Source organism: Hyperoodon ampullatus (genome assembly GCF_949752795.1).
Source record: "Hyperoodon ampullatus genome assembly, chromosome: 14".
In the NCBI taxonomy this organism is placed as follows: domain Eukaryota; kingdom Metazoa; phylum Chordata; class Mammalia; order Artiodactyla; family Ziphiidae; genus Hyperoodon; species Hyperoodon ampullatus.
The window spans coordinates 14,737,962-15,891,394 of NC_136927.1; the positions used below are offsets into that span (position 1 = coordinate 14,737,962).

A 1,153,433-nucleotide genomic window follows, 5' to 3' on the forward strand; every position below is an offset into this window, starting at 1 on the left:
GTATAACTGGTGATAAATCCCCTATAATATTTCATTTATACACTTAATCATTGTAACGATTTAACACAAAGAAAAATCCCAAGCTAGAGGAATGGGAAACTTTCAATTATTGCATTTGCAAATATAAAGAATATGTAGAAATTCAAATAAATCCTTTCAAAATAATTATTGTTTTTAACAGAAGTTAAAAAACATCCTGAGTACATTATTTAAAACATAAAATAGGGCTTCCCTGGTGGCACAGTGGTTGGGAGTCTGCCTGCCGATGCAGGAGACATGGGTTCATGCCCCGGTCCGGGAAGATCCCACATGCCGCGAAGCGGCTGGGCCTGTGAGCCATGGCTGCTGAGCCTGCGTGTCCGGAGCCTGTGCTCTGCAACGGGAGAGGCCACAGCAGTGAGAGACCCGCGTACCGCAAAATAAATAAATAAATTAATTAAAAACAAAAAACAAAAAACAAAAAAACCCATAAAATTTCCTAAGGAAATAAGAGAATCTTGCTTTAATAGTTAAAATTTAACTTCATTAAATAAATTTATTTTCAAGTTAAAATGATGTAATAAGTAATGTGAAGAGAAAACTATAACTCAAGGTAGGTTAAAAATACTAATAAATTTCTAATTACCAAGAATTCATCTAGGTGCTGTAAAAGCAGAGGTAAATTTTACTTGGAATCCTAGCAGGTTTTGAACATGTTATCTCACTATTTCTTGCTAATTTTTCAGAAATAGTGGGTAATGGCAAAGTTGTAAATAGATCTGAGTGTGATAAATATTTAATTAAAAGAAAGAGAAAGGAAAGGAGAAAGAAAGGGAAGGAACAGTGGATTCTAGAGACCAGTAAATTCTATTTGGCTCAATTCCCATATTTATTGAAAATATAAATTATAAGAAATTTCAAAGGAGTACTATAATCTGTTGAAAATAACATAAATTCATCAAGAACAAATTGTAGGGTTAAGAAAGCATAGAGTTAATTTTTTTTCATTATATCAAATAAGCATCCAGCAGCCTTCTTCAGACATTGTAGATATAGGCTGAAATTCAGCTCATTAATAAATAAATTATATAGATCCATTGACAGATTAATAACTAATGCACAGAGCCTTGGTTAATAGCTCTGTACCAACCTAGATGGAAATTTCTCTGGTTCTGTCTTGATCCCACTCTGCACAATCTTCTCAACATTGTGATAAATGACAGATAGAATGTTTAGCAAATTTGTAAAAGATAATTAATACTTTGTATAATTAAAATTATATATTTAAAGTAATCAGGAATGCAATACCCAAAACAATAAAACGTTTAAGAACATTAAGTACAAAATAACAAATTTAGTTGGAAAAGTCATTTGTAAAAATGAAAAATAATGGAATTTTAACTATGTCATTAGTTTATGGACAATCATCTAGAAATTTTAGTAAACTCTAAGCCTTATAAAAGGAAGAAGTAATACAATTATTAATGCCAATTCAAATTAAATTTTAACCACAGAAATTTGGTGCTTGTGCCCCAAAATGGGCCAGTCTTACAGGGTTCTGCTTTAGTTAGAACTTATTCAGAATATTCCATGTAATTAAAGCTAGCTCTCTTTAAGTCAGACTAGAATTAGTCTAGATGAGACAGAAAAACTGAATCATCAAAGTTACTATTCCAGAGAGAATCATTTTAATTCTGGTAAATCAAAGCCTACAGAGAAGCATGCTATCAATGAGAAATGATTTTTCAGGATTGGATAAAGGCAACTGGTCCATGAGTTGACGATGACTTCTTAATATGAATATCTCCACATACCTTGCCCTGAAAAACTATACAGAACAACAAAGAGAACAAACAAAACCAATGGACAGTTGTATAACTAGGAGATGGAGAATATTTTAAAACCTCAGTTATTACGTAAGTGGGTGGACATCTGGTTTTAGCCAAGGTAAGTAAAGAGTGAAGAAAAAAGCCTCCCACCCTTAAGAAAGAAAAGCTGAACAGATATCTGATCAATAACTTTTCATGAATCCATCAGAAATCAAGGTCATAGATGGCAATCCTGAGACCGAGAGAAACAAACACCTGCTTGAGACACAGTATCCAAACATTTGCTTGCCTGGAGTAGAAGCCATTGGTAAGCTGTTGAAAACATTATACTAGAGGTTTTGATGAATGCATTTTTTGAGGCTAAGAGTGTTCTAGTGTGAAAATGTGGAGCCCCTAGGCAATCAAATTCATAGGGAGGTTTCATAATATTGCAAGCTTTTCCTCAACGAACCCCACCAGGAAATCACAGGAAAGAAAGCGGAAAATATGGAGAATGTTATCCTCATGGTGCTTTCTGGAGAAGGTAACAGCAGCCACTGCTGAAGACCCACAACCCTTGTGGAACAAAAGATTTAATATCCGGAGGTACATATTTCCAGATTGTACCATTGTAACTGAGAGAAGGAAACTCTTTCTTGACAAACTGTCCTCTCCCAGCTAAAAAACAAAAGAGAAAAAAAGAACCAAAAAACAAAAACACAACACTTTATCTAAAGGAGTGGATTGCATCTGGTGAGTAGACTGAGAACATTGGAGGATGATATCCATTTCAGCCAGAGAAAGAATTAGGGGAGGGAGAAAAAGCTCCACCCCTGGATAAGGGTCAGAATCAATTATAAGGGTCACACTCCTTAGAAACGGGCCCCACCCGTTAGAAACGGGCCCACTGTGGACACCAAACATTGATATTTAAATCAGACGTTAAGACTGGTCTCCTTCACTGCATCCCAGATTAACAAACCTGTGATAATAGTAACAATGTATTTCAGCTCAGAGAGATGCACAAGTCAGACACTCTCAGAGTAAGAACCCAAAGTAAAGTTCCAAGATAGAAAACAAAAAAGTTAACTAGAGGAATTTGAAGTCTCAGGTATACATAGAAACAACAGCTCTCAACACTGGTAACCACAGGAAGAGCAAACCTCAAATACTGCCCAGCACTGGATAGGTTACCATAAATAGATTTATCTCAGTATCTTGGTAAATATGGTTCTATACAATATGGTTCTAGGTTCTTTTGCTGTAAGTATCTTCACCATAGACATCTTTGCTGCAAACATTTTCCCTGTATAACTAATTGGCCATAAGGCAATTTTGCCTTCCATGAAAGATAAAATAACTAGTTTTATCAAACCAACTTTTGGTTTGATAATTTGGCTTCATCTGGTTGAAATTTAGCATTTCTTCCAGTTAGCAATATTATTAATGGCTTTATTGAGCTGACAGACGACAATGATTTGCCTCAAGACTTGATTTCTTATTTTGAAACACACTACCTTGTAGGAGAGAGAGGCCGAGGACTTTGAAGATGCAGTGTTAAACTCATATTTCCCAAAGAACTTTGGAATATCTATCAACAAACATGTGACAGTATGCCAAGAACAAAAACACTGTAGAGGCTTTCACGACACAATGTAAAGCTCAGTTACAATGCCAACTAATGTTCAGAGACACAAAACAGATCAGTGATTGTTTTGCAAGGGGTTTGGGAGAAGAGCTAGAAGGGAGGAATTACAAAAAGCCATGAGAAAATTTTCAGGGTTGATGGGTAAGTCCACTGTCTTGGTTGCAGGGTGTTTTCATGGGTGTATGAGAAAAAAATGGAAGCCAAACAGTGGAGGGGTTTAGAAACTCGAAGTCTGTGTTTTGAACTGTAAAGTACAAGTATGTGTAATAAACCTCTATTGTTAATGCAAAATGGCTCCCTTTGCAACTCTTCAATGTAACATCTGCACTTCTGCTCACTGAATAACAATCCATTTTGATGGATGCGTGAGGAATAAATAGTAAGTGAGGCCTTTTGCAGGCTCAGTAGAACCAAGGTGGATTCCCAGGCAATATTCTAATATCGGTTTTAAGATTCCAAATAGCTTCTGTTTAGTTTGTAACTCACTCAGATGAGAGTTACTGTTTTTGGCCACAGCCACCTGAAGTTTGCCTGAGGCCAAAGCTCCACCAGGCTGTATTTGGATGGAGGAAGCTTTTGAGGTTTGCTAAATATAGGTAATAAGGGATTATCAACTGGATTTTTCATGAAAATGTAAAAAGACCGAAACAGAAAACATGAAAACAAATATGCATCTTTCACAGAGCTAGAGGGAGGAAAACAACCAATTCAGCTCTGTAAAAAAAGGTGATCACCTTTTCCAATGGCTAAAAAAGATGCTATTGGAAAGAACTATGTTTCACTAAGTAGAAGCAGAATTCAAAACCTTTAGCTTTTGAGTAATGTGGAGCTGCAAATGTGGGTGGGACATGGGTACCTTTTGAAAGGGAAGAAGGTGGTAGTGCTGAACTCCTGAGATTTAAGAATAATACAAGAGGAATTAAATGGCTCCCCAATTCTATGACTGTAAAAGTAAAACAACACCTCCTTCATCACAAAGAAAGGCACCCTGATGTGCCCGAGGATTTATGCTGCTCCCAACATGTTCATAAACAATAACTTTGATTTGCACAGTCACTTAACCTTTCTGAGTCACTGTCTCTGTATCTATAAAATGAACAATTGACCTAGATCAAGAATTTTCAGTGAAAGGCACAGATGTGCATCATATGAATAAAGCTGTCCGATGATTGTGGAAACCACTGGGCCAGCTGATTTCTGATGTACATTTCATCAATAATCTACTACAGATCTATTTTTCTTTAACACTGTGAATAATCACAAATAATTATTTGTATTACCATGCTAGCTTTCTGGATATTATAATACCAAGTGTAAGTATCTCCTTACTCCAGGGAACATGGGTTCCCTGACCATGATTTCCTTTATTCCACTTCTTTAAAACCTTATTTAACTCCTAGTTTAATTTCTACTGTATCAAGACGAAACCTCTCTCCTGGCTTACCTTATTCTGGTTGCCAAATCCACAACCTGAATCTGGACTTTCTAGCATTCTTTGTTTTAGAAGATCGCCTATTTATTGACCATCCAGGAGGAATCTTCTGTCTTCATAATGACAAAAATTCTGCAGGAGGAGGCAAGTAGTTTCAGAAAATCCATATAAAATCCTAATGAAACAAATTTCCTATGAAGTGAAAAAAGTTGCCTATAATTTTAAAACCAGCCTATGCTATTCCCAAGAAAACAATCTCTTTACCTTACATACAGACAAAAGCAGACATTCCACAGACTCCACAACTGCCCAAAGACAATGAGTGAGAAGAAAGTTGGGAAATGAAGACATAGAGGCAGAAAATCTTCAGATAAGCCTCAAAGCTCCATCTGTGTGAAAACGTACTTCAACATTTTCTTTTGATAGTTTTAGGGGCTGCTATCCATGAGTTACAGTTGCCAACATGTGTATACAATCTATATTTATCTATCTAACATATTTATACAGAGAGAGAATAGATAAGGATATAGACATAATGTATATAGTGTACTTATCACATCTCTTTTATGCCTCTGGGGATTAGGAATCATGTTATTTCAAGTGATTAAATAATCATAAATTGAAGGAGAAGGTTGATAAACAAAGGCCTAGCCAGGGTTTACCTGGAAGACACAAAATCTGAAAATGGATTCCTGTGCAACTGTCATCAAAAGCTTCTACTTATATTAGCCTTGTGAACACTTGGAAAATTTAAAAGTATTTTGCTGGTTTTTAAACTACAAATGGCCTCATACTTATTTCTGCCTGTTCTCTTGTGTCACTTGTCCTGAAGAGGCAAACTCAGATCCTTATGACAGAGCAACAAGGAAAGGAAATACAGTAAACTTTCTGTTCTCTTTGCTATATTGTGTGGATTTTTTCCCCAATGCTAGGACTAGTGCAGAGTGCATTTGATCCAGATCACTTCCACAAAATGATTATCAGGAAACTTAAATATCACATACCCTAATACGACCATTGGACAGAAAAGTAAAATGAGACACAGAAGGTTTAGATCATTTTAAAGGAGTCAGGATTGAAAGAAAATCTTTGAAATAGAGGAATTTTCCATTCAATCTTCCCCAAGTGATTTGGTGCTATAGATTCTATAGAATGAAAGTCCAATGACACTGTGAGTAAAGTAACATGTGTGTGGCTAAAATAGTTGTGAGAGTTGAATCTCTCCAGATTAGTCAATGATCCTTTTCCATCACAACCTTTAGAATTGAAGCAAGATAAATAGCAAGTGTCCTTACAGCAATAATGGACAGATGTGTGAATCAGGCAGTCTCAAGAAAATCCAGTGCAGGGCTTCCCTGGTGGTGCAGTTAAGAATCTGCCTGCCAATGCAAGAGACATGGGTTATGCCCTGGCCCAGGAAGATCCCACATGAGGTGGAGCAACGAAACCCATGTGCCACAACTACTGAGCCTGAGCTCTAGCGCCCGCAAGCCACATCTATTGAGCTCATGTGTCACAACTACTGAAGCCTGCACACCTAGAGCACATGCTCTGCAACAAGAGAAGCCATGACAATGAGAAGCACACACATCACAACAAAGAGTAGCCCCTGCTCACCGCAACTAGAGAAAGCCCGCGCACAGCAACAAAGACACAATACAGCCATAAACAAACAAACAAACAAACAAACAAACAAACAAATAAATAAATAAAAACAATAATGCAATGACTATCTTTAAAAAAAAAAGAAAGAAAATCCAGTGCATATTTTTGCTGTATTTACAGCTCTCATGAAACCTCTTTATTTATATTTCCAAATCACCCATTTCTGAAATTTCTATTTTATACAGTTCAACACAGATATATAGATAAATAGGTAGATATAAGTTTGAACATTTTTTTAACATCTTTATTGGAGTATAATTGCTTTACAATGGTGTGTTAGGTTCTGCTGTATAACAAATTGAATCAACTATACATATACATACATCCCCATATCTCCACCCTCTTGCATCTCCCTCCCACCCTCCCTATCCAATCCCTCTAGGTGGACACAAAGCACCAAGCTGATCTCCCTGTGCTCTGCGTCTGCATCCCACTAGTTACCTATCTTACACTTGGTAGTGTATATATGTACATGCCACTCTCTCACTTCATCACAGCTCACACTTCCCCCTCCCCATGTCCTCAAGTCCATTATCTATGTCTCCATCTTTATTCCTGTCCTACCCCTAGGTTCTTCAGAACCTTTTTGTTTTTTTAGATTCCATGCATATGTGTTAACAAACGGTATTTGTTTTTCTCTTTCTCACTCATTTCACTCTGTATGACAGTCTCTACATCCATCTACCTCACTACAAATAACTAAGTTTTGTTTCTTTTTATGGCTGAGTAATATTCCATTAGATATATGTGCTACATCTTCTTTATCCATTCATCTCCCAATGGAACTTAGGTTGCTTCCATGTCCTGGCTATTGTAAATAGAGCTGCAATGAACATTCTGGTACAAGACTCTTTTTGAATTATGGTTTTCTCAGGGTATATGCCCAGTAGTGGGATTGCTGGGTCGTATGGTAGTTCTATTTTTAGTTTTTGAGGAATCTCCATACTGTTCTCCATAGTGGCTGTACCAATTTACATTCCCACCAACAGTGAAAAAGGGTTCCCTTTTCTCTATATCCTCTCTACCATTTATTGTTTGTAGATTTTTTGATGATGGCCATTCTGACTGGTGTGAGGTGATTCCTCATTGTGGTTTTCATTTGCATTTCTCTAATGATTAGTGACACTGAGCATCCTTTCATGTGTTTTTTGGCAATCTGTATATCTTCTTTGGAGAAATGTCTATTTAGGTCTTCTGCCCATTTTTGGATTAGGCTTTTTGTTTTTTTGATATTGAGCTGCATGTGCTGCTTGTAAATTTTGGAGATTAATCCTTTGTCAGTTGCTTCACTTGCAAATATTTTCTCCCATTCTGAGGGTTGTCTTTTCATCTTGTTTATTGTTTCCTTTGCTGTGCAAAAGCTTTTTAAGTTTCATTATCTCCCATTTGTTTATTTTTGTTTTTATTTCCTCTAGGAGGTGGGTCCAAAAGGATCTTGCTGTGATGTATGTCATAGAGTGTTGTGCCTATAATTTCCTCTAAGAGTTTTATAGTGTCTGGCCTTACATTTAGGTCTTTAATCCATTTGAGTTTATTTTTATATATGGTGTTAGGGAGTGTTCTAATTTCATTCTTATACATGTAGCTGTCTAATTTTCCCAGCACCACTTACTGAAGAGTCTGTCATTTCTCCATTATATATTCTTGCCTCCTTTATCAAACACCTATAAGGTGACCATATTTGCATAGGTTTATCTCTGGGCTTTCTATCCTGTTCCATTGATCCATATTTCTGTTTTTGTGCCAGTACCATACTGTCTTGATTACTGTAACTTTGTAGTATAGTCTGAAGTCAGGGAGTCTGATTCCTCCAGCTCAGTTTTTCTTCTCAAGATTGCTTCAGCTATTCAGGGTCTTTTGTGTTTCCATACAAATTGTGAAAATTTTTTGTTCTAGTTCTGTGAAAAATGCCATTGGTAGTTTGATAGGGATTGCATTGAATCTGTAGATTGCTTTGGGTAGTATAGTCATTTTCACAATATTGATTCTTCCAATCCAAGAACATGGTATATCTCTCCATCTGTTGGTATCATATTTAACTTCTTTCATCAGTGTCTTATAGTTTTCTACATACAGGACTTTTGTCTCCTTAGGTAGGTTTATTCCTAGATATTTTATTCTTTTTGTTGGAATGGTAAATGGGAGTGTTTCCTTAATTTCCCTTTCAGATTTTTCATCATTAATGTATAGGAATGCAAGAGATTTCTGTGCATTAATTTTGTATCCTGCTACTTTACCAAATTCATTGATTAGTTTTAGTAGTTTTCTGGGGGCACAGAACACAGGGACTGGTACCTGTGTTCTGGTGGATGAGGCTGGATCTTTTCTTTCTGGTGGGCAGTACCATGTCTGGTGGTGTGTTTTGGGGTGTCTGTGAACTTATTATGATTTTAGGCAGCCTCTCTGCTAATGGGTGGTGTTGTGTTCTTGTCTTGCTAGTTGTTTGGCATAGGGTGTCCAACACTCTAGCTTGATGGTCGTTGAGTGGAGCTGGGTCTTAGCATTGAGATGGAGATCTCTGGGAGAGCTTTCGCCATTTGATATTATGTCAGGCTTGGAGGTCTCTGGTGGACCAATGTCCTGAACTCAGCTCTTCCACCTAACTCGGGCCTAACACCCGGCCAGAGCTCCAAGATCCTGTCAGCCACACAGCTCAGAAGAAAAGAGAGAGAGAAAGAAAGAAAGAAGGAAAGAAAGAAAGAAAGAAAGAAAGAAAGAAAGAAAGGGAGAAAGAAAGAAAGGGAGAGAGAGAGAGAAAGAAAGGAAGGAAGGAAGGAAGAAAGAAAGAAAGAAAGAAAGTAATGAAAGAAAGAAATGAAAGAGAGAAAGAATAAAATAAAATAAAATAATTAAAATAGAAAAAAATATTAAAAATATAAAAATAAAAAAGAGAAGAGAGAATGAAAGAAGAGAGCAACCAAAGCAAAAAACAAATCCACCAATGATAACAAGCATTAGAAACTATAATAATAATAAAAAGGACAGTCAGAACCCTACGACAAATGGCAAAAGCAAAGCTATACAGATAAAAATCACACAAAGAAGCATACACATACACACTCACAAAAAGAGAAAAATGAAAAAATATATTTATATATAAATTTTAAAAAGGAAGAGAGCAACCAAATCAATAAACAAATCTCCCAATAATAATAAGCTCTAAATACTAAACTAAGATAAACATAAAACCAGAACAAATTAGATGCAGAAAGCAAACGCCAGGTCTACAGTTGCTCCCAAAATCCTCCACCTCAATTTTGGGATGATTCATTGTCTATTCAGGTATTCCAGAGATGCAGGGTACATCAAGTTGATTGCGGAGATTTAATCCACTGCTCCTGAGGCTGTGTGGAGAGATTTCCCCTTCTCTTCTTTGTTCGCACAGCTCCGGGGGTTCAGCTTTGGATTTGGCCCCGCCTCTGCGTGTAGGTCACCTGAGGGCATATGTTCCCCACCCAGATGGGACAGCGTTAAGGGAGCAGCTGATTAGAGGTCTCTGGCTAACTCAGGCCAGGGCGAGGGAAGGTTACGGAATGTGGGACGAGCCTGCGGTAGCAGAGTCCAGTGTGACATTTCAACAGGCTGAGGCACTCCATGTGTTCTCCTGGGGAAGTTGTTCCTGGATCACAGGATTCTGGCAGTGGCAGCTGCACAGGCTCCTATGAGGGGAGGTGTGGATAGTGACCTGTGCTTGCACACAGGTTTCTTGATGACTGCAGCAGCAGCCTTAGCATGTCATGCCTGTCTCTGCTGTCTGCGCTGATAGCCATGGCTCGCGCCCATCTCTGGAGCTCATTTAAGTGGTGCTCTGGATCCACTCTCCTCACACACCCCAAAATAATGGTCTCTTGTCTCTTAGGCAGTTCCAGACATTTTCTCAGACTCCCTCCGAGCTAGCTGTGGTGCACTAGCCCCCTTCAGGGTGTGTTCACGCAGCCAACCCCAGTCCTCTCCCTGGGATATGAACTCCGAAGCCTGAGCCTCAGCTCCCAGACCCTGCCCACCCTTGTGGGTGAGCAGACAAGCCTCTCAGGCTGATGAGTGCTTGTCGGCACTGATCCTCTGTGCGGGAATCTCTTTGCTTTGCCCTCTGCACCCCTGTTGCTGTGCTCTCCTCCATGGCTCCAAAAGACCCCCCCCACCCCGTCCACTCCCTGTCTCCACCAGAGAAGGGGCTTCCTAGTGTGTGGAAACTTTTCCTCCTTCACAGCTCCTTCCCAGAGGTGCAGGTCCCATCCCTATTCTTTTGACTCTGTTTTCCATGGGGAGTTTCATGTCTTTTGGGAAGTCTGAGCTCTTCTGCCAGCATTCAGTAAGTGTTCTGTAGGAATTGTTCCACATGTAGATATAGTTTTGATGTATTTGTAGGGAGAAAGGTGATCTCCGTGTCTTACTCCTCTGCCACATTGAAGGTGCCCCCTGAACTTTTTAATTACTGTGTAAGAGATTGTTCATTCACTCTGGAAAGACAGTTATGTTTTGTTCATTCCCTCTTTTCTTTCTTTTTTTAATCAACAATCAGTTGGACTTTGGCTGTAGCTAAAAATAATGAAACTTCTGCCAGGTCCTTTACAGAAAGGAGTCACTTCTCTAGACCTATGGCAATAGCTGTGCACATAAACACCCTAGTGGAGGTATAGGCATTGCAGTGATATAGATAGTTATATGGAATCTCTTTTCAGGGATGGTTGACAAACAGAAGCTCCATACTTACTAGACAGTGAAGATATCAAAGGTATCCTGCCAGGGACTGATAACTGAAATTCCTTCTTTAGATGGGAGATGCTAATACTCATGAGAACAAATTTACATAAGAAGAGTAGGGTAAGAAAGAAGAAAAAAGGATTAAGAAATTCTAAAGGGGAAACATGCAGAAACTATACAGAAAGGACCAGCTAGAGAATAAATGGTGGTCCATATCCATGACTTTAAAATTTACCCTAGGTCTGCTGTGATGCTTTATACAGTTTATACGAAAAAGAGTGCCCACATCCATCAAAAGAGCAGTATTCTGATTGTTTGCTTTTCAACAATGGTGCCTTCTAATGCTTTGAAAATCTCATTTAGTCTTGTCTTATTCATTTGTCACTCAAGATAAACCTTGGTAATTAATACTTCTAGGATCTAAAACTAGAAACTTTCACTGGTTTTCATTTTTATTTCTGCCCTGAAACCACACCTGGAAATCACAGATTTTGCCATCATTACAAGAAGGGGCACCACAAGATGATGTTTAATTCATGACTGAGGAGATGCAGGTCCCCTGAGCAGACATTGTGTGTTTGTTAAATAACACTGTGAAACCCAGACATTTTCCTGTTTCGTCCTGCTTGGAAATTTTCGAAAATGATTTTTCCAGGCTTTGCCCATCCATTACTTTTAATAATGACTTTATTGGGATACCATTATTTTCTTTGGGCCAGAGGAGAAGTGTTAAGCCATATTTCTTCTGTAATTTAAGAATTCTTTTTATGGGTTATAAGTATGTTATACTATATATAAGATGAAATCCAATAAGTTGCAGTGGAGAGTTGAGAATGCTCATTTGTGGCAAGCTGAGAAGTTCTTCACCATTTGTTTCCTACAAAGAAGGAGTCAAACAGAATGGGGGAATCTCCAATGTTGATTTCAATGTTGAGAGATTTCCATTTTGTAATGCTTACGTGAATATGGCAAGAAATGCCTTGGAGAAGACAAACATATACCTAACACATGATGGATGCTGAAAATCTATCCTCTAACCTTCAAATCCCAGCTTGATCTTATACCAATAGGTTCAAGAATCGCTATTCATTTCAGTCATTCCTGCCAGCCAGTGTTTGCAGCCTTCTCCTTCCCACACCCACTGACTCAGACTACTTTAAATATATCTGAAAGAGTTCAGGAATCTCAAGGAGATTTTAGCTCAAAAGTGGCTGCAGGAGAACTTTTGAAGAGTTAGTGTTGATGTCTGCCTGGTAGTATAACTTTGGGTACCATGGAAAGCTGTGTGCCCACCCAGAATTTCCTCTGCATCTCTTCTCTGATGGCTGCCATTCCAGGAGGGGTTGTATAAGCCATTTATAAGTATAAGTCTTTAAAGTGCCTGTTGAATTCAGAGAAAACACCCTATAGCATATTTCATATTGAAGAATGCTTGCACTATGGTGAAGACGATTGAAAATCTGTCCTTTTTAAAGAAATTGTTTTGAGAGGAAAGAGGGTAAGTAGGGGAGACAGAAGAGAGGAAAATATAAGTGAGGGGAGGGAGAGAGGAGAAAACACAGGAAAAGGGAGAGAGAATGGGAAAGATCAGAGAGAAGGGAGACAAGAGAAAAAGGAGAGAGGGGACGGGGTAGAAGGGAGAGAAGGGAGACAGGAGAAGCCAGAGCAGAAGAGAGAAAAGAGTGAGGAGAAAGGAAAGACTGATGGAGGGGAAGAGGAAGGTGGCTGGGACATAATAGAGAATAAAAATGCTCAGAACAAGCCACTCACAGATGGTTAAATAAAAGGTTTAGCTTGGGCATAAAAGGTTTAGCTTGGGCGTAACAGGCTGCCATAACCATCCCTGTTGTAAATAACCAGTAAGACATGTTCATGGGGACTGGAAGGTCTGCTCTCTAGGAGTTAAAATGTTAATGTAAAGCTTTGTTGCACTGATGTTTCCCAAAGCTTCCTCTTCATTACTTTTTCCACTTGGGGGCTTCAAACAGATTGTGTTGGTGTTAGTATTAGTTTGCTAGGGCTGCTATAAACAAGTACCACAGAATGGGTAGCTGAAACAACAGAAATTTATTTTCTCACAGTTCTGGAGGCTAGAATTCCAAGATCAAGGTGCCAGCAGAGTTGGCGCCTCTGAGGGCCATAAGGGAAGGGTTTGTTCCAGGCTTCTCTCCTGGCTTGCAGATGGCCACCCCCTTGCTGCCTCTTCACCATGGTTGTCCCTCTGTGCATGCCCACCCCTGGTGCTTCTTTTTCTTCTTATAAAGACACCAGTCTGAGGATATGGGGAGGGGGAAGGGTAAGCTGTGACAAAGCGAAAGAGAGACATGGGCATATATACACTACCAAACGTAAGGTAGATAGCTAGTGGGAAGCAGCAGCATAGCACAGGGAGATCAGCTCGGTGCTTTGTGACCGCCTGGAGGGGTGGGATAGGGAGGGTGGGAGGGAGACGCAAAAGGGAGGGTATATGGGAACATATGTATATGTATAACTGATTAAATTTGTTATAAAGCAGAAAAAAATAAAATTAAAAAAAAAAAAGACACCAGTCATATTGGATTAGGGCCCACCTTAAAGGCCTCACTTTAAATTAATCACCTCTTTAAAGAGCTTATCTCCAAATACTATTACATTCTGAGGTGGTGAGGATTGGGATTGTAACATGAGTATCGGGAGCACACAATTCTGCCCATTAACAGAGGCAGAGTGGGGATCAAAATTATCTAGAGAGAACATCTGGCTACACTTGCTCAGTTCCTAGTTTTCTCCCAATTAGAAATCAGAGGGTGACCTTGCAGTTCTGGGGAAACACATATTATTTATCCCACACCCCTAAGTATCTTCAAAGAGAGCACAATGGGGTGGAAAGTGTACTGGCTGCAAAGTGGTAGATTTTAGTCTTGGATCCACTATTACCTCTGTGACCTTATATTAACTTCTCAGGCTGAGCCTTGGCTTCTCCCTGAGGAAAATAAGGCTATTCATTACCTGCTGCAAAACAGGGTTGGTCTAGGCTAAGTCTTAAATGAGAGACCATCCTTGATAAGATCTGAAAATTCCTTAGAAAGCCTTTGTATACTGTCATCCTTTGAACAAATGGAAGGGATTATTATAATCATTGGTATATTTGATTTTAAGTGATTGCCCACTTAAAACACTTAGAGATTTAAGTAGAGTCAACTTTAAACCAGTCACCATTCATAATGGACTGAATTCTCTGTGTGTACTGCTTTTTCCATGGGGCTTGTTCATTAACCTTTGGTTCAATATTCATTAGCACATACCTCTAGATTAACTTCTGTCAGTCACATGTCTTACTAGGGCCATATAACTGATGATAATATCAGCCTTTAGTTTGGCAAAATATTGAAGCATAAGACAGACAATAAAGACCTCAATGTTGATTTTTTCTTTTTGTGGGAGCCATGTAGAAGCCTGAAGCAGGAAGAATTTTTCCCTATCTTTTATTCTTATATTTTTGGTGCCTTTAAACTCAAAACAATCCAAAATAGTCACATGCCATCAGAAAATAACTCTTCTTAGGAGGAGAATAATCACAATTTATTAAATTAGTAATGCTGGAATAGTGGAATTCCAGGCACCATGGTGGGAAGATAAGGGAGATAGTTAGAACAACCAGACATTCTAGAAGCCTGTGAATGACACCTATGAGGTTGACACTGTTTTCCTTAACAAGAACCTTGCAAATATTATCAAATTTTTAAGGCCTTTGTAGTTAATATACTGCCTTAGAGGTGAAAGGCATTGTTAATTATTGCTCCTTGTTTAAAACGTGCATTAAGGAAAAGCATTGAATATGTACTCAAGACCTCCAAGACTAGACTATACTTTTCATTTTTAACGTACTGAGGAAATGAAGGAAACTTTCCATTATCCAATGACATTTGTTTATTTGGGGTGTCTTTCCAATAAGTTTGGTGATGACAACTTTATTAACATTAACGTGGCAGAAGAGATTGAGATGTGAATAACGAACCAAGTGACTGTTTAAAAACAGTAAATAACGTAATATTACATATAATAAACAATATTAATGATATATATTACATATTATATACACCATATATTTTACCTTTTCAACAATTTTTCTATATTAATAATTGTATATGTAATATTTTAATATATCTTATGTATACCTTGCACATAGATATGTATTCTTAAAATTATTTTGCATAAATCAACATGAATACAATTAACATATTGTTCTATATGTTTAATTATGTATTATATAATATACATAATATTATAACAAATATAATTAACTGAGATTTGATATAATATGTAAACATATTATGTATGTAATATATGTATTATATTAGTACAAGTACAATATCTATTTTATTAATTATTAGAATACATATATTCCTTTTAAAATATTTAAATAATTAAAATATTGTATCTGTCTTTTTACTTTTAAATATTTTACTTTTTACATTTAAAAATGATGTAGATATCAATATAAAAGCAATTAATGTAGCAAACTCTGTAATCATAATATAGTAATAAAATACTTTATATAGACAGATTATACTCTTTCTTAATTCTTTAAATGATGCTACATATATTATCTCCCAGAAACTTTCTGAGGGCAATAACTGCTTTTATTAAGTGTCTTTCTATGTGCCAGCACTGTTCTATTACTCCTCACAGGAAACACAGAAAGGTTAAGTACTTGCCCAAAGTCTCATAAATAATAACTGACATGGCTATTTGCATTTCACCTGCAGCACTCTAGCTCCAGAAAAAGAGATCTAAAGTAACATCTCCAGTGCAGTGAGACATTTAAGGAATTGCCCACTCCATTCTACTAGCTTGAGAAGGCTCCAGCCTTTCAACTTATTTCTGGGACCACTTGATTGTAACAATCAATTTTCTTCAAAGTTGGAGAGGAATGCTAGGGCCGAGGTTGGGGCTAGGACCGGGTCTGGGGTGGGTCCAGGTTGGAGAAGAAAGTGAGAGGCAGGTTCTGATCACTGGTACTGATAGGAAGAAAAGATGAAAATCTATGGGTATTGGATGATCCTGAGCGGGGAGAGGCCCTAGAATAGAATCATAAGCCTGGAGGATGTTAGTTTAAGTCAATTAGATCATTTGTTTTCAAATGTAGTCCCAGACCAGCAGTGTTCTGGCGGGTAGGTATAAGCTTTGTGTCCACATGTGGCACATTGAGTCAGAGCGAGGACTAACTGGCCAAGATGCACTGGTGTCACCCAATTGACCAGTGGCCCTAAGGCATTCCCGTGTTCCCTAGAAACACTTTGTAAGCACAGGACCCTTTCTTCTCTTCCGTCTTCCACTTCACAAACTGCCACCTTTTAATGTATGATGAACAACAGGGGAATATGTAATATTGTCAGGCATTAAGACCAAGGAGAAGTTAAAAACCATCTTTTTCTGTAAAGTCATTACACACTTGCCTCATTTCCTGCTGACTGACTTTCTCTGGGGAATAAGAACCAGGAAATCTTTGAGGCAGATGCAGTTATAACAGACATTACCAAGCCTGAGACAGCTCACTGTTTCCCCTGTTTGTTGTTAATTGAGTAATTCCCCCACAAAAATCACCTCAATTCCTCACAAAGAAACAGCTCTTTCCTACCTAGTAAGACAGAGTATTTCTCCACGGAACTAAACTTTGTTCTGGTGTCCAGACCACCTCTTCTGTTGATCACGGACTACCAGGGGAACTTAATGTATGTTTTGTTTTCACTTCCACCTCTTACAAACTGACCTTGACGAGGTACTCTCTCGCCTCACCCATGTAAAATTCAGTTATCTGGAAACACAGTGTCTCTTGTAAAAACCATCCACTAACCAGATGTTTTTCCTTTCAGTTCTGTAACATAAAGAGGAAACATTTTCTGGAATGTAAGTTTTTAGAAGGCACAATAAGAGCAAAGAAAGCAGAATAGAATCATTGTTCACATGGGCTTTGGAGCCAGCCTGACTCAGTTACCTAATGGCTGTATAGCTTGGGCAAGTTACTTAACCTCTCTTTTTGTGTAAGATGGGAGTCATAGCTCTTATCTCATAGGGTTGTTGGAAAGATTAAATTGTTAAATTACAAAAAGTCCTTATAAGAGTGATCTGGAAAGTATTAAGCACTTCATAAGTGGCTGCTATCATATTCTTATTATTACTATTATTTACCTAATACACCACCAAAAAAAACTATATCAAAAGAATGACCCAATTCCAGGTACCATCTTGTATTTACTAGGGCAGGAGAATAAGCTGGTCTAGAAAATGAGGAGCTAACCTTTAAAAGATCTCCTTTGGGGACAAGAAATAACCTTCCTCTGCTTCCTAACTCTCCTGTTAATTAAATTTTTAAATACATTTGCCTTAACTCCCCATCTGGATTTGCTGATCCTTGAGAACAGGTGCTCTGCATTAGTCCTCTTCGTACAAACCAGAATACTAAGTACAATAACTTTCATTTTGTAATAGATTTAATTTTCAGAAAGACATTTTCCAGTCAATCAGAAAGGATAATTACCACTAAATCCTCATTCATTTTGGCATACTGAGGTTTTACTTTTGATTCGCCTGTTTCTCAGGACACACCCATGGTGCTGTGAATGGCACTTGTTGTCTACATGCTTACTTTGGTGTTGAGATCTTCAAAGTGACTGCCAGGTCAAACAACCAGGTGATAGAATACTTAGGGGTACTTCTGGAGGCACTGCAGGAAATTCTAAATGAGTCCATGACATAGTGCTTGGACTATGCTCTTCCCCCAAATATTACTGGACTACCAGACTTACACATAATGAAGATATTTTTGGAATAATAAAGTAGATAGTCCAGTGGGGAGGTCTATGGTCATTCAGAAATAGAGAGCTCAAAGTAGGTGGCTGTTGTCAGAATAGACTTCATGAAATAATTGGGAACTGAGTTGGATTTTCTATACCAAGGGGCCTGAGGTTCCCCTAGATGATAGGCATAATTTCACATCATATAACACAGTCCTCTCATGTCCAGGATGTTTACAATGGACACCCTAAGAGAAATAATGAAAAAAAAAAAAGAATCCAGAAAACATTTTGTGTGACAATGACCAATAGAAATGTATCATGTAGTGCTAAATGCCATAACCAGTTCTTAATTAAATAAACCCAATGAGTACAAAAAGCTCTAATGGCATCTTCTCAACAACCATGAAGACTCAACAGTGCATAAAAGGGAATTCTCCTCTACGAAGCTTTATATTGAGGCTGCTACATTTTAAAATGCAGGGGTTTTTTTTAATATCATAAACTCTGAAACCAGGTATTCCATTACTCTGGCATTTTGTATATAAAGCTCTATATTAATCAGTTTATCATAAACTGAAAGGCCTGCTGGAAACTGTTGGAATTCTCCACCATTAATTTAAAGACCTGGAGAGCTGGGGCTCTATCTTCTTTATCATTTTTCCATCAGCAAGGCCACATACCAGGCACTTAATATATGTATAGTGAATGAATTAATTTATACTCAGTTCAGATTTATTCTTCTGTATTTTATTGAATTCTCTTCTTAAAAGCTAGTAGATTGCATATAATATTTGGGGTTTTACATATAACTTGGACTTCACCATCAACTGTAAAAGCTAACATCCAGTAACAACCAACTATATTTGATAACAAAATTTCAAGATATCCAGCCAGTCAAAACAATAATAAGTATCATGATTATTATTATAATTCTATCCGATTATCACTCAGAGTGTAACTTGAAAAATGCTGGAGTGTTTTCTCACCTGTGCCAGGATCCCCAGTGGCAAGGTTAGGTGTCCTTTGGCTTCTTTGTTTACTTCAGATAGTATTTTTTTCTCTGTTTGTTATATAAATCTATTAGAAACACAGAATTAGGAATCACCAATATATCTCTGTTACAGCTGTGTGTGTGTATGTGTGTGTGTTTGTGTGGGTTCTGTTTTGAAATGATAATCCAGTGGTTTCTAAACCTGACTTATCAGAATTCCATGCAGAGGTTAGAATATGAAAATTATAGTCATTTGGGTCTCCATCCACCCATGACTGATTTGGAAGCTCTAATGGTTTAGACTGATGGATAATATACAAGATATCCAGTTAATTTTGAATTTCAGATAAACAGTGAGTAACTTTGTAGTCCAAGTATGCCCCATGTCATATTTGGGACATACTTACCCTAAAAAATTAATATTTGTTTATCTGAAATTCAAATTTAACTGGCATCTCAGCTCTGATTTTTGTTTGTTTTTGTTTTTTGTCTTTTTTCGTTTTAAGTAAATCTGGGGATACTACCAAGAGTAGCAACAAGGAATCTATTATACATTATTAGTAATTTCCAAGCTAATTCTGTTAAAACTGGGCTTTACATTTTCCCCAAGTTTTCTCCTTTGTTTATTCTTCTTTTTCAAACCCCCATTTCAGAGTTAAACCAGAGAGCTATCACATAAGGTACATATGTTTCAAAGTTGAGGAGTTGACTATTTCTTATTTGAGTAACACTATCTTATGTATTCATGATTCAAGAAAGGCATTTTACATTTTTAATAAAATATCTGTTTCAAATATCTTATTATTTAGGTGTCAATTAACTTACATACATAAGTTGTATCCATTATTATTATTATTTTTTTAATTTCCACACTATGTTTATTGTTAAATGAGAGCCATGACCATCCAGTTTGGGTTTTTTACCTAATATTAAACACATAGTTAAGAAATAGAATGAAAAACACACAAGGGTGTCTTTTCCACCAAGATAAAGTTCTGCCTTTTCTCCAATGGCAGTACCCCATTTCTGAGAGTTTTATCACAAGGATTTAGAATGAGGAAAAGTGATAACTAGTGCTTCTTTGAAAATTGTCCTAAAGAGGGGAAAGAGTAGAGAACAAATGGCCTATTAAGGAGAGTGCAGTCAGGTCTCAGGGGAGGAATTCCTTAATCTCTGCAGCTTGTAATAAGGAGTTAGGACCCAGAATGTGAAAATGTCAGAGCAGCACCATGAAATCCTAGAAAGACTCAGTAGGTGCAGAAAATCAAGATTGTATACGAGCAGTTGCTGGGAACCCAGGGTCTGGGAAACACCATGCATTCCAACACAAATCCCCAAGCCCAGGTACCATGGGAACAGCTGATCCTCCATAAACATTTATTGATATGTGGAGTTGAGATGGGTCCTGACATGCTGTCTGGATATTATGAGCAAGGTGAAGGGTAACTAAGGGGACCAAAATGACAGCATACAGTTGCATAAATCCCAGTTGTGAATTCAAAAGGATGCCTGAGCTAGAATATTCTTTTTGCCCCCAGCTAATGTGTCTACTGACCTCTGCTAAGGAGCTTGGAAATATTTCCATGTAATTTGGTCCCTATAAATAGAATGTCCTTTTCAGGTGTTATGTGAGGAGGAACTAAAAATAATTAGCGCAAATGATTCCTCAGACAGTGTACCACTAGAGCTAGAGAGAGAGAGAGACACACACACATACACACACAGAGAGAGAGAGAGAGAGATGGAAAGGAGTAACTTAGATGCTTTTTTTTTTTAAAAAAAAAGTGTTCTCTGGTGAGAGAAGCTGGTAGGAAATTTTCTTGGAAAACTTTACAATAAATTGGACTATTCAGGCACATTCCTCACTGCTTACTAAAAAAAAAAAAATATGTAGGGCTTTACTGGTGGCGCAGTGGTTGAGAGTCCGCCTGCCGATGCAAGGGATGTGGGTTCATGCCCCGGTCCGGGAAGATCCCACATGCCGTGGAATGGCTGGACCCGTGAGCCATGGCTGCTGAGCCTGTGCATCCAGAGCCTGTGCTCTGCAACGGGAGAGGCCACAGCAGTGAGAGGCCCGTGTACCACAAAAAAAAAAAAGAAAAAGAAAAAGTAAAACATAATTATTAAGTTCACTTAGTATGATTTCTAAGTGGTCGTTTGAGGAAAAGTGTTGCAATTTGTTTTATATACCTAGCTTTGAACACTACTAAACATCCATTTAAAAAAAATAGATACATTCTGTAGCACTTAAAATGCATGCTTCCAATCTTTCTGGTTTCTGAATTCAGTATCAAACTGAAATTCTATGCAGGTCAAATTTCATTTAAATTTGGCAAAAGGCAGCCTTTTTTTCAGGCAAAGGGGAAAAAGTATAAACAAGTAATAAAATCAGACTTCCTGGAGTGTTGAGTTGTGAAAACTTTTGATTTTGAAAAATACTGGGTATTTATTGAGAGTTTCACCAGTCCGTTCTAAGTACTCTGCGAAGTACAAACAGGAGACAGAAATGGGAATCTTATGGAGAAAGGAAAATTTTTAAAAAAGAAAAAAAACTCAAGCCCCCTTCATTTTTCCCTCTTTTGGGAATAACCAGTAAGCTAGACAGGGCTCCACATGGATTGTCTCAGTCATTTGCTTTGGCTCCAAAATACTTAAAGAAAATAGTACTAGATGGAAAAAGTCATTAATTCAGGTCTCAGTATTATGGTGACAAAAGCTGACCACAGTGACACACTGATCATAAACAACACTGGCCTTTGATCTATCTCATTTTTGGGTTCAAAGGTACCTGTTTGGTTACATGTACCTGTATATAGACTTTGGGTTGCCTATGATAGTTTTTGTCTGATCTCAGACAAACCTTCAGGGCCAGATTTTTTTTTTTTTTTTTTGCCGTACACGGGCCTCTCACTGTTGTGGCCTCTCCCATTGCAGAGCACAGGCTCCGGACGTGCAGGCTCAGTGCCCATGGCTCAAGGGCCCAGCCACTCCACGGCATGTGGGATCTTCCCAGACAGGGGCACGAACCTGCGTCCCCTGCATCGGCAGGCAGACTCTCAACCACTGCGCCACCAGGGAAGCCCAAGGCCAAATGTTTTTTATTCTCCTTTTTTTTTCTTATCCTTTTCAATATCCTATATTGCCAAATATTTTTAGAAAGTGTAATGTTCTCTCTCAAACTACTAAGATCAGAAATGAAAGTACTACCAAATCTACAGAAATTAAAAGGAGTATAAAAGAGTACTGTGAAAAATTGTACGCCAATGACTTGGGTAAACTAGATGAAATGCACAAAGTCCTAGAAACATACCAAGACTGAATCACAAAGAAATAGAAAATCTGAATAGAGTCATAACTAGTAAGGAAATTGAATCAGTAATCAATAACCTCTCAACAAAGAAAAGCCCTGGAACTAATGGCTTCACTGATGAATGCTACCAAACATTTATGTAAAGACAAACACTAATCCTCCTTAAACTCTTCTAAAAAGTCTAACAGGAGGGGTCACTCACTAGCTCATTCAGAGGCCAGCAGTACCCTGATACCAAAGCCACACAAAGACATTACAAGAAGAGAAACACAATATGTTATAAACAATGATGCAAAAACCCTCAAAAAAATTCTAGAACACTGAATTCATCAGCATATAGAAATGATTATACACCATGACCATGTGGAATTTATTCCTAGAAGGTAAGGTAATTCAAAATACAAATAAATCAGTGGAAGGCACCACATTAATAGAATGAAGGAAAAAGCCATAAGATAATCTCAATACATACAGAAAAAGCAATTGACAAAATTCAATACCCTTTCATGTTAAAAAAAAAATTCAACAAACCGGAAATAGAAACTAACTCAACATAATAAAGGTCATATATGAAAACTTACAGCTAAATCACACTTGATGTTGAAGAACTGAAAGATTTTCCTCTAACATAAAGAAAAAACCCACTTTTACCACTTCTACTTAACACTGTACTAGAAGTACCAGCCAGAAAATTTAGACAAGAAAAAGAAATAAAAGACATCCAAATTGGAAAAGAAGAAGGAAAATGATTTCTGTTCCCAGATGACATGATCTTATATGTGGAAAACCTTAAATATTCCACCAAAAAAATTGGAATTAATATGCAAATTAAACAAGGTAACAGGATACAAAACCAGCAAACAAATCAATTGCATTTTTATACACTGATAATGAACTACCTGAAAAGGAAATTAATAAAACAATTAATTTACAGTAATATCAAAAAGAATAAAATACTTGGGAATTTACATACCAAGGAAGTGAAAGACAAAAATACAAAACATTGCTGAAAAGTTAAAGAAGACATAAATAAATGGAAAGACATGCTGTTCATGGATTGGAAGATTAATATTATTAGGATGTCATACTATACAACGCAATCTGCAGATTCAATCCAATTCTTATCAAAAGCCCAACATTTTTTTTTTTTGCAAAAATAGAAAAATTCATCCTAAAATTCATATGGAATCTCAAAGTATCCCCCAATAGTCAAAACAATCTTGTAAAAGAAAAAAGTTGGAGGACTCACACTTCTTGATTTTGAAATTTGCTATAAAGTTACAGTAATCAAAACAATGATGCTTGTGTAAAGGTAAACATGTGGACCAATGGAATAGAACTGAGAGTGCAGAAATAAACCCTTGTATATATGATCAAATAATTTTCAACAAGGGTGCCCAGACCATTTGGTTGGGAAAGGACCATCTTTTCAACAAATGGTGCTGGGAAAACTGGATGTACACATGCGAAAGAATGAAGTGGGACTCTTACCTTATACCATATACAAAAACTAACTCGAAATGGATCAAAGACCTAAAAGTAAGGTCTAAAACTGTAAAACTTTTAGAAGAAAACATAGAGGAAAATCTTCATGACAAAGGATGTGGCAATGGTTTCTTGAATATGACACAAAAACACTGGCAAAAACAACAGAAAAATAGATAGAACTTTGTCAAAATTAAAAACTTTTTTGCATTGAAGGACACTATCAACAGATTAAAAAAGCAACTCATAGAATGGGAGAAAATATTTTCAAATCACATATCTCATGAGGGATTAATATCCAGAAGATATAGAAAACTCTTAAAACTCAACAACAAGAAAGCAAACAATCCAACTGAAATAATGGTCGGAGGACCTGAATAGACATTTCTCCAAAGGAGACCAATAAGCACATGAAAAGATGCTCAACATCATTAATTATTAGGGAAATGCACATCAAAACCATAATGATGTACTATTTCATACCCATTAGGATGGCTATTGTAAAAAACAAAACCAGAAAACAAGGGTTGCAATGGATGTGGAAATATTGGAACCTTTGTACATTGTTGATGAGAATGTAAAATCGTAGAGCCACTGTAGAAACAGTATGGCAGTTCTTCAACAAATTAAACATAAAACTACCATTTGATCCACTTTTGATCCACAATTCCACTTCTGGACATATACACAAAAGAATTGATAGCAGGGACTCAAACTTTACACCAATATTCACTGCATTATTCATTATAGTCCTGAAGTGGAAACTACCCTAATGTCCATCAGCGAATGAATGGATAGACAAAATGTGCTATAATGTACATACAATGGAATATTACTGAACCTTAAAAAGGAAGGAAATTCTGATACAGTATGGATGAACCTTGAAGGCATTATACTAAGTGAAATAAGACAGACACAAATGGTAAAAATATTGTATGATTGTCTTTATATGAGGTATCTAAAGTATTCAAATTCATAGAGACAGGAGGTGCAATAGAGGCTACCAGGGACTGGAGGGAGGGGGGAATGGAGAGTTATTGTTTAATGGGTACAGAGTTCCAGTTTAGGATGATGCAAAATTCTTGAGATGCATGGTGATGATGATTGTGCAACAATGTGGATGTATTTAATGCAATGTGGATGCATTTAATGCACTGAACTGTACACTTAAAAATGGTTAAGATGGTAAATTTTATGTTATGTTTATTTTACTACAATTTTTAAAAATCCTATAAAATAGTGAGTAGATTGTAGATTATCTTCTGACATAGGAGGCGCCAGTAACATAAGTGGACAGACACATACTCATCTAACTATGGTGGTAGAAAATTGTACAAAAAAAAAAAAAAATCCTTTGCACATAGGGAAGCAACAAAAGAATGCAAGAATTATAGGAACTGGGAAGAAAATGGGAGGAAACTGGGCAAGAATGCCCAGGGAGAAGTAGAGTTAGAAAAATAGTTTGGGGCCAGTTTCTGAAAAGCCTTGAATGCCACACTAAGAATTTTGGACTTTATCCTTCAGGCAATGAAGAGCTCTCAGGTCTTTTAGCAGAAAAATGGCTTGACCAGAAAAATACCAGGAATAAAATTTTATGAAACCATGGAGCAGGGAGCTAAGCTGAACACTGGAAACCAATTATGCAGTGAGGGGAAGGGAAGTATAAACTTATGAGTGAGCAATTTTTATGGAAATTGATTTTCTTAAAATAACTCCAGTGAGTTAAATCTTTCCTTTCTGATATATTTTTTAAAAAATGAAGAAGAAAATACCCACAAGTCTGAGATTTACGCTTTAAGCCTAATCTCCATTCATTGTAGTCACTCACAAGGGCATGGTCATTCCTAGCATTAAGATATGATTAATAAAGCTATGATTTCACTCTAGTAAAACCCACTCTGATCTGATGAGATCAAGAAAGGAAACAAAGATAACTGCTCTCACTCTAAATGAAAGACATTCTTATAATTATCTTTGATTTCATGCCAACAAATTACAAGAAGAAAAAAATGAAAATATACAGACATATATACACATATAACATTTAAAATACGTACCTAAATCCTTTTGCAAGACATAATCTTGGAGCTATGATAATTAAATTAAATGGGAAGCAAGATGCTTAAGAAAAGACCATGTTTAAGGCTCCTGAAATATTCTTGCTGATCCTTTTTATTTTCATTTCTTGAGATAAAAGGTTAAGTTTCTCAATAGGTGCTTATCCCAAATTTCCCCTGTTCAATCTGGAGAGACTTGCTTTTCTTGCCTGACTCAATGTAACAGGAAGCATTGGGGGTTAGAGCATCGCGAAGACATTGGTTGGTCTATGATGTCAGAAGTAATCACTTGCTGTTGAGGGCAGCCCTTGAATTATACAATGTTGGGTTGACATTCATCCACTCTCCTGGCCCATCCCTAACACATGCCATATCTTAGCAAGGAAGGAGTCGTTCCTAGCCATAGTTCATATCCCTGCATAGGAGCTTGGCAGCATCCATCACCTTCCTCAAGATCTTGGCCAATTCTGGCCAGAGACAAGTGATAACTTATCTAGTTTGGGGGAGGGTGCATGCTGCAGCTCTGCTCATGAGAAAACCAGACCATCATCAGACCCCTAATGCTCCCAGCCTCAGTGAGGTCACATCATCACGTCACAGTTTATAACATGGATCCTTTCTCTCCCAGTCATTTTCCATGTCTTCTTTATATATGCTAAATGGAGATATCCAAAAAAGAAAACTAATAATACTACTTAAATGATATAAAATGAAAAATTGTTCTGATATGTAAGCATTCTGATGTTAAGCAAGTCCTGTAGGAATTCAAAATAAGAGCAACAGCAACAGTTAGAACTTTACAACAAACTTGATTTATTAGTAAAAACCAAAGCAGATACTGAGCAGGAGGTGGGATGAGGAACAAGGAGAGGTGAGACTAGGAGGTGTGAGCTCCTCCAGGAGAGCAGGAGCAGGGGCAGGGATGGGAGCACTCTGTCTAAAATACATGATATTGTCTGAATCTCAAAAATCACATGTTGAATGAAAGAAGCCTCATTTATATGAAATTCTAGAATAAATCTATGGTGGAAAAAAAATCAGGAGAATGATTGCTCTTAGAGAACTTCCCAGGATGGTGGTAATGTTCTCAATCTGGACAGAGGCTTGAGCTACACAGTTGTTTGCATTTATCAAAATTAAGTAACAAAATACATTTATGATCCCATTGTATTGCATTGCATATAAATTTTATCTCAAAACAAATGTTGAAATCTAGTTAATGATATGCTTGCTAAAGTGTTTAGGGAATGTATCTTGATGTCTGCATAAAGCAATTTACTTTGAAATGCGCAGACAAATAATATGGATTAATTGAAGAATAGATAGACAAATGCATAGATACACAAGAAAGCAACATAACAAAATGATACCGGTAGTATCTAGGTGGTAGGTATACAGGTGTTTACTCTAAGATTCATTCAACTTGGCACATACCTGAAAATATACAAATGCTGGAGAAGAAGATATTGTCATTCACTTTGTTGTTCAACAAATAGAGATCCATGTGTGTTAATGACCATTCTCTTTTTAGAATACCAGTGCTTCAAGGAAAGTTAAAGGCATCAAAATCATTGATACATTTACATTTACTTCCTCTGTTTTTTCTCCTAATAAGTAGTGGAGTTTCCAGTAGAACCAGAAGAGTTTAATTGTTGTTGTTGATGGTGGTGTTGGTACGAAACATGGTGGCAGTGTTGACAGTGGTGGTGAACCTCTGGTTTCAGATGACATGGATCTTGGGGCAAGGTCAAAAAGGATAAGTTTGCACTAGAAAACAGAGGGTGCATAAAGCAAGATGGAAAGATGCCAAAAATCAATTTCATCATTTTAAAAATTTGCCTTAAGTTAGTCCTATTCATGGAAAAAGAGACAAAAGAAAGGGAGTCAGGGGGCTCATTTAAGGTTGTGAATGAAAGAAGGAAAAATTACTTCAATTACTAGTTTTTGAGGAAAAAAATAGTAATAATTAAAAAAATATTTTATATTGTTCAAGCATGAGTAGATGAATGGATGATGGGTGAATCTAAGGCAATGGAAACAGGAGATAATCTACTCAAACTCTGGGTTTTCAGAATAAAACCAACATACAACAAATCATCTTCTCTTCTCACAAAAAAGAGCCTCTCATTTCTCAAGTTAAACTTGCCACGCGGGCCCTTAAGAGGGGCAAACCCTAATGCCTCCAGGAAGGCATTTAGTTAACTTGTGAGGGAAGCAGACCTGTTGAAGACAAGAGCAAAATGCAGAACCAAAACACTCATGATGGTGGTCCCGGACTCTCTAGGTCTCACCCTCAGTGGAGAATGCTTGCCTCACGACTTCTCCCTCATGTCTTTAGGTTTTCATTGTTCATGTGTTGACCCTTTCCATGAACCTTACCTCGGTTATCTTAAGAGAAGTATTTAAAAACTAGTCTATGATATAATATGATATCACTTGTTTGTGGAATCTAAAAAAATGATACAAATGAACTTACTTACAACACAAAAATAGACTCCCTAATACCATACACAAAAATAAACTCAAAATGGATTAAAGACCTAAATGTAAGGCCAGACATTATCAAACTCTTAGAGGAAAACATAGGCAGAACATTCTATGACATAAATCACAGCAAGATCCTTTTTGACCAACCTCCTAAAGAAATGGAAGTAAAAACAAAAATAAACAAATGGGACCTAATGAAACTTAAAAGCTTCTGCACAGCAAAGGAAATCATAAACAAGATGAAAAGACAACCCTCAGAATGGGAGAAAATATTTGCAAATGAAGCAACTGACAAAGGATTAATCTCCAAGATTTACAAGCAGCTCATGCAGCTCAATATCAAAAAAACAAACAACCCAATCCAAAAATGGGCAGAAGACCTAAATAGACATTTCTCGGAAGAAGATATACAGATTGCCAAAAAACACATGAAAGGATGCTCAACATCACTAATCATTAAAGAAATGTAAAATCAAAACTACGAGGTATCACCTCACACCAGTCAGAATGGCCATCATCAAAAAATCTACAAACAATAAATGCTGGAGAGGGTGTGGAGAAAAGGGAACTCTCTTGTACTGTTGGTGGAAATGTAAATTGGTACAGCCACTATGGAGAATAGTATGGAGGTTCCTTAAAAACTAAAAATAGAACTACCATACGACCCAGCAATACCACTACTGGGCATATACCCTGAGAAATCCATAATTCAAAAAGAGTCATGTACCACTATGTTCATTGCAGCTCTATTTACAATAGCCAGTACATAGAAGCAACCTAATTGTCCATCGACAGAGGAATGATTAAAGAAGATGTGGCACATATATACAATGGAATATTACTCAGCCATAAAAATAAACGAAATTCAGTTATTTGTACTGAGGTGGGTGGACCTAGAGACTGTCATACAGAGTGAAGTAAGTCAGAAAGAGAAAAACAAATACCTTATGCTAACACATATATATGGGATCTAAACAAAATGGTTCTGAAGAACCTAGGGGCAGGACAGGAATAAAGATGCAGATGTAGAGAATGGACTTGAGGACATGGGGAGGGGGAAGGGTAAGCTGGGACGAAGTGAGTGGGTAGCATGGATATATATACAGTATGAAATGTAAAATAGATAGCTAGTGGGACACAGCCACGTAGCACAGTGAGATCAGCTCGGTGCTTTGTGACCACCTAGAGGGGTGTGATAGGGAGGGTGGGAGGGAGATGCAAGAGGGAGGACATATGGGGATATATGTATATGTATAGCTGATTCACTTTGTTATAAAGCAGAAACTAACACACCATGGTAAAGCAATTATACTCCAATAAAGACGTTAAAAAGAAAAAGAAAAAGAAATAGACTCATGGACATAGGAAACAAACTTATGGTTACCAAAAAAGAGAATGGGTGGAGGAGATAAATTAGGAGTTTGGGATTAACATATACCCAGTATTAAATATAAAATAGATAAACAACAAGGACCTAGTATATAGCACAGGGAACTATACTGAATATCTTTTAATAACCTATAATGGAAAATAATCTGAAAAAGAATACACATATATGTGTATGTATAATGAATCACTTTGCTGTACACTTGAAACTAAATTAACTATACTTCAATTAAAAATAAAATAGAAACAAAAAAATAATAGTCTCAATTCTTTAACCTTTAAGTGTCTGAAAAGAGCAGCTCACATTCTCTGCTCCTACATCCTTACCATCCAGTCTCTCCTAAGTCTTCAGAACTTGACCTCTGGTCTCACTTCTCCACCCACGCTTTCTCACTGTTGTCTAAATCAGGGTCATCCAATCCAGCTGCTGAGAACCAAAGGGAGATCCTGAGCACTTGACATGTGGTTCTTTTGAACTGAGATGTGCTGTGTGTGTAGAATATGTGCTAGATTTCAAAGACAGTACAAAATCGGGAATGTAAAACTTAAATTTTTATCTTGATTATATGTTAAATGATAACTAGGTTAATTAAAACACTTTTTTATACTTAAATTTACCTGCTTCTTTTTTGATGTGGTTCCTGGGAAATTTAAAATCACACATGGGGCTCACATATTGAAAAAGGTCTTTTCTCAACTGTTTTCTATTTTGTCCTCACTGCAGCCTTTGAGTCTGTCAGTGGCCCTCCACCTCCCTGCTATCTCTTTCTTGAAATTCTCTCCCTGTTTTCTTGTTTGCTCCAAAAACCTACTCCTGCCTCCTTTCTCAACTTCTCATCTTCTTTTGAATTAATGCAGCTGGAAAGTGGCAGTCGGAATCCTCCAGTAGGAAGCAGTCTCTCCAGAGCTGAAACACTCCAGTGTTGTGTTCTATTACTGCATGCTGAAATTAACATGAACTTAACAAAGGAAAGGGGAGAAACTGTCCAAGGAAACCATGACAGGTAAGTTATCTCAACTGCATAAAGACAGGTAGGTAAAACTGAGAAGAGGGAGAAAACATTGAAAAGGTTCCAGTATTTCACACGCCCCTCCCCTGCTCCCCACACTGACAGCTCACCTTGGTGAAATGCTCTCTTCCCATTTCCATCTGCCTGAGTGTCCACAATGTTATCTCTTCTACCAGAGCCTTTCCTCTTTTCTCCACACCCCCGTGTGGAAGAATTTGCTCCAATTCTCAACTATTAAAGGGAACATTTTCTAGCACTGAGCACTTTAAAACCATTGGTATATGTGTGCATGCATGTGTATGACTTAGCTTATGAAACTAAAAGTTTTTGGAGAGCAAGGCAGATCTGATCACCAGCCCCCAGGAACTGAGTAATCAGGAAGGCTGGTCAAGGAGAAGGTCACATACAGAAAGTCACAAGAAAATAGCAAATTAATATTTTTCACCTTATTCTCCCTCTCCATATCTATTCATTCATTTTCTCTATCTCTAAACACATGTATATATGTATCTATCTGTATCTGTCAATATGGATCTATAGGTAGACGATAGATAGAGAAATTGATAGCTATCGCAAGACCAGGACTAGGATGATATGGGTGAGGCACCTCAGAGTAAAAAATTTAAGGAAGCATACTCAGGACATACAAAGGGCTCTAGTCCCAGCCCTAACTCTATATACCTGTATCTGTATCTGTATCTCTATCAGCTCCACCGTTTACTAGACATATGCAACCCTCGGCAAGGTACTTAATCTCTCGTTGTCCTCATTGAAAGAGTAATAGACTCTAACTCACAATGTTGTTGTAAGGATTAAATGAATTATTGCACAAAAAGTCCCAGAAACATTGCCTAACAGTATTCTCAATACATTTCACTATTATTAATAATCATTATTATAATAATATCAAATTTGATTTACTTAAACTAGCAAAGTTTTAAGTTTAAGCAGCTGGAATTAAGTAGCCCCATATTGTGCTAATTTAGAAAAAGAATTTTCATGTGAGTGTGTTTATGCCACTTCTGTCCTTGCAGCAGTGAAAATTGGATTATACACTTTTTGAATACAGAAAAAATAAACACAGTTCAAAAATAAAGTTTTATTTTGCAAATGGTGAAATCAAACTGGAAAATTCTAATTAGTTCCATCTGCACTTATTCCCACTCTTATTTGTAATACATGCTATAGATTTTTTTCATGGTGATCAAATATTACAGGACTTCACAAGAGCTTAAGTGCTGAACTTTAATTTTAAATTTGGTATTTTTTCATGAGTGTGGGAAGAATTGGGCAGAGAAATGCACTTTCAGCTGTGTGGAGGGCAGTGGGGTCTACTGATTTCATTTTCACTATTAAAACCTGTATAAAAATAACATTATTATCACACAGTGAAACCCCCTACAATATGTCAAAATGACTAAGAAAATACAAGGAGGAAAACTTTAAGTGGGTTTGATTTTGAAAGCCAAATATTTTTAGAAAAATCGAATGAAATCTGCTTATGACTTTCTTACTTTCAACATCTCCCTATATCAAATGTTTATCTTTCAAAGGCCTGGTTAGAGCACACACACACACACACACGCATGCACACACACGCACACACACACGCACGGTTTTTCTTTTCAACATTTCCCTTTCCTGGTCCTGGGGAAGATATTATAAGGGATGGGCTCTAACATTAAAACAAACGCATAAATAAACTACCAAGGGAAAAATAACACCTCATTTCTTTTTTTTTTTTTTTTTTTTTTTTTTTCGTTATGGGGGCCTCTCACCGTTGTGGCCTCTCCCATTGCGGAGCACAGGCTCCGGACGCGCAGGCTCAGCGGCCATGGCTCACAGGCCCAGCCGCTCCGCGGCATGTGGGATCCTCCCAGACCGGGGCACGAACCCGCGTCCCCTGCATCGGCAGGCGGACTCACAACCACTGCGCCACCAGGGAAGCCCCACCTCATTTCTTAAAGGACTTAACCTAACAAAAATTGGGCTTCCTTGGGATCTATTTTGCCCTGTCAGACAGAAAATGGTAAATATGGTAACTTCAAACTGTGGATTGCTCTTGTTGGACCCTAAAGAAAAACTGTTCAGGAAATGAAATTCCCCATAGCCTCTTGTAGTCAGACTCCAAGGACATTCTCCATAAACCATCAAAGCTGCCATGGGCCAAAGGGCCACGCCTTGTCCTTGGTTCCATCTTGGCTCTGGTTCTTGGTACTCCAAGTGCTGAGCTTCCCTGGATCATGAATGAGCACCTATAAGTGGAGTTGTCTATCTAAGGCTTAAAAATATGCTAAAATACACCTTAGTGAAAGCCAAGGCACTCAAAGAGAAGTGTTCACCCTTAAGAGCGCCTGACGCTTGGGAGAAGGGTGTTATAGCAGCAGTGGTAAGAAAGCCAGGAAATAAATAATTAACATGTACCTCTTTTCCAAATACTCAACTCACCCTGTTTTCATGTAAGCTATGTCCCAGGTTATCAGCAGATGGCGCTGTTCCCTGAGGCTCAGAGCTTGTCAGAGTAGGGTGAGTCATAAACACTGGATTGTACTTCACAAGGCACACAGGTAGAATGTAAGGGGCTATAAACCACCTTCCCCAAATGCTGGAAAACCTAGAGTTATTTGCCATTAAGAATTCACCAGGCAGTTTTGTTAATGGATGGAGAAGTCCTGATAAATCTATGCTATGGAAAGTTTATCACTCATCTGTGTTGAAACTGGCTTTCTCTTTTATGGTTTCCAAATATAAATTTTGCATTTTAGCCATCCTGTTCATCCCTACAGCCTGGTGCTACTACCAATGAGAAAGGCAAACCAAACACAATCTCTGGAGGAGGTCTGAGATGAACAGTCTCCTGGTGTAACTCACATGTGGCGAACGACTTGATTCAGGACTAACACCTCTTGCTAATGGAAGGATAGAGCCTTGAGAGTTTCTAACCACCTATTGCAGAATAAGAGGCAGGATGTGATCCAACTTCCCATCAGAAACACTTGGGAGACTCTTATAAAGTGACAGATTTCCAAGGCTTACCTCAAACCTGCTGCATCCAAAACCCTGGGGGTATGATTCTGGAACCTGTATTTTTTTTTTAATCTCCTCAAGTCAATTCTGATGCAACTGGGCCATTATTTGACAATGAGGACTTCTAAACAATATAACCAGTTCCAAAATATGATGAAGGATCCTATGATATTAAAAAAAAAATCTTGCAGGAAGCATGAGTAACTCAGCTTTCAGAGACTCAAAGGACAATATCATTCTTTGGACTAACTCTTAAAAACTTGCTTTTAGGATTATGAATGTTCATGACAAAAAGCTACTTATCTAAATAAACTCAAGGAAGTGTTTCCCTTTTATGAGAGAAATCTGTGAGTAAAAATTATAAAGTTGAATTACTCTTTCTTATGAAGTTATTGTGCTTCCCACTCAATATTAGTGGATATTAGTGGATCACCTATTAGATGATTAGCATCCTACTAATGAGACCTAGCATGAATTGTGCAAAGAAAGGTGAACAACGATATAAACAAGAAACTGTGCTATAGGCCAGATGTATTCAAACATGAAGAAGAAACACAATAAGGGGACTGGGAGAAATGAAAAATAATGTTGTATCCTGAAATGGACAGTTTCCGTTTCCTCCTTAGCAGAAGTGATATACTTTTAAAAGAAATTATGAATGGGATGCCATTTGCTAAAAAACAAATAGCCAGTTATTTTGAACAGGTGCCTTTCCTGGGAAGATCCATCAAAAATAGCTCCTGGGCCGTAGGAATTTTAGGTAAACCCTTCTCAGTGCTGTGGCTAGTTTCCCCATTCTCTCTGACCCTCCAGCCCCTAGCCTAATGTCACACCTGTAAAACATTCCTAAAGAAAAAGTGAACCTAAGCTTGAACCCCCTGGGCTTGGTGAACACTTCTGGTTTTGTAAAGACCTGGAATTCTACTTCATGGTCCTCTGTCAGATTAGGAGGAAGTACTGATTAATTAATTTCAGATTAAAGTGAGAGAACACTCTAAATCCATGAGTGACTTAACAAAATGGGTCTTGCACATCTACTGTCAGTTGCTGGCACTGCACAAAGTTAAAAAATGTTCCATTGTTTCCAGGGTCTTGCCTACATGTGATGCTTTTTATATCTTTTATACTTTTGTGAATTGCATCTTATTTTTTCCCATTTAAAAAACTAGGCCAGTATATGTTACAGCTTAGACTTTCTTGGAGGACTTATCCTTCTAGATCAGGGGTCCCCAATCCCCGGACCATGGACAGGTGCTGGTCTGTGGCCTGTTAGGAACCGGGCTGCAAAGCAGGAGGTGAATGGCAGGCAAGTGAGCGAAGCTTCATCTGTACTTACAGTCGCTCCCCATCGCTCACATTACCGCCTGAGCTCCGCCTCTTGTCAGATCAGCAGAGGCATTAGATTCTCATAAGAGCGCGAACCCTATTGTGAACTCCGCATGCGAGGGATCCACGTTGTACGCTCCTTATGAGAATCTAACGCCTGATGATCTGAGTTGGAGCTGAGGCGGTGACGCTAGCACTGGGGAGCAACTGCAAATACAGATTATCATTAACAGAGAGGGTTGACTGCACAGAAACCATAATAAATCAATTGCTTGCAGACTCATATCAAAACCCTATCAGTGAGTGGTGGTGAAAACAGCTCAGGGCTCCCACTGATTCTGCATTATGATGAGTTGTATAATTATTTCATTATATATTACAATGTAATAATAATAGAGATAAAGTGCACTATAAATACAATATGCTTGAATCATCCTGAAACCATCCCCCACCCGGGCCAGTCTGTGGAAAAATTGTCTTCCACGAAACTGGTCCCTGGTGAGAAAAAGATTGGGGACTGCTGTTCTAGATTATAAAATGCCTAAGACTAGCTTTTATTTTGGGTTGCTGCTACAACTCCATCAGTGGAACAGAGATATATGAGAATATCAAACGCTAGTTGGTAAAGTTGTTTCTCATGAGGGTATGGGTTAAAATTTTTGAAACCCCTATATGGGTATACAGGAATCAAACAATTTAGTAAATTCATGGAAGACGGTGGGTGGGAACCAGGTTTGTCACCATTGCAGTGGGAGGTTACACACATACAAGGAGAAGGGGAGTGTAGAATGAGCCATGTGGTACTGAATTCAAGTTGGAGACATCTTTGTCTTTTTTTTTCTTCTTTTCTGTCAGTTTTCATTTCGTTGTTTTATTCAGTTTGCTCCAAAAGCAAAATCAATGGTAATAGGGGTGACAAATATTATTTGAATTGACTCACAAGCCTGATAAGTAAAACCTGAAAAATGTTATACAAGTTGCAAAGAATGTACTTCTGAAGTTTCACTGACATGATAGCAAAGGGAAATAATATAAATGCAACAGGTGTTAACATTTAGAGCAGTACTTGTAACCTGTTCATTTCTAGACAATTCTAGGATCCTGGTACAAACCCTTCATCTATCACTGCTGATTTCTTTTGACATGTATGAACTCATGTTTAGCTTAATATAGATACAAATGGTTATGCATATAAATGTTTATATGTGTGTGTGTGTGTGTGTGTGTGTGTGTGTGTATACATGGGTTCATATATAAACATACATTTTCTTGCATTGTCAACTGAGAGAACCTAGAAACAGTCACACCTCAGAAGCAACAAGCACATCCAGCACCCAGATGTTAGTTTCCAATGCTGTTCTCCAACAAGAGGAACCGAGGTCTCCTTGGAGAAATGGCTGATTGTATGACATGGGCAAGGATTATACAAAATGAGCCTGGAGCATCTTGTGGTGCCAGAAAATAAGGAAGTGCTAAAACAAACAATCAAGCAACAACAAAAAACAAAGAAAACAAAGATTGGAAATGCCAAAAGGGCACAGGCATTTCTGAGAGAGTCCTCAACAGCCAACACTGGAAAAATTTTAGCTAAATAAATAAATAAATAAATAAAACAAAGTATTGAGTGTTAATCCAAAATATGAGTATCCATGCATGCACACTGATCTAAGTAAATATGTAGAGAGAACAGACAAACCTTTGTGCAAAGGAATTCCAAATAACTGATACAGATAATCTATCATCAAGGACTTATTTATGTCAAGAATAATATTATTCCATATATAAAGGGCATCAAATCAATTATATAAGCATAATGACCATATGGTACCTGATCGTAGTCTTAAACATCTTCACATCATGGATACTATATATATATATATATATATATATATATATACACACACACACACACACACACACACACACACATATATAATATATGTATATATGTATATTATATGTACACATATATATATATAGATTGTGTTTATTTTTGCATAAACTGTATTATAGTATAGTATGTAGTTACCACACAATATAGTTAATCTATAGTATAATATATATGCAAGGTAGTATAGTTTACAGTTATATTTTATACACACACAGTAATATAGTTACTATCCCACACACACACACAGTAATATACTTACTATATTTATGACATTCTTAAGTTTCAAAATACTGAAAACAGTAGACCTAATACAGTTCCATTGAATGGAATTGAGTATCCATGGGAAAAAAAAATAATTCTAGGAATATAACAACTAAGGAAGAGTAAAGAATTGTCTTAAAATCTACTGGAAATTAAGATGTGTAAACAACTCTAAAACAAAGCAGGTTCATGCAAGTCTAAGAAGCTGAGAAAAGGGAATTTAAGATTGTAAAGATAAGAGTACAATATATAACAAGAAGAAAAAATAGTGCAAAAGGAGACTAGCAACTGATAAATAGATAAATAAAAGTGGTCTATCCATACAATGGAATATTGTTTTACAATAGAAAGGAATGAAATACTTATACATGCTACAACATGGATGAACCTTAAAAACATTATGCTAAGTGAAAGAAGACCACATACAAATGATTTTATCTTTATGAAATAGGAAAATATTTTCCATAATAGGAAAATCTATGGAGACAGGAAGTAGATAGTTACATAGGTCCCCTATGGCTTGGGGGTGGATAGGGGACATTGATGGGGTGACTGCTAAAGGATATGGCATTTATTTTTGAAAGTGATGAACATGTTCTAAAATTGATTGTGGTGTAGGTTACAACACTGTGAACATACTAAAAACCATTGAATAGTACACTGTGAATGGGTGAAGTGCATGGTATATGAGCTATAATAATATTACATATTATATAATTTACAAAGTAAAAATAAAGGAGATTTGAAAATCAGTTTGGGGGCTTATTTTAAAAACTCATATATGGTAGGACTTTTCACTTTAGAGACTTAGTAAGGAGAGGAGAGGCATATGCAGATCGAAATATTAGATTGATCATTTTGGCAGAATTATATCCCATGAAGCAGAGGTAAGATAATAAGACACTATTATTATAATAAAGCCCAATGGAACAAGGGCTGTGATAGTTGGGGCAGAAAAATGGTAGTCACATAATGGGTACTGAGAAGTAAGACTTGCAAGACTTATTGAATATGGGGTGAAGAAGCAAAAAAAGGAGAAGAGAAAGAGTCACGTTTGAGTGCTGAATGGTGATTTATAGTCCAAAGTAGTTGGGATATTATGAATAATCCATGTCAAGATGTCCAGGTGGCTACGTCACGTTTGAGTGCTGAATGGTGATTTATAGTCCAAAGTAGTTGGGATATTATGAATATATCCATGTCAAGATGTCCAAGTGGCTACTGAAACTTGCTCTATTCAGGTGAAGGAAGACTGTGTAGAAAAACTAGAAGAGATTGAAGACGTTCTTGGAGTCCCTCTATTTGAGGTTGTTGGGGATAAGGTAAAAAACAACATGGTGACAAAGAAAGTTTAAAAAGGGAGGAAAATTTTAAAAATATATTTATTGTAGAAGCCAAAGGAAGTGAGATTCAAGAAAGGAGAGGTTATCAGCACAGGCAAGGGAAATGTTCTATAAAGCTATCAGGGAACTCTTTGAGAGCAAATTCTATAAAATTATGTAGATGAAGATAAAACTTCAAGGAGTAATAAGAAAGAGGATGAAATGTGAGTGTTATTTGCTATTCGAAGAACATATATTTTACATAGTAGCACACAAAGAACAAAGCAAAGGGAACATAACATTATAACACAAGAAAGACTATTTAGTAAGAGATCAATTCAGTGGTGGTTTATTCTAGCTACAGAATCAGAGGAAAACAGGGCTAAGGCCTCAAAGTTTTTTCAATCATCTCTCATTTCAAAAATTCTTCATTTTGCTGCCATAGATTTTTCATACATACATTTTATTCAAATTCCTCTTGTAGCAATTTGTACCATCCTCTATATTGAATTTTAGAAGGGAAATGGTTTTCATAATTTAAATTGTTTATTTTATTACACTAAAATGACTAAATTTAAGTTACAAAGTATCCATTCAAAAGTTTTTACTTAGCATCTATCTATATGGCACTTGCAAAACAAATTATTGGGGTTATGATGATGAGCAAAAGATGGCTTAGACGCTTCATCATGTAGCTAGCAATCTGATACTGATTATAAGCATTAATCAAATAATGATAAAAATACAAATAAATGTAAAATTACTATGTAAGTGCTACTTCTAATATTCTGGATTATGGTGAATAATTTATCTTTATTCTGACTTTATCAAATGTTATAATATTTTATATTTCTTAGTTATTTATAGCTTTCAGAGAATGGTACTATACCTCATTGTATTCTCACACTAATGAGGTGCAACTCTGAAATCTGACATGATTTATCAAAAGTCACAGAACTACAAAGTTTTAAAGCCTGGCCTCAAGGCAGGTCATCTACCTCATATAATTGTATCATCTTATCTCTTTATATGTCTCTGACTATTAAATATCTATATGATCTATATGAGGCCTTCTAGAAGAATGTAAAAGGAAAAATGTGATATCTACAGGGAAGGAATTTCTTATGTTTTCTTGGCACGGACATTTTCCTGGAATGTTCTTTGGAAATGCAACATTATTAAAATGCATATCGCTTATGGAAAGTATTAAAATGATACATCCAGATCCTGAAAACACAGGTTTTATTTGAAGAGTTAAAATCAGAAATCTAAAGATGCAAACAAAAGCCTGATGCATCCATTTTTCTTTGGAAAATATTTTGATAGGCATTTCTCACTCTTATCAACATGGGAGCTATAGGCCAAGATTTAATGAATTAGAGTCATGATGAAAACCAGGGAGATCAAAAGAGGCATTGAATGGCAGAAGCTGGATTATACTTGAAGAACTCATGTATGTGTTGAAATTCAGCTCAGTAGAGAAGGGTCTAAGTTCCAGGGACAAAGTCCAGTTGTGAAGAGCCACACTTCCACTGGAAACTTATCAACAAAGCCCAGGAAAAATATCTGTACAGCTGGTATCAGACTCAGGATAATATATTTAATAACGGCCATCAATATCCAATAATTTCATGATTTCAACTACTGTGATGTCAATGCAAATGACTCTCCATCGTTATCTCAAGCCATCATTAGCTCTTGATCTTATGTTTCACAATCCCGTCTTCACCCAGATGTCTTTCTAACCTCAAACTTAATCAGACTCACCATTTTCTCTCTCAAGCCTGCTACTATCCCAATTTCCGTAAGTTAACTGTACCATCTCCCAAGTCATTCAAGTATGAAGCCTTAGCTCTCTGACTCCTCTGGCCCACCTGTTGGCCACATTCAGTTGCCAGATCTTCTTGATCCTACTTCCATCGTAATCCTGAGACTCACAATCTCATTTCTATATATGCACAACTATCGTGCTGGTGAGGCCATACCACTGCTCACCTAAATTAATGGAATGGGCTCACCTTCTGTTCCATATAAAATAAAATCTAAACTGGCAGCTATCCTTTGTCTTCAATGATGTTTCCAAAGTTATCTCCTAATGCTTCTCCAGCTTATGCACCCATTTTTGCCTACTTGCTATTTGCCATGTCAAGTCTTACTTTTTCTTGTCATAGTAACTTTTTTTTAATGGTTGTTACCTCTGCTTGGAATGTCTTTCACCCAATCAATTTCTCTATGCCAAACCTCTACCCACTTTCAATTCTATTTTTATAAAGCCTTCCAAAGCATGGAAGTTAAGCCAAATGACCCCTTCCTTTCCCCAAACTCTCACAGCCCTTAATCTCTTTTTTAAAATGATTTTGGTATGTCTTAAGACCCACTCCTGAATTTTACTGTTCTCAAGGGTATGATTGGTTCTTACCCAATTCAGAAAAATTGAAAGTACTATTTCAGTGTGTCCTGCAAGACAAGGACAAGCCATTGGTATTTCTGAACAAGTGGATACCTTACAGATTCAGACACCAAATTCTGTAGGAGCTACACAGCATGCCCAAGGTCACACAGCTGTGAGACGAGGGCCTCATTTCCAAGTCCCCTGACTTCTCCCTTGTGGCTCATGCCTTACACCAGCTGCCTCAAGTTAACCCACAGGTCTCAACACATCCCAAGGGTCTTTTTTTGCTTTTCAACCAATCAATAATTGTACTTTCCCCCAGACATTGGTGGGAAACACAAACGCCATGTACTTTTTCTCTTTGACATAATGATGTTTTCTCCCCTTGTAGGATCTCAGTTCCACTGAACACAACACTACTGCTATGTTTTCCTTGGATGCCAACATGAAACACAGCTGAACTCCTCCTAACCCCTTGAATCTTGGACCTTAGGCTGCAAGTCACTTGGGTTTCCCAGTTGCCTCACAAGTACTTTCTGGTTTCAACCCAGTTGGAAATATTGAGACAAGAGTCTCTCTCAGAGTGTAGTGTTTGATCACTTTTACTTTTTTGAGTTGGAGGGAAGCAAAGCCTCTAAAAACAAATAAACAACTGTTAATCAAGCTTTTGATCCTCCTCAAAAGTTTGAACTCTGTTCCAGTTTGAGGCAAAAATTTAGGTCAGCTCTCATTTCATTTATTTGTTTCGAATTTTTCAAGGGAGCCCTTCACCTAGGAGGCCCCAGGGCATAAACACAGTAACACTCACAAGCACACATACTCACATACAATTACCATATTACTTTAAAATTCATTCACCTCCCCATAGAAGGAAGACAATTTCCAAACAGCTAAAAATAATAATAACAATAATAAAAAAGCAATTTCAAAACCAACATTTTATCAGCTCATCTCTCAGTGGGGCTTGCCCAAATTATCTTTTGTGGTATGGTTTGAGTGATGATGCTAAAAGTTTCTCTGACTCCCAGATCATCCTACCATCTGATTTGAAAACACTACCTTTAGCGATGTAGCCCTTTGAATGGAAGCATTAATCTAGAAAAATCCTTTCATGTCCTAGGCCATGTATCATTGAGCCATTGACACCTCATTGTGAATTAATTTATAGGAAATTAAATGAGTGAGTCATTCTTAAGACCTGGAAGAACTCCCCACCAACATAGACACCTGCTCACTATCCTCAAACACTTCTTTCTACAACTCTGGTCCATATTCACTCACTGCTGTTTGCTTATTGGGAATGACAACCCCTACAACTACCTGGAATTTGTTTAACGATTTAAGGCTTAGCCCAAAGCCCAGTTGTTCCATAAGCAGCAGGATGGAATGACTTCCATGTGCTAGGTGCTTTACACTGCATTGCTTGTTTACTCTTTTGATGACTGTGTACTGGGGTGCGTTTAGGATAACTATATATCATATATCATACTTGCCCAATTAACAAAGAGTTCTGTGAGCTGCTCCAGGAGTAAGCACTGTGCCATATGCATCTTTACATATACATTTTTTGTAGTTAATGGCCAAGAAGTATTGCTTGATGAAGGACCTTTATTTCTTATGACTACTCCTGTTGAGATCACAATCGAAGCAGAATGGGGTGGCATTTTGGCACTTTTTTTTGAAGTGTCAGTGGAACAACCAAGTGGAAGTAGTTAGTAAGAGATCAAGACAGATTTATTCTGAACCACATTTGGATACAAATGAGTAAAAGAAATCAAAGGCTCTGAAAAGGTAAGAGGGCATATGATTGAGACAATAGCAGGAATAATAAGCAATGCAGAGCAGAAAGTAACTTTTCTTCCACAGATATAGCAAAAAAGAGCAAACACATGCAGAAACAGATAAGTGAGTGGGTAGTAAGGTCAGAAGTTAATGGTAGACTTAATCAAGTTTCTTATTTAAAAAAAAAAAAGCTACAAGGTTATGTGCCTAGAATGCAGTATAAGGTATGTCTAGGGGCCAAGACAAGAAAAGTAAATTTTTTGAAATAATTTCCAAAGGCATGGGAAAGGAAGTTGTCCATGGAGGAACAAATTATTGGCATGCAATGTGGAGGACTCAACTTGGCCAGACACATACACATTTGTAACAGTACCAAAGAGCTGTGTTAAAGGGTAACAAGGTAACTTTTGCTATGGTAATTAATTTGCCCTGGTCCAACCCTATTTTGTGTGTGTAAGAAGTAAGGGAATACTAATATCACTGACTTTTTTTTTAATCAAACAAAATTACAACTCTTCTAAGTAAATGATGATTTATCTCTTGATATAAATAGTATATTTAGGTGATCTTAAGGGATCTATAGATCTCCTCTCCACTCCCTCAATAGTAAGGCAGGAGAGAACATGATGCCACATAAAGAAACAAAAAATTTAAATTGGAAGACTTGTACTATGGTATCTGAGAATGAAGATCCAGTTAGCAAGTGGTTGTTATATAATGTACGAAAGGGGAGTGTGGAGGGGACTGTGAAATGCGGAATTGATGGTGCAGAGTTTAAGGATGAAAAGAGATCTTACAGGTCCTCAAGCTAGTAAGACTCGATCAAAGCTGCATATTAGAACCTCATGGGAAGCTTTTAGACAAAACATACCATGCCAAAGCCTCACCCCCAGAGATTTTGATTTAAGTAATCTGCTGCGGTACCTGGGGAACAACACTTTTTAAAAGCTTCCTAAGTGATTCTATTCCACAGTCAGGGTTGGAAAGCTGTCCCAGTTCCTTCTTAATCTGGAAAAGAAAAGAAAAACCCAAAGATATCAGTGATTTGGCTCTTAAGGCATAGTTAGTAGCAAGGGAGAAAGGAAAGCCCTCTACTTAGCATGGAGACTTGGAAAGAACACAACACAAGCCATGTATCTCCTGAAATGTGACTGCCATCCACCTTGCAGGTTTGTTTTTAAAATCACCTGGTAAAACAACCATGAGCTACCATTATACACCTATTAGAATGGCCAACATTCAAAACACTAACACTGCCAAATGCTGGCAAGGATGTAGAGAAACAGGAACTCCCATTCATTGCTGGTGAGAATGTAAAATGGTACAGCCACTTTGGAAAAAAAGTTTAGTAGTTTCTTACAAAATTAAACACATTTTTACATAAGATCTAGCAATTGTGCCCCTTGGTATATACCCAAATTAGTTGAACACTTATATTCACACAAAAGTCTGCACACACATGTCTTTAGCAGCTTTATTCATAATTTGTCAAAACTTGGAAGCAACCAGGAGGTCCTTCAGTAGTTTAATGTATAAAGAAACTTGGGTACATCCAGACCATGGAATATTATCTAGCACTAAAAAGAAGTGAATTATTAAGCCATAAAAAGACATGGAGGAAACTTAAATTATATTACTATGTGAAAGGAGCCAATCTGAAAAGGCTACATACTGTACAAGTCCAACTATATGATATTCTGGAAAAGGCAAAGCTGTGGAGGCAGTAAAAATATTAATAGTTTTCAGGGGTTGGGGGGTAGAGAGGTATGGATAGGTAGAGCACAGAGGATTTTTAGAGAAGTGAAACAACTCTGTATAATACAATAATAGTAGATACACGTTACTATACATTTGCCAGAACAAAAAGAAGGTGCAACACCAAGAGAAAACATAAGGTAAACTCTAAACTTTGGGTGATAATGATGTGTCAGTGTAGGTTCATCCATTGTAGCAAATGTGCCACTGTGCTGGGGGATGCTGATAGTGAGGGAGGCTGTGGGCATATGCAGATGGGGGTGCCACGGGAGATCTCTGAACCTTCCACTCAATATTGCTGTGAAACAAAAACTGCTCTAAAATAGTCTATTAAAAATATATGGTAATTAATACTCCTAGTCCTAGAGGGGGCAGCCTACTGGGGATCTAAAAGATGGGGAAGTCTGGGTCAAGTTTTCTTCTCACCACTGTCTCCCCACCTCCCAGATTTGCTCACTGCTCCCTCATGAGGGAAACTCTTTCCCATAAACTAAGTGTGGGAAGATCCACAGTGGTTAAGAAACAGAACAAGACAAGCTTCTCCTCCAACCATGAAGAGAAGATGTGGCTGTGGAGGGATAAAGTGATATTGACTTTAATACCATTCTTTCATTTGATTTTGCTTTTTTAATCTTTTTGGAGAAGGAGATTTCCTTCATTTCATTTTTTTTGTTGTATAATATTTAAGATATTCAAAAATATGTAAAATGTATATTATGGAACATAACAAAAGAAGGATCTCATTTGTTTATTTTAAGCAATGTCATGTACAAGTTATAAACGTTACATGTAGAATTAAAACACTTGCCTTTTGATCTTGTCTCTGCCTCCATAATTTTTTTTTTGTTTTGGGGAAATGCAGTTAGCAGAAGTTTCAGTTTTTCATACTGCAAGTCTCAGTTTTTCCTTTGATAGCATCCTTAGCCCACCCTTCTTCATGGGAGATGTTCTTATGTGTTTGAGTGAAGTGAAAAATACAAAAGAAAAGTGTAAGCTATTGTTGGCAGGATAGGGTTCTCTTTTAACTTGTGTGTCATTTCTTTTTTAGTCCTACTGGAAAGGGGTCTTTTTTGAAAAATAGATATTCCACTCCAAGAGGCAGTCACATTAGCAAGAGAAAATTTGGGGGAACAATAGGTAATCCAATCTACAGATTCTGAAAGACATAATTTTATTTCCTTGGAGGATCATAAATCACAATACTGGCCCCATAAGGTAGATTTAGGAACAATGATGCCCATAGTTATGACCTCACAATATTCCACCAGGTGGAGCCAGAGATTGAAGAGATGGCTGTAAAAGCAAGAGAAAGGAAGACCACTACCCATTCAAGGATGGTTCTATTTGGACTCAAAAGCAACTTAAAGTTAGTGTGAGTGTATGTTAACCAAATAGACTGTATGCTTTCTGGTTAAAGATGATATTTGCACAGCCTTCCAGATATTGCAGGGCAGAAATAAAGTGATGTGTTATAAAGATGATAATTTGAGAAAGCATTTTATAAGCTGTAAAATACTCCACAATGTAAGTTACTATTACTATTGGTAATAATTTGTAATGAGGGATTTATGTAGTAGACCTGTATCTGAACAAGTTTAGAAATCATTCCAGCTTCACCTATTGGGCATGAACCAACAAGACATGAAGAATCAGAGAGGAAATTTATAATTCTTATTTTTACAAAACTCATATTCCATGTGAGCTTATAAAATATGTCTATGTGACCCAATTAATCAGGATATGCCAAATGGCTCAGCCTCACCTTAGGGTCTCATTTGTAAAAACACAAGATACTAGTCAAATGTGACTTCAAATTGCTTGTTCCCAATAAAATTATTAAAAGATTTGCAGTTTACCACCTATAAGAGCACTCCTGTAAATAATCCAGTTCATATTTTTCTATAATTCATGTATCTCTCAGGAAATCTAGTGCTTCGTTTCCTCCACATTTCTCAACTCTATATTTGAATTTCCCCCTTGATGCTCTTGCTAAGCAGGGACATGTGTGCTACTCATGCTGGGACACGAGTCTAGGAGAGCCAGACGTTTAGCAGTAATATGAATCTATTATTTGATGCCTTTAAAAGAAAATCTATGATGTCTTTTGAAAAGTTCTATACTCTCTCTGACTCTCCCAACCCCAAAACGACATCCAGTAGATAATTTTTCATGAATAAAACTCTCATCTTATTGAATTTCTAGTCAGGTTGGGTTCACATAAGAAAGGATACTTTTAAAAACTGCTTCAGTTATTAATCTGCTTTCATTACTTTATTCTGCCATTCTTATTTCAGTATCAAAACCAGAAATGTTGCCGACTATTAATATTTTTTGTGTGATATTTATTGTAGACAGAAGCCAGGTAAGAATTCTGACATGGGAAATGAAATTTTGGAAAAAATTATTGAAGCAGGAGGCTACCAATGGAATCTACACTTAGACAGATATTCCCAGTAGATAAACCTTAGTGACTCTGGAGTCTTCTAGAGTGGTTTGGTAATGTTGTCTCCTCAAAATCATACAGAAAACAAAATCACTATATGATTCTTGTCTGACATCAATCTGGAGCAGATAATTTCTAGTTTTCTCATCAAATCTTCTTTTCTATGTACAATAAATAGACAAATCCCTCAAATGATTGAACAATTGTCCTGGAATCTAGGTGTAGCTTAACTCAGGTTTAGAATGTTCAGTACTTAAAGGACTTCCCTCCTTTTGTAACAGTCAATGTAGCAAATGCTTAAAAAAGCAGAAACTTGGATTGGAATAACTATAAAACACCATCTTCTTTTGAATCCCATAGAAATAATTTGGCATAAATTAAAACAGGCTAGAAATTGGCTTATGATCTAAATTAATTTTTGTCCTCTTTTCCAAATATCTATATATTTATATCTCTCTATACCTATATATGTATGTAATCTATATCTACTTCTGTATATATATACAGATATGTATGTATGTGCATATATAATATACACATACACAAAAAGAAAACTTGTTTTGTGAGGATTTTAGAAAGAAATATATGTGTGTGTATGTATTTTGGGGTTTTTTTGGGGAAAAATTGAATTTATTTATTAAAGAAATGTCATCCATCAATTACTTAAAATTAGTATGTTCGACATTAACACTTTGGAATGAAACATACTTTCTTTCAAATAATAAGTAGACTCCACTCTTAAGGGTCACTTCAAGTAAGATTTCAAGAACCCAAAGTAACACTCTGGAGGGAGGCCATCCCTTCCCAGTTCAACAATCACTTGTTTGTAAATACTGTCGGATGCTAGAAATATGGCCTTACACACTGCCATCAGTGTATATACATATATACATATCTCATATATTTCACTCTAACATCCTCACAAAAACAAGTTTTCTTCTTTCCAGAAGTTTTCTTTGAATTTGCTCATGGTTTTCCAATCCAGAATTATGTAAATAAATTATATCATTCAAGGCAATATATTCAAGAAGTTATTACATTAAGTAAGCAAATGTCATTTAAAAAAAATATCCCACAAAAACAAAATCCCTCATTCAGATTCCTTTGAAACATGTTTATTCTTGGGAACTCATTCACTCTTTAAACTTTTTACCTTTAAACTGCTTCCAAGCTCAGAGAGCCCTGGAAGGAATTCATATGCCTGAAGCTATACCACCCTGAGAGGATCTCCTTCAATTTTACAATTGTTAAGGGGGGTTGGGGGGTGTGGGGAGGGTATAGGGTTGGGTGTGAGTGGAAGCAGCCCCACAGCACACCTGCAGAGGAGAGCAATTAGTGAGTGGTGCCAGTGACTCAGGCCAGGATCAGGCTTTTAAACTCCGGATCTTAAGGCTGTTGCTCATTTTAAAAAAAATAATAAAATAAAACAAGAAAGACTTTGTCATAGTGTCATTGAGAGATAGGATGTTAATCCTCTTGTCCGGCCTGAACTGATTCTTGGAACCTTATAATCTGCCTGCCTCGATTTCACCTTTAGGTTGAGCTGAACAAGGATCACTCTTCACTTCCTGTCCCAGGCTGTGGTTCATCCGCGACCTATTAGCCAGCAGCCATGCTCCATCCCAGAAACAAACAAAGAACTCACTCATTATTGGTCCCTCACTGCCTTGCAAATGGCAGTGTGAGCCATGGTTAGTTTAGTGGGCCATATTCATGAACCTCTTGTGTCCAGTTCTTTTCCCTATATGGGTAGATATTTGTGGGTAGACATATGGGTAGACATGGTAAGCCATTTCCCTGAGAATCTTCATAGTGTTTGGTTTTTCATGAAAACCTGGTCTTCCTGATTTTAATGTACTTGTGGTATACTTACATGACATGATACACTTTGCTGGACAAAACCCAACATTTATTTCTTTGAAGAGAAGTATTATAAAGTCCACGTTCCATTGACAGCAATGGCATTCTGGTGATATCAGATATTTTCTATTTTATAAACATGGCACCAGGAGTGCCCTAATCTCTTTTTAGAACATGAAAAATGACCCCGTGTCACATTCAGAAAAAATAAGAGCAAACCCTCAAGATTCTCTCCCTCCACCTCCACATCTTCCTACAAGAAAGCGACCAAATGTCCAGATCTCCTAGGAAACATGTCTATGATAGACAGGGATTATGGTTTTAATGAGTATGCATCTGCAATCAAAGACTTTGATGTGCAGGAAATACCTATTAAAATAATTAAATCTTACTCTGAGATTTCATCTGGTCCAGCTCATGGAAAATATATCTCAGTCATTAAAGGGGAGCCCTTCCTCTGACCTAGTAACACCCAAGAATCAAGGAGGCTTGTTTGCTCTCTGGAAAATGGAACCCAGGATCTGTCAATCCATCATAATCAATAATGAAATCCACCTTGCTAGGTTTGCCAGATAAAATGCAGGTCATCCAACTAATTTTGAATTTCAGATAAACAATGAATAACTTTTAGCATAAATGTGTCACAAATATTGCATGGCCATACTTATAGTAAAAAGCAATTCAACATTTACCAGAAATGCAAATTTAATTGAATGTCCTATATCTTTATTTGCTAAATCTTACAACCCTACTTCTTGTCCAAGCCTACAAATTCTTTGATAACCATTGGCTCCAAACTCTAAAAGTTGTTTTGCCCAAACTCAGGTTTTGCAAATTCTGAGACACACAGCCCACACTAGGGTTCTAGTCTCTTGGGTACAACACAGGGAAAAATATTCTTTGGTTTTAGCTTCTTTACTGGTCACCTCATATCCATGACACTTGTCTGGGAGGCTTCAAGTCTTGTGTAAAACATGAGCTTAGAACCCAGGTAGTCTAAAGGTAACTTCTGTTTCTAACCATCTCATATAAACTTCCTGTGAGACAAAGGAGTATTTAGGAATTGGAAGAGAGGAAAAGAAAAATAAAAGGGATCATAATACAAATTAATATCTCCATAAAGATATTTCTGACAAGTAGTAATTTAAAAAGAGATGGCCCACCTAATACATCTTTCCATTTTACTTTTTTCTCTAGATTTACAAAACACATATCATAATTTGGTAAAAATTACAACACTCTTGAATACACTACTACAGATACTTTCCAGCTTTAAAGGACAGTTCTAAAGACTTTCAGGTGCATTGAAACTGATGGGGGGATTAGCCTTGCCTTGTACTGAGTCAATAAATCTCTCCATCTGTGTAGTCTAGTTTTCTCTCAATTGATGTAGAAGGAGGTGAATCAAAGTCTATCTGATTTAAAGAATAAAACAAGAACCATACAACAAAATCATGGGTGGTGCTCTGTCTTAGTTGTGAAGAACCTTTGAAATGGAAGTTGGGAAGTCGGGCTTGGATAAGTTGGTAAACCTCCAATCATATGATCTAGTCATCTAAATCTAATTTGTCAATCTTCTAGAGATGTAATGGGGTTTAATACAATGGGATCAGGCTAATTAATAAGCCTAATTATTATTCTAATTACTCACCACTCCTTGACAGGGGGAAAGACTGTGTTTCCCTATAGAAAAACCATGAATAACCTTCACAAGTGTGGAAAATAATACTCTGCAATTTTGAGACTTCTGAGCACCCTCATCTGTCTGTCTTGAATAGTAGCAATCCATCCCTGGCTTGCTCTGAGTGCATTTCAATTCTTGAAGAAGAAAGTGGGAAGAAAGTACAAAGTCTTACTGTTTATTGTCCTAGTTCCTGCCAACATATTTTGCCTAAGAACTCTTCCTTCCTCTCAGAAGGCCTGATATGCAGCTGTTTCTAAAGCAGGAACCTGGTCCACTTTCTTCTGATGAGTGGAAAAAGTATAAGATCACAGGGAAGGCCTGGGACTAGGAAAGTATTTCTAGCACCTTGAAACTGCTAGTTAGAAAGTTCAGATTAACCAAATACTGGTTTTCTCTCCCACTCCTCACCTCCTACCTCTTTCTTTATTATTATTTTAAATAACTATCTACTCTGCATGTCATCTCAGAAACGTGATATTCTAAGACTAGTGGAAATACATACAAGGCTCATATATGTATTTTAAGAGGATGGAATCTAAGGAAACTATGTGTTTCTTAATTAGAACAGATTCAGATGCTTTGAAAAGTCTTTTTTTTTTTTTTTAAACTGGCAATCTTTTATTTATTTATTTATTTATGGCTGCGTTCGGTCTTCGTTGCTGCGCCCAGGCTTTTCTCTAGTTGTGGCGAGCGGGGGCTACTCTTCTTTGCAGTGTGCGGGCTTTTCATTGCAGTGGCTTCTCTTGTTGCAGAGCACGGGCTCTAGGCACATGGGCTTCAGTAGTTGTGGCAGACGGGCTCAGTAGTTGTGGCTCGCAGGCCTAGAGCACAGGCTCAGTAGTTGTGACACACAGGCTTAGTTGCGCCGCGGCATGTGGGATCTTCCCAGAACAGGGCTCGAGCCCATGTCCCCTTAATTAGCAGGCGGATTCTTAACCACTGTGCCACCAGGGAAGCCCTTGACAAGTCTTGAAAGAATAACATATGAGGCATTCCAGGTTTACCCTGCAGTCAAGCTCAGTGTTTCCAGCCTTTGAAGTTATTGATTTATACACATCTGTGATGGGCTCAGCTGGACCCACCATTTACAGACAATTTTAGAGCACAGGCCCCTGGTCCACTGCATTTGAAGAGTCTGATAGAGCAGTCCTGTTCACCTCTGTCTACACAATAGAATCCCTCAGGGAGCTTTCCAAAACTCCCAGTGCCTTGGCAGCCCCCCAGACCACTTAAATCAGAACCTCTGGGGGTGACACCCAGACACCCAGACACATTGTTTTTTAAAGCAACCAGATGTGAGGTTAAGAGTGAGAATAAATGAATTTTAAAGCATCCATGAATTAAGATTCATAATAGGCAGATCTCTAAATTCACTCTGAATACTTCACTAGGATGAGGTCTGTGGGGTCAAGAGGAGTGACTTAGATGAGGAGAGATAACCCCCAACCTCAGGGATCTAGGAACCAAAAAAGTTCACAAGGGAGGGTGCCATTTAAGCTCCCAAGGAAGAAAACATGTTTTCAACTCAAGATGGAGGTAATATAGGGCAAAGAGTATCTGAAACCCTAAATTGTCATCCCCATTCTACCACTGGCCAGATTATACAATCCCTTAGGTTTCAGTGTCCTCACCTGATTAATAAGGGGGTGACTTTTTATCAGTAACTCTCTACCAGGGCTGCGTGTTAAAGTCACGTAAGGTGTTTTGTGACATCCACTTGCCCTGGCTGCACCCTAGACCAATTCAACCAGAATAGCTGGGGCAGGAACTCAGGCATGGACATTTAAAATTTTCTTCATGTTGGATTGCCAGATAAAATGGAGGGTGCTCAGGTAATTGTGAATTTCAGATAAATAAGGAATATGTTTTTATAATAAATATGTTTTAAATATTTGCATGGAATATACTTATACTAAAAATTATTTGTTTTTCATCTGAAATTCAAATTTCACTGGGTATCCTATATTTTTATATGTCAAATCTGATAATCCTACACATGGTAACACTACAATACGCAGCCAGAACTGCTGGTCCGCTTGCTACTCATAGTGGGGTCTCCAGAAATGTAGCATCAGCTTCTACCTAGGAGTTTGTTAGAAATGCAAACACTTGAGACCCACCCCACATCTACTGAATCAAAAACTTTATTTTAACAAAATCCTCGAGTATTCATGTACACATTGATGTTTGAAAAACACTGGCCTAGATGATCCTACCACAAAGTTTCCAAGAATCTTCCAACTACCTCAGACCAAACCAGCAAATCCAGAGGTTGCTGCACAAATCAAAATGTGTCCCCAAGTTCCTGGAAGCTTCAGGAATGATTTGCTTACATTCTGGCAAGGAAATTGATTGCTTCTTTTCTTCATCCCAATTCTAAGCTAGATTGCCCTTACCCTTTTCTGGAGAGTTATGGACTTGAGCTCACATTAGACCTCTGCTCACTACTTGGCCTGCCCATGCCTGTTTTCCTCTCCACATGGGCAGAGCCTGGATTTGACCTAGATCCTGCTCTAGTCAGGAGAACACAAAGTTGGGCTGACTTCATCTGCTTGCCAGCAACCCAAAAATGATGACTCAGACCTGACAAGTCTTTGTGAATATACTCCCGCCTGCAGGGCAGGGCCTCCTTACCTTACCTCATTCACTGGGTCTTTGCTAACACTGAGGACCTCTTGTCCTTCAAACAGATCTATGTATCTATCTATGTATCTATGTATCTATACACAGTTGTTGATACTATTAAAATAAATTGCTTTTAACTCTTCAAAATTTAAAAGCGAAGCATTATAGAATGTCTATAAGATGCCTTAAGCCTAAGCATTATTATGCTCTAAGCCATACCTTATCAAACAGTGTTGCCCACTCTGATTGCAAGGCAAATCCAATTATAAAAATAAACACCAAGCATTTTGCAATGTTCACACCATGCATCACAAGGGCATTTGCCTGAAAACAGGGGACTCCAACATTAATTTGGCTCTTCTCAAATATACCCACTTTCTTGTTCCAATTTCAAGGGTTTTGATAAAAACTTAATTGTACATTGATCCCTCCCCCTACATGAAATTAAATCTTTATGCTTTCAAATCACTTACACTGAACTCATGGAAACATTGTTTTACAAAAGATGTTTGCTGTATAAGAGAGTACTTTCCTTCTTCCCACAAATCTGTTACATTAAGGGTAATTAAGACTCCAATCTAAAAAGCAGCTATTTACATTAAAAGTTAATACCTTATAAATTCAAAAATATTTTAAATAAATGAAGATGATTTTAAGGACTCAGAATCTTATACCTAGAAATATCCTTAAAGGTTCTTCATTTTACAGTTAAAAAAAATTGAGAGTATAAGATCACTGAGAGACTGAGTTAGATTTGGAGCCTCTGGCTCTAGTCATTTTCCCTAGAAGACTCCATTAAAACATTCTACAGATAAATGCAAATTTTACTTCACTATTGTTCCAAATCAGAACAACATGCATACCACTCTTTCTAGAGTAATTAACGTTAGCATACATATGCTAAAGTGGCTTCACAATTAAAAGATAAATTACTGGTACTATTTTACAGCTAGCAGTTTTCTCCTTATGATTGGGACCAAGTTGGTGACCTAAGTTACATTATTTTTCCCCTTCAGTTTAGTGTAGTTGACAGTGAACTCTTCTTCCCTCCAGATCATGTCTTTGGCTGTGGAGTTCCTGACAGATGTTAGCTGGCTCTGACTTGCCCTCCTTGCTTGCTGAGGTGACAGGAACTCTTTGCCCCATGGGGACGAGAGCCATTCAAGCTAACACTCGCACAAGGTGGGACTAATTCTGCCAGATTGTCATCAGCTAGATCATCCCCCTACAAGGGCAGAGCAGTATAAGCAAGCTGAATCACAGATTACTTCACAGCTTATAGCTAGTAAAATAACAGACTCAAAGGTTAATGCGATTATTTTCCTGAGCTCAAGAACATATACGAAGACAATTAGTTAAAAAGTTAAAACAAAATTTGTAGAAAGAAATTCTTACATATTCAATAATTGTGTAAAGGTACTCAAAGTTATTGCTAAGAAAATAGAGATTAGGTTAATGTATGAATAATATCCTAAATAAAACATTTTAAAAAGTAAATTGTATAGGGGAGATAAATTAGGAGTTTGGGATTAACATATACACACTACTATATATAAAATAGATAAACAGCAAAGACCTACTATATAGCACAGGGGATTAGATTCAGTATTTTGTAATAACCTATAATGGAAAAGAATCTGAGAAAGAATATATATATGTATATATATATATATATATATATATATATATATATATATATATATACATATATATATGTATATATATATATATATGTATAGCTGAAACACTTTACTGTAAACCTGAAACTAACACAACATTGTAAATGAACTATGAAGTAATTTACAAAAGAAAAAATGATACATACAGAAAAATAAATTATACATTTAGGAAACCCACAGTAATATTTATATGTAGATATTTGTTATAAAAATGTGCTAGATAATATGAAATGGCTAACAACAGGGTTTTTTGATAGTTCCTTAAAATGAAAACTGAGACATTCTTGAGTATCATCCAAATCCTTCAACTACCTTTCTGGGACTTTCACCTTCTTCTTTCCCTTATTTTTGTTTTCTGGAGACCAATGATGCCAGTTCAGATAGAAGGAAGGGTGCTTTGAATGGAGGTCAGTATATACTAATCAAAATGGATAAGGAGTACTGTAGGTTAGGAAACTCAATATTTCATAAGAAGATCAGACAGAACAGGGGAGATGAACTGAACACAAGAAATATAGCTGGCATGCCTATGTATCTTTGATGAAGAAGATGGATGGAGAAAGGTATACAATACCCCAAACTTTTCTCCTATAAAATACAATTACATTTAACTTTCTCTGTACAATCTTCTTCCTCAAGTTGTATGTGCTTCATTCCAGCAAGCTTTAATTAGAAATCATCCCTTGAAATGTTGAGGACTGTTCCAGCTACCATTGCTGAATAACAAACTACTCCAAAACAATTGCAACTCAAAACACACACGAGATTTTGTGGTCAGGTATTTGGGAAGGGCTCTGCTAGGCAGTTCTAGCTTAGGGACGCATATACAGTGCAGTAGATGTCACCTGGGGCTGCAGTTACCTCCAGGCCCAACTGGGTGAGCTGTTCAAGAAGGCTGTCTTTCTTGGCTTGCAGTTGGTTATAACTGTTGTCTGAGGTCCAGCTGGGGCTGTTAACCAGGGTGCCTCCTACCTGTGGCCTCTCCAGCATGGCAGTCTTCGAGTAGTCAGGGCTCTTATGTGGTCTTCAAAAGCAAGTATCCAAGAAATGCAAATCAAAACTACAATGAGGTATCACCTCACAACAGTCAGAATGACCATCATTAAAAATCTACAAACAATAAATCCTGGAAAGGGTATAGAGGAAAGGGTGTACAGGAAAGGGAACCTTCCTACACTGTCGTGGGAATGTAAAGTGGTACAGCCACTATGGAGAACAATACAGAGGTTCCTTTAAAAACTAAAAATAAAGCTACCATATGATCCAGAAATCCCACTCTTGGGCATATATCTGGAGAAAACCATAACTCTAAAAGATACATGCACTCCAATGTTCATTGCAGCACTATTTCCAATAGTCAAGGCATGGAAGCAACCTAAACGTCCATCAACAGAGGAATGGATAAAGAAGATGTGGTACATATATACAATGGAATATTACTCAGCCATAAAAAAAGGATGAAATAATGCCATTTGCAGCAACATGTATGCACACAGAGATTGTCATACTGAGTGAAATAAGTCAGACAGAGAAGGACAAATATCATATGATATTGTTTATATGTTGAATCTAAAAAATGGCTACAAGTGAGCTTATCCACAAAACAGCAATAGAGTTACAGATGTAGAAAATAAATGTATGGTTATGGGGGGGTAGGGGGAGAGGGATAAATTGGAAGATTGGGATTGACACATACATACTACTATATATAAAATAGATAATTAATAAGGACCTACTGTATAGCACAGGGAGCTCTACTCAGTACTCTGTAATGGTCTATATGGGAAAAGAATCTAAAAAAAGAGTGGATATATGCAAGACAGATTCACTTTGCTGTACACCTGAAACTAACACAACATTGTAAATACAACTATACCCCAATAAAAATGTTAAAAAAAAAGAAAAAACAAAACAAAACAATATCCCAGCTGTGACACCTTTTACAACCTAGCCTTAAAAGTCACACAGTACTTCTGCATATTCTATTGGTTGGCAGGAAGTCAGAGATTCAAGGAGAGGAGAACTAGACTTCATCTCTTGATGGTGGAAAGGCAAAGTTCTAGAAGATCCTGTGGCACTGGAGACATTACTGCAGTCATCTTTGGAAAATGCTATCTGCCACAGACACTGATGGGATTAACTAAAATAGAATGGATTTAAATGGAGACAGCTAACTAGCTAGCTAGCTAGAATTCAGTTAAAGCATATGCATGACAGCAGTTGAAGATGTGCCTGATTCCTCTGGGTTGAGCCTCTACTCAAGATGTGTTCCCCTCCTCATGTCCATTCAACAGGAAGAGTTGATATAAGCAAGCAAGTAGAGATTGTTCTAGTCACAGGGTCAATTACGTCTATAAGTGTCCCAAGAAAAGTTTAGGAGAAGAAAGAAAGGAGAGAGGGAGAACACAGAAGGAAGATGTGAGGGAGAGGGAGAGAGAGGAAAGGGAAAGAGGGGGGTTGGGGGAGGTGGGGAAGGGAGGAGAGAAGATATAACACCCAGGAACCCTCTCTTCCTTCCAGTATCTAGTCTCCCTTTCGGGGTCCTTCAATCCTGTCTGCATTACCAGAACGATCTCAGGACAAAACAACTTAACTGAGCAAGGACTCACATCTCCATTTTTTCATGATCCATAGACATACTATTTGTAAGTATAATCACATGTCTCATCTCTGCTATTTGTTCCTTTTTTCCACTAGTGTGTAATTGAGTCTGCTTTTCTTTTCCCCTTCACCTAGATTTACCTGCTGAGCCTCAATTCAAAATGAATCACTTTAAATACAGAGGATGATCAATTAATTTATTTTTATCCACTGTCTCTCATGCCCTAACTTGATCTCTTTCCACATTAGAAGTCATGAAACCTCACTGTTAAGATGACTTTCTAAAAGGGCTTTGAGGAGTTAACTTATTTCTCTGTGTTTTAAAAAAATTTATAGAGCAGAATTATTTCTACCTTGGAAGTTTGAAATAAGTTACCAGTAAAATTCTCCTGGCCTGGGCTTTTTAGGATGATACTTTTGCTAGATTTCTTATTTTCTAATATATCCATTTATTCAAACTTTAAAAAAAAAACGTTCACCAATTATTTCTATAAAAGTTTAATATTCTCCCTAAGTATTTATGATGAGATTAAAGATAATTAGGGGCTTTCTAATGACAAGATTCGTCTCCTTTTGGATTTTCTAATACTCCTCACAGTAACGTTTTAAGATGTACATATTTGTCTAGCATTTTTTTTTTTTTTTATTGAGAAGGACATGGTAAAGTTTATTTTTAACTGACTGGTTCAATGCAAAAATAGGCTTTGCCCTTGGGTTGTCCTTTTTTGTAGTGTGCATATCAGGAAAACGAGGCAGGCCAAGCTGGGACGGGTCTGATGATCATGGCTTTGGCAGCATAGAACCTGGTACATAGAGTCCCCTGGATAGGACTGCTGAGCAGGCCAACTTTGTTGTAAATATTTAGACAGAAATGGGCATTACAGCAGCTGCATCTGAAGACCCACAAGTCTGAGTATTATACAAGGTGTGTGTTCTGTTTCAGGCTTTGATTAATGTCTAAAAGAGAGAAACTCAATTGACTCCTGTCATGTTCATTTTAATTAATTGCTTGCAGTGTCTGTGCATCAAATCTGAATGTGGATACTTGTTAGTTCACTTACCACAGAGGCTGGGCTTAGCAGATGGGAAAAATATTATTTTGGCAAGTTTTTAATGATGTTACTATTTATTTTTATCTCACTCTCTTTGGTGTGCATGAAAGGAGACTGCTACCTGTGCTTTGTGGATGAGTGTCAATGAATCGAACAGATTAATTTACAGCATAGTTGAGAACCACAGAATATTGCTGGGGCAGAACTCACCTGTCAGTGCAGCATTGACATGAACTACAATTTGACTCCATTTTCCAAGGCCTGGTAATTTTATGCCAAGTAGTATATCAGCTGTACTTTCTCTTAATCATGGAAAGTAGAAATAAAGATATAGATTTGTTTCCATACATCTCTATATATGTGTCTGCTGTATAAATCTGACTCCTCAGTGGTGACATTTGTAATTGACTTTTCAAATGCTGGAAGCAACAGAGACATCTTGAATGATGTAAAAGCACATCCATATTTTTAGCAATAAGACTTTGACTGTAGAACATCATTTTAAAAAATTGAAAAGCAGACCAATATTAGCATTATGATTTATATGCTACTTGATGCTGAAGACTTGGCAGAGAATACCAATTATGAAAAGGGTATGGTGCAAGATTTCTTCCTGAATTATTCCACACATTATATTTTGCAGGAAGCAGGTTTAGCTTAAATGTAAATTATCAGGTCTTTTTGTTTGCTCTTTCACAGAGCTCTTTGTTGTATTACCCAGTGCTTTTCTGTTCTTTCATAGTTGAAATAATTAAGATCATTTGCAGGGTCTGGTTTGCTCATTTTGCCTAGTTACCTTGCTGCTATGGTCCGTTATGTCTACAGGGGAGAGCCATTGTTTAATCTGAGTATCTGGAATCCATCTTGTGTAGTGAAAGACAAGATGTATCCTTAATTTTAAGCCAACTGCATGATAAAACTGATAGATGGAACCAATGTGTATAGGTGAGGAAGATTAATACTTGAAATGTATTTTGTGATTAAGAGATCACAAGGGGACTTTTGTTTTATTTCAGTTTTTTTTTTTACTTTATTCTATTTTACTCTATTTTATTTTATTTATGGCATAGCAATCAGAATCTGATTGAAGGGAAACACATCCTATCTGGGCCAGAGTTGAAGCATTTGAAGTGAGGAAAGAACCTACATTTCTCAACTCTCTCTACTCAAAGACTTCTCTTTGCTATAATCCCTTGATTAGTTCACCGTGGCTACTTTCCTGAAGAGTCCCTCATACACCTGGGACAAGTTGCAGAGACTACTGGCCAGATATCACGGGCACATGTTTCTCATAACCACTTCTTCTCTCTTGTCTCTGCAAGAAAGTGAAGTTTTATTGAAGTCCAAGGTTCACTTTGGTTTATTTTAATCAGAAAAGTGTATGAAATCCAAAGCACACAAACTTCATTTTTAACAATGCAAATCACCACCATGTTTATACATGTTCTCTGGTCCTTAACATTTTTCCTTTTTTAATTTTAAGAACATCTGTCCCCACTGCAACTTCACTCGCATCAGGAAATCCATACAAAGATAGAAATAAGTACAGCAGGTGAGGCAAAATACAGCAGCTTCACTACTTAATACTGGATACACAAATGATTCCCAGATGGAAAACAGGGTCCCTCTACAGCTAAAAAGCTAGCTCACCTGGTGTAGAGAAAAGAACAGCTGATGGATCAAAGTGGTAGAGATAACAGAGAGTGGGTGATGTGGATATGAAATACATTAGGAGCATAAGAATGCAGTTTGGTCAAGAGTTATTTCTAGTTATACATTTGATGAGGAGACATAGGGAAAAAGATGTCAAATTTAAAAAAAATCCTTTTGGCAAGTTTGAACTTTGCCTCTATCCTTTCTCTCTTAATCTACTACCCAGATATGCACTTAAAATAGGAATGCAGGCCTACTGGGGCATGAAATAGTTGAGAACTATTCAACAATGAGGAGAATGAGGGAAATCTCTTTAGAAGGACCTTTTGGAATTTAAGACTGTTGAACTTAAATAGCCACAGATAATTTAACATGACCCCTAAACCAGGAGGAGAATTTTTATTACGAGGACTTGACTCTGTACTAAGGGCATCATCCTTCTTAGAAATTGGTAACTGTGGAAGCTATTTTGTGAGATAAGGTAAGAATGACTGTTCTTCACATCTATAAGAGATTAGGATGAATAAGAATGAGGTTAGGGATGTGAATCCCACAAGAACTCCTGCCCTCACTTCTCAGTGTCATAGGCAGTCTTATTAAATCACATTTCTTCTTGCATCTCCATTTCCTTCAGGGAAAGTGCCACAACAATTATGAAAATGTTTTATGAAATACTGAGACAGATGTATGTTTTTCTTCTGTATCTTATCTCATCCTGCAATGAACTGAAGACTGTGTCCAACTCACTCTGAACACTTGGGAATGTAGGATCTTTTAGTCTTGTTTCACTGATGCCCAAAGTTAGTCTAAATCTTTCTAGAACACCTCTACTGTCAGTACATGATAATCACACCACCACCTCTTCTGCTTTTTCCTACCACACAGTACCTGTTAAGCATCGACTTTCACAAAAGCCACTTCTGGTTCAACTTCATTCAACCTGAGATGTTAACTGGCTATAACTTTAACTTACAGGTGCAGTAATTTTGTTAGTTGCTGTTCTTAAGAAGCTCCAGCCATGGTATCTGCCTCATTTGATGGATCTGATGGCCAACATCTTGACCAAACACCAAAATTTTAAATTTTAAATTTTAATTTTAATTTAGCATATTTAGTACAAAATTAGATTGCCAAGTAAGTATCCCATTTCATTCACTCTATAAGTTATGCCACTGTTTGTCCGTATTTGACAAATACAGTTAGACATTCAGAGGTGAAAGATGAAAGCTCAGAAGTCTGGAAATCACAGACCAGAAATTAAGGAAGAGAAGTGAATAGAACACGTTAGTTCTCCAGGAGTTTCCAAGTATAAAGCAGAGCTTTAGGAATGTGAAATGTTCAGGTTTTTTTGTTGTTTCTTTTTTCTTTTCTTAATCTGAGTATGTTTTTTACATACTGCCTTTTCTGGTAACTTCATTAAGCCTGTGTAATTGTAGTTTGCTTCAACCCAAGGCTGCATCAGTATTCTTTATTATCTATTTGGTTCATTGTAGCAGCATAAATATAACTAAGTTACTAGGGTCAAACCATAATGGGTGCTGTTGTGATGGTAATTAGAAGAGAAATGTAGCCCTTTTGGTGAAACTCACAGAAATGTAGAATGGGACATGTGCTTATAGGGTGCACTTAAAGTCAGGTTGTGGGTTCAAGGTGGTAAAATGACAGATAATGAAGGCATACCATTAATCATATTTCTAGAAGATGTTCTGTACCAACCCTCTTCTTTTCTCTCTGCAAGGCAGCTCTGAGGTTGATGATAAAACAGAAACCAACAGAGGGCTTATAGTGAAAGTGCAAACTTCTGTGCCTTCACTAATTGTCACTGAACAACTATAACTTAATTGAGGCTATTTAAAAGAAAAAAAAAAAAGAAACTAGCATAAAGCATAATTCCCCACTCAACATCTCAGTGTGGGTACTGAGATCATTACCTTTTAATTTAGTACAGCCATCATTTGATTCTGTGATTTTGCCCAGATGAGCTGTCTGTCACAGAGCATCTTTAGAATGAGCTTTAACTTAGAGAGGAATTACCCTCACTGTCCATGCATATCCCATGGGCTTGGAAAACAGAAGCAGAAGTCCACTCTAAGCACCTTCAGTTTCTAGCCTTTCTAAGTGTGATGATTCTAGATTCAAATTGACATTGGTGGAAATGCTTAGTACAAGGCCTCAAAATTAATACATACCTGCTGGTTAACTTTTTTCACTAGAAGCAAGAATTGGAAGAATTCTAAATTCATGAAATGTCTTACTAAAAACCCAAGTGAGGGACTAACAGTGTCCTTAAGCTGTAAGAAATGCCTGCTGGTTCTGCAACACTATTGAAATAATTAGTATCTATCTAGAACCCCTCATCTTAGTCCCATTTCACATTCTCCTGGGACTCTGTAGACACGCAGAATATTAAGGGTTGTGGGTAAAGTTTTCCAAATTATGTCTTTCTTCCTTCATGGCTTTTTGAATTTAAAAAATATTTTTTTACACTCATGTAATGGAAGTTTCCAATTTGGAAAGCTGTTTACAGTCACGTTTTTTTCTCTAATAACAACCATAGAGCCTAGCATATAGATGGCACTCAGTAATATTTTTTTGAAAGGATGAATAAGTAACTAGTAAGGTCAGTGTAAAAAGGCCCAATCTCCATCACATATATGAAGAGCAAACTAAGAAATGGAAAAAAACGATTGGCTTCAAACTGCCACAAAAACACAGAATACTGGGTCCGTGTCTTCCGCTTCCTTTGACTTTTCCAAAATACACAGTCAAAATGTTTCTCATCTCGCACAAAATCCCATGAAGGTCCAGAATGGTGAGTTGTTTATTTAATATATTATTCATGATCATCATTTGTCTATTTTTTTTTTTTTTTTTTTTGCAGTATGCGGGCCTCTCTCTGTTGTGGCCTCTCCCGTTGCGGAGCACAGGCTCTGGACGCGCAGGCTCAGCGGCCATGGCTCACGGGCCCAGCTGCTCCGCAGCATGTGGGATCTTCCCGGACCGGGGCACGAACCCGTGTCCCCTGCATCGGCAGGCGGTGGACTCTCAACCACTGCGCCACCAGGGAAGCCCCCATTTGTCTATCTTTTGACATCACTGTTCATCTTGGGAAATTTCACAGTTAATCAGTAATAGGTTATTCGAGCCTTCTTTTTTTTCCTAAGCAACTTAAAAATCAGTCAGTTGTATAGCTTTCTTTAAAAAAATAAAATTAATCAGGTTATCCATTTTTAGATGTAGATAACAGATTATATGTAGATAGTCAAATTTTAAAAAACTGTTTAAGATAATAAGTCAAAATAACTATTATGGCGAGTTGAATCAATTTTTAGCAAATATTTACTCTTCTCCCTGATGTTCATGCCATGACTTTCGACTTCACTGTGTAACTTGCTTTGGTCAATGAGATGTTAACAGATGTGTCTTAAACAGAAGCTTAAAATGTGCTTGTGCATTGGGCTTGCTCTCTAGTTCTACTGCCTTTTGTTATAAGAAGAACGTATCTCTGTAACCACCGGCTGGGACAAAGAGGACATGAAACAGCTGCCGCAGACCTGTGTTCAGCCTGCAGCTCTGAGCCACACCCAGTCAAACACAGTCTAGATTTGGCAGATTCCATGCTGGCCTGAAAAGATGGGAGTAGAAAATTAGTTCTCATTGCTGTAAGCCACTGAGTTTTGTATGTTTTATGTAGCATTATTGAGAAAATAGCAGACTGATACAACTAGCCATGAACTAACACTATTTTACTTTCAGGCACTTCTATATGTAGCGACTGTAACATAAGATATTTCACTTAATCATGACCACAGTCCCATAAACCAGACACTATCCATATCCCTATTTCACACATTTGGAAGCTGAGACCCAGAGTGGTAAAGATACTTTGAAAACAATATGTGACTCCAATCTGTATGTCTCCAAACCCCATGTTTTATGTTGCTTCATCCATCTAGATGTAGCTGAATGTGACTTCATATTCTCTGGAATCTAGTAAGTTCTCAGTAAATACCAATTCACTTAATTGCCCTTTTCCTTTCTTTAATTGAACTTATCAAGTTAAATGAAATGTTTGATTGGAATGGGCTAACTAAGTCCTCATATGGAATAGGAGGAAGTATCAGGAATGTTCTCTCCTGACAGGGTGTTCATAATATGGTAGTGAAGGAGAAGTAAGATGTTACCTAATTACATATTTAACTAATAGATTGACACAGTGATTGAAGCACTGTCATAAACCAACATAATTAATTGAGAAACTTAGTTTTTCAGTTAATAACCACTTTAGAGGATGAGAGAAAGGAGAGATTACATGCTGTACTGATCAAAGTAGGCTTAATCCATTAATGTTATTCCTTTCTTAAACTGGAGGTTGGTTGATTATAAGTATTTTGTCATTAATACACTTACACTGTAACAATGCTACAGGAATAAAGAGTCTCCCTGTCCTCTCTGAATGCATATTCTAAGTTGAATGATTAATTTGTAGAAAATGATCCATCCTGAAAAGATATTTGCATTTTCTATGCCCCTGTCTAAACTACCCTCCTCTCCCTTGTATGCTTGGTAAATTCTTTCCTGAACTTCCCATGTCAGTCTCCTGTAAACTTCTATAACAATGATAATTTTTTATGGCTTTTATACATTACTATAATCATGCCATGTCCCTATCTTCTTGTGCTTGGCATGGAGTATGTACTGCCAAAGTATTGAATGAAGGAATGAACGCAGCTAAATCTTAATAATTCAGCCTTTAGGAAGAGAGAGAAACAGAAATGTAATCATTTCAATCAGAGGGCTAAAAGAACTAATTCCTGATGCCAAGAGGGCATGTCATTATTGAGTTAGGATCAGGGAATATTAACCGAGAAGAAGAAAGAAAGTCAATGGAAAGACAAGGAAGAATAGTGATAGACTGTCTCCTTTTATTTTCCTTTTATCTTTGCATATTTCTACTTTTCCTTGTATCCTTGAAGTAGTGTGTCAGCTGGAATTAAATATTTATCCCATAGGTTTTTTATGTGCATAAATAGGCTACATGGATAATTACTGACATGGTGGCATTACATAAACAGATCATTCAAATAAAATGTATTAACGTAAAAAAAAATCACAAAATATTTGCCCATTCCATTTACTTCAAAGCTGGTTTTCTTCCCCTTCCTCCATTGCTTACCTGATTTGGGAGAGAGGCTAGAGATGACAGGTTATTACAAGACCTAGACCCTGACAAGACAAATATAATTCTGACACTAACTTCATCTTTACTGTTGGAATTGAATTCTGGACAAAACTCTCTTTAGTCTTCCTCTGTTACACCACACATACATGAAAATATATAATATAAAAACGTCCTGAAGTCAAACTTCAATGTTTTTAGTCTCAACATCACTGAATTTTTGTATTACACAAGATGCTGATTCCATATGCATAAGTTGTATTTGAAATGAGAGTCACACGAAGACATCAACTCCTTGCACAGGCTTAGTTAACCTGCTGCTGTCCTGCACTGTGATTTAGAATAGGGTGAGAGGAGTTAGAAATTTAGTCCTTGTTTGCTGTATGTAAGTACCTTCATGTTTAAACAAATGGAGCTAATAGAAGCCATCTTAAATGGGGCTAATAAAATTTGCCTTTTAAAAATGGGACATTAAATGATAAAACATAGGTATTGAAAATAACGGAGGGTTTCAATAAATATTAGTATCTCTCACCTATCTATCTATATATCTTTGTATCTATCCATCTATCTTTGTATCTGCCTGTCTATATATCATTCATCTATGTGTCTATTACAGATTGTAGATGGGCAACCAATGTTAATTTACCTGACTAAGTACTGGCATTCAATGTGCCTTTCTTGGAGAAATTATAGTAAAGAAGTATGGACTTTTGAGTTGGACATTCTGGGTTTGAATATGGTGCGACATTAAGCAATTGTATTTAATCTCACTCGTTTTAGTTTTCCCAGCTATGAGATGAGGATAGTAATAGTTCTTACCTCATGGGGTTATTGTGAGGAATAAATGAGCCAACATTTAAAACAGTAATTGACATATAGCAAAGAGTCAATAAATAACAGTTATTGTTTCCACAGTCATCTAAACAATTATTCAGTTTCAACTTTTATTTTCAGATAAAAAGAGGAAGAAGGTACCCTCTGCGTGGGTGTGTTTGTGTGTGTGATACAGAACTAGAGCAACTTGAGGAAAATCTTATAATGTGCCTAAAATGGTGAAAAGTTTCTAAATTCTGAATTCTGAAATTTAAAATAAATTCTAAGTACTTTATTTTAGTTATGACCTTAATTTAGTTATGACCTTAATTTAGTTATGACCTTTCAGTCCTTAAGTTTTCAGATAAGGTAACCAAAGAATTGGCTGCAGTAAATAGTCCTTTTGGAAAACATTATCTATCTATTAACAATAAATTTGAGAGCATAGATTTATTATTTTCATGATATTTCTTGTCAATGACCTGAGCTGAATCTGAACTGGCATTCTTGAAAAGAAAGACTGCCTTTACAAATCCCTTAAGCTCTAATGCAGTCATTTTAATTCACAACAGGCTAGAACCTTGTATAATTGTTCTCAGCTCAATACAATCTTTAACAGCTTTTGATTTACATATTGGGCAGCTGTTTTGAATAAGAAGTTGTCCATCATGGATCCTTTTGTCATCTGTCCAAGGAATGTGTTTATAAATGGTTCCAATTAGAATAATGAAGGACTCATGTGAGAACAATGATCAATGGCCAACCTTAGGAACAATATAAGTCCAAGACAGATGTAAACTGTGACAGGGCATAGCAGTGTCAAGTTATCTATGGGGAATGTGCACAATTGCTCCTGGAAAACAAATGGAAAATTTCAAGTCTTTTACTATTGGACAGAGTTTGATTTCATGACACAGAAGCATTCAGATTCTGTGTTAAATAAATCATTGACCCACACATGACTGAGACTATGTAGATAAATGTGAACAACAGTGCCCAGGGAAAAGGCAGTTCAAAGAGGCCAGCCAGATCAGCTCTGTACCGTGATTATGGACTGTACCCTGCATTAGCCTTCAGGAACAGATGTCCTTTGCTATAAGAATGAGCCACGTTGATAGCGAAGTTTCTGGGCAAACACATTTTAGACTATGTCAGACACATCTGGTCAAGGGCTTTGTAATAGCTTTATTTATTTCTTGCCTGAACTGGAACGTCAGAAGCATGCACTCCACATTAAGCCAAGAGTTCCCTTTGTTCCACATGGCAGCCACAGCTGGAACTTTTTGTTGGTTAACATAGCCAGATCTTCTGTAGAGACCATTATATTCTTTGGCATATTTCAGTGAGTTTGCATCTTTTAATCCACCTCAGCAAGCAATGGAGAGTTTGTAAAGGCCATGCGCAGAACATTCTATTAAAACTACACTGGGACACCAGCTGGGAATGCAAAATTGATAGCACTGAGGTGGCCTGCTACCAAGTTGGCCTTGGTAAGGTGAGCTCTTTGCCATAGACTTATTCACTTGGATCATTTAGGAAAAAAGCATCAAAACAGAAGTAGAGTCTCATTTTTATGTGTTGAGGTTGCTCCTAGATTACTATCTCTAGCCAAAAAGAAAAGGGCAAAAGAAATTTTGTTGTAGATTATAAGAGCTGTGTACAATGCACAGTTTCATAAGGGTTACTAGAAAAACATCTGGCTTACAAAAGTTGAAGAAGAGACTGGTTAAAACTACGTTCTGCTTAGATTTCTAATATAATTAAGGCTGTTTTTCCTCTTTAACCACATCAATTGAAAGCCCAGTTTCAACGTTGAATGCCTTGAGGAGTCATAAGTTAAAGGGGGGTGGGGGTGGGGGGGAAGAGCTGAAAAACAAAAGTAGATATTCACAAATGTGCACCTCGAATAGTATTTAAACACATGCTGAATTAATTGTGTCTGGCCTGGTTCAGACAATTTCATTGCCTGCATCTAGTTTTCAGAAACACACTCTCTCAAACATGAGAGTACTCCATCCTAGCCCTGGAGCACCTACCCTCACTTTGCTTTTGCCTTTTCCTTCCTATTGACTGACTCCCAATTCAGGAAGGAAGTTGATCTAGCCTTTCCAATTGACAAGCCAATGGCACTCTCATGGATTCCTCTTCTTAGTAACCCACTTGACCAGGGGTGAATTTCCAATTTCTTGGCATAGTGTAGATTACACTTCTGACTAAAACTGAACTTCAAGACCCTCTCCTGTAAGCTTCTCTACCAAAAGTGTCTGTTAGGAAAAAAAAAATCTCCTCCAGGGTCAACTCCATCCCCATGAGAGCTTTTGGATGATTGAGAAATCCCCCAAACATAATTTCCATTGATGTTGCTAGAGCATCCTTGTGTGAAGCAGATGCATAAAGAACTATATGTTGTTATGGACATGCACATGCATTTAGCACTTTGCTCAATACAAACAAAATGATAAAACTTCATTTTGGGAAAGGGCTCTACATAATAAGCACTACATAGAAGGACAATGTTCAGCAATCCATAGCCAGAGCACTGCAGAGGAAACATAGACACAAGGGACCAATGTGGATAGGTATGTACCAAAGATTAGAATACACATAATAAATGAGCACCTCTGAAATTTTAACACAGGAAGGTAAATCTGAGCTCATAACAAGCAGCGTATAGAGACACCACAGATTGTAAAAATATAAAATCTAGATTTGATTCCAATTCAGCTACACGGTTGAATAAATTTGAAGAGTAAACATCAGTTTCTTCATGTGTCAACTTGGACTAAGCATCTTCCAGTGTTGTGTCATTGTATTCTATTGTTTAGAAGCAAGTTACTCAAGGATACTGAGAGACAGGAATCACTGAGGACTATCTTAAAGGCTGCCTATTACAGTGGCCTAGTGGAAATGTCACAGGTCTTGGAGACAGATGCTCCTGATTTATATTAATACTTCCTGGTCCATTACTTCCTCACTATTTGACCTTAAGTAAACTGAAAAATCTCATTTTGTTACAGTTTCCTCATTTGTAAATTGGAATAATATTATCTCTTTGTAACAAATCCTACCAGTTTAATCTCATATCTGTTTCTAAGTATAATATTAGCCTGTTTAAATATATATATATTTGATATTGGAAAGTACCATTGGTAAATATATATCTACATACACCATATATATATATATATATATATATATATATATATATATATATATGGTATTTTCATTTTGAAAAGGTATTTGATCAAGAATTCCTTGACATCTTTGAGGACAAGAAGAAAAATTAAAGATTTAGGGCTGTCCAATAGGACAGGGTCCACTTAAAAAAGCTTCTAATGTTATTATAAAAATATATATTCCTGTCTCTTTCTCATTCAATAAGTTTATAAACTCCTTGAATAAAGGCATTAAGTGATGACATTATTAAGTTTATGCATGGCACAAAAATAGAAGAGTAGCTAATTGTTTGGATGACATTCAAGACATATGCTCAGCTTCATAAGATACTATTTAACAAACACAAAAAGTTAAATTCCCATTTAAGATCAGTTAGAATTGAGAATTGAGCAGACCTTCTGTTATGGCTCATCTTTGTAAGATAGTTTGGTATTTTCATCACTAATTTTTACCTTTATTAGCTTAGAATTGAGTTTTCTAAACCAAAGGTCATGCTCTTTTCCCATAGTCACTCCCTTCTGCTTGCCTTCTGAGACTTTTAAGGATGTTACCTCATATCTCTAAGAATTATGATATGAATTACAGTAGTTGATAGCAACAGATGGCCATTTCCTTAAATTCAAATTCATTCAAATCAAATTAAATTAAAAGTTTAGTTCCTCAGACATACTCACCAAGTTTCAAGTAATTAATAGCAACATGGGGCTAGTAGCTACCATATTGGATGCTGCCAATATCATTGTGTCATTGTAGAGTTCCACTGAACACCACCAATGTAAAGAAGTGCATATGAGTGGACCCAACACTACCCTAAAGGCAGCATTTTGGAAATTTGTTAAGGCATTTTCAGTTTTCACAATGATTGAACAGAACAATTTTGTACAGTGGAGAATTGTTATATTTTCTCATATTTTTCATTATCCTGTATAATATTTAAATAGACAAAAAAACCTATTTATAATTATCTGAGTCTATACCTAAACTTTGTAAAATATACAGCAAAAGTAGTTTTAATACATACTCTATTCTCTATAATGCACTTACCATGTGAATCTACGTACTTTGTAAATTCACTCACTGTGTTGGATGTTTAGAACATCATGAACAGAAACACAATTCATGGTGTTTGAGTAGCCAATAAAAGGGCAACCTGTCTCTTTCACTGAATACAACCAAAATCCTGGGAAGAATATATAGGTCAGTTATTTGAGGACTCTGATAGATAAGTAACCCGCAGGCATATTAGAAGAAAAGACTATAGTTTGAAGTACCACCAAAGTGGAAGATGAACTTACTATTTTTTCCTTCCAATCTTCCCACTGTTTAGCCTTAGAAGACAAATTAAACTCAAAGAAAAAAGGAAGGAAATACTAATTTAAAAGTGCTAAAATTAGTGAAATTGAAAAATAAACAAATGAAAATGCAGGAAAAAAGGAAATTAAAAGCTAGTTCTTTGGAAAAGCACAAATGAAATGGATGAACTCCTATCAAAGGCAAGAGACAGAGAAAGAGAGAGAGGCAAGAGATTGAACATAAAATTACCAATGAATTAGTAATGAAACAGGAGATATCACTACAGATACCCATAGACTTTAAAAAGATAAAAGGAATACTTTGAACAACTCTATACACATAAACTTTAAAATTTAGATGAAATGAACCAATTCCTAAAAAGCCACAAATATTCAAAACTCACTTCAGATGAAATAGATAATATCAGTAGTTTTACAACTATTAAAGATATTTATTTAATCCATTATTTTAAAACCTAGGCCCAGATAGTGTTATCAGTGAATTCTTTAAAAAATTTAGAAATCCTAACAACTTTAGACATATTCTTCTATAAAATAAAAGATGGGGGAATACTTCTAAGCTAATTTTATGAGGCCAGCATTATCCTAATACCAAAACCAGACAAAGACAATTCAAGAAAAGTGTGCACCAACATCTCTCATGAATGTAGACACACACACACACACACACACAAATCCCTCAACAAAATCAAATCAAGAAATATATTTTAAAATAATGATATAATAGTAATAAGTCACCACAGCCCAGTGAAGTTTATTCCAGAAATGCAATGTTTATTTGATATTCAAAAATCTAATAATGTAACCCACCATGTAACAATCTAAAGAAGAAGGACCTTTCTCACTGTATGCCTTTGCATGTGCTCATTTCTATGTTTGAAACATCTTCACCAATCTTTCCTTGGCTCATTCTTAAAAATTCAATTCAGTAATGTTTCCTTTTCTCTATTCCTGCTTCCTCCCCAAAACTGTTCTCCAGCTCTTTCCAATGACTGTTATAATCTCAATAAATCTCTATCTCTTCACATTTTTTATTTAATTTCAATTGTCTTTTAAATTGGCTATCCCTTTCTCTAGACAAAAGACATTTTTAGGACATTCACTTCCCAATTGGAGTTGAGACTGATAATTGAGGGCAGATGAACTATAGCAAAGAGATTCTGCTCCAGAAAATGAAGGAAGCCGTGCCTGTAAAAGTGTTGGGAAGTAATTGTTCCAAAGAAAGAGATAATTCTATCAAAATTAATAATAGATTATATCTTTCTTCAGAATTTGGGTTATAGAACAGATAATTCAGCATGAAGTTCACACCTGCATTTAAGTGAACTGGAATCCGAAAATGGAATGTTAAGTCAATGTTTCACTCTTAATTAGTGAAAGATGTTCCCTAATTTCAGGGGAAATTATATCAGTCAAGATGAGGAGTGCCTGCCTGGGCATAGAGACAACAGGAAATTATCCAGGAGCCAGGTTTGATCTCAAGTTTTATAAACAGCCTGATAATGAGACCATTAATATGTTAATTTGATCCTAAATTATGTAAAGAAGAGTAGCCAGGCAAAACTGGAAGTAACCTTTCAACTTCTCATCACAGTGATCAGATTCTTATCTGCATATTAAGAGTAATTTTTCTTCTTGTACCTAGAAAGGATTTGAGGGAAAAGTTTTTGATATATTAAGCAAGCTTATATAAATGATCAAAGTTTCTCAGACAGATATTTTTGAGAAATAAACTAGTTAAAAATTGGTGTAGCCAATCAAGATGGGAAATTTTTTTTGAGTCAATGGAGGATTATAGATCTGCTTTTCTCTAGCATAGCAGAGAAAATGATGTTCTTAAAGGAAACAAACAATGACAGTTTGATGTTATGGAAAAATTGACAATGAGAGAGGCAGAGGATATTAATTTTTTCCTAATGGATATTTAATTAGGAGTGAACTGAATAGTTCTGAAGATTTCCCCTATATCTAGATTTCTAAAGGGAAATGGAAATTAAAATTTTTTTGATCTCTACATACGAAAATGTTCACAGATTTTTATTACTGTTTATTCCTTAATTAAGTCCTTATGTACTACCACTTCTGGTAGGCCTTCCAGTTTTTCCCACACCCTCTCCCTTACCTCCTGTGCTAGAATGAGTACTAATGGTTCCAATTTCTCATCATCCCCTCTGGTCTCTTTTCCCAAACTTTCACGTGTGTCATGAGACTTCTCAGCTCTTTTCACTGAAGTATATTTCCCCCCATCTTGGTTCTCAATGTAGCCATGTGATTTGTTTTGCCCAATAGGATGTTAGAATATTGATGTTGGCAGAGAATTACAAAACATCATGTGTGTTTCTGCTTCTTTTCTTGCCTTTACACAAATGGCATGAGAATGTGCCTGAACTAGCCTACTAAAGGATGAAATATGTGGAGCAGAACTGCATCATCCATTATACTCCAGCCAAGTCAATACTAGATCAGTCAATAACCAGCCAACCCCCAGGCATATAAGCCAGAACAGCCAAGATCAATAGTGCCACTAACCAACATGCAAGTTGCTAAGCATCTTTGGAAGGAAACCTTGTTAATTTGGTGTTACTTCCCTCTCCCTTTCTCCCTGATGAGAGATCTCATTTATTGGATAGTTTGTGTTGTGTCTGTGCAGAGTATTTATCTGGTCAGTTGAAGTAATCTTTCCTCTATTGGCATCTTCTGTAATGTACTTTACCATACTGTCCTTTGGATATCACCTTCTATTCATGCTGCTTTTTACCAAGATGTCCTCAACTTCAAGAAATCATGCAAATCTCTTTACCTTCTCTTTGTCCACATTGTCAGGATTCTTTAGATCTTCTGTCATGCGTCTTCTGGCCTGGGAAATGTTTATGTCTTTTCCAACACCTCTCTGAGACATCAGGAGACCAGAGTGTGAGAGCAAGAACAATTTAGTTGCATATTACCTGTCTTGCTTCCTTCTCCACTCTATAGATCACACTGACATAGAGGACATTTGTTTGGTACTTTCTATCACAGTAATCTCAGAATCCAAGCCTATGTTTGACCTAAGAGCAAGTCTCTTCCACCCTCAGAAGGCTCTCATTTCTGCTGAGACTTTCTTTTCTTTAGCTCAGATCCATGAGTCACTCAAGAGGCAGATTCTCTGATTCCATTTTAAGAACTCACTCATGTTAAAGCTCTCCTCTTTCTCTCTAAAATTCCTTCTCACTCCAATCAAATGAAATTTTATTTACTATTTAGGGGCAGCATTGACCTTTTTACAATTGTCTTATGTAATATTGTTTAGGGCATAATCTGTGTGCTACTTTGCCTTCAGGTCTTATTTTTGGAGCTACATAATATCTGGCTTTTGCTAATAAATAGACTAGATTTTTAATACTACTGTCCTGATAGGAGTTTCAGGAGATTGTTTTGAAATTCAAAGCAAGATCTTGACTTCTTCCTTTCATTGTGTCATCACTTAGTTGATGCTTTCTTATGTATGGAATATTTCTCATGGAATATTACAGTAGGGAAAAAGAGGGAAATTATACATCAGGAAAATAGGGGTGATAATCCTTGCCCAATATCTAACAATTTTGTCCTCACACTATAAATAAAATATAATAATTAAGAAGAGATAGTCCAGAAGTGTATATATGCTAAAAATAAAGATTAATGACAGAATCCTGGAGAACATGAACATTAAAGTTACAGGAAAAGAAGGTAAAACTGTAAGGAAGATAAGAAGAAAGAGACAGAGATGATATAAAGGAAGCCAGGAGAGTTTGGTGGCATAAAAGTATGGAAAAAAAGAATTTCAAGAATGAGGGAATGGTCCACTGTGTTAAATGGTGGAATACAATGTTGCATAATGAGAAAAGATTTGGTCTTTGAAATAAAGTATATCTAAGCTGACATCCTAATTCACATTCTTAACAAGTTTCTCAAACTCTTTAAACCTTATTTGTCTCATCTATAAGGTATGCATAAAACAGTATTTGATACTTAAATGGTTGAGTTGGTTAAATAAAGAGATAGTACATAAAACATTGCTCAATGATAAACTACACGAGGAACAGTGATTTCAATATCATAGCTACACAGACTTCATGAAATCAATTGGGAATATTTTCTGTATGCTAAGGAATACTTTTAATAATTGGAAAAAGAGCCAAGTGACATAGGATATCTTGGGGAAGGCACATTTTGACAGCTTTTATTCCACTTATTTGCCTATTCAATTTTTCAACTGCATCTTTACTTAATTTTTGGTTTCCTGTCTGGACAATGTGTGTTGTGTTTCCATGGCTGAGAAGATGCAAAATTAAAACAGAGAGATAATCAAATTGTACCCAATAACAAGCAGAATTTATAAACAAGAAGTACTAAAAAAAAAAAAAAAGAAATATAAACTTAAGGGAATCCCCCATACAAATCTGACTCCAATATACACTAAGAGCACAATGATTAAAACTCTTATATTTCACAAAGGATTCATCCATTTGTTCCTCTCTCTTAGATCGTCTGACAATGAGTTAGACTTCTCAGAAGAGGGTGTTTAAACAATATTACAAAAGCCCTGTGTTGAAAAATTGTCGGAAGCAAATCTAGATAGAAATCTTGAATTTGGGGATAATTCATCATTGACAAACACCTCAACTAAGGCAACATGTTAAATGAACTACAGTGTAGTTGAAAGGAACTCCATTACAAGAAAGTAAAAATGTGTAGGAAAAGTTTTCACTCAATCCATAAGCCACAGCTACTCATAACTTTAGTTAGGATGCCCCATCCAGAGACAACTGGAAAACTGAGATAACACAACCATCAATATCCGGCCTTTAAACTCAGGACTGAGGGAAGATCAAAAACAGTACCCTAATAAGGCATGCAGGTAATCAAGGAGGTCCAGCTATGCTTCGCTTATGAAAATGAAATATCCAGAGAGAGATCCATATCTAATATGATGTATTAGTCAAAGATCTGGCAGAAAAGAGATTGTTGCAGTCCCTATAGCTAGCTGGTATATAGCTGGTCATGCATGCAACTTAAGATGTTAATTAAAGCTGCCTTTGTCCTACAATCATTCTATTTTGCTTGTCTTATTCTAGTACCTTAGCTGGTTGGGATATTTTACTAGCGTGGTAACCCAAGCCTTCATTCCTGTGGGATCTGAATCTTGGGTTATCATAATTTTCCATTGACGAGGGTTATTTTCAAAGACAATACTAAAAGGTGCTACCAGGAAATCCTCTGTGTTCCATACATGGTCCTCCTTTGCCCACATTGTGTAATATCAATACTAATCTTACCTTGTAATAAAATTCTACCTAGAACAGTAATTTCCTTTTCTGCCCAGTGACATGATAAGTCCAAAATATTGGTCCAGGGTGGAGAGTGTGAATTCATCAGAACCATGGCCAGATGCCTAGAAGAAACTTCCCCATGATGGGCACTGGGACTTCCAAGTCTCTTACATCCAAAGTTGATGGGGACAGGAAGCAAAAATTCTTTATGTGGGTTTTATGTATAAGAGTGAAAGAAGTCACTTCTGCCTTAATTCTTAGATTTTTGCACTCTAACTATATAAAGAAAGCACCATATGATGACCACTACTGTTTTTGAGGGCCATTCCTGAGTAGAGTCGAAAACAAGAGCTCTCTACTTCTGGTTGGTACCAGCATGCCATGCCCTCCCATCCACTAACCAAGCCTAAGCTTTTTCCTCATTTACTAACTGGTCAGAATGAGCTTACCCTGAGTTCATGTTCATGGAATGAAGGAGAGGCAGCATAGAAAAAGGAGACAAAATGGAAATGTTACTCATGCCATTCTATTTATACCTTTTAAGGTGCTTAGTCATGGCCTCACAAATATGATTCATCTTTTATAATGGAATGCTGCTGTGCACATCCAATTTTATTGTTCAGTGGATCAGATAATGCTCAGAGCATGATAGGTAATTCAGGCTGCACAATCACTTGATGTTCCGTAATTAAGTATTCAGTCTATCAAGGCCCAGTAGCAAGCCAGAAGTTTCAAATAGAGAATATCTGTTGTCTGAAGATGAAATGGCCTTACTTTAAAAACCTAGAAGTCTACTGCTAAACGTTTCATGAAACATCATTGTTGGCCACAAACATCCCAGCACTATTGTGTCTGGTGTATCATAAGGCTCAAGTATCAGGACAGATCAGATGACAGCCAAAATCTAACCTGCTGCAGAATTCCTTCTTATTCCAGACTCTATTCAAAAGGCATCCTTAAGGATAACCTAGAAAATGAGTCCAATGAGCCTCATGCCCAAATGTGCTGTATATTGCCTCTATATCTAAAAGACCCAAAAGTGATGTACCTCTTTCTTGGTGGTGGGCAGTGTAACTGTAATAACTTATCTCTCCTTTTAGAAAGGATGTTTTGAAATCCCCCAGATCACAGTTTCCTGAGATCCGGGGGGTTTATTTTCCACTTTTGGCCATGCGTGTGTCTTGTTAAGTAGTAAGATACTTAATACTGCCAGTTCACTGATGAATTTGCACAATGTCATCAATGCAGTGGGCCAGTGAGATAATCTCTGAGATATGACCAGAGTCCCGCTGCACCATTGAAGCTTAACTCATAGAATGTGTATTTCATTAATCACCTTTTGCTATCATGGCTCTGGAAAAGTTTGACCAATCTTTGGACAATGACCTCTTCTTTTACTGTTGTCATAAAGAATTATTTTTCAACCTGAAACACACTAAATAAATATGCTATAAGTGATATCTCAATAATAATATTTCAGGCAAAGACACACCAACAAATTTATACTAGCCAATATTACCCAGTGAAAGAATATCACATAGAGCACATCTGAATTTCACACCATGATTGGATGAACTTTTTTTTTTTCTTTGCTTATGTAGGCCAAGTGAGAGTGATAAAGAAGGTACATCTTCTAAGCCTCTTCTTTGCTTCAGGAAGAAACAATATTTCCACATGCTTCAACAGGCAGTTTTTCAATCATTCAGAGATTCTATTCCTTATAGAGAAATGCCAGTGTCTAACACTTTAGATGCTTCTTCCAGGGTCATGTTCTCAAGGGAAAGAATATTATTATAAGCACACCTGATTCTGTTATCAAATGCCTTTCTGAGCATCAATCAACCTGACTCTCCATCACCTTCCAAAGAATGACCCCCTCATACCTTTTTCCAGCATCCACTATTAAGTCTTCCCTTTCTTCTTTGGCAAGTACAGTCAATTTTCAGAACATTGCATTTTATTTACAGCCTTTATTTATTTACTTTCCAATTCTAATTTATTACTGACACAAAGTTGTTTTCACTGTTCAATTAATATATTTTTCTCTCTCTTAGACTTATTAGTAATATTACGTTGGGATGGCAAGAATCCAAATTTCCCACTGAAACTCATTTTATATATATTATGTGTATAAATATAACATATATACATATATATTTAATGGCTTTTCATTCATCAGCAGAGTTGTCATGGATGGATTAACAGTCATTAAGCAAATATATGTTTCTTATGTTAGAAATAGGAGAGATGGCATATCCTTGCAACAAGACAGTAAAGAAATAATGTTGCTGACAAGTATAGGCAAACTACTTCTCATTATCCTGTTACTAAGTACAAGGGAGAAAGCACTTGCTAAGTCAATGGTCACATGTGAGTTGTCAGGGACTGGATTGATTTGTTCCAATATACCACTCCAAAACTACAATTGTGATTGACAATACTACTTGATGAAGCATGAAGATACTTACAATCATTACCCATCTGATTTTTGCACAGGTCAAACAGGGGAGTTAAATGAGAACTGGTAGTAATTACCTTTTCTGCATCATGCAAGTGTTTTTTGGAGACACCAATCTCTGCCTCTAAATGATCTGTCTAGAGATGTGCCATCGCTTTTGCTTTACAATATAACAGTGTGAAGGACAAAATGGAGGGAAAAGGAAGTTGTATATTCCCTTTCTTGCCATAATAACACTCAGTCTACAAGTCAGGGAGCCAGAGTGTGGATTCTGTGGGTTACAAAGTAGTCTATTTCTGCTTCACTATTTGAGATTCAGAAAATAACCACAGGATGCTTCCCACTGTTGGTGGGAATGTAAATTGGTACAGCCACTATGGAGAACAGTGTGGAATTTCCTTAAGAAACTAAAAATAGAGCTACCATATGATGCAACAATCCCATTCCTGGGCATATATCCAGAGAAAAAGATGGTTCAAAAGTATACATGCACCCCAATGTTCATTGCAGCACTGTTTACAATAACCAAGACATGGAAACAACCTAAATGTCCATCAACAGATGAATGGATAAAAAAGATGTGGTACTTATATACAACGGGATACTACTCATCTGTTAAAAAAGAATGGAATAATGTCATTTGCAGCAACATGGATGGACCTAAAGATTATCATACTAAGTGAAGTAAATCAGACAGAGAAAGACAAATATCATATGATATTGTTTATATATGGAACCAAAAAAAATGATACAAATGAACTTATTTACAAAACAGAAACAGGCTCACAGATTTCAAGAATGAACTTGTTGGGCTTCCCTGGTGGCGCAGTGGTTAGGAGTCCGTCTGCCGTTGCAGAGGACACGGGTTCGTGCCCCGGTCCGGGAGGATCCCGCATGCCGCGGAGCGGCTGGGCCCGTGAGCCATGGCCGCTGGGCCTGTGCGTCCGGAGCCTGTGCTCCGCAACGGGAGGCCACAGCAGTGAGAGGCCCGCATAGCAAAAAAAAAAAAAAAAAAAAAAAAAAAAAGAATGAACTTGTTAACGGGGGAAATGTGGGGAGGAAGGATACATTTGGAGTTTGGGATTGATATGTACACACTGATATATTTAAAATAAATAATTAACAAGGATGTACTGTATAGCACAGGGAACTCTGCTCAATACTCTGTAATAATCTAAATTGGAAAAAAAGTTTTAAAAGAATAGATACATGCATATATATAACTGAATCACTTTGCTGGATACCTGAAACTAACACAACATTGTTAATCAACTATACTCCAATATAAAATAAAAATTAAAAAAAAAGACTTGAACTTAATGCTGTAAGCTCATGGGAAAATAAGTATAGGAATAAGGAATAATAGATAAAAACTGAATAATAGCTAAGGTTTATTCATTACATATAGGTCAAATTTTGTACCTTAAAAATATAGTGTACACATTCTCTTTAAAGGGAACTAAAGAGATATTAGTGATAAATGCATTAGTGATAAGAGTTTATTTACCATGTATTAGGCCACAAAGTTCCAATATATTTTTTAAAGTAGATTTACAATAGTCCATATTCTTTGACAACAAATAATGCAATATAAAATAGAAGGGGTAGATGATTCAAAGTTAGAAAAATCTATTAATTTAAATTAATATATAAAAGCATATTGTCATTCTATTTATGCCAAAAAGGTAATTGACAGAGTTTTACATCCATATCTGGTTTATAAAATAGAATCAAATAATAAAATGAAATAGAGGACCATTCCTTAACATGCATATATTCAAAGTCAACACCTTGCAAAATGATGATAGTAGAAGTATCCCCACAGATCACAAGACAAGAATTCCATCATCATTATGGTTACTTAGTATTCTTTTGCCAAACTAGCAATAGATGAATACAAGATATAAAAGGAGGTATACATTTAAGAGAGGAGAACTAAAACTTACATTATTCTCAGATTATAGGATTATATGGCTAGGAAACAAGGCAGAATGAATAAAAAACTTATAGAAATAAGAAGCATTAAAGTGGTTAGAATAATTGATAGAGATGAATGTATAGCTCTTTTTGATAAAATAAAAAACAACCAAAAGAGCTAGTAAAATATTAACCCCCCCAAAATACAATTTACATGAGGAAAAAGAAAAAAAAAAGAACAATTATATACTTAGAAATGAATCTTAGATATCTATAGAATTTATCAGAATAAAACTTTATACCTCTTCTAGTATATATGTTTTGTTGTGTGTGTCCACTGATGTCTCTGCTCAGTAATCTTAATGGTCATCTAATGATTGGACAGAGAAACTATTAAATCTTCCTGCCTTTGCTGAAGGATTTTGTGTGTGTGTTGGAGTAAATCTTCAACAGTCAGGCATTTTGCAACTCTGCCTTAGCCTTCACTTCCTGCTTACACAGAACCTCAATGTTAGTCAGAGTTTATAGCTTCTCAAGTCTTGCCTGAGAGTGCTCACAGTCCTGGACATGTGCACATATGCCTGAGATTCTCAGAAACATTTCTTTTTAAAATTCTTTATGGACGGCCCATTCCCCCCATTTTTTCTTTTAAGCTTTTTGGTTTGCCTATTGTTTCTACCAAACACTATCTACCGCCACAGATAACTGGGATGTTATACAATTGGTTCTGTTTCAACAAATACTCCTAGGGAAAAGGTGGTTTATATTAGGCAAACTTCCACTCATGCCAAATCAAGAAAGACTTTCAAGAAGTGTCAGCCTAGTTACCCACTAAGCAGGTCAAATAATGATATTTCTCTAGGAATGGGATTTTGAAGGAACTCCAAATCCATTTTGCTACCACCAGTGGGTGTCAGGATGCTAGTTTTCATAATAGTTACAGGCTATTTGTTTTTAAGTCCACTCTGGAGCGGAGAGTGGGAATAAGGCAATTTAAAATACCATATGGGGCTTCCCTGGTGGCGCAGTGGTTGAGAATTTTCCTGCTAATGTAGGGGACACGGGTTCGAGCCCTGGTCTGGAAAGATCCCACATGCCACGGAGCAACTGGGCCCGTGAGCCACAAGTACTGAGCCTGTGCGTCTGGAGCCTGTGCTCCGCGACAAGAGAGGCCGCGATAGTGAGAGGCCCGTGCATCGTGATGAAGAGTGGCCCCCGCTTGCCACAACTGGAGAAAGCCCTCGCACAGAAGCAAAGACCCAACACAGCCAAAAATAAATAAATAAATAAATAAATAAATAAATAAATAAATAAATAAATAATAAATAAATAAAATGCCATATAACTCACTCTTCCTACCAAGATTCAGCCATTTTTTCTTGAATATATATCCTAGGAATTACCACAAGTCTTTGGTTTATTTCCACAGTTCGAAATATTTAATTCTGACAATGTTTGCCAATGTTCTCATAGCTTTTATGGAGGAGAGGATTTTTCAGAGGAACTTACTCTGCTATTTTTGCTGATGCCACCTCAGATTATATATTGTTGACCCAAAGTCTGCATTAATGAGTTTATCAAAATGATCCTAAGTGGCCACCTCAGAAATCAAACACATGATATTGAAATTTTCCAAGGGTTGGTCAAATATCTTGAGCTAATCAATTGCAAATATCACGTGAATATTTGTATGAAGTCTCCTGAGTATTGTATTTAATTTTTCAATGAGAACAAATAGCCTTGAAGTTCAAGAGAATAAAGCAGTTGGTCAATTATCACCAGGTGACAAATCAACCTAAATATTAGTGACTTAAGACAACAACAAATATTATATTATCTCATGAATTTTGTGGGTAAGAAATTTGGAAAGAATTTTGACTTTGAATTGTGATTGCAGTTAGATGATAACTGTAGAAACGACATAGAAAGTTGGCAAGGGTGAGGGCTGGAGCAGCAATCAGCTGGCATTTGCCTGGGCATCTTTTTTTCTCCCTGTAGATTAATGCCCTCACCATGTGCTCTTTATATGATGGATAGTTTTGGCTTCCTCACAACAGGGTGGCCTCAGAGCAGTCAATGTTTTATAAGGCCTCTGAAGGGCTAAAGAATGTGTATTCCAGCAAGTAAGACAGAAGTGGCATCGTCTTTTATGACTCAGGCCCAAGAATCATATAGCATCATGCTTACCACATTTTATTGATTACAAATAAATAATATTCCTACTTAGTTTCATATGGAGAGAATCAGATCATACTTCATGATGGGACAATAGTAAAATCTTAGAAAACATATGTGAATAGAGATAATGTCACAGCCATCTGTGGAAAATACAACTTGGCACCAAGCTAGCAACATCATTAACAATTATTGGGAATTTTGGGAGCTGATGAATGCAATATATCACTCAATGAGAGCTAATAAGTACCTTCGATCCTACATAGAAATCAATAGTTCATAAAATTTATAGTTAGTTGGTGCCTTGAAAAACTGAGCTTCAGTTACATGTTAGTGTAGTTGGTTTCAGTTTTCACTGTAAGTTAATTATTGGCCACTGAGATGAGATAAATTTGCCAAACCAATTTCACTTTTGACTCATCATTAAGTATATTTTGTCCCATTACTCCCTTGGCTTCTATTACTACAAAGCCACAAGCTGAAGCATTCTTCCAAGTCAATTGCTCAATTTAAAAGGCAGAGAATTATTTTAGTAAGACATTATGAGGATGATGAAATGCTTCATGTATCATTCCTCTTCATAGACATCATGGTTCTGACAAGTTTCATTCCTCATTTGGTATTGAAACATTGCCATCTTCATTAAACTTGTGAGATATATCTGCTAAGCAACAATTTGCTGTATATTTCCTGTCTACATATTGCCCGTGGAATCAGGCATTTGTTGCTGAGATGGATATTTGATATGCAGGTTGAATCAGGTCTCATTTACCACAATTATTAGCATTTCTAGCAAAGCAGTATAGTCTCTAGAAATTATGGCAATTTTGCATATGTTTGCCTTTTAAGTCTTTGTTGTTTTTTTTCTGAAATGTAATATTACACTATGAAAATGAATAAACACAGTGCACAAGTACACATCCAACCCTTGGGGCACTTCTGAACCCATGCTCCCCGTTTATTCTTTCTCCATTACACTGGCTCATCCTCTTCTCACTTAAGTAACTACTATTCTGCTTTTTATGATAATCACATTCATAAAATTTTTAAAAATATTTTAAAACAGTTTGGTATATAACACTAAAATATTAATTTTGCCTATTTTAACTTTAATTGGAATAGTATTGCATATAGTATCCTGAGATTTGATTTTATTCACTCACAATTATGTTTGTAAAATGTACTCAAGTTGTTTATTGGGTCTGATTTTAAAGCGCTTAAAATAGTGACTAGCACATAATTAGTGTACAGTAGATACTAATTTTCTTATTTCCTTATTCTCAAGGGGTTTTTTTGCCGTCTTTTTTGCCCTTTCAGATTTCACCAGTTTTAATGCATTCATTTGTGTGTGTGTGTGTGTGTGTGTGTGTGTGTGTGTCTAGTTCCATCCAATTATATCATGTGTAGATTTGTGTAATCACCATCACAATCAAGATACAGAACTGTTCCATCACCACGAAGATCTCTCATGCTACTATTTTATACCTACAGTCACCTCCCTTCCTAACGTCTGGCAACCACTAATCTGTTCTTCATCTCTATAATTTTGTTATTTCAAGAATGTTATATAAATGGAATCAGACAGTATATAAACTTTTTGAGGCTGGCTTTTTTCCCCCTCAGCAGTCCCTAGAGAGCAGCCTTTGTTTTTTAAAAAATATATATTTTTCAATTTTTTGATTGTAGTGCAGTTGACATACAATATTATATTAGTTTTGGATGTACAAGATAGTGATTCAAAATTAATATACATTATGAATTTATCACTATGATAAGTCTAGTAACCATCAATTAACATACAAAATTATTGAATTATTGACTATATTTCCCATGCTGTACATTATATGTCCATGACATTTATTTTATAACTAGAAATTTGTACCTCTTGATCCCCTTCACCTATTTCACCCAACCCCCCACCCTTTTCTCCTCTGGTAACCATCAGTTTGGTCTTTGTATCTATGAATATATGAGTCTGTTTCTGTTTTACTTTGATTCTTTGTTTGCTTTTTATATTCCACATATAAATAAGTATACAGTATATAATCATACCCTGTCTGATTTATTCCATTTACCATAATACCCTCCAAGTCCATCCATGTTTTGTAAATGATAAGGTTTCATTCTTTTTTTGGCTGAGTAATGTTCCATTGCATATATCTCACATCTTCTTTATCCATTCATCTATCAATGAAGACTTTGGTTGCTTCCATACCTTGGCTATTGTAAATAATGATGCAAGGAACATAGGTTTGCATATATCTTTTCAAATTGGTGTTTTCATTTTCTTCAGATAACTACCCAGAAGTGGAATTACTGGATTGTATAGTAGTTCTATTTTTAAATTTTGAAGAACCTCCACGCTGTTTTCTACAGTGGCTGCACCAACTTACATTCCCACTAACAGTACATGAGGGTTCCATTTTCTCCACATCCTCACCAACACTTGTTGATTCTTATCTTTTTGATAATAACCATTCTGATAAGTGTGAAGTGATATCTCATTGCAGTCTTGATTTGCAGTTCCCTGATGATTAGTGATCTTGAGCATCTTTTCATATGTCTGTTGGCCATCTGTATGCCTTCCTTGGAAAAATGTCTATTCAGATCCTCTGTCCATTTTTTAATTGGACTGTTTTCTTTTTGAATTTGTGTTGTGTGAGTTCTTTATGTTTTTGATATTGACACCTTATCAAATATATCATTTGCAAATATCTTCTCTCATTCAGTAGGTTGCCTTTTCATTTGATCATAGTTTCCTTCACTGTGAAAAATCTTTTTAGTTTGACGTAGTCTCATTTGTTTATTTTTGCTTTTGTTTCCCTTGCCTGAGGAGAAAGATAAATATATATATATATATTGTTAAGACAATATCAGAGAGCATACTACCTATGTTTTCTTCTAGGAGTTTTATGGTTTTAGGTCTTACATTTAAGCATTTAATCAATTTTGACTTCATTTTTGTATGTGCTGTAAGAAAGTGGTCCATTTCATTTTTTGGCACATAGCTGTCCAGTTTTCCTAACACCATTTATTTAAGAGACTGTCTTTTCCCCACTGTATATTCTTGGCTCCTCTGTCATAAATTAATTGACCATATATGCATGGGTTTATTTCTGAGCTCTCTATTCTGTCCCATTGATTTATGTGTTTGTTTTGGTGCCAGTACCATACAGTTTTGATTACTATAGCTTTGCAGTATAGTTTGGAATCAGGAAGTATGATATCTCCTGCTTCTTCTTTCTCAAGATTGATTTGGCTATTTGGGGTTATTTTTGGTTCCATAGAAATTTTAGGATTATAAAACTAAATTCTTTCATGTTTGGACCCAAGATGACTCATTGCATTATTTCAACAATGCAAACCTAAAAATTTATATTTGAATTCATATGATTTTCATTATAAAGCAAAATTCACTTTTCCTCAAATCCTCTTTTACAAGTTATCTATAGCAGATAACCTGTCTCTTCAAATTTTGTGAAATCTTTTTAAATTGTGTATAATGCCAAATGGATAGACAAATTTTCTGTATGAAAATACAGAGTTGCCTTTTTAAAAAAAAAAACTTTGTGCCTTCTGAATGTATGGTGAGACAGATTCCATTGGAATCCCTTAGGTATCACAGTCCCACTTACTTTGTGTCTGACACTATTTGTTTTATATGTGTTATCTCATTTAGTACTCATCACAGCCCTATTATTTCTTACTTCCATTTAATAGATGAATTTAAAGAACCAAAGCAAGGAAAAACAATTTCACCAAAGTCAAACTGCTAGGGACAGAGCTGGGATCTGGACCCTGATACTTTGTCCCAAGATCCTATGCTTATAAGCAGTATGCTAAACCTCCTCTGTTAGATATACACACCCACCTTCACTGGGATTTTCCATTGAATCGAGTTGTGCCTAAGTTCTATTTTTCCTAATCAATCATCTCCATAGCTTTAATTAGGATGGAAGACAGCAAAAATCTTTGCCATGGGATGGAAGATATCAATAGCTGGCTGGGAAAAAAATAAGGATCACATTTAAACACACATCAGGAGATCTGACATTTCTCTTGGTTCTTCCATGGCCTATTTAGAGTCAGTAGAATCATTCCCATGGGACTAACACACGGACCTTCAAAATGAACTAAATTGCTGCACAATGCTAACAGGCAAATTCATGGGACCTTGCTGGCAATATTCTTTAAACCAATTCACTGTTTTGCTTCTTGGCCCCTTGCTGTTCCTGGCATCAGATTTCCTCTGAATCCCAGTGGTTCTTTCTACTACCTGAGCTTCTTTCTGCTACTTAGTGGCTGACTCTCAGTTTCCAACCTTAGCTGGGCGCTATTCTTGATCTATTTATGATTAAATTCAGTGTCCTTGGGAAAGTCACCAACCTCTTTGGCCCTCAGTTTTATTGTCTTTAAAATGAGGCATTTGAATAAAATGACCTCCAAGATATTTGTCAGTTTCAAAAGACTATGTTTTCTTTCCAAATACTGGGTTGGTTAAAAAGTTTGTTTGGGTTTTCCATAAGAAGTTGCGGAAAAACCTGAACCAACTTTTTAGCTAACCCAATACTTAGAGGGTGGCCTCCTGGGTAACATTATAACCTATCACCAGGGTTAGATAATATCAGGAGAGATTTATTTTCAGATTTGACATAAAGAAGACTAAAACTATTTTGTGTCACTTTATGTTAGAAGGAGCCATAAATATTTGAATATCAAGGAGGGGACCCCATCAGTGAAAAATTGTGTGGCTAATTCAGTTATTTGGATAACTATTCTCTTGGCAGTTGTTGGCAAGGGAGCCACATACAACCCTGTGTTGACTATAATTTTCTTTTACAACACTTGTTTAAAGATATTAAGTAGTTATTCTGAGTTTGGCATGGACAAGCTGCTCTCATAACATGAAACAAATTTTGCTTATCATTGAGTTCTTGGTTATCGATAACAATACACTGAGAAATATATTATTCTTTTAGACTTCTTATTCCCAGAATTTTGCAAAGTATCACCTCGGAGGAGACTTTAGGAGATATAATTTCCTAATACATGGCATCACTTCATTTAATTTTGTATTTTGCAAATGAATGAAGCAATAGAGGTAATACATTTTAAAATTACAGATGTAAAAATATTAAAACAATTTAATCTTCAACTTGCTAGGCAACTAATTAAAGGCTTTTTTAAAACAGTATTAATTTACTAAATAAAAATTAGACCAAAATGCAGTTTAATTAGTTGCCTTCTAAGGAATAAATTGATTTATTTTTCCAAATAATCATTTTGATAGAATACCACAAGTCTGGTGATTTTTATTATCATTCCCCTGAATTTATTTGTATGTGCAAAAGCCTCATGGTTAAAAGCTATTGAATGATTCTTCTTAAGAAGAGAGGGTTAATGGGTTACTTAATACTGGTCTTCAGCCATATGATGGGCTATTCTTAGGTTGGTCTACTTCTTTGATCTACAACACATATTGAAGGGAGAATAAAATTAAGATATAGGTAAAATTTCTTGATGTAAAGAATCATTAAATAGTGATATAAACAGATATGGACATTTTGTACAGGAAGAACATAAAAATATGAAACAAATGTATCTGTTTAATAAATTCAGCATATACTTAATTTTATTCACCTCCTTCAAATATGCAAGTCTAACAAATCCTGCGTTACAACATTGAATTTTTAAAATACCCTAAAAATGCTAGTTTATGTCCAAGAATATTTCACTGTCTCTCTAACTGCCATAGAAACCAATCAAAAGTCAGGACTTCACTGACTTCAGGGGTAAATTCAATTCCTTAATTTCTAGTTCGGTTCTAAATCCAGAACTCCAGAGTGTGAGCCAGAGGCATTTCTTCAGTCCTATCTGCCTCAAGAATCTCCAAAGATGTGACTATTTTACAAGTTAAAGGACATTGTTCTGCTCACTATTATTTGATGTAAAAAATGCAGGAATATCAATTACGAGGTTCTTCTGTTTTGAGAACCCAGGGGACAGCAAAACAGGGCATCCTTTTCATAAACTGCTAACTGTAGACAGGCTTTTAGGAGAGTAATTTAAAATTAATGGGAGCAAGTCTTTGATGCAGTTAAGACTCCAGAGACATACCATGTTTTTATTTGTAATGAAAAAAAAAAAAGGGAGTTCCAGTAAGAAGAGGGATCATATTAAAGCTTACAGATCTTCCCTAAAGAACTTAGACTGATACAAGGGTGTGGTTAGTGGGTTATCCCTTTCTCTCTCTCTCTCTCATTTCTTTCTTCTTCATTTCCACCACTCTCCCTCCTTCCCACTTTCTTTCCCTCCCTCCCTCCTTCCCTCCCTCCTTCCTTCCTTCCTTTCTCTCTTTTCTCCTATGTTTTCATTACTTTAGTGTATCTGACTTAGTTAACAATGACTGACAAACCAACAGTTCCAGCTCTCCAATGTGATCAGTTTAAAAAGCTAAAAATGCTCCTCAATTAAGAAAGATTAAATTATCTTTAAATCTTTAATTTTCAGAAGGAGGAGTCACTCCTTGATTTGGAGAATTCCTTTTGGTTGGTAAGATTATTTCCAAACAGAGGAAAAAAGGAAGGAAGAAATGCAAATTAGGTGCAAGAAGATCCAACTAATGAAGGGGGCTCAGCTGCATTTCTGTTTCTGCCTCTTGCTAGGAACTGTGGGCAGCTGCTACATAGTTGTAGAAATAATCAGGGTTGACCAAACACAGTCATAAGAGAGTTACCAGGCACTTTAACAAGTTACAACTCTAGAAAACAATGGGTCTAATGTCTCTCCAGGCAGTTTCTTCTTTACCTCTGATTCTGGTCATGGAGGCCAATACTTGAACATCTGAAGTAGGGCTGAAACAACGAATGCCAGGGTAGCCAGTTTATACAGACATTAATTATTCTGCTCTATTAATTGAAGGTAATATATTTGATTGTGTAGATTATGTACATGTACATTTGCCAGCAAGATCAGCAGTTTTCCTCTCCTGTCTCTTCTCCCCTCTTACCTCCTAAAGTGCAGCTAATTCCCTTTAAAAATAAACTTTCCCAACCAAATCAAAAACTTGCTCCATTCATTTTAAACTACTCTCTGAAAAGTCTGTCTACCATTAGCATTTCATTACCAAGAAACAGAAATTATTGTATTTTCAATTAAAGTTTTATTGTTGAAATATAAATATACATTTTCCACTGTGGCTATTGTTATTATTTGAGGACTTGTTTTTTACATTTTGGAAAGGTATGCTGGAGACCAATTCCCCTTTTTTGTTTCAGAATAATTTTTGTAACAAGGCATTTCAAATTTAAGAATTACTTCAATTTATATAGTCACATATATTCTCTTTAATTATATTAAATATATTTTCTTCAACTTAATTTAATTGTAATTCAGATTTTAAAAATTCTGTTATAGAAGTTAGAAGTGGAATTTTCAACAACCTAGCTTCATAGCTTTACTTATGGGTCTTTGACAGAAATTAGAATATAAGCTCCATGAGAGCTGATATTTTGTCTGTTTATCTCACTGCTCTGTCTCCAGCACTGAAAGAATGTCTGACACATAACAAGTACTCAATAAAAATTTGTCAAATTACATAATCAGAAACTAAATGGTATTTCTTCATGGACATAAATTAACTACTAAATAACACAAAATATTGATAAAATAGAACTTCATCTGTCATTTATTTATCTGTGTATATTTGTTGAGTGTCCCAACTGTGGATGCATTTGTGAACAAAAACAGGTTCACTCTTAGTCCTAATGGAGATTGCAGTCTCCTAAGGAACACAGATATGAATCCAAATATGCCATAAATGAAAGTACGATGATTGCAAACTGAAATTGTTCTATGAGCAATAAAAAAAAGAAAGAAAGAAAGAAGGAAAGGAGGGAAGGAAGGAGGAAGGACTTAACTTCAATCATGGACTCAGAAAATGCCACACTCAAGGAACTGAAATTTAAGTTGAGATTAGAAGGGAAAGTTAGTATTAACTGGTAAAGAAAGGGAGAAAAAGAATTTCAGGCACAGAAAACAGGCTGGGCAAAGGCCAAGGGCAGTAGCAAACAAGGCTACTTTAAGGAATCCAAAGAAAGCTAATGTGTCTGGAAATCTACAGAGTGGAGGACGGTGGTCACCTCCTAAATGTTCAGTGATAATATGTGCTATCGTTTGAGCTGGAAGAAAAAATCTTCTGAAATGTTTGGAAATGATGAATCAGCTTACTGTTCACCAGTGCAGCACTAGGCAACTCCTGTGACCAGAAGTGGGCACTTGATACAAAGGTGTCCCCACACAGGGTTTCCTGGGCAAAAGCCCATATATGAAGAGCTCTTCCCAGTGGCAGCATTTGCAATTATATAAAACAGTGATACTTAGACTGTAGATAACATCATAATCACCTGAAGGATTTGTTAAAAAGATCGCCCAGCTCTACCCACTGGCATTTCTGCCTTAGCATGCTTGTGTTTCAAACAAGTTCTCAAGTGATGCTGAAGCTGCTGGTCCACAGCCCACTCTTAAGGTCTAGAAAACCCAAACTAGATCCCCAGGTGCTTTAGAGATGAGGCAACAGGTCACTAGGAAGTAACAGGATAATGGAATCAACATCTAGAAGAACAGAGAACCTGTGAAAGAGAAAAATCCAGGGGGCAGAGGTCTTTCATTCCAGACCTTATCTATCAATACCAGAAATTTCCCTTTTCCTTTGCAATATTTGAGTATTATGCCACTGTTCTATAGACCTTATTCCTTGTTTCTTCACTGATGTGTTAACAACAAAATTAGACCCTGATGTGCAGTGATTTTGACATTTTAAGGAGATATCTTTTCTTTAGCTTCTGATTCTTTTATCAGGGATTGTCTCTCTTAAGTTGTGGCAAATAGAAAATGGTAAATTACAGTGATGTTTATAAAGAATAAATAAAAATTAATAGCAAAATACTCTCTTAAAGGTAAAGTAAGATAACTGATAATATTAAGCCAGGTATCCTATCAGGCACTTCATATGCATGATCTCATTTAATCCACTCTACAACACGATTAGGTGATTATTCTTGCTATTTCACAGATGAGACCAGGGAAGCTCAAGTTGGTAAGTACTGGCTGAACCTGTAAGTGTCTGACTCATGACATTTTACAGAGATGACTCTGTAAAAGCTATCATCACTTTTGCATCACCCTATCGCCATACAGTTTGCATCAACATATATATATATATATATATATATATATATATATATATATATATATATATATATATTTTTATAGTGTAGTGATTAAAAGCTGGACCTTTGAAATCAGAATTCCTGTATTCAGCTTCAGTTCCACTCCTCATTATATATACCTTACAGGCTGCATGAAGGTCAAGCAAGCTAATATTTTTCAAGCACATTGAACAGTGCCTGAGACTTGAAAACCTTTATCAAAATATATGTTTAAAGAAATAAAATAAACACAAAAGAGGAAATTTTTACCATAGAACATAGTAAGTTTGCATTTAAAAAAAATCATAACAGAAAATAGTATCTACATTCTATAGGTCTTGGCATATTGTAAATGTTCTACCTTGATTGCTCAGAATTTCTTCCCAATGGAACTGACTTCAACTGCAACAGAGTGTGGAGTTCTAGCCTAAAGAAGCTTTCAAATACAGTGGAAGTTATGCAGTTGGGAGGAGCTTGGTAGACGCATTGGAGATATAGGCTAAACTGTATGCCGGCTAGTTTGCCAAAGAGAACTGGGGAAAGAGACAGCTGGAAGGAGCCCTCCTGGAATAAGAGCAAGTCTCAAATACTAACCTTGGGAACAGTCCTTTGAAAAAAATTTTTTTGATTGGAGAAGTTCCTATAGCAATGTAGACCCCCAGGGCATAATTGAAAACAAGAGCGCAATCAGTAGGAAGTTATTGAATCTTGACAGCTGGGTGTGGTCAGGGAAAGAAACAAAGAACCAGACCAAAGTCATGTCATTGCAGTGTGATCTTGGGCTTACTAGAAACTGCACCCCCTACTAGAAACTGCACCCCCTGAAGAGCTGTGTTAGATGCTTTACACTGTGTGGGTAGGGGGGGAGGATAATATACTTTACTAAAATACTCTAACCAAGAGTTGAAACAATATATGACCTAACATTTCCAGTTTTCCACAAAAAATTATGAGACATGCAAAGAAATAGGAAAGTATTACCCATACACCCCAGAAAGCAGGCAACTGAAATTACTTGTGAGAGTAAACAGATGTCAGATTTAACAGATGAAGATTTCAAGGTAGTCATTATAAATATGTTCAAAGGAATCCATCATTATAGAAGCAAAGGAAGGTACAATGACAACGTCATATCAAATAGAGAATAATAATAAAGAAATAGAATGTTATTCAAAAAGAACCACGTGGAGATTTGGGAGTCAAAAAATACAACTAAAATGAAAAATTCTCGAAAGGGAGTTAATAGTAGATTTGACCTGGGAGAAGCATTGGTAAACCTTGAAATGTCTGAATTTATTCCTCCCTTTTAAGGGACAGTTTTGCTGGATATAGGATTCTTGTTTGACTTTTTTAAAAAGCACTTTAAATACATGGACCCAGTGCAGAGAGTTGTATGACCTAGTTATTAGGGTCTTAGAGAATACACACAGTAAAGGGGCAAAAATGCAAGAGTCTGAGGGTATTGCTGCCCAAAACTTGAACTTTGTGCACTGGTGCAAAATCGAATCTTGGAGACAGAGTTTTGGGTAAAGTAGAAAAGAATAGCTTTATTGCTTTGCCAGGCAAAGTGGGACACAGCAGGTTCATGCCTTTCAAAAACTGTGTGTCCCAACCCGGGAGGAATTGGTGAGGAGTTTTACAGCAAAGATTCAAGGGTGGGATTGTTGATAAGGATCAGGGTGTGTTCAGGGCTGGCATGCCTTTAATCTGGCCTCAGGTGGTCTCGATCTTCTCTGAAGAATGCTTCATCAAGTAGTTATCATCTTCCATTTGTTGGGGGTTTTAGTTCTGTAGAAGAGCTCAAGATATTGTTATATGTATCACTTGAGGTGGAACCAGGATCCTGTCCCAAGGCTGAACTATTGTTTCTTGGCTGCTCCTCCTTTGTCTCTGTATCCCCTCCCTTCCTTGATTAGCAACTGTTTGAACCTGCCCTTTGGAACTCAGAGAAGGTCATGGAGGCTGAAGCTTATTCCTTACAAACAAGAAACAGGGGACACAGAAAGGCTTCCATACCCAGGAGCCACACAGTGTCCTGCTTGGCTTCAGTACCAGCAAGGTAACTGAGATTATATACTTCAGAGATTAGTGAAAGAATGAATTGAAGAAAACCCATTAAATAGCAGGAAAGATAAATATATAACTGTTACGCTTTTGGCCTATGATCTGGGTGAAAAAAAAAATCTCCCCTGAGAATTGTTAACTTCAATTTTTCTAGAGGGATTTGGAGTTGGAATTAACTCACACTGAACATACAAAATTGACCTAAAAATACTTATCTAATAATACTTATCCAAACATGAGCTGATTTATTTACTTCAAGCCAAGAAATGAGCATAAAGATATTTCCATGACAGTGATACCTAGGGTACCTGGTGAAAGAAAATGCTAATCCTCCCTGAAAAGTCATATCTTCCAAACAGACTGCGTATTAGTCCCTGCTGAAAATGAACTAAAAATAAAAATACAATTACAAACTACATGCAGAATCAATGTCCATGAGTCCCCATGAAAGAATTTCAGAGGAGAAATGTTTAAATATGTATGGTGAACTACTATTCAATATAGTTTTGGAAGTTTTAGCCACAGCAATCAGTGAAGAAAAAGAAATAAAAGGAATCCAAATGGGAAAAGAAGAAGTAAAACTGTCACAGTTTGCAGATGACATGATACTATACATAGAGAATCCTAAGATGCCACCAGAAAACTATTAGAGCTAATCAATGAATTCGGTAAAGTAGCAGGATATAAAATTAAGGCACAGAAATCTCTTGCATTGCTACACACTAATGATGAAAAATCTGAAAGTTAAATTATGAAAACACTCCCATTTACCATTGCAACAAAAAGAATAAAATATGTAAGAATAAACCTACCCAAGGAGACAAAAGACCTCTATGCAGAAAATTATAAGACACTGATGAAAGAAATTAAAGACGATACAAATAGATGGAGAGATATACCATGTTCTTGGATTGGAAGAATCAACATTGTGAAAATGACTTTACTACCCAAAGCAATCTACAGATTCAATGCAATCCTTATCAAACTACCCCTGGCATTTTTCACAGAACTAGAACAAAAAATTTCACAATCTGTTTGTAAACACAAAAGATCCTGAGTAGCCAAAGCAATCTTGAGAAAGAAAAATGGAGCTGGAGGAATGAGGCTCCCTGACTTCAGACTATACTACAAAGCTACAGTCATCAAGACAGTATGGTCCTGACACAAAAACAGGAATATAGATCAATGAAACAGGATAGAAAGCCCAGAGATAAACCCACGCACATATGGTCACCTTATCTTTGATAAAGGAGGCAAGAATATACAGTGGAGAAAAGACAGCCTTTTCAATAAGTGGTGCTGGGAAAACTGGGCAGCTACATGTGAAAGAATGAAATTAGAACCCTCCCTAACACCATACACAAAAATAAACTCAAAATGGATTAAAAACCTAAATGTAAGGCCAGACACTATCAAACTCTTAGAGGAAAACATAGGCAGAACACTCTATGACATAAATCACAGCAAGATCCTTTTTGATCCACCTCCTAGAGAAATGGAACTGAAAACAAAAATAAACAAATGGGACCTAATAAAACTTCAAAGCTTTTGCACAGCAAAGGAAACCATAAACAAGACCAAAAGACAACCCTCAGAATAGGAGAAAGTATTTGCAAATGAAGCAACTGACAAAGGATTAACCTCCAAAATTTACAAGCAACTCAATATCAAAAAAAACAATCAACCTAATCCAAAAAATGGGCAGAAGACCTAGATAGATATTTCTCCAAAGAAGATATACAGATTGTCAACAAACACATGAAAGAATGCTCAACATCATTAATCATTAGAGAAATGCAAATCAAAACTACAATGAGATATCATCTCACACTGGTCAGTATGGCCATCATCAAAAAATCTGCAAACAATAAATGGTGGAGAGGGTGTGGAGAAAAGGGAACCCTCTTGCACTGTTGGTGGGAATGTAAATTGATACAGCCACTATGGAGAACAGTATGGAGGTTTCTTAAAAAACTAAAAATAGAACTACCATACGACCCAGAAATCCCACTACTAGGCATATACCCTGAGAAAACCATAATTCAAAAAGAGTCATGTACCAAAATATTCATTGCAGCTCCATTTACAATAGCCAGGACATGGAAGTCACCTAAGTGTCCATCATCAGATGAATGGATAAAGAAGATGTGGCACATATATACAATGGAATATTACTCAGCCATAAAAAGAAATGAAATTGATTTATTTGTAGTGAGGTGGATGGACCTACAGTCTGTCATACAGAGTGAAGTAATTCAGAAAGAGAAAAACAAATACCGTATGCTAACACATATATATGGAATCTAAAAAAAAAAAAGAAAAGAAAAGAAATGGTCATGAAGAACCTAGGGGCAAGAAGGGAATAAAGACTCAGATCTACTAGAGAATGGACTTGAGAATACGGGGATGGAGAAGGGTAAGTTGTGACAAACTGAGAGAGTGGCATGGACACATATACACTACCAAACATATAATAGATAGCTAGTGGGAATCAGCCACATAGCACAGGGAGATTAGCTCAGTGTTTTATGACCACCTAGAGGAGTGGGATATGGAGGGTGGGAGGGAGGGAAATGCAAGAGGGAAGAAATATGGGAACGTATGTATATGTATAACTGATTCACTTTGTTATAAAGCAGAAACTAACACACCATTGTAAAGCAATTACACTCCAATAAAGATGTTTAAAAAAATGTATGGTGAAATTACAAAAGCCATTAAATGATGATAACAATTGGTAAGCAAAGATGAAAGCCCATAAAAAATTAAGGTGCTAAAAATTGGAAAGATTAACACAACCTCATGAAGTCTGGAGAGGTACATATATACCTACATATCATTAAAATGCAGCATAATAATTGCTACAAGGGAGTTATAAACTGAGCACTATTCTATAGGAATATATGAGACAGACTGTGTAGCATCAAAAAAGTCTTCCTTTATTCATGAGACATTTAAGATGAAACTTTATCTTTAAGATGAAACCTTTAAGACAAATTTGAAGAAAGGACAGTTTTATAGTTTTATAGGGGCACCTGTGTGAAGTTTAGTGTGTGTACAAGGCAAGGGGGGGGCAACATTATTAAGGGCAAAAGGTTAAAGAAAGGGAGGCTTATTTGAAGTATTTCACAAAGCTTAGTGTTGTGTTTTGTGCAATAAGGGGAATGGCAGGGCTTAAATTTGGTGGTAGCCTGATTATGCAAAAGCCTCCTTGACCTTCAAAGGAGCTAGATTTGCAACTGAAGACAAGTAAGCCCACTGAAAGATTGTGAGAAGGGGAGAGATATGGGAAGATTCACAGGTTAGAGAGAGTGCACTGGCAATGATGGGAGCTGGCCCCAGGACAGAGGTTTATAGGTGAGAAGAGAATCCATTGCACTAGCTCAGCAGACTCTGTGACCTTGGATTTGGAGAATAGGATGAATATGAATGACCTGATTATTGGGAGTTTAGAGAACATGCATTAAAAGGGAAAAAATGCAAAAGTAATAGCAAAAAGAACTGAGATTATATACTCTGGGGATTAGAGGGGTAGGAAAGAAAATGAAGACAGGAGAAACTGTCTGTCTTATAAAGATATAGCCGAATATTAATTGCTACATCATTAAATCTTTTTTTAAGGGTCCGAAGAATACCAAACTCCATGTAGAAAACAGGAAAGGAAAGGGTGTCAGTGAAACCCTGTTTCCACAGCCTGAAATGTGTGGGTAGATTATCAAGATATTGAATCTGTGTTTAGTTTTTAATTTGGCCTAAAGAGGTGCCATTTGCTCCTTGGAAAAATCTTATCCCATTATTGAGTTCTGAAGCCCCAGGGTCTCCTTTGTTACCATATTTTTGGCCACCGCTGTGCCCCATTCATAGTGACCACCCACACTTTTCCAACAAGGCTCTTGTTCCTAGAACAAATTAAATGATTATGGAACGTGTTTCAAAACCCAGAGCAAGGCATTGCTTCTGAATAACCAGGTTTCTCAGAAACAAAGATTTTAATTTGAGTGGAGCTGGTCAAAAATCAAGGCACCCAGCAATTCCTTTCATACAACACAACCCAAACTTCCACTTTTCCTGCCCCACAAGAATCCCACACTTTCAGCAACAGGAAACAAAATGTTGCCACTCTCAATCTAGGGCAGTACATCAACGGGGAGAGAAAAAAAAAAAAAACTTGGTTTTTGAGAAGCAGCTTTTATTAATTCACATAATCTGAAATACCCCCTGGCCATGATCACTACCATCTTTGATGTGGCATCTGCATATTGTCTGCACATCTCTATGCCTCCGCAAGAGTGGGGGCGCCTAAATGAAAGCAGTATGGTAGGGCTGGAAAGAAATGCTTAACTATTGAACACAGTGTCTTAACACAGAAGCTCTGTGGATTTCCCCTGTTGATACGATAGTTCTCAAGACCTCACAGAAACATCTCAGATTCATTGAACAGGTCCCACAGAGAAGCACAGCCTTGCTGCTCCTTCCGGCACATTTTGGCAGCGTTCCATCGAACATCTCAAGGAAATTCAACTCGGGCAATGGCTTAACAAATGCATTCAAGGTCAGAGAAAATATTTCCCAACATTACTATTGATCTCTTGGCTTACTGCAGAGAGGACAGGAATCGCTAACTTCATTTGATGGTTAAAAGGCCTTTGTTTGTGGACCGCTCAGAAAATAGTTCCTCTCTTCTCCTTCAGTCTTCATATCCTTAGGGCTTTAGTTTGAATGGAAGAAGGGAAAGGTAACCTAATAATCTTTCTCTTTTTCTCTTTCCATCTTTTTTTCTTCCTCTTCTCTCTCAAGCACATAAACATGCACCACATACACATATACACTTGCAGGAAGATGTATATTTAAAAAAAAAAAAAAAAAACCCTCAAAGCTCTTCCAAAAATATCAGAGGTCAAAATAGTGAGTTTTTTCATTAGAATCTGAAAGTTCTGTGATTTTCCCATCAATCTATCTATATCAGAGCACACAGCCACAATTTTTATTTACTGTGCAGCATTTATTTATTAAAATAATGCATTTTGACAAACTTATGAACTTTCTCCTTCACTCCTCTGTTTATTCTCATTCCAATTCACCCGCCATCTCTGCAACCTACACTTTTTTTATATTTCCAATTATAAAATCTTTCTCATCACTTCTACTGGAGGCAAGACCAACAAGGGGTACAACCTAAGCAAACCAGTTAGGCTTCTCCTCTGTCTTCCTGTCAAGCTATTCCACATGCTACAGAAACTCAATGTCCTCAGTCCATTTAGTCTGATACCATGCTCCTGTCTAACTTCCTTGAAAGTGAAATTACTTGTCCTTTCAATCTGAACACAACTTCTTTTTTTTTCAGTGAACTTAATCACAGTAGCATCTTAGAAGAATAACAATTTTATTTTAATCTTTCTTCCTAAGACATAAGACAAAAACCTGCTTCCTTGATTCTTTAAAGATTTTATCTGTGCCTCATTTGCAGCAACCTGAATGGACCTAGGGATTATCATACTAAGTGAAGTAAGTCAGACAGAGAATGACAAATACCAAATGACATCACTTATGTGGAATCTAAAAAAATGATACAAATGAACATATTTACAAAACAGAAACAGGCCCCCAAACATAGAAAACAAATTTATGGTTATCAAAGGAGAAAGGGCAGTAGGGATAAACTAGGAGTTTGGGATTAATAGTTACACACTACTATATATAAAATAGATAAATAAAAAGGACCTACTGTATAGCACAGGGAACTATATTCAATATCTTGTAATAACCTATAAAGGAAAATAATCTGAAAAAGAATGTATATGTTTATATACATGTACATGTATAACTGAATCAATTTGCTGTACACCTGAAACTAACACAACATTGTAATTCAACTATACTTCAATAAATTTTTTAAAAATCCAAAAAAAAGAAATAAAAAAGATTATCTGCATTTATAAAAGATGAAGGTATAAACAATTGAGGATAAAATAGTATAGGTATCCCCATTTAGTCCTCTCTACCCCTTAATCTATTGTTTTACTCTATAAGTCAAAGTAATACCAGCTGCTTTAACAACAATAATAAATGGAAAATGTATAATGGTTAAGACTCAATGGTAGAAATTTATTTCTACTTCCAAAATAGTTCATCCTCATTGGTAAATAGCTCTACTCCAAGTGGCAGTTCCGGGATTCAAGCTCCTTCCATACTGTTCTTCCAACACAAGCTAATGGAAAAAGAAAGAACATTAGAAAGGCAAACATGGAAGATTTTTATAAGATAGTTCTCAAAGTAGTAAAGATCATATTCCACTAGCATGAACTTAATTACATAATCACAGTTATGAATAAGAGGTGCTGGAAATGTGTTCTAGCTGTAGGCTCAGGATGAAGTCAAGACAGATATGCAGATTAGCTAATCAGTCTCTGCCAAATTTGCTTTCTGTTTAGAAAAAATCCTTTAGCTATTCTTTGAGTTGGTTTGCAAGCAATTCTCTTGCAAAGCTAAGCAATTCTCTTAGCTTTCCTAAATCTGAGAATGTCTTTATTTTCTCTTCATTCCTGAAGGATATTTTCGTTGGATATAGAGTGCATAGCTGACAGGACTTTCCTTTCAGCACTGCCTTCTAGCCATCATGATATCAGATGACAATAAAACTGTTGTTGAGGTGGTGTTTCTCTATTAATAATATGTTGTTACTTTCTGGCTACTTTCAAGATTTCTTTAGTTTTCAGAAGTTTTCATTATGATGTGTATTAGCATGAATTCCTTTGGATTTATCCTACCTGGGATTCTCTCAGCCTTTTGAAGCTGTGGGTTTATATGTCTTTTGCCAAATTTGGGAAATTTTCAGACACTATTACTTCCAATCCCTTATCAATCCTCCTCTTTCCTTTCCTTCGTCAACTCTAATGATGTGAATGTTAGCTCTTTTGTTGTTATCCCACAAGTCTCTGAGATTGTTTATCCTTTTCCAGAGTATTTTCTTTCTGCTGTTCAATTTGGGTAAATTCTACCAATCTGTCCTCAAGTTCACTAATTCTCTCCTCTGTCATCTTCACTCTATGACTGACCTTATCCAGTGAGTTTTTAATTTCAACTGTATTATATTTCAGTTCTAAAATCTGCATTTGGTTCTTATTTATTACGTTTAATTCTTTGCTGAGATTTTCTGATTTTTCATTTGTTTCAAGAAAATTTGTAATTACTTGTTGAAGCATTTCTGTAATTGGCTGCTTTAAGATTCTTGGCAGAGAATTCCAGCCTCTGAGTCATCTCTGTTGAATGTTTGATCTCATTCTAGTTGTGATTTTCCTGGCTCTTGGTATTATGAGTGATTTTCTATTTTATCCTGCACATTTTAGGTATTATTTTCTGAGACTCTGGATCCTATTTAATCTTATTTTTTAGCAGACAGTCCATCTGCTGAGGTGTAGCCTGAGGACCAGGTGGATGGAGTGAGCTGGAGTGAAGCCTGAGGATTTGAGTTTCTAACAAAATTCCAAGTGATGCTGATGCCCCAGGTTTGGGTGCGGCACTGTGAGAACCAGAGGATTAGACCAAAGGAAAGTTGGGTTTCCATGCTGGGTGATTTTACTTCCCACCAGGCCCTGCCAGAAACATGCTAGCAAAAGTTTGACACCAACTCAAACTTCCCTGTTGACCTAGGTGGGGTTGCTAGGGACTTTTACTTCCTTGATGGGCCTTGCTAACACCTGAGAAGGGAGAACAGAGGGCTGACTTACACTGACTTGTTACTGGAAAGTGGGAGCAGAAGCTCAGCTGCTTACTGGGGAAACTTCTGGCACCAGAGGAAAGGAGGGAGGAAGTAGAGTGCAGATTATCCCACCTCCCACTATCCCATTATGCATTGTTGATGCCAAGTATGAGAACTTCACTATTTTTGGAATCATCTTCTCAACATGTGGCTTCCAGAGTCACTGAGACACAGAGAGCAAGCGATGGAGGATCCTAATTCTCTGAAACCTTCTTTAGTTGAGACCTACCTAGAGGTGTACCACATTCTGGCAGGTCTTTCCACACTCTAAGTCCTGTTTCTCTTTTTTCTTCCCATCCATCATCAGCTAAACCTTACATTCTGATGCTTTATGACAAAGAAAAGGGGTAATTGTTATCAGTTCACACAGGTATGGAAATCTTAATGGCATAACCTAACAGCAGAGAGTGGGGCAGGAATTTAAGTGATTCATGCAGTATGATAATTAATTTATGTGTCAACTTGGCTAGGCTATGTGCCCACATGTTTGCTCAAACTCCAGTCTAGATGTTGCTCTGAAGGTATTTTTTAGATGTGATTAATATTTAAATTAGTAATTTAATTTATTACTCTGTGTAAAGGAGATTTCCCTCTGTGATATGGGGGGAGGGCTCATCCAATCAGTTGAAGGCCTTAAGAGAAAAAGATTGATGTACTCCAGAGGAAGAAGTGTTTCAGCCTCCAGACTGCATTGCAGACTCAAGTTGAAGCATTAACACCCCTGAGTCTCTAGCCTGCTGGCCTGCCCTTCAAACTTTAAAATACATATTCCCACTGAATCTCTCTCTCTCTTTCTCTCTCTCTCTCTCTCTCTGTCTCTCTCTTACACACACATACACACACACACACACACACACACACACACACATCCTATTATGTTCTTTTCTATGGATAACCTTGACAGAGAAGTTAATAATAACAAATTTCATTGATTGGATGTCTGCTATGGTCACTATGCTAAAAGCTTTAGATTCCCTATTTAAGTTTTGAAATTACTATATGAGATAAGTATTACTATTGCACTTTTAAAAGGAAGCAACCTAAATGTCCATCAACAGAGGAATAGATAAAGAAGATGTTGTACATATATACAATGGACTACTACTCAGCCATAAAAAGGAATGAAGTTGAGTCATTTGTAGAGATGTGGATGGACCTAGACAGTGTCATACAGAGTGAAATAAGTCAGAAAGAGAAAAACAAATATCGTATATTAACACATATATGTGGAATCTAGAAAAATGGTACAGATGAACCTATTTGCAAAGCATAAATAGAGACACAGACATAGAGAACAAATGTATGGACACCAAGGGGATCAAAGGGGGGGTGGGATGAATTGGGAGATTGGGATTGACATATATACACTACTATGTATAAAATAGATAACTGATGGGCTTCCCTGATGGCACAGTGGTTGAGAGTCCACCTGCCGATGCAGGGGACACGAGTTCATGTCCCGGTCCGGGAGGATCCCACATGCCACAGAGAGGCTGGGCCCGTGAGCCATGGCTGCTGAGCCTGTGCACCTGGAGCCTGTGCTCCACAATGGGAGAGGCCACAGCAGTGAGAGGTCCACATACCGCAAAAAAAAAAAAAGATAACTAATGAAAACCTACTGTATAGCACAGGGAACTCTACTCATTGCTCTGTAGTGACTTAAATGGGAAGGAAATCCAAAAAAGAGGGAATATATGTATACATATAGCTGATTCACTTTGCTGTACAGCAGAAACTAACACAACATTGTAAAGCAACTATACTCCAATAATTTTTTTTTAATGAGGAAATTGAGTTACAAAGGGGATAAGTAACTTGTAGTTAAGACAATAACATTTGATTTGAATTCAAATGTGCTGACTCCAAAGTCTTTTAACAACCACTATACAAATTGATTGGAATTCAAAACTCCTTGGTAACAGCATTAGAGTTATATTAGCTTTTTATATCAGCTTCAAATGCTTAAATCATGAACACGGGGCACCTTTAACTTTAGGCTCTGTACCATGTAATGTACCTATATAGATGAACTATACCTGATCTCTTCCTAGAGAATAATTCAATAGGATGTTCATCTGCCCACTTTTTTTTTCATTTTCCTAACTATAAACTTAAGTAGCAAGAGGTGCTTGCTACTTCTTCACTACTGATGAAAGAGAGAATAAAAGAAAGTTGTTCAGTATAGTATTATCTTCTTCTATAGTAATTTATGGAGCCAATTATGGATGCTGCTTGGCATTGTCAATAAACCAACAAGTGTTTGAGAGTTTCTTGTCCTTCCCTGTTACTACAGCCAGGAAGATATAGTTCTATAAGATACACTAACTTGTGGTTGTATTTACAGACTTTTAGGGAGCATAATGAACATATATGAGGCAATTAGAGAGCAACATAGTCCAGAACACATTTAAGTGACAAATTGTTCAGAGAAGTGAATTTACAGATGGACTGGCATAGCTATGAAAAATAAGCTAAAGACATACAGATGGCCAAAAGGCACATGAAAAGATGCTCAACATTGCTAATTATTAGAGAAATGCCAATCAAAACTGTAATGAGGTATCACCTCATACAGGTCAGAAAGGCCATTATCAAAAGTCTGCAAATAATAAATGCTGGAGAGGGTGTGGAGCAAAGGGAACCCTCCTACACTGCTGGTGGAAATGTAAATTGGTGCAGCCACTATGGAGAACAGTATGGAGGTTCCTTAAAAACAGAGCTACTATATGATCCTGCAATCCCACTCCTGGGCATATATCTGGAGAAAATTATAATTTGAAAAGATACATGTACACCAATGTTCATCAGCCTTATTTACAATAGCCAGGACATGGAAGCAGACTAAATATCCATCAACAGAGGAATGAATAAAGAAGATACGGCATATATATATATATATATATGATGGAATATTACTCAGCCATAAAAAAGAATGAAATAATACCATTTGCAGTAACATGGATGGACCAGAGATTATCTTACCAAATGAAGTCAGACAGAGAAAGACAAATATCATATGATATATCTTATATGTGGAATCTAAAATTTAAAAAAAGACACAAATGAACTTATTTCCACAACAGAAAGAAACTCACAGACACAGAAAACAAACTTATGGTTACTGAAGTGGAAAAAAGGGTGGGAAGAGGGATAAATTAGGAAGCTGGGATTAACATATACCCACTATTCTGTATAAAACAGATAGATTAACATATACATAATACTATGTATAAAACAGATAACTATGTATAAAATAGATAACTAAAAGGACCTACTGTATAGCACAAGTAACTATGCTCAATATTATATAATAACCTATAAGGGAAGATAATCTAAAAAAGAATCTGAAAATAATATAAGGGAAAAGAATCTGAAAAAGAATCACTGTGCTGTACTCCTAAAACTTACATGATATTGTAAATCAACTCTTTTTCAATAATATTTTTTTTTAAATATGCTGGAGCCACTAGGATGTGAAAAGTCAAAAGGATGCATAACATCCATTTTGTGCATTATTCTAGGCTGTGGTTCTCAAACTCTAGCAGAGAACAGAACAACCTAGAGGGGGGCCTGTTAAAACACAGATTGCTGAGCCCGATCCCTAGAGTTTCTGATTCAGTAGGTGTGGAGCACAGCCAGAGAATCTGTGTTTACCAGGTGCTTCTGATACTACTGGACTAAGGGCAACACTTTAATAACCACTGGTCTATTTAGGCTATTCACACTAACGGGCTGGGTCTGTTAACACCTTACACATTTCAGAGATCAACTTATAATACCTGCTGTTGGCTTTGAGGTCTTCTGATTTTTCTTTCACCTTCTTGAATTTCATTGCTCTTCCTGCAATAAATATGTCCTAATAACAAACTCTAGGCTATGCCACTTCAAAGAAAATGATGGCAATGGAGCCAAAAACTGACTGCCTGGGTGAAACCAACATTGATTGTTCTGTTTGAAAATAGTTCAATCTTTGATACATTCATCTACAAATCCTACATCAAAGTGAACTCCCAGGTTCTGTCAGATTTCTTCTTTCTAGTAAGAGATGAAACGTTTGGCTGCTATCATTCTCTTAACGTGATAATTAGACAGTGTTATAATACAGTTTTCCTGGTGTTTAGAATCCTTGATCATATATTGTAATCATAAATATAGGCCACAGACTCAATGACTTAATTATAAGTGGGATGGTAGACTGATAGAGAAAAACTTCTATCCTCAGGGTAGAAAATGAATCTTTTGAACATATTTTAGAATCAATCTATGGTAAACACTTAAAAATGGATTGAGTGCTTATAACTCAATCTCACATGGTGATTTGAATATCCCCTTGAGATATTCACCTTCATGTCTTCACACCTGCTCCACTTAGCATGTTCTCTCAGCTCATCCTCGTCACACCAAATTCCTCAGCTTTTTTGAAACCCAGATCATTCAATCCATTGACCAATGACTCCTCTTGTCGACACACATTTATTTATCGAACACATCCTATCCACCCAGGCTCTGTGCTACGAGATAAAGATACAAGGTGAATGAAACACAATAGAATACCCTGTGGTGAGGGAGACAGACTTGTAAACATATAAAGGCAATAAAAAAAAAAGTATCATAGAAGTATAATGGCCACATTTTGACTCAAAGACAAATGATCAACTTTGGTTTTTTGGGGGTTTATTTTGTATTATTATGTTTTATGTATTATCCTCTAAAACATCATGTGAGTGAATTCTGTCTTCCTCTGCCAATGTTTCATGTATTCTCAAAAAATTGTTTCTTAACAAATGTTGAAACAGTCATTGATTTATACATTTAATGTTAAAAGTGTCCTCTGTGAAGACTAAGTATTTATAAAATCCCTCTCATTATAGTGAGAGCATAAAAGGCATCAAATGGTAAGTAACCCCAACATTCCAATAGGTTGATGAGTTTAAGATATAAGCTCTCTGATTAAATTATACATATATAACTATATATATATAGTTATATATATATAAAACTATATATATGGACATGGAAATAATTAACATTAGATGTGGGAAACAGAGGAAATTAGATCATAGCCAGATATTTCCTTAGAATCCCCTTCCATCATCAGCAAAAAACAACAACAACAAAGTGATTTATTAGCATCCTAGTGGGGAGAGATTAGAGTTTATAAGAACCACAGACCAGTGATGTCTGGCTACACTGCTAGTAGTTGTATATATATGAACTCCATTAGTATTTACACAAAAAACTTTAAACCATACAATTCCATGAACAGTGTTAAGAAATCTTGTACTAGATGAAAACTCAGATATTAAGTACCACAATGACATTTGTAGGTACTTCTCTATTCTCTAAAATATGACAACAACAAGAGGGCAAATACTGATATAATGGAGAGGAGTGAATGGAAGAGTTCCATTTTTCTTGACCTGGGCTACCCTTTATCCCCTGGATTGGATCTGTGTCTAAACAATAATAGATCATAGAAATATTTAATTATTAATGTGAACACCTGATTTCTTCAGAACTCTGCAGTTCCAATACATGAACTCAGTGGTCCTTCTAAAATGTTATAGACTCTCAATTTCATGGGCACTCTCACTCTTGGGCAAATGGTAATTTGATTAGTTTATAGGTAACATTGAAGGTCCTATTTTGCAATAATAGTTCCCCTTGCAATTTTAAAAGCTGTATGTAGTAATCCCTACCTTAATATGAAATGGGAAGTCAAATTCCCTAGAGCAAATTATAAACTTAAAGGAAAGAAATCCTCAAAGCAATCAAAGCGCATGTCTCAAAAACCTCTACACAAATGCTTATGATCTCATAAGTCATTCAGCCACTCATTGGGCACCCAGCATCTCAGAAGGAATAAATTGACATTAAGTTATTTTATGAAAGCTATTGAGTTTTATGGTTTAATATTAGGGACTTTGTTTCAAAAGTATATGGTTTAGTTGCATATGTATATGTATTTAGTTGCATACTGGAGTGAATTGCAGAGAGATTAGTCCAGCATAACAGCAATGTTGTTGAAAACCAAATAATTCCTAATTGCATGTCTACCTCAAGTCAACATGAAGATATTAAGAATCACTGTGACAGCAAGATGGAATGGTCACTAACTGGTCGAGAGGAAATACAGCAATTATAAAAAGTTGACTTAATCATTAAAAACAGTATAGCCAAATTGCGTAGAGGCAAACAATTGCATACACTTCAAAAGCTCCTCAGTCCACAAGTTCATTGCTTGTCCCAAGTTTTGTTTTTGGCTGTATCTTCAGAGGTTAAATCAGCACCTAACAAGCTCACTCCCCTAAACAGTACTCAAACAGCATCACTGCTTTATTTCATTTCTAACCCATATGACTGAACTCTCCCCTACAGAAGAGGTACATGAGAAAGCAAAGCTTAGTCTCAGCTTTGCTATTTATAATCTTCTTACTTTATTTTCCTAGGTTGCAGTCTTGAATATTGCTTAATGAGTAGCTGTTTAGTGACCCCTGCTATATGTCAGACTATATATGCATGTATAATTTATAACACTTAGAAGTAACTGAACAGCCCTATAAAAAAGACTATAATCTTCACCTTACATGTATCCTACAATCAGTCAATAGATGAATTAGATTTGAAATGATGTCTTTCTGATTTCAAATTACATATCCTAGCTCTGTCCCTCCTCTGCATTCTCTTTTTTAGACTAAAACTGCTAGAGAAAAGAAAACCACAACACTGCATTATTATAAGGAATAACACAAGAACAAGAGGATGATCTTATGATTCCCTGTTCAAGGGTGTGATATAAGTATCTAATTACACAAATGATAAAATATGGATCACTACTCTACCTGGCTCATACTCATTTTTGTCTCCTTGAAACTTCTGAAGATTTAGAAGTCAAAGTCAAATGAAGTGGATAGTACAGGATAAAAACATTATATGAGGAAAGAGAATTACTTAAGATGTACCAGACCTTATTTAAATCTAGGCTGTTAGGAGTGACAATGTACAGGTTACACAAAGTGGAGAAGCTGCAATGGCATGAATGAAAGTTTTGAAGACACTGACACAATCTTGATCCTTGGAGTGAAACATCTGATCTAAGCCTTTCCCTCATCTTCACTCTCCAATGTGTAAACTGGTTGTAAAATGGGTCACATGAAAACATCTCCTTTTCTTCTTCAAGGACATCACTTGCTATCATCTGAATTATAATACTCAGAGTTTTATAAAATAAACATGGCCATGATTATTTCTTGTATGATTTTTAATGAAGAAATTAGGCCAAAACATGAGGTTTATAGACTCAGAGACCTGTATGTGATCTTATTTGACCTTAGTTTTCTTTCTCCACTAGATTTTTATGGATAATTCTAAAGATAAACACATTAATTTTATAAAAGGATTTTATGGGCAGAAAATGTGGTTTGGAATCCTGGCTGATAGTTTCATTGTGAAAGAAGCCAATTACTCTTTACCCACCTCCTCTGTGACATTCTTTGCCAAGAATTCTCCACAGGATTCAGGGGTTTATAAAGGAGAGGACCCCCATGCCGTATGCTACCAGTTTCATTTCGTGCTCCACCTGCATATTTTGCTCCAGGCACAAGATGACTTGAGTTTCCTATAATATGCCATGTACTCAATTATCCTCGTGTTTTGCTCCATTTGTTTTATTATTTTTGCTCCCAATCATTTCTACTCAGTCTTCCTCATTTACCTTCTGCTACCTGTTTACCATTTGTTACCTGACTTTGATAGCTTTAGTCTTCTACCTGAGGCCTTTATTATTTTCCTTCTTCCTGCTCGAGGTATAACACTTACTCACAATGGCTTTGCCTGCTCCCTTCACAAGAATAGCAAACTTCTTAAAAGCAAAGATGATGGTGTGTCTGCTTCATACCCTCACCCTTACAACATGCTTAGCACACAATACATCCTCAGAGATATTTATTTGCAGGATGAGTGGAGAACTTGCAGATAATTTAAGCTTCTGCACTTGTGTGTTCTGCTTTAAAAAAAAAAAGATGGAGCTTCTGACATATCATGAGTAGAATTGAGGCATTGCTTTGTTTTGCCAAGTGTATTTATTAATTTTAAGGGTAAGTACTTTATTTCTGGTAAATAATTGTATGCTCATAGGGAAAATTAAAATCTTCCCCAAAATTGAAAAAAAGTTATCATGTTAAGAAAGAATATAAGAATTCAACTTGAATATATTTTATTTTAATTTCATAATTATCTTAGAAGAGAAAGAAAAAAAGAGAAGCATAGAAGTGTTCCACCCAAGGTGATAGAGTGAGTTTAGCACAAATAGTGAAATGCCTGCTTTTCCAATGCTAGGTCACAATCAGGCTTCATTCATCCTGTAAATTTCACATATGTCTCAAGGAGAGTTTTACTATCTTGAATCCATTGCTCCATTTTATCTTGGAGGAGCCATGGGAACAGTATTAGCCAGTTAAATATGCACTGACTTTCTAAATCTGAATCTTGCTGAGACTGTGTAGACTGCCAAGTTCAAGCATGGTTCCTTTTTCTAGGAGAGTTTTGTCTATGTTGTGTGGCTGAGACCACTGAATCTTTTGCATCCTCTGCTATGGACATTTTTTCAAACCGGACCTCACCTCACCCTCTACCAGTGGAAAAAAGCCATAGGATCTGCTAACTGAAAGGCTGCTGAGCCTTGAAAATGGCATTAATAACATTCTTCACGTTGGCCTTCTCTTCTCAGAATTACACTTTAAATGGAATCAATACCCTAAGGGTTTGGTCCTATTCATTTAATTGGTTCTAGTTTATTCTCCCTCTGGATCCCTACCTTACAAGAAATGTAAACTCAGCCAAAAGAGCACATCTCTCTGTAGAATGGACAGTAGAGAAGGTTGTCATATTTGAAGGACATCATCAGAGGTAAGTCCATTTACAGCTACTTATGTTTAATAATTCCTTGTTCCTGTCTTAGGGTTGGTATGGAGGCTCCCTCCAGGCAGCTCATATTTGAGAGATATAGTCTGACCTATTTGAGTGCCATAGTCTGTCAGACAATTTTAAATCCTGAAACCCCAGAATGATTCTGTTGCTAGAAATTAACCAAATCAATTGAAAATATGGCAACATAAAGTTATTTTAAATGCAAGAAGATTTCCTTGCTTGAAAAGTTGGTTCTAAAGTATAAGTAAATAAACAGACAGAATCAGAAACAATGATAAATTGGTGTGAATATAACTTTGGATGTCGGTGGGAATAAGACCACTTCACATTCAGCTTGAGTAGAAAAAGGTAGAAAAAAGTTGTTTTTTGTTTGTTTGTTTGTTTTGTTTTTTAAGTTTTGTTTTCCTTCAATTATTTTACTAAATCACCCTACATGAAGTGTGGAAACCAGAAGTCTGCTAAATCTAATTTATACATTATTCCTCCACCCCACCCCACCCCACCTAACAAAAATAAAACCATGAATGATGGTAGAAACAGTAGGAGTTCATAGTCGATCTTTTTGATGCATTGAATTTGAAACAATGATATAGTGTGATGAGTGGTGAACATCAGCTTGGAATACAGAGTAGCCTATTTGTTAGCATCATCTGAAACCACTGGAACAATATGTTAGTAAAAACAACTGCAGGTAAGTACATTTAGAGCACATAGCATACAATTATTTAAAATTCTAAGTTTTAGGGACAAATTATTTCTGCTATAACCCGATTCTTGTTAGGATCTTCAAACACCTTGACATGTAGATAATAATCTGAGCCCCCAGATCATGTCTTGTGGAAATTCAAAGCCCCCACTGGGCAAGATTACTGTAATTTTCTAAAGGGCCTTAGATTGGTCAGGTTGGAACAACCCGCACTTTTAAACATCAACCCCTTTGGTGTCTGAATCGTTTAATTTTTTAAAAGTGAGCATCAATGTATGATGAGTCCAGGTATTCCGTGGCATCCATCCAGATGATATAGCTAAAGACAGCATGCCATTTCTTACCTAGACAGCATACTGTTTGCACCTTGTGCTTATCCCACAACATAAAGAAGTCGTGTTTCTCTCTAAACGGCTAATTGTATTAAGAGGTGCAGTGTCAGAGAAAGTTCGATGGGGAAAAGTAATGGTTTCTAGGACTTGGTCTCCAATGATATAGTCTCCTATTTACAGCTTGTCTTAACCCCTTTCATTAATCTCTCTCATCATCTAATAAACTACTTCTATCGAAGTAAGAGTTATGGCAAATTTACCCACCTGGGTCTTAGTTGTAGCTATGTGGTGTGAAAAATAAAGTCTTCTTTAATCCACAAGACGTCGTTCCTTGAGGACAACAGTCATTCTTTGAAGGTACTAATTGGGGCTAGGACTCTTTTTTCTTGTTTTTTAGGAGATGATAGGTTGTAATAGTCATACTTTCCTGGAAAATTCAAGCATGCAAGTCTTTCAGGTGGTAATAACTTAGCTAGTGGTCTTCTAACTGGTTACTTTTAATAACAGAATTTTTCCTCCAAAGTGCAACACTTATACATAAAGATGGTGATAGAGGGGTAAATGTTTTGGAAACGCAGTTGGGACCCCAATGGCTTGGGCATTTGGCACCTCTCTTGTTCTCTATAATAGCTCCTCATACTCTAAAAAAGTATAATGTTCCATGAAACTCAGTCAGAAAGCAGCAAGACTAAACTAAGGGAGAACTCAGGAAGATGGTTTAAATCAATGTTTATATTTGACAAGAGTCACATAAAGGTGAGCACCACTCATCACTAGCATGTCTTATTTATATATACTCCAAAATCGGTCTTTCACACCTTGCAAAACTCATGTAGATTTAAGAATGACTGGAGAGATAAATAAATAATTGGGGTGGCTGTTTTCATCCAATTTGGCATTCCCACTCGCCACTGTAGAGTCCAGAGCTGCTTATTTAATACCCTCTTTTGCCACATGAGCAACTCATGCCTTTGCTCAAAATGAAGAATTCATCTATTAGATACCATCTTCTTTTCATGAATCAGGTCCCACACACCTCGCTTGAGGAAAGACCCTATTAAATGGGTACAGCAAGACCCTGTGCCCCTTCTCCGAACCTAGGGCCAGTTTTCAGTATCCCTAGCCTCTTCCACAGCTTTCTGTGACTAAGCTAAAAGGTTCAACCCCAACTCCGCTGACTTTCCCCACTCTCATTTAAACTTAAATCTTAGCTTTCATTCTGTGAGCATCTGGGTTTGACCCCACTGCCTTTTCTGGTTTCCAACCCAGAAAGTCTCTTATTAATTTTTAAATATCAAGGCTATGAGTCCTTGATTGAAGCAAGACCTGCAAGGCCACGGTACTGGTTTCCCCCAATCCTGTCTCTATTCACACATCACCCAACCTCTGCAATGTAGCTGGGTTGGGACATCCCAGTTCATGAGCTTAGGTAAGACTGAATCAAAGTATCTTTGAAATAGATAATTATCTCCTAACCTGAAGATGGTAGAAGATGTGATTCACTGGGAACTGGAATACTGTGGGGATGATGCACATGCAAAATAGAATTACAAAACCAAGGAAAAGATGAATTTAACTTGACAATTAACTTTCTATTCATGTACCTTTTGAGGTTCTGGAAATTCATTTCTTGTGAACACCTGACGCCTTCTCAGACTTTTACAGCAATCAGGATACTTACAGAGCTTAAGTTTCAAAAGAAAGAGATAACTCTCTGCTGAACAGTGTCACACTGCAAGCTTTGTAGATGAATTTTATGCAGCTTAGGCCCTTGGCTCTAAGACAGAGTTTGTACTTTTAAAGAATTCCAGTCCCAACATAAGATCACAGACACAGACTTAGTGCAATTTAGATGCAATTCTTTTTCTGTTTGTTTTTTAAGTCTCATGGTGGGCCATGGGCTTGAAAGACATGCAGGTTACTTGAGTGGTGAGTTAAATACTTTCCTACTCAGCCAATTATCAAAGTTTGGTACAGTTGGCCAAAGCAATTTTCTACTCAAAGTAAAGTCTTCCAGTTCATGGACCTCAAACCAGGTATCTTAAGCATCATCACTCTCTGCAGGATAGTCTACTTGGACCCCCAAAGGCAGGGCCACGGGCATGTGGACACTAATTGTGGGGACATGAGGTTATAGTTAGACAACTAGGTTTTCTAGTCGCTGTAAATGTACCTGTTTTGTTAGAGTATTATCAGCAAGATAGAGAAACTGGTCCTAAATACCAAAACCATGAGTTGTCAAAATATACCTCAGAGTAAGAGAAGGGATGAAGTTTGGACCGGACTTCTTTCTTGAGTGAGGATGGAGGGATCACTCCTCATAGAAGTATGGGTTAATTCTTTGCTTTAGGAAAGGCCTTGACCTAAAAACATAACTAGCTTAGTTAAGACCAGTCCCCTATACTCATCTGGTGATTGACCCAAACAGACCATTTGGTTTTTTTTTTTTTTTTTTTTTTTTGTGTGTGTGGTACATGGGCCTCTCACTGTTGTGGCCTCTCCTGTTGCGGAGCACAGGCTCCGGACGCGCAGGCTCAGTGGCCATGGCTCACGGGCCCAGCCGCTCCGCGGCATGTGGGATCTTCCTGGACTGGGGCACGAACCCGTGTCCCCTGAATCGGCAGGCGGACTCTCAACCACTGCGCCACCAGGGAAGCCCGACCATTTGGTTTTGATTCTGGTCAGTTCATGGCAAAGGGATGACTAAACTTTTTCTGAAAATCACTTTCCCAATGATATCCTTTCCAGAGCAGTCCAGTAGTCTAGAGTTGAAATTGGAATCTCTCAAGACAGACCTCCCTCCTCTATCAGAGGCCATAGGTAGATAAATAGGCATCCCCACTCTTGTGAAGTGTCTTAAATTCTCACAGTTCTAATAGAAGCTCAGGAGAGTAACCATTCTCCAGAGTTAACTGACTTTATATGCATACGACTGTTTCTTACTGTTTCCTTAAACAATGTGTCAAGAAAGAAACCAAAATGCCATAATACTCAGTGGCACCCAAGAACCACAAGGTGGCCATAAATGCATATGCTGGAGAATAGAAGCTTATATAGTCATTGCATGAATAAATGAAGTTGGCTGATGTCCCTGGGCAGCCATTTGAATCTCTGAAGGCAGAAGTGCAAGGTCAGTGCAGCACTTCTGCTCTTGCCAGCACAAAAGTGGCAAAGCCAAAGTGCTAATGAAGGGCATGATGGTAAGTCATGGGTCCAGAGGAAGATCAAGAAGAGAGCTTAATGTAATTTACAGTTTGCAAAGACCAGTTTGGAACATATTCCGGAAGTGGAACACAGGTGCTAAAGAGACCCATTTTGGTATTTATGACTATTTTTAAGGAACCTTACTGAGATGAATGGATGTTTGATAAATTTCAGCCTAACCATATGACATTGCCAATATTTGACTTTGTCAATGAATTAATTTTGAGCAAATTCTTAGGATACTGTTCTAGAACTTGAGTCAAAACTTGTTGCTTAATGAGCTGTTCTAGGGAGAGGCATCACAGAAGGGGTATAAGTAATCTGTGCTTAAGAGAAATACCTCAGTAAGAATAATTTTCCGTTGTGCATAAATTGTCATCAGATCCTTATGAACACTAATTCCACTTGACAAGTAAGGAAACACCAGTGTAGGAGGCTGGGGTGAGGGTGGGGTTGACTTCAGTCAACACCTCTATGCTGTTTCCCTGAGGCAGAGCCACTCTGTTTTTTCTCACTGTGAGCCAAGCCACACTATCACCTCCTGACCCAGGACCAGTTTGAAGGCATCATCTCCTCCTATCCCATGCTAGTTTACCTCATGTAATGCCACACTTGCAACCAAGACATCATGTTCTCTCCTGGGACCAGTATCTACCACTGACAAAGATGTTTCTGAGAACTGTATACTCTCTCTCCCTATTGTTTTAGGTCAAGCCAGTACAACTGTGCTTTTCCCTGATTAGTTGTCCTGGATTCTATGCCACAAATAGAGAAATCCATCATTGCCTTACCATGGTTATCTTCATACTATTTTATATCTTTGTCCATAGAAGTTATCGTTGTTACCTTGGGATATATTTACAGAGCAAAGATGGGCAGAGAAGTGACTCAAAACTTAGAACTTATAAAAGTCAAATGTTCAAGTTTACAGAGGTGGGTTAACAATAGAACCAGAACCATGTCTAGATTCCTGAATTCTTCACTGGGCTTTTTCCATTCCATCAACCTCCTTAGGCATCTTTCAATGAAGTGCTCATCTTACACCATATCCCACCTCAAATCTCCCAGAGGTGCTGATTATCAACCAAACCCAGGACCTGATTTGTCCACTTCATGATCTAATAAGGACTTTGGGGCCAAAATGAGCACTTCAATCTTACTTTCTCTCACTCCTGCATTGTGCTTTTTTTCCGAGTGTGTGCATTTGAGGCTGCGTGCATTTCAAGAATGCTTGGCGGTATTCCTTTGTAGCTAGCAGAAGATTTCACCAATGATTCTGTCTCATCCCCCATCCACATGTTTGAATATCATTCCTCCAGTGTTGTTTAGAAACCAGAGACCTCTTTTCCATTTCCTGGTAATGCTTATTTTTTTTTTCTTTTTATTGCTGGTTAGTGTGCTAAAGCAGGCTTGTACAGGCTCATAAGAGTCCACTGTGTGCATGTTTTCCCAAATTAAACAAATGCTTGATATTAGCCATGGCAGAATATTTACACAATGGAAGTTGGCACATGCTAAAAACCAGTGATTTCAATTTTTTTAAAGCCAATTGTTTCATTATATCATTTCATTTTCTTAATAACAGCTCTACGATACTAAGATATAATTTGTAGAGAGCCAATTGTTACCCATTTCATTTACCAACACACTCCACTTTCTGACCCCTCAGAAGAAAGCAAGCCTCCTTATTCCAGATGATTTTATTCACCTTTGCTGAAAACTTAGGATGAGGCTCTACCTTACAATACCTCCAATAATTTTGCTATTGAACTGCTACTTCAGCCTAAATATTCTGTGTTCCCTAAATCAGAGTGAGATAGGTGTGCCTGGCTCATCTTCTCCAGGCTCATACCTATTAATACCTCAAAGATAATGGCTCCGGCAGGTTTTGCTGGCATTTATTATTTGCATTTTCCTAATTACTAAGAAGGATAAGACTATTGTAGACACTCTAACTCCAGCCAATCCACAGATAAATGCAGCCACTGAAGTGAGCCCAGCTGAAACCATCAGAAGAACTACTCCACAGCTCACATAATCTTAATAAGTAATACATCCTTGCTTTAATGTATCAAGTTTTTAGGTGGTTTTTCACATATCAATGGATAACTGACAGAGCATCTCTCCACTCAACATATTTACAACTGAATTATGAACAATCAAGTCCCAGGCTGCTTTCTACGGCTTTAGGACATCTCATATTTTTTAAAGGACTGCATCTTTGGGAAGATATAGCCATAGGAAAAGGGGGGAAACCCAGGATAGGTCCCACAACATGAAATGGAGAGAAGAACAGTGTAGGAGAGCCAACCGAGTAAACAGAGAAACTTTACAAAATAAAGACATACAACTGCAGCTGACCACTGTGTGAGTTCTGGAAAAAAATTCCCCAGGAGCAGTCTCCAGAGATCAAACTAGAAGGATCTCAGCCTTTTTTTTCTGTTGAGCCACTACAGTTGTTAATAAAAGGTCTCTTTCTGCATATTTTATGCCCCTCTTCAGAGCCTTGGAATACCTGGGAGCTGTCATATGCCTTCAAAGAAGAGCTATTTCATAATATGTCACAAAATTCAGCTCCAAAGAGAGGTAGAACCCAGAGTAAGAGACTCAATTAATGGAAGCAGACAATGCCTCTTTGGACCATTGAAAAGGGCTAATAACCATGACAAGTATCTCTTGGATGCCCTTCTGTTTTTATGTTGCTTCATACACAGAATATACACAGGATAGCAAGATTTTTCACACTCATCATAAGAGGCCACCTTGCCAATATGAATCCCCTCTGTTACCACTTACCTTAGAATATCCAGTTGGGTGTGTACACCTCAAAATTTAGCATGAATCCTCCTCAACCATATATTTATTCTGACAGCATGCTCTAATTGAAGACATTGGAGTTGAATTAAAAATATAAAGGACCAACAAATCCCTTCGGGTACTTAACAAATCCTTAATGCTAGAAAAGCATCAAACTCAGAATTTGTAATTCTGATCATATGTTACTTTCTGGAGGGTTATACATTATTAAATCTTGTTGGAAAGGCAGAATTGGTTTTTTTCCTTCTTTAGCTTGTTTTCTCTTTACAATTCACTCAGCAGAGCCTATAAAATGGTCCTGATCAGGTTCCCATTAGCTGTGGTCAGTTTTAATTTCTGGTTCTCATGCACAAAGCTGATATGTGTAGGTTCCCAATCCTGGAAGGAAAATGTCACAAAGCCATTTTTGCCATTGCTTAATTAAAACAAAAATGCACCCTGCAATATACACAGAAAAATTTAAGACAATCAGTTATGTCATGTAGACAAATTTCTTCACTACATAATGCTTTGTCCTCAAAGACCATTTGTCTATATCCTACAAATATTCTCATGTAAGAAGAGAGATAGTGAAATATTTTAAACATTTTTTTCCTTTATCCCAACCAAAATTAGAGTATGGACTGTCTCAAATTTTTGTGGTAAAAGCAGAGAAAAGGCAAGCTCCTCAGTATTCAGATTCCAGAGCTTATGCTTTCCATTTAGTGCTAATGGCTGACCCCCGCGTATATCGTATGTCATAAATACAGAGCCTATAGTACCTGACCCCGCCTTGCTGGCTGGCACTACATTGAAAGCAAGTGGAGATGGAATACGCTATCTCATACCTGAATTAATCAGAGCTCTTTCAGTTTTAAAAAACAGAAACTTAACTCAATCTGGCTTGCAAATTCGTGAGAGGGGAAAATAGGTTCATATAATTGAAGGGACATGTTGCAGATCAGAGTTTCAGGTATGGCTGAATCCATCAAGAAAATCTTCCTCTTCATTTTTTGGCACTGTTTTCTTGAGTGCTGGCTTTGTTCCCCAAAGCGTCCCTCTCATGTTGTAGAAAAGATGAGGCACAGAACCAGCTTACATTTCATACACTAAGGAATCTCAATAGAAAGTACCTCTAGTTCAATGGTTCCAGAAAAGGCCTGGGTCTGTCATTGATCTGGCTTGGGTCAGGTTTGCATCCATAATCAGTCACTGAAGCCAAGGAATGGAATGTGCTGATGTGCCAGGACTTGGTTTTGTCTTAGCTCAGGTTCCCCCCAAAATAGACCTAAGCCAAGGATTTTGGTGAGAACAGTTTATTGGAAGTTGCAAGGAACATAAGTGGGTGACAAAGAAATCAGCCAATACAGGAATGTTAAGTCAGATACCAGTGAGAGAGCAGAGCTTAATATTGCAGGAATATTTCCTGGCAAAACAAATACGGGAGAATTACCCCTGTCAAGGAGTGAGGTATTTGAGGTATATTTGGGGTATTTATACCCCCACATACACTAGTTACTAGGTAAAAGCTAACCCCAGGGGGACTTTTACCCCCCAGATATTTCCCAACTGCCTTGTGTGCAGGCACAGTAAATTTCATCAACATCAAGGCAGTCCTCCATTAATCATGCTTTTGCTGGCTGTCAGAAACCAAAATTATAGGCATAGAAATGTAGAGGGAATCTGAAAGGATATGGGCAGACCACCAACACAGTCTGCTATAGGTCCCATCCCCATCCCTTGTCAAGGGGATGCAGAAATTAGTGTGTTAGCCCCACCCAAACCACATCTAATAAGTTTGGGGCAGGGTTGATGCTCACAAAGGAAAACCAGGGTGCTGTCCCTAAGGAAAAAAGGAAAAGATTCTCTGACAGGCAAAACAAGAGATGTTCGTTCACTTGATTGACTGAATCCTGAATTGTGTTTTCTCAACGTAAAGCTTCCAATGCAGAGATGGGTGCTATGCAGTAAATGGGAGATTAAGAAATAGACACTGAGCTTGATCCTGGTAAAGATATGGATCATTATTCTTAGCACTTGAGCTAACCTCTTGGAAGTGTATCCAGTGTCTTCAAGGGCATGAAGATGAGGCTGGTATCCTCCATACCTCCATTACTCTGGTAATCCTTGGTTAAGGAAATACGATCCTGCAAAAATTAGAGGCTAGAAAGTACTACTTAAGACAGAACACATGTAATTGGTGCCTTCTGGGGTAAAATAATTAAAATAGATTTATGGAAAATGCATGAAGACCATATCTATAAATTACTATGGAAAGAACCCTGCTGGCCAAAAAAAAAGAGTGGCTATCAGATGATTCTAATCCCTTTGTTTTGCTTTTGCTGCCATCATCATTACTTGGTGATGAGCCTATTTGGTGCTTGGGAGTTTACTCTTTTAAAAAAATGTGTGTTGCCAGCAGCTCTTCTAAATGAGGATCGTTGCCCAAGTAGCACTGTATAAGCAGCAGTGAGACATTTGCAACCAAGCAAGCATTAATGAAGTCTGGGGTAATTTCTACTGTGGTGAGCAGAATAATGCCAAACTTGCTAACTGTCTGGATTTCTGGCTGCCTAATAAATCCTTCCTTTGTGTAGCCTGTGAATGTTGGCTCATGATCTTCTTACATCAGGCTGGCTCTAAAGGGGCTCACTAAAATTGACCCCATCTCTACATTCTAACCTCAAGTAAATCAGAGTAGGATTTTTTTCATCATTATTAATAGAATTGTTCAGTAGTGCTCAAGTAATATACATCTATTTCTTTGCTGTGTTTGTTTATGTGGGTATACAGTTTTGTTGGTTGTTGGTTGTTTTTTTTTTTTTTTTTTTTGTCTTTAATGTTTTTAAAAATTTGGGAGGACTTAATATATTTCTAGATACCTAGAATCTGGTGGAAACACAAAGAAGATGTTCTCCCAGTAGTAGAATCCCAACTAAATTTCATTTGTTAGCCTCTGCCAATTCTCTTCTAATTGAAAGCCTTGACTAAGTTCTACATAAACACTGCTACCTTTGATACTTGTCCCTGACTAGCTAATTTTTCCTAGTAAACAGAGTTTACTTTATTTCTAAGAAGTTTACTTTACTAAGAAGGTAAATGGGTAAACAGTATGGTACACACTCTCATTCCTCAGCCCAAAGTGTTCTGAGACTGGAGTAAAACCATGGAGTGAAATGAGCTATGCACTCTTCATTGGGGAAAATTGTATTTACAAAACATGGCTTTCTTTGTAATAACAACCTGGGTTGGTTGGGGTAGGGAAATGTACTTTGCAAATGGTCATGTACTTCTGACTGCAGATGTCTGCCATGATGAAAGAAAAGGGGAAACAAAGAACAAGTGATTCGGTAGTAACCCTTAAGAGTTGTATATTTAGACTCTTACTGCAGGAGAACAGTTCTCTTCAATGAAAGACTCAAGATGTTTGGCTTGTTTCTCATAACCATCTTCAAAGACCAAACACTCGCCTTCCACTAGCGGTGATTCGCCTTACACAGTGACAAACTGTTACAACGACAGTTGACATTTTTATTTTTTTTTGTATGGTCTTAGAAATTGTCAGAATGGGTTAAAAACTCAGCAGAGCCTTAAATCCAAAGGAAGGTGGTTAGCTCCACTCAACAGAGAGAATCCTTAAAATGTAGAGCCTGTTGTTCTTCAACCAAAGGCTTGTTTCCCCCTTAAGCAGTGGTTTCTTGGATAAGTAAAATGTGCTAGAATTCAATGGTAGATCCCCTCAGGAGAGGCCAACAGGAAGATATCTGAATCCAAAAAGGTGCCTAATAGCGGCCAGTTCTAGGCAAAGAAGAAAGGGAAAGAAAAACCCTTCCCTTAAGCTATTCCAAACTTGGCTTGGAGAGAATGTGGAAAAGGGGAGAGAAAATGTTTGGGTGTTTTTCTTCTTTTTTATGTGTTCAGTCTTGTTGGCGTCTTATTGCCAGAAGATATTGGAGAGCCAACAATGTGCAATGTGGAGCTTTAAAAATAAATCCTGTCTTGGAGAAATCCAAACTGCTCGCCATGTAAAGGAGACTTTCCCAGTGTGCCAGAACTGAACAAATCTGAAGTCAAGCCTCCCTAATGTTCATGTTAATATTAGAGTGATGAGAAAAATAGCAGAGGGAGGAGAGACTACTATGATGGCACAAGAGTGGATAAACACAATGGGCAGAAAATGAATGGGTAAGACTCTGAAAGTGCACAGTGCTCAAGTTATCAGCAGAGTAAGGGATGAATTGTGTGTAGAGCAAAGCGCATCATTGAGAGCTAGATGCAAAGCCACTGCTTTTTGTGGAAAAAGCAATAGTGCAAGGTTTAGGGAACCTGGGTTTTAGTATGTAATTTTCCTTATGGTACTTTTTTGCCCTATAATCATGATTCTCTAAACTTTTACTCAATCCATAATGAACCTTCTCTTTTGCGATATTTATCTTCTTTTTCAGATGTTGACAGTTTGCACAATGAGAATGATTTACAGAGTTAGACCACTGAGCACACTGTTCTTTTTTTACCAGTCAAGTATAACAAAACTTACACCATGTACTATTCCCAATATACTCTCAAGGCAAAGAAGAGAAAATCTAGGTATTAGAAGCCAAAAAAGAAATGAATATAAATGACAATATACACCATGAAAAATCTTTCAAAATCCACCATTTGGTTGCCTTTTTCTAGCATCTGGTGGGGGTTGATGATGAGAATGCAGAACAGAAAATAAATGGGGGAGTCAAAATCAATAGGTACGATGGGCCTGATAGAATTCTTGTAAACTCAGTTCTTTGAAAAAACTGTTTAGATTACAACTTTGTTGGGAAATTATAATATTGGAAAGTCCATGAGAGTCAAACCAAAGTTCAGTCACATTCAGGGAGAACTGATGTTCAGAAAAGAAGTTCTGAAAATTAGGAAGACTATATCATGTATAAAAGAACATTGTAACATAAAAAAATAGATTATTTTGTTCACTTATGAAATTAGTAAGTTTTCCCTAAATATCAAGGCAAAATTCCCCACATAGAAATGATCTGTACCATCATGTGGAAGAATGAAGTTCTTTTAGTAACTGTTAGTAGTAATCAAAGGACCTTCAGCCTAATATAAAAGAGACAACAAAATGGAATAGGATCTTGAGCTACTATTTTCACAGTTTAATCTTTCTTTTCCAAGTCACTCATTTACTTGAGACACACTTACACTATTCCCACAGTGTCCCAGACCCTAGGGTAAGCTCTGACTTGTGTCAAATGAACACACAGGCTTCTAAAGCAAATACAATCCCTGTACTACTGGAACTTAAAGTTTAGTGAGGAAGACATTAATCAAAACACCACAGGAGCAAATTGAAGTTATAAGTGTGGCAAGTGCTACCAAAAGGAAGTCCTCACCATTGCTCCTCTGTTTCATGAACATTTCATGAAAGATCTGAATAAAACCTTCAGTGAACATGGCACCCTTATGTCTAGTGGACAGTTTTCAGTCTTTATCTTTCCTGGCCTCTCAGAAGCATCAGACAGTAATGACCACTGATTCTTAGAAGCATTCTGCTTTTTGAAACATTCTCTTTCCTGGGCTCTAGTGGAACAACATGAACCCAGTTTTTCTCCTGCTTTTCTAGCTTCTCATTCCCTCTGTCCTTCACTTGATCAGCCTCCTTTATCCTGGTTAAATGCTGGAGATCTTTGAGATTTAACCTTAGAGCCTCTTGTCTTCTCTTTCTGTTTTTTCTTTTCCTTCTCAGATGATCACATCCTAGTACGTGATTTCAACTGCCTATAAGAAATGATCATAGATTTTATATCTATCAGATCTCTCCTCTGGGTTGTACCTGGATGTCCCAAAGGCCTGTCAAGTGCATCGTGTCTAAAACCAAACTCCCATCTCCCAACCTGGTTTTTATCGTGTTCTCCATCTCAACTTACAACCGGTGATACAAGTCATGTGTTTAGAAGTAATCCTTGACATTACTTTTTCATGAATTGTATACACCCAATTAATCACTAAGTACTGATGATTTTTTAGAGCCTATAAATCTGAAGTATGTCTGTTTCTCTCCATCTCTTCAACCATTATCTTTCTTTCAATGTATTGCTCATTCTGTGACTACTGCACTGTTTTGTTTTGTTTTTTTCCGATATGCGGGCCTCTCACTGTTGTGGCCTCTCCCGTTGTGGAGCACAGGCTCCGGACGCGCAGGCTCAGTGGGCATGGCTCATGGGCCTAGCCGCTCTGTGACATGTGGGTTCTTCCCAGACTGGGGCATGAACCTGTGTCCCCTGCATCGGCAGGCGGACTCTCAACCACTGTGCCACCAGGGAAGCCCCAAATGCACTGGTTTTTAATGGGTCTTCTTTCAACAATTCTAGTCCCTTTTCAATAAATTTTCTTCATGGTAATCCACCCACTATTACCCTATAAATTATACTTGATTTTAAGTACTTTAATAATTTCTCCTTTTCTTGTAAGGTGAAGAACAATCTTTTCATCATGCCTAAGCAGCTCTACATGACAAAAATTATCATTCCTGGAAGATTAAAAACCTCCCTCCATTCCAGCTAACCCCTTCAGTTTATATGGTCATGTTCAGAGTTTGTAACACCAAGTTACCTGGGTTCAAACTCCTGCACCAGTATTTGGAACTACGTGACTTTGCTTATGTATGTAACCTCGTTGTGTCTAAGCTTTCTCATCTGAAAGTATGCCTAATAATAATATCTATATCATGGGTTGTTATGAATATTAAGTGAGTTAATACATGTAAAGTGTCTAGAAAAATGTCTAGTACATTTTAAGCACTACATGAATATTAGCCACCAATACTATTTTCTGCCATTTGCACCATGTATCTCACTTTTGCAGTGCTTGCCATAGTTTCAGTTTTACATTTTTTGGTGTTATTTTCTGAATGATGGCAGCGTCCACCAGTAGAATAAAAGTTCTCTTGGTCTACTTCTACATGCCAACGTATCCTCAGCACCTTGCACATTCATGGGTCAATAATAAATCTTCGATAAACATTTTTATAATGAATAAGAAAATTAATTAATAAAACCCAAGTGAACAAAAGCTTTCAAGAAAGAAGAATTGTTCAATCCAGTCAAATGTACTTGAACAGAAAAAAAAGAAGAAATTTTCTATATCATATATGCTTAAAGAGATATAAACAGCCTATTGTTATACATGAAGAATTTGGAAAGAACTATTTAAGTGGAGTTGTAGGGTTAGAAGCCAGAATGCTTAGAACTAGGTCAAGGTGCTGGTTGTCCAACATTGTTAATGAACTTATAAGTACTCAGTTGATCACTTTAAACTGATTGATTCTCTGCTATGTGAATTTCACCTTAATTTTTAAAAAGGGAAAATGAAGCTTGGCTTGAGTGAAGAGAGAAATGGAGCCATTATTGTGGGGTAATTGATACATGAAGTAGGTTGTTATTTCCTTTTTAATTACTAATCTAAGAGTGATGCAAATTGGTGAAATACTGTCGAACAGGAGTCAGAAGACAGAGAAAGCTAGGGAAACAAGGCAGAGGATAAATAGTCAACGGAGTCAGTTATAGATGTAAGTGTGGATAGGGAAGTGGCCGGAAGTAGAGGTTGTTCCTATGTGATTGAACTTGTTTTATCTTTGAAGTAAGAAGTAAGAATATCTGTGAAGCGTTGAATATCAAGTTCAGAGGGGAGAAGTGTTTAAGAAATTTGAAATGGCTCTCACAGAAAATGGAAGAGAAAGCTGCCTATGGAATCACATAAGAACTGAGGGCTCAAATGGGTTTTAACAGGATACATTTAGAGTTGCATGTGTCCACGTCTTTGTATTTTGAACATATGTGGTGTGTTTCCCAGAAACAATCAGCTGCCTGACTGTGGTCATAAAGAAAACAAGTATCTGGATTGGTCTAGTCTTACAGTTTTGTGTGGCATTGCTAAGTGGGGAGGATGACCAACCTAGTCTATCCCTTGTGGGAAGAGGCATATTTAAATAAACAGGGTAATGCTGTCAAACTGAGACTGCTAAAGGAAATGTGCATCAGTCTGAAGAAAGATGATCAACCTGGAAACAGGAAAGAAAAGCCAACAGTATACCTCTGGCATTTCCTAAGCAGTCACAATTGGGGGATGGGAAGAACTTGCAAATGAGAAAGGTGTAGCCTGATGAGGGGTGAAGGTGTTTCTTAAGGTTTACTCAAGTCTGCACTAAAGTCGAACCTTACTCACATCCCTTTGTTTTTATTCCACAAAGTCCAAGGAAGTCTTTGCCAATGAATCCAGTTTTCTAGAAACCTAGGATCCAGAAACTAGGACCATCTTGAGTATCAGGTCTGGATATTGTGGATCTAGATGTGGATACACTGGAAATACATATCTTTATTATAATAAAATAAATTTTAAAAATCAGTTGGCTTCTCCTGTGCCTAACTAGAGTATATTTATAAATTGACTCACATATCATATGAAAAATGACATCACTGGATATTTTGTTTATATATAATGTTCTAAATCAGAGCAACCAACATCTGGATATTTTAAAATCCTGGATAACTGTGTAAAATTTTTAGTTCATGCCTAATGCTTTCTTAACACATACCTGGGAGCCTCTATATTTTTATTTCCTTGCAAGACTGAAAGCTGAAAAGTACCATATGAGTATTGACTCAACTGATCTGCAGCATGTCCGCTTTGAAGTAGTCATGCCCCAAGTTAATAAGATGCACTTTGAAAGGTCTGTAATTATGCAGTTTTATAGATCATAGTAATGGAGCTGATTTAACTGTCTACTGTGCAAATATCCATGAATGCAACTATAATGACCTAATATCTACTTAAAATGCAATAGCTCCTTGAGCGGCTGCAGGTGGGGGCCAAGAAGAAGAATGCGGTGATGACTTTACCAATAGGAATTTGAGGTAAATGGAGAAAATAATACCTTTTGAATTATTTATTTGTGAATTGAGGAAAATTTAGAAAAACTCTAGGTCGTTATTCAACAGTGATATTAGGTTTAACATAAAAGCTTCAATTTTGTAAGTATCATATTTCTACTTTTTTTATTTCAATATGCCCATATCAATTATTCAAATACCTGTCATCCTGTTACTGACCTGACTTGGGATTATCCATCTCTATTCACAAATCTCTACCAGAGAAAAAGTGCTTAACAACCAGAAGCCAAATGCAGTGGACTTAACAAATTTGGATGAACAGCATTTGAGAAGACAAATTTGACTACCTGGGTATGAAAGTTAAATGCAGGGCATGAAGATCCCCTTGACATTTGGAACAGGAAACCATGACAAATTACAGAACTAAACACGGGTCATACATCCAGAATGTCCATTAGCAACGTTATTAGTCAATTATCATTAGCTCTTGTGCTTCCTTAATGTATCAAATTTTGTTATGGCTGACTCAAATTTGCAGTTTCCCATGATATAGAACTCTAAAAAAAGTACACTATTGATAATGGTATTCATAAATATAATTTTGCCTAATCTGTATTTTATTCAGTATTACTGGAAAATAAGATGTCATTTATAAATCTCACCATTTTATTTTATTTTTTTATTGTTATACAAATTTATGAAGGAGAAATATTGTATTTTCTCTACCCAGTACCATCATCCAAAAGTAACCATATTAATGGCTTGATGCAAATATAATTATACCATTTTGCATTTCTCCTTAACAATATATTATGAGCCACTTTCCAGGACATTTCATATGGTGATACTTCACCTTAATGGCTGTATAGAATTTCTTAACATGATCAATGGTGTGCAGATAAACTGGCTGTGTTGAGGGTCTTTAAGCTCACCTCCACATATCACACCAATATTGCACCAACAGTATTCTCTGTTTTGGATTGGCCATGAGTCCAGTATTTAACAAAGTGTTTCTGACAGTAAAAAGAAAAAAAAAAAAAAAAAAGATTACCTCTCAAAAAATATATCACTCCCAAGTCTTTGCTAGGAAGACTCACAGGACTCAACATATAGTCAAACTCCAAGCTATGATTTATTACAGCAAAAGCATACAGAGCAAAATCATCAAATGAAAATGGTACATGGGGCAAAGTCCAGAGGAAACCAGAAGCCAGTTTCCAAGAGTCCTCTCTCAGGTAGAGTCACAGAGGACACACCTAATTCCTCCAACATTGAATTTGGACAACACGTGTAAAATATTGTCTATCTGTGAAGATTATTAGAGACTCGGTTCCCAAGGTTTTTCTGGAAAACTGGTCACGTAGGTGATCCTTTGCCTAGTTCATACAAATATTCCAGATTCTCAGATGGAAGGCAGGCATTCCGCATAATCCACATCATTTGTACAAACCATTTAGGCACAGAGAGGGCTCTTATTAGTTAGGAAATGGTAAGAACTCTCCCCAAATCCAACTTTCCAGACACTAGCCAAGGGCCAACCTAGCAAGCATGTCTTTCTAAGGATAGTAGTCACAGGTGTGTTATATTAATTCTTTTCTGCACACTGGTTTTCTGGAAAAAAAGAAAAAAAAAAACAGATTTGTACTGTTTACTAATTTCCATGGTGTAAATACTCCTAAGGCCAATTTCAACCTACTAACATGATGACACTTGAATGTAGAGTTGGAAAATGATTCAAACAATTGGTTTTCCACAAGCCAGTATAAGCTGTCTCTAGCATACCACTGGAAATATCATTATTCATGACATACTTCCTAAGAGTATGTGCCTCCAATAAACTCTTCATCAATCATTGGGTTATATAAATATATATCTATCTACATCCTTTTATAGTGAAAGTAAAAAGAGAAAATAAGTTAGAAATCTTAGGTGTTAGAGTTAACCCTTCAGTCTCCATGATTGAATTGATTGCCTTCCAACTAAACGGGCTGAAACAGAGCTGTTCTCTTCCAAATAACCACAGATAGTAAAATTTTAAAGCCACAAGAGACCTTTAATTCACATCTAACATTTCATAAGTAAACAACCTAAGAACTCGAGAATATAAGTGATTTGCCAATATTCCCTATTAATTAATTAGGGCCAACTAGCAGAAATAAGAATCTAGCTTCCATGAACACTATTAATTAGGGCCAACTAGCAGAAATAAGAATCTAGCTTCCATGAACACTCAAACCATCATTCTCAATAATTAAAAAATAAAATCCTAAAATAAGATTAATTCAACAATTTCAGATTCAAAGCCTTAGAGAATTTAATCTAATTCCTCAATCCCATTAGAAGAACTAAATGTGAATGAAAAAAACCAAAAGCTGCAGAGAAAAGGGGAAGTTGGTGTGATAAAAAGTGAACAAATTCCTCATCTTTTATAATAAAGAATTAAAACATAGTATAAAGAAGACAAATCAGGAAGTATATGATTTCACATTTGGAAAGACAAAACCCGAGAAAACTAAGAATAGGAAGTAAGAAGGTAAACTGAGAGAAGAGGGAAAGCGAATTTTAATATTTCATTTTATCACCTTTTGTATTGTTTTAGCTTTATATAATACATAAATTTGCATTTTAATTTTTTATTTATTTTTTTAAATAGATCTTTATTGGAGCATAACTGATTCACAATACTGTGTTAGTTTCTGTCGCACAGCAAAGCTAATCAGCCATATGCATATACATGTCCCCATATCCCCTCCCTCTTGAGCCTCCCTCCCATCCTCCCTATTCCACCCCTCTAGGTCATCGCAAAGCACCAAACCCATCTCTCTGTGCTATGCTGCTGCTTCCCACTAGCTGTCTATTTTACATTTGGTAGTATATATATGTTGATGTTACTCTCACTTCATCCCAGCTTCTCCCTCCCACTGCATGTCCTCAAGTCCATTCTCTACATTGATGTCTTTATTCCTGTCCTGCCCCTAGGTTCTTCAGAACAATTTTTTATTTTTCTCTTAGATTCCATATATATGCATTAGCATATGGTATTTGTTTTTCTCTTTCTGACTTACTTCACTCTGTATGACAGACTTTAGGACCATCCACCTCAGTACAAATAAGTCAATTTTGTTTCTTTTAATGGCTGAGTAATATTCCATTGTATATATGTGCCGCATCTTCTTTATCCATTCATCTGTTGATGGACATTTAGGTTGGTTTCATGTCCTGGCTATAGTAAATAGTGTTGCAATGAATACTGTGGTACATGTCTCTTTTTGAATTATGTTTTTCTCAGGGTATATGCCCAGTAGTGGGATTGCTGGGTCCTATGGTAGTTCTGTTTTTAGTTTTTTAAGGAACCTCCATACTGTTTTCCATAGTGGTTGTATCAATTTACATTCCCACCAACAGTGCAGGAGGGTTCACTTTTCACCACACCCTTTCCAGCATTTACTCTTTCTAGATTTTTTTGATAATGGTCATTTTGACAGGCATGAGGTGATACCTCATTGTAGTTTTGAGTTGCATTTCTCTAATAATTAGTGATGTTGAGCATCCTTTCATATGTTTGCCGGCAATCTGTATGTCTTCTTTGGAGAAATTTTTATTTAGGTCTTCTGCCCAATTTTGGATTGGATGGTTTGTTTTTTTGATATTGAGCTGCATGCATTGCTTGTATATTTTGGAGATTAATCCTTTGCCAGTTGCTTTGTTTGCAAATATTTTCTCCCATTCTGAGGGTTGTATTTTCTTCTTGTTTATGGTTTCCTTTGCTGTGCTAAAGCTTTTAAGTTTAATTAAGTCCCATTTGTTGATTTTTGTTTTTATTTCCATTACTCTAGGAGATGGGTCAGAAAAGATCTTGCTATGGTTTATGTCAAAGAGTGTTTTTCCTATGTTTTCCTCTATGAGTTTTAAAGTGTCTGGTCTTACAGTTAAGTCTTTAATCCATTTGGAGTTGCATTTTTATCTTTTAATGATTGGACATATTTTTAAAAGACGATAAAAGAATGGGAATCCATATGTTAATAGTATTATACCTGGGTTGTATAATTGTTGGTGAAAGTGATATTTTTTCCTTTTTTGAATTTCTAAATTTTTCTACATGAACACTTATTATTTTATTACAAAAAATAAAGTTGTTTGCAATTATTTTTGTTATGAATTTCAAAGAGTGAAGGAAAATGATATATAAATTGCTGCCTATAAACTGAAAATACTAGTCTAAGCTAAGGCCACTTAAGCACTAAAAGCTCAGATTTTTATATCAAAAAAGACGTGGTCACAGTTAAGTCCAAGAAAGTGTGACTATTCTCCTAAATGTTACACCAAATATGTAACAGATACTTTATTAACAGAGTTATTTGAAATTCAATCTAGAGTTACAAAGCCTCTCTCTCCATGCTCCCAGCTTGCAGTTTTTTCTAACACACTGTCTCAATCATGGGTAGAGAAAGTCATGGGAAGATAATGGTTTTAGGCGCACAAACAGCAATATTTAACACAATATGTTAATATGTTATCATATTGTGCATGTATTTATTATAAAGAGATAGGAACATTTTTTAAAAATAAAGTAATGTATGATATGATCAGGATACGTTATAAAGCAAATATTTTTTTGAGCTAGAAGCCTCACACAAGCATTCCAATATGTTAAAAGACTAGAATTAATCAAAAACAGTTTTCACTTTTATATAAAGTCTTTCTGTTTATATGCTGGTGTCCTACCTTATTAATAAGTTAATTTTCTTCCTTATTGGAAATATTCTCATAAAACTAGATATTTAAAATCTTAAGAATCTATTTTACAAAAATACATAATTGGAAAGTTAGCAAACTGTTCTAAACAACTCAAAGATAAGATTCAAAGCACATTAAAGATAAAGTATTATCTTAAGGAAAGAAAACAAAGAAAAGCTGAAAAAGGGAGTTTGTATCTTCCCTATGCCTTTGGGTAAATTTCTAGTGAACAAGATTTGGTCTAGAGAATTTATTTTTTCATAGGTAGAATGAATCAAGTTTGTGAATTTTATTTCTTACAGCCCTGTCTTACTTTTATGGTTATTGAGGTTATTAGATTACAAATTCCAGAATTATCATGTCACTGCTAAGTGATACTCACTGCTTTGTCTTAAATTGTTTCAGCATAGGTTTCGATGACTCTGAGTATATCCAAATAAGGCTGACCTCTGAGAAATTAGAAAGGCTGTTTGCATTAGTCCACATCTCAGACAAAATTTACATTCCCAGTTTTTATTTTAGAGCCTCTAATCCACAGATAGTATACTTTATAGGTCAGAAGTAATGGGAAGTTGAGAGATGAACAAATGTACATTTGTTGAAAAACAGGAGACAAGTATATTCCAAATGCATACACTTAATATCTGAAAAAATTCAATTTATCCAACCATTCAATTTTTCATTCATTTCTTTATTTAACAAATATATGTTGACAACTTATATAGTGTCATTTATTTATTCAACAAACATATATTGAAAACTTACATAGTGCTTACTAAGTGCCAGACAAGTCTCCACACACTTTAAAAGATGAAAATCCAACCTGGAATTACTAGGAAGATATTGTGCAAAAATGCCCTGATGAAGAACTGAGGTTTTACTTAATTTTTGTTGGGGGACTGGATTCTGACCCCAGGATTTTCAGACTACTAGCAAGCAGCTCCACAGTGAACGGCTTGAACTCCATGGAATCATGAAACCACCATTAGATAGATTTTTCCTACTTCTATGACACCAGCTGGGCCAAACCTTGAACATTCACCAACCCAAGCTGTGGCTGAACTGGCCTTTGGATTGTATGCAGCAGCGAAAAGGCTGGTTCTCAGTAGGAACAAGGCTCTGAGCATGTGTCCTTTCTCCAGCCCTTCCATCCCCTTCCTTCCTTCTTCCTCTTCCCACTTTAAGCTAAAGTCCCTGAAAAACTCAGGCCCAGGAGCAGCTCTTTATGAAAAGAATCTTCCAAAAAAGATTGATTTGAATGGCAAAAGTTATGGAGACAGTGAGTTAATGAAAGAATAATCCTAGTGAGGCAGGATCTGCAATTTATTCACATCTTTGCAGGGCAAACTCTGAGAGGAGAAACACTTATGGTCTATAATCTTCTGGGGACCAGGACTAGGGCCCATGGGTGGAGTTTACAAGGAGATAGATTCTGATTCAATATAGGACTTTCTAAACTTCGGAGTTCCCTGAATTATGAAATGATTCATAATTAGATTATGAGTTAGAACACTTGCAAAGCAATGAGCTGGAATGTATATAAGACGTCTACCAGATAATATGATTGTCTATTGTAAAACAAGTTACTATATTAAGTTGGTCACACCACTTAATTGATTCTAAAAGGTCCTCTCCAACTTCAGTGTTCAGTGATTTTTACTGCTTGTATTCAGGGAAAGAAAACTGGCATATTCTTCTGAATCAGGCCTTGTTTTAGAATCTCTGGAACCTGACATAGGAAGATGCAGGATAGAGCATCGTGTATTCACATAAGTGCAATTTGAATGGAGGCCCCTGTACTAGCTATGAGACCTTGGACAAGATAACCAAAGCTTCTGGGCTTCTGGGCCTCACCCATGTGGGGTAATAGTGGGGCAGAGCTGCAATAATTTCTCTGAAACCCTCAGGGCCGTATGGTTTGGCATCCAGAATTTTCCAGATCTTATAATGGCAAATACTGCACTTTGTGTACATCATATAGCTCTGTTAGTAGGACCTGGGGCAGTACATGCTAATCAAACTCATTAATAATTCTTCATTAAAACATTTGACTATTCCCATGAATTTAAAGAAATACAATAAATGGACCTATATCTTTACGGGTCATGTTTTGCCATCAAATGAATTTTCTTTTTAATGGTTTCACATGTAAGGAATGGCAGAACTACACCTGCTGTGAGATCTGAGCCAGTTACACTCTGGAGCAAACCACAGTAGGTGGAGGAAGGTCACTCACCATCCTGCTTTTTAGCATTTTGGCCTTTAGGTAAATTTTAAGATTTACATATGTGACTTGGAGACAGCTTGAAACCACAGTTTGGTTAATAGCTCTATGTTGTAGAGAATGTGTTAAACAGCATCAAATTTCCTGATTTAGTTCAGGTGTACCACACATATGATGAACAGTGGTCACTCTCGGTGCACCCAAGGCCCTAGCTGCCAACTCACAGCTACTTCCTTCTTCACAGATTGTTCTTGACCAATAAAGAGCCACCTTGACCAAAAAAAGAGCCACCCTGACCAGGAGGCCAGCTGCTGACCCTATCCCTGGGCTAAACCACAGTCAATAACTGATTAAGGGGGTACAAAATCTGGTCCCCTTGCCTCAAATTGAGATCATCTCTGTGGTGTCATTTAAGCTCCAGGGCTCCACATGGGATCAGGCTGAGGACATGGACCCACATTCTTGTCTGATGCCTTTTCCTGTCTTCAGCTTTCCTCACTGCCTTACATCATTCACCTGAGAGCACTCCCTCAATAAATCATGTGTACCTAATCCCCGTCTCTCGCTCTGCTTCTAGAGAACCCAACCTCAGGTAAGATTCAATGTAATTTGTGTTCTGTTCATGCACACACTGATTTAATTGTAAAGATCCTACAGCACTCACCTGTTGCACTACTAGAGCTGAGTGTAACCAAAAGGATCCCAGCTTCTGAGATCTGTCAGTAGAAATCTGTTAATCTAGTTACACAAGCTTTATGAGCCTTAATGTCCCTGTTAAGTATAATGATATGTACATTGCAGGGATATAAAAATAGAACTACCACATGACCCAGCAACTCCACTGTTGGGTATATATCTGAAAAAAAACAAGAACACTAATTCGAAAATATACATGCACCCCAATGTTCACAGCAGCATTATTTACAATTGCCAAGATATGGAAGCAAACTAAGTATATACATATACACACAATGGAATACTACTCAGCCATAAAAGGAATGACATTTTTTCATTTGCAGCAACATGGATGGACTTGGAGGGCATTATGCTAAGTGAAATGTCAGACAGAGAAAGACAAATCTGCATGATATAATTTATATGTGGAACCTTTAAAATAAAACAAACCAGTGAATATAACAAAAAAGAAACAGACTCACAGATACAGAGAACAAACTAGTGGGGAGAGGGAAGATGGAGGGGTAATATAGGGGTAGGGGATTAAGAGGTACAAACTATTATGTATAAAATAAGCTACAAGGATATATTGTACAACAGTGTATAGTGTTTTATAACAACTATAAATGGAGTATAACCTTTAAAAATTGTGAATCACTATACTGTACATCTATAACTTACATATTTACCTGAACAGTACTTCAATTTTAAAATGTAAAAAGAAATTAAAATAAAGTGCCTTACAATAACTGACAAAGCAAGCACATAACATATGGACATTCCATGCCCGCATAAGAGTCACTGGTGGATTTGGACATTCTTAAGCTCTATACATATTTGCCAATCATCAACTTCTTTTCTGTCTACAGATAGAATATGGACCTGAAATGTAATGAGATGAGAACCACAAGATCATTCACTGCGGATACTTCCTTATTCCTACATTGCCTCTGTTTGGGATGGAAGTGCTTGGAGCCATTTGCCAGGGGCTTGGAACTCTCAGTCTATAAATGGTAATGCAATACATGAGTCCTCTTGTGATTTTCTGCCATTATCTTAAAGCCAAACACTAGCCATGTACCTGAAGAGCTCTAATCATTATAAAAGGAGGCTGACACAGACAGCCCCACCACCACAGAAGAGACACAAAGCAGCTCTGTTTATTTGAGCTTTGTTCTACCAGGTCTCAGAATCTCAGCTGTAAGAACCTCAAGACAGAACTAACACTCATGTGGCCTTTTATCAACCCCACTCCAGGAGACCCCCTTTCCTGTTCATCCTTCTTGATGGGAAAGGAAAGAAATGTCAAGAATAAATGTCTGTATGAAAAGTACAGGAACTATTAAGGGAAAAACACTCAATCACTCATATTTATTGATCGTCTTTATTCTCAGAGTAATCCTGCAAGAGATATAAATAACCCATATTTTTTGATGCATTAACTATAGCCCAGAAAGTTTTGGTAATTTTATCAAGTTATACACTAGTAAGTGGAGAGATTACTACTTGGACCTATATCTGTATGACTCAAGTGTCACACTCTTTATGGACACTTTCCATAAAGATTTTCAAGATATTGACTAAATCTTCAAAACTAGACATTTAATATCTTTTTCTTTGAGTTAGTTTGAATCAGAAGGTCAGGGAAATAGAGCCTCTCTAGCATGTGAGAGAGACAAGAAAACATTCAAATTACCCTTATAATTATTTTCAGATTTTTATGAAGTATCAGCAATATGTAAATTGTAATAAATTAATTTAATTAGTTAGATTTGATGTTTCTTGAATCACATGGAATCTATTAGAGATAAATGATTGTAGATCAATATATAGGCAACATAATACCTTTCAGAAACTAACTAGGTACCCCCAAAGTTTTCCAGCCACACACTATGATACTAATCAATTTCCCAGCTTATGAAAACTGATATTTTGTATAAAATGAAGACAATTTTTTAGCATGATACAGAGAATCTGCATTTTGAAAACTGTGTAAATATAAAAATGTTCTTCCTGTGGAGTTTAAGAGGTCAAGTGATCTCATAGAAAGTTGACAGTGACACAACATGATTTGTGGCTTTGCAGGACTGAGTAATTTGCTGAAATGTAAAAAGATGTCTACCTACATTGAGATGCTTGATTCCTAACTGTTGTGTCATCTGCCTCCTCTAATTTTCATTTTTGGTAAAAAGAAAAAATATAAACTTTCAAAATTCAAATCCCTCAGCTCTAACATCAAATAAGTATCCATGAAGTCATCTTTTAGCATGTCAGAATGGGAGAGAAATAGGGTGGGGAAATATGTCTGCTGCCATTTACATTTATTTCACAGAATTTCGCTAAGTGGAGATTTGATTGAATAGTCAGTTCCCAGACCTGAATAAGGAAAACCAGAGAGATTCCTCATTAGCTTTCCAAGATGAAATAGTATCTTGTGAAATATAAAGAACGTACACCATATCCACTTTTGGGTATTGTGGATATTGTATGCATTTTACTCAATCTGAAACAAATGTACAAGCTTTTTCCTTGGAGCTATTTTATATATATGTCGTGCCTTCCTTTATTCTTAATGTTTCTTCTTATATCTTGCACCTGTGGACCTCTTCTTAAATATTCTTTTTCCAAATTTCATTGCTTTGCCTCTTTTTCTTGCCCTCTGAGGATTTTATGGGCTTACACTATAATCTCTCTTATTTAGGAGGTGTTGGGCAAGTACTTGTTTGATTGACTTATTGTTGACCATTTTAACCCACTCTCCCATCACCCTCCTATTTATCCTCCCAGCATTTTCTATGGGAGGGAAGAAACAGATAAGCAGTTAAGTTGCAGAGAAAGATATACTAGAGCTAGAGAGTACTCATATCATTGACACTGCTGGACAGGAAGGAACAAGGGCAAATGACTCAACATGAGAAAGTTAAAATAAAGAGAGAACACATTCCTTCTGAAAGTAATTAACAGCTCATGTAAAGTGAAACTCAACAATATTCATTAAACACTGTGGCAAACATTTTTTGACTCAATTAAATAAATCACCTCAGTAGTATAGTTCAGAAATATTACTCTTTTCCTAGATCTTTGAGATCAGTGGGCAAAAACCAGACCTAACTTTGACTCTCATACTTTCTTCCCTCTCTTTGGTTTAGTAAGAAGTTTGCAAACTCAGTTGCAATATCAAGCAACTAATGTTCGACAACTAAGTGCTGTTGTGGTATAAAATTGTTCCAGGAATGGAGTTTGTTTCATAATCACTAAAATTCTGCCTCCTATATGTTTTAGGCATAGTTGATTTCAGGAAAAAACACTATAAGCTGAATATTAAAAAATAATAAAGTTTAACATTGAGATGAAAAATTAAATTTTACCACAAAAGTTTGAAGAAAGTAATATATTTATTTTATATATACAATATATCCCTGAAATATGGTAGTTACATTAAAGGACTATTTCAGGAAAAATATTTAATGGTGCTATTGTATTTCATGGTTTTCTCATAGACTACTTCATTCTGTCCTAATGTAGTTTATTTTCCATGGTAGAACTAAGACTCAGGGAAGTTGTCACCCATGAGGCCTGTGGGTCAGGGATCAAACCTGCTCTCACAGGGTGGAGAGAGATAACTGTGCACCTCTCCTCTCAACCTGAGCTCAATGACTTCCCATCTGAAGCTTAAAATTAGTCACAGTGGATTTGAAAACACTACATGGAAATTGGCAAACTCTATAAATCAGGGCCTATTTTTGCTCTAAAGGGTTATTGAGCTTTTGCCAGCACACCACTGTATAGATGTCATAGCTGGTAATCGGGAAATAAAACTAATGTTTCTGATTTTTAATCCTGAGCTTTTATACAATCTCTCAGCTACTCATTTGAGAGTGTTTATTTTTTTTTAATAAAATAAAGCCATCATCATTAAATGGCACTAAATATCTCCTGAGATCAAAAAGAGAGGTAAGTATGGCCATCATTAAAAAGTCTACAAATAAAAAATGCTGGAGAGGGTGTGGAGAAAGGGAACCCTCCTACACTACTGGTGGGAATGTAAGTTGTTGCAGCCACTAGGGAAAATAGTATGGTGATACCTCAAGAAACTAACAATATGTTGTCATATGATCCAGTAATCTCACTCCTGGGCATATATCCTAACAGAACTCTAATCCAAAAAGATACATGCACCCCAACGTTCATAGCAGCATTATTCACAATAGCAAAGACATGGAAACAACCAAACAACCTAAATGCCCATCGACAGATGAATGTATACAGAAGATGTGGTACATATATATAGTGAAATACTACTCAGCCATAAAAAAGAAATAAAGCAATTTCCAGCAACATGGATGGACCTAGAGATTATCATATTAAGTGAATTAAGTCAGAAAGAGACAGACAAATATCATATGATATCATTTATATGTGGACTCTAAAATATGACACAAATGAACTTATCTATGAAACAGAAACAGACTCACAGACATGGAGAGCAGTCTTTTGGTTGCCAAGGGGGAGAGGAAGTGACAGTGAGTACAGAATATACCCTATTAATGTATAACATCTATAATTACATCTACTTTGAAGATGATAACCTTAAAATAATTCCATTGGAGAAACCCAGAACGTGAACACATCTTTAGATAAAACTAAAAGTGAAGAGTACAATCAAACACAATGGAATTTAGAAAGTAAGAGAGGTTAAAGGGAATGCTTGTTTCCAGCAGAAAACCAGGTGGTGGTGAAAAAAAGAAAAAGTTGAATCCAGAAGGACAGTGTAAGAGCACTGATTGTATAAAATGATTAGAAAAATAAAGAAAAAATGTTATGAAGATATTAAGAAGCCTGCAGGGATTTGTCATGTCAAACTATAACATAAACCAATACCCTAGGATCCCTATACTTACAACCTGCATAGGCCTGAAGATATCTGGAATTGGTTAACTTTGTTGGTATCATTCCTAGTGAACACTGAAAGATATTCGGAATGAATTTGTCCACAAGCTGCAGCTGCCCCTTCCTTTCCTTTACTAATAGGAGAAGATTGAGAGAAATCTGCAGATGTGTTAGGAAGGATTCATAAATAACTTGGGCTTGTATTTCTCTCTTGACTACCTTCACATGAGCAAAAATGAACTCCACTTCAAAAATTTGGAGAACAGAGCAAAAACAGTCCCTGTCTTTCAGGAATTGTTATAAGGTTTACCCAGATATAAAGTATTCCAGTGGATAATAGGTTTAGAATCCATTATGTCCAGGGGCTACAGCTTAAAATTGAAATTCTAGTAAACAGTCAAAAAGAGATCAAAAGATTATATCTGTAACCAAGTGTTACATCTTCAGCCTTCTTTTTGGGTTCTCCTATGTTTTGTGCACTCATAATAGTAGAGATTCTAATTAGAAATCTAGGATAACATCCTAGGCAGAGCGACTGTGAAGAAAGAGCCCATAGTGAATTGCTAGTAGATATGACTCAGTATGATTTATGGTCTTGAAATCTGTAGTGAACCAAGAGTTGAACTTGTGTGTGTGTGAGGGGGAAGGGTGTGTGGGTGTGTGTGTATGCATGTAAACGTCTTTGCTAAAGGGCACTGAACAAATGTACAAGATGCCAAATAAATATGTCCAGAGCAAATTTTTGTGGCCAAGTCTCTGGGAAAATAACCAGGAAGGAAGCTTTGGATTGACTACAACAGACTTTTTCCCCTTCAAGTAAAGGGCTGAGAACATGAACAGTAAGATCAAAGAGTAAACACTGGGAAACACAGCCTCTCTCCCAGCTTCTTGGCACCTGCCCCTCTCTATCTCACCAGGCACAAGCTGATCCAGCCAACAGTATCAAGCCCGAAGCCAATTACAGGCTCTACTGTGCATGGGGCAAAAGGATGCTAAAATGAATGAGTGATTATTATCAATGGGCTCCTAAGAAAAACAACAGCCAGTGTGCCAAATATCAATGCTCCTTCAAGTTACTCACTTACTATGCCTTTTTTTTTCTTGTTCCCCAAAGGAATTGTCAGCGAGAATTTTAACACTGATTTAGAATTTTCAGGGGTGAGGTTGGAGGGTGGTTGGCTTATAAAGACCCTGGGAGATGCCTAGATGAGAAGTTACCAGAAATATGGCCTCAACTGACCTCAAGAGAGACAGAACAAGAAGCTTCTGAAAAATAACCTTCTGACTGCCAGTTACACTTTTTAAAGCAGGTGTGGGCCTCATACCTGCTTTTCAAGTGTCAGAAGAGATCCAAGACATTCGAAATCTGAGTCACTGCTGAATTCCCAAATAAAATATTCTGTGCTCCCAACAGTAAAGTCCTGCTAAGTTTATCCTTAGGGAGGCCTATGAGGAAGAGAATTGGCAGCTCATCACTCCAAACCCTAACCTCAGCATACTCTTCTGAGGTATATTTTCTAAGATTGTTCATCCATTTGCCTGACAGCAATTAAATGTGATGCAAATGAAACACTGTTTAAGACCAAAAGAATATATTCTAAAACAGATCTCACCCCCTTTCTTCTTATGCCAGGAACTAAGCGATGCAGAAATAAGAAAATATGAAAAGGAAGTCATATTTTGAGGGAAACTCCGACATTATGTGAGGCGAAGGTACAGATCACAAAGAAACACAGGTCAGCACCAGCAGGTGGAGCTGGTTAGAAAACTAGAAAACTGTTCACAGTCTCAGAAGATCTAGAATGTTAGTAAGTTGTAAGGGGGATGGGGAAAGGGGAGAGTGAGCCACACACTCCAAGGTGTTTATTCAGAGGGATTTTCTTCCTTTTAATCCTATGGAAAAAGTCCTCTTGTCTCAATGGACTTTTGGTTGTGAGCCCCCAGAAATCTGTGAGGATCTGGGTCCTGGAATGAAATGTGGTCACGGTGTTTGACCAATGAGAGGCAGGAGTTGGCAGGAAATTCCAGAATGTTGAAAATAGACAAGAACGGGCAGGGTAGAAAATGATTAGATTATGTTACGAAATTGCCAATATTTTTTCTTTCCTGTGGGTGTGTTTTGTGAAGAAAATCTGTAAATAAGGTACACTGAAGGAAGGGTGAATTAAGTCCAAAGGTAAACAGCTGGAGGTCAGAAGTGTAAACAGGAAACATTGACTGGTGCAGAATAAATTTTTATAATATTCATTTTCTAATTATAACAGTAACATACACTTTACAAAATTTAGAAGTTGCAGTAAAGCACAAAGAGGAAAGGGAAAATTCCTCTTTTTACCATTACCCAGAGATAGCCACATTTGCCCCAATATTTCAGTGTTTTTCTGTTCACTCTATATTCATTCTATACACTTATACTCAATATGCTGCTTTGTTACTTTCTTTTTTACTTAGAAAATTCAGCATAAACTTCATACTTTCAATTAGCTTTGATAATGTTCCAGAATGTGATTTTGCTGCCTATTATTTTGTCAAATGATTATAAATAATTTATCAAAACATTCCCCTATTGTGATGTTTAATCTTGGTTCAGATTTATAAGTACCTAAGTCTTGAAGTACCATATTATTTTTTTTTTTTTTGATGTTGGGGGTAGGAGTTTATTAATTTATTTATTTATGTTTGCTGTGTTGGGTCTTTGTTTCTGTGCGAGGGCTTTCTCTAGTTGTGGTAAGTGGGGGCCACTCTTCATCGCAGTGCGCGGGCCTCTCACTATCGCGGCCTCTCTTGTTGCGGAGCAGAGGCTCCAGACGCGCAGTGTCAGTAGTTGTGGCTCACGGGCCTAGTTGCTCCGCGGCATGTGGGATCTTCCCAGACCAGGGCTCGAACCCGTGTCCCCTGCATTAGCAGGCAGATTCTCAACCACTGCGCCACCAGGGAAGCCCCTGAAGTACCATTTTAATGGGACAAATTTATAAGAGTAGAAAATCTTTAAACTTTTAAAGCTCATTACCAAATTGTACTACTTAATGGTAACATAAGTTTCCATTCTGAAGTGTCCTAATCAGCATTATTCTTTATGAAAACCTCAGCTAATTTGATTAATACATTTTTAAAATATAAATGTATTATCCTTTTAATTTTCAAAAAAGTTTTTTCCAATTAAGGTGTCAATAAATTCTTCCAGGAAGCTTCTAAATTTTGATACATATGAAACTATTCTTTAAAATATGTTATCAAAATTCAGTATCATTTTTTAAGAGACTATTAACTAATTGCTTTATTAGTTGATCAGTTTAATGGTTGTACAACCAGCAACCATTATTTAGGGGATTTTATTTTTCCATAGAGAAGAAATTATTTTTCCCTCTCTATTACTTTATACTGTCACTGAAGCCATGCTTAGCTAGTTCCATTGGAAACAGAATAAGATTCCAAAACTCTTGAGAATCCACAAGCTATAGTTTTCTTAACCACCTCCACATTTCATCAAAACCTGCAGGCTCATTACAAATCCCTACACAGATGTCTGACTCTGTCAACCTGAAGCAAGTACCAGTTGGCCTGACCTTCCCACTAAATTGACTAAAATGATTGGATCAATAAATCCTTTCTTTCTTTATCTTTTTCTTTCCTTTTTTTTTTTTTTCTGCTGAACATACTCCCTAATTCTAACCAAATTCTCCATCTGTATGGCCAGTTTTGATTCCTGACAAAATCCTGCAAGGAATGCTGACTAGAATCCTATCCAGAATTCTTATCCAGAATCCTAAGAGTATATATCTTTTCATATGTATATATACACATATGAAAATAGTGAAGGTGTAAGAATTGTGCCTAGACCACTGTGTAGTAAATAACACTGAAAATCAAATGCTGACAATTTGATTGAAATTGACAAATAAAATTAATTTTTCATTTGTCAGGTTATATCACAGGATCAGCACAAATAAATCCTCACTGACTTATAACTTCTACATTTTCAATTATGGTACAAGTGTTTCAAAATATATCTATAGGGCTTCCCTGGTGGCACAGTGGTTGAGAGTCTGCCTGCCGATGCAGGGGACACGGGTTCGTGCCCCGGTTCGGGAAGATCTCACATGCCACGGAGCGGCTAGGCCCACTGAGCCTGCGCATCCAGAGCAGGCTAGGCCACTGAGCCTGTGCGTCCGGAGACTGTGCTCCGCAACGGGAGAGGCCACAACAGTGAGAGGCCCGCGTACCGAAAAAAAAAAAATATATATATATATATAGTATTGGTATTGGTATTGCAAGGTGTTTAAAAAATAAATATCTTACTTTTCAAAATAAATATTTAGCATTATTAGTGTAAAGTGTATCTATACTGCACTCACATTGCCCTTGTTTATGCTCATGCATATTACATGGAGAAATTATCCATTAGCTAAAATACTGTAGTTACTAATTTAGGATATATACTCCCACATATTCTAGGTAATGGAGAGTTTCTATAAAATGTCTTGATCATGAAATGTGTCAGTATGTAGTCTATTTCCATATGGTGCACTTAACTGAAATTTTCAGAAAAACGACAAGGAAAGAAAAAAATTGAAAAATTGTCATCTGGTACCATCCTCAGACATTTGAACAGAAACAAAAATGTCATGTTAATAAAGATGGAATAATACAAGTGTTTTAATTATCAACACATCCTTGCATACATTCATGAAACATATTAAACATATTATTACAATGCATCTGAAAATAATTGTCTGATTTATGATTGATCAATAAAGACATACATAGCCTGTGCATATCAAAATCTTTGGGACAATATCACTTATTATGGAAAAATACAAAACAATACAATATCTCGCATGCTGTATATTGTTAAAACTATGTATCTCCTGCTTTTGGAAGAATCAGGTTCTGAATGGGTAGTACACCTAATCATGGTTGACGATTATTAATAATTATTGTGTTATGACAAGCAGTAGATACCAACCATTCTTACTACCTCACCCCTCTTTCTTCATCCACCCACCTGAACATTTCTTCCTTCTGTATTCACTACTTTAGTTAATGGTTTTACAATCTATAGATGAGATTTGCAGTATTTTGCTCAGCCAAAATCTGTTCTCCATTCTCTTGGAAACAGGACCCCAACTTTTCTCTAAGGAGCCCTTCTCCACTGTTCTCATGCATAAGCTTCAATCAGAGAATGGATGTCCATGGGCACAGGGATGAGTTGTGTTTCAGTCCCTCTCAGGGAGCTCTGAAAGAAACAGTGGCTCTGCCTTGATTTCTTCCTCTCCCTTCTGTCTTCTCTCCAAAGAGAATTCATATGATGATCAATTTCTGTCTGTTCTCCTTCCAGGATGCCTCATAAAATCAATCCTCCTCCTTCCAAAGTCCCCACCACCCACCACATTCTAGGCTCATACCATCTATTCCCAAGGCTATTGCGGTCACTTTCCAATCAGGTCCACTGCTCTCTAATTCATCCTTCACAATGCTGATAGTGGCATCCACCTAACCTCCAAGTCAGAGCAATCCATTTTCCTTCTCTACATTTATCTGTGGATCCCTGTGATAAAAATAAATAAGCAAACAAAAAATATAATGACAACAAGAAAAAACAGAATGTTTAGTTTGGTATTTAAAACCCTATCTTTTCGTCTTCTTTTCTCCTCTTTCCAGGGTTTTTTTTTTTTTCCCCCCACTGACTCTGCTTATGCTGTGTGTCCCTGCTCACTATTCTCAGGGCATAGTATATAATTCCATATCCCTACGAAACTGCACATCTGGTCACTTTTGCCAGGAGATAATTTCACTCTCATCTCCACCTGTCCAACTTCTACATCAAGACACAGTTCAAAAATTGCTTTTTCTTCTCTGCCAGGACTTTTCTAATTGTGCCGCCTAAAATTATTCAGTTATGACTCATCTCCTTTATTCTTCACACCACAATGATAATAAGTACAGTATTATGACTTGTGTTACATTTCCACTCAGTAAATGTTAAATTCCTTAAGAGCAGAGACTAGACCTTACACATGGTTTCCACTGTCCAGTAAAGAGAACTATTTTATGCAAGACGTTAATTAGCACAATCACCACGACCTGAATGTTTGCATAGATCAATGCATTGTTAAAAAAACCAAAGAATAAAGACCCACAATAAAAGACTTAACAATGGGGCTTCCCTGGTGGCACAGTGGTTGAGAGTCCGCCTACCGATGCAGAGGTCAAGGGTTCGTGCCCTGGTCTGGGAAGATCCCACATGCCGCAGAGCGGCTGGGTCCGTGAGCCATGGCCGCTGAGCCTGAACGTCCGGAGCCTGTGCTCCGCAGCAGGAGAGGCCACGGCAGGGAGAGGCCTGCGTACCGCAAAAAAAAAAAAAAAAAAAAAAAAAAAGACTTAACAATGTCCCATAAAAGTACTGATGCATTTCCCTGGGGTTTGATAAGGTGGTTGAGAAAATGGTTTTATTTTAATAATGCAGGATGAAGATGGCTGTGCTCTATTTCCACACCATACTAACTAAAACACAGAAGTGCTATTGTCCCATTATTTTATATAGACAACTAAATCAGAGCATTTGAGAACCAAGTAAGAACTGAAACAATTGACTCAGCCATCCATATCATGCTCCAGGAACAGTGATTATGTGAATAATATTTTTAAAGAGCAATGACCACATTCCATTTCTCTCTGCACTGCTTTTACCTCAAGTGACTTTCCTTTCCATCACTAACATTTTCACATGGCTATTCCTCAACAAGCCCAGGAGAAGCTCTTACTTCATCTGCGATAAAAGAAGTATTTTCTGTGCTTTGAGCACACACCTATAAGCCAGTGATTTACTCTGTGCTTGAAAAGTATGGAAGATTGTAAAACAGTGAGTATCCTGCCACCAGAAGAAGTCAGAGCAGCCCCTCCCAGAAAACCAGCGAGAATCAGCAGAAAAGTAGCCATATGGTTAACGACTCGTGGTCTGTGACTCAACTGAACTATCTGAACTTAAGCTTAATAGGCATAGTGTATTAAGACAGCTCAGAAAACCACAAATAGATCTGGGGTTCAACAACTGACCAGCACCAAATCACTCTACAAGCCCCCAATCCAGAACCGACAAGTCAAAAATGTGAACCAGTCTCTGTCCCTTGTGAAATCTTAAGTCTTTGTTAAGTCACACCTTTGCCTTGGTTGGGGCGACGGTATTCTCAGGGACTATTTCCCTGTGTTTATACCCATTTACAAGCCAATTCACCATTTTCTCTTACTTTTTTTCTGACACTGATGACTCATGCCACAGAATCTCACTCCTGTTTGTTGGATAAACTTTCCCTGCTTTGGCCAGTCATAGACTCACTTTAGCATCCCCAGTCTTTATTCTGCTTTTATCACCAGCTCATTGTCCAAAGGGCTATAAGTTGTCACAACTATTTCAATTCAGGCTGACATACTAGTCCATGCTTCTTAGTTGTACAGATAACTCAGAGCTTTGGTACAGAGGTTAATTGTAGCCACTTGGGCTGAGCAAGGTGTGCATGCACCCTTGATTAGCAGCAGGATGAAGCATGTCATAGTCAGTTGTTGAAATTATTGGCAACAGTCACAGTTCAAATGTGGCTGAAATTTGCAGCAAACTCCTCAGCCCCAATGCCTCTATTTACTCTAGTATGAGTCCTCTTATTCACTTAACCAGTTAGAACCAGACAATTAGATCAATAAGGCAGTAAACAATACTCTTTCTGGTATTTATCAACATTTGAAGAGAGTACCCTTTGGAAACATTGGAAGCATCACCTTAATTTTGTTTTAATTAAACTGTTACTATTGTAAGCTACCAAAAATGTGTCACACTATCCACAAATCTTTGTCCAAAGAATACTTTGGTGCATATTTATGAATGTAAAGGGTCACCATTTTACCAGGGAACTATTATCTTAATATACTTTTTCTCTCTGTACACATGATATACAAGGAATGATGAAAACATGATATTAAAGACATCTGAGTCATAGGTTTAATGTCTACATTTAAAAAGTGGCAAGTTTGGGCTTCCCTGGTGGCACAGTGGTTGAGAGTCCGCCTGCCAATGCAGGGGACACCGGTTCGTGCCCCAGTCCGGGAAGATCCCACATGCCACAGAGCGGCTGGGCCCATGAGCCATGGCCGCTGGGCCTGTGCATCCGGAGCCTGTGCTCCACAGTGGGAGAGGCCATAGCAGTGAGAGGCCCGTGAACCGAAAAAAAAACGACCAAACAAACAAACAAAAAAACCCCAAAAATCAAAAAGTGGCAAGTTTAAGAAACAAAATTACAGCTATTGGCCTTATAGAGCCGAATTACTGGCATTTCTAATACAGTAGTTATTACAGGACTATGAGATCATGAAGTATGAAACATTCACACTGGGTCAATGGAAAGGCATTAATTAATATAATCTTATAAAATTATTATTATTATTATTATTAATAACAATACTAATAATGAATGATGTGAAGTACATTTAACGTACAGTTCCAGCATTGGACTTATTTTCTATTATATATATTGTTATATAATATACATTATACATTTCCATAGCAATTTTAAGCTGTAAAAGTTTGATTTTGTTGTCTTTTTTCATATGACAGATTTAGACTGGTAACAAAAATAACAAAAAATTTCCTACTTAACAGAATTGTAATTAGTTACACATTTTATTAATCTCTCCATACTAAGTACAGAAATAAAATTATTTTCAAACATTGTAATCTGTAAACTATGAAACCTTTCCTTGGCTACAGATCAAAATTAAACAAACACAACTTTTAGAAGAAAAAGGAAAATAGTGAGATAACTTTTTTGAAATATAACAGCAAGAAGACTGGAAATTCCATTCCAGTTATTATATATATATTGTTTTCTTTTTTTTTGGTAAATTTGGTTTATAGTGCATGTAGAAACATAGACAATCTAAATCAAAAACAAATATAAAAATTGTTTTATTCCATTCACTCTTTTTAATGGTTCAGGAAAAAGAGCTAATGACACACAAGAGAATGCATAGGCCCAGAGCAGGTGTCCCCTGACAGAAATCTTTATTGAATACTAAACTTCTAATCAAAATCATTTAAGTTAAATGTACTTTGAAAGGAACAGCATTAAAGAGATAGTAACACTAGGAAAATCCCTTGTTCTGTTATTTTTTAAATAAAATTTAGATTTGAACAATATACAAAGTTGTGTCTGAAGAAGGATTTAAAAAAAAAAAAAGTTGTCTGCTAATTCTGTCTCTCATCAATTTTCTAAATTCTAAGCTTTGCTTCTGCTACTTTTTTTCAAATATTCTTCATGATTTCTGAAATTTCTTGGTATTTCATAGATAGTATTTAAAATGTTTTATAAATATTTGAGTAGCAGTGGGGCAAGAGCAAAAGGGAAATAGCATTGGATCAAAATATTGCCCTGCTATTTGTGGGGTCGGGGGGCATTTTTTGTAAAATATAAATTCTCTCATCTAAGTAAATATCTTGAAAAGATCTATATCAATGAGAATAGAAAAGCTCTATATCAGCATTATTCAACAGAAATATAATGTGAGCCAGATATGTAATTTTAAATGTTCTCATGGTCACATTAAAAAAAGTAACAAGAAACATATAAAATTAACTTTGATGCTATACTTAACTTAAACCAATATATCCAACGTGCTATCATTCCATCATGTAATCAATATAAAATTGTTAAAGAGATATTATACATTATTTTTTATATTAAGTATTTGAAATCCAGAATGTATTGATATTTTATACCCACAGAACATTTCAACTCATGCTAGCCACCTTCCAAGAGTTCAATGGCCCCATATGGCTAGTGGCACCTGTATTGGACAACATCGCTCTGGATGATTAACTGTGATAAATCATGAGCTTGCCAGGACTCCAGTACCACTTTAGAGCTGGTCAAGACTCTTGTGATACCACAACAGGCCACCGGAGTACAGTGACCTTCCCCTCACCATTGATCTTAGGTGGGTGGGTGAAGAACATTTACTTCTTAATATTCATCAACAAGTTGTTATGTAGAAATAAAATGGCAAAAACCAAAATTAGAGAAATTAGGCATTTACTATACAGATCTAGGTTGAATTTCCTTTACCTGGCCCCAGCCAGAAAACTTTTCCTGAGACCCTTTTCTCAACACTAGCTCCCAAATTCCATGTGCCCTCTGTGTTTACTCTCTCCTGATGGACTATTCCAGTATCTCCAGCCCCCAGCACATAACTACCTCTTGACAGATTCCTGTGTCTGTTACACTAATCTGTGTTAATCTCTAAATAGGAGTGGAAGAGATAGAACTTGGTGTCCCTTCAATGAAGCTAAGTTTCATTCTAGAGATGTATTGTTCTTACTCTGCTTACAATTAATTGGCAGGAACACTGAGTGTTCAGGAGAATCTTCTATATCAAGTTCTCTATTCCATCCTGGAAGGCTTATTCAACCTCTTGATATAGTCTTATTTAGTGAAGAGTAAAACTTACTTCCTAAAACGTTAAAATTTACCAACTGTTAAAGCATTCTTTTACTATTCAAAATGATAACTCATGGGTGCTGCTGCAAAGATGTTAGTAATTATCATTGATACATTGATATCAATGTTACATTATTCTATGGAAAAACTAAGGGCATAAATATGATTTTTCAAAGAGACACAACATGCTATTCATGTCTTCATCTGATGGACAAATATAGAGAAGGAAGTAAATCTGTTTATGTATTTTTTGTGCAAATATTCAACTTTTTAAAAAAAATTTATTGGAGTATAGTTGACTTACAATGTTGTGTTAGTTTCAGGTGTACAGCAAAGTGAATCAGATAGATAAATATATATGTATATGCACACACATATATATACCCATTCTTTTTCAGATTCTTTTTCCATATAGGTTATTACAGAACATTGAGTAGAGTTCCCTGTGCTATACAGTAGGTATATCTATTCTATATATAGTAGTGTGCATAGGTTAATCCCAGTCTCCCAATTTATCACTTCCCCCCACGTTTCCCCTTTGGTAACCATAAGTTTGATTTTGAGATCTGTGAGTCTGTTTCTGTTTTGTAAATAAGTTCATTTGTATCATTTTTAATTAGATTCCACATATAAGTGATATCATATGATATTTGTCTTTCTCTGTCTGACTTACTTCACTTAGCATGATAATGTCTATGTCTATCCACGTTGCTGCAAATGGCGTTATTTTGTTCTTTTTTTATGGAAATCTGTTTAAATATATGAATGTTTGTCATTGGCATGTCCATCTTGGAGTCATCAATGATGAGTTTTCAGGGTACAGAGGTGTACTCAAAAGAGTACTTATAAATATAAGTCAATCAGTGTAAGTTTAGGCAAGTTACTTAAGCTCTTTCATCCTCCATTTCCTTATCTGTGAACTTAGGAAAAGAATAATGCCTAACTCACAGGACTATAGTGGAGGCTAAGTTAGATAAGCCATAGATCATGCTTAGCAAGGGGATGGGCACCTGGTAAATGCTTGAGAAATGGTAGCTCTGCATATAAACTTGTTTGATTTTTTAAAAATGAGGTAAAACGTGGAGTAGAATAATGATAGATAATGTATCTGTTCTCGTCTAAAGTTGGAAAAAATGTGAATCATGCTGATGACTGTTCATTTTACCAGAATTTAACACAATTTGAGACATGTTGTCACTCTAAAAGGAGATTATGATTCTATTTCCTGCCAAGTCATTGGGTATAGATAGGTGACTTGGTGGCCCTTATTCTTTGAAATACCCTCATTTACTGTCCAAGGCATCTCTGGTCCTTTTCTGTCTAGAGACATCTATGCTGACAGAGGGAGAAGGTTAGAGAACAGAATGTGGAGTCAGGCTCAATGACTGATGCCCTATCCCTGTCACTAACTCTCAGAATCAACTTCAAACATCATTGGGATCTGGAGACTTCAAACTTCATCCATCTTTTACACTCTTTAGAACCTAGACAGTAACTCAAAGACTTGGCAACCTAAGGTGAGCATTGTTTGAAGAACTGTATCAAAGTATGCATGTTTTTATCAGATGATCCTCTAACAATTATAGTAATGACCTCACTGTAATGAACATTTGGGAGGAAAGGTTAGGTGAATTATAGGCAACTTATGTGAGTTTCTTCTCACTGGGCCAGGAACCTAAGCTATCTGTTCACAGACTTGGATCTACTCTCTATCCCTTTGTATCTGTTTCAACAAATAAAGAATAGTCACAGCCTACTGATTTATTTGTTCTCTTAAGTAAGTTTTAAAAGCCTCCACCTTCTTAAGTACATCATTAGCTTTCTTAGGAAGATCTTTTCTTGCATATAATGCAGTAGTAACCTACAAGTCAATCGAATACAAGTGATTACATTCACAAAATTATTGGGAAGCAGATACATTTCTAAATTCATTTAGCAGCTTGACCTATTCATGGCTATAACTACCAGCGTCAAGGCAATATGATCTCTCTGGCAGAAATTAATTGGAGTCAGAAGCCCTAGTGCTAGATTCTCACTTTAAATTTAGTGAGCTTCAGTTTCCCCCATATGTAACCATGATTAATCTTTCCTTCTGCATGTACCACATATAATTGTTAGGAGAGCCACATGAGAAATCGTTATACACCCTAGAGACAGAAAACAATATTTTTATTTTTTCACAATTTGAGCTTATTTTTTTTACATTTTATTTAATCACAACATGGCATCTATTTGGATAAATGAACAAAGATTCAAATAAAAATATGAATTTCTGATTTCAAAGTGGAGGTTTAATGAGGCCACTTAAAAATAATATTCCCTTTTTAAAAATTTTGTCCTTTTCTTTCAAATCTTTTGTATGCCTTGTCCCAATTTCCTTCACAAGGAAATTACCCTTTGGAAGTAGGTAGTGCAAACATTATTTTCATTCTTCAGATGTTGAAACTGAGGCAAAGCAAGCAAATTAATCAGTTTATTTTTCCACTAAACAGCAGTGACAACAACAAAATCAGCCTTGCAAGAAATTTCCACTCCAACACTCATTTTCTGCTATAATAATTTTTCCAGGGTCAGATTCTTATAGCAATTTTCTAAGTTCATAATTACCTTAGTTGCATGCACAATTTGGGTAGTTAAATAATTACTTGATTTGCACATGCAAATACTGCAATCATTGGCATATAAAAATAATGTCCTTTAAACATTTGGGCCCGATGGAGGACAAATGGTCAGGAAAATCAAGATTCCTGTGGTTCCCAAAAGGGATAACTATGAACAGAAAACATTATAAGCCATTCTCAGCTATTTAGAGAATCAGCTCTCTTCTTTAACCTAGAGAAAAGAAGCAACATGGTGGCGTTCTAATATCAAACTCCTCCTCTCTATTCAAAGATTTCCAAGTACCAATAGACTATTTGGAACTATGAAAAGTCTGAGCTTAGATCAGAACACTTGAGTGTAAAATACAGTCCCCCCATTGGAGGGGTTGGGGAGATTTGGACAAATCACTTAATCCCTAAACCTTCTAATGCTAATCTCTAAAATGTGGATAATAATATCAACCTTATAGGGTTGAAAAGAGGAATAAATGAGATAAATTACATAAAAGTATTCTGTAAACTCTGAAACCCTGTATAAATAAAACAGATTTTTCACTAGCCCAATAAATTCATGAGAATTGTGGGCTTGCTACAGTTTTTAAGGGATATTTAAGGGAAAATTGTTTTACATATGAGCTGAAGATAGAAAATTAGCTGAAAATGTAGCCAGAGAAATGTATGTGAATATTGTTCAGAACTGTCTAAACTAAAGTCGTAAGGCATCAGAAAATGTTTCTTTTATTAGAGACTTTGCATTATTTTATGGAGGATAATTAACAGAAATATTTACCAACTTTTGATATGGTCAACTTATGAGAAGGATGAAAAATGAACTGTGGGACAGGCTGAAAGATTTTGCAAGAGATGTGATTTTAGAATCATCACACTCCATCCGACTTTGCTCACAAAGTAAAACCACATTGACGAAAATGTGTGGCCTTTCATTTCCAACATCCTCCTTCTAACTCAGAAGCAGCGTGATTCCATGACAAAGGAGTGGCTTTGGAGACAGGGAGATATTATTATGCTCTTGTCCCATAACCAGATGGGTGCATGCATGGATCTGGCAAGATACTAACACTTAACCTCTTAAACTCTTTAGTTGGCAAATATCTGAAACATTCTCAAATCCCTAAAAGTGCAGCACAGAGGGAGATCACAGACAGCTTGATCAGGATTCTAACCATATCACCGAGACCCAGTTACTTTCTGTCTCTCAGATACATCCAGATGGCCACATCTTGTGGAAGGATGGCAGGAGTAACTCCAGCCTGTCCTTCTTGACTTGAGGATGGAGGGAAAGAACAACTGTGTCTTTTCTACTTTCCATAAAATCATGTACTTTATTTCATTGGTGCTGATTGGTCCAAATGTAACCACGACAACCAGGGCATCTGAAGGACTCTGACCCTAACAGAAGACTTATGCAAAATTTTGGCAGAGGGAGGGTATCCCCAGAGGAATTCTGCATGTGCTTTTCCAGAACTCCAGGAAACAGACATTGGTGGAGAAACAATAGATACCCACAACAAGAGATTTGGGGATAAACCTAGCTGAGGGTGTGATAGCAAGTAGGAGGGTTTCTTTGATGACTTTTCCAAGGTTTGTGGTTCCAAAGTTCTCATCTTCACTTTTATCACCTACTCACAAGGGGAATCTGCATTCATCAAATGTTTCCCCTCATCCAGGGGCCACAGACACTTCCAATTCCAAAGGAAAATTACACAGTTCCCTGGAATGTGTGAGACACATTTAAAGATAAAGCTATTTGGGGTCATATCCCACACCTTTCACTTGGTGACTGCATGCCTTTGTGGAACTTGCTGACCTCTTTTTACCTTAAGAATCTTCACAGTGAAACAGGAATAATAACACCTATTCTGAGGGTCATGGTAAGGTCTGGAGACACATATGAGAAGATCATGCAACAGTTCTGCTGCATAGTGGGTGCTCAATAAATGATCATGATCATTCTACACAGTTTTGCCCAGGTCTTATGATCTATTTCTTGGGGCTTCCTCTCCTGCCCTCACCACACCACCCCATCCAAATGTCAATATTCGAAGTGGCCCTCATCTGGCTTTCTAGATTTGCCAGAAGTCAGTAGTCCAAATGGAGCTAGAGGCACAGCACACTAGTTTGTGAACCGCTGGATGGAGCATCACTGTGCAAAGACCAAGGAAAGAAGAGTTGCTATTATAGAAGAAATCCTTGTCACTCTTGCTGTTGCAAACTCTCTAAAGTGCTGAAATGCACATGCAAAATTCAGAGAGAGAACCAAATTCAAGGGTTTATGAAATGAGAGTTCTGTAGGGAATTTGGCCCAATAAAAACTAGCTGTTCCTTAGTTATCAGCAGATGACCAGCTGCAGCAGGTCGGCCTGAAACCTCTTGCTACTTGACCTCATCAGCAACCACCCTGTAATAAGTTACCATTGCTTAATTAGACAAGGGAGTTTTCAAATGTAATCTCTTTGCACTCAGCAGGCCCTGGGTCAAACAGAATCTGACTAACCTACAGCTTGTGTTTACACAGCTTCCAGCAGTTCAAAAAGCCAAGGGAAGATCAGAAGCTTATCTTCCAGCCAACAGGGGAGGGAGGGTAGGTGGAATTTGACAGAAGGTTGTAATCATCCACATTGGGGGATGAGGGAAAAGCCTGCTCATCTGTTTGTAAGCGTGTTAGGACAAGATGTTACATTTCTAGAAACCCGGATGCCGAAAAAGGTGGGCAGATACCATTCTGGTTTAATTAAGAAGGAAGTAAAAATCTAATGTAAGTCCAGCTCTGTTGGCTGGGCCTCCTCTCTGGGGAAGGAAGGGTGGAGGCGCGGAGGCTGGAGGAGAGGCTGGGCATGGTGGGATGTGCTGGCCTGCACGTGGCAGCTGTGCCTGGTGAATCCTATTCTAGCTCATGGCCCCGTGTCCCAGCCCTTCTGGAAAATTACCTCCAAATAACAGATCACGAAAGAGCAACTCCAACAAGCCCTATAATTTAGTCCCAAGAGGAAATTCTTCATTCATCAAGTGTCCAGGAGGCTAAATTAGTTCTCTACCCACGTGGGCCCTGGTTGGCAATTTCATGTGAGGGTGAGCCCTATCTTGGGGAGGAGTCCAGCCAGAGGGATGGCAGCCAAGGCCAGCCTGGTGCCCAGCTGGGTCAGACCACGTATTGTGCCACAGATTGGGTAGAGTTCCTGGGGAATATCTCTGGGACTCAGTCCCTCTCACAATTTTTTTTTTTTTCAGATGCACATTTTGGAGTGTTTGTGGGGAAAGAGCAAATCTACCTCATCTCAGTCTGAGGTTTCACTGGAGTGTTCTTCACCAGAAGGCAGACCATACTATCCCGAAGTGCAAGCTGAGATCAAAGCCAAAGATAACCTTTGAGAGAATGCTTCATTCTCCGTTGTTATACTGATATACAAAATAATTACAAATACACAATTTCTTTTTCTTATTTGTTGGTTTGTTTTTTATTCTGCTTTTGTTCTGTGAATTGTCACAGCCTGGAGTCCAGATCCACTGTTAGTGCACATTAAAAACAGAACAAAACACCTTAGAAGACATTTAGAAGATGGGTATGTTTGAGAGGACATCTCTTTTCCTTCAGCCAGATCTTTATTTTTATGGATGTTGTTGTTTCTTTGTTTTTTTTTTTTTTTTTTTTTTAATTGAGAGGTAGCTGAATTCCTCAGCTGTACTGAACGGTTCCAGAAGTCTATAAATAAACCAGAAGTTTTCTTTATGCCTAATCAACAGGTTGCCTAAAACAAGATACTTTTTTACATTCCCTCCATTTTAAGAATGATGTTGCTAAATTTGGACGACATTCTAAAGTTAAAAATCTTGTTTCTCTTCTTAGAAATCTGATTCACTGCCTCCATCTAGGAATCTGAATAAAAAGATGTTCCTCTCCTCCTGCTATCTTTGCAGTAATCTCAAAAATGCTGGCCTCATTTGTATTTGCAAGACTTCTTTATGTTTAGATTTTATGAGTAACTACTCTCTATATAAAATCAAGCCTGCTTTGTGAATTCACTAAGCATTACTGGCAGGTTTGAAAAGAAGGTTTACTAATTCGGGGAGAAAATGATTCTGCAGAAATAGAACATATTACACAAATAGTAAAACAACAGTTCAAAAGTAAAATTAGATTTAAAGTACTACATTTTATATATATATCACTAAGTTCAAATAGGACTATACAAAGAGAGTTGGTTGATTTGTACAACTTTGTCAACCTTTTTTATTTCCTGTTTTCTGTCCCCACGTGCCCATAAAGATTGATGCTGGTGTTGCACCCCTAAATTTGAACTCACAGAATGTAAAAATGGGTCAGCTACTCCAAGTACAGAATTCTCTGCTCTAAAACAAAACAAAACAAAACAAAAATCTCACTAAAGAAATAATTTAAGTTACAATGAAGAAATCCCTAAAAAGATTGGAATGCATTTTTTATCAGTTGGGAAGACTAATAAAAGTAGTTGACATATACACCTTCATTCAAGGTGTTCATGTCAAATGAGGCATTTCTGTAATTGAAGACTTACCTGCCTTCTTAATTGCAATTTTTTTTTCCCTTGGGGAGTGTGGGCAAGAAGAGGACTCAGAACTCACTACTAACCATGCATGTTCAGAGCAGAGGAGAAGATAAAGCTGAATTCATTGCTTAATCACCTGGGTGTCCTGAGCTTAAGATGTATTTGACAATTTGCCATTTAAATGGCAACCAGAGGCAGGACTATTGGTTAAGTCTGTGGGATAAGCCAAGAATCAGAAGATTTACAATTTTGCATTCATTAAAAGTCAGATACAAATATTAGAGCATAACCCTAAGTGTTCTTGATCCATATTTGTAGAGATTGTAAATCCCAGGCAGACAAGGCCAGGGACACAGCAGAGAAACAGATCCTGAGTATGTCAACTGGAGGGTGAAAGATGGGGGAAGGCCAAAGTCTCTGTCCTCCTCTGACCAGTGCATCACCCGTTTCTCAAGTTGGACACTTGACATTGAGCAAAATCTCTACACATTTTAATTTTTAGGCACGAGGTCTCCTCTAAGAAAAAGCTCATCAGCTTGTGATGAAATGAAATACGTTGAAGCAAGACATCTTCCAGCTACTAAGAGAAACTTGTGGATACGGAAGCAAGTCAAGCTGTCTCAATATAATTTTGCAACTGATACTTTCATTCATTTCATATATAATCACTGGGGGTATATTGTATATCCAGGAACTGTTCTATGTGCTGATAACATGCTAGAGAACAAGACAGATAAAATACCTGGGGTTTTTCTTTAAAATATCTGGGGTTTTTCTTTAAGTGGATTGGAGTGTTTTCAAAGATGGTGGGGAATAGACAGTAAACAAGATAATAAATAAGTCAACAAGATCACATCACATAAGGAACATAGTGATGGCCAGAAATTGACTTGACGATTATTACAGATGGATGCTCCTGGAGGACCTTCCTTGGGAGATGACATTGGAGCTAAAAACTGAATGACAAGAAGGTGTGAACCATGTGAAGACCTGGGGATAAGAGTGTAAGGAGAGGAAACAGCAAGTGTAAAGGCCGAAAGGCAGGAATGACCTTGGTCTCTTCTGGGAATGTGGAGTGGGCTCGTGTGGCTCCTGCTTTGTGAAGAAGGAGAAGTGATATGAGAGACAAGCAAGGGCTAGAGCATGCAGAGCCCCAAGAGCCTATGGAATGGCTTGGCTTTTTTTTTTAATGTCATGATGAAGTGCTGGAGGGTTTTAACTTGGGCAATAGCATGATATGATGTAGAATTTTGAAAAATCACTCAGGCTACTCTGACAGAGTATATTAAAGGGGGACATGGTGAAGAGACGAAGTTGTCACAGTGGTCGAGACAAGCAAAACTGGTGCTTATACAGGAGCTATGGCAGTGAAAACATGAGTCAATCCTTGCAGGATAGACTTTATTTTAGTAACAAGGGTAACTTTTTGTTGAGAAGCAGGATGTCACACATGAAGGGAAGGGTCATTCAAAGGTTTCTGTTTTGAGAAGGACTATTTGCTTCTTTCTACCTAAAGAATTCTGCCTATTCCACCCACTGACAGAAGAAAAGCTAACACAATTCATTCATGGGGTCTTCCTCTTAGTGATTACCAGTCTATAATTCCACAGAATTTCACATCCTATGATATATTTCAAATAAAAATGGTATGTTTCTTTTAGGACAATAAAAGACTGTGATATATGTGTCTGTCTAAAATTTTCAAATAAAAGCTTGGCAGTCATCAAAAGACACAAGCAATTTCACTTCCCAATACATTCCTTTAAATGACATTCTGTTGAATAGGGAGAAAACCAAAATGATGATCACTCTGGCCATAAATTGTGGAAATAAGAAAATGGTTTTCGTGTAAAGCTGATGAGCATTGGGCACAGAGGACGGGCATGCCATAGAACCACCAGCATGAAAGAAATGTATGCAGAGCCTGGGTCCACAGGTCCCTGAGGCATCTTGACCCTCATGGAGCTTGTGGATGGGCAGGTGCTCTGCCACCTTTTGAACCAGATGATGCTTCCAAATGCTTCATTTGTTGCCTGGTCATGTGGCAAGCTCTCGAGAACAGTGCTGTCTAGCAGAAACAATAATGTGAACCACGTATGTACATTTACGTTTTCCAGTAATCAACAAAAGTTTGTTTAAGTGAAATTAATTTTAATAAAATATAATATTTAACCCAATGTTTCCAAAATACTATTATTTCAACATGTGATCAACATGAAAATTATTAATATCATACTTTACCTTTTTTTAATACTAAAACTTTGAAGTTTAATGTATAGTCATCTCAGTTGGTCTGGTCACATTTCAAGTGTTCACCAGCAACAGATGCCTAATGACTACTGCGTTAGACATCAGAGCTCAAGAATACGTATATAAAATTTCCCGTCAGCAACGCTATGTTCTCTAATATCCAAAAAGAAAATAACTGATGTCACCTCATAAACATGACCTATTGGTAGCTCATAAAGAGGAGCTAATAATTGTCCAAAGATCTGTGACAATGTAGCATAAGAATGGCAACTTTGACCTTTGAGAAAATATGATCACATTTTAATAACTCATGGCTTCATTTGGACTGTTTTTTGAGGGTTCAATGCATTGCTTTATTACACTTGGAACCAAAAGGATACACAAACACACACAAGAAAAGTTGAAGTTTTATTCCAATTTTTAAAAAAAATGATGAAACTGCAAAGGAACAATAAAATTATCCTTAAACTATTTGTCACAGCTCCTGAATGTCTATATCTGGACTGACTTACCTTTTCATGTTTAAATAATTATAACCGGACCATCTCAAGGAGGAGAATCTGTATGACAAGATTACAGCTGGGTGCCAAGGAATGTATTTTGATATTGCCAGGCTGCAGATAGGAAAATCATATCCAGGAGGGTGAAATGATCCCTTTGGCACCACAGTAAGGGCAGATATGGCAGACAACTGTAATAGCACTTGCCTCCTGACCCCCAGGCTCTGCATCAGCATCATCAGCATTATCGCTACCTTGCTTGTCCTGGGATGCATGTGATGACCCAAGTCTTTGCAAGCCAAGAGGCTTTGTGAACCTCTCATGCAATGTGACATGAACTGATGATACCAGTTTAAGTATTTTTCCAAAGTCAACTTAAACACCATTTTTACACCTATAATTTATTGAAACTGCAGTAACTCTGGACAATTATGGATAGATTTAAGTAAGGAGAACCTTCTGAACTAACTCACCCTGAAAAGACAGAGAGAAGGGTGTCACAGGGATAGAAACATTCTCAGAGTGGAAGAATAATCCATGGATCTTTTTGACGACAAATCAGAACTTCTAGCTTAGAGAAAGTCTTCTCTTCCTACAATATGACCAGTGAAAATGTATTTTCTAGGAACACAGCTGAAGACTTCACTATTTTTGAGAGCCTGAAATTCTCTTATAGGGCAATCAAGAATTGACAATAAGTCAGAAACAAATTTTTGGCATCCCTAGAATGGCAGGTAAATATATGAATAGCAAGTCCATAAAGATTTTTCTCAACCAAACCAATGTTTTAGTAAATGAATGAATCAATGAATCAATGAATGAATAGATACATACACACACACACACACACATGCTAGTATTTAGAGTTAGTCACTAGTCATGGTTTTTAGACCCTTTTACTTTACTTAGATGCATTTTACAAGGAACTGGAGTTTGCAGAGTAAAAGCCTAATACAGTAGCTAACCTACTTGGCTGGGAAAAGATTACTACACATCCTCTTTTTCTAAATGCTAAAAATAATAATTATTTTCATAAAGAAAACCTTGATATATCAAGGAATCATATTTTCAGTGAGGAAGAAGCAGATTGAAGTAAAATGAGCTTGAATCTGGTGGCAAGTTTTATTTGGTTTCCACTATCTGGGGCAATAACCTACACTCTCTAAAATAATAAGGATGAAATAAAAGCATCTCCATTCACCAATACTCTTTGCAATGCATAATTAATAGGCAATTTCTAAGGCACTGTTGAGACCATGACCTTGCATGAGGTGATTGTCTGGGGGAGGAAAAGCTGCACTTTCACAAAAAGTGAGATGGAACTGATTTTACTCTTCCTCCTGTATTCTTTTCTTTCCTTGGAATATCCATGGTAATAACACCACTGAAGCCTAGGCCCCAAACTCAGAAATCCTTATGGATTGCCAAGTGCAGGTCAATTTCCCTCAATCTGTTCTAAGTGATCATTCAGTCTCTACTTGAACACCCCCACTGATTCTCAACACAGGTATTTTTTTGTTCGTTTACTTTTTTGTTTTTTTTTTTTGTTTTGTTTTGTTTTTCCCTTTCATGGAGAGCTCTATTCATTATAAAGTTTAATTTATGTTGAATCAAATTATTTCTATTTATAACATATATCCACTGGCCTTAATTCTTAGTAAATAATGTACAAAGATAGTCCCTCATTCCAGACTCTTGGAGATAGCTGTAGCAGATAGAGAACAAGTATATAACACAATTCCAGCACTTAAGAAATCTGCAATCTGAGGAGAAAGGCAGTATTAACAATTAGTGAAAAGTTAGCAACTGAAAGGGGTCTATGGCTCTGCATGCAATAGAATTAAGGGTCCATAAAAGACGGGAAAGGTAAGGAAGACAGCATAGAGAAAAACAAGCCTAGATAAACAGAAGTAAAATAGAGAACCTCCCCGGATGCAGCAGAAGGAAGAGCAGGAGGCAAGACAATTGCAGGGATTTGAATAAACTCCCTGTCAAACACAAAAGAACACTTAGTAGACAGACACCTGTGATACAGATAAAATGTTTTTCATTAATGGAGTGATGTGTACGGCATTTAAAAAATCTGGCAGGTCTAAATCATTTTAGGAATGATGTTTCTAGAAGAATATGAATTTAATACAGGTATTGTACATTTAGTTCTGTTTTATTTTTCAATTAGCTTTATACTTACTTTGGACAGCTGTATGGCACATGCATTCATTTATCTCATTTCAAATTTTTAAGTATTGATATATCTGAAAAACTTTTCTTATCCAAAGCATATATTTCAAACATATTTTACATTCTTGTTCCTTCAATACCTGTCAGCAGTCAGATACCTAAATTCCTCATCTTACAGTAATTTTTGTGAAATCATGTTCACATATGCCATGTAGGGTAAAAAAGTTGTAGCCAATCTGCTTTTGATTTAAAAGAAAGGCTTGCTTTAGTGTCAAGTCCAGTCTTTCTAGCTGATATTACAGCAGCTACAATAGCCACAAATATACAATATGAATGCATTTTTCCTACTACATCCAAAAAGATGGTGAACATCTCTCTAAAAGTTTATTTTTCAGCTCATCTTCCTTCTCTCCATTTGAAATCAAATGGCAATAACTCCTCGAGGATGTTGGCAGACATACAGATGCTTAAATTAAGGAAAGAGTACAAAATTGTCATAAAACTTTTGGATCTCTTAAGATCTTTGACAAGTCAGGTATAAATGAATAGGCGCAGGATTGAATATGCCTAGGTTTGAATTCCATTTTTGCTATTAATTAGGTTATATGAACTTGGGCAAGCCACTCTGAGGGCCAGTTTCTTGATCTGTAAAGTGTAGACAATTATGGTGAGGAATAAATAAAACATTCATATTAGAAAAGGAGCTTATAAAATGCCTGGCGTATTAGTTATTCCAAGAACAGCTTTATTCATTTATTCACTCACACATCTCCATTAATATAAATAAAATATATACCCAGTTATTTCTAAATTCTTTTGGATCAAAATGAAACTAAAGAAGTAGGATGAGGGCTTATGTTGAAACTGTGTAGAAAAAATGCAATGTATGTTCGTCACATACTCTGCTTCTGACTTCCTATCTCAAAAGACTAGGACTTTTGGGCTAGCTTCAGTCTTTTAAGCAGGGATACCATATGTTTTGTTCTAATATTGATATCTGGAGTCAAGGATGAAATCCTGGATATCTTCTGAGGAGAATTTTGTGTGGTACAATGGTGAGTGTAAGGAAAGGCTGGCATTGAATCTCTTACTTGGAAGAAGTTGACCATATTTCCAAGGGAATGTTGTAAAGTATGTTTGCCTAGAGGCAAACAATTTAATTCCTAAACCATTTCACTTACTTTGTGCAAGAATAATTTGCCTCACAAATGCTAGCAAAAAATAAAAATGTTCCCTAATATATGATACAGTGTTCCATTTACCATCCAGCTCTCAGGTAATTTTAGTCGTTTGTTATTCCAAAAAATTCAGAGAATTATTGTCTTATGGCTTCAAATCTGACCTGGCCTCCAATTTCTGGTCTTTACATTGGCTATTCTTCAGAAATGGTTCCCAATGGCTTTATTTTTATTCTTTTATTATCCACTGAAGGACCCAGTTCTAAAATCACCTCAAATGCTTTATATTCAATGAAGTTTACAGAACACATCCATGAATAACCTGTAGTTTAAGATTTTAACTCAAAATATTATAATATCCCAGAATTTTGTTTAAAAAATATACATGGTCATAATCTATATCTATATATCTATATATATAGATATTCATACATATGCATACACACACACATTCACACACAACTGTTACATAAATCTATGGCTGTAGAACTATTTTACATCCATCATTTAACATATTGTAATTTTAGGAATGAAACGAAAAATTACACAGGTAATCTTAATAAAGGCTCAGAAACCTTGAAATAATTTGTGTAGCCTTCTATATCATCAGACTTTAGCTCTTGAACCTTAAATGGCTATTGTTTTTATTTTTAATGTAAGTGAAAAAATTAAAGAACTATTTGTCATTTCTTTCTTTCCTAGACTAATATAGCCACCTGGGTTGTAGGACCAGGATTTTGAGTGGGCAGTACAAATGAAGGGCTAGAGAAATCTTTACCACAAAAAAATCGCTTGTGAGTCTATATCCACAACTTCAAGAAGTTAGGAATGAACTTTATCTCAGCCAGGCCGACAATGATAAGATTTCAAAAAGGAGGGAAGATTGACCAATCACAGCCCAGCTGTCTCCGAATCAGATCCAGCCAGACTTGCAAATACCACTATCACAGTACAAGTAGCACCTCCAAACTGACTGTCCTGTTGATTGGCAGGCCCTCAGGGAGTTTTATCTAATTGCCTAAGAACAGGAAGGAAAGGAAAACACACATTCATTTTCATGTTAATATAGAAAGTTTTTACTTTGAGGCTGGGGTGGGAGAAGGGAAAAATATTTACTTACACTGTTTTTACATGGAGGCAATATTCCCCAAGTGGAATATCTCTTGCAATTTGATTTTTTCTTTTCTTTCAAAGATTGCCTGAGAAGATACTAAACTGAGGACCTCCCCTTGGAAAACTACCTGGGAGCTGAAGAGACACATCTCATCTCCATGTGTATGAATAATATGGAAGGTGACATGGTGGCAGCTGACAGCCCAGGAGGTAAATGACTCACTGCTTTTGTTTATTTCTGTTTTGTCAGCAGAGCAAAAACATCAAAAATAACCTACACAAAGAAATCAATAAAGGACCTATCATCCATGTCTAGGACCTGAGTGTCTCATTGTCTCCATCTCTCCCATCCCTATTATTAAATGAGTCAATGGTTGAAAAACTCCAAATGTCTGATATGGAGTTAAATTGGATGTTAAATCACCTTAGTCTCATTGCATATGGAAATAAAGGAAGACCTGAGAAGGAGCATGCTGGTGTTAAAAGAAGTGAGAAGTTTGAGGGACACACCATACTCTAGCAAAATCATCCTACAAATTGAGAATGTGTTACACTCCCACACAGATACATTTTTTAAAAGAAAAGAAATTTAGTTGCTGAAAGACACAAGCAATTCCTCTGTGCCACTGATAAGTTTGCTGGAAGGACACGTGCTTTGTGGCTAGTAAATATCATCTTTTTAGTTTTAAAAATATGTCAAATTACTTGCCAGTAAAGCATGATGAAACCTTTACCACTTAACTCTCCAAAAGCATCTAAAATATCCAAAGATTTAATAAATCATTGCCAATATACTCATACATCCAACAAAAGTAATCCAGGAAACACACCAACACCTTCTCAGACAGAATACTATTTAGGAGATTTGTTCTTACATGGCCATGTTGTATATTATGTTGAAAGTATTTCAGATTTTACCTCCTCACCATTTAGATACATAGATGCTATTTTTACCTTCTCCAAGTTTCCTGGATGACTGAAGTCCTTACAGTTAGTCATATCCCACATTCTACTAATTTTCAGATGCTTGGAATAAAGACAGTGATTGAGATCATGATGAACTTTTGAGGCTGAAGTCCTATCTTTATCAATGAGGACATAGTTACTATTTTATGAGTCACCCCAGACTACCTCTTGTCTTTGGTGACAGAGAGATCAGAGGGCAGATTTTAGAGCAGCCATTTTTGTTATTGACGTAAGAAGTGGGAAAGTTATGAGTAGTTTTGACCATGTAACTCATTTAGACCTCACTTCCCATGTATGTTGTAAATCTATTCTTTCCTCCTAAAGTAGTTGGTTAAAATAAAGCTAGATAATTCTCTAACTCATCCTATGAGGGAGTCATCATTTGCAAGATCTTGGAAAGTCCCAGGTTAAATTCCACTGAAAGCCACAGTTCCCATTTGAAGCTCAAAACCAATTTAAGGGCCATCTAAGCAATTTACAAGTCAACCAGCGGTGATGGGAATAAAGTACAATTATACTCTTCTTCCGGCGTCGTGAGGCGCAGCTGCAAATGTCAACATTCAGCTACTCTCCAGCCTCCACTGACTGCACCTCCCTTTAATCTGAGCTTCCTTTTCACTCTTGGGCGATTAGCCAGCACACTCCTTGGTGAGACCCACTTTATATGGCCTATGATTGCAGTGCACAGGTTCATAAATGCCCAGGGACAGAGCATGTCTCCTGAATGATAACAAATTTCATGGTATCATGCATGAAGCTAATGATAGCCTAACCTCCATACCTCTAGTTCATCATACACCAAGAATGACTCCTTTGGTCTAAAAACAAAAGGATGGAGAATTGCTGGGAAAAGGAACACGGGGTTACAATGGAAGCTCCATTGAAAGAAAGCTTGCAAAGAAAGTATTTTTAAAAAAGTCAATATTGTGCTAAGAAACATAAGGACAAGTTCCCAGTGTAGAACTAAGTGCAACCAAAGGAGACAAAATGAATGATTCACATGCCAGAAAAATAGAAACTCCATAGAACTCAGTCAGTGGCAAGCAACCAGCTCTGTGAAATGGATTTAACCATGTGCATCCCATGTTTTGGGGTACTTCCTATTATCATGTTTCAAGCTAAAATATTATAAGTTATAGAAAAGAGGAGAAGAATTGGTAGCACTATAGATTTATAGCTGTTGTTCTGAAATTACTGTGTAGAGATATTCATGTAATGAGGCTCCTTTTCCACAATTTAATAATGCAGAATAAGGAAGAACATTTATATTACAGATTGAGGCTTAGAAACATTAAAAATATTTTACAGTTATAAGTAAGTAGCCCTAAAATAACAAAATTGTTTAATGATGAATTGACATTTCTATATTATATTTCTACTATGTCCTACTTTATTATTCCATATTATACTATATATTTACTATTTATATATTACTACATATTATAATATAGTATAGAATGACAACATCCTTTATTACTAAATGTATGTAATACTAAATGTATTCCGTAGCATAATTCTATTACTATATTCTGCTTCCTCCTCTTTGCCTGAGTTTAAAAGAGGAATTTCCAAAAGCTGAGAGACTTTTCTGGCACATAATTATCAGATAATTTTATTCTGCTCAATGAAGAAAGCCAATAGACACTGTAAAGCTAAAGGCATGCTTGAAGAGGATTCAGAGTGAAACTTTTGTGACATCACTGTCAAAGTCAAAACATTATAATTCTCCCGTTTCATCATTTTATTAGAGTCTTTATGATATCAACAGTTACTTAACATGTGACTTATCTAGATCAGACATTTTGATGACTACTGCTGAGTAAATTCTAAACCTATAGCACCCATCCCCAATTCCACTCCTGACAAAACATAAGAAAATGGAGTAACTTGAAGGTGTAAGGAGCTTGGCTTGGCTACATTAGTCCCGACCTGACCTGAGAGCTTAGGAATTGAGGTGAGATATAATAATTGGTAGATTATTATTGCTGGACAATTGTGTTAGAAGGGGCTAGCATTTGATTTAAACTATAGAATTGGCAATGCCATTGAATTTCAGTCCACAGTAGGAAATCCTAGTTGGGTCAGAAATTATTTTGAGTAAAGGGACAAACATGTAACTACGTCAGTTGACAGTTTCATATTGAAGAAGGCTATTGAACATATGCATTTCTCTCCTCCCTCCCAAAACTCCGTAGGAAAAGTAAAATGAAGAGAATAAATTTAAGGCAGCAGTGGAAAACTGAGAGGGTTACACCAACCAACTCAAAGAATGAGAAATATTCAGAAGATACAAAGCAGATGTGAAGCCCCAAATGATGAAGAGCTCACAGGACAACACAGACTTAGACAGAACTGTTTTTTTTTTAATATAATAAAAGTTATCATCGAACTTCATACTAACCAGATATTGAAGCTTCAGAAGCAGCCATGGTAAGGGTCAGTGGAATATGTTAGTGAACACCAGGGCAGTCTGATCCTTAAGGTAGCTGATGACTAAGACATTTGCCCTCAGACAAAAGCCAAAAGACAGTCTTTCTGAATAAAGTTGGGGATCTGCCCAACAGTAATCCCAGAGATGTACTGGGGATTAGGGGAGAGAAGCAGTATGGCAGGCAAGTTTCTATCACTACAAAGAACAAGAGGGCTCTTTCTGGACAATCAATAAGTCAAACTCTCCCTCCATCCCAAAGGAGAGCCACCTGAGTGCATACATCCCTACCTGCCTCCCTCCCATCTTACCTCCCTCTTTTCAAAGTCAGAGAACTTGTAATTACTCTCAGAGTACAATTTTTTCCCCATTTGTGTCATGTGTACCTACTTCAATTACTGATATCAATAAATCAAGCCATCATTTGCAAATGTAAATTGATATGCCAGAATAATCCATTGAAGAAATCAATATCCCAGAGAGGCATGAACTGAACAGATCAACTAATTCAAGAGAAAAGAGATAATCCAGAACATAGAAGATGACTCTATAAAATAAATGTAATTAGTCTCTTCAGATTAATTATAGTTTATATCATGGAAATACATTTGGGCGTTGAGTGCACAAGTATCTGTATCTAAACATGATTCTCAGAAATTTTTTAGGTATATTAATGTTTACAAAGCATGGTCTTGATCACCTTTAAAATCCACCCAAGCTGAGGACCCATGATTCTATTTCAAGTGCAGTTACTGGGTTTTATACTTCTCATCGGATACAAACAACTGCTGATATTACACAAAGGAAAGAAATTAAAATTTTGAGAAATCACAAATAATGCACTATTCCATTGAACATTGAGCCCACAGGATTTCAGGACAAGCAGTGTGGAGTTTGCCTTGCTGTAAACAGCACACTTGCTCAGTCTTTGTATCATTTATCATTGTCTCCGTGGATGGTGTTCTCTGCTGAGATGGCAAGTAAATTTGGGGTCCCGACATTGAAGTAAAGGACTACAGTACTTGAGAAATACTTGGCCAGGAGTGAGTGTTCAACAGGATACTTGTGAATACTACAAGGGAACTCATCACACACAGTGCTTGATCTCAACACTTGATTTATCAGTCTTTTAAACAATGCTCTACGCTATAGCCTGAAGAGCTTAAGTGGGACAATTGTTAGAACAGTCAACATAGAGAAACTACTTGAGAAAAGCCAGCTTCCAAATGGGGATTTTCATCTGTGTATTGTATCATTTTAACTCTCTATGTATTTTCAGTTTCCTATGAAAGAATTGAAGTTTCCTGAACAACAATACTGCCAAGAGTTATTATCCCTCTTGCTTACCTTCAAAGAGTCTGTCTCTATTAAAATGGCTTATGTAAAAATCTGAGCATTATTAAGATCACATGCAGCTCTCCAGACATCCACCTAATTGGAAAGAACAGTCCAGAAAAAATATATAGACTTCCATACTCACTTAACATGTATGGTGCAGTTTAACCCTGGGAAGAAAGCTGATGGAAATTTTCTGGAAAAAAAAGATGGCTTTCCAAACTTCTATTTTTATGAAGATGTCTTATCACTAGCTTTTTGGTACACAATGCAGAGAATTTATGCATTAAAAAATGGTTCACTAAGGGTTTCCCTGGTGGCGCAGTGGTTGAGAGTCCGCCTGCGGAGGCAGGGGACATGGGTTTGTGCCCCAGTCCAGGAGGATCCCACATGCCGCAGAGCGGCTAGGCCTGTGAGCCACAGCTGCTGGGCCTGCACATCCGGAGCCTGTGCTCTGCAACGGGAGAGGCCACAACAGTGAGAGGCCCGCAAAGGCTCACTAGAAAAGATGCCTCTGCATTTTGCTTTATTTCATTTACTCTTTGCATAGAATTTTTGCATCATTTCCAGACCAGGTTGAGTTCACGTCTCTTATGTTGTAAGGGCCTCACATCAAACCAAACTCTTCATACCATATTGGGGTGACAGACATCAGGGCTCTTAAATATTAAGGTTTCATATACTTTTTCCTTATCTGCTAAGAGGAGCTATCTTTTTAATGTATTTCTAAATAGAAAAGAGAGAGAATACAAAGAGATGGACTCACTTGCCTCTTGCCCTTTTCTCTAGTAGGTTTAAAATTTTGGTTGTGACTTTGGCCCAGTGGCCAGTTTAGAGGCAGAGGCCACACGGAAGGATGAAACTTGCCTACCATTAGGAGAGAAAGGACGACCAGGAGCGTGTGTGTACCTGGTGTTTCTAGCCACTTATCCTCAGGTGACACTCCTGTCCCCACTCTCCTAAGCCCTGGTGTTCGCCTCTCCATGTGGTAGCAGGGAATTTTTCACTATGGAATTAGGACACTGTACTGATCACACCCCAAATCATTTCCTACACTGACAGGGCTGGGCTCCCAGCATGAGGCATGTAGTCTGGAAGTTAGTTGAGTAATCAGCTAATTCTTCCCTGTGGAATGCTCACACTTCACAGTGGGTGAGCACCCTATACAAATATCACAAGATATTTGAGAAATACGTTCCACTGTTGCCCTTATACTACAACCTCAGTAGTTATATCTATGAAGTTATATCTACAAAGTGTGTTGATATTTGTCATCACCAGGCCTATCAGCTCATCTCCTCTCAACCAACAGGATTTCTGGGACCAAGAGAACACTGACTTGCTAAGCTGCTCCCTTCCAATGCCAAGGAGTTTATTCTTCACTATTAGGACCATCTTACCAGCGGAAGTATTTACACAGTGGTTTAAAAAGCTTGCTGCCACTGTGGGCCGCAACACATTTTTTTATGTTGAAATATTCATATCATCTCATCTTTTGAGAGAAATTCAAATGAAATGCACGCACTTAAAATCTATAATTACATATCACATTAGAACTGGAAGAACTTTGAGATGATCTCTACCCACAGCCATGATTACAGACGGGAAAAATGAGGAGCAGAGGTGAGACTTATGAAGAGCCCCAAGTTAGTTGCACCTAAAGTTTTTTCACTTTGTCATCTCTCAGCAAGCCACAGGAAAGATGACTTAATTGCTGTGCTGGGCGATCCTGACGTGTTAACCGTGCTTTTGCACGACCTATATTAATTTATTGTGAATAGTCCTTTTTTATGTTTTGAAGAAAAAAAAGGTGATGTTTATAGCTTTTCTTAGGTGAGCTCATGACAAAATTGAGGGAGAAAATCCATGATTAACTTACTCATGAAGAAGCCAATCAGTACAACTATTTAAGTAAAACCTGGAGTAGTTCTAGGATTATAGCTCCAGCTTGAAGTCTCCTCCCCGCCTCCTTGCTTGAGACAGTAGGAATGTCAACAAGAAAATAGAGGTCCTGATGGGCAGTTTCCAGCACTAAAGAAGAGAAAGCTGAACTGATGTGATTAAAAGTTGCAATATATGACTCTAAAATCAATAAGTGACAGCTTTAATAGGTAACTCCACAAGTAAAAGAAGGCATATCAATTGTAGCTAGGGGAAGTTGGGCATTTGAGTAGCAATGGTCTCTCTTCGTCGACCTGTTGGTTAGATCAGTAGGTGTCCTGCTGGCTATGAGAAGAGCAGGGCCCTGCCCCAAGCTCTCTGTGTGTGATGAAGGAGACAAAGGCCGACACAGTCTAGGAATTTTTCTAGCCGCTGCCACTCTAGAAAAAGACAAAAAAAAAGTTTTTTTTAATAAAATAAAATAAGAAACAGAAAGTGACAACCAGAGAAAAGGATAAAGAGACAGAAGGGGTAGGAAGTAGAAAGAAAAAAATATGACCAAGGTACATTAAGTTCCCTAAGATTCTTTTATTTTTTTTTAATGTTTTTATTGGAGTATAATTGCTTTACAATGGTGTATTAGTTTCTGCTTTATAACAAAGTGAATCAGTTATACGTATACATATATCCCCATATCTCTTCCCTCTTGCATCTCCCTCCCTCCCACCCTCCTTATCCCACCCTTCTAGCTGGTCCAGGATTTCTTACTCCAAAACCAGCTGCCTGAATCCTTCTCTGACTTGTTAAGGGCGGGTTTGAGTGAAACACATGGGAGGAAGCAAGTTGAATACGGATCAGAAATTTCTTGCGTGAATTTTTGACCCATCACAGTCTCATGAGGTAGATAGGAGTTAGGAAACAAGTTTGCTCAAAATGATTCCTTTCCAAAAGTGTCTAATCTTGAACTTCACTTGGAAAAATATTCTTTAAATCCTGATAAAATCCCAAGACAATGAGTTCTTCTGCATATGTCATCTCCCCTGAATTGGAAAAGCTTTGGGAGATAAGCTGCTGAATCTTTTACAACTCCAGGCCCCTAGGGATTCCTTAGACTAGTGGTGATATAAGCAAAATGGGTAGCATGTTCTACCTTTTAATTCTGATATTTCTCTTCAGGACTCCTCTCATTATCAGTGGATCCCCTGCTAAGATCAAATGCATTCCCCAAAGCAATAGGACAGAGATATCTATTTTGTCACTATTAGTTAAAAGGGTGGGACTGACATTCCAGGCCTTTCTCTGTAGGAAGTCAGCCTCACTAGGAATCTAACCACCAATAAAGAGCAGTTATTTTTGCACTGATATGAAAAAATATTTTACATCTAAAAACAGCAAGAGCTGAAAAGAACTTCAAGGCGTATTCAGTTGAGGTCAAGTTGAGCTGCTAAAAAGTAAAATTCACAAACACATGCTGTTTATAAACTGCTGACTGTTTTGTTTTGCTTTCCTTCACACTTTTAACCTTGTTGACTCGGAAGAAATCATTTCTCCAAGATAACATCCAGGAATTGTGAATACTATGAATTCAAGCGCAGTTTTGTATGAGGTAAAATAATAGTAGGGATAATAATAATTATTATCATCAAAATGTTCAAAGTGAAGATATATCCCACAAAAGCTAGAGTTTTAAAGGCTATCTGCTTACACTATTGTTATTTCACTCTGCATCTTAGGGGCAGCTATACAGAAAGAAATGAACCATCACCAACTGCTGAAAATTGTTTAGTCAAGAGCATATTTTCCACCATGTGGAGGAAAGTGTATGTGGGCTTCTCTGGGTATTTCTTCCTGTCCCTTCACACCCCAATTTTTAATCTACCTTATCAATGTACATTGAATCAGCCAAGGAAACCCATGTTTCAGCAAGCCTGGGTGCCAGGCTTAAGGAATCACAAAGTGAGGTGTCAGTGGCTGATATATCATGCATGCCTTACCATATTTGGGGGGAAAAATATGAAGAGAATTCAGATTCATTGATTGACAATAATATACTAAGATATTTAGAGTAGGAAAAAAATAAGTAAATAATTACATAAGTAATCCTTTGCTTTTTTAAAAAAAACTTTTGGTTGGATTTCCAAGAATGACTTATGAGTGGAAGGCAGGAAGCCCAGTCTCTGCAAATTAGAAAATGCTGCAGCTTCTTTCAGGCAGACACAGACCCTTGTTAGGAAGGCGTGAATTTTAAACCTCACTCATCACATTGACTGGGTGTCCTACTGCAGTGGCACAATTATGTGCAATGGTCCTGCTTAAGAAGATTAAAAAGTTACTCTGGATGACCATTAGATACCTGCATGAATTTTTCAAGACATTTCTTAGCCAAGGATGAGTGTGTTTGCTTCATAGAAGACAAATGTTAACTAATAAGGAAGGAACACAAACGACTAGGGAGAAATTTTATTATCACAAAACTTGTAAGGGGAATGATCCAAGTTTTACTAACCTACTGATTTTTGGAAACTATGTCCAAGAAGATTTTTTTCCTTTCCTGTATGGCTCAACTAAACTAAAGGTAATAGAGAGTTTTAATGAAAACAGTAAATTATTTAGGAAATGACTTGACAGAATTATCAACTAGCCATTCAGCCATGCCAGACCAAAGGATAAAAATGACTGACAATATATATAACATACAACCTTGTATTTTTCCTACAAGATGGCAAAGTGGACAGAGTTTGTCTTAGAGGAACACAAGCTTTCTTTAAGAAACTTGGAATTTAATATGGGCAGCAAGAAACATGGCATTAGGTGTTTCATGGTGTTTGGCTCCCTAAAGGAAGAAAACACAAAGGGACTCAAGCCACGGTTTTTACATTTTGTCCTGGGTGTCATTTCCTTGAACTGTCTCAATATAGATTCCGTTTTCTAAGCAGGCAAGCTGAGACTTTTTTCCATTACTCTTGGCTAGGATCTGGATTTAGTCAAACTGGCCACTGTCACTACTTATCTCTAATTAGAACCACCTGTGAGAATTTTGTGTCAAAAAGAAAAAACATAACCTAATGTTCATAATGATTACAAGATTTAATCTCAAAGCTCATTTGTTGTTTTAGGCCTGATAATGAGACTTTCCAAACACCTCTCACATTTTTAAAACTGATTTTCTTTGGATTTTGGCTGAAAGTGTTCATGTGTTTGTTTTTGTTTGATTTTTTGTTTTTTAATCTTTACTTTTCTTCAGGTGTTTTTTTTTAATCTTTATTTTTCTTCATGTGTTTTATATAATGTACATTTATATATAAATGTATGGAAATTTCTATTATATTTAGAGAGAGAGTCCTCTTAAAAAGAAACTTCACACCTCTTTAAAGAAAAAGTGTACAATATTGAAATCTGAGTTGGAGTGAAAAAGTATGGCCTGACTGATTTTCTATTATTTCGAATGATACAGAGGGAGCTGAACTGACACCTTGTCAAAGCAATAGCATCACGTGTTCACTCTCCTTCTACCTACTTTCCTCCCAATCACATTTTCAACATTTTCTTAAAAAAAATTCTTTCCAGTCTTAAACTCACTGACTTTGGTCTTATCACAACAGTATAAACAGCTTTGGAAATTTTGAGGGGAGAAAAAAAAAAAATAAAGTCATGTTGAGCCAGGATAGAATTATGAAAGCAGAAGGGGGGAGGAAAAAAAGCTTGTGCTTTTTTCCATTTTCTGTCATCAACTGTAAAATGTCAAATCCTTCAAATGCCTGGTTCTGAATATGAAAAAGTCAACTTTGGGAAAACAAATGAAGCTCTCTATGAATGAAAAAAATGCCACTTGTTATGAATAGTATAAACATTTATAACTGAATATTTTGTTATAATATTACAGCATAGAAGAAGTTTTTACATTGCCTTTTTAAACAGCACATATTGATCTAAAAAATCTATGAATTTAAAATTCAAGCCTAAGCCCCATAAAATAAATGTAATTAAATCTTTCATATATCCTACTTTTTCCTTCTCTTTTTCTTACAAAGTGAACCATATTCAATATCTAAGCTGACAAAAAAATGCAAAGTTCAATAAAGAAAAGTACAATCCAAGCCTCTCATCCCCCCAAATAAAAAGTATATTTAATATAACAATATGAACCCACTCAATTAATGTGAAGAAATGTGCACTAGAACTTTAGATAACTTCCCTTAGACACAATGGCAAAACTGTCACCAGTCATCATGGAAATTAGTAGACATCCTCAAATGTCTTTATTTTATCCTTAAATTATCAAGGTCCTTGAGTTCACTTTATAATTACTTTGTCAGCCCCGAATCCCATGTTTTCTAATCAGTGGCCAAAAGGGGAGAATCGGGTGGTTTTTCCTCCAGAAGAAGATTCCAGAAGTGGAAGCTGGCACTGCTAGCACTGGGATTTTGCATGCTCTAGTTATAAAAGTGCAGATGAAATTTTAGCTGTGGATTATAACTACTTTCTTTGAGTCCTATGGGAAATTGCAAACATCCTTGATATCTGGTTTCCCTTCAAGGCTGTTGAGGCTCTTTATAGGACAGGGAGTGAGGACTTAGATGAGCATTAAACTGAGAGGTAGGTTTAGGTTTGAATCTCGCCTCTGCTTTTAACTGGCTGAGAAGTTGGTCAATCAAGTTTTCTGACTTTTCCTGGACTTGGTTCACTCATCTGAAAAATAAATTTGACACTTCCCACTTCAAAGAGCTAGGCAGATTAAATATAAACATTAATGCAAAAATAGGCTAGTAAATTGTCAAAAGCTACACAGATATAAGATATTGTTTGAACTTTTGTTCTCAGATGTTCCCTTGCATCTAGCTCATTTCACTACATACAAACCCAATAGAAGAGGACAGAAAAAATGTCTATATCTAACTGGTATCTAGATCACTTCTTGTCTGCATGGTACCATTTACTCTTTTTATTCTTAGGACCCTCCTTTAAGATGGATGAGGAGTCTTTCCCCACCCACTTCTTGTCACATAACCACAAAATACAATAAATAACATTTACTCTATAGCTCATTCCTGAAGGCACAGTAACCATAATGTTTCCTGACTTCAAGTTCACTGTTAAGTATTATATACCAACTCATCAATATACTTGCATCTCTTTCCTCTGGATCTCCTTTCTTTTCTTTTTTTTTTTCTCTCTTTTTATACTTCTGTATACACAAAATTCATACTTGTTCTTTCTTTGAAAATCTTTCCTTACATGTATCCATCTATTTCTTTTATTTGAATTTGTGTTCATTGAACAAACTGACAAATATACAAAGTTCCCCAAAGTCCTGCATAATGTCAGAAAACCTTTGTCAATAGCTTAATAAAGATTATTTTTAAAATGTTTAACCTGGGTCTTGAAAAAGCGTATATTTTTTCTAAGTGCATCTCCTTGATGACTCATTTGTTAATAATCTACAGCTAGCCCATGTTTAACTAAAGCCTGTGAAAGAGACAATAGATCTCACCTTCAGGGAGCTTATAACCAGGTTGGAGAGTGAAAGGGGATTCATCAACTCATAACGACGAGTTTGGCACTGTGGACCTAATGTTTTGGTACCTTCCTGCCAGCTCTTTTTTCATAAGTAGCATCCATTCCTGCAAACACACGTGGCTATGTGGGATAAAAACAGATGGCATTCACATCCCAGACAAGATCTAGAACAGGTAATGCAGGGATACTGAACAATGGAATTCTAAAAGTCTACTTTTAAACAAAATTGTCCCCTTAAAGAGATATGAGATGCCATATTAAAAAAACAAAACAAAACATAACAGCTTCCACCAAATAAATATCACCAAGTTACAGAACAGTCTTGTCAGTGGACAGGACTGGGGGAATGGGGGAGAGATAGGAGGTTGACTAAACATTGTGTGGCAAGCTGGCCGTACCTAGATGTGGCTTCTTAGCTGGCCTCTACTGCTTTTGAAGCCATGAACATTCCCTTTTCTTGGTTCTTTCATCAGTTTGGAAACCATGATATTTTCCTGCATAAGGTGCTTATTCAGGTTTTTATATCTGCCCACCTATTTTATTACCTTTTATACTGCATGCGAGGCTGGATCTGTTTGCAACAGAACAAAGCTAATTACAACTTTCATGGCCTAAATATAGCATAATGACAGAGTGCCAGTCAAGGGTAGCACTGAGCTGAGAAACCTTTTGGCAGGCTAAGACAGAGGTTATTCAGCTTCATGGGGACAGCTTCAGGGGCCGAATGACTGCAGAGTTATAAGTTACCCTAAAGTTGTGAGCAGGTCACTGAGCAACCAGTTTGACTTTGGGAGGAAAGTTTGTCTCACGTCCACTTTGCTTGCTTTATGTTAGCCTCTGTTTTGAGAGAATAAATTGCAAATATATAAAAGCTGATAGCTGGATATAGAAGATCAATGCCAATTTCAAGGATTAAGAAACTCTGAGATGGAAGAATTGACAGAACCAAGGCATCCAGAAGAGAATATTCCTGGCAATGCCATTTGAAATCATCTCCCAAATGGCATATATGGCACAACTTCCACCAGAGAATAGTTTGTCATTGGGTTTAGTCATTAAAGATGCCCCCTTTCCAAATCCCCTCCCCATGTTACTGTTTTTATTCATTTGAGGGTTTTGGTGCCTATTCTTACAGTTGTCACATTTGATTCTATGGGTATATGTGCACCACTTGTTTCTAATACACAAGCATCTCTCTCACATGTGGGAGTTTCTATGGTATTGATGCATAAGTAGTAGTTGGTGGTCCTGATACTTTTACAACCTTTATGTCAGACTCAGACCCTCAAGACCTGTCTGCCGTCAGCAACCTCATTTTGCTGAGGATGTCTGACTTCAGCTACTTGGGTTGTCTCATATTCCCCTCACTGTTCATTCTGCTACTTTGACTCTCCCTGAAATTCCATACTCATGCTTTGTATTAATGCTTGTTAATAGCATTTACTTAGAACCTTGCAAAGACTCTAAGTGAACAGAGGAAACAAAGGACATGTCCATTGCTGTCAACAGAGTTCTATATTCCACCCTAGGGACAAAGCTGGTTCTTAGACTTTGAACCCAAGGCAAAGCATGTACAGTTTCTTACTAACCACTCTGCCTGCCTCTGTGAAAAAAAAAATTGAAAAGGCCTGGCCTACTACACAAAATGGGGAAAAGGCATAACAATTTTAAAAAGAGAAGTTAGTTATAGGCATTATTATCTGACTAGACAAATGAGAACTCCTCAGGCCAAGCTACTTTGCTCTTTGGGGAAACAAACACAGCTTATATTTAGAAGAAGAGGAAGGTCATTTGTGATGACATCTGAACCTCAACGTGAATCTTCCTTGAAATTTATGATGATTTTTTCTCATGGGTGAAATTAATATATGTTGCTTAGATGTAAAGATAGGCTGCAGTAATTAAATTTTTAAATATTCTATTGTTAAATGCAAGCATGATTAAAAAGGACCAAGGATGTTTCAGTATTACTATTAGGAGCTTTCTAATAGTTTTTATGCTCTGAAAATGTGCTTTTTGCTAGAATTATGAATCAAATTATATTTTCTACATCATCCTAGAGAATTTTATTCATTTAAAGATGCTGTTATATTCTACTAAGTTTTCATAAGTAATCTTTGCTAAACTACTTTATGGGCTGCTTGTCTTACTGAGGGTTTAACCAGGGTGTAACTGCTCTGTTTTCCACTCTCCCTCTTCATCTTCTCTGTGCCCTTGGGTCTTATTATTATTTCTCTGCTTATGGGCACATCTATAGGAGACGGCAGAAAAAATAAAAATGCATGAAACCTCATGAGTCAGACTGTCTCCTCTGCAGCAGTTCTGGGGGGAAAATGGGGTGAAAATGTTGAAACTCTTGACTTGAAAGAGGTTTGGGCATAATATGGTGATTCCACCAATGGCTCCTCTATTTACCATGCATGGTTATAACCTAAATTTCATCTTTTTCTGGAATTTAAGTGTCCTTGTCTTTGCTTTGTGTGGTCTATTTATTTTGACAACTTTGTAACAAAATCATTACTATATCAACTTTTCAGCTACTAAGAAAAAGCCAAAGAAAAACTTATAAACTTTAGTACCAGCGTAGTCTTGTGTATGTGGGAAGTGTGAAACACAAATTTTTTGACAGCTATAAAATTGTTCCATAATGAAAATAGGGGGACCTGTAATTTAGTTTTATATTTTTCACATTAACAATAGCATGAGAAGCTAAAAATATAGTTGAAGTCATCCAAGTAGCACTTCTCAATATTATGTCTGAGTTAAAAAAATATTCAGGTTTGTGCTTGACTATGTGAACATAAACAACCATATAGTAACTTCTTTTCACACCCCATGCCATATTTATAACACAAGCACGGCCAGAGCTTAAGAAATCGAGCTTCCCCAGAAAACCATTTGAATAATGCAGGAACCATAATGAAACAAATACCAAAAATGTTTTAACTCTGAAAGTCTCTACTTTTCTTAAAAACAATATTGTTAGGTGTAGAACAAGATTTTTATTTTTCTCTACTTGATCTGTGTTGTATGTTTGAACTTTTACTGAAGTATAAATAGCTAAAGAAAGGTACCTAAATCATCAGTGAACGGCTTGATGGATTTTCACAAACTCCTCAGTCTCATGTAACAAACTCCAAAAATGGAACTTAAATTGTCCCAGAATCCTCATCAGGCTCCCTTCAATTTACCCCTGTCCCCAAGCACCAAAGGTAACCCTCTCTCACTGATCAGTTTTGTTCATTTTTGAACTTTTTATGAATTAATCAAGAGTAGCCAATGTTAACAAGCAGCTTACTTGTTTCAGTGATAGTCCCACCTCCTACATGGAAAAGTCTGTGGTAGAAATAGAATACGTTACACAATTTATATATGTAAAATATAGGCTAAAACTTTGCTTGAATAAAATTTCAAAACCACAGAGTAGTATGTGCTTATGAGTGAGAGTCTGGCCCTTCTTCTGCTCCTGACAAGACCCTGAGGTGTAGATAATACCAAAGGAATAATAATAAACAACTGTTGACATTCTCTGTGTTAGACACTCTTCTAAGTATCAGTGAAACATCTCATTTAATTCTCACAATAACCCTATCAGGCAGGAATCCATTTCACAGAGAAAACAAGGAGGAGGTAACTTACCCAAGATCACACAGCTAGGAAGTGGTGCAGGAGAATGTGGGCTGGAGGGCCTGTGTCTTCATCCACTAGACTGACTTGTTTCCATGGAATAGCATCTCTCTACCTTCCTGCAGGCAGTGGTTGCAATGCAACCACGGAAGAATAAGAAGATTCAGAAACTTGTGAGCACACCTGTTAGAATAAACAAGCAGAAGTTGAATGTCCTTTTTGTGTGAAAGTATGAAATGCCGAGAAAGTGGAGAAAACAAGCTGGCATCAATTACGGAATGTTTTTAGCTTTGGTTACCTGGAATCTTTAATTAACCAGAAGGGGGCAGTCTCATAAAAAAATAGTTGCATGATAGAGAAAATCAGATTAAAGCTAGGAGTAATTAGAACTGCACATATTTCTAGGCCAGTGGTTCCCAATTAGAGGTGATTTTGCCCCCAGGGGACATACTGCATTTTCTGGAGATATTTTTTAGTTTGCAAGATGGTGGGAGGTGGGGCTGGAGTAGGGGAGGGGAGGGCAGGGAAATAGGGGAGGTGGAAGAGGTGGGGGCCAGGGGAGGGAAGATCAGGTGCAGTGAGAAGCTGGTGACTTGCTACTGGCATCTTGTGGGTTGAGGTCAAGCGTGCTGCTAAACATCCCACAATGGGTTCATCCCACAGGACAGCCCAGCAACAAAGAATTATCTAGCCTCAAAAGTTAATAACATTGAGGTTGAGAAACTGGCTCTAGATAAATGGCTTAGAATTAAAGCCTTTTCAACTTTTGGAATTGTCTTTTATGCAGAAGTGTGGAAAGAGGAAAAAATTCTCAAGAGATAGCCCTGAGTGTGGTCTCACTGCGTGTCGTGCTGTGAATGAGCACAAAATCTCACTGGGACTCCTGTTTTTATGTGGGAAATAGGATGAGTGACACTTGTGTCAAGTAGCTTTTGTTTAGAATAAATATACGAAGCACCAAGCATAGTGCAGGTACCTGTCAAATTCCAATGTGCCTCAGCACTGTCTGCATTACCAGATGCTTCTTTCTTAAAGATTTATGGCTAGTGGATAAAAATATTTTTGACTTATTTTAACAATTTGACACAAAAATGCAAAATGGTTACCCAAATAAATTTTGGAAAAAAATAAATAAATTCATTTATGTGAATAATTTTTAATGCTGAGCCATCTAGTTATTGTTGTGGTAGAAAAATGGGCTAGTTAGACCCCCACTTCATAGGCTAAGTAATTCAGAACAATCAACTGACTAAATCCTTTCTGACCAGAGCTTCCCATCTCTAAAATGCATGAGAATCATCTTTGGATTTTGTTAAGGGACAGATTCTGATTTGGCTGGTCTGCTGCACGACCTGAGATTTTGCATTTTAACAACCCTCCAGGGATACCTGTGCTGCTACTAGTCCTGGACTACACTTTGAACAGCAGATCTATGAGCACAGAATTGTTAAAGCCCAAAGAAGTAAATGGGAAATGCTCTTGAAGATACATGCAGAGTCTATAACACTAGTCGCTTAGCTCACATAATGGTTGAATGGGTACACAGATGCTGGGCTTCCTCTGGGCAATGAAATTCAACTTTCTAGCCTTATATTGAAACAATTAAGAAAATAAGCTCAGCATCTTCTAGGGGGAGCGAGGAAATTGAAAAGGAGAAAAGCAGACATTAAATCCAAGATACCTCAGATACAGCTGACTGTAAGCCCAGGACACTGTACTCCCTTGTCGCGAACTTAACCAAGGATCGCAATGCGGTCTTTGTTAAGTGGCTGAACATCAGTACTTAAAGCTCCAGACAAGAGGAAACCCAGAGCTCTATAATGAAAACATTCTGTGGCTGCTCAGGCCCCTAAGCTCTGCAAGGAATGGATTACTGTCAGGGATGTGTCAAAGGGCTTATGTTTAGGGTAATCTAATTACTGTACTTAATAAAGTCCCAAAGGGCTAGAGTTCGACTTCTTGAAATGACTGGGAAGACATTGATGCTTCTTAAGAAAGAAAGGAAGGGAGATGGAAAGGCCAGAGACCTCTGTAAACCTACTGCACTGTCACCTTCTGAGGTTCCAAATATGGGAGTCCATGAACAGTCCTCAGGGATCTAGATTCTTCCAACTGGTGCACACACAAAGAGATTTCCGAGAGCAGAATCCACACATTTCTTTAGGGTATCAGAATGAGTCTGCTCATTTTCCACTTTTCTTTTTCCTTCATAAGTTCTGTGGTCCTATCTATTAACAACTAATCAATGCCATCCTGACCCCTTCAGCTCCCCCTTCCCTGGACATACGTCACTACAAAACTTCTATTCTCATTGCCAGTGTCAGTCTCCAGGATTCTGTCCTATGGCTCAAACATTCTCCAAATGGTAATCATGTCAGACCACTTGGAGACACCACTAGCATATCCCTCTGAAAGTTGGACCTTGTCACATCACTTGCTGAATAAGGCAAGATTAAAGTGGAAAGACAAAGCGGAGAAGAACTGACCGAGTTAATGAGAGTGACAGAATATGGACATTGACCTGCTCCTTCATCTTCCATCCTTGCTCTCCTGTGCCTGTGCCCCATGAAAAGAGATTTTTTTCTTTATTTGAAAGGGAATTGTTCAAGTACCTTTCATATAAAAAACTGGGAGTATTTTTTGGGAACTTGAGTTAAAAATGATACTTAACTATAAAAATAATATTTATCACTTATTCCCACAAATGCAAATAATAGTTACCTCAAAATACTGACCCCTGAACAAAGTCATGTATTCATGTGGTGAATAGTATAGGCTCAAGAAAAATCTATTATAATATGAAATATAACACACATGGAATGCATTTCCCATTGAAGACAATATTTCTTTCTTACACAAATGTTTCACTTGCCACTGAAGTAAACGGAAGTTCATGAAGGTTGGTCAAACAAAGGGGCGCATTTTCTTTTTTAACACTGTACAGAACAAAGTGTATTTTACTGCCACTTACCCTTAACTGCAAAGGCTACCACATCTTAGGGACACAGCCAAGGGTCACAAGTGGTATATGTGTTCCCGCAAGAAACAAAAAGCATGAAGTGACAGTGACACTGAAAATATACTTTTACCACTCTATTAAAAACAAAGAGCACAGACTCACATGAGTACAAATTTAGGGTAAGAAGGAGGGAAAGAGAGAGACAGAGAGACAAGAAGAGATCATGATGAAAATAAATTGTTTTTAGGACCTTTCTCCTCATATTTAACCACAAAACAGTAACATGCTGATCATGAACCAAAATGTATTCAGAATATCTTGTTGTGTCTACACTATGCAAATAGTACTAAATTAATTCCAAGTTAAATTCAACCCAGCTCAACAATCTGGATTGGTTTAATAGTCTCCATTATTCCCAACAGCATTCTAGAAACTGAAAAATTCAATCAAGCTGCTGTTATTTTGGTTAAAGTGGAAGACAATCACATTTATTATTTTAAAATTGAATTTTAATGACGTGGTAAGATCATATAGACTTGTCTTTTAAGAAAACTTTTAAATAATGATTTATTTCCCTGAGTCTCAAAGATATCACTACTCTAGTTAACAGTACATTCCAAAAGGGTTTTTAATTAAAATCATCATATATCACATATAACATTGCAATTGTCCTTTTGCAGAAGCAGATTTACTCTTTAGGTGTGCCAGCGGCCCTTCAACAAAGCTGGTATCTCCCAATCTATTCCTTTAAAAAATTACTTATTAAAAATTGTTTTAAGTTGCAAGGAAAGTACAATGAATTACCATCTACTTTTCACCTAGAGTTGAAATTGTTACTCTTTTATCAAAATTTGTTTCTACTTTTCTCTGTATAGACAGATAGGGATATGATATGGATATGGACATGGATATGATATGGATATGATATGGATATGGACATGGACATGGACATGGTTATGGATATGGATAGCAGCACCAACGTGGGTACACATTTATCATATACCTATTCTTCTTCTGTTTGGTGTCTTGAACGATTTGAGAGTTGCATTCACCATGACTCTTCATCTTTAAATACTTCAGCATGTATTTTTAAGAACAAGGGCATTTTCTTACACAATCATGATGCAATGGTCAAATTTAAGAAACTTGGTATTGTTACAATACTATTATTTTATACACAGTGCAAATTCAATTTTTACCAATTGTCCCAATATTGCCTTTTTTTTTTTTTTTTTTCAAATGGTCCAGAATCCAGCCCAGGATCATACATTTCATATAGTTGATAAGTCTTTTTATTCTCCTTCAATCTGCATTAGTCCTTACTTTTCCTTGTCTTTCATCAAATTGATAGTTTGAAAGAGGATGTGCCCGTTGTTTTGTAGAATGACTTTCAGTTTAGGCTTGTTTACTAGTTTCCCTGTGATTACATCCAATATCATTTTCAAAGTTATGCATAACACTGCTCCCCATAATACCACATCTCTCCAGAAGAATATAGCATTCCAAAGGATAATTTATTTATATATATAAAAAATATATATGCAGATATATATATATATGATAACATTATATAGCATATACATTATAAAACATGTTATAACATATAGCATATGATATTTAATGTATATAAAATATATGTATGTGTATCACCCTCAATCCCAGTAATGTCCCATTTTGTTAAGTAATAAACACCTCCACACATTCTTAAGTATCACTGGGGGTGGGCAGGCACTACTTCCCTGAATGAACAACCAGGCAGATAGGTACAGACAGAATCTGATTTTGTAACTATTTTTCACAATTTACAGTATAAAAATGAATTTCACAAATATTTGCTTCTTAAAACTACATTTATTTTCCTTTACATTCTAGTTTCCAGTCAGTGAAAATAAACATTTTTTTTTATTTTAACATATCTCATAACTCAGCCTATTTTCCTTGTGACTCATTGGTTCAAATATTTCTATAGAATTAACATTTCAGTTACGCTTTTTGACAGGATATTTAATCCAGAACTCTTCCACATTAATCAGCAGTTGTCTGGATTTTGTCATCTGTTATGGAAGTAAAGCACTGGATACAATTCCATTAACTTCAAAACAGGGAAAGAAGTAAAGAAAAGCAAAGGTGTCAGAGGGGCGATGGGGTGGTTTTGACTTTGAGCTCCATTCAAACAACTACAATATTTGCAGAAAAATAATCTGACAAACTTCACAGAAATTTGTAGGAGCCCAGAAGTTGGTCCAACACCCTTTTCTGACCTGCTGCCACTGGTAATAGAATTTTATTTTCTCTATTTAACAGATTTCTTTGATCCTGCTTGCATCTCTCCAGTCACCCCATCATGCCAACACAAGGCTGCTTTCTGTGTCTTGTGATCATCCAAAGTCACATACATCCAAAGAAAATCATTTCTAACCTAGGTGCAAAACACTTTCCTGGAAGCAAAGTCTATCATATTTTGAGACTTCTGTTTTAGAAACTCTTGGTGCATTGCATGAAATATATATACCAGCAGCCTTTCAAAATTTCAGCCTTCAGGATTTTCACAAAGAGAGAGTTTGGGCATGTTCAGTTCTAAGAAATAAGTTTTTGTTTACCAAATATATTAATTTATGGATTCATCAAATATTTATTAAGTGTTTACTATATGCTAGGCCGTGTACATCATAGATGTCAGTAGCCACAGATACAGCAAAGAGCTCTCAAGCAGCTTACATTTTACTACAATAAGCATTTAATTTCCTAGGAGGTTATATTAATCCTGTTGATTATGGTAACAATAACCTTCAGAAAAGCCATCCAGTCACCAGAGTGATTAACCATAAATAGTAATCAAAAGATAACATGAATTAATATGAAAGTGATTTTTTATAAATCTCTTAAGTAAAAAACAATAAAAAGTACTTTAGCAAGTATAATACCAAAAACTAAGTTAAAACTACATTTGCAACATAGCCTACCAAAAATTAGCTAGGATTTTAATGGCGAAAATAAAAAGGATAGATAACATATTTCATATTACATGTTACATTCATATCACATATTGTTTCATATGTGTTATGTTTCCTTACAAATGTTTCACTTCTTACAAAACTGTGGGAGGTACAATTATTACCCATGTATTAAGAATAGGGATGAAAGTTTAGGGAACTCATACTTGCCTAACTTCCAGAGCCAGCAAAGAATTGAGCCTCCAGAACTCATCTAATATGATTTATTATAATACTACAGACTATTACTTTTGTTTCACCCTAAGCCATCCCCACCACACTTGCAGATAGGACATAGCCATTTGGTGTCCAGTATGGAAAAACACTAGTAGTAACAACAACAACAACAGCAATAGTAAGTAATAGTAGTAGTACAATTGGCAAGCATTTTTTTTTTTTTTTTTTGCAGTACGTGGGCCTCTCACTGTTGTGGCCTCTCCCACTGCAGAACACAGGATCCGGATGCGCAGGCTCAGCGGCCATGGCTCACGGACCCAGCCGCTCCGCGGCATGTGGGATCCTCCCAGACCAGGGCACGAACTCATGTCCCCTGCATCAGCAGGCGGACTCTCAACCACTGCGCCACCAAGGAAGCCCCAAGGATTAGAACTCTTATCGCACTGAATATCCATGTCATCTGGCCCTTATCTTTTTTTTTTTTTTTTTTTTTTTTTTTTGCGGAACGCGGGCCTCCCACTGCTGTGGCCTCTCCCGTTGTGGAGCACAGGCTCCGGACGCACAGGCTCAGCGGCCGTGGCTCACGGGCCCAGCCGCTCCGTGGCATGTGGGATCTTCCCGGACTGGGGCACGAACCCGCGTCCCCTGCATCGGCAGGCGGACTCTCAACCACTGTGCCACCAGGGAAGCACAAGCATTTTTAAATTGATGCTATGTATTCATTAATTTAGCTATTCATTCATTCATTTATTTAGATAATAGTACTTTATTGAAGTATAACTTACATAGAGCAAAACACAAATCTATAACTCTATTATTTTCCACAAATGTATACACCCTTGTAACTGTCACTTTGGTTAAGATATAGAAGACTTTCAGGTCCCCACAAGGTTTCCTTGTGCCCCTTCCCAGTCAATCCCCATCCCACTCTCAGAATTAAGCAACTGTTTTTCTGTCTCTGGTAGATTAATGTCGGCCGGCTTTTCCACTTCATACAGGTGGAACCATTTAGGATACCAACTTTTGTGACTGGCTTACTTGTCAGTCACCGTTCATTTTTTTAAAGATTTATTTATCCATGTTGTTGTATCTATCAGTTTGTTCTTTTTATTGCTCTGGTGCATCTATTATAAGAATATATCAGTTTGTCTTTCCATTCTTCTGTTAATGGATACTTGTTTATTGATGGATGTTTCCTCACTACTTGGCTATTATGACTAAGGCTGTTATGAACATTTTTATATGTTATTTGTGGGTGCATGAACTCCTTTCTCTTTGGTATACATGTAGGAATGGAACTGCTGGGTCATAGGGTAAGTATAGTTACTCTGTTAGTTTTTAAAAGGCATTGTACCTTTTCATACTCTTGTTGGCAGTATATGAGAGTTCCAGATACTCCACATTCTAAACCAAATTAGCCTTGGGTGGGTGTGCAGTGAGACCCTGTTGTGTGATAATTCATGTTTGCTAAGGTATGGGATGGAGTCTCACATGCTATGAAGCTGAAGCATGACTTCCTTGACTCATTTAATTAATACTGGGTCCATTTCACCCTCAAACTACCAGGGGAGACAAATATTACTGAACCCTTTTGCAGGTGAGAAGAGTACAAGATGTAATGTTACTTTCAATGGACAGCATCCATTTTCATCAATCAGTGTTTATGCAGAAGTGGTTGTTGATTACACTGAAAATGATTTAGTTTGTGTAAAATAAATAATAAATATATCTTAATACATGGAACAAGATTAACATGCCATTATATGTGGTCTCTTTGTCTTTATGTATATTTTTTTCCTATGCCTTTCTTTATTCTGTCTCTTCCACTGAGCATGCTTTCACATCCCCTATCTCTATACCCCCTACCTATCTGATTACCACGTTTATTAGTCCATCTCAAATCCAGTGTCTGCAATGAAGAGTTCAGAACTGCCCATTTCTTTGATAGTACAGTTTTGTGAGTTCCAACAATTCCAAACTTTTGGAATTAATTTTAGCACTAACTGTGCCTTGACTAATATTCAATACATTTTCATTTGTGCATTCCTAATAACTCAGATATCCTCAAATATAAGTTGGATCCTATTTCATACACTTTCTACCACCTCATGTCCAGAAGGTTTCTTGTTCCTTTAGTGATACTTCTTGAATTCCAAAACTCTAAGTGGGATATATAGTTCTCTGGCCAAATTCAGAGAGTAACAGTCAACACGAGGCCATGTCTTCATTCACGAATAACACTCCTCATTCCTTTAATTTCTTTTTAAGAAAGATAAGTAGCAGTTTCTTTCCTTTCTTTCTTTCTTTCTTTCTTTCTTTCTTTCTTTCTTTCTTTCTTTCTTTCTTTCTTTCTTTCCATTCTTTTCCCTTCCTCTCTCCATCCCTCCCTTCCTTCCTTCTTTCCAAATTCAGTTACCAGATTATGGGTCTGCAATATCTACTTTCAAAGTTGACTCTCTGATGTAGCAAGGCAAATCATAATGAGCCTTTCAAAAAATGATTTCTTTTTCCATATGTCTTTAATTCCACATTATCACCTTTGATTAAACAGCCAACAAAGAGACAACAAAACAGGTTGAGATTTCACTGCATGAGCAGGTGGTCAAGTCTAAGTCTTCAGATTGTTCAGTCATCATTTTAACAGGAATATTTTAACTTATTTCCATTCCAAGGTATGCAAAAATCAGATGCAAAATAGTGATTGCTGTGAATTCTACATTTTAATTAGATGCCTTATTAGCTGGTGATTTTGGGTTAAAAGAACTAGAGAATTGAACACTTTCCACCATACCTAAGCCTCCTCCTCCATTTTCCTTCTTAATCTTCTCTTGGACAAATTTACATGGAGATTTTCCTTAAAGTGAATCTCAATTTGTGGATTCCTTAAAACATTTTAGGAAACACAGTATCTTGTTGACAATCTAGAATGTCCAGACTTCCAAACTTTTAACCTAGTATGATGATACATCAATGCATTTCTGTGTGCGTGTATGTGTGTGTGTGTGTGTGTGTGTGTGTCTGTGTGCCTATGTAAAGAAGGAACTATTCCAGAGTTGAAACATTAAATTTTTTAAAATAATTTTGCAACCAGCACAAGTATTAAATATAGAAAAAATTATGAACTCTTTAAAATTTTGATAATATCTTTGAAACCACATTAATAATCATGAATTCAGTATTTTCCAAGATAATATTCTATTTGGAGAGTGATAAAAAGTTACATTTTTAAAACTTTTGCTACCCATTCTTGAGAAAAGTATATATATACTTTTCATATATATACTTTTCATTCATAATGTATATATGAATATACATTCTTTTTCATATTCATATATATATATATATATCCAGTATACAGATTAAAAAAATTAAAAACACTAACTATAGTAAAGGAGTAGGTATAAGATCTAAGGGAAGTCTACAAGATACTGTAGGGCTAAGGGAGAGTATCCCAAGAAGGACAAACTTGGAAGGAGTTTAAACCTTAGAGGAGAAGGTATGATTCAGCCACCAGAAAACAGAGAAGTTCAGTAGTTCAGCTAAACCACAACAGGTCTGGAGATTCTGGGTAAATAATAGGTAACCCTCTGGAGGGCACGTGACGGAGCAGGTGGTAAGGAACTGGGTGTGTGGGCACGCAGTAGGAATCCAGGTGCACAGGGACTTGCAGAGGGAGTGGAAGCTCTGGGTGGACTCCCCAGCCCCTGGCTGCACACACAGGCTATGTGTGGACTCACAGGAGAGGCTGCCTGGGATATGACCCCCTGCATCACAGGTACTGCATACAGACAGTGTGGGGACTTTGGTTTCTGCGTTGAGAAGACTGCAGGAAAGTGATCACCAGGCAGAGGTACCAGGTCACAGAGGGATCATGGCTGGAGCAGGCTCCACTGGATGTCCTCACACACCCACCGCCACCACCTCCTCTGGGGAAACTGCAGTTACCCTCTTCTTCCTGCAGTGTCTCCCCAGCACACTCTGCCAAGAAATTTAGCATCATGCTCACTTTGAAGGGGAAATGCTTGAACAAATCCTGTTCATCACAGAACACATATTGAAGGGTATATTCATTGATGAGAGACAAATAATTGAAAACTGTTCCCACCCTTGGCTACTCAGCTTCCATTTGTTCTCTTCTACACAGGATCTCTCCTGCAACAGGACACAACTTTCCTTTTTACAAGTGAAGGTCTCATTCTTCCCCCATATAGGAAGACACACAGTCCCAACGTGGATGCATGACAGTGTGTTGTAAGCTGTATTAGTTACTCCTCATATTCAGTCACATATTTTTTCTCAAAATATTCTGTAACCCAAATTTAAATTATAATTATTTATTACCTCAAATAACTCCAATTATTATTATTTCCAATAATTGTATTAACTTCCTATAACTTGTATATGACTTTTTTCATATACAACAAGGAGAAAGAAGAGAATGAGTCATATATGCCAGTAAACATATGCATGTAACAAGCATAAAGCACTTTTGCAAAGTTACTACAGCCCTCATTTCTGTAAATGGCCACAAGGCCATAACTGATATCTACAGCATCTTCATCTACCATCCCCATATTTCCCTCGACCTCAGCCAGAACCTCAGCTGTTCTGGGTTCTTTACTTGATGGAGTGACCCAAGTCTTCATTTCTGAAGGGTCTGAGTCCTTAGTCATCCTGACTAATATCAGTTGATACAGTTTTCCATAAACGTTTACAGCTGGAGATGGAAATGCTAAGTGGCTCCCTGGAGATCCTGTGAATTTCAGACATAGTTCTCTTTGTCTTTATCTTACAACAGTAACCAGATTTATCCCTTACCCTTAGTAATCAAAATCAACTACTAGGTTTCCTCCTTTTTAGCCCACTTCCCTTTTTCCTTTCTTGGATTGGTGGCATAGGGAACCCAAAATGTCCAGGTGGAATTCTCATCTTCCAATTTGGTGGAGCCAAACACCCTTGTGGTTTAAAATCACCAGTCCAGCAGACCTCAAAGTTGCCAGGATGGGAAGCAACAAATTTGAAAGGGGTTACTAGGTATAATAGTGACAGTAGTCACTTTCACTTCCACCCCTTGATTCTGGCTACAGGAAAGAAAACTGCTGTGCAATGGTCTCTGATTCAAAGAATAAACTCCACTCTGTAAAACAGAACCTCACATTTTCATAGTGTTATTTCCCAACCGACACCATAACTGAGTCTTTAACAAGCCATTTCATCTTTCAATTAGGCCAACTGCTTTGGGGTGATGAGGTACACAGTAAGGTCAGTTGATTCCCAGGCAGGAGCTTGCTGTACCTTCCTTGCTGTGAAATACATTTCTTGATCTGATGCAATGCTATGGGGAACACCATGATGGTGGATCAGGCATTCTGTGAATCCACGGGTGGTAATGTTAAAAGAAATATTACCGACAGGGAGACAAATTCATATCCAGAATATTTGTCTATTCCAATGAGGACAAATCTCTGATGCTTCAATAATGGAAGAGGGCTAATGTACTTAGCCTGCCACTAGGTGGTAGGGTCGTACCCAGGAATGGTGCCATATAGGGATTTCAATGCTGATCTCCAAAGTTGGCAGATTAGGCTATAGATTCGGGGTAGCCAGTTCAGCCTTAGTAAGAGGAAGTTAATGTTGGGTCTATGCATAGCCTATATTTCTACCATTGTGGACTTCTTGTTCATGGGTCTATTGAGCAAGAACTGGGTTGGCTGGGGAAAGAGGCTGACTGATATCCACAAATGCATTGTTTTGTATACTTATTAAGCATCTGCTCTGCAGTGGATATCCTTTGATTAGTGTTCACGTAAGACAAAAAAAAAATCTTAGCATTCTGTGTCCATTCTGAAATGTCCACCCACATACTTCTTCCCGAAGCATACTTGTTACCAATCTTCCTATCTTGTTTCTTCAAAGTCCCTAACCATTGAACTGAACTATCAGCAAGTGCCCCGTAAATCAGTATAGATCTTCATTTTAGCCAGCATTCACTTCGGACAGAGTGGGCAACCAGTGTGCTCCATAAAATAGACTTTTGCCTCCTAGGAGGATTTTTCTTCACCACTGTTCTTCAGGATACCCCCGGAATGGGGCTGTATTCCCATATCAATTAATTCAGTCTAATCTAGTTTTATATTCCTTCCTTTTTGCTCCAACACCTTTGGAGATCTTTCCCACACATGTTCCCCAGGTTTCTGCCAATACATGTTAGCAAATTCTCGCTTCTTTTTCCCGGGTTACAGTGTCTAATTGTCACCCTGAAGCATGCCGAGATTTGACCCTAGCTATGAGTTGTTTTTTTCTTTATTCAGTGTTTGTTTCACTGCTGTAAACTTCTGACAATTTTCCAGAGGTCTGATAAAGTTGATTGTGAAAGTTTTTGCTCAATTGTTTGGTGTTCTCCATCATTTTCTTTGATGTCACTCTACCAATGAGCTAGCTTTACTCTTTACAATGTTCAAATTATTCTCAATTATTTTCATTTTGCTCCTTTAAGCCAATACATGTGTACCTTTGAGTCTCAGTTTTCCTTTCAGGGTTTTGAGAATTAGAAGTTTTATTTGTATGACACTTAGCACAATATTTAGCATGAAGAAGTTCCATAGCTCCACATTACCTGGTAATATCAGGTCCCCTTCATGATTTGTACAGTTTCTTTTCTTCCTGAGTCATTCAACACATATTTACTTATCACCTCCTAGATGCCAGTCAGCCTGCTAGGAATGGGAGATATACTAGGGAGCAGCATACGACCCCTGCCTCAAAGTGGTCTGTACACTAATGACAGAAAGTCAATAAATGCCATACTCAGAAGAGGAAGGGTAGAGCATTAGTTGAAAGCCCCACAGGTAAAGTTGGTACAGTCTTGAGGGAGATTAGAGAATCCTTTGTAGAGAAAATGGCATTTGAAGATAATAGTTTATAGAAAGTGCACAGACTATATTTTCTAAAATGAACAGAAAAAAAATGTAGATTTTAGCCAATTTAAGGTAAAGAAAGAGGACACTCCAGGAGTAGGAAATGTCATGAGCAAAGGCCCAAAGAGCATGAAATATTTGGGAAATTTCAAGAGGCTCTTTTGTTGTGTACTGAAGAATTTGAGACTACAGAGAGACTACAATCAATGTTTTCAGGAAGAGGACACAATCACATTTGAAATATTTATTAGACATTTTAAAAGACCAACCATTAATTAATCCACAGAGAAAATATTACCTACTGCCAAGTAATAGAAATTATAGAGGCCATATTCTATTTACGATGCTATGAAACTAGAAATTAATAGAAGAATAGGTTTCAAGTCTATCCACTTGACAATAACATTCTTCCATGTATAATTTTAGGTGTAAGGAGAAAATAAAAAATGGAAATCAATTATCATTTAGAAATAAATGTCAGTGAGTGCAATACATACTAAAACGCTGTAGGCATGGCCAGAGCAACACTCAGAGGCATTTAGAACCTTTAACACATTCATTAGAAAAAATACGAATAAATAAATAAGAATCTAGGAAAAGCAAAATTAAGTTTTTAAAAGATAGAAGAAAGAAATTTCAAAGGAGAATTAATAAAATATAAAGTATTTTGAACTTGGTAAATAGAATGAGAGATATTTATAAGATTAGAAAAAATTGGAATAGAATATATAACCTTATGTTAATAAATCTAAAAATGGATTATTTTTAGCAAAATATGAACAACCAAATGCATCTAAAGAAGTATTTGTATAAATAAATAATAAATTTAGAGTGTGCAAAAATCATAAATAAGAAACTGATGTAAAAAGACAAACAATTGAATTCTTAAAATGGGCAAAAATCTATGATCAGAAATTTCACAGAAGAGGAGCTAGATAAGACCAATAAATCCATGATGAAAATAATCCACCTCACTAGTAATCAAGTAAATGCAAAATAATGCAACATGACCATATTGTTTGCATTTGGGATTAAAAATATAAAAGAAAAACGTCTAGTGGAGTTCAGTATGGAAATCAATTCCAGAGCCAGGTGTCCCTCAGTGCTCTTGTTTATTTCTTTGGTCAGGCCCATCTCTCTGAGTAAGTTTTCCAAGTCTTCCTCAGTCTTGCATGAGTGGCTTCCCAGCCCTCCAGTTTCTTAAACATGTTTATATAGTTTTAATTTATACATGGAGTCAAACTCAGACTCTAATAATAAATAACTATGAGTAAAAAAGTATCTACTTTTACTCTTCATGGATTAAATATTCAAATAAATATCTCATGAAGTCCTTCAACATATATTTACAATGAGCCTATTATGTGTGAAGTTCTTTCTCAGGGCATATATATGATAAGCATGTATCACATACATGAATTAATTATTGAAAAAAATACCTAAAATGGTAGTCACCCTCTTAGATGGTTTCCAGTAGCCCCTGGTGCTTGGTCTTCATGCCCTTGTGTGGTCTTCTCCCACATTCAATCAGGGCTGGTTATGTAATCAACAGAATATGGAAGAAGTGACTGTCACTTCTGAGGTAGGTCATATGAAGCATTATAACTTCCACTGTGGTCTCTTGGATCACTTTCTTTGGGATAACCAGTCACCATGTTGTGAGGCCACTCAAACAGCCCTCTGGAGAGGCCCTCATTATGAGGCACTGGAGCTTCCCATTAACAGCCAGCCCTTACCAGCCACATGAATGGCTGACCCTCCAGTCAGTGAAGCCTTCAGTTGACTACAGCCTGGCCAACACCCTGAATGTAAACTCACGAGAGACTGACACAGAACCACTCAGCCAAGCCGTTCTTGAATTCCTGACCCAAGGAAACAGTAAGAGATATTCAATAACTCTTGTTCCTTTAAACTAAAAAAAAAAAAAATTCAAGGTAATTTGTTACGTAACAATACATAACTAAAACATCTATGAGTGCTTATTTACTTCAAATTTAATGTCTATTTCAAGCAATTTTTGATGTATTTGGTTTTCTGGTATGAAATGCAAAACATTCTACATTCAGCTGATGATGTTCTTCGGCAAAGATTGATAATCTAGGAAGAAACCTTCCTTAAACAACTCACCTCAGGAATAGATATATAAACAGAGAAATAATTCATTATTGAATACTTCTTCTCTGCTTTGGACACTAATCATCATTGGGAAGTTAACTAGGACACATACACACAGATAGCAAGTAGTTGAGTTATTTACATGAGTAACTGGCAGCTTCCAGAAGCTGTCATTATGCCAAGAACAGGTGAAAGCCTGTAAGGGGTTTAGACAGGAGCATCCAAGGAGCATACTGATATTCTGATATTCTGATGTGATTCTGATAATAAAGAAGGTTTCATGTAACAAGCATTCTTATAAATGGAGCCGCTGTCTTAAAACTGTTCTCAGGTTAGATATACTCAGCTCGATGGCACTCTAAAAGTCCAAAGCCACCTCACCTGTATTAAGTATGGCTCTCCTCAATTCTGCAAATAAGATTTACACGATCTTTGTTTTTCCTCTATGTCTCTACTACATTCCCATTTATGTTCTTAATTTCATTTTTTGTTTTTTCCACTGCCTAGACATTTTTTATTATATATAAACAATAAAAACAATTTAAATTTACAAAGATGACATCCAGAAGTTACCACAGTACATATGCACAATTAGAAAAAATAGGGTAGTTCTGGTTCTACAAGAAACTTCCCTGCTGCCAGAATCTGAACATATGATTCTCCCTTCACTCAAGAAAAACTACTTAATAAGAAAAAATAAGGCACCCCTGGAAAGTCACAGCAAGATCCAGGCAGTCTTCCTCATATGAGGCCCCTTGTCTTTGGATGTGACTGGCTATTGTGGGATTTGTGCAGCACTCTGGGTCGATAGTGTTTTGTTAGGATCCACACTCGTGGTGAGGCTACTGGCTCCCCATCTCATACTTCTTATGTGAAAACACCACAACTGAATGCAAGGTGCTGAAAATTATTCCTATGACATTTAGCTTCAGTTCACTCCATGTCTTCATATTTACTAGCTCATTGATTTCTGTCAAACTGACAGATAAGTTTTATTGCAGAATGGAAATTTGATTATGTGCAGAATTCTGTTTTATAGAGCTGTTTAATCTATTTGTCTAAACCATTATAATATCCTCAGTAAATAAAATGGTTCACCATTCAATTGGTCGGCACAAGCCTTCTCCCAGATATTAAGGTTTAGCTGTCTTTTAGCTTCAGTTTCAACATATGATTCCTCATCATACCTTCAGAGGCTACATCAGCTAAGTGACCTGAAGCTCTCCTCCCTCTCTGTTTATGACCTTCGCTTGTTATATTTGAGGAGATGAGGTTTAGGAGAATAGAGCCAACCGCGGGAAGTGGGATCCTACTTATTTGAAGTCATAAATCTCTAAAGGCTCATGCAGGTTTTGCTTTTAAGAGAACTGGGAAGTGCATCTTCACTGCTGTGTTTTGCAACAGGTTAAAGTGTTGTTTTTCAACCCCTATAGCTAAGCTGAAGATGCTGTCCACACAGGAGGGTCCAACCTGAGAAATAACTTCAGCATATGGCTGTAACTCCAGCCCTCACCCGCTTTCCCCCACTCACACCTCACAGGCTGCCCCTCCCCACAACAGCCACTGCAGAGTGTGCCTTTTTGTTCTGAAAATGCTTTGTCTTGAGTTTGTCATATATACAGTCATGAATTTGAAAAGAAAGAGAGAGAGAGAGAGAAAGGAAGGAAGAAAGAAAGAAAGAAAAAAGGAAGGAAGGAAAGAAGGGAGAGAGAAAGAAAGAAAGAAAGAAAGAAAGAAAGAAAGAAAGAAAGAAAGAAAGAAAGAAAGAAAGAAAGAAAGAAAAGAAAGAAAGAAAGGGAAAAAGATTCTGAGGAGTTTTCATATGTTCCCTTGATGGAATGTATTTAATCGTTTTCCCCAAGATATCTCCAAGATATGAATGGTAACAGGATGTTTATACCAGAGATAAGATTGGACTGAAATCCTAGTTCACTCTGGGAGCTAATAAAAGTAAAGATTTGAATTTAAGTATCACTTTCTCCTAGAAGCACAGGAACAAGGAAACAGGGGTCAAAAGGGCAGCGACAGTGTTGTAAGCACTTTATCTGAAACATAAACATCACTGGAGTGCATTTTGGACGAAATTACCTCTCTCAGATCTGGGATGTTAGCATTCCTGCCCTACTGAAGCATGCCAATTTTACTGTGGCTTTGAGGAGGGTTGATCAGGGGACTTGGTTGGACACTTGAGAAAATGATCTTACCTCAAGGACTAATATAACTTAAGCAATTAAAAGGCATCCCATTGAGGAGAACCTCATAAAACCCCAAATCCCTGGAACAGAGTCCTTACCATAAATATCACAGGCAAAAGGAGGATGTATCCCTCCATTCCAGAAGATAATGCAGTCATCTTTCTCTTGTAAACACAGTTAGTGGACAGAGACACTGAGCTTGAAAGGCTGGCTATTCTGCACAATATAAAGGTTTTCAGGAATATTTTATTCCTGGACAGAAAAATAAATAAATAATATCTATGTTTTCAATACAGTGTATCTTGATCTCAGTTTTTCAATGGATTTTGCTATCTTCAAATCCAACATGAAACATTGTGACAAAACATTAACACTGAGTACAGAGAACTTTTCCTTTCAAAATGAAGTTGATAATCATTATTCACTATAGCCCAAAGGTGGAAAAGCCAAGGGGCCATAGGCAGATGAATGGATAAACAAAATGTAATATATATATGTATATATATGTATATATATATATATATATACACATACACACACACACACACACACACACACACACACACACACCCATACAGTGTAATATTATCCAGCCTTTAAAGGGAAGGAAGTATTGGTACATGCTATGAACATTGAAGGCATCGGGCTAAGTGAAGTAAGTCAATTACTAAAGAACAAAGACTGCATGATTCTACTTATATGAGGTATTTAGAGTAGTCAAATCCATAGAGCAGAAAGTAGAAAGTGGAATGGTCGTTGTCAGGGACTGGGGGTAGGGAGGAACAGGGAGTTGTTTAATGAGAGAGAGTTTCAGTTTTGCAAGATGAAAAGAGTTCTGGAGTTGGATGGTGGTCACGGTAGCACAAAATGTGAATGTCCTTGATATCACTGAACTGTATAATCAAACATGATTAAGATGGTAAGATTTTTGTTATGTATATTTTACTACAATAAAAAATAATTTAAAAAATTGAAAGTGAAGTTTATTATGAAATGAAATCTTTTAAATTTATTTTGGGATATCTCAATTCACCCTGCTCCGAAAAAGCCCCCCTGCCATTAACTTGAGAAATAATAGCCCATTACAACAGGCTCAGCCCCTATACACTTCTTTTTAGAATGTCCTTGACTAAGACAGTTAGTAGCTATTACAAATTAAAGAGAAGCAAGTTAAAATGTTAACAAGTATACTTTTTATGTCATATTGGTGGATGCTCTCAGCACACAGAGTCTTGCCTCTGGGACTGATACACGTGAACCTGGCAGGATCACCCAGTCACTAACCCTGCAACCTTACTAATGAATGAGGAGACAAGGATTGCTTTAAAACCCAAACTTTGCAAAGCTGTAAGTTGGTTTTGAGTGTTGCTTCCAATAGTATTAGCCAAAAAGTTGCTCAGCAAGTCTGCTTCTTTGCTCATTTTGTCTGTTACTGACCTGGTCTAGAAATGCTTCCTGCTGGAACTCTTCCTCCTGGATTAGTAGCTTTGGTTAACCAGGCTTTTTACTTGCTATAAAATATGGATGTTCTAGGAAAGATGAGAGCAAACAAATAAATGAGGGTTTGGCTGAGGGAGGGTACAAATTCCCAAGAATAAAAACATAAATTAAAAACTAAAATATGCTGCACTTCATATCAGTAAAGTTAGGAGAGTTTAAGATTTTCAAACAGTGTAGCTTCCATTGGCTCTGAGTTGTCTTCAAGAAATCTTCCCATTTTCACTTCACCTATTTCTTCTCCATGTTTTCTAAAGATGCTTGTAAGGTAAGAGTCATATTTACACTGCCTTAACAATGCGGATCTTGAGAATGCAATACATAGATGCAGCCCGACTCCACAATCATTTGATTTTGTGTAAAGACACGTTCGCGTGTTGAGTGCTTGCAAAGATTTGGCAAAAATACTATGTTTACACTGAAACAGGAGTCTCAGCCTTTGACCTTAGACTGACATCAGTTCTTCCCTCCTGTTTACATTAATCTAAAACCTTTTTGCCCTCAACAAACTGCACAGTATCTCTTCTGTGGTCCCATTCTCCACCTGGGGTGGATGACTCAGCTACTCAGTGTAGGATTGCCTGATGCTCTTCTTACCCGAGAGCAACAGAGATGGGAGACTTGGGGATAGGGTGGGGAGGAGGATGTCCCACATAGGATAGTAACTTCTGGAATTCTAGTGAAAATGACAACAATGATGTATGATCTACTTGTCAGTCATTATACAACACAGAAGCAGTCCAGGACTCAACAAAGTGCTGGTTCTCTCAGCCATGGGAAAAACCATGTCCCCTGGAGTAGTTTCCAGCTTAATGAAAGAGACAAGACAAATTCAAATGAAGAAGAAAGGTGGAGAATCCCTCTAAATAAAAGTAGCAAGTTTAAATGAATATGTGCCAAATATGTAAGTAAATGCAGAAGGCTTGTAGAGCCACAGGAATGTACAGTGTCAAGAAGAGTAAGGAAAATAATTTCAGACTCATCATGTTTCAGTCAGACCTTCTTCCCTTTATGTGTCTCTTATCTGATAAAATTCATTTATTTGCATAATTCAGTGTAGACAATGCAAGTGCACTTGAAAGAATGGATGGTGAATGGGAAATGAGAAAGTAAAGATAGTTGCTGCAATATGTTCATTATACAAGACACATGAAGAACCCTGCTGTGCTAAATTCGTTCATACAATTATTTGTAAATCCAAACATCTTTTATCAATTTAAAAAATCAAGCATCGATTCTTAAAATTAAATCGGAAGAGCAAAATGTCCTTAACTAAAATTCAGACTAAATAACTGCTTTCTTAAAATACTTTGATTTCTAAAAATATTTTTCACCTTTTTCCTGTGACTTTTAGGTAAACAAAAACATTTTTAAAGCGATATTATAGCTACCCTTGGGTAGCTGACTCCCGTTCCTAAGTCCTCAGTTGTTTAACTTTCTCTTAAATAATTATTTCTTCCTTGTTATTACTAGTTTGCATGAAATCCTTTTCCTAATGTTGTTTAAGACTAAGCCATTGTGTACATTTATCATAGACAACTAAGGAAAGTAATGCAAATAGCCAGGAAACTAAGAAGAAAAAGATGGCAAGGACTAATGCAAAGTATCTAATTCATTTGTATAAATATCAGTTCTTTCCCATAAATGACTGGAGTGGTTTGGGTCAGCCCACAAATATTGCTATTGCCCCAAACTCTACTGATAAGTGGACATAACCAGACAACTCCAGGCCCTCAGACGTGAACATCATATTTTAAGACATCATTTGGTTCACCAGGGAACACAATAGAGAGAGAGTAGATCCCTGGTGGACAATATTAGGATTCATTAAAACTCAACAAACTCAGTAAAAGGGTAACTTCCCAATGATGGCATGCATGGACACACATAGATACACATATCCATACTCACACACACACACACACACAAACACACACACACACACACCCTGGAGATAACCCCTTATATGAAATAAATACTTGAAACAAGACCTCCTCAAATCTTGGGGGAAGAATTTAATCTGCAAAAAAACTATCATTTTTCTTAGATAAAGAAAGTTAAGTTAACTTTGTGTGTGTGTGTGTGTGAATGATAATCCAAGATAAATCTTAATATATTACAAGGCAGTACAGAAATATTGAAAATTGTTCAATTACATAATAACAACAACAATCAGGCTCCTGACGCTCTCCCTCAATCTTCATCCAGTAGTCTGTAATAATGGACAAGGGACTTCAATAGCTATTTCTCCAAGGAATATATACACATGATCAACACACATACAAAAAGATGCTCAATGTCATTAGCCATCAGGGAAATGCACGCTAAAACCACAATGAGGGACACTTTCACACCCACTAGGATGGCTGTAATAAAAAAGACAGGCAATAACAGTGTTGGCAAGGAGGTGGAGAACTTGGAAACTTCATGCACTGCTGTGAGAATGTGGAATGTTGCAGACACTTTGGAAAATAGTTTTGGCAGTTCCTTAAAAACGTTAAAAGTAGATTTACCATATGACCCAGCAATTCCACTCCTAAGAGAAGTGAAATGTGACTTCACAGAAAAATTTTACACCAATATTCATAACAAAATTATTCATAATAGCTGAAAAGAGGAAATGACTAAAATGTCCATCAATGAATGAATGGATAAACTAATTGTTGTGTCCATTCAATTACACGGCAATAGGAAGGAATGAACTGCTGGCACATGCTACCATATAGACAAACCTTAAAAACATTCTAAATGAAAGAAGCTTGTCACAAAAAGATCACATGTTGTGTGATTCTAGTCATATTAAATGTCCAAAATAGGCAAAGCCATAGAGACAGGAAGTAGACTAGTGTTTGCCAGGGCTGAGGTGAGAAAGAATATGTCATGATTGCAAAAGGGTACTGGCTTTCTTTTTGGGATGATTAAAGTTTTTAAAAAATGATTGTGGCGATAGTTACACAATTAATATGCTAAATGTACTAAAGACCACTGCACTGCATGCTTTAAATGGGTGAATTTTATGGTATGTGAATTATATCTCAATGAAGTTGTTAAAATGAAGCCTGATTGTTTACTCACTGAATTGGTTAATCTACTGCTTGTCTTTTTTTCAGTATTAATATCTGAACTTGCCTATAAAGTAGGAAACTGAGAGCATAAACAGGGAGATAAGAACCACTTAAATAAATAAACTGGAATTAAACCAACGTCCTCATTCCTAATACCTTGAACATAAACTACAATCTTCACAACTGGGATTCCTCCTTGTACTTCCCTCTCAGCAGTCACTAATATGTCTTCTAACTCAAGCTATAAAAACCAGAGTCCCTGAGGACAATTTTTAAAAATTAAATTGAAGTCATACCTAGAGGTGTTTTTCTTCTCTCCATAACACTGAGACTTGGAATCAGTCGTGTCAGTCAAGGGTTGTTTGTCCCCTCTCTCTGATTTGGAGTTAGAAATAAAAGGATGGCAGCTGCAGTGAGACCCTCTGAAATAATTTCATCGATCAGCAGAGTTTTTTTCTACATGGAAACATTTCATGAAAATACAATTTACCTGTCTTAATAATGTGAGAAGAAATCAAAGAAGACACATTTTAATTTATATCAAAAACCCCCTTTCCACTGTTTCAGAGCATGTGGATCTGCTTTGTGAAGTTAGTTTCCACTTCATAGAAGAGGGAGGAATACAGGGGAAAGACACTAAAAATATTGTTGGCAAAACCCACTTTATAAAAATATCAGTCTCTCTATAATCCAGAGACTACATGTGATAGAATTTACTAAGACTACTTTAGAATAAAACTGCACATTTTGGCCACAAAGCGCCTTATAATAGCAAAATTTACTATATATCAAAATTCATTATAAATTCAGACCATTCTAGTTCTATTTAATGAATTATCAAAAGGACTTCATGTATTTCATGAAAATTCCTACAGCATAGAAGACATACAACATAAATGTCAATATCAATTAAAATAATCTTTAATTAGATGTCCCATAAAATTTTATAGTGGACTCTTAGGTTAATATTGGAGGTTTCTCTGAAAGATTTTAAAATTGAATTATCACATTTTCATTCCCATACCCAGTGACTTGATTACAGATGTGTTGCCTGGATGTGTGTCAATCAACTTGCATCCAGGAAGCTCTATTTGCGAGAATTAAAAAGAATCTGGCTATAAAGAGAAATAAAGGAATTTTGGGGAGGTGATGGAAATGTTCTATATATTGATTGTGGTGGTGGTTACACAACTGTATGAATTTGTTAAAATTTCTAATACTGTACTATACACTCAAAAGGATGAACTTTACTATATGCAAATTATATCTCAAAAAACGTACACATAAAAAATAAGATATGATTTAATACCTATCACATGAGCAATGTTTAAGACTGAAAATCTCCAGAATTAAAGATGATCCAGAGACCTAACGAGCTTCATAATCTGTTGGTGGCATTATAACCAATCTTGAAAGCAATTTGGAAATACTGAAGTTAGTTGAATATAAAATTATCTATGACTCAAAAATTTCCCTGCGAGAGTCCAGACTAGAAAACCTTATACAAGTCCAAAAAGAAATAAGTACACAAATGTTCATTATAATTTTTTTAAATAGTAAATCTTGAAAACAACATAAATGTCCATCCACATGGAAAAAGATACTGGTAGGGACACAAAAATCTTGAAGACAGTGGTTAACTCATGGAAGGAGAGAAGCCAGTGGAGCTGGTAAGGGGCACATTTGAAACTTCACCCATAAGTAAAATTTTATTTCTATTAAAACTATAAGGAAGCTAAACATTATTCTCTCATGTATAAGTTAATTTATTATTATTAGAGTTCATTAGTGAATAACAGAATTAACTAATGCAACAGAGACTATGACTTGTACCAAATTTTATTTGGTTTTGATTTATGAGATATGCAATAAATCAGATCTTCCACCTGTTAACATTTTGTTGCTGATCTTTCTTGCAATACTGCCTAATGAAAAACAACTAATTAATATGCTTCTAATAATTTATTGAATCATATCCGTGGCACTTAAAAGCGACACTCACAAATAGCTAGAACCATGAGGCATGGGCATGCTTGTGACTTCCAATATTTAGGGAAGATTGTGAATTACATATAGTGTCTAATGAATTATTTATAATGCTAAGAAATGAGCTGAAACATGCATACCAGCCAGGGAGAAGAGTGAACTGTGATAGCTCTTGAGGCAATGGGCAAAATCTGGCTGCCAAGCCTACATTTTACTTTGAAGTTCTTTGCAAGCAATTTGTGGCTTATTCGGGTTTCAATTTTTTATCAGAAAAATTAAAATAGCCCTTCTCAGTTTCCTCTGGGTCTGTGGTGGTCAATATTTTGTGAAAAAAATACCATCTTACCCAATATTCTCCACTTATTCTATCCATCATATTTCTTTACCTCAATATATTTGACATGATTTGTTCCTACAATTGACAGATGGGAAACTAAAACATGTTTGTGTTAGAACTCTGGATGGACTTTTATTTGCAGGGGGAGTATAGCTGCTTTACACTGCTGTGCCAGTTTCTGCTGTACAGCAAAGTGAATCATACACATGTATATATATATATGTATATATATATATATATCCTCTCTTTTATGGATTTCCTTCCCATTTAGGTCACCACAGATCACTGAGTAAAGTTCTCTGTGTTATACAGTAGGTTCTCATTAGTTATCTATTTTATACATAGTAGTGTATATATGTCAATCCCAATCGCCCAATTCATCCCACCGCACCCTCTTCCTCCTTGGTATCCATACATTTGTTCTCTACATCTGTGTCCCTATTTCTGCTTTGCAAAGAAGATCATCTATACCATTTTTCTTTATGACATCTGTGTCATGGCTGCATGCCCTGGAAGTCTTACATTATTCTCTGTACTTTTCTATATGTTTGAAATATGTCATGGAATGAGGGAAAGAGAAGAAAAAAATAAAAAGGAAGGAACAGAAAGGAAAATAAAGAGAAGAGGAAAAAGAAAAGAAATTTTAAAAAGAGAGAAGGCAGTGTCACATTTTAGAAAATAAACCCGAAACAACTTGTCTTATCCAAATGCTGGCCAGTGGCTCTATTGGCCATTTTCTCAGTAAAACGCATCTCAGGAAAAATAATCAGTAAGGTTTAAAAAAGTAGAGAGAGAGAGAGAGAATGGAAACTTAATTACAAAGAAATTTCAGAAATGCCATGATCAAGGGGGGATGCACCATAATATGTTAAATCTCAGCCCTTTGGTTTTCAAAGATCTTTAGAAACCATTAGACAATTAATCACTTCAAGGATCCTTGGAGAAACAAAATCCAATCTTTCTCATTTCAGAAATAGAGAAATGAGGTTAAAGACAATGGCATTTGCTCAGGTTTGCAAAGGAAGTCTGGTCAATGCTAGGATTAAAGCACTCTTCTTATGTTTTTTGAGATTTAAGTTCAAATGACTTTGCAATGGTTTCATTTCTGCTTATTTGGCTTTTCTTACATAAGAGGATAACTGATTGACATTATTTAATGTCCTTTTTTGCTTTATCTTTTCTCAAATGCTTTTTGGGAGTGTTCCAGCATTTTCATAAGTGTGTCTGTTACAACATTCTAACTATGTAACATTTTCATTTGATGTACCATATCCTGGTATTGATATTATCACTTCCTAAAGAAGTAAGATTCTGTTAAATATTTACTCTTCTATCATAAAAATAATAATCCCCCATGATGCTCTGTGTCTGTTATGCCAACACCTGTCTTAGGGATAATTGGATACTTAATGGAGGATTTAAAAATTACTGGCTGCAACAACATCAAGTTGAGTTTACTGTTTCCTATGAGAAAGTATTAATCCCTTAATGTGCTATATACCTATTTGCCTCTTCATCACCTTTAGTTATCATTAAAGGTAGATTTTGGCATTGAAGGAAATTAAATTCCCAATACTTTTAATATGGAGAAAATCTAGGTTGTTTTTTTTCTTAGTATACACACATACACAGGTTTAATAAATACATATTTTAGATAAAAATATCTTAGATATGTTTTGTTATCTTATTGAGTCACTGTTTATATTCTATCCTCTAAAATCTTCTTAGACTAGGAAAGCCATCTTTTTTCAATGAAACTTGACCCAGCAGGATGTTTGAAAGCCAAATGTTAGAACAAACAGATTTTAGGCAATTAAAGACCTAGGCCTTGATGGTTTGGTCTGGGAATTCAACTGGCTGTTAAATAATCATCTAATTGAGGCTGTGGATAAAACATTGGGAACTCAAGCAGAAATAACTTTCCTGCATCTGGAATTGAGATGAATTATGTGTCCATAAAATATGAGGCAGCTATCAAGTTACTCATTATGTTACACAAAGAATCAAGGAAACAGAGCAAGCAGTGTAGCTAGTTAAGGGAATCCATGAAATTAAAGCTTATCTTTTTGAAAATCAACTTCGACTAGACAGAGAATACCTATCATTATAAGTACAGTAGGTAAATTGTGATTTGAGTGGAATGTATTTGTGTATATATCCTTAGCTGATATAATGTATTTTTGTAAATTTTTACAAATTAGGCTCTCTAAACAGGGCTGATTAGGTTTATTCTCTATCATTATCTCAGTGGCTCAAAAATGCGATAAATTTTTTAAAATATGCCAGGGTGAGGTGGGCTGGCAGAAGGCCACTGTTGAAAAGAGACACAGGCTGGCCAGGGAAGGTGGCTGAAGGTGGCCTTGGACTGGAGATCTGGGACGTATCAGCTCCAAAGGATGAGGAAAATAAATGTCTGTCTTGCCTTTCTATTCCAAAGTAGTCCCTGATGTCCTCATGATCTTACTTCTTTGGAAACTCCTAGTTTAAAAGAGAAAACATTGGATTAACTTCCTTTTACCATAAGCCTGTCCATCCCCCCTTGTTCTGAAGAGCTTTTTATATTAAGATTTGATTAGGCCTGGTTCAGGTAACATCAATTGTTCTAGATATTTTACAGAAATTTAATGTCAGCATTTCTCATAGGACTGGAATTTCCCACCAACTTCCAATGACTGGCAAAGGAAATTAAAAATTGAGAAAAATTTCTCTTTCAAAGAGGAACTTTCTACAGTCTTAGGCTAGCTACATTCATACTCACCTTTCTAAGCCAACAAAAAGGTAATCTAGAGAAATATAAGAATGTGTAAACTACACATACACACATCTACACATATATACACATTTGAAAACAGGAATAAGTGGCATTTTAGTTGCGTCACTAGGGACATTTTATTGTAATAACAAAGAACTCGTATTCTAAAATGATAATGAACATAATCGTAATGATAGTAACAACAAAAGATAATGGTAATAATATATAATACAATAATAACAAATTCAGTGTTCTACTGAGATACATGTACATTTCTAGACAAAAGCATCATACTAATTGTTTGCATCTTCCATAGCTTTCATTCCCACACAATATTCTCTACCAGCCAGGGGGACATCATGAGAGCTGTGTCTGAAATACTCTCTCAAAACTACTGTTAGAGGTTCTAATTGGAAAAGGGTTTGTTTTGTCCTTTAAGAGGGAATAAGAAAAAATGAAATATAATGCCTTTTCCCAGGATTAAAGTGACTGACACACAGTCCAAAGACCATTTCACAACCACTGTGAGCCTTTTACTCCTGATGAATAAGACAAACTAGTTATTTGACAGATGAGAAAATGTTAAGAGTTAAGTAGAAAGTGAGAAACAAAAAATGCTTGCTGACTCTCGACCCTTCAAGATTCTTACAATTTCCTGATACTGTTTCAGTAGCTTTGCTGTGGGAACCCAGAGAAAGCATGAGTCAAGTCTTACTTTGTCATCATCCACAGAAGAGAGCAAAGCCTCCATTTCTAGGGTCCATCCTTACAAGATGGATAAAAGTATACTGATGCTTTGCCTCCATCACTGTCAGAGGCAAAAACAGGTGACTATGATGTAGGTCCTTAGGGGGAATAAACAATAAGAGCAACCTGTAGATTAATGAAATTTCTTGGAATTTAGAGCATAGGATATTCATGGCCTCTCAGCAATTTCTTCAGTTAAGTCATTACAATGTTTAAAGGAGATGTGGGAGGACGGAGGAAGATGGCAGAAGAGTAAGACGCAGAGATCACCTTCCTCCCCACAGATACATCAGAAATTCATCTACACGTGGAACAACTCCTACAGAACACCTACTGAATGCTGACAGAAGACCTCAGACCCCCCAAAAGGCAAGGAACTCCCCCACATACCTGGGTAGGGCAAAAGAAAAAGAATAAACAGAGACAAAAGGATAGGGATGGGACCTGCACCAGTGGGAGGGAGCCGTGAAGGAGGAAAGGTTTCCACACACTAGAAGCCCCTTCGCGGGCGGAGAATGCAGGTGGTGGAGGGGGAAAGCTTCGGAGTAGCGGAGGAGAGCACAGCACAGGGGTGTGGAAGGCAAAGCGGAGAGATTCCGGCACAGAGGATCGGTGCCCTCAGGCACACACCAGCCCGAGAGGCTTGTCTGCTCGGGCGCCAGGGCAGGCGTGGCTGGGAGCTGAGGCTCGGATATCGGGTTTCAGTCGGAGCGCAGGGAGAGGACCGGGGCTGGCGGCAGGAAGAGAGCCTGAAGGGGTTAGTGCACCACGGCTAGCCCGGAGGGAGTCCGGGGAAAAAATCTGGAGCTGCCGAAGAGGCAAGAGACTTTTTCTTCCCTTTTGTTTCCTGGTGCGCGAGGAGAGGACATTAAGAGCGCTGCTAAAAGAAGCTCCAGAGCACTTCTGGGGAAGATGGCGGAAGAGTAAGACGCGGAGATCACCCTCCTCCCCACAGATACACCAGAAATACAGCTACACGTGGAACAACTCCTACAGAACACCTACTGAACGCTGGCAGAAGACCCCAGACCTCCCAAAAGGCAAGAAACTCCCCACGTACCTGGGTAGGGCAAAGCGGAGAGATTCCCACATGGAGGATCGGTGCCAACCGGCACTCACCAGCCCGAGAGGCTTGTCTGCTCGCCCGCCGGGGCGGGCGGCGCTGTAAGCTGATGCTCGGGCTTCAGTCGGAGCGCAGGGAGAGGACTGGGGTTGGCGGCGTGAACACAGCCTGAAGGGGCTAATGAGCCACAGCTAGCCGGGAGGGAGTCCGGGAAAAAGTCTGGACCTGCCGAAGAGGCAAGAGACTTTTTCTTCCCTCTTTGTTTCCTGGTGCGCGAGGAGAGGGGATTAAGAGCGCTGCTTGGAGGAGCTCCAGAGACGGGCGTGAGCCGCGGCTGAAAGCGCGGACACCAGAGACGGACGTGGGACGCTGGGGTTGCTGCCGCCGCCACGAGGCCTGTGTGCGAGCGCAGGTCACTGTCCACACCCCCCTTCTGGGGAGCCTGTGCAGCCCGTCACTTGTGGGGTCCCGGGATCCAGTGACGGCTTCCCTGGGAGAACACACGGCACGCCTCGGGCTGGTGCAACGTCACGCTGGCCTCTACCACTGCAGGCTCCACCCGCACTCCGTGCCCCTCCCTGCCCCCCGGCCTGAGTGAGCCAGAGTCCCCGAAGCGGCTGGTCCTTTAACCCTGTCCTGTCTGAGCGAAGAACAGACGCCCTCCGGCGATCTACATGGAGACGTGGGGCCAAATCCAAAGCTGAGACCCGGGAGCTGTGAGAACAAAGAAGAGGAAGGGAAATCTCTCCCAGCAGCCTCAGAAGCAGCGGATTAAATCTCCACAATCAACTTGATGTACCCTGCATCTGTGGAATACATGAATAGACAACGAATCATCCCAAATTGAGGAGCCAGGAGTCAGTGCTGTGCCTCTGAGGTGGGAGAGCCAACTTCAAGGACACTGGTCCACAAGAGACGTCCCAGGTCCATATAATATCAAACGGTGAAAATCTTCCAGAGATCTCCATCTAAACACCAGCACCCAGCTTCACGCAACGACCAGCAAGCTACAGTGCTGGACACCCTATGCCAAACAACTAGCAAGACAGGAACACAATGCCACCCATTAGCAGAGAGGCTGCCTAAAATCAATAAAAGTCCACAGACACCCCAAAATACACCAACAGACGTGGACCTGTCCACCAGAAAGAGAAGATCCAGCCTCATCCACCAGAACACAGGCACTAGTCCCTTCCACCAAAAAGCCTAAACAACCCACTGAACCAACCATAGACACCGGGGACAGACACCAAAAACAACGGGAAATACGAACCTGCAGCCTGCAAAAAGGAGACGCCAAACACACTAACATAAGCAAAATAAGAAGACAGAAAAACACGCAGCAGGAGAAGGAACAAGAAAAAAACCTACCAGACCTAACAAATGAAGAGGTAATAGGCAGTCTACCTGAAAAAGAATTCAGAATAATGATAGTAAAGATGATCCAAGATTCTATTTCCAAGATCCAAAATCTTGGAAATAGAATAGACAAAATGCAAGAAACAGTTAACAAGGACCTCGAAGAACTAAAGATGAATCAAGCATCGATAAAAAACACAATAAATGAAATGAAATATACTCTAGATGGGATCAATACCAGAATAACTGAGGCAGAAGAACGGATAAGTGAGGTGGAAGATAAAATAGTGGAAATAACTGATGCAGAGCAAAATAAAGAAAAAAGAATGAAAAGAACAGAGGACAGTCTCAGAGACCTCTGGGACAACATTAAACGCACCAACATTCGAATTATAGGGGTGCAAGAAGAAGAAGAGAAAAAGAAAGAGACTGAGAAAATATTTGAAGAGATTATAGTTGAAAACTTCCCTAATATGGGAAAGGAAATAGTTAATCAAGTCCAGGAGGCACAGAGAGTCCCATACAGAATAAATCCAAGGAAAAATACACCAAGACACATATTAATCAAACTGTCAAAAATTAAACACAAAGAAATCATATTAAAAGCAGCAAGGGAAAGACAACAAATAACACACAAGGGAATCCCCATCAGGATAATAGCTGATCTCTCAGCAGAAACTCTACAAGCCAGAAGGGAGAGGCAGGACATAATTAAAGTGATGAAGGAGAGAAACCTGCAACCAAGACTACTGTACCCAGCAAGAATCTGATTCAGATTGGATGGAGAAATTAAAACATTTATAGACAAGCAAAAGCTGAGAGAGTTCAGCACCACCAAACCAGCTTTACAACAAATGCTAAAGGAACTTCTCTAGGCAAGAAACACAACAGAAGGAAAAGACCTACAATAACAAACCCAAAACAATTAAGGAAATTGGAAAAGGAACATACATATCAATAATTACCTTAAATGGAAATGGACTAAATGCTCCCACCAAAAGACACAGATTGGCTGAATGGATACAAAAACAAGACCCATATATATGCTGTCTACAAGAGACCCACTTCAGACCTAGAGACACATACAGATTGAAAGTAAGGGGATGGAAAAAGATATTCCATGCAAATGGAAATCAAAAGAAAGCTGGAGTAGCAATTCTTATATCAGACAAAATAGACTTTAAAATAAAGACTATTAGGAGAGACAAAGAAGGACACTACATAATGATAAAGGGATCGATCCAAGAAGAAGATATAATAATTGTAAATATTTATGCACCCAACATAGGAGCACCTCAATATATAAGGCAAATACTAACAGCCATAAAAGGGGAAATCGACAGTAACACACTCATAGTAGGGGACTTTAACGCCCCACTTTCACCAATGGACAGATCATCCAAAATGAAAATAAATAAAGAAACACAAGCTTTAAATGATACATTAAACAAGATGGACTTAATTGATATTTATAGGACATTCCATCCAAAAACAACAGAATAAACATTTTTCTCAAGTGCTCATGGAACATTCTCCAGCATAGATCATATCTTGGGTCACAAATCAAGCCTTGGTAAATTTAAGAAAATTGAAATTGTATCAAGTATCTTTTCTGACCACAATGCTATGAGACTAGATATCAATTACAGGAAAAGATCTGTAAAAAATACAAACACATGGAGGCTAAACAATACACTACTCAATAACGAAGTGATCACTGAAGAAATCAAAGAGGAAATAAAAAAATACATAGAAACAAATGACAATGGAGACACGACGACCCAAAACCTATGGGACACAGCAAAACCAGTCCTAAGGGGGAGGTTTATAGCAATACAATCCCACCATAAGAAACAGGAAACATCTCGAGTAAACAACCTGACCCTGCACCTAAAGCAATTAGAGAAAGAAGACCAAAACAAAACAAAACAAAAAAAAACCCAAAGTTAGCAGAAGCAAAGGAATCATAAAGTTCAGATCAGAAATAAATGAAAAAGAAATGAAGGAAATGATAGCAAAGATCAATAAAACTGAAAGCTGGTTCTTTGAGAAGATAAACAAAATTGATAAAACATTAGCCAGACTCATCAAGAAAAAAAGGGAGAAGACTCAAATCAATAGAATTAGAAATGAAAAAGGAGAAGTAACAACTGACACTGCAGAAATACAAAAGATCATGAGAGATTACTACAAGCAACTCTATGCCAATAAAATGGACAACCTGGAAGAAATGGACAAATTCTTAGAAACGCACAACCTGCCAAGACTGAATCAGGAAGAAATAGAAAATATGAATAGACCAAGCACAAGCACTGAAATTGAAACTGTGATTAAAAATCTTCCAACAAACAAAAGCCCAGGACCAGATGGCTTCACAGGCGAATTCTATCAAACATTTAGAGAAGAGCTAACACCTATCCTTCTCAAACTCTTCCAAAATATAGCAGAGGGAGGAGCACTCCCAAACTCATTCTATGAGGCCACCATCACCTTGATACCAAAACCAGGCAAGGATGTCACAAAGAAAGAAAACTACAGGCCAATATCACTGATGAGCATAGATGCAAAAATCCTCAACAAAATACTAGCAAACAGAATCCAACAGCACATTAAAAGGATCATACACCATGATCAAGTGGGGTTTATTCCAAGAATGCAAGGATTCTTCAATATACGCAAATCAATTAACGTGATACACCATATTAACAAATTGAAGAAGAAAAACCATATGATCATCTCAATAGATGCAGAGAAAGTTTTCGAGAAAATTCAACACCCATTTATGATAAAAACCCTGCAGAAAGTAGGCATAGAGGGAACTTTCCTCAACATAATAAAGGCCATATATGACAAACCCACAGCCAACATTGTCCTCAATGGTGAAAAACTGAAACCATTTCCACTATGATCAGGAACAAGACAAGGCTGCCCACTCTCACCACTCTTATTCAACTTAGTTTTGGAAGTTTTAGCCACAGCAATCAGAGAAGAAAAGGAAATAAAAGGAATCCAAATTGGAAAAGAAGAAGTAAAGCTGTCACTGTTTGCAGATGACATGATACTATACATAGAGAATCCTAAAGATGCTACCAGAAAACTGCTAGAGCTAATCAATGAATTTGGTAAAGTAGCAGGATACAACATTAATGCACAGAAATCTCTGGCATTCCTGTACACTAATGATGAAAAATCTGAAAGTGAAATCAAGAAAACACTCCCATTTACCATTGCAACAAAAAGAATAATATATCTAGGAATAAACCTACCTAAGGAGACAAAAGACCTGTATGCAGAAAATTATAAGACACTGATGAAAGAAATTAAAGATGATAGAAATAGATGGAGAGATATGCCATGCCCCTGGATTGGAAGAATCAATATTGTGAAAATGACTCTACTAGCCAAAGCGATCTACAGATTCAATGCAATCCCTATCAAACTACCACTGGCATTTTTCACAGAACTGGAACAAAAAATTTCAAAATTTTTTGGAGAAACAAAAGACCCCGAATAGCCAAAGCAATCTTGAGAACGAAAAACGGAGCTGGAGGAATCAGGTTTCCTGGATTCAGACTATACTACAAAGCTACAGTAATCAAGACAGTGTGGTACTGGCACAAAAACAGAAAGATAGATCAATGGAACAGGATAGAAAGCCCAGAGATAAACCCACGCACATATGGTCAACTTGTCTCTGATAAAGGAGGTAGGAATGTACAGTGGAGAAAGGACAGTCTCTTCAATAAGTGGTGCTGGGAGAACTGGACAGGGACATGTAAAAGTATGAGACTAGATCATTCCCTAACACCATACACAAAAATAAACTCAAAATGGATTAAAGACCTAAATGTAAGACCAGAAACTATCAAACTCTTAGAGGAAAACATAGGCAGAACACTCTATGTCATAAATCACAACAAGATCCTTTTGTACCCACCTCCTAGAGAAATGGAAATAAAAACAAAGATAAACAAATGGGCCCTAATGAAACTTCAAAGCTTTTGCACAGCAAAGGAAACCATAAACAAGACCAAAAGAATCCTCAGAATGGGAGAAAATATTTGCAAATGAAGCAACTGACAAAGGATTAATCTCCAAAATTTATAAGCAGCTCATGTAGCTCAATAGCAAAAAAACAAACAACCCAATCCAAAAATGGGCAGAAGACTTAAATAGGCATTTCTCCAAAGAAGATATTCAGACTGCCAACAAACACATGAAAGAATGCTCAACATCATTAATCATTAGAGAAATGCAAATCAAAACTACAATGAGATATCATCTCACACCAGTCAGAATGGCCATCATCAAGAAATCTAGAAACAATAAATGCTGGAGAGGGTGTGGAGAAAAGGGAACACTCTTGTACTGCTGGTGGGAATGTGAATTGGTACAGCTACTATGGAGAACAGTATGGAGGTTCCTTAAAAAACTACAAATAGAACTACCATATGACCCAGCAATCCCACTACTAGGCATATACTCTGAGAAAACCATAATTCAAAAAGAGACATGTACCAAAATGTTCATTGCAGCTCTATTCACAATAGCCCGGAGATGGAAACAACCTAAGTGTCCATCATCGGATGAATGGATAAAGAAGATGTGGCACATATATACAATGGAATATTACTCAGCCATAAAAAGAAATGAAACTGAGCTATTTGTAATGAGGTGGATAGACCTAGAGTCTGTCCTACAGAGTGAAGTAAGTCAGAAAGAGAAAGACAAATACTGTATGCTGGCACATATATATGGAATTTAAGAAAAAAAAATGTCATGAAGAACCTAGGGGTAAAACAAGAATAAAGACACAGACCTACTTGAGAATGGACTTGAGGATATGGGGAGGGGGAAGGGTAAGCTGTGCCAAAGCAAAAGAGAGGCATGGACATATATACAGTACCAAACGTAAGGTAGATAGTTAGTGGGAAGCAGCTGCATAGCACAGGGAGATCAGCTCGGTGCTTTGTGACCACCTGGGGGGTGGGATAAGGAGGGTGGGAGGGAGGGAGACACAAGAGGGAAAGGATGTGGGAACAGATGTATATGTATGACTGATTCACTTTGTTATAAAGCAGAAACTAATAAAAAAAAAATGAGTCAGACTCAGAAGACTGGGAATCTATTAATAAGACATTCTAGAAAAGGCAAAAGTATAGGAAAGGAGAAAATCACTGTTTGCTGGGATTTAGGGGTGACTGTAAAGGGTGAATTGCAAGAGGCATGAAGACATGAAGAATTATTTGGTACAATTGAAATGTAATATATCTTGATTTTGGTGATGGTGGTGGTTGCATCACTATACATGTTATTCAAAAGTCACAGAACACTACACTAATAAGAGTGAAGTTTTCTGTATAGAAATGTTACTTTAACAAAAATATCATGGAAATAATCTAGATAGCCATTATTTGTGTGCTTATTTCCCATGGACATGTACAGTGGGAAATGGAAAGGATACTAAACAGGAAATTAGGATTGTGATAAAGGAGCTAATGGCATCAGTCTGTTTGGACTGTTCAGAAAAGGCAAGCAGAATGCCTACACTCTATAATTTCTACATTTCCACAGTGAGCCCTGTGGTCAATGGCCTCAAACTGCTGACTATTTGCAAATATGATACCCTCTTCACTCATCTCTGCTTTAGCACTTGATGTTCTCTCTGCTGTTCTCTCTACCATTTCCCACCTGGTAAAATTCTGCATATGCTTGAATAATCACCTTTATTGATATCTCCTAAGGATACTCTTCTCCTCACCAAGATATCTTCTCATTGTGTATCTATCACAGAACGTATTACCTCTCATACATTTCTGTTAACAGGTTTATTTCTTTGCCCAGCAGCCTTGAATTCTGAACTTCTTGGAACTCAAAGGTCATAATTTCCACATTAAAAAAAAATCAATATAGTGTATTCCATTGTAAATGATTGAATAATGAAAAAGTGACTGAAAAGAAACAATTTGAAGCATGTTAAGATTACAGGAACACAAAGTTGCTTTGTGTATATCGAGGTAATGTAATAATATATCAAAAGTGATATGTCAAATTCACATGGCTTCAGTTGCACAACAAAAGGCTAAATGAACAATGATTCAGAGATAAGGGATTATTAAATTCTCTTTATTTTTTTTTAATTTTCATAGTAGTTAGAGATTTATAGAGAGCTTTGAAACATTTGTGATTTAAAACTGAAGACCAAAATATTCCCTTAAGTTAAAAGAAAAGGTTATAGTGTCAGTGTAATGTGGTCTCATAAAATGAATTTGGAAGTGCTCCATCCTCTTTAATTATTTGGAATAGTTTGAGAAGGATAGGTATTAGCTCTTCATTATATCTTTGTAGAATTCTTCTGTGAAGCCATCTAGTCCTGGACTTTTGTTTGCTGGGAGTTTTTAAATTACAAATTCAATTTTACTACTAGAAATATAATTTAAAAATTTCAATTTTTTTTTCTTTTAACCTTTGTACTAGCTTATTTAAGTGATCCTCAGCCTTTACTATATATTTGCCTTTCTTAGTGAGATCTTTCCTTTCTTATAGCTTCTTACTTCTTGTATAGTCTTTTATATTTCCACTTAAAGAAAACTCTTTAACATTTCTTTTAGGGTAGGCTTGGTATGAAATACATGACAAACAAATTATAATTATAAAAGAAAAGCCAGGGCTTCCCTGGTGGCGCAGTGGTTGAGAGTCCACCTGCCGATGCAGGGGATATGGGTTCGTGCCCCAGTCCAGGAAGATCCCACATGCCGTGGAGCGGCTGGGCCCGTGAGCCATTGCTTCTGAGCCTGCGCATCCGGAGACTGTGCTCCACAACGGGAGAGGCCACAACAGTGAGAGGCCCGCGTACCACAAAAAAAAAAAAAAAAAGAAAAAAAAAAGAAAAGCCAATACCCTTGATGAATATAGATTCAAAAACTCTCAACAATATATTAGCAGACTGAATACAACAATATATAAAAAGGATCATAGAACATGATCAAGTGGGATTTATTCCAGGGCTGCAAGGATGGATCAATACTCACAAATAAATCACTGTGACAAAATACATTAAAAAAAGGGAGGATAAAAATCACATAATATCTCAATTAATGCAGAAAAGCATTTGACAAAATTCAACAACTACAAACTCTCATCAAAATGGGTATAGAGGGAACATACCTCAACATAAAAAAGGCCACTTATAACAAACCCAGAGCTAACATCATACTCAACAGTGAAAAGCCAAAAGCCTTTCCTTCAAAATCAGGAAAAAGACAAGAATGTCCACTCTCACCACTTCTATTTAACATAGTATTAGAAGTCTTAGCTACAGCAATCAGACGTGAAATAAAAGACATACAAATTGGAAGGGAATAAGTAAAACTATTGTTATTTGCAGATAAAAATACTATATATAGAAAAACTAAAATTCTCCACCATAAAGTTTTAGAACTAAGAAATAAATTCAGTAAATATCCAGGATACAAGATTAATATACAGAAATCTGTTGCTTTTCTATGCACTAATAGTGAACTATTGGAAAGAGAAAGTAAAAAAAAGAAAGACAATCTCATTTAAAATTGCATCAAAAAGAATAAAATGCCTAGGAATACATTTAACCAAGGAAGTGAAAGACCTATACTATGAAAAATATAAAAGATCAGTAAAGGAAATTTAAGATGGATATCTTTCCAGAAATGGAAAGATATTCTATGCTATTGGATTGGAAATATTAATATTGTTAAAATATCCATGCTACTCAAGAAATTTACAGATTTAATGCAATCCTTATCAAATACCCATGACATTTTTCACAGAACTAGAAAATATAATCCTAAAATTCATATGGAGCCATAAAAGACCCCAAATTGCCAAAGCAATCTTGAGAAAAAGTAACAAAGCTGAAGGTATCACCATCTCAGACTTCGGACTATACTACAAAGCTACAATAATCAAAACAGAATGATACTTGCACAAAAACAGACACATAGATCAATGGAACAGAAGATAGAGCTCAGACATAAACCCATGCACTTAGAGTCAGTTAATTTATGAAAAAGAAGGCAAGAATATACAATGGAGAAAAGACAGTCTCTTCAATACGTGGTGCTGGGAAAACTGAACAGCTATGTGTAAAAGAATGAAATAAGAACATTCTCTAACACCATATACAAAAATAAACTCAAAATGAATTAAAGACCCAAAGGTAAGACTGGAAACCATAAAACTTCTAGAAGAGACCATAGGCAGAGCACTCTTTGACATAAATCATAGCAATATTTTTTGGATGCAATGCAAAAGAAATAAAAGCAAAAAGAACCAAATTGGATGTAATTAAACTATCAACAAAACAAAAAGACAACCTACAGAATGAGAGAAAATATTTGCAAATGATATGACTGATAGGGGTTACTATCCAAAATATGTAAACAGCTCATACAACTCAATATCAAAAAAACAAACAACCCAATCAAAACATGTGCAGAAGTCCCAAATAGACATTTTTTCCAAAAGAAGATATACAGATGGCCAACAGGCACATGAAAAAATGCTCAACATCACTAATCAACAGAGAAATCAAAATCAAAATCACAATAAGATATGCCTCACATCTGTCAGAATGGCTATCATCAAAAAGCCTACAAATAAAAAATGCTGATGAGGATGTGGAGAAAGGGAAACCCTAGTACACTGTTGGTGGGATTCTAAATTGGTGGAGCTACTATGGAAAACAGTACAGAGATACCTCAAAAAACTAAGAATAAAACTACCATATGATCCAGAATTTCCACTTCTAGGTATATATCTAAAGAAAATGAAAACACTAACTCAAAAAGTACATACACCCCAATGTTCATAGCAGTATTATTTACAATAGCCAATATATGGAAGCAACTTAAGTGTCCATCCACAGATGAATGGATAAATGAGATGAGATATACATATATACCATGGAATACTACTCATCCATAAAAAAGAATGAAATTCTGCCATTTGCAACAACATGAATGGACCTAGGGAGTACTATGCTTAGTGAAATAAGTCAGATAAAGACAAATACTGTATGATATTACTTATATGTGGAATCTAAAAAATAAAACAAAGGAATGCATATAACAAAACAGAAATAAACTCACAGATATAGAAAACAAACTGGTGGTTGCCAGTGGGGAAATGGAAGGGGGAAGGGCAAAATAGGTATATGGGATTAAGAGACAAAAACTCCTATGTATAACATAAATAAGCAACATGGATATATTATACAGCATATGGATATATAGCCATTATTTTGTAGTAATTTTAAATGGAATATTATTTATTAAAATATTGAATCACTGTGCAGTACACCTGAAACTAATATAATATTATACATCAACTATTCTTCAATTAAACAAATTTAAAAGATAAATAAATAAGGAAAAATTAAACTTCTCCATTTTTAACAACCACTTCCTACCTCAGCAGGTCATTGAAAATAAGGTCTTTTAAAAATTTCTAAACTATAACTGTGCTCTACTTTAAATAAACACAATAGTGGCAGCTGAGATTTATCCACAGAGAAAAGAACACACACACACACACACCTTATGAACTGATGGTTAACAAATAATTCATCAAAGATTTCTTCACATAGCAAACTCTACTCATCACTCTAAACTGTGGTTTTATTTATGAAAATATAATTTGACCACAACTTCTCCAGAATCTGGTAATTACGTGAAGTTAGAGATACCTGCCCAACCATCCAATCTCACCTAGAACTTGAAATACTGGCTTGTGTCCAGCATGACATTAAGCATTCAAACCTGCTCCAGACTTTTTAATTATGTTTACCACAAGCTTCAATGATGAAGCCAAGTTATAGGGGGAAATATGCTATTTTTTAAGAAGACTGATTGCTATATTAAAAGTCTTTTGAGAAAATATTAACATGTTATGTGTGGCTTGGCAAAATAACTCTTTGGATATATTTTATGTAATACTCAAGTCAAAATAATTTTAGGTGATTTCTCTAAGGAAGCAGCAAAAACACATTGCAAAAAGCAGAAAGGTTAGGAGTTCAGTTTTCAAAAGTTCAAAGATTGGCTGCTGCTAATTTTCATGTATTGGCTTTCTACTATCATGTCACTCTTCTTGGCTTGCATGGGATGAATTTAAGTTACCCATGAGCCTCCAGAATCAGAACATATTTTATTATATATACATATATATATTATATTATATATTAGAGAGAGGGAAAAGCAAGACACAGTAGATATGGAATAAAACAAAAAGGAGGCAGAGAAAATGCTGGAAGAGACAGAGTGAAAGAGTGAGAAAGAATGAGAAAATACATAATAAATTGTGTTTACATGGACAGTAGCCCATATGCATATACACATACATAGTCTATCTATTAGTTTACTATTGCTGTGATGAGCAACATCACAAACTCAGTGGCCTAAAACAATATACATATATATATATATATATATATATATATATATATATATATATAATTTTATGTTTTGGTAGTTTAGAAGTCTGACATGTTGTCACCAGGCTAAAATCAACGTGTTGGTGAGCCTCTGATTACTTCTGGAGGCTCTAGGGGAGAATCTGTTTCCTTCCTCATTCATGATTTGGCAGAAATCTGTATATTGTGATTTTAAGTCTGAGGTCCCTCTTTCCTCGCTGGCTGTCAGCTGAAGGGTGTCTCCAGCTTCTTACAGGCCACCCACATTCCTCAGCTTGTGGCTCCCTTCATCTTCAAAGGTAGCAACTGTAGCAACCACGAGATGATTCCTTCCAATGCCTCGTGTGTCTCAGACTCTTTAGCTCGCTCGTATTCTGTTTTAAAGGCCTATGACCCATGGACTCATTCATATAATCTTCCTTTTTGGGGTGAGATGATGAGCATATTTAATCCCACCAGCAAAGTCTCTGTTGCCATGTTATGTTAACATGTTTCCAAGTTTAGGATATTAGGGCATGGATATCTGTGAGGGCCTTTATTCTGCCTAACAGAGTCTATTTTAATAGAATATGTGTATAAAATCTATTTGTTTTTATCTATATATACATGATGTATTGATCTATTTTTTCATTCCCCTAAATGGACCTTACAACCCAGCATCTAATGATAACAGTTTAATGCAAAGCATAATGACTTTGCAATGGCTCCAAGAGTAAAAATCATCAAAAGACAAGGTAATTTGATTATCAAAGTAAATAATGGTAATAATCATAATTATTAATAATTAACAATCATAATCATAATACATAGCATAAGATGAGAATCTATGAGTCCATATAAAATAAATAAATAAACAAGTAAATGAAAGATGAGAAAGAATGCTTACATTTTTTTAATTTTTAAATTTTATTTTATATATTTTTTTATATAGCAGGTCCTTAATAGTCATCAATTTTATACACATCACTGTATACATGTCAATCCCAATCACCCAATCCATCACATCACCACCCACACTCCCCTGCCACTTTCCCCCATACGTTTGTTCTCTAAATCTGTGTCTCAATTTCAGCTCTGCAAACCGGTTCATCTGTACCATTTTTCTAGGTTCCACATATATGCGTTAATATACAATATCTGTTTTTCTCTTTCTGACTTACTTCACTCTGTATAACACTCTCTAGATCCATCCACGTCTCAACAAATGACCCGATTTTGTTCCTTTTTATGGCTGAGTAATATTCCATTGCATATATATATGACAACTTCTTTATCCATTCATCTGTCGATGGGCATTTAGGTTGTTTCCATGACGTGGCTATTGTAAAGAGTGTTGCAGTGAACATTGGGGTGCATGTGTCTTTTTGAATTATGGTTTTCTGTGGGTATATGCCCAGTAGTGGGATTGCTGGATCATATGTTAATTCTATTTTTTAGTTTTTTAAGGAACCTCCATACTGTTCTGCATTGTGGCTGTATCAATTTACATTCCCACCAACAGTGCAAGAAGGCTCCATTTTCTCCACACCCTCTCAAGCATTTTTTGTTTATAGATTTTCTGATGATGCCCATTCTAACTGGTGTGAGATGATACCTCATTGTAGTCTTGATTTGCATTTCTCTAATAATTAGTGATGTTGAGCAGCTTTTCATTGGCTCCTTAGCCATCTGTATGTCTTCTTGGGAGAAATGTCTATTTAGGTCTTCTGCCCATTTTTGGATTGGGTTGTTTGGTTTTTTAATATTGAGCTTCATGAACTGTTTATATATTTTGGAGATTAATCCTTTGTCTGTTGATTGATTTGTAAATAATTTCTCCCATTCTGAGGGTTGTCTTTTTATCTAGTTTATGGTTTCCTTTGCTGTGCAAAAGCTTTTAATTTTCATTAGGTCCCATTTGTTTATTTTTATTTCCATTACTCTAGGAGGTGGATCAAAAACGATCTTGCTGTGATTTATGTCAAAGAGTGTTCTTCCTATGTTTTCCTCTAAGAGTTTTATAGTGTCCAGCCTTACATTTAGATATCTAATTCATTTTGAGTTTATTTTTGTGTATGGTGTTAGGGAGTGTTCTAATTTCATTCTTTTACATGTAGCTGTACAGTTTTCCCAGCACCACTTTTGAAGAGACTGTCTTTTCTCCATTGTATATCCTTGCCTCCTTTGTCATAGATTAGTTGACCATAGGTGCATGGGTTTATCTCTGGGCTTTCTATCCTGTTCCATTGATCTATGTTTCTGTTTTTGCACCAGTACCATATTGTCTTGATTACTGTAGCTTTGTAGTATAGTCTGAAGTCGGGGGTCTGATTCCTTCAGATCCATTTTTTCCTCTCAAGGCTGCTTTTCCTATTCGGCCTCTTTTGTTTCTCCATAAAAGTTCTAAGATTTTTTGTTCTAGTTCCTTCAAAAAGGCCATTGGTAATTTGATAGGGATTGCATTGAATCTGGAGATTGCTTTGGGTAGTATAGTCATTTTTACACTATTTCACAATATTTCCAATCCAAAAACATGGTATGTCTCTCCATCTGTTGATATCATCTTTGATATCTTTCAGCAGTGTCTTATAGTTTTCTGCATACAGGTCTTTTGTCTCCTTAGCTAGGTTTATTCCTAGATATTTTATTATTTTTGTTGAAGTGGTAAATGGGAGTGTTTCCTTAATTTCTCTTTCAGATTTTCATCATTAGTGTATAGGAATGCAAGAGACTTCTGTGCATTAATTTTGTATCCTAAAGCATTACCAAATTCATGGAATAGCTCTAGTAGTTTTCGGGTGGCATCTTTAAGATTCTCTATGTATGGTATCATGTCATCTGCAAACAGTGATAGTTTTACTTCTTCTTTTCCAATTTGTATTCCTTTTATTTCTTTTTTCTTCTCTGTTTGCCATGGCTATGACTTCCAAAACTATGTTGAATAATAGTGGTAAGAGTGGACATCCTTTTCTTGTTTGTGATCTTAGAGGAAATGCTTTCATTTTTTTACCATTGAGAATGATACTTGCTGTGGGTTTGTCATATATGGCCTTTATTATGTTGAGATAGGTTCCCTCTATGCCCACTTTCTGGAGGGTTTTCATCATAAATGGGTGTTGAATTTTGTCAAAAGCTCTTTCTGAATCTACTGAGATGATCATATGGTTTTTCTTCTTCAATTTGTTAATACGGTTTATCACATTGATTGATTTATGTATATTGAAGAATCTTTGCATCCCTGGGATAAATCCCACTTGATCATGGTGTATGATCCTTTTAATGTATTGTTGGATTCTGTTTCCTTGTATTTTTTTGAGGATTTTTGCATCTGTATTCATCAGTAATATTGGTCTGTAATTTTCTTTTTTTTTTATATAGTATCTTTCTCTGGTTTTGGTATCAGGATGATGGTGGCCTCACACAATGAGTGTGGGAGTGTTCCTTCCTCCGCAATTTTTGGAAGAGTATGAGAAGGATGGGTGTTAGCTCTTCCCTAAATGTTTGATAGAATTCACCTGTGAAGCCATCTGGTCCTGGACTTTTGTTTGTTGGAAGATTTTTCATCACAGTTTCAATTTCATTACTTGTGATTGGTCTGTTCATATTTTCTATTTATTCCTGGTTCAGTCTTGGAAGGTTATACCTTTTTAAGAATTTGTCCATTTCTTCCAGTTGTCCATATTATTAGGAAAGAGTTGCTTGTAGTAGTCTCTTAGGATGCTTTGTATTTTTCAGTGTCTGGTTTAACTTCTCCTTTTTCATTTCTATTCTGTTGATTTGAGTCCTCTCCCTCTTTTTCTTGATGAGTCTGGCTAATGGTTTATCAATTTTGTTTATCTTCTCAAAGAACCAGCTTTTAGTTTTATTGATCTTTGCTATTGTTTTCTTTGTTTCTAGTTCACTTATTTCTGTTGTGATCTTTATGATTTCTTTCCCTCTGCTAACTTTGGATTTTGTTTGTTCTTCTTTCTCTAGTTCCTTTAGGTGTAAGTTTAGATTGTTTATTTGAGATGTTTCTTGTTTCTTGAGGTAGGCTTGTATAGCTATAAACTTCCCTCTTAGAACTGCTTTTGCTGCATCCCATAGGTTTTGGATTGTCTTGATTTCATTGTCATTTGTCTCTAGGTATTTTTTGATTTCCTCTTTGATTTCTTCAGTGATCACTTGGTTATATAGTAATGTATTGTTTGGCCTCCATGTGTCTGTGTTTTTTATGATTTTTTTCCCTGTAATTCATTTCTAATCTCATAATGTTGCGGTCAGCAAAGATGCTTGATATGATTTCAGTTTTCTTAAATTTACTGAGGCTTGATTTGTGACCCAAGATGTGATCTATCCTGGAGAATGTTCTGTGCCCACTTGAGAAGAACGTGTAATCTGTTGTTTTTAGATGGAATATCCTATAAATATCAACTAAATCTATCTGTTCTATTGTGTCATTTAAATCTTCTGTTTCCTTATTTATTTTCATTTTGGATGATTGGTCCACTGGTGTAAGATAGGCGTTAAAGTCTCTCATTATTATTGTGTTACTGTGGATTTCCTCCTTTATAGCTGTTAGCAGTTGCCTTATGTATTGAGGTGCTCCTATATCTGGTGCATATATATTTATAATTTTTATATCTTCTCCTTGGATTGATCTCTTGATCATTATGTAGTGTCCTTCCTTGTCTCTTGAAACATCCTTTATTTTAAAGTCTATTTCACCTGATATGAATATTGTTACTCCAGCTTTCTTTTGATTTCCATTTGCATGGAATATCTTTTTCCATCCCCTCACTTTCAGTCTGTATGTGTCCCTAGATCTGAAGTGGGTCTCTTGTAGACAGCATATAGATGGGTCTTGTTCTTGTTTCCATTCAGCAAGTCTGTGTCTTTTGGTTGGAGCATTTAATCCATTCATGTTAAAGGTAATTATCAATATGTGTGTTCCTATGACCATTTTCTTAATTTTTTTGGGTTTGTTTTTGTAGGTACTTTTCTTTTCTTGTGTTTCCCACTTAGAGAAGTTCCTTTAGCATTTGTTGTAGAGCTGGTTTGGTGGTGCTGAATTCTCTTAGCTTTTGCTAGTCTGTAAAGCTTTTGATTTCTCCATCAACTCTGAATGAGATCCTTGCCAGATAGAGTAATGTTGGCTATAGTTTCTTCCTTTTCATCACTTCAAGTATATCATGCCACTCCCTTCTGGCTTGTAGAGTTTCTGCTGAGAAATCAGCTGTTAACCTTATGGGAGTTCCCTTGTATGTTATTTGTCATTTTTCCCTGGCTGCTTTCAATAATTTTTGTTTGTCTTTAATTTTTGCCAGTTTGATTACTATGTGTCTCGGTGTGTTTCTCCTTGGGTTTATCCTGTATGGGACTCTCTGCACTTCCTGGACTTGGATGGCTATTTGCTTTCCCATGTTAGGGAAGTTTTTGACTATAATCTCTTCAAATATTTTCTCGGGATCTTTCTCTCTCTCTTCTCCTTCTGGGACCCCTATAGTGTGAATGTTGTTGCATTTAATATTGTCCCAGAAGTCTCTTAGGCTGACTTCATTTCTTTTCTTTCTTTTCTCTTTATTCTGTTCCACAACAGTGAATTCCACCATTCTGTCTTCCAGGTCATATATCCGTTCTTCTGCCTGAGGTATTCTGCTATTGATTCCTTCTATTGTAATTTTCATTTCAGTTATTGTGTTTTTCATCTCTGTTTGTTTGTTCTTTAATTTTTCTAAGTCTTTGTTAAACAGTTCTTGCATCTTCTCTATCTTTCCGTCCATTCTTTTTCCGAGGTCCTGGATCATCTTCACTATCTTTATTCTGAATTATTTTTCTGGAAGGTTGACTATCTCCACTTCATTTAGTTGTTTTTCTGGGGTTTTATCTTGCTCTTTCATCTGGTACATAGCCCTCTGCCTTTTCATCTTGTCTCTCTTTCTGTGAATGTGGTTTTTGTTCCACAGGCTGCAGGATTGTAGCTCTTCTTGCTTCTGCTGTCTGCCCTCTGGTGGATGAGGCTATCTAAGAGGCTTGTGCAAGTTTCCTGATGGGAGGGACTGGTGGTGGGTAGAGCTGACTCTTGCTCTGTTGGGCAGAGCTTAGTAAAACTTTAATCTGCTTGACTGCTGATGGGTGTGGCTGGGTTCCCTCCCTGTTTGTTGTTTGGCCTGAGGCAGCCCAACACCAGAGCTTACCTGGGCTCTTTTGTGAGGTTAATGGTGGACTCTGCGAGGGCTGGTGCCAAGGAGTACTTCCCAGAACTTCTGCTACCAGTGTCCTTGTCCCCATGGTGAGCCACAGCCACCCCCTGCCTCTGCAGGAGACCCCCCAACACTAGCAGGTACGTCTGGTTCAGTCTCCTATGGGGTCACTACTCCATCCCCTGGGTTCTGAAGCACACACTAATTTGTGTGTGCCCTCCAAGAGTGGAGTCTCTGTTTCCCCCAGTCCTTTTGAAGTCCTGCAGTCAAATCCCACTAGACTTCAAAGTCTGATTCTCTAGGAATTCCTCCTCTCATTTCCGGACTCCCAGGTTGGGAAGCCTGACGTGGGGCTCAGAACCTTCACTCCAGTGGGTGGCCTTCTGGGGTATAAGTGTTCTCCAGTGTGTGAGTCACCCACCCAGCATTTATGGGATTTGATTTTACTGGGTTTGTGCCGCTCCTACTGTCTTATTATGGCTTCTCCTTTTTCTTAGGATGTGGGGTATCTTTTCTGGTGAGTTCCAGTGTCTTCCTGTTGATGATTGTCCAGCAGCTCATTGTGATCCTGGTGTTCTCGCAAGAGGGAGTGAGGGCATGTCCTTCTACTCTGCCATCTTGGTTCCTAATCCCAAGAGCCCTTACTTTGAGCAGAATGCCAAGTAACGAATGCAGAAGATATAAGTTATACAGGGATTCAACATGTGGTAATAAACTAGTAGTAATAGTTTCAGGGAAATACCATGAATTGGTGCTAAATCTATTGGGTAATGAATAATAGGATATTTATACATTCTCAAGTATCTCCCCTCAAGACATTAATTAACTACAGGGCTTCCCTGGTGGCACAGTGGTTGAGAGTCCGCCTGCCGATGCAGGGGACACGGGTTCGTGCCCCGATCCCGGAAGATCCCACATGCCGCGGGGCGGCTGGGCCCGCGAGCCATGGCTGCGGAGCCAGTGTGTCCGGAGCCTGTGCTCCGCAACGGGAGAGGCCGCAGCAGTGAGAGGCCCGCGTACAGCAAAAAAAAAAAAAAAAAAAAAAAAAAAAAAAAAAAAGACATTAATTAACTACAAAGGGGAAAGGGTAACTTGAGTATAGAGAGAATTGTCAGTCATCACCTTAAGCAAATGATCAAAGGTATCATCACCAATATTTGGGAAAATGTGCATCTCATGCCTCTAGAAATGATGCTCTGAGAAGGACACAGTATTCTATCTGTGGCATTTTTCCCACAAATCATAACATAAATTTAATTATGAGGAAGCAATAAACACATACAAATTGGGAGATAAAATTAACGGCCCATACTCTTCAGAAATTCCATGGTGATAAAGAAAGATAGCATAACTGCTCCAGATTAAAAGAAAAGGAAGACACAAGACCAACAATTGCAACAAGTTATCCTGGGTTGGATCCTGAAAACAAAAACTCATTTATTTTGCAATAAGGGAAATTATTGAAACAATTGGCAAAACTTGAATAAGGTCTGTATATTGGACTATTATATTAATGTCATTTCTTTATTTTGATAATTGTACTGTAGTTGTATAAAACAATAACTTCATTTTAGGAAACAACACACATATATTTAGAAGTAAATAAATGTTATGTATTACTCTCAAATTATTTAGAAAAAAATATTAATGTACATGCAGATAGCTAAATAAAATGGTAAAACAAATGTTTTAAAATATTAAGGCTTAGAGAATCTGACTAAATGTGATATAGAAAATTTTTTCTAAGGTTTCAAGGTTTATGTAAGATTCAAATTATTTTAAAATCAAAACTAAAAAATAAATCATTAAAGAAGGTAATTGTTACTTTCACTCTATAGAATTATAATTTGAAATAAGTATCATTTGTGTGATATACTCAGAATTAAAGATAGATCAACTTTTAATTAGCAACTGTAATCTTATCAATAAGAATTGATTGAAAAAAATTTAGTCAAAAATCTTCTAGTCTTTTATATAGCAACATATAATACATACATTTAATGTCATGTATCCAAGAATGTTTTTAAGGGAAGAAGAACAAAATGGATTCATCTGGTAACAAAGCAAGTTGATGGGCTGTGAACAGAAAGAGCAGAGTGAGAGTTATAAATCTGCTCTAGAGTTGGAGCAGAAATCAATGTTTACCAACCAACAACCTTACAATTTAAGGAAAGCAGGAAATGTCAATTAACACAAAGTGTAAATGATTGATCAAGATGGCAGAGTAAGGGGACATGGAGCTCACTCCACCTATGAACAAATCAAAAGTACATCAACATGTGGAACAATTCTCACTGAAAACTAACTGAAAACTGGCAGAATGACTCCTTTACAACCAAGGCTGTAAGAAAGATACACATATAATCCAGTAGGAAGCGAAGAAAAGCAATTTGGTGGAGACTTGTGCCCCGAGAGGTGACTCAAGAAAAGGGAGAATATGTTGGCAGACACCTGCTTGAGGAGTGAGCAGTGAGTGCCACAGATTGGGCATCCCAGTCCTGGTGTCCTATGCAAGTTAGATGAGCCCCCTTGGCTGGTTGCAGGATGGCTGGGACTAACAAGAGGGTGGTGGGAAGCCTGGACTCTGCTTATAAGGAGTGCATGCCCCCTGGCTTGCTCCAAAGGAAGGGCGGAGAGGGGCCTGTTCTAGCGGCTACCAGGTTTCCCACAACTGCCTCAGCATGCACTCCAGCCTGAGCTGAATGAACATTCCAGCCCCACTCACTCCACATCACAATGTGGCACTGGATATGGGGCAGCCACGACCAGGGAGACAGAGACACAGAGTTGACCCTGTCCTGGGGAAGATTCTGGGTGGGAAGGCGAAGGCATTGTTGGGGCTTACTCAAGTAAGTGCATCAGAAACAGCTCAGATCTCTAAAGGCACCCGATCCATCACAGCTCGCCTCCCGCAATGCCAAGAGTCCACATGAGCCTCACTTGCCCTGTGGTGTAGCTCCACCACAAGAAGGGAACAGTGGAGGCTGGGGGCAGTGGTAAGCTGAGAGGAACAAAGGGGACTTGCACCTGAGGCTGCATCTGAAAGGAGTGATGAAAACAATTGCAAGCACCTGCACAGGCAGCACATAGAGACAGCTCGAAATTCTGTTTGCGGCCAACACGAGCTGAGAACCTAATCAAGCCCCACTTGCTTCAGTGTTTCCCCCTTCTGGAGCAAGGGTCCCAGTGCAGGGAGAGAGGAAAATACACACTTAAAGGGAAAAGAGCCATACTGGGTCTGATCCTAAGGGTTTTTGCTCCAGCAACCTGAGATCAGACCTTACCCCCAGTAGGGCGGTGACAGCCACTGAGCAGAGGGGAAGTTCTGCCTCACACCCAGCTCCACCTCAATCCCCTCCATTTCTAGGAGTACCCCTAACAGTGGTGATAACTGCCAGCACACTGTGACGAAAGATGTGACTTGAATCCATGCCAAATTCAGCAAATTCAGGTTTATCAAACTCAATATATTTTTTTAAGATTCCATATACATGTGTTAACATACTGTATTTGTTTTACTCTTTCTGACTTACTTCACTCTGTATGACAGACTCTAAGTCCATCCACCTCACTACAAATAACTTAATTTCATTTCTTTTAATGGCTGAGTAATATTCCATTGTATATATGTACTGCTTCTTCTTTATCCATTCATCTGTTAATGGACACTTAGGTTGCTTCCATGTCCTGGCTATTGTAAATAGTATTGCAATGAACATTGTGGTATGTGACACTTTTTGAATTATGGTTTTCTCATGGTATATGCCCAGTAGTGGGATTGCTGAGTCATATGGTAGTTCTAGTTTTAGTTTTTTAAGGAACCTTCATACTGTTCTCCATAGTGGCTGTACCAATTTACATTCTCACCAACAGTGCAAAGAGGGTTCCCTTTTTCTCCACACCCTCTCCAGAATTTATTGTTTGGAGATTTTTTGATCATGGCCATTCTGACTGGTGTGAGGTGATACCTCATTGTAGTTTTGATTTGCATTTCTCTAATGATTAGTGGTGTTGAGCATCCTTTCATGTGTTTGTTGGCAATCTGTATATCTTCTTTGGAGAAATGTCTATTTAGGTCTTCTGCCAATTTTGGGGTTCGGTTGTTTGTTCTTTTGATGTTGAGCTGCATGAGCTGCTTGTATACTTTGGAGATTAATCCTTTGTCAGTTGCTTCATTTGTAAATATTTTCTCCCATTCTGAGGGTTGTCTTTTTGTCTTCTTTATGGTTTCCTTTGCTGTGCAAAAGCTTTTAAGTTTCATTAGGTCCCATTTGTTTATTTTTGTTTTTATTTCCATTTCTCTAGGAGTTGTGTCAAAAAGTATCTTGCTGTGATTTATGTCATAGTGTTCTACCTATGTTTTCCTCTAAGAGTTTTATAGTGTCTGGCCTTACATTTAGGACTTTAATCCATTTTGAGTTTATCTTTGTGTATGGTGTTAGGGAGTGTTCTAATTTCATTCTTTTACATATAGCTGTCCAGTTTTCCCAGCACCACTTATTGAAGAGGCTGTCTTTTCTCCATTGTATATTCTTGCATCAAAGAAAAGGTGATCATATGAGCATGGGTTTATCTCTGGGCTTTCTATCCTGTTCCACTAATCTATATTTCTATTTTTGTGCCAGTACCATACTGTCTTGATTACTGTAGCTTTGTAGTATAGTCTGAAGTCCAGGAACCTGATTCCTCCAGCTCCGTTTTTCTTTCTCAATACTGTTTTGACTATTTGGGGTCTTTTGTGTTTCCATACAAATTGTGCAATATTTGTTCTAGTTTTGTGAAAAAGGCCATTGGTAGTTGGATAGGGATTGCATTGAATCTGTAGATTGCGTTGGGTAGTACAGTCATTTTCACAATGTTGATTCTTCCAGTCCATGAACATAGTATATCTCTCCATCTGCTTGTATCACCTTTAATTTTCTTCATCAGTGTCTTATAGTTTTCTGCATACAGGTCTTTTGTCTCCTTAGGTAGGTTTATTCTGAGGTATTTTATTCTTTTTGTTACAATGGAAAATGGGAGTGTTCCTTTAATTTCTTTTTCATATTTTTCATCATTAGTGTATAGGAATGCAAGAGATTTCTATGCATTAATTTTGTATACTGCTACTCTACCAAAATCAGTGATTAGCTCTAGTAGTTTCCTGGTAGCATCTTTAGAGTTGTCTATGTATAATATCATGTCATCTGAAAACAGTGACAGTTTTACTTCTTCTTTTCTGATTTGAATTCCTTTTATTTCTTTTTCTTCACTGATTGCTGTGGCTGAAACTTCCAAAACTATGTTGAATAATAGTGGTGAGGGTGGGCAACCTTGTCTTGTTCCTGATCTTAGAGGGAATGGTTTCAGTTTTTCACCATTGAGAATGATGTTGGCTGTGGATTTGTCATATATGGCCTTTATTATGTTGAGGTAGGTTCCCTCTCTGCCTACTTTCTGGAGAGTTTTTATCATAAATGGGTGTTGAATTTTGTCAGAAGGTTTTTCTTCATCTATTGAGATTATCTTATGGTTTTTATCCTTCAATTTGTTAATATGGTGTATCACATTGATTGGTTTGCATATATTGAAGAATCCTTGCATTCCTGGGATAAAACTGACTTGATCATTGTCTATGATCCTTTTAGTGTGCTGTTGGATTCTGTTTGCTTGTATTTTGTTGAATATTTTTGCATCTATGTTCATCAGATGTATTGGCTTGTAGTCTTCTTTTTTTGTGACATCTTTCTCTGGTTTTGGTATTAGGGTGATGGTGGCCTTGTAGAATGAGTTTGAGAGTGTTCATCCCTCTGCTATATGTTGGAAGAGTTTGAGAAGGATAGGTGTTAGCTCTTCTCTAAATGTTTGATAGAATTCGCCTGTGAAGCCATCTGGTCCTGGGCTTTTGTTTGTTGGAAGATTTTTAATCAGGTTTCAATTTCAGTGCTTGTGATTGTTTTTTTTTTTTAATATATTTTCTATTTCTTCATGGTTCAATCTTGGAACGTTGTGCTTTTCTCAGAAGTTGTCCATTTCTTCCAGATTGTCCATCTCATTGGCAAATAGTTTCTTGTAGTAATCTCTCATGATCCTATATATTTGTGCAGTGTCAGTTGTTACTTCTCCTTTTTCATTTCTAGTTCTGTTGATTTGAGTCTTCTCCCATTTTTTCTTGATGGGTCTGGCTCATGGTTTATCTCAAAGAACCAGCTTTTAGTTTTACTGATCTTTTCTATTGTTTCCTTCATTTCTTTTTCATTTATCTCTGATCTGATCTTTGTGATTTCTTTCCTTCTGCTAATTTCGGGTTTTTTTTGTTTGTTTGTTCTCCTTTCTCTAATTGCTTTAGGTGTAAGGTTAGGTTGTTTATTTGAGATTTTTCTTGTTTCTTGAGGTAGGATTGTATTGTCATATACTTCCCTCTTAGAACGGCTTTTGCTGCATCCCGCAGTTTTTGTTTCATTGTTTTTTCATTGTCATTTGTTTCTTGGTATTTTTTGATTTCCTCTTTGACTTCTTCAGTGATCTCTTGGTTATTTAGTAGCATGTTGTTTAGCCACCATGTGTTTGTATTTTTCATAGTTTTTTTTCTGTAATTGATATCTAGTCTCATAGCATTGTGGTTGGAAAAGATACTTGATACAATTTCAATTTTTAAAAATTTACCAAGGCTTGATTTGTGGCCTAAGATATGGTCTATCCTGCAGAATGTTCCACGAGAACTTGAGAAGAAAGTATGTTTTGTTGGTTTTGGATGGAATGTCCTGTAATATCAGTTAAGTCCATCTTTTTTAATGTGTCATTTAAAACTTGAGTTTCCTTATTTATTTTCATTTTGGATGATCTGTCCATTGGTGAAAGTGAGGTGTTAAAGTTCCCTACTATTATTTTGTTACTGTCTGTTTCCCCTTTTATGGTTGTTAGCATTTGTCTTATGTATTGAGGTGCTCTTATGTTGGCTGCATAAATATTTACAATTGTTATATCTTCTTCTTGGATCGATCCCTTGATCATTATGTAGTGTTCTTCTTTGTCTCTTGTAATAGTCCTTATTTTAATGTCTATTTTATCTGATATGAGAATTGCTACTCCAGCTTTGTTTTGATTTCCATTTGCATGGAATATCTTTTTCCATCCCCTCACTTTCAGTCTGTATGTGTCCCTAGATCTGAATTGGGTCTCTTGTAGACAGCATATGAATGGGTGTTGTTTGTGTATCCATTCAGCCGGTCTATGTCTTTTTGTTAGAGTCAAGTTCCCTTCCATTCCTCATACCTTTCCCCCACCATTTCCTCCAGGGTCTCCCCCATCCTCACTGGACCCCTAACTGTGGCTGGGTCCTGCTGGGTGTAGGATCTCCTCCCCTGCCCTAGCCACTCCTCTGGGGTCCCTGTCCTGGATGTCTGGCCTTTACTTTTTTTCCCCTTCCCTCTCTCCCACTCCCTCAGAACCCCTGCGGCTGGAGGGGGCTTAGGTGGGCTGAGGATCAGGCCTGGGATCTCAACAGGTTCCTGGGTGTCCAAGAGGGCAGGGGAAAACTGGCCACTCTCCCTTTTGATCTTCTGCCCTCCCAGTTGTTCCCCAATCTCCCCCTTCAGGTGTAGGATCCCTTCCCCTCCCCCAGCCACCCCTCAGGGGCACCAGTTCTGTCCCGCATCCACTTCTCCTCCCCTTTCACTCCCCCCACACCCCACATCCTACCCAGTCACTGGGGGTTCCTCCCATCCCCTTAGGTGTCTGTGGTCCCCCACCAGTGCCTGATAGGTGTCCTAGCTGTGAGGAGACGTGAATTTTGCATCCTCCTACTATGTCATCTTGACTCCACCCCCGTTATAACTTTTGATGGAGTATAATCTATAAAAATACTGAATCTATATGGTGTACCTGAAACTGATATAGTAATGCAAATCCACTATAGTTCAATAGAAAAACATGTTTTAAGTGTACAAGATGAGTCAGGCAAATGAGAGGTTCACCCTCTCTAAATATGTTTTAAAAATTCCTTTCCCAGTTTCCTTCTCTTTGTCCATAGATAAGACTAACTAAAATAGAATGGACACTGGAGATTTATTAAATCATTTTGTATTCGTTCAAGGAGAAATTGATAATACCAAGTGGTGTTGAGGATGTGGAGCAACCAGAGCTCATGCATTATTGATTCAAAAAAGTAAAATAAAAGGATAATCTCTAGGTCCATCCATGTTGCTGCAAATGGCATGATTTTGTTCTTTTTTATGGCTGAGTAATATTCCATTATATATATGTATCACATCTTTTTTATCACATCTTATTTGTCACAGAAAGACAAATATCATATGATATCACTTATATGTGGAATCTAAATAAAAAGGTACAAATGAACTTATTTAAAAAACAGAAGTGGAGTCCTGGATATAGAAAACAATCTTATTGTTACTAGGGGATAATGTGGGGGGTGGGGAGGAATAAATTGGGAGATTGGAATTGACATATATTGACAATGCACACTACTATATATAAAATAGATAACTAATAAGAACTTACTATATAGCACAGGGAACTGTACTCAGTACTCTATAATGGCCTATATGGGAAAAGAATCTAAAAAAAGAGCGGATAGATATAGATATAGATATATGTATAAGTGATTCACTTTGCTGAAACTAACACAATATTGTAAATCAACTATACTCCAGTAAAATTTTTTTTAAAGCAAAATAATACAATCACTTTGGAAAATTGGGAGTTTCCGGTAAAGTTATATATACACTTACTTTATAACTTAGTTATTGCACTCCTAAGCACTTACCCCAGAGAAATAAGTGCATATTTTCTACAAACTGAGTTGTACATACATGAATATTTATAGCATAACTATTCATAAGAGCCCCAAACTGGAAAAAAATGTCCAGTAACAGGAAAATGCATCAACTAATTGTGGCATGTTCATATAGTGAAATATGACTGGGCATTAAAGAATGAATGACCAATGAATGAATATACGCAGTGACACAGATAAGTCTCACAAATATTGTGCTGTGCCAAAAAGGTAAAATAAAAGAGGATATAGTGTATTGCATGAAGTTCAAGAAAAAAAATTCATGGTGATAAAAATTCAGAACTGATTTATTTGGAGGTAAGATGAATGCATCGACTGGAAGGAGCACAAAGGAACTTTCTGAGGTGATGGAAATGTTCCTTATGATATGCGTGACAGGAATGTACATGTCAAAGTGTACATTGTCAAAACTCATCAAGCTGTATGCTTAAGATTTATTCATTTCCTGAATGAAAATTAAATGTCAATAAAGTGCTGTTAGCATGAATAAAAACCTGTGGATATCTAGCCACATGTTCTTCACCCCTTAGACTCAAGTGTCTTCATGACACTTAGCAAACAAGAGAGGTTATCACACACTTACTTGCCTAGTATTTTAAGGAAATACTACATTTACAAGAAGTTTCCATTGGAAAATAGTTACTATTTTTTCTTAAAGAAGAAGAGCTAGCATATGGGCTGACTGAACAACTGACTGCAATGTAAGCCAGTCATATCAACTCCTTATTGGAAGAAAGAGTTTAAAGAGCTATGAATCTTCTCAAAACTGAGACTACAAATCCCCAAGTTTCTTTTGAATATCATCTGGCCTGCATAACAATGGGCTGCCTGGTCTTCAGAACAAGTGCCCAATAAGGTAGGTTTCTTAACAAGGAAAGAAATACAGGCGCTCTCACTGAAATATTTGCCTAGAGATATTTCTGTTCCTGAGAATGAAATGCAAATTTGTTTCCAGTCGCCTGAGGTGGGATAGTGGTTTTTATGGTTTTGCTTCAAAACCTGATGAAAATTGTGAGTGAGTTCATCTCTTTTTATAAGGTTCTTTGGTGAGGTTTCCAATATGATCTAATCTTACCCTGGAAAGCAAACTAAAAGGAGCTGACTGGTTATTAGGAATGAGTTCACTAGCCCCACTTTACAGCCATCCAAGTGGATGTCTTCATGGAAGTCTCGAGGCTTCTCCTGTCCCAGCTGAGTTCAGGGACCTGCCTGTGACTTCAGAGGGACTTCCCAGGGCAGAACAGGGAAGAATCATACCCAAAATGTTTCACAGTGTAAGTGTGCTTGTCTTTTCATTACCTACTCCTATTTTCAGATCTGTATAATTTAACTTCCCAAATTAAACCAGGTTAAAACCCAATAATCTCTGCTCACTCTCAGACACAATCTATTAGACTAGTTGGTTGCTCTTCCCTCCAATCTAGTGTGCTTTGGAAAGGTTTAATATTAGTACAATCTACCTATGTCATTTCAATAGAGGAAAATAGATGTGCTGGTGTTGTTTTAATTCATTTTTTTAATGATTCCACATGTAAGATCATACAGTATATGTCTGTCTCTGTCTGATTTGTTTCAGTTAGCATAATGCCCTCAAGTTTCATCCACATTGTAGCAAATGGTAGAATTTCCTTCTTTCTTATGGCTGAATAATATTGTATTATATATATATGCATAACATATTCTTTATCTATTCCTCCATCATGAGTGCTTAGGTTGTTTCCATGCACTTAGGTGCAGATATCTCCTTGAGATAGTGTCTTTACTCCTAAGGATATATATCCAGAAGTGGTATATATGGTAGCTGTATTTTTCATTTTTTGAGGAAACTCCATACTGTTTTCCATAGTAGCTGCACCAGTTTACATTCTCACTAACAGTACCCAAGTGTTCCCTTTTCTCCATTTCCTCACCAGTACTTGTAATTACTTGTCTTTTGATAGTAGCTATTTTAACAGGTCTGAGGTGATATCACCTTGTGATAGTAACGTTGATGATTAGTAATGTTGAGCACCTTTTATATATCTTGGATATTGACCCCTTATCAGATACATGATTTGCAAATATCTTCTCCCATTCCATGGTCTGCCTTTTCATTTTGTTGATTATTTCTTTTGCTGTAGCTTTTTAGTTTAATGTAGTCCCACTTCTTGATTCTTGCTCTTGTTGTTTGTGCTTTTGGTATCATATCCAAAAAATTATTGTCAAGACCAATGTTGAGGAACTTCTTCTCTACATCTTCTTCTATGAGTTTTATGGTACCAGGTCTTATGTTTAAGTCTTTGATCCATTTTTCTCCTGTTAATCTGTATTTTGTCAGTTTAATTTGAAAAGCCCTAGGGATTGAACCCAAGAGGATAAAGGATAAAGTTTTATCTCTCCTGTACTTGGAATGTATGTGTTCACCAAGGAAAAGCAGAGAGAAGACCAGATGTGAAGCATGATTAATAAGTCCCTTAAAGGAAGGTTCTAGAAGTAGTCAAAGAATCACAGGGAAGACTTTTAGGATGGCCAGTCCCTCAAGCTACTGAAGGAGAAAGAGAATATAAGGGTGAGTAACCCATCATCCAATTGATGTAAAGAGGTAAAACCAGAATGATCTAAGTAGCAACTGCCTTATGTGTTGTGTATTGAAAGGCAAATATCTTGATGAGAGTCCCTTACTTCTTCCAGATGCTTGAGCATTCTTTATCTAAAATCCTTAACTAGAACTTGATCATTTGATAATAACAATTTAATAGGGCAACGAACATCTTCATTCCTCGTCTGGAAGACAAATGAAGTTCTAAATTAGGAGTCTGGCTGTAAGATTGTCAGGGCAGAAATGGATAGTAAAGTCCTTCAAAGAGTTAGAACTGAACACTTGAGTTTCTTCATCTGCACATCCTTGTAGAAGATTTATTTCATTATTCAATGAAAGAAAGGTAATTTTCTTTCTACTTCTGTTTACCTTTGGCGCACTTGGCATTTGACTAGACATCTCAGGGTACCGAATCACAGCTTTTCAGGGATTTGATGTTAACCACTAAAAGGCTAAGAAATGGTAGACTAATTACAATTTTGCTCCTTAATCCTAACGTCAATGCTATAGATAAAGGAGATAGAAGGAAAAATAGGATCTAAGTAATTATTCAATGACTTCATCTTGAAGAAAGGACATGATGTATATACTTTGTATGCACAAACTACTTGAGTACTTTTTTAAACTTCAATTATTTTCTAACTTCATTCCAATCAGAGAAAAACTTCTTGGGATGGATGAAATATTTTCTACTTTCTAATTTCTCTAATTTCTAAATATTTTCTAATTTAAGTAATTTCTAAGTAAATATCTTCATCACTCTCTTTATGTAAACTTTAGAATAATGTTAGTTAATAATAACCATTGATCTTTAGAAAACTACTCTCCTTCTTATTTACTGTCATTGAGCTGTAAGTTATTAAATTTGGAGGATAAAATTTTGAGAGAAGTAGTAGACATAAAGTTCTGTAGGGAAGGAAATTATTATTACTCACAGATCTCATTTGATAAAGCATGTCAATTGCCCTTATTTTAAAACAATCCATCCCTACCTGAAATAATTCAACTTCCCTTTGGATGAACTTCCTACTTAAATTTGGCTGGGGCAATTCCATTTATGATTTTTGGATCAGGTGTTGGAACTACCCAGTTTGGGAGGTTTTCATTACATTTTCCTGGAAAGAAAAGAGCTGGGGTTTATAGGGAGGGCACTACCTGTTTTTTAAGAAGTATCCCTTGCTTGCTGATTCATAAAGGGACAATGATTGTTTGCCTTAGATTCTGTCACTTAAGGTGTATAGAGAGCCTTATGTAGGTTTACAGGGCAAGACCTGCAACAATCTGAGTCAAAAACTATTTTCTCCTGGATCAAGTTGACAAAAAGACCTAGAATATATTATTTGATTTATCTAGAGAGCCAAATCACCAAGTTAGTCCAGTCTGTGATGTGAAACCAGGCAAAGGTATAACCACACACTCAATAAAATCACAATATTGGAAATGAAATAATGAAAATAGAAAACACAGCTTATTCATTGAAATATAGTGATATCTACAAAGCCATCATTCCGTCTGGAAGGTTATCATCAAGAGGAGAACAAGAGTGACTAAGTGAGGTAATTTGTTTTAAACAATCAATATGGACTACATTGATGCTTTGCCCAAGAAAAGGCTGTCAGTGTTTGACACTATTTGTTCTTATTTGATCTTCAAGAGTATAAAAGACTAGGGCCTTAAATTAGCATATTTACATTGACTTGAGCATGGGTCAGTAGAGTTCCAGCTGCCTCATGGTTCCGTTAATAATTCCAGGAAGATTTATTGAACATCTATTTCGTGAGAAACACTATACCAGGTGTTACAACAGAATATATTAGGTTCTAATGTACCATCAGGAGCTAATAAGTAAGCTACATGAAATGCGACCACTTTTAGACTGTGAGATGAGGGCAAAAGTGGGGTTTCCTTTAGGCTTTCCTTTCAGGAAGGTTGACCCAAGACACAAGAACTGCAGGCAGATGCAAGAACTAAAATCTTCCAAATGAAGGAAAATGGCAAGAGCCAAAGTGTGGGAAAGGTAAGGGAGAACTTACTGGATGGCCAGAGTGAAGGGTTCATAGAATGGTTACGGACATTGAGGCTGCAAAGTCAAAGAAGATAAAGTAGAGGGCTTGGAATGCTCCACTTAGGAATTTAAAAATTGTTTTTATTTTTAAGTGCAGTACTTTTCAGAGCCTCTAACAGGCAAATGTACATTGTGACTCTCTGAGAATGTAGCATGCCATAATCTCAATTTTTTGCTTCATGAAATTTTGGGTACGAGGCACAAAAGGACCCTGACCATCTGTGAATTACACTTAGGGAAAGCCTATTTTAAGGAATTTGAAACTGCTTCACAATGTGAGAGCAGTAATATTTATCAACAGAATCAGACTAGCCTAAAAAGTATTTGGGGTTTACACTTGTTATAGATGATCTAAAAATGACCAAATCCAAAGTTGGAAGATAATTTGGAGTCTATCTGGTGCTATCTGATGCTTGAACAGCCCCTAAAAAAGCCACACTATTTAATTGTCCAGCCTCTGGTGACAGGGAGGTAAACTGAAGGCACCCATCTCTTTTTCAAGCAGTTTATTATTTTGAGCCCAAATTTGCCTTCTTAAGCTTGCTAGGTCCTTCTTCAGGAGCAATCACTAAAAGCCTAAACCTTCTCCTACGCAAAAGCCCCTTAAGTACTTTGAATCAAATCTCATTTTTTTCCCCCTAGTTCTTCCAATTATTCAACACATGGCATAGTTTCTAAGCCCTCATCAGCCTGGTAATTCATCCCTGGATACTTCAGATTGTCACTGTGTCTCTTGACATGAGATAGATGACATGCATCCTTCCCAGTGTGGTCTGAGCTAAGATTATAATGTTCCAAATTCTGAACATTATGCATCTCTTAGCTGAGACAAAAGCCATTTGGGTTAATTTGGATCCAATACCACTAAATTATTATTATTATTTTTGGCGGGGCCACTCCGTGCAACATGCAGGATCTTAGGTCCCCAACCAGGGATCGAACCCATGCCCCCTGCATTGGGAGTGTGGAGTCTTAACCACTGCACTGCCAGGGAAGTCCCTCCACTAAATTATTGAAATAATTTTTGTCTAAACTTCTGCTCACCCCAAACTTCTCCAGCCTCTTCCTGTGTTGTTGATTTTCAGGACTTACAGTAAAGCTTATCTCGTTACCAGTGTCATTTCCTTTTTTTTTTTTTTTTTTCCCTTGCAATAATCTTTTTTATCTTAATTCTGCCACCTTCCCGGTTTCAGGTCAACTTAAATTTGATCAACAGTCTTCCCCTAAGACTGGATAAAATATTAGATAGAAAAAGACTAAATATAAAACTTTGAACTGGGTACCAGACACTCCTTTTCAAAAATGCAATTAATCCATTGGTCACTAAAATGTTATTATATCTACATTGGTCACTCAAATGTTAGATACATTTATATATCTAAAAGTGATCACCTAGCCTACATGAATTGCTAGAAACAGGTTCATTCAAATCTACTTATATTACATCTGTCCAACTGGGCCAAGTAAAGGAAGATAAAATCTAGTCAAGATAAGATAACACAGCTAGTCAAAACGTCTGACTAGCTCCTCACTTGATATCACTAAGAGCAGTTCTCAGAATTTGCCTTATCGTTTTGAAAACTGGTATATCTGTATATCTGTAGAATTCTAACTTTTCTCCAGTTCTCCATTATTTGACAAAGTTTACTGGCAGCATTTCTGCCATCTTGCCTCCATGTTCTCTTAATATCATGGGTCTTTCCTCACTTGAAACTACCATGTCTTTATTCTTTCCCTGAATGACAATTTTTTTCATGTTGGATCAGGAGAGCTTAGCTGAACATTATATTTTAAACCATTAATACTCATCCCAAAGGAAAATAAAGATGCATTCCCTTATATGTCTTGCTCTGAATCAGGGTTTCTCAATTTCAGCACTACTGACAGTTTGAATCAGATAATTATTTGTGGGAAGATGTCCCATGCAATATAAGATGTTTAACAATATTCCGGGTCTCTAGATGCTAGATACCAGTAGCTACATCCCCCTCCCAAGCCAGGACAATCAAAAATGTCTCCAGATACGGCCAAATGTCCCACAGTTGGGGGTGGTGGGGTGGTGGTGGGATTGCCCCAGTTAAAAACTACTGATCAGAACATAAATAAATAAATTTAAAAGAATAACTTTTTGCCTATGTTTTTTCTCCCTAATGTGTACTCCTTTTATTTAACTCCATTCAGACTAATTCAGTCAATGAACGACATATAATTAAACTAGGGAAATATGCCTAGAATTCTTGGTTTAAAAAAAAAAAAACCTGGTTATGGTTTTAGAGCAGAAAATTAGAAGGCAAGTGTTACACAACCAAATTAAGAATAGAAAAACTTAAAGGCTAAGAAGTATCAATCGTGTCTTAGGGCTGCTCTAACAAATATCATAGACTGGATGGCTTAAACAGCACTTATTTCTGGAAGCTGGGAAGTTCTGGAAGCTGGGAAGTCCATGATCTAGGTACCAGTCAACTGAGTTCATATGAGAACACTCTTCCTGGTTTGCACATAGATAAATTTTAGCTGTATCCTCTTATGCAGAAAGACAGAGACCATCTCTCTCAGGTCTTTTCTTATAAGAGTAATAATCCCATTCATTAGAGCTCCACTTTCATGACCTGCCAAATGCCTTACCTCCATATACCTCCAAGTACCATCATAATAGAATTTAGGGCTTCAATATATGAACTTTGGGAGGGAACACACATGTTTAGTACATAGTAAATAGTGAACACAAGAATCATGATACAACGGGATTCAAATGTGTCCTTCTTGATATGCACACAGAGCTTTCCAAGATCACCTAATTTGCAAGCTGGTTGAATTTCCTAACACTTCCACTGGGACCAACAGGCTTCAGCCTCTTCCCCTCTTTCAATCCCAAGGTCTCTTTGTTGCTTTTATTTCTCTTTACAGTATCATTCCATGAGGAAGGACAATGTTTTCCCACGGGTATAAAGTGTCCCAAGGACACCAACAAGAAAGAATACAAGAGAAATGGCAGCACACACACCCAAACCCTTTCTTTGGGGGATATTTCAATTGGAGCATCTAATGCCCCCTGGTGGCAAGATAACCTATTTCTTTCAGACTGTATTTCAGGCTTATACTTGGAGCTAGGACTTATTTTCAGGACTGTTCTATATCAACTCTGTCAAGGAGCCAACAGAAGGATGTCGGGTTTTTTTTTTTTTTTTCTCCCAGGAAAAAATCAAGCTAGAGTAAAGTGAGGCATAGCTTCTTTTGTTAAAATGTTATGCTGATTTTCTTCAGTTAGAAAGGTGACGTGTTTGACATGTTCATGTCTTTGAATCAAGAATAAAATTAAGGTCCAGTTTTGATCCAATGTCTATGTTCTCATTTTTTAATTACCAAATTAAAAATACGCTCACAAGAACGGACAGGAAATTTCATGGGTCTCATTAGACCACCTCTATTCTCTTTCTTTAAAAAAGGATGTTCTAGTAAATTCAGAAAAAAATAAAAGCCACTGCTCCAGTTGTGGTAAAGCTGAGCCTATCAAATGTCAGATTCACTAAAAAAATTAAGAGCTGACAACAAACTGACACTTTTCTTATTGTACTATCATGGATTCTGCTCATGAAATGGAACTTGACATCTGTATATTGGTAGATTAATGTGAGAGAAAAAAATCCTTGCTTTGGAAGATTTTAATTTTTATGGCTTCTAGTCATTTTAATACAAACCTGGCAAAAGAAAGGAAATAAAAAATTGGGGAAACATCCTTTCTGAATTAAATATGTTAGTCTGGGTCAGTGAGAGTTTCAATGCCTGCCAAAATTGATTTTCAGTGGCATGCAGCATTTTCAGTGAAGAAAGGATGGGGTTTCTGAATGGATTTAGCATTGTTTGAAAGTTTATTTCAGATAGACTATGACACTTGGAGCATAACTTTGATTCCTTGTGCTTTAATAGATTGATCTATAAAAGAGGATGTCAGCCATAAGCCTTTATGTCCAAGGTTACATGTTAGGCACTGGGAAATAACCTCAACAATGACCCCTCCCTTCAGAAATATAACAAAGGCTCTAGTTATGAATGACAAGTGCTTCTCTCCAGGGAATGAGTTATTCTCGAAAACAAATCCATCCTATTGGGAGGTGGCCTAAAAGGTGAACCTTGCATTGACCTAAAAGAGTTAATTCACTATAATTCTAGATTGTCCAAGAAGTACTTTGGCAACATGGAAGAAAGATACAGTACAAATCCAAATAATGAATATTATTATGAACCAGATCAGAACTATACAAACAATCCCTTTTCACAAAGGCAGAGTTTTCATATATCAATCCCCAGCTCCTTCTTTGCCAGAGATAATTCAATGACTACCAACACCAGAAGCCTCTGATTTTATGTGCATGAGACCTTGGTTTTCAAATCCCTTAAATAAATGTCACACCTTTGCACAAGTGTTGGCTGGCTTTGAGGCACCAAGGTCTACTGAATTCAAGGTGCAGTGGAGATCCCACCCTGCAAGGTGCATTGGGACTCCATAAACCACTTGCCTCATCCTGGCTCAGGAGTTTAGAGGAAAATCGGCAAGCATCAAAGCAGGTGCAACTCTATCCTCTGATGTCTAAGGTCTGGGGTGGGGCAATGGTGCTCTAGAGTATTCTTTTGTATAACTTTTATGGGTCTGGAAGTACTCTTTACAAGCACCTTTCCCACCCCGAGGCAGATACAGGCTCACACACTAAACAGTGACCCTATTCAGTCTTCTGTCTTCCACTGGATATATCCTGGGTATATGTAAGTTGTAGGAGAAATCTATGTATAAGAGATATATAGCGTAGAAATGATGAGATCCAGGGTTGGAGTTTTAAAGTAAAAGCTAAAGAAATGAATACCTGGAGACTCAGAAGACCATCTGCCTTTAAAAAGCAGCCTATTCAGGAAAGGGGGTGTTGAGTTCAGGGGACTATTTTGACTTTTTTAAGGTTATCAAGCAAGAATTGAGTCCATTTTTGGTACCACTTTTTGCACAAACTTGTCCAAAATAAATAACCAACCCAGCTGTGGTGCAGAAAACCTCCTGTGTAAATTATTTTCATGTGTGTGGCTTTTTAAAATGAATTTCCGTCAATCTTTCCATGGCTTTTGGTCCACATTAGTCCTGACTATAACTGTATTTTTCTGAAAAGTTAAGGGAGGTAACTATCTATCAGGGACCATCTCTACTATGGTTTCTTTTGTTACTGTTGTGGTTTGGTTTGTTTGTTTGTTTTCAGATTGGGTTTGAGGCTTAGCACATATTTTCTCAATACTCCTAATATGCTATAGAAGTTGGTTTGGTTTTGAAGCAATGCAACTGATTAAATCTGGGGAGTTTCCCACCTCTCCCACTCTATCTCACTCTACCTCCCCTCTGGAACACTCAGATTCTTGGCTTTACTATTTATAGTCACAGGGAAGCTCTTGCTTCTCCCACCCACCATTGCTCCAATTTGAAACACATGCAGGGGAAGAGAGGAAGAGGAGTCTGTGGGAGGAGAGGTAGAAGAACCGCACCCACTGTGAAACCACCATGCCATCCTGCTTGCATGTGGTTAGACACACAGAAAGAGAGGGAGTTTTCTGAGTTTCTTTTCAGTACATCCATACTCACTTGTCCAAAGACACTTTGGTTTCTGACTCATTCTGACATTGACATAGATCAGTTTCTTGATCATGATGGATTAAAAACCAATAAAGTGAAATGTCTCAAGGCATAATCTCCAATGCTTAAAATAAAGAGGAGAGGAAAGGAAAAATAAAATATTTTCATAATTTTCACGGGAGTTATCACATTCTGAAAGTCCTACATCTGACCCTATGAAAACCTAAACCCTAAAGGTGGTACCTCATAGCAAACACCACACACACACACACACACACACACACAGACACACTCACTTGAAAAGGGAAGGAGGTCAGATGGTTCATACCTTAAGACCACTTAAACATTTTTCTGGAAGGTGAGAAGGTAAGAAGTCAGAGAAAAAGTCCATAATAGTATTTTGGCAATCTCTCCACTCTATAAACTCTATCCATAGGCAATCACTGGCTTGTGCCAATTTTGCATAACTAAAAATGATTTAGATTAAATATTAGGGATGGATGTTTGGCAATGGCTAAGCCTATGTTCTTTTTACCTTTTAATAGCAGATAAAGATGTCCGTCAGGTTGCCTTTGTCTTGTGAACTTTCAACAGTTGCTCTGGCTTCCTTCATATCATTTGTTTCCTTGAAATTTTGAAGTTTTGCACCTACCTCTATGACTTTTTCTTCATGTAAGTAAGTGGCTGAAGTAAGAGTCAGATGTATACAAGCTAAAGAAAAAAATCAGATAATTGGTAATCATTACTGCCACAGACAGCAGGTTAAAAACTGGGGAGGATGACAATGTCTGACATCAAAATGAGAGGCAGAAATTTAGGGTCAAGTGGACCTGGGTTGAAATTCTGAGTCTTCTCATTCCTAGCTGTGCGATCTTGGGCCAGTCATCTCAATAATCTTCCTAAGGCTCAGTTTCCCTAACTACAGAATAGTATTGACAAGAGTGTGTACTTCATAGGAGAGGCATAGGATTTAAATCATATACTGACTTCACCCCAAAACTGATATTTAGTTTTAAATTTAGGGCACGAAATCAACCACGAGACTCTAAACTGATTGTGAGCAGTTTCTTCAGCTCTACTGTTTTAAATCAAGATGTTCTTGAATTTGGATAGTTAAGTAGTTAAGACTCCACACTTCCACCGTAGTGGGTGCAGGTCCATCCCTAGTCAGGGAACTAAGATCCCACATGACGTGCACTATGGCCAAAACAAACAAACAAACAAAAAGATGTACTTGAATTCAATGTAGTGACTTAGTGATGGTGTAAGTGTCCATATTGTACTCCATTCTCAAAATCAGTCGTGCAAAACAAAATCTAACAAATATCAGTAACTACGTATATTCCAGTATACTTTTTAGGAGAGAACATGGTTATAAACATAGAGCCACCCAATTAACCTTATCCAAGAATAAGAAAGACAAAAATATCATGTGTATTTCTGTTTATTAGTAACTACTATTGAGACAAAGAGCCCTCCTCTGCGGTTTGGATGATTTCCAACAGGAAGACCAAGCCAATCCTCAAAAATGTCAAACCGCAAGGGAGTTTCCAAAGTTGATTGGTAACAGCTGATCACACATCCTACCCATCCGTGGCCTCCTTCCCCCACCGTACACAAGAAAGAAAGGAAGGGAAAGTAAGCACAAAACACAAATTCTGTCACTGGACACACATTTGTCAACTTCATTGTGCTATCTTCTCTTTCTCCAAGACCCATTTGGAACGTTATTAGGTCTGTTAATGCTTCAAGCACTCCTGAGATGTGAAGTCCGGTAAAAAGCTGGAGGACTGAAATATATCTTCTTAGGAGAAAACAGCAAATTGAATCCTAATCTTCAAGTTAGTTTTAACTGTCACTGAAAAATGTTTCTTGAAGTTCTGTTGTAACACTTGCTCATGGTTTTTGAAGTGTGGCCAATAGTATAGAATCCATAGTTTTATTTGACGAACAAAGAAAATAAAGTCCTGGGAAAAAGTTAAATTCACAGGGCCATAGCCATTTTATCAGTATTCAGTATTCTTAAGAAAAACTGCAATTTTAGACTCTTTCATAAAAGTCATGGTATTTTGACCCTAAAATTATAGGTTCAAAATGATAGACATCTGATTATATTCCATATTTATTTCCACATTTAGCTGTTTCCTTCAATATTAAATCAAGATCAAGCGACATATTACTGAAAGTGATGGACTGATCAGCTGATAGAAGTGAGGTATATGTTTTGTTTTTGCTTAGTTTTTCCATGTAATCAATGCATCTGCCTTGCTTCACCCATCACCAGGGTCCTGTCAGGATATATACCAACCTACAACACAGTTTTTCAAAAGGATCCTGTAAGAACCATTTAAAAATCCCTTCTCCCATAAAATGAACTTACAGCAGAATATTCTGCCCTCACCATTTACCTTATATATTTCTCAACCCTGCATATTTGAGAACGCACAACAGTTCATTGCCCTCTCACATTTGTACTATTGGTTTGATGTGATGCCCTATAGAACTACTTGATAAAATAATGCTTTCCAATTGCTTTCTGGGAGAGCCACCAGTGATCCTCTTATCACACTGAGGAATATGCTATCAAAGATGGGGCTAGCTTCATGCAGTTATGGAATAGTTTCTTCTCACTATTTACAAGTTTAAAAACAATGCCAATCAACTATTTTTAACTTTTTTATTAGGCTTTTTACTTTATATATGTCTGCACCCCTTGACATTTTTAAAGTATGCAATCATAATTAATATATTATTTAATTGAAAGTATGTAACATTATTACAAATACTATTATTATATGATCTATGTAAGTACATATTATATAGTTTAAACTTTTAAAGTATCAATGAAGGGTGTATATGTGAATGTTGGAAATACTTTGGGAAGGGGAAGTGTCTGATTCCTAGCTAGATCACTTTCTGTTTGGATGATGTCTTGCAAATTAGTTAAAGTGAGTGCATTTTACTCTTCATTGGTTGGTAAAAATGAGTATGGTAATGGGTAACCTTGTTATAAGGATTAGTGCAGGTCAAAAACGATGCACTTCTGGTTTGTGTTGTGTCGTCAGTAGTAGACATTATTTTTCTACTATAAAGCCCCATTGCACCTAATGGCTTGTGATACCTAATAGCCATCTGCATAGTCACTGCTTTTTAAATTCAATGCAAAATTTGCTAGCCCATCGACTGAAACCACAGTACAAACTCACCAATCATTTGCGGCCTTTCCTTTGCTTTGCAGTTCTCCAGAGATTGCTAACAGCTATTGAGTGATGCAGTCCATGACTATGGTCAGGACTACTGGATGTCATTTTTCTTGGACAGAAAAGTCTTTATTACTGTTACTTGTTTTTCCGTCTGCTCCATAGATAGGACAAAAGCTGTTCAAGCTTGAAGAATTGTTCAAGTACACTCTTGTCCTTCTAAATTAAATTAAAAACAAAATATAATTAACAAAAATACCTATCAATTGAGTACTAAATGACTAATTTCTAATAGTATTCACTAATAAAACTCAATAGCATTCACTAATAAAAGAAACTGTATCTTGGAAGAGATTCACCTAATCATCATTTTTGTTAGTGTCCAGAGAGCCTAGTCCATGTCTATTTTTTAACAATACTCTTCTTATAGGATCACTCTCTAAGTTATTTTCATGACTAGTGTTAGACCTCAACATATAGTTCAAATAAGTTAAAGTGTTCTCTGAAATATACCATTAGGCAAAAGGTTTTGGGGAAACAATTAAATGGAATATCTTGGCAGGTGGCTGTCTTTCTTCACTGAAGGATATGCAGGAGCATATCTAGAGGAATGAATAAGCTTTACCCAATAAACAGGAGTTCATGCACAATTTAATACTTAATTAGAAAGTCTGCAATTAAGCTGTGAACATGTCTGGGACTTTGATATGCATTAACTTGGAGAAAAGGAGAAAAATCCCCAGACACTTGAAGAGAAAAAAAAAAAAAAATCAGAATAGTACAACAACAGGACAATGGGGATCCCATCAAGAAAAAATAATGAAAGACAGTTGTTCTTAATAGGCACCTCAGAGGAAAGAGCCTCAGATATGAATAATTGAAATAATTGTATGATCTTGTCAATAGGCACTTTCAAACGAGTCAAGCTATTTTGAAGGTGCCAAATTATTTGTGTGACATTTTTATGTTTTATTTGCAGCATAATTATAATCTATAAGCACTGCTCTATCTACCTGTCACATAAATTGTTGCAACATTTCCTCTTTTTTATAAAAGCTTCTTTAAATATAAGAAGAAAACACGAGCTATGCATCAAAATTTACACTGAGACTCTTAGGAGGAAATTCTCATAGAAGTGTGACTGCATTGCAGTCAGTACAAGGAAAATCTGGTTCCCAAGATTGTACTCAAAGTTTAAAGCAGACATTGACCCCTATTTATGATTTGACAGCTTTTCAGCTAATATTATGAATTTATGCTTATAATTTCTGCCATCCAAATTCTCTCTCATTATATACACATGTGTGTTACATATTACGTATGTATATGTATACGTATGTATACGTATACATATATTACGTATGTATATGTATATACACACATACATAAATACATACATAAATATATCCTTCTATAATACACTTATGAGTTTGTTTTGGTGCTTAAAACTTTTAAAATTATGCACATTACTAATTATATATATAAGTTCTCAGTTTCCCTACGCACTAGTTATGCTTATGGTAGATGATAACAATTAATAAAGACTTAAATTATTTCAATTGTTAGTCATTATTTATGTGGCATAAAACCCAGCATATTACATGGGTCCACTGAGTCCTCCACACAGTTAAGTAGTATTTTCCACAGTCCATTCTAACTTCCAATGTGCATTAAATGTTGCCTACACAGAGACGAAAAGCAGTTGTGTACCTAATAGAGTGGAATTTAGGAGCTGAGAAGAAGCAAGTGGATAGTCAATGTCTCTTCTGATTTGAAAATAATTGAAGCTATTAACTTTCATTTCTGAGCTTAAGTGGTGGTCTTTCACGATCCTGGGGCAAAGAAGCTGATTTGAGTCTCACATTTTACATAGGTTAGCTCAGTCCTCATCAGATTAATGTGAAAGACTTTCTATCAGGATTGCCTTCTTCTCAGTGAGGCCAGTGCTTCTCCAACACACACTCATACTTACACAGCCACAGTTTTCCAGCATTTGAAAGACTGCAAACAAATTATTCCAGGTGGGATAAAAATTAGTAAAGTAGAGTTTGCTTAAATAAGCTCTTTTTTCTCACTCTCCCAATAGTGGTTTATAAGGCCAGGTGCATATTCTCTGAGTGGGTGTCTATCCAATTTGAAAGTAGATCAGCTAGACATGAATGTAAGTGCTTAGAACTAGAGCTGAGGGATGAACCTCAGAAATCTCTTGATCTTAGCAAGGTAGTGGCAACAATTTTGTTTATATCAAACATGAGACCAAGACATAGGAAAGGAAAGCATCCTTAAAAGATTAGACCGGATCAGCTGAAGAACAGCCTATGATGTCCCATTGAGTGCCACCTCTGTACCTGTTCTAGCCCAAACTCACTAGTTCACATTACCTGACACAGGAAGTATTCTGAAGTAATGAACGGACTAAAGGATGGAAACTTTTGTAAATGCAGTTTTGTTATTTTTTCAAGTACTACTAATAACTAAACCAAAAACCAAAAAAAAAAAAAAAGCCTAGTAATTATCCTAGTTTAAGTAAGAGTAGTTACCAATTATTCTAACATGTAAAGTGGTGCTTTGAAGTATGTGATTGTGTTTGAAAATTGTTTGTTCTCATTACCTTGTTCATTAGCCCTTGAATTCTGTTTCACTCATTCTTTAATTAAAAAAAAAAAGTTAATGGAAAGCCAATCTCTTACCAGATATTAGAGGCAGGGAGATTTACAATGACCCTTCTAACCTCTTTTGTTTTCCTAGTTAGCTCAGGTATTTGAAAATATTTCAAAGCCCAACTGTTACACATTGAAAATTAGAATCTTTTGAATGTATGAGATGGGTTACACCTTCAAAATAGATCAGAAGATTCTGAGTCATGTAGTAAGTAGAGATGCATTTCAGGCGGAGGTATTTGGAATTGTAAATCCTTGGCAAGGGTTTGGCTCTTTAGCCCTGGTCCCTAAGTCTATTCCACTTCTGTGCATCAACAACATTTTGAAAACCAATCAACCAGCCTAGAAGTAGCTGAGACATCTTTACAATGTTATGCATTCATACTTTTATTTCTTCGACAAATATTTGTAAAGCACACACCATGATGCCAGTACTAGATAGACAATGGGATTTTAAAAAGGAATAAGTGTTTAAAAGTGTGTGTGCGTGCGTGTGTGTGTGTGTGTAGGATGGTGGGTGTGCAGACATGTAAGCCCTTCCTGTAGTGTGACAAGTACTTGAATAGATGCATTTCAGGGACTCAACAAAGGTAGCTGTAATTCTCTGAATTAACAATGTCAAGTTTTCCTACGAGAACCACCCATGACACACGTGAGGCTGTGTATCCACAACGATGCTCACTCTTTCATCTCTCATTTACCATCCACTCATTTGGGGAGGGGTGTAAGGATGAGCGAGATAGAAACTACTTTTTTATTATTTATTTTGAGTCATAAATGAGACAGGAGAACAAGGGCAAGACCAGGAGGACCCAACACTCTTAAGTAACATATTGGGAGTTGGCTTTCCACTTGGCCTACCCTAAGTGAACTCTTCATGGGTAAATTCTGAGACCTGATCTCTCTTCAGGCTTAATCTCTGAAAAGCAATCAGTCCTGTTCCTAATGAGACATTGGACTGGAACATAAAAGACCAGCACATCCTTGGCAGGAAATCAGGAATTAAGAAAAACCCTAAGAGTCCAAGATCATGGCAGCAGGTCAACTGATAGATCCTATGTGGTGGGAACCACTGGTAGGGACTGGCATGTCTGGGGGTAGAAAGGACCTCCAAGAAGGATTGAATTCTTTACAACAGTTAGGAAAACCTCTGTACAGCAAGCTGTGCTTCTATTCCAAGAGCAAAGCGAACTAGAATACAACTAGAATACAAACTCTACTTGTAACACCATTAATAGTTTCTATCATACGAACTCTGTAGTTCAGGAACCCTTTGACCTGGAGCAGATGAAATTTAAGAGAAACATTTCCAAAGCCAAAATGAGTACTGATAGACATTATTGGCCAGTGAGAAGAAAAAGTCTGTTGAAAATAAATGGCCTAAGAAACCTTTTTTCATGATAATCAGTTACCTGAGTTAAATAGAGTTTAATGTTATTTTTTAACTTAAAAAGTCATCTGTCATGTGGAGAGTATCATCAGCTGATAATGTGATGCAGAGACTACCATATCTACTTAGTCTGCAAATAAAAGCTATTTTTTCTTTAAATTAGAAAAATGATTCCATCCAACTTGTACTCAATACATTTTTCCACCTGTCAAAGACATGGATGATTGGTGACTCTCTCTTTGCAGTAGGAAAGCACACAGATTTTCAGAGTTAGTTAAACAATAAATCAATGCCAATTTGTTATTTCTATGATGACAGAGAACATGGAAGTGAATATAGTGATCTGGAAGGAAAAAGAAACATCCTTTTGATTTCAATTGACTCATCAACAAAATGGGTGAATGAGGGCCCAAAGCATAAAGCTTGGGAAGTAAAGGATTAAGTAAGGAGATCTGGTCTTGAAGTAATGAAATATGAAGTGTCTCACTTTACGCTGCTGACCTATGGATAGCTTGAGGTGAAGGTAATGAGTACTCTTGACTCCACGTTGTTAGTGTAAACAATACAATGGGCTCAAGTATCAGCCATTTGAATAAATCAGGAGACAGAGGAAGTGACGTTTATGAGCTAGAGGTGTGGACTGCTTCTTAAACAACCATGGGTACACAGATCACAAAATGGAAACCTGATATAATGGGAAGGAAACAAGAAGGAATGGCATGGGGTGAACTTAAGGGGAGGGGTTAGAAATCCTGAAATCTAATTCTGTGATAGAAAAAAAAAACTTTATCCATTTGAGACCAAATTGATAAGGCTTACATTAAAAAGTTAGTGTATCACTCTTTACCTGAGGTTGCCAAAAATCTATTTTTTTTTGGTAAGACACTTTTCAAAGTTAAAAAGTCAGTTTTCATTTATCTCTGCAAATAAAAGGAAATTGTGGGGCTTCCCTGGTGTCACAGTGGTTGAGAGTCTGCCTGCCAATGCAGGGGACATGGGTTCATGCCTCGGTCTGGGAAGATCCCACATGCTGCAGAGCAGCTGGGCCCGTGAGCCATGACTGTGGAGCCTGTGTGTCCGAAGCCTGTGCTCCACAATGGGAGAGCCCACAACAGTGAGAGCCCCGTGTACTGCAAAGCAAAAAAAAAAAAAAAAAAAAAAAAAAAAGGAAATTGTGTTGAAAATTTGTCCTACTAAAGCAAATTTTAAAAACAATTTACTTTTTAAATATTAAAAATATTATGATATTTCTATTTTACTAAATTCAACATAAGATTATTTATAGTTTAAGAATAGTATGTAAATATCCCTAGTATCAAGCGTGACGTGGACTAGAATTCAAATATGTTGTTAATTTCCTAAGTGAATAAATACTGAAACATAAATGCATATTATTAAGTGAAAGAAGCTAATCTGAAAAGGCTATACTTTGATTCTAAGTATAGGACATTCCAGAAAAGGCAAAATTATGGAGACAGTAAAAAGATCAGTAGTTGCAATGGTTGGGATGTAGGGGGAGAGATGAATAGGCAGAGCACAGAGAATTTTAGGACAATGAAATTACTCTGTATGATATTATAATGATGAGTATATATCATTATACATTCTCCAAACCCAAAGAATATACAACAAAAAGAATGAGTCCTAAGAAAAACTGTGGACTTTGGGTGATTATGATGTGCCAACGCAGGGTCATCTTCGGTAAAAAAAAAAAAAAAAAAAAAAAAAAAAAAAGTCATTCTGGTGAGTGATGTTGGAGGAAGCTGTGCATGTGTGGGGGCAGGTAGTATATGGAAAATCTCTCTACCTTCCCCTCAACTTTGGTGAAAGCTTAAAACTGCTCTAAAAATGAAGTCTCTAAAACAAACTGTAAATTAAAAAAAATAGTCTGTAAATAAAGACTCTCAACAAACAAGTAAATGCGAAAGAGGTAGATGGAAGCAAGCAAGAAGTAGGAGTGTGTAAGAGCTAATGGCTTTGTTTCAATCCATGAAGAAACATGCCAGATTTTCAGGAGAGACTAAAAACATATCCATTCGTACATTCTAAGAATGACAGCCCAAGGCTCATTTGATTTCATCAATGATCCTATGCGGTATATGTAATTTGGGGATTCATTCTTGCAGTTGGTATAATACAAATTGTAGTTATGGCTCTCTGCTTCCTAATTGGAGTGCTAATGTTCATTTCATAGGCAGGTTCTGAAATATACATTTAGCCCTAATTGGAAATACACTTAAATTTAATCAATCACCTGCATAACGTGTGGTCTGAGAGCTGAGGTATCTAAGGCTCTATTTCTAATCAGATTTGGTCTCTTCAATTCCCTTTCTACACATCTAGTTCCTCAACATCCCTATTTCCCATCAGTTCAAATTCAACACCACTATAATCTAAATCTAATCTAATCACCACTATAATCTAAATCACCATCTTTCCTTGCACCACAACAAGCTCTCCCCCAGGGAGTGCTATCCACCTCCCTTACTAAGTCTGCCCTCCCCTAACCAGCACCAATACACACACCAACAAATATTTTGCCAAGTTGTCCTTATACTTCTTTTTGCTATATCACCTATAGGTGCCCTTCACATCCTGTTCCCAGGGTCATCACTCCATTGTTAATAGCCATTTAACTGGTCTCATCATGTCTAATCTCTCCAGCCCTCATTCTCTCTGAGATTCTCTTAGAAAACGATTCTTCCTAAATCATGGTTGAGATAAGCCAGTCTTGAGATCTGACACTTCAGTAGTTCTCCATTGCCTACAGACAAAGCTTCAAAGCCTTTAACTACTCTTTCCCACCCAATTCTCTATTATCACCTCTTTTTACCCAACTCTCTAGTCTAGATTGCTGAAACTTTCCTTCCCAAATACAATTTGTCTTTTCCCTTCCCTGTGCTGGGACTTCAATTCCAAATACCTCCACCTGAAATGCACGTCTACTTCATGAAATCCAGTCCATTCTTAAGCCCCAGTTCTAATATCTGCTTCTCGATGGAATTCTGCTCTAGTCACCAAGGCTGGTCTCCCTTCTCAAAACTCCTAGTTAGTATTTTATCTGTATCTTTCTGATGGGATTTATCACATACCTCTCTCTAATGCATTTGCTTGTGAATGCACTTTATTGCCTCTTCTCTTTAACCAGGTTGTGAGATTAGATCCTGTCTGATTCATTCACCTTGAAAGCCACCCACAGTATTTTACACATAGTAGGAACACAGTAAATATTTGCTGAGCAAAGAGCAAGCAGCTCCATGGAAAGCCTAGAGTTTAAAGCCCTTTTATAAATTTTCCATTACAGACTAGTCACTAAAAGTTTGACCCCCTACTCATGAGATTTTAAAGAATCACATGATGAAATGTCCCCATTCATTCCAGGCTATTATTATTGTTCTTTTGAAATTGAAATATAAATCTCTTTTAGGAATAGATTTGGTAGATGTGATTAAAAGCAACTTTTAAAAGTGTGACACATAATCAAAATTCACTGTATGATTGAAAGGCACCAAAATTTTTTAAATTAGCTAATTTTATCATAACTTTAATCCAAATCTCAAAAAGGAAGAAGAAATGTCATGTTTGGATTGGTGCATATAATTAAGTCTGAATACCTAAACACTACTTGTGAACTAGGTCATAGCTAACAGAAAAACTGTGTTGCATTGAAGTTTCAACTGCATATTTCATCAGTCAGACAACCATTCTGTTTATAAAATATAAACTTACAAACAGGTTTTCAAAACTTGCAATTTTAGGAAAGTTCATTTAAAAATGTTCTCTTTGGGTTCAGGAGAAAAGGTGAATCACTTCAGCAGATCATTAACTGTGTTGCCTTTGAATGATAGAACGATGTTTTCTGTTAATTGTCTTAGGCCTCTGTTTTTTTCTGGAAATTAGAATAGAAAGATTTGAAAGTATGTATTTGTGGATATAGTGCTATCATTTACGTCAGTTTTCTTTTTTCTTTTTAAAACCCCCAGTGAAAGAGCAATCCAGTTTAAATAAACCACCTATAAAGAAAAATGCACCCTAAAAGTAAAATTGCTGTCTAAGGTTTTCTAAAGGTTTGATCGAGGTTCAGAGGCAGGTTAATATAAGGGTCAAACTTCCATTAAGTTGACAGTCTAACAATTCCATCTTGTATCTGGGGAAAGACAAGCTCAGTGCAGTCTACCAACCTCTATCTCTGATTATCTTACAAGGAGCCGCCTTCCATTTCCATGGTCCTAATTTTGGTTAAATGGCTCAGGAGGTAATGATCCTTCAATCTTTAGGAATATATTCCTAAGTAGAGTTTTAAAATATACATATTTCAATTATGGCAAAAGTTCCACAAATAGTAAATAATTATTTTAGAGGTTCAGTTTTATTTTGCTTTGCCAACTCATAGAAAAGCACAATGTCTAGACCTCCATCTTGATTCCACCACTTATTAGTAGTAATGATATTCAGCAAGTCACGTGACATCTCTGCAGCGCTATAAAGTAAGGATAACAATAGTTCTTCCTGTATAGGCTGTGATGAAGTTTATATGCAGAAATGCAAGCCAAGCACATGGCACAAATTTTGAACCACAATAAGCACTCAGTTAATTGTTCTTTCTAGTGTTGCCATAGTTATTGCTGTGTTGTTGTTGTACTGTTATTGCCGTGGTTGTTGTGTAGTCACACTCCTTTATTTTATAGAAGAGTAATGACCAAGAGAGAGCATGTTCTGATATCACACTGCCCAAGTTTGAATCCCAGCCCTCCTGTCTACCAGCTGTGTGACCTTGGTCAACTTAATTAATATCACTGCCTCAGTTTCCTAATTTGTAAAATAGGCATAATAGTAGTTACCACCTCTTAGCATTGTTAGGCAGATGAAATGAGTTTATTCATAAAAAGCAATTATTTAGAATAGTATAAGTGCTGAATAAACACTGGCTATTATTAGCATAATATCATTATGATTCCTGCCACCACCATTGTTATTATGGGCAGACCTACACGGCATAGTAGAGTAGTGGTTAGAATTCTAGTTGATAAATGATAGGTGCTCAATGAACATTAGTTATCTAAAGGTGACCAGCATTTGCAGCAACATGGATGGACCTAGAGATTATCATACTAAGTGAAGTAAGTCAGACAGAGAAAGACAAATATCATATGATGTCACTTATTTGTGGAATCTAAAAAAATGATGCAAATGAACTTATTTGCAAAACGGGAACAGACTCACAGACATGAAAAACAATCTTATGGTTACCAAAGGGAAAAAGGGCAGGGAGGGATAGATTAGGAGTTTGGGATTAAGATATACACAGCACTATATATAAACTAGATTAAAAAAACAAGGACCTACTGTATAGCACAGGGAACTATATTCAATATCTTGTAATTACCTATAATGGAAAAGAATCTGAAAAAAGAATAAATAAATATTCAATAAATTTAAGAAATAAATAAATAAAGGTGGCCAGGAGGGAAAAGGCCATTTTGATTGCAGCACAAAGGCATGGTAACAATGATTTAAACTTTCTTTTAAGTTCTTAGTACTTAAACAAACAAACAAATCAGACCTTTGACTGTGTGCTCTATAAAGAAGGAGAACTTCAACTCTGTCCTATAAAGTTGAACTATAAAGTCCATGGCATTTCCTCACCTGCAAGGCCTTTTGTCTTACAGCAGGCTGACGTGCACACAGCTGGCTTGAGCCAGTTCTCAGCTGACACTCAAGGCTCTGTCTGTATCCTTTCTCCTGAAGCAAGCTCTTCCTTAAGCTCTTCCTGATAAGAAACTGCTGTACTAAGATTAGGAGGATCAGGAAATGGAGACAAGAGACACTGTAACAAAGAAGGGATCAAAATGAGAGGACCGTTTGTAGCTGATTGTGAGCTTTGTCAGTGTGGCTGGAAGCTTGCCTTTCAGTCCACGTAGACTGTGAGGAACATCATCTATACATTTGCAGCTTGGAAAAGAAAAAGGAAGGATACAATTACTGGGAAATTTTTTTTTCTCTGTCATTTCCCTCTTTTAAAGTGATATCATAACTGCTGTGTCGATTGGGAGAAACGTGGATATGCATTGGCTGTATAACATTGATGAATATTCAGAAGAGCTTCAATCTTGTTTGTCACAAATTTTCACTTAGAAGTGACCTTATCTAAAGAAAAATTAGAAAGAAACTTCTAATATAAAGCAATAAAAAAAACATAGATTATTTGGGCAGGGAATACTTTTGTATTTTACTTAAGATATTACAGCAAATACTGAGACTGTTCTGGTCTGGACAAAAGGAGATAGACTTGTTTCTACCTGTTCCTCTCTGCTAAATACAGGTATAAACCCTGAAAATAATGCAATGCAACACATAAGGAGAGCCCTGAGAGGTGAAATGAGGAGGGAAGATCCGTGAGAAACCCGATCACCAAAGGGACAGCACAACAGCAAGGCGTCTCTTAGGTATACCTGCCCCATTGACCCAAGAGAAGAAGGCAACCAAAGTCTGTTATTTCTCGACCCCCAACCTAATAACAGAAGGTCACCCCACATAGAACCATTCCTCCACCAGATTGAACAAGAAGCCCTCCAATAAAGTGATATAAGCCCAGCACCACTGGTAAGAAAAGTACAAAGAAAGCCCTGCTCAAAACTAATGGCCTGGCCCAGGAACCATGCTCCTTCTCCACTGGACTGGAGAGCCCAGTCCCCTACAGGGAGGGTACCAGCACAAGAGTATCCCAGTACATCAAGCACCTGGTCTGGGAAGCCTCTTTGTCCCTTGCAACTCACCTTATTCATCCAGAGACATTGGGAGGTCAGGTGCATTACTAGCAAAGATAATCTAACCACAAGTGGTCTAGCTGGATAACACCTTTTAACTCATGGGTCTGAGAGTCCCCTGCCCCTCAGGGAGACAATTGGGTAACTGGACATTAGCAGTAAGGAAGATCTCACAAGTGCCTGACCAGGAAACCTCTTGGTCTCTCAGGCTTAATTTCTTTTCCATACCTAGGGGACCAGGTGTCCTGGCCTGGGGATAACCCTGAGGTACCAGAAGAGACTGTTCCCCAGAAGCACCAGATAAACCAAGCAAGCCAAAATAGGATTGCAAAGACTCTGGAAATTAAATTATCGTTGCAACCACAGCCCATAAAAGTAGGTGGACCTATATGCTAAACTTAAAGAAGATGACTGCCTACTAAAATAAAATATGTAAATAGGGCCCAGATTCTCCAAACATAACAGCCAAAATGTCCAGATCACACTGAAAATTTCATCTGTCTTACCAAGAAACAGAAAAATCACAACTTAAATTAGAAAAGACAACCAACAGATGCCAACACTGAGATGAAGCACATGTTGGGATTATCTGATATGCTGTCATAAAAATGCTTCAACAAGCACTTACAAATTCTCTTAAAACAAAGCAAAAAAAATGTCAACAAAGAAAAGAAGTGAAAAAATCAAAAACCAGTGGAACTTATAGTACTGAAAAGCACAATAATTGAAATGACAACAACAGCAACAACTGGCTGGATTGATTCAGTAGGAGAGAAGACGGAAGAAGATAGAATCTATGAATGTGAGAACAAATCAATAAAATTTACCCAATCCAAAAAACAGAGAAAAGAGCTAGACCCCCCTCCTCCCAAAAAGAACAGAGTATCAGGGACCTGTGGAACAACAAAAATGAGACAACATTCATATCATCAGAGCTGAACATTGAGAAGGAAATGAAAGTGGGGCTAAAAGGGCATTTGAAGAAACAAAGGCTGAAAACTTCCAAATTTGATGAAAGACACATGTACAGATTTAAGAAGGTGAGTGACTCACCAAAGAGGATGAAACCTAAGAAATCCACACCAAGACAAAACAATTTAACTTGTGAAAATTAAGAGAAAGTAAAAGATCTTGAAAGCATCCAGAGAGAAACGATGTATTACCTGTAGAATCACCAATTTGAATGACAAATTTCTTACATGAAATCATGGAGTCCAGAAGGAAGTGATGTAACATATTTCAAGTGCTAAAGGAAAAAACTATTAACCACAAATGCTATACCCAGTGAAACTTTTTTTTGTTTTCAGAAATGAAGAGAAAATAAAAACATTCTCAGGTGAAGGAAAACTAAAATAATTTGTCACTAGCAGGCTGTATCCTTAAAGATTGATAACAGTAGTTTTTTCCAGAAGAAAAACAAGCATGAAAGAAGGAATCTTGGAGATGAAGAAGGAATGAAGAAGTACGGAAAGAGTGGAGGCATGGGCATATAGAGTACACGCCTGCTTATGACTTTTATAAATGATATCTGATAATTGAATCAAAGTTTGTAATACCATTTGACACTCAAGACAATATTGAAAATAGAAAAGGAAATGCAAGAAAGTTTTCCAAACTTCACTTGAAGTGGTAAAATGTTGATATCAGTAGATTTTGGTTAAGTCACATATGTTGTAGTTTCCAGAACATCACTAAGAAAACTGAGATAGGCTGGGACCTGGGACTTGGGATCCTTTACTAGAATGCTTGCACCTGGACAAATGTCTCCACAAGCAAAAAATACAAAGAAACTATAAAGGGCTAAAAATAACTGCATGCATTCCCAGTTGGAGCAAATTATGAGCAATAAGATATAAAAAGGCCAAAACCCAACTGCCACTTCTGAGGTGCCAGGAGCAAAAACTGCACATGATCCCTGCACACAGTACCACCAAGGGGGTGGGCAGACCACCCAAGCCTCCCCTCCAGACTCACCCATTGATCTGCCTCCACCTTTATCCCATTTAAGAGACCACTTCACCCCTCCACCTCTGGGAGTGAGCAAGGGCATCTGTTACTTGTTCTCACTCCGTCATGCTGCAGCACGAGTCCCAATAAAGAAAGCCTTGCCTGAATTTCTCATCTGGCCTCTTATGAATTTCTGTTGCTTAAAGAGTCCAAGAACCCAGGTCGGTAACAAAACTACTCAAAGAGATACAGCCAAACTCAAAACACTATAAATAAATCAAAGTGGAATGCTTAAGTAACCCATAGGAAGGCAAGAAATATGAGGCAGAATAACAAGAAACAGAAGAAACAAATGGGGAAAAGAAAGTGTCAGGCTTGAGCTGTAACATATCAATAATTACCTTAAATGTAAATAGTTTTAAAACCAATTAAAAGACAGAGATCGGCAGAGTGGATTTAAAAAAATCATGATCCAACAATATAATGTCTAAAAAAAAACTCACTTCAAAAATGATAACATAGTTAGATTTTAGTAAAAGTATGGAAAAAGATATGCCATGCAAATACTAATCAATTTTTTTTTAAAGTAGGAGGAGATGAATTTTACTTTAGACCAAAGAAAATTATTAATGATACAAAAGGACATTATATAATGATAGAAGAATCAATACACCAGGAAGAAAAAACAATCCTAAATGTGAACCCACCAAATAACAGCATTTAAAAATACATGAAGCAAAAATTGATATAGCTGAAACTGGTAGAACTATTGGACAAAAAATCAGTAAGGATATGGAAGAAATGAATAACAGAATCTAAGTGAAATACAGGGCACAATCTACCCAACAGCATACTATATATTTTTTTCAAGCACAGATATAATATTCACCAAGATAGTTTATATCCCAAGTAATAAATTACTCCTCAACAAGTTAAAAGAAATTGAAATCATACAGAATATGTTGTAAGATAATGGAATAAAACTAGAAATAATAGGATGACAATAGAAAAAGTCTATAAATACTTAGGTATTAAATAACATACTTCTAAATAATCCATGGGTCAAGGAGGAAGTCTCAAAGGAAATTAAAAATACATAGAACTGAGTTAACATGAAAATAAAATATATAAAAATGTGAGATACTCCTAGTACAGTGTTGTGAGGCAAATTTATAGCACTAAATGCTTTCATAAGGAAAGAGAAAAGATCTCAAATCATTAAGTTTTCACATCAAGAACCTAGAAAGAGATGATAAAAATGTACCCAAAGCAAACATAAGGAAGGAAGTAATAAAGATAAGAATAAAAATTAATGAAATTGAAAATAGGGACAATTATAGAAAAGATGAAACAAAAACGGTTCTTCAAAAATATTTAAAAATTGATAAACCTTTAGGAAGACTGCCAGAAATAAAATGAGAGAAAATACACACTACCCATATCAAGGACGAAATAGGGAATACAACTATAGATCCTATAGTGATCCTGTAGTTATTAAAAGGATAATAAGAGAATATTATATGGAACTTTACTCTCATAAATTTGACACCTTAGAAGAAATTGATCAATTCCTCAAAAAACACTAATACCAAAACTTAACAAAAACAAAGTAGATCATTTCAATAGTATTATAACCACTAAAGAAATTAAATTTCTTATTGAAAAGCTCCTGAAGAAAATCTTCAGGCTCAGGTGATTTTACTGGAGAATGTTACCATTTAAAGAATTAACATCAAATTTATAAAATACCTTCCAGAAAATAAAAGAAGAAATATTTTCCAAGTCCTTTTATAAGACATTATGAACAAAATTGATATCAAAACTGGACAAAAACAATAAGAAAAATAAAAGTCAAACAAAACAAAAAAATTACAGACCAATAACCTTCACAAACATAGCAAAAATCCTCAACAAAATATCAGCAAATTAAACCCAAAAATGTATAAAAAGAATTGTACTTTGTGACCAAGTGGAATTTACTCTAGGTATACAAGGCTGTTTCATCATTCATTTGAAGACCAACGTAGTCCACAGTATGAACAGGTTAAAGAAAAATCATATGAGATCACATCAATTAGCACGGAAAATGCATCTTATGAACTCTAACACTCATTCATGATAAAAATTCTCAGCAAGTTAGGAATACAGGGGAATTACCTCAACTTGAAAAAAAGCATCTACAAAACAATGTACCATTAATATGATATTTAATGGTGAAAGACTGATTCACTTTACTGTATACCTGAAATTCGCACACCATTGTAAATCAACTATACTCCAATAAAAATTAAAAAAAAAAAGACTGCAAGTTCTTCCTAAAATCAGGAACAAGGCAAAGATGTCAGCCCCCATTATTCTTACTCAACATAGTATTGGAAGTCCTAGCCAGTGAAATAAGATGATATAAATAAATAAATAAATAAATAAATAAATAAATAAATAACGTATATAGATTGGAAAGGAAGAAATAAAACTGTTCCTATTTGCAGATGACATGATTAACTACATAGGAAATCAGAAAGAATCTACAAAAATTTCCTAGAACTAATGACTTCAGTGAGATCACTGAACATAAGATCAATACACAAAAATCACAAATCAATCCTATTTCTGTATGGTACCAATGAACACATGGAAACAGGAATTAAAAACACAATCCCATTTGCAATCACTTCAAAGAAAATTAACTGTTTATGTATAAAGTTAACAAAACATATACAGAAGCAGTATGCTGAAAATTACAAAAAGCTGATAAAAAGAAATAAAGCATAGTTTAAATAAATGTTCATGGATTTGATAACTCAACATAGTAAAGATGTCAATTCTTCACAAATGATATGTAGGTTTAATGGAATTCCCATCAAAATCCCTGCAAGATATTCTGTAGATAAAGGTAAGGTTATTCTAAAATTTGTGTGAAATGGCACAGATCCTAGAATGGCTAAAACAGTCTTGGCAAAGGAGAGTTAAGTGGAAGCAACCACTGGACACACTGTTTACTCTGGAACAACAGCAATCAAGACAATATGGCTCTAACAGCAGGATAGACATGTGGGCCAGTAAAACAAAGTAGAGAATCCAGAAATAGATTCACACAAATAAATCTAAATTCTCACAAAGTATGAAAACAATTCATAGGATGGTGTTTACAACAAACAACAATGGAGCAATTGCACATCTGTTGGCAATAAATGAAGTCAACCAAAACTTCAGACTTTACACAAAAATTAATTAAAACTGAATCATAGGCTTAAGTGTAAAACATAAAGCTATAAAACTTTTAGAAAAGAACATTGGAGAAAATCTTCAGGATCTAGGACTAGGCAAAAAATAGTTAGATGACACCAAAAACACAATCCATGAAAGAAAAAAAATTTGATAAACAGGACCTCATCAAAATTAAAAACTTTTGCTCTACAAAAGATCCAGTTAAGAGGATGGAAACAAGTTACAGAGTGGGAGAGAATATTTTCAAACTATGGATTAACAAAGGGCCAGTGTCTAGAATATATAAAAATTCTCAAAACTCAACAGTAAAAAACAAACAATCATCTAAGAACATGAACAACATGAGGAACCCTATAGTGATGGAGCTATCCTGTACAAATTTTAAAATTTATTTTTATTTATTTACTTTTTTATTGAACTATAGTTGATTTACAATATTACACTAGTTTCAGATTTAGTTATATATATATATATATATATATGTAGATTTGTTTTCATATTCTTTTCCACTATAGGTTAAGATGGTGAATATATTTCCCTGTGCTATACAGTAAATCTGTTTATCTGTTTTATATGTAGTAGTGTATATCTGTTAATCCCATACCCCTAATTTATCCCTCCTCCCCCTTCCCTTTTGGTAACTATACATTTGTTTGCTATGTCTGTGAGTCTGTTTCTGCTTTGTAAATAAGTTCATTTGTATTATTTTTTAGATTCCACATGTAAGTTGCCCTGTATCTTGGCTGCAATGGTGAAGGCACAAGCCTTTACACCTTCATACACATGCATGTGCACATGTACACACTTATATACACCTTATGACACATTATTACAAGTAAAACTAAGAAGTCTGAATAAATTCAGTGGATTATATCAATGTCAATAACCTGATTGTGATGCTGTATTATAGTTCTGCAAATATATAAAGAACTCGTACAACTCAATAACAACAAAACAAATAATCAGATTTTAAAATGGGCAGAGGACCTGAATAGACATTTTTCCAAAGAAGACATATAGATGGCTAATAGGTGCATGAAAGGATGCTCAATATCACTAATTATCAGGGAAATGAAAATCAAAACCACAATGAGATACCACCTCACACCTTTCAGAAAGGCCATCATCAAAAAGACAAGCAATAGCAAGTGTTGGTGAGGATATGGAGAAAAAGGAACCTGTGTGCACTGTTGGTGGGAGTGCAAATTGGTGCAGCTATTATGGAAAACAGTATGGAGTTTGCTCAAAAAATTAAAAATAGGACTACCATATGATCCAGCAATTCCACTTCTGAGTATATACTCAAAGGAGATGAAAACACTATCTTCGAAGAGATTATCTTCATTCTCATGTTTCTTGCAACATTATTCACAATAGCCAAGATTTGGAAAAAACCTAAGTATCCATCAATGGATGAATAGATAAAGAAAATGTGATATATATGCACACACCCACACATATATACATATATAATATATAATTCAGCCATAAAAAAGATGGAAACGATGCTATTTGCAACAACATGAATGTACATTGAGAGCATTATGCCGAGCGAAGTAAGTCAGATAAAGAGACAAAACTATGATCTCACTACATGTAGAATCTTAAAAAACTCACAGGTACAGAGAACATATTGGTGGTTGCCAGAAGTGGAGGAGTGAGTGTAGGCAAAATGGGTGAAGGAGATCAAAAGGTACAAACTTCCGGTTATTAAAAAAAGACAAACAAAAAACTCTGTTACTGTGTTTAGACCCAGATGGAAGCAATAATACAAGAATTAGATACCAGAGGTGCCTCTGTTTCTGTATTTAGTTTAGCTGCTTCTCACAGCACCATTCAGCCATGGCTAGTTTGCAGGTAGTCATGAGAAATGTATGGCTGGGTCCATAAGGAGAACTCTAGGGTAACATACAGGGAAATGAAGCTGTGGTGTGGGTAACAGAGCCATGCCCAGGGGCCCATAGTAGGGGCACCATTCAATAGCCTATATCATTGGTCACCCGATGCAGACTCTACCAGACCTATTTCCTTTTAGGATTCTTACAACCATGGATTTCTAAACCCAGCCCTTGCTTCTTTCATCTTTTTCTTTGTGATGCAATGTTGTGATTTGATGTGTCACATAGAAAGACGTGCTATAGGTGTTCAACAAAAAATTGTTGGATGAACTGAATTCAATAAATATTTTTTTTAAAGATGCCATATGCAGTGTGTCTAGATACACCATGTAGAAACAAAAACAAACCAGACTTAATTTCTTTCCTAACAGATAATGGAGTAAGTAAGCTGTCAGCTTGGTAACAATTCAGTGAAAGGCAAAATTAAACAAATGATATAAGTAGATGAGAGAGGGAAGATTTCTAGCCATAGGGATTGGGAAAAAGCTTCATGAAGGAAACAAAATTTAAACTGAACCTTAAATGAGGGGTAGGACTCAGGAGGCAGAGAGGGTGAAGGTGCTCCTGAAAGAGATTAAAAAGTCAGTAAATTCAGCCCTGAAAGGACAAGTTCAGAAAGCTCTCCTTGGAAGAGAGTATGTGAGGGGCATACACAACAGGCACAAAGAGAAGAAAGATTGAGAAGAGTATTTGAGATATGGCATTAAGCATGCTTATCCATCACGCCAAGGAATTTGGGCTTTAAAAGAATATGATGAAGGGAAACATTTTTTAAAAAGGCTATCACCAGATGTACGGTCTAAAGAACCTAACCTTGCAGTGTTATATAGAGCTGGTAGAACTAAAAATGACTGAGAGGTTTTGGGTCTGAATGATGAGAGACTGGATGTTTTTAATGGGGTGAAGAGTAAATTTGGACAAAAGTGATTATTTTTTGCCTAAAATATGTGGGTTATCTTTAATTGGCTAAAAATCAAGTTCTCTTGATTTCCCTTCCCCATCTTCAGCTAGTCACTCAAGCAGGTATGGACTCTTCCTGATGTCCCTGGATGCCTTGGGGTAAGGGAGGCAGCCACCAGTAGGATTTCCCTGGCAAAGAGTGGTGAACTCCCAGGCCACCACTCCTGTCTCCTCCCATGACCTGCTAGGTGGGATTCCTGCTCTTGCTGGTAATCCTAAGGGTTCTTTGAAACATGGATGTGTGAACTGAGTTAAGATTTATGGGGCAGGAGTTAAGAGGTTAGTTGGCTACCACATCAGCATGGATTAGTTTATCTAATTAATCTTTGATGAAGCCATTGTCACCAGGAGGATCAGGACACTGAAAAATAAAAGCTAAGTAAATGTTTAATTAGAAGAAAGAGAGAGAAGCTTAATGGGCTTCCCAGACTCTGACCAGATTTTGCTCGGTAGCAGGATTAAGTTTTATTCAAGTGTGCTCCAAATGGAGGCTAGAAATTCTGAGCCAAACAAGCTTCAAAAGGACTCTGCCCATGCATGGCCTTACACTGGCCCTGACTTGAAACCAACTAATGTTAGTAAAGGCATGAAATTGGAGAGGATGTCATTAAAAAAAACTTTGTCCAGTGTCAATTTCATATTTATATTTTAAAGAAAAGGGTAATGATGAGAATTAAGAAGAAAGGAAGAAAGCTAGCTTTCCATTTCTCATAAAGTTTTGAAAAGTACCCGAGCAGGACCTGCCAGTGAAGCAGCATCTCTCTGGGCTACATTTGCTCACAACGTGACTCACCGGGGTCACCTGCATCAGGACAGACTCCTTTCTACCCTGAGTCCAGAACCAAATAAACAAATAGTGTACCAACTTTGGAGAGACACACGTCAGAGCTAAACATGCAATTTGGAAAATTATATGTGGCTAATTGCCCGGAAAAAAACTCTTAGCTCTTCACAGTGATTCATAGACAAGATGCTGGAAGTCTCATCAGAAAGGTTTAGAACTTTATCTTCCCAGGACAAGGGTGAGAAAAAAATTATTCCAGGGAACATAGGAAAGAGCGGGCACAGAAGTTTACCCAAAGGGAACAGCACTGAAGGATAAACAAGTGCTGCCGTAAACCCCTGACTTAAACTTCATGGGCAGCTCACAGTCCTCCGAAGGCAACATCCTTCTTCTAATCTTAGACTTCCTTGATATCTATCTACCTATCTATCTATCTATCTATCTATCTATCTATCCATATATATATATATATATCCATATATATATATATTTGTAGTCTGAATAACTTCAGATTATTCACAGCTCAATATCTCTGTATTATAAATGTGGCATTGTTCTGGCTAAAAAAAATATGTCTATAGATATCAAGTGCATTCTTATTATAAATTCAGAACATTAGATTCACAGGTTCGAGCCCTGAGGTTTGTATCTCTGTCTTACCAGGAGGCAGGAATATTTCCAGAGACATTCTTGTTAATTCAAGTTTCTTCACCTAAGCTCTGACTCCCTTAGCTCAAGGTGGTGGCACTGTTTTTAGCTTCAAATCAATAATTTCTTGTCTTTCCCACTCCCCTTTTCTGGCATATTTACCTCACTCAAAGGAAAGGTACCAAACAACCCCCCCCAAAAGAGATTTATGTAGCAACAGTGGGTGAATACTGTTCTCTTTCTAGCCTGCTTTCAAGAAAGGCAAGTTAAAAATAACTGAAAATTTCCAAGGGCCTCAAATCAAACCTGAAAAGCCAACATCAGCCAGGCACCAGCCTCTGCTGGCTACTCACCAGGGTCACTGCTTATAATTCATTTGTCTTGTTAGAGCTCCAGCAAAAGATGTAGATAGATAGATAGATAGATAGATAGATAGATAGGTAGATGATAGATAGATAGATAGATAGATAGATAGATAGATAGATAGATAGATAGACAGACAAACAAAAGTAAGTACACCACCTTCTTGATGACAGGCATTGACAAAAACAAAATGGAACAAAACTGTGCAAATAAAATTATGAAAAGAGTGCTGGGATGTTAGCCAAAATCATCTAGTCCTGGTGATTTTTTTGCCTCCCTCTGCCATGACAAAAATAAAGAAGAAAATAAATAAAAACTGTCATCTCTTGCTCCGTTAGGAAGGTTTCCACATTCTAGTAGTTGAGGTTAAAACTAGAAAACATTTACGTATTCAGAGCAAGTGGAGATAGCTAGAGTTTTAACCCCCAATCCCACCCTTTTCCCATCTGTGATCTGCTTTTAGCCCCAGTGAAAAACATCTCCTTGGAAAGCCGGATTCTGAAAAAGGCTGTATTATGAATCTTGAATCAAAAGCTCAAAGCCTGACCAACAGAACTTTCTGTAATGATGGAAATGTCTTGTAAACCTTGTTGCCCAATATGGCAGCCACTTAGCACAGGTGACTATTGAGTATGTGGAATGTGGCTGGTCTGTCTGAGAAATTCTTAATGTTATTTAATTGTACTAATTGAAATGGAAATAGCTGCATGTGGCTAGGGGCTGCTACATGGGACAATGCAGCAGCAGAGGACACCAGCTGGCTCTCTTTGATAGTGTCAACTCCAAAGATACCACCGTCCATCAGCCCCATTTTAAACACCTCTGGATTAGTAAGGAAGGGCTCACCAGTAGTAGATGAAAGAATTAGTTAGAATTGCAATAGATTTTCTAAAACAATGCAATCATATTACTTTGATATACGATAACTGACACAAAGGTAGCCAGTTTGCTAAAGGTCTAGTACTGCTTTGATAACAGGATCGTTATTATTTGCAATTAGCCTTTTAAACACCCCAAACTGGACCTGCCTTGCTTACCTTGCAGTTTCAGTGTCTGTACACAAATGGCATTGTATGGTACTTTTACGTTCTCATAAGCCAGCTTCTCTTATACTATGTACTTCTTCAAGGGAAGGCTTTGCCCACTAATTGCTGAAAATTCATCTGGACATCTGCTTGCTTTGTCTACGGCCACTGTCTTCTTTCTTGGTTGATTTGGTTGAGCTCTTAGTAGTATATAGTATTGTTGGTGACTTTACTTTTTTCATTTTTTGTTCCGTAAACTTGTAGCAACCTTCTTGATTCCAACCTTTTAAACTAACTTTCTTTATCTCTTCCATCTATTCTTGATCCATGTAAGCACAAGATTACCTAGAATGTAGGTTCTTAAACTTTAGGGCACCTGGAATCACCTAGAGGGCTTGTTAAACACAGATTCCTGTGTCCTAATCCCAGAGTTTCTGATGCGGTAGGTCTGGGGTGGGGCCAGATAATTTGCATCTGTAACTAGTTCCTAGGTGCTAAGGATGCAGCTTGTCTGGGGAACACACTTTGAGAACCACTAACCTAGACTTTAGGAACTCTTCTGCCTACTTACCTGAACCCCACGGCTGGTCATTTCAGCATGGACCCAGAAATGCCCTTTACAAAATCCATGCATATGAATCAGTTGGGATATTGTTCAAATGAAGAGTTGAAATCAATGGGTCTGGAGTGGAGCCTGGGGATATGCATTTCTAACAAGCTCCCAGGTGATACCCACGCTCTGAATAACATCACCCTAGTCTTCCTCACCTTAACTTTCCCCTTTGCTCATTTCCAACCCTCTGTCATCCAAAGAAACAAAATCTGCCAAGGAACTGGACTCTTCACATTCATGGTTGTCTTCCTGCTTCCCGGCACTGGAGCTGCCACTCCCCAACCCCATGTTCAAAGCAGACATCAATGATTCATCGTGACAATCCTGAAGGTCAAGTCTGGATGAAACCTCAAAACCTTTCTCAACACGGCATGAACCAGGCACCTACTAACAAATTCCAGTAGAGAGGAAACTGTCTCTCCTGGTTCAAATAAATCTCCCCAAATGATTATACTAAACCTCACCAGGGATTAAGTTTTTACCACCTTTTAATGCTAATAGGCAATCATACTTTCTATATTCCTGAGAAAATTTAGTTCATATAGCTACTCAGTTCCTTCTTCCAAATAACCTTGTTAATTGGGATATACCCATTTCTTCCTGTAGTTTTCAATCATCATTTTTAATTATCTCCTGTCTTGGTAGAAGTTATATTCTACTTTATTAATATTAGATTCTTTACCTTCTAAGATGATACCCATTCTAGTTAATGTCTTCAATATTTTCTTTTGTTTAATTTCTTTCTCCCTTATCTAAAAATATGTTCATGTCTCCTATCTCAAAAACAGTTACCCTTGTTGCTTCCACTACAACAAAATGCCTGTCATTTCTCTCTTTGACTTTCACTCCTCAAAAGTGGAGTTTATATTCATTCCATGATCAAAGCAGCCACTCGTTCCTCAACCTCCAGAAACTGGTTCCTTTCCCCACCATTCTAGCAAAGGTGTCCCAGAGGTATTTTCTTGGGAAATTCAATGAGTTCTCAGTTCTCAATGCAGTAATTTCTATTGATTAGATGCTCTGAAGCAAAACCTTTGGTTCCCCCCTGGCTCCTGGCTCACCCTTTTATTTCCCTGGCTTCATTTGTCCTTCTACCAACAACATCTAAAAACCAAAACGGAGCTCTGCTTCTAATATGCTGCAGCTTTCGCTCTGCAGTCTTCCTCAGAAACCTCACCTAGTTTCATAACTTTAACAAATACCTCTCCTGTGGGTAAAAATACCCGAATCTATTTTTACTTTAAGTTTCAGTCTGCTTTCCCCAAGGCCTACTGGAAATCTCCACATGGATTTTCTCAACATGTCTAAAACTGATCTCATCTTTTCCTCACCTAGGTCAATTTCCTCTTTGGGTTTCTTATTTTGTTCTTCAAATTACCTGAGCTCAAAGTCTTAGAATCGGCCTGGACCTGCCCACAGTCACTCTCTACACCCAGTAAGTTCTCAGGTCCTATAAATACTTCCTTCAACATGTTCCTCTAAACATTCCATTCTTTTTTATCATTGCCAATTCCAATCCAGTGTAGGTCTCTCATTACTTAATCTTCTAAGCATATTTTGCCTTTTTCAATTCTCTCCATGTCAGTTAATCCAGGAGGCTGCCATAATGGAATTTCCCCAAACTTTTCCTTCTTAAGACACCTTCATGTTCCCAAAGCCTGCATCATACTGTCATTTCCTACAGAAAAAAAAAAAATCTATCATCCCATTCAAGAGACTCTGTAATGAGAAACATTCTCTCTATCCAAACTTGCCTCCTCCAACCTACCTCCATGAATTCTCCACTTCAGCCATGCTGATCCACGTTTTCTCAAAACATGCCATCTTTGTGTGCACCGAACACCTTACCCCACCCCCATGTGCTGTGAGTTTCCTATGCCTCACACTCCTCCGTTACCCATCCCAAACTCCAGCTTCTGGGTAGGCTACCTTGACTAATTTTGCCCCAGTATGTTTTGTACACCTAAAGTTTTGTTTGAACAATGCAGTTAGCACTTAGCTTTTCTTTTCTTGTATTGCTTTACCTTTTCCTATGAATCCTGAATTCCTGAGATTCAAATCTCCTTGAATGAGGACCTCTGTCTTATATCTGCTATGCCTAGAATGGTAGCCAAGAATAGATCAGCAATGTCACCAGGTGACTGAGTTAAAAGTGTCAATTATATTCTAATTTTGTCCATTTTATGGATTGGTGTTAGAATTTCTATGCAGTGCAATTTGAACTTAGCACTGATTGCCCTCAGGGTGATAATTTTATATAATGCCCTGCAAAAGATACACACACAAGAGCAGGTAGCGTTTCCTCTAATAATGCGGACTCCACACAGTCAAAGGCTGTAGTGGAACTAAATCTTGTTTCATATTCTAGCTAATAAATGCTTCTAAATATTTTCAAGCTTCCCCACCGTCAGTAAGGCTTGGAGAGGCTATTTGTCATACTTGCAAAGGCTTCAAATGAGGCATGGTTTCCAGAAGAAAGCAGCTGTGTAAAATTGGCCTGCAAACAGAAAGATGGCAGAGCTGTGGGACACCTAGCCTGATGTCAACAACCAAAACCTTCACTGGCATTGGTCAATGTTTTATTGGTTTAATATTAAATTAACTGCCCCTGCATATGGAGTACATTATGTTTAATGGCATTCTGGTATTTGGAATTGCAGTTTGCTCTTATGCACCTGTAAAATTAGTATTTCATACTATTCCACTAAAGTTTGTAAAGCTTTGTTGGTTTTATATGCATTTTCAGAAGCTTGACATAGGCAGTAGAACTTGGACTTGGAGAAGACCTGATGGGCAAACTCTTATTCACCAGCAAAGAGGGACTTTCTTTTTTCTATCTACAACATACACTATTTGAAAGAAAGATTATAAGGTTTTTGTTTATATTGAGTCATCACTGAGTGGTTATTGCACTTTTGTTGCCCTTTCCTTTGCCCGGGGAAAGTCTAGCTGGGAAGATGAGTAATTGCAGGTTTACTAAGATCAAACCTGAGGACCATTCTTCAGGCTGCTCACGCTTCAATACCTTAACTGTTACTAAAACTTGGGTAGGGAGTCATTTTTGGTTTTGCCCAGACATTTTAAGCCTACAATTAGAGAGGATTATTTACAGATAGTATTCATTTAGGGGCAAAATTTCCCTGATGACAAAAGTGTAAAAGGAAAACCTGCAAACAATGAAGTTTAGATTCTGTGCTTCTCTTCTTAAAAGTGATGATACAACTAACCCAGAACTCACCTTTCACATTCATTCAGCTAATTTACAGAAACAATTGTCATCCTCTGATTCTGTTTTTGGCACTGGGAGCAGTTTGAACTATGGGATTTGGTAAAAACCAAGCTTAATAAATTCAACTGGAATTGTGGTCACTCAGCCTTTATCTTTATAGGACTCACTTTTTAAGGTGAATTATCTAGAGCCTTAAAAGTTGCCCATTCAAAATCAGATCTTCACTCATACATAATAATGTGTTTGAGTATCTGTTTTCAGTTTTTCTGGGTACATCATCTAGATAAATGCATAGAGATAGAAGACAGATTTGTGGATTTGTGGTTGCCAGGTGCTGGGGGGAAGGAGAAATGAGAGTGACTGCTTCATAGGGTTTCTTTTGGCAGTGATGAAAATGTTTTGGAACTAGACCCAACATTGTGAGTGTACTAAATAAATCCTACTGAACTGTACATTTAAAAATGGTTAATTTTGTGTATGTGAATTACACCTCAATCAAAAAGAGAAAAAACTGGGTCTTCGTCATGGGCTTGCTGGACATATGGCTTGCAAACCCCACTCAGGGCAAGTCTATGGGTGGCATTGAGCTGCACTAAAAAATGAGCCCCATAGCCTATCTTCTGAAAGAAACAGAGGGCATCCAATGATTCCTTACACATTATTATGTAATCACAGTTGCCTACTTCTCTTTAGACCTCTTGCGTCTGTCTCTATAAAGACTCAATGACCATCCCTCCCCTTTCTTGAAGATTTTTCCACCAGCCTCTGATTGTCTCCCCACATTGTGCTGCTTTTCTTCACTTCCTTTCATTTTCTGAGTACAGCTAAAGAACTGGCATCCCTCGGGCTCTGCAAGAGCCCCCTTCCCTTCCCTTCCCTACAGAATTTCCAAGGACTTCTTTACCCCCAGCCTGGCTGCTAAAGTCTCCCAAATCTGGACCTGCAGCTCTGCCATCTCTCCTGGTTCCAGATCTATGTGGCACTAGCCACGTGCATGTCCAGAAGGTTATCGTTTCCCAAATGAAGCCTATTATAAAAATAGCTGCCCTTCATCTAGTTTTCAAAAAGAAACCTTTAGACAGTGCTCTAACAAACATATCTCTTTAAATCTTCACAACATCCTTGTGAAATAAATAATACTGCTTCCTCCCCACCCCCATTTGCAGCTAAGGAGGCTGAAGCTCATAAAGGTGAAGTGCTTAAGGTCACTGAGTTGATAAATTGCAGAGATACCCACTGGTCAGCTTCCCAGGTCCTTACCCATCCCCCCTGCATGATAGGGATGACTTTATGTCTCATTAGGAAGGACTCCTTCTCCTACACTTGCAAACTGTCTTTACGACATCACTCTCTCCACCCAGGCCCTGAAATTAATCTTCTAAGTCATTCTTGAATGTTTTCTCCCTCGCTGCCAACATTCAACCAAGCTTCACCCTGAACTTTCTTCTTTACCGATGGCCACATTCATCCTCTCTTTTCGCCAGACTACTTCCAACTTCTCTTAACTGGCTTCCTAGTTCCCAGTTGTGTCCCTACAGGGCCCCATATGACTATATGCCATCATCCATCCCTAGCCCAGAAAGCCTTGGTTAATCAACATTGTCTATCAGACAACATCAAGGGTTCTGGCATGGCGTTCATGGCATGTGCATCTTACTTTCCAGACCCATCCATCAGGATTCCTTTCAATGTCTCCATCTCAGGGACACTGAACTCCCTTCTGTTCCATGAAACAACTACATTTCACTTTCCTATGCCTTTATTTGTGCTTCTTCTTCTTCTTTTTTTAACACCTTTATTGGAGTATAATTGCTTTACAATGTTGTGTTAGTTTCTGCTGTATAACAAAGTGAATCAGCTATATGTATACATATATCCCCATATCTCCTCCCTCTTTTCTGCTTCTTCTTGAATGTCCTTATTTACTTTTTTAACTCATAAAATTCTTCAAAATTCATTTTGAACATTACTACCTTTCTGAAATATTTCCTGAGTTCCCACAGCTGGCCCAGAGAGAATTAGTCAATCCTTTTTTGGTAGTCAACAGAAAATATTGTGCACATTATGTATGTCAAGTTCCTAGGTCTGCCTAATGAATGACAACAATCTTTATTTCTTACAACAACAGAAATTTATTCTTTCACAGTTTTTTAGGCCAGAAATAGAAAATCAAGGTGTTGGCAGGGCCACACTGCCCCTGAAGATTGTAGCAGGGAATCTGTTCCTTGCCCCTTCCAGTTTCAGGTGGCTGCCAGCATTCCCTGGCTTGTGGCTGTATCTCTCCTTGCTTTTTCTTCACTTTGCATGTCTAAAATTGACTTTTTTCTGTCCTGACAATTGAATAAGTTTGCTGGGTATAGTAGTATGGTTTGAAAATAATTTTTGCTCACAATTTTAAAGGGTTTTCCCATTGCATTCTAGGTTCCATTATTGCTATCTGATACCATTCCTATGACTAATTATTTTATATGATCCCCCCTTTTTTTTTTTTCACCTCTTGAAGCTTTGACCATTTTCCACTTATCTCTGGTTTCTCAAAATATCATGATGATGTGGCTCTGGTGTGAATCTTTTTGTACATTGTACTGAATACTTTGAGGGATAATTCAATGCCCTTAGTTCTCAGAAATGATTTTATACTATTTGATTAATAATGTCTCCACTATTTTCTCTGTTCTCATTTTCTCAAACACTTACTAGCTGAATATTAAATCACCTGGAATAATCTGAAAATATTCTTACAATTTTTGCCCCATCACCTATCTCCTTGTCTTTTTATTTCTATTATTTTGGTATTTTCCTCAATTTCATTTCCCAACACTTCAACTGAATGTTTAAAACTTCAGTTATCCTATTTTTAATTTCCATAAGATCTTATTCTTTGTTCTATTTTAACATTTTAAAATGCAGTGGTTACAATATCTCCATATATCTTTTTGAGATGATTAATAATAATTTCTTTAATGTTTTCTTCTCTTATCTGTATTGCCTCTTCTTCCTCTGATTTATTTTTTCCTGTTTGTTTTGGGTTTTATCTTCTCTGTAATAGGATTTTCTGAAATGGCTGATGTTTTTACAGCAAAACACGAAATAGTTGAATAGAAGCTTTATGTGTTTTTACGGGGTTTATGCACTTGTAAGGTTGACTCTAAGGTGACCAGATGAAAAGATGGCTAGATCATCTGGCAGGCCAAATGTATGTATCTGCTGGTCTTCCTGGGAATTGTTTGGCTCTCAAAAATGAATCTCCAATATTCTGTCTGGCAAGGGGTATATCTAAGGCCAGGACTAGAGGAAGGAAAGCTGTTTCTCACCTTCTGGTTTGCAGACTTTTACTTACCTATTATGATCAATAGAACACTCTAAACTCATCCTCCTCTGGACCCCTTATTCCTAATCCCTGAAATTTTTCTGGTTCAATTTCTCTAGAGAATAAACTTCCAGTCCCTTGCAGGCACAGGGAGTGGGGAGAATTTTGTCTTTTTATTGCAAATGGTAGAGGTGAGGATTAAGAAGTTGCCCACTTCTTTAACTGATTTTCAAGCAAATCTTATTCTTTCCAGCTCCCGAATTCACACTTCCTTCTTTCCTCCTACAAATTCCTTGGCCCTTTTCTGATTTGCAAAGAAATTGGGCATCAACTTCCATACAACCATCTCCCAGTCCTGATCCCAAAGTCATGTTGATTTAATTTTCCTCTTTTCTAAGTCATTTCCACCTACTTCATACACTTACTGTCTGCTAGATACAAATATTTGCCTTTCTCTTTGCCTACTACATATTTAGGGTTCCAGAAGTTCCAGTTTATTCAAAAATTGAGTTTCCCACCCTCTATTTCTTTTTTTCTTTTTGAGAAAGTCTAGAGAAGAAGATGCCAGAAAATGCTTTATTTATTCCACCTTTGTAAAAAAAAGCTCTCATTTACTCAAGCCAAAGCCCTTTCTCACTTATCTTTCAAGACCATCTTTTATACTCTTCACTTTCTTTTTTCCAACAAGATAGCCTGGCCCATCACCACCCACAAACTTTTAGAGACCCAGTTTTCTTCTCTAAATCCCATCTTTGAAACTTAATTCTCAGATTGAAACAAGATTTGGTTCCTTATTTCCTCAAATAGGATTAAGCTGAATTTTTTCTCTATTTGCTCCAAATTGTCCCCAACTTTTGAAGTTATGTCTATTTCTTTACCTTGATGATAAATAACATCAATATAGATTGAAAATAGAAAGATGAACAAAACACTACTGACAACAAGTTACTCAAAGGAGGGCAGGAAAAAAAGAGATTACTGGATATACAGCCTGACCAGTCACCCATTAAACACTAAACTGATTCCCACAAATTTTCCCTTGGCATTTTAAACTTCTAGAAATGCAGAGTGGAGCACTACAGTATGGATGCTCAGTGAGTTCTAGCAAACCAAGCAGGCCTCGATTGGTCTGAGTACAAGTTTCTGGGATAAGTTTAACAATAAAAATAGACTTCATTTCCATCTATCACAATTATGCATTTTATCCATTGCTTTGAAAATCATACAAGGCAAATTATGCATCCCATAGTGTCAGTAATAAAAAATGAATTAAGATATAGTCTATATTATTAAATAGATCTAACAGTTGCTTTCATTAATTTATAGATTTATAATTAGCCCTCAGAATACCATTGTGGAGTAATTTTACTTCTTTGAATGGACAAACTGAGGCATGAAATAATAAAGTGTTTTTTAAAAATGCTGTTGAAAGAACTGGGAGAATTAAGAGGCTAATCTGGGCTTGGCTTAACCTCTTATTTATCAGCCATGAGATCTTCCACTTAAAATATTCTTCATGGTATAGTCGAGCTTACAACTCCAAGATTTTTTTCACATTAAACTAGATACTTAAATGTAAAAATCATCTATTTCTTGATATCTATAATTCCCACTCTATAACATTAAACATATTTTAATTAAACCAAATATATTTGTAAAAATGCCTGATAGCTTGAATGTTATATTTTACACTCTTTGAAATTGCTGGGGTAAAAGTAATTAAATTTGGTTACACATTTAAACAGAGACCTGGTTGTGTTTTTTAAATGTGTGCCTGTTTAAAAGAACACTTACAATTATAATGATCCAAATCCAAAGAATAATTTGTTGAATGTAAGACTATACCATGCACTTCATAGTTGGATAAAAATCACTGGATCCAAAATCATTCAGCTGCCTGCCTGAGCCAGAATTTGGATCAGATTTTTGGAAAACGTAGTCTATTATTAAAGTTCTGAATTGAAACTCAGTTAAGAAAATATAGAGGAACTAAAAATCCAATGTGAAGAAGAGAGGAAGAATATTATTTTAAAATGATAAGGGAGTTGTGTTACAATGGAAATGGTTATTCCTTAAGTATGGATAGTTCTTGATTGTACCATAAACCATCTCTCTCTGAACGTAATGGCCACTCAGTACTGCCTACCCCAGCATGCTGCCAGAAGCACAGGACAACCCTGCTGCCTCAGGAAGACTCTCAGAAGATGGGGAGGAAGGGCCACTTTGCTTTCATGCCCGTTTGTCCTAGCCTGAGACATGAAGACTGCAACCTGCTTTACTCAGCCCTCCTAGTGGTAAACCAAGAGTCCCTTCCCCAGTCAGTGGGCACAGCCTGGATTTCTCTCTGGAGCTTAGTGATTATCCTATCCAGCTCTTTTCAACCCCATTTCTTTGGAGGTGGCACCCTGCTCCATGCACTAGTTAAGGTCCTCTTTCAGTGTCTCCATTCTTGATAGATTTCTTAGACAGTCAGCAGAGGTCCCCATTCAGCCTGAATGGATTCCTTTGGACCACATTCTCCATCACAGCACCATCATCTGTTACCTGATGGATCAGGGAATCTTGCACATAGCTCCCACCTCTGACTCACTTCTCTAGGCCACTTTCCACAGCATGGCCAGAATGGTCTCAGCCACTTGTCTGCCCAAAATTCCTAAGAGGTTTCCCATTTCCTCTCCGGGTGAATTACAATACCTGAACTCCTTCTTTTATTTCACTTCCTGTTTTGCCCAACGTACTCTCTGTGCTCAACTCCTGTTGGGCTATTTACAGACCCCTGAACACAGGTCCCTCCTGCTCTCTAGCCTGTGGAATTACCAAAGCTGTAAACACCTCAGCCTGTGGTGCCCTTTGCCCTGGTTCTAGGTTGCTTTTCCTAAAAGCCACTTTCCCTAATACCAGTTCATCTATAACTTAACACCTTTTAGACATTTAAAATTTTGAAATACATTCTATGACTTTTAAGCCACATTTTTGATACTTGAAGATTTTTCTCCTCCAACTTGTCTTAGGACTCAAGTGAATTACTTTTGCATTCTTTTAATAGCAGGATTTTATGAAAGATGAGATTTTTTTTTGCAGATGTCTCTTGTGGTTGAATTTACTTTTGAACACCTTAAGAACATTCAACACTTAAAAAAACTTTTTAAACTAGCAACTGATACTTCTCAGCTGTGTACAAGATAAAAATCACAATAACTACTTGTCTTTTATATTATTTAGGCTCTGTCACTAAAGTCAGTAGCCAATGTTTGCCCAATATTTTGGTTGATGAATATTCTGGGATGAAGCCAAGAAAATGCCTTGAGATATAGAAGAGTCATGGGAATAGTCCTAAAAAAATGAAAGAGAGAGTGAGAAATGATTTCACCTATTATGCAAATGTGTAACTGCACTAAGTACACATTACTAAATATCAAATATCAAGGAAAGCTTGAAATACCAGATGGATTGATTAGTATTTAAGGAAGCTTTTTTTGTGTATGATATATTTTGATTTTCACTATAGCATCGTGAGACAGGTCTCTTATTATCTTCACTTTAGAGAAGAGGAAACTAAAATTCAGATACACACACATTAAGTGAAATGCGTGTCACACAGCTATCATGGATGGAGGCAGGATTTGAACCAATATCTTTCACGAAGCTCACTGCTGTTTCCACTATGTAGTCCATACGTCTTGACATCCAAATGATGTCATGAGTTCATGAGTCCAAGTGACAGAATAGAAAATGTCACCCCTGATGTCTTCTTCATTTTTTCATAGTTGGATAATTCGGAAGGAAAACAGATTTGAGAGAGGTCTGTAGCCAAAGAGGGCATTGTGTCAAGAAAACTACAATACTGTGTAACAAACCACCCCAAAGCTCAGTAGCTTAAAGCAACAATAATTGATCACAGCTCACACAGAACTGCAGATCAGCAGGGACTTGGCTAATCTAGGCTGGCCTTTGTTGAGGCAGAAATGTCTTTAGCCTGTGGTATCAGGGGAGATTCTGCTTCAGATGCAGTTCAGTGGAGGCAATTCAGCTACAGGATGAGAGTCTGGCTTACTCAGATCTTTTCCCTCTGTCTTATTCCATAGCTCAAGCTAAAGGGGCAGTTGTGATTTAGGGATGTGCTTCTCTTGACAGCGTAGGAAATGGAGGAAAGCAAATGTCATGAGCCTGAAGGCCAAGGCTAGAGACCTCATTGTCACTTCCACCTGTAGGACATTGGACAAAACCAGGGCTGAGTCCCAAACCAAAGGGAGAAAAAGTGGACTATGTCCTCAGTGAGGTGACCTCAAGGCAGAGTTGCAAGAAAGGTAAAGAAATAGAGTGAGATATTCATTCTGCTCTCTAAGAGGTTGCTCTCTAAGTAAACTTTGATGTGAAAATCTGAGATGAGGTACATACTTTGACAGTGAAAATAAATTCACCTTTCTTCCTTCCATCCATCCTTCCATTTTTCCATCCTTCTGACAAATGTCAGCCTACTGGGCCAAACAGTGCTTCAGGCACTGGAAATGTAAAATGAATAAAAAATGTTCTCTGTCCTTCAGATAAAACTAAACAATATCTTCGTAGCATGTGGGAACTCTCATACACTAAAGGGAGAGTAAATAGGAACAATTTTTCTGGATGATAGTTTGGAATATAAATAGGAAGTTTTGAAAAAAATAGGTCATATGATTTGACACAACCACTTTTCATCTCAACATTTCATTTAAGAAAATAACTGAAGAAGTATACCCAGGTGTACATACAAGGATATTGATCAAATATTGTTTAAAAGAGCAAATATAGGAAAACAACCTAAATTCATTAGTATCCAATGAATTTCTGGAAGGAAATACACCAAGTATCATAAGTAGCTATCTCTGGTTGGTAAGATTAGAGATGATATTTTTCTTCTTGTTTCTGTTGGTTTCTATTTTGTCTACAGTGACTAGGGGCTACTTGCATAAAAAATGAATTAAATTAAAAAGATGACTAATCCAATGCAACTTGATATCATAGTTTGATTATCACTAAAACAGAAAAATCAGGCTTGCCAATGGACACATTAACAAATAATTAAAATGTAAAGTGTAATTTGGATTATGATAGCTTGCTGTGTACCAAGTACAAAGAACCTAACTCGGTCCTGGGGTGGGCAAGTCCGAGGGAAACTTGACAGAGGAGATTCTATAGAATCTAAATCTGGAAGGACATGTGGGAGCTTGCCAGGGGGAGGAAGTGCAGGGGGGGTGTGTTCCCAGTGGAGGGGAATCCTTTGTAGAGGTGACAAACAGTTAAGGATGTAGAAAGGAGGACAATTCACATTTCCGTCATTATTCAAAACCTTTAGTGAGATTGAGGAACTGAGGACGACTTGAATACATTTATGAATTCTCATTGGAATGTACTTAAGTCATGACATCAGTACATTTTTTGTCATTCAGGAGGCAACACTGAAGGAAAGGAGAATGTGTTTTATTCAGAGGAAGTGAAGGGTCTTAGATTATGCTATTGAGGAAATAGTTGTAAATCACGTTCACCTTCTCACAGTCCTTAATCAAAGGTTTGACTGAGCCTTAAAAAGCTGATGTAGCGGGCTTCCCTGGTGGTGCAGTGGTTGAGAGTCCGCCTTCCGAGGCAGGGGATACGGGTTCGTGCCCCGGTCTGAGAAGATCCCACATGCCGCGGAGCAGCTGGGCCCGTGAGCCATGGCCGCTGAGCCTGTTCGTCCGGAGCCTGTGGCCCGTGCACAGCAAAAAGAAAAAGAAAAAAAAAAGCTGAGGTAGCTACTGAAAAGACTGTTGATTTGAATAATGCTTTAGATTTGAAAATGGCAGCTCTCTCATAAGCAAGACATTTCTTCTTGGGAAGGCAGGATAGAGTTTTTTAAAACCATTGGGAGGATGTGGTCCATTGACTGATTTCCATTTCTGGACTTGATTTATAACCATACGATTTCATCAGATTTGGGCTTGAGAGGAGAATTTCTGCCAGGCATATATTTTAGACAGAACCAGATTGACAGACATCATCAAATTTCAGGATTGTTACACTTTGCACCAACTATCATATTCATCCATGTTTTGCATGTGCCCACTGTTTTGTTTTGTTTTTTTTTTCTTTTCCTAGGGCTTTTGTATGGTGATTATTTTCTTCTGTTAATGTAGTAATTTGAGTTTCCTAAACTTCCAGTTTTTTATAGAGTCAAGCATATTTTGCTTCCCTCCTCAATCAATAACACTAACGGAAAGAATATGAACTCAAGAACAAATATTAAATTGTGCTATAAATTTTGTTACAATTTCATTTCTATTCTAGAGGATTTATATTTGATTTCTGCCTAATTATTTCATGTGTATATCTTATCTCCTCCTTGCAAAAGGTTAATCATTTCTTTCAATGCAGAGCCGGAGCACATACATGCTTTGTCTTTCTGTCCCATTCCCTACATCTGCTAACAGACATATATAGCACTAAGCTATGTAATTTAGTGAAGTTGGTGAATCTGGAGAAACTCATGTACACTCCAATCTCCTTGCTCTTCTAAAATGTTTATATCCATATATCTTGCATTTTCAACTTCTTAGTAAAGTTTTCAACTTAAATTTCTACAGTAAAAATCATTTGCCAGGTACATTTGAACATAAATTCTTGACAGAAAGGTGACTTTGGGAGGAAGGATGTAACGAGAGGCTAAAATAAAATTTTAAAATATACACACAGCATACATACAAGGAAAGTAAGTTAAAGCTCTTTGTTTAAATGGTCTTTTTTCTGGACATTACAATCATCCGAGAAGCTATTAAAATACCCATAACTCAATTCTCACCCCAAAACAATTAAATCTGTATCTATGGGGGTGGGATCCAGCATGAGTATTTCACACATCTCCTCAGGCAGTTGTAGGGTCAGTCATACTTATTGAATCAGACTTCTCCAAAAATAGTAATGGTTTTGATTTATTCAAAGAAACCTAATTGATAGTCAAATTAATTTTAGGCTCAATCTGATCTGAAGAATATAGTGAGAATTGCCAATTAGGCACAAGCTATGGAGAGAGCCAACAGGAATTTTAAGACCCAAGGGTCAAAAATTATTATTCCAAAGAGTTTACCACTTTGGCCATAGCAGTCCACTGTTCTTTCAACTTAAGGCCATAACACCCAGACTTATTGAGCTGCCCATGTATTTTTCTGACCCCTTTACATCTGAACAAAATAGCTAAATTCACCGGATGTTCTGTTTTCAGATTAACCAGGTGAGCTGGTATTAGACTCAACCCTCCATTTCAAGATGGACACTGGAAGCCTGTCACAGCATCGCCTCAACCCAGAGCCTTTTCCCAAAGGGTAACCTCACAGCAGGCCTGAAAGGGGGCTGGTAACTCTGCCAACACAGAGATAAACCCAAGAAGGAAACTGGATTCCCAACTTGAGATCTTGATCTCTGTGCCATTTTGTTTAGTATGAGCACTTACTTGTGTTTTTCCTTCTCAAATAATCCCTCTTCTGAGATGACATGCCCTCTGGCTTCAGATTACAAAAAAAAAGGTTTTTTTGACCCACTGTTTTCCATAACAGTTTTATCTAGTATCTTTTGAAATATTTTAAATGCTAACTAGTAATTGTGTTTACATCATCTCTGAGAATGGCACATAGTTCAGAGAGAAACAGCCAAAACAGTTCAGTGCTTTTGGCTTATTGTTTGACTATCTGAAAGCATTGCAGCTGGAAAGAATTCCATTAATTTGTGGCTAGCATCAGTACATCAGCCTCAAGAGCTTCCAAGTAAACAGAGGGAAATTGGCATGGCTATCTTGTGGCAAGAAGCAAAGAACAGAATGGTACAGAGTTTTCCAAAAAGGAAACATTAACCCAGATGTGAACAAGACAATGAATGAATTGTTCATCAGAACTTTCAACCTTTCAGCTGTGAGCGGAAATTATAATCACCAATGCATCCAAACACTCAAAGGAGACTTAAACCTGAAAATTATCCACTGTGGCCCAGGCACAATTATATCTCATTGGTCCATGAAGTATAGGCATCCCAATTTAACTCAGACACTTAACTAAATTAAACTTCTCTTTAGGGGAAACCCAGAAGATCGTGTGGTCCTTTGACACACACACACACACACATGCACACAGACACACACTCTACACTAAAACAACAACTGGCATTTATCTTGAGTCAACTCTTCATCCCTATTACATAACACTCCCTTCACTCCTAATCAGAAAGGTAATTTTTCTTCTAATATAGTAAACATAATTTATTTGCAAATCTACTAGAAGGGATTACAGCTGACTATTTTAGGCTTCTGACTTCACGAAGTTTTGTAGTACCATAACTTTTTTTGTCCTGCCAAAGTACAGAAGTGTTTGTATGTTCTTTGCCTAGATGCTAAAGTTCTGATGCATGTGTTTTTACAAATTGAATTATAGTTGACTTACAACTATAATTGTAAATTATGTTGTGTTAGTTTCAGGTGTACAGCAACGTGAGTCAGTTTTACACACATATATATATATATATATTTTCAGATTCTTTTCCCTTATAGGTTATTACAAAATATTGAGTATAGTTCTCTGCACTGTACAATGGGTCCGTGTTGGTTATCTATTTTATATATAGTCGTGTGTATATGTTAATCCCAAACTCATAATTTATCTCTCCCTTTCCCCCCTTTCCCCTTTGGTAACTGTAAGTTTGTTCTCTATGTCTGTGGGTCTATTTCTGTTTTGTATATAAGTTTATTTGTATCTTTTTTTTTTTAAAAGATTCCACATATAAGTGATATCATATGATATTTGTCTTTGTCTGGCTTACTTCACTTAGTATGATAATCTCTAGATCCATCCCAAAAAAAGCTACTGTAAGTAGCTTAAATTATTTTACACAGTGACCAGATAATCAGACAGCCTTCTCTGTTTTAGGTGTTCAATTACTCTTTGGTTCTCTTGGAATTTCTGTATCATGTAAACCCCAAATCAGATTGTTTTAATGTTCCTTTTTTTAACTGGTTGTGTTTTTGCATCACTCATAGTTCAGCCAAAGTGTCCCCTCCCATGAGCCATCAGGAAAGTTCCCTCTGGCAGCATTTAGTTTAACTGATCAATAATGATTGAAACTGTTTTAATATCACTTGTGTGTATATTCCATAAAAATTGTTCTGATGTCACCTTGCCACATATAATGCAAAAAAAGAAAGACTTGACTATATTATCTAACCTCTGGAAACTGTCCTAAAGTTATTAACTGTTAAAAAGATCAAATCTATAAAATATATCTACTAATTTTGACCAATTGAAATATATATGAATTATTTTAGGAATGATTTTAGATATGTATAAGGATATATGTAAAATACATTCATGTATATTAATATAGAATGTTCACAAAAACAAAACCAATGAGTTTTTGAGAAAAGGAAAGAAAAAGACTACTACAAATATTATAGCTTAGGGAACAGCCAATGAAGCTTAAGTTATGCTCAGGTAAGTTAGAGCATAATGACTGATTCTGATAATATCTAATACATTATTACTTTATTTTTGAAAACAACTTTTTATGCACAAGCTCCTAGTTATAAACGTAATACCTCATGGGCTCTTGGCCCATAAATATTTCTGTAAAACTGCTCTTTTAAAGTGAACAGAATGAAAATCCGAACAAATTGTATATCTTAGGACATTTTGATATAAGAATTCAAAGCTGTAGGCTTAAGTTATTCCACTTTATTTTTATGAGAAAGAACCTCAGTATGGTAAAAGAGAATTCTCTGCCCTGTTCTCTTAAAATTTTGGCTTTTGCCAAATGTGGCAAGTCCATGTGAATCAGATGGTAAACTCAATAAGTATGTTTCCAGTCCGTTTACACTCAATTAATAAAATGTTGATTTGTAGAAGAGATTTCACGCCCAAGAGGTTTAATGGGGGAAGCCTTAAATCTGACTTTCTTCTTATAAATTGGACATGACACTTTTGTCAGAAGAATGTCCAAATAATGGATGGCTATTGCAGTTCAGGAATCAAGGGCAACATTTCCAAATTTCTATTTTATACTCAAAATCTCATATTTCCAAAAACTAAACCAGGCACCCACGTGCCAGAGGAAACGTGCTAATGGTGGATTTCCTTTTATGATCCTTGTATAAATTGTGAATATTGGTTTTTGTGTAGAAATCATAACACATAATATTATGAATTTTCATCTCAAATTTTGATGTAAAATATAGCCTAAGACTACTAGAAATTAAGACATTTTTCCTCTCGACATTTCACAGGGAGTGAACCTCCCTTGTGTGTTTTTCCTTAAGAGTGTATTCTAAGGTGTATTCTAAAGCAATGATTTTCAAACGTTTGACTGGTAGCCAATGCAAAAAAACAAAAACAAAACAACAAAACCCCTGCATTTTACTTTGACACTTGGTACACACATACATGTATATGTATAATTGAAACATAAGTTTAACAAAACAAAACTTCCCTTTATTACAAGTATTATATTATCTATTCCACTCCATTTATTTCTGTTCTTATTCTGTTTTATTTTTGCGTGTTGGTTATGACCCAATATATTAATTTTATGAACCATCCATGGTTCCCCATCCAGATTTGGGGAAACACTTCTCTAAGAAGAATCTTGGCCCTTCCTTCTGCTGTGTTGGAGTTGGAAAGTCCTTCTTTATACACTCATGTCCTCGTTCGGCTCTCCATTACGATTAGGACCCCCAAAGTGTAAGTACAATCCAGGCCCTTAACAGAAAATGCAGATGGAAAATCACTGTTGTTTAATGTATAAAATCTTGCCTGTGAGAAGCTGTCTTTGGGGAGATTGTCTGAAGGACTGGCAGACCATTCACAGAAATGGTTCACCTTTGACCCGTGGAGGAAGCCACACCAACAAAATTCATAAAGTGGTTTTCATCAAGGTTCCATCAGCATATGCCTCCAAAAGTTGCTGAGAGAATCAAGTCTCAGGAAGAAGCGTATCTAATTTAGGGATGTTCTGGTCCAGGGCATCTCACACTTTAAAAAATGTGATTCTGCATTTTTAACCAGCTCTGAGGTGAGGTCAGTGCTGTTGGTACAAGAAACACACTTCGGGTGACAAGGGTCTATAAGAAATGATGTTGTTCTTGAAATTGGTCATTTCAATTTTTTCGGGGGGCTCTTGAGATAATTTGTTTTGATTATGTATCAAGAATTGTTATTTTCTTGATCAATTGCTTTGCATTTGGGAAGAAGTTTTTACATTTTATTAAATTAGTGTCATTCCTGGATGTTATATACATTCCATTGATTTTCCACTGATTTCTTTTCTTTTTCTTTTTTTGCTTTCTCAGCTCTTACTAATTTACATTCTGATTCCGCTTCTCACTTGTACATATTTTTAAGAAATATTTCATATATTCGAAAAACAAAACATGGATGAGAAAACATTGTTTAAGACCCCAGGATCTATGGGAGAGCTGAATCAGTGTCCACAGACCCACAGTCTGTGCTGCAGTGGATTTCTCAGTGGTGCATCTCATCAGCACCAAGTCCTGCTGAGCTTTTCATGGATGCCAAATGAGAATTTCCCTTTGACAGAGGCCAGCATGCCACCTGGCCTGTACCTGAATACTCGAGCCTTGAGCTTCTAGAGTGAGAGAGAGAATGTGGAAGGAAAAGTTTCACTTTGCCTTCATTTGAGGATACTGGGCACTCAATGAAACTAGCTTGAGATCCCTATTTCCCAACCACCATCATGGGAAAACACCTGTCCCTCTGTTAGATTTTAAACGGCAGCATGATTACAGCTAGGCAAAAAATTATGCATACCTTTGCCCAGGACGTGAAAAAAAAAATCAACTTATGTATTACAGTGGTAATTGCTGTGTTTATAATTCTCTGCTGTGGTTATAATATCTGCATAAAGAACTAAATTTCAGATGACTTTTAAATTGAGTCTGAATTAATGGTAAGGATCAAAAGCTCATAAATTTTAATTTTAACAATAAATAAGATGTACAGTGGTGAACAGAGAAAAAATGTATTTGTAGACACAAACCTCAATGGTGTCTTAAATTCATGAACTTATCTTTCAGTTGCAAACTAAAAGGTATTTCCATAAGTGAAACATATGTCAGCCATGTTTCTGCACTTTAAAAAGAAATAGCATATTAGAATATGCACACGGGAATCATGGAACATTCCTCTGAGTGTACTTGGTGTAAGTCAGGTTCTTATTTAATTCTTGCTGATTCCCACACAGATCAATGTTAGAGAGATGCTACCAAGGATGTGACTCTAAAGAGAAAGAAAATAACATGTCCAGCTTGTCCTTTTTAGCTTGGAGAAGGGAATATTTAAAGGAAAATGAAAAGCTTTTATGATCTAAAGGGCTTTCCCCATAGTGATCAGCAAGCAGCTGATCCTATTCTCCATGGAAGAAGAAATGGGAAACAGGATTAGAAACAAAACATAATTTATCACAGTGGAAGCACGTGGCATTTGGAGCTGCTGGACTCTGGTATCTTCTGTGAATGGTCAACCTATAGGCTGGTTGCTCCTCCTTGGTAGCATGACGGGGCTATGGTACTTGTAACTAGGATACCCTTGGGAATAATTCTCCATTTCCATTTTTACCAAAGAGGTAAATTAGACTCAAGATCTAACACTTGGCATTTCTAGATAAAGTACCACCTGAAGTTCAACAAAATCCAGGCTAGGATGGATCAGCAGCTCTCAGAGGATTAGGGTTCTGTTTTTATTTGTTTTAATCAGCAGCATCTCATATTTCATATCACTCATCCACACACACGCGTGCAACGTGCACCTGCACGAACACAGCCAAGATAAAACACTTTCCACGTGAACTTAAGAAAACTTTATAAATGCTCTCCATCTATTTCCTCATCTGTAAAATGAGGGTGTTGGATCAGATTAGATCACCTTTACGATCTCTTCTAGCTCTAAGGATATATCAACTCAGTGCCGTCAGAACAGGAAGCGAGCATGTGGGGAAAACTGCATGTGGTTCTTTAAGACAGGACGCCACAAGCCCCAAAGAAATGTCATCATGGCCCTATTTTGACATCTCTAAGTTTCTCTCTGGCCCTTAAGCCCAGTGAATACTGCATTGTAATCCTTCATTTTGTGAAAGTTCACAAGGTCTTTTGAAGCCTAGCCTTGGAACTGGCACACCCTCACTTCCACTGCATTCTTTTGTTCAAAACAAGTCACAAAGTCAATCCAGACCCAAGGGTTGGGAAAATGGACACCTCTCTTGATGTGAGGAGCTACAAATTCATGTTGTGAAATGCCTGGATGTAAGGAAGGGTGGAGAATCACGGGTATTTTTGCGATCAGTTTAACCCATGCATCATATAACCATTACAAAAAAAAATCTGCATGCTGCCAATAAATGTCTTCATCTTCATTAATAGGGCTTCCAGCCTCGTTTTTTAAGTCCATGAGGACTCACATTCCATTCCAAATACTGGGGTATGTATGGTTGTAAACTGCCCAAAGTCAAACTCATGGACTCACTTCCTTTTACTGTTCAACCTTTTTCAGCCAACCATAATGTTCTCCACCCCTGAGTGCTCTTGACTGGTGGAGATGATGGAGTAAAAGTCATCAAATCTTACTGTCCAATATGTCTCTCTGCAAACTAGGTGAAGATCTCTATACACTGACCATTTCAAGATCTCATTCTTCTATAAAATTAATGGTCAGCCAAGGGATATAGGAAGGAGTGGTAAGGGAATTGTTCTAAGCCCCACTTTGATTTCTGTAAGGAGTCTTGTGCTTTCCTTAACCTCACACATTCATTGGTGTCTGTATGGTAAATCTTCCATTTTTCTTTTCAAATTAAAAATTGGGCTTCCCTGGTGGCACAGTGGTTAAGAGTCCACCTACTGATGCAGGGGACACGGGTTTGTGCCCCGGTCCAGGAAGATCCAACATGCGGCGGAGCGGCTCGGCCCGTGAGCCATGGCCGCTGAGCCTGCACATCTGGAGCCTGTGCTCCACAACGGGAGAGGCCACAACAGTGAGACGCCCGCGTACCGAAAAAAAAAAAAAGATAATAAATAAATAAAAATAAAGTTCCCAAGGGAAATTACGCAATGGGAAATTGACACTGCAGTAAACTTGGTTCACACATTTTATTGATTATGGTAAATCTAATTATTTCAATAAAGCCTGGGCAAATATATATATATATATATATATATATATATATATATATATATATATATATATATATATATATATATATGCTTTCATACTCCAGTGGTACATGTTCCTTTCTATTAGGGCAATACCTGCCTGATTAGAGTCTACTTCCTCAAAAGTAATAAAAAAGTCAGGAAGTCATTCCAAACTGAGTTTGCCTTAAATGTCTCACAAAAATCTTGATGACTTTTTACCTATTTTTTGTGGACTGATAGACATTATGGTAACACATTTAATACTCAAACAAGCATTCAGCTTAAAATAAAATGCATGAAAATGTTAAACTGAAAAAAATTACACTCTTGATGCTACTTAGAACTCTGGATTCTAGCCTCTTTTTTTTTTCTTCTACTTTTCTTTTTTTTAAATTAAAAATACTTATGTTGTGCCTGATGCAAATTTTATTTTCCTTGTGGCAACTGCCCTGTGCTCAGTGACCTGTAAAAAAGGCAGACCCTTGGATTTAGAAAGCTTCATTTCACTTCACGTCCTGGGTGTGTGATTTCTCTGCCCTCTGGCCTATCTCTCCCCCACTGCCCCCATCTTCAGCAGGTCACATCGAGAGGCCATGCCCTGAGGTTGGAAAATAAGGCTGACAAACAACGTCCACCAGAAGTGAGGAGACCTCTTTCCTTCACCAATGTTGGAGGTTTAATCTGCTCTAAGATCCAAGTTCTTATTCATCTTTGAAACACAAACCATTTCCTTTTTCCTCTAATTTTTTTTTCTGGACTAAAACAGAAAAACATGATGGGATACAATTTTATTGCCTTTATGACAAACAAACGAAAGAAGAAAACCCTCTCAACTATTCTACTTACCTTGATGTGAATGATCAAAAGTAAGTTTTTAAATTCTGAAACCTCTTCCAAGGAAAATATCTGTATGTTACAGGTCATTGATTCAAGATTCCGTTAAGATAACTTTAACATTACTTCTTCAGTCAGTCAAATATTCTACCACAACAATGTTGTTTTTATCTATTTCTCAAAGAGGCATTTCTTAATACGGTGAATAATAAAAAATTAATGAGAGCAAGCTGACATAGAAATAAAGTATAGGGTACACTTGTATTATGTGCATGCAAAGAGGTGTGTAGGAAGTCCAAAAGCATAAATGCACTCCACTCCTTGCCATGTGTTAACTGTGAATTTTTAAAGAAGTTACTTAGTTTTTTTGAACCTCAGTTACTCTTCCATAACAAGGAAATAATAACAAACATAAGTGTAAAATAAGATAATGAGAAAAGCATTCTGCATGTTTTACACTGTGGTAAAGCAGTATAAGAATTTTATTTGCTGGAATTGGAAAGTATTGTGAGCCCAACAGCAAGGCCCTGACAATGGAGGATAATTTTAAATGGCCCAAAAGCAACTCAGCCCCCGGAGACACACTTAACTCTGCAAAGTCAAGACAAAACAGATTCTTCTTGGGTCTATCATGAAAATACTGGATTCTGCAAGTACATTATAGAAGTCACTCAATACTCAGTTTGACCTTGGAGGCGCCACAGAGATAAAGAAGCATATCTTGGTTTATATCATTCCAGTTAAGGGAAAAATAAATGATGTAATCATATGTCCCTGTGTATTGGCAGTATAGACTGCAGTTCTCAATCGTTGCTTTTTGATTGTTTTTAATTGGCATCTATCATCTGGTATGCAAAAAGATTCTTAATAAATATTTGGGACAAATTAAAATCCAATCTTAAATATTGTTTTTTAACAGTAATTTCTATTAATTTGAGTCATCTTTTTTTCTTCTACTTTCTATCTTGACATTCTTAAGGCAGGGCCATATTTGAGACTGTCATAATTCATATAGGTTCAAAGTTTTGCCACATTTATTCCTTTTAAGGGTGCTACAAATGTAACCATAGAAAACTATTGTTTTCGTAACTCAAAATTCCACAACATATACTGGATATGGTGCAGCGATAGTGAAACATCCTGCAGTTGTCAGAATTGGATGTTGGCTTTGAAGAGGAAATTGAATATCCTTTTAAAGTTTAAGGTGAGGGTGACAGTCAAAAGTCAATGTCAAATATGTTGTTTTTAATTCCTTATACTCCAATATAAATGGAAAAGAGAAGTTCTATTAATTTCCTTTGAGATTCAAATGGAAAATAAAACAAATTTGAGATGGCATTTAAAATCAGGAAGAGCCTACTTGAGTTTTTGCTAGAAATAAATTATTTTCTAGAATGTGAGTTTGTCAGTGAATCAGTGAATCTTTTCCCTCCATTGCCTTGCTAACCACAGATACTGTCAATGCTCTTTGAAGTTTATTTCTCTTCTCATGAAGTCTGCTCTACCACCATGTTGGATAATTGGTCACTGCAGCAGATCTCACTGCTCCTCATTGCTTGGCAACAGAAGAAAAGAAACTAATTAAGAGATTCCTGCTTCCTCTCAGCAGGCATAACCAAAGGCTGATTCTATTACTGTGACCTGCAGTATCAGGAAGCAAATCTAAGCCTAGAGCACTGGTATCCCTTCCTTCCCCATCTAAGACACTGTCCCACTTCCCATAAGATGCCAACAAGACCCACCCACTCATTTATTATGAAGCATATAACCCAGACTAAAATACATGATGGCAACTTGGTCAGGGAACCACCAGTGGTCCCTCTATGGTTCCTTCTGTGTGAATGCTATTGCTCATTTCTTGGAACTAACCAAAATAAAATGACTTAATAAAACCTTCATGGCAGAAACAGACAAACTAATAGCCAGAACATTTCAACTAAATTGCCCTGACAGAAACTTGTTAGTCTTCAAATCCAATTTATCTTTCAAATCCAGTTGCTCCCCTTTGTGCAGAGGTCTTTTTAAAGTTTTTTGGAGGTTTGAGACCAGAGGAAACCAACAGGACACAGAGGAGTAGGGTAATCACTCTTTAAATAAGCAATTACATCTCTGGCATTGTTGAAATAAATTCTTTCCTGGCGAAGACTTAAACCTTGTGTCAAGTGAGGAGGCCAATGAGAAGTTTCTGTTCCATGAAACCACCTAAAAGGACACACATAGCTGGCAGGCTCTTGACCCTGGCATTCAGCTTCAATGCTGTTTTGGTGGCAGGTCTTCTCTTTCAGTTCTGTGGTTTTGCTTCCATATTAACTATTTTGGCTGTAGAGAAAGATGAGAACAACAAAGCCCTAACGCTCTGTGTCACAGCATCTCCATGTGTGCCTCCACTTTGTATGTTAGGTTGGCCGTAGGCCTCACCAGACATGAGGAAATGATGATTTTTTTTTCCTCAGGAATTGTTTTGGATGAGGAAAGAGAGTCCATGACCTCCTTGTTAATTCATTCTAAGACCTTGAAGTGATTATTTAACTTCTCAGAGTCTTACATTCTAACTTTGGAAAATAAAATCAAACACGTTTCCTCCAGCCCATGTGCTGGACTGTTGTGAAGTTTGATTGAGTTATGTAGAATGTTTTAGAAATTATAAAGATTTATGTAAATAGAAGAAATGATGATATCACCTGGTCATATTCACTTCCTGTCAATGTTACATTATTTAGTCTTCTTACAAGAGGTCAGCCATATTCTCGTGATGTTAAAGTTCCATTAGAATTCACTATCTGAAAGAAGCAAGCCCTTTTTTGACATCATGAAATTTCAACAAATTCTGAATAGTTTTTACTCACTCTTAAATTAGTCTCTACAACACACTTAAAAATATTTATAAACTAAGTATTTCAACCCTGCTTTGTCTTTCTTTCTGTTTAATGTACTTAAACTAATATTTCTGTTAGTCTAAGAACCATTTAGTTTCCTCAGATTAGAAGCCCTTTCAACTGCTCATTCACACTCTGATGAAAATTCAGTAGTTGATATTTCTACATCACATTTCTCTTTCTCTCTTCCTGATCCTATTTCCTCATTTTCCCTCATAGTCTCACATACTTGCAGGATAGATACAGCATTTTCTCACTCACATCTAGGAGCTCATTTCCTGGCAAGAGGTTCAGGGTCTCATTTCAGTCTGAAACACCCCAACCCCCAGCCCGTTAACAGCTCCTGCTCCCAGAAGCGGAATTAATCTTTGTAGTCGCATATAATACAGATTATTCACAGGTGCGTTCTGTCCCAGATTCAACACTGGGGGACCTCATTTGAGTCATATTCCTCATTAATTATTGAAATAAGAGGAGGGGTCATTCTAGATCATTAAAGGACTGAAGTGGAAGAGCAGGTACTAACATTGCCCTGGATGTGAGAGCACAGGTGTGCATACTTCTTCCTTCACTACAACAAAAGTGTATATATATTAAGAATGCTTATTTTAGGTGTAAGTCTGCCTCTCAAGTTCTCCAACCCATACGAATATTTGACACATACACATTGTATTAGTTACCTCAGTCACCTCCAATAAGAGGCGATTCGTGCAGTGTTCTAACTCAACACCCAGGATCTTTTATATATGCCTTGGAAAGGAAACAGTATTGAGTCATCCAAGCTTCTTGATTTTGCAGCTTAGAGGCATCAGTTAGTAAAGTGCTGTGATATCAAGTGCATGCATGGGGAAAGCATATTGTTGAGTATTTTTATAAGGAATTAGTCAATGTAATTGTGGGCTGTAAAGAGATTGTTACACAACCTCATTACATGTTGTAAACACTTCATCACATGACATCTTTCCGTGTCATAAATACATCATCAGAGACCTTTATGTTCTCTAAGGATGACTTCTCACATCCATTCATCATACAGAAATGAATAAATGCCTAAGGAAAATGTAGTCTGTGAAGTTTTTCACAGCTATGATAACTCCGTCTGTAGATTTCTTATGATGTTGTCATATGCTGTTACACGGCATGAAGATAAGTGTATTTTCTCTTTGTTCTGTATTCTTACAACCAGCTTTAGCTAAAGGTAATAAAATCTGACCTGGATAATTTGTAAAAGAATATTTAAAGAAAGAGGAGAAAAAGAAGAAGAAAGGAAAAGAGGAGAGGGGAAGGAGGAGGAGAAGGTGAAGGAGAAAGAAATGGAAAAGAACAATTTAAAATTATTTAAAATAATTGTGTACTACAGACCTATCCGTGTTGGTGGACACATGTTCATTCTCTTTTAGACATGTTTGACTTTAGATGTGTTTTACGATTAATTTACATAAAGCACTACAACTGGTCACTCTCTGTGCTTAGTGTTTCAATTTAATTTCAGTTTATTCTCTAGGGCCACACATTGTATATTGTCATTAATTCACAGTTTCTCTCGTTTTGCACCACTCCTTCTCAATACCCAGTTTTTACAACGTGGGACAGAGGAGGACATCTCTAAAATAAAGTCAGACTAAAGAAATGGTTTCCAAGCTTGTTCTATGAAGCCATGCATTATTCTTGGGTCTCCAAAGCCTCCGAGAGAGAGGCTGGTGGGCAAGGCAGTCTCAAGGCCCCCCTCCTACCTCAACCACAGAAGTTTCACATTCATCTGTTCTCAAATTGATGAAAACAGATGAATATCAGAGTGTAGAATCCACTGACCTAAGTAATAGTCATATTTCTTTGGGCTTTAAACTCTCAAGATCTTTTATTTTTATATGATTACCAGGGATCATCAGAAGACGGTGGTAGCAGGCAAAAGGAGCTTTTAAGGAGGGCCCTTGGCCTATGACTCCCATTTATTAATACCTATACATTTAGACTTTTGAAATTATCATCAAGTGAAGTCATGTATAGCCATTGTGTTTGTGTGTGCCCATGTGTATGTGTGTTGTGTTAATTTCTTAAACAAAAACATTTAAACATCCCATAATTTCTGAGACCCTGAATTGGCATTGCCTCATTTTCAAATGTATAGGGGTCTCAAACCATGGAAATTGCTTACCCACTTCTTGACCTCTAGGGGGTTCTGATGATCAACTAGCAATACCCCGGTAAAATCCAAGCTATACCTTCCATCTTCAAGTCTAGGAAATCATCTCTGGGGGTTGTGAACTCCTTTTGAGTATCAAAGCACTCTCCAACACCAACTGGACTCTTTGTAAGGACTAAGAACTGTGCAGATCACTTTTTGATCCCAACAACAGCCTATTATTATTCATACTTCCGATGAGGAAAGTGAGGTTTAGAGAGGTTAAACAAGCCAAAATCACACATAGTAAATGGCAGGGTCATTCCAACACAAGCAGGCTGCTTCCAGAGTCCAAGAGATTAACTACTGAGTTCCATCTGGATTAAGATTAATACAAATTACTGCACTTTTCACTTTGGAACATATTGGAAATGGCCAAGAGTTAACCCAAGAAAGGAGAAATTTGCTTCTTTTTGTTTATGTATTTTTGCTTTATGTACTCTAATTGAGGATGGTAAAATGAAATGAAAAATTAAAATTAATTTTCTGAAATTCATGAAATAAACAAGTATAAACGAAATTTAATTAATTAAATGTCTAAATGATGTTTTTGGTTAAATTTGAAATTATTTAAGCTTGAAACTCACTAAATCTTTTGAATTTATATGCATATGTGTGTATATGTGTGTATTTTATGTATAGATACATATATGTGCATATATATATATAAAATTTACCTATAAATATATATATATACATAAAATAACCTAAAGACATAGTAAAATGACTTCTTTAAAAAAATGCATTTAGATGTAGCATGGAAACTTATGACTAGGAAGAATCAAAGGTCAGAATACATAAAGAACACTTACAACTCAAAAAATAACGAAACAAACAACCCAATTCAAAAATGGGCAAAGGACCTGAACAGACCTTTTCCCAAAGATGATATACAAATGGTAAATAAACACATGAAAAGATGCTCGACATCTCTAGTGATTAGAGAAATCAAAATCAAAATCTTGATGAGACACCATTTCATACCCATTAGGATAGCTACTAAAAAAAACAAAAACAGAAAACAATAAGTATCAACAAAAATGAACACTTGTGCACTGCTGGTGGGAATGTAAAATGGTATAGTTGCTGTGTAAAACAGTTTGTGGTTTTCTCAAAAAAATTAGACATAGAAATATCATATGATACATCATTTCCACTTTTGGGTATACTGTATGCCCAAAAGAAGTGAAAGTAGGGACTCAAGTACTTGTATACCAATGTTCATATCAGAATTATTTACAATAACCGAAAGGTAAAACAACCCAAATATCCATCAACAGAATGGATGTATATGCACACAGTGTGGAATATGAATACAATGGAATATTATTTAGCCATAAAAGAAAAGAAGTTCTGATACATGATACAACATGGATGAACTGTGAAAATATTATAAGTGAAATAAGTCAGAAAATAAATGCAGTAAGTCCCCTACATACGAACCTTCAAGTTGCAAACCTTCAAAGATGCGAACGTGCGTTCCATCAATGTCAGGCATGCGTGAAACTGCAGCTTGCCCTCTATTTCCTATTGCTAATGATCCTTCAGCTCTACCATCTGCCACCTCCTCTCCCTCCTCCAGTCAGTAACTCTTCTTGCCTGTTCACTCGGAGCCAGCCCCTCTATGCCAGCTGTTGTATTGTACTACTGTACATTTCAAGGTACTGTACTGTAAGATAAAAAATGTTTTCTTTATTTTTTGTGTTTGTTTTTTATGTATTATTTATATGAAAAGTATTATAAACCTATTACAGTACAGTACCATATAGCCTATTGTGTTAGTTGGGTACCTAGGCTAACTTTGTTGGACTTACAAACACTCTCTAGGAATGGAACTCATTCGTATGTTGAGGACTTACTGTACTGTAAATTCCACTTATATGAGGTACCTAGAATGGGCAAATTCAGAGGGAAAATGTAGAAGGGGGGTTGCCCATTTCCAAGGGCATGGGGATGTAAGGGGTTATCATTTAATGGGTACAAAGTTTCTTTTTAGAAATGAGGAAAAAGTTCTGGAAATGGATAACAGTGATAGTTGCACAGCTTTGTGAATGTACTTTAATACTACTGATCATATACTTAAAAATGCTTAAAATGGTAAATTTTATATTACCAATTTTATATTGTATCACAATAAAAATAAGGAATTAATGGTGAATATTTGTTCAAAGATTTCTTTTAAATAATCAAAATTATATCCTCTAATTCATAAGCTTATTATTTTTAAAAATTCTGGCCATATAAATGGCCACCATACTTCTAGGTGAGAGGTTCAGCTCTGTACTGAATAAAGAAGTCTTGATCTACCTCATACAGTCTCCTTGCTTGTTCTCTGTAAATTAAGATTATAACGTTACCATGAAAAGGAAATATTATACCCTAAAAATAGATGCATTCATTATGCACTGGGCATAACACATTTATAACTAGGTTCTTCCTTCACAGCACACTGGAGAGAGAGAGAGAAGGAGAGAGAGATATTGAGAAAAACTTAGAAATGAATCACATTGAAAGTAAATAGCCTTATTTTCCATGCATCCTTAAATTTTAAGAGCTAAACCCAAAGGACTGTATGGTGACAGAAATAAAGTTTGACTCAACTGAACAGGAAAAGCCTGACTCATTAAACTCAAAACCCTGACTCTTAAAGAAGGTGTTTAGAGGCAAATCCTTGATATGTTGATTCCCTAGAAGAGAAGAATAGATGGGGAATGATCTCACACACCCAACATGTAATGAAAGGAAAAGATGAGTGAATGCATCACTATGTTGATATTTAGAGGAGCTGAAAATATGCAGTGTTACTTAAGAAATAGTCTTAAATAATTTCCAACCAGAATTTATAGGACCCAGAGGTAATTCCGCTCATCAAGGTTTTTAGCTTGCTTTGTAACACTGCCCAAAGGCCCTAAATAACTGTGTGTCTTTTGACTCAATGTGGCTGTACAATACAGATAATGATGGGAGAAAATCATGTACTAAAACTGATCTGTGACCTGTTTCACCTCCTAGCATATTTTTTGTGTCCACAATAATGGGAACAAGTAAATATGCTTTTCTGTGGCTTCTCTCACAAAATGGGAAATAAAAAAAAAAAAAGAAAGTGGGTAGAAAACTTTGCTCCCTGTGTTTGTGATTTAAGGGGATTTGCTTCAGAGCAGACTTCAATACCCTGGTGAACGGACAGAGGCAATAAACCAGCACACGGCAATGTCCAAACCTTCCACTCACACACGTGCCCACACACTCACTCTCTCTTGCTGTTTTTCCTCCTTCTGCTTGTTCTGCAGCTTTTCTGTACTAATCCATTGATTGCCTACTTTAGTGTGCAGGGAACATATACCCTCTCATAAAACCTTTCTTTCATGCAAAGACTCCTCATCAAAGCATGAGGAACGCTCCCTGAAGTATTCAGAGGCATGTAAAGGTGACAGTGATCACAGAGACCACAGTCAGAAGGAATCAACTTCTAGCTTTACTTCCAGGTAAAAGAGGAGAAGTTTACAGGGCCTCAGACTAGATTTGCATTCTCTGCTTTCCTTTCTACCTACACCCCCAAATTAGAGGGTAGCTAGAGGAGCCTTCCTCACTGGGAAGAGGGGATAGCATTGCTGTGGGCATTGCAAGAATGTTTCAGAAGGGGAAGGGGCTGGGCACAGGGCAAAGGAACTCGGGTCATGGAGCGGGGGGGATTGTGCATGTTTCAGGAGTTCAAACCTCTTTCACAAATTAAGTGAAATATTTTAAAAGGAAACAATATTCCTTATGTTTTATTTGTTTCAGCTACTTGGTTACAACTCCACACGGGCCCAATTAATGGAGGAAATAGAGTATTTTATAAGCCCAGGACTCTCCATCAATCTGTGACCAAGGAAAATTCTTTGCCTTAATCACCATACATTCCTATCGGATAGCTTGTTATGTTGCCAAAATAATTATCCAAAGCTTAAGAAAAGATTTTGAATGGTCACTCCCCCAAAGTTTTAACGGTTGGGTAGTAGAATGCTCCTGTTCGTAAATTAATATTGAACTTTGTCCTCTTTCATAATATTTGTATGTGTATTTTTAAGTAACTCTTAATACTGCACTATTTCATGTGTATTTATGTGCACACACATGCGCACACACACATGGGCCATTGAAAGCCAAGTTTTCTGTAAATCTGAGAACTGAAAGGCAGCATGGATGCCCTGAAAGTTCTGTTTTCAGGAAATGAATTCCCTTGCTCAACCCAGATGCTATGCTCAGCAAAAAAAAAAAAAAAAAAAAAAGAACAGCTTTTAATTGATCACGCAAATAACAAAATATCCTGGAAAATAGATATGTTAAAAAGTAAAGGAAAGAAAGTAAAAGAAGCAAAAAAACAAAAAAATCATTCAATTTCTCCAATTTTTAAGGAAAAGAAAACCAACTCTGAACATTTCTGAATGGAGAAAAATATCCAAAGTTAATGGGAACAGAATGCTGGAGATTTCCATCATAAAGACTTTTTCTTTGCGTTCTCTTCCATCAAATGGAATAATGACAGACATTTCACAAAATTCCTAATTTTCTCAGAGTTTTCACAATTCTAATCCTCCAAAATAAACGGTTTGAATATTTTTTTCTTTCTGAGAAGGATCATCTTAAATATGTCTTTTATTTTCCTTCTGTCATATGCAAAGAAAACCAGAAAGAGAGATATCAAGTTAGTACCTAATGAAGGTAAAGGGTCAGCAATCCCAGAGTGATTGAGATAAGCAAGGGTGTCATTTTGAGTGTTACCCCCATATGTATTCATCCCAACTTTCTATTCAGACACCATAAAAGGCAGCCAGTCCAAGTTCACCAGCTGAAGTATAGACTGTGTGAACATTCCTAATCTCTGAAGAGCATGGCAAAATAAATAATCATTCGACCCACTTTTGTTTCTGCTTTTCCTTTCCCTCCACACCTATAAATATAGTTTATTGTATACATAGCTTTTAGGGTCAAGTATTAATGGTGAGAACCATTAAGAGGGCAAAGGTCAGTGGCTCCTGACTTCAGTGACCCTTAAATTTAATCTAGCGTGGTAGGAATAGAATTAAAAGTGATGAACTTGCAAAGTGTGATAAAACCTGCTTTACTTACACAATTAAGCAGCAACAGAGGAATGAAAGAAATTTAAACAATAAAAATGAACTTTGTGATCTAATTACAGCCCGAGAGTTAAAGGTGAACATTCACAGCCAACTGCCACGCACGAAGGCCAAACTCTGACATCTTTAAAATATCATGTGGTTCTGGGATCCAGCTGCCGTTTCGGAATTTTATCAAACAAACACTGATCATTATTTTTATTTAGCTTTATGTCCACTTCAATAAGAGAGATGACAAGACAGCTTTTTGGAAAATACAGAAACCAATTTCTTCAGCCCAGCTGAACTTTATCGTTCAAAATAAATCCTTCAAATCAGTCACATTTATACCTATTTTTTATCCCTTTCAACTTGAGAACTTCTTAGTATTCTAGTCTTTTCTTTTGCTCACCTTTCCTCCACTTATTTTTATTTAAATAATTAAGGTATTTTCCTTTGTGATTTGAAAGATAATTTCAATTTACTCATTTAAAAAAAAATACCAGCAATGCATTCTTTCTGATTTTATATTACTATCCTTTCCCATCAATAACTCCTTTCCTGAATTTTTTAAACGTAGTTTAAAAAACCAACTTTCAAGAGGCTGATTAATTTAAGAGTGGTTTTCAACTTTTTATTTTGTTAGGTTTTTAAAAGTTGCCAGAATGAACACTGTGGTGGTGTGTGAAATCAGAGATATCAGTATAAGTTCATGGTTTTACATAAACATATACAGATGGGTAGATACAGAAATAGATACACATGTTTTTGTATATATGGGTTAGTATACATATATACTTTTCCTAAGTTAGCAATAAGGCATTAAATTTCCATATGTACCTGGGTCTGTTCCATGCTTACTATTCTTTTCCATTGGGTAATTTGTCTATTCATGCTTTGGTACCACACTATTTTAATTTTCTAAGTTTTACAAGTATTTTTTTTAACTCCTGTCAGGGCTACTTTCCCCTTGTGTCCAGATTCTTCTTTTAATCCATGGGCTGTAAACTTGGGCTACATAAAGGGCCAAGAAGAAAACACAAATGAATGATACTGACAGGGTTTAAGTAATAGGGAGTCGTGGAGACTACGGAAAATAGGAGAGTTTTCTGCATGTCCAAACTAAAGGAAACAGCTGCTCTTCACCTCCAGCCAACTTCTTCCCAGTGGGAATATAGGTCCAGTATTATAAGATTTAATTTTTCAGGATGAGAGAAAACAACAGATTTTTATGAGAAAACTCCCAATTTTAAAATGTTAGCTCATTGACAATGAATTGCAATTTCTTTCAGTTTTATGTTAAGCGCTGTGCTGAGCCAAAAAGTAGAGCCATATGTAAGCTATATATGGCCCAAAGATTTCTAGTTTGCACACTCAGCTGTGCACAAGAAGCTGCTGAGGAGTGATATAAACAGAATTTTCTGTTGAATTTCACCCCAAATTGTTGAATAAATCAGTTTTTCAAAAGATTCATACACTCATCTCAAAGATGAACCAAGGGAACAAAAATGTCACAGGTTAGAATTCAAATGTGTAAATAGTTCCTATTCTCAAATTTCCAGAGGAAAAGTATTAATTATCCTTATGAATGTTGTCCGATTGCTGTCTCAGAGTGTTTATTACACAAAGTGAAAGTGGTTAATTGCAAAATAGCTTTGAATGGAGTTTTAGTACTATTTATAATTTAAAATGAAATGTATATGTGTCTTAAGCCATCAATACATGGGAAAAGAGAGACTAATTGTATTTTTTATTTCAGATTATTTTTCAAATATATTTTAAAAGATTTTCATTGTAAACCATGAAAACAAAAACTGAATTTAATGATACCATATGGTACAAAATATAAAGTATAAAATCTCTTTACCTCATTCTCACCAAAAACAGATTCTTATGAATCCTTCATGCATACATACATAAGACAAGTAAGTTAATACACTATATCATCATGAATATATTGTTCTGTATCTTTCTTTTTTTCACTTCCATATCAGTTGATACGGAATTGCCTCATTCACTGTATTGATGCAAAACATTCTATTATATGGATTGTATTTAATTAATCCCTTAATCAATGGATATTTATATTATTTTTAGCTTTTGCTATTTCAAATAATGCTGAAATGTTAATCACAATGGCCAAGATATTATGGAAACAATCTGTGTCCATTGACAGATGAATGGATAAAGACATTATATATGTATGTGTATATAATTGTATGTATATGTGTGTGCATATATGTATGTCTAATGAAATGTTAAAAATAGAAGAACACAACATGGATGAACCTGGAAGTCATTATACTAAGTGAAACAAGCCATACAGAAAGTAAAAAACTGCATGATCAAACTTATATGTGGAATCTAAAGAAGTCAAATACATAGAAGCAGAGAGTAGAACAGTGGTTACCAAGGAAGGGTGGCAGGGAGGTGGGGGAAATGGGGAGATGTTGGTCAAATGGTACAAAGTTGTAGTTATGTAGGATTCATAAGTCTATAGATCACATGTACAGCATGATGACTGTAGTTAATAATTACTGAATCCTGGAGATTTGCTAAGATAGTAAATTTCAGGTACTCTCATCACACACGCACACACACACACACACAAATGGTAACAATGTGGGGGGATTATATGTTAATTAGCTTGACCATAGTAATTATTTCACTATATATGTATATAGAGAGATATATAAAATCATGTCATACACCTTAAATATATAGCATTTTATGAAAGAAAGTTAAATTATAAAGTTACATCTTTTGCAGTAAAAAAATATACTTAGAAACTCCTGTTTAATTTCACAGAATTTATGTCAATAAAAACAATGCTTAACTTGATAAGAAACAGGGCTGAAATGAAGACCATTTACATGCACATTCAAGTGTATCTGTTGGGTAAATCGTTAAAGATGTAATAGCTGGGTCAAAGGATGTGTACAATTCAAAACCTTTATATTTATTGCCCCCAAATAGGATTAAATGATTAAATATACAGTTTATATGGCAGATAGTAAATTGAGCATTTTTCTGGAAATTGATTCCATAGGTTTAAATTTATTATTTAAAGATGAAGTATGGCTATTATTAATTACAGATATTTTCCTGCTTAAAAATCATGTGCTATAATAATTCTGTATTTAATTTTGAAAAGGTATTTATTATTATAACATTTATGCTTATTATCAAAGAAATTAGAAAACGTAGATGTAAAAATAACCCAGAAATTTCACAACATCCTACCAAATAACCACCAATAGCATGTTTTCTACACATACTTAGTAAACATACAAGTAAATGTATTAGTAGATATGCTAAATTGACCAGAATTGTCCCAGGATATAAACTATTTCATAGAATTCAGTAGCAAAGTCATTATAAATATCTTTAATTTTTTTTATTTGTAAAATTATTTTAAATGGCAAAGTTATTTTCCAATATATAGAGTCACACTGTAATAAGCCAACCAATTATTGTTCAGTACTTTGTTGGTTTTGAATTCAAATTTTTCCTTGTTATAAACATGGCATTAACTTTCTGAAAGCTGGGACTGACTTTGCATGTTGAGATAGTTCCATGGACATAGTAGATGCTCAATTAATATCTGCTGTATGGGCAAAAGAAGCATTAATTAAAATACAATGAAAAACTTTGTTTCTGCTAAACATTTATTATTGCCTTAAGATAAAGGCCTAAATTCCCAGGGATTAAGACTTCCGAGATCTCCTCTGCCAAGATAGACTCTCTCAAAGTGTTAGAGGCCATAGCTTCCTTAGCCTAACCCTCATTAATATTGAATGTTATGTCATCTTCGTGTGTGTGTGTACAGTACACACATATACATGTTTACACACACACACATATACTATTAGCTTGTAGTTTGGTAAGTGATATCTCAATTTTGTTATGTGTTTTTCTTTTTCAAAATAAGAACAAATATAAAAAATTACAAACGATTACAAAATTTGTAACAAATTTTGTTTATCTACCATCCCAAAATGAACACAATTGGGTCATATGTGCTTTAGATTTTTTTTTTTTTTTTTTTTTTTTGGTACGCGGGCCTCTCACTGTTGTGACCTCTCCCGTTGCAGAGCACAGGCTCCGGATGCTCAGACTCAGCGGCCATGGCTCACGGGCCCAGCCACTCCGCGGCATGTGGGATCTTCCCGGACCAGGGCACGAACCCATGTCCCCTGTATCGGCAGGCGGACTCTCAACCACTGCACCACCAGGGAAGCCCCCTTAGATATTTTTAAAAATAAAACATTACACTCAAAAGTGAAGTCCTTTTTACCCCCCTCCTCAATCCTCTCTTCCTCTTCCCTCTTTCTCTAGTGGAAGTATTGTTGTAAATTAGTATGTATTTGATGTATGTTTTTCTATTTTTATCTCATGTATATGAATTCAAAACCATATATTGTATTATTTTATGTTTTCAATTTTTACATAAATGGCTTTTATGCTGCAACAAGATTTTAAAAATCTCAGTATTGCTTTTCTTTCTCCCATGCCATAAAATAGATTTCAGATGGCTATATTACAGCTAACTTACCTTAATTTTAAGTTATTTGATTATTGTAAAGTAATAATAGACCTATTTTCATAATTTTACTTTATTCTTGTATAAGCTATCCATTGCTCACAATTATCTTCTGGCATTTAGTGTAACAATCAGATGACTGACACAATCTTGAATTTTATAATTTTATATAAAGTTGTCCTTTTATATCTTTTCCATATCTGGATGCTTGAAGAATTCTTTGAAGTCCTCTCACATTTGACAGGGTGAAACTAGTGTGGGTCCCTTCGCACTGATTTTTCCCAGAACATGATAGTTATTCATGAGAAGGAAAATGATGATTTCTATTGTTCTGGAAACTCTCATCCTCAATATACATCCCTTTGACTATTACTTCTGACCTGCTTTGTTTTGACTTGTAATTCTACCTTATCATACCTCCCTTTCCTTGTAACAGTTGCTTTTAATTATCAGGCTATATGCCAGCTTCATGGAAAGCATGTCTTCTTAGATTCTATGAAAGATGCAAATTTTCTGAAATGTAATTATATATGTATATAATTGCTTAACTTCCCACATCTGGAAACGTGGGACTTTGTGCCTTATCACAAGATTTATATTTTGCAAAATATATGAAGGATGCAGATGGAAGCTTTAGGCCTCAGATTCTGGAATATACTCAATTATCTAGCCCTAAGTATTTCAAATTTCAGCCATGTTTTTACCATGTCCACCTGTACATATCAACAGTCCTTCTGGAAACAAAAACATTTAAAGTCTCCTGGTCTTGAGTCATTCTTTGAGGAGACTACACACCGTGGATGCAGTTTCTATTTCTTCAATTATTTGGATCATTCTTACAGGTCAATCAAGAGTCCCCTTCCACTTGAAGATTTCATTGTGCAGCATAAAAAAGGCTGGGAGCCATGAAACTAAAATTTATATATATTGTACATTTTAAAAGAAGAACTGATTTACTATCATCCTCCAAAACCTATGTAGCAATACCCTCATGTGAAACATTGGAGGACATTGGTTTTAAGTCTGCTTCCCACCAAGCATTTCAGTTAGAAACTTTCATGTTGTTAGTGTTTCCTCACAAAGAGAACCCTCATCTTGCTTCTCCCTAAGGCCAATTTTTCCACACCTTTTGTCCTGCCTCCCATCATCCAGGGATGTGCACACAATGAAAAGACTATTAGGTGGGCATTTACAGCCACCATCAACTTGTTACTGAAATGCCCCAGGTATGGGAGAAAGATAGATATCACTAAGCTTCAGAGACAGAGGTCCATCACCAAGAGCTGCAAAGATAAAACCTGGAAGAGTCAGAGTTGGCTTAAGACTGACTAATTATCTTTGCCCTTACCCAACCAGCTTATCTTGTTCCATTGAAGAATTTATCTTCATTTTGTCTCTTGTATTTAGCTTGTTTGAATAGGAAATGAACTGCTTGAATTTCATGGGGCTGAGTGTTTAACATGAATGGAACCACGTGGACTAACTGCAAATCCTGAAAAGCTGACGGTGACTCAAAATAGGAGATTCTTGAGTATTGCACTTGTAGCTAAAGACAGAAATACAATTTATACCAAATTAGCTGGTTTAAAGTTATGTAAGTTATCCACATGAATTACATATGGCCTATAAATAAAATAAAAAGTGATCGACATTGCCCTTAAAGAAACCAGGCAGTGTGCTTAAAAGAAACTTTAATGACTTTTACCTCATATATAAATGGGTTTCTTTCCTGGGAATTGGGGTTTTGGAGGAAAGTTCTTTCTGTATTGGCTGTGACATGCCATGTCCCTGCAGAGTCAGGTCACTGGACAAGAGGAGAAGGGCAATTTTGATAGAGAACAGGGATATCAATTGTGTTATTACCCCATACCAAGAGACTTTTTTGCAAGGGATTTTGGCTCCATCCATCCCAACAGTGTAAAGATTTGAAGCTCAAAGTCTTCCTCAAGATGGCTGCTCTAATGCAAAGGGCAAGACCGTTTGTGTTCTTCACCAGGGTAACTACAAATAACAGGACAGAGAACTTGTGTATCAAAGTGACATGAGAGGCAAAAGGACACTTTCTCTTCCTTAAAGGAGAAAAGAACAATTGCCCTGTGGGTAGAAGACAGAGGAGTCAATGCCTAATGGATTGTTCAATTGCATCCCCAGAGCATAATCAACTACTGTGATTGATTATGGTCAGACATCTAGAAACTAAAATAATCCTTGTGCAAACACGGGGCATATGTTACTGGCACTATAAGACACAGGCAACTGGCAGGGCTCAAAAGATTTATCCAGCCCAGGAGTAGCAACCACCTGATTTATTTCCCGGTATTTCCAAGAGGTCCTCCCCTTTTCTGCAGACAAAAGGTCAAAATGAAAGATGCTACTTCCATGTCGAAGGAGAAGGATGTGTTCTTGCCTCTCATGATTAAAGATGACCAATTTGAACAATCCATTTTAAGCCCCTTTAAAAACTAATCACCTCTTCTTCTCTCTATGACCCCCAAACAAGCAAGAGCTAACAAACTCCCAAGCATGTTAGTACCAGGCAAAGAGACCCACCACCTCTTCTGTCCCCTACATAAAAGCCTTTTCTTCTCAATAACCTTTCCTCTGAACTCTTGCTCCAATAGTTAATACCCATTGTACAATACATCTGATTTCCAAAGTCTGATGATAGGTCTCAAAGAGCAAAACTCACATTCATATTTCAAAACAGTGGTTTTTAACTTTATCAAGATTATAGCTCATAGAATCACAGAATTCCAGAGTTAAGCCAACCTCTCTCATTTGACTGTCAAGGAAGCTGAGGTCTAGCACAGTCAGATGACTTGTTTAACATTCTATAATCCTAAAAATAGAAATAATAATTGTTAATATTCACTGTGTGTTTACTACATCTGGCACTATTCTAAGCACTGTTGTGAGAACTACCTCATCCTTCATGACAACCATTGATTGAGGTACTGTTATTATATCCATTTTGCAGATGAAAAAACTGGAGCATAGAGAGCTTAAGTAATATGCCCAAGGTCTTCCAGCAAGTAAAGAATGGAACCAGAACCAAAATTCAGGCAATCTGAAACCAGATCAGAGCCTCGATCTTAATTTGAAGTGTAGCAGCAGAGCTGGGACTGGAAATGAACCTTTCTTTCTCCCTCTTCAGTCTGCTTTGCATCTGCCATGTGCCATCCCAGACCACTGAGCTCAGCTGAAGTAAGAACATTTCTGTTAGGAGCTGAAGAGACCTGAGATCTCATTAACCTCACTAGTACTTTTTCAAATGTCCTCATGGGTCCCCATAGGTATTATTTTATTTCTGGCTCACAAACTTTCCACGAAGACAGGACACCACATTGGTGAGGTCACTAAATCTTTATAATAACAATATTATGCTAATGGAAATTATAAGTCTATTGCTTGTTCCCCCAAAACCATCTGGTGGGTTTACCTGGCAATTATTTTGAGATGTCATGGTGGATCTTAAAGCATAAAGAATATAGGGATTCATAACTTTCTCTGAGTAATGGAGTTTTCCATGTGGTAACAAGCTGGCATGGCTGGACTATTGGATTTAGACATAAACAGGATACTGGAAAAGACCTGGGGAGCACACAGGACAGCACTCAGATTAGAATTCAGGTGGAAGAGTAGAAAGCATAGGTATTTCCAAGCCCAAGACTTTCTACGGATAGAGTTTGTTGTCAATATTTTGATTGCATTATGAATTTCTTTTTAAAATGGCTTGCTCTTTAATATCAAATAATAAACCATAGGTATTAGAGCCAATTTATTCTAATTATTTAGAATAATTAGAGTCTTAAGTAGGCAGCACATGTTCTGAGCAGAACAATCTCTCCAAACAACAGTGATGTCAGAAGTTTTGGGTTTGGGTCTATTTTCTCTCTCTCCTCCCTGTGGCTCAAACGCGTGGTATAGTTTCCCTTCCTGGAGCCCAGTTATCCAGTAACTCCTGAAATGGCTGGAGAAACGTTAGCTGCCGCACACATTCAACCTTGAAAGCACAACAATCTGGGATTTGAATTCAAACAAATGCGAAAATGGATTATAAATGGGATCCAGCTGCATTTCCAATAGTGAAGAGGAAAAAAAGAGCTGAGACCTAAAAGTAAGAAAAAAGAAAATGAAAGCACCTTGCCTCTCTTTTCCTTGTGGCCTCCCTGTGCTGCAATCATCGCCCTGCTGAAAGAGGCCTCAAGAAGGTCTAAAATGTCTTAATTATATTTAATTAAGTTGTCATTTGTTACTTGGCTTCCTGAAAGTTCTGCCTAATTAAACCAGGCCCCATTTTCAGATCTACCTGGAGCCCAGCATTTGGTAAAGGAAAAAAAATGGTTAGCTGAGGCTGTCTTCCTGGAGACTTCCCATTCTGCTGCTGACACTACAGTTTATATATTCTTAGCACAGATATTGGCCAGCACAACCCAAAGCTTCTGCAGGGGTGTTGACAGAGACAAACCCTGCCGGACCCCTAATAATCCTTTACTCTTTCTCACAGTAGTTTTCATAGCAGTCAATATTCTATATGGAAAAATTATGAGCAATTCATTTCAAATCATTAGCACTCCACAAAAAAATGGAATGATGTTACCTACAGGCTGGATCTGCAGGGAAATCCAACCTTCTTAATTCAAAATTCATATCAATAGACAGTATTCCTGTCACTATTTGTTGAACATCAACTTCTACCAGCTGATTTAATTAAATCTGGAATATCCCCTACAGGGCTACTGTGTATGAACATGCAAGTTATGCTTTGCACAACCATAGAGGGCTCCATCCATGACAGAGTCATCATTGGTTTGTACTTTTACTTTGTTGATTTTCCGGCAGATGGCAGTAAAGTGTCTTGAGGAAAGGGCCCTGATTTCTAATTCATGAATTTGACCTAAGTCAATGCTGACCCTTTAATTTTTCACTGGCCTGAATTTTCAGCAAAGAATATTTTTCTGTCAAGTGAAAATGCTATTTATTAATAAATCCCAGTATATAATCATAGGAAACATCAGGGGTTTTCACACTGACATACAACGCCTGCATTTATTTAAAAAACAAAAACAAAAACGAAACAAAACCTTCACCTCAGAATTAAACAGTTTTGAAAGAATCCATTACATGTGTGCAATGCTCAACAGAATACACACCTCCCCTTTTTGTTTCTTTGACTTCGCATTTAGAAGCCTCTGCTCCTCCCCTATCTGCTCACAAGAATCAACAATACAGGTCAGACACTGAATTTGCCTACAATGGCAAATGCTTTCCAAACATTTCAGCAAACAGTCCCTAAGTTTGTCTACTCCCTTCCAAGTATTGTTTGCTTCACCTGCAAACATTTCCAATGTGAAGTGTTTACCCCATTCATTGTGGAGATGCAATAATTTGTTTGAGAGGAAGCTTAGCTAGATAGCAGACAATTTTGCAAACATGCCAACAGATCAACTGTGACTCAAAAGCCTCCTGTTCTTTCCTATCTCCTTGAGACGTTCCTTTCTGGAATTTTAGCACATATTCTTGTGGGGTCTCTAAGACGCATTTACATAACTTTTGCACAGGCAGGATTGTCCAGGCCATCTCCAAAAATATGTGCATGGCCTATAAAACTGTAACCTCTAGGGATCAGTTGAAAAAGCACAACCCAAGTCCATGTGTGTGGCATTGAGAACACACAGCCCCCAAGGTCTACAAGACATTTCTATTCAAAGGCACCCACAATTCATTGTTAACAGGAAATAAACCGGGAGAAACAAAAATGAAGAGAAAGACCAAAAAAGGTAGGAGAAAGGGCCAAGAACATCAGTAGATAAGTTTCATATATGTTAAATACAGGGCTGGTATTTTAAAGAAGGAAAGTTAAAAGATGTCAATATCGCTGTGACTGAAAATCAAACCCCTTTCCTCCTTTTAAATGAACTGTGAAGTTAATCTTATTAAAATTTCTTCTAATGAAGACTAAAAGATAAAGATGATGAAGAGGAAGAAGAAGAGGAAAAATGAGATAGAAAGGAAGGAATGAAGAAAGGAAAGAGGGAGAGAGGGAAGGAAGGAAGCTAAAGTTAAATTTGGATAAAAGTTCTGGAGGACCCCATGCATCAAAGCCATAAAAAAGGCAAGCTCTTTGGCTCATCAGTTTCACTTCCAGTAACTTATGCTATAGAAACAGGAATATGCAGGAAACAGATACATAATTTATGTATAATAATGATTCCTGCAGCATTGTTAAAATAGTGACTATTGTTGGATGTCCAACATAACTGAACTATGCTATAAGCCCCTGCCCACTCCTCCTCCCTCACAGTAGCCATCCTGCCCGCTAACTTCATCCACTTCACGGGCCACGTTAGAACCTTCACATTTCCAAGTACCTCTTCCTCAATGCTTTGCCCCATAACTTCAAATAGCCCTTCGTTCTCATCCATCAAACTCAGCTTTATGTCACCGTATGCTTTCCCCATTAATTATACAACCCAACATTCAGTGCAGTCACTTCACAATAATTTTGCCCATTGTAGTTGCTTATTTATGTTTTTGTTTGAGTGTTTATTGCCCAATTCCTCTGTGATGGCCAGGACCATATCCATTAAATTGTACCTGGTATCCATACTATCACCTGCCCCATAGAAAGAGCTCAAACATGTTTGTTGAAAGAAGAAATCTATAAGAGTATTAAACATGATATTGTCATTTTAGGACCTACATAAGTATGAATAGGCATTACACATGACACTGTAGGAGATTATTGAAGATCAGAGAAGTAGTAAGTGAGGAAATCACAATATAAACTGATACCTATAATATTGTCCACATTTAAATTAAAAAAAAAATTCTTCATGTACATTCCTGAATTTTTCATGTCTTCTACACTAAACTTGTGTACCATTTCTAGAATCAAGGGGAAAAGTTTCAAAATGTCTCTTATTTAATTCTATAATCTACTTAGATGCTCCCTATTTCCCAAGGTCCTAAGTGGTATGGGGATCTTATTAGAGTAGCTTCTCAGTTGATCTATGCAACCATCTGCATTGATGATTTTGATTTTTTTTTATTAGTTACCCATTAATGTGTGACAAACTATCCCAAACCTAGTAGCAGAAAACAACAAAAATCATTTTGTTATCCTCTCACAGTTCTGAGGGTTGACTGTTCTCAGTAGGAAGTGCCTGGTGAGGGTTTCTCATGCTGTTGCAATGGCAGCTGGAATCCAAGAGCAAGCATCCCAGTGGAACCAGGAAAAAGTTCTATCACCTTTATGATCAAGCCTTAGACGTCACAGATCATCACTTTCACCTTAGTCAAATGCTCATAGATTCAAGGGGAAGAAACATAGACCCCACTGCTCAAAGTCACATTATAAAGTAGCATAATATGGTGGCCAAATTTGGAAATATAGTCAACCACAATCTCCTCAAACTTTAATCTGTAATTCCCCACAACTATCCTAAATCCTCATAATATATAAGAAAAACTCAGTGGAACATTTTAAAAAGCTGACATTTTTATGTCATATATTCATAGATATTATTGATAAGCATTAGAGAGCATAATTAGCACTAAATTAGCTGTCTGGAGCCCAAGATTTTCATTCAAGGACTATCACTGTCTAATCTTGCATCTTTTACCCTCATTTTTATAATTTGTCTACCAAATATCAGCTTGTGCTTTCAGTATAACAGGGTAGTTTTGAGAATAGAAAGAATGGGGAAAACGTAGCATAATGAATTCTTTAAAGTGCTACATTCAGGAAATGTTATAAGTGTTATATTTTGAAAAATTAGGAAATTTGGGGTTGTTGCACTTAATGTGCACATCAGAAATCTACAAAAGATGCGTAAGAATTCAGAAAATCAAACAAATAATTGTAGTTTTACATTTTTTTGAACAGAGAATCATTTTTATTCTTATACAGCATCTTACAAAATTCCTGTTCTGTAGAACTTCAGTTGGATAATACCAAAATAATATAATGTATGACAAATTTTTACATAAAATGCTGTGATATGTTGTTTCCATTGCTCAATACATTTTCTGTGAGAAGTGAGCAAAGTATGTGCACGTAGGCATGATCTATGTCCTTCTGAATTACAATTTTTTAATCTACTAAATAAGAAGAACTACAACCATTTTGAGTATATGATATAAAGTTGAACATCAATATATGTAATGTACCCAGAATAATATCTGAAACAAAATAGGTCCTCAATTGGTGATAATTATTTATACAGAAAGAAAATAAGATTTTGTCTCTGAACTCAGGGAGCATAAATAAATGTTATATAAATACAAGATATTATTCAAATGATCTACTGCTTAATTGCATATCTGCCTTCTTAAGTACACCATGATAAGTTTATATTCATTTATCACTTTTTAAATGAACAGAATACTAGAAAAATTCTGTCTGCTAGCCTAGAAAAATGGTAATAATTTTTTTTTGTCTATCTTAGGCTCTTAGTGGATATCAAGGCTCAAGGTGATATTAAAACCACATATCTAGGACATGTGCAAGCGTAAGACTTCAATTTATATCCCAGACAAATTGGTAGAATCCAGTCCAGGGTACTGGCCCAAACCATGAAGCTGCTGGGTCCCTGGCTGACATAAGAAAACATCTACAACCCATGGTGTCTCTGAAAGATGGGTTCACTATTAAAAAGTATAAATCATAAGAGGAAATTAAGCATTATTTGGGAGAGTGACTGGAATTAACAAACAAGATAATTAGCACACTAAAAATGAAAAATTATAAAACAATCTAAAAATCTACAGAATAAGTGTGTTTAAAATGTTTAAAGAGCCAGAAGTAGAAACAGCAAATAAGTATATTGAAAAAAGAGACATTCTATGAATAAAGAACATATATACTTTAAGAAGCACTAAATGGATACTCTAGAAATAGAAAAGGGCAATGAACTCAGATAAAAAGCAGGATGCAAGATACAAATTGGTAAACATACAACAATGCAAAAAACAATAACTATACACTTTCTAACTTAAAGGCACTTGAACTCAAGGAGAGACTAAACAACAAAGACAGGGAAGATGGGAGTGAGTTGATCAGTATTGTTCTTAGTTCCTTGTGTTGTTCTGGATGGCAATTGAGATATTGGTAACTCTAACTTATCACATGAATGAAACATGTGCAAAATACAAGGGTAACCACAGCAAAACGAAAAAAGAAGTATAACATCTAAACTAAAGGAAGAGGAAATAAATGAAGAAGTCAATTATAGAAATGAAGAAATCTCAGTAATCCTGATAGAAATCAAGGAATAACAAAAAAATATTCAAGATAAAGAGAAAACTTAACATTAGTTGGTAGAAGTTAATCAAATTATAGCAGTGCTCACCATATATGAAACTTCCTTGTAAAATGGCAGATATCTCAGAATGTATTTTTTCACATTTCAAATATAAGTTTTTTACAAGAGATACCCCAAAAGGCATTGCTAGTTTTCCTCAGCTTTATTGTTGTTCTTAGTCATTTACTTTTCAATCTGGTACATCCAGTTAATTCTAGACATTCCCTGCTTAGTCAAACATTAGAGTTTGAATAAATTCAATACACAACAGGGCTCCCTTTTAACTCATTACATCACAGTTTTTAGATACATAAAGAAGACTCATTGGGGTTTAATCTATCTCTAAAATGAGGACAGACATTCTTACTCATTTCACAGAGTGAGTGAACTTAGAATAAAGCGGGGGAAATGGACACAAACAATGGTGAAGTCATAAAAAAATCATTTTAAAGTAAAATATTCAAAACCAAATAATCCAATTAGAAAATGGGAAAGAGACATGAACAGACTTTTTATATAAAAGGATATACAGATAACAAATATGCACATGAAAAGAAAATTCAACATCATTAGCTATTAGATAAATGCAAATTAAAACTAGAATGAGATATCAATAAACACCTATTGGAAACTAAAAATGGTCTTACCATGCACCCTAGCAATTGCAATCTTGTGTTTATCCAGAGAAATGAAAAATTATGTTCTTGTAGAAATTTGTATATGAAAGTTCATAGCAACTTTATTCATAAAATAAATAGATATATTTTAATGGGTGACTGGTTAAACAAAGTGTGATACACCCATACTTTGGAATATTATTCGTCAAAAAAAAAGAAACACTACTAACACAACCAACAACTTGGATCCACCTCAGGAAATGATACTGAAAGTAAACAGTCAATCATATAAAGGTTAGTTACTATAAGATTCCAGTTATATAACATTCTTGAAATAAAAACTTATAGAAATGAAGAACAGATTAGTGGTTGCCAGGGGTTTGGAATGGGGGTAGGAGAGATGGTTATAAAGGGGAAGCACAAGGAAGAAAGACCTGTGTATCTTGATTCTGGTGGTGATTACAAGAAGCTACACATGTGTTAAAACTGCATAGAACTACACACACACACACACACATCCCATGAATGCATGTACAACTGGTGAAATGTCAATTTCCTGGTTTTGATATTTACTATAGTTATATAAGATGTTAACATTGGGAGAGGCTGGGTAAAGGGTGCACGGGACCCCTCCTGTACATTTCCTTGCAACTTCCTGTGAATATATACTCATTTCAAAATGAAAATTAGAAATTAAAAAAAGGAAACTATTGTTTCCTCCTCTTCTTAAGGCATGGTAAGGTTGGCTATGGCATTGGGCTAATTGGCATCGGATACCAAAAGTAGCCTTTGTCACTCTCTCTCCTTTTCCTCTTCCTCTCCTCTGGAAACAGACCAATAGGACTACTCATCAGGACCCCTTAATTTAGTTCCCTTTGAAGGGTTTTTAAATCTATTTGTGTATTCTAAAGGAAAAATTCTATAAAATGCTGTCTTTGGAAAATTTTTGAAAAAATTTTAAATTCTAAATGGACATGTTGGGGAGGAGGCATGGGATGGGCAAAGGCAATGGAAGAATTGACAAAGGGAAAAATCTGTCACGACCAACAAGTTTTTGGAAAGTTCTATTAAAGAACTTAACCAAGGACGTTCTCCATATTTGATTTTTCTCTGCATTCTCACATTCTTGAACTTTTCCTTTTCTTTCCCCAGATTCCTTCAATTTTTACTTATTTAATTCAAGTATTGTTTATCTTCAGGGGAACCCCCTTGTGGTGACAGGCTTGCCCCTAATTTTCCCCCTGTTGCTGATCATCCAGAGGCTTCAATCATTTCTTCCCAATCATCCTTGATACTCACTGAATTGATAACTTCCATTTAGCACTAGAATTGTTTTGACCCCACAAGGGTCGGAACAAGGTCCTGCTCAAGCGTGTCCTCTAACTCCATCTTCTTAATGTCCTCCTCTCATTAGGCTGAGAGTGTGAGCATCTGTTTAAAAAGCAAAAATACAAATCTTAGAACCCTGCACAATCCCACCTCTTGTAGAAACTGAAAAGCAGGGATTAAAAGACCCCAACATGAGACTCCAGGGGACACCAGGGTTCTCGATTGCATCTCTAGTCCACTTTTGACTTAGGCTCTAAGAATACTAACTAGTGTCTCTTTTTAAATCATGGCTAGCTATTTTTTCTCCACTATTATATTCCAAGTTTATAATAAATCATCATTTTTCCTATCACAGCTTAATTTTCTCACCTCCTGCACCAGTTCCTTCAGATCTGGGTCCTTCCCCATTAAGCTCTCAACACTAGTGTTTTGTATATTCCTTGCATTCAGTACATGGACGGCATACCAGCATTTCCTCACAAACACATTTTCTTGACCCAGCATCTCCCCCCATAGTTGATTGTTGACTTTTGTCCCATTCAGAGATATTTAGACAGCAAGAAACAGATATGCCTCAAACTATCTCAAGAAGAGAAGGTATTTAGAACCTCATAGAACTCAAATGTTAGGAGGTTATCAGGCAGTCTGCTGGCTGACTGGAAGGCTCTCTCCTTTTTATTGTATGGTCTCTCATCTCAGCCTCTACTCATCTCTCAGCTGTGCAAACTAGTTTGGGAATTTTTTTTTTATTTATTTCCCCCAGAACTTCAACTTGAACATATGTGACTTGGGGTTTCTATAACCCAACACTGAGCTCAATCTACCTGAACTTATTCCTTCTTTCTTAATTTAGGTTTCCTCAGAGGTGGACTCTGAAACAGTATTTTATTTGAGAAGTGATCCCCAAAAATATTGATGAGGATGTGGGGAAGTGAGACGGGAAAGAGAAGACAACCAATGGCATGTGTATCAAGCCAGTCACTATTGTGGGTGACTAGAACTTAGTCTTGCTGGGAAACTCTGGAAATCAGTGTAAAACATGCACGTCACAGCTGCTCCAGCCAAAGGGCAAAAATGCTGAGATGTTTATACATTAACTCTTATAAGTCATTGGGCAAGAACACTTCCTCAGTGCATCAATTGTCTGATGCTTCTGGCCTGCTGTGACCATGGACAAAGCTGCCTTTGGTTACCAGAAAAACCTTCAAACTTTGGGACAGGTAGCCATAGTGCTCTGCCATGGTAAGGTCCCAGGGCTTTGGATAGCACATGACAGCATCTGATATTCACTGCTTTTAGTTTCTGTGTATCTTAGTTCAGATTTGAGGAAAATATGATTGGCTCAGCTTGGATCATAGGTCCTTTTCGGCCCAATGAATGTTAGCCACTGGAGCAAGGTCATTTGATAAGAACATGTGCACATAGGCCTACCCCTTCAGCAGTGGCTTTGGGCCACCATCAACGAAGGTGAAAAGCCCTGGGAAAACTTCCAAATGTGTCTAAGAATACAACACCCTCAGCCGCCATAACTAGCTCATGTTTTACTCCCTCTTTATCTCTTTGGTTGCCAAGTTACCACAGAGTACATCCATACCCGCCTTCACAAACAAGGCAATATTCTCATGAAATGATCTTCCTACACTCTGCACAGCCTGTGTAATTACTCACGTGCATGGCTACACACTCTCTTGTGAAGCTCTCAGAATCTAAGTTCCCTTGGGCAGGATTTCTCTTCTCTACCATTTGCGGCAAAGATCATCTTAAAGAAAAACAACACCTTCACATAAAGAATCCTATAAAAGAAAATAATAAGTTTGACCACTGTCTTTGAGCCAAGCCCTGAATCCATTCCTGTCCAATATGCACATGGACCTTCCCCATGCCCTTGGATATTTTAAAGTACCTGAAGTTAATTTCACTCTTTTCAGCAGTGGTTTACATGTTTGATGGAAAAAAAGACTGGAAATTTCACTAGTGCAGAAGGAGGATCAGATAAGCAAAGAGGAGATAGTTTCCACAGTTTACCTCTGTTATGGGTAAAAACATAAGCAGGTCTGACTCTCAACAGAAACTGACAGCAGTGCCATGTTATACAGCTTCTTGTTGACAAATGAGAATGATGATATGAGAGAAAGACATGCCAAAGATGCCCAAAGTTTGTACTGGAACAAAGGAGCTCCCTCGGGAGTGCTTGCAGTTATGAAAAGTACAATGACATCCTTCTTGACCCTGGGTTTAAGACTTCCTCTTAAGACAATCATCTCGATAATATTGAGCTTTCCCTGGGCAATGGTGCAAATTATTTAATTTCATTGACTCCACAGGGTTTTAATCATCTCAAAATTTCTTAATACAAGTGCAAGTGGGTTGTCCCTTATGTTGTAATACCCCCAGTAGAAGACAATGATCTAAAGGGAACTCAGCTTGTAAAGTCAGATAAATCCGAAGTTTACAGCTCCAGCACATCTTCCTAAGAGGGAAGGGTCATCTTTAAAATCTTCATCCAAAACTTACTGTTGAGAAATCAACTAGAAACAATTTTGTGCTGCATTAGAAGTTCTAATCATCTTAACAGACTTCATAGGCTTCAAAATGTACTTATAGTTTCAGAAATGTTAGTAATTCAATACCGCCTGAGCAAAATACTTCATTTCAAATAATTTTCTTGTCATATAGACAATTTAACACTTCTTAAAATAAAATTTCTCCTATATCTATAGGTTACTCAATGAGTTTTGAAATTTGTATAACCAATATTTTACCCAGCTGAACTTCGCAGCTCTCCTATTTATGTGCTCTTATACGTAATTCATTTTTCAAGGAATATATTGGGGATAATGCCAATGCAAGTGAAACAAACTAAGATTTAGGTTTCAGTTCTCTGAAAAAAAAAAAACAAGATTTATTTTTCAATTCTCAGATCTTAAAGAAAAATCATATAATACCTGTTACCATCATAGTTTTTCTGCTGCATTACCTAGAATAGTAAACTTTATAAAGCTTACTTTCAAAACAAATAATAAAAAGCTCTTGTGTTCACTCTACTGTAATTCTGCATTGTAACCCAGCAGAAAATTTACATCTAACTTCTTTACCAATAAATAATAAGATTTTAGGTTAAATCCCATATTCTTTCATAATTGTTAATGTTTTGGAGTCTAAGATTTAGAAAATTGAGATTGACAAAGACCATATAAATAACTATATTCTTTATACACATTTTCTTAATTTGGGGAGAGGGTCCATTGATTCAAGCTTTCTCATACATGCCTTTCTAAATATGTTTCCTTTCTCTGGAGGTTAGTCACACCGTCCCCTTGTGGCACAGATACACTTTGTGTTCATTTGTTCTTGAGGGACTTTGTACCAGGGACTTGTGTAATGACTGAGGATATAGAACAAGACACGTAAGACACTCTTCTCATGAATTTTTTATTTTCATGGAGAGAGATCAATAGCAAATAAATGAGCAAGCAACATAATTTCAGATAAGTGCAATGAAAAAAGTAAATATAGATAGAAAGTTATTTGTAGTCAAAGGGGAGGGGCAACTTTAAGAGTGGCAGTTAGGAAAGATCTATATCAGTCGGGATAGCAATCCCTAAAATGTCAATGGCTAAAATCAATAAACATTTAGAATTTCTCACTTAGGCAGAGTCTCGCATGGGTCTAGGAGAGTCTCTCAGTGTCCCAATCCCAGAAGAATAAAACATCGTAAAGCTTCAAACTGGAAAGAAAATGATTCTGCCTGGAAGTTGCAAGTGTTACTTCCACTTCCACTGCATTCACCAAAGCACGTCATCCAGTGTTCTCTAACCTCAAGGGGCCAGCAAGTTATGAGCAATCCCAGAAGGAATCAGAGAAGGAAAACTGGAAATGTTGACAAGGGGCTTCTGAATTTATTCTGACACCAGAATATGAGGAGGAGTCATTACTGAAGACTCTGAGGGAAAAGCATTTCAGCCAGAGGGAACAGCAAAGGTGAAAACCACTGGTGGGAATGAGCATGGAGTGTTGAAGAGTGGAGATGAGAGGATGATGAGCCTGGAGGAGACCAGGAGCAGAGTCTGAGGAAGTCAGGGGGCACATCGTAATGGCCTGGTAGCCCTATGAAAAGGTTTGGCTTGTATTCTAGGTACATTAGGAATCACTCATCACATTTCAAGGAGGGAATGGACAGATATGAATTACACTGTCAGATCATACACATCTTCCTGTACAATGTCTCTCTACCTGTCAAGTCCAGCTCAGAGGCCTTCTTCTCTTTGAAGCTTCCTCTGTCCCTCTCAGCTAGACTTGAGCAATCCATTCTCTGTTCTCTCTCTTCTTGGCTTAAGACTCCATTTAATCAATGATGGATTTGCTTCTCTTTCTCTTCATTAGATAGTAAAATCCTTGAGGGCAGGCATCTTATCTTTTTGTTTCTTTTATCCCTGGGCCACCTTGTGATACTCATAACACTGGAGTATGAGAACTCCTGAGAACATTCTCCTGAGAATGAATAAAATCTGAAACTGACTCCGATGCTCAGGGTCATGAAGAACCACAGAGCTAGAGGGGAGTTTCAGGACCAATTAGTACAGTGGCTTCCAAATGGTTAAGGACAGCAGTTGTTCAGAGTCATCTACAAAACCCCAAATGAGAAAGAATTCTAAGTGAAGGGGGCTGTGCAGGGATTGGAGTCCTTCTCGCTTTCCCTACTTGTCTGCCAAATCTGAGGGGGCTGTTGAGATTTTCTGAGGTTTCTAAGGACTGCCAGAGCTCTGAGGCTCACAATTTTAAAGCTACTGATTTAACCCATCACCTATACTTCTTCTTCAAAAAAAAAAAAAAAAAACTGAGAGAAAGCTAGGTCAAATGAGTTCCTGGAGTCACAAAACTAATAGCATGGTACGGTCATGTCGCGGTGCCTATGAAACTCAAAATAGTTGAGGGCTGAACCTTCTTGCTCCCTTTGTAAGCAGATCTCTCGGGAGTAATGCACCACTCCCCTTCTGGGTCCTCAGAACTAACGTTTAGAAATGGGAGGCAAGATATTATCTGGGCAAGGCCAGGACTTTGGAAGTCCTCTCATTTCGTGTTCTGACAGGTCACCTGCTTGCTGCTACTGAGGCCCCTATCTATTCACTCAGGATTTTGCCAGAGGGAGGTGCCTGACTCCGTTTTCTGGGCCTTTCCCAATGCTGTATGTTTGCTCAGATCTTTATCCAGCAGGGAAGCCACCCTCCTACCCTAAAAATAGAAGAGGAGAAGAAGACTTACAAAAATACATCAAGACTTCCTCCCCTTTCACAGCCCGAGAGAAGTGGGCACATGCCCTAGACCTAGTTGTCTCCACGCTCAAATGAGAATGGAGAATCGTGCCTCCACGTGTCTGGAACCACCCCTCCTATGCAATTATTTTCAAGTTGGGCTTACCTAGTTTGAAAAGTGCCTTATAAACAGAATCATAGTCGTGTATTAACTGCATCTTAGATGTTATCACGGCCATCATCCAGTTTATCACCCATAAACTGTTATATAGTAGAGCAGACTTGACAAATTCTGAGGAGATATTTTTTCCTCTTCATTTTCATGAGCGGAAGGAGACTCTATTACTGACTCCAACTACTTCACACTCCACCCTCAGTCCAATGTCGTCTCTACTCAGAGTAAAGATAAAAAAAAAAAATCCTATTTTTCCATCCAAAAATTTTAACTATAAAACTTTGCATCAAGATAGTGAAGTGGAATTTGACAAAGTTTCTGCTTTCTCAGGAACTTTTTCTGCCCAACTGTGATCATTTAGGCAGCCTGGATACCAACTGTTGTTACTCACACAAAACCAAGGACATTGTCACCCTTTAAATTTTTTTCAGGTGGTTAGAAAAGCCCCCAAATCTAAATACCACCACAAGGATCAAAAGTGACTTCAAGAGATTATCAGGTTCAGACTCTGTTTTACCCAAGAAAGTTATAGAATCACCAGGATGGAGAGCTAGTCTGTTTTTGTTTTTTGACTCGATTTTACAACTGTGCTCCCTTGGCCACAGGTTATATAAAGATCTTTTCATGCAGTACGACATTAACTCCCCACAATGAATTTGTAGGTCAGGACAACTGTCTTCCGCCTGGTACAAGGCAGAAAATTACCCCAGACGAGCCTCCTAAGATCTTATGCTCTTCACCATTGTACCAAGCTGCTGCCCTCAGTCATCTTCTCTAACTAAACCTCTCTTTGCCTAATCCGACCTCCTGCCCTGAAGCAGGAGTGGAGCAATGGTTTCATTTATCAGTGCAGTGGCATTTTCTAGAATTGCTGCCAACTCATCTTCATTGTCTAACCTAGACTTCCTGTAATGTAGTAAAATAAAGGCTCAAGTCCTAAAGCAACACACACCCAGGTAGATGTCTTTTCTCTGGCTCTTATCAGAATTTGGCCACATTACTTAACATCAGTGAGCCTCATTTAGCAAAGTACTTGAAACTAGGAGATACTTAAAAGAATGACAGCCATTATTATTATGCATTCAGATATTGTCCTTTAATTGTAGACTGTTGGGGTTCACAATATTTGCACACTCTGTGATGTAAAATTTCAAAATTAAACTAAATTCTTATTGAATTCCTAAGTCATTTGATAGCTACATGTATCATATATGACTGAAATAATATCTTGGTCAGAAAGAGGCACCTGTATGATGTTCTACTCATTTTAAAACTAATTTCAACATCCTCCATATTAGAAACATATCAGAAGATTGAATCTTTCAGGAATACACAGTGCTCAGTGCTAAAAAAATCAATCACCATTTGTTACGTTAACTTATTTAAAATGTTGTACGTCGTTCATTTATCACTATATTTATAGCCCTGTAGTTTTAAAATCACATGATTTGATAATAGGCAGTTCTTTTTGCCTTTGGTATAAATTCAGACTGTAGTAGATTAGATTATTGTTCACTAAATATTCACTCTCCTTTGCACCTCCAATGAAATTGCCTTTCCCCACTTTGACATTGGATTTGATCAAATTATTTGTTTTGGCCAGTGCAATGTTAGTGAACAGGGCATAACCAGAGGCTCAAACTGTGCTTATGTTGGGACTGCTATCTGGCATTTCTGTCAGTCACCATGAGAAGAGCAATATACCCTAAGTAGCCACCTGTCTAAAGAGAATGAGAGATTCATGGGTAGACTTGATCCAACCTGAAGCTTGGAACAAAGCCCAATCCAACCCAGTTTAGACTAACCTAATCCCAGATAACTCACAAATACATAAGAAAGAAATGACTAAATAAAAGCAAAATAAATGAGTATTGTTGGATGTCTCTTAGTTTTTTAGGTATTTTGTTATGCAACATTATTGTGGCAATAGCTGACTGATACACAGGATCTACAAAAGACAGTATACTAATCAGAGCACTTTCCATTGCAAATAACAGAGACCTAACTCAAATTGTCCTGTGTAAAAATAAATCAGTTAATTACACCTGTCACTTTAGGTAAAGCTTGACTTAGATCCTCATTTAATGATATTCAAATGGTATACCTTTACTGTCTCTCAACTCTGCTTTCCTCTGGTTTGGCTTCATTCTCAGACAAGCTCCCTCCATGTGGTAACAAAGATGGTCTCCAGGAGTGCTAGGTTTGCCTTCTACCAGTATATCCACATTGGTACCGGTATTGCTACTTCTAGATATCTACATATCTAGAAGAAGGACAGGACCTCTTTTCTAAAATCTCTAGCAAAACACCTAGGTCTAACTCTCCCTAATTGGATGGTAGATCATGATCAATCTGATATTGGTCTAATGGGTCAGTTATGTGTTATGTAACCATCCCAGCCCTGGTATGGGCTGATGGAGGTGGAAAGCGAGTCAGTTCCATCCGAACCTCAGGGACTGAAAGGGAGGAAGGAATGGGTCCCCAGGGAAGAATAACACAGTTCCCAAAGTGGTACACAGAAGCAAAAATAACAGTAGATCATAAGAAACAGAGCTATTTAGTACTTGAATTTTTCCTGACTCATGTAAACCACCCCTACTTTAGAGCTTCATATGCAAAGTGCTTCAGGCCTCTGGAGACATTGCTCAGGCTGCCCCAGCATCGGTTTGAGCTACATGCTTCAGTTTGGCTGCTCTAAACGGCACTCCTCATTTCACTTGCCCTGGTATTTTCCTAGTGTCTTGGCCTATTTAGGTTGTGGTTGTTTGGTCAGAACAGAAGGCTTTAGTTCTTTCTACACTAACCAGAGGGAAATGATCAGACTTAAGACACTAAAAAAAGCTAGAATTCAACTTCTGCCAATTTTGCATAAACTAATCTAAATGTATAGCCAAATCTTGGATTGAAAAGCAGCAAATTATAATTCAGCATCTCTGAGCTGTTCTGGCCAAGCACAAGAAATGAACCTCCCTCAAAGCATGGTTTTCAAACCAAGCCTGGATATTGGCCACCAATTCTGTAAAGAGTTCTGCCTTCGTGACTTCTCAAGAGTTACTCTGCCAATAAGTTATCACTCTATTTTTAAAACAGGCACAATATCACTTTGAATCAAGAATCATCAATGCAAACTAGCCTAGTACTATTAATAATAACCATCATGAAATTAGTACTGGGTGAATCATCCCACGGGCCTGGATACCTATGCCGCACTGTTGCTCCAGAGGCCAGCACGGATGCAGGCAAGTGAAGATCACAGCATCAGCAGCCAGTTGGTTTCTTCTCACTGGTTGGAGGAGGTACTGACAGCCTTTTAGACAACAGTTGATCATTTTCTTCCTAAAGACAGAATCATATCTTAATTCCCTTTGTTTTCCTTCCAGTACCTTAGCCAGTTTTGCACACAGTAATATGGCAAATCGAATCTCCCTATGACGTTTCTCTCCCCACAATCAAACCAGATGAATGATTCAGTCCCAGAGTAGATGAGCTATGCTTTTTGTTGATGAACTCTTTCAATAAATAAAGAACAGTGTAATCTAGGCTCTAAATGATAACATGTGTAAAATATTTATTGGCTTAAATAAGCACACAGGTTTAGAGACAAGGCAGCGTTCATTTTCAAGTTTTTCCAGGTCCACACGTACCACTGTAGGTGAGAGATCATTATGAGTGTTTCTAACCACTCTCTGAACTTTTTAAAAATTCCTAACTAAGACATAAATAGATTTAAGAGAGGTGTTTTGTTTTTTGTTTTTTGTTTTTGTTTTTGTTTTTTTAACGAATGAGGTTTATATCACTGGGTATTGGAAGAAGCAAGGAGTATATGCAGGACTACTCAAAATTTTATCTGTTATACCCTCCATCAACTACTTTTTAACACCATATTCCAAGAATGGTTATTAAGAATGCTGATCATAGGTCAAGTCCAGGATCTTCTTATCCCACAGAAGAGGAAGATGAGATTCTAAATCATTCAGGAACATCCCTGGTTTCTTAGTTAGCGTCCAGGATGAGAACTTAGAGTTCTTATACCCTTTGACAGACTTAAGTTCTTCCCTGACAGAGGGCCAAAGGATTCCAGAGGGCAATTTCCCAATGACCAAATTATTTTTATTTTGAACAACACTAATAAAAATTATAAACTGCTGGCTTAAATAATTCTTGCTGTTTACAAAGACTTTCACATGACTTATTTATCAGTTAAATGATTATCCCATTTAAAACATTAACTAGGCAGTCTACATAGAAAAAATCCAGGTACAGATAGGCATCTATATATACATTTACCTCACTGCTCACACCCTCATTATGGGAGTAGTGGAGTCACTATCTTGACTTTGAAAAATACCATGACTTCACATGTATACTAGTTCATCCAGCTTGTGAGATAGGTGGATATTAACTATCATTAAGACCCTGATTTTTAAGTTAGAAAAACTGAGACAAGGCAGTCATTCAATAAGGCAACCAAGATTATTAATAATAAAGGAAGGAGGCCAGGCTGCTGGCAGTCCAGTGTAGAGAACACCCCTTCCCAGTGGAACAGGACTGGCTGGTTGATTACAGACAAACCCAGCAGGTGGGTCAAGATAGCAGCTGCTCATACACTTGTCTCTCCTTCCTGCTGACGTACTCACCCCATCTCAGCACCACCCCTGCGGGAGCTATCCGCTATTAAGTTCTCATTACATGATGCCAGGCACAGCGCCAAACATCTTGCACATCCTATGTCATTGAATTCTCACAATAACTCTATAAGCTGGGGCTATAATTTTGTCTATTTTATAGATGGAGAACTGAAGCTCAGAGAAGTTAAGCAACAAGCCCAAGATCACACAGCCAGTAAAGTTGAAGAGCTGGGATTTGAACCTATTCTGTGACTGCGAAGTTTGTTCCTGTCCCTTGGCGCCCATAAACATCACTGCCCACCTTCACTGCCCACGTGCTTCCTTCCTTCCTCTCCTTTCCACCACTTTCCAGAATCAGAAGGTATAATAGAAGCAAAAAAAAAAAAAATAACTTTTCCTGACAAGACCTCCTCTTCTCAATTTTATTCTGATGAGAATTTTTTAACAGAAACTCTGGGGAAACTTTAAGTCTCATTAAACTCACTTTATGTCAATCAGTAACTCCCTGAGTTAATGTAACACACACAATGGCTATCAACTTACATCCCTGGCCCCTGCTGAGGTAGGTCTTGCAAATAAACCAAGCTCATACCTGAAGATAATACTAACTCTTGTAGCAAGCTGGCCTTTTGTCATTGTTGCAATATTAGTAAAGAGTCAGGCAGGACAACTTGTGAGTGAGTGAGAGTTCTGTAAAAGCTGCTTTGCCCGCAAATGCTTATGCAAAGTAACATAAAGGGGATGGGTATCTTCTGGACTATATCTAAAACTGCTTAAAAAGGGGGAGTTTGGGGATTAGCACCAGGAAAAATATGTGCAAAAAAGGGAAGAAATGATAAGAAACCCTTTGTGCTATAAGACATTCAGTGGGTTTTCTCACTTTTCTTTTATTGAAGTATAGTTGATCCATGATGTTGTATTAGTTTCAGGTGTACAACAAAGTGATTCAGTTATATATATTATCTACATTATTATATAATACATATATATGTATTTTATATATATACAAATATATATATTCTTTTTCAGATTCTTTTCCATTATAGGTTATTACAAGATACTGAATATAGTTCTCTGTGCTATACAGTAGGCCTCTGTTATTCATCTATTTTATATGTAGTAGTGTGTATCTGTTAATCCCTCAGTGGGGTTTTTAGTTGTGTTTTGCTTTGTTTTGTTATTTTCCCCACATCTGCTGCCTAGCACGGGCTGTTTTCTGTTTCTCTACAGTTTAGGAGGGTTATTTGGATGTTTAGCTCTGGACACCAGCCCAACAGAGGTAAGCAGCAGCTCTGCTAGGCCCAAGACAAATTCCAAGGTCCCCTCTCTCCTACTTTCTAGAGTCCCCCACTTGCCCCAAATCTAGAAACACAAATATCTAGTTGGAAGAATCATTTAATCTCCAAACCAAGATTCTTAACCTTTATTGTGCCAGGGAGTCATTTGACAATCCACTGACTGCTTCTCAGAACAATGATTTTGAATGCATTGAGTAAAATGCATAAGATTATTAAGGAAAACAATTATATTGAAATAGTTATAATAATATTTGTAATTGTGTTAAAGTAATTGTTAAATAGAAAGATCTAGTAGTGGGTCTAGTCTTTACCACAATTTCAAAGTAGTGATAGGAGCATAAAGAACAGTTTGAGATATCTGTGACAACTAGCTGTAATGTGATGGGTGACAGAGGGCTGCTATTATTGTACCATGGGGATTTGTCCATATTTATAATTGATGGAAAAGTTATATTTCAACTAAAGCATAGGAAACAGAAAGAAGTAATTTTTTTCCTATCTAAGTTCACGGACACTCTAACTGCTACCCATGGATCTGTTGATGGATCCCAAGATAAGAACCCCTTTTGTAAAGATCTACACACTGGTTATTACTCTCCCTTAAATGTTTTCACCGCATGATCTCTGCACCCTCTCTGCCCCGCACCTGGACCTGCAGAGCAACCCTTTCTAAGTGAGGGGCTTATGCTTCACACCTGGATCTCTAGCACCTGTCAGTAAGGTTGTTTTAAAAGGCACCTTGATTATGATTGAATCTCTAGGAAACCTGAAATGGCAGATTTTTGTTATTCTTCTCCAGCTATTAAATTTAGAGTTTTGGAAATAGAAGTCAGCCTCCAAAGGGCTTGACAGTGAAAAAAGTCCATCTGCAGGTAGCTGGATTAAACCAAACCAAGGCTTTGCCTACAAAAATGAGGTGTTGGGGGCTTCCCTGGTGGCGCAGTGGTTGAGAGTCCGCCTGCCAATGCAGGGGACATGGGTTTGTGCCCCGGTCCGGGAAGATCCCACATGCCGTGGAGCGGCTGGGCCCGTGAGCTATGGCCGCTGAGCCTGCGTGTCCAGAGCCTGTGCTCCGCAACGGGAGAGGCCACAACAGTGAGAGGCCCGCGTACTGCAAAAAAAAAAAAAAAAAAAAAGTTTCAAAAACAGGGAAAAGAAAAAGGTCAAGAAAATAGCAAAGAGAAAGAGAGAGAGAGAGAGAGAGAGAGAGAGAGAGAGAGAGAGAGAGTGAAAGGTAGAAATAAAAGGAAAGAAAAACAAGGAGATTTTAATAAGACTCTTAAAATATGACAATCCAACATTAGAAATCGCCCTGTCTTCATTGTCATTGTTACTTAGCATTAGTCAGCACACAGTTCTGAATGTCAGCTTTTAGCTTTGCAGCAGGACAGGGTTTGAGATCAGTCTCCCTAGTATGAAGAGGACGAAGAGGACTGTGCAGAAAATCAACCATCACTCAAGTGAAAATTACACTCCTTATCTCAGAGGAGTCTATGAAATTCGGGCAACTTCAAGTTTGAGGGCCAGCTCTCAAACACAGTGTTTTTGGAAAAGACTATCTTAAACATATATATAGCTATGCAAATTCCACGTTTCCTTTCATGCTATTTTCGGATTGTTTTTCAAATTAAACATTAGACTCTGCAGCACACAGAGGATGTTAGATTAGAGGGCCGGGTGAGTTCCACAAGGTTTGGGTTTTCCGCACTTGCCTAGAAATAGCTTTTCTCTGGGTGGGCCAGGTGAAATGCAACAAAGTTATTGTTACCTCACTTCCCTTGGCTTTTTGGGTGGAGAAGCCAGATGAAAGAGAAAAAGAGAAGAGGAAAAATAAAGGAGCGGCCAGGGAGAGAGAACAAGAGAGGGAGATGCCGTTTTGGATTCAAGGAGTTCAGAGGGATCTACCATCAGATTTTTGTTGTTGTTGTTTAAAGAGTAAATAAAGACCAGGTTTTAAAAAAACTGGGCTTATAACAATGATGAGAGCAGAAATGTTCGCCTCCTGCATTGGGCGTCAGTGGTGGTTTGCCCAATATGTGACGAGCAAGCGCAAATAGACCCCACGCATTCAGGTCGCCACTGACTCCGTCCTGTCAACCAGCTGGGGCTTTTGGCTGCACTGAGTTCATTTACACAACAGCGATGAGCCTTGGCTGGGAGTTAAAAGAGAAACTTTCTGCTCGAGTGCTTAATATTGTACCCAAAATGAATGCACCATCACACTTTTTCAAGGGCTCCTTCTACAGTTTCTCCATTAAATTATATAACCTGGCACAACTAGTTGGGTTTCTTTCATTTAGAAGAATGTACCAGCAGACTTCTTTCCAGCTAGAGGAGAATGCTTCTAATTATGTGACCGGTTCAGTCACTGAAATACACTGTACTATTAGCCAGGTGATTGAAGAGCGGTTTTGACAAGCTCAGAGCCTGTCAGGGACAGGAACATAAGGCCTTAGGCCAACATCCAATTCTTTCCTGTCTACCTAGAGCCACTATCTGAATAATTCACGGTTTCCATATGGGGGGGGGGAGGGTGATGTTTACATATTTCACAGACCTTATTTTTAGCAAATGAACAATAACTGGAAAAGAAGCAAGGGCTTTGTGCTTCTGCAGAAAAGCAGTGCTTCCAAAATCCCTTCCCTCTGTCTCCTGTTATAATTTATAGTATGATGAAGATATAAATCATTCATCGTACCAGTTAACTTTTTTTTTCAACAGCTATTACACCTGCTACTTTTGCTTCAGGACATGATGGGACAAACACAATTGTTATCAAGGAATGAATTGTGTGAGATAAGAGCTTTGTGGTGCTGCTTTCTCCAGGAAGATAGTGATGTCAGGCGATTCTCCGGGACTCATACCATCTCCTCCAGCAGCACCCGGAGAAAGTCCGCACTGGCTCATAGTCAGATACAGATGCTCAAAACCACATCTTTCAGAGATCCAAAAACAAGGACATTTCCCTCGGCCTCTGGACATCCCTCATTTCCTTGGGTTGTTGCTGCTTCTGTGACGTATTTCACAAAGCTTCAGAGGCTGGAAAGCCCCTCCCAGGGCAAAAGCTTGCTTCTTTCCCTGTGGTGATCACCTCCTAACTCCGAAGCACCTTCTTTCTGAATTACATACATGCCTTGTTTACCCCTTTCTTTCTGTCTTAAGCACATTTTTGAATTCCTTTTACTCCATCTGCCATCTGGATCGGCACAGCCTGGGGCCTGGGTGGTAACTGGCTTTAGATGTGGTCATCAGAGTGCTGAGCATTTTTATATCCAAATGAAAAGAGTTGTTCTCTCAGCAAAGCTGAACAAGTGATGACATTCCTTGGGCTAGAAGGAGTCAAGCTACACGGGCTAATTTTGACCCCCGGGAGTGACTACAGTTTCCCAGCACTCTTCACCTCCCCTCTCACCCCCAAAAGTCCTTCATGGTAAACAGAGCCCTGGGTCTCCAGTGTCCCTGTCCTGTATGAGAACATGGCAGGGGCTCAGTCAGGGACACTGGGCTCCCTGCTGGGAAACACCTTCAGTCCCAGCTCCTCTGAGCCCCTCCTGAGCAGCGCCTGAGAGGGGGCTTCATTTCTGTGAGCTCCTGTGTCCTCATCTGCAAATCAGGAGGATGAGCTCCTGGGTCCACAAGATCCACCCCCCTCCCCATTACTAACCCTAGTAACCCACAATGAGACCTACAGGATAGATTGAACAGACATGTTTGTTCTTTTTCTCTCTCTATTTTTGACAATATTTGAAAAAAAATTTTAATCCTATTTTCTTTATTTCCTGCTCTGAAAGGGGAAGGCAGGAAATAACATGCCTACTTTAAAGAAAGGAAAAATGTTAGCTCCCACAATAAGGTGAGATATAGACATAGATATAGACATAAATTCACTTATTTATTGAGTTCTTAGTAGATGGCAGATATGTGCTAAATACTACACAGTTGCAATTGCTGGATTACTTGTATACATTATTTTTTTTTAACTTATATACATTCTTTTTTTAAAAAAATTATTTGTTTATTTATTTTTTGCTGTGTTGGGTTTTCGTTTCTCTGCGAGGGCTTTCTCTAGTTGCAGTGAGCGGGGGCCACTCTTCATTGCGGTGCACGGGGCTCTTACTGTCGAGACCTCTCTTGTTGCAGAGCACAAGCTCCAGATGCGCAGGCTCAGTAGTTGTGGCTCACGGGCCCAGTTGCTCCGCAGCATGTGGGCTCTTCCCAGACCAGGGCTCGAACCTGTGTCCCCTGCATTGGCAGGCAGATTGTCAACCACTGCACCACCAGGGAAGCCCTACTTATATACATTCTTAATCAGCCTTACCACCTAATCAGAGCAAGCAAATCATCCCTGATGTGTCCTAGAGATAGGATCTGGTGTAAACATCACTGAGCTGGGATTTAGGAGGCCTGAGTTCAGAGCAAAGTGCCTCTCTCTCTCTCTCTCTCTCTCTCTCTCTCTCTCTCTCACTGGGACCTGACTCTCATCCAAATACATTAATTTGGGGCTCAATCACTGAAATGGATCTGTCCAATTCTTTCCAGCTCTTAAATTATACCATCTGCAAAAGACTATTGCAAAATAATATTCAACGTCATTAGCCATTGAGGAAATGCAAATTAAAACCACAGTGAGATATCACTTCACACCTGTCAGAATAGCCAAACTAAATAACAGTAACCATACCAAATACTGGAGAGGAGGCAGATAGATCCATTCTACACTGTTCGTAGAATATACCATGGTAGAGTCACTGTGGAAAACAGGTAGGCAGTTTCTTATAAAACTAAACATGCAACTACAATACAAGCCTGCAATTGGACACAAAGTTTATTGCAGGGAAATTAAAACTAAGGGTCATGTAAAAACAGTATATGGCTATTCAAGGAAGATTTATTCATATTAGCTTAAAATTGGAAACAACCCAGATGTACTTCAGTGGGTGAATGATTAAACAAACCATGATATATTCATACCAGGGAATACTACTCAGCAATGAAAAGGAACAAGGTACAGATACACAATCTAGTGGATGAATCTCCAGGGCATTATGCTGACTGGAAAAAGGCAATACCAAAATGTTATACACTGTATGAGTCCACCTTTGTAATATTCTTGAAATGACAAAATTATAGAAATAGAAAACAGAGTACAGGTTGCCAGAGGTCAGGGATGGAGGAGGGGTGAAGTGGGACAGGGATGTGGTGATGGAATTTTTCCGTATCTTGTTTTTTTCAATGTCAGTATTCTGGATATTGTACTTTAGTTTTTCAAGATGTTACCATTGGGGGAAACTGAGTCAAAGTTGCAAGTTAGGCAGTACACAGAATTTCTATTATTTCTTATGACTGCATGTGAATCTGCAGTCATCTCAAATAAAAAGCTTAATAAAAAAAATACTACTGCATATTCTGATAGTATTGAGCCCTAATGAAAATTTGGGGGAAGTCTGGGAAAAAATAGGCAAGAGGTTGACAAAATGACAGCAAGGTTCTTGCCCAGCCTTTGAGCCCCCTTTGTGATGCCAAATGCTAAGAATGTGTGTCTGCCTTCAGCAGCTGTGTGGAAGCTCAGGATTGAGCAGAGAGACCCTCTCAACTTTTAAGAGGCAGGTGGCCTCTCCAGGGAGAAAGTGTCCCTTAAAGATAATGCAAAATAGCCCCAAGCTGAATAGAACTTTTACTGTCCTGACCACTTGAAAAGCTATTGACAGGGTTGTGCTAATGAAGTTAAAGTGCTTTGCTTCTGCTGGCGGAAGCAGCAAATCTGGTTCTAATGGCTTTTCTTCTGAGAAATCCAGGTGCTGTGCACACAGGACCCTCACAGCAGCAAATGCAGACTTATTGAAGCTAACACTACACCCCTTTCTAGTGACAATATTGCAATAAGAGATGTAAAGGCTGAAAGGCATGACCGAGAAGGCTCACTCAAAGTCCACAGAGGGAATACTGGAGGTAACAGCAGTTAGCATTTATCCAGCAGTCACGGGGCACTATCATGCAGTATCTCATTTAATCCACACAGGAACCTGAAGAATTGGGTGTAATTATCCTTATGGTTTACGGATATGGAAGTTAAACTTCAGAGAGGTTAAGTGACCTGCCCAAGGTCATAAGGGACAAGCTGAGATTTCGCCAGAGGCAAAGCTGAGTTCTTCATCCCCGTGTAGGATAGCAGTCTTCCGGATGGTGTGTAGTAGAACAGATCTGCTTGAATGGGGACAAGGTGTGCCCAGAGACATGATCAGGTACACTTTATAGAGAAAAGAAATCATAACCGACTTTTTATAGCCATTCAAAATTTACAACAAGGACCTATTGTATAGCACAGGGAACTCTGCTCAATATTCTGTAATAACCTAAATGGCAAAAGAATTTGAAAAAGAATAAATATATGTATAATTAAAACACTTTGCTGTACACCTGAAACTAACACAACATTGTGTATCAACTATAGTCCAATATGAAATAAAAATAAAATTCATCTCAAAAACAATACAAAAATTTACAACAGCTCAAGTTACTATGGCATAGAATTTGAATGGTTCCTTCTATCAAGTTCCCAAATTTAATAATTACTCTTTTGGGGTGTACAGCTTTGATACCTAACACTCACCTCCAGGGAAGACTCTGGAGTGGCTGCACCATGTGGTGCCCTGAATCCTCCCACCTTCACACTGTAATATTCCTGTGATTATGACCTTGGTGCCCATTTGGGTTAGTATCTGGGAAGTTCTTTATTTAGCAGGTGCATATAAAACCCATACCTTTGCTTTAGATATAATTTGGTCTTATTTCACATTTTTTCTTCTGCCTACAGAAGGCATGTGTGACTACTTATTATTGGTATTATTATCATCTATAAATAGTTGCTCCTCAATGCAAAAAATCATTTTATTGAATTTCTCTATTGTTGCTTAACGGTGATAATTAAAGTCTGACCCTTGATAAAAGTACAGTAAATTACAATTTGCTTTAAGAAATGAAAAAAAACAAGATGTGTTTCTAAAAACAAAAGTTAAACACTATTTAGTTTAATTAGTTAATTAAAGAGAACCATAGCTTTCCATGGCCTTAGAAAACAACTATTCAAAATAGTTACTGATTACTGAGGAGTGTAAATATTTTATGACCTTTTCATAATTTTAATTATTAAGTTCAATAAAATTATATACTTCAATAATTTATTGGATGCTTACTCCATGGTTAACTTTTCAAACTTTCTTATTACTTGTTTCAAATATTCTGAAGAAAGCAGACATTTAAGTTTTTAAAATCAATTATCTGGCTCTTTAAAAGCCTGTGTTTCCTTTCAGTAATTTATATTTTAAATTGACTTTAATTTGTACAAATACTTACTGTGAACTTGTAAAATCAGGAGTTTGGCAGGCTATACACAGCAATCCCTTTCTTCCAAAAAAAGATGTAACTCACTAGCTAGGCAATCCAATGAAGACTATCTCAAATTTAGATTAGCGTAGCCTGGTAATCCCTCTCATCCTCATTTAAGTGTCCTATGTGTTAGGAGAAGTTATCAAATTAAGCCTTGGTGGCCAAGCAAACTACGTCAGCTGCTACCACAAAGCATCCAGTTTACCCAGGGGGAAAAATATTGGAACATTTTAAACATCTGCAAGCACGAAATAAGAAAGTATCAGATCAAAGAGAGTAAGCTAGTTACAAGGTCAGTGGAGCAATTAATAAGCAAAGACAAAAAGTCTCATAAAAGTCCAGAAACGTTCATTTTCCTTTCCTGCATGAAAACTGTCAAATTCATGCTTGGGAACTATAACAAAGGAAATAGAAAAGGCGCCACTTTTGAATAATAGAGTTAGTAGATTGGTGTCATGCTAGGTAAATAAAGATAATTGATTCCAAAGATTATTCCTGAAGTATGGATGACTCTTTGGAAATCAGTAACCATGGTCAGTTAATGGCTTTGTTGAGTCTCTGGCAAGAACTCTTGAAAGAACATTGTTCTACAGAATAATAACAATTAAAGTCATGTTAGGAAGTTAACTGAAAATTTTTAAAAAGCAAAAATATACTCAAGAAGAACTACTCAAAGAAGTAAATGAATAATTTGAAACACATTTGAAATATTACAGAACAGCTGGAAAGTTTGCAGCTGCGATAACACAAGTGTAAAGGTTTACATCAAGAGTTTGTTTTGAAAACTCCAAGATCCCAGTTTCTTACTGTTTTATTCACAGAGAAACTCACTGTTTTGAGAATTCACATCACATACAAATGACAAGTTACCAAACTCATTCCCCATCAATTTCCTGATCCAGATACTGAGTGATGTTCCAGCTTACTAACCCCAGGCAACAAGAGTGTATATTTAACTTCCAGTTATGTAACTAAGGAATCAACATATATTGATTGAGCACCTATTATGTGTACCTACTGAGTCAAGCACCAAGAATAGAGTGATGAATAAGACCAACAGGTTCCTGACCTCATGGAAGTTAATTTTTTTTTTTTAGCAGCAGAGACAACATTAAAGACAATTAATCACAGTTGTGGTAAATGTTCAGAAGGGGAAGTACCTGGTGATATGAAAGTGTATAATGCGGTCCAGATATACCCAAGGGTAGCAGAAAAATTATCCTTAAAAAGTGACATTTGAACTAAGGCCTGAATAAACTCTCAGGGAGATCAACCAGGTATTGAGCAGGACAGGGTGGCTGGGGGTGAAGTTGGGGAGCACTCCAGGCAGTATTAATTCTAGAGACACTGTAATGGCTCCATGACTGAAAGGAGCATGATGCACTTATAAAACGCATAAGAAAGTCTATGTAACTATGGTCATGTGGAAACCTCTAGCAAAAGATCCAGGACTTGGATCACGATGGCAACAGTAGTGATGAAGGGAGGTGAATGAATTTGAAAGCTATTTTCCAAGTTAAATCAATTAGGCTTGGAGATGGCTTAGATGCAGGAATTCATACAAGGAGATGAAGGTGTCAAGGATGATTTGGGGATTTCTGGGTTGCCCGGCTAGATTGGTGTCATTCAGTGATGAAGTCACATATTCAGTTTTGAACATGCTCTATCTGAGAAAGCCCCAAAGAGAAGTGTGCATTGGAGATATAAATTTAGGAGTCACTGATGTAGAGATTACTGAAGTTATAGGCATAGTAAGATAACCTAGAAACAGAATATAGAGCTAAAAAAGGAAAGAGTCTGACTTACTCCTGAGGACTCCCAACATTAAAAATCTTAGCGATATTTATCTAAGGAGGGATGACAGAAGTGGAAGAAAAGGAAAAAGATGAACAGCATCACCAAAGTCAAGGGAAATCTTTGAATTAAGCCAAAATCCCAACATGCCTCACAATTCCAGTAAACGTCTCTTTGTGGTTATCTAGACACATGGTTTAAACAGTGCTTGTGACTATAAATAAATAGCATTTTTGTTCACTTTTGGGTTTGTTTTTGTTTTCCCCAGGAACTATAATTTGGATGAAATCTCTGAAGGAAAAGATATCCTAAGTTCACAGTCCAATATGGTAGTCACTAGCTCCCTATGGTTATTTCAATTAATCAAATTAAAATAAAATTAGGTTAAGAATTCAGCTTTTCAGTTTCACTAACCACATTTCACATGCTCAGCAGCACATGTGCCTAGTGGCTACCATTTTGGACACTGTAGATGTAGAACATTTCCATCTTTGTACAATAGTTCTGTCTGATAGCGCTAGTCTAAGATAATCCTATGTCCATGAGAAGACATGACTAAGTGAACCAAAAGTGAAGCAATGTCCCAGGTATTAAAATATTTCCCCCATTCCAGGAAGTCAGGAGGGAGAAGAAAGGATGGCAAGCGTAAGAAAAAAAACAGGATGCAACATTTGCCTCCCTTATAGATGAGAGGACTGAGGGGGGTGATGAATGTGTTTCAGAATCTCTTCAAAGGGGAAAGGGCAGAAAGTTAGTCTGAGGGACTTTCAACTAGTGACCAAGGAATGCAAGGTCTTTAAGTTCAATCTCTGACATGAGCGGGAGAGAGTTCCTTCAAGAAGGGAGATAACCCCCACTATAGGTGTCCGTTTGACACGCTTGCCTAAATTAAGCTTCACATTTCTAGATAAGTTAGAAATTCTGCCAATGCAACCTATTGAAGGACACATTTTAACTTTAAACCTTATGATATGAAACCCAGAAAAGAACATTAATAATGATGGTGAAAGGAGTTTTCTTCACTCTCAAAAACTCATGGAAGATATGTTTGGATGAAGTTTTTTGATTTAAATTCCAGGCATTTTTTTCCCACCCATCTTACTACAGCCAATGTTCTCTCATATTAAGGGGAAGAGATAACTGAATATTCCAGAAACATAGCTTCAAATATTGAAATTAGAGTGTTTCAGGAAAAACGTAGTTTTTAAATCTTATATCGCTTCTCACTCACTGAATGCTATTTATGAGTGTACCAGATATGAAGAATTGAGTTACTTCGGTGAAAACATTTTATTGAATATGGGTTAACATGTTTGTAAGTCATTAAAAAATGGAGTCCCTATATTTCGCCCAAATAACAATAAGTATAAAGGTCCCATCTCTGTTTTAGAAGTGATAAGAAAAACAGCAACAACAATAATTAACATGAAATGAGCCCTTACTGTGGGCCAGGTTCTTTGTACTTATTAGCTCATTTAATCGTCACAATAATCATATGAGGTGAGCACTGTAATTATCCCATTTTACAGAAAAAATACCAATATTAAAACATTTTAATAGGATCAGTATAATAGAATAACAGAGATCAAATTTCCATACCTAAACTGATCAACAGAACATCGATTCAACTATTCAATTGAGTGATAAAACTAGAAATGACTGTGGAAGAAAACTTCCATGTGGGCCAGACTGGTTGTGAAATGGAATTTTTAGGAGTATTCTTCAAAAGAAAAATTTTCTAATTCATGTATTTAAAAATCATTTATTGACTGTCTGGTGTATACTGGACACTGGACTATAGGCTGGAGATAAAAAGCTGAATAAGATAAAATATAAACCCTACATGTATACAAAAGAAAAAGGCAGAGAAAGGGAAGAATGTTCCAGGTAATTGTGTCACAAAAGACTCTCAAAACAGATGTGTGACTGAACCTCATTCTCTCTCTCTCCTTCCCTCTCTCCCTCTTTTTTCCTCTCCTTCTCTCTGCCCCTTTCTGTCCTTGTCTCTTTATCTCTCATTCTAGATACTTCTACATACTTCTAGAAATATATGTGGTCGTAATGAGATAATCAGTGCACCCATATGTCTTCATCTGTCTGAGACCATCTCAATTTATACTTACTGCTAAGGTACGGTTATAAACAGTGCTTCCCTTTACTCTCAAAAGTGTCTTGATTTGGGTGATAAATAATATGATCACCCTACAAATAATATTTGCTTTTGTAGAAACTGGAACAGGGAGGTATACACTCTTGCCAACATACCTACAGTTGATCATCTCCCAGAAAAAGATTTTTAAAAAATTTGGCTTTCTATTACTGGAAGGAGTTTTGGGCAGGAAACTGCTTTCCACTAAGTCAGAGCAGCCAGTGCTTAGACACAGGTGGCAGAAGCAGAATTAGAAGATGGAGAAGGCCAGCCCGGAAGATAGCAGCTTCCACAAATGTCCTGTTCCAGAGATCAAGGTTCTAGTTTCCTAAACTTTCTCGGCAAAATCTCCTCCAAATCCTTGATGACTCCAAGTAAGCCATCACCACCAACCCAACTCTTTCTATAAACGCAGCATCTGCATTTCCAACCACCTATGAGACATTTATGTCCAGTGCTCCAAGAGTATTCAACGTCATCATGTCCACCGTGAATTAATGATGCCCTTCCCCCGCAATTTGTTCTTCCTCCTGCCCATCCCAATCTCAGAGAATTGCAGGTCTTTCTATTAGTCACACAAGGCAGAAAGGAAAATTGACATCATCCTTGACACTGTCTACTCTTTCATTTTCACATTGGATAAATGATCAGTTTCTGTAATACTGCCTCCTTTCACAGTTCTTTCTCTCCAGACCTACTGTTAGTTTGGGGTCTGGAGAGAAAGTCTCTGTTAGTTTGGGGTTCCCTTGAAGCTTCCTTGACACAGGTTTAGGGACAAGGAGTTTATCGGAGAGGTGACCCCAGGAAGAACAGTGAGGGTATGGTGAAGGAGGAAGCAAGTTACCGCTGTGGGCAGCTGGAGCTCACATCCATCAGTGCCCTCTGACAGGCTCTGCTGAATACACCTCAGAAAATCCCACCTGGAAATGAAGGTGCAGGAGTATCTTTCCACCAACGCCCATCCCTCACTGAGGCTTATTCCTCGGACATCATCTCTCTCAGCATCTTCAGACTCTACACGCTGACCAAACATCCTCTTTCTGTCAGAGAAAGTCTTTAGAAGAGAGTCACAGGAAGCCTTTGGTGTGATCTGGAACTTTATTCACTGCCTTCCGAGTGAGTCCATCATGCTGGTCTCTACACCTTTACCTAGGGCTCTCATGATGTCAGGCCTAGATTCTGGCAAGGGGGACCTAATGTATCTCATTATCTCCCATCCTTGCAATTCCTCTTCAACCTCCACACGGCAGCTGGGGATGATTCTGAACACAACATGTGGATGTGATCATGTCCTGCCCAGCACGGAGTTTTTAACAGCTCTCCAAGGGCTCAGAGAAATGCATCAAACTCTCTCGCTGGGCTCCTACCCAGCTCTCTCTGTACCTCCTGCCCACCCCACCACCACTGCCACTTCCACACGGTGCTTTTTTATTCCTCAGCGCCTTGCATTCTCTGCCGAGAATCCTCCCTTTCTTTGCTCTTCCCTCCCTGGCCCTTTCCTCCCCTTACCCCAGTGCTTTGCCCACTTGTTGGACATGTTCTTGTCCTCTGAAACTAGTTTAGATATCACCACCCCCATCAAATCTTTCTCCACCCCTCATGTAGGTTAACCCTGTCATGTTTTATGCCCCCAGTGTGTCACATGTGTAATTCTGACTGAGTCCGCCACATTGCAGAGAGCCCCTGAAGTAGCACCTTGCACAGGGGTTCTTAGTGTCTGGGTGCCATGAATCCCTTTGGTAGTCTGATGAAGCCTTGAACCCCATCTCCAAATAATGGTTTAAATGCATAAACTAAAATGCATGGGATTACAAAGGAAACAAATTATATCAAAATATAATTATTAAAATATTTTCCAAAAAGTGTGGTATAGCAATATATATGCTTCTTTATTAATACATTAAACAAACTACTGTGTTGTCAAGTATGTAGTGATGAATATACACAATAATATTAATAAATAATCATAATGTGATATAAGAATATATCTGTGTATTACTCCTAATGTGTTTTATTGCCTACATTTATAATTGAAGGAAACAATGTTCAGGTAGAGGTTAGTAAAAATAAATGTACAATGTTTCCTTCTCAGTCCATGACACAAAGAAAGACTTGTATCCATAGACCCCGTGTGGTTCAGTGGACCCCACTTTAGGAAGCACACTAGCAGCATGTACCTGGCTAAGAAAAGGTGTCCAAATGTATTTGCTGAATGAGTTGCCTCTTTTTGTATGTGCTGAATGAATGAGCTTCTAGCCTGGATTTCAGATTCCTCTTTCTCTAAATGTCCATGATTTTATGCTTAAACTGTTCCCCAGGTTTCTCCGGCTTGTGGGTATAAAAGCATTACATTAATTGTAATGTCTCCTTTTACTGGCAAATTTTCATGCGCCTGTGCAACCCAGTATATTGCAGACTCCATCTCAAGTTTTCCTCAGTCATTTCTGAGTCTCCACATTTGTTTCACTTAAACTCAGAAATAGCCCGAACCTGTCTTCCTCCCTGGGACCTCTTGTTGATAAACACAGCGGGAGAAGCCACTGAGGACCGTGACATTTAGCGCCTGCCGGAGCTGATATTCATGGCGAGGGTGAGGCTTCCCAGCACTCCCTAACTTGCCAGCCCTCAGGGGCTATGGCGAGGTCTCTGTCTCTTTCGTGAACATTCTTACTGAGATGGAGAGGAGGCAGTGTCCCCATCTTTGGGGCATGTTTTGGCATCTGACCATCAAGTGAGTGTTGCTTGGTGCCCTCATCTCAGTGTCTCTAGAAATCAGCGTCTTCATTTCAGTGCTGTGCCAGAAACTTCTATTTGCCCCACCGGACTCCTCCACAGCCTACCCTGCTTTGTGTCCCAAGACCCCAGTGTGTGTGGACTGAAAAATTAGCTCCCATACCCTCCAGCTGGTACTCCTTGGTCAGTGGGCTATGGAAGGGCAGGAGAGAGGAGAAACGGGAATATTCCTTTCCCGACTCGCTCTCCATCAGTCTGTGGTTTGAACAGTCCTCCACTAACGGCTCCTGTCAGGCAGCCCCCTCCCAGCACTTGGGCTCCTTTTCCCAGCCTCTTCAGTCCTGCAAGTGGCAGTGGCTCTCTGCCTTGATTAGACCTAAGGAACTTGCCATCCCTTTTTGGTCTCTTATAATCTGTCCACGCTTTTGTAAGTAGCCCCTTCCCTAAACTCTCCTCAAATACCCACATGTGAGTGTGCCTTCGCTTTCTCCTCCAGGGATACAAGTGTGTATCCATGCATCAGACACACCCAGATACGTCTGAGTCCACGGCAGATCACTGCTACTCACCCCTGGTCCTCCTACAAAGAGATTTTGACCACCTCCTTTCTGTCTACTTTGACATTGCATTTATTTAGTCATTCATTCGATAAATGATCCACATTTTTTGGTACTTTAAGCTGCCTGTGCTCTTCTTAACTGTCAGGGAGCACACAGATTACAGAATTTGGAGAAAGGTAGACATTTTTGTCAGTTACCAAGAGAGGAATCTTGGGCAAGTTACTGTCCAACCTCAGTTTCCTCAATGGCTCAGAATGGTGTTGTGGAAATTAAATGAGCCAAGGTGTGTAAACATGCCAAGAGTCACATGGCACTGGGCAGAGGTCACAGGTCAGATTTCTGAGGAAATCCACGCTCGAAAGATATCTGTGTAGAGTCATTGCAGAGTGTTCTCAGTATTAACACATGTAGGGGAGCGGGGCACAGGACTGCGCAGGGAGATAAGCTGCGGCAAAAGCCTTAGCCAGCCCTGAGGGCAGCTCTGAAGCTGAAACAGTCAGTCCTTCTGAGTTGTCCCACCTGGAGGTGCTGTCCATCTTACGCTGACATCCACCAGTCATGGATATGGGCTGCCCCGAGGAAAGGGGTATAACCTTGGGTGTGAGACCGCTCTCCATCTGCAGGCAAAAAGACCAGAGAGGTACGCAGCTGAGGGGAGTTAGCTGCCAACACTTCCGGCAGCTGGGGAATGAATGCCTGGGTCCTGGAAGGGGCGTCTAGGCAGGACACCACACTATCCTCTGCCGTGAGCATTAACTAGCCGCCGGCTGCCCCCATTGGCTCCTTTAATTTGCATCTCTTAAGGAGTGTGAGGTCGGGATAACTCTGGAGAGCACCAGTATCAACTGGGATAACCAGATAAAATGGCTTTTTGGGTAGTGATTTCTCAAAATTGATTTGAAAGGCTTGAGGTAAAAGCCATTGGCACTTGAAGAGAGGTTCTCAAACCATCCTTCTCAGGGTAGGGTGGGGAGAGATCAGAGGAGAGATGTTCTTCTCACTGATGAAGAGTTCCAAGCTCCAGCTCCATGCTTGATTTTATGTATGGTTTTTCTAAAGATTTGTCTTCCAAAGAGCACCCTCCTAGTGCACATATGTTACACAGGAGGGGAGGAAAGGCCTTCATTTTTCTTCAGGCTGTGGCTACTGAGGAGGACGCTAACAGGCCTGGACAATTTGGCTGCGTTAGCAGCAGGCTCTCTGCCCCTGCTAGTTCCTCAGGGCCCCATGGTGCAATCAAAGCAGCAGGCTGGTGGGGCTGGAGGGCCAGGGATGGCATATGCAGAAAGCTTGAATCGAAGAGCTCACAGTATTAATTGCTCACAGGGTCTTGTGTCTCAAAACCCCACTGTCATGAAGAACAGAGTTCACAGAGACTCAAGGCCCTCCCCGGAACCTTACGTATAAGCAATAGCCGTTCTCAAAGGCTCCAAGGCAGGACTGAGCCCACAAGGAATATTTCAGTTTCTGGCAGCCTGGATTCCTGTGGATAAACCTTCCACTCAGAATGGAAGCAGACCCATGGGAAGCAGCACCTGCCCAGGGAAGGGAAATGCTTGAGGAAGTTCCAAGCAGAGAACACAGGTTTACAGTTGGTTTATCATATACGTATGCTCTGTTCTCTTTCCGAACAAACAGTGACATTGGGACTGACAAGTCATCTCGAGGATTTGAGTGTTGGAACGAAAAGGTGGGCAATTCACCTAAAACTAAACAAAATCAACATTGTAAATCCACATTATTTTGCCCTTAGGCTATTTGTTTTTGTTCTGCTCCATCCAGGAACACCCTCCTCCCTTTTTTTTCCTTGCAAAGTTTGCTATCTTCTAAGATCTAGCTGAAAACTCTGTCACTAACTCTTTCCCAACTACTCACACCTACACCTGCCTCTCTCATCTAAAATCTTTCATTGTATTTGGGTCAAAGAATGTTCAGAGTCATCACTACCAACATAGCTGACATTTATTAAGTGCTAAGTATAGGCCCGCACTGTGCTAAATACTTTACATGGATTATCTTATTTATTCCTCAAAACAAGTCTATGAGGGAGGTCATTTTATTAACTACATATTACATATAAGAAAATGATTGGCCCTAGGACTTTTCCTTCTCTCTCTCCATACCCTTGACCATATGAGTTCTCCCCACTAGAGGTGGAGTGTGTTTTCCTTGATGTTTGTCTTTAGGCTCAGCCATGTGACTTGCTTTGGTCAATGGGATATTCACAGCCATAGTGAGCAAAGTCTTGAAATGGATTTGCACAGGGAGCTTTTTTTCTCATGCTGCCACCGTTGCCATGAAAATATTACGTTCCATCCAGACTACTAATTCAAGTGGTATAACAGACATGGAAAGCAGACCTGAGTCCAACTGTCAACATGTAACCCATGTCAGCTAGATCTTCAACTCGAAGCACAGCTGCCCAGCCTAGATCTGCTGAGTCCTGTGTAGTCACATGAGCAAAAATAAATGATCGTTATTGTAAGTCACTGAGTATTGGGTGGGTTTGTTACTCAGTGATAACTAACTGATCCAGGCACTAAGAGGTTAAGTTACTTGCCCGAGTTCTCACAGGTAGTGGGGGAAGAAGATTCCAGCAGAGATTCGTTTCAATTCAGCTCTCATCTATTTATCAACTCTGGCTTCCATAATTACCACCACCACATTCCCCTCCTCCTCCTTCTTCTTCTTCCACATCAAATTACATTTACTGAATGTTTACTATGTGCCAGACACCCCAAGATGTACCATCTGTGTGTTGTCTTATTGAACACATCAATAACCCTCTGATGTAAGTACTATTACTGACCACAATTTACAGGAGGTTCAGTGAAGTAAGTTGCTTGCCCAAGATCACACAGCTAATAGGAGACAGAGCCTGCATTCATTTCAGATCTGTGGCACCTCAGAGTGTTCCAAACTGCCATGCTTTGCCATACACTGCTACCTTTTGAGTGAAGTCAAAACCATCATTAGAGAAAAATGTTAATGATAAGACATTCCAAGAACTTCTTCTTGCCCAAAATTTTCTAAGAAGCTACCTCAAACCCTAAAATGACTGCTTTAAAAATTTTTTTTCTTGCTTTGGAATAGCTTTATAAATATTAAACTTAGTTTTTAGATATCTTGGAAATTTGTTTTAAACTGTTATTTCAGAAATGAGAAATCTGGAGCTTTGAGAAATAAATTTACCAATTCATCACATGCAGCAAATGAGTAGGATATCAAAGGCCATGATCCTGAATGCTCAACTTGAGCCTTCCGCTTGGGAGGGAGATGAACAGCAGCTCAGCTGTACTGATAGACATGGAAATTTGGTGTCCAACTTCTCCTTACACACACATTTAGCCAAAATTCCTTTTTCTACCCTTACTTTCACTCTCACATCTAGAAGTATCTGAAGGCAGGGCCGATTTCATGGGTGTACAACCTGTACAGAGACACAGGGTCCCACACTTAGAAGGTCCCCATGTGTAGTTTAATGCTTTATTGTCACCATCTTTAAATCCTTAATAATTTTTTAACAAAAGGCTCTGCTTTTGCATTTTTCACTGAACCCTGCAAACTCCATAGCCTGTCTTGTGCAGGTATCTAGTGCCTCCAATAGTCCACAAGCCCAAGAAGCAGAATATTAAGAGGAGAATTGAAGCACAGTCATGACTCAAACAGATCCAGTGGTACCTCCATTCAAATCCCGCCCCACTACCTCTGGGTTGAGGTTGAGGCTAAAGGTGGAAGAATTAGTGGAAAGTCTAAGAAGCAATAAGCTTCCCTGAATAACTCATTTTCCCCTCTCTAGGACTATGTCATGCCCTTAAAGAACACAAATGGTGAAACATAAAATGATTGCAGTTGGGTTTCATCCAATTGCTTCTTAATTTGGCTATATTCCTTTTCTCATGCTTATGTCATGCTTCCCACAAGTCTATCTTGCAATGAAGTCATTCCAAATTCTCACCATCCCAGAAGCATCTTATCTACATAATATGTCATCTTGAATGAAGAACACTGTTATGATCCATGAAACAGCTTATCTACATAAGAAGTCATTTTGCATAAATAACACAGAATAATTGTGAAGTTATTTTAATATGAACAGATCATGAGTTTGCTCCTGTCTCTACTTTGTCTCCACCTTTATAAACACCAGAGTTAATATAGGGCCTTATAATAAAAAAATATCAGGGCATAGTAAGATTCATACAAAATGTCAATCTTAATATCACAGGGGTATGAGCAACCTAATTTTCCCTCTGCCCCAACCTTGTTCTTATATGTGAAACAGTAAGAAATGGAGAGATTAAGTCAATAGAAATACAAATGTTGATCATGAAAAAGGAAAAGGTGACTTTTTACCCCACGAGATAGGACAGACTAAAACCTCTATAAAAATGAACTAATAGGAAACCATAAATGAATTTGGGTTGCCACACAGAGTCATCTGAAAAAGTTTTATTAAAAATACCTCCAAAATATATTGCCTTTTATATTATACCAAGTGGAGCTAGGATGAGGGAGGGCATTTAGGAACTGCTGAACACAATTTTATCAGAAGGGTTGTTCCCTTGATTATAATAAGCAGAGAAATAGGACTTATTGGTTTGGTTATTTGAAACACACGCATGCACATTCTCACACAACTCCAGATTTGAGAGGGTAAAAGTTCTTTCCTTCAGCTGGGAGTGAGCTTGAAAATGTTTTATTACTATTACAGGAAATCCAATTTGAGTATCGTCTTTTATGAAATGCTCTCATTGTTAAGAAGCACTCTTCGTTTCATTTTCTGCTATTATGATGGTAAATACTGATTAAACATGGGGGATTGTGCAGCCCTCAAATGATTTAAAATCAGAGGTAGATAAGACATTTTAGAATGTCAAGGTATTTTGCCAAACACAACATTGGGAGAGGGAGAAGAAGAAAGGCATGCTCTTTTATGTTTCATTCCGTTAAGAAGAACATCTAAAACATATATCGATTTAACATGGCTCAGAAATTAAAGTTATGATATCAATAACATATACCTAACCACATGTTAGAATGAAGAAAGATTGTATCTTGGAATACAGGAGTCTTCCTTGTGCAAATCCCATTAGAACCAATAGGGAGTTATTCATGCATCCAAATCCCTCTCGTCCTTCCCCTCCCCACCCCCAGACACAGACACCCTTGTTCTGAATGATCCGTATATTTATCTATTTCACATAAATCAAGAATTTAATAAAAAAATCTACCAACACGGCCATTTGAGACATGAATCATGAGTGCTGTATGTATAAATCATATAGACCTTAAAAGCATTTATGATACAGCCCCTTTCATGAAAACCGCCCAAATGTTTTAGAGACTTAAATCATAGAGAATAAGGAAAATATAGTAAATAAAATGGAAAACCAATGGTTAACCAAGCTAATGAACAAAATGCCTAGATGTCTCTCATCCCTGAATGGATTCCTTAGAAATTTTAACTAGAACAGGATTTTCAAGGGGACATTACATTCAGTAAAGCAATTGAATATGTTCATAGTCAAAGATTTCTTTGAGAAATGCTTCTGGAAAAAAAATTTAAAACTTCTAATAAGAAAATAAAGGACAATGGATTCAGAAGAACATGTCAAAAATAAAAAGAGAGAGTTAGTGAAAAGGGCAAAAATAGTTACTTGATGTTACCAATGTGTTACGCAGAAAACGTATTGTTTACAATCCAATTCCAGATCTTCCTTTTAAAAAAACATGTTGCTTTCTCTGAGTAATTATTTTTAATTCACTCCCTTTGCCCAGAAGAAGGCCAATTGCACTATAAAACCAAGTTTTCAATTATTTACCATAAGAAATAGTAAACTCCTAAATTTTGTAAACTCCTAAATTGCTGGTGATCTGCATATCTTGTTATATTATCAGAAAGAAGACCTTTTATCTCACTGGATAAGGGTGTAAGTGCTTCCCATCATTTTTGGTCAGCAACATATGTGCATATGTTTACTTTTTGGTATTTCCTCTCTATCTGATTCCCTTATTTCCTGAAGCATTTAGCTATTTCTGAGCTGATTTTGTTTCTATGTTCATCTGTTAATTTTGTGTCTCCCTCACTAGACTGAGCTTCCTGAGCACAGGGACTTTGACTGTCTTTTGTCATTATAAATGCACCTAATTCCATCTAGCACCATACGTGCTATAGGTAAAATAGATAGATAGATAGATAGATAGATAGATAGAATAACTAATTGAGTAGAATGAATCAATAGTTGGGCAGCAGCTATAACTGGTCAAGGACCATCTTTTTGGATGCATCTAGTTTCACAAGCAGAAAATGAGGTTCTTAATCTGTACTGTGCACAGCCTTCAGCCATTAGCCTCTTCAAGTGTTGGCTTAGCTGCAGCCCTACCTAGGGTAGCCAGGTCCAGTGATTGATCAATGTGGAAGTACAAAGGCCAGACATCGTAACCAACTTGGGACGGCTTCGAAGGGTCATTTAAATCCAGAGCCCCCTGTAAGCTTGACCAAAGCTGCTGATGGGCCTGTAGCATAGCTGGACTCTTCCTCTGCAATAAGCATCCTGCACACTGAACCAAAGAGTCCAATCTGCAAAAACACAGAAAAGCTGACAAGCAGAAGCTCAGGGACAAAAATGACTCAGGTTCCTTCTTTTGGCCATGAACTCAAGCACCTTCATCTTCTGACACTCATGACTACCAGTCAGTTACAAGGACAAAGGAAGCATTGGAAGGGATATGACACAGCTGTAGATTTCAGAAGGGAGATGGTGGGTCTGGGTTATGAGTAGAGAGGATATGCTCTTAGGCGCAAGGCTGCAAGGTCTAAGGTCAGAGAATGTGGCCCTTGGAGTCAATAACCAACCTGCCTCATCCTGCCTAGTTTACAGAACTTGCTGGAAGACCTCTGCTTGTTAAAAAAAGCACCTATATCTCTCCTCATCAGAGAAACAGGGGCCTCTTACGAGTGTCTCTTCAAATGCTGCACCTGCCCTAGTATGTCCTCAGGCTCTTCTAGTTCCCGGGGCCTCAGTTTACCCACTTGTACATATTTCCTACATTACTTCAAAGAGGTGCTGGGAGATTTAATTAATGTTTGTCAAGCATGTCTTATATAAAAGGAATCATGTGCAGTGAGTTCAAAGTCGTCTTGGCCCTGCTGTTTCCTTCATGAGTGCTTAGGAGATTTTTCAGCCTTGTTAAGAACTCAAAAAAAAAATTACTTGCTCAAGTGCTTGGATTTGGGTATTCATATTATGCTTCTGTCCGTATTTTCTTCAGATACCACAGGAAAATGAATAAAAATCAGTCAAACGATTGCTTCCATGAATGGCACCACTATTCTCTAGGTGGTCAAGGTTTAAAAACCTGAGACTCATCCTATGGTTCCCCTATTTTGTCCCTGCTCCCCCTGCCACATGCAAACACACCCATGCATCACCAAAGTTTAGCAATGATTTCTACTACTTCAATATTTTCCTCTGTCCCCTCTCTTTAGTTCCCCTGAAGTCACCAGTCTGGCAAATTTCAGGTCAGGCAAAGCCCATACAATGTTGAGAGCATTTCTTCAAACATATATATCTGTTTATGTCCATCCCATGCTCAAGTCCCTTATGGGATTCCTGGTGCTTCAGTCTAAAATCCAAAATTTTAGGAAGACCTTCAAGGTATGTCATAATATGGTCCCTACATTTCCAGTGTCATCTCCCATCACCCCTGCCAACACACACAGCTCTGATTTGAGTTCTCCAAGGTTTTAACATCATCACCTCTACAGCTATAGACACAATGCTTTAGTCCTCCTTCATCATCTAAACCTTGATTTTCCCTTTCTTCATCAGTACTTATTATCCCCCTGACCCAACATATACCCCAACTTTCCTAACCTATGCATACTTTTACCATGCCTGGATTGTAGAACAACCATTTTCTTATTCAACTTATGTACTAGTCTGTAAAACAAGGATGACCTTTTTCAACTCTGTATTCCTAGTTTCCTAGCAATCTAGAGATGTTCAATACCTATTTATTGAATAATAAAAATGGTGAAGCAGGGAGAGGGAGATGAGTTCAGGCATTTCTAAAGCCATGGATTTCAGAAGCACCCTTGTTTCTAACCAAAAATGAACAAGTAAACCAAGAAAGGGGACTCTTGGTTTGTTTGTGGATGGACAATTCCAGAAAAGTTGAAATAGAACGGTATTGGAAATCTTCTCATTATTTTAATTTAAAATTTTCTAAGAAAAAATTTTGCAAAATATCATCAAGTTTCACTGGCAACATACAAGGATGGCAGGCAGGGGGATCAGGTAGTTTATCAAGAAGGGAATAGCAGCTGAGTAATTCATTTGCAAATAAATTCAATGTGGGGCCAATCAGTGTGGGCCCCCATTCATAGTAGGGCCCTCATTTATTGTAGAAATGAGGAGGAATAGAATCTAGATTACAGCTGTGCTCTAGGCCTCAAGTTTCCGAACCTGGCTGACCATTGGAATCTCGGGAAGCGGTTGAAAACTACAAATCCCTGGGATCCATTTGTGACCTAATGGATCAGAATCACCAGGGGGACAGCCCAGGAAATTGTATTATAAGAAAAGGCTTCCAATTGATCCCGAAGATGAACCAGATTTACGAAACATTGACCTATGCTTCACTCATTCATTTATTCATTCGAAAATTGACTTATTCACTGGTTCTTCAGCCACATACGCATGTACCCTATGAAGATTGATAATAAAAAAGAAGGGAAAGAAGGAGGATAGAAAGAAAGAACAGCCCCTCATCCTCTTTCCTGATACACTCTTTTGTCTAGGTCTGTTCTTCAAGCTGCTCCTCATTTTCATTGTTTTTTTCTTTTAACCCCTTTTCTATTTCTTAAAGCTGAGATGCTTCAAAACCACAAACCTGCTTTTCTTTTTCCAGGATTACCTTCCTTAAACAGTGGTCTGAAGGTCAGTGCACGTTTTCCCAGTGTCAGAACCTTCCACAGCAAAATATTCACAAATCTATGAGCAATTATACTCACCTCTACTTTTCCTTTCTTTCTTCCCTTGCCCCAGGCTGGCATTGAGGTTCTGCAGCCAGAGTGGTCTGAGGGAGGAGGGGGGTGTTATTACTCCTGGCAGAGGAAGACTCAAATTACAGTGAATAAATGAACACTTCACAGGCTGGTCCTGAGAGGGTGTCAACACTTGCTTTAATCATTTAGATAGAAAATGAAATGGATGAGTCATAAAACTCATGGGAGGTTCAACCTAAAGGGAGGGAAGCTGGAGTAAGGAGGAAGAGGACTTTTCAAATAATTAAGGGAACCTAATAGAGCAATGTCTAGTGAACGAGACTTGTACCTGGTAAGGTTTCCACTTCTTACCCTTCATGAAGATTTCCCGCTTCCCGCCAAGAAGCTGGGACTCCACCTCTATAGAATTCCAACACATGCTGATTATGTAGTTGAGCACCTATACTCTCATTCTCTAGTTAAAAACCTGTCAAAGAGAGTGGAGGGTAGCACCAGGAGCAGGAGTTATGAGATCATGGACTGTACCATAGGAGACACCCAGGCGAACAACCACCACACCTCCCACTTTGCTGCTGAGTTGCTGGCTTCCTTTTCAATGAGAGATGTACAACACAGTAGTTACTTTCTTTAATTTTTATTTTATAGTTGATTAGCAATGTTGTATTAGTTTCAGGTGGACAGCATAGTAGTTATTTTTGAACGGGTAGTAGTAATTATCTTTCTACTTGAATGAAAATAATTTAACCTAATCTTAAAATTTTCTAAGGGAGAAAGTTTAATCAATATAATCCACTCCATTTCTAGAGGGATAAGAGGTTCACAGAAGGTAAAAACCTGCCCAGATTCACATGGTCAGTTGGAAGTGGTCCCCATACAAAACTTAAACATCAAAATGCCTAATTCAGTGGGAGGTGGTGCTTGTCAACTACTATATGAGCCATCCATGTGAGAAAACATAAGTAGCTAAAACTCGTGTCTAGTTGAGTTTGGAGATTTCACTTGAACTTAAACCCCTTGGTGTCACAAGTTAGCTTGGCAACATGCAGCTTCTAAACACTAAGTATCTAAGTCACTGAGTGGGGCTATAAAGATCATATAAAAGGGCTCTCAAGATTCTATGGGCATTACAGAAACCAGACAAAGACACCACAAAAAAAGGAAAATTATAGGCCAATATCTCTGGTGAACATAGATGCAAAAATCCTCAAAAAATTACCAAACCAAATTTGACAATACATTAAAAGGATCATACACCCTTCCCAAGTGGGATTTATTCCAGGTATGCAAAGATGGTTCAGCAACTGCAATTCAATCAGTGTGATACACCACATTAACAAAATGAAGAATAAAAATCATATGATCATCCAATAGATGCAGAAAAATTATTTGACAAAATTCAACATCCTTTTATCATAAAAACTCTCAACAAAGTGGGTGTAGATGGAATATATGACAAGCCCACAGCTAACATCATACTCAGTGGCAAAAAGCTGAAAGCTTTTCCCTTAAGATTAGGAACAAGACAAGGATGCACACTCTTGCCACTTTTATTCAACACAGTATTGAAAGTCCTTGACAGAGCAATTAAGCAGGAAAAACAAATAAAAGTCATCCAGATTGGAATGGAAGAAGTTAAACTGTAACTATTTGCAGATGACATAACTGTATATATAGAAAATCCTAAAGACTCCACCAAAAAACTGTTAGAACTAATAAACAAATTCAGTGAAGTTGCAGAATAAAAAATCAATACACAAAAATCTTTTGTGTTTTTACACACTAACAATGTAGACAAATTAAGAAAACAATCCCATTTACAATTGCATCAAAAAGAATAAAATACCGAGGAATAAATTTAACCAAGGAGTCGAAGACCTGTACACTTAAAAACTATAAGACATTGATGAAAGAAATTGAAGAAAACACAAATAAGTAGAAAGATATTCCATTCTCATGGATTGGAAGAATTATTAATGTTAAAATGTCCATATTACCCCAATTAATACATATTCAATACAATCCTTATCAAAATTCCAAAGGCATTGTTCATAGAAATAAAACAAACAATCCTAAAACTTGTACAGAACCACAAAACATTCCAAATAGCCAAAGCAATCTTGAGGAAGAAGATGCTGGAGGCCTCATGCTCCCTGATTTCAAGCTATATTACACAGCTACAGTAATCAAAACAGTATTGTATTGTCATGAAAACAAATGATCAATGGAACAGAATAGAGAGTCCAGAAATAAACTCATGCATATGTGGTCAATTAATTTACAACAAAGGATGCAAAAATATGCAATGGGGAAAGGACAGTCTTTTCAAAAAATGGTGTTAGGATAACTCAACAGCCACATGCAAAATAATGAAATTGGACCACTATCTTACACCATACACAAAAATTAACTCAAAATGGATTAAAGACTTGAATGTAAGACCAGAAAACATAAAACTCCTAGAAGAAAACATAGGTCCTCAACATCACTCTTGGTGATATATTTTTGGATCTGATTCCAAAGGCAAAAGCAAAAATAAGCAAACAGGACTATATCAAATTTAAAACTACTACACAGTGAAGAAAATCATCAGTGAGATACAAAGACAACCTACTGAATGGGAGAAGATATTTACAAGTTATATATCCAATAAGGGGTTAATATAAAATATATAAAGAACGCATACAATTTAATAATGAAAACAATCAATTAAAAAATAGGTAGAGGATCTGAATAGACATTTTTTCTGAAGAAGACATACAGTTGGCCAACAAGCACATGAAAATATGCTCAACGTCACTAATCACCTCTGTCAGACTGGCTATTATAAAAAGGACAAAAAATAACAAGTGTTGGAGAGGACGTGGAGAAAAGGGAACCCTTGTGCACTGTTGGTGAGGATGTAAATTGGTGCAGCCATTATGGAAAACAGAATACAGGTTCCTCAAAAAAATAAAACTAGAACTACCATATGATCCAAGAATTCCAATTCTGGGAATTTATCTGATGAAAAAAATAATAATTTTTAAAAATGCACCCCTAAGTTCATTGTAAAATTATGATATAGAAGCAACCTAAGTGTTCATCAATTGATGAATGGATAAAGAAGATGTGATGTTTTATATATATATATATATATATATATATATATATATATATATATATATATATATATATATATGATGGAATACTACTCAGTCATAAAAAAGAATAAAATCTTGCTATTTGCAATAACATGGATGGTCCTTGAGGGTATTATTCTAAGTGAAATAAATCAGAGAAAGACAAATACCTTATGATTTCACCTATATGTGGAAATTAAAAAACAAAACAAAGGAACAAACAAAACAAAACAAAATGAAACTCATAGATACAGAGAACAGACTGGTGGTTGCCAGAGTGGAGGTGGGTTTGGGAGCTGGGCAAAATGGGTAAAGAGGATGAAGAAGTGCAAATTTTCAGTTACAAAATAAGTCATGGGGATTTAATGTACAGGATGGTGAGTGTAGTCAATAATATTGTACTTATTGTTAATTTGAAAGTTGCTAAGAAGATTCTCGTCACAAGAAAAAAAAAATTGACAGTTGGTAACTAGACTTGCTGTGATCATTTTGCAATGAACACAAATGTCATATCATGTTGTAATGCCTGAAATTAATAAAATGTTATGTCAATTATACTTCAGTAATTTAAAAAAAAAAGATACCATGGGCCGCAAGTAGCTCACACAAAACAATGTTCTACAAGAAAAGGAATCAGAACTATGGCGATTCAGTTTTCTATGTATAGTGTTACCTCCCTGTTCCTTATCAAACACTGTCCTGAAAGATCATTGAAGGAGAAAAAGGTTGAAAGACTTTCTGGGCATTGCAGGCTCGGGTTTTCTTTGAGCCCCAGATGTTTATGAAAAAAATTAGGAATATTAGAGATAACATGAAAACATGTTCATGATGACTTCACTTTATACAAAAACACACATTTCTAAATTTAACCACATGATTCCCAAAGTACGTATTTGTTATCATTAACCCGAGTTGGCTAAGCCCAATGGAGTTGGCGACCAAATGATGAATCTACACTGATGTTCTGAGCACCCAGTTGTTCAGTCTTCAGCTTTGTAACTTAACAGATATAGGTGTGAGCCTTAGAAATGAATGACTCTAGGAAAGAACTAGATCTTTTTAGTGCCTGTGATAGGAGAGCACTGCAATAGAGGCGTTTCCAAGAAATAAGATACAATTTTGAAATCATCCTTTGAAGTAGCCTGGCTCGGTGGGCATGCTATGCGCTTTGGAATTATTCTGTCCTGTTTTGCTCTGAGAACATCCACCCATGGCTCAGTGAGCTGATTTAACCTCCTACGCCTCAGTTTCCTGATCTGTAAAGCGTGGGTGATAATAAAACCTACTTCTTGGGTTATAACAAGGATTAAATGTGTTAGTACAAGTGAAAATGCTCAGAATAATTGTCTGACACAAAGTAAGGACTTAATACTTATAAGTAAGATCTTAATAGTCTTTTTACAGTTAAGGAAATTGAAGCTCAGAGTTGATAAATTGCTCAAGACTTTAGTTAAAGTGGCAAATCCATTTGTAGGGCTGGGTATTGTTGGGGGGGGCGGTCTCTCTTTTTCAATTCACAGATTCATTTCCATTTAGATCTGCAAGAAATGATATAGCTAGTCACATTATAGAAAATATGAAAATACATAAAATATTATCCTATTGTAACTTTAGCTAAAATTTGCATTGTTTCCTTTCCCCCTTTCCCCATACATTGTTTTACAAAGCTATAAACTCAGTATGTAAAGAATCTTATGTTTGACATTTTATTTAGCACTATATCATGATGATTTTTGCATTCTATCCATAACCATCATTTTTCAAGGCCCCAGAAATTCTTCTATCTGATGACTACACCACGATGGGCATAACCATTTTAGAGGTTTAGATGCTACCCCATCCTACTCCCAGCACACCCAATTTACAGACAAGTTCATTGACAAGGAAAGTGAGATTTGCCTTGAATGATGCTTGAATTATTGCCAGAAGTAAAATTGAAACCTTGATTCCTCTGCTAGTTCTCTTAGCTCTGAGACAGGCTGGGACCTGGGACCCAGGACACTTAGCTGCAGTGCTTGCACCTGGACAAACGTCTCCTCCAGCAACAATATACAAAGAAGCTATAAGGGACTAAAAATACTTCATGCATGTGCAGTTGGGGCAAATTATGGACAGCAAGATACAGAAGGACCAAAAAAACCCACTGCCACTTCTGAAGAGTCTGGAGAAAAAGCAAGGTACTGCGCATGCCCCCGTGCTCACAACACCACCAAAGGGATGGGCAAACAACCTAAGCCACCCTTCTGGCCCGACCCCTGGACACACCCTTACCCTCACCCCATATAAGGAACCAGCTCCCCCCACCTCAGGAAGTAGAGCAAGCAAGGGAATCTGCTCTTTGTTCTCGCTCCCCCCTGCTGCAGCAGGGGTCCCAATAAAGCCTTGCCTGAATTTCTTGTCTGGCCTCTGATCAATTTCCATTGATTAAGGAGGCCAAGAACCCTGGTCGGTAACAGCTCCACTCTTAAAAATTTCAGTAGGAACACGCTGCCCACCTCGCCAGGTTGATCTAAATGCCTCATGAGATAATGCATGCACTAAAACTGGAAAAGTGTCATTGCTATCTTTTTTTTTTTTTTTTTTGGTGGTGGTGGTGGTTTTCCTATGCCGGTGTTCTCAAGAGGCAAATAAAGATTTAACCAGTGGCTAGTGTTGATGTGCTATGTAGCAGACAATGTGGAAAGTGCCCGTGCTCATTCAGAGTCCAGAATATCCCCTCATCATCTATTTAGAACTTTAGCTGAAGCTCTGAGAAACTATGGGAACCATCAAAAACAAAAAAACAAAAAACAATAGTTGTTCTTCTTGGTGAATGTCAATTCAAATGCCTGCTGTTGTCTTGGGTCTGCAAATGAACAACTTTCTAGCAGAGTTTAGAAGCAGCCTTCCAAAGCCATCGGGGAGGGGAGGGGAAGATGCCCAACTCAAGGCAGTTGGATTTTGCTAACAAACGGTTCTGCATCTCTGTCAACAACTTAACTCCATGCTTACGCCCTGTCCCCCATTTTCCCACAAAATCTCCCCTTCTGATTGGAACTCTAGCCATGTTGCGCCTCACTAAGCTGGCCCTGGCTGCTGACTTCCCTGTGGGGATCGTGAAGAGCTTGTACCCCTCCTCTGCCCCGTCATGAAGGAGCACCTTCAACCACACAGCCTGGTCTGGCACGAGCACCCACTTCCAGTCTAGACGGCAGCCTAAGAAGGGCTAATGCTAGGTTTCACCAGACTGAGCCTCGCATTTGTCATGGCTCTGCCTACGGGGAGTCCTTTGATCTTGATCCTAGCAAACCACAGTCATCGACAAAGGTGGAATGGATTCCTGCTTCTGAAAATCTTGGATGAAAATTCCCTTGACTACCCATTCCCTCTAGCCTCTTTCTGCTCCTTCAGATTTACCTCCAACGTTCAACCCTAAACCCAGCTGTAAATCCAGCTTTAGCGAGGCTATCAAGCCAGCATGAATCACTTGCTGCCCTGTTGTGGATCCCCCGGGCCACAGCTGACCTGTCTGGGAAAGTACGTACGTGATCATCTTTACTTAGCCAGGCATCCTAATCATAGATTCCATGCTCAGCATTCTTCATTTAATTTTCTCTGAGAACTGACTAGGCTGTGATCTGATCTTCAGAGAGGGACAATCATTTCTAAAGGGCAGATTGTTAGAAAAGTTTGCAATTAAAAACAGCAACAAATCTATGCAGGCTCTTTGTGGTTCTGGTGAAGGAATGTGTCTGGCATGCAAGCCGCTGTCATCTCCAGGCCCGTCTCTAAAAACAAGACCTATTCCCTGGGCTCTTTGCAACACTGTGTGTTTTTGTTTCCTGTGTGAAGAAAGAAACAAACTTGAGATAGGTTTCCCTGGGTCCTAGGCTTCAGGTTAGAGCTGCTGGCTCCCCCATGTAAGTATGACCAAATTCAGGGAAATCATAGCATTTTGGAGGTGATGTCTAGCCCTCTCATTTTACAAATGAGGACACTGAAACTCAGCAAAGGAAAAATCGTGCTGGAGGCCCAAATGAGTTAGCAACAGAGTCGATGTTGAACTTAGTTCTTTTGACTCCCAAGCCAGTGCCTATGTCTCCAGCCAAAGGGCCAATCCAGCAGGCAGCGGTGCCGGAGGCAGGGAGGCCAGATTGCTGATAAACCTTTTCATCCGGGTCCTGTGAAATGCCCATTTCAACTCATTTCCAGAGCTTCGGGGTCCATTTTCCAATGCCCTCTCACTGGGGTCAGACTGGACCCAGCACACCCAGAAATGAAAGAATCGACATAGTAACGTTTTAACTCAGGACTGAGGAGAGAAGAGGGCCAGTGCTTCTGCGTGCAGATTTCAAGTTTCTCAAGACCCAGATGACAGATAAATACACACATTCCAATCCCTTTCCTCACCACACCTCACGCACACAGTCCACACCACAGGCCTGCCCTCTTTCCCAAAGCAAAAGAGTGGGCATGTTGTGTTTAACAGCCTCACTTAAGAAGAAAATAAAGACATCATCACTTCTGCTTCTGGGCACTTTGTTGTTGTTGTTTTTTCTGCCAGAGAGAGAGAGAGAGAGAGATAAACTTTCTTAGGGATCAAAATATTTGCTGGAGAAGGAATTTAGGGGGATGCTGGCAGCTGGCTCTGTGGAGGGAGAACACAGTAGTGTGAACCATCATTCTCTTAGCAGGAATACTGGAAAGGGGGGCACAGGAAAGTGGGCAGTGCAGCATTTGACAGGTGCCTGGCTCTCACTCCCATTGCCAAGGCAATTGTCAGCTCTGCTCTGCTTAGCTCCCTTGGACAACAGGTTGGGAGCCAGCTGCTTTCTGTACTTGGCTCTGAAACCTGCAGGTCTCTGCTGTACTCAGCCGAGGCGTCCCCAGCAGGGAGCCGGTTGAGGTAGTAGCTAAAGCCTTCATGCCTCAGAGTAAGAGCTTACTGAGGACGCAATTACACGCTGGAGATAGGAAGGCCTTTGGTCAGAAAAGAAGATGATCTTGTCTCTTAATGCTTTAAAAAAATGATCTATATGCCTGGCAAAGAGAAGGATCCTAATATTAGTGGTGCTCTGCACAACTTTCCCTTCTCTCTTGCTCCCATCATGCAGTTACAAGATCAACATGGGAAGGATTGTCCAACAGATTCCAGTGTCAATATTGCCCCCTGCCAGCCCAGCAGTTTTGCCTTGGTCACTATGCATGATTCTCTATCATGACACTATGCTTGTTAGTTGTTTCTGTTTTCTTGCCTATTCTTCCTTCTCAATGTTTATACTCTTGAGTTACTGATTACAGTTGCCTTTCCCCAACTCCTCCACCATAATCAGATTCCTCTGGAGGTCATTGTAACTGCAGGGCAGGTGGGAGGGCAGTGGATCCTAGTCTTTGACTTTTGCCCTCACACAGTGAACATCTTTGGTCAAGAGACCATCACCCACACAACATTGTAAAACAACTATACTATAAAAAAAAGATAAAGAAATTTATCTTTAAGGAAAAAAAATAAAGAGAGACCATGACCCAAATTGAAGTGTCAATCTCTGGAAGAAAGCTGGCCCCTCTTCCTTTGGAGAGGCCAGCTCGGAGATGTCTAGTGCCAAAGGTACCTGCCAGGCAGAATGGCCATGTTACAAATTTCAACTGTATTTCATACGGGACAGCCACTTCAGAAATTCACCCACTAGAGGCCCTAGAATTTTATCTTTTAAAGAGTCATAGTATATGGACTCATAAAAGTACCATTAATTTTCTTGATTTCTTGCAAGCTCAGCAACTAGCAAGCTTCTTTTTAGCATCAGAAAACCTTCTTTAAACAAAAAGTTACTCTCAAGAGATAAACCAGGGATTTCCCTGGTTGAGAAAGTCCATACATTTTGCCTTATGTCCCATGAAGCACAATTTGATAAACTAATATTTCCCAGTGTCTCCCTCTTTGGGGCACTTCTTCCTCTTATGCACCCTTGTTTAGATTGTTTTGTTTATTTTACAAAACTTTATTATGACTTTTAGAAGAAAAAATGCATCCAACAATTTTACTTCCTTTCCAAGCTTTTTAAAAAGTAACTATCTGCCTGTTACCCAGTGCAAAATGAATACTCCTTATCAGGTTCTTTATGTTCTCATTCAAAGTCTTCTCTTTATTCACCAGTCCTTCCTGGGTGGCATGCTTTCTCTTCCTTATGTGACACTCTTGCCATCCAGCTGGGTCACGCTTCTAAATCACCCCTTTTTAGCTCTCTCATCCCACAGAAATGGTTAATTTAGTACTTTGTGGTTGAAATCATCCACAGAGGGTCAGATAAGTGAAATGACTTGCCCAAGATGATACCATTCATTAGCAGCAGAGTGAAGCCAGAACTCAAGCCTTGGGAAATCTGCTTGTCTGACTCTATCTTTCCTCCGCCTCTTCTGCTGGCTTTCTAGACTTCACTCTGGTCCACATCTGTATCGGTTCAGTCATGTGGCTCCTCTTGATATCCTGAATTCCTCTATAAAATAAGTGGATTGCCCTAGGAGTTTCTAAGGTCACCTTCCAGGTCCCTCTTTCTATAAGGGATGGAAAGGGTTATGATCATTGACCCTGGCCCAACTGTTCAGGTTCAATTTCATTAGAGGTAAACCTCTTTTGACAATTCTCAAGTATCCAGGTAACTTTCTATTAAACTATTTCCTCTTGCACATATTTCTGTCTCCGGGCCTGGCCAAAACCCAGGCATACAGAAGTGGCAAACTTCTTGGAGAAAGGCCTTCCCAAGATCTTGGAAGTTTCAAGAAAGACTTGTGCGGTATTTCTGGCCCAGCCAGAATTAGGAAGTACTGGATCACTCCCAAGGAAACTCATTCTCCCACAATTTCCAACAACCCCCTTTCCCTTCCACCCAAAGCCTTCTGCACCACACATTCCCTCCCCTTCCTCAAACATGGGTTTTTGCAGAGTCAAAATTTTGATAGTTCAGATAAGGTTCAAATAAGCTGCTGAACTCTCGGGGGCTGGAAGTGAACCTAGCATTTTATTTTTCACTCATCCTCAGTAATAAGTATAGCAGGCTGTTGCTGTCAAAGTGGTTTGGGTCACATAGTGAACATGTGACGTAATTGAAAGCATTAATCAATGAACAATTACATATAATGGTACAGAATGACTAAGTGTGAGCCCTTACATGATTCTGAGCAAGTCTGTCTGTGGTAAGGACAGGAGGCAAGCAACTGTATCACAGGTTTTTGAGCAATAAACAGTGTCTTTTTTCTTTCAGATACTTTTGAAGGTGGGGACAAGGAGAATAAGATTAACACTTAGGAAGCCAATGAACTTCAAATTATCTTCCAACTGAAAAGTGCATTCTAGTCATTTTTCTAGGTGGGGCAAATAACAGTTTTAATATATTTCATCTGAATGATGCTTCTTAGGTTTTTCTTTAAAATGCTTCCTTTAGAAGACAGACTTCATTATCCTTTAGTTGCTTTCAATCATCACAACTTTGGGGTTGATTTCAAAATACTTATTTTTCTCCTGAACTTCGGGAAATAGGGGAAGCAATTAGATCTTGTGATTTTTAAGGCTGTACTGAGGATAAGGTAAGAAAATATCATAAATTTTATTTCATGCTTTCTTGCCAATTGACAGAAATGTGCAGCCCATATGAATTCATATAACGAGGGTGGAATGTTGGAAAAACCAATAAAGATTTTGTGGTCTGACCTATAATAAATGTAGTTTGATTTAGAGTCTGTTTTTCACAACATGGCAAAATGAATCATAAAATAATGAGCCCTGAAACTCCTGCAATTTTTAACAATAGCCTGGGGACAGTTTACGGTGTAATGAATTGTAATTAACCCACCTTCAAAATCTTTTATGAGTATTTTGCCAATTAGCTCTGCATGCTTGCTAATGACTCATGGCAAGTGCATGTCTTTACAGAACCGGATTTTACAGCACATGTCTCCCTGTTAACTCATCACAAGTGTGCAGCATGGTAAGTGTGACACAGGTAGATTGGAACACCCTCGACAACATCCCCACTTTGCCAAACCAGTGGACTCAGCCATCGTTCCTCCAAGCTCAAGATAAACCATAATGGCTTGTGGTATCAGAGGGCTTTGGTTTCTGATGGATTGCAAGGAATGCTTCACTCCCTGTAGACACATCTGTTGTTACTTAGCACTAACATATATAATGCTACTAATTGTGGAGCCATCTTTGTTTTCTTTACTTAGCACTCTGGTTAGCATTATTTTATCTTCGTGGTTCATGGCTTTCTGCCATTGACAACATAAGTCCACTCTAGAGAAAATAAAACAACTACCAAGCTGTCTCCTTTCATTGCTTTGCTTTAAAATTAGAGACCGTGTATAGCCAAACTTGCTTCCTAGGATCCTAGCTCTGACCTTGCTATGTCAAGAGTTGGTTTTTCTTGCCAACACTGGTGCTTCCACTGGGCTGTCAGCTGGCTAAGGGTACTGTGGTGAGAAGCTGGGGTCTGGCTTTAAACTTCATGCCTTGAGAAAGTTCACTGTAGGCAAGGTCAAACTTTCTCAACTCCTTCATTCTTCAGGGGCCAAGCCAACAAATTCTAAAGCCAACTGAAAAAAGCTAAACAAAGATGACAAAGGAGTGACTACAATATTTCCTCAGTTATGTATAAAGAATGTTGAGGCTCTATAATGTTACCAGTATTTTTCTGCCAGCCAGGCCATATGCCAGAATGAAGACATAGAGGTTGATTTTCAGAACCATAACACAATAATGTTATACTAGGAGGAATCTAAACTATATAGGAATGGTTTCCTCATGATGCCAGCAAAAGTGAACAGTAGCTTTTAAGCTTGCATCTTTGAGACAATGGTGGTTCTAGAATAATAGAGAACTCTTAGCAACTGGCAAAGGTTTCGCTGAAGAAGAACAGAGACAAAGGAAGAAGTGTGAACCCCCTTGAGGGGCCTCCATGAAGAATATTGCCTTAGAATGAAGATGAGTAGAGTCCCCTGAAGAGGGGCAGGGGATAGAATAAGAGGGGAAGAGATCTCATTGCAATACTTGAATCCTTTAGAATCCCCATGTATGAACCCAACAAGAAATTTCTTCTTTCACTGAGAGGTATAAGAGCTATTCTTTCCATTTCCCACTCACCTTCTAGGGCCAGCTCTTTCACCCAAATATAAAGAAACAATAATGGGAACATGACTTCTCTCTTGCCAAGACTAACTAAATAAAAGTGACTGTAGTTCCAGGCAATATAACATTTAATGAGCCCCTATAATACACAAAGACATGAACTGGGGACTTAGGTAGCTCCTTCCTTGGTTTTGGTCTTTATACAATTGATAAGGGCAACCTCCAAGCTGCAGAGAACCAAGGCATTAGGAGCTGACTGAGTGTCTGAGAGGAAGAGGATGGCTGTACATCTGAAGGATCGCTACCCTCTTCCTGGTCCATGGCTGCTCTAATCTAGTTTAAGTGTCTCTTTCTTTCTCTCATTTATTGATTGACATTGGACATCTTAACAAGTCATTGTCTATCTAGCAACTTAGGAGTGATGAGCTGAATCAACTTGGGTTATGGCTCTTGAGAATTTTAATTAAGAAACACATAGACTGCTGTGAGCTAATGCTGGACCATGTGGAAACTTGAAAGCAGAGAAAACTAATTGAAGGAAGTAAGAAAGAAGAAAGAGCTGGAGAGAGTTACTTGTTATAATGAAAGAGATTTTGGCCCCTAACAGCTTTCCAGCTCTCTATTTTAGTTTTCAGTTAACCCCAGCTGGGCTTTCTGTCCTTGTGTAAATTAGTGTACATTCCATTCTTTGGAAATAAGGTAGCCTTTCCTGAAACACCAGTATGGAAGGAAAAGGCTCTGGAGTCAGACAGCCTGGGTCTGAATCCCATCTCTGCCATGCACTAGCTCTGTAGATGTGCACAATCTACGACCCATTTTCCTCCTCCACAAAATGGGGCATCTACTGTTCCTCAGCCACAGGGGTGTAAAAATGAAGCCACATAAAGCACAGTATTTAAAGCAAGTAAATTCTGGATAAATATTGTTTATTGTTTACAGACTTCCTTTCTTCCCTCAAAACTGCTTATTTTTCTCCCACTACAACTCATTAAATTGAGAAAGTGACCTCCCAAATTGATAATGAGCATTCTTTAGACAATAGTACTTATTCTGTGTTTCCCACATACATCACCCCACTACCAGCCCAGGGAATCAGCTGACTGATAAAATATCACATAAAAAATTACTTAAACTGTTAAATCTGAATGAACCCTATTGATCCATATCATAGACTTTAAGCTTCAAGAAAAAAAAATAGTGGTAGATTTGCACACTTTATTGTTTCAGATTAACATTTGCAACGACTAAGTTTGGGGATTCATTTTGTGGTTTGTAAATAAAGTGAAATTAACTGTCATATTGTAAGTGGACTATGCCCTGTATATGTCTAATTAATAGCATTTCAGAGGGTATAAGGAATGAATTTGAGCTCAGTATTAGTTTGGTGACAGAAGAGCAGATCTGCCATAAATAGCCTTTCCATGATCACTTACTTCATTCCTTGAGGCTAAGCATAAACTTTCTGTGTTCAGAGTGGTAACGCTGTTTGCAACTGGATAGCTTGTTAGTTTCATTTGAGAATCTGTGCTGTCTCTACCATGTTCTACTAGGTAATCTGTCCAGATTAGCTTTCAGTGCAGTTTTTATAAAAAATAGTTAATTAAAAAAAAAAACATATTGATAGAACCTGAAGGAAAAAAATATATCATCAATTAATTCTCACCCAACACTTAGAAATAGAGTAAGGTTTGAGAATTATCCAGTTTCTATTTAAATAGTTTCCTCTGCTTTGCATAATTCAAAGACACATGCACCCCAATGTTCTTTGCAGCTCTATTTACAATATCCAGGACATGGAAGCAACCTAAATATCCGTCAGCAGAGGAATGTCTAAAGAAGATCTGGTACATATACACAATGGAATATTATTCAGCCATAAAAAGGAACACAATTGGATCATTTGTAGAGACGTGGATGGAACTAGAGACTGTCATACAGAGTGAAGTAAGTCAGAAAGAGAAAAACAAATATCATATATTGATGCGTATATGTGTAATCTAAAAAAAAATGGTATAGATGATCTTATTTGCAAAGCAGACATAGAGACACAGATGTAGAGGATAAACGTGTGGACACCAAGTGGGGGAGATGAATTAGGAGATGGGGACTGACATATATACAATACTGATACTATGTATAAAATAGATAACTAATGAGAACCTACTGTATAGCACAGGGAACGTTACTCAGTGCTCTGCGGTGACCTAAACGGGAAGGAAATCCAAAAAAGAGGGCATATTGCACACGTATAGCTGATTCACTTTGCTGTACAGCAGAGACTAACACAACATTGCAAAACAACTATACTCCAATAAATTTTAAAAATAAATAAATAAATAAATAAATAATTTCCTCTTGTTTGGGTTAACATTTAATTGTTAGCACTTCAGGATTCAAAAGACTTCAATTCTGTTAAATTCAAATCACTAGTATTTCCTCTAGACAGCTTAAATCATTGAAGTTTCTCATTCATTTCAATATTCTGACAAATATAAAAAGTTTTTACATGGTTGTAGTTTAACTCCTTTACGCAATTTAATTATATTTTGTTTCACTGCATTTTGCCCTGAAGGGAAATGGAAGAGAAGACAGTCAGCACACTTCATATTATAGCTCGTTTTTCTAAAATACACCAGAATAATTTAGTTTGTTGGTCTGTTGTGAGAGAGGGGAATAACTGATGACTACTGCAAATCATCAGTCTTGTTGCTACAGGGGAAAAGCTAAAAGATTAAATCGATCTCCAAAAATGCTATTTATTATTCCAAAGCATTTAAAACTTTAATAAAAACACACAGATCTTTCCAATTTGAAATGAGAAGACTAGTTTCAGGAATGAGATTTAAGAGGCAGCTTTTTCTAAGCATGCAAAAATATTCATGTTTGAATTAAATTTTTGTTTTTATTCCATAATGATCTGGATGTATATGTGTGTGTATATATATATATATATATATATATATATATATATATATATATATATATATACAGTTTATAAAAAGGAAGAATCTGTTTTTCCTTTCAAAATATTGAAGTGCATGTTAAATGTATTTTAGTACTCTCTGTATTTCTGCTCTTTTACATAAGGTTCAAATTAATGCAGGTTTTTTAGGTGCATTCCTTGATATTATGTACTTCCACTTTATGTGATGTTATTCAGAGCCACACTATATAATCACACCATATAAATAATAAATAACCATATAATCATTAACCAATTTTTATGAACAAAATTGGGCTTAAAATCATTCTAAGGTATATTATAACTCAAAGGGTATAGACTTTGACACAGCTCTCCAAGAGTTTAGAGAGAAAAAACTCTCAATGCATTAGATTTGCAAACAGGAGAGAAACTTAAAACCAGTTCAGCAAAGGTCAGCGAGGTATTCCCATCATTTACAGGTCAAGAGGGGGTGTAATTAGAGGAAAGAGATAAGGCTGAGTATGTAATTTGGATGGAGATGAGAGAGTAGATAGGAGATTCTTATGTAGGTAGTGATTGTGTTGGAGCAAATTTTTCCATTCCAGGGAAATATTTTTATTTCTTTTATTGAATGGGTTTTTATTTAGCTTATGCTGTGTGCACAAAACAATAGGTGCTGAGGGACGAGAGCAAGAATCTATCAGATTCACTCCTTACGTACTACACGCTTTTAATTTAACAGGAAGGATGAGGATAACATACGGAGTAGTCACGTAAAGCTTTTGAAAACATTGTGCGAGATCATGTCTTGTTCTAATAACAGTACTAAGAGACATATAGTAAATATCCTAGAACTAAAACTAAGAAACATAGAAAATAAAAGCAATATGGTTTATTTCATCATAGGATTTGGTGAGACCAAGAAAGAGTCCTCGACGTGGTGGGACACCCCCGATAAGGAAGAACTGAACACCCAAAGTCAAAGAAGGAAGAGTTTTCCAAGTCAAAGAACAATATATTCTCACCCCAGTAACATTTTGATAAAAGTTTTTAAGTGCAAACCACCTATTGGATATTTGTTTCAGAAGGAAGAGATATGATATATTTCCTACTTTGAGAGAATGTGGATAAATCTTTAAGCATGAACTTCTCTTCCTAGGGACAGTCTCCTCCCCCTGCCTTGTGTAGGTAGCAGCCAAGAGGTTTGGGAACGACTGACCACAGTTACAATCCCAGGGTAAACCTGGGTGATACATCCCAGAAACAAAGAGTAATTCAGGAGTTGCAGAAGTAGAACACAGCTTAGGACATTTTTTCAAGGATTTGACAGAACAACCCTTTCTTTCTGCATGACTTAATATTCAGAAATTAACACACAAATTTTCCAATTTTACAGAAGCAAGTCTGAAAACAAGAAATAAATATAAGTGAGGGAAAAGCAAGAGAATCACACAGAAATGAAACCATGGTGAAACTTCACCTGATGCCCATTCTAACTTTGACTTTTCAATAATGAACTAATAAACCCTTTTATTATTCATGAATTATATCTTCTAATACTTGCAATAAAAAAGCACAGTATTTCTCTGTGTTAAAAGTTCCTAGGATCCCAGTTTATAAATAAAACAGTTATATAATTACAAATACTACAGAATAATTTTTAAAATTTCTCTTCAAAATGTTTATAAAGACATTTGAAGATATTACTCCTCTCAAAAACATCGATAATGAAAATTGATAGGCAAGTTAGAATGTAGAATGTAAAAAGGAATTGTCACTAACTGAAATGTTGATGAAGTTGGTTAGATGAAAGGAATAAATGATCTGCTTACCTGAACAAAAGGTAGAAATAAATCCTACCCTGCTTTACAATTTGCACCTAGTTTAGAGATACCCAAGATTTCTTTACTGATAAGAAAGTTGGGCCACTCAGTAGATAAAATGATCACCCATGTAAAACATTTACCACAATGTCTAACACGTAGCAAGTGCTCAGTGAATGTTGCTATTATCGTTGTTATTACATTGCTGCTGGTACTTAAGGAAGCTAGACTAAGTTTAGTACAACTCTTATATTTTTGCATTTATTTCTGGTTCCCAGAAAACAAAATAGAAGTTGATATAAAGGAATGGATAAAAGAGGAAGGAAGGCAGAAAGATAATTCACAAAAGTAAGTTATTAGAAGAACTGGAAGGACTACATGCTGAGGTTACAAATTTTTTCTGTAGTCATAAAAGAGAGAAGTACAGCAAAGCCTAGACCCTGGGAAGAGGAAACAGAATACCTTGGTCTAGACCATGTACGGATAACCCTCTACCTTTGTGTCTGAGAATGGACAGTACCCAAATAGACAATAGGTAAAATCAAAGAAAAGCCACATTCCTTGTCTTTGGTAAAAGCAAACGTTAATTATGCCTATCAAGAATGAATAAAAGGAATAAACATGGTCTATGAAAATGACTATGTGATAATAAATATTCGTGTTGAATCTAATGGAAATGTGGATATTTGACTATTTTTTGGTCTTAAAAATGATCATTTTGTATGATTCATACTAATAGAAAAGAAACATCAGACTGGAACTTCAAAAGATACTCTCCCTGAGAATTACTTACTATAAAAACTAAAATAGCATTTAAACAAAACTGGTGGCATCTCTACTAGATCAAAGAAAAGATTGTTAAAAAATAGACAGAAGACAAGAAGAATTTGACAGACTGAATTCAAAGACTCTAGGATAGTATAAAAAGGGAGGGCATTGAGGTAAGCAACAATAGGAGGAAAATATTTCTAAAAAACTGAATAAGTAAAACTTACATTGGAAGGCTGAAAAGAGTAAAGTACTGACTTGATGCTGTGAGAGACTGAGTTAGTAATATTCAGTTAGGGTATCCAGATGGCCTCAGATTCCCCTGGATTTTCCCAGTTTCAGCACTGAAAATTCCATGTCTCAGGGACCTGTCAATCCAGGGCTAATTGGGACAACTGGTCACCCAAATGGAAGACAAATTTGCAGTTTACCTCAATGTGGAGGGCAAGAAGAAAAGGAAAGGAAAAATAAGGGAATGATGATCCAACCAATGACTTAAGTGTATTCTCAAGAGAAAAATTGGTAAAATTGTAACATAAGCAATCACAAAAAGCATTTAAAAAATGTGTAGATTTGGGGGAAAACTAAGCAAGTAAATTGAAACAATTCACCAAGCTTAGTGAAAAGAGACTGATACACAGACATACCCTGGCAAACAAGTCAAACAAATGCCTAGACAGGAGAAAAAATTCAGGGCATGAATTTTAGTGAGCTAGAAAGTAGAAAAAAAATTGCATAATTGATTTCTTTTTAATTCTAAGAACTCTTAATAAATGTTAAACCTTGAAGAAATGAACACATAGCTATAACTGAGACAGAATATTCTTAAATTTAAAAGAGAAATCACATGGCTATATGTAAAATTTGAAAATATTTATATGACAAATAATGTGGGGGAAGATAAAAATGTTGGCAAGTGAAGCACCCAAAATAAGAGTAAAATTGAGGAGTTATTAAAGATTTGCTTCTAACATGGGGTTCTGATTACTTATTTTACTGTGGAGTTCCACTAAACAATTATAGGAAAAGATAATTCCTACACTTATCCTCTGATCCAAAAATATGCAAAGCTAGCCAATTAATAGCATATTGTTAGCATAATACTGATATCCAAATCAGACAAATATGGCCCCAAATAAGCTAATCTCACTTAAGAATAATACAATTTCAAAAACCCTAAAAAAAGTATTGGCCGACTGAAATCTACAGACAGGCAAAGTGTGGGATGTATGCCCAGCCTTGAGCCACCCCTTTCTCAGAAATTGAATCCACCAGGGTGAAGTGCCAGGCTGATACATTTGTATGACTACGGGTGATTGAATCTGAATGAAGACTTGAAACAAATGCAATTCTCTCTCTTGAGAGTCAGACTGACTGATGAGGCTCAGTGACTTAGAGTTTGGGGCTGACATTTATTCAGAGCAGGGTCCTGAAAAGAAGTTCCCTCTCTCTAAGGTCCTTGAACTTTGGTTGTTCAACTAGTCCTTGGTATACTAGTCTTGGGCTTGTCTTCAGATCCATTCCTTATACTTGTTATGTTCTTTCTTTGCTCTGCATCATGGTGAGGCTGACTGCCTTGGAATCTGTATCCTAGAATTCCATATCAGCACTTTCCCTTCTGGGTTCAGACAACAGGAGGCACTGGTGGAAAAATGGAGGGGGAGTGTGATGGAGAAACCAGGGTATCTCTCCCTTCTCATGCCCACTCCTCCTGCCCCAGGTGACATCTCTGGCAGTGGCTATATCTCCACTATGACCTCAACCCCTATAAGGCAAGCGCACTATGGTTCTAGCTTCTACTGGGTGAACCTGGTCCCTGGGTTCTGATAATACTTTTTGTTCTTCCAGACTTTGGGATGATAATGGTTTCCTGTTGTTGCTATTATCTGGGTTATTTCAATACCCAATGTTTAGCTTCTTGGCTCTTCCATGATCTGTGTGACTTGTTTTTTCATTGATATGTTAATCTGGATTATAAACAATAGATAATGATGGGTGCAGGATATTTTAAACTTCTAGAATAATGATGTCTTCCAAATGTCATAGGTTTTATGATATATGGACTCCTTAAGTATTAACTTATACACAATTCAATATCCTGTCTTTCTCCTGCTTGAAACTCAAGTGGTTTTGATTTGACATTCTTTGTCAATGTACTTGTCTGTCACCACAGACTGCAGGTAAGCATTCAGAACCAGCAGGTAACACCCAGCTCACCTTAACAATATCAATAAAATGTGTGCAATGCAAAGGTAATGCTTTGAGTGAGATATTTATAAAATCCAATAGCTGGAGTGGATATAATAGGAGGCAGACTGGAGAAAAGGGAGTAAGAAAGAGAGAGATTCCTAATTTTCTGAGCCATTTATATAAAATATTTGGGCTAGATGTTATCAAATATTTTTTTTTATATTTCCTGACAGTTTTTTCCTTAGGGCCTATTATGTTGTAATTCATTTACCAGTTTCCATTCTTGACTTTCTGTTGTAAACTTTATGCATTAACTAAGTCATTATGTTGAAAGAAAGATTCCAACTTGAGGAAATATATTTGAAACATCCCAGAAATGACTTTAGTTATTTACAAAGGGGAAAATTTAATCTCTAGAATGCCACTCTTCTTTTTTGGCTGATATATTTTAATAATATCTTTGCATTCATTCTAACTGAACTCAAATATTAGCTGCTCTCAGTAGCTCCCCTTGACCATCCCTTTGCTCAAGAGAAATATTAACTATTCCTGCCACAATTAGGAGAGCACTTTAATACTACCTCTGTGCTAGAATGAGTACTACTACTTTGACTATTGCTACCACTACTACTAAAATGTTATCTTTGGGAGCCGATTCTGACAAGGCAGTTTGCGCAGTGCTTTTCCTTTAATCCTCAACCCCTCTACGTTAAGTATTAATATTCCCAAATTCCAAATCAGGAAATTTTTTCACAAGAAGATCTAAACCTAACTCAAATATGTGATTTTTTCACTGTACCTTGCTGCTTCTCACACACATATGCATCCAGATATTTATCCCATGCATTTATATATTCATGATTCCTGCATTCATCACTTTGTATTTATAACTGTCTGCTTCTCCTGTCTCATTTCCTGTCATTCTCTCCTTGTTCTCCTCTAGCCACACAAGCCTGTAAGCTTATCTTCGAATATTTCAAGCATGTTTCCATTTCAGAGCCTTTGCATATACTCCTCTTAGCTTCTGGAATGCTCTCCTCCCAGATATCTGCATAGCTCATTCCTGTACTTCATCGTGGTCCAATGTTCTTCCTTAGAGATATTGTCTGAGACATTCCAATATCCTCACTTCTGTGTATTCACCATCTCCTGTCCCTGCTTTATTTTTTATCATGGCACCTTTAACCTTCTGATTCTGCCAGAGACAATCCCTCCTCTATGAGATACTGAGCACTTTCTTTGTACCAGACACTTTGCTAGGTACTAGGGACAGAGTTGGGAAGGAAAGAAGTCCCTTCCCTCATTGAGCTTACATTCCTCACAGAAGACAAGGCAGTGTGAGAAGTGTTTGGAGCAAGGCCGCAGGGCTGTGTAGGAAGACAGAAGGAAGGCTCGTGTATGCCATAAATGTCGAAAAGTGTCAGTAAAGGATTCAAGTGCCTGTAGTTTATATGGGAGATGATACTAGGAAACATTAATATAGAAAGTGAGATAAGAAAGAGAAGAAAGTCAAAAAAGTATTGTTATTGAGCAATCTATCACTGTGAGCAAATAGAGCTTTATCCTCTGAAAAACACTCAGAGGTAGTAAATCCATCTCTGAGTTATTTCTTCTCAGTGGGAAGAGGGAGCATTGGTGAGGATTTCTTGAGGACATCTTCCAGGGGTAGGTGAGGAGAAGCTTAACTCTTGGGTATTTCTAGGCTGCTCCACTGGGGACCTAGGTGGTCTCTGGCAGGGAAAAAAAAAATGCCTTCAGGAAAAGAGTTGCAGGTGTTTGCAGTTGAAAGCCCTGGTTTTGGCCATGCAAGAAAGCAGTGAGTGCCAGAGTATATGGGTGGGGCACCAACAATGTCTGCTACAGAGTCTGAGAATTGAAGACATACATTGACTGGTGTGAATGTAAATTGGTACAACTGCTTTGGAAAACAGTTGGGTATTATCTAGTCTACTTCAAGATGTGCATACCCATGACTCCACAATTCTACTCCTTTTTATTTAACCAAAATAAGGTAGCTTGTGTGAACCAGAATAAACACTAAAAGAACATCCAAAACAGCCCCAAACTAGAAGAAACTTAAAGGTACACCAATAGTAAAATGGAGAAATATATTGTGATGCATTCATAGATCAGAAGAAGAATAAATAAATCAGACCTAGAAGGAAAATGTTGAACCTCAGAAAGCAGAATAATGATCACTTTATAAAACGTAATGCAAGAAAGGGAGAAAATCTCAGAGATCTTGAACTTGTAACCTAATTGTATCTCTAATAGTAATATACTTATTAGACAAGAATCAGTAGTCATGAAAAGGTATCACTCTGGGGCCTCCCTGGTGGCGCAGTGGTTGAGAGTCCGCCTGCTGATGCAGGGGATACGGGTTCGTGCCCCGGTCTGTGAGGATCCCATATGCCGCGGAGCGGCTGGGCCCGTGAGCCATGGCTGCTGAGCCTGCGCATCCGGAGCCTGTGCTCCGCAATGGGAGAGGCCACAACAGTGAGAGGCCCGCGTACCACAAAAAAAAAAAAAAAAGAAAAGGTATCACTCTGAAGACAGTAGAGGTTCTTCAGGATCAGAAAAAGTCACTGGAAACAGTGAAGAGCAGGTTGGATATCATAGAAAATCAACTGACCGAATTAGAAGATAATCCTAAGACATTCTCCCATAACATTAAAGGAAGGCTAAAGAAATGGAAATCATGAAAGAAAAATAGAAGGGAAAAAAATAAGTCATTGTGAATGGCATAAACAATGAGCAATGACTATTTCTAAGGTATCTAGATGCTTTCTTCTCTGAACTCAAGTAGTCACATCAGATGGGTGATTTTCCTACTGGAAAAAATATTTCTATAAAATATTACACATCCAAAGTAAGAAATAATCAAAAGTAGAAATATAAATACATACCGAACATTTGGGTGAAGAGTATTTAAATTTTTAGTGCCTACTCTTTGCATTTATTAGTCCACCCAGATGTCCACAAATCTACATAATCCCAACTGTAAACTCAAATTATGTTTAGACAAAGAAATTTCCTGAATTGGACATTAAAAATGTGTTCTTTTTTGCATTTATTTACTGCAAATTTCCCAGAAAAATCATGGTAGCGTAGATTTAAAGTTGGCTTATAATTGCTACAGATTCCATTCAGTAACCAGCCAAAGTCCAATGGTAGGACATTTCATTTCCTAAAATCAAGAGAAATATTTGAAACATCTACGAGAAACGTCTCTTCCCAGTAGCAAGACTTCATGTCTTTTGGTGGCTTTGCACACTGTGTTCATAACAAATCCCTTAGTAGTTTATGTGATTTGCAGTCAAAAACAGATATTTGTATTTTCCTTCCCTGTCCTAGATTGTGCTGAAATTCCACTATAAAAGTGGTATTAGACTAAATTATATATAGATTATATATCAATTAGCTTAATGAACTTTATTTCACATGTCTCGAAAATGATCTAGAAAAGTTTTTTTTTTAATTTACTGAGGTGTTATTGATAATGATACACTACATATTTGCAGGCATAACTCTGAGTGAGTTCCATTCTAGACCACTAAAATAAAGTGTATATTGCAATAAAGCAAGTCACACACATTTTTTGTTTCCCAATACATATAAAAGTTATGTTTATACTATACTGTAGTCTATTAATGTGCAATACCATTAGGTCTAAAAAAGTCTAACACTATTTGATAGCCCTTTACCCACATTAGAACTTCTTTCAAGATTGGAGTCAATCCTCTCAAATCCTGCCACTGCTTTATTAACTACATTTATGTAATATTCTAAATCCTTTGGTGTCATTTCAACAATCTTTACAGCATCTTCATCAGGAGTAGATTCTATCTCAAGAAATCACTTTCTTTGCTCATCCACAGGAAGCAACTCCTCATTCATTCAAGCTTTGTCATGATATTGCAACAATTCAATCACATCGTCAGGCTCCACTTCTCATTCTAGTTCTCTTGCCATTTCTACCATACCTGCAGTGACTTTCTTCACTGAAGTCTTGAAGCCCACAAAGTCATCCATGAGCATTGGAATCACCTTCTTCCAAACTCTTATGACAGCTATAGCCTTACAAAAAGTATTTCTTTAATAAGACTTGAAACTTGAAATGACTCCCTGGTTCACTGGCTGTGGAATGGATGTTGTGTTAGCAGACATGAAAACAACATGAATCTCATTGTACAGCTCCTTCAGAGCTCCTGGGTGACCAGGTGCATTGTCAATGAGAAGTACTATTTTGAAAGGAATCCTTTTTTCTGAGCAATAGGTCTCAACTCTGGGCTTGAAGTATTCAGTAAACCATACTGTAAACAGATGTGCTGTCATCCAGGCTTTGCTGTTCCATTTGTTGAGCACAGGTAGAGTCAATTTAGCCTAATTCTTAAAGTGCTTAGGGTTTTCAGAATGTTAAATGAGCACTGGCTTCAACTTAAAGTCACCAGCTGCATTAACCCATAACAAGAGAGTTGTCCTCTCTTTTGAAGCTTTAAAGCCAGGCATTGACTTCTCCTCTCTAGCTATGAAAGTCCTACGTGGCATCTTCTTCCAATAGAAGGCTGTTTCATTTAAATTGAAAATATGTTGTTCAGTAGAGCCACCTTCATTAATTATCTTAGCTAGATGTTCTGGATAACTTGCTGCAGCTTCTACCTCAGCGCTTGCTGCTTCACCTTGCACTTTTATGTTATGGAGATGGCTTCTTTCTTTAAACTTCATGAACAAAACCCTGCTAGCTTTGGACTTTTCTTCTGCAGCTTCCTCACCTCTCTTAGCCTTCATAGAATTGAAGGGCCTTGCTCTGGATTAAGCTTTGGCTTAAGGGAATGTTGTAGCTGATCTGATCTTCCATCCAGACCTCTAAAACTTTCTGCGTATAAACAATAAGGTTGTTTTGCTTTCTTATCATTTGTATGTTCACTGGAGTAGCACTGTTAATTTCCTTCAAGAACTTTTCCTTTGCTTTCACAACTTGGCTAATTGGTGCAAGAAGCCTAGCTTTCAGTCTGTCTTGGCTTTCGACCTGTCTTCCTCACTAAGCTTAATTATGTGTAGCTTTTGATTTAAAGTGAGAGACGTGCAACTCTTCCTTTCACTTGAACACTTAGAGGCTATTGTAGGGTTATTAATTGGTGTAATTTCAATATTGTTTTGTCTCAGGGGGTAAGGAGGCATGAGGAGAGGGAGAGAGACAGGAAACAGCCAGCTGGTGGAGCAGTCAGAACACACACAACATTTATCGATTAAATTTGCTGTCTTTTATGGCATGGCTCCTGGTGCCCCCAAATAATTACAATAATAACATCAAAGAGCACTGATCACAGATCACCATTACAAATATAATAATCATGAAAAAGTTTGAAATATCGCAAGAATATTTAATGACACAGAGACACAAAGTGAGCAAGTGCTATTGGAAAAGAGCGCCAAGAGACTTGCTTGATGCAGGGTTGCCATAAACCCATATATTGTAAAAAATGCAATATCTGTGAAATGTCATAAAGCACAATAAATCAAGGTATGCCCATAAAGTGTGCAATCTGATGAATTTTGACATATCTCTACATATGTGAAGCCATTACCACAGTCAATCAAGATACCAAATATTTCTACCGCTTCCCAGAATTTCTTCAAACCCAGTTCAATCCATCTCTTTTTCCACTCTTGTTCCCAGGTAACCACTCTCAGTTTGTTCACACTTTACAGAATTTTATATGAATGGAATCATAGGTTTTTGTGTGGCTTATTTCACTCAACACAATGATGTTGCGATTCATCCAGGTTGTTTCATGTATCACTGGTTTGTCCTTTTTATTGCTGAATAGTACACCATTCTATATAGACACCTCAATAATCTTGACTTTAAAGAAAATCATCTCATGACACCAGAGCTAATGAAAACCTGTCCTGAAAATTTAAATCTGTTGACCTTCAATGAAGAATTATCTATTTAGATAATCAAATAAAGTTAAAACTTTAACATCACAGAGAGTGCCTGGTATTTAATGGGTACTCAATAAATATTTGTTAAATGAATAAAAAACATATTTTATTTAGATAATATGCATACTAGAGTCACTAACATGTTATCCCATTAGACCTTTCAGAAGCCTGAGAGGCCCCCAGAGTTTCAAGTCCGAACCCATTTTATCAGTTTTATTAGCAAGATCTGATTTTAAAAGACAAAACCAATCTAGCTAACTTGGTTAATCTAATCACAGTAAAATAAGGGCAATATCAACCTCTGCTGAATTTAGTTTCTCTCACTTTCATGAATAAATGCTGTTCCTCTGCATTGTCTATTGAGCTTGTGTCAGTTCAATTAAATTCCATTCATCATCACATTTAATTCTCACAAAATCCTGTAATGGAAATATTATCTCACTGTAAAGATAAAGGAGTTGTAGCCCAGAATAGTTATGTGACTTTCTCAGAGTTACACAGCTAGTACATATTGGACATGGAATCCACTCCCAGGTTTGAGTTCATTGCACCTTTTCCCAAAACTCTTGGAGTGAATTCTTTTGTACTGGTTGGTGCTCAGTGATGTGCTCACAATTTAAGAGTGAATAAGTAATTGGCTTAGTTTATAAAATGCCTGTTTCTGAGAAATAATTCAGGAAAATATGTCTTTGAAAGTATATTATTTGTATTACCTGTATATTACTGTAACCTAGTCATTTATTGCTACATAACCATGTTATCACAAACACAACAACTTAGAACAACACATATTTATTATCTCAGTTTCTGGTAGTCAGAAATCCATGGCCTGACCAGGTCCTCTGCAAGGCTGCAGTCAAAGTGGCAACTAGGGCTACATTCTCATCAAGGTTCAACTGGGGAAGGAACTGCTTCTAAATTCACATGGTTGTTGACAGAACAACCTTCTGTTTCTTGTGGTCTATCAAACTGAGGGCCTCAGTTTCTTTCTGGTTATTAGACAGTGGCTGTCCTCGCTTCCTTGCTATGTGGCCTTTTCCAACAGGGCAGCTGACTTCATGATGCCAGAAAGGAAGAGAATCAATGGAAAAAGTCTGCAAACAAGATGGAAGTTACAATCTAATGTAACACAATCATTTAAGTGGCAAACAATCCTCTTTGCTATATTCTATTGGTTAGGAGCAAATCACAGTTCCTGCCTATACTCAAGGAGAGGAAATTACATATCACATAAAGACCAGGAGATAATTGCCGGCCATTTTAGAATCTGTTCGCCACACCCAGTGTATGATGGCTAGGAATCAACCATCATATTTATCCTTCTAAAGATAATGTCTCTCAGAACATAAAGAGAAGAAATGTGTTCAACATGACCTGTCGTTATGAATAATTCCAGAGCCAAAGTGTGCCACTGAAGGACCTCCTTTAAAAAGATCAGGTCCTCACTGACTGCCAACTGGAAGGCAAAATCCACTCAAGGTTGTAAGAACGGCCACGACTCCTCTCATATTTCATGTTTGGTGTTTTCAGGTGCTTTGAGATACAGTGGCATTTCATTGATTTCCCCAATAACCATGCATATTAAACAACGTTTATTACTAATCCCCATTTTAACATAAGAAAGCAGAGAACCAAAGAGGATAAAATAACTTGCTCAAGCTCATACAGCTACCTGAGCTGTAAAAACCTCCAGCCAAAGGTCTCAACGCCTCCCCAGGGTGGCCTGCATCCAACGACTGGTCCATGCAGAGGGTACAAGGCCCAGCTATATTTCCATAAAATACATTATTGGAAGGGAAATTACTAAGTAAAAATGTAAGAACTCTTTTCAGCCAGTCAAATTTATGACTGGGAAGCTACATATATTTTCCCACTTGGAGAAGTTATCCACAGCAGTGTTCCTGAGCTTTCTTACTTGTTGGAAATTGTTATCTTTATGATGTCGTAAAAGTAAAATAGGTGCAGGAAGTGTAAATTAGCTAAGAATATTTTTCAAATTGTCAGAGTTCTGAAAACCCAGATGGTAATATACACAGGATTCTCTTCATCTCATGAATGAGATGTGCTGGGCCTTTTATCATTCTGTTTAATAATTCATTCATTCATTCATTCATTCATTCACTTGGTCAGTTCCTTTCATAATTTCTAACCTCTCAAAGTCAGTACTACCCCCAACATATAATATGTTGTGGCCTTAGGCAAATGACTATATTTCCTGGAGCCTCAGTTTTCTCATCCATAAAATGGAAATAATGACAACTATCTAAGACAGTTATTATGATGAGTTAATAGATACAAAGTATATAGTATAGTTTCTAAACATTATAGAAAGAAAATAGTTCTATGATTTTCCTCCTTTCTTTTGAGTGAGTTGTTTTAATTTACTGTCCAGTTACTTAATAATTCAGACAAATTTGTGTGAGATAATCTCAGCTTATGCTGTCCTGGATAATTATCAGTAGCATTTCCTTTCACTCTCAAAAATGCCCTGGTTTCAGTGATAAATTACAGAGTCACTCTACTAATGGCCCACCCAGTGTTGAGGCACAAAGCCAGAGGATTTTCTGTAAATGTGTTCCACACATAGATTATTTTGGATCCTTAGGTTGGGGCAGCTTTCAGGAAGTCAAGATTCATGTGGAAAAGCACATTGTCCCAAAAGTCAGCAGCTATTGGCAATTTCTCTCTGCTGTCTAAGAAAGAACAGCCCACAGGGGAGAGTCAGATGGGAAAGATTTTGGAGAGGACATCTGTTGGGGGAAGATATTATAAACTCTTAAATACTTTCATCTTACATCATATTTTTCTCTTTTCTTATGCATGTAAATGGTCTCTTCCTGAACTATCATTACTATAACTGTTTATCTCGTGCCTAGTGATGTTTTGACACCTTCTTGATTACAAGTTTCTAGTTTTATGCTGTAGAAGGGAAAGCAAACCAGGAATAAAAGGCTCTTATTCTGAATTTTATCATCGTATACCTCAAGTATTCCAATAAACTGATGAAATTACCAAAGGCTATTGAAATGAGATAGAAACAATAATACTGGATTTACAGAGGACAAATTTCAAAATGGAGGCAACAAATGGAGCCATGATCCATAAAGAAAATAAAAACAATGTTTTAGATCAAAATTTAAAAGTTCACACATTAAAAAAGGGCTAGGAGATCATTCATCCACTTTGTATTATGTAAAAGTTTTCAAGTTCCATGACATGGAAATCTGTGAATTTATTCACCCTGTTGCCTGACAGAGAGGCACCTTAATCAAAGTTCATCTGTCTTAGAGAGAGAAAGTAGAGCCTGGGTAGATGTGTTTCTTTAAAATTTGAGGGTTTAGTTTTTTTCTTTTCTTTTTTTTCTTTTCTTTCCTTTCCTTTCTTTCTTTCCTTTCCTTTTTTTTTTTTTTTTCTACCTTATTTAAGCTTTAAGTTAAGGAATGGCTCATCTCCATCAGGATCATAAAGGAGACCAGAGAAAGCATCACACTTGTTGATTTATGGCTCACTCTGAAACAAATCCCCACCCCAGGAAAACCTCATCATCCTGAGTACCATAAGCTTTCAAATGAGCTTCCAAAAGGATCTTTAAAACCTTTTCCTAATGAGAAGAACTCTAGAAAAATAGAATTGTGCTATTTTAAGGGGTTGTTCGAAGGGTGAGCAGATGCCGGAGAGGCAAGTCAGCTAAAGCCAGCTGACTTCCATTCATTCCGTAACTAAAACTATTCCATCAAGCACATCAGCCTTTCTTCTCCTTCGTGATGATAACAATAATAAAATGTATATAAGTCTGAGAAAAAGCAGGAAAAAAACTATTTTAAAATCTCCAAAGTGGAACTCTGGGTCTTCACAATGTGTGCTTTACAAGCAGGAGGGCTCTAAGCTACAAGCAAAATATCCTGATTTCAAGGGGAGGGTGGCATATGGGTACCAAATGACCTCAAATTGGAGGCTTTTAATTAGGTAAATCTTGCATAACCGAAAAACAATTTATTTCATGATGGCTTGAATTCACAAATAGGAGATTCCTAAGACACTTAAGGTATTTTAAGAGAAACATGTGTATATTGTATACATAAGTGTAAAAACACACAGGCACTACCTTAAGGGCTTTATGTAGACTGATTTCTTTCATCCACATCCCTTGAGATGGGTGGAATTATTATCCCACTTTGTAGATGAGACAACTGGGGCTCAAGCAGTTTAAATAACTGGCCCTAGGTCATATAGCTAATAAGTGGCAGAGCAGGAATCTGAACTCAGGCAGTTGAGTTTCAAAGTCCATACTTTCACCACAACATTATCTACAGCCTGTACATCTGCTCAACATACAGGCTGCAGGTAATTTGTTGTTACACAAATTGAGGGGTAAATGACGAATTGAGGAAATGCTTCCTTTTTTCTCTTTTTGCTCTTTGTTGTATAACATGGATTCTGAAAGACTGACTCTGAAACTTAATGTCTAGGGTCCTTGGTAGGTGGGCGAATGAATAGTGTCGGTATGTAGGAGGTAAGGAAGGCAATTGAGTATGAAATGGTACACTATCTTGTGAGGGGGATGATAGCCTTACATTTAATTTTGCTTCCCATAGAGATCATGGAATGTTCAATAAATACATATACAAAGAGAGAGTAAACTTAAGAAAGTATCTTTTCATATAAATTCCTATTTTGAAGTCAATCATACTCAATTTAAAAAAAACATTTTTTTTAATTGAAGTATAGTTGATTTACAATATTGTGTTAGTTTCAGGTGTACAGCAAAGTGAAACCGTTATTTTTTTTTAACATACTGGTAGATAGAACTGAAAAGATTATACCTACTTTAGGCATTTGAGTTTAACTAGATCAGAATAAACATCACCAGAGTGTATATCCATTTTACTGACTACTTAACTCTGCCTATTTAATATGTTTTCCAACTGTTCATTCACTTGAGCTTTTACCCAAATCTCAGAATGAAACAGATGTTTAATCATCTTAGAAGTAAAATGCACCCCAAGCTGGAGACTTTCAAAATACCCATTTTTCATGGTTTCCATACACAACATAACACAATTAGCGCACTTGAAAAGACTCACATACTCAGGAGTTTTAATCAGCTTGGGCTGAGTTTCAAGGTCTTGGTGAAGTTTAAAGCCAGGCTCCTCTTGCTCAGTCCCAGGTCAAATTACAAAAGTTCCACATACCCCTCTCACCCCTACCACCCATGTAAGAACTTGGGGAAAATATCAGCTCTTGAGTGGTAGAACTGGCATTCCCTCCCAGAAGCCGGGAAACAGTTCTAAACCACCCTTGATTTACAAGGGGAATAAAGCCGGAATTCTGTGACAAGGGTGGATTTGTACAGCTGTCATTCTCCTAAATGAATGAATACTGTTCATTTTATTGACAGTACCATTGTGTTCAGATAGAGAATGCAGCCAGATCCTCCAATCCACAATTTGTAACTAAACCAAATCTTCATTTTATGAAGACAATAGCAAATTCAGTTAGAAACTCTAAGTTCTCTATGGATCAATCAGGTCATATACAATTAACTTTAATTGGTACCTCTCCAGAGAGGTACATTCTTTACCTGCAGTCAAGGGATACTCAGAGAGGTGCAAAATTCTTTCTTGACTTTGAAAAACATCAAAGCAATTCCTTCTAATCTAAGGCTTATAGCCAGCCCTGAGCAGTAGCTAAAGCTCCAACAACCAATAAAGAAGAACCAAGGATTTGAAAGAAAGAAAATCCATCTAAATTTTCTAAAAGAGCAAATGGGATATTGATCAAGAAATAAATAGACATTTAACTTGCAGAGTTTAATTTCCAACTGCTAAATGTCCCTCAAGAAATACTAAGCTTACACCCCAGTTGGCAAAGATGATATTGTAGGCATTTCAAGGAAGAGACCATGAGGAATAACCAAATATAACCTTTCAATCATTGTCTTTCAGAGCGTTATTTTGTAATGATAATTAACTACAAGAAAATTAATGATAACATCTGGTGCCTTGCAGCTGGAATGAAAATGTGGCTGTATGGTCCTTTTGGATGACCAGGTACATAATTTAGACTCTTTAAGAAACAGTAGGACTTAATAATAACTTATTATAATAACGATAATAATAAATAGACTTATTGTGCTGATCTTTCCACACACACAAAGGAGATGAAGAGACATTTTTTAAAGAAACTATGTATATTCGAGAAAGACTGAAGTTATAAATTGGAGTCCTTTCAGTAGCAGAATGTCGAGTGAAGCAGCACTCGACTATGACCTGGGCAGCAGATCTCGGTTCTAATCCCAGGTAGGGATTAGTAGGACATGAACAATCATTAATTACACCAAGACTTGGTGTTTGCATCTGTAAATGAAGACATTGCAGTAAGAGCAATCTCCACAGCCCCTCCAGACTGATGTTAGGCTATTAGAAAGCACCATAGGAAGTTTGCACAGGGTCAAGCTTTGTACAGTACCTCTTCCTTGCAATGTCAGAAACAAAATATGAAACTGAATGTTTCTACTTTTATGCCAACATGGAAACAGAGGTGGGAAGGATAAAAGGAATCCATCATGCAAAAGAAAGAGTTTTTGTTTTAAATTTCGAACCCAATAGAAATTCTAGCCCTCCAAGGATGTTATGAAGCTGTAATCTTAGCCCTCTACTTACCTGACCTTTAGCAGCAGGGAGTAGGCAGCAGCAAATAGGGCTTGGAAGTCTACTTCCTAGAGCAGTCTCACTCCCTCCGTCTCCTGCCCTTTTTGTGAGTTATTACACCAGCTGGCACCAGGAATATTATTGACTCTGGAGCAGGTAGCTTAATTTTGCAATAAATTTTACAGACTGCGAACTGAAAAACAAGAACAAAAATGAACTACTAGGTAGTTGAAACCGCTGACTCTCACTGCTCCTTCCTGCCCCTGGGTAATTTATGGCAGCAGAGCTGGGCTCCCACACTGCGGCTGCCACTTGGGCTTGGCTGCTCTGCTTGCCGCGCGTGGGGCAGCAGGCCAAGGAAGGAAGCCATGCTCCCTTGTCTGTGGATTTCAAACCACAGTGTGCCTGCTGGAATTCCCACAGCTGCCCCTACAGTCTTAGCTCCTGAGATCTCAGAGGGAAAAGTAAGTGAGAAAGTTGGGGCAGTCATGATGTTTGGTAGAAAGAGAGGAAAGAAAAAACACTCTGCAATAGATTGGAATTTTCCTTCCATTTCTCCTACGCTTTTCAGTTCAACATATATTTACAGACCACTTACTATATGTTAAGTACTTTGTTAGTGTGCTAGAGTAAAAAGTTGCATAGGACATAATTTTTAATATCAGGTATTGCTGTGTAACAAATCACCCCAAAACAGTGTTTGGGAAGTCAGCCATTGGGCCAGCTAGGGGCTGGATGGTAGAGGATGGCTTTAGTTAGGACAACTTGGTTCTGCTCCAAGCAATCTTTTTTCCTCCAGCAGGTTGGCCTGGACTTGTCACCCTGTAGTAACAGGAATCTAAAAGAGAAAGTGAAAATGCACAAGAACTTTTTAAGTCTCTGCTTACATTAAGTTTGCTACTATCCCATTGGCCCGAATAAAATGCAATGGAGACACACAGTCAAGTCCAAGTGTGGGAGGCCACTACCAAAGGGAATGAATAGAGAGAAGCATGAAAAAGTGGGGTCCTTAGAGCAAATCAGTCTACCACAATAACGTTGAAGAGCTTGCAGTCTAGAGAGGAAGTAAGCATGTAGGTATTGTGTGTTCAATGAGAGAGGTCAAATAGAGAAGCACCTCCTGTAGCTTAGATGGGTAGAAAGTTTGCCTGCCTAAGGGGGTAATGCCTCTAAATTGAGTTTTGAAGAATGCACGGGAGAATATACAGTGGTACAGCATGGTGAGGAGTCAAAGAGAGAGAGGAACAGTGAACGGAGGGGTTAGATGCTCATCATGTGTATATATCTACAGGACAGCCTCAGTCTCTACTACCTTCTATGTTTACTGTGTTGACCTTCTAAAAACTACCCTTTCCTTTACATGATATGATACTCTTGTTGATCCTCCTTCCCCCCCGACCCTATGCTTTCTCTATGTCCTTCACAGTCTCCTTTTTATTTGACTTCTTTTATAAGTTGATGATTCTAGCCCATTACTGCCCATACATGAGTGACTTGCCAGAACTTTGATTATTTTTAAATCTCTCTTTTCTACAAGGACATCTTCTCTAACCTCGACTTGCATGTCTCACAGCCTTCTGGATAGTTTCCTGAGGATATATTTCAAGAACACTTCAAGCCCATTATCTTTCCGTCAACCTGGTTTATGCCCCACAGTTCACAGATCAGTCATTAGCACCAGTATCTGCCCAGTCACCCAAATTAGAACTCAGAATCCCATTTTTATCTCTGCTTTTCCTCCCATTGCCCTCACATTCAGTCAGTCCAAAAGTCCTGCTAACTTTGACTCATGAAAATCTCCCAGCTTCCTCTCTTTCTTCCCATCACAACTGCAGCTTCTTCAACACCACTCTTCATCGCTTCCCATACTTCTGCACTGACCACAGCAGCCCCCTTCCTCACATTCATCATCAACCCAGCTTTTACTGTGATTTACCTGAAATGCAAATCAGACATTCAGCTCCTTTGCTTAAAGTACTTCATGGCTTCCCATTAACTGTGAGCATCTTAGCAAGGCCCACAACACCCTCCGGAAATTACCCCCACTGATCTTGAAGTTCTGTTTCCCACCTCTCCCTGCAGTGTTCTCTACATTCTGGCAGTATTGAACTTACTCCTTGCAAGGTATTTCTTATCTTTGTTCTATGATCTTGAGGTTTCCTCTGTCTTAAATTCCTTCCTCCCACCCGATTTCCCCTTGGTCAGTTCTTAACCAACCTGAGAAACTCAATAGAGACATTCCTTTCTCCAGGGTCTCTCTGATCTGTGTTCCCTGTTTTCACCTCCTCCTGAGCCACCTACCTCCCCACTCTCTTCCTCTCATTTCTGTGCATGTCTGTGTTGTCATATTTAACAGTTTTGATCATACGTATGTTTATTCTTCTCATGGACTGTGTCTTCAATTAGAATACTTCATGTTCTTAGGGCCTAGAATGAATGATATGTTATATCGGGAAGGAAGGTGAGGGGCATAATTAGTAGTGTGACCTGAAACTAGTGGGTCCTGCACCCTCCATATGAATGACTCTGAGCAGGTTTCTTAACCCCTGAGCCTTGGTTTCCTTACCTAAAACATGCAGACACTTAGACTATGTATCTCACATGATAGTTCTCCAAAAGAAATGAGCCAATACAGGTAAAGTGCTTAGCACAGTGCCTTGGACATGGTAAGTAACCAAAACCAATAGGCTCTCTTTAGAGTATGTAGCACATTGGGGTTACTAGCTGAATGGATGGATGGATTGAAACAGACTGATCAAGGCCAGTGAGAGATGAAACAGCATAATGTATGCAAGGAAACACAGCAAGGCTGTTATTATAATAGAGTAAAAAACTAAGAAGGGGGGCCTCCCTGGTGGCGCAGTGGTTGAGAGTCCTCCTGCCAATGCAGGGGACACAGGTTCGTGCCCCGGTCTGGGAAGATCCCACATGCCGCAGAGTGGCTGGGCCCGTGAGCCATGGCCGCTGAGCCTGCGTGTCTGGAGCCTGTGCTCCGCCGTGGGAGAGGCCACAACAGTGAGAGGCCCGCGTACCGCAAAAAAAAAAAAAAAAAAAACTAGGAAGGAAAATAAAATATCTGATTTGATCATTTAGGGACCTACAACCATAAGTTGTAGCCTCTTATGTATCTTTCCATTCTCTCTCTGGTTCACATTGATGTCCAGACTTTTAACTTATAGGCATCCCTGGTGGTCACGTCTGTCTCCAGCTTCAGAGAAACTCAAATTCAGCAATGAGTGGAGTTAAGGATGCTGTAAGTCTTTCCCTCTGTGAAGGGGAGTCCTTCCAAACTAGAAAGCTAGCTCTATGGTTTGACAGGCTGTGCCAGGCTACAGTTCTGTTGAATATTGTCAAGCAAAAAATATAAGACAGTTTCTAGAACCTGAAGGCTAATGCGTATTGCCTTAAAAATCCAATGGGTATTCCCTCTGCATTTTGCTGAAGCAAAGAAAAAGAGGTAGTATAAATGGTGGCAGAAATTGTTCAGAGGGGAAGAGGTCAAGCTGTAACAAATGAAACATAGAATGGGGGAAATATTTCATATATTTGAGAGAGCTGATAATTAGTATTCCCTGAAACCAAAAAAAATAGCATTTTTGTTATTTTTGTCACTAGAGAAAAGGCTGGAGGAAGATTTTCATGCCAGTAATGAGGCTGAAAAGCCATATCAAGTGTTTGCCTTGTAAATGGGTACAAAGCAATAGGGCCACTGGTGTCGGGAAGTTGCCACCCCTAGAACCAGGGGCTCAATTCCAAAGGCAAGTGGACTGAGTCTTCCTGAAGCTACACAGAGGAACCGATCAGGCCTGACACCACTAAGGTTCCAAGTGGGAAGAAGACTGGAGTCCTGCTAAGTGTTTTCCTTAATATATAAATGAGTACCTGCACTGCTTCTGAATAGACACAAGAAGAGAGTTCTTCTTGTGAGGTTCTGTGATATCAGTTACATGGCAACAATGAGCAGGAACCTAGATCATGCCAAGAAAGAGGCAGGCGATTGAGAAGGACCATTTTCTTCAAAACACTCAACTCTGGTCAAAGGTTTCTCCTTCTTGGGCTCTTCTTGATGACTCCTGGGGAGTCGGTCTCTAACAAGGATTTGTTATGGTGACCTTCTAGTATGGTTACATTTATAGAACAGGGATCAACAAAATTTTTCTGTGAAGAATCAAATAGTAACTATTTTAGGCTTTTCAGGCCATATGGTCTTAGTCACAATTACTCAACTTAGCCACAGACAACACATTAACAAATGAACATGTCTGTGGTTCAATTAAACTTTATTTATAAAAGCAAAGTGTGGGTTCAGCATGGCCATAGTTTGCCATAGTTACCAAATCTTGCTTCAGAGCATCAAGTAATATCTAGAATTTGGTAGAATCTTTTCCTATTAAGTCATACACTATCTAGAAAAGTTTAAATTCCTAAGATTTTCATTGAGATTTCCAGATATCATAATCATTTTCCAAAGGGTAACTGACATAATTCACTAGTGATATTTATCACCTTATATTATAGCTATCACCATTTTTCATCTGTCTCTCTTACCGGACTATTGCATATTTACCTTATTGCTTCAAATCTTGGGACTATGCTTATGTGGGGTTGTTGTTCAAAAAGATTTTTTTGAAAGAATGAACAATATCAGAATGAATCAAATAAATGCATATGTGATAACAGCTGCTAGCTGAAAATGTTCACCCATAGTTTTACTAATCCCAGAAATTGAATTAAATTTTATGTCTACTCATAGAAGTGATTCTTATATTACTGAATTCATAATGTAGATTTATTTTTGCATCCTGCCATTTAGCATTTTCAAACTCCACAGTTTTTGCCAACAAGTTGGGGAGAAAGTCGAGTTTCCAATGAAAAGTGCTGGTCCCAAGCTGCTATATCTTCTGCATGTTCAATTGCTCCCTTCACTGTCTGCTCTTATAATTGTGGAATCATCAAGCTGAACAAAGTCTTGGGAGAGAACACACTCTCTTGTCTCCAGATGGATGAGCCAGCTGAGTGACAAGACAGTCTGCTCTCTCTGGGGCTGCTGGGATGAAGGCTGTGTGTGGCAGACCACCTGCTTGGCTCCAGCAGTACAGCCAGTCCATCTAAGAATGCCCACCCCCGGCCTGCTCCGAAGGAAAGGAGCATGGGAAACAATACCTTAGCCCACTGCTCCTCAAGGTTCCCTGTGCATATGAATCTCTTTGGGATCTTGCTAACATGAAGATTCTAACTCATTGGTTCTGGACTGGGGTCTAAGATCCTGTATTTCTAACAAGCTCCCGGGTAATGCTGAGGTTGCTAGTCTGTGACCACACTTTAAACAGCAAGGTCCTAGAGGACAATGACAGTGATCAAACAGTGTTAGCATAAAAAGAAACATTTTTATCGCTTTTTAAGTCAATCACTGAATCTTACAGAAGAGGAATCTTGAGGCCCAGGAATATGAAGCTGTGAGTCCAAGGTCCCCCAGAAGTGAATGGCAGCACTGATCTCAAGTAGGACCAGGGACCATTAACAGGAAACCCGACAAGACTCTTCTTTGGACTTTTGGACACTTCTCTTCCCATGTAGCAAATGATGCTCTTGCTCCACTTATTCTTCAGCTTTATCAATTCATTGTGCACCTTCTTATTTCTAACTGCAGTATTTGCATCTCTTTGCTTACAGGCATTTTCCAAAGCCATGGAAGACCACTCTGCTCATTATTTGCCCTTAAGTGTGGTGCTTGGAAATTAACAGACTGGGAAGAAGTCCTCAGCATTGGTGAGCAAGAGTTGGCTGATAAATATATTGGCTTCTTCACTCCTCAGATGGGACAAGCTTGAGGCATATTCTACACAGTTTCCAAGATGGCTTAGCAGGAAGGAGCTCCAGTTGCCCGCAGTGGGTACCTGCTCATCACCTTGCCTGGTATTCACTTTCTCTCCCTTGTGGCTTCCCCACTTCCCTCCCACTGATTTCTGCACCTCCCAAATAAACTACTTTCACCCAAACCCCAACCATTACCTAACATTTAAAATTATGTGATCAATTATTTTTTTCACGTATTCCTGCTGCATTATTATTCCTAAAAGAATATTTAAGAAGGCATTAAATTTGTTTAGTAAATTTAAAATATTAAAGATAGATAGATACTCATTATTAAATACATGCCTGGAGAACTGAAGAATGAAGAAACTTGTCACACAGCTAAGAAGTCACATACAAAGCCCAGTGTTTTTGATACATACATACACACCTTGGACATGGTGTTTGAACAATGATTTCCCCCAAAAGAAGAGCATGTCCATGTGACAAAGTAGGTTCATGAATAAAATCAGTTCCCAAGAAGTTAAACTTAATTTATTGCATGCCAATTTGCTCAGAGTCATTTGATATCTCTTAATCTCTATGCCTTGGTATTACCTTTTATCACGTCCCTTACAGAAAAATCATGACACAGATCATGCTCCTTGGTGACTGCTAGTTTACATGTTTAAAAATCTCTCATTTAGAAATAGAAGGCTTACTTTTGGTGATCACACACAAACAAAAGCTTAGCTCTTCACAGAGCTGTGGAGTAAAGCCAACTGCAAACATTTTTCTGAGAACAATTTCATGCACTTACCCCATCTCTCCGTGATTTAAAAGAAGACCAGTGTAAAGCACCAAAACATAAAAGAAAGATGCCTCCTCCATAAACCTTCTCACATAAGCTTTCTATTGAGATAGTCTGGAAGAAACACAAGAGGCTTCCAAAGTAACATCTGACCTGATATAAGGTCACATCAGAATAACTTAAATGTGTCTCAAAGAGGAAGAAAATCCTAAAGATTTAAGTGATAGATTTATTTATCAAATTGTGCATTTTTGTTTGAACATTTTAGAAAGTGGTATTAGAGCTTCTTTTTGTCCATAATCAAGGACTTTCCCTAAAGCCACTAGGGTCCTATGAAATCTTACCTAAGTTAAATTCTGGAAAATGTAAACATTTACTTGAATGTTTTTTCACCTGTGATGTTATTTAGGAAGCTCTGGTTAGTGATGTTTTCCCCAAGTCAATCCTCACTGGGAAAATTACTTAAGCTCTAGCCTAGGGCTGCACTGACCAAAGCAGCATCCACTAGCCACATGTACCTATCTAAATGTAAGTTAACATTTCATAAAATTTAAAAGGCAGTTTTCTAATCACACTAGCCACATTTCAAGTGCTCAATAGCCACACGTGGCCACTGGCTACCATATTAGGGCAGATTTAGAACAATTCCATCATGGCAAATGGCTCTGCCCTAGGACGAATGTCTGAAAAAATGAAAACGGAAATGAAGGAAATGGATTATCTTCTTTACCTCTAACCCAAGTTTACAAGTACATGCTCTCTTTACCGAATACGATCCTAGACAGCAAAGGTTGTCACTGCTGGCCATATCCTGAAAACAAACTAGGTTTCAGCACCTTATTTCTATTCAATGTAAAAATCCCTTTCATTGCTCTGCATTTTTGTAAATACCTTATTAGGGAAATAATGGCCAAGATACATCGCTGCCTTCCTCTATGCTTTTCTTCCGCCTGTAATTATTATTATCGGCACCACTGAACATTATGGTGTTAACTAATTCACCCTGAATACTTGCAAAGGAATCAAACAGGTTTCAGAAATAAAATATTCAAGTCTGCTCAGTGACCAACAGAACCTGGATTTTCAAGATTTAAAAATGTTAGAATTTCATTGATTCATAACATTGTTTAGTTTTCTAAAGTGTACAAAATTTTAAAATCACTTGGTAGTATATATTTGACCACAGTTATGCATGAGAGACATCAGTTTTGGTCAGAATCAGTCAGAAACAAAGCACAAATTGTAACCATTGTTTCACTTGATTGCAAGCAATGGAAGGAAAATAAAAAAGATGTACATAATGATAATATGCATCATAATGTTTAGAATATGTTTCTTGTAAAATCTATATATGGGAAAATTTCCATGTATTTTTGTCCCCAAAAGAATCCATTTCAGTTTAAATCATCTCTTTCTTTCCTTAAACTTCCCAGTTATTCATTTTTCCCCCACTGGGTATCCCTCTCTCTCTCTCTCTCTCTGTCTCTCTCTCTCTCTCTCTCTCTCTCATTTACTTTTCACAACTTAATGAAAAATTAAATATGTTCTAGTTTCTGGGCCCATCAGCAATGACAACATCTTGAAATTTGAAAGGAAACATTACCCTAGGCGTGCATATCAGAAGATTACCCTGGGATGCTTGTGACAAGCCTTCTACAGAGCATGCTGTGCTCTGGTGAAACTTTCTCCTCCCTACCCCAGGCAAGCACTCTTCAAGTTCTCATAGGATTCAGAAATCCAGCCATCAGAGAGGAGAGGCAAACCAGAGAACCTGGAGTTGTCACCAGGGATTCAATGACCCTTTGCTGCCAGGCACTTCTGGCCAAGGTCCCCAGCAAGCTCTGAAGCTCCCAAGCTTATGTCACAGTCATAAGTGACAGAAACCACTCCAGGAGCAGACGCCAGCTTGCATCCATTCTTAACCCAGACTTCCTAATGGTATCACATCACAAAACCATACCATAGTGCATCTGGCACACATTTAAGGCCAAGTTGGCAGTATTTGATATGAAAAAGAAACCCAAGACTGAATTAGCATCTCACAAGGTTGTTTTTGCAAGTCATAGATGTAGTGCAGAGGCCTATGGATTGAAGCCCACAAACGCCCACGAACCTTTCCTTAAATGAAAACTGGGCTGCCTATACCCAATAAGCTCCTGGGGAAACACAGCCAGCAAGCAAACAAAATGCACAGAAACAACCACCCCCACCCCCCCGACTTTATCTCCTGAACTTTTGCTTGCCCCAGGGAAGGTCTTGTTACCTGGACACTTTTTTTTTTTTTGGCTTATATGGAACAAGTATCTGAGCCACCTTTCAGATGGGAACCTAAATTAGGAATGGCTCAAACCCCTTCCATAACCTGTAATTCCAAGTCACTCTTACCTCCAGTTTCCAGAGTAAGCTAGGTCTCATCTCTTCAAGTCTGGAGTGCCAAGGGGAAGCCTGGCTTTCAGGAACCACTGCGCTGTATCAGAATACAAATTCAACATTTATAGGTGGGATTCAAGCTGCGTTCCTATTCCAGAGAGTCACCTTCCAAAACACTGAAATAGTGATTGGAAAGTTGATATGGAAGCATGAATCAGGAAGGAGTGGGAGGAAAAACAGTAGAAACAGTAGAAACAGTTTTGAGGGATGCTTAATTAATTCAGACCATGACACACCTATGTTATAGTAACTAGAATTATTGGCAATAGTTATGCTTTTTTCCAAATTTAATTCTGGTGGAATAGTCTGATACTAAGATGGAATATTTATAATCAGAACTTTCCTGGGAAAGAGACATATGTAAACAAGGAAATCCTAGAGCTCTTAGAAGAAAACAGGGGTGAACTTTTAATAATTTTGGAGCAGGAAAGTCATTCTGACAAAGAATACAGAAGCCATAAAGGAAAAAAATTGTTAAATCTTAAGTAAAAATTGTTTACAGAATTAGTAAAATGTTTATTAAATTAAAAAATTAAAATCAAATGGCAAAAGGAAAAAATCTTATACATAAGCTGTGACATAGTCTCAAAATCACTGTCACAATGTTAACATTTTATTCACACTCCTCAGTTTCATTCAATATTGCAAAACATGTGACAAATAGCTAATTTCTTGAACTACATTCTCCCACAAATCAATAGGAATGAGTCAAACAATGATCTTTAAAAGATACAAAGAAGGCAACTTTTGTAGAAAAAGAAATACAAAGAGCAAATAAAGCTGTAAGAAGATGCTCAAAATCACTTATTTTTTAAAAAGTCAATGAAGACAATGAACTAAAAGCTAAGATTTTTACTATAAGATTAGCAAAAATTAAAATTCCTGTCCTACACTCCTGGGGTCCATGTAAGGGGTACAACATTTTGGGGGGAAATTTAACAAATTCCCTCTAAATGTGCATTTTTTTCAATCTAGAAATTCTCTTACTAAGAACTTATCAAACAGATAAAGTCACAAAAGTATCCATATATACCTATAAATATATATGTTCATTTTAGCATTGTATATAATAGCAAAAAAATATAGCCAAATCGAATGTCCAGTAACTGGGACTGACTAGATAACATTTCTGTGTATCTGTTGCATTAAGGCCATGGCAGCACTGGTCCGAAAAATGAGCTACATTTACATCCTGAGATATTAGGTCAAACCATCAAAACAGCAATTTCATACAGTTCAATCTAATAGAAAAGATGTCCCAGATGTATTATTGGATGGGGGAATAGATATATTGTTATAGAGAAAAATGTAAAGTACTATATATCGAGTAAAGAATCATCTGTATGCTTTTAAAGAGCGTACATAGGTGTGTGCGTGTATATTCTCTTCCCCAGAAGTATACAAGAAATGGCTCGTGATGACTATGGGGTTAGGGGCAAAAGGAGTGGGTATGATTGTTATTTTTCATCTTGTTCCTTTCTGTACAGCTTGATGTTTTTAACGTTTATATGTAGTATTTGTACTGAAAAAAATAACAAAAATAAAATTCTCCTGGCAACCTTGCTGAAATGCTATTCAGTGAGAAAGAATTAAATCAGCCTTCAGCTTGAAAGAGCTGTCTTCTGGTGAATGGCAGGGCCACAAAAGAAGCTCATTACCAGCTCCTTCAAACCCAATGAAAGGGGTAAATTTGGTTCTTGAGCATAAACAGTAATTATCCATGCATTTCCCTTGCAACTTCTTTATAAAATTTCAAGAGAATGAATTACAGTGAATTGAGTTTCATGTAGCAGTGTTTGCCCAATGCAGGTGAAATTCTGAGCCATCTTTGATCCAAGTGGCATAGAACACAAAAACCACAACAGCTAGTCCTCATATCTCATTAGTTCCTAAACCTGCCAAAATAAGGAATTTACCAAGGGAGGTAAAATTTCCAGGTGGTAAAATTCTCTTTCTTTTCCATGTGTGGCTTAGGAGAATAATTCCTTGACTTTAAAAAGAGATGTTATGAAACCAAATGCATATTCAGGTCTTCTGATTTTTAAACTTGGTCTCACGGCGGTGCCTTTTAAAAAATATATATTTTAAGATATTTAAAAACTTTTATTTAAAAATAAGTGTAAGCTCATGGAAAAGTTGCAGGAAGAGTTTTTAAAAACCCATCTAATCTTTATCCAGTTTATGTATTGTTACTATTTTGTCTCACTTGCTTTATCATTTGCTCTTTTATAGACATGGTTTTTAGTCCCCCTCTTTTCTTTCTTGCATCAGTAAGTTGCATACATCCTGGCCCTTTACTCCTAAATACTATTTCAATGTGTGTTTCCTTAGAATAAAAATATTCTCTGACATAAGCACAGTCAATTACCAACTTCAGTGAATTTAACATCGATACTGTACTCTTCCTCTTCCACAGTCTCTATTCCAGTTTTTGTCAACTGACCTAGTCATGGCCTTTGTAGCATATTTTTCCCTCCAGTTCAGGATTCAGTCTCAGATCCCATATTGTGCTTAGTTGTCAAGCCTTCAGTGTTGTGCTGGTAAATGTTTAACAACCAGTGCTCTGGTGGATAATTTCCTCCATTTGTAACAACTGTCACTTCTGTGATGTGAACACTCTCACCGTAACCAATTTCAAGTTATCAAAATGATATCACTGAACGTACAGGTATAAAGAGCTGTGCAAGTTTGGCTCTTTCAGAAGAGCACCAGCTGACTGAAAACCCTGTTAGTTTGCTTTAATCTGAAACAGTTCCTCAGTCTTTATCTTTTAGGACTGACATATTTAAAGAATATAGTCCTTTCTGAAAAAAAATATACTGTTCCTCCTTTGGGGCTTCTCTGTTTTCCTTCACATTTAGATTCAGTTTATGCAGCCCCAGCTAGAATATTGTAGACGATGTATGTTTTCTTCAGGATATCACACCTGGAAGACATACAATGCCCATCTGCCTACATTTACGATATTATTTTTGATCCCTTCACCAAGGTGGTAACTGAGTTCTTCACTCTGTACTTAATATTTTTCTCTTTACCTAAAGAAAAGACACTTTAAGACTACATTACTATCCTCTACTCCTCATTAACTTTCCCCAATAGCTTTTAGGCTTAAATATTTAAACAGAAAGATCTTGGAGTCCAAAAGAAATTTTTTATCAGAATTGTTTAAAGTATAAAACTGGTAAGGTTCTACTCTGAAAAGAAATGTGTGGACATAGATTAATACCCTAATGGGAATCAGAGTTTAAAAGTGGCAAAACCCAAAGCAGTAGATTTTCAGTATGTTTGTGTTTTCCTTTAAATACTAAGCTACAATATTATTTTCAAAAGTGGTGTCAACAATACCTAACTTTTGGGGGCAGAGTCAAGATGCCTTACTAGTAGGACGCAGATTCGCGTCTCCTCACAACTAGGGCACCGACAAGGCACCAGCGGGGGACCATGGACACATAAGGGGCTGGGAGGAACCCTCAGTGACCCAGTAGGACGTAGGGTGTGGGGGGAGTGAAAGGGGAGGAGAAGTGGAGGTAGGACGTGACTGGCCCCCTGAGGGGTGGCTGGGAGAGGGGAAGGGATCCTACGCCCAAAGGGGGAAATTAGGGAACCACTGGTAGGGCAGAGGATCAAAAGGGAGAGTGGCAAGGTTTCCCCTGCCCACTTGGACCCCCAGGGCCCTGTTGAGATCTCGGGCCTGATCCTCTGCCCACCGAGGCCCCCTCCAGCCACGTGGGTCCTGAGGGAGTGGGAGGGAGGGAAGGAGGAGCAAAAGTAAAGGCTGGACTTCCAGGACCAGCACCCATGAGGGGTGACTAAGGGAGGGAAGGAGTTCCTACACCCAGCGGGACCCACCCACGGTTAGGGCATTAGGGGTCCAGCGTGGATGGGGGAGATCCTGGGGGAGATGGAGAGGGAGCGGCATTAAGGAATGGAAAGGAACAGAGCCAGTGCTTTCCCTGTCCACTTAGGCACCGGAGAGCCTACTGGGCTCCCAGGCCTAATCCTCTGCCCTCAGAGCCTTCCTCCTGCCCCACGGAACCCAAGCCCCGCCCCACCGAATCCAAGCCCCGCCCCTACACCTCCACCCAGGGCCCTACCTCTACACATAGAGACCCTCTCCAATGCACTGGGCCTAAACCCCACTTACACAACCTCACTCAGGGCCCTACCTCCAAACTCCCGAACTCCACACTCCAGAGGCCCTCCCTTCCACGTGCTGCCTCTCCCCTTCCATGCAGGTCCTAAGCAGAGGCCCCATCCCATGCTTGAACATCACCCCACCTAGGCACCGCCACATGCTCCAACGTCACCCTGCACCTGCCTAGGTCCCACCCCACCCTAAACCCCGCACCTAAGTTCCAACACCTCCCTAAACTCTGCCCCCATAGCCGAGGTCTTTTTCCTTTTTTTTTTATTTTCTTTTTTCCTCTTTTAGATTGGGGTTCTGTTTTACCTTGATTCATTGTTGTTGATTCTTTATATTTTTATTTTTCTTAATAAATCTTTTATTTTTCTAATTTTATTTTATTCCTTATACTTTGTGAGTGATCTCTCCTTTTGGCTTGTTGCCCCCATCCCCACCTTTTTTTCTTTTTTTCTTTTTTCTGCTGTGGTCTTATTTTATCTCATTGCAGTTATTTCAATTACACTTTTATTTTTCCTAATGTATTTTTTATCTTTCTAATTTTATTTTGTTTTTTATCTTTGATATTGTACTGCTCCATTTTTTATTTCTTTCTTCTTTCTTTTCGTTTTTACTGTGCCATGAAGCCTGTGGGATCTTTCTTCCCAGGCAAGAGGTCGGGCCCAAGCTCCTGTAGTGGGAGCTCCAAATCCAAACCACTGGACTAACAGAGAACCTCAGAGCCCAGGGAATATCAATCGGAGTGAGGCCTCCCAGAGGTCCTCTTCTCAGCACCAAGACCCAGTTCTATCTAACTGCCTGCAAACTCCAGTGCACAGGCCAAACAACCTGTAAGACAGGAATACAGCACCAACCATCAAAGAAAAAAAGGAAACAACCAAAAAACATGTTACAGATGAAGGAGCAAGGTAAAAACCTACAAGACCAAATAAATGAAGATGAAATAGGCAACCTTCCTGAAAAAGAATTCAAAGTAATGATAGTAAAGATGATCCAAAATCTCAGAAACAAAATAGAGAAAATACGAGAAACATTAAACAAGGATCTGGAAGAACTAAAGAGCAAACAAACAGTGATGAACAACACAATTACTGAAATTAAAATACTCTAGAAGGAATCAGTAACAGAATAACTGAGGCAGAAGGATGGATAAGTGACCTAGAAGATAAAATAGTAGAAATAACTACCACAGAGAAGAACAAAGAGAAAAGAATGAAAAGAATTGCAGACAGTCTCAGAGACCTCTGGGACAACATTAAATACACCAACATTCAAATTATAGGGGTCCCAGAAGAAGAAGAGGAAAAAAAAAGGCCTGAGAAAATATTTGAAGAGATTATAGTTGAAAACTTCCCTAACATGGGAAAGGAAATCGTCAATCAACTCCAGGAAGCACAGAGAGTACAATACAGGATAAACCCAAAGAGAAACATGCCAAGACACATATTAATCAAACTATCAAAAATTAAATATGAAGAAAAAATATTAAAAGCAACAAGGGAAAAGAAACAAATAACATACAAGGGAATCCCCATGAGGTTAACAGCTGATATTTCAGCAGGAACTCTGCAAACCAGAAGTTAGTGGCAGGACATATTTAAAGTGATGAAGGAGAAAACTCTACAACCAAGATTACTCTACCAAGCAAGGATCTCATTCAGATTTGTTGGAGAAATTAAAACCTTTACAGATAAACAAAAGAGAATTCAGCACCACCAAACCAGCTTTACAACAAATGCTAAAGGAACTTCTCTAGTCAGGAAACACAAGAGAAGGAAAAGACCTAAAATAACACACCCAAAACAACTAAGAAAATGGGAATAGGAATGTACATATTGATAATTACCTTTAATGTAAATGGATTAAATGCTCCCACCAAAAGACACAGACTGGCTGAATGGATACAAATACAAGACCCATATATATGCTGTCCAAAAGAGACCCACTTCAGACCTAGGGACACATACAGACTGAAAGTGAGAGGATGGAAAAACATATTCCATGCAAATGGAAATCAAAAGAAAGCTGGAGTAACAATTCTCATATCAGACAAAATAGACTTTACAATAAAGACTATTACAAGAGACAAAGAAGGACACTACATAATGATCAAGGGATCAAATCAAGAAGAAGATATAACAATTTTAAATATTTATGCACCCAACATAGGAGCACCTCAATAAATAAGGCAAATGCTAACAGCCATAAAAGGGGAAATGGACAGTAACACAATAACAGTAGGAGACTTTAACACCCCACTTTCACCAATGGACAGATCATCCAAAATGAAAATAAATCAGGAAACACAAGTTTTAAATGACACATTAAGCAAGATGGACTTATTGGATATTTATAGGACATTCCATCCAAAAACAACAGAATACACTTTCTTCTCAAGTGCTCATGGAACATTCTCCAGGATAGATCATATCTTGGGTTACAAATCAAGCCTTGGTAAATTTAAGAAAATTGAAATTGTATCAAGTATCTTTTCCGACCACAATGCTATAAGACTAGATATCAATTACAGGAAAAGAGCTGTAAAAAATACAAACACATGGAGGCTAAACAATACACTACTTAATAACGAAGTGATCACTGAAGAAATCAAAGAGGAAATTAAAAAATACCTAGAAACAAATGACAGTGGAGACACGATGACCCAAAATCTATGGGATGCAGCAAAAGCAGTTCTAAGAGGGAAGTTTATAGGAATACAATCCTACATCAAGAAACAAGACTCATCTCAAATAAAAAACCTAACCTTACACCTAAAGCAATTAGAGAAAGAACAACAACAACAACAACAAAAACAACGCCAAAGTTAGCAGAGGAAAGACATCATAAAAATCAGATCAGAAATAAATGAAAAAGAAATGAAGGAAACAATAGCAAAGATCAATAAATCTAAAAGCTGTTTCTTTGAGAAGGTAAACAAAATTGAAAAACCATTAGCCAGACTCATCAAGAAAAGACGGAAGAAAACTCACATCAGCAGAGTTAGAAATGAAAACGGACAAGTAACAACTGACACTGCAGGAATACAAAGGATCATGAGAGGTTACTACAAGCAACTGTATGCCAATAAAATGGACAACCTGGAAGAAATGAACAAATTCTTAGAAAAGCGCAACCTTCTGAGACTGAACCAAGAAGAAAGAGAAAATATAAACAGACCAATCACAAGCAGTGAAATCGAAACTGTGACGAAAAATCTTCCAGCAAACAAAAGCCCAGGACCAGTTGGCTTCACAGGCGAATTCTATCAAACAGTTAGAGAAGAGCTAACACCTATCCTTCTCAAACTCTTCCAAAATATAGCAGAGGGAGGAACATTCCCAAACTCATTCTATGAGGCCACTATTACCCTGATACCAAAGCCAGACAAAGATGTCACAAAAAATTAAAACTACAGGCCACTATCTCTGATGAACATAGATATAAAAATCCTCAACAAATATTAACAAACAGAATCCAACAGCACATTAAAAGCATCATACATCATGATCAAGTGGGGTTTATCCCAGCAATGCAAGGATTCTTCAATATATGCAAACCAATCAATGTGATACACCATATTAACAAACTGAAGGAGAAAAACCATATGATAATCTCAATAGATGCAGAAAAAGCTTTTGACAAAATTCAACATAGATTTATGATAAAAGCTCTCCAGAAAGTAGGCACAGAGGGAACCTACCTCAAAATGTTAAAGACCGCATATGACAAACCCACAGCCAACATCATTCTCAATGGTGAAAAACTGAAACCATTTCCTCTAAGATCAGGAGCAAGACAAGCTTGCTACTCTCACTGCTATTATTCAACATAGTTTTGGAAGTTTTAGCCACAGCAATCAGAGAAGAAAAAGAAATAAAAGCAATTCAAATCAGAAAAGAAGTAAAACTGTCACTGTTTGCTGATGATATGATCCTACACATAGAGAATCCTAAAGATTCTACCAGAAAACCACTAGAGCTAATCAATTAATTTGGTAGAGTAGCAGGATACAAAATTAATGCACAGAAATTTCTTGCATTTTTATACACTAATGATGAACAATCTGAAAGAGAAATTAAGGAAACACTCCCATTTACCATTACAACAAAAAGAATAAAATACCTAGGAAGACCTGTATGCAGAAAATATAAGACACTTTTGAAGAAAATTAAAGATGATACAAACAGATGGAGAGATATACCATGTTCTTGGATTGGAAGAATCAACATTGTGAAAATGACTATACTACCCAAAGCAATTTACAGATTCAATGCAATCCCTATCAAACTACCACTGGCATTTTTCACAGAACTAGAACAAAAACTTTCACAATTTTTATGGAGACACAAAAGACCCTGAATAGCCAAAACACCACTGAGAAAGAAAAATGGAGCTGGAGGAATCAGGCTCCCTGACTTCAGACTACACTACAAAGCTACAGTAACTAAGAGAGTATGGTACTGGCACCAAAATAGAAATATAGATCAATGGAAAAGGATAGAAAGCCCAGAGATAAACCCACGCACATATGGTCATCTTATCTTTGGTAAAGGAGGCAAGAGTATACAATGGAGAAAAGACAGCCTCTTCAATAATGGTGCTGGGAAAACTGGACAGCTACATGTAAAATAATGAAATTAGAACACTTCCTAACATCATACACAAAAATAAACTCAAAATGGATTAAAGACCAGACAGTATAAAACTCTTAGAGCAAAACATAGGCAGAACACTATGACATAAATTACAGCAAGATCCTTTTTGACCCACCTCCTAGAGAAATGGAAATAAACACTAAAATAAACAAATGAGACCTAATGAAACTTAAAAGCTTTTGCACAACAAAGGAAACCATAAACAAGACCAAAAGACAACCCTCAGAATGGGAGAAAATATTTGCAAACAAAGCAACTGACATAGGATTAATCTGCAAAATATACAAGCAGCTCATGAAGCTCAATATCAAAAAAGTGAACAACCCAGTCCAAAAATGGGCAGAGGACCTAAATAAAAATTTCTCCAAAGAAGATATACAGATTGCCAAAAAACACATGAAAAGATGCTCAACATCACTAATCATTAGAGAAATGCAAATCAAAACTACAATGAGGCATCACCTCACACGTGTCAGAATGGCCATCATCAAAAAATCTACAGATAATATATACTGGAGAGGGTGTGGAGAAAAGGAAATCCTCTCGCACTGTTGTTGGAATGTAAATTGATACAGCCACTATGGAGAACAGTATGGAGGTCCCCTTAAAAACTAAAAATAGAACTAGCATATGACCCAGCAATGCCACTACTGGGCATAAACTCTGAGAAAACCATAATTCATAGTCATGTACCACAGTGTTCATTGCAGCACTATTTACCATAGCCAGGACATGGAAGCAACCTAAGTGTCCATTGACAGATGAATGGATAAAGAAGATGTGGCATATATATATAATGGAATAGTACTCAGCCATAAAAAGAAACGAAATTCCGTTATTTGTAGTGAGGTGGATGGACCTAGAGACTGTCATACAGAGTGAAGTAAGTCAGAAAGAGAAAAACATACCACATGCTAACACATATATATGGAATCTAAAAAAAAAAAAAAAATGTTCTGATGAACCTAGGGGCAGGACAGGAATAATGATGCAGATGTAGAGAATGGACTTGAGGACATGGAGAAGCAGAAGGGTAAGCTCGGATGAAGTCAGGGAGTGGCATGGACATATATATACTACCAAATGTAAAATAGATAGCTAGTGGGAAGCAACCACATAGCAAAGGAAGAGCAGCTTGGTGCTTTCCAACCACCTAGAGGGTTGGGAAAAAGAGGGTGAGAGGGAGATGCAAGAGGGAGGGGATATGGGGATATTTGTATGCATATAGCTGATTCACTTTGTTATACAGCAGAAACTAACACAACACTCACTGTAAAGCAATTATACTCCAGTAAAGATGTTAAAAAAAAAATACTTAACTTTGTGAATATTAGAGCTATATTATGTTTCCCGGGGAGTACATTACAAGGCTCAGTAAATTGGAGCTAACGAAAATATGTATTGAAGATACTTTACTTTCCAATAGAATTAAACATCCCATTATAAACTATACAGGAAGGTAATTGTTAAGGGAAAATGGATCAAAATCCGTTTAATAAAATAAGGATGAACGGTTCTGTGTATAGGGAAGCCTTGGCCCATAAATGTGGGTAAGATATTTAGGATCCCTGGTTAAACAGTGAGTTGATACATTTTAATTGTTCTTGGGAAATACTGGGAGCTGCAGGACAAATCTTAACAACTTTGGAAAAGTCCAAAATCCCCTGGAAGAGGGAATCTGATGTATCAATAAGAGATAAGTTCCCAAGAACAAAATAAGGAGCACTAAAGATGAAATTTAAAAATGATAAACTGGACTTCAACTGAATTTAAAACTGCTGCTCATCAAAAGACACCATTAAGAAAGTAAAAAGCCAAACCAAGGATTGCAAGAACATATTCATAGTGGATTTATTTGACAAAGGACTTGAGACTTTCATTCGTTTTCTATTGACGCTTTAACAAATAACCACAAACTTAGCTTGTTAAATCAACATGAATGTATCATCTCACAGCTCTGTGAGTTGGATGTCCAGGTGGGCTGGACTAGTTCCTCTGCTCTGGCTCTCAGAAGCCCCAAATTAAGGTCACAGCCATCCAGGGCTCTTACTGGCATCTCTCAGGGAGAATCCACTTCCAAACTCATTCAGTTCACTGGCAACTCTCAGTTCCTTGAGACTATTAAGCTGAAGTCCTCATTTCCTGGCTGGCTGTCAGCCGGGAGCCTCTTTCAGCTCTGTCAGACTGCTTCTATTCTCTGTCACATCGTCCCCTTTATCTGTAAACCAGCAAGGAGGTGTCAAATCCTTCTCATGCTTCAAATCTCTGACTTTTTCTTCTGCTTCATCTCTTCTGCTTCCAGCCAGAGAAATGTCTCTGCTTTTAAGGGCTCCTGTGATGAGGTTGGCACACCCAAATAATCTAAAGTAATCTCCTTATTTTCAGGCCCCTAACCTTAATTCTATCTGCAAAATCCCTTTTGCCATATCATGTAACATATGCATAGAATCCAGAGTTTTAGACCATGGACATCTTGGGGGTGGGGCATTCTGCCTACCATAGACTTATATCCAGAATATATAAAATCACATGCTACTTAATAAAACTGCAACCCAGACTATTTAAAAGGGCAAAAGGCTCAAGTCCTTTGAAATAAGCACATGGAAGCATCATCAGAATCTTGACGATTAGAGAAATGCAAAGTGAAGCTACACTGAGATACTACTCTATATGCCGCTTCACATCCACTATAATGATTAATACAAGCCTGGTGAGAAGGTAGAATAATAGAACCCTCATATATTGCTGGTCAAAATGTAAAATAATAAAATCACTTTGAAACACAATTTGGCAGTTCCTTACAATGTTAAACTTATACTTGTCCTATGATCTAAGCAGCTCCAGAAGAAATAAAAGCCACTGTCTACAAAAAAAAAAACTTGTACGTACATGTTCATAGAGACTCTATTCATAATAACCAAAACCTAGAAACAATCCAAATGTTGATCAGCAAGTGAGAGAACAAAAGAACTGTGGTAAATCCATACTAGTCCACTTAGCCATGAAAAAGAATGAACTACTGATAATTCAGCATCAGTGAATCTCAAAAACACTATACTTAGTGAAAGAAGCCAAACTGATAAAATATATATATACTATGAGTTCATTTATATGAAGTTCAAGAACAGAAAAAAACTAATTTCTAGTGCTAGAAATCTGATTGGGTTTGCCTTGGAGGGTGGGGTTCGGGAGCTAACTGGAAGAAGTCACAAGAGAACCTTCTGGTAATGGAAATGCTCTAATCTGTTACATAGGATGGGTGCCTACATTTGTCAAAGTGCATCAAACAGTACTGTTAAGATTTATGCATTTTACTCAGCAAAGTATCCTTCAATAAAGTCTATTTAAAGGAAAAGAATAACAGAGGAGAAACAGCAGCCAAGTCGGAGGGTAAAGTTAATATCAAGCTTCTTAATTGTTGAAAATTTTGTATCTATAATCATCTTTTGTTGGCTTGATTTGTCAGTTTCTGAAAGAAGTGTATAAAAATATCCTTTTATGATTATGGGTTTGTCCATTTTCTCCTTGTAGTCTCCAGGGGATGTTTTCTCATCTCTTAGTTTTTCTACCTGTTTCATCATTTCACTTTGTTTGTCTATCTTACAGAGACAAGACGTATTACAAACTTGGCTGGTTTTTATTGTTGTTATATACTCATTTTGAATAGTCAAGCTAATAATTTTATATAGGAGAGTTTAACCTACTTGCATTTATTCTGGACCTTTAGTTCCTTCATTTGTCAAAAAGGAGAGCATAATATAACCTACCTCAAAATTATGGGAGGATATTATATAATCCTTCAACAGTGTTTTCCTGGAACATTGTACACGATAAACTTTATTTTGTTTATTTATTCAACATATATTATGTTTCTTTAAGTGTCAGGCCTGGGTATATATAAATAACAAAATAGCTAAGGTTCTATCTTCATGGAAATTCTTTTCTAATGAGGAAAACTGAAAAAATGAGTGAACACACCTAAATAAAATAAATGCAAGCATTATAAAGGAAAAGGTCATGACTCGGACAGAGAAAAATAGGTGGGGAAATCCTCAGAACTGTTCTGGGAAGAATAAAAATTGAGTAGGAGTTCCAGTAATTTATATATAAAAAATTGTCAGAAACATATAGATATATAAATATATATAGAGAGAGATAGATATAGATATATTGGCTGAGGTTAACATTAAAGAAAACTCTGAAAATCTAAAAGCATTTGTAAAATTTCAATCAAATAGCTAAAGTGGTGAATCTTGGGCTGAGAGTGAAGGTTGTCTGAGGAAGAGGGGTTCAAAGTTAATTGAGTTTCCTGCCCTTTTTGTTATCCGCTCACAGGGATACCCAGGAACTATCATTCACTTGGAGAAGGCTCCAAAAAGACCTATTGGTCCCATATTAATGTGGTACTAATGAGTAACTTCTACTTTCCTGATTCACCCTGTGAGATTAAAATTTGAAATAGAAGAACATTTTAAAGAATATGTGCTTCAACCCTCTCTTTTTTACAGATGAAGTGACTGAGATTCAGGGAGGCAAAGAATTTGCCCACAGTCACGCAGCAAAAACCTCAGGACCTTTCAGTAGTCTCTCTACTCAACTCACTGGCAAATGGAAGAAACAACATAAGATTTCCACAAACTTGCCATTTATGTAGTTTATGCGAACCTCCAAGAGACAAAACTTTCAGTATTTATAAATTGATCAACACACATTTGATAGCAGAAGATGTGAATGAGTAACTACAAAGCACATTGCATTCCTTAAAATGGTACTCGGCAGGGCAAGCTTGTAAGGCATAATTTATTTTCCCATGAAACACTAATGTAGTAAGGGGTCTGAGGTCAAAGGCCAAATGCCAATAATCATAAATATGGTACTTACATGCTCTAAGTGTAAGTATTCTAAGATGCATCTAAACTGATGAAGGCATACCTCATTCTAAAATGTATTCTTTGTGAAGAACTTATCATCCTTTGATAACACATTTTATTACTTCCTAGTATCAAAACCCCCCCAAGTTTCATTTAATTGGTGATCAAATTCCAAGAAAAGTAAATGCACTTGATTATGTATATCTAAATACAAATAATTTGTCATCTCATCTATAACCTAGAAGGGGATTATGGGTACATGTATGTATATATCCTTAAGATTCAGTAGGAGTGATTCTCACATGAAGATGCCAGCAAAAGGATGTCCAAGCATACAGTGATTTCTTGATGAAACAAGTCTGTTAATTGATAGATGTCAATGCTTAACGGTGACAGGTAATGGCATTTAATAAGAATTGTATGCATTTCTAAACATGGATTTACTCAATCTTTAAAGGTAAGTTAGAGAGTAGCATTGACATATATATACAACCAAATATAAAAAAGATGGCTAGTGGGAAGCTGCTGCATAGCACAGGGAGATCAGCTCAATGCTTTGTGATGACCTAGAAGGGTGAGATAGGGAGGGTGGGAGGGAGGCTCAAGAGGGAGGGGATATGGGGATAAATGTATACATATAGCTGATTCACTTTGTTGTACAGCAGAAACTAACACAGTATTGTAAAGCAATTATACTCTAATAAAGATGGAAAAAATAAGTAAGTTAGAAGTTCTAATGTTGTCTAATAGCAAACTTGTGTCTCTCATTTGAAATTTTATGTAGCACATAAAATCTTTTTAAGAATCCTATGAGTTTTTAATCATTTATTTACTTGATCAAATAATTATATGTGTTTCTGAGACTTTAGCAAAGTTTTAAATGTTTTAGTATGTATTTAAATGGTTAAAAGTTGGAAAAGAACCCAGAGAAGTAATGGAAGACATGCTTCAGAAAGATGAGAGGGAAAAATCATATGGAGCATAAAAACTGAAATTAACCAGTGATTAGGACACAAACTTTTGAAGGAAGACAACACTTGAAGCTAAAAACAAGACTGCCATAGGAATTAAATAATAAAAGTACCAGGGATGAATAGTTAAGACAATTCAAAACATAAATACATACACTAAATACCACCATGATGTACAGCTTTCATCTGACCTACTGCTTATAAAGAAAGACCCCTGAGTTTATGAAAGTAGCTTATGAGAACAAAATTGCTGAAGACAAGCCATTGAGCATGTAATTGAAAGTACAGCCCAGTAAGGCTTGGCCATCAGTGGACCTCACCCCCTGAATCCAGTCATGGCCATCTCTACCTTGTTTTCTGAAAATTACAGCATGGTAAACAAATGAATACATATTGAGTTAACCTTTTAGTAACAACTACTACAAACTAGTGAATCAAAACCATCACTGTAGCACTGTTTATTTATTGACCTTTCACAATGACTATGCTACGGAGCCATATAGTAATAAGACAAATCTTACAAGCTACCATTATTAAATATAAATATGCAAGGGAGTGTTGTCTTTCCAATTAGCACCTTGGAATTATATAAAATATAAAATTAGTATTAATTATATGTTATTTAATATTAAATAAAATATATTATTATTCTAATATTAATTATCTCCCCACTTACTCCAAATCCTTTAAAGACACTATCTTTTAAAATTATCAGAACAACTCTAAAATATAGTAACTACCACCGTGGGAGTGCATAAAATGAACCAAATATAGTAGCAATAAATTATTGTTATCATTTTGGCCATTAATCCTAACATATATTTTGTGCCTATTTTACACAAAATCCCATAGTAAGGACTTTAGAAACACTATCTTAGTTAATTATCAACACAACCCTGTACAACAGTAATTATTACCATATCTTACAGTTGAAAAAACTGAGACTCAGAAAAATAAACCTACCCACCAAAACCTCATAATTTTTAAGTGATGGGACTAAAATTTTTCTTATTGTTTGATACAACCACTCTAATGTATTTCAGTGATACTGCCTCTGATTCAAATAGTTTTGGTATTGCCCGAACCTGTTGCAGCATAAAATTAACCTTGTTATTGTCAAACTCTCTTTTGGGCCTCTCTTTCTTCTTTCTCTTACATGCTCATTCTTCACAAGTGTGCCATGGTAACCTCTCTACCATCTATTTCATGCCTCCCTTCATGTGAATGTGGTTCCAGAGGCACAGACTGAGGGTAGAGAAGATACACTCTCTCTATTGCTCTGACAACATGATTGATCTGGGGGGTGGGGGTGTCAATCAAATCATAGTGACTTCTGGGAATTCTCTGAGAATTCTGGGATAGTTCCTCTTATGCTCTGGGTGATGATGCAGGATGTGAATGTGGTGCCATGGTAGCTCTTTTGGTACCATGAATACAAAAACAACACACAGAAGAAGACTGAGAATCACTGAGAAGAAGAGCTTGAACACTGAACAAACCAGGCTTGAAGCTTATAAACTTTCCAGATGTGAAAACCAATACCATATTGTTAAAGCCAGTTTGGGGTGGGTCTTCTCTCTTAATTGTAATGAAAATCATCCTGATAAACTCTTTTGCTCTTTTGTTCAGCATATCGTCATCCTCTCCCTTCCTTCTTTTTTATAAAGATGAGCTTAAATCACATTCCAAGTGCCACCTAGAAAAAAGTTACACTAAAGTTGTGGTCCCAGGAAGGAAGTGCTGTGCTGTGGGATAGCCAGGCATGCACCATTAAAGGTGCAGGATGTTGTATGCTCTATAAGCAACACTGATTGAAACTCAGAAATTTCAGCTGCCAGGAGTCCAATGACCTTCAAGTAAAAGATCGCTGGCACTAGTTCATTTCTCTCTTTTTCAAAAAATTCTTACTGAAAGCAATGCTTCCTCCACCTCACCCTACCCCCAAATTCTCACTACTGGAAAGCAATACTAAAGATTAAAATTCCAGTCTTGGTCTTTATAATTTCTCTGAAACCTGTTGACCAAAGGTCAAAAAGTAAAATGAGGTCAAAATCTAGGTCAGGGTAGAATACTGCTCCCAGTCCCATATTCTAAAACATGGGGCTTTCCACGGGTCAGCAGTCAAGAATTGAAAAAACAAAATCAAGAATATTTCTTTCAAAATTTTAATATGTTGGAAAGAAAGCATTGCTAGAAACCCTATTGTTCCATTCCAGAAGTATCTATGGCAACCATTTTGAGCCGCTAACTTTACAGATCGTTATTTGTGTCACCAACTGACGGCATTGTCCAGCCACTCCTTAATATTGTCTAGACACCTTTCCCTTGGATTTCCTTCAGAATGTTCCCTGGCATACTTGCCTCATAAATTTCCACTCTTCCAACTTCGATTGTGGTACTTTCATTAGTTAAAGTACAGCTTTCCCAGGAAACAGATCAGCATTGCATTTGATTCCACGTTCCCTGATCATTCCAAACAGCCCAAGTGCTATTAGTATTTCATAGTGCCAACTAACTTTATTGCAACCTAGTTCTTTATGGCCTCAGTTGGTTCTTCATTTTGTGAAAATGTGCTCTAATGCCAACACAGTGAATCTTTTGAGGCTCAAATTAGTATTCAGACCCTACTAGAACTAGACTGGAAGCATCTCAAGGGAACAGATGGCTTTGCCAATGGATTGCCTGAGTAGGAGATGGGAAAGGAGGAGAGAGCTGCCAAAGTAATTATCCCTACAGCCTCCTGGTGCGTTATTGTGGGCTAGATATGTTTTCTTCAAACTTTCAACTCCTGTCCACTGACTCTTTCTGCACAGCCATCTCTGTCCTCCATTCTGATAGCTGTATCTTCCCATTGCTCCTTCAGGCCAAGGATTAATAACATAGACCCAAGAGTATTACACAAATCCTACTTTCTTTATACCCTGTCTACTCCTTTGTAAATAGCTCTTTCACTATATTCTCCTCAAATTATCCCAATGTGAGCGTGTCAACTGTTTCCCTCTGGGGAAATAGCAACTGCTTTTTATGCAACATGATTACACAAAGGCAGTTCCAAATAGTGACTTACATTCTGAATATAGGTATCTGGGTAAAATATGCATTCTTAATGCTTAAAATAAATAAAGCAATATGCATTACAGTGTGTTAGGGCAGCGGTCCCCAACCTTTTTGGCACCAGGGACTGGTTTTGTGGAAGACAATGTTTCCACTGACCGGGGTGGGGTGGGGGGAATGGTTTCAGGATGATTCAAGTACATTACATATATAGTGCACTTTATTTCTATTATTATTACACTGTAATATACTCACCTTAATGCAGAATCAGTGGGAGTCCTGAGCTTGTTTTCACTTGCCACTCACTGATAGGGTTTTGATATGAGTCTGCAAGCAATTGATTTATTATGGCTTCTGTGCAGTCAAACCTCTCTGCTAATGATAATCTGTATTTGCAGCCGCTCACCAGCGCTAGCATCACTCCCTCAGCTCCAACTCAGATCATCAGGCATTAGATTCTCATAAGGAGCACGCAACCTAAATCACTTGCACGCGCAGTTCACAGTAGTGTTCGTGCTCCTATGAGAATCTAATGTCGCCACTGATCTAACAGGAGGCAGAGCTCAGGCAGTAATGTGAGCGATGGAGGAAGGCTGTAAATATAGATGAAGCTTCACTCGCTCACCTGCCTGCTGTGCAGCCTGGTTCCTAACAGGCCACAGACCAGTACTGGGGGTTGGGGACCCTGGTGTTAGGGCATCTAACAGAAAATAAAACATTAATAGTATCCACACTCTTAAATGGTATTTCTTGATGGTGGTCATTTATGTGAATTGTATTGATCTGGGCTCTGGCAGGAATGTGCTGGAGCCAGCTTGCCTCCAGAGAGCTGATGATGCCCATCTCATGCCACTCTAAGTTTAGTTGTATCATGTTGGTAGGTTGAAATTGGCCACAGTGGAAATATTTACACCACAGAAATGGGCAAGTGCTACAAATCAGGAGTTTTCCTTGGAAGAGCTGATAACCAACACATTACTGTCTGTGTGGTTCATATAAAAGTTGAAATACTATCCGTGCCCTCACATGTGATGATTTGCTTTGTTTGGGTTCTTCCAAAAGTATAGCCTGAGATAAGGATTTGGGTGCAGTTATTTATTTGAGAAAATAGGAAAATAAGAATGATCCCAGGAAAATGAAACAGGAATGAGGGAAGCCACTTATCAGGTGAATTAATCTGTTTACACTGTGGGCAATGGGGTTCCATCTTGTGGGGACATGCTAATGAATGGCATAGAACAGGCTGTGGCTGAAATCCAAGGTCTTCCGAGGGAATGTGTGACACAAAACTAATCCTTACACATTAGAATATTCCTGGACCTGGTATAAAATGAACTTGAAAAGTGGATGCTCTTATCCCTGGAATATGGAAGTACAAGGCCAGGGCCATTTCATTCAAGAAGATGATCTATGAATATTACATGTGAAAGAAGCCGAAGCGTTGAATGTTCTTCTTCATTTTAATACCTTGCTCTCTGTCCTGGTGTCCTTGGAATTTCATAATATACCTGCTAGACAAAAGAGGAAACCCACCTCCCAGGGCCTCAAATGAGAAAGGAAAAGTGGAAAGTAGAAGTCACCAAGGTCAACCATCTGCTTATTAAAGAGAGAGTCTGGTTTCCTCTGCCCCCGGGAAGCTGTAACCTGGCCGTGTCCACAGATCTCCCCAGTGAATTAACTTCTGTTTTTCTTTATTTAAGGGAGTGAGGGGTGGGGCAGGTCTCTAGTCTGGACATTTGAAACAAGAGGAAGAAGCCTCTCCAGCAGAGGCTAAGGATCCCACCAAACTAATAGCACCTGATTATAACCAGTATTACTTTGAACAGGAAGTAAAAGGGGCTTTATGGGAGAGTCAGGGGACTGGGAATATTTTGTTTGATTTTTATGCCTTAGAATGTATAGTTTTGAGCCCACTGCTCAAATTATCAATTGATTAATCAATTGATAATTAATCAATTAGAGGCTGGCCAAAAGAATTTATTCCTCCCTGATAGTCACAAGAATTTCTGATGAAGAGGACTCATGCTCTTCTATTGTCACTAATAATTTTAAAGAAAGAAGCAAAAGAGACTTTAGAAGATGGTTGCAGGGACTGAAAACAGAGATGTACTGTGGGCACTGTAGGGTTTTATGTGTTCCTTTCTTCCAGTAAATAGTTTTGAACATTAACTACCTGCCAGGCATTGCCCTAATTTCTGGAGATGCAACAGGAAAGAAAATAGACACATACGTGAACTTTTTCTTCATTTTTCATGTTCTTCTACAGGATACCAAACTGTGCCAAATTGCTCGTAGGGCTGTTTCAGTATTAACCTGGGGTTCTCGGGCCCCCCTCCTCTGCCTCTTCCTACCTAGAATCATCAGGTAATCCTCTTCACAACTCACCTGCATCTAGCCTGCTTCCTCCCCTCCACCACCTCTGCAAACTGGCAGAAGGACCCATTTACCCAAGAGATGGCCTCTCTCAAGTTTTTGTGGCTCTGTAATTAAGGTGGACCCATGCAATTTTCAAGGACACATAGATGAGTGATTGAGAGCTTATGTTGTCATAAGAAGAACATTAAGAAAAAAATGACAGTCAATGCAAACACCTTGGGAAGCAGCTAACAGTGCTTGGACAAATATATTTTCTGTTTTGCTTTTTAGAACCTGAGAAATATCCTGAAGAATATTATGCAACAAATAGACCTACAATAATACACAAATTAACCCCTTAGGGGGAAGGAGTGCTGGCTTCTTCATTGGCTGGCGATCCACTTCAGATGGAGAGTGCTGTTCTGAACCACAGCTCAGACAGGCTTCTGATTCTGACTTATCTCTGCCCACAAAAGGCTAGATTGCAGACACAGGGAGGGCTTTACCTACCTCTACATGGATGGACTTTGCTTATGGTTGCCTGCCATTGAGCACTGCCTCTGCCCAGAGGTCTCTAAAACAACACCCTCTCTTAGCACATTGGATCCCCGGGCTACTGAGGACTGTCAAGATGGTTAATATTCCACCCTTCTCTCGACTTAATTGCTCTCCAAGTTCTTTGTGGACCAGCCCTGGAGAGCAGCTCAGTCCTGCTAGCCTCATTCTTACCCCTTGCTGAAGACTCATTCCCTTTTTACATCATGTCTTATTTAAGGAACTTCCTCCCTCTTGACAAAATTAAAGCTTCCCATGTGATGGTTGTGATTGAGCTTGGAATTCACATTTGCTACTTTCATTCCTGATGTGAAGCCTCTCAGGAGTCATCCATCATTGCTTCTAGGAGGCTGAAACAGGCCTGAGCACAGTAGCGCATCATTTCCCAATGTGATAAGTTGTTAGAAAATTAAACGAATCCTGGGCAGAGTTCCAGAGATTTTTGCATTCAAATTATGGCCCTGGGACAAAGTAAATGCTTCAGAAAAGGTGAAAAAAAATGACTATTCTTTGTGGGGTCCCAGTTTTAAAATGTGGGTTGCACTATTTGATCAAGTGTTTTTTGAACTCTTTGGCTAAATCCAAAGATGAATTTCTAATATATATCATATATCATATATATCTATATCTATATATATTACCCATTCCTGATAAGTCAACCTAAAATTTAGCAGCTTAAGACAATAAAAATTATTTATTTTGTTCATGAATACACAACTTGAGATGGGGTTTGTTGGGGACTGCTTATCTCTGCTCAATGAGCTCAACTGGGGTATGGAAGAGGCATTTTGGGGATGCTGACTCCCATGGCTGGCTCAATTTGGGCTGGATATTGACTGGGAGCCTAGCTGGGGCTGGGACCTGGGGGCCATGGTTCATCTCAACGTGACCTCCCAATGGCTGCTTGGGCTCCCTTACAGTGTGAACATCCCAGATGCTCTGAAGTACACATTTTTATGACCTAGCCTCAGAAGTCACATAGTGCATGCTTTCATTTTATTTATTCCCTGAGACAATTACAAAGCCCCATCCAGGTTCAAGGAGTGGGGATGTAGACTTCACTTCTTGATGACAGATTTTCAAAATTCCAGAACATGTGGGAAGGGGAATATCAGTGCTGTCATCTATGAAAAATACAATCTGTACAAATATCAAATGATTTTTATGAAAGCTGATTGCAAATGGTTTGGCCCATGATAGCAGTCAGGTATTTCCAGGTGAACTAAATGAGTAGCATTGCTCAAATGTGGTTGAAGATTCAGAGCAGAGATGTGGGTTTTCCTCTTCTGAGATCCATTAAATTGCTACAGAAAACTTCTTGCTCTTTGAGTGCTAGGGAATATATGTAAATAAATATGAGCAGTAACTCAATTTATCATTAACATGAGAAAAGGAATATGAAGACATTTGAATATAGTCAGCAATTCACGATATGCTTCAGTTCTCAAAGCAAACTTAGGAAGGTGTGAAGGAAAATAGAGAAGAAAAAAGAAAAGAAAGAAAAAAGAAAGGAAGGAAGGAAGAAAGAAAGAAAGAGAAAGAAAGAAAGAGAAAAAAGAAAGAAAGAAAAAGAAAGAAATAAAGGGAGAGAGAGAGCGAGGGAGGGAGGAAGGAATGAAGGAATGAAGGAAGCAAGGAAGGTAAAAAGGAAAATGTCAAATGTCTATATGTGTAAAACTGAGTCACTTTGCTGTACAGCAGAGATTGGCACAACATTGTAAATTAACTATACTTCAATTTAAAAAAAGAAAAAGAAGGAAGGAAAATGAGAAGGAAGAAAAATTATATAGCAAGAGGGAAGGAGACAAAGGCAGCATGAGGGAAGGGCGAGAAGTGCAATTTTATCAGCATCACAGAGGTTTCCCCAGCTAGTTTTTTTTTTTTTTTTTTTTTTTTTTTTAACAGACATTTATTTTTCACAGTTCTGGAGGCTGGAAGTCCAAGATTAGGGTGTCAGCATGATCTGGTTCTTTTTTTTTTTTTTAACATATTTATTGGAGTATCATTGCTTTACAATGGTGTGTTAGTTTCTGCTTTATAACAAAGTGAATCAGATATACGTCTACATATATCCCCCTATCCCCTCCCTCTTGCGTCTCCCTCCCGCCCTCCCTATCCCACCCCTCTAGGTGGTCACAAAGCATCCAGCTGATCTCCCTGTGCTATGTGCCTCAGCTAGTTTTTTGAACAACTACCGAAATCCAGGCTCCACACAGCCAACTCTTTAAGCATGCCACCTTCTCTCCCACAAGGCTGATTTCCTAGAATTTTGAGCAAGGAGAACTGGGCAGCCAGTAGCAATCCCTTCCCTTGTTCAGTGAAGGAAACTCGGTGACACAAACCCTAGTGGTTTCAAAGATTTGAGGAGTAAAAAGTACCTCTGTATTAAAATATGACTTGGGATGTGGACACCATGTGATGCCCGATATCCACCCATTCCAGGAAGAATTCACATGATTCTAAGAGTGCTCATTAGTGTGAAATGTTTGAGCATATCTTCTCTACTCGGAGTGGCAGGAGGAGCCATGAGAAGTTGTTAGGCAGAGAGGAATAGATCTAACTCAGGTTTTAAAAGAATTATTCTGCAGAGTGGAGAATCGATTGTGATCAAGTGGTGAAGTTAGAGGGAGCAGCAGGAATAAGGCAAAAACAGGAAGAATACTTAAAATGTTCTTGCAATAATCTAGGCAAGAGGTGATACGGGCTTGGGAAAAGATGGTAAGATGGTCCTGGTGAGATGTGGTCAGATTCAGGATTTTTTTGATGTTGCTGGAGATCCACATTATATTGGCTTTTGTTAGTATTGTTTGATTTGATCTCTTTAGAAATTTTGCCCCAAAATATCAACAATGGGAGTGGAATTTAATATCAGCTTAAGGAGAATGAACTAATTAGTGTTTCTCAAAGTTCACTGTATCTACAGATCATCTGAGGGTCTTGTTAAAAATGTAGATTCGAATTGAGGAGACTTGGGGTGGGGCCTGAGACTCTACATTTCTACGTTCCCAGGTGATGTGATGGTCCAGAGACCACAAAATAAAAGAGGAACTTACTAAATGGCAATTGACCACATACAATCTTGAACCTCTGGTGTAGTTGCTAGAAATCTCATGTTCACTTGTGACTTCATCTAAAGTTTCTGAGGATAGATCATGAGGACATTGTGTTGCTGCTCTTTACATTTTGGTAAGTAGGTTGATGTGTAGATAGATTGCCGTGGCTTTCTATTTTGCTCCTTTAAAACTCCAGGCTGATTTTTAATTTACAGATGCTTATCTATACAAAGGTTTCTTGTGCAAATTAGTAGCAATAAGTTACATGAGTTGAGTGTGCAGATAATTGTACAACATGGCAAATTCAAAACTATGCATACATATTTAACTCTTAAAGATCACAACACAAATGTGAAGTCAGAGCTCATTAAATTAGAGACTGATTTAACTAAATGATCTGTGCAGCCATTACACAGGTGTTCCATTTCAGAAAGTGTTAGAGCATAGTGCCGGGGGCCTCAAAGCTAATTTCTAACCTAGACTAATCATGCCAGAAATAATGACCTGCAGTTACTGCCTTGTGAATCAGACCCTATGATATTTAAAATAATTAAGATCAAAGCCTAAGTAGAAGGTCACTGAATTCACCAGTCATAAAAGGTTAGTACAAAACTGTAGGCTGTACTTGTTTGCTTAACAAGCTTTAATGCTGAAGTTATAAAATGGCATTAAGAGGGAAACAAATATCATCTTCAAAAATGTTGCTCTCCCCAAAGGAACTGCCAGAGAGCCCAGGAAGCCTCTCCATGAAATGGTTACTCAAAAGCCACTATAAGCATGAAAAGACCTGGTAACTGAAGAGATGGGCTGATGGGATCTATCAGCTTGCTGGCTGCAATCCCAATAGATGAAGTATAATGAAGATTTGCTTCCCAGTTGTAGTAAGTTGGAAAAAAAAGTGTGAAATGAATTGGTTTGTCTGGGCTGAGTTCCCAGGAAAAGGGTGCCTTTCATACCAAAAGCTCCCACCCAAACTGGCAGGGTGCTTCAAGCCAAAGATTTAGATAGTCAAATAAGTGCTAATTGAGTTAGAGGTTTGGTTAGGAAGTGGGTTGACAATTAACTTCAACTCAGGCCCTTTAATGGCCCAACCACTAGTCTTGGGAGGCGTTGGTATAGTGCACCAATGCAGAAGGCAGCTTCCTAATCCACTATTAATGCTTTGATTGAAATCCCTAATCTTTGGCTGGAACAAGTGTGAGACAGCAAAGAGATAGTGGCCCATGGTGGCTGAGGTAGAGGAAGTTATGAAGCTGATACGGATGGATGGATCTATTCACAAGATTCTACTGGAGATATACCAGTCTGCAGAACCACAATGGGGAGCTCTGAGAAAAAGAATTGCATCTTTGAAAGAGGACAACACTAGTCAATAGCTTTATGCTTTATGTTGCTGTTCCCAACAAGTTTTACTACTAAAAAATTACTCCCAAAATGTACCCCATTCCCACACAGTATTTTTATTTAACAAACACGTTTCATCAGGCTTATTATTGCCAAACGCTATTCTTACTGCTTTGCAAACGTCACCTCACTTATACCTCATAACAACCTTCTGAAGTAGATAACACTATCATGAATTTACAAATGAGGAAACAGGCTCAGAGAAGCTCAAGAACTAATCAGTGGCACACCTGGTGCTCAGAAATGGTGGCAGGGGCATCTGGCTTAAAATGGATGAAGAACATGTTACAGGAGAAGAAAGGAAGCACATTTTCATTATTCTATCTGGAAGGAAGGAAGATATATAAAAACCAAGAGAAAATTTAATAGGCCTCTTCACTGCCCTTTTCCCACAAAGGCCAAAATGAAAGCCCATTAATAAAGCTTAAAACTGAAATTTAGTACAGATAAAAGCAAACCTCATTACCCAACATGTAATTACTGGAGAATTCATAGCTGGGGGACATTACTGGGGAAGGATGAGGCTTGCCGATTCAGGCTGCTGATTTTCAAAGAAGGCGTTAAAACCAAACCACCGAATCTCTTCCTTTGCAGGTTGAAGCATCGGCCACTCTACCGTACATGATGGCAAGAAAATTAAATGTGGAAAACAGATCCTAAGAGTCTTAAGAATTAAGGAAACCAGATCAAACATGTGTCCCCCTGCTAAGCAAAAGCTGCCCTTTTACAAGTTCACTCCTTTCAAACTCTTTGTCACTTTCTTAAGGCAAGACTGTTCGATCTCCAGCCACTCATGGGTGAGTTCAACATCAGCATCCTCTGTGCTTCTCACCACCTACCAACCTCCTACAAAACTTCCCATCCACCAAGCCTATGACACCTAACTCCATCACTTCCTGTCCCTCCTCATGGTTGATACCTACTGGCTCCTAGAATACTCCCTCCATCCACTGAAGACGTTGGTACCTGGATCACAGTCTTCTTAAATCAATTAGCAACATGCAAGTAAATGACACGGCCGCTATCAGATACCCATGATGCTCTGTCTGCTTGAACCCCATGACTTAAATTTCTACTGCCTTTGCTAATCTACTTCCATAAGGATACTCTGAATTTCAGGATTGTTCCACTTCTGAAATTTTAGCTCCATGTACCCTTCCTTCGGAACACATTTTTCCATCTTCCTCCATCTTTCCTCCTCTCTTAGCTGCTCCCCTTTCCTTCCATTCCAAGAGCCTCCTCCTTCTGGCTTCCTTTTCCAAGCAGCCTAGCCATCCTGGGTTGTCCGTTCAGCTTCCACTTTACCTATTAACTCCTTTTTGTCTCTGCTTTTACTGCACCTCCAACCCTAGATCAACCATAAATTTCTCTCCTTTTACACCCAGGCAGTCAAATACTGGGGGGAAAATACCATGTAACTTTGCAGATGGGTGACACTGTTGAGAGTTACAGGACTTTGAAAACAGATCTATAGAATTATACAGTTTCCAGGAAACATGATTTAATCCCTGGCCTCTGGCAAGAAGTGACTAATTAGCTCAAGCCCCCCTACCTCAGTGCCAAAGCTCATAGGAAGTTAGGCTCAACCCAGGTGGATAACAATATTACACTTCAGATCACTTGGGCACAGTCCAAGTTCTCTTATACAATAAAATCTCAGGTTTAACCAAGTTACTTTATAGTTCTAAAATTTTATTGTATGCAAGTCCATGTAAAATTAGTGACATTTGGGAATATTTTTGCATTTTAGAGGCATTTGTTTGAAAAGAGTTTGACCTATAGTGCTAAATAATGTGCTTAATGATGGGGTCCAGAGATGGTAATGAAATGGAGGTAAAAGGCATGCATCACATAGATGTGAGCTGAAATCACAGCTTCAAAGGGTTGGGGACCATTCTCAAGGCTTAAGTGCAAACATCCTTTTACTTAACAATATTACTTAAAAAAAAAAAACCTCCTGAGCCTGTATTAATCTCTTTCCAAAATTGTTTTCAATTTCAAATCCAACATTTTTTGTGCTAAACAACTCATAGTAATAGCTCATGTATCCAATATCATTCTACATTAGTCATTTTCCCACATAACTGAAGACTTCCATCTTTTAGTATTATTAAAAGGTATATTGGTTAACCACCTTTCTAAGTTGATTAAATTATCCTCTGCCATCTTAAGGATAACATATAAACGTTTAGCTATTTCTAGATTCCGTAAAATCCTCTTGTTAAAAACTCCATTATAGAACTTGTAACATCTGTTTGGCTGCTCAAAGAATTTTTATGATTCCCTCTAGGTTTTGTCATTTTTCCCAAAGCTGAGGTGGCTAGAAAAATATCCTACAGATAAATTTGTTACTAAATTATAATAAATATGTACTATTATCTCCGAGGTATCAGGAAGTTTAATAATGGCCTCAAAACATTTCCCTGAGAGGTGTCTCTCTCTAGTTAACACCAGAAATAGTCTCTAAGATGTACCGAGAGTAACATATTCCACTCAAAACTATGAATAATAACTCATTTGTCATTTTTAAACCTTCTCACATCACTTTTGGTTTCAAAATCACCAAGTTGTTAGCAGAGCCTTGTGAACAGGGTGGGATAAAGTCAAATGATTTTACCTGGGTTTAAGGTACCTCAGCTATCAACTGAAAGTGAGAACCCCATCATCTCTGCTCCTCCAGATTCCAGAGTCCGAGGTTCAAATGCCATAGTGCACATGGAAGCCCTCTGAATGGAATAATGAGCTGTATCAATGGCAGAGCAAAAGCAATTGAGACCCAGAGAGCTTTCGGTGACTGACAGGAACATGACTCATCTTTCACCACTTCTCACCCAGTATATATCAGGCACTCAGGGAATGTTTAATGAACAGTTGAATGAAGGAGCTTGCTTTGATGTTAATACAAAATAATTTTGCTCCCAAATCTAGAAACTCCTTTTTATAAAATTTGATGTATGTTTAAATCTGACTTGGTCACCAGAAACCTCTTTGGAAAACAGAGAGGCAAACTCCCAAAATTATGCCAAAGGCGTTTTCCTTAGGAAATTGGTCCAATAAATTGAAATTATCAGCCCCACAAGTCAACATGTTAACTTTCAGAAGGAAACTAGTTTTAAAAATTAGTTGCTCATCTATGTGAAACCCTAGCTTACCTAACAAGATAAGTTATCCTGAAGACATAATACTGTACTGTTAATTACTGATAGGACAGACTTCAAGTACTAGAAAGAGGAAATATATAATAGTCTTGACCATGTCACATGAGAATTTATTGAAGAGACTGGGGTAGGTTTAGCTTGTAAAAGGGGGGAAAAAAGGAAAGATATAGAAACATGATAGCCTCCAAATTGATCTCTCTTCACAAGCAATAATGCTGGAGAGGGTGTGGAGAAAAGGAAACCCTCCTACACTGTTGGTGGGAGTGTAAATTGGTGCAGCCACTATGGAAAACAGTCTGGAGGTTCCTCAAAATACTGAAAATAGAGTTGCCATATGATCCAGCAATCCCACTCCTGAGCATATATCTGGACAAAACCATAATTCGAAAAGATACATGCGGGCTTCCCTGGTGGCACAGTGGTTGAGAGTCCGCCTGCCAATGCAGGGGACACGGGTTCGTGCCCCAGTCTGGGAAGATCCCACATGCCACGGAGCGGCTGGGCCCGTGAGCCATGGCCGCTGAGCCTGCACGTCCGGAGCCTGTGCTCTGCAACGGGAGAGGCCACAACAGTGAGAGACCCGCGTACTGCAAAAAGAAAAAAAGAAAGAAAAAGAAAAGATACATGCACCACCTATGTTCATAGCATCACTATTTACAATAGCCAAGACATGAAAACATCCTAAGGGTCCATCAACAGATGAATGGATAAAGAAGTAGTAATCCATTATATATAATGGAATATTACTCAACCATAAAAAAAGAATGAAGAATGCCATTTGTAGCAACATGGATGGACATAGGGATTATCATACTAAGTGAAGTAAGTCAGAAAGAGAAAGACAAATACCATATGATATCACTTATATGTAGAATCTAAAATATGACACAAAAGAACTTATCTATGAAACAGAAATAGACTCACAGACATAGAGAACAGACTTGTGGTTGCCAAGGGGGAGGTGGGGGTAGGGGAGGGATGGATTGGGAGTTTGGGATTAGCAGATGTGAACTAGTATATATAGAATGGATAAACAACAAGGTTCTACTGTATAACCCAGGGAACTATAGTCAATATCCTGTAATAAATCATAATGGAAAATAATATGAAAAGAATATATATATACACATAACTGAATCACTTTGCTGTACAGCAGAAATTAACACAACATTGTAAATCAACTATACTTCAATAAAATAAAATTTTAAAATATGTCTCTTAATACAGAAAAGGGAAGAGATTTATTCTAATTAGCTCCAAGAGGAGCAAGTAAATGTTAGATAGATGCAGATTTTAAGAAACGGCATGTTAACAACTGAAACTGCCTAAGAATGAATCCTTCCCTTTGGAGCAGTGACCTCCCTTTCATGGACTCAAATTACAAGGGATAAGAAGCAGCCAGGTGGGGATTCATAACATACTCAACCTAAGGACTTTTCTTCAAAACATTTGAAAAACCAAATACTTTTCCCCAGTTATGACCCAGAAAATGAAGAGGACCAGTGTGAGGTGCCAGATGAACAATGTTCTCAGAGTCCATAGCACAGACGTTTCTTCATTTTTTGAAAACTGACCAGGTGAGAACCAGTTGGCAGACACAACAAGAACTAAATCTCCAGAAGGCTCCAGATTTGCGGTTCCCTAGCACACAAAACTAAAGCCCTTCTTTGCTCTAAGCACAATAAATACTTACTGAATTAAAACATAATCAGAAATCAAAGGCAGCCAGAGTGAAATGGTAGGAACTGCCCTCCCTGACATTTCTAAATAATGCCAGAGAAACTTTCAACTGCATGTTATAACTTTATAAATTGTGAGTAAACATGACCTATGAAAAAACGCCGAGGTCGATGATGCTGAGAGTGACTTCTTCAGTGAATCATAGCTGCAAAAGTCATGTTCGAACTCTGCATTCAATTTTCCACATCTTTTCCAAAATAAGCAGTGTAACGAGTACACGCACTGTCCAGGTGTCCTCCTGCTGTATTCCCATCCCCGCATCACACATCATTTTCCTGGTAATAATTCTCTGCCTTGGCTCAGAATGTCCCACCTAGCACTCCTGGCCTTTCTTTTCTTTTTTTTTTTTTTTTTGTGTGTGGTACGTGGGCCTCTCACTGTTGTGGCCTCTCTCGTCGCAGAGCACAGGCTCCGGAAGCCCAGACTCAGCGGCCATGGCTCACGGGCCCAACCGCTCCGCGGCATGTGGGATCCTCCCAGACCAGGGCTCGAACCAGTGCCCCCTGCATCGGCAGGCAGACGCTCAACCACTGCACCACCAGGGAAGCCCCCTGGCCTTTCTTTTTACTCTCTTTCCTTCACTACCGGAACTTCTATAAACCATCCATGGAATTCTATAGATAATATACAAATGGGAAAGCAAGGCGAAATCCTACCCACTATTTCATGCTAATTTTGATTTCGGCCTCTGATATATTGACTCCAGCAAATGGAAGAGACTTGGACAGTTTAGTGAGACTATCTAGGCTTTCTTGCCTGAGATATTTTCCTAATAATGCAAAATTTTGGGAGCACAGATTTGTTTTGACAACTCTATAATATGGGTTCTATTAGGATTTCTATTTGAAAAATAAGGAACCTTTCCCAAATTTGCAATCCTAGGAAGTGAGGAAAATGAGATGCAAACTATATGTATTCATTCTACAGATCAGCATCTAATCATTATATTACCTTTCAATCAACCCACAACAGCTTAAAATCTCAATTCCTCCCTTTTTTCTTCCTTTTCATTGTCTCTTCCATATAAATGATTGGAAAGTCTTGTTTTTCCTCTGAATTTCTTGGGGACTGTCTCTTCTTTGACTTTCACCACCATGTCCACTCAAAATATTTTAATAATTCCCTGTGGACTCCAGAATGGAAATCCTTTTTTTTTTTTTTTTTTAACTGTTACTCAAGATGCTCAACATTACAGTCTCACCACAATTTGAGAGTTACTGCCCACCATTTTTCTTGGATTGGGTGAACAAACTTTGTTGGTCCAGGGTGGAGACACATGGCGTAACAAGAGGTTTTTCTTTTTACTGATTCACAAATTTATTTGGATGAAAAGACAACAAAAGGGAATATTCGAAATTAGACTGGCCACACATGTCTGGGTTCCAAACCACTCTATTCGCTCTCTCTAGGACATTTCTCACACTCAGGTTTCACACTCATCACTGCTTCTTAAGAAGGCTTCCTCTCACTGAAGATGTTGGAATCATACCCATCATTCAAAGCCCGGCCCCTTTCTCTGCCCACGTGAGCTTGTTGCAGATCTTCCAAGCAAAAGTTAATCCTTCTTCTTCTCACACTCACTTAGGGTTAGTTGCACTTGCTCAGAGCTTTCTATCTACTGAAATTATTATCAGATATTGTATTTCCGATTCTGGAGGGTAAGCTTAGAGGGGAGTTAGATCAGTTAGATCTTAGACATTTGTTGTCCATTTTTCACATACCATGAGCATTCAGTAGGTATTACATAATTAATAATTTAAAATATAATAAATTGCTTTCTGGTATGGTATCATATATGAAATAGCTAGAATTTTTAAAAACACACAACTAATTTTCAATTTTATTTTTCAGAAAGTGCACTTTATTGATTTTTCAAGTCAATACCAATTTTGATTAAAATAGTCTCTTCCACAAATCCCATGAAATAGTGAAAAGATATTGGAAATTTCAATATTTGGCATTAATCACAGCAGCTAATAAAAACTCCCTTGTCAGTAATACATGCCCTGACTCTTGGTTCATGAATAAGGGCCGATGTAGCAGGGCATGTTTAACAGGTGGTCATCCAGCTCATAAACCATATGTCCTGCTTCAGAATAGAACAAAAGTATCTACCCAAAAGAAAAAAACTAACATGTGTCCATACAGACTTGTGCAGGAATAACAGCTTTATTTTTAATAGCCAAAAACTGGAAACAATCCAAATACCTATTAATAGATGAAAAAATAAACAAATTGTTGTACATCCATTCAATGGAATACTAATCATCAATAAAAATAACAGTAATAAAAAGGAATAAACTGTTGATACATACAACAAGAATAAAAAAAAAAATTAAAAAAAGAGTAGAGCAAAAGTCCCCAGACAAACAAGCAAAAATCCTCATGATTTTCCAGGGCTTTATCCAATATAACCAGCATTCTGCATAACTAGACATTGCCCAACATGAGACCAGGAGCTGTACTATCAGGACATTCCCAATTTATTAACCTATCATAAGAATTCTCATCTGAGTCCCATTTCAGCTGGGACTAGAGTAGAACAATTGAGCTGTCACCTGGCTGCCACTGGCCTAGGGAGTCCTGGAGGAGAATGCTGCCATTTCAAAGATAAAGATCAAACACCCATTCCTCTGCCTACTACCTTCCCGTCCCCCTTACTCCCTCTCTCTCCAAAGATGCTCCCGGCTTCCCTTAAGGAATAATTTTTGGCAAATGAGTAGCAAAAACAGCATGGGATAGGATGAGAGTCAGAGAAACCATCATCACAGGGAGCATATAACGTACTTGAGGTACAACCTACAGACTGCCTAAACAAAAGATTTAAAATCAAATCTGAAGATAAATGTGCTACTTGAATATTTAATAGTAACAGCTTCTATTTCATTTTTAAATACGGAAAAGGAGGAAATAACACTTGAATAAATTTAATATGTCAAGATGGTAGCTTCCACTCAAAAGTGCTTGCAGAGAACAAGGTTCTATGATAACCTGGATTTTATTTCATTTCTTTTTTTCTTGCACATTTACAGAGAGAGGGATCAGAATGAACCTTCTGTTTGGGGGCACTACATTCTGTGGTTTGGCATTAAGGGAACGTTTGCACCTGCTTTATATCTCACCTAATTACCATCAAATTTGGTAGAATTCTACAATCCATCCAGGAATATACATAATGAATCGATATTCCTGGCTATTGCTCCAAAAGCCTGATAATTAATCTGTAACATTCTAATAATAAAAACTATCATTCATTGAATGCTTTGTCTAAGGCAGGCAGAAGTTAAGCCTATTATGTGCAGCATTTGTTTAATCACTCAATCAACCCTATAATGAAATAGAATCATTAGCATCCATATTTGACAGATGAGGAAACTGAGACCCTGGGAGGCAAAAGTGAACTGCCTGAGTCACTGAGCAGAAAGTGGTAGGGCTAGAACTCTCCCCCAATCAGGATTCAGAGCCGATGTAAGTAATTAGTATGTTATGTGTACTTCTCAAACAAAAATTACCAAGTGTTTAAAAATACCAACTGTTGGGCTTGCCTGGTGGCACAGTGGTTGAGAGTCCACCTGCCGATGCAGGGGACACGGGTTCGTGCCCCGATCCGGGAAGATCCCACATGCCACGGAGCGGCTGGGCCCGTGAGCTATGGCCGCTGAGCCGGCACGTCCAGAGCCTGTGCTCTGCAGTGGGAGAGGCCACAACAGTGAGAGGCCCGCGTACCACAAAAAAAAAAAAAAAAAAAAAAAAAGACTGTTAAAAAAATAAATAAACTGGTCCTGGTGGGGATCAGGACCAAAAAATGTACTCACATATGGCTCATGGACATGTCACTTGATGTAGCTATCTTTGAAAGCCATATGACAATACTTATTAAAATTAATAGTGCACATAGCCTTTGATCTTGCAGCCCTACCCTTAGGACTTAATCCTGTAAATGTAAAAGTGTATTATGCACAAGGGTATAATGTGAATTCTACTCCACAAGGGGAAATGTTGAATAAACTGTGGCATAGTCATACTGTGGAAAACAACATAGCTATTGAAAGGAATGAAGTGGCTCCACCCAGCCAGTTGACTTGAAGCTACTGAGAGAAAAGCAAGATGCAACATATATCCAATTTTTGTAAAAACATGATTAGAAATTTTAGGTCAGTGAGACTCTTCTGTTTGATGCCATTATGGTGGATACATGTCAGTTCATATTTGTCAAACCCCATAGAATGTACAACACAAGAGAGAACCCTAACTACGGATTTTAGTTAATAATAATATATAATAATATAGCAACATTGGCCCATCAATTGTAGCAAAGGTACTACACTAATACAAGATATTACCAATAGGGGAAAGGAGTTGAAGGGTATATGGAATCTCTCTGTACTTTCCACTCAATATTTACTCAAAGAAATCTATTAACTAAAAATGATTAGAGACCACTATTTATTTAAATATAAATTTAAACATAATAATGAGCATAGAGAAAACCATAGGTTGTCAGCCTCAGTTGCAGGTTGGAGGGGCAGAAAAGAAGTGGATAAGGGAGTCAAGCCAAAGAAGTGTTGGGTTTTTTTAAATTTTTAAACTTACAAGAGGAAAACAATAGGTACTCTATTCTATGATCTAATTCTTGTAAAATTGTGGGTGTGGGGGTGTGTGTGTGTAGAAGGGAAAATATATAGTTGGACAAACCCAGATGAAATTTTTTTCCCAAATGCCTTTAGAATCCTTACTTCTCTCACTTCATAAATGTTCCTCTCTTCAACTCACCTTCAATCTATGAAATAGAAATAATAGTTGGTAAGAAACTATCATTAAGTGAGGAGCTGGATCTTTAGACTGTGCTTTGCATCAAACAAAATCAAACGTGAATTTGAAGTTGGTAGTGGTAGAAACTTTAGTCATGTTTTTATTTTTTTTCTTTTTCTTCCTCATTCCAAAGTCAACACAAAATAACAGTGAGTACAAGACAGCCTCAGAACTTCTACTGGTGTTTAAGTCAGCATAGAGTTCTTTGCTTTTGATTTCTTTTAAATAGGATTTTAAGATCTTGTTGGGGAAGTCTACGTCACACACACACAAGCACGTGAGCATGGACCACCAATGCACTAAAACAAATCCTCACCAAAATAAAAACTTCAGATGTATAGATATGTAGTAATTTAATTCACATATTTGGAGAGTGAAATCCTGAACTCTTTTAGCTGAATCTACTTGAATAATCATGGCCCCTAAGTGTAGCGTTCTCACCTAGAGCTGTGGCAGGAGGTTTCACATACCTCAAGGGACAATTTCCAACCATATCCTTCAAGGCACATTTTCCTCTAATTAAACTTAATCCCTATTACCTCCTGGTGGTCTCTAAGGGCTCGGTTTTCAAGAGCCACTGTGTTGTCTGGTTTGCCTTCTGAGATAGTTACAAATGCTGCCGGTCCCACCCATGCTCGACCTGCTGAACCCTGAAAAAAACGTGAGCAGGAAACAGCCAGGGCCTCCTCTGCAGGGTTTACGTGATGAAATGCAGCTCACAATTAGTTGCCCCTGCAATTTTCACACCTGGGGCTCTCAGGCTTTGAGGGTGCAGGTGGCCTAATGCAGGAGTAATTAGTTCCATGTCATTAATTATTTATATGGAGCTTATCACCCTGGGCTGGTGATTTTTGTTGACTCAGAACTGCAGGTGCACAAAGGAAAAGTGCGTTTTGAATGCTTGGCCTCTTAAAAGGCAGAAAGAAAGTTCGGTGTCTTAAAAGGTAGACAGAAAACGATGCCCTTTGGGGCTATCTTTGGGGCACGCTCCAGGAAGGACAGTTTCATTCATAGTGACCACAGGGTTCTGAGAGTTGACAAGTAATTTAAAATGATGACTCATCATTGCTGCAGGTGATTCTACTTGACTCACACAAAATTCTGTTTTTAATATGTATTTTCCCATTTTGTTGTTGAAGAAAAGCAGGGAATGAGAATCCACTGTCTTATTTGGATCTAATTATTCCTGGAAAACTCAAAATAATTGAAAGAACACTATCGGAAGTTCTTATTAACTCCACCTTCAGAAGGTCCTGGTGAATCTAATTTCAATGGCGCTTATCAATACATAACTTCATTCTTACCAACTAGATACCTCTAACCTTGGCTTAAGCAATTGTTGAGACAAACTTTCCTGACTGACATGATGTATTCCTTATGATTTTAATCTCATTAACCTTCCTCTATTTTCTCACCCTGTTGTTGGTTTCCCATCTATTTCCAGTTATGTATTTCTCCAAGTGAAAGAGAGTGTACAGGTCATCACCCCACCCCGCCAAAGATTTCTGGTGCAGGATTTTATTGTGTGCTTAGAACACAGAACTGAACACAGTTCAGATCAATTTATGGTACACTTTAATCTTCCTTCATAATGGCTTGAAAGCAGAGACTCTCTGAAGCTAAAGACTTTTTTGATGCCTCCTCCACATCAAAGTAAACTTTAGTGCTGCCTCCGCTTCAGTGACTCACTTTCTTCTGCAATCACTCACTGTAGCACGTTGACCAGGATCGAGTTAGGAGACTCTCACAGGAGCCCTGGCATCTCCTAACTCTGCATTACAACAATCTCCAGACTACACTCAAGGTTCATGGGCACACTTTGAGCAGCAAGGTTCTCAGCATAAATGGAGAGGCAATTTCCCCCTTCCAACTGGATAACCTTCCAGTTTTGCTGTCAGAGTGATCTTGTGCCCCCTGATGGGAAAAGTGACCAACCCAACTCCACATCACACTACCTTCTTCTGTGAATTTTGTATTTCAAACAAATTTTCTACTCCACCCCTCTTTTACTTTGAGAAAACTCTGGCATAAATAAAATAAATTATATATGAAGAAGATAAAGTGACTGCTTGCAGCTGGGGAAGGTGCACTCGCCCATCTCTGTCTTCCAGTATGAAAACATCACTTTAAAACTTTGAGTGTCAGAGGTTCTCAAAGTGAGAGCATCACTAAAATCACGAAGCATGCACTGCTTAGTCAAAAATCTAGTGGTTTTTGTGTTTGTTTCACTCCTCTGAAATCATGAATAGCTTCAGTATAATAAATTTAACCCTGGCTTGGAAGTAAGAAGTGTTCATCTCTAAACTCTCTGCCATAAACTTAGTTTGATCTATTTAAAGCCCCACCTTCAGCTCTTTCAAAACTTGAGGTTCTGTTCCCTCATTAGTAAGGTAGCTCCATAATTTATCCTTTAAACCAGAAACTCTTGAGAGTGAGAGGAGATGCTAATATAATTACACAGAGACAACAGGCATACATTGGGACTGACTTAGGCAAACTGAAACATGGTCCTAAGCAAACTGAGACTTTATTCTTTGGAAAATAAAGATTGGTTTGGAGAAGACAGAATTGGCTCAAGTGTCTTCCAGGTCGAATGTTTACATCAGGAACCCTACAATTTCCAAGCAGGAGCTCATGACCTATGTCTTTTTTCATAACTCTGAATAAGAGGAATTAATGCACCTCTCAATGTGTCAATACCTTTTCAATTGTCTCAAAGCGAATTTGAGGCTTTAGGATATCAACGTAGGGGACAGAATGGTCGGGGTAAAGTCTGCAAATCCAAGTCTCAAATTCATGGATGCAAAAAATTGCTACCTCAGCAGCTAAAACACTTTACTAACCATGTGTTACTTTGACTTATTCAGAAATAGCAAAGAGAAACGTTCCATCTAAGGTTGTTGTGCTGTGTTTCATTAGAGGGTTTTATATTTTTGTTTTGTTTTGTTTTCCCTATTAAAAAGCAAGGGTTATGTAATATCTTGAAAGGTGAGGGTACTGGTGTGCTCAACGGTTTTCAGCCTAATTTAAAAGTTTCAACAGACTGGAAAATTGTACTAATAGTTCCCCCACCTGACCCCCACAAAGAAAATTAAATCAGAATGCAAATGATTATCATAGAGATAAACATAGAGAAATTCAGAAAATAGCATCTTTCTTTTCTAAATATTTCTAACTCATAAACTGCAATGTATGTACATGTTCCAGATATTGGGGATATTTTCTATTTCACTTAACATCATACTACAAAAAATAGTCCTTAGAAGTTTATCATTCTCAGCCTACCTTCAGGCCTAACATTAATTTAGGAGAACCTAAAATACATAACTTTTCTCCAGGAGATCCATGAATTTCTGTGACTTCTTAGGGATTTTATTTTCCAATAGGCCTCCTGGTCTGAAAAACAACTTTCAAAACTTTACTCCCAATACCTAAATGATAGTTGTAAAGAACTGTCCCAAGAGTGCTGGAGAATCAAGAAGCAAAGAGGCATTTCATGAGCACTTAATATGTTCGTAGTAGTGATCAATAAAAAATGAAGTTTACTTTTAGGTTTCATGTTTTTTTCATCATTAAAGTATGTTTTTCCTAAATAATATTTTTTAAGTATAAAAATGTTTGGTAATTTATGCTATTAATTATCAATTCTGATTGAATATTACAGCAAGATATACTTAGGAAGAACTCATAACGTGCAAACCGAAATGTGAATCTCATTATATGCAAAGTAAAAATATGAAGTAAAAAATCAACCACAAAATGATACATAATATGCAAAATGTAGAAATAGGAGAAAAAAATATTAAAATATTAATAGTGTTAATTTTTGAGAAATAGGATCAGTGTTTCTCTTTTTTATACTTTTTATAAATTTACCTGTTTTCCATAATAGGGCATATATTATTTGAAAGTGGAAAAAATCATAAATATTGTTTTCAAATTGTATGGTACAGGGAGATGAGGAACTGCCCAGGAAAGATGTCATATGTCTTTCATCTTCTATTTAACAAGTGCCTTTGGTCAAATCATCAGAGGCCATTAAGAAATCGAAAACGCACACAAAAAAGTTAGTTTTTGTAATAATGTGGTACATTTCATAACTTTAATGTTTACCAGTTCCTGGAACCTCAAATAGGAAAACACAGAAAAACTTGGTGAATATGCATAATTCTCTCTTTTGCATAATAGTATCGGCTGCTATATATTTCATATACAATTTGAATATAAATTCAGCTACTCTTCATCCACAATTAAGCCTTCAATTAAGACCTCACTAATTAAACATTTATCCAAGGACACAAATTTTGTTTACTCTGATTAAATATTCACAATAAATCACTTTGTTGTAACCATATTCTTCCACATTGATTTTCCTTCTAAAGTTCACAAACCATTTCATCAACTTTGAAACTGAACTCATTTATTCCCCAAATTCTGGAAATACGTTCATAAGTGGCAAGAAGCAAAAGTCTGAGCTCATCAAAGAAATCCAGATGTTCAGATACTTTTAATAGGAATTCAATGACAGTTGTGAATAACCATTTGTTTATGAGTCCATTCCCTCTTGCCCCACCCCCATGAGTAATTCTATAGAATAGTTTGAATATTTCCAAAAGCCCAGGGGCCCTCTCTTCATTTGCTAGTAGACAAAACTACTACAGAGATAAAGCAGAATATGTGGTTTTGAAAATGATGATTGTAATGACTAAACAATTCTACACTCTGCAACAATCCTCTTTAATGTTAAATGTCACCATAATCAGTTTTAAGTCAGAGGTAATTTTCCTTCATAATTCTTTTTACCCTGTTTTATTCTATTTCATCTCCTTCAGATAATTCTGTTATCTGGGTCTGAGAAAAAAATATATATATATGATTTTGCTAATCATCGCTATGTGTTTCACTAGTCCTCAAAGCAATCCAGAATCTAGAGGTCAAATGAGGATCTAAGACATGACCAAGGTTAGCAAACTTCCTCTGTGTCCCTTGCTTCTGATCTATTTGAAAAAGTTAAGGCATCACAACTAAGAGCTCAAGTCATCATTATTTACAGTAATGCAGTCCCCTGGTGTAGATACACCCACTCAATTTGCTTTCCCTCACAGCTGTTCATGTGTGTCCAAAGATTTGTGCTTTATTCTTGGCTAGATTTACACACTATTTGGAGGGGTTCTTGGTCAATCTATACTTCAGAATTGTCCTCCCTAGAATAGCAGAAGCAGTGATCAAGCTCAGGGATGTTTTGAGGTCTAGCAATTAGCACATGAAGAAGTAATAGCCATAATTAGTTACTACTATGTATTCTGTAGTGTCTCCTAGGCAGAATCATTACCCTTTTCAACAGATGACTAAATGGAAATGCAAAAATTTTGTGACTTATAAGAAGTTTAAATGTCAGTCACAGGCAAAGCCAAAGCTGTAACTCGACCTCCTACAATGAGCTTTTTTAGGTGCAGAGGTAAAGACAGCTTCCACCCTCTTAAAATTATGACAAGTCGTTGGTCTTTGAGAGCAAGTGAAGTGGGAAAGGCCCTCCTGGGTGACTGGAATTGCATCTCAGGAAGATACTAACAGTTTGGATTCTAAGTGGGATGGAGGCAAGAGGTTCTACAAAATTCTCACACTCCTGCTTTCAGACGAGTATGAAGGGATCGTTTTAGAGGTGCCCTGCTAAGGCTGTGCCTACAGTCGTGACCTCACGTTTTTTTATTATATTTATCTCCCTTGGTGCAATGTGATGGTTGATGTCCCACTAACTTATTAAGTCTATAACAGAATTTGGAGCTCAAAGTAGACCCAAGCACAGGGCAAACTCATCCTTACCCGTTATGGCTTGTCCCATCCACAGCCTGCAAAGGATGCCCTTACAAGGGTCTGCAGCCTTATGGAGCAGATGTTCCCTCAAGAACACGTGCTCCCAGTTGACCTCTTCTCAAATAAACTTCCTCCTTGAACCTGAAAGAGAGCTTGAGAGCCTCACTGTGTGTGTGACAAATCCAAGCATGTCCACTCTGCCATATTGTCTGTCACAATTCTAGCTCTGAAATCACAGAAGCCACTGCAGGGTTACAATTCCCTCTCTTTGAGATGGTATCCATCAAGAAATGGGACTCCTTATCAACCACCTGGGAGTCAGGGCCAGTGAACCCCTCTGACCACAGCTGCTGTCAGCTTTCAACACCATGGATTCTGTTGTTCTTGCATGTTGGCAAATAATCCAGTCATCCCTTCCCAGCTTTCCAGTTCTCTACTTAACAGGTCAAATTAGCTAGCGCTTGCTAAGTCTTCTAAATAATAAAGTATTCCTTGCCACTTGCTTTCAGAGTTGTTTAAAGAGTCTCACAGGGGCAGGCAAGTCAGAAAATAACCCTTTAACAAATGCTGGGAAACCAACCTTCCCTTGATGTAAAGGAAAAGATCTGCAGGCTGTTAAAAGAACTTCCTCTGATTAATAGAGTACTGAACTGTGGTGCAAATCAATGTTGATGGCAGAAAGAAAATGGCTTTTGGAGAGGTGAAGTAGAGTGGTAAAATATATTTCTTTTTAAATAAGTGGAAGTCTTTTCCCTTTTGCATACAATGGCCTGCCACCCTCCCACTTATCTGCAGAGATCTTGACCTCACGTTTTTTGTTGTTGTTGTTCTATTGCACTCGCTGTTGCCACCTGCTGGTGACATAGCATGATTGAAGTACAGGGTGTGGGTGTTCATATGGGAAGTACAAACTGTAAGCTTAAGGCCAAATCAAGAGTCCATGTACACTGGAGACTCAGTCTTCCTTGAGATAGGAAAAGAACAGTCCTGAAAGCAGAGGGAAAAAATCCTATTCACACTCAACTTTCAAGAATTTCTGCTATGCTTCCATCCTATTTTGTCACCAGTGCAAGAGGCTCAGTTGCTTGCCATTATCCTTCTCTCTGTAGGGTACGTGGGACATGCCTCCTTCTGATCACTGGAGATATCATTTGTATCTTGCTATATTAATTTTGTATTTTGAAGACTAAAAGTTTTCAAGGTAATGGAACCTGACCTCAAATTAAAGATGGCATTTAGTTTTCCCGAGCAAACTCTCAGGCAAAGGATAACTTCTTCTGTTTCCAAGGAGCCTAAGCGTGATAAGGTTCTGACACACTACATCATTTATAAAAGAGCCCTCAGAAATATGTATATGCAGCAACACACCCAGAGGACTCAGGATAAGCAAGTTGTTTGAAGTAAAGCAAATCTAGTTTTTAAAGACCCATACTGAGCTATAATTTGCGAACAAATATGAAATGGAAATACCTTTCCTTAGGTTTCTCCACACTCATAAATAGCCAATGCCATGGTACATGTTTCCTTGGAAATTCAGACACATTGGAAGCTACTGTGCATAGCTATACATATGTAACCTACAAATTTATGGTCATACAATAAGAAGGTTTCAAATGAAAGTATGCCAAGTATCAGGAAGTTCAAGAGTTAAGATCCCTTCGCAATCTTAACACACACCCACAGTGCACAAATGTCACATCATAAAGAGATTTAAAAGCTTTCTTCAGTAGGAATGCCTAATATTGAATATGCCCAGCTTCTAATTCTCTCTGTCTCCACTGATCCCACCTATATTAGTCATCTATTTGACATAATGAGTGATTCCAGAGCAGAGTACTATAAAACAACAAGCATTGATTATCTCACAGGGTTTCTGAGGGTCAGAAATCTGAGAAGGGCTTTGCTGGGTGGTTCTGGCTTCAGGTCTCTCATGAGGTTGCAAACTGTCAGCCAGGCTGCAATCATGTCAGCTGGGGAAGGATCCATGTCTGAGGTCACTCAGATGGTTGTTGTCCTGCCTCAGGTCTTTGCTGGCTGCTGGATACTGACTGGAGGTTTCAGTCCCTGACTCCATGGGTTTCTCCTTAGAAACACATGGGAGCTTATTTCTCTCAGAGAGAGATCCAAGGAAGAGAGATGAAGATGGAAGCCATAGTCTTTTATAACCTAATCTCAGAAGTAACAGAATATCACTTATGCTGTATTCTGTTGGTCACATTGACTAATCCTGGTAAAATGTAGGAGGTGAGTACAAAAGGATGTAAGTACAGGCATACCTGGGAGATTTTGTGGGTTCCATTTCAGACCACTGCAATAAAGCAAATATCACAATAAAGCAAGTCACACGAAATTTTTGGTTTCCCAAAAATTTGGGAATGTAAAAGTTATGTTTACACTATCCTGTAGTCTATTAAGTGTGCAATAGCATTAGGTCTAAAAAAAAATACTAATACCTTAAATTTAAAAATACTCTATTGCTGAAAAATGCTAACCATCATCTGAGCCTTCAGTGAGTTGTAATTTTTTTATTGGTGGAAGATCTTGCCTTGATGTTGACTGCTAACTGATGGGGGCGGGTGTTGCTGAAGGGTGAGGTAGCTGAGGCAACTTCTTAAAACAAGACAATGAAGTTTGCCACATGGATTGACTTTTCCTTTCACCAATGATTTCTCTATAGCAAGCAATGCTGTTTGATAGCCATTTACCCACAGTAGAACTTCTTTCAAAATTGGAGTCAATCCTCCCAAACCCTGTTGCTGCTTTATCAACTACATTATATCATATTCTAAATCATTTGTTGTCATTTCAACAATCTTCACAGCATCTTCACCAGGAGTAGATTCCATCTCAAGAAATCATTTTCTTTGTTCATCCATAAGAAGCAACTCCTTATATGTCCAAGCATTATCATGATATTGCAGGAATTCAGTCACATCTTCAGGCTCCACTTCTCATTCTAGTTCTCTTGCGATTTCTACCACATCTGCAGTGACTTCTTTTTTTTCTTTTTTTTTTTTTGAATTTTTTTAATTTATTTTTATTTTTTGCTTTATAACAAATTTAATCAGTTATACATATACATATGTTCCCATATCCCCTCCCTTTTGCGTCTCCCTCCCACCCTCCCTATCCCACCCCTCCAGGCGGTGACAAAGCACCGAGCTGATCTCCCTGTGCTATGCGGCTGCTTCCCACTAGCTATCTACCTTACGTTTGGTAGTGTATATATGTCCATGCCGCTCTATCACTTTGTCACAGCTTACCCTTCCCCCTCCCCATATCCTCAAGTCCATTCTCTAGTAGGTCTGTGTCTTTATTCCTGTCTTACCCCTATGTTCTTCATGACATTTTTTTTCTTAAATTCCATATATATGTGTCAGCATACAGTATTTGTCTTTCTCTTTCTGACTTACTTCACTCTGTATGACAGACTCTAGGTCCATCCACCTCATTACAAATAGCTCAATTTCGTTTCTTTTTATGGTTGAGTAATATTCCATTGTATATATGTGCCACATCTTCTTTACCCATTCATCTGATGATGGACACTTAGGTTGTTTCCATCTCTGGGCTATTGTAAATAGGGCTGCTATGAACATTTTGGTACATGTCTCTTTTTGAATTATGGTTTTCTCAGGGTATATGCCCAGTAGTGGGATTTCTGGGTCATATGGTAGTTCTATTTGTAGTTTTTTAAGGAACCTCCATACCGTTCTCCATAGTGGCCGTACCAATTCACATTCCCACCAGCAGTGCAAGAGGGTTCCCTTTTTTCCACACCCTCTCCAGCATTTATTGTTTCTAGATTTTTTGATGATGGCCATTCTGACTGGTGTGAGATGATATCTCATTGTAGTTTTGATTTGCATTTCTCTAATGAGTAAAGATGTTGAGCATCCTTTCATGTGTTTGTTGGCAGTCTGTATATCTTCTGTGGAGAAATGTCTATTTAGGTCTTCTGCCCATTTTTGGATTGGGTTTTTTGTTTTTTTGTTATTGAGCTGCATGAGCTGCTTATAAATTTTGGAGATTAATCCTTTGTCAGTTGCTTCATTTGCAAATATTTTCTCCCATTCTGAGGGTTGTCTTTTGGTCTTGTTTATGGTTTCCTTTGCTGTGCAAAAGCTTTGAAGTTTCATTAGGTCCCATGTGTTTATTTTTGTCTTTATTTCCATTTCTCTAGGAGGTGGGTCCAAAAGGATCTTGCTGTGATTTATGTCATAGAGTGTTCTGCCTATGTTTTCCTCTAAGAGTTTGATAGTGTCTGGCCTTACATTTAGGTCTTTAATCCATTTTGAGCTTATTTTTGTGTATGGTGTTAGGGAGTGATCTAATCTCATACTTTTACATGTCCCTATTCAGTTTTCCCAGCACCACTTATTGAAGAGACTGTCCTTTCTCCACTGTACATTCCTGCCTCCTTTATCCAAGATAAGGTGACCGTATGTCCGTGGGTTTATCTCTGGGCTTTCTATCCTGTTCCATTGATCTATCTTTCTGTTTTTGTGCCAGTACCATACTGTCTTGATTACTGTAGCTTTGTAGTATAGTCTGAAGTCAGGGAGCCTGATTCCTCCAGCTCCATTTTTCGTTCTCAAGATTGCTTTGGCTATTCGGGGTCTTTTGTGTTTCCATACAAATTGTGAAATTTTTTGTTCTACTTCTGTGAAAAATGCCAGTGGTAGTTTGATAGGGATTACATTGAATCTGTAGATTGCTTTGGGTAGTAGAGTCATTTTCACAATGTTGATTCTTCCAATCCAAGAAAATGGTACATCTCTCCATCTATTTGTATCATCTTTAATTTCTTTCATCAGTGTCTTATAATTTTCTGCATACAGGTCTTTTGTCTCCTTAGGTAGGTTTATTCCTAGAGATTTTATTCTTTTTGTTGCAATGGTAAATGGGAGTGTTTCCTTGATTTCACTTTCAGATTTTTCATCATTAGTATATAGGAATGCCAGAGATTTCTGTGCATTAATTTTGTATCCTGCAACTTTACCAAATTCATTGATTAGCTCTAGTAGTTTTCTGGTAGCATCTTTAGGATTCTCTATGTATAGTATCATGTCATCTGCAAACAGTGACAGCTTTACTTCTTCTTTTCCGATTTGGATTCCTTTTATTTCCCTTTCTTCTCTGATTGCTGTGGCTAAAACTTCCAAAACTAGGTTGAATAAGAGTGGTGAGAGTGGGCAACCTTGTCTTGTTCCTGATCTTAGTGGAAATGGTTTCAGTTTTTCACCATTGAGGACGATGCTGGCTGTGGGTTTGTCATATATGGCCTTTATTATGTTGAGGAAAGTTCCCTCTATGCCTACTTTCTGTAGGGTTTTTATCATAAATGGGTGTTGAATTTTCTCGAAAGCTTTCTCTGCATCTATTGAGATGATCATATGGATTTTCTCCTTCAATTTGTTAATATGATGTTTCACGTTGATTGATTTGCGTATATTGAAGAATCCTTGCATTCCTGGAAAAAACCCCACTTGATCATGGTGTATGATCCTTTTAATGTGCTGTTGGATTCTGTTTGCTAGTATTTTGTTGAGGATTTTTGCATCTATGTTCATCAGTGATATTGGCCTGTAGTTTTCTTTCTTTGTGACATCCTTGTCTGGTTTTGGTATCAAGGTGATGATGGCCTCGTAGAATGAGTTTGGGATTGTTCCTCCCTCTGCTATATTTTGGAAGAGTTTGAGAAGGATAGGTGTTAGCTCTTCTCTAAATGCTTGATAGAATTCGCCTGTGAAGCCATCTGGTCCTGGGCTTTTGTTTGTTGGAAGATTTTTTATCACAGTTTCAATTTCAGTGCTTGTGATTGGTCTGTTCATATTTTCTATTTCTTCCTGATTCAGTCTTGGCAGGTTGTGCATTTCTAAAAATTTGTCCATTTCTTCCAGGTTGTCCATTTTATTGGCATAGAGTTGCTTATAGTAATCTCTCATGATCTTTTGTATTTCTGCAGTGTCAGTTGTTACTTCTCCTTTTTCATTTCTAATTCTATTTATTTGCATCTTCTCCCTTTTTTTCTTGATGAGTCTGGCTAATGGTTTATCAATTTTGTTTATCTTCTCAAAGAACCAGCTTAGAGTTTTATTGATCTTTGCTATCATTTCCTTCATTTCTTTTTAATTTATTTCTGATCTGATCTTTATGATTTCTTTCCTTCTGCTAACTTTGGGATGTTTTTGTTCTTCTTTCTCTAATTGCTTTAGGTGTAAGGTTAGGTTGTTTATTCGAGATGTTTCCTGTTTCTTAAGGTGGGATTGTATTGCTATAAACTTCCCTCTTAGAACTGCTTTTGCTGCATCCCATAGATTTTGGGTCTTCGTGTCTCCATTGTCATTTGTTTCTAGGTATTTTTTAATTTCCTCTTTGATTTCTTCAGTGATCACTTCGTTATTAAGTAGTGTATTGTTTAGCCTCCATGTGTTTGTATTTTTCACAGATCTTTTCCTGTAATCGATATCTAGTCTCATAGCATTGTGGTCGGAAAAGATACTTGATACAATTTCAATTTTCTTAAATTTACCAAGGCTTGATTTTGGCCCAAGATATGATCTATCCTGGAGAATGTTCCATGAGCACTTGAGAAAAATGTGTATTCTGTTGTTTTGGGATGGAATGTCCTATAAATATCAATTAAGTCCATCTTGTTTAATGTATCATTTAAAGCTTGAGTTTCCTTATTTATTTTCATTTTGGATGATCTGTCCATTTTTGAAAGTGGGGTGTTAAAGTCCCCTACTATAATTGTGTTACTGTCGATTTCTCCTTTTATGGCTGTTAGTATTTGCATTATGTATTGAGGTGCTCCTATGTTTGGTGAATAAATATTTACAATTGTTATATCTTCTTCTTGGATCGATCCCTTGATCATTATGTAGTGTCCTTCTTTGTCTCTTCTAGTAGTCTTTATTTTAAAGTCTATTTTGTCTGATATGAGAATTGCTACTCCAGCTTTCTTTTGGTTTCCATTTGCATGGAATATCTTTTTCCATCCCTTTACTTTCAGTCTGTATGTGTCTCTAGGTCTGAAGTGGGTCTCTTGTAGACAGCATATATATGGGTCTTGTTTTTGTATCCATTCAGCCAATCTGTGTATTTTGGTGGGAGCATTTAGTCCATTTACATTTAAGGTAATTATCGATATGTATGTTCCTATTCCCATTTTCTTAATTGTTTTGGGTTTGTTATTGTAGGTCTTTTCCTTCTGTTGTGTTTCTTGCCTAGAGAAGTTCCTTTAGCATTTGTTGTAAAGCTGGTTTGGTGGTGCTGAACTCTCTCAGCTTTTGCTTGTCTGTAAACGTTTTAATTTCTCCATCAAATCTGAATGAGATCCTTGCTGGGTAGAGTAATCTTGGTTGCAGGTTTTTCTCCTTCATCACTTTAATTATGTCCTGCCACTCCCTTCTGGCTTGTAGAGTTTCTGCTGAGAGATCAGCTGTTATCCTGATGGGGATTCCCTTGTGTGTTATTTGTTGTTTTTCCCTTGCTGCTTTTAATATGATTTCTTTGTGTTTAATTTTTGACAGTTTGATTAATATGTGTCTTGGCGTATTTCTCCTTGGATTTATTCTGTATGGGACTCTCTGTGCCTCCTGGACTTGATTAACTATTTCTTTTCCCATATTAGGGAAGTTTTCAACTATAATCTCTTCAAATATTTTCTCGGTCCCTTTCTTTTTCTCTTCTTCTTCTGGAACCCCTATAATTCGAATGTTGGTGCGTTTAATGTTGTCCCAGAGGTCTCTGAGACTGTCCTCTGTTCTTTTCATTTTTTTTTCTTTATTTTGCTCTGCAGCAGTTATTTCCACTATTTTATCTTCCACCTCACTTATCCGTTTTTCTGCCTCAGTTATTCTGTTATTGATCCCATCTAGAGTATTTTTTATTTCATTTATTGTGTTTTTAATCGATGCTTGATTCATCTTTAGTTCTTCTAGGTCCTTGTTAACTGTTTCTTGCATTTTGTCTATCCTATTTCCAAGATTTTGGATCTTGGAAATAGAATGTTGGATTATCTTTACCATCATTATTCTGAATTCTTTTTCAGGTAGACTGCCTAGTACCTCTTCATTTGTTAGGTCTCGTGGGTTTTTATCTTGCTCCTTCTCCTGCTGTGTGTTTTTCTGTCTTCTCATTTTGCTTATGTTACTGTGTTTGGGGTCTCCTTTTTGCAGGCTGCAGGTTCATAGTTCCCGTTGTTTTTGGTGTCTGTCCCCAGTGGCTAAGGTTGGTTTAGTGGGTTGTGTAGGCTTCCTGGTGGAGGGGACTAGTGCCTGTGTTCTGGTGGATGAGGCTGGATCTTGTCTTTCTGCTGGGCAGGTCCACGTCTGGTGGTGTGTTTTGGGGTGTCTGTGGACTTTTTATGATTTTAGGCCACCTCTCTGCTAATGGGTGGCATTGTGTTCCTGTCTTGCTAGTTTTTTGGCATAGGGTGTCCAGCACTGTAGCTTGCTGGTCGTTGAGTGAAGCTGGGTGCTGGTGTTGAGATGGAGATCTCTGGAAGATTTTCGTCATTTGATATTCTGTGGAGCTAGGAGGTCTCTTGTGGACCAGTGTCCTGAAGTTGGCTCTCCCACCTCAGAGGCACAGCACTGACTCCTGGCTCCTCAATTTGGGATGATTTGTTGTCTATTCATGTATTCCACAGATGCAGGGTACATCAAGTTGGTTGTGGAGCTTTAATCCGCTGCTTCTGAGGCTGCTGGGAGAGGTTTCTCTTTCTCTTCTTTGTTCTCACAGCTCCTGGGTCTCAGCTTTGGATTTTGCCCCGCCTCTGCGTGTAGGTCGCCGGAGGGCATCTGTTCTTCTCTCAGACAGGACAGGGTTAAAGGAGCAGCCTCTTCGGGGACTCTGGCTCACTCAGGCCGGGCGGGAGGGAGGGGCACGGAGTGCGGGGCGAGCCTTTTGGGAGGTCTGGGGTCTTCTGCCAGCATTCAGTAGGTGTTCTGTAGGGGTTGTTCCACGTGTAGCTGTATTTCTGGTGTATCCATGGGGAGGAAGGTGATCTCTGCGTCTTACTCTTCCGCCATCTTACCCGGAAGTCCTGCAGTGCCTTCTTTCACTGAACTCTTGAAGCCCACAGAGTCATCCATGAGGGCTGGAATCAACTTCTTCCAAACTCCTGTTAATGTTGATATTTTGACCTCTTCCCATGAATTACAAATGTTCTTCATGGTGTCTAGAATGGTGAATCCTTTCCAGACGGTTTTTCAATTGACTTTGCCCAGATCCATCAGAGAAATAACTATCTACAGCAGCTATAGACTTACAAAATATATTTCTTAAATAATAAGATTTGAAAGTTGAAATAACTCCTTGATCCACTGGCTGTGGAATGGATATTGTGTTAGCAGACATGAAAACAACACGAATCTCATTGTACAGCTTCATCAGAGCTCTTGGGTGACCAGGTGCATTGCCAATGAGAAGTACTATTTTGAAAGGAATCCTTTTTTCTGAGCAATAGGTCTCAATTTTGGGCTTGAAGTATTCAGTAAACCATGTTGTAAACAGATATGCTGTCATCCAGGCTTTGTTGTTTCACTTGTAGAGCACAGGCAGAGTCAATTTAGACTAATTCTTAAAGGGTTTAGGGTTTTTGGAATGTTAAATGAGTGTTGACTTCAACTTAAAGCCACCAGCTGCATTAGCCCCAAACAAGAGAGTCACCCTGTCCTTTGAAGCTTTGAAGCCAGGCATTGACTTCTCCTCTCTAACTATGAGTCTTACATGGCATCTTCTTCCAATAGAAGGCTGTTTTGTCTTCATTAATTATCTCAGCTAGATCTTCTGGATAACTTGCTGCAGCTTTAACATCAGCCCTTGCTGTTTCACCTTACACTTTTATGATATGGATATGGCTTCTTTCCTGAAACCACATGAAGCAAGCCCTGCTAGCTTTGGACTTTTCTTCTGCAGCTTCCTCACCTCTCTCAGTCTTCATAGAATTGAAGAGATTTAGGGCCTTGCTCTGGATTAGGCTTTGGTTTAAGGGAATGCTGTGGCTGATTTGATCTTCTATCCAGACCTCTAAAACTTTTTCCATATCAGCAGTAAGGCTGTTTTGCTTTCTTATCATTTGTGTGTTCACTGGAGTAGCACTGTTACTTTCCTTCAAGAACTTTTCTTTTGCATTCACAACTTGGCTAACTGTTTGGGGCAAGAGGCCTAGCTTTTGGCCTATCTTGGCTTTCAACATGCCTTCCTCACTGAGCTTAATCATTGCTAGATTTTTATTTAAATTGAGAAATGTACTACTCTTCCTTTCACTTGAACACTAGAGGCCATTGTAGAGTTATTAATTGTCCTAATCTCAATACTGTTGTGTCTCAGGGAATAGGGAGGCCCAAGGAGAAGGACAGATTTGGGGAACAGTTGGCTGGTGGAGCAGTCAAAACACATTCACTTAAGTTCGCTGTCTTATATGGGTGCAGTTCATGTTGCCCCAAAACAATGACAATAGTAATATCAAAGACCACTGATCACAGATCACCATGACAAATGTAATAATAATAAAAAGTTTGAAATATTGCAAGAATTACCAAAATGTAACACAGAGACACAAAATGATCAAAAGCTGTTGGAAAAATTGTGCCGATAGACTTTCTTGACACAGAGTTGTCACAAATTTTGAGTCTGTAGAAACACAATCTATGCAAAGGGCAATAAAGTGAGTGCAGTAAAATGAGATATACCTATACGAAGAGGAGAGAATCATTGGGGGCAAATGTGGAGGCTGGCTACCATATCATCCTAGCCCACGCCTCTACCCTCGACTACCTAGTCACCTGGAATAGCTTCCTAATCCATCTCCCTGATTCTCTTCCTGCCATTTCCATTCATTAACCACTCAGAAGCTAGAACTATCTTTTTGAAAACATAAATCAGATCTTGTTATTCATGTACTTCAAACCCTTCAATGGCTTCCCATTTTATTTAGAGTGAGATCTAAACTCTTGACCTGGCCCTGCTTACATGTCAACCTCAATGACCATCACACCCAGCCACCATGGATATGTTCCTGTTCCTCCAACATACCAGGTTGGAAAGATTCAGATCACAGCTTAAATGTCATTTCTAGAAAAGCTAGCCAACACTACCTTATCTGAAGTACTCATTCAGATACTCCCCTTCCCAACTGTCATCCCTGCTCCAGTCCCACACACGAACACAAGTGTACTTATTACCTGCTAAAAGAATCCTGATTTTGTGTTTAAGAGTGAACAAAGAGATCTTGGTCTCAGGGAACATGGTCTCCTCTCACCTATAAGGATGACACATGGCTGCTCTGTAGCAGGCATGGTAACCATTTCTTTCAAGGATGAAGTAAAAGGGTCTAGAAATGTCATGTGGTCCTAAACTGAGTAATGAGAGGTGAGAGGATGTCTACTGGGGGTTTCCTTTCCCTTGGTGAAGGGACAACATCATTTTCTCCACTGCTTTTCTGAATGTGATTACCATGAGGATGTAAGTCCAGAGCTATGAGATAAGCAACCATCTCGTGACTGTGACATAAGCAGCAAAATAAGGAAAACCCAACAACACCCAAGAATCATAAAATAGGAAGATACAAATTTCCCAGGACTCTGATCTTTGAACCACTACACCATTCCTGGTCTACAAATCTCTAGATTCCCTGGCATGTAAAATAATTACGTATCCTTATCACTAAGACCCTGCTGGTTGTGTCTTTCTGTTACACACAGAGAAAAGCATCCCTAATTGAAAATTTTATTCACAGTGAACCTTCCTGCTAAGTGAGATGGCTCACACAATTAAAAATCTTAGACTCTATAACATAGCGTGCACTGATGACAAAGTGCAGTATTTTGATGACAGAATACCTGATGACAAAGAATCAACAGAAAGACTGAGGCCCATAATTTTCTTGCTAAACTTTCTTGAAGATCTTAAGCAGTAACAAATGAAGGCTGAATTATAAAAATAACTTGTTTTATAAGCATTTCCATGGAAAAGTTTTCTTTAATAAACTTAAGAATTATGAAAATGAATTTTTAATGAGTCTGACTACTACTGAAAAATAGTAGTAAGTGTTTCACCTCAGTGATCTGAGATTGTAAATGATCTGACCTAATGAAAAGGCCAGTATTACTAACCCCACTTCACAGATGAGGAAACTGAGGCTCTGGGAGGTGAATTTGCCCAAGGTCATCCAGCTTGCAAGACAGAGATGGAATTTGAACCCAGGTTCATTGACCTTGTATCCACAAGCTTAACTCCAGTACCACCCTCCAGCCTTCAGCAGCAATGCTCAGCCCATCATCAGCTCCCTTCCTTCACTTCTCTTTTGATCTACAGAGTCAGTGTCGTGGAATGTGCCTCATCTGAGCAAACCATACTTCCGTGCCTGAGGTGCATCTTACCCCAACCCCTGCTGTCATCTTTTGTCATCTATATCTTATTTTGTGTGTGTGTGTTACGCAGGCCTCTCACTGTTGTGGCCTCTCCCATTACGGAGCACAGGCTCTGGACGCGCAGGCTCAGCGGCCATGGCTCACAGGCCTAGCTGCTCCGTGGTATGTGGGATCTTCCCATAACAGGGCATGAACCCGTGTCCCCTGCATTGGCAGGCGGACTCTCAACCGCTGCACCACCAGGGAAGCCCCCTGTCGTCTATATCTTAAAAAGCACACATTGAAGAAAGTTTAGATACATTTGCTGTTGCTCACCCAGAGGAATATTTTAAACCTTCTAAAGCTTATTAAATACCCATCATGACAAGGAGAAAGGCTGTGCCCTGAAGTTGAGATTTAGTGCCATAGCTGTTTAGTTTGTGGTAGCTTTTCCTATTCCCTGCCATTTGTCCTGGTCATTATTAAATTTTAGCATAACCTTTGACCACTTAGCTGACCTCCTTACTTGCACACTTCTGTCACATACTCCTGACTCTTCTCCACATAACAGCCAGAGTGATCCTTCTCAAATATAAGTCAGAGTGTCTCATCCCTCTGCCCAAATCATTTCCTGGCTCCATACATCAGCCAGGGTTAAGTCTTTACAGTGTCTGACCAGGTCTTCTGAAATGCTGCCCCTTTTGCATACTAACTTCATTGCCTAAGACTCTTCCCTTTGCTGGCTTCTCTTGGGTAAATTTGCCTCTTCACTGTTCCTTAAATAAGCCAAGCATTCTTCTACCTAAGGGCTTTTGCATATGCTGTTCCCTTTGCTTGGAAAGCTGTTCCTCCAGCTACCTGCATGTCCTGCTCCCACAATCCATAACTCTGCTCAAATGTCTTAATATCAATGAGAACTTCATTGCATGCCATATATAAAACAGCAACAGCTTCCCTCCAACACACACACACACTTCCTCTCCCTTGTGTGGCCTTTTAATGCTTATTACAACCTGATACAGTATAAAATTTGTCTACTTGCTTATTGACTTTCTTCTTCCCACTGTCATATAAGCTCCTCAAGAACAGGGACTTTGTCTTGTTCAGTGTGTTTCCAGAATTCAAGCATGCTTATCATGTGAGAGGTGCTCCATGAATCCTTGTTAAATGAATAAATGATGAGTGAATGAATGAGTGGACAAATGCATCTTGGGTAGTGAAGTCTCACTACTTCTCTGTGACTTAGTTTCCTCATCTACGAAACAAAGGAGTGAAGATTCGAGGATTTCCCTGGGCAAGTCACTTAACTCTATTCTTTAAGTTCTCCATTTATAAAACAAGGCTAACACTTAACTTCCCACACTGTAGAGTTGGGAGCATTAATTAATGCTTATAAAGTACTCTGGCATTTCTCAATTAAAAGATTCAATTAGAGTAAATTGTTACTATTAGGCAAATGGAAACGAAATAATTAGACTGTTCTAGGCACTATAATTCATACATGAATTCCAGCTTTAAAAAATAAGAAGAACCACTGTCTACGTTCTAAAACAATCCACAAAATGTTTTATTCAAAAGACAGTTTTTCCAAAATTTTAATGGTCTAAAAAGAAATTCAGTTCCAAAGAAGTAACATGCCAACTCTTCCTAATCTAGAATGTTCTTGGTTGTCAAATCTAGTTCTGTGTACATGATTAAGATTACAGTTCAAAAATTTATCACTAAAGAAAAAAAATGGACATATTTTAGCCCATTGCCTACCTTATGTATCTTACCCTTATAGACAAAAGGAAAATACATATTTTAAAGCACAAAATCTTACAAAGAAAATGTATCATAGCTGTTCGTATTTGTGACAACATCCAAGATCATTCAAGAAAAAGAGAATACAAGGAGCTATATTTTTAAACACCAACACTATGAAATAGAGCTGGAGCTCTCCTAACTGGGTAACTTCAGGCAAGCTGAGGTTCTTTATTTAAAGAGCTTTATTAAATTCAACTTCAAATCATTTTTACTTCACCCTTCCCAAAGAGAAAACTTGCCCATGTCTCAGCTGCATTTTAAGCAAACATTTTGTTTTTCAATATTATTGCCTTGGTATTCTCCAAGCAAGAGACTATCATGGCATTGCATGTCCTTCCTTCACCCCTTCCTTCTGAGCTAACTTCCTTCTTTCCCCTCTCTCCTTTTCTTCATGGTCACGAAGTTCTGCCTGCCCACTGCAGGAAACTGGGGAAACTTGTTTAAGGAAACAGTTGGCCTCCTGGGATATTGGGGTGATTGGTGCTGCCCAGCAGGGACTAAGATTTGGGAGCCAGAAACACTACAGGAACACTCATGAACATGGCAGATGTGGTGTTTGGAGGAGAAGGCCCCTCAAGATTTTATGGGTTCAAAAGGCAGGGAATCAGGATAGAGTATGAAGCTAAGCTAAATCCCTTACATTTTCTTCAGACCTCATCTCTTAATCTCCAGTTTACCCATTCTTTTGAGATGCTAAGAAGAACACATGTGAAGAATTAAGTAGTAAATGCTAAGTAGTAAAATGCTAAGTATTAAAAATATCTATAAACCTTCAAAAGTATTATCTACTTTCTGGGAAATGGCTTTCTTTGGTATGCAAATTAATATTATGGTCTCTCTTCCCAGAAAAATGCACATAGATGAAGAATTTTATATATGATTTTGGAGTTTTGGGATGTCTCTAAGATTCATGAATCCCAGACACTGCAGCCAAAGGGAACCAGGTTAAGAAAACTATCTGAGGAGATCTGCAGCTGGGCTCCAGGGGTACCATGAATTCCCTACATTAAAAGAAAAATTTTCATAGAATATTTAGTTATCTAGTAAACTTTTTTCCAACAATTCATGAGTCGGGCAGCATCCAATCTAGAGATAGTAAGGCGCTCCAAAGAGCTGTACAAGGTAGGAGATTTTTATACAAAGTGAGCAGGATAAAGGAAGTTATACTGGGCAATTGCTAACTGGTCAAAGCAGGGTTACTTTTCTCATACGGAGTGAAGGGAAATGTTGGAACCAGGTCAGGAGACTTGTGCTAAGCAGGCAAGTGCTGGCTGGTTAACCTGGGCCTTTCTTTTCTGGAGAGTAGGGCATAGAAACGTAGGGAAGTTTTGGTTTGCTGACCCAGACTTTAGCATGAGCAACTCCATCTCCATGCTAATCTGGTTACTTTAACATCCAAAATTGTGGACATTTTCCTGAGGAATTTTTCTTAACTTCCATAATGCTATCAGTGGGGCCGGTGACCCACTTGAAGTTAAGAACATCTGAGTTAGGGCTACTTGAAACACTAATTTTGTTCCCCTGGTCAGAGTCTGAATTTCTCAAGGAGAAGGACATGTCTTCATCATCTTTTTATTATGTTTGGTACATAGAGTGTTTAATATAGATTTATGCAATGAATAAGTCAATTAACCAATCAAAAGCCAAGCTGATTCAGTAGAATAGGTGTTGGCATAAAATAGAAGAAAAAGAAACTCAAGCAGAGGATAGAAATATACGCAGATAATCTTATTCATTTTATTTCCTGGATAGTTCCAAATATTTCCCAGAGTAGGCACATAAGTCATGTGAGGTATATTTTAAGCTTTATCAGCTTCATAATAAACATTTCCATGTGAAGAAGTATTATAAGCTTCTCAAATGTTAATGTGCGTACACTGCACCCAAGTATCTTTTTTAAATTTTTTTTTTATTAGTTTCTGCTTTATAACAAAGTGAATCAGTCATACATATACATCTGTTCCCACATCCCTTCCCTCATGCATCTCCCTCCCTCCCACCCTCCCCATCCCACCCCTCCAGGCGGTCACAAAGCACCGAGCTGATCTCCCTGTGCTCTGCGGCTGCTTCCCACTATCTATCTACCTTACGTTTGGTACTGTATATATGTCCATGCCTCTCTTTCGCTTTGTCACAGCTTACCCTTCCCCCTCCCCATATCCTCAAGTCCATTCTCAAGTAGGTCTGTGTCTTTATTCCCGTTTTACCCCTAGGTTCTTCATGACATTTTTTTTTAAATTCCATATATATCTTTGGGGTGAGGGCTTGAAATTTACATTTCAAACAAGCTCCCAGGTGATGCTGATGTGAGCGGCTTGCAGATCACACTTGGAGGAGCAAACACATGGTGAACCGAAGAAGTAGCTGCTAAGGGTTCTGTTCTCCTCCACCCATTCACTATCTTAGGGACCAGGATATAATGGCCACTTATGGATGGATTTAAGGTAGAGAAAAGGCCCATAACTGGGTAACTGAATAGAGTCGCATGCAGAAATGCCAAGAATCTCCTCTACAATCCAGCTGAAAGCAAGATTGGATTGAATGTAAAGTGAGACACTGATTTTCCACTCTCCACCTATTTATATTGATATAGAATAAGCAAAGATATTTCACTTGTATTTGTATTTAGGTTTTCATTGACCAGAAACACAAATATCAGTCATTTAAACATTTTATCAAACTGTTCAATCTGATCAGATTGTCAGAGAACGTAAAAATTCTTACCCAAAAGGAGAATTTCAGGGCAGAATTTTTTCTACATAATTTAACAATGAGTTGCCCTTCTTTCTCTCTTTCCGTTTAGTCCTGGGCCATTTAGCCCCATCTTCTCACCCTAGAAAATTACTAGGTGAGGTCCTATTACCCTCAACTTTCTCTTTATGGTTTCTCAGAGCTCCTGAACTCCACTTACCGAGAAAAGGTGTTCATTTTCATTCTATGTACTTGTAACTCCCTACATAACTGTTCAAAGTTCTTGAAAGGGCAGATTTTAAGAGCTTTCATACTCTTGCTTCAAGTTCACGTGTTAATGGGCATCAATAAAACCAGAGTTTCAGGAGTTTTCTTCTACTTGCAGGATCTTTTATTGAAAATAAATTCCAGGGCTTCCCTGGTGGTGCAGTGGTTGAGAGTCCTCCTGCTGATGCAGGGGACACGGGTTCGTGCTCTGGTGTGGGAAGATCCCACATGCCGCGGAGCGGCTGGGCCCGTGAGCCATGGCCGCTGAGCCTGTGCGTCCAGAGCCTGTGCTCCACAACAGGAGAGGCAACAACAGTGAGAAGCCCACGTACTGCAAAAAAAAAAAAAAAGAATGAAAAGTTACCACCTTGATGTAATTGTCTGACTTGGGTCCATTTTGTCTCAAAAAAAAAAAAGTATCTTTATTTATAATAAGATAAACTATAAGGTAAATTATAAGATAAACAGTAATAAAATGATGTTCATAGATTTTCATGGTTTGGTTCAGTGCAAAAAAAAAAAAATTTACTCAATTCCTGTTCAGTCCATCAGAGGGACTCTGATCTATACTCCCTTTAATAAAGATTAGTTTGCTATCCACACAAACTAAATAAGTATTTTATTTCCACAAAACCCTCTCAAATTCCAAATGATCAAATTTGCTTGTAAATTGTAACCCAAGTTCATAGTTTGGTAGGTTGAAGGCGATTTAACAGATTTAAAAAAAAAAATAATAGGACTGGGCATAAATTTAAACTAAATGTAATTAAAACATATAATTTTGACAAGAAAACCTCTTATCAAAATAAAATAAGTCTGAACATTGTGACTTTTTGTTCCAATGTCATGAACATATATATTTTTTCTTTTAGATTTTCTAGTAGCCAAAACCACATATTGCTACACTGTAACTGTAATGAAGGAAACTTTTCAACTAGTCTCTTTCTACAGTGTTTAATTTTATTTTCCTGTTACAGTATATTGGGCACAAGGGGGCACTGAAGGAGTGAACAATCCCATCTACCATACTGCAACGGAGACACCTAAGTGTTTGTTCACCTTTCACTCTGCCACATTGTAGTATTTACTTTCTTTCTTCTTTTTCTTTCTTTTTAAAAATAGCTGTAAGGAGTTTGTCCAGCTTCTCTGGTCATGTGAGGGAAAACATAGACATGGACATTTTCCAGCCCATAGATAACACCATCTTGAATGGCCTTTCCTGAGAATATACTTCTCGTTTCATCATGAAATAGCATCATGTTTCACTAAAATGCCAAACATTGTGGCAAGAGTCTACCAGTTACATCCTTTCTTCTTACGACTTCTTACTACTCTTGGAGGCAACTGCAAACTGCATTTCCCAGCTTCCCTAAAAGATCAGTGTGGATAATGAGATGGAAGAGGAAGTTGCTGTTGTTACCGCTGTGTAGGACATCTGGGAGAGTTACCCAAAGGCGGCTGAACTGGTAGGAGTCTTTTTCCTCTTCCTTCTTCTTCCTGCCTAGAGAGTCAATTCCATTGCTGGTGATGCAGCAGCCATGTTTCAATTCTAAAAAATGACAAAACAGAAAGAAAGAATACGCTTATGACCTTGGTAGGGCTTTTCCACTTCACCCCTGCACTGCTTCCTTCCAAATTGCATGTTATATGAAAAATAAACAAACAAACAAACAAACAAAAAACACAAAACTCTTATCTAATTTAATTCCCTATGATTTGAGTCCTTACAGATTTTTTTTAAAAAGTATATGAAAACTACAATTTCCAAATGATGCATCCTAAAAGTATCATGGTTGGCAATGGAGATTCTTTAAGTATATATAGCAAAGGAATTGAACCAAAAGAAATATTTCACTGAGCTTCCATATAGTCCCATGAGAGGTAATACATGATTATGAAAAAGCATGAAGAAAAAGCATCTTTTTTAATTTAGCTGGACAAATATAAAATATCAACTCATAGTCCCTACAGAAAAGTTATACATTGATTACAGTAAATTCGAATTCTCTTCTAAATTGCTGCTGCTTCATCTCTAAAAGCAACCGCCCCTGTCACTGGGGTCAGTGCAAAGCTTTGTTCATCTCCATTGTTCAGTAGAATGGGCAGGCAGTTGCACTTTAAAAAAAATTACCCTCTCAGCACCCTGGTCAGCGGTCTCACCCTGAACTGTCACCACTCCCAACACCCTTAGCTCTCACCCCACCCTTACCAACGACCTTGTCTCCAATTCTTCTGGTAAGAGAAGACTAGAGAAACCAAATATTCAAAAGCAGCTCCTTCTAGAGAAACATCCTGAGTTTCTGAGTCTATTTTGTCCATGAAAGATAGAACTGTTTATTTTTATGACATTGGTTAATTGAAATTTTAAACTTCCCTACCATTTTTACTATTCTATGTTATCTCAGTAGGTGGAACATTTAATCTAGAGTTTTAAAAAATGAGTGTAAATATTTTAAAATGTGAATCTTTGAATTATCAAAGTTGATGCTGTGCTTTTGGACAGTCCAGTCAAAGGACATTTTTATTGCAAAGTACTAGTCATTGTTTTACTGAATAAAGGAGGAGGATGAAGATCTAATTATTAGATGAGGTCCAAGACAATGCCCAATTCCATAGGAAAATGACAGTGCTTAGGATTATAGGCTATAATATTTTTGATACAGAGTTTACATCATTGAAAAACATCCATCTTTAATCCAAAAATGCCTTGATATATTGAAAGGAAATGACATGGTTTATGGGAAATAAATCATATCCTACTGTGACTTCTTTAAATGGATACTGGATTTATATATTATCAAACTCAGCTGAATCTAGGGAAAAAATCTTTTAAATTGCAGAGTAGACACAAAGAATTGTTGTTTTTTAAAAATATTTTGGTTGGCTTTTTAAAAATTTATTTATTTATTTATTTATTTATTTGGTTGCATTGGGTCTTCGTTGCTATGTGTGGGCTTTCTCTAGTTGCGGTGAGCAGGGGCTACTCTTCGTTGTGATACGTGGGCTTCTCATTGCGGTGGCTTCTCTTTTTTCAGAACACGAGTTCTAAGTATGTGGGCTCAGTAGTTGTGGCTCTCAGGCTCTAGAGCGCAGGCTCAGTAGTTGTGGCGTACGGGCTTATCTGCTCCACAGCTGTGGGATCTTCCCAGACCAGGGATCAAACCGGTGTCCCCTGCATTGGCAGGCGGATTCTTAACCACTGCACCACCAGGGAAGTCCCAAAGAATTGGTTTTTAATCAAAAGAGCAATTAAATACTGAACAGGCTATGTTAAATAAAGTTATATAATTTCAGGTTGGCGGAGCTCTTTTAAAGTCAAAGCACCAGCCATCAGTCTTAAAAAAATGGCCAAGCAGGAAGTGATTTCCTCACTAGAGATGCTTTCACCTGTGTTTGTTTAGTATTCTAGATCTGCAACTCAGATCTCAAACCTTGATATGAATAGTTTCACCACTGTGGGATTTTTATAATGTCAAACCAGAAAATATACATGTATACATTATAAAGAGCAACATAAGTATTTTCACCATAAGAGTATTTTGTACATCTGTTCCAACTAGCTTAAGCCTATTTATTGAAGAAACTTATTAACATGAAGTTTCCCACCACCCTCTGACACTTTATTTTTGTGAAGAAACTGGAATAAAGGTATTTTCAGCTATTAGCACAAAAAGGCAGAGGGGAAATTCCATGTCATGACCACTCCTTCTTTGGTTCCCGATACTGATTGAATTACACTCTGGCTTCTCAGTGTATAGTCTGCAGACCAACGGCAGCAGCATGACTTGGGAACTTGGAAATACAGAATCTCAGCCCCCTCCCCCCAAACCTACTAAATCTACAGGATCCCCCAGGGGATTCATAGACTCAGTGAAGTTTGAGAAGTTCTCCTTCAGGCTGCACCAACACCTAATTGAATCACCACATTCTCCTAGAAGTTGGGTGATAATGCAGTGAAAATCTATCACTTCTCCAAGTATGGATGTTACAAAAATGCAAATTAATGCCAGAAGTATAAGTTTATACTTCATGCAAATTTAACTCAGGTGCTGACTTTAAAACCTCACTCTCTGTAAGATGAGACTACCATTTATTTTTCTGAATCCTCATGAGCAAGCAATCAATTAACATAAATTAACATTGAAGATGCTTAATATCAAAATAGAAAGAAGTAAACCATCAGACAAGAAGAGCACATTAGCCTCATCCACCATTCCACTTTCACTGCTAGGGATGTGTTAAAACACAGATGGTTTGGCTGCAAGATTGTCTGTGTGAAGATTCTTCTTTAACCTCTTCTTTTGGTCTTAGTTGTCCTTTAAGTTTAGCTGTAGTAAAGATTATTGTATCTTAAACACACACATACACATATTCTTGAGGAACGATGTAAGAGATTTTCAATGGCCATTTTTACCATTCTCTATTTTTACTTTAAATACAAACTTGGGAACCTAATTCTATGTAAGCTGTTATTTACTTACATTTTTGGAAAATTATACAAATACCTATAGGTTTACCAGTGCTTTCTTATTACATGTCTTGTCTTAGGTTGATTGTGTCACTGACAATAGTTTGGAAACATGGAAGCAATAATTAAGCTCCATGAGAGATGACACTAATGCATTATAAATTAAACAGATGACTCAAGTATGGAAGGAAAATGAGTATGAATGCTTAAATAGGTCTTATCTGGGTTGGAGAGGAGGTGGGGATGTTGAGGAAGAAAGAATAAAAAAGAATTGGTGTGAGAAAGGAAATATCAATGGAATGTTGAGATTGCAAATGAAACCCACAGAAGTCAGGAAATTCAGGAGTTAAGGTTCCCACTGCTCCCTTAATTCTGCCCCTGGTGTTGGGCAAATGCATTGTATATGTATCTTTCATTACCAGATCCTATAACACTTAGCAACAGAGCCCATTTAGGGTGGTGATGAAGAAGCATATGTCTCCTTATGAAATGAGCTTTAAATACATCGAAAGGTTAACAACTAGTATAACAAGGTACTTTTTCCTATAAAAGCTTAATGTTAATTATAAAATCAGATAACATTGTTATGGCGTGAAATATGAAATACACAAGGCAGCACTCCCCTGGGGCACAGTTGATGTGCACTGTGTTCACAATGGAATTTTCCCACCTTCAGAGGATAAAAGTGTAAATAATTCTTTCTCCCTGGAAAACTAATACGAAAATTAGCTAATGTAGCAAAAATTTCAGAATATCTGCTTTACATAGGAAGGATACACGTCTGAGGCTACAAATTATAGTTAAGATAACCATGTATTAATAAACTAATGCGGGGCAGGAGATGGGGAATAACAAATAATTCCTACCTCCCACCAAAAAAATAAAAAACATTTTTGGCCAATTTTGGAAAGCTGTGTAAGAAATTATTTTCCTTTAGACTTATCTTCCTAATGATGTTTATTCTTGTTAAATGAATGCCTCTCCAAATGTACTCAAGGTTAAGAAGTATCCCAGGAGTGTGTCCACTTGGAGATTAAAAACAAAGCAGTATAGGATAAAAAGGTGCACAAATCATTTATAAAATGCCCCTGAAGTTGCAGTAAACAGTGAGTGAACAGTGAAGAGTGAACTGTGTAGACACAGCAGTTTAGTGGTTATTAAGGAATTACAGAAGCTTTTGAAGAGTAAATTAAGCCTTCCAGGAGTGGCTGTATCATTTGTGGGGCCCGGTGCAAAATAAAAATATGAGGCCCATGTTAAAAATATTATTAAGAACTTCAAACAGATAAACAACAAAGATCTATGGCACAGGGAACTATATTCAATATCTTGTAATAACCTATAATGGAAAAGAATCTGGAAAACTATATATATAACTGAATCACTTTGCTGTAATCTGAAACTAATACATTGTAAGTCAACTATACTTCAATAAAAAATAAATAAAACATTTAAAAATTAAAGAAAAAAATATTAAGAACTTCAAGATGGTGTCAGTAGAGCATTAAACCAAGTGCAAGCCCTTCTGAGCACAGGGCCCTGCGTGACTGCATAAGTTTCACACCCAGACCCCTTCTTTGGTTAAATGAACACCTCTCCTGTGCCTTTCTTATAGCACTTATCACTTTCTATTATTCTTAGTCCTTTGAGTCTCATCCTTAATTCTGCCTCTGGCCTGGACATTCCTTGTGGGCAGGGACTCTGAAAAGAACACGGACTCTGGAATCAGACAAATCTGCCTTTACATTTCCAGCCTCCACCACTTTTTAGTTGTATGAACTTAACCACATTACTTAATTTCCCTTAATTTCTCATCTGCAAAATGAAAGAGGAAAGGATTGCTGTGAGGATAAATTAATTTCACAGTGTTTGGCCCATAGTGAGTACTTAAGAATAGTGGTTGTTCATATTATTGCATTATAAGGTTGCTGTGAGGATTACTGTGAGATAATAGAAGGAACTTCACAACGTTTAATGCTATGGGGCTGGTTGAAAATCATATGGGAAGTTCATACAGTGGTGTGACCAGAGCACTCTATCGATGGTACACCAATTAGCAACATCAGCAGTACCTGAGAGCTAGTTAGAAAGGTAAATTCATGGACCCCAGCCCAGACCTCCTAAATCGGGAACTCTGGGGGTGGTGCACCGGGTGTGCCAAGCCTCCAGGTGATTCCAATATGCTCTCACATTTGAGAACCACTGATCTACTACATGAGTTGGGCCTGTGAGCTGACAAAGAAAGTCTTCTATGCTATATTTTTATTAAATTACAAAGCAAGGTGCAGAAGTGTTCCCAAACTGATTTCAAGCACAGAGATTTTCCAAAATTGAAGCCCATTTCTGCACCCTGGAGACATTAATGATGGTATTGCTCTGGCCAGGGATGGAGGAACTAGTCTCACTCCTCAGACTTATACTCATTTCGCCTCTGGGGAGAGGAGCTCTTAAAGATTTTCCTTTTTCCTTTTTTTTTTGCGGTACGTGGTCCTCTCACTGTTGTGGCCTCTCCCGTTGTGGAGCACAGGCTCTGGACGTGCAGGCTCAGCAACCATGGCTCACGGGCCCAGCCGCTCCGCGGCATGTGGGATCTTCCCACACCAGAGCACGAACCCGTGTCCCCTGCATCAGCAGGCGGACTCTCAACCACAGCGCCACCAGGGAAGCCCCCATTTTCCATTTTGATTTTCTATACTGTTAGAAATTTTTTAACCATTCATACACATATATATGTGCATATATACATATATATATACATATATATATAAATCTTGTCATGTGGTTTTTAAAAACTATTCCTCTTTATTTTTAAACAATTATTTTAAAGTAAATAAGCACATGCATTCTAAATGTGAAAAAACATGGTTCTGATTAACTAGAATGAGGCCAGAATAAAAGGTGTTTGAAAATCAGGCCAAGTAGTAAGGGCCGTTCCTCTAGAAGCAGAGAAACAGCCATAATCTGTGGACCTCTAACCAATGGAGCAAACACTCCTTGCCTGGGGAAATCCTGACAGCAGGGCCTCTAATTTCATGAAATAAGCCAAGTTGACCTCAAAAACCGTTGGCAAGGAAATTACACAGGAGCCAGGGTACTTCACACAATCTCTCTTTGGGTTTTCATTCTTTTAGGGTTGGTTTCCATGGAAATCTGCACCTGCCAGTTCCCTGGGGTCTCTAAGCCTGAGGACTGTGAGGAAACAGGGAGGAGAAAAGTGGAGACAGTGCAGATTTTATAGGCTTCTTTTACTTAGCATTTTCACTTACAGTGTTCTCAGAAGCCTAATTGTGAGGCTGTAGAGAAATTCCATTTGTACTATCCCCTTTATTTACCACTTTCGTGCTTTCTGGAACCTTGAAAACATAAGATAGCAAGGCTTCAGTGCATAGTTATTTTGTGTACAGATATGAAGTTGGGTCAAAAGCCAGGAACAGTATTGTTTTCAGAATGTTTTGGTAATGATAAGAATCCTTTATATTTACAGAGAGAAATCCTTACCCAAAGACCCCAGAGCCCTTTAAATCTTTGAAATCTGCCTTGAGCCAGAGAAGTAAGAGCACATATTTCTACAACTTTGAATCCAGAGTGTTAAAGTCACTAAGACAGGTGGTCACCAGCTGGGAAGCAGTGAGAACAGTCAGGTGACCTCTGAAAACCCCTTCTGAAGTAAGAATGTGTGACAATTGTAGTTACAGACCAGAATTGTCTCTGCCGACCCATATGTGAAGCTCAGTCCTTATCGGCTACATGGCTCTGTGCCCTCCCTCTCCTCCCGTAAAAATTTAGGTTGAGAAAGGATTACATGAAGTTCCGCTCCAACTGAGAGGGCACCAGTCAACTTTGAGTTCTGTTTGTGGATTACTGAGGTGGCCACAGGAAGGTGATAGCAAATAAATAGAAGAAAGTACCTAAAGAAGCTTACAGGGCTTCCCTGGTGGCACAGTGGTTGAGAGTCCGCCTGCCAATGCAGGGTACACGGGTTCGTGCCCTGGTCCGGGAGGATCCCACATGCTGCGGAGCGGCTGGGCCTGTGGGCCATGGCCTTTGAGCCTGTGCGTCCAGAGCCTGTGCTCCACAATGGGAGAGGCCACAACAGTGAGAGGCCCACATACGGAAAAAAAGAAAAAAAAAAAACACTTACAACTGTTTAGGAATACACAGTATATGATGCATCTAATATATTCAAAGGGCACTTGTGTTACTTTTATGCAGCAAAATTAGCCTTGTTTCTGGGACACTATTTCAAAATTGACTAAGAGGCTCAAGGCCAGGTTGGTGTTAAAAAATTGGAGGTATAATATCTATTTTTTGTATCTGGTTTGCTTGCTTGATGGTTGATTGGTTTTACGTAGAATATCTTTTTTAACAGTTTTATTGAAGTATATCTTACATACCATAAACTGCCCATTTTAAGTAATTCAATGAATTTTAGTAAATTTATAGAGTTGTGCTACCATCACCACAGTCCAGTGTCAGCATAATTCCATTACCCCAAAAAGATCCCTCAGGTCCATTTGCAGTCAGTGTATACCCCAGACAACCAATGAACTGCTTTCTGTCACTATCGATTTTCCTTTACTGGGCATTTCATATAAAGGGAATCATACTATAAATATTGTCTTTTGGCTCTGGCTTCTTTCATTTAGCACAATACTTTTTAAATTGATCCATGCCGTAGCCTGTATCAATAGTTTTATTGCTGAAAACTCTTCCATTGTACAAATATACTGCATTTTGTTATCCATTCAATAGTTGATGGGCACTTGGGTGGTTTCCACTTGGGGCTATTATGCATGAAGCTACTATAAACATTCACATAAAAGTCTTCGGGAGAACACGAGTTTTAATTTCTTTTGAGTAAATACTTAGGAGTAGAATTACTGGGTTGTATGATAAACTTATGTTTAACTTTTTAAGAAACTGTCAAAATGTTTTCCAAATTGGCTGTACCAATTTACATTTTCATCAGCAATGTATGAGGGTTCCAGTTTTTCTACATCCTTAACAATATTTGCTATAGTCTGATTTTTTTTTTATTATAGACTTTCCAGAACTGTCTTATTGTGGCTTTGATTTGAATTTGCTAAATGACTAATGATGATGAACATCTTTTCATGTGTTATCAGCTATTTGTATATCTTCTTGGTAAAATACCTAATCCAATAATTTGTTCAATTTTAAATTTGCTTGTTGTTCCTAGTATTGAATTATAAGAATGCTTTCAATGTTATGGATACAAATCCTTTATCAGATATGTGGTTTGCAAATATTTTTATCCAGTTGTGATTTGTCTTTTCATTTTCTTAACTGTGTCTTTGAAGTGCAAAAGCTTTTCATTGAGATTTATGAAACTTTTTCTTTATGGATCTTGATTTTGGTGACATATCTAAGAACTCTTTGCCTATCCTAAGATCGAAAAGATTTCTTGAATGTTTTCTTCTGGAATTTTTATAGCTTTTTACATTTAGATGATGTGGTACATTAATCTATTTCCAGGTATTAAACCAACTTTGCTTTCTTAGAAAAATGCCAGTTGGTCATGGTGTATAATCCTTTATATATGTTGCTGGATTTGGTTTTCTAATATTTTAGAACTTTTCATCTGTAATCTCAAGGGATATTGGTCTATAGATTTCTTGTAATGCCTTGTCTGGCTTTATTATCAGGGTAATAATGGCCTCATAGAATGAGGTGAAAAGCGTTCCCTCCTCTATTTTCTTGAAGAGTTTGTGAAGGATTGGTAATGTTGGCTCTTTAAACATTTGATAGAATTCACCATAGAAGACATGTGAGCCTGGGCTTTTCTACATAGGAGAGTTTTAATAACCAATTCAATTTCTCTACTTGTCAGAGTGCTAGTCTGATTTTCTGTTGCTTCTTGAGTCAGTTTTGGTAATTTCTGTCTTTCTTGGATTTTTTCATTTCATCTGAGTTGTCCAATGTGTTATGTAAAATTCTTCCTAATGTTTCCCCTTATAAGCCTTTTTTATTTCTTCAGGGTTAGTACGAATATCTTCTCTTTCATTCCTGAGTTCGATAAGTAGTGTGTCTTCTCTCTTTTTCTCTCAGTCAGCCTAGCTAAATAATTGTCAATTTTGTTGATTTTTCAGCCTTTGGCTTCATTAATATTCTCTATTGCTCTTCTGTTTTATGTTTTACTGATTTCTACTTCACTCTTTATTGCTTCCATTTTTCTGCTTGCCTTGTGTTTAGTTTGCTCTTCTTTTCATAGTTTCTTAAGGTAGAAGTCTCAATTATTGACCTGAGATCTTTCTTCACTTCTAATATAGTTTTAAATTTCCCTCTAAGCACTTCTGTGGTCGCATCCCACAAAGTTTTGGTTTTCATTCTATTTATTTTCTAATTTCCATGTGATTTCTTTCTTGACCCATATATTATTTGGAAATGTGTTAATTTCCAAATTGGGGGTTTTCTAAATTTGTTTCTGTTGTTGATTTCTAATTTAACTATGTTATGGTCATAGAAAATAATTTGTATGATTTCAGTTCTTATAAATTTAGTGAGTCTTGTTTTATGGCATAACATATGGTCTTTCCTGGAAAATATTCCATGTGCTCTGTTGTTGGGTGGAGTATTCTACAGATTGTTAGTTGAAGTTGGTTAATATGCATTATATCTTCCTAATTAATTGGCCCTTTTACATTATAAAACATGAAATTTTGTCTCTAGCAACATTTTGAAGTTTTATCCAGTCCAATAATCTTTGCATTTGATTTGTTTTTAATCCATTCACATTTAATGTAGTTATTGATATGTTTTGATATATATCTTCCATTTTACTTTTTATTTTCTGTTTCATGCTCTTTTGTTCCTCTGTTCCTGCATTACTACTTTCTTTTGTGGTAAATAGATATTTCTAGTGCATCATTTTAATTCCTTTGTTATTTTTTTTCTTAAATAGTTTGGGGTTTTTAAAGTGGTTGGTTTAAGACTTGCACTACAGATCTTGGCTTATTTCAACCTATTTCAAATTAATACTAACTTAATTTTTATAAAATATACACACTTAGTCCAATATAGATCCATTTCTTCCTCCCTCCTTTTTGCTATTATTTTCATATATATTACACCTTTATGTTATAAGATTAGTAATGCAGTTTCATGAGTATTGTTTTATGCAATATTATATATTTTCAACCAGTTAAGAGGAGAAAAGAGAAGAAACTATATACAATTTCATGTATTTTCCTGTATATTTAATTTTGCAATGTTATTTATTTCTTCACATGGGTTCTAGCTACCATCTAGTATAATATATCTAGTATAATTTCCTTTCAGCCTGAAGGAATTCCTTTAGTATTTGTTGTAAGATAAGTCTGATAGCAACAAATTCATTCATTGTTTATGTATCTGGTAATGTCTTTAATTTTGGAATGTCAGTTTTGAAGTATAATTGTAATGGACTTAGAATTCTTAGTTAACAGTCACACTCTTTCAGCATTTTGAAAACATCATCCCATTGTCTTCTTGTTTCCTTTGTTTTCAATGAGAAGTCTGCTGTTAATCATAGTATTGTCCCCCTGTATGTGATGTGTCATTTTTCTCTTATTCTTTTTTTTTTTTTTTTTTGCAGTACGCGGGCCTCTCACTGCTGTGGCCTCTCCCGTTGCGAAGCACAGGCTCCGGATGCGCAGGCTCAGCGTCCATGGCGCACGGACCCAGCCGCTCCGTGGTATGTGGGATCTTCCCAGACCGGGGCATGAACACGTGTCCCCTGCATCGGCAGGCGGACTCTCAACCACTGCGCCACCAGGGAAGCCCTCTCTTATTCTTTTCAAGATTTTCTTTGTCATTGGTTTACAACCACCATTTGACTATGATGCCTCCATGTGTGACTCTCTTTGTGGAACTCATTGAGTTTGTTGGATCTGTGGACTAGTTTTTAATAAAATTTGGAAAATGTTTGGCCATTATATATTCAAAAAAAATTTTTCCGAACTTTTCTCTCTCCTCTTTTTCTGAGACTCCTAATATACATATGCTAGTATGACTGATAGCATCCCACAGGTCTCTGAGGTTATCCTCATTTTTCTTGACTTTTTTTTCTTTCTTCTCCAGCTTAAATAATTTCTACTCATTCATCTTCAAATCTGATGACTCTTTCTCCTACAATCTCAAATCTGCTATAGAACCCCTATGGTGATTCTTCACTTCAGTTATTTTACTTTTCAAGTGAAGAATCTCCACTTAATTATTTTGTATTTATTGAGATTTTATTAATCAAGACTTTATTAAGAGTCTCGATTTGATTAATCATTGTTATCATAGTGTTCTTTAATTCCTTGAAAGTTACTTTTAGTTGCTTGAATGTATATATAATAGCTGTTTTTAAGTCTTTGTTTAGTCCAACAACTGGACTCCTCAGAGATAATAAGTATTCACTTTTTTTCCTGAGCATGGGTCATAGTTTCCTATTTCTGTATATGCCTTACATTTTTTATTTTTTGTCAAAAACTGAACACTTTGTTTAAAACTGGACATTTTATGTAACATGATACAACAACTCAAGGTTTCCTATTTTTCTTTCCTGGGAGCTATTATTGTTGCTGCTTTTTTGTTTGTTTCTTTATTTGTTTAGTAATTTGCCTGAACTAATTCTGTGGAGTCTGCCTCCCCCATAGCATTTGACCACTAATGTCTTTGCTCAGATTTTTCTTCATTCTTGCTTTTATTTGTTGAGTTTGGCTTCCTTTGATTTGCTCTTGTGTAAGCTTGGCTTAATGGTCAGCCAATGATTGGTCAGAGGTTGTACTCAAACACCTTGAGCCATTCTACCACTTGACAATAGAGCTATGTGTAGACTGGGAAATGTATTTAAAGTTCAGGTGGTTTACAAAACTGCCCTGACTTACTGTCTGTGTGTTCAAAACCTCACAATCAGCCAAAACATATAGCTAGGGACCTTTCCAACCTCTCCTGAGTATGTGTATAGCCAAACCATGCAGACAGCTTTCCAGATGGCCAGAAATACATTGGAGCTTATCAAGGTCCATCAAGCCTATGTTATTCCCTGACTCTCCCTGTAAAAATTTTCCCCCAAGCAAGATCACAGCTTCAGGCTAGTTGAATTGTTGGCCTTCTTTGTTTGCCACCGAGATCACACTATTTTCAATATCACTTAAGGATGTGATTTTTTTGCACTCTGTTCCAAATCAAGTCATTCCTTCCAGCAGTGAAGCTGCTGGTCTTCTTATCTTACCATGCCACAACAGATCTTCTGTACTAACTGAAATGGAAGCATCCCCAGGCTGAAATGCTATCAATTTTCACTGTTCTACCCCAAAGTTCTAAATTTGTTTTTATATCTTTGGTAGATTTATTTCAAGCGTTCTAAATAGTTGTTTTCACAATTTTGCCCAATTTTATCATTGCTTTCTGGGAAGGGGATTTGCCTTGCTCCTTACTTCTTCTGTCTGGAATCCCTGAACTCTAGAATAAAACTGTGTGTCTTTGGAATCCCAGCAAAGAGATTACTGATGGGAAGAAATCTAGAAAGTATCACTTTATTACAAAATAAAATAAAAATCAACAACCTGGAGTTTGGACATTTTGATTGAATAGCATCAAAAAAGAATAGTCAAAAAATATTTTCATCTGGAAATTAAGATAACGGGGCTCCAGTTCTGATGCTGCTGTTCATGAGCTGCCAATCCTAGTGTACTGCTTCATCTAGCTGAGCCTCATATTTCTCAGCTGTCAAACAAAAGTCCCCATAAGAGTCTAGGTCTAATATTTGCACTTCAGATGAAAACAGCAAAAAATGGCTTAAAGATGCTTAAAAGACCACAGTAATAATGAAAGTAAACAATGAAAGTCTGCTGCACTAAAATACCCAGAGCCACTTCCTTGGTAAAGCCCACTGGTGAACATGGACTTGGTTCAGCACACACTCAGAGAATGTGAATGTGTCACAAGACCTTTGACATGCTCATATAATCAAAACGTACAAACAATGTCCTGCTCGATAATATAAGTAATAATTAGATAACCAAGGCCTAAGCACCCCAGATGACAAGTATAACATGCTGTTTGTTCATCTAAAGACAAAACTTCAAATCTCTGCTCCCTGCTTAGTAACTGTGGGTGAGAATCCTTAACCATTCTAGGCCTCACGTTTTTCATCTGAGAAATGAGTAGAAAATCATGTATCACTTTGACAGCTAAGAGGATTAAAACAGATATGGCATTTCAAGCTCACAGCACAGTGTGGCACATAAATTCTCCATAAACAGTAGTAGATATAAATATTTCATATCTCCAGGATTAGTACTGAACTGGCAGTGGAAGTGGCTGTGTGCATAAAGGTGGGAATCCACACCAGATCTCTCTCCCCTTTCCTAGATTGATGCTGGGATAGGTCATGCTAGGAAAGCCCTCCATAAAATAAATATTACCTGCTATAAGCCTCACAACCCTATAATGTGGAATTGGGAAGGTGCAATGGGATGAGGTGGGAAGTAGGAAAGATGACAAAGAAGGGGCCATTGAACAGAAGGTCACAGAAGGCCACTGATTTGCTTCTAGTAGTAGAAGAAACAAGGTGAGAACCCGTGAGGGTGACAAGAAGCAGGCAGGGAGCACAGAAGACTGCTTCTGCCTAAGGCCACATCATGGATCCCATTTCCGGAACCCAAGGGCTTCTCCCTTCTCTCTTTCACAATAACCCCAAGCAACTGTATATCTCTATGACTCACTGTTCTCTCTTCTCTATCAGCAAAATATGCAGTTTCACTCCTCCACCTTGCCTCCCAAATTGGTCCTAAGCCCAGAGATTTCCCAAAACTGTACTCATTTATCCATTTTGGCAGGTGGCACTAAGGGTGCTCCCCAGGCTGACGTGTTGCTGGACAAGTTTACCCACTCTGGTATATACTGTTTGTTGATATGTGTGCCTTTCTACCAAGGTTCTAGGAAATAGCCTCTCCGAGTGAATCAGGATGTTAAGGGATATATTGGCTCTTATAACTGACAAAGTCAGGGTGAGGATCAGGTGTGGCTCAATCAGGCTTCCTACGAGGTTCTTGCCTCTGCCCATCCTTACCTTCATCATCAGGCTGCATCAGTTTTAAGAATCATACCTGCACAGCATCTCAGAGAGAGGGAGAAAAGGACTATTACTTCCTCTGGCTCTCTCACTAAAGAAAAAACTCCCATTACCACATTTCCTTGCAAACATGCCCATTTCTTAGCCAATTCCTTTGGTCAGAGGAATGCCATATGCTGATTGGCTATAACCTGGGTTTTTAAACTGACCCTTGGCAAACTTCTCAAAGTTACATGTACACATGAACCCTGTGAGGATCTTGGTAAAATGCAGATCCCGAATCAAGAGATTTGGAGTGGAATCTGAGATTCTGCATTTCTAGTGTCTCAGGAAACACTGAAGGCCTACATTCTGAGTACAGAGGAATAGTGGCTATGTGGACTAGATATAGAAGGGCGGTAGGCTTCCTGAAGATGGCAACTTTGCTTTTATTCACCATTGAATTCCCAGGGCCTATAATACTACCAAGTACATAATAGGTATCCTATAAATATTGTTGAGTTTTGAAGAATTATCTTTCATAAAACTGGGAAATTGATGTCTAGGCAGGTAACAGATCTTCCTAATCCATTAACCCTCTCCAAGCACAACTGTCAACCTTTGAGCTTTTCCAATATCATTTAAAACACCCAATAGATTCTGAAAGCCCAGAATGAATAAGTGATACAACACTTGCACTTTGAAATTGGAAAGTTACAGAAATCTCCTTTCCTTGAGAACTTTGGTAAGAACAGCTCAATAACCCCATTGAGACATCAATATTTAGACAGAGGGATCTATTTTCCAGGTGCACAAAATTTTGCAATTAGAAGTATTATATACAAAGATTATTGAATGTTTGATCCTCTAAGAAAACTGCATTATTTTTTGCAAACTTTTTAAAAAATTGAAGTCTAGTTGTTATACAATATTATATGAATTACAGATATACACTATAGTGATCCACAGGTTTTAAAGGTTATACTCCATTTATAGTTATAAAATATTGGCTAGATTGTACAATATATCCTTATGGCTTACTTTATACCTAATAGTTTGTACCTCTTAATCCCCTACCCCTATATTTCCCTTCCCCCTTTCCTTCTCCCCACTAGTAACCACTAGTTTGTTCCCCATATCTGTGAGTCTGCTTCTTTTTTGTTATATTCACTAGTTTGTTGTATTTTTTAGATTCCACATACAACTGATATCACACAATATTTGTCTTTCTCTGTCTGACTTATTTTACTTAGCATAATGCCCTCCAAGTCCATTCAGGTTGTTGCAAATGGTAAAATTTCATTCCTTTTTATGGCTGAGTAGTATTCCATTGTACATACATACCAAATCTTCTTTATTCATTCATCCGTTGGTAGACACTTAGGTTTCTTCCATATCCTGGCAGTCATAGGTAATGTTACTATGAACATTGGAGTGCATGTATCTTTTCAAATTAGTGTTTTTTGGGTTTTTTGGCTATATATCCAGGAGTGGAATTGCTGGGTCATATGGTAGTTCTATTTTTAGTTTTTGGAAAACCTCCATACTGTTCCACAGTGACTGTGCCAATTTACCTTCCCACCAACAGTGTGCAAGGGTTCCCTTTTTTCCACATCCTTGCCAATATTTGTTATTTGTGTTCTTTTTGATGAAAGCCATTCTGACAGGTGTGAGGTGATATCTCATTGTGGTTTTGATTTGCATTTCCCTAATAATCAGTGATGTTGAGCATCTTTTCATGTTCTTGTTGGCCATCTACATTTCCTCTTTGGAAAAATGTTTATTCAGTTATTTTGCCCATTTTTAAATCAGGTTGTTTGTCTTTTTGATGTTGAGTTGAAAGAAATGTTTACATATGTTAGATATTAACCCCTTATTGATCATGTCATTTGCAAATATTTTCTCCCATTCAGTAAGTTGATGGTTTCCTTTGCTGTGCGAAAGCATTTAAGTTTAATTAGGTCCCATTTGTTTATTTTTGTTTTTATTTCCTCTAGGAGGTGGGTCAAAACGGATCTTGCTGTGATTTATGTCATGGAGTGTTCTGCCTATGTTTTCCTCTAAGAGATCTATAGTATCCAGTCTTACCTTTTGGTCTTTAATCCATTTTAAGTTTATTTCTGTGTATGGTGTTAAAGAGTGTTCTAATTTCATTCTTTTACATGTAGCTGTCCAGTTTTCCCAGCACCACTTATTGAAGAGGCTGTCTTTTCTCCACTTTATATTCTTGCCTCCTTTGTCATAGATTAATTGATCATAAGTGTGTGGGTTTATTTCTGGGCTTTTTATTCTGTTCCATTGATCTGTGTGTCTGTTTTTGTGCCAATACCATTGTCTTGATTACTGTAGCTATGTAGCATAGTCTGAAGTCAGGGAGCATGATTCGTCCAGCTCTGTTCTTCTTTCTCAAGATTGTTTTGGCTATTTTGTGTCTTTTGTGTTTCCATACAAATTTTAAAATTATTTGTCCTAGTTCTGTGAAAAATGCCATTGGTATTTTGATAGGGATTGCTTTGAGTAGTATGATGAGTTTAGCAATATTAATTCTTCCATTCTAAGAACATGGTATATCTTTCCATCTGTTTGTGTCATCTTCAATTTCTTTCATCAGGATCTTGTAGTTTTCTGAGTACAGGTCTTTTACCTCCTTAGGTAGGTTTATTCCTAGGTATCTTATTCTTTTTGATGTGATGACAAATGGGGTTGTTTCCTCAATTTCTCCTTCTAATAGTTTGTTGTTAGTGTATAGAATTGCAAAACATTTCTGTATATTAATGTTATATCCTGTAACTTTACAGAATTTATTGATGAGCTCTAGTAGTTTTCTGATGGTTTCTTTAGGATTTTCTATGTATAGTATCATGTCATCTGCAAACAGTGACATTTTCACTTCTTTCCAATTTGGATTCCTTTTAGTTCTTTTTCTTCTCTAATTGCTATGGCTAGGACTTCCAAAACTATGTTGAATAAAAGTGGTGAGAGTGAGTATTCTTGTCTTTTTCCTGATCTTAGAGGACATGATTTTAGCTTTTCACCATTGAGTATGATGTTAGCTGTGGGTTTGTCATACATTGCCTTTATTATGTTGAGGTATTTTCCTTCTATGCCCACTTTTCTGGAGAGTTTTTATCATAAATGGATGTTGAATTTTGTCAAAATCTTCTGCATCTATTGAGATGATCATATGGTTTTTATTCTTCAGTTTGTTAATGTGGTGTATCGCGTTGATTGATTTGTGGATATTGAAACATCCTTATATCCCTGGGATAAATCCCATTTGATCATGGTGTATGATCCTTTTACTGTATTGTTGGATTTGCTTTGATAATGTTTTTTTTGAGAACTTTTTGCATCTATATTGATCAGTGATATTGGCCTGTAATTGTTTTTTATGATATCTTTGTCTGCTTTTGGTATCAGGGTGATTCTGGCCTTGTATAATGAGCTTGGATGTATTCCCCTGTAATTTTTTTGTTGTAGCGGGATGACTATGGGCATGATTTGCTAGGCTTGTTTGGACCCTAGCCTGGTTGGTTGCCAGGCCCTGCCTTGTGCTGATGCTGCTGGCCGTTGGTTAGCAGGGCCTGGTCATGAATGGCTGATTGCAGAACCCCAGGGGACTCCAGGGCTAGTGCTGTCTCACTGGTGAGTGGAGTCAGTGTCCAGAAGACTCCAGGGCTGTTGCCCTCCCACTAGTGGGTGGAGGCAGGTACTGGGGTTAGTGGCAGACTACTAGCAGGTAGAACTGGGTCTTGGAGTCTGGCTGCAGGGCCCAGGGTACTTAGAGCTGGTGTCAGATCAATGGGGGTGGGGAGGGCAGAGCCCAGCTCCTGACACAGTTGGGTATGGGGTCTTAGGTGTCCCAAAGCTTGTGTTGGCTGGCTAGTGCGCAGGGCTGGGGCCAAGCTGGTCCCAGGGTAAGCTCTGGCCTACTGTGGGGGGGCTGGATCAGTAGGCTGTGGGATTGTGGGTTTCTTGCATCAGGTGTCTGCCCCCTGGTGGGTGAGGTTTTTCTAGAGGCTAGTGAAGGCTTCCTGGAGGGCAGGGCCAGTGCCTGCCCCCTGGTGGATGGGGCTGGGTCTTGGCCCTCTGGTGGGTAGGGCCATGTCTAGACATGGTTGTGGGTTTAGGAAGTCTTTAGCCAACCTGTCTGCTGATGGGTTGGGCTGTGTCCCTACCCAATTAGTTGTATGGCCTGAGGCATCCCAATACTGGTGCCTATAGGCTGTTGAGTAGGACCAGGTCTCGGTGCTAATAAACTAGAAGGTGGATCCCATGATGGCACCTAACTGCACCAGTATTCACGCAGTAGAAACCTCCCAAATATGGTTGACACCAATGTCTACGTCACCACGGTGAGTCTCAGCCTCCTCCACCCACCCTGTCCCTCTGGGAGACTCTCCAAGCCCAGCAGGTAGGTCCGGCCCAGGCTCCTATCAAATTACTCTTTTTGTACTGGGTCCCAGTGGGCGTGAGATTCTGTGTGCACAATTTAAGAGTGAAGTCTTTGTTTCCCCCAGTCCTTTGGGACTCCCAGAATTAAACCCCACAGGTCTTCAAAGCCAAATGCTCTGGGGGCTTGTCTTCCCAGTGCAGGACCCCTGGGCTGGGGAGCCCAACGTGGGGCTCCGAACTCTCTCTCCTGTGCGAGAACCTCTGCAATTAGTCTCCAGTTTGTATGTTGCCCACCTTTGGGTATGGGATTTGATTCTATCATGAGTCCTCCCCTCTTACCCATCTTGTTTTGGTTCCATCTTTATGTCTTTAGTTGTAGGTTCTGGTATGTTCTGGTCTTTTTCATCGATGGTCATCTGTACATAGTTGTGATTTTGGTGGGCTCATGAGAGGAGGTGAGCTCAGGGTCTTCTTATTCTGCCCTCTTGACTATCCCTTTGCAAATTTTTAACATGACTTTTCATACAGGACAAGGGTAAGTGGCATGTAAAAATGACACCAACTATCCAAATTCATATTGAAATACAGAAATGAATGTTGAAATGAGATATTCTTTTGTTAGCACAATATACTCTGATTCATTAGAAAATATAAGAGCAAGTGATTTAGATCTGAAAGGACTTCTAATACTTTCTAAGAAGTTATTCTGAAATATTTTTACATCTTTCTGTTTCTTTCTGATTGCAGCCCTCAGCAGTAGCCCTGCATTCTGTAGAAGGAGTGAAGCCACTTGGATAGATGCCTTCCTGAATTCCATGCATTCACCCAGATTGACGGCTTTTGAGAGAAAACATTATCTCCAAATGAACCTTCAAATGGAAGACTGTAAAACATAAAAACAGCCAACCAACCAAACAAACAAACAAAACCCACTCAGACTTGTGACCCCTGGTACTTCCCAACTCTAATAACCTAATGAAGCAACTTTTCTGAAGTTAGAGGGAATAACAGCCATCCTCACAGCTGTCAATGCCAATGTAAAGTCTTCGTGGACCCCACCTGCTTGGTAGTAGATCTCAGATGACTGTCAGAGGCCCAGTCAGTTCCTGTGAAAGGGCTAATACCCAACCCCCATTTTCTTATCCCCCTTCTCTTATCAGGGGGAAAGGCATTTATTCCTTCTGGGGACTGATTTGTGGAGGTGACAATTAGCCTCATGGAAACAAATGCAAACTTGTAACTGAGACTTCTCAGTTGCCCCTAAACTCCAAGCCTGCCTCCTGACAAGCTTATAGGATAGAAGGTTCCTCTCTGGCCAGGAAGTTTATGAATGACTTTTTTTTTTTTTTTTCATGAGAGAAGGATATATAGGAATAAGAAAAGAGAAAGCAGGGGACAAATGTTATCATCCATTTTTCCCTTCCTCAAGCAGAAAATGGTCTGTGCTTCACACAAAGGAAGCATAGAGAACAAGACCTATTGCTTTCCCTGGCAATGAAAGGGAAAAAAAGAGCATCATGCACCACCTGAAACAACTTTGAAAGCATCAATGAAGCCAGTTCTAAGGCTGAGGGGCTGGAACACACCATGAACAACTTAGGAAAAAAAAAATGTCAGTAGCTAAAATGTCTACAAAAGCCTAGAAATTGCTGCCTTTGGAGAGATATTTTTCCCATCAAATTCTGTGGGAAGACCAGGGGACAGAAATGAAGACAGACATAAATAGTAAGTACCCCAGGTAGAAGCTCAAATCCCTGGTTGAAACCAGAACTGTTATAACTCTTGACTATTCTTGGAGGCAAAGATAATTTTCCATAGGAATGACTATACATACTCTTCCCTGCCAACCACCCTCTGCTGTGCCCCTATATTCTTTTTAAGAACTTATGCATTTTCGGACTTCCCTGGCCATCCAGTGGTGAAGAGTCCGTGCTTCTACTGCAGGAGGCAGGGGTTCAATCCCCGGTCAGGGAACTAAGATCCTGCATGCCACGTGGCACAGCCAAATAAAATAAAATAAAATAAAATGACATGCATTTTTGCTCTTCCTGCAAGGTATGCCAATCTGAACCCATAAGAACTGGATGAACCAAAATGGCCACAAAATGGTGAAGGAGATAGTCCACTTCACTGTTCCTAAAAGGTCCTTCACATCTCTTATCCCCTCTTGATTTTAGACTCAGGAAGGTTTGAAGAATGGTGGTAGCAATCAAAACTAAAATAGGGAAAGAGGGCTTCTGAAAGCTCTAATAGGAAATATATTAGAATTAGGGAATTTTGCTTAGGAAAGGTAATTCTCTGAGCTCATCATTGCCTTTGCTGTGTTGGAAACTTTTCAAGAACTCTAGATAATGGGTTTTAAGAGAGTAGTCCAAAATCGTTTCTGAAATACTAAGCAATCTAGAGAATTTACAGGACCAAAAGTGTTCAGACGAAAGTATTACAAACTTTCATCACTGCAAAGTGGTGATTTTCCCCATCCTTCCCATTTCTATGCAAATCTTTAATCAAGGAAGTAGTAGTGATTACTAAATGTCTCTTAAGCTTCAGGATACAGTGTGAATAATCAAAGTCACTCATTTACAAGATGAGACATAAATGAGTAACTATGAAGATCATATAATCAATCTGTGGAAATTAACAACATTTCAAAGTCCAGTTGAATCCCCCTGAAAAGTCCTAGCTTTGTAATTCTAAACAGTTGCTGCTTCCAAGCCAAAAAGTAATCCTTTAGTCTTCTCTTTGGTAACTATTCCTTCCTACCTCACCCCCCACCACACCTATTCCCAGTGTTTTTCTTTCTAACAAACAGAGAAAGAAAAAGGAAAAGCAAAATAATAACTGTTTAAAATTCCAAGGTTTTACTTCAAGCCAAGGCCACGTTTCTAACCAACTTTGATCAGGTAAATTACCTCTAAATGTCTCAATTTTTCCCTCTAGAAAATTGAAATAATGTATCACCTTTGATCTGCAAATTTGTAAGGGCATTTAGAGATTGAATGAAACCTACCTGCTGCGATTTCTGTTTCCAGGAAGATGGAGTAACCATCCCTCTACTTACTCCTCCTGCTAAGTTCAAGTAAAAACAACTAAACTAAAAACAAATATAAGAAGATCCTAAAGGTGATAAGAGGAAGACAGGCCAGCTAGAGGCATTGGGATCTGAAGACCATAGGTGGTAAGTTCCCTGAGGTTTCTCGGCACTTCATGTATTCCAGACTGAATACTGGAGAAGTGACACCCTACCAACACCATAGATGGAAAAAGAAAAAAAAAAAAAAAAACCAAAGAGAAGCCTGCTCTCTCTGGCCAAAGGATAAGGAACAGGGTAGTCTAGAAAGGTAAAAAACTTTTAGATAACAACCAGTCTACACCAGCCAAGCAACACAGAAAAAAACCTGCAGCCCAACCCCTACCTCCACAAGCAAAGGCCAAGTGGAGAGCTTAGACATCCACCCTTGGCAGGTTGAAATCAGGGGCTACAATCCTCTCTCCCCCAGGGTTTGTCAGAAGAGGCCTAATGGAGAGTCAGGATTTTCACCAACATTAAGTGGTAACAAGAACACCCCAACCCACAGCATTAGTGGAAGCCATACAGGGACCCTGAAATCCCACCCCAACCAACAGCCACAAAGAGCCCCTCACCCCTGGCTGTCAGTGGAGGCAGAGGGGACAACCTGGACTCCAACCTCACCCAGCATTAAGGTGGTGGCACCCCCCACCTTCACCCACCAGAGCACTGTCAGAGGAGGGCTGCTACAACATGAGATTTGAATAAGATCTAGAATTTTATAACACACCCAAACTGTCTGGGTTTCAATTTTTAAAAGCTCACGTTTTAGGGCTTCCCTGGTAGCGCAGTGGTTGAGAGTCCGCCTGCCGATGCAGGGGACACGGGTTCGTGCCCTTGTCCGGGAAGATCCCACATGCCGCGGAGCGGCTGGGTCCGTGAGCCGTGGCCACTGAGCCTGTGCGTCCGGAGCCTGTGCTCCGCAGGGGGAGAGGCCACAGCAGTGAGAGGCCCGCATAACAAAAAAAAAAAAAAAAAAAAAACAAAAAAACTCACGTTTTATACCAAGAACCAGGAGGAGCTCAAACTGAATGAGAAAAGACAATCATCAGATGCCGCCCCAAGATGATACAGATGTTAGAATTCTCTGACAAGGATTTTAAAACAGCCATCATAAAGCTGCCCCCAATGAACATTTATAAACATACCTGAAATAAATGATTAATAGAAAGTTTCAGCAAAGAAATAGAAGACATGAGAGAAAACCAAATGGAAAATTTAGAGCTAGAGAACAAAAATAACTGATATAAAAACTCAGTGGATGGGCTCAACATAAGAAGAAACAAGGCAGAGGAAAAAATCAATGAACGTGAGTAGAACAATAGAAATTATCCAATCCAAACAACAGAGAGGAAATAGACTGGAAGAAATGAACAGTCTCAGGGGTACATGGAACTATAACAAAAGACCCTGTCATCAAAGTCCTAGAAGAAAAGGAGAAAGAAGATGAGGCTGAAAAACATACCCAAACAAATAATGGCAAAACATTTCCTAAATCTGACCATAAAAGGGAGGTTGGTGAGGTCCAGTAGATTCAAGGAGCTGAGCGAAACTCAAACAGAAAAAAAGCCAAAGAAATCCATTCCAAGACACATCATAGTCAAACTTCTGAAACTAAAGACAAAATCTTGAAAGTAGCTGGAGAGAAATGCGGTATCCCTTAGAGGAGAAAAACAACTCAAATGGCAGTGTACTTCTCACCAGAAGCTATAGAAGCCAGAAGAAAGGGGCAGATGATTTTTTAAGTGCTGAAGAAAAAAATCTGCCAACTCTGAATCTTATACCCAGTGAAAATATCCTTTAAGAATGAAGGGGAAACTTTAGACATTCTCAGATGAAGAAAAACTAAGAATTTATTGCCAGCAGATCTACTTTGAAAGAATAGCTAAAGAAGAGTGCTGGCTGCTCATGCGGTGTGGGGCAAGTGCTGGCCTGGCTGCCCTGCTCTGTGGTGGACTTGCAGCCATTGCCAAGGCCAACAGGGAGCTCCCCTCCTCCTTCCCCGTGGGCAGTCCCAGCCCCAGGGTGAGGGTGCATCCAGACTCCTCCCCAGCCAGTACTGTAAACAGAAGGGAAATGATAAGAGGACTCTTGAACATCAGTAAGGAAGAAAGTCCACAGAAAGAGGAAATATATGGGTTAAGCACAAGACTTTCCTTCTCCTTGATTTTTCTGAATTATGTTTGATAATTAAAGGAAAAATTATAACATTGTCTAATGTGATTGTCAATGACTGTAGAGGAAATATTGTAAACATCTGTATTACAAATGGGGATGAGTAAAGTGACATTCAGGGAGGTAAGATTTCTTCACTTTAGTTAGGGATGGAAAAAGATATATGATGCTGTGTATTTTATGCCTATGATATACATGTGGAGCAAAAATTGATAGGCCTGAAAGGAAAAATCAGCAAATCCACAACTATAGTTGAATATCTCAACTCCCATCTCTCAACATTTGATAGAATAACTAGACAGAAAGTCAAAGACAGAGAAGAATTCAACACTACCATCAACCAACAAGGTTTAAGATCTAAAGACATTCACAGAACACTCCACACAATGACAGCAGAATTCACATTTTCAAGTACTCACATAGCATATACCAAGATAGAACAAATCTTGGCAATAGAAAAATGCTAACAAATTTAAAATATTTGAAATCAAATACAGTATGTTCTATGACCATAATGCAATCAAACTAGAAATCAATAGCAGAAAGGCAAAGTGAAAATATTCAAACACTTGGAAACTAAAATACATACTTCTAAATAATCCACGGGTCAACAAGGAAGTCTCATTGAAAACAATAGAATGAAAGTTAAAATAAAACATATCAAAATTTGTGAGACACAGATAAAGAAATGTTGAGAGGGAAATTTGTAGCACTAGATGCTTACATGAAGAACGAAGAAAAGTCTCAAATCAATAAACTAAGCTCTCACCTCAAGAGCATAGACAACAAAGAGCAAAAATAAACCCAAATAGGAAGAAGGAAGGAAATAACAAAGAACAGAAATTAATAAAAATTGAAAACAGGAAAAAAATAGAGAATCAATGAAGAAAAATTTGGTTCTTTGAAAAGATCAATAAACTCTATAAAGTAAGTCTGACAGAAAATAAAAGAGAGAAGACACAATTAAAAATATCTGGAATGAAACAGAAGATATCACTGCAGACCCTGCAGACTTCAAAAGGATAATAAAGGAATATTACAAGCAACTCTACACATAAAGTTGACAATTTAAATGGACCAATTCCTTGAGAAGTACAAACTAGCATAAATTATTCAATATGCAGTAGATAATTTGAGTAGCCCTATAATTATTTTAAAAATTGAAATTGAATTCATAATTTAAAACTTCTCCAAAAAAAGAAATCTTCAACCCAGATGGTTTCACTGAAGAATTCTACCAAATGGTCAAAGAAGAATTAATGCTGATTTTATACAATTGCTTCCAGAAAATTCAAGAGGAGAGAACACTTGCTAATTCATTCTATGAAGCCAGTATTACCCTTATAACAAAACCAGACAAAAATAGTACCAAAAAGAGAAAAAGGCAGACCAATATTCCTCATGAATATGGATGCACACATCCTTAATAATATATTAGCAGACAGAATTCAGCAATGTATAAAAAGTATTATACCATGACCAAGTAGGGATTATTCCAGTGAGGTGAGGCTGGTTGAAATTTTGAAAACCAATCAATGTAATCTACCACATTAATAGAGGAAAGGAGAAAAATCATGTGATCTCAGCAATTGAAGCATAAAACGCATCTCTTCTGCATGTTAAAAACTCTCAAAATATAGGAATAGAGAAGAGTTTCTTCAGCTTGATAAAGAAACATCTTTTAAAGAATACCTACAGTAACATTCCATATAGTGGTGAAAGGAATTCAAGATAAGAGAAACATCAAGATGAGACAGGCTGCCTGACAGTTGGTCAATGTTAGAGAGAAGATGTCCTGGGGAAGAGGAGCCAGCGGGACCCTGGAGGAGAAGGGTCTGAAAAATGCCCCTTTGCCTTTGTTGTTTTTTTTTTATAGTTGTTTTTTTAATAGTTTTTTTTTTTTTTAGATGTTGGGGGTAGGAGTTTATTAATTAATTTACTTATTTTTGCTGTGTTGGGTCTTCGTTTCTGTGCGAGGGCTTTCTCTAGTTGTGGCAAGCGGGGGCCACTCTTCATCACGGTGCGTGGGCCTCTCACTATCGCAGCCTCTCTTGTTGCGGAGCACAGGCTCCAGACGCGCAGGCTCAGTAGTTGTGGCTCACGGGCCGAGTTGCTCCGCGGCATATGGGATCCTCCCAGACCAAGGCTCGAACCCGTGTCCCCTGCATTAGCCGGCAGACTCTCAACCACTGAGCCACCAGGGAAGCCCGCCTTCATTTTTTTAATTGAAGCATTAGTCCATCTTCCATTTCCTAAGGGGGAAAGTGTATTCCACGTGGTGAGTGTTTTAAGTTCCTAAAAAGTAAATAACTGTTTCAGCCTTTGAAATGTCACATGAAATTATCAATGAGTCATGAGAAAAATGCTAACGTCCAAATTAAAATCAAATGAATCATGGCTTCTCCCTGCAAAGCAGAAGCACGTTGGTCTGTGCTTATACTCTGCTGATGGGCAATTGGCTGCCAGCTCTCTCCCACCTCACCCCACCCCCACCTGCCTGACTGGATCTTCCCCTCAGTATCCCATAGGCTGGGTTATGGAGAGAAGCAGAGCAACTCCTCTCCCACCATAAGCATTTTCCACGAGGAAAGGCTGTGGCGTTACTCCTTTCCCCAAACTCAGTCCTACAACCCTGGGAAAAAGGGAAATCATGCTAAGATTGTGTTCCCTGTCCAAGCTGGCGTCTCAGAAGAGACCTTCAGCAGAGTTACACTTTGGTTCAGCAAACTCTCAGATTGGTGACAACATAGGACCAATTCCCTCTCCTTTTGTATCAGATCAGGTTAGCTTTTCTAGCTCCTCTTTCCCAAATGCATTTCCTCATCTCCCAGACTGTCCTGGTACCCAGAGGAAGGGAGAAAGAGAGAGAGAGAGAAAGAGAGACAGAGGGAGAGCTGAATGTAAAATAGAAGGATAGGAAAATTCTAATTGGTTTTTTGAAGATTACATAAGTGATGGGGACAAAATATATCAATTTCCACTCCTGCTAAACAAGGACCACCACTTGACTTACCTCATCACTGGACAGCCTGTGATGTCCTTCGGGACCCAGAAGTCAAACCCCCACAGATCCACTTGGCAGGAGCTTTGAGAGAGTTGTATTTTGGTAACAGTTGCTATGGAGGGAGGCTCCTATTTTTACACCACTGGGGCTGAAACACCACCATCTCCCTGAACTTCCTAGAAATGGTACATAATATGTGGTTCTAGGAAGGGGGGATCCTTGAGAACTGCCCTCCCCCATGTTATGAGAATGCACCTGTATTTTGGGAGTATCTGGCAACCCCCTCTCTGCTCCTTCATGCCACACCCTTAAAAGTATCTTAGCAAACTCATGAGTACACCGAGGTACAAAGGAACATCCAGGCCTCAACCTGACCCAGTCAGTGAAAGTGATATTCAGGTATAAAAGGTGCTCACAAAAGAGAAAGAGGATCTGAGTTCACTTAGATGTTATTCCCCAATAAGGCAGAAATATATTTTCCTTTGGGTTGCTATTGTTGGTAAGAGGATTCTAGAATTCTTAGTCTCAGCTCTTTTTCAGGTAGCAAAATGGAAACTCTTTTTCAGTTTCTCCACAGTTCAATAAAAAGGGAGGTATCAAAAGTCACTTCTGTGCCTTCTCTACACAGGTAAAATACTCTGTAGCATCACCAGGGAAGGAGTTATTGTGCAATGGTGGTATTTAAAAATCACCCCTCTGCTCATAAAAGCTGTATTGATCTCACTCACATATGTATTTCTTTTCACCACAAACAACGCTTAACTTCTCCAGTTCTCCCCATTTTCTTTTATTCAACCAAGCGATCTTCAGGTAGTTAAACACACAGCAAATCCTTTGAGATTAGAAAATATTGGAATTTTCTCCTGGGCTTATTTTCTTATTTTTGTTTAGCTCACCCTTTGATTGTCATGAGGTTTGCAGTCTGATTCATTTCAGGGCCTTGACGTGGAAGCATTATTATTGTCGTGCCTCCTAATATTGACAAGACAAATGTGCTAGTGAGGACAGTAGGTTTACTGGTGAAGCCAAGTGACTGAGCAATGTTTAAGTAAGTCAGTAGTAAGATTTCTTTAGAGAACATTTTATCAAATTGGTATGTACAGGCCAGACGGGCTTCAGAAGATTCTAATTTCCAAGACAGTCTACGACGAACAAACTTTGGGGCTCCCTGTTTGATTCCCATGCCAGGAAATCCTGCCTGTAAAAGATTCAGAAAAGTTGGTAAAGTTTTCCATGGATTTGACTGAATTACAGCACAGGGAACCCTGTGAAGAGGAGAGGCAGAGAGACAGCATCTCAGAAGATGGAGGAGGGAAAAGGACAGACCTGAAGTGAGCAAAGCACAAGCACGTCAGCTACAAATTGTGTACACATGCAAGATGAACTTGTGAACACACGTCCAACTTGGCAGATGTTTAAAGATTGGGTATTTATAATGTGCTCCTGAAACATCTTACTGAAATGATGATGATTTAAGTGACTTTGATTTAGAATTAGACTTTTAAGAATTTTTAAAAGCATTTCCAATGTTATCTACCAAAAACCAAATGCAGCTTCATGGAGATAGGATTCTCCATAAACTGACGTCTTGTGTTTCTGAATGTTGCCTCCAATCTTTTCTCTACCTCTTTGCCTTGCAACAGTTGAAGCAGCTGGGGGCTGGAGCTCACTTTATTAGTGATTTAAAACACACCCTTGGAAACTAAGCTGGCTTTTTTTTTTGTCCATCCAGGTGGGAAGCGTGTTCCAGCAAATGGGAACAACACTTAAGAAAGTTCTCAAACAGCTAATGCTTTAAGAGCTCAACTTCAACAAATCTTCTACCAGCCATCTCGGCAACAAAAGACCAGGGTAACCTGGTAAGAGAACTAAGCCTTCCATATAAAGACAAAGATAAAACAGCTCAGCAGCCGAGATTCGACATCTTTAAAAATGTCTTTTCAATCTTTAACTTTTGTCTGGTTGGTTGTCTAGCAACCAAGTGCCAAAAAGAACCTCCACCCAAAACAAAGTGAAACAATGCAGACACTTATTTAGGAGTGTGTGTGTATTAAGGTTCTCAGGGTGCAAAGATAGAAACTTGCTTTCAGACAATTAAAACAGAAAAAGTCCTGATTGTAGATGGCAGGAAAGGAAGTTGGGAGTGAGGAAAAAGCAACCCGAAAATGCGTAATGTGGGATGAGGGTATAGTTTCCACACACCGGGCTAAAGCAAGGTTTACACTCTTAAGTAATAAAAACAAACCATTAAGCTCGGTCCAGCACTGTCAGGAAGTATAAAACAGTTCTTGAAACTTTGCAGTGACTATACAAAGCTTTTCATAAACTCTGTTTCCTGATCTTCATTAAATGTTCACATCAAGTTGCCATGGGGCAATTAGCTTGCCTCCTGAAATCAATAAAGAATCAACAATTTGGAAATAGTTGTACAGTAAAATAGTTCAATAATTATTCTCTCATCGTGTTGTGGCCAAGCAGTTCCAGTGTAAATGCAGACCAGATGAGAGCCTGTTCCTCATGAGGGGAGCTTTCAGCAATGGGCGGTTTGCAGAGAGAGCTGCTCATCGGCACGCACTGCAGCGAGAATGCAGTCCTGGCACTGCTTGGAGTGTGGCCCAGAAGGCAGGGCAAACACGGGCTGGAAGTGGCATTCAAGTCAATATCTGGCACACTGCTTACACACCTCAGAGGGACTCAGTCCAAAGTGTGGAGACCTAAACGAAATGATAGACCCAATGGATACAAAATTAGGCATCCTACACTCAGCATTTGGACCCCAGACAGGAACAAACAAAGATGTTTTTCCCCCTCGGGTATACATATCTGCAAGAGAAAACATAGGTATATATATCTATATATATATCTATATATATATATATATAGATATAGATATATATATATATATATCTGTGTGTATATCTATATCGATATATGTCTACATTATATATGTATATAAAGAGTGTATTTGAGACTAGGATTCATTCATTTCAGCATTTCTTCAACAAATATTCAAATCTGAGTTGCTTTTAAGAAACCTTCAAAGTGCTCCCTTAGAAAGTAAAATGCGGCTACTAAACAGATGACCTTCCTAAGACGTTTTGCTGTAAAAGAGGGGACAAGACAAAGTTCTTTCTTTGCTGACCCCCTTTGCAGATGGAAATCAATTCCTTTAACTTTTTCTAGTCAGAGCCCATTCACTTCAGCACCTTCTTCGAAGCCAACCGTGGCATCACAAATTCCAATATCCATTGAATCAAGTGTCAAATACTAGCTTGGGAAGCTTTATATCACCCTCTAGGCTCAATGGTGCTGCAGAGTGAACTGTCTTAGAACTTGAAAAAAAAATAAAGCATCATTTTTAGTATAAACAAATGCTTCAAATGTATGACATCTATTTGCTGCCTTCAAAGGGAAAACGTTTAACTCAGACGCTTGGCACTAAGATCACACGGGATCAACTCAGTGGACTGACTTAAGTGTTAAAACTTTTAAAAAGTACGTTAAGGGCTTGCACCTGCTCCCCCATCCACATAGATGTACTGACACGTATTTGACTAAACTGACTACATACATGCCCAAGCAAGCAAGCTGAACAGATTTTACAAGATAAGCAACCAAGTGTTTTCATGTCTGAGGGTGGCTAGAACACAAAATTGCCAGTCATCTTGTGGGGGAAAAGAATGCCTTTGAAAAAAATATATAGGGCATCATTTTAGATAAAATGTATCCAAATGCCATCCTGCATACAGGTTTTGTTGTTTTGTTTTGTTTTTCCTTTTAGTGCTACTTCTTAGCAAGGAGCCTAAACTTAGTACCGCTTTCTGCTGTTGTGATTGAGAATCCTTAGAGCCTTGCTACTCAATGTGTAAGACCATAAGCCGGTGGGTAAAGGCAGCTACACCTGGGAATGTGTTGGAAATGCAGAATCTCAGGCCCCACCCCCGACTCATGGTAACAGAACCTATGTTATAACATGATCCGAAGGGGTCTGTATACACATCAAGGCTGCATCCTCCTGGAGCTAGTATTGGTGATTTGCATGCACATTAAAATCTGAAAAGTTTTATTTAGAGCATTGGTCCCCCAAGTTAGGTGGAAGTTCACTTTGAAGTTTGCAGGGCAGGGAAACAGTGAGAAAACTCTGCCCTGGAGAAAACCATAAGGCTGTAATTTATGTCAGTGGGGTGCAGGCAAGAGGAAAAGCAATTTACCTGAGTGAAGCAGACCTGCATTAATCCCATCTCACCCTACCTGCCCCCTGCAAAAAATAAAGCAGAAAAGGAATAGAATAGTGCCAGGGCAGTCCTACTTCTTTGTGATTGCCTATCCATGTCACACTTATTTCTACACTTAAATTGTTCTTTATTGCAAGGCTAGGTTCTTTTTGCCTTATAACACACTGGAGGGGGGGACTGTGGAATCTAACACTCTGTGAATCAATATCTTAACATTAATATGACTCTAGAATAGAAATACACTATTTTAAAATGTGCTGTGAATTGCACAAATGATTTTTCCACCTCCAATAAAAAACTGAGGAAAAAAATATGGAACACTTAGGTTATCCAGTAATGATGTAGCCTGCTACCTAGACTAGACTGATAGATCACCTCTCCACTCTTGGCCTCTTGAGGTAAAATTTAAAGCAGCAAATGGAGTAGAAATTACAAAAAAATGGAAGCACAGAGAAATTTGTAAACGACTCATCTTCTTCTTCCCCAATTTTGAAGGCAAAAAATGAACAGAGCAATCTGGACCTGCCATACAGGTTAAAACCATGCCAGGGAGGTGCACACAGCCCAGACAAGCACAAAACGAGATGACACAACTTAATTTTGAAAGGTGATCTCCCCAAATTCAGAAACTTACTACATTTTTTGAAAAGCTAACTCTGAAAAGATTCAAAGTTTCCTATAGAATAGTGACTGAAAACTGAAGACATTCAGTGTCACGGGGTTAGTTACGACACTTTTTTTCTTAGAATGAAGAATGTGAGACAAAATGTCTGTAGGAACGTAGAATATATGTAAGAATATTATGTTTCTCAAATGAGCTGCCAAGAGGGTCAGAGTCCTCAACTATTAAAAAATCCCTGAAACTAAATTGAAAATGCCATCATCTATATATATGTAATACTAATCACATATATCTTCATATGTATATTTATACATATTACATATGTCTATATATATTTACACATATATTTATATGTATTTACACATATACTTGTATGTATATTTACACATATATTTGTGTATATATTTATATATATTCACATATATATGTCTATATATATTTACACATATCTATTATGCAAGAACCATTTGAGAACCATTTGAGAAAAGAACATTTGAGAACCATTTTAACCGAGAAAATCAGACCCAATGAAGCAGAGAAATAAAAAGGGACGGAACTGCCAAATGTATGGAAATTCTTGTGCTGTACTTTTACAGCTCTTATCTGGAGTATTTGGAGATGAGAAAACACGGATTATTATTCTTTAAGATGTTACGACTGTGCAGCCTGCCCCTCACATCCATGGCAAGAGAGGGTGAAGAATGCCAAGGGACAAAGATGGTCCCGCTCTCCACAGGTGTGTCTAACACCAATGATACATAAAGAGCAATAGAATGGGGATAAAAAGAAACTAAAAGATTTTAACAGTGGCAGGAATAAAAGATAACTTGTACTAATTTTTTAGAAAAATATGATCTACGTAATCTCAAAACTAGCGTTAAACCTATCACACCCAAAATATAACCCAAAATGTAACAGGATCATTGCAAGTTAATTCCTGGGAAGAATCTGATGATAACAGTCTGTTCCTTTACTAACACACTTTTTTTCCGCCAAATCAAGGCAGGGCTAGGAAAGGAAATTAGAACTAGGCCTCACCAATCACAGCAGGATCAGAGGTGACACAAAGTCCTAGAAATTGACCTTAAAATACTTCCAGTAAAATTGTGGGGTTGTGGGTCCCCTGGCCATACAAGCATACCCACCGAACCCTTCCTTGGGTCTGATTTCAACCCAGAGCACAGAAGCCCTGCCACTGGTATGTGTTCATTCTGAGAAGCCTAATTCGACTTCATTCTGCTTCGGCTTCAGTCCAACTGGCAGATGTCCTTGTAGAAGCTTGATCTCAGACACTTTCCCTTTCTAATTTTTTGGCACCATTGTCTCTATTGCATGGGATATCATCTCTGAAACTTTATCTTGGGTTCCCCAGGTTTGGCTTGATTTTTGTTGCTTCGGTTTTCTCTTAAATCTTCCTGCCCCAAAGAGGTTCATGTGAAATACTAAATCATTGATTAATTCCTAGGAATTAGCCAATGACTTGCCTGCAAATTTCCAACCATTCCTCGCCTTCTCCCTACCTCCCTCCCAAATGAGTAGCCTCAGAAGCAAAAATGCAAACACAAGGTAATCTTTGTGAACGCTGTACAAATGCACCATTTTCTCTTACAGGTTGGCCTTTATAGAATGAAATGCCAGAGCTTTGATATTTATTATCTGAAATAGGTTTAACATTTGGAGAAATGTGTTCAAACACATAACCTTGGAAAGAAAAGCAAGCTGATGGAACAGAGAACAGGGGTAGGCAGAAAACAATTTTGCTGCAGAGGGGCAAAGTTAGAAAGTTGAGTCCTTTTGAGCATAAAGAGCTCTTAGGTGAGGTAAAAGTAAAATACAAATCAATTTTCAACTCTTCATGAGGGCCACTAGATATCAATTTTAAATATACATGACCACAATATCAATAATGAAGAAATCTTATGTTTTATTTAATACTTTGGCCAGACCAGCCCCTTTGAAGAGGTCACTAGTTTAGGAAAGAGGAACAACAAACCATCATTCACTTTCCTGCAGGTTCATCGTTTTCTTAATTATTTCTATTGGTCCTGCTTTACTCTTTCTGCAAACTAAGGGGTGGGGGGTTTCTGTATTAGATCAGCAATGTCTGGTTCTTATCCAAATATTCCACCTAATAAGGACGTAAGTTCTCATGGACTGGACAACCACTCTGCAACATTCCTGAGAATTGAATAATATAATAATCTTGAAAGTCAGCAGAGTGGATTATCCACTTTTTTTTTTTTTTCTGGACATGAACTTGTGACCTTAACAGTAGCACTGCAAAAAAAAAAAGCAAATGTGCTAAGCACTTTGCCAGAGTAACCTTCCATGTAGACTTTTCATCTTAAATACACACGACTGAAAACAACTACAATTTTTGGAAAATTATGTACAAACCCAATACTTCTTTTGATTACATATAAATACAAATTAGCTATTTTTCCTAAAAAGTGGTTATAATAGTAAATAAATACAAAATAAATCTGACCATTATACTTCATGTGCTGGGGTTGAACCCATATAAAATGTACAACTAAATACATTTTAAAATCTTTAAGGAATAATTCTCTGATTAAAATATTTGTTTTCCCAACTTCCTTTCGTAGATATAAATATATTTTCAAAATAGCTGTTTTTTTTTTTCTCCATTCCATTCCATAAATAAAGTCTTCATTGGGAAATATTAAAGTGTCAACTTGATTTTTTTTTTTTTTGCTTTTTTCTAAAATATATATATATATATATATATATATATATATATATATATATATATATATATATATATATATATATATATATTTTATTTTATTTTGCTGTGCTAACGACACCCACAACCCTCGACAACCATGTCCTGATAGTTCTTTAATACCACCTTTTCATTCTCGTCAAGGTACAGCATGGAGATGGCACTGAGTTCCGTTGGGACACAGCATGCCTTGGGAATCTTAGAGTTAACTGAGTTGACCAGCGTCTGGACGATGGCGTGGTTCGTGGAGTTCAGGTGATCGGCCAGGGGGAAAGGGCACTCCCCATGGCAGTAAAAGGCATGATACCCCGGGGGGGCGACGATCCAGTCATTCCACCCCACGTCACTGAAGTCCACGTACAAAGGGTGTCTCTTACAACTGGACTTGAGGCGTTTCCGCTGTTTGTGTTTCGCCTGACGCTTTTCTCTTTGGTGGAGAGGGTGTCCTTTCCCATCGTGGCCAAAAGTGACCAGCAAGGGCCTTCTCTGTGACCAGCTGTGCTCGTCTTGGTGCAAAGACCTGCTAATCCGCACGTGCCTCTTGGAGACCCCGTGGCTGTCCTCTGGGTGGGCCACCTCCACCACAAATCCGTGGTTGGCGAGCCCCTGTGCTGTCCACCTCATCACGGCAGGGGTGACATCAAAGCTCTCCCACCTGCTGGCATTCTGAGTCACCAACCTGGTGTCCAGAAGTCTGGTCACGGGGAACTTGGAGTTGGCTGTGGCAGGTTTTATAATTTCATAAATATTAATTCGGTGATGGAAACTGCTATTGTTTTCCAAAGTTTCCTGCATCTGTTCCCGAAAGACCTGAAGTTCTGCTGAGGTGATAAACTCCTCAGTGGGGATAGAAGTTAAATTAAAGAAGAATCTACGGGTTGTTTTTCCACTCATTTCTGGCAATTCTTCCAAAGATTCTAATTTAATGGAAAAAAGTGGAAAAAAAGAAAAATCATTCAGTAAGGGAAGTATGACAATTTGATTGTATATAAGGATTTATATACATCACTTCAGGGTTTGATTTAACACATGTAAAAATCTGCAGCCAGAAAGTTAAAATTTCCCCTTTAGATAAAGAAATGATCCTCCCTTTTCTATACATTTATGTCGATATACACACCATGAAACAAAATTTCACAATTCACTGTTACGTGTTTAATCTAATACGTGAATACTGCTTCCAGGTGGCTATAATAATGGGGGAAATGGTGAAGCATTTCTTTGGAATTCACAGACTTTAGGGCAAAAAAAAAAAAAAAGTCAGCACTATAGTTAATAGAGGTCTAATGAGTGAGGATTTGAGGAAATTATTGCATTTCTTAAAAAGAAAAAGGCTTTAATGTCAATCCCTTAAGCAGTATTCTAAAACATTACTCTGCAATTTAGATGATTTACAAATCTCGATATACAGATTTCAGTTTCCTAATTAAAGACTCTGAAACTCAACATCAACGATGACATTTTGCAAAGTACACCCTACTATTTTACTCAAAAGTCCAGAGACAAAGGCATTTACAGGGATCTACTTCTTTGGAAACGTAAGGGTGGTACTAGGACACTGTGGTAATTAAGGCTGGATGATTTCAAGAGAAATAACTTCCCAACTTTGTCTGTTCTCTCACCTCTTTATGACCTCAAAAGTCAAAATCTCATTTCAGATGCTTTTGGGAAAAAATAATTCTCTTCTGTTTGTAATTCCTTTATCTTTAAAAAAAAATAAACCATATTAAAAATATACACCTACCTAATAATAGGCTACAGGATACAGATAAATCTCCCCCAAATTTATAAAAATCTACAGAAATGCCATTATGACATTCATGATGTAAGGGATAATCTAATTACAGAATAATCATTTTATATCTATTATCATTATTTTAAAATAGTCATTCTAGTGGGCTATTCATAAAAGTTCTTCCAGATTTAAAATTCCAGAATTGCAATTTTAAGGAGTACTGCTTGTCGAGCAAACAATAAAATATAACATAGCACCTTGAATGTACAGTCTGAAAATCATCAAAGGTGCACATTATTATTAAATAGATAGTAAACAGCACTAGAATTTGGGATATTTGGGTTTACTTTCTTCTAGCTTTACCACATCCTGTTATTTCACTGTCAACAAATTTTACCTGCTTCATTCAGGATCCAACCTAAGTGCTAACAAAATCTATTTGGCCGTGTCATCACCATAAGAGGAAACCATATTTTCATTAATTTTCTGGTTGTATTTCTCCTGAACCAAACAGCTATTCATTGTTCACAAAATTTAGACACCTTAGCAAAGGATAATCACTTCAGATCGTTCACTCAAAGGTTCTACCTGTGTAAACCTTCATCATCAAAGCAACAGTCGTCATTGCCAGCTAAGGTCAACAGGGGTGGTTTATACCAAATTATGGAGGAATGCTTTAATGCGACGCTTCTCAAACTTCAACCTGTGTGCACAACACCTATAGGACACCTTAACTCTTCAAATGCAGATTCTGATTCAGTGGGTGAGTCTGGGGTAGGGTCGGAGATGCAGCATTTCTAGCAGCTCCCAGGTTAGGTAATGCTGGAAGCTGGTGAACTGCCGTTCGAGGCTCAAGGTTTTAAAGAACGTTTTTCACGTGCAGGTATAAATTGCCAGGAACTTTTTTTTTTTTTTTTTTTTTTTTTTTGCAGTACGCGGGCCTCTCACTGTTGTGGCCTCTCCCGTTGCGGAGCACAGGCTCCGGACACGCAGGCTCAGCGGCCATGGCTCACGGGCCCAGCCACTCCGCGGCATGTGGGATCTTCCCGGACCGGGGCACGAACCCATGTCCCCTGCCTCGGCAGGCGGACTCTCAACCACTGTACCACCAGGGAAGCCCCAGGAACATATTTTAAAGTGCCTTTTTGTTAAATAATATAGAAATGAATAGAAGAACCATTAGCCTTGGCCAAGGAGTAAGACTTGAGGCCAGGGGTGAGCAGCCAGACTCGGAACAGAAAGATCTAAAGCTCCTCTCCTTGGACAGGGCGACCATCAGGCCAAGAAGGGAGTCCCCCACGGTCCCCTCAAGGCTGCTAACCCGCACCCGTACGGATACCTTTGGGGAGCCACTCTAAACCCCGCTGCTGGCTAATGGTACTTCGGGCCAGGCACTATTTTTAACATAACCCTCCCACCAATCAACCAGAGCTCTCCTCTGTGGCTCCGACAAGTATCAAGGGTTGTGTTTAGCCCCTTCTTTCCTTTCCTCCCTGCAATTCAGGAGCCCTCTGATGTTTCCCTTGAAGGCATTCTTTCAGCAGAGAAGCCACCAGCTACCAGAGAAAAGAAGAGTGACCTAAAAATCAGCACATCCATCAGACACAATGACACAAAGCCAACGGCTGGACCCGGGCAACTGACTTCACTGATCCCAGCACACCTAAAAGTGCTCTCTCTTCTTTTAAGGAGAGGAAGGAACGGCACACTATCCAGGGCCTTTGGGGAACAGCTGTATTAACAAAGGTGCCCAGAGAAATCATACACACACACACACACACACAGCCAGGAGGAGGATGAAGGAACAATCTCCCAGGTAAGCACGAGAGACAAGCAAATGAACTAAAGAGGATGGGTATAAAAGGGGCATTAAATAGAACAATAACCCTCCAAAAGACTAATATGAGACTGAATTATATAAAAGTACCACCATTCAACTGGATTTAACCTATGAAAAAGCAGTTTCATGTGCTTCAAAATCTCATTGGAGGTAAGTGGCCAAAAGGATAATCACTTAGCAAAGGAAAAAATTACACTATTAAACATTCACAAGTAATGTGAAGATCCCTCTCCAACTTTGCAGTTTCATCTCAGTCAGCCTAATCCCTGAAGGACCACTATCCCTCCTTAATACACAGGCCTGGGCTTCCCTGGTGGCGCAGTGGTTGAGAATCTGCCTGCTAATGCAGGGAACACGGGTTCGAGCCCTGGTCTGGGAGGATCCCGCATGCCGCGGAGCAACGAGGCCCGTGAGCCACAACTACTGAGCCTGCGCGTCTGGAGCCTGTGTTACTCAACAAGAGAGGCTGCGACAGTGAGAGGCCCGCGCACCGCGATGAAGAGTGGCCCCTGCTTGCCACAACTGGAGATAGCCCCCGCACAGAAACGAAGACCCAACAGCAAAAATAAATAAATTAATTAATAAACTCCTACCCCCAACATCTAAAAAAAAAAAAAAAAATACACAGGCCTCCATGACAAGACCCCTGACTGCAGACTCTGGTCACAGAGATAAGTCAGAAAGTCACAGGAACCCCCAAACCCAGGAAAACAACTGACTAAGGTTAGGGCACCTACTACCCTCTCCTTTGATCTTCAAGGGAACGTGAATTTTTTCTAGAAGGCAGAAAAAAATCTGAACCTTTTGAAGTGAAGTAAGGAATCTGCAAATCACCACATCCAGCCTAGGGATTCTGAAAATATGGAGCATTTACCTAAGCAGGTAATGTATGCTTTTCTAGAGGTATATACAATTATTAATTCTCTGTAAATAACCCTTATTGAATAAGCTGCACTTTCCAAGGGATCTGAGGATTCCAACCTATTTTAGACATGGGTTCTTGAACCTCTAAGTTCTTATCCAAATAGATGGAGCTATGGCTGCAAAAATGTGGGAAAGTAAAGAAAAATAAGGCAACAATGACATTTGACCTCTCCTCCAAAAAGTGAATTTCTAACTTAATCATCTACACTGTCAATTATTCATCTACATTCGAAAAGATGAGACTGAATTCCCTCAGCTAGCCTAGGTCCACTTTGGCCTCCTCTTCCCTAGACCAGGGGAGAATAGGACATAAAGAAATAAGTCATCACGATAATGACAGCAAGTATGCTGAATGGTTGTTTGTGCCAGGTCTGGCACTAAGAACTTTATATGAATTACCTTATGACAAATCAGTTAGAGAGGAACTGTTACTAGCTCCATTTTGTAAATGAAATAGCTGGAGCTCAGAGATGTTATGTGACTTTCCTAAGGTCACAGAGCTAGTAAACTAAGAACATAGCTATGAACTTGAGTCTACTGCAGCTCCCAAGTTTCTGGCCACTAGACGGCACCATCTCACATAGGGGAGGAGTCAAAAACTCAAGCAAAAGTCAAAACCATTAGAGGCAGATTTATATTTAACACAGTGATAACCATAGGGCAAGTTCTGTCTCAGTTAAAGGGATAGAAATGGTGGAAGAAGCAGACAGAACAGAAAAGTAAAGCAGAAAAGTAAAGTGGCAGGGGCCACTGGGACATACAGAGCTTGTGTGGAACCACTGATATTTTGTGACTGCCTCTTTGTCCTACAGTATGACGAGGACAAGTTTTGATGAGTTTTAGCAAAAAGTGAGTTGTCATTACATTTTGAGAATTTTGTAACACTCTTTAGACAAAAAATGTCCATTAAGAAAACAACAATAAAAACCTGGGAATGTTCTAGTAAATCAGTAAGGTTGGAAATCACTGCCCTGAAATAAAATGAAAGTGGTGGAGAATAATAAATAAAATTTTCTAAAATATAAAATAATGGTTAGAGAATTGATGTATCAAGGAGAAAAAAAACCCGATAAAATACAAAAGGTTAAAATGAATCAGTTAAAAAAACAAAGACAACAAAGGACATGGCAGGTAAAAGAAAGAGCATGGTCGTGGTCACCAACCCCGATTTGGCCTCTTCCCACTCTCTTGCCTCCAACACCTTTGGAATGATCCAGGGCCCTCTCATTGCTACTTATTTGGTGAAATACACAAAGGGCAAGTCTTATAAAGACAAAATAGCTCAATGAGGAGGGATCAAGGGGGAACAGAAAGGAACCACTAAAAAAAAAGGCAAAATGGAAAACCTAAGTGCAAGAACTATCTCTGGGCACCAAAGTCTCAATCTCTATGAGCATTTCCAAATAGAACGCCTGTTCTACCTAAAGGGGGCCTTTCACAATCACAATGAAATACCTGGGGGACACTAGGGAAGCACCCCAAGTGAGCACTGGTTTGGGGGGGGGTGTATGTGTCCAAATCCTTTGGTTGCACTGGGAATTTGTGATACCAGTGCTCCATCACAGAGCAGTGGTTGTTTCTTGAACTCTCCTTTTAAATGGATATTTTTAAGAAAACTACATTTGTGGGAATAGGGTTAATCTCTATTTCAAAGCTTCAGTCATAGAGGCAAATAATTCAGTTATTTTGGGCAAAAAGAGAACTGTGTTCTTCAGAGTCTGGAGAGCAAGCACGTGGTCCTTCCATATTCCAATCTGACAGGAAAGAATGAGGATTTTTTGCAAGGCCAATCAAGTCAACCAATTTCAATGTGTTTTTAACTACAAGCAAAACACAAAACACTGTTTCCAGTTGAAGAAGTGATTTTTCTATCCTCAGTGGCAGTTCCGAAGCACTTTTTAACAACTTTGAAAAAAGAAAATTTTTCCAGCGCTTGGGCTCTCCTGAATAAAAGCCATTGGAGAAAGGACTAGACAAAGCTTAATAGGAGAAATGACAACTGATCATTTCTGTGTCAGGTCACCTATGATGTGGACCCATTATCTTCACACATCGGTTGAAAGAATGCCATCATGATACTTCTTGTCTTGTATTTCGCCAAATCACCCAGATGCCACCCGCAAATAAAACCAACAGGTAATTCTTGTAATCAGGTCCTTTGGTCCTTTACCAAACAAACGTCCACAAAGGCTCTAGGAACCAAATTCTGCTCTTAAACCTGCAGCCTTAATTACATGGTTTATTAAAAGATTTTTTAGTGCCATGCATGGATGTTTTATAAACAAGAATATTTACAAAAACCAAATTCTGGTTTACGTAAAAATGAAACGGTCTTCAAAAAAGGGCAATTTGTAGCTTAGTGATTATAGGCTAGTCTTAAGAAGAAAAGGAATGGGTTTGTTGAAACTTGGGGCAAACATTACATAGCTTTTTTTTATTATCTAATTGCATAAAGATCTGAAGTTATTGCAAGTTGATTTTAAGCAAGTTGGTAACTTCTGCACTATTTGGTGCATAAGATTTACACATTTAAAGACATAAATTCTGACTTATAAACTCAAGCATGCTATTTAAGTTAGAATCATACACTCCGATAAATTCTAGCCTGTTTAGTTTTGGTCGAGCCACTTCCAGAGGAAGGAGAAATATGCAGACTTCACTGATGGAATCCTCATGCAACTGAACGCTTTGAGGTGTCAAATGCCTTAAATGATCTATCTTCCTTTAAAATTCTAAGAGACACACACAATGCCTTCTTGGCCTTAAAAATAAAGTTCAGAATGGTTTCCATGCTATATCTCCAGAAGAGGTGGCTGAAATAGCAATTCTTATTACTTTTCTATCCAGAAAAAGTTCTAATCAGCAGCAGCTGGGAATGATGATCTGGATCTATAATCTCCCCAAGGTGGTGATGACAGAATGTACAGGAACAAGAACATTTCTGCATGACAACAGACAACTCCTGCTTTCAGTGGATGAATCCTGAAGGAGTAAAATGAGATCTTATTTCCTTTCAAATATGATTTCTGCTAGCAGAGAGCACCTCACTTAGAAATGTGCTGAAAAATGAATTGATTTTTCAATTCATGTCCCCTTCATTATGTATAGCTGCCTTAATGAAGTCCCTTTTGTTATGTGACCGGCCTTTAGGACCCCTTCCCACTATTGACTGCTGTTCTCACAAGTATAAGTTCTCCTTCACACTGGCAGAAAATGCCTGGCTGTGACACTACTGATTTGTTTATAGCAGAGGGTAGATTTCCACTTGAAATTGACCACCTAAGCAAGGCAAGGCAAGAAAACCGGAATAATATCCCAGTTCCCTGATATCCTACAAGTGGCTGCTCTGTGATATACAACTTTGGACCATTCTCTAGAACTTGAACGAACCTGGGCTCATTTAGAATGTGTTAAGCCAAAGGAGCATTTAAAAGTGTAGAAAAAGAATTGAAGTGGAAAATATTTTTGACCAATTGCCCTAAGAACTTGGGTACAACAGATCTCACTAGCTGCTCTAAGACATTTCAAATCCACTAAATGCCTTTCTGATGAAACAAGCATGAGTATCCTACCTTAAAAGAATCACATCCAGTATCATAAAAGAAAAAAAAAAAAAAAAACACATTTCAGTGCACATGAAGGAAACCAGGCAGTTGCTGCAAAAGCTTTTATCTGAGGGCTAGCCTTGTCTCTACTCCGGAGTTCATCTCAGATTTAAGCACAAGACAAGAAAGTCATTGTGGAAACAATAAGATTGATTGTGGAATTGATCTCCCACGAGGATTAGATAGGGATTTGAAATCTTCCAAACCAGGTCCAGATCTACTGTAAATTAGAAAGACATTGGAGCCCCGGGCTTTGATTTTTCAATACTATCTCTGAAAATTCTGCCCTTGGCTCTGTCATGCTTGAAACCCCGGCTTAAGCAAGAGAAGCAGATTTATAGAGCAAAGGCTTCCAAACAGACCTAAAGAGATCCCAATCTGCCCCCCTCCTTCTCATTCTTCTCCTATGGAATTCTTGCACGTTTAGCTGACTAGGGGCAAGCCTTTTGCCCTCGTCTTCCCCATCACTTGATTTCTCTCCAGCTCCTGGAGGAGGAGTCGCTCTTCTGGCTGCAAGCCAGGAAAAGGGTGCAGATTTACCAAAGGGGAATCCCTGGCTCTCCCGCCACACAGGCAGTGAGTGAATGCCAGGTTCGTAAAGGTTGTTACAGAGGCAAACATGGAAACGTCTGCAGCGCCCCGGCCAAGCTGCCCTTCCAGGGACGCCTGCTGTCTGCCCACTGTGGGGCGCTTGGCTGGACGACTCCCCGCCCACGTCTCCGCCCCCCGCGCCCCGGCTCCAAGCCTCACCTTCGTGGTGGAAGCTGCGCACGGTGTTGGCGAGGCTGGCTGCCCTCTCCAGCCGGTGGTCCGGGGCGGGCGCGCCAGGCTGGCCCGAGTGCCGGCGGTACAGGTCCAGCATGTAGGGGGGCACCACGGCACCCCTGCTGGGGGTGGGTCTCTGCTTCAGGCCGAACATGCTAAGCAGCCGCAACTCGAACTCACTCAGGACGTCGTCCGAGGGCTGGGACGAAGACCGGCCAGCAGACACCGCGAACTTCCTCCGGCCCAGCTCGGGAATGAGGCCGGCCGCAACGCCCAGGAGGACCTGGGGAAGCAGCAACGCTAGAAGACAGCGGGTCCCGGCCACCATGGTCGACCTGAGGACAGGGCCGACGTGAGTCACGGAGTTCTCCGCCCAGCCCTCCCCCTTTCCGCCCCCGCGGTCCCGGCTCCCGCTCGGTCCCCTTGCTTCCTCCTCCAGGGTGCCCACCCGGCTGACAACACTCGCGGAGACACTTCAGAGGAGCTGAAGCTCAAACGTTTGGGAGAATGGAAGACCCCTAATTCCTGAGCCAGATGGATTTCCCCCTCCCATTCCATTCTCAATCCGTCTGACAAGATTTGCCCCGACCCCACCCCGCGTCAGTGACTGTCACCTTTTCTTTCTGTGACACGCTGACAGCCTGTGCAGGGAACCTGGGGAAACCACCGTTTGGTCTCACACCCCTCTGTCCCCTAAACTAACCCAATCACACAGCGCTCGCTTGCATATAAACACAAATGGTGCATGTGACTTCCTTAGAGGCACTGTATAGAACTTCCTGATACACACACACGGTCTATAACTTCCAGAGCTAGTAAACTCAAGGGCACAACTTCCGAAGTCACTTGCAACCTGTGGCCCACGCCTCTAACCTCAGAGGTGTCAGGGCAGGCCACTCCATCTCCGAACCCCCTCCCCCCAATGCAGTCAAGATACGCAGGTATCTTCATAGGATTACGTAGATGGCTAATATCTATTAATTCCCGTGTCAGCACAAGGTGGCACGAGAGAACTGCCCCCTCGCATTCCTGGAAACAAACAGGGAGAATCCCAACTTCTAATATTTTCCGAAATGGGACGCAGCTCTGAGTACAGAGAGCAGTTCTCCCGGAGAAACTTGAAACAGAAGGGATCGCCACGGCAAGGCGTACAGGTTGGCATCTAACGGGTGAAATCCAGGGACCACCCTCTCCAAGGGATTTCTTTGACTTAAAAAAAAATCATCTAAGTGTTAACAGCCCTAATAAAATGCCGAAAAGAAGGGAAGGAGGAGGGGCGGAAGAGTGCGAGCCGGGAGTGCAAAAGCCGACGGTCGCCCGGCGGCGGTAGGATGGGGGCATCCCCGCAGGAGCTCGGCTGCACGTGGACCTGCTCTGTTTACGTCCGGCCCAACCTGGCCCCGGGAGGGGCTCATCCGCCGGGGCCCCGCGCCCACCCACAGCCCCGGCCTCGGCCCACGTTGTCTACCTTTAGGAGACCGCAGACCGTCTAAGAAGCACGCGGGGACACGTCCATTGAAAGAGCCTCCACATGGAAAAAGCTCTGGCTGAAGGACCTGGCGCAGGGACCGGGTTCCCTTCCTTCGCCTCCTCCTTCTCCTCCCGGGTGCCGGCCGGGCAGTCTCTCTCCGCACGCAGGGAAAGGCGTCTCGGGTCGGGCCCAGCGGTGGAGTGGAGGGGCGGCGGGGTTCGCAGGCGGCGAGGCTGGGTCCGCTGGGGCAGAGGCACCGGCGCGAAGTGGGGAACGCAAGTTACTCTCCCTGCAAGTTCAAGAAGTCTCCAGCCAAGTGCTGACACACAACAACAGCGAGCAGGGGGAGGAGTGCGGAGCAGGGAAGGGAAGGGAGAAAGGAAAAGCTGGTGCTGTCGTCGTCCTTAGGAACCAGAGCCCGCGGGACGCGTGGCCCCGCGGGGGGCTGGCTCCGGGACTGTGGGGGCGAGGGTCGGGCGCTCGGCGCTAGCTCCGCCGGAGCCCATGGCTCGGGCCAGCCATCCTGGGAGACGCCGGGTCCAGGGAAGGGCGCAGCGGCGATCTCGGTGCCGGGCGAGTTGCCCCCCCGCATCACTCTGCCTTCCTCCAGCGCACCCCCATTAGCGCTAGCCAGTTGAAACCACCGCGGCTCCGGCGCTCCGGCGTCCTCGGGCGCATTCTCCAGCGAGTCGAGCCGAGTCTCGGGCCGCCGAAGCGGGTGGCCGCGCTCTCCCCTCGCTCTCCTCGCCCCCGGGCCAAGCCGCTGTGCCCTTTGTGGCCAGCCTGGGGTACGATCACACCTCGGCCGGCACGTCCCAGGCCCCCGAGCTCCGGCGGGAGGTGATCGGCATCGCGGCGCTCGGGCTCGGCTCCCGGCTCCCCGGCGCTCTGCACGCCGGTCTTCGGCTCCGGCGCGGCCCGGGCAGCCGAGGCCACGGCGCAGCGGCGCGCACGGCCGGGTGCTACAACCCGCGCAGGGTCTGCGGGCGCGGGTGCCTCGGAGCCCGCAGTAATCCGCGAGGCGCTCGCGCCGAGGTCGTCCGGGTGGGCGGCGAAGCCTGTGGCGGCCGATGTCCGGCGGCGGCTGCCAATCCCCGGCCGGGTGTGGGAAGCGGAGCGGCGGGCGCAGCGCGAGCCGGGCGCAGCGCGGCGCGGCTGGGCGAGGACTCCGGCGGCGACGGCGGCGCCGTGGCGCGGCGCTCGCGGCTTTTAAAGGGGACGCCGCCTGCCGTCTCCCTCCCGGCCCAGGCCGGACACCTCCCCCTCGGTGGCGCGGCTCGCCGGGGATCCCCGAGCGGGCGGGAGCAGCGCGCAGGGGTGTGGACGGCGCGCCGGGGCAGCCGCGGCGGGGTGGGGCCGAGGGCGGGGACTCGCGGCCGCAGAGGGGGCGCTCGCGCCTCCAGCCCCTGCCCTCAGAGGGGAGATCCGTCGGAGCGGCGGCCCCTGGCTGGGGCTCCGGGAGCGAAATCGCGGACGAATGCTGGGTCGGGCCTTATTTCCCCTCCCGGCCCGTTATTCAACTTTCAGTTTGAAGATGTTCAATAGTAGTCGATTAAAAGAAGAACTCAACCAAGTTACAAGGCATCTTGGCATAGGCTTGGGGTACACACTTCTGTGTTTCCCCGGGGTGGGAGGAGAATTAAAAGAAAACTTGAGATTGGATATTGGGTGTTACTTAAACTTTAACACAGAGAGATATATTTATTTACATATGCAAATTTATTTATATAAATGTGCACTATTACTCCAAAAAGTATATATGTAATACACAAATATACACGTGTATGTCTCTAAATATATCCATATATGTAAATATGTGCTAAGGAAAGCGCACATTTCTGTAAACATATGTCTATGTGAAATGGATGTCCTGCTATACATGACATGCGCATCGTGGACTCTGTGTGTGTGTGTGTGTGTGTGTGTGTGTGTGTGTGTGAGAGAGAGAGAGAGAGAGAGAGAGAGAGAGAGAGAGAGAAGAGAGGATGAGAGGGATTTTATTTTTTCTTGCGGTGCAATCACTTCATGCCTTGTGATATTTATCTTGCCCAGCTCAGAGGCAACTCAGAGGAAGGTAAACTAACGCACAGTGTGAGCCAAGCAGAGAGGACAATTCTGGTCTGAGACCTTAGAACCTTCTGCCTCACCCACTTACACCAGTCCCCAGCAGCTGATCTGTGACATGTGGTCAAGTGACTTGTCTTCCTCAGAGTCCTGAGAGAGTCCCCAAATCTGCTGCACCACAAATTTCAAGGTTAAGGCTTTCAATCCTTTCCAGGATTCCAGGATCCCCCATGCACAGCTCAACAAGTTTACCCAAAGGGAGAAAATTTTTGGAAAAGGCCAGATGGGCAAAATCAAGTTCTCTTGCACAGAACCTTCAGCCTGCAGAGCAGAAAGAGAAAAAGCCTGAAGCAGGAACTCATAACAATCTATTATCCATGTGTATTATTTTTTCAGTCGGAAAGCTAAAATAATTCTAGGTTCCGCTCACGTAAATCGGATTAGTAACTCACAGAGGGGAATTAGGCACTCGCTGTTTCTGCAAGTATAAAGGTCAAATAAGGTATTTATGAGGAAGCCTGCCTACTAGGAAAATAAATGGGGGAGGAGGAGGGGGGACAAAATATTCAGGAACATGGTACTATTTTTCCCTGAAAATGCACTATGGAAGCTGTTTGCCACTCTGAATCATTGGACACCAAACAAGTTGGCAAGCGAACATATTCTCTTCACAGACACTTTAAGTCAGAAAGTGTTTATTGTGCTTCTGAAACAATTTCCTTCCCTATCAAGTTTAATTGAGGAGTTAACAATAGTTTCTGTCATCAGTGAGATTTAAAAAACAAAACAAAACTTATATGAAACCTAAATCAGTGTGTAGCTTTTAAAGAGGAGGAGAAAGCTGACAGCTATTGAATGTGCCTCAAGTAAGGATGAAAAATAAATCTTTGGTGTTGACATCAAGGATGTCTCACAGCTGCAGGCCTTCATAACTTGGGAGCCTTGTCAGTCTGTGAAATAATCTTTGATCATCAAGAATTGGAGGGAAAATTGGCACTTCTGGACACTCTATCCCATTTCAGTGTTGCCCATCACAGAACCTCTTGTGTGTGATATGTGATTACCCAGGGGCTGCTGAATGCCCTGCCCAAGCACAACTTCCTAAATGTTGGCCCTATTTCTCTTAAGATCCAGGCTCTCTGGCTGTTTTTTAGAGATGGCTGCCCTCTTGTGGTGGAAATGAGTTTGGACGCTTGGGAGAAAGAAGTCAAAATAAAGAAGTAAATATGTAAGTAAATAAATAATCTCTAAAGACAGATTTGGGGTGCGAAGTACAGGATGATCAAACCTACCCATTTTCTAGACATTAGGAATAGTTTGAAACAATAAATCTAAATGGAGATGACCTCATTTTATTCTCTTTGTGCACAGCCACCTGCAGCTCAGAATGCAGGGTTATTACTTTGAGGTGACAGTGTCTATTTCCCTTGAAAATATCACTTGCTGCTAGCCATGGTCCATGCTACCTTCTTCAAAGGTTTATTGCAAGTTTTTCAGCCCATAAGGTGAGAGTCATTCTTTCTGGGTGTATCAAATTTAGTGTATGTGCCAGATGTGGGGAGTGGTGAGAGTTGCGGTCAGGGGTCATTTGGGGAAGGTGATGGTAGTTGCAAATTCAGCTTCCTCAGAGGGGACACACAAGTTACGTAAAAAGCAAAGCCAGGCTCCCCTGGTGGCGCAGTGGCTGAGAGTCCGCCTGCCGATGCAGGAGACATGGGTTCGTGCCCTGGTCCGGGAAGATCCCACATGCCGCAGAGCGGCTGGGCCCGTAGGCCATGGCCGCTGAGCCCGCGCATCCGGAGTGTGTGCTCCGCAATGGGAGAGGCCACAGCAGTGAGAGACCCGCGTATCGCAAAAAAAAAGAACAAACAAACAGCAAAGCCTACTAGGTTAGGATTCTATATAAAGGAGGTTGCTGCTATTCCCTTCCAGTCACTTATTGCCAGTTTTTCAAAGAAATACCAGAAATCGCATTTGATTGAATGTGGACATGACCTGGGATGAAATTAAGTGCTTGAACAGTCATACTCTGGCAACTTTTCCTTTAGCAGTTCAGCCCAGGTGATGTTTAATTTTATTGCATCCTGCAGCTATTAGCATTCACCATTGTTCTTTCAGACCTACCATTATGCAAATTAACATTAAAATAATGACTCTCACATATTGTAAAGGTCACAGCAGGCATGAAGTGATCCATCTACCTTGTAATTGTTATTCCACTGAAACCTGCAGCAACTCCTCAGGGAAACCTCTAGGCTTGGTAGCATACCTGTCACCTTGGAACTAGTGTGACACTTAACAGCAATTCCACTTATTCACCTGGATGAGGTTCTTTCACAGGAACCAGGAGCCACAGCAAAGAGCAGCATGTGGTCAATCAAACTTTTACCTATGTGATGTATAATTGGATGTGGTGGAAGGATGGGTGTGGTAAAGTCACTTATTTGCCAACTAGTAGGCCTTGTATTCTGAGTCTGGGTTATTCCTTTCAGGCAAAGACTGACTACTCCTTAAAAATTAAGAGACAATAAATTTTATGCATTTAACTAGATTGTATTGTATTGTAGGATACACATAGTAGGTGCTCTATACACACGTTGCTTATGGCCCAAGACATAGTTGGGTGACTTACATTCTAATTCTGGTTTGGCTATGGATCGCTGAATTTAAAATGGCCATCGGGGTAAATAGATATGTTCTACCTGCCTCAGATGGCATGATAAAGATCAAATGCTTAGCATGTGTGGACTTGGAGAAGTAAAAAATGCCATGCAAACACAAGGTTTTGACTGCTACTTACCCTATGTATCTTTAAATGTAGTTCTTGGCCTTCTGCCTGAAATATTATGGCCTGATTTTGAGACAGACTTCGTATGCTTTTCTTCTTCTTTTTCTTTTCTAACAGCTTTTATCATGTTGCCTAGCAGTGGGTGTTTCATCAGAAAGTTTACCACTGAGGTTGATTAAGCCAATAACAAATTCTGATAGTCTCAGCTCCCCCATGAATAATATGTAGAGATTAACTGCTTATCTCCTCACAGAGCTGTAGTGAAAAATAAGTGAGAAGACATGTGTCAAGACAACAAAATTTGCCCAATTTGAATTACTACACACATGCAAATTAACATCAGTGGTTCTTGGAAGATTCACTTTGTTTCATGTTATTTTCTTTTGTACTTGGTAGACAGCAAAACTCAATGTTAAATGAGCACACGCTTCTGAAAAATAATTATAAGCTTCCTAATATGTTGTTTTAGATATACATTAAATATTATTTTATTGTATTCATATCAATATGTTTGCATATCTTGTCAATGATATTAAAATCTGTGTTAATTATATTGTGAAAAGTCAATGATAATATTTCTCTTTACATATCCAGTCTGCAAATATTCTTGAGCAGCTGTTATGGCCATGGCACTGTCCACTTCGGGCCCAGGAGATACAAAGATACAAAATCTCTGCCCATAATGCATGTAGAATTCAGCAGAAGAGATGGTGTTGCAGGCAGGGGGACCCCTTCCAGGGCCTGAGAGTGGGATCTTGTCTAACACTCTGAAATGAATTGTCCAAGGAGACACTTGTGCTGACAAAGCAAGAGACTTTATTGGGAAGGGGCGCCTGGGGGGCGGAGAGCAGCAGGGGAAGTGAAACCAGGAGGACTGCTCTGCCATGTGGTTTGCAGTCTTGGGTTTTATGGTGATGAGATTAGTTTCTGGGTTGTCTCTTGTCAGTTGTTCTGACTCAGGGTCCTTCCTGGTGGCGCATGCATGGCTCAGCCAACATGGATTCCGGCGAGGATACTAATGAGAAATATTATCTTTGACTCTTCATAATAAAATTAACACAGGAGGTTGGTAGGACATATGGACTTGCGTCTCCTTTTGACCTTTGCTGAATTCTTCCAGGTTGTGGTGGCTTATTAGCTCCTGGTTCCTTACCAGGACCTCCTATTGTAAAATAACTCGTGAAAATGGTTACTGTGGTGCCTGGCCAGGGTGGGCAGTTTCAGTCAGTGTTTCCCCTAACAATGGGACATGTTTGCAGATAAATGAATATAAGACATATGAAGTAAGAACTTTAATAAGAGAAGTGAGAAACAATTTCTATAGGTTTAATGGAGAGCAATCTCATTTCTGAAAAGTGGACTCACTAAATTCATAGACGTGAGAGAACTTGAGAGAAAAATTCAGGGTGTGTAAAATTTCAGTAGGATTAGTAGGTGTCTTTATGAATGAAATCATTAGCAGCAGCAGAATTTCCACCAACACCTTTAGTTACTGAGCTTCATGTACTAGATGCTTTCCACTTATTTTTTTTCATTTAATCATCACAAGACCCTTGCTCAGTGGGTATTACTCCCATCTTACAGATGAAGAAACTGCCTAGAGAGGTTAAGACAGTTTCCCAAGGTCACACAGGTATCAAGGAGCCCAGTCAGTAGTTTGTTCTAGAACTCATGTTTTTGTTTGTTTGGATTTTCTTCCCCCATCATGCCAACAGTCTCTAGATTCTAGACAGTAGAAGCAACCCAAAGACAAGACATCAGGTGGGAAAATGTCGGATTGTTTTCTGTGGAGCATGGCTGGTAGTTCAGATTTGGAGGTGGGTTTGGATAGCATACTAGGAAGTAAGTTTATTCTTTAGGTAGGATCCCATCAGGAAAGTAATAGTAATAACATTCTTCAAATAAGAATTTAACAAAGTTTAACAAAGGGACATTTACTCAAGGTGTGGGGAGAGTTGAGGAAAAATAACCAGGGATAGTGAGGTACTCTGGCCCTACATTAGGAATCCAAACCAGAGGCTTTACCAGCCTTAAGTCTACAGGGGCACAAGAGGGACAGTTACTAGCCCCCTGAGATGGCTGCAGCTAAAGAGAAGCCATTGGCAGAAGTTGGGGGCAGTGGGGAGCTCTGGTAGGGTGTCAGCTGGCAAAGAGCTGGCAGGGAGAATAAGTATCTCAAGATCTCTTTCCTCCTACTCTCTGAACAATCTTGATTTATTCCATTGACCTAATTTGCCCAGAAGGACAAGGGTCTTAGTTAGCTATTGCTGTGTAACAGATTACCACAAACTTAGTGGCTTCATGCCCATTTCTTATGTCATGTGGGTCAGCAATCCAGAGCAACTTAACTGGTTCTCTACCAAGGATCTCACAAGGCTACAGTCAAGATGGTGGCCAGGACTGCAGCCTCATTTAAGGCTCAGGGTACTCATTTAAGCTTATGGGGTTGTTGGCAGAATTCATGCAGCAGAACTCACTCATGATCATCAATGCCAGCAGGAGAAATCTCTTGACTACTAGACTGTCTTCTAAAAGGGATCAACGTGTACACACTGCTATATTTAAAATGGATAACCAACAAGGACCTACTGTATAGCACAGGGAACTCTGCTCAATGTTATGTGGCAGCCTGGATGGATGGGGAGTTTGGGGGAGAATGGATATATGTATATGTATGGCTGAGTCCCTTTGCTGTGCACCTGAAACTATCACAAAATTGTTAATTGGCTGTACTCCAATGTAAAGTAAAAAGTTAAAAAAAAAAAGACTTACCTGATTATACTAGGCCTACCCAACATAATCTCCCCATTGATTAGCTCAAATTAAATTGATTAGGGACCTTAATTACATTTGCAAAAATCCCATCACTCATTGCCATATAACATAACCTAATAAGGGGAGTAATATCCCTCCATTATATCTGTAGATCCAGATCATACTCAAGGGGAGGAGATCCTGTAGAGGCTGGGAATGTCAGTCCATGCAGCCATAGAGATCAGCCTCTCAGGCACAGAACAAGGTGAAAAGTGGATCTGGGTACAGATATTTAGTATATTTTGAAACATAAGCAAACGTCAGGACCTCAAGACTCTTGAGTGCTAGTCTAAGGAGTTTGAACTCTATCTCATGTAACTGGATCACTGTGAAATGATTTTACCAGAGGAGTGCTCTGGTTGGAGATACATGTTAGGAAAACCAATGTCATATTTGGTGGAGTATAGTGGTAGGAGTAGAGAGTACAGACAGAGACTGGAGATGAAGGAACTGGATAGTAGCTTCTGTATTTATACACTCAGGTGGTAATGGGGGCCTGAAGCCCACGTGAAGAACAAGACAATGTCGTTGGGTAGGGGAAGAATCAACAATATCTATAGGGTTTGGAGCCCAGGTCACAAAAACCTAGTGGTGCCCTTAACAGAGAGGAGTGTGTGCAGAAGCCAGATAAGAGATGCAGGGGTGGTTCTTTTTGGAATTACCTATGAGGCTCTGGTCAAGTATCCTCGTGGAAGTCTAGAGCAGGTGGGCCTGTAATTCAGGAAAAGGATTAGGTGCATTGCAGACTTCTGAGCTAAGGCTTAACCATTTGGAGAGGAAAAGATTGCCAAGGAAGGGCATAGATATTGAAGGAAAAGTTTCAGAGAAGTGAAAAACAGACAATGGTAATTTGTCTTAGAATGCATCAGAGAAGAACTTTCAGAAGAGGAATCATGTCCACAGTCCTAATGCTTGTGAGGTCTGGGGGACAACTGAGAGACTGAGAATTAACAAGAGCTCCTTGGCGATGTTTCTAGATGACAGGTATAGAAGAAGAGTGAAGTGGGAGGGTGCTGCATGGAACTGAGGTAGGAGTACTGAGGAGGTTGAGTAAATGAGTGAAAGAGAAGGAATTAGCAGTATGTGAAAAGTATCTCCAAATAGTTCATGAAATAGTAGAAGTTCTCTGGGAGCCTTACCAAAATCAATAATAAGTTTGTATAATTGGCTTTGTTGGAGAAGTTTTGTGTGGTCATTTGCTTTTTAGTAGAAGGAATCTCCTAGCGGAATAGTGTACTTTAACATTGTAATTAGAGCTAGAGCTTCTTCGTCTACTCTAATTAACCTAGAGCTTCTTCGTCTACTTAAAACTTTATTTGCATATTTCTGCACCTTTCACAGTTTCTGGGGGTACAGGAAGCCTGAGAAACCTGGCACAGTTATCAGTGAAGTGTCAGTCATGTTCATCTCTCCACAGTGTTCTCATGGGCCCGACCGCAAATCCTTCTCATCTTGGTTACCTAGGAGTTCAATAAGAGAATTTTGCAAAGGCAAAAGGGGTTTGAGGGCTGTGACTTTAGAATTATGATAAAATTCATTTTTCTATGAATAGTAGCAATCCAAGAGAATCACTCTGACTGGTGACTCTTAAGGGATATTCTCATCCTGGGCATATTTCACAAATTGTCTTAATTAGACACAAAAGATTTTGCTTCCTGCCCTAACTACTGTAGAACTTGTTTGCTGAGCAAATAATGTGGGGTATATGTGGCTAAGAGATTTTGAGAAATCATATCATATTTCATCCTCTCATATTTACAATGACCACTCAGTGTCACCAAAGGCCAGATGCAGCCCACAGGTCAATGCCCTGACCATACCAGTACACACCTGATTGCCAACTTCCCCCATTTAGTGGAGTTTGCTTTGCCCACATGTGCTGCTGACCAGATGTGCTAGGGAGTTAATACCTCCCAGGAACAGCCCTCAATCAATGACCAATGGGACTTAGTGAGTGAGTACCTCACCTCCCTCACATCTCTGGGAGGGATAACTCTGGGGTGCATGGTGATCCGAACTCCCACAGCCCCTGTCACCCCCAGTGTAACTGGCTTGATAATACATCCTTTACTGGCCTTCCCTTTCCCTCAACACTTCCCCATTTCCCTAATTGTGTTTTCTCCACCTCCCTGTAAACTACCTGTACTAAAACCCTTGTCTTAGTGTCAGCTTCTAGAGGAACTTCAAATAAACCCTGGGTATTCTACTGACCTAAGATAGCACCTCAGATTCAGATTGCACTATGCCAAGAATGAAATAAAATGGTTAGCTTTAGCAACTTACCTCCTGCATTTTATTCAATGACTTTTACTTTTATTCATTCAATGACTTTTACTTTTCCAGACTGCTAAGTTTCTGGGGCTACAAAGATGAATACAGCGAATTATGCAAATAGATCAAATAGAGGCGTACACAAGGTCCAGAATGTTAACTAATAATAGAGTTACCACCATCCCTTGTAGGTCAGAGGTTTGCAGGGAGGACATAATACTTGAGTTGAATCATGAAAACTGAGCAGGTGTTAAGCAGATAGGAAAGGGGGAAAGGAATTCCAGACAGGAAGAACAGTAGGGGTAAAGGCAGGAAAGCATAAAACATCAAGATGCATTAAAGAAATGGTTGACAATTTACTGTGGCTGGACAGAAGAGGAGAGAGGGGTGCCAGCACTTTGCTGGGCAAAGGAATTTGGACTTTTCTCCATAGAATCTACTTTGAGAAAAAGCTTTTTGGTAGAAGGGAGCATGATGCCTTGGAGTAGCGTCAGACTGAAGATGCTATTTTTTCTTTTGAACAAATTAAAAGGTTGTTATAATTATTTAAGCAAGAAATGGGGCATCCTTGAACTCAGCAGATGCGTGGGGTGAAGGAGAAAGCTATAGGAGATTGAAAAGATAAGATCTGATGGCACTTAACTGCTCACAAGGAATGAAGAAGGAGATGTAGAAAGTGTAGGAAGGGCTCAACTTACAAACATATAGAGATTGAGAAAATTCTTGAAAAAACTCATGTGGCTTCCAGGATCCAAATTTTCAATTTTAAACTATCAATGATTATGTCCTTAAGATTCAACTATCAGTGATTGTGTTCTTAAGATTATTCCCTCAAGGTCATTCATGCCAGTAAGTATATATCCAGCAGTAAACTAAGTCTACTTACAGTGTGAAACTAGTAATTTTAAGTTATTAGTGTGCCATTTTGTGTATGAACAATTAATAAAAGACCAATTGGCATGCATGAAGTAGCTAAAAGATGGGCAATATTTGGTCTAATCCAGGGTAGAAAAAGTTGTAAGACAATTAAGGAAAACAGCCATCATTACATTCCATGCCTTGAAAATTAATGTTAACAGTAGTCCTCCTCCTTTTCCAACAATTAATTTTTGCTAACTTAGCAAATTACTGTTTAAGCATCTTATTAGGCAAGTAAACAGAAAATGCATACAGAAAAGATGGGGACTTAGGTGACTTAGTTATTTTAATATGCAGATGAATGGACCTATCCTATGTAATGTTTCAAAAGTGAAATCAAAATGCAATTTTACATTTTACTTATTTATACATTACATATAATTATAAGAAAATGTCTCTGAGCACAATTTAATCTATTTTTGAAAATTTTAAGTTTGCTTAGTTTTCTATAATGAAAATCTCAGTACCATAATACTTAATAATGACCAAGTATTATCCTTGTACCAGCTGTTAATCTAAAAATAGTATATAGAAATTGTATCATATTTGTCTTAACCATTTGAGACACTATGGAGTGGATGTTGCAAAGAAAGAAGAATACAAGGGAGGTAGGAAGAAAGGAAGGAAAGGAGGGAGGGAACGAGGGAGGGAGGGGGTAAGAAATTAGCTCTACCTGCTATTTGTTCATTTGTCATGAAAGTAGTATAAAGGAGTAAAGATCTCTGGTTGTTTGAGTGTTCTTGTTATTTGAATTCAGGGTAAATTTAAGTTTGCTTGACTTTAGCTAAAGAGTTAATACAGTGTCCCGAAGTGCCAAACATAGAATCAGACAGAACCAGAACTATTTGGCTATTTTCAGTATAAGTGTATTTTCTATAATTTATTTCATTTATGTATACTGAATGATTTTCATTATGGCACTACCAAGAGATGTCTGAATTGCATCCCCATATGTCCTCCTTCATTTTCAACAATCAACAAATGAAGCACTTTTAGATAGGAAGAAACTTTCAGATCAGCTGACTCTTGCTTCATGTCCTATGTCAGTAATTAAAAATCAAAACTGGATGCTTTTCTCATTTTGTCAATTTGGCTTCTACCTTCAGTTAAGTCACAATGGAAGTTGAATGGTACCAGCTCTTCAGTTGTCTTTATCTTTTTGAAATAACTTGAGTAAGGTGAACGGATCTTAAAAATGAATGACTAATTCATTCTTTCATGAAATCCTGCTTTAATGAACACTTTCAGAAGTGTATTCTAAGTTGCTTTTCCTTTTCTGCTTCATACTATTTTCAGAGCTCTGTGGTCTCTCCTCCAAGTCCACTTACTAGGAAAGCCTCCAGGGATATCTGTTTTTAATGGAGTTTAAAGATTTCACTTAGGAGAAGGAGAACTAGGGGAAGAAGCGATTGTCTTGCCATAAAGACCAGGCTACCATCAGGGGAGAAAGAGAATACCAAGAGCCAATGATAGCCTTGTTTAACCCCCAGATCACTCCTCACACTATAAACTGAAAGCATTGCTCCCAGTTTACAAAATATCTGAATACTTTACAGAATTCACTTTCTTTTGAACATAAGAGAAGTTTATAAACTATTAAAAATTGAATAATGATGATGGCACATTTTATTTTAAATAATATTTTAAAGCATTTTTAATAGAGAAAAGCAGAGAAAGAAATTTATGATGACTCATGATTCTGCTACCCAGATAACTCCTGTTAACTTAAAAAATGATCCACATGTATATAAAAAAATTAAACATTACCAAAATGCATAAAATGAAAATAAAGGTCTCCCTCCTCCTTTTCTACCCCAAAATGACTTTTTCTAAAGGTAACCAGGGTTAATGGATGCATATGTAATCTTATGGAAATCAAGACATTACACATGTACATACACATTTGCACGTATGCATGTATGTGTATTTGTGTGAAAACATTTTGCACAAAGGACTGATATTCTACACACTGATATCGACATCTTTTGATTTTTAAAATACGTATATCATGGAGATATGTGTATATATATAAGACAGACCACCCAGATCTGTCTTACTATAAAGGTAGTATTATTGCCATGATTTCTTTAATCTGCTCCTCCTGATATTTTAGATATTTTCAGGTTTTGTTTTGTTTTGTTTGCTCTTATAAGAATGTTTTAATAAGAAATTCATGTAAAAGTTGGCAAGTATATTCAGAGGGTACATGTCCAACAATAAATTTTCCTGGTCAGAATATGTTTATTAAAAAAAAATTGAAAGAGTATAGCTGAATTGTCCTTCAAAAAAGTATATATTGATTTATTCTACCATCAACAGAATCCTCATGAATCTTGTGTGTCATCAAATGTTGGTAAAATGATTAGGTACAAACACTATATTACAATTTGTATTTCTTATTATGCATGGTTGAAAGTCTTACCTTATGCTACTGGCTATTATATTTCAATTTTTGGTCACATTCTTTACCTATTTTTCTAGATTGTTTGTCTCTTTCTCATTAACTTAAGCAAGCAAACAGAAAAATATTATAATGCTATTATCACACTTAAATTTTTAAATTAATTTTTACATGTTCTTTACATATTAAAGAAATTAGTCTTTTGTCAGAAATGTGTTTAAATATTTATTCCATCTGTTGATGGCTTATGATTTTATGATGCATTTTTTTCTGTATAGAAATTTCAAATATTTTTGTAATTAAATGAATTAAACTTTAATTTTGTGACTTTTGTGTTGTATGACTTACTTCAAAAGGACTTTTCATACTGCAGGATCATAGATTCACCAATGCTTTCTTATAATATTTTAATGGATCTCAATACTTATCTTTAAATCTTTGACTCATCTGGAATTTTTGTTTTGACTTGTCAGTTTCCCATAACATTTATTGAGTTATCCATCTATTGTTACTGGTTTGAAATGACATCTTTATCATGTAACTTCTCATGTATATTTGAGAATCTTTCATTGATCTGTTCATCACTTCTTTTTTTCTTATCTAATTGCATGACTTAGTCTTTTCCTACTAAATTGTGAAGGAGCAGGGATCTTATATACCTTATTTGTAGTTAAATCCACACCACTTAGAACAGTTTCTGACAGATATTAGGTTTTCAAAAATACTAGTTGAACACATGAATAATAAAAAGCTCTATTTCTTCATTCATCACCTTTAGGTATAATCTTTTGATTGTCCATATAAAAATGGGGAGATTAGTACACAGACACATCTCCTTAGCTCTGCCTTTCATCTCTGGATTTCCTGTTGCTCTATTATTATTTTTTAAATTTCAATATTTAGAATATGGACTTTCTGAAACCATGTTTCCCACATTGATTTAATTTTTGTTCTGTGTGTAAATAGGTTCAATGCACCCACCTGTAGTCTGATCAGGGCTTCTCTTAAAGTAGGTTTTATTAAAAAGAACTCATGGGTTTCATGAACTTTATTTTATTCTTGTTTAATGAATTAACTAACACATAGTGCTTTCTATCTGCCTGACACTGTTCTATGTGCTTTGTAGATATTAAGTAACTTAATCACAAAAAGGTATTGTTCTTGAACTTTTGCATATAATTTAATTGACCTTAAATTTATATACCCTCTTGGCTTGGTTTAGGATTTTTGTATCAACCCCTCCAACCCAAATAACTTGAAGACAACAGATATTGCTGTAATGAAGTCTGAAGCCAGCTTGACTTTTACCCTTATACTTTACTTGCTTTTTCTATCTGTATTCCTGAAGAAAATCATCTTGATCCTTGACATTCAAATTTTAGCTGACGTGCCTGTGTTTGTTATTATTTATTAGTTTATCTTAGAACACAGTACATAACCCCTTTAATAGATTTGTTAATTTAACTCATTTTCATTTAGGTGACATTTTCTCCTGTGTATATCTTAATCCCCTTCTCTCTTCCATCTGTTAGGATTACTTGTCAGGTTCTTTTTTTTTTGAAAAAGATTAAACTCTTTAAATTAAAGTATAATTGAGGTATAATTGAGGCTAGTTTCAGGTACACCACATAATGATTCAATATTTGTATATATCGCAAAATGATCACCACAATAAGTCTAGTTAACATCTGTCACTTACACAGTTACAATTTTTTTTTCCTTATGATGAGGACTTTTAAGATCTACTGTCTTGATAACTTTCAAATTTGTAATACAGTACTATAACTATGGTCACCATGCTGTATATTACATCCCCATGACTTTTTTTTTAAATAAATAAAGTGAATTTATTAAAAAAAAATAAAAGAACCCTTGCTCTTCACAGGGAATAAAGCCAATATTTTATAATAAGTGGAATATAACCTTTAAAAATTGTGAATCACTATGTTGTACACCTGAAATAAATATAATATTGTAATCAACTATACTTCAAAAAAACAAACAAACAAACAACCCCTGATCTAGAATGTTACAGGTCATCTTGGGCAAGAGAAGCAAGTGTAGCCAACCAGACTCTGGCTCTTTTATGTTGTTGTTTGTTTTTGTTTTGTTTTTGGCCACACCGAGTGGCTTGCAGGATCTTAGTTCCTGTACCAGGGATCGAACAGGAGTCCTAACCATTGGACCACCAGGGAATTCCCAAGGCACTGGTTCTTAAAAGCATTTACCTAACAGTGACTCATCAGTTTTACTCCTCTTCCATTGGGCAGAGTCAGTCACATGTCCAAGCCTGAAGTGATGAGACCATGCAGCATAATTCTCCTGGGAAGGACAGTGAATATTTGAACAATAAACAATTTACCTTGGGGGTACATCTCTGACATAGCAGTTTTTCTAAATTGTTAGTGCTCCGTTTTCTTTCTTGATTCAGACTGTAATTTTATATCTTCCTGGATGATCACCATTTTACTGAGTCTTCTAAACTGATTGGGGTAAAGTCCTACTTAATAATCATGATTGAGTTTGTCTATTTTTTGCCCCCTTTCTCCTTTCCAATGTCTATTAAAATGGTTCTCAACCCGGTACAATTTTGTACCCCTCCCCCCAGGACATTTGGTAATATCTGAAGACATTTCTGACTCTCAGAACTGGGGAGGAAGGTGCTACTGGCATCTAGTGGAAAGGGTCAGGGATGCTGCTAAACATCTTATGTGCATGGGACAGGGCACAGCAAAGAATCACCTGGCCCCAAATGGTTGTAGTGGTGAGATTCAAAACCCTGGCCTATTGGTACATTTTCTTTGAGCAAACCTCCCTTTTTAACAGCCATTTTTGTTTTTATTGATCAAGTGCTGTTCATCTTCATTTCTTTTAGTTTCTTGAATTGCATGTGGTTCACTTGCTTTCAGCCTTTTGTTTAAAATGAACTGAAGTTCACAGACATTCTTCTGAAAAGTGACTAGGCTATGAAGCTATGGGCTTTGATACATGGAGCTCCCCCTGTTTATCTCTTGGGAGTTTGTAATTGAATTTTTTTTTTGAGAGTAAAGTTACTAAGGTTCTTTATTAATACTCCTGAGATATGTTGTGAGGAGTCTTCCCAGGAATCTTCTTCAGTGGGCATCTGAGAAGACAGGATCCAGGCTGGGTTCAGCTTCTGTGATGAGTCTATCGGAAGTCTAGTCACAGCTTGACTCCTCCTGGGTCTTTGGGTTCCCCAGAAGGTGATGCTCAAGACCCTCAACCCATGACTTCTTTATGAGAAGTTTTCTTCACATTTTCCATGGACTGCCTTCACACCCTCTGAGTGCACATCACTACAAATTTGAGACAGATGTCCACTCATAGTCTTTCTTCCATCTGTTTGAGCTTGGGTAGAAGAGAAGGGTCCATTTGGGAGGTGGGGAGATGCCAGAGTATCTCCTTTCTTTCTGATTCTGACTGTTACATTTCAAAGGTGTTCCTTTAGGTAGTGTGCCTTTTCCTTTTATTGATCCCTATTGGTATATTTCTTTCCTTCTTTTTTTTTCTAATTCTTTTCCTTTTTTTTAACTTATTATTGTTCTGTTTCACTCTGTCATTTTACTTTAGACTCTGCATAGCAACTATGTATTTACCATGTGCTGTGTCATGTGTTTTAATTTGCTTGATTTAAAAGCAGATGCCACTGTGTAAGAATAGCCTTAACATCCCATGAAGTTCATCGACAATAAATAACTTCCCCATGGCCACCAGCTGATTATGTTGAAGGTAGGACTTATCCTACTTTTTCAGTTGTGGTGGCTAGAGAAAGCATGTCAATAAATTGGTAAGAATATCAGAAGCAGACAATAGCATAAATGATAGCCATATTTATTGAGCATGTACAACGTGCCAGATACCCTACTGGGCACTGAGCATGAATGAACTCATTTGCTCCTCACAGTAGCACCATAAAATATGCACTTTAATTATCCTTTTTTTTATAGAGGGAAATTAAAGGTACAGGATGGTAAAGTAATTTTTCCAAAGCTACCCAGCTCCAAGTAGTAGAAATAGTACTCAAATCTTGGGGGTCCAGGGACTTCCCTGTTGGCGCAGTGGTTGAGAATCTGCCTGCCAATGCAGGGGACATGGGTTCGAGCCCTGGTCTGGGAAGATCCCACATACGGCGGAGCAACTGGGCCCGTGAGCCACAATTACTGAGCCTGCGCATCTGGAGCCTGTGCTCCACAACAAGAGAGGCCGCAATAGTGAGAGGCCCGCGCAAGGCGATGAAGAGTGGCCCCCACTTGCCACAACTAGAGAAAGCCCTCGCACAGAAACGAAGACCCAACGCAGCCAAAAATAAATAAATTAATTAATAAACTCCTACCCCCAACATCTTCAAAAGAAAAAAAAAATCTTGGGCATCCAGTCCCAGAAGTGGTGATTTTAACCCTTACTTTATACTGCCAAGTCACATGAGGCTTTCTGTATTGCACATGTGATCTTAAAAAAAGTTTGGTTGTCCTAAGAAGACTGCGCTAGCTTTCTAATTAAGTCAACTCCACCCATTCATTTAGGTACTCCATGTACAATACTCCTGGTGGCTGGGTTTACAACGTTCTTATTGAATTGTTTGGATGATTCAATTTCATATTGGCTCATCCTTAATCAATAAAAACAATTTTATTGATAGCTCCTTTTTGTCTGCACATTTAGAGGTTGACAAAGAAAATGTAACAGTGAGCTGTTAGGTTGCAGTGAGTCATCTTTTGTCTACTTATGCCTTGGTGAAGGAGAAAAGGACAGATTTGGCAGCCAGCCATGTAATTAGAATTAACATTGGCTGTGAAGGCACGTCAGATGACCCAGCCAGATCACTCCAACGTTTGCCTCTTTGCATGTGCAATTCCTGCCTTAGACCATGGCACAGAAGGAAATGTTCCTCTTCTGAAAATTTTCTCTGTATACCAATCGAATTGTTCCCTCGGGACACATCATAAAGAAACGTCATTGAATACTCTAATTGAGGCATTCACCAGAGCTATTTTTTAAAAAGCAACACTTGGTCACAAACTCAGATTTTAATCAAAAACAGAATTCTGGTGAGTTGAGTGGTTTTTCCAATATTTTTCAGCTTAAAATTTTTGATAGTCACTGGCCCCATAAATTGAACGTGTTTTCAAAAGATTTGAGCTAAATTAGTTCAGCATTTTACAGTTAAGTTAAAATAGAAAACCTGCATTTTTCTCTGAGTACAGCACACTCGCACACACACCAACATCACCTTACCGAAATGCTTTTTTTTCTCTCCGCTGAGTGTTACTCAAAAGTATCTGAAAGTTTAAAACTCAAACTTGGCAGTTGTTTGATCCTCTCAGGGGAGGAAATTCAGGAGAATTTAAAGAAAATTGGCTTAGCAATGTGTTTTGAATATAGGCAACAGAACATTTTCTATTTGGGTACAACTACATCAATGAAACTTGAGTCAGTGGAAGTCTTGTCCGATGCCATTTAGAAAGTTGTCAGAGCAAAGGGAGGCGTTAGAAGAATACCAATTGGAACAGAAAACTGCCTTAAGGAAAGACTCTATTTCCTTCCATTTCCTGTTGTAGATAAATGAGGACCAAATATAGGAAACCATAAGGTCACTTCAGCAAATAAAAACCAACCCACCATCTGGGTATCATATATTGTGGTCATTGCTGCTGGTACTTTGCTCACTGTGATGGCTTCAAAGCATGGTTTCAAATACTTTGACATTTGGATACCCCTCCTGCACTGCTGGATCTGATTGGACTTGTCACTGCTCCAAACAAGAGACAAAAGAAGTTACACTAGGTGACTTCTGTTGCCAAATCCTAAAAGGCCAGGTAGCTTCCACCTTGTTCACTGAAACACTCATTCCTGGAGCTCAGAATTGCCAAGCAGTAACTGAAAATCCTGGCTCTACCTGGCTGTTTAACCTCAGAACTATTGCTTAATCTCTCTACATCTCAGTTTCCTCATTCATAAAATGAGGAGAAAGAATAGTCTAGAGTAAAATACCCGTCCTCTTACCTGTACCTTATGCAATTGTTTAAAGGGTCAACTGTCTTAATAGTTTAGAATAGTGCTGGCAAATAATAGACAAAAATGGTAGTATTTGTTAAATAAAACACACACGTCCTTTTGAATGTGCCTGATAGGTTTAGAAGCAGATTGTACTCAATACAGTTCAAAAGCAAATCATTCTGCGTTTTGGATTTCAGAGAATGGATCCCCATGGTAGCAAGTAAAAAGGTTGTTCAAAGCTCTAATGAACTTGAGCAATTCAGCCCAAAGAAAATGCTAGTGTCTGAAAAGCAGGGATGCTTCTGAAAAACTCTTTGGCTTGTATTTCCCTTCTTACATTCTAGGCTGATGTTTGTTGTGTTTACATCATTGAACCAGGCATTTCCCTACTCATATTCTAGCACTGAGTAAGATATTTGAACTTATAAAGTTTACAAGTCTAAAATAGTTACCAGAATATACTCCCCCACTCCACAGCTTGCCTCTCCCTGTGAGGGATTAGGTTATAAAAATTAATGAAATCATCATTCTTGTTTACTGGATAATCCCAAAGCTAAAATAAAAAAAGGAACTGGGGAGACAGCAAGGAACATTTAAGGAGAAATGAAGATATATGGGTACAGAGAAACCTCACTAGATATCTCGCAGGGTAAATTACTGGCAAACACATCACAGCCTGATTGTCTGTGGTTTTCCCTCGCTCATTTTTCAGAATGAAAATGAATGAAAGAGGAGCTAAAATTTGCTCATCAAAGCCCACTTAAGATATAGATCAATTAGCTAATGCAAATATACAAATATACATGTCTTCAGAGATGCCAAATGTGCTAGTCATTTGTCAGTCATCAATGTTTCCCACACTCTGCTCTGGAAACTACATTTCCCAGGCTCTCTTGCACCCTGGCTTCCTGGTAGATTCAGCCAAAGGGAGGCTTTGATGGAAGACTGAGGAATGGAAGATGCGAGAAGCCAGGATATTTCTCCCCTACTCCCACTGCTTCAGACTACATCATCTCTGTGATTTCAGCTTTCACTGGGAAGCCCTCACCATGAATTCTAGCTTCCAATAGATGAACCCAGGTGCTGGTCCTGGGAATCATTTTTCTTTCTGTTAACCTTAGAGATGGTATCTGCTTCTCACTATTAATCTCTGGATTGCCTCACTATCCCTTGTAGGGCTTCTTACTTCCTCCTCATCTCTGTCACTGAGTCCCTCTATTAAATCCCTTCTGTTTGAAACACCTAAAATGATTCCAGTTTTCCTGACTGAATTCTCACAGATACCCATAAGCAGTATTTTTGTTTGTTTGTTTCTGATATAAAGCTTGCAGGAATAGTGTTGTTTTATTGGCCTGGCATTTTTATAGACAGACTGTACCATTTGCCTATATTAAGGATGTTATGACACTCATGTTAATTTTTATTTTCTCCTGAGCTAAATGTGCTGTTTTTCATACACATGGACATATAATTCTAGTTGCATATTTAGAGGACATGAAAGTTGAGTTGCTCAAGAGAATGAATTCTATACTCAGATGCAATCAATTTCTCTTTAATTTACCTTTCTATGGGGTCCTCATGGTACATTCTCTGTTTTGTCAAGTGTGCAGTACATCAAACTCATGCATGGCATGTAATGCATAAAAACTCATCACCCATTAGAAAAAGCTACTCTCACTACCATGATTTAACAGATAATTAATCTTTAACACTGACAATTCTTTTCCTCAAATAACATGTTTTATTGACCTCAGGACCACCAAGACCTGGTAGCAATACTTCCCCATAAACCTTTTTATTTTCTTGCAAGGTATCAATCTGGGGGCCTGGATATAGAATGTGCATGCTGGATTCCATCAGGAAATGCCACTGCAACCCCAGGGATCTGAACCTCAGTAGAGAGGCTACAATCTGCAGTCAGAGCTGACTGTTTGCATGGAGGCTTTATTGCAGCTGCAGACTTAGCACATATGAAAAGGTTTTCTGTGCTCGGTTTTTGGAAGAGGCAGATTGCATCACTGGGAATTCCCATCCTCTAACACATAGTGACCAACATGCCTTAATAAGCATTTGCCTTTTTTATTTTCAGGTTAATAACGTCATGCTTTCTGTTCATTATGGAACCAGTTTGTTTTTAAAACTCTTTTTAAAACCAAAGGGAAAGACATAAAATAATATTTCCAATGCTGTGACTCTGGTATGTCCCTGTGCACAAGTAGTCAGCCAATGTAACTCAGTGCAAACAATGGGCAATGTTCAGGCAGGGTTTCCAAGGCATGGAGTCTGGCAAGAGGGGTTGTTGTCAGGGGAAAAAATCTGTGTATCCTTCCATGAGGTAGATGCTCTTGGAGGGGGTGGGAAATTGGCCTCATGCTGTCAAGGACAGCATCCTCTTAGCAAAGAAGTCAAGGGTTCAAAGTTAATGCACTTTGGTTGGAAAAACTGACAACAGAACCTGAGGAAAGCAAATGCAGCAAACATGACGCAGACCATTTCAGAAAGCCAGAGGATGTGAGTCCAGCCAGCAGGCCAATGCCAGAACCGTAACAGCCCCAATCAGACAGTCCAGACACAGAGGGAGGGGAAATAGAGGCAAGAGACTGGCTCATGGTCTACTTTCAGAGTTATCCTATTTCATTATGGCACTCAGATACTGTAGGGTTGTGACATGTCCCTCCTAGGAGCAGGAGCCACAGGCTTGCTCTGGAAAGCCTTAAAGTACTGAAGAATGTCTTCTGACATACACAATCCCCTACACTTATCCCTTATTTGAGGAGCCTTTATCTCTATAATGATAAACAATCATTTAGACTGATTTTCTTACCAGATCAATGGATTGTGAAATCCCAAGATTCTCCTTCGTGTTTAGCATACATTATTCTGCTGTCAGTGAGATACAGGCAAGTGCTTATAAATCAGCTGTCGACTTATACTGCTAGTAAAGAGGCACCTGGGAAATACTTACAGATCATGTGAGCCAGAAGTTTTCAATGGCTGTGCCTAGACGACTTTGAATCAAGGATAAATTAGAGTTTGGCAAAATGGGAATATAGTTCTAGAGATATTTTCATATAGTAAGGGCAAAATGCACAAGAAAGGAGTTAAATCGTGTAGACAAAGACTGGATGTCAAGGATGGTATCTTTAGATAACCATGCTGTGTGTGTGTGTGTGTGTGTGTGTGTGTGTGTGTGTATGTAAGAGTGGAGTATTTGTGCATGAGGATGATGGGGAAGAGGGGACCCTGAGGCATAGGAAAAAGGTGATCAGGAGTCAGGATTGCCCCCAAAAGCAGTTGAATAACTTCTTAGTGGCTTCTAGAACATCTACAGTTTCTGTACTTTTATCATTGTAGAAGGAAATTGGAGCAGCCAGCCCTCTTCTTACTCCATGTGAAACTCTGCCCAGTGGCTTTTCATTCATGGACTCATTGAGTCTAGTAGCTGCTAACTGGTAGCAGTAGGTGATATCCAGCTTAAGAAGTGTTAGATTTGGCCTATGAAGAACATATTAACTTTTGCAAATTTGTTGCCAATGTCTAAATTTGGAAAAATTTCCGTAAAAACTTAGAATTCCTGCTTTTTGAAAGAGAGAGATTTGAAAACACCAAGTCTTCATTCTCATATAACCCCAGCATGCTGGGCCGACACAGTGGGGTGTCTCTCTGGGGATATGTGTTCCCCAGTTTTCCACAGACCCCATTACTCCCTATTGTCCTTGGGCTCTGTGGCCATTTATCAACACACTCACATATTGCTCCTTTTAAATATAGAATAAGATAAAAGTAAAATATGTTTTGTATGAACATCTCTATCAACTGTAAGAAAAAGACAGACCGAGAGTCTTTATGAATGCCAAGAAATGTTTTCTTATACCTGTTTTACTTCACTCATGGCTGTTGTAGGCATTTGAGTTTGAGAGCCTAAATTATACTTATTTATACTAGAAGGGTGCAAATGACAGTGAGTTTGACAATGGTCGATATGTGGTACACACATGTTCACTTGTGGAGAGTGTTATCACTTCCATTTTTGTTCTGTAATCAGCATATAGATCTAGACATAAAAATATATGAGGTGGCTGGGCTCAAGAATTTATCTCCTCAGATCATTAGGATTTATTTGAACCATCAAAACTCCACTTTCATTTTTGTAAAAAAACAATTTCTGGAAATAGCTTTTAAAGGGTAAATGCTACTATCCTTAGTGAATTGTGTGAATAACCACAGAATTTTGTAAATAAAGAGTGAGTTGAGGAAAGAGTCATTGACCTCTTTGTATCTGACAGGATTAAGGAGATCCAGGTGAGAAGGAAGCTGTTCTTGTCAGTCAAGACTTCTCAGCATAAAGGGGCACGTGCTGCCTCAGTACATGAAATTCTTAAGTGACTCTCCCAAAGCTATAAAATGTCTCTTTTTAAAAAACAGATGGAAACATTGTACTGGGGAAATCTGAGGACTTTAATACATTTCAGGTCCTGCAGATTTTTTGTAATAGACTACAGAGGTAGTTCAAAGGGGAGGGGAATGCTATTAGAATGGAACGGTTGAAGACCCTTAAAATATGAAACACACACATGCATAGACAACAGCAATGGCATTTACCAAAAGATACATTTTCAAAGAGAAAGAAAATAAAGGCAAGCACTGCATAAGACCAAAATCTAAATGGGATCATATAAATCAATAAGGTAACATCGGACCTTTTCCCCTTGGTGGGGTGTTGAGGGAACTCTAAAGTCTCATTATAATAATAGGCATTCTGCCAATCCCAGGTGTAGATTTTTTTCCAGTGCATCACATTGAATTTAAAGCATAATTAAGCCCAAGAACAAAACACACTTCCTCACACTGAGATCTTGCCCCACTCTCGACAATTATATTTTTGTACAATTTCTTAGTCTGGATCTTCTACAGGAAAAAGAGGCCAGAGGTGGACTTAATAGATTGAATATAAGATTGAAAATTCAAACGCTGGTTGGTTATTCTGTTTGTTCCCACACCCACCCCATGCCACCCCACCCCCAATCCACATTCCTCTTTGTTCTATCCTGCTTTATGCCCCATGAGGTGATATCTATGGATGGAATCATCCCTTCCCTGTGTCCTCAGGCTTGGCTTCTGGGAGGTACTGACAGGAGATTGGAGGGCAAGAGAGAGATAGAGAAATCACAGTATTTGTTCTCGGATTCTCTTCCTTCTGGGCCTCATGTCTGAGAGTGGATATGATCTTATGCTGTGCTACAGCTCCTGTGTAGCTTTTCTTGCACCTTCAGAATTAAGATGGTAAAAATTCCTTCCTGTTGGTGGATTCTGGGTATCTCAATATCCCTTATTAGTTCCCTTAACTATCCAACTATCTTCACTCTTTTGCACATGGTCTAGGCATTAAACTCTCTGTAACCAGACTCTTTGTATGGACTACCTGCTCCTGCTCAGACCCTGAAAAATATAATTTCTTTTCCTAGAAGTCCTGAGCAACTCTTTAAATGTTTGTGGTATTCTGGTTAATAGTAATAATGATTCTGATAGCAAAGTTAATTGAGAGGTTTCTGTAGATCAAGCAGTGTATTTTATATGCATTGTCCCATTTAAGGCTCATTCACCCCAGAGGTAAAGATTTTTTATTATCCCTATTTTTCATATATGAAAATTGAAACTTAGAAAAATTAAATAATTTGTTTATGGTTCCACAACAACTAAAGAATGGACCTGAGACTCAAACTCAGGTTTCTCTGAAGGTATTGTAGAAAGACAGAGTGGAGAGCTGCCCTGAAATCTCTGAGAAGCTGCTGTAGAAGACTTGGACTTTTTTTTCTGTAAGGACAAAGGGCAAAATCACCCCCAAAGGGTAGAAGCAGTGGTGTGGTGATAAATATTTAATAATGGTCTCTCACTGTGGGGGGGGCGGGGAGAAGCCCTGATTTGTGGCTTTTGGCAATTTCTGTAGTGTAAACACACCCACCATAGTTGATTTCAAGGTGCCAACTTGAGGTCACCAAGTGTGGAGTTAGGAATAGATGTGCACAGTCAGCTCTTGAGTTGGTGTGAATAAGCATGGACCCGCTCTAGTGCACCATTGGGTAGAAGTTTCAAGGAAGCAGATTTTTTCTAAATAAGAGGAAGAGCCATACAAAATGGCTATTGGCTGCCCTGTGAAGGAATGAGGTAGTCATTATTGTAGGTCACCTGAAGCACAGGGAGCTGTTGTGGACCTCATAGAGGGAATTCCTGTACTTGATAGGACATGAGTTGACCTCTTAGGTCATGTCTAAGTCTAATATTGAAAGATATTACATGGATTCTGTGTAGGAGAGAAGAAAGAGTTCAGACTTTGGAAAAAGACAAGCCCAAGATTCTGATTCCAATTTGTGACCTTGAACAAGATAGTAAACCACTTTGAGCTTTTTGTTGTCTCATCTCTGTAAAATGGACATAATAATACCTCTTCCTCTTGGTAGTCACATGATTAAGTGACAGAGCCTTGGAAAAGTTACCAAATGCATATTCTACATCTCTCCCTCTAACACTCCCATTCATCCCTCTCCTCCTGGGGGCAGAAAGCAAGCATCTATATGGGAACCTCTTTATAAGCAAGTCAGGTTACAGGATTAACATCTAAGATTCCTATTTCATGGTCTGACCTGTGGTATTAAAAATACATATATAATACATTGAGCTGTATTACAATGTGGTTCTATTGAAATTGGCTGGAAATTAAAAAGAAAAGAGAAAGAGGATTCTACCAGAATCTTGACCACTAAATCTAACTAAAGGCTGTGGAACCTCTCTGAGATATTCATATCAGAAGTCCAGCCAGCTGGAATGTATTTTGTAACCCTGCCTCCAATGTAGCATTATCAGAGGAAACTAATGAATGACCTGCCAAATTAGTTTTGGACACACCAACCCACGCTGGCACAGCACAGTAAGGTTCAAGAAGAAGAAAAATAGAGGCCACCATTCCAAGCCCTGAGTCACTTTTAAGGGCCAAAGTCAGTACGTGACTCCAGAACTTGCCTGTCCATTGACAAGGCTGCCATAAACCTCCAGGGAAGAACAAGAAAGCCCTAAGACAAATCATTTCCTTATTTACTTTCCTAAGAGCCCTGCTGGAAGTAGACATGTTGGAACTTTAATCACGTACTTAAGAGCAGAGGTGGATGAAAATTGCATTGTCTGCACTTAAGCTACCTCTATCAAGTGGGCTGAGCAGATAGAAAGATGGAGATTACATAGAAAACTGTTAACTAGTCTTGCCTCAAAGAAGATTTTGCTGTTAAGGGGCCTAGTTAGATTTCAGAAAATACATTCTTTTTAATTTTAGTTCAAAAAAGTTACTTGTTGGAAAATGTTATTAAATTTATTTCAAAATTCACCACCTAATTCAGGATACTTCTTGATTTCAGAGAGGCTGACAAAGAAGGCTTGGCCAATCAAAGATCTATAAAGCTGTTTGAGTTTTATCCTCTTACAAGACTGAGAAATTGAGACCTCTTCAAAGAAGGAGAGTATGGAAAAAGGAATGGACTTTTCCAGCACCTGCAACATGCCAGACACTTAGCTATCTATTCTTCTTAAATCCTCACTACAACTCTGTTCTTTCTGTATATGTAGAAACTGAGGTTCAGAATCATAAAATAACTTCTTAAGATTACAAAGAACCAAATTGTTCTGTGTGAGATTCAAATCCAACTCTAACTCCAAGAACCATTTTTTTAAACCATATTATTCAACTTCCTGCCCTATTTAACGTTTTAAATCTTGAGTGTTTTATTTTTATTTTTTATCAATATTAGGCATCTAGGCTAAAGCTCTTGGGCATGATAATTATTGGGCAAAAAGTGCAAAGTTCAGTCCAATCCGGGCACAGCCTGTATTCATGTGAACTCAGCCCGGTGGATTTGTGTGGGTATACATGACCTGCTGAGTTGGACTCTGTCCTCAAGGGACTCTGCCACCAGTTGGAAAGACAGAATAACTCAGGAGAAACATTTAGAGCATAACACTACCCAGTGGCTAATCAAGCATAAATGGGGTGGTTCCGTGCATAAATTCAATAAGATCTCGACAAAAGGAAAAGTCCATGTTGGTGGGTGGAGGAGGTGATGTGGGGATATCACTATAGGAAAGATAGTTTTTTGCAGAGGGAAGACTGGTTGGTCAGTTTGGCCTTTGCTAGGTTAAGAGATAATTGGAAATTAACTGAAGCATAGAAATGAAAATGGGTGTGGAACATGCAGAGTCAAATGACAATGCAATATCACTACCTGCCCTCCAAAATAACTAAAATAAACACTGAACATATCAAGTACTAGTGAGGATATAGAGCAACTGGAACTCTCATACATTGCTAGTGCGAGAATCAATTAGTTACAGCCAGCGTGGAAACTGTTTGGCAGTTTCTACTAAAATTAATCACATGCACACTCCACATTCAGCAAGTCCTCTCCTAGGAATAAGCCCAGCAAAGATGTGGACATATATTCACCAAAAGACATGTATTAGAACGTTCATAACAGCACTATTCATAATAGCCAACTGGAAATTGCCCTAATAGCCATCAGCAGTAGAATGGATATAGACTTTTTGGTGTACTCATACAATGAATATCAATAGCAAAGAGGGTGGACAGTCTGCAACTATACACAATAACAAGGATGAATTTCTCAAACATAATATTGAGTGAAATAAGCCAGACATAAAAGAATAAATGCTATATTATTCCATTTATAGAAACTTCAAAGAAAAAGATTAAACTATGGTATTAGAATTTAAGATAGTGGATACCCTTGGTGAGATAGTAACTGGGTGGGGTTGTGTGTGAGTGGCTTCTAGGTGCTCTTGATGTTTCATTTTATAATCTGGACTCTTGTTATACAGGTGTGTTCAGGTTGTGAAAATTCATCAAAATGTACACTTACAATAAGCACAATTCTTCCTATGTGGATGATATGTCAATAAAAGTTTAAAAAATTAATACACGGAAGGTGACAATCCAGACTGGAACGTCTAATCTCCAGCAATGTTTAGTTGCTCTTGTTAAATGGGAAGGGAGGCTGGCCTTGCAGAAAGATGTTCTCCATCTTTACAGTCCCCATAGTCATGATGATGTTCGTGGTGGATTATTGAAAATCTAGCAATGCCTGCAGATAAGTGTATATGTGCATATACAAGAAGAAAAGCCACTTCTTCTACTTCTCCCTGCCTCCTGCCTCCCACATTTCCAGCCCCCAATCAGCCTCCTGCTAAGTATTAGTTAACCTCCTAAATCAATACATCTTGATCTAAACCTAATAGGAAGGAATGTTTGCTTTTGTATCTGGGTTCAAAGTACAGACTACAGTAGTTGGCTTTTAAGTTTATGTTATAGGATTAATTTTCTTGCTCAAAAATGAAATGAGGAATACATTAAGACTGCGAAAGGAAAAAACACATGATTGATGAACTGGCTTATATGACTATAGTTCCTCTAGCAACAAAAATATTTGGTACGTTCCCTTATTATTGAGATCAAGCCATGCGCCTGGATCTAAATGACACAAAAATGGTTTGAATTAGAGTCAAATAATTGCCATTCTTAATGAACATAAACTTTTTGGAGGGGGGTAGTAGATGGGGATAAAAAATAACTAATAAACTCTGAAGCAAAAGCTCATATCTGAGCCTTAAGCTTCAAAGCTCTTAAAAAGGAGGCTTCCCCCCCACCCCGCCCCCCAGCCCTTAAGAGAGAGAGTGAGATGCACGCAGCAGGAGGAGTGGTTTTCCCAAGCTGATTTTTCTTAAGGGGTGACCCAGCCTGGGTCGGAATGTTACCATGTGATCAGCCCAGGCTGCGGCAGCAACACAGTCTCAGCACAGAAGTTAGGACTTTCTGCAGCATCATTAAAATAATTGGGAGAGAAAAACAATGTTAAGCTCCACAAGCTTGAATCACAAGCCTCCTGGAAAGGTTAATAAGCTTCTTGCGCTGCACCCTCCTCCCCTTTCTTCAATGCCTTGCCACCCCACCCTTCCCTCTTGCGGTGACAGACTGGTTATCAGTTGGGAAAGGAAGCTTCAGAATACAGCCTTTCTTCTGAAGATGAATGGCCCCCATTCCACTACTAGTGTTGCAGGATTCTTGTTTATGATGATGCCGTGCAGATCTAAAAGGGGGTCTCTGCTTTTGTTCTCATGACTGGAAGTTACTGAGCTAGGAGGCTCTTGGGGTCCAAAAGGAAGTCAGTCCTGCAGGATAAAGGTGAATCTGTCAGAGGAAAGGAGAGGAACTGGTGAGTGGGGTGGAGGCAACGCACAGACTGAGGTTGGATTCTATTAATGAGAGGTGAGCAGCATAGGTCCAGTGAGGGAGACGGAACCCTCAGTAACCAGAGAAGCAGAAGCAATTATAGTGCAGCTCACAGAGAAAATGTTAAGAGCATGGAATAAATTCAGTTGCCGTGGGTGGTGTGCCAGCTAGGGGAGGGCAGCACTGTATAACTGGATTTGTGTCAGGAAAAAGAGTGAGAGTAGAAAGAGAGAGAGAGACAAACAGCTGCAAGGGATTGAGCTTTCTTCTTCCTAACGTCTCTTTGGCCTTGGAATACCCTGCAGTCCAAGATGGACTTCAGCAGAGTCATCTGACTCAGACAACCATCATCCCCCTCAACGGTCTGAATCTTGAGGCTGGGGTCAAGGTATGGTTAGAAATGAGGGAACAGCTCCCTCTCTTCCTCACCGTCAGTGAGCTTAAGAAAGTATAGTTGGTACCAATGCTCGTTGCTAATGGAGGCTAAGAGGGAAGGGTGCCTTCCCCAAAGAGATGATGACTTTTCAAATTTTGTTAAAACTGGTGGATTTGGGTGAGCATAGCCCCTAAAAGAAAGAGAGAGATGTTTAGACCTTAAGAAAGATATTTCAGAAACCATATCCAGGGGAGCAACAGACCCACAAAGGTAATTCTCACTTCTCTGTGTTAAATGAAAGCCCTCCTTAATGTGTGGGAGTTAAAGTGTGGACAACTGTTTGGATTTGGAGCTTATCCTTTATACAGGCCACGCTCCCTGACAGATACAGTTGACTCCCAATTGAACTCAACTTTCTCAGCTGAGTGTGTATCAGTGAAGCCACCCCAGGTAATCCTACCCGGAACATTTGGACTTCTCCAGCTGAAGTCTTTGCTCAGTTGTTTAGCCTTTTATGCTTTGCTCCATCCTGCACCCTAATCTCAATGACTACCATACCATTGGCCCCTTTTTAGGGACAACTGTTCTCTTCCAGCCCTGCAGAATGGACAGTCTTCTGATATAAAAACAATCCCAAAGTGTTAATCCTTAAATGCTTATTTCTTACTCACATGAATCCTTCCACATTATCAGTCAGTGACCCAGGCTCTTTCCATCTTGTGGCGCTGCCATTTTGGGGGTCTTTGACAGGAAATTAGACCGTAGAAAAGGCACCAGCATTTTAACCTTTTTGTTTGGAAGTAATACACCTAATTTCTGCTTATATTCCATTGGGGAATCTTAGTCACACGGCCCAGCCTAGATTCAGGAGGGACTGGGAGTTGTGTCTTCTCTCTAAGAATGGACGTCTCAGCCTAACAGCAGCTTTGCTCTAAAAGCATGACTCAGTATGTGTGACTTCCCATCAACCATGGCTGATTGAACCAAGGGTATACGCCTGCCTATGCACCTGCCCTAGTCATAGACTGGCCACTGGCACCAGATGTGGCTCATTGTAAAACTATATGCCTTAACTGGCACAGTGACTTTTAGCTGAGTCAAATTGATGTCAAATATGGAAAGCAGACAGATAAGTGAAAAAATAGACAAGCAAAAAGAAATGAAGTCCCATTCATGGCAGAGCACAGGGAGAGATATCTACAAAGCCCTGCTGATGGACACTTTACCCGTTCCAGCATTCCCAAGACCTACCTGTTCTCGAAGACATATAGTCAGAAAAGAATGGAGCTAAGATTCAAACTTAAATCTTCCTGGTACTTAAAGCCTGATTTTTTTAACCTCACTATAATACTTTCCTACTTGATGTTTTAGATGGAACATTCTAGTATTTTTGTAGATTAGTTCATTGTCTTAATTCTCATACCCTTCCTATTTTAGAATTATATTGGGTTGGCCAAAAAGTTCATTCAGGTTTTTCTGTAACAGCATATGAAAAACCCGAACGAACTTTTGGCCAACCCAATATATTCACATCCTTTGCCATGTAACTTTGCATTTTGTCTCCTAGAAGTGGAATTAATTTCTCTATCCATTGATGATGGAGCTGGCCACTGATGAACTTTAATCGGTGAAATGTGGATGGAAATGACTGTGTGCAGTTTACAGAAAAGGTGGTTTCATTCATTTCCTTCTGCTCCTATGATCACAATGAGAAAAGCACTACCCAGGTAGCAAGAGCCTCATATAACTGAATCCCCCAAAAGTGACACATGGAATAGATTTCAACCCAACCTAAAGCCCAAGCCAAGCCTAGTCAACCCCCAGTCTAAAGCAAACAGTCCCAGCTGACTTATAGACCCATGAGTGAGAAATGTAAATGCTGTTGTAAGCACAGGAGATTTGGAGTATTTTGCTATGCAGCTCTATGGTGGCAAGGACTGACTAACACAATGCCAAAAAGCAAATACATTGCTAGTTAGCACAATTGTATAGATCTGCACCTTTTTAACACCTACTATGAACATTTAATACAGCATATTATTATTTCTGATCCCAAATGTAGTAAATAATGCCTGCTTTAGCCCAAATGGTAATCTATATCCTCTGTGGCTAGTAAAATTTATGTTCTTATCACCTATAAAAAAAGTTATTGTTTAACACTAAAAAAAAATGTTTTTTCAGCCCAACAACCACATTTATTAAAGCTTAAAGATTTAAGACTTGTCTAAGAGCTTTTCATATGGATCATGCACTCATGGGTTATACACTGCAAAAGAAGGGCCACCATTTCTCTTGACTCACCAATTAGGTGTGGTTTCTCAGTCCTGGCTAAGACCAAAGATCTCTTTGCTCAATGCTCTGTCTAGTTCTTAGGTAAACAAGAGAAGCAAATCAACAGTTAAAAAGGATGACACCATCATTTCCTCATTTAAACACCTTTCTCTGAGCATCGGTCACGCAACTTCTGTTTGGGACACACAAGGAGCATGGAAGGAGAAAGAATGCTGAAGGGAGCAGAGAAGTAGGGAGGTATTGAATGTGTTTACATGGAAGGGACTTACGATTTCAGAAACAAATTATAAATATATTTCCACGGTTTATGACTTAAACTAGAAGATAGTATTCGAGTCCCTTACTTCTGTGTCAGGGTAAAAATATGATTACGGAGATGAAGCATGATTGGGCTAGAAGTGCCCTGAGTTGTAGTTTGATCCACTATGTACTCCAAATGAAATGCTCAGGTCTTTATTCAATTTAATCAGTTACTAGAGAACTCCATTTGATATGTTAATTGCTTGAATGAACATTTTGCTGAGACCAGAAGTGGCAAATTCATAATGTCTGTGCTGACACTCTCCTTCCACACTCATCACAAAGGTACCACTGTGGCAGACATTACTAATCCTGCTAAGCCTGGATGTGGCCTCAGGCTCTTTCTTAGTACAACACTGTCAACAGTCACTACCAATCAATGAAGTTGTCACCTGAGATGATAACTAGTTACCTCGCTTGACCTAGATATTTTTTGCATTTCTGATATTGTCGTTTGTTCTATGTACATTTGTCAATTTCCATCTGTCAAACCACTTCTAAAATAAAATCAGTGAAATTGTAAAAGGACAGATTGGAAAACAGATAATACTTTGAATAGTTATTTCCTTTTGTTCTTTTTTTCTTTTTCTTTGACCTGAAATTATCTAAAGATGGCAATACAACATGATAAAAAAAGGCTCAGGGAGAATCAAAATTATTGACTAAAGAGAATTAAGAAAATAAATAGGGCACAGATCTTGTTGGTCTGTTAGAAAAATTCCTTAAGAAGCAGGTACAGTCACTGCAGCCTCACAGAAAGCAGTGGAAAGGCCTTAACAGTGGCAGAAATGCTCTCCCTGATTTAGCTACACACTGGGGGAATGTGGTCCAAAAACAAGTGGCTGCTCCTTGGGCAGAAAAGCAAATTTTGTGTTGTGACTCTGTGAGATTACTCATAGTAAACACAGTATAGTTTCAGACCAACTGGGGAAAATGTGTTAAAGAGAAAATACATATTAGCATAAGTGACTCATCGGTGTTTTCAGACTTGTGTGTCACACACAAATATGAATTTATCAGCTCAGGGCTCCCTATGCTTTCCTTCCCCTCTCCTTCTTCTGCCAGGCACTCCCTCCAATGTTCCCTTTCCTCCTATTCTGAAAGCATCAGTGTCCTGGAAATTCTGGCAGCCCTCCTAGGCCAGCTGCTACCTCTGACCTGGACATTCCCAGCCTTCTACAAGGTCACAGGACATGCTGTATTCTGGGATTCTTCTAATGGAATCTGGAAAAGGCTTGAAACTGCATATCCCCACTGTCCCCATGACCCTCTGAGTCCCTGGCTTGTGGGTCCAGTTTTAAATGTAGGCTTTGACTTCCAGCCCTGCGATCGAGCCTCTATGGATTTGAATTAAATATAATCACGAATTTATAAATCCAGTACTCCACAACCTCCTTACCTGACAAAATAGTTCATGGAATAAATATCAACACTCCTATTTTCTAAAGGAGAAAAATATAGACAGGGATAACTGATAGGTGTGCTTGAGTTTAGATAGAATGAATTTAATGCATTATTCTTATATTCCAGAAACAGAAATTGTTGCCTCCAAGGAAGAATATTCACATATTTTTTGCACCTTCTTTTTTTTTTTCTTTATAACAAATTTAATTAGTTATACATATACATATGTTCCCATATCCCCTCCCTTTTGCGTCTCCCTCCCACCCTCCCTATCCCACCCCTCCAGGCAGTCACACAGCACCGAGCTGATCTCCCTGTGCTATGCGGCTGCTTCCCACTAGCTATCTACCTTACGTTTGGTAGTGCACCTTCTTAATGCACCCTTTTCAGCTTTCCTATGGTCTCTGCTACTTAGTCCTAAGGGTACTATTTCAGGATGAGGTTGACAGGCCTTTGTCAGTTACATCTCTTAGCCTTCTGAGGAAAAGCCTCATTCTTTACTCACTCACAGATTCACTGGGCACCCCCAGAAATGTGGCTGTGGACCCACAATGAGTGTCTAGTCATTCTTTTCTGGCTACACCAATAATTCGGGCCTAAGAGCAATTCTGATCGGCCCAGGGCAGGCACATCAACAGAGGGAAATGGTGTGCTTGCCAGGTGAGAAACAGTCAGGGAACTCACACTGCCAGCCTCGTCTCCTCTCCTTTTTTCTTTCTGGGGTGAAAAGGAGGTAAAGGGTTGGAGATCAGGCCAAGGTCCATAAGAAGAAACCAAGTAAAGAAGACATACATACATACATACATACATACATACATAAAATGTAGGAGAAAATGGGGGCGATTTGGAGTCATCAATAAGGAGGAACTCTCAACTTCTGGCACAGACTCAATCCTGGAAACCCAGTGAGGTTTGCCCATCACTAATGATCACATAATAATATGTTCCCAGGGGAGGGGCTGAGAAAGATTATTAAAATATCACAGCTCTGGTTCTCTACTGGGAGGGGAGTTTTCTGAAACGTGGTTCCTGTCAGGTTTCCCTTGAGAGTCAAAAGAAAAAAAAAATTGACTAGAGTTTGGCTCTTGCAGGTAAAGTATTGGGAAAACTAACTGGGAAGGCTTCTCTCCTCAGCCCAGGGTTGGACATGCCTGCGTTCTCCTTGTATATTTTAAACGTGGTGATGGGCCAGCTTGTTAAGTGTGCTGGCTGGTTGGCTGGCTGTCTGGGTGACTGGTAGGCAGCTGTAAGTGAGAGGAAACTGAACAATTTGTGGGATATGAGGTGGCCAAAGTAGCCAGAACCAGGCTTTTGTGATGTCTTCAATTAAAATATTTATTTCAAAAGATGTTGGCAACTGCATTTCCTTCTAGGGAGATATGGCTCTCCACTGGGGTACATGTGGGTCTTTGGGCATCTTGACTGATCACTATGGCTAAAGAAAAGCCATAATTTGACCATATTCTATGGGTTACACATGGTAGGGCTCAGTAAAAGTTTTCTTTTTAATCAATTTTCTTGAAGTATTGATATAGTTTAATACAATTAAATTACCCATTTTAAGTGTACAAAGAGTTTTTGACAAATGTATACATCCATCTAACTAACCACTACTGAAGTCAAGACGGAACATTTCCATCACCCTAAAATGTTCCCTCAGGCCCCTTTTCAGTCAATACTATCTACCAGCCCCAGAAAACCACTGATCTGTTTTCTGTCACTATAAATTAGTTTTGCCTCTTCTAGTATATCATGCAAAAAGAATCATACAGTATGTTTTCTTTTGTATTTGGCTTCTTTTGCCTAAGACAATGTTTCTGAGTTTCATTGATGTAATGGGTATCCAGATATCATTTATTTTTATTGATGGGTAGTATTTCAGTGTATGAATATGCCACAGTGTATTTATCCATTTACCTGCTGTTGGACATTTGGGTTTTTTTAAACAGAAATAAGATACAGTTTTATAAAGAGAAAAGAGAGTAGAGAAGACAGATGAAGGAGGTTAAGACAGTTATAGAAATATAGGCAAAAGACAAACTGGCACTTCACAAAGACAATATCCAAATATCCAACATCTGCAAATTAAAACTAAAATGAATTACCATCATACCCTCACCAGAAGGGCTGAAATGAAAAATGCTGACAGTACCTAGTATTGGCAAGGATGTAGAGCAAACAAAATTCTCATGCTGTGCTTACAGTGGTGTAAATTGATACCGCCATTTATGAACACTGTTTGGCAATATGCACTGAAGTTTAACACATGCAAACCTGCGATCTGGCAATTCCATTCTGAGGTTTATGCACAGTAGAAACACATACATGTTGCACCAAGGGACATATACTTGAATTTCCATATCAGCACTATTTATAATAACCCCAAACAGAAAGTTATCTAAGTATCCATCAACAGTAGATGGATAAATAAATTGCAGTAAATTTACATCATAGACTATCACCCAGCAATGAGAGTGGACATTATATATATATATATATATATATATATATATATATATATATATATATATATATATGGATATATGGATATTTCATAAACATTATGTTGAGCAAAAGATGCCAGATGCAAAAGAGTACAAACCATAGCATACATTTTTATACATTCCTAAAACTCATGTATAGTGTTAGAAGTTACGATAGTGGGTGCCTTTGTGGAGGTAGTGACAGGAGCTTCCATGGGACAGGTAGTGTTCTGTTTATTGATCTGGTTACTCAGGTGTGTTCAGTTTGTGAGAATTTATCAATGTCTGCACTAAATAATGTGTCCTTTCTCTGTAATCATTCAATAAAGACTATCAAAAATTAGGAAAGCTTTTATATTCTTAATCCTTCACCCTCATTTACACACACACACATATTCACACAAATTTGCACACATTACAGGAACTGAGAACTTGTTGGCAAGGCATGCTGCCAACTGTGGTTCATAAAATGGGGTCGTGGGGCAGGAACAGGTGTCTAGCAGTCCAAGTCATTGTCAAGAAGGCCAAAGTAATTGTGACACTAGATTCAGGTATGCTAGATATCACATCAAGACCACTTGTAAGTGGAGATGCCTATGATAACTAAATAATCATGTATCATAAAAATTGGTGTGACTCCTTGGAAATGCTCAGGAGGGTTCTTGTCCTCATTTTAGCAGCATGAGAAAGGAGACATGGAAAACTGAACTCGTCAGCACATGATCTCCATTAATCCCTCACACCAGTTGGTTTTTCATCCTGGTTTTTCAAAAAGTTAATTAAGGGGAGGTCAGGAGAACTAATGGAGAGATTGTAGTCCTGGTTCCAATCCAAATGGAACAATATTAAGGGTGACATAAAGATCTTATTTTTAAAAAATATCTCCCCTGGTATTGTCTGAAATAGCACTCTTGTAGATTAATTCATTTTGGTTAAGACTTTTTATCTGTTTTTAAAAATGGCTCATTTATGAAAAGAATTACCAGTCATAACTAGCCAACACTCCCACTCCTTATTCCAACGGTGCCAAATTTTACCTAGTCTCCAGGCAAGATAGTGGCTGTTACTACAACCATGGTTATTTCTAGAGGCACTCAACTCTCTTAGCTCTGCTGGTCTAGGTGGAGATAAAACAGACAAACACACCACCTTTCCCTGTCTTCTTTTTCTCAATATATGCAAGACCTTTTGAAATCTTTCAAAAGGAATCGTAAAATTAGTTGAAGAAATTACCCCCCCAAAATAATAAGTACACAAAATACTCATCTCTGATTTTTAAATATCTAAAGGATGCCTGGGTTTCTCTCTTTGTTTTGCTTCTATTCCAGTAAACAGCTATAGCTCAGTGAAAAGAATTTTTGAGTGGGTGTCAAAAGACTTGTGTTTGAAACCCCAGTCTTAGGTCAGTGCTGTGTAAGCTTACATGAGACCCTCAGTCCTCACCAGCCTCAGTTCCTTCACCTGTCAATGATGAATCATGTGAGACTTAGCTGAGATAAGCTGTGTGCTGGTGTCTTCTGAACTGTAAAATGCACTGTATCAGAGCTCTCATACTGGACCAGCAACATCATGATTTCTTGGAATTTGTTAGAAATGTAATTTCTTGGCCCCATCCCAGACCTACTGAATTGGAAACTCAGGTGGTGGGTACCAAGAATCTGTGTTTGAACAAGCCCTCCAGGTGATTCTGATACTCAGTCAAGTTTAAGAGCCACTGTACTACTCAGACACGTGGCTGCTTTTAATTAGAAAACAGCTCTTGTCTCCCAAGGTCTTGTCTCAGACTCTAACTGGGATACTCTGCCTTCTCAGAAAGTATGAGGAGGAAACTTCTGTCTTTCTCCGCTGGCTCCTCCTAATCCCTCCATCGCAGGTGGGGAATGACTGAGTTGATAGTGAGTTGGGACAGAGGAAGCTCTCCATGTGGACTGGGCTCCTGACTCTGTCTCTGGCAGGTCCCTGCTCACAGCTGCCCGTTGAATTTGTTTTGCTTCCTTAGAGCAAGCACATGTGATGCAGGTCAGGTGGGGCTGGCCTTTTAGAGAAAGGCCTAGAAATTTGGGGGCTCCTCCCTGGGATGTGAGTCAGGCAGGCAGTGACTACCACTGCATCTGCCCAGCTCCACAAACCCAGGCCTTCCTGCAGGCACATTCTAGAGGAAGCCATAAAGGAGCATGTGGGCAGTTCCCCTTTGCCTTCAAGCCCAAGCCACGTCTTCCTCAGACACAAAATACCAGAAATCCTCCATCTGGAAGTCAAAACTCTGATACTGGATTGAATTCTTATCTTGTCACTTGGATTTGTTCTCCATTGATTTAAACCACAAGCAAAACAGGCATCATGAATTGGCACCTCAAACACCAAACTTCATCTCCTACAGTAGACCCGCCCGGGGACTAACTTTGACATTGACTCTGATGGTGGGCACCAACTTCCCTGTGAATCTGTGCAGGGCTCTGTCCAGTCTTAGGTGTTCCCACTTTGTTCCATTTTCTAGTCTGCTGGACAAAATAAAAAAAAGCTTTTGAGTTGTCTTGCATTTTGGAAAAGATGAACACACAAGTCCACTGAATGTTCTTCAAGGCTACTCAAGCCCCTTTACAGCTCCAGTTCTCAACTCCACCCACATTTTAAAAATTCTCATTTCTGTTCCTGTTCCCTACTCTTGTAAGTTTCTGCATTCAAAAGATCTTCCCTATGAACCTTGCAAAGCTTAATGGCTTAAAACAACAGTAGTATTTTTTGATTACAAAATTTTAATTTGGACAGGTCATGATGGGGACAGGCCATCTCTTTTCCATGCAGCTTCAGGTGAGTGACTTGACCAGGGCTGGAAGATGTACTCTCAAGATGATTCCCTCACATGGTTGGCAAGTCAGTGCCATCTGTTAGCTGGAAGTCTGTGGGCCACAGACTTTTATTTCTCTGCAAACAAGCCTTTCCTTGAACTGCTTTGATTTTATCACAACATGGTGGTTAGGTTCCAAGAGTGAGCATTTTAAGACACAGGAATTTTTCAGTACATGACATTTTTCAGACCTGTCTTTGGAAATCATGTAACATCACTTCCATCATATTCTATTGGTCAAGGCACTTACAAAAGCTGCTCAGACACAAAGGGTGGGTACATATACTCTACCTCTTGATGGAGGGTGGCAAGGTCTTAGAAATGCCTTAGGGTGGGGGACATTGTTGGTGTCATCTTTAGAAAATACAATCTGTCACTGAATTCTCTCAGAGCACCTGTAATGTAATTTCACTAAAATGCAATTATTCCTATAAAGGTAATATGATCAACTATTATCAGTCATTAATGTCCTTTTGAGAATGTGTTTATTAGGCATCCAGCTAAGAGGTGAAAAGATATATACTGATTAAAGGTAATGACAATAGCTTCTAGTTGTGAGTACTTACCATGTGCCAAGCACTGTACCACACATTTTACATGCGTTGTCTTATACTACGCTTGTAACAGACCTATGAGGTAGCTACTATTCCCATTTGACAATTGAGAATCCCAAGTTTATAGAAGTTTGGGGAACTTGTCTGAGGCCATACAGTTTGGAAGTAGTAGAGCTGGGATTCCAGCACAAGTAGCCTGGTTTCAACTCTTTGGTCTGACTTTGAGCCCTCTCTCTACCTACAAAGTAAAACATAAGAAATCTTTTTGATCATACAGTGATCAAAACAGGGGAATTGGCACTGGTGCAATATTAACTCAACTACAGATGTTTTTGGATTTCACTCATTTTTCCAATAATGTCCCCTTTATGTTCCAGGATCTAATCTAGGATCCCACATTGCATTCAGTTTTTACAACCCCTTGCTTTCCCCCCATCTGTGATGGTTCTTCAGTCTTCCCTTGTCTTTCATGACATCTTCAAATTTGAACAGTAGTGCCCAGTTATTTTGTAGAATATCTCTCCATTTGGGTTTGTCTGATTTTTTTCTCATGATTAGATTGGCGTTACAAATTTTTGTTAAGAATATTGAAAAAGTGATGTTGGGCCCTCCTCAGGGCATCATGTTTGAGTAAGTTATGATGATGTCTTATTACTACTGTTAACTTTGAGCACTTAATCAGATATCATTTTTAAAATAAGGGGTTGGACGAAAAGAAACACATGGAATTGACAGGGTGGTAGGCAATTCTATGGAGAAATGCTGTTATGAATATGATGATGTGTAATTATAATGAAACCATGTGCCAGGCATAAAATTTATCATTTTTAAACGTCTTTTTTGGAGTATAATTGCTTTACAATGGTGTGTCAGTTTCTGCTTTATAACAAAGTGAATCAGCTATACATATACATACATCCCCATATCTCCTCCCTCTTGCATCTCCCTCCCACCCTCCCTATCCCACCCCTCTAAGTGGTCACAAAGCACTGAGCTGATCTCCCTGTTCTATGTGGCTGCTTCCCACTAGCTATCTATTTTACATTTGGTAGTATATATAAGTCCATGACACTCTCTCACTTCATCCCGGCTTACCCTTCCCCCTCCCCGTGTCCTCAAGTCCATTCTCTACGTCCACATCTTTATTCCTGTCCTGCCCCTAGGTTCTTCAGAACCATTTTTTTTTTTTAGATTCCATATATATGTGTTAGCATACGATATTTGTTTTTCTCTTTCTGACTGACTTCACTCTGTATGGCAGTCTCTAGGTCCATCTACCTCACTACAAAGAACTCAATTTCGTTTCTTTTTATGGCTGAGTAATATTCCATTGTATATATGTGCCATATCTTCTTTATCCTTTTAAAATGTACTAATTGGATAATCAGAAGAACCATCTGGGATGTGGGTGATTTCTCAGGGCACTGGTCTCATGGCCTTGTAGGGAATCTGGTGACACAGTCAATGTGTGGGTGTCAACACCCCATTCCTGTGGGTCTTAGGGAAGTCAGAGTGGAAAGAAGGTATGTTGAGAGGGATCTGGGTCTTGTAAGAGTAGATCATTGTTTCTGGCCACTTGCTGAACCCTAGAGACTGAAATTTCAGTCATTAGTGCATGGAGCTTCTTTTCCATTTTCCATTGAGAGACAGCCTGGCTGGAGGGGAAGGAGGCCAGGGTTTGTGGCCTGGAGACTTGGCTCTGCCTGCTAGCATTCTCACTTACTACCATGAAAGGGATCTCTCTAGTTTCATCTCCATTTACAAAATGGTGATGTTTGCCCATGAACTGTGAGCACAGTGCTGCAAGGACCATGCTGAGCACTTCTGATTCTGCTAATACTCAGTATGTGAAAGCTGGCTTTTATGGTATGAAAAAGAAAAGCGTAGAATTTTCAATTTGGACAGTCCTATTTCCCAGTCTCAGCTCTGCCAAACTCACAACATCAATTTCTGGAAAACATTGAGAAATATCCCTGGTAGGTAGGGTATGGTAACAATAATATATAGACAGTTCTTGGCATATAATGGATGTCCCACACCAGTAACCTCTATTTTTTTTTATTAGTGTTGATTACATCTTTAGCTATTTAGTTCGAATCTTGGTCTTTTTCCAGGCCAAACCTTCCTTTTAGGGTGGCCGCATGACCATGAATCCAACTATGTGGGTTCTTGGCTCTTGAACTGGGTTCCTGAGTAGAACTGAAAGATTCAAGGGAAATCAGTGGATTTCCATGGTACCAGGATAGAGCAGCAATGAGTTTTTTGTTTGTTTGTTTGTTTTTGTTTTTCTCAAATGGCAGAACCCTTGGCATCAGGTCAAGGAAGGGAACTTGATTATGACTCAGCAGTGATTGTCTCTAAACTCTCAAAATGTGTGCAAACTTCTGTACTCTCTATGGATACACAGACCTTGGTAGGTTTCTAAAGGAAGTATTGATGCAGAACGTAAGCAGTTTGAAAATGGCTACTTGCCGAGATGATTAAGGTTTTATGATAACAGTTGGACTGGAATGGATTTTCCTTCTTGTCATATACTTGTTGGTGGCATTTCAAAGTAGAAGAGAAATCCTGGCTTAACGTAAAACAAAGCTGTTAGGAGAACATATTGAGCAGACCGGAGTCTGCGTTGAGACTTACGCCTGTGAGAGTGAGGGGGTACAAGTTGTGCAAAATGATGTGTCTTCTACACAAATGTATATGAAAATGAACCATGGTGTTCATATGTTTTGATTGTAGGGTAAGTATAAGTCACTAGGAAGGAGGAGACTTGGGTCCCAGGTCCCCTTCTGCCATTTACTGGTTATATGACACTAGAAAGATAGCAGTACCTGTCTTGCAGTTGCTTGTCTCATCTAGAGAGTGGTGAGAACAATTCCTATGTACTTCAATGCTATGGATATATCATGTATAGCCTCCAGGTGACTGTGGCCAACAGATGCACATAGTGGGTGTTTACAGAGCACTTAATGAGCTCAGTAGAATTCAGACCAGTCCATGCTTGGTCTGGTTGCCCTTGAGCACATCTCGGGACCTTCCTTGTAAGCTAAAGTGGCTTTATTGAGCATTAGTGGCTGCAAGGGCTGCTCTGCTTCCAGACATCTCTGTATCTTGATCTCCATGTCTGTGCCCACATATGTACTTGTATGAGCATTCCACGATGGCTGCCAAGTCCACATTCTGCAGTACCAATCACCTGTCTGAAAGACACACCCTTTTGATTAGATTGAAAGCCTAATGTCCTTTGTTTTGTACCTCCTGAAGCCAAGTGCTTCCCAGGAAAATGTAAATAATGGAATATAAAGTTTCCACTGCAGCTGCATTTAACACAAGCAGAAGTATTTTATTTAATCAAATGAGAATCTGTATTTTCCCTCTCTCCTTAAAACAATTACAACTACTAAACATCTCAAGAGAGTTTTCCCACCAAGCTAGAGCTCAAATCTTTAAAACAAATAATAGTCAAAGTAAGTTTCACAAAGAGCATTCTCAGAGCAATGTTACTTCATTCATGACAAGTCATAGGAAGGCAGATGTTATAATACTGAATACTTTTTTTTCCGCATCTTCATAGGAGGTAGAATTTTATCTGGCTTTCATACTCATGGAGGTTTGTAGCTTCAAGAAAAATAATCCTACTCTAATTAAAATTAATTACAACAAAATCATCAGCAGGCATTTCAAAAGATACTTTGCTGCTTTTAGAAATCTGTTTCAGTGTATTCATTTCCTAGGGCTGCCTAACGAGGTACTGCAAACTGGGTGGCTTAAAACAATAGAAGTTTATTCTCTCATAGTTCTGGAGCTAGGAGTCCAAAATCAAGTTGTTGGAAGGGCCATGCTCCCTCTGAAACCCATAGGGGTGGATCTCTTGTTTCTTCCCAGCTTCTGATAGTTTCCAGCAATCCTTGGCATTCCTTGGCTTGCAGCTTTAATCTCCGCCTCTCTCATCACATGGCCTTCTCCCTGAGTCTGTCTCTTCTCTTCTTTTAAGGACGCAAGCCATATTGGATTAAGGGCCAAGGTTACTCGAGTCTGACCTCTTTTTTTTTTTTTCGGTACACAGGCCTCTCACTGTTGTGGCCTCTCCCGTTGAGGAGCACAGGCTCCAGACGCGCAGGCTCAGTGGCCATGGCTCACGGGCCCAGCCGCTCCGCAGCATGTGGGATCTTCCCGGACCGGGGCACGAACCCATGTCCCCTGCATCGGCAGATGGACTCTCAACCACTGAGCCACCAGGGAAGCCCCTAACCTCTTCTTAACTACATCTGCAAAGGCCCTATTTTCCAAAAGCTCACATCTGAAGTACTGGGGATTAGGATTTCAACATACCTTTTACAGACACACAGTTCAAACCATAACATCCAAGTACCTGAAAACACCTATTTAATAGGGAAAATAAAGCTGAATGTATTTGCAAGGAGCTAGAGAAACAAAAAAGTAAGTGGTGGATATAAGGGAGCCAACATATTTCATATGATGATCATAAATCATAAAGTATAAAGTTTATACTTTAAAGGGACAGTAAAAATCTATTGGCCTAACTTTTTATGCAGTACGTCATGCACTTTTCCACAGCATATTTGTTGTGTGGTCATTTAAATTCTGCTTGAAAATTCCAGTGGTGGTTGTTGTTGGGAGGTGGTCATTTCATGAATGTTACCATTCCATTGCTGGACTTTCCAGGTTGTAGAATATTGTTTTCTTAACTGAGCAAAAATCTGCCACTAGGTTATCCAGCAACTGTCAGGAATCTTGCTCTCTAGACTGACCCAGGACCTGGAGGTGTCACCCCACCCCCTTGTGACAATCTTCCTAATACTTGATGAGAATTAGGAGTGCTGCATTATATGCTTTTAGTTTCTTATCTTCTGGTCCACACGACTCAGCTGCTGTAGAATTTAGTGTCCAAAACCATTCTAGGCCATCTCCTGTGAGTGTCACCCTAAGCCTAGATTAGCCAACTTGCTCAGAATACGTTCAGAAATAGGTTCAGCATAGGTAATGAACCTCTTCTCTCCAATGTCCCCATTTTCCTCATCACAGTCACATGGCATCCTCATTTTCATTGACATCTGCAGTATTGGACCATGTGGCCACCCCTTCTTGGACTGTTTTCTCCTTTGACTTGCACTATAGTCAATTATTCTGGTTCTTCTCTTTATCTCTTGGACTGTCTTTAAGTTACTTCCTTTCTTCCTTCATCAGTTTCTCCTTCCCCTCCAATTAGATATCAAGTGCATGATCAGATCTACCTACACAATCCCAGCTAGTCCCACTGTGCTGCAGTGCATTATTTGTTTATAATATCTCATTCTCTGCCATGTCCTTGCCATGCTTCCCCACACCACTGACTACAGGCCTGGCCATATGACTTGCTTTGGCCAATGGAATGTGAGTAGATATTATACATGTCACATCTGAGCATAGGTTTTAAACGTGCTTATGTGGTTGGCTCTGTGCTCCACTTACTCTGAGCTTTCACCTTGAGAACAGTGTGTACCAAATCCACATGTAGCCTGGAACAGAGCAACAGAACCACAGAGCTGCAGCTGACTTACAGGTGATATGTTAGTTAGGTGAGCAACAAGAAGCTTCTGTTGTTACAAGTCACTGAGACATGGGGGATGTTTGTTGTGCAGCATAATCTATTGAAATATGACAAACACAGTCAATCTCAAATCTACCATGGCTTCTTCCCAATACCACACAACCCATATTTCAGACTGTTTTGTTGGCATCTCAAACTTAGTTTGTTTAAAAATTAACTTATCAGGGTTTTTCTTTCTTTTTCTTTTCTCTCATAGAATTTCCTCCTTCTGACTTCCCCATTTCTATAAATATGACATAGATTCTTACGGTAACTTGGACTTCAAACCATGGAATCAGCTTCCAACCTCTCTCTTTCTCACTAATTCCATATTTAGTTAACTGCCATGCCTGTTGAATTTTTTCCTTTATTTCAATAAATGTTTATAAAAACCTACTATAGATCTAGCATGGCCCTTCTTTTTGTGAGATTTACAATGGGATAAGACACAGCCCCTGCTCTCGAGAAGTCTTCAGTCTGATCTGGGAGTAGGATCATAAAGATGACTTCAACACTATACAATTCATGCTGTGATAAAATTATCTTGTTGGTGGAGAGGAGAGGCACATGGCCCAACCTGGGCATTCTCAGAAGGATGCCTGGGGGAAATGATGCCTGAGCTGGCATTTCAGGAATGAGTAAGCAGTATCAGGGAAAGGGGGATGGGACACAGCTAGCAGACAAACTCTTCTGAGGAGAACCAGGAAAACGTGATTGAGTGTGGTGGAACTGGGGAGCCTACGTGTGGTTCAATATTATCTGGGCTTAAATTGTGAAGTTAGGGGTGGTAGGAGATGAAATGGGAAAATTAAGCAGGGTCTAGACGATGGGAAAGTTTGTACACCATGGATGTATGTAGCTTAGCATTTAGCCTACAGAATTTGGGAAAAGAGGCATGGCTAGATACCTCCTAGTAGGGAGGGTGGATTATTTTTTAACTAAAACAGAAAACATTAGATAGCACCTATTACATGCCAGATGCCATTCTAAGTGCTATACAAACATTAGCTCATTTAATTCTCCTAACAGCCTTAGTAGATAGGCTACTATGATTTACAATTTTACATATGAAGCAAGAGAGACAGAAAGAAATGAAGAAACTTTTTCCTGGCCATATAGCTAAGAAGTGTGAGAACCCAGACAGTGTGATATCAAAGTCCAAGTGTTGAACCACTATACTATTTGTTATGGCTAGATGTGGAGAGACCAAATAGAAGGCTACTGCAAATATTAGATGAGCTAAGTAGGGATAGTGGAATTGCCACAAGGATTAGATTTAGGAAATATTTATGTGGATAGATAAAGAGAACTTGAGGTTGATTGGATAAAAGAAGTCTCAGTAGAGGAAGGAGTTGGCTTAACTTGGATATTTCTAACTGCTGGCACTGTAGGTGGTGTCATAAGTGAGATGTGGACAATATGGGAAGAAGTGGGTTTGTGAGAAAGACAAATTCAGTTGGGCTATGTTGAGTAGAGGAAGCTAGATGACAGTAGGTTGAGAATTGACCTAGAGGCAAAAAGGTGGAGATGGCAAGCTCCCATTATCACCATGGTAGTTCAGGTACTTGTACCTGAAATGCATGGCAGCGTCTCCTAAAGGACTTGCTTAATCACTGCCTCTCCCTACTCCAACAAATTCTGCATTCCTCCTCAGAGTAATCTTTTGAATATGCATTTTGACTATACCTTTCTCCACTTCACACCTTTTCCAAGGCTCCGCACTACTCACCCAATGCCTTCACCTCCCCAGTCTGGCTTCAAAGTCCCCCCAAATCAATCTCCACCTACACTTGTAATGTTTTTCTCCTTCCATTGCTCCATGCAAAGCCCATATTCTAACTTCTTGTTCCCAGTTGTTCCTTGTCTTTCCATGGTTTTGTTTCTTTGTGCATGGCCCCTCCCTCTCTCAATGTCTGACTAATAAAACCCTGCCTTATTTCAAGACTCATACAAGATTGTCTTCCTTCATTACCCTTCCCTAATTGCTTCATCCAGAAATGGTCTTTCCTGTCTCTCAATCCCAACCTTTGGATATAGTTGACACCTGACCTTGCATAGACTCATGCACAGTGGCTATTTTACCTGAGGGATTCATTTCTTATTACAAGGCTGAAGTATTTTGTGCATATGTTGTTCTCTCTATCTATAAATATGTATTAAATGAATACATCCATTAAGATAAAGGTAAAAAAAAATCATGGTTTTGGGTGCACCAAACTTAAAAACAGCTTACCTTGGGGCTTTACAGACCAATGTCCATCTTCTCCAAACTCAATCTTATTGACAGATGCATCAATTAACTTTGCTTATACCTTTATTATCTCAAACATGATATGGGAGGGAAGAGGGAGAGGAGGGAATCATATTTTGAGCATATTCTCCAAAAGTTCCACAAAATTGAAAGTAAGATGTTAACATGGTAGTTGTTCAGCTAATGAAGAAAAGATGTTAGAAAAGGCAATGTGATAACAGATGTAAGAAGGAAGACATTATCTTCCACCCAAGTTTTTCAGCTCAGATGCTTGTAGCTGCATCTGTCCCAAGTTCCTTCCTTTCTACAAAATCATAGAACATATTTTGGTAACATAGGTCACTGGAAGCTAAAATGCACATTGTTTGAAATGTTGCAAGCATGTTTTTTTGCATGATTATTCCAATTTTCAAAGGTACGTGCATAGTGTCCCAGAACTAGATCAGAGATTTATCTCTGGGCTGTGAGTTCCCTGTAGGATCTGGCAAAGGAAGACTTAAAGAGGTGTTTTATGGATTTTCACCCTATGAATAACACTCATCCCTAAAATCCCAGGAATGTTCTTGGGATCAGAATCTTCTGTGAGAAGAAAATAATACCCCTAATGAGATAATTATCTATCAGTTATACATTTTAAAGAACTTAGGCAGGAGAAGGGTGAATGAAATCCATTAAAAAATAATGCATTATTTATTTTTATCCTGGGGAAATTGTGTGTGTGCGTGTGTATGCATGTGTGTGTGTGTGTGAGAGATTCAGGTCCAGTTTCCTACACAGCATGCATGCCTTGTCTATAGCAGTGCTAAAGAAATTCCCTTCTGTACATCTGTATTTAAATGAGGCACAAGCTAAAATTGGATATCATTATCCTAAGCCTCAGTTCACACTTAATGAAAGAGCCAGTATGAATTATTTACCGAATGTCATACTTCAGGTTTTAAATTCAATATATTGTGATACATATGCTACATAATTTAAGAGGTGGGCAAATTACAGTGTGGCACCTGCCCATGCTTCTCCATTTGGTCATTTCTGCTGCCTAGGTTAAAGTCTCCCGCCCATCAATAATTTAGCAGAAACCCTCCAATTCTCTCCTTAAAAATAAGCCAGCATCGAAAAACCTACAAGGGGAAGCAATCCATTCAATTTGGGACAAATCTCATATGTTGAATGATTTAACAGTCCATTTCTAAGCTTCAATAAGTCTTTGAAATGCTGTGAGCAGAGGGATCAAATGTGAGAACAGAAAGTTTCCCCGACAAGCTTTACTCTCTGTCTTTCTTTTTTGCTGTCTTTGGGTCACTGATCTTTGGTGTGTTAGATTTTTTTCGATTGCACTTAACCCCCAGTTTGTTCCTCTCTTGTGGGCCAGAGTCCATTCTGCCTGTCTTTCCTGCTACTTTGCTTTTTCTCTTTCCTCTGTTTTCTTTCCCATTAGTAATTATTTATTAGTCTCTGAGGTGCAGCCCAGGATTTTTCATGGTATTCCTCCCACTTCCTCCAACCCATTTGGTCACTGCTGAATGTTCAGAGGGGAAAGTAGGCTTTGACATGTCTGTTACATGATCTGGAGCAGTACACTGGAAAGCTATACAATTACTGGTTCCCTGGCATGGTTTCTTCCCTGCTCTTTGGCCAGGAGGGACTGACTGGTAAAGGAGGAAGTATGGTTCGATGCTTAGAAGGCAGAGTGGTGGAGGAGTCTGCACCCTGGCCCTGGCTTCTGGCTCCCCAACCAACTCCAGGTCTGAAAGCAACATACCCCTTAGGAAATATATTTTTGTTGTCTTTTCCCTCTCTCTGAAGTCAAGGTAAGAAACCTATTGGTCACTGACACTCTTTCAATGAGCATAAATAACTGTAAGACAGGGATCGATTCATTGATCCTACAAGGAATTAAAACTGGTATTCTTTTTTTTTTTTTTTTTTTTTGTGGTATGCGGGCCTCTCATTGTTGTGGCCTCTCCCGTTGCGGAGCACAGGCTCCGGATGCGCAGGCTCAGCAGCCATGGCTCACGGGCCCAGCCGCTCCGCGGCATATGGGATCCTCCCAGACCGGGGCACGAACCCGTATCCCCTGCATCGGCAGGCGGACTCTCAACCACTGCGCCACCAGGGAGGCCCTAAAACTGGTATTCTTATGGTGCTTTTATATCCTGAGTTGAGAGTACCATTTTATTATTCCTTGGAGAAGTTTAATTTCTTGAGTGCTTCAAGAGTTTTAATTGGCACACAAATTATCTGAGGATCTTGTTAATATACTGATTTTGATTCAGGAGGTTGGGGCTGGGGCCTGAGATCCTGCATTGCTAACAAGTTCCCAGGTGATGCTGCTGGTCTTAGACCACACTTAGAGTAGCCTGGTTCCAGAACTCTCCTGGCCCTCCCCGCCCCCGCTGTTTCCTTCCCCACTACATCCAGACTGTCTTCTCTGGCCAGGGCTCCTCTTCTCTCCCCTCTCCATCAGAACTTACCAATCCTATGTCCCGTTGGCTCAGATCCCTTGTTCTACGTCATTGTGATGGGTAGCCTTTTCATGGCTTCAAAACTTCTTTTTCACCCTTGCTCATCCCTCTTTGAAGTTCAAGCCACAGGACTGTATCACCACCTCCCTGCCCTTGTCATTGTCATTTGCAATCTAATACATCCCATCATTTGGTGAAGATTGGCACTTGAAGCATAATCACGATTTCCAATCTACCTCTTGTGATCAGTCTACGATGTCCATATAGCTAGTCCATCCAGTACCTGTCCTCTCAGGTCCTTACTTATTTTTTAAAAATGTAAACGAACTTTACTTCCACTCTGTTGCAGCTATCCATTCCAAGAGCAATGCCCTAGACTCAGCTACTACCCAGAATGGTGTATCAGAGAACTTAAACCCTGATATTCTACTCGCTGACCTCCTGTCCTTCCAAGTACCTCTGCTCTCCCAACATTGAGCCTTGATCTTTCAGTGACTCCATCCTTGATGTCTCCGCTGTCTCCTGACCGCCTGTCCTTGTGTACATGGCCTGGGTCTTCTATATGATCGTCCTAACTCTTCTCTCACAAGCTCTCAAATTCCTTGTGTTCCCATTTTTTTCATGCTATACCATAATTTGCCCTTATTTTTCCTAAACCTGGGAAACTGAACATGGTTAGAGAAAATTACCCAACTGTGCCAACCGGTGCCACCTCAACCGGGATCTTGCACAACTCGACAATTCATTCATTCATAGTTGCTCAGTTTCTTGAGCCACTCTTCTGGACTTCACCCCCTCCTCAAATCTCCAATTCAGTTCATGCCCACACTCCTAATCTCAATGAATAGGCTCTTTCTATTACTTTAAAAATAGAGAAGCTCTCCTAGGTGACCTCCTTCTATCTTCCACCATCTATAAGCTTATCTTTACCCACACCCATCTTTACTTCCTTCTTCTACATTCTCAGATGATGAGGTGTCTCTCCTTCTGCTAAAGCCAGACCAAACCACCTGAGCACTGATCACTTCTGTCTCATCCCATTTCTTCCAGGCTCACATCAGTGATCGCACCAGCTTCTTCATCTCCAAACTCTGCCTCCCTCCCTCCCACCCCCTTCCCCCATACCTGCAACTCATTATATGTAATTATCTTATGTAATTGTCTAGCCTCATCTCCCACAATTCCCTGTGTGGGTGGAATTCTGGTGATTTCCACTCTTCTCACACACCGTGTTGTCTCATGGCTTAGTAATTTTGCTGAAGCTGTCCCTTTAACTGGAATATTCTTTCTCTGTTTTGTAGTATGGAGAACTTCTACTCATCTTACAAGACTGAACTTGGGTGCTGCCTCCAAGCAGGCTCTCATGACTCCCACAATCCGAGTTAGTGACCTTGCTTCCAGGTTGCCATCCACACTTTAATGTTGCTATAGCAACCTTATTTTACTTCCCATATTTTATCATAATTACTTATGTGCTATTTCCCTTGTAGGCTAGATTCTCTTTAAGGGCAAGTACTCTTACTTTATTCATTTTTGTATTCCAAGTGACTAGAACAGTTCCTGGAGTAATGTGGTTGAGAAATAAATACTAGTTAAACAAATGAATTAATGAATAGGAATTCCTCATAAAGTGAACACTTTGCATACATGTCACCTTGGTTACAACTGGCTTCATTTCACAGAATTTTGGGGGCATATATGTATTTTATCACAGGACTAGCTTTTAAAGCTCACTCTAATAATAATAATTTTGACATTACACCAACAGTTTATTGAGTTTGTTTTAGGCACTTTGCTAAATGATTCACATACATTATATAATTATGTCTTTATGACCACACTCTGAAGGCAATAACATTATAATTTTAGAGGCGATGAGGTGAGAATCAGAGAGGTTAAGTAACATACCCAATGTCACACAGCCAGGATGTTGCAGAGCTACTTTAGGAAACTTAGCCAGGCTGGCTAAGAGATTCATGCCCTGAGGCATTCCTTCCTTTCTAGCCCCTGGCTGCTCTTTCCAGTCCCTGGTCTCTCTCCCTCCTTTGTCAAGTGCATTGCCTTTCCTGGGCCTGACTTGCCTCTGGAGCTTCAGCACGCCCCTGCCTCCAACCATCTCAGAGCACTTTGAAGATTGTGACCTTCTGTTTTATAGCTGTCTATCCAATCGAAAAGGCGTAATGATTGTTTCAAAGAAGCCCAAGGGTTGAGAAAATTCATTTCTTAATAATCATTAAGTAATGAAGTGCTACTTAGCACTATATGCCTTAGATAATTAGGACATTACAGAAGTGAGGTATTCTGTGGGTTGTTTTCACTATAATGCAGTTTGGGATAGTTAGAAATATTGAAATTTAATCGGCCATATCTCTTCTTCCTTTGTCACTAGCAACACCCTAGTGTAGAATAAATTCTGCATATTCACTTTTAACAGAGAGTGAATGAAAACCCAGGGCCAAGCCTGATTAGAAAGCCAAGGGATTAGGTACCCTGCTTGTGTAAGCCTGTTGGAGAGTCCTCTGTGCATGTCTAAGTAAATGGGAATGAAAGTCTCCTTTACCTGGTGACAGGTGGATGGCTTACTTTACCCATATATCTTCAGGGGTCACCTTATTTATAGATGGCTTCAAGACTCTGGAACTAGGAGGAAATTGGGCTTAAAAGACTTAAGTGAGTACACAATGATTCTCATTTTTCTCATTGTCAGTAAACAAATAATATTTGCACTAAGCACAGAATTACAATCTAATTCTTACTGAAGTCCACATGACTTGGTGCTAAAGATTTATCATGTCCTTTTATAGGGCCACTCCTATTTCCAGACATTATTGAACTTTCCCTGGTCTTCAATGTTATGGCATTTTTTTGTGCCTGTTGTAAATGTTAATAGCATAATGCTTTAAGTGATAATACTTAAATCTGAATTTTATTTCCCACTGATCCAACATGTGAAGCCTGCATTCGTTTGTCACAAGTATCTCACCTATTTAAATTGAAAAAAAAATCTATAAATAACATGCTTTTGCATGCACATACGTATGTGTATTAATAATAATAAAACCTTAACAGAGAAGATGAAGAGTTGATGATTTTGAATTGCCTCAATATTTTTTGGTGGTCTAAGTTAAATTACTCTTGAATGTATATTTTCTGTATATACTAGTATAAATGATATATTTATATCTTCTTATTGGTAGAGTTTTTTAATCTCTAATATGAGATTGAATCATATTGTGGAATTTTATACATCCTCACAAAGGGCTATTTTATCATTTAGAAACATCCTTTGACAAAATGCCAACTGCTTCTAGGGTGCAATTGAGACCATCGCAATTTATAATTCACATTTAAAGCTTTTGACTTTAACCTTCTCATTTCCTGAAATAAAAGTGTATAAAGCAAAAACTTTTTTATTTGCTCATTTCAGAGAGATATCGCCTTCTCATGAACACATATAAACAGTCCATAAGATCCAGCAAATCCACTCCTGTGCCTATATATGAAGAAAATGAAAACACTAGTCTGAAAAGATACATACACGCTAATGTTCATAGCAGCATTATTATTTTTTTTTCACATCTTTATTAGAGTATAATTGCTTTACAATGGTGTGTTAGTTTCTGCTTTATGACAAAGTGAATCAGCTATACATATACAAATATCCTCATATCTCCTCCCTCTTGCGTCTCCCTCCCACATGCCCTATCCAACCCCTCTAGGTGGTCACAAAGCACGGAGCTGATCTCCCTTTGTTATGTGGCTGCTTCACACTAGCTATCTATTTTACATTTAGTAGTGTATATATATCCATACCACTCCCTAACTTCGTCCTAACTTACCCTTCCCCATCCCCGTGTCCTCAAGCCCACTCTCTATGCCTGCATCTTTATTCCTGCCCTGCCCCTAGGTTCTTCAGAACCATTTTCTTTTTTTTTTAGATTCCATATACATGTGTTAGCATATGGTATTTGTTTTTCTCTTTCTGACTTACTTCACTCTGTATCACAGAGTCTAGGGTCATCCACCTCACTACAAATAACTCAATTTCATTTCTTTTATGGCTGAGTAATATTCCATTGTATATATGTTTCACATCTTCTTCACCCATTCATCTGTTGATGGACACTTAGGTTGCTTCCATGTCCTGGCTATTGTAAATAGAGCTGCAATGAAGATTGTGCTACATGACTCTTTTTTTTTTTTTTTTTTTTTTTGGTGGTACGCGGGCCTCCCACTGTCATGGCCTCTCCCGTTGCGGAGCACAGGCTCCGGACACACAGGCCCAGCGGCCATGGCTCATGGGCTCAGCTGCTCCGCAGCATGTGGGATCTTCACGGATCGGGGCATGAACCCACATCCCCTGCATCGGCAGGCGGACTCTCAACCACTGCGCCACCAGGGAAGCCCGACTCTTTTTGAATTATGGTTTTCTCAGGGTATATGCTCAGTAGTGGGATTGCTGGGTCGTATGGTAGTTCTATTTTTAGTTTTTTAAGGAACCTCCATACTGTTGTCCATAGTGGCTGTATCAATTTACATTCCCACCAACAGTGCAAGGGGGTTGCCTTTTCTCCACACCCTCTCCAGCATTTATTGTTTGTAGAGTTTTTGATGATGGCCATTCTGACTGGTGTGATGTGCTACCTCACTGTAATTTTGATTTACATTTCTCTAATGATTAGTGATGTTGAACATCCTTTCATGTGTTTGTTGGCAATCTGTATATCTTCTTTGGAGAAATGTCTATTTAGGTCTTCTGCCCACTTTTGGATTGGGTTGTTTGATTTTTTTCATATTGAGCTGCATGTGTTGCTTGTAAATTTTGGAGATTAATCCTTTGTCAGTTGCTTCCTTTGCAAATATTTTCTCCCATTCTGAGGGTTGTCTTTTCATCTTGTTTACAGTTTCCTTTGTTGTGCAAAAGCTTTTAAGTTTCATTAGGTCCCATTTGTTTATTTTTGTTTTTATTTCCATTTCTCTAGGAGGTGGGTCAAAAAGGATCTTGCTGTGATTTATGTCATAGAGTGTTCTGCCTATGTTTTCCTCTAAGATTTTACACTGTTTGCCTTACATTTAGGTCTTTAATCCATTTTGAGTTTATTTTTGTGTGTGGTGTTTGTTAGGGAGTGCTCTAACTTCATTCTTTTACATGTAGCTGTCCAGTTTTCCCAGCACCACTTATTGAAGAAGGTATCTTTTCTCCATTGTATATTCTTGCCTCCTTTATCAAAAATAAGGTGACCATATGTGTGTGGGATTATCTCTGGGCTTTCTACCCTGTTCCATTGATCTATATTTCTGTTTTTGTGCCCGTACCATACTGTCTTGATTATTGTAGCTTTGTAGTATACTCTGAAGTCAGGGAGACTGATTCCTTCAGCTCCGTTTTTCTTTCTCAAGATTGCTTTGGCTATTTGGAGTCTTTTGTGGTTCCATGCAAATTGTGAAATTTTTTGTTCTAGTTCTGTGAAAAATGTCAATGGTAGTTTAACAGGGATTTCATTGACTCTGTAGATTGCTTTGGGTAGTATAGTCATTTTCACAATGTTGATTCTTCCAATTCAAGAACATGGTATAGCTCTCCATCTGTTTGTATCATCTTTAATTTCTTTCATCAGTGTCTTCTAGTTATCTGCATACAGGTCTTTTGTCTCCTTAGGTAGGTTTATTCCTAAATATTTTATTATTTTTGTTGCAGTGGTAAATGGGAGTGTTTCCTTAATTTCTCTTTCAGATTGTTCATCATTAGTTTATAGGAATGCAAGAGATTTCTGTTCATTAATTTTGTATCCTGCTACTTTACCAAATTCATTGATTAGCTCTAGTAGTTTTCTGGTAGCATCTTTAGGATTCTCTATGTATAGAATCATGTCATCTGCAAACAGTGACAGCTTTATTTCTTCTTTTCCAATTTGGATTCCTTTTATTTCTTTTTCTTCTCTGATTGCTGTGGCTAAAACTTCCAAAACTATGTTGAATAATAGTGGTGAGAGTGGACAATCTTGTCTTCTTCCTGATCTTAGAGGAAAAGGTTTCAGTTTTTCACCATTGAGGATGGAGTTGGCTGTGTGTTTGTCATATATGGCCTTTATTATGTTGAGGTAAGTTTCCTTTATGCCTACTTTCTGGAGGGTTTTTATCATAAATTGGTGTTGAATTTTGTCAAAATCTTCTTCTGCATCTATTGAGATGATCATATGGTTTTTCTCCTTCAATTTGTTAATAGGGTTTATCACATTGATTGATTTGCATATATTGAAGAATCCTTGCATTCCTGGGATAAACCCCACTTGATCATGGTGTATGATCCTTTTAATGCATAGCAGCATTACTGACAACAGTCAAGACATGGAAACAACTCAAGTGCCCACCAATAGATGAATGGATAAAGAAGATGTGGTGTATATATACAAGGGGGTATTCCTCAGCCATAGGAAAAAAAAATGAAATTCTGCCATTTGCAACAACATGGACAGATTTAGAGGGTATTATACTGAGTGAAATAAGTCAGACAGAGAATGACAGATACTATATGTTATCATATATATGTGGAATCTAAAAAATAAAACAAATGAATGCATATAAAAAATAGAAACAGACTCACAGATATAGAAAACAAACTAGTGGAAGGAGGAGGGGCAAGATATGGGTACAGGGTTAAGTGATACAAACTACTATGTAGTTTGATTTCTATGTATAAAATAGAAATCAACAAGGATATATTGTATAACATGGGGAAAGATAGCCATATAACTTTAAAGGGAGTATAATCTATAAAAATATTGAATCACTATGCTGTACTCCTGAAACTAATATAATATTGTAGAAAAATAAAAAAGTTAAAGAATTTAACAGGTTTCACAGACCATGCTAAGCAGAGCATTCCTAAACCTCTGCAGCCACTCTTTTGGGGTTATTCTAGATCTGGGGTTCTAGAATTCCATGGAGGAGATCACTAGAAGGAATGAGGACAGAGGAAAAAGCAACTCTGTAGATCACAGGATCCCTGGATGTGTGTCTCTCTGATAACACTTTGATAACAATTGGTGTTTGAGCTCAATCGAGAATGCCTTACTCTTTACCCTTATTGCTAAACCTTCTTTCTCAGTGTAAACAGGATCTATCTGCCAGTGTTCTTTTTCCATCTGAGGTAAAAATATTCCAATTGTGACATCACCATTAGTTGCTGAGGGAAGGATTAGTTATCACAAATAAAGGCTTATCGCTCTTGGAATGAAATGATGGAGCAAATGAAAGCACAAGGAACAAAATGCTCGTTTCTTTCATAAATTCTTAGCCTTCCATGTGGAGTGCAATAAAGACGACCTATGGAGAATCAGGCTTCAGTTCAAGTTCTCTGGGAGAGGTTAGAAAAGTAGCAGATTAACCTGCCTGATACCTTATCAGTCAGTTTTGAGTAATAAACTAAGTTAACATTCTTGCCTTCCACAAATCATTAAATCATACACCATGGACCCAGAAATCTCCTACTTCCTCCAGCAAAGGTATGGCTGGAATGTGAGGAAATGTCAGATTAGGACTTTTCCCAACAAAAGAGAGTTAGTGATTCCCTTGGAACTTTAACCCTTTTTAATCTGAGTAAAGGCCTTCCCAGTTAAACCAGGAAGGCGAATTGTTCCCAATCTATGGCACTGTTTGGTAGGTTAAATTGGGACCTAATGGAATTGCACTGAGTTCTAAAAGGAACAATGGTGCACGCAATGCCAACAACTTTATGACCCCAGAATGTCACGCACACAAACACATGATACAGGACATGAAAGTGTGTTAAGCTTGGGTCCATTCTTCGTGGTTTCAATTAAGAATAGCAAGAGGGACTGGCTTGTAAATAATCAATTTCCCCCTTTCCTCTCCTCTCTTACCAAGATCCTGCTTTTTAGGGACTGCACTGACGATATAAACGTTAACTCTTGCCTCAACTTCTCCACACTTCTGAGAAATTCAACACAAAGAATGGAGATACCAAAACCTATTAAAAATAGCACAAACAGCAGCAACAGCAAATGAAGAATTATCATACTGTGCCCAGGCAAACTAGTCAAAATGACTCCATTCTCTATTCTTCCACAATCAGCTCAGCTTGGGATATATAAAACAGACTCATAAGTTCTGGCTGAATATTTAAATATTTCCCTATTCACTGAGTCATTCAGTATAAATCTTCTGCTTGTAAAAAAAAAGTATGGGTATCAGAATTACATACAAAACCATGCAGCTTTGTGCTCTTTTATGCTAGGGAACAGAGCTATAGAGTCTACACTCAGGCTTGAGTTCTTGTTCCACACACCAGCAGAGTTTGGAATGGCTCTCCCAGGAGATTTCCATCTCCCTGGCATGCTGTGGTTAGGAGAGATTTGATTAAAATTAATACCAAGGGCAGCTTTGGAAGGAAGACAAATAATGAAGTATAATTGAAGATGGCGGACTTTTTGCAAATAGGAACTATGTCTTATTTATCTTTTTGTCTCTTTTCAGATGATAGTCAAAAGTCTGGCATAAAACCGCCTTTAGGGTCTTATTGACAGGGATGGGCTCTTCTTCTACTTTCGCCGGGCAGTGGATGCATGAGCTGGTGGTATGAGCAGCAGCAGCTGGTTGAGATGTGACGTCACCAGCATCCAGCCCACAGAGCCATGCACACCAGTTCTGACCAAGATGGATGGCCTATTAGAAGTCTCATCAGCAGCAGACAGGGAGATGAATGGATTGGCCTCCTTAAGCACAAGGCGGTCTATACTGAGGGCTTCTGCCTTTATACTCTTCATTTTGCCAGTCTTCTCCTCAGAGAGCTGTACTTTGGGAACTCTGGTGTTTCATTCTAAACCACAAAGACTACAATGCTGGTGCTTCCTGCCTAAATCTCCCACTTCCAAACCTCAGTTCATACTTTTGAGAGGTTACAGTCGTGAACCCTGCCTGAGTGTCCTAGGGCCATTCAGATACTGTGTAGTTATCTATAGCTGTGGGTCACATATCACCTCAGTACACAGTGGCTTCAAACAGCCATCATTTTATTGCCCATGATTCTGTGTGTCAGGAATTCAGGCAGGGCTGAGTGGTACAGCGTATCTCTGCTTCCTGTGGGGTTAGCCAGACTCCTTCGTGCAGCTATACTCATCTGTCAGCTGGGCTGGGCTGGGCTGGAAGATCCAAAATGGCCCCAGTGCTGGCTGTTTGCTAGAACACGTTGGTTCTCCTACTTGTGGCCTCTCCTCAAGAGACCTCCATGTGGTCTCTCATCCTCCAGGACAGCCTGGGCTTTTCAAGGTGGTGTTGCAGAATTCCGAAAGTTAAAGCAAAAGTTATAAGGTTTCTTAAGGCTTGAGTCTGGAGGTCCCAGAATGTTCTTCTATGGCATTCAAGTGGTCAGAGCAAATCCCTAGGTTGGCCCATATTCAAAGGGTGAGGAAGTTGGCTCCCCCTCTTGATGGGAGAGGCAGCATGAATGTGCAGACTTGGGGACATGGAATGTCACCTCTGTAGACAGTCTACCAAAGACCCTTGTGGTTTGGACTGCTGGCAACAGCTGCTTTCTCTTGCCAGGCTGGTATGTAAGGTGGCCCTTCAATTCTTGCCCCATCTAATCGCTGTATCTCTCTTCACCAGACCAGGCAACTAATATACCTCCGCCAGCCTAGCCCACTCTTGGTGTGGCTTGAGGCCTACCCCAGGTGTACTTGCTCCTGGCACAGTCCCTTTTCCTGTGGTGGGCAGGGAGCTTGGAGCTTCTGCCTTCCAAAGGCATCCAGACCATTTCCTAAGAGAACTGTGTTGGGGAGTGAACCCCACTCTCCCTCCCTGTCTCCAGCCCTGATCTGCAATCTGGGTCACCCTGCAACATTTGCATGGGCCTGGACAATTGGGTCCTTCCTAAACTAACTCTCTCAACTCCAAGTTTAAGTTTCATTTTTACCTGCTCTCTGTATCCCTGCCCAGTTCCAGGATTTACAGTGTTAGCCTGTATTACCTATCCTTTCCCTAAAACCTGTTTCCTGGTTAAAACATCTATGTGGCATGATGTGTGGGGTGTAAAATGAGAAATGGAAACTGATTAGAATGTATGGGTTCAGCCCCACCTTGACACTGACCCTTTGCACCTGCCCCCTTCCTCTTCAACCTTAGGCCAAATTCCAAGAAATGATCTTTGCTCTCTATTGAGAAGGGCTGTGATCAACATACGCCTTAGGATGCTTTTTTTGTTCACACGAGTGGACAAAAGTTCATATACTTTGTATGCAACTTAAGACTTCGGTTGAGCAGTTGTGATTATATGAGGATTACAGGACAATAAAAACTCTGGATGTGACATCTAGAACACAATTAAATATTATCTGAAAATAAATGCCTAATCTGTATGTAGAGACAAATCTATACTGCATGTAAACTTCACTTGACGTTTGCTCAAATACACATGATTCCTCTACACTAGTTCACATGACACAGAGGTTCCTAAGGGTCACAGACCATGTTAAAATATATAGTGAAAGGAGGATAAGTTATCCTTCCAGAAAAAAATGCACAAGTGTGTAACATTTTGCATTCATTTCAAGACATTTGCCAATCCCCCAAGTTTTATCAACCATGAACTTCTTGAAAGGAGATGTAATGGGATGTGGCCTTTTGGAAAATCTCAAAGAAGATGAAAATCAACTTAGAATAATCTTATTGGGACTTATGTGGTCAGGATACACGTATCCTCCTCCAGCATTCTTTTTTAATTGTCTCATGTGGACCTTATTACATAGGTGACCTCCTGCCCTTTGGTCATCTCTGCCTTTCTTTTGAAAGATCTGGTGGAAGTATCCTGTAATAACCATGCAAGCTTTCAGGCCAGTGCCCCATCCTTGCAGGGGGAAAAGACGCCTTCTTAATCTATGCCTCACATGCATCATAGTTCTGAGCTTTGTAAGAGGGAGATCCTCTCCTGGAGGGTTTTAGTGACTCTCCAATGTTCACATGAACATAATCAGCTGAAATTACCAGCTACTATACATCCTGTCTATAGTCCAAAGAGATACACAATCTTCTAGAGGAACAGAAACAAATCTGCCAAAGGTCATGTGTAGTCTGGGTATTTCCGAAGCCAGGAATTAAGTCTATTTTGATGGATAATGTGTGCAGGTGCTCTGCTCTTAAAGATTTACTATTTCTAAGAAGGTCTAAGTAAAGTCATGAAATGTAACCTGAGAGTTGAATCTGAAGGCAACCGAGACTTCCCAAGCATAGCTCAGCACCTCTTCTTATGTATATAGTTCAAGTGCAATGTCTAGTCCAATAGAAATCCAATTGCTTAGGTGGTCTTCACACTACACATTTTACAAATTTCTCTCATTTCTAACTTATCACTGGTTTGGTCCTGACTATGAAGAGGAAAATGAAATAATGTAATAACACCCTGGGCAAGTAGATTGTATTTTATCAGTGATCTCAAAGCACCTCATAAGCATTAATTACTTCTCCAAAGACGCTGGGAGGGAGATATAACTATGACCACCATGCGGATGAGGAAGCAGATGCTGGGTCAGGGATCGGTGACTTATAATAAACCAGCCTATCTTGATCAGGTCTGCATTAGGAAGGAGGAAAAATGGCCAGCTCTAAGACAGAGCATTTAAGCTACTTGCCCAGCTTTGCTCATCAGTTGCCAGTCAACGCTGCCCTGGCCCCATCCATCATCACCAGGATGATGATCACTATCACCATCCTTAGTCTCATCACCAGATGATATAAGCACCTCACGGAAGCAGATAGCTTCCCAGCTGAACTTTATAAGCTGAACTTCCTGCAAACCAAATAAAAAGGAATCAGGGGAGAACTGAGTAAAATACATTTTTCAGGTCTTCCTGAGGATTCAATTTAAGAATTGAATTGAGGTTTCAATTTAAGGATTGAATTGAGAATTAAATTTAATTCAACCATCTGAGTTGTAAATACCAGAGTACAATCAAACCCACTGTAGCCCTTGAGGATTCATTTTTGAGTGAGTTGCTCTTCCTGTGGGCACTAATGAGAAGATGCTCTCTGACCCCATAACATTCCAATACATTGGGTGAAATGCAGCTAATTTTAGCCTTTCTAGTTGCACCTTCCACACCATAGACTGGGTAAGGTTAAGAAAGTAACTTCTGTTCATAGAGATGTTTGCTATAGTTTGCCCCCTTTTCTCCTTCATCCTCATTAATCCTCTAGTTTTCCAAACTTTCTCAGTACACACACTCGAGCCTCAGCCGGAGATCAACATCAGAGCAAGAACAAGGCCACATCAATGCTCATAAAGACTATTTTATCAGGGAAAATTCCAGAAGCTCCCTAACCTATCAGAGCCCCTCAGTGGACAACAATCCCACTTTTTGATATTAATATTGATAAAACAAAAAGGATATATTATTCTGGATATTTCTGTTTCCTGCACTTCTTCGCCTTCTCCAAAATAGGCAATAAGCAAGAGATTAGACTGTAAACAATGATAGCCACTGTGGAATGAAGTGTGGACTACAAAATAAAATCATGATAACTTAGTTCCATGTCGTGTCACTAGAGAGAAAGGTTATACACACCTGGGGAAAAAAAAATCTTTTTTCCATTGACCCACTGAAAACGAGTCGTAACTCCACCAGGGCTGGATATTTCACCACTAGGGTATCATGCTCTGGAATGTAGGAATTAGAGGAAGGGGCCAGAGGAAATATTAAAATAGCCCTAACGGGTGGTCAAGCCTGGTTCACAGATCTGCTGCACTGTGTAACCCACAGCCCTCTGGGAGCTGTAGCAGCAATGTGTTTTACTTTTCTATTTTGAGCCTGTGAGTCACATTACAAATATTGACTTCTATTTCTCTATTAGCATCAGATTTTTTCTTGAATCCTCCAAATTGACTTTGACTATAACTTTGGTTAATATTAAACCTCTTGGGTCAACACACTTTTATAGCTATGAGCTGCTCCAACCACATGGAGTGGGGATTGGCAAAGAAGCCTTACAACCAGGAGCAGGACACAGAGAAGCCTCCTTGCAGGCAGCCCCCAACCCATCCCCCATCCACAGACTACCCCAAACACTCCTGCCAGATTCATCTTCCCAAAGCACTGGTGGGATCATGGTTTCCTGGCATAAAAGTCTTCCACGACACCCCTTTGCCAAGGGCACTCAAGAGTATGGAAAGACTTCACCCTGGCAAACCCCAAAGACTTTGCCAAGCACATCACCTCCACACACAAACGTAATCTCTTCCTTGCTTTAATCTTCCAAGAACTTTGGGGCTTTCTTAAGACACAGAAGTAAACTTGCACAGGAGTAAGTTCTCATTCAGTTCCTCCTGCCTTCTCCACTGTAGGCTCTGACGTACTCATCTTTGGACTGTCTACACACCTAGCTCCAGAGCTAGGCACATGGGAGATGATGCATAGACATTTGCTAGGCTGAATTCTGTCTCGAGGGTTATCTATTTCCTTTAGGCACATGATTGATAGTCACATGAAGTAGTTAAAATAGCCACACTGCAAGGTGGGTGTAGCAATATGTCTCAGGGAAAATTGGGTGGTTTTTGTTAATGTCCAGCTAAAATAACATGTATTAGCATTATTTTTCACCTTATCTGGGCTAGTAAAAGAAATTACAGCCAAATTTGCAATAAACAAATAAATATAAGTCAGAGAGAGAACAATAAAAGTAGAAACCCACAGGGAACACAGCATCCTTTCTAGGATGAGGTAGTTTTGGGGATACACTCAAGAAGAGAATTAGGGCATGAGATGTGTTTTCCCTTGCCTTTGCATATGTTCAGGTGGGTGATTGATTGTAAGGAGAAAACAATGGGAAAGCAGCAGGAGGAAGCAGGAAGCAGGAAGAACAGGAAAAAATGTAAAATTTAAAAGAAATTAAAAACTAAAAACTAGGTATCTCACACAGAAGAAAAGGAATCCCTTGACAACATACATTGAATCTGACCTCTCTCCTTTCCTGAACTGAAAATAACCAGATAAAGTCCAGTCCCTTTGTTTGCAGAGGAGGAAGTGGAGGGCAAGGGAGGCCAAATTATTTCACTTCCTAATAGTACAGGACTTTAACTGAAGGTGAGCATCTTGGCTGTGATGGCTGAGCATCCTAATTAAGTTGGTTAAAAAAAATAATTGGGCACCTGTGTTGCTGATGGAGCCCCTTTAGCCTACAGGTGTTTATCTTGTCCCTCCCTACTCAACATCAGGCAATGCCATAGGTGCTGATGATATAGGAAGGAATTTTTGATTTTGTCAAAATACATCCAAAGTTTTAGATATGCCCTGTCTATGCTAAAGAGCTGAAGAAAAAGCTGATCAATTCTAAAAGTTGGTTTGTATATAGTGTTCTCAGCAATGTTGGGCAAGATCCCTAAGTTCTAAAGGTTTGAGAAATTTTCTAAAGGTTTGATAATCTTTAACTCAAATATTATTGCCTATGTCCAATCATTAATTTTCATTTGCACAAATGTGGCTGTGGTTGAGGAGAAGGTGAGGAGGGATTTTCCATCAATGGCTGGCATACTGACCTCTTTGGCAGGTGCAGGCAGCCTTTGCGTTCATGGACCACTCTCCACCCATCCAGTCCTCTAGGGCTTCTGCAATAAAAACAATGGACACTGTGTAATTTGGACCTTCCATCATCTGCTTTTTATCAACCTCACTTTTTTGAAAACTTAATACCTGTTTGGTTTTAGAAAAATAAAGGGAGCAGGAAGCTATTTGACAGTCAACCTTTCTGGAAAGTCTAGGAGTGATTTGTGAGTTTCCTTATGGTTTGTAGTAATGGACAAACAAGGGACATATATTTCCATTTTATCATATCCCCATGGATACTAAAGTCCATATTTTCCTGTTGCTAAAACTTAATGAAAAAGAAAAAGAAAAAAAAAACTAAAAAAATCCCTCAAAAGGAAAGCAGCAACATGTCTTTTATGACTCATTTTTGATGTCAATAGGAAGATTTGTTTCCTCAGAAGGTGCACTTTAAAAAGGAAAAACAACTGAAAATTCTAAAACAAAATGATGCAAATCTTGCCACATATTTTAAGAGCAAGAGAATATCATTATAAGACCCAGAGAAAGTGTTGCTCACAGAAATAAATTCATTCATTCACGTGTACATTCTCACTTATTCCTTCTTTCTCTCAAAGCAAATAACTGTACCATTTTCTTTTTGAAATAGGCATGTGTGGTAGATTTGTGATAAAACTGAAAACTGAATCTTCACTTAAGTTTGTCTGAAATCTAGTCTGAAGTGTGAATAGACCTGTCTATCAGGAATTAGCAAATCTTTCTAGAAAGAGTTCACCTTTCTTCAGAAATTCAACAAGGTGCATATCAACTTAGTCTGTTAATACATAGTCCGTGGGCCAATACCCAATACAATTTCGATCAGTTTTAAATAATATCAACCACAATAGTAATAGTTAATGTTCAGTGGGTGTTTACTAAGTGCCAAGCACTATGTTAGTACTTTATATGCGTGTTTCGTTGACTCCTCACATGATCTCCCTGGGCATAAATCATGAGCTTTCATCATTTTACAGATAAGAAAATAATGTTTCCTGGGTGTTGATTCACAGTGGAGTGGGTGGCAGGCCAAATTTAGAGGTCAAAAATAAAGTCTGAATCCTTAGAAAAGAAACTTTTAGTGGCCTAATTGGATTATAATTTACTTTGCTTCCCAGTGCTCAAAAGAGAAAGACAGAAGGAGGTGAGTTCTGTGATGACCAGCTCTGAAGTCTACTGAGAAAGCCAGACGTAAGATCATCCTGAGGACAGGCCTCCCTCCAGGTCTCCCCGCTCACCACTGCACCCCCAGCACAAGGCATGTGCCTGGCATTCGGTGTCTTCAATATACATTTACTGGATGGAGGAAAGTCTGCCTCTCTCCTGCATGCTAAGGTGATTTCTGGAAGATTCAAAGCCTCTGCTCCTAACAGCAGATGTCCCTCAAGATGAGGGGAAGAGAGAGAGACTGAGAGAAGAGGAAGAGCTTGAGAAGTCCTGGGCTCGATGACCAGCCCCTCTGCTTAACTGGTTCCTGCTCTGGAGTCTTAAAGAGCTGTAAGCGTTCAAGGCAGCTCCAGGTGATGGGATGTTCTCCCTCTAGGCTCAGGCCATCTATCTACTAACGCCTGCTGTTTCAAGGCTGTCGAAAAGCCTTGACAACTTCTCACTTCCAAGCACTAAATAGAGTGTGATTAGCCCATGATCTATGTAGGATTAAATGCTTGGCTTCCCTTTCCTGATTTCTCTCCGCTCAGGAGATCCACAGGCCAAAAATACACTCTCCCTGCTGCCGACCAGTCTGCAGAGCCCGTCGTGGTTGCTGTCCTCTGAGTGCCCTTCCCATTTTTTACCCCTTTGGCTATCAGAAGTTTCTTTCCTGTTGAGCTTTCTAACCCATCAGCGATCATGGGAAAAAGGGCCAGCGAGCAGCTGTGTCCCTCGTGCATCCTGCGTACTCCCCCCGACCTTAAGCTCCCATCTCACATATGAGCCAGGCTCCTGCCTCCTTTTGCCCTCCCGCATCCATCACCCTGTTCCCAAGAGAACACACACCCTCTGGTTTCCCAGGGTCCCTCCTAGGGCTGCCCACTGGACACAAAGCGTCCCTTAAATCAAGCCTTTTTCCAGAAATACAGACACAGATGTAGAGAACAAACGTATGGACACTAAGCGGGGAAAGTGGCGGGGCATGGTGGTGGTGGGATGAATTGAGAGATTGGGATTGACTTATATACACTAATATGTATAAAATAGATAACTAATAAGAACCTGCTGTGTAAAAACTAAAATTAAATTAAAAAAAAAATCGAGCCTTTTTCCACTTTACATCACAAGTGCATTTCATCTAAAGAGAGTATGACCATCCAGTGTGCCTTTTCTAGATCCTGTTTTCCTGTTTTCAGATATGGGACCACAGATGCTAACTGATCAGATGGGAGCATGTGTGCTAATCGGATATTTGTCTTTTAGGCAACTTTGCCTTATCTCGGTGTGAAGCACAAATTTCCAAAGTGTCTTCAAGACCTAACGTCATCATGGGCACTTTGACACTGTGAAAAGTCACGATCTAAGGGTCTTCTGAATGCCTCCCAATCCCATCAGCAGGTGAGGGTGAGTGCTCTGAACTCTGAGTGTATCTCCTGCAACCTCAGACTTCACTGCTCCCTCTCTGCACTTAGAAGCCTGGCCTCCCTGTGGCCCTCAGTGACGACTTGATAAACCATGGACCTCAATTATTAAATGTGGAGAAGAAACAATATTAAACCTGACTCTCCATTCCCAGTTGAGCTATCATGTGTCTCTCAGTAATTTGGCAGGAAACTTTTAGTCACCCCATGTCCTTCCTATTACCCTGCAGTATGTCCTGATCCCTCCCAAGCAACCCCAGAAACTCAACTCCAGCTTTTCAAGAGTGAAACTGTTGGACACCTGTGCTGGTGGTTTTTGCGGGTCAGCACTTATCACCAACCGCCTTCCTTCTCCAGGAAGGATAATCACCTCGGGTCAAGAGGGTCATTCCTTCTATCACTAATCACTGTTGATTCCTGGGGAGCAAAGCTGTCCCTCCCTGAAAGGAAGCTGAGTCATCCCTGAGCAAAGAATTACTTTTGTGCTTTGCTTTATTTTAGGAAACTGAGTCTTAGAAGAGTCTAGATAGGGATTTGGAAGGGACATCTTCCTTATTGGCCAGCACAGTCTGCAGTTTCTAGAATACCTGGCTGCTGCATCGTTAGCCAAAAGATTGCCCAGGAAAAACTCCACTGACTATTTCAATAATCACAATAGCAGATCAGATATGTTTAGCCAACACTGTGTGACTCATACATCATCAGTATCATTTAATCCTTACAGCAACCCAATGCAGTAGGGACTGTTTAGTTCTATTCCAGAGGCAAAATATAGGGAAAGAGGAAGTAGTTTACTGGTAAATGTTAACAACTGACTGTCCAGGCAAAAAAGCCCCAGCTTCTGTGGACTAAATCTTCACTTAAAGTACCAACCTGACGTCGGTGAATGCAGAGTTGAAAAGAGTTACACACGGTCAGATTTCTCAAGTGGCATCCAGCACACCCTGGACAGAGGGGTTAAATTACTCCTCAATGTATTTCTAACAAAGGGCAGACGGGCTCCCAAATCCACACTTTTAATCACTAATGAAGCATAGTCAGAACCAAGTAGAAAGGCTCTCTCTGATTTGTAGGTTGTTTGGAAGTTTTATCTTCATCAGGTAATTTCACAGATACTCACAATAGTATTTGCTGGCACAGGTGAAAAACAATGTCTTGATCGTCTTTGTCTTTCCTGTCGCTAAGATAACACCTGCCTGTTGCAGGCATCCACACATGCGTGTGGAATTCTACTGACTGGCATTAAAGGGGCATGGGATGCACTTTGGTCAAGTCCCCGGAAGACTGAGGGTTGGTATTCTGGGGAGGGGGCGGGTGGGAGGGAAGAGGCCAGAGGCCCGTGTGGCTGGATGGAGGTTGGCAGAGCAGGGTGAGGGCTGTGGAGTAGGCCCTGGAGTAGACTTTCTCTATTTGTCTTTTCTCCAAGGCTGGTCCTGGCTCCTGTGCTCAGAACTCTAAGTGGAGAGTGGTTGGGGACACCCCACTGGTTGAGAACTAGTTTCCCTTCTTTGCTGCATGAGGTTACCAATGAGTCACTCCGGTCGGGCTTTCAAGTAAAGGTGGAGGCAGGAGAGGCTGGGCATCCTTCGCAGATCCATGCAAGCAGCTGCCTGAGGTATAAAGCTGGAGTGTGGGATGTCTCACTGTTTTGCATCCAAATCAAGGCATCAGATTGCAATTTCACTGCCTTCAAAATGCAGACTGTAAGACCCTGCCATAAGGTAACAGTTTAGCTGACCTGAGAGATGGAAGAGGCTGGTTGGGGTGCTACTGTCATATGTCAATGTGAAAACTAGTTAAGGTGTAAGCTGTGGGTGGACCAAAACCCTGGAATGATGGCTGGTTTAAAAAAGTGCTCATCTGGGCCAGACATAGCAGGTTTACATACATGACCTTATTTGACCTTCACCAAAACCAAGTAGACAGTTTTATCCCCATTTCTCAAAGGAAAAAACCATCCTCTAAGCATATCCTCTGGCCTGGCAGGAAGCCCCTGCCCCCTGCGACGGGTTAACTGAAAAGACTTTGTACAGAAGTGTGGATGGAATAAAGGAGAAGAGCCATGGGCCTCCAGGGGCAGCAACAGGGGGAAACTTTGCTACTTCCAGACTCATAGCAGACAGAAGGGAGCAGTGTAGCAGGAGTCTGGTAAGGGCTGCAGCCATGGGAGCGAGGCTGCTTGACCGAGGTCACAGCCATTCCTGAGGAGCACAGACACTGGGAAAACCATGACCTGACCTGAAGGCAAATGGAGGATAAATCCCCCAACCTTCCTCTAGCATCGGCTGGATGCTAGGGGCAAAGGAAGTGGTCCCAGCCTCCTGGACACAGAGCAGGGCAAGGAAGAGCAGAGGATGCATCTGAGGGGACACAGAGAATAACCAGCACATCACGTGACTTTCCTGAGCTCGCAGAGGGAGTTTCTGCTGGCAGGGCAGAGAGAGAATACAACACCCCTGAACAGAAGAGAGACCCTAGGGCACAGAGAGATCAGAGTCTGTGTGGCCTTGGACAAGCCACATCAGTTACCTGGGCCTCGGTTTTGTCATCTCTAAAGTGGGACATTGGACTTAACCGTAAGACACTGCTCCTCAAACACTTACAATCCTTAGCCTTTCCCAAAAGATGCTGTGCCTACCAATGCCTTGCTGAAATTGGAGTTGATTTCTCTCCTGTCTTCTTTTCTCTCTGGATACAAAATGCTTAGGACACAAAAACATAAAACAACAAAACAACACCACATTGTGGAAGCTTCTAGGTCACCATTTGGCAGCCTGGGGAACAGAACTGGTGAGGCACAGAGAACCCCTGATTCCTCAGAGCACCAGCCACAGCTACTACATGACTAAGAGATCCTGCCAGGGGCACCCAGCCGGAACCCTAATGTTTGCTTCAGGGCACAGGGGCTTCACGGTGTCGGTAGGCCTGGCAATTCATGCAGGGCTGGTGGGTGAATGGTGGAAGGATCCAGATGCATAAACCCACACACAGCCATCACCACACTCCAAACCTGTACCACAATTCTGGCTATTTAGGACTTTAGGATGAGCATTGTGTGTGCTTGTGATTTGTTAATACGACAGAACCCACAGGGCAGCATGGACATACCTTAGGAGCGCCGGGAGCACCAGACAGTCTTGTCTTCATTTAACTTCTAGGCAACCGAGCCATTTCACAAACTGAAATGTGCTGAACAAATTCAGGGAGATGAAAAATGCTGGTAAGACTTTTAGATGCAGTAGAAGCTAAGTCTATTCATATTTTAAAAGGAATTATTCATTACTGAGAATTCATGTAAATGATATAAAGTGATGACCCCGTGTCTGGAATGTGGTCGGACACCCAGCCTCTAGGGTTAATCCTCTGCCATTTACTTTCCTTTCAAAGGCAGGATGATTGACACTTTTATGATCCTTTTATTTACTGTAAGAGGACCAGTTGACAGACAGATGCCCCGTGGACCAAAACACGTCTGGATGCAGAGAACCTGCTTCTCTGAGGACTCTGGCTGTCCAGCCAGTCTGTCAACCTGTGGCCCACCTGAGGTCACCTGTAGGCAGTTCCTAAGCATACAGATGGCCTCCCGTGTGCCTCTCCACCCGAGGCTGGTCTCTAGCCTTCGACCGTGCTTGACCCAGGTTCAAGGTATTAATGCCCCAGGAGCAACCCTTACCCCATAATGGAGGAGTGTTGGTGAAGAAATACCCCAGGTCTTTGCCTCCCATTAGGACAATTCTGAGGCATGACGCACAGCCTCTCAGAGGTTGCATGGTGGGATTAAACCTTGGTTGTTCATAAGGGTAACCACTTATCACCTCACCCTTCCTTGGTCTTCTTCCCTTCCCCTTCTCACCTCACTTCCCCGTGTGCTTCCTGAAATTACCTCCCAATAAACTGCCTGCATCCAAATTCTTGCCTAGTACCTGCTTTGGTGGAAGCCAAGCTAATATAATGTTTTTGTTGCAAATTAGAGAAGGATGCCCTCTCCTCCAGCGTGCTGAACAAAACACAGGCTGCGTTCCAACACTTCTGCTCCCCCCATCCCCTGTGTCCGTTGTACAGTGAACAATCTGCATCACAGCACATGGGTCGCTGGTACCGCAGACCTCGCAGGGTTACTGTAAAGACATGTAGTAGGTGCTACATGTGGTAGTTTTCTTCCTCTGCTTCTGAAATTTTCTTTTGAAACACTGGTTTTCTTGATATTCTTTTATTACTTGTTTAAGTTTCTCTTAATCCCTGTCCTGTACACACTACAGCAAGTATTCCCCTACCTTTTAGCGGGCAGTGGGGGTAAGGGGTGGTTTGTTTTAAAAGATCACATATTACAGATAAGAAACAAGAGAGAGCTCAGGTCTTAGCTTTTTCTTTCCAACATCCAAGTATGATAAGTGAAAACCTGCTTGTGGCTGGGCTGAAGGTGGCCTGAGAAGTGGGTCAGATGGCTGGAAATGGTGCAGAAAAGCTGCTGAGAGAAAATGTTGCCTTGAGCCCAAAGCGATTCCTGCAGGATCGCCCCGAGAGCCCAGCCCCCTGAAACGAAGGAGAGGGATCATCCTGGGACACGAAGATTTGCCTGCTCTGGGCTACCTGCTGGCCTACTTTACCCAGACTGATTCGTTAGTTCAGTGAAACAAATGGTTTGACTAATATTTTTTTTCCCTGAATCAACCACTTATTTGGGCGTCTTGCAAACACAGGCTTTCCGTGCAGTAAGATCAGGTAATGTCAGCTTGGCACTGGCAGACGCACGCAGACTGGGCACAAAGAACATTTTGAGAGTAAGGGGAAGAAGGTAACTTAAAGTTGATGATTGTTTGGGAAAAGAAAAAGGTAATTAAGCGTTTATGACTTGACCTTGGGAAGAGAATGCACCGCTTACCCTGGGATGAACTGAAATGCATGGTTATTTGCGTATCTGTTTAAAACTTCAAAAGGTCTGAATCCTGTTAATAGGATGCTAGAGCATGTGTTCACTATTTATGTGGTTGTTTCAAAAGCGTGTGGGTGAAAGGCATATGTGCTTGGGGTCTGTCTCTACTAGGATTGTCTGACATGGATTCTCAAAAGCAGACAAGCAAGAGCTGGATGTGATCACTAGCTGGGTACCACACTCTGTACAGAGGGGAGATCCTGAAAGTGGCCTTCCCTGCGGGAGGTGCAGGGGGCGCCCGGGGCGGCATTGCTGAGTTCCAGCCACTCCTGAGCCTGTGAGGGCTGGCAGACAGGTGATGGTTGTGAGAGGGCTCAGAGCCCAGGAGCAAATGAGTCAGCAGTGGGGAGTAGGAACCATGAAGCAGGGGTTTTCTCTTGGATTCTTGCTTATTTGGGGACAGCATGATGCTCTTCTCAGATGGAGCGAATAAAGGATTAGTAGAGGGAGTCAGGCTTAGGAAACTCATTTCTAAAACAAGTGGGCCACGTCACTGAAGGAATCAACACCTTCATTAAAGAAGTTAAATAGAATTGTTGTAAACAAAGCTGGCCTTCTTTCAACTGTCCTATCCTTAGCTCTCCCGCTAATTAGCTGTGTCAATTTGGGCCAGATTTTTGGGCCTCAGTTTCCTCCAGTATAAAATGATGGGGTTGTTCTTGGCAATGTCCCAGGTCCCTTCCAGATCTGACATCCCACAACTCTGTTGAATATTCATAATGATCGCACTTTCAGTCATAACTGCAATGACAACAGTAGCTAATATTTATTAAGGGCCTTCTGTGCGTCGGGCACCATGCTAGAGGCTTTAAAAATATTAAATCAAAACATATGATTTCATGATTCTTCCGAACAACCTTAAGAAGTAGAGAACATTAGTATCCTGATTTTGCATGTAGAGAACCTGAGAATCCAAGAGGTTAAGGTCCTTGGACAAAGTCATGTACAACTAGTACAGCGTTGACTGGATTAAAGTCCCAGCAGAAAAGAGCATGCTCAAAAGGGTCTGACTGAGAATAATGTAGTAAAGGGGCTTTTTATGGGGATGTGGGCAGAGCTAAAGGAACCAACGGGGGATGGCCAGGCACTGGGACTGGCAACAGCAGGGACCTAAAGGGAGCAAGGGGAGAAAACGGATGTCCCGGGAGCCTGGTGAGGGCAGATGCAGAGAAAAGGGGTCACCTGAGTGGGGAGAGCTGAGGGGTAGCTACTAAGGAGCAGAGAGAAGCTGGGAAGAAGGGAGAGGAATAAATATCTCTCTCTTCCTGCCTTCCCACAACCTGCTAGACTCTCCCTTTGCCTGAACCCAACCAAAGCCAGAAGGTGACAGTGCCTGGAAGAGCAGTCCATAGGGGTCAGCCTTCTGATGCAAGAGCAGGGCAGAAAAGAAGAGAAGACTGGTCTGGGGATCAAATGAAGAAAAACCAGCAGAGCAGAGCCAGGATTACAGCACATCTCTCTTTGAGTCCAGAGACTTTGGACTTTCTCCCTAGGTCCAGCTGGGTGATAGATGCATAAAAAGCAACACTGCATGTTCTAGACTATATAACAGGACCATTGGAGCTTAGGGAGCCCTAAAGTCATGGCCGCTGCCCAGGTGGCCATGGTTGTCAATGCTAATGGCATCACAACTATAGTAGCCTAACCACGTTTGAGTGTATTTCCCTGGAGGCATATCAGTGGGTTACTTACATTACAGGAATGAGCATGTGATGAGGGAGGGACATTATTTACAAGTCTTTTCATAAATAACATCATAATGTTCAAATATGGAATGGAATGAAGTTCCCAGAAAGAAACAGACTCAGATATCCACAAACACATGGAGACGTACACTCTTTGGTCTACTAGCCTTTTCACGAAACTGTACGTGCCCCCAATGCTTTCTCACCGACAGCTCTTCCCCTCCACCCACTGCACAGCGGATCCTGTGGGCCCAGCACCATCAGACTGTCTCCGTGCAGTCATCTTTTGCACAGGCTTCTGCCTGCGGTGACTTCTCCTTTCTTCCCTTGATGAAACCAGATTCCTTCTCCAGGAAATGGATCAAAGTTCACCTCTCCTCTGTGAAGCCTTCCTTGGCTCCCTGTTCACTTTCTTATCTCCACTTCTTTGTACTAACTTCTATTGCAGCACTTATCATTATGTTGTAAAGATTTCTGTTTGTTTCTGCACTGGACTGTGAACCCGCAAGGAAGGGTTTTGGTTAAAAGCAAAGCAAACCAAAAAAGAATAACAGTAGCTGATACTTTCTTAGCACTTACTAGACATTAAGCACATACGTTAGCTCAGATAAACCCCACAACAACCCTGTGAGGTAGCTGTGGTTTTATTCCCCTTTCACACGTGAAGAAACTGGGGCCTAGAAAGATTAACTTGCCTAAAAAGTCACAAAGCTACACGTGAACTTAGATGTTTTTGGAAGTCATGTAAGTGTGGAATCCTTCTCTTGAGAACTTAAACTATCACTCACCCCCTACAAAAACATACAAAGTGAAAGAGATTTACCTCTATCATCAATGTTTATTTATAACATTGTTTTGACACATTCATTATTTATCTTGAGAAATTATGATAAAATGTTAATTTTGTTAATTCTGGAATCTTGCTATATGGGGGTTCGTTATACTATTCTCTCTTTTTTTAAATTAAAGTTTTCCAAATTGAGCACAGTGCATAGAATACTTACATGGTGTTTTATATGTAGTGGATACTGAATAAATATTTATCAGCGATGATGAAAATGAGAAGGGAAGTTATTAACACTCACAAAAAGTTAACACAAAACAAATACAAGTTCAGACAATAAAAGCTCCATGAATTTCCAAAAGTTGTCATGGAATAGGAAAGGATGTCTGGTGTCTGGAGTAGGCTTTGGATCAAGTTCTGGGGGTACCAAAAAAATGCTCCTGGCTCTTGAAAAACATTCACTGATTAAATCATAATTCCATTTAAAAATCCAAGTTTGTTCAATAGAGAATCATGAAACATGACACAATAGTACCGTGTATTCTTTCATGGCAAAAAAGAATAGTAACAGCAATCACACCAAATCATACACACAGTAGGTTGCTGGTAGCTTCCAACTAGTCCTGAAAGCTTTAGGTGACCACACTCCCTTGAATCTGATTTCACCCTTGTTTTATAAGTGTGTGTGTGTGTGTCTGACTTAGTAAACAAACATGGTGTGAAAACTGAAGTAGAAATTCTAGATATCAAAAACAAGCAGAGATTTGGCTCCAAAATAAGATGAGATTGCAACACCCTTAGCAAGTGCATCTGAGAGCAGAGGCTACTGGAAGGCCTCATACCACTGAGTGCACGGGAAGGGTGGGAAAGCCCCTGCCTTGCCTCGACATTCAGTCTCTATGAGGCCCCAGTTGTGGGCTTCAAAAGGAAGAAAGAGGAGTTTAGTCTCTGACTGTAGACTGGGGAAGTTACCTATGGGTTGACATAAGTGTAAAAGAGCCATTTAGAATATTTGTACACATTCTGCTATTAATTTGATTGGTGGCACAGGGTGAAATGAAACCGGACAGAAATGTGAATAGAGGGAAATAAGAAGGTTAACGAGGTAATATTTTAACAGCTTCCTAACAATTTCTGTCTCAGGATTCTTCTCACTCTATCTCCTCATTGGATTGTCCAACCCATTCCCAGCCCCATCCTCCTAAGAGCCAAGGGTGATTACATATTTATAAAAGGCTTCTCAAGTGGTTTGATCTACCAATACTCCCCATTCCCAATTGGCACTGCCACTGAAATTTATTCCCCAGGGCCACCAGAGTTACCTTCACATGTCACTCAACCAACGTGAAATTTTTCACCAAATTTTTCCTGCCCCACTCCTTGGACGTTTCCAAAGACCAACCCTTCCAGTTTTGCCTCTGCCCACATTTCAATCTTCGTCTTCCAAAATGCCACCACCCCATCCATAGGTCCCTGGGAGATTCAGCATTCTTAGCAATAACTACAAAAACAACAATCTTCTGAAGAAATTTGAGGTTTAACATTTCAAAATAAAGCATCCGATCCAGTTGTTAAAGGTCAATCAGAAATGTAGCTCATAGTTTATGATTTAACACTGATGGATATCACATTGCATTTGGGAGGGACTTCGAACATTGGTCCCATCACCTCTTAGGTCCCCCAGAGGTCCTACTTGGGTCTTAACCTGAATATATCAGGTTCTTTCCCACCCACAACCCTTTTCATATCCTTCTTTCCCTGTTTAAAATATCATCCTAGCCACACAAGCAGGTACTCTGTGTCTACGTGGCTTGTGCTTGCTTTTTCTTGAAGACTCAGCTTAAACATCCCTGCCACTGTGAAGTCTCCACCCAGCCTCCTCCCTTTCCATGAAATCATGGTCATGGCTATCACTTATGACCACTTATTACGTGCCTGCACTGTTCAAAGTTCTTTCCATAAATATCTCATTTAATTCTAAAACACGTTTTTGGGTGGTGCTATTATTATCTCCACTTGACAGATAAAAACCTTGAGGCTCAGAGAGGTTGAGTAGCTTGCCCAAAGGCAAACAGCTAACAAGTAAAAGGGCCAAAGACAAACAGGGACAGTCTAGGCCCACTATAGTCGGCTTCCTGGCCTCTCTGCCCCTCCGTGGCAGCCCTCATCTCACTTTGCTGTGATCATTGGTTTACTTGTCTATTGATCTGCCTGTCTGTCTATCTGTCCCACTCGACCGTAAGCTTCTTGGGTGCAGGACCTATTGATAATTCATTGGAACATCACAGCTCAGGAATCCTGAAAGAAAGAGGGGAAAAGAAAAGGAGTTCTTCCAAGAACCCTGGAACCGCCGTCAGAACCTGGGCTGACGTTCACCAGGGCTCTTCATATTTTCCATGGTAGTCTAACCTAGTTTCCCACTTTTCCTCATTAGTGTTCAATTCCATGGCAAGGAAACATCCTGACCCCATGCCGGGGAAGGCTGCATGCGTTATGGTACATAAAAAAAGAAGCCTTAGAAATAGCAAGTGTTTTGAAAACCCTTTACTATATTCCCATTTCCCCTACCTACTTCCACCCAAAAAAAGCTGGAGTTATGAAACACATGCTAAATATTGAGCCATTAAACTTAGGAATATTGAGAGAACTGTTTTCTTAAAAGCTTATTTTTTTTTCAGCTCTCCTTGTTTTGCCCTGAGTGTTTTTAGCAGTTCAAACAGGTTGGGTTGCCCACAAGGAGCAGGGCCCTGGTTTTTTCCACCCCGTAGATTGAGGTATTCATTCCCACTTTAAACCTCTCTAAATTTATGTGCCAGTGTTTTCCAAGTAGATGTATTTGTAGGTATGTTCGGGATAGAACTGGACATTCACAGTATTGACTGAGCCTGGGAGATGACAGCTGGACAAATTCGAGGCTTCGAGCTTCATCCTCAGCCTGACCTTTGGCAGTAATGGAAATGCTTGCACTTTAAAAAGCTTGTTATTCTCTCTGTGTGTGAGTGTGTGTGGGACAGAGTGGGAGAAAGAGAGACTCGCTTTTAAGAAAATATAATAATGTTATAAAGAAAATATAATAATGTTATAATAGTTGCCAGAATGGGTCAAGCCCAAGGTTTCTGGGCTCCTGGGCTCAGAAATAGCAAGTGTTTTGTCCACTGTTTTGTCTCTGAAAGAGACACCATGACATATTCTTATATTATTGTCTGTGCTCTGCATGGCTCATGACACTTCTCTTTCCAATCCCCTCCTATGTCACTACCATCTTTGCGACCTTACATGGATCTACCATTTTTTCTTTCTTATTTGGTGGGGGTGTCAGATTTACTGAGGTATAATTTATTGACCATTTTTAGTATAAAATTCTAGGAATGTTGACAAATGCATATAGTCACGTGACCATCACTGGAATCAAGATATAGAACAGTTTCCTCACACAAAAAATCTCTTATGTTGTTCCTTTGTAGTCAAATTTTCCCCTAATCCCCAGGCCCTGACAACCACCTATCTAAATTTTCTGACTTTATACTTTTGATTTTTCTAGAATATATCATAGGAATGGAATTATACAGTATATAGTCTTTTGTGTCTGGCTTCTTTCACATAACATAATGTATTGGAGATTCACCCATGTTATTGCGTGTGGCAGTAGTTCAGGGTTTTTTCAATTTTTTTATTCTGAGTAGTATCCTTTAGAGTGGATGCACCACAGTATATCATGGTATACCAGTAATTCATTCACCAGTTGATTGTTTTTAGATTTTAGCAATTATGAGTAAAGGTGCTATAAACAGTCACATATAGTTTTTTGTGTGTGAACCTAGGTTTTCATTTCTCTTGGATAAATACCTAGAAGTGGGATTTCTGGGTTGTACACTAACGTACAAATATATAAAAAGTTATAAGAAACTGAAATATGCCATCTCTTCACTCACTGAAACATTTCAAGAGACCTCAGCAGGGCTCCTGACCCTGTCCATTAATGCCAAAACATTATGGGAAGAAACATGCCAATGACATGAGTATAAAATGGATCAGACAACTCACGATCCCAGATCAGTGAACACAGGAAAAATGTAAGCACTATTACCATTTTCCAGGGTTGTTAGGCTGGCCTTTGTCATGGAATGATGGCCTGAAAGAGTTAACACACCTCTTTGGATGACTCTGTCCCCAGGTTGTGAATAAGTCATTCTGGCTCTTGGGAGGACCAGGCCTATTATTAACACCCATTTCCAGGAGCAGCTGGTGAGGCCTGGGCAGCTAAAGAAAGCCCTGGAATTTAGATGTTCTAACACCTAATTCCTACTGTGACAGTGACTCACTGGATGATTCTGGTACATCCACGTGATATTCAAGACTCAGTTTCCTAAGGTCTGAGATAGGATTGCCCTGTTGACTCAACTCATAGCTTGGGGTAAAGGAGATTACAAATAGGAAGAGTGTCACACAGGGGCTTTGAAACTACTCGTCTCATGGCTTTCTGGGCCTGGGCACCCTTCTTCCCCAGGATGATAAAACCCATTGTTATACCATCCTCTGGATGGAGAATCTCTCATAAACAGAGGTCAGCCGAGTGGCTCTATGAGACACAGTGAGTCAGAGGAATTTAAAGAGTCCTCAGGACTCCTCACAATCTTTCTGAAGGTGTCCACTGATTCACTGAATCCCTTCTTTCTGGAATAATTTTACAAGCTGAATATACTGTTGGGCATACAACTTACCCTTCTCAAAGATGTTAATAGGGGAAGTCATCTCCAAATCGGCCATCTCACTTGTAGGTGTCCTTTTCCTCACAATCAGAATTCTTTAAGAGACTGGTCCAGGAATGGCCTTTAGGAGAGCAAATTGATAGGGGGTCCTGAGATATACCTGTAGCAAACTCTACCTACCCATACTCTCTTGACTATTTGACCATTGCCATGCATGCCCGTTTGAGTTCCCATAGCCAACTCCTGCATGTCTCATCATGGATCTGCCCTTGGGCTGCCAGAACCAACTTTGCCTCGCACACTGCCAATAGATGTGCCTGTGAATTCACCTTCTAGCAAGGGCAGCTCTGACCAATGACTGACGAGTGCTGGGGCCTTTGGGCTGGGATAATACTGAGATGTGTGTTTTGCATCATTTTGCAGAGTGCTCTGTGGACTTAAGCTTCAGTCGCCTTCGTGGAGAGTGTCTTTTATTTCCTGCCTGTTCTCCTCCATGTCAACCTCAGTGCAGCTTCTTGTTCTGTCCAAATAAACTACTTGCCCTCAAATTCTTGCCTTGGCTCTGGTTCTGGGGGAATCCAAATTACGATGGTCATCAACATTTGATATTTATATACATGCGTGCACACTTTTTTATGAGGAAGGACTCTGTAGTCTTTCTCAGATTCTAAAAGGAGCCTGTGACTCTTCTCGCATGATGCAGAGCTCTGCTAACACATCTTGCCTCTCCTTTGACAATCTACTTCTCCTTTTTTCCTTGCAATCCACTCATCCCAAAAGCCTCTAAGTATTTCTCCCTGGCTATTCAACCAATCTACAGGAAAGGTCTGAAATGTATGTGCATTAATATTTAATAGAGAGCAAATATTCCAGGGACATTTTGACTTGAAGTGTCATGGAAGCACAGGAAGAAGAGATAGATTTTGTATCTGTGAGGAATTCAGATAAATCTGAATATCTTAGGGAAAATTTTATCAAAGAATCAAGGGAAAAGAGTCGGTCAATTGTTGAGTGTTCTGCTAATAAAACCAATCAATACGTTTTTGTCACCTAGATGAGGCTCTGATGATTGAATTTATATATGAACACATAGTCTCATACGCTCACCAAAGACAATTATAAATCTTACAAACATATAGGTCAGACACAACTGCTTTTAACTGTCTATAAAAGTAAAGGTGTGTGCCTTTCTAGAAAAGGTTTGCAGCTGGGGGATGTCATTCAGATATTTTTACTTGCTGACTTATGACCTGTGATTCTTTTAGTGGTTCTTTGTCCTCAAGTTATTTCTAATGTGCTAACTACCCACATGTGCACATACACACACACACACACACACACACACACACACACACACTGCTTTTAGACCAAATGCACAATATTTTTTCATATCCAGTATCAACATCAAGGAATATCAAAGACAGCGGCTGACAGTCTGAGGCTCACAATCTGCTTTCAAGGAGCTGCCAAAACATACAAAATGAAACACTCCTATTCACAGCAGGGCTCTTTGTCAGTTTACCTGATCTGAAATTCAACACTAGCATAACTCCTAAAATTCTCACTTACTTGCCTTAGGAAAAGGAAAAAAAAAAGTCATTTTTCTCAGCAGAGGACTACCGTCTGTTTGACAAAGCTTGGGTCTGATCTTCACGTGTCTACCCTTGCCAACAAACACAGATCAAATCCTGCTTGTGTGACATGGGGAAGAAATACTACCTCATGACTTACTAAAGAAATGGTCTGAATTTGGCCACTGCAATGCGAACATTGCCAGACGGAGCCAAGGGCTTGTGAATAGAATCCAGTCACTGCAAATTAGCAGGAGGTGTGTGTGCCCCCACCAAGGCCACCATCTGCAAAGGGAGAAATGTCTGTCCCTCGTCACACCCACTTCCGTCAAGCACAACTGACAATCAGGAATCCCCTGGCAAGCTAAATAAAACTACGTTTCAAGCTGAATGAGTTAGAACTGCTCATTTGCTCCCGGGTGGCTACATGGATGCTTAGAAGGGCACATCTGTCCTCAGAAGTGCCACCTTGGACTTTACAAACATGGGGAATTCACTTGGATATAATAAGACTTGTTACAATTTCTTAGTCAAGTTTTTGTGTGCCAACTTTGATGCAGTTCTTCTGGTTCTGAATAAACAGTTGAAGTAAATTGGGACTTGGGGCTTTATAAAAATACAGAACATTTTTTTAATAAACTTTCACTTATTCTTAAAATTTCTCCCTCTTGCTCTCTCCTTCCCTCATTCATCCCTCCTCCTTTGCTCTTATATCCTCTATCTCTACTTTTTATTGAACTAATAAATGAGCACAGAAATGTATGACATCTTAGTTAATTTTCACAAAGTGAACATAGTTGTATATCCAGTTCCCAGGTTAAGAATAAAAGACAACCAGAACCCAAGAAACCCCTTGGGTCCCCTTCCAGTCACTACTTCTTCCACTAATGGTTACTACTCTCCAGGATTCCAACTCCATAGATTCATTTCGTTGGTTTTTAAACTCTGTATAAATGGAATCCTACCAATGTACTCTTTTGTGTCTGGCTTGTCATCTTTGTAGTTCAATGTTATGTTTGTAATATTCATCCATGTTATCCAAGTTCTAGTTTGTTCATACTCATTGCTATATAATATTCCTTTGTACATATGTACCACTATTGATGCATTCTACTATTAAAGGGTATTTGAGTTATTTCCAACCATTGGCTATTACAAATAGTGCTGTGATCAGCTTTCTTGAGCAAGCATTTCTGATAATCATAAACACCCATTTCTTTAGTGTATATACTCAGGAGTAGAATGGCTGAGTCATGTTGTATGTTCAGCTTTAGTAGATACAACCAAACAGTCTCTGTGTTTTTCGTCTTTACACATTAGCTGTTCTGGTGTGTGCATTCTTTTATTTTCTGAAAGTTTTTTGTCTGTTTTTTGTTTGTTTGTTCCTGTGAATATAGCATGCTCCAAAGCATGTCCTAAGCACTGGGACTGGTACAAAGAACTGGACCCTGATCTGGGAAATTTGTCTGTTAAAAGTGACAGAGAAAGAAAACAACTCATAGAATTCACAATGGTGAGAGCTTTAATAAGGGTCAAACGCAGTGGATGCATCAAGGAAGACTCAACCAGCTCCTTAGAGGAGATGAAAAAGAATATGTGAACTTGTGCCAGAGGGATGAGTAGAACCTAGTGAAGGTGCATAAGCAAAGAGAGAAAGAATCAAGGTGTGTTTCATGACCAGAAAAAGCCTGTGCATAGCTGGAGCACGGTGCCCATTTAGAGGAATAATGGGAAAAGTGTGCTTTGGAGAAGGGCTCAATGGCTATGACAGGGAGCTGACATTTATTCATTAGGTTTTCATGGGGTCAGAGAGCTTTTTAAAAAGGGGAGTAACCTAATCAGACTTTTCACATAAAATATTGGTGACCATATTGAGTCTACAGGGGCAGAAAAAAATGCTGGTGACATTTACATTAACCTTGCTGTAGGGTTAACAGTGAAGGCTCTGCCATCTGTGACTGGGTTCAAATCCTGCCCCCCAGCATTTACTGACTGTGTGATAATGGGAAATTCAGCTTCAGTTTTGTCAAATGTGCAGTAATGGTTCCCAAACTTTCTACTTTCTGGAGCAGCTGTGAAGGAGATTAGCCAAGCAAAGACCTCAACTGAGCCTACCAAAACATAAGCACTCTAAGAGTATTAATTACCAGGTTAAACAAGGAGATTAAAAAAAAGAACCAGGCTGATGAATTAAGCCTTTCTTGTGGAACATCAAGGGTGTTTTATGTACAACATGGAAAGGTAATAAAGTTGACATGTAAGAAAACATTTTCTGATTCTAATTTTGTGGTCATGTGATCAACAAATAGGTATCATGGGTGTTTTCTGTACCACATGGAATGGTAATAAATAAAGTTGATATTTTTGAAAACATTCTAATTACACATTCATGTGTTCAATAAATAGGCATTAAGGCTATTACCGCCTCTCAAGGAGGTAAGCCTCATGCTGCACACCCTGCGTACGAAATGAAATAGAACTGCTTCTGTTTCTAGGAGACATGATGACCCAGTGTGACTCTAACCTGTAGACAAGGAAGGCCTCGATCCTTTCTGAGGTGGCCAAGAGGGATGACAAAGATGGTCAGTAAATGGAGTTTTGAAAGGCAAGCTGGACAAAGGACACAAATGTGTGGGCATAACACGGGGAGGGGGACAACACGACGGGCAAAGAGGAGAGCATTTAATAGAAGTAGAGGTAAAAAGAGGCTATTTGAAGCCAGGCATTCTGTCTACCATGTGCTAATATTATGTCAGTAATGATTCATCTACTACGTCATTCAAAATCTTTACTGAGGGATGACTCTGTGTCAGGAAGTATTTCAAGCACTGAGGATACAACCATGTATAGCAGAGGTTGGAGTTCATAGTCTGCTTCGTTGAGAGAGACAAAAAATAAGTAAATAAGTACATACATAGAAAATAAGAAAATGACAGATGACAATAGATGCTGGAAAGGAAATAGAACAGGTGATGTGCTGCTGTGGATGGTTTACATAGGAGGGATGGGGACGAGAAAGTGTTTCCAAAGAGATGACACAGGAGCTGTGGTTTTAAAAGATTGAGGAAATAACACTCCAAGAAGAAACTACAAGCCCAAGGTCTCTAGGCAAGATTGAGTTGGAGGGACTGAATATAAGTTTGGAGACATAGGTGAGGGCCAGCTCACATAGAATCTTGGGAGGGCAATGCCAGGTGAGATTTTATTCTAACTTGCAGTGGGAAGCCATTGAAATGGATGTGGAAAGGTTAAGCAGAGAAGTAGAATAGCCAAAAATACAGACGGTGGGGGTGTATGAGATTGGAGAAGAGCAGCAGAGGAAAAGAGATGTCTGTCCACTAGCTTGAAGAGACCTGTAAGGTAAACTCCAGGGTCTCGCTTTTACATCAAAAAGTCTAGATGTGAATAACACCTACCTAGTCTCCAATTCACTTAGTCCCAATAGAGGGAGATCCATTTTTATCTTGGATGACACCAGACACTTCTGAACACCTCCTAGGAATGTGTTATTGTGTCCCTGTGTAAAGATGCATGGAATCAAAAACATCCATTGCTGCTTCCCTGTCAGACTCCAGGGTTGCAGCTGATGCCTCTATTTTTTTAAAATCAATCCAAAATAAATAAAAGAATGTAAAATGTTAATCAAAAGTAAACAAAGAGATTGAATAAAATGAGCCGGCCACCACTAGTGACTATTATTGCCTTTGTTGTGGGGCCAGCAAGGGAATTTTATATGAAATCCCCCCTTCAGCCTCCGGGAAATGGTGCTTTGTTCAAGTAAATCAGCTGCCATTCCCTGTGGCTCTGTGTGGTCCACTGTAACCAGGCTCTGGCTTGTTTTCATCCAGCTAGAAGAGTGTCAGAATACGTGACTCCCGTGCTGCCTCACTGATGTTAATAATGGCTATCACGTATTAGAAGTTTTACCAAATATCAGACTCTATGCAAAGGATTTTTTATTCATCACCTAATTTAATTTTTACAACTTAGAAATGTTAGTTCTCACAACAGTGAAATGTAGGGGATATTAATTAATCTCATTTTAAAATCAGAAACTGAAGCTGAACCAAGTAACTTAGACAGTATGTGGAGAAGCCTGGATTAAATTCAATTCTATGTAATTCCAAAGAGTGTACTGTTATTTCTATGTACTTTACCTCTTATTACACTTAAAGTCCTCTCCACTGGCCCCAGCTACCCTCTCCAACATCAATCATCTCTCCTTCCCTTCCTGCCCAATAATTTCCAAACTGGTCCCATTTGTCTAAAAGATACTTCAGATCCTATCTCTTGATATCTCACGGGGAAAAATCTTTCTCACTTCTGGTCTACCATAGCTGTAATCTGTATCTGTCCTTAAGACATATCATTGTGTTCTCATTTGAGTTTAATGAACTCTGCCAGCTGACAAGCTCTTAGAGAAAAGGAGACCAATCTTTATGTTTCTTCCTAACACCTACACAGCATTCTGTAATTTTTTAATCAATCAATTAATAGACTTCATTTTTTTTCCTTCAAAATTTGGACTGAACACCAAATAATTCATGGAAAAGATACCTGACCTCAGAAGGTAATTTCATCTTACACACAAGATCCATTCAGAGTGGGAGGATAACTGCTAAAAAATCCCTTTGAAGAAGAAATTTCATGCTTATAAAGGGTAGTTTATAACCAAGGAGACAAGAAAAAGGGAAACAACTAGAAGGAAAAAAGGCTGAATAAAAAAGAGGATAGTCTAGAATGGGAGGAGAAAGTGAAGAGAGAAGGGAGTGACAAGTATAGTTGGCCCTCTGTACTGAGGATATGAAACTGCAGGTACGAAATCGTGTATATGGAACCATGGATGCGGAGGTCTGACTCTGTCACTGGAGCATCCATAGTAGAGGGTCCTGGAACCAATCCCTGAGTACACTGAGGGATGACTAGATAAAGAAAAGAAGAAGAAGGAGGAAAAAGAAGACAAGGAGGAGGAGAAAGAGGGGAAAAAAGCAAGCAAGAAGGGTGTAGGAAATTAGAAGAGAGAGAACTGAACAATATGAAACTAGGATGTTGAAAATAAGTCATTTAGAGCTAATCCAGAGAGGACAAAAGTGAGCCATCTTATTATTTCATTGTTTGGGGAGGTTTTCTAATTTATGTTAGAAATTTTACAGGTCTCATTAAGATCCTGACTGCAGTGAAGATTTGCCCAAATAGGAAACTTTTGCCTAAGTGTAAATACTTTTATTTTCTACAGTCCATTCTTTAAACACATTTTTTTCTTATCCAACTGAAAGAAGGAAAACACAACTTAACAATCATTCACCACTAAATAACATATGGTATCTCATTTTTTTCCAAGCTTCCTTGCCAGCGTCAGGAAGCATTCATGGTTTTTGAAAGATCAGCAAACACTCTAGTCCTGAAGCTAATGTGAAGCTCCCAGAGGTAGGATGTGTCCCAGCAGTCCACGAGAGGCCTCAGACAAAGCTTAATGTATCTTGAGGATGGAATGTATTCTCTGGTCTCTGAAATTCCACACTCTTCCAAGAGCAAATCTCCTTCCTTCCTTGGATGTTTCAGTCTTCATATACTTGTGGCAGGAATGTTTCCTTTGAAATCTTCCAGGGTTTTCATAGTCTTCTAAACATGTCCTAAGGCAATCATTGGACGTTAAGATGCCTAGAAAGCCAAAGGATTTGATTGCTTCAATCAGTGTATCCAGGCCCAAAGGCATTCCTCTGTCTCTTGTTGAAATTTTAGTAGGACCACCTACTCCCCTATGGTAGCAAGACACCAAATTCAAAGATGAGGCCTCACCAGGATCCCAAGAGCACAAATGTTCTTTTTGTAGGTGTGGAATGGAGATTTTCCTCCCGCTGTTGAAAGCAAACCAAGCACCTTTCCACTCAAATATCACATTGCGAATTCCTCTGAAATTTGCCCTCTGTCATGTCCCTCTAGATCTTTCTTTGGCCTCACTGATTTCCAGGTTCCGAACTCCCATGGAATAACTGTGTTTCTCATTAATTTCAACAGATGTATTTCCCTTTTCTCTAAATGGAATCTTGGCATCCTGTGGTCGGTCTAGATTTCTAACCTGCCGTCCTTATGTGTGTTTCTGTGGTCTTGGAGGACGTTCTCCTTTGCCTCCTCTTACCAAGCTCAGGAAATTAACTTGATCAAATGAGGCAGCATGAAGCTGAGCTCAGTCAGCAGCATATTCAGGTTCCTTACTCACCGGCTTGGCTTTCTACCGTTGATCACATCCTGAGTCACTTGTGGATGAACCAACCTTTCCCCTGAAAGTTTCCATCAGTGGCAACCCCTTGAAGCACTCATACTAATGGGCTCTGGTTTTGAATTCTGGCATACCAGAAACAACATGTTTATTGAACACACCTAACTCAGCTATTTCATTCAGGTGCCATAGGGTACAACATTCTGCCAACCAGAGTTGAAAAGCAGACATTACACTCCTTTCACAGCTTCAGACTAGAAGAGAAGAATTTTTCCATCCCCTCATAAATCCATGAAAAGTCCCACTCTGTGGGTCTACTGTAAGCTGTCTTAGGACAAATTGGCTAAATGGAATTTCCTAAATGGTTCCATGAGCTGCTCAAGGATTGCATGAAGAAAGAGTTCCATGGGCAAAAAAGATGTGGAAAATGTCTTAAGATGTCTCCCTCTTAGAGAATGAACATACACATGGTAAAGTTTCTAAGAAGATGGGAAGCATAGAAAATGATTTTACTTTCTCTAAACCAAAGTTTTCCAAACTTATTTGACAGTGACTCATTTTAATTAAATACCTATTGCAGAGACACAGAAGTCTTTAGGCTTTCCTGTCTGCCTGGTCGCCCATGAGGATTTTGGGTTTTCCCACTGTTTCTTTCATTTCTCCATTCCCTGCAGTTGCCCAGTGTGCCCTTATGAGAGGGGAAGTTGAGGCAACATGATGTAGCTTAATTTTCGAGATGCATTATGATGGTGACAATTACCAATCAGTAACAAATAACTGCTAACAAGACAGCAGTTCTTTTCTAGAGCTTGGGGTATCCACAAATACTACTTAGAAGGCTGAGTTCCTTTTCCCTTATCAAAAAAAAAACACTCAAACAATCATATTTCCTCTTGAGACACTTTATTCAGTAGTTTCACTCATTCAAGTGCGGCTGTGGGCTGAACCTCCAAGTTTTCACATGCCTGTCTCCCTGTCCTCTTCAGAATTAGCTGATCCACCATCTCTTGAGAGAAGCCCTCCCTTTCTCCTGTCCGGGAGCTTTTCTATCTACACCCTTCATAGCATTCATCATCATATGAATATTTCACTGATCTGATGACTTGTTTATTGGTTGTCTCTTCCCACTAGAATAGAATTATTTTCTTGCTTTATTCACCACTGTATTTTCCATACAGTGTCTAGCTAGAGCATTTGTTAAATGAGTGAATAAAAATAAAGGGTAATTGAATGGTCCCTGTCCTGGAAGTCAGAAAATTGGCTTCTGGGGCCGCCTTGCAGCTATGTAGGCATGGAAGGCAGGCCTCTGTGCTCTGGGCCTCATGCACAGGGAGGGCAGTACACAGCTGGCCTCCAACAGCTTCTACTTCATGCTTCTGTGGTCCAAGTTCTTGAGGATCTCACATGGCCTGAGGTTCAGCTATAGCAAATCCTTATTCTATTTAAGCTATTTTTTTTTATCATAGCAATTACATTCAATCATTTGAAGATCTAGGTTATAGTTTCATCTGTTAAAGCCATTTGTTTGGGGAACATTGGGTCCTTGCAGACACAACTTTGTTCTCAGTCTAGTCTATCTGCCCCAGACATTGTCCAAACAGACAAACTGAGGTAAATATGACTTGACTCCATACATGGTATTTTGCAACTTCTCTTGTCTCCCAAGGAAAGGCTTAGAGGTGCAACAATAATATAATGTATTGTCCAAAACAGGACACTTCTGAGAGCAAAAGGGAGTTCTGTTAATAATTACATCCAGGAAAATAGGGCACTCTTTGTTTTCTAAAGCCCAGATATTGTCAAGGAAACAGAGTTATATATCTGTTAAAATTTTATATACCTGTTAAAATTTCTTCATTGGTAAAATGAAGAGCCATCAATATTTTGGCTTCTAACATGCATGTTATGGACAAAAATGTTTTGATAATGTCATAATTTTATCTGTTTTCTTTATTTTCACAATGCCTTTTTGATACAAGTGACAATAGTCAGGGACTGGATAGGAAACAGAATTTCTCTGGAAAGCATTTAACTGAAAAAAAATTAATATGGGGCTATGCACAGAGATGAGTAGGTTTTTTTTTTTTACTTTATTTACATGTGTATACATATGCATATATCTCTGTAAATATCAATTTATATATATTCACTCTATTATATATATACATATGTGTATGTATATATACATATGTCTATTAATATATTTTTAATTAATAGACTTCACTTTTTAGAGCAGTCTTAAGCTTACAGAAAAATTGAACTGAAAGTATAGAGAATTCCCTTATACCTCCCCTACAGGGCACAGCTTTTCCTATTATTAACATCTTGCATTAGTATGGTCCATTTGTTATAACTGATGAACCAGTATTGATGCATCATTATTAGCTAAAGTCCAAAGTTAACATTAGGGTTCACCTTTGTGTTGAATGTTCTATGGATTTTCACAACTGCATAATGACATGTATCTACCACTGCAGTAGCCTACAGCACAGTGCTCTAAAAGCTGCTGTGCTCCACCTGTTCATTCTCCCCTCTCGACTCTGCACCTCTAACAAACACTGATTTTTTTCCTGTCTATATAGTTTTGCCTTTTCCAGAATGTCACATAATCAGAATCATAGAGTATGTAACATTTTCAGATTGGCTTCTTTCACCTCGCTAATATGTAGTTAAGTTTCCTCCATCTCTTTCTATGACTTGATAGCTCTTTTTTTAAATCACTGAATAATACTTCATTGTCTAGATGTACCACAGTTTGTTTATGCACTCACTTATAAAGGACATCTTGGTTGCTTCCATTTTTTGGCAATTATGAATAAAAAACTGCTATAAACATTCATGTGCATATTTTTGTGTGACCATTAGTTTTCAACTCATTTGAGTAAGCATCTAGGAGCATGATTGGTGAATTATACAGTAAGATTATGTTGACCTTTGTGAGAAACTACCTGTCTTTCAAAGTACTATTTTGTATTCCCACCAACAATGAGGTTTCCCATTGCTCTATGAGTTGTGGGTAGTTTTAATGGAAGCCACAAAAGATGTGGAGCAACTCAGACTAGCAATAGCCGAAAGCCATTACCACTCCTTAACCTGAAGGACAAAGGAAGGAAAGCAGGGTTAGCAAAGCCCAGGGAGAACTGAAACCATGAAGGACCCATAATCATGGAGGCTCAGAGCCACTGCCAGGAAAGAGGTGCCAAGGCTGGGTGGGGCCAGGGGAATACATATCCTGATTTCTTTCTTCTCTTACCACTGTTCTCCTGCCAGCACCTACATTAGCTGAGCCAGGTAGAAGCTAGAGAAAAAGGGAATTCCCTTGATTTTGTCTGTAATTGTCAGTTCCCAAGGGTGTCGAGCAGGGCAGAAAAAGTGGCTGATGAATCTGTAAGGGACAGGGTACACAAAAGCATTACAAAATTATGGTCACAATACTATAGTAAGCAATAACGTCATGAGCAGTATTGCTTTTTGAGGAGTTTTAAAATGGTGCATCACTATTTTTCTGTAGAGTGTGTTACTGAGTCATTTCTAAAACCTTGTGAAACAGGATCAAGAGCTGACATCACCAGCAGAGTGGAGGACATCTCTCCAGGACCTCCTTTTCTGCTTGTTCACCCTGGTGGACGTCCCCTAACAGTCCCAGGCAGGTGGGTCTCTACACGACTTCCGATCTTTAGGGATGAGGGGGTCTTGTCCTTGTCTATCAGTTAGAGTGCTTAATAATGCTGCCTTTGCATGATTGTTTCCAGGTGAAATTCCATTAAAATCCAGTGTCTGTCCTCTGAATCTACACAGTGGTGTTATAGTCAACAGCACTGTTGGCTGTCTTGTTAGCTTCCTTGTCTGTTAACCCCCTTTTGTTCAATCAGGTAAAAGACTTTCTTATGAATGTGGAAAAAACAAAACCCAAAACAACATTCATTGTTTTTGCTTTTTTTTTTTTTAAACATCTTTATTGGAGTATAATTGCTTTATGATGGTGTGTTAGTTTCTGCTTTATAACAAAGTGAATCAGTTATACATATACATATGTTCCCATATATGTCTTTGCTTTTTAATCTTTGATATGCAGGGTCCTCCAGAGCACCAGTATGGGGTGGTATAGCAGGGAGAGGGCACTTTTTTCTCTAGTTTAGAGTTTCTCAACCTCAGCGCTATTGACATTTGGGGCTGGATAATTCCTCATTGTTAGGAGCTGTCCTGTGCATTGTAGGATGTTTAGCAGCTTCCCTGGCCTCTACACGCAAGATACCAGCAGCAACCTCCCTAGTTGTGACAATCAAAAATATCTCCGGACAACATTGCCAAGGGTCTCCCATTAGGCAAAATCTCCCCCAACTGAAAACTACTGTCCTAGTCAAAAGGAGGCACTAGCTTATGACAGCCTTTTTGCCATAGTAATGTACCGTAACCTCCATTACCTGACACAGACATGGTTCTGTTCTTTGTAACCAAAAGCTTTTACAACCTGGATCCCAACTGGTTACAAAGTGCCACCTTCCAGAAAATTCTGTGGGGAGTAGATGTCTTTTCTGACCCACACTATCTTTCATACTTCATTGCCCTTTTTACTCACACCCACATAATTCTTGGTTTGATCCTAGCTCTCCTTAGCAGATCTCAGCTTCCCTTGTGGTCATATGGGTTGGATCATTGGTGATACATCCAACTGCTATAGAATCTCAAATGGCAGTTGGAATAAAGACTTAGTGCTCTAGAATTTCTATGCTGCACACAATTAGAAAAAAATGTGGTGGGGGGGAGAGTAATCATTATTTGTGCCTTGACCCAATCATAAGTCATCAAATACTGACCCGTCATAATTTACCATATCTTACACAATGGTCCTTGTTTATTCAGTGGTCGTGTTTATATCTAGAATATAGCAGCTTTACTCTTGTCAGTCTTTATCTTCCTTCAAGTGTTGGAGGGGGAAGAAATTCTCAAATTACTCCTCCTTTTACACTGGAGGCAATTTTATTTATTTTTTATACCCTGCCTCATTCCAAAAAAGGTTTTGAAGAGAATGAAGACATTGGATGGCATGGGTCAGTGAGAGAGCAACTGGAATCGACATTCCCCAATTCAACACTATTTTCTGAAACAATGTCAAGCCCTTACAAGGATGGGAAAATAACAAAGTCACATACCGTGAAAGTCAAGGATTCTCTCTTAGGGAATAAGTGTCCTCAAGCTACTGTCTTCCCAGTACATTTGTGAGCTTAACAGTTTGGAATGTCAACAAGAAGGGTGACTGGGGGCAGAGGAACAGAGAGCTGCAAGAGGCTTCACAACCCACTCATTGATCAATGCAAGGAAAGGAGTCAAAGCTGGAAGCTCTTTGGAAAGAGTGTGCAAACTAACCACTTTGAATCAACAGGCAAGAGAGATTTATCTTCCCCAGATATGCACAAACCACAACAAAGAATCCTGAGTAAGCAGATCTCCCAAATACAATACTCTATAAGGAATGGGGCTCAAAATCTGTTCAATAATATAGTGACACCCTGTGCTGTCTGTCTTTCAACATCCCTCACTAACCAAACTTCCAAATGTTCAGTTCAACCAGGGAGGTGTAATTGGTCACTTTATTTACAATAGTGTTCAAGACCAAATCAGGGCTTGAATTTTTCTATGCTGACTCATAGTTTTAAGAAAAGAGTGAGTGAAAGAAAAGAGAAAGAAAAAAAGGAGCCAAGGAACAGTATGTAATGGATCCAGTTGGGGTTACTTAGTCTGCCATGGTCTTTCAAAAGAGGAAGTGGAAGTTTGAAAGCCAGCCTTTAAGTGGAAGTTCAATAGTCATGGAAGGTTTCAAGCTCATTGGACCATAGATGTCATCCGAAGCCCTTGCCACAAGTTGCTTAGGATACCCTCAGTTATTAACATGCTTCAAAAGGGTCTAAAGGAGCAGACTCAAAATCCCAGGCATGCAGCCTGCAGAGTCAGCTGTCACTTCAGCTGGGGGAGCAGAGACCTTGGAGCAGCCTATGTTGCTGTGACCCAAGCACCTTGGCCAGAAACAGGGCTGGAAACGTAGCCACAACCTGGATAGATCAAAGACATGGAAAATGAGGATGTTGGCTTGGCTAGTGTAGAGCATAACTTATGATTGATATTTCCAACTGACCTAAGTCAATTCGATCTCTCACAATTACCAATTCCTTCTTTATTAATATAGGTAGCTATCAGTAATTAGAACTAAGTAAGGTCGCCTCCCCCTAAAGCTCCCCACCAGTTACTATACAACAATAAAAGCAATTCTTAGAGACAAATTTGACCCCAGTACAAATATCTATTTGCAAGCAGGTACCAAGTGCTAGGAATTCTTGACTTAGTTCTTCGCTCTGCTAGATATTTATACAGAGCCTTGGGTGGAAGGTTCACTTGAAACAGAGGAAAAAATATACCAGTGGCAGAATTCAGGCCAAGTTAGATAAAAAAATCCTTCTATAGAGAGCTGAGTGAGGACCGTTCCATATTCCTAAGCTGAAGGTGTTATTCAAATGTTTGCAGATTCTTGGACTCATGCATCCCCTTCATGCAAGATGGTACTCCTGCAGAGCATCTCCCCACAACCCATATGGCTTATACAACCACAAACCCACTAATGGGACACTACTTCTGATACCCATTATGCTAATTTACCAGGCTTCTGATGTTCACCAAAAACAAAGAGAGATTAAGAGCTCATAGGAGGGACTTCCGGGTAAGATGGCGGAAGAGTAAGACGCAGAGATCACCTTCCTCCCCACGGATACACCAGAAATACAGCTACACGTGGAACAACTCCTACAGAACACCTACTGAACGCTGGCAGAAGACCCCAGACCTCCCAAAAGGCAAGAAACTCCCCACATACCTGGGTAGGGCAAAGCGGAGAGATTCCCGCACAGAGGATCGGTGCCGAGCGGCACTCACCAGCCCGAGAGGCTTGTCTGCTCGCCTGCCGGGGCGGGCGGCGCTGGAAGCTGAGGCTCGGGCTTCGGTCAGAGCGCAGGGAGAGGACTGGGGCTGGCGGCGAGAACTCAGCCTGAAGGGGGCTAATGCGCCACAGCTAGCCGGGAGGGAGTCCGGGAAAACTCTGGAGCTGCCGAAGAGGCAAGAGACTTGTTCTTCCCTCTTGGTTTCCTGCTGCGCGAGGAGAGGGGATCAAGAGCGCTGCTTAAAAGAGCTCCACAGACGGGCGCGAGTCGCGACTGAAAGCGCGGAGCCCAGTGACGGGCGTGGGACGCTGGGGCTGCTGCTGCCGCCGCCAAGAAGCCCGTGTGCGAGCGCAGGTCACTGTCCACACCGCCCTTCCGGGAGCCTGAGCAGCCCGCCACTGCCGGGGTCCCGGGATCCAGGGGCGGCTTCCCTGGGAGAACGCACGGCGCGCCTCGGGCTGGTGCAACGTCACGCCGACCTCTGCCGCTGCAGGCTCGCCCCGCACTCCGTGCCCCTCCCTCCCGCCCGGCCTGAGTGAGCCAGAGTTCCCGAAGAGGCTGCTCCTTTAACCCTTTCCTGTCTGAGCGAAGAACAGACGCCCTCCGGCGACCTACACGCAGAGGCGGGGCCAAATCCAAAGCTGAGACCCGGGAGCTGTGAGAACAAAGAAGAGAAAGGGAAACCTCTCCCAGCAGCCTCAGAAGCAGCGGATTAAAGCTCCACAATCAACTTGATGTACCCTGCATCTGTGGAATACATGAATAGACAACAAATCATCCCAAATTGAGGAGCCAGGAGTCAGTACTGTGCCTCTGAGGTGGGAGAGCCAACTTCAGGACACTGGTCCACAAGAGACCTCCCAGCTCCACATAATATCAAACGGCGAAAATCTTCCAGAGATCTCCATCTCAACACCAGCACCCAGCTTCACTCAACGACCAGCAAGCTACAGTGCTGGACACCCTATGCCAAACAACTAGCAAGACAGGAACACAACGCCACCCATTAGCAGAGAGGTGGCCTAAAATCATAAAAAGTCTGCAGACACCCCAAAACACACCACCAGACGTGGACCTGCCCACCAGAAAGACAAGATCCAGCCTCATCCACCAGAACACAGGCACTAGTCCCCTCGACCAGGAAGCCTACACAACCCACTAAACCAACCTTAGCCACTGGGGACAGACACCAAAAACAACAGGAACTACGAACCTGCAGCCGGCAAAAAGGAGACCCCAAACACAGTAACATAAGCAAAATGAGAAGACAGAAAAACACACAGCAGGAGAAGGAGCAAGATAAAAACCCACCAGACCTAACAAATGAAGAGGTAATAGGCAGTCTATCTGAAAAAGAATTCAGAATAATGATAGTAAAGATGATCCAAAATCTTGGAAATAGAATAGACAAAATGCAAGAAACAGTTAACAAGGACCTAGTAGAACTAAAGATGAATCAAGCATCGATTAAAAACACAATAAATGAAATGAAAAATACTCTAGATGGGATCAATAGCAGAATAACTGAGGCAGAAGAACGGATAAGTGAGGTGGAAGATAAAATAGTGGAAATAACTAATGCAGAGCAAAATAAAGAAAAAAGAATGAAAAGAACAGAGGACAATATCAGAGACCTCTGGGACAACATTAAACGCACCAACATTCGAATTATAGGGGTTCCAGAAGAAGAAGAGAAAAAGAAAGGGACTGAGAAAATATTTGAAGAGATTATAGTTGAAAACTTCCCTAATATGGGAAAGGAAATAGTTAATCAAGTCCAAGAAGCACAGAGAGTCCCATACAGAATAAATCCAAGGAGAAATACGCCAAGACACATATTAATCAAACTGTCAAAAATTAAACACAAAGAAATCATATTAAAAGCAGCAAGGCAAAAACAACAAATAACACACAAGGGAATCCCCATCAGGATAACAGCTGATCTCTCAGCAGAAACTCTACAAGCCAGAAGGGAGTGGCAGGACATAATTAAAGTGATGAAGGAGAAAAACCTGCAACCAAGATTACTCTACCCAGCAAGGATCTCATTCAGATTTGATGGAGAAATTAAAACATTTACAGACAAGCAAAAGCTGAGAGAGTTCAGCACCACCAAACCAGCTTTACAACAAATGCTAAAGGAACTTCTCTAGGCAAGAAACACAACAGAAGGAAAAGACCTACAATAACGAACCCAAAACAATTAAGAAAATGGGAATAGGAACATACATATCAATAATTACCTTAAATGTAAATGGACTAAACGCTCCCACCAAAAGACACAGATTGGCTGAATGGATACAAAAACAAGACCCATATATATGCTGTCTACAAGAGACCCACTTCAGACCTAGAGACACATACAGACTGAAAGTAAGGGGATGGAAAAAGATATTCCATGCAAATGGAAACCAAAAGAAAGCTGGAGTAGCAATTCTCATATCAGACAAAATAGACTTTAAAATAAAGACTACTAGAAGAGACAAAGAAGGACACTACATAATGATCAAGGGATCGATCCAAGAAGAAGATATAACAATTGTAAATATTTATGCACCCAACATAGGAGCACCTCAATACATAAGGCAAACACTAACAGCCATAAAAGGAGAAATCGACAGTAACACAATCATAGTAGGGGACTTTAACACCCCACTTTCACCAATGGACAGATCATCCAAAATGAAAATAAATAAGGAAACACAAGCTTTAAATGATACATTAAACAAGATGGACTTAATTGATATTTATAGGACATTCCATCCAAAAACAACAGAATACACATTTTTCTCAAGTGCTCATGGAACATTCTCCAGGATAGATCATATCTTGGGTCACAAATCAAGCCTTGGTAAATTTAAGAAAATTGAAATTGTATCAAGTATCTTTTCCGACCACAATGCTATGAGACTAGATATCAATTACAGGAAAAGAGCTATAAAAAATACAAACACATGGAGGCTAAACAATACATTACTTAATAACGAAGTGATCACTGAAGAAATCAAAGAGGAAATTAAAAAATACCTAGAAACAAATGACAATGGAGACACGACGACCCAAAACCTATGGGATGCAGCAAAAGCAGTTCTAAGAGGGAAGTTTATAGCAATACAATCCCACCTTAAGAAACAGGAAATATCTCGACTAAACAACCTAACCTTGCACCTAAAGCAATTAGAGAAAGAAGAACAAAAACATCCCAAAGTTAGCAGAAGGAAAGAAATCATAAAAATCAGATCAGAAATAAATGAAAAAGAAATGAAGGAAACAATAGCAAAGATCAATAAAACTAAAAGCTGGTTCTTTGAGAAGATAAACAAAATTGATAAACCATTAGCCAGACTCATCAAGAAAAAAAGGGAGAAGACTCAAATCAATAGAATTAGAAATGAAAAAGGAGAAGTAACAACTGACACTGCAGAAATACAAAAGATCGTGAGAGATTACTATAAGCAACTCTATGCCAATAAAATGGACAACCTGGAAGAAATGGACAAATTCTTAGAAATGCACAACCTGCCAAGACTGAATCAGGAAGAAATAGAACATATGAACAGACCAATCACAAGCACTGAAATTGAAACTGTGATAAAAAATCTTCCAACAAACAAAAGCCCAGGACCAGATGGCTTCACAGGCGAATTCTATCAAGCATTTAGAGAAGAGCTAATGCCTATCCTTCTCAAACTCTTCCAAAATATAGCAGAGGGAGGAACACTCCCAAACTCATTCTACGAGGCCACCATCACCTTGATACCAAAACCAGACAAGGATGTCACAAAGAAAGAAAACTACAGGCCAATATCACTGATGAACATAGATGCAAAAATCCTCAACAAAATACTAGCAAACAGAATCCAACAGCACATTAAAAGGATCATACACCATGATCAAGTGGGGTTTATCCCAGGAATGCAAGGATTCTTCAATATACGCAAATCAATCAACGTGATACACCATATTAACAAATTGAAGGAGAAAAACCATATGATCATCTCAATAGATGCAGAGAAAGCTTTCGACAAAATTCAACACCCATTCATGATAAAAACCCTGCAGAAAGTAGGCATAGAGGGAACTTTCCTCAACATAATAAAGGCCATATATGACAAACCCACAGCCAGCATCGTCCTCAATGGTGAAAAACTGAAACCATTTCCACTAAGATCAGGAACAAGACAAGGTTGCCCACTCTCACCACTCTTATTCAACATAGTTTTGGAAGTTTTAGCCACAGCAATCAGAGAAGAAAAGCAAATAAAAGGAATCCAAATTGGAAAAGAAGAAGTAAAGCTGTCACTGTTTGCAGATGACATGATACTATACATAGAGAATCCTAAAGATGCTACCAGAAAACTACTAGAGCTAATCAATGAATTTGGTAAAGTTGCAGGATACAAAATTAATGCACAGAAATCTCTGTCATTCCTATATACTAATGATGAAAAATCTGAAAGTGAAATCAAGGAAACACTCCCATTTACCATTGCAACAAAAAGAATAAAATATCTAGGAATAAACCTACCTAAGGAGACAAAAGACCTGTATGCAGAAAATTATAAGACACTGATGAAAGAAATTAAAGATGATACAAATAGATGGAGAGATGTACCATGTTCTTGGATTGGAAGAATCAACATTGTGAAAATGACTCTACTACCCAAAGCAATCTACAAATTCAATGCAATCCCTATCAAAATACCACTGGCATTTTTCACAGAACTAGAACAAAAAATTTCACAATTTGTATGGAAACACAAAAGACCCCGAATAGCCAAAGCAATCTTGAGAACGAAAAATGGAGCTGGAGGAATCAGGCTCCCTGACTTCAGACTATACTACAAAGCTGCAGTAATCAAGACAGTATGGTACTGGCACAAAAACAGAAAGATAGATCAATGGAACAGGACAGAAAGCCCAGAGATAAACCCACGGACATATGGTCACCTTATCTTTGATAAAGGAGGCAGGAATGTACAGTGGAGAAAGGACAGTCTCTTCAATAAGTGGTGTTGGGAAAACTGGACAGGGACATGTAAAAGTATGAGATTCGATCACTCCCTAACACCATACACAAAAATAAGCTCAAAATGGATTAAAGACCTAAATGTAAGGCCAGACACTATCAAACTCTTAGAGGACAACATAGGCAGAACACTCTATGACATAAATCACAGCAAGATCCTTTTTGACCCACCTCCTAGAGAAATGGAAATAAAGACAAAAATAAACACATGGGACCTAATGAAACTTAAAAGCTTTTGCACAGCAAAGGAAACCATAAACAAGACCAAAAGACAACCCTCAGAATGGGAGAAAATATTTGCAAATGAAGCAACTGACAAAGGATTAATCTCCAAAATTTATAAGCAGCTCATGCAGCTCAATAACAAAAAAACAAACAACCCAATCCAAAAATGGGCAGAAGACCTAAATAGACATTTCTCCACAGAAGATATACAGACTGCCAACAAACACATGAAAGGATGCTCAACATCTTTACTAATTAGAGAAATGCAAATCAAAACTACAATGAGATATCATCTCACACCAGTCAGAATGGCCATCATCAAAAAATCTAGAAACAATAAATGCTGGAGAGGGTGTGGAAAAAAGGGAACACTCTTGCACTGCTGGTGGGAATGTGAATTGGTACAGCCACTATGGAGAACGGTATGGAGGTTCCTTAAAAAACTAAAAATAGAACTACCATATGACCCTGCAATCCCACTACTGGGCATATACCCTGAGAAAACCACAATTCAAAAAGAGACATGTACCAAAATGTTCATTGCAGCTCTATTCACAATAGCCCGGAGATGGAAACAACCTAAGTGTCCATCATCGGATGAATGGGTAAAGAAGATGTGGCACATACATACAATGGAATATTACTCAGCCATAAAAAGAAATGAAATTGAACTATTTGTAATGAGGTGGATGGACCTAGAGTCTGTCATACAGAGTGAAGTAAGTCAGAAAGAGAAAGACAAATACTGTATGCTGACACATATATATGGAATTTAAGAAAAAAAAAGGTCATGAAGAACATAGGGGTAAGACAGGAATAAAGACACAGACCTACTAGAGAATGGACTTGAGGATATGGGGAGGGGGAAGGGTAAGCTGTGACAAAGTGAAAGAGCGGCATGGACATATATACACTACCAAACGTAAGGTAGATAGCTAGTGGGAAGCAGCCGCATAGCACAGGGAGATCAGCTCGGTGCTTTGTGACCGCCTGGAGGGGTGGGATAGGGAGGATGGGAGGGAGACGCAAAAGGGAGGGGATATGGGAACATATGTATACATATAACTGATTAAATTTGTGATAAAGCAAAAAAAAAAAAATAAATAAATAAATAAAAAATAAATTAAAAAAAAAAAAAAAAAAAAAAAAGAGCTCATAGGAGGGCTTTTGTAGTATAGCAGTGTGCTAGCAAACTGGAATTCAAAATGGGAGGGTTTGCTGATTGCCATTGAATAAATACTGTCACCACACTGATTTCAAGTTATTAACATGACACTCCTGAATGTGGAGTTAGAAAGGGATGTATACAACCAGCTCTCATGAGCTGGTTCAAGTCAGCACCTGGACACCACTTAGTGTGGTCTTATGATTTGAGTTTTCCAAATTCGGACTACCCTAAAAACACCCAGCGTTAACAAATAGCTTTGTGTTTGTTATCTCATGTTGCATAAAAAATTACCCCAAAAGTTAGCAGCTTAAAACCAAATGCATTTATTAACTCAGTTTTTGTGGTTCAGGAATCTTGGTAACACTCAGCTGATATTCCTTTGTCTCGAGGTCTCTCAAAAGGCTGTGATCAAGGTATTGGTCTTATTAATGGTCTCATTGGAAAGCTTGACTGGGGAAGGATCCACTTCCAAGCTCAATCTAGAGGGTGTGGTCTCAATTCCTGCCAGCAGTTACAGACAGGCTGCCCACAGTTCCTTGCCATGTGGATCTCTCCCACTTCCTCAGCACAGACAGCATGGACAAAATGCCAGTGAAAGAGAGTGCTAGGAAGAGAGAGAGTGAAAGCAAGCTGGAGGTCACAGTGTTTTATAAACTAATCTCAGAAGTTACTCCCATCACTTTCCCATATTCCATTTTTTGGAAGCAAGTCACTTGGTTCATCCCACACTGAAAGGTAGGGTCTCACATGAAGCAGGAATACCAGAAGGTGGGAATCATTGGGAGCTATTTTAAAAAGACCACACCATAAGCTCCTAGAGTATAGACAAAAATTAACTCCCAAGAGTGTCACATTGTTCATGCTGAAAGTATTTCAAATTAGACTATAAGCAGTATAAATTAAGGCAATACAAGCTGAATAATAAGCTCAGTAAATGTTCAATAACTCTTCCTCCTCTTTCTTGTCTCTATGGTGTGGGAGCATTGAAAAGGCACAGTTAGAGACTGCAACCTGGTAACTCAAGAGCTCCAATTTGGCCAATAAAAGTTGAAAGCTTTTAAAGTTCTTTAAGACACTTGCCCTCTTCTCATCACCACAGACCTCACCATTCCCTGTTGCCTTACATACAACAGATTCACACTGTTACATTGCTGCTCTGGTCCCTTCATGATTTGTATCAGGGACCCCTTGACACTGATGATTGTAATTTGCAGATAAACCTCTTTTGAACACTATTTTTAATATCTTCCCTTCCACTAAGCCTATTTGTTGTTCAACAAATACTTTTCAAGTACTTCTTGTGCTTAAGAAACAGTACTAGGCAAGCCATAATACATACAGCTCAGTAAAATACAGCCCCTTGGCCTGACTAAATGAACTATGTCTCATTTTATTTTCTCATTTCAAACTCTGCTGTTCCAAAGATGGTCAATCTGGTGGGAGAAGCAACAGCAAAGGGTTGGGGAAATTTGGGAAATAAAACCTTATTCATTCCTTGAGCAAAGGAGTCCTCATCACACCCCACTGAAGCTTTGTAAGGTGGCCCAGGAAGACCCCCCAAAGCACAGCAGATATCAGAGACAAGAACAGTGGTTCTACAAGTGTGGTCCCCAAACCAGCAGCTTAGGCACCTCTGGAAATGTGTTAAAAATGCAAACTCTTGGGATCTACCCCAGACCTTCTGAATCAGTAACTCTGGGGGTGGGTCCCAGCAATTTGTGTTTTATCAAGCTTACCAGGGGATTCTGATGGGTCCTCTAGTTTGAGAATCACTGTGCTAGAACATGTCAGAGCTGAAAGATATCTTATGGATCATATGCTCAATTCCCTGACTCTACAGAAGAGGGAATGTAGGTGCTGAAAAGTGACACAACTGATTAATTTCGCCTAGCTAATGAGCAGCTGCCTCCCTCAAGCATGGGCATCTTGAGTCGTGAGATTTCAAGCAGGCCAGGGGCTGGGTTCCCTGTCAGCCCTGGGCTCCCGCCTAAAGCCATTCCTTGGCTCCGAGTGTGCTCAACACCTCTGTCCAGTCATGCACAGCACGTCCTGCCAAGTCTGCAGGTGTGGCTCATGTACTCAGAGGTGTGCCACTGGAAGAGTTAAACAATTACCAACCCTCGCTGGCCTTTCTGCTCTTTAATGCCTCATACCTGTCGCATTACCTGCAAAGGTGAGCTCAGACAGAGGCTATGATCACACACCTCCCTGGACACACGCCAGTGCTGAGGGGCCCAGGATTGGGCTGCTGGGGCTGCCACCTTATTTATACAAATTAACGTTTGGACAATAAACCCGAACCTCCCCAACATACCACACCCTGGAATACAGGATCATGATGAAGGGCACAGAATTCCTGGTATATTTCAGGCATAACCTTCTGAATCACTGTACGGAATGACTAGACCTCACAAAGGCACATTACATGAGTCTGTGAATAGGCTGTAAATAAAATAACAACAAGAAGCAGTATTTATCAGAGCAAAAGTTTCCTTATTAAGTAAGAAGAGGGACAGATGTTTTTAGCTCCATCCTTCCATATACATGGAGGCTGGGAGAAAGAGATGAGAAAAAAGTCCTCTAGAATTTTCCCAGTTATTATTTCTATGAATGGGACTAGAGAATAATAATAAAACTGTAAAGCACATGTCCTTATTTGGGCTACTGGATACATTTTAATTTTTTTTTTTGGATCCTCATGTCAATTTCCAAACATATAGAATGAGAAATAGAGGGAGGTGAGGAATGGGTTATTCTGGGTCTAAAGCTACATGTTTACAAGCAAATGAATTTTGGTGACATTTTGTAGGAATGATCTCTGAATTCATAAGTACCCATTATAACATGAAAGTCTGTTTTGAATAGCGCTTCTCAATGGGGGGCAAGAGGAAGATCATGGTTCTGAACCTCAAAAGCATTTTTAAAAATGCAAATATTCCTCTTCAGAATATAGAGTAAAACTCCTGGGGCTGGGAATGGGGGATCTGACACAGTGCCATTTAGTCTTGTCCCCCCCAAATCTGCTCTGACTCTAACAAGGGTACAAAAAATGTGAATATGTAATTCATAGAAATTCTGAAAATCCACAATACTAGATTGTGTTCCTGAAACAGAGAAGCCAAATCTTAATCATCTCTGAATTCTTACACCTTAAAGCAGAGATCTAGAACCAGTAGCTCCTGCTATGTACAGACATGTTTTACACAGTGTTGTATACACAGTGTTTAACTCATTTTTAAAATAAAGTTTTGAATTGGCTACTGCAGCAGCAGGCTATATTTTTCAAAGATGATTGCAACACTAGTTCCTGGCCACATGCGCTTCTAGAGCATAACCTTGTCACTACCACATCAAAATGCAAAACCTTGAATCTGGTAGGCTTTTGACTGCTTTGACCAATATAGTCTGGCTGGAGTGATACTACATGACTTCTAAGGCTGGGTCCTAAAAGGCCACACAGCTTTCTTTTTGTTTGTAGGAGTACTGGTGCTTGAAGCTCTACCAGGAAAGAAGTCCCACTACTTGGAGGCTGCTGACGTGAGGAAGTGGGGCCACATGGGGAAGCGACAGGTAGTTGATCCAAGTGGAAGCTCTGCTCACTGAGCCTTCCCAGCCCAGGAACTAGACGTGGAAGTAAATGGGTCCTTAGATGAATCCAGACCCCAGCCTTTGAGTCTTCCCAGCTGAGGCTTCAGACCTGGTGGAGCTGACACGAGACATGCCCACGTTGCTGGTGATTTCCAGGCCAAACAATACATGAGAATAATAAAATGGTTATTTGTAACTGGATAAGTTTTAAGTTTTTTTTTAAGCATCTTTAATGGAGTATAATTGCTTTACAATGAAGTTTTTCTGCTGTATAACAAAGTGAATCAGCTATACATATACATATATCCCCATATCTCCGCCCTCTAGCGTCTCCCTCCCACCCTCCCTATCCCACCCCTCTAGGTGGACACAAAGCACCGAGCTGATCTCCCTGTGTTGTGCAGCTGCTTCCCACTAGCTATCTGACATTTGGTAGTGTATATATGTCAATGCCACACTCTCACTTCGTCCCAGCTTACCCTTCCCCCTCCCTGTGTCAACAAGACCATTCTCTATATCCGTACCTTTGTTCTTGTCCTGCCCCTAGGTTCTTCAAAACCATTTTTTTTTAGATTCCATATATATATATGTTAGCATACAGTATGTGTTTTTCTCTTTCTGACTTACTTCACTCTGTATGACAGTCTCTAGGTCCATCCACCTCGCTACACATAACTCAGTTTCATTTCTTTTGTTGGTTGAGTAATATTCCACATCTTCTATATCCATTCATCTGTTGATGGACACTTAGGTTGCTTCTATGTCCTGGTTATTGTAAATAGAGCTGCAATGAACACTGTGGTACATGACTCTTTTTGAATTATGGTTTTCTCAGGGTATATGTCCAGTAGTGTCATTCCTGGATTGTATGGTAATTCTATTTTTAGTTTTTTGAGGAACCTACATACTGTTCTGCATAGTGGCTGTATCAATTTACATTCCCACCAACAGTGCAAGAGGGTTCCCTTTTCTCCACACCCTCTCCAGCATTTATTGTTTGTAGATTTTTTGATGATAGCTATTCTGACTGGTGTGAGGTGATACCTGATTGTAGTTTTGATTTGCATTTCTCTAATGATTAATGATGTTGAGCATACTTTCATGTGTTTGTTGGCAATCTGTATATGTTCTTTGGAGAAATGTCTATTTAGATCTTCTGCCCATTTTTGGATTGGGTTATTTGTTTTTATGATATTGAAAAGCTGCTTGTATATTTTGGAGATTAATCCTTTGTTAGTTGTTTCATTTGCAAATATTTTCTCCCACTCTGAGGTTCTTCATCTTGTTTATGGTTTCCTCTGCTGTTCAAAAGTTTTTTAAGTTTCATTAGGTCCCATTTTTTAATTTTGTTTTTATTTCCTCTAGGAGGAGGGTCAATCATGATCTTGCTGTGATTTATGTCATGGAGTGTTCTGCCTATGATTTCCTCTAAGAGTTTTATAGTGTCTGGTCTTACATTTAGGTTTTGAATCCACTTTGAATTTATTTTTGTGTATGGTGTTAGGGAGTGTTCTAATTTCATTCTTTTACATGTAGCTGTCCAGTTTTCTCAGCACCACTTATTGAAGAAGCTGTCTTTTCTCCATTGTATATTCTTGCCTCCTTTATCAAAGATAAGGTGACCGTATATGTGTTAGTTTATCTCTAAGTCTTCTATCCTGTTCCATTGATCCATATTCCTGTTTTTGTGCCAGTACCATACTGTCTTGATTACTGTAGCTTTGTAGTATACTCTGAAGTCAGGGAGCCTGATTCCTCCAGCTCTGTTTTTCTTTCTCAAGATTGCTTTGGCTATTCAGGGTCTTTTGTGTTTCCATACAAATTGTGAATTTTTTTGTTCTAGTTCTATGAAAAATGTCACTGGTAGTTTAATAGGGATTGCATTGACTCTGTAGATTGCTTCGGGTAGCATAGTCATTTTCACAATGTTGATTCTTCTAATCCAAGAACATGGTATATCTCTCCATCTGTTTGTATCATCTTTAATTTCTTCCATCAGTGTCTTATAGTTTTCTGCATACAGGTCTTTTGTCTCCCTTGGTAGGTTTATTCCTAGGTATTTTATTATTTTTGCTGCAGTGGTAAATGGGAGTGTTTCCTTAATTTCTCTTTCAGATTGTTCATCATTAGTATATAGGAATGCAAGAGATTTCTGTGCGTTAATTTTGATATCCTGAAACTTTACCAAATTCATTGATTAGCTCGAGTAGTTTTCTCGTGGGATCTTTAGGATTCTCTATGTATAATATCATGTCATCTGCAAACAATGACAGTTTTACTTTTTCTTTTCCAATTTGTATTCCTTTTAATTCTTTTTCTTCTCTGATTGCTGTGGCTAGGACTTCCAAAACTATGTCGAATAATAGTGGTGAGAGTGGGCAACCTTGTCTTCTTCCTGATCTTAGAGGAAATGGTTTCAGTTTTTCAACATTGAAAATGAAGTTGGCTGTGGGTTTGTCATATAAGGTCTTTATTAGGTTGAGTTAAGTTCCCTCTATGCCTACTTTCTGAAGGGTTTTTTATCATAAATCAGTTTTGAATTTTGTCAACATCTTCTGCATCTATTGAGATGATCATATGGGTTTTCTCCTTCAATCTGTTACTACAGTTTATCACATAGATTGATTTGAGTATATTGAAGAATCCTTGCATTCCTGGGATAAACCCCACTTGATCATGGTGTATGATCCTTTTAATGTGCTGTTGGATTCTGTTTGCTAGTATTTTGTTGAGGATTTTTGCATCTATGTTCATCAGTGATATTGGCCTGTGGTTTTCTTTTTTTGTGTGTGGTATCTTTGTCTGGTTTTTGTATCAGGGTGGTGGTGACCTCATAGAATGACTTTGGGAGTGTTCCTCCTGCTTCAGCTTTTTGGAAGAGTTTTAGAAGAATAGGTGTTAGCTCTTCTCTAAATGTTTGATAAAATTCACCTGTGAAGCTATCTGGTTCTGGAAGATTTTTAATCACAATTTCAATTTTAGTGCTTTTGATTGGTCTGTTTATATTTTCTATTTCTTCCTGGTTCAGTCTTGGAAAGAAGTGCTTTTCTAAGAATTTGTCCATTTCTTCCAGGTTGTCCATTTTATTGGCATATAGTTGCTTGTAGTAATCTCTCATGATCCTTTGTATTTCTGCAGTGTCAGTCGTTACTTCTCCTTTTTCATTTTTAATTGTGTTGATTTGAGTCTTCTCCCTTTTTTTCTTGATGAGTCTGGCTAATGGTTTATCAATTTTGTTTATTTTCTCAAAGAACCAGCTTTTAGTTTTATTGATCTTTGCTATCATTTCTTTCATTTCTTTTTCATTTATTTCTGATCTGATCTTTCTGCTTTCTTTCCTTCTGCTAACTTTGGGGGTTTTTTGTTCTTCTTTTTTAATTGCTTTATGTGTAAGTTTAGGTTGTTTATTTGAGATGTTTCTTGTTTCTTAAGGTAGGATTGTATTGCTATAAACTTCCCTATTGTAGGATTGTATTGCTATAAACTTCCCTATTAGAACTGATTTTGCTGCATCCCATAGGATTTTGGTCATCATGTTTTCATTGTCATTTGTTTCTAGGTTTTTTGGGGGGGTATTTTGTTTTTTTTTTTTTTTTTTTTTTTTTTTTTGTGGTATGCAGGCCTCTCACTGTTATGGCCTCTCCCATTGCAGAGCACAGGCTCCAGATGTGCAGGCTCAGCAGCCATGGCTCACGGGCCCAGCAGCCATGGCTCACGGGCCCAGCTGCTCCACGGCATGTGGGATCTTCCCAGATGGGGGCACAAACCCATGTCGCCTGCATCGGCAGGCGGACTCTCAACCACTGAGCCACCAGGGAAGTCCTGCTTCTAGATATTTTTTGATTTTCTCTTTGATTTCTTCAGTGATCTCTTGGTTATTTGCTAGTGTATTGTGTAGCCTCCATGTGTTTGTATTTTTTACTGTTTTTTTTTCCCTGTCATTTATATCTAGTCTCATAGCATTGTGGTTGGAAAAGATACTTGATATGATTTTAATTTTCTTAAATTTACCAAGGCTTGATTTGTGACCCAAGATATGATCTATCCTGGAGAATGTTCCATGAGCACATGAGAAGAAAGTGTAGTCTGCTGTTTTTGTATGGAATATCCTATAAATATCAATTAAGTCCATCTTGTTTAATGTATCATTCAAAGCTTGTGTTTCCTTATTTATTTTCATTTTGGATGATATGTCCATTGGTGAAAGTGGGGTGTTATAGTCCCCTACTATGACTGTGTTGCTGTTGACTTCCCCTTTTATGGCTGTTAGCATTTGACTTTTGTATTGAGGTGCTCCTATGTTGGGTACATAAATATTTACAAGTGTTATAACTTCTTGGATTGATCCCTTGAGCAATATGTAGTGTCCTTCTTTGTCTCTTGTAATAGTCTTTATTTTAAAGTCTATTTTGTCTAATATGAGAATTGCTGCTCCAGCTTTCTTTTGATTTCCATTTGCATGGAATATTTTGTCTATCCCCTCACTTTCAGTCTGTATGTGTCCCTAGGTCTGAAGTGGGTTTCTTGTAGACAGCATAGGTATGGGTCTTGTTTTTGTATCCATTCAGCCAGTCTATGTCTTTTGGTGGGAGCATTTAATCCATTTACATTTAAGGTAATTATTGGTATGTGTGTTCCTATTCCCATTTCCTTAATTGCTTTGGGTTCGTTATTGTAGGTATATTCCTTCTGTTGTGTTTCTTGCCTAGAGAAGTTCCTTTAGCATTTGTTGTAAAGCTGGTTTGATGGTGCTGAACTCTCTCAGCTTTTGCTTGTCTGTAAAGTTTTTAATTTCTCCATCAAATCTGAATCAGATCCTTGCTGGGTAGAGTAGTCTTGGTTGTAGATTTTTCCCTTTCATCACTTTAAATATGTCCTGCCACTCCCTTCTGGCTTGCAGAGTTTCTGCTAAAGGATCAATTGTTAACCTTATGGGGATTCCCTTGTATGTTAATTATTGCTTTTCCCTTGTTGCTTTTACTATTTTTTCTTTATATTTAATTTTTGATAATTTGTTTAATATATGTCTTGGCATGTTTCTCCTTGAATTTATCCTGTATGGGACTCTCTGTGCTTCCTGCCCTTGATTGCCTATTTCTTTACCCATATTAGGGAAGTTTTCAGCTATAATCTCTTCAAATAGTTTCTCAGTCCTTTCTTTTTTTTTCTTCTTCTTCTTCTGGGACCCCTATAATTCGAATGTTGGTGTGTTTAATGTTATCCCAGACGTCTGTGAGATTGTCCTCAATTCTTTTCAATCTTTTTTCTTTAATCTGCTCTGTGGTATTTATTTCCACTATTTTGTTTTCCAGGTCACTTATCTGTTCTTCTGCCTCAGTTATTCTGCTATTGATTCCTTTCAGAGAATTTTTAATTTCATTTTTTGTGTTGTTCATCATTATTTGTTTGCTCTTTAGTTCTTCTAGGTCCTTGTTATATGTTTCTTGTATTTTCTCCATTCTAATTCCAAGATTTTAGATCATCTTTACTATCATTACTCTGAATTCATTTTCCGATAGATGGCCTATTTTCTTTTCATTTGTTTCGTCTGTTGGGTTTTACCTTACTCCTTCATCTCCTGTGTATTTCTCTGTCTTCTCATTTTGCTTAAGTTACTGTGTTTGGTGTCTCCATTTCACAGGCTGCAGGTTCGTAGTTCCTGTTGTTTTTTGTGTCTGCTCCCAGTGGGTAAGGTTGGTTCAGTGGGTTGTGTAAGCTTTTTGCTGGAGGGGACTGGTGCTTTTATTCTGGTGGATGAGGCTGGATCTTGTCTTTCTGGTGGGAAGACCATGTCCAGGGGTGTGTTTAGGAGTGTCTGTGAACTTATTATGATTTTATGAAGCCTCTCTGCTAAAGGCTGGGTTTGTGTTTCTGTCTTGCTAGTTATTTGGCATAGGTTGTCCAGCACTGTAGCTTGCTGGTCGTTGAGTGGAGCTGGGTCTCAGCATTGAGATGGAGATCTCTGGGAGAGCTTTTGCTGTTTAATATTATGTGGGGCCGGGAGGTCTCTGGTGGACCAGTGTCCTGAACTCAGCTCTCCCACCTCAGAGGCTCAGGCCTAACACCTGGACAGAACATCCAGACCCTGTCAGCCACACAGCCAGGTACATGGGGAGTTTCTTGCCCTTGGGAAGTCTGAGGTTTTCTGCCAGCATTCAGTAGGTGTTCTGTAGGAGTTGTTTCACATGTAGATGTAGTTTTGACGTATTTGTGGGGAGGAAGGTGAGCTCCACATCTTGCTCCTCTGCCTTCTTGAAGGCGCCCTCGATAAGTTTTAAATTAATTTGTAATGCAGAAATAGTAACTGGAACAGTTTCCAACATATATGCATAGAGAGATTTTCCATAACATTTCAAAGTTTCTTGAAAAATTGAAGGATATGGCAGATGGATACCATGTGTTCCTAAAGCAAGAAACTAGGTAGCAGGCCTAGCAGCTAGTACTCAGGAAACCTACGTACTCACTGGATATGTACTCTGCAGTTTGCACGGTCACCATCTTTGACACTGTGTACTGAGTTTTAATGATATAACTTGTTACATTCATCCTGTTGTTTTTCTTACACAGCAGAACTGTGTGCTTCAAATGGGGTAAATAAGACAGAGAGGGCCCTGAATCTTTCATACCAGCACCTTCTCGCCTGGTTACTGTATGTATTTTCGTTTTGCAACCCCTGCCCTGGAATATAGCAAGCACATAATAAATATTTGTTGAATTTCGAAATCAATCCATCCTTCTTACTGATTTTATATTTATGTCTGGATTCTGCTGATAAAATTTTCTTTTCGTGTAAGTTAAGTGACACAAGACATCTTTTCTCTTCCTTCCGTCTTTTCTTTCTTTCCTTCATTCCTACCCCCATCTCCCCACCTTCCTTCCTTCCTTCCTTCCTTCCTTCCTTCCTTCCTTCCTTCCTTCCTTTTTCTCTTTCTTCTTTCTTTCTTTCTTTCTTTCTTCCTTCCTTCCTTCTTTCCTTTTTCTTTTTCTTTCTTTCTTTCTCTTTCTTTCTTTCTTTCTTTCTTCCTCTCTCCCCTCCTTCCTTCCTTCCTCACTCTCACAGCTTTCATCCTTGTTTGTGTGTGTGTGTGTGTGTGTGTGTGTGTGTGTATGTATATTAGATATATACATAACACATTATGCACTGGCTGCCCTTTCATCTTCCACTCAGAATATAGAATAATAAAATAATAGTTTTCATACTGAAAAAGTCTTGTTCCATAGCAGAAGTACCATTTTGTTCAAGGAGCAACTGCCTCAAAAACATTTAGGGAGTTCTTTAAAATATAGGAACCAAGGCCCCTCCTTGCCCTTGACAACTCATATTGAGGGCACCGAGACAGAAATCTGGACCTCAGCGAGTGCTTCACAGGATCTTGGTGCACACGTAGCTTTAGAAACCAGCCCAGCCTTCTTTAAGTGGCTACAATGGAAGGTAGGCTCTGCCATCAAACCCCAGGATTGCAAAGATGGATATGATGTGACCAGGGTGACAGGTCCAGGGGAACTACAGGAAGGTCAGTGACCAAGTGGACGTTGCACTGAGGACCACGGTGAAAATGAGATGGCAGGACAATGAGAAATTGGGACCAGGACCTCCAATAGCACAGAGACTAGGAGACCAGCTGAGTAGGGTGGGCTTAAGCAGGGCTTTTGTCATGGAGTCTATGCACCTGGACAGGGAGAAAATTCCAACTTGTTTGTATTACTCTCTGAATGGAATGTAGAACTTCCTTTAGTTCTGAATGTAAGCAACCAACCAAAGTAGCGTTATCAGGACCCATGCTTTGTCCTAAAAGAAATCATAGATATTTCTATATCACAGAGATTTCTTATGATGACATTTTCATTCATCAATACTTCAAAATTATGATAGTTTTTAGGCCCCTTGCTAGAAATTGCTATTTAACAGATTATTTCAGAAATACATCTATTACTATGTCACAATTAAAAAATTTGTTTTGATATATAATTTGTTTCCCTTGTAATCCCCAAAGTTGTATGTTATGGATTTAAAACGTTCTTCAGGATGGTGTCCACAGGCTTCACCAGACTGTCAGAGACCTGTGAACCCAGATTAAAGGAACAGGTGAATGATGGAGAGGCCAACCTGGTCCTTACAAGACTACTAGAAGATCCAGGCTGCCACTTCCTATCCTTTAAGGGAGCAAAGGAAGGTGACAGAGAGACGAGGCCCCCCAGGTCCACTCAGCATCTGGCCCACTCCTCCTGGGTGCCTGCTGGGACAGACTGCAGTTTGTACCTATGTTCACTGGTCAGCCAGGAAGAATCCACAGTGCCAGGCCTGGATTGGGACATTCGAGGCTAAAGGTTCATCTTCTCCTGGAGACTGGGCTGACCCCTGCATATCCCCAAGCCCGCAACCAACCTCTGAGGTCACTTATTCAGCCATCCTTTTAGGTAGCATTGGAAGCACCACATTTGCACAGGCTGGAATAAGATAGTCACACTTGCAGACAAGTGAAGAATGTATTTCTTCATACAGGGCTTGAGAAGGATGCACACCCCTCACATTAAAACCAGTGATCCTCTTTTATGAACTGATGGGCCAGCACTGTGCAAAGCCATTTATTCATCTTCACAAAATCCTACAAAACAGGGGTTTCTCCCAATTTAATTTTAATATCTTCACTTTCCAGATGAAGAAAAAGAAGATCTGCAAGATCAATTGCTGTATAATACAAATACCTATTATTATTATTAAATATAAATATATTTTTAAAGTATAAATGTAAATATAGTAAACATAAATATTGTTATTAAAATAAATATAAAATAATGCTATATTATTAAAAGTATTAATATTGCTTAGTAATTAATTATAGATTATACTTATTAATGTGGATTCTAATTTTAAGATCAATACTACTTAATATTGTTTTGCTGAATTAATTATTAATTGCAAATAATATTTACAATAGCTAATAATAATAATAATATTGTATCTTGCTATGTACCCAGCCATGGACTATGCATTGTACTTTCATTTTCTCATGTAATCTTTATACAACTCTCTAAAATGGATGTCATTATTGTTGCTGTTTGGTGGATGAAGTGGTCAGGGGCTGAAGGACTTACCCAAAGTCCCACAGTTGGGAACTAGCTCTGTCCTTGGAGGACTGGAATCTGAATCCAGGTTTCTCTGACAGAAAGTCCATGTTCTCTCCTTTCTATCAAGGGTTTCTGGTCCTCACTGTGTGCTTATGTCAACACTCCTCTAGACCTATATATTCACAGCTAGTTGGTATTCTGGAACCTTCCAAGGACAGAGAAGGGTAGGCAGTTTCAATGTCTCAGAAGTGTGGAGCCATTGGAGCTGTTTCTTCAGGCCAGAATCTTGCAGACGTCCCCCACTCTCCCCCATGTCTTCTGAAACTTGAGTCAGCAGCTGAGCAAAGCCACAAAGACAGTCCCAGGAGGTGTGGTGTGACCAGGAATAAACATAGGCAGGGAACATTCGAACCAAAACGCACTGAAACTTGACAACCAGGACATGCCAGGACACGCCAGCTCATGGCTCATAAAAGTTGCAACTTTTATTGTGAACATTCAGTCACTTGATTAAAATAATACTACTAATAACACCACCTGCCGACACTATTGGGGTTCTCCGTCATTTAGGGGGACAGCACGGTGCAAGATCCACTGCAGGGAAAGGGCTGTGAAACCACAGGCATATGGATATTTTCTTGCCCTTGAAGGGAGGAGATGCAGGGTAGGGTTAAGGGGTGGAATTTCCCTGGCTCCTTCCATGACGCCAAGACCAAGGTTAGAAATGAACTGAACCACCTTGTAAAAAGCATTATATATAAAGTCATCTGTTTACCTCAGCTGCTGCTGTCACAGCCCCGTGTTCCTATCAGGGGTTTAAAGCAAACACTGTGAGTGGCTAAAAGAACAACATCGTTTCTGATTCTGTCTTAAGACCTGATTCACTTATGAAATGGGCTTATGAACTTAAAATTATGGGAGGGGAGGTTGGAGGGGAAAGACAAGAACCCTTTTATTTAACATATTATTCACAATGAAAATTGGCACAGAAGCCAACCACATACATTAACATAGCTTGGGCGAGTTTAAAGCTTATGAACACATTTCTGTGGAAAAATGTGAATATGGAAAATCCCCTCTTTTATTTTGCCCTTTCCAAAAAAGCAATGAGTTCTGGGCTCAATGTGTATCCGTAACCTCACTTAGAAACCGAGAAATGCCAAGTGGGACTGAACTGGGGGAGCCTAGGCTGAAGGGATCCGAGGGTCTTCTACCTTGGAAACCAGAGGAGAGGAAGGAAGGAGGCCTGGGACTCCCTTACAAGTCAGATTTTCTCCTGAATCGCAGAGGGGAAGCCCAAGGAGACCAGGCTGAGGCCCTCGGCACCTCTCTGCTGATAGGGGTGTCTGCTGGGGGAGATGCATTATAATTAGAAGAGAGGGAGAGAGATCTCTTTTTAATCTTGCTCAAAATACACCAATTTAAAGGGAAGTTATAGTTAAAGAATTGTACACAGCAGTACCCAGGAGTCTGGTGTGGTGATCTTGTAATTGGGTTTTATTCATACAGTGCTTCCTTAAGGACCCTGTAAGTACTTAGAAACACAAAGTCATTCATCCTCCTCAAAACTGCCTTGAAGATAGCAGCTTCTGCTGATAGTTCTTCATGTTTCAGTTATTTTGCAGGCTCTGCTAGATACTTCGGCTGACAGTTTCCCTGAGAAATAAGGGATTAACTATTCATTCACAAACAGGGGAAACAGTTTAGACATAAACAGCCTAAGGAAATTGTCTGCCACTACTGAGCACCTTCCATCAGTGTATTTGTCTGCCATCCTCTCAACCATCCATCCACCCATCCACCCATTCACCCATCCACCTATCCATCCATCCATCCATCCATCCATCCATCCATCCATCCATCCAATGAATCATTTATTGAGGGTCCAAAGGACACTTGCCTATGCACATGCAAAGCTCTAAAGAAGCCCTGGGGAAATACTTACAAATTCTGAAACTCATCCTCACTGCTTAGCCTAGAGAGTTAGAGCAGCGCTGGTTCTGGTGAGGAGACAGAGCACGCAAAGGCTGTGAAGTAGGAAAGAAATAATTTAGGAACCAAGTGAAATGCTAAGTAAATATATAAGCAACAACTTTGCTAGAAATGATCAAATAAGGAAATCTAACAATCAGGAAACAATCAGTACATTTCTAGGAAACACTTGGCAAGTAATTATTGAACACCTATTCTGTGGCCTATTCTGTTCTAGACCCTGAGAATACAGACAGGCTCTTTCTATGCTCACAGCTGCTCCCAGTCCAGCTGTGAAGGAGACACATGACATTGTATCCACATTGCGGTAAGCGCTGCAAGCTCTGTGATTTCTGACGGCAGAGCCCATGACCCATTTTCAGGTTCAGAGAGGAAGAGGTATGTACAAAGGCCCTGTAGTGAGACATGGCTTCTGAGGAAAATTCTGAAGGCCAATATGGCTGGAGAGGTTGGTCATCTAAGACACTGGTCCCCAAACATTTTGGCACCAGGGACTGGCTTTGTGGAAGACAATTTTTCCACGGATGGGGTGGTGGGGGCGGGGGATGGTTCAGGCGGTAATGGGAGCGATGGGGAACAGCAGATGAAGCTTCATTGGCTGGCCACTGCTCACCTCCTGCTGTGCAGTCTGGTTTCTAGCAGGTCCTGGACCTCTACCTTTCCTTGGCCCAGGATTAGGGACCCCTGATCTAAGGACTTATAGGCTATGCTGAATGAAATGTAAAGTCACTTATGGTGTAAAACAGGAAAGACTCTACCACAAGGCCTGTGATGACAAATGATGGGAGCAGGGAGCTCACTAGGGCAGTCATTCAGGCAAGATGGTAGTGGCATATGAATTAGGACCTTTCAGGTAGGGAAGGAGAAAAAAATGGGAGATATGCTTAAAAGCTGTAGCAGGAGAGAAGGAAATCAGAACCTCCCCCTGGGAAGCCAAGGAATGGGAAAGGAAAAAATTACCTCCCTCTCACACCAAATGGCGGCTGGAGGCATGGTGGTGGTTGCAGGGCTCAGGGTGGGAACAGGGCAGAGGGCATGTTCCTGCCAGCAGACTGGGTGGTTGTGGGTGGGCTACTCTTGAGACCAGCTACCCACCCAACTTAGCTATGGGGAAAGAAGATTTGAATTGAACTAGCTTCCAGAAGGCCAGATACGTCTGTGTGCATTCTTATCCTTCTTCCCGGCTTCCCATTCTTTTCATGCTGTGATGTTTTTAGTCCTTAAATCTAAAAATGGAAGAAAGAAATGGGAAGTCTCTGATATTTGGAGCTACAGTTTCTCAGCTCCAATTAGAATGAAATTCAGCATAGACATTGATTAATATTAAAATATTAAATTTCAAAAATAATATTAAAATTATTTTCAACTTAATTTTTGAAAATCACAAAATAAGAGTTCTGGTGGCCTGAAATCCTACTGCTATTCACTTTGGCCCAAACAGAGAGGCCTTACCTTGTCAAAGAGTGCAAGCTTTCCCTTGCATGCACATGGAAATAGGATGTGACAGCCACCACTGCCCATACTTGAGGTGTCGCTCTGCCTGTGGGTCACCCACCACTGTTCTTAAGTAAGTCAGCAATTACTTTGAGTTTTTGTTAATGAGTTTTAAAAATTACTAATCAGAGTCACTTAAATGATAAGAAGCCGGGCTTGGATATCACATCATATGAATTTGTCATAACTTTTCTCAACTTCGTGTATAAATTTGGCAAATAATTTTTTTTTTAAGTAGAGCAAGTGTCATTTTGTCAATCTGCTATTCAAAGATTAACTCTGACCATCACTTCTTATAGAAAAATTGACCAAGATCTCTAAAAGTAAGTAATAAGAATAAGTTTATATACCTCATAAACGCTTCCAAATATTCTAGGTTGCTTCTGTATATGTGTGTGTTGGGGGGGGGAGGGAGTTATAGAAAGAAGGTAGGTATGCAAAGAATAGAAGGTGGTTCTTGTTATTTTTCAAAACCAGTTCATCTTTTCTAATGAGTCATATCCCTGTGTCTAAGCCAAGTTCTTCCATGTCCCCACTGGCCTCAGCTTTGGGAATCCTGGGTATGACTCATGGGTCATGATCCTGAAGACAGAGTCCTATATTTCTCTAAAAACAATTTAGGCCCTTCAGCCTGCGATGCAATGATACAACTCCATATAAATCAGTGGGAGCTTTTATGGGTTGACTAATATGTTAACACCCTGTGATCCAGAAGTGGGGTTGCCTAAGCTTTTTATAGGCTGGATCATATAAATTGTGTCTCAAGCAGTGTTGTAGAGTTTTCAGTATCTCCCAAGATGATGTGGCAGAATGGGACAACAAATGGATAATTAATATGCTTGACTTTATGCAATTCTTAACCATTTTTGGTTGGAAAGAGGTCAATTCCTGTGCATTTATTTATTTTTAATTTTTTAGTGGGTTGTTTTTTAAAATTTTTGTTTTATATTGGAGTATAGTTGATTTACAATGTTTTGTTAGTTTCAGGTATACAGCAAGGTGATTCAGTTATACATATAAATAAAGCTGTTCTTTTTCAGCTTATTTTCCCATTTAGGTTATTACAGATATTGAATATAGTTCCCTGTGCTATATAGTAGGTCCTTGTTGATTACCTATTTTATATATAGTAGTGTGTATATGTTAATACCAAACTCCTAATTTATTCCTCCCCCCACCTATTCCCTTTGGTAACCATAAATTTGTTTTCTAAGCCTGTGAGTCTGTGTCTGTTTTGTAAATAAGTTCATTTATATCATTTTTTTAGATTGCACATATAAGTGATATCATATGATATTTGTCTTTCTCTGTCTGACTTACTTCACTCAGTATGATAACCTCTAAGTCCATTCATGTTGATGCAAATTGCATATTTCATTCCTTTTGATGGCTGAGTAATATTCTACTGTGTATAAATACCACACTTATCCATTCATCTGTTGATGGACATTTTGGTTGCTTCCATGTCCTGGCTATTGTAAATAGTGCTGCAATGAACATTGGGGTGCATGTATCTTTTTGAATTATGGTTTTCTCCGGATATATGCCCAGGAATGGGATTGCTAGATCATATGATAACTCTATTTTTAGTTTTTTAAGGAACCTCCATACTTTTTTCCATAGTGGCTGTACCAGTTTACATTCCCACAAACAGTGTAGGAGGCGTCCCTTTTTTTCCACATCCTCTCTAGCATTTATTTTTTGTAGACTTTTTATGATGGCCACTCTGACTGGTGTGAGGTGATAACTCATTGCATCATTTGCAAATATTTTCTCCCATTCTGTTGTTTGTCTTTTCATTTTGTTTATGGTTCCTTTTCCTGTGAAAAAGATTTTAAGTTCAATTAGGTTCCATTTGTTTATTTTTATTTTCATTACTCTAGGAGGTGGATCCAAAAAATGTTGCTGCAATTTATGTCAAAGAGTGTTCTGCCTATGTTTTCCTCTAAGAGTTTTATAGTATCTGGTCTTACTTTTAGGTGTTAATCTATTTTGAGTTTATCTTTGTGTATGGTGTTAGAGAATGGTCTAATTTCATTCTTTACATGTAGCTGTCCTGTCTTCCCAGTGCCACTTGTTGAAGAGACTGTCTTTTCTCTATTGTATATTCTTGCCTCCTTTGTCATAGATTAATTGACCATAGGTGCATGGGTTTATTTCTGGGCTTTCTATCCTTTTCCATTGATCTATATATCTGTTTTTGTGATTCCTGTGCATTTATGTCAGCTCTCAACTGTTTATTCTTGGAACTGCCAGAACTGACCTTAGCTCCCAGGACAGGAACTAGAAATTATAATATCTGAACTTCATGACTTGTGAACACAGTGCCAATCAGCTTCTGAAGGACTGAGTGAAATCCCTGTTTATACTTTTTTCTTAACACTTAAATTTAGCTTTGCAAAATTTGTCATACAGAGTCTACAGGCTGCAAGAATCACTTTTAGCCATCTTAATAAGTTCTTCCAGAGGCCAACCAATATCATTCAGTGTTATAAAGATAGATAAGAAAACACCATTTGTAAGAAAATATAAATGACAAATCTTAAGATAAAATCAAGCTCTTTTCAATTCAATATATATTATTAAATGGGTATCATTTTGAAATTAACCCCGAATGGCAAATGTGTGCTCTACAATGAAGTAGTTACTGTTGGGACCACTGGGTTGATAAAGATACTGGTTCTGAGGAGAAAATGATCAGACTGATTAGTAATATCTGTCATAGGCTCAGATTTGGGGAATAGTTGTTTTAGTGCCATCTATTTGCCATCCACACCCTAATTCCTAAGCCAGAATATTAAAATTATTGTACTGTAAATAAGATGAAACCCAAGATGAAGATAACACATTATCTGGTATATTCCCATTGCCAGAAGAGCTCTGTGTCCTTCCTCACTTGAGAAACCTCCATTACCAAAAATCAGAGAGGCTTGCCAGTGAAGAACATCTTGATACAAGATACCTAAGCTCTCTTACCTGGAATTCCCAGGACTTTGATATTCAGCATATGTTAATGATTTCCAAATGTTTATTCTTCAGACCCAGAATCTTTCCTGCACTTTCAATTATATTTTCAACTGTTTATTAGACAGCTTCATCTCAAACACGGCAAACTCAAGAAAAAAATTTAATACTATAACAAGATCCCTCTTTGCACATTTTCTAATTTGTTAATGACATTATTATGAACCCAGACTAGAACCTTAAAGTCATTCCTCTTTTTCCTTTAACAACTTCACACAATCAGCCACCAAATCCTAGCGATTTTAACACTTGACTTCTATCTGTATATTAAACTTAACACCTTTTCATTTTGTACTAGTTTTCTATAGTCACATAAACAATTACCAAAAAATTAGCAGTTTAAAATACCCCAGTTTATTATCTCACAATTTCCTTAGTAAGAAGCCTGGAAATGGGTTAGCTGAGTCCCCTGAGCAGGGTCTCACCAGCTGTGTTCTCATCTGAAGGCTCTGGGGAGGTATCTGTTTCCAGATTCTATCATGTTGTTGACAGAATCCAATTCTTTGTGGTTGTAGAACTGAGATCCCATTTCCATGCTGGTGGTCAGCTGGGGGCTTGTGCTCAGCTCTTTGAAGCCCACATTTCATGCATCATCTTCAAAGCTAGCCATGGAGAATCCCCCTCATATCAAATTCCTCTCATACTTTGAATCTCTCTTACTAGGGAGGTCCCAGTCCTTATTACTCATGTGATTAGGTCAGGCTCCATAGAGATAATCTTCCTTTCTTAAAGTCAACTAATTTGGGACCTTAATTATTTCTGCAAAATCCCTTCACAGCAGCACTAAGATAAAAATGCTTCATCGAATAACTTAGGGAAGGTGAGTATATACCAAGGCATGTGGATTTGGAAGGATTAAGGGAGAATTCTGCCTCCCATATTTTCTGTGGCCACTGCTTTAGTTGAGGCCCTAACTATCTCTGTGTAGACCATTACAATGGCCGTCTGGTTCTGTCTTGAATTGGAGTTCTCCAAAGCAGAACTTGAGCTAAGAAAGCTTGGGCAGTCTGTTTGCAAGGTAATCCAAGGAAACACTCATGTGAAAGCAAGGAAGTGAAACAGAAAAAGAAGAAAAGCAATACATGGTATTGGAGTAGCTATGTTAGAATTCTAAGTAACTGGGGATTATTACTGCTGTTGAGTATGAGAACACTGGAGTATCATCTCCCAACTCCCACCACTATTGCTTGAGAGCTGCTGCCACTTGTTCCGTAAATGCCCTCTGAAATTTTCTCTTCTTGTCTAACTAAATAAAACACAGATCTGATCCTGTCACTCCTCTTTCTAAAAACACCTATCTGCTTATACTGTCAACAAACAAACATTTTGTTTATTGCAAAATATGACGTGCAATGACCCATGATAGTCACTGCGGACTCAGTGGGTAAAAGACAGCCATGTAGGGAGCTTATAAGAGAAATGGTCCAAAAAAAAGAAATCTAAATTCCTTAGCATAGCCCAGGTCTTTCAAAATCTGATGTGAACCTATTTGGGCAGCATCTTTTCTCATCTTCTCCATTTAATCTTCCATTCAGGTGACAAAGTTCTCAGTGTTCCTGGAAAATTTTGTGCTCTTTCATGGTTTCTTCAACTTTGCTCAACCTTAAATGTTTTTCCCTTTCTCTCTTTTGGGGAAACTCCTATAAAATACCTTATCCAAAATGGACTTCCTCTGTGCACCATTCTGAAACCCCTGCCTCAGTAGCTTTTATCACTCTTATTGCTCACAACTCATGGCTTACTGCATAGTAGGTCCTTCTGGAATAAATGCATTCAAAACCCATGAAAAAATTAAACAGTATTATATGGTATTCTTTCTGATATGAAGAAGACGGTATTCTTTCTGATATATAAGATTACTTTTTGTTTTAGATTTCCATACACAGCATTGTTCTTGGTTTCAAGTATTTGTCTATGTACATAGATGGATAGATACAGAGATACAGAGATAAATAAGCAAGAGATGGATAGATATACATCTATAAATAGAGAGATACAGAGATATATAAGTAAGACAAAATAGTAATTTTAAGGAATAATTTTTAGTTGGTTTTGATATTCTGGGATTCAATGCAAGGGCTGTGTCACAAGTCAATGTGTCCTTGGGGCTAGGTTTTTGTTGCTGTTTTTCTGTTTGTTGTTAGCTCTATTGAGGTATAATTGACAAATGAAAATTATATGTATTTAAGATGTACAACTTGATGTTTTGATATACCTATACATTGTTAAATAATCACCACAATCAAGCTAATTAACATACCCATCACCTCACATAGTTACTTTTGTGTATGTGTTTGTGTGTGGTAAGAACATTTAAGATCTACCATCTTAGAAAATTTAAAGTATATATACAGTATTGTTAACTAGAGTCACCATGCTGTACATTAGATCTCCAAAACTTATTCACCTTGCATAACTGAAACCTTGTACCCTTTGACACTTTGACAAACATCCTATTTCTCCCACCCACCAACCCCTAGCAACAACAGTTCTACTCTGTTGCTTCTATGAGTTCAACTATTTTAAATTCCACATATAAGTGAGATCATGAATTACTTGTCTTTCTGTGACTGTCTTACTTAACTTAGCATAATGTCCTACAGGTTCATTCATGTTGTTGCAAATAGTAGGATTTCCTTCTTTTTTAAGGCTGAATAATATTCCATTGTATATACCACATTTTCTTTGTCCCTTACTTCTTGATTGACCCTTGGGTTGTTCCCATATCTTGGTTATTGTGAATAATGAACATAAAGTCACAGATATTTCTTTGAGGCACTGATTTCACTTCCTTTGGATATATAATCAGAATAGGGAATGCTAAATCATATTGTAGTTCTATTTTTAATTTTTTGAGGAATCTCCATACTGTTTTCCATAGAGGCTTTACCAATTTGCATTCCCACCAACAGTGTACAAAGTTTCATTTTCTCCATACCCTCATCAGTGCTTGTTATCACTTGTCTTTTTGATAATAGGCATCCTAACAGGTGGGAGATGCTATCTCATTGTGGTTTTTATTTGTATTTCCTCAAAGATTAATGATGCTGAGACATTTTCATACATCTGGTGGCCTGTCATATGTCTTCCTTTGAAAAACATCTATTCAGTTCTTTCCTATTTTTCAAATCAGGTTATTTTTCTTTTTGCTATTGAGTTCCTCATATATGTTGGATATTAACCCCTTATCTGATATATGCTTTGCAAATATTTTCTCCCATTCCATAGGTTGCCTTTTCACTTTGTTGATTGTTTCCTTTGATCCATAACTTTTTAGTTTGATGCAATCCCATTTGTCCTTTTTTGCTTTTGGTGCCTGTGTTTTTGGGGACTTATCTCAAAAAAATCATTTCCCAGACCAATATCAAGACACTTTCCCTATATTTTCTTCTAGTAGTTTTACTGTTTCAGGTCTTATATTTAAGTCTTTAATCCATTTTAAGTTTATTTTTATATGTAGTGAGATGAGTCCAATTTTATTCTTCTATGTGTGGACATCGATTTTCCCAGCACCATCTGTTGAAGAGTCTATCCTTTCCCATATGTGTTCTTGACAGCCTTGTTGAAGATCAGTTGACCATATGGGTAGATTTATTTTTGAACTCCTTATTCTGTTCCATTGTTCTATATGTCTCTTTTTGTGTTGGTATCATTTTTTTTATTACTATAGATTTGTAATATAATTTGAAATCAGGAAGTGTGATGCCTCCAACTTTGTTCTTCTTGCTCAAGATTGCTTTGGCTAGTTGAGGTCTTTTGTGGTTCATATGAATTTTAGGATCTTTTTTCCTATTGTTGTAAAGAATGGCATTGGGATTTTGATAGGGTTGAATTGAATCTGTAGTTCACTTTGGGTTGTATGGACATCTTAACAATGCTAATTCTTCCAATACATGAACAGGGAATGTTTTTCCATATATCTGAGTCTTCTTTTATTTCCTTCATTAATGCTTTATAATTTTCAGTGTACAAGTCTTTTACCTCTTTGGCTAAGTGTATTTCTAAGTATGTTTTTGTTGTTGCTGCTATTGTAAATAGGATTGTTTTCCTAATTTCCTTTTCAGATAGTTTGCTGTTTGTGTATAGAAACACCACTGATCTTTGTATGTTGACTTTGTATCCTGCAACTTGGATCTGATTTTGAAGCTGAAGGTCTTGTAGACATCATGGATGGACAAGCTCTGCCAAATTTTATATTTCATGTCAATAATATCCTTTTTCTTTTGAGAAGTAATATTTTCAACATATCTTCATGCTTTTTTTTTCTTTTCTTTTCCTGCTAGACAAAGTATTTGGGATTATATTGATAAGTGTATCTGACTTAAAAGGCTATATTTTTAAAAAAAATTAGCTTTACTCCTGTGAAGCTTAATGCACACTGTAAAGTAGATATAAGTAATTTCTGTTAAGCAATACAAAGACATTTAAAATCACAGTGGACTTACATAGAAAAAGATGTATTTTAACCAAAATATTGCCACTAAAAATGAACTCGGGGACTCAGAAATTTGAGGTACATAGTTGGGATTCCTTTTGTTTCCCTTGAGTCCCTAGTGGTTCAAGAAAACTGCCAGTTCTAGAAACATTTCTCTTACTTGAAACTTTCCTTTTAATAACCGTTATTGAATGTCTATTATAAGCTAAGCATTATGCCATGTATTAAGGTTTAAAAAAATAAGATTGAAAGAAATGCATTGAGGAAGAAATATTAATTACTTTGTCTCAATAAATATTATACCCAACATGCCCAAAGTTTTCTAAAATCAATTAGGAAAGGCCTAACTTAATGAGGCTTTAACTTACCTGCTAAATGTAAATTTTTAGATTTCAGATAATTAGGAAGTCTATGTTCATAATACCAAAAGAATACTTTCCTGGGTTAAACTGGAAAGATCAAGGTCTCCCAGAAATCAAGAAAAGCTTAACTACTTTCTTTTTTTTAAAGTTCCTATAAAATTAAAGAAATTAAAAATGTTATCATTTGATTAAAAAACTGCAAAATATTTTAGATATTTACCTTGAACATGGTAACACTTTTAATTTAAAAATACGATGCAATATGACTGTGATAGTTGTAAAATTAGTACATGTACTCACAAATATTACTTCATGGTTTATAAGAGATTATATGGTTCAGATAAAAGTACACAAGTTTAAAGTTGTAGCATGAACATCTTTGGATTCACCCTTAACCTCTCTATAACAGTATGCTTGTGTGCACAACTGCATTTGGAGAAAATGTCAAAAGACTAATTTATAAGCTCATTTAAACACAGAAAGTGTAAATGTGAGATCACACTGAAGGACCCTGTGACATGCATGCCCTGGTCAGAAAGGGAAAAGTGGCTGATATTTTGGAGTTGTCATCACCTGGGACCCTGAGAAGAAGTGTTTTACTTCAGAAATACTCCTGTCTTTGAGAATGAAGACTAACTTCCCTCTCTGCATTCCCTCTCCTCACCCACAAACCAAAATCCTTCCTGCCATTAATCATGACAATCCTTTTTGATGTAAATAGAAAGTATTCTATTACCACCTAAAAAAAAATATGCTTGGCCTATGACACATTAAGTTGATGCCCAATCAGAGGAGAATATAATACTAGGGTTAGTGGAAATAGATATCTGGAAGTGAAATAAGGAAGGAAAGGAGGGAGAGAAGGAAAATGGAAGAAGAGAGGAAAGAAGAGGGAAGAAAGAAAGGAAGGAATGAAAGAAAGGAGGAAGGGAGGGGGAGATAGGGAAGGAGGGAAGGAAGAAGGAGGAAAAGGAAAAAAGCAATGTCATTTCTCAAGGAAGTGAGGACAGGAGACCTTGTCTCACAGGCAGAAGCAGAAACGTGAAAAATCTCCAAGGACCTTTCTAACACAGACACTGAATCTCTGGCTTTAGCTTTTCCCAACAATGAAACGATAGGAGAATTCAGGGCCTGGGCACTGCTCCGGCATAACTGTGGACAGATTTTCCCCCATATGTTTACAGAATTCCGAAAGTACAGAAATAGCTGTTGAGCTCTAAGCAGTTTTTGTAAAATTACCCCAGCTCAGAGATGTTTTCATTCTACCCTGGGGACTCTTTGGTGAAATCTAAATAAGTGGAAAGATTCAGCTATTTTGGAGTTTTCCTTGTGCTACATAATATTCTGTAGATTGGATTAAAAGCAGAAAAAAATGTAGATATTTTCACATTCACATAAATCAAAATGGCTGAATGTTTAAAAACAAAGAAAAAAGTGCCCTCAGGCTGAAACCAATTATGGAAATTCTTAGCCGAAAGGGATAATTTATTAGATCATTTATAATGAGCACAATGCACAAATGAAAACTGGTGTCTCTGACCTCAACTACCACAAACACTATGATGTTTTCTATCTATAAAAATGATCACAATAAGGTTTGTGGAGGCCCCGTGCAGGAGGGTTAGGCCAGGTGTCCACAGGAGCCCTGCCTGTCTGACTGACCCTGACTCCAGAGACAGTAGCTGCCCAGTGTGATGACTGTGGGGGACTTTTCTTTCTTCATTGATTCCATTGATTGATTTCACTGGCTTTTAGGAGATCACTTTTTAAATTAATTAATTTGCAAAAGCACAATGAGAAAACATTCTTCATCTGGTGAGTTCTCTCTCGTTCTTCAGAGAGCAGCTCAGACATCACTTCCTCTGAGGGGGTCTTCTCTGACCATAAATGCCCAACAAAAGCAAGCTGAATATTATGTATTACAACCTTTAATCAGTATCTGTCTCTCTCTTAGACTGGAATCCCCAGAAGTGCAGAAATCATGTCTATCATACTCGTGGTGATGGCCCCGTGCCTAACCTTTAGTAGATACTAAGCAAACATTCATTGAATGAATGAAGGAAAGAAAACTAGCCCTAATAGCTAGATAATATAATTGCATTGGTAGGAAGATTTTGACTGCAAGTAACAGAATACTGAACTGAACTTAATAAGATGCCCAGAGGTGGGGACTTCTCTGGTGGTCCAGTGGTAAACACTTTGCTTTGTAATGTAGGGGGTGTGGGTTCGATACCTGGTTGGGGAGCTGAGATCCCACATGCCTCCTGGCCAAAAAACCAAAACATAAAACGGAAGCAATATTGTAACAAATTCAATAAAGACTTTAAAATGGTCCACATAAAAAAAAAAAAAAAAAAAAAAAAAAAAGATGCCCAGAGGTGGATGTGTCCAGAGTGTGTTAATTGGGTAGCTCAACCATGTCAGGGCACTGAGTCTACTTCATAGTCAGGCTCTTGGTTTTCCTCTCATCATCACAAGAAGGCTGCCACAATCATAAGCACTCATCCTCAAAAAACTGAGTTTAAAGCCAGTAAATATATAGAGAAGAGATCACTTCTCAAACATCAGTCTTATTAAAGAAAATTGTGGAAGCAACCTAAATGTTCATCAACAGATGAATGGATAAAGATGTGGTACATATATACAATGGAATATTATTCAGCCATAAAGAAAAAGGAAATACCATTTGTAGCGACATGGATGGATCTGGAGATTGTCATACTGAATGAAATAAGTCAGACAAAGACAAATATCATATGATATTGCTTATATGTGGAATCTAAAAAAAATGGTACAAATGAACTTATTTACTAAACAGAAATAGAGTCACAAATGTAGAAAACAAACTTATGGTTACCCAGGAGGAAAGGTAGGGGAGAGGGATAAACTGGGAGTTTGGGATTGACATATACATGCTACTATATATAAAATAGATAACTAATAAGAACCTACTATATAACACAGGGAACTCAGCTCAATACTCTGTAATGACCTATATGGGAAATCTGTAATGACATGTATGGGGAAAGAATCTGAAAGAAAGTGGATATATGTATATGCATAACTGATTCACTTTGTTGTACAGCAGAAAGTGACACAACATTGTAAATCAATTATACTCCAATAAAACTTAATTTTAAAAAAAAAGAAGAAAATTGCTCCTTGGAAATCTTCTGAACAGACTTCTTCTTCAGTTCCCGATGACCAGCATATGATCACATACCTTCAGACCAAGGGTCCCCAACCCCCTGGGCTGCATACCAGTACTGGTACCAGTCGCAGCCTGTTAGGAACTGGGCCACACAACAGAAGGTGAGCAGCGGGCAAGGGAGTGAAGCTTCATCTGCCGCTCACTCCCCATTGCTCCACATCGCTTGCATTACTGCCTGAACCATCCCCCACACCCGTCCGTGGAAAAATTGTCTTCCAGGAAACCAGTCCCTGGTGCCAAAAAAGTTGGGGATCGCTGACTTAGACTACCTGCAAGGAAGGCTGGAAAAACAAGTGTCTGGCGTTTTCCATGTCTATAATAAGGGGAGGGCTCTGTGAGCAAGAAGAAAGGGTGGACAAGAAGCTATCCGGCAGCAATCAAGATCAAGAGCCTGCCAGAGGGGCTTATGGTTGCATTCTTTACTCACCAGTATTTTTTTTAAATGTGTCATTAAATGTGAGCCCCGTGTCCTCTAAGAACATAAGAAGAGCATGTCCTGCACACAGCTTTCCCTGGTCCATGGATGCAGGTAAGCATGTGAATCCAAAAATGCTTCATGAATAATTACATCCAGTGTATGATAGAAAAAAAAAACCCTGTTAACATGATGATTGTTGAAGATGATTTTGAACTCCTACTAGATCAGAGAAATGTACAGAAATGTATCCTGTTTCATCTTGCCATCTATTGGCTGATGTTTTTCAACTGCTGGGCTGCTGTGATTGGCTGCTGAGTGCTAGTGATTGTCATTAGAGCAAAATGGTTTTGTTGGATCTGGTGAAGTAGTATACCATGTTTTATTAATTTCTTTATTCCCAATAAATGCAAAAGTTGCTTTCATGTACCTACCAGATTAACCAAAACACTCAGTGAGCACATTAAGTAGACATTGTTTGGAAAACCAGAAAGATCAAGAGACTGCTCCATGTTAGGCATGGCATCTGACGTCTCTGTGCCAAGTGTACTAAAACCCAAGATTATTGAGAAGTCAAAAGATGCAGAGACTCAGCTTATTTTATGACTGGAGTATGGGTTTTTATTTAAGTGCACATGCTGGAAGCAGATATTATGTCTGTTACTTCCTCTGTCCTGTTAGCTCTACTTCTAAACCTGGTTTAAAAATTCATCAATTCATGGCAAAGTGCTGAAATAGAATTCTGTTTTAGCTTTGTTGGCAGGAATTTGACATACCTGGGAGTATAAGCAGCCTATACAATTGACTTGGAGATGGAGGGTGAGTTCCTTCTTCAACTCAGAAAGACAGGAGCACGAAGACCCCACTCAAGGGTTTCCCAGACCCAGAAGGTTAGTGACTTCACTGTTCCCAGGAACCATTAATCAGATCTGCCAAATTCATTCACTGGTTGAAGCTCAAACTAGTCTTGTCAGAGTGCTGCAATCATGAGCTGTCCTCAGCATGGGACAGTTTTACACACCATGCTCCTTGGGATCACCTGAAATTTTGAGCAACCCTCTGGAAAATCTGCCTGGTGGTTTGGTATTACAGGAAATTCTCACTCTATTTTGTGGCTCTTTCACAGGAAAAACATGTCAACTGTATTGTTTAGGTTTTTTTCCTAGCTGCATCATTACTTATTATATTTTATCTTCTCTTAAACACATTTCCTGTATTTACACACCTTGTTAGTTTCAAAAGTTTAGAACTCTACATCTCTCAAAGAATGCTCTTCCTTTTTCCTTCCATCCTGCAAGGCTCCATGGCCCTGGCCCCTCCCACATTTGCAGTGATTTTCATGTTGTCTGTACCTATGATATGATGAGCTTCTCAGAACACTCACACAGATACCAATGGATGTTGGTTTGTTAACATGTGTAAATATTAGATATGGCAGCATTCCTTTGGAAATCAGGAAAAGGTTTAATTTTGAGGACTTGGCATTTCTCAAAGTCACGAAAATGTCTGATAGAATTAAAGCATGTTTAAGACACATTAAAAAGGAAAAACCAGGGAAAGGTATGCAGTACATTCTCTCATGTTGTCCAAAGGCCATCTGCAACAAAAGTAACTGAGGAGCTGGCTATGAAATTGCAAATTCTTGATCTTCTTAAATGTACTAAATCAGGCTCATGAGGGGTGGGATTTCAAAATATGTGCTTTTTGTCTCCTTCTCAAGGTGATTCTCACACATCGGTGGAGAGCTGCTAGCATAAGACATTTCCAACCTATCAATTTTTCAGTCAGTCTGAAACAGAGGAGGTGAATGGGTCATCAAAATGAGGCAAAAGAAAGATGTTAGTTTCTAAATACCATACTGGTCATGGCTATCACTTAAAGCATCCCTGTATCATGGATTTCTTTGGTAGAGTGGGGTAGCAAACAATATATCCCTTCTCAGATTAACACTTTCAAAATCACAAAACAAAACACATGTGATCATAAAGAAAATTAATTATATTAAAGTATAACTCTATCTATGGGCCCCTTGGGGATCTGTGAACACCAGATTAAGAATCCTTGAGTGAAGGGACAAAGGAACCCAATCAGAAACTGCTAAGTGGGAATGACAGATCAGATTTGGTTAGATGCTATCTGAGGTTTGCAGTCTAATTTAGGATTAGTTTCAGCAGGAGAATCTCAAAGTATTTCAGAGAGAAGAGACATTGAAGATGATAATGAAAGTGTTTAGAGATGGAACCCGTAGCAAAAGGGTAAAACACATACCCGGTCTGCTCTGTCTTCTGTTTCTCCCTTTACACTGGATACTTCCTCTCAGTCTGTAGCAAGCAAAAAATACTCTTCCATTTAAAAGTCATACCTTGGTCCTACATCTCCCTCTGTCTATCATGCTACCTCTCTCCTTTTTTTTCCTAGTGAAGTATCTAGAAAAAGCCATCTGCACTTCACTCCCCTCTCGCCTATCATCTGTCTTCTGTCCCCAGTCACTGTTGCCGTTGTTTCTGCCAAAGTCACCAACATCTGACACTACCGCCCACACCCTCTGTTTACAGTCTACTGATTTAGCTTCCCAGTTCCACTTTTCCTGGTTTTCTCACCTCTGCAGATGTTCCTTTTCAGTTTCTCCTCCATTGGCTCCTATTTCTCCATCATCCCTAAGATGCATCTCCTCACCCGTCTGCCTTCAATCCTCTTTCCTTCAGACATTATCTGCCCTCATCACCACTGCCACACACTGCCGTGTTTAGGCCTCCATCTCTACCATCGCTTTATTGCAGAGGTTGCCTAACTCGCCTCCCTGTCTTCAGCTTCTTCTCCAATCCACTCTCTACCCTCTCTCAAGGTGGAGGCATTTCTCCTGCTTTGGAGCTGACCCTTCCCTTGTTTCACAGCTTTCTTTGCCTTTCTTTTCTTCCCAAATTTCCTCTTGGAATCCACTTCTGTTTAAGTGAAATATCTTTCTGTGTGTCCCCGGAGTTCCCTGAAACCTAAGTGAAGCTCTCAAAATTGCCCCATTGATGATCTCCCCTGGGACTTCCTTGGTGGTCCAGTGGTTAAGAATCAGTCTTGCAAATGCAGGTGATACCAGTTTGATCCCTGGTCAGGGAACTAAGATCCCACATGCCATGGGGCAACTAAGCCTGCGTGCTGCAACTACTTAGCCAGCACACCACAACTAGAGAGCCCGCGTGCCGCAACTAAGACCCAATGCAGCCAAAAATAAATAAATAAGTAAATAAATATTTTTAAAAATTATCTCTCCTTCTAGACTATGAGCTCCTGGAGACTTCATAGGACTTAGCCTAGGCCTTTCCTCTCTGTCCTCCCATCCCACATAGAGAGGGGTTCAAACATTCTTCATCAAATTAGGAAAATCATCTTAAGAAGAAAAGCCAAAACTGATATTAAAAATGAAAACATCAATCAGTCTATCTAGGATAACCATAAACTACAACCACTCATTCTCTTCCTCTTTATTTTTATTTTTTGGCCATGCTGCATGGCATGTGGGATCTTAGTTCTTCCACCAGGGATCAAATCCATGCTCCCTGCAGTGGAAACACAGAGTCTGAACCACTGGACCACCAGGGAAGTCCCTCTCTGCCTCTTTAAACAATAAATGCTGTGAGAATGTTTATACAATGATATAGAACAATAAAAGACATAGTAGAGAGAAGGAGATAGTCAGTTAATCATGTCTCCCATGTAGATACAGTGAAATAAAAAATCCCTGAATCCCCTATCAGCTGCTAACTGCCATACTAGATTCATCTCATTCATTCATCTTTTTATTCATTCAACACATAATTTTGAGTACCTCCCACATGCTAGTATGCAAGGCATTGGGAATTCAGTGGTGAACAAATATTCAGAGTTCCACCCTCAGGAAACCAAGAGTGTAATGGGAGATGTAGATAATAAAGAAATACATGCTTATAAGCTGTGATAAGTGAGTGAAGGAAAATTTTCTTGAAGGATCGATGGGACAAAGGACAAATACACATTCTATTTCTACAAGGTCTCTGGGTCCCTGGAGAGTTGAACTTGCCCTTGTCTGAGTCTTAAAAATTTAATTTGTCCTCTTTACTAAAGGCTTAATCTAGAAGTAAGCTAAGAAGTTAACTCTCTCTTCCTTCTAAACATTGGTCTTGACCTTCCAGATAGAACACTCCCACAGCATGAGGAATGCCCCTCTCCCTCACTGGAGTGAGGATATCTTTCTTCACATGCTATATTTCCTTTACCTAAATCCAACGTGACTTTTCATGATCAAGTCCGCTAACTGACAACATGGTAAGGGAACAAAAAAGCCCCCCATTTTGGGTTTCCCTGGAGGCGCAGTGATTGAGAGTCTGCCTGCTGATGTAGGGGACACGGGTTCGTGCCCCGGTCCGGGAGGATCCCACATGCCGCGGAGCGGCTGGGCCCATGGGCCATGGCCGCTGAACCTGCGCGTCTGGAACCTGTGCTCCGTTGCAACGGGAGAGGCCACAACAGTGAGAGGCCCGTGTACTGCAGAAAAAGCACCCCATTTAGAAAAACAGCTCAACCATTATTTTCATTTCCTTTACTCATCACTCTGAAAATGTTATCACCTCCTCAGGCCAAATGGCCTCATTGGCTAAACCTAGTTTCCTTGAGATCCATAGCAAGCTCCTTCTCTTTGAGGAGGGCATGACAGCAGAGGAGAAATATTTGTGCCCCCTTAGTTATTTCCTAGGACAAATAGTCAAGGAAACTACGACACTGTTCTTATTCTTTTCTTTCCTCCTTCCTTCCATGTATCTTACTTTCACCCCAGCCTCCTGGAGCTAGTATATATCATACCAAGGAAAGGAAAGAGAGAAAGAACAAGAAAGAAAGGAAGAAAAATTCAACTAACAGAAGAGTGGTAAGTAGAAAGGATGGTTTTGCATTAGCCTTCCCATAGAAAAGAATAAATTGAAACACTGACATTGAGATGGCAGGTGTTACCAGCCCACCTCACTCCCATCTATCACTCGATAGAATAAATGTTTTTTGAGCACCTACTGTGTACCAGGATTGTGCATAAGTCCTAATATAATAAGTCCAAAGAATTCTAAAATTGTTAAAAAGCATTCTGTGCGCATGGGAGGAGGTTACTGGCATATATGCCCCATAATTGCCACCATGGATCTAAGCCAGTGGTTCTCAACCTTGGCAGTGTATTGTCACCAGAAGAGATTTTTTTTAAAAAAATAGAAATGCCCAGGCCCCACCCTTAGAGTTTCTGATTTATTGATCTTGGATGGGCCCAAAGCAACAGTAATTTTTCAAAAGTTGATTTCAATGTGCAGCCAGGGCTGAGAGCCATTGGCCTAGGCTGGTCAGACCATTCTGAAAGGTAACCAGCCCAATCTTCCAAAGCACAAGGAAGGACCTCTTTTCCTATACACAACTCACATTCTGGAGAGCACTCTGATATTTTGGAGGAATTGTTCTACCTCCCAGGTCCTCTCCTCAGGAACTAATCTTGACTCCCATCATCTCCATACTTCTAGGCTCTCCTGTGGATGCAATGAATGGATGGTGTCCTCTGTTCAATAACGGGGCTCTCCATTGGCTGTATTCCCAACCAATATTCCTGCCCTTCTTCTCCAAGCCCGGCCCCTCACAAATAGTGTATATCTAGGACAGGTTGAAATCTTAGTTTCTGTTGGTAATCTATATAATTACATTACTCAGCTACCAAAACTACTCCTATAAAAAAGACTTAGGAGATACTTTTTTCTGAGCCAGAAAGGTGGGACGGTGACACTCCCTTGGTTGCAGCTGGGTTTGGAAGGAGCCCTCATTTGCATGACAATGTCTCTGAAAATAATAGTCCCACCTCCTTGCTGGGCCTTCCTTCTCAACTGAACAGGCGTCATCAGGAAACAAAATCCCATCCTTGATGATGGAATTGGCACTGGCTTCTAAGTAGGCCAAAGAATTTGGAGCTTGTCTAACCAGAAATTCTTACCCACTCCCAAAAAATGCACATCCTGTTCTTCCAAAGGATGTTAATTAGCACCTGCTTCTACTGCTAAACTCCTGTGGGATCTGGAGTGTTGCTTTCATAGTTCCTCTGATCTATGTTGGCCACTGCACACTAATGAACCATGTCAGTCACATGATGTGCCACCTGATCTACCAGAGAGGGTGTCGCAGGACTCCTTGAATCTAGGTGTGACTACCCCAACAAAACCATTAGACAGTGCTTAAGAAAGGATGCAGCTGGAACTTGGCCAGGAGCTTAATCCAATTAACTTGACAGCCATAGGTTCCTTTCCAGAAAAACTAGGGAATATTGAAGCTAAAGAAACCTTAGAAATTACCTAACCCACATGTTGCTTACATTTGGGGACTTACTGCCTCTGATTAGAATCTGCTGAAAGCAATAGAAAAATGCATGTACAATTTTTCACAAGACTTCAGGAGGTTGGGTCACAGACTCCATCAGCTGGGCCCATGACACCATATTGAAGAACCCTGACATACTCTTACCCCCTACCCCCAACACACACACGTTTTATAGATGAGGACACTGTGGTCCAAACAAACATGTGATTCTCTAAAGGAGTCACAATCTAGTGGCAGAGACACAAGCTCCAAATCTGAATCTGGTCCCTCAGGATTTACCGAAGACCACTGTCCTAACACTTCCTTAGAAGAGGTTATGGGGTTTATTTTTTGAGACTATTGTTCTTTGTCTTAGGATTCCTATTCACACACTTTCCTCTACCTGCAGGCTGGGCCCTATTGGCAAGATGGGCAACCATATCCCTTTGACTGGGCAGGCTCTTTCTCAGGAGTAACCAATTAACCTACTCAAAATTCTTCCAAGTTAAAGCCTTGGGACTGGAGAGCTTTAGAAACCCATGTCTTCACTAGAGCACCACCTGGTGGAGGACTGCAATAAGTCCTACTTAAGCATGCAGGAGATGCCTGTCATGCAGGGAGCAGCCTTTCACCATTTCTTCCATATTTGATACCAGGAAAGCAGTTTTATCCAGTTTTTTGCTTAAGAGTTCTTTTAAACATTGCCAAATAAAACCAGATTCAAAAATTATGTGATTACTCCAAAAAATCAAGTTTTTGTTTCCTAGCTCTTTAGATAATCTTGATAATCTTGTTCTCCCCCTTTAACAACATATAAATCCAAAAGCAAGGCTAAAAAGTTTTTCTCTTGGAATAATAATTGCCAACGCTGTTTGGCAAACCGAAATGACCTCAAGTTGGTGATATTTTCTTACATCATCATTATCTAGAGACAATGGAATTCTGTTTCTACCTCTGCCATCTAGGAGCCGCATAATCTCAGGTAAATCACTTAATTGTTCTCATCTGGGACATAATCTGAGGCAATGATGGTGGCACTTACTTGCTGTATGACTTTGACACATCATCACTTAAACTTCCTGTATCTCAGTTTCCTCTTCTCTAAAATAAGGAAGACAATAATATCACTCATCTCTTAAGATTGTTGTAAGGGTTTAATTATATACTTTGTTCAGTTATGTGACATTTTATGTCCATGGCATGATATTGGCTTTGTAGGAAGACCTTATCACAGTAACTAAGACATGATCAATACACTTTCCCAAAGTCATCGGTTGTTAGGGAATTTATGAAATTATACATATCAAGCACTCAGTGTAGTACCAGGTTCATAATACATGCTTAATAGCTTTTGTTTATTAAAATTCAATGGAAATAACTTAGTGGTTAAAACATAACCTCACAGATTGCAATATCACACATGAAATTGGCATAATAGTAAGACCTAGAAAATTCAGATGTTAGTTGAGGGACGGGAACCAAGAGACTATCAAGTTCACTCACTTTATTTACAGGTGATGAAACTGAGACTCAGAAGTACTAAGGAGTCGTTCAAGGACACACAGCTATGACAGGTAGTTCAGAACAAAAATCCAGGATCTAAGCTTTCAGTTCTGTCTTTTAGCAAGACAATCAAATGAGTAAAGAAAAGAAAAGACTTTGAGGAGCTAAATGCACAGTACAAGCCTTTTTATTAGTCAGTTTAAGTGGATCTCTAATCTTCAAACACTGGGCCCTATGTCTCAGGCTTCACCCATGGGCTGAAAAAACCAAATTCCCAAAACCCCACCTCAGTGGCCATCAGTCAGACTTCTGCTATCTGGAAAGCCCAGGACCAATTCTCATCTGTGCGTGTGATCAGACCTAGCTGCCCTGGCAGCATCGGGGCTCCAGGACACATGGCACAATCCTACCCAAGAGCTGGGACCTCCTTAGTGACTGGAAGTCTCACACTCCTAGGATTGGAAGAGCAGCAGACAGAACACATAACCTAGCACTAGCATCATTAATAGTGGAAGATTTACCAGGAAGTTTATGTGTCAAGGTCCTCACACCCTTCTAAGCCCTGGGACAGATCTCAAGAACAGTTCATATGGTCTTTTGATTTTGCAAATTTTTCCAAAAAAATATATTACTCATAATCAATTAAGACTTCTGTCTCTTTTGGTTCTGATTTTTTCTCCATCACACTTCCTTTATATTGGGTGATGTTGAGTGTGTGGGTGGATTTGGGGATCTACATGAGGGAAAGTTGAATTGAGGCTCTATTTAGTTTTAATTTAGTGGGAAACAGTTAAGTGGTTCACAATCACTTTAATGATGCACATACATTATTGTGTTCCACCACAGTGTAGGAATGGCCTCCTGAAACATTCTCACAGCCCACTATATAAGCTGGTCTAGTGTCATGACCAGAAGATGTAAGACCCAGGCTGTGCAGGTCATGTCATAGTGCAAATGAGTCCTGTGGTGTAGGTACCTGACACAGGAGCTTTATGGGCGATGGAAGAGAAATAGGGCTTTATAGGGAGCCCTATGTGGAGTGGTGAAGTTATAAGTGGAGGATTCCATTCTCATTGAGAACTTGTCAAAATTCAAGTTCACTCCTATCAGAATACACCCAACTTTCCAGCATATACAATGATAAATACACCTATATAATTTTTTCTTCTTTTTTTGATAGGAAACAACTGAAATAGAATTTATCAGAATCTCTGTGTTTGTAGGGCACAACCTGGTGGCAGTACTAGAAAGAATGGGTGTACCTATGCATGAAGTGGCATGTTACATGCATTTCATCAATAATAAAGATGAAATTTTGATCAACGATGCCAGCTTAAAGACTAAATTATCCTTCTGATCTCTATATGAAAAAATATTACCAAATCCATTGCCATATGAAGAGGCAATAAAGGGAATGTAGCCAAATGTGAAGGAAGAAAAGTGTAATGCAGTTAATTAAAAAACATTGCATCACTTTTTGTGATTGTATGATGTTCAAGACATTTTCAGCTTTCTAGAATTTGTAATTTATGGTGCTTTAGTATTTGTTTTAAATAAATATCTACTTTATAGCTATTTTTATGATCATTTATTTTTCTCCCTTGGCCCCTGAATAAAAACATTATATAAGCTTCAGCTCCACAAAACCTGTATGTGTATTCCAGGCAGGGGCAAAGATAAAGAGAGAGGGGAGAAAGGGAGGGGGAAGTGGAACAGACAAAGGCAGTTAGAAGGAAAGGAAAAAAGTTCCACAGGGAAGAGTCAATCTTGATGGGATCAACCAGTTTGAATGTGCCTTGACCTCTGAGTAGGTTTCTTACTCTCCAAAAGACAAATGACCATTAACTTTTTCCTGTCTTTTCTTTACATGTGATCTTCCCAAGAGGGAAAGGCAGGGAATTCTAGCTGTGAGTTCATTTTGCCAGTTTGGATACTTTTGAAGACATGGAATAACATCCATTTTATTTGGCCCAAGGGCTGGATAGTACACTATATTCTCCTGCAGGCATTTTCTTTGGTTGACTTTCTCAGGGTGAACAACCTCACATGCTCCATTAACTAAGATTAGTAATTGTCCTTGTGGCTATGCAAGAGTCAGTAGGATTACAAGGCATCCCATGAGAAGAGCTGCAATGGGACAAAGGAGATTAAGCTGGCAAATTAGTAAGCAAACCTTCAAAACTATGGCTCTATAGAATATTAAGAAAAACATGTAGTAGCATTATCATGCCTCAGTTTCTACTGGCTTTGGTAATGTAGACACATCTCTCAGATTTATTCTGAAGAACAATTTACTTAGTGTCTTTTTTATTGAAATTATGAAATGTTCCCTTCCTGAATTCCCTTGTGCTCTTTGAGATGTTATTACCAATGGGGAAAACAGGATGTAGTTACATAATAAAAGTATGCACCTCCCACACTATTCTACTCTTACCAAGCAAAATTATACATCTGAAATCCCATGTCTAATGGGAGGAATCTTGCCCAAATCATACTGGCTTCACCTGGTCCCTTATCTCAGCTCAAATTTCTCAACTAATTAGGAAAAAACAGAAAAGTCATCTTGATTCTACAAAGTGGCCACAAGCCTGGAAACACTGGCAAAGATGCAATAAATGGTTTGTTGCTATTATGTGAAAATACATGGTAAAATAATATTGCCTTTCTATCAAATTTATGGCTTCAGTACTTTAGAGTACTGCAAGAAAATAATTTTGCAGCTCAACACTGCAGCATACAAAGCGTTAATACCACGTGGCATTGGGCTGATAGAAGATTGCAAAGCATAAGATTTTCAGATTTGAGCAATCATATGGTAAAGAAATATAAAAGGAGAGAAGAAGTGTCATCCTTTGGCCTGGTGCCAGGATCCAAGACAGTTGCCATATGGAGCTCTGAATCTACTCAGCAAAACCCAGTGTTGCTCTGAAGTTCACTGGATATGAAAGGAATGTCCCAGCTTGATGAGAGAAGGACAGGGGAGGCCTCCTCAGGGACTTCTTATTCCATGCCTGTGGTTTCTCTGGGAAGGACAGTTTCATGCTTCATTATCTTCCTTAGTCATGGCTTGCTTGATTGCAAGAAATGGAAATCCATTCAAACAAGCCAAAGCAATGGAGCAATATTCAAAGAGGATGAATGAACTGTGACTGAACATAACTACATGAATCCCACAAGCAAAATGTTAAGCAAAAGATTCCAGAGAAAAACATTGTTTGTACTTTAGGATTCCATTTACGTAAAAATGCAAAACTAATCTACAGTGTGACCACCAAGAGGAGGCCACTGTAGATGTCTGAGTGACTTGAACAAGAGTGGAAGCAATAGAAATGGAAACATGTTGATGGTTCTGGTGCTTCTTAAAAGAGAGGTCGAGGGCCAGGAAGGCAATGTAAGAGCTGTCCCCTGTACTTTCAAGTTTCCTTCCTTAGCCAAAGTAGGAAGTAGGGGTGGTGCCAGGTAGCACCTGCTGGTCCAGGGAGTGGGGGGTACCTTTATTATCAGCACTAACTTCTGCCACTCCCGCCCTCTCCTCTCATTTGTCAATCGAGTCATGATCTCCAAAAGAGTTCATTTGTCTATAGCCCACCAAATGCAGTGTTCTGTACTGAGGAAGTGGGAATCCTTAGAGAAACTCACAATCCAGTAGAGGAAACAGAACACTAAAAAGACAACAAACAGAAGTAAAACAAGCACGATTTAATAATCTCTTCTGGTTAAGAAAAAAATCAATCTGGGAAAGTTACACCATATTGAAGGAAGTGAGAGATACAGACAAGTATGTATTAAGGCTCTTGCAAAGATGTTAATAATTCATAAACATTTAATAAGATTTCACAGTAAATCTAAATCAGTTACATAGCCATATCTTCTCTTCATACATGGCTTAGAGTATGGGGAACTATAAAAGACCCCATGAAGGTGAATAATGGAAAAGATAAAGGGATCCTGGAGGAGAAAAGTGGGAGTAAAGAGGGGTCTACAGCTATGGAAGTACCCAGTGGACCAGTCAGTGATTGAAAGTGAAAGGTATACCAATAACTTACACAATATTTGCTATCAATTGTATGGATGCTCTGTTAACAGTCAACATTTGCACCAAGGCACCCTCCCACATATTATGACCAGAGTATTTAGTTATATTTGGGTGGGGAGTGGCAGGCCAGGGGTAAGGGTTGGAAGGTAAAGTTTACAACAGATTGTTAAATAGTGACTTAACGTGGATGAAAAACCAGATCAATTCTCTAGACCCAGTACTGTGACATTCTGCATCTGGATATCTTTTAAATCACTAACAGAAAGAGGCAACTCTTCAGAAGAGTTGCGGGCAGACAGCAGAAAGTGAAAGCTTAAGAATGAATGTTGGGCTTCCCTGGTGGCGCAGTGGTTGAGAGTCCGCCTGCCGATGCAGGGGACACGGGTTCGTGCCCCGGTCTGGGAGGATCCCACGTGCCGCGGAGCGGCTGGGCCCGTGAGCCATGGCCGCTGGGCCTGTGCGTCCGGAGCCTGTGCTCCGCAACGGGAGAGGCCGCAACAGTGAGAGGCCCACATAACGCAAAAAAAAAAAAAAAAAAAAAAATGAATGTTATAACTAGTAAACTGGGTCATTTGCTTGTTTGCTCTTAGATCCTCTCCCTGTCCTTTCTCTGTAAACTTCATTTCCTGGACTCTCTTGCCAATTGGCTTCTGGCTTGGTTTAGTCAATAAAAGGCACTGGGGACATTGAAGATCAGGGGTAAGTGGAAGCCCGGTTGTTTCTTCCCTTTTCTCTCAGCTTTAGCCAGGGTCTCTGGGAGTGGCTGTGTCTCCTCCTTGCTCTCTTCTCCTACCATGAAGCCTCTGCTCCTGGCTCTGATGCTTGGGCTCCAATAATACTAATTCTTCCTTTTATCCTCCTGGTCCTACTAGTGGTAGCAGTTTCAAACTGTTGCCTCACTGGCCTTGGTTTGTTTTTTCGATTCTTCCAACACCATTGCAACTGGTTCCCTATGTTAAATTCCTTCTACTGGAGTACATTGCATAGCCTCTCTGCTCATGACTAAACCATGACTGGTCCAACCAGAAAGCCCTTCTTCTGCTGTAGTATGTGTGATTAGCACACTATCCTCCCACAGGAATTTCCATCAGTAGTTATTGGAGGAAGGGGGTCATGGAGGAAAGTTCAGAATTCCACAGTAAGTGTTTTCATATTTTTAAAGAAAGTTATGCTGTAACAGGAGAGGCATCAAAGATCACTGGGGAAAATGATAGAAGAGTTGGTGAGAGGACCAAGGGACTCTAGATTCTGCTGTCCACACTGAGAAAAGGAACAGATACCCTATAACAAGAAACCTGTGGGGGACCATTAGGTACCAAAAGTATACAGCTTTGTAAGATGCGTAAAAGCAAGTGGTACAGGAAAGGAATAAACTAAACTGTGACTTGGAACACACTGGGCAAATGTTGTGAGAGTAGAATGACTTATGTGGTGGAATACAGGAGGATTACAGACAGCTTAGAGGGCCTTTTCCTTGAAGTCACCCATAAGGAAGGGCTGAGAACTTGAAGGCACTGTTGTGAAGCTCTCCCAAACTGTATATGTCCCTCTCACGGCTGCCATTGACAGACAGAGGGCTTCCCAACCTGATTACAAATCCTCCATTATAGGGAGGAAGAGTCCAAAAATCAGGCCCAATAACCTCTTTAATTTGTGGTCAGTCTCAGGCTGACTGGCCTGGTCCTAGGCCTGTTTTCCCACAAATCCTTTCTTTACCTTCCCATTGATTGGCTCTTTATCTTGGAAGGAAGAGATTGATCCTATCAAGCTGATTTTTTCAGTATCCCCAGCATCTGTCTTCTAGATGAGTTTGGGCAGTGAGAGTCATTACTGGCAGGTTAGAGGGAGAGAGAAAGAGAGAAACCAGGAGTTTCTCCCTCTCCTTCTCTGTCTTGGGCAGAATCCCTGCCAAGGGCTGCATTTCCCTGGTGGGCTCAGTTCTTTCTGCATAGTCTGCTGTAGTCCTATCTTCCACCATATGATCCCAGTTTTTGGGTGCCAGTAAAACTACCTCTTTCCTCTGTCCTTACAGCCTAGAGGTGGTAGAAGTTTCCAAATGTTGTTAATTTCTGGCTTGCCTTGTTGTACTTTGTTTGGATTTTCAGAGTCCATCACTTGCTTAACTGATTTCTTGCATTTTATTCTTTCTGTTTTAAACACTCAAGTGGTTTCTGATCCTTAGTTAGACCCTGACTGATACACTAACCATATAAAGATGCTACTCAGGCCAGAGATAATTAAGACAAGCAGAGTCCTACAGGTAACTGCAGCTCTTGATCCCCGATCCAAAAAAACCAAGTTCATACATTTTCCTGAGATCAATTGCATAGTTAATTCTTCTCCTTCAGTCCCCCAAACCAGAGAGCAACAAAACAAGTTGTGATAAATTTTCATATTTTGCTGATTTTTCTTCCTATATCTGAGAGCCTCAAATTGTTGTTTTGAAATAAATCTTTTATTACTTCTCTATTTTATGAGTAAGGGCATGGTGGAATTTCATGGCTTAGAACACTTAGGCTGTTGTAGGTCTGTATGGCCCAGCAGGTCAGATTTTAATATTATTATGAATTGACTTTTAATTTAATTTAATTAATTTTAATTTCTAAAATGTAAATTATTTTTTAAAATTCATATTCAATAAAACAGACTTTTTTTTCCTTTAGGTGTACAGTTCTATGAATTGTAACACATATATAGATTAATATAACCACTACAACAACCAGGATTCAGAAAAATTCCATCATCCCCCCCAAATTGTCATGCGATCCCTTTGTAGTTATACTCTCCACCTACCCCTAATTTCTGGCAGGCACTGATTTATTCTTCCCACTCCAAAGTTTTCTCTTTTTTGTTAATTTTCTATAAATAGAACAATATGTGATGTTTTGAGACTGGTTTCTTTCACTCAGCAGAATGCTTTTGAGATACATCCATGTTGTTACACATATACTAGTTTGTTCCTTTTTATTACTGAGTAGTATTCTATCATAAGAATGTACCATACTTTGTTTATCCATTCATTTGTTGAAGGCTATTTGAGTTGATTACATTTTGGGGCAATTATGAATAAAGCCAGCATAAATATTCACACACAGATTTTTATGTGAATATAAGTTTTCATCTCTCTAGGGTAAGTACTGAGGAATAGGATTTCTGAGTTTTGTAGCAAGTGTATGTTTAATTATATAAGAAAATACCAAACTATTTTCTAGATCTTCCATACCATCTTGCATTCCCACCAGCAATGCATTAATATGAGATTTTCAGTTGCTCTGCATCTTTGTCAGCACCTGATATTATCAGTATTTTTAAAATTTTGGCCATTCTAACAAGTATGTAGGGTATGTAGTGGTATCTCATTATAACTTTAATTTTCATTACCCTAATTGCTAATCATGTTGAACATCTTTTTACACGTGCTTATCTGCCATCCCTATATCCTCGTAGGTGAAGTGTCTAAGTTTTTTGTTTATTTTTAATGCAGTATTTGTTTTACTGCTCTTGAGTTTTGAGAGTTCTTTCTATATTCTGGAATATATTATTTGCACATATTTTCCCAGCCCATGGCTTATCTTTTCATTTTTGTAACAGTGTCCCTTGAAATAATTTATTTTATAAAGTCCAATTCATTTTTTTCTTTCAGGAATTGTGCTTTTGGTCTCATGTCTACAAATTCTTTGCCTAACTGCCCACTTTGTTTCAGGCCACAAAGATTTTCTGTTATGTTTTCCTCTAAAAGTTTATTGTTAGCTAAAGTATAAGAGTCTGGCCAAAATGAGCAAAAGTATTCTGTGATGGTCAATTGGCTATATGGAATTTGTAACTAAGATTATTATATATTTTAATTATTTTAATTTTTGTGCTGCATATCCTTTATATCAGTAAAATTTATAATAAATGTGTGTGTGTACTTTTCTTTTCTGAAGAACTGGTTGTTAAAAACTTACCAACAGTGTCTTGAGAACAATGCTGTGAGCTAAACACTGGTGTCTTTAATTATGGATTTTGCATTTTCGTACACCTGGATTCTAGTTCTATGTGTACCATTTACTGTGGTTAACTTCATGCAAGTCACTTAAACTTTCTAGACCTCAGTCTAAATATATGTAAAATAGGTAAATTGGCATAACACTGACTTTGCATGGTGTTTTACAGACTGAACCCTCTAGTTTTGTGTAGTGCTTAACAATAAACTTTCAACAAATGGTAATTATTTTATATTGGCCTATTTTTCAAAACCTAATGTTCATAATGATCACATTGGATTATTTAAGAAAGGTTCTGTTTCACTCAATACATTTTATTTAAAAAGACACAAAAAATAAGCAATATGTTTTAGATTGGTTTTCATCCAAAGTGGTTGAAATAAAAATTCAACTGCTTAGGCACTTTAAAAAGGACATAGTATATGGACATTGCCTAGAAATTCGCTTGGGTAACAATCACAGATTATTTCTGTAGAGCTTTATCGTTCCCAAAGTGTGTTCTAACACACCAGCCTCATCAGGTCTCCACAACCAGAAGATCCCTGTTGACCATAAGCATTTCTACAGCTATTACCTGATCCAGCCAGGATCTCTTTTTGTTTTGTGGCAAACCAGAAACACTTTTCATTGCCTTTACAAATAAATTTAAGTTGCCCTAGGACTTTCTGATATCAAGAAAAGCTGACCAGCCAATGGACAGTCTAAAGAACTCCTCTGCTGTCCTATTGACCTGTAACCAGCAGGCTGGTTGCTTTTCCTGTTTGCCAGTTGCCTTTCTACCAAAACAGAGCCTTCCCTCAGACATCCTCTGAGCCTCACTCTAAAGTGGGAGCAAGATAACAGGAAGTGAGGGAAACTGGTTTGTGCTGTGGTCAACAGTACAGAGGTTAATGTGTCACTAAAGGAAGGTTCAGAAAGAGAACATCAAAGATAACACAGTCCTTCCCCATGGTTTAGAACAGTCCCAGTGCTTTTGTGCTAGTTATGCTTATGCAGAAATACTTTCCTAATAGTTCTGCCAAATAAATGCACAAGTGTATGCATTTGTTTGTATTTCTGTTTGTATTTGATATATTTGAATATGTGTTCATAACCACACCCATTCACATACATATAACATGTGAGTCTGTGTTTAAAAGACATTTCTTCTGTATCAAGGCCAAAAGGAGTCTCTACTTGATGTGTGTGCTTAATGGAGTATGCATTTAAAGACTTGCTTTGCCCCTGGGCAATACTTAGCCAAGGTATACTTTGCTTTTTCTTATACCAAATGTCTGAGAAGAAACTAGATACATCATTGGACAATGTATATAATGCTCTAGATGTGACATGGTCAACTTATTGTAATGTGTAATAAAAAATGGGTTATGAATTATGGAGAAAATGTTGTTTCTACTTGACTTTGGAATTGATTATGTGAGTAATTTCTTTGGCAATAAATTATCTGTCCCACTGGACATCTTCCTCTGATTGTGTAGTTTGTCATTGTCAATGTCCAAAATTGAACATAGATACCCAGAAATGACCAAAGCAGTGCATGATACAGTGGGATCAAAATCACTGGGGCAGTTTAGCTTTTATAAAGCGGCCTAGAATTGCATTAGATTTTTAGGTAACTGAACTAAGAAATAATTGAATGTGTAGACAACTAAAATTTGCATGGTTTATCAGTGAAGCAAATTACTCAATCATTACTTATGTAACTGAGATTTTGGTGCCAACATTGGATTTTCCATCTATTCTAATTAAATTAAATTTTGTTAGTTTAAGCCTACTCCACTAACTTATTGAGATCTTTTGAATCTCCATTCTATTCTATTTCAATTTTGCATTTTAAAAGATGTTTGTGTTTTAAAATATGTTCATTATTTAGTCTGTTCAGAATTCCCCCTCTTTTTTTATAACAAAATCTCTTTCTTTTCTTTTTTCTTCTTTTTTTTTTTTTTTTAGAACCACTCTTCTGTATTCTTTATCCAGGTAGTTTGAGTAGAGCTGACCCAATGCCCTGGATCCATAGGTGGGTATGTGATTTTGATGTGGCTCATCAGAATACTCCAGGCTGGCCACTGTTATTGATTCAAGATTAGATGTAAAATGCAGTCAGGCTGAGTCATCTCAGGGCTACTGCTGGGAATTACTCTTCTCTTAAGTTGCTAACCTGATAGGATGTAAGAATGGGGTCATGTGAGTCATCTTTAACATCAAGAAGTTTATATAAAATGAAGTCAACAGAAAGGAAGCAGATCCAAGAGATTGTGAGAAAAAAAACAGTATTTTTATCACATCCATCAAGTTTCATAATCCAAGCTGGGCTTATAGTTCCACTTCTGAAATTTTCTGGTTGAATTTCTGTCACTTGCAACTAAAAGAGCCTTAACTATTTTTTCCCCCACTCAAATGCTTCATTATCATGTTGAACTAGAAAAGAGTACAACACTCTCTGTCAAGAGCTCAGTCTTTGTTGAGGTTCAATTCAATGTTGGTTTTCATATTATTCTATCAACTCTGAACACAACATCCACCAGGTTCCATTTTTCTATCTTGTTTCAAGGATTCCATGACACTCTCACAAGGACCTTGATGAATAAATCACCAACATAATATCTACTTGTCTAAAAACAGGACAGGAATAAAGACACAGACGTAGAGAACGGACTTGAGGACATGGTGAGGAAGGGGAAGGTGGAACGAAATGAGAGAGTAACACTGACATATATACACTACCAAATGTAAAATTGATGGCTAGTGGCAAGATGCTTCATAGCACAGGGAAATCAACTAGATGCTTTGTGATGACTTAGAGTGGTGGGATAGGGAGAGTGGGAGGGAGGCTCAAGGGGAGCAGATATGGGAATATATGTATACATATAGCTGATTCACTTTGTTGTAAAGCAGAAACTAACACAACATTGTAAAGCAATTATACTCCACTAAAGATATTTAAAAATAAATTAAATGATTGTCAAAAAAATAAAAATAGCAATAAAAATAAAAACTTTTAAAAAAATGAAAGAGACAAGCAAGTCATGAATCCAATCTGTTTTTCAATTGTAGAGGACAATTGCCAATTTTTTTGCAGTTTGGAATCCTGTTTTCTTTCCAAAAAGCACACTGATTTCCTTTTAGAGAATGAACTATAACCCTCTATGTCTGTAGCCTTGGCAGACAGGCAAACCTAGCTTCCTGCCTCAGACCATGATTGCCTAGGGGTGCAGATACTTTCTGTATCTGCCTTTACAGGGGAAAGGGACAGGCATGTGACTAAGTTTGGCCAATCAGAGCTTCTCTCCTGAAATTTTGAATTTTGAGTAGTTTACACCAGGATGAAGTTATGGTTGTTTGCTCTTTTTAACTGTGGAGCACAGACAGGGCTTTTTTTTTTTTTTTTTTTTTTTTATATAAGGTGGGCCTCCAACTTTCTGTTGCCCACAAACTAATTGGTACATGAAAGATCATTGTTTTCCTAAGCTTTCAGCAACCTTCTGTTTAATGATCAAACCTATATATTTTTCCAGGAATTCCTTTAATTGCTGTAACCAATCTTCTTCTCTCCTTGAAAATGTATAGATATGTGATCTTTCCTGTAAGAAATCTCTTTCATATAGAAACTTCTTTCATCATCCATAGCTTCTCCAAGGCAGATGAGAGAGATTCTGCATACCACATGTTGCCTTAATACTCCTGAATGGATTTCACTTGAAGATTTGAGTTTGTGTAAAGAAATTGGATAATTTCTTCCTAGGTTCTAACGTGGCTTCAACTTACTTAGAATAGATTTCTAAGCCCTTTATACCTTAGAGGTTATTATTTTTATCAAGAAAATGAAGGAGGAGGAGGAGAAAGAAGAATAGAAATGTTAGCTATCACTCAAGTCTGGAATAAAAGTCTTTGCCTCAGTCATACTGAGTTTACCACTTACTTGTTCCTTAATCTTGAGCATGCTGGCTTAATCATGGTAATGTTCAAGTTATTAATCTATGAATTAGAGATAGTAAACTCTACTTTTCATGGTTTGCTAAAGGAACTGCAAATAGTAGAATTTCACTCAAGGCAAGTTTCTGCCCTCCTGTTTTACCGGCAGGACATTTGTAATTTCTGCCTTCTTGTCCTTACTACACACATAGTTCTGAAGGCCTTTCTCTTGTATTTGGCATTTTCCTAGCCTGGGCCAGAAACAGTCATTATCTCCTTGGTATTTGCTCTTAGTTATGAGTTCTGATTTCAGTGAGGAGTTCCCTAAAATCTTGGACAGAAGAGGAGTAAGCTTGCCATTGAGAGTTTACACTATATAAGTTTCCTAATGATGGATCAAAGCAGAGATTAACAAAGTCATCTTATAATGTTATAATGTCTCTTGGGTCTGTGGTTCCCACACATTGGGATTTCATAGACAAGTAAAATTTTAAAATGAAATAAAATCCAGGGTTTGTCACATTATAAATTTGCCAATGAAGGACATTAGAACTATAAATAATAAAATATCATGGAGGATGAAATCCCTCTCTCCAGAAATCATGGAGTAAAATGGCTGATGCTCAGTATTAAATCAACTCCTAACAAGCTGTTGTCAGAGTTTTGCCTAGTCTTTGTATTTCTGGAAGAGCAATAAGGGGATATAGCTGAGCACGGCCAGTTTCTTTTTGAAGGAAGTCCGAGCAGTCACAATTTGAAGATAGGTGTGGGCAGGAGGCTGAGGTGCTGGTGACATAAAGGAAATGACCCTGTTCCACATAATAAAGGGAAGATCTAGTGACCAAGATTGTTTGTAGAGGGGCAACCTTGCTCATTATGGGGCAGTGAAGGAATTCTTTCCTTTGTCCTTATGAACTTAGTTTCATATGTTTTAAGCTGGTTGATGATAGGTCTAACCTAGTATGAAAATGTACTTTGTTGGCCCATATGTTACTTTAAAAATTGAATGCTTTCAGACACGTATGCATTTTTCAGCTCCAAAACAATTATATTGTTTTGTATATTATAGCTGTTTCAGTTACTCATCAACATTGCCTTTTGGCACTTTAGGCATATGACTCTTCTACCCTTATTTTACACCAGGGATCGATAAACTACATCTGTAAGGGATCAGATAATAAATATATTAAATTCTGTGTCAATATGGTTTCTGTTGCAAATACTCAACTTTGCCATTGTAGCATGAAAGCAACCATAGCAACAGGTGAATAAATGGGTACAGTTGTGTTCCAATAAAATTTTATGTACAAAACAGGCAGTGATCTGGGTTAGGCCCCAAGCCCATAGTTTATCAGATCCCGAGTTTAGACTCTCATGTTTTTGATAATTAATATTTGATCTTGGAAGATGTTATGTATCTTTGAAGACATATGTGAGTATGTGTGCAAGCAGTCTGATTGGTCAATCAGGAAGAATGAATGGACGTATCTCAAAGTCATTTGACTGGGCTTAGAGTGTCAAAGACCACCTTCAACATTTTACTATAGCCCTGACCTCAGGGTGGTATTCTAAACTGAACAAATCAGACATATGAAAGTGCACTTCTATTGGTGGAGATCATATGGAGAAAAATCCATAGAAAAATAGAATTTAGAAAAAGTAATATTTTGAAGAAAAGCCTCAGCTTGAAATAAGGTGAGTAACATTAGGTAATGCACGTGTCCATCAAAGAGACTATATAAAGAATTTAATTTACCAATAGCTTTTCCCTTGAGTCCAACAGATAATCATATTTAGTGAGTAATTTTATGGGCTTTCTTTAATTGTTATTATTTTTAGAAATTTGTAATACTTATAAATGCTCAATTGGAGTTCACCAATATTCATTTATCTCCTAGTCTGGCACACAACTAAATTACAATCCCCTTATAGTAAGGACACCTTTGCAGTCAGTTGAAGGCTGTATGATTGAGCTCAGATCAATGGAATGTGGGTGAAGTGAGGTATGCTCTTTCCAGGACAGGTTAATAAAACATCTGCTATTTATGTTCCTCCCTCATTTTCCCCTTCTGTAGCAACATCAGAGGCCATGCATTAAAGATGGAAGAAGCCTGAGCCCCTGAGGCACCTCATGAAAAAGATTCAATTAGTAGAGCTTCCCAGGACTTTCCATGAGTGAGAAATACAATTTTATTGTGTTAAGCTGCTGAGATTTGAGATGGGTTGTTGGCAGCTGCCCCACCAGGGCTAATACATGGGTAAGCAGCTACAACCTGGTGTTTTCATAGCATGGAGAATAAGGGAACAGATGAAGGAATAGAGAGAACTGTGCTCTGTGACCAGAGAGAGGTAGCCCAAGGAAGTGCACTACCTGTGATCCACCCCATCATTGTCCACATGGGTATGGGAACAGGACAATGCACTAAGGAGCAACTGAGAGGTGGAAATCTCAGGACAGACACTCAAGAAAGGTGACTCTTGAAGAGAAGAAGCTGATGCACAATATGTCTATATATAAATAATCAAACTGAGATATGTGCTTTGGAGTTTTTGTGTATGTGTCCTTATTTTTCTTATTTTTCCAGAGACTACTGAAAACTTTATCATGGAAGAATTTCTGTTCAAAGAACCATTTGAAAACCATCACCCGAGGATGACTGAATGTGTTTTTCAAAATGATGTGGTCAGTCATGAAAATATGGACTAAAAGAGAAACAAGAAACCATCATTGGTTATGCCTACTGCAGCAACATCTAAGGGAGAGAGTGTCATAATCAGTCATCATTGGCTGTATCCCCTTCCACTAGCAAGAACATTCTTAAGATGAAAATGGATGTAGGAAGTGGTTAATCATTGGACTTTGGATGCTCTGATCCTGTAGACAAAAACATTCTCACTGTAAAGTGGATGAATCAGGCTATCTTAGCTACCATTAAATATTTAATTCATCCAGTTCCTCTTGTTCTGATTCCAGAATGTGCAGGTCATGATGACCTCAAAGTTTCTCACTTCTCTACATTTATAGGATTCATCATAAGTTGCAATTGGCCTTTTAGTTCTATGCTTTCTGATGAATTTAGATAACTCATAAGGTGGAATAAAAGTTTTATATCTCCATCTTATGAACTTGGGTAAAATAAGTTTGGTTTGGAGACATGGAATCATTTTTAATGAATTAGCAAGTTCAGGCTCTTTAGTTTGCAAAAATGAGTGCTAGACTGTAGACTGTGATACTTTTACTAAGAAAGAAAATGTCACCCAATGAGGATTTTTAGCAGACAGCCTTCCCTCTCATTTCTTATGGAAAGCATACATCATACACAGCTGATATGAGTACTGTTTTGATTTGCATTTCTATTGTTTTGTCTTTTCATATGGTCTTGATCATTAAGGATGCATCAACAGAGGTTAACAGAAAACCTAACTTTAAAATTTAAAAACTCCAGAGTTAGGAGCCTATCTGACACAGACAATCTCTGTAGGTCTTTTGGCTCTGTCCTGTCCTCTGTGTTGGCTTTACCCTCACGGTTGCAAGTTGGAGACAAAGGTGCTGATGATCGACAGACCCAGAAATATCCAGAGACAGAAGAGACTAAATTCTCCTTATATCTCTTTTTAAGAGCTGTAAAACCTTTCCCAGGAACTTCCCAGTGTACTTCTTCTCAAATTTCACTGGTCAGAATTATATCATTTGTCTACACCTAAATTTGCATTAAAAATAAGACCACTGTATGTGACTTAGAACAAGCAGGGTCCACCTTCCCAGGGTTAGAGATGGAGGCAGCCTTACCTGAAGACCTTGACCACAAGAAATAGGGTAGAAATCTAAGCAAAATCAGAGTTCTGCTATTAAGGAGAAAAATGGATGGTAGGTAATGTGGTAGATGTCTACAAATATGGCCACAAACAATACCGTGCATGTAATTATCACTTCTCTCATCAAGAAATGGCTCTATGTCCCCTCCTGTGGAATCAGGGCTGTCCTTGTGATATGCTTTGACCGACTGAATGTAGTGAACTCACCATCTGGGACTTAAGAATCCTGGACTCTTTCTTTTTCACTCTTTGGCAGCCTTGTGTTACAGGTGCCATGTAAATAAGCTTAAAGAGAACTTGTGAAGAAAGAAAGTTCCAGCCATCCCCCAGTTGTTCTAGCCACCCAGGCTGAATGAAGGCACTAAATTAGCTTCATTCAGTCACAGATCTTCTAGTCCCAGGCAAGCTCATACTTGAATTTATTTGCATGAGTGATGCCAGGTGATGCCATATGGAGCAAAAGAAACACAAAGAGATGAACCCAGCCTCTGCCTAGAATTACAAGAAATAATAAATATAGATTTTTAAGCTACTAGGTTTGGGAGTGTTTTTTTCACATAGTAATATGTAACTGTCTTAGTCCATTTGAGCTGTTATAACAAAATACCTCAGACTGGGTGGCTTATAAACAACAGAAATTTACTTCTCACAGTTTGGAAGCTGGAAGTCCAAGATCAAAGTGCCAGCATATCAGGTGAGGGCCATCTTCTGGGCTGCAGTCTTCTCACCATATTCTCAAATAAGAAAGGGGGCAAGGGAGCTCTTTCTCATAAGGGTACTAATTCCACTCATGAGGACTCTGCTCTCATGACCTAATCATCTCCCAAATGTCCCGTCTCCTAAAACCATCACCTTGGGAGTTAGGTTTCAACATATGAATTGATGGGGTGGGAGGGGAGTAGCTATGCTAAAAACCATAGCAGTAATCTTGTAATCATCTCTCATGTCTCTGTATTCATAGGGAACTTACCTGTGCCATCACTTTTTAATATATGTACAGCTTTTTTTTTTAAGATCACATCACTAAGGACATTTATTTACAGATTTTTAAATGTTTGTCAATGTCTTTCTCTTCTCTCAGCCGTGTTCTTTTAGATTAGTGCATATTTTCAGCCCTAGAGAAGGAAGCAAAATTATGTCTTTTTTTTTGAAATATACATTTCTGGGGACTCTGCATTTGAGAAGAGCCCAGCTATGTTCCTTGGAAAGGAATCTGAGTCAACCACAGCCCTGGGCAAAGGCAACCAGTAACATATCTGCACACAGAAAGCACTCGTTCATGCCAAAAATGCCAGTTGAGTTGAAATCACCATGGTGCACTGCCGCCTCCCTGTCTGTGCCCCTATTTCACCTCTGGTGGGCATTGAGGTGATAGAAATCCTTATGTTGTCCTTGGCAGTGCAATGGATACACAAACTTTTTAAAAAGCATTTTGATGTTTGGGATAGATTCCTGATGGGTAAACAACAATGGCTTGTAAATTTAGGAAAAGCCTTGTTAAGAAAGATAAGTTATGCAAATTTAGAGGCCATTCAGGTTTCTGCCTCAACTTTACAGAAAGTTGTAAAATGAAAGAGGGCCAGATAGACCGGGTTTATGAATTTAGAGGACTAGAAAGACCCTGAGTATACCATCCTCTTTACAATTAGGCAGTTCAAAATCTAGACCATGTAGATAGATAGCAGACTCTCCTTGGGATAATTCCAAAGGAGATACCATCATTTCTCCATGTAACTCAAAGAATTGTGAAAGGAGACCCTATTCCACTCCATTTCCATTTATCCAAACTCCCAGTACAAAACCAAGCACACACAGCACATGTTAAGTGCACACACATATACAGGTTCAGACAAGTTTAACCCAAATTTTTAATGCCACAATTTCAACTTGTGTTATCTTTCTCTGGACTTCATAAACAAATGAGCAATCCTCCCTACCTTCTTTTTTTTTTTTTTTTTTTCCCGGTACATGGGCCTCTCACCGTTGCGGCCTCTCCCGTTGCAGAGCATGGGCTCCGGACGCACAGGCCCAGCAGCCATGGCTCACGGGCCCAGCCGCTCCGCGGCATGTGGGATCCTCCCGGACCGGGGCACGAACCCGTGTCCCCTGCATCGGCAGGCGGACTCTCAACCACTGCGCCACCAGGGAAGCCCCCTCCCTACCTTCTTGCACTACCTGTAAAGAGCTCAAGGACGATGGAATTCTACTGCAGTGAAAACAATTGCAGCCTAACACTGGGGACTTGTTATACCTTCTTTTGTAAAACGCAAAATGTAAAATGCAAAAGATTACCCACTAACTCAGTTCCTCTTTAAATCATTGCATTATTACATGATTTATAATCTCTCTGAAGCTCCACTTCCCAGAGAAATTATAAAGCAGTGAGTGCCTTAAAGGTAAAAATATACAAGAAACATAATAATAAATGGGAAGTAAGGGAAATTCTAGAATGGTTTACTTCTTGTGCCAACCTGGGTCCCAAGTCACAAAGAAGAGAACCATAGGCCTAAACACAATTCTTTTACAAAATTTATTGTACCCATTACCTTAGCAAGAGGCGTGGGGCTTCCTTTGGATAGTAGGTATGAACGTATTCAGTTGAAATATTAATTTAGTTATTAAGTCACTTTTTCCTATTCCTGGAAAAAGAACAGGAATAAGAACACTGTAAATTATAACATTGGATTATGACTGTCAAAAGGCTTATGTAATGTTGGTTAAGTGAATCCATGTAATTCAGAAAGGCAATTTCATTTATCTTGCTTTGAGGCATGAGCATGAAACCCTGAAGAAGAGTGTGTGCCCCTAAGTCCATAAGGGTGTCACCCCCTGAAACCTGTAGTTCTCTATAACTGTGAATGCTGACTACAAAAGATAAGTCTATATGATAATTATGTAATGCAATATGAATAAAAGTCATGCCTCTCAGACTTTAATGTGCATACAAATCTCCTGGGGATCTTGTCAAAAAGCAGATTCTGATTCAGTAAGTCTGGGATAGGACCCATGAAGAATCTTGCTAATAAGCTCCCATGGAAACATGCTAGGCTACCTCTAGAAAACATCAACTGTTCTGTTGAAAGTGAAATCTTTAGTCAACTACTTACAGGTAGAACATATTTTTCACAGCTTCAAGTTTCACTGTTCCATTTATCTGGGCCTATAGAATGAATACACATTTCTTCATTAAAGTTTCATATTTCATCATGTCTTTGAAAGAAACAATGCCTAAGAATTTGGAACAACAAGAAGTAATTATGATATAATAGTAAGTGACGAAGATCTTAGAAGCAAATACTACCTAAGGTACATAGACAACATTTTAGAACACACATTTACAAATAAAATTGGAGGAAAATTCAGTTAAATGTAATAAGGGTGGTATTGATATATGGATGACAGTATGGTGTGCACACATGCTTTTTTGTGTGTGTCTATCTTTATTTTTTTCATTTTCTTCTAACTTTATTGTATTTCCAAAAAGAATTAGGATAGGTCAGTTTCCGTGACAGAAAGCCTCTCTTTCTAGAAAGTTAGATTAAACCATGTTGATGACAGAGGAGCAGTGGTTTTTCTTATAATTTTACAGAAATAGGTAAAATTGTTTGGATACTTGTTGACAAAAAGGCTACAGACCCAAGAGAAAAAAAATTTTTTTCAATAAACTTCACAGAATTTTTAAAATTATTGGAGTCTTTATTCCCTTAAATCTGGAAAGCTTTACTTGTATGATCTGGGAAGAAAATACAGAGAAAAAGGAAAATTAACCGAATCTGCTTGGTTTTTATTATTCTCTTCGGGGAGAATCATCTTTTACCATGACCTTCAACATCAATGCCAGAGCACAGGCAGGTAGCGGGAGGGGCACTGGAGGAGTGCAGCCCTTGTGGTCTGATGGCCTCAGTTTATGCCCAGCTCTGCTATTGTATTTTCAAGATTTTTGATTATGCTCAAGACACTTTATTTTCTCTGAGGTGCAGTTTTCTCATCTGTTAACTAGGGGCAATAATAGTGTTTGCCTCAGAAGGTTGTTGTGAGACTTGTCAATGTATGTAAAGAACTTAGTGCAATTTCTGCTCCATAACTATTACTATAAAAACAAACCTTTATTTGAGCATGAAAAATGGAATGTTGTTTGCAGTGGGTAAATTACAAGAGAAAAAAAGAAATGTGGTTGAGTAGCATGTTTCACAGAGTTCTAGAACGTATGCAAATTTAACCTTTAAGGTTTATATATATTAAAATATATATGTATTAAGTATATGTATATTAAATGTTTAATGCCATAATCAGCTTGTGAATTTCCTGACGAATTTAAAATATAATAGAGTCATCTTTTTTTGGTCACTGTTAGTACTTCGCTATGTTTTGAGGTCCCTGGTAATAAACATAATTTTATGTTTTTTTTTTTGTTTTCCGAACAGATTTTAAAGATCTTACTGATGCTCTGGTAAATATTTTACAACTGGCTCTTCAAGGGGAAATAAAGCCCTGGTTTGAAGTGTTTGCCAAATTCCATGGGATAAATATTCCAATCATGGCCAATTTCAACCCACGCACGTAATGTCACTGAGCTGGGAGTTGGGAGTTGGGAAGAAATGTGAAGTAGAGCAGCGTTCTATAGTATCTCTATCACACAGACACAATAGACTGAATTCATCTCAGTAGTTTAGATTATGGTAAAATGTAGTAAAAAATTAACAAGAGATAGGTTTTTTAAGAATTCATTACCTTAGTCTTTAACATAAGTTAAGTGTAGGTTTATGTGATTTAGTTTTTAATAATGGATGTGTTTAACAACCAATTCTCAAAATTCCTGAAAATTTAGCAATTGGCTTTCTTGAGCCACTGTGGGCTGGCTGTAGCACACCATCCTGTGCTAATTATTGTACAGTATATGAAGATTAATAACTAAATCAAGAAGTATTCAAGCATTTACTGAGTGCCCTGTTCTTTGGAAGTCATGTCCACAAACACTACTCCACTTGTATATACATGTGAGATTGAGGCAGGTCATTATCCCATTTTACTGAAGAGGAAACTGAGGCCTGGAGACGTAAACAAACCAACCAAAGTTAGGGTCATGAAGGGATAGAGAAAGAATCACAGGTTCCAAAAGGCAGCAAACAGGTAACGTAACAAACAGAAGTGAGCTAGGTTTGGTGTAAGAAAAATCTGAACCTGAGCCTCCGGAGGTGGGTGGGGCTATAACAAGAAAAATCAACAGCTGGCAGTTTTAAACCACTTAGGAATTCCCAAGCACTATACTGGGTCTTTGCATGTATTGACTCTCATTTAATCTTCAAAACAGCTATGAGGTGGGTATCTTATTAAACTCACTGTCTAGATGAGGCATTTGAGACTCAGAAGGTTGTCTAAAGTCACATAGTTAGTACTCAGTAGAGCTGGAATGGATCTGCCCGTCTGCCACTGGGACTCACAGTCTAGTCCTCTGGGAAGGCTTCATTGAAAGGTAGCAGATTCTAGTGAGCTTGGGTAATTGTTATATAAATAGGTGGGCATGTTGCCAGACCTTCCAATTTATCAGAAAAAAAAAAGATGAAAATCTGGACTTTCATGTGAAATAGACTAATCTTTACTTAATTCTGAAAAATTCTTGGTTGGCAGGTTTGGGATATCCTACTATATGGATGTTGAACCTTCTACTTCTATCCACCATGGCTGTTAACATTTACATACATATTTCTTTATCGTCATTCATTCCTGATATTTTCTAACAGAATTTTTCTACTTCATCTTCTGGCTTAATCAATTTTGGCTCACAATCCAATCGATCAATTTGGTTCTCTACAGCAGTAGTTCTCACACTTGACTGCCTCAGAATCACCTAGGGCTATGTCTTAAAACGCAGATGCTTGGGCCCCACAACTGGAGTTTCTGATCCAGTATCGGGTGGGTACAAGAATTTGTAATTCTAACAAGTGTCCAGGTGATGCTGATGTTATTGTTCTGAGATCACACTTTAGGAACCACTGCTTTACTACACTTTTGTCTTTCATACTTCCCATTTACATTTCGATTTTCCTTATAACTGCTGGTGTTTCTTCCATATTATCAAACCCTGTCATACTGCTTTGAATGTATTCATTTTACTTATTTTTAAATGTTATTTCTTCCAGTTTTATTGAGATATAATTAACATATGGCACTGTATAAGTTTAAAGTGTACAGCATAACGATTTGACTTACATGCATCATAAAATGGTTTCTTCAATAAGTTTAGTGAACATCAATAATGTCACATGATACAAAATTAAAGAATAGAAAAAAATTCCCTTATGATGGGAGCTCAAGATTTACTGTCTTAATAGCTTCCATATATAACATACAGCAGTGTTAATTATATTTATCATGTTGTACATTATATCCCTAGTACTTATTTATCTTACAACTGGAAGTTTTTACCTTTTGACTGCCTGCATCCAATTCCCCTTTCTCCACCCCCCTCATTTTACTTATTTTAGATTCTTTTTCTGTCTAATACATTAATTCTATTTCGTTTGCTATAAGCTGTTCAGGAGCTTTGCTTTTCTGTTTTTTTTTTCACACATATAATCTCCATATATACATACACATGTATGTATGTATGTGCGTGTGTGTATATATATATATATATATATATATATATATATATATTCCCTCTTCTGTGGTCATTTCCCTGGGGAGTATCAACAGTGTGTGCCTAGGGCTTCCCTGGTGGCACAGTGGTTGAGAGTCTGCCTGCCGATGCAGGGGACATGGATTCGTGTCCCTGTCCGCAAAGATCCCACATGCCACAGAGCAGCTGGGCCCATGAGCCATGGCCACTGAGCCTGCACGTCCAGAGCCTGTGCTCCGCAATGGGAGAGGCCACAACAGTGAGAGGCCTGCGTACCGCCAAAACAAAACAAAACAAAACAAAAAACAGTGTGTGCCTAGGGGAGGGGAGAAGGGCATGCCCTAGCTTTTATCCCTCCTAGTGATTTTAGAGCATGGACTGGGGGATGCATCTCAGAAAGGAGCCTGAAACCATTCCACCCTTCATTTGCCACCTCACCACAAGGTGATCTTGCCACTGGGATCTGCACTCTCTTTTCCAAGGTGCTTGTGAACGTCTGTTACTTCGATGTGTCTTGGGGGATGGGGGACAGGAGGAGAGAACATTCAGTGTCCGTAGGTCTGATTGAGCCTGCAATTAGTCATCTCTCATTTTGGCCCAGTTGAAGTCAATCTAGATTATGATGATGAGTTGTCCATTAATTTTTTTATTTTTTATTTTTTTGGTAAGTCAAGATTTTGGACTTTTTGGTGACTTGGTAATATCTTAGCAGGAAATTTGGAGAGTTTGCTTTAGGTGATGTAGTCAGAAACTAAAAGTATAGATACTTAGAATTTTCAACTACTTTTAAAATTTTGAAATCTGTACAATAGTTTTGCATATCTATGTTATTTAAATCAGATCTTTAGAATCCAGGAAAACATTGACTATTAAATATTTTTCCATTAGAAAAAAAATTTTATTGGATTAAAACATTTTCAGGACCAGTAAATTAGTACATAGATATAAATTTCTCATACATGTCCAGAACAAGGGAATCAGTGAACGGGGAACTCCTGTTTGAGGAGGTGACAGGAGGGAGTGGTGGTTATTGGAGCAATGGAAGAATACAGATATGTTGTCATTATTTCCAGCCCTATTCCATGAGTATAGGGCTAATCAGTTAACACCACCTTCCCTAACAGTGAAGCAAGACAGACATAATTTATCACCTACAGGTTCATGCTGTTGTAGTAGTTTTGATGACTTCTGGGAAGACATGGGGAATTGCTTAACCTTGTTAGTAAATAGCTGATGCACATTTGATTCCCATATGTGCTTTGGACTTACAAATCACAGAAGTCCAAGTAGCACAATCTTCTAATGGAGAACTGTGAAATGTTGCCAGACACACACACCATGATAGTGAATGCAAGGGTGAATTCTCTGGGACAAGGGCCCAGGGCACCACACGCTCTCTGTTTAAACAGATTCCTGATACAGTGTTTCCTCTATCATATCAGGGCTGTGTGTGTTGTGTTTGTGGTAGATTGCAAAATATTCTTCCACTTTGTGGTAGATGCAAAAAATAGCCACAAATTCCTCCCTGCTCCACATCCACATCTTTTGCAATGTTACTTTTGTAGCTCCTGCTATCAATGGTTGGAGGCTTCCATCAGCCCTGAAACTGGGATGGCCTCATGACTTGTTTGGGCCAATGGAAGAGTGGAAAGCACGATGCAAGCAAGGGCTTGAAAAACACTTATGCATTGAAGGTCGCTGTCCAGATTGTCTCAGCAACCCTGCCACCATGGGAACAAGACTCAGCTAGTCTGCTGGAGAACAAGTAGATACCTGGAGGAGAATTGAGGCACCCTAGCCAACAATCAACAAAGAGGTTAATGCACAAATGAGCCCAGGCAGGATCAACCAGACCTCATCCAGATCAATAAAACCACCCAGCTGAGCCCATCACAAATTTAAGACATGCAGAATCAGCTAAAAAAATAGTTTGAAGTCACTGTGTTTAAAGTTATTTATTATGCAGCAAAAACTAACTGGGGACAGGAAAGCTAATATGGAGACAGAAATGTGCCTGTGAGAAATGTTTGAGATTTTTCTCCTTGGGTGACCCCTGAGAGCTCTAGGTTTTCTGAGAATATTGTATGTAACATTCAATAAATGCATGTCAACTAGAATGACATCTCTATGAGGACTGGATACTTCCTTAATGTATAGTGCAAGGTTTTTGTGGGTCCTCTCTAAGTATTCATTGAATGTGTATTAATGTGTGAATCTGTGTAGATATTGTCTCTTCCTCTACATTGTATAGAAGTTTCTTTAGTTAACCTCCCCCCCCCCAACCTGCTGTAGCTCCTTGGAATTTAATATTTCCTGGCATACCAACCTAATGTCCAGCTGTCAGTACATGCAACTTTTTGCCTTAAACTCTCTCTTGCCTCCAAACCTATTCTGCCCATGTACAGGGAAGGCTAGAACTGCTGGGTAATCAGTGCCCCCAGAAGCACCCCTGTATGAATGATTAATGAGGGTTGGCAGGTCCATTTCCCCCATGGGAAGACTCTGAGTGCATGTTTTACAACGTCTCCAGAATTCCCCAGGATTTTAATCTCCAGTTGCCCAGAGTATAACTTGCTTGATAATGTTTCCTTTATTGTCTTTTTTTCTCCTACCAGTGTTTCTAGGGATCATCTTCCAAATAAGTTATTTGTACTACAAACTTTGCTTCTAGAGTCAACTAAACTAGAAACATGGAGACCCCTGGATCTCCAGGTTTGTTCTTTCCTATACTTAGGAGAATGGAAAGCTAAAGACTCTTATCTTTTGGAAATAGAAGGTACCTTAGGCATCTGCTATACATGGAAAGGATACACACCACAGGTATAATGAAGACATATAAATGTCCCTCTGTGACCCCAGAAAACCAACAATGCAAAAACTCTTTTGTAATTATGAAAAGTTTGAAAGGTCCTTCAGGGGAGAAAGAAAGAAAGGAAAGAAAGAAAGAAAGAAAGAAAAAGAGAGAAAGAGGGGATGAGAGGAAGAGAGGAAGAGAGAAAGAGAAAGAGAGAAAGAAAGAAAGAGAAAGAGAGAAAGAAAGAGAGAAAGAGAAGAAGAGAGAAAGAGAGAAAGACAGAGAGAGAGAAAGCGAGAGAGGGAGAGAGGGAGGGAGGAAGAGAAAGGAAGGAAGGAAGGAAGGAAGGAAGGAAGGAAGGAAGGAAGGAAAGAAAGAAAAGAAAAGAAACTGATACATTGATGCTACCTAAAGAATATAGATTTTTGGAAAACATTGATGTTTTCCAAAAAATATAGATCTCATTAAGAGAAAATAAGAGAAAGGAATATAAATTTATTGTATGCTAAGGTCAATGCAATAAAAGGTAACTGATTATTTTCCTCAAAAAATTGTTTATAAGGTTCTTCGTTTTATAATATAGAGAACATCAACACTTTTTTGTTTGGTGGTGGTAGACATTTCATAATAGATCTTTGAAGATATACAGAGAGATGATTAGATATACCTATTGTATACCACAAGAACAAAAGTCAATTATAAATTTTTATTTTCTACTAATGAATTTGATGTAAGAGCTACTTTTTCCTTATCTCTCTAGAAAATGATCACCTGCCTGCCAATATCTTTAGTTTGTCCTATAGAGCTAAAATCCTCAAATGTTTTAATTAGCCAGCTCTGATACTGATTCAAAGTTTCAGTTACTAAAGGAAAAAACAAATTGATTACTTTAACTTCATTGTGATTGTCAGATCTTAAGATCCCTAAATTTCATGCAGAAATAGGGAAGCCAAGTTGGATTTCATCATGGATCTACCCATATTGCTTTAGTTGTATAGGGTTGGAATCAGTAAACCAACCTTTGAAAGGCCTTAATTCCAAGGCTTCTAATCTCAAAAAACATTATTTATCACCAAATTGGCTATAATTAATTACTACTAACATGAGGAGTGAATATACTTTTCTTCCAAGGTATAATATCTTTATAGATATAACCCATCTTTGTATTCTCCAACCTACCCATCCTCAGGCCCCAACAAAATTCATTTTCTAAACACTAATTTTTGGACATAATCACTCATTATTTTATATTGTTATTCATCTCTTGCATGTCTAACCTTACCCAATGACATTTAAAGGTACTTAATAGAAAGACTATATTATGTACATTTTTAACATCTTTATTGGAGTATAATTGCTTAACAGTGGTGTGTTAGTTTCTGCTTTATAACAAAGTGAATCAGTCATACATATACATATGTTCCCATATCTCTTCCCTCTTGCGTCTCCCTCCCTCCCACCCTCCCTATCCCACCCCTCTAGGTGGTCAAAAAGCACCGAGCTGATCTCCCTGTGCTCTGCGGCTGCTTCCCACTAGCTATCCATTTTATGTTTGGTAGTGTATATATGTCCATGCCACTCTCTCACTTTGTCACAGCTTACCCTTCCCCCTCCCCATATTCTGAAGTCCATTCTCTAGTAGGTCTGTGTCTTTATTCCCGTCTTGCCCCTAGGTTCTTCAGGAACCTTTTTTTTTTTTTTTTTTTGGTCTTAGATTCCATATATATGTGTTAGCATACGGTATTTGTCTTTCTCTTTCTGACTTACTTCACTATGTATGACAGACTCTAGGTCCATCCACCTCACTACAAATAACTTAATTTCGTTTCTTTTTATGGTTGAGTATTATTCCATTGTATATATGTGCCATATCTTCTTTATCCATTCATCTGTTGATGGACACTTAGGTTGCTTCCATGTCCTGGCTATTGTAAATAGAGGTGCAATGAACATTTTGGTACATGAATCTTTTTGAATTATGGTTCTCTCAGGGTATATGCCCAGTAGTGGGAGTGCTGGGTCATATGGTAGTTCTATTTTCATATTTTTAAGGAACCTCCACACTGTTCTCCATAGTGGCTGTATCAATTTACGTTCCCACCAACAATGGAAGAGGGTTCCCTTTTCTCCACACCCTCTCTACCATATACTGTTTGTAGATTTTTTGTTGATGACCATTCTGACCAGTGTGAGATGATATCTCATTGTAGTTTTGATTTGCATTTCTCTAATGATTAATGATGTTGAGCATTCTTTCATGGGTTAGTTGGCAATCTGTATATCTTCTTTGGAGAAATGTCTGTTTAGGTCTCCTGCTCATTTTTGGATTGGGCTTTTTTTTTTTTTGATATTGAGCTGCATGAGCTGCTTGTAAATCTTGGAGGTTAATCCTTTGTCAGTTTCTTCATTTGCAAATATTTTCCCCCATTCTGAGGGTTGTCTTTTGGTCTTGTTTATGGTTTCCTTTGCTGTGCAAAAGCTTTGAAGTTTCATAAGGTCCTATTTGTTTATTTTTGTTTTTATTTCCGCTTCTCTAAGAGGTGGGTCAAAAAGGATCTTGCTGTGATTTATGTCATAGAGTGTTCTGCCTATGTTTTCCTCTAAGAGTGTGATAGTGTCTGGCCTTACATTTAGGTCTTTAATCCATTTTGAGTTTATTTTTGTGTATGGTGTTAGGGAGTGTTCTAATTTCATACTTTTACATGTAGCTGCCCAGTTTTCACAGTACCACTTATCGAAGAGGCTGTCTTTTCTGTATATTCTTGCCTCCTTTATCAAAGATAAGGTGATCATATGTGCGTGGGTTTATCTCTGGGCTTTCTATCCTGTTCCATTGATCTATATTTCTGGTTTTGTGCCAGTACCATACTGTGTTGACTACTGTAGCTTTTTAGTGTAGTCTGAAGTCAGGGAGCCTGATTCCTCCAGGTCCGTTTTTCTTTCTCAAGATTGCTTTTGCTCTTCGGAGTCTTTTGTGTTTCCATACAAATTGTGAAATTTTTTGTTCTAGTTCTGTAAAAAATGCCAGTGGTAGTTTGATAGGGATTGCATTGAATCTGTAGATTGCTTTGGGTAGTAGAGTCAGTTTCACACTGTTGATTCTTCCAATTCAAGAACATGGTATATCTCTCCATCTATTTGTATCATCTTTAATTTGTTTCATCAGTGTCTTATAATTTTCTGCATACAGGTCTTTTGTCTCCTTAGGTAGGTTTATTCCTAGATATTTTATTCTTTTTTGTTGCAATGGTAAATGGGAGTGTTTTCTTAATTTCACTTTCAGATTTTTCATCATTAGTATATAGGAATTCCAGAGATTTCTGTGCATTAATTTTGTATCCTGCTACTTTACCAAATTCATTGAATAGCTCTAGTAGTTTTCTGGTAGCATCCTTAGGATTCTCTATGTATAGTATCATGTCATCTGCAAACAGTGACAGCTTTACTCTTCTTTTCTGATTTAGATTCCTTTTATTTATTTTTCTTCTCTGATTGCTTGGATAAAACTTCTAAAACTATGTTGAATAATAGTGGTGAGAGTGGACAGCCTTGTCTTGTTCCTGATCTTAGTGGAAATGGTTTCAGTTTTTCACCATCGAGGACGATTTTGGCTGTGGGTTTGTCATATATGGCCTTTATTATGTTGAGGAATGTTCCCTTTATGCCTTCTTTCTGCAGGGTTTTTATTATAAATGGGTTTTTAATTTTGTTGAAAGCTTTCTCTGCATCGATCGAGATGATCATATGGTTTTTCTCCTTCAAGTTGTTAATATGGTGTATCACATTGATTGATTTGCGTATATTGAAGAATCCTTGCATTCCTGGGATAAACCTCACTTGATCATGGTATTTAATCCTTTTAATGTGCTGTTGGATTCTGTTTGCTAGTATTTTGTTGAGGATTTTTGCATCTATGTTCATCAGTGATATTGGCCTCTAGTTTTCTTTCTTTGTGACATCTTTGTCTGGTTTTGGTATCAGGGTAATGGTAGCCTCGTAGAATGAGTTTGGGAGTGTTCCTCCCTCTGCTATATTTTGGAAGAGTTTGAGAAGGATAGTTGTTAGCTCTTCTCTGAATGTTTGATAGAATTCGTCTGTGTAGCCATCTGGTCCTGGGCTTTTGTTTGTTGGAAGAGTTTTCTTTTTTTTTTTTTTTTTTTTTTTGCATTACGCGGGCCTCTCACTGCTGTGGCCTCTCCTGTTGTGGAGTACAGGTTCTGGACGCGTAGGTTCAGCAGCCATGGCTCACGGGCCTAGCTGCTCCGTGGCATGTGGGATCCTCCCGGACCGGGGCACTAACACGTGTCCCCTGCATTGGTAGGTGGACTCTCAACAATTGCGCCACCAGGGAAGTCCTGTTGGAAGAGTTTTAATTACAGTTTCAATTTCAGTTCTTGTTATTGGTCTGTTCATATTTTCTATTTCTTCCTGGTTCAGTCTTGGAAGGTTGTGCATTTATAAGAATTTGTCCATTTCTTCTAGGTTGTCCATTTTATTGGCATAGAGTTGCTTGTAGTAATCTCTCATGATCTTTTGTATTTCTGCAGTGTCAGTTGTTACTTCTCCTTTTTCATTTCTAATTCTATTGATTTGAGTCTTCTCCCTTTTTTTCTTGATGAGTCTTGCTAACCATTGTATACATTTTTTAAAGTATTCCCTGATATCACCATGAACAGTGCTGAATATACTGTGGTAATTCACCTTTTTTTCAATTGACTTAAATAATGTTTTCCATAATTTCCTGGACAAGTGTGAAATATACATTAGGAGAAAAATTACATTGATTGAATGATTGTTTGATTAAAATACTGACAATATCTAAAAGTATTAACTTCATCATAATTTATCCCAGTGACATTTATTTTCATTAATTATAGCACCTTTCTGGGCAATGGAAATGTCATGTCCACTTCTTAAGCAATTCCAGCATAGCTCCATTAACTACAGCTATGTGTTAATCAAGTAAAGAATGGCCCACATGGACATGACAAAGCAGCATGAAAATTCTACTGAGAAACACAAGTCAATTATCAAATATTAGAAATGTTCTGTGAAGGGGAACAATGTTATGAAGCTATATATACGGCTTTTTTTTTTTTTAAAGCAGAACAGAAAATTTATTTGTTGATCAAGGAATGGGAAGGGAGAACCCATGCCATCAGAATTGGGGAAAGGGGCAGCGATTTCTAGAAACAGCGAGAGCATGGTTAGTCCTTTGGTTTCCTTTGCATATGGCAATAATTTTGCCTAGCAAAGTGCAACTCCCCTGTCTGGGTGGAGATCTCAGCATGGTAACAAGGCAAAGGTAACTTTCAGACACACTGGGTCTCATCTGTGTAGGTGCTGCCCTCTTGGTCAGGCTGGAACTGGTTCAGAGTGGTTGACTGTCACCATTTTGGCCCTATTTGGCTGTGGCTGGTTCTTCAGTTTTGCTTCTGTGGCATCTGCCTTAGTTTCTGTTAAGCCAGCACAGCTGTGGGCATGGAAGGACCAGCAAAGCCACTGCAAAGGACACAGAAGGGAAACAGGTAGGTTGCCCTGAGGGCTTACTGTAGAGACTCCAGCTTGGGCATACAGCAGGTGCTCACAAAGTGCCTAGGGGTTTGGATGCTTTGACCTGAGCAAGTCTCACACACACATTTTTATTTGCCTATCAATTGCCTTTTCAAACTCCCCTGTGAAGTGTCCAGTGTGAAAATTCTCTCTTTTTATGCTGTGTTTCAAGAGAATTTGGGAGGTGGGATGGAGAGACTAGGTGGAAGCCTACTTCTGAAATCTTTCGGAATTTCAAACTGCAAAAAAAAAAAAAAAAAAAAAAAAAGAATAAATTGACATCATTATACATCAGTATTAAGTCTTCTTAAAAATACATAAAAACTTACAATCTTAGTAAGAATAGTGACACTCAGAAGCATAAAATACATTTCCCTTTTAAACAAAAAACAAAATAATTATCTAAACATTCAACAAATGACAATCTGATACATATACTTTCTTATACAACTGATTATACAAGTAATTATAAATCAACTTAGCATTTCCAGATTAAGAACTGTCCAATAACAGTCTCTTTATTTCCTGTACTGGTATTCTCTTTACTCAAACCATTAAATGTTCATTTTATAATATTATGACAATATGAGCAAACATTTATTGTACAGTTATTAGACACCAAACTTTATTCTAAGTATTCTATAATGTATCTTAAATGAACATCTATATATATGAACACCCCAAGGAAGTAAATACTATTTTTCTTTCATTTTATATATGAGGAACTTGAGGAACAGAGAGGTTGAGTAATTGGCCCAAAGTCACTCAGCTGGTAGATGATGGAACCTTAGGGCTATAATAGTTGGAAATCTATAAGCACTGCACAGTTCAGAAACCAAGGTCTAAGGTCTAGTTAAAAACACTCAGCATACTGATGTGTAAACTAGGACAAGTTAACAACTCTGTGAAATTCATTCGTCCTACATCTACAGTTTGAGAATGGGATGAGCTGAACTTCAGGGTCCATCTAGCACTAACATAAGATCAACCTCTATGTACACAGTCTGTGCACACTGGGAGCATGAGCATCTACAACAGCAACAGCCACTGACCAGCCTTTGCATCCCTGAATAGACCCACACTGTCCAACATGGTAGCCACGAGCCACATGTGCCATGGAACACTTGAAATATGGCTAGTCTGATTGAAATGTGCTGTAAGTGTAAACTACACACCAAATTTCAAAGATATATTACCGAAAAATGTAAAACTTCTCACTAATATTTTTATATTTGTTTTATGCTGAAATGATAATTTTTGGAAAAATTGAGTGAAATAAAATGTATGATGAAAATTATTATCTCCTGTTTCTTTTGACTTTATTATTAATTTAATTACTAGAAAATTTAAAATTGCATATGTGGCCCATGTTATCTTTCTGTTAAGCAGTAGTGGCTTAAATGGTAAGTGATGAAGTTGAGGAGGGTCTGATGTATAAGTGTTACCACCGAGTCATTTTACTTGTGCTCAAGGTAAAATAAAGGGAGTTTTTGGACTAAGAAATTCTGAGCGTTTTCTTTTTCAAAAATGGCTTTTCTTTGGTAGTCAACTGATTTTTAAAAGACTTGTGACAATATTAAGGCAATATAAAACACTGAGAAAGTATAATAGTCTCTCTCCCCCTCTCCTTCCTCCTCCATCTTTTTCTTCATCTTCTTTTCTCCCTCTCGCTCCCCCTCTCTCTCCACCCCAATTATCTTTCTTCTCTGTCCTCTGTCTTCTTTCTTCCGTGTAAGTGTGCTAATAAATATTAAACACTTGGCTCTGGGAAAAACCTGATTTATACAGTCTGCCAAGTTCCATAGTGTAAATACTCCCACCATGACAGATTTCAACCTGCCAATGCAATGTTGCTAAATGTGCAGCTGGGGAGAGATGTGCAGTATTGTACCATTGTATATCATTTCTACCATACAGATACAATAGATAGAAATAACCTCAAGAACATGTATAAAATTTAAATGTAGTAAGATAATTATGAAGTGGTGAGTTATATGTATTTTGTAACTTTGTTTTTAATACAACTTATTTAATTGTAAATTTACCTAATTTAATTTTTTAAGAACAGCTGTGTTTAACATTGACTTGCTAAAAAAAAAAGAAAAGAAAACCTAAACATTCAACAACTGACTGTCTTGGGAGCCACTAGCTGATTCCAGCCCATCACTGCTGTGGCATTTACTTGAAAATCAGATGTAAAAGAACAACACTTTTTCCAAGACTCAAAAAAATACCCTCAAATTTTCTTACTCCCAGTCACTCAACTATCCACAAAGGCCCAGCCTGGTTAATGGTTATCATTTATAGAGATACAGTAGTGGAAGGAACAGAAGCAAGTTGTTCAGCTGAGTCTAATCCTGTTAATCTTGGTCTCATATAATCCATCCCTGAGAGAAACAACAGCATACTCTTTATAGAGCCCTCCAGACCAGAGTCTCAGCCCTAGGTGGTAACTCTCTAAGGAAGTTCCTTCTTACAACTAACCCAAATCCTTTTTGCTGCAGTAGAGGCTCATTCACTGTTTAGTGAAGGTGAAAACAGCTGGTTACCATCCCCTGTGTTATAACCTTTCATGTAAGGAAATGAAACACCCCAAACCAGCTTCCAAATCTGTTCAGCTGTAAAAACAGCCTCTTCTTGAGCAAAAACAAACAATAAATTAAATGGAATTGGGAGTTGAGAAGTGCTGCATATTTCACTCCAGGGAAACACCTCGGGCCAGGTTATACCCTCGTCAGCACCTAGTGATCAAAGACACATTTTCCCTGGAAACAAGTTCAAGGAGTGAAACAGATGGGATTATTAATCAAGTTGCTGTTAGCCTTTTGGGCCATCTTAAGGAACATCCTTAAGCAGGGGGCGTCCTGGGCTTTATCTTGTAATAAGATTGTAAGATCTTGGCAAGATGCATGTTGCCTTGTATGCTGATGCCTTGCTTGCTATGTCCAAGACATTTTTTACGAAAGAGAAGGCAATAAATCAGAGTAGCTGCAGAAGCTACATCTTTGGCGGTACAAGTAGGCCAGTAGAAGCTAAAATTCCAACTAATATCAAAAGCTATGCCACCTACATTTTAATGCTAAGGTTCTTAGCTATCTGGAAAGAAGTAAAAAGGAGAGGCTGAAAAATTGATTCCACAGTATAGAGCTGGCCTAGCAGAAAACAAAGAGGGACATCTGGAAAAGAAAGGAAACAGTAGCCATCATTCATGGGAGAGCCATAGCATCAGGGAGAGAACAGAGCCATGAAGTTGTGAAGCCAAGGACATTCAGGAGATGAACTTGTTGTTGTAGCTGCCTTGCACTTGTATCGCTGCCTTTGATTTCACTGCAACCTATGGCTGTGGTTATATTAGTGCCTGATTTATCTGCATGTTCTCAAGCAGACGTGGGTCTCTTTACTTTGTGCAACTCAAAGGGATCATGCCTTTTCCATCTCCACCTCTTATCCTACCTCATCATTCCTTTTCTGGTCTGAGTCTAAAAGCTCAGATTTCAAAGCCAAATTCAGTCCAGACCAGCCACATTTGTCCTTGGGCTGTGTCAAATCCACAAAAATCAAGAATAGACTGAGTTTCTTTTGGTTGGATTCCCAAACTAGACACTGTTGGGAGTTGTTTACTGCAATCAAAGTTCAGCCCTGCTTCCATCCAAGGAGCCTGAGAAATTCTGTGATCCTGACCCACAGGTGACAATGTCAACTCTTCTGTGGACACTAATTTGCCCTCCATTTCTTGAAGGTTTCCAATGTGCTAAGAGGAGGAAGGGGTGGAAACATATTTTTCTAGGGCCACATAATTTAATGCCTACTCAGCCACAAGGCACATCTATATACAATGAGCTAGGGTACCCAGCAACTGTTCCCACGGAAGTGCAAATCAAGATCAAATGCTTCTATCAAGCACACACATCTGCTACAGCAGAAGTAAAAATGGAAGCCCACAGTCCAAGCCTGTGTTGGGTGGTCTTCACAGTATCTGTTTTTCTTTATTTGAATTCATTGAACAACATTTTAAAACTTGAAAGTTCCATTTATAAATCTCCATTTCTAGCTTCCCCAGAGGATCTTGCCACACTGTGCCACATTCCAACAGAGTGGAAAGTGGTCACAGCTGAGTGGGCTTGCCCCCTCTAGACAGGATGTGCCTCGGTTCATTGCAGTCCTCACTGTTCCTTAGTATCAAAGTGTCCATTGCTATTTATCATTGCATTTGTTCTGCTAGATCCCTGTTTCCAGACTTTCTTTAGTCTACGTATTTCCTACATGCGACTGGACTGAACTATTTTAAGAAATGAGAGGCAAAGCCATGCCTTGTATGAGGCAATAATACAAACAAGAACCTGATTTTGAGACCAAAGAGATTTAATAAGGCCAACAAAGAAAGGGAATGTCCTGGAATTAGTGCTATTGCTTGGCCGTTGACTTTCTTGTTATCTCTGGAGTAGGGGTTGGTAGAATCTACTGATTATGAAGGTTTGAGGATTATGCAAGGAAATGAACTAATAGACTTGTCAGTAGTCTTCCAATGCTAGTCAAACGATGGCCTTTAGCTGCTTGTTTTTTTCTTTTAGTATTTATTTTCCATCATTATTACAATGTAAGTATCTTATAGAGTTTGGGGAAAATAAAAGAAAGAAATCTCCCTCTCATTATATCCTGCCACCTCTTCTTATGAACCACCATTGTCTGTTAATTATGAATCCTTCTGGAAAACATCTAGTCATCTATATACATTTATATCCATTGTTTTACACAAATCCATTGTTTTACAGCAGTTTGTGCTGTGCTCATTTTTACTTAACAATATTAGTACATATACCCATCATTTTCCTTGAAAGTGATCTTTATTGTTTTTGTAAAAATGGTACACATCTGTAGTAATTCATTCAAGTAACAAAAAAAAGAAAATTTTAAATTACTTATTATTTCACCCCAAAACAATGGTTACTAACATTTGAAGATCTTCATCATAAGCATCTTTCTACATATGTCTACAGGCTGAAGGATGGATGGATGGATGGATGGGTGGAGAAATGGGAGGGACCGAAGAAGGAAGGCAGGGAGGAAGGAGGGCATCAGGTTGGTAAATCAATCAATAGATAGGAAAATGGGAGCATGTTATGAGGGCATTTTGAAATAAAAGCTTTAACTGTAATTTTTATTGAATTTAAAAATGAAGAAAAACAAAGCTAAGGCACTATTTAACTTCAGAAAAGAATGTTTCTTTACAAAATGGATCAGTTCCTAAATTATCTCTCTAAAAGAAACAATGTGAAAAATATTATGTTAGATAGTATCTATTGACTCTCCTTTGAGAAAAAATGTGGAAGCTAACATTCCTAATGTTATTATGTAAGTTTTCTTTTTATATTTGAGTTTTATAGTGTGTTCTGCAACAGTAATTTCAATAGTTGTTTAGTTTTATTTTATATTTAAATAGCACCAGTGCTCATCACCACCTATCTTTTATTGTGGCTGCTCCATTTCTAATTTTTTAAATATTGATTCTTTGATTTATTGACTGAATTAAATAATCCAATAGGTGGTCTTTTTTCAAGAAGGGCTCTTGGGTGTTCTATTATATGAATTATTGCCTCTTTGAAAATGTTTCTGTGTTGACTTTATACTTGAAGGACAACATCCTATAATTCTCAGCTCACATTTTTTTCTAGGAATCCTGTGGACTTTGTTCTACTGTCTTCTGGCATTGAGCATTTTCTGTGTAGATTTTTGAAAATGATCTGATGTCTCCCCAATTAGTGATTGCTTTTTCTGTCTAGATACCCATGAAAGTCTTTCCTTATATTTGTGTTTTAATAACTTCCCAATGATTTATCTTATTGTTGATTATTATATCATTTTTGTTTTGGACAATATGTACCCATTACATTCAAATATTCAAAACTCATGGGAAATTTTCAGGAAACTAAAGACACACAGAGGTTAAGTAACTTGCTCAAGATCACATAGATCATAATAAATGGTAGAGTCTAGATCTAAATCCAGCTGTCTGATTCCAGAATCCAATCCCCCAGCCACTACAGTACAGTTCGTCCTGATGGTGTAGTGTGCTGGATATGTCCTTTCTAAGCCAGTTAGTCAACAACTTACTCCAAGGATGTCTGCATTTGGCAGGTACTGAGCAATTTAGACAGTGCCCCACCGTTTGGAAGTCACTGTCTAGAGAAAGGATGGCACAGTAAGTTTCAATCATTGCAGTGCTTCACCTCCCCCCATTTCTCTCACCCCCAGCCTTGGGCAATGACCACTCTACTCTCTATTTCCACGAGTTTGGCTTCTTCAAAAAATTATTACATTTCATATCAGTAACTCATTTATTTTGCAACTTGAAGTTTGTACCTTTTAATTTCCTTCACCTATTTCTTTCTTCCCCCACCCACCTCCCTTCTAGCAACCACCTCTTTGTTGTCTGTATCTATAACTCTCTTTCTGTTTTGTTAAGTTTGTTCATTTTTCCCCCTCTTTTTGAAAGAAGAGAAAGGAGGTAAAGGGAAAAATGGAAAGACAAGGGTAACTGATCAAAAGGAAGCAGAGAGAAATAAACAGAGGGGTCTGATGCAGACTGATATGGTTCCTGCTACTACACATGCCAAGGGAAGCAGAACAGAACTGGCTTCATCTTCTGACATCCCCTCCCCTGATCCCTAACAGTACCAGGCTTCCTTAAGTTCTGGACTCAGTACAGCAGCACCAAGAAGAGAGCAGATGGTGCACAGGTACCTGACAAGGTCAGCCTTCTAGAAAATTAGCCTAGGTGGCAACTCACACAGTGTGATGAGCAGCACTGACCAGGTTCCATAACTTAACTCTCTCCTGACCTGTTTGGATGGCCTGAAACTTTGAGAATTACTAATTTGGGTTTACATTCTCTCCACAAAAGTCATTTATTATCAGGAAAGGATAAACGTTTGCCACCCCTTGACCTATTAAGAGAGCACATAGATTCACAAAGTTAGAAGAGGCTTTAGAAAACAACGTCTCTCCTCTCATTTTAGAAGCAAGGCAGCTGATGCTTGATTTTTAGATTAGTGAATTGTGAAATTAGAAAGCAAGGGACATAGAGGTATTGGACATAGGAGCCTGAAAAAATCTGAGCATGAACTGAGGAATAGCTGGGATGGGGTGGTGGTTGCTATGAGTGCCCTAACAAGATCTCCTTTACTGGGCGGGCACACTCACATCCCAGCTGCGCTGAGCATTGGTTGATAGTGGCTCACCCTCTACCCCCTTATTCCACCTTCTCTAGAGAATTTCCATGAATCACAAGAAGCCACCTTGCCTAGGACACTACGTGCCCTTGCTAGGGCAGCCCACAGCTAATGACTGACTGACAGGAATACAAAAGATCAGCTTCCTTACATCAGGGTGGGAATATTTCTGTGGTGTGATTCATGGTCCTGTTCTCCCCATGGAAAAACTGAATCAAAGCTTGTTCATGTCTCTGCTCATCTCCTACCACTGCCCGTCCTGCTCCCCTTACTTTCTTTCTCTTTAGAGCACTCTCTCAGTAAATCATATGTTGCTGAATTTTTGTCTTGGACTCTGCTTCTAGGGGAGCCAACCTAAGACAAACAGGACACTGACAGGGAAGTGGGAGCAATTAAATTGTTGGCCGACTGAACAGTTATCCCAAAGGAAACTTACAGCTCCATCCAGTTTAGATTACAATAATTCATTCGTCTTTTCCTTTTCATTATCGTTACTATCATTAATTCAATTCAATTAATAGCAGATCTTCTGACTCCAGACATTGCTACCAAAGACCACCATCGATTTAAGAGATGAGTAATACTGATCTTCTTTTTATTTTTTTAATATTTTTGTTACCAAGAATAAACATTAGTAAAATATAAGGTTTACAAAGCTAGAGCAACATCTCAAAAACCAATCCATGGTCAAAAAGCCATGATCTTTCAGTCAGCAGGAGTAAGCACACATGGCAAGTTAGGGGAAAGTCAGCAGCGTGTCTTGCTGCCATGACAAAGAATTCTGAAACCCAGTAACTGAAAACAACAAAGGATCATTTGTTGCTCAGGCTATGTGTCTATTGCAGGTCTGTTGGGGACCCAAGCTAGCAGGAGCAGTCTCTACATGGAAGACAATTAATCAGTATGATGGATCACTCTGGAAATTAATTACTCAACTCAGAAGTGACAATGTCACTTTCACTCACAACTCATTGGCCAGAATTGGTTTCAAGGACAGTGAGACATATTCAGTCAGGAGATGTAGTAGCTACACCAAACCTACATTCTGACCCTTAGACCAGTCCTAAAAGAAATCTATCCATCTAGAAATTTCCCTGCCATTGAGTTGTACTCCACTAATAAGCACTGGTTGAATCCCTGTCATGCACCCAGTATTGTGCTAGCTATAATATGGGTCATAGAAATGTTTACAACATTTTATTTGTCTTCTAGAAGATCCCAGTATAACTGGAAGATGAAACAGTAAAAAATATTTAATAATACAAAATAGGGCAAAATTATATGCCGAATCATGTGATGCCCAAATCAAACCTATCACTTTGGCCTTCTTCTCCACTTATATGTGGATAATTTGATCTACTACACCAGCACTGCCAACAGAAATACAATGTGAGACATATTTGTAATTTTAATTTTTTTAAATCTTTTTTATTGAATTATAGTTGATTTACAATGCTTCAGGTGTATAGCAAAGTGATTCAGAATATATATATATATATATATATATATATATATATATATATATATATATAAAATCTGAAAAGGAATATATATATATATTCCTTTTCAGATTCTTTTCCATTATATGTTATTAGAAGATATTGAATATAATTCCCTATGCTACACAGTAGGTCCTTGTTGTTTATCTATTTTATGTACAATAGTATGTATCTGTTAATCCCAAATTCCTAATTTATCCCTCCCTCACCCCTTTCCCCTTTGGTAACCATAAATTTGTTTTCTATGTCTGTGAGTCTGTTTCTGTTTTGTAAAAATGTTCATTTGTACATTTTTTTAGACTCCACATATAAGTATTATCATATGGTATTTGTCTTTCTCTGTCTGACTTACTTCACTTAGTATGATGATCTCTAAGTGGTCCAGCCATGTTGCTGCAAATGGCATTATTTCATTCTTTTTTATGGCTGAGTAATATTCCATTGTGTGTGTGTGTGTGTGTGTGTGTGTGTGTGTGTGTGTGTGTGTGTATATGGCACATCTTTATCTATTCATGGACATTTAGGTTGATTCCATATCTTGGCTATTGTAAATAATGCTATTATGAACATTGGGGTGCATGTATCTTTTCAAATTAGTTTTCCCAGGAGGAGGATTTCTGGATCATATGTTAACTCTGTTTTAAATTTTTTTTAAGGAACCTCCATATTGGTATCCATAGTGGCTGCACCAATTTACAATCCTACCAACAGTGTAGGATGATTCACACTTGTAATTTTAAATTCTCAAATAGCTACTTTATAAAAAGCAAAAAGAACAAACGAAATCAAATTTAATCATACCTTTTATTTAACCCAATATATAAGAATATTATTATTTCAACATGTAATAAACATAAAAATTACTAATGAGATATTTTACATTATTTTTTTCATAGTAAACCTTCAAAATCCAGGGTGTGTTTGACCCTGACATCATATCTCAGTTCAGACTAGCCCTCAATTGCTCACATAAATAATGGCTATTGTGCTGGACAGAGCATTTCTGTACAAAAAACAAAATTAACATAATTGTTGCTAATCTGCTTGGCCAAAACTATTTTTTTTTAACTGCTGATATATGCTTGACGATTTTTCTGGATGGGTAAAATGATGCTTTTTCTTTATGGCCTATATTTAGCTTACTTTTATTCTGCAAAGTGATACAGTTGCATAAACTTAAAGCAGTTAAGACCGCTTAGATTTTACTGGGATGGGAACACTAATCCACCCAAAATTAAGGAATTGAAGCAACAAACCAAAAACATGTTCTACCAGGGCTGCAGGTGGGGGAAAGGGTTAAGAAGAAGGGCAGGCACGTCGAGGATGTGTTAATAAAAGGCTGCTTGTTGAGACTTGTGGGAGCGGAGCCCTTTTCTTAAAAGGTTAAACAAAAAGCAGAGCCACTGTATTTCAGCAGGCTAATTACCGAGGGTGACTTTGACCTTTTCCATTTCTGGAGATTTATGATAGAACATTTTCCTTTGACATGGCTCAGGCTCTTTGAATCCAGGTTGAATGTGATTAGGTGTGCTGGTGGAACACTTCCTTTGCATAAAGGCATGTCTGTGTTCCCAAGCGTAGTTGGAGTATCCGCTATGGAGGACCTGACACCAGGGTGCTGGCCGTCAACTCCTTTGCAACAGCCTCACTCTTCTGAGAACCACGTTTACCTTCGAGTTGAAGAAATATAGAAATAGACCATTTTCACAACAGAAACTTTTGTTGACAGTGAAGGCTGTGGAACCTGAACCTTGAAAATTCTACCAGAGACCAGTTAATCTCATAAAACTCTTGACATTAATGGGCTTAGCTAGTGGGAAAATCTGAAATTCCTTCTCAGAGCCAACAGGGTCCCTTGGTGAGTGAAAGTCGTTCTGGTGGTTTTTGCTTTGGGCCCCAACATGTCAGTTTCACACTAGATGTTCCATCACTTCACGACAATGATTTACACTTGAGTTTTTGTTAGTTCTGATCAGCTCATCCTTCCAAGCCACGTGTCCAAAGTCACTGACCTTAGCTGGTCGGTGTTGCCTGTTGCCTGGCTCAGTTTCTTGGTGCCAATAGAGTAAAAGGTATCTTAATAATTCCCAAGCAGGTGTGTTAAATGATTGACTCCACTCATCTTGTCATGCTTGCAAAACTAACAAAGGAGAGGGAATCTGGTAGAGAGGTCTCATTGACCCAAATGCTTTCCCACTCCCGAAAATACATCTTTATAACAAAAAGGTAGCACTATTAAATTTAAAGTCTTGCTTGCATCTGCCAGTACAGATGCTAGATTTTCTTTTCTCTGAAAATTGCCCCTTTCAGATGGAGCCAGCAGATCTTAGTTTACCCTCATATACCTATAAACCATTGGTCAGTCTTGTTCCTTATAGCCACATTCTGAAACCCAACCTCAGGTTAATTGGTTTGCATTAATAACCTTGCTTAGCCATAATGAGAAAGGTAAAAAATGCTTATTTGGAAAGTCAGCTGGTGTTAGAGTCTGCCAATGGGTGAGTTGATAGAGGCTTCAGTGATTTAGGATTCTTTGATCCTCCTCACTTTCATTTTTTACTGAAATCCTGGGGTAAACATAGAACATGAAATAGAGTTAACTTCTTTGTTCATTATTCATTAATAAAGGGCCATCAAAGCTGATGGAAGGAAAGAAGCATGAACTTCCTTCTCTGATTTTGACTTTTAACATATCTAAGCTTTCGGAAAGATAAATGGAAGCAAATGTTACTTTGCTACTAGTTCCATTTCTCAGATCCACTTTTAAAAAGCTATTGAAAAGAAACTCAATCCAAATAAGAACTGAACAATGATGCTCGCATCCCCCCAGGGAGAAGCAGGGCATATGGCTATTTATAATAATGACAACTGACAGCAAGGGCTTTAAAAAAGGCTTTCTCTCCTGTTGTCAGTTTTGGAATGGAGTTGGAGGCAAACAAAGTCCTTATAACATTGGTGCATTGTTCCTATAGGTCCTAACCTCAGCAGGCTACATCAGTATCTTCTGTCTGAAGAAGTCACTTTCTTTTCATCAAACACATTCCAGAAGTCAGCGGTAAAAGCACTGACGGGGGAGAGCAGATTGATCCATTAACTCTCACCCAGTTCCTTGGCTGAACCCTCACTTTGCATTCCAGTTATAAAGACTTGGTAAGTTATCAAACAGGAAACAAGCTCTGAAAGGAACTGTGTCTTTCAAGCTTCTCGCCAAGGCTCCTTCTTGTTGCCTGTACATCCTGGAAAGAAAGAGAAACCTGCTTCCCAACAGTTCTCTGGTCTTCTCAAATCCTGTGTGCCTAAATTATGAGGGACCTTGTTAAAATGCACATGCTGACTATTTTGTGGTGGAGTCTGAGAATCTGCATCTCTGTGCTTCTAATAAACTCCCAGGTGATGCTAATGCTTCTGGTACATGGGCCACATTTTGAGTATCAAGGAGCTAAAAAACACTTTGGGAATCTGAAGTGTCAGAAGTCAAGATAGCTGAATTTCCACTCATTTGAGCTCTGGCTTCAAAAGTTATCCAACTATGCATATGCTTGCCCAATGACATCGGGTTGGATGCAGTGGGAATAAATACATAAGCAACTACAAAGTGGGTGGTTATTCAAACACCTACTGCTCAATTATTATGGCAAACAACACACTAAAGCTTTAAACCCACAGGCCAAATGAGAAGGTGGAATCCAGGCACGGAAGTTGCGTGTCTCCAAGGTGAAAAGATCACTTTTGTATGAGCTGTACTCAAATTCAAAGCTTAGAGAGGAATAATAATATTATCTCTTTGCTAAATTCTGTTTCAGGGTGACTAGAAAGCTCAGGAGGCATTCCAGGTCCATTTGAGAGGACACCTCCACCTGGGGTGTAGCCTTTTAGGTGCCATTCCATGTGATGAAAATGATCAAGGGTGAGATTTAAAGCAAAACAAAGTTCTGCCTTAACGGAACCGAACTTGTGGTGAGTTGTAGCTCCTCCCCACAGTCCAGGGTGCACTTCTCTATCGACTGAAGGGCTGGAGTGACTGCTGAATTGAGGTTTCATCTTCTCCAAGTAGAGTGATCTCCTTATCTTCAACTCTAAACTTGCTAAGAAGGTTTGATGTCCGACAGCCCTGGCCACAGTACCCTGCATACCAGCCATGTCATCTTGGACATCATACCTCCTTCAAATGTCATTTTCTCTTCTGTAAAATTGGAATGAGGTAAACCTACCCCAGAACACAGCTGTGAATCCTAAATAAACTAATGTACAGATCAAGTATGTCTAGCATAAATAAATTAATAAACCAATAAATGTACCTGTCCTCCAACTGTTGAAAAGAGGGGAAAATCTTTCAGTCTCCAGAGTGGCTTGAAATTCTATTTGTAGTCCATTGCTACTAAGAGTAGAGCAAGGATTCAAAATGCTGAAGGATTTCATTCAGTGGCTAATTTGATGGCTGGGAAATATTTTTGGAGAGAGAAGCCCATAATTTAAAGTATCCTGACATCAATAAATATTTCCTTAGCATTTAGCTGTAAGAGCTCTGAATCCTCCGTCTATTCAGAAATTTCTAATTTCAAAATAATATAGTGCTTTGGGAGTTTGTGAATACACACAAATGTCAGAAAGACCAGGTGCCGTAGTAGTTTCCTACACTTCAGGGGAAGTGTACACTATTCATTTCTTTGTGAAATAAGGAAGACAGGTTTATCTCCGATACCCCTTCAGCCCTGCATCCCTCTGATTATATTTGGAAGAGGCTCCAAAAGGACATTAGTTCTGCCCCTGGAGTGAGATGGGCATGAGCATGGCCCACTGCCCACCCACCCAGATGACACCTTCCCTATTCACGGGGCTGCATTCCTAACTAGCTGCAACACACATCCACCTCGACCAACTGTTTTCACGTTCAGATGAGTCTGAGATTACAGAACTGGAGGAAGGGCTAAATTGATATTGCTAAATTGATATTGTCAAATATCAATATTTGTTGAAGTGGCTAACAACTCCTCAAAATAACTTCCAGGTAAGTACTACATTGAAAGTAAAGTTTCACTTTTCTGCTCACATCTGACTCTGGCACAAACGTAAATCCTTTGTGTAGATGGTCTGCCCCACCCCTTTTCACCCACTATTATAGAAAGATCCACTGTATTCACTCTACTTTCCTATACCTACTCCAGACTTCACACTGAGATGACCAGGGGGACACCTGATTGCCTAGGAAAAAGGACACTGAGATGATTTGCAAGTAAACATCTTAAAATGACAGTAGCCTCAATTTTCTTCCACATAAGCAGTCTCCTTACCGCCATTCCATTCCATCCTCCACCCTGTGGCCAGAATAATATTTTCAATAAGCGATTCTGATCATGTCACTTTCTACTTAAAACCCTTCATTGGCTCCCTGGAATAAAGTTTGAATGGCACACAAAGTTCTGCATGATCTGGATTCTTTCTGCCTAGTCTCTCAAACACTGCCCACCCTTCCCCCTCCCCTGCCCAGCACCTGCTTCTCCACTGCTAAGCCCAGAGGCACTCTGGACTTCCCTCAACACACACCCAGTCTCCTGCCTGACATAATCATTCCTGTCCTGCCCTCTCCCCCAACATGTTCTTACCCTGTGGTTAATTCTGACTCATCTTTAAGGTTTCCCCTTGGGACAGACATTCCCATTTCCTGGGATCAGTGCCTCTCCTATGCATTTTTTAATGTGTCCAGTGCTACCTACTTACTAGCTGTACACTCCCTTCCTAAGCTACTAAGGATCATGTCTTGCTAACTATCATATTCCGAGCATCTAGGATGTTGTATGCCACATAGAAAGGGCTCTGCAAATATTTGTTGAATTACTGAATGAATGTATGAATGAGTGGAGTACTTTCCATAAATTAGAGCCGTGATTCTCAAAGTATGAACATCAGTTTCACCTGCATACTTGTTAGAAATGCAAATTCTCAGGCTCTGCCAATCTGGTGAACCAGAAATTTGGGGGGTGGTGTCCAGCCATCTTTATTTTAACAAGCCCTCTAGGTGATTCTGAGGTGTGCTAAAGTGGGAGAACCACTGTTTGAGAGCAGTGGTACTCATGTCTGGCTGCACATTACAGTCACCTGGGGTGTTCTGAAAAATGTTTGAACTGTCCTCCCTCAAGTTTTGTATTCAGTTAGGTTAGTGAGGATTCTAGAATACCTTTCTAAATTTCATCAAGTGATTCTGATATGCAGATGGGATTGAGATGATCACTGTCTTAGATTTTCCCAGTTCCTCTTCTTTACACGAACATAAAATTTCCTGTAAAATAGGCATTGATCTGGTGCCACTCTGCCAGTGCCTCTGGCCTCCATCAAAACAATGCAGTGGGTTTCTGTGTCAGATCCAGTACAGCAGCCCAAATCTCAGGATTCAAAGTGTGGTCCATGGGACCAACGTTTGCAAACCGGGTTGCTTGTTAGAACACAGAATCTCAAGCTCCACCCAGACTTGCTGCATTTTAACAAGATCCCAGTGATTTGTGTCTACATTAAATTTGAAAGGCACCCACCTGAGAGAGGGTATTGAGCATGGGTTCAAGGGCACAGAACCAAAATCCCTTTCTGCAGGTCTTCGTAGTTCAGGTACACAGAGGTACATAGTCAAAGGTATTTTGTCATAGATTTTCAATAAAACTTCTGCTCAGGGCCAGAAATGAAACTCTCAAGGTCAAATGGCTTCACCAGTTAACAGCACAGAATGGACTTCACGAGTCATAGATTTTGTTGATGACCGTCGGGTAGAAAAGTCATTTCTACACAAGAGTGTTTGAAAAACTGGGTTATTTGGGAAGATCCACACATACACAACTCAAAATAATGAATCATGGGTGCTTCTAAACAATCATATTTATTGAGTGCTTACTATGTACCAGGCGTCATACTATGTACTCAACACATGTTAACTTGTTTAATCGTCCCTAAATCCCCATGCAGCAGGTGCTGTTAATTATCCCCATTATGGAAATGAAGGAGGCAGAGGCATGGAGAAATCAGGCACAGCTTAGGAGTATAACCAGTATAACTGAAATCCAAACCCATCTTTGTCTGGAATCTGTGCTATTAACCACAACACTATGTTCAACAATTACTCTAAAGGAGAAAGAACAATGACCCCAAACAACTGCTTTTTTTTAAAAACATTAGTATAAAAGCCCCTGACTGTTCCTCCAACAATTAGAAGAGCCAGAATTAAATAGAATGGTTGCTGTGCCAACCCACAGAAGTCAAATATAACCAGGCAGCAAATTAGAGTAAACATTTAGGAATCCCTTGCATGTGGCACATGACTCCACCCACCCGTCTTGGCACAAGCAGGATGTTGATTATATGGATCCTTCTGGCATTTCATGTCCTCATGAGAGTCATACAGAGTATCCTCCTTACTGCTGAATGTGAACATGACCAGACTTATTTGAGAAATTTGGCACGTTATGCTGATGACTCAATAGTGCAGACCAGGGCAAGAGCTCCCACGCATGCATTCATTCCTCCATCCCCCTTACCCTTTTCATTCAATCACCTGGTATAAATGGATGGAAACAAGGTGTTTGGCATGATACAGCTGAAGGGCATTTTCCAAAACCTGGGATTTCTAGAGGCTAGACGTAACCAATTGGCCTGGAGCCATCAACTGCAACTGGTGAATAAGCTCTGGGAATACAACTCATCTAAACAGTTTTTGCCATGGAAGATAAGGCAGAGAAGGGAGGAGAAGGCACCGAGGTGCCTATATTTGGAGCAGAATTTATACCCCACATACGCCAATCAGTTTGTCTCATCTCTCCTAGCATTCCATTGTACTGACTGTCCCCCACTGATACAGTGGGGGTTTCACACATTAACCCAATTTGTAAGCATGGGAGTTTCCCATGAAAACTCCCTGAGCACAGGCCAGAGGTGGGAGCCTAAATATTTGTATGGTCTTTCTTTGTATATGGTTCTTTCTTTGTATTGGGTCGGAAGCACTAAAGTTGCTTTAGTCCTCTGTTAAGAGAACAGGGCTGTGGTCTCAAGAACTCAGCTGATGTATGTGGATGGAGTAACTAAGACATTCATATCAGAGTTTGTGGCCCTGGGAGCATATTCTTAATTGAGAACATTATTATTAATGTTTCTAATTCATATCACAACTTTCTTTGGAATAACTGAAAGGATCACTCGTAAAATAATAAACGTTATTACTGAAAGAAACAGAGATAATCTTGTCTAAGCCCTTTGTTTTGTAGATGAGGAAGTAGGGGTCCAAATTACTTGGCCATTTTCCAATATTATGTCATAAATGGCATTGAGGGTAGAATTTGGGGTTTCTGATTTCCATGTCAAGTGCCAGTTTTTCCACTGGGTTAGACCAAATCTGGCTGTTCAGAATCATCCAGAGATCACTTCAAGGTACAGACCTCCTGGCCACACTTTCAGATGTGTTGATTTAGTAGGAATTTAGAATAGGGTCCAGGAATCTGTATTTTAAGTAGCTTCCTGAGTATTTTGTTGCACAGTCAAGAATGAGCTAGACTGTGCAAAATAAACCTCAGAATCAGACTTTTCCTAAATATAGGAACAAAAATCATGACGTATTCTTAGACTTTCAGGTTAGCAGCGGTTCTTTTGATTGGGTCTCCAAGCAAAGCTTCGTAGAAGTTGACTTTCCCAACAGTGATTTTTTTTCCTTTTTATCAGAACATCTATGTGATTAATGTAGGGCCATTTCTGTACTCATAAGCTCAGAAAAGTAAAAAAATGATCTAAAATTCCATAGTTAATCAGCAATAAACCTAAAATTAAACCAAAATCTTCTGTGTATGCTTTTTCCCTCCCCTAAGCTAATTTAGAGGAGCCATCCTGGAGTTTATGATGCAAATACAAAATGGATGATAGAAGAAATCTCTCTAAGGCCCAGTGAATGAATACTCTCCAGTGTTAGGGACTTTCCTCCAACCCCCCTTTCTCCTTCCTCTCCCCTTCCGTCACAGGATGGTGAGGACTTCAGAAGGCATTCATAACAAGTCTATTTATTTATTGGGAGCTCATGGCTCTGCCTTTAAGTGATCATTGGTCAATAAGTAGGTGGGTTAGGTAAAGGAGACCACCATCACTCATTGCCCAAAAGATATAATTTCAGTTTTCAAAGTCCAGAGACAACACTCCTGTCTTTAAGACATGTAAGATCTTTAGTTATTTATTTCTATCTATGATTTATGTGATAAACTTCACAGAGCTGGATTCTTAATAATGAAAGCATCACACTTAAAAACAGAAGATTACACAATTAGTTCAGAAGTGTTTGTTATAGGAAAATATCTTAGGAAACATTGTGGGATGTAGAAAGCCTGTCTTTGGGGGCAGGGGCTCCAAATTCCCATTTCTGTTCAGGGAACTTGCTCTGCTCCATCTCCTTAGTCTTTAAGAACTTCTCCAAGAAAGACCAGAAACTCATTCACACCCAGGTGTCAGTGACTGACAACAGTTTGGAAGGCTATAGCCCTTAGAGTAGCTTTGAGTTATGGATTATGAATATTCCATGCCCCTTTCTTTTCCCACTTTGTGCTTTCTTTTCCACTTTGGGATCCTATCGCTACTTAACAGTATCTTAGCAAGGAGTTAAAACCCAACCTAGCTCATTTTTCCTCTTTTTTTCCTCTTTTTTTCCTGGTCTGGGGATTCAGGGGGCTCTGCAGACCCCAACTATCCATCCAGAGCTCCAGAATCAGAGAACACCAGTGAAGCTGACCTAATCGGTTCTTTCCCTTCCCTGGTCACAGTGATTGGTTCAGAGGTACTACTGCAACTAGGACGGGCCAATCAGAGTGAATCACAGGACTTTTTTGGAGGGCAGAGAGATGTGGAATTCTGGAGCAAAAGTCTTTCTCTTTTGTGCTGGACATGAATGATGAGGCATGTAGAGCTCCAAGAGCTGCTGGAATCCACTGGAACGTAGGGAGGGACAGAAAAGAACACATCAGAATACAGATCGGTAGTAAACTTAACTTTAAAAAAACTCTTTATTTTAGCCTATTTGCATTATTATTTTTATTCTCTGTCTTTCTCTTTCTCCACCTCTTTGTCTCTCTGTCTCCCTTTCTCACATCATCTTTCAACTGTGTATCTATCCATCTATCTATCTATCTAACTAAATTATTTGAGAGTAGGTTAGAGTCATGATACCTCTTTACCTTAAAATACTTCATCAGATACCTCCTAAGAAAAAAGACATTGTCTTATTCCCTTCTATAACCACACTGCAATTAATAAAGTCAGGAAGTTTAACATTAATACAACACTAATATCTAAATCTACAGTTCATAATGAAATTTTGCCAATTGTCCAAATATCTTTCATAGATACATTATTTTTCCTGCTCTAGGACCCAATCCAGGGTTATTGCACTTTATTGTCATTGCTTTTATACTTCTTTCATCTGAAACAGTTTCTTGTTGTTGTTGTTGCCTTTTATAACATTGGCATTTTTAAAGATTCTAGGTCAGTTTTTATTAGAATGTCCCTCGGTTGGCATTTGAGGTAGGGATTATGTTAAACATGCATATGTTTAATGGAACTCAGTGCATTTGTGTAGATTGCATGCAAGTTATGGATATAGGTATATTCTTCATGCACATTTTGATTATCAGCAGGGTATACAGTTTGTAAAAGTGGCATATTTTTGTAAAATATTATGTAAAGAAGCGAGAAACAAATTTATAATTTTGAAAACAATGCAATTTGACAGCCTATTCTCTACATTTCCCCCCAAATACCAACAAATTGAGGAAGACCAGGAATAATTTAATGCCTATATTGAGTGTGACACACATTTACATGCAAATAATCAAGAAGTAGCTATATTTCACTGTACTCTCCAATGAAAGGGACAGGATCAAAATACTAGAAAAAGGGGATTATACAACCAAGAGGAGAGATCAGCAAGAAATATGAAACACAGGGAACAACATAGCATCCGAGTGGCCAAATGGGAAGCATTGTAGACTATGCGTCAAGAAGCCAGGATGCCGGTCCTAGCCTGGACACTCACTCTCTGAGTGATCTTTGACAAGATGCCCTCACTCTGCAGCACAGATTCTTTATCTAGAAAACAAGGGGGTTAGACTAGATGCTCTGTTATGCTCCAACTCAGTGGGTCCCTGACAGGTTCATATCTGCATTATTCAAACTCTGATCCAATGCCAGACTGGGCAGCAGTTCAGAGAAAGAAACTTATCAACATGAGGAACAGTGATGGGAGGTTCCTGAGAGAGATGGGGGCGGGGACGGGGCAGAGGCAGGAGGGGGCTCAGGAGGAATAGGAGGGTATTTGGTGAGTGGAAGGAGAAAGAGGGTGTGCTAAAATGGAAAGCAGTCCAAGTGAACACACAGTCTCAGAAATGAGCACGGAATGTTCTTGAAACAGACCTGCCTGACTAGAGAATACGTGGGAACTAGGGACCTGAATGGACAGCCAGCTCACATGCAGCCATCAGCCTCTCTATTGTGGCCATACTTAGGACCACGGAAATGTTCACTGATGCCCTTTGCAATGATGCATATGTATGTAAAATTGCCAGTGGATTCTGTATAACTATTAGCTTGCAATGGCTTCATGAGAAATACTTTCACTCCACTTTGTGCCTGTGTCTAAGTAGAAAGTTGCCTTATGTGTAGATGGCAATATTTCCCACTACACACGCCTCCCATCTGAATCATCTATCCTTTCACTGATAAGAAATACAGTGTTGTCCAGACAATTTTGCCTTGTGCATTGTCATTGCTGCTGGTGGTTGGTTTACTCAGCCATGGAGATTATGCCCTTTGTTGAAAACTGATCATAGGGACATTAGCTCCTGAAGTCTTCATTAATTCTTTGAGAGTAGCTAGTATTTCCCCAATTTTACACATGTTAAAATTAGGCTCAAAAGGATTTTATGAACTTGCCAAGAGTTGAGATATGAATCTAAAATTATGCTTTTAACCTCCATGTTGATTTATATGCAGTATTTCCCTTGATCCTTGTAAAAATGCTTTATTTTGCTGAAATACCTTGATGGGGCGTGGGCGCTGAGGAAAGGATCAGCTGTTCTCAGAGATGCCCTGTCTCCACAAGCAGGCCTGTCTAGCAGATTGTTGGTGCCAGCTTCAGTCAAATACTGGGAAGGTGATTTCTACAGGCAAAAAGGTGATAATCAGAAAATGTCAATGAACTGGTTACAAATGTTGCCAACTTAACAATATTATCGAAACCATTCTTGAAAACTATTTGCAGGTAGTTTGAGATGCCTTAACATGTACTGGGGACCAGAAAGGTGATTTTTATGTATCTTGGCCAAAAAAACGTCTGTCCTATTTTACACAGAGATCATGAACCAAGGTTAGGCACAGGCAGCAGAAAGCATGAAGAAAAGGAAAGTATTTACTTAAAGGGGATAGGTGATAAATTCCACATGCCCCTTGGTGTAGTTTTTGAATGAGTATTATTTAATGGTAGCAGTGGTTATGGGCATGTGTGTACTTGGAGAACGTGCATGCATGTGCATACACTTGGAGGGCTTTTATTTTTAATGTTTCATATCCTTTGTAGTGTTTTAAACTTCTGTAGACTTAATGGAAGATGATTATAAGTCTGCAAGTATTTTGGGGTAGAGTCGTAAATTGTTGATGATGGTTGTAAAGTTTGTTCTTACTTGTAAACACTGTTCCCTTTCTTCCTTTCTCTTTCTTTCTTCCTTCCTTCCTTCCTTCCTTCTCCCTCCCTTCCCTCCCTTCCTCCTTCCTTCATTCCTTTCTCTTTGTTTCATTTTCCAAGGTGATGAATTCTATTCAGTGAAAGATAAAAGTGACCAGAAAGTATTCTGCAGTAATGCACAAAAGTAAAACACCACTCAGTCTTTCAGAGGCATCAGACCAAATCCTGTGATGAAAAAAAAAGGATTCAAAGATTTTATTTTATGTTTAATTAAATGGGGAAGACTTAATCATCTTCCCTATGGAACATTCTATTGTAATCAGAAGATGTGGGAATCCTATACTTATGTCTTCAATATAAAATGTCAACTTCAAAATACACATTACTGGCTTTTTAAAAATTTGATTTCTATCCACCAGAAACTGATGGGATTTTTAAAAATGTATTTCAAATTGAATACTTGTAAAAGGAGTTGTATTTTTCTACTGATTTTTATGGTAATATAGATCTGTTCTTGCAGAATGATTTTGCCCATTATTAGGTGAACGTTATCAAAATCTATTAGCTTCCTATAGTTGCTGTAACAAATTACCACAAATTTAATGACGTAAAACAACATAAATTTATTCTCTTACAGTTCTAGGGGTCAGGATACCAAAAACAGATTTGCTGGGCTGAAGCTGAGGTTTTGGCAGGGTGGCTTTCTTCTCGAGGCTCCAGGGAGAATCAGTTTCCTTGCCCTTTCAAACTATAACCTTTATACATCTCAAGTCATTTAATGCTCCCAGTAGCTGAGGTAGGTCGGTACATTTATTTCCACAGTTTACAGATGAGATAAATTAAGTACAAAGTGGTAATGTCACTTGTTCAGAGACATGCAGAAACGGGGCAGAGATGGAATTTGAATCCAGACAGCCAAGGTCCTAGAGTCTGTGCTCTGAACCCTATACCACATTTCCTTTTCATCATAAAATATCACCAAATTTAAGACCATAGAAAACGTTTACAATTGCTTATCTAAAGAAATACTACTTAGGGGCTTCCCTGGTGATGTAGTGGTTGAGAGTCTGCCTGCTGATGCAGGGGACACGGGTTCGTGCCCCGGTCCGGGAAGATCCCACATGCCACGGAGCGGCTGGGCCCGTGAGCCATGGCTGCTGAGCGTGCGCGTCCGGAGCCTGTGCTCCACAACAGTGAGAGGCCCATAATGCAAAAAAAAAAAAAAAAAAGAAAAGAAATACTACTTAGGACTAAATTAATATAATATTTTCAAATAATGCAGGGGATATTTTAAAATTTGACATAGTTGATTTAAATATGTAAGTGAAAAAAATCTAAATTCTAAAGGATAGAAAATATAGCAGCTGTAATAACATTAGTCAACAAGTCATTTCCTCCTTAGCATCTATGATCATAAGAGTAAACTGCAAAAGGAATTTATTTGGAACAATTGGAGAAACAATAAAAAGCTCCAATATAAAATATTGAAGGCATTACCTTCAAACAGACAAATGAGTGAGTAAATATAAATGTGCAAATAAAACTTGTGCATTATTATTTGTATACAAACTGGTACTGTTAGTGTGCAATAAAGTACTTTGTTTTCTTTACATAGGTCAGATTTTCTATATAAACCTGTTTTCACAGTTAATTTGACCTTGATTATTTTTTTTTTCTAAAAAGGATGGTAACATCAAACAGTGCTGGCTGAATTATCACGTATGCTAAATTCATGGGTTCTTATGTTCTGGGTTACACTGAGGCCCTATTTGCCCACTGGGTTTTAAAGAAACTCTGACAAGGTCATCTTCAAACAACAACAAACCATGTAATCTCTTTGTTACTAAACTGGTTGACATAAAACGTTTTGGTTAACTATATAGGTATATAGTTCTTTGTGAGGCAACAGTGGCGTATTTGACTAAGTTATCTGTAATAAATTTCTGAATCATCCCTTAGCTTCTTCATTTATGGCATTCTCTCACCTCCTAACAGTACAGCACAACCCCAAACATCTTCTGTTATCCACTGATTCAACATAGGAAGACCTGCACTGGGGTCAGACACTAAGTTTGATGCTAAGGATGGGTAAGACGTGGTATCTGTTCTCAAGCAAGTCACAAACAAGGGAGGAAGCTGGTGAGAAGACAAACACTGTGATATGGCCTATAACAGAATTATGCACAAAATGCTATGAATGTTTTCCAGGAGTATTGTTTAAGGAAAGTCCTGGAGCCATATTTTCCAGAATGAGTATGAATGTTGAGGGGCATGGCATCTTCAATGGTATGCCAGGAGCACAGTGTACCCTCCAGGGTTTGAGGGGTCAAAGGGAGACAGATTATGAAGCTCCTTTATCTATGCTAATAAATCTGAACTTGATTCATTTGTCAATTAAGAACCATAAATTTTTTTTTAAATTGGAATGTGACATCACCCACCCTAATATAACCAACACAAAGATAGCTTCTGCTACACCAGATAAAAATTCCTCCCCACCTCCACTATATTCTCCTCCCTGAAAAATCTTCTCAAGGCAGCTGAAGAAAATCTGGTCTCAGGGATCCCAGAATTCCTCGATGAGCATAGGTCAGTGCAGAACACATGAAACTTCAAAGGCCCATTAGCAGGCCTGTCACTTCCTCTCTCAGTGGTTTTACCCTGCTTCTTGCAGTCTTAAGACTGAGAGAGCTCAAGACTCTACCCTCCTTCAACCAGAGCAGCTTGCTTTGATTTGCTAAATGTATTGGCTTTCCCCCACAAGATTTCTTCTGGGAAGAAAAGAAACTTTGAGTGCTGAAATAGACCTTCTCCCATCATCCTCAGTCAGCTGCAAGGAGAAGTACCTGCCAGAGACCTGGTGTCTAGTTCTCACTCCATCACAAGCTAATGGTGTGTCCCTTGTCAAGTGGTTTGAAAGCTACAACTGTAGATCATTTTTTTTTTAACCTGGAGTCATAGAGTACTAGAGCAGGGAGGGACTTCAGAGACCCAGAGAAACTGAGAGTCTTGCAGAAGTTAGTGCATAGCAGTGGCAGGAGAGACTGTTTCTCAAGGTAACAAGCCTGGAGTGTGTCTACATCTCCCCATCTCCACACCACTTCTCCCCACTTCCACTCCCACCAGCTCATAGCCACCACCATCTCTTGCCTAGACCACTACAAGAGCCTCCTATCTGGTCTTCCTGTTTCTAACCCTGACTGTTCTTAACGATGGCAGCCAGAGATATCCTATGACAACTTCAAGAGCTGAGATAAATGAGATCTGTATTATCAACCTCACAGGGTCAAAGGATCAAATGAGTTGGAATCATTCTTTGAAATACGGAAGACAGTTGTTGTTTTATCTCTAACCCATAGTTAAGAATAATAAAATAAACCTGCTTGAGAAGCAAGGGGAGGCTACTTGGCCTCCCCAAATGTTTCAAGGGGGGCCCTCTCATCACTCACCAGTTCTTTCCTTTATTTCCTCTTCCATGATCACCTCTAGGGGGAAAAAGGGACACAAGCTTTGCAGAAAGGGTAGCAGACCAAGTCCCTCCAAGTAGGGGAAAGAAGTATCACTGGGAAACAAAACTGAACACTGCCATCTACTGGGAAAAAAAGGCACATGGTGGAGAAAGCTCATGAAGCAGGTGAGGATGAGTAGAAATCAGGAGAGAAAAGATATTGCTTAAGCTGAGTTGCTACAGGGGAACAGCCTGGAGAAATGAAAGGAAAAAACAAAGGCACAGGAGGCACGGTGGAAGCAGAAAATGCAATGGATAAACTTAAATGGTTCTTAGAGGGCACCTTTCCACTTGCTTCATTTTGCAGGGGAGAAAGTAGAAGCCCAAGAGATTTGAGTGACTTATTTGCAGTTATTCAATTACTAAGTAATACCACCAAGACTAGACCCTTTGCTCAATTCCTGGTGCACTATTTTATATTACACTTCTAACTAAGCAAGCACATAAACAAATGCAGAGACTATCGTATCTACATTTTTCTTACTTGGGGATTATCTATCTATCTATCTATCTATCTATGTAATTACTCACAGCCCAATTTGTTGCAGAAGGCATTCAGTGGGTAAATGAGAAGGAGGTGGTGACTGGCACCAAACTCATGTATGGATGAGATGTACAGAGAGGAACTGGGCATATAGAGAGTATGAGTTCTGAAAGAGAAGGGCCACCTAAGCCTGGGAATAGAGGAAGAGATGAAGAGCTGGGCCTCACACTAACCTCGTAGTAAATAGTGTTCACTGGAGGAAGTAGCTTCCACTAGTTATTCTTTGTTCTTTGATGAGTACTAGTGTCTTGGACTAACCTCAGAGTGACTGCATTATCCCAAAGTGGAGAAAGCCAGAAAATGTCATTGAACCTATGTTCAGAATATATCCAGCTTCTGCCTACTTTTTCCCACCTACACTGTTACCACCCTGGCCTGTGCCACCCTTACCCCTTGCCTGGACCATTGCAATAGCTTCCTAACTGGTCTCCCTGCTTCTAATCTTGCCTATTCTTAACAATGGCAACTAGAGTCATCCTGCTACAACTACTGGGTTTAAGACCTTCCAGAGCCTCTCCCCTTCTACCTCACTCATCAGTGAGAGAAAGTTAAAGCCCTTATGAAATCATGCAATATCCCACACATCTCATCCCCTACCATCTCCTCATCGTTTACTCAGTTCCAAGTATACTGACCTCCCTACTCTTTCTCTAACCAGTTAAGCCCACAACTAAGGGATTTTTCACTGGCGTTTCCTCTCTCTGGAAGATTCTTCCCCTAGGTATCCACACAGACAACCACCTTACTTTCTTTAGATCTTCATTCAGATGTCATTTTTCTCAATAGAGCCTACCCACATTTAAAATTGCACACTCTCAATCTCTGTTACTGTGCTTATAGATTTTTATGGCACTTTCAAACATATAATTACTTACTATACTGCTTATTGTTCATCATCTGCCTCCCCCAGCTATAATGTCAGATTCTTGATGGGAGGGCTGTTTATCTCTTTTTTGACTAGTGTGCTTCATGTGCCCAGAAGAGTGTCTGGCATATATCAGGCACTCAACACATTTTTGTTGAATGAATAAATGAAATATAACAATGATACTTGCATCAAGGTTAAATTTGCAAACGCTTCTCATCTACATCATTCTCCTCAAAGCTAAACTATACAAGAAGTTATTTAATCAAAGGTCCCTTTATTTTGTTGAGAAGAAAACAGAGGCTCAGGAAGACTAAATGACTAGGATTCGGTGACAATTCTTCTGACCCAACACCATACGTTCTTGTATCCATTTTCCTTGTCTCTCCAACGATGTTATCAACTTATGAAAGCAAAGATCACACATTTTGCTTTTGGTCCTCCATAGTATATACCAAATTCCATAACTTGGCCATTAACAAGCTTGGTTAGTGAATACTCAGAGAAGTTTAGACTGTCTACTTTATGTAATATTCCCATAGTCCAAAGGAAATACACCAGCAAAGTTCTTAGTATTGATCCCCTATACACTTGTCTTCCTCCTCAGAGGAAATGTCTTTCTTCAAAGCAAAATAATTTAAATTCCAACCCAAACTCACAGGGTTGCTCTAGCCCCAGAGTTCATTGTCCTCCCCATATCAGGCCATCTGGGGTTTACTGCAGTCTTCAACAGGACATTCTACAAGGTGTGAGTTATTCAACCAAGGGCAAGGTGGAGGGGGTGGTGAGGCTGGAGATTGACAGTCTAGGTTGGGCACTGGGATTTCATGTCTGGTCACTTCAAAATCTCTCCACCAATCAGAGAAGTCAAATAAGAATTACTTCTAGCCATTCAGGGATACGACCAAATATCTCCCAAACCAATACCTCAGAGTTACTAAAGTTATCTCTACATTAAGGAAGAAATATATTTCCCTAAATATGATGTACTTGGCCCAAGTGCTGCTCACAGTGGAAAGAAGCCTCCATCTGAAGATAAGTACGCTCCATTTGTCTAGGCTCTGGCTTCTGGGCTGTGATCTGTAGCTGAGAATAAAGTCAGACTGCCTGGGTTTAAGTCTTGTCCTTCAGTCTTACAACTGTGTGATCTTGGGCAAGATATTTAATTCCTCTGTGCTTCAATACCTTCATTCTTCAGTGAGAATAAAGATGGCACCACCCCAAAGAGTTGTTGGGTGGATTAAATGAATTGATGCAGATCAAGTTCTTATGAGAGCAGCTGATCACTGCGAAGTCTCCATAAATGTAGCCATTATTATAACTTGCATTAAGAAGTGGTAGCCCATTTCTGCACTGGTTCTCAAATCCTTTGGTTGATTCTTCTAAATTACCAGTTTTCTGCATTGCAGGCACAATTATATTCTAAATGAAGACTTCTCATTATTCTCTGTAAGGAGAAGTGAACCCATATGAGGATTCATGATTCTCCTTCATGAAGGGCAATTTTCTCTTCCAGTAATAATAATTTGAATAACAAAAAAGACAATAATGAATCAAGCATGCATTGAACACTTACTATGTATCAGGCCCTTGGCTAAGGGTATTACAGTATCTCATGGCCTACGCTATGTAGCTTTATTACCCACATTCCACAGAAAGGAAGACCAAGGCCCACAGAGGTTATTCACCTAGATATGGAGTGGTGGGGCTGGCACTCCTGGAGCCGCAGGCTTCAGCTCCACAGGTACCGTTTAGTGACCAAGCTTCAGAAATTCTTCCAGATCTCACCCCTTCTCCTTAGGTTAGATAAAGGAGACTTCACTTTCTAATCATAATGAAAGTTAGCATTTTGATGTATGCCTAGAGTCGATAGCCAAGAGGCCATTAATGAGAGAGTACTTGGAATTCAGCTAGTACCCCAGCAATCAGCAACAGTTTTAGAGAGAAGCCAGGAGCTGGTGCTCCCCAGGAAAGCAAGAGAAGGGAGACGGAAGACCTGAGGGCAGAGCGCTTTACTGAAGATGGAAACTGAGGCCAGTGTTGCTGAAACTTGGGTGAGAACTAGGGGGTACTTACACAGAGCCAGGTTCTGAGACATTCCCTGAGGGCTATCCCTGCCCATGGGAAACAAGAAGACAACAGAGCTTCCTGGTCCCTGCCGACAGCATAGTGAGAGCTGACTGCAGCCCAGAAAATTCAATTCCCCCCTTAAAGCAGCCTAATCATGATGATGATTGAGGTCCATAAAGACAAGCTCAAGGGGGCTTCGTGTTGGTGAAAAGAGTTGAGTTTCAGTCTCAGGCCTCTTCTCCCTGGGCATGTAACCCAGGCTCTCAGTTGAGAAATAGATAGGTGAGGAAAAGGAAAAAGGGTCTGGGTTTCACCACCTTGAGTTGTGATTTTGGATGTATGAAGTTCCACAAGGGACTGAGCGTGTGTAATTAGTGACGGTCTGTGGCCTGGGTTGACTGAGCATGGCTAAGGAGTAGTGACTACTCTGGAGAGAAACTTTGAGCAGTAACAATGCCCTCCTCCAAGGGATGGAGAGATGTGGAACCACTGAAATTACCTAGGACAGTGAGGCAGGGAAGCTGCTCTGACTGTGGAAATGTAATGGGCCTTGGCCCATTTTCCTGGGGGATCTCTTCTCTACCTGAGGCCAAAGCCTTCAGAGCCAGGGGCCCACAGCTCTTGCAGCAGAAGTGTCAGCAAGGAGAGAACAAGTCCCTGTAGGCTTGGAGGTCTGTACTTCCAGGTGACTGATGTGCCCAGGAGAGGAAGGCAGAAACTGGATCAACACCATGACTGTCAGGAAAGACAGGAAAATATTACCTCCAGCAAGACAGTTAAGGCAAGTGGCTTTGACTTGCCACACAAACTCCTCTGTCCAAATTCCACTCACAATGTGGAGTAGAACCAGGAAAGCTGAAGACTTGAGGGATGTCACGTGACCTCCTCATTCTCAGAAGACACGGCAGCCACTTCAGGCATGTCCCTTTGCTGCCTGGGTCTTCCCTTTTAAGATCCCATTTTCTGGTCACAGAGTGCTCAGATGTGGGAAGAAAAGGGTTTCGGAAGGAAGATTGGGTTCAGATTGTGGATGGCCTAGTGGAGAAGTTGTGTTTCTATCAGAGGACAATGGGACCAAAGAACACCTTTGATTGGATGCCCCACAAATGACTTCAGTGGAAGAAAGAAGACATGAGAAGCCAGGAGACCCCTTGGTAAGTTGGTGGTACCAAACCTAGAGTAGGTGGTGGGTGCCTCGCCCTGGGTCCCCCCTCTTAACAAGTTCAACTCTGACCTTTCCCTGGCTGCACCCCTCCCCACAGGGCAAAGAATCTGCAGGCCAAGTGGATGTACCTTCCAGGGGCCTACACCCCTCCTTCTAGGCCACACCTTGAGAGGCATCGTGGGACCTAGGAATTCCCTGCCCAAATAAACCTAAGCCTGCATGTGAACCTGCAGGGTCTCTTTCTTGGTTCCACCCCCCTGAGGGGTGACTGGTATGCACAGATACAGGCCTAAGGGGTGGCAAGGGGCTGCTGTTTGTAGGGGGTTGGTAAAGTGGGGGGAGTGTCGATACATATATGTGGGCCCTCACATGACGACAGAGCCAGGGAGGAGGAAGACAAGATGCCAGCCATGGGCTGGAGGGCTCCATCTTACTCTTGCTCTGGGCCCAAAACTGTGAGGGGCAGACCTGGCTGGCACAGCCCCCTGTGGGAGGCAGTGAGTGGCTTATGCAAGATGGCCACAGTAAAGGGATGTTATAGAAAGAAATGCTTACAGCTTGGCTGTCTGCTGGGGGCTGCCCTGCCCTGTGTGGTATCTCTGAGGCTGCTTTTCAGGTCCTGTAATTACAGGTCTGGCCAAGGGATGGGATGGGGTGGGGCTGAGGTAAAGTGGGTGAGGTACTTTCGGAAAAGGTGGTTAAGTGTCTGAGGCTGCAAAACCCGGGCACTGGCCAGGTACATGGAACAATGTTTGGCAGAGAACAGGGAGTGGGGACAGTCCGGGCTTCCAGCCCTGGCCAGGTGCTGGATCTGCTACAGACACGTGGGCATGGGTTCCCACAGTTTCAATTCATTGGTTCTCTGCGTGTGGGGGCTGAGGTAAGTGCACATCTGGGGATGCAGCTGACCTTTAGGGAGATGATCTCATCTCTGTCTCTTATTACTTGTGTTCAAAGCGACTTTGGGAATCTCAGCCTTTTGCTCAGCAGCTATTTTAATAATACGATTCTTAGAAACATCCCTGGAGAATGCAACCCACACCACCACAGGCAAATTTCCCCTACCTTTTAGGAGACAATATTCCTTACACCAGGGAGTGCAGGTTCAACGACAGGCCCTTGACTCCCTTCTAAGGATGCCAAGACATTGCTCTCTTAGCCTTCCCTCCCCCACTGGTCAACATCTGTACCAGTGTTTTTGTGCTGGATTAGCATGTTGTAGAGAGAGAGGAAGTCAGACTCTAGGAGTCATTATGCTGCTGCTGAAAAAGCACCCTGATAAATCCTGTGATCAGAGGTGAAGTAAAATTTGGGGCATTTTTGTGGGTGCCAATTAGGTTAATTAGTACTTTTAGATCATTCTTTTTATTCATGACCATGGATCATTATAATCATCTTCATTCTAGTTTGTGTTAAGATGCTGCACAAAGAGAAAATAAATTAAATCCTGAAAAGTTAAGAACACAGGAGATTCTTTCTTTCGGAGAGATTATTATAGATTTGGCGTTAAGTCATGTATTGAAACATCCCAGTGTCTTCAAGGGAGAATTCCCTGGGAACTCTCTCGTTCTACGTGTGGCCCAAGATCCCAAAGCAAAAGGGCTAGCTGTATAGACTAACATAAAGACTCTGGTGAAGAGGGAGCAATAAGAGTATGCAGATTCAGCATGGGGAAGTCCAACTTTAGGGGAGAGAACAGGGGAACAAAACTTCTCAAAAGAGGTGAATAGTGACAGGAGCTACTAGGTGGATGGGAAGATTTTTGGCCAAGCAAAGAGTCTCAGGGAGAAATAGCAGGAGGTCTTAGTCACTAGAAGGTAGCAAGATTGTTTCTTTCTGGTTCCACTACATCTTCATGGTACAAATAAAAATAGTAAAGAGATGGGGTCACTGACCTAGGTAGCAGAGGAACAGCTGTCCCATTCCTGACACCTGGTACAGGCAAGGGGCAGGGGCTGCACAGTGGACCTGGGAAGGTACCAACGGAAGTCTTTTTCAGATCAGTGGGGCACAGTGTAGCCTCCTATGGTAATTACAGTGTTCAAAGGAAGCAACCATAGTGCATTGGCTGATAGAAGTTCCCAGAGAAGCACAACTGTGAATGTGCTGTGAGTTGTGCAAGGGCAAAGGCTGTCTGAGTTTAGATTCCCTCAGAAACTGGTAATGAGAACAAATAATTGAGTACAAGTAATTTATTTGGAAGATGACCTCAGAAAACAGTGATAAAGGAGAGGAAAGTGATACAGGAAGGGAAGGTGGTCAGTTTGGGTGTGCTGTCAGGCCAGTTACCACTGTGGACAACTGGAGCTCAATTCCACTGGGCATCTCTGGGATACAGTGCAGAACACAGGTCTCAGTGTTATCTTGCTCGAGGGGCAAGAGAATATCCACAAACTCCCGTCAATTTTTGGTTGAAGGATTCTCCTAAAGAGTTTTGATTTCTCAGCCCTTTTGCCCTGCTTTGCACAGGTGACATTTTTTATCAAGCTCCTATGACCCCAGGCCAGAGTTCCCAGTCATGATGGCATGCCTTCTTCTTCACCCAACACTTTCTCTCTCTCTCTCTCTTCCTGCCCTGCCTCACCCAAAACAGATCTAATTTGATTTCTTAGGGATATCCACTCTGCCAAGTGAGTAATCACAATATTTCTGTAACTCAAAAAGGGTGAAGTCACAGAGGCAGGGGCTTGAGGAAGGCTATTTTCAATTTCTCTTAGATACACAACTTTATTCTTGACCAAAAGTCCACCCCCACCTCCATGAGAACTCACAGGTATGGGCTAAGTACTTCAGATGGAGTCCCTTATTAACCCTCACTCAATTCTATAAGTTATCTGACACTGTAGTGATCACCTCAATTCAGATATGAAGAAAAAGCCACCCATCAATTCACCTTCAAGCCTGTCTACTCCCTGATCTGAGTTTCTTAGTGACAACATTCTCCTGCCTCCAGTTACTCACAGAGAATTCACCGTGCCTTTGTGGGATGGCATAGACACATTTGATGGACTGACTCCAAACGAAGATGACAGAGAAACAATAAAAGAAATAGTCTTCTTCATATTTCTTTTAAAGGAAGAGGTTTTATAAAACTGTTTACATAAGGAAAACTGCCCAAATCACAAGTGTCCAGCAAGATGAATTGTCACAAAGCAAACACACAGTTCAGGCTTTGGTAACAAGGACAAAACCAGACCCAGTAAGAGCACTCCTTCCTCCTCCTATGTCCATTGCCCTCAGAGGTAACCACTATCTTGACTTCTAACACCATAGGTTACCTTTGCATGATTTCAGACTTTATGTAAGTGGGATATATCACACCCTATTTGTGAGGTGCATCCACGTTGTTGCCTGCAGCTATGATTAATTCATTCTCATCATCTCATGTGTGAATATACCACAATTTACTCACCCACTCTGTGATTTATGGACGTTTGGGTAGTTTTCAGCTTGGGGCTCTTGCAAATAGTAAATTGATGAAACCCTTTGTACATGTCTTGGTGCATGTGTGAATGCATTGTTGTTAGGTATGTATATAAGAGTGAAATTGCTTGGTCATGGGTATGTTCACTTTCAGGGGAAACTTGGATGCAAAAGTTAGGCTTCCGCCAATGAGCTCCCTTCTTTCCAGGATCAGACTGCTTAGACAACCCTCAGACACCTGAAAACATGTTTGTTTGATTTTTTTTTGTATTTTATATAGCTTTTCCAGTTTTTCTGGGCAGGAGCATTTGTCTATTACAAGTTACTCTCATACAGGAAGCAAAAGTGTATATTAGTATATTTTAATAATATCCTTATATACATTTATTTAATGTCATATCCTGTTTAATGTGAAAATAACTATATAGACTAGTCTTACAAGAAAAAAATCTGAGTCCAAGTGACATGACTATTATTGTTACTCTATGACCAACATATTTTCTAACTCTGGCTTGTTTGGTTTGGTTTGTATTGATATTTTCCATTGTCCTTAGAAGAAGTTTATAGTCTGTCTTTACATTTCAGACTTAGACACAGATGCACATTGTGTTAGGTGTGTTAGGTGTTAGGAGTGTTAGGTGTTAAACACTTGATTAGCACCTTCCATGGTCACTTTTGATTATGAACTGTCCCCAAATCACTCCTCTCTAGCTTTTCAAGAGAGAAAATCCTGGCTTTTCCTTCTCTCTCGCTACTCTTTCCCATGGTCTAGGTCTCATGTTTAGCCCCTTCATGTGTATCAGAATCCCTGGGGACTGCAAAAACACAGATTTCTGGGTCCTACTCTCAGAATTTCTAATTCAGTAGGTCAAGTGAGGCCCCAAAATTTGCATTTCGAACAAGTTCCCAGGTGATGCTGATGCTGCCGGTCCAGAAACCACATTTTGAGATATGCTGTTCTGGTGCCATCTCTATTTTCTCAAGTAATTTTGAGCTGTCTTTTCAAAAGAAGTTATTGTGTCTACTCCAGCTGTTTCTAATTTCCTCATGCTGGATTGCGCCCATCAACTGGAGAGTGATAAAACATAAGGTTTTAAAGAAGCTGGACCCATGATCCTTCTGCATCAATTTTAAGAAAACAAAGCAATGTATAAATAGTTAAACAGGTCTTTCCCCAATAACTAGGAATCAAAAGCTCCTTTTCAACTGAGGGTTATATTTAGAGGAGCTTTCTTTAAATTTTGGACGTATTTGGGAGGAAGGGAGTTAAACGGAAGGTTCCTGTACGACTCAATTCTCCCCCCTTCCATCATTTAAAGAAATGTCATTTATGACTGCAGGCCTGTGAAGCCAAATTTATTTATAATTCTCAGTAGCCCTCAGGTTCTGGGGCAATCTAAAGACACAAACCTTCCTTTGTTTTTAAGTGAAATATCTGTTGAATACACATTTTATGCATATTTGTCCAGATTTAGTCAAAACAACACAAACTTTCAGCTATCAGGAAGTGTACTGTGATGTACAGTAGGTAAAACAAACATGAGGTTGACTTCATACAATGGCATTCATGGCATTTTGTCAACTTTTAAACCTTTACAGCATGGAGTGTACAATAGCAGCCTGAGGTTTTCATATGCTGCCCTGTAATCGAAACCCCTTCTACCTGCAATGGAAGGGGAGGGTGGAGGGACTTTTCCCTTGTGTCTGAGATGAACCAGGCAGGACTGTTTCTTGGTCTCACTGTGAATACTCAGGGCATGGCGGTTTCCATGTAAGGGAAAAACGACTGCTTTTCACAGAAGATAAATTAAGCACTCGGGTTAGAGTGAAAGCTTTAAGGTCAGAATTCAGATGATAAAAGAAAATGGAGGTTTCCTCAGTTGTGTTAGAGGCCGAGTAAGAGGTGAGGTTTATCAGCTTTCCTGCAATGGTGCTAATGAGTGACAAGGAGTCTCGGTGGAGACATCCCATGGCTGTTAAAGTGTGTGTGAAATGCAGACAATTCATCAGCAGAGTGATCATCTTCTCCCCACACAAATGGAGAAGCCATTTTGGTGTCTTTAGATTTCTGATTAAAGCCCAAGGGGGAAAAGAAATGAGAAAGAAGAACTAAATTTTAGAACACCTAGTATGTACCAGGCAATATTCTAATTTTTTGTCAAGGGTCATTCATCTGGTATAATTTCCATAATAACTTTCAAAACATGGTGCATTGTTTTCAGGTGAGGAAACTGAGGCACAGAACAGTTAGATGACACAAGTCTGTGCCTTGGTTTCCTCATCTATAAACAATGCTGATCAATGAAGAAATAGATGCTCAAACTCACAGTTGCCTGACTCCAACCCCCCACTTCCTCCGTTACCATTGATGATTTTTTTCAGGGAATACACTTGGTGATTCTTTTCCCAATTTCTGATTTTTTTTTTCAGGGAGTATATTTCAGAATTTCTAAGCCAAGCATACATAGATTCAGAAAAACCCAAGGTGATTCTGAACCAACCTGTAATCCAGGGCATGCCTTACTGTTTTCTTCTCCCCTGAACCAATTAAACAATCACTGGATAAATGACAAAAGTGCTTTAGTCTAGTGAAAAAACACTAGAGTGGGAATTTGGAGATTTGGGTCAGTTCCGCCACTGATAACTATCACTTTTAGGCAAATGACTGAACATATGTCCTTCATTCAGTCAATATTTCTTTATTAAGCAAAAATTCAGTAATATTTCTAATGTTGTCAGCTCTGTACAGTTAAAAGTTTGTCTAATCCATGGCCTCCACTCGCAAGTTGCCCACTAGTGAGGAAACCAGACCTGTAAACATGTTTGACATTCATAATGAAGTCTGATGGCATAAATTCCTATAAGGGGTTATGAGAATATGGTTCCAAAAGCTCTTGCATCTGCCTAGATGGTCATAGGAGTCAGCAAAGCTTCAACAAGAAAGAAGAGGATTGAAGGAGTTTGTCAAGATAATATGTAGAAGCAGAGGGGAGATTCCAGGATAAGGGAACAATATATGCAAAGGCATGAGGTCATGTTCATAGATCTGAATGTCTTGACTGAGCTGAATCATAAAGGACATGACATGCCATGCTAAAGAGTTTGAACTGTCTTTTGTAAGTGATGGTGAGCTGTGAAAGGTTTTGTAAGGCCATCAGGTAGTTAAATTTTTTATTTAGGAAAAACAATTATTAGTGTTATTTTGTGCAAAATGAGACTAGAGGCAAGGAAACTAATTTGAAAGCTGTTACAAAAGTTCAGATAAGAAATAATGTCAGCTTGATCTAGAAAAGAAGTGAAAGAGAGAAAGATAGGTACCAGCTCAAGAGACATTCTTAAAGCAGAATGAACATACAAGTCTTGGCAGTCAATATAATTAGAATGGTGAGAAAGATGATAGAATAAACTCCATGAGGACATGTATTATGTCTGTTTTGTTCACCATTATGTATGCTGTGATACAGTGTGGAATTGCTCCATTAACAAATGAGTGAATACATGAATGAATGAATGATGACTTCCTGGTCTTGGGCTTGAGTGACTTTGGTGAATGCTTGTACTATTATAAACAAAAAAAATTGGGTAATAACGGGGAAATTTGGAGGGTAAAAGAAATTGAGTTTAGTTTTGGATATTTGTGATACATATGTGAAATACACTTGGAAATTGTAATCTTGAGTTCCAGGGATGAAAATTCAAGACTGAAGATTATGGTTTGGAAGTCAGAAATATAGAGACAGTATTTCAATCCACTAGAAAAAAAGTACAATTACCCAGGCAAAATGCCCATCTCTCAAGCATTTGTTTAATGATAGACTCATTTATTCTACATATATTTACTGAGAACCTACTTTGTATCAGGCTTTGGGCAAGGCTTAGGGAATAAATAGGTCTCATTTGTTCTCTTCCTTGAGAAGCATATCATACTTGGGAAGACACATTAAAAGTAAGAAAACAGACAAATGAGATAATTTCTCTTTGTCACAAGTACTATGAAAAAAACAAGTAGTTGAGCCAGAGAATAAAGACAAGAAGGTTTCTTAGAGGAGGTGACATTTAAATTGAGGCTTCTCCTTGGTAAATTTAAGAAAATTGAAATTGTATCAAGTATCTTTTCCGACCACAATGCTATGAGACTAGACATCAATTACAGGAAAAGATCTGTAAAAAATACAAACACATGGAGGCTAAACAATACACTACTCAATAATGAAGTGATCACTGAAGAAATCAAAGAGGAAATTAAGAAATACTTAGAAACAAATGACAATGGAGACACGACGACCCAAAACCTATGGGACGCAGCAAAAGCAGTTCTAAGGGGGAAGTTTATAGCAATACAATCCCACCTTAAGAAACAAGAAACATTTCGAGTAAACAACCTGACCCTGCACCTAAAGCAATTAGAGAAAGAAGAACAAAAAACCCCCAAAGTTAGCAGAAGGAAAGAAATCATAAAGATCAGATCAGAAATAAATGAAAAAGAAATGAAGGAAACGATAGCAAAGATCAACCAAACTAAAAGCTGGTTCTTTGAGAAGATAAACAAAATTGACAAACCATTAGCCAGACTCATCAAGAAAAGAAGGGAGAAGACTCAAATCAGTAGAATTAGAAATGAAAAAGGAGAAGTAACAACTGACACTGCAGAAATACAAAAGATCATGAGAGATTACTATAAGCAACTCTATGACAATAAAATGGACAACCTGGAAGAAATGGACAAATTCTTAGAAATGCACAATTTACCAAGACTGACTCAGGAAGAAATAGAAAATATGAATAGACCAATCACAAGCACTGAAATTGAAACTGTGATTAAAAATCTTCCATCAAACAAAAGCCCAGGACCAGATGGCTTCACAGGCGAATTCTATCAAACATTTAGAGAAGAGCTAACACCCATCCTTCTCAAACTCTTCCAAACAATATCAGAGGAAGGAACACTCCCAAACTCATTCTACGAGGCCACCATCACCTTGATACCAAAACCAGGCAAGGATGTCACAAAGAAAGAAAACTACAGGCCAATATCACTGATGAACATAGATGCAAAAATCCTCAACAAAATACTAGCAAACAGAATCCAACAGCACATTAAAAGGATCATACACCATGATCAAGTGGGGTTTATTCCAGGAATGCAAGGATTCTTCAATATACGCAAATCAATCAATGTGATACACCATATTAACAAGTTGAAGGAGAAAAACCATATGATCATCTCAATAGATGCAGAGAAAGCTTTTGACAAAATTCAACACCCATTTATGATAAAAACCCTGCAGAAAGTAGGCATAGAGGGAACTTTCCTCAACATAATAAAGGCCATATATGACAAACCCACAGCCAACATTGTCCTCAATGGTGAAAAACTGAAACCATTTCCACTAAGATCAGGAACAAGACAAGGCTGCCCACTCTCACCACTCTTATTCAACATAGTTTTGGAAGTTTTAGCCACAGCAATCAGAGAAGAAAAGGAAATAAAAGGAATCCAAATTGGAAAAGAAGAAGTAAAGCTGTCACTGTTTGCAGATGACATGATACTATACATAGATCATCCTAAAGATGCTACCGAAAAACTACTAGAGCTAATCAATGAATTTGGTAAAGTAGCAGGATACAAAATTAATGCACAGAAATCTCTGGCATTCCTGTACACTAATGATGAAAAATCTGAAAATGAAATCAAGAAAACACTCCCATTTACCATTGCAACAAAAAGAATAAAATATCTAGGAATAAACCTACCTAAGGAGACAAAAGACCTGTATGCAGAAACTTATAAGACACTGATGAAAGAAATTAAAGATGATATAAATAGATGGAGAGATATACCATGCTCCTGGATTGGAAGAATCAATATTGTGAAAATGACTCTACTACTCAAAGCAATCTACAGATTCAATGCAATCCCTATCAAACTACCACTGGCATTTTTCACAGAAGTAGAACAAAAAATTTCAAAATTTGTTTGGAAAAACAAAAGACCCCGAATAGCCAAAGCAATCTTGAGAACGAAAAACGGAGCTGGAGGAATCAGGCTGCCTGACTTCAGACTATACTACAAAGCTACAGTAATTAAGGCAGTGTGGTACTGGCATAAAAGCAGAAAGATAGATCAGTGGATCAGGATAGAAAGCCCAGAGATAAACCCACGCACATATGGCCAACTTATCTTTGATAAAGGAGGCAGGAATGTACAGTGGAGAAAGGACAGCCTCTTCAATAAGTGGTGCTGGGAAAACTGGACAGGGACATGTAAAAGTATGAGATTAGATCATTCCCTAACACCATACACAAAAATAAGCTCAAAATGGATTAAAGACCTAAATGTAAGGCCAGAAACTATCAAACTCTTAGAGGAAAACATAGGTAGAACACTCTATGACATAAATCACAGCAAGATCCTTTTGGACCCACCTCCTAGAGAAATGGAAATAAAAACAAAGATAAACAAATGGGACCTAATGAAACTTCAAAGTTCTTGCACAGCAAAGGAAACCATAAACAAGACCAAAAGACAACCCTCAGAATGGGAGAAAATATTTGCAAATGAAGCAACTGACAAAGGATTAATCTCCAAAATTTATAAACAGCTCATGCAGCTCAATAGCAAAAAAACAAACAACCCAATCCAAAAATGGGCAGAAGACTTAAATAGGCATTTCTCCAAAGAAGATATACAGACTGCCAACAAACACATGAAAGAATGCTCAACATCATTAATCATTAGAGAAATGCAAATCAAAACTACAATGAGATATCATCTCACACCAGTCAGAATGGCCATCATCAAGAAATCTAGAAACAATAAATGCTGGAGAGGGTGTGGAGAAAAGGGAACACTCTTGCACTGCTGGTGGGAATGTGAATTAGTACAGCCACTATGGAGAACAGTATGGAGGTTCCTTAAAAAACTAAAAATAGAACTACCATATGACCCAGCAATCCCACTACTAGGCATATACCCTGAGAAAACCATAATTCAAAAAGAGACATGTACCAAAATGTTCATTGCAGCTCTATTCACAATAGCCCGGAGCTGGAAACAACCTAAGTGTCCATCATCGGATGAATGGATAAAGAAGATGTGGCACATATATACAATGGAATATTACTCAGCCATAAAAAGAAACGAAACTGAGCTATTTGTAATGAGGTGGATAGACCTAGAGTCTGTCATACAGAGTGAAGTAAGTCAGAAAGAGAAAGACAAATACCGTACGCTAACACATATATATGGAATTTAAAAAAAAAAAAATGTCATGAAGAACCTAGGGGTAAAACGGGAATAAAGACACAGGCCTACTTGAGAATGGACTTGAGGATATGGGGAAGGGGAAGGGTAAGCTGTGACAAAGGGAAAGAGAGGCATGGACATATATACACTACCAAACGTAAGGTAGATAGATAGTGGGAAGCAGCCGCAGAGCACAGGGAGATCACCTCGGTGCTTTGTGACCGCCTGGAGGGGTGGGATGGGGAGGGTGGGAGGGAGGGAGATGCATGAGGGAGGGGATGTGGGAACAGATGTATATGTATGACTGATTCACTTTGTTATAAAGCAGAAACTAAGAAAAAAAAAAAAAATAAATAAATAAATAAATTTAGGCTTGTGTTAGTCTGGGTTCTCCAGAAAAACAGAACCAATAGGAAGATAGAAAAATAGATGGATAGATAGATAGATAGACAGATAGATAATAAAGAATTGGTTCTCATATGGTTATAGATGCTGAGAAATCTCAAGATCTGCAGTTGGCAGGCTGGAGATCCAGGAGACCTGACAGTATAGTTCCAGTCCAAGCACAGGCTCAAAGGCAGCAGAAGACCAATGTCCCAGTTTGAAGACAGTCAAGGAAAGAGAGCAAACTCTCCCTTCCTCAGCCTCATTGTTTGATTTATGCCTGCAACAGATAAGATGAGGCCCACCCCCATTGGGAAGGGCAATCTGCTTTCCTCAGTATACTGATTCAAATGTCAATCTCGTCCAAAAACACCTTCACAGATATACTCAGCAATAATGTTTAACCAAATGTGTTTTTTTAAACCAAAATGTATCTTTTAAGTCTGTTCAGCAAGGCCTGTGGATTTTTAATGAATGTTAGTCTCTGTTTTACCCTCATCTTGAATAAGAGTTGTGGTCCAAGTAGAATCCAAGGTTAACAGTTAATTTTCTTTAGCACTTTGAATATATTACCCCATTATCCTCTAACATCATCTGTTGCTGATAAGAAATGTCTCTTATTTCATTTTTTTTTCCAAAACTAAAAACGAAAGTAAATCATAAAATTCTTTTGAAGATTGCCAAACTGGGCAACTGTGTCTTCTCTGAGCAAAGGAACAGTTATAACAAGTTTCAAAATTTATGGACTGCTTTGCTCAACCCACCTGCTGAGGGAAAGCATGTGATTGTCTAAGATGCCTCTCTACCCTACTTGAAAGTCTTGACAGGTGGTGGAATATGGACCTGGAGGTTTCCCTCCATATCACTGTGCTCACACCTTTTGAATTGGCTGCAAAAGACTACTTGATCAAGCTCCTATCACCTTGCACATCTAATCTTTGCTCCTCCTTGCTAACTGACCTTTAGAGAGTTCATCAAACTCATTAAAAACGCTCCAACCCCAGGACCTTTGCATCTGTTGTTTCCTATATTCTCTTTCCTTATCTTCACACCTTGCCCCATTAAGGTATTTTTTAAATCAAATTTACATTATCAGTGAGGCCTTCACAAAAAATCTCACTCCAGAATTTCCCATCCCCTCCCTCCTCAGCTTTAGTCTTCACCATAGAATATGAAAAACATACTGTATACTTTATTTAAATTGTCTCTTTCTACTAGAATGTAAGTGGACACATAGTAGGTACATGATAAATATTTGTTAAATGAATGGATAAATGACTGGATGTTTTTTTCCAAACACTGTGCTAAGTGGCCTATACGCATCTCATTTAATGCTCAAAACAATTTTAACATGTGGACACTTCTATCTTCACTGTATAGACAGGGAAACTGAATAGCAGAGAAATCAAGTCACATCCCAAAATTCACTTAACCAGCAAAAGCTGGAGACTGACACCATGGACCATGTTCTTCAAGTCTCTTCACCCTCATTTGAATTGAAAGGCTGAATGTCAAGGTTTTCCTCACAAACAGGGTGACACATAAAGCAAGACCAAATGAAGCATGTCTAGAGGAGTATGTGAGTCTAAGAAACATGAATCATAGAACTCCACACTCAGCATAAAGGGAAGCAGATGTCTCTCCCTGGTTCTCAGTGCTATGCTGTAAAACTCCAAATATCCACAGTGATCTACAGTCAAACATCGACAGTGACATAAGTATATATTAATCATCTTAGAATTATACCACTTATAATATGTTATGTACACACTTTATAGCTGCATCCTTAGAAAATAACCATGAGAAATATATCAAATATTCACATTTCCCATATGCAAAAACACACAACCCTGATTGTGCGTCTTTTCTTCCATACCCATACACTATCTGTGATTTGGTGGACACTTATTGGGGTCTTGCTCCTTGTTGAGGGAAAGATATCACAGACCTTTTCTAAGGTAGGAATGACCTTTTCATCTTACCTGATTACAGACATTCTTTTGCCAACAATGTTTAAAGCTGACTCTAGGCAGAATGTGTTGGAAGAGGGGGGCAAGGGAGAGAATTCCTTTCCACACTTGGCTGTCCAACACCCTTGGGTCATACTGGGTCAAGGAAGTGAGCTGAAGAAGCATATGACATTCCTGACCTCCTTTCATCTCAGAGACCCAGTAATGATGGCATCGAGGAAAATGAGATGTGCATTTATTCACACATTCAAGTGTATATTGAGCATCTTCTGTATGCTCTGCTGTGTGCCTGGCACAATGAAGGCTACACTGCAGTATATGAAACATGATCTACATCCTCAAGCAGTATGATCCTCAAGCAAGAGTGTGATCTAGATAAGTTTGTCAACTGGTAATAGAAATTAAGTGATAACTTGAATAATCCAATAACAAACTGCACGACCAAGATACTCTTTGGGTAGTCAGAAAATAACAACATAATTTCAGAGTCTTTGGAAAAGTTTTCATGGTGAATGTTTGGCTGGAAAGACAGAAAAGTATGTGGATTGCAAAATGGAAAAGTCGAGTTACTTCAAAAGAGAAATAGTTTGATAGGCAAAAATTTGATTAGGAGAGGGAAATCCATTTGCCTGCTGATGGAGAGATTATAGGGATGTTTAAATGTCTGCATGAGAAACTGAACTCCCACATTTACACATTAATCTAGAAAATTATGAAAATTTTATCTGAAGACAGGCAAAAGACTCATTAACCTTCACAATCAGGGTAGTTCTAAACTATGTTTCTAAATGTTTCACCTCAAGAAATAGTTCCATGTAGATATATCCACAGGAATTAATTAAAACACACCAATGATGTTATGTCTGATTCTTATTAAATGTATTAATGAAGCATTAATTCATTCCAGAACCTAAAGTGTTCTCATTGTCATAAGCCAAGAATGGACATTATAAAAAACAAACAGAGCTTCCCTTTCTGACTGCACTCTAGAGATTCCTGTAGCAAATTGGGGGACATTCAGACCAAATCAATGACATCCCAGATTGCTGCTGTGGGAAGTCATGACTTGAAGCTGACTCTGATGTTTTCAATCTTACTTCTGAGAAATGGGGCCAACTATGGCTCTCCCTTCCTATCTCAGTGGTTATACGGAAACAACAAAATCATAGTGGGAATACTTTAGAATGAAAGTGAGAAGATCACAGTTATGACCACTTTGCTATGTCCTGGACACTGAACTAACCTCCTGCTGAGGACCATATTTCATTTGATCCTCAGTTCACCTTGTGCTAATTGCTCATGGATGGGATGCTATGGCTCATTTGTATTTTTTGGTTAAGGAGGCTTCCCTGATGGTTAAAAATGTAAAAACAGGGCTTCCCTGGTGGCGCAGTGGTTGGGAGTCCGCCTGAAGATGCAGGGCACGTGGGTTCGTGCCCCGGTCCGGGAAGATTCCACATGTTGCGGAGCAGCTGGGCCCGTGAGCCATGGCCGCTGAGCCTGTGCGTCCGGAGCCTGTGCTTCGCAACGGCAGAGGCCACAACAGTGAGAGGCCCACGTACCGCAAAAAAAAAAAAAAAAAGTAAAAATATTTGTCCACCTCCCTCCTGCTTAGTATGTGGAAGAAAAAATAACTACTGCTGACAATGGAGGATCACAAAAGGCTCCTAGGTCCTTCTTAGTGTAAAGTCCTGAAATGTGGAAGATTAGTAAATTAAAGAGTTTAACTGATGTGAGGAAAACTCTGGTATTTTTTTTTTTATGAAATTGCAGTTATGGCCCATTTTTTCACTCCTGAAAAAATGAAATGCAGTAGAAGGGAATGCACAAAGATTACAGACAGTCTCTCAGCTTTAGAAAGTAAGGTGACTCATGCTCTTGGGCCTGGTTCTTGAGAAGCAGAACCTAAAGCAGGGATTCCAGTGCACAGAGTTTCTTGCAGGGTGGTGGAGGATGTGCTCAGAGAAGGAGAATGAGAGAAGTAGGACAGGGCAAGAAAGGAGCTGAGCTGGAGTTTAGCCTCAACCTAAGCCCATGGGGAGCTCTGGAGTGTGAACTGAACAGCAGAGTTTGTCCTGCCTTGGGAATGACCTCTTTTACTCACATGTCTACCAGTCATTGGCTGTCAGCTGTTCCCAGGGTGAGGAGAATGTCCTGTAACCTCTAAGGTAAGGTGTCTCAATCTGGCTGAGGGCAGTTCCAGAGAAGGGAACAGCAATGAGCCTTTAGCTGCCAGTACTCACAGCAACTGGGGGATGGGCACAGCCTGTGAGGGCAATCTGAGTGGGGAATGCACAGCACCCACACAATCACTATTCCCAAACAAGCAGGATGGGCAATACTTGTTGGGGCTAGGGAAGGCTCCATGGAAAAAGCAACACTTAAAAGTGAGTCTTGATGGATAAGTAAAACTTCAGTAGGCAGAGATCTATTTGGACAGTTTCTTCCTTGTTCTTTTGATGTTGGACGGTAAACACCACAGACATCACACATGAAATTCTGGTATTTGCAATTCCTCCTACGGCAGTGGCTAGTTACCCTCTTCTATCATTTCTCCTTTCCATGGAACACAGTTGTAACCCGGAGGAGGCTGCCCAGCTGCAGGCCACATCCCTCCCCTTCCTTGCAAGCTGGGTATGGCCACGTGATGAATTCTCATCACTGAGAAATATGTGGTAGTGATTTCCAGGCCAAGGCAGTTAGAAACAAATGTGCCTCTTCCATGCTCTCTTTCCCATTTCCCTCAACTGCCCTATGGAAATTCAGAGCCACAAAGTAGAGGGAGCCTAGTTCTCCATTCTCTGTGTTGAGAAGAAACAGCTGCTAATTAGAACCTTAGATGTGAGCCTTTATACATTCTATTGAATTTAAGCCTGCATTTGTCTCATCAATATCTTAACTAATATTCCTCATCATTAAGAAATTAACAAAAATCATTTTGCCAGATGAGACTAGTTTCTCTTCTGATGCAATAGTATTTCTTTTCCAGTGGCTTCTTGGATTTTGCTCACTTTCTTCTGTGCATTTCCTAGAGTTTTGCCGTGGACTGGTTACGTCCTTGTATTACATTTTAAGTTGCAGAAAATTCTATGTCCTATGTATGGTTGTTCACATTTTGTGATAAAAAGAATGACTATATCTATGGCATGTTAAGAAGGCTTCACTTTCTCTGATACCCTACAAATTCCTGTTGCCAGCCTTGGGGTTAGTCAAGCATGCATCACTCTGTTTGTGTAGACCCATAATGCTTTATGATACAAAGATAGTGGCTTCTGTGTTCTGACTCCAGGTTCTCTTGAATAAGGAGAGGATATTGGGAGACTGTCGAGGGGAGGGAGGGTGTTATCCTCTAGTATTTTGGCAAGAAGTGTTACTTCTTATTTATGGATCCTACTAAAAATGCATGGCCACTTAGAGAGATGCATTCGGTCCATGATACCTGCAGAGAAAGAATTAGCTCAGGGATTTGACAGTATATCAATTTCACACTCGCTGTTGCACTGACCATGTTGACAAGCAGTGAATAGTATCATTCTGTCAGACTTGATATAGAGTTTTAAAGTTCCTTTCAAATTCACAGCAATTCATCCCAATCGTTCAGAGAAAGGAATGTGACAAAGTTGCCTTCAAGCTCAGGTACAAGCTAATTAAATTGCATGTAAGAAAAATAATTAGAAATAGCTTAGAATGACAAATGTTCCACATTTATAAAGTTTGTGAGTAATTAAATGATAATGTCAATCTATCCATAAATATTAATTTTAAAGAATAGACTATACTTGTTATATATGCTCACTCTAATAAAACAGCATTTAATGGAGGTGGCATCTTTTTCCAGGTTTAGCTCAGATGGAAATGCAGTCAAAACATACTATGTAACACTTATAATACTTGGAGATATAATTTCATATCTTATATTCAATCCTCATGTGAATTCCATATTTCATCCAGAAAGAGACGGGCTCAGAGAAAGGAAATAAATCAAAGAAACCAAGCCAGTGCATATAACTGGAGTATGAAATATGCACATGAAGAATTGGCGATCCTGAGTCCAATGGATCTCAATTCCTACATTACTTTTAATATTTCTATTGGGTTCTAAAATATATCAATAAAATAAGCTACTACAGGTGACCTTTGAAAATGCAGGGGTTAGGGGTGCTGATCCTCCATCCAGTCCAAAATCCACACAACTTTACAGTGGGACACCCCCCCCCCCATATTCATGGTTCTTGCACATCCACAGATTCAACCAAACTAGGATAGGAGCACTGTAGTATTTACTACTGAAAAAAATCTTCTTGGAAGGGGACCTGAGTTAGAAGAAAAGTCCAAAATCTTTTATAGTCTTCCAGGTTAGAAATTCTCAGTAAAACTAATTACATTTGAGTGACTTCTGTTGAAGTTCTGAAAAAGAATTCTTTAACTGGAAGCAGATACTGTATTTTCTGCATCCCTTGAAAGAGGCTGTTATAATAACAATTTGCATTTCATAAGACACTGGAGTTTTGTCACAGTTTAACTTAACCACGAATCACTAAAAACAGGTTAACGTTCTCCCCCAGCTTCCACCCCTGCTTATCACATAAACCATTCCTTCAGACCTGTTTAGCTGTGAAAAATGTTTCCTAACACACAGCTTGTCTTCACAAAAGTCTCTCTGAGTAATCCGTGGTGTCTGAGAAATGTCCTATGACTGCTCTTTGACCCATTGACACAGCTGTAGGTTTTGCCATTTTCTTACTACAATGCCCTGGATAGCATTTCAAATGCATAGAGTCACAACCTCTATTGTTTGCCAGATGGGCTGTGAAATGTATGCTAGTGTTCATAATAGGATTATACAAGGTTGTTTATTCTCTGAAAAAATAATATGAGCATTATCCTCTATTTTTTCCCCCAATAGGTTTGCCCCCTTAAATTTTCCCCCAATTCCTTTAATAGAAATTAGGAAGTCTAATTTTGATTAAGTAAATATAGGCTTTCAGCTTTACAAATGATGGTTCATACTTTAATGATATTAAGGGTGGAAAACAAGAAGAATTAGCCAGAATTAGTGTACTTTGTAAACTAAAGTACAAGGAACACACTATAATACAGAACCATGCATGACAACTTGCAGCATGTACATATTTCATGCTAGAATTGTGTGCAGTAATTCAACTTAATTCAAATATGGGACAAAGAACTATATGTGTGCTAAGAAAGTAACACTTACAAATACAGAATACAGGGCATAACTATAGTGCCACTGTCCTTCAAACCTTCTGCTTTGTATATTCTCATTCAGGTATGATCCTATCTCTTTTCTTGGTCTGGATCCCCACCAAAAACAGATGCTCAGTTTAGGATTTTGGTTCAGGCAATTGATTTGGGAGGGGATCACAGGTCACACAGAAAAGGAGAGGAGAAGTAGATGGGTAAGAAAGACTACCAGTAAAGGGTGTGTGGTGGAGTGGACACGGCTGTGGGCAACTGGGGTTCAATTTCACTGGCAATCATGTGAAAGGTTCTGTGCCTCCAATGCCTCCAAAGAGGGGACAGAAAAGGCAGGAATTTAGTCACCAATTACTTTGCCTCATTGTTTGAGGGCCTCATCTCCCCACGTGCAGTCCAAACATGGCAAACTGCCATCAGGCCTAGAAATGCAGGAAGACACAGGTCTGCCTAGGAGCTCATGACAGTGAATGTGGTATGAGTTGAGGGGATATGGGCAGGAAAACCACAGACTCTGCCACATATGCAATGGCCAGTGTGTCCCCGGGAATGTGGCTACATCTTTGCTGTCATATGCTGGAGCTAGGGCTTGGGATCTCTTGCTACCATTCATTTATGGTGAAAGATTTTTGTATGCCTGGAGCTTTGGGCCGCACTTTATCAGTTTGGCCTCTTGGGAGCTGGAGGCTGAATATCCATTTTCTCTTCTGTAAGAGAGACATGAGAGATTTATTGCAAGGATTACATCAGATAAAGGCTACGTGAAAAGCATCTAGAAAAGAGCCTGACATAATCAATGCACCAAAGACTTTCAGGTCCTATCCCCATTTTCCCACTCCTATTTCTGCGTTCCCTTTCCTTTATCAGTAGCACTGTTGATGTATAATAGACAGTGCACCTATTTGGGTGTCACTCTCCCCAAATCACTCTCAAGTGGTTTGTGTCAGAGGTCCCCAACCACTCTTGTTTGATAAATTCACGAGAAAGATTCACAGAACTCAGAAAAGCTATTAAACTCACGGTTATGGTTTACTATGGTGAAAGAATACAGATTAAAATAGGCACAGGAAGAAGGCACATAGGGCAGAGTCCAGAAGAAACTAGTCACAAGTTTCCAGTTGTTCTCTCCCAATGGAGTCGTATGGACAGCACTTAATTCTCCCAGCAATGAAGTGTGGCAACATGTGAGAAATGTCGCTAACCAGGAAAGCTCACCCAGGCCTTGGTGTCCATGGTTTTTTGGGGGGAGTCAATCACATAGGCATGGAGTTGAACTTAGCTACTCCAAACTCCAGCCCCCAAGAGGTCAAACTGGTACAGTAAGGTCCAAAGCTCCAGGCATATGGAAACCATTCACAATAAATCACATCACTAGCATAAACTATCTGGCATGGCCCAAAGCCTGAGATATGCAAAGACATTCTTATCAGACAGGATACTCCAGGGACTCAGAGATTATTTCCTAGGACCTTGTCAAGGGCCAGTGTGCAGACCCTTGAAATATGCAGGGTTTGGGTAATCCAAGTCTGCTGAGTTGACCCTTTATGGCACAGGATGCCACATCTTCTCCCTGGCTCCATGGCATACTGCTTATTCCAGAGCCCATTAGTGCAGACAGTTTCCCAGAAGTCCAGAGATCTCTGCAAAAGCCACTAGACTATGCTCCTAGGGTCATCCTAAGCCCTGTCTCAAGAATGACCAAGAGTATCTCAGCCTGTAAGACCCTTATCAAGGCTCAGTACCTCTCACTGGTCCAACCTGCTCCACATCAAATGCAGCCAGCCTGGACCCTTCTGGGATACAAAGGGTAGATAGATCACTCATGGACACACAGATGCTTCTAGGTCTACACTGTTCAAGCAAGAGCCACTAGTTATATGTCACTATTGCACACTTGAAACGTCACTAGACTAAATTGACATGTGCTGTAAGGGGAAAATACACACCAGATTTAAGACAGTACAAAGAAAAGTAAAATATATGAATAATATTTAATAGTGATTACATGTTAAAATGACAATATTTCAGATAGATTAAATAAATATATCATTAAAATCAATTTTTCTTTTCCTTTTCTTAATGTGGCTATGAGAAAATTTTAAATTACATATGGCTCATATTATATTTCTATTGGACAAAGTTGTTCTACATGAAAATATGAAATGTGGGATCCGAGACTCTAAGTATGCTTACATGTCTTTTGACTGTCTCTCTGAACGTGACCATGCAGCATGATTGTTTTACAAATATATCATGGAAAACCACAGGTGGAGACAAATTGTTTCAGCTAATGGCTCTCAGTGGACGCACTCCAAAATAGAAGCAGTTTTGTCAATTTGAGCATAGCTGACACATAGCAAGCACACATATCAGTTAGCATGGTTCAGATATTTAGCCCAACTATTGTAATCTAATGCTTTCACAGCGGTTTCCACCAGGTATTTGTAAGGTGGCTGTGCATCAGGCCTCTCTATGACATCTGACTTTATTATTCCATAACCTTGAAGAGCTCTTGAGTATAAAGCAATCACCAAAAAACCACACTGCCAGCAAGATCCAGATGCACTTCAGACTTCCACTTCCAGAAAACAATTGTACTCTACTTGGTGCCATTTTTTTCCCTTGTAAAATTAGATTGTTGCCATCCTGGCTGCAGTTATCCAAATCCCACACAGACACAGAGCCACTCACTCTCCCTCAAGTATCCAATAAATTATAGGTAATATCTCAAGTGATCCAGAGAGCAATCAAGGGTCTTTAAAAAGTATCTTCAGTGAAAGAAGAAAAAAAATTGGAGAACAATCTGCCTTGTAAAATCTATCAATTATATTGTTTACAATAAAGAGGAGTTTTATTTTATGAAAGAACCATGATGGTCTTTATTCAAGGATGTTTAATTTCTATAGCCCCAAACCAACACGGTTATAAGACGGAAGAAGTCCAAGAGTGGAATCCCACATCATAGTGTCACCAGGGCAAATGTATGAAAAAACAAAAGACAAGGTGGTTTCCAGAAAATGTAATTTTTATGAGGTTTAAGTTTTCCTATTAAATTGTATTTAAGATGAAGTTCTAGAACAGCACTATCAAACAGAATTATAACACAAGGCACAAATGTGAGACATATTCAATTTTAAGTTTTCTATGAGTCACACTTTGTTTAAAAGAAGTAAAAAGAGATATGTAAAATTAGTTTTACCAGTATATTTCATTTAATCCTATGAGTCCAAAATAAATCATGTAATCAACATAAAATGAATAACAAGATATTTTACATTCTCATTTCCATACTCTTTGAAATCCAGTGTATATTTACCTACAGCACGTTATAATTCAGCCTAGTCACATTTCTAGTGGAGGGTGACTTCCATGTTGCACAGAACTGGAAAATAAGCACCCTTTTATCCTCTAGTCAGTGGATCTGATCAGAGCCTTCTATCTATTTTACTAAACGCTATCATATTTTTAGTTGAACACAGATTAGAAAAACTCTAGTTATCCTATTTGGTGCCATGATTTTCTTTCCCTAAATTGTGTTTGTTGAACATTTCATCAATTATTTTACATATAACTTCTTGAATATATATCATCTTATTAAACATTCTGATGATAGATTATCCCTACATTAAACACTAGGAAGTGGGTTCACAAAAATTTGGCAACTTGCTTAGGGTCTCAGAGCTAGGAACAGGCTGAGGGTCAAAACTTTAGTCTGTCAGCTGAGCTTTCCTGTGCATCACCCCAAATAGTACAGGGGTGAAAAGAGTAGTGGCTTTCACCCAAGGTGAATTGTAGGACCTAAAATGACTCAGAAAGGACCAGAAATAAAGGAGCCAAGCTATAAGCCTTTCAGAGCTCTCTCCTCCATAGTGGAAAAGAATGAAAGCCCTTGGAAAGATTTGCACTTGCATTTGGGTCTTAGATCTTATGATAAGATGTAAGGCTACCACCTTACACTAGTGAAGAATTCCTGGGAACTTCAACCAGTCTCCAGTCATTTGGGGGAATTGCAGTGTTGGAACCTAGAACATCTCCTGAATCAGCCTAGTGTTCCTAGATATTTAAGGCCATCAACCCCATGGAATTTTTTTCACCCTTCATCAACCTGCAGTTCTGTGGCATACTACTAAGGAAAGTAACTGGGTCACAGGCTTTGACTCCTGAAAATACGAGCAATTGATCGACTTCTTTGTAAACCTAGAAATAATAATTAAATTCTTCACTAATTTATCACACAGCCTATTGGTTTCAGTCACTCCTGGGCCCACTTTGCTGACTTCAGATATTTAATCAACTTCCCATAATACTAGCACTTTACATATTTATTGGTATATTATTTGATTGCAACTCAGCACTTACCAAAAGTTCCACTGAGAAAAAATGATATTTAAAAAGGGCAGACTAATGAACACAGTAACTACTCGGTCCTTTATATTGGTGTTTTTCAACCATGACTTCGCACTGGAATCACCCAAGGAGCTTTAAGAAAATGCCTGGTCTCCCCACAGAAATCCTGATTTAATTGGTCCAGGATGTGGTATGGGCATCAGGGATTTTAAAGCTCCCCAATGACTGTAACATGCAGCCAGGGTTGAGAATCACTGCTCTATATTCTCTAAATATTATCCCTTAGTTATGTTAGCAATGTAAGCTTAAGCAAAGTAAATGGACCATATTTCCTAATATTCACATAAAAATGCCTTTAGAGAATAAATATGCAATGTTATATCCTCAGGTTTAATGGAGAGTAAATAAAAACATCCAGTCAAACAATACTTCTGCTGTAGATGTTTTCTAACACCTTGAAGATATAAAATAACACACATGATAAATTTTTCCTTAGATTAAATCCCAGGAAAAATTTTATTTTTTCCAGAAAATGGTATACTTTATTAAACAGATGAAATAAAATGAGTTTTCATTTCTGGTACCTAAAATATCTATACTTTGGCTCCTTGAAATTTTCTTCCCTTAGGAAGAAGATGTCTTTGCCACATATTGTGCTCTAATTCATAAGCCACATCCACTTATTTTTGGAAGTGGATGGAGTATAATAAAGAATGAAAATACATGTTTTCCTCCGCTGAATAGAATCATCTATAACTTTTCACATCTGTTTTTTTTCCTGACTTTTCCTGTGACCATATCTTTGTAACATTGTCTCCATCATGCTGGAAGGTCACAAGGCCTAGTTCTTCTTCGACACTATGCCATGATCTGGATCTTTTTCTCTTTATCTCCCCCACCACCCATTAGAATTTATCTGTCCTAGATTTCATTTTCCTCCCTAATAGCCTCCTACACATTAAACTTCACGTCAGTCTGCTTCTTGTGGGACCCCATCTAAGGCACACCCATGAGGTTGGTTGCACATAATATACCCATTTTACAGATGAGTAAACTAACGCCTCGTGAGATGTTATCTCCCAAAGTCCTATAGTGAACAGATGAAAGAACCAGGATTTGAAGCCAGAAAGGTTTTACTTCCAAGCCTATAGACACAAAAGTATCATTACCAAACCAAGGCTAATAGATGGGGTGTTTTCGGATACTTTACAAATAAGCATTATTGTTTTGTTTTCACCTTAAGGCAACTTTTGGATAACTATTGGGATCCACACATGTAGAAGGAGGAGAAGGAAGCAGGATTGGACAGAAGGAGAAACTGAGCTGCAGTGATGCTCTGACAGAGGTCTCAGCCTTTGGGGATCTCAGGAGTTGAGGTGACCCTTTTGTTAGGGTGAGGGGTCTGGGCCTTTATTCCCCTCACAGTGATCAGTCATTGGATGCAGGCTGCCTTTGGATGGGGAACAGACCTTGGGAGAGATACCTAAGGGACCTTTTTTTCCTATATCCCAGCAGCCAACGAGTAAATTCCCCATTCCTTAAGGGGGTTGTTTGGGGAGAATCACAGCATTCACACCAGGCTTGTTCTAAGGTGACCACATCCCAGCAGTAAACCTAGAGATGCCTGCCCCAAAATCTACTGACCAGGCTCAACATGATCAAGCCAAGCAAATAGAACGTATAGAAAAACAGATCAATCCTGTTTTTAGTGGTGAGCTTGGTAGCAGTGATTCAGAGTGCCTGGGCATGCTGAAGAGACCACAGAGAAAATGTACCACCATACACCCTGACTGCCCATGGGCTGCCAGGCCCTCGTGAAACACGTGCTACCAAAGCACATCTATTTGTGATCTAGTCTCTCTCTAAATAACACACAACTATTCAAATAAGCAAAATATTTAAATGAATAGTAATGTTAAAAATATATACATCTTATTTTTTTACCGTCAGCTCCCAATTCGTCTTACCAATGACCTATAAATTGATCCAGTGTGTGCTCTGGAGGTACAGCCTCAGGACACATGTCCCACGCTCCCCCACTCCCCTTTGTAAATAAAGAAATAGTCATATCCAAATATATCCTGATATCTGAAATAGCAGATTAAATATGAAATAAATTTTTACTTAAATATTTAGTTTTCTTATTTTCCAGGAATCTTTTCAACATCTGGCTCTTGCTGCTTCTGGGAATAAGAATTCCAGGCAACAGCAGAGAATTCTGTAGATAGCCATTTCATTTTTTATGGAAGCAGCCTTAGGGGTCCTGGAAGACCACATCCCAGTCGGCATGAAACTTGCTTATCATTTGTCAAATGAAATTAGATAATAGGCTGCACATTGCTTCTGGACAAAAAGCACACAGAGCCCCAATTCCTTACTCATGGGCCACAGCACAGGTGGGCTTCCACAGTGATGAGTGATGGCCAGTACTTTTGGGGTGGGTGATGTGTATGGTCGTGGGGCAGCCTAACAGTCCACTGAGGGAGATTCCTGATCCCAAGCAGAGGTAGTAGATAGGGGTGGCTTCTGGAGCCATTGCTACTATTCCTGGAATGGTGGTCGGGTTGATATTTGGGGAGGATAAAGTTAAACTATATGGATATGACAAAGCAAATGAAGTTCATAAATTTAAAAAGATGTACAAAAAAAGAAAATTTATGAAAAGATTTATAACCTACTTCTGTAGATAATGTGGTCCCCCTTCAAGGAAAGACTTGTTGTCCAGCTCTGGGGAACGTAGTCATCAGAGGGTCTTCAGCTCTCTGGACCTTTAGGAATTGCCTCAGTTGCAGAAAACTGCCCTGTCCAAGTTCACAGTCCTTCTCAGGGCAGCTCACACCCAGTGAATAAACAATATGGGGGAATAAAGGCCTGGCCATCTCACTTCAGCTTGGTACAACTCTGAATGGGCTCTCCAGCTCCAGAGTTCCCTGAAGGTTGGCCAAGGCTGTTGCTGGGTCTGCATTACTCTTGATTCCTCCCTCCGCCCATTCCTGCTTCCTTCTCTGCCGATCACAATGTCTGCTTCCTGGAGAACCCAACCTATGACAGGACCTAAGAAGATCAGCGCTCAGGAAAGGATAATTTCCTTTAGGTCATTTTCCAGCCAACACCAGAATCCCTTTTAACACTACTCTTGGGTGGAAACGTCTCCATTTACCTTCCATCACTGGACAACTGTGATGAGACTGAATGCTCCCTGAAAAGTTGAAATTGATATCCCTGACACGTTCAGCCCTTATGACCTGTTCTTCCTCTCTCAGTGATAACGAACACAATGAATTTTTCTTTCAAACAATACTTCCTCAAACCTGTTGTGTAGGGTTTTCAACCTAAGTGTCCCCATATCCTTTAAATCTTTCTCAAATGTCAAGCTTTGAAAATCTGTTAACATCCTGGATGTCCTTTCCTGAACACACTCTAGATGTTCCAAACCTTTCATACAATGTACTGCTCAAAAAGAAATTAATTTCTCTCTGTAAGGTATAAACATCATAGAGAGGAGTGGGACTGTCATTCACTTTGTAATAACATTATTAGTATGGATGTTTTGAATAGCATTAGCTATTTTAGCAACCACATCAAAATATTTACTCATATTGGCTCATGAAATTTTAAGAGTAAAGGAAAAATTAATAAATGAGACTGCATTAATATTTAAAACATCTGATTGTCAAAAGACTAATAAGAAAATGAAAAAGCAAATAACAGAATGGGGCAAAGCATAAATTATATATATCTATATCTATGTATATATTATGTATATATATATACCTTATGTATATATGTAAATTTTATATACTGCTGATATGGTTCATGGTACATTTAGGAAAACTGAACATATATGTCTATTATCTAACAACTCCATTGCAAGGAGTTTCTGTTCAACAGAAATATGTATATATGTTCATCAAAAGACACATATAAGAATATTTATAGAAGTACCATTCACAACAGCCAAAATATGAAAACAACCAAATACCCATCATAGTAGAATAGATAAATAAATTGTATAATTGTACCATGGACTACAACACAGCAATGAAAATGAACAAACAATTGCTACACAGGACAGCATGGATGAATCTTATAAGCATAAGATTGAATGAGAGAAGCCATATTTTAAGTTCATACTGTATGATCCAATTATATAAAATTCAAAAACAGGCAAAACTAATTTATAGTGTTAGAGGTTGGGAGGAAGTAGTTCCTAGAAGGAAGTGAAAGAGGAGTTTCTAGAGTATTAATAATATTCTGTTTCTTGATCTGGGTGCTGCTTACACGTGTGTGCTCTCCTTGTGAAAATTCAGTGAGCTGTATTTACTATTATTATTAGTTGTGCACTTTTCTGTAATATTTCAATAGAAAGCATTACTTCAGAATGAACTTGTAAGATAATTGATGTTTTGTTGCAGTGAATCTATGTTCATTTCATAGCAATGGCTGTACCAGGTTGTTCCTCATTTGTGTTTCTTTCACATAAATTGTTGATTTCATCAACAGTCAGGTGCTATGGGAACAAGAGTAAAGCAAATGGAGGGCCACTAATAATAAAGAAATTCTTAGATATTTACCTATGCTGCTACCATTTCTGGTATCATTTTCCTTCTGATTTAAAGACTTCACCATTTCTCTTAGTGATGGGTCTGTTGTGTTGAATTATTTCAGCTTTTACATGTCTGATAGAGTCTTTATTTAACCTTCATTTCTGAAAATAATCTCCTTTCTCTTCCACAGTATTTTACCCCACATTTCTGAATAAAACAGAAACTAGGAGTTGACCAACAAACAAAAACAAACGAACAAAGACTGGGCAATATTTAAAATGCATGCTTTAAATAAGAGAGGATTATGCAGTGAGTGACGTAGAATTTTCCAGATCTTCATACCTGCCTACTGACTAGAAAGTAATTGTGTGACATTTATAACTCAGGAAGATGTTGTAGTGGCTGTGCCTCTAGACCTAGGTCTATCTCATCTTAACCTCCAGCTGCTACAAGTCTATATTTTACCTTTTAACAGCTTGGCGATATACTTCACATACCATAAAAAATCATTCATTTAAAGCATACAATTAAATATTTTTAGTGCATTCACAAAGTAGTGCAAATATCAGCACAATCTAATTTTAGAACACTTCATCACTCCAAAAAAGAAACCCCATGCCCATTGGAAATCACTCCCCAAACCCCCTTCCCAAGCCTCTGGCAACACAACTAATCAACTTTCTGTCTTTATTGATTTACCTATTCTGGACTTCCATAAAAACGGACTCATACAATATGTGGTGTTTTGTGACTGACTTCTTTCCTTCAACATGATGTTTTCAAGATTCATCCATGTTGTATATGTGAACTCATATATCTCACTCTTTGCTGATGCATGTATATGCATACTTTATGATGATGTGTGTATGATGTATATATGTACATCAAATATGTGATGATATATGACACATATATGGCATATATAATGATGAATTTATATATATATATATCACATGTATATATGACAGTTTATGTATATGTATGTTAGTATATGTACACTACAGTTATAGATGTACATTACATATCTCACACTTAACTGACGAATGTATTCTGTATGGACATATGTGAATTCACTTGACCCTTGAACAACATGGGGGTTAGAGGAGTCAACCTTCCATGCAGTCAAAAATCTGTGTATGACTTTAGAGTCAGCCTTCCACAGTCATGGTTCTGCATCCACAGATTCAACCAGCTGCAGATCATGTAATGTTGGAACATCTATTTAGTGGGAAAAAAATCCATGAGTATAAGTGGACCCACACAGCTCAAATCCATGTTGTTCAAGGGTAAACTGTACAGATACTTACCCTGTCATACCATATTCTGATATGATGGCAGGCTGGGTATATATACTTACCTCTCATCACTCCCAAGTCTCCAGGGAAATAAGACTGTAGACATGTAATGTAGAACAAATCTAAAACAATAAGGAGAAATGGAAATGAGTGAGTGGGGCAGTCATTGAAAGATAGATTTCAACAAAGTTCTGGAAGGAAAGCAGACAAAAACAAGTTTAAGACAAATTAGAATGGGAGCAACTTAACCAAGGTAGTAAAAAACTTACACACTGAAAACTACAAAACATTACTGAAAGAAGACACAAATAAATGTAAAGACATCCTGTGTTCATGAATTGGAAGGCATAATATTGTTATGATGTCAATACTATCCAAAGTGAACTACAGATGTACTGCAATTCCTATCAAAATCCAATGGCATTTTTACAGAAACAGAATATTCATGCCAAAATGCATACGGAATCTCAAAAAACACTAAATAGTCAAAATAGTCTTGAAAAAGAGGAATAAAGTGGAGGTCTCACTTTTCCTGATTTCAAAACTTATTAAGAAGCTACAGTAATCAAAATAGTGTGGTACTGTCCCAAAGACATGTATAGACAATGGAATAGAATAGAAAACCCAGAAATAAACCCTCATATATTGGGTTGGCCAAAAATTTTGTTTGGGTTTTTCCATAACATCATTTTTTTTCTTTTTGGGGTGAAGTAGAAAAGAATACCTTTATTGCTTTGCCAGGCAAAGGGGGGCATGGCAGGCTAATGTCCTCAAAACTGTGTGTCCCAACTTGGAAAGGGTAGTGAGAAGTTTTGTTTGTCAGTTTGTTTTTTTTACATCTTTATTGGAGTATAATTGCTTTACAATGGTGTGTTAGTTTCTACTTTATAACAAAGTGAATCAGTTATGCATATACATATGGCCCCATATCACTTCCCTCTGGTGTCTCCCGCCCTCCCAAACTCCCTATCCCACCCCTCTAGGTGTCACAAAGCACCGAGTTGATCTCCCAGTACTATGCGGCTGCTTCCCACTAGCTATCTATTTTACGCTTGGTAGTGTATATATGTCCATACCACTCCCTCACTTTGTCACAGCTTAGCTTCCTCCTCCCTATATCCTCAAGTCCATTCTCTAGTAGGTCTGCGTCTTTATACCTGTCTTACCCCTAGGTTCTACATGACTTTTTTTTTTCTTAGATTCCATATATATGTGTTAGCATACGGTATTTGTCTAGCTGAGTAATATTCCATTGTATATATGTGTCACATCTTCTTTATCCATTCATCTGATGATGGACACTTAGGTTGTTTCCATCTTCTGGCTGTTGTAAATAGAGCTGCAATGAACATTTTGGTACATGACCATTTTGAATTATGGTTTTCTCAGGGTATATGCCCAGTAGTGGGATTGCTGGATCATATGGTAGTTCTATTTGTAGATTTTTAAGGAAAGTGCATACTGTTCTCCATAGTGGCTCTACTAATTCACATTCCCACCAGCAGTGCAAGAGTGTACCCTTTTCTCCACACCCTCTCCAGCATTTACTGTTTCTAGATTTTTTGATGATGACTATTCTGACCAGTGTGAGATGATATCTCATTGTAGTTTTGATTTGCATTCCTCTAATGATTTATGATGTTGAGCATTCTTTCATGTGTTTGTTGGCACTCTGTATATCTTCTTTGGAGAAATGTCTATTTAGGTGTACTGCCCATTTGTGGATTGGGTTGTTTGTTTTTTTGTTATTGAGCTGCATGAGCTGCCTAAAAATTTTGGAGATTAATCCTTTGTCAGTTGCTTCATTTGAAAATATTTTCTCCCATTCTGAGGGTTGTCTTTTGGTCTTCTTTATGGTTTCCTTTGCTGTGCAAAAGATTTGAAGTTTCATTACGTCCCATTTGTTTATTTTTGTTTTTATTTCCATTTCTCTAGGAGGTGGGTCAAAAAGGATCTTGCTGTGATTTATGTCCTGGAGTGTTCTGCCTATGTTTTCCTCTAAGAGTGTGATAGTGTCTGGCCTTACATTTAGGTCTTTAATCCATTTTGAGATTATTTTTGTGTATGGTGTTAGGGAGTGATCTAATCTCATACTTTTACATGTACCTGTCCAGTTTTCCCAGCACCCCTTATTGAAGATGCTGTCCTTTATCCACTGTACATTCCTGCCTCCTTTATCAAAGATAAGGTGACAGTATGTGCGTGGGTTTATCTCTGGGCTTTCTATCTTGTTCTATTGATCTATCTTTCTGTTTTTGTGCCAGTACCATACTCTCTTGATTACTGTAGCTTTGTAGTATAGTCTGAAGTGAGGGAGCCTGATTCCTCCAGCTCCATTTTTCGTTCTCAAGATTGCTTTGGCTATTCAGGCTCCTTTGTATTTCCATACAAATTGTGAAATTTTTTGTTCTAGTTCTGTGAAAAATGCCAGTGGTAGTTTGACAGGGATTGCATTGAATCTGTAGATTGCTTTGGGTAGTAGAGTCATTTTCACAATGTTTATTCTTCTTATCTAAGAACATGGTATATCTCTCCATCTATTTGTATCATCTTTAATTTCTTTCATCAATGTCTTATAATTTTCTGCACACAGGTCTTTTTTCTCCTTAGGTAAGTTTATTCCTAGATATTTTATTCTTTTTGTTGCAATGGTAAATGGAAGTATTTTCTTGATTTCCCTTTCAGATTTTACATCATTAGTGTATAGGAATGCCACAGATTTCTGTGCATTAATTTTGTATCCTGCTACTTTACCAAATTCATTGATTAGCTCTAGTAGTTTTGTGGTAGCATCTTTTGGATTCTATATGCATTGTATCATGTCATCTGCAAACACTGACAGCTTTACTTCTTATTTTCTGATTCAGATTCCTTTTATTTCCTTTTCTTCTCTGATTGCTGTGGCTAAAACTTCCAAAACTATGTTGAATAAGAGTGGTGAGATTGGGCAAACTTGTCATGCTCCTGATCTTAGTGGAAATGCTTTCAGTGTTTCACCATTGAGGACGATGTTGGCTGTGGGTTTGTCATATATGGCCTTTATTATGTTGAGGAAAGTTTCCTCTATGCCTACTTTCTGAAGGGTTTTTATCATAAATGGGTTTTGGATTTTGTCGAATGCTTTCTCTGCATCTATTGAGTTGACCATATGGTTTTTCTCCTTCAGATTGTTTATATGGTGTATCACATTGATTGATTTGCATATATTGAAGAATCCTTGCATTCCTGGAATAAACCCCACCTGATCATGGTTTATGATCCTATTAATGTGCTGTTGGATTCTATGTGCTAGTATTTTGTTGAGGATTTTTGCATCTATGTTCATCAGTGATATTGACCTGTAGTTTTCTTTGTTTTTGACATCCATGTCTGGTTTTGGTATCAGGATGGTGGTGACCTTGTAGAATGAGTTTGGGAGTGTTCCTCCCCTTGCTATATTTTGGAAGAGTTTGAGAAGGATAGGTGTTAGCTCATCTCTAAATGTTTGATAGAATTCGCCTGTGAAGCCATCTGGTCCTGGGCTTTTGTTTGTTGGAAGATTTTTAATCACAGTTTCAATTTCAGTGCTTGTGATTGGTCTATTCATATTTTCTATTTCTTCCTGATTCAGTCTTGGCAGGTTGTGCATTCCTAGGAATTTGTCCATTTCTTCCAGGTTTTCCATTTTATTGGCATGGAGTTGCTTGTAGTAATCTCTCATGATCTTTTGTATTTCTGCAGTGTCAGTTGTTACTTCTCCTTTTTCATTTCTAATTCTATTGATTTGAGTCTTCTCTCTTTTTTACTTCATGAGTCTGGCTAATGGTTTATCAATTTTGTTTATCTTCTCAAAGAACCAGCTTTTAGTTTTATTGATCTTTGCTATCATTTCCTTCATTTCTTTTTCATTTATTTCTGATCTGATTTTTATGATTTCTTTCCTTCTGCTAACTTTGGTGTTTTTTTTTTGTTCTTCTTTCTCTAATAGCTTTAGGTGCAAGGTTAGGTTGTTTATGTGAGATGTTTCCTGTTTCTTAAGGTGGGATTGTATTGCTATAAACTTCCCTCTTAGAACTGCTTTTGCTGCTTCCCATATGTTTTGGGTCGTGGTGTCTCCATTGTCATTTGTTTCTAGGTATTTTTAGATTTCCTCTTTGATTTCCTCAGTGATCACTTTGTTATTAAGCAGTGTATTGTTTAGCCTCCATATGTTTGTATTTTTTACAGATCTTTTCCTGTAATTGATATCTAGTCTCATAGCATTGTGGTCGGAAAAGATACTTGATACAATTTCAATTTTCTTAAATTTACCAAGGCTTGATTTGTGACCCAATATATGATCTATCCTGGAGGTTGTTCCATGGGCACTTGAGAAAAATGTGTATTCTGTTGTTTTTGGATGGAATGTCCTATAAATATCAATTAAGTCCATCTCTTTAATGTATCATTTAAAGCTTGTGTTTCCTTATTTATTTTCATTTTGGATGATCTGTCCATTGGTGAAGGTGGGGTGTTAAAGTCCCCACTATGAATGTGTTACTGTCAATTTCCCCTTCTATGGCTGTTAGTATTTGCCTTTTGTATTGAGGTGCTCCTATGTTGGGTGAATAAATATTTACAAGTGTTATATCTTCTTCTTGGGTCAACCTCTTGATCATTATGTAGTGTCCTTCTTTGTCTCTTGTAATAGTCTCTATTTTAAAGTCTATTTTGTCTGATATGAGAATTGCTACTCCAGCTTTCTTTTGATTTCCATTTGCATGGAATATATTTTTCCATCCCCTCACTTTCAGTCTGTATGCGTCCCTAGGTCTGAAGTGGGTCTCTGGTAGATAGCATATATATGGGTCTTGTTTTTGTATCCATTCAACCGGTCTATGTCTTTTGGTGGGAACATTTAATCCATTTACATTTAAGGTAATTATCGATATGTATATTCCTATTCCCATTTTTTAATTTTTTTGTGTTTTTTATTGTAAGTCTTTTCCTTCTCTTGTGTTTCTTGCCTAGAGAAGGTCCTTTAGCATTCGTTGTAAAGCTGATTTTGTGGTGCTGAACTCTCTCAGCTTGTCTGTAAAGGTTTTAATTTCTCCCTCAAATCTGAATGAGATCCTTGCTGGGTAGAGTAATCTTGGTTTTAAGTTTTTTCTCCTTCATCACTTTAAATATGTCCTGCCAGTCCCTTCTGGCTTGCAAAGTTTCTGCTGAAATATCAGCTGTTAACCTTATGGGGATCCCCTTGTGTGTTATTTGTTGTTTTTCCCTTGCCGCTTTTAGTATGTTTTCTTTGTTTTTAGTTTTTGACAGTTTGATTAGTATGTGTCTTGGCGTGTTTCTCCTTGGATTTACCCTTTATGGGACTCTCTGTGCTTCCTGGACTTGATTAACTATTTCCTTTCCCATATTAGGGAAGTTTTCAATTATAATCTCTTCAAATATTTTCTCAGTCCCTTTCTTTTTCTCTTCTTCTTCTGGAACCCCTATGATTCAAATGTTGGTGCATTTAATGTTGTCCCAATGGTCTCTGAGACTGTCCTCAGTTCTTTTCATTCTTTTTTCTTTATTCTGCTCTGAAGTAGTTATTTCCACTATTTTATCTTCCAGGTCACTTATCCGTTCTTCTGCCTCAGTTATTCTGCTATTGATCTCTTCTAGAGTATTTTTAATTTCATTTATTATTTATCATCCATTTATTATTCATCTTTGCTTGTTTCATCTTTAGTTCTTCTAGGTCCTTGTTAAATGTTTCTTGCATTTTCTCTCTTGTATTTCCATGATTTTGGATCATCTTTACTATCATTATTCTGAATTCTTTTTCAGGTAGACTGCCTATTTCCTCTTCATTTGTTAGGTCTGGTGGGTTTTTATCTTGCTCCTTCATCTGATGTGTTTTTCTGTCTTCTCATTTTTCTTATCATACTCTGTTTGGGGTCTCCTTTTTGCAGGCTGCAGGTTCGTATTTCCCGTTGTTTTTGGTGTCTCTCCCCAGTGGCTAAAATTGGTTCAGTGGGTTGTGTAGGCTTCCTGGTGGAGGGGACTAGTGCCTGTGTTCTGGTGGATGAGCCTGGATCTTGTCTTTCTGGCGGCCAGGTCCATGTCTGGTGGTGTGTTTTGGTGTGTCTGTGGCCTTATTATAATTTTAGGCAGCCTCTCTTCTAATGGGTGGGGTTGTGTTCCTGTCTTGCTAGTTGTTTGGCATAGGGTGTCCAGCACTGTAGCTTGCTGGTCGTTGAGTGAAGCTGGGTGTTGGTGTTGAGATGGAGATTCCTGGGAGGTTTTTGCCATTTGATATTATGTGGAGTTTGGAGGTCTCTTGTGGACCAGTGTCCTGAAGTTGGCTCTCCTACCTCAGAGGCACAGCTGGCTGCAGCACCAAGAGCCTTTTATCCATTCGGCTCTTTCCTTCCCATGGGCTGTGGATTAGTGCTCAGTGATCACTCTGCAGAGAAGGCACCACTGGAGAAGTCTGAACAGCAAGATGGAGGGAGCCCAGGCCTTTGCCACTGTCACGGCATCACTCCATCAATAGTGTCAGTGTGAACTCTCCTGCTAGTGTTGGAGGGTCTCCTGCAGAGGTGGGGGGTGACTCTGTCTCACCATGAGGACAAGGACACTGGCAACAGAAATTCTGGGAAGTACTCCTTGGCGTGAGCCCTCCCAGAGTCAGCCATTAGCCCCACAAAAGAGCCCAGGTAGGCTGCAGTGTTTCCATAATATCTTACAGAAAACCTGAACAAACTTTTTGGCCAACGCAATATCTGTCAGAAGATTTTTGACAAGGGCTCCAAGATCATTCAAGGAGAAAGAACAGTCTCTTCAAAAATGTTGTTGTGGGCTTCCCTGGTGGCGCAGTTGTTGAGAGTCCACCTGCTGATGCAGGGGACACGGGTTCGTGCCCCGGTCCAGGAAGATCCCACATGCCACGGAGCGGCTGGGCCCGTGAGCCATGGCCGCTGAGCCTGCGCGTCCGGAGCCTGTGCTCCGCCACGGGAGAGGCCACAACAGTGAGAGGCCCGTGTACCGCAAAAAAAAAAAAAAAAAAAAAAAAAAAAAAATGTTGTTGTGAAAACTAGGTATACACCTGCAAAAGAATAAAGTTTGACCCTTTCTTTATACCATATACAAAAATTAAATTAGATTAAGAACCTAAATGTAAAGCCTAAAACTATCAAAGTGTTAGAAGAAAACACAGGATAAATACTTTATGACATCATTGGATTTTGCAATGATTTTTTGGATATGACATCAAAACACAGGCAATAAAATAAAAATAGATAAATTGGATTACATCAAAATTTATAACTTCTGTGCATCAAATGGCATGATCAACAGAGTGAAAAGGCAGCTTACAGAATGGGAGAGAATATTTGCAAATCATGTATCTAATAAAGGAGTAATATAGAGAATATATAAAGAACTCTACAACTGAAAAAAAATAAAATGGGCAAAGGACTTGAATAGACATTTCTTGAAAGATGATATACAAATGACTAACAAGCATATGAAAAGATGCTCAACATTACCAATCATCAGTGAAATGCAAGTCAAAACTACAATGAGATATCACTTCATGCCCATTAGGATAAGAAAGAAAGAAAGAGAGAGAGAGAAAGAATCAGGGGAGAGCAGGAATAAAGTGAGGAAGAAAGTGTAGGGGAAGGGAGGGAGAGGAAAAATGTTGACAAGAATGTGGAAAAATTAGAAGCCTTGTGCACTGCTTATGGGAGCGTATAATGGTACAACAGCTATAGAGAAGAGTATGGCAGTCCCTCAAAAAATTAAAAATGGAATTAATATATGATTCAGCAATTCCACCTCTGGGTATATATTCAAAAGAGTTAAAAGTAAGGTCTCAAAGAGATAGTTGTACACTCGTATTTGTAGCAGCATTATTTACAACAGCTAAAGGGTTGAAGCAGACCAAGTCTCCATCAGCAGATGAATAACATATTAATTGCAATATATACATACACTGGAATATTATTCAGCCTTTAAAAAGAAGGAAATTCTGACACATGCTACAATATGAATGAACTTTGAGAACATTATGCTAAGTGCAATAAGCCAGTCACAGAAAGACAAATATTGTATGATTCCACGTATATGAGGTAACTTGAGTAATCAAATTCATAGAAACAGAAAATGAATGGTGGTTACCAGGGTGTTGGGGGAGGGGAAATGGGGAGTTGTTTAATGAGTATAGAGTTTTAGTTTTGTAAGATGAAAAAGTTCTGGAAATTGGTTATACAACAATGTTAATGCACTTTACACTACAGAGTTGTATATTCTTTTCTTTTCTTTCTTTTTTTTTTTTTTTTTTTTGCAGTACACGGGCCTCTCACTGTTGTGACCTCTCCTGTTGCAGAGCACAGGCTCTGGACATGCAGGCTCAGGGGCCATGGCTCACGGGCCCAGCCACTCCACGGCATGTGGGATCCTCCCAGACCAGGGCACGAACCCATGTCCCCTGCATCAGCAGGCGGACTCTCAACCACTGTGCCACCAAGGAAGCCCGAGAGTTGTATATTCTTAAATGGTTAAGATGGTAAATTTTATGTCATGTGTATTTTATCAATTTTTTTTTTTAAATTAGGATGGAAGCAAGTGGTACAGAACAGGCTATGAAAGGGCTGCCTGAAAGTGGAGGACAGTCTGTCAAGGGATCCCAGAGAAGACCTGCAGAATCAGTACTTGGGTCAAGAATTATACTGAAAACAAAGGAATTAACGTGATTACTATAATTCTGTATGCATAAAGCTGCACATATTGTCAGCCTTTCACAGGCAGAAAACTCAGTATTTAACCCCACTGAAATAAAAGGGAAGGGTTCTCTATAGAAATTGAATGGATGCCCTGGGGAGAGCTTGGCCTTCTCTTAGAGATGTTGTTGCCCAAGATGAAAAATCTCACATGCACACTTATTCTGGCATTTTGGTTGTTAGGAGCTTGAGAGCTGGCTGTCCCCTCACACTAGGACAGAACCACAAAATTAACATAACCTAGAGATAGATGTAGAATGCTCCAACTTAGTCTCTCCACTCAAGAGGCATACAGAGGATGCTTATATCTAAACCTAGAATCATAAACCCAGGCTTTCACTTTACAAAGTGAAAACCAACATCACAAATAACAAAGACCAAGACAAAACACAGAAATTACAGCCCTGGAGGACCAGGTGTTACTATAAGAATAAAGCAGAATTTATCAGCAACAAGTGAATTGATATTGATAGATAGATAGTTTGGCCATAAGATAAGAACAAATGCTATGGAGAAGAAATGATCAAAAACAAAGAAAAATGCTTAGGAATAAAATTGTGACTTTTAAAAATAGAAACAATGGAAGAAGTTGAAGATAAGGTAGAGAATATTTCAAAGAATGATGAGCAAAATAAAAGTCAAAGTTATGAGTGAAAAGAAATGAGATATAGAGGTCCAATGGCCAACAAATGAGTCCGATAGAGATAGAGAAAATAGTAAAAGGAAATTTTCAAATAAACAATAGGAAAATCCCCTAGGTTGAAAAAATCTGGAGATTAAGAGATTCCAATAAACCCCCAGAAAAACAAATGAGCAAAACCCCACACATCAAGCCCTGACTACAGTATATTTTCAAGAAATTTCAGCACATCAATGAAAACAAGATCCTAAAATCTTCTAAGTGGGAAACAATGCCCAGATCACCCATAACAGAAATAAACATCCTGAGTAATAAAAAACAGTGCCTTCAAGCCCCAAGCAAAACGACTTTGATCTGTAATTCTACAGCCAATTTTATTTTCTATTGAGTGTGAGATCAGAACAAGGACATTTTGAACATATAAAGACTCAGGAAGCAAATAGCTTCCATGTTCCTTTCTTAGGGCCAGAAGACCTAGAAAGAGAATACAGGATCTAAGGAACTACAGGACAATCCTGGAGAGAAGAAGAAAGGTAATATGATGAAATCTCTGAGCAGATCTAGAAATATTTTGTTTTTTAAAAATGGAGAAAGAAAAAGAGAATAAAAAAAAAAGGAGAAGAGGGGAGAGAAAGACAAAAGAAGAGAGTCTATAATATCCAAATATCCTGTATGATTAAAAGTTTACATTAACTTGAAGATATTATAAAGACACATTCTTCTCAAAAAATAATAAAAGAATTTAGAAGCTACACGAAAAACAAAACACAATAATAAAATAGTTATCACAATATTAAGAAAATTTTAAGTGGGTAATTTTAATTAATTAAATTAAATAAATAAAATATATTTGAGCTTGATGTTGAAAATATTCTCCTTTAAGTGACCCAACAGTAATACATGTTCTGAGATCTTAAAAACAATGGAATTGTACTTGCTTTCACACTTGAATTATAGTTTATTTATGGCAGTCTATATCCAAAAAAAATCCATTTTTCTTACGTCTTTCAGGACATTTAAAATGTTATCTTCCAGTTCTCATCTATTTCATGTATTGTTTCTGCTTCACCCAGAGTCAGTTGTCTCACTCAACTATTTTTTCAGAATCCTCACAGCCAGCTACCATTTTGTATTTTATTTGTCACCTTTGTCTGCAAGTGAGGCTGTAAAACACAGAATTTTCTGGATACATTTCCACCATCAATAATATAAAGTTTCTATTAGTCAAAAGGAAAGGGAAAATTCATATGTTTAAGCAGCTGAAAGTTTACCCACCTATACACCACAAAATTAACTAGAAATAATGTAGAAATAAACCTTACTGTGTTATATTATAGTTTTTTAAATTATATGTGTTGATATGTGCCTAGACCTTAAGTTTCAGAATCAAATACCATTCAGTGACTTGTCTCTAGTTTGGTGGTTTTTACATACATTATCTCACATAATCATTAAATTAAAATAGTTCTGCATACTAGATATTATTACTATCAAGTACAGATTAAACACAGAGTTTGGGCATGATAAAAGAACTTGTCCAAGGCTATAAAACTGGGAAATAACAGATTTAGGACCCCAATGCAAATCACCTGACTCTGATTTGAGGGCTATTTCCTTGTTATCACCCCCTCCAGTAACCCTTCCTGCAACAGGTTAGATTTCCCTTTCAGGGTTAGTATTGCAAGGGTGATTATATATATTTATGTCCAACTGCCATCTTGTCCACCTGCCTTAGTTAGCTCAAGCCCATTAGCCAAAACAGAAAGTTTTCATTGATTTTACCCAATATTAAGAAAAACAACAAAAAGGTCCATGTATCAAAATGGAGAACAATAACCAAACATAAGCAGGAACTTAAAATTATGTCTTATAGCACTGAGAAATGCAGGAAGTGAGCACTTAATTCTTATTGACTTAAATGTCCTAGGTAATTCATTTAACATTTTTTATTCATTTATTCAACACGTACCACCTGTGAGGTGAATCCTCATGAAGAAGCAGCCAGATATAAAGGAGCAAGTCTCTGAAGTTTCTAGATATACTCTGAATGAATAGAGATTGGACTCCTTGCTCTTTAGTACCCAGAAGCATCAGAGGACTCAGATTTCATGAACACAACTTTCTTTGAAGCATTCCAATTTTTAACTCAAAAAACAAAGAGTCATGAGTATTTCACCTGGTGCAGTTGGTGGGGATCATTAATTAAAGAAACATATTAAATACAGTAGAATCCAGTCTCAGAACAGCTGTCTGTGAGGTTTGCTCTAAGATAGATCTAGATGTTAACTACAGTTGACTGCAATTAAATATGGGAAGTATGGCTAGATCTTAAGGGAAGGAGGATGATAATGTAAGATTGCTAGAAGCGTTGTCTCTTCAGAGATGTAATTAATACTAATTAGCCTAAGATCAATAGGAAAAGTGTTAAGCAACTTAAGAGCAATGTCTAAGACAAAAGAAACAGAAAGACAAATCTCAAACACTAAACAAAATACTGAATTAGCTGTTAAAGATAATATAGAACTATCAAGGAAAGAGAGCAAATTTTAAAACTACAAACAAGATGTTAGAAAAGTGATCAAATATATCAGTTATAAACATAGATTTGATATCTATTGATATCTGGTTAAATATGGAAGATGAAAGACATTTTTACTTCTTGATATATGCTCAAAACAAGGAACAATAAAACATGTTTTTTAAAACAACTTTATTTTTAATATAATGAGAAAAAGGACACTACCAGAAATGAAAACTACAAAGCAGATATACCCCCAAACAGTGATATTTGGATTTTAAGGCAGAACATTGGTGAGGGGAACACAGAACCCCTGAGACACTGATGAGGAAACAGGTTTCTTGCTTATTATGGCACAACATTGAAAGGCTTGCCCAGTGATTCTTTGTTAGCAATGAAATTGAAGTCTGTGGACTGGGCCTGGGAAAAGGCAGATAATATCCTTCAAGAGACCCAACCTGAAACCAAAGAACAGCAGGAGAAGTGAAGTTGAAGGAGAAATAGCCATTTCTAATTGTGTATAACCTATCCTGGGAGTCTGGGGAAACTTTTGGAGGTAAGTCCCAGCCAAGAAGGAAAAGAGAAAGTCATCCCCAGGTTATCAAACAGGGAGTGTGACTTGATGGACATTGCTCTGAGCCACACAGAAACTGAGATGTGCTCCCCAGCAAAAGATTTTTTTAAAAAAATCCAGTAAAGAGATATTCAGGAAAATAAATCTAAATAGAAATTTAAGGCTCTTCTACCTTCCTGCCCACCCTCAAAACACACTTGAAAATAGCCTCACTATTTTTTTTTTTTCCGGCAGGCAGTCCTCTCACTGTTGTGGTGTCTCCCATTGTGGAGCACAGGTTCCGGACGCACAGGCTCAGCGGCCATGGCTCATGGGCCCAGCTGCTCCATGGCATGTGGAATCTTCCCAGACCGGGGCACAAACCTGCATCCCCTGCATTGGCAGGCAGACTCTCAACCACTGTGCCACCAGGGAAGCCCGCCTCACTATTTCAGAGAGAAGTAATAAGGAGAAAAGAACCAGCTATGGACTTATGAATAGAAACTGTGGAGAACAAAAGGAAAGGAGTATAAATAAAAGACAGAGGAAGAACACACAGCCCAAGAGAAACTATTTAAGGAATCAGACAGATATATCTCCATACTCAAGCAGATTATAAGCATAATTTCAAAAATTCAGAAGGGCACAAATTATACATACAGGTACTCAAATAATAGGAGGAAGAAAGAAGAAAACCTTCCAAAAAGAAGATAAAGAGAAAAGAAATAGAATAAAAGAAAATGGAGCCACTCCCCAGCTCTATATAACTGAAACTGAAAAACAAATTGTTTTAATTAAATTCTTTGGAAATTATCCTACAGGCATACAGCAAATGGCAAAACATTTATTCAAGAAAATCTAAATACTGATAAGCACAGTGAGAATTTGTGGCACTTGAGCCATGACCTGCTACATTTCTACCCACCCCCAGTTCAATGTGACTGAAGCTCCACTCCAGCTCACAGTCAAGAACTACAGTATCTCTTAGAAATAATGAAATATTGATGGCCAGCCTATCAATATTTCTCATCCCCTCCCAATTTCATATATCAGAGGCTAAACTGCAGGTGATTTCAGCCAAGGAGTCAGGGGCTTCCCTTGACTCTTCTCTGAGTAGAGAACTCAGCCACCAATCATAGGACAGAGGCTCTATACCAGGGACAGCAGGCTGAGAGTACTGGGATCCTGATCACTCTCATCCTAGTTCACTCATAGGGTGGAGATTCCAGAGAAGCAAGCTGAGAAGACCAGATGCTACTGCTCTACCTGGTGTGCCACTGATAAATCACTCTAAGAAAAGAAAGACACTGTTCCGACTACCTGTTCTGGAGCAGTGGCTCAGAGAGTTTCCACAGGGGAGAGACAGGCTATAAAAATAGAGAGCTTCTTGAAAGAGAGTATGGGAAAATTCAAGCCTAAGGTCACTCTCAAAAACAGTGGAAATTTTAGTAGTAGACAATTTGGGGGAGGCTGATAGCTTCATGAGAGCAACAGGTCAAACTGTAGATCAGCTGGATCACCAGAGAGACCAAGGAAATAGACAGCTAAGAAGAGCCCTCCTGCAGTCAGAACAACCTCAGAGACTGGCCTAAAACTTACTCCTGAAGTGGAGTCCATAATTAATTGAATGAGGCTGTGTGCAATTTATGCCCCAGGGCATTATTGAAAACAATATGGCAATCCCTTAGCAATTAGAGGAGCCTAACAATGGTGCATGACAACGATAGTTTAAACAGATTAGCTTAACAAAGAGACATAGTTGAAAACAGCCATCCTAAAACCACCTGTCATCAGAGGGTAACTGTGTGCATACCCGAGGCTGTACCTTTAACACCAGAGGCTTCACACTGGGAGTAGGGGGAATAAACTTCACCAAAATTGCCCAGCCAAGTCACTAAATAAATGAACATTCAAACAACAACAAACTCTGGAGGGGAATCAATATACAAAGTTGCTAAAATATATTATCTAAAATGCCAGGTTTTTATCAGAAACTTATGAAACATGCAAAGAAACAGGAAAGTTTCTTTGTATGTACCCCAAACAAAAGGGGAAAAAATAGGCAATAGAAACTGCATGTAAAAAGGTCCAGATGTCTGACTTAACAAAGACTTCAAAAGTTTTCATAAATATGTTTAAAATGTATATAATATATTAATATGTATATGAAAATTTTTAAATGTGCATTACAATGTTGAAAGCCACACTTGAGCCAAGAAACAATGCCAAAAAATCATAATGTTTAAAATACTATGGATGGGGCTTCCCTGGTGGCGCAGTGGTTGAGAGTCTGCCTGCCGATGCAGGGGACATGGGTTCGTGCCCTGATCCGGGAAGATCCCACATGCCGCAGAGTGGCTAGGCCCGTGAGCTATGGCCACTGAGCCTGCGCGTCCAGAGCCTGTGCTCCACAATGGGAGAGGCCACACAGTGAGAGACCTGAGTACTGCAAAAAACAACAACAACAACAAAAAATAAATAAAATAAAATACTATGGATGTACAGGACAACCTGATAAGATCACACTAAATGAAGAGAAAAAGAAGAAAGGTTAAAAATTAGGGCTTTCCTGATGGCACAGTGCTTGGGAACCAGCCTGCCAATGCAGGGGACATGGGCTCGATCCCTCATCCAGGAAGATCCCCCATGCTGCAGAGTAAATAAACCCATGCACCACAACTACTGAGCCTGCACTCTAGAGCCCAAGAACCACAACTACTGAGCCATGCAAGCCACAACTACTGAAGCCCGAGGACCTAGAGCCCATGCTCCACAACAAGAGAAGTCACTGCAATGAAAAGCCCACGTACTGCCAGGAAGAGTAGCCCCCACTTGCCGCAACTAGAGAAAGCCAGTATGCAACAACAAAGACCCAACACAGCCAAAAATAAAACAAATTTAAAAAAAATTAATAGAAGTAGAAGAAAGGCAAGAGGTCTATTATACATACATAATTGAATTATCTGAAGAAGATAATATGAAAAAATCAAATAAAAAATAAACAGAGATATAATAGAAGAAAACTTGACTGAAATAAATTAGATGTGAATTTGCTGTTCAAAAAAGGCATGTCATGTTCCAGGAAAAACTGATACAAGCATCAACAGTCATACCTGGAACAGTTAATGAACTTCAAGGAAAATGAAATGATAGTATGGACATCCAAATTCTCTAAACCAAGTGAAAGAAAAATATAGTTTAAAAGTAAAAGTATTACTTGTAAAACTCTTCAATTTAAATTTTTTTTTAATAATTTCTAAATAACAGGATAAAAAGGAACTCATAACTGAATTTTTAGGTACTGGTGTAAGGATAGACAATGATTAATAGAATGGAATTTATATTCAAGAAATAAATCCATACATCTACGGTCAATTGATTTGCTATAAGGATGCCAAGACCATTCAATGGGGGAAAGAATATCCTTTTCAACCAATAGTTCTGGAAAAACTAGATATTCAAATTCAAAAAAACAAATTCTTTACCTCACAGTATATACAAAAATTAACTCAAAGTGTATCAAAGACCTATGTATAAAAGCCAAAATTATAAAACTCTTAGAAGAAAACATAGGGTCAATCTTCAAGACTATGGATTTGGCAATGGTTTCTTAGATATTATATCAAAAACACAGGCAAAAAAAGAAAAAAATAAATTGAACTTCATCAAAATTAACGTTTGTGTATCTAAAGACATTACGAAGAAAATATAAAGACACAGAATTAGAGAAAATATTTTAAAACAATATATGTGATAAGAGTATAGTATTCAGAGAATATAAAGATCTCTTACAACTCAACAATAACAAAAAAAGTCAAAGAACTTAATTTTAAAGTGAGCAAAAGACTTTAGACATTTCTTCAGAGAAGATATACAAATGGCCAATAATACATGAAAAAGATGTTCAACGTTATTAGTCAGGAGGAAAATGCCAATCAAACCCACAATGAGGTACCATTTCCAATGCATTAGGATAGCTAGAATAAAAAAGACAGACAATAGCAAGTGTTGGTGAGAATGTGGGGAATTGGAACCCTAGTACGTTTGCCAGTGGGGATGTAAAATGGTGTGCATGCTGTGAAAACAGTTTCATGGTTCATCAATAAGTTAAACAAAAAATTATCATATGACTCAGCCATTCTACTTCAAAAGAATTGAAAACAGATGTTCAAACAAAAGCTTGTATATGAATGTTAACAACAGCACTATCCACAATAGCCAAAAGGTGAAAACAACCTAAATGTCCATCACCCAATTAATGGATAAACAAAACGTAATATTCATACAATGGAATATTATCCAGCCATAAAAGGGAATGAATACAGATACATACTACAACAGGGAGGAACCCTGAAAACATTATGCTAAGAGAAAGAAGTTAGACAAAAAGGCCAATCAAATGATTCCATTTCTATGAAATAGCCAGAATTAAAGGGTATGCATTGAGGTCAGAAGGAAAGTGACAGAAGCCTAGGCAACTTTGTTTCATTTTCTTTGTCTAGAAAATCAGACAGTTGGAGCAGTTTGTATGAAAGGTCCCTTTCCAGGTCTAGCATTTGTCATTATTGTATGAGTTAGCACCATTGTCATTAATAACAGTTGTTTTTTTTTCTTTATTTAAGGAAAGTAAGATTGCCTCATACAAGAGTTCCATTTCATGTTCTCAACCTCAAAGAAACACTGGAGGTGTGGGCAGACTGGAAAGATGAATCTCATCCATTATTAGGTAATCACTAGACAGAGTAGTTGGTAATTTTTCTCATACAGTTTGCTCTTCTTCCCTCATGCAAGTGCTTCAAAAAATCAACCTCTGTCTCTCTCCATATGTATATAAAATATATATAGTATAGTATATAGGTATACCTATATATATCTATATATGTATATATCTATATCTATATCTATATATATACACTCTAAGCACTAAATTGACATTACATATTACCTAATTTAAGAAACTTTATATAAGAAACTTACCTTCTTTCTCTTCTTAATACTATTCCATACTCTCTAAATTGCTTGAATAAAAAGGGAATATGAGCTCTGACTTGAATGGTGAAAAAAAATCACTGTTGTCTTGTTTATGCACTGACTGCGTAGTAGTACAAAAGGGGAGACAGATAAGGTAATACATTTTAGCTAAATCAGAAAGTGCATTTTTACCAATTTCACTTTGATGAGGTTTCTCCAACAACACTTATCTGGTACAAAGATAGTTCTAGACTTAGGCAAAAGAGATTGTGTGCCTCTGTTTCACCCCCAAATTATCAAAATCTTAGCAAAATTGTTGGCTTTGATCAAACATAGAATGTTCACTTTTGCTGCCTCCTGGGAAAATGACCTAGTTTGTATTTGCGATGAAGCCATGGAAAGAGCTGTGGCTTCCCCACTTTCACTTTTCAAAGGCTCTGATACTCACCCAGCTCCACAGTGGCTCTCAGTTCCAACCCATTAGTTCTGAGACAACTTTACAAAGCTGCATGCAGAAGACAGAAAACAACAGTCCAAATTTCCCCTTTGCACTATGGACAAAATAACATAGAATCATCTCAGAGGGTAGATAAACCACATGGGATCAGACTACTCAAATGATCCAGTGCATCCCAGACAACCTGAAACCAACAAACATCATGCAACACTGTTTATTATAAGACACTGTCAGGAAAACAACTACCTAGAGCTCCTGGAGAAGCCCGCACCCCCGCTGCTCCCAGCCCCATGCCTCACTCCACCACGTCCTCGCACTATTGTTTTGAGCTGAATGCACACAGCTCGCCGAGCTTTTCATCGGCTCTTAAATCCACTGCTGCTCATGCATGAAATATCTTTGGGTTCCATTAAAAAAATAAATGTGCTAACAAGCTGTTAAACCACATTTTACAACAAAGGCATCAAACTGATGACTTAGCTTCAAAAATATGGACTAACCGGAATAATAAAGTCTTTGTAGAACTTGGATAAATGAAGTGATTACCTCACAGTGAGGGAAATCTGTGGGGCACATCCACGTAATCAAAAAAATAAGTTCCTGATCCTCAGAGGAGAATTCAAAACGCTCTGCCTTGCCTCCCAACAGTCCTGAGCCCAAAGGGTTTGGACAGGAGGAAAAACAACACAGGTACAAAAAAAGCAGCGGGCAGGGGGTGGGAGAAAGAAAGAAGTTCAGTCAGTTCTTTGATTAACAAGGCTTCTTGCTGGACTTAAGTACAAACAGCTGCCTGGACTCCAACAGCCAAACCTAAATCTAAACACTCCACTGTTTACATAACCCAAACTTAATCAAGCGACCATATAATCCACCAATTTAAAGTATCCCGAAGAGTTTCAATGTAATGTTGGTTTTCTCACAAGCCAGTCCATCAACAAGCTGTTTAAAATGCCAGCTATTCCAGCTCAGTTTCCAATCTTACAGCATCTCTTGCTTTGCTCATACTGCAGGGCTGTTCAGGGGAGAATACTTAGATGATTTGGCATTATAAACCATTTCTGTTATTCTTCTGTTGGCACAATACACAGTATTTGTTTAATAAATCCAGAATCCAGATTGTATTTAAGTTTGGTTTGATAGGGTTTAGTATTACAGCAATATTGTTACTAATAAGGAAACACATTTCTTTATTCTTCTATGGTATTCAGTACCATAGAAGATGTGCTCTGAGATGGACAGATAAAGGTAATTTTCATGAGAAATAGAATGAGAGAAAGCAAATTATGAGAAAGATACTAGGAAAAGAAAAATGCTCATGATGTTAAACTGACGCTAAGAAGTCAAATGCCAACAGAGGACAGCGATATAACCTAAATGAGAGAAGCCAGGTGGGCCCTAGGGCGGTAGAATCAGCGTAGAATATTTAGGACCATGTGGCAAATTGGAGCTCATATACTCCATCTAAAGAAGGTCTATGCTATACAGCGCCAACTCGTTTTAAAAAATAACAACACGTGTATTGAGATATAATTCATAGTATGTAATACACATAGTTAATGTGCACAACTCAATGATTTTTTAATATAATCACAGATTTATGCAAACATTACCTCAATAGCTTTTAGAATATTTGCATCCCTGCAAAGAAACCCTGTACCCTTTAAAATCACTCCCCATTTCCCTCCAACCCCCCTAGCCCTGGATAACCACTAACATTGTGTCTATAGATTTGCCTATTCTGGACGTTTCACATAAATGGGATCATACAATATGTGGTCTTCCATGAATGGCTTCTTTTATTTAGCATAATGTTTTCAAGGACTCCAACCCATTTTTGCCACAGATATGGGCCCGATGTGGCCAGATCTTCCAAATTTTGAGAGAAGTTGGAAATCTGATTCTTAACATGAATTTTTCCAGTGTTTCCCACTAATCCAAATTAAACATAAACTGTAAAGGCTTCCCCATAGCACAGGCAAGACAAATACATCTGCAGGCTGAAATCACATGTGGGACAACATTTTGTTTCCTTTGGGGTTCCTAGGAAAGAGGGAGGGAAAAATAGAGAATGAGTCAAGATTAAAGAAAGTAAGGAAGGGTCAAACTCACGTAGGCAAGGAATGAAAATGGAAGGTCTGGGGAGAGGAAATCAGAGGCTTCCTGTAGGGCAGAGAGAGTCTGGATCTGAATCTAGTCAGCAGCCCAACAGATTCCTCGACCTTCCACAACCTCAACTGGGCTTCTTTAGCTCTGCCCTGAAAGCCTGCCATCTGGGACGTCAGAGAGAACTCACTGTGTCTGTAGCACTCATGGGCCCGGAAAGAGCTAATTCAGATTGTTTCTAGAAAGAACTGAGAGAATCTAGCACATTTAAGATAATTCATTGAGATACTCATTTGTATTTCCCATTCTCTCTCTCTCCCTCTTTCTCTCTCGCTCTCTCAATGCACGAGTGCACACACACACACACACACACCCCTCTCTATTTGACCAGGCTCTTTCTACTCTCTTGCCTTCAGGGATGTTTAGGTTTATGTGGCAGCTGAAAAAAAAATTTCTTCCAGATCATCTTTCTAACTATCCTTATAAAACCTAAATTCTTGAGGTAATAATACTAGACATTCAGTACACAGAGAAGAGGAGAGAACAGAGAGTTCCTAAATAAGGGAGAGGCAAAAGGAGTGGAGGAAGAAACCCTTCCCCAGACTGGGAAAGGGAGCTAGTCGGTGGGTGGCAGGAGTGGCCCACATCACCCACATGCTGAAAGCATCATGGGAGGACCTCAGAGAAGAATGGCTGCTTATCTAGAAAGGCTGGAGCTGGATATTGGGGGTTACTAATGTGGGTAAAGAATTATATGCTGAGCTTCCCTGGTGGCACAGTGGTTAAGAACCCACCTGCCAATGCAGGGAACACGAGTTCAAGCCCTGGTCTGGGAGGATCCCACATGTCACAGAGCAACTAAGCCTATGTGCCATAACTACTGAGACTGTGCTCTAGAGCCTGCAAGCCACAACTACTGAAGCCCGTGTGCCTAGCCTCCTTGCTCCTCGACAAGAGAAGCCACTGCAATGAGAAGCCCGCACACCACAACAAAGAGTAGCCCCGCTCGCTGCAACTAGAGAAAGCCCGTGTGCAGCAACAAAGACCCAACACAGCCAAAAATTAATTAATTAATTTAAAAAAAGAATTATATGCTTAAATTTATTACAGAAGGGGCAGAAGTGTGTCTTTCTAGTCCCATGAGGGCTTGCCCAGATGAGGACATCAACAGTGATCTTTATTGTCTGGAGTTGAGAAGGCTCTTGGCTCTACCTCTGGGTTAATGTACAGTTTTCTGGGAAGGTTACCTCAGTAACAGTACTATAGTTGATTTGATGAACATCTATTTTTCTAGGAAGAGAAATGCCATATCTGAGGCCAACAAAATTCAACCCACTGTTAATACTGAGTTCTTCATAGGGCAACCTTATGGGTGTAGACAGAATACCTGTGTGTGTTTGGGGTAAGAAACAGTGACCAGAACCATCTCTGAAGGCCTGTCGTTTTCTACTCAATGACCATTAATCTAACATCAAGGACACAATGATTTTCTTTACTATTTCTGGGTTATACTCTTTAGGAATTTCGTCTTGCAGGATCGCACTGAATTTAACTTGGGTAAAATTCAACTGCATTTTAAAAGTGTTTATTGCCTGCAAATAATGTACCAGGATAAGGTCAAGGAAGGCATGACTTTTGCCCCCAGAGAAATCACAGTGAGACAAGAACTGTATACATTTCATTACAATTTGATTAGTGGATACCATTAACACTAGCCATGTGCTAATAAGGTGCATTACACTAGAAAGAACGTTGGATACTTTCCCTAAATAAAAATCTTACCAAGTAATTTTTTAAAGTTTATTAAACTTAACCATTAAACTTCTTTTAATAGGGAAAGATTGGATTTATTATTATAGATAAGTTGAACAATAAAATAAATATAATTGAATGAATAGTAGTGTCTTTAAACTATATAGGTATAGTATGTATCTTCATTGTAAGAATATATTGAACATTGACTAAACTTTAGTTAATATTGAGTTATAATAGACAAACTCAACAAATGACAAAATATGGAAATTACAGATGCCATAGTCTCTGGATACAGCAAGTTTTTTACTAAAGTTTAGAAATTCAAAAGCACCTTCCAATTTAAATCCTGGTCAATGAAGGCTAACAAAACTATAATTTACAATGTGATAAAAGTGGGAGTTAAATTAGTGGGGGAGATTAATGTCATTAATGAACTGTATGGAAACATAAATTTGGATTACTACCTTATAATATATACTAAAATTTATTTCAGAATGATTAAAACTTTAAATGCAGGATTAATATGAAAGAAATGGAGGAAGATATTAGTGAATATTTAGTTCCTCACAAACTGGGGGAGATTTCTCCAAGCAGGAAAGAAAAAGGAAGAAACAATCTAAAAATTGATTATTTTTATTGTTTAAAAATTTTTAATTTCTTCACATTTTAACAAAAATTTTAAAATTTCTTTAATATATTTGTAACATAATGACAGAGTTAACATCCTTTATATATAAAATATCATATAAATTTGCTAGAAAAATATGAATGCCCCAAAAGAAAGCACATAAAAACAGGCACAGACATAAAAAGAAAAATCAGTAATCAACAAACATAAGAAAAACATAATAAAAGTCACTAGTACTAAAAATCAAATTCAAATCAAGACAAGATGGTACCACATGACACCAACCAAGCTGGCAAAGATGTTCTTTAAACTGTTCTCCTGGATACGAAATGCACATTCTAACATGGACAGCTGGTGGTTGCATGATTTGTACAACTTTTCTATAAGACAATTTAATCTTATATATCAAAAGCCTTAAAAATGTTTATCTAATTTTGTCTGACAATTTGTGTCTAGAAATTCATTTTAAGAAAATAATCTTAGGTTTATACTAAGATTTATGTATAAGGACATATATTATTATGTAATTCATCATAGCAAAAAAATTAAAACAATCTAGATAACTGAAAAGAGGGGATTGATTTAATAAAATACATGCACATGATAGACAGATATATAGCTATTAATACCATTTTCTATAAGAATATATGATGACCTACAAAAATACTCATGATGTAAATCAGAATACAAAACCTTAATGAGATCTCAATTTTATTTAAAACAAACATAAAAGTTTATGTTTTGTGGATAAAAAGACTAGAAGGATATACATAAAAATGTCAATGGTAATTCTCAAAATGGAGAAAGGGCTGGAATAATAATTAATGTTTATTTTCATATTTTTCTATATTTTATATTTACCCATATATACAGAATATTATGATATGTGCATTTTCATATTTATCTATATATGCACCAAAGCTTCCAAATGTGTATACTTTTATTATGATTTTATCACTTAAAAATTTACAAATAAAATACTATTTAGAAAAGATAAAAATCATTACAATACTATCAAAACTTCTAAGAAGTAACTAAAGTTTGATTTGGAGAAAAATGTGTAAGATTACTTATTTTTAAAATAAATTAAAAACTTAAAATCAGTATTTATAAAAAGAACAAGCCCTACCAAAACAGCAAGAGAAAAAGAGAAAAAAAATAAAGATGAAGCAGAAATCACAAGTTAAAAGATAGAATTAAAGAAAGAGAAGCAGTAGAATTAATAACTACAAAAGCTCCTTCTTTGAAAAAGTAAACAGATTATTCCTATTCTATAAAACATCCATCTCCCTTTTTTATTTTTATTTTTTTTAGTTAAGGGATATCTAGAGTCAATTTATCTTTTTAAAGTAATTTAATTGCATTTTCCCAGCTTCTTATTTGAAAATGTCAAACCTACAGAAAAATTCAAAGAATAGTGCATGACATCATGAACCCAGACACATGCTGATGGCTATTTTGAAGATATCTTCCAATCCCTGGTTGTCTCCTGTTATCTGGTTTTGTGGGCTTTGGGAAGGAAGGTAAAGTCAATGGCCTCCGCAATGTGGTAAGTCAGATGGAGAACTCTGAAGGGAGCTGATATTCCAAAAGGCATCAAGAATTTCCATAGATAGAGTTTCAAGTATTACAAAATCACAATCAAAAATCACAAAACACATAATGAAATAAACCACCCCAAGGAGAGAGTTAGCAAGGGAAACACACACACACTTACATACACACGCAAAATCTGGTCCATAAAGATGAAGGATGTTGGAATTATTAGGAAAGAAAAAATATGTATATATTTTTTAAATGCTTAGAGAAATATAAGTTTGTATCAAAATTATGATCTGGAGTGAGTGACCAGTTGAAGTTGAAGAAGAAACAAAAGAGTTGTAAAAATAAAAAATATTATCACTCAAATTAGAAAACCAAAGGACACATTAACTGAATAGAAAATAAATTAACTAAAACATAAACCTAAAAAAAAATCACCAAGAATGCAGTACAGAGAGATAAATGGTCAGAAAATGGAAAGAACTGCTAGGACCCAGGGAAACTATAATGAAAAAATCTAACATACATTTGATCCAAGATCTAGAAAGGTATGATAGAAAGAGTGAGAAAGAGTTAATATTCAAGAAATAAAATCTGATGCATTTCCAAAATAAGTGAAAGACACACAATCTCAACTTCATGAAGCTGAGAGTATCCCAAGAGGAATAATTAAATGAAATACACACTCAGATCTATCAGAGTTAAATTGCAGGTCACTAAAATTAAAGACTTTAAAGCAACTGGGGGTGGGTGGGGTGTACTGTGAGTGGGAAAGACAGCTCATCTACAAAGAAATGACAATTACACTCCTACCTGGTTTCTCAACAGCAGCAACAGAAATGCAAAGCAGAAGACTTTTACCTTCAGACTGATGAGACAAAATATCTGCCAACCTAGAAGTGCTTTCAAATCAGCCTTTTATCAAAAACACCTCCACATGAAGCGGCAGTCATGGAGTCACCTGATTCACATTGGACTTTGCAAGGCAAAGAATAAACTTTCTTTGTGTTAAGGAATTGAAATTTACAGGGTTTTTCTGACTGTGGCATAGCTTCACCTATCTTAAATGATACATAGAACATTTACTACCAACAGACCTTCTATCCTAGGAAGACAGAAAATGAATCCAGAAGAAAAGACTGCAAAAAATATTAGGAAAATCAATATAATAATTTTTCATATATAGGAGGCAGCATTTGAAGAAGAAGGAGGAGGAGGAAGAAAAGGAGGAAGAGAACTGGTGGTGGAGAAATTTGTCTATAAGATATTAAAATGTATTATAAAGCTATAAGTAATGGCAATAGTTTGGAGTAGAGGCAATAATCAACATAGTATTAATATGAAAATGTGTTGAATATTCTTCCTTTGCCGTACCAGATCTACTCTTCACCCTTCTCCATCTTGCTAGGGGACTCAAGGGACTGATCATTAAGCATTGCATCAAAGGCTCCCTTTCCCTCTGGTTTATGGTTAAGTTCAAGAAATGGGAGGCACCACTGGAGATTCAAGTTGGGGTATTTTTTCTCCCAGTTATCTCCTTGCCAAATTTTTAGTGGCCAGTTTGTCACTTGACGGAAGGCACAGCTTCTGTCGTGTAGTCCTGTCTTATACTCTTTCTGTGTTCTGTAGTTTCTTCCAACCCTTGTGCTTCAGGCCCAGATATGGTAACCTTCCTCACTCTTACCAGCCCCGAGGTGCTCCACTGCCCCTTACTGAGTTTCCTTATGCCTGTCCGTACCTTTACAGACAGTTCCCTTATTACACTCTTCATTTACGCCATGTAAGTGCACCATCTGTTTCCTGTCAGGACCCTAACTGATTCAGTGACTTAATGCTTATTTACTGAGGTCTCAGGGCACATTTGGCAATGTCTGGAGACATCTTTGCTTATCACAGCTTGGGGGATGCTATTGCCTTCCAGTGGTAGAGCCCATGGAAGCTGCCAAACATCCTACAACACACAACAAAAAATGATCCAGGCTAAAATGTCAGTAATGCCAAGGTTGAGAAAATGTGCATTAACTGAAAATATGATTAAGAAACAGCATAAATCCATGATATATATAAATGGCTTCTTCAACAAAAGACATTAGGGAGAGTTAGAGCTTAACCATTTTAAACAAGTGTAACTTTATATCTCATACCAAAATAAATTTCAGAGAAATTCAAATGGTTACAGACTTCACAGAAGTGAGAACTCTAGGCATTAACATTTTATCACAACTCAAATTAAAGTTTTAGTTACTGTAACTTATTATTAATTTACTCTTATAATTACAGGCAACTCTTGCTTAGCATCAATTATGTGTCTCCAAAAATCAGATATTCTTTGCAAATATTTAAATGGTAAAAATTTATGTTAATGTCAACCTGAAATCCCCAAGAATAGTAAAACATAGTAAAATGCCAAGATATATGTAGCAAATTGTCATGTTAAGATGGACATGCTTAAAAAATGGCTTCCCAATCTCAAAACAATTCATGTGGTTGTTAACAAGCAGTTTCTGTGCCTGGAGTGGCCCAGCTTCTCCTAGATCTAGCACCTCCATCGTATCTGTGGACGTTTGGTGCAATTTCTAAAATGCCCACATGTGCTTCTGGCATTCTACCAATTGCATCTAGAATATAATGCAAAACTTCTCTTGTCTAATGTATCGTTAATGTTGTATTGGGCTTTGGGAATGTAAGTATAATTTTTCCTAAAAAACAGTGACCTGAAAAATGTTGTATTGAGAAATTTGTATATACTATGACATTTGACTGTTTAAAACCAGGAAAATGTTAACTAGGTAGGCATTCTGTGGATTACAATTGTTCATCTCATGGTTTACCTCCCCTGTTTGCTGAGGCAGTCAGTTCTAACAGACCAGGAGCAAGTGGTATAAGGAGACCCTCTGGATGTCAGGGCATGGCATCTAATAATCCTATTAGAATTGCAATACACTGGGGATTTGCTTAGCTTTTCACTTGTAGGAGACAAGAGCCCAAGTAGAATGTGCTTTATCTTCAGGGCCAGTTCATTAGAGTCCCCCTTTGCCTGTGGGGCTGCAAGGGGAAACTCGAGCACCTACATAGAAGAGGTTAAGAAGAACAATATTACAAGGGAAGCAGAATCCACCTGCTAGATTAGATTATCTAGCTAAACATGAAATTTCAGGATTGTTAGCATACTGCAACCAAAGCACCAAGATTCATATATTAGCACTGCAAACCAATGAGTTATTTCTCTTTACTGTAAGACTCATGTCCCAACATTTTCTCAATTATCACATAATTTCATCTTCTTTTCACCTTGTTAAGCAGTGCTATATTTAATTTTGACGATTTCTTTTATGCCTTCAAGGCCCACATTCAACTAATTAGTTATAAGTGGCCAGAAGTTACATTAGAATCTTGGTTCCTGTGGCTTACTAACTAATCCAGTTTATGCCCAAACATGCAGTTTGTCAAACTGGGTCCAAATATTCTCCTTAGTCAATCTGAGGTGATCTACATCTTTTAGGTCAATTTCTCCTCCAAGGAAGGTCTTTCCTAGTTGAATGTAATAAAAGTCAATCAAGAAAGAGTAGTTCTCTGTGCATAATTGTCACCTGAATGATGATTCTTAGCTTGTCTATATCAGTTTGCCACTTATTCATGAGTTTCAAAAGAAATTTAAAGGGTTGCTGACCAGCATTTACAGCTTTTTAAAAATGAAATAGTATTGCATAGAACAGAACAGAAAGTGTCAGATTGTATTCAAGGAGTAAGGTGAACATTAACTCAAGAAACTTTTGTTTCAGTTTATACACACACACACACACACACACACGTATATGTGCATACACATACCACATATATATATATAATGTATTACATATTGCATTAATATACACATATATGTAAATATAAATATATAATGAATTTTTAATTCTAGATTACAATCATAGAAATTTTGAAAATCACTGATCTAAATATATATATTTTTTAATTTTCTCCTACACTATGACATCTGATACATTTCCCTACATTTTCAAAAGACAACAGCTTCATCCAATAAACCTGCACCCCACTTCTGGCAGACATTGTCCAGAACATGGTCTGCACATACTATGTGCTCAATAAATACTAAAGAATTGAAGTTGAGTAGAAGTTGCAAATCTAGTCCAGTAAAGATTTGGGGAAAAGTCTTGACTTTCAAAGGTTAGCATTTTACTGATATGAAACATTTTCTGGATATTCCTAGTCTTAGATGAAAAGAGAATGAACTAATAATAGCAAAACCTGTGTTAAATAGTACCCAACTGGTTCTGGGCCCTCTACCAAAATTCAACTTTATTATTTGCTTTCATCAGAAGCAAGCAAGACACACTAATAAAAAGTCCTATTGAAATTTTAGTTTAGAAATATTCCATGGTTTTGGAATACAGGAGTCATGAGAGATTTTTGTCCAATAATCCACATCTATGACACTATAAGGATTATCATCTGCTTCTGAAAGCAGTCATGCTGGGGCACAGTGACAGATCCTTACTCTTCAAAGAGATATTTGTTAGTGTTTAACATACTCAACTGTAAGACAAGAAGTTGAACCAACATAATCTATAAAGGTTTCCAGCAAAAATGTCAAAGCACAAAGGGGTTTTTGTTTAACATTAAGTTAATCATAAGATGTCATTCCTCCAGTGGCAAGAATTAGAAGTCAGTATAAATCATATGTTCATGGAGCACCTCTCCCTTGGGGCAGGCAGGAGCTGTTTTAGGAGCTCACCATATTTAATTTTAATTTAATCTTCAAAAAATCTATAAAACATAGGTAGTTTTATACTCATAGTAAAGAATGGAAAAGTGAGTTTCAATGAGTGTAGGTAACTGCCCAGGGTCACCACTTAATTATTGACATATCCTGGATTTAAACTTTCTCTCAAGCCCATTTTCTTTAAACCGTACCATGACATCCATGAATATAACTAAACTGGCTGGTCCAAGCATTACTGTCAGAGAGTTAGAAGCTTTGGCCGTGATGATAATACATGGTCCAAAGCCTTTTCATACATATGTACCTTGTCCCTGCTATTCCCTCTGCCTTAGAAGACTGCCTATTTCTGAATTTCCTCTATTCCATCTCCTCTGGTGACATTAGAATCAACCCATACAGAACATGTCTTATTTGTCCATATAAAATTAGTTATTACACATGCCAAGACTTTCTTGATTGCAAGCAATCAAAAACCCAACTCATGGGCTTCCCTGGTGGCACAGTGGTTGAGAGTCCACCTGCTGATGGAGGGGACACGGGTTTGTGCCCCGGTCCAGGAAAATCCCACATGCCATGGAGTGGCTGGGCCCATGAGCCATGGCCGCTGGGCCTGCGCATCCAGAGCCTGTGCTCCACAATGGGAGAGGCCACAGCAGTGAGAGGCCCGCGTACCGCAAAAAAAAAAACAAAAAAAAAACCAAAACCAACTCATGCAGGCTTAAGCATAAAGACATTAATACATTAATAGCTGTAATTTTCAGTGTCGTCAGGACCTGGTCTCTCCACCTGTTCCATAGTCCTTTGTATTATTTCCATTGACAAACAAGATCTTGCTTTATCACAGCAATATGAATGCCAACAATGCCAGGCTTCCATCCTCACAGTTAACAGTCCAGGAAAGAATAAAAAAGATCTCTCCCAAAAGTTGAAACCAAGTCCTACACCTGATTTTCACAGTCATGTGCCCTTCTCTGAAACAATTACCATGGTGAGTAGGATACAATGCTCTAATTGGCCAGGCCAGGGTTAAGTCCCCAACTTTGGAGTCAAGGGTGAAGTCAAGATCCTCAGAGGAACATATAGGCCCTATTCCCCAAAATAAGTCTTGAAAATGATAGATATCCACAATAATCACTGGGTACTCCAGACATTTGTTCATACCTCTAAGATAGTCCTTATCTTATTGCATTGTAATATTTTATGTGTTTGTCTTCCTCTACTGGCTGTAATTACTTTGATATATAAAATAGTAATTGGAAACATTTTTCCTTAGGTTAATTTATAAGCATTCAAACTTTAATTCAATTACCTTCTATCATAGTCAATAAATTTCAATAATTAGTTCTACTGAAAAACCCTGAGGCCCTATATCAATAATAGTAATAACAGTAATTATTATTATAATTATAGCTAGTATATTTAGCAGTTATTATATGCCAGATACTATGCTAAGTGTTTTACATGTATTCCCTTTTTTAATCTTCATGACAACCTGTGAGATATATATTACCATTATCTCCAAGATACAAATGAGATAGTAGACTTTAAAATTTCAACATACCCAAGGTCACTGAGACAATATGTGGTGAACTCAGAGTCTAACTTAAGTCTGAGTCCAGGGAGCCCTTTTGTTAACTAGTATGTGACACTGCCTTAACCAGTATGTAAATTTCCTTTGACTCATTCCTTTGATATTGTCATCAATTAAATCTAAATAGTTCTTTCTTTTCAAAGATACCCCACAGTCATCATATTATTAATTTCACAATGTCAAAAAAGAGTTACCTTCTTTGACTTGAAAATGATGCTGCTGAGACTTTCAGATAGAAAAAACTTAATATTGCCCTGTTTAGACTTTATCTGAACCAAATCCCATATTTTCTGCCTCTCATTTCTGTCCTCTTCTTTGGAACATTAAACATACAATGTTTATTTATATGTTTAATGGAAATATTATAAATATTATGTTATGGAGAATAAAACATTAATGAGGTAAAAGTGCATTTAATATACTAACTTTATAAAGTGTTTCCTACCGTGAAACCTCACTGTGTTAGAAGACCAAATGCTAGAAATGGGAAAAAATGATTCAATTAAAATAAGAACATAGTACAGGAGAAAATAAATATGGAATCAATAGGTTGAGGTTTTTCTACAGTATTTCAAAGATCCTGGTAATTACCAAATGTTTCAGTAGCAACAGAAGGATAGAAGTGTACCTTACTCTCAAAATAATCTGAACAATTATGACTCAGAAAAGAGTCATATTGTAGACTGTAAGAAATGAGCACAAAGTGCTCTTGTGGCTGAGAAGGCTACAGAACCCTCAGCATCATTAGGCAGAGTATGGGAAATGGAGCAGAAAACTTTATCTGTCTCATCTGTTTTACCCACATCTAGAGTCATGAGTATCATTCGGTCATTATAGCTCAAGAAAACTGAGAATTGGCATAGAAACAACCAGAGAAGAGCTATTAAATTGGTCAAGGAATTTCTTTACGAGAACAGACTAAGAAATAGTATTCTTCAGTTTAGAAAGACAAAAACTCTAAAAGAATATAGTCTAAAAGCATAATATGTTTGGCTAACAAGACCACAATTTACTGTCAACATTGAAAAAAGTAAAATTTAAGAGTAATAGAGAAAAATTTTCTGTGATTAACAAGCATTTCAAGTTTATTATCCCAAGAGATGCACAAAAATAAATAATTTCACAAGATTACATCATTGATAACAGATGAGTTTAGTCAGAAGGGCAAGAAGCAATTAATTTATAGATAATAGATTGGCAATAGGTTACTAAGTGGACCAGAGATTGTTGGCCTAGGTTTTTAGTTCTAACATTAACATGGAAAGCAATCATGAAATTGCTTCCATGAGACATTCTTTCATACTATTGATAAAAACAGAAACTATACTCTTAGATTAGAGAACTAAGTCAACTAAATTAAATTAACAAGGCCTGAGACTCAGTCAGGGTCCCTCTGAGGACTTAAGTCCCTCCACCAAACCATTAATATCTGCCTGTAACTAGACAGTTAGTTCTGGATGCTCCCTTTCCAACTATCATTCAGAATTATATGAATGGAGCCTGGACCTCCTTCATTGTAGCATGAAGCTTGATGAGCAGTCACACAGAAGGCATACTAAAAGGCCATCTGAGGAGTTGACTTTGTTGGAACCTCCTATGGTTCCCAGTGATGTCTCCTCACCTCTGTTCATGTTCTCCTCATTCCACTGCTCATTTCTTGGTGGAAGTATAAGAACAATAATAAATATATTCAGCATCCTTTCATAGCATTATAAAAGTTATCCCAGAAGAAAATTCATAAAAGAGGCCAAGGAAATATATTCTTCATGGGCCAGTTATTCAAGTGTCACTATGTCTTGGGTTATGGGCTAATGCTATTTTTTCACAACCCAAACAGAGGAGTGAGAATCTTGAAGGTAGATCCAATGATCAATTTATAGTGGACTTCCTCTGTAACCTGAAATACTATTGTTCCAGTAGAAATTTGATGAATTCAATTAAGAATGGTTAGAAGTGAAGCTAGCCAGAAAGTGTGAAAGGGAAAGAATCATAAAGAAGCTACGATAAAGAAGCAGCACAAATAGAAGGAAGACTAGAATGGACTTAACATGAATTGTTTAGCTTGCATGCTATGTTATTTTAATTGAGTACCCTTATCTTTTGAAGATCACCTGTGGGCAATTTAAGAAAATAAGCAGCCATTTAGTTTCAAACATTCTTCAATAAAACAAACTCCTGGTTTCAGGGCTGTGTATTAGCTACTGCTATCAAACAGAAGGAACAAGCCTGCTTGAGGAGAACTCGTCAGTTTGGCTAATATCTACATGTTATCTTCAGTATTCTGTGATTTAAACGACATCTCCAAAGGTTTGTTTGTTTGTGAGACTATTGCTGTGATTTGGTCATTACTTCTAAAGTTTTCAGGGAAAAAATCCCTAAGGTTAGTTTTCCTCTTAAATATAATGTGTTTCACTTTTAAACATTTATTGCTACTAGCCCTGGAATCTGGTTTCTCTATTATTTGGGGGACAGTTGGCTGTTTCCCAAGAAGGCAGTTTAATGACTCCAGGACACCAAGTACCAGAATGGTTCTACTGGGTCATTCAGTAAGTGCCAGGCATTCTCCTTCAAGATTATTAAACATGAACCTTGCATTCTAATATAAATGGACAGAAGCTATTTTAATAGCAGACCCTTAATAATGAAAATTGCAGCCACACAAATGGAAGAGACTGACAGTCCAATAACCAATTATATTTAGTTTTGAAATAAGTTACATATTCATTTCAAGTAAATTGGCCTTTCTGATTATGATTGCTTGAGAAAGGGGCCATAGAGGGGTAGAAATTAAAAGATCTCAGGAAGATTCTAGGCAATGAAACCAGACCTCAATCCACTAATTGTGCTCTTAGGGGATGGAAGCACAAATGCAGTAGCTTTCATTCCCAATTATTTCAACCGTTGTGTGACTATGTACATGGCCAATATTTCCAGTGTTTTGGCCCATCAACTTACCATGGAAAGTTCTTGCTAAGGAACAATAGTGGTTGATTACACCACTGCCTTTCCATTTGTTGACCTACCTTATGAAGTAATGATGTTACTAAAGAGTGACAAGCCCAGCCAAAGAAAGTCAAGGCAGCCATCTTGTCTTAATGAATCTATGGGATCTTGAAATAATATCATCTGGAAAATTCAGAATTTACTCTAAACCCTTTGTCACTGTTTCCTTAAGAATCATGGGTAAATAATTCCAAGCTTCAAGTTAAAATACAAAAAATTTAAAACACAAGTAATTTATAATACATATATCTAACTTCTACTTCTGTTCAAGGTAGAAGCTAAGATTACTTCATAATAAACAACTCTATGAAGAAAACATTATTCATAATTTTATGAATACATATGAAAGAACTGAGGGTCAGAGATATCAAATAATTTATCCAGGGTCATGCAAGTAATTAAAAACAGCCTTGGGAATTGTTTCCTTAGTTATTCTCACTATCAGAAAAACCATTTATTCTTGTCAGTAAAGACCTTTGTATGAAGTACATTCCCAATAGTTTAGCGTTCCTTTTAAAAAATGGTGGCCTATCCAAAGAGATCCACATTTGAGTGCCCTTGACAATAATGAACAATGTTTCAAAAGATTATTCAGACGTTTATTGAATTCCTGCTATGTTTAAGGAACTGTTCTAGGCACTGAGTTGGGTGCTGTGTAGGACACTCCAGAATTAAAGGGACTGTGAAAATTATCACATCCAAACATCATATTTTCTATATTAGAATATTCAAAACTTAAGACGCTAGATTGCTGGCTTGTAGTCACAAAGCCAGTTAGTTGTAGAACTGAGACTAGAACTTAAGCTCCAGAAATCTAGAACAGCGCTTCTTCCATGATACAATTTTGGGAAATCAAATACAAGACTTTGCCCTGAAGGAACTTGCAGTCTAAATGGGAAAACAGAATTCAAAACCATCAAATGATAAATGATGGCACAAATTCAAATTTAAACAAAGAACAATTCCACTGCTGGGTATATATCTGAAAAAAAACAAAAACACTAATTTGAAAAGATATATGCTCCCCAATGTTCATAGAAGCATTATATATAATTGCCAAGAAATGGAAGCAAAATAAGTGTCCATCAACAGATGAATGGATAAAGAGGATGTGGTGTGTGTGTACACACACACACACACACACACACACACCAATGGAATATTACTCAGCCAAAAAAAAGAACAAAATTTTGCCTTTTGCAGCAACATGGATGGGCTTGGAAGGCATCATGCTAAGTGAAATAAGTCAAACAGAGAAAGACAAATACAAACATTGCTTACATGTGGAATCTAAAAAATAAAACAAACTAGTGAATATGACAAAAAAGAAACAAGACTCACAGATATAAAGAGCAAACTAGTGGTTACCACTGGGGAGAGGGAAGGGAGTAGGAGCAATATAAGGGATATAGGGGTAGGGGAGTAAGAGGTACAAACTATTAGGTATAAAATAAGCACAAGGATTATTGTACAACATGGGGATATAGCCAATATTTTATAATAACTATAAATTGAGTGTAGCCTTTAAAAATTGTGAATCACTATATTGTACACCTGTAACTTACATAATATTGTATAGCAACTATACTTCAATAAAAAAAAGAAAAAAATTTTTTTGAAGAATTCCAATTCTACCTAAAAAAGAAAAAGAAAAATTCCAACAAAGATACTAAGGCAGGTTGCCACGAGAATACATTATGGCCAAATAAGTGTTAGGGTTCAAGAGTGAAAGCTTAGTGTAAGCTGGAAAGTCATCCTCAAGGAGAAGATAAACTTGACCATGTGGAAAGTCACTGGTGGAAGATACATGGGGAATTGCTCACCTGGTGAAAACTATATATTAATAAGTAAAAGTATAGAAGCAGGAAGACTAAGACAGAATGAGGATCCAAGTAGAGCTTCTGTGAGCCTCCTATCCTTGATAATTACATGTATCTCTCCAATCTGCCTGTTTTCTATAGGCTCCATCCACCAGTGAACTCTCTGCCTGGTACATAATAGGAGTTCTACAGTATCTTTGATGATGGAAGGAAAGAAGGAAGGGAGGGAGGGAGGAAGGAAGGGGGGAAGGAAGAAAAGGTGGGAGGGAGGGAAGGAAGGAAAGGAAAATGGAAGGAAGGAGGGAAGGAAGAAAAGCAGGAAGGAAGGGAGGGAGGAAGGGAGGGAGGAAGGGAGGGAGGGAGGAAGGAAGAAATAGAAGTTATAATTACAGAATGAAAACACTAGAAAAGATAAGAAAATAATCCCCTTGGGATTGAAAAAAAAAGACATAAAGGACTTCACTCACTCTGTTCACATCCAAAGTTATCAACAGTCCCAAAAAAAGCATAGCTAGAGCCTGCTATCAGCACAGTACTAATAACAGCCTACTTATCAGCCCACTAACATCGTCTAGTAATGGTAAATTGCTTTAGATTGTGGAGGGCATTCACCAGCTAAAAGGCCCTTTCCAATTTGAGGTAAGGAAGAGGTGTTTAAAAGAAAAGAAAGAGGAAGGAGTTGGAGGATGTGTGTTAATGAGGGATTTTTCAAACATCCATACACACTTTGTGATAAAATGCTTCTAAAGCTAGGGTCATTTCCTGTACAGACAATGTAACTTTTCTTAGACCCACACCAAATTGCTGCCTGGCTGAATATCTAAGCTAATTTAAGGCTATGTCCCCTCAGGAGCTGAGGGACAAGCTGAACAGCAGTTAATCAGGCATAATGGAAAGCTGAGTCTATGAAGTGGTGCATGATTTCACATGTAGTGGCTCCTGCCAAGGCCGGGGTGTAGTATAGTTCTTCCTCTATAACAATTCACTGGTAGGTACTTAATGCTGAACTATACTGCAAAGTTGATGGAGTTTGGTATTAAATAATTAGCTTTATCTTACATAGGAAAACCAAAATAATCACCTTCCTTTTAACAGTAATATTTAACAGCTCACTTGCTGATGGTTAGAGAAATCTTCATGTTCTGCCAGCTGAAGTGGGGATGGGACAGAGAAAGCCCCTCTGAGGCTCTTAATTAAATAGATAGTGGAGGAAGCAACACCTAGATATTCTGCCTGTGCGGAGACACTTACACAGATGGCAACCCAAAGTCTCTTTACAAGTCCTGGTAGCTCTGACCTGTAGTCCTGTGGTAACATGGAGTCTTGTCCAAGTGCGTCTCAGTGGATGCCATCAGGGGACCAGAGAGGAAAGTGTGAATGTTGATCGCAAAGGTTGAACAGGTCAAGACAATCATGAACCAGTAAGAGGGAGCAGGAACAATTGTGCATGAAGATAACTGTGCCTTTTTTCTTAGAAGTGAATTTATGGACTCCAGATGGATGAAGTAGGCTGAAATAGTGACTCCTAAATCCAGCAAAATCCAGCAATGCCCTGGAAGCTTGGGAGTATTTGTTGGAAATTTTTTATGAAATTGCTTTCTTAATGAAATTCTTAAAAGAGTATGTGGGGAAGGGTAATTTATTTTAAGGTAGTGCATTTCATCTACAGACAAAAACTTTTTTTTTTCTGAAAATAGCCAGGGATTTATGTTACATGGATAGATTTTCCCTAGAGAAATACTGAGTAAGCACTTGAGAGATCTAAGGTAGAACCAGCCGGCACTGTGTGAGGAGAAAATACATGTGACCTCAGTCGTAAACACTCATGTAACCTGTGCATACAACCACCCCAGCCTTACTGGTTGGTAGTTCTTTGTCCCAGGAACACTCCCCTCCCACTATCACCCGAGTCAATTGGTTTTTATCTTTTATGCCCAGAAATTGCCTGTATCTTCAAAATTGGGTACAGTCATCAACCCCCAGCTCAGGAAACAAATGTCTTTTCAGGTACAGAGACCCTCCCTCACTCCCATACCTTTAGAATGCGGAAGGTATTATAAAAATAAAATAAAATGTTTTGTCTCCTCTTTGAACAAGGACTTAACCTGAGTACCTGCTGAGGACATCTGCTGAGTCAACATGTGGTCTGTGGGGATGATCTGTGTCCTCCTAAGAGCCTGGATTTCATGCACAGTCAGGGAGGAGGCAAGTGCATAAGGACAAGCAGTCTGAGAGGACAAACCTCTGAATGCGGGAGCTTAGTTAGAATCAATTCTTGTGTACAACATTATAATGCCTTAGCTATAATTAATACCATGTACTCTTCTCCCAGGATGACTTCCTCTGGTATGACACACATCTACAGCTACCACCACAGGGGCCCCACACCAGCCTCATACATGGAGCAAAATCCCATAAAGTTTTTTTAACTCAGCAAGAAAAAAAGTGCATCAGAAAAGTTTTCAGCAAATACCAACAGGTATCCAAGAGATTACTTAAAATGCTTGCCTTTTTAAGATTGTAAACCCAAATCAGAGAACCATTTCTCTTCTTTAGTAATTTAGTAATTCTCCACAGGTCTTTGACTATCAGGGTAGCTCCTGGGTATCTAATAAATTTCCAAGTTAATCATTCGGGTTCATGCTGGCCTTAGGAGTTGAGTAATAAATGCACCCTTTTTTGGAAGTGGAGGGACAATATATCTTTCTATATTTTTTTCTTTTTCAAGCTTTTAAAATTTTAATTAATTTCAAATTTACAGAAAAATTGCAAGAGTAGTACTAGGAAATTCTATATCCATTTTACCGAGATACACCATCATCAATATTTTGCTACATTTGTTTTGTAATTCTCTCTCAATGCATGCATGCACACAAACACACAGAGTAATTTTTTTTCTGAATCCTTTGACAATAAGTTGCAGACATTCATCTTTACCCCTAAATACTTCTGTGTGTATCTCCTAAAAATACGGACATGCTCTTACACTGTATAATTATCAAACCACAATATAGTTATCAAAATTAGGACATATAACATTGATAAAATACCTCATAATCCATATTCCAGCCAGTCCATAATCCATATTCAAATTTCACCAATTTACCCAATATGTCCTTTTTAACAATTCTCTTTCTCCCCCCACCAAGTACAGAATCCAGTCCAGGATCACCTGTGACATTTTGTAGTCATATCGTTTTAGTTTCCTTTAAGAGACTAACTAGGAAAAGTTCCTCAGTCTTTCTTTGCCAACATGATATTAACACCTTGGATGAATATGACTGCCATTTTATAGCTTGTCTCTTAGTTTGAGTTGATCTGATATTTCCTAGGATTATGTCAATTTATGAAAATTTGGCAGGTTTACTACACAAATGATATGTTCTTCTCACTATATCCCATCAAGACATATCTAGTGTTAGTTTGTTTTATTGCTAGTGATGTGAACTTTAATCACATAGTTACCATAGTATTTACCAGGGTTTTTCCACTGATAAATTACTATGTTTCCATTTGTAATTAATGTGTAAAACCTAAGGAGATAATTTGAGATTGTAAATGTCCTCTTTCTTATCAAGATTTCACCTTTTTTTAAAGCATGCACTGATGAGTCTTACAAAATTGTGATAGTCAGACTCCTTCATTCTAGAGAAGGGAAAGCTCTTCCTTACAATAGAATGTCAACTAGCAAATTCAGTTTTACATGTTAGGGTTGGCAAATGACCTAGCATCTGCTTTAGTAGCTAACCTGTTATACCAGGATTTTCGGGCTGGCCTCTGTTATTTTTCTAGAATAATAATGGGGCCTTTTATAGAAGATTCTCCAGGATATAGCAGATTACTTTTGTGCTATAATGGGACTACTGATATATTTTTTAATCTATTTATTTGTTGTAATTTAATAGCACATAGTATATACTAAATCCTAGGCACTCTTTCAAATGCTTTACAAATATTAACCATTGTAACCCAATGAAGTAGGTACTATTATTATTCCCATTTTACAGATGAGGAAATGGAGGTGGTGGACTTGAGTAATGTGTTTAATTTTGAGCAGCTTATAGGACAATGTATTGGACCAAAACAGTCTAGCTCCAAAAATGTGTATTCTTTTTTTTTTTTTTTTTTTTTTTTTGCGGTACAGGGGCCTCTCACTGTTGTGGCTTCTCCCGTTGCGGAGCACAGGCTCCAGACGCGCAGGCCCAGCGGCCATGGCTCACAGGCCCAGCCGCTCCGCAGCATGTGGGATCTTCCAGGACCAGGGCACGAACCCGTGTTCCCCTGCATCGGCAGGCGGACTCTCAACCACTGTGCCACCAGGGAAGCCCCAAAAATGTGTATTCTTACACCATTATAATATGTTACCTCAGCACAGGTGCAGAAATTCTTTCTCCAATTCTAAGATATTTTGACTTAATATCAGTTAAAAGAAACTATTGTTTTCAACAGCAAACAAATGACTTTTCATATACCCACATTGCCTTTCTCCAAGCGGAGTAACAGCTATTGTGACCAGACCAGATAGGTTATATTTATTCAGAGCAAGTTTCTTAAAATGTTTTAGATCACAAGTTTGCTATGTTCTGTGGTCCCTTTATGCATGAGTTTGGAGGACAAGGAGAGCAAGGTACCATCCCCACTTCAACCACTGCAGCTGGACTTTTAATTGCTTCATATTCTGGGATTCTCTGGGGACTTTCATTTGAAGAAAATGGGATGAATTAATAAAATATCACCATGATGAAACATTAGCACTTATTTAATAAAGAATAAAAGATAGCATGCAGAAGAATTTGAGGACATTCTCTGTTCCAGCTATGAATGGCCTCTCCCAAGGTGAAAGATAACAGTTAAATGGAAAATTCCCTCTGGGCTTCTACCATCTGCAGCCAACTCTCCAAGCTGTGAATGTTTGGTATGGTACACAATGTTCACGAAATGGTCCATATGCTTCCTGATATTCTGCAGGCCCCTTGCAGTTGGGAAGAGCCATGTGACTAGATGTTATCATGACCTGTGGATGGATGGCAGATGTGTCACTTCTGGGCCAAAGCATATAAGAGCTGGTGTGAGTTCTCTGTGTGTTTTTGTAATATGTCTCCACAATCACAGAGGCCTCGTGTTGTGATGAGGGAACTCACATGGAGGCAACATGGGCCATTCAATCACCACGTGGGGGACAACTGCCTTGGAACAAGAAATAAATTTGTTCCATTAAGCTACTGACATGTGGAATTTGTTACTATAACCCTGACTAATACAACTGAAAAATACATTGATTTAGGGCAAAGAGAAGCATTCCATTCAAATAACCATATACATGTGCTTAAAGCAGTGATTCTCCACCAAGGGGTACATGTATCCCCTGCCCTGGGATATTTGGTAATATCTGATACATTTTTGGTTGTCACAGCTCGGGGTGCGGAGATGTGCTACTGGTGTCTAGTGGGCAGAGGAGAGGGATGCTGCCAAATATCCTACAATGCACAGGACAGCATCCACAACAAAGAATTATCTGGCCCCAAATTTCAATCATGCTGGGCTTAAGAAATCCTGGCCTAAAGAGAAGGGCTAGCACCTTCATTTTATGCAGGAAATTATTTACTTGCTACACAAAAATCTACCAAAAAAAGATATACTTATGCCTATTATCTTTTAAAGGCTGGCCAAAAATCATGTATTTAATAGAATTTTGAAATTCACCTCAATATAACAAATTTTTATTTGTTTAAAAAAATCACTACACTGCCTTTCCCTATTTTCATAAAACAAGGAAATATCAAACAGCAGTTTAAATAGATCTGTTCTGTATACTTAGCATGTCTTCACTTCTTCCTTTTCATAAATTCATACATTCTTGTTTAAGAGAGATGTCGTAACCCAATCCCCTCAGTTTTTAGAAAAATAAACCATTGGAGAATGTCTATACCAGAACTCATCTCACTGTTCTTTCCAGTACATCACAGTAATGGATGTTCTCCTTCATTACAAAGCACTAGGTAGAGGTCTGAGGAAGGTAAACAGCCTCTCGGCCACAGAGAGTGTGGGATGAGCATCATGTCCAAGGGTGATGCATAGTTTCCAGGTGAGAGCGTTTGGTTTCGACAGGAAGGGCAGAATCAGAAAGGCAAAAAGAAAGGCTCCCCAGTGAGCTCACCAACACAGCATGTGCCTGTTCATCCACTGCTCACAGACCCACTTGGCCACGTCTGTCTGCATCATCTTATCTCCCGGGTAAGCATACAGACGTGCAAGGTAGAACTGAATCACAGCTTGGCAAGCGCTATGAGAAATTTCACAAAGTAATTGAGTGAAAGCTGGATTCAAGCTTGGGATATATAATGCTAGCTCTGACTCTAACTAATTAGCTATTAGTTAATTAGACATTAATTAGACGAAGCTATTAGCTTCGTCAAGCCGGCATGGGCCTAAATTTTCTCACTTGGAAATGAGGAGCATGAATTAAATCACAATAATTATATTATCAATAATCAAAGAAGAGCTACTATTGTTGAGTGCATTCTATAAGCTAAGGAATGTGCCAAATACATTTCATTACATCCTCAAGACCAACCTAGGCATCCTTACCCTCCTTTACAGATGAAGAAACTGGGACTCAGAGGTAAACAACATAATGAACACGATTAGTAAGAACCAGGATTTCAACCATGATCTACTTGACTATAAAGCCAACGTCCCTAATGACTACATTTGCTGCCCCCAGTTCTCCAGCCCTGAATCTCTAGCACTCCCCCCCAAGTTGTTTAAGTTTTGTTGAGTGATTTGTGAGATTTCAAACAATTTGGAGCATAAGCCGGGGTCTTTTGGCTGGAATTAACTAACCCAGACATTTTTATTACTCATCCACAAATCCCAAAGATGAACCAGGTTGTTTGTAAAATTCACTAGGTTTGGTTCTTGCTGTAACAATAAAAAACAAAACAAAACAAAAAAAAACATGCAAATAAAAAACTGATTAGCCAGAAGCCCACAGTATCCATACCTAAATTGACATTTTGCAGAACATCCAGGTGAATTTGAAATATACAGGGTAAGTGAATTACCAAAAGTAGTTCACTAGATGGTCTTTGTTTGCAAGCATAGCCAACAGAGTTTATTTTATATTGTTTATTTTATATATGTGTGCATTCTGTGTCTTCAAAAATAAAGAAAATGATGGCTTAACACAAAAATAAAGCTGATATCATCTCTCGGATATCCCCTAACTTTGCCAGACTTCAAGAAGTCATCCTGTAGCACAATATTTTAAAAGAATGTCCAAATCCACAACTTTTAAAAGGATGTCCCAAACTCAAATTCCTTTACCCCCATCTTCCATATATTTGAAGATTCCTCCATGGCAATGGGAGATGGGGAGGAGGTGGATTAGGGTATCATTCTCCTAGTCATATTTTGTCCCAATGTTCTTCTTCTTATGTATTCTCAAACTCTATTATCTCATGGCCCCCAGCTGCCATTCGATTCTTTCCCATGTTGACCCAAATGCTGATCTACTTAATCGATTTCCTCAATATGTCACTCATAAGAGGCAGGATTTATGTACTAGAATTGTATCAAAGAGTGAGGATAATGGTAGGAGAGGAGGAATCATGGAACACAGAACAGAAAACATCTTAACATTGGTATAAGCCAGCTGTGTTCTTAAAAATGCACAAACCATTCTCACATCCTGAATTATCCATCTCTCACCCTTGGGGCCCCAGACCCCTCTAATAATCCTATCTTCCCCTCATTTCATAAACTGTGCCCCCTCTTCCCTCATGGGTTGCCTATGAAAACTATAAAAATTCCTTTTATTTTATTACATGGTGCAATTTCGTTCTTTCAGTCTCAATCTAACCTGTCTTGAGAAAGCCTGAGGTTGTGAACTTTGTTTAAAAAGTTCAAGGTTGTGAAATAGGTCACCTTCCTTGGGAAAAGTCAGGCTCCGTGGCTGGAGGATGTTTGTGGTTAAAGTGACAGTTATTATTACAAAGGCTTCCAGAGATAAGTGTGACAGAGGGGCTATGTGGGAAACCAGGCAGCCTCTCACTGCTTGGGAAGTTCCCTGTTTTCATCTAATTCTTTCATCACTTTGCTGATGTTCAAATGCCTTAAACCCTCGCCTAGCATTAGATTCCTGTGGGAAGGGTTTGACTTCAGAGAGTAAAAGCAGTCCAGGAATAAGAATATACATCGTCTATACCAAACACTAACTGGGTTGACTTTCATCATTTAGCAGAGAGTGTACATTCTGGTTTTTACTTACTGGACCATAAATATAATTGGAAGTAGGTGAGAAGAAAAGTAACATAAATACTTACATAAATAAGACAATGCAATTGCTGAAATTATTTTATTCTGAATTAGGTGAATTAAAAAGGAGATACATGCACATGCATATACACGAATACAATCTGTGCCCGCGTCAGGAAATCCTATGTTTTAGGCAAGAACTGTGTGGCTGAGACAAATGATCTTGTACACCATACCCATTCATCCCTTCTACTTTTGATGACTTCCAAACTTTGTAATCTTACCCTCTGAGCAAACACAGGGGAAAAGAGAAACCAGATTTCTGGTGAGAGGCCAAACTTTTGGGAAGGGTGGAAGAGAGGAGACCCTGAGAGGCATTGGACTACCTGGTGCCATCTCCCTCAGGGGTGCTCTCAGTAACTCTCCGCCTCACCTTCTCCCCCTTTTTCAGCCAACTTCTGACATACAAACTCACTGATAAGCACAGGGGAAGCCAGCCAACTTTTCCTTTTATCCACGTCAGTGACTATGAGACATTCATCATTTACAGCAGTTCTCTTGAGACCTGAGAGCTGACCTCACGCTTGTAATCTACTGGGAGGCTCCTGACCTCATCTTGCTCTCCATTCCAGCATGGTTTCCCCAGTGATAACCAGCAGTGGCTGAGATAACTCTTTTATTCTATAGCTGATAAATTCTGAGTTGTAAACTCAATGGCTTTCTCTTCTCTAATCTATCTTCTCTCCCCAGTGCCCAAACTATCTAGCTTTTTCTCTTAGTTAAGGTTCCCAAACAGGCACTAGCGTAAACAGCCCTCATTTCCCATTCAGAGATCACTTGCAGAAGGTGTTTGGGGAACCAAGAACAAGAATGACCCACCCTTACTGGGAGATGGTGCAATAGGAGGATGTGGAACTCACCTCCCCCCATGAACACATCAAAAACACATCTACACATGGAGCAATTTTCACTGAAAACTAATTGGAGACAGGCAGAAAAACACTTGTACAACCAAGGCTGTAAGAAAGATCCACACAGAATCAGGTAGCAAGGGAAGAGAAGTGATCAGGTTGGGACGTTTGCCCTTGGGAGAGGACTCAGAAGAGGAGGGAGATTACATTGGTGAAGATCCCACCTGGGGAGTGAGCAGTTCAAGCCACATATGGTCATCTAAGCCCTGAAGTGCAACACCAGGAAGATGAGTACCCTTAGCTGGTTGGACAGCCAAGAGGACTAACAGGAAGGTTGTGGGAAGCCTGAACACAACTCATAAGGAGTGTACACTCGTTTGCTTATGCCCAAAACAGGGCAGAGACGGCCGATTGAAACTGAATGGGATGCTGGCATGTTTCCTGCAATTGTTCCAACACATGCTTCAGCTGAGCCAATTGCCCACTCCAGAACCACTTGCTTCATGACACAGCTCCACACTAAGGCAAGGGCTTCCACTGTCAAGGGAAAGCTCAGTTGAGAGGGACAAAGGCAGCTCAGAACCAGAGCAACATCTGAGCAGAGGAGGAGCATCCATTACTGGGGATTATGGAGGCAGCACTGGGAAAGAGTCTGGGAATCTGACTGCAGCTGGGGCCACCACAGCCCATACCCAGATCCATACCAAGTGCCCACATCAGCCCCTTTTGCCCCAGCACTCTTCCCTTCTTGGACCAGGGTGCTGATGCTGGGATGGGGGGGGGAGAGCTTAAAGGGAATAGAGTCAGCTCAGACCTGACCCTCAGAGCTTCGGCTCCAGCAACTTGGGACTCATCACTATCCCCAGTAGGCTGGTGCTGGTCACTGAGCAGAGGAGAAGCCCTGGCTTGCACCTGACTCTGGCTCTAGCACTGCCCCCTCAATCTCCAGTCCCATCTCTTACCAAAGTGATAGCTGCTAGCACAACCTGGGGAAAGACCTGACTTATGCTCACTTCAGATCCATCTCTCCCATCAAAGCAACTGGGCACACACAGACTGTATAGGGATGCTCTCACACAAGGACACTGCTTCAACACTACAATAGGTAACTGTTTCACCTAATTCCATAGAGACAGAGAAAGTTAAGCCAAGTGAGTTGACAGAGGAATTTGTTTCAATCGAGAAAAACAAGAGAAAGCCGCTGAGAAAAACAACTAATTAAACAGAAATAAATAATTTACCAGATAAAGAGTTCAAAGTGAGAAGAGCTTCAAGACGTGGAGATCACCTTCCTCCCCACAAATACATCAGAAATACATCTACTTGTGGAACAACTCCTACAGAACACCTACTGAACGCTGGCAGAAGACCTCAGACATCCCAAAAGGCAAGAAACTCCCCATGTACCTCGGTAGGGCAAAAAAAAAGAAAAAAAGAAAAAAACAGAGACAAAAGAATAGGGACCGGACCTGCACCAGTGGCGGCGGGGGGGCGGGGAGCTGTGAAGGAGGAAAGGTTTCCACACACTAGCAAGCCCCTTTGCAGGCGGAGACTGCGGGTGGCGGAGGGGGAAAGCTTCGGAGCCACGGAGGAGAGCACAGCAACAGGGGTGCGGAGGGCAAAGAGGAGAGATTCCCGCATAGAGGATCTGTGCTGACCAGCACTCACCAGCCCGGGAGGCTTGTCTGCTCACTCGCAGGGACCGGTGGGGGATGGGAGTTGAGGCTCAGGTTTCAGAGGTCACATCCCAGGGAGAGAACTGGGGTTGGCTGCGTGAACACAGCCTGAAGGGGGCTAGTGTGCCACAGCCAGCCGGGAGGAAGTCTGGGAAAATGTCTGGACCTGCGGAAGAGGCAAGAGACTTTTTCTTGCCTCTTTGTTTCCTGGTGCGCGAGAAGAGCGGACTAAGCGCGCCACTAAAGGAGCTCCAGAGACAGGCGCGAGCTGCGGCTATCAACGCAGACCACAGAGACGGGCATGGGACGCTAAGGCTGCTGCTGCAGCCACCAAGAAGCCTGTGTGCAAGCACAGGTCACTCTCCACATCTCCCCTCCCGGGAGCCTGTGCAGCCCGCCACTGCCAGGGTCCCGTGATCCAGGGACAACTTCCCCGGGAGAACACACAGCACGCCTCAGACCCGTGCAACGTCACGCTGGGCTCTGCTGCCACAGGCTCAACCCGCACTCTGTAACCCACCCTCTCCCCAGCCTGAGTGAGCCAGAGCCCCCAGATCAGCTGCTCCTTTAACCCCACAGTGTCTGAGCAAAAAACAGTTGCCCTCAGGTGACCTACACGCAGAGGCGGGACCAAATACAAAGCTGAACCCCAGGAGCTGTGCGAACAAAGAAGAGAAAGGGAAATTTCTCACAGTGGCCTCAGGAGCAGCAGATTAAATCTCCATAATTGACTTGATGTACCCTGCATCAGTGGAACACCTGAATAGACAACGAATCATCACAAATTGAGGAGGTGGACTTTGGGAGCAAAGATATATATATATATTTCCCTTTTTCTCTTTATGTGAGTGTGTATGTGTATGCTTCTGTGTGTGATTTTCTCTGTATAGCTTTGCTTTTAGCATTTATCCTAGGGTTCAGTCACTATGGGGTTTTTTTGTTGTTTGTTTTTTGTTTGTTTGTTTGTTTTGTATAGTTTTTGGCACTTGTTATCATTAGTGGGTTTGTTTTTTGGTTAGGTTGCTCTATTCTTTCCTCGTTTCTTTTTCTATTTTTTTATTATTAAAAAAACTTTTTTAATAACTATTTTTATTTTAATAACCTTATAATTTAATTTTATTATCTCTTATTTCTTCTTTTTTCTCCCTTTTATTCTCAGCCATATGGATGACAGGCTCTTGGTGCTCCAGCCAGGCGTCATGGCTGTACCTCTGAGGTGGGAGAGACAAGTTCAGGACATTGGTCCACCAGAGACCTCCCAGCTCCATGTAATATCAAATGGTGAAAATGTCCCAGAGTTCTCCATCTCAACATCAAGACCCAGCTCCACTCAACGACCAGCAAGCTACAGAGCTGGACACCCTATGCCAAACAACTAGCAAGACAGGAAAATAATGCTACCCATTATCAGAGAGGCTGTCTAAAATAATAATAAGGCCACAGACACCCCAAAACACACCACCAGACGTGGACCTGCCTACCAGATGGACAAGATCCAGCCTCATCTTCCAGAACACAGACACTATTCCCCTCCAACAGAAAGCTTACACAACCCACTGAACCAACCTTCACCACTGAGGGAAGACACCAAAAGCCTGAGAACTACGAACCTGCAGCCTGCGAAAAGCAGACCCCAAACACAGTAAGTTATGCAAAATGAGAAGACAGAGAAACACACAGCAGATGAAAGAGCAAGGTAAAAACCCACCAGCCCTAACAATTGAAGAGGAAATAGGCAGTCTACCTGAGAAAGAATTCAGAATAATGATAGTAAAGATGATCAAAAATCTCGGAAATAGAATGGGGAAAATACAAGAAACGTTTAACAGGGACCTAGAAGAACTAAAGAGCAAACAAACACTGATGAATAACACAATAAATGAAATTAAAAATACTCTAGAAGGGAACAATAGCAGAATAACTGAGGCACAAGGACGGATAAGTGACTTGGAAGATAAAATAGTGAAAATATTTACTGTAGAGCAGAATAAAGATAAAAAGAATGAAAAGACTTGAGGAGAGTATCAGAGACCCCTGGGGCAACATCAAATGAAACAACATTTTAATTATAGGGGTCCCAGAAGAAGAAGACAAAAAGAAAGTGACTGAGAAAATATTTGAAGAGATTAGAGATGAAAACTTCTCTAATATGGGAAAGGAAATAGTTAATCAAGTCCAGGAAGCAGAGTCCCATACAGGATAAATCCAAGGAGAAACACACAAAGAAACATATTAATCAAACTATGAAAAGATAAATAAAAAGAAAAAAATATTAAAAGCAGCAAGGGAAAAACAACAAACAACATACAAGGGTATCCCCATAAAGTTAAAAGCTGATCTTTCAGCAGAAACTCTGAAAGCCAGAAGGGAGTGGCAGGACATATTTAAAGTAATGAAGGGGAAAAATTTACAACCAAGATTACTCTACCCAGCAAGGGTCTCATTCAGATTTTATGGAGAAATTAAAAGCTTTACAGACAAGCAAAAGCTGAGAGAATTCAGCACCACCAAACCAGCTTTACAAGAAATGCTAAAGGAAATTCTCTAGGAAGGAAACACAGAGAAGGAAAAGACCTCCAATAACAAACCCAAAACAATTAACAAAATCGGAATAGGAATATACATATATATATAATTACTTTAAATATAAATGGATTAAATGCTCCTACCAAAACACATAGACTTGCTGAATGGAAAGAAAAACAAGACCCATATATATGCTGTCTACAAGAGAACCACTTCAGACTTAGGGAAACATACAGACTTAAAGTGAGGGGATGGAAAAAGATATTCCATGTAAATGGAAATCAAAAGAAAGCTGAATTAGCAATTCTCATATCAGATAAAATAGACTTCAAAACAAAGAATATTACAAGAGACAAAGAAGGACAGTACATAATGATCAAGGGATCCATCCAAGAAGAAGATATAACAATTGTAAATATTTATGCACCCAACGTAGGAGCATCTCAATACATAAGACAAATACTAACAGCCATAAAAGGGGAAATTGACAGTAACACAATCATAGTAGGAGACTTTAACACCCCACTTTCACCAATGGACAAATCAACCAAAATGAAAATAAATAAGGAAACGCAAGGTATAAATGATACATGAAAAAAGATGGACTTAATTGAAATTTATAGGACATTCCATCCAAAAACAACAAAATACACTTTCTTCTCAAGTGCTCATGGTACATTCTCCAGGATAGATCATATCTTGGGTCACAAGTCAAGCCTTGGTAAATTTAAGGAAACTGAAATTGTATCAAGTATCTTTTCCAACCACAACACCAGGAGGCGAGTTATCAATTACAGAAAAAAATCTGAAAAAACTACAAACACATGGAGGCTAAACAATACACTACTAAATAACCAAGAGGTAACTGAAGAAATCAAAGAGGAAATTAAAAAAATACCTGGAAACCAATGACAATGAAAACACGATGACCCAAAACCTATGGGATGCAGCAAAAGCAGTTCTAACAGGGAAGTTTATAGCTATAAAATCCTACCTTAAGAAACAAGAAACATCTCAAATAAACAACCTAACTTTACACCTAAAGCAATTAGAGAATGAAGAACAACAACAACAACAACAACAAAAACAAAGTTAGCAGAAGGAAAGATATCAGAAAGATCAGAACAGATATAAATGAAAAAGAAATGAAGGGAATGATAGCAAAGATGAATAAAACTAAAGCCTGTTTCCTTGAGAAGATAAAAAACAATTGATAAACCATTAGCCACAATCATCAAGAAAAAAGTGAGAAGACTCAAATCATAGAATTAGAAATGAAAAAGGAGAATTAACAACTGACACTGCAGAAATACAAAGGATTATGAGAGATTATTACAAGCAACTATATGCCAATAAAATGGACAACCTGGAAGAAATGGACAAATTCTTAGAAATGCACAGACCAAACCAGGAAGAAATAGAAAATATGAACAGACCAGTCACAAGCACTGAAATTGAAACTGTGATTAAAAATCTTCCAACAAACAAAAGCCCAGGACCAGATGGCTTCACAGGAAAATTCTATCAAACATTTAGAGAAGAGCTCACACTCATCTTTCTCAAATTCTTCCAAAATATAGCAGAGGGAGGAACACTCCCAAACTCATTCTATGAGGCCACCATCACTCTGATACCAAAACCAGACAAAGATGTCATAAAGAAAGAAAAATACATGCCAATATCACTGATGAATGTAGAAGCAAAAATCCTCAACAAAATAATACCAAACAGAATCCAATAGCACATTAAAAGAATTATGCACCATAATCAAGTGGGGTTTATCCCAGGGATGCAAGGATTCTTCAATATACATAAATCACTCACTGTGATACACCATATAAACAAATTTAAGGAGAAAACCATATGGTCATCTCAATAGATGCAGCGACAGCTTTCCACAAAATTCAACACCCATTTATGATAAAAACCCTCCAGAAAGTAGGCATAGAGGGAACTTATAATAAAGGCCATATATGAAAAACCCAGAGCCAACATTGTCCTCAATGGTGAGAAAGTGAAACCATTCTCACTAACATCAGGAACAAGACAAGGTTGTCCACTCTCACCACTATTATTCAACATAGTTTTGGAAGTTTTAGCCACAGCAAGAAGAGAAGAAAAGGAAAAAAAAAGGAATCCAAATCAGAAAAGAAATAAAGTTGTCACTGTCTCCAGATGACATGATACTATACATAAAGAATCCTAAAGATGGTACCAGAAATATACTAGAGGTAATCAATGCATTTGGTAAAGTAGCAGGATACAAAATTAATGCAGAGAAATCTCTTGCATTCCTATGTACTAATGATGAGAAACCTGAAAGTGAAATTAAGAAAACACTCCCATTTACCACTGCAACCAAAAGAATAAAATATCTAGGAATAAACCTACCTAAGGAGACAAAAGACCTCTATGTAGAAAGTTATAAGACACTGAGGAAAGAAATTAAAGATGATATAAACAGATGGAGAGATATACCATGTTCTTGGATTGGAAGAATCAACATTGTGAAAATGACTCTACTACCCAAAGCAATCTACAGATTCAATGCAATCCCAATCAAACTACCAATGGCATTTTTCATAGAACTAGAACAAAATATTTCACAATTTGTATGGAAATGCAGAAGACCCCGAATAGCCAAAGCAATCTTGAGAAAGAAAAATGGAGCTGGAGGAATCAGGCTCCCTGACTTCAGACTATACTACAAAGCTACAGTAATCAAGACAGTATGGTACTGGCACAAAAACAGAAATATGGATCAATGGGAAAGGATAGAAAGCCCAGAGATAAACCCACACACATATGGTCACCTTATCTTTGATAAAGGTGGCAAGAATATACAATGGAGAAAAGACAGCCTCTTCAATAAGGGGTGTTGGTAAAACTGGACAGTTACATGTGAAATAATAAGATTAGAACACTCCCTAACACTATACACAAAAATAAGCTCAAAATGGATTAAAGACCTAAATGTAAGGCCAGACACCGTCAAACTCTTAGAGGAAAACAGAGGCAGAACACTGTCTGACATAAATAACAGCAAGATCCTTTTTGACCCACCTCCTAGAGAAATGGAAATAAAAACAAAAATAAACAAATGAGACCTAATGAAGCTTAAAAGCTTTTGCACAGCAAAGGAAAACATAAACAACATGAAAAGACAGCCCTCAGAATGGGGGAAATTATTTACAAATGAAGCAACTGACAGAGGATTAATATCCAAAATTTACAAGCAGCTCATGCAGCTCAATATCAAAAAAACAAAACAACCCAACCCAAAAATGGGCAGAAGACCTAAATAGACATTTCTCCGAAGAAGATATACAGATTGCCAACAAACACATGAAATAATACTCAACATCATTAATCATTAGGGAAATGCAAATCAAAACTACAATGAGATATCATCTCACACCGGTCAGAATGGCCATCATCAAAAAATCTACAAACAATAAATGCTGGAGAGGGTGTGGAGAAAAGGGAACCCTCTTGCACTGTTGGTTGGAATGTAAATTGATACAGCCACTATGGAGAACAGTATGGATGTTCCTTAAAAACCAAAAATAGAACTACCATATGACCCAGCAATCCCACTACTGGACATATACCCTGAGAAAAGCATAATTCAGAAATAGTCATGTACCATAATGTTCATTGAAGCTCTGTTTACAATAGCCAAGACATGGAAGCAACCTAAGTGTCCATCAGCAAATGAATGGATAAAGAAGATTTGGCACATATATACAATGGAATATTACTCAGCCATAAATAAAACAGAAATTGAGTTATTTGTAATGAGGTGAATGGACCTACAGTCTGTCATACAAAGTGAAGTAAGTCAGAATGAGAAAAACAAATACCATGTGCTAACACATATATATGGTATCTAAAAAACAAAAACAAAAAAAATGGTCATGAACCACCTAGGGCCAAGACGGGAATAAAGATGCAGACCTACTAGAGAATGGACTTGAGGATATGGGGAGGTGGAAGGGTAAGCTGGGAGAAAGTGAGAGATTGGCATGTACATATATACTCTAACAAATGTAAAATTGATAGCTAGTGGGAAGCGGCCGCATAGCACAGGGAGATCAGCTCGGTACTTTGTGACCACATAGAAGGGTGGGTTAGGGAACGTGGGAGTGAGGGAGATGCAAGAGGGAAGATATATGGGGATATATATATATATATATATATATATATATCTGATTCATTTTGTTATAAAGCAGAAACTATCACACCATTGTAAAGCAATTATACTCCAATAAAGTTGTTTAAAAAATGAAAAACAAAAAGTTCAAAGCATTACTAATATGAATGCTAACTGAATTAAGGAAAAGAATAGATAAACACAGTAAGAATTTTAACAAAAATCTCAGGAAATATAAAAAAGAACACCCCAGAACTGAAGAATACAGTAACTAAAACGAAAGAAAAAAATACACTAGAAGAATCTAACAGCAGACTAGGTGACGCAGAAGAATGCATAAGTGATCTGGAAGATAGAATAATGAAATCAACCAATCAGAACAGCAAAAACAAAAACAAATTTTTAAAAATGAGAACAGTTTTAGCAACTTCTATGACAACATTAAGCGAACCAACATTCGCATTATAACATTATCAGAAGAAGGAGAGCAAGAGCGGAAGGGGTCAAAACTGTATTTGATGAAATTGTGGCTGAAAACTTTCCGAATCTGAGGAAGGAAACAGATATCCAGGCACAGGAAGCACAGAGGATACCAAACAAGATGAACCAAAAGAGACCCACACTGAGTCATAATTAAAACAGCTAAAGTTAAAGATAAAGAGAGGATTTTAAAGGCAGCCAGAGGAAAACAAAGAATCATATACAAGGTGACCCCCATAAAGCTATCAGCTGATTTTTCTGCAGAAACTTTGCAGGCCAAAAGGAAATGGCATGACATATCCAAAGTGCCGAATGGGAAATACCTGCAACCTAGGATACACTTCCCAGTAAGATTATCATTCAGAATTGAAGGAGAGATAAAGAACATCTCAGAGAGCAAAAACTAAGTATTCATCAATACTAAACCTACCCTAAAAAATGTTAAGAGTCTTTTCTAAGTGGAAAAGAAAAGGCTATATAACACAAAGGAAGCATCTCTAAGAAAGAAAACATACCACTAGTAAGGGCAAGTATAGAGTAAAAGTTGAGGATCAACCTCTTAAATAAGCTAGTAGAAATATTAAGAGACAAAAATGTGTAAAATCAACTAAAACCACAATAATCAGTAAAGAAATACACAGGAATATGTAAAATATGACATCAAAAACACAAAATGTAGGGGAGAGGCGTAAAAAAAATGTAGATTTTTTGTAGTGTGTTTGAACTTAAATGACTACCTATTTAAAACAAGTAGATATAATTATAGGTCAACATATATTAACCCCATGGTAACCACAAATCAAAAACCTACAATAGATAAACAAGGACTACAGAGAAAATAACACAAGCATACCACTAAAAAAAAACCATCAAACCACAGGGAAGAAACTAAAAGAAAGGGAAAACAATAGAGAACTACAAAAACAACCAGAAAACAAGTAACAAAATGGTAATAAGTACCTATCTATCAATAATCACTTTAGATGTCAATGGACTAAATGCTCCAATCAAAAGACATAAGGGACTGATTGGATAAAAAAGCAAGACCCATCTACATGCTGCCTATAGGAGATTCACTTCAGAGCTAAAGACACACACAGACTGAAAGTGAGAGGATGGAAAAGGATATTTCATGAAAATGAAAATGACAAGAAAATGGAGCTAGCAATACACATATCAGACAAAATAGACTTTAAAACAAAGTCTATAATAAAAGACAAATAAAGGCATTACATACTGATAATGGGATCAATACAAGAACATATAACACTCCTTTATAAATACACACCTAATATAGGAGCACCTAAATATGTAAAATATTAAAAGACAGAAAGAGAGAAATTGACAATAACACAAAAATAGTATGAGACTTCAACACCCCACTTACATCATTGAACTGATCATCCAGACAAAAAAAAATCATTAAGGAAACAGTGCTCTTAAATGGCACATTAGACCAGTCAGACTTAACAGAGATCTACAGGATAGTCCATCCAAAAAACAGCAGAATACACATTCTTTTCAAGTACACATGAAACATTCTTCAGGATAGATGACTTGCTAGGCCAAAAGACAAATCTCAACAAATTTAAGAGGAAAGAAATTATATCAAGAATTTCTTTCTAACAGCAATGGTATGAACATAGAAATCAATTACAAGAAGAAAAATGGGAAAAACACAAAAACATAGAGACTAAATAACACACTACTCAAAAACCAAAAGATCAATGAGTAAATCAAAGAGGAAATCAGAAAATACCTTCAGACAAATGAAAATGGAAACAAAACTTTCCAAAATCTTTGGGATGAAGCAAAAGCATTTCTAAGAGGGATGTTTTTAGCAATACAAGCTTTCTTCAAAAAACAAGAAAAATCTCAAGTAAAAAACCTAACCTCCCATCTAAATAAATTAGAAAAAAAAAGAGCAAACAAAGCCCAAAGGCAGCAGAAGGAAGGAAAAAATAAAGATCAGGGAGAAAATAAATAAAATAGAGACCCACAAAACAGTAGAAGAGCTCAAAGAAACAAAGAACTGTTTTTTTGAAAACATAAACAAAGTTGATAAACCTTTAGCCAGTCTCAAAGGAAAAAGAGAGAGGACACAGAGAAGCAAAATAAGAACTGTAAGAAGGGAACTAACAACTGATATCACAGAGATACAAAAAATCATATGCCAAAAAATTGGACAACCTAGAAGAAATGGACAAATTTCTAAAAACACACAGCCTTCCAAGACTGAATCAGGAAGAAACAGACAGTCTGACCAGACCAATCACTAGTAGTGAAATTGAATTTATAATTTAAAAATTCTCCAAAAATAAAAGTCCAGTACCAAATAGCTTCACAGGTCAATTCTACCAAACATATACAGAAGAGATAATACCTACCCTTCTCAAATCATTCCAAAAATGTGAAGAGGAGGGAACACTCCCAAATTCATTCTATGAAGCCAACATTACCAAAACCAAAGACACTTCAAAAAAGACATTTATAAGCCATTATCTCTAAAGAATGGAGATGCAAAAATCCTCAGCAAAATATTAGTAAACAGATTTCAGCAATATATACAAAGGATCATGCACCATGATCAAGTTGGATTTATTCCAGGGATGCAAGATGCAGTCGTTCAATATCTGCAAATCAATCAATGTGATATACCACATTAATAAGAAGAAGGATAAAAGTCGCATGATCATCTCAACAGATGCAGAAAAACATTTGACGAAATTCAATATCAATTCATGATAAAAACTCTCATCAAAGCTGGTGTAGAGGAAGCATTTCTCAACATAATAAAGGCCATTCATGACAAAACCACAGCTAACACCATACTCAATGGTGAAAGGCTGAAAGCCTTTCCTCTAAAATCAGAGAAGACAAGAATGCCCAGTCTCACTGCTTCTCTTTAGCATGGAATCAGAGGTCCTAGCCACAGCAAGCAGACAAGAAAAAAACGCATCAAAATTGAAAGGGAAGAAGTAAAACTGTCACTACTTGCAGATGACATGATACTATATATAGAAAATCCTAAAGTCATCACCAAAAAATTATTAGAACTAATAAATGAATTAATTAAAGTTGCAGGATGCAAGATTAACATACAGAAATCTGTTGCTTTTCTATACACTAATAATGAACTATAAGAAAGAGAAAGCAAGAAAACAATCCTGTTTTAAAATCACATCAAAAAGAATATAGTCCATTGGAATAAACTTAACCAAGGAGGTGAGAGACCTATACTCTGAAAACTATAAAACATTGATGAAGGAAGTTGAAGATGGTACAAAGAAGTGGAAAGATATCTTATACTTTTGGACTGGAAGAATTAATATTCTTAAGATGTCCATAGTACTCAAAGTAATCTACAGATTTATTGTAATCTCTATCCAAATACCCATGACATTTTTCATAGAACTAGAATAATCCTAAAATTTATATGGGACTACAAAACACCTCAAATTGCCAAATCAATCTTGAGGAAAAAGAACAAAGGTGGAGGTATCATGCTCCCTGGCTTTAGACTGTACTACAAAGTGACAATAATCGAAACAGCATGGTACTGACACAAAAACAGACATATAAATCATTGGAACAGAATAGAGAGCTGAGAAATAAACTCACACACTTATGGTCTTTAATCTATAACAAAGTAGGCAAGAATACACAATAAAGAAAAGACAGTCTTCAATAAGTAGAGCTAGGAAAATTGGGCAGCTACATGTAAAAGAAGAAAAGTAGAACATTTTCTTACATGATAAACAAAAATAAACTCAAAATGGATTAAAGAAATAAAAGTAATACCTGAAACCATAAAACTCCAAGAAGAGAACAGAAGCAGAACTCTCTTTGACATAAATCAAAACAATATATATTTTTTTGGATTTATCTCCTATGGCAAAAGAAACAAAAACAAAAATAAACAAATGGTACCTAATTAAAACTTAAAAGCTTTTGTACAACAAAGAAAACCATGGACAAAAGAAAGATAACCTACTGAATGGTAGAAAATATTTGCCAATCGTATGACCAATAAGGATTAATATCCAAAATATATAAAAGCTCATATAACTCTATATAAAAAAACAAAAAAAACAAACAACCTGATTAAAAAATGGGCAGAGAACCTGAATAGACATTTTTCCAAAGAAGATATACAGATGACTGACAGGCACATGAAAAGATGCTCAACATCGCTAATCATCAAAGAAATGCAAATCAAACCACAATGAGATATCATTTCACACTTGTCACAATGGCTATTGTTAAAAAGTCTACTAATAACAGTGGAAATGTAAATCAGTTCATCCACTATGGGAAACAGAATGGAGTTTCCTCAAAGAAGTAAAGATAGAATTACCATATGATTCAGCAATCCCACTCCTGGGCATATATCTGAAAAAAACAAAACAATAATTTCAAAATATACATGCACCCCAATGTTCTTAGCAGCATTATTTACAATTGCCAAGATATGGAAGCAACCTACATGTCCATCAACATATGAATGGATAAAGAAGATGTGATATGTATATATATATATATATATATATATATATATACACACACACACACAATACATGTATACAATGGAATATAACTCAGCCATTAAAAAAAGAATGAAATTCTGCCATTTGAAACAACATGGATGAACCCAGAGGGTATTATGCTTAGTGAAATAAGTCAGACAGAGAAAGACAAATCCTCTACATTATCACTTGTACGTGGAATCTAAAAGATAAAACAAAGGAATGCATATAACAAAACAGAAACAGACTCACAGATATAGAGAACAAACTAGTGGTTACCAGTGGGGAGAGGGTAGGGAATTAAGAGGTACAAATTACTATGTATAAAATAAATTAAAAGTTATATTGTACAGCATAGGAAAATATAACCATTATTTTGTAATAATTTAAAGGAGTATAATCTATAAAAATATTGAATCACTATGTTGTACCCCTGAAATTAATATAATATTGTAAATCAACTATACTTCAATTTGAAAAAATAAAAAGAATGACCCAACCTCTCTTTCTGTTCTGGTTCCAAGCAAACACACCATCTAGTGTGTGTTAAGAGTCCCGTAATTGTGACATGGGGCTTGGATTCCAGGCCAGATTCTGCCACTTATTTGCTGTATAGCTGTGACATGGTCACTTAACTTTTCTAGATTTAGATTCCTAATGTTAAAAATAACAAATAAGAGTAGAAAACTTATAAAGAACTGACCAGGGCCACAAGTATTAACAGCACCTATTACTTATACAATTAACAACATCTATTACTTATACAACTCCCTGTACAGTGAATCAGAGCCATTCGTTATCACAAGCAGTGGGAAGCACCTAAATAGTCTCAAGTCCAAATTAGAATAAACAACTATGATTCACCAGAAAACTCCACTAAACCCTCAAAGCCCTCAGCCATGGACAACTAGAAAGACTGTTGGACTTCTGATATGAAATGAAATGGTTTATTGATTCTCTGTGACTTTACTCACACTGTGAATCACTGAGCCATGCTTCACTTGGGCTCAGGAGTTTGGCAAAGAATGGCAGGGCAAGGAAGGATGTTTTTCCCTCTGTGCCCCAGGATTCTGAATCATCAGGTGTCTTTCCAGGTCCACTTGTCTCCTGGGAATGACTGTGCTCTCTGTTGTATGAAGCCCTACTGTTTGGGGCATGTTAATAAAATTGGTCTTTCAAAGACCAATTATTTAACCCATCTGAAAAGTCCAGGATGAGCTAGGTTATGCTGCAGTAACAAAAACAAAGAACACTCAGTGGCCTAAAACATCAAAGGTTTAAATTTATTGTTCATGCTGCATGTCCATCATGGGTCAACTTGGGGCTATGTTCAGCACTGTCCTCATGCTGGGAACCAGGCTGACAAAAGAGCCTCTATTTGGAATATTACTGATCACCATGGCAAATGGAAACAGAGAGCATGTGAATTACACACTGACTCTTACAGCTTTCCCCAGGAGGTAATAATGCAATCACTTCTGCTCATATCATTGGCAAAAGAAAATCACAGTACTGTGCCTGACATCAAGACCTAGAAGGAAAATGAGAAAAATTTACAAATAGCCTTAATGATGACCTCAGGGTTTTTTGTGTTTTTTTGTTTGTTTGTTTGTTTTCTTTTTCTTCATACTCAAGAAGCTTGATCTTGACAAGGTTTGTGGTGACAAACTGGTGTAGGCAGTGGCCACATATGTCCATGTCACCCTGTTGAAAAGACCCCAGAGATCTTCCATATCCTTGCGTATTCCTCCATAGCCCTGAGTAGACCTAGAGACCATGCCTCCTGATAAATGGTAAGAAAAAGCTAAAGGGTCACTCTCGAGTTTCTAAAAAACGTATACCTAGAAACAGCTTGAGGAAAATGAAGCTGACAAATTTGCTTAGCCAGACAAAGAGAGACAATTACAAATCTCAAATAAAACTTTCTACTACCTTTGAAAGTTAAGTTCCTAGAACACTATGCTTAAAGATTGAGGATTTCACCTAGTAGAAATATACCAGACACTAATGGGTTCTACTTTTATTATTTATCAGCAAGTACATTTTGGTTTTTACATAATGAACCATAAATATAATTGGAAGTAGGTGAGAAGGGATGTAACATAAATAAATAATTAAGACCAAAATATTGGAATTATTTTATTGTGAATTAAAAAGTAGATACATATACACCTATAAATGAAAAATAATTTTAAAAAGAAGCAGGAGATTATAGGTATTCCAGTTGCTTCATATCATTAGCACCACAGAGCTGTCAGTCTTTTACATTTTAGTCATTTTCATTTTTTCTTGCATTTCTTTGGTGGCTAAAAAATTTCAGTAATCTTTTGCTGAATGAACTAAAGAAGACTAGAGCAAAAGATTCCTAGAGAGTGAAAGGGCCAGAAAAGTCTTCTCAAAGGTGGGGGATGATGTTTGAATCTGGGACTCTCAGAGCTGTCTTCAGTTTTCACCTCAGAGTATGGCAGCTCTTTTTTGTGCTGAAGCTTTTCCTAATCCAGAAAGAGGTAGAGAGCAGTGGGGAGTAGGTGATTGTCCCAAGTCCCATACGTAGACTCCTGGGAATGGCCTGTTTCCTGCAACCATCATGAAAATGTAGAAAGCTTGATAAGAAGAAAAGGTTATGTCAGCAGCTGAAACAGAGCTGATGGTGCCAGCATCTTCCTTTTGTCCCTCTCTCACCCCTGGTCTGCCTCCCCACCTGGTCACAGCTGAAGCCCGACAGGCTAGTACATTTGGAGGACCAGAATTTATTTAGTAATCCTGGGCTATGAGAATATCATGATTTTCAGAATTTTGAATTCAAAGGAGTTCTTATAAAGCAATAGCAGAGAATCTTCTGCTTTTAGAGTAGTGATTCCTCCCAGAAATGATAGCGTTGGGGAGATTTAACAAACAAAATTGATACTTAATTTTTTAGGAGTAATATGTATGCAATTTTAAAATAAAGACTGAAATGTATGTGGATAATTTATTATCATGAATATTTGGGGCATAGCAAATCAAGAGTGATATAAAGAAAAGTGTGGGTACCATTTTATAGATGTTCTAATGAATGCCTGCTTATTTCCATTCTCTTTTTAATATCTTTATTGGAGTATAATTACTTTACAAAGTTGTGTTAGTTTCTTCTGTACAACAAAGTGAATCAGCTATATGTATACATATATCCTCATATCCCCTCCCTCTTGCATCTCCCTCTCACCCTCCCTATCCCACCCCTCTAGATTGTTGCAAAGCATCAAGCTGATCTCCCTATGTTATGCAGCAGCTTCCCACTAGCCATCCATTTTACATTTGGTAGTGTTTATATGTCAATGCTACCCTCTCACTTCATCCCAGCTTCCCCTTCCCCTGCTGTGTCCTCAAGTCCATTCTCTATGTCTGTCTTTATTCCTGCTCCGCTGCTAGGTTCATCAGTACCATTTTTTTTTTAGATTCCATATATGTGCATTAGCAGACGGTATTTGTTTTTCTCTTTCTGACTTACTTCACTCTGTATGACAGACTCTAGGTCCATCCACGTCATTACAAGTAACTCAATTTCGTTTCTTTTTATGGCTGAGTAATATTCCATTGTATATATGTGCCGCATCTTCTTTATCTATTCATCTGTCGATGGACATTTAGGTCGCTTCCATGTTCTGGCTATTGTAAATAGTGCTGCAATGAACATTGTGATACGTGTATCTTTTTGAATTATGGTTTTCTCAGGGTATATGCCAAGTAGTGGGATTGCTGGGTCATATGGTAGTTCTAGTTTTAGTTTTTTAAGGTTATTTCCATTCTTAATGACTCCAAAATTTATAGAATTTGGGCAACTTAAAGAAAGAATTTCCTTGTTATGCAAATTTCAAAGATTCCCAAAGTTCTTCTTTTGTAATTTTAGTAACAAGGTTAACATAAAAAAAGAAGTCACATCTCTGTAAGCTTAATGTAGGAAAAGTTATCTCTCTTCATTTTGAAACAAATGCAAATGTGTCATTCCTGTGAATACAGGCTTTAGGGACCATAAGTTGGAACAACATTTAAGCATTTCCAAAAGCCAAGAGTAGCCCTACTTTCAGTTGACAACTAAAGAATTCTCCAATATAGATCTAACTAACTCACCTACAAAAATCAAATATTCAAGGAAGAGGACATTGTATTACAAAACTAATAACTGAGCAAGCATTTATATTTTAAAATAAAAGTAATCTAATGCAAATATAGACACAGACATAACACTGGTTGTGGCTATAGATACATTAAAACATAAGAAAAATCAAACTGAGAAATCTGTGTTTTAATTGAAGATGCATTACATTTATGAAATTAGAAAAGTGTCTAATACAAATTTAATGTAAAAGAGCTACTACTAAATTACACTTTATTTTAGTTAAAAGGCTTTTAATTAAAATTCATAAATAAATGTTTGAATGTTATAAAAAAGTAATTTTTATATCCCCCATCCATTCTGCCCTCTGATTAAGTTCTAAAGTATTTTATTAGTTTTGCATTTTCTAATAATTGTTGGTGGACAAGGTGTCTCATTATTTAATGATCCACAAATGTAAGGTAATAGACAAATATCAAGGTCAACTAAAACTGAAATAAGTAATAATGGTGGGTGAGGAAGGCAGAGGGTAGAAGAGGACAATGAGCCCTTGAGAAAGTCAGATGTCTCTGCCCATATCCAGGAACAACTCTCAGAGGGCAGAAAAAGGCCAAGTGATCCTTCAAACACTCTTTAAAGTGCCACTTTCTAGGTTGACCCATCCATCCAAAGGGCAAGGTACTGCTGAGCATTATCTGCTGAGATGCCCTCCTCAAGGAGCTGTGTGTCAGGAAATATCATCAGGCAGTTTCTAAACTAGTCCATAATCACTATTCCCTTTAACTCTGAGACCCAAGTAATCTACATCATTGAACAATGTTAAGCATCACCATAAGATATGGAACAAACAAACACAACATACTGGGCGAGTTAGTGTCCTCTGGAATTGTGAATATGTAAGCGAGGCATAGTAGGGAATTCTCTTGGTTTTCACCTTGATGGCTACCCAAAAGATGTTTAATATTTGGGGAAATTTAGGATTCATAGTTTCAGTTTGTATAAATGAATATCACTAGTAGTAGAAGTGAGAGACAGAACAGGCGGCAAAAGCAGAGGAGAAGAAATGGGATGAAATGGGGGTCTCAAGTGAGCAGGGTGAGGGTCAAGATATCAGCACTTAGCAAATTGAGTGAATCTAACTTTTCTTCACTATCCTGTAGGGTATAGAAAAATGAAGAGTAGCTATTCTTGGTAAGAAGTAGGAACAATGAAACATATATCTTCTTAATGACTGGCTTAGCACCTCATAATAAGGCCATAGTTCATTTAAGGTATTTTCAGTTATTTTATATGTGCTGTAATACTGCTGATTTTCTGGACCTTATTGATTTCTATAATGGAGAAAGGGGTAAAGGGAATAGAAAGCCAAGTATGGCCAAACTTCTTTCCAAGATGGAAAAGTAGGTGCCAGAGGAGTTTTGATTTACATGTATGTATATGGGGATCCAGATAAAAAAGATTGGTAGTAGTCACCTTGGGGAATGGAGTTTTCAGGTACAAGTGGATGGATAAAGGGGATCTTGAGAGCACAGCTCAAATAACATACATTGTAATACTGTTCAGAGACTTTTCTAGGGAATCATGTAAATATTTTGTGTTGTCAGGGTTATATTAAACTTTAAACACATTTGGAACTCTATCTTGGTCACTTACTAATAAGATTACTTTGATTAAGTCACCCATCCTTTTTACGCCTCCGTTTCATTATCTGTACATTATAGTAATAATAGGGCCAATTCCATACAGTTTTTCTGGAGATTATGTGTGATAATATGTTAAAGGCTTTGCGTATGTGAAAAATTATTCCTATTTCTTCACCCCATCTGTATCCAGACCTGTTCCCATGCGACTTGGCAATTCTTCCCACTAAAGGCGAATTTATTTCCCTGTACTATTGATGTTGGTCATGTGGTATATTTGACCAGTGGAATGTGGGTAGAAGTTTCCAGCATATGTCTTCAGAGGAATCACCTATGGGAACTTGCAGCCTCTGCCATGAGAAGAATAGGCACCCAGTGGCTTCTGCCTCTTTGGTCTGGGTCTCAGAATAAACACACATGGGGTACAATTGAGCCAAACCTGCATAAATTTGAGTGTGGGAATAAATGCCACTGTCATATGCCATTGAGTTCCAAGCTGATTTGTCATCATGCAGCAATAGGTGACTGACACAACACAGTCCTGGGGCATGGCCTGGGAATCTGCATTTCTCGGGTCATGCATAATAATAAGACTTATGAATAACTGCAATAACGCTTTTGCCCACAGTTTAATGTGCATGGAAATAATCAGAAAGATGTGTAGCTTATTCTGATTCATGCACAACTTTTATCTTCTTTATAGTTATCTTTCTTCGAATCAAATGGACAACTATTTATGAAACATGCATTCAGTAATCATCTAATTTGCTAACCATGATTTTTGAGATTGCTTGGGAATAAATATCAATCGAGTGGAATTTTCCCCTCATCTGATACTGTGGATAATCTAAATGTTTTAAATTAATTATTTCTTATGTCTGGATTAAATTTACATAATAACTTCTTAAAAGAATACTGAACTGATAGACAATATCTCCTAAAGCTGAACAAATGTGCCTGCCTTACAATTCAGCACTTCTGAAACTCCTGGGTACATCCAACAGAAAGGATAGTGCATATCCATCAAAAGACTTGGATAAGAATTGCCAAATCAAGCTGTAAACTGGAAATGACCCAATGTCTTTCAACAGTAGAATGGATCCATAAATTGTAGTAAGGTAGTAATATTCATTCAACAAAATATTACACAACCATAAAAAGAATGCAATAGCAAGGATGAATGTCATAGATGTGATTATGAATTTAAAAAACATAGACCCAGAGTAATAAATTCTGTATTATTCCATTTGTGCAAAGTTCGAGAAGAGGCAAAATTTATCTATGGGAATTGAAGTTAGAACAGTGTTTCTTGAGGCAGGGGTAGGTATTGCCTGGGAAGGATCAGGAGGAAGCCTTTTGGACTGCTAGAAACGTTCTACATCTTAATCTGCTTGGAGGTTTTGTTATCAGTCTTTTGGAGTTGAACTCCGACAAGGGTCCTCCAGCCTGGTGTCACTTGCACCAATAGAAATAGACTGAGTTGGGTTCAGAAGCAAAGGAAAGGCTTATTCTTTGATCAGAGAGTGGAGAGGTAGGAGATGGGGACCTAGAGCACATGATCTCCCAACAGGCTGTGTGTGGGGCTGCTTTATAGGGGTCCAGTCAGCAGGGAGGGGGCAGGTACAGCTGCTCATGCTCCAGATCTCAGTGCCTGGTGCAGCATCTCTGCACATGACCCACCAAACTGAATTGTCTGCACAGCAATTTTGCACCAGGAACTCTAGTCTAAAGTGCCAAGTGCAAGGCCTTTGCACGTAGCACACTATGAAAAGTGAAACTAGACTAAGCACAAAAGGAAAGAATAAAAGACAAGGTTAGACTTTATTTTATTACCCATATTCAGTTTTGTTTTGTTATTTTGGAGTCTGAAAAAACTTTTTTTTTACATATCTATTTTCTTTTTTTTAATTTTATTTTTTATTGACGTATAGTTGATTTACAATGTGTTAGTTTCAGATGTACAGCAAAGTGGTTCAGTTATACGTACATACATATATACACACACACACATATATATATATATTCTTTTTCAGATTTTTTTTCCTTATAGGTTATTACAAAATACTGAGTATAGTAGGTTCTTGTTGGTTATCTATTTTATATCTAGTTCTTTTTGGTTATCTATTTTATATCTATGCTATACAGTAAGTTCTTGTTGTTTACCAATTGTATATATAGTAGTGTGTATATGTTAATTCCAAACTCCTAATTTATCTCTCCCCACCCACACCTCTAGATTCTATTTTTATTTCCCAGGAATTGTTCATGGGCTTTGCCAGTGATAGTTAACTGGCTGTATATACTACAAAAATTCATCAAGCTATAGACTATAAATATATGCACCATGTATATCATACCTCAACTTTTTTAAAAGATAAATAAGAAAATCTCATCTGGAATTAGAGAAAAATGTATATTTTAAATGCCAGTGTTTATAACTTACCAAGTTTAATCTGTCAAGCCTCTAGGTTTCAGCATAGCCTGATAGTAAGGAAAAGAGGTATAACTAGTTGATGAAGAGTTAAATCGGACATCATGAAACATGTACCTGGTGAAAGTTTCAGTTACTTATATGCTTAGTTCAAGAGTGGACAAAGGTTCATACATATACCAACAAGGACAAGCCGTTTGGTACACTGACTGGCTAAATACCCATCAGTAGTTATGCCCTATGCCAACCTGTCTCCAGATTGACAAGATAGTGTTGATGCTGCAGCAAGTGAAACAGAAACAAAGGCAGGGCTGATGCTGCCTTAACAATGAGGGCCTATTCTCCCCCATGCACCTGAGAACACCAGTGAACTTGGTCATTGTTCTGCAGCAGAAACCTCAGGGTTTCGCTCATCCTTAACTCTTTGTCATGTGACCACATTATTTCCTTAGCAGGTGATCCTGCCCTGTGTCCCTTGACAACGGAATCCTCCAAATGTATAAACTGTGTCATCGTGATTGACCAACCAGAGGTCACCCCTCCTCACCACCCCCCTTCATCCCAAGCTGTTTGCTCTTATTGTTCATTAAAAAAAAGAATGAAAGGGAGGAAAGACAGCAATCCAAGTCCAGTAATAAGCAACACAAAAGATTCATTCGTGAAGGGCAAAGATTAACAGGACTAATAGCTCCAGGGGTTTGGGGAAAGCCTGTCTGATTCAGGAAACAACTGGGAAAAACTGAGTGCAGACAAATTGCTTGTTACAAAAGGAATACTATGTGGGAGAGTATGGAAATAACTAAGTTCTGCGAGCATGTTTTACTTTCTGTGTTGTTTCGCCAACAAGAAATACAAGGACAGCCAGGGTAGCAGAATAATACACCTGTGATAAAAGCAGCTGCCTGCTTTTCTCTAGACACTGAAAGTTTACCTTTGGTTCAGAACTACATATGGGGAAGCTTCAATTTACCAGACTTATTAGTTATTAAGTCTTTATCAAATTGTTTTTCATGGTGTACTTTCATCTAACTGGGAAGGAAAAAATGCTTTCTCAAGAGGTTACACAGATCTTTCCTTCAGCTACAACTTGAGCCCTAGCATTTTATGAGAACTTATTCTCCAAAAGGTGACCTAGAGGCATTATAAGTTCCTTCCTAAAGTTTTCTAGATTAATGCTTTGGAGACATGCTTAAGAGCAAGGGTTAAAACAAGAAGAGTTTGCTGATTAATGTTGAGTTAATTTTAATATCTTCACTGACACAGCTCTCTGGATAAAAAAAAAAGGAAATTATTCTTTTCACCATTTTTTTGTTGTTGCTATATTTAAAAATACTAAATGAACAGAATTGCATGGAGATAAAAGTAAACAACACATGAAATGAGAACATGGTCAACTGGTCTTTTCAAACTTGTTTGGGAGAGAAAAGCCTCCCCAGACAAAATATTTTCATTATATTCCTCCAGGTAAACTATTCTCATAGATAAGCGTGGTTATCCTTCCTTGCATAGTTAAAACAATACATTTTTCTGATCAAGACAGAAGGAAATGTTTGATCTCTGCTGATCCCCCTCAGAATTACCATTTGGCCTCTAGAAGAGCTATTTGCAAACTTTGGTGTGAGTTAGAATAGCTGGAAGAGCTTATTAAACTTGAAGATCTGGAGGGCTTTGTTGTGATATTGTGAATCAGTCAGCCTTGGATGGGCCTTGGAAATTTCATTTCTGTGAAACATCCCAGGTAATTCTGAGGCTCACAGATTGCACTTTGGGTCTGCATAATGCTTTCCCACATTCTGCTGGTGCCGAACTGCTAAGTTTTAAAAACTGCAAGACACATAAGTCTTGACCTATTTTTCTAAAACTAAGCTAAGGAATGTTCTAGCACACAAACAGGAGCATGCTCATCTTGTCATCGGAAACCAACTCACATAAATCACCCATCATCCTGTCTGCTGTCTGGAGTCAATGCAAACCTTAAACAGCTCCTCTACAGTAAGCATCTGATCAAGAACAAACAAGTAACTTAAGTGCATAGGGATAGAGAAAGGGTTTAAGAATTATCAAGACAAGGTGAAAATCTTTTTTTTTTTCAGTGCCTATTGCTCCAGGGTTAGGAACAGCCCACAAATACCCACATGTTTAACAGAAGTTTAAGAGGGCACCATCATCTTATTTAGAACATTTCATCTTCCCTGCAAACAACAGGTTTCTACAATTCACCTTTGCTTTGTACCAAAGAAAGTCCACTTCTACAGTGAGTGCTCTCAAAATAGGAATGTGAAATTACAGCCCAGGGAAGAAGCTCATATCAGTACGAGCCCGATCAAGGTATCAATTAAAATGTCCTGAACTGAACGCAATGGTTCGGTTTTTCCTCCCGCTCTCCTACTTGTCCTGTGCAAATTGTTCAACAGCCTTTCCCAGTGAAAGAACTTCAGAAATAGGAGCTGTCTTCAGGAGAGGAAGAGTGAGGTATTGATATGCTGACCCACAGGGCACAAAAGTCCACTGACAGATGGGGAGGAAAAAAGGAAAGTGCCGGGAGGATTAAACACAAAAGGATTTTATAAGCAGTAAAGGCAATAACGAGCCCTCTGGAAGGAGGCACCACATATTAATAGTGGCCATTCGATGCGCTAGAGGGCACAATGGGCAATGTGAGGGGTAAATAACAATGCCCAGAACACACTTGGGTAAATAGGGGAGATAGTGGTCATTGAACAGCCAAGTGCATGCACTGCCAGCTCGTCTGGGCCTCTGGAGGTTGGATTTTGAAAGCCTAGGAGGGTTATGCTGATTTCAACATACACTCTTATCCTTGGGATCTGGAAGGCAATTATAAAGTCATCTGTCATGAGCGGGCTATCCCACAAACATTACTCGGCTGCTATTATGCCTGACAGTCGGGACACTTCTGGTTCAAAAATAGTCCATTTGTCAGTTTCCTCTACTCCCTGCTATTGTGAAAGAAGCAGAATTAGAAGGTACTGCTGGGACGCCAGTTGAATCACTTTGGAATTGTGACACTGGTTTGCCACAGGAAAGGGGAGACTTGGGGCTTAGGGGCCCAGAAACGATAGTGAGTTGTGCCAGAGGAAATGTCCACTTTGGGAAGCTGTGTGTGGAATTCCCTGATCTGAGCTGTACATGGGAGTGACGCAAACACTTCCGAGATCTTTTTGCGTCATCACCCCACACTCTGTCTGGTTTTGCCAGTCCTCACTGCCAGACAGTAATCTGCACCACGGCCCTCAGGAGAAGCACAATGGCCATGTACAGGTGTTCACAGAGCCTTCACGTGGCCTGTTATGAGAACACCATGTGCCTTTACTGACGACTTACAACAGCCTCTGAATCACTCCCCATAAAGAAAACTCAAGCTTCCCTTTCCCCTTTTAGACTAAGAGAGCCCAGCCCAAAATGCACACAGGTAACCAAACACAGACCAACCGCTACCTTTCTGAGAGACAGCAACTCTACACTAAAACATCATGACAGCCCCGTTGCGGCAGCAATTGTAAGGGGCCTCAAATCCTTAAAGGAACTACTCCAAAGGTCTGGGTTTCTTTTCCTAATCTAGATATGGAGGATTATTTAAATCAGGCCTTCATTTCCAGAACATGCTCATTGTGGACCCTTGAAGACTCATCAGATCATGATCAAGGCAGTAGGATGATGAATCAATGATGTACAAATGATGGGAAAACACTGCAGCAGTAAAAGGCATTATGCAAAAACATGCCAGCATAATACCATAGAGGCCCAGGATAACTGCCCCTTATTGATAGGTTGGGAATACCTATATCTATATATATACATTCTACCTCATTCAGAGAATGGCACCAGCTTCATCTGGCATAATTGAGTATAAATAGCTCCCTCCTCTTTAAATATCTGTTTGATTATATGTGTATGTATGTGTGTGTGTGTATATATATATATATATATATATATATATATATATATATATATATATTTATAAGGAGTGAAAATTTATAAAAACATGAAATATATTTTAATTATATGTAGTATAACGTGTATATGCTCGTATTAGTTTGAAGCATATAAAATTGCATTTTTTGTAGATTAAAAAATATGTTAGGTCTACCCTGGTGGCGCAGTGGTTGAGAATCCACCTGCTAATGCAGGGGACACAGGTTCGAGCCCTGGTCTGGGAAGATCCCACATGCCACGGAGCAACTAGGCCTGTGAGCCACAACTACTGAGCCTGCGTGTCTGGAGCCTGTGCTCCACAACAAGAGAGGCTGTGATAGTGAGAGGCCCATGCACCATGATGAAGAGTGGCCCCCGCTTGCCACAACTAGAGAAAGCCCTCGCACAGAAACGAAGACGCAACACAGCAAAAATAAATTAATTAATTAATAAACTCCTACACCCAACATCTTCTTTAAATAAATAAATAAATAAATATGTTAGTTGAACATCAGCAATTTCACATTGTTCAATCCAATACGGACACATGGCTGTCATTAAGTCTCTGTCATTTCCTCTCCAAGCTCACTTTCTAAACACTGATTGGATAAGGGGGCTGGGATGCTGCAGTCCATATTTCTGTGCTGCCACTTGCTGAACGCTAAACTGGGCCAGTAAAGGGCACTAGAGGGAGTGCCCTTTTCCTGTTGGCTTGCTGTTCCAGTGAACGTTTCTCTAGCCTTGTTTCTTCATCAGGTACTGGCTTTTGAGTCCAACCTCCAATCCTATGGTTTTATGTATTTATTTTTGCCCCACGCTCTAAGAACTAGTCACAGTGCTTCCTCTCAGATGCTGCTTTCCAGGGTCCTTTCTCCAAGCTTCCTATAACCCCAGCTCCTTCTTTTTGTTCCTGCAGCCTAAGAGGTAGTAGCTGCTTACAACATCTAATTCTTTGGCAAATTTTAGTCTTCTAAATTTATCGAAAAAATTCCATATATTAAAGTGTCTCTGTTAAAATAACTGACATGTTTTCTGCTTTCCTGATTGGATCTTGACTGAATCGCTATGTATACATATTTAAAATGTATATTTTATGTATATATGCTTATTTTATATATATGGAAAGAAACATAGGGACAGAGAAATGGAAAATCTTGAAATAACAATGATGCCACACACATTTTAATATAATCAGACAATACTGGGCTATTAGAATTATATATTTCCTTAAGGCTAATGTCCCCCCAAGCTCACAGAAAATGCATCGAGTGTCAAGAAAACCATGTGGAGCCTATGTACCAACACAGTTTAAAAATCATTATACTGTCAACCTGCCAGACCAGAAAGACTTTGGTGACAAATAGTGGAAAATGATGAGTCCATCTTTTGAATATGGGTCATTTGAAAAAATGGGTTTGATGGCTGATTCATTCTGATATTTCACCCATATTTTTTTTTAAATCTGCCCATTTTGACACAAATGGCTTTCTAAGATGCCCACCCTGATTAATGGGCCTGTTACATTCAACATTATGTTCTCTGGGGTGTCTACCCTTCTTTCAAGGTCACGTGGAGAAGAGGAATAGACTTTAGCACCATGGTCCATATCAGTTCTGACTGTTACAAGGGCCTCAGATTCCCACCATGCAGGGAGGCCTTTGGTGTGGTCAACCTCTCTGTTCCTAATTTTAACACATAGACCACTCAGGAAGAAATAGAGTTTTTAAAAAAAGAGTTTTTAAAAAGGCCCAAGAAAAGTGCATGGTTTCCATCCAGCAGTTACTGACCTCAGATCCATTTCAAAAAAACATTTCATATTACACATATAACATTGGGTAGAAGGGAAATTTTCTAGTCAAGATGTTTTGTCATTTCCTCTTAAGTTCACATGCTCACAATAAGTATGGTGTTTTATATCACATATGCACTGACACGTACAACTGATCCTCCTTCAGTAACTAAGACTTATGCATCCTCTCAAGTATGCGAGCACACACACACCCACACACAACACACACACTAGAGCCTCCCAACATGCACACTAACTTTAAAGTATTAAATAAGTTTAAGGGTTTTTTTTAAATTAACATACAAAAAAATTTCCGATGTCACAATCGTCTGTTGATAATGACAGACATCAGCAATGTAAATATTTGGGCAGGTTGGGTAACCCACCATCCTCAACTCTGCAATGAGCAAAATAGCTAAGCAGTCTGCCTGGCATATCACAGGCACATCTGGGATTAGAGTCTATGCCCTGAGGACTCTGCAATGACATCCTTAGCAGATGCCTTCAGCCCACCCTGGAAGGCATCTGAAGCTCCCACAGTTCTTTTTTTTTTTTTTTTAATGTATTACTTTAATCCTGAGACTTTTTTTTTTCTTTTGGCCACACCGTGTGGCATGCGGGATCTTAGTTCCCTCACCAGGGATCAAACCCCCCCCCTACAGTGGAAGCGTGGAGTCTTAAACACTGGTCTGCCAGAGAAGTCCCTACTCCCACAGTTCTTATATGGGTATCTCTCTGTCTGAGGGTGAATAAGGGATGAGATTTGGGAAGTAAGGAACTCAACTTCTTTTCCGCTTGGTTGAGTAATTCAGAGGGTCCGCAGTGGGAGTGAACCCTGTTGCTCAGCCTAATAACCCACTCGTGAATATGCCCTTTATTGGTTTTCCTCTTACACCTCACTCTCACACCGTTCTTCCTGGCATCACCTCCCAAGTAAATATGCCGACCCAAATTCTTGTCCCAGACTCTGCTTTCGGGAACTGTAAACTGAGATAGCCACTTAACCTCTGTGCACTGTCTTTGGCCCAAACACAGCAGCATCACACATTAACTGCAGTCCTCCTCAGGCCAGGACAGCAAAATCCTGAAGGTCTCCTCCTCTTTCCTGAGAGGATGGTTTCTTGACTCCCTCACAACCACCTCATGTTTTGTGTGAAAGAGATTAGGTTCCTAGTGTGCACCTTGCCTCTAAGTTCTGGGGGTATAAGTACAATGTGGTGACGATACTTAACAATACTATATTGTATATGTGAACGTTGCTAAGAGAGTAGATCTTAAAAGCTCTCATCACAAGGAAAAGAAAACTGTAACTATGTAAATGTGAGGTGATGGTTGTTAACTAATCTTACTGTGGTAGACATTTTGCAATGTATACACATATCAAATCATTATGTTGTACACTTTAAACTTATATAATGTTATATGTAAATTATATCAATAAAACTGGGAAATTTTTAAAAATTATTTTTTAAAATACATAGCTATGACAAAAAAAGAAAGAAATAGGTGATGTTAACCCAAGAAAGAACATTTGCTTCCCTACTGTACTGAGAATTAAATATAAGAACCACATCCCCAGCACAAGGAAAATACCCACATGACAGATGGAAACATGATACCATCTTTCTCAAAAAATGAACAAAATACTCACAAAATATTATACATGGTGTATACACACCACTCAAGAAACTGCAAGTGTTAACCAGACTTTGAGCTACCTACTTATTCCAAATTGTGGAATAAAATAATATAGCTGGAGTCCAGAGAGTGTTGATATGTTTTCTACACTTTGTAACAAGTTCATTAAACATAAGGAGTGACAGACAGTGGGTACAATAATCTCAGTCTGAAACAAGCCAAGGACCTCTATCTCATGCTGGTATTCAGACATATTTCCTAGAAGAGCTACCAACTTAAAGTGTCATTTTTTTGTCACCTCCAAATATATCAAAGAGTGTCAGGGTCCTCCTGTTTCCTTGGCAGGTGACAGTTAACATCTGCTTCTCACAAGACTGATTTTAAACTCGATCTTCCGGGATCATTCTTATCTGTGTGGCCAAGCTGGTGCTGTGCTCTTAAGAAGGTGAATTTGACAATGTGCTGCCCAGTTGTGATAAATGAAGCCCAGTCAATGGGATATGCATCGGGGAGGGGGTTCTCAAGCCTGAGTGCACATGAGAAAATCCCAATTGCCCAAATTTTTCTCAGGGCTCAACATCAGAGAATCTCTGGGTGTCAGGCTGACCCTGTGATTTTAAGATTTTGAAAACTTTTCATGGAAAATTCTTCACGCATCACAACCTCCATGCACTGCAGAGAACTATGAATAAAAGACCAGTTAACTGTACTGCAATTTCGATTCTCATAGAAATCACTCATATGTCTTTAGATAAATCTTTGTCTCTATCTCGTAGATTCTTTATCTGTAGAATGGATTTAATACCACATTACTGCATGGCAAAGGAGGGGAAATCTTACACAACCTTGTCTAAAAAATAGGAAAAAAAAAATTAAAAAGAAAGAAATCATTACCGGAGGTACAAGGATCCTGAGGTGCAGAAATGCCAAATAGCTTAAATAAAACATTTTAGAGGCCCTTTCCAGAAGAACAAATATTTAAGAAAAAAAAGATAAAGAAGGAAGAAAGGCAGAAACAGAAGAATAAGAAGGATAATCTAAGTGTATTTTGTTTATGGGAAAAAGAAAAGATTGCATAGGAAGTTTTAAATATTTTTCTGTAATTAGAAAATAATTGAAAATTTGAAAAACTCAGTGAAGTAGAAAGAGACTAATAGCCATAATGCTGTAGTACACTTAGAAACATGAAAAATACTGCAACAATATCACATCACACTACCAAACTGATTCTATTTGACATTTGCTGGTGTTTCTGTTAAGTTATTCTTGGGAATACTGGAATATTTATGGGACAATATCAATAAAATCCAAAATACCAGTTGAACACATTTATTTTATTCTAATTGTGTTTTTATATGTATTTCTAACATTAATCAATTAAATAGGTGAGCACTAGGATTTAATTTAGTGTAAATTGGTGACTGCAATTTCTCAGCTGTGTCACACAAACCATCTTCAAGTTGATCCCCTCTGCTAGTGCCCAGGCCAAATTGTGGTTGTGGGCTTTGTGAGAATGAGAAGCCTTAGTCCTACAATAAGTATCTTTAGTCTGATTCTTGGCTTTTACTTATTCTACAAGCACCTGCCACTGTTTTACTTCCAGTAGTGCTGGGGTCAGGAGCCCAGCCTTAGCTTTCTGTCTAATCCCTTCACAGAACTGGAATTCCAAGCTTGAAATTCAGTCCTCACAGCATGCCCCTCATCACCTGACCCAGGTCTTTCTGGTGAGGGCAGGCTTTCCACCAGCCCCTGCTACTGGCACAAGCTTTGCTGCTCTGCTTTCATTCTGACCCATGCCTCCCTCTGTCACTGGCTGTACCTGCTGACCTCCCATCAAGCCACCTGCATGCCAACAACTGCCTTGATTTCCTCTGTTACCTTTCTGCACAATTATCTATAATATTAAGCCCAGTCATGTTCAGAAGAAACCTCTTAGTGTTGACTTCGAAAACACAGTGGGCCCCAAAATAACCAGATTTCCACGGGGGCATCAGCAAAGCCTTTGTAAAACCACTAACCTCTATGTACCCAATCCAGACACAGCAAGATAAAAGCCAAACCTGTATTCCAGGGTCTTTAAACATTCAGTGACAGAGGATTTTGCCAGAGCACAGGAGCCAGGTTCCTTGGTGGAATTCATGTAAACCTTGGAGTATAACCACAGACATGAGTTCACATGTGAATGTCTTCTGACATATATTCTCTTATTTAAAAAAAAAGTTGAGAAAAATTACACTAGCTAACTGGTAGCCCTTGAAATTTAAAGCTGAGCAACAGCAAAAAAAAAAAAAATCATCTTCTCCCTCTAAGGCTTTCCTACCCAGAACTTAAATGACATTGCTTCATTAAGTCCTGAAGCCAAAACTCACTTATATGATCAAGGTCTACTTCAAGCATTTTAATATTCATAAAGCTCCAGAGGCACCGTATTTCCCTTTCTGGTCTACTTGGACACTTAAATTCGGGGATCAGCCCTAGATCACCATGTGTGGCAATCTTTCTGTTCCCCTAAAATAATTCAATGGGCTATTAATAAGTAGGTAAAGAACAAAAAACGCTTTTGTGGCCAAATATCTTGGGGGATCTCAGGTTAAACAATGTTAAACCAATTTATTTCTTGCAAACTTTCAATACATTTTCAGATGATAACATGACTTTCCATGAAGAGAATAAAATGGAACTCTTTATTTTTGGAGGGGCTGTTCACAAGATTAATCCCTCCATGAAACATATTTTTTGAAACTTCTAATGAGTCAATACTTTGTCTATTCATCTTTGGACCCCTCCACTAGCACAGTTGTAGCCCTGAATAGAAACTAAATAAATTAAAATAAAATGACATGGAGTGGAATCAAATTGAATGAAGTGGAGTGAAACGCCTCAGAACTCTGGTACTTCCCAGAAGAATACAACAGAAACCCAGCTGTGACATTTTCTGATGTTATCTTTTAAGGGTAGTTTTAAACTGCTTTTTCTAAAATTTAAATGTCCCATATTATGGACCCTTAAGTTAATGGAAATCACTTCTCTAGGGCAGGAGTCTAAAACTCCTGAATCACAACATTCAAGACTGGAATTTTGGAGACCTTCAAGATGGCACAGGAGTAAGATGTGGGGATCAGGTTCCTCCTCACAAATACATCAGAAATACATCTACATGTGGAACAACTCCTACGGAAGACATACTAAACACTGACAGAAGATCTCAGACTTCCCAAAAGATAATTTTTTTTTCCTTTTTCTCTTTTTGGGAGTGTCTTTTTGTATGATTCTTTGTGTGATTTTGTCTGTATAGCTTTACTTTTACTATTTGTCCTAGGGTCCTTTCTGTACTTTTATTTTTTTAATAGTATAGCTTTGTTATCATTTGTGGATTTGTTTTTTGGTTTAGTTGCTCTCCTCTTTCTTTCTTCCTTTATTTTTTTCTTTTTTTTATTACTTTTAAATATATTATTTTTAATAATTTTTAATTTTTTTATTTTAATAACTATTTTACTTTTTCTTTCTTCTTTCTTTCTTTCTCTTTCTTTCTTTCTTTCTTCTCTCCATTATTCCCCCTTTTATTCTGAGCCATGTCGCTGACAGGGTTTTGGTGCTCCAGCTCACTGTCAGGGCTGCGCCTCTGAGGTTGCAGAGCCGAGTTCAGGACACTGGTCCACCAGAGACCTCCCAGCTACACATAATATCAAAGGGTCAAAACTCTCCCAGATCTCCATTTCAACACTAAGACCCAGCACCACACAACAATCAGCAAGCTACAGTGATGTACATCCTATGCCAAACAACTAGCAAGACAGGAACACAACCCCACCCATTAGCAGAGAGGTTGCCTAAAGTCATAATAAGGTCAATGACACCACAAAACACAACACTGTACGTGGCACTGTCCACCAGAAAGAAAACATCCAGCTTCATCCACCAGAACACAGGCACCAGTGCCCTCCACCAGGAAGCCTACACAACCCACTGAACCAACATTACCCATAGAGGGCAGACACCAAAAACAATGGGAACTACAAATATGCAGGCTGTGAAAAGGAGACCAAAACACAGTAAGTTAAGCAAAATGAGAAGACAGAGAAACACAGAGAAAATGAAGGAGCAAGGTACAAACCAACCAGAGCAAACAAATGAAGAGGAAATAGGTAGTCTACTTGAGAAAGAATTAAGAATAATGAGAGTAAAGATCATCTAAAATCTTGGAAATAGAATGGAGAAAATGCAAAACAGTTAACAAGGATATAGAAGAACTAAAGATCAAACAAACAATGATGAACAACACAATAAATGATATTAAAAATTCTCCAGAAGGAAGCAATAGAAAAATAACTGAAGCAGAAAAATGGGTAAGTGACCTGGAAGATAAAATAGTGGAAATAACTACTGCAAAGCTGAATAAACAAAAAAGAATGAAAGAATTGAGGACAGTCTCAGAGACCTCTGGGACAACATTAAATGCACCAACATTCGAACTATAGGGGTCACAGAAGAAGAAGAGAAAAAAAAGGGACTGAGAAAATATTTGAAGAGATTATAGTTGAAGACTTCCCTAATATGGGTAAGGAAATAGTCAATCAAGTCCAGGAAGTGCAGAGAGTCCCATGTAGGATAAATCCAAGGAGAAACCTGCCAAGACATATATTAGTCAAACTATCAAAAATTAAATACAAAGAAAAAATATTAAAAGCAGTAAGAGAAAAGCAACAAATAACATAAAAGGGAATCCTCATAAGGTTATTAGCTGATCTTTCAGCAGAAACTCTGAAGGGAGCCAGAAGAGAGAGGCAGGACATATTTAAAGTGATGAAAGGGAAAAATCTACAACCAAGATTACTCTACCCAGCAAGCATCTCATTCAGATTCGATGGAGAAATTAAAACTTTTACAGAGAAGCAAAAGCTAAGAGAATTCAGCACCACAAAACCAGTGAGCTGATGGAAAAAGATATTCCATAGAAATGGAAATCAAAAGAAAGCTGGATTAGCAATTCCCATATCAGACAAAATAGACTTTAAACTAAAGACTATTACAAGAGACAAAGAAGGACACTACATAATGATCAAGGGATCCATACAAGAAGAAGTTATAAAAATTGTAAATATTTATGCACCCAACATAGGAGCACCTCAATATATAATGCAAATGCTAGCAACCATAAAAGGGGAAATTGACAGTAACACAATCATAGTAGGGGACTTTAACACCCCATTTTCACCAATGGACACATCATCCAAAATGAAAATAAATAAGGAAACACAAGCTTTAAATGATACACTAAGAAAGATAAACTTAATTGATATTTATAGGGCATTCCATCCAAAAACAGCACATTACACTTTCTTCTCAAGTGCTCATGGAACATTCTCCAGGATAGAGCATATCTTGGGTCACAAATCAAGTCTTGGTAAATTTTAAAACACTGAAATCCTGTCAAGTATCTTTTTTGACCACAATGCTATGACACTAGATATCAATTAAAGGAAAAAATCTATTAAAAAATAAAAACACATGGAACCTAAACAATAAACTATGAAATATCCAAGAGATCACTGAAGAAATCAAAGCAGAAATGAAAAAATACCTAGAAAAAAATGACAATGAAAACACAATGACCCAAAACCTATGGGATGCAGCAAAAGCAGTTCTAATAGGGAAGTTTATAGCAAAACAATCCTACCATAAGAAACAAGAAAACTCTCAAATAAACAACCTAAACTTACACCTAAAGCAATTAGAGAAATAAGAACGAAAACACCCTAGAGTTAGCAGAAGGAAAAATATCATAAAGATCAGATCAGAAATAAAGGAAAAAGAAATGAAGGAAATGATAGCAAAGATCAATAAAACTAAAAACTGGTTCTTTGAGAAGATAAACAAAATTGATAAACCATTAACCAGACTCATCAAGAAAAAAAGGGAGAAGACTCAAATCAACAGAAAAAAAGGAGAGCTAACAACTGACACTACAGAAATACAAAGGATCATTAGAGAAAGAGTACTACAAGCAACTATATGATAATAAAATGGACAACCTGGAAGAAATAGACAAATTCTTAGAAAACCACAACCCTCCAAGATGGAACCAGGAAGAAAGAGAATATATAAACAGACCAATCACAAGCACTGAAATTGAGACTGTGATTAAAAATCTTCCAACAAACAAAAGCCCAGGAACAGATGGCTTCACAGGTGAATTCTATCAAACATTTAGAGAAGAGCTAACACTTATCCTTCTCAAACTCTTCCAAAATATAGCAGAGAGAGGAACACTCCCAAAATCATTCTATGAGGCCACCATCCCCCTGATACCAAAACCAGACAAAGATGTCATAAAGAAAGGAAACTACAGGCCAATATCATTGATGAACATAGATGTAAAAATTCTCAACAAAATACTAGGAAACAGAATCCAGCAGCACATTAAAAGGATCATACACCATGATCAAGTGCAGTTTATCCCAGGAATGCAAGGATTCTTCAATATAGGCAAATCATTCATGTGATAAACCATATTAAAAAATTGAAGGAGAAAAACCATGTGATCATCTCAGATGCAGAAAAAGCTTTCGAAAAAATTCAACACTGATTTATGATAAAAACCCTCCAGAAAGTAGGTGTAGAGGGAACTTTCCTCAACATAATAAAGGCAATATATGACAAACACACAGCCAACTTCATTCTCAATGGTCAAAAACTGAAACCATTTCCTCTAAGATCAGGCACAAGATAAGATTGTCCACTCTCACCACTATTATTCAACATAGTTTTGGAAGTTTTAGCCATAACAATCAGAGAATAAAAAGAAATTAAAGGAACCCAAATTGGAAAAGAAAAAGTAAAGCTGTCACTGTTTGCAGATGACATGATACTATACAAAGAGAATCCTAAAGATACTACCAGAAATCTACTAGAGCTAATCAATGAATTTGGTAGAATAGCAGGATACAAAATTAATGCACAGAAGTCTCTTGCATTCCTATATACTAATGATGAAAAATCTGAAAGAGAAATTAAGGAAACACTCCCATTTACCACTGCAACAAAAAGAATAAAATACTTGGGAATAAACTTACCTAAGTAGAAAAAGGACCTGTATGCAGAAAACTATAAGGCACTGATGAAAGAAATTAAAGGTGATACAAACAGATGGAGAGATATACCATGTGCTTGGAATGGAAAAATCAACATTATGAAAATGACTATAATACCCAAAGCAATCTACAGAATCAATGCAATCTCAATCAAACCACCAATGACATTTTTCACAGAGCTAGAACAAAAAATTTTGCAATTTGTATGGAAACCCAAAAGACCCAAAATAGCCAAAGCAAACTTGAGAGAGAAAAAGGGAGCTGGAAGAATCAGGCTCCCGTACCTCAGACTGTACTACAAAGCTACAGTAATCAAGACAATATGGTACTGGCACAAAAACAGAAATGTAGATAAGTGGAACAGGATAGAAAAGCCAGAGGTAAACCCACACACTTATCATCACCTTGTATTCGATAAAGGAGGCAAGAATATGAGATAGAGAAAAGACAACCTCTTCAATAAGTGGTGCTGGGAAAACTGGACCCCTACATGTAAAAGAATGAAATCAGAACAGTCTAACTCCATACACAAAAGTAAACTTAAAATGGATTAAAGACAAAAATGTAACGCCAGACACTATAAAACTCTTAGAGGAAAACATAGGCAGAACACTCTATGACATACATCACAGCAATATCCTTTTTGACCCACATCCTAGAGTAATGGAAATAAAAACAAAAATAAAGAAAAGAGACCCAATGAAACTTAAAAGCTTTTGCACAGCAATGGAAACCATGAATAAGACAAAAAGACAACACTCAGAATGGGAGAAAATATTTGCAAATGAAGCAACTGACAGAGGATTAATCTCCAAGATTTACAAGCAGCTCATGAAGCACAATATCAAAAAAAACAAACAACCCAATCCAAAAATGGGCAGAAGACCTAAAAAGACATTACTCCAAAGAATATATACAGATTGCCAACAAACACATGAAAGGGTGCTCAACATCACCACTCATTAGAGAAATGCAAATCAAAACTAAAATGAGGTATTACCTCACACCAGTCAAAATGACCATCATCAAAAAATCTACAAAGAATAAATGCTGGAGATTGTGTGGAGAAAAGGGAACTCTCTTGCACTGTTGGTGAGAACGTAAATTGATACAGCCACTATGGACAACAGTATGGAAGTTCCTTAAAAAATTAAAAATAGAACTACCATATGACCCAGCAATTCCACTACTGGGCACATACCCTGAGAAAGCCATAATTCAAAGAGTCATGTACCACAATGTTTATTGCAGCTCTGTTTAAAATAGCCAGGACATGGAAGCAACCTATGTGTCCATCGACAGATGAATGGATAAAGATGATGTGGCATATATATACAATGGAATATTACTCAGTCATAAAAAGAAATGAAATTGAGTTGTTTGTAGTGAGGTGGATGGACTTAGGGTCCTTCATACAGAGTGAAGTAAGTCAGAAAGAGAAAAACAAATGCTGTATGCTAACACATATATATGGAATCTTAAAAAAAAAAAAAAGAAAGGTTCTGAAGAACCTAGGGGCAAGACAGGAATTAAGACACAGACGTAGAGAATGAACTTGAGGACACAGGGAGGTGGATGCATAAGCTGGGACTAAGTGAGAGAATGGCATGGACATATGTACACTCCCTAATGTAAAATAGATAGCTAGTGGGAAGCAGCCACATAAGAAAGGGAGATCAGCTCGTTGCTTTGTAACAACCTAGATTTGTTGGATAGCGAGTGTGGGAGGGAGATGCAAGAGGAAGGAGATATGGGGATATGTATATATATATGTATAGCTGATTCACTTTGTTATAAAGCAGAAACTAACACACCATTGTAAAGTAACTATACTCCAATAAAGATGTTTAAAAAAAAGAAGAATCCCAGCTGTAATCTAGTTCCAAAAAAATTGTACAAAATCCTATCTGTTCCTTGTCCTTGCTATAAAAGAAGGCTATATCCTCCCTGCCTGAACAGATAAACGTTTGACAAACATATAGGCTAATATAACAGATACCAAACAAATGCAATACTGTGTGCTAGACACCCAGCAGGTGGATATTGCTAGAATCAGGAAGCCTTCTGAGATGTGCTTTCTTAGAAAATGGAGACTTAGCCTTGCTTTGTTCTCATTTTCTCCAGGTTTCCTTCAGTTTCCCCTGAGGGTTGAAATCCAGTGGCATTCCCCTCTGAAGCCTGACCGTCTCCTCCAAACCAGTCAATACTTGCTCTGCCCCAATCGGTCCTCTACACCCTTGGATTTCTATTCTTTTGTTCTCACTGGGACTACACTAAGATTCCCTTATTGAAGCCCAAGTTCTAGAAACTTCTCCTTCTCCAGTTGTGTCTAATTTCAGCCAATCCTCTGACTTGTTCAGGGTTAGATGCAGCTATCCCTTCTAGACAAGGCCTACAGTCAACCATTCCACTCTGTTAAATGAACTTTCGCTTGTTTATTCTAGAAGACAGGAGGCCAGGAGAAGAGACATCTCCCTAATCCAAGATAGTTCTTCACTAAGGTAAGTCTCCCAGAGGCTACTTACCCCATGACCTTGCAACTTCTCAAGGTAGTATGTCTGAGCCAATTTGTTTCCAATGCCCTGGAAATAGACATACTTACTACAATCCAAGAATCAAGGTTGTTCAGCAAGAATCCATGGATTAAGAGTCTCATTTTGGATCTAGCTGCATACTCCAAGTTCAAGATGTCTTTTTTAGCAGTTCCGTCTTGCCTGTTAAAAAATTAGTATCTGCCACATACCTGATTACCAGAAGAACACCTGAAATAACATTGCTCTCAGATCTAAGGATGTAAGAACTCTTATATTGAGATCCTTGGGTTCCTAACTGCAATCAATTCTGGTCACTGGGCTTTATTCCTTTCTGATCTAACCCCTCTCATCTTATTTCACAATTGTAGTAAATAGAATTTTCTCAAGCACCTCTACCTGCGTCCCTGAGCTGATAGGTGTCTCTCATATTTTACCAACTCCCAGGGTTTCTCAGAAACATAGTTTCAACCACATACTCCATCCAGTCCTGTGGAAAGTAACCTACCACATCTCCTTATTCCAGGCTCTGTCTACCGTCTGAGACTTCAGACTTCACCTCCTGCCAGGTGCCCTGGTTCTCACATCATCAATTTTCTTGAACCCACTAGTACTTCCAGGTGCTGATAGACTGTCCCCAGACAGTCTCTTGAGGCTGCTTTTCAGCCTGGACCCAAGCCTCGGTCTACTGAACTTTTGATTAAGTCCGGCCTACTGAACTTTTGATTAAGTCCTGCTTTTCCCACATCTAACGCCATTCTGTGCATATGTACAGCAAAGCAGGTAGGTTTTGAAAGGGAAGATTCTAGAAAATCCCACTTATATTCTATATGAGCACAATTTCTAAAGTGGTCAATTCTTCAAAATTAGAGACATACCTACCAACTAGCCAACAGATTCCATCTCCAGAGAATTTGGTTTCACAACAAGAAAAGCTTTTTGGGGGAATGATTTATGTTCACATGGCACAAACACTCTCTGTTGAGATTTGAATTTCCAGGGTGAAATGTATCTCTTGGCTCTTAGATGTCTCCCTGTCTCTAATTGTGCTCCTAGTTTGGAAGCTGCTGTGGTGCTTGGACCAGCAGAGAATTCCTGATGTGTGATGCTTCCATGGGAAGTACTATTTCAATAGCAGAATGCTAACACATCTGATGGGCGGGCTGCCCACTGGTCCATCTTGTCTGCCAACACTCCCACATTTATTAAAGTTCTTTTGTAAGGTAAAGAGGTTAGACACCTGGATCCTTCCAAAAACAAAACAAAATTAAAGCTGCAATTATCTGTCTGCCCTGTGCAAGGCAATCTACCCTGCTATCCTTTTGGTTTTACTGGTGACAGGCAGATGTCACCCAGGGCAATTTGGAAACCTGAGCAAAGAAAATTCAGATAAAATTCAAAAGAAAAACTTAATCCAAAAGTACAACCTACCTGCCAGATAGTGAATATAGGAGCTAATAAGGAACTAGAAACAAGAGACTCATTATAATGACACTGCCAGGCCCTGCTCTCTAGCACTCCTTCTTCTGGCTGAGACTGACTAGATCCCAAGCTGCAGGCTTAGTAATGTTGCATATTTGGGGGCCTTCATGAGAATTTAAGATACTCTATAAATTCCTGGAATTAAATTCCAGGTAAAAGTTGCTGCTTCAGGTTTAATAGTTGATCTTCTGTTTTGTGCCTACAATCAAGCCATCTTCTTGGGTCCCTGTCTTGGGACCCATGCTTGATTTTCCTGTTTTTCTCATGACACAGAGACCTGAAACCACTCTGTGGATAGCTCTTTTAAAGAAGTACCACTACATCTCCTTGATGTAAGCAGATAGTTTGCCTGCTTAGACCCCCATACAATGACCTTCTCCTTGCCAACCGATCTCTATGCTCTATTTACTTGATACATCCTGTATCTCTAGAGCCTTCATTAAATTTAACCATAGAAAATCAGTTATTGCACATTATCTGGACATTCTTTCAGGACTGGTTGATGATCCCCAGTCACCTACACATGATTTTGTTCCCAAAGGTCTCCCCAGTTCTTGGTTCAATCTTCTCCCAGATTGCTCCTTCTATTTCCAACTTTTATAGCTTTTATCTTCCTGAGAGAGCTACAGTACTCCATTCTACCTTGCATTCCAGCGAGTTATCTGCAAGGCTATCTTCTCCATTCTTTTTTAAGATCCTTGAAGGAGAGGGCAAAATCTTCGTCTTCATGATAGTTCCTATATTGTTTTAAAGTTTTTGTTTGTCTTTTTGTTTGTTTTTTTTTAACATAGTATATGCTTAATAAGAGTTTGTTGAATGAATGAAAACATGAATCAGAACTTCTCATCTTTAAAAAAAGAGGTACCAGCCATGGTTTTTGATATACTCGAGAAAATTAGAAAATATGGAATAGATGTAGTATATAGATACACTTCCAACAGGGTAGGGGATCATCAACACTGGCTCAAGTAAACAAAGAAATTCTGGTCATCCACAATGGCCTAGACTCTTAATCAACTTTCTAAAGGATCCTAGTGGGTTCAAACATACTTTGTAAAGAAAGATTGAGTGCTTACTTGGAGAGAAAGTGATTTAAGTCCAAGAAGTATAAAATTTGATAGATTGCTCTGATAATGATTCCATTGTAACACTTGGCCACACCTCATATACAATATTGGTCATCTATAACAGAGAAAGTAAAATGGTTAACAGTGCCAGGCACTGTTGTTAAGTGATTTACTTGAGATAACTCATTTTACCCTCATGAATTTCTATATGAGTTTTGTATTATTCTAAAGTCAATTTACAGCCTATGAATTTGAGGCATAACAATAGCAACAAAAAAAGTGGGGTGGAAAATTAGTTAAAGAGAAGAAGATTAATGTTAAAAAACTTGACCTTAAAAATGACATAATTCACCAGAATCTGGAGGAGAAAGGGGAGTGGAATTAGAAGAAGTACAATTATGATAATTAAAAAAAAAATTTCATGGTAGGTATGGGTAGAATCTCAAACTGAAAAATTAGATTAAATTTTTTTAATTAATTAATTAATTTGTATGCTTCTGGCTGAGTTGGGTCTTCATTGCTGCATGAGGGCTTTTCTCCAGTTGTGGCGAGCAGGGGTCACCCCCTGCTGTGGCATATGGGACCCTCAGCATGGTGCCCCCCCATCATGGAGCACAGGCTCCAGGCACGCAGGCCTCAGCAGCCACGGCACGCAGGCTCAGTAGTTGTGGCTCATGGGGTCCAGAGTCCAGGCTCAGTACCTGTGGCACACAGGCCCAGCTGCTCGGTGGCATGCGGGATCCTCCTGGATCAGGGCCCAAACCCGCACCCCCCGCATTGGCAGGTGGACTCCCAAACACTGCACCACCAGGGAAGCCCCTAGATTAAAATTTTTAAAAACTTCATCCCCTGAATTATTTTCATATTTATTTCTTCTATTATTTTAGGAATAACTATCTGTTATTAAAAATGTTTTTCTGAGGTTCAGTAACTTTTTCAGTAACATCCAAGTTTCACTTTAATTACTATTTTTCTTATGATAAACACATTTAGTTCAAATAACATATATTACATGAACTCCTCTCTCGCTCTCTGTCTCTCTATCTGTCTGTCTCTGTCTCTCTCTTTCCCTCTCCTTCCCTCTCCAACTGTCCTCCTGAAACCAAGTACAATTAGTATTTTTCTATTTCTACCACTATACATATTTCACCCTAGCTGAGGTAGGGGATTCAAAAGAAATATAAGATAGATGAACTTATAGATAAGACCTATATCTGGATAAAAAGTGATACCTCATATTTTATTGTCTAATGTTGGCAGCTATAGAGATAGTCTCAGAGGTGTTAATGTGACAAAGTAGAAAAACTCTGAGCTCATCTCCTACCATGGGCACACCAAGATTACAACCATTTACAGAGCAACTATGAGAACAACTTGAAGACTAGCAGAAAAGATTTTCGACAGATAAAGATATAAAGAATATGTATGAGAGAGCTGAAGAGCTGTAGGAAACAGAGACTTTCCCCTTAAAGGGCATGCACAAAATCTCACACACTCAGACCCAATGCAAAAGCAATAATTGGAGAGGAGCCTAGGGCAGATGCACTTGCTGGTCTTAGATAGCCTTCTGGAGAAGCAGGAGCAACTGAGACTCCACCTGGGGACACAAATGCTGGCAGTACACATTTTTTCAGAACTCATTTTATCACAAGGACACTGGTGCTGGCAAGTACCAATTCAGTGCCCTCCCTCTAGCTTATTAATTCTGGGGGCTTACCTGCCTACCAATGGGCTGGCACTAGGCCTGGGCCTCCACCTACCCCAGTCTTACAGCCAGCCACCTGGGACCCCTGGCAGCCATCACACAAGGCAGGTACTGGCAGCCAACTGCACTGAGGGCCAGTCCCACCTACAAATCTGCCCACAGTAGTTAATCCCACCACAATAGAAGGACTCACACAGCTCACATAGGGAGCAATCTAGAATAAATAGCTCTGGTGACCTGAGAGGAGTTACGTAGAGACCCATAGAAAGTCTCCTACATAAGGCCACTTCTCCAAGGTCAGAAAACAAAACCAATCTTCCTAATACCTAGAATTAAACATAGAGGATTAAACAAAATGAGCAGACATATGAATATGTTCCAAAAAACTAAGCAAAATGGAGAAAAGTAATCTACCCAATAAAGAGTCAAGGTAATGATTATAAAGATGCTCAACAAACTTAGGAGATGAATGAACACAATAAGAAGATTAACAAAGAGTTAGAAAATATAAAGAAGAATCAAACAGAGCTGAAAAACAAAATAAATGAAATATGAAATACTCCAGAAGGAATTAACTGTAGATTAGATGATATAGAAGAACATATGAGTAAACTGGAAGACAGAGTAGTAGAAATCACCCAAGCTGAATAGAGAAAAAAAGAATTAAAAAAAATAAAGATAGTTTAAGAGACATCTGGGACAATATCAAGCATACTAACATTCTCAATATAGGGTCCCAAAAGGAGAAAAGAGAGAGAAAGTATTGGAGAACTTATTTGAAGAAATAAAAGCTGAAAAGTTCCCTAAAAGAAACAGATATCCAGGTCCAGGAAGTGCAGGGAGTCCCAAACAAGATGAACCAAAATAGGTCCACGTCAAGACACACTGTAATTAAAAAGTCAAAAATTAAAGATGAAAAGAGAATCTTAAAAGCAACAAAAGGAAACAACTAATTACCTATAAAGGAACTTCCATAAGACTCTAAGCTGTCTTTTCAGCAGGAACTTTACAGACCAGACAGGAGTAACATGATGTATTCAAAGTGATGAAAGGGAAAAAACCTACAACCAAGGATACTCTATCTGGCAAGGCTATCATTCAGATTTGAAAGAGAGTTAAAGAGTTTTATAGACAAGTAAAAGCTAAAAGAGTTCAGCTCCACTAAATAGGCTTTTCGAGAAGTGTTAAAGGGACTTCTCTAAGCAGAAAAGACCACAACTAGAAATATGAAAATTACAAAAAAAACTCCCAATGGTAAAGGCAAACATACAGTAAAGATGGTAGATTAACCACTTACAAAGCTAATAGGAAGGTTAAAAGACAAAAGTAGTAAAATCATCTATAGCCTCAATAAGTAACTAAGGGATATACAAAACTAAAAGATGTAAAATATTATGTCAAAAACATTAAACGTTGGGGGGGGATAAAAAATATTATTATATGAGTTCAAACTTAATAGATCATTGACCTACAAATAATTATATATGGTAAACACAATCCAAAAACCTATAATAGATACACACACAAAGACTTATAATAGATACACACAAAAAAAAAAAAAAGAGAGAAAGGAATCTAAACAAATCTAAACATAGTCATAAAATCACAAGGGAAGAAAGCAAAAGAAGAAGAAAGGGACAAAAAAGAACTAAAAAACAACCTGAAAACAGTGAACAAAATGGCAATAAGTACATACTATCAGTAATCACTTTAAATGTAACTGGAATAATGATCCAGTAAAAATACATAGAGCTGCTGAATGAATGCAAAAATAAGACCCATATGTATGCTGCCTACAAGAGGCTCATTTCAAATCTAAAGACATACAGAGTTGAATGAGGGGATGGAAAAAGGTACTCCATGCAAATGGAAACAAAAAGAAAACTGAGATAGCAATACTTATATCAGACAATAAAGACTTTAAAACAAAGACTATGACAAGAAATAAAGAAGGATATTACATAATGATAAAAGGATCAATTCAACAAGAAGATATAACAATTGAAAATATGCATGCAACCAACATAGGAACACATAAATATGTAAAGCAAATATTAAAAATATAAAGTGGCAAGTTGACAGTAACACAATAATAGAGGAATTTAACACCCCACATACATCAGTAGACAGATCATCCACATAGAAAATCTATAAGAAAACAGTGGCCTTAAAGAACACATTAGATTAGATTAACTTAATAGATATATATGGGACAGTCCATCCAAAAACAGATGAATACACATTCTTTTTAGGTGTATATGGATCATTCTCCAGGATAGATCACATGTTAGACCACAAAACAAGTCTCAATAAATTTAAGAAGAAAGAAATCATATCAAGCATCTTTTCCAACCATAACACTATGAGACTAGGAATCAACTATGGGGGGGAAAAAGCTGCAAAAAACAAAAACGCATAAAGTCTAAACATCATACTACTAAACAATCAATGGGTCACTGAAGGTATCAAAGAGGAAATCAAAAAATACCTAGAGGCAAAGGAAAATGGAAACACAATAACACAAAATCTATGGGACTCAGCAAAACAGTTCTAGGAAGGAAGTTAAAACAATACAAGTCTACCTCAGGAAGCAAGAAAAAAATCTCAAATAACCCTAATCTAACCTTACACCTAAATGTATTAGAAAAATACATTTTTTCTAATACAAAACACAAAGTTAGTAAAAGAAATCTAAAGATCAGAGCAGAAATAATTGAAAAATAGACTTAAAAATAGAAAAAAAATCAATGAAACTAAGAGCATGGTCTTTGAAAAAATAAACAAAATCAATAAATGCTTAGCCATACTCATCAAGAAAAAAGGAGAGAGAGCCCAAATAATTAAAATTGGAAATGGAAGATAAGTTACAATTGATACCACATAAATACAAAGGATCATAAGAGATTACTATGAACAATTATACACCAATAAAATGGACAACCCAGAAGAAATGGATAAATTCTTAGAAATGTACAATCTCCCAAAGCTGAATCAGGAAGAAATAGAAAATATGAACACACGAAATATGAGTAATGAAATGGAATCAATGAAAAAAAATAAGCTCCCAACAAACAAAATCCAGGACAAGGTGGGTTCATAGGTGAATTCTACCAAGCAAATATAAAAGAATTAACACCTATTTTTCTCAAACTATTCCAAAAAAATTGAAGAGGAAGGAATGCTTCTAAACTCATTCTATGAGGCCAGCATCAGCTTGATATGAAAACCAAAGACACCACACACAAGCACAAAAAAATTATAGGCCAATATTTCTGATTAACATAGACACCGAAATGCTCAACAAATTATTAGCAAACTGAAGTCAACAATATATAAAATGATCATACACCATGATCAAAGGGGATTATCCCAAGGATGCAAGGATGGTTCAATATCCACAAATCAATCAATATAATACACCCCATTAACAAACTGAAGAACAAAAATGATATGATCATCTCAATGGCTGCAGAAAAAATCTTTTGGCAAAACTCAGCATCTATTTATGATAAAAACTCTCAACAAAGTGGGTAAAGAGGGAAAATGTCTCAACATAATAAAGGCCATATATGACAAACCTACAACCAATATTCCTCTAAAATCAGACAAGGATGCCCACTCTCACCACTTCTATTTAACATAGTATTGGAAGTCCTTACCACAGCAAGCAGACAAGGAAAAGAAATTAAAGGAATCTGCATTGAAAAGGAAGAAGTAAAACTGTCACTGTTTGCAGATAACATGATACTATATATAGAAAATCCTAAAGACACCACCAAAACACTATTATAACTAATAAATGAATTCAGTAAAGTTACAAGACCTATAATTAACATACATAAATCTGTTACATATTTATGGACTAACAATGAACCATCAGAAAGAGAAATTAAAAAACAATCCCATTTATAACTGTATCAAAATGAATAAAATACCTAGAAATAAATCTAATCAAGGAGGTAAAAGACCTATACTAGGAAAACTATAAGAAATTGATAAAAGGAATTGAAAACAACACAAAGCAATGGAAAGATATACCATGTTCATGAATTAGAAGAATTAATATTGTTAAAATGACCATACTCCCCAAAGCAATCTACAGATTTAATGAAATCCATATGAAAATACCAATGGTATTTTTCACAGAACTAGAACAAATAATTCTGAAATTTGTATGGAACCACAAAAGATCCAGAATAGCCAAAACAATCTTGAGAAAGGAGACCAAAGCTGGAGGTATCACACTCCCTGATTTTGAACTATATTACAAAGCTATAGTCAACAAAACAATATGGTACTGACACAAAAACAGACACATAGATCAATGGAACCACATAGAGAGCTCAGAAATGAACACATGCTTATATGGGCAATAACCTATGACAAAGGAAGCAAGAATATACAGTGGGGAAAAGACAGACTCTTCAATAAGTGGTGCTGGGATATCTGGACAGTTACATACAAAAGAATCAAACTGGGGTACTTTCTTAGACCATATACAAAAATAAACTCAAAATGGATTAAAGACTTAAATATAAGATGTGAAACCATAAAGCTCCTAGAAGAAAACTTAGGCAATATGGTCTTTGACATCGGTCTTAGCAATATTTTTTTTTTGGATATGTCTCCTCAGTCAAGGAAAGCAAAAACAAAAGTAAACAAATGGAATTACACCAAACTAAAATTACATCAAACTTTGCACAGTGAAGGAAACTATCAACAAAACGAAAAGTCATCCTACTGAATGGGAGGAGATATTTGCAATTGATATATCCAGTAAGGGGTTAATATCCAAAATATACAAAGAACTCATACAACTCAACATAAAAAACACCAAGCAACCCAATTTTAAAAAGTAGGCAGAAAACATGAATAGTCATTTTTTTTTTAATGAAGACATACAGATGGCCAACAGACACATGAAAAGATGGTCAACATTACTAATCATCAGAGAAATGTAAATCAAAACCCCAATGAGATATCACCTCATGCCTGTCAGCATGGCTGTCATCAAAAAGACAACAAGTGTGGGTGAGAATGTGGAGAAAAGGGAACATCTGTGTACTGTTGGTGGGCATGTAAATTGGTACAGCCAATATGAAAAACAATATGGAGGTTCCTCAAAAAATTAAAAATACAGTGATCATACAATCCAGCAATTCTCTTTCTGGGTATTTTCCCAAAGGAAAATAAATACAAACACTAATTCAAAAAGATATATGCACCCCTATACTAATTATTTACAACATTATTTGTAACATTATTTACAATAGCCAAGATATTGAAGCAACCTAAGAGTCCATCGATAGATGGTTGGAAAAGAAAGATGTGGTACATATGTACAATGGAATATTACTCAGCCATAAAAAGAATGAAATCTTGCCATTTGCAACAACATGGATGGACCTAGAGGGCATTATGCTAAGTGAAATAAGTCAGACAGAGAAAGACAAAGACCATTTACTTTCACTTATATATGGAACCTAAAAAACAAAACAAACAAACAAAGATAACAAAAAAGAAACAGATGCATAGATACAGAGAACAAACTAGTGGTTGCCAAAGGGGTGGTGGGGAATGAATGAAATAGGTGAGGGAAATTAAGAGGTACAAACTCCCAGTTCTAAAATAAATAAAAATTGGGGTATAACATACAGCATAGGGAATATAGTCAATAATCTTGTAATAACTTTGTATGGTGAGAGATGATAACTGAACTTATTATGGTGATTATTTTGTAATGTACAGAAATATCAAATCACTATGTTGTGCACCTGAAACTAATAAAATATTGTAATTCAATTATATTTAAATAAAAATAAGAAAAAAAGCAGATATTCTCCACAACAAGCCCTCAAATGTGAGATATAAATATTTATTGTTGAATGAAAAAAATGGCTGCTGCAGAGTAGAAACAGCAGCTTTCAGAGTTCTACTTGGACTTCTCAACTCCTTCCCTCCCGTGTGAAGGGAGTTTTGTTATGTACACGTTCCCACACACTCAACAGGAAAATTCAGGCTAAGCAATAAAGATCTGATTTTATAATTGGAGCATCACCTGTCTTTTGCTGTGTTTGGACTAAACTGAAGGTTTCTTCAAATTACTAATTACCTTATTTTCACGTCCATTTGAATCCAACCATATTCTGAGAACAAAAATAAATGAATGTCAGTGTAGTTGGTAGAATCAAATCTCATGTCAGAGAGAAAAAATGACTACTCTACTTACTGCCTGGTGGACAGGCATTTGCCCCTACAGTTGAACCTGAACCCAAATTCATGCTACTTTCTTCTCTCACCATCTCAATTTATAATAGAGTCATTTTACTGCAGAGTCAGTTCACCTGTTCCTTTCTTGCCCAGTTCATAAGACAATGTGTGAGGTTTCCTACCTTTGGACACTCAGGTTTCATTCGGGAAAAAGGGGTTTAGCAGGTACCCCAATGCTCGAGAGAAAGCTTAGGCGTAAGTGCGGAACAACACCACTTCTGAGCTGAAGGGGAGAAGAGTAGGATGCAGATTGAGGTCTGTGACTTAAGAAATGAAAGATTCACTGAGTAACAATACACACAAGACACACACCACATACAGAGAGCAGTCTCATTTGTAACCTCAAGGCTCACATCTCCCATTACTGCATGACAGAAATAAAACAAGGCTTCTTCCCTATGGCATGGGGAGTTATCACCCAGGCCAAAGGCCCAGCTGGGAGGAGAATGGAGCACATTTACAGTGGAGTCCATGGGGCATACACTCACTTTCTAGCAAGACTTTTAAAAAAGCCACAAATTATTGATAATGTAAAAAAGCAGGGCTTCCCTGGTGACACAGTGGTTGGGAGTCCGCCTGCCGATGCAGGGGACACGGGTTCGTGTCCTGGTCCGGGAGGATCCCACGTGCCGCGGAGCGGCTGGGCCCGTGAGTCATGGCCGCTGAGCCTGCGCGTCCAGAGCCTGTGCTCCACAGCGGGAGAGGCCATAGCGGTGAGAGGCCCGCGTACCGCAAAAAAAAAAAAAAAAAAAAAAAGCAAATCATCATTGAATCCTTTCCTTCATCATCACCTATTCTTCACAGCCACTTGGGTTATCATTTTCAATTTAAAAATTATTACATATGCACAGAAAGTAACAAAATATAGAAAATATAAATTCTATTAAAATTATTTTAAGATCTATGGTATATTTTTGGAGGTTACATTATAACAATTTAGAATTTCTAAGAAGAAATCATTCTTTGTATTATATTCCTTCATTCATTCATGCAGGGAATTCAATTTGGATTTATAAAATCATTCAAGCAATTTTCAAGATGGATTAGATTCAAAATATTACACATGATGAGAATGGAGACTTAATGCATTGAGTAAGAACCGGGATACTAACAATGGGTATGGAGAGAGACTATGAGGGCATAAAGGCTAAAATAATAGGAAATTATATGTGTCTGGAGATGGGTTAAATAAAACATTAGGATTTGCTGTCCAGCTATGCTCTTACTGCTTTTATGTCTCCTATAAAAGGAATTTCCCAAATCCATAAGTTTCTTTGGATACTTCCCAGCTAAACACCAATGGGCCATAGCAAAAAGCCTCCAGTGCAAGGGACCTCAAATATTTTTCATCAGGACACACATGAAAGACAATCAAGACAGAATTTTCCAAGAAGTGACATTGATAAGATGAGCTGAGAGAGGAGTAAAAGTCATAGTCCAATAGCTGGTCTCCAATCTCTTTCTTCCTTTACCCCACATTATAAACCTGGTGGGATGTCACAGCCAAGTGAGTTTGTCTTTGTGAATCAGACCCAGGGGGTGGCATGGCAGATCAGGATCATTACCATCATGCTTAAAAACACTCTCGCTTCGAAATATATGTGGGACAAACTGAAGCTGCTGGACACTTTTTCAACCATCCAGGTGCTAACATCTAAGATAAACACATTAGATATTCAGATGATAGAGGAGGAAAATGTTAAACCACAACATCAGAAAACAATAAAATATTCTATCAACTTTGGCTTGAGAATAAGTATTAAGTACATGGTCCAGAGCAGTCATAGAGACAGGTAGCCACTTGACAAAGCAAAATCAATGCTGATACATATGTGAAGCAAACTTGAGGATTTGGGTGGTCTTTAAGAATTTTTCCCTTTGGAAAGAGAGCTTCTTATTCCCTGGTCTATGGCATAGCACATGGAACGAATGCTGAGAGTTTAGACCTGAGGTCTGTTCTATTTTTGTTTTTGTTACCTGTGCTTTTGAGGGTCATAGTCAAGAAATCCTTGCCCAGACCAATGTCAAGAAGTTATTTCTTTATGTTCTCTTCTAGTAGTTTTATAGTTTCTGGTTTTAAATCTTTAATCCATTTTGAGTTGATTTTTGCATCTGGTGTGAGATAGAGAGTCCCTTTCATTTTTCTGCATGTGAGTATCCATGTTTCCCAACACCATTTACTGAAGAGAATATCTTTACCCCACTGTTTGTTCTGGGCACCTATGTGGAAGATAAATTGAATATAAATGTGTAAACTTATTTCTGGACCCTTTATACTATTCCATTGGTCTATAAGTCTGTTTTTATGCCAATACCATACTGTTTTGATTAGTATAGATTTGTAGCATATTTTAAAATCAAGTAGTGTTATGCCTCTGGCTTTGTTCTTCTTGCTCAAGATTGCTTTGGCTATTTTGATTCCTTGTGAATCTTAGGATTATTTTTCTATTTCTGTGAAGAATACCATTAGAATTTTGATAGGAATTACATTGAATCTGTGCACAGCTTTGTGTGGTATGGACATTTTAACAATATTAGTTCTTCTAATCCATGATACAGGATATCCTTCCATTCATTTGTGCCTTCTTCAATTTCTTTTATCAATGTTCATAGTTTTCAGTGTACAAATATTTTACTTACTTGGTTAAAGCTATTTTTAAGTGTTTTTTATGATACTGTAAATAGGACTTTATTAATTTCTTTTTTGGGCAGTTAATTATTAGTGTATAGAAACACAACTGGTTTTTTTTTTGTATGTTGACTTTGTATACTACAAATTTATTAAATGGTTTCACTGGTGAATTCTATCAAACATTTAAAGAATTAACACTGATCCGTCTCAAACTCTTCTCCAAAATTGAAAAGTATGGAACACTTCAAAACTCACTTAATAAGGCCAGAATTACCTTCATATCAAGACAAAGATACTACAAGAAATGAGAATTACAGGCCAATATCATTTATGAACATTGATGCAAAGATCCTTAACAGAGTAATAGCAAACTGAATTTAACAGCACATTAAAAGGATCACATGCCATCATCAAGTGGGATTTATTCCTGGGATGCAAGGATGGTTCAACATACACAAATCAATAAATGTGATTTACTTTAACAGATAAAGGATAAAAATTATATGGTCATATCAATAGATGCAGAGAAAGCATTTGACAAAATTTAACATAATTTTATGATAAAGAATCTCAACAGATTAGGTACAAAATAAATGGTTCCAACATAATAAAGGCCATACGTGACAAGCCCACAGCTAACATCATACTCAATGGTGAAAAGCTGAAAGATTTTGAAAACTGTTTCTAAAATCAGGAAAAAGATAAGAGTGCCTGCTGTCACCACTTCTATTCTATTCAATTCCTAGCAAAAGTAATCAGGCAAGAAAAAGAAATACAAGGCGTCCAAGTCAGAAAGGAAGAAGTAACTTGTCTTTGTTTGCAAATGACATAATCTTATATATGGAAAACCCTAAAAACAACACCAAAAATCTATTAGAACCAATAAATGAATTTCATAAAATTGCAGAACATAAAAACAATGTTCATACTTTTAAAATGACCAGTAGGAACCACAACTGATAGCATGGATAACATTCTCTTGAAAGAGACAAGAGACAGAATAAATACCAAATTATATTTCCTGTGTATGTTTTAGGATGGAAGAGGTGGAACTGTTGTAGGCTTCAGACTATAGGGTGACTAAAGAGCATTAAGGAGAGGCTGTATACCAAAATAATTAAGCACTGAGGCTCTTCAACCAGGAAAAACTGCACTCAAATTCTGCTTTTACCAATAGACAACACAGATTTACTGTATAGCACTGAGAACTATATTCAATATCTTGTAATAACTTATAATAGAAAAGAATCTGAAAAAAGAATATATCTATATCTATATATATCTGAATCACTTTGTTGTACACCTGAAACTAACACAATATTGTAAATCAACAATTCTTTTTTTAAAAATTCTGATTTTACCACTTAATAGCTGTCTTTGGGCAAATTACTTCATCTCTCTGATATAAACTTGCCCAACACTTAGCATATGGTAGTCTCTCAACAAATATCTAAGAAATTGACCTTAACCAAAAATAGCTGTGCCTTTCTCTGTCTTCCAAAAAATTCACAGTTTCTCCCCTTAGATAGGAAAATTGAAGGCATCTATGGAAATTAAAATATTATTGATAAAAATTTTTAATTTTGCCATTAATTATGGCAAAATCAATTTATGATGAATAAAGATGTACCATGAAAATGTCAGACACCTAAGAGGAGGAGAAAGATAAAAGTATAAAGAAGAGATATGAAAAGTAAGTTTCATTCATTTCATAATTTTTCCTAGAACTAGCCAGTTCTCACATAAGTCCCACCAAGCATCCAGTAAAACCTTGGTCCAAGACAAATGAAAGAGAAACAGAAGGAATGTGTGTGTTTCTAAGTTGATAAACAAAAGCTTGATGTAGCTCAGATTTGGGGTCATGCATAGTTCTATAATCTAACATCTTCCTTAGCCAAAGTTTAGTTTTTCTATATCAAGGAAATGTAGAATGAAAATAAAATTTAGTTCCATTTTAAAATACTGTGCTAAATGAAAAAAATCCAGTCACAAAGGACCACATGTTGTATGACCCCATTTAGATTAAACATCCAGGATAAGCAAATCTATAGAGTTCAGAAGTAGAGTAGTGATTGCCAAGGCTGGAGTAAAGGGTAAGGGAATTGGGGAAGGACAGGGAGTGAAAGCTAAGAGGTATGGGGTTTCTTTGGGGGGTAATGAAAAGATTTTAAAATTATTTGTAGTGATAGATGCACAGCTCTGAATATACCAAAAACCATACTTTAAATGAGTTAATTGTATGGTATGTGTATTGTATCTCAATAAAGATTGTTTAAAAATTCAGTTAATTTGACTTCATGTATGTTCTCTCTAGAGAAAGATATTTACATATTATAGGAAATGAATCAAGCATGTTGTTTCCTATAATATTTCTTTTACATTCTCCTTCCCTGGGCAGAGAGCTTATGCAAATGTGGAAGTAAACAGTGGGCATATCATTCAACAAATATTAGTCCCTGCAAACAAGGGGCTTTCAGTGCAGAAGGGTAGACAGACATCTACAAATAAACACTCAAATAAAAATGTGAATATAACATTGTGATGAATGATTGTGATGCAGATGAATTATTGGGCATTTGGCAAACTCTACCTCTTCATACTGAATTTCCACTCAACAATATGCCTCTGGCCACACTTGTTTTATTTTGTCATTTAGATATCAAGTGCATTGAGGATGAAACTGTGCCTTATCCTTTCCTGGGTACAATGTTCAGGAGAGCAGCATGTGTATAACAGATTCTTAATATGCATAATTGACTGAATAATCCAATAAAAATCTATCATTACAGGAAATACACAGACTTTTGCTAAAAATAGTGAAAAGATATGCCTTATGTAACTGTATTCCTCAACTAATTAACTGTATATACCAAAACAGAGAATATATACTTCTTCAACAGGCCACTTTAACATTTTTTTGCTAGCTATTACTGTTGTAGGTGTCTATTTGACTTCTGCAATATTCTTTTTCCTCTCCATATAAGTAGACTTAAATCAGAGCTGTATTTAGTCTGATTTTTTTTGCTTCCACAAAAGGCAAACTCAAGCAATGCATCTCAAATATTAATGTACATATAAATCACCTAGGGAACTTTTTATAAAGCAAGTCCTGACTTAGTGGGTCTGGGTGGGGCCTGGGAAGGAGCTCCAAGGCGATGCTGATACAGCTGGCCAGAGACTACCCTTTATACACCAAGGCTATGACACATGGGGTCAGCAGAAGATTTCTGATGGTGCTTCCATTATAAAGTAGTCCTTTCTTATGATGTCAAAATATGAGTCTCTAAAATGGAGGTTGGAAACTGGTGACCAAAGTGTGAAACTGAGTTACAGGATGGAGGTTTTTTTATTTCTCACACAAAGATTTTAAAATGCTGCAATTAGTCACATTAAATATGGGGGAATTTCACACGAAAATCTATATTCTTGGTTTCTCCTAAAAAGTCAGAAACACTTCTTCCTTGCTCCTACACACTTACAAGGCACTAGAAACATACACACTCTTGTCCAGTCCACCTCTGGCCCACTGTCCACTGCAGATATTGGCTTTTTAACCACCCCTCTAAACATGAAGGAAATAAGAGACTGACTCAAAAGACCCCACAGCCTTCTCTGTCTAGGAGACAAAATGCTGGGGATCATTTATAGCCCAGGCGTTGGTCATGCTAATAATAGAACAGCAGGTGACTTTATAGAAAGTTGGCTCTGAAGTTTAAATCTGAGTTCTTGGAAATTCGATTTGATATTATATAATCTCAAAAAGAAAGTATTTTGGCTGCCATGTCCTGCCTGCAGTCCACCGCATAAAGTGAGGTGTTGCTCCAGAACCTTGCTTCAGACAGAGAGGCAGGGGAAGCCAGATTCCACGATGGCAGCAGCAAGGTTCATGGCAAGAATCACAGCTTGCAGTCCTCCTTGGGTGGTCTCGTCTTCATGAAGGTTGTATACCCTCAGTCTTGGGAGCTGTTTCAAGGACAAAACCTAGAGAGAATAAGGTGTTCTTGAGACCATCTGTACCAAATTCATGACTGAACACAGTGAAGAACTCTATATAAAAGTTTAAGATTCTGGCAGCACATGCAGAAACCTATTCTTTCAGCCACCGGCTGCTGGAAACAGCCTCAGACAAAGTGCTCCTAAGTCAGCCTGTTCTAGCTTAACGGCTATTGTGGACCCTCATAATCTGACTTCATAATGGAAACCACCATATTCACTGCCATGCAGCTGATACTGTCTTGGTGTTCCAGCTGGGTGTCAGGCCTGAGCCTCTGAGGTGAGAGAGCGGAGATCAGGACATTGGACCACCAGAGACCTCCTGGCCCCACATAATATCAATTCATAAGAGCTTTCCCAGAGAGCTCTGTCTCAACACTAAGACCCAGCTCCATTCAAAGAACAGCAAGCTCCAGTGCTGAACACCCCTTGTGAAACAACTAGTAAGACAGGAACACAACCACACCCATTAGCAGAGAGCCTGCCTAAAATCATACTAAGTTCACAGACACCCCAAAACACAACACTGGACGTGGTCCTGCCCACCAGAAAGACAAGATCCAGCCTCATCTACCAGAAAACAGGCACCAGTACCTTCTACAATGAAGCTGACACAACCCCCTGTAGTAACCTTACCCACTGGGGGTACACAACAAAAAAAATAGGAACTACGAATCTGCAGCCTGTGAAAAGGAGTCCCCAAACACAGTAAGTTAAACAAAATGAGAAGACAGAGAAATATGAAGCAGATGAAGGAGCAAGGTAAAAACCCACCAAAACAAACAAATGAAGAGGAAATAGGCAGTCTACCTGAAAAAGAATTCAGGGTAATGATAATAAAGATGATCCAAAATCTTGGAAATAGAATGGAGACAATACAGAAAAGTTTAACAAGGACCTAGAAGAACTAAAGAGCAAGCAAACAACAATGAACAACACAATAAATGAAATTAAAAATTATCTAGAATGAAATAATAGCAGAATAACTGAGGCAGAAGAACAGATAAGTGACCTGGAATATAAGATAGTGGAAATATTACTTCAGAGTTGAATAAAAAAAAAAATCATGAAAAGAATTGAGGACAGTCTCAGAGACATCTGGGACAACATTAAACACACAACATTTGAATTATAGGGGTCCCAGAAGAAGAAGAGAAAAAGAAAGGGACTGAGAATATATTTGAAGAGATTATAGTTGAAAACTTCACTAATATGGGAAAGAAAATAGTCAATCAAGTCCAGGAAATGCAGAGCATTGCATACAGGGTAAATCCAAGGAGAAACATGCCAAGACACATATTAAGCAAACTATCAAAAATTAAATACAAACAAAAAATATTAAAAGCAGCAAGGGAAAAACAACAAATAACATACAATGGAATCCCCAAAAGGTTATTAGTTGATCTTTCAGCAGAAACTCTGCAAGCAAGAAGGGAATGGCAGGACATATTTAAAGTGATGAAAGGGAAAAACCTACAACCAAAATTACTCTACCCAGCAAGGATCTCATTCAGATTGGATGGAGAAATTAAAACCTTTACAGACAAGCAAAGGCTAAGAGAATTCAGCACCACCAAACCAGCTTTACAACAAATGCTAAAGGAACTTCTCTAGGCAAGAAACACAAGAGAAGGAAAACACCTACAAAAACAAACCCAAAACAATTAAGAAAATGGTAATAGGAATATACATATCAATATTTACCTTAAATATAAATGGATTAAATGCTCCAACCAAAAGTCATAGACTGGGTGAATAGATACAAAAACAAGACCCATATATATGCTGTCTACAAGAGACCCACTTCAGACCTAGGGATGCATACAGACTGAAAGTGAGCAGATGGAAAAAGATAACCCATGCAAATGGAAATCAAAAGTAAGCTAGATTAGCAATTCTCATACCAGACAAAATAGACTTTAAAATAATGACTACTACAAGAGACAAAGAAGGACACTACATAGTGGTCAAGGGATCAATTCAAGAAAAAGACATACAATTGTAAATATTTATGCACCCCACATAAGAACACCTCAATACATAAGGCAAATGTTAACATCAATAAAAGGGGAAATTGACAGTAACACAATCATAATACGGGACTTTAACACCCCACTTTCACCAATGGACAGATCAACCAAAATGAAAATAAATAAAGAAACAAAAGCTTTATATGACACATTAAAGAAGATGGACTTAATTGATACTTATAGGACATTCCATCCAAAATCAACAGAATACACTTTCTTCTCATGTGCTCATGGAACATTCTCCAGGATAGATCATAACCTGGGTCACAAATCAGCCTTGGTAAATTTAAGAAAATTGAAATCATATCAAGTAACTTTTCCAGCCATAATGCTATGAGACTCAATATCAATTACAGGAAAAAAACTGTAAAAAATATAAACTCATAGAGGCTAAACAATATGCTACTAAATAACCAAGAGATCACTGAAAAAATCAAAGAGAAGATCAAAAAATACCTAGAAACAAAAGGCAATGAAAACACTACAGCCTAAAACCTATGGGATGCAGCAAAAGGAGTTCTAAGAGGGAAGTTTATAGCAACACAATCGTACCTCAAGAAACAAGAAAACTCTCAAGTAAACAACATAAACTTACACCTAAAGCAATTAGAGAAATAAGAACTAAAAAACCCTAAAGTTAGCAGAAAGAAAGAAATCATAAATATCAGATCAGAAATAAATGAAAAAGAAATGAAGGAAACAATGGCAAAGATCAATAAAACTAGAAGCTGGTTCTTTGAGAAGATAAACAAAATTGATAAACCATTAGCCAGACTCATCAAGAAAAAAAGGGAGAAGACTCAAATCAACAGAAAAAAGGAGAAGTAACAACTGACACTGCAGAAATACAAAGGATCATAAAACATTACTACAAGCAAATATCTGCCAATAACATGGACAACCTGGAAGAAATGGACAAGTTCTTAGAAAAGTACAACCTTCCAAGACTGAACCAGGAAGAAATAGAAAATATAAACAGACAAATCATAAGCACTGAAACTGAGACAGTGATTAAAAATCCTCCAAAAAACAAAAGCTGAGGATCAGATGGCTTCACAGGCGAATTCTCTCAAACATTTACAGAAGTGATATTGCCTATCCTTCTCAAACTCTTTGAAAATATAGCAGAGGGAGGAACACTCCCAAACTTATTCTAGGAGGCCACAATCACCGTGATACCAAAACCAGACAAAGATGTTACACAAAAAGAAAACTACAGGCCACTATCACTGATGAACATAGATGCAAAAATCCTCAACAAAATACTAGGGAACAGAATCCAGAAGTGCATTAAAAGGATCATACACCATGATTGAGTGGGGTTTATCCCAGGAATGCAAGGATTCTTCAATATAGGCAAATCAATCAATGTGATAAACCATATAAACAAACTGAAGGATCAAAACCATATGATAATCTCCAAAGATGCAGAAAAAGGCTTTGACAAAATTCAACACCCATTTTTGATAAAAACTCTCCAGAAAGTAGGCATAGAGAGAACTTACCTCAACATAATAAAAGCCATATATGACAAACCCACAGCCAACATTGTATTCAATGGTGAAAAACTGAAACCGTTTCCTCTAAGATCAGGAACAAGATAAGATTGTCCACTCTCACCACTATTATTCAACATAGTTTTGGAAGTTTTAGGCACAGGAAATCAGAGGAGAGAAAGAAATAAAAGGAATCCGAATTGGAAAGGAAATAAAGCTGTCACTGTTTGCAGATGACATGATACTATACATAAGGAATCCTAAACATGTTACCAGACAACTACTGGCACTAATCAATGAATTTGGTAAAGTAGCAGGATACAAAGTTAATGCCAGAAACCTCTTACATTCCTATACTCTAATCAAGAAAAACCTGAAAGAGAAATTAAGGAAACACTCTCATTTACCATTGCAACAAAAAGAATAAAACACCTAGGAATAAACTTACCTAAGGAGACAAAAGACTTGTATGCAGAAAACTATAAGACACTGATGAAAGAACTTAAAGATGATACAAACAGATGGAGAGATATACCTTGTGCTTGGATTGGAAGAATCAACATTGTGAAAATGACTATACTACCTAAAGCAATCTACAGAGTCAATGAAATCCCAATCAAACTACCAATGGTATTTTTCACAGAACCAGAACAAAAAATTTCACAATTTGTATGGGAACACAAAAGAACCCGAATACCAAAAGCAATCTTGAGAAAGAAAAACGGAGCTGGAGGAATCAGACTCCTGTACTTCAGACTATACTACAAAGCTACAGTAATCAAGACAGTATGGTACTGGCACAAAAACAGAAATATAGATCAATAGAAGAGGATAGAAAGCCCAGAGGTAAACCCATGCACACATGGTCACCTTATATTTGATAAAGGAGGCAAGAATATGCAATGAAGAAAAGACAACATCTTCAATAAGTGATGCTGGAAAAACTGGATGCCTACATGTGAAAGAATGAAATTAGAACACTCTAACACCATACACAAAAATAGACTCAAAATGGATTACAGACCTAAATGTAAGGCCAGATGCTATAAAACTGTTAGAGAAAAACATAGGAAGAACACTCTATGACATACATCACAGAAAGATCCTTTTTGACCCATGTCCTAGAGAAATGGAAATAAAAACAAAAATAAACAAATGGGACATAATGAAACTTAAAAGCTTTTGCATAACAAAGGAAAACATAAACAAGATGAAAAGACAACCCTCAGAATGGGAGAAAATATTTGCAGATGAAGTAACTGACAGAGGATTAATCTCTGAAATTTACAAGCAGCTCATAGCACAATATCAAAAAAACAAACAACCCAATCCAAAAATGGGCAGAAGACCTAAACAGACATTTCTCCAGAGAAAATATACAGATTGCCAACAAACACATGAAAGGATGCTCAACATCAGTAATCATTAGAGAAATGCAAATCAAAACTACAATTAGTTATCACCTCACACCAGTCAGAATGGCCATTATCCAAAAATCTACAAACAATAAATGCTGGAGACAGTGCGGAGAAAAGGGTACACTCTTGAAATGTTGGTGGGAATGTAAATTGATACAGCCACTATGGACAACAATATGGAAGTTCCTTAAAAAACTAAAAATAAAGCTACCTAATGACCTAGCATTCCCACTACTGGGCATATACCCTGAGAAAAACATAATTTCAAAAGAGTCATGTACCACAATGTTCACTGCAGCACTATTTACAATAGCCAGGAAATGGAAGTAACCTAAGTGTCCATCGACAGATGAATGGATAAAGATGTGGCACATATATACAATGGAATATTACTCAGCCATAAAAAGAAACAAAATTGAGTTACTTTTAGTGAGGTTGATGGACCTAGAGTCTGTCATTCAGAGTGAAGTAAGTCAGAAAGAGAAAAACAAATACTGTATGCTAACACACACACACACACACACACACACACACACACATATATATATATATATATATAATAAAAAAGAAAGGTTCTGAAGAACCCAGGGTCAGCACAGGATTAAAGACATAGACGTAGAGAATGGACTTGAAGACACAAGGCGGGGAAAGGGTAAGCTAAGCTGAAGTGAGAGAGTGGCCTTGACATATATACACTACCAAATGTCAAATAGATAGTTAATGGGAAGCAACCACATAGCACAGAGAGATCAGCTCAGTGCTGTGTGACCACCAGAGGGGTGGGATAGGGAGGGTGGGAGGGAGATGCAAGAGGGAAGGGATATGGTATATAAGTATATGTATAGCTGATTCACTTTGATGTACAGCAGCAACTAACACAACAATGTAAAGCAATTATACTCCAATAAAGATGTTAATAGGAAATTTAAAAGTTTAAAAAATAAAAATTTAAGCAAAACAAAACAAAAAAGAAAGTTGAATTTCAGAAAGAAGAGTAAAGCGTAACCCAGACTCTTTGAGAAACATTGAGTAACTTCTACAAGAATCAGAAAGTATTCAAATTCCTCTGGTTCATACTATCCTGGTTGGGAATGTAGTTCCTCATGCAGGGGGCTTTGCCCACCCATGTTGACGTACCCATGGTTTCACTTTGATAAAAATAAATTCCATTGTGTTTGGAATCATGGTAAACAAATTTCTTCTTCTGTATCACTTCATATTTTCCTTTTGTTTAGGACCTTGCTCTTTGTTTATGGAAGGGTCAAATATTCTGCCTGTAATGATGAATTCTATTGCCTTTTCTTGGTGGAACGTCACCCATAGACCGTCTCCATCATCACTCCTGGCCAGCAGAGCTACGGGCTGCATCAAAAATATCTTCTAACAATTACTCAAATGCTTGAATTAACAAGCATGTAGTGACTTCTTACTGTGATAATTATTTAAACATATGTTATTATATCTCTTCCCTGTGAGGGATAGAATTAAATAAAAAATATACCGATGGAATATGTCATGTGTGTCTGTTGGAGGAGTGGAGGTGGGCTACGACACTATAAATCAAAGCAGTAACCTCCTGTGTGTCTTCCAGACAGTACTCTTTGGGTGTAAATCCTTGGGCATTTATTCATTCATTTATTGAGGACTGTCTGAAGTTGGATTTCCCAAAGCAATGGGATCTGAGAAAAGGATTCAAGTGCAAGTAAATTAGATTAGTTGAGAAGTAATCCCTGGAAACACTGCTGGGGGTGGAGAAGTGAGGTAGGAAAAGAAAGAAAGAAAATAAAGATCACATGACACCCTCACCCACCTAGTGCCTCCGATAGCTAAAGGAGCAAGGCAGCCAGCTCTGCAAACATAGATCCATGACTGGCAGGGGATGGGTGACCCTCCAGTCTGACACACAAGAGAAAGGCCCACTGAAACTCGGTCTCCACTGTCTGCAGGACATCCACATTTTACAGGCACACCATTCATCAATGTTCTAAAACAAAGGCCTGGAGCCCCCTCTTCCCAAACTATGCAACTATGGCCCAGTAGACTTTCTCACAACTAGACCTGGGCTCCTTTCCCATTGAAACAAATGGCCTTCTCCACAAGACTTGAGTCCCAGAGAAAATCCAGCCCTACTCTCAGAACCCAGTCTTCAGTAGTCCCCCCTTATTGTTGAGTATATGTTCCAAGACCCCCAATGGATGCCTGAACCCTACATATACTATGTCATTTCCTATGCATACAGACTTATGCTAAATTTTAATTTTTAAATTAAGCACAGTAAGAGATTAACAACAACTAAGAATAAACTAGAACAATTATAACAACATACTGTAATAAAAGTTATGGGAATGTGATCTCTCTTTCAAAATATCTCATTGCACAAACTTAATGCCTTTTCTGCCTCAACTAAGCACTTATGCACTGTGTCCATAACTTTCACAGTTTAGGGTGCAACAGCAAAACTAGCATGAATTTCTTTTTCCTTCTTCACAATTTCACAGACAGATTTGTTCTTACAGTAGATCTTATCAACCTCAGCACACAACTTTTTTCCTTTCCTTATTAAGTCGAGAACTTTCACCTTTTCACTTTTCTCTTTCACATATCCAAAAATACATATCCACCACTACTCTTGAGCTTTGGGGCTGTTATTAAGTAAAATAAGTATCACACCAGCACTGTGATACTATGACAGTCGATCTGGTAACCAGGATGACTACTAAGTGACTAATGAGCGGGATATGGGGACGAAGGGATGTTTCAGGTCCCGGGCAGAACAGAGCAGGATGGTGTGAGATTTCATCATGCTACTCAGAATGATGGGCAATTTAAAACTTATGAATTGTTTATTTCTGGAATCTTCCATTTAATATTATCAGACCTTGGTTGACTTTGGGTAACTGAAACCTCAGAAAGCAAAACCACGGGTCAGGGGGTCTACTGTATACTAAGGAGTACACAGGTTACAGCTGGTCCTAAGGCACTTGGACTACCCATTCTGAACACTGCCATCCAGAAAGCTAGGGCTACTCAGTTTAGTGTACTCCATGAAGTGAGATTTAGAAAAGAAAGAAACACATGAAAACATACATACAAACCTGCACTCACAAAAAGACCCAGGCACTCACCCACATCCACTTGGTCAGGTATTTCTCTCAGCAGCTTTAAAGTGTCTTGAACTTGTCCCTGAGACCATTGCTGCCTGCTCCTGGAGCCTTTCCCCTGAAGAACAGCCTCAGCACATTGTTCTCTCCTTTGATGTATCCCAACTGCCAGCACCCAGCCATAGGAGAGCTGGCCCCTTCACCCAAACCCCTCCATCAGGGAATCTCCTCTTTGAACACAGGACTGCCAGGTCCAGGTCCAGGCCTGATGTGTGTGTAGGTGAAGTGAAGCTTCCCAAGAAGGCAAACAGGAGCCCATAGGGTGTGTAACAGTGGCTTTGGCCATGTGTGGTGTGTAAGCACGGGTTCTGATGGAGGTTAGGGAAAGGGTGGGTTGGGATGCACTGAGCATCAGGGCTGGGGGTTTCAGGCCCAAAGAGCTGCTGCCATGACAACTCTTCCCAGAAGAAACCAGTTCCACAGTATCTTAGGAGATCTATAGGGGCCTGCAGGGGAGTTGTGGGGTTAGAAACACCTGTTGCCCTAGGTGCCAGAGGAGCCTTATCCCATACTTCTCCTTAAAGAGTCTGACTCATGCCATCTATCAACCAAACACCAATTCGTGAAAACACTTCACCTCCACACCACTCAGAGTCACAGTGCAGTGATGCCTCAACCCAGGGGCCCAGCCAGGTGCAAACAAAGGGCTTGGACCAAAATATCTGCAGGGGTGCGACTGTTGGAGGCCAGAACAGAGGAGTGACCTGTGCATGTGCAGCTGTAAATCTAGAGCCTTACAGGAGGGTTAAGACCCAGGGGCAACAATGTGAGCTTCCAGGAAAGAACCTTAGGGCTCCACTCTGACATCTACCAAGGTCCAAGGCCCAACTACCCAAGTGTGCATTTCCATTCCAAAGTCAGAAAATAAGGTGTGTCAGACCAGCAGAGGACCTGAATGAGAGCCCACCTGATAGTATGCGGTGCTGTCTACAGCTGTCTTTCTCTTTCTTCTCTTCCTGCAGATCTCAATATGGAGGCCTCCAAACAACATTCTCCCATGTCCTCACCTGTCCATGTGAAGAGGACATCCATTATGGCTTCAACGGTTTATTCTAATTCATTGCTGGCTGTTGCTTGAATGGCATAATGTATGTTCCTCTGAAAGCAGAGCCTGAGATAAGGATCCCTTAAAGAGGAATAAGGAAGTAAGGAGGGTGAAACAGAAGGAAGACACACCAATATATGGGTAATGGGTAATGGAGGCTTGATTTTGACTCTCCAGGTAGGTGCTTAGTAAACCTGTTTAGTGAATGAATGACCCCACAGAATTGGCAATGGAGATAGAATTTCTCTGAACTTCCTAATCCAGTCCCTGCTTCAGTTTGGATGTCACAGGATGACAGGTAAAGTCAACAGAAGAGAGTGAGACCAACAAGACTGCATATTAGAGAGTTTATGTAGAAAGGGAAACACAAGTGTGAGTGCCATCTGGTGGGTCAGAATCCTGCCATCTGAGACAGATGTTATCAGGTCCCAGCTTCCAGGTATTAACACCGATGAACGTTGAGGAGATGAAAAGAAACATCTACAACAGCTGTTGTTTGTTGAGCCTCCTGCTGAAAGTAACATCTCCACTTGGATGTTTTTCAGATATCTTAAACTTATATCCAAAACCAAACTCCTAATTTCAACCCCACAGTTCAAAAATCCTTCCTTCAGTCTTTCCCATCTCAGCTAATGAAGACCTCCTTGACTCCCCTCTCACGTACATCAGTGAATCCTGTCACCTCTTCCCTCAAACTGTTGCTGAAGTCAAACCACTTTTCCCCACAGAGGCCCTTGGTTCTCCATCTCAGTACACCATCATCACTACCCTAGATTCTTGCAATAACTTTCTGCTATTCCCATTGAAATAATTATATCCCACCAAGATCACTTTCCTGTAAGCTTTCTCTGTCCTGTACCTTTATGACAATATCAAAGGTCATGATTCCACATGGCTTCTCTCCAATGAAAGCACAAACTCATTTGGGCCTTTCTTCATTTTACTCCCAGATTTGTTCCTAGCTTTTTGGCTTCCACTTGGCTCTGAGTTTCACCTCCTAATTCCATATTTGCTCACGCCTCTTAGATGTGTTGACTGAGCTTGGTTTCCTTGGGTAGATCTTTGTCTTTTTTGAATACTAAATTTAGCTCATACTAATTCTCCTGGGCCATCATTCCTAAGTACTCTAGAGTAAACTAGTCCATCTTTGCTCTTGTTCTCTGTATATAAACCAGATACCACCCAGAAGAACAAATATCCAGGTACATCTTAACTTCCTAGGGAAAAAAAAACATATGCAAAGGAATAAGGGCTAGGTGAGGGTTTTCTTGAGACAAAAGGGGATCAGGGACTCGGCGGTTCTGCCATTCTCAACTTTAAATGGGAATTCTAGTATGTCAGGAACCAAATATTGAGGCATTAAATACCTCTCTAGTCACAAAGATTTATTAGAATTACCAGTATTTTTGAAGGAGGTCTGTAGAAAGACTATCACCACAAAAATTGGGAAATCAAGCATCAACAATTAGAATATCTAAAACATTCTAGATATCATTCATGTTCTGAGGGACCTGCTGTTACAACATTGCATTATTCTCAGTTGGAAGAACCTAAATTTCCTGACATGAGATGTTGGGCTCTAGAAACTAACAATAGGGCACGTAGTTCTACTTTTTAAAATGTTTGCATACAGGTAACCCAAAATTAAGGTAGGAAGAACTAGGTATTTTCTTATGGATATCTGACAGTACCCACAATCCAGTATGGAGAACTATATTCCAAACTTTTCATTATCCAGAACTCTTTGTAATGATAAAGAGAATCATAAGTCCTTGCATATTCCAAATCATTTTTTCATTTTTATACTCAAAATGAGTATAAATAGGCATATAAAATTATTTGTCAAACTTTTATTTGAAGACTTTGTAGGCTTTATACTCCTGAATTATTCTGTATTCCTCATCATTTACCTCTTTATTCAATATTATGTTCGAAAGTTTTATCTATTTTGTTCTAAGTAGCTAGAATTTATTCACTTTCATGTTCTAGAGTTTTCCAGTACATCAATAAAGTTGATTTATCCACTTTACTATTAATGGACATTTAGAATAGCTTTCTTTGGTGGAGAGTGCAATTCAAACATTGCTGTCGTGAATATTTATATTATCCTCTGAGGTAAACATGCAAAATTTCTCTAGCATGAATGCCTAAGCAACAGAATGGCTAGGTCATAGGGTGTGCCAACTTTGGGCTAATTTAGATGATGCCCAACTGTTTTTTTTTGTTTTGTTTTGTTTTTGTTTTTTGCGGTATGCGGGCCTCTCACTGTTGTGACCCCTCTCGTTTTGGAGCACAGGCTCCGGACGCACAGGGTCAGTGGCCATGGGTCACGGGCCCAGCCACTCTGAGGCATGTGAGATCTTCCCGGACCAGGGCACGAACCCGTGTCCCCTGCATCGGCAGGCAGACTCTCAACCGCTGTGCCACCAGGGAAGCTAAATTTTCAACTTTTGGGGGTAAATACAAAGGAGCAGGATTGCTGGAATGTACAATAAAAGTTCGTTTAGTTTTGTAAAAAACTGCTAAACTGTCTTCCAAAGTGACTGTACCATTTTGCACTCATACCAGCAATGAATGAGAGTTCCTATTTATTCACATCCTTGCCAGCATTTGGTGTTGTCAGTGTTCCAGATTTTGGCCATTCTGATAGGTATGTAGTGGTATATAATTGTTCTAATTTGTATTTCTCTGATGACATATGATGTGAAGCATATTTTCATATGCTTGCTTGTCACCTGTAAATCTTTGATGAGGTGTTTGTTAAGGACTTTGGCCCATTTTTTAATCAGGTTGCTGTTTTCTTATTGCTGAGTTTTAAGAGTTCTTTGTATATTTTGAAGAACAGTCCTTTATCAAATGTGTCTTTTGTAAATATTTTCTCCCAGTCTGTGGCTTGTCTTCTCATTCTGTTGACATTGTCTTTCAGAAAGCAGTTTTTAAAAATTTTAATGAAGTCCACCTTATCAATTATTCCTTTCATGAATTGTGCCTTTTGCATTATATCTACTACAATGTATTTTTAGATTAATTTGGAAGGAATTTATGCATTTACCTATTCAGTCACCCAATCCATGAATATGGTATATCTCTTTATTTAGTCTTTAGTGACTCTGAATTAATTTTGATAGCTTTATCCACCAAAATCTTTCACATCTTTTGTTAGATCTTGTCATAGTTACTTTATATGCTAAATATATTGTCTAATTTATTTTTCTTTTTATTGTAATTGTTGTTTATATACTGATTTTGTGTGTGGCAAACCTGTTACACTCTTACCAGATCATAGTTGTGTATTTGAAAACAGGGCTTTTTCTCATTGTCAGCTTCAACCATTTAGGTTGTTTGTTACCTCCATTATGAAATTGCCAAGTACCTGTTGAAAATTACACAAGAAGTTCTCCCACTGCCCAAAGAAGGAAGCTCTGTTCAAGTATATAAGAGCTGCCTACTCCAATTAATAACTACTTAATTAGAAATTAATTGCTAACCTGCTAGCAGGAGACTGCTAGTCTTCATTTAGACCAGAATTCTCAAACTTTAGTGGACATCAGAATCACCTTAGTAAGGGGACTGTTAAAACATTATTGCTGAATCCCCCACCCAGAATTTTTGATTCAGTAGATCTGAGGTGTGAATTTGCATTTCTAACAAGTCCCAGGTAAGACTGATATTCCTATTCTGGAGACTACAGTTTGAGAACAACTGTTGTCAACTGTCAGCTGAACAAGGATTCCCATCAAGTTGAATTAAAAGAAATATTCAGGGCTTCCCTGGTGGCACGGTGGTTAAGAACCCACCTGCCAGTGCAGGGGACACGGGTTTGAGCCCTGGTCTGGGAAGGTACCACATGCCACAGAACAACTAAGCCTGTGAACCACAACTACTGAGCCTGCACACCACAGCTACTGAAACCCGTGCACCTAGAGTCCGTGCTCCGCAACAAGAGAAGCCACCACAATGAGAAGCCTGCTCACTGCAACAAAGAGTAGCCCCCGTTCTCTGCAACTAGAGAAAGCCCGCAAACAACGAAAACCCAAAGCAGTCAAAAATAAATAAATAAAATAAATAAATTTATATTTTTTAAAAAAAGGAACATTCACTACCAAGGTAGGCAAGAGTGGTATGTTTTGCCACTCAGGGCTTTGTTTTTATCTTCTCCTGCTAGAACCAGTTCATGCCACAGGAATAAGTGTTCAGTGAGCAGGGAAGGGAGATATTTTACACTCTTCTGTTATGTTTTCTTGAACTGGAGAAGTTTTAGCAGAAATATTTCATGACTAGCTTTACAAAAGGATGTAGAGATTCAAAAAATCCAGGACACATAGGTTAACAGGAAATCAATCACAGGACACATTTGGTTTATAATCAGAGGGCATTAAAGTGGATCCAGAGAAATATCAGAGGTGAGTGATGGTGACCTTCCAACCCAATGATTTAAGTTCAACAAGGTACTAAGGTACTAAGAGATGAGAAAAAAGCATTGACTTGACACAGGATTTTTCTCACCTGAGGCTGCTGTTAGCATGCTGTCCACACACCTGTCAAGAGAAGTTCCTTATCTGTTCTAGGTGGACATATAAGAAAAGGTTCCATGGAGAAAGTTGGGCTCCAGATGGCTCTTGAAGAATCAGGAGGATTTTCCTGGGCAGACAACTCTGGGTGAAGCAGAATGGGAATATAGACATTCAGACAGTTCATATTCAAAACGACCAAGGGACACTTTGGCTGGAAAAGACTATTTGATTGGGAACTTTGTAGGTAATAAGAGAAGAGGATAGGCTGAGCTGGTATTTTGGGTGGACATAAATGTTATGAGACTAATGACATTTCAAATTATCCTATATGTTGGCAGCATTAAAAGTTTTTGAATAAAGAGTACAACAATGAAAAGGTTAACATTTGAAGTCCACTCTGCAAGAATTGTATATATGCTGTAGAATGGGGAAAGCCTGTTAAAAGTCTCTTGAAATAGCTTAGGGATAATAGATAATATGGAGTCGAACACACTTTCATTTTTCCCATCAAGGATTTATTGAAAGAATAGACATTGACATAGACATGGGGCACCTGCTGGGTAGAGCTGCTGGTGGATAGAATCTTAGGAGAAATGGGCAAGACTCTATGCATCAGACACTGAGCAGCAAATGAAAGAAACATCTCGGGAGTAACAGCTTTATGGTATCTACATTTTTTTTTCTGGCAGTATTAACATTAACCTAGATAGTTTGATTTATTTCAGGAGATGCTGTCTCTTAAGAACCCTTCAGTAGATTTTTGCTTCTTGAGTATCTATCTCCTCTAATAGCTCTCTCAAATTCCTGATGGCCGTGATGCAGAATGGATTTTTGTAATACTCAAATCCTAATTCATGAAAATATCCTGGGAAATATATACATATTTGTTGAGTTGATTAACAAAGACCCACAAAGAACAGAGAACAGAAGAACTGTAAGCCAGTGTAAGGTCTTTTATTTTATTTTATTTATTTTTTAAAGACTTATTTTTTATTTATTTTATTTATTATTTTTGGCTGTGTCAGGTCTTAGTTGTGGCATGCAGGATCTTTTCAATGTGGCGCACGGGCTTCTCTCTAGTTGTGGCGTGCGAGTTTTCTCTTCTCTAGTTGTGGCATGCAGGCTCCAGGGAGCATGGGCTCTGTAGTTTGTGGCACATGGGCTCTCTAGTTGAGGCACACCAACTCAGTAGTTGTGGCACGTGGGCTTTGTTGCCCTGCGACATGTGGGATCTTAGTTCCCTGACCAGGGATTGAACCTGCATCCCTTGCATTGTAACGTGGATTCTTTACCACTGGACCACCAGGCAAGTCCCAATGTAAGATCTTTTAAAGTGACACAATGACACACTGCAGTTTTATTTGTGAGTGGCATAGAGTCTCCTGGGTTCATTAAGAGAATTACAACCAGCCACTCTATTTCAGTGGGTAAGTTAAAGTATAATGATGTGACAGATGCAGAAGAGGAACTGCCAGATGGGAGCCTTCTGAGCTTCAGCTAAAAATTTATGGGCCAAAACAATGGGTGCTTAGCAAGGTCTCCCATTGTATGGTGGCTTCATTACTTCCAGGTTCAGGCCAATCAGATATTAGATGTAGCAACGTCCAAAAGGCAGGCATATGGATGGCATAGCACTGAGTTAACCAACCTGAACTTCAGAACGTTTTAATAAACTGAGCTGCCCAAAGGCTTGGACAAGGAATGAACCACTTTAAGGGAGATTAAGTGGGTTCTTCTTACCTCCTGGTTTCCTGAAAAAGCCAAACCTGATCAAATTCCAGTGGCACAAACAGGGCCACATGGATAATTTGGGGGTAAAGAATGCTTTTACATTAAAGGCAATGCTTGTCTCTAGCATTCTATTACCTACCAACCAACGTGGTTTCAATTTAAGCTTCTGTTAATTCTGACCATTTCTTTCAAGTGTTTCTTATTTAAAGTAGAAATTCCATGTTGAACATTTTAATAACATTAACTGTCAAAGACAGCTGTGGTCAGTTTTCCCTTCAATGCTCTGCCAGATGTCGATATGTGTGATCATTGATGCCCTTTGTTTTCCTCCCTTTCCCTTATTAAATATATCATTAGTAAAACACAAGTCCAAGGGAAATCACTTTTCACTGAGACTCTTCTAGAAAAGAGTGAGGAAACAATACTCAGAGAAGCTGAAGTGTCACTGCAGCCAGCCAACCTCCATGGAGATGGCTGCCAAGAGGATTACGTTATTGTGCTAGTAACTTAATAAAGAAGTATTACTTTATGGTTTCTTCCATTGTTAGAATTGGGTGAGATGGAGAGAAGGGTAGCGTGCATTAAAGAGGGTCATGAAGTCCGTGTTGATGAGGCAGGAACAGCAGCATCACACTAGGCTATGATACACAGATGAACTTCCAGGAACAAACTTGTGTATAAGAGGGTGTTGATGATGCGATCAATGGTTTCTTCCATTGTTAGGGCAGATGTTTTTGTCACACAAGCCACAAAAGACAGGACAAGAAAAGTGAATGTCAGCTGTCTCAAAATAAACCATATGCTTAATTAAATGTACATTTAAAGCATATTGAAATATGTGAACTTCAAAGTGTTCCCAGAGAAAGGCCAATAACAGGTGGGTCATGTTTGGAGGAACATAGGAGAAACCATATTCAATGAGAAAGGAACACACCTTCCAAAAGAAATCCTAAGACTCTCTTACCATAAAGAGAAAGCCAGATATTTCCCAAAAAGGATGCAAGAAGTACAACGGCTTGCTCATCTTTGTGATGGATACTTTAGTGTAACTGAAACTGATGAAGATAAGTCTGCAGACAGCTGGCATACAAGAACCCTCAGCCTCTTCACTTATAAGAATGGGAAGATTACTTTGACCAGGTAACAACTGCTCCTTCTAAGAACATTGGTTCTAATATTAGCATCACACAAGGTACACTGATCCACCTCTCTGATCACATTTTTAGTATGGAGTTTGGTTCTTAAAAAGAAACAGAAGCATGTCTATTGCACAGTCACCATAAGAGTAATGAAGAGTAGTGGTGGGGGTTGGTGAGTGGGAGCTTTGAAATTTTAGTCAAATGAAAAGAGGCCTTGGGATAAAATGATCTTCAAATAATTCAAGGGTTGTCATGGGAATGAAAGATTAGATTCGTTTCAACTGGTTTCATAAGAAAGAACTATAAATATTCATAGAATACATGATAAGACTGATCTAGGTTCAAAATAAAAACTTTTGTAACTATTAAATCATCCCCAAATGATCTAAGTTATTTGAAGTTCATCATTGCTGCAGGCAGTCAAGGCAAAGGCATCTAGCCATAAGATGAGGATATTATAGAGTGCATCCAGATGGAACACCTCATTCAATCTTGACATTATCCTTTATGAGTATTCATGGGGGAAAACTATATTAAATATTGCTATGATCTGAATGTGTTCCCCCAAAATTCATATGTTGAAATCCTAATCCCCAAAGATGATGGAATCAGGAGGTGGGGCCTTTGGGAGGTGCTTAAGCCATAAGAGTGGAGCCCTCATGAATGGGATTAGTGTCCTTATAGAAGAGGATCTAAAGAAATCCCTAGCCCCTTCTACCATGTTAAGACACAGCAAGAAGGCACCAGCTGCATACCAGGATTAGAGCTCTTACAAAACACCACCACACTGGCGCCCTTATCTTGGATTTCCCAGCCTCCAGAACTGTGAGAAATAAATTTCTGTTGTTTATAATCTACCCAGTCTGTGGTATTTTGTTATAACAGCCCAAATGGACCACGACAAAAATGGAGTTCATTTCTTCCGACCCAGCTTCTCACAGGAGCCATGCTTCTGAGTTGCTATATCCATCAAATCACACACTTTATATTTAGAACACGCCTCATCTGACAACTGAGTAGTTGTTCAATGAGAAAGATGTTTACCTGAAATGGTGTTCGTGGGAACATTTTTACCACCAATTTTCAATAATTCTCTCCCCAAACAGCATGGTCTGTTCCATTTGTTTGTTTGTTTGTTTGTTTTAAGAAGATGTTGGGGTAGGAGTTTATTAATTAATTTACTTATTTTTGCTCTGTTGCGTCTTCGTTTCTCTGTGAGGGCTTTCTCTAGTTGTGGCAAGCGGGGGTCACTCTTCATCGTGGTGCATGGGCCTCTCACTATCGCGGCCTCTCTTGTTGCGGAGCACAGGCTCCAGACGCGCAGGCTCAGTAATTGTGGCTAACAGGCCTAGTTGCTCCGCAGCAGGTGGGATCCTCCCAGACCAGGGCTCGAACCTGTGTCCCCTGCATTAGCAGGCAGATTCTCAACCACTGCGCCACCAGGGAAGCCCCCATTTGTTTTAACAAGATAAGCTAAAGCATTACATTTTGGACCAAGTTCTCTACTTCCTTTCTTCCAGCCTCCCTCTTCTACATCGTTCCTCTCTGTTGAAAGGTCTAGAGGCCCCATTCCCATCCACTCTACCTAATTCAGCCACATAGACATTACAGCCCCATGTCTCTTCAACAAATAACACTGGAGGATACATACAAACACTTTTCTCTGCAGAATACTAAGGTTTGTTGAACATAATTAAATTGTTTACCATAGATGCGAACAACAACAGTGAAAACTAATAGTCTTACTTCATGGATGGAGAAACTGTATATCAAAAAGGGAGAAGAAAATCTGTTATCAGAAGAAACGTAATATTTCAGTGATCACCCAGGAGCTGGTTTAATTTTGTTTGTCTATTTCCCTTTCTTGTTTAATTCCAGAGACTTCCAACATCACTTTGAGAATAGTACTCTGAACACACCTAGAATGAAATTTGTCATGGATTTTTTTAAAGAACTCTATTAGGAAAATGAGAGCTCAGAATGTAAGCCTATAGCCATGGTCACTGCCTTTATGTAATTTTCTTTTTTTGTGATGAACAAAACCGTGCAAACATATTTTGCTGAGTTAAAAGCTAAATGAGGTGAATTTTTACCTCCAATGGTTTTAATGGTTTCCATGGAAAAGGCATTTCTCTCAGCACAAAGCCATGCTTGTTGAAATGAAAATGGCACAGCAAAATCTGCTTTTTCCAAGGGAAAATAATTTGGGTTACCTGACAGGAATTACTATTCGTGTTCATATCAGTTAGTGCCATGTTGACTATTTCAGCAGGGAGGATGATACTGACTTTTGCTCTGCAGGTCAGAGAGGCAAAGGGAGATGATTTGACTGTGAACAAAGTGCTGGTCAAGGTTAAGTGAAGAATCCCAAATGGCCATCTACCCAAGGTAATGTGACATGTGATTTTGAGGGGAGGAAATGCAACTACAGTCAGGGAAGAAAGTGAATTACAGTCAAAGTTTGAGAAAGAAAAAGATGGAGAGTTAAATGCATGACATATATATATATATATATATATATATATATATATACACACACACACACACACACACACACACATACATACATATATATTGATATTTTAAGTGTCAAGCTAAAGAGACATCTTAGTTGCATCTTTGTAAGTGGAGATATAGTTATGATTCAGATAATCTAAAATAACAGAATAATAACTAATAGCTAGCAATTGGCCACTTATTATGAGTTAGACATAGCACTAAATACTTCATATGAATTATCTTTTAATCCTCACAGTGCTCCTACAAGGTAGAGACTATCACAGTATAGTGTACTGCAGGAGGTTCTTTTTTTTTTTTAACATCTTTATTGGAGTATAATTGCTTTACAATGGTGTGTTAGTTTCTGCTTTATAACAAAGTGAATCAGCTATATATATACATATATTCCCATATCTCCCCCCTCTTGTATCTCGCTCCCACCCTCCCTATCCCACCCCTCTCGGTGGACACAAAGCACTGAGCTGATCTCCCTGGGCTATACGGCTTCTTCCCACTAGCTATCTGTTTTACATTTGGTAGTGTATATATGTCCATGCCACTCTCTCACTTCATCCCAACTTACCCTTCCCACTCCCCATGTCCTCAAGTCCATTCTCTACGTCTATGTCTTTATTCCTGTCCTGCCCCTAGGTTCTTCAGAACCTTTTTTTTCTTTAGATTATATATATATATATATGTGTGTGTGTGTGTGTGTGTGTGTGTGTGTGTGTTAACGTACAGTATTTGTTTTTCTCTTTCTGACTTACTTCACCCTGTATGACAGTCTCTAGGTCCATCCACCTCACTACAAATAACTCAATTTTGTTTCTTTTTATGGCTGAGTAATATTCCATTGTATATATGTGCCACATCTTTATCCATTCATCTGTCGATGGACACTTAGGTTGCTTCCATATCCTTGTTATTGTAAATAGAGCTGCAATGAACATTGTGGTACATGACCCTTTCTGAATTATGGTTTTCTCAGGGTATATGCCCAGTAATGGGATTGCTGGGTCATATGGTAGTTCTATTTTTCATTTTTTAAGGAACCTCTATATTGTTCTCCATAGTGGCTGTATCAATTTATATTCCCACCAACAGTGCAAGAGGGTTCCCTTTTCTCCATACTCTCTCCAGGATTTATTGTTTGTAGATTTTTTGATGATGGCCATTCTGACTGGTGTAAGGTGACACCTCATTGTACAGGAGGTTCTTAAACGTGAGGATACAACAGAATCATCTAAAGGGCTTTAAGAAAACTGATTTTGGGGAGTTTCTCTTTCAATAGTTCTGGGGTTCAGCCCAAGCATTTGCTTCTCTAACAAGTTCCTAGGCAATGCTGCAGCTGTGTGAAATGTGTATAATACACGTATATAAAATGTGTAGGGGTTTGAGGAGGCTCTTTTGAGTTAGGCCATGAATTCACAGCGTATGGCAGATACTAAGCGAATGTTTACCAAATTATTTTACAGTGGGAAAAACTGAAGCACCAGCAGATTGTTACCCAAATTTTACAACTAGTAACTATAGGGTCTATACTTGAAGCTAAGTCTATCTTCAACGTGTATTTTAGTGTAGTAAACTATCTCTCAAATAATATGCTGAAAAAAATATTTCTAAATCCCTTAAAAACCTGTATCCGTTATGCTGGGAGCTTTTAAGAACTCTGAGGCCCAGACCACACTCCAGGTCCATTACATCAGCATCTCTGGGAGTAGGATCCTGGCATCAATAGTTTTAACACCCCCCCCCCCCCCCGCCACTCCAGGATGATTGGTGATTCATATGTGAACTATGTTCTTTGGCTTTGACTCACAATGAGGTACTTTACTTACTGGGGCATGGGGGGAGGGGTCGTAAAAGTTCCCCAGGTAATTCTAGTGTGCAATAAGGCTGTAAACTAATGATATTCTAGAGACATACACTTGCTTCTCTCTTCCTGAAAGGAGGTTTCAAAATGGCGAAAATAGAAATCCTTGGCTTGAAGCTATTTCAATCTGGTAGTAAAGCACAAGTGAATTTCAATTCAAATTTGGATTATTTGATGAGAAAAATTCTCCTATAAATATATATGCACATGAATACACCAAAATAAAATTTGCCCAGACCATCGAAGGCATCCTGATATATGTATTTGTACCAATATTATTATTCCAAGTTTCTAGTTCAAGGACGTTAGTGCTTATGAACTTCTCTCTGTAACTGTTTATTTTATGCTTCTAACATAATTTGTCCTTCAACATTTGTAAAAGTTTGATATTTCTAACAGCATTTTCTAGTATGGGACTTAATCTGCTTTTACCATTAATTTTTGATTTTGTATTATTGTATTACCACAGGCAAAATTATGGCAACAAAGCCTAGATTGTCTTAGAGTCCATATATAATTTCTAGATATAGATTAGTAAATTATTAAAACTTCAGTTTATTTAAAATGAAAGAACAATTACTTCTTGTAATAATCAAAAACCAATGCTCTTTCCCTGGTCCTTCTCTGCTAGGACTCTTGGAATTAAAAAGATTAACTAAAGATAATTTTTGGGTGTATTGCTGTATAGTCTGATCTACTTATTGTAAATATATATATATATATATATATATATTTATCTAAAAGATACTTACACAAAGATAGAATAATTCATGTTACCATCCTTAAAGGCTTTGCCATCTCTAAAATTTTCTTTTAAAAATAGATTTGGGGCTTCCCTGGTGGCGCAGTGGTTGAGAGTCCGCCTGCCGATGCAGGGGACACGGGTTCGTGCCCCGATCCCGGAAGATCCCACATGCCGTGGAGCGGCTGGGCCCGCGAGCCATGGCCGCGGAGCCTGTGTGTCCGGAGCCTGTGCTCTGCAACGGGAGAGGCCACAACAGTGAGAGGCCCACGTACAGCAAAAAAAAAAAAAAAAATAGATTTGAATTTTTGGCTTCAATATAGAAGACTAAAAATACATTTCTTCACATCTCAAAAGGAAAAACTATGAACAGCGCTGGAAACATGCACACACACATACCACTGTCATGCTCAAAACAAGAAATATATAAAATAAATAAAAATTAATTTTTTTTTAATTTGTAAAGAGGAAAAAAACTAGGTCTGCATATATTGATCTGAAATAAAGTCCAAAAGATAAAAAGTATAAAGGAAAATTGATGGAAAAATATAATATGAAAAAATATAGAGCATTCTCATAAAAAACTTCTGCATGTATGTATCTGTAACATATAAAGGGATTTACAAAATATTCTAAGGGATATTTACCAAATTATTAGTATTGACTATCTAGGTATGAGCAAAAATGAGACAGGAGGGGTAGAATTCTAGGAGAGAAGAGGTCTTTTTAATTTATATATTTCTGAGACATTTGAGTTTACCAAATAGGCACATATTGAACAATATATAAAAATGAAATAAAATAATAATAAAGACGATTTTTAAATTGAGGTTATAAAGAGTTAGCCATATGAAAATGTGCGAAACATACTATGATGAAAATAAGGATCAGTGAAACTGGAAGCTAAAGATTGTAGCCCGTGTTCACCCCTTTATTAGTTAAGCCACGTTGCGTGGGTCCCATAACTTATCCAGACCAGTCTCCACATTTATGAACATTTATATGATTCACACAGGGTTGTTTTCAGGAGGAAATGATGGCATGGTTGTACTATTTGAAAGCTGCAAAGTACACAGTCAATGTTAGCTGCTTTCATTGTTGCTGAGTTCGGGATACCATTTCCACTCCATAGAGACAAAGTATTTTTTTCTGTGAGGTAGGGGACATAGAACTCTCAGTTAATAACCACTGTAAGATGGAGTTATACGTTTCTACAAGAGATACAAAGAAATACCAGATGAGCTCCTGTAGAAATTCCCAAATTGGTCTGTTAGTAGAGATCACGGCTTCTTTGAGGTGACAATACAGACATAATTTGTAGTAGAAGATAGGAATGTGTTGGGCTTCCTCAAATTGGGTTTCATGAGCTTTGAGCATGAGTTCCCATGGAAACCTTTAAGGGCATCATCTGCACACTAGCAGGCCTGCATCTGTCTTAAAGAATTTTTGAATTCCACTGTACTCCACCAGGCCTAACCATGGTAGGCACTTAGTAAAAAATTGTTGAATAAATGAAGACTAAACTCCAATAGGAAAGAGAGACTTAGAAAAGAGGTCATTGTAAGCAATATGTTAAATGTCACCATAAGGTGCCTTAGAACACTTTGCAAATAAATTAAATTGTTGGTGTTTGATCAAATACATTCTTTTGAAATTCTAGTTCACTTTTTCTGAATTCTCATCAATTTCTTCTCCTGTCTCTCTTATTTTCAACCTATAGATTTTCTGTGGATTTCAAAGTCATCCAGAAGCATGTCAGAAAGTAAAGCAGAACCAGTATTGATACCTATTTGCTACATCCCTTTTATCATAACCTGGAAAAATGAGAAATGAGATTTAACATAATCCCTGCAACTCCATTACCAATCTTATTTCCCAAATATTTACTTAATTTGTATTACTTTCTCAGAGGAAAAAAAGGAGCTCACGTTAAAAGTATTTCATAAACCTCAGTGTAATTCATGAGGAAAGGGTAAATAATGAAATATTCTAAGAGAGCATGAATTAAAGAAGGGAATTAGATGAATATTTACTTAGAGCCATCCCCAAACGACCATACACCAAATATGGGGTGGCTACTGAACAGAGATATCATTTAATATTCAAAACTGCCCTGCTAGACATTTTTATCCCCATTTTACACATGAGAAGACTTAAGCCTCAAGAAAGTTCACTAACTTGCCCAAAGGAGACTATTTGGACCCAAGGTTTGTTGTCTTTCAAGTCCATTCTCTTTTTAGGTTGACTTTCATTCTCCAGTTGTCTATAGAACATCATCATCCCATGTCATTCCTCTGGAGGCAGATTTACCTTATGCAAAGGTAAGGACACCCATGTCTCCAGGTCCTAAACTAACACTCAGATGTACAAGGTTTAACATTCTTTATTCCTTTACACCTAAATTATACTTACTCATGAGCCCTCATTACTAGCTGTACTGAGTACAAAGTTCATGTTTGCCTGAAACCTCATAATGTGACATTTGGAAATAAGGTCTTTGCAGATGTAATCAAGTTAATTTGAGTTTATACTGGATTAGGGTGGGACCAATCCAATGGCTGGGATCCTTATAAGAAGAGAAAACAGAGACATAGACAAACAGGGGAAATGTCATATGACTATGGTGGCAGAGACTGGAGTGATGTGTCTACCAGCTAAGGAATGCCAAGGACTGCTGGTAACCATCAGAATCTGGGAAGATGCAAGGACGTATCCTCCCCTAGAGCCTTCATAGACAGCATGACCTGCTGACACCTTGATTTCGGACTTCTAGCTTCCCAAACTATGAGAGAATAAAATTCTGTTGTTTGAAGCCACTCAATTTGCAGTACTTTGTTATGGCAGCCTTAGGAAACTAGTCAATGTGGAAAATTCTTGATTTTGCCAATGTAAAGAAGCTTAGTAACTTGCAGATTAAAAATTGGTCCCTTTGGAGTAAATATTGACTCAGGCTTGGGGTTTTCTCTCTCCCCTCTTTCTCCTTCGCTTCTGCTTGAGTATGATCTAAGTTGCCTGTGGGGTGTCTAAGTCTTTACATTTCTCTGGTCTCTGCTGAGGTCTCTCCTTCACTTGGTTTCTGAATTCAACCTCTGCCCTGCTGCTTCCACTGCTAATTCAATTTTCTTAACCTGTGGAATATGAAGCCTCTTGTCAGAGACTCAAGGACGTTCCCTCAACCACCCCACATTGATGATAACTAAAGATTAGATAGGGAAGATCAAACCAGCCACTGATAAGAAGAAGAAAGCCTAAGGAAATTGTGGTCAATATTCAGAGCACTGTAAATATTCTCAAGCCAGGTGAGCACCCCTCGTAAATTTAACCTCCACACCACTCAACATAAAAGGGAGCCAAAGGGAACCCCTCCCGTGCAAATCCAGACCTTCAGTACCCTCTGGATTCAGGAAAAGCTCTACCCCTGGTCAGTGATTGCACTCAATCCATCCCTTGGTGACTTCGGATGAGGACCAGGAAGATGAAGTGTGCCTGCCCTCTGTCCTAAGATCAGCAATCACCACACATAGAAGGACTTCTAGTGTCTCTTCCTCTTTATCACAGCACACACACACACACACACACACACACACACAACATCACAAGATTTTCTCAGGGGCCCAGCTACCTATTGTATCAGCAAAATTCACATTTGTTAATATACATAAAATAATGACAACTTGCTTTGACTTGACTTCAATGCATAAGAATTGACAAGCCATGTTGGGATATTAAATCTTCAGTCAAATTTGCTTTCCTTGCTTGGATAGTCAAGTTTCTTTGGGGTTGTAAAGGGTTGAAATGCATTTATCACCTTGCGTGTCAAATGTGTATTTGATCTGGTATACACAGCCAGCAAAAGGAACTTTTCAAAAACAAAACCAAGAAAGATTTGCTTCTCTGACTTTGAAACTTCAAACTCAACAGATATTCTATTAAAAAAAAAACAAGATAATACCAAATTATCATAAAATAAGTAATTAAGTAATTGTATTCAATCCTAAAATAAATAGCAAACAAACTAAAAGAGAGAGGGCAGAGGTTGAGGGGAGATGAAGGGAGGGAGGAAAGGAAGAATTACAACTCAATATTCCATTCTTTTGATACGCTGTATGATATTTTTATTTGAGGCAAGCATATTTTTGACATGATCAAGACTTCTTGCTAGATTTCCTATCCTGGGAACATTGATAAGGTAAGACAATTATTTAGTTACAGTAAACTATTTCCTTCAATATGCTTGTTCCTATACACTACCAACCGCAATGTAAAACAGTTTTGGTGTACTTTCCAGGTGGTGCATTTGAAATACTGTATTGCATATGCAATTTCTGATCTTTGCACTTACTTGTCAAGGCAAAAAAATGAAATAAAATCTTTGAAAGGACACTGCTAAACCCATTTTCCAATCAGAGACTATCCCCAAATGGAAACAAGCTGGTTATACTCCTAACTACAATTTCATCCCTGATTTACATCTAGCCTGCCTTAAAATTTGGAATATTTTATAGCACAAGTTTAGAATGAGAGAAGAAGGAACCGGATAGTTCAATAAACAATAGTAAATGTCTAATCTTCACAGAAATTAGCTTCTTTAAAAGTGACCAGTTTTTCTGTCTGATTTCATTATTTTAAAGCCTCCCAGGAGACAATTCTAGCTAAATAAATTTCAAGGCCCTCCTTAATTAGGGAAGTTCATCCATGTGCCCAAGGAACAATGCTGTCATGGTGGAGAATCTTGAAAACTTTGAAAGGAAACGCAACTTTCCATTAAAGATCTGGAAACAAACTCCCAGCTAATAATTTCAGGATTAGGGACTAGAGACTGCCCTTGATCTCTCTCTTCCAAGGTGGGGGTGGGGGTGATGATATCAACATTATTGTGGTTTTTTGTTAAATTCATGAATTATTATGAATTTAATCTCATTAGGGTAAGCCTTCCTTGAGCTTCTCAGTGGAATCAACCCTAAGGGAGCAACGCCTTATTAAGACCCACAGGCCTAGTTGATCCCTGGGCCAGACATCAAGTTTATATTTCCAATTAGATTCATGTACCCAGAGGTCACCTTATATATCTGTCCTTTGATGTTGTATGTATAAGAGTGGTGACACGTGATTTAAAGAGAAAAAGAGCTCCTGATCTGAAAGCCAAAATCTAGGATACACTTGCTGAAAAATGTTCATCTTCCTTACATGAGCTTTAAGTGATATTTAAAAGTATAAAAATATAGTGAAAAGAGTACAGACTTTGGGTTTAGGTAGTAAAGGGTAAAATACCAATCCCAGCAGATTTTTTATTTGTCAAGTGGCTACTATAAAAACTTAGGCTAATGTTGAGAAGGGTTAACATTTTATGCAATGCCTGACGTAAATAAGGTCTTTGATAATAAATGACAGCTATTATCATTGTTACTATGATTATTAAAGTGTAGAATTTGAATTTTTTCTCTGTATCTAACTTTCCCTTTAAGAAAAACATAGGAATTCCCTGGTGGCGCAGTGGTTAAAAATCCGCCTGCCAATGCAGGGTACACGGGTTTGAGCCCTGGTCCCGGAAGATCCCACATGCCACAGAGAAACTAAGCCCGTGCACCACAACTACTCAGCTTGCGCTCTAGAGCCCACAAGCCACAACTACTGAGCCCACGTGCCGCAACTACTGAAACCTGTGCACCTAGATCCCGTGCTCCACAACAAGAGAAGCCACCACAATGAGAAGCCCACGCACTTCAACAAAGAGTAGCCCCCGCTCGCTGCAAGTAGAGAAAGCCCACGCGCAGCAATGAAAATCAAACGCAGCCAAAAAATAAATAATTAAATAAACAAATTTATTTAAAAGAAAAAAAAAAACATAAACTCTTTTATAATGCTATGCCCAAATTAGCTTTCAGTTACATGGATTCAAGACTAAGTCTTAAGTCCTATTCTATTTAGAAATGCACATGAACTGCTACTCTGAGAGTTCACAAATACAACTTTTATGGTGCAGATTTCTTCAGATTCATTATGTCTGTTTTAACATATCCTGTCACTGTTCTTTATTACAGCTTCTGTGAAAACTTTCCTGTAGGGTGTCTTGACATGATACTGTCTGCGCTTCTCTTGGCATCAATATATTATCTACAAATTAAGTCATCTCTGCATTTTTTTCTCTTGAGAATGGAACAATTATAATAGCACCCCTTTCCTTTATGCCGATTATAAACTCAAATAGGCAATAATTATTTAGAAGATACTATGGGTTGAATTCTGTACCCCCCAAAAGGTGTTGTAATCTTAACCCCCAGTAACCATGAATGTGACCATATTTGGAAATAGAGTCTTTGCAGATGATCAAGTTAAGATGAGGTCATGAGAGTAAACTCTAATTCGATATGATTGATGTCCTTATGAAGAAGAGAAATTTGGACTCAGAGACAGACACACACACAAGAACCATGCCATGTGAAGATGAAGGCAGGGATCTTTGTCATCTGCAAGCAAAGTGACAAAGATTGTCAGCAAACCTCCAGAAGCGAGGAAGGAAGCATGAAACAGATTCTCTCACAGCCCTCAGAAGGGACCAACACTGCCAGCACCTTGATCTTGGACTTCAAGGCTCCATAGCTGGGAGACAATAAAGTTCTATTGCTTAAGTTGCCCAGTGTAAGGGACTTTGTTACAGCAGTGTTAGCAACTAGCACAGAGGGTGACTATCTATCAGGCTTCATTTTTTTTAATATCTTTATTGGAGTATAATTGCTTTACAATGGTGTGTTAGTTTCTGCTTTATAACAAAGTGAATCAGTTATACATAAACATATGTCCCCATATTTCTTCCCTCTTGCATCTCCCCCCCATCCTCCCTATCCCACCCCTCTAGGTTTTTTGAATACGTTTTTGTTAACTTATAATATCCTTAAAATTTGAAAAAATATATATAATAGAGAACTTGTATATCTCTGAAAATATGTCTATAGGCCACAAAGATCTACAGTTTCTAGTTTGAGAAACAATGTAAAACAGAACTTAAAAATATTAATACCACATGTTACATATGCACTTCCCCATCTCACTGGCAACATAAACCAAAGGCAAAAGACTTGCTCTTTGGCCTTACGCCAGATCCATGCACAAAATATTATAAAGGGCAGAGTTCAAAGGAAAAAAATTCTAATGATGTGCTTTTTCAAAATGGTCACATCCATTACACTGCAGCCCTTCCCGTGGTCCTGCAAGACCACACACTGGTTGCCATTTACCAATACAGCAATGAGTGACTGTACCATTGGAGGCTAACTTTGGTTTTACCGTTTTAAAGAAAAAAAAATGTTTTCAAAAACAACCAAAAGATTTGAGAAGAAAATATGATATCCATCAGTTTCCTGCATTTAGCAGAAACTTGCTTATTTGTTTAGTTCTGGGAAGGAGGTATTACTTCCTTAGATTTTTTTTTTTTTAATATTCCAGAGTATGGAGTCTGAAGCCTTCAGGCTCTACTGCATTCTGTTTAGCCTATATTTAGAACAAAGCAAACACATGTGATTCTTTAGAGCTAAGCACTTCTGCCAGTGAGCCCTGGAAAATTGCTAACCCCCAAATAAAACGATACCGTTTTCTTTAAATACTTCTGCTTACACTTATAGTGAGGAGATATTGACAGCAAGCGTCAGTTTGAGTGACTGAAAATAAACAGAAGTGAAGAAAACAGGGACTTTTGGTATTAAAGCCAGATTTATTTAGAGGAAATATATGACAAGTATCATTATTTTCTCAAATAGCAATCTCAGGCTATCTCACCCCTGAAGAAAAGTTATTATGTCATTTTCATGACTTCTAGAGGCTTACTAACAGTTCTCCCCAACCTGATCATACTGGCATTGATTCTAAAACAAGGCCAATATGGAGAGGCAAAGAAGATAGCTTGGTTTACCCAGACAGACAACCTACAATAAGAGGAAAAGACACTGTAAGTTAAAGTGACCCTATCTCTGCAAAGGTCTGACTTTAGACTACACAAACAACAACATCTATAAATATTGAATATGCCCACAGTGAGACATCTTTGAGCAAGAATGGCAGGAAATTCCATTGAGTGGCCTTCACATTTTTCCTACAGCTCTGGTCCTACCACAAGTTCAAAGTTAAGAATGTGGACAGAGAGTGATGAGACATGAACTTTTATTCTGATCCTACCTGCTTGTGAAAATTCTCAAGGTTTCTGTGCCTCAGTTTCCCCATCTGTAAAATGATTGCATTGGATTCATTCTAGTGTTAAAATTTTGGAGGAAAATCCAGTTATCCAACTCAGAGTTTCCAATTAAATTTGCTGTGACACTCTGTTAAACCAGCCATTTTTTATTCCTTTCAACACATCCATGCTTTCAAAGTTCAGGTTCAACCATCATTTTTATTTAATTAGCATCTTGGTATATAAAATTATGTAATTCTTAATGATTTCCTCAAGATACACAAAAAATGAAAGGTTTCAATTAGCTTTGTGAAAATTACAAAAGTTTCTACACTTTTATATTCTGCTTTAAAATAGAAAAAAGAAACTGGATATATATATGCTAAATGTGAGTAATGGTTATCCTGGGTAGGGACAGTATAGGTAAATTGTATGCCTTTATATCCAGACAAAACTGTGATTTTAAAGATACATACACCTCAAAGTTCATAGCAGCACTGTTTACAATAGCCAAGAGATGGAAGCAACCTAAATGTCAATCGACAGATTAATGGTTAAAGAAGATGTGATATATACACATATGTGCACGTGCACACACACACACACACACACACAATGGAATATTATTCAGTCTTAAAAAAGAATGAAATAATGCAATTTGCAGCAACATGGTTGGAACTAGAGATTATAATACTAAGTGAAGTGAGCCAGACAGAGAATGACAAATATTATATGATATCACTCATATGTGGGATCTAAAAAAAGGATACAAATGAAATTATTTACAAAACAGAAATAGTCTCACAGACTTAGAAAACAAACTTATGGTTACCAAAGGGGATAATGTGGTGGGGTGAGTTTGGGATTAACATATACACACTACCATATATAAAATAAGTAAACAACAAGGAACTACTGTATAGCACAGGGAACTACATTCAATATCTTGTAATAATCTATAATCAAAAAGAATCTAATATATTTATATATGAGATTATATATATAATTTCATTATGTATTATATATATATATATAATTGAATCACTTGGCCATAAACTTGAAACTAACACAGCATTGTAAATTAACTATACTTTTTAAAAAATTGTATGCCCTTCATTGTACATATCTAAATTATCTAAAATTTTCACAATGGACATGTATTACCTTTGTAGTGAAGAAAAATAAGTAATATATTTTAAAAGTGTGTTTTAAACAGTGCCACAAATCACACCATCACTCAAATTCTTAGGACAGTTGGTATTTTATATTTACTTAATCTGTACTACTATTATTATTAAAGTACTATGAAAGTATTGTGTACAGTTATCTTTTTTACACTCAGCATATTTTTAACTTTATTGAGGTATATTTTATATATCATAAATTCATCCATTTCAAGTGTACAATTCAATAATTTTTAGTAATTTTACCAAGTGGTGCAACCTTCACCATAGGTCAGTCTTAGAAACTTTCTTCTCCACAATAGGATCCCTCATGCCTGTTTACAGTTAATACCTGATCCCACTTCAGCCTCAGGCAGCCACTAACTCACTGTGGTCTCTAATTTTATTGTTGTCCTTTCTGGAAGTTCCAAATAAACAAAATCATACAATGTGATAATTGTGCCTGCTTCTTTCATTCCGCATAATGTTGGGTTTTTTTTTAATTTTATTGGAGTTGATTTACAATGTTGTGTTAGTCAGGTGTACAGCAAAGTGATTCAGTTATACATATACATATATTCATTCTTTTTCAGATTCTTTACTCATATATGTTATTACAGAATACTGAGTAGAATTCCCTGTGTTATACTGTAGGTCCTTGTTGATTATCTATTTTATATATATTAGTGTGTGTATGTTAATCCCAAGCTCCTAATTTATCCCTCCCCACCATGTTTCCCCTTTGGTAACCATAAGTTTGTTTTTGAAATCTGTGAGTCTGTTTCTGTTTTTTAAAGAAGTTCATTTATCTCATTTTTTTAATGATACCACATAATGTTTTTGTGGTCCATCCTTTAATGTAGCATGTGTTAGCAGCCACTTCCTTTTTACTGATGAGTAGCATTTCATTCTACGGATACGACATTTGTCTCTCCTAAACCTTTCAGTTGTCGTTATAATTTATTTACTTGTTTTTTTGATAATATTCATTTTTCAACAACATTTTTATTTCCACTACACTGCTTTCCCTCTCTCTGTCTCAGTTTTCATTATTCATCAACTTTATCATTCCTGGAGTACAATGTCAAGTAAGTTGATTTTTTTCCAGAGCTTTTGGGGAGGAACTGAGACCTGCCAATAGCTAGAATCAGCTTGCCAGCCACATGAACGAGCCATCTTAGAAGTAAACCTTCCAGCTCCATTAGTTTCCAGTTGACACCTTGTCTCTAGCTTCATGAAAGACCCTAAGCCAAAGCCACCCATCTAAGCTGCTATCAAGTTCCTGACCCACAGAAATATGTTTGATAATAAATGTTTGTTGTGGTTTTAATCCACTAAAGTTTGGGTTAATTCATAATGCAGCAAAAGATAACAAAATAGATACCACATGATATTCTGTCTCCCAGAAATTAATCAAAACTTTGGTTTCCTTATGTCTTCCTATATCCTTCCCCACCTACTCTCAGCAACTTTATGAACTTATTCCTTTAATTTTTCACTGCCATTTTAATAGGTTTGGGGAAAGAGGCAAGAATATTTGCATGTAGTCCACCATCTTGTACCAGAACTCATACTATTTTGTTTGAAATGATGCACATGTTTTCTAAATAAAGCCTGTAAGTGAACTATTAGGAGGACTGAGGACCACCATTCCGCCCATACCATAATTGTTGATCACAACCTGTCCTTTTGTACTTACTGACAACTCACTTTTTTGACATGATAAGGAAGTTTGTTAAACTTCCTGAAGAAGTTGGAAAGGAACAACTATGTGGTCATGAAAATCACCTGCGGAACTCATTTAAAACGCAGAATTCCAGCCCTCTCACAAAGATCCTTGAATGGGGCATTTTTTGTGCATTTTTTAGGGGAACACCATAAACAATGGAGGAGAACAATAAAATAGAATAGAATAGATTGTCCAGAAATAGATGAAATAACCATAGAATTTTAATACATGATGAGGATGACATCTTAAATCACTAGGGCAAAGATAAACTTTTGATAAATGGTGCTGGGACAATTAGTTTGCCATCTGAGAAAAAGAGAAAATTAAATCCCTACTTCACACCATGCTTAAGAATAAACTACTCTTACATGGAGAATTTAATGTAAAAAAATGAAATCATACATGTTCTGGAAATAAACATGGGTGGATTTGTCTATAATTGGCTGCAGGGCAAAGCTTTCTAATTATGACTAAAATCTACATGAAAAAAAAATTCCAGAAAATTCTGTTGCAGGTATCCCCAAGATGTGATGCAGTAAGATATCATAGATACAAGTGGCTGAGAAAATATATTTGTGTAACAAGTTTATTAGGCTTATATGAAAAGTTGCATAGAATTTTTGTGATATGCACTGTATACTTTATTTGTACAATTTTTTTTTTTTTAGTTCCTAAAATGACTACCCCTGTCCATTACTTAACTCTTATCTAGATCTCTTATTAAAATTCCCTAATCTTAGCCAGGTGGAACACAGAAGGATGGGACTTATCCCACACTTACCAAGATCAGGAATGTGGCCCTTCCTCCCTTTGAGTGTTTCTACCTTCTCTGTGAAATTATCTCCTCTATTCACCAGAAATGGTTTGCTCTATTAGCAAGAAGAGTTTGTGAGCTCTGCTGCATAGCTTAGACAAGTTAACATTTTTTATCTTCTCTGAGAAAAAGTCAGCCCCCAACAAAACATAAAACCTGTCACTTGAATTCATCAACCAGGTCAGAAAAAAAATCCTTCCTCCAACTCCAGTCAATACTTATTAGTAAAAGAATGTAGGATGCCTTTGTAGCCAAGTATTATTTTCAAAGGAATGAATTGTATGGTTCTACATTAAGAATTTAATTACACTTTACATCTGTACTTGTAAGAGTTGCAGATTTCACTTGGCAAACCAGCAACCACATTAGCACTTAACCTTTTCATAAAGTAAAGGAAATGTACTTAGAAGTGACTAGGATTCCAAAATGTTAGTTAGAATCACCAGGGAATTGAATCCAGCATTTATTTGTATATGCTCTTTATGTGACAACCTACTGCTGAATTGCTGAAGAGCTGAATCAGATTACTGCCCACTGGTAGCTTTTGTAAGTTTCTTTATTTAGGGCTTTTCCAGCATGAATCACTAGAGAAAGCCCCTGTCCTGTTACCCCGGTAGTCATTGTGACAGGAGAAAACCCCTCAGAAGCATTAGGAAGCATAAAACAGGAAAGCTGTCCATGGTGTGAGGTTAAGGATACAATTTCATTTTGTTTTCCTTATGGATAACCAATTGCCTCAGCAGCATTCAATGAATAATTGATCCTTTCCCCACTGATTTCCTCCATTGCCATCTCTGTTTTGTATAGGACTTTATATGAATTGTTCTCCATTCTTTTCGCTTTCTTCTCCTTGTTTATCCTTATACCATACCCCTCTGTACAAATTATGCAGTTCTATAATAAATCTTGATACATTGAAGGGCCATTTGCCACCCCACCCACACTAACCTTATTTATATTCTTCAGGAGTCTCTTGGCTACTTTTGGCCCCTTTCTCGTCCATATAAAATTTAGAAATAACTTGAAAAGTTTCACAAAATATGTTTTTGTGTTTTCATTGGAAGGGTACAGGATCTGCAGATAATTTTGGAGAGATCTGACATCTTAAAAACATTAAATATGCCTTTTCAAAAACATAGTATTTCTTATTTCATTCTTCTTTAATGTCTTTCACTAAAATTTTATAATTTTCTTCAAAATGTTCCATGTTAAATTTAGATTTAATTCTAGATGCTGTAGATAGGTGAAAGACTTAGGTAGATAGAGAGATGATAGATAGATAGATAGATAGGTACATAGATACACGGATAGATAGATAGTTGCTAGTTAGACAGAAAGAATTACTATGATAAGTCACCTTTTTGAATTTCGTTTTCTATTTTCCGCAAACATATAGAAATGCAAATTACTTTTATATATCAATTTGATACCCAACACCTTTGTTAAGTTCTTATTAATTCTAATCATTTCCTATTGTTTATTTTGGATTTTCTTGTAAACAACCATATCATCTATGGATAGTGAATAGTGATAGATTTTGTTTTTCCTTTCCAACTTTTATGTCATTTATTTACTTTTCTTCTGTTATAATACTTGCTTAGCTGATTTTGCTTACTATTTGCCTAGTAGATCTTTTTCCACCCAAATACCTTTACATTTTAATTGTGTCATATACAAGTAATGTATTGTTAGATTCTGTTTTTTATACAGTTTATTATTTTTGAAATGCTTACTAATCTATTTGGATTCATTACTACTAGGTTATTTTGTGATTTATGTTTTCTCTTTCCTCTCTGTTTTCTTACCTTCCCAATTCTACTTTTTTCCTCTCTTGCTTTTTCACTTTAGTGGTTGCCCTAAAGAGCTTCAATAAGGGACTTTAACTCAACACAAAAGTTAAATCAATATAAAAGCAAAGCCTTAGAACAGATCATTTCTCTCTTGATTATATTTGAGATATTAGTATTCCTTTATATAGTAAATGCTTATTTAGATTAACATGCATACCATATTTTTGGCTTATAATTTCTTGCATCTCAGTTGTTTCCATCTGAGATCACTTTTTCTTTCTCTCTTTCTTTCTTTTTTGAAATACGTATATTAGAAATTCCTTAATCTATGTTAATATATTTTCCTTTGTCCTTGAGAGGTAGGCTTAGAGGATAATGAATTTTAAGTTGACAGTAGTTCTCTCACAGAAAGTTGAAACTATTGTTTATCTTCTGTTTTATATTGCTGTTGTCAAGATGTCAGGTTTTAATCTTATTTTTGCCATTTGTAAGAAATTTCTCCTTTTTCCCTGGCTGCTTTTAAAATAATGTTTTTTGTCTTTGGCCCTACAGTTTTACAGCAACTTAGCTAAGTATATCTTGCTTTTTATTTATCCTGTTTGAGATTCATTAGACTTCTTGAAACTGAGGATTCATGCCATACAACTATTCTGGAAAATACTTAGCCATTATCTCTTTAAATGTTGTCTTTCCTCCATTCTTCACATTCTTTTCTTCCAGAAGTCCATTTGTAAGTATGTTAGATATTTTCTTTCTTTCTAATCATATCAATATACATATTTATATATTTTCTATATATTATAGGTGATATATATATATATCGCGTGTGCATGTAATTTATTCATTTTTAGATTCTAGCTTATAAATGTTTTCTACAATGCATGACTTTTTTAACAATTAAGTTTCCATATTACTCTATTTTTCAATTGAGTTTAGTTGAAAATTTTTCCTGATCATTTTGATAGTCTCTTGCTCTTGTTCTTATTCTTTAATTATATTTATAACACCCTCTCTTATTTATTTAAACATTGTCTTGGTTTGTTCAGGTTGCTATAACAAAAATACCATAAACTGGGTAGCTTAAAACAACACACATTTATTTTTCACAGTTTTGGAGTCTGGGAAGATTAAGATCCTGGCATCAGCCAATTTTGTGCCGGTAAGAGCCTGTTTCTTAGAGAGCTGTCTTTCTATTATACCTTCACATCACACAAAGAATGAGCTATCTCTCTGAGGGTACTAATCCCATTCATGAGGGCTCCTCCTTCATGACCTAATCACCTCTCAATGGCTCCACCCCCTAATACCATCACCTTGGGTTTCAACATCTGAATTTTGGGGGGGTGTCATAAATATTCATACCACATCAAACATATTAAATATTTATGTTAAGTCTATATCTGACTATTGCCATGTTTCTATTTAAACTTCTGATACTGTAGTTACTCCTCTGACCTCCCTCATGGTGGCTTTTTCCCTCATGCATTTGGTAATTTTTGATGTGAAATTCATGTTCCTAGGGCCTTTATATTGAGAAGTATCTATTTGGTGGATCTGATAAGTGACTTTATTTCAGAAGATATTTGTGGTTACTTCTACCAGATACTTGGGAGCAATACTAATCCGAGCTCACTGGAAATTTTAAGTTAAAAAATATTGAGTAAATTACACTTGAGAATTTTCCAAAACTAATATAAAACACCAAACACCAGATCCAATAATTTCAAAGAACTCCAAGCAAGATAAATAATAGTGCATGCACACACACACACTGAGTTAGGAAAATCATATTCAAATTTCTAAAAACTAAATATAAATAGAAAATCTTAAAGGCAGCCAGAGGAAAATGACAGAAGAATTATTATCTACAGAGGAATAAGGATAAATTTTTTTATTAGAAACCAAGCAGGCAAGAAGACAATGGAGCAGCATCTTTAAAGTTTTGGAAGAGAAAAAGCCTGTCAAGCCAGAATTCTATACCCAGCAAAAAAACATTTCAAAAACTAAAGGAGAAAGAAATTCTCAGACAAACAAAAACTAAGAGAATTCATTGCTATCAAACCTACTCTATGAAAAATATTACAGGAAGTTTTTCAGGCAGAAGGAATATGATATCAGTCAAAATCCTGGTCTAAATAAAGAAAGGGAAAACACTGGAAATTGAATAAATGAAAGTAAAATTGCCTTTTTCTTATGTGTAATTACTATAAAAGGAAACTTCCTAATGCAAAAATAGTAAGAATGTCATATGCATTTTTCACATATGTAAAGTAAAATATATGACAATAATGGCATGAAGAATGGGAGAAGGATTTGAGAATATACTATTGTTAGGTCCTCACACTACATAGGAAGTGACTTAATATTATTTGAAAATAGACCCAGATTAATTTAAAATGCATGTTAATAGAGTCAAAATGTAATCATAAAAATGCTCAACACAAGAGAAAGGAAATTAAAAGGTAGCAAAATAGTAGATATTTAATAAAATCATATTGCTAATCACTTTGTGAATGAGATAAACTCTCAGTTAAAAGACAGAGATTATCAGAATGTTTAAAAAAGCAAGATACAACTCTATACTACTTACGAGTATGAATAGGCCCATTCTCGCCTCTCTAGGCCATTCCTTGATAACATCTACCGACATCGTGATTAAAGAAGACAGAGAAATCAGATGATTTCACATACAAAGTTGATCCAAGCCTTTGATATTCCTTCCTAACTTCTGAAGTTCTCCATGCTCCACCCAATTCTGAAGATAATAGAGATCTCCTAAGGAGATCTTGTTAAAAACTAAAAATAGTTAAGGAATTACTTTGTTTTACAAATTTCCATTCTTCCATCATCAGCTTACAATTCAGTAGGCTATTACAAGGTATTTGTTTCATTTCCTTTCAACAGAATTTATATCGTTTTATAAAGCATTTAGAAAATACTTTTTAAAAAAAACCTCTTTGCTCAAATGCCTAAAACCTAAAGAATAATCTATAAATAGCTGACACAAGAGAAGGAAATTAACAAAGACTCACAAACTTTATGTGAAAGAGGAAGAGGCAAACTCTTGACCAATTATGTCACAGAGAATTAAAGAACTGTCCACTCAATGGAATATAATCATAATAATGCCTTTTTAAATGAAGAAGATGGATTCCATATTTCTTTGTCAGAAACAATAACTAGAGGTAGAAAACCTAAAACCTCACTATGGGACTTGAGTTAAAGGAAATTAAGGTATAAAAATAATTAAGCTCAAATTAAACATCAAGTGTTTCAGCCAACATAAAAATACGTGTGTGTGCAAAAGTAGGGAAATGGAGGCTGAGACTGTGAAGCTTCTGAGAGCTGAAGGAAGGGGCCAAATTTTGTTCAGGAAGAATATAATTAGAAAAAATAATAGCAAACATTCCTGTAACTTTCAGTTACATGGATTTATTTAAGAAAAGAAAATGGCAGGGAGAAATGACTGCTAAGTTATTCTCAGCGCTCCCTCACACAATTGTAAGAGTGATATCCATCGCTCTTTATCTTAATGGCTTGTTTTAATTGTCCATCTCCCCTCGTAGGCTGTGAGACCTATTTGAGAAGAGCTTTATCTCTCATATGCCCTCAGTGTATTTCCTGGTTTTGTTAAATAAATGAGAAATATTGTGGGATAAGAAAGACATGTCAGGACTTCCGGGTAAGATGGCGGGAGAGTAAGACGCGGAGATCACCTTCCTCCCCACGGATACACCAGAAATACAGCTACACGTGGAACAACTCCTACAGAACACATACTGAACGCTGGCAGAAGACCCCAGACCTCCCAAAAGGCAAGAAACTCCCCACATACCTGGGTAGGGCAAAGCGGAGAGATTCCCGCACAGAGGATCAGTGCCGAGCGGCACTCACCAGCCCGAGAGGCTTGTCTGCTCACCCGCCGGGGCGGGGTCGCTGGAAGCTGAGGCTCGGGCTTCGGTCAGAGCGCAGGGAGAGTACTGGGGCTAGTGGCGAGAACTCAGCCTGAAGGGGGCTAATGTGCCACAGCTAGCCGGGAGGGAGTCCGGGAAAACTCTGGAGCTGCCGAAGAGGCAAGAGACTTTTTCTTCCCTCTTGGTTTCCTGGTGCGCGAGGAGAGGGCATTAAGAGCGCTGCTTAAAGGGGCTCCACAGACGGGCGCGAGTCGCGGCTGAAAGCGCGGAGCCCAGTGACGGGCGTGGGACGCTGGGGCTGCTGCTGCCACCGCCAAGAAGCCTGTGTGTGAGCGCAAGTCACTGTCCACACCGCCCTTCCGGGAGCCTGTTCAGCCCGCCACTGCCGGGGTCCCGGGATCCAGGGGCGGCTTCCCTGGGAGAACGCGTGGCGCGCCTCGGGCTAGTGCAACGTCACGCCGACCTCTGCCACTGCAGGCTCGCCCCGCACTCCGTGCCCCTCCCTCCCGCCCGGCCTGAGTGAGCCAGAGTCCCCGAAGAGGCTGCTCCTTTAACCCTGTCCTGTCTGAGCGAAGAACAGACGCCCTCCGGCGACCTACACGCAGAGGCGGGGCCAAATCCAAAGCTGAGACCCAGGAGCTGTGAGAACAAAGAAGAGAAAGGGAAACCTCTCCCAGCAGCCTCAGAAGCAGCGGATTAAAGCTCCACAATCAACTTGATGTACTCTGCATCTGTGGAATACATGAATAGACAACAAATCATCCCAAATTGAGGAGCGAGGAGTCAGTGCTGTGCCTCTGAGGTGGGAGAACCAACTTCAGGACACTGGTCCACAAGAGACCTCCCAGCTCCACATAATATCGAATGGCGAAAATCTTCCAGAGATCTCCATCTCAATACCAGCACCCAGCTTCACTCAACGACCAGCAAGCTAGAGTGCTGGACACCCTATGCGAAACAACTAGCAAGAGAGGAACACAATGCCACCCATTAGCAGAGAGGTGGCCTAAAAATATAAAAAGTCCGCAGACACCCCAAAACACACCACCAGACGTGGACCTGCCCACCAGAAAGAAAAGATCCAGCCTCATCCACCAGAACACAGGCACTAGTCCCCACCACCAGGAAGGCTACACAACCCACTAAACCAACCTTAGCCACTGGAGACAGACACCAAAAACAATGGGAACTACGAACCTGCAGCCTGCAAAAAGGAGACCCCAAACACAGTAACATAAGCAAAATGAGAAGACAGAAAAACACACAGCAGGAGAAGGAGCAAGATAAAAACCCACCAGACCTAACAAATGAAGAGGTAATAGGCAGTCTACCTGAAAAAGAATTCAGAATAATGATGGTAAAGATGATCCAAGATTCTATTTCCCAGATCCAAAATCTTGGAAATAGAATAGACAAAATGCAAGAAACAGTTAACAAGGACCTAGAAGAACTAAAGATGAATCAAGCATCGATTAAAAACACAATAAATGAAATAAAAAATACTCTAGATGGGATCAATAGCAGAATAACTGAGGCAGAAGAACGGATAAGTGAGGTGGAAGATAAAATAGTGGAAATAACTGCTGCAGAGCAAAATAAAGAAAAAAGAATGAAAAGAACAGGGGACACTCTCAGAGACCTCTGGGACAACATTAAACGCACCAACATTCGAATTATAGGGATTCAAGAAGAAGAAGAGAAAAAGAAAGGGACTGAGAAAATATTTGAAGAGATTCTAGTTGAAAACTTCCCTAATATGGGAAAGGAAATAGTTAATCAAGTCCAGGAGGCACAGAGAGTCCCATACAGAATAAATCCAAGGAGAAATACGCCAAGACACATATTAATCAAACTGTCAAAAATTAAACACAAAGAAATCATATTAAAAGCAGCAAGGCAAAAACAACAAATAACACACAAGGGAATCCCCATCAGGATAACAGCTGATCTCTCAGCAGAAACTCTACAAGCCAGAAGGGAGTGGCAGGACATAATTAAAGTGATGAAGGAGAAAAACCTTCAACCAAGATTACTCTACCCAGCAAGGATTTCATTCAGATTTGATGGAGAAATTAAAACGTTTACAGACAAGCAAAAGCTGAGAGAGTTCAGCACCAACAAACCAGCTTTACAACAAATGCTAAAGGAACATCTCTAGGCAAGAAACACAACAGAAGGAAAAGACCTACAATAACGAACCCAAAACAATTAAGAAAATGGGAATAGGAACATACATATCGATAATTACCTTAAATGTAAATGGACTAAATGCTCCCACCAAAAGACACAGAGTGGCTGAATGGATACAAAAACAAGACCCATATATATGCTGTCTACAAGAGACCCACTTCAGACCTAGAGACACATACAGACTGAAAGTAAGGGGATGGAAAAAGATATTCCATGGAATATGGAATGGAAAATGGAAACCAAAAGAAAGCTGGAGTAGCAATTCTCATATCAGACAAAATAGACTTTAAAATAAAGACTACTAGAAGAGACAAAGAAGGACACTACATAATGATCAAGGGATCGATCCAAGAAGAAGATATAACAATTGTAAATATTTATGCACCCAACATAGGAGCACCTCAATACATAAGGCAAATACTAACAGCCATAAAAGGAGAAATCGACAGTAACACAATCATAGTAGGGGACTTTAACACCCCACTTTCACCAAAGGACAGATCATCCAAAATGAAAATAAATAAGGAAACACAAGCTTTAAATGATACATTAAACAAGATGGACTTAATTGATATTTATAGGACATTCCATCCAAAAACAACAGAATACACATTTTTCTCAAGTGCTCATGGAACATTCTCCAGGATAGATCATATCTTGGGTCACAAATCAAGCCTTGGTAAATTTAAGAAAATTGAAATTGTATCAAGTATCTTTTCCGACCACAATGCTATGAGACTAGATATCAATTACAGGAAAAGAGCTGTAAAAAATACAAACACATGGAGGCTAAACAATACACTACTTAATAACGAAGTGATCACTGAAGAAATCAAAGAGGAAATTAAAAAATACCTAGAAACAAATAACAATGGAGACACGACGACCCAAAACCTATGGGATGCAGCAAAAGCAGTTCTAAGAGGGAAGTTTATAGCAATACAATCCCACCTTAAGAAACAGTAAACACCTCGAATAAACAACCTAACCTTGCACCTAAAGCAATTAGAAAAAGAAGAACAAAAACATCCCAAAGTTAGCAGAAGGAAAGAAATCATAAAAATCAGATCAGAAATAAATGAAAAAGAAATGAAGGAAATGATAGCAAAGATCAATAAAACTAAAAGCTGGTTCTTTGAGAAGATAAACAAAATTGATAAACCATTAGCCAGACTCATCAAGAAAAAAAGGGAGAAGACTCAAATCAATACAATTAGAAATGAAAAAGGAGAAGTAACAACTGACACTGCAGAAATACAAAAGATCATGAGAGATTATTACAAGCAACTCTATGCCAATAAAATGGACAACCTGGAAGAAATGGACAAATTCTTAGAAATGCACAACCTGCCAAGACTGAATCAGGAAGAAATAGAAAATATGAACAGACCAATCACAAGCACTGAAATTGAAACTGTGATAAAAAATCTTCCAACAAACAAAAGCCCAGGACCAGGTGGCTTCACAGGCGAATTCTATCAAGCATTTAGAGAAGAGCTAACACCTATCCTTCTCAAACTCTTCCAAAATATAGCAGAGGGAGGAACACTCCCAAACTCATTCTACGAGGCCACCATCACCCTGATACCAAAACCAGACAAGGATGTCACAAAGAAAGAAAACTACAGGCCAATATCACTGATGAACATAGATGCAAAAATCCTCAACAAAATACTAGCAAACAGAATCCAACAGCACATTAAAAGGATCATACACCATGATCAAGTGGGGTTTATTCCAGGAATGCAAGGATTCTTCAATATACGCAAATCAATCAACGTGATACACCATATTAACAAATTGAAGGAGAAAAACCATATGATCATCTCAATAGATGCAGAGAAAGCTTTCGAGAAAATTCAACACCCATTTATGATAAAAACCCTGCAGAAAGTAGGCATCGAGGGAACTTTCCTCAACATAATAAAGGCCATATATGACAAACCCACAGCCAGCATCGTCCTCAATGGTGAAAAACTGAAACCATTTCCACTGAGATCAGGAACAAGACAAGGTTGCCCACTCTCACCACTCTTATTCAACATAGTTCTGGAAGTTTTAGCCACAGCAATCAGAGAAGAAAAGGAAATAAAAGGAATCGAAATCGGAAAAGAAGAAGTAAAGCTGTCACTGTTTGCAGATGACATGACACTATACATAGAGAATCCTAAAGATGCTACCAGAAAACTACTAGAGCTAATCAATGAATTTGGTAAAGTTGCAGGATACAAAATTAATGCACAGAAATCTGTGGCATTCCTATATACTAATGATGAAAAATCTGAAAGTGAAATCAAGGAAACACTCCCATTTACCACTGCAACAAAAAGAATAAAATATCTAGGAATAAACCTACCTAAGGAGACAAAAGACCTGTATGCAGAAAATTATAAGACACTGATGAAAGAAATTAAAGATGATACAAATAGATGGAGAGATGTACCATGTTCTTGGATTGGAAGAATCAACATTGTGAAGATGACTCTACTACCCAAAGCAATCTACAGATTCAATGCAATCCCTATCAAACTACCAGTGGCATTTTTCACAGAACTAGAACAAAAAATTTCACAATTTGTATGGAAACACAAAAGACCCCGAATAGCCAAAGCAATCTTGAGAACGAAAAATGGAGCTGGAGGAATCAGGCTCCCTGACTTCAGACTATACTACAAAGCTACAGTAATCAAGACACTATGGTACTGGCACAAAAACAGAAATATAGATCATGGAACAGGATAGAAAGCCCAGAGATAAACCCACGGACATATGGTCACCTTATCTTTGATAAAGGAGGCAGGAATATACAGTGGAGAAAGGACAGTCTCTTCAGTAAGTGGTGCTGGGAAAACTGGGTAGGGACATGTAAAAGTATGAGATTAGATCACTCCCTAACACCATACACAAAAATAAGCTCAAAATGGATTAAAGACCTAAATGTAAGGCCAGACACTATCAAACTCTTAGAGGAAAACATAGGCAGAACACTCTATGACATAAATCACAGCAAGATCCTTTTTGACCCACCTCCTAGAGAAATGGAAATAAAGACAAAAATAAACACATGGGACCTAATGAAACTTAAAAGCTTTTGCACAGCAAAGGAAACCATAAACAAGACCAAAAGACAACCCTCAGAATCGGAGAAAATATTTGCAAATGAAGCAACTGACAAAGGATTAATCTCCAAAATTTATAAGCAGCTCATGCAGCTCAATAACAAAAAAACAAACAACCCAATCCAAAAATGGGCAGAAGACCTAAATAGACATTTCTCCACAGAAGATATACAGACTGCCAACAAACACATGAAAGGATGCTCAACATCTTTACTCATTAGAGAAATGCAAATCAAAACTACAATGAGATATCATCTCACACCAGTCAGAATGGCCATCATCAAAAAATCTAGAAACAATAAATGCTGGAGAGGGTGTGGAAAAAAGGGAACACTCTTGCACTGCTGGTGGGAATGTGAATTGGTACAGCCACTATGGAGAACGGTATGGAGGTTCCTTAAAAAACTACAAATAGAACTACCATATGACCCAGCAATCCCACTACTGGGCATATACCCTGAGAAAACCATAATTCAAAAAGAGACATGTACCAAAATGTTCATAGCAGCCCTATTTACAATAGCCCGGAGATGGAAACAACCCAAGTGTCCATCGTCGGATGAATGGGTAAAGAAGATGTGGCACATATATACAATGGAATATTACTCAGCCATAAAAAGAAATGAAATTGAGCTATTTGTAATGAGGTGGATGGACCTAGAGTCTGTCATACAGAGTGAAGTAAGTCAGAAAGAGAAAGACAAATACTGTATGCTGACACATATATATGGAATTTAAGAAAAAATTGTCATGAAGAACATAGGGGTAAGACAGAAATAAAGACACAGACCTACTTGAGAATGGACTTGAGGATATGGGGAGGGGGAAGGGTAAGCTGTGACGAAGCGAAAGAAAGGCATGGACATATATACACCACCAAACGTAAGGTAGATAGATAGTGGGAAGCAGCCACGTAGCACAGGAAATCAGCTGGGTGCTTTGTGACTGCCTGGAGGGGTGGGAGGGAGGGAGATGCATGAGGGAAGGGATGTGGGAAAAAAACAATATGTAAGTTTTGTTTAGATCTAAAAAAAAAAAATAAGAAAGACATGTCACCTATTTTAGGCTGCTTCATTATTATACTCGTCATTCTAAAATAATTAAATCAGAATAACCATTAATGTCATCTAAGCAAAGCTGGTGTGAGAGTCTCATTTCTTCAACCAACCTTCACAAATACACTCAGTCCCAAGTTCTGCTCACCATACTTAAAATTCCTTTAGCAAAGAAAAAAAAATGAAAATTCAAGGACCCGTTGAGAATATTTTAGTATATAATTAACCAATCAACCAGAGAAAATAAAGAACATTCCTCTGTATTAGATTTCTACTGCAAGTATGCTACATAACAATAACCCCAAAACTCAGTGGCTTATAAAAAACATTTCTTTTGTTTCACTCTCATGTCTGTAGGATGGCTGATCTGAGTTCATCTTTGGTTTGGCAGTATTTAGCCTAGGCTTCCAGTTGGGTTTAAGTCTCACTTCATGGTTAACCAGCAGCTGTATGGGACAGGATCTCATCAAGGAAGATGGCAGAAGTGTAAGAGACAAAGCCAAATAATGAAAGCACATTTATATTCTCTGATCACATCACGTGGACTCCCATCCCTTTAACACCAAGAAGTACTGTAACAATGGAGTAAATAAACATTCCACCTACTCTAGAGAAAAATAGTACAATGTCCCATGGCAAAGGGCTTGGACATATAATCCTATAACAGACAGACAGACAGTGAAGACCTGGGAACAATTATTCAAGATATTACTTGTAACTTTCATGTTTTAATAACAAGAAGGGAAAGAATACTACAAGAGGAAGCTGTATGTCTAAAAGTGGTTACCCCCACACAGTGCAAAGCTTCACATTTTTAAGAAATAGCTCACACATTTTAGCCTATGCTAGACTCAACTTTCATTCTCTAGGTACGAGTTATATATGTCCTAAAGCTCTTTTTCCAGTTGCTTAGCACAGCAAGCTTTTGGAGATACCAAGGCTGCCCTCTGCTAGAACACTCCTACCTTTACATTTTCCTTAGCCATTCCCTACTCATAGTGAAGGTTTCAGCTGAAATGTTGTCTTTTAAGGAAGACTTTTTCTACCACCTCCCCACAATTCCCAATCTAAGTCAGAATAGCATTACAATCTTTGCAGAAGCTTTGCCCTGCTTTATTGTGCCCATCTCAGTTTGCAATTGTGTAACTGTTTTAGTTACATCATTCATTGCCAGTCATATGAGGGCAGGACCATGACTGTTTTCACCACTGTGGCTAACACTAATCCTAGAAGAGAATAGGTAATAAATAAATATTTATTGACTCAATGAATGAACAATTTTTTCACAAATGACAACTTTTGTTAACAAAGACAGTGAAGATTTTGATCACATATGCTAAAGCAAACATTTTCCCTGAACTAATTAGCCACATATTGCCAAGTATGCTGCCCTAGAGAATCTTTAGTGTTGCATTATCCAATATGGCAGCCACTAGTCATGTAAGACTATTTAAAGTTTAAATTAATTTATATTAATTAAAATTTAAAATTTAGTTCCTCAGTTGCCCTAGCCACATGAGGGAATACCCAGAAATGGGATTGCTGCTCATATGGTAGTTCTATTTTAAATATTTGAGGAAGCTCCATTCTCTTTTCCATACTGGGTACACCATTCTCACCAACAGTAATACAAGCGTTCCAAATTCTCCACATCCTCACCTATACTTATTGTCTTTTGTTTTTCTGATAACAGCCATCCTAACAGTTATGTATTGATGTTTCATTGTGGTTTGATTAACATTTTCCTGATGATTAATGATGTTGAGCGTTTTTTCATATACCTCTTGACCATTTCTATGTCTTCTTTGGAGAAATGTCTACTCAACACCTTCACCTATTTTTTAATTGAGTTATTACTTTTCTGCTATTGAGGTGTAGGATTTCTTTATGTATGTTGAAAATAAACCCCTTATCTGATATATGGCTTGCAAATATGTTCTCTCATCCCACAGGTTGCCTTATCACTATGTAAGTTGTTTTCTTTGCTGTGCTGAAGCTTTTTAGTTTGACATTTATTCCACTTGTCTATTTTTGCTTTTGTTGCCTGTGTTTTTAATGTCATATCCATGAAATCAGTACCAATATTAGCACTTCCATGTTTATTACAGCATTATTCACAATAGCCAAAATATGAAATAACCTAAAATGTCCATCAGCAGATGCATAGATAAAGAAAATATATACACCCAATGGAATAGTATTCAATCTTAAAAAAGAAGGAAATTCTACAATATGTGACAACGTAGTTGAGCTTTGAAGACATTATGCTAAGTGAAATAATCCAATCACAGAAGGACAAATATTGCATGATTCCACTTATATGAGGCATCCAGCGAGTGGACTGGTGGTTGCCAGGGGCTAAGAAATGGGTGTTTCTAATCAACACCTTAAAGTCATAGTTATGCAAGTTCTAGAGATCTGCTGCACAACCTTCTACACATATACAACAGTAATATATTGTACACTTAAATTTTTGTTAAGAGAGTAACTCTCATGTTAAGTGTTTTTACCACAATAAAATAAAATAAAACACATTTTAAAGCCACACAGGATTATAGCGGAGACCATATTGAACAACAGATAAAGAACATTTTGGTCATTTCAAGATCTATTGAACAGGGGTGCTTTGGAAGAAACATTCAAATACACAACAAAATTCTTCTTTGTTAAGGTACTCTAAAGCAGAATAATGCTTCCCAGATTTCTAAGGACCAGTTTACAAATCCTGAGATTCTGACTCAACCTACCCAAAGCTCACTTGTTTGGCATACAACTCCGTAAGAGGTATTTACAAGTGAACTAGGTAAACTTCTTAAGTTTCAAAAAAGTATTTCCCACTAATGTTTGGAAATGGATACTGTAGTTTACTGAGTCAAACTAATTATCTGTCCTTGCTAAAAACAGCTTGCCCAGGTTTGCGAACTCCACATAGTTACTTACGGTTCTCTCTACTTTTTTTTTTTTTTTTTGCCCATCTTGTAATGGACAATATTAATAATTCAGATCCGTCAACTGTTCTCTCCTTAACTCTCTCTGTGTATCTCTTTTCTTCTGTACCTGCTGTGGTAAGACCTTGTAAGATCTCGTTTGGATGATATGCAGTTGATCTTACTTCTAGACATTCCCCTGTTATTTCATTCTATAATCAGTTGCCAATTAAACATAACCTTATTGTGTCACTTTCCGGCTTAAGCTAATTTTCAAAGATACTTGTTAGCCAACATTTAAGGCTTTTGACAGTATGCTCAACTTACCTTTCTAATAATATTCCACACCACTCCCAACTGCTGCAACCAGGTTCATCCACTCACCTCCCAACCACACTAAAGCCATTTTGGCTTCAGCACACCTACTCTCACCAATTATCCCATTGATATTTCCTTTTCTTCCTTCATAACCTCCTCAAATATTTCTAACTCCCATTGTTTCAATAACTTTCAAAAGTTCTTATTTACTTTGTTGTTTTGGCTCTGGGTCATTGTACTGCCTGTGTCATCTCTTGTATTACATCATCATAATACATTATTATTATTTTGCTTAAACAGCAGTATGTTGATAGATCTTTTTCTCTCCTACTATAGTAGAGAAAATAAGCTTTTGATATCATAGATTTTGAATTACCTCTTTTATCTCCCACCAAAGTTAGGACAACATAGTACTATCAGGAGAGAGAGAGAGAGAGATCTCTGTGTGTATGTTTGTGTATATATAAATATACATATATACACATATATACACATTTATTTCATGAGTGTGTATGTATATACTATATATGTATAGATGTGTGTGTGTATATATATATTATATATACATTCATTTAATGAGTGTGTATGTATTTATCTTATATATACAGGTGTGTGTGTGCATATATATATAGTTATTTAATGAGTATGTATGTGTATACTATATATGTATAGATGTGTGTATATATATGTGTTTATTTAATGAGTGTGTATGTATATACCATATACATATAGATTTGTGTATATATATATTTTATTTAATGAGTGTGTATATATATACCATATACATATAGATTTGTGTATATATATATTTTATTTAATGAGTGTGTATGTATATACTATATATGTATAGATGTGTGTGTATGTATATATATATATATATACCCATGATGAATGAATGAATAAATGAACAAACCCTATTACATTCTCATAGGTTTGCCTTGACTTCTTAACATGTGTCTTTAATTCTTCTGGTAAATATTCAGGATATAATATAGGAAAATCATGTATCATGCCAGAAACCACTTAACAATGTAGGTTCAAAACTGCCATGCAAAGGCAATTATTCCTTTAAAATGTTGTCCTATTTGGTCTCTTCCTTTTTCCTTAGTAGTTTTTCACAGACCTACTGCTCTCTCCTCATTAAAAATAAAAATTGTTAAAACCCAAGCTCTGTGGTCTGAAACCTATTTTGTAAGAAACATATTCCTTTTGGTAATTAGAGATTAAGAAACAGTGCAAAAAAGAATACAAGACTATATCAGTATTCAACTGTATATACATGGCAAAAAAAGAAAAGACAAAAATGTAAGCTCTATATTCACTTAATTGAAATAGAAGTTTTTGGAAGCTTAAAGATGGAGATGACATCAAAATACATGAAGTCATGTTTGAGCCATCCTTGAGCATGAATACACAATGCTGACATCTCTCTCTAAGGTTTCCATTCTTTTTTTGTTTTAACATCTTTATTAGAGTATAATTGCTTTACAATGGTGTGTCAGTTTCTGATTTATAAAAAAGTGAATCAGTTATACATATACATATGTCCCCGTATCTCTTCCCTATTGCCTCTCCCTCCCCCCAACCCTCCCTGTCTCACCCTTTTAGGTGGTCACAAAGCACCAAGCTGATCTCCCTGTGTTATGCGGCTGCTTCCCACTAGCTATCTATTTTACGTTTGGTAGTGTATATATGTCCATGCCACTCTCTCACTTTGTCCCAGCTTACCTTTCCCCCTCCTCCTATCCTCAAGTCCATTCTCTAGTAGGTCTACATCTTTATTCCCATCTTGCCCCTAGGATCTTCTGACCATTTTCTATTTTTTTTTTTTTTTAGATTCCATATATACGTGTTAGCATAAGGTATTTGTTTTTCTCTTTCTGACTTACTTCACTCTGTATGACAGACTCTAGGTCCATCCACCTCACTATAAATAACTCAGTTTCGTTCCTTTTTATGGATAATATTCCATTGTATATACGTGTCACATCTTCCTTATCCATTCACCTCTTGATGGACACATAGGTTGCTTACATCTCCTGGTTATTGTAAATAGAGCTGCAATGAACATTGTGCTACATGTCTCTTTTTGAATTATGGTTTTCTCAGGGTATATGCCCAGTAGTGGGATTGCTGGGTCGTATGGTAGTTCTATTTTTAGTTTTTTAAGGAACCTCCATACGGTTCTCCATAGTGGCTGTATCAATTTACATTCCCACCAACAGTGCAATAGTGTTCCCTTTTCTCCACACTCTCTCCAGCATTTATTGTTTGTAGATTTTTTGATGATGGCAATACTGACTAGTGTGAGATGATATCTCATTGTAGTTTTGATTTGCATTTCTCTAATGATTAATGATGTTGAGCATTCTTTCATGTGTTTGTTGGCAATCTGTATATCTTCTTTGGAGAAATGTCTATCTAGGTCTCCTGCCCATTTTTGGATTGGGTTGGTTTTTGTTTTTTTGTTTTTGTTTTTGATATTGAGCTCCATGGGTTGCTTGTATGTTTTGGAGATTAATCCTTTGTCAGTTGCTTCATTTGCAAATATTTTCTCCTATTCTGAGGGTTGTCTTTTTGTCTTGTTTCTGGTTTCCTTTGCTGTGCAAAAGCTTTTAAGTTTCATTAGGTCCCATTTGTTTATTTTTGATTTTATTTTCATTTCTCTAGGAGGTGGGTCAAAAAGGACCTTGCTGTTATTTATGTCATAGAGTGTTCTGCCTATGTTTTCCTCTAAGAGTTTGATGGTGTCTGGCCTTATATTTAGGTCTTTAATCCATTTGGAGTTTATTTTTATGTATGGTGTTAGGGAGTTTTCTAATTTTATTCTTTCACATATAGCTGTCCAGTTTTCCTAGCACCAATTATTGAAGAGGTTGTCTTTTCTCCATTGTATATTCTTGCCACCTTTATCAAAGATAAGGTCACCATATGTGCATGCATTTATCTCTGGGCATTCTATCCTTTCCCATTGATCTATATTTCTGTTTCTGTGCCAGTACCATACTGTCTTGATTACTGTAGCTTTGTAGTATAGTCTGAAGTCAGGAAGCCTGATTCCTCCAGCTCTGTTTTTCTTTCCCAAGATTGCTTTGTCTATTTGGGGTCTTCTGCATTTCCATACAAATTGTGAAATATTTTGTTCTAGTTCTGTGAAAAATGCCATTGGTAGTTTGATAGGGATTGCATTGAATCTGTAGATTGCTTTGGGTAGTAGAATCATTTTCACAATGTTGATTCTTCCAATCCAAGAACATGGTATATCTCTCCATCTATTTGTATCATCTTTAATTTCTTTCATCAGTGTCTTATAATTTTCTACATACGGGTCTTTTGTCTCCTTAGGTAGGTTTATTCTTAGATATTTTATTCTTTTTGTTGCAGTGGTAAATGGGAGTGTTTCCTTAATTTCACTTTCAGATTTTTCATCATTTATGTATAGGAATGCCACAGATTTCTGTGCATTAATTTTGTATCCTGCAACTTTACCAAATTCATTGATTAGCTCTAGTAGTTTTCTGGTAGCATCTTTAGAATTCTCTATGTATAGTATCATGTCATCTGCAAACAGTGACATAAGCTCTCCATTCTTGAGTTCTTTGGAGGAAAGTATTACAGTCAATTCTCAAGTATCCATATTGGAAAAAGCAAAACAAAACAAAATGTTTGGGTAATTCCAAATAATAAATAAGCTAAATTATTTAAATTTGATACTAAAATATGTTCTAATATTTTAATATTTGTAAACCAAGACTTCTAAGAATATTTTATCAAATAGAACCCTCATACCATATTGTAAAGACCTCAGCAAGTTTAAATGTTGTTCAGAACCTTTCATACTTGCCATCTTCCCATCCTTTTCCCCGATCCTCATCTCCCCACCTTTCCTCCTAGCAATCCATCCAGATGAGGAATCAGCTAATAAAGGGTCTGTTTCCTTTCAAATATCTTTTTCTTAAGAGAAAGTGTAAATGGTCAAACATTTACATTTCAAGGGACTTGTCTGAATGAAAGTAAAAGCAAGTAGCTAGTTGAGTTGGCAAGACTATTTTTTTGAGTATATTAGGTTTAATCCCCTGAGTAGCTCTCTCTGTATTACCCCTTCCCTTCTTCCTTGTCACTTTTATCCAGAACTTTAGTTCCACTTTAATGAAATTAGTGACTACTTTTTTTATGGTCAATAATATTTACCAGTATAGTTTATAAATTTCCTTATCACAGTTGCTTTTAAAAAATGCTTCTAAGTATTGTTAGTGAAAGACACATCCGGAAATATGCTCATTTAATACTTTCAATGACAATTTCTCTTGACATAGAATTCTATCTTCTTTCTGTTTGCATTTCTTCTCTTTTCTTTTTTTTTTTTTTTTTTTTGCAGTATGCGGGCTCCTCACTGCCACGGCCCCTCCCACCATGGAGCACAGGCTCCGGATGCACCAGTGCAGTGGCCATGGCTCAAGGGCCCAGCCGCTCCACGGCATGTGGGACGCTCCCGGACCAGGGCATCAACCTGTGTCCCCTGCATTGGCAGGTGAACTCCCAACCACTGAGCCACCAGGGAAGCCCTCTGTTTCCATTTTGATAATACTGCTCCATTGCTTTTAAGCATCTATTTCTGAAACTAGATGTCTGTCATCACTCTAATTGTCATTCCATAGAAGGTAATCTGTCTTTATTCTCTCTGGTAACTTCATATTTTTCAGTTTACTTTTGATGTTCTGCAACTTCACTTCAATTAATCTTTCTGAATTTATTCCATTTAATCTGACCAGCATTTTGTGTGCACTTTCCATCAGAAGACTCATGTCTTTCTGGCAGTAATGAAAGTTTCAGCCCTAATCCATTTTAATATTTCCTCTTAACCATCCCTCTCTTCTTTTCTTATAAAAATTATATGTTAATTTTCTCTCAATCTATCTTCCATTGTCCTAATTTCTCTTTCAAGATTTTACTATCTGTATCAATCCATGCAGCATTATGAGTGAATTCTTCAGTAACATGATCCAATTCATAAATTCTCCTTTTATTGTAAATAAGCAGGTAGAGGATTTTTAAATTTCAACGACTATACATTTCTTTCATATTCAGGCTTTCTAACGTATTTTTCCTCATATCAACCTGTCTTCATACATAGCTGGCTGTTTTTGTCTTACAATTTTTGTTAACTGTCCTTAAACTTATTTATTATAAAGTCATTTTGCTTTATATCATAAGTTCATTTGTGTTCTGAGTGTTTATTTTGTTGGCTATCTTTCTTGGTACTGGTTATCCTCAAGTTCTTTTTAGTTTTCAGTGCATTTAATTTTCAGGTTTATTTTAAGTGTGGGAGTAGATAGGGTTACTGATCATTCTGATTTGCCCTGGACTGATAGTTAATTTCAGTACTAAAACTGGGAAAGCCCCAGGAAAACCAAGAGTTGGTGATATTACTTTGTTTCTGTCTCTCTGGTTAATGGTTTTGACTTGCCTCCCTCCAGTCCCCCAGGACTGGTACATCCAGATCTAAGTCATCTACTGGCGTCTGAGGACACTTATCCTACAAAATGATACATTTTCTGAACAGCAAAATGTTTACCCCAACAGCTTTACAAAAACCTGAAATATAAGCACTGATCCTGGCTCTTTTGAGCCTTTTTTTTTTTTCTAATGACAGAGGAACACCAATGTCACCTCTAGTTTCATGTAAGAAGATTAACTCAGTCCCCAAACACAAGTTGGTGCTACAACTATTTGCCCTCAGGGGTCAAATTCCCAGCCACACTGGCCTCTTCCCAGACCAGGTACACAGTGAGCATGTCACTTCAGTCTCATCTTGCCAGTTTCCCTGCTCTCTCTCTGTTTCACAGAGTGCCTACATCTTTTTAGTATATTAGTAATATTGTTTATTATATCTTTTTTCTGGAACAGAATATAAAGTTTAAAATTCGACTTCACAAAACCATTTTGTCCAAAACTCTATTATAAATGTAAAACATTTAAACATCATGCCTGTAGAAAATCTTATAGTGTCTTTCAAATGCTGTATGGCCACCAACTCCTCTCAGCATTTTCTCTGCTCATCTTATGATGCAACAACCACTAATATGTGAAAGGAATCTGGAAACTCTTGGGAGTTTAGATATTCACCAACTTTAAGTGGTGAAAACATAGCTGAGAATCAGAAATTTCAGAAAGAATGCTTGACAATAATGGAAACAGGTGTCTCAAAGTTTATAGAAGAAATTACAAGCCTCTTAGCCACAGGAAAGTTTATAATTCACCAGCATGTGGGATCCTTGGAAGAAGAGGTTTTATTCATCTTTATATCCTGAGCACTTAGCACAGTACCTGTTACATATTAGGCACTCAGCACATTGTGAGTAAAGTTTTTGAACTTTAAAGAGTTCCTGTCACCTTTACTCAAAGCCTAATTACTTTTGCTTTATAAACTTTTGTAACGTGTTTGACAGCACATCAGAAGACAAATAAAAGTAAGAGAGAAAACAGAATAAAACTTTAAAGGTAGACACAAGATTCAAGCAAACTAGTGCAAACAGACCGTTATATGTTAATAGATCCCAAGAGCATCACTATATTATGACATGATATAAAAACTAAAATGTATAATGATTCTCTTGATTCAAGAAGAAAAGATTAAATTATATAAGTATGTTGTATTTAAGAAGACAGAGTAACAAAATGTAATTTTTAGAATGACTTCCATATACAATGGGTAAATTTTTTAAAGAGGTGTTTATGCTTGAACTTATTAAACCCTGAACTCTTTGGAGCACTCAGCTGCTGCGAACAATGCCCTCCTTGAAAGCTGAAAACAGTTGAAAACTTTCTACATAATGAAATCTCAGTTACGTCTCATTGTCATGGAAAGACCAGTTCCAGAAAAGAATTTTCTTCCCATTAAAAGGAGTTTAACTCCTTCAAGCAAACCACAATGCTACCCTTGGTGGTATTTGAGCTGTAACTTCTTGGTGCTTCACACCTCTCTCAAAACCACAACTGTGACTTAAGTATTACAGAGGTAAAGGGACTTCTTACCTCTGCAAAAGTGTTTGGCTTCACTTTTCATCATGGGATTTCTCCTGAGTTGCTTGTCCATCTCAGCATACCTTTTGATTTCAAGTGTCTGACCAGGCTCTTGCCTACATGACTGCCACCACTTAAATCTTGTCCAGTCTTTTTCCCATTCCTTACTGATTGCTCTAGGAGCATTAGTGAAATGAGACATCCTATGTGACAGAGCTAATATGGTGGCTGTCTCATAACAGACCCTGAAATAGAGCTAGAGGATAATCATGATAATTCTCATACCATCATTTTATGGATGGAGAAAGCAGAATCTGGGAGGTCACAAGTCCATTTAGATAGTGACAGAGTGAGAGTTTATTCCAGGTCTGAATGATTACAAGAACTCCAGGTGCATTTGCCTCAACAAAACATTGCTTCTTTCCATCACCCAGCTCTGCCTCCCTGGAAGAAACCAGGAGAGTGTGTATTATGGGCTGCTGAGAGGAAAAGCAAGTTAAACAGTTTGGGAGAAGAGACAGCAAGAAGAATGGACAGCTATAACCAGTGGTTCATTAGCTTTGATTTTCAGATGTCTCGAACATATAAAAGGAATTTAATCACAAACATCCATACATTTATAAACTGCCTAATTGATAAGAGGATTTGTTTTCCATGTAAGAATTCTATACAACCATCTATACTTCTCTAGAGGCTAGATTTTGTGGTCTGTGAGCCCAAAGAGAACCTCAAACTGAAGAAAAAAATATTAGTAGAAATGTGTTTTTAATTATTGGTTCTATTTCCAAAAAAGACATTCTAGGGAGGTAAAATGGTGACATGGTGACATCAGTTGGCCTTTTATAATAATACATAGGATTGTTCCTAAGACTTTAATAGCTGTGTAGGTTCTTCTCTTAATATTTTTAATGTACTTTTCACAGTTTATATTTCATACCTATGAAATATGATCCCTCAGGCACCTTAGAAACAAGGTTTTGATGAAATTTTCATCATGTTCATATTAATACATTGTCTCTAAACAGGGAATGAAGATCACTTGGATGAATAAATAAAATTAAAGTATACATTATTCATAAAATTACAATAAATTGGTCCAAAGACAGCTTCAGATCAATGAGGAAAAGAAAAAAAAAAGACAGCCAAGCACAAAAGATTTGAAGGCATTTCATGGAAGAAGGAATCCAAATTATCAACATGAAGATGAAGATGATCTCAGGTGGCCTTGGCCTGCAGCAACTTGAAGCAGCGTTTTGGTTCCCAGCCAGAGATTGAGGTCGGGTCACAGCAGTGAGAGTGCTGAATCCTAGCCACTAGACCAGTGGTCAGTGACAAGGTCCTGGCCCTTCGGCTTTGCAGAAAATAATTCCCACAAAGATGGAAAGTAGTGAAACAAGTAAAGTGCTTATTAGGTGGAAAAAGAGTACATGTGGAGAGACATGCAGGTGGACTCAGAGAGAGAGTCGTGCCCTTGTGATAGTTTAAATCACTTATATGGGGCATTTCTTCCAGGTCTCCTTTGGCCCATCATTTTGATTTGCCTGGTTCTGAGTCCATATTTGGTACATCTCAGGATCCTCCCCTGTGTGCTTGCACATCTCTTAGCCAAGATGGATTCCAGTGAAGAAGCTTATGGGTAGGTTGACATCACTCCCCTTTTTTGACCTCCAAGTAGCTTTTTAGTTGGGAAGGTCTCCTTGACTTCGAGAATGAGAAATATGTGGTCTCTTATCTCTTATCTGGGCAGGGTTCAGCCTCTCCTATCTTCATCTTGGAGTATCAGTCCACAGGGGACAAACTCCAGCTTCTCAGCCTGGGGCCTATCTACCTCCTGCCTCAAATCCCACCTGAGAGACATAGGCCCCAAGAAATCTTTATTGGGATGATGAAGGGCCAAGGTCTGTCTTCTGTAGCTTCTTCAGGCTGGCAAGGGGATGGTAGACCCTACATAGATAGGGTCACAGAACTCTTGCCCTGTCTCATTAAGTGGCCCCAGGGTGACTTCTGTTGTTATTTAGGCAGGATCTGCTGTGGGGAGTTGCTGGAGTCCCTGCATCGCCATTGTCCTGTGATGTCCTAGAGAAAACAAACTAAATAATTAGAGAAGCAAGGACTAAAGACTAGTAAAAGACTATTATAATAAGAGACTCAAGCAAGGGTAAGAATCTGGTTATACAAGTTCAGCATATTTTTGTTAATCTCAGGCTTAAAATTTAGTATATTTCTCTATTCTTAAAATGGAAGGTCTGAACCTGTTGGTCTCAGGCCTCCTTCTGGGACTGAAAGGTCTTAGTTGCAGATTTGTAGCAATATGGAAGACAACAGAGCACTAAGCAAAATATGACATAAATCAGTATGGCTGAAAAGAGGAAGGTTATAAGAAAATGGAAACCTCCCTTCAGAAAGTTTTTAATACCCTTTGGGATCCAGGAGAACAATTAGAGAACCATACTCAATTTCCCCACCCATATAGCAAGGATTGATGGTTAATTGTCTGCTGAAACCAGGTGGCTTGTTGTCGAATTTTCTCAGTGTCGGTCTCTATCTGGGAAGAGGTGTTACTATATGCACAAGAAGAAGTGTTGGCAACTGCACATGTGTCTCCTTGTTCTGCCAACAGATAATCCAGGGCCAGTCAGTTGTCAGGTACTGCCTTGGCTAGTGAATCTAGAGACTTCTGTAAATTAGTAAGAGAGTTAGCGGTACTGTTAGCTATGGCAGTAAGTGTGAGACAAGTTTCAAAGGACATAATGGTGGGTGGATACTCCCCACCATAGTAACAAGGTATACCCAAAGAAATAGGTGTCTCCATCTGGGATGCCACTAGGTAAATCTCGAGTTAGTTGAGTGAACAGTTTTAATGAACTAGCCAAGTGCTTGGATTCACTTAAGGAGTGGATTGAGAAAGGAGTAATCAAGGCTCCCAGAGTACACTGTGTGGGCATGGAGTTATTGTGTAGACAATTAGTGGCGCATGGTTTTTTATCTACCTGGCAGGTGAAAAATCCTGGTGCTACACAATAGACTAACTCACCCAAGATTTTAAAGCCTAGGTATCCAATTCTATTGTTATGGAAATGTTCTCCAGCTACAAACCCAACACATTCCATCCACACCCATCCTGATATCTGCTTCTCCTGTGTGGACCCTTCTTCCATTGGGTAGCAAGTTACAGTTTGAACACAAATAGGTAACTGGAGTTCTGGCTTGGCAGGGGAGTGCGTTATAAAATGCTGGGGTGCTTTAATGTCAGTTCTTCTTTCGTCCTCCCAGTTTGACTTCATATTCTCCTTCTGTTAAGGAGAGGGTTAGGCAAGAGACATTACAATTTTCTTCAGTAGGAAAATGACAATTCTGACTCTGTACATTACCATTCTGAGCCTTGGATCTCTGGTAGAAGACCATTTTCCCTCAAGAACTTGACTAAAATTCCTTACAGAATGGACAAGGGGGTCGCTATGGCCCATGATGGACTTAGCTTGGGGTAAGCAGATCCAGCATTTTGTCAACCGAGTGGAGGAAGAAAGAGTTTGTGCAATGAGAACCAGAGAGTTGTCTGTCCAACCTGTGGGTAAGGGAAATAGGCATAGAAAAGCTAAGGCAATTAGTAGCCTCATAGTTGCACCAGTCAGAGTCATATTTAAATCATCCAGCATGGGCAGAGAAGTTTAGTAAATTCCAAGAGCAAAGATAAGAGCAAAGAGGACAATAATTATTTAAATCTGTCAGAGCATATCAGTTATTCTGTAAGTCAGTTGAAGTACTGGAAGGCAAAAAAAGAAGAGAAGGGCTATGGGTACTTCGCCTTGGGTCCAAGAAGTCTCTTTGTCCTTCTTGAATAAGGTCCTGGAGAGGCTCACTTGTCCACGTGGAATTTTCAGTTTGTCCTGGGTCCTCCAGGTCCTGTGGAGACTCAGAGGAAGAGGTGGATTCACAGGAATAGCTGGAATGTGAGCTGGAATGTGAGTCTTCATATCAGTGGAGACAGGTTTAATCCTGGACAAATGAACCCAACTAGTTACTTCCTGGAGTTTAACTGCCACAGGGGTTCTCAGCAGGACTTGATAAGGATGCTTCCATTTGGGGAGTAGCTGGTCACCAGGGGACTCATTTTTCCAGGTCTTTAAAAGTAACTAGTCTCCAGGGTTTACAACAGAGTGACTGGGAATGTCATCTGGAAAGGGCTGTACTCTGTTGCCATATTCTTATACAGCCTTCTGGACCTGGTCTAGGTTTATAATGTATTTAAGATGAGCCTGGGTTTCTAGGTCAGTTAACATGTCCAGAATAATGAATGGCCTTCCGTATATCATTTCAAAAAGGCTTAATTTAGTGCTTGTTTTAGGGGCTGTCCTAACCCTTAAAACGTCTATTGGCAACAGGCAATACCATGACTCTGACATTTCCTGACAGAGTTTGCCCAAGGTTTTCTTTGGAGTATGATTAGCCTGTTCTACTTTTCCTGAAGACTGAGGTCTCCAGGATGAATGGAGGTGGTATTTAATTCCTAAAACCTGTGAAAGCTGTTGAGTGACCTTTGATAAAAACGAAGGTCCATTGTCACTCTAAAGATGATGGGGTAACCCGAATCTAGGAATAATTTATTTAGGAGCACCTTAGCCACTTCAGCTGCCTTCTCTGTTCTAGTGGAGAAGACTCTACCCATCCAGCAAAGGTATCTATAAAGACTAGTAAGTACTTGAAACCCTGGAAAGAGGGCATTTGAGTGAAATCTAGTTGCCTGTCCTCTCCTGGGTAAGTCCCACATTGCTGGACTGGGCTAACCAGAGGGGGGGACTTGAAGCTGCCTCTAGGATTACGGGTGACACAAAGGGCACAGGCTCAGGTAACACTTTTAATTGTCTCCAGGAGCCCTTTCCCTGTAAAAAGTCAGAAAACAATTGTAGACACTGCATCTCTCCCCAGATGAATAGAATCATGTTGCCCTTTAATAATTTTCCATTGGTCAGAGAGAGTTATGAGCAATTCTGATCTATGTGCCGCCAGACATCTGTTCCCTTGGTTCCCCCTCTGTCTCATGCCCAGTTCTCTTCAGAAGTTGAGTACCTGGGTATAATGTTAGAAGGAGTAAGGGATGGGATTAATGTCATTTCGGTTACGGGCATCAGGGTTGTTTTCTTCACTTTCCAATCTACCCTGTTGTTTCCTTGGGAGATTTGAGAACTTCCCTTTTGGTGCCTGCAGCAGTGGATGACTGCTACCTGATTTGGTTTTTGAACTGCTCCTATGAGATGTAAAATCTCAACCCCATATTTTATAGGGGAATTTCTTGCATTTAAAAGTCCTCTCTTGGGCTTCCCCTGTGGCGGAGTTGTTGAGAGTCCGTCTGCCGATGCAGGGGACACGGGTTCATGCCCCGGTCCGGGAAGATCCCACATGCCGCGGAGTGGCTGGGCCAGTGAGCCATGGCCGCTGAGCCTGCGCGTCCGGAGCCTGTGCTCCATAACGGGAGAGGCCACAACAGTGAGAGACCCGCGTACCGCAAAAAAAACCAAAAAAAACAAAAAACAAACAAAAAAAAAAGCCCTCTCTCTTTCCAGATAGCTGCTTGGTCATGTAAAACAAGGAAGACATATTTTGAGTCTGTGTATATATTTACAATCTTTCCTTTCCCTAGCGTTAAGTCTCAGGTTAGAGCTATCAGTTCAGCCTTTTGAGCTGAGGTGTTAGGTGGTGAAGGTTTTGCTTCTATGGTGCTCTGAGCGCTCATGATAGCATACCCTGCCCTCCTGACTCCTTCTCCAAACTACTGCCATCAGTAAACCATTCTTCCTCAGGGTTTTCTATGGTCTGGTCTGTTAGATCAGAGCTACAGTCATAGACCTGGTCAAGGGTCTTGAGGTAAGAATGGGTTAGCTCTGGGCTTTTGGCAGGCATTACTGTATCTGGGTTGAGGGTGTGGCAAGCTTGGAGGGTTAACCCTAGGCAGTCAAGGAGTAAAGCCTGGTACTTAATAAGGCAGCCTCCAGTTAGCCAATGGTGACTTTTTATTTTTAGAATCCCTTGCCCTTGATGAGGGGTCTGGACTTCCAGAGGCTGTCCAAAGGTAAGCTTGTCAGCATCTTCCACTAATAAAGCAGTGGCAGCTACTGCCCAGAGGCAGCCAGGCCAACCTCAAGTCATAGAATCTAGTTGCTTGGGAAAATAGCCTATAGTCTGAGGAACTTCCCCTAGCTTCTGTATAAGGACCCCCAGAGCTGTAGCCTGCTTTTCAGCCACTTACAAGATGAATGGCTTTTTCAAATTGTGGAGACTCAGAGCAGGGGATCTGGTGAGGGCCTGCTTGATATCATTAAAAAACTTTTCCTATTCTCCATTCTAAAGTAATGATTCTGTATCTGGGCCTTTAGTGGCTTCATATAGAGGCTTAGACATTAGCCCAAATCCTGGAATCCAAATTCTACAAAATCCTGCCATGCCCAAAAATGTATGGAGATGTTTCTTTGTCTGTGGAGTGACTGGACCTAATATAGCTTGTTTTCTTTGTCTGTGGAGTGATTGGGCCTAATATAGCTTGTTTTCTTTGTCTGTGGAGTGACTGGGCCTAATATAGCTTGTTTTCTTTGTCTGTGGAGTGACTGGGCCTAATATAGCTTGTTTTCTATCTGGAGATAACGGTCTACTTCCAGGGTTTATAATATATCCCAGATATTTAACTCATTACTTTGAGATCTGTGCCTTTGTCTGAGAGACCTTAACCCAGGGCCCCAAGGAAATTAAGGACTTCAATGGTATTCTGATCTGAGGCCTTCATGGTGGGACTACATATTAATATGTCATCTACATATTGTAAGATAGCACCTTCTTTTAGGTGTATTTTCCGTTGTTCCTTTCCTAGGGCCTAGGCGAACAAGTGTGGGCTGTCCCAAAACCCCTAAGGCAATACTGTCCAGGTATACTGTTGCATTTGGCCTGAATTGGGGTTAGTCCACTGGAAGGCAAACAGATATTGTGATGAGGAATGAACTGGGATGCAAAAAAAGGCAACCTTGAGGTTGAGCATAGTAAACCATTTGGTGTCCTCAGGGATTTGGTCTAATGTTATAAGGATTGGCCACAAGGGGATGTATAGTGACCACTGTGACATTTACTGTTCTAAGGTCTTGTACCATCCCATATTCCCCATTTGCTTAACAACTGGCAAAATAGAAGTATTTCATGGAGACTGGCAGGGCACCAAAAGGCCATGTTTTAAGAATTTATCTGCGATGGGTTGTAAACCCTTCTTTGCTCCCAACTTTATGGGGTATTGTCTCTTGTTAGGGTAGGCAGCTTTTGACCTGAGGCTAATTCTTACAGGTTGGCATTTATGGTCCTTCAAGTGATTTCTTTGTCACATACTGAAGGGTCCACTGTCTGTAGAATATGGCTGGGAATAGGACCTTGCTCTTCTGGCTGGTATGTCTTAGTTAGAGTCAAGATAAGGGGCTGCTCAGGGTCTTCTAACCATAGTATGGCCCCAAGGGAGCTCAGAAAGTCTCTCCCCAGTAATGGGGTGGGACACTCAGGTACAATTAAAAAGGCATGTGAAATCAACCACTGCTCAAATTGGCAAGTGAGAGGCCCAGGAAAATAATGGGTGTGAGGCTTTCCATCGACACCAGTCACAATAGTTTTTAGAGGAAAGAGGTCCAGCACGAGAAATTAAGACAGAGTAAATTGCTCCCATATCAATTAAAAAATCAGTCTTTTTACCTGCCACATCAAGGACCATCCAGGGCTCTTTGATGGAGATAGACATCTCATTGGGGGTTGGGGGGGGTGCCAGAATCCCTGGGCCACCTCAGTCATCCAGCATGGCCATCTCAGGAGCAGGAGCTCCCCTTTTCCTTCGGAACTGAGGGCAGTCCCTCTTCCAATGACCTGTTTGTTTGCAGGCGGGGCACGGCCCCAGGGGCTCTTTCTGTCAATCTCAGGCCCAGTGGCCTGTTGACTTGCATTTGAAGCATTCTCCCTTGTTGGTCTTACCTCTAGATGGATAGTTGGACTTTCTTGGCCCCCTTGGGTTGTCCTGAGGTTGCAAGGCATGACTAACAGCAATGGCTATCAGTTTTGCATGAGCCCTGGCCTGTCTTTTCTCACGTTGAGTTCTCTCTTCCTCCTCAGTTTGATCACAATTATTAAATAACCCAAAAGCCATATCTAGGAGTTGGGGTATGGGGGTTTGTGGGCCTAACTTTAACTTTTGGAGTTTCTGCCTAATATCGGGGGTGGACTGGCTGATAAACTGTTGCCCCAGCAGAGACTGACCTGTGGAAGTGGAGGAATCTATTCTGATATACTTTCTAAATTCTCCACATGCTCACCATGAAAGAGGGCTGGATTTTCTTTTTCTTCTTGGGTCTTTTCTTTAAACTTTTCATAGTTAACTGACTTTTTGATACACTTTCTCATTCTTTCTAACATACATTGAATCATGTGCTTCCTGGTTTCTGTTCCCTCCTGGGAATTATAATTCCAAGGGGGTTTCTGATTTGGGACTCTGTCTCCACCCACAGCATAATGTTTGGGTTGGTCTCTAGCAAACTGGTTAGCGTGCCCCTGGGCTGCTGTCCAAATTCTCTGTTTTTCCTCAGGAGTACAAGTAGATAGGACTACTTGGACATCATTGCAAGTTAGATCATAGACCAGAGTTAGGGCATGAAACCTTCAACAAACTTACTAGGGTCTTCAGAACATCAGTCTGGTCTCTGTTTGGATTGGGCTAAGTTGGTTAAAGAGAAGGGCACATGTACTCTGATTGTCTCTTTACCATTTGCCACTTCCCTAAGAGGGCATAATTTTCCTAATCCTAGGTGATAGGAAGCTCCCCTGTGAGTTACCCAAGAGGCACTAGTCTCTCTTTCTTGGGGTAATGGAGGGTATGGAAGGACATATGGAGGTGGAGTTTGGGATTGGTCAGAGGGACTGGGAAAGTTAGGTGACTCTGGAGAAGTGGATGGATCCAGAGAAGTAGATACTATCAGGAGTAGGGGGAGCTTGGTTTCCCCCCTGAGAGATGGGAGAGCTTAGAAGGGAATCATTTAAAATGTCAGGAGAGTTTTCTGGTTCCCTAGGTTTTTGACTACAAGAGCCATATAGGGCAGGATTTTGGTAAAGGACCATGAAAGCCTGAATGTAGGGAACCTCAGTCCCCTTTCCCATCCTGTGGCAATAAAGATCCAATTGCAGAATGATATTTTAATTTAGAGACCAGTTTTCAGGCCATTTTTCTCTTTTTGCCAACTTATACAAAGGCCAGGCACTGTTACAGTAAAACAAGTTTTTCCTTTCTTAGCCCTTCTATTTAAAAAAAATTCCAATTCTTAAGGATATACTCCAGAGGTATTTCTTCTGGCTTGGAGGGGGATCCTCCCATGTTGGTAACCTAAAACCAAGAAAAAGAGAGCTCTCCTAGAAATGGAATCCAGCAGCCCAGACACATTTACCAGGAAGCTTTAACCTGAAGGTGTCAGGGCATCCCCCAAATTCCCTTCTAACCTGATGGGGTTTCAAGTGTCCTGTACTCTCTCATCGATTCCTGACCAGCCATCTCTGGTATTCCTTGGTACCTTACACAAGGTGTCACCCCCATGGGGTCAAGGGAGGACATTTGAACCAGGGCAGACTGGTTGCCAGGACATGCCTTAGGAGGGATCAATTGCCTATAGAGTTTATGTCCTATGATAAGTCTTCCTATGCAGGGGTGTATTCCTTGCAACTGAGCAACTACAGTGTTTATAATTCAGGTTTCTGGGGAGTGGCCAGCCCAATAGGCTGTCCATAGCAGTGTGTAGGCTGCCAAAGCCTGGAGTAAAGGGGGTCTGATAGATGCAAAATAGAACCCTTGGAGAAATTGGAGTTGGGTGCTATGGAAGATGGCACGGGGTTCAAGGCTTGAGGGTCAGGAGGCAGAGAAACTTTCATAGTAAAATTTGGGGCATTGAGTGAGGTGAGAGACTAGACAGCAGAAGAACCCAAAAACCTTTGCCCTATCTGTCTGGTAGCTAAAATAGAATTGAGAATCGTCTGATAATTTTGTCTGACACAGGCAACGGTGAGTTTGGCAGTGGCGGAGACGCAGTTTAAGAATGATGTCCCGGAAATCCTTCCCTAAAACATCACAGAGATATGAAGTGAGAAGGAGACCTTGCTGTGTGAGTAAGGTAGGAAGGAAAAGCATAGTGGAGGGTTCCTTACGGGGGGGGGGGGGAGGGGGCGGGGGGAAGAGAGAGAGAGAGAGACGCCTGGGGCTCCTTCACATCGGAAATCACATTTCCACCAGGTCCCACAGGAAAGCGTCAGCTGTTACCCAAACATTATTTGAACCTGCATGGCCTGGGAAATACCCATGCCACCCCAATTTTGATGGGGAGCCATAATGCAGTGGGCGAACCGAGTTTATGCCCTGCGGGTCTTGAAAAGAAAGCGAAGAGGAGAGCAAGAGAAAGAGGGCAAGAGCTAAAGTCAGGGGCCTCAAGCCACAGCTGGGAGAAGCCCACTGTTTACCTTGAATTCCCGGGTTTCGGCACCAAATGTGATCTCGGGTGGCCTCGGCCTGCAGCCACTAGAAGAAGGGTTTCAGTTCCCAACCAGAGATTGAGTTTGGGCTGCAGCAGTGAGAGCACTGAATCCCAGCCCTCAAACCAGTGGTCAGTGACACGGAGCTGGACCTTTGGCTTTGCAGAAAAGAATTCCCACAAAGACAGAAAAGTAGTGAAACAAGAAAAGCGTTTATTAGGAGGAAAAAAAGTACATGTGGATAGACACACAGGTAGACTCAGAGAGAGAGTTGCGCCCTTGTGGCAGTTGAAATCACTTCTATGGGGCATTTCTTCCAGGTCTCCTTTGGCCAATCATTTTGATTTGCCTGGTTCTGAGTCCATATTTGGTACATCTCAGGATCCTCCCCTGTGTGCGTGCATGTTTCTTAGCCAAGGTGGATTCCAGTGAAGAAGCCTATGGGTAGGTTGACATCACTCCCCTTTTTGACCTCCAAGGAGCTTTTTAGTTGGGAAGGTCTCCTTGACTTGGAGAATGATAAATACGTGGTCTCTTATCTCTTATCTGGGCAGAGCTCAGCTTCTCCTACCTTCATCTTGGAGTATCAGTCCACAGGGGACAAACTCCAGCTTCTCAGCCTGTGGCCCATCTATATCCTGCTTCAAAGATTCTTCAACCTCACCAGAAATCAGTGAAATAGTAAAGTACAAATTACAAAAATGATAAGATGCTACTTTATACTCATCAAATTAACCAAGTTTAAAAGTCCAAAACTAAGAATCCTCAGTGAAAATAAGATGAAATGAGACTCGGGTGTAAATTGGTTCAATTACTTGGAAGAGTAATTTGGTAATATCTAATACATTTGAAGACATTCCTACCATACAATCTATCAAACTCTATATCTACCCTTAAAAAAATTCTCAGGCATAAAAAAATGTGTAAAAGATGTGTGTTACAAAGTTGTCATAATAGTAAAAATTATGGAAGCAACTAACATATTACAGTTAAATAGGTTAAGTTGCTGTGGGCAATTCATGAATGGAATGCCATATAGCAGTTAAAATGGATGAACTAGATGTATATGTACCAACATGGATACATTTCAAAACTTTATAATGAATGAAAAATGCAGGTTGCAGATGACAGTATTTATGCATATTTTTAACCCATAAGACAATACTATAAATTGTTTGTGGAATTATATGTTTGTAAGAAAAAGTAGGAAAACATGGAAAAGGAATAGAAAACAATTTTAGGAGGGGAAGAGAGGAAGAAATAGAATGAGTTTGGTGCTATATCACTACTGTCTTATTATTTAAAAGCAAAAAGCCTTGAAACAAATATGTCAAACCTATCTCTGAAATCTGGGTGGCAAATACATGATGTGTGTTATAACTTACTATACTTTCTTGGAGGTCTGAAACATTTCACAATCTATCATTAAAATCTAAGCAACATATACATATAGTATATATGGCATAATTAAGATGATAAAAAAACATGAACAGAAAAAAAAATACATGAAAATATTAACCATAGTCTAGGTAACAGTGAGGGAAAACAATTGATGAAATGTTCTCTTTTTTCTCACGTCCAAATTTTGTTTATTGTGCATATGTTTCTTCTAAGTTTTAAAAATGTATTGATTTGGCTATAAAATTTAATTAGTAGATTTTCTTATCTTTTAAAGAAGACATTTTGTCTTTTTAAAGAGATATAAATGACTCATACTCCTTTTGAGGCTACACATTAGTAATGAATGCCTTTAAATTTAGCATTGTAAATATTGAATTCAGTAGTTACAATAACTTAAATGAGTCAGTGTTTATTTACATAGTCAAGCCAATGCTTCTAAAATAGTTTCAGCTGCCCTTTAAAAAAGAAATGTTACTGCAAGTTTGGATCATCACAGATGTTTTTTTCCAAGTCATTGCATCCTCCTCAGTTTGTCAGTTTGTGATACCCAACCTAAAGCTGTATCAGACTGGAAAATCCTTCACACTGGCAAGTGGATAACTAAAAACATGCTTTTTAGAAATAAAGTTATATTAAATGGCTCTGCTTTTTTTAAAGTACCTGATACCTATTTACAGTGTCAGACCTAAGCTTAGGAATCAGCTCATTTAACCTGACAATCTTACAAAGGTAGAACTGACACATGGGAAGTTAAGAGCTTAATGTCACACAGCTTATGACAGGCAGGGCCACCACCTCATCCCAGGTGTTTTATCTTCTCATGGGACACCCTGACCAAGCCACCAAACTGCTGGGAGTAACTATGACATCCCCTCAGAGTTCTAGATGATAATTCTCCTCAAAAAGCACTCACTGTATCACATCCAAAAACTCAGAGAAGATACAATGGAGATCCTGGAGAAGAAAAACATTAATAAATTTTTAAACTGAGATTCTGCCCTTCAAAATCTCAAATCGGAGTTAGCACTTTGAAGTTATTGTTATAGAGCAGAAAATAACTTTTCCAGCCCAAGAGGTACATGGTCTTTGTGTTCAGCATCCTTCACAGTCCCAACCTTCACTTGTCCACTTGTAAAATCACTCCACCCTTCCTCCCTCTCTTCCTTCCTTCCTCCCTCTCTTCCTTCCTTCCTTCCTTCCTTCCTTCCTTCCTTCCTCCCTCCCTTCCCTCCTTCCTTCCTCCCTCCCTCCCTTCCTCCCTCCCTTCCTTCCTCCCTCCCTTCCTTCCTCCCTCCCTTCCCTCCTTCCTTCGTCCCTCCCTTCCTTCCAACCTTCCACCCTTCCTCCCTCCCTTCCTTCCTCCCTCCCTTCCTTCCTTCCTTCCCTCCTTCCTTCATCCCTCCCTTCCTTCCTCCTTTCCACCCTTCCTCCCTCCCTTCCTTCCTCCCTCCCTTCCTTCCTTCCTTCCCTCCTTCCTTCCTTCCTCCCTCCCTTCCTCCCTCCCTCCCTTCCTCGCTCCCTCCCTTCCTCCCTTCCACCCTTCCTCCCTCTCTTCCTTCTTTCCTTCCTCCCTCCCTTCCTTCCTTCCTCCCTCCCTTCCTTCCTCCCTTCCTTCCTTCCTTCCTTCCTTCCTTCCTTCCTTCTTTCCCTCCTTCTTTCCTTCCTATGACAACAAAGATTTCTTGATTGCCTATTATTATTCAGGCACACTGTGATAACCTATGTGGTCCCTATCCTCACAGAGCAGATAGTCTAGATCTCTGAGGTTCAATATTGTAGCAACTAGCCACATGTGACTGTTTAATTTAAATTAATTAAAATTAAGTAAAATTTAAATGTCAGCCCCTCAGTCACACTAGCCACATTTCTACTACTCAATAACCTCAGTGCAGATACAGAACATTTCCATCATTACAGAAAGAATTATTGGAAGTGCTGGTCTAGAAGAAAATTAAGCAATCACGGTACATTTTGTTAGTACTGTGATAGGGGAAATTCAGGAAGCAACAGGAGCACCAAAAAAGAGAGACAGTGATGGGAAAGGATGAAGGAATAAACAAAAATGTTTATTCCATTGACTTCATCTGTATTAGAATTTCTGGCTCTCTCTCTGTCCTTCTCTCTACACCCTTCCTCTTCTCATCCTTCCTCCTCCTTGTTATTCTGGCTGAAGGGAGAGGTTCAATCCCAATAGATAAAATAAAATGCCACCCCCTCAATCCTGTCCAATCCATTCCCAAGTCTTCACTCAGTGACTAAATCCTCCAGCTTAATACTTGCTCTTTCAAAACAAAATACTTCCAACAAAGGTTCTAGAGGAAGCTTTTTGTCCTGCGCATGACCCCATGGTCTCTAATACCAAATGACCAGGTCAGACCTGAAAAGGTGGAAGTTTATTAGCTTCTCAAAAGGGGGGCTTCCTTTGAGCTCCTGTACCAATACAACAAGCTCTTCTGTCTGGCTACACAGGCAATCAACTAATTATGAGATTCATTTACTCACTGCTTTTTAAATATTATAATCATCCCCCAAATGTCCTCAGAGCCAAGAGTTAACTCAAACACAGGTGTAGAAGAGCTAACACAAAGGCAAAGAAATAATATACAAGATCAAGTGAGATATGAGACCCTCCATGTTTTGCTTATGTAATGGCTGTTGTCATGTCCAGAATAGACATACCAGAGACAAGCATGTGACCATAGACAATACCTGCCTGTCAGACTGGGTTTGGGAAAGCCAACTGGATAGTAAAATGTGCATTCAAAGAATATTTTTTTAAAGCAAGGTGAATTACATTCATCTCTGGATAAGGAAAGAAGGATTGACAGCACTTTGGGGGTATGTTTGCTTTTTTAAAAATATGGATAAAAGTTATTTAAACTACCAAATCCATTATTTGCATGTAAAAGCCTTCAGAGTGCTTTCATATCTTTATATCAGGAAGGTTGTGACAACTTCCCACCCCAAAGCAATTATATTTATGCTTTCAATTATATAGCAAATTTTTCTCTTTTTTCAAAATATGTGAATTCTGATTTGTGTCTGAAGGATCACAAATTCAAAATTATTTTGATTGTTAGAGGAATTGTTGTTAATATAATTAACAACAATTAATTGTATTAATTAATTAATTAATTACCTCGAGTGTTTCTTGAGGTAATTATCACCTGGATCTTCTCCTTTTGCCCCTCCAGACCCTTTTCCACTCTGCTCTGAGGCCTGCCACAATGGGCTCCTTTGCCCACTGGTTTCCAATTGGGTTTGGCCAAAGAGAAGCACTAAATAAGCAGGAGATGCCTGGAGAGACGAAGGAGGAAGGGAGGAAAGGAGGGAGAGCAGAGAGTGGAATCAGGGTGTTTTCTGCCAGCTCCCTCACTCAGGCTTTGGTTGGCAGTGACTGCATTCCTCCCTCATAGGTCACGCATTGGTTTGGGTGGCCCCTCTCCCACAGGAAAGCTACATCTACAGCCACAGACCCTTCTTCTTCTGGTAGATTCTACCTCCCCTTGCTCCATTTATCTAAGGGGTGATAATAACTCCCTGATGTTAATATCCCCATGTGCTTTGTCATCCCCTGTTGGTTTTCCTCAACCTCCTATAAATTTGTAAATAGTCTTTTCGTTAAACTCTCCTCAACTCTCCATTTGAATGTACTGTTTCCTGCTGAGATGCTGATAGAAACAAACCTTACTGAAGATATTTTTCTCCAAGATCTATCTGCCCCTATGGGAATGTAGCTAAAGTGAGCAAACAGTCTTGGATGGGAAGAGAAACAACCTCAGTTGTCATCTTAGATTCCTTAAAGAAAACCACTAGCTTAGTAAAAATGGACAGTAATTATTCAGGGTGCTGAACTTCCAAGAATGCAAAGATGCTCCTTTCCATGTTTCCAATGTTCTTCAACCTAATTAAGGAGTTAAAATAACTACTAAAAATATTAATCACATAGTAACCTGTTCTTAAAATGTTTACATTAACCATATCATTGCTCTCCTCCATTAGAGTAGGTCATCAGTGGCAAATTATTTGATACAACAATTCAGAAATATATAGAGCTGTACATGCATCATCCTAGCTCCTGTTGTGTGAGCCCATCCCTTGGGTTCTGAGAACACCACTCCTGCCTTTGTTGCTCCAGACTTAAGGTGGCAGAAGCTTTCTGATGTTGCTAATCTTTGAGCTGTTTCAACTTCCTCTGAATTTTCAGTTCTCCCAATACCTTTGTAGTCAGTTTCCATATTAAATTTTTCCACTGAACAACCAGGTAGGGAAGAAGTTTTCATCAATGGACACTGACTGAAATATAGTTTGAAAAACTAAGCTTTTTACTTAGAATAGTGATTGTGTGGCTTTATTTAACATTGATGGTATAATATAATAGACTGAATTGGGAGTCAAAAACTGTAAATTCAAGACTTAGTTCTGCCACTACAGGTTGTGTCGTAGGCAGATTTGGAGCCCATCTCCATACCTTGTGGCCCCTTCCACTCCACTGTAACAGCCCAACTTGTGACTGCCAGGACTTGCACATCTCTCTAACTGAGCATACTACAGGACAGGTGTACTAAAGAAATAATTACCCCTCTATTAGTTTCCTATTGCATACATAATAAATTACCACATATTTAGTGGCTTAAAAATACATATTGAAGTCTGAAATGGGTCTTACTGGGCTAAAATCAAGGTGTTGACAGAGCTGCACTCCTTTCTGGAGGCTCTAGGGAAGAATCCATTTTCTTGTCTTTTCATCTTCTAGAGGCTTCCCATATTCATTGGCTCATGGCTCCCTTCTATCTTCAAAGCCAGCATCGCATCATCTGACTTTCTCACATGGCATCACTCTGACTCCTACTCCACTGTCACATCTCCTTCTCTGACTCTGACTCACCTACATCCTTCTTTCACTTATAAGTACCCTTGTGATTACATTGGGCCCACTCAGATAATCCAGGAAAATATCTCTATCTCAATGGTTTTAATTCACCTGCAGAGGCCCTCTTTCCATGTAAGGTAACATGTTTACAGGTTCCAGGAATTAGGATATGAACGTCTTTGAGGGACCATTTTTCTGCCTACCACAGTCCACACTCTGTCCTGGAAAAGATTCACATCTTTTCACATGCTGAATGAAGTCACTTCATCACAATATCCCCAAGGTCTCAATCAACTTAAAACTTAAAGCATCAACTTAAAGTTCAAAAATCTCACCTAAACCTCATCAGCTCTGAAGTTCGAAATATCATCATCTAAATGAGATATTGGTGACACTCTGAGTATGATATATCTTAGGGCAAAAGTTTTCTCCATCTGTGGACCTGTGAAACTACAAAACAAGTTATCTGCTCCCAGCATACAATGGTGGAACAGGCATAGAATAACAACTATACACATTCCCGTTCAAAAAGGGAGAACATGTAAGAAAAAAAAAAGAGTCATTGATGCCAAGCTGTTTCAAAAGCCAGCTAGGCTTTCTTTTTGAAGGCCTGAGAATAATCCCCTATGGCCCTGCACTCTGAATCATTCTTCCTTTTACATGAAAGGTAGCACAGTCTTTCAGATGTGTAATTTTATTAGCCTTTATTAATTGCCTACAGAATTGTGCAGGTCCAAGTGTTTTCTTTCATTTTGTCCTCTCTCTGCACGTTTTATTCCAAGCTGGCAGTATTTCTGCTGGTATAAAATTCTCAAGAATCTTGTGGATCTCCTGTGTATGTCAGTAAGATTCATTCCATTAGAAAAGTAGCTCCACTACATATCTTTCTGGGATAATCTCACCTCTATTCCTAGCTCCTGCTGAGACACCTGAGGTAATTCATGAGTCACATGTCTAATCTTTTCAAAGAGCCCTCTGTGTGACTGAATGCTCTGAACTTTTCATCCTTTTAAGGCACTAACATAAGGCTGTTTAGCCACATGCTTGGCTTTCTCTCCAGAGCACACTTTCTTGTCAGTGACTCTTCTAATGGCAACATTTTTTGCAATCTAGATAGGCTGAGAATTTCCCAAATCTCCAATCCTAGTCCTTTTTTGCTTAACATCTTTTCTTTCTACCTATCTTCTTCCTCTTGCACTTTATTATGAGCAGCAAAAAGAAACCAGGTTGCACCTTCAACATTTTTCTTGGGAATCTCTTCAGCTAATTCTCCAAATTCATCATTTACAAATTTGCTTTCTGCATAGCTTCAGAACACAATTCAGCTAAGTTTTCTGTCACTATAAGAACAAGGATTTTCTTTCTTCCAGTTTCCAAAAACATGTTCCTCATTTCAATCTGAACCCTTTCCAGCAAAACCTTTAACATCTGTATTTCTGTAAATAGTCTATGACACTTTAGGTATTTTCTGAAATTATATGCATTTTCTCAACCATGCTTATCACTTCTTTCAAGTCCTCACTAACAGACAAATTAACATCCATATTTCTAACTAAAACTGCTCAAAGCAATCTAGGCTTTTTCTACTTTTCTACTGAAAATTCCTCCAGCTTCTGCCCACTGCTCAATTTCAAAGCCATGTCTACATATTTTTTATAGCATCATCCCAATTCTGGTTCCAAAATCTGTATTAGTTTTCTACTGTTTCTGTAACAAGTTACCACAAATTTAGTGGCTTAGCAAAGGCATACTTAATACATAATTCTGGAGACCAGAAGTCTGAAATGGGTCTCACTGGGTTAACATCTAGGTGTTTATAGGGCTCCATTCCTTTCTGGAGGCTTTAAGGAAGAATTCATTTTCTTGCTTTTTCCACATTCTTCCCACATTCCTTGGCTCATGCCACCACCACCACCACCACCCCCCCTTTATGGGAGAGGGAGTTCTCCAAAGGAAAGCAGTTTATTGGGAGGTGATCTCATGACCTAGAGTAGGAAGGAAATACCAGTAGGAAGTAAGGTTAAATGACAGGGAAAGGAAGGAAGCCATTAAAGTGCATTATGAACCAAGTTACCATTTTGGGCAACTGGGATTTAATTCTGCCAAGGGAACTCTGGAACCCAGTGTAGAACACCTGCCTTAGGGTGAGTCCCCCTGAGCTGGGATATTTATACACCAACTCCCATCAGTCATTAGTCTCACAGGCATTCTTTCCACAGCATGTCTGTCCTCTTTGCATAGGCAGAAGGGCTTCAGGGGCCAAACAACAACAAAACACTTAGGCAATGAAATGCTGGTGCTGGTGGTTGGATGTTGACCTGGTGCACACTGAAGCAAAAGGGCAGGGTTCTGCTGACAGGGCACTGACAGCAATGCTGCAGAGGGCATTGATGAAGAGTCTTGAAGATCTTCCTCCCACATTAAAGTTATCTGGGCCCAGTTTATTGATCTACATTCTTCGATTGCTAATCTGAAACAGCTCTCTAGCCAGATTGATATACTCAATTTAGGGCACCCCCAAATACTCTGTACAGGCATTCTCATTTTACTCATGCTGTCTCTTATGTGGCAAGCAGCTCAGCACTGTGTCCTCCTCTTTATCCCCACTGTAGTCATTATTTATTGCTGCTTAACCAACCACCCCAAACTTAGTGGCTTAACACAACAGCAATTTGTTCTTTTCTACAACTCTGTGAGTCAAGAATTCAGGCAGGATTTGCTGGGCACTTCTTCTCCATGGAGTGTCAGCTGGGCTTATTCATGTGGAATGATTGACGTGGCCTCCCGTCTTCCAGGACTCTCTTCCCGTTGTCTGAAATCATTCAGTAACCCAGCCTGGACTTCCCTACAGCAGGTGGCTGGGCTTCCAGGGGAGGAGGTGCAAGCTGCTAGTCCTTGTATGACCTGTGTACTGCAAGTTTCCACATGTCACTCCCATCTCATTTTTTGGTTTTTGTGTTTATTGGGGTATAGTTGTATTACAATGTTGTGTTAGTTTTTACTATACAGTGAAGTGGAGTTCGCTGTGCTATACAGCATGTTCTCATTAATTATCTATTTTATACATATTAGTGTATATACGTGAATCTCAATCTCCCAATTTTTACCACCACCCCCCTTTCCCCCTTGGTGTCCATACATTTGTTCTCTACATCTGTGTCTCTATTTCTGTCATGGCCCCCTTTTATCTTCAAAGCCAGTAATAAACAGATAAGTCTTTCTCACATTGCAGTAGTCTGACTCTGACACCATTATCACATCTTCTTCTCTGACTCTAATTTTCCTGCCTCCTTCTTTCATGTATAAAGACCCTTGGGACTACACTGAGCCAACCTGGATAACTTAGGATAATCTCCACATGTTGAGATCCACAACTTAATTGTCCACGGAAGGTCTATTTTTCCATGTAAGGTAACATCTTCACATGTTCCAGGGATTAAGAAGTGGACATTGCTGGGAGGGTCATTATTCCGTCTACCACAACCTCATCCCAGGGTCAGCCCCTAGTTAATTACTGGTATGAATTGGTATATAAATACTTCAGTACTTTGCCCCTCAGATGAGATAAATTGAGGTGCATCTTACACTGGTCCTCAGAGTTTCTCAGCAGGATTATACTCCAGTTCAACGCAATGATGAATTAATTTATTGTTTGCCTATCTTTCTTTATTTACTTCTTCAGCTGAGGTTTCCTGGGAGCATCTCTCAAATAAACTACTTACACGAAGATAATTGTCTCAGGGTCTTCTTCTGGGAGAAACCAAACTAAGACATTGTGTGATTTGGACAACCCATTTTTCGTCTGAATCTCAGTTTTCCTTGGGAAAAGAAGTATAATATCATCTGCCCTGATTTTCTGTCAAGGAATGTGCATGAATTAAGAAAGGAATAACACTTATGAAAATAGTTTAGAGGGCTTCCCTGGTGGCGCAGTGGTTAAGAGTCCGCCTGCCGATGCAGGGGACATGGGTTCGTGCCCCGGTCTGGGAAGATCCCACATACCGCAGAGCGGCTGGGCCCGTGAGCCATGGCGCTGAGCCTGCGCGTCCGGAGCCTGTGCTCCGCAAGGGGAGAGGCCACAACTGTGAGAGGCCCGCCTACCGCAAAAAAAAAAAAAAAAAAAAGAAAATAGTTTAGAAAAATCTCAAATGAGGGAGCACAGATGTATGGTATCTTAATTTAAATCTATCCAACTTTTTTTCTTGATATATTGAATTGGTAAACCTCTGTCAATGCCTCTAATGCAGTGGTTCTCCACTGGAGGCAATTTTGCTCACGGCGGACATTTAGCAATATCTGAAGACATTTTTGATTGTCACAACTCTGGTGGGGGGTAAGAAAAGTTTTGCTACTAGCATCTAGTGGGTAGAGGTCAAGGGTACAGTACATTTTACAATGCAGAAGACAGCCCTCCCCCCAGAGAGAATTATCTAGTCTAAATGTCAATAGTGCCATTATTGGGGAACCCTGCCCTTAATTCAGATGATTAAACTGATTTATGTCATTATTAGGTTTGTAAACACCAGAATTATTTTTCTAACTACTCAAAGTTTATGACTGCTCACTTCATTCTTTGAGAATTACTTTTAACCCAACCATTGGCCAGATATGCCATTATGTAAACAATCTAATATCACTCTTCATAAACACCTTATTTAGGGGGTGGCATTTGTTAATGTTTTTGTCACAGAACCATAGCAAACCACATTGTAGATGAATGCCAAAGCTATTCTAACCACAACATAAAAGTCACTGTTGTAAGGCAATGGAATAGTGCAGAGTTGAACTTTCTTAAAATACTTCCTTTCCCTTTTTCCTCAAACTATTTACTTCCAATATAGCATAAAAAATTAAAACTGAGACATTAGTTACTAGAAAACCAAAACATCTTTACCAGTCTTTTCTTGTTTTTTATTGTTATTTCCGAATCCCATTTTCATCTTCTTTCACCCCTCCTTCTCTTTGCTATATTTATTTTACTTTCTCATCTTCTCCTTATCATTTCAACCTCACCATCTTTTCATCTTACTTTCACTTGTCTCCTTTCTCTTCTTCTTTTTCTTCCTGTCCCACCCCTTTTCAACTTTGTTCTTGTCCTCAGAACTAAAATTCTTCTAGTTAACTGAGGGCACTCGCAGAACTGCCTTTTCCAACAACTCTGTAAACATGTAAACTTGAGCCATCTCGGCCTTTTAATGTTCCCTGTAAAGTCTGTCACTGCATCAATTGCCTGGTTTTTTTTGTTGTTGTTGTTATTTTTTGTTTTTTTAATAACATCTTTATTGGAGTATAATTGCTTTACAATGGTGTGTTACTTTCTGCTTTAAAACAAAGTGAATCAGTTATACATATACATATGTTCCTATATCTCTTCCCTCTTGCGTCTCCCTCCCTCCCACCCTCCCTATCCCACCCCTCTAGGTGGTCACAAACTACCTAACTGATCTCCCTGTGCTATGCAGTTGCTTCCCACTAGCTATCTATTTTATGTTTGGTAGTGTATATATGTCCATGACACTCTCATTTTGTCACAGCTTACCCATCCCCCTCCCCATATCCTCAAGTCCATGATGTAGTAGGTCTGTGTCTTTGTTCCCATCATACCCTTAGGTACTTCATGACCCTTTTTTTTTTTTTTTTTTTAGATTTCATATATATGTGTTAGCATACGGTACTTGACTTTCTCTGACTTACTTCACTCTGTATGACAGACTCTACGTCCACCCACCTCACTACAAATAACTCAATTTTGTTTTTTTTATGGCTGAGTAATATTCCATTGTATATATGAGCCACATCTTCTTTATCCATTCATCTGTTGATGGACACTTACTTGCTTCCATGTCCTGGCTATTGTAAATAGAGCTGCAATGAACATTTTGGAACATGACTCTTTTTGAATTATGGTTTTCTCAGGGTATATGTCCAGTAGTGGGATTGCTGGGTTGTATGGTAGTTCTATTTTTAGTTTTTTAAGGAACCTCCATACGGTTCTCCAAAGTGGCTGTACCAATTCACATTCCCACCAACACTGTAAGAGTGCTCCCTTTTCTCCACAGTCTCTCCAGCATTTATTGTTTATAGATTTTTTGATGATGGCCATTCTGACCAGGGTGAGGTGATATCTCATTGTAGTTTTGATTTGCATTTCTCTGATGATTAATGATGTTGAGCATTATTTCATGTGTTTGTTGGCAATCTGTATATCTTCTTTGAAGAAATGTCTATTTAGGTCTTCTGCCCATTTTTGGATTGTGTTGTTTGTTTTTCTTGTCATTGAGCTGCATGAGCTTCTTGTAAATTTTGGAGATTAATCCTTTTTCAGTTGCTTCATTTGCAAATATTTTCTCCCATTCTGAGGGTTGTCTTTTGGTCTTCTTTATGGTTTCCTTTGTTGTAGAAAAGCTTTTAAGTTTCATTAGGTCCCATTTGTTTATTTTTGTTTTTATTTCCATTTCTTTAGGAGGTGGGTCAAAAAGAACCTTGCTGTGATTTATGTCATAGAGTGTTCTGCCTATGTTTTCCTCAAAGAGTTTGATAGTGTCTGGCCTTATATTTAGGTCTTTAATCCATTTTGAGTTTATTTTTTTTATTTTTTATTTTTTTTTTTTTTGCGGTACGCGGGCCTCTCACTGTTGTGGTCTCTCCCGTTGCGGAGCACAGGCTCCGGATGCGCAGGCTCAGCGGCCATGGCTCACGGGCCCAGCCGCTCCGCGGCATATGGGATCCTCCCAGACCGGGGCACGAACCCGTATCCCCTGCATCGGCAGGCGGACTCTCAACCACTGCGCCACCAGGGAGGCCCTTGAGTTTATTTTTGTGTATGGTGTTAGGGAGTGTTCTAATTTCATTCTTTTACATGTACCTGTCCAGTTTTCCCAGCACGACTTATTGAAGAGGATGCCTTTTCCCCACTGTATATTCTTGCCTCCTTTATCAAAGATACAGTGACCATATGTGCGTGGGTTTATCTCTGGCTTTTCTATCCTGTTCCATTGATCTATATTTCTGTTTTTGTGCCAGTATCATACTGTCTTGATTACTGTAGCTTTGTTGTATAGTCTGAAGTCAGGGAGCCTGCTTCCTCCAGCTCCATTTTTCGTTCTCAAGATTGCTTTGGCTCTTCGCAGCCTTTTGTCTTTCCATACAAATTCCATGTGTACATTTTTGTTCTAGTTCTGTGGAAAATGCCAGTGGTAGTTTGATAGGGATTGCATTGAATCTGTAGATTGCTTTCGTTAGTAGAGTCATTTTCACAATGTTGATTCTTCCAACCCAAGAACATGGTACATCTCTCCATCTATTTGTATCATCTTTAATTTCTTTCATCAGTGTCTTATAATTTTCTGCATACAGGTCTTTTGTCTCCTTAGGTAGGTTTATTCCTAGATATTTTATTCTTTTGGTTGCAGTGGTAAATGGGAGTGTTTTCTTAATTTCACTTTCAGATTTTTCATCATTAGTGTATAAGAATGCATAAGATTTCTGTGCATTAATTTTGTATCCTACTACTTTACCAAATTCATTGATTAGCTCTAGTAGTTTTCTGGTAGCATCTTTAGGATTCTCTATGTATAGTATCATGTCATCTGCAACCAGTGACAGTCTTACTTCTTCTTTTCTGATTTGGATTCCTTTAATTCATTTTCTTCTCTGATTGCTATGAATAAAACTTCCAAACTCTGTTGAATAAGAGTGGTGAGAGTGGGTAAACTTGTCTTGTTCCTGATCTTAGTGGAAATGGTTTCAGTTTTTTGTCATTGAGGATGATATTGGCCTTGGGTTTGTCATACATGGCCTTTATTATGTTGAGGAAAGCTCCCCCTATGCCTACTTTCTGGAGGGCTTTTATCATAAATTGGTGTTGAATTTTGTTGAAACCATTCTCTGCATCTATTGAGATGATCATATGGATTTTCTCCTTCAGTTTGTTAATATGGTGTATCACATTGCTTGATTTGTGTATATTGAAGAATCCTTGCATTCCTGGAATAAACCCCACTTGATCATGGTGTATGATCCTTTTAATGTGCTGTTGGATTCTGTTTGCTAGTATTTTGTTGAGGATTTTTGCATCTATGTTCATCAGTGATATTGGCCTGTAGTTTTCTTTCTTTGTGACATCTTTGTCTGCTTTTGGTATCAGGGTGATGGTGGCTTTGTAGAATGAGTTTGGGAGTGTTCCTCCCTCTGCTATATTTTGGAAGAGTTTGAGAAGGATAGGTGTTAGCTCTTCTCTAAATGTTTGATAGAATTCGCCTGTGAAGCCATCTGGTCCTGGGCTTTAGTTTGGTGGAAGATTTTTAATCACAGTTTCAATTTCAGTGCTTGTGATTGGTCTGTTCATATGTTCTATTTCTTCCTGGTTCAGTCTTGGCAGTTTGTGCATTTCTAAGAATTTGTCCATTTCTTCCAGGTTGTCTATTTTATTGTCATAGAGTTGCTTGTAGTAACCTCTCATGATATTTTGTATTTCTGCAGTGTCAGTTGTTACTTCTCCTTTTTCATTTCTAATTCTATTGATTTGAGTCTTCTCCCTTTTTCTCTTGATGAGTCTGGCTAATGGTTTATCAATTATTTTTTTTCTTCTGAAAGAACCAGCTTTTAGTTCTATTGATCTTTGCTATCGTTTCCTTCATTTCTTTTTCATTTATCTCTGATCTGATCTTTATGATTTCTTTCCTTCTGCTAACTTTTGGGTTTTTTTTTTCTTCTTTCTCTAATTGCTTTAGGTGCAAGGTTAGGTTGTTTATTTGAGATGTTTCCTGTTTATTAAGGTAGGATTGTATTGCTATAAACTTCCCTGTTAATACTGCTTTTGCTGCATCCCATAGATTTTGGGTCGACGTGTCTCCATTGTCATTTGTTTCTAGGTATTTTTTTGATTTCCTCTTTGATTTCTCCAGTGATCACTTCGTTATTAGGTAGTGTAGTTTTTAGCCTCCATGCATTTGTACTTTTTACAGATCTTTTCCTGTAATTGATATCCAGTCTCATGGCGTTGTGGTCAGAAAACATACTTGATATGATTTCAATTTTCTTAAATTTACCAAGGGTTGATTTGTGACCCAAGATATGATCTATCCTGGTGAATGTTCCATGAGCACTTGAGAAAAGTGTGTATTCTGCTGTTTTTGGATGGAATGTCCTATAAATATCAATTAAGTCCATCTTGTTTACTGTATCATTTAAAGCTTATGTTTCCTTATTTATTTTCTATTTGGATGATCTGTCCATTGCTGAAGTCCCTTCTGGCTTGCAGAGTTTCTGCTGAAAGATCGGCTGTTAACCTTATGAGGATTCCCCTGTGTGTTATTTTTCCCTTGCTGCTTTTAATATGTTTTCTTTGTATTCAATTTTTGATAGTTTGTTTAATATGTGTCTTGGCATGTTCCTCCTTGGATTTATCCTATATGGGACTCTCTGTGCTCCCTGGACTTGATTAACTCTTTCCTCTCCCATATTGGGGAAGTTTTCAACTATAATCTCTTCAAATATTTTCTCCATCCCTTTCTTTTTCTCTTCTTCTTCTTGGACCCCTATAATTCGAATGTTGGTGCATTTAATGTTGTCCCAGAGGTCTCTGAGACTGTCCTCAGTTCTTTTCATTCTTTTTCTTTATTCTGCTCTGCAGCAGTTATTTCCACTATTTTGTCTTCCAGATATATTATCCGTTCTTCTGCCTCAGTTATTCTGCTATTGATCCCTTCTAGAGTATTTTTAGTTCCATTTATTGTGTTGTTCATCATTGCTTGTTTCTTCTTTAGTTCTTCTAGGTTCTTTTTAAACGTTTCTTGCATTTTCTCTATTCTATTTCCAAGATTTTGGATCATTTTTACTATCATTATTCTGAATTCTTTTTCAGGTAGACTGCCTATTTCCTCTTCATTTGTTAGGTCTGGTGGGTTTTTACTTTGCTCCTCCATCTGCTGTGTGTTTTTCTGCCTTCTCATTTTGCTTATCTTACTGTCTTTGGGGGTCTCCTTTTTGCAGGCTGCAGGTTCGTAGTTCTCATTGCTTTTTGTGTCTGTCCCAGTGGCTAAAGTTGGTTCAGTGGGTTGTGTAGTCTTCCTGGTGCAGGGGACTATTTCCTGTGTTCTGGTGGATGAGGCTGGATCTTGTCTTTCTGGTGGGCAGGTCCACATCTTGTGGTGTGTTTTGTGGTGTCTGTGGCCTTATTATGATTTTAGGCAGCCTCTCTGCTAATGGGTGGTGTTGTGTTTCTGTCTAGCTTGTTGTTTGGTATAGGGTGTACAGCACTGTAGCTTGCTGGTCGTTAAGTGAAGCTGGGTTTTGGTGTTGAGATGGAGATCTCCCAGAGATTTTTGCCATTTGATATTACTTGGAGCCTGGAGGTCTCTTGTGGACCAGTGTCTTGAATTTGGCTCTCCCACCTCAGAGGCACAGCACTGACTCCTGGCTGGAGAACCAAGAGCTTTTCATCCACACCGCTCTGAATAAAAGGGAGAAAAAGTAGAAATGAAGAGGATAAAATAAAGTAAGATATAATAAAATAAAGTTATTGAAATAAAAAATAATTATTAAGAAAAAAAGGGATGGACAGAACCTTGGACAAATGGTGAAAGCAAAGCTTTACAGACAAAATCTCCCACAGTAGCATACACATACACACTCACAAAAAGAGGAAAAGGGGAAAAATAATATATCCTGCTCTCAAATTCCACCTCCTCAATTTGGGATGATTCATTGTCTATTCAGGTATTCCACAGATGCAGGGTACATCAAGTTGATTGTGGAGATTTAATCCGCTGCTCCTGAGGCTGCTGGTAGAAATTTCCCTTTCTCTTCTTTGTTCATACAGCTCCCATGGTTCAGCTTTGGATTTGGCCATGCCTCTGAGTGTAGGTCACCTGAGGGCGTCTGTTCTTCACTCAGACAGGACAGGGTAAAGGAGCAGCTGATTCGGGTTTTCTGGCTCACTCAAGCTGGGGGAGGGAGGGGTATGGATACGGGGCAAGCCTGTGGCAGCAGAGGCCAGCGTGACGTTGCAGCAGCCTGAGGCACACCGTGCGTTCTCCCAGGGAAGTTGTCCCTGGATCACGGGACCCTGGCAGTGGCGGGCTGCACAGCCTCCCAGAAAGGGAGGTGTGGATAGTGACCTGTGCTTGCACACAGGTTTCTTGGTTGTGGCAGCAGCAGCCTTAGCGTCTCATGCCTGTCTCTGTGGTCCGCGCTGTTAGCCGCAGCTTGCGCCCATATCTGGAGCTCCTTTAAGCAGGGCTCTGAATCCCATCTCCTCGCATACCAGGAAACAAAGAGGGAAGAAAAGGTCTCCTTCCTCTTCAGCAGGTCCAGACTTTTTCCCGGACTCCCTCCTGGCTAGCCGTGGTGCAATAATCCCTTCAGGCTGTGTTCGCATCGCCAACCCCAGTCCTCTCCCTGCGATCCGACCGAAGCCCGAGCCTCAGCTCCCAGCCCCCGCCCGGCCCAGCGGGTGTGCAGACAACCTCTAGGACTGGTGAGTGCTGGTCGGCACTGATCCTCTGTGCGGGAATCTCTCCACTTTGCCCTCCGCACCCCTGTTGCTGAGCTCTCCTCCGAGGCTGTGAAGCTTCCCCCCAGTCCCACTCTGCCACATTCAGTCTCTGCCCTCAAGGGGCATCTAGTGTGTGGAAACATTTCCTCCTTCACAGCTCCCTGCCACTGGTGAGGGTCCAGTCCCTATTATTTTGTCTCTGTTTTTTCTTTTTTCTTTTGCCCTACCCAGGTACATGGAGGAGTTTCTTGTGTTTTGGGAGGTCTGAGGTCTTCTGCCAGCATTCAGTGGGTGTTCTACCGGAGCAGTTCTACGTGTAGATGTATTTCTGATGTATCTGTGGGGAGGAAGGGGATCTCCACGTCTTACTCTTCCGCCATCTTCCTCAACTCTGCCCAATTGCCTCTTTTTACTGGCTGCACAAGAAATCATTTTAAGCTAATATTTCCCTGGGGCACTTCAGTCACTTTATTAATTGTTTTCTTCCTCACAAATGTCTTTCTCACTCATTTTTTTCTTAAACACAACCTGAATTCCCTCCTAATATTTACTTGCTTTTTTAAACTTAATTATACCATGCCATCATGGCATAGAATTACAGAAATCTTAACAAGGAAAAGATCTTCTATCTAAAGAAAATTGTTTAAAAATCAGAGGATGAAACAATCTCTAGAAGATTCTCATCATGTCAAAGTATTCAGAAAACATTTTAAAAAAACACACACACAAAAGGTAAAGATATAAAAGTACCTTGGCTTTGATAGTCCATGATACTGCTCTTATTCTTATACTATAAGTATTGTGGGTTTTTTTGTTTATTTATTTAGGTAAACTTGGAGTTTTTTAAATGTAGGTAAGAAGTCTAAGCAATGTCTCTTTAAATGTTAACATTTAAATGTTGCAAGAATAATTTGAAAATAGTTAAATAGTTTAGTGCCAAATATCCCATAGTTGCAGTCACGCATCAGATCAAATTATGTGCTCTAATCTATGACTACATATGGCAACATAATTACAATAACAGTAACAGCAACGTCAATTTATTAAGTATCTCCTCCATGCCAGCTATAGTGTTCTTCATATAGTATCCCTAATTGTCACAACCTTTTTTCTACCTCACCTCTTCCATCTTCCAATTTTTATCTTGCTTCTAATCTCTTCCTTCTACCTCTTCTCTAGGTTTACTTTATTTCTTTATTTTCTCCATTGTGTTTTTGTCCTCATCTTCTTCATGTAGCTATTATGGCAAACAGTTTTCTGATATGGAAACAAAGGCTTGTCACTCAAAGAAGTGAAACAACTTGTCTAGAATCATGCACATTGTACATTGAAAGGTGACTTCTAACCCAGGTCTCTCTGGTTACAAAATCTATAATTATAAGAATGCTTTTAAAGGATCATGCACTCCATGTTATTCTCTGCACATTTTAAAAACTTTGTTTAGCATACTTTAGGTATTCATGTGATACACTTCTCTTCCTAATACATACATACCCACAACCCTCCTCCTTTAATTGGTTTGTTCAAGATAGTCCCAATTCTGTTTAGAGTACTTTAATTGCCCAAGTTGGACTAGGTGAAGAGAACCTCTCCAGGAATAGAAGCCAAATCCATGTAGCCTAGAAAAAAACTGAGCTAACCCCAAATATATACATGGCAACTTCCATTTACAGAAGCCCTGGATAAGGTGGTGGGCCTGAAATTCACCATGATCAAACCATAGTATGAATGGCTAATAAAGGAACTCTTTAAATTATTTGAAACTTTTCACCAATATGATATATATGTGTATATATGTATACATATACATACATATTTTTTCTCTAATATCTCATGACCATAAAACTATAAAATATACCTTATCTTTTGCTGAAAAGATTTCCTAATTTGGGGTGTAGACTTTATACATTTCTAGATGAGTAATTTATATTCTAATTTAATGTTCTGTTCAAAGTAAGTAATTTTTGAACCCCTATGAAAGCTACTTAGAAACAAAATCCCCCCCTGATATACAAGTATGTGCGCTCCAGCTTGCCTCTCTGCAATGGCTGTGGGCTCTGAGAAGCTACAAGAAATATTAGAAAGTATTTAAGACATAGATATGACTCAACTCCCCATAAATGGATTGGGCTGGCCCAAGCATCAGATTCACATTCTTTGAAGCAGTTGACGGCAAGAATTTCAGCTGACAACAACAACAACAACAACAACAAAAAAAAACAGAAGAAAGAGAAAAAAATTAAATAACTTCTTTGTAATAATAATGTTCAAATGCAGTGAGCAGTTTGGATCTAGGAAGCAGTGCCAAGAGTATACATGCTTGGCAAAGATTTCATTTGTTCTTTCCCAAATGGGGTTTCTGGACTGACATTGAGAGCTGAACCCTATCTAATACAAAACACTACTAAAGAAAGACTGGTAGCTCATGAGTGTGCCAATAGAAAGAATTGACACAGAAGTGGAGATGAGTGTACAATGTTGGCTGAAACTAGTTAAACAAAATACACGTAGAATATCCTATTATTTCATCTTTCATTGCAATTCCACTAAACACACCCAAATGACAAGACAAGGAAATAAGAGCCTTTTCAGTTCTAAAAATTTAACTTCACATCCTAAATGATCAGACTTTTAGGGAGGTATATAAGACAATAAGCACCAGAGTAAGTGGTTCCCAAATCTGTGTATAGGACAATTTGATCCATCACCATAAACAACATTCTTTGTTAAGCAAAGCAAATTGGTTTTGATTAATTTTCTCTCTCCCTGTTTCTGTAGCACCTTTTCATTTTTTCCTAATAAAAATAATTTAGAACAAGAAACACTTGTTCATTGAAGCTAGTTTACATAATTAATGCCAGAACTCCAAAGTACAAATAAACTAGACAGAGGTTGTCAACAGCTTCATCATTCAGTCAAAGGGTTTCCGTCCTCTCTCTCTCGTGGTCCCTCTGTATTCATGAAGGCAGTCTACCTGCATTTAACCCATGTCTGTTAAGTTCCCCATATGGACCCCAGAATACATAATAATAAAAGATTAATTTCTGTAACACTATGGCAAGAATAGAGGGTTGGTCATTACTATATTCTATAAGAGGGAAAGATTTAGCATCTGAAAAATAAGATTCCATTGTCAGATTCTGCTCTCAATTGTCCAGCTCTTCTCCCTGGGTGACCTCAGACAAGCCCTATACTCCACATCTTCCTCATTTAGAAAACCAACTACCCCTTATTTCCCAGGGATTTTGTGAAACTAAGATTAACATGCTTTTGAAGCCAGGAAGATATTTATGGGTGAATGAACCCACCAAATGTTCTGTTATAAATTTGAAACACATATTGAGCATATTCCTCCTTTTTATATGAGGAAATATGAGGATTATTTACGGTATGAATAAAACTTTTTTTTTCAAGAATTTCAGAAGTCTGGGGTCATGAAAGTCATGTAAACAATGAGATTTATGACTGACTTCTTAACAGAAACAATGGAAGCCAGAAGACAGTGGAATTAATTATTTGAAGTTTGAAGAGAAAATTGCAAGCCTGGATTTATATATGCAGAAAATATCCTATAAAAGTGAAGGCAAAATAAATACATTTCCAGACAACCAAAAACAGGGACTTTATCACTGGAAGCCTTGTACTAAGAGAAGTACTACAGAGAGTTGTTAAGCAGAAGGAAAATAACCCCTGGCAGAAATGCAGAAAAAAGTGAGAAGTAGAGAGGAGCAATGGAAGTTGTAGATATGTGCATAAGTAACATTTTATTAATATTACTATATAAAATGATAATATCTTGTGATATCAGTTCATTAAAATGGATAAAAAACAAACTGGTTGTACAATTTTGCATTTCCATCATCAGTGAATGAGAGTTCCAATTCCTGCACATCTCTCATAAGAAATTGTTTTTGTAATTTTAATTTTTTAAATTTTAGCCATTAAAATACTGTAAAACAGTATCTCGTGATTTTAATTCATGTTTTTCTAATGACTAATAATATTGAGTATCTTATGTATTTTCTTTGAAATGTATGTTCAAAACGTTTTCCCATTTTTAATTTGAATTGCTCATTTTCTTATTATTGACTGATAAGAGAGCTCTATTTATTCTGGGCACAAGATCTTTATCAGATATGTATTATGCAAGAGAAATGAGAACCTATTTCTATACAAAGACCTCTGCAGAATGTTTATAGCAGCTTTATTCATAATCACCCAAAATTTTAAACAGTGTCCATCAAACAGTGAATGGATAAACAAGTTGTAGTAGCTCCACATAATGGAATACTCCTCAGTCATTAAAAATAATTAACTATTGATACATGCAACAATATGTATGAATCTCAAAAGCATTACACCATGTGAAAAAAGCCATACACAAATTATAACTTGTGTAATTGCATGATTCTGTCCAGGTGACCTTCTGGAAAACAAAAAAAAAACTATTAAAAACAAAAATCACATCAGTAGTCATGTGGGGCTAGGGTAAGAATATTGATTATAAGGAAGCACAAAGAAATACTCAAGATATTTGTGGTTATGTCAACATTCTATATCTTGATAGTTGTTGGTTAAATGACTGTATCTGTCAAACTCACAAAACTGTACACCTAAAAGGGTGACTTCATGTAAGGTATATTGCAATAAATCTAGCATAATAAAAGAAAACCATAATACAAAACATGGGGTAAAAAGTGTTATGGGAAGTGGTAAAAATATGAATTTATATTATCTATAATTAATATAAATATACAATTTATGTTAAATAGTAATAAATCATGGATATATTGTTATAATGCAAAGTCTCAGATAACCACAAAATAATGCTGAGTGAAATTAAATACCCACATAAAGGAAGGAATAGACCTTGTTCATGAATTAGAAGACTCAATATTGTATGATATAAATTCTCTCCAAATTATCTATAGTCAGTACAATTCCAATCATAATAATTCTCAGCAGGTTTTTTTGTGTGGAACTTGACATACTGATTCTAAAATGGAGATGGAAATGCAAAATACTAAAAATAGCCAAAGAAATTCTGAAGAAGAGCAAAGTTGGAAGACTTACACCACCAGATATTATGTAGATCATAGACTAAATGTGAAAGTAAAACAATAAAGTTTATGAAAACTGGAAGAAGAATATCTTTATTCCCTTGGAGTGAGCACAAAAAGCTCAAACAATGGGGTTAAATGTTGGTAAATTGGATTTTATTAAAATTAAGAACTTGCATCACCAAAAGATAACATTAAGATGGGAAAAAGGAAGGCATTGAGTTAAAGATATTTTCAGTACATTTACAGGAGAAGGACTTCTTCATAATATACAAAAAAACTTACCAATCAATAAGGAAAAGAGTGACAATACAATTTCTAAAATGGGTAATAGACTTGAACAGACATTTCATAAGAGAGAATATCCAAATGACCAATATTCATATAAAGGTTTCCTAGGCATCATTGATCAGAGAAGTGCAAATTAAAGCCACAGTAAGGTATTATTTCATACCCACCAGTATAACTAACGTTATCCAGTGTTAGTGATAATGTGGAGCAAGAGGCACCCTTATACACTGCAGGAGGAACTGTAAATTTCAAATTTTCAATCACTTTCAAAAACTCTTGTGCTTATTTACTAAAGTTGAATATGTGCATAGTCCCTGGTCTAAAAATTCCATTCCTAGGTATATACTCAACAGAAATGCGTACTGTGTCTAACAAAACACATGTACAAGAATGTTACTAGTCAAAAATTGGAAACAACTCAGGCATTCATCAGCAGTAGAATGGATAATTTGGGGTATATTGATACAATGGAATACTACACAGCAATGAAAAAGTATGAACTACTGATATATGCAACATCATAAATGAATCTCGCAAATACGATAGGAAGCCAAATACAAGAGGTTCCATGTCTGTGAAGTTCAAAGTGAAGCAAAACTAATCTATGTGGGTGGATGGATGTCACATATTGATCACCTTTCTTAAGTTAATGGCTGGTGTGGAGCATGAGGAAAACTCACAAAAACGGTAATGGTTTTTATCTTGATAATGGGTATTGTTTTCAGGGGAAGGCCTCCTTTTTGAAATTTATGAAGATGTACAATTAGGATGAGTACTCTTTTCTGTATGTATCTTATATTTCAATAATAATAAGTTTACTAGAAAAGTAAACACTCTGGGTTTCTGAAAGATAAACTAAAGTACTATGAAGAATGACTATTGGTCAAACTAGCTTCCTAAATGGACACAATTAGGGTTCCAAAAATGATACTCATCAAAGAAACATTTTTGTACGATACATTCTTTTCCGTACATAAGTACTTGTGTGTGGCAACCTCACAAATTGTGTGTACTCATGTGCTGAGGGACTTTACTTAGTATTATTTCACACAGTATTATTTCACAAAGGGATTAAATCTTTTGAAGAGATGTTTATTTTATCAGGGAAATCTCCACCTGTAGAATAAACGTTTACTGGTAGTTCCTGATGCCTACCCCACAGATTTTCATATGTATTGCTTTTTCTCTCCACACAATCCTCCCTGTCTAGTTTACTAGAATTCCTATGCAGGAAGGAAGGACAAGTGACAGAGACAGTCACCCCTTCTACAATTCAGTTAATCCTCCTTCTTTTCTGCTCTCAACCCATTTCTTGGAGATTACACAGATCCAGGGAATTGAAAGTTTGTGTACAGATATTAACCACCTACAATTTTCCTTTGATGTGTGTCTAGACTACCTATCATCACATAACACTATTGAAAATGCCAAAGGATTTTCATTTTGACATAGCAGAAGCTTCACATTATTGGTCAGTTTTCTTTATCTACTGGATTCAGTCATCTTTCAGGTAAGCAATGCATCTCAAAATATTTTATCAAAATCCACCAGTCAAACTCTTACTTAAAATACAGTTCATTCCAAAGCCAAAGGGAGATCCATGCTTCATAATTTCTAAAGTTTATCATTACTTCCAACTGTACAGAACTTATACCTCACTTTTACTTTGTAAAAGAAAAACCACAGGCTTCTTCTGCCTATTGCATATTTACCAAAATATACAATCATATACATACTCACAAACACACAAAACTTGTGGTAAGTGGGCTAATACACATCATTGCCTGACACTTCTTGAAGTGTTTCAACCAGGAAAAATAAAAAATATATAGATGTTACTGGGCATATAGAATTTCAGAGCTGAGAAAAACAAGAAAAGATTTGAATACTTTATGCACTGAATGAATCAACTCCATCAGGAGAACAGGAAACAGTTCAGGCTCACCCAAAAACCATCTCTGATGTGAGGAGCTCCTACTTTAGGAAATATTAATTAAGTACCTACCACCTACCCTGAGTGGACTGGGAAACAAACATGGTAAAGAGTTCTTTATAAATATGGCATAAATAATGGAATCCACTTGAATGGAGAATGTAAACATGTATATTTCAACAATTTCCAAAGCCCAAGTATAAACTTGCAACAGATAAAACATAAGCCCTGCAGGTATATTTGGGCTCTAAGCTAATTGCCTGGATAGCTAATTCCTGGATTGTCATATATTATAACTTCTTCACGGAGATTCCATGACTACAGATGAGCCCACTTTATCAGCTGTAGTAGTTGCAGACAGCTGCCAGACTTAATAGATCAGATAGATAAAATTCAGACACATTGTCTCATCACTAGGCCTCCTCTTTTACCCCTGGTCTGCATAAATTAATCTGGAGCTCCTGGAGGGATCTGTTGGAAACAAGATGTTCTCACTTCCACTGAGCTAGTAGTGTTGCTCTACACTACCTCTTAACCCAGGATTCCTTGTTTCAGTCATTACAGTCTTCAGATAGATGAGCCCCAAAATCCAATTTCTGAGTGTTTCTTGACACCAAGTCACCTAACATATACATCACATCTATGTACCCTTGTGGGCGTACAAACTAGGAGGAGAACTGACTGAATACTGGTAAAGGGACAGAAGAAACAAAACAGCAACAACAAATAGAATAAGAGGCTAAGACATAGGACAGCTACTATTTTTGTTCATTCATTTTGTTTTAATTTCGTTAGTTGGTTTTTATATTTGTTGGCCATTCTCTTTAACTTTTTGGTGTTTGGCCTTTACTAAGATTGTCTTTGCATCTCACTTCCAAATCTACCTCTTTACAGATCCAGAAGGGGCATCTAATACCAAACAAAGAGGCAATGTCTCAAGCCAGCTCCCTACAGTGAGCCTCTAGATGCTCTAGTCAAGTGATTCATCCATCCGGACCCAGGACAGAACAAAAAGTGAAGGTTAAGCTATGAGTCACCCCACAGTGGTTCACACCTGTTTCCGTGGTTTACAAAGTCAACTCTTAAAGAGACTGTTGCAATCTTTAAAGAATCCAAATACATACTTTATGAGAACTTGCTAAAAAACTACAATTAGAAAAAAATTTGACTGAGGAAGGACTTGTAGAGATCATTCGAGTCAGAGGTTCCTAACCCCCTTTGGGATCACAGAGTCTTTGAAAATTCATGGAAAGCTATGGACTCTTTTTCCTCCAAACTGCATTTAAGATCTTGCATAGAACTTGAAGGAGGTATCAAATGCCTGAAATTGAAGAATACATTGTAAAGCAGCTTGGCTTGATCTTGATTAAAAATACAGAAACAACTGAAGCTCCTCTAACCCTAAACTTCTAACCTAGTTGCTTTCAAACAGAACGCATGAAAATGTTTCTACCAAAGGGGCTTAATTCAGTACAGTATCAAAAGGACCTCATTAAAAAGATTCCATGATACAGTGTACCCTAAGGGTAGTAATAAGGCAAGATTCTAGTGTTGTTGTACCCCTGGGGTAATGTTTCTTGTCTGCTGTGGGAGGTGATTCCTCTTGGGACTAGCCTGTGGACACAGAGCTCAGCTGCTCATCAGCTTCCAGCTTCTGAGAAGAAAGAGGCTGAAATTTGTGACTGAAGAACACATGTGTTATAAGCAGAGAGGGCGGGAGGTTTCTCTAAGAGATTTTGGTTTTCTTCAGTAGTAGTTGTTTTTGGTTTTCATATACTTTGTATCTCATTTGTTTATAAGACAGTCTAATTAGAGCTTAGTCTTTGTTTTTGTTTTTTTAAACTATAATGAAGGCTTGATAAGCACCTATTCTCCTCCTATTTAAAAAAATAAAGGTAAATTAAGAACAATAATTCTCCCACATGGCCTTTTGCTGCTTACTTTGCGGTAGGAGTCTACAGTGGCTGAGCTTCAATGTCTAAAACCTGGTTTACTCCCTAGAAACGTCTAGAGGGAGACTCCACTTCTGGCTTCTCTGTGCTCCAATGGTCTTCCAGATGATGAAGGAAACTCTCTGCAGATTGGGCCACAAAATTCCACTCCAAAAATAAACAAAAGCATCTTGCTTCCTACCTTGAGGTTGAGGCTCAAGTTGCTTCAAACAGCCTGTTTACATAACAACCCAGAGTATGGCCTGAACTGCGATCCCTGCCCCGATAGGAGCCTCAGCATGTTCTGTGTCCAAGCTGTTTGGGTTCAAGTACAGGGTAAGGTCCCAAATGGAAAAGCTCACTGTGTCCCTGCAACCACAGTAAAGAAGCTGGCTCTGTTTTTCCAGGAGCTGCCACCCTGAAATCCCCATCCAGCAGCCTCCAATTTCCCAGCACTGCTGGAGGAAAGTACCCACCAGATCAACAGATGGAAGACAATTTTCATGTTTCCAACCTCAGTAAACAACTTTCATCAGTTTTTGTCAACCTTCCTTCCACCTACCTCTTAGCTTACAAATATATTTTAAGATGCTCCTGTCCTTAAAAAGTTATTAAATTTTAGAACTTTAAACCTTTACCTAAGTTCAAACCCCATGAGCTACTCCTACATGTTTTCCCCCCTTCTCCATCTCTTAAAAGAGTAGTCATTTATCTGCAAAGAAATATATTCTGAACCTTAAGAAAGTGTCAATATTCAACTAATTTTGACCTTCAAAGTCTTTCATATGATTCAAGTTAATACCACCGTCTGTTAACAGTGTTTATTATGGAAGGAATAATAGAGGAATGAAGGGATCTTGAGTAGTTATTATTTCCTATTTTATACTCTTCTACATTTTCCAAATTTCTTCAACCACCCTACATTAGTTTTAAAATCATAATTAAAAAAATCAAAATCTCCACCTCTAAGTTCCTCAAGGCACATTGATTCCACAGCCCCTTGACAACTGCTGTTTGCACTTGTCCCTCTTGCTTCTCTCACCAAGGACCACAAAGTCGCCCAGTGACTTCATTCAGCCAATGCCCCAGATGAACCTGAAGTGACATTTGACATTTTCTCATTTCTACACTCCTTCCTCCATATATCATTGGATGTCCTGATTCTCCAGCCTCTGCTCAATCCATCTCAGTCTGCTTCTCCAGTTCAATCCCTGGACAGATATTTACTGAGTATTACTATGTGCCACTCACAAAAGGCTAACAACATTACAGGGAACACATCCCAGTTTTTACCTCTGCCCATCCCTAAATGTTGGTGTTCCCCAAGGTTCTGTCCACATTTCTTGTTTTTGATTCATTCCTTGAACCATCTATTCACTTGCTTGATTTCATTCTCTTCCTCCACCTTTATGCTGATGACTCACAAAGCCCCCGCTTCTCCTCACCATATCTCTTCAGCTGAATATTCCAATGCACCTTAAATGTAATGCATTCTGAACCAAATTCAGCGGCCATTGCTCTTCCTCCACCATTTCCTAGGTACGCCTTGGCCTCCCTACTCATGCAGACATGCATGCGAGAGTTAGCTTTCAAATCTCCCTGTTTTCAACAAGCTCTCTCCAAAAGCAGAAGCTGGGGCCAGTATTTGAGCACAAAGTTTATTTACAAGGTGACCCTAGGAGGCAGGAGTGAGAGAGTAGAGTGTGAAGCAGGGAAGGAGAAGGAACAAATAAAATGGAGTGTTATGGAGGGGGTTCTTACTGTGGACAATTGGAGTGCAATTCCACAAAATTGCACTCCACAATTCCATGGTTCTGAGGAACCATGGGAAATAAGTTTCCAGACTTTCCCACTGAAGTTTGAGAGGCTACAGCATTTTTACAAATTCTCATTTCCCAGTGGTTAAGGGTTGCTGGGAGTGGAACCTGGCTTGGGTGTTCCCTGCACTTCCAGTGTACATAGGAACCATCTACCACAGCTGCAGTTGAAATCAGAAGTAAGGCAAGGAGATATTGTAAGAGGCATGTATACATCTGCTACCCTCCCTTTGTCCCCAAGTCCAGTTTCCTACTCCTAATAATTCAGCCACGAAAATGTTGTAATTTGTCTCTGTCTCTCCATCACCACTTAGTTCAGACTCTCACATCTTATCAACACAATTAGAGTCATCTGATGGCTATCTTTACCATCTGTCTCTCCTCGAGACTGCTACCAAATGTATCTAAGAACATTTCTGATCATATAGATTCCTTATTTAGAAATTCAAGGTGATCCCCATTGCCTACATGTCAAATTCCTATAAAAATGGAACCCAAATTTCTTTTGATGGCATAGTCAACCCTTCACATTCTGATTCCAGAATTCTTGTTTCCTGTTCACCTTTTATAATTCAGCCACCCTATCCCCCAAGCTACATTTTCTCACTCCTCAAATTTGTCAGGCTTCATAATTTTATCATACTACTCCATAATGCTTAGAAGGTACTGTGCTTTATGAAATGCTACATGTTTGAATGACATAAATTTAAAATGTTGAAATAATTTTTTAATATTTAATGGGATAGAGCTCAACTATTTTTAGATGTCCTTGGGTGGAACTCGTTATTACCCTTTCATAGCAGATAAATAAGCATTTCCCTACTTTGACTTATACAAGGTTACAAAGTTTGACTAAGCAAATGAGGAATAGAAAAATAGAAACAGATGAAAGATTATAAGTGACTTCACAGAACTGAGAAAATCACAATCTAATCACCTGCAAAAAAGGGATAGCAGAGAGAAATGAGGCCATTTGCCCCTGCTGAACCCTAAGAGGTTTTGTGACATGGAAGTCTGGGTTCAGATTCAGGTCCAGACGCAGGATGTATGGGTTATTTGTTCATAGAAAGTTGGAAATTTCTCAAATACCTGATCCTCTTCTTTTTTTTTTTTTTTTTTTTTTTTTTTTGCAGTACACGGGCCTCTCACTGTTGTGACCTCTCCCGTTGCGGAGCACAGGCTCCGGACGCGCAGGCTCAGCAGCCATGGCTCACGGGCCTAGCTGCTCCACGGCATGTGGGATCTTCCCTGACCAGGGCATGAACCCGTATCCCCTGCACCGGCAGGCGGATTCTCAACCACTGCGCCACCAGGGAAGCCCTGATCCCCTTCTTCATTCAAGGCAACTACGTGCTCCTACATCCCCTCGAGGAACAATGTGTGATGTTCTGAATAAACAGAAGCCTGAGAGGAAAAAGGGAAAGAGGAACTAAGATTGATAATAACGGCATGAAAGCAAATGTCTCTATGCTGAGCTGTGTGTCCCTTCACCCCCTTCTTCTCCTCTGCTTATAGAACACCAGCAGCCAAGGGTTTACACCAGCAACACTACTCCCTGTTTCAGGACAGAAGACTGAAATTCTTATTTGGAAAAGCTGAACAGCCCCCAGGAAAAATACTTTGCATAGAGGTAACAGGGGATCTCCTGATGGAAAAGCTAGCTCATTGATTACCTTAAAGGATTTCATAAGCCAACAATTCTGCCTCTACTCCTCACCTACAAAGCTACCAATCAGCTTGTTAGAGCTTCACTTCAACATGAGTAGACATTCAAGGATCACCAGAAGATTGAAAAAATCTTCTAATGTGAGAGATTCTAAGAAATAAACTGAAAAAAAAAGAAAAACCAGAAATGTTTCAGGATATAGAAGAAAGTTACCCCCTTAAAAAGCCATCCTTACTATCTTCAGAGGGATAGGAAAATATCATATATATGAAAGAAGAGTAGGATTTTATAAGAAAGGAATGATGACAAACAAGAAAGATATCTTGATTTATTAATAATAATTGAAAATACAATAAAAGCACATTGTAACAAGGAAATATCCCAGAAAGCATTTTTTTAAATCAAAGATCTAAGAAGAAATGAGAAAGTATATAAGAAAATAAGAAGATCAGTCTAGAACCTTGTTACTCAAGGTGTGTTCCACAGACCAGAAGTATTGACATCTCTTGGTACCTTGTCAGATATAAAGATTCTCAGGCTCCATTCCAGATCTATTAAGTTGGAATCTGCATTTTAATAAGATCCCCAGGTGATTTGGGTTCACACTAAATTTGGAGAAGTTTATCTAGGAGATCCAATATATTAGTTAGGATACTTTTGGTTTCAAGTACAAGAAAACCATTTCAAAGCGGCTTTAAATATAAGGATAGTTTTTATCTAAGAGGTAGACGAGAAAGAGGATAGGCTCCAGTTTTTACTGACTGAGATATTTTCCCCCTATCCTTAGGGTCCCAGTTTTTCTCATCCTCTTAATTCTGCAGTCCAGAGCTCCATCATGATCCTATGTCTGGTTCCTCTGATGCCATAAGTTGACTACAAGCAGCAACTAAAACAAAATATTTATTTGTTCATAGCAAGCCATAGGGAGAACCTGTTTTATCTCTTCCAGAACACTTTAGAAGCCTCTCTTCATTTATTAGTATCCCAAACTAGCCTAGACTGCTCATCCCTGAAATATTGACTTGTAAGGAAGGTAAATTGACTATGATTGGTTGAGATTGATTTTATGGAATGAAATAAATATTTGAATAACTCTCAATATTCACTACATTCAATTTCAGATCAATAGCAGTTCTGCTGGGGGGGGCAGGGGGGGGAAATAAACAAAGAGAAGAGATTTTATCAAATAAATAATACGAGAAAATTTCCTAGAACTTGAGAGCATGTGCCTACAGGCAAAAAGAATGACTGAGTAGCCAGCAAAATAAGTGATAAAAAGACCCTTTTGAAGAACTCTTATGAAGATTCAGAATACCATAAATAATGGGAATATCTTAAAAGCTTCAGGGAGAAAAATATAGATCTCATTCCAAAAAAATAGGAGTCAGAATGGCATTGGATCTCTTCACAGTTCAATACATATTAGAAGACACTGGAGTAATGTTTTCAAAATTCGAAGGAAAATTCATAGTGAAACAACATTATGATTTATTTAAATGGTATGATTAACACAGAGGTTTAATCACATGAGTAGTTGCTATTCTATTATTCAAACTCTCAAACAAGAATGCAGATAAAGATATTTTGCAACATTCAAGATTTCATAATATTTTTCCCCATACACCTTTTTAAGAAAGATAACAGGACGTGTTCTTCACAAAAATGTAGTGATAAATTAAGAAAGAGAGAAAATTATTGCTGGGTAATAACTGTTGTTAGGACATTTGAGAAGAATAGCTATAGGTGCTTTTATATAACGAAGAAAATGAAAAAGGAGTAAGAGAGATCACTATTAAGTCCATGAAGAAAAGTTTTACATAAAAGAAAAGATCTAATGTATGGTGCCTGTAGTTAACAATATTGTACTGTCTACTTGAAAGTTTCTGAGAGAGCAGATCTTAAAAGTTCTCAACACACACACACACACACACAAATAGTAACTATGTGAGGTGATAGATGTGTTAACTGATTTTATTGTGATAATCATTTCACAATATATACATATATCAAATCATTGTATTATACACCTTAAACTTATACAATGTTATATGTCATTTATATCTCAATAAAGCTGGGGGAAATAAAGAAAAAAATATATATATATACTTAACACTTTGATGGACATTATTGTCCATAAAAAAATACAGGAAATGTAAACACCATAAATGTATTACCTCAGCAGTAAATAATAACATAGTAAATAATTGATTCAACAAATTTAAACCAACAATTATATAACTAAACTAGAAGGATCCTGACCAGTGAAATGGAGATGATGGTATTGCAGAGAAAAGTCCTCAACCTCCAAAACAGGTAGTCAAGAGCCTAAAATTAAAAGATCCAGATATGTAATTTTAAAATATGGCATTAGAAACCATCAATGAAATGAAAAGGCAATCTATGGAATGGGAGAAAATATTTGCAAATCATATGTCTCATAAGGGGTTAATATCCAAAATATATAAAGAACTCATACAACTCAATAGCAAAAAAAACAAACAATCCAATTTAAAAATGGGAAGAAGAACTGAATGGACATTTTTCCAAAGAAGACATATGAATGACCAACAGGTACATGAAAAGGTGCTAAACATCACTAATCATCAGGGAATGCAAATCAAAATCACAGTGAGATATCCCCTCACACCTGTTAGAATAGCTGTCATCAAAAAGACAAGAGATAACAAATGTGGGCAGGGATGTGTAGAAAAGGAAACCCTAGTGCACTGTAAGCAGAAACATAAATTGGTGCAGCCACTATGAAAAACAGTATGGAGGTTCCTCAAAAAATTAAAACTAGAGCTACCATATGATCCAGTGATTCCACTTGTGGATATATAGCTAAAGGAAAAATTTCACTATCTTGATGGGAAGTCTGCACCCCCATGTTCATTGCAGCAATATTACAATAGTCAAGACATGGAAACAATGTAAGTGTCCATCAACAGATGAATGGACAAATAAGTTATGAGATATAAATATATAATGGAATATTATTCAGCCTTTAAAAAAAGAATGATATCCTGCCATTTTCAACAACATGGGTGGATTTTGAGGTCATTAATCTAAGTGAGGTGAGTCAGATAAAGAAAGACAATTACTGTATGATCTCACCTATATGTGGAACCTAAATAAACCAAAATTAGAGAAACAGAGAACAAATTCATAATTACCAGAGGTGAAGATGGGGATGGAGGAAAAGGGTGAAAGTGGTTAAAGTTGCAACTTTTTAAGTATAAGAATGTTCTGGGACATAATGTATAGCCTGTGACTATAGTTAATGACACTGTATTGTATAATATATATGAAAGTTGCTCAGAGTAGATCTTAAAAGCTTTCATCAAAGAAAAAAATATATAACTACATGAGGTGATGGATGTTAACGAAATTTACTGTGATAATCATTTCCTAATATAAACATATATCAAATCATTACATTGTACCCCTTAAACTAATACAATGTTATATGTCAATTATATTTCAATAAAACTAGAAAAATATAAATAAATATATAGTAAAACACAGCATTAAATAGCAGACAATAGGGGCTTCCCTGGTGGCGCAGTGGTTGAGAGTCCGCCTGCCGATGCAGGGCACACGGGTTCGTGCCCCGGACCGGGAAGATCCCACATGCCGCGAAGCGGCTGGGCCCGTGGGCCATGGCTGCTGAGCCTGCGCGTCTGGAGCCTGTGCTCCGCAATGGGAGAGGTCACAACAGTGAGAAGCCCGTGTACCGCAAAAAAAAAAAAAAAAAAAAAAAAATAGCAGACAATATAGTAGAAAAATGTAGCAAAAGTCTTTCTCTGTGGACTAGGTCTGAAAGTAAGGGGTAGACCTGATGTTTTCAAAATCAGAATTCAGGTACTATTTTACTATTAACATAACTTCTACTTAGACCAAAGTATTTAGAACCAGATTACTCAGATGATTTTATTATTGTTAAAAAAATATTTAACAGGTCTAAAGTCAGCAAGCTTCCTACTTAGTCACTAAAAAATACTCTGGCTGCCAGAACCTTCTTATATTGTCTTTTAGCAACCAACTCTATAAGCTACTACCTTGGACAGTGCAGGTAGGCAGAAATGTGCTCTTTTTTGTGTTACTGACATAGATGGAGGTCAAGAAGAAAGGATAAAAGAGAAATACTATGTTGACTCATTCAACAAATATTTATTTTGAACTCTGAGGATAAACCATAAAACATAATGCAAGATCCCTGATTTCAAGAAATTCATATTCAATTTTGGAACTTATAGTCAATTTTGGAACTCATATTCAAATTTGGAACTTATAGTCAATTTTGGAACTCATTCAATTTCAAGTTTAGTTATATAGTGAATAGTAGACTACTAAAATATACAACACCGTAGATAAATCTCAGAGATATTATGTTGAGTGGAAAATGCCAGACACAAACGCACTAAATGATTCTGTTTATGTTAAGTTCAAAACTAGGCTAAACCAATCTATTATAAAGGAAGTCAGAATTTAAGTTACCCTTGGACAGAGGTGTATTAATGGACAGAGTGCATATTTCTTTCCCTCTTTTAGCTTCATTAACACCTAGATGCAAAATATCTGGAGTGAGCAATAAGATATAATCAATAAGACCAAAATGTACAACGTTGGCAAGGGTAACTCGTAGGTCGCAGGAATTCTCAAACTCTTTTCCATCTCAATAGGCATTTGAATGAGAACCCTCTCATGACACAAGAGATTGTGTGGTAAGGCCACACCCAGAGAAGATAAGCTTGAGTTATTTGTACTTCCTTGAGTGGAAGCTATAACTCAACTTCCTTCTCATAAGTAATCATAACACATTAGCAAGTCAGATACTTGGTTGAGGGTGTTCAGAGAAACACTGTACAATCTACCCTCATCTTTCCAATTGTATAATGAAAAGGTGACTTTTTAAAAAGTGATTTAATACATGGCTTTGTCTTTGATAGCAGTAACAAAGGAAACTCTAGTAAGTCTGTAGTTTCATTAAGTCACTGAAACTGAACTGCTATTTTTGTTGCTTATACAATATTGCAGGGCAAAAGGGCATGTAGAAAATGCCCCAAACCTGCCTCAGGTCCTCTTTCTCCAAATTCAAATTAGAGCCAACCCAATTCCACTGTCACCATACTGTCCAGATATCTTCTTGCATCTAACCAATTCCCTCCTGCTCTACATATTCCAAAATATATATTTTTTTAATGATAGAGAAATTTTTTTCTTAAGTTCAAAAAACTGTTCTCATTTTGGCCTCAAATTTCTGAGCAATCCAAGAGGTGAAGTAATTCACTCAACAGGGTTTTTAGCCAATACTCTAGAAAGTGACCTGGACCCACCTCCGTTATCCCAGATGAGGTTTAAATAACACCATATACGTATTCATATGACTTGGGCTTCCTTATAGTATGATGGCCTCAGAGTAGCAGGACTTCAAGAGAGTGTTCCCAACAACCAAAATTGAAGTTTTATGGCCTTTTGTGATCTGACATTAGAAGTAACATATCATTACTTCTGTAGTACCCCTTTGGTCAAGGAAGTCACAAGCCCACCCAAATTCAAGGGGAGGGGAAATAGATTCTATCCTTTAATGAGAGAAAGGTCAAAGAATTTGAAAATTTAACACTGCTGCATGGAGGAAAGACAAAGTGCCTCATGGACTATATTTGGGATGTATAGTTCATTCACAATAGATATCCTATCTCTTTACCTCCAAGTCTGAGATTATCACACACTCAGGGTCAATGATCATCCTACTTCTATCATTGAGACTTTTTACCTGTGCAACTGAAAAATTAAAGAAAGAAGACAGAAGAGATCTTTAAGTGATGATGTTATATATCTACTGGGAATGATATTTTAGTGGTAGAAAAAAAGACCTGAGTCCCCAAAAAGACATGTCCCCAAACATTCAGGTGAAACCTGAAGTACTCATCTTAAAACTTAAACTCTTAAATTTAAACTCCCTCCATCCACTTACCTCCCTGCCCAGAGAGGTGGTGGTCTCTCTTTCTTAATTTAGTATGAATTAATAATTAACTGAGCCATGCAAAAAGGCATGATAAAAGACTAAGGCAAGGTCGGTGCTTTGTGACCACCTAGAGGGGTGGGATAAGGAAGGTGGGAGGGAGACGCAAGAGGGAGAAGATACGGGGATGTATGTATATGTATAGCTGTTTCACTTTGTTATAATGCAGAAACTAACACACCATTGTAAAGCAATTATACTCCAATAAAGATGTTAAAAAAAAAAGACTAATGCAAGTCATCCCTGGTGGCACAGTGGTTAAGAATCCGCCTGCCAATGCGGGGGACACTGGTTCGAGAAGATCCCACATGCTACAGAGCAACTAAGCCCAGGTGCCACAATTACTGAGCTGTGCTGTGTCTGCGAGCCACAGCTACTGAACCCACATGCCTAGAGCCCATGCTCCACAACAAGAGAAGCCACCGCAATGAGAAGCACGTGCACCACAAGGAAGAGTAACCCCCACTCATCGCAACTAGAGAAAGCCCACGTTCAGCAGCGAAGACCCAATGCAGCCAAAAATAAATTAATTAACTTAAAAAAAAGATGAAGGCAATAGGGTCCCCTGCCTAAAGTGGGGTCCAGAAGCAGAGAGAACAAGAAACCCCATACTTTCTTCTCAGTTTTGTCCATGGTAGTTCCAAGAAAAGAAATAAGGCAATGAGGCAGGATAATATAACATAGGTTTCAGTGGTTTGCTTCATACAATTTCCAGTGATTTGAGGTGGCTTGTCATAACCTAAATTTAAAAATAAGCTTCTGCTAAGAATTAAATTTCCTCTTAGTATAGAAGGCTCTGGAGCCTTTTTTTTTATTGGGTTTTTCTGAATTATGAAAGTTGGGTTAAAGACATATAATTCTAAAACACGGCTCAAAAAAATGCTTTTTTCCCCAAACATGGAATTCGAAGGGGAAAATTGGCTTTAAAATAAATTTCCTTTTCCTGGTTGCTTCTTTAGAAAGACCCAGAAGCATGAGACTAAGTAGAGAGAGGAGGTCCAAGGGGAGGTCAGAAACACTGCTGTCCTAAAGCTACTGCCCAAGTACAAGATGGAATTCCATAAACATTAAGAGTTGAATTCTTTCCTCCAAGGCTGTCAAGTTTCCTTGCACTAAAATAATACCATATAATGGTCACACGCCTGTGATTTGGGACCATGTATTGATGGATAACATGAAGAGGGAAAGGAAGAAAGGTAATAGGGAAAGTTTCCTCCTTTTCTCTTCTTGTCTATCTTCCTTTACATCAACAGAACAAAAAGGAAAGAGGAAACGCACAAGAAGAAAAACACAAAACAACTTTGCAGACAGCATCTGCCCTTTGGAAGTTTCCAGACCCAAGATGTTGAAGAAGTTGTACTCCTTCATTGCTTAAAATTTCCTGAGTCTAAAGACCAATTTTTAGAGTGGCTCAGCAGGACTCTCAAAGTTAGTTTGCATAAAGTGTCCCTTAGTGGAATGAGCTGCTAAGGTCTAGCTGCTTATTCAGTTCCAAATACCTGAACGTCCTAAATCAGCTGTCACTAATGGCCACTGGGTGCTTGACAATCTCAAAATCCATTGGCCAAATTCCCTGTAGATTGATTCCAACAAATAGTCTCCCACCTAAGAATCATGAACTGTATATAAGCCAGGATTTAATCAAAGAAATAGAAGCACTGGAGACAGCTAATAAGGGATTTATTACAGGGATTCAACATTACCACAATGGTGGGAGTTAAACATCCTACAGGAGGCTGTGCCTTCTGTGTTTGGTGTGGAGGCCTAAAGTCAGCAGTCAGAAGGGAAACATGGACATCAAGTGGGGAAAAAAAGGACAACTGGAACCTTCAAGGATGAGCTGGAATCCTCGAGGACAGATTAGAATTGATGCTGTTCTCTCACCTCTTCGAGTCTACCACCTTCGATGATGGAGTGTCCTGCAGGAGGAGGTGATATTATTTACTATGGAACTAGATTCTCACCTGGCCCAAGAGGCAGAGCAGCTGAAGGAGAACCCAGCAGGACCAACAGAAGCTGTGGGACTATCTATCAGGGTAAGTCTGCGGAAAATGATGGCATGTGTGAGTGACAGCACAGCCTTGTGCTATATGTGGAATTTCCAAGTATAAAAAGAATATGGCTGTTGCTTCACTCCCACCTTCTAAACTTTCACAAAATGTATTGTGGCCTATTTTAACCCAGAACTATACAAGGAAGAGAATTCTGGGCAATGTAGTTCCAGCCAAGCTAAGATGACACAATAAAAACCACCCTAACTTGATTAGTTTTTCTAACACCCCCCTGTCACCCACCCAGCTGGCTTCACTTGACTGTCTTTGCCATATGACAGGCAAAAGAGAGAGGAAAAGAACAGAGGAAGGAAGTAAGAAAGAGGATACAACGTGCACTAATCATGATGAACAAAATAAGAGGAAGAGCCTTTTGACATCTGGTGGCACAAAGAAGTGATGGGTGATGGAATAATAATAGCTAGTTAATTGCCCAGGATTGGAACAAACTTCTGTACACTGGAACATCTTAACTAAAAGGCTGCTGTGATACCAACCAATCTCCGCCTTCCAATCCACTATCACAATGCCTATTAAACTAAGGTAATCCATTGGGAAATAGAGGGTCTAGAGGTCCTAGTTACCTGCCTTAGCATATCTACCAAAACTGAAGTCCTTATAATGTCATCCAAAGCCACATACCAAGGTGAGTATATGATAAATATTTTACCCTGGTTTGAGGAGGACTTTCAAAACCATTAAACTGAAAAATAAAACCTTCTGTAATATTTTAAGTATTTGATCTCATTTTCAAGTATAGCAGCCAGCTATATCTATTCCAGCCTCCCATGTCCACCACTCCCATAACGGATCCCACACTTCAAGGCTTCCTGGATTCCCTGGGGCTCTGAGCCAGTTCCCCAGGAAACCCCAAAGATAATAGGGAAAAAGCAAAAAACATCAATGATTGAACTTAAGCTGTATACACCAGACCCTTGATCCTCATTAGCCTGGGTCCAATTACTCCCAGGACATGGGTCACAGCTTATATTCATATGCCCATGACTCTGTGACTCATGCTCTTGTTGAACTTTTAAGCAGGAAATCTCTATTGGTGGTTAATTACAACCGAGTGCCTTTCACTTTATTACCTCATGACAAAAATAGGCAGAAGAAAAGCACTGTTTTTCACATTTACTGTGTATGGTGGGAAAATGGAATCAAAGAAAATGTGAAGGAAATCAATGCGAAGTTCTCTCCTCCAAAAGAAATATGGCTTCCCACAAAAACTAGTAAAATCTGCCCACAATGTGTGATTTAGCTCTCAAGGTATGTGCAATTCTGTGGAAAGAGTGTCAGAGAACAAGAGCTGGTCTAAAAATGCGTGACAAAAGGGTTTGAGAACACCCCAAACTCTTAGGAAGATAGATGGACTGGGAGTAATTTTAAGGATACAGGTCTAAGACAGCATTGTAACATAGTTGAGAGAAACTAATCAATTATATTTATTCATATGGAGGTTTGGAGAAAGGCCATGGAAGTATAAATAAGTAAGTTTTAGACCACATGAATGAAAAATAGTCCAAATCTGTCAGGGTCAATGAGGATGGTGGATGACACTGGCTTTGTACACGTTAGCACTGTTATCTTCTACAATGATTGAAAACAGTGGTTCTAAAATTGTGACCCCAGACGAGCAGCATCAGCATCATCTAGGGAATTGTTAGAAATGCAAATTCTTACACACACACACACACACGAGAATGAACCACTGATATAGAGTGTGTGGATTTACCTCGGCAGAAACACTGCTGGATGAAGTGACTTTTGGTTCTGTTTCCATGGTCTCCAAAACTCAGGTAGCTTCCCAGGTAGCTAACGTGCTTTCAGGGAGTGAGTACCCTAAAACAGATGATACCTCCTGGCTCTGAGGTGGGGTCGGCAGAACCCCAAGGATGACCCCTGAGAAGAGCAGTTGGTTGTCCGGAGCCTCTGACTCTAGCTCAAATTGCCTCCCCTCACAGAGTGGGTAGAGGTCTGCTTTCAGCTGCGATGGGGGCACTTCCAGCCTAGTCGGTTGGCCCATTGGCTGGACAGAATGACTGGCTATTTCTACAGAGGCAAAACTTGGACCCAGAAATACCTGGCTTGAACCTTGGGCTCCCAGTTTTCGAGGAAAGTTCCTGACCATCAAGATTCTGTTGTGTTTGTACATTGGACTTTAGTAGATTCCACATATAATTGAGAAAGGAGGTCGCAGGCCAATGACCCAGAGATGAATGGACCCGATTGTCAGGCTGCCTGACACCAGCAGTGACTGGTTTAAAATATTGCAAGAAGAATAATTCAGGACCTTCACCACTTTGATCCTTGTCACTTACCCTGGACTGCGAGTTCCACCTGCGAGACCCCCTCTAATTCCCCAGGACGTGGTGGGGGGGGCACAGTTCTTGAGTCTCTAACCTGCTGGGTCTTCCCTTCTGCCTGGTGGAAAAATAAAGCCATCTCTCTCTTCCTCCAAAGCAAAACAAACAAAAACAAAAAACAAAAAAAAATCCTGTAGGGTGTTTTTGACCTGAGCCAGCACTCCAGTCTAAAAATCTGATGCTAACACACCCCACTTTCTGGCCTTAAGTACTAGCAAAATGGAGAATGTGATGCTCTTTTGAAGCAGAATCCCTATATATCAAACGGAGTAAAAGGAGGAATGCTCTAGTGGTAGCTGGAGTGAAGAGCAAGGACTTCCTGTGTCTCCTCTTCACAGCTTCTGGAATGAACTCCCCACAAGTCTCAAATTTCAAGGACATTATTGGAAAACCAAGTATTAGAGAAAGGGGTATCTCTGAGTGAGGCTTCCCAGAGCAAATAGGACTTGGGTTGGACCTGGAAGGGTGGGGAGGATACAGATCGGCAGAGAGGAACATTAGGAGCTCGAATGAAGGAAGGAATGGGGAGGACGGTCTGCAGAGGAAGTAGGGATTACACCTGTTCTGAATGGAGGGCAACCACAGTGCAGTGACCAGAAATAGAACTGAAGGATCTTCAACTCAAGATGGCAGAGATCAGATTTGATTCAGTAATCAAGGGGAACCAGTACAAATGTCTGAGTGGACAGTTGAGTTGGCAGGCAGGTCTTGTTACTTAATAATCCCCAAAGAGTCATGAGGATGCCATGATGTTTGTTAGCTGAGAAATCTCACCAAGCAACTGCAGATCACTCTTCTTGGGGAGTCTTGAACCCTGAGCATTTCCACTAAAAATTCATTCAGTACTTCACTACTAACTCCATCATGGCCTCAAGTTAACACAAACCAACAAAAATAGCATTGATTTTCTTTGTAAAAATCTAAAAAGGAAAGTTGGAAAACCTTGAATGAGCTATGACTATGCTCCAGTAGTTACCTTACTCACAGGTCATGTGGAAGAGCAGGAAAACATGGAGGAGACCTGGTTTTCAGTCCCCTCTCCACCTCAAATGGTTTGGCTTTGGGCAAGTCACTGATCCTCATTTGGTCTATTTATTTATCAATAAAATGGAAACAACAATATCTTATCACAAATTTGTTGTAAAGATTAAATGAGAAGGCAAATATAAAACACCTAGCGCAGAACTTGATGCATAGTGAGGGCTCAACAAATGTTATTTGAATCTAAATATGAAAATTCTGGAGGCAAAGTACTACATACATCATACCTGAAATTTTCAAAATTCTGAAGGGAAGAGAAATAAAAGGTCAGCATTCCTTGCCTGAATGCACATTACAATAAGAATACACCCTTAACCAAAGATATTGAAAAACATTTGGGACAACTGGTCAACACTCCAGGTATTATCATTTTAAGGGCATTTTCAGCCAAACCCCAAAGAACAACACTGTCAACCACAGAGCAGTGGTGACTGCACCTACCTGAGCTGGGTGCATCCACAAGGAGTGAACATGGTTCAATGTCAAGTCAAAACAGAGCTTAATTACACAGGAGCATGTGATTTGCCTTCAGGTTCCCATAGCAATTATCTGTGACTGTTTCTCTGGGATGTCTCACTTTGTACTGCCAGGATGAGCTCATGGAAGAGGCAGGTCATTTGAATGAACCTATCACCCCCAAGTAATTATAAGCCAAAGCAGCAGAGAGTGTCATTCCACAGATACAAGTCAGCAAATTGTGACTTCAGCAAGGAGTTCCTCCTTTTTTTCTGAAAATATTTTCTGGAATGCCAACAAAGCTGAGCCGTCCTCTCTGAAAATCCAAAGCCATATTGGCTCAAGTGATGGATGCATGAGATGCAAACACATGACAAATTCTAATAGAAGTGAGACAGAAGGCTTGTTGAAAAATCTGGCAGAATAAAGAGGGTGTTAGAGCAAAATAAAATATATAGAAAATTATAAATTCTTTTAACCATCTCTGTGAAAACACCAAGAATTCTGGGTGGTATTATGTAAGAAAAGACTTTGTCATTACCCTCTTTTCAGAGAACAAACTCACATACTTCCTTATCTAATTCTCTTTATGTGGGTAGGTTAGAAGAAACCATTTTCTCCCCATCTCTGCATTTTGACATTGGTTAATAAAATAGGAACTTCAGGTTTGGGGGAGATATTGAGAACCTGGCTATCTACCTCTACACCCTTTCACTCCTCTTCAAAGGGAAATGGAGTGACCTATCTTGTTGGTGAGATTAAGACTTTTGACTATCTCTGGACCAACCAGCTTGCAGTGCACATGCTCCCTGGTGGGGCATAAGTTCACTGAGATAGGGCTTCTGGGCCTGCAGGGCATAAAAAGAGCCAGCACTGGATACATTATCATGCTGAAGACCATGGACTCTGGGGTCAGACTAATTGAGTCTAAAGCCAGCTCTACCTCTCACTGGCTCTGTGGCACTGAGCAAGCCACCAACCTCTGTGTATTTTATTTACCCATCTATAAAATGGGCTCGATGAGAAATAAGTGTAACAGAACAAAATATGCAAGTGTTATTCATTATTAAAGAGGAAAGAATGTAACACATGAATTATTTTGGGAAAAGCAGGACAGGGTGGCAACCTAAGACAGTGAAAGCCAGGAGAGGAGACAGGTGGCTCCTGTGGAATTCACTAGGAAGAAAAGAAATATAATCAAAGAGACCTCTGCCATCTTTGTATCACTTGCAAGCTCTCAAAGATTTATAGTGTGTTGTCAGTAATAAGGGAAAGCTAGGATCTCACTGTGAGTCCAGCGACTCTCAATGTTATTTCAGCTTATTTGTTATAGACAAGAATTTGGACACTGTTGTGTTCCAACAAAATTTTATTTACAAAAACAGGTAGCCATAGCTTGTCTACCCTTGGCGTAGATAAACAAGCATGCACTTACAGCTCCGACAAGACTATAAGCTGGTACCACTTTCATGGAAAGCAGTCTAGCATAATAAGTCACCAGTTAAGGTGCACATATTTTTTGATCCAGCAATTCTAATTCTAGGCCTGTAGCTCTTTGGTATACTCACATATATGTGAAACAATACAACAACAAGGATATTAATTACAATCCAAAATTTAGAGCAATTTAAAAATATCCATACTGTGGAATAATATTCAACTGTAAAAACAATAGGGAGGCCTTTTTTTTACTAAAGTTGAATGAACTCCAAGATGTAATGTTCAGCGCATAAAGCAAGAAGCAGGACAGGACATAAAAGATGCTATCGTGTGGGTGGAAATGAGCGCGTGCACGTGCATACACACACATACACACTTACAAATGCATGAAATATCTTGTCACTGGAAGGATACTTATGAAACTATAAGAAAGCTTCCATCTAAGAAGAGGAACTGAGTGACTGGGGACAGAGTAAGAATGAGACTAACTGTTCACCGTGTTAATATTTTGAACTCAGAATTTTGAGCTATAACCTCATATTACTTATTTAAAAATTAAAGTTAAATTTATGAGTTTTCACTTAATCAGGCCCATTTAACAGTGGATAGGCAAGACAACAGATAAAAAGGAATCTCTGAAAAGAAAATATGCCAAGGAAACATACCTTCCAGATCGTTCTTGCCCAGATTTTGTCCTCTGATTTCTCTGTTCTTCTATCTTCCATCTTTAGGACCTCTTACTGCCTTTGTCAAATCCCAAATAATCCGTCTCTCTTTTAACCTATGCATGCAATGTGTCTGAGTCACCCAGAGGGTTCGCTTGAGGTAAGGAGGTCACCAATGGTTTCTTTGTCAAGTTGAATGGGTCTTGCTGGTAAGTGCCAAAGCCATAATAATAGGGCAAACAAGGACACTTCTGAGGAGCAAAGCCTGACCAGGCTGCTCCCATCACTCACCTAATTGGGAAAGGGTTTCTTTCACAAGTCTTCTCACACACCAGGCCCTTGTTTGGAAAGTTCGAGATGGAATCAATGAGAAGTTGTCTGTGGGAACAAGGTCGATATACCCATAATGACCACAGAGACAGACAAGCTTGTTGGCTGACGACACTTATAAGAGCAGCCAATGAAAAAGAATTGGTGCACACGTTAACTTCACCACCTCAAAGACTGAGGGTGCCATGCCTTAGCACTTGACCTCATTCAACTGGGCCTTGTCCTGCACCATGTCTTCCTTCCTTTTAATCTCCTATAGGAAACAGGTTGGCCCTGCTCTTTCCAATTTCTCCAAGAAAGAGGACTGTGCGGTCTGAGGTCTAAGGTCAAATTCACCAGGAGGAGAGCCGTGACAGGGATTTAGAGAGAGTGTGCTCTCAGAAGGGGAGTGAGGGGAGCAGGATTGTCACAGAACTGAGCAAGGCTATGGGCTCAGGTGGAGTCTAGCCTCATTCCGACCCCATGGGGAGCCCAGCAGCACAAATGACATCCCAGAGTTAGACCCTGTTATGGCTGCAAGCAAAAGGGGATGGGGGGAGTAGCTTCCCTGATAAAGGGGTTCCTGTTTAGCTGAGGGCAATCCTCTGAATAAACCAACAACACGCACAGTGGCTGGGAAATAGCTTCCAGCCTAGTAAAGAAGATTGGACAGGGCACAAACAGTATCCACTTTTTCATGCCTGGGGAATCTCCAAACAGCATAGAACAGATGCTCTGACCAAAATGAATCACAGCCTTTGTCCATCAAGTGACAAACACTCCTGTGTTTGGGTAACGCCATAGCATGTATTACCCAAATGTCAGCAGCTTTTGGGTAATGTGGTAGTTTCCTAGGGCTGCCATAATGAAGTACCACAAAGTGAGTGGCTTAAACAACAGAAATGTATTGTCTTACAGCTCTGGAGGCTACAAGTCCCACATCAAGGTGTTGACAGGGCCATGCTCCCTCGGAAACCTGTAGAGGAAGGATCCTTCCTCGCCCTCGTCCAGCTTCTGGGAGCCCCAGATGTTTCTTGGCTTGTGGTAGCAAAACCCCAGTCTTCATGTGGCATGCTCCCTATGCATGCATCTATCACCAAATTTCCTTTTCTTTTTTAAGTACATCAGTCATTTGGATTAGGGACCCATCCTACTCCAGTATGACCTCATCTTAACTAATTACATCTTCAACAATTCTATTTCCAAATAAGGTCATATTCTGAGGTATTTGAGGTTAGGGCTCCAACATGTGAATTTGGGGGTTGGGTAGACACAATTCAACCTATAGCAAATAAGTGTGTAATCACATTAGCATTTTTACCCTAAGATATTGGCTTCTAGTCTGGGGCTTTTCCAGCTGTTCCGTATTTCTACCTCAAATCTGGTCACTACAGTCCAGCCTTGTGTGACCCATTATGTACTGGTAACTTCACATTTAACCTCAATCATCATTAGCTTAGCTATGGAAATTCCAAGTGAGGACCAAAACCTGTCCCTCTTCTGTGTGATGCAGGCCTCCCCTAGGATGGACGCAACAAAATGATTCCTCTTATTTGCGACTTCCATCTTGGTTTGGCCATTGTCTGGTCAACAGAAAGCAGAGAAACCATCTCCATGCACATAAAGAGCTTTTCATTCTTGGAGGTGGGAGAGCAGAGGGAATGATCTATCTGCAACACTTTGTGGGTAAAATGTTTGTTTTACCATTCTCTCTGAGGTACAAACAATTGTTATTAAGAAAAATTATGAATGTTGAGAGACAACAGAGGAGTAGATTTTTTTAAACACATTTATTGGAATATAATTGCTTTATATTGTTGTGTTAGTTTCTGCTGTATAACAAAGTGAATCAGCTATACGTATACTTATATCCCTATATCCCCTCCCTCTTGAGTCTCCCTCCCACCCTCCCTATCCCACTCCTCTAGTTCTTATTTCAATATATTGGCTATCAAGAGAACAGGAGGTTAGATGTGAATCAGTACTGTTCCTGGCCACTAACCAAAATGTCAAATGAAGTCACTGGAGGCACACAAGTGCAGAGGTGCACCATTAAAGCTTCCATTCTGGAGATAAATGCTAGGGAGGGGCAATAACATCAATAAAACTTTAGGAATGTGGGCAGCAGATTATGCATGGATCACTGGTGGATAAACAAGGAGGAAGAAGCTAATGTATGCACATGGTAGTCATTAAAGAAGTGAGTTGAGAGTTACATTTATGAGTGAAAAGATGAAAGAACCCCCACTAAAAGATGTTGTCTGGATCTACCCTCCACAGTCTTCATATGGTCTCTCTTCCCAGGCAAGTGTTTTCTTGACCCCATGGCTTAGGTTCTAAATGTCCCACTCTGCTGTCTGGGTCTGAGACATGATTCATTATCAAGGTGATATCACAAGCTCCTGGCAGTCAGATCACCTAAGAGATTCTCCTGCCTATCTTGAACTTCTTGACCCATCACTTGGCCTTGACCTCTGGAAACAGTGCACACCTTTCTCCTACCTGCCTCTCCAAACTACTGCTGCCTGAGCTAACCTATGCCCTTTGATCTTCCATACTTTGTTCTTACAACTTCAAATATTTTTGATAGCCTATAAGCTCTACCTATTGTCAAGTTTTCTAAGCCTTTTGAATTAAGTAGTTTTCTTTAAATAAATATTTCTTGTACCCTAGCTAACCATGCTGCATGGGATTGAATAATATTGAGCTAGTATATTTCTTTTAAATTTTGTTTACAATACTGCACTTATGACAGAATAGCCATACATGTAGAAATAAGTGTCACATACTACTTCTTTATAATTTCATCTAGTAGTCTTGGGAAATAATTTCTTATGTGTGTGTCCACACCGACAAATAGTCAGTACACCAATTATGCTTTACAGGTGGGGTAGATTTGTTGCATTAATGGTCCCAATTCTTCATCCTTCCCTATACCCATGCCCTTTGTAACCTTGCAGTGCCCTCCAACTCTGATGCTGGGTTCGTCAAGGATCTTGATGTGGCCAAAGGGATGTTGACAGACATGTTGCAAAGGCTTGAAAAAGCACTTCCATGTGTCCACAATTGCTCTTACTCCTCTGCCATTACTATTAGAACATTCCAGGGCTAAAATGGAGGGTAAGACACATAGGGAGGGTCTGAGTTGTTATAACTGCTGAAACCATCCTAGATCATACACAACCTGCAAATCTCCCAATGTGTGGGCAAGTCCAGCCAAGACCAGAAGAACCACCCAGTCAATCTGCAGACTGTTTATCTCATTTGGAGACACAAGTTTTAGATGGTTCGTTACTGACACAATAGCTTGCAAAGTATCTTATCATACACAATCCCATTCTATAGCAATAAATCCACTTCAACATAAATTCCATGAAAGCACAGATCTTGTATGGGTCACTGATGTTTTCTAAGTACTTAGGATAGTGCCTGATATGTAATAGATTTTCAATAAACATCTATTGAATTGAAGAATGAATAAATGAATGAAAATAATTATGGTAATAGCAATAACAATATTAGGTACAAATTACTTAAACTCTATTATGTTCTAAGTACTCTACTAGGTGCCTAATCAACTGTTTTATTTGATTCTTTTGTCAACCCTGTAAAATAACTATTATTTATCCCATTTAAAAGATTAGAGAATTGCATTCAAAGCAACTGAGCAACTTGTTCAAGATCACACAGATTTCAAAAGTGGCACATGCAAGACTCAAATTTAGGACTGTTTAAATTCAAAACCCATGTTATTTAGAGAAAATATAGGGGGACTTCCCTGGTGGTGCAGTGGTTAAGAATCCACCTGCCAACGCAGGGGACACAGATTTGATTCCTGGTCTGGGAAGATACTACATGCTGCGGAGCAACAAAGCCCCTGAGCCACAACTACTGAGCCTGTGCTCTAGAGCCCGCAAGTCACAACTACTGAAACCTGCATGCCTAGAGCTCGTACTCTGCAACAAGGGAAGCCACTGCAATGAAGCTCGTGCACCACAATGAAGAATAGCCCCCTCTTGCCACAACTAGAGAAAGCCCGAGCACAGCAACTAAGACCCAACACAGCCAAAAATAAGTAAGTAAATAAATAAATTTTAAAAAGAATATATAGGTACTAAATTATTAAAAGCTATGTAATAGGTATATCTTAGAGAGTTTGAGAGCTTAACTGAGTTTTAAAACAATTAAATTACAGTTGACCCTGGAACCTTCTCTATGCCCAGATGTTTTCCAATAATCACAAAATTTGAAGTCAAGTGAGCACAATTCTAAGGTCCCATACGAGAATACGAAATAATCCTCTGAGAGTATGACTGTAAAATCAGAAGCAAAATTAATGAAACAAGAAATATACAAAGTACTATAAATAAAGTTACTTACACACCTGAGCAAGAAATGGATATGAAAACTAACTGATATTGTTAATAAAAGTAACAAAAGATATAGGAAAGATTGAATCCATGTGGAAATGAGAATACATGTCTACCTTCCCTTTTACATTATCAAAAAGGAGATTTTAAAGAGTGTGAATCAATAACAGCATTCAGAGTTAAAAAAAAAAAAAAAGCTGAGGAGTGTATTAGGCAAGGTTCTCCAGGGAAACAGAACCAATAGGGTGTGTGTGTGTGTGTGTGTGTGTGTGTGTGTGTAGGATAAGGAATTGGCACATGCAATATGCATTTCTGGAGGCTGGTGAGTCCAAAATCTACAATATGAGTCAGCAGACAGACAGAACCTTAAGGAAAAAATGAAAAATCCACCATCATTGTAAAATATTTTAATATACCTCCCTCAGTAAATGCTAGAGCTACAAAAAAAGTAATTATTGCTGTCCAAGTGTTTCATATTAATAATAATTAGTAATAATTATTGTTTCATTCATCCATTATGAATATAGAGAAAACATTGTTCTCAAAAATAGAATATACAATTTTCCAAGCACATAAGGAACATGTATGGAATCTGACCATGTGCTAGCCGTTTCTTTAAAGGGCCAAAGAGTAAATACTTTAGGTTTTGCAGGCCATGCCGTCTTTATCACAACTGTCAATTCCACCATCGTCGTGAAAGAAGTAACAGACAATATGTAAAGAATCAGCATGGCTGTGCTCCAATAAAACTTTATCTACAGAAACAGGTGATGTGTATTCCTGTTCTAAAGAACAGAAAAGGGGGCTTCCCTGGTGGCGCAGTGGTTGAGAGTCCGCCTGCCGATGCTAGGGGACATGGGTTCGTGCCCCGGTCTGGGAAGATCCACATGCCGCGGAGCGGCTAGGCCCGTGAGCCATGGCCGCTGAGCCTGCGCGTCCGGAGCCTGTGCTTCGCAACGGGAGAGGCCACAACAGTGAGAGGCCCGCGTACCGCAAAAAAAAAAAAAAAGAACAGAAAAGGAGGGCACATATACTGATTTATTTTACGTGATTATCCCATCCTAAACATCAAGTAGAAAACTAGGCAAGAATAATACAAGAAATAAGGCAATTTCACTGAAGATCCTAATGCTAAGAAAATTGACTATCCATTAGGAAAAGAAAAAATTGCCTCCCAACCTAAACCTGTACCAAAAAAAAAAAAAAAATCTCAGATAGATTATAGACCTAAATGTAAAAGACAAAATAAAAAACATTCAGGGGTGGGATAGAGAGGAGGGGAGGGAGGCTCAAGAAGGAGGGGATACGGGGACATGTATATGAATATGGTTGATTCGTTTTTTTTGTGCAACAGAAACTAACACAATACCGTGAAGAAATTTTACTCCAATAAAGATCTATTAAAAAAAAACATTCAGAAGAGTATCTGTATGACCTCATGATAGAATATAACTTCTTAAACAAGATGCAAAAATACACAACCCATGAGAGAAAATATTGATATATTCAAATACTTTTATAAAGAGTTTTATTCAACAAAAGACACCATAAAGAGAGGGAAAAGAAAGGGCATGAACTGAGAAAAGACATTTGCAGCACATACAATTGACAAACGATTGGTTTTCATGCTATATGAAGAATTTCTACAAACGAATACAAGATAAGGTAACAATAGAAAAATGACTCAAACAATAGGAGAGGAAATATGAACCACATAAATATGTAGAAAGTTGATCAAACTTACTAGTAATTAGAAAAATAAAAACTAGAAGCAAACTGAGACACAATTTAAAATTCATAAAATTGACAAAATTTTTTAACTTGAAAAATTCCAAGTACTGAAAAGGACATGGAGCAAAAGAAAATCTAATAAACTGCTGGCTGAGTGTAAACTCATAGAACTCCCTTTGAAAAACAGTTTGTCATTACCTAGCCAAATTCAACATTTTATTCTCCATGACCCAGTGTATCGTTCAGGGTGAGTTAACTTTGTTATAACCTTGTGATAAACTTGATATAGTAAAAGTTAATATTTTGTTCACAAGACAATCATGCGAACAACAAGGGGGGAAGGGTAAGTGGTGGTAACTAATCCACACAGTCACATGGGGAAAGAAAGTAAGGATTGCTGCCAGGAGATCTTCATAGGGCAGGCCTAGAAGTAGCAGACATCACTCGTTTACACCCATGAGCCAGAACTAAGACCTTTGCCTTATCTAACTGCAAGAGAATCTGAAATAATACAATCCACACACCAGAAGAACCAAAGAACACAGATACAGGTCTCCCTTGCTATCCAGGTAGACTGTTCCTATGAAGCCTTTTTAAGCTGAAGTGGCATAAGCCTTCTTCAGTTACCTTAGGGCTCATCTTGCTAACAAATGCTCACAATAAATAAAGATAAAGCACAGGTGCTCACGGACACAGTGCAAAACTATGGTGGCTTGATGCTGAGATCCCGAGTACAGTTCCCAGGAAGGAGCTTTGCGGTGTCCCTCTAGCTGCTCTGGTTGTGCGCTGCCTCTATAAGGGCTCTGCTGCAGAATAGATGCCGAGTGTACTATTTTCCATTTTTGTCTTTTTTTGTAAAATCTAAAATCCTCTTCAGATTTATTTTGATTAATGAGAACACTAATGTAAGTCTTTCATAAAAGTGAAGTGACATAAAGCAAACTTTCAAAATGCAGGGGATCCCTGTATTGTTGAGCACTAGCAAATTCTGCTACCCCCAGCAGTTCCATTTCTAGCTATTTATCCTGCCTGACACACTTTTGCATAAGTGTGCTATTTTATATTATATTACATATAATACAATGGAAGTTCATAGTATTATTGTTCTTGATGAAAAAAATTGGGAACAACCCAAATGACTTACAATAATAGAATTGGACAAATTTATAATGAAGGAGAGAATTAGAATAAAATTAGAAGCAAGTTGTTTGAGGAAGCAGGAGTATGGAAGAGAGGCCTAGTCTAAGATGGGAGCAGGAATATCTTACACATCAGGGCATACGAGTAGAGAAGCAAATAGATTTGCAAATTTCATACTTAGAAGGTGTCATTCTCATTATAATGCATCTAATTTCTCTACAATATGAGACAATTTCACAAGTTAAGATGCAATGAGGAAGGGATGTTTAAAAGAAGTTTGAAATATTCATTCCTGATAGTTAAAAAGTAATGTACCAGGGGTGTATAGTAGAATTGCCTGGAAGAATTGAGTGCCATTTGAGATTTGTGGTCATGGGCTGAAGTGAGTACAAGCGACAACAGCATTTGATTTTCACCAGCCATGTTCAACTGCTTGAGTATAAGAAGGAAATGAATAGATAATTGGGCTTAACTAGGGTGGAGTTTTGCAGAAGAGTATGATGGAGGAGAGAGATCAGAGCATCAGGGATGTTTTCCTGAGAATGATTATAATTCCATACCACAAGATCTAAGTTACATAAAAAGAGAAGTAAGAACCTGAAACAGTGAGTAATAAATGATGAATAATGGCAGATAAAAAGAGCCCTAAGGAAAGGTGAGATGGGAGGGTAAAAACTGTACCCAGAGTATGGGAGATTCAAAAGTGAGATTTCAGAAGGGCTTGCTGTGGATGACAAGGTCTATGTAATGACCATGATGGGTGGCTGAGGCAGGATGAAGGAAAAAGACCATTGTGTAAGAGAGAGATCAAGGAATTGAGGAGGCAGGGTGATAGAAGGAATCCCCTATGTCAATATTGGAGCTGCCAAGATTAATAATGAGAGAAATAGTGGAGAGGGAGACAGTGATCCAGGTGCTAAATTTAGAAATGAATAAAGCAGTATGGCCTTAGAGATAAAATATTGTTACATATATTGCAAACAAAGGATTAATATCCAGAATATATGAACAACTCCTATACACCAATTTATAAAAGAAAAACAAGCCAATATAAAAATTAACAAAGAATGTGAATAGGCAGTTCACAAAAGGAGATATAACCTTACTCAATAAACATAAAAAGATGTGTTCACTTGCAGTAGGAAAACACAAATTAAAATGATTACTTTTTTAACTCCTTAGTTAGCAAAAAATAAAAATTAAAAAATTAATAGATTAGCAATATACAGTATTGAATTGGGGGTGAAGAAATGGGCCCTCAAACACTTTTAAGGTAAGAATAGAAAACACTTTGTGGCTTCTCTCAAAAATTTAATTGTGCATACATTTAGCCAACAAAGGCCACTTCCAGAAATGTATATTACTACAATACTCACACATGTGAACATATATGTAGGTTTAGAATTAATTGTAGTTGTAAAAATTTGGAAACAACTTAAAATGTTGAACAAAAGTGCTTCCTGGGATCACCTTTCAAATAAGCCACCTGCCCTCACTTCCTTGCTTAAAGATTCATGTCTGGGAGCACCCAAACTAAGGGTCCCTGCACAGTGGTTTATCTCCCTTTTTCACTCAGGAAGATTGACAGCTATACTACCCAATTACTGCCTTTCCTTTTTTCACTTGGAATGCTGAGAGACAGGCTGCCTCCTGTTATCTGACAGGCATTTTACATATAATTAACATGTGAACTTTCTCAAGACATAGGAATGGCTCATGATTTAACCCCTGTCCCTTAGTGCTACCTTATATAAATTATTCATCAGGATAGAATGGGCTCAGCCTTGCCAGGCCACACTTTCCTAATGACTGTTATCAAATCCATATGTTTACAGATGAAGGAAGTATTTTCATATAACAGACAGTCAGACCTTGGCCTGCTGAGGTGATATTATATGAAGGTTCTAAGCTACAGTGGGCAATGATGATCAATGAGTAGAAAGATAACTTTGTTTCCTAATAAAGACAGAAGAGATGAAATTCTGGAGGAAGTCTGTTTTAGTCAGTTCAGGCTGCAATAACAAAATACCATAAACTGAGTGATGTAAACAACAGACATTTACTTCTCACATTTCGGGAGGCTGGGAAGTCTAAGACCAAGGTGCTGGCAGATTTGGTTCTTGGTGAGGGCTCTCTTCCTGGGTTGTAGAAGGACACCTTCTCCCTGTGCCCTCATATGGCTGGGAGAGAGGGTGCTGTGGTCTCTTCCTATTCTTATAAGGGCAGTAATTCCATCATGGGACCCAGCCTCATGGCTTCATCTAAACCTATTACCTCCCAAAGGCCTCAGCACCAAATACCATCACATTGGGAGTCAGGGCTTCAAAACAGGAATTTTGGGAGGGAGGGAAACAAATATTCAGTTCATAACAAAGTCCAAGGTGGGTGGTGAGACCACATAAAAACAGAGAAACATGGTTACATGAAGCAAGTTTTTCATTTGGGGAGTGGGGGGTGAGGGAGTCAGAGGTATTATTGAAAGAGGCACTCATAAGTCTTCGGCATGTAGAAGGTATTTAAAGTCATATGACTATACAATCCACAAGGATGTGAATGCAACTAGAGAAGACAAATGAGGACTAAGCCCAGGATACTACAACCTTAAGACTTCAGAGATATAAGGAAGAACCAGCAAAGGAGACTGAAAAGGAAAACAACAAAGTAGGAGATAAAACATCAGGTCAGAGTGTCCTGACGATCAAGTGAAGAATGGTGTCAAATTATACTGATATGATAGGTCTAGTAAGATGAAGACTAAAAACTTAACCATTGGTTTTTAGCAATTGCTGTCATTGGTGACTTTGTTTATCATTTCTGACCTTGGCAACAACAGTTTCTGTGGAATAGTGAAAGAGTATACCTGATTGGAGTATATTTAAGAAAGAACAGGAGGAGAGGAATTGCAGACTTCAAATGTAGGCAGCCCTTACAATAATTTTCTGCAAAGAGGAACAAAGAAAGTATTCAGTGGGAGGAGTGAAAACAAGAGAATGGTTTTTCTTAGGATGGAAAAAATAGTGTAATTATATGCTAATGAAAATGATTCAGTAAATGATGTGTCAGGAAAAAGTTGGGAAACTTTCAAAAGCAATGAAGTGGGATTTGGTGTTTTAAGTGCAGAGTTTGACTTCAGATAGGAGCACGGATAATAAGTACAGGAATACACAGAAAGAAATTAATGCAAAAGCTGTAGGAAGGGAAATATATGTGGTGGTGAGCCATGGAAGTTCTAATGTCTCTTGGGAATTGAGGAACAAGCCAATTTTATTTATTTATTTATTTATTTATTTTTTTTTTTTTTTTTTTTTTTTTTTTTGCGGTACGCGGGCCTCTCACTGTTGTGGCCTCTCCCCTTGCGGAGCACAGGCTCCGGACGCGCAGGCTCAGCGGCCATGGCTCACGGGCCCAGCCGCTCCACGGCATGTGGGATCTTCCCAGACCAGGGCACGAACCCGTGTCCCCTGCATCGGCAGGCGGACTCTCAACCACTGCGCCACCAGGGAAGCCCCAATTTTATTTAAATGTCAAAGGACAAGATGGCCTCGACTGACTTCTTCATTACTTCATTACTTTACCTGATTACCATGCAAATGTAAAAATGGTGGCATATAAAGACCTTCAAATATCTTGAAAACAAAAGATGATAAACTGAGGTGTTCTTTCTTGAAAGATTACTGACAAATGAAAATTTGCTTCTCCAGGGAGTGAATAATAAATGCCCATCTTAGTAATTCAATGGGGGAAAAGAATTCCCTTTCAACTGATGATGCTCACAATTTGGTAAATGGGTGGAAAAATTATGAACCTCAATCCCTACCTCATACTATACACAAAAATTAATTCAAGATGTGTCATAAGTCTACATATAAAAGTTACAATTACAATATCTTCTCTATAGAAAATGTTAAAGAATGTCTTAAATTTAATACAAAGAAATCTTAAGACACAAACCTCTAATTATAAAAATTTCCTCATTGGATTTCAAAATTAATAATGTATGCTTATCTAAATACACCATTAAGAAAATGAAAAAAGCCATAGACTGGGAGAAATTGTACCCAGAATATATAACAAACTCCTACAAATTAATAATAAAATGGCAAACTACTTAATTTTTTAAATGAGCACCAAAAGCCTGAATAGACACTGCATAAAAGATGATATATGAATGGCCAATAAGCACATGAAAAAGTGCTCAGCATCACTAGGAAATTCATATTAAAGTCACTGTCAGATGTACCACCGTACACATGTTAGAAAGGCTAAGATTTAAAAAAATAATACTATAGTTTGGTGAGGATGTGGAGCAACTGGAACTGTCATGCACTGCCCATGGGAGTGCAAAACAATTCAAGAATTTTGAAAAACTTTATTTTCTTATAAGCTTAAACATAGATCTATCCTGCAACCTCACAATTTCACTCCTAGATATTTATCCAAGATAAAGGAAAACATTTATCCACAAGAAGACTTATACAAAAGTATCCATAGCAGCTTTATTCATAATCAGCACAAATTGGAAGCAGCCCAAATGTCCATCAACTCAAAGATGGACCAACAAAAACTATAGAAAAATATAACAATATGAATTAATCTTAAAAACACTATGTTGAGTGAAAGAAGCCAGAGACAATAGAGCATATTCTGTATGATTCCACTATCATGAAATTTAAGAACAAGCAAAACTAATATATGACAATAGAAAACAGAATGGTGGTTGCCTATGGGGACTGGGAATTGTCTAGATAGGGGAACCAGTGAACTTTCTGGGATCATGGAAATGTTCTATATTGTGATTGGGGTGTTGGTTACACGGATGTATATATTTGCTACAGTCTATCAAATTATACACTTACTTTTGCACAGCAAAGCAAATCATAAACAAAACAAATAGACAACCTATAGAACGCGAAAAACATATTTGCAAACAATGTGACCAACAAGGGATTAATTTCCAAATATACAAATAGCTCATACAGCTCAATATCAAAAAAAAGCCAAACAACCCAATCAAAAAATAGGTCAAAGACCCAAATAGACATTTCTCCAAAGAAGACATACAGATGGCCAACAGGCACATGGAAGGATGCTCAATATCACTAATTATTAGAGAAATGCAAATCAAAACTACAATGAGATATCGCCTCACACCAGTCAGAATGGCCATCATCAAAAAGTCTACAAGTAATAAATGCTGAAGAGGGTGTGGAGAAAAGGGAACTCTCCTACACTGTTGGTGGGAATATAAATTGGTGCAGCCACTATGAAAAACAGTATAGAGTTTCCTTAAAAACTAAAAATAGAGATACCATGTGATCCAGGAATCCCACTCCTGGGCATATATCTGGAAAAGATGAGAACTCTAATTTAAAAAGATAGATGCACCCCACTGTTCATAGCAGCACAATTTACAATAGCCAAGACATGGAAGCAACTTAAATGTCCATCGACAGATGAATGGCTAAAGATGTGGGGTGTGTGTGTGTGTGTGTGTGTGTGTGTGTGTGTGTGTGTGTATACATACATATAATGCAATATTACTCAGCCATAAAAAAGAATGAAATAATGCCATTTGCAGCAACATGGATAGACCTAGAGATTATCATACTAAGTGAAGTAAGTCAGACAAAGACAAATATCATATGATATCACTTATATGTGGAATCTAAAAAATTGATGCAAATGAACTTATTTACAAAACAGAAATAGAGTCACAGACATAGAAAACAAACTTATTGTTACCAAAGGGGAAAGAGGGGGTGGGATAAATTAGAAATTTGGGATTAACAGATACAAATCACTATATATAAAATAGATAACCAACAAGGACCTACAGTATAGCACAGGGAACTATATTCAAAATCTTGTAATAACCTATAATGGAAAAGAATCTGAAAAAGATATATACTCACACAAATATATACATATAGAACAATCATTTTGCTGTACACCTGACAGATTGTAAATCAACTGTACTTCAATAAAATAACAACTTTTTAAAAAGCAAAAAATAATTATACACAAATGTTTTCATTACACTATATGTAAATTTTTACCTCAAAAAAAGAATTTTGAATGTCCACTTTGGCTTTTCTCTTCTGTTCTTTTTATTCCATGCATTCTGAATATTTCATGACCAGGAAGTCCTGAGCTAAGGAGGAAAATTGTGCTCACTCTCAAAAATGCCCTCCGGTCACTGGTTAGTGCCTCAGATGGCATGTTATTTGTGTTTCAGCCTGAATGAATAGGCTGGAATTAGGTTTGAGGCTCTTTATATAATTCTCCATTGTCCATCTAAAATCAGGAGAGATTGATCTCAAATGTGGTATGAGAAAAGGAACTCAAAAGGGTCCCTCAGGTGGTGTGAAAGATAGAAAAACCATTTCTTCCTTTCCTTTAAATGTATGTAAACAACAGGGGGCAGAGGAACATAAACCCCAAAGGGAGAAGGCATAAATGTTCATGGGGAGAAGGAGATTTGGGGAGGTAAAGAAAGGGCAAGTAGAACAGACATCAGCAGAAGTTCCCACCCAGACGTTTCCAACTTGTATTGATACTGAGAAACATGAATTTCTATAAATGACAAAGGCAGATTTAAGGATTCTTACACTAATTCTAGCAGGGGCCCAGAAACAATACTTGCCCGAGAATGGACAATTTTAAAACATCTTTGTCAGGCAAACTAGGTCTGCTAATGTTCTTCATCATCACATCCTGCTTAGTTCTTTAAAAAGTGCAAACTTCACACTTATTTGGAACAATCAGAAAAAGGTATTGAGGAGATAGGAGCTTTAAGAAGTCATAACTTCCATCCTGCTGACTCAGGCAAGATGATACCCAAACCATGCCAGAAGGAGGCTGCTATGAAAGTAAACATTTGAAAGAAGACAAACCTGCATGAGCTGCATGTTGTACTTCAGCTTAGGTCACGGGGTACTATCTGATATTTAGAGAGGACTATGCAACAATAGTAAAAGATACATCAAAACTAGGAGATCTGCAGAAATTGTAAGATACAAAATGTATGCACCTCCTTAGTCCTCAACACTAATCCAAGAAGGAAATGATGGTATTCTATACAATGCTTTACAAAGGCTGCTTATCACTACAACAGGACTGCTCATCAGTTAAGTTCAGCTGAACTTCCTTCCAGCAACTCCCACCACTACCATTGTGTTCTAAGACAAGAGCAGAGAACATGTCTGTTTTGTTCATTATTGTATCTTCATCACATGGTGTATGCCTGGCACAGACTTGGCATGGAATCAACATTTGTTAGATAAATGAGTCTTTTTTTTTTTTTTTTTTTTTTGCGGTACGCGGGCCTCTCACTGTTGTGGCCTCTCCCGTTGCGGAGCACAGGCTCTGGATGCGCAGGCCCAGCGGCCATGGCTCATGGGCCCAGCCACTCCGCAGCATATGGGATCCTCCCAGACTGGGGCACGAACCCGTATCCCCTGCATCGGCAGGCGGACTCTCAACCACTGCGCCACCAGGGAGGCCCGATAAATGAGTCTTGCTAGTATCACAGTCCCTTATTTAGTTGTGTCCAAAATAATGTATCTATTCATCCTCTAAATTGTAATCACACTGCACTAAGCAGTGTATTGCTTAATAGGAAAACTGTAATCATTAGAATATAAACTCTGTCCTCAAGGAGTTTTCAGTCCAGAATTAGTGAGAAGCAGTGATGACAACATGTGATGAAGGATGAGCTTGAGAGAACTGGACACCACAAAACACCAAGAGGATCAGCTAATCCAACTTGGGTTAGAAGGAGGGAACACCTAACAGAGACAAAAGCAAAATAAGAATTAACCAGACAAAGAGAAGGTGAGGCAAAGGAAATGGCATAGCACCAAGGCCAGGGGGCAAACGGATCCTCACCCACCGTGCAGTGAGTTTTTACTGAACATGCTTCAACTCAGGATGTTGTAGATACAACAGCAAACAAAGCAGGCAGTCCTTGCTTTTATGAAGCTTATCCTGTCATAAAGGAAAGAGGCGAGTACAAATTATAGTGTGTGCTCCACTGGGGAACATACAGATGCTCTGGGTGTCCTGAGCTCCTAGTCCAGACTTGGGGGGATCTGGTAGGCTTTCTGTGTGCAGCTGAGACACAGAGGATGAGCAAGATTATCCAAGAGAATGAAGGAGAGGAAAGACTGTGGAAGAAACAGGCTCACAGGAAGAGAGATCACAGAGTTCTATAAATTACATGGCAGCCACCATGACTGGACCAAAGCACTGAAGGAGGGCAGAAACATGCAAAGGCTGGGCAGATTTGAGATCAGTCCATTGGAAGGCCCTGAAGAGCCTGCTAGGTCTTCACACTGTATCTCTGTACTATGATTCTGAACTGGAGTATAACCTGAGGGACAGAGGAGTGTAGTGCTGTTGTGAGCAGATGATGTCAAATCCTTGCTCCCCACCCCCCTTCCTAGCTGTTGGGTGAGTTTATTAATCTCTCCATTCTCAGTTTTGTCACCTGCAAATTGAAGATAATGATAGCAATTATTTCATAAAATAATGTTGAGTATTAAATGAAATGATTCGGTAAAACACCATGCTTGGTATTCAGACAGTGCTCAATAAGGGTAAGCCTCCTTCCTCCTACTTGCTGTTTGCTCCATGACCTCCCACTTCCCAGCTTTTTTCAGTGGGTAATTTATCAGCTCAACTTTTTCCCTCCCAGGACCGTGGAGAACCTAGTGCCTTCCCAGCCCTGGCTCAACACAGCAGCCACAGGGACATGTATCAGGATTATTGTTAAACCCAAGTTGAGCTCTTGCCTATCAGACTGTTTGCAAGGACTGGGAGAAAATAACAAATACAGGGTTGTCTGATATGGTTCATGGACACACTTTCAAAGAAATTCATTTCCCTGATGTAGCTGAGAAAGATGGAGCCAGAAACCTTAAATGGCGTTGCATTTAGGTAAAGGGGTCCCTCCTTCCTCTCAGCATCTAGAGTGTCTTTATTGGTCACAAAGCACCAATGTCTTCAACCATGAAAATGGAGGCAGAAACAGGTACAGAGCTTCACCTCCATTGAAACAGCCCACAGATATGGTCAGCCTGAATGAGTGGGAGGGGACAGTCCATACCTATGTGTCTGGTAGGATTTATAAGCAGGCATGTGAAGGATATGGTGGCAGAAAGTCACCTATATCATTTCCAAGCTGTTTAACCATGAGCAAGGTGCTAAAACACTCTAATGCAGGACCCTCAGCATAAAATTTGATAGCTAACAGAAACACTTTGCCAGGTCATGGTGAGAATTCCCTGAAATAGTGTGAGTATAAGACTATACAAGTTGGGGACTTCCCTGGTGATCCAGTGGTTAAGACTCCACACTCCCAATGAAGGGGGCCCGGGTTGGGGAACTAGATGCCACATGCATACTGCAACTAAAGATCACACATGCCACAACTAAGACCCAGCGCAGCCAAATAAATAAATATTAAAAAAAAAAAAAAAAGATTACACAAGTTGCAAAACTCCACACAAATCATAGTAGTTGCTGCTATTTGTATTGTGAAGAAGTGTATTGGAAATTGAAGAGGAAACACAAAGAAGATACATGTTATGAAATGCCACACACAATACAGAACATATTCAAACATTCTTGATTATAAAAACCATGTGTCAGAAAAAACGAATGCAATTCCATTCACTGTCACTCCATTTTTGCTTCCCTAGAAGGGAAGAAGGATTTCAAAATGCAAAGTTGCCTCACGACCAGATGTATGTGACAAAAGCCTTCCCCAAAAGAATTGTTTTAACTGATTCAAAGAGTAGAACTTTTTAAAATTGTGTGGACTCCAGGGACTAAAATGATATTCAGGTTTCATTCAGAGAAAAGCATAGAAACAGTGTTTCTGTTTTTATGTGACAGTGTCTAATGTGATCCTAACACATACCCATCATTAGTTAGGCTACAACAACTCACTTGTTAATGAAATGTTTCTAGTTAGTGCCTAATCATGAGTTACCTGTTGAATTCATTCAGCACAGGATTCTTGGTCCTAGAATGTCTGGGGCAAGGACCGGAGCTCTGTCCACCTACAAGTTCTGAAGAAATGGCATCCCTGACCAGGTAGGGGAAACCACAATTCCTTCTCAACTATATAGAAGACACTTCACAGATTGCAAACCACCCAGACAACTTTTTCAGCACAGAAGGGGTGTAGAGTTTCGTTTCCTTTTGGAATGTTGGCACAGTTGATATCAGACTTGGAACAGGCAGCCTCAAGAGGCTCTTCATCATTATCTAGAAGACAGTTATGGATGCTCTGCGAATACATCTTCCAACGTACAACACATGGCCAAGACGTGTCAAAATGTGATCTCAAGCCTACCAGAAAATGTGGGCAGTAATAATATTTCAAAATCAGTTCCCTCCCCACTTCTGCATTCTTTGGGCTGGTCCTGTTGGAAATAGATTTGCCAAAACACTGATGATTCTTTCCATATTTTCAGGGTAAGTGTAGTAACAAAAAATTAGATGAGAACTTGCTTTAAAAGGAAAAAAAACTTATTGCAAGTTCACTCCTGTCTGCTCAATGTCTTCCATTTTCTCTCAATGTCTTTTGACCTTTCCTAACCAACAGGATTCCATTCTCTTCTTTCCAACTCAAGCACCCCCCCAGCCACACCCACACCCCCGAGACGCAGAGCTCACTCTTGAGTCCTTGGCCTCATTCCCCTGGAAATTTGGCAAAGATCATTTGAAAAAACAAATCCCCTCTCTGAGACACTATCTCCAGATTGCCCTTCCTTTCTTTTATTTATTTATTTATTTTATTTTATTATATATATATATATATATTTTGTGTGTGTGGTACGCGAGCCTCTCACTGTTGTGGCCTCTCCCGTTGCGGAGCACAGGCTCTGGACGTGCAGGCTCGGCGGCCATGGCTCACGGGCCCAGCTGCTCCGCATCATGTGGGATCCTCCCGGACCGGGGCACGAACCCGTGCCCCCTGCATCGGCAGGTGGACTCTCAACCACTACGCCACCAGGGTAGCCCGGCCCTTCCTTTCTTATGTTCATGATGTAGCTAAGTAGCCAAAAGTCATGAAGGGACAGAGATCTCACTAAAGGCAGGAGATTCATGACAATTTGTGGTTCCCACTGTTTAGGAAATTTGGAATCTGGTTAGTGGCCACACCTTGGTGCACACTCATACACTGGTCTAAGACACTTCCTAATTGCCCTTTCACTTATTCACACTTCAGCTTCAACCCCACCCTTTACCACTCATTTCTCAGCCTCACCTATAACTTGCCTGGTTAACTGCTACTTAGCTGTATCAAGTAGAGTCCCAACATAGCACAAAATTCTACTCAGATACTTCAATTCAATAGTATGCTGGAGCCAATTTATACTGACTCACAGGAGAACATGATTAATTTTTAAGAATTTTGCAAGCTTGGTCTTAAACACAGTCACTATTTTCAGTTAACTTATCTACAGTTACTTGAATTATATTAAAAACAAAGACAATAAATATTCAAAACCTATGCCTTCCTCATTATTTTACTATTGCGTACAATCTTGAGATTATTTACATCTACCATATCTGTACAGTTGTACCCCCTCATCCATGGGGGATATATATCAAGACATCCAATGGATGTCTGAAACTGCCAGTTGTATTGAACACTACATATACTATGGATTTTTTTCCTATACATGCATACCTATGAAAGTTCAATTTATAAATTAGGCACAGTAATAGATTTAAAAGAATAACCAATTATTAAATAGAACAATTATAACAATATACTGTAATAAAAGTTATGTGAATCTGGTCTTTCTCTCTGTCTTTCTCAAAATATCCTCTGTACAAATTTAATGCCTCTTCTAACTTAACTAAGTAGTCATCAGACAGTGTGGCCATAACATTTGCATTCGAGGTGGAACAGAAAAACTAGCACGAATTTTGTTTCCTTCTTCACAATTTCACATATAGAAGATTTGTTCTTACTATAGATGTTAACAGCCTCAGCATGTGACTTTTTTCTTTCCTTATTAAGTCAAGAACTTTCACCTTTTCACTTTAAAAGATGCATTTTACAGCTTCTCTTTGGCATATCTGAACTGCCAACATCACTTCTCTTGTGCCTTGGGACAATTATTAAATAAAATAAGTGTCACTTGAACACAGGCACCATGATACCATGACATGCAATCTGATAACCCAGAAGACTACTAAGTCAAGTGTCCCCAACCCCCAGGCCATGGACCACGACTGGTCCATGGCCTGTTAGGAACTGGGCTGCACAGCAGGAGGTGAGTGGTGGGCGAGCAAGCGAAGCTTCATCTGTATTTACAGACACTCCTCATCACTCACATTACTGCCTGAGCTCTGCCTCCTCTCAGATCAGTGGCAACATTAGATTCTTGTAAGAGTGTGAACCCTACTGTGAACTGCACATGCAAGGGATCTAGGTTGCACGCTTCTTATGAGAATCTAATGGCTGATGACCTGAGATGGAGCTGAGGCAGTGATGCTAGCACTGGGGAGTGGTTGCAAATACAGATTATTATTACCAGAGAGGTTTGACTGCACAGAAGCCATAATAAATCAATTGCTTGCAGACTCATATCAAAACCCTATCAGTGGGCTTCCCTGGTGGTGCAGTGGTTGAGAGTCCTCCTGCCGATGCAGGGGACATGGGTTCGTGCCCCGGTCCGGGAGGATCCCACATGCCGCAGAGCGGCTGGGCCCGTGAGCCATGGCTGCGGGGCCTGCGCATCCAGAGCCTGTGCTCTGCAACGGGAGAGGCCACAAAAGTGAGAGGCCCACGTACCACAAAAACAATTTTTAAACTATCAGTAAGTGGCAAGTGAAAATTAAGCTGCATCTGGTGGCAGGATTTATAGTGGCAAGTGAGTTGATGTATTACAATTGTACAGCCACATCTGGTGGCAGGCTTTAAGTCAGAATCCGACACTTTTTTAGTCCACACGTGGCCCGCCCATTATTTCATTTACCACTTCTGTCCACGCCTCTTTCCTGCACTGCGCACTTGTCTCAGTCACAGTTTTGGTAAGCCCACAAGCTAACCCTAGCCAAAACGAGTAGAAAACAAATATCACTAGAGAGATTCTTTGAAAAGGAGGAAAGACCCAATGATGCGACAGCAGAAGACTCTAAGACTGCCAACAAAAAGAAAGCTGCATTTGAAAGAAAATACCAAGAGTCCTACTTAAATTACAGATTCATTGCAACAAGTCATTCACATTCTCAAAGACCACCTTCTATAATATGTGGAACCGCCTAGCCAACGAAGCCATGAAACTTTCAAAACTGCTTTGTCACATGGAGACAAAGCACTCTGCATTAAAGAATAAGCCTTTGGAGTTTTTCAACAGAAAAAAATGTGAACACACAGAACAGAAGCAATTATTGAAGGTTACCACTTCATCAAATGTGTCTGCACTGAGAGCATCATTCCTAGTGGCTAACCGCATTGCTCAAGCTAAGAAGCCCTTTACTGTTGTTGAAGAGTTGGTCCTGCCTGCTGCTGAGGACATGTGTCATGAATTTTAGGAGAGGCTGCAGTTCAAAAGGTGGCACGTGTTCCTCCTTCAGGTGGCACCATAACTAGACAAATTGATGAAATAACAGAGAATATTGAGGCACAACTGTTAAAGAGGATTAATGAGTCACTGTGGTATGCAATCCAGGTTGACAAGTCTATTCATGTTGATAACAAGGCAACAATGCTCATTTTTGTGTGATATATTTTTTAGGAGGATGTGCATGAGGATATGTTATGTGTACTTTTGTTGCCAACCAACACCACAGCTGAAGAACTATTCAATTCTTTGAATGATTACATGTTAGGAAAACTGAATTGGTCATTTTGTGTCGGTATATTCACAGACAGAGTGACTGCCCTGACTGGACAGCTTTCTGGTTTTACTACTCAGGTCAAAGAGGTCACTTCTGAATGTATGCACTGTGTCATCCATAGAGGAATGCTGACTAGCTGAAAAATATCACCTGAACTTAACAACGTTTTGCAGGATGTGATTTAAATTATCAACCACATTAAAGTACATGCCCTTAACTCACATCTGTTCACACAACTCTGTGAGGAGATGGACGCAGAGCACATGTCTTCTCTTACACACAGAAGCAAGATGGCTTTCTAAAGGTAGGTCGCTGGCCAGAGTTTTTGAAATACGGGAGCTGCTCCAGAGATTTCTTTTAGAAAAACAGTCACCCCCGACAACATATTTCAGTGACGCAGAACTGGTCACAAAACTTGCTTACTTGTGTGACATATTCAACCTGCTCAATGAACTCAATCTGTCACCTCAGGGGAGAACAACAACTGTGTTCAAGTTGGCAGATAAAGTGGCTTCATTCAAAGCCAAACTGGAATTATGGGGGCAATGAATGAACTTTGGGATTTTTGATGTTTCAAACATTAGCAGAGATTTTTGAAAGAGACTGAGCCAGAGCCTTCTTTCTCCCAGCTGGTGCATTATCACCTATCTCAGCTTTCAAAAGAGTTTGAGCATTAATTCTTAACCACAAAAGACCCCTGAACTGGGAAGGAATGGATCCATGACCCATTTGTGTATAAGCCAGGCGAATCGACTTTGTCTGTGCTAGAAGAGGATCAACTTCTTGAGATCACAAATTACAGTGGCCTTAAAAGTATTTTTGAGACAACTTTAAATCTCCAGACATTCTAGATTAAAGTCAAGGCAGAATATCCTGAGATGGCCACAAAAACACTGAAAGTCTACTTCCATTTCCATCATCCAGCTTTTTGAAGCACGGTTTTCTGCAGTGACAGCATCCAAAATGAGATTACAGAGTAGACTGGACATAAGAACACATTTTGGGCATCACCGTCTCCCATCACCCCCATATGGGACCATCTAGTTGCAGGAAAACAAGCTCAGGGCTCCCAGTGATTCCTCATTATGGTGAGTTGTATAATTATTTCATTATATATTATAATATAATAATAATAGAAATAAAGTTCACAATAAATGCAATGTGCTTGAATCATTCTGAATCCATCCCCCCCACCACCGGTCCACGGAAAAGTTGTCTTCCATGAAGGCAGTCCCAGGTGCCCAAAAGGTTGGGGACCACTGTACTAAGTGATTAATGGGCAGGAGACACTGGACAAAGGGATGATTCTCAGCCCAGGTGGGACGAAGCAGGAGGGCATGGGATTTCATCACACTACTCAGAACAGCATCCAATTTAAAACTTATGAATTGTTTATTTTTGGAATTTTCCATTTGATATTTTTGGACTGCAGTTGACCAAGGGTAATTGTAACTGAAGAAAGCCCTAAATCTTGAATAAGGAGGGACTACTGTATAGTGGAGCTATTTAGCATCTTTTTCCAATTCTGTGTTTAATAGCATCACGTTGGGCTGTGGTGGACATATATACTCCACAGAAATTGTCAAAAGCTACAAATCAGAGCTTTTTGTTTTTTCCAGAGATCCAGTTGTTAAACATTCACCAACACACTACTGCTTCAACTGAAGATTGAACCAAAGGATCTCTTTGGGTTAAGAAGTAGGATTAAAGAAACCACCTATGGGTGTTGAGGCCTCTGGAGACTAGCAGCAGAGGGAAACATTACCACTCTCAGGCCTGAAGGAGGAAAGGGAGGAAACAGTGAGGGCCATCACCAGGGAGGAGGGTCTGCCTGGGCAGGAGCCATCATCCCAAGGGACCAGCTACTGCCAGAGAACAGCATGGAAGCAGGGAGGAGGCATGGAGTAAACACCTCCTTTTCCTCCCACCTCTGATCTCATGTCACTGGCTGAACCCATCCAGAATCCAGCCAGCTCAGAAACTTGAGCACTGCAGTCCACAGATGTCAAGGGTCGGGTTCACCAGGGATAGGTAGTACCAAGAAGGACATTTACTAAGGAGTATTCCTAGTATGATCATCTGTGAAAAGGAGGGGAAGGAAACGGGACTGGGCAGAGGATAAGGTGGGCTGTGATTCAGGTGAGCCCAGGTGAGCTCTGGAGCTAGAATGGTCCTACAAGTTTCTCTCAAGATGGAGCAAGGTGGGGCTGGTTTTTGTATCTTGGTAATGATCAGTCATTGGACACAGGATGCAGTTTTCTCCAGCAGATGCAATCCCCTAAAAGGGCTAACAACTGAAGCTTGTCTTCCAGCAACTGAGGGAATAAGCTCTTCATTCCTGAAACGGGAATCTGGGTGGCATATTACAGTATCCACCACAGCAGGGGTCAGCTTCCTGGACAAAGAAGGGAGGAGAATGGGTCTGGGGAGTAGTGAAGAGAGGGATGCATAATAATCACACTCTTCAAAATCCAGATTGTGAATCAGCCCCTCTCAGCAGCAGTGCCTGACTCTCCTGTTCCACATACACCCACAGTCCTTCTGCCACGTTTGATCACATTTCTCAGCAGACAGTATTAAACCAGTCTGTTTAATAGTCTGTCCTCTTGTGAACCCCGTGACCACAGGGACTGTACCTTCTTTATCCTTACGCCCATTCTGGCTCAACCTGGAAATCCAGAGATGCTCAATAAAATTACTCATCAATTGGTAAGTAATTAACAAAGCTTAAGGGGTCCAGCCTTCATAATTATAGAGATATCTCATATGGAAAAAAAGTTATCCAGAGGAGGAGAAACCAGGCTGCTACACGGAAGAAAATAAAAAACACTAGCCTTATGACAACACTCCACGGCATGTTACTTTCCAAATCACCATTGCTGATATGTCCCTGGAAGGTTTCCAATTAGTTAGCAAGCCTGATTTGTATCTATAGCCATCAACTGATTGATTCATCAAAGTATGTGGGGGAGGGAGGGAATAAATTCAGTGGAAACAATTATATTTTTAGGATGAAATGGAGAGGAAGGGTAGGAGGGTCAAGGGTGGGCAGTGTTGTGATGTGGCACCAACATGACAAAGATTAGTTTGAGCCCAGGCATCAGATTGTCAAAGGCTTCCTCTGAGCTTCCCCTCCAAGGAGACAGATAAGAAACAAGGTATTCAAGTAGCTGCCGGGTTGGCCCAGAGTGTCTCTCTTGTCCAGTCAGCTTGTCAGTTCTTCTGGCATCGTCAGAAGACGTGTGCCACTGCCGTCAGCTTTGTGTCACCACTCTCCTCTGTCTTTCATCACCTTCTGGAGCATGAATGGCGTTATTCTTTTTTCTTTCTTTCTTTCTTTTTTTTTTAAATTTTCTTGGCATAATGCGAGGTACAACATCATTGTCCCCTGTAGTCATATGTTTGAAAAAATACATTCTGCTGGCTTTTGGCACTGCTTGACACTCTAGAGAATTAAGCAGAATATTGCAGGCAACAGTGCAATCTATTAAGTTATTTAGAATGTATATTTGCAAGGAAAAAATTTGAACGGATTGGTGAAATGAATAGAAAATAGCTGAAATAGAAAAATCCATGTTGAGGAGTGTTTCCTGCATATGTGTGATTAATCTGTGAAAAATATCAGGCTTTACTAAGTACTTTATATGCAGCAACTTTTCACATCATTTAACCCTCATGAAAATCCTGAGAAGTAAAATCATTCCTAACAGTATTGTGCAGACTAATAAACAGAAGCTTTGAGAAGCTAAGAGATTTGTCCAAGGTAAAGAGTAGAGCTGAGGTTCACATCCATGTTTGATCCAGCTCAGAGTCACTCAGGGGAGTGAATGGGAGGAAAATTTGGATAACTGTTGACACATGGTGACACTTTCCCATGACTAGCACTGGAAGACCCAGAAGGCATGGGTTAGGGGGGTATCACCTAAACCAAGGAACCTGTTAGAGTTCAGAATAAATACCTCTTCCCCCCACCCCAATCAGGTTAAGAAGAAGCTCTAACAAAGACAAAAGACCCTGCAGTCCTTGGCTTGATGGGTCTTGCTTTTAATGTTATTTAAGAGAAACACAGGGAGGATGCAGGGAAAGTAACCACCAAACAATGATTCTCCATCTTCATGTTTCCATAAAGAGAAGACTCTGCCCCTTTTACCATTAAGAGGACGACCCTAGTCCTGCCCAGGAGGTGCTTCCCTTTCCAGTGTGTTCTCTGATCAGAGATTGGAAGTTTCTTGGGCCACCATGGGGTTACTCTGCCTGTCCCCTCCTTCTTTCACCACCTGCTCTCAGACTGAGCATTTTGGGAAGATACTTTTAGAACAGAATGAAGATTTTAGGAAGCAACTTATAATGTAAAATGATCCAAAGGAATTTCTGAACAATACAGCTCATGTCAGCCTGAGATCGTTTCAGTGAATTAGCCAGTTATTTTGAATATATAATGGCTAATAGTATTATACATTATGTGCATCAGGTACTATGCTAAACATATGACAGACACAACCTCATGGAGTCCCCATAACAACCCTGTTTATGGATAAAGAAGTTGAATATCGGAGAGGCTAAGTAATGTGCCCAAGCTTACACAGCTATTACTTTGAGGAGCCAGGAAACAATCGTAATTTTGAAACCCATATTCATAATCAGTAAATTGTTCGGTCTCCTAGAAGCTAGATCTAAAAGCAGAAAAGTGGAAGTCAATAATGACCTCACAAAGCAGGACAGATGTAGCAGTAAAAAGAGTGTCCAAAACATATAGTAAAAGACTTGTGTGCCCCTAAAATGTGAAAGTCAGTTGTTTTCTTTTCATATAGCTGCATGCCAAGCTGGACAATTGTTGGTACTTCCAATATTTAGAATTTAAACTAGAGGCAAATAACAGGTCCAGCTCCTTCCAGGATAATGACTGCAAACAACTGTGTGTCATGAATGGCTAAAATTATTCCATCAAGGTGCCCCAATCACAATTTGTTATAGATGTGAATGAAATTTACTACAGATGTGGTTTATCACTACCAAATGGTGATTCAACCAGACAAGAACTCAAATAAATATTGTCACTCAAAAAATCACTTTGATAGTGGTGCGCTGAAGCCACAAGAGCCAGTTGTTATATATTCAGGAATTTTGTGAGCTGATTATTATATATAACCACCTTTGAAATTTAAATTATGTAAGCTTGCAACAAAATAAACTATATTAAAAGTAAAAGTAATAAATATTCAAACCTCATCTCTCCCAATTATTTTACTACATTTTACTAATATCTATGCTCTTACGGTTATTGACATATATTGTATCTGTAGAAATTTTATATAGTTATATGCTCCTATTCTTCTCTTCCCAATTCCATGTTCAGTGATGTCACATTGGTAGCTTGAAGTTGGCCATGGTGGGAATATTTACACCATAGAAACAGGCAGATATTAAAAATCAGGGCATTGTTTGTTTGTTTTGGGGAGAGCCAATTGTTAAACATCTACCAGCTCAGCACTCTCTGTTTATGTGGGAACACCACTGAACTGGGGAGAGCCACATCAGACTGCTCTGCATCTCCAGGAAGGCATGAATTTCTGGTGAGGAGTATTACTTTCCTATTGTTGTGCAACAAATTTCCTCAAAAGTTAGTGGCTTAAAACAATAAATATTTATTATCTCTCACAATTTCTATGTGTCAGAAATTTGGAGGCAGCTTGGCTGGGTGGTTCTGGCTTGTAGTCTCTAATGAGGTTGCAGTCCAAATGTCTGTCAGGGCTGTTGTCATCTGAAGTCTTGAAGTCTTGCCAGGTCCCCTATCTTGCAGGATCTACTTCCAAGATGGCCCACTCACAGGGCTGGCATATTAGTGTCACTGTTAGCGTGAGGCCTCAGTTCTTTCCCACATAGGCCCCTTCACAGGACTGCTTGAGTTTCATGACAACATGGTGACTTGTATCCCCCAGAGCAAGCAATCTAAGAGACCAGAACAGAAACCTCAATGATTTTTGTATCACCTAGCCATGAAAATCACACGCCATTGTCGCTGTCATGTGTTGGTGGTCACAGGGAGCAGCTCTGCCACATTTGGAAGGAGGTTACATAAGCACAGGTATCAGGAGGAGGAGATCAGAGTGAGCCAGTTTAGAGATGTGGTTTTTGTCTGTGCTCTGGTGTGTTATGGAGTTGCCTTGATTTGACATGCTCCATCAGGATCCCAGAGTGGCTTTGTCTGATGTTTATGTTCTGTAAAATTATTAAAGCTTGAGAATATCAAGGCCTCGTTGTGAGTCCCAGACTAGCTCCCGGCCATCAGGGGTTGGTTTTCTCTTCCTCAATACACATATAAAAAAGGTAAAAGGAAGGAAGGAAGGGAGAGAGGGTGAGAGGGAGAGAAGCAAGTTGATCAAGTCATACTGTATCCCATGCACTTTATCTTATTTCATTTTCATTCTATAACTGAGGAAATGTAGGTTGCAAGAGGTTAACAGATTTTCTGAGGGTTACACAAAATCTAGTAATAGAGCTGTTATAATTACTGAAGACACTAGTAGTTTCCCACTAATATTTTTTATTTGTAAACAAAGAAGGAAAATGAGTTTGCTAGATGCATCATATAAGCTTCCAAATCCAGAAATCTTTGCTTTAGGATCATATACAAACAAACTGTATATAAGTTTACCTGATTCTCTGCTGACAAGTATTTCTCAACATTTGTGTGCAAAATCCTCCAGTCTGTTGGTCTAAAACCCATATACCATTGTTGATAGCCCCATATTTGGAACATTTTCTTCCAAAGTAGTCAACTCTCACCACAAAAAGGAGCAATTGCATAAATGAACTAACACATCAGAGAATCTTTAAAACAAAAATCCACTCTAACTTTGGAACATGGATTTGTCACAGGAAATTCCAAAGCATCTTGGTATTCAGTTAATTCCAAGAAAGGTTCAAGCCCACCGGAGCTCTTCTTCAACACTCAGCAAAGGGAGCTAGCCTAGAGACATTACAACAGTAAGTCAGAGTTAAATCTTTGCCTTAGATAACCTACAAAGTGAATGAATCATACTAAAGTGAAGTTAAAAATAAAAAATCCCACACTCTTGGGATTGTAAAGAAGCTTATGATAACTCAGTATTTTGACATTATGTCCACACCCAAAATACTAGAAACCATCTCAAATTTACAACATCAAGGTAAAAAAACAGTGCACCTATTTGGATTGCATGCATTGTTTTAGGTTTTCAATGCTTAGTAATAAGTAATCAAAATGATTCAGCATTGTTAATATTCTGAGACTGATGAATAAATTAATAAATCCTTATCCTATAATAGATCTGTGGGAAAACTCCAGTTCTACAGCAAAATTTATGGCAGAGTATAAATCCCAAATATAATTTACTATATAATCTCAGTATACTCATTGCTATGGGAGGAAACACATGTTATTAATAGTATTCTTTTTAGTAAAGGAAAAATAAACACTTCACTCAGAAACAAATCAATAAAATGCTAGTATGTAATGACTTTAATTCAGAAGCTAACTTTGGTACTTTTTATTTTTAATAACTCAAACCAGCATTTTGTGTTTAATGAACCTAGATCCAGACTCCTCCTATAAAATCAAACAGTTTACCTATAGCCAAACTAAACTCTCCATTTAAAAGAACATAATAAATTTGCTAAGATTTTCTCTTTAAACCAGATTTAACATGCCCCCTAAGTTTTAGCAAGAATTCCAACACGTAAGCTATAAAACAGAATCATTGCAAGAGTCACTTCTTTTGTACGGGCTGGTAATAACATCCTCTTCTTGCAGAATCTCACCACACACAATTTCAAAGGCAGGAAGAAAAAGGGAATACCTGAAAGGTTAATTACAGAGCTGGGTGGATACATGATAAAGCATTAAAATAAATGAGATAGATGAATTATCAGAGGGCAGAGCTGAAGACTGATGAGCCATATTTAGTACACTAATCCCAAGTGTTTATTTTGCATTCTTCTGGCCTTTAAAGATGACAGGTTGTGATCAATTGCTTCCCTTGAAGGTTGGCTGTTTTCTTGCCCTAGCATTTAATTTTTGTTTGATGTTCTTCACTTTGTGTCAATGTATGAACTACTGTTAAGATATATAGCAGCAATTAAAATAATTCATCCATCTGCTTATAATTAAAGACCAAGTTAAATGTAATGACAACTTTATCTAGCAAGCTAGCTAGAATCTAAAAAGGAGGTTGGCCCCTCAACAATTTCTCCAGCAGATGTATTATTCCAGTTAGTAGTAATTCAAAATTTCTCCTTCAAAGAATGGAGATTTTAATCAGTGATGTCACTGGACAAGTGAAATGGGAGAAAGAAATATCTTTAATTTGTTTTCTGTATTAACAAAAAATAAAATAAAATATCTTGGTGGCTAGCTCAAAAGCTGGAGGAGAAAAGTGCCTTTTGCATTAATATCTTTAAATTAATCAGTCACAAAGAGAGAAGCCCCTGGAAAAAAAGCAAGCACCCCAAATTAATTTTTTTAATGAGACCAGCTGAATACACTGCTATTTTAGAATAAAGAATAAATCTCTTAGAGTATTTTTTTAACTTATTGCCATCCTAGCATAAACAGAACAGTCCAGTTATATTTTAAAATAAATTTTTAGACATGAAACTTGGGGTGGAGGGGTAGTTACTAAAATATTCACTCATATTCCCCACCAGCTGGAAATAAAATTACTGATTTATATTTTATTTAATAGCTTTCTGCCTTTTCCCAACTAGATATATACACATACATATACACACAGATATACTATAAAATTGGAGTCATATTATTACATGCTGTTGTGAAAACTGCTTTTTTCACAAAGTAATACATAAGGAATATTTTCAAATTACTTAAAGGATTTTAAAACCCAAACCAGCAATTTTATATTCAATAGAGTGTGGAAACCAAAATCTAGTCTCAAATATCCTTTGGTCACTCTCTAGTAAGCACAATTTGACTAACTACTAAAAGAGCTAAAGACCAAAATGAAAATGTTATAAAAAATATAACTAGAAAAGTATTTTGGCTTTTTTTCATGATTATAATTGGCCACCATAAATTTCATAGAATTGCACACCAATAAATGGCTCATAAATGATCTCATTCAAATGACTTTCCCAAGTCATGTGAGCAAGCTGTTTTAGATTTTAAATTTACCTTTTAAAATATTTAAGATGATGCTTGAGAGCATATCTTCTGGTGGCCAAAAATCCAAACTTGGGAAACCCTCCAGGAAATATTCTAGTTTAATTCATCAAAGGAATTAATATAAAGGTATTGTTTTTTGGTTTGTTTCTTTGTTTTTTGTTTTTCTTTTTCTTTTTATTTTTTTTATTTTTATTTATTTATTTATTTTTGTGGTACGCGGGCCTCTCACTGCTGTGGCCTCTCCCGTTGCAGAGCACAGGCTCTGGACATGCAGGCTCAGCAGCCATGGCTCATGGGCCCAGCCGCTCCACGACATGTGGGATCTTCCCAGACCGGGGCACGAACCCGCGTCCCCTGCATCGGCAGGCGGACTCTCAACCACTGCGCCACCAGGGAAGCCCTGTTTTTCTTTTTAGAAACAGCTAAAGTACTTACTATAAAATAATTATGCTAAAAATCATGGCTAATGTACTGCATCAAACATGGTAGGTAATTAAGAAATATTTATTGAAATTGAAAATCTGCCTTATTTTTTGCTTCCAAATGTTTTCTGTTACATGGGTGCTAAAGTAAGGTGTCTCCAAGAACTTAGAAATAACTGGTCTTCTTTGGAGATAAACATAAGAGCAGTATACCATGAGACAGTGCTCAGTTATATCAAGTTACCTGATTGGTTTTCAGGCCAACAGACTTGACTATAACCAGATGGACACATTAACACATTCAAAGAATGAATGAATATGTCAATCAAAATAGGGAAAAATTAGACAGGAACGTTTATTGTCAGTGCCCAACAAAGCACAATCCAAGAGAAGATCTAGCCATTGCAGTTGGTGTGTTTCTAATCCCAATGGTAAATTTACTCCTCAGGGAGAAATGGATGCAGCATGAAGCCAACAGATTTGATTCTATCTGACTATTTGCATACTTGTGCTTTACCCCAATGTTATTAATCTTTTGTTCTTTTAACTCCCCTTGTTCTGATGATCTGCTCCCAAGACAACCTTCAAATTCCCAAGTCAGTCAGTTACAGAGAAAGAGAGGGAACTCATCCTGTGAATGTGAGCATTTCCAGTCTGTACAGCAGTGATTTCCTATGGAAAATGAACAGAACGAGGAGCCACGTAAATCTCTAGCATCCTGGTCCATGTGACAGCTCTATTTCCCATTGCCAATAAATGTCATTCTTAGCTTCATGAGTTTCTAGTAATGAAGAGTCACTGTCTTGAAGCCTGATGTTCTGAATAGATAGGATATCAGGTCATTCAGGGGCCAGGGCAGCTTCTCCGTGGAGGCCTCTGCCCTCATTTCCATTTCTCTCATCTACTATCAGCACACGTAAATGCACCTGGAGACCACGGGGCAGCAAAGAGATTAGCTTCCTTTTGAGATGACAAAGCAGGACTGGAATTAGGGCATTTAAAGAAACCTCCAGAATTAAAATTGGAGCATTTTTTATCACATATGTGGTATTCTCCCTCAGTTGCATGGTGGAGGGATAAAATCGAGTTCATGAAAAAACGTAGGTTTTAAATTTTGTAAACTACCCACATGAAGTGACACTGAGACCAGCAGGATCTCCCACACTCTCCAAGTCTGTACCTGACTCATGCAGGGGAACTACTCAGGGCTCCAGCAAAGAAGCTGAAGTTTCCCCAAGAAGCTAGATGCCTGTTGGCTGCAGAGATCTTGAGAGAAACTTGCTACAGCTACATGGAGGAAATGGGAGCAAACTGGACAATGCTAAGTGCCCAGGCAATCCTGAGGACCTTGTAGGTCAAGGACACTCCAGGAGGCTACAGATACCTGAGCCCAAGAAAAAGACAGCAAATCATCCTGCAAGTTACTAGAGCTAAGAAGCAACAAAGCTGCTACTGTTCCCACGGATGCTCTGTGCCCTTTGAGGAGGAAGATGGGAGAATGAGTTGAGATGGTGGAAATGGCTCTTTGCTGTCCTTGGTCCCTTCTGTGTCCACACACAAAAATACTAAGTCCCTATATGAACTTCAATAGGATTCAAAGGATCCCCTGAGGACAATGGAGCTCACTCCTTCTGTCTACCAAACCTTCCCACTCCCTGGCTTCATTCTTCAGCTTCAGTCTATTAATCCTATTAAAATGGGAATATTCTAAGGCTGGATGTGACCTTAAACTGGAATCTTCAATATGAAACTCCAGGGGAATGAGGGTCAGCAGCTTACTAGAGTGGGATTTGATAAGTGATAAAGAAAAGACTTCCTGTGGGGCTTGGGACCTGAGGGATAGAGAATTGCTCTCCCAAGGAGTAGAGAGATCTCTCAGATCACCAGGCAACAGTCTCTCCTTCACAATGTTGTGAAAAGTGTCATACTTAATACTCTGATTTCATTTTCCAAAATAGCTTGTAACAGAAGTTCATCATTTTTCTTCTGATTAAGGCTATGATATAATAATTTTCAATAAAAATACTAATCTTCCTTGGTTGCCCAATGAAGTATTTTATACCTATTCTTCATGGAGCAGAATGAAATGCTAACATATTTTGGAGTGGTTTCAGTCTTTATAATTACTGCTCACCCTAAAACCTTGGAGAGGTGCAGGTGACAAGATCAAACTTGTTTCCGCTTAAACTGAGACAGATATAAACCAAAGTCCCCAGAGATGAAAGGCTCAGTGCTTTGTTCACTTTCAAAGACCAATATATGTTTAATCATTTTTAATGTAAAAAACAATATTTAAAAGAAAATAATTTTAAATTGTGAGCCATGTGAGAAATGAGAAATGCACATAAAGACAGGGGTACTTTTTTTGTCCAAAACAATAATTTCTAAAGAAGAAGTGCAAAAATACCAATCGAACAGAAAAGTGGATATTCCCCATTAGATTTTTTTAATCTAATAGATTTTGCCTCCTTCCTCACCACAAAAAAAGTTAAATTTCATTCCATTTTCCCAAGTTCTCACTAATAATAGTAACTATATCAAAAGTTTCTTAAAAGATAATAAATGAAGCTTAAACCAATGTAAGCCCTGTTTTAAGTGGGTTTTTCAGGACAGTGTGCTCTGTATTTTTGATAATGCTAAACTGAAGTTTGAATAATGTCCAGAGCTGGGAGAAAGAATGGGCACACGCATGAGTTATGTTTCTGTTTATATTCCTGTCCCAAACCTATGATTAGCAGTGGGTTCTGCCTTAATAACAGACACTTAGTAAACAAAAGTCGCTTATATATCTCAAGTAACTTTGAATCTCTTTGGTTTGGCAGAAACTCAAGCTTACCAAATATTTCTACATACAGCCATCTCGAATCAAACAAAAGGCATAATTAAACTCTCAAAGATCTATGATTATGCATAAAGAATATCTGGGTAATTTGTTAACTTGTTGATATTTAGTCCTCCAGTTATAATGTAAATATTATGTGGTTACATTTTATAACTAGTAATTGTAATATTGCACTACAGCATGTAATGTTAAGAGTTTTGAAGATTAAATAATATAGATTGCATATTCTTATAGTCTTTCATCACTAAAAAACCCCATAATGTTAAGAAAATACCTAACAAGATGTTCTCATCATTGTTTCCTATCTAGAAGGAAGAAGTGTTATAAAACTTCTCTTCCAAAATGAGTCCAAACTGTACTAGGTAAGTTTTCAGGTAAGCATCTAGATCTGAATCTCTAAACTTAAGAATTTCAACCATTGTTATGAGCTTGTTGATACATTCAGATACCCAAGTAAAATATGGCCTCCTGATGCCTAAACACAAGATATACAGATGCAGAAAATGACAGAAAAAAAAAAAAAGTCACCAAGAAGTGACATAGATCATAGAGAAACTGATTCAGGAGGTATAATTGGGAAGTTGAAGATGGTTTATATTTTCAAAGACCGGATGATTGGAAATAAAGGGTGAGCTTTATTTATGCACATTCATCAGCATTTCCTGAATAACGTAAACTTCACATTCCAAGTTAGAAAGGCAGCTATATAAGGAGAATTCTGATTCTTAATAAGAGATTTAAAAATCTGTTTGGCCCTAGCCATAGAATCAAGGCAACACTGTACTAGATTATTCCTTCCTGCCATTGAGCCTGGCTTGTGTCCAGTTGTAAAATACAGACTAGGATCAGTCAATTCAGATGCAAACGCAGTGCGAGGGTGGCTTTCCTTAAGAGAGCCAAGATGGCAAATGGAGTGTGTCTGAAGCCTCCCCAAGCGCCAGCTTTAATGACCCAGGCACACAGGGTCCCACGTGCGGAAGGGCCCTGCACTTAGTTAATGCTCTGCTATCACCCTAATGAAATTCATATATTTTTTTTCTTTGAACTTGTGTTTCGTATGTGATGGAACATTAGAGTGTGCTTGTGAGCAGAGGAAATAGTCCGGCCAGCTATGCACACACATGAGGATGCAGCACGTGCTGAAAATTTCAGCAATCTTTTAAAACAAATATCGACGGGCTTAAAAATAGAAATTAAATGTAAAGATTGTCACATTTAATGGGGAAAAAAGCACAATTTTCATACGAAGCTTCAGACAACAAATTTTTAAACATGAAGACAATTTTTTAAATAATTTTTTTCTTGAAATTGAAGATACAGTGATAGAGTGCTTAAGAAGTCATCTTGAATTATGTACAAATCATGAAACCACTTTCGGTTTCTTGCTCAGCCTCCACAAGTCCAGGAAATAACAGAGGAAACATTAAAATGCCATTGTATAAATTTACATTTAAAACTAAATTCAGAGTTACACAAAACTGATTTGTACAAGGAATTAAACTTATTTAGAAAAAAATGTTCCTTCAGAATCATTAGTTAATAGGTGCACAAAAATTTATACTTTGAGGTAATTTACCAGAAGTTATCCCAATGTTTTCACAGCATTAAAATACTCTTAACAGGTTCAGTGACCATTGCATCAACAAAATATCCTCCTCAAAATGAGAAATTATCAAAACTTATTTACAATCTTGCATATGCTAAGAGCAATCGATGTTGCTTTCAGTTATATCAATTGAAAATGAAATTTTTAGAAGTATACATCTTGATGAGTTAATGAATTTACAGAGAATTCAGTGAGAAATTTTTATGTTCAATAAAGATGTCACATTAATAAAATATTATTATTTATTGTATTACATAAAAGTATAAAACTTATAGTAGTTTCCTAGGGCTGCCATAAAAATTACTCTGGGAGTGATCTGTGGCATTTTATATTTAAGCTTCTTTACCTAATTGAAGAAGCCTCACCACTCTCCCAGATTCACACTGGGAGTTTGGCTCCTGTCTCCACTTCTATCTTAGGGCATTTTTAGTCCTTAAGCCAAAGGCAGCAAGTAGAACTGGGCTACTGAAATGTTACAGCCTCCAGAAATCCATATGAGCTATGGTTAGAGATAATAATGGCTTAGAGACACCCTCCCAAAAGACAGGACTAGACACCAAAGAAGACAAGGGATAGCAGAGTCTTGCAGAGAGGATTATGGCCTGCCTTATTGACTGACCAAGGTAGTCACTCCAATGCCAGGAAAGGAATCCATACTATTCCTTAAAAGCAGGTGAGAATATATGCAATGCCACTTCATTGTTTCCCATCCTTCTTTTTTCTCAGTGGGAGTTTTTACCATAATTATGCTGTTCTCTCTACATCACTATCTACTGTATACTGGCTGCATTAGGACACATGTCTCACCGTGAGTTACTGGTCTCCAAACCATGAAAAGCTGGATATGAGCTTCATATTGAACTCTGCTTATCAAGTAGAGATCCTGGTTTGGAGGATGATGTAGTTATTGGAACAGATTTTGTGTTGTTTACTTCAGGAATGGGTTGAGTTCATTTTATGTAGTCTTAAGAACTTTGAAAATATCAATATATATGAGAAGACGGGTACAATTAGATATTGGGTAACCAAAGGGATAGACCACAGTGAAAACCTCTTGGTTGCCTATCCAAAATCCCTAACTCTCCCTTTCCTTTGGGGTTTCATGTGATTCAGAGTAAGTTCATCCTGCCCATAGTGCTAGGTGTGGAGGGCAAACCCTAACCTAAGCCATTCAGAATACTCCATCTCCCCAGTCACAGTACTTAGTTGACAGGTTGGCATGTGACCTAACCCAGAATAAGTGGAGTGAATCTCAGGATGTTCTCAGGGATGTCTAGGACACAGACATCCTCTCTTCCTCTAAATGACATGGTTTCCAGATATGGGGCTTGAAACCACTGAAACTATCTTGCTAGCACAAGAGAGTTCAGCCTGAAAATATAGCCAACACACAGAAGACAGCATTGCTGAGAGATTTTCAAATTAAAAGAGCTGAATTTCTCCTCAGACTGGGCCTGAAACCTGCGCTGCTTTAGCACTTTTTAATTATGCGAGTTAAAATTTTCCTTTTACAAACTTATAGTTACCAAAGGGGAAGGGGACAGGGATAAATTAGGAATTTGGGATTAACAGATACACACTATTATATATAAAACAGATAAACAACAACGACCTACTGGACAGCACAGGGAACAGTATTCAATATCTTGTAATAGTAATATATAATAATATATTATTTATATATAAATATATAAAATCTATAAAAATTATATATATACATATATAGGTAAATCACTTTGCTGAAAACCTGAAACACTGTAAATCAACTATACTTCAATTTTTTTTAAGTCAAAACATTTTTTTCTTTTATTGTTTAAGCTGGTAACAATCCAATGGTAGGGTTGCTGGATTTGTAAATAGAAATACAGAATGCCCAGTTAATTTTGAATTTCATATAAACACATAAGTATTTGAAACATACTTATACTAAAAAAAATTCATTGTTTATTTTAAATTCAAATTTAATCGTGTTTCCTGTATTTTAATCTGGAAAGCTTATCAATTAGTTATCTATTACAAGCATTGTGACTGACACAAACTTAAAATACAGGAATTGATGCATAAATTATAATATATTTATTCTATCAAATATTATGTGGTAGCTAAAAAAGAGTGAGGTAGATCTTTATGCATTAATCTTAACATGGTAACATCCACAATATATATATGAGTAAAACAAGTTGCAGAACAATATTGATAGGAAAACCTTTTATGTTAAAACAAACAAGCAAAACCATATATTTCTGTAGTTACAGGTATTGGCATATAAATACAGGAATGTATTCTAGAAGTAATTTTTTAAAACCCAGAAATTCTGAAAACTTGTTTTTTTCTCAGAGCCTTTGTTTTCATTTATTCTTATACCAGAAATTCATACTAATTCCCACATTTCACTTGGGTGTGCTCCCTCTGCACACTGTGCATTCACACTTCAGAAGAGTATGCTACTCACTTCTACAAGCCTGCTTCCTCACTGCATTCAGCAGGGGCTCAATGCCACCTTCCCAGAGAGATCCCTGACTCCTCATCTCAAACTTTTTGCCCCCTTTCCTTGATTTAGTTTTCTTCACAGTATCACTTTCTTAAATTATATTATGTGTTTATCTTTTATTATTTATTGTTAATATCCACAAGATGACCTCCACACATATTCATATTTTTAATATATGTACATAAGTAATGATGAAAAAGAGAATAGTGATTAACATTTGGGTCTCTGATGCAAGGCTGCCTGCAGGGCTGCCTGTGGCCTGTGGTCACAATAGTCATCTACTTGGTCTAATTTAAAAAGCAAAAGCAGACAGTGACACTCCCACACACTAACTAAAATTAACTAAGTGTTTACTGGACACTTGCTAAACAGATCATCTTCATCATCCTGAAGTTTTCATCCCTGGGGTTCCTTTGACTAAAAATGTTGACCCCTGATGAAATAGAAATATTTCTCAGAGAGACAGATGTTTAAACTTCCTAATTAACATCCAAATTTTAAGAAAGGCCCCTGGAAAAGATGGAAAGAGGAAAACTTTGAGAGTGATGTATGGAGAAAGAAGCCTTCATGAAAGAAGAACAAGGAAACAAGGACCAACTAAGTTACCTCCTGATTAAAAATAAATAAATAAAACAAAATAGAGACCATTTTTCAAATATTTAAGATAGTTATTTATTTGAAAGTTCACTAAGCTAAAATAAAAATCATGGATAAGAAAAACTTGAGAAAGACGAATATCTGTACATAAATTTACACTAAACTTTGTTGGTGCTTTGAATAGTGATCCACAAATAGAGACTCTGTGTACTTATATAGAGTTTCCCATCCTTTAATGAATTTGGGGAATCTGCTTTAAGAAAAAATAAAATAAAGAACACTTTACCAAACCAGCAAATGATTAAAAATTACCATGCAATTTAAGCATAACTAGAAATGTCATTATTAACCCACCTGTGGTGGCCTCGTGTTTCCATATCCAGTAAAGTCTAGATACAGGAAAAAGATGAAGTATACCTAATTCCTCTTAAACTTCAAAACAGAAAGCTCAGACACTTTTTTGCTTGAATTGTTTCTCATTCCCTTGAAACAGATTCATTTATCTTTGATACAAAAGTTTACAGAATGTAGAAACAATAGATAGTCTAGCTAAATGAAACCCAGAAAAAATCACTGGCAAAAGAAAATCCTCAGAAGAGCACCTATTGGCCCCATGATTGACTTATAACAGTAATTTCTTCACACTTTCAAATCTTGGGTTCCGCCACTGAGAAGAAGAAAAACAAGTAAGAAATTACTATGATAGGGTTATTTTTTAATAGTACTCATGTTTAACACTTGAGCTGTTTGATAATTCTCTTAAAGACAATTCAGCTAAGAAGATGTTCACAGGGGGCATTTCATTCATAAACCTCCAAAAGTAATTTGCTGACACAAAATCCTAAGTTTTTTTTTTTTTTTTTTTTTTCTTTTTGCGGTACACGGGCCTCTCACTGTTGTGGCCTCTCCCGTTGTGGAGCACAGGCTCCAGACGCGCAGGCTCAGCGGCCATGGCTCACAGGCTTAGCCGCTCCGCAGCATGTGGGATCCTCCCGGACCGGGGCACGAACCCGTGTCCCCTGCATCAGCAGGCGACTCTCAAGCACTGCGCCACCAGGGAAGCCCAAATCCTAAGTTTTGATCTTAGAATATTATTAGAATAATCTATCATCCCAATACAAAGTGCTTTCTGATATAAAAAGTAACTCCAGTAAGTTGTTTTGGTAAATGCCTACCTGCCAAAAATTTGTCCTCCAACCACTCCTTAGAATCTCTTTAAGCAAAAATGAAAGAAATTATATAAGAAAAAAATAGTGCCAGCAAAAGAGATGACACCCAGGAGAGATAAAGCTTAAGTCCAAAAAACAAGCTGTACACGATTTTTCAGAGCAGCTTATTATAAAATAGCCCCATACTGAAAACAGCTCAAATAGCCATTAGCTGAGGAATGGGCAAAAAACTGTGATATATCCACACAACGGAATGCTACTCAGTAATGAAAAAATAAACAGACTATTGATACACCCAGCAACATGAATAAATCTAAACCAAAAAAAAAGCAAACAAAAATAACACATGCTAAGCAAAAAGAAGCAAGGTACGAAGAGCACACACTACATACATGATTCTATTTATGTGAAGTTTAAAAACAGACATAGTTTATCCATAGTGATAGTTCAGAATAGTGGTTGCTTGTTTCATGTGGGTTGGGGGGGCGGGGGTTAGAGGGGGAGGGACAGGTAGAAGTTAACTGAGAAGGAGCACCAGGGAACTTTCTGGGGTTATGGAAATGTCCTAAACCTTGATTGCTGTGGTGGCTCCATTTGTCAAAATTCATCAAGCTATACACTAAGATTTGTGCATTTTATTATCTGTAAATGTGCCTCAATAGCATCAAATATTCATGACATAAAAGAGGCTAGATGAAACAAGTACCATGGGAAAGTTGATAGTTCTTGGACCTGCATTTGAATATACAGGGTGTATTATTTTCTATTTATGGTGAATTTTTAAGTTTACTATTTTTGTATTATTTTAATAACATTAAAATAATAAACTATAGTAAAATAACTAGAAGCCAAACAAAAATGATGAAAATGAAGCAAACTTTTCATTGCCTAAAATAATTAATTCTGATATTTGTGTAACCTATCATTTAGTGATAGGTTAGTGAATGCCAACAATTTCACAATTTGAGATATATAGTTAATAAAGGGAGCATTTAATTAAATTTGTACTAAGTCATTAAGGATGCACAAAACATGTACTGCTGCTATTAAGAAGCATAATAATAGAGGTGATCTTAAATAAAAATAATCGGACATCAGTTTCCTACCTATAAGTATTAAACTGTCACAGAAATAACAAATGAGGGAGGGAAATGAATCTCAAGAAATCATTTCATTAGGCCTCTTACCTTCAGGCAAGTAAACAATGCAACCATCTAGGACTGTCCCCCAGTGCAATCCCAGCATGAAAGCTCTTCCTTATAACCATCTAAAGTCCAGCCAACATTAATTTAAGCTCTTGCCCCATTGTTCTACCTTCTTTTAGGAAGGATCTCAAAAAGTCTAAGATTTCACTTAGGTAAGTAAATTATGGCAAATTCAAATTAATACTGTTCAACACTCTGTTCAATTTCCTCTTGTAGGAGAATATTTAATAACATGGAAAAACAATCATAATATATTGTTAGTGGAAAAGCAAGTTAAAAATCAGCAGACCCCGAAAATTCTGTTTTTCTAATTATAAGATACATATGGTTATGTGATACAATATGTCTGACATATGATTTCTAGATGAAAAGAACATGGAAGATATAATATAAATGTTAACAGTGATTATTCAAGTGAAAAGATGATAGGTGGTTTTTATTTTCTCCTTTTAGCTTGTTTACATTTTCTAAAATTTCTGCAATAAACATGCTACTTTTGAAGTTAAAAATATATATTTAAAGCATAGAATAAGTCACCAAGTACTAAAAGGTCTCGTAGTCCTATAACACAATTAGTCTTAGAAATCAAAGAAGTTCTAAAGGAAACAAAGATAATTTTTATAATTTAGGATGACACAAACTACAGCCAATTAAACACTAATTGATATTGCGTGTAAACCTGATCTAGGAGGGTTTGGAAATGCCAACTTTATTTGTACTTCCTTTTTTTATTTCTTACATTGGTATTATCTATAGCATAACCATATAATTTGTCATCCATAAGTGAGAGGAGGTGTTATGAATAATTATGCTGGGACAATAGGCGTAAACCAGGACTGTTCCAGGTAAACCAATAGCTGTTGGGGCACAGCACAGCACATTTACTGGTAATGTTCAGTACTTCCTTTTAGAGAAATTTAGGAAGCATGTTTTAAATGTATGACACACACATCTTGAATAATCTCAGTAGGAGACTGGCTTTTGAGAAAATTTAGAGAAATAAAAACATTCTAACTATAAAAATTTGCTTCCATATAAGATGTGAGCTTTTATCCAAAAAGTAGAAAAGAAATTCCATGCAGTGAGGTTACCAATATCCAAACAAGATAAAACAGGGTTTACATCCCAAACTAAGAAGCCCATAGCCAGGGGCAGAAGAGGGAGATCCTCACACAAGAGAAAAGGATAAGAATCAAATAGAACTATTATGTGTGTAGATGCTGCCAAACTGGAAAGGAAATCCCAGAGGGGGTTATTTCTTCAAGTAGATGTTACGTTACAAGACAGAATTCCTGAGCTTTGATAAGACAGTTTTTCTAGTGGCTTCCACTTTTGTCTCATTGAGTTAACAGCCAGGGAAGAAGACTGTGTAGGAGTTGCCATGCTCTCTTCCAGGTTGTTAGTCTCTTAGAGTTTCCCCACCTCCTGCCTGTCTTACTAAGGGCCACCTCTCAATCAGCTTCACCTGGCCTCAATTTAATTACCCCGGAACTAACTCATATGATATATTCATTAATTCTCATGTTCTTAATTTTGCTCAACGTCATGCCCATTTGAATTTTTAATGGGCACAATCTACATTTTAACCTACAAAGGGATTCATACACTAAAGTCAGAAGGTGAATGGGGGTTTTCTGGATGCTCCTCAAATTACTGCTTCCCTTTTCTTCTACCAGAGCACCCAGACAATGAAAATCAGGCTCAGGACACACCCTTGATAGAGAAGAAAGGAAACTCCCACATACTGGAAGCCTTCGAAGTCATGTGACCTGACTGAACAATCACTGGACCACACATCTTGAGATCTGGGTTCTAGTCCTGGCTTTGTCATGAACATGCTGTAAAACCTGTTCCTAATCTATCAATGTCTCAAATGCCTCATTTGTTTTACAGGTGAGTGGGACAGAGAGTTGTCATTATAGTTATATAAAACTAAAAATTCACAGTGACAATTTAGAGGCAAGAATACTGAGATGTTTAGCAGTGATTTACCAACGATAAGGGTACAGTTGATCGTCATTATTCACAGATTCTATATTTGCAAATTCACCTACTCACTAGAATTTATCTGTAACTCCCAAATCAGTACTCACAGCATTTTCACAGTCATGTGCTAACATGTGCAGAACAGCAAAATATTTGAGTTATTCAACCCATATATTCCCAGCTAAAATTAAAAAAATCAACCTTCTTGTTTCAGCTCAAATACTGTAAACAAGTGTTCTTTTCTCAGTTTATTTAGTGTGCCATGTTTTTCACAGTTTTGTGCTTCCTGTTGGAGATTTCCCTGTTTAAGATGGCCCCCAAGCATAGCGCTGAAGTGCTGTCTTGTATTCCTAATCGCAAGAAGGCTGTGATGTGCTTTCTGGAGAAAATACATGTGTCAGTTAAACCTCATTCTAGCATGAGTTTAGTGCTGTCAGCCATGAGCTCAATGTTAATGGATCAATTCTGTATATTAAACAAATGTCTTTAAACAAACATGCATATAAAACAAGGTTATGTAATAATGGGTTGCTGAAAATATGACCAGGAGGTCACAGGAACCTAACCCTATATTCCTCCCCAGAGTAATGGTTCAGTATTTGCTAATTCAGAGTTCATAGAGAGTCTTCTAGAACATAGGTACCATGAATGAAAATCAACTGTGGTTTATAGGGAGAAAATTAGAGAAAGAATGTAGAGATCACAGTGGAGAAGAAAGTAGGAAAAAGCTTTTCATTTTCTTGTTTAAACACAGTTGCCTTCTAAACATTTATCCTTCTTACTGTTATTACTAACTCAGTTATTTTTCAAGGATGTGGTCTCCCTTGAAACCAAAAGAGCCAGGTTCCAGGTGACTTTTCATATCACCATTTGGGCAAAGAGAATGTAAGAGATGACATGTCTCCACCTGCCGTTGAAGGGCAGAAGACTAGGAATCATATTCAGGTAATGGAGGGGGCAGAGGGTGGATGAATAACAGAGCTGGTAAAAAGTCATGACTTTAAATAAGTGAGGATACTACAGAGGCCAGTTGGGAAACATGTGACTCGATTGACAATGTTGCAGTTAGAAACACTTGGTCAGCAATATCACATTTAATCAGCTTTCCCAAATCTTGACTAGATATTTATGGACTGGACTTGGAGGCAACCAACCCCTTCCCACACATCATCTTTCAAAACCTCAGACACTAAAAAACACAATCTCCATTGAAATCAGATTGTTGACATACGAGCCTGTTCTATAACTCACTTCTTTTAAACTGTATTGATCATGTAAGGCTTGAGATAATACAAAATTAAGCATGAAAACTATACCAGACACATAAGCCATCAGCCTACTCTTCAGTCAAGTAAAGAAGGACTTAAATAAAATTTTTAAAAATCAGTGATGTGACCCATAATAATGTTGTACTTAAATTGCTAAATACTACCTTCCAACTTCGCTACCTGAATCACACATATTATTTGACAGATATGTAAAGAGTTATTTTCTAGACCTTAACATTTGCATTACATTATAGGTACAAAATTTTTTAATGTTTTTTCCCAAGACTTACCTTTAAAGAGATAACTTCAAAAGTTGAATTGCCTTGTTACACATTTCCTTTTGTTGCTGCTCTTTAGTCAACTGATATGGGTCCAGGAAAGTGTTTTTTTTTTTTTTTTTTAAGTTATGCTTTCTTAAAACTGTCATATTATCATTGTTTACTAAGAAGGAAATCTCAATCTGAATTTCTAAAATCTATGGTTCCATCTACTGGCAACCTGAGTACTGTTTTATATTTCACTACAACATTTCAATCAAACTGCATGGTTTTCACATGTGCTACATTTTGAGAGAAGACTTTCATTGCCCATCTGTAAGCCCAAACCAAAGCAAATACTATGAATACAAACATTAATGTATACTTGATATGATGGATATAAAACACTTTGTATCTTAGTCAGTCACACACACCATTGAAAATAAAAGCCTTAACTGCTTAATGGCTTCCCCCAATTGCCGTGGCTCTCCGTATATCTTCACCAACTCTGCTAGCTATTGAATAATTCTGCACTATGCATGAATCTTAGCTTCTACTATATGTTCTATCCACTCTTTTTGCTAATTGCCTAGCATTAACTAGTGTCTCAGGGATTAAATTCATCTGGTTTACCATAGAGTAACATTGTTTTCTGCTCTGAACATAAGTGAATGCTCACTAGATGTTCTCTGACGATTATAATAGTATCACACATTATTTTGTATCCTTCACTCAGTGATATAAAATGCAACCAAAGTTCTTGCCTTAATGGAAATTATGGTATAAATAACTACAAGACCCCTAGCAATTACCTTTATTGTTGTATATTTTTTTAGAGTACACATTAATAATGTATTTCTGTAAGATAAATACGTTCCTATATTGCTTGATACGTGTGCCCTTACCCTTGACTTACACCTGAAAAATGCAGGGAGCAAGAACCTGGAAGAAGTGCCCTATGACCACAGAGCAGAAGTGGCTGAAGGGAAGAAGGGCACCAGAGGAAGGAAAGTCGGCTGTGTGTCTGCCCTACCACTGCCTTCCCTCATAGATGTCTGGAGTAGCCCAAGCTTGAGAAGAAGAGTAGTCTTCACTTCAAATAGGGTTTAGAGGTTTTATTATTATACAAGTATGAAACCTCTAATTATAGGAATTAGACTATTCTTAGAGTCAAAAGTGGCATAAGGAGTTTTTATTATGTGAAAATAGCTATAAAATCATGGGACATGGACTTCCCTGATGGCACAGTGGTTAGGAATCTGTCGGCCAATGCAGAGGACACAGGTTCGAGCCCTGGTTCGGGAAGATCCCACATGCTACAGAGCAACTAAGCCCGTGTGCCACAACTACTGAGCCTGCACTCCAGAGCCTGTGAACCACAACTACTGGACCTGCGTGCCACAACTGCTGAAGCCCACGCACCTAGAGGCCGTGCTCTGCAACAAGAGAAGCCACCACAATGAGAAGCCAGCACACCACAACAAAGAGTAATCCCTGCTCACCGAAGCTACAGAAAGCCCGTGCACAGCAGTGGAGACCCAACACAGCCCCCAAAATTAATTAATTTTTAAAAAAATCATGGGACATGCTGGATATTTCTCAAGAGGCAGGAGAAATCCTAGCACCACAGTGGGGAAAGAGTAAGTCATTTCCTGCAGTTACCTTATGAGTCCTACACATTAAAAATACCACTCCCACTAATATTTTACTTAGAATTTGTTCAAGTTTATTCTGTGTAAGTTGCCCATTGTTCTCTTTTCTCAAACTATCTTTATCAATTTTTGATATTAAGGTGTTGCTAACTTTATAAAATGAATCTGTGAACTTTCCTGCTTTTTCTATAATTGGAATGATTTAAACAATTAAGAAATCTACTCTTCTTTAAGGGGTATATAAATCTGCTGTAAAATCCCTTGAACCTCTTGCCTTTTTTAATGGTATATCATGATCTTACACACACTTATATGGCAATTAATCAATTCAAGTTTTCTACTTGCTTTCTGATCAATTTTAGTTGATATTTTGCTAAGGCATCATACATTTCCACTAGATTTTTAAAAAATTATTTCCAGAGAGTAACACATAATATTTTCTTATTCTCTAACTCTACTCTATATCCATGACTATATTTGGTTTCTCATCCTTATTTTTGTACTTTTAATTTTTTTTCCTTAATTATGTTTGCCATTGGTTGATTTAGTTTGGAAGTTATATAGTAGGAATCTATTTTTCATTTTATTTATCCTTCCTACTCCCTTTTTGGTTTCATTCTAATTAATATCAGCTTTTATCTTTATGAACTTGCTTTTCCTCCTCTTTACAGTTTGACCTTGTTGTGACATTTCTTACTTCTCATGTTGTTGCTTCTAAACATTTTCCCTCCCCCTTCAAAACACCCAGTGACTCTGCCAGCAGTTTTCCATCTACAGTCCTTCCTCATTATCAGTCACCAATCATCCTCCCAGTCATCTCTGCTTGTTCCTTATAGATTTTACAACTTTTCACACCCTCTTTCCCTCCACCACTATCATTTCATTATTCTCAGGGGCTTCACCATCCATGTAGGTGATTCATTCTGCCCTGCATCTCTGTGTCATGACCTTCTCACTTCCAGTAACGTTTTTCTCTACCTCAGCCACCCAGACCTTTCATTATGACATCTATGACTTCATAGAACTTGTCACCACCAATATTTGCTTTGCCTCCAAAACAGAGATCTCTAGAATGACACTCTAGAATGATAACTACTTCCTATCTGTCTATCCCCTTACATGTAATACTTCCATTCCAATAATTCTTCAATCCATTGACCCTATCATTAGGTTACAGTCTATCACCCTTTTCATGTTTCCAATTCTTTTACTACCCAAATTAAAGCCCATGCCATCATCATAATTACTCCCTTATAGACTCAATTCCCTCAATGTCTGTTATAGACTGAATGTTTGTCTTCCCCTAAAATTCACATGTTGAAATCTTAACCACCAGTGTGATGATATTAAGAGGTGGGGGCCTTTGGAAGGTGATTTAGTCATGAGGGTGGAGCCCTCATGACCAAGATTAGTGTCCTTGTAAAAGAGAACCCAGAATAGCTTTCTTCCTACTATGTGAAGATACAACAAGAAGTCAGACTTCCAGCCCAGAAGAGAAGCCTTACCAGACCCAACTATGCTGGTACCCTGGCCTCAGACTTCCAGCCTCCAGAAATGTGAGAAATAAATTTCTGTTGTTTATAAGTCATTCAGTCTATTTTACTCTGTGATAGCAGCCTGAACTGACTAAAACAATTTCCTATACTTTATTTCCCCCTGTAGCCCCAGGAAAAATCAAACCCCAAACTCACCTCTGCCTAGTCCATGGCTGCCTTTGAAGGAAACCTCACAATTGTGCACACTTATCTCACTTGAAATTTATACTCACAGATCTTCAGTGGGCTTTTGGTACTGCTCAACAGTTCCACTACATTTTTCCTAATCTCAAAAACCACACCTGCTCTCCTTAAACATTCAAAACCTTTCCACACCCATCACTCTCCGTTGATGACATCATCTCTCATTTCATTGAAAAGATATACACAATCAGAAAACCATAACAAACCTAACTAATGGTACTGACTGATTTTCTGTCATAATGGATGAACTGCTCCTGCTTTAATCTAAAACCAAGACTTCCATCAGATTCCATCCCCTATCTCTTCTTCAGTGATACATCTCTCTCCTGCCTCATCATTTTCATCATCATTCCCATCAGTCTAATGTAATATCATCAATCTTTAAAAAATTGTTTAAAATTTTGCTTGACTCCACATACCCTTTCAATCTCTCAAAATTTCTCTGTCCCCCTTTATAGCAAAGCTCTCCCCCAAAAGACATCTTTACTTGCTTTCTTTATTTCCTCATCTCCCATTTTCTTCTTTATCCATTCAAACCAGATTTTGGTCTCCAAAAATCTACTGAAATTGCTCTTATTCAGTTAAGAGCAACTTACCTCCCATCTAGCCAAATACAAGTGTCCATTTCATCAGCATTTGATATGGCTGACCTCTCTCTCCTTGAAATATTTCTTCCTTTAGCATCAAAGTATCCTGTTATAGTATGGTCCAATAGTTCATGGGTAATAACCTATGGTGTGCAAAAATGTAAATTAAAATTTTTTTTCATCTATAACTAAAGTTAGTTTCTATTTGAGTACTTATTGTGCCTAATGACACAAAATATAATCCAGCTGGCTCCATGTAAACTCAATCATTTGAGTGTCCTTTGCTGTTTCCTCCTTAGATGTTTAACCACTACCTGTTGGAGATCTCCAGAGACCCTTAAACTCCTGTGTGCCAAAGACCCCTTTAACAGCCTGGTAAAAACTCTGGACCTTTTCTTAGGATGATGTTTTTAAAGGCATAAAATAAAATTTATAGAATTATAATGGGAAAAATCACATCAAAATACAGTTGTCAAAATACCTTAAAAACTATTTTATGATATGTGATATGCTTTTTAATGCATTAAATTATGAGATCAAGTGGAAGGTTCCATAACCATTGCAATCTCAAAGTAGCAATGATGAGTTTCCAGTGAAGCTATACTTTAGGATATCTACAACTGCCATAATATGTTATAAAAAGTTCTCTGATTTCTATTGGTGACAAAGTCACATGTACTGCAAATATTGCTATGATTTATAGGCTACATTTATAAAGAAAGGAAATGCTAATTTCAGAGGTTAATGAAAATAAAGATGTATTTTTTATCCAGGTTCACAGACCCCCTGAATTCTATCCACAGACCCCTTAGGGATCCATGGATCCCATATTAAGAATGTCTTATTTAATATTTGCTTGTTAAGTGATTTCATACAGTCCATGGATTTAAAAACTAGCTATATGCTGATGGGTTCTAAACATAGATCTCTAGCCCCAGCCTCTCTCCTGAGTGCCAGACTTGTGTACGGAACTGTCTACTGGACATCTCTACTTGGATGTCTAATAGATAGCTCAAGTATATCATGCCACACACTAAACTCTACATCTTTTACCCTTGCAAAGTTCAGCAAATGGCACTACCAGTCACACAGTTGCTCAGGGAAAAAATCAAAGAGTCATCCTAGATTACTCTTTTCTTTATACCCCTCATGTCCAGTCATTTATCCCTTCAGACTGCATCCCAAATCTCACCACTTTTTTTTTTTAGCATCTCTGCTATTACCATCCTGATCTCAGTTGCCATCACCACCTACGTGTAGGACAAAGATAGTCCCCCAATGAATCTCTGTATCTCCAGTTTGTGCCCTTACAGTCTCTTCACCAAATAACATCAAAAATGCCCTTTATAAAAATAAATAGAACCATCTGTCTTCCCTCCTAAAAACCCTTAAGTGACTTCCCATCATACAAGAATAAAATCCAAATTCCCAAACAATCATGGCTCACAAGTTTCTACGTGATCTTCCAGCTTTATGACTTCATCTCCTAGCACTGTCTAGCTTGCTCATGCTGCTGTGGGACACTAGAATATCTTGCTGCTTCCCAAGCAAAGCAAGATTGTTTGGACCCAGGCTCTTTGCATGTGCTATCTTCTGGCTTGGAACGCCCTTCCCTGAGATCTTTGCATATCTCACTCACTTGATTCAGGCCTCTGTTCAAATATTACCTTTTCAGAAGTGTTGTCTATGATGGCCCTCTAAAATAAACCCCTAATTCCCTAGCCCTTTACCCACTTTATCTCCACCACTATTAATATTACTTATATGTTGTAGTTTTGACCAATAACATTCTCTGTAAATATTCCATCAATAGAATTTCTATGCAATTAGCACAAGGATTTGATACCAAAACACCATCTTATTCCAGATATTTAAAATGTGTTTTAAAAAATAAAAATAAAAACATATCTGAGTCTAAAAACAAGAGAGTGAAAAATTCAGGTACCAAAAATGAGAAGAAAATTCATATCCAAAGCCACGGGGCTGAGCAAAAGTGAAACCATGTGGCCTTTGAAAACATGCAGGTGGAAAAGATGCGTTAGGGTTTAGTTATAAAACCAGGAGCCAGGAAAGATACACCATCCTTAAACAGAGTCCAATAAAACTCAGACACTACCTATGGTTATGGTCCAGGCTGTGGGAGGTGGGGGAGTTGCGAGAGAGAGTTTTGAAGCCCTTAGCCATGTTGCACATATATGCAAAGCTAAATGGTACATAAAGGGCTTCCCTGGTGGTGCAGTGGTTGAGAGTCCGCCTGCCGATGCAGGGGACACGGGTTCATGTCCCGGTCCGGGAAGATCCCACATGCCATGGAGCGGCTGGACCCGTGAGCCATGGCCACAGAGCCTGCGCGTCCGGAGCCTGTGCTCCGCAACGGGAGAGGTCACAACAGTGAGGGACGCACGTACCGAAAAAAAAAAAAAACCCATAAAATCTAAGTATAAACACTAGTATACAAACTAACTTGAAGTCAGTAAATGCAACAGAACTACAGCAGAAACAGTAGTGGAACCACCTTAGGGATGCCTGTGCAAATTAGGTCAATCAGAGAGGTCTTGAGTAAAATATTCTTCACCAAAAATGAGCTCATTCATAAAAATAATAAAGCACACAAAGGAAACACACCATCACTAGAGATAATCAGCAAATGGAACAAATGGAGAATTCACCAGGGAAGAACTAGAGCACATAAAACTAAACCTTAAAGGGTCTTTAAAATAAATATGTTTTTAAATGTTTAAAGACATATAGGAAATAATAGAATTTATAAAGTAAGAACAGGACTTTTTGCCCACTCCACAATAGACATTCTAGTTGCTATAAGTTTCACCTTTCATTCTGTCCTTATCCTATATCTTGTAGCCCACAAATAATTATCATGAAAGTAATTATTTCTCCATTCTTATGGGGGCATGGTGGGTTATCAACAGACGAATGGTGAAATTCCATGGAACAGAGGTTTATAATAGCTGTGAGACGGATCTCATCAGATTTTAAGGTTTATGGGTCTACATCTATACTGTCTAGCTCAGTAGAAACCACTACGTGAGAAGAAAAAGAATGTACAACTTCTAAAATATTATTATTTAAAAAAAATAAAACCTAGAATAAAACATTTAAAAATTAATAATAATGGCAAGAGACTTCTAAGTTGTGAGACCTAGTTTCATAGTTAATCACAACAGAGACTGGCATTACAGCACAAAAACTACAAACAGCTTTTAAATCCAAGGGTGCAGTCCAGTATCCTTCTGGCCTAGGCTGATTCTAATTCTAGATTTGGCTATTCACTATATTAAGCAGTTCTCATCAGAAAACTAACAAAGCCAAACCAGGATCACAGTTTCCAAACTCAATTCAAGAATTACATACACTAGATGAGACTACCCACTATGTCATTTGTTTTAGGATATCACTTTAAAAGGCCCAAAAGAAATTCTAAAGTTTAAAACTAAAATACTAGAAAATGAAATGGTTATACAGTAAACTAGACATAGCTGAACAAAGACTTAGTGAATCAGAATATAGATGTGAAAAAAATCATCCAAAACATGGCAGAAAGTGGTGGGACATATTAAAAAAATGTGAAGAAAATTTATATCCTTAGATGCATATTTGTAGAAAACAAGAAAGACTGGGAATTAATGAGCTAAAAATTCTGTTAAAGAAGCTGGACAAAGAAAAATAGAGTAAATATAAAGAAAAAGGAAGGAAATAATAAAGATAAAAAACAAAAAATATTGAAGTAGAACACAAAGAAAGCTGAGAGATAATTGACAAAAACAATTGAGCTTTTGACTATAAACTTCAGACCTTTTATGCCTTTGCTCACTTGTAGTTTCACTTTACCTGTAAGTATATCACCATAATCTTGTTTTAAATCTCTTTTCTCTTATATTTTTAGGAGCTTTTATTTTATGCTTTTGGATGTCATATTTTTTAAAAATAAAGTCATGTATATGGTCACATATCTCTGGGTCCTAGTGCAGTGTTTTCATTGATGAAATTGGGCAATTTGGAATCTCAGATCCTTTCCTATTATTTAATTCTATTATTGTGCACATTTCTCAATGTTAGAGAGAAAGAGCTAAAACCATTTTAACTTCACACATCATCACTGTTTTTAACCAAGCACAAAGTTATGTTTGGGAAATTAGGACATTACCTCCTCTTATTTTTTGTAGGACTACAAATATATAACATGAACACAATTCATTGATGTAGACTTCAGCTTTCTGAAACATGAAGTGAAAAACTATGGAAATCTTATAACCAAATGGCCAATCTATTAATTAAGAAGAGCCTGGATTCATCAGTTTTATCAACAGGTGAGAAGTTTTATTTTTCAAAATCCCTGTGCATATTGATTGCTAAAAATGGGCATCAATTCTCTACCCCTTCCTGATGCATGCCCTTTTTAATATGTCCTTGCACCAACTCCCATCAAGAGGCAGAGTTTATTTACAGAACCCTTGAATCTGAACTTGCTTTGTGATGTGATTTTCTGTAGCCAATAGAATATGCCAAAAATTACATTGTGTGGTTCCAAGTGTAGGTCTCAAGAGAACCTGCACACTTCCGTTATCTCTTGGACCCCTGCTTCAACTCTAAAAATAAGCCCAGACTAACCTCCTGGAGGATAAGAGGCCACATGGAGCAAAATTGAACTGCCAACTGACTACAGATGCATGGGCACACCCAGACAAAAACACCCAGCTGTCCCATAGACTCAAGAGGAAATTAAATATGCATTATTATACAGTATTAAAGTTTGGTTATTTTTTGTTTTGTAGCATTATAGTGACAATAAGTAACTGGAAAATTTTCAAAAACATTTGTTGCACTGAGTGGATATCCACTTTTCATGAACCTTACTTGTATATTTTTTTGTTTCTGTTTTCTTTGCTTTGTTGAAAGTTTCATGCATTTGTATTTAGTTTGTTTGTCTGTGTGGCAGGGGAAATGATTTTTCTTCATATCTCCCTTAACAGTATTATGTGAAGACCTAAATTAAAGGACTGTGCTTGCAGGAAAGTCACCTCTGTCATCTAAGCTCTCAAACATCTCATGGCTACAAAGGCATACAGAGCTGCCCTCCTTGTTATGTGGACTGACAGAATCAAACATAAACTTAGGGACCCTGCCACCCCACACACACAAACATGCCTTGCAACAGTAAAAACAGCCTCTTTCGAAAATACTTATATCTCTCAAAAGAACACATATACCACCATTCAAGCTCTGATAGAAGAGCTCAATCTGAAAAAAAAAATAAAGTGGGAATGGAATCAAGCTGGCTGATCTCATGTGTGATTTACAAAAATCAGTGAGCATCGTGTGACTCATAACAGGTACTGACCACAATTTTAGATGTCATTTACCCTCTGTGAGACAAAATAGTGTTTTCCAAGTTGGAAAAAAGAGAAAAAAATGGTACTGAGTAGAATTCTCAGAAAAGAAGTTCAAGAGTGAAGATTGGACTTCATTCTTGTTTCACAAGCATGTAGAAGGCTTATCATTTGGATAATCAAACATATTTCTCATTATATTTCTGTAAATAATTTTAAGCAGGATATATAGCAAAATGGAAGTAGAATTAGGACAGAAACTAACAACCTAAACCACTTGGCATGCATCTCAGCTAATTGTTCTTACATTTTTCAAAATTATTGTTGAAAAAAGAATATGTATAATGTAGAAAATTTAGAAACTATAGCCAAGCAAAAAAGGAAATTAAAATCACCCAAAATCCTACCACCAAATTTATTTTACATAACTCTATGATTTTTTCTAAACTCGTATCATCATAAATATATTGATAGTGAATACATTTCACCAAAATTGAGTAATATTCAATATGCTAATTTTTTCTACTTAACATTATATTTCAAAATCTTTCCATGTGATTAAAAATTCTCTGACAAGGTGACGTTGGAAGAAGTTGCTGCTGCAGGAGGCCTGGCTTTAGGAGCACCAGATTGTTATTAGAAAGGGGAAGAAAAAGAAAGGAGACACTGGAATTCCTTTAATAACCAGTATAAACTTCAGGAAGCCAGACATTTTTGACTGCTTTTTACTACTGAAATCCACATATATAGTTAGTTCCTGGTTCAAACCTTGTGGCTGATGGAGTCTTGGTGCTCCAGCCGGGTGTCAGACCTGAGCTTCTGAAGTGGGACAGCCAAGTTCAGGACACTAGACTACCAGAGACCTCCCAGTCCCAGGTAATATCAATTGGAAAGAGATCATCCAGAGATCTGCATCTCAGTGCTAAGACCCCACTTCACAAAACAGCCAGCAAGCTTCAGTGCTGGATGCCCCATGCCAAACAAATAGCAAGACAGGAAAACAACCCCATCCATTAGCAGAGAGGCTGCCTAAAATCATACTAAGTTCACAGACACCCCAAAACACACCACTGGATGCAGACCTGCCCACTAGAAAGACAAGATCCAGACTGAACCACCAGAACACAGGCACCAGTTCCCTCCACCAGGAAGCCTACACAAGCCACTGAGCAAAGTAAAAACCCACAGACGAAACAAATGAAGAGGAAATAGGCAGTCTACCTGAAAAAGTATTCACAGAAATGATAGTAAAGATAATCCAAAATCTTGGAAATAGGAAGGAGAAAATACAAGAAACATTTAATGAGGACATAGAAGAACTAAAGAGCAAACAAACAATGAAGAACAACACAATAAATGAAATTAAAAATTCTCTAGAAGGAATCAATAGCAGAATAACTGAGGCAGAAGTGTTAGGGACCTGGAGGATAGAATACGGGAAATAACTACTTCAGAGCAGAATAAAGAAAAAAGAATAAAAAGAATTGGGGACAGTCTCAGAGACATCTGGGACACTATTAAACCCACCAACATTTGAATTATAGGGGTCCCAGAAGAAGAAGAGAAAAAGAAAGGGACTGAGAAAATATTTGAAGAGATTATAGTTGAAAATTTCCCTAACATGGGAAAAGAAGTAGTCAATCAAGTCCAGGAAATGTAGAGCGTCCCATACAGGATAAATCCAAGGAGAAACATGCCAAAACACATATTAATCAAACTATCAAAAAAGAAATACAAAGAAAAAATATTAAAAGCTGTAAGGGAAAGAAACAAGTAATATACAAGAGAATCCCCATAACGTTAACAGCTGATCTTTCTGCAGAAATTCTGCAAGCCAGAAGGGAGTGGCAGGACATACTTAAAGTGATGAAAGGGAAAAACCTACAACCAGGATTACACTACCCAGCAAGGATCTCATTCAGATTTTATGGAGAAATTAAAATTTTACAGACAAGCAAAAGCTAAGAGGATTCAGCACCATCAAACCAGGTTTACAACAAATGCTAAAGGAACTTCTCTAGGCAGAAGACACAACGGAGGAAAAGACCTACAAAAACAGACCCAAAACAATTAAGAAAATGGTAATAGGAACATACATATTGATAATTACTTTAAATGTGAATGGAATAAATGCTCCAACCAAAAGACATAGACTGGTTGAATGGATACAAAAACAAGCCCCATATATATGCTATCTACAAGAGACCAACTTCAGACCTAGGGACACCTACACACTGAAAGTGAGGGGATGGAAAAAGATATTCCATGAAAATGTAAATCAAAAGAAAGCTAGAGTAGCAATTCTCATATCAGACAAAATAGACCTTGAAATAAGACTATTACAAGAGACAAAGAAGGACACTACATAATTATCAAGGGGTCAATCCAAGATGCAACAGTTGTATATATTTATGCACCCAACATACATAAGGCAAATGCTAACAGCCATAAAAGGGGAAATCATCAGTATCACAATCATAGTAGGGGACTTTAACATCCCACTTTCACCAATGGACAGGTCAGCCAAAATGAAAACAAATAAGGAAACACAGCTTTAAATGACACATTAAACAAGATGGACTTAATTGATATTTATAGGACATTCCATCCAAAAACAACAGAGTACACTTTCTTCTCAAGTGCTCATGGAACATTCTCTAGGATAGCTCATAGCTTGGGTCACAAATCAACCCTTGGTAAATTTAAGAAAGTTGAAATCATATCAGGTATCTTTTCCAACCACAACACTATGAAGCTAGATATCAATTACAGGGGAAAAAAACTGTAAAACATACAAACACATGGAGGCTAAGCAATACACTACTAAATAACCAGGAGATCACTGAAGAAATCAAAGCAGAAATCTAAAAATACCTAGAAACAAATGACAATGAAAACACTACAACCTGAAACCTATGCGATGCAGCAAAAGCAGTTGTAAGAGGGAATATTATAGCAATACAATCCTACATCAAGAAACAAGAAACATCTCAAATAAACAACTTAACCTTACATGTAAAGCAATCAGAAAAAGAATAACAGAAAAAAAACTAAAGTTAGAAGAAGGAAAGAAATAATAAAAATCAGGTCAGAAATAAATGAAAGAGAAATGAAGAAAATGATAGCAAAGATCATTAAAACTAAATGCTGGTTCTTTGAAAAGATCAACAAAATTGATTAATCATTAGTCAAACTCATCAAGAAAAAAAGGGAGAAGACTCAAATCAACAGAATTAGAAATGAAAAAGGAGAAGTAACAACTGACACTGCAGAAATACAAAGGATCATGAGACATTATTCCAAGCAACTATATGCCAATAAAATGGGCAACCTGGAAGAAATGGACAAATTCTTAGAAATGAACAATGTTCTGAGACTAAACCAGGAAGAAATAGAAAATATGAACAGACCAATCACAAGCACTGAAATTGAAACTGTGATTAAAAATCTTCCAACAAACAAAAGCCCAGGACCAGATGGCTTCGCAGGCAAATTCTATCAAACATTTAGAGAAGAGTTAACACTTGATCCTTCTCTCAATATCTTACAAAATATGGCAGAGGGAGGAACACTCCCAAACTCATTCTACCAGGCCACCATCACCCTGATACCAAAACCAGACAAAGATGTCACAAAGAAAGAAAACTACAGGCCAATATCACTGACGTACATAGATGAAAAAATCCTCAACAAAATACTAGCAAACAGAATACAATAGCACATTAAAAGGATCATACACTATGATCAAGTGGGGTTTATCGAAGGAATGCAAGGATTCTTCAGTATACGCAAATCAATCAACATGATACGCCATATTAAAAATTTGAAGGAGAAAAACCATATGATCATCTCAATACATGTATAGATAGCTTTCAACAAAATTCAACACCCATTTATGAAAAAAAAGCTCCAGAAAGTAGGAAAAGAGGGAACTTTCCTCAACAGAAAAAAGGCCATATATGACAAACCCACAGCCAACATCATCCTCAATGGTGAAAAACTGAAACCATTTCCGCTAAGATCAGGAACAAGACAGGGTTGCCCACTATCACCACTATTATTCAACATAGTTTTAGAAGTTTTATCCTCAGCATTCAGAGAAGAAAAGGAAATAAAAGAAATCCAAATTGGAAAAGAAGAAGTAAAATTGTCACTGTTTGCAGGTGACATGATACTATACATAGAGAATCCTAAAGATGCTACTAGAAAACTACTAGAGCTAATCAATGAATTTGGTAAAGTAGTAGGATAAAAAATTAATGCACAGAAATCTTTTGCATTCCTATACACTAAGGATGAAAAATATGAAAGTGAAATTAAGAAAACACTCCCATTTACCACTGCAACAAAAAGAACAAAATATCTAGGAATAAACCTACCTAAGGAGACAAAAGACCTGTATGCAGAAAATTATAAGACACTGATGAAACAAATTAAATATGATACAAATAGATGGAGAGATATACCATGTTCTTGGACTGGAAGAATCAACATTGTGAAAATGATTCTACTACCCAAAGCAATCTACAGATTCAATGCAATCCCTGTCAAACTAGCCATGGCATTTTTCACAAGAACTAGAACAAAATATTTCACAATTTGTATGGAAATGCAGAAGACCCCGAATAGCCAAAGCAATCTTGAGAACGAAAAATGGAGCTGGAGGAATCAGGCTCCCTGATTGCAGACTATACTACAAAGCTACAGTAATCAAGAGAGTATGGTACTGGCACAAAAACAGAAATATAGATCAATGGAACAGGATAGAAAGCTCAGAGATAAACCCATGCACATATGGTGACCTTATCCTTGATAAAGGAGGCAAGAATATACAGTGGAGAAAAGACAGCCTCTTCAATAAGTGATGCTGTGAAAACTGGACAGCTACATGTAAAAGAATAAAATTAGAACACTCCCTAACACCATACACAAAAATAAACTCAAAATGGTTTAAAGACATAAATATAAGAACAGACACCATCAAACTCTTAGAGGAAAACATAGAACACTCTATGACATAAATCACAGCAAGATCCTTTTTGACCCAACTCCCAGAGAAATGGAAATAAAAACAAAAATAAATAAATGGGACCTAATGAAACTTAAAAGCTTTTGCACAGCAAAGGAAACCATAAACAAGACAAAAATACAACCCTCAGAATGGGAGAAAATATTTGCAAATGAAGCAACTGACAACAGATTAATCTCCAAAACTTACAAGCAACACAAGCAGCTCAATATCAAAACAACAAAAAACCCAATCCAAAAATGGGCAGAAGACTGAAATAGACATTTCTCCAAAGAAGATATACAGATTGCCAACAAACACATGAAAGGATGCTCAACGTCATTAATCATTAGAGAAATGCAAATCAAAACTACAATGGGATATCATCTCATACCGGTCAGAATGGCCATCATCAAAAAATCTAGAAACAATAAATGCTGGAGAGGTTGTGGAGGAAAGGGAACCCTCTTGCACTGTTGGTGAGAATGTAAATTGATACAGCCACTATGGAGAACAGTATGGAGGTTCCTCAAAAAATGAAAAATAAAACTACTATATAACCCAGCAATCCCAATAATGGGCATATACCCTGAGAAAACCATAATTCAAAAAGAGGCATGTACCAAAATGTTCATTGCAGCCCTATTAACAATAGTCAGAACATGAAAGCAACCTAAGTTTCCATCAACAGATGAATGGATAAAGAAGATGTGGCATATATATACAATGGAATATTACCCAGCCATAAAAAGGAACGAAACTGAGTTATTTGTAATGAGGTGGAGGCACCTAGAGACTGTCATAAAGAGCGAAGTATGTCAGAAAGAGAAAAACAAACACCCTATGATAACACATATATATGGAATCTTAAAAAAAAGAAAGAAAGAAAGAAAGAAAGAAAAAAAGAAAGAAAGAAAGAAAGAAAATGGTCACAAGAACCTTGGGGCGAGATGGGAATAAAGATGCAGACCTACTAGAGAAGGGACTTGATGATACGGGGAGGGAGAAGAGTAAGCTGGGACAAAGTGAGAGAGTGGCACGGACATATATACACTACCAAATGTAAAATAGATAGCTAGTGGGAAGCAGCTGCATAGCACAGGGAGATCAGTTACGTGCTTTTTGACGACCAAGAGGGGTGGGATAGGGAGGGTGGGAGGGAGGAAGATGCAAGAGGCAAGAGATATGGGGACATGTGTATATGGATAACGGCTTCACTTCGTTATAATGCAGAAACTGATACACCATTGTAAAGCAATTATACTCTAATAAAGAAGTTAAAAAAAGAAAAAAAATATCTTTCATCAAGCAAAAGCCCAAGATCAAATGGCTTCACAGGTGACTTCTATCAAACATTTAGAGAAGAGCTACACCTATCGTTCTCAAACTCTTCCAAAATATAGCAGAGGGAGGAACACTTCCAAACTCATTCTACAAGGCCCATATCACCCTGAATCCAAACCCAGACAAAGATGTCACAAGAAAAGAAAACTACAGGCCAATGTTACTGATGAACATAGATGCAAAAATCCTCAGCAAAATACTAGCAAACAGGGCTTCCCTGGTGGCGCAGTGGTTGAGAGCCCGCCTGCCGATGCAGGGGACACGGGTTCGTGCCCCGGTCCGGGAAGATCCCACATGCCACGGAGCGGCTGGGCCTGTGAGCCATGGCCGTTGAGCCTGCGCGTCCAGAGCCTGTGCTCCGCAACGGGAGAGGCCACAACAGCACGAGGCCCACATACCGCAAAAAAAAAAAAAAAAAAAAAACTAGCAAACAAAATCCTACATAACATTAAAAGGATCATGCAACATGATCAAGTGAGGTTTATCCCAACAATGCAAGTATTCTTCAATATACACAAATCAATCAATGTAATACACCATATTAACAAATTGAAGGATAAAAACCATATGATCATCTCAATAGATGCAGAAAAAGCTTTGGACAAAATTCAAAGCCCATTTATGATAAAAACCCACCAAAAAGTAGGCACAGAGGGAAACTACCTCAACATAATAAAGGCCATATATGATAAACCACAGCCAACTTCATTCTCAGTGGTGTAAAACTGAAACCATTTCTAATAAGGTCAGAAATAAAGAAAGTTTGCCCACTCTCACCACTATTATTCAACATAGTTTTGGAAGTATTAGCCAGACAATCAGAGAAGAAAAAGAAATAAAAGGAATCCAAATCAGAAAAAAAAAAAATGTAAAACTGTCACTGTTTGCAGATGACATGATACTATACATAGAGAATCCTAAAGATGCCACCAGAAAACTACTAAATTTAATCAATGAATTTGCTAAAGTAGCAGGATAGAAAATTAATACACAGAAATCTCTTGCATTCCTTTACACCAATGATGAAAAATCTGAAAGAGAAATTAAGGAAACACTCCCATTTACCATTGCAACCAAAGAATGAAATACCTAGGAATAAACCTACCTAAGGTGACAAGAGACCTGTATGCAGAAAGCTATAAGAAACTGATCAAAGAAATTAAAGCTGACACAAACAGACAGAAAGATATACCATGTTCTTGGAGTGGAAGAATCAACATTGAGAAAATGACTATACTACTTAAAGTAATCTACAGATTCAATGCAATCCTTGTCAAACTACCCATGGCATTTTTCACAGAACTAGAACAAAAAATTTCACAATTTGTATGGAAACACAAAAGACCCCAAATAGCCAAAGCACTCTTGAGAACAAAAAATGGACCTGGAGGAATCAGGCTCCCTGACTTCAGACTATACTACAAAGCTACAGTAATCAAGACAGTATGGTACTGGCACAAAAACAGAAATATAGATCAATGGAACAGGATAGAAAGCCCAGAGACAAACCCACACACATATGGTCACCTTATATTTGATAAAGGAGGCAAGCATATACAATGGAGAAAAGACAGCCTCTTCAATAAGTGGTGATGGGGAAAATGGACAGCTACATGTAAAAGAATGAAATTACAACACTCCCTAACACCGTATACAAAAATAAACTCCAAATGGATTAAAGACCTAAATGTAAGGCCAGACACTATAAAACTCTTAGAGGAAAACATAGGTAGAACACTCTATGACATAAATGACAGCAAGATCTTTTTTGACCCACCTCCTAGAGAAATGGAAATAAAAACCAAAATAAACAAACAGGACCTAATGAAACTTAGAAACTTTTTCACAGCAAAGGAATCCATAAACAAGACAAAAAGGCAACCCTCAGAAAGGGAGAAAATATTTGCAAATGAAGCAACTGACAAAGGATTAATCTCCAAAATTTACAAGCAATATCAAAAAAACAAACAGCCCAATCCAAAAATTGGCTGAAGACCTAAATAGACACTTCTCCAAAGAAGATATACAGATTGTCAACAAACACATGAAACGATGCTCAACATCACTGATCATTAGAGAAATGCAAATCAAAACTACAGTGAAATATGACCTCACACTGGTCAGAATGGCCATCATCAAAATTTCTATAAACAAAAATGCTGCAGAGGGTGTGGAGTAAAGGCAACCCTCTTGGGCTATTGGTGGGAATGTAAATTGATACAGCCACTATGTAGGACAGTATGGAGGTTCCTTAAAAAACTAAAAATAGAACTACCATATGACTCAGCAATGCGACTACTGGGCATATACCATGAGAAAACCATAATTCAAAAAGAGAGGTGTACCACATTGTTCATTGCAGCACTATTTACAATAGCCAGGTGTCCATTGACACATGAATGGATAAAGAAGATGTGGCACATATATACAATGGAATATTACTCAGCCATAAAAGGAAACTAAACTGAGTTATTTGGAGTGAGATGGATGGACTTAGAGACTGTCATACAGAGTGAAGTAAGTCAGAAAGATAAAAACATATACCGTATGCTAACACATGTATGTGGAATCTAAAAAAAAAAAAAGGTTCTGAAGAACCTAGGAGCAGGACAGGAATAAAGAAACAGACATAGAGAATAGATTTGAGGATTTGGGGATTAGGGATGGTAAGCTGGGACAAAGTGAGAGAGTAGCATTGACATATATACACTACCAAATGTAAAATAGATAGCTAGTGGGAAGCAGCTGCATAGCACAGAGAGATCAGCTCGGTGCTTTGTGACCACCTAGAGTGGTAGGATAGGGAGAGTGGGAGGGAGATGCCTGTGGGAGAGGATATGGGGATATATGTATACATAGAGCTGATTCACTTTGTTATACAGCAGAAAGTAACACAACATTGTAAAGCAATTATACTCCAATACAGATTTTAAAAAACAATTCTCTGACAGATCATTCATTATATGGACATAACGTCATTTTTATAACCAATTTCCCATTGTTGAACAGTGATGTCATTTACATTTTTTTCACTGTTTCATCACAATGCTGTGATGAACAAGCATCCTTATAGCTGAGCAGTTGAGCACATCTGTGATCCTTTAAATAAATTCCTTGAAGTCATCCCTATTAATATATTTTCACAGCTAGTCTAACAGCATTGATAAAACAACACTGACCTCCCAGGGTTAGAGTATGTTTGTCTTTGACAATCACTTTGGTGTTTCCATATTGTTCAAGTATTGCTCTCCTTAGCCCTCTCCCTTTCGTGACTTAACCTCCTCTGAGTTGTGTACATTTCAGAAGAGCACTCTACGAATTAAAGAAGCAGGAAAAATTTCCTCTCAGCACCTCTCTTCCTAGTCACAGCAATCTTTCTCCCCCAAAATCCCAAACCTCTTATGTTCTCATCAATCCCTCTCTCCCTAACATCCCTAGCAGATTAGAAAGTTAGACTAACTAATTCATACTAAGTTTTAAATGCCTAGGAAAGTTTAAGGTATTGTCTCTTCAGTGTGGCAGATTTTATAAATGAAAAAAAAATCCATTATCCAATAAAAATGTAACTTTCAAGCATCAGAAATAAGCCTATTTAGGAAATTTAGGTAAAAGAGGAACTTCCCTGGTATGCTCAGATTTATGGGTTATGTAGTGTTAAGCAAAAATGTAAGAGGAAAGTGCAAAACAGCAGGTTCAATATGTTCCTTTTGTAGCAAATGTTGTGTGTATGTGTGTTGGGGGCAGGGCAGGTGGGGGTGGGTACTTTGCTCTTATAAACATGAAATAACTTTACAAAGATACACAAGGAGTGAGCAATAGTAGTGGATTTGGGAGAGAAAACTAGGTGATTGTTAGATAAGAATGAATGAAAATATATTTGAAATCTGAAATATAATGAAATATATTTATATATGTTTCATCATATATACTGAAATGAAATTTAAATTTTTCTGGCCTTAAAAACTCTATACCTTTGAATGCATTATGGATTCCACCAATTTTTTAATTAAATTAAAAAACAAACATAAATTCATGACATAAATTGTTACTGACTTTGTGAATAGACAAATGCTACAAAGGCTTGAAAGGAATTTTTATGATAAATTATGTCAACCCATTTCCCATGCACCCAAGAGGAAGACAGAAGCCGAGATACTTTGGCCAGAGAGGGTGTCATTTTACTTACAAAAAAAAGTCATTAAATCAAACTCAGTAGAGAATGGGAATGATTGTTGAAAATAAAAAGAACAAATGGGATAGAGCCTGTTCTTCTCAAACATGAAGATCATGCACTCTCTCATTCCAGTGATTAAATAAAAACTATTTTCTGTTGTCTTGTCTATAGTAGTAATGCTCCATTTATAGTGGAGTGAAGGGGGGAAAGACGAAATGACAAATTGACATATTATTCTGGCAGATAGCCATCAGTATAAGAGAAAGGAGCATTCAGAAGATCCATTTTCAGCTCCCAAGACCATTTATTTCACACTTCTGTCATCTCTGGTTGCCTTTCCAGCAATCTGTCAACAGTTTCTGTCTGCCAAAGACACACATTTAGCATCCAAAAGGAATGATAAGGTACATCCAGCTCCTAACCTATAGAGCTTAGGTTTGGCTCAAAAATAAAACCAAGGACAAAAGCTAATCAGACCACTTTTCACATGCACAATTTTTGTATTTTATAAAGCAAGTGACTAGCACGTAAAGATATCTGTTGAAGTCTTACACATCTCTGTTCACAAGATTTAGGCATTTCATCATTTGTTTATTGACCTCTTACTGAAGAGGTGTGTTTGAGACTGAGGATAGAAGGATGGATAAGAAATGGTCCCTGCCACCAAGAAGATTTGAGGCAGATGGAGAAAGACAAAGCAGTAAACTGTCAATTAAAATTTAATATGATTCATGCCCTAATAAAAGTGTGCCCAGGACATTATGGGAACACAAAAGAGGTGGACCTCAGACTAGTAGGGTCAAAGGAAAGCTTTCCAGAAGAGTGAAACTGAACTGGATTCTAAAGGCAAGCAAGAAGTAGCAGGATGGAGAATTAAAGAAAAAACACCTAGTCTGGATTCTAATATGGGTATTGATTACCTGCTATGATGACCCTAACACTCTTGGCCGTCCCATGCAGGCTTCAGCTCTCCCCTTCTTGGAACTAAATCTCAGGGGCTGGCTCCTGCAGGCTCTGTTTCCCAGGCTCTGTCAGTTCCTGAGACTCAGAACAGAGAAAAGGAGGGCTGAGAACTGGATCAGAGGGGAAATAAGACCAGAGCTATCACAGCAAGTAAGCAATATCCATAATAGAAGCCTTACTGGGTTTTTTCAGAGGGAAGCAGAGACAGGAGATTGAAAGGCAGACAAAAAGGGTGAAGCCAGAGTCTTTCCTCTCTGCCTTGGACAGTATCTCCAGCACAGTATCCCACTGCGATTCCTGTTTCCACTGAATAGACTCACTTGAGGTTCTAGCTTCTAAGAGGTGATCTCTCCAGGATAACCCTCACTCCTCCTTCTCCATCTCCCTCTAGCCAAGAGATGGTGAGGTATTCTTGCTGTTGCTAATGTCTGGTGGCTTCATTGACCCCTTTTTGGCTTCACAGCTTTTCTATAACCTGTGACCCCAATTCTGTGCTATTACTATTCCTTGTGTCATTAAAGTCCCTCTGTTTTAAATACTCAAGACATTTTCTGGTGAGACCCTGAGAGATGAACTGTCCATTTCCCCAAAGAATCTGTGCTACTCAAGGACAAAGATGGCCTTTGAACAGTTTTGCCTCATGCACCTAAAGAAGACACACCAAAAGACGAAGGGAGAGAGGGTGTGGAGGATGGTATAGAAGGAATAAAGAAATAAACAATCATTGTTAAGGACACCCCCATTTCCAGACCAATAGAACTATAGTCTTTAACAGACTCATTTATTTACATGACATCCTGAGCCATTGTAAGCATCAATATTCTGCATGACTGAAGCATGATTATAATGAACAGCTGTCCAACAAGATGAGTAACATCTAATTAGTGGTGAGAGGAAGATGTGACCTTGGAAGACCTTGTCAGTTGATGGACCTTTCTGTGATGTGGACACCTCCTGCCCTATTAAGAAATGGAGGAAATTCCCAGCTACTCTTGGTTGACCAGAACTTAAAGCTAAATCAAGCAGCTGCTAAAATCTGGCCCTTTCCTCATGTTGTATATACTTCCCTAATGTGAAGATAAGCTCATCTGTATCATCCAGGCTTTTGATGACAAAAATGTACGTTGTTTATCAAGGCAGGCTAGCTGGTCACTGATCAAGTTCAAAAGTCTAGTACTTAATACCCATATTCTGTCCATCCTATTTCCATTCTTCTTCAAGAAGCAGAGGAAGGAATAGCCAAACTAAACTACTGGCAGTGTGCAGCATGAAGTCACATTAGGATATTGACTCTTCTGAAATGCTGGAGTAAAACATAAGGATCATGTTTATCCCGCATCAGTTTCCTGTCTACGCTATTTATTTTTAAGCAGTAAACATACTTGAAGGGTAGTGATGTAGCCTCTAGAAGAATTACTAAGAAATCAGACACAATTTCTGTAAATCTTCAGAGGGGTATTGATGTGAAATTTCAGACATGGTGGGTGTGAGCATACTTTTTTTTGGTGGGGGGTGTTGGTGGCATACTTTTGTGGGTTTGTGAAAATGCATATGAGGTTCCTGTGACAGATCTGTGGTCCTTGTCCAATATTAGCAGAGCAAAATATGAAGATTATTGTTAATTTTTATTAACCATATCTCCAGTTGTTTTAATAGAACGCTTTTTTTGTCTTTTCTTGGTCATAAACAAGAAGATCACCTGTGTTTTCAGAATCATTAATATTTCTCACAGGAATCATTTTCCTATCTCCACTTTGCCCTGGATGATACATCAATGTGCCATGGCATCGTTTGGGGTTTTCCCTGAAACTATAAAATACTATGGGAGTTTGGAAGCCTGCAAGTATTCCTAGAGCCATAAGACTGCTCAGTGCACCTCAAGTCCACTCAACTACCAGCAGAGCATGCATGGGGACCAGCACCCACACCAGGACTGCATTGTCAGTGTGCTTATTGGAAAGGCCACCAATTCCAGATAGACTGGGAAACATAACTCCATGCCCTGCTGTGACCTTCACCAAACCTTATGTGATTTTACTGGGATTTACATGTTATTAACTTCAATTCTATCATCTGTAACATGGTTCACTCACATAGGTATAAGAAAAGTTAAATACTAAAGAGCTCTGAAAAAACTAAGTGTATGTAAGGAAGATAGGATAATTATTCCAAAGTCACCAATTACCATCTATGATGTTGGTCATGTTACTGCACTTCTCTAAGCCTCAGTTTTCTTAGCTCTAAAATTGTGATAATAATATCACATATGCTGTGGTTATATTTGAGATTAACGGAAATACTGTGCACAAAGCTCTTTGCTCAGTAAGCGGTATATAGTAAGCCACCCCCCAAAAAAACAGAAATGCTAGCGAACATCAACTTCAATAATAATAAAATAATTGGCCCCTATTTCTTGAGCACCTACTATGTACAAACCACCTGGGCACACACAAATGAATGTTGGAAACAGCTCCTAGCCTTGAGAACACACAAATAGTTTAAAAGGATATCATGTGTGCATCAAAGTGTAATAATTTACTACAATATATCCTGGGTGAGGCAGATGATACAGCAGGAAGAATTTCAGAGCCACTAGGATGGTCCAGAAGGCTCCTAAACAGATTTGAAGCTGTCAAACTGGAGCAAGGGGATAGGGCCTTTCTACCTCCATTTCAGTCTTTGGACTTAGGTCACCTGGGAAGGGGTGTGGCCTTGGACAAAGCAGCTCTGTTCAGCTGAGCCAATTTCTAAAGAATTCTGACCGCTGATGGCTGTATTAAGGCCATGTTTCCAGTAGCTGCAGGAGTTAAGTGCTTCATCCATGCAGGTGGATCTAAAAGGCTCAGCACAGGGTTCACACAAGAGCCCCAGGAATGGTTCAGAACAGCCCTGACTGATTCAGGAGTCCTCCTCACTGGGGTACAACTCTCCCCCCAAAATCCTTTCAAAGCAGCTCTAATTTGGATAAGCAATGAGGGACCCCCTTAGAACCATCCAGAATACCCAGCGCACCTGAAAGCCTGCTGAACGCAGAAAAGTCCTCACCTTCCCTGGGACTGAGATACTCAGAGGCAGCTCTGAAAGCTGGTGTGTCCCCAATGCGCTAGTGTAGATCAGCTCTCTGAGGCTGAGGAAATTGTAAAACTTCTGTTCAAATCCCCATACCTGTAGCCCCAAAATGGAAGTTCGGTTCATCACAAGCAAATTCCCTGAATACCAATTCACCAAATGAGCAATTCTCTGAGCTCATCTCTGATATATATATATATATATATATATATATATATATATATATATATATATATATATATATATATATATATATATGAGAGAGAGAGAGAGAGTTGTATTTGACAAATTTTAATTTTGTCTCCAGGTTATCATTTTAAAGAATGTTCACTTTGTCTCTGTTCCTTCTCTACACTACTGTAGCTCAGAGATAAGGGATAAATAGAGACTGTGGACCAAAGACAGGGCAGATAATAGGGTCTTGAAAGATAGGAATCTTTAACATATTCTTGGACATTCTTTTGAATATGTAGAATGTTACAGCTATATTTTTCTTATACTTCTTTCCAGTCATCCAGAGATTGGGTTTCGCTCAACTGACTTTCAGCAAATTGGCCTTCCTGCTTCCCCTATAAATGCATGCTGATGGTGAGTCATGGAACCCGAGGAATAAGAGTCAAAAGGGATGCCAGAATCCTCTCATCCAGTTACACCAACCATGGCATGAGTTTTTGAGCCCCTCCAAGGACCGCTTGGTGAGGTCATACGTGAGCTCTTGAGTCCACCTTTCCTATCTCTGAACAGCGCAGCAAAGACCCTCAGAAGCACACCCTCACCTCTGGAGCCTTGCCACATCTTGACACTGCTCCCTCAAGTGGTGGAAGGCACTCACATGTGCACCTGAGTCTCCTTGTCCCCTGATTAAAACATCCCACTCTCCTCCCAAAAACACATTTTGCATGGTTTTCTGTCCCTTCTCAAATGTTCACCTCTGAATCTTTTCTAGTGTACCAGCATCCTCTTGCAGTGTTGCTCTGTCATATCTTTTTTTAACTATGAAAATAAATTTTTAAAGATTTTCTTATTATAAAATATATATAAATACATTTTTAAATCTTTTAATGCCTTTTGCAAAAAATTTAGAAAACACAGATGAAAAAAAAAGAAAAGTGACCATATCTGCAGTGATTATCTGTGGGTTTTGCCTTCCCAGCACCTCTCCCCCTTTCCTTGTTAGCAACACCCATTTCCCTTCCCATCAGTGTAGGCCAAGTATGGTCATGTGACCCAATCTAGGTCAATCAGATTCTCCTTTCCCAGGATTTTAAATCTTTAAGGGAGACATGTTAGGATTGAAAAATGCTTGGAGCTGATGGACTCCAGCACCAGGGTGCTCTCCTTTGTTTCCAACTACCCATGTCTGGAAGCCTCCTTTGATACTGAACTTCCAATACCCACATGTTGGGCTTTTTCTCAAGTCTGTGACCTGCCCTACAGCTTCCAGGACACTCCATATTTACTTAAGTTACATGGAGTTGTTGTTTGACTGAGATGCAATCCCAACACCCATAGATAATCAGAAGTTAATATTTTGTGGATAACACTCTTGTTTTTTTTCTTTGTATGGATTAAAAGAGAGAATAAACAAGTTAGATGAAAAGGAAGGAATACAGGAAGGCAGGTTATATAGATTTTTTCCCCCAAAAGTGGGTGGAACAATATAAACTAGTTGATATGTTCCTTTTTTATTGAACAAAATATGGTGACCATCTTGTCGTGGCCTCCCTCTAGAGTCTCCTGTTTATTGATCATGGCCATAGAGTAAAGGTAACCCAGTACTTGATGAATACAAAGACACTATCTTTACACTATCTACTCTCCAAGAGCCCAGAGTTTGATTAAAGAGTTTATAATGCACACAAACAACAATAACAGAAAAGTCCACAAAGAGTTTTCCACCAGTCAAGCCTTTAGGTGCACAGTGCAAGGAGCTCTGTGTTCCACCATAGGTTTTGCTGCTGGAGAGGCAGGATCAGGGTGCTCCCTTCAGGAGGCCAGATCCAGCCATCGCCACACAGCTTAGCCTAATCAGCCCAACTCTCAGTCCCTCCAGCAGCAGCTGTGTTGTCAGGTCTGGCCCCCCCTCTGATCTGTCACCACCGGGGAACGTGAAACTTGCACCTTCTGAGATTCGAGTGTGATGGGAGTGGAGGGAATTGAACTTTGCTCCTTCAGAGCTCCCTGGCCCCCCAGCTATCTCTAGAACAAGGGAGATTTCTGGGAGAATCAAGTCGCACCTTGTCCTGACACTCGACTCACAAAGTGCTAGGGTGCTGGCTCACATCCAATATGGAGAGAAAACTTCATGTCCACACACAGAAGGGAGGAAGAAGGAGGTGGGACAATGGCAAGAACCTTGTGTGAGAAAGTAGCTGGTAATAGGGAAATGTCCTGGGGACACAGCATAGAATCCTCTATGGGACTATCCTAGGTCCTCCTTATCCCTCCCTTCCTTTCACAGTCCTTGTGCCCCCTCTGTGTCACCACCCACCCAGAGAACAACCCTGACACTTGAGGGTATTCAGGGCAGCTGGAACAGGCCAAATCATTTAGTCTCCAAGTCACTTCTTATCTTAAGCTGGAAAAACTCAGGAATCTTCTGCAATCCCCCTATCAAGATGACACTCAATGAATTCCCAGATTCTGTCCACTCACAGGACCAGAAAACTGGAAGGATAGGGTTTCTAGAAGTCTTCCAGGTTTAGCTGGATCTAGGGAGTGAATAGCTGGAGGCACCTGACTCTAAGCCAGAGCAGCCTTCCAGCCTCAAACCCTCACTCCAGAGGAGTCACAGAGCTTCAGAAATCCTCAAACTCCTGGAGCCCAGGGTGGCCAGCCCAGCCATGAGGCCCCTCACTGGGGTGGAGAGTAGGTTAACTGGGAGGAAGGCAGGACAAGCTTAAAATCTAGCTGAATGATCTTGGGAGAATTTCTCCACCTTTCTTACTGCCATCTGTAAAATGGGCACAATAATAGTCCCTATCTTATAGGCTTATTTTGATGTTTTAATGAAGTAGAGCATATAAGGCTCTAAGCATATTGCCTGGCATGTAGTAAAAGTTTAATACCTTTCAGCTACTTTTATAACATTTTTTCCATGTACAGGCTGACTAAAATTCCAAAATATGAAGTGAGGAGGCCATTTTCCTAGCTCTGCCTTTTCCAGTACAAATGTCATAAATCAGATCTGACCAATAGAGCTTTTTGTGATGACGAAAGTGTTCTATATCTGCATTATCAAATACTGTAAGATAATGAGCACTTGACATGTGGTTAGTGTGACTGAGAAACTGAATTTTTTACTTTAGTGCATTTTATTATTTTTAAGAAGACATTTTATTTTTTTTAATTTATTTATTTTATTTTATTTATTTTTGGTTGTGTTGGGTCTTCGTTGCTGCTTGCGAGCCTTCTCTCTAGTTGCGGTGAGCGGGGGCTACTTTCCTTGCAGTGCACGGGCTTCTCATTGCGGTGGCTTCTCTTGTTGTGGAACATGGGCTCTAGGCACGCAGGCTTCAGTAGTTGTGGCTCACAGGTTTCAGTAGTTGTGGCTCACGGGCTCTAGAGCACAGGCTCAGTAGTCATGGCGCACAGGCTTAGTTGCTCCACGGCATGTGAGGTCTTCCCAGATCAGGGCTCAAACCCGTGTCCCCTGCATTGGCAAGCAGATTCTTAACCACTGCTCCACCAGGGAAGCCCACTGTAGTGCATTTTAATTCATCTAAGTTTCAATAGCCACATGTGGTTAGCAGCGACCTTATTGAACAATGCAGCCCTAAATGACCAAATAAGAGGTGACAAGGCTTTTCAAGTCATAATGATAGGGATTAAATTCCAAATTTAAATTAAAAGAGACAACCAATGGCTTAAGCAACTGATAGATCTTTTCCAAGGGCCAGGAAGGATCACAGATGGCACCAGGTGTTAGAAAGACTGTGCAGAGAAAGGAAATGGCAGAGGGACAGTTAGAGCCTCAGTCCCCCCATCCAATCCACAGAGGGCTGGCCTTGCACACAGCTGGCTGGTGCAGGAAATATGGGGTTTCTGTGTTTCACATGTGGTTAATCTCTTGGGGCCAAGGTGGCTGTTCTTGCTATCAGGCAGATTAACTGTGTATTTATGGCCCTGCCTGGAGAGTCCAAAATAAGCTGTAAACAGTTCCAAACAGCACAGTCAGATCCTGCTGAGGGCCTGCTTTTTCTGTATACAAGAGAGCAACTTGCTCTAAACTGCTAAAAGGGTAGGGGCGGGGGAGGAAACAGAAAGGCCCCCTTCTTCGTGGGATGCAATGCCAGAGTGATAAGGTGAGCAGGTCCCAGGCTTGAGACCAGACGCCCTCTTGGCTCTGCACTTTGGACAAAATGAGAAACCTGAGATGATACAGGGGAAGAGATGATAGCCATCAAGAAGGCAGCTGCCAGCACGAAGGCACTTGGAGCTGCTCCTCTTTTATCAGGAGCAGCTGTAAGTAATGGATCCAGCCTCCAATTTATGTGTCTGCTTGTCTTGCTTTGACTTGGGAAGTAAAAAGCAAACCATAAAAAAAAAAAAAAACCACTGGTGGTACATTGAGGATTTTGCTCCTGAACTAATCTTGAAAACAGCCTCGAGAAGGCTATCATTTGGGTTTCCCCGCATTAAGAAATTGTATAAGACAGTTATTATAATGTTACCTCTGGAAACAAAAAAGAGAACTCTCTTATCTACACAACCATCAGATGCCATTTCAGGCCTAATATAGTGGATTCAAATTCCCCTTTTTTATTTGCCTGGAGGAGACAAAGCTGCTTGCCCTAAAAATGTTGTATCTTTGACCAAGAAATTCCAGTTTTAAGAGTTTATCTTAAGGAAAAAGTCAGAGATGTACACACACATCAATACACACAGATGTTTATTACAATGGTATTAATAGCAAAAGAAACTATGTAAATATCCAAAAATAGGGATTAGTATTGGTACAATGTAATCTTACACAGCCATTACAAACTTACCGCTCCAGAGATGTTTAGTAGTAGGGAAGAGTACATTTTTACGGTAAAAATGAAAAGGGCATAATGGTTTATTGTGTGGGATCCCAAATTTCTTAGACCCATGGCTTTGGCTGTGGGTATGGCTATTTACAAAGACACTGAGAAAATATTTCAAAATATTTGTGGAGATAATCTTTGGAGAGTGAAATTATGAATCATCTTTACCTTCCTCTTTTATACTTTTCTGAAGTTAGTATAGCATAAAATCAGAAGCATTCCACAGCTCATAAGCACCCAGCAGCCAGGAGAATGAAAAGGATCTAAAGTCACTGAGACTGATGATAATAATAATAATAGGTCCTTGGGACTTCATGGTCTGGCCCAATGAACTTCATTTACAGCCTCCTGGTAAATTTAAAGTCATTCCAGGCTTCCAGAAGAGTTTTCCTAAACATTCACCAATAGATTTTATTTTCCGCACATGTGCTGAAAGAAACAGGCTTCCTCCAATATGTTTATGTGCTGGTTAAGAGGAAAGTATTTCTTCTCATACCATTAGAGTCTTACAGACATTCTTTTTCTATTCCCAATTCTCATTAGTCATAACTGTCCCTGTGCCTTGTTCTGAGATACTTTCCAATTGAGAAATAATGGAGGACGTAAATTCCATAAGCCCAGGAATTTTGTCTGTGTTGCTCAATGCTGTAACACCAGCACTGAAAACAGTGTCTGGTACATAGTAGACACTAAATCAATACTGAATCAATGGATGGATGGACTGGAGGATGACTGGGTGGATGGATGAATGAAACCCATCACGTCAAAACTAAACAAAGTGAGCTAAAATTTTAGGTAAACCACTGAGTCAAATTCTGTACCTTGGAGCCCTAAAAACAAAGTGAGATTTTCCAGTCAAAACATAAATGCCAATCAATAAATGAGCCAAAGGTACACAATATGATCAGACTAAAAATAAGGAGCTAAGAAGCCTTAATTTCTTTAATTTAGCAAACCACCTTAGCACTTTAAGTCAAACAAGCAATAGTACTTAGAGTCTGTAGTCAACAATCCTGCTATTTAAGGCACAGTTTTTCATCTTTCTACTTCATGACCTTTCTGTTGAGTATAATGGCAGATTTTATTTTCCAAAAATGCCCGCAATAATGTCTCCCATTCCACATGCTCTTCTGAAATGTGGCCTTGCCTTTCCCCATCTAGAAGTAGAGTTTATTTCTTAGTCTCCTGGATTCTGAGTGCACCCCAAGACTGCTTTAGCCAGTAGACTATGGAAGTAATGAGTTGCCATGTCTTCACATCATCTACTGGAGGCATCCTGTGGAGAGGCCCTGAGACCATGTGGAAAGAGAGAGGAACCCTGCTGAGTCCAGCCCTCCAAACATCCCTGTCAAGGCACAGGTGTGTGAGCAGAGTCATCTAGGAACTTCCAAGCAAACCCAGACACTGGCTGGATTCCCCTGAGTTATTCTAGTCAATAACCCATGGAGCCAAAGAATCACTCTGCTGTGTCCACCCCAATTCCTGACCCACAAAATCATAAGATATCATAAAATAGATGTTATTCCACTAAGTTTTGGTGTAGTTTGTTACTTTGCAATAGATTACTGGAACATATACTTTTAATCACATCACTTCACTTCCACCAAGACATGGTGTTAATTCATTTAGTCAAAGTGGCAGGATTACTTAATGGAGAAATTAACTTTTTTCTTGTAGGCTTATTAGAGTGAGAAATCAATGTATTTTCTCCTCACAAATCCCTTCACCCCACTCTCCAGAAATAAGAGTTGTACTGGGGAGTAAACCAAAATTAGCCTCTTGAAAGCATACGGTATCCCTGCCTAGAAAATAAAGAGACTTTTATGTCCACTAAAAGGCAGAGATTCTTTCCCCTCCCTTGAACCTGAGTGGACCTTTGTGTGTCTTTATGCCAGTACCATACTGTTTTGATTATGTAGCTTTGTAATGTTTTGAAATCAGAGGGTGAGGTATCCATCTTTTTCTTTTGTCTCAAGATTGCTTTGGTTATTTGAGGTCTTTTGTGATTCCATTTGAATTTGAGGATTGTTTTTTCTATTTCTGTCAAAAAAAAAAAGTCATTGGGATTTTGATAGAAATTGCATTCAATCTGTAGATCATTGTGGGTAGTATGGATATTTTAACAACATTAATTCTTCCAATCCATGAACATGAGATGTCTTTTCATTTACTTGTGTCTTCATTAGTTTCTTTAAGTACTGCTTTATTGTTTTCAGTGTACAAGATTTTCACCTTCATAATTAAATATATCCCTGTGTATTTTATTGTGTTTGATGCTATTGTAAATGGGATTGTTTTCTTAATTTCCTTCTCAGAAAATTCATTTTTAGTTATTATAAAAATGCAACTGATTTTTGTATTTTGATTATGTATCCTGCAATTTTGATGAAAACATTTATTAGTTCTAACAGTATTTTTTTTTCTTTTTAGAATCCTTAGGGTTTCTAAATGTAAGGTAGTGTCATCTGTGAACAGAAATAAATTTACTTCTTTCTTTCCAATTCAAATGCATCTTATTTCTTTTTCTTCCCTAATTGCTCTGGCTGGTACTTCCAGTACTGTGTTGGATAGAAGTGGCAAGAGTGGACATCCTTGTCTTACTCCTGATTTTAGAGGAAAAGCTTTCAGTTTTCCACCATTGAGTATGATGTTAGCTATGTGCATTTCATATATTGGCCTCTTTATTTTAAATAGTCTGTGACTTCCTTGCTTTGTCCTACTTGTGGACATCTGGAATTATGAAGAGTGGTAGATTTTGATTAATGCTTCAACTCAATTACACTCACAGGATTCAGTTCTTAAGACCTTTCTATCTTTCCAGTTTAGGCCTTTTCTCAGTAAATATGAAAGAGAAGCATTCAAATTCCTTTATTCTATTCTTTAAAAACGTTTTTGAAAAATATGATATTTAAGTTGCCACATTATTTTATAGCCCTATCTTATCACAAATACAGAGCAGGACACATTAAATGAGATTCCACCTAGATTGGCATTGTTTGTCCTGGCACCATTCATTTCCTGGGAGCTGGTATATTTGTTATACAACTCAGAAGACTAGGCTAATTGTTGACCTAACAACAGTGCAGCTGCAAGCTGAAAAAACATTCAGGTCCCCACAGGACAGCTTAAAACAAAAATAGTGTATCACTTGTATAAGGCAAAGTGAGTAAAATCAAGTATTTGACCCACTTTTCTGAGAAAAAAGGGGGGGAAGATTTTCTTTATGCATGGACTATGTCTGCAAGTTTAATGGACAAATATGGTTAATATAATTCCCTGAATACAGCAACACTACTAAACAAAGAAAAAAACTGGTTGATTAATTCTATGGCAAGGAACCATCTTTGTCCACAAACCTCATGACTTAGGATTCATATTACCTAGAAAAGTACTAACTAACACACATAGCTATTAAGACTTGAAATATGACTGGTATGACTGAGAAACTGTTTTTAATTTATTTCCATTTAATTTACTTAAATTAAAATTTTAAACTTACAATAGACTGAATTATTGGAAAACTTTTAAGTATGCTTAGAATAACTTGGTATGTGAATCTATTGATACTTTTTCAACCATAAATTTTTATAAACTCAAACTACATATCACTTATTTCTGATATAAATTTAGGACCCAAAATGAAAGGTACTCTAACTGGAAAATTCAGACCAACTTCATAGATTTAGTGTGACAAAGAGAATGTAAAATATTGGGTTGGCCAAAAAGTTCATTGGGGGTTTTCTGTTGCATGTTAACAGAAACAACTGAATAAAATTTTTGGCCAACCCAATATCTTATTAATAATTTTTAACATATATTACATATTGACATGATAATATCTGTGACATACTAAAATAAAATATATAGTTGAGATTAATTTTACCTGTTTCTTTTTACTTTTTTAAAGTGACTACTAGAAAAATTTAAATTACATATATGGCTTACATTATATTTCAATGGCATAGCCTTGACCTACAGAATTTCCTTAATTCACCAATTCACTTTTGGAAGGAGAATCAGTCAATCAATAAAAAAATTCCATGACTTATTTTTTATTAACCCTGTATTGTTTAAACAGGTAACAATGGCATTCTTTTATTCAAACTTTTATCTGTGCTTGACATTCTCAAAGTACTGTGTCATTTACTGAAGTGTAGAAATAAAAATCACAGCCCCAGCCTTCCAGGATCTGAGTCTAGTGAGGCAATGACCAAGTAAAACAAAAATTGGAACCATGTGATGAGTTAGGAAAGGTAAACCCTGGAGGACATAGAAATGTGAAAAAAAAACGAATCATTTGACAGGGCCAGCAGAACAAGACATCCCAGAGGTAAGGACAGTTGAACAAGGAATTGTCCATGCTGATTGGTTACTGCCCTCTTCTTTATTGACAGTCTATGCACAGAGTTCATATTATATGCATGTAACACAGCTATGTTTTGTTGATTGCTCTTCCCTGAATGGGAACATACTTGAACATACAATTTGTTCAAATATAATGAAGAGGGGATTTCCCTGGTGGCTCAGTGGTTAGGAATCTGCCTCTCAGTGTAGGGGACACGGGTTCAATCCCTGGTCTGAGAAGATCCCACAGGTCATGGAGCAACTAAGCCCATGTGCCACAACTACTGAGCCCACATGCCATAACTACTGAAGCCCATGTACTTAGAGCCCATGTTCTGCAACAAGAGAAGCCACCACAATGAGAAGCCTGCACACCACAATGAAGAGTAGCCCCCACAACTAGAGAAAGCCCACACATATCAGCGAAGACCCAACAACAAAGACACAATGAAGATAAAAATAAATAAATAAATAAATTTATTTTAAAAATAAACGACATTATAATGAAGAGAGACAATGGAGCATGCACTGGGCAGCCTGAAGTTTAAATTCAGGTTTGTTGTCTCAGAAACTCAGTGTGTTCTCTCTCTTACGGAGGTAGTGTTCAGGATACCCTGCTTAAGGAAAAGCAGACCATTCCAGAAAGTAAGAAAGAACAATCAGAGACTATCAACATAATATGAAAAGCACTCAAGAGCCAACCTGAAGAAGTGTTTTCCGACCAAAGATGGAAAAATTTGAGTAACAATAAGGATAGTAACTATAGTAGATTGAAACAAAAGTGTTTGAATAAGTGAGTATTTAAAATACTTAGACTAATTGGCCACCATTGGAGAAGGCTAAATAAAGGAAAAGACAAACAAAAATAAAGGAAAATGTGGCAGACCTTCAAGGTGGTGGAAGAGTAAGATGTGGGGATCACCTTCCTCCCCACAAATACATCAGATACACCTACATATGGAACAACTACAGAACACCTACTGAACGCTGGCAGAAGACCTCAGACCTCCCAAAAGGCAATAAACTCCCCATATACCTGGGTAGTGCAAAAGAAAAAACAGAGACAAAAGAATAGGGACGGGACCTGCACCAGTGGGAGGGAGCTTTGAAGAACGAAAAGTTTCCACACAGTAAGAAGCCCCTTCACTGGCAGAGATGGTGGTGGGGGATGGCAGGGGGGAAGCTTCGGAGCCACGGAGGAGAGCGCAGCAACAGGGGTGCAGAGGGTAAAGAGGAGAGATTCCCGCACAGATGATTGGTGCCGACCAGAACTCACCAGATTGAGAGGCTTGTCTGCTCACCCCCTGGGATGGGTGGGGGCTGGAAGCTGAAGCTCCTGCTTAGGAGGTCAGAGCTCAGGGAGAGGACTGGGGTTGACTGCGTGAACACAGCCTGAAGGGGGCTAGTGCGCCACAGCTAGCCGGGAGGAGGTCCTGGAAAATGTCTGGAAACGCCTAAGAGGCAAGAGACCATTGTTTCAGGGTGCATGAAGAGAGGGGATTCAGAGCACCGCCTAAACGAGCTCCAGAGATGGGAACGACCCACGGCTATCAGCACACAAACCAGAAACAGGCATGAGATGATAAGGTTGCTGCTGCAGCCACCAAGAAGCCTGTGTGCAAGCACAGGTCACTATCCACACCTCCCCTCCCAGAAAATTGTGCAGCCTGCCTCTGCCATGGTCCCGTGATCCAGGGACAACTTCCCTCGGAGAACACATGGCACACCTCAGGCTGTTGCAATATCACACTGGCCTTTGCCGCCCCAGGCTTGCCCCATATTCTGTACCCCTCCTTCCCCCCAGCCTGAGTGAGCCAGAGCCCCCGAATCAGCTGCTCCTATAACCCCATCCTGTCTGAGTGAAGAACAGACACCCTCAGGCAACCTACAAGCAGAGGCAGGGCCAAATCCAAAGCTGAACCCCAGGAGCTGTGCAAACAAAGAAAAGAAAGGGAAATATCTCCCAGCAGCTGCAGAAGCAGTGGATTAAATCTCCACAATCAACTTGATGTATCCTGCATCTGTGGAATATCTGAATAGACAATGAATCATCCCAAAATGGAGGTGGTGGACTTCGGGAGCAAAAGTATATTTTTTTTTTCCTTTTTCTCTTTTTGTGAATGTGTATGTGTATGCTTCTGTGTGTGATTTTGTCTGTATAGATTTGCTTTTACCATTAGTCATAGGGTTCTGTCAGTCTGTTTATTTTCTTGTTTTTAGAATAGAGTTTTAGTGCTTGTTATCATTGGTGGATTTGTTCTTTGCTTTGGTTGCTCTCTTCTTTCTTTTTTCTATTACATTTTAATTTTTTTAATAATTATTTTTTATTTTAATTATTTTATTTTATTTCTTTTTGTTTGTTTGCTTTTTACTTTTTTTCTCCCTTTTCTTCTGAGCTGTGTGGCTGACAGGGTCTTGCTGTTCTGGCTGGGTGTAAGGCCTGTGCCTCTGAGGTGGGAGAGCCGAGTTCAGGACATTGGTCCACCAGAGACCTCCCAATTCCATGTAATATCAAATGGTGAAAGATCTCCCAGAGATCTCTGTCTCAACGTTAAGACCCAGCTCCACTCAACGACCAGCAAGCTACACTGCTAGACACACTATGCAAAACAACTAGCAAGAGGGGAACACAACCCCACCCATTAGAAGAGAGGCTGCCTAAAATCATAATAGGGTCACAGATACCCCAAAACACACCACCAGATGTGGACCTGCCCACCAGAAAGACAAGATCCAGCCTCAAAAACCAGAACACAGGCACTAGTCCCCTCCACTAGGAAGCCTACACAACTCACTGAACAAACCTTAGCCACTGGGGGCAGACACCAAAAACAACAAGAATTACAAACCTGTAGCCTGTGAAAGGAGACCCCAAACACAGTAAGTTAAGAAAAATGAGAAGACAGAGAAATATGCAGCAGATGAAGGAGCATGGTAAAAACCCACCAGACCAAACAAATGAAGAGGAAATAGGGAGTCGACCTGAAAAAGAATTCAGAGTAATGTTACTAAAGATGATCCAAAATTTGAAATTGAATGGAGGAAATACAAGAAACGTTTAACAAGGACCTAGAAGAACTAAAGGGCAAACAAACAATGATGAACAACACAATGAATGAAATTTTAAATTCTCTAGAAGGAATCAATAGCAGAACAACAGAGGCAGAAGAATGGAAAAGAGACCTGGAAGATAAAATAGTGGAAATAACTACTACAGAGCAGAAAAGAGAAAAAACAAGGAAAAGAATTGAGGACAGCCTCAGAGGTCTCTGGGACAGCATTAAGCACACCAACATTCGAATTATAGGGGTCCCAGAAGAAGAAGAGAAAAAGAAAGGGACTGAGAAAATATAGTTGAACACTTCTCTAATATGGGAAAGGAAATAGTTAATCAAGTCCAGGAAGCACAGAGAGTCCCATACAGGATAAATCCAAGAGGAAACATGCCAAGACACACATTAATCAAACTACCAAAGGGTAAATACAAAGAAAAAATATTAAAAGCAGCAAGGGAAAAACAGCAAATAACATACAAGGGAATCCCCATAAGGTTAACAGCTGATCTTTCACAGAAACTTTGCAAGTCAGAAGGGACTGGCAGGACATACTTAAAGTGATGAAAGGGAAAAACCTACAACCAAGATTACGCTACCCAGCAAGGATCTCATTCAGATTCGTTGGAAAAATTAAAAACTTTACAGGCAAGCAAAAGCTTAGAGAATTCAGCACCACCAAACCAGCTTGACAAAAATGTTAAAGGAACTTCTCTAGGCAGGAAGCACAAGAGAAGAAAAAGACCTACAATAACAAACCCAAAACAACTAGGAAAATGGTAATAAGAACATACATATTGATAATTACCTTAAATGTAAATGGATTAAATGCACCAACTGAAAGACACAGACTGGCTGAATGGATACAAAAACAAGACCCATATATATGCTGTCTACAAGAGACCCACTTCAGACCTAGGGACACATACAGACTGAAAGTGAGGGGATGGAATAAGATATTCAATGCAAATGGAAATCAAAAGAAAGCTGGAGTAGCAATTCTCATATCAGACAAAATAGACTTTAAAATAAAGACTATTACAAGCGACAAAGAAGGACACTACATAATGATCAAGGGATCAATCCAAGAAGAAGATATAATAATTGTAAATATTTATGCACCCAACATAGGAGCACCTCAATACATAAGGAGAATGTGAACAGCCATAAAAGGGGAAATTTACAGTAACGTAATAATAGTAGGGACTTTAACACCCCACTTTAACCAAAGGACAGACCATTCAAAAGGAAAATAAATAAGGAAACACAAGATTTAAGTGATACATTAAACAAGATGGACTTAATTGATATTTATAGGACATTCCATCCAAAAACAACACAGTACACTTTCTTCTCAAGTGCTCATGGAACATTCTCCAGCATAGATCATATCTAGGGCTGCAAATCAAACCTTGATAAAATTAAGAAAATTGAAATTGTGTCAAGTATTTTTCTGACCACAATGCTATGAGAATAGATATCAATTAGAGGGGAAAAAAACTGTACAAAATACAAACACATGGAAGCTAAACAATATACTACTTACTAACCAAGATACCACTGAAGAAATCAAAGTGGAAATCTAAAAACACCTAGAAAGAAATGACAATGAAAAGATGACCACCTAAAACCTATGGGATGGAGCGAAAGCAGTTCTATGAAGGAAATTTATGGCAATACAATCCGACCTCAGGAAACAAGAAACAGCTCAAATAAACAACCTAATATTACACCTAAAGCAATTAGAGAAAGAATAACCAAAACCCCCCAAAGTTAGCAGAAGGAAAGAAATCATAAACATCAGATCAGAAATAAATGAAAAAAAAATGAAGGAAACAATAGGGAAAGATCAATAAAACTAAAAGCTGCTTCTTTGAGGATATTAACAAAATTGATAAACCATTAGTCAGACGCATCAAGAAAAAAAGGGAGAAGACTCAAATCAACAGAAAAAAGGAGAAGTAACAACTGACACTGAAGAAATACAAAGGATCATAAAACATTACTACAAGCAAATATCTGCCAATAACATGGACAACCTGGAAGAAGTAGACAAATTCTTAGAAAAACACAACCTTCCAAGACTGAACCAGGAAGAAATAGAAAATTTAAACAGACCAATCACAAGCACTGAAATTGAAATTGTGATAAAAAATCTTCCAGCAAACAAAAGCCCAGGACCAGATGGCTTCACAGGCGAATTCTACCAAACATTTAGAGAAGAGCTAACACCAATCCTTCTCAAACACTTCCAAAATATAGCAGAGAGAGGAACATTCCCAAACTCATTTTATGAGGCCACCATCACCCTGATACCAAAACCAGACAAAGATGTCCCAAAGAAAAGAAACTACAGGCCAGTATCACTGATGAACAGAGATGCAAACATCCTCAACAAAATACTAGTGAACAGAATGCTATATAACATCAAAAGGATCATACACCATGATCAAGTGGAGTTTATCCCAGGAATGCAAGGATTCTTCAACATACACAAATCCATCAATGTGATATACCATATAAACAAATTGAAGGAGAAAAACCATATGATCATCTCAATAGATGCAGAAAAAGCTTTTGACAAAATTCAACACCCACTTATGGTAAAAACCCTCTAGAAACTAGGCAGAGAGGGAAGTTACCTCAACATAATAAAGGCCATATATGACAAACCCACAGCCAACATCATTCTCAATGGTGTAAAACTGAAACCATTTCCTCTAAGATCAGGAACAAGACAAGGTTGTCCACTCTCACCACTATTGTTCAACATAGTTTTGGAAGTTTTAGTCACAGCAATCATAGAAGAAAAAGAAATAAAAGGAATCCACAATGGAAAAGACAAAGTAAAGGTGTCACTGTTTGCAGATGCCATGATACTATACATAGAGAATCCTAAAGATGCTACCAGAAAACTACTAGAGCTAGTCAATGAATTTGCTAAAGTAGCAGGATAGAAAATTAATGCACAGAAATCTCTTGCATTCCTATACACTAATGATGAAATATCTGAAAGAGAAATAAAGGAAACACTCCCATTTACCACTACAATGAAAAGAAAAAAATATCTAGGAATAAACTTGCCTAAGGATACAAAAGACTTTTATGCAGAAAACTATAAGACACCGATGAAAGAAATTAAAGATGATAAAAACAGATGGAAAGATATAACATGTCTTGGACTGGAAGAATCAACCTTGAGAAAATGACTATACTACTTAAAGTAATCTACAGATTCAATGAAATCCCTATCAAACTACCACTGGCATTTTTCACAGAACTAGAACAAAAATTTTCACAATTTGTATGGAAACACAAAAGACCCCAGAAGACCAAGGCAATCTTGAGAACGAAAAATGGAGCTGGAGGAATCAGGCTCCCTGACTTCAGACTATACTACAAAGCTACAGTAATCAAAAGAGTATAGTACTGGTACAGAAAAAGAAATATAGATCAATGGAACAGGGTACAAAGCTCAGAGATAAACACACACACATACGGTCACCTTATCTTTGATAAAAGAGGCAAGAATATACAATGGAGAAAAGACAGCCTCTTGAGTAAGTGTTGCTGTGAAAAATGGACAGCTATATGTAAAAGAATGAAATTACGATACTCCCTAACACCGTATACAAAAATAAACTCAAAATGGATTAAAGACCTAAATTTAAGGCCAGACACTATAAAAATGTTAGAGGAAAACTTAAGAACACTCTATGACATACATCACAGCAAGATCCTTTTTGACCCACCTCCTAGAGAAATGGAAATAAAAACAAAAATAAACAAATGGGACCTAAGGAAACTTAAAAGTTTTTGCACAGCAAAGGAAACCATAAACAAGATGAAAAGATAACCCTAAGAATGGGAGAAAATATCTGCTAATTAAGCAACTGGTAAAGGATTAATCTCCAAATTATACAAGCAGCACATGCAGCTCAATATCAAAAACACAACCCATTCCACAAATAGGCAGAAGACCAATAGACATTTCTCCAAAGAAGACATACAGATTGCCACCAAACACATGAAATGATGCTCAACATCACTAATCATTAGAGAAATGTAAATCAAAACTACAATGAGGTATCACCTCACACCAGTCAGAATGGTCATCATCAAAAAATCTACAAGCAAAAAATGCTGGAGAGGGTGTGGAAAAAAAGGGAACCCTCTTGCACTGTTGGTGAGAATGTAAATTGATACAGCCACTATGAAGAACAGTATGGAGGTTCCTTAAAAAACTAAAAATAGAACTACCATACTACCCAGCAATGCCACTACTGGGCATATACCTTGAGAAAACCATAATTCAAAAAGAGTCATGTACCACAGTGTTCATTGCAGCTCTATTTACAATATCCAGGGCATGGAAGCAACCTAAGTGTCCACTGACAGATGAATGGAGGAAGAAGATGTGGCCCATATATACAATGGAATATTACTCAGCCATAAAAAGAAATGAAATTGAGTTATTTGTAGTGATGTGGAAGGACCAGTAGACTGTCATACAGAGTGAAGTCAGAAAGAGAAAAACAAATACCTTATGCTAACACATATATATGGAATCTAAAAAAATGAAAAACAAAATATTTCTGAAGAACCCAGCCACAGGACAGGAATAAGGATGCAGACATAGAGAATGGACTTGAGGACACGGGGAGGGGGAAGGGTAAGCTGGGAATAAGTGAGAGAATGGCATGGACTTATATATACTACCAAATGTAAAATAGATAGCTAGTGGGAAGCAGCTGCTTAGCACAGGGAGATCAGCTCGGTGCTTTATGACCACCTAGAGGGGTGGGATATAGAGGGTGGGAGGGAGACACAAGAGCGAAGAGATATGGGGATATATTTATATGTATAGCTGATTCACTTTGTTATAAAGCAGAAACTAACACACCACTGTAAAGCAATTATACTCCATTAAAACTGTTAAAAAGAAAGAAAGAAAGAAAGAAAGAAAGAAAGAAAGAAAGAAAGAAAGAAAGAAAGAAAGGAAAGAAACAAGTACTTATCCTGCCTTTCCTATATGAATTGTAGCAGCAAATATCCAAATAGCAGTTGTGGATCAATTCCAGCTAACTAATGAAAAATGAATGATACAATACTATTGTTTTGGCAACCCCAATAAATTAATGGATCTGGTCATTAAGCATCACTGGCAGCCAATATCACAAAAGAAGAGGCAACCAGTTATTTTGTGCCACCTGAGAGAATCATCACTTCCCATGAAATGTCATGATAAAAAAAAAATCAGACTAGTGTTGATTAAGCCTGTAGACATAACTATCAATTTTAAGAAATACAAGGACATAAGAACCTGATAAACCACACCATGGGATCCAGTCAACACAATCCAGACAGGAACTCCACAAGACAATGTTTTCTTCAATAAATAAATTTTAAGGAAAAAAAGAGAGACATGAGGAAGAGAAACTTTCAGATTAAGAAAAATTTGTGACATTTGGGCAAATCACAATGGTCCTTATTTTTAAATCTTGTCTCCAAAAACTATAAAAACAATTATGAGAATATTGCATATTGGATATTTAATGATAGGAAGAAATTTTGTTAGTTTTTAAGTATTGTGGACTTTTTAAAATCCTTTAGAGATACTGAAATACTTCTACATGAAAAGATTTGATGTCTGGTGTTTGCTTCAAAATAATATGGGAGAAATGCGTAAGGATATAGATAAAACAAGATTAGCCATGAGTTGATCATTGTTCAAGCCGGATGGTATTTACATAGAGGTTCATTGTACTATCCTCTCTACTGTTGTACGTGTTGGAAATTTCCCATTAAGAAGTTATTTTTTGTTTGTTTGTTTGTCTGTTTAAATTTTCACTGTCTTACTACTGGGTGAGAACGAGGCATGAATTCCCCCCGGGACTGCATCCTCCTGATCCAAAAGGACACCAACAAATTATTTTGCTGCTTTCAGTACAAAAAAACAGATGCTTAATTTTTAAGTCATTTTCTAATATCATCAATGTTAAAAATTGTTGCATGGGGACTTCCCTGGTGATCCAGTGGTAAAGAATCTGCCTTACAATGCAGGGGACATGGGCTCGATCCCTGGTCAGGGAACTAAGATCCCACATGCTGTGGAGTAACTAAGCCTGTGTGCCAAAACTACTGAGCTTGTGCGCCTCAACTAGAGAGCCTGCATGCCACAACTACAGTGGCCACGCACCCTGGAGCCCGCACGCCACAACTAGAGAAGAGAAAAACAGCACATCACAACTAGAGAGAAGCTCGTGCGCTGCAACAAAAGATCCCAGATGCCTCAACAAAGATCCTGCATGCTGCAGCTAAGACCTGACACAGCCAAAAATAAATTAAATAAATAAACAATAAATAAATCTTTTTTAAAAATGGTTGCATGACAGCTCACCAATTAAAAACAATGTAATCAAAATAGTAGACATTTGCAAATGTGCTCCCTGCAAAATGACCAACAATTAAACAAAATGAGAAAAAAGAAAATGAACTCTAAAGTTTTTCTGTGCAGATGAACATAGCTGAAGAAAAAACACCTCACTGGTTGGTCTCCTTTTAAGTTCATGACCACCGATGTCAATTGGACTCTTGTCTGCATGCTGTCTACAATCAAGTCATGCATATCGGATCCATTTGCTACCCTCTCTCCTGTATGCCTCTTAAGGGTTGTATTGTGTCTCCCCAAAATGATATTTTGAAATTCTAACAGCCAGTACCTCAAAATATGACCTTATTTGGAAATAAGGTCTTTACAGAAGTAATCAAGTTAAAATGAGGTAGTTAGGGTAAGCTATTATCTAGTTTGACTGGTGTCCTTGTAAAAAGGGGAAATTTGGACATGGGGAACAGGCATGCACACAGGGAGATCAAGGCAGAAAGTGGAGTTGCCAGTCAACCACCAGAAGCTAAGAGAGAGGCACAGAACAGATGCCCCCTCACAGCCCTCAGAAGGACTCAGCCCTGCCAACATCTTGATCTTGGACTTCTAGTCTCCAGAACTGTGAGACAGTAAATTTTTGTTGTTTACATCATTTAATTTGTGGTAGTTTGTTATGGCAGCAGTAGGAAACGAATACAAAGCGTATTTCACAGTCTCTCCTCTGTCCTCACACTCCCAGTGCCTCCTACCCATCTTCATTCTGTTTGACTTTGCTTCCTTCTTCACTGAGAAATTGCAGTCATCAGAAGAGAACTTCTGCAGACTGCCACCACCAAGCCACCAAATGGCCATCATATCTTGTTCCATAGCTTTGCTTTCTGACGGATACTACTGATAAATTAATTGTGCTCCTATCTTCAGCCAATCCCTCATTTTGCTCACGAAATCCCATCTACCAGAGATGATTTACAAAATCTAAAGGCAGAAACAAGACAAACGTAAATCAACCTGGTACTCTCATGAACCCCATTTTATAGATATGGATATGAGGGCTTCGTTTCTCAGTATAACTGAGCTATGAAGTGGCAGAACCAGTACTGAAACTCACATATGCTTAATACCAAAAATGTATGCTTTTCTCTAAGAATGGTCCTCAGACCACATGCAACAGAATCACCTGGGATGCTTTTTTTAAGTGCATCCAGAACGAAAGAGAGAAAGAGACTGACAGACACTGGCTTGTGTGAAATGCCCCAGATCTTACCGGACAAGGAAAGAAAGAGTTTAAAGTGAAGGAGGTTGAAGAGTGTGTTAGCCAGCATGTGAGAAAAACTTCCTGAAACAGAATTAAGGCATGGACACACACACACACACACACACACACAGAGAGAGAGAGAGAGAGAGGGAGAGAAGATCTTAGCACAGGTGCAGCTCCCATGGGAGGATCAAAGAAGCAATAAGGATAAGGTATGGGAACATTATGGTGACAGAGTCAGAGCCCATAACTTTTTAGCAGCTGTGTCTATGGTGGGGAAGGCTTAGGAAGAGAGATGCTTACAGATGGCATTGATGTGTGTAAACGTTTATAACTTGTGTTGAATCTAAAGGAGGAGGGTGTTTGGCATTGACACTGCCCACTTCTATCTATAGCCGTCTTTGTCCTTAGATTTGTAAAGTGTCTCTGACATGAATGGAGAATTGTGTTCTAGTCAAACATTTAGATTAGAGTAAAAATATATATAATACTAACCATGGCTAAACCGAAAGTAACTTAATCCATTTTTGTTCATCTTATGTGATTCTGCAGTCATCAACAGTATCACTATTTATCAGTACATAAAGTACATAAAGTAGGTCTTCAATATATGCTTGTTGAATAAATGGAAACAAAACAAGGGTTTCCTACTTAAATGCAGGAACTCCATAGGAGGAAAAATTAGTACACTATGAGCCAAAACAGAAAATCATATAGTAACAAAACTAGAAGAGAGAATAACAAAGAAAGAAAATATTTAATCTTGTATATGACACGTACATATTGTGAATAAACAAAACTTCAATATAGATAAATTAGAAAATAAAAAGAGAAAATAACTCCATGTGGGTTTTAACAAGGGACTTAATCCTGGTACCTATTAGGGTTACTGATCATCAGACTACTGGTAGGAGAGTTTAAGCGTAAGAGGATGGGGGGTTAAGGTGGTTACAATCTGAAACAGGAACTAAAGACACAAACAAAGCCAAAGTTGGCCAGCTCTGCAGTGAAGAGGGGTCTGTGGGTCTTCTCCCAGTGATCAAAAACAAAGATTTTTTTTTAAATTGTGGTTTAAAAACTAACATAAAATTTACTAATTAACCATTTCTAAGTTCAGTAGTATTCAGTATATTAATATTTTTGTGCAACCAATCTCCAGAACTTTTTCATCTTGCAAAATTAAGCTCCATACCCATTAAATAACAGCTCATTTTCTGCTTCCTATGTTCCCCTGGAAACCACCATTCTTCCTGTTTCTATGAATTTGACTACTCTAGATACTCCATATAAATGGAATCATACACTATTTGTCTTTTTGTATCTCACTTATTTCACTTAGCCAGATGTCCTCCAGGTCCATCCATGGTGTAACGGGTGTCAGAATTTCCTTCCTTATTAAGTCTGAAAAATATTCCATTGTATGTGTATACCACATTTTGTTTATCCATTCATCCACTGATGGACACATACGTTGCTTCCACTTTTTTTTTCTTCTAATGTTTCCTTGAGAGCTTTGGTTGTGGTTACTTTGACCTGTTCCAATTTGTCATTAAGGTTACTGCTAGATGTAGCCCGGAGTCTGGAAATATGCTTATACATGAGATGAATTGACTACAACCTCTCATTCATAGATCTTTAACTTATGATCTGGTTTCAAATATGGGTGAGCTTTATGTCATGTAAATAGAAAGTAGCTATATAATTGGTGGCAAAAACATGGTTTAGAATTTCTTACAGCATCAGTCAGAGTCCTACCCTCTTAACCTGAAGCTTGAGAATAGATAGGCCACAATTGTGTTTCAGTCAGAGGATTCCTGTTGGACCTTTTCAGATTGTGTTATGTCAGCCAGTAACCATCTCTGAGCCTTAATTTCCTCAGCAATAGAACAGGGGCACTGGATTAGCTCCAGGATCACCGGCAACCTCTCTTTTTATAAAGCAGGCTCACTGGGTTGTTTTGAAATGGAAGTTCGTAATAATGTTAGTAGTGGCATGTATCAGTCAGCTGTTACTATGTAACAACCAACCACAAAGTCTAATAAAATTGTTGTGAAGTGAAAGTTGGTAGTAATTGTAATGTATTACATAAAAGTCAGCTGTTGCTATGTAACAAAAAAATACAAAATCTCAATGGCATATAATAGTCATTTATTTCTTGCCCATGGATCTGGCCATTGGCTTGCGTTTGGCTGACCTAGGCTGGGCTCAACTAGGCTTGGCTTCAGGCCAAAGTTTTTTAGATATACTCCATGTTTCACATCCTCTTGGGACCAACAGATTATGGGGTAGGGAGATAGAGATGTTTTCAGCAGAAGTGCAAAAGGAAGGCCATCAGCTCAATCACATCTTAAGCCTCACATTACTTAACATCCCATTGACCAAACAAGCAAAATGGTCAAGTGCAAAATCAGGGCATTGGGTAATCCACTCTGCCCACCATGAGACCATGGCAAGGATGTCCTGTAAAGTATTACCACAGGGAAATGAAGAATTGGGACCAATAGCTTGTGCACTGACTTAAATAATCATAACTGTATAAAGACAGGAAGAATAGTATGTCAATCAATTGAATGTCTGATGATTCTACCTTCATCTTCAGAAAGGATTTTCTAATATGAAGTCTCTATTCTATTCTACACTGTAAGTTTCCCCAAAATACTCATTCTTTGTCTCGCACATATATTACTAATATGCCTATCATGGCACTTGGCATTGTCTTTTTTAAAAGTCACGTCCCAAATCTGAAAAAATGTAAGGATGGAAGCACCGGAAGTGAAGAGATCTTGATGATCCTTTCCATTTTACTCCCACTGCCAGGAGAGGAGAGAAGCTCAGTGTGCAGGCATTGTTGTTCTTGTTGAAAGGCGCCAAGGAACCTGGAAGAGTGTTTAGATTTGGATTGACTTCTAGCTGGTCATCCGAGTTAGAGGTAGTTGATTCTATGATACATCAGGAGGTCTCAAGAGATTCACGGAGGAAGAAGAGCACGTAACCTCACGATGAAATCTGAATGAGTCCTGGGCATTTCTAGAGAATTCTGTGGCTTGTTTCTGTTCTCCCTTTCCTCCATTAGGGAGGAAAACTTTCCTAGCAAACACACTCACAGACAGAGACATACACCCTCCGGCTAACACCAGGAAAACTGCAAAGACGAGGCTTTATTGACACGAAAGGCTGTGATGTAGTGAGCCAGAATCACTGCCTGCTGGGTCGAGACAACAAGGCAGTTGTGAAGGGGCTGTATTTAGACAGGCACTTGAGCCCACCAAGAGTAAGAAACCCTACCACTGTCAGCCAGCCCTGTAGATGCACCCGACTTCCCAAACAACAGTATCCCCCAATGCAGCCCAACAGAAATGTTGATTTAAATTATTCGTGCTAATGTGAGTGTGGGATAAGGTGATGTGATTCTTGGCTTGCTGACAGGCAGCCATGAATGATGTGGTAATGGTGTATATATATCCCAGCCTGGATGCCCGAGAAGAAAGGCAGGACTGTGAAATCACAGCAGGACCCTGCCATTTGCTGCCCTGCTGAGTGCGACAGACACACACAGGGCTGTGTCCAGGTCTGTCGGGAGAGGTAACCAGACAAGCCCCAGGAGTCCAGAAAAATCCTCAGTCTCTTCCCAGAAGATTGTGTGGAGAATATCAAGCAGAGAGAAAGCACAACTCTTTATACTTTAATTACAAGGAATAGAAAATTGCTAAACAGATAATGTCAGGGTTCACCAAAGAGCTTGAAAAATAACTACAATATGTAGGTTCCCACCTTTGCCACCAACTTCCTGTGTGACTTGCCTTCAGTGTCCCCATCTTTACACTAGAGTTTGGTGATTCTGAGACATTTAGTTTCATGAAATCAAAAAGAAAAGAAATTTTACATTGAGTTTTAAAAGAAAATAATAGCTCCAAAATTATGGTCATTAATCTCAGAATGGTTGTAATATGAACAGTGTGCTTTAAAAAAAAATTAGTCTGGAAAATACAGTACAACTGCCCCTCAAAATGTCCATAATTCTCATCATGAGAGATCTGAAGGGGTTCACTACAGACAGGGGAATTAGCTGGGGATGGAGTTAGAGGACTTTAAAAATCATTAAAAATCTTTAAAAATCACATCTACTTGGCAGATGACATGGCATAGATGTCATGCCATATATGGCATTTCTTTCTTTCTTTTTTTCAGTCAGATGGTCCTTTGGCAATAAATTCTACCCACCCCCACTCCAACCCAGTGTTACCAAACTATAACCTGTGCAGAGATGGCATGGTTATGCAAGTAAGGATTTGATTTTCTAATTTCTATATAAGGAGTATAGTGTGACATTAAACTCATTCGTGTCACAAGAAGAACCTTCAAGAAGGCTTGAAATAAGATGCACAGACAAGTTGCTCCATCCTAACTCATGCAATGAGAATGTCTCTGTTGCACCCCAATGCCCTCACATCCACCCCAGCACAATGATACCACATGTTCTTGTTGGACACTGAGTGAAATCAATGCTGCTCATTCTGCTACTTTCAAAGTCACATTAAACATCTTCCAGAAGCTTCTGCTGTGGGGTGGGTTTAATTTGAATCCCACACACAGCCTATGATTTGGAGGCAGCCCCCAGCTTTTTTATTCCTGGTCTTAGGCTGGTGAAGCAAGAAAGATGGTTTTGTCATACAATACAGGAATAACTCAAATTCTGTTTTTATTTTTAAGTGTGACACATCTAACCCTTAGCACTTTTTCACCAAGCATGGTTCTTTCCACTCCTTTCCAAACCTCACAACTGATCTCAACCCCAGCAGTAATTCAGTAGATCTAAGATCTGGTAAAGAAATGATCTCTTAAACTTGGATTGTTCAGAAGTGGGGGTGGGGGGAACAACCATGTTGATTTGGAAAAATTTCTTAAACTATTTAAATGCCCATGAAAACCCCCCTTCCCTCTCCCACACCTAGGGTCCCAGAAAGTCTATACAAGAAACATGACAAAAACACCAGCTATAGCCCTGGTGTTTTCTTAAAGCATACATTTAGCTGGGAATTAGAGGGGGGAAAAAACTATGAAACTGAATCAGATTTTATAGTAAGGTGGTAAAAAGCAATCCATTGGGACTGAATTAAATCTGGCAAATTACAGAAGAAAAAAAAATTCAGGTAAGTAGTTTTAAATTTATACCCGAGCAAACAAATTAATTTTGTTGTGAATCCAGACCACTTTTTGCCCTCATCTGAGGGGAAGAAGTAGCTCCTTTTTACAACCTGGGATGTAACAACTGCTGTTCTTTATGCTTTCGATAATTCCTTGAGGTTGCTTTCTTTTTGTTTTTGTTTTTGTTTTTTTTAACTCTAAAAATGTTTGAAATTGAACTACACCCTCATTAGCTGGACACCTTAAATTGGTAGCAAGGCCCAGCTTCTCTCCTAGAAAGGTTTTTTCCTAACATCTGACCCCAGTGGCTCCTCCCCACATGACCCATCTCATTCGATCCCATAAAGACTGGCACCCACAGCTGAATTTGAGTCCAGACACCATATTTTGGGGAATGACTAAAAATACCAGCCCACCTATTTTTAGCATGGAGAATAAACATTATCTGTGTGTTTCTTTGGCTCCCAGGAGATTGTTTTTAGTCACAGAATTGAATACCCCTCCTTCCCGCCATGGATTATTTTTAAAATGCAGGCTTAGAAATAACCCACATACACAGCATCGAAGGCCTGACTGCCCTCAAAACTAGAAATATACTGTCCAGAATCAAAGCTAATGCACTAAATGTGCAATCAACAAAGGTCAGAGGCCTAGAGGACCAACACAATTTTACTGAAGACTTGCAACACTCCGATACTGTGCTAAAGACCAACACTTTTGGTTGGAATAAAGCAGAAACACATAATCTATAAAATGACCTGGGTGAAAAGTTGTCATGGGAATTAGAGGTGAAGAGGGAATGAACTGATAGGATGGACTAGATCGGAAGGACTGTCCAGAGGTAAGGGAAGAGGCTTCATTAATTTGGTTAACTGGGGAAATTCAGAGAAAGTTAAAGTTCATGCCCTTTCTATTGCTTTTTAAACTATTAGATCCTCCATGTCAAAGACTGCAGAGATATTGGTGATAAGGAAAGAAATTATGCCTAGCATTTCCCTTAGAGGGGTCCATGCTACATCCTGCCCGGCAACAACTTTATCAATACGATAGAATCCATGAGGCCAAGAGGAAGTGCCCACAGGAGTCCACACTTGCCCTCTGTCATAGATTGAAAAACTTCCCCCCAAAATTCACACGTTGAAGTCCTTACCCCCCACACCCGAGAATGTGATCTTATTTGGAAATAGAGTTTTCTCAAGTTAGGATATAATCAAATTAGTATGAGGTCATTAGGGTGGGCCCTAATCAAATGTGACTGGTGTTCTTGTAAAAGGGATATTTGGACACAGACACGAGCACAGAGAGAATGCCATGTGAAGATGAAGGCAGAGATCAAGGTGATGTATCTACAAGCTAAGAAATGCCAAAGATTTCCAGCAAACCCCCAGAAGCCAGGGGTGAGGGATGGAATAGATTCTCTCTCACAGTCCTCAGATAAAACCAAACCTTGCTGACACCTTGACCTCAGACCTCTAGCCTCCAGAACTCTGAGATAATACACTGTTGTTGTTAACGCTACCCAGTTTGTGGTACTTTGTTAAAGATGTCTTAGCAATCTAATATACCTTCTTTCTAAACTACACCCGGGACCCATGGCCCGAGAATCTCCTGAGCCCCCTTCCAGGGCCTTCACTGGCCAGTTCCCCAAGCCCATCCTCCTGAGGGCAGAATATGTGACCTTTACATGCCCCTCTAGGCCCAAGATATGGCCACGGGGCAGCTGTTTCTGTGGCATATACATTGGCATGCATGTGAGAGGCCTCTGCTGGTGCCGGAGCTGGAGGTGGGGAGAAAAGAGCTGCAGGCTGAAGCCTGAGGCCCAGGGCTAAGGTCAACTCTCCCCAAGTAGCACAATTAAACAGAGAATCCAAGGATTTTAAGAATCCTAAATTTAAACCTCAAGACAGGAAGCAAAATTATATTTATCTTTAATGATTTGTTAGCTTGATTTCTAACTTTTAAATATTCCTACATGGAGTACATGGGTCTCCTTCTATAGTCTGGTCTCAGTCTCACAAAGGAGGTTGGGGAGGGTGGGCCTGTTGATGTCATACCAAGATGCCACAGTCCACTCCCTCCATCTGAAATATGCCCCACATGGCATCAGCCTTACAGTTGGAAATGCAATCACTGAACATCCAAGGGTAAACGCTATGCCCTCCTGACTGATGAAATGTTATTTGCTTTGCCAAAAAAAGACATGTTGAATGCAAAACCTAAAAATAAAATTTCTTTAGCTAAAATTTCCCAACGGAGATGATTTTTTTTAAGAACTTTCAAGTTCTAAATGAAAAAGAAAAAATGTTTTAGGAATGCCCAATATTAGACAGCAAAGCAGTCTGGGTCCATCTACCTTCACTGAAGCTCAGTTCCTAAGAATTAAGTGAATTTCAGAAGACCAAGACCCTTACCCTCCATTTCAGAGGCCTGTCCTTGTCTCACCCAAACATCTGTCAGGCCAAGACCATCTGTGGGAAACCCTGTTAAAGGATATAGTACAAATTAGATTAACTGATACCATGGCCTGAGATCTTGAAATCTGGAGGAAATTGATACCTGGGCCACAGGAATCTAAGCAATAATGGTGCCAATTGCCTCATGTTTTCAGGCGATCGGAACCTGATTTCAAGAGATGTATAACTAAAACAGAAAAATTTTTAAAAGGAGACTCTTAAGAAAATTATGGAAGTAAAGGTAGTTAAGCCAATGGCTAAATCAGGTCATAGTTTTCCCCAAGGATATGCATAAAAGGAGATTTACACAGCAGCATTAACTGGGCCACAGTCACAGTTTTTTGTGGGTCATGTGTTTAGGCAACATTCTGAGAGCAATAACTGAGAATGTTCTGGGTACAATACAGGCAAAAAATGACTTTATATAAATGGTTTGAGACTTGCCTGAGAGACCCCCAATTAGCGTTTAGATCTGGCTCTGTTAACAGATAAACAAAATAATCCAAATTCAAGACAAAATTATGTAGAAATAGATGCTAGGGTCTCAAGTCTGTTAGCTTTTTTTTTGTCTCTCCTTTTTTTTTCGAAAAAAAGAAAAGAAAAAGAAAACTTGTTTCCTGACCTAGTGCTCAGCCCATGAACAGTCTATCCAGTTACCTTGGAAAGCAGGAAATGGTTAATAAAATAAGCAAGGAGGCCAGTTCGTAAAAGTGGGCAACAGACTCCAACACCTCATATTCTCACTACTTTTCCTTATAAAATAATAGAAAAAACATCATAAAATCAATATTAACTTATTTAAGTAGCTATAAAAGAGCTCTCTGGTCATTTGGTCCAACTATAAAATTATCTCACCATCTCTGTGAACTGTCAATCCTTTGAGAATATCTACCACAGCTGTCTATTAGTTCTTAATGAAAAATACTTTGATTACTACTGGCATATCTTTCTTAAGGTTAGAGAGTTTTTAAAGCAAAAGTATCAGGTATTGCAATGGAACTCTTTCAAAGTTACCAAAAGTTACTCAATATATTCATACAAACCCACAGTGAAACAGTCATAAAACTCAAACACTTTTTCCCAAAGAAAACACCACATGGCTTTGTATAGCCAATGCAGTATCTAGAAACTACCTCCCCCAAATTTTCTTGTACTTCTCATGATATACTTGAAATATTAAATCATGGATTCCCTCACATGGTGATTTTCAGGTTAAAGAATAAGGCATATGCATGATTTCTCAGCTTTTATGGTTTATTTTTGTTTGGATGGTAGCTCTCAGCTTCTTCTAGCTGCTTGTACTGCTGAGATGTTTTTCTTCCTCTTTACAGTCCCTAAATCACACTCCCCTAATTTTGCAGAACCATGTTAAGAATTTCCATCAGACCTAGTGGACAGGAATGGCTCTTCTTTTCCAAACAACTGCCTTGTTTCTTATATTATGGACACTGTCATTCTTGATGACTGATGGTATTTCTCTCTTTGCCTTGGCCACCAGGCAAACTGCTCATCCCTCTTATCCCTGCTAGACAATTTTTCTATCTTTATTTCTTCCTTCAGTCCAATTATCTTCAATCATTCTTTTTTATATCCTAATGACGTGATTTTTTCTTTATATAGAAAGATAGTACATATTTTGTCTTCTACTGCCTTAAAACTATGTCATGAAATTATTTTTTTCAGGTTACATCCTTTCCCCTCAACTTAGGGCAGATTTTTTCAGGAAACCCTTCCAGAAAACCTGACTCAAGTGTCTACAAAAACCTACCCACCCCTTACCTTAAGCTCTTCACCGTTGTGTTAAATAAACACTTATAAGCACATATCCTCAACAAGCAGGTAGACCTTTAGGTTGTTAGAGTTAGTTGTGTGTGTTTTACCTCATTCTTCTGTATTTGCATTTAGTTACAGTATTTACTTTATTTCTCCTGGGGGAGGTAAAGCTCCTTGAGAGAGGGGATTGTACTTACACAACCATTGCTTGCTGTTTAACAACTTCCTAATTCCCGGACAGTTCCCCATTGCCTACCAATCTATTTTGCACATCATTAGCTTTTAATAGTAATAGTCAAGATAAGGTAGGTCATGCTGCAATAACAAAACCAAAAAAAATTCCCAGTGGCTTTTCACACCAAAAACTTTATCATTCAAACAAAATAAAACTCAAGTCCAGGTGACCTTCCAGGACAATCATCTTCCATATGATGCCTCAGCCAACCATTCTGCTTTGATTTATGAGGCAAAGTCATCATAACATGAAGGTGTATCCATGATCAGAAAGAGGAAAAGAGAAACAGGAGAATTTAGAGGGTCTGAAAGCAATATACTTCACTTATGCTTATATTTTATTGGCCAGAGCAAGTTACATGGCCCTGCCTAATTGCAAAGGGGCTGGAAACATAGTCTACTGTATGCCCAGGGAGGAAAGGAGAACCAGATGGTAGCAAGCCTTAGTAAAGCCTGCTGCATATGCCTACTTTTAAAAAACAAGAAGAAAATTCAAGTTGCCAACTTGCTGCAAAGGCTTAGGAATAAATTCAAGATTTTACTAGCTGAAATTATTTTAAGTGATTAAATCCAGGAATGTGTCAGCCATTGCAAGATGCATAGTATAAAATCAAGCCCATTCATCTAAACAAAAATGACCATTTCAACCAATCAATAGACATTTAGTGATCACCAACTGCATGTGAAAGGTAATGTTAAATGCTGTATATCATTTGAAATGACATGCTTATTGGAAAAATAATTGAAAGGTCAATCTATTGTCAGTCCTAGAAACAAGAATAAGGTCAAATTGGAGTGTCAGATCATCCCTCCAAATTTTGAAGCAGTCAAGATGTAAACGTTCTAAATAATTTGTCAGTCAATATAGGCATGATGGATATGTGTCCAGGAGTGTGGATGATTTAAAGTTATCAGAAACATTTTTAATATTTAGGGAGGTAGAAATTAGGTTAAAAAAAACACAACTGAAACACTTGAGAAAGTAATGAAAGTAAATGAAAACCAACTCATGCAATAGATGTTCAGAAAAAAAGAGGTATTAAATATACATGGAAAATATCTGTAGGAGGTTTCATGGAGAACATGATAATAGGTCAGAGTGAAAAGACAGTAAATTTGAGATAAGCAGTGACAGAAAGATATAACAAGATAAATAGGAGATAGGTCTCAAACACTTGAGAAAGGCAATATTATTTAGCAGTTATGGGCACCTTAGAATCTGGAATATTGCTCTACTAATTATCCTCTCTTCCTGGTAATTTGTTTCCTTTCCCTAATCCCAGCATTTCTTTGATCCAGCCTTACCTGAAGCTTAATTCCCTTACTCCCTGCACCATTAGTTGTCTTGTTTCCTGGCTGCTCTTCATCACATCCACTCTCTCTACTTATTTCAGCTGCCTTATTTCCTAACCTCTCCATTGAAATTGTTCTCTTGGCTATGACTAATGAGCTGGTCATTGTCAGGTTACCCATTCATTGGAGAAATGCCCTCCGGCCTGTCCTCTGTGACTCTTCCCCACCTTTCTTTCTTATTTCTCCCACTGCTCCTCCTCAATCTCCACTGATTCCTTGTCCACCTCCTTCCTCTCCGAATGCAGCATTTCCCAAGGTTTTAGGAAATCCATTCCATCCTATGACTTCAAACAGCACCTCTCTGAAGACATCAAGCTCTATCACCAGCCTTGATGTCCCTTCTGAGCTCTTTCCAGTGGTCTAGGGCCTCTACCTGGGTGTTCGTTCTCTCAAGCATGTCCTAATGAACACAGTATCTCCAAAGCCACTCTCAGCCTGGCTAGAATTCACTCTCTGTTAATGACAGCAAATTCCATGCTTTCCTCTCCTTTGACCCCCATCCAAAGTTTTCCCAAGTGTCAGCTATAACTTTTCAGAGGCTCCTCACTCAAACTCTGCTTTCCTCTTGCCTAATCAGTTGCAACTGTCCATGCTGGCTTTGACATCACCTCATCCAATTCAACTTATACATGCAGTGAAAGCAGACATCCCCACACTCTGGTTGAATCACCCTCCTCCAAAACCTTTGCTGGCTTTCCAGTTGCTCGACAAGAATTCACACCTCTCCACTTAAGCAAGCAAAGCCCTTCCAGCTCAACTTCTCTTTCCAGCTTTATATGCAAGTCCTCTTTCAATTAGCATGTTTCTCTAAACAAATAAGATGGTTCACAGTTCCCTAAATATAATTTGAACTTCACATTTTGAAGTTTTCACAAAAAAGCTTGATCTTGGTATAACTTACAAACCACAAAACTAATCTATTCAATTTGTAAAAGCAACTTAACTCTTTTTTTTAGGCTTACTACCTTTACTATTTCAAATAATTGTTCAGAATTATTTCCTCTGCAATATGAAGAATGCTTCAAGATGAAAAACACTCTCTTCTAGAATAAAAAATATGAAAAACAAATTTAAAGCAATCTAGTCTTAACTTTTTGATTTTCTAATCTTCATTTTTAGGATTATAAAAATAATACATACTTATTTCAAAAACTTCAACCATTACAGAAACATGTAACATGAATAGCTACTATTTATTAAGTGCCAAGTAATATACCAAATGCTTTATGTGAATTATGTCATTTAATCCTCACAACAACCTTATGAGATAAGAACTATTATTATCACCATTTTATAGATGTTGGAACTGAGGCTTGAGGAGGTTAATAACTTGACCAAAGTTAAAAAGCTAATAAGTGGAACAGCTGTGATTTGACTAAACCACATTCCCAGGATTCAAAATTTCTTATAATCCCACCCTCAGATTAAAATTTTATCCTAGCTAAAATTTTCTACTTGGGCTTTTAGAGACCTGGAAATTCCCTGGCTCACTGAACTCTACATAAAGTTTGAATTTTTAAGAAGCACCTACAGCAACCACCTGTCCAATGCCTTCTCTTCCCATCACTGACTCTCTGACCTGACATCTCTCTTTCTGTTTAATGTACCGATCTCTCCCTCTGGTGAGAGTACTTTCCAAGTGTCATTTGTTCATGTTATTATTAATAATAGTAAGCTTATTGCCTAGAATGGGTAACACAAATAACTACTAAACCACCATATACAATATGTCACATATAATTTCAAGAGGTTCTGGACACCAAATGAAAAACCAGTGTCATTAGCAGTAAAAGAAGGAAAACGGACAATGCCTTTCTGTAAGATATGCTCCCTATACCTTCACAGTGCTAAGGGGAGAAAAAGATTCATAAACTCACTTTTTATCTTCTTAAGTGTCTTTGGATTGGAAAGAAAGAAGATTGATAAGTAAGACAGACAGACATGCAGCCACATCTACCTAGTAAGGCTGCTTTGTGCAAAGTAGAGAAAGCATCCCCTAGACCATTCTAGATTCTTTACTACCACCTGCCAATATATTGTTTGTCATTGTGATCATGATCACATCAATGTCATTGTGTCACTGTGATCATATCAATCTATAATGTCTCCATGTGAATGTTCTGGGGTTGTCCCAAGGACAATTCACACAACCTATGTAGAGCCTAGAAGGTAATTAAATAATCAGAGAATAAAATCCAGAAGGATAGGTTCGTTAAAAAAACATGATATATTAATCCAAGTGAGAGCATGACAAGCATCTCTTATACAAAAGGCAACAACCAGAGTGTCTGTCCACCTGAACCAGGAACAAAGCAAAAGAAAGAATATGTCAGGTACAGCATGAAAAACCCAGGCTACAGAGAGGAAGGTGTGCCGAACAGAAGTGATGGAAACAGTCTAGCTGGGGTTGCCTAAGATGACCTAACATTTCCTTCTGGGGATTCAGAAACATATATTCATTTGCATGTGCATACCTGCTCTTGAGTACACATTCACAATTCTCCCTCAATTTTGAAAAGGAATGTCAGGTCTTTTTTGGCTGACACAACTTCTAAGCTAAGCTAAAGATTAATAGATTGGTCCAAAACACCTGTGTATGCATCCCAGCTCTAGCCCTTATCAGTGGAGGGTTTAGCCCATCCATTAGGTTTAAGTCTCAGATTACATGTCACCACCTCATAGAAGACTTCCTTATGAAACACCTAAAGTAGGTTTCCCACCATCTCCCCAGTAAATGCTATCTCAGTCCACTTGTTAGTTTCCTTCCCATCATTTACCACAACTTGCACTTTTTATTCATCTACTTACTTCTTTTATTTTCTGTCACACCCATTAGAATGTTCGATGAATGAGAGAAATGTGTCTGTTTTAATCACACTGGTGTTTATTCCCAGCACCCAGAGCACTGCCCAGCATACAGAGCTGCTCAGCATTCGATGAATCAATGAACCTTTCTGAGCCTCTTTCCTCATCTATAAATCAGAGGTTTGTTGTATTTGTTGTGAAGAACACAACATAAAGGAAGCAGCTGGCTTCCACAGTCGCTAAGTCTGTTCCACTGTCACAAGGCATCAGGGCTACTCTCCCCCCATCTACAAGTCATCATCACCACAGCATCTGGAAGAGCTGAAAGCAGAAAAGCCTGGTGTTTGCAACCTTTTATCCATCAAATCCTAGCAATGTCTCCCTTTCTGTCTCATCACTATTTTGTGTCATAATTTACTGTCTCTAGGGAGAGGATGGAGCTAGCAGCCTAGCGCTGCCATCACAAGCATCCAGTGGCCTTCTCTTCACACAACACCTAGGGCAATGGTGTGCTTGAAAGTATTTTTCATCATTTCTTTGTGGAGCTCCTGAGATCAGATCATAGCAATTGGACCTGTACTAGTTATTTTCATCTATCAATATGGCCAGGCTATGGTGCCCAATTCATTTGTCAAACACTAATCTAGATGTTGCTGTCAAGGTGTTTGTACATGTGACTAACATTCATAACCAGTAGACTTTGAGTAAAGCAGATGACCCTTCATCATGTGGGTGGGTCTCATCCAATCAATTGAAGACTTTAAGAGTAAAGACTGAGGTTTCCCAGAGAAGACTATATTCTGCCCCAAGACTGTAATGTAAAAATCATGCCAGAGTTTCCAGCCAGCTAGCCTGTCCTGCGAATCCTGGACTTGACAAACCCCACAGTCACATGAGCCAATTCCTTAACATAAATCTCTCTCTCTCTCTCATCTCCATATATGTAAACATATATACTTAGATGTATTTATATAAATTATATGGGAAATTTTATTTATATGTGTTTATTCTGGAGTTAGGATCCATTTCTTTTATCACCTTCTCAGAGAGATATTCCCAAAAATTATATGTATATATACATATATGTGTGTGTGTATATATATATATATATATATTTTTTTTTTTTTTTACAGAGAGAGAGAGAACCAACAGTACATATAATAAGATACATATATATATATATATATACACACACACACACATATGAAACCATTAGGGCATTTCTCAGAACTTGTGATTTTTACGTGAAAAGAATCTACCTTTTCCACAGTGATGGAAAGCTGTTTTTTAATTCTATCCCAGTGAAATGGTCAGGAACATCAGGGTACCCAATGAGAGGAATGACCCTTGAGGTGACCAGTTACAAGTGCCCTCTGGCCTCCTCAGAATCACTTAACCCAGGCCACCCTCTGTAATTCAGAGAAAATTGAAACCACAGCTTAAAGCCTCAAAAAAGTTCATTGAGTGGGGAGTGAAGAGCTCCTCAGAGTTCTGACGCAAATGGAAAAGACTTTTTTCCGCCCCTGGTTACCCCTCTCGGTCCTTTCACCACCTGGAAAAAAAAAATTGTAAATGATTGCACAGAATAAGGGCCTCTCCCTCCTTCTTGAATTCATTTTTTTTTAAAGAATCTCTTGTCTAAGAATACAAAGAATTCTGTGAATCTTTCTGCTTCTGAAATATTTTCTACAGAATCTCTCTAGTACTTGCAAAGCGGTGATTATGAATGACTAAATAGTCTTGCATATATTTCTGGAATACTTGGAAATGCCTCTGTTATTTTTGGAAATATGTGCTTGTTCAGATTATTCCAGCAAAGGGCAGCTACTGAAAGAATTCTTTCGTGACAAAAAGCCTGTAGCTCCACCTACTGCTTCCTCAAAGATGACAACCCTGTTTAAGCACTAAAAAATAAAAGCGGAGATCTAGGGAAACAGCATTTTCTTCCAAATAAAGCTCGTATATTTAACTGCTTTTAGTAACAGTTAGCTAATATGTTTCCACCACTGGCAAAACAAACATATACAGCCCATACATTACACATTACACATCAAAGAATGGGAAATAAAAGCAGGCAAGGAGTAAGTTATTGAGTATTTTGAAACATCTATCAAAGTCGTTGCCAACATCTGCCGGGAGTGAGATAGATCAGGGAAGTCCTTGGAGAATACACAACTTTGGGGAAAGAACTGACTTTAAAACACAGGCAAAATAATCACAAACATGAGGCCTGGTGGTATCATTGTATCTTGTTTTGCCTGGATTTGAAGAAAAGGTGACATGGGATCCCAAGCAAGAGAGAAGTGAGAGAATCCAAGTCTTTAGCTGAATGTTCCTGGTGAAATGGTCCAACTCTCCACTGCCTTGTCCTTCCTCGTGGCTCACTCCACAGGATCTGGTCCAAGAAACAATTTCCAATGGAATTAATTCTTTTGTTTTGACTTTTTCCACTGCTACCAAACCCTTCAAATCGATGCCCCTACATTACAACAAAATTTCTTGTCTAATTTCTACAACCTCAACCACAATAGATTATGCTATTCTTCTCTCAATGTGAGACTAAGAAATGCCAAGTAGGAAATATGTTTTCCTTCTCTACCCTTTTATTCTTCCTGTGAGTCTCAGATGCTTTTCAGGTAAAAGCCAGTTTCTCTTCGCCACAGCTAAAAAGAAATACACTTTTTCCATTTTCCATTTTCAACAGTGAGGTGTAACTGAACTAGGACATAAAACTGGGAAGAACACTGAGAACTTCTAAGTTAGTCATGTCCAGGCGCACAAGATTTTTATTGCTAAACCTAGAGGGGATTTTTCCCTGCTTTCATCAATCAGGTTTAGCTGTTTAAAACCTGTTTAGCTGTATGTACAGCTTTGGTTTCGTGGTAATACAATATTGTATAATTATACTATCAATAACATTTCTATTTTGTACCATTACATTTTGGAGTTGGGTTTTTGTGTGTGTGTGTGTGTGTGTTTATGGTGTTTGGGGGACAATTTTTAATTTGATATAATTTTAACCATCCGGAGAAGTTGCCAGAATACCAATACACCCATGTGTCCTTTACCCAGCTCCACAATGGGACAAACTGTAAAAATTTTGTTCCATTAGTTTTGTCACTCTCTCCATATATATAATTTTTTCCAACCCATTTGAGAATACATAGCAGACATCATGCTCCTTTACTCCTAAATACATCAGTGTGTATTCTTTTTTAAAAAATGTTTATTTATTTATTTATTTGGCTGTGCTGGGCTTAGTTGCGGCATGCAGGATCTTTAGTTGTGGCATGTGGGAATCTTAGTTGCGGCATGCAGGATCTAGTTCCCTGACCGGGGATCGAACCCTGGCCCCCTGCATTGGGAGCAGGGAGTCTTAACTGCTGGACCACCAAGGAAGTCCCCAGTGTGTATTTCTTAAAAGAACATTTTCTTACATTAACCACAGTACAATTACCAAAATCTATGCAATTTGGCATTAGTGTAATTCTACTATTTAATCCACAGTCAACATTCAGAGTTCGCCAATAATGCTAATAATGTCTTTACAGCTATCTTTTTTGTCACAGTCCAGGATCCAAACCAGATTCCTACCTTTCACTTCAGTCTCCTTTATTCTGGAATAGTTCTTCAGCCTTTCTTTACCTTACATGACCTGGAAATTTTTAAAGAGTCCAGACCACCTCTTTTATAGAATGTTGTCCATTTGGGGTTATTGCTCTTTTGCCTTCTCCTACCACAGGACAGATGTTCTCTTCTCAGTTTATCACATTAAGACAGACATGATGTTGGCGAAGCTAACTTTGATCACTTGGTATGAAATGGTACCTGCCAACTTTTTCCCTTCATAAGCAATAAATATTTGTGGAGAGATACTTTGAGACTATGAACATATCCTATTCCTCATCAAATTTCAACCACTAGGATGCATTGATGATTTTTTCCTGAATTAATTATTAATAATGATGCAAATGTTATTACAAATGTTGCAAAGTAGAGATTTTCTAACTCCATCATCCTTCCTACACATACCAGTCGGCGTACCACTTTTAGCCCACATTATTTCAACATCAGCCTTTTGCAGTGTCAGTTACAACCCAGAAGCATATTTTCAAAGACCTAAACTGCTTCTTGATTTGAAGAAATCAACTTTTCTTGATTCTGAAAAGTTTGTGGGTATTAAATCCCAAAGGAAAATGTTAAATACACCATGCAAAAATCCCTCCAAACCATTAAGCAAATTCTTCCAAAAACTAGAAACTATCAATCAAAACAAAAACAAACAAAAACTTCACCTAAAAATTACATTGGATTATTTGATTGGGAAAATGACACCTATCAAATTAAAAATAGAGTCTTCTCTTTTGATTCGTGAGAAAAAAGACAGTAAGCCTCAAGTCTGTTGAGAAGCCGGGAGAAGGTGTCTCCTCCATCTGAGAACCAAAGGAAGCATACATCCTGTGATGTTGCTACTTGAGGCCACTATTAATCCATGTAGTCCTGCAACTTGAAGGAACCTGGAAAGATCATGTAACTCACCTCCAACCTTGTCCTTCCTCCCAATAGGCTCTCACCCAACAGTCTCCTCAGATGAAGAATGAAGCTACCTTTAAAATCTTCAGAAACCCCTGCCCTCTACCAAACAGCAATCCTTCCTGTCGGAAGGATTGTATAAATAACCAAGGCCCTTCATGCCCCCTTCCTTTCAGTATTATCCTCAGTGTAACTATCCAGCAACAAGCCTTAACAGCCTGTGTAAAGAAAATGCTAATTCTTGAATCCTGTGAGAGTCTGGCTTATTCAGCAAATATTCATTCCCTTTCTCCTTCCTCTGTGGGTGAAGTTTACTCCTCTGCCCCAATGACATTTGTTTGCCATATAACTTGCCTTGTCCAATGGGATGTTAACAGATGTGACACAAATACAGGCCTTAGGTAAGCTCCTAGTTTGTCTTGGCCTCCTACACTCCTGGGACAGCTGTGGGAAGAACTCACCCTGGATAGATACCACTGCTTTAGCCTGAGCCCTCAGAAAAAAATACATATAGAGCAGACCTGAACCCAACGCCCAGCATGGATCTAAGACCATGGTAGAGGGGACTTCCCTGGTGGTGCAGTGGTTAAGAATCTGCCTGTCAATGCAGGGGACATGGGTTCGATCCCTGGTCCAGAAAGATCTCATGTGCCGCACAGCAACCAAGCCTGTGAACCACAACTACTGAGCGTGCACTCTGGAGCCCGTGAGCCACAATTACTGAAGCCCGCATGCTTAGAGCAACAGGAGAAGCCACTGCAATGAGAAGCCTGCACACTGCAGCAAAGAGTAGACCCCACTCACCACAACTAGAGAAAAGTCCCCATGCAGCAACGAAGACCCAATGCAGCCAAAAAATAAAATAAAATAAAATAAGACCGTGTTAGAGTAACTCACCTGAGTCCACTTCAGACCAACCAAATCACAGTTTCCCTGCAGACCCATGAGCACAAGAATAAACAGCTGTTGTATATAACTGAGTTTAGGGATGGTTTGATTTGTCACACAGCATTGCTATGGCATCACTGACTAATACAAATACCATAATAAAGTCTTCCTCTATCTCCTCCAGATTAAATAACCCCAGTTTTATATCACCTTATCCTAAGTCCTATTTTAAAATTATTCCATTATCTTGTTCTCTCCTTTCTCAGCTGTCTAGATAAGAAAATCTAGCTCTGCTGTATGACTTAGGAACACCTTTCCTCCAGGAAACTTGTGGGAGATCCTAGTCAGCCTGGCTTATCTCCTAGTATGACAACTCAAAAGAAGATTACATAAGATAAAAATCTAAACAAATGGCAGAGGACACAGAATGAAATGACCTGCAAAATGGACACTCTCCCCAAAATGTATAATCTTGTAAATTATAAACAATTGTAAACAGTCTTCCCAGCTATGATCACAGCACACCTAGAAGGAAACAAAGTAAGGACTCCTCTGCTCAGGGTCAACTTCAGGGGCATGAGACCAATGCAACCACACAAGGCCCCATGTTTAGAAGGGCCCACACCTGGTTTGATGCTCTGTTGTCACCATCTTGAAATTATTGTTTTAAGAAAGAGCTCCTTGATTTTGTTTTGCACCAGGCTCCACAAATTATGTAGCCCATTCTGATTCCAGTTACAAGTCCTAGCCTGAAGCTTACTCCTTCATTTGCTCTGCTAAGGCTTTTGTTTCAGGTTCTCACCCACCGCCTCTTCCTTAGATATTTGCAAGAGCTTCTAATTAATTTGCTTCCCTTCTTTCCCTTGTCTCCATTTTCTCCTCCATAATACACAAATCACGTCCTACCACAGCCTTAAAATCTATCAGTGAATCCTCAATGCATGCAGAAAAGAGTTCACATTCCTTAGCAAGGCATAGATGTCCACTGCAGAATGGTGTGACTTCAGTTCTAGCCCTGCCACTCTCTCCCCTTGCCTCCTTCACTCATCCTCTGTTACCGCCCCAGGGCCATTGCCTCCAGATGTCCTTGTCCTTTCCTATCTTTGCTCATTCCTCTGCCTGGAATGTCCTTCCCCTCAATTCTCTTATCTTGAGAGCACTAAGACCAAATGTGACCTCTGTAGTCTTCTCTGTCCTTTTTCCTACTCCATACGACTTTTTATCTCCTCTTTTGGATAACATCTGAATATACTTCTATGATAGTGCTTAACCTAAACACTGCAATGGCTTATTTACTCCTTTCCAAACAAACTGTGAGCTTCCAGAATCAGGACTCATATCCTGTTGTTTCTGTTCTTAGCTCAATGACTAGCACATAGAGGCACCAACAGTAGGCATTCGAGAGATCATTGAATTTGAATTGTCACTTAAGTAATGAGGAAATTTAAGCTCAAAGTCACCCAGGAAGTTAATGGCAAAGCCAGAATTCAATCCCAGGCCACCTAATTCTTGGTTCAATACAACATGTTGTCTTCTTCTGGCAAATTTTCCAATAAAATACCAGTCATTTCCCCCACCAACACATGAAGTAACATATCACTTTTGTGCTTATCCAAGATATAGGGAGATAGCAGCAATGCTGTGCCCCTCCTAGAAAGTTTTCCAAAATATAGATTGTCTGATCTGGGTAAGCACATGGGGATTGCTACTCCAATTCTTTATGCCACCCCAGGGAAAGTAAAGATGAGAGAGATGAAGAGGCTTTCCCTTGGTTACACAATTAGTTACCAGGTGTGCTGAGTCTCAAGCCAGTGTTAATTCCACTGACCACATTGTCTTGTAATTAGAGGCAAGAATCCAGATTAATATGCTTGGTTGTGGCAAATAAGTGTATTGGTTCCCTAACAGTTGTCATTGGACTAATTTGCTTCTTTCTTGGACTGACCAGGGTACCATCTGAGACTCACACAGTGCCATGAAGTCTTTCAGCTTTCATCTCCACCAAAGTGTAGGTTCCACCCAAGCACATTTGGGATCCCCTGTGCTCAAACACAGATGGAGAAACCTCCATATCCTCTCCCTGCTCTGCACACCCTCCACCATCCATAAGAGCATGTCTCAACTTATTTGATTTTTCCATTCTAAAGAGTTAGCTGTAAGGGAAAAGTTCATGCTAATAAAAGCTGAAAGAGGATTCTCTAACTACCTCCAAATATCCAATGGGTGTTTTTCAGAGAATAACTATTGCCTCTTTTCCAACAGCTCTGAAAAGAGAATGAGGGAATTATTCCAACTCCAACCAGAAGGACCCAAAGTAGACACTAAGAAGAAGAAAGACCAGAGACACATAGTGGGGGGCTGGAAACAGATTTCTGATAACGCAAGCTCTTTAGAAAAGAATGGATTAAATTTTCATAAATCCACAAAGGGTTAAGCAAACAAGAATATTCCAAATAACCTCATCAGCAACTTTGGAAACACCTTAAAAAGAAATGATGTTTGTTGGTCTCTGGGATTTGTTGTCATGGGAAAAAAATGGGATTAAATTTGCTGACTAAGGGCACATAATCTGGGAAGAAGAATTGAACTGGGGCCCAGCGTGCCTGCTTCCGCCTAGTCCCTCGTTGTGGACAGAGTCATTGTGAATTGAGAGAAAGACAACTGAGCCATGGATCAGAAAGCTTGTTTGAAACATGTCATCCCCCTACACTTTTGTGTCTTATCTGAAATATATGGATCAAGAGAGAGAAAACACATTGATTATGGACTGCCCAGTTCAAATCCCAGTTCAGCCAATTCCCAGTAATGGTGTTTAATGTGTCTGAGTTTCATTTTCCTCTTAAATGTAAAATATATCATCTGTCTTACAGGAATTTTGTGAGAATTCAAATTACTCAAATGTACAATGTCTCCATTGTACCCAAATTAAAAAAAATTTTTTTCACATATTCCTTCCCACCTTCTCCCACACAGAGTTTTTGGGAGAAGTAAATAACATAATATACACGCCTGACACATAATCATAACATAATAAAAGTTAGTTTTCTTTGTCCTTCTTTCCCTCCCCACCATTATTATAATGAGGATTTTGTAATAGCTAATTACTAAAATCCCATCTAATTCTATAATTCTACTAATAAATTCTCTGCTTCACCACTTTGCTTTATTTATATATCTTTGGATCCAGCACCTTAGCAAGTTAACACAGTTATTTAATTAATATTTGAAGCATTAAATTAAGTTTCCCCATTATAAACCAGGTTTGAGATAAGACACCTGCTCTCTGTATTTCTAGAACTATACACTGAAGGAAGTGACTCAGCTTCCTAACTCATGGGAAGGTTACAAGAGGGAAGGTATACCTGGAAGAGCACAGCACTGACAGGACTCACCTCCACAAGGAGGAAGCCCGCACCTCACCCTGCCCCCCCCTTCACATGAGGAGCATCTTCATGACATCAGATAGCTGCTTCCAGAATTCAGCAGCAATCTCTAGCAGTACTTGAAAAAGTGTCATATCAGAGTGCTATTTTTAGACATCACCCACAGCTCAAAGGGAGCCATCAACGGTCTCCCTTTGAACCCATATTTGATTATTGGCCAAATTTTCCATATCCTGTTCTAGGCTGTTTCAAAAACATCTGTTTTGATTAAACAGTGATCAGGAAAGTGCTCGCACATTATAGAGGAAACAGGCTTTGTTTAATATGAATTGCTGGCACTGTAAAGCCGTGTTTCAAAGCTGAAGGAGCGATCATCAACATTTGTGCCAAATCCAGTAAGACAGGCTAGGCCTCGCTGACCACAGACTACATGACTCAGTTCTGGGAAGAATTTCCCTAAAATGTGGGACTGGGGAAGTTCCAAGAGAAGGTCTCTGTCACCCAAGTGTGGCATATATCACCCACTAAATACAAGAAAAGAAAAGGAAAATCATGGAGAAGCTATGCGCAGTCCTGTGCTGGGGCCCTCTTGATCCCAATCAGTCTGCAGTAAGATGATTCTCAGATATACTTCCTCCACTGCTTCCTTTACTTCTCTCTTCTTCCTCTGTCTCTTCTTCAAGGATTAAATACTGAATTTGAGTCACTTCAAAAAAATTAAAGAATTCACCTTCCCTCCTGTCCAATTTCCACCCTTATTATTGTAAGTCAGCATATAGTCTTGATTTATTGTCTGATATCTATACATTTATGTTAACATTATAAAAGACACTTATTGTATATCTACAGTGCATATAGCACTAAGACGTTCAATATGTGGTTTTGTTGTAAAGGAGTCAACAGGACTGGAGAGGAACTATGACATATACAAGAATAACTACCATGCAATGAGGCAAAAGTTAGTGTCCTCAGAGTGGTACAATTCAGAGGAGAGAAAGATGATTTCCAACTGGGTCAGTCAGTAAAGGAATGGCCCATGAATCGGTCTTTGAAGGATTTTAATAGGTGATAATTGTTGGGGGAAGTGCTTTGCAGGTAACAGGAAATGCATAAGAAAAGAAACATCCTAGAAACCAAAGGCAAGACAGGAAATTGACCATCAAATAATTCCAACCAAACCCTTTCTGTAACGAGTTAGATTACAGATAAATACAGAAAACCACTTGGGAAAGCAAGGTTTACAAGCTTCACATATTCATAAGTGCTAAAAGACATTGTGCATGGTGAATTGGGGAGAAGATATCTGGCAGAGGTAGATAATGAACTGGTCACTAAAGAGTGGATTGGTGTGGGCAGCAGACAAAGTATTACAGGAAAGTAAAACAACTGAGCTAAGGTATCACCTCTATGAACCCCTTCCTTCCATTTTCCTAAATGCACTCACTCATTCTTTCATGAATATTTATTGAGCACCTACTATGTGCTAGGCATGAGAAATACAGAGGTGCTTCTGTGGAATTGTGAGCCTCCTCCTGGCTTTTACAGTACTGTGGAGTTGACATTAAATAGGCACAGAAATAATTAGAATTTAATTGCAATTGTGATAAATACAGTGAAGAAAAAGTACAGGGTATTGTGAACACCCGTAATTGGAATACAGAATGTGGCTTTCTCTTTAGAGGTTGCTTTTCAAATTCCAAACAGGTGTCAGCATACCCCCCTTTCTCCAAAGCAAGTCCACTTCCCATGCCATCTTCTCCCAGCACTCTGGGACTCTGTGGACCTCCTATGTAGGTTCTCTAGTTCCCTTGCCTTGTGAACACCTGAAATGGCATCACCAATTTATCCCCAACACCGGCTGCACCAGGCCTGTGATGGCCTCAGGAGCTGTCCGTGCCACACCCAGATCTGCTAGACCAGCTGAGTGTCCTCTTCTCCCAGCTGCTGTCAGTGTCGGCTGCTGACAGCTCACAACAGCACCTGTCTCAGGAAAAGTACAGGAAATGCCTAGAGGTTGCCCCACACGTAGGTACATGTGAGCACACATGCACACAGGGCAACCCCCCAGTGACTGACAGACCCAGGGATGCAGAAGCCCAAGCCTCTTACCTCTGGCAGAACAACCCAGTGGAGCCATTCACACTCCAGCATACTCTGGCTGAGGCCAGACCCCACCCAGCCCACATCTTTGCCCAGCGTCTTCCTGGGCCCCATCTTGCTTCTCTCGGAGGTTTGCCTGAGACTTCTCCCTCCATAAATCACTTGTTCAAGAATCCCCATTCCAGCTCTGCTTTTAGTAAACCCATCTAAAACTCTGTCCATTTCTGGATGCTGCAGTGCCTTCCAATTGCAAATTTCCTCCCTTTTAATTTCTCCTCCAATGTTCTGCTTAAGGTGCCAATAAACAGTGAAATCAGGAGACCAACAGCCAAACAAGAGAGAGCAATGAACAAAAGGTCCTTAGCTAATCAGCCCCTGAAATAAATCCTTGCTTATAATACAGCCAGATGCATTATATAAGAATTCTTACTCTTAAAGGCTACTCATTTGATAAAGCATTTTTAACATACTTTTTTATTTCCCTCATAACACATTTTCCCTGTTCTAAAAGTTTTTAATATGCTAATAGTACTTTATTGAGCTATGATTTACATACAGTAGCATGCACAAACCTCGAGACTACAGTTCAATGAATTTCACCATTTAATTCATCCAAACATCACTCAGGTCAAGACATAGCACATTTACTGCACCCCAGAAAGTTCCCCAGTTGCCCTTGCCTTTATGCTATCCCCCAACAGAGGCAACTTCTGTTCTGATTTCTCTCACTATAAAAAGTTTTCATATAAATGGAATCATACAGTACACTCTTTTCTGCCTGGCAATTTTTATTCAATAAAATATTTTTTTTACCTCCATCTTTATTGTTGTGTGTGTCAGTTTGTCCCTTTTTATTGCTGAGTAGTGTTCCATTGGTTGGATATGCCACAATTTGTTTTTCTCCATTCTTTATTTGATGGGTATTTATGTTGTTTCCAGGGTTTGGCAATTATGAATAAGTCTGCTAAGAATCTCCTTGAATATCCCATGTTAGAAGGGTTTATAATTAGCTATAGAAAGGCTATATTGTCAATCCTCCTTTCCCCTTATGCAGTTAGAAAGCAATATACTTATTCCACTGGGGAAAAAATCTCCAAGATAATAAATCTGCAGGCTAAGATTATGGGAGGGAGATTAAGCTTGGGTTCAGTAGGCAGCTTTAAGATACCCAGGAGCGAGGAGAGCAGGGTCTGGAAGCCTGGCACAGAGCAGGTGCTCCATCCCAGTGCTCCTTCATGTTCAGGGCCTTTATGTACTTGATCTCAGCATGGGATTGACAGCTGTGTTCGTGTACCTACATGGAATAGATTATCAAAGCTTGGGTCTTCCTCTAGAACTGCATGAGGACACCAGATTGAGCTCACAGTAGAGTCAGCAATTCAAGTACATACCCGGTTCAATGCGAAATCCTGAGAGGAACCTCTAGGGGACAGCCTCCACTTAAGAGATTTATCTTCCAGTAGAGGAAATTCTCAACATCCCACATAAGTTTTTACAGCCTATACTAAACTCATTCCTTATTTTATTAGTTTCTTTACAGCAAGCTTTCACATATTGAGTATCACATATTTGTCTTGAATTATAAATGTACTATCTTTACAAAAACTCAATTATTTAACTTTTACAGCTACATTAAGAGCTAGGTCCCATTATTATCCCCATTTTATAATTGAAGAAATAGGCACAGAGAGATTAAGTAACTTGCACAAGTTATGCAGCCACTAGAATCATGCTGCTATGTCCACTGCCTTAGCACTATGTCATTCTTAGCACTAAACCATGCAAAAATGGGTGTTCTATAAAATAGCAACTGCATTTATCTAGAAGTCACAACCTCAAGAGTACAGCACACAGTTAAGACAAGGAACAAAGAAAAAATATAGTATATGGACTTTCCAGGGTCCTGAAAAGCTGGTGGTGGACATATAATAGTACGTCCAAGTCTTTAAGACACTGGAAAGCCCAGGAGAGGGACGTGGCTTTGGTGCTCCTGAGGTTGGCTGGAGAATCAGGAAGGTCCTGAATGCCATAAACAGTTCCTATTTGGGGCACCGTTTGTTTGCAGCAAGTTTCCCCTGGGCAGAAATATAGGCCCCATGTGTTAAAGAGCTGGGTGTTGAGATCAATGCACTTGGCCTATGGCAGGGACTTCCAAGCTTGGCACAGAGAGAAGCAGCAGTGGCTTGGGATATCAAGGTTATCATGAATCCCTGTACTGAGCAGTCACTTGGCTTCTGATGATATTCCATGTCCTTAGAAACAATCTATCTTTACAGTGATGAGGGGTGCTCTCTTCCCAAAAATTGATAGCCCACCAGAGATGTCATAATGAAGGCTAATAGAAAAGCAAACACTGTAGGCTCTCAGTTAGAGCCTTTATACTCTTATTTGATATAAAAGTCTAACAAACATAAAGTAGAGAAGAAACAGGGCAGATACAAGCCTACACACAGCAGGAGAAAGGATCCCTGAACCCTGACAAGCAGACGGAACTCAAAGATTGTAATTCAACTTAAGTCCTACCTACCTTGCTGAAGACTCCATTATATGTATTAATCATACTTTTTTATTTTCTATGTTTCTGGTGATTTGCTACCAAGGACCTTGCAGGACCTCCCAGGGCAAGTCAATTCCTAGAGGCAGCAGACAACTCACTTGGGAACATGTCATTCATATCAAACTAATCAACACAGAGCCCAAACCCCAACCACCTCCTTGATCAGGCTCTCACACTCAGGGCACTCTCCACCTGCCCTAATCACCCCAGGGCCAGGTACCAAGCAATCAGGGACAGCACTATGCCCCAGAGCGTGCTGAAATTATTCCAACTAGCCAATCCTAAAACTATTTACCCTGCTTCATTCATTCCTTCTCACAGAAACTACAATAAATGTTATTGCCCAAGTTTTCCATTCCTTCTGCCTCCTGACCAACACGTGTTTCCCCATGTGGCCCTGCATGACATGCCATGCAACCTGTTTCTAGGGATCTGTGAGTATAAAAGTTTCTTCCTTCATGACAGTCATTTCCATTTCTGCATGTCTTACTACACCTGATTAAAACAAATCCCAGGGCTTCCCTGATAGCACAGTGGTTGAGAGTCCACCTGCCGATGCAGGGGACACGGGTTTGTGCCCAGGTCCGGGAAGATCCCACATGCCATGGAGTGGCTTGGCCCTTGAGCCATGGCCACTGAGCCTGCACATCCGGAGCCTGTGCTTCGCAACGGGAGAGGCCACAACAGGGAGAGGCCCGCGTACCACAAAAAAAAAAAAAAAATTAAAAATAAATAAATCCCAGCTACTCTTGAAACACATCATATTACATCATAGTACATAACATGAAATTCATAGTGACAACACTAAGTCATCAAGAAGATGATTAAATCCTGGTAAAATCTAAAGTGCAAATGTACATATTCCATTCTACATAAATGGAATAATATTTCTTGCTGTTTTGTTTTGTTTGCTTTGCTTTGCTGCTTTCATTGTAAAAGTGATGCATGCTCATGGCAAAAATATAGATAGATGATAGATAGATAGATAGATAGATAGATAGATAGATAGATAGATGATAGGTAGATGAGAGAGAGAGAGAGAGATACAGATGATAGATCACTAAACAGTAAAGAAAGACATACAATGTGTTAAATGAAAAATAATAGTTCTCCTCCACCTCCTTCTTGCTCCTATTTTCACCATTAACAGTGTTTTGTGTATCTTTTCAAGTATTTTCATATAAGAACTCACATTTCCACTTATTTTTATTTTCACCCAATCAGATGGTACTACACATATTGTTCTGTAATTTGCTTTAATTTACTTAGTTCCTGTTACTCTTCTTTTTTTAATATCAGCCCCCAAAAAGATCTACATTTTAGAGAATGATTTAAAAGTTTTAAAAGTAATGAAGCTGATATGCAGATAGCAAGACCATATTTTACAGCACAGAGTACAGAAAACCTCTTTATTCATTTCCGTGCCAATTTCAGGATAGATTCCTGAATTTCAACAGCTGTATATTAAGTGGGGTCTAACCCTATACTGTCCCATGCAGTAGCCATTAATCACATGTGACTATTGAAATCTAATTTACATTAAATTAAATTAAATTAAACTTGTAGTTCCTTAGTTGCACTAGCTGTATTTCAAGTGCTGAATGGCCAATGTGGCTAGTGGCTGCCGTATTAAACAAGGCAGATACAGGAAGAAATTTTTCCATCATGACAGAAAGTTCTATTGGACATCAGTGGTATAATCTTAATGCATTTACCATAGAAAGAACTTTATGCAGGATATTGATAATAGAAGAGCTAAGAAGCCAAATGGGGCCACAGAAGCAGCCAGATACTAGAGAGAGCAGGAAGACACATCTGCCCCTAGGACAGCAGGGACCTCAGGAAAATGTGGTGTTTCCAGTGTCCTGTGACCGAGAGATCTGGCAGAAGCTGAGTCCATGGAGAAGACACAACCACTACTGGAGATGCTGCTCAAAGAGTAGAGAAAGAGAAAGGAATAGACCTTCCTCTCACCACCTTCCCACCTCCTTCAAGTACCTCCAACTGGCCTAAGCCAGCATGAAGCTGGCAGTCACAGGAGCTTGGAAAGGGCAGCCTGCAGGATAAGGGGGAAGTGGGCAGGGCACCCAGAGGGGAGGTAGAGCCTAGTCCATCAGGAGAATGGCAGGTACCATGAGGGAAGCAAAGGCCCCATCAATGGAGCTGGGGTGGTACCCATGGAACAGACCATGAAGGCACTTGGAGGGGGCCTTAAGGTATTTAAACTTTATCCAGAGGGCTCTCAACAGCTATAGGCAGGTCTTATGAAAAGTGTCATGATCAGATTTGTGTTTCATTATGGGAAGATCATTAGGCTAGGGCAGCAATCTTCCAAGTGTGGCCCCTGGACCATCAACACCTACATTACCTGGAAACTAGTTAGAAATTCTCATTCTCAGGACTCAACCCAGGCCTGGTGAGTCTGAGTTCTGAGGGTGGGGCCCCACATGCTGTGCATTAAGGAGTCCTCCAGAGGAATCTGATGCCTGCTGGAGTTTGAGAATCCCTGTGCTAGCCTGGAGGTGGGAAGTCTGGATGAAATCTAAATGAGAGGTGATGAAGGTCTGGTTAGGGCTGGGACATGGAGGGGTGTTTGAGAACAAAGAGGTGGGACTGGCAGGCCTGATGACAACCTGGTGGCAACGGGGAGAGAAGAACCCATCAGGAACAAGAATAGGAGGTACTGCCCATGTGAGGAGGTTCATGGGACACCAGACAGAGGCCTCTCTGACCCAAATATGTTTAATCACTGAAAAGCTACTGATCACTCAGGACTCCGCTTTAGGAGCCAGGGAATTGCCAAGAAGGCACATCCTCTGCCATCCAGGGCCTGACAGCTCAGGTTGATCCTGCAACCCAGTGCTGATGCCTGAACTCCCTCCCACTAGATTAAAGTGTCTGCCTTCTGTTAAAATGCAGAAGCTCACCACGGGGACCCCCACAGGGTCTGCATCCTTCATGAGCACCAGAGGCCAAAGGAGGCCGGATGCCCCACACCTGGGAAATCCCTCAGGGTGGGGCTGTGGCTCTCTCCTTTCTTTACCCCAAACATGGAACATAGGGCTTACAGCAGTGCTGTCCAAATGAAACATTAATGCAAGCCACATTGGCAACTTTAAATGTTCTAATAACCTCATTAGAAAATGTTAAAAGACACCAGCAAAATTAAGTTTAATAATGTATTTTACCTAAGCCATCATTTCAAACTATAGTCAATATTTAACAAAGTATTAGCAAGATATCTTACATTCTTTTTTTCCCTCATACTAAGTCTTCGAAATTTATACTCACAGCACATCTCATTTTCAACTCCCCCTATTTCTAGTGCCCAGCAGCCACATGGATCTGGTGGCTCCTGTATTGGGAAGTGTAGGTTTAGAAGATAGTAACTGCTTATTCGGGCTTTCCTGAATAAATAAAATAAATGTGGGCACACTTTCCCATAGAAGAGAAAACCAAGGATTTGTTACAGGTAGTGGTGTCATTCTGATAGCTATTGTTCTGTGGGAGAGGAAATGGGGGACCAGTGGAGGTGAGGGAAGGGGCATGAAAACAATTTGGAAATCTAAGGTGGGAGGGAGTGGGCATGAGAATATCCCAGGAAGAGACAGATGTGGGTAAGAAGGTAAAAGGCCCATAAAAATAAGGACACCTGCCTCCATTGCCCTTTGCAACAAGTAGAATGTGCCCCCAGCAGTACTGCTGTTTCCACCATGAGTATCTCTCTGATGCTACAAAAGCCTGGGTCTGTACTGTTTACATTTATTAAGCATGGAGTGAATAATGCCAGCCCAGCTTTTCCACCTTCATGGTGTGACCTTAGGGAAGGACTTAATTTCTGTTTTTCTGTTTCCTTGTCTATAAAATGGAGTTCATAGTCATATCTTCCTTAGAGAACTGTCATGAAGATTAAACAAAACTATGGAAACAAAGTGCTTAACATAAGACCAAGCCACATGGACAATGTTTTAAAAATGTAAACTATTATAATTATTTTTGTTAAAATGGAAATATTTGATTCTTTGATGTTTTTCAAAATAGAACAAAATAACCATGAGTGTTATTACCATTGATGGGTTTTTTTTTTAATCTTTGCCTTTAGTTTTTAAAAGATAGACTCTATTTGAGGGCAGAGAGAGAACAAAGAGGTTGAGGGCAAGATCTCAGCCTGGAGCTCAGGACTCACCACGTTTCAAGCTCAGACAGGCCTGGGCAAGGTGAGAAAACACACAAGTGACACAGCACCCCAGGCTCCCCATGGAAAGAGTGAGGAAACCAATACCAGGAAGCGAAACCTCAGGCTGGGTCGGTGAGGGCTGCTCTGCTGGGGTCTCAAGCAGGAGACAAGGTCACTCACTGTGCATGGGAACTGGACCCCCACACCCTGCTCACAGGCAGTGGCTTCCCAACCTCCTCTCTGCCTGGTCTTGGTCAGTGTCTCCTGACTCCATTCCTTGGGGAAGACCCACACCTGTGACTTTATTTATATTGCAGGGTATGCCTATATCCCATCACACAGGCCTCAGGGCTCTACCAAATTAAAAAGAAGTTCCCAGCCCCTTGAAGGCTGGGAACACCTAGCTTCCTATCCTGCCCAGGAGACATGTCCCAGCCACCACCACGAGTGTGGCTGTGTGTTCCAATGCAGCTAGGAGGTGGCTGTGGTGACCATGGTTGACCTCCACCCTGCTTAGCAACTCTGTTCCTTCTCAACTCTTACAGATAACCATGGAGCCTCCATGGAGACAGCCAGGAAGTACCATGCTTTCTCCATTCTACCATACTGCTCTGACACTAGGAAGTTCTAGGGGATGATGCTGAAGTTAAGGAGAGCAGCTTCAAAACACTGGAATCAACCCCCCTATGCTAGACCACGTATAAACTGGTGAAATTTGCTTGCCACACCCCTTCCCTGGGACTGTAGATGGGAATCTGCCTCCTAGAATGGAGACATTTTCACAGGGAAGGGAGCCAATGCCTATACCCAAGCCCCAGCACCAGGAAAACAGTATCCTCCCCACAAGTCCTCCCTCAGAAGGACAGAGCTGGGTATTTTGGCTGCTGCATACCATGTTCCCCCATAGAGGTATAACTAACCAACAGAAATCCAGGTACCTTCCAAGCCAAGATCAGACAGAACTAAACATTGTTTTATTTTACTTTATAATTTTTCTTCCATTTGACTTCATTGACTCCAAGTCTTAACAAAACCAATCTGGGGACAGGGACGAAATAAATCCCAGAGAACTGGAGTTTCCTTCAAATTTACATGGAGTTTCCTCCATGTCCTCCTACGTGTTCAGCAAGGGCTAAGAAATATATCCATTGCAAAGAAATCCAACATGGCAAAATAAATAGGTTCAACAATGAAGCACCAGAACAACTTTTTTCGATACAAAATATTTAGTGATTATTTTAATCACATTCTCCCACCAAACCTCTGGGTCATGCACCCATCATCATCAACTTGTCTCTCTTCATTAAGCAGTTCTTATGGGTCAGGAAAATAAAAAACCTCCTCCCAACCTTCAGCCCTGCCATATTTCCCAGAGCAGACTTCCAGAGGACAAACTGAATGGCCAAACTTGTCCCTGTCAGGATCAAGCATTGATTTCATGCCTGGTGCTAAGCCAGTGGCTGGGAATCATAGGTGGTGAGTTCTCTCAAGGAACTTGCAGTGGAGTGAGAAAAGTTGATACATTCACACACCGATAAACAGAGATAAAGGCACTCGGGGAGATAGGTACAAGGTAAAGGGATGGGATGAAGAAGCCACCACTGAGTGTGATCACCAAAGACTGTTTCAAAGATAAGGTAAAGTTTATTTTGTCTTTAAATTGTGCTGAAGTTCACAGGTGGACAAAAGTGGAGTGTAAATCCCACACTGCAGCCACAGAACATGTGCAACAGTCTGGGGCTCAAGAAGGGTGTGGAATGGAAAAGCAAGGGCTGGGTGATGAATGGCTCGAGTCATTGGGAGGTTTGAGGCTGGGAAGTAACAGGATCAGGTGTGCCTCTTGGAATGTTATCTCTGGCAGCACTGTGAAGACTGGTTATGGGGGGAGAGATTAAAATGGAGACACCCTTAAAATGCCACTGTGATCGGTTGAGATACTATGGATTTGAACTAAATTCTAGAAGTGGAGAGGGAAACAATTCAAGGGTTATATAGAAGTAGAGCCAAAGCACTTAGTAGCTCACTGAGCAGAGGCGGGCTCCCTGGTGGGTTGCTACATTAAGTGCTGCCTTAGTTTGGGTTAACTCAACACCAGATCCCAGATCCCGATATAAGAATTTGGGTGCAGATAGTTTATTTGGGAAGTGATAGCAGGAATCCCAAGGGAGGGACTGGGAAGGTGAGAGAAAGAATTAGAAGGAGTGTGTTAAGGATAGTGGACTGCTATGAGCTCTAGGGCTCAGTCCTACTAGGCGCCCTCTCAGGCACTGTGCAGAACACTGCTCAGGGCTGACCCAGGCAGTGAGGAAGCCTGGGTTCATATCCATCCCTCAATGGTTGAGGGCCAATCCTGATTCCCCTGCTCTGACCCAAGCCAGGATGAGTGAGCCCTAAGGCCCAAGAAAGCCTCAGGCAGAGAATACAAGTGCTTGCAAGAAGTCATAGGTATGACAGAAAGTGTCCACCAAAGGTGCCTGTGACCTCTAGGGTTGGTGAAGATGGTAAAGACAGAGCACAACACAGGCAGCTAGGTATCTAGAAGGTCATAGACTCAGATTGTCTAACAAGACAATGGTAAATAATTTCTGAGATATCGTGTCAGGTTCACCCCTTAAAATTTTAAGTGAGCTGTAATATACACTAATCAGGCTACATTAAGAAAGCTTATTAGGTGAGATTGATCTGGTCATCTTGTGTGTATTTGAGTGTTGTGCCATGGCTACAGAGGCTCCAAGAAATACATCCAGAATGACGGACTGATGTTAGAAGCATCAAGACTGCAACCAGGATACTACACATAACTACTTATGATTAGGAAAGTGGATGAGAAATTTGGTGCAGGATCTGAAAATGTCAGTAACGTAAGAAGCTTCCAAATTACGAACTGACTCTGGTTAAATGTGGATGTCTTATTCCTGGAGGGAGGGAAGCCAAGTATTGTTTGATACTCATCCTTTGAGGCTTGGAACTGTCGGATTTTGTTTCTAGATCAACCACACTCTGGTAAACTTCTGAGGCCGTTTTCTTTTTCTTTTTTTGGCATTCCTGTGGAGCCCAGTCTCTCCCCATATTAAAGAAGATGGCTGCCAAGAGACCTCAAGAGACCATCCCCAAAGAAATACATATGAATGTGAACAGGATTTGTAGCCCTAGAGAAACTTCCACACACTTTTAAACTTATCTTGGGAAAGATCAGACGTTTCCTACTCACAGATTTGAATCAGCCTGAACCTAAGGTATTTAATTTCCATATTTAGAGCAGTAGTTGCCATTGGTATGTAATACAAACCATCCCATGCAGCTGTGATTCAGGCATATACTGATTACTGCTAACCTACCCAGAATTCGAGCTCAATTTCACAAGACAGAAATATGACTTTTTTTTTCTTTTGGTCATAAAAGATCACCCAAGGAAGTAGCATGACAAAATGTTTCCTGATGCTGTTACAGGCATATGGCTGAAACTCAACCTCACACACATCTGTACAAAAACGAACTGAGAAACCCACAAATAGCTGAGCTTTCTGGCAACATTAACACCCGAGCATCAGCAAGCCTTCTGTCGTTAATTATTTGAGACATCTCCTGCTTTGCTTTTATAATACCCTGAGCTGTTTATCAAAGAGGTCATAACATGAGAAAGTATTGTGGCATCTTTAATAAAAAAAAATCTGCCTGGACAGGGAGAGAAGGAAAAATACTGTTGCAATTGAGCAACAATCAAATTATGCCTATAATGGGCTTTAAATCTTTAGAAGAAAAGATCTACAGTTTAGCAATACAAAGCAGTATTATTCCTGTAGTTATTAAAAACTGCCCTCTAATCCTTCACACATATGTAATACATCTCGTCCAAGGATCTCAAAGTCCATTATAAATAAACAAGCAGCTACACTTTATAAAATCCAGACAAGGCCACAAAAGGGATGGAACTCTCTGGTCATGAATAAGCCAACACTTTTTGAACGACTCACTAGCTAATGATATAAAGTCTCTTGGTCTCATCAAGGTTTGGGGAAATAATTGGTTTCTGGTTTGCAAAAGGCACTCAATAACTACTCGTAGATATAAAGATTAAAGACCTGCTACAGGAACATTGTGGAGATTAGTTAATTCATGCGAGTTTTTTTTTTTAACAAATGTATCTTAAGTATAAATGTTTCTGCAAACCATGTAATCCCTTGTAAATTCACTGCTCTCCAGAGGGCCTAGTAATCTTAGTATCAAAGCAGAGAAATGTTAGTTACTTAGAGAAATCAAGATGGCAGAGGAGTAGCAGGAAGTAGAGTTCATCTCTCTAAAAAATGCATCAAGAATACATCTGCAGGCTTCCCTGGTAGCACAGTGGTTGAGAGTCCGCCTGCCGATGCAGGGGACGCAGGTTCGTGCCCCGGTCTGGGAGGATCCCACGTGCCGCGGATCGGCTGGGCCCGTGAGCCATGGCCTCTGGGCCTGCGCGTCCGGAGCCTGTGCTCCGCGGCGGGAGAGGCCACAACAGTGAGAGGCCCGCCTACCGCAAAAAAAAAAAAAAAAGAATACATCTGCAGGGACTTCCCTGGTGGTCCAGTGGTAAAGAATCCACCTTCCAGTGCAATGGACATGGGTTTAATCCTTGGTTGGGGAACTAAGACCCCACATGCCACAGGGCAATGAAACCCACACGCCACAACAAAAGAGCTCAGGTGCCTCAATGAGAGAGCCTTCAGGCCACAAACTACACAGCCCACATGTTCTGGAGCCCACGTACCACAACTAGAGAGAGAAAACTCGCATGCCATGACTAGCAAGAAGCTTGCACCCTGCAACTAGAGAGAAGCTTGTGCTCCACAATGAAGACCTGACACAGCCAAAAGAATAAATAAGTAAAAATAAAAAATAAATTAAAAAAATATATCTATGGATGGAACAATTCTCACAGAACACCAGCTGAACACTAGCAGAAGACCTTGGACACCAGAAAGGACAAAAAAGATCCCCGCATAAAGGGGTGGGGCAAAAGAAAGAAGGGAAAAGACGAGGAGAGGAAGTGGGATGGGATCTCACCCCTGGGGCAGGGGGAGCTGAAGCAAAAGAGAGGTTCTCACTGATGGGGAAATCAGTTGGGAGAGAAGGGGAGCATCTGACGCTGTCAGAGGAGGGAGAAACGGCCAGTCTGTGACCGACAAGACAGAGTGAGACCTACACAGGCGGTCCATGCCACAGTCCTGCATGCCCCAGACTGGGACGTGTGTCCATCGGTGCACACAGGGGCTGAGAGCTGGAATGTGGGTTTTGAAGAGCAAACCCAGGGAGAGGACTGCTGTTGGCTGTGAGGAGACAGCCTGAGGGGACAGGAGGGAGGAAATTTGCAACCTGGAATGCTTATGGAGGAAACCCAGACTGCCATAGAAGCAAGGCACCACTGTTGAGTAACACTCAGGGGGTGGAGCCACCACTGCAGCTTCTCTCTCCCTATGTGTCAGCCCCCTGCCTTGCCAGGCATTAGGCAAAGCCCTCACCACGGTTGGCCTTCTCGAACCTGCCTCCAGGCACAAAGAAAAGCCTCCACCAGGCTGACCTTCTTGTGTCTGTCACCAGGAACTAGGAAAAATCCCCGCCAGGGCTGGTCTTCTCCTGCCTGCTGCCAGTGGCTAAGAGAGGTTCCCACTAGGGTCGTATCTCTCGCAGCCATGGCTGCCAGTTTTCCTGCGCACCTGTCACCACCGGGGACCCATGACCCAGGCAGTTGTGCCACCTCCATGCCCTGTCCTCACTGGGGCAGACCCAAGTGTTCCAGGGTAGCCTTGGGAGCAGACTCCTATGGGTGGCTCACACAGAGAGGTGGGGCTAAAACCACAGCTGAGCCACAGGGGTGGGGCGACTAAGAAAGAAGAAAAAAATCTTTCCATGCAGCTGCACAAACCACAGATTTAATCCCCCTGATTGGCTTGGTAAACCCTGCATCTATGGAATATCTGAATGGACAATGAGTGTTCCCAAACTGAAACCACTCCAGCTCTACAAGCTGTGAACTTTGGGGACTACTAGCTGCAGGAGTTGGGCCAGGTGAGAGTGTGAGTTGCCCCCACAGTGCCCACAGAGGGACCAGAGACCTACCTAGAGGCTGGAGAGGTGGCAGGTGGCTGTGAGTAATGGTGGGGGCAAGGACACTGACAGCTGAGACCCCAGGAAAATGTAATTATTACTATTTTTTTATGTCTTGTTTTATTCTGTTGTTTTTTTGTTTTGTTTTGGTTTTCTTTTTTTGCAGTACGCAGGCCTCTCACTGTTGTGGCCTCTCCCGTTGTGAAGCACAGGCTCCGGATGCTCAGGCTCAGTGGCCATGGCTCACGGGCCCAACCGCTCCACGGCATGTGGGATCTTCCCGGACTGGGGCATGAACCCGTGTCCCCTGCATCGGCAGGTGGACTCTCAACCACTGCACTACCAGGGAAGCCCCTGTTCTGTTGTTTTTTAATTATTATTTGTTTTACTTTTTTTAGTATTGCTTTAATTTTTTATGTATTTTTTATTTTTTTATATTTATATTTTCATGTTACTTCTTTGTTGTTCTGTGTTTTTTCCTTTTTGCTTCTTTCCTTTGTTCTATTTTGTTTTCATCTTTTTTTTCCTTTGTTGTATTTGTTCTTATATTTTTAAATATTTTTTTCATCGTTTTTGTGTGTTTGTTTCATTTGCTTTGCTTTTTCCTTCAGTTTGCACTCTGGTTTTGTTTTGTTTTTTATTTTTTTTGTTTTTGTTAGTTTTGTTTTTAATTGTTTGATTTCACTTGGGGATTCTTCTGGTTGGTTGTTATCTTGTTTTTTGTTTTCTCCGTTTTTGTTTTTGTTTCTTATTTTGCATGTGTCTGTGTTTGTTTGTTTTTTTTGTTCGGTTTTTGTTTGGTTTTGCTTTTACCATGCATTGGTCTGGGGTTTTGTTTGTCTGTTCATTTGTTTTTCATTGTTGCTATTGCTGTTTGCCTGTTTTTATCTTTGCTATTTGTCTTCAGTTTTGTTTCTTGGTTTGTTTTCATTTGTTTTCATCCTGCCTTTTTTTTCTTTCTTTTTCTTTTCTTCCCCCACCCACCCTTTTTTTTTTTTTTTTTTTTTGGTGAGCCGTGTGGCTTGCAGGGTCTTGGTTTCCAAGCCAGAGGCCAGGCCTGAGCCTCTGTGGTGGGAAAATTGAGTCAAGGACACTGGAATGCCAGAGAATTCCTGGCCCCAGGAATATCAATCAGTGAGAGCTCTCCCAGATGTTTCCATCTCAACTCCAAGACGTGGCTCCACCCAATAGCCTGCAGGTTCCAGTGCTGAAGGCCCCATGCCAAACAACAAGCAAGACAGGAACACAAACCCAGCCATCAGCAGAAAGGCTGCCTAAAGTCATACTAAGCCCACAGACACCCCAAAACACACCATCTGATGAGGCCCTGCCAATTAGAGGGAAAAGATCAAGCTCCACCAACCAGAAAACAGGCACAAGTCCCTCTCACCAGGAAGCCTACACAAGACCCTGGACCAACCTCACCCACTGGGGGCTGACAACAGAAGTAGGAGGAACTACAACCCTGAAGCCTGTAGAAAGGAGACCTCAAACACAGTAAGTTAGACAAAATGAGAAGACAGAGAAATATGTTGCAGATGAAAGAACAATGTAAAAACCCACAAGATGAAATAAATGAAGAGTAAATAGGAAATATATCTGAAAAAGAAATAAGAGTTAATGATAGTAAAGATGATCCAACATCTTGGAATTAGAATGGAGAAAATACAAAAATCATTTAACAAGGACCTAGAAGCACTAAAGAACAAACAGAGATGAACAGCAAAATAAACGAAATTAAAAATACACTAGGATGAATCAACAGTAGAATAACTGAGGCAGAAGAACAGATAAGTGACCTGGAAGATAGAATGGTGGAAATAACTGCTATGGAGCAGAATAAAGAAAAGTGAAGGAAAAGAACTGAGGACAGTCTCAGAGACCTCTGGGACAACACTAAACAAACAAACATTTGAATTGTAGGGGTCCAAGAAGAAGAAGAGAAAGAGAAAGGACCTGATAAAATATTTGAAGAGATTAGAGTCAGAAACTCCCTTAACATGGAAAAGGAAATAGTCAATGCCAGGAAGCACAGACAGTCCCATACAAGATAAACCCAAGGAGAAACACGCCAAGACACATATTAATCAAACTAACAAAAAATAAATATAAAGAAAGAATATTAAAAGCAGCAAGGGAAAAGCAACAAATAACATACAAGGGACTCCTCTTAAGGTTATCAGCTGGTCTTTCAGCAGAAACTCTGCAGGCCAGAAGGGAGTGGCAAAATATATACAAAGAGATGAAAGGGAAAAAACTACAACCAAGATTACTCAAGCCAGTAAGAATGTCATTCTGATTCAACAGAGAAATCAAATGCTTCACAGAAAAGCAAAAACTAAGAGAATTCAGCACCACCAGACCAGCTTTGCAACAAATGCTAAAGGAACTTCTCTAGGCAGGAAACAAAAGAGAAGGAAAAGACCTACAAAAACAAGCCCAAAACAATTAAGAAAATGGTAATAGGAACAAATATATTGATAATTACCTTAAATGTAAATGGATTAAATGCTCCAACCAAAAGACACAGACTGGCTGAATAGATACAAAATCAAGACCCATATATATGTTGTCTAAAAGAGACCCACTTGAGATCTCGGGACACATGCAGAATGAAAGTGAGGGGATGGAAAAAGATATGCCATGCAAATGGAAATCAAAAGAAAGCTGGAGTAGCAATACTCATATCAGACAAAATACACTTTAAAATAAAGACTGTTACAGAAGACAAGGAAGGACATTACATAATGATCAAGGGATGATTCCAAGAAGAAGACATAATAATTATAAATATGTATGCACCCAACACAGGAGCACCTCAATACATAAGGCAAATGTTAACAGCCATAAAAGGGGAAATTGACAGGAACACAATAATAGTGGGGGACTTTAACAGCCCACTTACACCAATGGATAGATCATCCAGACAGAAAATTAATAAGGAAACATAAGCCTTAAATGACACATTAGACCTGATAGGCTTAATTGATATTTATAGAACATTCCACCTGAAAGCAGCAGAATACACTTTCTTCTCAAGTGCACGCAGAACATTCTCTACTATAGATCTACCTTTGTTCACAAATCAAGCCTCGGTAAATTTAAGGGAATTGAAATCATATCAAACATTTTTTCCAACCACAATGTTATGAGATTAGAAATCAATTACAGGGGGAAAACTGTAAAAAACACAAACGCATGGAGGCTAAACAGTGCACTGCTAAATAACCAAAAGATCACTGAGGAAATCAAAGAACGAAGAAACAAATGTCAATAAAAACACAATGACCCAAAACCTATGGGATGCAGCAAAAGCAGTTCTAAGAAGGAAGTTTATAGCAATTCAATCTCACCTCAAGAAATAAGAAAAATCTCAAATAAACAATCTAACCTTATGCCTAAAGCAACTAGAAAAAGAAGAACAAATAAAACCAAAAGTAGGTAGAAGGAAAGAAATCATAAAGATCAGAGCAGAAATAAATGAAATAGAAATGAAGAAAATAACAAAGATCAATAAAACTAAAAGTTGGTTCTTTGAGACGATAAGCAAAATTGATAAAGCTTTAGCCAGATTCATCAAGAAAAAAAGGGAGAGGATTCAAGTCAATGAAATTAGAAATGAAACAGGAGAAATTACAAGTGACCACAGAAATACAAAGGATCATAAGAGACTACTAGAAGCAACTATATGCCAATAAAATGGACAACCTGGAGGAAATGGACAAATTCTTAGAAAGGTACAACCTTCAAATACTGAACCAGGAAGAAATAGAAAATATGGACAGACCAATGACAAGTAATGAAACTGAAACTGTGATTTAAAATCTTCCAACAAACAAAAGTTCAGGGGCAGATGGCTTCACAGGGAAATTCTATCAAACATTTAGAGAAGAGTTAACACCTATCATTCTCAAACTCTTTGGAAAAAATTGCAGAGGGAGGAACACTCCCAAAATCATTTTACAAGGCCACCATGACCCTGATACCAAAACCAGACAAAGATATCACAAAGAAAGAAAATTACAGGCCAATATCACTGATGAACATAGATGCAAAAATCATCATCAAAATACTAGCAAAACTAACACATATATATGGAATCTAAAAAAATAAAAAAGGTTCTGAAGAACCTAGAGGCAGGAAAGGAATAAAGATGCAGATGTAGAGAATGGACTAGAGGACACGGGGAGGGGGAAGGGTAAACTGGAAAGAAGTGAGAGAGTGGTATGAACATATATACACTACCAAATGTAAAGTAGATAGCTAGTGGGAAGCAGCCACATAGCACAGGGAGATAAGCTTGGTGCTTTGTGACCACCTAGAGGGGTGGAATAGAGAGTGTGAGAGGAAGACACAAGAGGGAGGAGATATGGGGATATATTCACGTGTGTGGCTGATTCACTTTGTTATACAGCAGAAACTAACACACCATTGTAAAGCAATTATACTCCAATAAAGATGTTAAAAATAAATACCACAAACCAAATCCAAAAACACATTAAAAGGATCATACACCATAATCAAGTGGGATTTACTTCAGGGATGCAAAGATTCTTCAATATACACAAATCAATCAATGTGATATACCCTATTAACAAACTGAAGAATAAAAACCATATGATCATCTCAATAGATGCAGAAAAAGCTTTTGACAAAATTCAACACTGATTTATGATAAAAAAAGAAAAAACTCTTCAGAAAATGGGTATAGAGGGAACCTACCTCAACATAATAAAAGCCATATGGGACAAACCCATAGCAAACATTATTCTCAGTGGTGAAAAACTGAAAGCATTTCCTCTAAAATCAAGAAAATGACAAGGGTGCCCACTCTTGCCACTCTTATTCAACATAGTTTTGGAAGTCCTAGCCACAGCAATCAGAGAAGAAAAAGAAATAAAAGGAATCCAAACTGGCAAAGAAGAGGTAAAACTGTCACTGTTTGCAGATGACATGATACTATACATAGAAAATCCTAAATATGCTACCAGAAAACTACTAGAGCTAATCAGTGAATTTAGTAAAATCCCAAGATACAAAATTAATACACAGAGATCTCTTGTGATCCTATACACTAACAACAAAAGATCAGAAAGATAAATTAAGGAAACACTCCTATTTACCATGGCAACAAAAATAAAATACCTAGGAGTAAACCTACCTAAGGAGGCAAAAGACCTATATGCAGAAAACTGTAAGACATGATGAAAGAAATCAAAGATGACAAAACAGATGGAGAGATATACCATGTTCTTGGACTGGAAGAATCAATGTTGTGAAAATGATTATACTACCCAAAGATTCATACTTCAGATTCAATGTAATCCTTATCAAAATGACCAATGGCATTTTTCACAGAACTAGAACAAAAAATTTTACAATTTGTATGGAAATACAAAAGACCTCGAATAGCAAAGGCAATCTAGAGGGAAAAAAAATGGAGCTGGAGGAATCAGGCTCCCTGACTTCAGACTATACTACAGGTCTACAGTAATCAAGACAGTATGGTACCAACACAAAAACAGAAATATAGATCAATGGAACAGGATAAGCAATCCAGAGATAAACCCACACAACTATGGTCTCCTAATCTGTGACTAAGGAGGCCAGAATATACAATGGAGCAAAGACAGAGTCTTCAATAGGTGGTCCTGGGGAAACTGGACAGCTACATGTAAAATAATTAAATTAGAACACTCCCTGATACCATATACAAAAATAAATTCAAAATGGATTAAAGACCTAAATGTAAGGCCAGACAGTATAAAACTCTTAGAGGAAAACATAGGCAGAACACTCTTTAACATAAATCGCAGCAAGATCTTTTTTTAACCCACCTCCTAGAGTAATGAGAATAAAAACAAAAATAAACAAATGGGACCTAATGAAAGTTAAAAGCTTTTGCACAGCAAAGGAAGCCATAAACAAGACAAAAGACAACCCTCAGAATGGGAGAAAATATTTGCAAACAAAGCAACTGACAAGGGATTAATCTCCAAAATATACAAATAGCTCATGCAGCTCAATATCAAAGAAACAACCAATCAAAATATGGGTGAAAGACCTAAATAGACATTTCTCCAAAGATGACATACAGATGGCCAACAAACACATGAAAAGATGCTCAACATCGCTAATTATTACAGAAATGCAAATCAAAACTAAAATGAGATATCACCTCACACTGGTCAGAATGGCCATCATCAAAAAGTCTATAAACAATAAGTGCTGGAGGGAGTATAGAGAAAAGGGACCCCTCTTGCACTGCTGATGGGAATGTAAATTAGAGGTTCCTTAAAAAACTAAAAATAGAACTATCATATGACCCAGCAATGCCACAACTGGGCATATACACTGAGAAAACCACAATTCAAAAAGATACATGTACCACAATGTTCATTGCAGCACTATTTACAATAACCAGGACATGGAAACAACAAATGTCCACCAACAGATGAATGGATAAAGATGTGTCACATATATACAATGGAATATTACTCAGCTATAAAAGGAAATGAAATTGAGTTATTTGTAGTGAGGTGGATGGACCTAGAGTCTTTCATACACAGTGAAGTAAGTCAGAAAGAGAAAAACAATTAGGAAGACTAGTTTTAATATAGCAGCCTTATTTTTTGTTCTATAACTGGATAGAAGTTTCTGGTAGCCCAGTGGTTAGGACTCCGTGCTTTCACTGCTGACGGTGTGGGTTCAGTCCCTGGTCGGGAACTAAGATTCCACAAGCTGCACAGCACGGCCAGAAAAAAAAAAAAAAAGAAGAAGTATAACTGGGGATAGAAAGGAATTGCTACATAAAACAAGCTTCAAATTCCCAAGAACTAGAAATCTTAGACCTGGAGATTTCTCTTCAGACGTGGATTTTTCTGTTCTAAGTGACAGACAAGCAAGTACCAGGTTTCTCCACCTGTTCACCACATTGCAAAAAAGTGCCAATCTCATGCTCACCTGCCCTTCCCTCCTGCACTGGAAAAGATTCTAGACACTGAAAGTGCTGCTGAAAAATGACAGGAGAGAGCCCCTTGAACTGCCACAACCTTGTTGACGTTTACGGAAAGGCTACCCTTCTTTTCTTGCATCATGTAGAGTTACTCTAGTAAACAAGCAATCATGGTTTGGCATCCATATTATCTCTGAGACCAGTTCCTGGCACGACGTGGTCTGTCAATAAATGGCAAATATTGTTGGAGTTTTCATTATTATAGTTAGCATTTATTGAACATTTACTATGCTCCAGGCATTGGTCCAAGCACTATGCATATTTTATTTCATTTACTTTTCAATCAACCTCAAATTTTTACAAGAACTATTTTATCTCCATTGTACAGATGAAGTCTAAAAGGTTAGACATTCCTATTGTTGTAAGTTCATATAATTATTTTTAACATTTCACTAATCTCCATGTTTTTCTTTGGAAATAACTTCCTTTTTCTTGACTCTGTCTTTTCTTGATCTCTGTCTTTGCCTGCCCCACCCCCACTCCAAGGCCTTTAGTTATAACCTCTCCTTAAAATGTACTTCAAAGTTTTCATTTCTCTGTTGAGCGATGGAGCCCAGAATTAGAAGTAATTGATACCATTTTTGAGTGTTTGTCTGTTCTAAGCCATGGCTCTATTTCTGAGCATACTACATGCCAGACATTGGAAATCATTCAAAGTTATGACTAAGATTTTTGCCCTTTGAGATCCTCCCAAAATGAAACCAAGAAGTGCCCAACACAACAATGAGACACGAACAAAGGACCAAGGGAGCCAGGAGGAGAGAGTAACTGGTCCTGCCTGCGGCCATGAAGGAAACAGAACTTAAATTGAGTTTGTTTTTTTTAACATCTTTATTGGAGTATAATTGCTTTACAATGGTGTGTTAGTTTCTGCTGTATAACAAAGTGAATCAGTCATACATATACATATATCCCCATATCCCCCCCACCTTGCCTCTCCTTCCCACCCTCCCTATCCCACCCCTTTAGGTGGTCACAAAGCAACGAGCTGATCTCCCTGTGCTATGCAGCTGCTTCCCACTAGCTATCTATTTTACATTTGGTAGTGTATATATGTCCATGCCATTCTCTCACTTCATCCCAGCTTACACTTCCCCCTCCCCGTGTCCTCAAGTCCATTCTCTACATCTGCTTCTTTATTCCTGTCCTGCCCCTAGGTTCTTCAGAACCTTTTTTTTTTTAATATTCCATATATATGTGTTAGCATACAGTATTTGAGGACGAGTGAGAGTTAGTCAGAAAGGGAAAGAGAAGGAAGTGCTCTGGTCAAAGGAAATGGTCTCATACAAAAGTCACACACTTTCCCTTTGCACTATATACCCATTTACTTTTGCAGTAAATATTTTCACAGGCAGCACATGCCAAATAGAGCAATAGCTGCTGGGGATCCTGTGGTGAGCAAGAGAAACAAGGCTGGGTCCCATGTGGACCTAATATTCTAATGAGGGACAATGTGGTATCTGCTTTCCAAAGATGGCCAACATCAATTCTCTCCCCACCTGTATGCACATGCTGCTCCTCCTTCCTCCCATCAGCAATTGGGGCTTATGTCTCCTCCCCTGAAATTGGGGCTGAGCCTTTGACTGCTTTGTCCAATCAAATGTGGATGAAGTGACATTCTGAGACTTCCAAGCTCGGGCATGAAGAAGGCCTGGAAGTTTCCACTTTCTTCCTTTTGGAGCTCTGAGCTTCCATGAAAGGAGTGTAAGCTCCCATTTTGGAGTGAGAGGCCACATTGAGGAGTACAAGGCACTGTACATCCTACTCAACACCACCAACGGACTTCAGCTGCATGAGAGGGCTTGTTCCAGTTATCCTACGACTGCATAACAGACCACTCCAAAACTTTTGAAGTGGCTCAAAACAATAACATTTACTTTACTCATACATCTTCAATTTGGGCAGAGCTTGGCATCACCACATGATGCTGCACATGGTGTCAGCTGGAGTAAATTTGACTGCGAGCTAAAGGATTCACATCCAACTTGGCTAACTTGTATGCTGGCAGGTTGGTGCTGCTTATCAGCTGGAATCTCAGCCAGAACTGAGACTCCATATAACCTGGCTTCTTCAGGGCATGGCGACTGGGTTCCAAGTATGAGTGCCCCAAGAGAGAGCCATGGGAAACTGTACTGCCTTTCATGAACTAGCCTTGAAGTTATATAGCATCTCTTCTGCTATACTCTGTTCTATTAGTTGAGCAATTCACAATGGCCTACCTAACTTAAGAGGAGGAGACACAGTCTCCACCATTTGATCAGAGTGTGGCAAGATTCTGGAATCGCATGTAGAACAGAGAATATTGTTGTGGACATTTTTATCTACAGAGTCCCAGCAAGGCCAGTAGAATAACTGACCTGCTTAACCATGGCCAATCCATGGAATCATGAAATATAATAAAATGTACAGGGACTTCCCTGGTGGTGCAGTGGTTAAGAATCTGCCTACCAATGCAGGGGACACAGGTTCGATCCCTGGTACAGGAAGATCCCACATGCCATGGAGAACCTAAGCCAATGTGCCACAACTACTGAGCCCACACACCACAACTACAGAAGCCTGTGCACTCTAGGGCCCACGTGCCACAACTACTGAGCCCTCTTGTTGCAACTACTGAAGCCTGAACACCTAGAGCCCATGCTCCACAACAAGAGAAGCCAACAAAATGAGAGGCCTGTGTGCTGCAATGAAGAGTAGCCCCCACTCGCCACAATTAAAGAAAAGCCCACACACAGCAACAAAGACATAACACAGTCAAAAATAAACAATAAATTTTTTAAAAAATAAAAATAATAAATAAAATGTGTTTTTCAAGACAGTGAGTTTGGAATGATTTGTAAGCAGAACAAAAAGACCACCAGAAAGCTGAAACACATTTAAAAAATACACATAGAGACCTTCAAGATGGTGGAGGAGTAAGACGTGGAGATCACCTTCCTCCCTACAAAATACATCAAAAACACATCTACTTGTGGAACAACTCCTACAGAATACCTACTGAACACTGGCAAAAGACCTCAGACTTCCCAAAAGACGAGAAACTCCCCATGTACCTGGGTAGGGCAAAAGAAAAAAGAAAAAACAGAGAGAAAAAAATAGGGACAGGACCTGCACCTCTGGGAGGGAGCTGTGAAGGAGGAAAAGTTTCCACATACAAGGAAGCCCCTTCACTGGCAGGGATGGGGAGTGGAAGGGGGGAAAATTTGGAGCCACAGAAGAGAATGAAGCAACAGGGGTGAAGGGGGCAATGTGGTGGGTTTCCCGCACAGAGGATAGGTGCCGACCAACACTCACCAACCTGAGATGCTTGTCTGCTCACCTGCAAGGAGGAGTGGGGGCTGGGATCCGAGGCTCAGGCTTTGGAGGTCACACCCCAGGAAGAGGACTGGGGTTGGCTGCATGAGGACAGCCTGAAGGGAGCTAGTACACCACAGCTATCTGGGAGGGAGTCAGGGAAAATGTCTGGATCTGCTGAAGAGGCAAGAGACAATTGTTTCGGTGTGCACGAGGAGAGGGGATTCCTGCTCTGTGTGCCCATATAAGGCAGAGCACCACCTAAGCGAGCTCCAGAGATGAGTGCAAGCCATGGCTATCAACTAGGACCACAGAGACGGATATGAAAGACTAACACTGATGCCACTGCCACCAAGAATCCTGTGTGCAAGCACAGATCACTATCCATACTTCCCCTGACCAGGAGCCTATGCAGCATACCACTGTCAAGGTCCCAAGGTCCAGGGACAACTTCCCCAGGAAAACACATGGTGCACCTCAGTCTGTTGCAATGTCACACTGGCCTCAGCCCCCACAGGCTTGTCCCACATTCCAATTATGACTATTGTATCCCTCCCTCTCCCCAGCCTGAGTGAGCAAGAGAGCCCTAATCAGCCGCTACTTTAACCCCCTCCTGCCTGGGCAGGGAAAAGATGCTTGAGGGCAGCCTACACACAGAGGCAGGGCCAAAACCAAAGGTGAAACCCAAGAGCTGTGCAAACAAAGAAGAGAAAGGGAAATATCTCCATGCAGCCTCAGGAGCAGCAGATTAAATCTCACAAACAACTTGATGAACCGTACAACTGTGGAACACCTGAATAGACAATGAATATTCCCAAAATTGAGACTGTGGGCTTTGGGAGCAACTGTAGACTTGGGGTTTGCTTTCTGAATCTGATTTGTTTCTGTTTTTATTTTTATCTTAGCTTAGCTTTTAGTGCTTGTTACCACTGGTGGATTTGTTTATTGGTCTGGTTGCTCTCTTCTTTTATATATATATTTTTTCTTTTTTCCCTTCTGTGAGTGTGTATGTATATGTTTCTTTGTGTGATATTGTCTCTTTAGGTTTGCTTGTACCATTTGTCCCAGGGTTCTGACGACTTTCTTTTTGTTTCTTTTTTGTTTTCTTTTTATGAGTGTGTGTATGTATGCTCCTTTGTGTGATTTTGTCTGTTTAGTTTTGCTTTTACCATTTGGTTTGGGGTTCTATTGTTTTTTTTTTTTTTCTATTTTTCTTCTGAGCCTTGTGGCTGGGAGGTCTTGGTGATTCAGCTGGGTGTCAAGCCTGAGCCCCTGAGGTGGGAGAACCGAGTCCAGGACATAGGACCACCACAGACCTCCTGGCCTGATGTAATATCAATTGGTGAAAGCTTTCCCAGAGATCTCCATCTCAACAATAAGGCACAACCCCACCCAATGGCCAGCAAGCTCCAGTGCTGGACACCCCATGCCAAACAACTAGCAAGACAGGAACACACACACCCATTAGCAGAGAGGCTTCCTAAAGTCATATAAGTTCACAGACACCCCAAAACACACCACCAGATGTGGCCCTACACACCAGAAGGACAACATCGAGCCCCACCCACCAGAACCAGGAACCAGTCCCCTCTACAAGGAAGCCGACAAAAGCCACTGACCCAATCTCACCCACTTGGAGCAGACACAAAAAACAATGGGAACTACAAACCTGCAACCTATGAAAAGGAAAATCAAAACAGATAAGTTAAACAGAAAGAGAAGACAGAGAAATATGCAGCAGATGAAGGAGTAAGGTAAAAACCCACGAGAGCAAGCAAGTAAGAGGAAATACGCAGGCTACCTGAAAAAGAATTCAGAGTAATGATAGTAAAGATGATCCCAAATCTTGGAAATAGAATAGAGAAAATACAAGAAATGTTTAATAAGGACCTAGAAGAACTAAACAGCAAAAAAAAACAATGATGAACAACACAATAAATGAATTGAAAAATTCTCTAGAAGGAATAAATAGCAGAATAACTGAGGCAGAAACACGGATAAGTGACCTGGAAGATAAAAGAGTGGAAAAAACTGCCACAGAGCAGAATAAAGAAAAAAGAATGAAAAGAATTGAGGACAGTCTCAGAGACCTTTGGGACAACATTAAATGCACCAACATCTGAATAATTATTGTGCCAGAAGAAGAAGAGAAAAAGAAAGGGACTGAAAAAATACTTGAAGAGATTATGGTTGAAAACTTCCCTAACATGGGAAAGGAAATAAATAATTAAGTACTAGAAGCACAGAGAACCTTATACAGGATAAAGCCAAGGAGAAACACAACAAGACACATATTAATCAAACTATCAAAAATTAAAAACAAAGAAGAAATATTAAAAGCAGCAAGGGAAAGGAAACAAATAACATACAAGAGAATCCCCATAACGTTAACAGCTGACCTTTCAGCAAAAACTCTGCAAGCCAGAAGGGAGTAGCATGACATATTTAAATTGATGAAAGGGAAAATCCTTCAACCAATATTACTCTACCCAGCAAAGATCTCATTCAGATTTGATGGAGAATTTAAAACCTTTACAGATAAGCAAAAGTTAAGAGAATTCAGCACCACAAAACCAGCTTTACAACAAATGCTAAAGGAACTTCTCTAGGGAGGAAACACAAGAGAAGGAAAAGACCCACAAAAACAAACCCAAAACAATTCAGAAAATGTTAATAGGAAAAAACATATCAATAATTACTTTAAATGTAAATTGATTAAATGCTCCAAAAAAAAACACAGACTGAATAAATGGATACAAAAACAAGACACTGTATGCTGTCTATAAGAGACCCATTTCAGACCTAGGGACACATGCAGACTGGAAGTGAGGGGATGGAAAAAGATATTCCATGCAAACGGAAATCAAAAGAAAGCTGGAGTAGGAATTCTCATATCAGACAAAATAGACTTTAAATTAAAGACTAGTACAAGTGACAAAGAAGGACACTACATAATGATCAAGGGATCAATCCAAGAAAAAAACATAACAATTATAAGTATTTATGTACCCAACATAGGAGCACCTCAATACATAAGACAAATGCTAACGGTCATAAAAGGGGTAATTGATATAATATAAAAATAGTAGGGTATTTTAACACCACATTTTCATCAATGGGCAGATCATACAAAATGAAAATAAAAAAGGAAACACAAGCTTTAAGTGACACATTAGATCAGATGGACTTGATTGAGATTTATAGGATCTTCCATCAAAAAACAACAAAATACACCTTCTTCTCAAGTGCTCATGGAACATTCTCCAGGATAAATCATATCTTGGGTCACAAATCAAGCCTCGGATAATATAAGAAAATTAAAATCATGTCAAGCATATTTTCCAACCACGTTATGAGACTAGATATCACTTACAGGAAAAAAATCTGTAAAAAATACAAACACAGGGAGGCTAAACAATACATTACTAAATAACCAAGAAATCACTGAAGAAATCAAAGAGGAAATCAAAAAATACCTAGAAACAAATGAGAGTGAAAACATGACGACCCAAAACCTATGGGATGCACAAAAGCAGTTCTAACAGGGAACATTTTAGCAATACAATCCTACCTTAAGAAACAAGAAACATCTCAAATAAACAACTGAACCTTACCCCTAAAGCAATTAGAGAAAGAACAACAACAACAACAACAACAAAAACTCCAAAGTTAGCAGAAGGAAAGAAATCATAAAATCAGATCAGAAATAAATGAAAAAGAAATGAAGGAAATGATAGCAAAGATCAATAAAACGAAAAGCTGGTTCTTTGAGAAGATAAACAAAATTGATAAACCATTAGCCAGACTCATCAAGAAAAAAAGGGAGAAGATTCAAATCAACAGAATTAGAAATGAAAAAGGAGAAGTAACAACTGACACTGCAGATATACAAAGGATCATGAGAGATTACTAAAAGAAACTATGCCAGTAAAATAGACAACCTGGAAGAAATGGAGAAATTCTTAGAAAAGTACAACCTTCCAAGACTGAACCAGGAAGAAATAGAAAATATGAACAGACCAATCACAAGCACTGAAATCGAAACTGTGATTAAAAATCTTCCAACAAACAAAAGCCCAGGACCAGATGGCTTCACAGGCGAATTCTCTCAAACATTTAGAGAAGAGCTAAACCTATCCTTCTCAAACTCTTCCAAAATATAGCAGAGGGAGGAACACTCCCAAACTCATTCTATGAGGCCAACATCACCCTGATACCAAAACCAGACAAAGATATAACAAAGAAAGAAAACTACAGGCCAATATCACTGATGAACATAAATGCAAAAATCCTCAACAAAATACTAGCAAACAGAATCCAATAGCACATTAAAAGGATCATACACCATGATCAAGTGGGTTATCCCAGGAATGCAAGGATTCTTCAATATACTTAAATCAATCAATGTGCTACAACATATTAAGGAACTGAAGGATAAAAACCATATGATAATCTCAATAGATGAAGAAAAAGTTTTCAACAAAATTCAACATGCATTTATGATAAAAACTCTCCAAAAAGTAGGCATAGAGGGAAACTACCTCAACATAATAAAGGCCATATATGACAAACCCACAGCTAACATTGTTCTCAGTGGTGAAAAACTGAAACCATTTCCTCTAAGATCAGGAGCAAGACAAGGTTGCCCCTCTCACCACTATTATTAAACATAGTTTTGGAAGTTTTAACCACATCAATCAGAGAAGAAAAAGAAATAAAAGGAATCCACATCAGAAAAGATGAAGTAAAGTTGTCACTGTTTGCAGATGATGTGATACTATACATAAAGAATCCTAAAGATGCTACCTGAAAACTACTAGAGCTAATCAGTAAATGTGGTAAAGTAGCAGGGTACAAAATTAATGCACAGAAATCTCTTGCATTCCTGTACACTAATGATGAAAAATCTGAAAGAGAAATAAAAGAAACAGTCCCATTTACAGTTGCAATATAAAGAATAAAATACCTAGGAATAAACCTACCTAAGGAGACAAAAGACCTGTATGCAGAAAACTATAAGACTGATTAAAGAAATTAAAGATGATACAAACAGATGGAGAGGTATACCATGTTCTTGGATTGGAAGAATCAATATTGTGAAAATGACTATACTACTTAAAGTAATCTACAGATTCAATGTAATCCCTATCAAACTACCAGTGGCATTTTTCACAGAACTAGAACAAAAAATTTTGCTATTTGTATGGAAACACAAAAGACCCTGAACAGCCAAAACAACCTTGAGAAAGAAAAATGGAGCTGGAGGAATCAGGCTCCCTGACTTCAGACTATACTACAAAGCCACAGTGATGAAGAAAGTATGGTACGGGCACAAAAACAAATATATAGATCAATGGAACAGGCTAGAAAGCCCATGGATAAACCAATACACATACCGTCACCTTATCGTTGACAAAGGAGTCAAGAACATACAATGGAGAAAAGAGAGCCTCTTCAATAAGTGACGCTGGGGAAACTGGACAGCTACATGTGAAAGAATAAAATTAGAACACTCCCTAACATCATACACAAAAATAAACTCAAAATGAATTACAGACCTAAATGTAAGGCCAGACATATAAAACTCTTAGAGGAAAACATAGGCAGAACACTCTATGACATAAATCACAGCAAGATCCTTTTGACCCACCTCCTAGAGAAATGGAAATAAAAATAAACAAATGGGACCTAATGAAACTTAAAATCTGTTACACAGAAAAGGAAACCATAAACAAGATGAAAAGACAACCCTCAGAAATGGAGAAAATATTTGCAAATGAAACAACGGACAAAGGATCGATCTCCAAAATATACAAGCAGCCTGTGCAGCTCACTATCAAAAAAACAAAAAACTCAATCCAAAAATGGACAGAAGACCTAAATAGACATTTCTCCAAAGAAGACATACAGCTTGCCAACAAACACATGAAAGGACACTCAACATCACTAATCTTTAGAGAAATGCAAATCAAAACCACAATGAAGTATCAGCTCACACTGGTCAGAATGGCCATGATCAAAAAATCTAGAAACATTAAATGTTGGAGAGGGTGTGGAGAAAAGTGAACCCTCCTGCACTGTTGGTGGGAATGTAAATTGATATAGCCACTATGGAGAACAGTATGGAGGTTCCTTAAAAAACTAAAAATAGAACTACCATATGACCCAACAATGCCACTACTGGGCATATACCCTGAGAAAACCATAATTCAAAATGAGACATGTACGACAATGTTCATTGCAGCACTATTTACAATAGTCAGGACATGGAAGCAACCTAAGTGTCCACTGACAGATAAATGGATAAAGAAGACGTGGTCCATATATACAATGGAATATTACTCAGCCATATACAGAAACAAAACTCTGTTATTTGGAGTGAGGTGGATGGACTTAGAGTCTGTCATACAGAGTGAAGTACGTCAGAAAGAGAAAAATACCGTATGCTAACACATATATATGGAATCTAATAAAAAGAATAAAGGTTCTGATGAACCTAGGGACAGGACAGTAATAAAGACGCAAATGTGGAGAATGGACTTCATGACACAGGGATTAGGAAAGGTAAGTTAGTATGAAGTGAGAGAGTAGCATGGACATACGTACACTACCAAATGTAGAATAGATAGCTAATGGGAAGCAGCTGCATAGCACAGGGAGCTCAGCTTGGTGCTCTGTGATCACCTAGAGGGGTGGGATAGGGAGGGTGGTAGGGAGATGCAAGAGGGAGAGGATATGGGGATATATGTATACATAGAGCTGATTCACTTTGTTATACAGCAGAAACTAACACAACATTGTAAAGCAATTATACTCCAATAAAGATGTTAAAAAAATAAAATGAATAAAATAAAAATTATGCATACATATACATATTTGGGTAGGAAAGATCAGATTTTAAAAATATATTTGAATACACATTCAACAGAGTGATGGGAAAGATAGGGATTCAAGTCTACTCTAGTTTGGACATCAAAGGTAGCCTTTCTTCTCATTTTTTTCTATGGTTTGAAATTTTTACATCGAGAATGGATTAATGGATAATTTCAAAAACAAGATTTTTCTAACACAAGTAGATGGAGTTATATTAATATAGAAGACAGAACAGAGAAATATTCCAACCTAAAATAGGACTTCCAAAGTAATTTATATAGGATAAATAACTTCTTTCCTAAAATGTCCCACAGAATCACCAAGCTCTGAGGTAACAATGCAGGGGGTGGGGACAGGTTATGGGGCATTCTTACAGGAGTTTAAAAAGTCCAGCCCATGTGGGTGAGTCAGACTTTCAAGGAGGTTGCTTTTAAGGTCATTATGTAAGGCAGAAATTTCCTGGTGTTATTATTGCCTTGAAAATATCTTCAATCACCATGGAGACTACAAATTGATAGATTTTCCTCCAGCACTGGGACAGATCGTAACTTTTCACTGGAGCACCAGATAGTTTGTGACATGCTTTAAGAGTGTACATTGTGCAGAAAATAATAGATGGCTTTAAATGTTAGAATCACACCCAGCTTGATGAGACACTCAACCTGAGTGGCATATGGGAACCAAAACACAGTGAAGGAACAGCAGATTCACACCTGCTCTTTGCCACTGAGTAGACTGGAAGGTTCATCACTGTAATACTTTTAGTCTTCCCTCCCTCCATCCATCCCTCTCCAGATAGCTGATATTAAAAACACCAAATTAACATACATCCTGACCTCCTGTGTGCAGAGCTGCAGAGCTGTTGGCTGTTGCTTTTGCCTCCAGGTCACTCACAATAAATGTCTTCTCAACAAAGTGTGAGGGCCCCTCTTTAGATGTAACTTCCAGTGTAGAAATTAGGTCCAAAGAGGGAAGTCCATGTCTCCACAATAAGCATGAAGAAAAAAGCAAAGGGCAGCAATGTAGAGAAACTAAAATAATCGCCCACGCCTAGAGCAAAGCCATCTCAGCTTTGGGCAACTTAGGGTTCCCCAAGTCTACTTACCATACAAATGGGCCATAGATCCACAACATAGTATCATGTAATGCAGATACCAAATAGAGTTTATCGAGTGAAAAAACAGTTATAAGCAGAGAAATAGTAGAGTGCACACAGTCTCTGAACCTCTCATTAACCCACACTTGGGCCAGGCATGGATAAAGTGTGTGAACACAGCTGACATTCCAATTATGGGACTCTGACCCATAATAATCTATGTTTTTATAGGGCCAGGGAAAGGGAATGGCTATGAGAATAGGTTACTTTGGAATCTTCTGCTCAGGGAAGAGGTCTTGTTATAAGAAATTTCGGGAGCGTGTGCCTGCTATCAGCCAGCTAAGCTAACTCAGGCCTGCTGAGTCAGTTCTTTGCTAAACTATCAAAAGGAAATCAGACTCCAGGTTCATCCAGATTTCTCTCTCCTCACTGCTTTCTGTTCATGCAAATTAAAAATAAAAGTGCCTACTATGGAAATAGACCTCCAGATGGTACTTTTGCCTCATATCTTTAGTAATCAATCTAATCTTCCTTTTATGAACAGGTGGTCACTATCACCAGATATTTGAAGATACAAAAGTACAGATGATATAAGCAGAAATCAATAATATGAGAAATTTCTAAAGTTCTAATTATGAGAAGACAGTGGACCCATAACTTAAAAATAGGCTACTAAGAAAGGAAACATTCAGAAAACAACAAAGAGCTCTTTATCACTTTTAACATGACTTCCAAGATAATATATTGAACAGAAGGGCTGAATAATAGAATGGATATGGCTAAAAAAATCAACCCAAGTAGGGTGCTAGATGATAAATCTCTTCATAATAGCACAAAAAGAAAGAGAGAAAGAGAAAAAAATAAGAAAGGAAAGAAGGAAGGGAGGGAGGGGGAAAGAAGGAAAGAAAGAGATTAGATTGAAAATGTAAAAATACAAATTAAAATATACAGAAGAGAGTTCCAGGATGTCAACATTCATCTGGTAGGAATTCAAGAAAGAGAGAAGAAAGAGAATGGGGGACAGAAAGAATAACCAAAGGAATAATAAGAGAAAAAAGTCCTGAGCTAAAGGACTTGAGTCATCAGTCTGAAATGGGCCATCAAAGAATAAGCAGAAATAATTTTAAGTCATATGTAGAGGTACAGACTGGTAAAATATTTATATTAAAAGATAAACTGAAATTCCCAAAAGTAAAAAAGTACCTTGTAAACAAAAGAACAAATACTGAATTGCCATCTGATTTCTCATTGACAGGGAGTGCTAGTAAATGGGGCATTGTTTTCAGATTTCTGAAGGAAAATTATTTAGAACTGAAAATGCTATTCACAGCCAAACCATCATTCAATGTGTGAGGACAAAATTAAGGCTTTAGATAAGTAAGGGATCAAAATATTCAATATCTACTCTGAAAAATGATCCAAGGATATGTCTCAGTGAAATGAAACAATAAATCCAAGAAAGAGAAGGACATGGAACACCTGGAATAGTAGTGAGTAAGATATACTACAAAACCACAAAACTTTCAATTGAATCTAAACAACTGCTGGTAATATGCATAGGACACTTTAAACAGTATTAATAATAAAAATATTAAATAGCGAGGACATAATGTAACATATAATAACAATCCCAGATTTCCAATAAACCAAAAAGGAGGAAGAGGTTAATTTGCTAAAGATCTTGCCTTGTTCAGGTTATAGATAATAAATATTGATTAATGCTTGATCTTATAGACATCAGTATAAACATAAAATTAACAAATAGAAAAATAAAAATAAGATGTTGCTTCAGTTATCTACCACTGCTTTAGCATCTGTAACTTAAAACAAGAATAATCATTCCTTTTTTGTCTCTCAAGGTTTGGGGGATGACTGAGCACAACTAGGCATGAAGGCTCCTCACCTACACATGTCAGTTGATGCTGAGTCTCTGCTGAGACCTCAGCTGGAGCTATTACTCAGAACACCTGCCGTTACCTGCACGTGGCCTCGCCATGCGAATGGAGCTTCCTTGTAGCATGGTGTCTGGGTTCCAATGACAAGGATCCTGAGAGAGAGAGAGAGAAAGAAGTTGAGAGACAGACAGACAGAAGCTGTGTTGCCTGTATCACTTTCTATTTGTTAAAAGTGCATCATTAAGGCCTGGCCCATATTCAAGAGAAAGGGTTTAGTCTCCACTTCTTACTGCAGAAGTGTCAAAGATCTTGAAGACAGATTTCTAAATTGTTTCAGATATATTATTTCCAAAAATCAGCTAGTGGTTTAAAAAAGAAAGAGAGGGCTTCCCTGGTGGTGCAGTGGTTGAGAGTCCGTCTGCCGATGCAGGGGATACGGTTTCGTGCCCTGGTCCAGGAGGATCTCACATGCCACAGAGTGGCTAGGCCCAGAGCCATGGCCATTGAGCCTGAACATCCTGTGCTCCACAATGGGAGAGGCCACAACAGTGAGAGGCCCGCGTACCACAAAAAAAAAAAAAAAAAAGAAAGAGAAAAAAAAACATTTATAGTCCTATCAAAAGTTAGGGAGAGAAATGAAACAATAAAAATTAAACACTAGTAAACACAAAATAATATGGCAGCTTTAATGTTTCAAAAATTACAATGAATATGAATGGCTAATTTCTGCTGTTAAAAACAGAGACTAAAATTAGATTCAAACCAGGACTATCTACAGACTGTAAGCTGTTTTAAGAGACATACCTAAGGGCCTCCCTGGTGGCGCAGTGGTTGAGAGTCCGCCTGCCGATGCAGGGGATACGGGTTCGTGCCCCGGTCTGGGAGGATCCCATATGCCGCGGAGCGGCTGGGCCCGTGAGCCATGGCCGCTGAGCCTGCGCGTCCGGAGCCTGTGCTCCGCAACGGGAGAGGCCACAACAGTGAGAGGCCCGCGTACCGCAAAAAAAAAAAAAAAAAAAAAAAAGAGACATACCTAATATATGAAAGGAAATATGACAGTAAAGTGATGAACAAAAAATCAAGCAAAGTAAATATCAGACAAAATAGAATTAATGGCAAAAATAACATTAATTGGGAACAATAAGCTAATGAAATGTTATAAATGCTAATAAAATTATCAAGAAGATAAAATACTCATGAATTTTTATGTAAGGACATCATTTTGAAACATATGAAACAAAAATGTTGGAAAGGTGAAGAACAATCAGCTAAACACAGAGTGGAAGCCTTTCACATCAACAGAGATTGACAGATCAAGCACACAATAAATAACTGAATAAGCAAGCCTCACTTAATAGATATGAATATACTCAAAAAGATACATATTCTTTTCCAAAACCCATGAAACATTGTAAAATTTGTCTGATGGCCTCAAAGAAGTTTTCAGGTAAATCCAAAAACTAAAAATCATCTATGCTACATTATATAAATGCAATACAAAAAAACTGGAAATTAACAACCAAAAGTTGCCCAGCTTGGAATTTAAAACATTCTTCTCTATCACACTTAAATTAAAAGGTCGATCAAAATTGAAAGTATATACCATTTTAACTGAACAAGAGCACAGCAATTCCTATGGGATGCTGTAAATCAATATTAGGAGAAATATTTATAGCCTCAAACTTGACCATGCATCAGAATCAGATGGAGAGCTTGTTAAAATGCAGGTTTTTGGGCCCCATTCCCAGAGTATCTGATCAAGAGTGCTGGGGTGGGGCCTGAGAATTTGCATTTTGAGCAAGTTTCCAGATAACTGAGGCTGCTGGTCCTGGGACCACACTTTGAGAACCACTGTTTTATAGTTTCACTTAAAGACAGAGGAGGCCTTCTCTGATTACCCTAGCCCACCACCTGGTGCATTCCATCCATTTCAAATTTTAGCATCTCATTACAAGTTTTATTTTTGTTTAATTGTTTGCCATCATTTTTCCTCTAAGCACATAAGAGATGATAATCATAATGATATGAATAATGATGACAGCGAACAAGCAAAATTTTGTAAATATAGAGAAGTTGCCAAATACAGCATAAATTTATATGAAATTAAATGCCATGAATGTCAACAAGTGTTTCCATGTCTATAACCAGAATTTTCTGTGATGATCCAGTGGTTCTCCAACCTGGCTGCACACTGGCATTACCTGGGGAGTTTTGATAAGGACCAATGCCTAGATCTCAACCCAGAGATTGTGATTTAATTGCCCTGGAGTGTGGCTTAAGCCTCAAGAGTTTTAAAAGCTCCCAGGTGGTACCTATCTGCAGCCAAGATTGAGAACCACTGATGTATAACAAGGAAATCAAGTCAAAGATAACTACATCTTTCCCTTACTCTTAAAGGACAATCAAGCTATACATAAGTTTGGATACCAATTCCTGCCATCTCATGGATTCAATGGGAGTTTTGTCTGCTGAGGAAAAGCAGATACAACCCTCCAGCCTCCAGAATAGACATTGCTTTATGGTTCGTTGCTGTCCCACTCCCAACATATTTCACAGCAATTGTAACAACAGTATGAATTACAACTGATATGCTTTGAATGTTATTATCCATTTCCCCATATCTTGACATTTGAGATGTAACCAAGAACGTTGCATCCCCTTGGACTGGTTGAAGGGGGAGATTCTGATTAATGTCCTTTCAACTCCCATAAGAAACACATGGCTTGTATTAAAGACAAGATGAATGAATTGATATATTGGGAACGGCCTGCACATTAGGCGAACATGACTTACTAAAGCCAGGAATGTCCTAATGACTAAATCTATCCATGTATGTGAATCAACTTATCTCCTTCAGGGAGAAGCTCTTTTAAATGGGTTGTGTTCTTTAGCAAAGCAAAAATCTTCTCTTTCACTGAACAGAAATCATCATTCATCCATGTAACTGTGAACATTAGAAATTTAATGAGCTGACAGTACAAAAATAAATTTACCTTATTCTCTGCTCTGATCACTTAAATGTATTATCCTTCAAATACTTAGCTTAAAAATACAAAAATCCATTGCCAAAATTTGTGTTTTTACTAATGTTAAACTTGTCAGATAAAATACAGGACCCACAATTAAATTAGAATTTCAAATAAACATTAAATAACTTTTTTAGTATAAATGTGTCCCAAATATTGCGTGGGGCATACTTATCCTAAAAAAATGTATTTTTTATTTATCTGAAATTCTAATTTAACTGAGTGTCCTGTATTTTTATTTGCTAAATCTGGCAACACTAACTACTGTACACCACATGCTGGAGCCACATTCTTCAGTTTTAGGGGATTTTTTTTTTTTTGGTGGCTATTTGGTCAGAAGACATGGTCTTATCACTAAATCAATATATTAAATGTCTCTGCTGGTAAAAAAAAATTGTTCTATAGACAGACAGTACCAACAAGCTAACCTTACTCTGACATGAATGAAAACCATTTCTAAGTGGTTATAGTTTCTAAAACAGAACTCCATCTACAATAAATGTAATTATTTCACTAAAATTGTTTGCATGTGTTTCTTTTCTGTACTGAGCCATGTTCCTGTACCATCTTAGTTGCCTTCATCTGTTACTTTGCAGACCTTTCTTTGCCCATATCTTTGATTTAAATTTATCATGACACATTTTTAAACAATAGCAGGAAACCTCACTTATGACTTTAATTATAAAATGGTGTTATAAAATTATATCCACATTTTATTTTTGGCAGGCTCAGTCCTCATTGAACATGAATATCTCAAGTTGGCCTCTGCAGTTCTCTTTGGTTGATTTCAGTGCTTACTGTATGTAATTGATATAAAAACACAAGTTTAGGAAGCAGTTATTGGAACTTGTTAAAAGAAGTAGCCACATTCATAAATACTTTCAGTTTGCTATGTAACATGCCAAGAGAATTAAATACACACTTTGGGGAATATGGGAGAAATTCTGACTTTTTAAAGAAAAACTGTTGTATTTTGCTCCTATGTTAATTGCTTGACTGTAAGGTCCATAGCTTTGTTTCTTTTCAAATCCCAACCATGTCTAATAAGAAGAAAAAAAAAAAAGAAAGAAACAAAGTGAACTAGACAAACATACATCTCTATAAATACCTGTTGGCCCTTAAATAATTCTATTGTCCTTTCTTAGTGAAAAGAAATAAGAATGTGTCAGTCCTCTATTAGGTATAATAGAAAAGACCACAATAAAATCATAAAAAGCCATCATTGGAAGCCTCAAGTTTAATGTTGCCTGAGGCAATCTCAATAAATTTTAAAAGTAGGAACTTTAAAAATCAAAACTAGTGATTATTTTCCATTAATGTAGGCAAGTTTCCACATTCCTTTGGCTTCAAGGCAAATGTAGTTTATAGCATAAAAGGGCTGCTTCTTTGTTTGCATTTCTCACACACGTACTACCAAAACATATATTTCACTTAGCACAGAACAAACAAGTAGAGGGAAAAACAGAAAGAGAGAGAATTCAATAAATTTTATTTCTAGTACTAATAAAGTGGGGAAGGAGATATTCTCAGCCCTCAACCTTTTATTTATTTGTTTGTTTGTTTTTGCAGTACGCGGGTCTCTCACTGTTGTGGTCTCTCCCGTTGCAGAGCACAGGCTCCGGACACGCAGGCTCAGCGGCCATGGCTCACGGGCCTAGCCACTCCATGGCATGTGGGATCTTCCTGGACCGGGGCACAAACCCGTGTCCCCTGAATCGGCAGGCGGACTCTCAACCACTGCGCCACCAGGGAAGCCCTCAACCCTTTATTTTTAAAATACCTATTTATGGGACTTCCCTGGTGGCACAGTGGTTAAGAATCCGCCTGCCAATGCAGGGGACACGGGTTCAAGGCCTGGTCCGGGAAGATCCCACATGCCATGGAGCAACTAAGCCCGTGCACCACAACTACTGAGCCTACACTCTAGAGCCCACAAGCCACAACTACTGAGCCCAAGTGCCACAACTACTGAAGCCCATGTGCCTAGAACCTGTGCTCCATAACAAGAGAAGCCACCACAATAAGAAACCTGCCCACGACAATGAAGAGTAGCCCCTGCTCACCACAACTAGAGAAAGCCTGTGCACAGCAACAAAGACACAACACAGCCAAAAGTAAATAAATAATTTTTTTAAAGTACCTATTTATGCTTTGACAATTATAGGATCTAATCATGCATGTGCTGAGGAACCTGAGAAATGTGTCTCAGAAAAGAAAATCTGTGACAAGCAACAGCATAATTTAGGTTAACATGAACTAAGAAGTGTCTCCAAGATATAGTCCCAACTTTCAAGTTGTTCATCATCTAACCTGAGCAATACAAGCAGGAAATAATAAAGTGCTAAATGGTGTGCTACAAACTCTCAGAAAAATAAAGACCAGAAAGGGGAGAGAGAAGTATAACTCGGAAGTGTTTTGAGGCTTAAATAATACTTAGGCAAACATAGATTAAATAAGCCAGCACACGTGGAGATTGGCTGCTGGGGATAATACATCACCTGGTAATTGCCAAAATAGTGAAAAATAAGTGAAAACTAAGACTTAAAGTGGTGTTGGTCATATACAGTACAGTCAGAGCATCTTCAAAGAATAATTCTTTCAAGGAAGAAGAATATAAACCAGAAAATTCAAGGGAATCACATTAACCACTGACTTTCAGAAATGGAGTGACCTATAAAACAGACAACTTAGTCTTGGAACCACCAAAGACTATGTCAGAGGAGCCATGGCCCCCTAAAAGACCTTGCAGATGCACGTTCTTTGCTTCTCTTCCTGTATTCCCACTTTACAACCTCTCACAACTCTGATCAGCAAGGCTACATACAAGACAAATCCACAGTAAACGCCAGCATTGCAGCTAATACTAAATAGCTTTCCTAATAAATTTTTATACTTACAAAGAAAATAGTAGCTGCCATTCCAAAAATATAATCACTGTATACCAAGCATTGTGCTAAGAGTTTGATCGACATTATATCATATCATCAGCAAAATCCTATTTAATCCTCATGCACATAATTCTGTTTAATTCATTTTAAAAATGAGAAAACAATGGGCAGAGATAGGACATAACTTGTCTAAGGTCACACAATTAATAGGAGCTGAACTGAGAGTGAAATCCATGTCTACTCAGGTCACAAACTCACATTCGTTTCACTACATCCATGTCACAGAAATTGCTTGGAGAGCATTTATTTCCCCAACATTTTATTATGAAAAATTCAAACACTAGGAAAGTCAAAAGAATTTGATGAACACCCATTTATCTACCCCCTAGATTCTACAATTAACACTTAACTATGCTTGCTTTGTCACATGTGTCTGTTTATCTATCCTTCTATCCATTCACCAATCTTATTTTGATGTACTAGAGAATGGACTAGAGGATATGGTGAGGGTGAAGGGTAAGCTGTGACAAAGCGAGAGAGTGCCATGAACATATATACACTACCAAATGTAAAATAGATAGCTAGTGGGAAGCAGCCGCATGGCACAGGGAGATCAGCTCAGTGCTTTGTTAACCACCTAGAGGGGTGGGATAGGGAGGGTGGGAGGGAGGGAGACGCAAGAGGGAAGAGATATGGGAACATATGTATATGTATAACTGATTCACTTTGTTATAAAGCAGAAACTAACACACCATTGTAAAGCAATTATACTCCAATAAAGATGTAAAAAGAAAAAAAGTAAATTGCAGACATCAATGGTTTTTACCTGTAAACATTTCAGCATGCAAGCCATTAATTGGAGTTCAACATTGTTTTCAGTTGTTTTTGTTTTGAGATAACCTTAAATACAATAAGTGTACAAATTTTAAGTGTACAAGTCAATGAGTTTTGACAAAGACATGCATCTGTGCAACCCAAGCCCCTATCAAAATACAAAACATTACCATCACCCAGAAGATTCCTTCTCAGTCAATCCCCACCCCATCCCATAGGCAACCATTGTTCTTATTTTTTTCCACCATAGATTATTTTGTTTGTCCTTGGAGTGTGTTTTTAATGTATAGCTCTGGGCTCCACCGCAATCTGCTGAAAAAGAACTTTCATGTGTGAAGTTTAGAAATATATGTATTTAACAAGCTCATCTGAAGACTGAGAGCCACTGTACTATTCCAGTCTACCTCTCTCTGTGAGACGTGATATAATCCTCTGTTTTATTTATGATTTTTCTATTCTATGATCTTTCTATATTCACATAAGGGAAAATTTAATTCCAAATAGTTTTTCCCTAAATTGTTTTTATTCTCAGTAATTATACTTACAACAAATCACACCTGTTTAAGGTAAGGGACAATCTGATTTACATAAGTATCACAGAAAGCAAGGTAGAGGTCATTAATTGTGAAAATGAGTCAGCAAAACAGTGCTATTATTGGGAGGGTCCAGTGGTATTCATGAATTAAGTGTGGTAATTTCAACAGTTGCATAGGCATTGAGGAACATTTTGTAATATTAACGTATATTACTTTTGAATTTGTATATTCACAGGTCTTGATAAAACGTGAAGTTTGATGCAGATACTTTACACTGGCAACTAAATAGTCATTGAACAGTAGCTCTGAAAAGTTTTACTTTTATAAAAATATGACATTTTAATTACATTTTCACAAATTAAGTAAAGTTGATATCCATTAGCTATAATTTTTCTTTTGGCTACTAATTTTGACAAGTAATTTTTCATATGTTAGAAGAAAAATAACTTTTGAAAACAAATGAATAAAATTTTAATTTTTGAAATTTTTTACATTTACTTTAATTTACATTTTGGTGAAAATATTAAAGTTTTGTATACTAATTACAATTTCAACTTATTTTTTTAATCTTTTAGACCAATCCAATGACAATTCTGTCAATTCAATATCAATTTTGTGAAAATCTTGATTAAAAATAGATTTTTCTGAATAAAGGCAAAAAATTATCCAATTAATTTAATGATTATGTACTTCTTTATTATTTATTCAAACATTGCTGATCCATCAGTAGAATACTGAGATATTCAAGATAATTAAATTTGTCATCTTTGATATTTTATAGATTTTCAATCATGTTAGTTAAAATAGTAGGATAGAAAATAATTTTGTGTGTTATCTTGATTTATTATTTCCAATTCTAGCAACTAAAATAAATGCAGACTAAAATCATCCTTCTCCCACTATAGACACAAAAACATGTGGATAAAATACAAAAAGAAAGAGAGAGAGGGAGAGAGAAGGAAAAAAAGAAATCTGCATATGCAAGAGGTAAAGAGGAATGAGTGCATGTGTTGACACCAGGCCTGTATCAAAATCCTTCATGTACACTCACAGCTGGAAGGGGAGGTCTTATCATCTGTGAGAAGACAAAGTTATGATTTTGGGCACAGTGGTGGCAAGGTGCTTCTGAACTATCTGCATAAAAGGATATAGTGAAAAGGCTTCTACTTTTGTGAAAGGGGAACTAGAAAAAAACAGCTTTGGGACCTAATAAAGGATCAAAGGAGCTTGTCTTTTCCCAAAATTTTGAGTGAAATAAAGTAGAGTTTTCCCATGAGAAATTAAAATGTCAAACCTGAGAAATCCTAGAGTTTGTACTATTCAAGTGATGTCATGATTCCAAGCTGATTGGATAATTAAAAATCTCAAGGACCCTAGGCAGAGGCAAGCAAAACTCCTATGTAGGCTGCACACAACACCCACAAACACACATACAAATAACTTTTAAACCTTAATGAAGATAAACTCATGTTCAAAAATTACTCAAAATGTGAGGAAACAATCTTCCATAAGAGGAAGTCAGCACATATGTCAAACTAGAATATGTATCATACCAAGAATTTGCAATAACAGAATAAGCTGAGAAAGATTAAAAAATAAGTATGTTTCTAATAAAGAGCTAAGAGAAGAAATGGAAACTATAATGAAAGAACAGAGAACTCTGGGGAAAAAATAGTTAAAAGAGTTGGAGAAAGAAGCAATGACATTTAATTTAAATCTCAAAAGATGGGTTAAAATACAGATTAGTTAAATTGAAAAGGAAAAAAAGAATTTGTATCATAGAAGAGAGAAGATAAAGAATTATTGAGAAGTTAAAAAAAATGATAAGAGGCGTGGAAAGACAGAGCAGAATGAGAAGATTTAACTTACATAAAACTAGAGCTCCACCGCATAGCACAGGGAGATCAGCTCGGTGCTTTGTGACTGCCTGGAGGGGTGGGATAGGGAGGGTGGGAGGGAGACGCAAAAGGGAGGGGATATGGGAACATATGTATATGTATAACTGATTAAATTTGTTATAAAGCAAAAAAAAAACAAAAAACAAAAAAACTAGAGCTCCAGAAAGAGAGAACGGAGGTGCTAGCTGAGAAGATAATGGCTGACAATCTTCCAGAACTGAATGAAAAAACATAAATCCTGAGAATAAAGAAGCACAAAAGTTTAGGATTGACATATATACACTAATATTTATTAAATGGATAACTAATGAGAACATGCTGTATAAAAAAATAAGTAAAATAAAATTCAAAAAAAGAAGCACAAAAACTTGTAAGCATAAAAAATTAATAAAAAATCATACCTAGATATATTGTTTAAATATTGTAAGTATAAAAATACAAATAAATCCATACCTACATGTATTTTAATGAATCTGGAAAACAAAAAAGACAAAGAGATTCTTAGAAGGGAAAATTTAACTACAAGGAATTATCAGAAGCCTTCTCCACAGTAACAGCTGGTGTCAGGAGACAGTGAAAAATATCTTCAGTGTTTAGAAAGAGCTAACTATGGCCTTAAAGCACTCTAACAAGCCAATCAAGATGTAAGATGAAAGTGAAGCAGATGCATTTTTAGTTATCTAAAGTCTAAAAGAATGAATTATTCAAAGATTTGCCCTGGAATAACCACTAAAGCATGATCTTCAGTAATAGGTTAATTGAACCCAGAAGGAAAATGTGAGATGCAAGAAGTAACTGTAAGCAAAGAATTGTTAAATAGTGACAATAATAATAGTAACAATAACCTAATTGAGGCGTTTAGAAAAATGTAAAGCTAAATATAGACAAAGGAATCCTGAAAAGTCACAGAGGGTGATAATCAAGAGTTGATAGTAAGAGTTAATCTTTCTAAGGGGCTTGTATTGGTCAGCATAATGGTAAAGGGGTGGATTATGTTTAGATTTGGTTAAATCAAGTATGCAAGAAGGAGGCGATATGGGGATATATGTATATGTATAGCTGATTCACTTTGTTATAAAGCAGAAACTAGCACACCATTGTAAAGCAATTATACTCCAATAAAGAGTATAATTTACTTACTGATTTATTAATAAATAAATTAATTTAATTTAATTTAAGTGTAATCTTTAAAACCACAGGAATAGAATCTATAATTTCCAAACTAATAGAGAAGGAAAAGCAGAGAATAAAGAAAACTCAATAAAACACATACTGAAAAAAAAGAGAAAAGTAAAGAAAAACCATGAAAAACAAAAATATGAAGATGACAGAAATAAATAAATTCAAGTGTAACAATATTCACAATAAATATGAGTAAGTTAAACTTGCCAGTTAAAAAATAAAGGTTCTTGGGTTTTTAGTCAGATCTTTAAACGAGCTATATGCTCTTCACAAGAGATGTGATGACATAGATGACATGAAAATTATCAAAGAAAAGGATGAAAAAGACAAATCAGGACTTCCAGTTAAACATTAGAAATTCAAATCAATTATTTATCTTTACTCTCCTCTAAAGCCCCCAAAAGGAATAAAGGAATAAACCCACAAAGGCAACAGAAGAGATGAGAAATGTCAAGAAAGTTTAGGAAGAAGGAAAGCAGATGGATAAGTGGTAACTGACTCAGCAGAGCAGGGAAAGCTGACACCCAGCAGCAAGTTTGCAGGAGGCAAGAAGCAACATGAATGTCTGACACAGAACAGAAGTCCAGAAGGGCCTAAAATGGAGGCATCAAGCACTTTTGAAAGCCCAGTGAAAACAGCAAGTTTCGTAAATCCTACATAAGAAACTGATGCCCTCTCCAAACATGCAGGGCCTCTCGACCCCAGCAAGAGACAAACCTCCCTGGGAGGTTTGTACAGAGAGCCTCACAAACGGGAGAACAGGAACAGCAAAGGGCAGACGTGACGTGCCAACTGAAACACGGAGATCATTTAATGATGAGATTACAAATGCCCTTCTTGTCTTGAAACGGAGATCACTGACTGTCAGGCCTAGCCTGCAGTAGGAGATTAAATGTTCCACCATGGGGAAACAGAAGAGTCCAAAAGAAAACCTACATACATTTAGACTTGAGTGTCAGACAAAGACCTTAGTAATTGGGTATCTACCCAATAATCTACAGTGAGCATCATTCTTAATTGAGATATATTGGATACATTACCTTTAATAGGGGAAAAGCAAACATTTCAGCTATCATCACTTCAACAGTGACCTAGAATTCTGAACTGTACAATAAGATGAGAAAAGTAAAAGAGAGATATAAGTTAGAAGTAAAATCATGTCACATATAATTGCCTACACAGAAAACACAAGAAAATATCTAAACTGTTAAAAGTTTTTATATAGAAAAATCTAACAGAACATATGAAAATCCTTACTGGGAAAAATTAATAAATATAGTCAAAGGCTGGAGAATAATATTTAAAGAGAATGCCTTAGATGGAAAGACAATATTTTTTAAAAAGTCAATTCTCTTCCAAATTAACCAATAATTCCAATCAAAATCTAAGTTAGAAAAACTAGCCAGCCCTCCCCTGTGTGTCTCCTTTACTACTCACACAGAACACTTCCCTTCTGACAGTTCTGGTCACCAAATGTGGAGGTGGTTTTCCACACACCAAACAATTCTCTGCAACACCAGCTGGGTGTTCTAAAATTCAACTCAATTCCGACACCATCTACCCAGAGATAGTGTCAGCTCACAAGGGTTGGGGCTCAGTCCCACATGACTGCTCCCACCTCACTTCAAATACCAATCACAATTAGTAGGTCCCCAGGTTACCCACAACATCTGTCCAATTTGGCTACAAATATGACATTCCCACAACCACCTCTTCAGGTTTGGTTAATTTGCTAGAGCAGCTCACAAAACTCAGGGAAACACTTATCTACATTTATCAGTTTATTAAAGAATATTATAAAGGATACAGATGAACAGCCAGATGAACAGATACAGACAGCAAGGTCTGGGAGGGTCCTGAGCACATGATTTTCTGTCCACATGGAGTTGGGATGCATCACCCTCCCAACTGCATGTGTTCACCAACCTGGAAGTTCTCAGAACTCCCTACTGTTGGGATTTTATAGAGGCATCCCCAAGTAGTCATGATCAATCATTAACTCCATTTCCAGCCCCTCTCTTCTCTCTGGAAGATGGAGAGTGGGATTGAAAATTCCAACTGGCTAATTATGGCTTGATCTTTCTAGTGACCAGGCCTTATTCAGGAGCCCACCCAGAGTCATCTTATTAGAACAAAAGATGCTCCTAATGCTTTTGTCACTTAGGAATTTACAAGGGTTTTAGGAGCTCTGGGCCAGGAACCAGGGGCAAAGATGAATATATATATATTTTTTCTACCTCACAATTTCAGTGTTTTATCAAGGACCTTGGCAAGCTAATCCTAAAATTCATTTTGGAGGATTACAAGACAAGAATAGCCAAGACAGTTTTGAAGAAGAAGAAGAAGGAGGAGGAGGAGGAGGAGAAGAGAAGAAAGGGGACTCATCATAAAAGTTACTGGGACTTTTGTCGAAAGCTTTCTCTGCATCTATTGAGATGATCATATGGTTTTTCAACTTCAATTTGTTAATATGGTGTATCACATTGATTGATTTGTGTATATTGAAGAATCCTTGCATTCCTGGAATAAACCCCACTTGATCATGGTGTATGATCCTTTTAATGTGCTGTTGGATTCTGTTTGCTAGTATTTTGTTGAGGATTTTTGCATTTATGTTCATCAGTGATATTGGCCTGTAGTTTTCTTTCTTTGTGACATCTTTGTCTGGCTTTGGTATCAGGGTGATGGTGGCCTCGTAGAATGAGTTTGGGAGTGTTCCTCCCTCTGCTATATTTTGGAAGAGTTTGAGAAGGATAGGTGTTAGCTCTTCTCTAAATGTTTGATAGAATTCGCCTGTGAAGCCATCTGGTCCTGGGCTTTTGTTTGTTGGAAGATTTTTAATCACAGTTTCAATTTCAGTGCTTGTCATTTTTCTGTTCATATTTTCTATTCCTTCCTGATTCAGTCTTGGCAGGTTGCACATTTCTAAGCATTTGTCCATTTCTATCAGGTTGTCCATTTTATTAGCATAGAGCTGCTTGTAGTAATCTCTCATGATCTTTTGTATTTCTGCAGTGTTAGTTGTTACTTCTCCTTTTTCATTTCTAATTCTATTGATTTGAGTCTTCTCTCTTTTTTTCTTGATGAGTCTGGCTAATGGTTTATCAATTTTGTTTATCTTCTCAAAGAACCAGCTTTTAGTTTTATTGATCTTTGCTATCGTTTCCTTCATTTTTTTCATTTATTTCTGATCTGACCTCTATGATTTCTTTCCTTCAGCTAACTTTGGGTTTCTTTTGTTCTTCTTTCTCTAATTGCTTTAGGTGCAAGGTTAGGCTGTTTATTCGAGATGTTTCCTGTTTCTTAAGGTAGGATTGTATTGCTATAAACTTCCCTCTTATAACTGCTTTAGCTGCACCCCATAGGTTTTGGGTCATAGTATTTCCATTGTCATTTGTTTCTGGGTATTTTTTTTATTTCCTCTTTGCTTTCTTCAGTGATCACTTGGTTATTAAGTAATGTATTGTTTAGCCTCCATGTGTTTGTATTTATTACAGACCTTTTCCTGTAATTGATATCTAGTCTCATAGCATTGTGGTCGGAAAAGATACTTGATACGATTTCAATTTTCTTAAATTTACCAAGGCTAGATTTGTGATGCGAGATATGATCTATCCAGGAGAATGTTCCATGAGCACTTGAGGAAAATGTGTATTCTGTTATTTTTGGATGGAAAGTTCTATAAATATCAATTAAGTCCATCTTGTTTAATGTATCATTTAAAGCTTGTGTTTCCTTATTTATTTTCATTTTGGATGATCTGTCCATTGTTGAAAGTGAGGTGTTAAAGTCCCCTACTATGATTGTGTTACTGTCAATTTCCCCTTTTATGGCTGTTAGTATTTGCCTTATGTATTAATGTGTTCCTATGTTGGGTGCATAAATATTTACAACTGTTATATCTTCTTCTTGGAACAATCCCTTGATCATTATGTAGTGTCCTTCTTTGTTTCTTGTAATAAAGTAGGCATACAGGGAACTTTCCTCAACATAATAAAAGCCATACATGACACACCCACAGCCAACATCGTCCTCAATGGTGAAAAACTGAAACCATTTCCACTCAGGTCAGGAACAAGACAAGGTTGCCCACTCTCACCATTCTTATTCAACATGGTTTTGGAAGTTCTAGCCACAGCAATCAGAGAAGAAAAGGAAATAAAAGGAATTCAAATCAGAAAAGAAGAAGTAAAAATGTCACTGTTCACAGATGACATGATACTGTACATAGAGAATCCTAAAGATGCTACTAGAAAACAACTAGAGCTAATCAATGAATTTGCTAAAGTAGCAGGATACAAAATTAATGGACAGAGATCTCTGGCATTCTTATACACTGATAATGAAAAATCTGAAAGTGAAATTAAGAAAACACTCCCATTTACCATAGCAACAAAAAGAATAAAATATTTAGGAATAAACCTACATCAGGAGACAAAAGACCTGTATGCAGAAAATTATAAGACACTGATGAAAGTAATTAAAGATGATACAAATAGATGGAGAGATATACCATGTTCTTGCATTGGAAAAATCAACATTGTGAAAATGACTCTACTACCCAAAGCAATCTACAGATTCAATGCAATCCCTTTGAAACTACCACTGGCATTTTTCACAGTACTAGAACATAAAATTTCACAATTTGTATGGGAACAAAAAAGACCCTGAATAGCCAAAGCAATCTTGAGAATGAAAAACGGAGCTGGAGGAATCAGGCTCCCTGATTTCAGACTATACTACAAAGCTACAATAATCAAGACAGTATGGTACGGGCACAAAAACAGAAATATAGATCAATGGAACAGGATAGAAAGCCCAGAGACAAACCCACACACATATGGTCACCTTATCTTTGATAAAGGAGGCAAAACTATACAGTGGGGAAAAGACAGCCTCTTCAATAAGTGGTGATTAGGAAAATGGACAGGTACATGTAAAAGTATGAAATTAGAACACTCCCTAACACCATACACAAAAATAAACTCAAAATGGATTAAAGACCTAAATATATGGCTAGACACTATAAAACTCTTAGAGGAAAACATAGGCAGAACACCCTATGACATAAATCACAGCAAGATCCTTTTTGACCCACCTCCTAGAGAAATGGAAATAAAAACAAAAATAAACAAATGTGATCTAATTAAACTTAAAAGCTTTTGAACAGTGAAGGAAACCATAAACAAGACCAAAAGACAACCCTCAGAATGGGAGAAAATATTTGCAAATGAAGCAACTGAAAAAGGATTAATGTCCAAAATTTACAAGGAGCTCATGCAGCTCAATAACAAAAAGCACACAACCCAATCCAAAAATGGGCAGAAGACCTAAATAGGCATTTCTCCAAATAAGATATACAGATTGCCAACAAACACATGAAAGAATGCTCCACATCATTAATCATTAGAGAAATGCAAATCAAAACTGCAATGACATACCATCTCACACCAGTCAGAATGACCATCATCAAAAAATCTACAAACAATAAATGCTGGAGAGGGTGTGGAGAAAAGGGAACACTCTTGCACTGTTGGTGGGAATGTAAATTGATATAGCCACTATGGAGGACAGTATAGAGGTTCCTTTAAAAACTGCAAATAGAACTACCATACGACCCAGCAATGCCACTCCTGGGCATATACCCTGAGAAAACCATAATTCAAAATGAGTAATGTACCAAAATGCTCATTGCAGCTCTATTTACAATAGCCAGGACATGGAAGCAACCTAAGTGTCCATGAACAGATGAATGGATAAAGAAGATGTGGCATATATACACAATGGAATATTACTCAGCCATAAAAATAAATGAAATTGAGTTATTTGTGGTGAGGTGGATGGACCTAGAGTCTGTCATACAGAGTGAAGTAAGTCAGAAAGAGAAAAACAAATACCGTATGCTAACACATATATATGGAATCTAAGAAAAAAAAAGTTCATGAAGAACCTAGGGGTAAGATGGGAATAGAGACACAGACCTACTAGAGCATGGACTTGAGGATATGGCGAGGGAGAGCAGTATGCTGTGATGAGGTGAGAGAGTGGCATGGACATATATACACTACCAAGCATAAAGTGGATAGCTAGTGGGAAGCAGCCGCGTAGCACAGGGAGATCAGCTAGGTGGTTTGTGATCGCCTAGAGGGGTGTGATTGGAAGGGTGAGAGGGAGGGAAAAGCAGGAGGGAAGAGAAATGGGAACATGTGGATATATGTATATGTATAACTGATTCACTTTTTTATAAAGCAGAAACTAACACACCATTGTAAAGCAATTATACTCCAATAAAGATGATAAAAAAGTTACTAAGACTTATTAAAGAGCTAACATAATTTTTAAAATTGTATTAGCACAGGGATAGAAAAACATCTGGTTTTCAATCTCACTGTCTTAAGCATCCCACTTTCACCCATTACCTCCTACTTTTCCAGCTCACTGGCTCTAGTACCTCCAATGAGAACAATCCATTGGGCCCTAGAATTTGTGTATTTTACCACCTTTTCACTGTACCTCAACATCCTTGTGCCCTTTCTTTTCTCTTTCACCATCTTAAACCCTCAAGACCATTATTCCTCTCATTCTCCCTTTTTAAAAAAAAAATCGTTTTTTTAAACATACACACTTAGAAGAACCCCATCCCTTGTTAGTTCTAACTCTTCATTCCCTGTTAAGTACATTTGGATTGCCAATATGGGCAGCAGAAAATACACAACCATGCTCACTAGTAACTTTAAATGGGCTTCTGGTGTGCTAGCAAACATACAACAGTTCCCCAACTCATTCATGCTCTTACTCTGCCCAATGACTATTTCTTATATTTTCTTCTCTTTTCAAACCTCCAGTACTTCCTCCTCCGTCCTCACTTGGGAAATAGCCACACTTCCTGATATGCTGAGTAAATTAAATATTAAAAAATCATATTTTTTTCAAGTTATCTACATAGAAAAAACAATTTGACTGAAAGTTGACATTTCAACAACTATACAAATTAGAAGACAGCAATATATTATCATCAAAATATTAAGGGAAAAATAATTGTTAACTTGTCCTCTACCTGGCTGAACTTTATTCAAGAATGAAGGTAAAACTTTTCAGAAAATCAAAACTGAGATTATTTACTTCTTAAAATCATTCACTAAAGGAGTGTACTCTAGGAAAGAGGAAAATAATCCATAAAGAAAGGCTGCAATTCATGAAGGAATGGCGAGTAAACAAATCAGCAAATATATGTCTCTATAAATAAAAACTATAGAAAATATTCATAATAACATCTAACCATGGAATTAAAATTAAAATACAGTAAAATACTGGAAAACAATGAAATGTACAATGGTGGGGGTGATTGGAGTTAAAGTAGTCTAAGATTCTTGAATTGTATAGAGGAGGATAGAAATGTTATCTTTAGACTTTAAGTATGCATGTTAGTATTTTAATAATAACCATTAAAAGAAAAAGATTGTAAATTTTACAGAGTAAAGGAAAAAATTACAAAGTTTATTGATCACAAAAAGGGCAAGAGAGCAAAAGAAAAGTGTCAGCTTAGAAAAATCTGTTTAAATTCAAAATAGAATATAAGATAGTAAAATTAAATCAAACATACTTGTGATCATAATTAATATTGGACTAAACTATCACATTAAAAGAGAAAGTTGTCTGATTGGATTTACAAAAGACATATGTTATTTACAAAAGACATATGTTTTGGAAGCAACCTAAATGTTATCTGTTATTTACAAAAGACATATGCTATTTACAAAAGACATATGTTATTTAAAAAATACATATCTGTTATTTACAAAAGACATATGTCTTGGAAGCAACCTAAATGTCCATCAGCAGAGGAATAGATAAAGAATATGTGGTACATACATACAATGGAATATTACTCAGCCATAAAAAAGAATGAAATAATGCCATTTGTGGCAACATGGATGTACCTAGATATTATCATACCAAGTGAAGTAAGTCAGACAGAGAAAGACAAATATACGATATCACTTATATGTGGAATCTTAAAAAAGGGTTAAAATGAATTTATCTACAAAACAGAAGTAGAGTTACAGATGTAGAAAACAAACTTATGGTTACCAGCGGGTAAGTGGGGGGTGGTATAATTTGGAAGATTGGGATTGACATATACACACTACTATGTATAAAATAGATAACTAATAAGTACTTACTGTATAGCACAGGAAATTCTACTCAATATTCTGTAACAGCCTATGTGGGAAAAGAATATTAAAAGAGTGGATATATGTATATGAATAACAAATTCACTTTGCTGTACAACTGCAGTTAACACAACATTGTAAATTAGCTATACTCTAATAAAACATTTTTTTTAAAGTTTTAAAATGTCAGATATAAGGACATAGAGATACTGAGAGTTAAATGATGTAAACAGTCCATCCAAGTAAATACCAATCAAAGAAAGCTAGTATCACAATATTAACATCACAAGATATAGGCTTTAAAACAATACATTATCAAGGATAAAGAAATGATGATAAGTCATTTACCTAACCAGGAAGTTATGTAAAACATTATAATATAATATAAAACATACAAACAACATAATTAATAAGTTGGATCTAATTGTCATATATAGAACCTCATTAAATGCATTTTTATCTCAAACACATGTGGAACATTTACAAAAAGTGACCACATACCAGGCCCTAAAGCAATTTTAGTAAGTCTCAAAGCATCTTTATTATATAGATCATGTCTTCTGGCCATGACATAGTTAAGTAGAAATATGTTAAAGAAAAAAAAGGATAACTAAAATGTTTTGGAGATTTAAAAACACACTTCTAAATAATTCATTGTCTAAAAAGGAATTATATGGAAAAATAAAATTTAAACTTAGTATTAATAATGGGAATACTATATTCCAAAGTTTGTGGGATGTATCTAATTTAATAATACAAGAGAATTATTTCCTTGGCTATCATTGCCTATCTTAGAAAAGAAAAGATAAAAAGCTGAAAATTAAGATGCTAAGCACTCATTTTCAAAGTTAGAAAACATAAAATAAACTCAAAGTATAAAGAAAGAAAATATTAAGCAAAGAGAAGAAACCAATGACATTTTTAAATAAACATATAATGAGAGGATGACTTACCAAAAAAAGGAGGGAAGGTTAAATAATTCTTTTAAGAGTTACAAAGGTGGCAGAACTATGGCTAAAACAAAGATTAAAATGATTATTACAATTATTTAAATTTTTATGCTAATAAATTTGAAAACTTAGATGAATGGATATTTCCTATAAAAATGTAACAACAAAACTGACTAAAGTAGAAACAAGTAGAGTAAAGAAACAGAATCAGTAGCTAAAAAAAAATCTACTTATGGAAAAAACACCATTTCCAGATAGTTTTAGGTACAAGTTGTACAAGTTGTCAAGGAATATTTAATTCTACATTATACAAACTTTTCCAGAAAATGGAAAAATTGGAAATGATTCCTAATTCTTCTTATGAGATTATCACAATATTGAAGCCAAAGTCAGGCATGAAAATCCAAAAGAAAAGAAAATTACAGGAGAGTCTCCCTCATGAACCTCAATTGATACAAAAGCCCTAAACACAAAGTCCAGATTGAATCTAATAAAGAATTAACAACAAGTAAATCATGACCAAACTGGACAGAAAGGATGACTTCACCTTTTAAAAACAGAGTGAGCTGTAACTCACTACAGTAACAGTTTAAGAGGAAAATCCCATAGGATCATCACAATAAGTCCTAATGAATGCCTTTCTGAATATAACATCCATTCATGACTTTTAAAATAAATTTTAAACCCACTTAAATAAAAAGGAATTGAACAGACTTAACCCAATAATGGAAATCTTCCCCAAAATTCATAGCAAACATGATACTTAAAGGTGGAATATTGGGGAACATTTCCTCTAAAACCAGGATCAACACAAGTAAGCAACTATCACTGTTTCTGGTCAACCTTGTACAGAAAAAGAAATGACATATAAGGATATAACAAACTGCATGCTGTATACAGAGACCCTGAAGATTGGAAAAAGAAAGAGACAAAGAAAGAAAGAAAGAAAGAAAGAAAGAAAGAAAGAAAGAAAGAAAGAAAGAAAGAAAGAAAGAAAGAAAGAAAGAAAGAAAGAAAGAAAGAAAGGAAGAAAGAAAGAAAGAGAAAGAAAGAAAGAGAGAGGTGGGGAGAGAGGAAGGAAGGAAAGGAAGAACGAAGGAAAGCAAAGAAAACTGTCCTTATTAGCAAATTATACAACAGTACAGTTGACCCTTGAACACCTCGGGGTTAGGGGTGCCGACCCTCCACACAGTCATATAACTTATAGCTGGCCCTCCATATAAGCGATTCAACCAAGCAGATCATGTAGTACTGTAGTTTTTACTATTGAAAAATATCTGCATATAAGTGGACCCATGTAGTTCAAACACGTGTTGTTCAGGGGTCAACTATACAAGTTTTCTATTGCTGAGTATTAAATTACTCCAAAACTTAACAGCTTAAAACAAAATTATTTAAACATTTTCTGAGGGTCAGGAATCTAGAAGCAGCTTAGAGACTCAGGGTCTCTGAAGAGCTTGTCATTAAGACGTCTGCTGGGTCTGCACTCCTCTGAAGACTTGACTGAGACTGGAGACCCATTTCCAAGATGGCTCTCTCAAAAGGCTATTGTCAGAAGGCCCTCTCCACATGGATCTTATAGGACTGCCTGCATGTTCTCATGACCTGGCAGCTGGCGGCCCCCAGAGTGAGTCTTCAGAGAGAGAAAGAGAAAGAGACACTAAGAGAGAGAGAGAGAGAGAGAGAGAGAGAGAGAGAAACAGAAGTTTCAGTCATATTTAACCAAATCTAAAATCTCAGAGTTACACACCATCGCTTCCACATTTTTCTCTCTGTTAGAAGTAAATCGTTAAGTCCAGTCCATGCTCTAGGAAGGAAGATTAGGCTTCACCACTTGAAGGGAGAAATATCCAAGAGTTTCTGGACATTTTTAAAACCAGTGCAATTATTAGGTGGAGAATCAAAAAGAATGTACATATAATTTGTTATAATTAATAGAAAGTTTAGCAAGGTTGCTAGAAACAGAATCAATATACAAAAATCAATTCTATTTTTATGCAACAGTAATAGAGTTAGAAAATGTGATTTTTCTCTGTCTGACTTATGTCACTTAGCATAATGCCCTCGAGGTCCATCCATGTTGTCACAACTGGCAGGATTTCCTTCTTTCTTATGGCTGAATAATATTTCATTGCATGTATATACCACATCTTCTTTATCCATTCATCTGTTGACAGATACTTAGATTTTTACTTTACCTTGGCTATTGTACAAACTTCCGGTTATAAGATGAATAAGTTCTGGGGATCTAATGTAAAATTGGTGATTATAGTTAATAATACTGTATTATTATACTTGAAAATTGTTAAGAGAGTAGACCTTAAATATTCCCTCCACAAAAAAAGAAATGGTAAATATGTGACATGATGGAAGTGGTGATAATTTCATAATATATGTATATCAAATCAACACATTGTACACAAAGTTACATAATGATATATGTCAATTATATCTCAATAAAGCTGGAAAAAATAAAACTTAAGAAAATGTGATTTTTTAATGACACAATTAATGGATAGGAAGACTCAATTTTTAAATATGTAGAGTCTCCAAATTGATCTATAAATTTTCACTGTACTTGATACACTAACTCTAAAATTTTCATAGAAAATAAAAGCCCCCAAAATAATCAAGAAATACCTGAAGACAAATAGAGAAACTTGCCTTACCACATGTCAAGGCCTATTTTTTTTTCAACTTCTTGTCCTAGGAGTTCATGTATATATATCTCTATTGGAGTATAATTGCTTTACAATGTTGTGTTAGTTTCTGCTGTACAACAAAGTGAATCAGCTATATGTATACACATATCCCCATATCCTCTCCCTCTTGCACCTCCCTCTCACTCTCCCTATCCCACCCCTCTAGGTCATCACAAAGCATCAAGTTGATCTCCCTGCACTATGCATCAGCTTCCCTCTAGCCATCCATTTTACATTGGGTAGTGTATATATGTCAATGCTACTCTCTCACTTTGTCCCAGCAACCCTTTCCCCCATTGTGTCCTCAAGTCTGTTCTCTATGTCTCTGCCTTGTTCCTGTCACACTGCTAGGTTCATCAGTACTGTTTTTTTAGATTCCATATATGTTTGTTAGCATACAGTATTTGTTTTTCTCTTTCTGACTTACTTCACTCTGTATGACAGACTCTAGGTCAATCCACCTCACTAAAAATAACTCAGTTTCATTCCATTTAATGGCTGAGTAATATTCTATTGTATATATGTGCCACATCTGTTTTATCCATTCATTTGTCGATGGACATTTAGGTGGCTTCCATGTCCTGGCTATTGTCAATAGTGCTGCAATGAAGATTGTGGTACATGTATCTTTTTGAATTATAGTTTTCTCAGGGTATATGCCCAGTAGCAGCATTCCTGGGTCATATGGTAGTTCTATTTTTAGTTTTTTAAGGAACCTTCATAACTTTTCCATAGTGACTGTATCAATTTACATTCCCATCAACAGAGCAACAGGGGTCCATTTTCTCTACACCCTCTCCAGCACTTACTGTTTGTAGATTTTTTTGATGATGGCCATTTTGACCCGTGTGAGGTGATATCTCATTGTAGTTTTGATTTGCACTTCTGTAATAATTGGTGATGTTGAACATTTTTTCATGTGTTTGTTGGCCATCTGTATGTCTTCTTTGGAGAAATGTCTATTTAGGTCTTTCATGCATTTTTTGATTAGGTTTTTGTTTTTTTGATATTGAGCTGCATGAGCTGTTTATATATTTTGAAGATTAATCCCTTGTCAGTTGCTTTGTTTGCAAATATTTTCTCCCATTCTGAGGGTTGTCTTTTCATCTTGTTTATGGTTTCCTTTGTTGTGCAAAAGCTTTTAAATTTCATTAGGTCCCATTTGTTTATTTTTGGTTTTATTCTCATTACTCTAGGAGGTGGGTTAAAAAGATCTTGCTGTGATTTATGTTAAAGAGTGTTCTGCCTATGTTTTCCTCTAAGAGCTTTATAGTGTCTGGCTTTACATTTAGGTCTTTAATCCATTTTGAGTTTATTTTTGTGTATGGTGTTAAGAAGTGTTCTAATTTAATTCTTTTACATGTAGCTGTCCAGTTTTTCCAGCACCACTTATTCAAGAGGCTTTTTCTCCATTGAATATTCTTGCCTACTTTGTCAAAGATAAGGTGCCCATACGAACATGGGCTTATCTCTGGGCTTTCTATCCTGTTCCATTGATCTATATTTCTGTTTTTGTGCCAGTACCATACTGTCTTTATTACTGTAACTTTGTAGTATAGTCTGAAGCCAGGGAGCCTGATTCCTCCAGCTCCATTTTTCTTTCTCAAGAAAAGAAAGAAATAGCTTTGGCTATTCAGGGTCTTTGTGTTTCCATAAAAATTGTGAATTTTTTTGTTCTAGTTCTGTGAAAAATGCCCTTGGTAGTTTGATAGAGATTACATTGAATCTGTAGATTGCTTTGGGTGGTATAGCCATTTTCACAATGTTGATTCTTCCAACCCAAGAACATGGTATAACTTTCCATCTGTTTGTATCGTGTTTATTTCATCAGTGTCTTGTAGTTTTCTGCATACAAGTTTTTGCCTCCTTAGGTAGGTTTATTCCTAGGTATTTTATTCTTTTTGTTGCAGTGGTAAATGGGAGTGTTTCCTTAATTTCTCTTTCTGATTTTTCATTGTTAGTGTATAGGAATGCAAGAGATTTCTGTGCATTAATTTTGTATCCTGCTACTTTACCAAATTCTTTGTTTAGCTCTAGTAGTTTTCTGGTGGCATCTTTAGGATTTTCTATGTGTAGCATCATGTCATCTGCAAACAGTGACAGTTTTACTTCTTCTTTTCCAATTTGGCTTCCTATTTTTTTTCTTTTTCTTCTCTGATTGCCATGGCTAAAGCTTCCAAAACTATTTTGAATAAGATTGGTGAGAATGGGCACCCTTGTCTTGTTCCTGATCTTAGATGAAATGCCTTCAGTTTCTCATGACTGAGAATGATGTTGGCTGTGGGTTTGTCATATATGGCTTTTATTATGTTGAGGTAGGTTCCCTCTATGCCCACTTTCTGGAGAGTTTTTGTCATAAATTGATGTCCAATTTTTTCAAAAGCTTTTCTGCATCTATTGAGGTGATGATATTTTTTTTTATTCTTCAATTTGTTAATATGGTATATCACACTGATTGGTTTGTGTATATTGAAGAATCCTTGCCTTCCTCAGATAAACCCCATTTGATCATGGTGTATGATCCTTTTAATGTACTGTTGCATTCTGTTTGCTAGTATTTTATTGAGGATTTTTGAAACTATGTTCATCAGTAATACTAACCTATAATTTTCTTTTTGTGTGTGACATCTTTGTCTGGTTTTGGTATCAGGGTGATGGTGGCCTTGTATACTGAGTTTGGGAGTGTTCCTCCCTCTGCTATATTTTGGAGGAGTTTGAGAAGGATAGGTGTAAGATCTTCCCTAAAAGTTTCATAGAATTCACCTGTACAGCCTATTTTAAATTACTAGAAATCTCAAAATTGTGTTTGATACCAAGATAGATAATTTGACTAATTCTTCAAAACAAAAAGCCTAGAAATGTTCCCACTCATATATAGAAACTTAATATGTGATGGAAATGGATTTGCAGATCAGTAGTAAGGGGATTAGACTAGTCAATAATTTCTGAGATAATTAGTTGTCCACATTTTTTTAGGCAGATTAGATTTCTACCTCATACAAAAATGAATTCCAGGTGAATTAAAGATGTAAATATGAAACCCAAAACTTTTTAAGAATTAGAATAAAAAGTAGGAACATGTCTTTATGACCTTGAGGTAGGGAAGGATCTTTTTAAACAAAACACACAAAAGCACAGTACAGATAATAAAATCTTGATGTACTTACCACATTATATATTTTAATCCATCTCTGTTGAAAGTTGGTATAAAAAAGAGAAATGATGAATCACAATCTAGGAAAAGTTAATTTTTATATACATCACCAACAAAGGATTAGACCCAGAATATATGCAGTACTTCAACAAAAAAGTTGTGACCCAATGAAAAAATGAGCAAATCATATTAATAGGCAGTTCACAGAAGGAAAAAAATGAATGTACAATAAACATACAGAAGTATTCCTCAGTCACTGGTAATCAGAGAAATTCAAAATAAAACCAAAGTGAGTTACCATTTCACACTCATCAACTTGATAAAAATGTAAACCTAACAATTCAAATATTGGAGTGGATGTAGAAAAATAGAAATTCTTGTATACTGTTGTTATGATATAAGTTGGTAATTTTTTGAAAATAATTTGGCAAAATTTAGTACTATAGACACCCTTTCCTACCTTCTCTATGGTCTCTTAATCATGGAGTCAGAGGTGGAGGCCTGTAGAGCAGGGGTCCCCAACCCCCAGGGCCACAAGCCAGTACCAGTTGGCAGCCTGTTAGGAACCAGGCCACACAGCAGGAGGTGAGCAGTGGTAGAGCGAGCGAAGCTTCATCTGCCAGTCCCCATTGCTCCCCATCACTCTCATTACCGCCTGAACCATCCCCACCCGCCCCCCCATCCTTGGAAAAATTGTCTACCATGAAACCAGTTCCTGGCACCAGAAATGTTGGGGACCACTGATCTAAAGGATTCCCAGGTTTCTGGAAGTTGGGGAAAGAGTGAAGGAAAGACAGAGAGTTCAGTGAAGGACAGACTGAGTTTTAGATACATTTAGCTGAGGACACCAATGGACAGGTAGATGTGTGTCTGGAACTAAGAGAAGATGTCTGTAACACAGGTAAGGATTGGAGAGTCCTTAGCATAGAGGCTGAAGTGAGAGTAAAATAGAGCCCTGTGAGCCATGAATGCCTGAGATTGGTTTACTTCACATGTACAATAATTTTAGCTAGGCAGGTGCTAAGCTAAGTCCCTATTCAAATACACACACACACACTGTAAACAATCTGGCTTCATCTGCTTGGGACTGATTTGGAAGCTCTGTTGTGGGTGATATGAGACATAGATCTGTGCTCAAATTTGAAATTTTAATTTTATACTTCCATAACACAGATTATAATTTATATAATAGAATATAATAGAAAATAGATTATAATTTATATTAATTATTCTCGTGTGCTTAATCAAAAACTCAGTCATTTGATTTTATATACATCATATTTCTTTCTAAGTGAATTTTATGGACGTTTACAATAGCCTGTGTTATAATGTCTTCAGATTACAGGGTTAAATCAGTTAGTGATGAAGAATAGAAAGCTAAATCTTCTTACTTTGATGTCATTCTTACTAAAGTTCTGATCTCTGGTATACAACAAAGAAAGGGGTAGTGGAAAGAGAACTTGATCTGCATTCAGGATTGAGATTTAATGAATGGGACGTAACCACTCTCAGGGTATATATCTTAAAGTTTCATAGAGAAATTGATGAAAAACATGAAGATTCTGGAGATAATTATTAAATTTTAAAGGCCAATGTGAATTTTTTGCAAATTTTAGAATTGCAGGGATAGCACTTGAAGAACAAAAGGTAGTAAGATGATATTATTTAATAAAATTAGAATTCATTTTATTCATATGGACATGAGGATTAATAGAGGGTATTCTGTTCACAAACATTGAGCATCTCTCCTGTCTTTTTCCTGGTTTTTAAATCTTGGAAGTGAACCTCCCTTTTGGATCACATGTGTCGGTTTTCCACTTTTAGAGTTAATTGAAAGCAAAAGTAAAACCCAAACCAACCATCTGCCTCCTAAACAAGAGAAGATTCAGGATTCCATTCAAAAGGAAACTAATTCAACAGGAACAATGTCAGTCTTGAGTAAGGTCCCAGCTCCTTGGCTGGCTGTGCAGGCCTTCCCACTTCTCTGGTTTCTGCCCGATACACATGCATCCCTAGTGTGGGTTTCCTAAATGTGGGGATCAGCAAGAAAAAGGAATCAGCATTGCCATTCATCTGGTAAGTGACAAATGCTACTCATTCCTGACCTGGAAGATACCAGTCTGTTTCTAGAGGGAGTCAATCGTACAGATTCTGAAGAACTGAGGGTTGATGTTTACAAATGTTCCTGAGCATACAATACAGTTGTATGGTGGAGGTCATTGTCAACCAGGAAGAGGCCAGGACAGCTGCTCTTCTAAGAACTTCAAGCAGCCTCAGGGAGGGGAAAATGGACTGCTGCTGCCTGGCTACCTTACACAGTCCTAGGAACACACTAGAAAATTGTTAGGAAATGAAGACCATTTACCAAAAAGGGAGATTGACCCAAACTGTAAATCCCTGTTCTCTAAACATAAACAAGATTCCGTAATCTCCAAAGGGGGCAGCCAGTGCTGTTTCCCTGGTAACCATAGGTTCCCAGGGCAAAGGAAAGTGTGTACAGTTTACTCAGGGCATTTGGAAATAACACCATGGAGGGTGTGGGCATATGTACTTTTGATATGATCTCCATTCTTATTGAATCTTTGATGCCTACGTATAATTATTATATCATAAGGTAAGTAAATATCTGCTTTGCTAAGGAAAATTCTTTAGAACAGTGGTCTCTAACTTGATTACACATTGTAATCATCTGGGAGATTTAAAAATACTGATGCATGTGTCCCACCCTCAGAAATTATTCTAATCTAATTGTCATGAGTTGTGACCTGTGCATTAGGAATTTTAAAAGCTGTCCACGTGATTCAAATATGCAGGAAAGTTCTAGAACTGCTGCCATAGAAAAACTATCTGGAAGAATCCCTTGGCCATCCATAGGGTATCTTCCCTTTGGGTGTCCCCATTCACTACAGAAACAGTAATAACGGATCTGGACCTAAACTGGTTTCTCTTCTGAGTTTCTTGTTGGCTTTAAAGATCTAATTTGATTTAAATTATTTTTAAAGTCTCAAGCAACTACAGGTTCACAATTCCTTTTTCATCACTCTGAAATCCATAAAGTTCTGAAAACAGAAGTTTTGTTATAACTCATTTGACAGCAAAATCTGATCTCAGCTGATATGGAACTATTAATAGTCTTATTTGGCTCACTTAGCGTGAATAGTCATAGATTTCTCTACAGAAATAGTCATGTAATGATTATTACATATTGCTGCTTCAGCATTAAGAACTATACAATGTATTTACCATAAGGTTTTTCTAAAATCCAAGTGTTTCAGATAAGAGACGCATTATGAGGCATTATGCTAGGTGCAAACAATAGAAAAATGAATCAGGATGTGGTCCCAAGCCTCAAATAACTCATATAAAAACACGCCATATTGCAATATAGAAATCTTGTCTAGGCATGTAAAGTTCTCTAGGAAGGCAAAGGAGGGAACAATTACTTCTTAAGTGAGATGAAAGAGAAAGTCAAAGGAGAAGTGGCATTTGAGCCAGATCTTGGAGAATGAGCAGGTTTGCCAAGTTGAGACACTCCAACCAGAGGCCATATTTCAGGAGACACCAGTGGATGGAATGTAAGGGGAAGGGTAGTGGAGACAGACTTGGAAAGAGGTGAGCCGCAGGTTCTTAAGGGCTTTGTAAGTCAGATGTTGGACTGTAACCCAGTGGTTCTAAAACATAAATGTGCATAAGAATCACTGGAAAATTCAGATTCAGGAGGTCTGGCTGGAGATTGTGTATTTCTAACAAGCTCCCAGAGGATGCTGCTTTGAGCAGTATACTCAAAGAACAAGGCTCTGGAACTGAGCTAACCAATACAGTAGCCACTATTCACACAGGCTAGTCAAATTTAAACCGTAATTATTTTAAATTAAATAATGTTTAAATCTAGGTCCTCAGTTTCACTGACCACATTTCAAATGCTCAGTACCCATTGAGGTTAGTGGCCACTGTATTGAAACAGACAGTGCAGAAACAGACATTTCCACCATCCCAGAGGGTTCCATTGGTCAGGGCTGATTCTAGAAGACAACATGGCATGATTAAGTATTTTCAGGGAGAAATGTCAACTGAAAGAAAAACACACAACTTAAGCACAGTGATTTTCAGTTTTATTTAGGGATCTTACTGAGGACTATAGCCCAGGAAACAGACTCTCATGTAGCTCTGAGGAACTGCTCCAAAAAGGCAGAGGAGTCGCCAGGATACAGATAAATTTTTCACTGCAAAAACCGTGTAGTCCAACATAAAAAGATTACTGCTAATCACAAAGAACAGACATTTCAAGTTGATTTTAGTGTTTTTCTATGTATAGAAAGATGCAAGAATCTGGAGTCATTGAAATTTGTCCTTAGATTATCTAGGGGCCAGTCTGTCCAGCGCACAGAATGCTTCCTGGTTTTCTCCATCCTGAATTCCCCACAGGGCTCACTGTCCGTTGGTGACAACAGTGGCTAATGATCTTTTTTTCTTTTTAATAATCTTTATTGGAGTATAATTGCTTCACAATACCATGTTAGTTTCTGTTGTACAACAAAGTGAATCAGCCATATGCATACATATATCCCCATATCCCATCCCTCTTGAGCCTCCCACCCACCCTCCCTATCGCACCCCTCTAGGTCATCACAAAGCATTGAGTAGATCTCCCTGTGCTATGCTGCTACTTCCCACTAGCTAACTATTTTACATTTGGTAATGTATATATATTGCTGCTACTCTCACTTTGCCCCAGCTTCCCCTTCCCCCACCCCAAGTCCTCAAGTCTGTTCTCTATGTGTACATCTTTATTCCTGCCCTGCCACAAGGTTCATTGTTTTTTTTAGACTCCATACATATGCATTAGCATACAGTATTTGTTTTTCTCTTTTTGACTTACTTCACTCTGTATGACAGACTCTAGGTCCATCAACCTCACTACAAATAACTCAATTTTGTTTCTTTTTAAGGCTGAATAATATTCCACTGTATATATGTGCCACATCTTCTTTATCCATTCATCTCTCGATGGACATTTAGGTTGCTTCCATGTCCTGGCTATTGTCAATAGTGCTGCAATGAAGATTGTGGTACATGTATCTTTTTGAATTATGGTTTTCTCAGGGTATATGCCCAGTAGTGGCACTACTGGGTCATATGGTAGTTCTAATTTTAGTTTTTTAAGGAACCTCCATATTGTTCTCCACAGTGGCTGTATCAATTTACATTTCCACCAACAGTGCAGCAGGGTTCACTTTTCTCCACACCCTCTCCAGCATTTATTGTTTCTAGATTTTCTTTTATAATGGTCATTCTGACTGGTGTGAAGTGACACCTCATTGTAGTTTTGATTTGCATTTCTCTAATAATTAGTGATGTTGAGCATCTTTTCATGTGTCTCTTGGCCATCTGTATGTCTCCTCTGGTGAAATGTCTATATAGATCTTTTGCCCATATTTTAATTGGATTGTTTGTTTTTTTGATATTGAGCTCCATGAGCTGTTTGTATATTTTGGAGATTAATCCTTTGTCCATTTTGTCATTTGCAAATATTTTCTCTCACTCTGAGGGTTGTCTTGTTTATGGTTTCCTTTGCTGTGCAAAAGCTTTTAAGTTTCATTAGGTCCCATTTGTTTATTTTTGGTTTTATTTCCATTTCTCTAAAACACGTCTTGCTCCGGTTTATGTCAAAGAGTGTTTTTCCTATATTTTCCTCTAAGAGTTTTATAGTGTCTGGTCTTACATTTAAGTCTTTAATCCATTTTGAGTTTATTTTTGTGTATGGTGTTCAGTAGTGTTCTAATTTCAATCTTTTACATGTAGCTGTCCACTTTTCCCACCACCACTTATAGAAGAGACTGTCTTTTCTCCATTGTATGTTCTTGCCTCCTTTGTTGTAAATTAGGTGACCATATGTGCGTAGGTTTACCTCTGGGCTTTCTATTCTGTTCCATTAATCTATATTTCTGCTTTTGTGCCAGTACCACCCTGTCTTGATATACCTTTGAAGTATAGTTTAAAGTCAGGAAACTGATTCCTCCAGCTCTGTTTTTCTTTCTCAGGATTGCTTTGGCTCTCTGGGGTCTTTTGTGTTCCCATACAAATTGTAAAAATGTTTGTTCTAATTTTGTGAAGAATGCCATTGGTAGTTTAATAAGGATTGCATTGAATCTGTAGATTCCTTTGGTTAGTATAGTCATTTTCACAATATTGATTCTTCCAATCCAAGAACATGGTATATTTCTCCATTTGTTTATGTTATCTTTGATTTCTTTCATCAGTGTTTTATAGTTTTCTGAATATAAATCTTTTCCATCTTTAGGTACGTTTATCCCTAGGTATTTTATTCTTTTTGTTGCGATGGTAAATGGGAGCATTTCCTTAATTTTTCTTTCTGATTTTTCCTTGTTAGTGTGTAGGAATGCCAGATTTTTCTGTGCATTAATTTTGTATCCTGCCACATTACCAAATTCACTGATTAGTTCTAGTAGTTTTCTGGTGGCATCTTTATCATGCTCTATGTATAGTCATGTCATCAGTAAACAGTGACAGTTTTATTTCTTTTCCAATTTGTATTCCTTTTATTTCTATTGCTTCTCTGATTGTTGTGGCTAGGACTTCTAAAACTATGTTGAATAAGAGTGGCGAGAGTGGACATCCTTGTCTTCTTCCTGATCTTGGTGGAAATGCTTTCAGGTTTTCACGATTGAGAATGATGTTGGCTGTGTGTTTGGCATATATGGCATTTATTATGTTGAGATAGGTTCCCTCTATACCCATTTTCTGGAGACTTTTTATAATAAATCAGTGTTCAATTTTGTCAAAAGCTTTTTCTGCATCTATTGAGATGATCATATGGTTTTTATTCCTTAATTTGTTAATGTGGTGTATTTCATTGATTGATTTGTGTATATTGAAGTATCCTTGCATCCCTGGGATAAATCCCACTTGATCATGGTGTATGGTCCCTTTAATGTGTTGTTGAATTCTGTTTGCTACTATTTTGTTCAGGATTTTTGTGTCAGTGTTCATGAATGATATTGGTCTATAATTTTCTTTTTTTTGTGTGATACCTTTTTCTGGTTTTGGTATCAGGGTGATGGTGGCTTCGTAGAATGAATTTGGGAGTGTTCCTCCCTCTTCAATTTTTTGGAACAGTTTGAGAAGGATCGATGTTAGCTCTTCTCTAAATGTTTGGTATAATTTGCCTGTGAAACCCTCTGGTCCTGCACTTTCGTTTGTTGGGAGATTTTTAACTACAGTTTCAATTTCATTATTTGTGATAAGTCTGTTTATATTTTCTAATTCTTCCCGTTTCAGCCTTGGAAAATTGTACCTTTCCAAGAATTTGTCCATTTCTTCATGGTTGTCCATTTTTTTTGGCATACAGTTGTTTGTAGTAGTCTCTTATAATCCTTTGTATTCCTACAGTGTCAATTGTGATTTCTCCTTTTTCCTTTCTAATTTTATTGATTTGAGACCTCTCCCTTTTTTCCTTGATGAATCTGACTAAGAGTTAATCAATTTTGTTTATTTTCTCAAAAAAACAGCTTTTAGTTTTATTGACATTTGCTATTGTTTTCTTTGTTTCTATTTCTTTTATTTCTCCTCTGACCTTTATGATTTCTTTCCTTCTACTGACTTTGGATTGTCTTTGTTCTTCTTTCTCTAGTTGCTTTAGGTGTAGAGTTAGATGGTTTATTTGAGATTTTTCTTGTTTCTTGAGGTGAGATTATATTACTATAATCTTCCCTCTTAGAACTGCTTTTGCTGCTTCCCATAGGTTTTCGGTAATCATGTTTTCATTGTCATTTGTTTCTATGTATTTTTTAATTTCTTCTTTGATTTCTTCAGTGATCTCTTGGTTATTTAGTAGCACACAGTTTAGCCTCCATATATTTGTGGGGGTTTTTTTCAGTTTCTTTCCTGTAATTGATTTCCAATCCTATAGTGTTTTGGTCAGAAAAGATGCTTGAGATGATTTCAATTTTCTTAATTTTTTCAAGGCTTGATTTTTGACCCAAGATGTGATCTATCCTGGAGAAAATTTCATGTGCACTTGAGAAGAAACTATATTCTGCCACTTTCAGGTGGAATGTTCTGTAAATATCAATTGAATCTATCTGGTCTATTGTGTCATTTAAAGCTTGTGCTTCCTTCTTTATTTTCTGTTTGGATGATCTGTCCATTGGAGTAAGTGGTGTTTTAAAGTCCCCTACTATTATCATGTTACTGTCAATTTCTCCATTCATGGTTGTTAGCATTTGCCTTAGGTATTGAGGTGTTCCTATGTTGGGTGCATAAACATTTATAATTGTTATATCTTCTTCTTGGATTGATCCCTTGATCATTATGTAGTGTCCTTCCTTATCTCTTGTAACAGTCTTTATTTTAAAGTCTATTTTATCTGATATGAGTATTGCTACTCCAGCTTTCTTTTGATTTCTTTGCATGGAATATTTTTTTCCATCTCTTCACTTTCAGTTGTATGTGCCTCTAGGTCTGAAGTGGGTCTCTTGTAGACAGCATATTAATGGGTCTTGTTTTTGTATCCATGCAGCCAGTCTGTGTCTTTTGGTTGGGGCATTTAATCCACTTACATTCAAGGTTATTATTGATATTTATGTTCCTATCACCATTTTCGTAATTGTTTGGAGATTGTTTTTGTGGGTCTTTTTCTTCTCTTGTGTTTCTTGCCTAGAGAAATTTCTTTAGCATTTGGTATAAAGCTGGTTTGGTGGTGTTGAATTATCTTAGCTTTTGCTTGTCTGAAAAACTTTTGATTTCTCCGTTGAATCTGAATGAGATCCTTGCTGGATAGAGTAATCTTGGTTGTAGGTTTTTCTCTTTCATCACTTTAAGTATATCCTGCCACTCCTTTCTTGCCTGTAGAGTTTCTGCTAAAAAATCAGCTGATAACCTTATGGGGATTCCTTTGTATGTTATTTTTTTCCCTTGCTGCTTTTAATATTTTTTCTTTGAATTTAATTCTTTTAGTTTGATTAATATGTGTCTTGGTGTGTTTCTCCTAGGGTTTATCCTGTATGGGACTCTCTGTGCTTCCTTCACTTGGGTGACTATTTCCTTTCCCATGTTAGGGAAGTTTTTGACTATAATCTCTTCAAATATTTTCTCAGACACTTTCTTTTTTCTTCTTCTTCTGGAACCCTTATAGTTCGAATGTTGGTGTGTTTAGTGTTGTCCCAGAGGTCTCTGAGATTGTCTTCAATTATTTTCATTCTTTTTCTTTGTTCTGCTCCTCAGCAGTTATTTCCACCCTTTTGTCTTCCAGCTCACTTATTCGTTCTTCTGTCTCAGTTTTTCTGTTATTGATTCCTTTTAGTGTATTTTTCATTTCAGTTATTGTGTTGTTCATCTCTGTTTGTTTGTTCTTTGGTTATTCTAGATCTTTGTTAAACATTTCTTGTATTTTCTCAATCCATGCCTACATTCTATTTCTGAGATTCTGGATCATCTTTATTATTACTTTGAATTCTTTTTCAAGTAGGTTGCCTATTTCCTCTTCATTTATTTGGTCTTGTAGGTTTTTACCTTGCTCCTTCAGCTATGACATATTTTTTTTGCCATCTCTCTTTTTTATTTTCTTTTTTTAGGAGTGAGATTCTATTCCTGTCTTACTAGTTATTTGGCCTGAGGCTTCCAACACTGGAGTTTGTAGGCTGTTGGGTAGAGCTGGGTCTTCGTGCTGAGATGAGGACCTCCAGGAGACCTCACTCTGATGAATATTCCTTGGGGTCTGAGGTTCTCTGTTAGTCCTGTGGTTCGGACTCAGAGATCCCACTGCAGGAGCTTCGGCCCAACCCCCAGCTAATGAACCAAGATCTCACAAGCCATGTGGGGCAGCAAAAAAAAAAAAAAAAAAATGGAGAACAATAACAATGTAAAAAATAAAATTAGACTAGGAAACTAACAGGTATGTTAGAAAGAATATAAAAATTAAAATATAGATGAAACAACAACCAGAATGTAAAACAGAACCACCATGGTAAAAAAGAGGAGGAGAAAAAAAATAAGAAAAGATGGAAAAGACCTTGGATGTGGAGGGCGAGGCCTAAGAAGGGGCATGGTTTGGACAATGGGTGGGGCCTATGCTTAGGACCCACAGGGCTGGAAAAGGCACTGAGGGTTATGGCAGTGGAGAGGGCTTAGGCTCAACAGAACAGAAGATGCCTAGGCATGCCTCCCACCTCTGGTCTCAGAGGGTGGGGGACCCCACCTGGGAGCCTAGCAGGCTTTCCAGGACCGAGTGGGCAGGGCCAACACCCTCCCCTCTTCTCCCACTCCTCTGGTACTGGAGGGCACCTCCTACCTGCCTCCCCTTCTCTCCCGGGAAGTCCCTCCTACACCCACAGGACCCATGCAGCCTGGAGGGAGATTTAGAGAGTGGGGGAATGGTCTGGGAGCTCAGTAAGTTTCCCGGCCCTGAGTGGGCGGGTCCAAAGACCTGCGCTCCTCATCTGCTCCTCCCATCCTGGAGGATCCCTCTCGCCTGCCTCTCCTCTTCTCCCCCGGCCTCCCTCCTACACCCCCAGGACCAATGCAGTCTGGTGAGGACCTCTGAGGGCATAGGACCAGGCCCACGAGCCAGGAAGACTTCCCTGGCTGACTGGGCAGGGAAAACACTGGGCATGCTCCCTGCCCTGATCCAAGCCCCCAAGGGTCCCTGCAGGCGTGGGAACCCCTACCCTCTCTCAGCCACCCCTCAGGGGTGCTGGTCCTGTCCAGCCTCCACTACTCCTTCCCCCCTTCAGTCCCCCCATGTCCTACTGGTTCACTTGGGCATAACTCCCGTCTCCTTGGGTGTTGAGGTCCCCCACCAGCGTCCAGCAGGCACCCTCGTTTTGGGGATACACAAACGCCAAATCTTCCCACACACCATCTTGACTCTGCCCCCCTCATGACTTGATCCTTACAGAACTGGGATGGCAGGCAATATTTTTCCTTTACAAGGATATGAGACAAGCTAATGAAAATAACCAATATTTAACACATTGCTTACCATGAGCCAGAAACTATTAGTGGTGGTTTCAAATTATGTCCATAAATTCCTCAAGACTCCTTCCTTTAAGAGGTGGAAACTCATTCTTCTTCCCTTGAGTGTGGCTTCACTTCTAATGAATAAAATGTGACATGTGATGGTATGATTTCTTTTTTTTTAATATATATTTATTTATTTGGTTGCATCGGGTGTTTATTGTAGCAGGCAGGCTCCTTAGTTGAAGCTCACAGGCTCCTTAATTGTGGCTTGCCGGCTTCTTAGTTGTGGTTTTCCAGCTCTTTAGTTGTGGCATGTGAACTCTTAGTTGTGGCATGTTTGTGGGATCTAGTTCCTGGACCAGGGAACGAACCCAGGCCCCCTGCATTGGGTGGGTGGAGTCTTAACCACTGTGCTACCAGGGGAGTCCCTGTGATGGTATGATTTCTGAGACTCAGTCATAAAAAACCATTGATGCTTCCTCCCCCTTCTCCTCCTCCTCCTTCTCTCTCACTCTTTCTCTCTCTTTCTCTTCAATGACTCTGACAGAAACCAACTGCTATGTTGCAAGGACATTTAAGCAGCCCTATGGAGATGACTGTGTAGTGAGAAACTGAGGCTCAAGAAAACAGTCATGTGATTGGCTATTTTGGAAGGAGATAATCCTCCAGCCCCTATCAGGATCACTGCATCTCCAGCTGACAGCTTGACTGTAACCTCATGAAAAGCCCTGTGCCAACACTACCCAACTAAAGTACTCCCAAATCCATGATCCATAGAAACTACAAGATCATAAAAGCTTGTTGTTTTAAACCACTAAGTTTGGGGGTAATTAGTTATATAGTAATAGATAACTAATATACGGCTCTGAGTACTTTGCACATTTTAACTCACAATGACCCTTTAGTAGAACATGCCATCTTATCCTCACTTTACAGATTGGGAAACCAAGGCACAGAGAGGCTAATTAAATTGTCTATGGTCACACAGCTAATATGCATGGGAATGAGGATTCCAATCCAGAAGGTCAGGATTCAGTCTACAGCATGCTCTCTCCCACTACATTGCTGTAGCTCAGATTAGTCAGACCACATCTCTGAGGGCAGCAGGAGGTATAGGTTCAGGGAACCACTGAAGGAGATGCTTTCCTCTCATTCTGGTTGCATATTAGAATCCCCAGGGAACTTTTATCAATACCCAGCCACCACCCAAGATCAACTGAGGCATGATCCATGGGGTGAAATCTAAGCATTGGTAGTTTTTAAAGCCGTCCAGGTGATTCCAACGTGCAGCCAGGGTCAAGAGCCACCGACAGAGCAGGGCTATTCCAACTGTGAGCCCAGGAACTTGTGAGAAGCAAAATTTTTATTTCAATAAGATTGCCCAGGTGCCTGCACAACATTGAAGTTTGAGAAGCATTGCTCTGATCCTTTCCCTGGGCCACACCTGGTGATAGACAGCAGCTGAACCTCAAATGGACGGGCACATATGGTTTTGCTGCAGGAAGTGAAATTGGGTGCATAGAGAAAAACGAAGCTTAGCATTTTAGAAAGTGGTTCTTCAAAATCCCAAAAAGACAGGAGGAATGAAAACTTAAAGAGACAAGGTGGGAAAAGCAGGAGAGAACAAATAATTCTCTTGATGTCAAAGAGAAATAAAGAACTCCTCCAGGGGGTGATCAGTAAAATATTAGGGTGTCAGAGAAGGGCCTGCCTTAAAAGACAAAAATTGAAAGAGACAGCAAAATGGCCTCTCATAGGTTTGAGGCCAAGGGTAACACTACACTCACTGTATGACTTTGGAGGTTTTGTGAAAGGAATGTGAAAACTGCTTTATTCTAGCCTTATCAGTCTTCAGTGAATATCATGCCAGTAAAAGTCAACAATTTAAAACAAAGGGGACAAAATTTCTTACTTTTTCCCTATTCATTTATCAGCAGTATAATTATAGCTAATACTCAGTTATGAATAGCTTTATGACTAACCACAGACTTAAAATTTGATCAATGTCATCTGTTATTTTAAAGGTCAATCACATACAGCATTTCCTCCATCCTTTACAGCTTCCAGGAACGTGGGGAGAGAGCACCGATTCAGCCGATAGATGAGAAAACAAAGAGTTAGGGAGGCTCTTGGTAGCATCTTCCTGCCTCAAGACAGGAAACTAGAACCCACTCCACATGGATGTTTAAATAGTACAGATTTCTCCTATTTATCCAAAAAGAGACATAGCTCAAAGGGTAAATCAAAATTACCTGCAGTGGTTATCAGATGTTGGCATGCATTCGGTCACTTGGAGGGCCTATTTCAACACAGATTGCTGGGCGCCATCTCCAGAGTTTCTGGTTTAGTAGGTTGGGCCACAGCCAGAGAATTTGCCTTGCTAACAAGTCCCCAGATGATGCTGATGTGGTCCCAGGTCCACGTATTGAGAACCCATGCCCTGCAGCACAGTGGGTAACACTACAGCCTAGTGGGAAGGAGCTGGAACTCTGAGCCAGTGTCATGCTTGAATCCCACCTCTGCTTCTTCCAAAGTGTGTGGCCTTAAGCAAGTTACTTGACTCCTCTCTGCCTCCACTACTTCTATTGTAAATTGAGCATAACAACAGGACAATCTCCTCAGGTTGTCATAATGACTTAAAATGTTAATTCATATAAAGAGCTCAGAGAGACTTCCCTATTGGTGCAGAGGTTAAGAATCCACCTACCAGTGCAGGGGACATGGGTTCAAGCCCTGGCCCGGGAAGAACCCACATGCCCCGGAGCAACAAAGTCCATGTGCCACGAGTACTGAGCCTGTGAGCCACAACCCAGAACAGTGCTTAGCACTTTGTAAAATCTCTCTCCACATGATCTATTAGTATAATGCATATGGAAAACAAATTATTTTCCTACTAGCTTTACTCAGCATAATGTGTACTTCACCAGTAGAGCTAAAAAAAATAAAATAACATTTTATTTACCTATTTATTCACGTGTTTTATTATAAATACAATTATCAATCTTGTTCTCAAATACTATTTATGAAACAGTGAATGAGAGAATAACATAATTTTCTGCAACTTAGAACAAATTCCAGAGGTATTGAAGCTGAATCCACCTCTGCACCCTGACACCAAATTAAATCTTGGAGACAGAGTTTTGGGTGAAGTAGAAAAGAATAGCTTTATTGCTTTGCCAGGCAAAAGGGCCACAGCAGGCTAATGCCCTTGAAACTGTGTGTCCTAACGGTGGTGGTGGGCTGGGGGTGGGGGTGAGTCGGGGAGTGGGGGGCTCTGTGAGGAGTCATAGTCAAGGGGCAGAGTTCCTGATAAGGATCAGGGTGTGTACAGGGCTCCTCATTCCTTTAATCAGAGATCATCTGGCATCAGGTGATGATGGGCAAACTGTAACCTTCTCTGGAATGAAGAGTGCTTCATCAAGTCTTCCATTCGGTGGGGGTTTTAGTTCTTCAGAAGAGCTCAAAGATATTGTTATGTATATCCCTTGAGGAGGAACCAAGACCCAGCCCCAAGGCTGCACTATTGTTTCTTGACTGCTCCTCGCTTATCTCTGCATCCCCTCCCTTCCCTGATTAGCAACTGCTTGAACCTGCCCTTTGGAACTCAGGGCAGGGGACACAGAAAGGCTTTTGTGCCCAGGAGCCCCATAGGATCCTACTAGGTTTCAGTATAAGCAGATTTTGTGGCTACAACATACTAAGAAGGACACACAGTTCTTTAGAGAACACGGCAATTCCCATGTTATGGCATAAAAGGAAGAATTATCTGACGGGAAAAGGAAGTGGAAAAGTCAGAACAGAGAATTTTGGAGCCAGAAGTAGACAGAACATGAGGGAGGAAGTGGAGACAGTCATCGCCAGGTGGACATGACAGAAGACAAGGCCACTGCTTGAGCGCTAGGAAACAAAGCCAGCAAACGCTTGGTGTCCAGAACACTGATCCTAGAATGAGCCAAGGGGAAATCTGCTAAAAGAATCTGGAAAGAAACATTCAGAAAGATGGACCAGAAAAGCAAACTCAGAGCTCAAAGAAGAGGAAGAGGATGCAGTTAAACAGGGGGGAATCAGGCATTACCTGAAGGATCCTGTTCAGAAGCCAGAATTTAAGCCCATCTATAAATTTTTAGAATGTAGTGCTTCCCCCATTATGAAAATATCACATATTGAACTCTTGGTCTCCCATAATTTGGCCCCATCCTCTTCTAACTTGATCTCCTACTTCCTCTCAACCACTTTTTGTCCCAGTCAAACCCACTGCTTACAATTTTCACAAAACTTAATCTAATTCTGAAGCTGCCATGCCTGTGCTACTCTAATCCCGCCCCTTGAAACAAAAGCTCTTCTTCTTCACTTAATCCTTTCCACCCTGTAAAGCCAAATCAAAATCCATCTTTCTGCTCTCCCAAAGTAAAATTAATTTCTCCTTCATCCACGTTCCTTTTGCATGCTTTTAGCCATTCTATTAACATACATCCTGCCTCATGGGATAGAGGATGGGTGTTTGCCTGCCTCCCTTCCTCACTCCTGTGATTGAGGCACCCAACCAGCACTCTGAACAGAGGTGACCAGAGCAGATGCTGCTGGGTTCTCCACTCGCACCGTTCCCCTACAGATCCAGACTTCTTCCTGTGAGCACCTGGAACCTGCTCCACTTCTTTCCAGTGGCTGGATTAGCTGGCCCCTGCAGAAGAAAGACTAGAGCCGTAGAACAAACACCCCCTGGGAGCAGTCCTCCACCAAATGGATTGGTAGATTATTACCTGCAACATCCGTGCCCCTGAAACTGAGCAGGACCCTCTGGGGCTCCTGGGCACAAAAGCCTTTCTGTGTCCCCTTCCCTGAGTTCCAAAGGGCAGGTTCAAACAGTTGCTAATCAGGGAAGGGAGGGGATGCAGAGATAAGTGAGGAGCAGTCAAGAAACAATAGTGCAGCCTTTGGGCAGGGTCCTGATGCCCCTTCAAGGGACACATAACAAGATCTTTGAGCTCTTCTGCAGAACTAAAACCCTCACCAAATGGAAGATGTTAACTCTTTGATGAAACAGTCTTCCTTCCAGAGAAGGTCACAGTTCGCCCATCACCACCTGATGCCAGATGATCTCTGGATTAAAGGAATGTGGGCTCTGCATGCACCCTGATCCTTATCAGCAACCCCGCCCCTTGACTATAAGACTCCTCACAGGAACCCCTGGGTTGGGACACACAGTTTTGAGGATATTAGCCCAACTGTGTTCTGGCAAAGCAATAAAGCTATTCTTTTCTACTTCACCCCAAACTCTGTCTCTCAGATTTAATTCAGTGTTGGGGTACAAAAGCCAGATTTAGCTTCACCCCTGAGGTAGAACAACTGTGAGGTGGGTGTCCTACCCACCTCCTATACTCAGTCTCCTAGAGGTCCCCAGGTTTGAGCCCCAGTTGTCCTGAGCAACAACCTGTTCACTAATACTCCCCCTGTTGGCTTTGTCCCTATCTCATCCTCTCTTCCCCACTTCCCTGTTGATGTTTCCTGGGATCACCTTCAATTAAATAATTGCTCCAGAATCCTTGTCTTAGAGCCTACCTCTGGGAGAATCCAAGCTAAAATAATACTCAGTAAATACCAGTACATTCAGGCAAGAAAAGAGACCAAAAGGAAAGAGAAGAAATTCCAGGAAAAGTGACTATATGTTTGGATGAATTTTCAGAGGTGAAAATGGGCAGGTGGGTCCAGAGCTCTTACCGGCATGGAGGTTACTCACAGAAGAAAGGGGGCAGTCAAGGCTGCATAGGCCAGATGAGACCAGATTTTTGTGATGATGATCTTCCCCGAGAAATCCTCAAAGGTTTTCTCAAGGGATTTCTTTTATTTTTTATTTTATTTTATTTTATTTTTTTCGGTACGCGGGCCTCTCACTGCTGTGGCCTCTCCCGTTGCAGAGCATAGGCTCCAGACGCACAGGCTCAGCAGCCATGACTCACGGGCCCAAACGTTCTGTGGCATGTGGGATCCTCTAGGACCGGGGCATGAACCCATGTCCCCTGCATCGGCAGGCGGACTCCCAACCACTGCACCACCAGGGAAGCCCTCAAGGGATTTCTTTATAGAATAGCTACAATTTTTTTTTATTAAAGTTGTTTTAGTGTTATGGGATTAAGACATGAGTACTCTCAGGAAGTGCATAGAAATATACTCCAAAAGGAAACCTCAGTTCTAAGGGTGGCAGCATGTTGAATGGTAATCTTCCTCTTGTCTTAGAATTTCAGTGGAATGCCCAAAGCTGAGAACTGTATCAGTCAGGATGGGCAAGGTAAACCTGCAGTAACAAACAACCGCAAAATATCAGTGCTTTCTATTTACAATAGCAAAGACAGCAAAGTAACTTAAATGTCCATCAACAAATGAATGGATAAAGAAGTGATACATATGTACAATGGAATATTACTCAGCCATAAAAAGAATGAAATAATGTCATTTGCAGCAACATGGACAGACCTAGAGATTATCATACTGAGTGAAGTAAGTCTGAGAAAGACAAGTATCACATGATATCACTTATATGTGGAATCTAAAAAAAAAATGATTCAAATGAACTTATTTACAAAACAGAAAGAGAGTCACAGACATAGACAACAAACTTACTGTTACCAAAGGGGGAAAGGAGGGTGGGGGAAGGGATAAATTAGGAGTTTGGGGTTAACATATACACACTACTATGTAGAAAATAGATAACCAACAAGGACTTACCATATAGCACAGGGAACTGTACTCAATATTTTGTAATAACCTACAAGGGAAAAGATCTGAAAAGGAATCACTGTGCTGTACACCTGAAATTAACATGATATTGTAAATCAACTATACTTCAATAAAAACTTTTTTAATTAAGAATTTAAAATTTTTTAAAAAGAAAAATATTTTTCAGTGCTTTAAAACAAAGGTTTGCTTTTTGGCTTACACTACATGGCTAAGGCATGTTTGTGGGAGGCTCTTCTCCATGTTGTCCCTCAGGGATCCAAGCTGACAGAAGCAGCATCCTCTTACAATTCCAACATCTCCAATCAAGTCCTCATGGTTTGCCATGTAAGAAAAAAAGAAGGCTGAGGGTCAAGCATTGGCAACTAAATGCTTCCATCCAGAAATGAAAGCACATTTACTACTCATATTTCATGACCAGATCTAGTCACCTTGCCACATCTAACTTTTAATTATCCCTGTGCCTCACAGTGGAGATGAACCATGTATTGGAGAACATTTGTTATATCACCGTAATCCTGGTGGGATGAATCATGTCTGCCCCCCAAAGATGCCCATGTCCTAATCCCCAGAACCTGTGAATATGTTACTTTACATGAAAAAAGAGACTTTTGTGTGATTGAGTTAAGAATCCTGAGGTAAGGAGATTATCCTGGATTATCCTGGATTATCTGGTTAGGACCAATATCCTCACAAGGGTCCTTATAAGAGGGAGGCAGGAGGGTCAGAGTCATAGAAAGTGATGTGATGATTGAAACAGAGAGAGAAATTTGAAGATGCTGCACTGCTGCTTTTGAAGATGGAGGAAGAGGCCTCAAGCCAAAGAATGAAGGTGCCACAAGAAAGTGGAAAAAGAAGGAAAGAAATTCTCCCCTAGAGCTTCCAGAAGGATCTGTCAACACTGATTTTTGACCACTAAGATTGATTTTGGACATCTGACCTCCAGAGTTGTAAGATAATAAATTTACATTGTTTTAAGCCACCAAGCTTGTGATAATTTAAGGACAGCCATAGGAAACTAATAGGACAACCATCCCTCAGGACCATCTAGGAGGTGACCAAACTGCCTCTTTGACTATCATTCTCTGTCACATACTTCCAGCCTACACCAGAATAAATTAGAAGTTTGAAGGACAGTGTTGGCAGGAATTCACTGGAGTAGAAAATGCTTTAGTTTTGCTTCCTCCATCCTGCCCAGACCACGTGAAGTGGGACCCCCAGTAGAACTCCTCAGAGAGAATGTTGTTTTGGTGAGATTAGGGAGACTGCACTCTCACTCCTGAGCAAAACCCAGCAGGTCCATTTGGTGTGGCCACCAGAGCAGTGAAAGAGTTCTTAGGAGAACTCGGCACCTGTCACCAGGAGTTTAGCATGCACACAAATGTGACCAGTGTCTGATTCCTGCCAAGAGGAATCCAAATGTGCGGGGGGTAAGGGGCTGGTGAAGTTGCTACAACGAACAAGACAAAGAGAAAGAGGTCAGCCTTGGGCAAGCTTCAGGTCTCCCTTTAGTGGGTGAGAATCTGTGAAGAAATTGACCAAGGGGATAATGTGGAACATGGTCAGGCTCAAAGTGCCTTATGGTACCCAGTAAAAGATCAGACACTGGGGAAGAGAGAGAGGCTACGTGAGGTATACAGCTGGGAAGGGAAGGGCAGGAGCTGAGGAGGGGTCCCAGAAGGTCAAGCAAAGAATGAATCAGCAGCTCCAGGAATGCAAAGTATAAGAGTTCCCAGTGAAGTTGTCTAAGAAGCCCATAAAAAAAGTGTCCCACAAAAGAGCCTAGCATTTGTTACGGCTGTAACCGAAGAAATGGTGGCCAGTAGGTATCAACCAAGAGACACCCATGAGCACCTGCGCACTGGCTGAGGACAAAAAGACCCAGGAAGATAGGATGCAAGAATGGGGTAGCGAAGAAATAAACCTCTACTCCTTCCCTTTTTCCAGACCCCAAGCTTGAGTCTTCAGGCCTGAGCTTGTAGGGAAAGAACATATTTTAACTGAATGCAAGATTGAAATCATTGACTTAACTTACACTATATTTTATAACACAAAAATGAGACTGCTCTTACAACTGAAAGTGAATAAAAAGCTCTCATGGCGAGAGACAAGGCAAGGGAAATGCAACAGAGAATGTTTGAAGTCAGTAATGGAAGAAAAATTAACCCATTTCCTGTTTTTACTTCCATTAGGTTAGGCCCATTCAACAAATCAGCTGTATAAGCCAAAACAAAATATTGTACAAATTATTACCAGACCATTCTTCTCTTTATGAGAGAAAAATAAAATGGAGAGTATTAATTACTTTTTTCTATTCTCTATTCTCAATATCACTTGGTCATTAGAAAGTAACTTTTTTCAAGCTAGCTCTGTAGATGTCTAGGATGCTCTCATTTACAAACAGCTGCAGACTCAACTAAAGCTTATTTAAACAAATATGAACTTTTGTTATTTTATGTAATTAAAAGTGGGGCAGCTGATTGGTTGGGGGGCTCTAGTATTGGTTAATTCAATGGCTTAGTGACTTTATAACCCTCAGAGTTAAGATAATCTTAACATCTCCTCATGATTACAAATTTACTGCTGAAGTCCCACCATCACATTCTTACTCAACAATGTCTAGAAATAGGAATACAAATATATCTTTCTCCTTTGCTCCCTTTTAAGAGCAAAGAAAATATGTCCATATGCCCTTCAGCTGGCTTCCCTTAGGTGCCATTGACTGGAATTGGGCCACATGCCGTTCTCGAACCACTCACTGCAAAGGAAAATGAAATTACCATGATTGGCTTGGATTTAACAAATTCATCCTTTGGGACCAGAAGGGACCGAGGCACATAGCCACCTAACAACTGAATAAAATATTCTCTTAAAAGAAGGAGGAAGAGGTGACTGCTGATACGCAATTGACACATTGTATAAAGAAGACTATATGTCTTACCAAGTCAAAAGAGGTACTGTCTCAGGTAAAGTTTCTAGAAGCAGAGCTGGAGGTGGTTTTTTGCAGGAATGCTCTCCAGAGAAGAGTGGAGAAAGAAAGATGGTGCAAGGGAAGTTGTTAGGCAAGGAGGAGGTAGTCTCAGCTGGACTTTATCTTCAGCCATGGGGAGATTCCCCATGGAACCCATGGGGAGCCCAGAAGTGTAAGCCACACCAAAAAATTGATGCCTACATTGAAGAAAGGGAGCTGATATTTTGTACCCTATTTTCAGCCAGTCATTGTTTGTGAATTGCTGAAAAGATCATAAGTTCCATGGCTGGGTGATTCCCTTCAATGGGAATTCTCTAGAGAAAGGAGCAGCTGTGAGCAGCCAACACTCAGCACCTGAGGATGAGGGTGCCGGTCTAGTAAAGGAGTCACTAACAGTGCCCACCACAGATGCTGAGGACTGAGGCCTCCAGAAGGGCACTCTCTCCAAGCAGGACAATCACAGAAAGTGTAGTCACCCCCAGGCCACTGTGTTTCCTCTGGAGGAGCCCTAACCAACTAGTATGTTCCAAGGTTCCACACGTAGCTCCACAAATTACAGCCTGAGTTTCAGGTACTGCTTCTAGAGCCTTTGCAGGACATGGAACCCGAGATGAAGAGCATTCCCATATTCGCTCTGCCCTGCTGCACCACTTTGCCCCCCAGAAGGTGCTGTAAGATGTACTATCAGGTATAACAAGCTTTCAACACTGCTGGTTCTGGTTCTGTGGGTCTGAGAGGCCCCACCCTTGAGGCAGAGGAAGCATCTGAACTTGGAGAGTGGCTTGTTCCTCATCTGGGGGTACTGGCCTTCAGCTATCAAATGAACCTCCCCGAGCCTGTGGCCAGGTATCAAGCCCACAGGGTGCCCTTCAACCCATGCTTTCAACAAACCTTCCATTGCCAGCGCTCTGATAGGAGAAGGTTAAACAACTCTCCATGTCTGAATTTCACTCAAGATCTCCTCTGGGTCAAGGAGAGCTGAGTTACAACAATACCCCTTTCTCACTAGACATGGATAGACTTTAGAGGAAACCAAGGCAATGAATGAGTCTTTCCAAATAATCTATTTAAAAAATTAGGGGTGGAATCACAACGTGCAGATTAATTTCCTCTTAAAATGGAGCTGTATTTCAAAAGTAGAAAGAAAGGAGGACTGAACAAATCAGTTTTGGCAGAAGCTAAAAGATTTGAAAACAACTTGAATATTCTGGATGCCATCTACAACAGGAAATGGAAAGAATTCTAAAACCCACCAACAATTAATATTAGAGAAGTCATTTTTCCTAATAAGCAAGAAGTTGAAACAAGAATAAATATTTTGTCCTGTATTTTAACTTCCTACAGTTATTTCTTAGCCCCTCTATGTATCGTAAATTCTTTTCCAGGAAGGGTTGACGCAGGCTCGCCCTTGGAAACCCACCCCACCCTCTCTCTTGCACAGAGAAGGCACTCAATCAATATTTGTTGACTTTATGAGTAAATAAAATCTAGTTAAATTTAGTTAAAACATTTTATGATCTGCTACTAACATCATTGATAGTACAACTTATCACTTACCAACTAAGAAAAATATTGGAACAAATCTTCTTAACACTTTAACACCTTATGTGTAAATGACTTGCCAGAAACAAGCTTTAAAAAGCCTTAAGAGGTAAAATCTGTTCCCCGATGCACATCAGTATCTGCAAATAATTCTAAGAGTAAAGAGAAATTCATTACGTAAGGATGCCCTCTACTGGGAAACACTCTTTTCCACTCAGCACAAATAATAGACTCTCTTCATTGACTTGCCTACCATTCACATCTCTCACCAAAGCAGAAAAAGGCCACGGGGCCAAACCTGAGATCCTAACATGCCAAAAGGCTTGCAAACACTGAGGAACAATCTTAAAATGCCATCGTTCTCATTTTAGATAGAATCATCTCAACTAAAGCACGGGGTAAAGAAATCTTGGAAGAGAAACTTGAGAGAGAAAAGAATTAAGGTCCCAGCATGCAGTGAACATTTCATAGGTGCTGGGTTTTATCCCATCAATTCTCTCTTCTTAAGCTGCCTGATTTTGGCAGATTAGTTTAGGATCGGAAGCAATAAGTCCAGCTCCTGGCTGAATCCCATCTACAGAAATTATATTCTGATATTTTTTCTTTGCATTTCAACTAAAAGGAGGATTGCTCACTTCCTGGTCTAACTTGATCTTAGTAATTTAGAAACTGACTAATCATTGGGTTTTAAAGTGTGGACAGCCCCGTAGTCAGTGTTCTCTCCCTCCTCCCACCCCCCTCCTCTATCTCCTTACTCTACTTGAATATTTTATTGTCTCATAAAAAATTGTTCCTTGGAGGCCTCTTTTGGTCAAGCTTTTCACAGTTCCCTCTGCTATACAAATTCTCTCCTCCTATTGAATCTTGAGGTTAAAAATAGCAGCCCAGCAGCCCAGCACTAACCTGCAGAGTTAGTACGGAGCAGCTGGGGCCACAGCAAGTGCTGTGACCCGGAAGGTAACTGATCATCAAAGCTGGCTGGAGTGGATGGTTTCTGACTCAGGAACAGGTTCCAAAGTCAGCAAAACTCTCATCTCCCTGTTTGTGATTTGCACGGGAGAAAGTAACTGAAGAACAGTCGGGCAGTCCTCAGGAAGGGAGCAGTGCCTCAGGGGCATTCTCCTTCTAGGAGAAAAGAGGGTCTGTATGCACCGGCTGGAGTGTGTGCCCTTTGCTCCCATCTCCTGTCCCTCTGCTGATGCTTGGACTCCAGTCCACCCACCTCTCACTCTGCAGGCCAGTTATTTGGGAAAACAGAGCCAAGAGATGCTTACAGATCTCACAGAGAAGGCATTGTGTTTTAGCAGAAGGTAGTTTAGGTTAACGTTGCACAAAACTATACAGAGCCTTTCTGGGAACTGGTCAATAGGATTGCCTGCATAGTGTATTTTCCACTTCCAGAAAAGGCTAACTGGCTGGCTGTCTACCCCAAGGTCTCACAAGTATATATTCATTATCTCTGTGAATAAGGTCAAGCCTGGCGCTCAACCTCTTCAGGTTCAATACTGGGTTTCACCAGCACAGTGAGAATGGGTCCACCAGAGAAGCACTTGGAGAGCTTTCAAAATTGTGATGTTTGGGTCACACCATCAGAGATTCTGGTTTCACTGGTCTAGGTTGTGGCCTGCTGTTATGATTTTTAGAAGCTCCTCAGGTGATTCTAGTAGATCAAAAAGTTGAGGATCACTGTCCCAGAGATGCAGACTCACTAACTAAAGCTCAATACATCTTCTCAATTGACAGTGAGAAAACATTGTCATGGGAATGGAAAGGGTAGGATCATTGCCTTCTTTACCTGTCAGCAGATATGTTCAGGGAGCTAATTCGTAATCAGAAGGTTGTTTGGTGAGGGTGGAATCAGAACAAGGAGAGTTAGAGGGATCAACAGTACTCAGAGCCTGCTGTGTCCACCTCGCTGGAGGGAGGGTCTTACAAACAGAACCAGAATGCTTCAAATCATTTGGTCGGAGCAGTGGTTCTCACACTTTGATGTGCATCAGAATCACCTGGAGAGCTCACCCAGCACACAGAGGTCTGCACTTATTGAAGTAGGAGAAGACTGGCCCTTGTAAATTTACCAAATTCCCCAGGTGATCCTGACACAACCAAAGTTTGAGAACCACTGGGCTAGTGCTATTTGCATCCAACCCTACTTTACCAATGGCTTTGCTAGTGAGATGGGAAACATTCAAATCTATTAACCAAAGCTCCCCCAATCATAGGACAGTTCTTGGATGAGCACTGCCAACATTTGTCTCTTTTATTCACCTTTTTCTACTCTCCATAGCTGACTAATGCCCCTTTAGTCATTAGCTAGTCATGAATACATTCCAGGTACCCAGGCTTGCCTTCTGGAAGTTCCCCCATTTCTCTCCAATACCTTTGCACATCTCTGCTCTGGTTTTAGACTTGGACTCTCAGAGGGAAATCTGCATTTCCTTATTTCCAAGTTCTTAAGAGATGACAACCAGGTATTCACAACAATGTTTGGTTGTTGGTACTTAGCTGTTACTCCTTTTGCTCAGCTGGAGTGAACCTGAAAGCAAAGCTGGAAAAAAACAGCAGTATAGTCATACAGGAGAGAGGACAGAGAACTGGGTGTAGCCCCAGGCTTGCCTGAAAATCTGCTCACCCTCGTAATGACAGAGAATCAATCCACATACTGACTAGATTAAAAGCACAAATGAATGGAACTAGCTAGAATAAAACAACAGGGAGCTGTCGTCACTTCTTAGGAAAATGGAAAACTTTCTGAAGGAATGAAAAGCTAAGTAATTTTACTATGCTTTGCCAACTTACTGCATTCTGAACATTTGCTCATTTCTTGGCTTCATCTGAGAAAAGGTGCTCTGTGTCAAGCTTCATGGAGAAATAGAAACCAGGTAGGGCTTTCATCATCTCTGCACAGCCCAGTTCTTTCTCTCACCTTCTCCTCCTCTTACAATGTGGGACAGACCAGGCATCACTCCATGTGAGTTCTACAGCCCTCCTGCCTTCTGGGGTTCTCACTTCATCAGTTACCCCTTTCTTTCTTGTAGCTTCAGTCTCCCTCCTCCTAAGGCCTTCTCTTCCATAGTAAAACATACTCCAGTAAAATATGCTCTAGTCTAACACCTTCAAAACAAGCTCTCCCGACTCCCTCCAGCTAGTATGTGCCCTCTTGGCTCTCGTGCACTCTCTCTATCTTCCCCCCCTCCCCACACCCTTGACAGACACAATTATCAAGCGTTATCTATACTTGCTGTCACAACTTCCTCATCTCTCATTCTTTAGCCCCTTTTAATCAGACTCTGCCTCCACTGCTTCTACAACAGCTCTTGCTAAGTCCCCAAGGGCCTCCATGTTGCCCTCTCAGATGGCCAATTCTTAACCTTCATCTCACTTGACCCTCAGCACCATTTGATACATTTGTACTCTGTCCTTCTGGAAACACTCTTCTCTTGGCTTCTGTGATACCCAGCCTTCCTCCTACTTCTCTGGCTATTGCTTCTTAGTCTCCTGGCTCCTCCTCCTCTGACTGAACATTAAGTGTTCAGGTCCCTCAGAGTTCTTTCTTTGACTCTATTCTCTTGGTAGCTTCTCTACATTCTCAACTTAGGTGCTCTCATGCCTTCCTATGGCCTTAAAGACCTTCTATGTACTGAGTACTCACACATCACACTTCCAGACCTCTCCATGGACTCCCTATCCATAAGTCCCACCACTCATTGGACATCTCTACTTAGATTTCAAAATAAACCTGTCCAAAACTGAAGTATTTATCTCTCCTCAGCCAATATGCCCCATCTCTATAATGACCGCTCCACTCACCCAGTTGGTCACTAGGTACTTGGGAGCCATGCTGGCCAGGTCTGTTCCTTGAAAGTTCTGACCCCACCCATTGCTCCAGCCTCCCCTCACCACCCTCCCCTTCACACACTGTGTGCCAGCCACCCTGGATTTCCTTCAGATCCTCAAATATTTTACATCTCTACCCCTTGAGACTACTGCAATATTGTTCCTTCAGCCTGGAATGCTTCTAAACTTACCCACCTCTAAGCTAATCATTACTAATCCTTCAATTTCACATTAAATGTCTCTTCCTCAAAGAAGCCTCTTCTGAATCTCCAACCAAAGTGAAACCCATCTCTGCTTTCTCAGTACAACCTATATGCTTCCTACAGGTTTGTGACTGTACTTTTATTTGGCTGATTATATGCTTAATGTCTGTTTCCTCATTATCTCATGACTTGGTTCTAGAGACTCCAATGTGTTTGGATGTTGAAAGAGGGTCTTCAAGGTCTATACAGATCTTAGTATCTTAATGGACAAAATAGATAAGCTATTCACAAAGTGAGTTCTCATACTTAACAAGAAAAGAAACTGAAGACAAACACAACTTTGGGAAACGCTGACTTTGTGTCCTGAGATTCCTAGTTGCTTCTGAGTAATTTAATGAATTGAAAACCACACAGTCTAAGAACTTTTGTCATCTATTTGTTTGAGCAAAATGGATGGTTGGTTGTGGCAGGTTTCACTTGGCCCAAGTGTCACCTCTACTCAATAGTCAAAGACACCCAAACCACTTTTCTCCTGGTTTTGGCATTAATCTGGCAAGAGGCAGAGAGAATGTAATACAATTCAGCTAGACCTCACTGTAAAATTTTCTATAAGGGAGACAGAAATGGAAATCCCACCTCAAGAATTCTGGAAAATCAAGGTGGGTCCCCTGAAGAGCTGATTGCATGAGGTCAAGGCACATCCAAGAAGGAAAATGAGGATGATGTTGAGGCTGCTGATCAGAACTCACTAATACAATAGCAATAGGATTTTCTGAGGCATAAACCCCCAAGCACAAAGAAGCAGGAGAAGAGACTACAACAGATAATTAGCAGATTAATTTCTAGAGAAGATGAAAGAGGGAGAACCCATAATGAAAACAGGGAAGTTGAATAGCTTTGGCTGACACGTTGATTGCAGCCCATGAGACACCCTGAGCCAGAGGACACAGCCAGATCCCTGATCCACAGAAATTGTGAAATGATAAATGTTTTTTATTTTAAACCTCTAAGATGGGGGGGGGGGTAATTTGTTATGTACCGATAGATAATGAACACAAAAAACCAAACTATCAATCCAAAGTAAGGTAAAACTAAAGACAATTTCAAATATTCAAAGCTTCAAAGAATTTGCCTCCCTGCTCCATTTTTTCTTAGAAACAAGTAAACAAAGACATGGAATCAGGAAAACAAGTGAACCAACACAAGAGAGAGAAAGGGAATCCTCAGGATGATAAAAAGGGAAACCCCAGGACATCAGCTGAGTGACAGTTCTAGAAAGCAACCAGCTCAGGATGAAAGACAAAGAAAGGGAATATAATAACAGTATATACTATATGGCTTGGTAGATTAGTTTGCTAGGGCTGCCATAACAAAGTGCTACAGGCAGAGCCAGAAAGAACAGAAAGAGCAACTTCCCTGGTGGTCCAGTGAGGAAGACTCCACGCTCCCAATGCAGGGGACCCACGTTTGATCCCTGGTGGGGGAACTAGATTCTGCATGTGTGCCACAACTAAGAATCCATGTGCCACAACTAAGAAGTCTGAATGCTGCAACGAAGATCCCACTTGCTACAACTAAGACTCTGTGCAGCCTAAATAAATAAATAATTTTTTAAAATAAAAAAATAAGAAAGAAAGAACAGAAGGAGTGAGATTATTTAAGCTAAGGAATGAGAAAGTGGTCAGGTTCCCTTTCCATGCCTGGGGCTGGAGGCCGGATTTCAGAGGAAAGACTGCTTGGTGCCCTGAGGATGACTGGACTGTGAATACCAGAGCTTCCCAAAGATTCTCATTCCCACAGAAAGGATGTCCACTCTTGAAGGATGGTATAGACTTGAACTATGAGCTTGTTAATGGTTACCATGGGAATCTCTGAAATTGTTCCGTTCTGTGTAAGTCTCTAGGACCTATGCCTGACTCTGGAAGGGGTGGGGGGAAAACTCCAGTGATTACTGAAATTTAATTTCCCAGCAGCTCAGAGGGATGCAGGCTCAGATACAGATTTAAATTGGTTCTTGAAAAATAACATGAACATGTCTTGCACACCCAAGTTTGTGGAGTATGATTCAGGCCCATTATATAGATGAGTTTACAATGAGATTTGCCAAGAAATTCAAAATTTGCTAAGTAAATGAGCAAAGAGGGCATTTGATAATAAGTAGTGATATCCATTTGTCCAGTATCTCAAATCCCACACTAGGACCACATACAATAATGTTGATACTTCCATAGGATTAGGAGGCTATTTCTTAAAATATACTATAGTGTCTTTACTGACAATGGACAACATTTCGTTTAACAGAAATGGGAAATAACATTTCTATTGTATGTCTCTTGATCACAAATAATAGCATGCTATCATCAGTTTGGGGGCTCTCAGATACAAATTCATCATTGTTTGCCTGCTTTACAAAAATGGAGCTGGACCCTGTAAATATTTTTCCTTTTGCCAGCTGACATGATATTAAGATTTATCGGTAGAGGGCACCAGGGGGCTACTGCAAGAGGAAGAGATTTTTCTCTTCCAGGTCTGGTGTGTTCCTCTCTCCCAGCTCCTGCAGCCTGTGGATGCTCTGGTGTCTGGTTTCCAACATGGATGACTTCTCCAGCATGCAGCAACCAGCAGCTTCCCCAGCACTGCTGAGGCATCTCTCTGTGGACAACTCCCCCAGCACCCCAGAGGGTAGATCTCCAGAAACTGCCATGGGCATAGCACTTCAGCCAACTTACACACCATCAAGGGAGCCACAGCCTTATCCTCCCAATAATGAGGAAGGGCTCTTTCTAGGGTGCACTGTCTCAGCCCTGGTAGTGCTGGCTGCTCCTCACACCTGCTATTCTTGTGTTCTTTACAGTCCTTACTTCTTACTCACCAACCTCTCATTACCCCTCAGTCCCCTGTTATAGTTAATAATTCTCCATATTAAACTTTTCATGTTCAAATACTATGTGCTTTCTGTCTCCTGGTTGGACCCTGACTGGTACAAACTGCTTTGTTTTGTTTTGTTTTCAAATATTTAACACTAAAGACTGGACAGGAAAGTCTCCATCTTACAGCATGTCTCTTCAGGAAGCAGTCCGTCCTGCCCTGGTGCACTTCTAAGCCTGCCAGCTCAGGCCACTCTCTGCTCCAGAAACCTCTTACATGGGGAAGAATAACATCATAACTGCAAGCTCAATTCATTTCACTCCAGTCACCTTCTAGATTATTATTGATAACATGTGTTTGGTGCCTTAAAAGTAGTATTGAAATATAATTGAGCAAACACTAGGAAAAGGAAGACTCCTAAGTTTCTGATGTTAGCTCACTGAGCAAGGTAACTCAGAGTATAAATCACCATGGCATTGCTCCAGCTGAGAACCAGATATACCTATTCAGATGTTATGAGGATATGTATGGGTAAGCTGCTTAGATTGTTGGTTTCTGAACCCCAGAGATAACAATTTAGCAAAAATTCCTTTTATCCTAAGCTCACAATATAGAAGGAAGGGTGTAAGAACTAGCTTCACTGGGGAAGAAAGAATCTGTGGTAGGGCTTACCATGCAAGTGAGAATTTCCTTTTAAAACTACATTAATTTAATGTAACTTGGTACATGGTCTTCTTCCAGAACAATGGAAGGTGTCCCTTTGGCACTTAAATTGTTTCATTCATGCTGAAAGGTATTTTAGTCATATCTATTAAAATTAAAATGCACATACCCTCATATCTGGAAAATATAAAGAACTCCTAAAAATACAAAACCATCAGATATTCTAACAGGAAACTGGGAAAGAGACTTGAACAAGCGCTTTACAGAAAAGGATATTCAAATTACAAATAAACGTATTAAAAGGTGCTCAACCTTATTAGTCATCAGATCACAGCACACTGAAACCATAGTGCAATACCAAGGCACACTCACAAGAATGGCTCAAGTAAAGAAGATCGATAAAACTAAGAGTTGGAAAGTAAGAGGAGCAACTCCCTTACTTTGCTGGATGGAGTATAAATTTACACAACCACTTACTAAAGCAGAACATATGTTTACCCTGTGTCCTAGCACTTCCACTTCTAGATCTAAGCCCAATAGAATGCAGACATATGTCCATCAAAAGACTTGTACAAACAACAACAAAAAACTTGTACAAGACTGTTCATTTCAGCACTGCTTTTAGTAGCCAAAAACTGTAAAGTATGGTAATAATAAAATGATCAAATAAATGGAGGCTTAGACACATAATGGAATTTATACAGCAGTGATAATAAATGAACACGATTGATCTCACAGACATAATAGTGAGAGAAAGTAAGCCAAACATTAAAGAACACATTGTATGATTTCATTTATATAAAGCTCAAGAACAGTCTAAACAAATCTATGTGTTAGAAAGCAGAGAGTGCTTAACCTGGAGGGGGTGGGAGATGACTGGAAGGGGCAGGAGTGGGCTGCTGAGGGGTGGATAATGTTCTGTTTCCTAACCTGGGTGCTGGCTTCATGGATGTGCTCAGTTTGTGAAATTTCTTGTGTTGCTTAGTTATGATATGAGCACTTCTTTCTCATTTATTTTATACCAATAAGAAGTTAAAATTATACACAGACAGATATACAAATACATACATACTTCATGGCCCTCAACTTTTATATCTCTGAATTTTTCCTAGAGAAAAGCTTACAGCTGTGTTCAAGGGGTGGGTCAGTTTGGATCTCCTGAGAAGTAGATGCCAAAACAAGAGTGGATGTGCAGGAGATCTACTGGGAGAAACGTCTGTGAGAAATAGAGGGGAAAAGGTCAGGGGAAGGCAGGGGGACAATTCAGACTATGACCAAGATCTGCCATCTGTGAAAGGAGGAAAGGGAGGAGGGATTGGGGAGGATGATCTTCAGACCCCAACTCAACTTGGAGAAAACTTAAGCCAGATCACTGGGGAGACTCTCAGCCACAGTTGCCCTGGAACCACACCTCAGGCATGAATGGCACCCCTGCCATACTCAGTCCGTGCCTGGGAACAGCCCAATGGCAGTGTGGTCTGGCAGTGATGGATGCAGAGCTGTGGCAGCTGGAAGGGTCAATCAGCTCTGCACCCCACTATCACTCTCTGGAGGAGGGACAAGCCACGCAGGAGGCACACACAAAGAACGTTCTTTGAGACACCTTTTGTACCAGCAAAAAATGTAAACAGCCTCAGTGGTCCATTGTTAGAGAGTTAACAAAATAACTAAATATCCACACTGTAGAAAATGAAATGAGTTAAAAGCAACCAGATTAGATAGACTGTTATGTACTGACAAGAATAGGTGTTCATAACTGAATCACTTTGCTGTACAGCAGAGTGTACAACATTGTAAATCAACTATACTTCGGTAAAAAAAAAAAAAAGTCATATACATGTCACTTGCCATTAAATAAACAGATTCTCTAATAACAGAAAGAAAAAAAAAAGAATAGATGTTCAAGACATATTACAGAGTGAAAAAATAATAAACTGCAAAACTCTTTTCTTTCTTTCTGTGACCACAAAATACTCTGCTTTAATTATGAAAATCATTATTGCTTGTGTCTACACATATACGAATTCTGATAAAATTTTTGTCATTATTTTCCTGCTTTTAAATATTGCACATTTAAGCAAGTATACACACAAGACATTATTCCTTTAGCTCCCTTTGGTAAACCCATGAATTGATGTGTTAATTTATTTTTTATCATTATCATTCCATTGTTTCTTTCTCAGCCTCTGTTTGCCTTAAGCCTTTTAAAATGTACTTCAGTAGACGTTTGTATCTTTCAGAAAAGAATCAGCCATTGATACCAATGAACTCTCCATGGTTTTGATCTTTGTCCATGTTCTGGCCTCCACCTTTGAAATCTCCTCCTTTCCCTTTGTCCATTTTTTTCCTAGGAACAAGATATTCATATTATTTGGGGATCTATGAACCCCTAGGTATTATGTTTTGTTTGCAAAAGTTATGATATGAATTGGTGGGTTCTTGTCCCTGATTTTTTAAGTTGGTTGGTTTCTTTCCCAATACCTTGGAAGAATTTGCTCAGGGTAACTCCCTTCTTTGATCTGATTGGTCCCTGCCACTCCTTCCCCTCCACTCCTCCCATGACCAGTTTTACATATCTCCCAGGCAGCAGAACTAGAGTCAATTAACTTACAATGAATCACGGATAGTAACAGCACAGCCCTGGCGTCAGACCTCCCTGGACTCACATCTTGGCTCTGTCACTTACTTGCTAAATGGTTTCAGCTAAGTTAGCTAACCAGTCCATGCCTGAAAATAGTAACAGCAGTTACCTCTAAAGGGTGTTGCAAGGGTTAAATGAGAAAAGTTCACGTAAAATGCGTAGAACACGACAGATCACCCAACTCATGAACTAACTGCAGAACCAGTCTTTAATAGATGGTCCTGGACATTAAACAACTAAGTGAGCAGAGGTGGGGCCCTGTCAGGAAAGAAGAAAGGGCTTTGCATGTCTTTAAACCAAAAAGTTTATAGTCATTCCCTATATTTAGCAATAGGCACTGGGAACATTTCCATACACCTGCAAAGTGACCAAATTCTAGTTCTTAGGTTTGCAGGGACCTGGATGAAGTTAAGAGAACCGTGACTCAGCAGAGTGACGCTCACTCTGCCAAGTCAGAATGTCCCCATTACCGAATCTGAGCAGGAAACAGAATCTGGTCCCTCAAGTTCAACGAATTCCAACTCATTAAAATCAAAAGCAAAGGGTTGGGATTTTAACACAACATGTTTATAACGTGTGTCAGTGAAATGGGTCAGCTGCTTACGGGGACCATAAATAGTTCTGTCATTTCCCAATTTCCAGCTCTCACATTTTAAAAGATTTTTTTTGAGATCAAAACAATAAAAACAGAAAGATCAGAAGATGATATATAACAGGATGTTAGGCAATGACGAATGGCATTTTCCTACGGACACTCACTTAGTCATCGCCCTCAGATGGTCAACCTTTCAAGTGGGAATTACAAATAATTCCTTCCGTCAGCGAGTCACAAACAACCCACTTATCAAAAATTGTCAAATAAATCTGTCACTCTTTAGGGGTTACAAGGCATTCGTAAATGTGGCAGACTTCCCAAAGTAACAAGCCCCCCAACGCCTTTGACTGTCTCTTAGGAGGAGAAAAAGCAAACGATTGAACGGTTGCCGGAGACTCGGACATTCCAAAGCCTGACATGGCAGCCAAGGGGTCGACAGAAGCCCAGGAGGCCAGCTGCAGGCTGAAGGCTCAGCATTTGGCCAACACACATAGAGACTGTGTATTCTCAGGGCCCACCTGTCAGATAGGATGTGCAGGTGTTCGCTGCTCAGTGGCTTTACCTCCCAGGCCCTTCCCCTATTCCTAAAGAAAGAGGGCTGTAAAAAAGAGGCCAGAACACCCATCAGGAGTCATGGACTCATTGAACTTTTAACCCAGAAAAATCCTTAATGACCATCTAACCCTTCCCCCTTCACTTAGGAGAAAATGGTGCCCTTGGAAGGTCCCAGGATTTGCCTGGGACTCATAAAGGCAGAACCCAGAGCAGACTCTGGACCTCCCAACCCCAGCCATTTATTGGGCACTATGGGAGATAGTAAAGCCAACCTGTCTTCAAAGATGCTATCTTAGATTCAATGTGAAGGACCTAGCATATAAGCTTGCTCAACAAATGATAGTGTCCACCCTTCCTCCAGGTAAAATATTAAATTCTAGCTGGTGAATTATCATTTTAACAATTACAATGTCAAATAAATTTGAAATAGACTGTTAACTCATATTTTAAACAAAAAAATATCATTTAATTGAAAGATACAATCAAATCTTTAATCCATTTATAGATTTTTTTTTCAAAATTCCAATGACTGCCAAAAGAGAAAGTTTCTAACCCTGATTTGCCAAAATAAATATTAATGTGACTGGTCCCACCAAAAGCACTCCAGAGCCAGTGCTTGCCATTAGAAATTGCCTTCCAGAGAGTTCTTGCCTGAAACATACTTTTTAAACCCTCCTTTTTACAGGTCCCTCAAGCATGTTTCTTCTTTTTTTTCGTTATATTCTCATAAGATTGTACACTGTGTTCATTTTCTTTCTTTCTCCCTCCCCTACCAGGAGGATTTATAGTGTGTCAGTTGAAAGCATGGGCTTAAAAATCAATAATTCAGATCTGGATTTACATTTGGGGTTGTGGCTGAGTTGTTTAAAGTCTCAGTTCCTTCATCTGTAAAATGGATATAACAATATGGTTTATCCATAAGACTGTTGTGAGGATTAAATTAAAATAATGCCACCAAACATTTGAGAGTTTACTCTGTACCAGGCACAGTGCAAGGCCCTAAGAATTCAGAGATGATGAGTGATCAAAGCCCTCACTGGAGACTAGATCAAGAGAGAGATGGACTTTAAACAAATAATCACAAAAAGAAATATATAAAGACAACTCACTTCCATGACAGGCAAAGTGAGTGAAAAGGAGGAGGATGCCAATGAGAATTTTCAGAATATGTGCATAAAGCAAACGGTCAAGGGATCCATACTTCCTTCCATGTGCTTTCTCTGGGAAACCCATAAATGAGACCCATAATTGTGGATGGATCCTAACAGCAGTCACAGGATATGTTCTTATCCCAACTCCTCCCAGGAAGTTGGTCAAGAGTCCCCCATAAGTGGAAAGTCTTAAAGAGGTCACATCTATTCCCAAAGCACATGGAGAAGCTGTCTCGTGTTCTCTCTGGGACCCAGAGGGAGTCTGCTGCTCACCTAAATGGCATGAGCTGGGGACGTTCTCTGCCTTGAGGTGGCTGAAGTGGGAAAGTGACACAAATGCAAAGATTGAAGGACATGGGGTTGATTGGGTCACCCAGAGGCCTAAAAGGCCATTGTTTCTGGAAAAGTGTTCAAGCAGAGTTATGAGAAGCAGCCTCACCAGGAAGGGTTTCAAGCAGCCTCACCAGGAAGGGCTTGTAGAAAAAGAGAAAATTCCATGGGTTTTTTAAACAAACCTCTAACCTATTCCACTTTGTTTTAAAAAACCGTTAAATTGAACTTTTAAAAATAAAATATACCCAAATGAAAGAGAACTTTTATTCAACTGCTGGGGGAGAGAGAAGGGGTTTATTTTCAGCAGAACATCTTTCCATGTCTCTTTCTGTTTCTAATTTCTCTGCTTTAGGACCAGGAAATGTGTCCATCCCTTGGAAGGTCCCATTTGAGAGAAATCCCTGGCAGCCGGCTCTCAGGAGCTGCCTTGGGAGGTCAACAATTCTTCTGCAGCCACTCGCCAGGGCCCACAGGCATGGGGTGAGCAAAGCTCAGGTTTAAAGGAGAGGAGGCCCAGGGCATTGCCTGATGTTGGCATCTCTCTGGGTGCAGAAAATGTCTAGCAGGAGCAGATTCCATGAGCCCAGATCCCAGAATGAATGGGTTTTCCCAATGATTCATGTCAACTCCCCTTTAAACTGACAGAAGGCATGTTTTTGAAGTCTGGAGGCCAACAAATACTGGGGCAGGATGTGTGTGTGTGTGTGTGTGTGTGTGTGTGTGTGTGTGTGTAGCCTGAGAGAAATCAGGTCCCGGGTTGATGTTTTATAAATGTGGGGCTGATTACTTGACAATAGGGCAAGTCAGGAAAGATGTAGAAGGACATGAGAGAAAACAAACGGCATAGAAACCTGAAGTCTTCCTTCTGCCATACTAGAGCCACTGGCTCCAGGAAAGAAGGTAGTGGCCATCTTAACAATGACAGAAAGATCTTCTCATCTGTCACATTTGTTCCCTCACAACATTCTGGGTCGGGTAGAATTGCTCCCATTTAACAAATAAGGAAATGATGTCCCTGATGCAGACCCAAATCTTCTGGCATCATGCCAATGTGATCCATTAGACAACCCCCACCCTAGAACCTAAATGTCTAACCTGATGGGCTTCTCAAACCTTAATGCTGTGACAGAAGGCATCACTCCTGTTCTTAGAAGATGACGTTGGACAAATTGAAAAGTCATCATGTCCTTGGACTCATCAGAAAACTGAGGTCGCAAGGCAGACCACCACTCAAAATATGAAGAGGCAGGCACATCCAAAGGAATACTGCAGCTGAGATCTGCTTTCCTGAAGCAGAAGCCGCGGGAGGTAGAAACTGGTAGGAGTATTTAAATGGCAATTTTGATGAATTGCTGGAGACTGAGTGTGGACTAGCATAAGAGTAAGAAAATCCTGGGGCTGCAGCCATGGGAGGCCCCCACACTTTCATGAGGTTTCCCTCCAGGAACCCCACCAGGTTCTCATGTTGAGAAGGATCTCCTCGTGGCTTTGGCATGGAGAGGAGAAAAGTAACAATAGAGAAATGAACTCAGAGCCTTCTCTGTAACAAGATCCAACTCTCCAGGGGGAAAGACTTTGCCAAAGCATTATCCCAGCTGAGGGAACAGCATTTCTTCCTACCCAAGCCCCTCCAGCTCCTGTCTTATCTAAGTGGGAAAGAACATAGTCAACAGGAGACAGGGCTTCAAGTAAACAGATTGGAATTGTGTAGCCACGGAAGGGAGCAGGGGGTAGAACAAGTGAGAGAGCTGTATCACTGGAGGAGGAACAGAGGCATTTGTGAAGGTCACAACCCCAAAACACAGGCCCAATAAAAGGTGGAGACTTCATCACAAGATTATGGAAAACTCCCCTTTCAACACAACCACCCACTATAAAGCTCCAGTATAAAAACAGTGGATTGTGGCTGAAAGAGTTACAAGGCACAGACTCTTTCTGAATGAACACAGAGAGGCTCCAAAGCCATAAAAAAGAGAAACAAAGACACCAGAAGAATTTGAAGCCTCTAGTACCTACAGCCACAACAAACATTAAAAACAGTCCAAATCCTAGCCTGAATAACATAAAACCTCATGCTAAAGGCCTATCTATTTCACTTCTTGTTATTCAATACATGTCCAGCTTTTGATAAAAAATTACAATGCATGCAAAAGACAAGAAAAAACACAGTCTGAAGAGATAAAGCAATCATAAGAACCAGACTCAGATAAAACACAGATGTTGGAATTGTCAGGGAATTTTAAATAACTATGATTAATATGTTAAGGGCTCTAATGGGAAATGCAGACAACATGCTAGATGGGTAATGTAGGCACAGAGATAGAAACTTTTAAGTACAAGTCAAAAGGAAATGTTAAAAATAAAAATAAAAAAAACAGTCACAGAAATGACGAATGTCTTTAACAGTATCATCAATAGACTCAAAAAGACCAAGGAAAGAATTAGTGAACTTGAAGATAGGTCAATAGAAACTTAAACAGAAATGCAAAGAGAAAAAATTTTTTAAAAAATAACAAAACACCCAGGGACTATGGGACAATTTTGAAAGGTATAACATTCACATAATTGGAATACAAAAAGGAGAATAAAAAGAATGAAGCAGGAAAAATATTTGAAGTAATAATGGCCCAGAATTTTCCAAAATTAATGATAAACATTAAACCACAGATCTAGAAAACTCACAGAACACTACATAGAATAAATAACAAAAATTTATTTTATATTATATTATATTCAAGCTGCCAAAAAAAAAGACAAAGAGAAAATCTTGAAGGAAGACAGAGGAGGAAAAATAAAATCTAACCTATAGAAAAATATGAATAAGAATTACAATGGACTTCTCACCAGAAATCATACGATCAAGAAAAGAGAGAAATTTTAAAATTTCGGGGGGCGGGGGGCATCACCATTCGAAAACTCTATATCCAATAAAATTCTCCTTCCAAAGTAAGGAAAAATAGAGACTTTCTCAGACAAACAAAAACAAAAACATAAGTAATTTATTGTCAACAGAACTTCCCTGCAAGAAATGTTAAAAGAGAGCACTAGAGCCTGCAGCCTCTTTGGTGGGGCTAATGGCAGACTCCAAGAGGGCTCACACCAAGAAGTACTTCCCAGAACTTCTGCTGCCAGTGTCCTTGTCCCCGTAGTGAGCCACAGATGCCCCCCACCTATGCAGGAGACCCTCCAATACTAGCAGCCTTGTCAAAGTCCTGCAATCAAATCCCACTAGCCTTCAAAGTCTGATTCTCTGGTAATTCCTCTTCCCATTGACAGACCCCCAACCTGATGTGGGGCTCAGATCATTCACTCCAGTATATGGTCTTCTGTGGTATAATTTTTCTCCAGTTTGCCTCCCTATTTCCTGAGATACAATATTAAAAGTAAACCAATTGGACCCTTGGAGTGCAGCCCTGCAAGTGTGGTCTGGGCTCACTTTCTATCTGCAGAGCCTCTGTTTGGCACTAGTCATCTAAGGAAACAGCTGTGTGACTGACAGGGTCTTGGTGCTCTGGCCGGGTGCCAGGCCTGTGCCTGTGAGGTGAGAGAGCCGAGTTCAGGACATTGGTGCACCAGCTCCATGTAATATCAAATGGTGAAAGCTCTCCCAGAGATCTTCATCTCAACTCTAAGACTCAGATCCACTCAACAACAAGCAAGCTACAGTGCTGGACACCATATGCAAAACAACTAAAAAAACAGTAACACAATGCCATTGATTAGAAGAGATGCTGCCTAAAATCATAATAAGGTCACAGGCACCCCAAAATACACCACTGGCTGCAGACCTGCCCACTAGAAAGAAAAGATCCAGCCTCATCTACCAGAACACAGGCACTAGTCCCCTCCACCAGGAAGCCTATACAACCCACTGAACCAACCTTAGCCACTGAGGGCAGATACCAAAATCAACAGGAACTACGAACATGCAGCCTACAAAAAGGAGACCCCAAACACAATAAGTTAAGAAAAATGAGAAGACAGAGAAACACACAGCAGATGAAGAAGAAAGGTAAAAACTGAAAAAAACAAACAAATGAAGAGGAAATAGGCAGTCTACCTGAAAAACAATTCAGAGTAATGATAGTAAAGATGATCCAAAATTTTGGAAATAGAATGGAGAAAATACAATAAACATTTAACAAGGACCTAGAAAAACTAACAAGCAAACAAACAATGATGAACAACACAATAAATGATATTAAAAATTCTGTAGAAGGAATCAATAGCAGAATAACGGAGGCAGAGGAACAGATATGTGACATGGAAGATAAAATAGTGGAAATAACTACTGCAGAGCAGAATAACGAAAAAAGATGAAAAGAATTGAGGACAGTCTTAGAGACTTCCGGGACAACATTAATCACACCAACATTTGAATTATAGGGGTCCCAGAAGAAGAAGAGAAAATGAAAGGGACTGAGAAAATATTTGAAGAGATTATAGTTGAAAACTTCACTAATATGGAAAAGGAAATAGTCAGTCAACTCCAGGAAGCACAGAGAGTCCCATACAGGATAAATCCAAGGAAAAGCATGGCAATACACATATGAATCAAACTATCAAAAACTAAATACAAAGAAAAAAATATTAAAAGCAGCAAGGGAAAAACAACAAATAACATACAAGGGAATCCCCGTACGGTTAACAGCTGATCTTTCAGCGGAAACTCTGCAACCCAGATGGGAGTGGCAGGGCATATTTAAAGTGATGAAAGGGAAAAACCTACAACCAACATTACTCTACCCAGCAAGGATCTCATTCACATTCGACAAAGAAATTAAAACCTTTACAGACAAGCAAAAGCTGAGAGAGTTCAGCACCACCAAACCAGCTTTAGAACAAATGCTAAAGGAACTTTCCTAGGCATGAAAAAAAGAGAAAGAAAAGACCTACAATAACAAACTGAAAACAATTAAGAAAATGGTAATAGGAACATAAATATCGATATTTACCTTAAATGCAAATGGATTAAATGCTCCCACGAAAACACAGACTGGATGAATGGATACAAAAACAAGACCCATATATATGCTGTCTACAAAAGACCCACTTCAGACCTAGGGACACATACAGACTGAAAGTGAGGGGATGGAAAAAGATATTCCTTGCAAATAGAAATCAAAAGAAAGATGGAGTAGCAATTCTCATATCAGACAAAATAGACTGTAAAATAAAGACTATTACAAGAGACAAAGAAGGACACTACATAATGATCAAGGGATCAATCCAAGAAGAAGATATAACAATTGTAAATATTTATGCACCCAACATAGGAGCACCTCAATACATAAGGTAAATGCTAACAGTCATAAAAGGGGAAATCGACAGCAACACAACCACAATAGAGGACTTTAACACCATACTTTCACCAATGGACAGATCATCCAAAATGAAAATAAATAAGGAAACACAAGCTTTAAATGGTACATTAAACAAGATGGACTTAATTGATATTTATAGGACATTCCATCCAAAAACAGCAGAATACACTTTCTTCTCAAGTGCTCATGGAACATTCTCCAGGATAGATCATATCTAGGCTCACAAATCAAGCCTTGTTAATTTTAGAAAATTGAAGTCATATCAAGTATCTTTTCCTACCACAATGATATGAGACTAGATATAAATTACAGGAAAAAATCTGTAAAAAATACAAATACATGGATGCTAAACAATACACTACGTAATAACCAAGAGATCACTGAAGAAATCAAAGAGGAAATCAATAAATACTTAGAAAAAAATGAAAATGAAAACAAGATGACCCAAAACCTATGGGATGCAGCAAAAGCAGTTCTAAGAGGGAAGTTTATAGAAATAAAACCCTACCTCAAGAAACAAGAATCATCTCAAATAAACAACCTAACTTTATACCTAAAACAATTAGGGAAAGAAGAATAAAAAAAACCCCAAAGCTAGCAGAAGGAAAGAAAACATAAAAATCAGCTCAGAAATAAATGAAAAAGAAATGAAGGAAATGATAGCAAAGATGAACAAAATTAAAAGTTGGTTCTCTGAGAAGATAAACAAAATTGATAAACCATTAGGCAGACTCATCCAGAAAGAAATGGAGAAGACTCAAATCAACTGAATTAGAAATGAAAAAGGAGAAGTAACAACTGATACTGCAGAAATACAAAGGATCATGAGAGATTAGTACAAGCAACTGTATGCCAACAAAATGGACACCCTGGAAGAAATGGACAAATTCTTAGAAATGCACAACCTCCGAGATTGAACCATGAAGAAATAGAAAATATAAACAGACCAGTCACAAGCACTGAAATTGTGACTGTGATTAAAAATTTTCCAACAAACAAAGTCTGGTCCTGTATGCAGAAAACTACAAGACACTGATGAAAGAAATTAAAGATGACACAGACAGATGGAAAGATATACCATGTTCTTGGACTGGAAGAATCAACATTGTGAAAATGACTATACTAGCCAAAGCAATCTACAGCTTCAATGCAATCTCTATCACATTACCAATGGCATTTTTCACAGAACTACAACCAAAAATTGCACAGTTTGTATGGAAACACAAAAGACCCTGAATAGCCAAAGCAGTCTTCAGAAAGAAAAATGGAGCTGGAGGAATCAGGCTCCCAGACTTCAGACTATACTACAAAGCTACAGTAATCAAGACAGTATTGTACTGGCACAGAAACAGAAATATAGATCAATGGAACAGGATAGAAAACCCAGAGATAAACCCACGCACATATGGTCACCTTATTTTTGATAAAGGAGGCAAGAATATACAGTGGAGAAAAGACAGCCTCTTCAATAAGTGGTGCTGGGAAAACTGGACAGCCACTGGTGCTGGGAAAACTGGACAGCCACATCTAAAGAATGAAATTAGAACACCTAACACCATACAGAAAAATACTCTCAAAATGGATTAAAGACCTAAATGTAAGGCCAGACATTATAAAACGCTTAGAGGAAAACATAGGCAGAACACTCTACACAAATCACAGCAAGATCCTTTTTGACCCACCTCCTAGGGAAATGGAAATGAAAACAGAAATAAACAAATGGGATCTAAAGCAAGTTAAAAGCTTTTGCACAGCAAAGGAAACCATAAGCAAGACAAAAAGACAATGCTCAGAATGGGAGAAAATATTTGCAAATGAAGCAACTGACAAAGGATTAATCTCCAAAATTTAAAAGCAGCTCATGCAGCTCAATATCAAAAAAATAAAAAACCCAATCCACAAATGGCCAGAAGACCTGAATAAAAGGGAGAGGACACAAATCAATAAAATTAGAAATGAAAAAGTACAAATCACAACTGACACTGCCTCTTCCAAGCCAACAGAAGGGGCAAAGGCAGTGGCCAAATGATCATGCCAGTGGAAAATAGAATGTGCCCATCTGGCCTTCGGGAGAGAGAAGTTTTCAAGTTTGGTACTGTGGGGCACATTCTCCCCTACACCCAGGGAAAATCCAGAGTGAAGTAGCCCAACCACCCAAGTTAAAGTCACAGCCAAATATTTGTGTCATACAGCAATTCAGTCCCATTCAGGGCTAGTAATAAATTATAATTTTAGACCTGGACAGCATGATCAGTCAGTGCCAAACCAGTCATGACAGAATGACTGCACAGTTCCAGTGATATTCATCCCATATTCCTTGTACAATTGGATTGGTTCTGTTTGGAGTAATTTTTCTGTTCCCAACTTAGGGAACAGAAGGTCTTCTGTATGGGAAGGTCTTCCCCTTCTATAAGAACTACACTTGTGGCCTGACCCTTGGATGTTAATGTGGCTGCAGCTTTAGGAACTTGACATGGTTGTGCAAACCATACATGTTGACTGGAGGAAGCAGGGCTGTCAGATGTGAGGAGATGGACTGGAGGGCAGGATAAGACAGAACAGGACCCCTATCCTCTCCTCTCTTTCAGTGGTGTGTGTTCCATTCCAGGTATAGTGTGTTTCAAAAGGTCCAGCTTACAGCAGGACGACAGGATCCCAGTGGAGGCTGACTAGTTCCCCTTCACCCAGGAGTGTGAAGTAACTCTCCCATCCCTGTGTGTATGTCCCATTGCGAATTCCAGTAGATTTGCCTTTCTGAGGTGTGATGGGGCTTGGTGTCCTCAGCAGCACGTTGATCCACAATAAGAGTCAGGGCAATGGCCATCTCCTGAGACTTCCATACCTTTAAGGCATTGGCTATCTCAGCAGGGGTCCCCAGTCTGGCACATGGGGCAACAGGCCCTACTGGCTGATCCTTCAAATGTATTAAGGCCTAGGACATTACTTTAGTCTACCCAGCAAAGGTGTTTTACTTGTTAGTAATTTAATCTGTTGCTTTAATATTTCATTCTTCCTTTTTACCAAGGCTGCTGCTTGTGGGATCTAGGGGAGATGGAACTTCCACTCGATGTCATGTTCTTTTGCCCAGTCTGGTACATCATGACCTTTGAAACGTGATGTCCACTCACTGTCTAGTCAATGAGGGTATCTGTCCATGGTACTCAGCTTCTCTAATCCCCTAATGGTGGCAGCCTGGTTTGAGTGGCAACAGAGGAAAGGCCAGATGCAGTGACCACACAAACCAAGGCATGTTTAGAACCCTCACTTGGAGGGAGTGGCCAATATAATCAATTTGCGATCCTTCACTGGTTGGGAACTCTGGTGAATGGCCACAGACTCCTCTCACAGTTTGCTGTCTTGGGAGTTGTTTAGAACACACAGGACATTCTGTTACTGAATTAAACAAGTCATTATATTTTGAGGGCAATCCAGCACACTTGGCAATATGCCACCCAGGCGCTGCAGTGACTGCTCTTTCTATGCACCCAGTCTTCTGTATCTACTAAGGGTCAGTTGCTAGAGCTTGTACCCAAGCTTCCTAACTGCCAGGGAATGTCAGTGCTTTACGAGGTGGGACTTTGGAAGGCAGGGCTGCCTCAGGCTCTTGCAGATGAACCCAGATGTCCTTCCACATATCCTGACCCCATATGGCTTATTCATGGTCATTCATCCCTCAGCTTCCTATTGTTCAAGCTGTAGGATTAATCCCTTTAGAACATCCCAACTGTCAATGTAAAGAGTTAACAACCGGGGCTCATGAGTGATAACCAGCCAAAGTGCTCTGAGTTCAGCCCACTGGCTGCTGTGGTTTATTCCTGTTTCCATCCAGATGGTGTCAGTGTTGGGCTGAACAGTGACTGCAGTCCCATGGGCTGATTACCCTGACTAGATTCATCTGTATACCAGGCATGCGAGGAAATTTCCCCCATTCCCTTTCTACAGGCTGCAGGGGCTGCCACAGAAATAGGGGAGAGGGCATCTGGAGGATCCACATACCCTACAAGGCCTAGTAGCACCCACATATCTAGAGACAGTGGGCTGGCAGAAGGGTGCTCCTCTGATGTAAGGAGGCTGCCACTTAGAGTGGGAGGTTGAGCCATGGCAGAGGTGGGTCTATGGAAAATGTTCTCAACCTACCCCTTGATAGGAAGGGAAGTTCTCGCCTTCATGAGAGGCTCTGCCTGGAGGAGTGCTGTGTACACTGCCAGGAGCTGTTACTCTATGGGGTACATGGGGTTTCTGCCCCCTTCCAGAGCTGGGACCAAAATCCTAGGAGGACTCTCTCCTGTTGCCACAGTGCCCAGCCCATACCTTGCAGAGCCACATAAACACCAAACTCAAAGGGCAGCCCTACTTGGGAGATGCCCAGAGCTTTCATCTGCTTCACTAGTATTCTTCCTTCTCAAAGGTGGCTTACTGCCCTGATCCCCAGTCCCACACATGCCCTTTCTTTACCAAGTGGCATAAGGGATGGAGCACTGTGCCTGGTGGGGAATAAACATCCTCCAAACCCCAAATCCCTACTGAGGCTTGTGCTTCTTTTGTGTTCTTAGGGGTTGGACAGGCTTGTACTTTATCAATCACAGCTTCTGGGACAATGTGAAGCTTACCCAACCACCAAAAACTTTATGGCGGTGCCTGGGCCTTGAATTTTCTGTGGGTTCATCGCCCATCCTTTCCCTCACAGCTGTTCCAGTAAAGTCTTCAGAGTGTCCTGCAGCAGAGGCAAGTCTTCACATGTTAACCTAGTATCATTGATGTAGTGGACCCATTTTCCTGATGTGGGGAAGGAGAACAGGGACAGGTCTCGGGTTCCCATCCCATGACATGTGGCAGCCTTGGGGAAGCACTTGAAAGGTGCATTTTTGTCCCTCCCATGTGAAGGCAAAATGATCTAGTGACTTAGTGGCCCAAGGTGAAATAAAAAAGCAACACAGCATGGTACCTTCCTAGGACCATGCCAAGGTTTCTAAGATGAGGGCAGTTGGGCACAGCTGCACAGATAGGGCCCCACCTTGTTCAATTATCGGTGGCCCATGGCCAGTCACCCTGAGCCATCTGACATTTTTACTGACAATACCAGCTGTTGAAAGCACTGTGGGCAAGGCATACAACACCCATTGGGTACAGTTCTGGGATAGTTTCTCCTGTCTCCTTATGCCCCCCACCCCCTTGGAAATCTACATTGTTTCACAGCAGCACTCTTCACAAGAGTGGTAGACTTACTGGTTCCCAGCTGATGTTGCACTGGTTTGATTATTCTAACCCAGAGGCAGAACTCACCTATGCAGGTTTGAGAGTTTGACCTTGTAGGATATCAATGCCCAATATTTTCTCTGGTATTGGAGAGATAAAAGTCTCATATTCTTGTGGGGAATATGCAGATTTGCCGTGTTGAAGGAACCTTCCTACCTGGGACCGTTTTCCCACCATAACCGTTGACGGTGACGAGGGGACGAGGAAACCTCTGCAGTTGAACATGTATTAAAGCACATTAGGCTCCACTATCAACTAGAGCCATCACCTTTTGTTTATTTCTAGGGGACCAGTGAATAGTGAACACCACATGAGACCTCTGATTGCCTCCAACTGCTCTCACCTGGAAGCGATTTTTGCCTGCATCCTATACCTGAGGCATGGGAGACACCCACTCCAAACAGGACTGTGTCCCTGAAGCCTCTGCAGGAGCAGGCAGGGCATCAGGGAAGAAAAGGGCAGGTGGGACAGGTCTGAGCTGTCCTTCAGGTTTTAACGCTTTGCACAGGCCAGCAACCCAGAGTTGGGTTGGCGGTCTATCTTCTCAGGTGGGGTCCTGGCAGCAGGAGATCAAACCACATTTGCCTCCAAGTTAATTTTATGGGACACTTTAGAGCCAGTTGGGATAGCCTTTTGGCTTTTAGAGCCCCCTCTCTGTCTTGGGTCTTTCCCACAGCCCATACCCGTCCCCAGGATTTGTCAGTTTCACCCATATCAGCAATGCATTGCCCAAAGTCATAAATGTCTTGTCCCACTACTGGGCTCAGCATGGGTATGAGTGTCCTATACCAGGTGCTGGGGGAAGGCTGGACTATCTTGGCCCTCATCTCTGTAGTGAATGTGGCCTGATCAAGGCCTTCAAAGACAGGGGCATAGATGACTCATCTCATTCCCAACTCCCTAAGAATTTGTCACAGCTCCTCTATAGATTTCCAGGATTCCATGTGCTTCATTGGGCCAAGCCTCCCTGCAGGCTAGAATAATCCAATCAACAATCCAGTGAGTACTTTGAACATTCCAAGCACAATGCAGGAGCTGCTGGAGGGCAGGGTGTGTGGTGATGTTGCTCATTTCCTCTGCTTTCTGTTGATCAGATAAATGTCATCGCCTCCTGTATCCCATAGCTGCGCTAACCATGCCTGGATACTTTATCTGGCCTTTTGCTGAAACATGGCAGCTATAACAATAAGCTCAAAAGGAGTATATTGTCTCATCATGAACTGGGGGCTGCCCTGCTGGCTGGGGTTTTCGTTGCTGTGCTTTTGTTTTCCTTTGTATTGGGGGTCAACACCATGGGGTGATTTCACTGTCAATCACTACAATATCCTCCTCTTCACTTCCTCACTTTCCCAGGGATTCCACCTCTTAGAGTCCCAATCAGGCTTTGCCAAAGCATTTGGACCTTAACCTGTGGCAGCTTGCAACCTCCTAATGTTGCAGGAAAAAGTGGGTGCAAGAGGAGGGTCACATCCCAGGACTTGAGTGAGTCCCTGGGATGGGCTGCCAAATGCTGGCCCTTGGCTTAGCACAGGAAACAATTCAAGGGCAAGCTGTAGTAAAGTGAAAGCAGGTTTACTGAGAGAGATACAAACTCCATAGACAGAATGTGGTCTGTCTCTCTCAGAGAGTGAGAGTGGCCCTGGGAGACACACACTCCACAGACACAGTGTGGGCCATCTCAGAAGACAAAAGGTCCTGAAATATGGGGGATTAGTTTTTATGGGCAGGGCAATTTCATAGGCTAACGAGTGGGAGGATTATTCCAACTATTTCGGAGAAGGAGCAGGGATTTCCAGGAACTGGGTCACCACCCAATTTTTGGCCTTTTATGGCTGGCCTCTGAACTGTCATCATGCTTGTGGGTGTGTCACTTAGATGTTAATGTATTACAATGAGCATAAATGAGGCTCAAGTTCCACTGGAAATCAAACTTTCCACCAACTTGGGCCTGGTTGGTTCTAACCAGTTTATGTCGTTTCCTCAACAGCGATGCCATTCTTTTAAAGGTTGTGCCCTGCCCCCTCCCTGTCCCACTAGCTTTGCAAAATGACATGCTAAGTTCTTCAATTTCTCATCCTGCTCTCCCACCTGGTCTGCCAGCCCTGAAGCTAGCAGAGCAGTGGATATGGCACATCCTTCTCTAACCTCAGCTCTTCTTCGAACTTTCTAATCAAGCCTTAGCCTCTTGTTGGACATTGGAGACCACGAACCTACCCACAGCAGAGACAGACATTCATCTCTTTTCTTCACCGCAGTGCACTCAGCATGGCTCCTCAAGCAGTGTTTTAGGGGCATCCCTGTACTCACATGGTCCACAAGCATCTAATATATGAGCCATCCCTCCCCACATAGAGGTCATGATTTCGCCC

At 38.5% G+C, this 1,153,433-nt stretch overlaps 1 protein-coding gene across 1 annotated transcript; it reads right to left on the bottom strand.

Moving 5' to 3' along the window:
• Nucleotides 1-488,324: 488,324 nt before the first annotated feature.
• On the bottom strand, nucleotides 488,325-497,456 carry BMP2 (bone morphogenetic protein 2; the record flags this gene model as incomplete). The annotated part of the gene is made up of 2 exons (XM_079719139.1): nucleotides 497,107-497,456; nucleotides 488,325-489,169 (listed from the first exon to the last, which is right to left on the bottom strand). Exons 1-2 carry the CDS (start codon nucleotides 497,447-497,449, stop codon nucleotides 488,325-488,327), a joined length of 1,188 nt encoding a protein of 395 aa, XP_079575265.1. The 5' UTR covers nucleotides 497,450-497,456.
• Between the last annotated feature and the right edge of the window lie 655,977 nt (nucleotides 497,457-1,153,433).